Source organism: Pleurodeles waltl, chromosome 6, assembly GCF_031143425.1.
Source record: "Pleurodeles waltl isolate 20211129_DDA chromosome 6, aPleWal1.hap1.20221129, whole genome shotgun sequence".
In the NCBI taxonomy this organism is placed as follows: domain Eukaryota; kingdom Metazoa; phylum Chordata; class Amphibia; order Caudata; family Salamandridae; genus Pleurodeles; species Pleurodeles waltl.
Window position 1 is genome coordinate 1,405,192,184 of NC_090445.1, and position 1,153,433 is coordinate 1,406,345,616.

At 45.3% G+C, this 1,153,433-nt stretch overlaps 1 protein-coding gene across 1 annotated transcript; it reads right to left on the reverse strand.

The window, feature by feature from the left end:
- Window positions 1-8,551: 8,551 nt before the first annotated feature.
- On the reverse strand, window positions 8,552-775,697 carry LOC138300896 (protein-arginine deiminase type-2-like). Its single transcript, XM_069240755.1, has 16 exons — window positions 775,220-775,697; window positions 685,454-685,637; window positions 627,593-627,665; window positions 575,299-575,360; window positions 568,957-569,074; window positions 567,314-567,439; window positions 520,675-520,838; window positions 385,722-385,825; window positions 383,597-383,708; window positions 345,655-345,762; window positions 314,229-314,380; window positions 206,929-207,073; window positions 147,717-147,810; window positions 100,560-100,636; window positions 78,279-78,446; window positions 8,552-10,132 (listed from the first exon to the last, which is right to left on the reverse strand). The coding sequence occupies exons 1-16, from the start codon at window positions 775,312-775,314 to the stop codon at window positions 9,899-9,901; spliced, it is 2,016 nt and encodes a 671-aa protein (XP_069096856.1). The 5' UTR covers window positions 775,315-775,697; the 3' UTR covers window positions 8,552-9,898.
- Between the last annotated feature and the right edge of the window lie 377,736 nt (window positions 775,698-1,153,433).

The following is a 1,153,433-nucleotide window of genomic DNA, read 5'->3' on the forward strand; positions in this document are numbered from 1 at the left end:
CTTTAGATTGAAGTGATTTTTCAAAAATTTTAAAAGTCCTGCTAGGGCCTTGGTTAAGTCCCCTTTAGCATTTTTTAAAAGGTTTACAAAGAATTATAGTTAGGGGTAAGTAACTAGAAGTAGTTTTAGTTCCTAAAAGAAATCCCCAACCTTAGTAATGAAATGAGCTGCTCAGAGGACATGGTGGAGGCACTCAACCTCTATTTAGGGGCATCCCTGAATCTTGCTCACCAGACTCCTGGCAACCTCAAGAAAGAAGAAAGAAAAAGGACTGCAAAGCCGACCCCCAGCAGTGAAGATTCCAGACAACCACTGACGTGGACCCAGCCCTAGCAGCCTGTCTGCAACTTCAAGACTCCAGCTACAAAAAGACGACACTTCCTGCAGGACCAGCAACCTCTACAAATCCCCAGAGGACTGCCTGCCCCGCAGAGGACCAAGAACTCCTGAGGACAGTGGCCTGGTCCAGAAAAAACCTTCCAAAATGATCCAAAACCACCCCAGATACACGAGCCCTGTCCACTGTGCACCCAACACCCACGGCCTAGGTGGCCCACCGGTCCCCAGGTGATTCCAACCTCGAGTCCAACCTGGGTTGACCCCTCCTAGCCAACATGTCAATACCCACAGCCTGTATCCGGAGGTCCCCCCAGAACGCGACCGGATCTGACGAGGATTCCCGACACCCAAAGGTACCCCTGCACCTGCAGCCCCCTGGCCTTGGGGAATCCGAACGACAGTCCAGCAACGTCCAGTGAATGCCTCTCCTTCCTGTCCAGCCTTTCGTTTTCTGGAACCGACCCTCGAGATCCAGCCTGCAACAGCTTTGTGACCCCCAAGGTTCACCCATTGAAAGGCACTGGCCGCCCGACACTGTGTTTGCACCCGGTGGCCCGTGTCACTGAGGGTGCATGTTTGGTGCTGCCCTATGGCTCCCCCAGTGCTGACCTAAACCTCCCAGACCTGTGTCCTGAAGAACAAGTTACTTACTTTCGGTAACGCATTATCTGATAGAGACTCTATCTAGTTGTAGATTCCTTACTTTTGAATTCCTTGGTGTCAGCTTAGAATCCAGAATTATTTGTTGAGCAATTCTCTGCGTGCACCGTCGGGTGGCGTAATTCGGATCCGCATGCGTCGTTCATCTCCGCCTGCCGTCGTCAGCGTCGTTGGAGCCATCTGTGACTCACGGTCGCCTACAAAGGCACCACCCCGGCTCACGTACATCAGTTCTTTTACCCACAAACATCCACACCAGAAGGGCAGAGTCATGGATAGAACGAACAGTTTGCCTGTGCAAAACTATGGCCATGAAAGAGATAAACCCTAACCCTACTAGACATATCTGCAGAGCGGGGAGGCATGGGTGGGTGTAAGGAATCTGCAGCTAGATAGAGTCTCTACCAGATAATGCGTTACCAAAGGTAAGTAACTTGTTCATCTGATAGATACTTCTAGCTACAGATTCCTTATCTTTGAATAGCTACCCAAGCCATAACCTCCAGGCCGTGGGCCACGGATACCTCTACTACACTAAAAAGTCCTGCAGGACTGAATGGACAAAGTGTCCTTCTCTCTGTACCTGATTGTCCAGGCAGTAATGTCTTGCATACGTGTGCAAAGATGCCCACGTTGCCGCCTGACAAATCTCCAGGATTAGAACGCCTGAGCTAGCGCAGTGGGAGTAGCTTTTCCCCTGGTAGAATGAGCCCTCAAGCCCTCAGGAGGCTGCTTCCTGGCCAATGCGTAGCAGATCTTGATGCAGAGAATGACCCAGCACAAAATGGTTCGCTTCTGCACTGCCGACCTTTCTTTGCTGTAACGTACCCCACAAAGAGTTGGTCATCCACCCGGAAATCTTTTGTGCAGTCAAGCTAGAACAACACTCTTTTTGGATCCTATCGGTGGAGTCGCTCCTCTTCCTATAGGAATGCGGTGGAGCAAAGAAGGTGGGCAGGGTGATGTTCTGACACAGATGAAATGGGGTCACCACCTTGGGAGGAAAGAGGTACGAGTTCTGAGTACCACCTTGTCTGGATATATGGTGAGATAGGGTGGCTTTGAAGCCAAAGCTCGCATCTTACTCACCCTCCGGGCAGATGTTATTGCCACCAAGAAGGCTGTCTTGATGGTGCACAGCCAGAAGGGACAGTTGTGTAAAGGCTCGAAGGGAGCACACATAAGAAATGTGAGGACCAGATTTAAGTCCCATTGGGGCATAACAAAGGGTGTAGGGGAAACATATGTAAAAGCCCTTTGAGGAATCTATGTACAATGGGGGATTTGAACAGAGAAGGCTGATCAGGCAGCAGAAGAAATGCTGATAACGCAGAAAAACAGCCCTTGAGAGTACCCAAGGCAGAACCCTGCTGGGCGAGGAAAAGTATAAAGAGAAGGATATCAGAAAGAGAAGCAGAAAGAGTGTCAATAGACCTTAATGTACAATATTATACAAAGCGTTTCCAATGGCAGGCATGTACTGTTTTAGTGGAGGGACGCCTAGCTGCCAAAATAAATTTACAGACTTTGGGAGGAAGGTCAAAAGCCATCAACTGCTGCTGCTAAATCTCCACGCATGAAGGCGCAGAGTTGACGGGTTCTGGTGGAGAACACTCCCCTGCTGCTGCAACAGAAGATCTTCCAGAAGGGGCAGCCTGATCAGAGGATTGGTGTTCATTTTGGAAACCTTGGGATACCAGACTCTCCATGCTCAATCCGGAGCCACTAGGATGACTTGGGCCTGGTCATTCTTGATCCTCTTGGGAACCCTAGGCAGGAGCTGTATGGGAGAAAAGTGTACAGGAGGCCTGAACTCCACTCACGACGAAAAGCGCCGCAGAGCGATTGCCGCCTTGGAAACTCTGAAGGGCAATACTGCTGACATGGCGTGTTCTCTGCAGAGGCGAACAGATCCAACCAAGGCTCTCCCCACTGCTGAAAGAGTCCTTGCGCCATCTCCATACAGAGATACCATTCGTGATACGTTAGGCATCGACGGCTGAGTTAGTCCGCTGTGGCGTACAGAGAACCACCAGGGTTATGCCCTGCAGTTCCAGCCATGTCCAGAGACGCAGAGCCTTTTATCAAAGGGTCCATTACCTCACACCGTCCTGCTTGTTGCAGTACCACATTAAGGTGGTGTTGTCCATGAACACCTGCACTATCTTCCCTTTCACAGCAGGAAGAAATGCTTTCAATGCCAGTGGGATTGCCCGGAGCTCCAGTAAATCCGGATTCTGCCGTAGACCAGAGGCCTCTGATCACTGCCTTTCCCACATGCCACCCCATCCCAGAAATGATGCATCCGTCACTATAGTAAGATCTGGCTGGGGAAGGGTCAAGAGTCTGCCTCTGACCCAATCGCAGTTCACTAACCACCACTGCAAGGGTTTTGCAGTTCCCTCCAAGATCTGAACCATGTCAGTACGATTTCCCTGATGCTGCGCCCAATGGAAATTCAGGTCCCCCTGCAGAGCCATCATATGCCATCTGGCCATGTTTGACTGACAGGATGCAGGAAACCATGAGTCCCAACAGCCTCAGAGTATGTCCCACCGAAATCCAGAATGGAGGCCAAAACATCGGTATCATAACCTGAATATCCTGGACTGGCTGCTCGGGAGGATAAACCCGAAACTGTACTGTGTCCAGAACAGCTCCGATAAAGGGAGCTTTTGAGAGGGAGTCAGGTGTGACTTTGGCATGTTTATAATGAACCCCAGCGAATGCAGGAGATCTGCCGTAGTCTGAAGGTGGGTGTGGAGAGCCTGGGGGTAGGAGCCTTCAACAACCAGTCGTCGAGGTAGGGGAAGACTTTCCTTTTCGAGGAAGAGATTAACGTCCCTTAAATACAAGATAGGTCAAACACCCTTGTGCTTTTTTGGCCGTATAAAGTAGCATGAATAACAACCACTGCCTACTTCTGACATCGGGACCCTTTCTATGGCTCCCTTGGCCAAGAGAGCTATAACTTCCTCGCAGCGCAAGATTAAATGATACTCCATCAGCGGTTCTTTCAATGGAGGGATAGAGAGAGGGAAAGACTGGAGGGAATAGCCCTTCTGTATGATCTGCAAGACCCATTGTCCGATGTTATGGACTTCCAGTGAGGGAGATGGAATTGAATCCTCCCTCCAACTGGATGAACATGGTCTTGCAGAACAATACTAGGAGGGCTTGGGCACTGTGGAAGAGGGGGGCTGGGTGGTGGCTGATCTCTGGCTAGACCCTCTGAGTCTGAAGGTAACACAACCTCGTCCTCACATGGGATGCTGTGATGATGGTGGATGGTGGACGGTGGCTGACCTGTGGATGGCGTGGTACCCCCGTCCCTTCTGAAGCCTCGAAAGAGGCGAAAGGCAGACTGCTGGTGAGCAGACACAAGGAGGCAAAGGCTGTAGCTTGAGAGTCCTTGAAACGCTCAAGTGCTGAGTCTGTCTTTTCTCCAAAAAGGCGTGAGCCATCGAAGGGTATGTCCATCAGGTTTGCCTACACATCCCCTGAAAAGCCAGTTGTTCGAAGCCAGGCGTGGTGATGAAGTGCCACTGTCGATGAATTCGCCCTGCCCAGTGAGTCGGTCATGTCCAAACCACACCGAATCGTAAACTAGGCTGCATTGCTCCCATTCTTGTCAGCTTGAGTGAGAGTGTCCTGTACGCCCTCCAGGCCCTGGGGCAGTACCCGTGCCACCGTATCCCATAAAGTATGGGAAAAATGGCCCCATAGGCATGAAGTGTTTACAGACTTCAATGCCAGGCTGGAGGAAGAAAACATCTTCTTCCTAAGTTGGTCCAGCCTCATGGATTTCCTATCCAGGGGAGCTGAAGGGAAGTCACCACAGTAAGTGGAGACTTGAACCACCAAGCTCTCCAGGGTGGGGTGTTGGGTGAGGAAACTAGGGTCAAAAGGAGCTGGTCGATGGTGGAGGCCAATTGTCCTATTTACAGGAGTCCCTGTGCCATGTCCCCAGCAGGTCATCAGTAAGGTCTTTGTTAAAGGGTAACATCGGCTCTGATGTAGCAACCCCAAGCTGATGCACCTCTGTCAGGATGTTAGTCATGACCGGCAACGTAGGCACTCTAGGTCCAAGGCCTTAGCTGCTCTATGTACCACCATGGCATACAATGCTCCCTCTTCCACAGCCACAGAAGGAGGTGAGAGCATACCAGCATCTGGAGAAGTATCCAGTCCACTGGCTTCTCCTAGATCCTCATACCAGTCCTGCTCCAATCCATTCTCTAAAGGGTGGTCAGACCCCTCCCATTCCTCACCTGTGCCTGGCTGTTAAAAATAAGCCTCAGGCGTTGATGTGGGACGTGTCGGCGCCACCGAAGTCAGAATCGGCATCATACGTCATTCCGGCTCCAGATCATCTGGAATGAGGATGGGGCTCGCACCTCCGGTGGGTGCCGGCGGTGGGGGAAGCGTCAAAATCGAGACCGGCGTCAGAGGAGGCTGACTGTGTGGAACCGGCGTTGGTCCGGATCCAGTTTTGGATCCCGGTGTCCTCAATGGTGCTGAGACCAGAGCCGTCGGCGTTGAACCCAATGGGGCCCATGCTGACCCCGTGGGGTCAGAATACCCACCCACGGGCCAGCCCGCTCAAATATGAGGTGCACGGCTGTGTAAAAATCTTTAGTTTGTGCGGGAGTCGCTCCGGCTCCTGGATGGGGGGAGACACAAAGTTGACCTTGGCATCGGTTCTGCGGAAACGTGCTCGGAACGTTTTTGAGATGCCTCATCAGCTTACAGGCGTGGTGAAGTCAAAGTCCGCTTGGACTTCTTCTTCTTTTTGTGCCTCTACTCCGACTGGCCAGATGACCTTGAATGAGAAGAAGAGGACTTGGGGCTCCTGGAGCAGTCTTGCGGCCTCCTCCTTGAGCGGGACCGTGACCTCCTAGGAGTCACGCCTACTGACGTCGACTACCGGGCCGCCATGAGCTTCAGAGACCTCTCTCTCAAAGCTTTTGGGGCCATGGGCCGGCAGTCCGAGCACGACTTCGAGTCGTGGTCTCTGTCGAGGCACCAGTGACATAACTGGTGAGTGTACTTCACCGACATGGCGCATTGGCAGGCACCACACAGCTTAAACCCTGTCTTCCTTGATGACGTTCTCGCACAGACGAAAGATCTTCGACGAAAGGGTCGAAAAAAAAGGCCTGTCAAAAAAGGCAGAGGGTAACTTGATCCCGGACCTGCGCCTAACCGGTCGCGGAAGGAAAAGAACTGATGTACAGGCACCGGGGTGCTGCCTTTATAGGTGACAGTGATGTCACAGACGGCTCCAACGACACTGATGATGCCATGCGGAACCGAATGACGCACACGGATCTGAACGACCCCACCCGATGGCGCGCGCAGGGTATTGCTCGGCAAAACATTCCGGATTCGAAGCTGATGCCAGGGAATTCAAATGTAAGGAATCTTCAGCTAGAAGTCTCTATCAGATACCGCGGGTACTTACCTGCAATCTGTGTGCTAATGAGCGTCTCCAGCCCTAATAGGAGCACTTTGAAAACCTGACACCATCTTTGACCTGTGCAGCCGGCTGGCCCTGAGTTGGTGGTAGTGCACTTTGACCTTTGACTTGAACTTTGACCTGTGGGCATCCTAACCCCAAAGACTAGGATCGTAAATCGAGTATTTTCCTGTTAACTGTGCTAACACTTTTCCTCCCCTAGGACTGCATTGGTTCCTATAAAAAACTGCACTGTCAATTTATAAAATTGAAAAGTGTTACTTGTAAACTGTTTTACCTGCAAAACCTAAACAAAGTTAATTTGATACAAATGCTTGATACTTACTTACAACTGTACTTACATGCAACAAAGCCCTTTTGGTTCTAGTAATACAGTAACAAAATAAATATTTTTGCTACATAAAAACATTAATCTGGAGTTATCATTGAGTGTGTGCCTCATTTCTTGACTGTGTGTGTACAACAAATGCTTTGCCCTACCCCCTGATAAGCCTAACTGCTCGAACACACTACCACAAAAGAGAGCATTAGTATTATCTACTTTAGCCTGTGTTAAGACTCTGGAGAACCCCTGGACTTTGTGCACACTATACCTCATTTTGGTATGGTGTATACAGAGCCAGCTTCCTGCAATCTTTTGATAAACATGGCCCTACGTTCCATAGCAACTACAGGGAAACTTTACAAAGAAGCAGAGAAGCTGGAACTAGGGGTGAGGTGGGTTGCTGCAGTACTTTTCTAGAAAGATTTCCTGTGTTGGTTCAATTTAACATGTAATGTGTGTAATTTATTTAATACAGTCTACTCATTTAGCTCCTTAAAGAAACACAGGGAGCACTTTCATCTGGTGTTAAACTGAAAATACAAGACAATACCTATCCAGGAAACATGGGCTGGAATCCTGGCTACCACACATGACTCAAATATATGATCCTATAAAAACTCAATTTCTTCACTGTGCCTCATTTCAGCAGAGAGTCGCATCTAAGACCACCTTCAAGGAATTCATCTCTATATGAGTGCTGTGTAGAAACCTCATTTAGATAGGGTTTAATAGAGAACTATTTTGATCCACATCCAACCACAATATTGCCTATATTACAGTGCACATGACGAACTAAGATCTCCAGGCTTATTCATGGTAGTGTTGTCAGGGTTTCGAAGGTGGGTAAAAGTTAATATTAAAAAACTACTACTTTTATATATAGCCCAGTGCTTTAAATGGGCCGGTACTCTCCGGTACTGAGTACCGGCACTTTTTTATTTAGAGAGGGAGAGTACCGGCACATCTCAAGAAAAACGTAATACTTTTAATTGGAGAGTACCGGCACTTCTCAGAAACAAGCAGGTACTCTGGTACAGAGTACCTGCACTTCTATTTTTCCATTTAAAGCACTGATATAGCCTATATATAGTCTAAAGTACTTTAGTGAAACAAAAGAGTTGAAGGCTCTTAGAGCATGCTTGTGTAAAGTAGAGTCCATAAACACAAAACAGGTCTCTGAAAAATATGAATCAATAACGCTTGCAAGAGTTTAATGAACCAAATAATCATCATGGTTTAGAGCCATAGTAAGACGTGGTGAGACCCTATCAAGAGCATGAAAAAGGGTAATCGGTTAAACAACACAAGCACAAAACATGACCCCACACCTCAGATTACAAGCCTTTTTATTCCCAATTTGTTCTGGAAACTGCGTCAAGAGTCACCGCATTTCTGACATACAAGTACAGTATGGGTACAGTATTATGCCCCCAGGGGCATTCACCTCATTCCTTCATCTGCCATTTATTGTAGCATTGTAATCTTTTACGCTACGGAAATTCTTTAGTTTTTTTTTTTTGCTGACGGACAATTGAGGATGGTTCGTAATCTTAATGACCTTGGGGTTGCTACTTTCAGCAGAACTGATTTCCAAGGATGGAATGCACCAACACCTGCTCTGTTCCTCGTTAAATGAAAATCTAATAAACCTACCTCTTCACTCCAACTCCTCAAGTTACAACAAACAGCACACAAAAATAAGCTGGTGCCTTCTGGGATCAGCAAACATGGAATAGCTCTCACGTGCATGATAGAAACACTTGTACTATTTATTTGTTTGGGAGGGGTATCTAGAGGCATAATTTGAGACAGCAGCATGTGTACATTTGCCAAAACATACTAAAAAAACAAGCAAAAAAGAATTTATAATAATTTTGAACATAAGGCAGCTAGCTATAAGTGAAGTACAAAAAATGTAATTTACGTTTTGCAGTAACAATCGTTATGAAATCTTGAGGCATTACCACATTCGAGGCATCCCTCGTATCGAAGTCAATCACATCTTCTCCTTCAGTGCATAAAGGCAATGATTAATACTCTTATCGAAAAACGATGTCTCTATTTGTATGAGAAATTTTGAACAGCACAAATGTAAAGAGGTTTCCTTGTGAGATGACCAATATATATCATCGGTACAATCTAAATTTACCAGTTGTTTTTTTTTTATATTCACTTCTTTGCAGTTTGGGGTCTTCAGTTCCCACAATTGAACACAATCAATGAACGTCTCTAAAATACAATTTATAATCCAGTAACAGCAACTACAAATAAAGACGGGTGCCGAATTAAATGCTATTGTCTTAAATAAATCAAGTGCTACGTACAATGTTCAACTCTATGGTTTTACATGATTCGAGTAACACCCCCATGAACATTTCTGAATATGGTACATTCAAATCGGGGTTTCTGGACGATGCAAAATGTTATCTCAATGCTATTGGGCTGACACCACCTCATCTTAGTAAGAATGGAGGAAGATGTAAAGTATGAACACACATTACATTTCCATGGCATAGGTCCATATGCAGCACTGTGAATTTGAGCAATATGTTACCTTACAACTTTAGTTTATTCTCCTCAGTGCTTTCATATGTTCTACACTTCCCATGGATGAAAAATTTATAATTTTAAAAGTAATTAAAGATACGGCCACGGGGAGCTAACGATTTTCCTTTGTAGAATGATGTTTAAGGACTCGTCCTCCACAAGTTTACACACATTGCTGTATTCAAGGATATCGAGCCACAGAAACTGAAAACTGTGTATTATCAGGGTGTACCGGGGAACTTGAATCTGTCTAGAATTAATTTTGTTGATCCTCTTGCCCACACCATTATCAAAAGTTAACAACATTCTATTTCGAAAACCATATATCAATAAAGAATTCACAACATAGAAAGCATTTGCCCCCGGAAACGTACACAACATGGAGAGGTCAGGTATGCACGAATCTTCTTCCGAAGGGGCTCCTTGTTTAGGTTTGGAGGAATGGGGTTTTCCTGAACAGGAGGAACATTCTTCAGACATTGAAACGAGAAAAAGGAAGTTGCTGAGTGTCCGTCCAATACTAAGCTCAAACTGTCATGCCCAACTATTTACAGGACCATGTTCCACCACTTGAAGGCGAATGACTTCCGACGGACATTCGTACCACAGTGTACCTCTCCCAGCTTCTGGTGGTAGGACACAATGTCGTCAATGAAAGTGCATTTCAGGTCCAGAGGCAGTAGAACGGAGCGGATGTTTTGTTCGAGGCAACAAGTCTCCTTGATGATAGGCCCGTAGGGTTTTGGGACACCAAGTTCGTTCCCCAAAACAATCATGTTTACCTGTATAATAGGAAGATTGAAGAGGTCAGAGACAGCCAGTACAAGTAAAGTGAGAAAGAAGAGAAAGGAAGAGAGAACCAGGAATTTACAGAAAAAGAGGAGTTAAAAAGGCAAGCATTTAAAAGAGAACGGAACAGAACTTACCTGAGTGAAAAGATAATAAGTGCAGGGAGGGAATGGTGGACAGGTGAAAGAAATTGAGACCACATCAGAGAGAGGAATGAGATACCAGGCAGAGAACGTAGGGCTATAAAACAGTGATGGAAGGAATGCATGAATTAATCTCAGCCACTGGCAGGAGTGGCTCGCGGGGCTTCGTTGGGGCAGGGCGGGGCGGGGGGAGATGCACGGGGGGACGGACAAATTAATTTTTAAAAAAATCACTTACCTGCTTCTCTGCCGCCGCTCCTCTCTGTTCGCTTCAGGCACAGGCTCCCAGCCTGCCCTGCAGCCAATCCTGATGCTGCTGAAAGCAGCATCAGGATTGGCTGGGAGCACCCAGCTAGGGCGCTCCCAGGCACACTGGGAGCCTGTGTATGCTCTCTCCAGCCCAGCAACTATGTTGGTGGGCTGGAGAGAGCCTACGGCGCACGTATGTTTGGCCAGCCCGAGATGGCCTGCCAAACATACATGCACTCTGAGGGGAGTGCAGGGTGCACTGCCCTCATCCTCGTCATCCCTCATGGCCCCACTCATTTAACAAATGAAACAATAATAAACATCGTTTATTATTGTTTCATTTGTTAAAGGATAACTACTAAATGTAGCTGCTGCTGGCGAGGGGTGATGCTCCTCCGTCCTAATGGAGGAGCCGCGACTTGCCACTGGTAATCACTTGAGCCACATCCCAATCCATCATGAGTTTGAACACCATGTCACCTCAGTTTGAACACTTAGGGGCTTATTTCCATTTCCATTTCTGTCCTCTCCCCTTGCACCCATGAACACTGGGTTGCCTAGAGCCGATGCAGACACCCTTGCACCATGCTTTTTCTGTTCAAGAAAGGACACCTTCCTGCAGCAGCACACATAGAAAGAGGAAATAACAAGTAGAAATAAATATATTTCTCCTCGTAGCACCTCCCCTGGGGAGGCGTCAGATTTTGAAGCATTCACAGGTTTACAGATTCTTTTAAGTCTGGAAATGTGTCAAAACCCATGGGTGTTGCATGGGAATACCCACCACAACACCCATTGCATGTCTCCTTGAAGCAGTGTAAGGCAACATAGCGACTTGCATTGCATTGCTTACACCTTATCTACAAGGTCAGAAAAAGTCATGCAAAGTGGCTTTGTGTTGCATTCTAGATAGGGGCCTGCACATGCACCGCACGTGTCACAAAAAGTTATGCACTGGTGTTGCAGGGGGGTGGTAAATAAGCCCCTTAGTGTGCTGGATATTCCCAGACGTGAGTTCCAGACTCACTGTACCAATGGAACTAAGCTATCCCTATCTAGGGCTAGAATGGTCCTAGGTTGCTTGTGTTCCAGTTCAGGGAGGACCTGGCATGGCAGGTCAGGTTGGACTGTTCTGATGAGGAGCGGGTCAAGACTGATATGCATACGGCTGGGCCCAAACTGAGGTGGCGTGGTGGGTGAAAAGCAATGGATTGGGATGTAGCCCTGAGCTATTGCCAGTGGCTGAGATCAATTCAAGCATTCCATCCATGACTTTGTTGTTTTTGTAGAAAACATGGGAATAACAATGGGAAATACAAGAGGCAAAAACACGCTCATTACAGAGGAGGAAAGATTGAAGGGAATTGTAGAAAACAGCAAAACAGAAGTGCTAAAGAACAAGTTGCTTATCTTCAGTAATGACTATCTGATAGATTCTCTATCTAGCTACAAATTCCTCAGGAGTGGAAGTTAAGAGCACTTTGACTGCTTAGAATATTCCCCAGGTTTCAAACTGTGTCCTGAAAATCTTGAGCTGTACCTCTACGTGTTGGTATATGGCATCGTTCGACTCCAAGTCAGCAGCATCCGCATAGGTAGAGACATGCGTGGTGCCTAAATAGGCACCACCCTAGCACACTGATATCAATTTATTTTTTGTGACATTTCCACACCAGAAGCACAAAGTCACGACAGAATGCTCGTGGACCAGTGTGCAGGCATTAAGGACCTACAAGGTTCACCCTATGTAAAGAAATCCGTTTGCAGAATGAGAAGGATTGGAGGGTTAGTAAGGAATCTGTGGCTAGATGGAGTCTCTACCAGATAAGGCATTACCAAAGGTAAGTAAATTGTTCATCTGATAGAGGCTTCTAGCCACAGATTCCTTACCTTAGAATAGATACCCAAGCAATATCTTCCCACAGGTGGGTCTGCAACCACATTTAAACCAGGAGGTCCTGGAGGACTGAATGGGCAAAGTGACTATCACATCAGACCTGTCTGTCCTAGCAGTGGTGCTTGGTAAACATGTGAAGAGAAGCCCACGGTGCAGCCCGACAGATGTCCAGGACAGGACCTTGGTGGGATAATACAGTGGCTGCAGTCTTTGCCCTGCTGGAATGAGCATGGAAGCCCTCAGGGGCTTGCTTCTTGGACATGAGCAGCAGATTTTAATGCAGAGCACAATCCATCTTGAGATGGTCTTTTTCCTTTCTTTCCCCCGATGCAGCCAATGAAGAGTTAATTGTCCACCCAGAACTCTTTGGTACAATCTATGTAGAACAATATCACTCTTTTTGGCTGCAGGTGATGGAGTCTCTGCTCATCTCTGGAAGGGTAAAGTGGATTAAGAAGGTCGGTGGTGTGATGGCCAGGCCTACGTGAAAATGACTCATCAGTTTCAGTAGGAAAAAGGCATGTAGTCTCAGAATCAGTTTATCTCAGAAAAACGTTAGAAAAGGAGGGCACACAGAGAATGTCTGCAGGTTGCTAACCCTCCTTTTCAATGTAATAGCCACTAGAAAGAAAGTTTTGATGGTCAAGCGAGGCTGAGGGCAGCTCGGTATAGGCTCGAATGGTGAGCACATAAAAAAAATAGGAACCAATTGTGGGTCCCATTGGGGCATGATGAAGGGTTTAGGGGGAAACGTGTTAGAGACCTTTGAGAAAAAGGGTCACAACAAGTGACGTGAACAGAGAAATCTGATCCAGCAACCACAAGAAAGATAATATGGTTAAATGACCCCCTTTAACTGTGCTCAAAGCATGAGACAATGAAAGAAAAAAAACAACACCTCAGACATAGATACAGAAAGGGGATCAATGTTTTGGTAGTGCACCAAGCCAGAAGTTTGTCCCAAAGGTAGGCACATACTGTCTTGGTTGAGGAAGGCCTGGCTGCCAGAAAGACATTGCAGACTCCTGCAAGAAGGTCAAACCTGAGCACTGAGATCTGGTGCTCAGAGAACCTGCAAGATGTTGAACCACCAAGAATATGTCCTCACGTTCCAGCTGTGTCCAGATACGCAGAGCCTCTTCACACAGGGTCGACATTCCTACCCCATCCTGTTTGTTCCAATACCACACGGCGGTGGTGTTGTCCGTCAACACCTGTACCAGCCTTCATTTGATGGAATTAAGGAAGGTTTTAAATGCCAGGCGAATTGCTCTCAACTCCAACACGTTGATGTGGACCTGAGTCTACACTGAAGACCCGAGTCCTCTGATCTCCACCCCTCCCACAGGGGCCCCCTAACCCAGGAATGATGCATCTGTGACCACAGTCAGCTGTGGTTGGGGAAGGTAGCGGGGTCTGTTGCTGACACAGTCTCAGTTTGTCGGACACCACTGCAGGTCTTTTGCAGTTCACTCTGAAATCTGGACCAGGTTGGAAAAATTCCCCTGAAGCTGTACACACTGGGACTTAAAGTCCCACTGTGGAGCCTGCACATGCCAGAAGGATGAAGAAGGCCATAATGCCCAGCAACCTGAGGGTAGGCAGAACAGGTATATGAAAGCAGAAGTCCTGCAAGTTCAGTGCTTCTATCCAGTCTTAAGGTTGCAGGGCAGACAGGACCTGAGCAACATGAGTATCTTGTATTTTTGTTTCTTCATGAAAAAATCAAGAGGGCACAGATATAAAATAAGGAATTGATTTCCATCTTTTTTGGGCTCAAAAGGCCTGAACTTCTTTACGGAACAGGGAGAGGTGGTCCTCCATCAGCCGGTCTAAGGATGGCATTAGTGGCTGGGTTTCCATGGAAGGGATAAAGTAACCCTGCTGAACAATTTGAAGTACCCAGTTGTCAGATGTTATGGACTGTCAGCAGGGCAGGTGGTGTTAGATCATGCCATCAACTGGTTGCATGTATTGATGAGAGGGCAAACTAGAGGGGTTTGGAGGCTATGGGGGGCTGGCGGACTGGGCAGACCTCCTGCTGTGTGTCTCAGGGTGCTTGTAGGAGCCGCATACACAGCCAAAAAAGGACAGGGTGCTTGTTGGCATTAGTGGCTGGGTGGAAATGGACGAAGCTGGTAGACCCACCATAGCCACAGAAGGCGTGAAAGACAAAATAGGGTTGGCGTTGGGCCATAGAGAGGCCCAATGACTGTACATCGGCTCTGCTGTCCTTATGTACTCCACTGAATATTCTGTCTTATCTCAGCAGAGACTGGTGCCATCAGAGGGCATGTCCATAGGGATGCCTGGACGTTCCCCAAAAAGCCAGTAGATCTCAGCCAGGTGTGGCATCTGAATGCCACTGACGCCACAATTGCTTTGCCTAGTGAATCAGTAGTGTCCAGTTTGAAGTGCATGGTGAGTTTTGCATTGTCCCTGCCAGTGGCAATAGCCTCGGTCAGGATGGCTCGGGTGCCCTCTGAGACCATGCTCCAAGACCATGGGCGGCACTTGTGCAACCGAACCCCAAACTGTGTGGGTGTATCGGCCCAAGAGGCATGCAATGTTTACCGACTATAGTACAAGGCTGGTGGAAGAGAACTCTTGCCAAAGGTATGCAGTCTCTTGGATTCCCTATACTGTGGTGAACCAGAGAATTTGCAAGACTTAACTGGACAACAAGGCTCTCTGGAGTATGGTGCTGAGTGAGTAAAGCTGGATCTCCAGAAGCAGTGCTTTGGCAGCAGGCAATTGTCCTGTTGACAATAGCCCCCATGCAGGCTTGGCCCATGCCCTGAGCAGGAAATCTGTTAGGGCTTCATTAAAAGGGAGGAGCGGGTCTGAGGCGGCGACTGCCAGCTGAAGCCCCTCTTTCAAAATGTTTGTTTTGACTCCCCTGAGGACAGCATAAGGTCCCGGACCTCAGCCTCTCTCCTCACCTCCATGGAAAATAAAGACCCTTCCCCATAGCCACACTAGGAGGAGAGTCTAAGCCAGTGTCTGGGGAGGTATCCACACCACTGGCATCTGCCGGTTCCTCATACAAGTTGTCTTCAGGCTTTTCTAAGGCGTTATGGTATCAATAAGCATCCTCAGATCCTTCCCAATCATACTCCTCACAATGCCTGTTGAAAAAAGAAGGCCCTGGCTCCGACTCAGAAAGTCGAGTTCTGGCCGGCCCCAGAGTCGATGTAAATCCAGTGGGGGCACCCGCTGAACCTATTTGGGCCTGAAGGCACTCCAGAGGGGTCAACCCACCCAAATATGAGCTGCATGGCCTTAAAAAACTGGCTTCGCTGGGTGACGATCGCTCTTGCTCTGGGAAATTCAAGGAGGCGCAGAGCAGACCCAGAGATGGGTGCACGGCTTAGAGTGGTGATGTCGTTCCTGCGCCTCGTATGATGACTTGGAAGAGCACTTCGACTGCATAGATGTTTTAGATTTCTTGTGTAACTTACCCAATGACTTTGAGAGTGACGATTAGTGCTGGGAACGGCTCTGCAAATGGGCTCGGGCCTTCCACATGACCTTTACCTAGAGTGTCACAGAGTCGTCTGGCATCAGATAACCAGGAACTTCAGCGATCACTACAAAAGCACCTTGGGATTCATAGAGCCACAAGTTTCACAGACCTCCGAGTCATGACAGGAACCACAGGGCTTAAACCAAACGAACAAGTTACTTACCTTTGGTAACGCTTTTTCTGATGGATACACTAGCTACCTGTGGATTCCTCACCTGATGAATTCTCCCCAATGCGCAACATTCGACTGACATTTTCTTTCCAGCTCTGCATGTCGGCGAGGACGTCACAATTGCCCGACTCCACGCGACTCCGTCTGACCTCATCGTGGCAATAAGAGGTCCCTGCCGGCGTGCTGACGTCAGTTTACACCATTTTTTACACGCCTTTGAAGCTAATAGGTGATAACCGACATCACTTATTCACTACAATTGCATCAATGAAAACCTTTATACAAATTTTATTCAAATATAAATAACAAATAATATCAATATATATACTTATAAGAATACACATTTACAAATACACACATACATATATATAAATATATACATATATACACACCTATATATATATATATGTATATATATATATATATATATATATATATATATACCCATATACATACAGAAATATACAAATATACATATATATATATATTTATATATATATATATATACACCCAAGGAGATCTTGGTCTGAACAGAAAGACAACGGGGAGGCGGGTGGGACTGTGAGGAATCCACAGGTAGCTAGTGTATCCACCAGAAAAAGCGCTACCAAAGGTAAGTACATTTTTCTTCTGATGGATACAACTAATTGTGGATTCCTCACCTAATGAATAGAGTCCCAAAGCAGTACCGCCTCGGAGGTGGGTGTCTGACTGATCACACCAAGAAATCCTGCAGCACAGACCGTGCAAAATGGCCTCCCTCCTAACTTCAGAGTCCAAGCAATAATTCTTTGGGAAAGTATGGAGGGAAGCCCAAGTTGCAGCCTTACAAATGTCAGCCACCGGAACACCTCTAGCCAAGGCCAAAGTGGCCGACTTAGACCTGGCGGAATGGGCTCTAATTCCAACAGGAGGAACCTTCTTTGCCAATGAATAGCATATCTTAATGCAAAGAATGATCTACCTGGATAGTGTCCTTTGTGGACGGCCTTGCCCTTCCTCTTCCCCACGTATCCAACAAAGAGTTGGTTGTCAAAGCGGAACTCTGTCGTTCTGTCTATGTAAAAACTCAAAGCCCTCCTTGGGTCCAACCGATGTAGTCTCTCCTCCTCTTTAGATGGATGTGGAGGAGGATAAAAGGACGAGAGCGTAATAGACTGCCCCAAATGAAAAGGAGTGACTACTTTAGGGAGGAAAGCCACCCGTCCTCAGCACCACCTTGTCCGCATGAAAGGATGTAAAAGGGGGATGAACACAGAGAGCTTGAAGCTCACTTACACACCTAGCAGACGTGATGGCCGTTAGAAAAACAGTCTTCAAGACGAATAGTCTTAATGGACATGAATGTAAAGGTTCAAAAGGAGAACCCATTAAAAAAGTTACAACTAAATTTAAATTCCACTGGGCATAAGAAACGGAGTGGGAGGAAACCTATTAGTAAGCCCCTTCAAAAACCTTAATACTAAAGGGGATTTGAATAAGGAGGGATTATCAGGAAGGCATAAAAAGGCTGAAAGAACCGTTAGATAGCCTTTGACAGTAGCGACTGCACAACCCTGCTGTGCAAAGGACAATGCAAACAACAATATGTCCGAAAAATGAGCTTTTAAAGGGCTAATTTGCTTCTCTCCACACCAAGCAACAAATTTTGCCCATCTGCCAGCATAGACAGATTTGGTGGAGTGTCGCCTGGCCTATGATATAACGTCCACCTCTTCCAGCGGGAGAGAAAAGTAACTCAGGTTGCCCCGTTCAATCTCCAGGCATGAAGGTTCAGGCTCTGGAGGTGAGGGTGTAGAACCCACCCTTGCGACTGCGAGAGGAGGTCTGCCCTGGGAGGGAGACGTAGCGCTGGGCACAGTGAAAGTTGGAGAAGGTCTGTATGCCACACCCTTGGCTAATCCAGAACTATTAAAATTACTTGGGCCTGGTCTTGACGAATCTTCCTCAGAACCCGAGGAATCAAGGGCATGGGGGGAAACGCATAAAGCAACTGACCGTTCCAGGACATCTAAAACGCGCCCCCCCAACGCTCCTTGCACCGGATACTGGAGGCTGCAGAACAACAGGCAGTGCACGTTCTTCCGAGTGGCAAACAGATCTACCTGAGGAAACCCCCACATCCGGAAGATGTAAAGGATCAGGTTCGGATGGAGACGCCACTCGTAATCAGCTGTGAAGTGCCGACTGAAGCTGTCCGCACGTACGTTTAGAACTCCAGCCAGATGATTTGCTACTACTCAAATCCGATGGTCCTGAGCCCAACCAGAGCCGCAGAGCCTCTCTGCGCAGAAGGTACTACCCTACTCCTCCCTGCTTGTTGACATACCACATCGCGGTAGTGTTGTCCGTCAGGACTTGGACCAACTGACCGCAAAGGGAAGGGGGGAAGGCCTTGAGAGCCAAACGTATCGCCTGCAATTCCAGCAGATTGATATGAAATATCTGCTCCACTGGAGACCAATGACCTTTGATCTCCAGGTCCCCCAGATGAGCTCCCCACTTTAGAGTGGAAACATCCGTTATAACTGTGGCCACTGGTGATGGAAGTGAAAACGGCCTTCCTTGGGAAAGGTTGCTGTCCACAGCCCACCATTGTAGATCCGCTGCAGTGTCTCTGGAGATCTTTATTGACTCCTCGAGATCCCCTTTGTGCTGAAATCACTGCCTGCGGAGACACCACTGAAGAAGCTCTCATGTGCAGCGTGCATGAGTGACCAACAGAATGCATGAAGCGAACAGACCGAGCAGACGAAGGACCTTGAGGACTGGAACAACCGCTCCACTTTGAAACATTGGAATCAACGCATGAATGTCCTGAATCCGCTGTGGCGGAGGAAAGGCCAGATCCAATGTTGTGTGCAGTACTTCCCCTATGAACAGGAGGTGCTGGGAGGGCTCTAGGTGAGACTTGGGTACATTTATCGAAAAGCCCAGATCGAACAACAACTGGGTTGTCATCTGCAGGTGATGCAGTACGAGCTCTGGAGACTTGGCTTTGATCAAGCAATCATCCAGGTAAGGGAATACCGCAATTCCCTTCCTCCTGAGACTTGCTGCAACCACCGCCATCACCTTCGTGAAGACTCGAGGTGCGGAAGTAAGACCAAAAGGCAGGACAGCAATCTGGTAGGGTTGTGACCCCACCACAAACCGGAGATACTTCCTGTGCGACTTGAGAATGGGAATATGGAAATAAGCATCCTGCAAGTCGGCAGACACCATCCAATCCTCCTTGTTGAGCGCCAAAAGCACTTGTGCTAGAGTCAGCATTTTGAATTTCTCCTGTTTGAGGAACCAATTCAAAATCTTTAGGTCCAGGATAGGTCTCAACCGACCATACTTCTTGGGGATCAGGAAATATCTTGAATAAGATCCCTGACCCCTTTCCTGCTCCGGAACCAACTCCACTGCACCTTTTGATAATAGGGATAGAACCTCCTGTTCCAACAACAGAAGATGGTCCTCTGAACAAAAAGAAAGATGGGGAGGGGAGGAGGAGTCTCCCGAAAGGGAAGGGCATAGCCTTTCCCCACAATACTGATGACCAAAGAGTCTGATGTGATCGACTCCCACATGCAATGAAAATTAGGTAATCTTCCCCCTACAGGAGAGACATGGGATGCAATGGTGAGAGGACTAAGGTTGCTTCCCCTGCTGTACCCCCCCTGAGGAAAAGGCAGGGTGCTGCTGTTGGGTGGCTCCTCTAGTGCGGACTCTACCCCACCCTCTAAAAGATCTGTAAGGCAGACTTGAGGGCTGCTGGCCTGCTTGCTGAGATCTTCCACGAAAGGACGCCCCTCATCCAAATCCTCTAAATCATCTAAACAACCTAAATAGGGTCAAACCTGTTTGGAGGCCCAAGGACTTTGTCGTTGCCCTACAGTCCTTGAAGCGCTCCAGCACAGAATCAGCTTTAGCACCAAAAAGCTTTTCACCATCAAAGGGCGGATCTAACAAAATAGCTTGAACATTTGTAGAAAACCCAGACGATCATAACCAAGCATGTCGTCTGGTGGAGATAGAGGTACCCATGGCTATTGCAACTGAGCGCGTAGTGTCCAGTCCTGATTGTATGACCTGTGTTGCTGCAGCCTGGGCATCCGAGAGAAGTCCCTGCAAGTCCTGGGGCATTTCAGGCAGCACAGCCTTAGCCGCCTCCATAAGAGCAGAAATGTATCTACCCAGGATGCAGGTTGCGTTCGTCGACTTGAGAGCCATGCTGCATGATGAAAACACCTTCTTTGCCGACTGCTACATTCTTTTGGACTCTCTGTCAGAAGGCACACCAGGGAAAGAGCCAGGAGCAGACCTCGAAGAACATGAGGCCTGCACTACAAGGCTCTCCGGAGACGGATGTTTAGCAAGAAACCCTGGGTCCCCTGGAGTCGCTCTATACCTCCGGGCAACAGATCTATTAACTGCCGGCGAAGAAACAGGCTTTCTCCACACATCCAAAATTGGGTCAGTGAGAGCCTCATTAAAAGGCAGCAACGGCTCTGCAACAGCTGAGGCTGGATGTAATACCTCTGTCAAAATATTGGTCTTGACCTCAGCTGAAGGAAGTGGGAGATCCAAGAAATCTGCAGCCTTCCTTACAACTGAATGAAACGAGGCTGCCTCCTCGGTAAATTCCCCTGGTGAGGCTAAGTCCCATTCCGGGGAAGTGTCAAGTCCACTGGCAGAGTCTAACCCCTGAAAGTCACCCAGGAGTTCCACAATTTCCCCTTCCTCCAGGAGCTGTTTCCGGTACTCTCTTTCCTCCAATAGCCCTAGGGTCTTCCTTCGGGAATGCAATCTGGCCTCCAGCCTTGGAGTCGATAAAGAGTTGGCCGACGTCGAAGATCGGTGTGGAGTTGGTGACATAATCCGATCTCTGGAACCATCCGACTGCGGCATTGGATCCATCGGCGCCGTGGATAGCAGATCTTTCCCAACCGACACTGTCCGGCTCCGAGGTGACTCTATCAACAATCCAGCCGCCATCGGGACACACATGGGCGTCGAAGGTCCTTCCACCCACATCGACGGCGCCTGCCCAGCCAGCACCGGCGCTGGACTAGTGCCCCCTGCCGGACAGAATGGCATAAATGGCATTGGTCTGTAAGGAGCCGGAGCGCCCAGAGAAAATGCCAACGGACCAGTGGGGCCAGCCGGCACACCACCTCCCGGTGCCATATTCTGAAATATGGCAAACATGGCATTAAGGAATGCCGCCGGATCCAATCCCGGAGTAGGGAAGGCAGGATACACTTGTGGAGCCGGCGCCGGATCTTGGACATCCAACTGCCCCGGAGAGAAGTGTGGACTTCTAGGTTCCATCACTTCAAAGACCGACGGCGCCGGTGAAGTCTGTGGAGTCAGAGGTTGGGGAGTCACCGTCGGGCTGACCTCCCACAACTTATGGCGTTGAGTACGAGGAGACCTCGAACGGCTTCTTCTGGAACGACGCCAGGAATCATGATGACGCCGCTTATGAATCTTCGCCAACTTCCCCGACGAAGATCAAGGCTGACTCCTTTCTTTCTCCTTTTTAGCCTTTGCTAAAAATAACTTGGCCTCCCGCTCCTTGAGAGCTTTTGGATTCATCTTCTGACTTGACCCACACTCCTGTACGTCGTGGTCTGAACTCAGACACCAGAGGCAGTCATTATGCGGGTCAGTGACTGACACACGACCTCCGCATTCTCTGCAAGGCTTGAATCCAGACTTCTTCAGAACAGACATTATCAGATAAACACAAAGTATCCCTTCAACAGCGATCGACACAAGAGCTGGTAGAAATAACTGCTATCGAAGGCACGGAAAAAAGGGAACTAACGTCAGCACGCTGGCGAGGACCTCTTATTGCCACAATGACGTCAGACGGAGTGGCGTGGAGTCGGGCAATTGTGACGTCCTTGCCAACGTGCAGAGCTGGAAAGAAAATTTCAGTCAAATGCTGCGCAATGGGGAGAATTCATTAGGTGAGGAATCCACAGGTAGTTGTATCCATCAGAATGGCATTTTAGGGAACATACATAGCACACTGGGAGACAAAGCTCAAAAGAATTCTACAAAAATGTCTAAATAGTCATCCAAAAAGTAGACACAGGTAGCTCGCCCCAGGTCTGCGCTGATATCACGTAAAGAAAGGAAATGATGTGAGAGAGCTAGAGTAGCACCTATTTAGGCACCACGCATGTCATTTCTGGTGTGGACTACACCAACTCCACCAATGCGGAGTTGAACTATGCACCCTACTGGCATACAGAGGTACTGCTCAAGATTTTCCAGATCCAATGTAACACCTGGGGAATATTCTAGGTTAGGGAATCTGCACCTAGAAGTCTCTATCAGATGAACAGTTTTTAGTGACTTCAATACAGACAATAAAAAAATAAAAAGCAATCTCTTCTCTCAATTTACTAGATTATAACATAAGAATTACAACTTGCGACTGAGTTTGCACTCATATTAGTCTGTCATCTGGCAGATCTGTTCAATTATCTGATTAATCTTTACTTTAAAGGCACATTCTCAGCATTGGTACATCGTGACGTTTAAACATCCTGTTCAAATCACACCAAGTGAGTAAGTCTGACTTTCCACAGTGTGTCTGGAGCGATACTCCCACAGAAACAAATACTGAATAAGTAGTTCCAACTGGTGCAATTTCTAGCACCCTTCCCTCAATTGGCTAGAAATCAAAATGTATTAAACGTAGTTGTAATAAGGCATTCGAACTATTCCAGTACATCATGGTTTGTTGAGCTAGTCTATGTTTCCCAGGGGTGTTTTGAGAGGTCGCAAAGGTTCACCACACAAGAAAACTTGGAAAAAAATTGAATCAAACAATGATTTTTACATAACATTTTCTCAAACAAATTAGTCATATGCCTTAGTTTTTGCATCTAGTTCTAAAAATGTATTTAATATAACATTGTTGTGTATCATTTTTCAAGATACATGATTTTCTCACTTCTACCTTTTAGTCCCCTTCGATTTTGCATTCTGTCCCTTCCAAGCCGATTCCTAGTGCTGCTGTTCTGTCAGGAGAACTTTATGCCTTTGTCTCTTTTTCTGCTTTTCCCTTACTCCCTTGTACATCCCTCCTCTTCAAGGAGGCAGTCAGCGCTACATCATAACACTGAGGGGCATATTTATAATGCCCTAGTGCCCTCTCCATGAGATTTCCATGCACCATTTTTACAGCACTTTTAAAGCCTGCTTAAGAGCAGGTATTAAAAGGGGACTTCCATTCTTTAGAATGGGGCTCTATGTACTCTGCAGGAGTAGCACCAATATTTTGACGCTACTCCTGCAGAGTGCATCAAAAGCATCATGAGAAATGAAGCTGTTGCCCCCTACCCTGCACCATGGTGCACCGTATTTGAAATACTGTGCGCATATGGTGGTGGCAGAGTGGTGCTAAGGGGCACAGGGAAAGTGGTGCTGCACTCGGTGCAGCACCACTTTCCATAAATCAGCCCCGAAGATTCCCAGCATTCTGCTATACCACAATTCCAGCTAATGGAGGGCGTGTAAGCATTATCTAACCTAGCTGGGAGGCCCATGGGGTGCCATGGGCTGGGTGTGCGCGATACAGAGTAGCGGTTCAATGTATCAAAGGCAGTGGCTCTGTGGTGACAAAGACTGACTACAGACAGAGGCATTCAAAACCGTATCTCCATCATGCACAACCTTATCTTGTTAAGTAAAAAAACATACATAAAAATGAGACTTTTCGCCCCAACCAGAAACATTTCCCTCCCTCTGAGAATCCTGCGAAGAAAAAGTAATCTACCTTCAGCTGCTATTTGCCCCTGTGACTCAACTGATGAATTGTCCCATGTTCATTAAACTGTGCCCTTTACAACCTAACCAGAGGTAACACCATCTAGCACACCTCGAAGAAAAGAAACGACTGATAAAGAATGCGTTTTCTTCCTGCTAAGTGATATCTCTGAGGCGTTAAAAGCAAATGGGAAGTTACTTTTGTCATAACCTGAGACCTAAGAGAGGAGAACCATGGAAATAATTTACAGGAAGATCCTATAAATCTACAGACCTGCTTCTCCGTGAAGGATCCAAAAACTGCGACTGGTTTAATCTGAATTTTTCAGCAATGTGTTCTTACCGTTAATGCTGTCACTTAGTTTGATTCTCCCTGTATGATGCTCTTGTAGACATGTCTGTCTGTATGAAACCTCAGAGTTGCACACATCTTCATGTGTGAACGCTGAGACCCAGGCAAACTGATATTTTCTTCTTTTTTCTAATTAAATGTATCATCCACTTTGTTTTTATATTTTGATATATGAACCTTTCAAGGACGAAAGGGAGTTTCTTTTTTGCCGAAAGCACACACAAAACTAAATTCTACCCAGGCTCAATCGTCAGTTCCACCTCCTCTAACCGAGGGCAGTCTCCAATTTTATCAGTGGGTAGAAATAAATCATCTGTCATTCTTGAACCGAATTTGACTGATGGCAAACTTGGAAGGGTAAGTTATTTTCCTCTCTGAAGCAGCTACATGTTAGAATCTCAACCACAATAGAAACCATACATAGGATTTCCTGTGGCCCAACCTAGTGTGTCTGTGTATGTGTCAGGTAGGTCATCAATGCTTGTAGCCCCTGCCCGAGCCTCTGAGTAATTGTGTAAAACTATTGGTATATGAAGTCGCCTCAGCATTCACAATGAATACAAATAGCTCCTTCTGTCCAGTTGGTGTGGAATTCAAAAGCCTTAATTGAGGAGCAATTGCCTTAGTATACGATGGGAATGTGTTGTGAAGTTGGAAAACTAACTGATCAGGTCAGCATGTCATGAAAATCCGACTTGTAACTACAGTTCTTCAATGTTATTATATCTCATCGATTGACATGCTTGCGTTATTCTAATTTCGTCAATTTGTGAATCCTTTATAGTGAATGTTTAAGCAGGAGTAATCATGTACGATCATTTAACATTCACTACTTTAGCCAAATACGATAGCCTATCACCTCATTATGTGACCTAATCAATGAGTTTGAGAGACACAGTAGTCACCTAATCTCCAAGACTCCACAGGTCAAATGTTCAACGCTCATCAACAGTATACATATATAGATGAGAAGGGTGGTTTATATATGAACCTATGAGGGATACCAACACCGGAGAACTGAACTTACAAGTAAGTAACTTTTTCTTCTCCAGCACTAGATCATTCACAGATTCATATGCTTGAACTAAGACTAGCAAAGCAATAAAAAAAGAAACAACAACCATAATTCAGAGTGAGGATCATAATAAACAAACAAGTTGCGCCAAGCACCACCCATCCTCCTGAAGGTTCTACACTAAATTGTACATCAAATCATTAATGCTTGGACAATTGGTGTCTCCACCTTCAATCCAAAGGTCTTCAGTTATCTGTAAATACATTTTAATGAAAAGCTCAGTCATTGCTGTCTTCCCTCTGGTGAAGGGAGCTCTGATTCCACTAGATACATGTCAGACAGTCTAAGTGTGAGCTATAGTGATGCAAGAAGCAATACATGTTGACAAACTCTGCTATGATAACTCTTACTCTGTTTGCTTGATCAAAAGCCATAAAGAGCTGGTTAAATTGGTGGAAGTATGTCGTTTTGGTAAAGTAAAACGTCAAACATATTTTAATGTCTAAGGAACTCTCAATTACAAACAATGATGTGGGAAGAATGTAGGTAGGACAACATGGCGTTTAGATGAAATTAAGAAGGAATCTGAGGAATCAATCTTGGATAAGTCCTGTTAGAAACCTTGTCCTCATAGAAATGCAATCAAGGACCTCAAATTCAAAAGGTCCTGAAATTCAAAAGGCTCAACGTATTTTTTAGACCTGACATGTCTAGGTGAAATATGGCAAAACTGGTGTGGATACATCTATAGTGAATAAATATTCATGAACTGCACCCACATTGATACTCTTTTACACTTCTCGAAGTACATTTGCAAAGTGGAGGGTGTCCTGTTTGCAGTTCTCCAATATATCAAAGGAGCCATTTTCTAAGAGGCTTATTTACAGTTTGTAAGTTAGCCAGGCACTTCTTGGGATCTCCCTTAGCCTGACTTGTGTAAGTAGGTACAGACATAGTATGGTAAATATAAGGCAACAGTATAAGGGCATAGGTAGGGGTATGGGTACTAGATTTAGGCATTTGTAGATTTATTAGGGTAGAGAAAGGTGTGGAGATACTATGATAGATGTAGAGGAAAAGGTACAAGGGTACAGGTTGGGGCAGAGGTACAGGAGAATAAATATCCTTGGCACAGGCACTCCCAGGCAGTGACTAACCTTTCTTTGCCTGCACATAAAATGGCAGCAGGAGCGGAGTGCCTCAGTTTGTTGAGCATTAACTTTTTTATACTGCAGTGAAAGCTCTGTGCATTTTTTATTTACTTTTTTACAAATACATTGGTGATTTTTTTTAACGTGGGGTTTGTATTAATAATTAGCACTGTCAAAGTTAATTGGAGGATTGAGGTTGTTTTACGAAAAATGAGTAAATGAGTTAGGTATCACCTCTTCAGCAGTATCTTCCATTTTTAATCTTAGGTGGAACCCCTCTACAGGGCGCCATTTTGAGTTAGCACTCTAGTGGCATTTTCGGCTGGGACTCACCTTTCTTTGCCAGCCCATAAAATGGTGGCAGGATTGCGGATTCAAAGTTTGTAGAGAGCAAACCTTTCTATATTGCAGTGAAATCTCTGTGCATTTTTTATTTGCTTGTTTGAAAAATATATTTTTTATATGGGTGGTTTTTTGAATTATTTGCAGCATCAAAGTAAATTGGATGGTTGAAATTTTTTATCAAAATCAAGTTTGGTGTCACCTCTTTGGTAGTAGCAGGCATTTTTACTCTTGGTTGGAGACACTGACGGACACCATTTTTTAGTGGTCTAGTAGCGACTTATCTTTCTTTGCCTGCGCATAAAATAGTGGCAGGAGCACGGACGAGCCACTGGCGTGCCAAAGGCCCACCAAAGACAAGCATGTCTGTATGTGTCCATGTCCCAAACATGTCCAGCTCCAGCCACAATATTGTGACTATGCCCTATTTGGAAAGGACACACAAGGTCTACAGTAAGGAAGTCCTGTTATGGCTGTGGAATCTTAATTGGGTGGGCCCTTTTTTTTATGGGGGTGAGGAAATGTAAATAGTTTGGTCTGTCATTCCTGCCAGCTAACGCTGACTTTGCACATTCAGTGATACCATCAATATATTTGTAATTTCCAGGGTAAGGACAACACTTTTTTATAGGAGGAGCCCCACTCTGCTTGCCATCTAAGAGCACGCCTATTCAATTCCAGGTCCCTAGTAAAACAGAAATTGGACATTTGGGAGTTGCTAGCAGAAAACTGTTGGGATGTGTTATTTATTACTGAGACATGCCTGAATAATACCTTAGGTCTAGATATCACACTTGCCCTAACAGATGGCTACAACATAGTCTCGCTTAGCTGAGAAAATCAAGTGGGGAGTGGTATGGCAGTAATCCTTCACTCCAATTTTAACTGCGGAAACAACAAGTTGAAGACCTAGGATTTGCAGAAGGGCTGTATTTCTGTTTGAAAATCACTAACACCATGTCTTTCTCTGGTGCCTTAATATATCAACCCCCAAGCTGCTTCACAAATGCTGGAGAATTACTGGCTAAAGCAATATCTTCTTTAACCTCTTCGCTGCCAGGCCTTTTCCCCCCTGAGGTGCCAAGCCTTTTTTTGGCTGTTTGGGGCGGTTCGCCCTTAGGCCATCAAAACGTTTTGTCCACATAAGCTACCCATGCCAAATTTGTGGCCTTTTTTCCAACATCCTAGGGATTCTAGAGGTACCCAGACTTTGTGGGTTCCCCTGAAGGAAATTAGCCAAAATACAGCGAAAAATTCTTTTTTTTAAAATAAAATGGGAACAAGGGCTGCAGGAGAAGACTTGTGGTTTTTTCCTTGAAAATGGCATCAACAAAGGGTTTGCGGTGCTAAAATCACCATCTTCCCAGCTTTCAGGAACAGGCATACTTGAATCAGAAAAATACGTTTTCCAACACCATTTTGGCATTTTATTGGGAAATACACCATTTTTACTATGTTTTGTGCTTTCAGTCTCCTTCCAGTTAGTGACAGAAATGGGAATCAAACCGATGCTGGATCCCAGACAGCTAAACATTTCTAAAAAGAAGATAAAGTTCTGAATTCAGCAAGGGGTCATTTGTGTAGGTCCTTCAAGGTTTTCCTACAGAAAGTAACAGCTAAAATAAAAACAATATTGAAATTTAAGTGAAAAAAGAGCAATTTCTGTCCACGTTTTCTTCTATGACTTATTCCAGCTATGGCAGATTTTTGAAAGCAATATACAATTACCTTTGTTGGACTCTTTTGGTTGTGGGGATATAGGGCTTGTAGGTTCATCAAGAACCCTAGGTACCCAGAGCCAATAAATAAGCTGCACCGTGCAATGGGTTTTCATTGAATACCGGGTATAAAGCAATTCATTTGGTGAAATATAAAGAGTGAAAAATATGTACCAAGGAAACCTTTGTATTTTCAAAATGGGCACAAGATAAAGTATTGAGAAGCAGTGGTTATTTGCACATCTCTGAATTCCAAGGTCCCCATACTAGCATGTGAATTACAGGGCATTTCTCAAATAGTCGTCTTTTTTACACACTGTCTTACATTTGGAAGGAAAAAATGTAGAGAAAAACAGGGGCAATAACACTTATTCTTCTATTCTGTGTTCCTCCAAGTATCCAAGTAAAAATGGTACCCCACCTGCGTGGGTAGGCCTAATGCCCACAACAGGAAACGCAACATGGACACATCACATTTTTACATTCAAATCTGATGTGGTTCTTGGAAAGCGCCTAGCTGTGGATTTTGGCCTCTATCTCAGCCGGCACCTGGGGAAACTTACTAAACCTGTGCATTTTTCAAAACCTGACACCTAGGGGAATCCGGGATAGGGTGACTTTTGGGGATCTCACATGGTTCTGTTACCCAGAAACCTTTGCAAACCTCAATATTTGGCAAACAAATATTTTTTCCTTACATTTCGGTGACAGAAATTTCTAGAATCTGAGAGGAGCCACAAATATCCTATCACCCAGCATTCCCCCAAGTCTCCCGATAAATGGTACCTCACTTGTGTGGGTAGGCCTAGTGCCCGCAGCAGGAAAGGCCCCAAAACACAACATGTGGTCCTGGGCTCAAACAGCCATCTGGGGAAACCTACCAAACCCAGACATTTCTGAAAACTAGACAAACAAAGGAGTCCAGGGAGGTGTGACTTGCGAAAGTCCCCCAGCGTTTTCTTACCCAGAATCCTCAGTAAACCTCAAATTTGGTTACCAAATCCCATTTTTCCCACATATCTGTGTGGGATCAATACACCAGCACAAATTTCCTACCACCCAATGTTCCCCTCAGTCTTCCAATAAAAATGATACCTCACTTGTGTAGGTGGGCCAAGTGCCTGTGACAGGGAAGAGCCAAAAACATATCGAAATTGAGGGGGAACCAAAGCGAATCGAAAAAGGGCAGTTTGAAAAAAAGACATCTTTAGGCTGACAAGTGGGGCAGAATTTTTAGTGGTCTAGATGTGACAACGCTGGGTAGTAGGAATTTTGTGGATTCCTACAGATTCCGGAAGGCTCCATCACCACAATGTTGGGAAAATGTGTGATTTCTCGCAAAGCTGGTTTGGAGAGTATTGTGGGTAGGAAAATGGTGCAGGGTGCATGTGAAGCACACCACCCTGGACTCACCAAGATGCTTGGTTTTCAAATGTGTCTAGGTCTCGTACATTTTTCTACATGGCAGCGTCCCAAAGTCCAAAAAGTGCAGCCCTCACCATTCCAAGTTTGACGATTTTGAGAGACAAGCTTTCATGGCCCAAATGTAAAACCAAAACCCAAAATAATCAAATGTCCTCTTTCTTGCGGTTGGGATAAGATCTTTGAGTGTGTAGGGGAGAGCTGAAGGACTGTTAACCCCTTCAGTTAGGGTGGGGCATAACCATACCCATACTGGTTGGTAGCCACCACCCTACTTTTTTTTAAAATTCCCTGGCATCTAGCAGACTTTCTGCTCCCACCCCCCCGGGGAGTGGATTGGGGTAATTGTCCCATCTGCCCCCGGGGGCAGAACAACGTAGTCCCCATTTATTTGTTTATTTGGGGTGGGGGTATGGCCATACCCCCATCCTCTTTTTTTGAAAAACAAATCTTCCCTGGTCTCTGGTGGCCTTCCTGCCCCACTTGGAGGCAGATGGGTCTTACAGAAACAGGCAGATCTGCCACCAAGGGGGGCAGAAATGGTCAACAGTAATGTGTCCCCATGGGGAGCGACCCTTGCCTAAGAGGCTGACCCACAAACAACACACACACCAATCTCTGGTGCGTAAATGGTTTCTGCCCTCCTGGGGGCAGAAATCGCCTAAAATAAATTTGAACCACAGGGGAGCAACCCTTGCTTAATGGGTCATTCCCCATCTGTATAAAAAAAAAATCCCTGGTGCCTAGTCGTTTCTGCCCTCCTTGGGGGCAGATTGGCCTAATAAAAATAGTCCGATCTACCCCGAAGGGGGGTAGAAATGGGCTAAAAATAATTTGCCCACCCAGGGAAGTGACCCTTGCCTAAGGGGTCACTCCCCACCTTTAAAAAAATGCCCCACAGGGGAGCGACCCTTTCCAAAGGGGCGTCTCCCCTTTATTGTTTACTTTATGTAAATAAAAGTCCATGGTGTCTAGTGGGCATTTCTGCAGCCCGATTGAGCTGCAGAAATGCTCAGACAGACATGAAAGGAAAGGAAAGGAAAGGAAAGGCCTTTCCTTTCTTTTTATGTCCTCTACCTGCCCCCATCCCCTGACTGGAAGAGAAATGCAAAGCTGAGCTTCTAGCGCAATGGGGTGATCTCTGATAAGGTCAGCGTGCAATTGCACGCTGAGATCATCAGACCTCACTGGGGGGAGCAGAGGAGGGGTCGGAGGTGGAAGGGTAAGCGATTCCCGTTCCATCCCTGCCAATGGGAGGGGGTAGGAGGCCCACGGGGAAGGCACTCGCGCTATTGCAACGCTATACTGGATTAGCGTAAAAAAAAGAAATTATGCTAATCCAGTATAGTGTGAAGAGGCCCATTGAAATCAATTGGATCGTCATGTTAACACCTTGTTGGACCTGGCCCTTTTGCATGGTCATCCCCAATCTTTTTGCCTCCTTTCTCCTATTTTTTCTGACCTGTTTTTGTTTACATCAGGACTCTGAGCACTTCACCACTGCTAACCAGTGCTAAAGTGCATATGCTCTCTGTGTAATTTGTATTGTTGATTGGTTTATCCATGATGGGCATAATTGATTTACTAGTAAGTCCTGAGTAAACTGCACTACACGTCCCATCAAATGTTCCTAAAATGGTACTCCTTATATTTTCTTTAAACCATAGCGGCCTCAGTCTACATCTAACTCTTTTCTGACAGTTAGATGTGGACTGAGGCCGCTATGGTTTAGAATCCTCTACGTACCTTTTTCAAGGTGCTAATGTGGAGTAAACGGCTTTAAAGAAAATATAAGGAGTACCATTTTAGGAACCTTTGATGGGACGTGTGGTGTTTTATGGAAGAAGATTTGGTTAATGGAATTTGGGATCAGTACCCGTTTCCCTTTAGTCCTGATGAAGACCCGTATGTGAGCCTGGATTTAGCCCGAGAATTGGATGGGTCGAAACGTCGACGATAGTATTTTGAGCCTGGATGTAGTTTTTTCTTGGACTTTAATGAGGATTTATTATTTCCTGTTCTAATGATTCAATGAGGAGAAAGTTGAAACAACAGGCTTTTTGTCTGTGAATTTATGTTTCTATTTGATGGACCTTTTCTGTCCTTTTTTCTATGATCACATGCACTTTATTTCTGAGCACTTTATTCTGTCCTACAGAATTTTAAGGTTGGGATAGGGGTTTGTAGTTTTGTATGTGATTTAATCATTTGTATATTAATAAATGATATGTTTTCTATATTGTTTTTATTATGTTGCTTATATAGCTCGTTTCCCTGAGTGGGCATTGTAGTCTCTTGATAACTTTTACCCAGCCCATTCTGGGTTATTGGGTTACCCTCTGGGGTCTGTAATATAAGTTTAGAAAGTAGGCATTTTCTTTCTTAAACCATTCTGTGACTCTGCCTGTTTGTGGATTCCCTACCTGGGTCAGTGTCACATCGGGCTGTTTGTGAATCCCCTCTAGGCAGTGAGAGAAAGGTAGCCTTCATATCCTTATGAGCCATCTCTGCTAGAGTGGAGGGAGGGGTGTTCATTTACATCTGAATGGGCTGTGCCTTCCCTCTCACAATGCAGTCTCCAGCCCCCTGGTGTGAGTCTGGGGCCCTGCCCAGGCAAGGTAGGATCTTGCAAACAAGAGAGACTTCCCTTTGAAGTTTATCAGCTTCAAAGGCAGAAAGGTCTATAAGTAGTGGACCTAAAACCCCATACTTTAGATTTCTTCAAGATCACTGTTGGATTCAAGAGAAACCTCTGCCAAGGAACAAAACTGAAGAGCTGAGGAGAAGTGCTCCCCCTGCCTGTGCCTTGTTGGGCTATTCTGCAGTTGCTTCTTCTGCCTGTGAAAGGGACAAAGACTGCACCTTGTGGCATATTCCTGCTTGTGAAGAATCTCCAAGGTTTTGAACTGAGCTTGCCTCTTGTTTTGAAGTCTCAGGGCCATCAAAGACTTCCTCCGCCAACACCTGGACTCTCTGCTGATATTCCTGCCCTTCCAAGTGGTGTCCTAGCCAGTCTCTGGGCCCTTAAAAGTGGAAGTTGTCAGAACAAGAGCTGAAATCCACACTCAGAACACTGTGCTGGGAAATTTTCAACGCACCATCCGGCTTTGCTGGTGAAATCGATGCTCCATCTGCATCGCGGCAGGGAGATTGACACATCACGCTGGAGAAACGACGTGCAGCACCCACTTGCAGCTGCTGATAATGATGCAAACCCCATGCAGCACAGTTTCCTAACACAGTGTAACCAGATTTTCCATGCATTGTCCCTCGGTGTCAAAGTCACACCGACTCTGCACAGATTCGAGGTGCCCTTCCGGAAATTGACCCATCGCTCTCTTGCGATGGAGAAAAACAATGCATCGCCGACCTGACCAGAGAAGAAATGATGCAAGGCCTCTCTTGCAAGGAAGGAATCGACCCATCGCTGACTTTTCCGACACACGCTCGCCCATGGGGCTTTATTTTTATGCTAACCAGGTACTTTGCACAAAATTATCGTTTCCATTGTTTTCTATGGAGTAAGACTCTTCTTCTTTTGAAAATTCACATCTTGACTTGTGTATACTGGATTTTTGTCATTTTGGTCTTGTTGGGTTCAGCTAAATATTGCCTATTTTCCTAAACTGTGTGGTGTCCATTTTGTAGTGTTTTGGTATGAATAATTTACACATTGCTTTTGAGTTAAGCCTCCCTGCTCATGCCAAGCTACCAAGAGGGTGGGGGGGGTTATCCAGGTGTGTTTCTCCTTTGCCCTGACCAGAGGGAGGGTCCTTGCTTGGACAGGAGGTAACCTGACTGCCAAACAAAGACCTTATTTCCAGCACACCTGTTTTAAGCAGGCAGTAAAAATGACGCTAGAAATGGCGCAATGGAATCTATATTATTCATGAAGGGTTCACAAGGTGGCGCAAACCTAGGTTGTGCCACCTTGTAAATACGGTGCTATGGTAGTGGCCTGTTAGTGTCATATTTGCGACCACGATTTTTCCGCAAATGTGGCAATAAGGGGCGCAAGGGCCTTGTAAATCTATCCCTTAGTGCTATATAACCCTTAAAAAGAAACCTAAGGTCGCCCATTAATAAGGAGAAGAAGAAACATAAGAAGAAGGAGAACTTCTTCACAACGACCCTGAGTAATAAGAGGAGTATCTTAAATACGTCTGTTAAATAATATACTGATACTCATATGGAGTTGTTAATATTACATGTTCCCTATAAGGGATACTAGACCTTATAAATAAAAGATCACACCTTCTGCAGAGGGAGCAACTATGTAGCCCCAAATGAAGGTGTAATAGCCCACAAACTGAGGAGTCCGGTCTGTGCATATAAATATAAATGCCCATCGGGTGCACAAAACAGTTTTACACGTAGAGTAAGGTACACACCATGAATATACAGTATCAACTCTTGAGATCCTGCTCTTTTTTAGAGTAAAGTAAACAACATTACCTTTTTGTTAGGTATTGTAGAGAATCAAAAAGAGATAAACAGCTAAGAAGCTGCCTTTGACAAACTTGAGGTGGAGAACTATCACTTTCACACCACATAACAATGAATAATAACAGTAGCCTTGATGCATCAGGCATGAAACCTCCTGCAAAGGGTCCCAGGGTAATATGCACCCCAATACTTTATCTTTGACAATTTAAGGAAAAATAACACCTGCCAAAAGCAGGAAGACCCATCGGGTGCCACCATTAGGTGGAACAGACATAGAAGAGAAAAAGTCTCATGGCACTGACAATGCATGGCTCATCTGTGAATAATTAAGGACAAATAATCCCCTACAAGTTAGTACAGGAGGTATTAAGTAGGCAAAAGTGTAAAGAGGAACCAAGCTAAATGGCTAGTCCACTCCTACTGTCATGAAAACGTATTAAAGGGGAGTCAGCCTGTGCACCAAATAAATGGACACCAACAAAAGGCATGTCAATCGATGTGGCTTGAACTGTCTCTGAAAATCCAGAGATGCATAACCATTCACGGAAAATTATTAGTTTAGCTGCCTTCTGGCCATCTTGAATCATAAGGACAAGAAGCTTTCCACAGAGTCCCATAATGAATGTGAGAAACATTTAATAACATAAGACATATTAAAGCATAAAGCAGAACTTGTGGAGGAACAAATATGCCTGCCACAAATGTCCAGACTCCTAGAATCTCTGTCAGATGGAACACATGGGAGAGACTCAATATCATGGGAGGCTAAAACAGCCTGTACCACCAAACTATGATGAGTAGGATGTCTAATTAAACAAGCCAGATCACCCGGGGCTGGTCGGTGACTATGAGATATAGCCAAATCAACAGGGACCCCTGTGTCAGGCTGAGCCCAAGCCCTAAACAAAACATCATGTAGGGCTTCACTATAAGGAAGCACAGGCTCAACTCCCATTTGACCTTGATGAAAAACATCAATAAGAGGATCGGAGAATAATTCCACTGAAGAAAATGTCAAATTCAAAATCACAGCAACCCTTCTCAGCATGTCATCTAGAGAGGAGGTCACCTCCGTAGCATTGCCAGGGAGTAGATAGGCATGAAGCTCAAGAAGATTCCAAACCAATAGCCATAGCTAGGTCAGCTATCCAGTTATGCTCCATAAGAGGCTGCTCCACATGTGAAATGTGTGAGATGTGTGAAATGTGTGGTATATCTTCACAGTCTCTTTACCATGTTCATCAGAAGTATAAACATGAGGGGACTCCCCTGAATGTAGAGGGAGGTCAGGAATAGCTGACGTGATTGGCGCCATACTAGACGTCGATGGTGCAGAGAAGGTGAATCCTCGACGTCGACTTCAGATGGGGGAAATGGATGCAACGTCGATTGGTGCCGCAAGCGGAATCGCCTGAGTCGGCTGCTCAGATGCTGGTGCTGAAGGTGTGAACCCTGATGGGATGTGAGCCAGTGACATAACAGCCTTGCCAACTGAAGCAGAAGGCCTAACTGAAGCTGAGGGTGAACCCGCCGGCGTAGACACAGTCAAGACCTCTTGCACCTCCTTGGGGCCAACATGTGCTCTAGGGGAGGGTGATTTCTCAAAGACAGCGTGAAGGGAATTGTAGCATTCACGCATCTGGGTCATAGTCACCCCGGTCCTGGGAAAGGGGGGGAAACGTGGGGCAGACTCACGCCTCAACTCCTCAACCAAGGAATGGTGAGAGGCCGAATGTGACAAAGTCAGTAACTTATGCGACTTCGACTGCTTAAGTCTGGACTTACCAAGGACGTCTACGAGAACAACTCCCTGAATGGGCCCACAAATAGACCTCGGTACGAGAAGGAGACTGTGACCGACGTGAAGTCTGGGATAGCTCCGACGTCAGTGCAGTTAAAAGCTTCATACAGAGTTCCTGCAGAGCCTTCCGCAGGAGACACAGACAAGATTTGCACTCTTTGGCCTTGTGGTGCTCGCCCGGGCACCACAGGATCTGTAGCAGATATATATAAATATATATATATATATAAATATATATATATATATATATATATATATATATATATATATATATATATATATATATATATATATATATATATATATATATATACACATATACATATATAAATATTGGTGTAAAGTAGTAACTGTTAAATATTATAATGCTTAAAATATATCTAATTTAGAGTAGCTAAATTCCACTAATTATTACTATATTTAAATATACATTTATATAAATGCGCACACATATTTCTGTGTGTGTGTTTATGTATGTATATTTAGTTCGACATAATTAATGAAAATATTTATTTATTTTCTGTTAGCAATCAGGTCTTTAGTTGGCAGAGGTTTGCACTCAGTCCAAGTAGGGCCCACAATCCTGGTCAGGGCAAGTCAGATACGCACTAAAAGTTTACCTCTGCTCACCCTCTGGAAGCTTGGCAATGTGTAAGGTATTTGTGCACACATAAAGTAACTCAGTGAAAACACCACAAAAGCACTCTAGCGCCGCCTGGCTGATTACAACTCAGTTTTCCGTCAGCCTTTCCATGGCGAGGAACCAGTCATGGAAAGCCTGGAGGAAAGCTAGTGCTGGGGGTGACAGGGGGCCCCCTGCACTGCCCATGCCCATGACATAGGCAGTGCAGGGGCACTCCGGGCCAGCACCATTGGAATGCGCACTGCCTGCACTGCAGACGGTGTGCATTTTGATGGTGCTGGTGTGCTACTATATTGGCCTTGGCGCACTTAAAGGAGCCAAGGCCAATACTGTAGCACTGTTCCTGCCAGTCAGCCCGACAGGAACGCATAATGCAATATTTCCGCCTGTCAGCCTGGCAGGAACATTGTAATATGCTCTGGGGGGAAGTGGGGTTTGTCCGACCACCAAACTCGTAATCAGGGCCAGAAAGCCAACAAAGCCAGATTCAGAAATAGAGGAGGAGGAAGGCAAATAGGTGAGGGATGACACTGCAGAAAAGGGCCACTTTCAACATTTTACAGTATATTATTATTTTTTGTAAATATTTTAAATTTAGAACTTTAAAAAGCACATATATTAATGGACACAATGTATATAATATGCAAAATACATACACAAGTAAAGAAAAGATTAAAATATAAGCAATTTAATATAAAAATTATAAACATACTAATTCATTTGACCAATTTAGAAAATAGTAAAATATTAAAACCTCCAAAAACACATTTTCTAAAAATAATGTAAGTGTTCAAAAAATACAAATATATATGTCTGTTACGACGTCCCGTACAAACAGAAAGGAGAGGGACAGAGTTACAGAGGCAGATCAATGGGCCGAAGAGGAAGACGAGCCAGAGTCAGAAGAGGAGAGAGAGACTTAGAAACCGTGACAAGAACAGATTTAAATCTGGAGCAAGTGGGAAAAACAACAAGAGGCTCCAATGCACAGATATGAGATGGTGATTAAGACTATTATCAACTTGTCAGATCATCAATTAACTAATGAAGATAAAAAAACATTATGTCTAAGTCTTTCCTTCTGTCCTATTGAACGGTTTAATTATGCTGAAACTTGTTTTGATTTGTTTAAATTCATTAGAAAATTTAAACTAAAAAAGTGGTTCAAATTTAAAGGAAACATTGGTAATTGTTCAGAACCTCCTACTAATAATGTTGATGGTGAACAAGTTTAATCCATTAGTGATGTTGATACTTTGATAACTCTTCATGAGTTAGAACAAGATCAACCTGTACAGGCAAGGGGGAAGGATTTGGGTATTGTATATGATCTCACAGTTCCATCTGGCTTTAAACCTAAGTCGACATTTTTTCCGACTATGAACCATGACAATATTGACACCTTCTATGATATGGCAGTTCAAAAATTGACACATTTTCGAAATCGAACATGGTTCAAACCCAGATGTAATTACAACCTGTCGTATAAACAGAGAGAAACTATTAAATTACTAGCAGAAGATAGTGATACTATTATCTGTCCAGCTGATAAGGGAGGAAATATAGTACTTTGGAAGAGACAAAGATATATTGATGAGGTTATGCGACAACTTAGTAATACACAATTCTATATGTCAGTGACCAAAGATATATATATGAATAGTATTACAGGAATTTGGTAACTTCTGACAGAGCAGAATGATAAGGGTCTTTTAATATGGGAAGAATATTGCTTCCTGAAAAAGGATTTTCCCAAGTTACCTATATTATACATTCTTCCTAAAATTCATAAGGATAGATACAACCCTCCGGGGAGACCAATAGTTTCCTCATGTGGTAATGCATTGGAAAGTGTGTCAAAATATGTGGATTTCTTTTTGAGGGAATTTGTTTTGAGCTTACCCTCTTATGTTCGTGATACTAAAGATTTCCTAGGCAAGTTGGAAGGTATTGCTTGGGAAGAGGATTTTTTGTTAATATCCTTAGATGTTAATTCTCTGTATACCATCATTGATCATGAGAAAGGCATACAAGCATGTAGACATTTCCTGCATACCAGGTCTTTACAATATTTGGCACACACAGATATGATTATTGAGATGATAAAACACTGCCTGACCAACAATATCTTTTTATTTAATGGAGTGCTTTACAAACAAATTCTCGGGACTGCAATGGGAACTTGCTTTGCTCCCAGCTTTGCCTGTTTATTTTTGGGTTTGTGGGAAGATGAGATTTTTAAAGATGAGGAAAAATACCCAGAAATAAATCAGGCCACTTTGTGACTTAGATATATCGATGATCTTTTTATAATTTGGAAAGGATCTGAGGATGAGGCTATACGGTTCATTGGAAAACTTAATGATAATGATCGTATTATTAAGTCAACATACAACATTAGCCAATCGTCTATTGAATTTCTGGATACGAAAATCAAGATCAAAGATATGATGATCAATACTGAACTTTTCCGAAAAACCACGGCAGTGAATAGTCTACTGCATGCTACCAGTGGACATCCAGATAAACTTAAATGGAGCATTCAATATGGAGAACTATTGAGGGCTAAAAGAATCAGTAATACAGATGAAGTATTTGAAAGAGAACAGAAAGACATGATTATAAGGTTCAAGCAAAAGGGTTACCCGGATTGGGTGATTAAAAAGGCTACATAAAAAATCAGGAGAGTTGAAAGAACACAGACTCTATTTGATAATACTACTAAAATAAAAAATGAGGGTAATGAGGACATCAGATTGATCTTAACTTATAATGAGGATACAGCACAGATCAAAAAAATTATTTCTAAACATTGGAATATTTTGAAATGCGACCCTATTATTGGTAAAGTAATTCAGAGATGGCAGCAGATTACCTATAGAAGAGGGCGTAATGTTCATGATATGCTGAGATTTAATGATGTCATTTCTATCACTCGCATCAAGGAACATAATTTGCAGGGATTTTTTTCCATGTGGCCACTGCAAAGCATGTCGCAATAGTGTGATAAGAAAGGAGTATCCCACAAGCAAACCAGAGATGAGTAGACAGATTAAGCAGTTTCTGACATGTAGTACTCCATTTACTATTTATGTATTGGAATGTCCTTGTCATCGCTGCTATGTAGGAAGTACTAAACATATTGTAAAAAAACATATTCTTGAACACATGCGTGCTATTACACTAAAGGATCCTCATTATCCTGTAGCTAGACATTTTCAGGATAATCATAATTCAGATAGCACCTTGCTGTCTTACTTTGGTATTGAACATGTGCCATCACATCATAGAGGTGGCAGTAGGGAATTGATTTTACGCAAGAAGGAATCCAAATATATTTTGGATCTAGAAACAAAGACACCGAAGGGTTTGAATATTGGTGAAGAGCTTAATGCTAATTTGTTTGAGGATTAATGTGTCATGGTATAGTGAATTGTTGCTGTTGCTTTTACATTTTACATTGTGATCAGTAGCGGTTTTTCAACAAGTTTTAATATATTTATTTTGATTATGTCTTTTCAGAATGGAGGGTCCGGATGGATTCCTGATGGACTTCACTAATGCTTTTTCCTTCACGTGGTGTTATGGGTATTGGTTATATAGAAATAGTGATACGTTTTTTATGGCATATATTTGCAATAATTTTATATGGAGAATGTGTTTTCTAATTTTCCAGTTAAAAAAGAATTTGCATTATATAGTAATTGGTGGGGTTAGTAAAGACTATGTTATAGTATATATATTAGGTGAAGTTTATTATTATATGTAGAGGGGAATGATATTTGGATATTGACGGCATTCACTCAAGCAGCAGTTTTACCAGGATTTAATCATGTTCATGATGCATTTTGGCTGTTTGTTCGGAAGGTGATTAAATCCTGGTTAAACCGCTGCCAGAGTGAGTGCTGTCATTAATTCTGTGGGGACTGTGGACATTTTGATCAGAGTGTTCGTCTGGTCTTTCACTCCAACCTACTGGGAGCAGGATTGTATTGAGCTTTGTGTGCATGATATAAATATATATATATACATATAAACAAATATATTATAAATTCTATTGAACTTATAGTGGAAAAAGTGTTGGACTCCAGAAAAATTACGTTTACTATTACCGCTCCAGTTTAACCAACAGTAGGGAAACTGTTTGACTTCGGAGGGATTACATTTTCTATCCCCACTCCAGTCTAAGCAACAGCAGGGAAAGAGTTGGACTTCAGAGGGGTTAGATTTACTATTCTCATTCTAGACCAAGCAATAGTATGGAAAGTGTTGAACTTTTGAGGGATTAGATTGCCACTCCAGTCTAAGCAGCAAAAGTTTCTACATATATGAATGCAAGTCCTAATAATTCACTAAACATTTTGAACACTTAATATAAAACATTATTGAATTACATATACAGATAATATATCTAAATATTTTTAACAAAAATAAAATATGCATTAAAAAGGAAAAAAAAGGAGGCACAAAAATGTCAATTTCATTAACTACAAAAAATACATTACAAAATACTATTTAAAAAGCAAAAAACATTCACCGAACAAACTTTCACAAACACTTATTATTAAATACATTTTACATTTGTCACCAAAAATATATATATCTAAATGTATACATAATTATTTGCCAATTAATAATTTGCATATAAACACCAATCCGTTAGTGCTGGGTAGGGGGGCCGATGGCATGGGCAGTGCAGGCGCCCCCCTGTGGCTCCTCGGCACAGGATTTCCACCAGCCTTTCCATGTCGGGGTGAACCGCCATGGACATGCTGGCAGAACGCTGAGTGGTAATCAGCACGGCAGTGCTGAGTTCAGCGTCGCCCTGCCTGAGCACAACTCAGACCCCCATCTACCCATCAAGAACCAGGCTCTGGTGGTGACAGCGGTCAGCTGGCGGGTCTGCCCACTAGGGTTGTAATGTAGCTGTCAGACCACTAGACTCGTAAAGAGTCCCTAAGCAATTTAGATATGTAATAATTAAATAGCATTTAATTAACAACAAAAATAACATTAAATTAAAATACATTTAATTGTATTTACCTCCCTAAACTATTCACCGACAAACCCAGCAACTAAACTATAACTTAAATGAATCACTATTAAACAATTTACATAATTAGCAAACAATCAAATAGCAAATTAACATTAATGTAATTATTTATAACTTAATTAGTTTTCCTCCCATTAACTCTATAAACCCAACAACCCACTAATAAAATATAACTTAATTTTACTAGTAATAAAACTAAAATAAAAATGATAATTATAGCTTTAAATTAAAAATATAAACAAATGTTATAAATTACCTTTAACTTGTTTAAATTAAAAATATTTCTAACTTAAATAACCATGATAATTATAGCTTTAAATTAAAAATATAAACAAATGTTATAAATTACCTTTAACTTGTTTAAATTAAAAATATTTCTAACTTAAATGACCATCCAACAACCCTGAATATAAATTACCAATAACATTTAAAAAGAATACCAAATCACTTAAAACGACAAAATATGTTTTATATATCTAATACCAATTAAACCAACAATTTAAAATTAATATATTAACAAAAACCTATTAAAATAGTTAAAAACAATGTTTTTACAACTATATTACAGAGAAAGATATTAAAAACAATGATTTTCTTAAAAACTAGCAGCCTCATTACAAGGCTGGCAGTCCTAGGACCGCCAGCCTTGTGGTGGTGGTCAGACTGTCGTGGCTGTGGCAGTCCGACCTCCACATCACAAGTTAAGTATGCAGACCCACCTAAAGACTACCGTCCCTGCCAGGAGCACAAATTCTGATGGGGTGACGGCGGTCTTGATTGTAGTCAGCCAGAGCAGCACTTAACTTAGTGCCGCCTGGCTGATTACAACCTTGTTCTCTGTCATGAAACGACTGGAGAGAGCAAGTGCTAGGGGCCACAAGGGGGCCCCTGAACTGCCCACGCCCATGGCCCAGCACCAATGGAATGCGCACAGTCTGCTTTGCAGACTGAGTATTCTGAGTGTGATGGTCGACCCCCTCGGTGCTATGAAATTGCATATGGTTCCTTTAAGGACCAGCAGGAATGCTTTATTGCAACATGGCAATAGAGCAGGAGGGGCCCCACCACCATGGCGGTGGCGCCCTCCCCATGAGTTTGGCAGTCCTGTGGTGGGATGGTCAAACTTCTAATGTGGCCCTAATTTACAAAAAACAAAATAAAAACAATTTTAATGATAATAATATTCTATATAATGAGGATTTTGTATCACAATATGTTTTTCTGATATTTTTGTGCAATTATGTTTTAAATTCAATATTTTGTCCAAATACCTCTCAAGGCCACCAGGTTTGAATACCTCCACTTAAGCGTTCATGTAGTGCGTTTTGTCATCTGCATGTGCTCCAAGCGTAGTGGTTCCTGAGGATGGGAGTTTAGAGTTCTATGTTGTTTCTATGAATTAAAACAGAGAATGTGTAACCATGATTAGGGATGAAGAGCCAGACAATGAGAGTATCCAGTGGTAGCTAAATCAGCTGAGTCAGCTACAGCACTTACAACTTGATTGGAGACAATCAATCCCTCTCATAACATCGTGAGAAATCCTGTCGGTCTTCACTAGGTAATTTCTCCTGGATAAATTGGAGTGTCTCCCAGAGGGATCTATGATAATACTGAGTAGAACAGTAGCATGCATTGTCTTCATGGCAGTTGGGGACTTTCTACTGCATCTGTTTTCTTACTCTCATTTTCACAGGTTACTGTTGAGGATGGGGAAATGGGATGATGGTTCCTCGGAGCAGCAATGATTACAGAATCTAGAGGAGAATCTACACGTTGCGAAAAGTGATAATGTTCAGGTGAACAAACTATGTGAAGAGTATGTATGAGTGACAACTGGTTTAGAATGTGGTGTGGATATTGATTGATAAGTAGATCTTAAATGGTGGAGATCTTGAATGCCTACGAGGAGTAAAGTGATGTCTTAAGGATCTTGAATAGTAATTTCTCCTCAGATAAGGACTCCTAGACTGCCTCCTTGGAGTACTGGATCTTCCTCTTCATGAGCAAGGATGCCCTACTGGAGATAAGGAAGCCTCAATAAGTGGCAATGGTGTGGCAAAGTTGACTGGGGAAGAAGCACAGCTTGAAAATCCACCGCCGATACAGATAAGACAAGACAAGGAGTTACAGAGAGATAGGAAAAACTGGCTCAGAAGGTGATATAATCTGTGAGACCCTCTGCTCTGAGGATGGAGATCAGTGACTTCAGGCAGATGATAGTGCTAATGTTGGCGAGTGTGCTCAGGACAGTGAATATTGCCTGTATTGTCTGAGAATGACAGTACACAGTATCATACTTTTCTTCACCTTGCTGATCCATCCTGAAGACAGATGTAAGTGCTTGCTTGGTGATGTCTTCCTTGTTGTCGTGTGCCTCCAGGAAGTGCCTCCAATGTTGTGTTTGACATCAACTTCCCAGACATTGATATCAACATACCCATCTTCGTAGGTGTAGAACCAGCCATTTATGGCAAACACTGATCCTACCTTGTTGTCTTGATTCTTGACTTGATATTGAATGGGTATGTTTGCATTTTCTCTTCTGGGATTTTCCCATTGATCTCACTTGTAAGGAGTCTCTGGAAATGCTAGGAGGAGCTGTAGCAATGGAACCACCCTCTCCTCACCCCCCAAATCTAACAGACAATGCTTCTTCATGGCTGCGCTGGTCCTTCTGCAAAGTTTGTGCATTCTGATAATTTTTCTGCCTTTCGGAGATCCTCTGGACATTTTATAACACAATTGGCAGGAGTCTAGAGGATGGGAAGTGGGAAGGCACACAGGCAGCCTGAGAGTCTGTTTGGCCTTTCTTTCTCCAGTAAGTAGGACACTTCGGAAAATGAGATGACATTTTGTGACCATATTTTGTTACAAAAAGATAAATGTACTCTCTGTTTCTGAAAGATGTTGTCTAAAAGATTCTCAGAGCTTTGGAAACGTTTCCAAGAGGAAAAAAGCATTAAAAAGGTATAGCAAAATGTCCCAGAATCCTGTCACCAGGGGCCTGAAAAAAACTGGCTCATCTGTGGGGCATGATGGGACAGTGTTGGTATGCTTCTTCCTTAAACAACCAATTGCAGTTTTCCCTGCTTTACAGGCTTCAGCTCAAAGTCTAAATTATCCATATTGCTGCTCATCTTTAGAGTTTTCTTGTCACTATATTATTTATACTGCCTCTTTTTCTTTATTTAAAATTGAATTATTTAATGAAATTATGGAAAACCATGGCCAATATAGCCTTTTTATAGGCTTTTAAAAACATTATTTTAAAATGTGGCTTTCCAAATGAAAAGCCCACTATATGCATATTTATACAAAAAGTGCTCTGGGATCTTGCATGTGGGCATGATAATTCAGTACTGACTGTTGGAAGGGGGTTATTAATAGTGGTAAGTACACCCAACTAGTAATAAGGCCACCAACCCAATGTAAGGTCCAGTCAAAGTCTGAAAACATTAGCCCCTGACTCAACCCCTGGTAGTTTGGCAACAAGCAGGCAGGTTTAATTTGGGAGACAGGTATGTAAAGCATGTAAATACAACAATACAGTACATAAGTAAGACACAACACAACATAAAAATCCCACACCAATTTATAAACATAGGAAATATTTTTATCTTTAAAATGACACTAAAATAACCAAAAGCTAATACAGGGAACTGGAGATATGAACTTTTAAAGACTAAATCAAAAAATGTGCTTTCTAGTGCTTAGAAATTAATAGCGCCACCCGGTTGTGCTGGATCGGGATTACTTATGAGTATTAATGAAGATCCAATTAAGGAGAATATAAGGGACCTATTATGGGTTTCTCGGTCTGAGGACCACCAAACCCGGTGGTGATCGGACCAACGCACTCCTGGCGTTTCGACTGCCAGATTACAACCCTATCGATCAGATTGCTAGGGGACTGCCACCACCGCAAGGATCATGGATCCCAACAGGGAGGCGGTGCTCGGAGTTGTGGTCAGCCATACAATGTTTCGCCGGTCAGCCCAGTCGAAACATCGTAATATGACTAGGGGGAGGCTGCCAGCCTGATGAGGGCAGCCTCCTCTCCGCGGTTGTGGCGGTCGGCTCATCCGACCCCCAAAGTCATAATGAGGCCCTAAGTGTCACTTTAAAAGTCAGTCATCAAACTTTGCAAAACAGGGCATCTCTTTTCATTTCCCATTGTGCTCTCTGTAATAATTAAAATGAAGTTGTTGAAAATCATGGAGTAAATTACTCATAAAAGACATTGTAAGCCTTAAAATAATAAGGGTTTGCACCAGAGGTGGTAGAAAATGCTACTAGCCAACAATAGGGTAGCCTGGGGGTCTTTTATAGTGATTTTAACTTGAAGGTTGCACGACCGAAATAGCTAACTTTAATGATATCCATGGGGAAGAATGTTATGAGATCAAGCTTGTGACAACAACTGTTTGTATTAAAGTATTTTGGTACTCATATAGCACTTCCCATTCCCTTGACAATGCTTATTGGACGAACGTATGTCCATCACACATTCATGATGTAGAAACATTTTTCTTTTGATATTTGTACTTTTGGTGAAATTACCAGACACCTTTCCTTGGATATTTAGAGGGCTGATGAGCTGGATAATATTCTCATGAATCGTTTCCTCTAAGAATCATTTGTAACATTGTAGAATATTGTTCTTGTTATTTTACAAGGGGTTGTATCTCATTTAAACTTAACAAGTAAGAGGAAAATAAACTATATGATTGACTGGGTTTGAATTTGTTCAGAGTTTACTGTTGCACTTTTTTGCATTTTGACCTGTAGTGGCATAGAATTTAAATTTTACTTGAGAAAGTCTGCACAGGAGGCATGGAAGTGGCAAGCCAAATCACCAAATCAATTACTTTCTCCCCTTCATCAAAATGTGTGGCCATTATAGAAAATGCAGTCAATAGGAATGTTCAATGGCATTTTTGTTATGCCATGAATTGCTGAAATGAAATGGGTTGTTTTAAGTTCCATTGATGCGGCACGTTTCCACACATGCCAACTCTCCAAATACCAAATGAGATGGGAATTTCGTGATTGTGGAGGCATGGTCAAAGCACATCACAAGCTTCCGTGGCACCCTGTAAAGAGCATCATGACCATGTGTGTATTTCTGAGAAGACAACTTACGGCCTGATTCAGGCTAGCAAAGCTCGGCGCCCTGACTGCATATGACTGAATACAAAATTCTAGGTTCAAGTCTGGCAGCTTGGAAAGCATTCATCTAAGTATTCTGCAGAAGTGAGTACAGTAGCGGCCTATTTGCAAGCATGAAGAATGTCTGTCATTTTGAGCAAAGGCCAGCCTGACAACCCATGGGTCTGGCAGCGAGGTGCAGTACATGCACTACAAGCGCAGGTGCCTGGCTGCCTAAGCTCAACATTGCCAGGATGATGATTTCACAAGTGTGGGCAGGTGGGAATGGATGAGCATGAATGAGTGCGCTTGTAGACAGGTGAGTATGAGAATGCATGTGTGTCCTGTCAGCCCCCTGCTGAATTACTGGTCACCACTGGGCGAGTAACCATTAGAAGGAAAAACTACTTACTTTCCTCATCATACTCATCATAGGAATCTTCACTGAAGTCATAAACATTAGAACCGCACTGCCCATGAACCCAGAACACTTTTTACCATAGCTATAGAAATGACAATAAATGGAAAAAAATCATATAACTTTAAATGCCTAATAATGTATTACAGACTGTTTGGGGGTGGGTTTACCAGGTTTAGGTTTTTTTTTTAAACAAGCGCCAACTTAAGTAATGAATACATAAAACAAGTTTGCAGCATAACTATTTATGGCCTTGCCGCCTTTGCGACCCTGAACAAATGTGTGCAAAAATGGATGGAAAAACAGTCAAATAGGCTCGACCTGTGTATGTTTAAAAATTTGGGCAATGCTTCTTAACAAGAGGTTCCCAATTCCATCATGCCTTGCAATGGTAGTTGCTTTAGAGTGCCAACTATTTTGACAGCATCTTAAAGGGCCCATCAGTAAATAATGTCATAATACATCTTAAAATGTCGCATGACACCATTAAGCAAAGCAACATTGTAGAAAGCTTATTACTGGTGGTTGCTAGCAATGTGACTGGGTAAACAGAACGTTTTTCCTCTATTCTGGATGGTCCCTTTAACTACGGATTATACAGATATCGCCCAACCCTAGCAACAACAGGTTAGTTAACTGATATCACAAAATTATGCAAGGGACAATCTATTGGAATGTGGATTGCCGGGAGGCCACAATACTTGTTCTTATATTGCCATCATTGACAAAAAACTGAAAATCTTTTTCATTGTCTTTAGTCTTGTCAAAGTAGAGTTTAAGGGCTCTTCTTATGTCTAAAGTATGTAAAGAATTTTCTGGTGGTGAAGATTGATTTGTAAAGAATACTGACAAGGAGATAGAGTAAAAAGCAGGTTCCACTTTTGGTAGAAAAGAAGGGTGAGCCCACATAGTTTATGGATCTGGATGAAATACTGTGTAAGAAAATAAGTTACTTATCTGTAACTGTGGTTCTCCAGTGTTGGTATTTTTCATAGATTCACATGCTTGAATCATTCCCCGTCATCGAAGTGGGAGTCCCACGGTACATAGAAAGCAGTAAACTGAAGTTATACATTCACTTTAATAGCTTGTCAGTGTTATTAGAGATGACCCAAAGTCCAGCCAATCAGGCGAGAGCACCCTTTAGCACCCTCACCACAGAGACTCCAGTCTCTCAGATTTTCTAGCACAAGTGATGTATAAAAGAATAAGACATGAGTTGAGCCTCTATGAGGAGGAGGGTGGGTCACATGTGAATATATGAAAGATACCAATACCAGAGAACCACAGTGACAGGTAACTTATTTTCTTCTCCAGTATTGGGGTATCTTTCATAGATTCACATGCTTGAATCAGAATAATTAGCAGTAAACATAATATATATATATATATATATATAATAGTGGACAGTGGGAAAAAGAATAACTGTCTCACCATATGCAAATAAATTCCATAGAACTGCTTGTCCTACAGCTGCATCCATCCTGTCTGCGGCATCTAGGCATTAGTGCTGAGTGAAGGAGTGGCTGCTAGACTACATTGCTGCTCTACATATTTGCTGTATAGGCGCTCCTGCAAATAGAGCAACAGAGGTGGGACAACTCTGGTGGAGTGGGCTTTGATGTTGGTTGTCAATGGTTTTCCTGCTAGCTGGTGACAGAATTGTATGGCGGTGGCGATCCACTGAGCTATAGTCTGTTTGGTAACAGGGCATCCCTTTCTTTTTGTCCATAGCCTACAAACAATTCATCAGCTTTGCAAAAGCTGCTAGCCTTTTGTATGCAGAATTTGAGGCATCTCTTGATATCTAAGGAACGTAGCGCTCTTTCTGCTGGAGTTTGAGGATTTGGAAAAAAAGTTTTCAATATCACTGGTTCATTCAGATGAAAGTTCGAGGGAACTTTGGAGATAAATTATGGATTAGTTCTAAGGATGACAGTGTCAGACTTAAATTGGAGAAAAGGCTGGGTGATTGTGAATGTCTGAATGTCACTGACCCTCTTTGCTGAAGTAAGCGCTAGGAGAAGTGCTGTCTTCCAGGAAATGTATTTCCACTCTGCCTTGTGTATAGGCTCAAATAGATGCTTCATCATTTCTGAAAGTCCAATATTGACATGTCAGGGAGGAGGGATTGTTACTGGAGGAAATAACCTGAATAGTCCCGTAAGGAATTGTTGTACTATTCTGGTGGACCATAACGATGGAGAATTAGTGGTCCAGCGACATCTAGAAATGTCTGCCAGGTGAACCTTGATTTTGCCAAGTGAAGAGGATACGGAAGTATCTGTTCTGGAACAGATATCAGATGGACATCAGAATCTTTACACCATATGCAGAATCTTTTCCATTTGAGTTTGTATGTTTTATTTGTAGCCTGGGCTCTAGCTTTAGCAAGCACTTCACGACAATCTGTTGGAATGTTTGGGTCAGCAAATTAATAGAATTCAGGCGCCAGGGCGATAACCGAAGAGAAGTCAGGTTGGGATGAAGGACTCGATTCATCGTTAGTAAGTTCGGTATTGGTTCCAGCAGAATGTGAGGTTGTTCCAAGAGGAGTAAGAGCTCTGTGAACCAAAACTGGTGTGGCCACTTGGGAGCTATCAGTAACAGCCTGCAAGGTTCTCTCTTCATCTTCTTTAGAACTCTTGGGATTAGCAGAAGTAAGGGAAAAGAGGAAGCATAGATTGCTGACCATTTGATCAAAAATGCATTCCCTCACGACCCTCTCTGCTGTTGCCAGGTTGCGTAGTACTGGCATTTTTTGTTTTCCTTTGTCACAAAGAGGTCCAAACTGGGCTTGCCCCAGAGGAAAAAAAATATGGTTTAGAGTTGTCTGGTTGAGCTTCTACTCCTAGCGGGTTGTTGAGGTCCTGCTTAATGAGTCCGCAAGGGTGTTGGATAGTCCTAGAAGGTGTTCTGATCTGAGAGTTATGTGATGTCAAAGTGCTCAATTCCATATCACTTGCGCCTGGAGAGTCAGCGCTGGTGATCGTGTACCGCCCTGCTTGTTGAGGTAGTGCATGCTGGTGGTGTTATTGGTTTGGATCAAAACTAATGAGCCCCTGATCTTGATCAGGAAGGATTTGAGTACTAGGAAGGCAGCTGTTAATTCTAGAAAGTTGATGTGGAGCATTGCTTCCTGGGCAGTCCATTTCCCTCTCACTGTCAGGTGTTGGAGAAGCGCGCCCCATCTGTCTAGGGACTCATCTTTGGTCAGAACATGTTCCGGGCTTTGATTCAGAAAGGAGAGACCTTCGGAGATGTGTGATGTCTTCATCCACCATTTCATGGCCTGCTTCATCAGTGGGGTTATTTGAACGATGTTGTCGAAAGATCCCTTCATTTGTGTCCACTGGCTGTCTAATTGTTGCTGAAGTGATCTCATGTGGAGATGGCAGTTTGGTATCAACGGAATGCAAGAGGAGAGCATTCCCAGAAAAGATTTGTAGATCCGGACAGAAGTGGACTTTCTTTTGTCGAAGCGCAACGCTAGATTTTGAATCTTCTTCTGCCTGTATTGAGAGGCAAAGGCTTTCGCATGTTCAGTATCTAATACGGTTCCTAGAAAGGTGATGTTGGTTGACGGAGTTAGGTGTGATTTTTGGTAACTGACTGAGAGACCTAAGGTCTGGAAGAGAGAGATGCATGTTGCTGTATCTCTGGCTGATTGGGATGCTGTGTTCACTTTTATGAGTCAATCGTCCAAGTAGGGAAACACATGAACTCCCTTTTGTCTGAGACCAGAGCTAAGACCTTGGTGAACACTCGAGGAGCTGATCTCAGACCGAATGGTAACACTCTGAATTGGTAGTAGGTGCCTGCTACCTTGAAGCGTTTCCTGTGACGTCTTGGAGATCTAAGGCTGTCATGTGATCCCCTTGATTGGGTAATTGTAATACATCCTGAAGAATGACCATACAAAAAGATTGTATTTTCAGCTGTCGAAGTTCTAAGATGAGACAACTGTCTCCTGTATTTTTCCGAATGAGGAATAAGCAAGAGTAGAAGCCAGTTCCACTCTGAGACTTCGGTACTATCGCTACTGCTCCCTTGGCCATCATTGTGGTAATTTGTAAAAGGAGCTCTTTCAAGTGGGCAGTCAGGGGTCCTCGTGGTGTTTCATCTGGAGGAGTTTGTTAATATTCCAGGGTATGCCCTCTGGTGATAATATCGAGAACCCATCGGTCTAAGGTGATCTGGAACCACTGGTGGGAGAAGCTGGAAATTCTGCCCCTATGTGAATATTGGAAACGGAGTTGGAGGCAGGCACCTGGTGGAGGTCAGTGTTTTCTGGATGTGTCCTTGCCCCTATAGGAAGACTTTCCTCTGGTGGTATGTATGTAGGCTGCAGATGGTGGCTGCCTATAGGGTTGCTGTTGCTGCGTAGTGGCTGAATGAAACTGGCTCTGATAAGGTTGGTACTGTCTATATTGGTGGAGGTCGCCTCTGTAGGAATAAAGTCCTGTACCTCTTACCCCTCAAATGGCTGCCTTCTGAATTGAAGGGTACCCAAAGATCTTGCTGTGTTCGTGTCTGTTTTTATCGATTGTAGCGCATCATCAACATACTTGCCAAACAGTAGTTCTCCATTGTAGGGAAATGCCTCCCTTGGCATGGCTACCTCCTAACATTTTGCCTTTTGTTGATGCTACTTATGATTGAAAGGGTGCTGAGATCCTGCTAACCAGGCCCCAGCACCAGTGTTCTTTCCTTAAACTGTACCTTTGTTCCCACAATTGGCACAGCCCTGGCACACAGATAAGTCCCTTGTAACTGGTACCCCTGGTACCAAGGGCCCTGTGGCCAGGGAAGGTCTCTATGGGCTGCAGCATATGTTATCACCCTGGGGACCCCTCACTCAGCACATGCACACTGCCTCACAGCTATTGTCTGCTGGTGGGGAGAAAATAACTAAGTCGACATAGCACTCCCCTCAGGGTGCCATGCCCACATCCCACTGTCTGTGGCATAGGTAAGTCACCCCTCTGGCAGGCCTTACAGCCCTAAGGCAGGGTGCACTATACACAAGGTGAGGGCATAGTTGCATGAGCACTATGCCCCTATAGTGTCTAAGCAAACCTTAGACTTTGTAAGTGCAGGGTTGCCATAAAGTGTATATGGTCTGGGAGTTTGTCAAACACAAACTCCACAGTTCCATAATGGCTACACTGAAATCTAGGAAGTTTGGTATCAAACTTCTCAGCACAATAAATCCACACTGATGCGGATTTATTGAAAAATGCACACAGAGGGCATCTTAGAGATGCCCCATGTATACCAGTCCAAACACCAGTGTTTGGCTGATCAGTTCCTGCCAGCCTGCCACAACCAGACGAGTTTCTGGCCACATGGGCTGAGTGCCTTTGTCACTCTGTGGCCAGGAACAAAGCCTGCACTGGGTGGAGGTGCTTTTCACCTCCCCCTGCAGGAAATGTAACACCTGGCGGTGAGTCTCAAAGACTCATGCCTGTTGTTAGAGTGCCCTAGGGCATCCCAGCTAGTGGAGATGCCCGCCCCTCCGGACAGAGCCCCCACTTTTGACGGCAAGTCCGAAGGACATAATGAGAAAAACAAGGAGGAGTCACCCACCAGTCAGGGCAACCCCTAAGGAGTCCTGAGCTGAGGTGACCCCTGCCTTAAGAAATCCTCCATCTTGATTTTGGAGGATTCCCCCAATAGGAATAGGAATGTGCCCCCCTCCCCTCAAGGACAGTAGCAATTGGCCACTGCCCCCCAGACTTAAACACACCCCTAAATTTAGTATTTAGGGGGGCCCTGAACCCAGGAAATCAGATTCCTGCAACCTGAAGAAAGAAGAAGGACTGCTGACCTGAAAGCCCCGCAGAGACGATGGAGACAACAACTAACTTGGCCCCAGCCCTACCGGCCTGTCTCCTGACTCAAAGAACCTGCACAGCAACGCATCCGCCAGGACCAGTGACCTCTGAGGACTCAAGAGGACTGACCTGCACCTAAAGGACCAAGAACCTCCCAAGGACAGCGGCTCTGTCCAGAAACAACAGAAAAACAAGCAACTTTAAAGAGTCTCCAACTTCCCGCTAGAATCGTGAGCCTTCACACTCTTCACCCGAAGCCCCCGGCTTGAGTTCAGGACAACCAATACTGCAGAGAGGACCCCCAGGCGACATCAACGACCTGGACACCCCGAGTCAACCTCCCTGCATCCCCACAGCGACGCCTGCAGAGAGGATCCAGAGGCTCTCCCTGACCACTTCTGCCTGGTAACAAAGGAACCTGACGCCTGGACCAAGCACTGCACCACAGCCCCCAGGACCGAGAGGAACCACCTACCAGTGCAGGAGTGACCAGCAGGTGGCTCTCATCCTAGCCCAGTCAGTGGCTGGCCGAGAAGTCCCCCTATGCCCTGCCTGATTCGCCAGAGTGACCCCCGGGTTCCTTCACTGTTTTCAATACAAAACCCAATGCCTACTTTGCACAGTGCACCGGGCTGCCCCAGTGCCGCTGAGGGTGTGTTTTGTGTGCTTGTGTGTGTCCCCCCCCCAGTGCTCTACAAAAACCCCCTGGTCTGCTCCCCGAGGGCACAGGTACTTACCTGCTAGCAGACTGGAACCAGAGCACCCTTGTTCTCCATAGGCCCCCTCCTTTGGCCCTCTGCACCTGACCGGCCCTGTGTTGCTGGTGCAGTGGCTTTGGGGTTGCCTTGAACCTCCAATGGTGGGCTGCCTATGCCCAGGAGACAGAACTTGTAAGTGCTTTACTTACCTGAAAAACTAACCAAAACTTACCTCCCCAAGGAACTGTTGATTTTTGCACTGTGTCCACTTTTGAAATAGCTTATTGCCATTTTAACCAAAACTGTGTGTACTACTGTTTTAAATCAAAGTTCTATACTTACCTGTGTGAAGTACCTTACAATTTATATACTTACCTAAAATTTGAATCTTGTGGTTCTAAAAATAAATTAAGAAAATATATTTTTCTATATAAAAATCTATTGGCCTGGAGTTAAGTCTTTGAGTGTGTGTTCTCATTTATTGCCTGTGTATGTACAACAAATACTTAACACTACCCTCTGATAAGCCTACTGCTCGACCACACTATCACAAAATAGTGCATTAGTATTATCTAATTTTGCCACTATCAACCTCTAAGGGGAACCCTTGGAGTCTGTCTCCACCATATCTCTCACTTTGAGATAGTATTTACAGAGCCAACCTCCTACATCCATTATATGGCATGTCCAGAGCTCTCATCTGAACCTCCAGGCGGAAGGAAGTGGCCTTTAGCCAACCCTGAAATCTTAGTACTGCAGCTCCAGCTAGCTGGCGAAAGCCTGTGGACAACACATCTATTGCACAATCTATGATCTCAGTGGAGATCTTTTCTCCCTCCTGTAAGGTCTTCCGTGATTCAGCTCTAGCATCCTCGGGAAGGAGATCAATGTATTGGGAGATGTCCGACCACATCTGGCGTCGTGTCATCCTAAAATCGTTAATGAGTTTGCTGCCCTGACTGTTGTAACTGCCATTGTGGAGAATTTCTTTACTATTGTGTCCAAGTGGCGTCCTTCCTTTTCCGGGGGCGCAGAAAGTGGAGAGGATGGGTTTCTGCGTTGGGCTGCCTGAGTTATCACGGAGTCGGGTTTGGATTGACCAATCAAACAAGCTGGTGAGTTTTCCGGCGTCTTGTACTTTTTGTCTAATCTGGGAAGTACTGGTATGGAGGATGGAGTGTGCATCACCTTAAGGCCTTCTTCCCAGATGAAATCTACAATCGGGATCTCACGAACTGACTTTCTGGTGTCTCCTTTTGCGACAATGGGAAGCTGGAATCTCTTGGCTGCTCTTTCCATGATACAATGGAACCCTCCTATATATTGTGGCAGAGAATCTACTGGTGGTGGAGTAGAGGGGGATAGTGTTTGAGTCTGGTAGTCATCCCATTCATTGGGGAGTGAAGCAGTGTCTTGGATTTCCCCTTCTTCCTGGTCCTCTTTCGAGGAGGGCGGATCATTTTCAGGAGGTGGAGATGGAGGTGGTAACGGTGTTGTAGGTACCTGAAACTCTGAGGATTGGTCTCTGGTAGAGGGGATTAACAGTAGTGGTTGATGTGCTAGTGGAGTTGTTGATCCCAGTGGTGAGAATCTATTGTAGTACTCCTGCATCAGGATTAGTGGCACTGGCATCTGCACTGTTGGCTCATGTTGTTGTGAGCGTGTGCATTGTTGGTCATCAAACAATTCTTGAACATACAACTGTTCATATTGCTGGTCTTGATCATCATCTTCCTGGCATTTAATTTGTAGGTCTGAAGGACAACGAGCCACTGCAAACAAACCATTGTCAGAATAATCATCTCCATATTCCTCTTCATCCTCACCAAGAAGATGTTCTGGAGGTATCGGTGATACCTTACTGGGTGACATATGTGATGGTCTAAATGTATCTTGAGCTGATTTACGTCTTACTGTTATTAACTTTAAGGGTAAAAAATAAGATTTAGTTGAATCAACTGCCATCAATGGTGTAGGCGTTGCCGGTGTGGCTGCAGGAAAGTAATGGGCAGTTGACGGTGTTGTCATCAACGATGCTGTCGTCAAGGGTGTTGTCTTCGAAGTTGCTGTCGACAGAGCTGGCGTTGACGGATCTGTCATCGACGGAGCTATCGCCGTTGGTGTGTAGGGTGACGTCAATGGAGCCATTGACGGTATCAAAGTCGACGATTTAGAAGCCTTTGTGGGAGCTGATTTATTAACCGACGTCGATAGTGTTGATGTTGAGGAGTGAAACCTCTTCGTCGATGGCTCTATAATGGATGATTTCCTCAATGCTTTCTTACCCTGGGCTGTTGTCAATGGTAATGAAGGCCCATGCTTTATGCTTACCAACGTTATTGTCATCGATAACAACGGCAACGACATTATTATCATGGGCGAAGGTGGTGCTGTAAATGTTACCCTCGCTGTAGCAGCAATGGTGATCAAAGCTCTCGTCAAGGATACGCTCGTCGATGGGCTCGTCGACGAGACTGACATTTTTGAAGTCGATGATGGCAGAGAACTTGATGGCTTTTTAATTGTTATTGTACTGGCAGCTCCTTGTGTTTCTTTGAAGTAAAAGGAACTTCCTGCATTTTTTCCCTCACAGAATGCATTTTCTTGGCTGCCTTACTTTGTTTTGGACAGAAACTCTCCACAGATCTTTTTCTCTTTCTCAGTGCCACTGAGGTGTCGCTGTCATCATAATCAGAGATTTAAGCTTTTGAAGACAAAGCAGGAGCCTGGCCTCTCTGTCTCCTAAGGTCTTGTGGGAAAAGGTTTGATAAATTTTACAATCTTTCCCCTTGTGTTCTGGGTGAAGACAGTAAATGCAGTCTTTGTGAGGGTCCTCACAGTGAAGCCTTAGCTTTCCACAGGTGCTGCAAGGTCGAAATAAACTTTTCTTGGCTGTAGACATGAGGTAGAAGTCACAGCTGTAAAAGCAAAAAAACAGTCTTCAGAAGAATTCCTGTCAGGAAAAAGTAAACTAAGCAGAGCTCAGGGAGACTCCCTTCACACGGCATGCGGTAGAAAATCTGAGAGACTGGAGCCTCTGTGGTGAGGGTTCTAAAAGGTGCTCTAGCCTGTTTGGCTGGACTTTGGGTCATTTCTAATAACACTGATAAGCTGTTAAAGTGAATGTATTTTTCACTAACTTCAATGTAAAATTTTAATTTACTGCTTTCTATGTACAGTGGGACTACCACTGCGATGACGGAGAATGATTCAAGCATGTGAATCTATGAAGGATACCACAATACTGAAGACGTTTCTTGCGTAGAATGAACTAGCATCTCACTAACCCATGCAGAAAGGTGATGGGAATTTAAAAAAAAACTGTCACCAATGACAGCTGCTGAAAGGAAGCTTAATGTATAGACTCTTATGGGGCACTATCATTTTTTTAGTTTTTTGTCCTCATACACCTCACCGATAAGTCACACCTTATTTCCAGCGAGTTCTTACTTGTATCTGAAACCAAAGGTGGACATACTGCCCAAGGAGGACCCTGTATCACCTGCTCAGCCCACCAGGGGGTACCCCCAGTGGCTGGCCCAGATGTAAGAAGGGGGAAGGATTTAAATGATCGGACAATATGCCCCAACAAAGGGGGGGGGGGGCCCATTCCAAAAGCGGAGCACATAGTTTCCTTTTTTCCCTCCTCTGATTAGGACTGCCCACCTTAAGATCTAATTCAACTGTTTTCACAAACATGTCCAGCCAGCTCCTATACAGTAGAGGGGCAGCCATCATCCACTTCAAACATATCTCCCTTCTGGCTAGCAAAATAGCAAAAAACAAGAAGTTCCTATTATTTCTCGACCACCCTGCCGAATCGCCAGGTTTGCCAAAAATAATTAGGGGGGAGACTTACAGTCAGTTCCTTCCCTATAACCTGTGATAGCGCACCCACCACTTCTGACCAAAAGGAGATAACTCCCGGGCACTCCATGAACATATGAACATCTGTAGCCTTTGGAGCTCCACATTTCAGGCACTTCACCACTTCCCATTTCTTTATCTTCGTAAGTTTCGCTGGGGTGATATAAGCTCTATGTACCACATATAGATGGTTCTTCCTCAACGGGGTGGCCTTAACTACCTCAAAACACATTCTCATGGACTCTTGCCACCCTGACTGTGCCATTTCTTTTGTCATAGTGCCTAGCCACAGCTGCTCCAGCAACTTAAAATCTCCATCCATCAGCTCCAAAATCTCCCAATACGACCTTGCAATCTTACAGCCATTGGGGGAGCCATTAAAAAAGTATTTTGATGAAGGATTCTCCCCCAAGTGGCTTCGTCGAGTAGACTGTGCCCAGGCAGCCAGTTGAACATATTTAAATCTAGACAAAGTGCCTCCTGTCATACCTCTCAGTTCTTCCCAGGAAAGTAACGTCACATCCTGTATAAGATCACCCCAATATTCTAGACCGGCATCTCTTAATGGTTTGGCATAGGCATCTTTCAAACTTTCTGGAGTGCCTGGAGAATCCCAAATAGGGGCTAGCTGATTATAATAATAGATCTTTATAGTGGATTTCACCTGATACCAACACATTGCTGCCTCCCTCAAAACTTTTAATCTTATTTTCTTAAAGAATTGTGGGTCTCTAAACTTAAAAAGAAACTGTTTTGCTGCCCCCTGAATATTACGTGTCATTGCTTTAAACATTTCACCTACGGCTGAATTATCCAGGGAGGTAAATAACAATCTTGAGTTTCTCAACAGAAAGGCCCAAGCATATAACTGTAGGTCCGGCAGTGATAGACCTCCCTTCTCTCTCCTCCTCCGCAGCTTTTTCCAAGCACTCCTGGGACCCTTACATGCCCAAATAAAAGAAGTATTAGCCTGTTGAAGTTTATTAAGATATCTACCATCCATTTGTAGTGGAATGGCATTCTGAATGAAGCTGATTTTTGGAAGAAGAAACATTTTAACCAGATTTACCCTTCCCAATACTGTCGGCGGCAGGTAGGCCCAGCCCTTCATTAAATTAATACACTGTACAAACAGTGCTTCTTGGTTTTTCACCAATACCTTCTCAATATCATGTGTAATTAATAACCCTAAGTAATGTATTTCAGCCATCCCTTGCCAATCCTGGTTCCATGCCAAATTTTCAGACTTTTCTGAGTTAACCTGATAGCCAGAGACAGAACCAAAATCATCAGCTAGTCTTCGTAGGGCTGGAAGAGCAGTTGATAAGTCAGCGGTGAATACCATTCAATCATCTGCAAAAAATGCAACTTTCCTCTCCCAGTGCTCCCATTTAAAATGAGCTATTTCAGAGCACTGTCTTATTCTCCTGGCAAAGGGTTCGATCTACAGATCAAACAAGAGAGGAGATAGCGGACACGCCTGCCTAGTTCCCCTCAATATCCTAAAAGAATTTGTTAGTTCACCATTAATTAAAATTCTAGCAGAGGGGTCATAGTAAATCCGTTTTATAGCTTTACAAAAATGATTCCCCAAATAACTATTCAAAATGTAAGCTAAATAACTCCAGTTGACCCTATCAAAAGCCTTTGTAGCATGCAAGGCTATAACCCCCAAGGTGATCCTATAAGTAGTAGCCAGATTTATTGCGCCAATTAGGGTGTGCGTTAACTCATGTAGATACCTGGCCTTAACAAACCCCTTCTGATCCGTGTTAAGTAGATCCTTTACCACCAGATTTAACCTACCTGAAAGAACCTTTGCAAACAACTTGTAATCTGAATTCAACAACTAAATGGGTCTATATGACTCACACCTAGTTGGGTTTTTACCTGGTTTCAAAATCAACGAAATGACTGCCTCATTCCAAGACGCCGGATTGGGGGAGTCATTCGTAAATACCGCGGAGAACAGTTTTAACAGAAAGGGCATTAATACCTGCTCCAAGACCATATATAATTCACCCAGGAGACCATCTTGACTTGGGGTCTTAACCTCCTTACTTCCCCTCAAAGCGGCTATGATTTCATCTGGAGTAATAGGCCTATTCAACCAGAGCAGCTGCTCCGAGGATAGGCAGGGGAGAGTGTCTTCCCCCAGCCAAGTTTGAACAGCCTGTTCAGTAACCTCGACCTCTTCTGTATAAAGTTGAGAAAAAAACTGAACAAAGGCCCTGTTTATTTCCCCACTCTCTCTGGTCCTCTGTCCTTGCTCAACCTCTATTTCCTTAATGGAGTTTCTTACTTTATCCCTTTTTGCTTTCCAAGCCATTAGTTTCCATGGGTTTTCCCAAATATTCAAAATGCGCCAACTTGCTCGCCTCCCATCGCTTCATAAGCCTTGCTTGCAAAAGAACTTCCACTTGATGTTTCAAAACATCCAATCTTTGCTGCTTTACCTGCTTCTCATCTTCGTCTGTACTCATCAGTAACTGTTCTCTACAAATCCTAATTTCTCCCTCCAAATGCTCTAACTCCTGCCTATACAGCTTATTCTTATAGCTAGCAATGTTAATAAGAATCCCTCATATCACAGCCTTATAGGTGTGCCAAACAACATGAAATGGGGCTGAACCCAGATTCATCTTAAAAAACTCCTCTGTTTCTACACGCAGCCTAGTTCCGACTTCTTCATCTAATAGTAAGGAGCGGTCCAACGTCCACCGACTCACCTCCCTCTATTTTAATAAGTTAATTTTTAATACAACCGCTCCATGATCCAACAAGTGAGGGGGGAGATACACAATGTTCACTATCACCCCGCGCCATAACTGATCCACCAAGAATTAATCAATATGTGAAGAGTGGCTATACTTCTTATTATTATATTAAAAAGCCTGTTGAGGTCCCACTCTATCTCTCCACCAGTCCTCCGAAGCCCTTTCCTTCATCATCCTTTTCAAAAACTGCTGAGAATTTGAATTAACTACTGATCTACTTTTAGTTGATCTATCCAACTCATTGTCTCGTATTATGTCGAAATCTCCTGCTATTAACACTGGGTCTGAAAAATCCAACAACTGACAAAACAGCTTCTTAAGAGACTCTGTATCGTCACTATTGGGACCGTAAAACCCAACCAAAGTAGCAGGTCTCCCAAGTAACTTAACTTTGATTATTACCCATCTCCCTGCGGTATCTACACTAGTCTTTAATATTTCTGGACCGCACTGATGTTTAAACACTATTGCCACCCCTCTAATATGAAAGCCCTGTTCAGTACATACACAACAACGAACCCACTTCTGTTTTCTAAACAAGGCTTTACATTCTTCCCCAGTTAGATGCGTTTCTTGCAATATCAAAACCTGAGCTGAAGAATCCCTCAAATACTGTAAAATCCTGTCTCTCCTGCCTCTCACCCTCAAACCATTCACATTCCAAGAAAGTATTTGAAGTTTCCCCTGAGAGCAAACACCTTGGGCTGCCCCTTCCTCATACATCCCTTACGGACTGACTAATAAGCTGAGGTGTACAGGACTTTTTTTCTTTTTTCCAATATTCCCGCCACCTGCTCCCCACTCTGTGCTCCCCTTATCCCCCACTCCTGTGCCCCTCCTTCCCCTCCCAGGAGAACCCCCACTTTGTTCAGGTCCATGACCCAGTTTTGAAGCACCATTTGGCCATACCTGGGCGGGCGCAGATTACTTCTCAATGCCTCCATCTTTGATAGTCTCCAACAGCTCATCTGCTGCTTTCACTTCTCTTACGTTATACATGTTGTTATTGTGCACAATCTTGAGGGTAGCTGGGAACTTCATCTGAACTGAGGCGCCTTGTTTCCTAAAATCTTCCATCCACCTCCCTAGCTCCCACTGCCTGTTTATAGTCGCACTATACAAGTTCGACCTCACCTCAAACGTAAAGTGATCTCCCTTTAAAGTTTTCTGTCTAAGAGCCAAGGCCAGGATTTTTTCTTTCAAAGAATACGTTTGAAAATTTATCAGAATCTTCCGAGATTTGAGACTATCTGGCCTCTTCCTAAAGGGGTCTCTTTGAATTTGCTGAATATCCCCTGCTATTTCCTCCGGAGACTCTTCCAATGAAAGCAAACTTTTAAGAAGAGAGCTCAGAAACTTTTTAAGTTTCCACCTTCCACACCCTCTGGGACATTCAACACTCTCAAATTGTTTCTCCTAAAATTGTTCTCCAATTGTTCCAGCATGCTCTGAAGGGCCTGCTCATTTCCCGTTAGCATATTGATTTCTTTTTTGCGGTCTCTAATTTCCACTTTCATTTCTCCCACCGCCTATTCCAGAGCTTGTGTTCTTAATACCAAAAGATCCAATTTTGTTTCCAAAGCTCCACAAGCCTCCCTTATTTCCCCTTGATTAATTTCAGAAATGGCAAAACCTTTTTTAATGTCCTTCGATAAGGTGGAGAGCACTGCCTCAATAGGAGAACCAAGGCTGCTATCAAGGACTACTGAGCCAAGGCTGGAGGTCGGGGGGGAAACAAGAGCCCCACTTCCCTGCGACATGTCAACCAACGATAATACAGATTGAGGGACTATCTCCTCATTAACCATAGCTTCTCCAACCTTCTCCTGACCAACTAGAGTCTCTCAAAGCGTCGAGGGTTGCTGTTGCCTATCGGGAAAACCTCTCCCACCTTGACAACCATTTTCCCCCTCTGCCTCCATCTCCGAACCCTTTGAGACACTCCCGTTCATCTCGTCTTCCAAAATCACCAATTAATCAGGGGACTTAACTTTGAAAAAAGTTTTTGCCGATGGAGTCAGTTTGGAGCTTACTGTTTTCTTCCGAGTTTTTATATTTTTTAGGGGCTTAAAACCACCATTTCCACTTCCTTCCCCAATGTCCAATTTAGCTTGTGGCAAACCTTGCCTTTCAAGAGGAGTATGGCGCCTCATAGAGTCCAATTTACAGTATACCATGCCCGGCAGGCTCTCCTCACTCTTCTCGCTCTCCCCACCTCCTACCTTCTCTTGAAGTGCAGTTTTACCAGAAGAGAGACGAATGCTGGAGCTATTACTGCACCGCCTTGCCACTGGCTTCAAGCTTGAAGCTGTTCTGTCTTCGATCTGCAGCCTGTCAGCGTCAGTGCTGACTCTGCCTGCCCTAACCCAGAAGGGGAGTCGGGCTGCTACACGCCTAGAGCGCCCAAGCTCAAGCCTTGCCCTGAGCCAGCACAGCCCAGGGGAAGCACCAGGACCCCTAACGAGGCCCTCACTACGCCGCAGCGGTGCTCCCATTCAAGAGTGCGGGAGCAGCGAAGTCGTTCCCCAAGAATTTCCTCCCCCAGAAACACCGGAAACGCAATCCGATGTGCCTAATGCCGAGGCGCCGGTAGGTGCTTCAGCGCGCTGCGCTGGAGGCAGGCGCCATGTTCGCCTCTGGCCAATCAGCACTATGCTTTTTGATAAAAGCACATTGAGGTTCCAAGGAAGTGTTTCCAAATAGGAGTGACAACTTTTGTCCATCTCTCTAAGAATTCCTGAAGTCATGGAAAACGATTTCTGCAATGAAGACTTTGTATATTCTGTAACAGCTGCCAAGCGTATCTTAATTTATGAGAAATTAAGTCCAGGCTTGTCAACTGCAGTAGGTAAAGCAGCACAACTTCCCATTGACAAATATGAAGTCAATGCCTTTTTGTAGGCACCATGTATTTTAATGGCTGGGGTAGCTCTTATAGTACGCTTCTTTGTTTCTTTAACAATGTCCATATATTCATTGGGCAGATTTAATTGTCGTATTAATTGTGTTCCGGCGCCATACTTCAATTTCAAGGATGTACAATTTCAATAGAGTACTTGGCCTTGACACCAGATCTGACAAAATGTTGTGCTTGCATAGCACTCTCTTGTGAGATTTTTTCAACAGATCAAGTACGTTGGTGTACCACTGTCTCTGAGTTGCAGTGTAATCAGGTACATCTGTGTACTTGCTTGTCTGAGTATCGGCAGAGTGGAAGAGATTAAAGGACTTGGGGAAAAAGCATACAGAAAATGTCTTGATCAGTACATGAAAATGAACTTTCTGGGGACCTTGGTTGTAGGAAACTAGATGTGAAGTCTTGGCATTAGAATTTTTCTGGCATCTCAACTCTGGTCTGTTTGTGGTAAGCATCACTCTGCAAAAAATATGTTTTAGAACATTAATGGTTAAAACCTCCTCATTGTTGTCTTCATACAGTCTGCTTAGCGCACCCATCTGACTGTTCTATAATCCTGGGAGATTTATCACCTTCATGGGCAAACTATAACCCACTTTCACATCACTTATGCTTCTTTCTACAAAATTCTGGATCTGGCACCCCATTTGTTGAGATAATCAAATTGTGATAGTATTGTCTGTTTGAATCTGAATTTTGTCCCTGTCAAAGAAGGAAGGAAGGTTTGAATTGCTAGATGAACCACCCTGAGAGCCAAATGATTCATACAGTAATGTGTCTCCTTCTTTGACCAGACACCTTGTACTCTTAGATTGTTCAGGTGCTTCCTAGACAGACAATGATGCAGCTATGACTACTGACTAGCTTAGTCGATCTTGATGCATATAAACTCTCCAAGGAAATTGGGATGATTGTTCCACTGTGCTAGAGACTGTACAACATTTTGAGGTAGAAGCAATAATTTATCCCAGGAGTCCTGCCCTTGACTCACCTGATCTCCCAGACACTTTTGTACTGGATGAATGTAAAATCTGGCATTCAGAATTATGAACATGCACAAGGCCATGTACCCCACCAGAGAAGAGACTTTCCTTGCTGTTGAATTCTGCATCATTTGGATTTGGCAATTTAGAAGAGAAGACTCACTCTCCAACAAAGTAACCACTTTTCCTTGCCTGGTGTTCATAGCTGACCCCAAACATGATAATTTCTGAACAGGTTCTCATGTTGATTTTTATAGACTGACTTGCATCTGTTGAGGAGTTTCCAAGTTATTTCAAAATCTTATCTCACTTTCTGTGGGTTGGAGGTCTTGATTAAACAATCATCTGCTAGAGATATATAAAAAGTCCTCATTTCCTTTCATGTGCCACAACTACTGCCATACATTTTGAGTTCTAGGAACTGATTTTTATCTGAACGGAAGAACTCTGTACTGATAAATTTGACAAGAGTTGCCATGGGACTTACGTCCCAACTTCCATTGATGTTGCTAAGACTCTGGTCCTATAGAGGTCTGGTGTGGTTGCTACTATTGCCGTTGTCGAGGCTGTCAGACTGATGATGCAGCTGCCAAAATTGGGTTGGAACCCTCTGAAGTTAGGAAGGATCATAATGTCTCTCCCTATGAATGTATTGGGGTTTGAAGAATGTTTTCTTTTCCTCTAGTCCTGCTGCTCTTAATGACTCTGTCTTAGAATGCATGCACTGCATTTCCTCATCTGTGTGAGGTTGAAGAGAAGCAAGTTTGTGAATGGAAGATTCAATATCTTTATCTGTGCAATGTGTATGAAGGATGTTAGTCCCAAATGGACTGAGCTAACCGCTAAACCTGTAGGGAGGAAGCTGCTGTCATACCAGCGACCTCTCCGCCAATCGTATTAGGATATTTCTACGTGGCTGACTGGCAGAAACATTGCATTGTGACGTTTCCACTGGTCAGACCTGCGGGAACAGTGCTGCGGCATTGGCCTCAGCTTCCATAAGGGAGTCGAGGCCAATGCTGTGGCACACCAGCAACCTCAGAATGAGCATTGTCTGCAGTGCAGACAGTGAGGATTCTGAGGGTGCTGACAGGGGGGGGCCTGCACTGCCCATGGCATGGCATGGGCAGTGCACTGCCCCCCCCTTGGTCCCCAGAACTGGCTTTCCACCAGCCTTTTCATGGCGCAGACCCCACCATGAAAAAGCTGGCAGAAAGAAGACTTGTGATCAGCACGGTGGTGCTGAACTCAGCGATGTCCTGGCTGACCATGACTCCAACCTCTACCACCCCATTTGGAACCATGTTCCTGGGGGTCCAACCACCAGGGTTGTTATCTAGTGGTCAGATCGCTAGGAGTGCAGCCGTCTGACTGCCACTGCGAGTCTGGTGGTCTTAAGACCACCAGACTCCTAATGAGTCTGGCAGTCTTATGACCGCCGGACTCGTAATGAGGCCCTATATCTAACTGCAAATTCCTTTCCTTTGAATTTCCCCGGTGTCAGACTAGATCAGGACATTTGTGTGTGAGCGGTACCCCTGCGCACCGTTGGGTGGCTTCATTCAGTTATGCGCATCGTCGTTGGCACCGGAAGTGATGTCCCAGTCACCTCTGTAGGCGCCACCCAGGCGCGTGGACATCATTTACATTTCATGACTCAGGAGGCTTCCCTTTTAGGCAGGGCATCCCAGATCTTGATACAGAGAACTACCCAACGCAAAATGGTTCATTTCTGTACTGCCCAACATTTTTTTAGCTCCTACTTGGCCCACGAATAGTTTGTCATCCACCTGGAACTCTTTTGTGCGGTCACGGTAGAAAGACAACGCTCTTTTTGGGTCCAGATGATGGAGTCGCTTCTCTCCTTTTGAGGATGTGGAGGAGCGTAAAAGGTGGGTAGGGTGACAGATTGTCCCAATGGAATGGGGTCACCATTTTTGGAAGAAAAGAGGCCACTGTGCAAAGCGCCACTTTGTCAGGAAACATAGATTGATAAGGAGGCTTGGATGACAAGGCCTGCAGTTCACTCACCCTGCGCGAAGGTGTTATTGCCACTAGGAAAGATATCTTGATGGTAAGCAGCCGGATGGGCCAATTGTGCAACGGTTAGAAGGGAGCACACATGAGGTATGTGAGAACTACATTTGAGACATGATAAAGGTTGTAAGAGGGAACATATGTACAAGCCCTTTGAGAAACTATTTACAATAGGGGACTCAAATAAAGAGGGTTGGTCAGGCAGCCACAGGAAGGCAGACAGAGCAAAGAGATAACCTTTAAAAATGTCCAGAGCAGAGTCCTGTTGGGCAAGGGTAAGAACGAAGAGATAAATATCAGAAAGAGAGACAGAAAGACAGTTGATAGACTTTTCTATACATTTATTTTGACAAATTTTTGCCATCGGCAGAGGCGTTTACCATTCTAGTGGAGGGCCACCTGGCCATGGAGATAATGTTACAGACTTCGGGAGGAAGGTTAAAAGCAACAATTGTCGCCATTCAATCTCCATGCAAGGAGGTGGAGAGTTGACAGGTCAGGCTGCTGAACCCTCCCCTGCTGCTGTTACAGAAGATGCCCCCAAAGTGAAAGCCTGCTCGTAGATTAAATGCTCCTTTTCAGAAGGTTGGGATACCAGACTCTCCATGCCCAGTTTGCAGCCACAAGGATAACTTGGGCCTGGTCACTCCTGATCTTCTTGAGAACTTCGGGCAGAAGTGGTAGGGGCAGAAAGGCATAAAGGAGGCCTGAACTCCACTCATGATAAAAAGTGTTTCAGAGCAATAGCCACCTTGGAAACTCCAACTCACAAAACTGATGACATTGCGTGTTCTCGTTGGAGGTTAACAGATCTAACCAAGGCTCTCCCCACTGGTGAAAGAATCCTTGCACCACCTCCGAATGGAGACACTACTCTTGATCCGCTGGGCATTAATGACTGAATTTGTCCGCCATGACGTTCAAAGGACTTGCCAGGTGTTGAACCACCAGGTTTAAGCCCTGCTGTTCCAGCCATGTCCAGATTTTGACAAAGTGTCCATGACCCCACCCCTTCCTACTTACTCCAGTACTACATGGCGATGGTGTTGTCCATGCACACCTACACCAATTTCCCCATGACAGAGAGAATAAGTGCTTTCAATGATCGCACAGAGCTCCAGCAAGTTGATGTGGAGTCTGGAATCCTCCAGAGACCAGAGTCCTCTGATCTCCACCTCTCCCAGATGGCTGCCCCATCCCGGGAGTGACACATCTGTCACTACTGTGAGATCTGGTAGGGGATGGGAGAGGAGTTTGCCTTTGACCCAATCACATTTCTTCAGCCATCACTGCAGGTTTTTTGCAGTTCTCTCCAAAATCTGGACCATGCCGGAGAGATTCCCCAGATGCTGCACCCACTGGAACTTCAGGTCCCACTGCAGAGCCCACATATGCCATCTGGCATGATTCACCGGCACAAAGGGGGAGGCCAGAAGGCCCAACAGCCTTAGAGACATTCTCACCGAAATCCAGGACAGAGGCTGAAACACCAGTCTCATACACTGAATATCCAGGACTCGCTGCTCGGGGGGATAAGCCAGAAACTGCACTGTGTCCAGAACTGCTCCGATGAAAGGTAGCACATTTGAGACGGAGGCAGGTGTGACTTTGGCATGTTTATAGTGAACCCAGATGACAGCCTGAGGTGATCCCGCCTTTAACAGCCAGTTGTCATGGTAGGGGAAGACTGACACCCCTGACCTGTGTAGATGAGCCGCGACCACTGCTATCACCTTGGTGAACCCCTGAGGGGTGTTGTTAAGGCCAAAGGGGATCACAGTGAACTGAAAGTGCTCATGGTCTACCTTGAACCACAGGAAACGTCTGTGAGCAGGAGGTATGAGGATGTGAAAATACACATACTGCAAAGTCCAAAGATATCAACCAGCCTCCTTGGTTTAGGGCAGACAAGACCTGTGCATCTTGAACTTCTCCTTTTTGAGAAAGACATTGACCGTTCAGAGGTCTAGAATAGGGTGAAGACCCTTCTTCATCTTGGGAATCAGAAAGTAGTGGGAATAGCAACCACTTCTGATATTAGAACATTCTATAGCTCCCTTGGCATGAGAGCTGTAACTTCCTCTTGGAGGAAAGACATGTGATCCTCCATCAGCCGTTCTTGTGTTGGCAGTATTGGGGAGGGGAAAGATTAAAAAGGGAGCAAGTAGCCCCACTGAATGATCTGCAAGATCCATTTATCCGATGTAATGGACTGCCAGTGTAGGAGATGATGTTGGATTCTCCCTCCAACTGGGCACCCTCTGCAGAACCAGAGTAAGAGGACTAGAGGCTGCAGCTGCCGAGGAGGGGGGGTGTTGGTGGTGGATGACTTCTGGCTACCAGTCCCACAGGGTTGGAATACACTGCATCCACATTCTTGCACACCGTGGGCAGCTTGCGCAGGACAGGAGCTGGCATGAGGCTGGCACGGTGGCAAGCCTCTTCTGTAGCCATGAAATGGGGTAAAGGCAGACGGGGGCAAGGTGTCACTGAGAGGCCCAAGGACTTGCCGTAGCCCATGAGTCCTTGAAAAACTTCAGCGCAGAGTCTGAGTTCTCTCCGACGAAATGAGTCACGTCAAAGGCCATGTCCATGAAGGTGGCCTGGACATCACCTGAAAAGCCGGATGTTCTCAGCCAGGTGTGGCGCCTCAAGGCCACTGTAGAGAAAACTTGTCTGCCCAGCGCGTGAGTTGTATCCACACCACTCCTAATAGGGAACTTCGCTGCATCTCTCCCGTCTTTCACTGCTTGAGAGAGGATGGCCCATTCCTACTCCAGGACCTGTAGCAGCACTTGCGCAACCATGTCCCACAAGCTATGAAAATAACAGCCAACAGGCATGTGGTGTACACCAACCTCAATGCTAGGCTGGTGGAACATAACATTTTCTTGCCTAAGCTATCCAGTCTTTTTGATTCCCAGTCCCTGGGAGCAGCAGGGAACATGACATGGGAAGTTGATATTTGGACTACCAAGCTCGCAGGGATAGGGTGTTTGGTGAAAAAACTAGAATCACCCAGGGCAGAGCGACGGTGGTGTGCAATTGTCCTGTTTATAGGTGTAGGAAAGTACCATCCTTCTGACCTGGTTACTCCCACTTTTTGCCCGGTGTCAATGTGTTAAGACTGAAGTGCACTGGGATCCGGCTAATCGGGACCCCAGGTTCTGTGCTCTCCCCTCTAAATTTGGTTGCTGGTAAACTTTTACATCCCACATTTGGCATACTGGTGCACCCATGAAAGTCCCTAGCATGCCTACCATGGCATTGGTACTCAAGAGGTCTCCTGTAGGGTGCAGCATATAATATGCCACCCATGGTAGTCTGAAGGCTTACCATTGCAGCCTGCGTGAAATGGTGCATGCACCTTTCACTTCAGATATAAGGCTTGCCTTATATCACGGTCACTGCACTTGGACACTGTAAGTCACCCCTCTGGTATGCCCTTCAGCCCAAGGGTGGGGTGCATGTCCCTTAGTGTGAGGGCACTCCTGTATTAGCAGGGTCTCCCTACAGACCCCAGACTCCATTCCCTGGGCTTTGTAAGTGTGGGGAAGCCATCTTAAGGTATGTGGTAAGTGGACATTAGTCAACACGAGTGGTCCAACTACATAATAGCTACTTTGAACATAGGCATGTTTGCTATCAAACATGTTGGAATCATGCAACTATATCAGTTCCAGTGCTAGTTGCATGATCCCATGCACTTGGGGGGTCCTTAAAGGATGCCTCAGTTCTGCCTGTGCAGCCTTATGGGGTCTGGTTGCCAGCCCATGCTGATGCCGACCCCAGACACAGTTCTGCCCTCCTGCTGATGAGCCAAACTCAAGTAGGGGAAGGCAGAACAAAGGATTTCCTGCAGAAGAGAGGTATGATCACCTCTCCATTTGAAAAGGATGTTTCTGGGCTGGGGTGGCCTCTAAGCACTACCAGACTGCCTTGAAGGGCACATTTGGTGCCTTCTTTGCATAATCCAGTTTTCACCAGTTCAGGAACACCCGGTTCCCACTCTGGCGCAAAACAACAAAAAGGACAGGGGATTGACCACCCCTGTCCAGCTTCTCCCCTAGGGAGGTTCACAGAGCTCTGCCAGGTGGGCGGTTGATTATGTCATCTTGGAAACAAGGTAGGCAGAGGCCCTTGGGAGCATCTGACTGGTCACGCCAGTTAGATAGCATCCCTGACCCCCTCTGATAGGTGGGTCACTACAGAGTGACCAACCTGCTTGTAGGATTACTTAAGGGCTCCACTGGCCTTCACTTAAGGGCTCCACTGGCCTTCAGAACCGCTACTGGTCTGCTTTTGGAACTGAAACAAGACTGTATCCAGTGGGGAGGGCTCCCACTTCAACAGTTCTGCAATATCCATGGCTGTGCATCCTCCAGGGTCACAAGGACCCTGCCTGCATCCAAGGAGCAAAAAGGAATCTTCCTTGAAGTGAAGGAGTAACTCCCCTTCATCCACAGGTACCTCAAGATGACGACCGGCTGGTGGATCCTGCTGTCCCACAGACAAAGGAAAGGCTCTGCTCACAAGTGGTAGTTCTGTGGTTCTCTCCATGTCCAACTTGTCTTTTGACCAACTTGGGAGGTGGTAGACTCTTGCTGCAGCCACTGGAATGGAACCCCTGTGCACCCCGACTGTTGTTCCTGCCAAGGCTTGCTGGTTCTTCCTCCAAGAGCTCTTCGAGCACTCTACAACTCCAAGTTAAGCTTTCACTCTGCTGCTCCTGCAACATGGAACTCCCATTTTGTTGTGCTGCTGAGACCTCTCTGCAACTCCCTGTGCCTGCTGCCACTGGGACACTCGAACGGACTCCTCTGACTCCAGCTGGTTTTACTTCCCACTGAAGGCCTGCCCTGACTCACCTCCAAGGGTTGAGTCACTAAGTCCTTGCTGGTCCTCCAAAACCTGCAATCTCCCTTGAACGAGTTATTTCCATTTGTCAAAGCTTGTTGGTAGTCCTGCAAGTCACTGTCCCTCCTGCAATACGGAGACTGACATGGGACAACTTGTGGCTGACTCCAAGGATCTCTTGCATCCCTCTGGACTCTGTAGCTGGACTTCTTCCTTCACCATCCTGCAGGAACTTCACCTCCAAAAGAGTGGGCATTGTCTACCTTCCTGCATGGACACCTCTGAGTGGTCTAGACACTGTCTCCTTCTTTTTTAGGGTCTTCACATCTGGAATCGACCTTTGGGTTCCACCGACCTGGTCCATGGGTTGTGACAGCAGCTGGACAACCGAGGCTCCCAGTGACTTCATCAAAGGTTTCCAATGCCACGTCTCCCCATATGCACCTGGACTCCCTCGTGTAGGTACTCCAGTCTTATGGGTATCCACTGGTAGGGGCAATCTTCAACCTTCTTTGTGCTAACTTGTTTCCTCGGGATCCACTGGGAAGGGTCCTGAATCCATAAAAATACAACCTTGACTGTCCTGTGTTTGCCTTTGGGACACCCGGCTCGATAACAACTCTGCACCTGGGTGCCTGTGGGATTTCCAGTACTTACTTGTGGTAATTTCCTACTCCCCCAGCCCCTGAGATTCTAACACACTTACCTCCATCCTTATACCACTTTCTTAGTATAGGTTTGGCCCCCCACCCTAGGGTCCCATGTATTTCTATGCTTTTCCTGCTTTTTGCTAAGGGTATATTTTGTGTGTTAATATCTCCAAGTGGAGATATACTAATGTTAATGTAGCCTTAGTGTTGTAATAGAGAGTACTTTATTTTTGCAACACCTGGTGTGGTTCTTTTGTGTGTAACAGTTACTGACTGACTATTGTGGTATTGCAAGTGATTTACTGTCCTCCAGGATAAGCTTTAGCTGCTCACCACAGCTACACTTAGAGTGCTTTTGCTATCTGGACACATAAGCACTATCACCAAGGGTTGCCTGGAATCAGTATAGGGTGCCACACTATAGGTGTACACCTTAAACTGAGCCAGTCTCCTACAAAAGGAGCCCCTGTGCTGGGCTTGGATACAGTACCCAGCAGGACATTAGTCAGAGCTCCATTAAAGGGCAATAGGGGTTCAAATGAATACGCCCTGGGCTGAAGCACTTATGTCAAGAGATTAGTCTTCACCATCACAGAGGGAGGTTTGAGGTCAAGGAATTCTGCTGCCCTCTATACACCATTGCATAAGATGCTCCCTCCTCTGTAGCCACGGTAAGTGGAGAGATAATGCCAGTATGTGGGGAGGTGTACAGTCCACAGGCATCTCCTAGTTCCTCATACCATTCCAACGAAGTTATGGTCTCTAACTGGCATTCTAAAGGTTCCAGTGACCCTTTCCACTCTTCCGCCCTGAAGGCTGCTCCAGAAATTGCTCAGTCAATGACCTAGGACCAATGGGCCCTGCCAGCGCCCACTCTGAGTCGTTGGGGATGAGAATAGGACTGGCGCTGGTGATGCCCACCGGCAGCACCAGAAGCACTGACATCGGTGCCAACGAAGGTCATGTTGGCACGATCAGTGCCAATCTAAGCTTGGATCCGTGAGACCCCATAGGAGCCAAGGCCGGAGCTATCAGTGTAGAACATGATAGGGCCTCCTCCGATCCTGTGGGGCCCAAAGGTGCTCCAGAATGGTTGACCTGCTCGAGTACAGAGCACATGGCCTTGTAGAAGTCTTTCAACTAAACTGGGGGTGTCTCCAGCTCTGGGGTGGAGTTGGACCTGGCAACGGCTCCACAGAACCGTGCCTAAAACACTGATGTTGCTCACGTATCACGTCGGCTGATGGACGAGTCGAACTCAGTTTACACTTCTTCTTCTTCTTGTGGCTCTTCCCCGAGTGTCCCGCGGACCTCAAGTGGGAGGAAGAGGACCTAGGGCTCCTGGATCGATCAAGCGACTTTTTTCTCGATCTGGACCAAGACCTCCTGGGAGTCGCTCTAGCTGGTGTTGACCACTGGGCTGAGAGCAGCTTTAGGGACTGCTCCCTTAAAGCTTTTGTCGCCATGGCCCGGCAGTCTGAGCAGAACTTTGAATCGTGGTCGCACTGGAGAAATCAGAAGCACACCACTTGTCGGTCCATTACCAACATGGCGCTGTGACATTCACAACAGGGCTGGACACCTGCCTTCCTGGAAGACATCCTTTAACACACTTTAAAAATAGTCAACAAAAAGTAGAAAAAAACTGTCAAAAAGCGACAGAGGGGTAGCTCTTCTCAAGATCAGAGCTAACTGGTGTGAGAAGAAAAGAATTGACGTTTGCACATCTGTGTGGCGTCTACATAGGTGACTGCGATGTCACTTCCAGTACCAATGACACTGATGCCGCCACGCAAAATCGAACAAAGCCACCTTATGGCGCGAAGGGGTACTGCTCACACAAAGGTTTCTGGATCCAGTCTGACACTTGGGAAATTCAAAGGTCTACTAGGAAACTAGAAGTCTCTGTCAGATATAGGCCTTACTGCAAGTAGGCCTCAGTTGCCCAATGTATTTTTCCATTATAAAAAGTGATATTACTTCCAATGTGCTTTCACGTTCTTCTTTTCATTGCAGGTGTCTAGCAAGCTACTTTGTTACAAGAGTAGCTTGTTGTTTGCTCTTAACAACGTTATATAGAAAATAATTGGATACTTGTTGTGATGTACATGGTGTGTTGGGATGGAAAAGGTCCTTCTGTAACAGGTGGATATCTTCAATGCCCTACAGATGTGTGTGCCTTTGATCAGTGGTGAGAAATGAAGGGAGTCTACCTGCTCCCAGAAGACGGTATAACCAGATTGTCTACCTTGGTTGGGAGTTAGTAGGGGAAAGTCCCAGAACACGTCCATGTGATGTAATTGTGTTTCTCTTAGAATTATTAGTAGATCCTGACCTGACTTCAATGAGGGAAGACCTGCACCTACCTCTTCTGGTTTCCTCCATACTAGGTTCTTGAGCTTGTCTCTTGAACATTTCCACTAATTTCCAATGAACCTTATTTTGGTTAATGTCAGACTGACACCTTCTGCTTAGAATTTCATTTCCCTTCTTAATCCTTTATTTGGGTTAGATAAATTCCTTTATAGACCTGATAGTGCCTTTATTCTGCCTTTTGTATCTTGTAATGCTTTGCATCACCACCTACATAAAATATAACCTCAGATTGAACAATCGTTTTGATATAGACGCGTATTTGATGAATAGATTTTCTGAATTGCAAACTTTTGTAACCTTGATTAATCTGCTGATAACCCTCAATGGTTTGGAAACCACCCATTCTATCTGTCGTTCTTGAAACGCCAAATTCGTTTCAATGTAATTTGACTTGCTGTGCCTTATGTTAGCTCCCACAATGCACTCTCAGTTGATAATAAAAGATTCATACAATCAGGGGTGAAAAATATTTGATCATTACACCACAGCCTATAGTTTTAGAAAGGTGTGTGTCATCTTTGCATGTATCTTTAGATTATCTGCAAACATGCTTATTGTTTTTAGGGATGCTGCAGCACTACAGCTGATATCATGGCCTAAAATATCCAGGTGTTTGTTCTCCCTGTAAACTGACGTTGTTTCCGGAGCGGAGACATGCCTTTCATCAGTGCTGACACAATTACCGAATATGGTTTACAATAAGTACGAAGATAAGTAGGGTCTTGCTCTACAGCCTTATATTTCTTTAAAAGGTGTGGGTTTGCTGACCTGGCGGTCGCTGGCTTGCTACGTTTTTATTCTGCAATCTCTGCAATGTTTGGGATTAGCAATAGCAAGGGTCTACCCTGCTCTCTCCCTGGTAAACTGTCCATAATAATTGAGACTGAGCCTGTAGCCCTTGGAGTGAAATATTAGTTTTGCTATGCCACAAAACATTAACTACTGGCAGGTGTTAATATCAACTAATGAGGAGACTCTAAATTGAGAGCCAGGAGGTGAGGTGATTAGATATCAGTGCCAGAATAGTATGACAGAGACGGGGATGAGCTTCTATTCTTCCTAGGTGGTTGAGTTTCCAGTATGTTTCAAATCGGTGCAGGCTGGGTAGGGCATGTTAGAGATGATTAAGATGTAGATGTCCGGGGGCACTGGAGGGGGAATAGCAGTGATTTAGTTGGAGGGGTTACAGTTTTACTGGGAATTGCGATACCCTTTGGGATTGGTAGTGGTTTGAACTGGATTAGCTTTAACTATGACGTTGTTTGGAGTACTTGGCCAGACTGGATAAGCTTCCAGAGAAGGAGAGACTGATGATTGCCTATTCAATGCTGTACTCTTGTGTTTCCACGGTTGATGTTGAGTGTCTCAAGGTCGAGTACCTGACCAGTGAATATCTTGATCTCTAGCTCGTCTTCTTGATTTTGATTGTGTCCTCGATGTTGAATGATGAGTTCTCTTCATTGTTGTTAAATACAATGTGTCCATTTTCTATGGCAAGCATGTTGGAAGTGCATTCGTCTTTGATGTCATCGTTCGTTGCATCTTCATTTTCATCCCTGATGGTGTCCTTGATGTCAACTAGGTTTAAGACCCATGTCTGAAGTAGTGGTGCTTCAAATGGCTCCCCTCTCCTTGGATCTCCCTCTGTGGTGGTATTTAGTGACTAGGGTTTCCGAACCAGCAGAAGAGGCACCTTCACTAGGTCTAGGTGCATTTTTGCTCTCCTGAGCCACTTAGATATTCTGGGGCATATTTATACTCTGTTTGCACCGAATTAGTGTCATTTTTTTTTAACTTTAATTCGGTGCAAAACTAACTCCATATTTAAACTTTGGTGCTAGACCCCTCTAGCACCAAATTTATGGAGTTAAACTCATTTTTTGAAAGTGGAGACCTACTTTGCCTTAATGAGATGCAAGATAGGCCTTCCCGTGCAAAAAATGACTCTATGGCCCTAACGCCATATTTAGGGGCATATTTTACTCTGCGGCATATTTATACTCTGTTTGCACCGAATTAGCGTCATTTTTTTTTACTCTAATTCGGTGCAAATCTAACTCCATATTTATACTTTGGTGCTAGACCCATCTACCACCAAGGCCCTGATTTAAACTTTTTTTGCACCGCATTAACGTAATTTTATGACGCAAAAGGGGCGCGAACTTACAAAATATTGGCCCTTATTTATACTTTTTGCTGCAAAACTGCACTAACTCAGTTTTGCACCAAAACGTTTAGCACCAAAAAATGGCTTTAGGCAGGTTAGAGTAAAAAAAAAAGACTCTAACCAGATTAGCGTCATTTTATGGTGCTAAACCTACCATGCCACATGATTCCTGCCTTAGAAAAGGCAGGGGTCATTCCCACCACCCCAATGACCAGCACCCTTTGCCATGTATGGGGGCCCATTTCAGGGCCCCCTATGGCACTTTCAAAAATAAAATGCACTTACCTGTACTTACCTAGGATGGGGTCCCCCATCCTCGCAGTCCCTCTAGTGTGGGTGGGGGTGCCCCTAGGGCCTAGGGAGGGCACCTCTGGGCTTATTCCATGGTGTTCCACCATGGAAATAGGGCCACAGGTCCCCTATCGCCTGCCCTGACCCAGGTCCCCTAACGCCTGCCCTGACCCAGGTCTTAAAAAATGGGGCAAAGCAAGCTTTGCCCCATTTTTTGACCCCTCCTCCCTCCCTTGCACCATTTTTACATGGGAGTATAAATATGGTGTTAAGGCCATAGAGTCATTCTTTTGCACAGGAACACCTACCTTGCATCTCATTAAGGCAAGGTAGGTTTCCACTTCCAAAAAGTGACTTTAACTCCATAACTTTGGCGCTAGACGGGTCTAGCACCAAAGTATAAATATGGAGTTAGTTTTGCACTGAATTAGAGTAAACAAAATATGACGCTAATTCAGTGCAAACAGAGTATAAATATGCCCCTTAGAGTAAAAAAATGATGCTAATCTGGTCAGAATCATTTATTTTGACTCAAAACTGCCTAACGTCATTTTTTTTTAAGCTAGCCTACCCTTTGCACCGGCTTGCACCATTCCATAAATATGGTGCCCAGCTGGTGCTAAAAAATTGTGCAAGTCGGTGCAAAATGTTTTGGGGCAAAACTGCCTTAGTACAGTTTGGCACCAAAAAGTATAAATAAGGCCCTCTGAGTCTTCAGGTCATCCAGCAGTCTCCCTCTCAAGCAGATACCCTCACTGTCTTAGAAAGTCCTTTTCAACATTTTGTTGCACAAGGGTCATTCCTGCAAAGTGTGAGAATTTACAAGGCCAACCACTAAAAATGCTTGAGGATCATTTGGCATTTTTTTCTCCTTCAGCTGGGCCATTTGACAAACAGAAAGGGCATAGCTGTCAAACTCTGTGGAAAAATGTGGGGAAAATGACATCAAAGTCTACAGCCTTTCTCTCGGGAAACAATCTCCTCTAAGGAAGCTGGTAATTGAAGATATTTTAAAGTTTGCCAGTCCAAGGCATGATGGGATTGGAAACCCGCTGGGTCCTTAAAGGAGCAATGATCCTAAATGATAGGTCATACCTTGTTTAGGGTCTCTTGGCAGCAAGGTGATAATTATGATGCAGGTTCTTTTATGTATTAATGTTTTAATTGGACCTTTTTTTAAAGAATTAGAAATATTTGAAAATTTGTAAAAACAGCATACGGATGGGTATGCATTCACATGTATAAACATGTTTACCATCTATTGTAATTTTATATGCATGATAAAAAGTCCTGCGAGATCCACAAATCGCATTTCTTGTAGTCAGAAGCCACATTAACTCATAATAATGTGCTTTGATGGATTACTTTAAAACAGACATTACAACGTAAGCAATGAACTTGACACACCATGTTTGGGAAGAAAGACACAGCTTTGCCATTCAAAGCATTGCCATTTGCAGCTTTCCCATTCTTCTCGTTTTTCTCCAGCATGAAAAGGGCAGGGATGTCAATAATGTCCTCTTCCGTCAGTCCCAGTTCTTGCTTCAGAATGTCACGGTTCCAGTCAATGCAGCGCTGGAAGAAAGATTTTTTAAGTGTTAGACCAACAACACTGAACTGTGTTCTAATAGGTTATTATGCATGTGCTGTTCTAATATGGTTGGGGATATATTATATTGCCTTATACATCCCAAGAGCCCTTCAACCAACCTCCCATTTTTCGAATTTTCGAACAAATACAGAAATGCAGTGGCGCAGAAACTTATACTTGCATCCACAACTCAACGAAAATAACTTTTCTTTTTTACTTACTAATCAACATATATATGTTACCTTTTTTTCTGTTTTATTCACAACAACTGGTGCCAGCACCTTTGGGTTCGGACTATACAACATTAAGGGGGTCATTGGGCCACCGACCACGGGAGCACCGCCAACAGGCTGGCGGTGCTCCAACGAGCATTCTGACCGCGGCGGTTCAGCCGCGGTCAGAAGCGGAAAGTCAGCGGTCTCCCGCTGACTTTCCGCTGCTCGTTTGAATCCTCCATGGCTGCGGAGCGCGCTCCGCAGCCATGAGGATTCTGACCCCCCCTACCGCCATCCTGTTCATGGCGGGAAAGCCGCCATGAACAGGATGGCGGTAGGGGGGGTCGCGGGGCCCCTGGGGGCCCCTGCCGTGCCCATGCCAATGGCATGGGCACGGCAGGGGCCCCCGTAAGAGGGCCCCGCAAAGTATTTCAGTGTCTGCCTTGCAGACACTGAAATACGCGACGGGTGCCACTGCACCCGTCGCACCTTCCCACTCCGCCGGCTCGATTACGAGCCGGCATCCTCGTGGGAAGGGAGTTTTTCCCTGGGCTGGCGGGCGGTCTTTTGGAGACCGCCCGCCAGCCCAGGGAAAAACTCATAATACCCTCCGCGGTCTTCTGACCGCGGAGCGGTATAATGGGGGCGGAATTCTGGCGGGCGGCCTCCGCCGCCCGCCAGAATCAGAATCACCCCCTAAATGTATTGAAAGACATGAGTATTTTCACTTTGTCATTTCTGGGTGGACATCAGTTCATATTTGTTCCTAAAATTAATTATTGAAGATATTTTTTTCCGTTAAGCAATCTTTCTCAAAGTAAACTGTAAAATTATACCTTTCATACACGCGGTACGACATTGCCATTTAGTGCCCTTTGCACTGGTATACTAGTAAAGTCAATAGTATTGACTCACAGCCAGAAAACAGCTGTTCTGCCTAATTTTAGGATTGAGCTTCCTATCTATAAGGCCAGAATTCGCCTAGCAATAGCCCAACTGCCCAGCATATCCTAGAAGACTACTAGAAGTCAAGGGAGTACACAAAAAATTAAAGTACCCCCACTTTGATCCATTCCTCAAAAGCAATTTGGTGAACGAAACAAGTAAGCCCTACCTATTCTAGATGAGGACCCTTCAATTCTGCTTCTGTCCATCTATCTCTCCATCCTTTATTCCTTTCATTCATTTATCCTTCTATTTATGCTTCAATCCATCCATCCTGTCACCATTACATCCATCCACCGTTTCATCATTATAGTCTTCTATCTATCCTTCCATGTTTCCACTCACGCTTCCAACCATTCATACATCCAACAGTCAAATCTTTTTTATACATCCATTAATCCATCCTCCTTTTATCAACCCACCATTCCATCCTTTCACCCTTCCATCCAGACGTCCATTCACACATCCAACCATTCATCCAGCTATCACTATCCCAGCCACTTTCTTTCACCCACCATTGCAATGTCGTTTTACCCACCCATCCATCCATCAGTACTTCACCCTTTGATGCATCTTTTCACCCTTCCTATTCCTAATTTGTCAGTCTATTTCTTATGTTTATGTACTTCCCTCTTTTCCCCCCGTCTTTATTTTCGTCTCTTTTTTTCTTAATTTTTTGGCTGTGATTAATTTTGCGTCCCTGACTTCTTTTGTCTTTCCCTTACTTTTGTTTAAGAGCTTGTGTCTGCAGCCCTGCAGAGAGTAAAGGCTCATAAATAACTGTACTGCCAACACCACCCTCGCTTAAGCTTTCAATGCAGGCGTTCACATGGTCACTGCTAGGCCCACATAAAGGGACGCCTGATGGAGTTGATTGATGTAAATTATTACTATGAAGCTAGTAAGGTAACCCTTCCCCAAAGGGAATAGCTGGGTTTCAATCGGGTAGACCGTTTTAACCAGACTGAGATAGCAGTTGGAACAGCCGCAGTAGTATTACAATTCTACCAATCTCCTACTGCCCAGGAAATCCGTTCTGCCCTCCTCCTGAGAGACTGGCCGGCCTGACTCTTAAAAAATGGAGTGAAAAGCGTCTTCCAAATAATATTCAAATCAATGCCTACACATGGAGAGAGTGTACATTCAGCAGGGATGGGCTAAGTGTTCCCTCAGGCAAGACGTCACCAATCAGACATCTTCCCTATTTTTCAAGGCATCAGCCAGGAAAGCAAAGTTGCTTCCTCTAGGAAATTCATTTTTGTTCATTTGAGAGTGTTTAGCTTTACTAACTGGCTAACTAACTCATCTGAACTATCTGAAATGATTCAATATTTTAGTGCTATAGAAATACACCATGAACTTTAAAATGGTGTGCCATTGGACTATACTGAAATGCAAAGTCATGTTTTCTTGATTTTATGGTCGTATAATCACGTGGGTGTGAATCAAATTGTACAGCTACCCGGTTTTATATAATCATCTTGCCACTTAATAAGGCATTTCAAATAAAAATCAATGAGGTTAACAAATAAAAGATTAGGTGCCACTGGTTAACCAAGAACTTCTCCATTTGTTGAAAGTTCACATATTAGAAGAACATTCTTCGGTTCCTTTCTCTGTGAAATTCCTCATTTGCCATTCATTGAAGACATTGCATGCCAGAATATTCTAGTTTGACCTGAACATGCCTCTAAAACCAGTCAGTCTTTGATGCAAAAAGTAATTTATCCCAAAAATCCTAGAGTTTTGGCATGTTGGTGATATAGAAATTGAAAAAATTATTCTCTCAATTCTAGCGACCACCGGCACTGCAAAGATTAACTGACACTGCTTTTGTAGTTGATTCTACAACTCAGTACGCCATGCCACCACAGATTGATGCATAAGAGCAGGCTACTCGCCGATTCTCCAATAGAAAACCAGTTCTACTAGAGCCAGCTGTTCATTCATCAGTAGCAAAAGTTTCCACTTGTATTTTCAAAGGATAGATGAAAATAAGTTACCTACCTGTAACTGTAGTTCTTCAGTATTGGAATCTTTCATAGATTCACATGCTTGAATCATTCCCCGTAATTAAAGTGGGAGTCCCTGGTATCATAACAAGTAGTATACATTAAAGTAATAGGCTTTTAAAAGGAATGCAAGCTTAACTTAACAACCTATCTATGTTCTTTCTTTAAAAAGGACCAAAGTTATCCACTGACCAATCAGGCGACAGCACCCTCCAGAACCCTCACCACAGTCTCCAGTTCGTCAATTGTTGCACACAAAGGTGAGTTATTACTGTAAGCACAATAAAGGGGGGCCTCTATGGGGAGGGGGGTGGATCGCATGTGAATCTATTATAGTGTTGTATGAATGTGTGTCTGCTGGACCATGTTGCTGCTCTGCAGATCTGCTGGATTGACACACCCGCAAATAGAGCTGTTGATGTAGATACAGCTCTCATAGAGTGAACTTTCACTTTATTCTTCAATGGTTGCCCTGCCCTTGCATGGCAGAATTGAATAGTATCTGCCATCCATCTTCCGATTGGGGCCTTGGATGCCTGAAAACGTCTTTTTAAGTGACCATATGTGACAAATAACTGATCTGATTTACAAAATTGTTGTGCCCTATGTAAATAGAACTTGATGCACCTTTTAACATCTAAGGTGTGAAGTGTCTGTAAGGCTCTTCTATAAGGAAAACATGTTCTTAGAATGATGGGTTATTTTAATGAAAATCTGGATGGAATTTTAGGTATAAATTCAGGGTTAGTCCTAAGGAGAATACTGTCCTTTTTCAACTGCATGAAGGGTTCTTTTATAGTAAAGGCTGGCATCTCACCCAGTCTTCTAGCCGATGTAAGTGCTAGTAGCAGTGCAGTTTTCTCAGTAAGATATTTTAGGTCTGCCTTGTGTATAGATTCAAATGGGTCTTTCATCAGCTGGCTTAAGACAATGTTAAGATGCCAAGTAGGAGGCGGTTTTCTTACTGGGGGAAAAACCCTGAAGAGCCCTTTCATGAACTGCTCGATAAATCTTGATGACCAGAGAGTAGGTGTTTTGTCTGCTCTCCTAAATCAGTATATTTCTGCTAAGTGAACCTTTATGGATGAATGGGTGAGCCCAGATTTCGCTAGCTGCAAAACATATGGTCAAATCGGTTCAGGATGGAAAACGGGTGGAAGTTTCTTTGCTGGCACCAAATACAAAAACATTTCCATTTTAATTTAACCGATTTGTTGGTAGAATCTGCTCTGGCTTTGGCCAGAATTTCTCTACAATCAGATGGAATGTTTAGTTTCTCAAATTCATGGTGTTCTGGAGCCAAACCGTTAAGTGTAGAGATATTGGATTGGGATGTAAGATCTGTTCCCTGTTCACAGTTAGCATTGTCTGACTGGGTGTTAATTGTGGGTGTGTTTTTTCCTAAATCAGGAGAAGCTCTGTGTACCAGAACTGTTTGGGCCATTTGGAAGCTATGAGGATGATCCTACATGGCTCTCTCCTTAGTTTTCGAATTATCTGTGGGATTAAAGGAATTAGGGGGAAAGCGTAAGCAAATATTTTCGACCATACTATCAAAAACACATCACCTCACACTCCTTTTTGGTGTTGCCAACTTGCGTACTACTGGTGTTTGTGGTTGTTCCTGGTCGCAAACAGGTTCAGTTTCGGTGTGTCCCATTGAATGAATATGTTCTGTAATAGTTGATGATCAAGTTCCCACTACTGGCAGGTTGAAGTCAATCTGCTCAGTGTGTCTGCCAGTACATTTGATGTTTCTGGTAAATGTTCCGCTCCTAGAGATATTTTGTTTTGTATAGCCCACTTCCACATTGCATGGTGTGACAGGGCTGTTGATCGCGTGCCTCTCTGTTTGTTTAAGTAGTGCATGCACATGGTGCTGTCCGTTTTGATGAACACAGAGAATTTAGCAATTCTGGGCAGGAACGAATGGTGTGCTAGAGCTATGACTTTTAGTTCGAGATGGTTGATGTTCATTTTCTTGTTGGAATCAGGCCACTTTCCACTGATGGAGAGATCTTGCAGGTGAGAACCCCATCCTTGTAGAGACACATCTGTAGATAGAAATGTTAGACCTTCTGCAACATTCTTTTTCTCTGTCCACCACTGTATGGAAGATAACGTTTTCTGAGAGACTTGAATGATGTCATCGAAGGAGCCCTGAAACTGTTTCCAGTTCTTGTCTACCTCTTCTTGCAGTGGCCTCATGTGAAGTCTGCAGTACAGGATTAGAGGGATGCAGGAAGATAGCATTCCTAGGAACAATGTTTATATCCGAACTGAAACTGACTTTCTTTTGATCAGTCTGTGGGTCATTTGTTGTATTTTTGTCTGTCTGTCCAATGAGGCAGCACCTTTGTCTGTAGTGGTGTTGATAACTGCACCGAGGAATTCTATTTTTGTTTTCAGAATGAGAGATGACTTTTGAAGATTCGTTGTGAGACCCAGTTTCTCGAACAACGTGAGACATAAGTTTGTATGCTCTGTGACTGTTTGAACTGATGATGCTTTGATCAACCAATTGTCCAAGTATGGAAATACTTGAACTCCTCTTTTTCTTAGATGTGCCGCCACCGGGGTCAGCATTTTTGTGAATATTTGAGGAGCTGATCTTAAAGCAAAGGTCGAGCACTTTGAACTGAAAGTGAGCGCCGGCTACCTGAAATCTTAAGTATTTTCGATGATTAGTATGAATAGGTATGTGGAAATAAGCATCCTTGAGGTGATAGATGTCATATGGTCTCCATGGTTTAGAAGGTACAAGATGTCTTGTAAGGTGACCATTCAAAATTACTGTTTTTTGAAATATTTGTTCAGTTTGCGAAGGTATAATATCAGATGCCAATCACCTGATTTTTTTTCTTGATGAGAAAGAAACAGGAATAAAAGCCCATTCCCTTTTGAAGCCTCAGAACCCTTTCAATTGCTCCCTTCATTATCATGAGAGAAATTTCTTTCAGTAGTTGTTTTAGAAGTGGAGGGGGTAGACTTCTGGGTTGGAGATTCAGTGGTTTGTTGATGAATTCAAGGGTGTGCCCTCGGGTTATGACATCCAGGACCCATTTGTTTGTTGTTATACCGGCCCATTGGTTTAAGCATTTGGAAAATTTGACATCCTAAAGTTTGTCTTGATTGGGATTGTAGGGTAGCCTACAGAGGTGTAAGGTCATTGTTTTCTTGTAGTGTCACGACCTCTGGTGGACTGTTTCCCCCTTGTTTGTTGTCTGTAGGCTGCAGAAGGCGGTTGTCCCTACTGCTGTGTGAAGTGCGAACGGTACTGTTCTTGGTACGGTTGATATTCCGTTCTGTAAGGCTGATAGCAATCGAGGCTCCTCCTTGATAGTAAAAGGTGCTTCTGCCTCTGGCTCCTCGAAAGGGCTGCCTCTTCATCTGTAAGGTACCCAACGATTTTGCTGTATCAGTATCGGTTTTAATGGCTTGCAAGGCATCATCAATGTGCTTCCCAAATAACGACTCACGGTCATAGGGCATATCCAAGATTTTGTTTTGCACTTCTGGTCTAAAGGTTGTGGCTTTCTTCCAGGCTTGTCTTCTGAGGACAGCTGCTCCTGCCAACTGCCAAAATCCTGTCACGGAGGTGTCGATGGCTCTGTCTTTTATCTCTGCAGGTGCTCGTTCACCTTCCCGGAGAACTTTTCAAGTCATCCTGCAGGAGATCTATGTATTGTGACATATCAGACCACATTTGTCTGGCGAGTCTTGCAAGAATTGCCAGTGAATTAGCTGCCCGATCTGTAAGCCCTGCCATACGCGAGAATTGCTTCCCAACAGAATCAAGGCTGTGACCATCTCTATCTGGTGGTGTAGTAATGGGTGCTGATGGATTTTTGGAATGCCTCTGGGCCGCTTGACTAATAACAGAATCTGGCCTTGGATGGCCTACTAAACATGCTCGCGCATTGTCTGGCACTTTGTATTTTTTATCCGGTCTTGGCATGACTGTTGATATGGTGGCTGGATTCCTCACAGTACGGTAACCCTCTTGGTAGATAAAATCTATATTGGGTATTGCTTTCACTGACTTTTCTATGGGTTCCTTAAAATCATATAAGAAGCAGTCTGTCTGTTTTTAGAGAAGAGATAAATTGAAACCGTTTCGCTGCGCGCTCCATTATGCTATGTAAACCACCAACAATATTGTCTGCTGGAGAGTCTACAAGATGTGGTAGTGGTGGTGATGATGGTTGTATGACAGAATTGTCCCACTCCGAAGTCGTGGAGGCTTGGTCTCTTATCTCACCCTCTTATTCTTTTTCCTCTTCTGATATATCTTGCTCATCTGCCAGCAGGTCTGCTAATGGCATTGTAGATAACTGAGGCACCGATAAAGATAGTGTAGTAGGGAGAGTGGGTGACATTTGAGGAGGTGATCTTGCTGGAGTTTGAAACTGTGATGGAGGTGTAGATTGTGCAGGTTCAGGAAATTGTTTATAGTAATCTTGTAGCATTTCTTTCAGATTAAATATCAAGTCCTGTTGCATGTGGACTGTTTGGTCCTGCTGATCATGTGGTGAGCCAAACTGGTAACGTTGTTATGTCTATGTAAGTATTGTCCTGATAGTACTGGTCATCATCTTGATCATCATCCTGGTATTTAACCAGTAATTTGGAGGGGCTGTGAGCTACCCCGAAAGGCCCTTCATCATCTGAATCGTCATCTAGCAGATGATGCGGTGGAAATGGGGTGAGGTGTGTTCTGGACGTAAAGGTTCTTCTGTGGATACTGTAGACGGTGACATACCTGTTGCAGATATTAAGGGCATCAGTGGCATGCTGATAGAAAGTTTAGATGAGGAAAACTCTGTAGACGATGAGGTTGTCATCAGTATTCCCAACGATAGCGACGTTGTCGACTGTACTCTTGTCGACGATGGCTTTGTCGACAGTGGCTTCGTCGATGTTGAAGTCGTCGACAATGAGGTCGTTGATGGTATTCTCTCTGACAGTGGTGTTTTCTTAGTAACCTAAGTCAATGGTACTATCGTCAATGGCAATGGTGCCAGCGATGTTAAATTGCTCGTCGATGAGCCGGTCGACGATAGCGTTTTTTGCTGCATCGTTTGTTTCTTCATAGACGGAGCCTTAGATATAATTCTGCAAGATACAATGGTCATTGGCACTAATGGAGATGAAGATATTATCATCGGCGATGCTGCCGTTGTGAACGTCGATGTTATGGTGGTAGAGGTAGTCGATGATATAGTCGATGAGAATGTCGTCAACGGTGATGACATTTTTGTATTTTTGTCTGAAGTAACCTCTGATGTTAAAGGAAGTGGTTTTGATGCTTTTCTGACAGACACTTCCTTATGAGCTGGTGTTGAGGGCTCAGAAGAGACGTTTGAGGAAGAGTGTGGCAGAATCTCTTTTCCATGAGATTTTTTAAGTGCTTTCTATGGAACCTCGAAGGTTCCCCTCCCATAGATCTTCCTCTCTTGTGGAATTGTACAGTCTGTGACAAGTCATCACTATCCCCCTCAGAGACTAGGGCCTATATTTATACTTTTTTAGCGCCGCATTTGCGTCATTTTTTTGATACAAAAACAGCGCAAACTTACAAAATACAATTGTATTTTGTAAGTTTGCTCCGCTTTTGCGTCAAAAAACGACACAAATGAGGCGCTAAAAAAGTATAAATATGGGCCTAGATGTTCTTTTGATTTAAATCTTTGTTACCACAAGAGCAGTCTTCCTTCCCTGTCCTTTAGGGTTTTCTGTGAAAGTATTCTACAGATCTTGCAATATATAACCTTATACTCTGGATAGAGACAATAAATACACTCTCTGTGAGGGTCCTCTGAGTCTAGTATTGTTTTGCCACACATGTTACATGGCTTAAACAAGCCCGTCCTTGAGATCCAGACATAGTCAGAGTGTCCTAGGCTAATCTAAACAAAATGTAATGCTGACCTGAGAAGAATTCTGCTGAAATGAGTTTTTCTGAAGAGAGCTCAGGGAGACTCCCATCATCTGACGTGCGGTAAAAAATCAGAGGGACTGGAGACTATGTGGTGAGAGTTCTGGAGGGTGCTGTCGCCTGATTGGTCAGTGGATAGCTTAGTCCTTTTTTAAGAAATTACATAAATAGGCTGCTAAGTTAAGCTTTGCATTTCTTTAAAAGCCTATTATTTTAATGTATACTACTTGTTATATTACCGGGGACTCCCACTTTGATGACAGGGAATGGTTCAAGCATGTGAATCTATGAAAGATGCAAAACTGGAGAACTGTATGTTTATAGCCCAGCTTCATAAAAAGGTTTCAACTATATGAAAAGGATATTGGGTTAAAATGGAGCTTAGAAAAAAGGTGATTACATTTATTGACTTCGCTTTTATTTTTAACAGATTTGATTCAATCCCAAATTTAAACTGTGAACAAGGCCTAGTAGGCCGACATTCAATAGGAAAACGAAAAGAAGAAATATACATAAAAAAGAGAATACTTGCCCCCATCCGATTTAGCAATAAAAGATAAGTGCAAAGAGGGAGTAACTTGTCTCATACCCTCTCAACCTTTCCTCATTCCAAGAACGTGCAAACCTCACTGTGGACCATTCGTTTCGTAGAGCAGACAGGCTCCAATTCAAAACCCTGATAATCTCCCCACCCCTCCCACACTTTGGGGTGTTTCTGTGGAGAGCCTCAAGTTTCATAAACTGCTACCTCCAAGCCAAGGTCCATCCCTCTCTTCCATACTGCCAGGGAACGGGGTGGTGACCATCAAGTCTCATGCTATATCCCATCTTGCCAGAGATAGACCCAGAAAAAATGGCAATAGCTTTGTTCGTGCCAAGTGATTCAGTGATAGGTAAATTTCAGGTCCCTCAGAATAGTCCAGGCCAGAACCCTGCCTAAACAGGTTGTCACCCCATGCCGAAAGGGAACCAATGCAGGACAGTTGCACACTGTATGTAAAAACCTCCCGTTCCCAATGCTACAACGAGGACAGGTCGGGAAGACAGTCATCCCCATCTGCCAAAGTTGATGGTGGGTAAAATATATCCTATGGAGGTATTTGAGTTGAATCAATCAGAGTCTGGCAGCGATTGCTGCATTTCGAGGTGCCGCCAGTGCCTCAGTCCAGTCCTCATTCTTCAGAGCTCTCATATCAGCCTCCCATGCCCACCAGAGCATACCAAATGTACCCTGATGGATAAGCATCTTGTATATCTTCACAATCTTATGGCCACCCAGGTCACCCATAAGAGGTTTGCCTTTCAAAGGATTAAGATCTGGAAGGTCGGGCAATTCTGTAATAAGGGGTCTGAACAAGGCAGGTAACCGACTACAATGAAGCTAAAACTCCTCTGAAACTCCTCCTGCATGATTTGGAAAGACTTAAGGACTATGCCACTCATACCATCTCCCAGGGTAGAGATCTTGATTAGGTCCCATTTCTGAAAGCCCTCCAGTGCACCTACCTGCGATAGCAGGGGGCCCCGCCAGAATGGCGTCCACTCCATCATTCTCTGCATCCCATTTGTTGGAGAGAATATCACTACTGATGTGGAGCCACCCTTATCGCCGGAGGCAGATCACTGCCACTGCTCCCGTCATATAAATAGGAGGTGAGGGGGATCTCCCATGGCCCACTTCTTAGACGCATAAGCGGGGTTGCCCAGGAGAACGTACCACCAGTCATTAATGATCAATAGGTGTGACACACAGTAATATGATTTGATATCTGCTGCAGTACTCACAGTAAGTAGAATGAAAACATTTTCTGAGGGTAGTGTGGGGTGTCCCACCCTCCCAGAGAAAGGCAGTGAGAATAGAATTCAATTTGCGGAACCAGTGCTGTGGAATATTGTATGGGAAGTTCTGCAGTTGGTAAAGAAATCAGGGTAATAACACCATTTTGAAGATGGCAGATCTACCCATCAGGGACAAAGGCAAGGCTGACCACACCTGAACCTCTTACCCCAGGTGAGCCATTAGAAATTCCAAATTATGCACCCACATTAACGTCGCAGCAGGGGAGACAAAAAAAACACATATATTTTAACCCACCCAAGGCAATCAGTAATCCAGATGCCCAGGCAAAATCCTGTGGGCAGGTGGCAACTAAACACTCATTAGAAAATTATTATGAGGCCTGAATATTCATCGTAAATACGCATTATTTGTAGAATACAGCACCCTAAATTGTCTGGCATGGTGAGGAAGAACAGGACATCATCAGCAAACAACGCAATTCTGTCTGAGATTTCATCTCACCATACAAACCCCTGTACCTGGGCATCCATTCTCACCCACGCTGCCAAAGGCTCTATAGCATTAGCGAACAGCAGGGGAGACAGGGGGCAACCCTGCCGTGTCCGCTGCTGTATTAGAAACAAGCTGGATCTGGCACCCGCCACTCGTACTGGCACTGTTAAGTCAGTGTAAAACAACTTAAGATAAGTAAATAAGCGAGGGATGAAATTTAGGTGCTGAAGAAGGATGAAAAAATATTTCCAGGTCATGGCTTCGAATGCTTTACCGATATCAGCAAGAACAATTGCTGTTGGTTCCTCTAGCCAAATAGCCAATGGCAGTGCTTTATATAATCATCTAATGTTATGTTGACTAGCATGACGAGGAATGAAACCTGCCTGGTTAAAATGAACCAGATCAGGTATCATGCGGATCAGTCTATTCGCCAGTGCCTTTCCAAAAAAATTCACCTCTAAATTTAAAAGGGAAACTGGGTGATATGAAGAGTGCACTGCGACTGGCTGGCCAGTGTTAGGGAAAACTACAATCTCCTCATGCTGCCAATCAGGTGGCAGGACGGCACTGTTTGCAGCAGAGAAGATCACCCCCAGCATGTGCTCAAGGTCACTACCTATGTCCAACTACATAATGGTAACTACAAACCTGGGCATGTTTGGTATCAAATATGTAAAAATCATACAGAATACTGTTGCAAGTGTGGGAAGTATGATTCCAGGCACTCTGGGGGCTCCTTAGAGGACCCCGAGCATTGCTACCACCAGCCTTATAGGGTTTTCTGGGCAGCACATCTGCTGCCACCCCCAGACAAGTTTCTGCCCTCTTGCTGCTTGATCTGATCAAGCCCAAGAAGGCAGAACAAAGGATTTCCTTTAGGAGAGGGAGGTAGCACACTCCCCCTTTTGGAAATAGGTGTGTTTTGCTTGGTAGGGGTAGCCTCCCTAAGCCACTGGTTTGCTTTGAAGGGCACATTTGGTGCCCTCGGTGCATAAACCAGTCCACACCAGTTCAGGGACCAAACCAGTACCTGCTCTGGCACGAAACTGGACAATGGAAAGAGGAGTGACTATTCACCTGTCCATCACCACCCTAGGGGTGGTGTCCAGACCTCCTCCAGAGGGTCCCTGGGTTCTGCCATCTTGATTCCAAGGTTGGCATGGAACTCTGGGAGCATCTGAGTGGCCAGGCCAGGCAGGTGATGTCAGAGACACCCTCTAATAGGTAGAAACCTGGTTAGGTGACTAAGCCCCCCTCTCTGGGCTATATAGGCCCTCATTCTGACCTTGGCGGGCGGCGGAGGCCGCCCGCCAAAGTCCCGCCGTCAGGTTACCGTTCCGCGGTCGAAAGACCGCGGCGGTAATTCTGACTTTCCCGCTGGGCTGGCGGGCGGTCGCCTTCAGGCCGCCCGCCAGCCCAGCGGGAAAGAGGCTTCCACGATGAAGCCGGCTCGGAATCGAGCCGGCGGAGTGGAAGCTGTGCGACGGGTGCAGTTGCACCCGTCGCGTATTTCACTGTCTGCGCAGCAGACAGTGAAATACATTTAGGGGCCCTCTTACGGGGGCCCCTGCAATGCCCATGTCGGACCGCCGGGATCTGGATGGCGGTAGGGGGGGTCGGAATCCCCTCGGCGGCGCAGCAAGCTGTGCCGCCTTGGAGGATTCTATGGGGCGGCGGTACACTGGCGGGAGCCCGCCAGTGTTGACGGTCCGAACGCGCTTTACCGCCGCGGTCGGAATCCCCATTGGAGCACCGCCGGCCTGTCGGCGGTGCTCCCGCGGTCCTCCGCCCTGGCGGTCTTTGACCGCCAGGGTCAGAATGACCGCCATAGTGTCTTCCTCTGGGGTGGATCCTCAGATTCGGCTTGCAAGAGGTTGCAGGACTCCTCTGCAACCTCTGCTTTGACTTTTGGCCTCCAGAACTACGACTAGACCATCCAGGAACCTACAAGCTGCAGACCCATGAGGAAGACTCTTCTGCAACATTGTATCCAGAATTCTTGCCAGCTTTGCAACATTTCCCTGGCTGTGCATCCTCAGAAGACTGTGACTCTTCAGCCTGCACAAGAAGAAGAAGGAATCTCCTTTGGGGTGAAGGCATCACTCCGCTGCATTTGCACATACCTAGCTGCATTGACAATTGGCTGTGTGGATCTCCCCTCCTCCTGAGTGGCATGGATCCTGCATCACATCTTTTTCTTCTTTTCATCCTTTGGGGGTGGTTTTGGGGGGAACCCAGTGCTTTGCTCCTGTATTCCTGGTCGCTGAGGGGTACTGCATTACTTACCTGTGTGGTTTCCTAGTACAACCAGCTCCCTTCTACATGTTTTACTTACCTAGGTGGGATCCTTGTGTTTGCGTTCCACTTTCATGTCTCCTATATAAGCCTAGGCTGCTCATCCACAGATACCTCTAGAGAGCCTGGCTTCTAGACACTGTCTACTCTTCACTGAGAGGGGATACCTGAACCTGGTATGAGGTGTAAGTACCATTGGAAGCCACCACACACCAGGCCAGCTTCTTACAGACGGTCTTCAGGGGAAGAGCGTATACAAAGTCCACTATCTGCTCCTGTGACAGCACCTCCTGCCAAGCGTACACAACTTTGAAACAGGCAGAAATGTGCACGTTATTGCCTCATGATCGGTGAGCAATGAGCCAGATAGATCTCAGATAAGAGGAATAGAGAGCAAGTGATGTGTGCTCTTACATAGTCTATGGAGCATTTTGATCTAGTTGTCTCCCATTGATACATGCAGCTCTGGGCCGCCTGCCAGGACAACTGGGCCTCCCTCAGCAAAGTCCGCTGATATTGTTGCTGTAGGAGGCCCAACTGTCTGTGCGCCGTCTGTCCATTGTCCTGACTATCCTGTTCATCTAAGTTTGCCATCCGGGACTCAAGATCTAGTAAATCATGGGCCCGGTGCCGTTGCTCCCCCACAGAATAATTAATATCTGCCTCCTGCAGTGTGGTCTCCAAGGCCTCCTAGAGCATCATTGGGGACATTACGGAGCCAGCGTGTGAAATAATCATCAATGGAATGTTCAATGGTTACCCCTTAGTCTGGATTTTGTAGATGCGGGGGGAAAGACGCCAATGAAATCAGGGTGGTGAAAATCCAAACTGTCATGAATAACCACCATGGAATAATCGGATAGGCCCAAAGGTAAAACTGTCACCTCCGAGACTCTATGTATGTAGGACTGTGGAAAAAGAAGTAATCAATGCGGGGAAAGGAACATTGGCAGAGGTGAAAAATGTATAACCCCTCTAAAGGCATGATGTGTTTTCCAGACATCAACCAAACCTAGAACAGATATGAATGAAGAGAGGTCGGTTTTCCCGGACCCCAGGGGTATTCCTTGTGGATGCCATCAGTCTACAGAGTGGTCTATGACACCATTTCAGTCACCATCTAGTACAGTGAGCCCCTCAGGTAACTCACTCCATAAGCCTGCTTTCAGGTCCAGAAAGGACTGGCTGAGTGCTGAGGGGCATAGACACTAAGAAATGTAAGAGATTCTGCATAGAACATTCCCATCACAGCTGTGCCTCTGGATCCACTTGTGAATTCAGAATCAAAAACATGAGCTCAGCCAAACCAGGCCAGGCATGGGACTCTTGTTACCAAGTAGAGGGGTCTTCTGGGGTATCAGAACACCCAGCCCTATTCTCTGAGCATGCTCCAGAGCTGCCCCCCGCTAGACCTTATCAAGGAGACCGTTTACATTCCACAACACCACATGTAGTTGGTATGCAGAGCCATCCATCAGCGGATCACTCATGATGGAGTAGAGCGGCAAGCTGGCAGGTGAGGTGTCCAACAAGAGAAATTCTTGTCTGGCATGTAAACACAAAAAAGAACCATATTAAGAACAGTAGCAAAAACAAACCCACCCAGTTCATCTCATAACTCCCCCATTCTACCTATCTGTCGCAAGGCAGGCCATCGTTAGACCCCAACAGGGAGCCCCACCACGCCAGTCCCAATGGATCCCTATACTCAACATAAATAACTAACTGGGGAAGTCAAAATATCACCCTTGAAGTCTTACGGTCACAAATAGCATGAAGCATAATATAGTTCGCGGAGGCACCATAAGGATCAAGGTCTCCCTTCAACATTGCTTAGGAGGTTGAGTGGTCGACATCAGAGAGCCTGGAGTTTTGTCAACTGTAGCCCGGGTCCCTTCGTCCCGCCGGAGGTTCCTCCATGAGGAACGGGACATCTTGTGTTGCTTTGCCTTCAGAGGTCGGCTAGTCATTTCATTTTGGGATGAATCAGAATCCATGGTCGGGGGGATTGTGGGGCTTTAGCTGGATCTTTTATCTGTCCATTGAAAGAATTAATAGGGTGTCTCAAAAAACAGAGTCTGCGACTGGAATATAACCTTCAACTTCACAGGATAGAGAAGGTTAAAAAAACACTCTTTAGGTGCCTGGAAGGATTGCTGTTGTTGCTGCACCATCCTGGTCTAATCAGGGAAGATTATGATAGTGTGAAACTGATACATTTGTCTTGGAGCAAGGAATATTTGAGGATAGTGCTTCTATCAAAAAAAGTTAAGAACCTTACAATAACTGGTCTGGGTCGAGCCCCAGGAAGTGGGGCGTAGCACGAGAGTCCTGTGGGCCCGTTCAATGACAAAGCAGGTGGACAGGCCACCCGAGGTCATCAGGGAGTGAAGCCATTGATCTAAAAACTGCTCCACCGAGGGACCCTCACATCCTTCAGGAAAGCCAACAAATCGTAGGTTGTTTGTAGGAAGTTGGCTCTGTATATACTATTTCATATTAAGAAATAGTGCGCACAGAGTCCAAGGGTTCCCCTTAGAGGTAAGATAGTGGCAAAAAGAGATAATTCTAATGCTCTATTTTGTGGTAGTGTGGTCGAGCAGTAGGCTTATCAGAGGGTAGTGTTAAGCATTTGTTGTACACACACAGGCAATAAATGAGGAACACACACTCAAAGACAAATTCCAGGCCAATAGGTTTTTACATAGAAAAATATATTTTCTTAGTTTATTTTAAGAACCACAGGTTCAAGATTTACAAACAATACTTTAAATGAAAGGAATTTCACTCAGGTATTCTAGGAACTTTGAATAATCACAATAGCATGTATAGTTGTGACAAAAATGGCAATAAGCTATTTTAAAAGTGGACACTGCAAAAATCAACAGTTCCTGGGGGAGGTAAGTAAATGTTAACTTCACAGGTAAGTAAAACACTTACAGGGTTCAAAGTTGGGTCCAAGGTAGCCCAATGTGGGGGGTTCAAGGCAACCCCAAAGTTACCACACCAGCAGCTCAGGGCCGGTCAGGTGCAGAGGTCAAAGTGGTGCCGAAAACACATAGGCTTCAATGGAAACAGGGGTGCCCCGGTTCCAGTCTGCCAGCAGGTAAGTACCCGCGTCTTCGGAGGGCAGACCAGGGGGGTTTTGTAGGGCACAAGCAGGCACAGAAAGTACACCCTCAGCGGCACAGGGGCGGCTGGGTGCAGAGTACAAACAGGTGTCGGGTTTCCAATAGGAATCAATGGGGAGACCCGGGGGTCTCTTCAACGATGCAGGCAGGCACAGGGGGGGCTCCTTGGGGTAGCCACCACCTGGGCTGGGCAGAGCATCGCCTGGGGGTCACTCCTGCACTGGAGTTCAGTTCCTTCAGGTCCTGGGGGCTGCAGGTGCAGTGTGGTTTCCAGGCGTCGGGTTCCTTGAAGCAGGCAGTCGCGGTCCGGGTGGAGCCTCTGGATTTCCTCTGCAGGCGTCGCTGTGGGGTTTCAGGGGGGGGTCAACTCTGGCTACTCACGGGCTCGCAGTCGCCGGGGAGTCCTCCCTTTAGAGTTAGTTGTCCGCAGGTCGAGCCGGGGGCGTCGGGTGCAGAGTGGAAAGTCTCACGCTTCCGGCGGGAAACGAGTGGTCTTTAAAAGTTGCTTCTTTGTTTCAAAAAGTTGCAGTTTCTTGAACAGGGCCGCTGTTCTCGGGAGCTTCTTGGTCCTTTAGATGCAGGGTAGTCCTCTGAGGCTTCAGAGGTCAATCAATCAATCAAAAGATTTATAAAGCGCGCTATGTACCCGTTAGGGTTTCGAGGCGCTGGGGGGGGGGGGTGCTGCTAACGTTCGATGAGCCATGTCTTGAGGAGTCTCCTGAAGGTGAGGAGGTCCTGGGTCTGGCGAAGAGAGGTGGGGAGAGAGTTCCAGGTCTTGGCGGCGAGGTAGGAGAAGGATCTGCCGCCAGAGGTCTTGCGCTGGATTCGGGGGACGATGGCGAAGGCGAGGTTGGCAGAGCGTAGTTGACGTGAGGGAACGTAGAAGTTGAGTCTGGAGTTCAGGTAGGTGGGTCCGGTGTTGTGGAGTGCCTTGTGTGCGTGGGTGAGGAGTTTAAAGGTGATCCTCTTTTCCACGGGGTGGCAGTGGAGGTTCTTCAGGTGGGGGAGATGTGACCTCGGCGGGGTACGTCGAGGATCAGGCGGGCGGCTGCGTTCTGGATGCGTTGGAGTCGTTTGATGTCTTTCGTTGGGATGCCTGTGTAGAGTGTGTTGCCGTAGTAGAGTCGGCTACTGACAAGGGCTTGAGTCACCGTCTTTCTGGTTCCTGTTGGAATCCACTTGAAAATCCTGTGGAGCATGCGGAGGGTGTTGAAACAGGAAGAGGAGACAGCGTTGACCTGTTTGGACATGGTGAGAGCGGAGTCGAGGATGAAGCCCAGGTTTCATGCGTGGCTGGCAGGGGTGGGTGGCGGGCCGAGGGCGGTGGGCCACCAGGAGTCGTTCCAGGCCGAGGGGGTGCGTCCGAGGATGAGGACTTCCGTCTTGTCGGAGTTGACTTTCAGGCGGCTGTTGCTCATCCACTCGGCGATAGATTTCAGTCCCTAGTGGAGGTTGGTTTTGGCGGTGAGAGGATCTTTGGTCAGGGAGAGGACGAGTTGGGTGTTGTCGGCGTAGGAGATGATGCTGAGGTTGTGTTGGCGGGCCAGTTGTGCGAGGGAGGCCATGTAGACGTTGAACAACGTTGGGCTGAGTGAGGAGCCTTGGGGGACGCCGCAGATGAGGTTGGTGGCTTTGGAGCGGAAGGGTGAGAGTCGGACTCTCTGAGTTCTGTCGGAGAGAAAGGATGAGATCCAGTTGAGGGCTTTGTCTTGGATGCCGGCCTCGTGGAGACGGTTTAGTAGGGTGAGGTGGCAGACTGTATCGAAAGCGGCTGATAGGTCTAAGAGGATCAGGGCTGAGGTTTCGCCGTTGTCCATTTGTTGTCTGATGTCATCTGTGGCGGCGAGGAGTGCGGTCTCAGTGCTGTGGTTTCGTCTGAAACCAGATTGAGAGGGGTCTAGGATGGCGTTGTCTTCTAGGAAGTGGGCGAGTTGTGCGTTGTCACTGGAACCTGTTGGATGCGTCACTGTTGCAGTTTTTCTTCGAAGTAGGGAGACAGGCCGGTGGGGCTGGGGCCAAATCAGTTGTTGTCTCCGTCTTCACTGCAGGGCTTAAGGTCAGCAGTCCTTCTTCTTTAGGTTGCAGGAATCTATCTTCCTCGGTTCTGGGAGCACCTAAATACTCAATTTAGGGGTGTGTTTAGGTCTGGGAGGGCAGTAGCCAATGGCTACTGGCCCTGAGGGTGGCTACACCCTCTTTGTGCCTCCTCCCTGTGGGGAGGGGGGCACATCCCTAATCCTATTGGTGGAATACTCCTTCTACAAGATGGAGGATTTCTAAAAGTAAGAGTCACCTCAGCTCAGGACACCTTAGTGGCTGTTCTGACTGGGGGGTGACTCCTCCTTGTTTTCCTCATTATCTCCTCCAGCCTTGCCTCCAAAAGTGGGGGCAGTGGCCGGAGGGGCGGACATCTCCACTAGCTGGGATGCCCTGTGGTGCTGTAACAAAGGGTTTGAGCCTTTGAGGCTCACCGCCAGGTGTTACAGTTCCTGCAGGGGGAGGTGAGAAGCACCTCCACCCAGTACAGGCTTTGTTCCTGGCCACAGAGTGACAAAGGCACTCTCCCAATGTGGCCAGCAACATGTCTGGTGTGTGGCAGGCTGGCAAAACTAGTCAGCCCACACTGGAAGTGGAGTATGTTTTTAGGAGGCATCTCCATGATGCCCTCTGGGTGTATTTTTACAATAAAGTGCACACTGGCATCAGTGTGCATTTACTGTGCTGAGAAGTTTGATACCAAACTTCCCAGTTTTCAGTGCAGCAATTATGGTGCTGTGGAGTTCGTGTTTGACAGACTCCCAGACCATATACTCTTATGGCTACCCTGCACTTACAATGTCTAAGGTTTGGTTTTGACAATGTAGGGGCATAGTGCTCATGCACATATGCCCTCACCTGTGGTATAGTGCACCCTGCCTTAGGGCTGTAAGGCCTGCTAGAGGGGTGACTTATCTATGCCACAGGCAGTGTGAGGTTGGCATGGCACTCTGAGGGGAGTGCCATGTCGACTCAGTCATTTTCTCCCCACCAGCACACACAAGCTGGCAAGCAGTGTGTATGTGCTGAGTGAGGGGTCCTTAGGGTGGCATAAGACATGCTGCAGCCCTTAGAGACCTTCCCTGGCATCAGGGCCCTTGGTACCAGGGGTACCAGTTACAAGGGACTTACCTGGATGCTAGGGTTGTGCCAATTGTGGAGACAAAGGTACAGTTTAGGGAAAGAACACTGGTACTGGGGCCTGGTTTGCAGGGTCCCAGCACACTTTCAAATCATAACTTGGCATCAGCAAAGGCAAAATGTCAGGGGGCAACTATGCCAAAGAGGCATTTCCTTACATTGTTGCATTGATCATTGCCCTCCATATCATCCATCCTCAATGCCAGTTTCATCTTCACTGTGATAAGTTTAGTCACTTTCTGCTACAAGGTGATAATGGACTCTTCCACACTAGAGACACTGGTTTCTGTTTCAATTATTTGTTGGAAGGCTTTCCATACGTCTTGATGGAGCAGAGTGACATTGTTGCTCAATGCACCAATTTTAGCATCAAGCATATCCCTTGCTGTGCAATAGCTGCCAGGAGTACTGCATTGCCTGCAATGAAAGCAGCTTGTCTGCATGCCCCACTGAGAGAGGACGGACTCTCGTGGTTGGCTGTACTTAACCAGAGTGCTTTTTCTGGTGTCATAGTGAGCCTTGCCCTTAGTCATGACGGCAAAGAAGGTAGGGGATGCAGCAGGCCTTCAGCTGCAACACCACAAGTGACCAGCCTGACCCCCACTGCGACCTAGCACTGGAGGCGGCCACAGGCAGTCAGGATCTAAGGGCCCCTCTATATGAAGCAGAATGAGAGCTCTCCACATTAGCCCACGGAACGACCCAAAGTGTCCAGTAGTAGAGCAGGGGTATGTACTGCTGCAAACCATATCAAGACCTAGCTTGGTCATCTCTGCTGTGGCATTAACCTCCTCAGCGTGGCCCCCTAATGAGATCCCAGGTAAGCACCACAGAAGAGCCCAGTCAAGGATCCAAGGAATGGAATGGAGTAAAATGAGAGGGGGAAGGGCAAAAGTCTCCACGAATCTTAGCTAACAGGCCACGCAATCAGCAGTATGTGAAGGTGGTAGGGGGGTTGGGAGCACACTGCCTCACATCCCTGAAAATTTCACCCCTTTGCATCCTGGTAAATGCAGTTCACAGTTAGGGCTTACTTCAAAATGATCTGTAGTTTTTCACCAAAGTTTGTGCGGACATTGCTGTATATCTCTAGACACGTGTTTCTGGGTTTAGCCCTTCATCAGTAGAGAGTAGAAAACAAAGAAAATTCATCTGGGGTTGCTGGAAATGCTGCCAAAATCCTCTCAGGTCAAGTACCACTCACAGGCACACAGGTGCACCTCCAAAGCTCGTCAGCCCACTGGCTCAAGGGAGTCTTTTAAACAGGAAGGGGGATTGGGAGCACACTGCCTTAAATCCTAGCACAGTTCGCCCCTTTGCATCCTGGTAAATGAAGTTCACAGTTAGTGCTTACTTGATAATTATCTGTAGTTTTTCACCAAAGTTGGTGCAGACATTGCTGCACATCTCTTAACATGTGTTTCTGGGTTCAGCCCTTCAACAGTAGAGTAGAGAACAAAGAAAATTCATCTGGGGTTGCTGGAAATGCTGCCAAAATACTCTCAGTTTAAGTACCACTCACAGGCACACAGGTGCATCTCCAAAGGTCATCAGATCACTGGCTCAAGGGAGCCTTTTAAACAGGAAGGGGGGTTCGGAGCGCACTGCCTCACATCCCAGAACAGTTCGCCCCTTTGCATCCTGGTAAATGCAGTTCACATTTAACGCTTACTTGAAAATTATCTGTAGTTTTTCACCAACATTGGGGCAGACATTGCTGCATATCTCTAGACACATGTTTCTGGGTTTAGCCCTTCATCAGGAGAGAGTAGAGGACAAAGACAAATCATCTGGGGTTGCTGGAAATGCTCATGAGCCAGCAGCTGCAGGGGTCTCCGCTTCGGTGAAATCACACCTCCTCTGCCACAACTGTCGGGTGGGACCTAGGTGATCAGAACATCTCAGTTAGCTTCCCAACGTGTGCCAGATGATGTTGGATGGTGAGTGACCACATTGAGCAGCGTTACAGCGTGGTCTCCATGATCGGTGTCTGAACTCCTCAAAGGCGGGATGCTTATTGGCTCTCTCTAATTTCTTTTCACTCTCAGAATAAATAAACATGCGCTAGATAGTACACTACTCCCTTACCTGAACATAGGCATTCTCTTGCCTTAACGTGTCAGTGGACAGAATCTTGCTGATTGTGTAGCGTTTTGTTTCCAGACCTGCATAGAAATAGAAGATTTGATTTTTTTGGCATACAAGCTCCATCAGCCATAAGAACATCAACAATAAAACAAAATGGCAGCAGTTCAGTGGAAGCAGAATACATTTACTTTGAAAATTGTTTTATTTTGACAAGAACCCTCAGTCCATTCCTGCATGTAAGTCTGCTGCAGGAGTTTTGGATGAAACCTCATGACTCTGCAGTAAAGCCCATCACAGAGCAGATGGAAATCACCACGGTCCTCACTCATGCCTACCGAGGAGGAACTGAATGAAGCAAGACGTAGGAAGAGCCAAACATGGATCTCTGATGAACAAGTTACTTACCTTCGGTAATGCATTATCTGGTAGAGATTCTATCTAGCTGCAGATTCCTTACTTCTAAATTCCCTGGTGTCAGACGTACCCGCCTGACAAATCTCCAGGGCTGGAACGCCTCGAGCTAATGCAGTGGTAGCAGCTTTTCCCCTGGCAGAAAAAGTTCTCAAGCCCCCAGGAAGCTGCTTCCTGGCCAATGTATGGCAGATCTTGATGCAGAGAATGACCCAGCAGGAAATGGTTCGCTTCTGCACTGCCCGTCCCTTCTTTGCTCCAATGTACCCCACAAAAAGTTGGTCATCCACCCAGGAATCTTTTGTGCGGTTAAGATAGAACAAAAAAGCTCTTTTTGGGTCCAGTGGTTGGAGTCACTCCTCTTCCTTAGAGGGATGCAGTGGAGCAAAGAAGGTGGGCAGGGTGATGTTCTGACTCAGATGAAATGGGGTCACCACCTTACGAGTTCTGAGAACCACCTTGTCTGGATAGTGAGATACTGTGGCTTTGATGACAGAGCTTGCATCTCACTCACCCTCCTGGCAGATGTTATTGCCACTACGACAGCTGTCTTGATGGTGAGCAGCCGGAGGGGGCAGTTGTGCAAAGGCTGGAAGGAGCACACATTAGAAATGTAAGGACCAGATTACAGTCTCATTGGGGCATAACAAAGGGTGTAGGGAGAAACATATGTACAAGCCCTTTGAGGAATCTATGTACAATGGGGGATTTAAACAGAGAAGGCTGATCCAGAAGCCGAAGAAATACTGATGAGGCAGAAAGATAGTCCTTGATAGTGCCCAAGGCAGAACCCTGCTGAGCAAGGGAAAGAATGAAGAGAAGAATATCAGAAAGAGAAGCAGAAAGAGGATCAATAGACCTTTCTGTACAATGATATACAAAGTGTTCCAACGGCAGACATATACCATTTTAGTGGAGGGACGCCTGGCTGCCAAAATAACTTTACAGACTTCGGGAGGAAGGTCAAAAGCCATCAAATGCCAACGCTCATTCTCCACGCATGAAGGCGCATGAAGGCGCAGAGTTGACAGGTTCGGGTGGAGAACCCTCCCCTGCTGCTGCGACAAAAGATCCTCCCAAAGGGGTAGCCTGACCAGAGTATTGATGCTCATTTCGAGAAGCTCGGGATACCAGACTCTCCGTGCCCAATCGGAGCCACCAGAATGACTTGGGCCTGGTCATTCTTGATATTCTTGAGAACTATGGGCAGGACTGGTATGGGCGGAAAAGAGTACAGGAGGCCTGAACTCCACTTGCGATGAAAGGTGTCGTCGAGTGATTGCTGCCTTGGAAACTCCTACATGCAGTACTGCTGACATTGAGTGTTCTCTGCAGAGGCGAACAGATCTAACCAAGGCTCTCCCAACAGAGAAAAGAGACCTTGCGCCACCTCCTTATGGAGATACCATTCGTGTTCTGCTAGGGATCGACGGCTGAGTTTGTCCGCCCTTGCGTTCAGAGAACCTGCCAGGTGTTGAATCACCAGGGTTATGCCCTGCTGTTCCAGCCATGTCCAGAGACGCAGAGCCTCTTGACAAAGGGTCCACAACCCCACCCTGACCTGCTTGTTTTAGAACCACATTGCAGTGGTGTTGTCTGTGAACACCTGCACAATCTTCCCTTTCACAACAGGAAGAAATGTTTTGAATGGCAGTTGGATCGCCCGGAGCTCCAGCAAGTTGATATGGAGTCCGGATTCCGCCAGAGAACAGATGCTTCCGGTCTAGTGGCCATCACAAGTAAGTATTTCTTTTTCTCTATCTCTGTCGCTCTTCCACTCTTGCTTTTTCTACCTTTTTTTCTATCATCCCTTGTTTTTCTCTATCCCTTTTTCCTTTCTCCCCTCTTTCCTCTGCCCCTGCGAAGCACCTTTCTCACCCTCCCGCCTCCCAGTTAACCTCTTCCCGCCCCCTCCCATCCTTTATGGCGGCCACAGCGCTGTGAGAGGGTACTGCACTGACAATGATCAGTGTCTTCTTCCCTCCCCAGCCCCTCAGGCTGTGGCTGCTAATGCCTCTGCCTTTGTTGGGATTAACTAGGAGTCCCCTAACTCTCAGTTAGAGGCCCTCCTCCACCCACAGGCCCGCCCTGCACCTTATCCCTGGTGGTCTAGTGACCATCACTAGTAAGTATTTCCTTTCTTTTACTTTCTCTCTGTCGATCTTTCACTCTTGCTTATTCTGCCTTTTTTCTATCATCCCTCCTTTTTTTCTATCGGTTTTTTCTTTCTCCCCTCTTTCCTCTGCCCCCTCCCCCTGCGAAGCACCTTTCCCACCCTCCCGCCTCACAGTTGACAGCTCCCCTGCCCCTTCTTAATGGTGGCTGTAGCTCTGTGAGAGGGCAACTGCAATGACCTCCTTTTCAGCGTCTACTGCCCTCCTCACCTCCTCTGGCTGCTACACCTGATGCCTCTGCCTTTGCTGGGACGAACTGAGAGTCCCCTAACTCTCAGTTCGAGGCCATCCTCCACCTATAGGCTCGTTCCTGCGCCTTATCCCTGGTGGTCTAGTGGCCATCACAAGTATTTCCTTTCTCTCTGTCAATCTTTCACTCTGGCTTATTATGCCTTTTTTCTATCATCCCTCATTTGTTTCTATCGTTTGTTTATTTCTTCACCCTTTCCTCTGCCCCCTCCCCCTGCAAAGCACCTTTCCCACCCTCCCGCCTCTCAGCTGACTGCTCCCCCGCCCCCTCCCGTTCTTAATGGTGGCTGTAGCTCTGTGAGAGGGCAACAGCAATGACCTCCTTTTCAGTGTCTACTGCCCTCCTCAGCTCCTCTGGCTGCTACTCCTGATGCCTCTGCCTTTGCTGGGATGAACTGAGAGTCCCCTAACTCTCAGTTCGAGGCCCTCCTCCACCTATAGGCTCGTTCCTGCGCCTTATCCCTGGTGGTCTAGTGGCCATCACAAGTATTTCCTTTCTCTCTGTCGATCTTTCACTCTGGCTTATTCTGCCTTTTTTCTATCATCCCTCATTTTTTTCTATCGTTTGTTTATTTCTCCCCCCTTTCCTCTGCCCCCTCCCCCTGCGAAGCAACCTTTCCCACCCTCCCGCCTCTCAGCTGACTGCTCCCCCGCCCCCTCCCGTTCTTAATGGTGGCTGTAGCTCTGTGAGAGGGCAACAGCAATGACCTCCTTTTCAGTGTCTACTGCCCTCCTCAGCTCCTCTGGCTGCTACTCCTGATGCCTCTGCCTTTGCTGGGATGAACTGAGAGTCCCCTAACTCTCAGTTCGAGGCCCTCCTCCACCTGTAGGCTCGTTCCTGCGCCTTATCCCTGGTGGTCTAATGGCCATCACAAGTAAATATTTCCTTTTCTTTTTCGTTCTCTCTGTTGCTCTTTCACTCTTGCTTATTCTGCCTTTTTTCTATCATCCCTTGTTTTTCTCGATCCCTTTTTTATTTCTCCCCTCTTTCCTCTGCCCCCTCCCCCTTCGAAGCACCTTTCCCACCCTCCCACCTCTCAGCTGACCGCTCCCCCACCCCCTCCCCTTCTTAATGGTGGCTGTAGCACTGTGAGAGGGCAACTGCACTGACCACCTTTCAGCATCTGCTGCCCTCCCCAGCTCCTCTGGCTGCTGGTCCCTCTGCCTTTGCTGGGACGAAATGAGAGTCTCCAGAATCTCAGTTTGAGGCCCTCCTCACCTGCAGGCGCGTCACTGTTCACATCCCTGGTGGTCTAGTGGCCATCACAAGTATTTCCTTTTCTTTTTCTTTCTCTCTGTCACTCTTTCACTCTTGCTTTTTCTGCCCTTCTTTTCAATCATCCCTCGTTTTTCTCTACCTCTTTTTCCTTTCTCCCCTTTTTCCTCTGAACCCTTCCCCCGCAAAGCACCTTTCCCACTCTCCCACCTCCCAGCTGACCGCTCCACCCACCCCCCTCTCCTTCTTAATGGTGGCCGCAGTGCTGTGAGAGGGCAACTGCACTGACTGCCTGGTCAGCATCTGCTGCCCTACCCAGCTCCACTGGCTGCTGAAGGCTAGTCCCTGCACCTTATCCCTGGTGGTCTAGTGGTTAAACAAGTAAGTATTTCCTTTTCTTTTTCTTTCTCTCTGTCACTCTTTCACTCTTGCTTTTTATGCCCTTTTTGTCTTTCATCCTTCATTTTTCTCTCTCCCTTTTTCCATATCCCCTCTTCCCTCTGCCTCCTTTTTCCCCCGTGAAGCACCTTTCCCACCCTCCCAGCTGACTGCTCCCCCCCTCCCTTCGTAATGGTGGCCGAAGCTCTGTGAGAGGGCAACTGCCCTGAAACTCCTGGTCAGCATCTGCTGCCCTCCCCAGCTCCTCTGGCTGCTGCTGTCTCTGCCTTTGTTGGGACGAACTGAGAGTCTCATGACTCTCAGTTGGAGGCCCTCCACCACCCTGTGCCTCATCCCTGGTGGTCTAGTGGCCATCACAAAGTAAGTATTTCCTTTTCTTTATTTGTCTCTGTCGCTCTTTCACTCTTGCTTTTTCTGCCTTCATTTTCTATCATCCCCCGTTTTTCTCTATCCCTTTTTCCTTTCTCCCCTCTTTCCTCTGCTCCCCCCTCCATGCCAGGCACCTTTTCTGCCCTCCCGCCTGTCAGCTGACTACTCCCCTAGCCACCTCCTCCCTCCCATTCTTAATGGCAGCCGCAGTGCAGCCAAGCTGCTGGCACACCAAAGGCTCGCCAAATGCAAGCCTGTCTGCGCCTGTCTGCGCCTGTACTGCACCCAGCGCCAGGAACCCTGGATCTCCATTAAACGATTCCCTGGCTGCCTCCGTTATGACTCTGATACCCTCCTCCGCCTCAGCACCGGACTTCTCAACAACTGCAGCACCATCTCTACCAAGGACACCCACGGACCTTTCACCTGCAGGAACTGCAACTTCAGCGCCAGCCTCATCAAACTGAAGGTATTCTCCGCACACAAAGATACCAACAACCTCTATAACCCTATCAACTGCCTGCTCCTGAACATCTGCTCCCTTCACAAACACGCCACCGAACTCTGGGACCTGATAGACACCACCCGACTGGACATCGCCTTCCTTACAGAGACATGGACCAACCCCACCTCGGGTCCAGACAGCAGCATCGCCATTCCCGACGGTTACAGCATCCTAAGGTGGGACTGGACCTCCAGCCCGTGCAGAGGACTCGCCATCGTGCACAAGTCCTCACTACGTGTCAAGGCCGCCTCAGAAGAACACTGCACCACCATGGAACACCTTCACTTCCTGATCCACTCCAACCACAACTCCTCGATCTGCGGCACGCTGGTGTACAGGCCACCCAACATCTGCCCAGCTTTCATAGACAACATTGTAGACATCGCTACCCCCAGGCCCTGACGTCAGTCGACTACCTCCTCCTCGGCGACCTGAATCTCCACCTCGAGGACCGCACCGACCCAAACACCACTGCTCTACTCGACAACCTCGCCACCCTCGGCCTCAGACAGCTGGTCTTCACACCCACACACACTGGACCCCATCTTCACCTCAAGCAACCGGATCACCATCGAGACCATCTCTACCCCAGACTGGACCGACCACTGCTGCATGCATTCACAATCACCACACCCAGCAGCGACACCCGCACCTCTAGGACCCCCAACAGGAAATGGAACAAAATCATAAATGAGCACTCACCTCATCGATCGCCAGATCCCTCCCTCCCACTCTGACGATGCCAACACAGCAGCGCACAATCTCATGCATGGATCACTGAATGCGCCAACACTCTAGCCCCTCTCCGGCTGACATCGGCCAAACGTGTACCTAAGAAAACCAGCTATTTCATCATCGAACTCCAGGAATCAAAGCACACCTGCAGACGTTTAAAAACAAAATGGAGGAACAGCCATCCAGTGAAGACCTACCTCATTCAGAGCGGCAACCGCTGCAGACGGACAAAAAATCAAGAACGCAAGGAAGGACGCACTCCAGGAGCGCATCAACTCCTCTGCACACAATTCTAAGGAACTCTTCTCAGTCATCAACAAGTTCACAGATCCCTGCTCCAAAGCCACCACCATCCCCCGTCACAGGACCTCTACGACAAACTTGCCTCTTTTTTCCACCATAGGATCCAGGACATCTAGGACAGCTTTTTCCTTGAAAATCCTGTCTCTGGAACCTGTGAACGACCCACCATCCCAGAACCCACCCAGACCAACCACAGCTAGTCCAAGCTCACCACAGAAGAAGCAGCCAACATCATGAACAGCCCCCACTCCGCAGCCCCTTCAGACCTCTGCCCACACCACATATACATTAGAGCCAGCGCATCCATTGCCCCGGAGCTCTGTAACACAATCAACTGCTCCATTACATGCTGAAATATGCTCTCTTCTGAAGGAACCTTCAGCCGACCCATCAGCATTAAATATTTCCAGCCCACCTCACTGCTACGCTACCCCGCCATAGTACTGGAGAAAGCAATCAACGCAGAACTATGGAATTTCATCAAGGCCAACAACTCCCTGGACAGCTCCCAATCTGGCTTCTGCAGCAATCACAGCATTGAGACAGCACTCCTGGCAGCCACAGACAACATCCGATTACTCCCAGACCACGGCCACACCACAGCACTCATACTCCTCGACCTCTCAGCAGCATTGGACACAGTCTCCCACAGCACTCTGCGCACCAGACTCCATGACATAGGAATCCGTGGAAGAGCCCTGGAATGAATCCACTCCTTCTTCTCTGGGAGGACGCAGAGGGTCAGACTCCTGCCCTACACTTCCAGACCCACAGGAGTCAACTGAGGAGTCCCCCAAGGATCCTCACTGGGTCCCACACTGTTCAACGTACTGATAGCCCCTCTTGCTGCCCTCGTCAGAAGCCACAGTATGAACATCGTGTCATATGCTGATGAAACACAACTCATCATTTCCCTTATCGAAGACCTGGACACGGCCAAAAGAACTTTCAATCAGGAATGAAAGCCATTGCCACCTGGATGAGAGAAAGCTGCCTCAACCTCAACTCTGACAAGACAGAGCTCATCATCTTCAGAAACGCCACCTCAGCTTGGGACGACCTCTGGTGGCCCACATCCCTCTGTGCCCTCCCTGTACCGACCAAGCACTCCCGCAACTTAGGAATCATCCTCGACTCCTCCCTATCCCTGACCCGCCAGGTAAACTCTGTCACCTCCTCCTGCTGGCACACTCTCCGCAAACTTTGGAAAATCTTCAGATGGATCCCAGCAGACTATCGCAGGACAGTCACCTACACCTTAGTCACTAGCAAGCTTGACTACGGCAACACCCTCTACGCCGGCACCTCAATTAGGAAAATCAGAAAACTTCAACTTATCCAGAACGCCACTGCCAGACTCATTCTGGGCCTCTCTCGCCGCGAACACATCTACCAACACCTAAGGACCCTCCACTGGCTACCGGTCGAGAAGAAAAATCAACTTCAAGCTTCTCACCCACACATACAATGCCATATACACCGCAGGACCAGCCTACCCGAAACACCAAGTCTCCTTCCACACCCCTGCCAGATACCTCTGCTCTGCCCAGCTGACCCTGGCAACCATCCCTGGCATCTGCAAAACCACCGCCGGAGGATGATCTTTCACCTACGCTGCAGCAAAAAGCTAGAACAACCTCCCCCTGCACCTCAGCAAAGCCCGTCGCTCACCATCTTCAGGAAGACCCTCAAGATGTGGCTCTTCGGTTGAGGTCCCTCCCCCCAGTGCCTTGAGACCCTCATGGTAGAGTAGCTGCGCTTTACAAATATTGATTGATCTCTGCCTCTCCCAGATGGCTGCCCCATCCCACAAGTGACGCATCTGTCACTACTGTGAGATCTGGCTGGGGAAGTGAGAGGAGTCTGCCTCTGACCCAATCGCAGTTCACTAACCACCAGCGCAGGTCTTTTGCAGTTCCCTCTATGATCTGAACCATGTCGGTAAGATTTCCCTGATGCTGCGCCCACTAGAACTTCAGGTCCCAATGCAGAGTCCTCATATGCCATCTGGCATGTTTGACTACCAGGATGCAGGAAGTCATGAGTCCCAACAGCCTCAGAGTCTGTTTCACCAAAATCCAGGATAGAGGCCGAAACATTGGTATCATAACCTGAATATCCTGGACTCGCTGCTCGGCGGATAAACTGGAAACTGCACTGTGTAAAGAACCGCCCCGATTTAAGGGAGCTTCTTAGAGGGAGTCAGGTGTGTCTTCTGTACATTTATATTGAATCCCAGCGAATGCAGAAGGTCTGCAGTAGTCTGAAGGTGGGAGACAAGAGCCTGGGGAGTAGAAGCCTTCAACAGCCAGTCGTCGAAGTAGGGGAAGAACAAAAATGTGTTTGTGGGCCACCTTGAACCGCAAGTAATGCCCGTCGGCAGGCAGATTGGGGATGTGAAAATACACATCCTGCAAGTGCAGCGCTACCATCCAGTCTCCCTGGTCTAGGGCAGACAAGACCTGAGCTAGAGTGAGAATCTTGAATTTCTCCTTTTTGAGGAAGAGGTTGACGTCCCTTAAATCCAATATAGGGCGAAGACCCCTGTTCTTCTTTGGAATCAGAAAGTAGCGGGAATAACAACCACTGCCTACTTCTGAAATCGGGACCCTTTCTATGGCTCCCTTGACCAAGAAAGCCATAACTTCTTTGTGGATCAAGACTAAATGATCCTCCATCAGTTGTTCTTTCAATGGAGGGATAGAGGGAGGGAAAGACTGGAAGAGGAGGGAATAGCCCTTCTGTATGATCTGCAAGACCCATTTGTCCGATGTTATGGACAGCCAGTGAGGGAGATTAAATCGAATCCTCCTTCCAACTGGACGTGCATGGTCTTGCAGAACCATACTAGGAGGTCTTGGGCATTGTGGAAGAGGGGGGCTGGGTGGTGACCGACCTCTGGCAAGACCCTCTGGGTCGGAAGGTACCACAACCTCATCCTCGCACAGGATGCTGTGAAGCTGGAGGATGGTGGCTGATCTGTGGTTGGCATGGTATCCCACCCTTTCCGATGCCTCGAAAGGGGCGATAGGCAGACTGCTGGTGAGCAGGCGCCGAGAGGCCCAAGGATCTGGCCGTGGCCCGGGAGTCCTTGAACCGTTCAAGTGCAGAGTCTGCCTTCTCTTCAAAAAGGCGTGAGCCATCAAAGGGCATATCCATCAGATTAGCCTGGACATCCCCCGCAAAGACAGTAGTACCCAGCCAGGCATGGTGATGAAGGGCCACTGCTGTACGCCCTCCGGGACCTGGGTCAGCACATGTGCCACTGTATCCCATAAAGTATGGGAAAAATGTCCCGATAGGCATGAGGTGTTTATGGACCTTAATGCCACGCAGGAGGAATATCTTCTTCCCAAGTTGGTCCAGTCTCTTGGATTTCCTACCTGGGGGAGCAGAAGGGAAGGCGCTACAGGAAGTGGAGGCTTGGATCTTCAAGCTCTCTGGGGTGAGGTGTTGGATGAGGAAACTAGGGAGCTGGTCGATGGCAGCAGCCGATTGTCCTATTTATATGTGCCTCTGTGCTGGGTTTGGACCACGTCCCCAGCAGGACTTCAGTAAGGGCTACATTAAAGGGTAACATTGGCTCAGATATAGCAGCCCCCAGCTAAAGCACCTCTGTCAGGATGTTAGTCCTGACCGGCACCATAGGCAACACCAGGTCCAAGACCTCAGCCACTCTATGCACTATCATGCTGTGTGATACTCCCTCCTCCATAGCCACAGAAGGAGGTGAGAGCATACCAGTATCTGGAGAAGTATCCAGCCTGCTGGCGTCCCCTTGTTTCTCATACCAGTCCTGCTCCTCTAATCCATATTCTAAAGGGTCCTCAGACCCCTCCCATTCCTCACCTGTGCCTGGCTGCTCAAAATAAACATCAGACACTGATCTGGGCTGAGTTGGCGCTGTTGAAGTAGGAATCGGCATTGTACCATGTCTTTCTGGCTCTGGATCATCTGCAATGAGGATGGGGCTCCTACCACCGGTGGGCGCCGGTGGTGGGGGGAGTGACGATGTCAGACCCGGCGCCAGGGGAGGCCAACTGTGTGGAAAAGGCACCGTTCCGGATCCGACATTGGATCTTGGGGTGCCCAACGGTGCTGAGGCCGAAGCTGCCAGCGTTGAACACGATGGGTCCCTGCTGTCCCCGCAGGGTCCGAGGATCTACCCACGGGGGCAGCCTGCTCAAAAACGAGGCACATGGCTTTGTGGAAGTCTTTAATTTGAGTAGGGGTAGCTCCAGCTCCCAGATTAGGGGGGAGACGTGAAGTCCGCCCTAGCATCGTCTCCGCAAAAGTATGCTTGAACATCGACGGTCCTGTGGCGCCTTATCTGCTAAAGGGCATCGCAAAGTCAAAGTCCTCTTGGACTTCTTCTTCTTCTTGTGCCTCATCCCTGAGGGCCCCCAGGAGCTTGAGTGGAACAAAGAGGACTTGGTGCTCCTCGAGCGGTCCCGCGGCCGCCTCCTTGAGTGGGACCGTGACCTCTGAGGAGTCTCACCAACCGAAGTCGACTGCCAGGCCTCCATGAGCTTTAGAGCCCACTCTCTCAAAGGCTTCGGGCCATGCGGAGCACGACTTTGAATCGTTGTCCTTGTCAAGGCCATGTGACATACCTGGTGGGGGTCCATCACCGACAAGGCAAGATGGCAGGCACTTAACTGGCATGGAAGGAAAAGAACTGACGTACTCATGCCAGGGTGGTACCTTCACAGGAGACTGTGATATCACAGACAGCTCCAACAACGCTGACAAAGCCATACAGAGCCAGACTACGCACTCGGATCTGAATGATGTCACCCGACGGAGCAAGCAGGGTATTGCTCAGAAAAAAAGATTCCATATTCGAAGCTGACGCTAGGGAATTCAAAGGTATGGAATCTGCAGCAAGAGTCTCTATCAGATAGAGCTAACTTTGGCTAAGGAAGTAGTCTTGCCTTTCTGCTGAGGAAATGTAACTCTGTCCCTGGGAGTGAGGGGTTAAATAAGGCTACTTCCTGTTGTAACTGAAGAACAAGTTACTTACCTTCGGTAATGAGGTATCTGGTAGAGACTCTATCTAGCTGCAGATTCCTTACCTTAGAATTCCCTGGCGTCAGCTTCGAATCCGGAGTTTTTTCTGAGCAGAACCCTGCGCACGCACCGTCGGGCGGCGGCGTTCGGATCCGCGTGCATCGACCCGCTCCGCGTGCGTCGTCAGCGTCATTGGAGCCGCCTATGACGTCACGGGTGTCTATATAGACGCCGTCTCGGCGCGTGTACGTCAGTTCTTTTCCACAACTTCCCACGCCAGAAGCGCAGAGTCATGGAAGAACCAACAATTATGGATTTTACCTCTTTGACTGTTTGAAGTAAAAATTCTTTAATGCCTTTAAGAAAGGCAAAATTGCCAAAATCATATATATATACATGTGTATATATAAATATATGTATATATATCTGTATAAAAAATATCCGCAGAGCGGGGAGGCTTGAGTGGGTGTAAGGAGTCTGCAGCTAGATAGACTCTCTACCAGATACCTCGTTACCGAAGGTAAGTAACTTGTTCATCTGATAGAGACTTCTAGCTGCAGCTTCCTTACCTTAGAATAGATACCCAAGCTATAACCCCTGGCGGTGGGTCTGAAGGAGATTTTTACATGAGGAAGTCCTGCAAAACAGACCGGGCAAAACGCCCCTCTCTTCTGACCTGGCTATCCAGGCAGTAGTGTTTTGAAAACGTGTGCAACGAAGCCCACGTTGCAGCCTGACAGATGTCCACCACCGGTACGCCACGTGCTAACGCAGTGGTGGCAGCTTTCCCCCTAGTAGAATGAGCTCTCAAGCCCTCGGGAGGCTGCTTCATTGCCAAAGCGTAGCAGATCTTTATGCAGAGAACGACCCAGCGCGAAATGGATTGTTTCTGCACCGCCCGACCCTTCTTTGCACCAACGTTCCCCACAAAGAGTTGGTCTGTCCACCCGGAACTCTTTAGTGCGGTCAAGGTAGAACGATAACGCTCTTTTTGGGTCCAGCCGATGGAGACGCTCCTCTTCCTTAGAGGGATGCGGAGGTGCAAAGAAGGTGGGCAGGATGATATTTTGACCCAGATGGAAATGAGTCCTCACCTTGGGGAGGAAAGAGGCACGAGTTCTTAACAATACCTTGTCAGTATATATCATGAGATAAGGTGGCTTTGAAGATAAAGCCTGCAGCTCACTCGCTCTCCTGGTAGATGTAATTGCCACCAAAAAGGCTGTTTTAATAATGAGCAGCCGGTAAGGACAGTTATGCAAGGGCTCGAAGGGAGCACACATAAGGAAGGGAAGAACCAAATTAAGATCCCACTGGGGCATAATGAAAGGCACAGGCGGGAACAGATGCACAAGCCCTTTCAAAAACCTCTGTACTATAGGTGATTTAAACAGAGATGGTTGATCGGGCAACTGAAGAAAAGCCAAGGAGAAACCCCGCTGGGCAAGAGACAATATAAATAAAAGGATGTTAGACAGAGAAGAAGAAGGAGGATCAATAGACCTCTCTGTACAATATGAAACAAAGCGTTTCCAACGGCAGGCGTACATCGAATTAGTAGAGGGACGCCTGGCTGCCAGAATGACATCACAGACCTCGAGAGGGAGGTCATCAACTGTCGCTGCTCAATCTCCACGCATGAAGGCGCAGAGTTGACAGGATCGGGTGGAGAACCTTCCCCTGCTGCTGCGACAGAAGATCCTCCCGAAGAGGCAGCCTGATTGGAGGACCGATGCTCATTTTGAGAAGCTCTGGATACCAAACTCTCCGTGCCCAATCCGGTGCCACTAGGATTACTTGGGCCCGGTCATTCCTGATTTTCTTGAGAACTCTGGGCAGAAGTGGTATAGGCAGAAAGGCGTACAGGAGGCCTGAACTCCACTCGCACCGAAAAGCGTCACCTAGCGATAGCCCCCTTGGAAACTCCAATGTGCAAAACTGCTGACATTGCGCATTCTCTACGGAGGCGAACAGATCTAACCAAGGCTCTCCCCACTGCTGAAAGAGTCCTTGCACCACCACCGGATTGAGACACTATTCGTGATCCTCTAAGCATTTTCGGCTGAGCTCATCTGCCCTGGCGTTCAGAGAATCTGCCAGGCGTTGAACCACCAGGGTCATGCCCTGCTGTTCCAGCCATGTCCAGAGACGTAAAGACTCTTGACAAAGGGTCCACGACCCCACACCGTCCTGCTTGTTGCAGTACTACATTGCGATAGTGTTGTCCATGAACACCTGCACCACCTTCCCTTTCACAACAGGAAGAAATGCTTTTAATGCTAGTCGGATCGCCCGAAGCTCCAGCAAGTTGATGTGGAGCCCGGATTCCGCCGGAGACCAGTGACCTCTGATCTCCACCTCCCCCAGATGGCCTCCCCATCCCAGAAGTGACGCCTCTGTCACTGCCGTTAGATGTGGTTGGGGAAGGGAGAGGAGTCTGCCTTTGACCCAATCGCAGTTCACTAACCACCACTGCAAATATTTTGCAGTCCCCTCTGAGATCTGAACCATGTTGGTATTATTTCCCTGATGCTGTGCCCATTGGAACTTCAGGTCCCACTGCAGAGCCCTCATGCACCATCTGGCATGCTTGACCAATAGGATGCAGGAAGCCATGAGTCCCAACAGCCTCAGAGTCCATCTCACCGAAATTCAGGATAGAGGCCGAAACATCGGTATCATAACCTGAATATCCTGGACCCACTGTTTGAGAGGATAAGCCCGATACTGCACTGTGTCCAGAACAGCTCAGATGAAAGTGAGCTTCTGAGCGGAAGTCAGGTGTGACTTTGGCACATTTATAGTGAACCCCAGCGAATGCAGGAGGTCCGCCGTCGTCTGGAGGTGGGTGACGAGAGCCTGGGGCGTAGAAGCCTTCCACAGCCAATCGTCCAGGTAGGGGAAGACTGAAATCCCTGACCTGCGCAGATGAGCTTCCACCACCGCCATAACCTTTGTGAACACCCTAGGGGCACTGGTGAGACCGAAAGGAAGCACAGTAAACTGAAAGTGCTCGTGGCCCACCTTGAACCGCAGGTAACGCCTGTGGGCTGGCAGGATAGGAATGTGGAAATACGCATCCTGCAAATCCAACGCTACCATCCAGTCTCCTTGGTCTTGGGCAGACAAAACCTGAGCAAGAGTGAGCGTCTTGAATTTCTCCTTCTTGAGGAAGAGATTGACGTCCCTTAAATGCAAGATAGGGCGAAGGCATTTGTTCTTTTTGGGAATCAGAAAGTAGCAGGAATAACAACCACTGCCTACTTCTGATATCGGGCTCTTCCTATGGCTCCGTTGGCCAAGAGAGCCGTAACTTCCTCACTGAGAAAATCCAGATGGTCCTCCATCAGCCATTCCTTTGTCGGAGGGATAGAAGGAGGGAAAGACTGGAAGGGAAGGGAGTAGCCCTTCCGTATGATCTGCAGGACTCACTTGTCCGTGGTGCTGGAAAGCCAGTGAGGGAGATGAAAACGAATCCTCCCTCCAACTGGACAGATGTGATCCCGCAGAACCATACTAGGAGTGTTTGGGCGCAGTGGAGGGGGGCTGTGTGGCGGCCGACCTCTGGCCAGACCTCTGGGTCTGATGGTACCAGGACCACGTCCTCTTCCGGGATGCTGTGATCCCTGGGGACGGTGGCTAAACTGTGGTTGGAGTGGTACCACGCCCCTTCCGAAGCCTCGAAAGGGCCGAAAGACAGACTGGTGTCGTGCTGGTGCTGAAAGGCCCAAGGATCTGGCCGTGGCTCGAGAATCCTTGAACCTCTCAAGCGCGGAGTCTGCCTTTTCGCCAAAAAGGTGAGAGCCATCAAAAGGCATGTCCATCAAGCTGGACTGGACATCCCCTGAGAAACCAGTAGAACGTAGCCAGGCATGGCGACGTAGGGCCACTGACGATGAAATCGCTCTGCCCATTGAGTCGGTTGTGTCCAAACCACACCGGATCGTAAACTTGGCTGCATCTCTCCCATCCTTGACAGCCTGGGTGAGAGTGTCCTATACTTCCTCCGGGACCTGGGGAAGCACCTGTGCCACCGTATCCAATAAAGTATGGGAATAATGGCCCAATAGGCAAGAGGTGTTTACGGACCTCAATGCCAGGCTGGTGGAAGAAAACATCTTCTTCCCAAGCTGATCCAACCTCTTGGATTCCCTATCCGGGGGAGCGGAAGGGAAGGCACCACAGGAAGTAGAGGCTTGGACAACCAAGCTCTCAGGAGTGGGGTGTTGTGTCAGGAAACTAGGGTTGCTCGGAGAGGGCCTATGGTGGCGACTGACCGTCCTATTCACTGGAGCCCCTGTGCTGGGTTTGGACCACGTACCCATTGAAGGGCAACATTGGCTCTGATGTTGTCACCCCCGGCTGGAGCACTTCTGTCAGGATATTTGTCCTGACTGGCAACGTAGGCAAATCTAGGTCCAAGACCACAGCTGCCCTACGCACCACCATAGCGAAAGAAGCACCCTCCTCTGTAGCCACATTAGAAGGAGAGAGCATACCAGTATCTGGAGACGTGTCCAGTCCACTGGCCTCCCCTAGATCCTCATACCAGTCCTGTTGTAATCCATATTCTAAAGGGTCCTCAGACCCCTCCCATTCCTCTCCTGCGTTTGGCTGATCTAAATAATGCTCAGACAATGATCTGGGCTGAATTGGCTCAGTCGAAGTCGGAGTCGACGTCGTACTACGTCGCTCCGGATCATCCGGAATAAGGATGGGGCTGCCACCGGTGGGTGCCGGTGGCGGAATCGTCGAATCGTCGACGTCGGACCCGGCGCCGAAGGAGGTCGACTGTGAGAGACCAGCGCTGGCCTGAATCCAGTATCGGATCCTTGGATCCCCAACGGCACTGAGGCCGAAGCCGCCGGCGTCAAATCCGAAGGGGCCCCTGCTGACCCCATGGGGCCCGAAGACCCACCCGAGGGTGCAGCCCGCTCAAAAACGAGAGGCATGGCCTCATAAAACTCTTTTATTTGAGGGGGTTGATCCGGTCCCCAGAAAGGGGGGAAGACGCGGAGTCGACCCTGGCGACGGCTCTGCAGAACTGTGCTCGGAACGTCGACGTTCCCTAGACGCCTCGTTGGCCGACGGGCGTGGCGAAGACAAAGTCTGCATGGACTTCTTCTTCTTCTTGTGCCTCTTACCTTCGGATGACCTCGAATGCGAGGAAGGGGACTTGGGGCTCCGGGAGCAGTGCCGCGACCTCCTCCTGCTGCGGGACCGTGACCTACGGAGATTCGCGTTGACCGGAGACGAATTTTCGGGCCGCAAGAAGCTTAAGGGATCTCTCCCTCAAGGCTTTCGGCGCCATGGCCCGACAGTCGGAACACGAGGTGGAATCGTGGTCCTTCTCCAGGCACCAAAGACAAACACGGTGCGGATCCATCACCAACCTGGTGCGATGACACAACCACACGGCTTGAAACCTGTCTTTCTCGAAGACATGACTTCAAACAGTCAAAAAAGCGCTGACAAACCGTCGAAGCAGGGTAGCTCTTTCCGGAACTGTGCTTAACTGGCGCGGAAGGGAAAGAACTGACGTATGCATTCCGAGACGGAGTCTATATAGACAACCGTGATGTCATAGACGGCTCCAACGACGTGGAGCTGGTCGACGCATGCAGATCCGAACGGCGCAGCCTGAGGTCGCGCGCGCAGGGTACTGCTCGGAAAAACTCCGGATTCGAAGCTGATGCCAGGGAATTCTAAGGTAAGGAAGCTGCAGCTAGAAGTCTCTATCAGATACTCCTGCCTCCTAGCCGTGATAGTGCATATGAGGTAACATGTATAGCCTCACAATAACAGTCATTCACCAATCAAGGCTGCAACCGATTCTGAAAAATAATTCTGACTTGCAACACTGGTTCTGCAACATACGTGTCTTGAATGAAGCCATACTCTGTTTATTCTGTCATTAGGCTGTAAGAGTTTGAAACACTGTATTTGATGAAAAAATTACTTACTTTCGGTAATACTCTTCTCTACCTGCAGTTTCCTCATCTTGTGAATATCATGCGTGTAAGACTGGAAACTTTTCAATAGCTACCTGAGCCAGTACAGGGCGCTGTCTCCATTCCTGTGCCGGAAACTATGCCACTCTGACATCACCAGAGCCATAAACAGTCCTACTGGCAGCTTGATATCAGGTTCCCACCCACCTTACATCTTTTGAGGTAAACATTGAGAACGAGATCCTATTAGTGAGGTGCAGTGAAAAATCTAAACTTGGAACCTTTTTAAAAGGACTCTAATAGGAAACCAGAATTCAAGAAGGGGAGGTGAGGAATCTGCAGATAGACAGAGTATTCAGCAGAAAGTTTGTTAAGTAAGGTATGTTTTTTTCCTTTTATGTATGGGACGCAGCCCCGGTTCAAAGAATCAGTTTGTCAGGAAAAAAGGATGCAAAGGGGAGGCTGGTTGCTCCCAACTTGCAACTCACTGACACATTTAGACAACGTAATGACAATCAGAAAAACGATAAAAGGAAGTGGCTGCAATTGTGTAAGGGATCAAGGGGAGAATACATTTAAAAAGTAAGGACCATATTAACGTCCCCCTGAGGCATTATGATGCTCAGTATAGCTGAGACCCTTAAGAAACCTCATAACTATTCCGGACTTGAGCAAGAAAGGCTGATCTGGAAGACACAAAAAACTGACACATTGGATAAGTATATCAAGAGTTGTGGGGTTTTGATCTGGGTGTCACATATCCTTTACGAATGGGTTAAGAAATTTTGAGCCTCATTACGACACTGTCGGCCGGCGGTAAGCTGGCGATAACACCGTCAGCTATTATGACCGTGGTGCATTAGCCATGGCCATACCACCGGCTCCTCCAACAAACCGCCAGACTTCTGCCATGGAGAGGCTGGCAGTAAGAGGGACTCGGGTGCCCCTGGGGGCCCCTGCACTGCCCATGCACTTGGCATGGGCAGTGGAGGGGCCCCCAGGCACATCCCCATTGCGCATTTCACTACCCAAATTTCGGGCAGTGAAATGCGCGAAGGATGCTGTTGCACCCGCTGCACATCAACATTGCCGCTGGCTCTATTATGAGCTGGCTGCAATGTTGATGTGACTTTTCTGCTGGGCCAGCGGACAGAAACGCTGCTTCCGTCTGCTGGCCCAGCGGCAAAGTCATAATAGGGAGCCAGATATACCGCCAGCACTGGCGGTATACTGGCGCCCGCAGCTTTGGCGGTCTTTTTAATAGACCGCCAAAGTTGTAATGAGGGCCTATATTTCCGACTGCCTCGGTACATCAGAGAAAAACCTTTTCCACTAAAATTGAATGTCATTGCAGAGGTTAGAGGAGGTCCAATCCAATTAATAACTCTGGTCATACCCTAAATAGAGAGTTATAAATCCTTTACAATGCTGTTGCATTCCTAAAATACTGCTTTTAATCAAATAAAGATTGCTGGCTCGAATGTTAATGTGATCTACCATTATGCGCCTAATATTTGCATGCTATAATTATGTTTGTGCGACGTCCATTGGGGACCGATGAAGATGATGCATTGCATATGCTTATACAAATATGATACTCTGATTTAATATAATGTTGATGTGATGTTATTATATTTCTTGCTATGTGCAAGGTGGTCACTGTACATATGATAAAGCATTCAAATTATTGTATTTCCTTTCTTTCCTCAATTTTCTAAAAGGCAATTCCTTTGTAGGGTCGACCCTGCGTCGCATGCCCTTGCGCACACGTCTCGCTTGTGAGACGCTTTAGGAGTTAGAAAGGGGCTCGGAGCCCCGTCCATGTCACGTCAGTGTCTTTCATTGGTTCATGGGCTTGCCTGTTAAAATCTGCTTCCTTTCATTAGTGGAAGGCACGCATACGTCATGCCTTTTCTGGTGCTTAGCCCTTCTCGAGCGCAGCAACCGAGTACTGAAAACATGCGAGGCTCGCTGTTTCCCACCAGGTCTGTGGACTACTTTTTATCTTTTGTTTGCAGCGCGATCTCGCTTGGCAGAAGTTGAGCGCTTTGTATAACACTGACCCTGTTACATAGTTTATTGCACTTTTGCCGGTTACGTAGGTAATTGCACTTTTGCCTATAGGTTTCACTACGAGTGAACTGTATCAGCACGATCGCGCTGTTTTTTCCATTCAATGTGGCAAGAAAAATCTGGTTGAGAGTTTACAACTGCTAATAGCTGTAACTCGGAGAAATGCGAGACCCTATTGCATTATAAATGCTTGTTTCGTTTATGCTCACTTCATTATTTTCTTCCCTCATTAATCTTACCAGCCTTGGGAAAGCCCCAGGCCTGTGCACTAGGAGGTGACGAAACGCATGCTGGCTGATGTGTTTCTTTGAAACCTGGCTCAACTTTAGAGCCAGGATTCTTTATTCAATAAAAATCAGTGTTTTTGGAATGCAACAACATCATATTGGATAAATGACTTTCTAGATGGAATATGATTAGAGTTGTTAGTAGGTGCGATAGTATCCTGCACCATGCTACTACTAGGGTGTAATGTTTTTATTTATTTGCGTAGTTAATTAAAACATTTGCAATACATATAATCGGATTAAATTAAAACCTATTAAACACAAAGGGTTGCCATGTTCTGGGCTATTAAAATGCATTCACATACATGGTTATGATAGGCAAATCTAGTGCAAATTTAAAACACAACAATACATATTACATGGCCAGCAATATCCTAAACCGATAAATCCAAGTGAAACAGTCAGATTTAAAGGGAGGCTTCTTATGCAATCCCCATATTCTCAGGTTGCAGAAACTAAGGGAGAGGCGCAGCAGATAGATGCTTTAATTGTGCGAGGTAGAACATCGTAAACATAAAATGCAGGTTAGCTTCTGCGCCAATCCAAGAGTTTGCTATTAGATTTCAATATCAGAAAGTGGAAGAAGCCTATGTCAGATTACATTTTATCAAGGCTTAGCCTAGAATTGGGGACAGAATCATACTGATGGAGGACGCCACATTTAAAATACTATAATGCCTGTTGAAAAAGGGGTTTTAAAAGCCAAATAAATCGCTTTAACGTGCCCCTTCACCAACACTTCAGCGGGGCCTGATGGCTGTTCCATTTCTTGCATAGGAGTTTTCTGTGGTCTTTCCAATATGTCTTTGCAGAGGCACAACGTGTGAATAATGTCCTCCGAACCTTGTCCGCATAGCCTAAAACTTCCATGGCCTTCTGAGCTCTCCAGGGAGGAAAACGTTAGAACAGGAACAACCCCCAATCTGTATTTAACCACTTCTCTGCCAGGCCTTTTCCCCCTCCTGAGCCTTTTTTTTGGCTATTTGGGGCAGTTCGCGCTTAGGCACTCATAACTTTTTGTTCACATAAGCTACCTACGCCAAATTTGCGTCCTTTTTTTCCAACATCCTAGGGCTTCTAGAGGTACCCAGACTTTGTGGGTTCGACAGAAGGAGGCCAAGAAATTAGCAAAAATACAGTGAAAATTTCGTTTTTTTCAAAACAATTGGAAAAAGGGGCTGCAGAAGAAGGCTTGTGGTTTTTTCCCTGAAAATGGCATCAACAAAGGGTTTGCTGTGTTAAAATCCCCAGATGCCTAGCTTTCAGGAACAGGCAGACTTGAATCAGAAAACCCAATTTTTCAACACAATTTTGGCATTTTACTGGGACATACCCCATTTGTACGATTTTTTGTGCTTTCAGCCTCCTTCCAGTCAGTGACAGAAATGGGCATGAAACCAATGCTGGATCCCAGAAACCGCAACATTTCTGAAATGTAGACAAAATTCTGAATTCAGCAAGGGGTAATTTGTGTAGATCCTACAAGGGTTTCCTACAGAAAATAACAACTGAAAAAGAAAAATATTGAAATTGAGGTAAAAAAACATCAATTTTTCTCTACGTTTTACTCTGTAACTTTTTCCTGCAATGTCAGATTTTCGAAAGCAATATACTGTTACGTCTGCTGGACTCCTCTGGTTGCGGGGATATATAGGGCTTGTAGGTTCATCAAGAACCCTAGGTACCCAGAGCCAATAAATGAGCTGCACCCTGCAGTGCGTTTTCATTCTATACCGGGTATACCGCAATTCATTTGCTGAAATATAAAGAGTGAAAAATAGCTATCAAGAAAACCTTTGTATTTCCAAAAAGGGCACAAGATAAGGTGTTGAGGAGCAGTGGTTATTTGCACATCTCTGAATTCCGGGGTGCCCATCCTAGCATGTGAATTACAGGGCATTTCTCAAATAGATGTCTTTTTTACACACTCTCTTATATTTGGAAGGACAAAATGTAGAGAAAGACAAGGGGCAATAACAATTGTTTTGCTAATCTATGTTCCCCCAAGTCTCCCGATAAAAATGATACCTCACTTGTGTGGGTAGGCCTAGCACCCGCGACAGGAAACGCCCAAAACACAACGTGGACACATCACATTTTTTTAAAGAAAACAGAGGTGTTTTTTGCAAAGTGCATACCTGTAGATTTTGGCCTCTAGTTCAGCCAGCACCTAGGGAAACCTACCAAACCTGTGCATTTTTTAAAACTACGGACCTAGGGGAATCCAAGATGGGGTCACTTGTCGGGCTCTGACCAGGTTCTGTTACCCAGAATCCTTTGCAAACCTCAAAATTTGGCTAAAAAAACACGTTTTCCTCACATTTCGGTGACAGAAAGTTCTGGAATCTGAGAGGAGCCACAAATTTCCTTCCACCCAGCGTTCCCCCAAGTCTCCCGATAAAAATGATACCTCACTTGTGTGGGTAGGCCTAGCGCCCGTGACAGGAAATGCCCCAAAACGCAACGTGGACACATCACATTTTTTTAAAGAAAACAGATGTGTTTTTTGCAAAGTGCCTACCTGTACATTTTGGCCTCTAGCTCAGCCAGCACCTAGGGAAACCTACCAAACCTGTGCATTTTTGAAAACTAGAGACCTAGGGGAATCCAAGATGGGGTGACTTGTGGGGCTCTGACCAGGTTCTGTTACCCAGAATCCTTTGCAAACCTCAAAATTTGGCTAAAAAAACACATTTTCCTCACATTTCGGTGACAGAAAGTTCTGGAATCTGAGAGGAGCCACAAATTTCCTTCCACCCAGCGTTCCCCCAAGTCTCCCGATAAAAATGATACCTCACTTGTGTGGGTAGGCCTAGCGCCCGTGACAGGAAATGCCCCAAAACGCAACGTGGACACATCACATTTTTTTAAAGAAAACAGATGTGTTTTTTGCAAAGTGCCTACCTGTACATTTTGGCCTCTAGCTCAGCCCGCACCTAGGGAAACCTACCAAACCTGTGCATTTTTGAAAACTAGAGACCTAGGGGAATCCAAGATGGGGTGACTTGTGGGGCTCTGACCATTTTCTGTTACCCAGAATCCTTTGCAAACCTCAAAATCTGGCTAAAAAAACACATTTTCCTCACATTTCGGTGACAGAAAGTTCTGGAATCTGAGAGGAGCCACAAATTTCCTTCCACCCAGCGTTCCCCCAAGTCTCCTGATAAAAATTATACCTCACTTGTGTGGGTAGGCCTAGCGCCCGTGACAGGAAATGGCCCAAAACACAACGTGGACACATCACATTTTTTCATAGAAAACAGTGCCTACCTGTGGATTTTGGCCTCTAGCTCTGCTGGTCCCGGGGGGGCAGAAATGGCCTAAAATAAATTTGTCCCCCACCCCCCAAACCCCCCCCCCGGACTGACCCTTGCCTATGAGGTCGCTCCCCCTGCGTGACATTGGCGCCCAAAAAAAAAATCCCCGGTGCCTAGTGGTTTCTGCCCCCTTGGAGGCATATTGACCTAAAATCTGCCAATCTGCCCCCAAGGGGGGCAGAAATGGTCTAAATAAAATTCCCCCCCCCCCCCAGGGGAGCGACCCTTGCCTAATGGGTCGCTCCCCATCTCTAAAAAAACAAACAAACCAAAAAAAAACACAAAAAAACAATTTGCCCTGGCGCCTAGAGGTTTCTGCCCCCCCTGGGGGCAGATCGGCCTAATAACAATAGGCTGATCTGCCCCCGGGGGCAGAAATGGCCTAAAATAAATTTGCCCCCGGGAGCGACCCTTGCCTACGCGGTCGCTCCCCCTGCATGACATTGGTGCCAAAAAAAAATACCCCGGTACCTAGTGGTTTCTGCCCCCATGGGGGGCAGAAATGGTCTAAATACAATTTGCCCCCCAGGGGAGCGACCCTTGCCTAATGGGTCGCTCCCCATCTCTAAAAAAACAAACCAACAAAAAAAAAGTTTAAAAAAAATTGCCCTGGCGCCTAGAGGTTTCTGCCCCCCGGGGCCTAATAACAATAGGCCGATCTGCCCCCGGGGGGGCAGAAATGGGCTAAAATAAATTTGCCCCCTCACCCCCAAAACCCCCCCCGGGAGCGACTCTTGCCTACGGGGTCGCTCCCCCTGCGTGACATTGGCGCCAAAAAAAATAAATCCCTGGTGCCTAGTGGTTTCTGCCCCTTTGGGGGCAGATTGACCTAAAATCGGCCAATCTGCCCCCTATATGGTCTAAATACAAATTGCCCCCCAGGGGAGCGACCCTTGCCTAATGGGTTGCTCCCCTTCTCTAAAAAAACAAACCAACAAAAGAAAAAACACTAAAAAATTTTTTGCCCTGGCGCCTAGAGGTATCTGCCCTCAAAGGGGGCAGAAATGGCCTAAAATAAATTTGCCCCCCCACACCCTCCCCAGGGAGCGACCCTTGCCTACAAGGTCGCTCCCCTTGCGTGACAGCGCAAAAAAAAGATCCCTGGTGTCTAGTGGTTTTTGCCCCCCTTGGGAGCAGATTGACCTAAAATCGTCCGATCTGCCCCCAAAGCGGGCAGAAATGGCCTAAATAGGCTGATCTGCCCCCATGGGGGGCAGAAATGGCCTAAAATAAATTTGCCCCCAGGGGAACGACCCTTGCCTAAGGGGTCGCTCCCCTTACGTGAAAAACAAAAACAAAAAAAAACCTCCCTGGTGTCTAGTGGTTTCTGCCCCCCTTGGGGGCAGATTGGCCTCATAAAAATAGGCCAATCTGCCCCCAAGGGGGGCAGAAATGGCCTAAATATAATTTGCCCCATAGGGTAGCGACCCTTGCCTAAGGGGTCCCTCCCCACCTCAAAAAACAAAAACTAAACAAAAAAATTATCCGTGGTGCCTAGAGGTTTCTGCCCCCCCCCTAGGGGCAGATCGGCTAGGCCGATCTGCCCCCAGAAAAGGCCTTAAAAAAAATGCCCCCCCCCTGGGAGCGACCCTTGCCCAAGGGGTCGCTCCCTCCTGCCAGTTTCATTTATAAAAAAAGACATCCCTGGTGTCTAGTGGGCGTTTTGACAGCCGGATTGCTTTACAATCCGGCTGCCAAAACGCAGAGAGAGACTTCAAAGGGAAGGGAATACCTTTCCTTCCCTTTGAAGCCTCTCTGCCTCCTCCCCGTGATCGGAAGAGAAATGCAAAGCATTTCTCTTCCGATCATGCGCGAAGGAGGAGGCATTGTGATTGTCAGCGCGCGCTCGCGCGCTGACGTCACGGGGGTGGGGGGTGTCGGGAGTGGAAGAGGAAGGGCTTCCCCTTCCATCCCTGACTTGGGGGTTGGGGGGGAACCCCACAGAGGGATCGCTAGCGCTCCCTCTGGGCTGGGTGCCCAGGACGTAATGGTTACGTCCTGGGCACAGCAGCACTGTGCCGCAGGACGTAACCATTACCTCCTCGGCACAGAACCGGTTAAAAAATGGTACCTTTGTATAATGACTGTGGGGTACTGATAAATAGCCTTGAAGGGACAACTTTGTGTAGCGGTTGAACGTTAACCACCCATGCCTATGCCTTGCCAAGAATTGCTTCTCTCCCAGAAAGAAAAGGGCTTTGGTGTTCAGTTTTAATATCCTTTTTAGTTCATTTTAACTAGGTTTGAAGGCCCAGACAGATGAAAGGCCAAGGTTAGTTAGACACCGATGTAAAAAGGGTCTCATAGGTGAGAAGTCCCTGCCTTGAATTTCCAATCAGAGATGACGGCCTAGATAGCCCTCTCTTGCAAGACTACGGCCATGACAACAGTTCATGAAGGCCACCTGCCAACCCATGGTTTGTTTTACTAGACGGAACTCCAACCTGATTTATGCAGGGTGCTTGTTCGCCGGCAGGTGGAAAATGGACGTATAGATTTTAGATATTGTGTTGTCCAACACAGTATCATCCCGATCCCTCAAAGCATCACTCCCATAGGCCAGTGTGGAAGAATTTCAGCCTGCGCAACTTGCAACATTGAGGTTAATGATGAGCCCTTCCTTTTCATGTTCAGTGACCCAAGGCAGACCACCAGGACTTTCTCTTTCCTTTTGATTTCTTCAGTTTGGGCTGTGAACTTCCCATTACAATTGAATAATACTCTGAGATGCCTGTACCCATTGGCCAGTTCAACCTTGTCTTTTCCCAAATACCAAGTAAAGTTGTTCGATCTTTTTCGTTGGAATGTTAAGTATTGAGGCTTTTTCATGTGCAGTATTCCAAAGTTGCATCCAGGAATCACTGCATCCCAACGTTATTCCTGCTGACTAGCACTAGGTTATCTGCATTCAGCAGATTAGAAAGTTCAGTTCCTCCCAAATTTGGGGCATGACTGTTCATGTTATCGAGAAATGGTGGAATATCAGCGAGGAACAAATTGAAAAAGGGTCGGGCCAACACACTGCCCTGTTTTAGTCCTTCTGTTGTTGGAAAACCCCATGACGGATGAGAACTGTTCCCCAGTTTAATCATGATCCACATGTTTACATGAAACATTTGTAGGCCAATTAGAAGACCGGTTGGACCGCTCCAAGCTGCCAGTTTTGACCTTAATTTACCTTGTCCAATGCAGATTTATAATCTATAAACCCTAGATGCACCGGTTGGTTGTACGACGTTGTTAAGCCACTCAACAGGGAAAGGGCTATGATGTTTGTTATTGACCCTGTTTGTTTGGTGAAGCAGGCTGATTCAGGGGAATAGTGTTATTTTCCTCAGCCTTTATATGTAATTTGTCTAGTATGGGCCTTTCTAAATATTTAGCTTTGTTGTCTATTAGGGCCACAAGACAGTAATTTTCTGGTTTTCCTTTATCTCCCCCTTTAATAATTGACAAGATGATTGACCAGTTCCATAAGGGGGGGGGACTCTCTCATTGTCTAGGATGAAAATGAAGAGTGGTTCAAGTTGATTTGCCCAGTAGGGTGGCTTTTCCTTGTAGAATGCATGAAAGGTCCTGTTTGATTCTGGGCCCCTTCTTTGTGCCCTTTGGAGATTTGCCTCTAAATAGACGAAGAGCAAATTTGGAACTTGGATTCTGTTTGACTTTTCAGACTGTTGAGTGTTTGAAGGTTCAAGGTTACAAAAAGGTGTTGCTAAAAGTAGTATTCAAATCTCAATTGTTTAATTGTGAGTTGTCCCAAGTATTCACCCAGATCCTTATTGTGAATTCATACAGTACATCAGGCAGCTGACGTGTTTCGTCATATGACTTTTTCAAGGCTGCAATAGTTACAAATAGATGGATACTTATCTCTATAGATATTTCTGCACAAAGCAAAATTGTTTTTTTGTATAGAGAAGTTGAGATGCAAATATGTGCATACTATAATAAAAAAACTCATGAGAAAACTGATTAAAAAGTATTTCCAGTAAAATTGTACATTAAGTAGGTGCTGCAAAGACACTCATGCACCCCTAAAAGGACTATGACGTGAAGGTGCACACGAGTAGTGAATATGGAGCTATACCATCACCTAACATGATGATGGATGAAAATTAGCATGATTTTCTAACTCTAACAATTGTCAGAATGTGGTCTCTGGTAGACCCAATAGCTGTAAACTGGATATGTCTTCTAATGCGGTCTTTGGGGAAATATTGACACGCATACACACACACACATTCACTTAAAAGAACAAAGATGAAATTAATGTTATATTTCGGTAAAATGTTCAGTAACAACATAACATTTTCACCTCTAAAAACCACAGAAATTCACCTGTTATAGCTAGATATCATAAGTAACTATCACCCATGTCATAAGTATAACTCACCCCCGCCATACACAGTTTTCTCATCAATAATTTAATTGGAAATGTTGCAATGATATTTTCAGTGATGTCATTGAAGATGTCATGAGTGATGTAATATGTGAGGTAATTACCAGTGCATGGCAAGGGAGCGAGTTATAGTTAGCTTAGGACACATGTTATAGTTACTTTAGATAAATGTAACTATAACTGGTGAATTTCTGTGGTTTTTAAAGTTTAAAACATTACGTTGTTACTGACCATTTCACCTCTCCATAATGTTACTTTAAACTTTGTTTTTTTCAGTGAATTTCTAGGATTTTTAATGGAAAGTAATATTATATTAGGATACGTACAGCCAACCCTTTGCCTTGCACAGTGGGGGGTTGGCCACAGGGCCTGAACTTAGGCCAGTCCCCTTCCCCACACCCAATGTATAAAGCAGATCTATCATCTTTCTCCCAAAATTAGCAATCATTTAAATCAAATGTATATTTCAATAATACACACAATACAATGTTTATTATTATTGATTACTTTAAAATATTTAATACAAGTTTATTAACCTACATGTCTCTGACTATTTATTTTGACATATTTTTTATTATTATGTTTTTTTGATAAAAGACAATAAGTAGCCAGCAATATATTATTTTTTGCTCATATAAAAAAATCAACCCCCAAAAAACACAGTCATAAAAATAACCACATAAAGGCCTTGTAGTTTATGGGATACACTGTTTCAAATAAACTGCAACCATACAACTAGACCCTAGGTGTCACTGCAATCCTAGCTGTGAAATGCCTTTGACAAATGTGGTAAATTCTCCTGGATTATGGCTTTAATGACCCAGGAGATATACATTTTTTCCTAGTGTTGCTGGGGGGCTGTAGTTCCCCCTACAGACTCCCACAACATTTAAAAATGGGCGATGTCCCTACCCCTACTAGGGACATCCCCAAAAGCAAAATATACATAAAGGCCTACTTAGGGAAATTTGGGGCGCTCTTTGAAAGAGCAATGAATAACAAATGAGCGGCTGTGGCCACTCATTTATTATTCACATTTAAAAAAAATGTGTTTGTGGGTTTACTGGTCCCAGCGGCACAATCACCAGGGTAGCCCCAGGTCCCTGCGAACGCGCAGGTGCACATGCATTGCCACAACCCCATGGGAGCAGTTTTCTTTTGATCCAGTGGGGTGGGAGCTGTACAAAGCATTTCAAAACCTGAGTGCACAGGCAGGTGATGCTTTCCTCCCCTATCCCCCCAAGTGGGAGAACTTTGCATTTTCCCTGCCTGTGCTCATGGGCAGGGAAATAGATATTGTCCCAGGGGTTAGAGATCCTGGAACACCATCAATGAGCTTGAATGGCTCAGGGAGAGTGGCACACAGTTTCTTTCCACTTTAATTAAGTTAATGGCCCTAGGGGATGGGGTCACCAGGCCTCTCCTGGCCCGGGGAGTGGGAGCCATGCATCCCCCTCCCCTTCAATGAATTCTTAGTATTGGAGTGTGGGTTCCCTGGGAACTCGTGGAGACTTGGGAAGTGGGAGCACGCATACCCTCTCCCTCTTATAAAAATACTGCACCATTTTCCCAGCCATGGCCCACCCAGGAGGGTTTATTTTTTAAATGGAATCAATAATGTCATCAGTGAAGTAGTCAATTAAGTCATTTGAGGTGTCATCAGAGATGTCATAAACGATGTCCTAGAACATGTCATGAGTGATGTAATACATGAAGTCATAAGCACTGCATGGTGGTGGGCACAAGATGTAGTTAGTTCCAACTATAACTGGTGAATTTCTGTGTATTTTTTTGTTAAAAATGTTAATGTTGTCACTGACAACTTCATCTAATTACAACATTACTTTACTGTGTTTTCTTTCATTTAATTTACTTTACCCTTTTTTTTCTTTCATTGAATTTCTAAGTTTTTTTTTTAAACAAAAGCTCCTTTTATCACACCTAACTATAACTATAACGTTACTTTAACCATTGGTTTTTCATGTCATTTTTAGGTGTTTTAAAAAAAATGTAAAGTAATATTTTATCACCAAATATTAAGTCAGCCCCGCAGGGCGCACAGTCTTTGGCCATGCACAGCAGCGAGTTGGCCACACGGCCTTATGTTTTTTTAAAGGGGAGGGGGGTCACATGGCCCTTTTTCCCAAGCCTAATTAAGCTCATTTGGCCCTGGGGACCCAAGGACCTTATGTTTTTTAAAGGGGAGGGTGGCCAAGTGGCACCCACTCCCCAAGCCTTAGTAGGTCCTGTGGACCCCCATCTCCCTGGGCCATTTTTCTCAAAGCAGATGGGGCTGCATGGCCCCACTCCCTGAACCTTATTAGGCCATAGTGACCCATCTCCCAGGGCCTTTTCTTATGAAGGGGGGGCAGGGTGCCCCCCACCCTTACCATGCTTTATTAGGCCCTAGGGACCCCATTCAGCTGAGCCTTATTTTTAAATTGAAAAAAGGGGGCCACGTGACCCTCCTCACTGAACCCTATCAGGCCTTGGGGACCCCATCCCCAGGGCCTTTTTTATGAAAGGGTAGGGGGGATTGTGTGGCCTCCCTCCCTGAGTCTCTTTAGACCCAGGGGGCTCCATCCCTCAATAACTTTTTTATGAACAGGGAGAGTGATTGTGTGGCCCCCTCTCAGAGCCTTATTACACCCTGGTGACCCCACACCAAGGGCATTTTTTTAATTAAAAGAGAGGGGGTAATATGGCCGTCTTCAGTGAGCCTTATTAGGTCTTGGGGACCCCATCCTCCAGGGTCATTATATTTTAATTAAAGGGGAGAGGGGCACTTGGCTGCCCTATCTGAGCCTTGTCCGTCCCTGAGTACCACATCCCCAAAGGCTATTACTAAAATTAGAGGGGAGGGGATCTGCACTGCACCCTTCCCACACCTTCTTAGGCCCTGGGGACCCCATTGCCCAGGGCCCTTACTAAAATTAAAGGGGAAGGGGGCTGTTTAGCTCCCTCAAACCTTGTTAGGCTGTGGAGAACCCATCCACAGGGGCCATTTCTAAATAATAAGTGAGGTGGGGCTATGGGGTCCTCCTCCCAGAGCCACTATCGGCCCCAGGCACCCCATCCTCTGGGGCCTGTGTCTTTTAAAAGTGGATACCCTGGTGCCCACCCAGGCACCCAACAAATATTTGTTGGGTGCTTTGGGGGAGTCCCAAGGCCCCAGCCAGCTCCCCGCTCTACCTACAATGCAGCGGGAGCTGGCTTTTCTCTCACCTAGATGGAACAAGTATTAATGCTGCTCCCTTCGAGCGGGAGCAATATTTTGATCTGATTCCCTGCCCATCAAAAGTCTGCTCCCAGCAGGTAGGAGCCTTTTCAAAGAGTTTTGAAAATGTCCCACCATGCAAGAGCAAACACAGGTTTCTCTGTCCATGCTGGTGTGGGCAGGGAAACTGCTATGTCCTGGGGGTAGGCTCCCCAGAACATAGCATGTGAGCCAGAGATGGGGTACCTGGGGCCATAAATGCAGCCATTCCCCAGTTTATTTTTTATTTTCGATTTCATAAGTCTTGCGGGATCACAGCATTGTTTTGTTGATTTGTTTTTGTTGCTTTTGGCCTCGGGAGGGTCCCCTTGTGTCCCCCCATAGGTCCTAAGGGGTTGGAGTACCCCTACCCCATCCCCTTACATTATTTATCTTCATAACCACAGGATAGTGGCCTTAGTCCCCAAATCCTGTAATGGGATCCCACAACATATTTCTCATGTTGCTGGCAGGCAATCTGAGTGCTCGCTCCCGCAGGAGTCTGTCTCCTGCAGGAGCAAAATGACCCAAGGTAAATAAAGGTCCCTGGGCCAATCAGAATGCTCTATTTATAACCTGTCTCTTTCGTGAGAGTCTCTTGCGACTCTCATGGACCCAACTTTCCACATATACAATTAGTTTTCAACCTTATTTTCTCAAAAACTGCCAAACCGATTTACACCAGATCATGAAAGGCACAATCTGTGTACCAATATCTAGCTTCCTGCCTAATTTGGTGTAATTGCATTTAGCAGTCTTTGTTGTAGCCTTGTCCAAAGAAATCTATGAATATTGCAAGGGGATTTTGTGTTTTGGGTCCTCCCTTTTTTCTCAACCCTCGCATGACGGATGATTCTGAAACTTCTCATTCACAAACTAGTCAAAAAGTAGCAAATTTTTGGGAAGTTTTATGATGATTCATCAAACGGTGCCAAAGTTAATAGCAGCCTAAGATTTTTTTTTTCTTACGGAACAGCTGGCCTAACTATAACTAACTAGTGGCGACCATCATTAGGTAATAAATATATACATACATGTATACTTCAGAGTGCTCACTATTCCAAATAACAAACGAGCACCGACATGCTTAGGATCATCAAAGCATGGCTTTATTTCCAGTTCATAGCAATATTATAATTGCAGGTTTAATGTGTTTTGGCCTCCTAAGCAGTCTTTCTCAAAAACGCCATAATCACACACTCAATTCATTTTATTTGGTCTCACCATGATCATGACTTGCCTGACCCACGCCTGACCAATAGACATTGCAAGTATGATAATCCAGGTACAACCTGGTAATTCCAATAACACAAAAAAAGAAGAAAGAATCAATTAATTGTGACTACTTAACACTATAATAAACACAATATTTCACTACACCCTTCAGTGTAGTAAATAAAAATTTTCCAAATCAAACAACAAAGTATCCTTGCCCGTGGCACCCCCATATGTGTGTCCGGCAAGCCCAGTGGGTATGCCAAAATACCATCCTCATTTCGTGTCTAAGACCACAGATGATAATAAAAAGGTTAGCCTAATGAGGTACACATTAATACAAAGTCATTGGACTACTAGAATTATTAAGTACAGTATGAATGCTCTTCCTATAAAAGGGTGAGTACCAATATAAATAAAATAAAACCAAAATAAACAAACAATAAAATAAAACTGAATATACAGAAACCCCAGTGGGTGATTACTACGTCTGTCCGTGAACCATATGTAAATTTCTAATGTGAGACACAAACAATACCCTACAAAAAACAAAATGCCTGACCCTAAGTCAGTATCAAAGAATGTACAAGACATGTTTACTACCTACAAATGAACATTTAAATCTTTATCTATATTAAGGGCCCTCGGTAGCCATCATGAGGATGTACCTGGATTCAAATCTCCTCAACTGTTGTTCTCTATTGCCTCCTTGCACTCTTTTGAGCACTGCATCGAGCACAAAGTACCTGAGTTCACTCTCCCGTCCATCATGGAATTCCTCAAAATGACGGAGTACTGGGCAATATTGATCCCTATTTCTGATGGCTCAAATATGCTGTAGGATGTGGAGATGGACTTTCAGGGTCGTACTCCCTACATATAACTTTGGACAGGAGCATTTGAGAACATAAATTGCAAAATCAGTTTTACAATGCAGACTTCTGCTGATAGGTATGGGGTATTCTGATAATGGTGATGGCAGATAAGATGTATTCACCCCTAACGTACAAGCCTTACACTTGTGGCATTTCATAAATCCAGAGTTGTGTGAAAACCAAGTTCCCTCTCTTATGCACTCTGGACAACTAACTTCAAGGTCCTGCTTCATAGACTTAGCTTAACGAAAAGTAACTAATTGCCTATCTGGTATCATGTCACCAATCATATAGTATTCTTAACTAAATGCCAATCCCTGTTCAGAATGACTCTCAACTGAACATGTTGCAAACTATAACCTGTGATCATCTGTAGTGATTGGCTCTCTATCTGCTCGGAATCCCTTCTTCCAAAAAGAAGTTCCTCCCTAGATTTCTGGTTGGCATTAACTCTTGTTCCTTTAATGACTGCTCCACTATAGCCTCTCTCAACAAATCTACTAGCCACCTTATCCTGGGCAATCTTAAGTTGCTCCATGTTACTACAATTCCTGTGCATTCTCATGTTCTCTGCATATTAAATGCTATGTGTCAAAGACTGCTTGTGTGTAGAATAGAAACTGCTTGTGTGTAGAATAGTATTAACCACTGTAGATTTATGGTATGTTTTGCTTCTCCCACCAGCCCATATGAAAATTGGCATAGCTGGGGTCGAAGCAGGTGCCCATCGCAGTGCCTCTAAACTGCTTATAGACTATCTTCTCAAATAGAAAGAAGTTATTTTCCAGGCACCAACGTGCCATCGCTAACAACATCTGGGTATGTAAAAGAGATGTGTCTTGTGCTAAAAAAATGCTGCAATGCCCTCATCTTCATGCTTAATACTGCTGTGAAGGAAAGTCATGTCAAGGGTCATCAGCACAAAGTAATCCTCCCACCCGATGTCATACACTCTCCTAATGAAGCCTTCTGTGTCTTGGATATATGAAGGAAAGTTCTTTATATATGACTGTAAAAATAATCAATAAACCTAGAAATATATTCAAAGATCCCACCCTGTGCAGAGATAATGGAAGCCCTGGGGTATTAGTTTTGTTTTTGTGGGCTTTCAGGATCGTATAGAAATTGGCAAAATAGGGTGGTTACTTCTAAAAAATTGATACTCTTCTTGGGTGATCAAACCCAACCATCTCCAACTCCCAAGTTCCAACAAATAAGCTGAGTAGACACTCCTCACCACACTATGGTCTATTGTGCAGTAACAACTGTCATCATTCAACTGACTAAATCCTTCTTCAACATACATTTGAAGTGGCCAGAGGACCACATTCCCCCTCTTGTCCACTTGACGAAATAGCACATCCTGCCTATTTTTCAATTGCCATCAATTGCTTATACTTAAACACATCCTGTGACTGACTTCCACTACACCGCTTGTCCACTTGACTTTGCAAACATTTGAGTTCTCATGTCGCTACCTCGGAGGACACATCAATGGAGCCTTTAAGCAATATCAGACTAAAAGTGGATCTCGCCTTGAACTGACTAGTTGGACTTTCAAAGACATCCAGACCCTGTTGCTGAAATAAAAGTTTGTCTGAGATGGGCTCCTATCCCTCACTGGTCTTTCTAGATCTGCCAATTCCTTTATCAAAGGAATGTCTGATACCAATAAGTTGACTGCTCGACCCTGAGGCTGACATGGCACATTCTGCACATGTACAGGTTTCATTGCATGGAATTTATTTAACTTGATTTTCCTCACAAACGTAAACAAGTCAATCTGTGTTTGACAATAGATAATTTGGGCTGGTACACAGTACGTTAGCCCCAGTAACATAATCTTTTGTTCTTCCTCACTCAGTGAAATGTCAGACAGATTTATTATACAGATTTATTATAATCCACTTACTTCCTCACTGATTTGTTTTTAGATTTGAAAATTATTTTTGATGTTGCTGGTACTTTGATTTTTTCTTTCTCTTTTGCAGTCCCTCCACATATGGGGTTTCTTTCTCTGTCTGGTAGCAGTCTGAGGCTTTGACTCCAATCTAAGTGCAATTCATCTTCAACGGACGGTAATTCTGTGTTACTCACCCTTCCTCTGCATCTCTTTCCACCTCAGAGTTGAATTCGGAAATAGTTTCTTTCTGTGTCCTTCTAACTCCAGTGAATATGCTATCAGTCATTCTCTGTCTACGTAAGTTGTCAAAAAGTTGTAAGAAGATGAAAATCTATCCTCTCTGATAATCTAGCTTGTCTCTTTTCAATTTCAAAGCCTTTCTGTTCTCAATTGATTGTTCATATTTCTCCAATCGCCCTTTCATCTCAGTCTCAAACTTGCTTACAAGTTCTTTGTCCTGACTTTCATCCAATTTCATTTTCAAATTCTCTATCTCCTCCATGGGAGTGTCATGGTCAATGTCAGCATACTTAATAAGAATTGCCATCCTCCTCCTCAAGGATTCTAAATTATTCTCTGCCCATTCCTTTAACAATGCTGAGCTCCTCTCTCCCCAAAATGTTTAATGTAGCAGCGAGCCAGCTTACCGTTTTATATATATATATATATATGTATTCACTGAAAAAAACAAAGGTTAAAGTAATGTTATAGTTAGGTGAAACGTTAATTTTTAAACTCTAAAAACTACTGAAATTCACCAGTTATAGTTAGAGTTATGTCAAGTAACTGTAACTTGTGCCCTAAGGTAACTATAACTTGCACCCATACCATGCACAGTGATATTATTAATAATTTCAAAGAAGATGTCATGAGTGATGTAATATCTCGAGTAATTAGCAGTGCATCATGAAGGCACAATATATAGTTACCCTATGGCACGAGTTGTAGCACACACACCCCTCCCCCAAATTGTAAATATCACCTACCTCAGGAGCTGGCCCACCTGGTGGAGCTTACAAAAAAGAAGCATGGGAGACCACACTTGTTTATAAAATAAAACTGCCAGGGATTTGTGGATCCTGTATGGGTCTGAGTGAGCGTGTGAGAAGCTGTGTGGGTGTGTGAGTGGGCTTGTGAGTGGCTGCTTAGGTCTATGAGTGGGTGACTGAGTATATATATGGGTGAGTAAGTGGGTGTGTTAGTGGTTTTCTAGGTCAGTGACTGTGAGTTTAAGTGGCATAATGGGTCTGTGAGTAGCTGCGTGAGTAACTGAGTAGGTATGCCAGTGGGTTTGTGAGTGGCTGTATGGGTCTGTGAGTGAGTGTGTGAGTGGCTGTATGGGGCGGTGAGTGTGTGGTTGTATGGGTCAGTAACCAAATGTGTGAGTGGCTGTATGCATCCGTGAGTTGGTGTGTGAGTGTCTGTATGAGTGTATGAGCGGGTGTGTGAGTAGTTATGAAGGTGTGTGAGTGGTTTTGTAGGTCCGGGAGTGGGTGTGTGAGTGGGTTTGTGAGGGCTGTATGGGTCTGTGAGTGGATGAGTGAGTGGCTGTATGGGTGGGAGAGTGGGTGTGTGAGTGGCTGTATCGTTCTTTGAGTGGGTGTGTGGTTATGTGGGTGTGTGTGTAGGTGTGGGAGTGGCTGTATGTGTCTGTGAGTGGGTGTGTGAGTAGTTTTGTTTGTGTGTGAGTGGGTGTGAGATTGACGGTATGGGTGTCTGAATGGCTATTTTCTTTCTAGACCAGCTGAGTATGAAGCTATATTGAAAGGGATGTGTGACTGCATCAACCAGACGAACGAACCCCTACCCCCAAAAAATGCAATGTTTCTTGGTGCAAGTCAATAAGAAGCTTTTCTTCATTTTACAATAAAATACTCATCATTTCTCTGCATCAGTGGATGTGAAATTAGACAATAACTTTGCAAAAATGCTGCAACGTCGATCAGAGCCAACTTCCAATTCAATAATATTTACTTAAGATGGTTTGACAGCAACCCCGCCGAAAAGGAGTGCATTCTGCGCAACACAGATAGCTGAATTTGTCACCTCAAACCACCTATTTCTGTCCTTGGTCACATTTGTTCTTACACCGAGCCAGTGTTCTATAGACCCCAATCAGTCTCTGTGTTGAGAAAAAAACACGCACTTAAAAAGGAAATAGCCTTAATTTATAGTTTGTGTTACTTGTAAGGCCCATGTTTTCAATTGCATTTGATAGAAAAGTTTTCTGTAAAATCAAGTTACGGTGTGGGTTGCTTGGTGCTGGACAACATGAAGAGAAAAACTATGCATTTATAGTAGTTAAGTAAAAAAGAAAATGCCAAATGAAACCATTGCAAATAGGTAGACTCAACGGAAAAGCAAGAGAACAAAAAAAAATGAAATGGACAGGGGATCACCCGTGAGCAGGGCGACCCCCTGTGGGGGCAACCATTTTCTTAACAGATGTATGGTTTCCCTGGGGGGGCACTATGGCCCCCAAGGAAACCATACAGCTGTTAAAAAAATATCATCTATATATAGATATTTCTATCTATACAGATAGATATATGTGTATATATATATATATATATATATATATATATATATATATATATATATATAGAGAGAGAGAGAGAGAGAGATAGATAGCTCTCTCTCTCTCTCTCTCTCTCTCTCTCTCTATATATATATATATATATATATATATATGTAGAGAGAGAGAGAGCGATCACTTTTGTCAATGTGTGTGGTTTCCCTGGGGGCCGGCCCCCAGGAAAACCACACCCAAATATAAAAGTGATCTCTTTACATATATATATATATATATATATATACATATATATATATATATTCACTACCAGTTCTCTTGCAGTTGCATCTTGCATCTTCAAAGTAATACACATACTTCAACTGACACATTTCAACTGTAGCTTTTAGGCAGCAATAAAAAGGTCAAGTAACTTGTGATTATGTTTCTGCTAGAAAAGGATCTGACTTTTGTTTAGTGGCAGTTTTGATGTCGTAAAGTAGCGCAGAAGGTTTATATGCCTACTGAATGGATCAAAACTGTATTATATGTGAATTGCTGAGTGAATTAGTAATCCAGCCATTACCTGTGTTGTAATACAAATTAAATGTATGTGTGAGGGAGGCAATGGAGAGATGAAATGCACTTTTGTTGGGTGGTAGTGAGGGAATCGGAGGAGGAGGAATTGGGAGTGGGAGAACCAATAATGATTGTTGGACTGGGTACTGGAGGCGCTAAAGACTGTGACGATAGGTATGTGACAAGGTGATGTAATGGTGTGTCTTTTTTTTTTTTTTTTGTGTCTTGAGAAAACATGCTGAATGACAGAAGAAGCAAAGGTAAGGTGACCTCTACTGTTGCAGGTATCACACACACACACCCACCTGCAATTTTGTGACTGTCTACATAGGCTAGTGTTTTAGAACAACAGTTTAGCCAGTAGCAGAGATGGCATCTCGTTGGATGACTGCTCCTCAAGCCCTAACTCGGGTTATAAAGGACAGCTCTGATGTAGAATCAGAGACTGAGACAGCAGATACTGAGATAGCATCTGAGGGATAGGACAATGGCGCAGACTCTGGGAGTGATAGTTCAGTCGGAGGAGTCCCATTCAATAACTCCTCTTCCAGTGATTATGAGGGAGGTGGTGAGGACAGTCCTGCTGTCCCTTCACAAGCACAGTCTGTGTAGCAGGACAATAGCGGGTTAGCCCAACTCAGAGAGCAGGTGCATGCGGCTACAAGCACAGAGAGAGTGCTCTCTTCGGAGCTCCCCAGTTTAGTTCAGCCCCAAATTCCACCGCCTAAATCGTATTGTGGAGACATCAAAATTATCTATCACAAAACAACCTGGTTTTGTAAGGCAGGCACCTGCGTTTCTTGGTCCTGGGCTTGGCAGCCATATAGGGAAACCTACCAAACCCATACATTTCTGGAAACTAGATGTCCGGGGGAGTCCACAGAGGGGTGACTTGTGTGGATTACCCAAGTTTTCTTACCCATAATACCCTGCAAAGCTGAAATGGTGAATAAAAACTCTATTTTTTCTTGCATTTCTGTCACACAAACTGCAGGAATATGCTGGGATCCCCCAAATTTCTACCACTCAGTGTTTCCCCACCTGTTCTGATAAAAACACTACACCACTTTAGTGCCTGTACCTAGTGCCTGCGTCAGGAGTGTATCGCCCCAGGGACAACAGTTGCCCTCATGTAAGGACCAACATTGACTGTTGTGTGATCTATTCCTGACACGGGCACTAGGCCTACCAACACAAGTGAGGTACCATTTTTATTGGGAGACTTGGGGGAACGCTGGGTGGAAGGAAATTTGTGGCTCCTCTCAGATTCCAGAAATTTCTATCACCGAAATGTGAGGAAAAAGTGTTTTATTTGCCAAATATTGAGGTTTGCAAAGGAGTTTGGGTAACAGAACCTGGTGGGAGCCCCATAAATCACCCCATTCTGAATTCCCCTAGATGTTTAGTTTAAAAAAATGTATAGGTTTGCTAGGTTTCCCTAAATGCCGTCTGAGTTAGAGGCCAAAGACCACAGCTAGGGCCTTTGCAAAAAACAGGTTAGTTTTCTTTGGGAAAATGTGATGTGTCCATTTTATGTTTTGGGGCCTTTTCTTTCGCGGGCACTAGGTCTACCCACACAAATGAGGTACCATTTTTATCAGGAGACTCTGGGTATCGCTGGGTGGAAGGAAATTTGTGGCTCCTCTCAGATTCCAGAACTTTCTGTCACCCAAATGTGAGGACAAAGTGTTTTTTGGCCAAATGTTGAGGTTTGCAAAGAATTCTGGGAAACAGAACCTGGTGGGAGCCACACAAGTCACCCCATCTTAGATTCCTCTAGGTGTCTAGTTTAAATAAATGCACAGGTTTGGTAGGTTTCCTTGGGTGCCGGGTGAGATAGAGGCCAAAATCCACAGCTAGGCACTTTGCAAAAAACAGCTCTGTTTTCTTCGGAAAAAGTGATGTGTCCACGTTGTGTTTTGGGGCATTTCCTGTCGCAGGCACAAGGCCTACCCACACAACTGAGGTACCATTTCTATCGGGAGACTCGGGGGAATGCTGGGTGGAAGGAAATTTGTGGCTCCCCTCAGATTCCAGAACTTTCTGCCACCGAAATCTGAGGAAGAAGTGTGTTTTTGGCCAACTTTTGAGGTTTGCAAAGGATTCTGTGTAACATAACCTGGTAGGAGCCCCACAAGTTACCCCATCTTGGATTCCCCTAGGTGTCTAGTTTTAAAAAATGCACAGGTTTGGTAGGTATTCCTAGGTGCCGGCTGAGCTAGAGATCACAATCTACATCTATGCACTTTCCAAAAAACACATCAGTTTTCAATGTAAAAATGTGATGTGTCCATTTTGCGTTTCCTGTCGCAGGCATTAGGCCTACCCACACATGTGAGGTACCATTTTTATTGCGAGACTTGGGGGAACACAGAATAGCAGAACAAGTGTGTTGCCTCTTGTTTTTCTCTACATTTGTAAGACAGTGTGTAAAAAAAGACATCAATTTGAGAAATGCCCTGTAATTCACATGCTAGTATGGGCACCCCGGAATTCAGAGATGTGCAAATAACCACTGCTTCTCAACACCTTACCTTATGCCCAATTTGGAAATACAAAGGTTTTCTTGATACCTATTTTTCACTCTTTATATTTCAGCAAATTAATTGTTGTATACCCGGTATAAACAAAATTTTCGCTGTATTTTGGGTAATTTCTTGATCTCCTCCAGGGGAACCCACAAACTTTGGGTACTTTTAGAATCTCTAGGATGTTGGAAAAAAAGGACACAAATTTGGTGTGGATAGCTTATGTGGACAAAACGTTATGAAGGCCTAAGAGCGAACTACCCCAAATAGCCATAAAAGGGCTCAGCACTGGGGCGGTTGGGGGGAAGGCCCAGCAGCTAAGGGGTTAAGTTCATTAAAAGCTATAACTGGAATTCCCTAAGAAACATCAGTTGATGGCCAAAAAAAGTGCATCCTGCAAAAACCATGATTTACACCTGAGCCCAAGGCACTTCAGCCTGTAAGACCACCAAGCAGGTCAGGAGCAATGTAAACAAACAAAAGCATGTGAGTTGGTAAGAGCTACTTGGACAATATGACTCCTATGAAGGGTCTTTCAATGCTATAAAAGACAAAAATGAGTATCCAATATTTCCCAACTATCTTAAAATGTTAAAAGAAGAAATTGAACAAGAAGAAACAACTGCTATTTAGATAGCAAAGGATAGTTCAGAAAGTAGCCAGAGTTCTGGTCCTCTTAGTCAAAATCTCTTTGGACAGCCAATAATTGAAAATGAAGCTGCCATAGTGATGAATGTAGTGAAGACAGCACTGCAACAAACAAAAGAAGAAAATGTTGACTTGGAACAGTTAGTACAACAACTATATGGTGAGCAGAAAGACATATATATGGAAGTCAAAGATAAAAATAGAGCATGGATTCCTGCATGAAAATAATCAATGCAAATGTTCAATTTTTAAGGGAATTCTTTTGTATGTCATTGGCCAAGCTGGCACTGGGAAAGCTTTTTAATCAAAGTTCTAACCACGTATTTACAGAAGACTACAGACTGTATTTTGTCATGTGTTGTAACAGCATCTATTGGATTAGCCACGCACAACACCAAAGGAATTACCTTGCATCTCCTACTTATGCTACCTGTTGAACACAATAATAAAGTGGAGTACCAAAAGTTATCTGGTGAAGCTTGTCATGTATTTTCCAGAGTGTTGAAGAAATTAAAACTTTTAATCATCAATGAGTTGAGCCTGGTCTCAAACTTAATGCTCGCCTTTGTGCATTTGAGAATGCAACAGATATTGAAGACAGAGTATGTTGTACTTTTTGGAGTAAAGCATGTAATTGTTTTGGTGATTTATTGCACCTTACCCCTGTAAAAAGAAAGCTTGTGTTTAAGACACTGTTACATGAAGAAACTCATAATTCTTCTGGGAGCATTGGAAATGTAAACATTTGTTTGAATTTCCAATACAAAGAACTAATTAGAAACGTGACAAGCATCTGATATGTAATATGGACATTTTCTGAAGGATAGTAGAGTTGGAATACTGTCAAAAGAAGGAAACATTGTTTGAAAACCCAACTTATAAAGAACATAGGGCCAGATGTATCAAAGCTTTTTGCATTCGCAAACAGTGCAAATGCCCGTTTGCGAATGCAAAAAGCCATTTCAGAATGTATCAAAGGCATTCTGAAAGCAATTTTAAGGAATTGCTAAAATAGCGATTCCTTAAAATTGCAACCCTGTTTAGAGAGTTGCAAATTGTGACTCTCTAAATAAGAAATCACAAATAAGGATTCCTTATTTGCGATTTCTTAAGCACATGTAAGAAGCAATTCCTTAATGCGAATTGGGCATTAAGAAATCACTATTTACCACCAAGTTGAACTTGGTGGTAACCATGTGCAAAATTTAAAAATGCTTTTAAAATGCATTTTTAAACTGTACATGTAAAGCACACATGCCCTTTTGGCATGTGTGCACCTTACATGTCCTAAAAAACTTTTTGGGGTGCAGCAGAGGGGGCCTTAGGCCTCCAGCACCCTGGGGTTTTGCATTTCCCCAAATTGCGATTTCCAGTTAAGAAATCGCAATTTTGGAAATGCAAAAAATTTGCAAATATGGGCCTACTGGCCCGTAGATGCGAATGGGTTCGGTATCGTAATTTGTGATTCAGTAATAGCATTTGCGATTTTTAAGAAATCGCTATTACTGAATTCCAAATGTGATACATTGCATTTTGCGAATCAGAAATAGCGATTTCTTAAAAATCGCTATTTCCGACTCGCAAAAGGCATTCTTGATACATCTGGCCCATATTTCCTTCTAAAAATTCTGCAACTCAGCTAATGTTTTAACTTAGCTAATGTTTGAATTTATTTAACAACAAAAATCCATTGTGTGTCTAATGCCTACTATTCAAGGCTGCATCTCTTTCAATAAAGAACTACTACAACTGGAGAAAGAACACATATTGAATCTCACAGCAAATGATAAAATGGAACACCAGGGAAAAACAATAGTGTTGAATGAAAAATTACAGTCAAAAATGGATTCTTTGAAGAAGCTTGTTTCTAAAACTGTGGGATTAAAAAAGTGTTAACATGTTTGTAAGAATTGTAGGGTGATATTGCTTTAAAATTTAAATGTTGAAACAGGATTAGCTAATGGAGCCATTGGTAAAATAATTGATTTCATTTTGTATCCGAAACAAAACAAAGTTGAATTCTTAGCAATTAAATTTGATGAGCTTAAAGGTGTAGAACAGATACCAAGGTCTGTTGGGCATTCTTTGCTTTTAAAAGACTTGTACGTTCATAGCAAGCAGTTTCCAATATCTCTAGCACAAGCTATAGCAATACATATGTCTCGTGGCCTAAGTATAGACGCTGCATTTATTAATATTGGTTGAACTGTATTCAAGAAAGGTATTTCATTGGTAGGATTGTCTCGGGTTAGAACTTTATCCGGTTTGTATCTCATAGAGTTTGATGACAGTAAAGTATGCACTGATTCGAGCTGTGTAATAGAGTATAACCGTTTGAGAAGCCTGAATGCTCCTCATTTAGGACTGTAACCAGTTTATAAAAAACCTCCAATGTTAACAAAATGAAAGATTTCAAAGGATCAAACTGACATTCCTGAGAAAAAAAATGCAAAAAACGAATAAAGAAGTACTGGAGACTAAGAATACAATTACTGGTGAAATTGTTGGCTACCAGTTCTCAAACGTCTCTGGCGTCAACTGCTATGCCAGTGTAGTTCTTAATGCACTATTATCTTTATCTGCTCGGGTTCATGCACTTAAACAGAAAAAGGCTAAAACATAGTGCTCTGCACTCTTTACCTTGCTTGAACGCTTGTGTAGTGATAGAACATATATTCTGAATCTCAGATTAGAGATCTTGTAGATGTATGCACTGGCTCTGTACACTTCACACAAAACCCTCAAGAAGATCCACAAGAATACCTGATCGTCATACTTTGGATCTTAGAATATGAGATGGTAGCTATTGATGATTTATTTGGACTGAGTTACTCTTGGTAGCATGAGTGTGAGAATTGTTAATTTTCTTCAAAAACAGAAATAGATTCAGAACTATTTATCTACTTAGCTCTACCAACCTCTAAAACTGTATATTTTGACAAATTATTTATTGTGCATCACAGAAGAACAAGTTACTTACCTTCAGTAACACATTATCTGGTAGAGACTCTAAAGAGCTGCAGATTCCTCACCTTTGAATTCCCTAGTGTCAGCTTCGAATCCGGAATCTTTTTGCTGATGAATACCCTGCGTGCGGCATTGGGTGGTGTCATTCAGAACTGCGTGCGTCATCCGGCTCCGCGTGACTTAATCAGTGTCGTTGGAGCGGTCTGTGATGTCACGGTTGCCTATAAAGACACCACCCTGGCACGCATACTTCAGTTCTTCCATCCACAAAACTTCCACGCCAGAAGTGCAGAGTCCTGGATAGAACCATCATTTTGTCTGTGCAAAACTAGGGCCCTGAAAGGGATAAACCCAACATACTAGATATATCCACAGAGCAAAGAGGCATGGGTAGGTGTGAGGAACCTGCAGCTTGATATATTCTCTACCAGATAATGCATTACCGAGGGTAGGTAACTGTTTCTTCTGCAACTGTGAGAAATACATTGTTTTGAAAGGCTCTCAAAAAGAGCCTCTATCGTTTATTTCAGTTTAAGAAGGTCATAATTGCTTGCTATGACATCACCACAGTCAATAACAAAACTGGTTATGAAATGTTGTAATGTCATAAACGCCTTCCAGGCCAGGTGACAGGGCTCTCTGAGGGCCAGTAAGCACACTGATACGTGTTCACTTTAATTGAAAGCAGGAAGCACAGCTGGAGGCTTTGGGAGGAAGGAAGGGAAGGTTGAGGATTTTGGTTAAGGATAGCAGATAAGATATCTATTTTTTACATTTGGGTCAGGAAGTTGAGGGCATATAATTTATAGATCTCCCATTATCCTATGCCCTTGCCCAGTAGTTGAAGGCAGAGGCAGATGATTTGTGGGGTCATACACAACATAAAACTATAGATGGGCAATAAGTGAATTAAGGAGATGTTTTTCACCTCTTTGCTCTAGTAGTCTATTTGATGTCACTCCGAGCCCCTCAGAGAAAAACAGCCCTGTAATTACCTGTTACCAATCTATAATTCTACAATTTTCACTGTTGCTTCGTCGTAGCAGGGAATACCTACATTTGGAATCTGATATTCTTGCTAATAGCTCTCTTGAGAGTCTTTAAAAAATATAGGTAGACAACTGTGACTACACTGATGGTTTTCACACAAGGTTCATGAGTTACATGAAATAAACAAGTTGTTTATATTGTTAGTCAACAGAAAGCTAAAAAAATACCCTTTATTCTTTCTAGAATGTTATGTTCAATATGGGTTCCAAATCTGCACACTACTGTGAACGTACTTTTCGAACTGTGCTACTGTAAACATAGAAATAAAACTGGACTTAAGGATGCATGCTCCGTGCTTCAAGAGTGAACACTGATAGCTCACAGATGTGTAAAACAAGCTTTGTTTCTCGCTGCTGTGACATACCTGCAATGAATACCAGGCTTTTGAAAAACCTGTGTAGGATAGCGGATGGGTATGGGACCCATGTGTAACAAGTAACCTCAATCTTAATTCCTATAGCAATAATGTAAAGCATTCTACGTAAGATGATAACCAACATACTTCATTTATCATGTTAGGAGGATTTGCAAACAAACCAACCCCAAGCTATACCAAAGAGCACAATTACTATTTTGTCTGACGATGTATAAACTGTATGTTTCCATTCATTATTACTTGTTGCTGAACTAACTCCTGCACCACTCAGAACGCAAAGGTCCAGGGATGCCCCTGCAATGATGCACCCTTACACTGGCTAAGATGGTGTTGTAACGTCTGTAATTTCTGACGCCCTGTGCTGCATTCACTTTGCTACCTGCTGATTGGGGCTAGGTTCAGAATTGTAGTGCTAACAGGAGCGAGTGGGAAGTACTCCTCAAAAGAAGGACTCTTACTCGTCTGGGTTAAAATGTGTGGTGTCTTGTAAACTGGCACTTGGTTAGTTGTGTGGGAGATTCTGTAATGGAATCCTAAAAGAAAATAGATTGCACATTCTAGGCTGGTTGTCAGTTAAACGTAATCCCTCAAGTTTATCACTTGTACTTCTGGTCTTCTTTAACATCTGTCTACCAAACCTATATGTCCTCAAGAACATCTTTACGACACATTGGGGGTCATTCCGACCCTGGCGGTCCATGACCGCCAGGGCGGAGGGCAGCGGAAGCACTGCCAACAGGCTGGCGGTGCTTCCTGGGCGATTCTGACCGCGGCGGAAAAGCCGCGGTCAGAAAAGGGGAGCCGGCGGTTTCCCACTGGCCCAGGGAATCCGCCATGGCGGCGCTGCTTGCAGCGCTGCCATGGGGATTCCGACCCCCTTCCCGCCATACAGGATGGCGGGAACGGGTGTCGTGGGGCCCCTGTGGGCCCCTGCACTGCCCATGCCAGTGGCATGGGCAGTGCAGGGGCCCCCTAACAGGGCCCCATAAAGATTTTCAGTGTCTGCTTTGCAGACACTGAAAATCGCGACGGGTGCCACTGCACCCGTCGCACCCCTTCAACTCCGCCGGCTCCATTCGGAGCCGGCTTCATTGTTGAAGGGGCTTTCCCGCTGGCCCGGCCGGCGGTCTTCTGGCGGTCGCACGCCGGCCCAGCGGTAAAGCCGGAATGGCCGCCGCGGTCTTTTGACCGCGGAGCGGTCTTTCGGCGGGAACCGCTTGGCGGGCGGCGACCACCGACCGCCGCAGTCAGAATGACCGCCATAGTCTGATGAATAACCTATGTAAATTAAAAGGAAATACTTGTCAGTTGAGAATGATATATAATCGGTAATCATGAATGGACACTACTAGTTTCACAAGTATATTTTTTTCTATAAAAATTTACTTAGCCTGATCGCAGTTGATAGATTTCCAAATTTCCAAACAGGTTTCCTTTGAAACTAAGGCCCATATTTATAAATTTTTAGCTCTGCATTTGCGTCGTTTTTTGACAATTGTATTTTGTAAGTTTGCGCCGATTTTGCATAAAAAAACTACGCAAATGTGTCGCTAAAAAAGTATAAATATGGGCCTATTTTGTAAGTTTGCACCGATTTTGCGTCAAAAAACGATGCAAATGCGGTGCTAAAAAAGTATAAATATGGGCCTATTTTGTAAGTTTGCACCGATTTTGCATAAAAAAATGACGCAAATACGGCGCTAAAAAAGTATAAATACGGGCCCAAGTATTTTGCTTGGATGTTGCCATTAGATTTTGATCACAGGAGCCTAGATTTGATATTTCACATCAGATGTGAGATGCTAGTCACACAATGTCGTGTTTTGTGGAAAAGAGTTGTCTCAGCTTACCCTGGAACATTGCGGCATCTCCGTGGCCTTCTTTCTTTTTCTGTTCAAATAGTTGAAAGCAAGCATGTGGGCTGGCTAAGAGCAAACGAAAGCCCTAGGGAAAGAAATAAAGACATCAATCACAAACAGAATTTGACAGCTGCAATAGTAAACATGATGTATTAGCACAATTTAGGGTTCTATCATTGTTCCTCCAATTTTTTGCCTGCTAAAAAAGATGCACAACCATAAGAAATTGGATTATTTTTTGGATGGATGACTGCCCACTTCATGGAATAATCACAACCCTTGTTAATGTTAATCATTCATGTAACTAAATGAACCTGAGCTCAACCCCCTGGTAGCTGTGGCTCAGATCAGACAGGCTTAACATAAGGCCATGTAAAGGGCAGTGCAAAGTACTAATGGAGTACCAAAAAGTAATAAAGTTAAAATGCAACATAATAAAAATCCCAAACTGAATTTAAAATATGGAGTAAAACCTAGCAAACAAAATGACTCCAAATGACAAAATTCCAATGTGGGGATCCGGAGATACAAATTTTGAAAGTTTTAAGTAGGAATTGTGTCAGAAAGAACAAAATGTCAGTGATAGTCAATGGTCTCAGTAGAGCGGGATCTAGGCAAAATTTGAGGCTGGCTGTGATGGAGTGGGGTCAAATACGGCAACCAGGTTTGTCCTGGTCAAAGATTTTACCTTCCAACTTAGGGCCTGATTTGTATGTTGGTGGTGTGTATACTCTGTGGCAATGGAGAATACACACCAAAATAATGTGGGCTATGTGTGTGGGTGTGTGAGGAGTGTGCTATGGTAACCCTAGAGTCCTCCCATATCTAACACTAAAATTCATTTTGGGACGGCCACTACATCCACAATCACTCCAGAGGCAGGAGACTAGTGTAACAAAAGTAGGGTTTTCCAGCAACCAGACAGTGGACTCACAAGAATTGGTCTGGCATCCTGTTTCTTTGTTTTTCAAGTTCACCCCAGTATGATATGGAAAACCCAGAGACAGAATTCTTGTGGAACAAAAGTGGGATTTTCAAGCAACCAGACAGTGGATCCAAAAAATGAATTTTTGAAATCTTAATTTATTTTGTTATATGTAAACACATCAGACCTGTCAAGCAGGATTCAACATCCAAGCAGGATTTGACACTGTAATATTGAGAGAGCGTAGTTTATATAATCTATATTAACATTAAATGTTTATGAACTAATGTGTGATAATGCCGCTTAGAAAATTGGATTAATGTATTTTGCTTAAACGTGCACTTGAAATGTGACTACGGGGAGTGGCCGCCAATGTATACGGGAACTAATAGAAATGACTAATGTTGATAAAATATGATCTTAAAGTGTGGTTTTGTACTAATTATTAATGATTATGTTATTACAGTAATGCTAAATGAATCCTGTAGGCCTTAAGTTAGCATGAGCCGAAGCTTAGCTGCCTGGCTCTCATATTAATTGTGTTTTTCTAAGTGCTGACTCGCAAAAGGACATGACCTCTTGTTTTTTCTTCAAACTAGAAGCTGAATGTAACCATAGTGGATCCGTTCTCATGAAATTCATATTGCTTCTAGGAGAGTGCTAGCTGAAATGAAACAGTGTAGATTAGTGTAATGTACAAGGTCATTTAAACCGGTGGAGACAATGGAGCTACTGACCAAAAGATGTGCAAAGAATTACAGAAGGATGAAATCATACCAGAGGTGCTACTTCCGAAGACGTCAATCACATGGACCAATAAAATGTCTGTAAAATAATATGGGGTGAAAGATTAATGACAATCTGTTTTCTAATAGGGTAAAGATAGTGGGGTATAACCGTAAACCAATGAAATTTTAGGGGAATGTACTACGAAAAAGGGATAAAAACCCATGACACAGGGAGCCATTTAGGTGGATTAGGGAATGCTATTGATTTTATCCAGAAACTTTGCCACTCTGTTTGGTGATTTTGCTGATTTTACTTAGAACCATCCTCTTCCTTAGATTGCCCATTTACACTTTGCCTCCTTACGAGGGAAGTGCCCCTTTTACCCCAGAGCTGAGTTCTGACTGATGGTGAATCAACTGATGTCCTGAAGATGAAGACTGAACCTGAGTGCTGACCTAAACCTTGGAGGGTAACTATGACAATGCAATTGTGATTTGTATGTTTGCTTTTCCTTTCTAGGTACCAACTGCTTACTTTTGACAGAGACCGTAGCTAGATGTTTTCCAAATTGGTGTTCTAAATTGTTTGCATGAATCCCAACATGCTAATCAGTGGTTAGGACAGGATCCACTAAAACTGACGCAAATAGACAAACGACTGAAACTATGTTTTGTTGAACTGACGCGTTGATGACACTCTGCTAAAGTTGACGTATGTTCACGCCGTGTTATGTTCTGATGTTTTTGATTCTTGCCTTAATGAAATCTTATCAGAGTTGCCATATCGTGACTATGCTATTATGTTTCTTGGTTCTGAGGTTAACACACCTGCTTTTAGAATTGTAACTAATAGGGAATAAAACTCATAAAATTCTACTAAACTGGTGTGGTTAATCATGACTGCAAGGTCATGGTGGTGTCTTGAATCGATTAATGTCTTTCACTAAAGTAAAATGCATTGTGGTAATCAATATTGATGACATTATTGATGTATTGATTGACATATTGATTAGCTATCTCGTCCTAAGGTGTCTCTCAACTGGGTCAAAAGATTCATTGGCCTAAAACGAGTCCTAATGTGTAATAAATTATCATAAAGGGACGCGTTAGCAGTTCTGGTAGCAGAGCGACAGTTTGGCCTTTTTGGGGCCCTAGGACGGAGAATTATTGTTTAGATTGTTTTTCTGAGATAATGCAAACTGGAGATATGATGTGTTTCTGAATTCTCCATGACTTTCCCGTGAGTTGGGAGTGTTCTCGGCGTTTTAGCATGTGTGGTGTAGGATTTGCGCTTGCTCAGCTTATGCATTTTGCAGGTGATTTGTGAAGTTTGTGCGTATTTAGGCCAGGTAATGTTGTTTTAGTAGGAGTGGGCGTACTCCACAGTATGAGAGTAGGGAAGTCGGCGTACTTCATATGAGTGTGGTGCCTTGTGCTAAAAAATTATCCACGTGGTTGGTTGTTAATGTACGGACCCGTCACGGTCTTAGACTCCGGAGTATATTGACAAGTGTAGGAGACACTTGGGTTTACGTTGTAATTTGTGCGGTTTAATAGGTCAATCAGGCGTGGTTGACAAGTCGAGTTTGAGTCAATTGTGTGAATGAAACGTTCAATGGAGATTTGGCAAGTTCTATAGTGCACTAGAACAAACCATTGACAAGTCGAGAGTAGGATTTGCGGGTCGAATTCTGCTCGCGGATGCGGAAACTGAGAAGGAGAGAGTGGCGGCCGAGGCTTCAAGTGAAATCTCTGTAAACTTCTGAAGCGAATGTGTACCCTTCCTGTAGCAAACTGGCAAATTTGAGTTGTTATTGGTGCTCGCATTAATTTTGCATTCGTTTGGTGTGAATCCAGTGAGGGGCGGACAAGCCGCAAGACTTTGTCAGCTGCAGTTTGTGTGAGTGTGACGTCAGTGGTGCCGCGCTGGGATAGGTCAGTTGCCGAGAGGGGTCGCGCACGGATTGGCAGCCGTCCGTGAGAGGCAATAGGTTGAGAAAGGTGGGTGAAGAGTGTCCTGGGAATTAAAGTCACTTCCTGGTTAAATACAGACAAGAGGAAAAGACGCAAAGATTAATTTTATCAAAGCTTTTAGGAGCTCTCTCAAAGGAGATGCATACATTATGGCGAGTGAATGGGAGCTTAACCCGCCCGAGGGTACTCCAGCTTATATAGTAATGGAGGAGAAGGGAGTCGCACCTTGTTTATGGATGAAACAGTGGCACAAACTAACAGAACGTTCAATACGAGAATTTTGGAAAATTTGAGGTGGATGTTAAGTGTACAAAAGCCACCTCCGAGGCCAGCTCAGTACAAGGCATTAGCAGTCTGGGATTTAATGGCTATTAAACAAAGACAGCAGAAATTTGAGAGGAGAATGAGAAGGGCAGAAAACACCTTTAGCTGAGGATAGATGGGACAATGAGAGCAAAATGTGGAGAAGGGGAATAGTTGACGGACTCAAATTGTTCCCAGCAATAACACAGGGAGATGAAACACAGGGAAAGAAAGCCACTTGTAAGACAGATAAAGACTCTAGTAAACCAAAAGAGACTAAGAGGTCTTGGGTAGAGGAAGACGGCTCAGATGACAAGGAGTTTCTTAATCAGTTGTTACATGATCGCCCGCCAACTTATGCAGTAGATGACAATGCTCCGAGCACTAGTGCGGGTCCTGGGAACCAGACGCAGGAGAAGGGAGTTACTGATACAGTACAGACTAGTGATACGGCTTTGATACAGAATGGTGTCAGTGTACCCACTGTGCCAGACATGCAGATACAGTTCCCACCTCCACCATAGATACAGAGAATCTATCCAGACGTCCCAGTACTAGAGACTACTACGAATCTGAAAGTGCCGCCTGATCCGATATATACAAAATCGAGGTTAGTGCAGATTGAGCCAACTCCGCAATTGCTGCCCCAGCCGCAGCAACAGCTGGTTCCAAGTTATAGCCAAGTAGCAGGATCTCCATTGGTACCTGCCCCAGGGTTTGGGACCAGGTCAGACACCAGCCGCCCCATCATTACCAATTACATGCGGTCCACCAGTGCCATTGTATGCACAAGAGAAGCCTGGTATATGCGATTAGGGAGTGAGGACCCCAGAAATAACAAGAGGAGGGTTCACTGGAACCCCCAGCCCATTTTACCAAGAGAACAAGCAGCAGAAGTACTCAGATCTTTGTTAGACCTCAGTCCGATTGGAGCTCCTCTAGAGGCAATGAGACAAGCAGGGTTAAGTGTGTTAGCCCCACAGACAATGAGTGCAGAGACATCACAATTACAGTTGATGCATTCGGGAAACATTTTGTTGCAAGGTTTCTCTGTGCAACAATTGAATGAGTGATTAGAAAAAACTTATGCTTCACAAAAGACTGCAGTTACTGTGGAAAAGCCAGAAAAATCTGAGAAGGATGACTACCTAAATTTTGTAAGACTGGGTGTGGAAGCTGCTGAACTGGTGGAAGGGACAATAGAGGTAAACAGACTAGAATCGTACACAGAAGCAGAGTTAAGGTATCTGTGCCCCAAGATTACTAAAGAAGTGGGCAAAGTGCATCAGAGGTTGGCGAACCTATCAGACAAATACAATATTGACATTGAGAATACTAAACATTTGAAAAGAAGTTACAGACTAGACTTCGACTCTAAAGATTTTGATCACATGAGGTCAGCCAGAAAAAAAGTGCATCTTAAAGAAATATTGCAAAGTGCGCAAATCTGGGGAGCCTTAGAAAAGTGGGAAGGCAGATGGACAAAGAAAAGAGATAAGGAGAAAGGTGGCAGTCCGGGATCAAGTTCGATTAAAGCCCCATCAGATACCGTAACTGTAAAAATATTACCAATGAGAGAAACAGCTGGAGGAGTTCTAGTCCATGTGCCGTGGACTAGGGGAGACATTTTGTCATTCACAAATGATTATCCTAGGTTGAGGGAGAAACCGATAGAGTGGTATCAGCAGACAGACAGGTTTGTGAAAACTTGCAAAGTGTCTCTGGGAGGACTTGAATACCTTATTTGAGATCATTGTACCACCTGACTTATGGCTTGAGTGCAAGAGAGGTGTGGATTGGCCGACGCAGGAGCCGGCAAGGGATAAGGTGACTGGAGCACCATCTGAGGAGGTGATGAAGTATTATCATAAAGTGATTGAGTTTTTGAAGCAAAAAGTGTCGCCGAAAGTGACTGATTGGCAGAAATCGACCGGACTTCACAGGAGGTTAAAGAATCGATCCATGCTTACCATGAAAGGTTGTTGAAAGCATTCAAACATTACAGTGGTACTGAGACTATTGAGCCGAAAGACATCTTGTGTTTAGATTTGTTGAAGGGCTGAGACCAGAGGTTGGCCAGATGATTAAGAATCATTTGATTTGTTGGCAAGCGATGCCGATTGATGAGGTATTGCAGTATGCGAAATACTGTAGTGACGAGATTGAGCTAAAGCAGAGAAAGCTGAAGGCGAAAGTGATGGTGAAGCATATAAGGGCAGCACAGGCAGGTATGCAAGGGAATGGAGTCCAACAAATGGTACAACAGCAACAGCAAGGGAATGGCGTGTTTCAGGCGCAACCTAGAGGCCGAGGTTTTGTGAATCGCGGTCCAGACTTGAATACTGTTGTGGTTCAAAATGATGTGCAGGGGATGAAAAATATGTCACGCGTGCGGGGGCGTGGGGCATTGGAAGTGGGAATGCCCAAATGCGGTGCATGATGGTGTCGTTCAACAAAGCACTGATGTTCATACATTTCAAAATGTGAGGGGTCCAAAAATGAGAGGTCAAAATCAGAACTTCCAGAATAATATGGTTCAGATGTAGGGGTTACAGCCCATGCAGCAAATGCAAATGCCACGTGTTCACCCAGCACAAATGCAGCAGGTACAACAGCAGGTTCCCATGGCACCTAGACAGCAAATGCAATTACCATTAGCTCCAATGGGACAACAACAGGTGATGCTTCCTCAGCAGGTCACAGGTCAAGTAATGAGCCAAAATAATACAGTACAGCAATTCCCATTGCGTGGTGAAGATGGAATGAATGATGAATGGGTCATAAGGTTTCATTCTTGGTCGACACAGGAGCTAAACGCTCTATAGTCAGAAGTGCAGAGGTTCCGAAATTGCCACTATGAGGGGGTACCATAAGAGTGGTAGGAGTAACAAACCAGTACTTGACTAATCAGATTACTGATCCGGTTCAAGGTGAGATTGGCAACTTTCAGGGACTGCATGAGTTTGTAGTCTGTGATTCGAGTCCCGTATCCCTACTGGGAAGAGACTTACTGTGCAAGATGAAATGTTCGATTACCTGTTCTAATTAAGGAATTGAGGTACAGACAAACAGTGATGATGAGGGGGATGATGGGCAATTCACAGAATCAGAAACAGAGACTACAAATGAAGATCACCCTTTGATAACCTAATTCCCAATGCTTACAGTGACTGACTTGCCAGCTGAGTTGCAAGGGACAGTGACAGAGAAAGTGTGGGACCTGACAGGAAAGGAAGTGGGACTGATAAAAGGAGTTGAACTGGTTAAAGCACAGGTGAAGCCGAATGCAGTGTTTCCCGAGGTGCCGCAATACCACATGGCACAAGATGTCCTTATACAGGTGTCACAGATAATTGCAGACTTTGTAAAGCAAGGAGTCCTGAAAGAAGTATTGAGCAGTCCATGTAATTCACCAATAATGGGTTTGAAAAAGCCTTGTGGGGAGGTTCGAATTGTGCAGGATTTTAGAGAAATAAACAAGATTGTGGTAAAATGTTGCCCCATAGTGCCAAATCCCGCAGTGATTATGTTTCAGGTTCCGTGTGATGCAGAGTGGTTCACAGTTGTAGACTTGTCACAAGCGTTCTTTTTGGTGCCTCTTCATGAGGACAGCCAATTTCTCTTCAGTTTCAAATTCTTGGACAAGTTGTACAGTTGGTGCAGAATTCCTCAAGGGTTTTCGGAGTCACCATCCATCTTCAATCAGATATTGAAGAAAGACCTGGAGTCGCTAGAATTACCTCTCAGTTCGACTCTAGTGCAGTACATTGACGACTTGATGACTGCGTCCAGAACAAAAGATGACTGCAGGTATGACACAATTGCCATATTGAACCATTTGGGAAAGAACGGACATAAAGGGGGTCATTCTGACCCTGGCGGCCGGTGACCGCCAGGGTCACCGACCACGGGAGCACCGCCAACAGGCTGGCGGTGCTCCCGAGGGCATTCTGACTGCGGCGGTTCAGCCGCGGCCAGAAAGGGTAAACCGGCGGTCTCCCGCCGGTTTACCACTGCCCTTGTGAATCCTCCATGGCTGCGGAGCGCGCTCCGCAGCCATGGGGATTCTGACACCCCCTACCGCCATCCTGTTCCTGGCGGGTCTCCCGCCAGGAACAGGATGGCGGTAGGGGGTGCCGCGGGGCCCCTGGGGGCCCCTGCAGTGCCCATGCCCATGGCATGGACACTGCAGGGGCCCCCGTAAGAGGGCCCCGCAAAGTATTTCAGTGTCTGCTAAGCAGACACTGAAATACGCGACGGGTGCAACTGCACCCGTCGCACCCCTGCAACTACGCCGGCTCAATTCTGAGCCGGCGTCCTCGTTGCAGGGGCATTTCCTCTGGGCCGGCGGGCGCTCTTTTGGAGAGCGCCCGCCGGCCCAGAGGAAATGTCTGAATGGCCGCCGCGGTCTTTTGACCGCTGTGCGGTCATTCAGCGGCGGTACCTTGGCGGACGGCCTCCGCCGTCCGCCAAGGTCAAAATGACCCCCAAAGTGTCAGAAAGAGGTGAAATACTTAGGACACTTGATTGAGAAAGGGTCCAGGAGAATATCAAAGGAGAGGGTGACGGCTATACTGCAGATGAACCCCCCGACAACAAAGAGAGATGTCAGAATGTTTTTGGGAATGGTGGGCTACTGTCACCAGTGGATACCCAACTTTTCGATTATCTCTAAACCATTGATAAAGCTAACAGGCAAGGAAACTAAGGATGAACCGTATACCATAGCTTTGTCCAAGAAAGAGCTTGAGTCATTCATGGAATTGAGAGAGTGCATGTGCAGGGCACTAGCCTTAGGGATGCCTGATTACACGAAACCTTTTCTACTGTTTTGTCATGAACGTGATGCTTGTTCTTTGTCTGTCTTAACACAGGTCCATGGAGGTGCAAACAGCCCTGTAGCATATTTTTCAGCTACCTTGGACCCAGTCGCAGCAGCCTTACCGGGTTGTTTGCGTGCAGTTGCAGCAGTTGGTCAGAGCCTCACACAGTGTGAAGGCATAGTGATGGGACATCCCTAAACAGTAATGGTTCCGCATTCAGTTGAAATTCTGTTGACCCGAACTAAGACTCAGCACATGACAAATGCCCGACTTATCCGATATGAGACAATTATTCTGGGGTCGCCTAATGTCTCCTTAAAGAGATGTACTGTATTGAACCCGGCATCTCTACACTGAGATTAGTAATTCGGAGGAGGTGGAGCACGACTGTCTTGAGGTAGCAGAACTATGCACCAAACCTAGACCTGATATTAAAGATACGCAGTTAATAGAAAATGACTGCATTATGTTTGTTGACGGATCATGTTTGAGAGACTCAGTTGGGATTCTAAGAGCTGGTTATGCTGTGTGTACAATCACCGGTATAATAGAAGCTTCCTGGCTCGAGAGAGTATATTCCGCACAAGTGGCTGAGTTAATTGCCCTTACTAAGGCATGCCATGCAGCTGAAAATTTGAAAGTCACTATCTATACTGACAGCAGATACGGATTTGGCATTGTACATGATTTTGGCCAATTGTGGTCACAGATGGGTTTCATGACCTCTTCTGGTTCTCCAGTGAAAAATGGCGACCAAATTAAGGATTTGTTGAATGCGATTCAGTTGCCTCTTGAAATTGCGGTGGTAAAATGCAATGCTCATGTTAAGTCACAAGACTTTGGCGGTCATTCTGACCGCGGCGGGCGGCTGTCGCCGCCCGCCATGCGGTTACCGCCGAATGACCGCACCGCGGTCAAAAGACCGCGGCGGTCATTCCAACTTTCCCGCTGGGCCGGCGGGCGACCGCCAAAAGGCCGTCCGCTGGCCCAGCGGGAAAGCCCCTGCAACGAGGAAGCCGGCTCCAAATGGAGCTGGCGGAGTTGCAGGGGTGCGACGGGTGCAGTGGCACCCATCGCGATTTTCACTGTCTGCTAAGCAGACTGTGAAAATCTTTGTTGGGCCCTGTTAGGGGGCCCCTGCACTGCCCATGCCAGTGGCATGGGCAGTGCAGGGGCCCCCAGGGGCCCCACGGCACCCGTTCCCGCCATCCTGGTTCTGGCGGTGGACACCACCAGAAACAGGCTGGCGGGAAGGGGGTCGGAATCCCCATGGCGGTGCTGCAAGCAGCGCCGCCATGGCGGATTCCCTGGGCCAGGGGAAAATCAGCGGGAAACCGCCGGTTCCCCTTTTCTGACCGCGGCTTTACCGCCGCGGTCAGAATAGCCCAGGAAGCACCGCCAGCCTGTTGGCGGTGCTTCCGCCACCCTCCGCCATGGCGGTCATGGACCGCCAGGGTCGGAATGACCCCCTTTGTGTCCATGGGAAACGGATACGCAGATCAAGTCGCAAGGTTTTGCGCATTGAATTATATATCGTTCAAGGACCAGTGGGAATTGTTACCGCAAACTGAAAATGAAACATGTCTGAACTTTGCATTGAGAGTTGTTGACACATTAGATGAGCTAAAATCACTGCAGGGTCGTGCTAGCAGGGAAGAAAAACGCTCCTGGCAGAGAATGCAATGTGTACAAAGAGCTGACGACTTGTGGGTCTCAGAGGAAGGGAAACTGGTTTTGCCAAACAGTCTTTTGTCACAGTTTGCAAGGCTCTATCATGGACAGGCTCATCTTGGGAGAGACGCAATGATCAGATTATTCAAAATTGATTGGTTCAATCCGAAATTCAGACAAGCCGCAGAGGTCATCTGTCACAGGTTCATCATCTGTCAACAGATAAATGCAGGGAAAGGAACTGTGGTGACTTTGAGCCACATAGGGAGAGCTGGAGGTCCATTTAGCAAGATGCAGATGGATTTCATTGAGATGCCTGTATGTGGAGGCTTGAGGTATGTGTTGGTGATTGTGTGCGTTTTCAGTCCCTGGATTGAAGCCTATCCTACACGTAGAAATGACAGTCTCACAGTTGCAAAGCTGTTGCTTAGAGAGCTAATACCCAGTTTCGGGTTTCCGGTCTCTTTAGAATCAGATAGGGGCAGACACTTCAACAATGAAGTGATAAAGCTCTTGTGTGCTGCATTAGACATTGAACAGAAGCTGCATTGTAGCTACCGCCCGAAGCATCAGGACTAGTGGAACAGATGAATGGTACCTTGAAGTCAAGAATGGCAAAAATGTGTGCAGCTACCAATATGAAACGGCCCGATGCATTGCCTTTAGTGCTAATGTCAATGAGAAACACACCCGATTAGAAGACAGGACTATCTCCCCACGAGATATTGATGGGCAGAGCTATGAGGTTGCCCGCAGTACCTGCAAATGCTCTTGTGAATATCACGGATGATATGGTGTTGGACTACTGCAAAGGTTTGGCTGATGTGGTCCGCTCTTTTTCCCACCAGGTGGAGGCCAACACATTGCCACCGATCAGTGATCCAGGTCACAACCTGCAATCCGGTGACTGGGTGGTTGTCAAGAAGCACGTAAGGAAGTCCTGTTTGGAGCCGCCCTGGAAGGGGCCATATCAAGTTATACTGACAACAACCACTGCTGTGAAATGTGCAGGCGTTCCAAACTGAATACATGCCAGTCACAAAAAGAAGGTGACATGTCCGACTGAAGAGAAACTTGAAGTTTCCGACTCAGCAATTCCAGAGAAGGAAGTCTCAGGGCCGGAGAACAGTCAAAGGGGATCTGAGACTGCAGGTGAGCCCACTGAGGACGGCTTAGTCCCTCATACAGTAAACAGGTTCGAGAGAGGTGACGTGAGCCCATCTCAGTAGAGGCAGCAGGAGAACCAAGTCAAGGAGAGGTTCTCCCAGAAGTAGACGGATACGGGTTAGAGCTTGAACCCGTTACAGATCGAGAGGAAGAAGGGGAAATAATAGAGGAAAGTCAAAGCACACCGGCGTCTCCCGAGCCAGATGCAGGTCTGTCAAGAGAAAACACCATAGCACAAGAGGAGGGTGCTGTTCAGCATCCTGAAAGGCCAAGCAGGAAGAAAATGCATAAAGGTGATAACTGGCCAAAGAAACCAGCTGCAAGGGAAAAGATCGTCCCAGATGAGACAATAGAGGAAGAAATCGACACAACCAGAAGGGAGGATCTAAGTGACGGAGAGCTGCAGAGTGAACGGCAGGCTGAAAAGAAAATGAGTTGCAAATAGAAGGTACGCAGGTCCTGAATGGGCGTATGCCACAACATCTGAGTGGCAGCAAGAATTCTTGGCGTTTTGTTTTGATCGAGAAGTACCAGGCCAATACTACGGTACCTGAAACCACCTTAAGCAAGACACTGTGTTGAAATTGAAATCAAAATTGAAAGCTGATAACTGAGAAAAGAGACTTATAAATTACTGGATGTGACACTTGAATCTGATTTGACTTTGAAAAAAAACTGATTATGACAAGCTGCTAACCGGATTTGACAAAAGGGTCCTGGGGTGAGCGAAAACGCTGTAAATTTACGCAGAGAGATAAAGAGAGACTTTGAAAAAAAAAAGAGTTTTTAAATCGTCCTTAAAGTTGATTGTTTGCTTCAAGTTATTCTGCTATCTGATTCTTTACAGACCATGGCTTACAATAGAGGTAGTAGCAAAAAGGGTAAAGTGCGTGGTTGGTTAAGTGTTATTCTAGGTATTGTGTGTGCAATAATAATTATAGGTGTGATTGTGGGAATGCGGTGGTTGGATAAGAAAGCGACTAATAATGCTTCAAAACTTGAAACTGCTACACTAACTCCATGGGAAAAGTTTGAGCAAGATACACAACACTTGCATGAGGGAACTAATTCAAAAGTGGAACTCTCCACTAATGTCTTCTATCGCTTGCTGAATGAGTATGTTAATTCAATGGATACGAGAAACTGTTATGTGTGTACAAAGATTCCTTCATCAGTACAAGAGGGGGTCACTTATCATAGTCTTCTGTTAACATATGGGATAAGCTGTAGTCTACTACTAACAAGATTCTATGACCAAGAACATGTGCAATACTTTTATTCCAATTTGGATGTGGTGTTTTCCTTTGTGCCTGTGATTGAGTTTCTGAACAAGTTAGCTAAAGAGCATAGAATAAAATTAGTTAGAGGTTTCTTTGAGCCAACACTAACCTTTGGGACAGCTTATGCACACCGCATCAATCTGACCTGCTTATTAACACCTGTGAAGAAAAGCTTTTTAGATCACACTGATGATAGACGCAAAGCACTGAAAGAAAGATTAGAAAAGGGACTAGAGAAACGCACATATGCAAATGATTATGCTTACACTGCAATAAAAACGCATGGCAAATTAGCTATAGATGCACTACATGTAGGTAGACTTTGCATATATAGGCCAAAATCTGATCATGACACTTTATTTGTGGGAACAAGTGAATGCAGGCATGTGTTTTTGTTTCAGAGTAAGTGGACATTCATGTTAAATGGACAGGATCCAGCGATCCCTGGGATCTATTATATATGTAGACTTAATGCTTATTACTGTCTCCCTAAGGGATGGTATGGGACATGTTATTTGGGGATAGTTTTCCCAAAGATCTACCAGATTGATGACTTAAAGCAAATACCTAAAATGTCTGAATTACAACATGCTAGACAAAAACGAGAGACAGCGGCTGCTGTCGTTGATGACATATTTGGAGCCATAATTCCCTCAGTGGGGGTTATCTTAAACTCCATAAAGATTCGAAAGTTGTCTACTATTGTGGATAACATGCTGACAAATTTTACAGGGGCTATACTCCTGATGGATACTGAACTTGCTGCAGAAAGAGCTATGACTCTTCAAAATCGGCTTGCTTTAGACATTCTTTTAGCAAAGAGCGGCGGAGTCTGCAAGATGCTCCACGAGCGTCATTGTTGCTCATTTATACCGGATAATAGTAAAAAGATTAGAGGTATGCTTATTAACTTAACTAGAGATAGTGCAGATTTGAAGGACTTGAAGGAACCAGGAGTGTGGGAGAAAGTTGGAAAAGGAATTGCCAGAGTAGGGAGTTGGTTTAGTAATATTTGGAACGGGGTGCTTGCAAAAATATTAGGGAGTCTATTAATTGTCTTAATTTGTTTATTGAGTTTATGGGGAGCATGCAAAACTAATGAAAGAATTAGAAGAAATTGGACCAATTGTAGCAAGAGGAATGAAGAACATGAAAAGGAGAAAATGTTTAATGAAATTTGGGAGAGCTCACACAAAGGACAAGATGTTGAAATGCGCATTATGCGTAAGGTAAAAAATTAAAAGTGAAAGGTTAAAAGGGAAAGGGTTGTGTGATGACAAACGTCATCAGAGGAGGGACTGAGAGAGCGTAGTTTATATAATCTATATTAACATGAAATGTTTATGAACTAATGTGTGATAATGCCGCTTAGAAAATTGTATTAATGTATTTTGCTTAAAGGTGCACTTGAAATGTGACCACGGGGAGTAGCCGTCAATGTATACGGGAACTAATAGAAATGACTAATGTTGATAAAATATGATATTAAAGTGTGGTTTTGTACTAATTATTAATGATTATGTTATTACAGTAATTCTAAATGATTCCTGTAGGCCTTAAGTTAGCATGAGTCAAAGCTTAGCTGCCTGGCTCTCATATTAAATGTGTTTTTCTAACATGCAGTGTGCTGACTCGCAAAAGGACATGACCTCTTGTTTTTTCTTCAAACTAGAAGCTGAATGTAACCATAGTGGATCCGTTCTCATGAAATTCATATTGTTTGTAGGAGAGTGCTAGCTGAAATGCAACAGTTTAGATTAGTGTAATGTACAAAGTCATTTAAACCGGTGAAGACAATGGAGCTACTGACCAAAAGATGTGCAAAGAATTACAGAAGGATGAAATCATACCGGACGTGCTACCTCCGAAGACGTCAATCACATGGACCAATAAAATGTCTGTAAAATAATATGGGGTGAAAGATTAATGACATAATCTGTTTTCTAATAGGGTAAAGATAGTGGGGTATAACCGTAAACCAATAAAATTTTAGGGGAATGTACTACAAAAAATGGATACAAACCCATGACACAGGGAGCCATTTAGGTGGGTTAGGGAATGCTATTGATTTTATCCAGAAACTCTGTCACTCTGTTTGGTGACTTTCCTGATTTTACTTAGAACCATCCTCTTCCTCAGATTGTCCATTTACACTTTGCCTCCTTATGAGGGAAGTGCCCCTTTTGCCCCAGAGCTGAGTTCTGACTGATGGTGAATGAACTGATGTCCTGAAGACGAAGACTGAACCTGAGTGCTGACCTAAACCTTGAAGGGTAACTATGACAATGCAATTGTGATTTGTCTGTTTGCTTTTCCTTTCTAGGTACCAACTGCTTACTTTTGACAGAGACCGTAGCTAGATGTTTTCCAAATTGGTGTTCTAAATTGTTTGCATGAAGCCCAACATGCTAATCAGTGGTTAGGACAGGATCCACTAAAACTGACGCAAATAGACAAACAACTGAAACTATGTTTTGTTGAACTGACGCGTTGATGACACTGCTAAAGTTGACCTATGTTCACGCTGTGTTATGTTCTGATGTTTGTGATTCTTGCCTTAATTAAATCTTATCAGAGTTGCCATATCGTGACTATGCTATTATGTTTCTTGGTTTTGAGATGAACACACCTGCTTTTAGAATTGTAACTTATAAGGAATAAAACTCATAAAATTCTACTAAGCTAGTGTGGTTATTCATGACTGCAAGGTCATGGTAGTGTCTTGAATCGATTAATGTCTTTAACTAAAGTAAAATGCGTTGTGGTAATCAATATTGATGACATTATTGACGTATTGATTGACATATTGATTAGCTATCTCATCCTAAGGTGTCTCTCAACTGGGTCAAAAGATTCATTGGCCTAAAACGAGTCCTAATGTGTAAAAAATTATCATAAAGGGACGCATTATCAATATCAAAAAGGATTCTCGCAGCCCCAACCTTGCCTATTATGGAAGGGTTAGAACAAACCTTGGAGAAAGTCTTCTGTTTTAAAAAAAAACTAGAACAACTTAGCAAAGTACTTGCAGATCTTAAAAAGGGAACCAATGACACATGAAAAAACACCTGCAGAACATGTGAAACATCACTAGCGAAAATAACTTGTACTGCAAAAAAAAATTCGCATTTTTTTAAGAGAAACTGCGAATAGCAGGGCTATTTTTTAAGGGTGGGAAGTGAAATCCACTCCCCCCCAAATTTCGCAGAGTTTCGCCCACTCTGTTCTCCGCCTGGAGTGTGAAGTTCCAGAAAAACTTTGGGAACCCCTGTATGACTGAGTTGTTCTTGCATGCTCTTATTCGTCGATGCACTGTCACACGAAGACACCACCATATGTAAATATATGACCCTCAAACAGACACTGGGAGTCCTCCTGTTCAGCTAATAAAACAGTGCACGTGCTGAGAAGTATAGCACAGCCAAACCTACATATTCCAACCGTGAAGGGAGCATTTGAATTCAGAGATTTCACAGACAGGATGGAAAACCAGCCACGTCATCATTAAACCTTTCACTGATTGTCAGCTCGTGCAGAGAAACATGCTGTAAAAATTGAATGTTCTTTCCAGGACAACTACAATGGTCATCTTAGCTTCCATTTTTCATTTTTTTTTTTAACAAAGTCTTACTGATTCCTCAAATAAGATCTCACCGTACCCATGTCACAAACGTACGTGGAGTCAGAGCATGTGCCTGTGTTTCGGTTGTCATGGAGACGGTAATACATCATGGCAGCAAGATACATTCAGAAGCAATGGCACAATGAGGTGTGCACAGTGCTGAAGTTATATCAACAGTTCAACACTTGACTTCACCAACTACGGGCAAAGACCGTGCCTCACGATGAACAGTTAATGCACTACAACCCGTTTCGCAAATTTACCGCGGAGTCAGAGCTTGTGTATGTGTTTCAGTTGTAACGGAGACAGCAATACAATAGAACTTGGTGGCAAGATGCATTCAGGATCAATGACACAATGTGGTGTGCACAGTGCTGAAGTAGGATCAACACTTCACTGAGTACGGGCAAAGACTGCTCTGCCTTATGATGAACAGTAAGCGCATTACAGGCTACAGGCCTACAGGCTACAGTCTTTCATAAAGTTACAGTGGAGTCAGAGCTCACGCATATGTTTCAGTCGTCATTGAGACGGCAATACAACATGCCAGCAAGATACTTTCAGAAGCAATGAGGTATACATAGTTCTGAAGTCGAGTCAACACTTCACCGACTATGGGCAAAGACTGCTGATGAAGCAGAAAAAGAAAGACTAACAAATATTCATATATCATGTATCAAAATCGTATAAGGTAGTGTGATTTTAGCAAAGAAAAATAATGTATGTGGGAAAATGTGCCCACGAGGTAGTTCGCCATTATTATAAACAAGCTTAATTAATCATGAAGAATCGACAATGTAGTAATCCATCATAATTGCAAATGTATTCTATGATTTTCTTGTTGAAACTGTTATATGCTTAGCTTAAATTTAGCAGAGGCTTTGGCCTAGTTTTCCTGGTCTCATATTTAACTGCGTGGTTTTCACTTGTATTAACAAAAACGTATTTTAACTTTAAGGTTGTATTTTTCCAGTAGAAATGACTAATACACTTATCTCAAGGTTTTGTGCTAGGCTAGTTTCATCCCCTTTGAAGCAAGCTCAGTTTCTGCAGGTGCAGACAATAAAGACACTGATACAGAAATAATTGGCAAACTTTGTTGCTACTTGTGTTCCAAGGCTCCAAGGACACCTTATGCATAAATGAGTACTAAGAGAAAGACACTATTCATTGGTCAAAAGGAAGCCACCCTATGAACCCTCCAAAGGAAGACCGTGAAGAATTTGGAACGTTTCTTATTTAAACCCATCGCACAAAGAGAAGTCAGCCATTTTCTTTGATGCCATTTTGAAGCCAGATTCAAGACGCCATTTTAAATGAGACTTTGATGCCTTTTCTCTGTCGCAGAGAAATAGACTATAAGAATTCTCACCCTAGAGACTTTAACTTTAATTTTGCCCCGTCCTGTCCCGTCCTGTCCATGCAGTAAAATGTGCCCCATTCTCCTTGCTGCCGCAAGGAAACTTGCTTTAACTTTGCCCCTTTGAAATCTGCCCCATGCTGATCGAACCGGTACCTGAAGGACGAAGACTTTTCCTTGAATGTTGATTGAATTTGGTAATTATAAAAGGATAAGTGTATTATGCATTGTGTTTTCCTTCTTAGGTACCAACTGCTTATTTTGACAGAGCCCAAGCTAGAGGTTTTCTAAATTTGTGTTGACTAAATTCATTTTGCATGAAGCCCCACATGCCAATGCTAATTAGAGGTTAGTTGAGGTATTCATCTGATGCACCATGCTAAATTTAAATCTTGTTATGCCGACCAATGTATGCAATTAGTCAAATTCAGTTGCTTATATTAGTGATTTGCATTGCTATAATCGAGTACATTATAATCCAGATATTGCATAGATTGCGTTTCTTCCGTCGCTATGGACAGCTAGTAATGTTACGTATATCATTTGATTTTGAGACTTACTTATATTGTGCTAGCTTTGTTAATATAGGGAAATAAACTCATTAACTTTTAATAAACTGGTGTGGTTATTCATCACTGAAAGGTCATGGTGTGTCAAATACTGATTACTATTGATTCTTGATTGTTGTTTGATTACTAATTGAGTATTGGTTTGAGTGATCCGACTATTCTTGGATGAGGAGAGCCCAACTCGGTCAAAGTAATTTATAAAGACTGGACGCGCTATCGGTAGATGGTAGCAGAGATTGATGGTTTCACCCTTTGGGACTCCATCCGAACAATAGACGGATTCAAGTTAGAATTTTCTTTGATAAAACAAGTTGTAGAGATGATGATGCCCTAAATCCCCAATGACTTTCCCGGAATCTCGGAGCTTGCGAATGGAGGAAATGGAGGTGTGAAAATGTTTTTGGCGTTTCTAGTGACGGTATGAGTGAAGTTAGGGTTTCGCGCTTGCACAGCTTATGCCGCAGATGAATTGTGAAATTTGTGAGGATTTTAGGGGGTTGCGAACTCCAATCAAAAAATAATAATTTAGAGGAGTGATACTCCAACGTGTGAGAGTAGGGAAGTCGTCGAACTTCATATGTGTGTAGCGTTTTGTGCAGAAAATTGTCCACGTGGTTGTTGATGTTGAGACGGGCCCTGAGAGGTCAAGAGACTCCAGAGTATGTTGAAAAGTGTATGAGACACTTGATTGATCGGTTTAGTAGGTTGATCGGGCGTGGTCAACAAGTCAGTACGAATGTTGAGGAATAAAAGAAGATTTTCGACTTTGAGATTTGACGAATTCTAAGGCGCGCTAGAATAGTTCATTGATCAGTTGAGAGTAAAGTTTGCGGGTCAAATTTTGCTTGCGAAAGTGGGAAACCGAGAAAGATGGAATAACTGCCGAGGCTAGTGAAAAATCCTTAAGGTTTCTGAAGCGATTGTATTACCCTTCCTGTAGTAAACCGATAGATTTGTTTTCTTCTTTTGGTTAGTGCTCGCGATATTGCAGAAATTAGTTTTGGGTGAAGCCGAATGAAGGAGGGCAAGCTGCGAGACTTTGACAAGACGTCAGTGTGTGAGTGTGACGTCACTAGGAGCCGCACTGGGATAGGTTGGTTGGTGAGAAGGGTCGCGCACGGATTGACACAGTCCTTGAAGCGCAATTGGTGGGGAAAGGCAAGCGAAGAGTATTCCGGGAATTAAAGTCACTTATTGATTACATTTTTTAAAGAAAATAAAGACGGAAAGATTAAATTTTTCAAAGCACTTAAGAGTGCCTTGAGGGGAGATACAAATATTAAAGCAAATGTAGGAGAAGAAACACCGCCTGAGGGTACACCAGCTTACATCGCGATTGAAGAAAAGGGTGTTGCACCATGTCTTTGGTTAAAGCAATGGTGCAAATTAACAGAAAAGCATGGAAGTGTAGCGTTTCCTATCCACGGGTCGTTTAATCTAAGAGTTTTTGAGAATTTAAGATTTGCGCTATACGACATGAAAGTACCTCCAAGACCAGCACAGTTCGAAGCATTAGCAATTTGGGAGCAAATGGCTACAAGACAGCTACAAAAGAAATTTGAAACAAGAGTGAGAAAAGTAGAAAAGACACTAGTGGATGCTTGATGGGATAGTACTCAAAAGGTTTGGAGATCAGATATATTGCAGGGAATTAAATAGTTTCCAGCAATTACTGATGAAGCAGAGATGGAAGGAAGGAAGGCTACCTATAAAACAAACAGGAGTCAGTCCAGAATAGAAATTCGAAAAGGTCAGACGAATCAGACGATGAGGAGTTCATTCTGCAATTGCTAAATGACCGCCCGCCACCATATGTGGAAAGCGAAAATGGACCAAGCACTAGTACTGCCCCTCCAGAACCAATACAGGGTACTGTAACACCGAATTTGAGAATATCGCAGAGGCAAGGTAGTCCCGATATGCCTTTTACACCAGAAATACCACAAGTTCAGAGAATATATCCCAACATGGCAAAATTGAAACATGTCAATGATTATCATCCACAGGTTCAGAGGCGCTATTGTGATGAGAATTATCTGGAAATGACTTCTAGTTTAATGGCGCAGGGAGGACAGAATTACCAAAGACCGACATCGATTCAAGCCGAATCAACACAAATTTTGATGCCTCAAAAGCAGATGCAAGAAGTGCCGAAATACATTCAAATAGCAGAAAAACAGTTAGACATGCCGGCAATGATGAACCATAATGTGGGAATTAACATGACACAGAATTCGGGGAACAGACAGAATCCGGATGCAATATCTTTGCCTATCACTGTAGGTCCACCAGTGCCATTGTATATACAGGCAAAGCCGAATGTATGCGACCAAAGGGTAATGACACAAAATGAGACAGGAAGGAGATACATAGAAAATACTCAAGAAACAACTCCGGTAGGTACACTGCTAAATAGATCTGGGTCTTTGTTGGAATTTAGTCCAATTCCAGCTTGTGCTCCGTCAACTGTGGTAAGGTCAGGTCCACCACTGGAGTGGAGAAGTGTGGCACAATGGTTAAATCGGCAGACCCTGAAGCAGAGATCTGGCTCAAGACCAGGGTTCAAGTCCCGCTTCGGCAGGTCTTGGGCTCAATTCCCTTGGACCAGATAATTCTCACCTTGGTGCCTAATCTAATTAATGAGTTCCACTCTGCAACTCTGGGCAATAGCTTGCTTAATCTCCACAACGGCCCCAACAGCGCTTAGATGCCTGGCTTCACCCTGGGGGTGCCCAGGAGTGGGCACCTCACAGGGAAAAGCCAGGAGGGGTTCCATAGCGGTATGAGTACAGCGCCTTGAGACCCTAACGGGTGAATAGTGCGCTATACAAGTGCAAAGTTTACAGTTTACAGTTTACCACTAATAGTACTGCTAACTTCAAAAACAGAAATGTTACATAAACCATCAGTAGCAGTAGACGTAAGTGCCACATTAATGGGACTGAACGCACAACAGTTAACACAATGGTTGAACAGCCTCAACTCTCCACAGAGTCCACCCAGCGGGAAAGTAGAAAAATATTTGAATAGAATAAGATTGGGCATGGAAGCAGACAAACTAGTAGAGGGAACGATGGGTTTGAACAGGTTAGAATCATACACAGAAGAAGAGCTGAGATACATATGCCCTAGAATTACAAGAGAAGTAAGCAGCATACATAAGAAGTTACAAGAAATTGCAGACAGAAACAAAGTCGACATAGGTAAAACCAAACATTTGAGCAGAAGTTATAGGTTAGACTTTGAGACAAAAGATTTTGAACACATGAGATCTGCAGGAATGTAAACACACCTTAAAGAGATACTGCAAAGCCAGCAGGTTTGGTGATGTTTAGACAAATGGGAGAGCAGGTGGGTTAAGAAAAAGGACAAGAAGAAAGAAAGTACCCCAGACCGGAATGAGAAAGTCCAACAGAATGATGATCTGATAACCATGTTACCAATGAGAGAAACGGCAGGGGGAAAACTTGTCCATGTACCATGGCACAGGTGCGATATCCAATCCTTTACGGATGGCCTCCCTAAATTAAGAGCAAAACCGATCGAATGGTATCAAGAAACAGATAGATTTGTGAAACTCGCAAAATGTCTTTGGGAAGACCTGAATACCTTATTCGAATTTGTGGTTCCGGCAGTTTTGTGTGAAGATTGTAAAAGGGCTGTAGGTTTACCAATAAGTGAACCAGAAAGAGATAGGGACACAGGTGCACCATCGCCTACGGTAATGAGTTTATACCACAAGGTGATTGAGCATTTAAAAACAAAAGTTGTGTCGAAAAATGTGGATTGGCAGAGAATTGACAGAACAGCACAAGAAGTTAAAGAGTCGATACATGCATACTATGAGAGATTGTTGAAAGCCTTTAAAAATTACAGTCGCATGGAAACGATTGAAGCAAAGGACATGCTCCATTTTGTGTTTAGATTTGTGGAAGGATTGAGACCCGAAATCAGCCAGATGATTAAAATGCATTTGATTTGTTGGCAGTCAAAATCGATCGATGAGGTGTTGAACTATGCAAAATACTGCAGTGATGAGATTGCGATAAAACAGAAAAGGTTGAAGGAAAAAGTGATGGTGATGCAGATTAGAGCATCTCAGACAGGTTTGCAAGGTTTCCAACAGCAGTTGCCGCAGCAGCAACAGCAGGGAAATGCTATGTTTCAGCCACAGATGAGAGGCAGAGGCCGAGGAGGTTTTGTGAATAATGGTCCTGATTGAAATACTGATGTGATTCCAAATGGTATACAGGCAATGAAGAAGGTGATGCCATGTCACACGTGCGGAATCGTCGGGCATTGGAAACGGGAGTGCCCAATGTTGGTGCAGGAAGGTGGAGGTCAGCAAAACAATGATGTCAGTACATTTCAGAATATGAGAGGACCGAAATCGAGAGGTCCAAATCCAAATTTCCAAAATAATGTAAATCAGATGCAGGGTCTACAACCTATACAACAACAGCAGGTGCAAATGCCCGGTGTACAAATGGCACAGTTGCAGCCAATGCAACAGCAGTTTCCTATCGTACCTAATCAGCAAATGCAAATACCCTTAGCACCAATGAATCAGCAACAAGTAATGCTTCCTCAAAAGGTCACAGGTCAAGGAATGAATCAAAATGACACAGTACACCAATTCCCGTTACACAGTGAGAATGGAATAAACAATGTATGGGAGAGTGAAAGTTCAGATGAGGAGGGAAATTGCAAGCTTGCAGCATCTTTGGAAGTTGATAAAAAGGGACCGTATGTGGAAGGAAGAGTTATGGGTCACAGCGTTTCATTTCTGGTTGACACAGGAGCTACACGCTCTACAGTTAGAAGTATCGAAGTACCAAATTTGCCACTTTCGGGGAGAACAGTTCAAGTAGTGGGAGTAGCAAATAGGTATCTGACAAACCCAATCACAGATCCAGTGCAAGTCAGAATTGGTATCTTTCAAGGGTCACATAAATTTGTGGTGTGTGACTCAAGCCCGATATCTCTATTACGGAGGGATTTATTGTGTAAATTGGGATGCTCGATTATGTGTTCAAATGATGGAATTAAAATTCAGACAAACAGTGATGAGGAAGAAGAGGACAGTTTATGAGGGGACAAAGTGGAAACTGTCGATGAAGAGTATCCCCTGATTACTCTTTATCCAATGCTCACTGAAGCAGATATTCCTGCTGAGTTACAGGAAACAGTTGAAAAAGAAGTGTGGGATATGACAGGGAAAGAAGTAGGATTGGTTAAAGGAGCAGAACCAGTGAAAGTGACTGTAAAATCTAATGTAAATTTTCCTCAGACATCACAATACCATATGTCACAAGACACTCTCATGAAAGTCGCCCAACTCATTGACGAGTTTGTGAAACAGGGAGTACTGAAAGAAGTACTAAGTAGTCCATGTAATTCACCAATAATGGGACTAATAAAACCGAGTGGAAAGGTCCGAATTGTTCAAGATTTGAGAAAAATAAATGACATAATAGTCAAATGTTGTCCCGTGGTACCAAATCTAGCTGTGATAATGTTTCAAATTCCCTGGGATGCAGAGTGGTTCTCAGTCATCGATCTGTCACAAGCATTCTTTTCTGTGCCTCTTCATGAGGACAGCCAATTTCTCTTTTGCTTCAAATTCCTAGACAGAATCTACAGTTGGTGTCGAATTCCTCAAGGGTTTTCATGCAAGAAAGAATAACAAGTGTACTTAAAATGAGTCCACCCAAGAAGAAAAAAGAGGTGAGAAAGTTTTTGGGAATGGTAAGCTACTGTCGCCAGTGGATTCCCAATTTCTCAACTCTAGCCAAACCTTTACTGAAACTGACCCAGAAAGATGCGCTGGATGAAAAAGTGTTGAAAAGAGATTAAATTGATGCTTTTATTGAATTTAAGGAATGCATATGCAGAGCTCCAGCTTTAGGTATGCCTGATTACACGAAGCCGTTCACATTGTTTTGTCATGAACGTGATGCATGTTCCTTGTCTGTCTTGACTCAAGCTCATGGTGGCGTAAATAGACCAGTAGCATATTTTTCAGCTACTTTGGATCCCGTCGCAGCAGCCTTACCAGGATGTTTGCGTGCTGTGGTAGCAGTTGGTATAAGCCTAAATCAGAGTGAAGGAATAGTGATGGGAAATCCTTTAACAGTTACGGTCCCTCACTCAGTCGAAATAGTTTTGCAACATTCCCGAACACAGCACATGGCCGGTGCTAGGCTTACAAGGTACGAGACAGTAATTTTGGGATCACCCAATGTGCAGCTGAAAAGGTGCACTACGTTGAATCCAGCAACCTTGTTTCCCAGTGAAAATGTCGAAATTGAGAACGCCGAAGACATCGAGCACGACTGTCTTCAGGTGACTGAATTTTGTACAAAACCAAGACCTGATATCAAAGACACCCGATTGGAAGAAAATGATAAAATTATTTTTGTTGATGTTCTGGAAGCATCTTGGCTTCAGGGAGTTTACTCTGCACAGGTGGCGGAACTAGTAGTCCTTACTAGAGCCTGCCAACTTTCCGCATTAATGAATGTCACCATTTACACTGATTTGGAATAGTGCATGATTTTTGGACAATTGTGGTCACAGAGAGGCTTCATGACCTCTTCAGGATCACCAGTGAAAATGAGTACTAAGAGAAAGACACTATTCATTGGTCAAAAGGAAGCCACCCTATGAACCCTCCAATGGAAGACCCTGAAGAATTTGGAACGTTTCTTATTTAAACCCACCCGACAAAGAGAAGTCAGCCATTTTCTTTGATGCCATTTTGAAGCCAGATTCAAGACACCATTTTAAATGACATTTTGATGCCTTTTCTCTGTCGCAGAGAAAGAGACTTTAAGAATTCTCACCCTAGAGACTTTAACTTTAATTTTGCCCCGTCCTGTCCATGCAGTAAAATTTGCCCCATTCTTCTTGCTGCCGCATGGAAACTTGCTTTAACTTTGCCCCTTTGAAATCTGCCCCATGCTGATCGAACCGGTACCTGAAGGACGAAGACTTTTCCTTGAATGCTGATTGAATTTGGTAATTATAAAAGGATAATTGTATTATGCATTATGTTTTCCTTCTTAGGTACCAACTGCTTATTTTGACAGAGCCCAAGCTAGAAGTTTTCTAAATTTGTGTTGACTAAATTCATTTTGCATAAAGCCCCACATGCCAATGCTAATTAGAGATTAGTTGAGGTATTTATTTGATGCACCATGCTAAATTAAAATCTTGTTATGCTGACCAATGTATGCAATTAGTCAAATTCAGTTGCTTATATTAGTGATTTGCATTGCTATAACCGAGTGCATTATAATCCAGATATTGCGTAGATTGCGCTTCTTCCGTCGCTATGGACAGCTAGTAATGTTCGTATACATATATCATTTGATTTTGAGACTTACTTATATTGTGCTAGCTTTGTTAATATAGGGAAATAAACTCATTAACTTTTAATAAACTGATGTGGTTATTCATGACTGAAAGGTCATGGTGTGTCAATTACTGATTACTATTGATTCTTGATTGTTGTTTGATTACTAATTGAGTATTGGTTATTGATTATAAATGGTTATTGATTAATAATTTGAGTGATCTGACTATTCTTGGATGAGGAGAACCCAACTCGTTCAAAAGGTTCACCGACCTCTGGCGTGTCCAAGTAAAAGTAATTTATAAATACTGGACGTGCTATCACTGCCCTGCCCCAAGATAAACAGAAAGTGCACTTCAGATAACAAGCTTTGTGCTAGAGTATTCATGTATTTGTCGGTAACTGCTGGGCGCAGGGATACCCCGCAGTGAAAGTACTTCTGTAAAAAGACAGCTTAATTACAGGTGGTGCATTCATGTTTAGGACTGCGGTGAGTTGGCAACAATAATTATATATAACAGTAACTGCATTTTAAGTCATCCTATTTTCTAAACAATTGTAAGAACTTCCATGAAGAAAATGTATAGCATTAGATGGAAAAATGTTGTTTGCACATTGTCTCATATTGGTGTGTGGACTATTTTTGGAAAAGGGGGAAAATGAGAAGGGCGCCAACAGGCCTCCCTAAAAAAAATAGGGCTGGTGAGAACTCTGCGGAATCTCTGTGATTTCTGCCCAACCCTAATGCTATTTACCGAGGCATTGTAAGTGATATCAAATAGATGAAAGCGAAGCTTGGGTTGTCTATGATGTCACTCTGAATCCGAAGGTGAAAAATATAAATTTTTTACAATTACCCATCTACATCATTATCTTACGTATGGCCTCCCATTTCGTTTGACTTGGCTCTCAAAAACTGTCCTTAGGTAGATGAGTTCTGGAAGAGGCAGAGACAACATGACCTTGTCTTCTTCAGCTGCATGCTTTGTTTACAACTGGCATCTTACCACCAACCACCACCACCACCCTCTTTTGCTTTGCCTCCCTCCCACACCCAAATAAAAAAAAATAAAAAAAACATTAAAAAAAACTACCTGCCATCCTCCCACAGTTAATTTACGACTGGTTAGCAGGATTAAAATGCACAGACTTTTAAAGCAAGTTAAAATATTGGGTCCAGCAAAAGGAAAAATACAAGATGACCCCGCCAAAGATGTGTATTTCCAACACAGGCTGCCCCCAGCCAAGAGCTGGGGTAGACTAATGAATCTCTTGATGGGCTTCCCTGTTCAAGGAAAGGAACTTGGACAATTTACTGTTTCTGCTGTGGCACTCTGTCAACATGATTCTCAGCCACTATCCTGGTTTGTTTGGAATCCTTCTTCTCACCTGCAGATCCCACCTGCGAGGCAACTAACACTAGATTGCTTACAGATGCACCCCAATAGGCAGACTTCACCACCACGGTCAACAACAAAATGATGTGTCCCAACACAGATAGTGTAGGAGGCTGGCCTGGTTTGTAGTGAGTACCTTGGGTACTTACACCTTATACCAGGTCCAGTTATCCCTTATTAGTGAAGTAGTAGTGTTCTAGCAGCTTGGGCTGATAGAGGTAGCTATAGCAGAGCAGCTTAGGCTGAACTAGGAGACATGCAAAGCTCATGCAATACCACTTTCGTTACACAGTTCTTATACAGAAGTAAAGACAATACTCTGTGTTACCAAAAATAAAGGTATTTATTAGGGTGACACAATACCAAAAATATCTTAGAGACAATACTCCTTCTGGAGTTAAGCATTATACAAAATATATACAATAGACACCAAAATTAGACAAGTAAATAGTCATAGAACAATGCAATCAGTAGGAAATCCTATAGAATGCAATGGGAGAAAATAGGTCTAGGGGCAACACAAACCAAATACTAAGAAAGTGGAATGCAAATCATAAATTCCCCCCTAGACAAGTGTAGTGTGTGCAGAATCACTGGGAGTGTAAGAATACAGTAAAGGTAAGTCAATTACCCCACCCCAGAGCCCAGAAAAGCAGGGAAGTACTGAAAGTTTCCTTAGGACACACTACACCTAGTTTTGGGGATTTTGCAGCAGCCAACCAAGTCTGCAAAGAACAGCTGCTGGATTATTGGAACTGAAGACCTGCAAAGCAAAGGGACCAAGTCCAGAAGTCGAAAGAAGTTCCAGGAAGGACAGGAGCCCCTGCCAACCCAGAAGAGGGTGCAAAAGAAGAGTCCTCGGTTAGCTGAAGACTGCAGAAATGCACCCTAGGAAGAAGCCAGCAGGTTCCTGCATGATGCAAAAGATTTTGCATGGCGTGAAGATCGTTGCAGACAAGATTTCGTGTTGGAAAGCGCCAACAAGCCTTTGCTATGACAAAACTGTGTTTTGCGTCAAAATGGTGCAGGATGGATCCAGGAAGGACCTGAGGGCCTCAACTCTGTGTGAGGAGGAAGAGGGGTCTCCAAGCACTTTAGAGAACCCTCGGGCTGCCAGCCAGCACTCCCAGAAGCCACAGGATCCGGGTTCAAGGGAGGTGCAAAATGAGGTTGATGCAGCACAACAAAAGAAGGTCCAACGCCGCCGGAGAACAACTCAGCGCAGGATGGAGTGCTGCGGACCTGGGTCAGGCTGTGCATGAAGGAATTTTGCAAAGAGTGCTCAGAGGCCTCAGGAGGCGAAGAAGATGCAGTACACAGGGGCACCGTTGCTCTTGGGGAAGGCAAGGTCTTACCTCCTCCAAATTGTGTCAGCAGGACTTCAGGACAGTCTATGTCTATGATGTCCACCCTCTGTGTCGTTAAAAGCATGCTCATTGCTGTGAGAGGAGTCCCAGGGTACCGGTCGTCGCCTTGGAAGGTGCCTGCTTGGAGCTTTCTTTGGTCCTTCTGGTGCAGGATGAAGACAGGGAGACCCCAGAGCATGCACACTGTGAAAACTGGCGCAGTTGTTGACTTGGAGCTGAAGGTTTTCTTGAAGGAAACTTGCAAGCAGGCTCTGAAGAGAACCCACAAGAGAGACCCTAAATAGCCCTGAGAGGGGGATTGGCTACCTTATCAGGTATGGACCTATCAGGAGGGGTTTCTGACGTCACCTGCTGGCACTGGCCACTCAGAGCCCTCCAGAGTGCTCCCACACCGTGGAAAGCAAGATGGCTGAAGTATGGGAGACCCTGCGGTGGTGATGGACAGGGGAGTGGTCACTCCCCTTTCCTTTGTCCAGTTTCCCACTAGAGCAGGGGAGAAGGGGTCCCTGAACTGGTGTAGACTGGTTTATGCAAGGAGGGCACCATCTGTGCCCTTCAAAGCATTCCCAGAGGCTGGGAGAGGCTACCCCTCCCCAGCCTGTAACACCTATTTCCAAAGGGAGAGGCTGTAACACCCTGCTCTCAGAGGAAATGCTTTGTTCTGCCTTCCTGGGACTGGGCTGCCCAGACCCCAGGAGGGCAGAACCCTGTCTGTGAGGTGGCAGCAGCTGTAGCTGCAGTGCAAGCCTCAGAGAGCTGGTTTGGCAGTACTGGGGGTCCATGGTGGAGCCCACAGGATGCATGGAATTGGCTCCCCAATACCAGATTTGAAATGGGAGGACAATTTCATGATCTTGACATGTTACATGGCCATATTCGGAGTTACCATTGTGAAGCTACATATAGGTATTGACCTATATGTAGTGCACACGTGAAATGGCATCCCCGCATTCACAAAGTGCGGGGAAATGGCCCTGAACTATGTGGAGGCACCTTTGCTAGTGCAATGGTGCCCTCACACTTAGTAACTTTTCACCTAAGCTTCAGCAAGTGAAGGTTAGACATAAAGGTGACTTATAAGTTACTTAACTGCAGTAAAAATGGCTGTGAAATAACGTGTGCGTTATTTCATGCAGGCTGCAATGGCAGTCCTGTGTAAGGGTTTGTCTGAGCTCCCTATGGGTGGCAAAAGAAATGCTGCAGCCCATATGGATCTACTGGAACCCTAATGCCCTGCGTACCTAGAACTTATAAGGGGGGTCCAGTATGCCAACTGAAATTGGTAAATGAAGTCACTGGCCTACAATGATAAACTTAAAAGCAAAGAGAGCATAAGCACTGAGGTTCTGGTTAGCAGAGCCTCAGTAGCACAGTTAGGCACTACAGAGGCAAACACATTAGGCCATAAATTATGAGCACTGGGGTCCTGACTAGCAGGATCCCAGTGAGACAGGCAAAAACATACTGACCCACATGTGAAAAATGGGGGTAACGTGCTAAGGAAGATGGTACTTTCCTACAGATATGTCCATCATTATCAAGGTTTTGGTCACTTTTGCTACAAGCATGAGGAGGCATGGGTGATGCAAAACCTAAATGAGATTTACCAAGCCACACAAGGTCACCTTATGTGTTCCTTTGTGGCTTGATAGATTTAGATTAACACAAGACAGTGCACATTGCTTACTTGTGTTACTCTGCGGCAGGTAGGTGTGCCATATGTAGATGCGTAGGTGTTCCCACACATCCACCCATGCGTTCTGACACATTTCCAGATTTACTAACAATGGTAGACCTGGGAATGCATCAGAATTGTACATCTCCTCGCCAGAGGGGCAACAAGGAAATATATCTTTATTTCTCCTTATTGTTTTCTCTAATTGTGTTTCATTCTGCAGCACAATTAAAAAGAGGAAAGTGACTCTGAGGATAATTTTCATGCAGGAAGGTGATGCTTCCTGCACAAAAACAATCCTGCCTATGATGCAGCCACACTTGCACCATGGTGCAAAGGTGCTTGCATTGCCACAGCAGGCCGAGAGCAGGAATGCACCTTATTATGTTTAATAAGTGAGCATTCCTTCCCTCTCCCTTTCAATGAGCGTAGCGCAGCAAGGTGGCCTGCTAGACTGCATGAAATATTCATAAATATGACAATCCTTATCAGAGTGAGGTACAAGCCATTCCTAAATTGACCTATGCTCAGCCCTCAAGAAGCTTTGCACAGAGCAGTCAGGCTTAATTCAGAGACTATGTGAAAATCATTTGTGCAACACTTCAAACAGTAACAGTGAAAACACACCACAACACGAGACCACAGACAATTAGCAAAAGAGAGTAGTTTTTAGTAAATTAAACAAGATCAAAACAACTAAACTCCAATCAGTAGTACCAGAGATATGAATTTTTAAATAGTTTGATGAAAGTAGTGCCAAAAAGCACAAAGCACCTCTGTCTATCTGGTTGCACCTGACGTGGTCAAAGTCACACTTTTAGGCTGACCGCGATAAAGAGCAGTTTGGCTAGAGTCACCAGGACGGGCACAATCAAGTTTGCCTTCTAGACTCCTCGCCAAGAGTCCCTTTCACAATGGAGGGGGCTGTGAGGAGAAGGGAGAGCATCAAAGGAAGTGGTCTGGTGTTGCTGGTGCTTTGTGCTGGCCGTCCATGCTAGCAATTGATTCTGTGAGCTTCATGCTGAATCGCAGTGCAAGCAGCGAGGTCTCAGAGCAAACATGTCCGTTTGCAGTCCTATGCTCAGTTCAGGAGAAATTGGGTCGCTAGTTGGCAGATGTATACACCCTTGTCTAAGTAAGGACCATAATCCTAGTCAGAGCATGTCACAATCCAATCCAAATTATTCTGTGCTCAGCCTCTGGTTGCTTGGCACAGAGCAGGCAGGTTTAATTTAGAAGGCAATGTGTAAAGTATTTGTGCAATAACTCATACAGTAAAACAGTGAAAACACCACACATATCACTCCACACTGGTGTAGGAAAATACATAATATTTATCTGAATAAAATAAGACCAAAATGAAAAAGATCCAATATGCACAAGTCAAGATATCACTTTTCAAAGGTGTAAATTAATCTCAATCCTTAAGAATCAGTGGTTGTATCCTCTTAACACACAGTACCTGAGATGCACCAAAAATAACAACGTATAGGGGGCCGCAGGAGAAGAAATTAGTCGGATTTTCCGGAGCAGCACAGATAATATGTTGTTTCTTTCTATGCTGCAATGTGATGCTTTGATTTCCAGGAGAGCAGTCTTGGCTCCTCACTGTCATGGGGGGATATTTTGATGCCCAGGCACGATGCGTTGAAAATCCTTGACGCACTGGTACAAAGGAGCAGGCACTGCGTCGATCCGCTAGGCGATGTCTCAATTTTTCAGCTGAGAGATAGGCGTTGCATCTATTTTTTTCTGAAGGAAGGGGATTTTCTTCTCTTTCGGGAGGTTTTGAGACTTCAGAACAGGGAGCAAGCTCAATCAAAGCCCTTGGAGAGCACTTTTGGGAAAGGCAGAGTCCTTCAAGCAGAGTCAGAGGCCAGCAGGCAGCAGGGCAACAAGAAGAGCAACCGTCCTTTCAGCAAAGCTGTCCAGATGAGCCCTTTGGGCAGCCAAGCAGTCCCTCGAAGAGAGTCCAGTTGTAGATCCAGAAGTGTCTGATTTGGTGGGGTCAGAGACCCAGTATATACCCAAAAGTGCTTTTATAGTGGGAGAAACCTCAAAAAGTGTTTTTAGATGCACAAGGTCCCCTTTCAACCCAGCCGTGCCTGCCAGGATCCCCATGGGAAGTGATAAGTCCTTTGTGTGGGGTCAGGCCACTGACCTTTGAAGTGTAAGTGAGACCCCCTCCACCCTTTCTGCCTAGCGAAACCCATCTGTATGCAGATGAATGCAGATGCAGCTGAGTGTCCGTGGTTCATAGTTGTCTGGGTGGAATTTCAAAAATAGTAATATTAAACCCAACTTCACCAGGAAGCAGGATTTTCTATTACCATTTAGGCCGTACTAAACGTGACAGGGCTACTCCTTTCAGATCAGAATCTACCACTTAAAAAGTATATAAGGACAGTTCTAATGCTGGACTATGAGAGAAGCAGGCCTCACAGTAGTGAGAAACAAATTTATGAGTCTTTCACTACCAGGACATATGAAACACATAAGTACATGTCTGGCCTATGACCTACATAGCACCCTGCTCTCTGGGTTACCTATGGCCTACCTTAGGGGTGACATATATGTAGAATAAGGGAAGTTTAAGGCTTGGCAAGTATTTTTAAATGCTAAGCCGAAACCGCCACATAGGCCTTTCAATAGGAGACCTAAGACATGGTAAAGGGGCTACTAATGTGGGTTGCACAATCAGTGCTGCAGGCCCTCTAGTAGCATTTAATTTACAGGCCCTGGGCACATGTAGTGCACTTTACTAAGTTCTTACACGTAAATTAAATATGCCAATTGGGTATGAGCCAATGTTACCATGTTTTTTGGGAGACAGCCCATTCACTTTAGCACTGGTTAGCAGCGGTAAAGTGTCCAGAGTCCTAAAGCCAAAAAAGTAGGCCAGAAAAAGAGGAGGAGGAGGAGGACAAAATGTTTGGGGTGACCCTTCAGAGAGGGCCATTTATCCAACAGAGGGTGAAGTTGCAGGTCCAGTCTCTTCTCGCCCAGACAAAAGGGCAACAGAGAGCACACCAGAACTCCAGGGAGCAGCAGTCCAGCAGAGTGGCAGTTCTTGTCGAAGCACAGCTGTTCTTCCTCCTGGTAAGAGTTGTTGTCAGGGGTCCAGTACTTATTCCCAGTTGTGCAAATGAACTGGGGGAAGAAGCTTCTAGAGGTTTCCCTATGGAGTCCCCAGGCATCCAGCCTTCCCTGTCCTGGTTCCAGTCCAACTACAGGGAGTATGCAGCCCTTTGCATGGAGGCAAGACCCAGCCTATTCAAGAGTAAGGGGACTGTGCCAGGCTCCTTTCTCCCATCTTCCCAGTAATGGTTCAGCCAGGCACGCCTAAGCTCCCTATTGTGTGTGGTTGTCTAGGTGGCGTACACAAATCACAACTATCAGCTACACCCAGTCATGAGACCCAGGTACAGGCTACAGGCACAAAAAGCTAAGAATAGAAAATGGCAACTTTCTAAAGGTGCCATTTTAAAAATTGTATTTTAAAGTCTAATTCCACCATAAGTTAGGGTTTTAAATTAGGACTCCAGAGACACCAAATGTGGCCTGATCACCTATACACTTATCAAATGTAATAAGGTAACACTAATGTTGTCCTACAGGAGAGGTAGGCCTTGTAGTAGTGGAAAATGAATATAAGAGTTTTTCACTACCAGGAACTGTAATTCTTAAATGTGCTTGTCCTACTTTTTAAATACACTGCATCCTGCTCTCTGGGCAGTCCAGGGCCTACCCTAGGGGAGACGTACATGTATTAAGAAGGAAGGTTTGGGGTCTGTCAAAAGGTTTAGTTTGCCAGATTGAAATGGCAGTTTAAACTGTCCACACAGGTGCACGCTTGAGATGTTTGAATGGCTACTTAAATGGGTGGCAATATCAGTGCTGAAGGTCTACTAGCAGCATTTCATTTTCTGGCCCTGTTGTACATGTAGTGCCATTTTACTAGGGACTTAGAAGTAAATTAAATATGCCATTGGGTGTTTTCCAAATATACCATATTTTATAGATTTAGCACAAACACTTTAGCAGTGATTAGCAGTGGTAAAGTGCACAGAATCCTAAGGCCAGCAAAAAACAAAGCCAGTAAAAAGACAAAGGGCCTTATTACAACTTTGGAGGACGGTGTTAATCCATCCCAAATGTGACGGATATACCACCTACCGTATTATGAGTCCATTATATCCTATGGAACTCGTAATACGGTAGGTGGTATATCCGTCACATTTGGGACGGATTAACACCATCCTCCATAGTTGTAATAAGGCCCAAAATGTTTTGGGGTGACCCTTCATAGAGGGCCAGATCCAACAGACCTCAATGTTTAGTATTATTTTGTAGAAGGAATGGGCTAGTCTACAACTCATTCTAAAAGATTATATGTTAGGGTTATGAAAATGCAAAGGTATCTTTGAGGGATTCAGGTCCTACAAATGCAAGACTTTCTATAATTGAAATCATGAAATGAACACCAGTTCAAAAACTAAATATCAAAAATAGGGATGAAACAGTGTGATTATGGGAGCCTTTCAGAACCTTATTTGGGTGGGCATTTGTTTGAACTTCTAGAGTCTTGAATTCCAAATCTGAGTCCCCAGTATACAAAAATATGTAGTATACAAAGATACCCAAGCACTCAAATAGTACTCCAAAAGTAATTGTAAGTCCATTGAGTAAGGATTCATAGATGATAAGTTCAAACAAGTGAGTGTTGTTGAAATGTGGAAGATTGGGTGCTCCAAATTGGATATATTATCACAACAAAATCTTCCACAACATTTGGCTGCCTGAAGGAAGCGTTTTTGTAGGAAGATACCAGAAAACATTTTCCGGTAGACAAAGGCTTTTTACATAGCAAACATCTGAAAATCAGACATGACTGGAATGTCTTTAATATTCTCAGTACAGCCATAACAATAAGGAATAACAGTTTAAACAACGCTTTAGCCCAAAAAAATACAGAAATGAGTAAACTTTTTAATATTTTTAATAGGAGTAAATAAATCTAATTATTTATATAAAACTTTATTATTTAAAATTACACAGTTTCTCATGAAAATCGCCCTTGCAAAGTGCAAAATACAAAAAACAATGCAATCATCCTAGTTCTGGGCAGGTTCCACCTGTTCTTGTACATATCTGGTCAGCAGCCATGCTTGCCGGATATACGAACACAGTAAAAAATAGATTAAGGCTTTGTCAGTTTCATAACAAAGTGCAAGTGCGTCACCAAGGTTTTAGGTGGCTTAATAACTGAATAGTGATAACAACCATTTACTGCATGTTACAACTGATTTAATACAAAAAAGCATAAAGTGCAAAATAGATTGCATACCCCCGCAATACAATCACGAAGCCCACCTTTACGTGTTATCAAATCCCATCTGGCCTTATAGGTTCTAGTGGGAAGAAATCCAAACCTAAAGCCGCAACCCTAGGAAGCTATTACAAAGCTAATAAGAAGGTATTTTCAATTATTTGCAGTTTTTCAGAATCAACATAGCCTCATGTACACTTGCAAGATTGAGCTTAGCGGTTGGCTACCAATTGTTTGTTTGCATATTAAGACCACCACTCGATTGTTTTAGCAAACAAGCAACCTTCTCACTGTGCTTGACCCAATTTAACTTTGGAATAAAGAAAGTGCGTGCCTAAGTAGTCCAGTATGCCCCATTTTTAGGTTGCGTGTGCAAACCCTTCGACCTGTTGTAGGTATTGTGAGCTTTTAAGCACACCCACCTCACGCCCATCATTTTTATTCGCTCGTAAGCTTGCCTTTCAAAAATCATGTGATGTCATTGGTAAATGCTTTACTTTTGTCTTGCCTTGGGGTGATTTTGTTACCTCGCTTTGACTTGATGGAAGTATTATGGGATTTTAACCACGTCCACCTCATGCCCATCACCTTAATTTGTTTGTGGACTTGCCTTTCAAAAATCACTTGATGTCAGTGGTAAATGCTTTATGTTTGTCCCGCCTTGGGGTGGTTTTGTTGCCGCCTTACAGACTGACCCAATTACATAGATTGTTACACGATATACTTCAGCGTGGGCAAACTACTCTTTTTCTTCTGTCTGCGCTCTGTGGGTGCCATGGCACACACAGCGCTCAGAACACGAACTCGGTCTGGGGTATTGGAGAACTGCTCACATTGTTTTCACTGTTACCTAATTTGAGTATTTTCATGTTTGCTTTTGGCTTTTATTTGCATGATCTGTAGGTTACCGGATTCCCGTCTCAGAAAATGCATAGTAAATATTTATGTATTTGATTTTTATTAGCACTGGCGCTTCCAGGCACATCAGAAAGCATTTTTTCTTTTGTCTGTGCTCCGTGGCTGCCATGGCGCTCACAGTGCTCAGAGTGTGAACTTGATTGGTGGTATTGGAGTGCTGCTCACACTGTATACACTGTTACCTAATTACACTGTTACCTAATAAGAGTAATTTCTTTTTTGCCTTTGGCTTTTATTCTCGTGATCTGTAGGTTACGGTATTACCTTCTCGGATAATGCATGGTAAATAGTTATGTTTTGATTTTTATTAGTGCTAGTGCTTCCAGGCACTTCAGAAAGCATTTTCTATTCAGGTCCTGTGGTGTGTTGAAAGCACCGTTGCCTCTCATGCCCAGGCAAGATGTAGGTGGTGTCACTGTGTCCAGTGTGAGAAATGAGGTCTCTGTGGAGTTAGAAGTAGGGGTTAGGGAGCATGGATAATGCAAAGAGTCACCAGGACATATAGAAGTGACCTCGCGTGAATTTGTGTTTGAGATTTGACCTGGAGGAGGAAATAGAAAGACATTCTCTCTCCAGAAAGAACATTAATTGCCAGATTAATTTTTACATTTTTACATTAAATGCACTCTGATCTGCTTAGTACACGTTGTCTGCAGCAGGCATATCAGCCCTCTGCGCTACCTTATAATGACTCCAAGCTTACTCTAGACAAAAGTACGTTCCCTCTCCAAAAAGAACGTTGATCGCCACAGTCATTTTGCATTTTTACATTACATGCTCTTTGTGATCTGCCTGGTATACGTTCTTTGCAGCAGGCACATTAATCCTGTGTGCTACCTTATCATGAGTCCAAGCTTCCACTAGAAAAAAGTACGTTTTCTGTCCAGAAAGAACATTAATTGCCACAGTTATTTTGACATTTCTACATTATATACACATTGTGATTTTGCCTCATACATGTTCTTTGCAGCAGGCACATTAACCCTCTGTGCTACCTTGTATTGACTCCAAGCTTCTACTAGACAAAATACGCTCTTTCTCCAGAAAGAACATTTTTACATTAGATGCACTCTGAACAGAAAAACATCACAAATGGAAAAAAACAGCAGTAACAGTGAGCTGAAGGGGACAGGAGTGGCTGGACGTGGAATATATAGACCCGATATAGCTTTAAAGTTACGTTGACTGAGAATTTAGGGCTTTAACATTTATATGCAGCAGCTTTGTTACTGCATGGCACCTTGAAGCTATTTTCTGCTTTGGAGACGTTTGTTTTTTTGGGTCTCTAGGAATAATAAGTTCTTTGTTTGAGCACAATATTGCAACTTTACTGAACTCCTTAATGAATACCTTTGGAATCTGTGCACTGCGGCAGCTTCCAAACTGTTCAGGCAGCCATCCCCAGCGGATGAGCTGTAGCTGCAGTCCATGATGCAAACAGTCAGGTAAGGTGCTGAAATCCTGGTGTGCCGTGTTTTTACTATGACACACTACTATTCAACAGGGCATTCAAACTATAATATTGTAAAGTTGGAAGCCAGCCCTTGGAGTAGTATTCATAGAGCTGTCCAGCTCCCTAGTTCAAAATGTGATTAGCTTATTTAGGGGGTCATTACCACCCTTTCGGTCCAAGACCGCCAGGGCTGTTTCGGCTGAAGCACCGCCAACAGGCTGGCGGTGCTTCCTGGGATATTACGACCGCGGCGGTAGCGCCGCGGTCGCACCGCCGGGGTCAGCGGTTTCCCACCTTTTTAGCCCCGGCGGTGATAATCCGCCAGGGCAGCGCTGCCCTGGGGATTATGACACCCCTACCGCCAGCCTGTTTCTGGTGGTTTGCACCGCCAGGAAGAGGCTGGCGGTAAGGGGTGTCCTGGGGCCCCCTAACAGGGCCCCGGCCAGCTTTTCACTGTCTGCATAGCAGACAGCGAAAAGCGCGACGGGTGCAACTGCACCCGTCGCACGGCCGCTACACCACCAGCTCCATTAGGAGCCGGCTCCTATGTTGCGGCCACATCCCTGCTGGGCCGGCGGGCACAAACTTGGTTTGCGCCCGCCGGCCCAGCGGGAATGTCATAATGGGGGCCGCGTGAGTGTGGCCGCATTGGCGGCCGCACAGCGGTTACCGCCTGGCGTGCGGCGGTAGCCACCCGCCATGGTCATAATGACCCCCTTAGTTTTGGTTTCTACTCAGCATTCTGGGACTTGTAGTTTTATTTTCATAATGTGATACAAGATGGAAACCAGCCCTCGGAATAGTATCCGTAGAGTCGTCCAGCTCCCTAGTTCGATGCGTGATTCGCTGATTTAGTTAATGTTTCTGCTTTGCATTCTGGGACTTGTAGTTTTATTCTTATAACATGATACAATCTGTGAATCCAAAGTAGGAACTTGACTAGATGAACTATACACATTTGAGCTTGTGAAGCTTGAGCTGTGTGTGCGTGTATTTATAAAACTAATCCCTGGAGGAGAACTTGCAATTGATTATGCTGTACAATGGTCAATATTTTATAACTAATATTTCAGTTCAAGACTAACTAAGGCTCATTAATATCATGTGACAAGGTTCTCCTCAAGTGTGTGAAAAATCTTGGGTGTTTTTTTCGATTTCCCAGACTGCAGAAAAAGAACACTGTTTCAGTTAGCATGCATTCTTGGAGTACAATTAGTTATTCATTGCCCTGCAGGTACTGTCGCCTGTACCAACTGCCAAGTAAATATGTTTTGCACTGGGGACTTGTTTTTGCTTTAAGGGCCTTGTTTAAAACATATTCCAGTAAGCCTACTAGCCCCTTAGTTATATTAATGGCCACTGGAATTATGTGGCAGAAAGGACCAAAATATGCAGCAGGGTTGACCAATTAATGTGGCAAAAAAAGTCCAGTTATGCATTTACAATGCCAATAGCTCCAACAAAATTAAATGCAAGACCTATCACATTGCAAATGCTTGTTTCTGATATCTTTCTAATGGGGGAGTACTAAAATGCTGGGCTTCCATTCGTACATGCCATGCTTGACTCTTGCATTAGGTGTAGAACAGCAAATGTCATCTATAAATATTAGGAAACAGCTCATCAGCATTATTCATAATTAATATATATGTAGTGTAGAATCTAAAGGCAATATAGTAGATCAATGGGGCATTACTATTACTGTTGTTCTTATTTAGATTCCTTTACAACATCACTGAAATTCATCAAACACAACCAAGGGATTAACTACAAAAACCGTAAGCAGCCACAACCTATTTAACAGATAAAAAAGAGTTACTCCAAATAGGTAAAAAAGTCTAAATGAAAAAGGCAGTTCGAAAAATGTATTTGAGCATATGGACTTGATTCCTGGGAATTAAAGGTGACAAAGGCCAGAGCAAAAGTAGACGAGCTAGCAAGCCATGAGTGGTAGGAGAAAGAGGTGGTAAACAATAATCATTATACGTTGCAGTCCGGGAATCCATAGTATTATAACTTGGGTAGTGGGGATTTTGAATCACTTGAGCCCTTTTTGGTTACATGCTTAATTTTTTCTTATTTTTATTTCAAATGCCATATCTGTTTTCTGGTAAGCTACAAACATAAAGTCCAAATATAGGATACACCAGAATGTGAGTTTTGTCTGGGACCACATTTGCTGATGCTGTCGGGCCCTTCGCTTACTCAGGGCTATTCTGTATTTCATTCAACAGCCTCTTCAATAAATAGGTGATATAATTTTTTCCCCTGTTGTTTTTGCCCGGTAATTTTCTTCGCTGTCTCCCTGGCTAATTTTGTTGTCTTTTGATAATGTTTAGAGCTCAACGGGGTGCTGAATTGGCACTTTGGGGGACACCCTTTACTTTTAATTAAGGACTAATGTCTTAACTTCCAACAGTACCAATATACTTAAGAGTCAATTCATATTTCCCTTTCATAGACAGACAATTTGAGTCAAATAACAACCCACTTTTGCCTTATTTTTCCTAGGTTTGTGGCATAGAAGTCAATGGGACAGAACTCAAAGAATAAGATAATACATCTGTATGGACACCATAACACTGGGAGCTGTTCTTATTCCGGTTTGCAGGATTTAGGTTTTAGGATAAAGGTGTGCTCCAAGTTTGACTCAAGGAGAGCAAGTACGGAGCTCTGTGTGAGATTATTGAGCTCTCAGTGAGCGAAAAATCTGTTTTGAAAAATGTAGGTTACTTTTTCTAAATTGTAATACATGCCTTGCTACTGGCCACTGGCTACATTACATGTAATTTTTGTGGTTTTGACTTCAATTATAGCAAAGAAAAGAAAGAAGATTTTTTACTTACTTGTAACTGTAGTTCTCCAGTATTGGTATCTTCCACAGATTCACATGCTTGAATCATTCCCCATTTTCGGAGTCCTACGGTACCATAATAAAGCAATGTGTATCATTAAAACATGCCATACTGGCAGTAAACCATTGGTTTTATAGCCTATCTTTGTCCTTTTAAAAAAAAAAAAAAAGGGACCAAAACGACAAACATTAGCCAATCAGACAATATCATTCTCTAGAACACTCACAAGAGAGCCTGAATCCTCCAGATCTTTTAGCACAAGTGGAGTAAAATAATGTTCAGTTATAAGGGGAGACTCTCAGGGAAGCAGGATGGGCCACATGTTAATCTAAGAAATATTCCAATACTGGAGAACTTTAGTTACAGGTAAGTAACTAATTTTCTTCCCCAGTATTGGATCTTTCCTAGATTCACATGCTTGAGTCGGAAGTGCTAGCAGTAAAGAGTAGTCAACATTATAGCAACATAACTTAGCGGATGGTTCACCTTATTGAAACTGATGTCATTACACTGCTAGTCCCCCAAGTGCCTCAGTCTTGTCAGATGCATCTAAGCAATAATGCCACATAAAGGTATGCCTCCTTGGCCATGTTGCTGCTTGGCAAATGTGTGGAATGCGCACACCAGCAAAAAGAGTTGTGGAAGTGGAGACAACTCTGGTGGAATGGGCTATGACTTTGCTGTGCAATGGTCTTCCTGCTTGCCTGTGACAAAATTAAATGACAGATGCAAACCATCTGCCTATGGTCTGTTTAGAAACTGGGAAGCCTTTTCTTAGGTCTCCAAAAGCCACAAATAACAGCCCCGCTTTGTGGATTTGACGAGTCCTGTGCAAGTGGAATTTGAGACATCTTTTGACGTCTAACAAATGTAATGACTTCTCTGCCATGGTTTGAGGATTTGGAAAGGATGTCTGTAGTATTACTGGTTCATTCAAATGGAAGTATGGAGGGACCTTTGATATCAACGTAGGATCAGTCTTAAGTATTACACTGTATGACTTGAATTGGAGGGAAGGGTATTTTCTTGTGAATGCTTGAATGTCACTGACTCTCTTGGTTAATGTGAGTGTTATGATATGAGAAGTGCAGTCTTCCATGTGAGAAACTTTAAAACTGCTTTGTGAATGGGCTCAAATGAGGCTTTTGTAAGTTGTTCTAGCACAACATTAAGGAGCAATGATGGAGGATGTCTTCTTAAGGGAGGAACTGTCCTCAATAAGCCTTTGAGGAATTGTTTTATAATTCTGCTAGACCATAATGAAGATGTGTTACTAGATCATCTAAATATGGAAACTGCTGCCAGATTAACTCTTCTGAAAGAATGGGTTAATCCCGATCTCACCAAGTGGAGCAGATATGGAATTTGCTCTGGTGATGATGTGAAAGGGTGAACTCTGGATTCTACACACTAGATGCAGAAACATTTCCATTTGAGCTTCTGCCCTTGCGTCCGTAAGAATTTCACTACATGGCAAACTCATTGAACTCAGGAACCAGGCCGAAAAGTGTAACAATGTTGGGCTGGGATGAGAGACCTAGCTTTGGTTCATCGTCAGCAACGTTGGTATTGGTTTCAGCTGAACGTGAAGCTGTTCTGAAAGGAGCAGGAGCTCCGTGAACCAAATCTCTCTGTACCACCTGGGAACAATGAGGAGAACTCAGCAAGGCTCTCTCTTCAGTTTCTTGGGATCAATGAGATGAAGGGAAAAGCATAAGCATCGATCCCTGACCATGTCATCAAAATCGCATTCTCCTCACGGTCTGACCTGTGGTTGCCGACTTCAGAAGAATTGGCATTTCTGGTTCTCTCTTGTCCCAAACAAGTCTAAATTTGGCTTGCCCCAACGATGGAAGAGGTTAACCAGAATTTTCTAGTTGAGCTCCTATTTGTGGCAGGTGGTATTGGTCCTGCTTAATGAGTCTACAAGGATATTGGATACTCCTGGCACATGTCCTATTCTGAGAGATATTTGCTGTTGGAAAGCCCAATTCCAGATTTCTGTACTTGATGATATAGTGCTGGTGAATGTGTGCCTCCCTGCTTGTTGATATAAAACATGCTGGTGGTATTGTCTGTGCAAATTAGTACAAATGACTGTACTATCTTGGGGAGGAAAGATTTTAAGGCAAAGGTGATGGCATACAGTTCCAGCAGGTTTCTGTGCATTTTTCTCTGTTGGTTATCCCATTTGCTGCTGAATATTAGGTCCTATAGGTGAGCGGCCCGTCCTTCCAGGGACGCATCTATTGTTATGACGTATTTAGGGATGTGTGCTACAAATTAAAGACCTTTGGATAGGTTTGATTTTAGGGTCCATCAAAGCATGGCTTAGATCATTGCTGAAGTTATCTGAATGATGTTGTCGAACAATTCATGCATTTGTAGCCATTGTTTGTCCAGCTGCTCTTGAAGTGTCCGCATCTGGAAAAGGCAATTTGGAATGAGAGCGATTGAAGAGGAGAGCATTCTGAGGAGTGATTTGTATATTCAGACAGAAACAGACTTATTGTGACCAATATTTTTGCTAGTTATTGAATTTTTGTCAGCCTGTCTTGCAAAGTGAAAGTCTTGCTGTGGACTGTGTCCAGCAACACTCCCAAGAATGTTAAGGTTGTTGTTAGATTTAGGTGAGATGTTTGGTCTTAGTCTGTGAAACCCAGACTGTCGAATAATGAGGGGCAGGTCACTGTGTCCTTTGCTGCATGCTGATATGTGTGTGCCTTTAAGAGCCAGTCATCCAGGTATGGAAATACCTGAACTCCACTCTGTCTGAGATAGGCTGCCTCTGCAGCTAATACATTGGTGAACAATGAGGAGAACTCAGCAAGGCTCTCTCTTCAGTTTCTTGGGATCAATGAGATGAAGGGAAAAGCATAAGCATCGATCCCTGACCATGTCATCAAAATCGCATTCTCCTCACGGTCTGACCTGTGGTTGCCGACTTCAGAAGAATTGGCATTACTGGTTCTCTCTTGTCCCAAACAAGTCTAAATTTGGCTTGCCCCAACGATGGAAGAGGTTAACCAGAATTTTCTAGTTGAGCTCCTATTTGTGGCAGGTGGTATTGGTCCTGCTTAATGAGTCTACAAGGATATTGGATACTCCTGGCACATGTCCTATTCTGAGAGATATTTGCTGTTGGAAAGCCCAATTCCAGATTTCTGTACTTGATGATATAGTGCTGGTGAATGTGTGCCTCCCTGCTTTTTGATATAAAACATGCTGGTGGTATTGTCTGTGCAAATTAGTACAAATGACTGTACTATCTTGGGGAGGAAAGATTTTAAGGCAAAGGTGATGGCGTACAGTTCCAGCAGGTTTCTGTGTATTTTTCTCTGTTGGTTATCCCATTTGCTGCTGAATATTAGGTCCTATAGGTGAGCGGCCCATCCTTCCAGGGACGCATCTTTTGTTATGACGTATTTAGGGATGTGTGCTACAAATTAAAGACCTTTGGATAGGTTTGATTTTGGGGTCCATCAAAGCATGGCTTAGATCATTGCTGAAGTTATCTGAATGATGTTGTCGAACAATTCATGCATTTGTAGCCATTGTTTGCCCAGCTGCTCTTGAAGTGTCCGCATCTGGAAAAGGCAATTTGGAATGAGAGCGATTGAAGAGGAGAGCATTCTGAGGAGTGATTTGTATATTCAGACAGAAACAGACTTATTGTGACCAATATTTTTGCTAGTTATTGAATTTTTGTCAGCCTGTCTTGCAAAGTGAAAGTCTTGCTGTGGACTGTGTCCAGCAACACTCCCAAGAATGTTAAAGTTGTTGTTAGATTTAGATGAGATGTTTGGTCTTAGTCTGTGAAACCCAGACTGTCGAATAATGAGGGGCAGGTCACTGTGTCCTTTGCTGCATGCTGATATGTGTGTGCCTTTAAGAGCCAGTCATCCAGGTATGGAAATACCTGAACTCCACTCTGTCTGAGATAGGCTGCCTCTGCAGCTAATACATTGGTGAAAATGCGTGGTGTAGATTTCAGTCTGAATGGTAGCACCATGAGTACACTGGGTGCAGAATACCTTTAATCGTAGAAATGTTTGATATTTTGGGTGAATTGGGACATGGAAGTATGCATCCTGGAGATCTAAGGCTGTCATATGATCCCCTTGGTTGAGAAGATGTAGTACATCTTGAAGAGTCACCATGCAGAAAGATTATTTCTTTAAGAACTTGTTTAGCTTCCGAAGATCTAAGATGAGGCATCAATATCCTGACTTTTTCTGGATAGGGAAGATGCAAGAATAGAGACTGATTCTCCTCTGAGTCTTTGGAACTAGTCCCATTGCCCTTTTTTCCAGCATTGTATCAGAAGTTGTTTTAGGTGGGGAGGTTTGCTCCTTTTGGTGGAGTATTTGGTGGAATTTTGATGAAATCTAGGGTGTGTTTCCGGGCGATGACACTGAGCACCTACCTGTCAGATGTTATACGGGACAAGTGAAAATGATTTGAAATTCGACCCCAAGCTGCTCTAGTGATTTGCGAGGGGTAGATGGTACCATGCAGAGGTCACTGCTTTCAGTCAGAATCCCTGCCTCGAGAAGATAATTTTCCTCTGACTCTGTGTTTATATGCCGCCACTGGTGGTTGTCTGTATTATTGCTGTTGCTGCAAATATTGTGGGTGGTACTGACTCTGGACAGACTGATATTACTGGCTGTCGGGTTGGTAACCTCCTCTGAAGGAGTAGGCTCCTCTGCCCCAGGCTCCCAGAAAGGGCTGTTTCCTGAATTGAAGAGTACCCAGGGACTTGACCCTACCTGTCTCAGAGGGCTTTACAACACACATTTAAAACTCAATGCTTTCATAAAATACTTACAAAATCTTGACATCACACAGTAGCGTTCATATAAGTAATGACTGCAACGAAGCAGGGTCGACTTTAGGGTAGTGAGTCCGATGCCACTGCAGCAGGCGCCTAGCTCAAGGTCTGCAGCAATTTGAAATATTTTACAGGATTAAAAACAATTGCTGGGTAATTCCTTGTGTGCCCAGAAATTTTCAGTCAGCAACAAAAATGTCACAATAACTCTGGCGATTGATGTACCTGTGGGAGAGATCTGAGTTGCATTTTTGATTTATTATAAAGTAGCACAAAGGATTAATGTGTCTGCTGCAAAGCATGCATAACAAGTAGATCACAGAATTGTATTTTATGTAAGTAGCTCAGTGGGTTACTACTTTTGTCACAGAGATTCTTTTGCATGCAAACTGCAAGGCATAGGTTTAGAAACTCATGCTTTTCCCCAATCTCTGACTGCTAAAAAGGGGGTTTGTGAAGAAACAAATTCATCTTAGTATACCCAATCGCAACCACTGTGTTACATTTTAAATCTTGAGTTTGTGTTTCTTCAGAACAAGCACATTTGCTTACTAGTATGGATGAGATGGGATGAGTTGTGACACCAATACCTTGTAGTCCTCGTCTTAAGTACCATTTTCTATACATTTATTTACTCACATGTATGATCCACCGCATAATTTGTGCGATATAATTTGCTCTGACACCAAATATTTGTATGAGTAGCACTTTGATGTTACTGTGTATCTGGTTGGTATATGAAAACTGTAGTGCAATGGCACCCCTGTGGCCCCCTGCACTGTGTTTCTGCCATGGAAAGGCTGGCAGAAACAGGAGTCGTGGTCAGCACAGTGGTGCTGAGATCAGCATTGCTGTGGCTGACAATGAGTCCACCAGCAGTCAGCCCATTGGGACCTTGTTCCAAGCAGTGATGGTGGTTCCCTAGCAGTCCGACCACCAGGGTCGTAATGGGGTGGTCAGACAGCCTGGAGTGCGGTGGTCCGACGTTCACTGCTGGGCTGGCAATCTCAAGACCCCAAGCCTTGAAATGAGGGCCTAAGTGTTGAAATAAAGAAATTTTGAAAATGAGGATAGAACGGCCATTTGTAATAATATTTTAGTCTGTAACTTTTTGTCATTTTAGCCGATTTACAACAGCAATATGCCATTCTGTCTGCTAGAGCCTTTTAATTGTGTGGGGATATTGTGTTTATAGGTTCTCCAAGAACCCAAGGTACTAGACAAAAACTTGGCTGCACAGGTACAATGATTTCTCTTTGTGTACCAGTATAGAACAATTCTAATGGTGAAATATGTAGAGGCAAAAATGGATATCAAGGACACCTAAGTATTTCTGAAATGGGCACAAGATATGGAGTTTTGGAGAAGTGGTTATTTGTAAATCTCGAGGCTTGTGGGTACCAGTAGTAGCATATGATTTAGAGGATAGCTTTCAAAATATCTTCTTTCTTACACACTGGCTTACATTTGGAAGGCACAAATGCAGTGAAATCTAATCTGTAATAACAAATGTTCTACTATTCTATGCTCCCAGTGTCTTCTGATAAAATAGTATCTCACTTGTGTGGGTAGGTGTAGTGTCCATAACAGGAAATGGCCCAAAACGCAACATGGTCACCACACGTTTTTCCACTGAAAAATGACCCTTTGTTCCATTGTTGGAAGCTGTAGATTTTGGGTCCTAAGTCAGCTGGCACTTAGCAAACCTGAACATTTTTGAAAACTAGACACCTGTAAAAATCTAGGGTGGAGTGACTTGCGTGGCTCTCTTCAGTTTTTTTTTTTTTTTTACCAAGAATCCCTTCAAAACCTCAAACTTTGACTAAAAAAATAATTTTGTCATAATTCTGTGAAGGAACATTCTGGAAACTGATGGGAGCCACAAATATCCCTCCACCCAGCAATCTCCCAAGTCTCCCAGTAAAAATGGTACCTCACTTGTGTGGGTAGGCCTAGTGCCTGCGGCAGGAAACAGCCCAAGGCACATCATGAATACATCACATTTTTCCACTCAACTGACCCTTTTTTGTAAAAGGAGTAGCCTTGAATTTTGGGCCACAGCTCAGCTGGCACCTAGGGATATCGAGCAGACTTGCACATTTTTGAAAACTAGACACCTGGGGGGATATAGGCTGGGGTGACTTGCATGGCTCTCACCAGAATTCCTAGCAAACCGAACAAGTTGCTTACCTTCTGTAATGTTTTTTCTCGGGGATACAGTATCTACTTGTGGATTCCTCACCTTTTGATACTCCTATGCACGAGGATTCCACAGAATAATTTCTTGATAGTTCTTCCACATCAACAAGAGCATTGGTATCTACACGACTCCGCATGCGACCTCACTTGACATCACTGGAGCCATAAGAATCCCTCACTGGTGCGCCGACATCAGTTTCTGCCCATTTTTTATGTGCCTTTATGGTGAAGAAATGGAACTAACTTAGAAATGTAATTACAGTTCCCAAAACCTTAAACAAATATTCACATATCAAAACAAAAATGTTATATACAAAACTCTTTGGTATATGCAGACAAGCAACGGGAGGTGGTTTTGTCAGTGAGGAATCTGCACGTAGATACCATATCCACCAGAAAAAGCATTACCAAAGGTAAGTAACTTGTTCTTCTGATTGATACATCTACCTGCAGATTCCTGACCTTTTGAATGGAGTACCCAAGCAGTCCCACACTCTGAGGTGGGCGCATGTTTGCCTATGCCAAAATATCCTGCAAACGAGAGCGAGTGAAGTGCCCACCCCTCCTCACTTTGGAGTCTAAACCATAGTGCTTTGCAAAAGTGTGAGGGGAGGCCCAGGTTGCTACCTTATAAATATCTGCAACCAGTAACCCCTTAGCTAAAGAAGAGGTCGAAGATTTAGCTCTGGTAGAATGAGCATCAATGTGTATCGCACCGCGTCATGCGTCGCGAGCCGAACACTTGGCTCGGGCCGTGGCGCATGGCGCTGGGGCACGCCAGCCCCCAGTCTCTCTTGCTGCATTCGAGGCCCCAAATTCGCTATGGGGCCTCGTTTCTTTCCGGCACAGCACGCCTCCCTGCACCAATAACCTCTCCCCACTTACCTGTTATTGTTGTCTTTCTTTTTCTGTCGCCCTCGTTTGTTCTTCCCTTTATGATTTACCCTCTTTTCCATTATTCCCCTCTCTTCCCAGCATGCATTGGTTCCCTACTAACTATGGTTCCTTGTCTTTCTATGTGTTTTTTCCCTATCCAATATGGTGTCTTTGCACTTCCTGTTGGTCGCTTCCTGGTTTATGGGTATTTAAGGGCTGTGATTCTCTTCCTCCTTGCACTGCAACACTTTCTGTTTGGATGGTGACTTCGCTCCTTCTCCTTTGTGTCAGATACTGGTTATACTTTTGTTCCAGTGCCTTCCTATTCATTTTTTATCTTATATTTTGCATATTGAATTTTGTTCTTGTTCCAGGAAGTTCTTTTTGAGTTTTTTTCCCCTTTTTAGGTTTTTTTTTCCCCTCTGGCCCTACTTCTGAAGGACACGGACTGCCGCTGGCGTTCCTATCGCCTGCAGCACCGTGGCTACCAGAAAGAGTCGTCCCTACCTGGGCCAAGGCCGAACATTCAAGAACAAGAACCTCGTCACTCGTTCAGCTGACTCCAGGCTCAAGCAACGTGTAAGTCGTGACATTGTGAGCCATGGAGTAGCAGTTATTAATCCAAAGGATGATCAAATGTGCCAAAGTCCTTTTATGCACTGCTTTTCCTTTCATCTTGCATTCATATCCTATAAACAGCTAATCATCCAGCCGGCGATCATGAGCTCTGTGCACACTAAAGCTAACAGCCCTTTCAGGGTTCAATCCATGAAGTCTTTACTCCTCTTTAGGTGGAAGTGGAGGAGGATACAAAGTAGGAAGGGCGATGGACTGACCCAAATGGAAGGGAATAACCACCTTTGGCAGGAAAGTAGCCCTGGTTCTCCAAATCAACTTATCTGGGTAAAATGTCATGAAGGGGGCCTAACACTTAAGGCCTGAAACTCACTAACTCATCTAACAGATGTTATAGGCACAAGAACATTTGTTTAAATGTAGGCAGTCTTAAAGAGCAATTATGTAAAGGTTTAAATGATGATCATAAAAGATATGTAAGTAATAAATTAAGATCACACTGAGGCATACTGAACAGAGTGGGAGGGTATCTGTTACTAAGTCACTTAATAAACATTAACACTATAAGGAACCTAAACAGAAAAGGCTGATTGGGTAACCAAAGAAATGCCAATAGGGCAAACAAATACCCCTTAACTATTGCAACAGCACAGCCTTGCTGCATCAAGGAAAGTGCAAAATGCAAAATATTGGGCAAATGGGTATTTAAAGAGTCTATAGATTTCTCACTACTCCACTTTACAAACTTAGATGTTCTGCCAGCATTAACTGATTTGGGGGAGTGCCTTCTGGCCCATATAATGACATCCACCACTTCAGAGGGGAGAGTTACAAACCCTCAGGTTGCCCAGCTCAGTCTCCAGGCATGTAGGTGCAGGCTCTGGAGGTCGGGGTGTAGAACCTGCCCCTGCAACTGCAAGAGGAGATCTACCCTTCGAGAGAAATAGAATGGAGGGCACAGTGAGTGGTAAAGAAGGTCTCTGTACCATACCTTTTGCGGCCCATCCGGTTCTATTAATATGACTTGGGCCCATCCATGACAAATCTTACTCAGAACTAGAGGAATCAAGGACATGGGGGCGTAAAACAGCTGAGAGCCAAGTCCAGTTGAAACATGTCCCCTGAAGCCCCTGCACGGGATACTGGAGGCTGCAGAATGATGGGGAGTTTGCGTTATCCTGAGTGGCAAAAAGATCTATCTGAGGAGTTTCCCTTAACCAGAAAATGTGAAGGACTACTATGGATGGAGACACCACTCGCGATCAGCTGAAAAATGCCAACTGAGATTGTCTGCATGCACATTTAGAACTCCTGCCAAGTGATTTGCTATGACACAAATCTGATGATCCTGAGCCCAGGACCAGAGTAGCAGAGCCTCTCAGCAAAGAAGATAGGGCCCTAATCCTTCCCGATTGTTTACATAGCACATTGCGGTAGTATTTTCTGTTCAGACCTACGCTGATTGACCACAAATGGAAGGGAGGAAGGTCTTGAGAGCCAGATGTATCACCTGCAATTCCAACAGATTGATATGATACAATCATTCTTTTGAAGAACAAAGTCCTTTGATCTCCAGATCACTCAGATGAGCTCCCCATCTTAGAGTGGAGGTATCTGTTATCAATGTGGCCACAGGAGGAGGACGGTGAAATGGCTTCCCTTGAGACAGATTGAAGGGCACACTCCAGCATTGCAGATCCGCTGCAGTGTCTCTGGAGATCTTGACAGTCGCCTGGAGATCTCCATGTGTTGAAAGCACTGCCTATGTAGGCACCTCTGGAGGGCCCTTAAGTGCCAGTGTGCAAGGTTCACCAACAGTAAGGAGGAGGCTAACAGACCTAACAGGTGCCAGACCTTCAGGATTTGCAACACAGCTCCATTCTGAAACATCAGAATCACAGCCTCAATGTCCAGGATCCTCCCAGGTGGAGGGAAGGCTCAACTCACTGTAGTGTCCAGTACTGACATTATAAACAGGCTGTGCTGAGCGGGCACCGGGTGGGACTTGGGCCTGTTGACTGAACAACAGAGTTGTAAAATGCAAGTGACGTAACACCAACACCAGTGACTTGGCTTCGATCAACCAGACATCCAGGTAACGGAACACATGTACTCCCCACCTTCTGAGATGTACTGCGACCACTGCCAGCACATTTGTAAAGACTTGAGGCACAAAAGTAAGACCAAAAAGAAGAGCCGCAAACTGGTAATGTTGAGACCCCACCGTGAAGCAAAAATACTTCCTGCCAGTTTGCAGAATGGGTATATGAAATACGCATCCTGCAAATCGATCAAAACCATACAGTCTTCCTTCTCCAGTGAAAGATGCAACTGTGCTAGGATCAGCATTTTGAACTTTTCCTGGTTAAGGAAGCAATTGAAAATCCTGAGGTCTAGAATCAGATGCAAATGACCGTCTTTTCTGGGGATCAGGAAATACCGGGAATAGCAACCCTGACCCCACTTTTGTTCTGGACCCAATTTCACCCCACGCTTTTGAAGAAGGATTAGACCTCCTGTTGGTGTAGCAGAAGATGGTCTTCAGAAAAGAAACCTTGTTGTGGCGGAAAGGAGGGGGGAAACTCTTGAAAGAGTAGGTCGGTACCCTTTTCCACGATAATTAACAACTTCTGATTTGATATTATGGATCTTCACTGTTGTAGAAACTGGGACACCTGTCCTCCCACAGGAAAGAATGCTCTAAGACAGGAAACCTAGGGCTGCTTTCTTGTGACATTGGCAGTGGAGGAAGAAGATGGCTGATGGGTGGCTCCTCACTCTCTACTCCTGCCCCACCCCTATAACTTCTATAGAGGGGACTGGACAGTTGCTGTCACTGCTGCTGCTGCCTTACATGAAAGGAAAAGTTAATGCCAAGCCCTCAGAACCTCTGAAACTGCCTGTAATCCATGGGCTGTGATTGAAGGCCCAAAGATGTAGTCGTTGCCTTGCTATTCTTGTGTCTTTCCAAGGCAAATCTGTTTTGGTGCCAAGCAGCCTTGAACCATCAAAAGGCTAATCCATCAAGGCATTTTGCACATCCGACAACAAATCAAGACCTTTCAGCCATGCATGCACATTTGTAGCAACTGAAGCCCCCATCACTCTTGCAACCGAATCAGCAGTATCCAACCCAGACTGAATGACTTGACAAGCAGCAGCCTGATCATCATTTAACAGTTCAGAAAAGTGTCCCTGAACATCCTCAGGCAGTTTTTGGATCACCGTCTTAGCGGAGTCCATCAGAGTGTGCATATAATGCACCAACAATCAAGTTTCATTGGTGGACTTCAATGCCGTACTGCCCAAAGAGAACACCTTTTTTGTTGACTTCTCCATCTTTTTAGATTCCCTATCTGCTGGTGATGACAGAAAAGAGCTAGGTGTAAGCTTTCAAGAACAGGAAGCTTGTACCACCAACTCTCAGGTGAAGGATGAGCATACAAAAGGAGAGAGTTTATGTGGGGCCAATTGGCCTGAAAGTCCGGATCCAGACACCCAATCTCTCCCTTTTCTGGTTCAGTATCTCTTCCTCCAAAAAAATACTGCTCCTTCTTAAGAAGCCTCTGAGCTTCTCTTCAATATCTATACCTTGACTTCAATACTGGTGCTGGTGATGTCAGTACCCACATTGGTGCTGTCGGTAATGGCACTGCTGACCTTGGTCCATGTGTCAGACAAGCTATCTGAACTGGATTCGAGTGATGTGACTCCAAAGCAGGTACAGCTGACGACAGAGAGTGTTCGACTAGAACTTCAACTATTGAAGGAGCAGCCTTTCTTGGTGCCAGAGTTGGCCAGGAAACCTTGGCCATTGGCACAAAGGGCAGGGACAGCACATGCTGATACTGCGCTGGAAATCCTCCCAAGGACTATAATAGTGGACTTATGGGGCCTGCAGGCACACCAGTTGCAGTCATTGCCCTGCTAAAAATGCTATGCATAGCATTGTAAAAATTTGAAGGATTGGTTCCTGTAGCAGGAAAAGTTGAATATCCCTGTACCTGTGGAGGAGGAGGAACAGCAGGAACTGAATCTATTTCCAGCTCTGGGTGTCCAGATAAAGTCAGTGGGGGTCTCAGACTCAAAGGTGATGCCAGAGAGCCCACTGAGATGGAGTCGGAGTCACCTCACCTCTATTTTCACATGACTTCAGACGTGGAGACACCAACTTCTGAGAATCATCTCTTGAAGAACGGCGTTGATAACTATGATGCCGCTTCTTCTTATGTTTCCTCTTCACTGACTTCGAGGAATGAGGAGACAGCAACTTTGAATGAGGATAAGACTTCTGACGCCCTCTCTTCTTCTGTCTTGCCTTGGCTATGAAGAGTTTTGCCTCTATCTTCTTCAGTGCTTTGGGGTTCATTTTCTGGCGTGATGAACAGACACTGACGTCTTGGTCTGAACTCAAAAATCTAAGACAATCTCCATGAGGATCAATAATTGACATCTGACCTTCATACTCTCTACAAGGCTTGAAATCAAATTTCCAAGGTGAAGAAATATCCCCCTGCAACAGCATGCAATTCTGGAAAGAAAGTTTAAAGACTTTCTAACTCTATGGGAATCCTATCAGAAAACCGTTATGTGTCAAAGGTGCAGAATGAAGTGAGCTAACATCAGCATGCCGACGAGGGCTTCTCATGGCTCCAGTGACGATACACAAGGTTGTGGGAAGAGTTGTGAAGATATTGAAGCCCTTGTTGATGTAGAAGAGGTCTCAAGAAAACATTCAGTGGAATGCTGGTGTATGGGCGTATTCAAAAAGTGAGAAATCCATAGGTGGATGTATCTATTGAAAAGCACATTTTTGTGATGGAAACTTCTGGAATCTGCAGGGAGACACAAAAATCCTTCAACCTAGCATTCCTGCAAATCACCAAATAGAAATGGTACCTCACTTGTGTGGGTAGGCTGAGTGCCCTCAGCAGAAAATGGCCAAATACATTTTTCTGTTCCCTGCCAACCTTCTTTTTTTGCAAAGTGGGTAGCTATGGTTTTTGGGCAATAGCTCAGCTGTCACCAAGAGCAAACTTGCACATTTTTTAAGACTAGAAACATGAGGGAATCCAGGGTGGGGGGAATTGGGTGGCTCTCACCAGGTTTTTTTGTTACCCAGAATCCCTAGCTAATGTCAAGCTTTGACAAAAAAAAACTAATTTTCACTAATATTTCTATGATGGAAGTTCTGGAATCGGCGGGTAGCCACAAACTTCTTCCACCCAGGTTTTCCCCAAGTCTCTCAATAAAAATGGTACCTAACTCGTGGAGGTAGGACTTGGGTCCGTGGCAAGAAACGGTCCAAAACACAACATGGATACATCACATTTTGCCACTCAAAGCTGGCCCTTTTTTTTTTGCAAAGTGGGTAGCTGTGGATTTTGTCCCATAGCTCAGCCGGCACCTAGAGAAACCTAGCAGACAAATGCAATTTTGAAAACTAGAAGGTACAGGAGTCCAGGGGTGCATGCCTTTTCTGGCTCTCAATAGGTAATTTTACCCATAAGCCCTTTCAAACATCAAACTTTGGTTAAATAATACATATTTTTCTCATAAGTCTGTGATTGAAAGTTCTGGAATCTGCAGGGTACGGCTTAATGCCAGGCTAGGCCGCTCCTTTCGTTTGTTTTGGCTCAGTTTGAAATCCCTGGTGTTTAGTGGGCTTTCTGCCACCTCCAAGGGGTGCAGATTGGGGGTAAATACCCCTATCCACCCCACAGGGGGCAGAAAGTCTATTGGGCCTTGGAGTTTTGAAGATAACAGGCCTTGCCCAGGAGGACTGCTCCCCCAAAAATGTTTTAGAAAATCAGCCACTAGTGGGCTTTCCACCCCTGGATGGAAATTGGGGGTATTATCCACTCCACAGGGAGGCACTATTTTAGGGTTGGGGCATGGACTTGCCCATGGTGGCAAGCACTCATCCTGTACATGTTTTTTGCAACATTTCCCTGGTGTCTAGTTGGTTTTGTGCCCCACCAGGACAGCAGATTAAAGGATAATCATCCCCATTCTCCCTGGGGAGGTGCAAAAAGACTTATGTCACTTTTTTGGGTGGAAGCATGGCCATTCCCATGGTAGGCAGCCATAAATGTTCTTGTTTTTAAATGTTCCCCTGGTGTCTCGTGGGCTTTATGACCCCCCTCAGTGGTGGCGCAGTTTGAGGATAATTACCCCATCCTCCCATGGATGTCGATTCATCAAAATGCCAGGGGTAACAAAGTGATATCACATGCCTTTTGACTCCCCAATGATGTCACAGGAAATGACATCACAATACTTTTTACACAAAGACATCACAGGAAGTAGCACCCTGTGGATCCTGTGACATCACAGTAATTAATATGACACAGCCTTTTGACCCAGTGCCATCATGGGAAGTGGCACATCTGACCTTTAGTCGGTTACACCACACAAAGAGGCTGGAGGCTGGAAGATAATGCAGCATGGTTTATGAAACGTTTACTAAGTGTATAATAGTGGAAATCACCAATATCAAATAAGTTATATAATTAGAAGGGTAATGGGCAAATAAGGCTCAGCATAAGTTTACTTGCTTTCCCCAACCGGGGACACAGTGCACCTTCCTAGGTTTACTATCAAAAATTAATTTTTTTCTGCAGATAAAAATGCACATCATTGGTAGACTACATCTGTCAATCAGTAATATGCTTGTTCCCCATTAGCATTTTAACAGTATTTTTGAGTGTTATGAAAAGGAGGGCATTGGATTCAGTTTGAAAGTGTCGGTTTGAGAGTTAAGTGTTGTCTACCAGGTAGAAAAGCAGATGAGATCTCTGAAAAGGTCAATATCGACAGCTGGTTTAGTCAGTCAGAGTGCCCTGTTACCAGGGAGACAGCTTTCACCAGCAACTCAGTGCCTCGTACTAAATGTTCACAAACGTCATCATACTTTTGAGAAAGGGATTTATTAGTTGGGGTGGATGGTAGTCCGCCATAAGTAATAAAGTCACTTACTTCTTAAGTCCATCAAAGGCTTCAATAATTAAAATCTGAGTTCAATGTTTGGTAGCTATGGCAAGAGCAGTCAGACTTAATTTAAAGAAAACGTGTAAAGAAAGTGTGTCCAAGTGTTTCATATGGCTCAGAAAAACTGTTAATCAGGATTTTAAAGTGTGGTGTCAACAGGATGTTCACATCCCCCACTCAGAATATTCTATGATGTTGAATCATAGTCCTGTCCAATGTTCCCTGTAAGGCGGGTGCGCGAGCACACGCACACCTTTCCTTCCCCCATTGCGCAGGCCCCTTTGGCAAGCGCGCACGTTGTGCTGTTATCAAATGTTCCACCATTCCTATACTTTGTGGTAGTTTATATGCGTTATCACTTTCTAAGCCTAAATAAGCCTTTTAGAGCGATATACGTGCTCCCCTAAGGCAGATAATGCTCATATTTGAATCTGGATTGAATTCAATGAAAACAGCGTTTAAATGCCGCGGGGAGTGTTTTAAACATCATTTGGTGTACTTTAGCATACAAGCGAGCAAGTGATATTTGTCTTGGAAATTAATGGTTAATGAGCTAGGAAATGCTTCAGAACAGTAGAAAATGTGCTGTTATCAAATGTTCCACCATTCCTATACTTTGTGGTAGTTTATATGCTTTATCACTTTCTAAGCTAAATAAGCCTTTTTGAGCGATATACGTGCTCCCCTAAGGCAGATAATGCTTATATTTGAATCTGGATTTAAGTCAATGAAAACAGCTTTTAAATACCGCGGGGAGTGTTTTAAACATCATTTGGCGTGCTTTAGCATACAAGTGGGCAAGTGATATTTGTCTTGAAAATCAATGGTTCATGAGCTAGGAAATGCTTCAGAACAGTAGAAAATGTGCTGTTATCAAATGTTCCACCATTCCTATCCTCTGTGGTAGTTTATATGCTTTATCACTTTCTAAGCCTAAATAAGCCTTTTAGAGCAATATACGTGCTCCCCTAACAGGGCATGTCCTTGGGGTGTGCAACCAGGTCACAAAACTGCCTTGATGCCCTATTGCATGGAGCAATGATATCCCTTTTTTGCTTTAGTGGTATGGAGAGGCTAATGCCAAAGATCTTGGCTAGTTATGCGCTGCGCGCGCGTGAATGGTCAATTTCTTGGCGCACGTATCCTTGGCTGCAGCGCACAGAGACCGCACACTGCCGCACACAGTGGAAAAAAATTAGAGGGAACATTGGTCCTGTCCATTCATTTAAGCCTATTGTTGGCTCCTGGGAGGCATCTATCATCTCTTTCTCACATGTTCCTGGGATGGGATTTCACACTGGCTGGTAGTTGGGAGAGGCTTATACTAATTAGCCTTCTGCAAGTTCAGGCAGGTGAAGGGTAACTTTCTTAAAGTGACATGTCCTTAATATTTATGAAATATATCCAACTTCACCATTAAATATGATGTTTAATAACTACTAAAAATTGTAGTTTAATAATTTTTCTCCCATTTTCCATTTCCAAGATACTCTATTAGTATTTTAATCTGTATTCTTGTTTTCCTACCACGCCCCTGCAGTTACAAGTAAGCATGCTTGTTAGAGTTCAAGAGAGAACGCTGGAGGATTAAGTATCTTGAATCTTTATCCCGATCACCTGAACATCACCAGCCTCTCCTCACACAGTCTGCTCACTTCCAACATTCTAAAACAAGCCCTTTTCGGAACGTTCTAATGAAAGAGGGACAAAGGGGAAAACGACACGTACTAAGGGAATGGAGAAGGAAATTAAAAGGGTGGAGGTGTATTTCTAAATTAGATTACAACAGTGCTGCAAGTGCACTCCGACGTACAACTATATTTTTTATGGAAATACACCAGGGTAATGCATATTATTTTAATTAGGCCAGCAGTCTTACTAGTCCCCTGACAAAGATCAACTGGAGCTAGAGGTCGCAAGCAGGGAACCTGGGGTAGCAAGAGATTCCTTAGGGGTCGGAGCTGTGACCCCTGGCAACCCCTAATTAAAATCCAAGATCCTCCTCCAGAGGGGCAGAAAGACTATTACCACTTTTTTTGGAGTGGGGCATGAAAAAGGTCCTTAGTGGGCAGCCATCAACTGTACTTTTTTTGTTAACTTTCCCTGAGGTCTAGTGGGCTTTCTCCCTGAGGAGGGGTGGCATTTTGGCGGTAATCATCCACAACCACCCCGGGAGAGCAAAAAGACAGATGCCGCAGGTTTTGTGGTGGGGGCATGGCCATGCCTATGTTGGGCAGCTCCTACCTCATCTTTTCCTTTTTTTCCCCCTGGTGTCTAGTAGTCTTTCCTTGGGGCACTTCAGGGATAATCACTCCTAACCACCCCGGGAGGGGATGGGGGGGCAGAAAGTCTGTTGCTGCTTTTCTGGGGGTGGGGGCATAGCCATGCCTATTGTGGGCGGCTCCACCCCTGTACATTTTTTTCGAAACTCTCCTTGATCTCTAGTGGGCTTTCTGTCGCCAAGGGGTGGGTCAGGAGTAAATAATCCCCATCTGCCCCCAGGGGGAGCAGAAAGACTAGAATTATTGGAGGTGGAGGGGGTGGAGAAGACCTTGCTTAAGGGGCCGCTCCTCCATGTCCCCGGGCCTCAGTGGGTGGATCTCTCCTTGGGATCACCCTCTTGTGGCGAACCCCAAGCAAGCATCCACTGGTCACAGATATTAGAAATGGGACATTCTTCCTTTTCCAGTAGTACCTCTCCCGAAGCAATCAGTGCTAGGGCTGAGATATGCCTGAGCACAAATGTAGTGAAAGTAAAACAAGCTCATTGGTAGAGACAATAATGTGTAATAATATGGGCATCTTCTCAACCTGTTTCTTAAGAAGGGAGAGTGGTTGATAGAGCTGTTGAGTTAGTTACAATGCCTCTTACCTCTTGACTCAACATTTCAAACTTATGGTGTCTTTTATATTCCCAACTCTCTAAAACAATGGAAATGCATTCTGGTCCCTTACCTTTCTGTCTGGAGCTGGCACAAAGGTCATGATTTCATCCACATGGCCAACCAGCAGCCAATCCGTGTAGAGCTCCACTGGGGGCTGTACCTGCTGGGCATATAGAAAGTCACGCACAACTTTGGCCATCCTCCTACCGTTGGTTCTGGAAAATTATTTAAAAAGAATGTATAAGTAAGAGTACTTTTTCGAAAAGGGGGCACAAAGGGTAGATTATTTATTTTCGCCTGAATAACTCCAAATAATTACCAAATCTAATAACATTTAATAACCACCATAGTATTACTATCTTGCCAGCAAAAACACAAGCCCTGTTTTCTATGTGGGAGACAGAGTTTGGTAGAAGGAAAGTATTTTATTCAATGATCTGCTCTTTGTTGCAGAGGCATCTTCATAGTTGTTTTCGGGCATCCATCCTCCCTCCAACCGTTTGTTTACTGCTATGCCAGCCGAGCATCAGAAACATAAAACATTCTATGCATCATCACTTTGGAGATTGCAATATCAAGAATTGGGGTATGTCCGGTCATCTAGCGCAATCGCTTCTATTACTTCTTGCAACACATGACAGTAACTGCTTTGCCAGAAATACGCACATCTTAAGTGCAGCCTGGCATCCATGGGAAACCAACAGATCACACACTGTGGAGGAGTAACATTGGCATTCATGAGGCACCCACCAAAGGACACTGGCATCCTGCAGTATAGCTCTGAGTGGTAACTAAAGAAGTAGTATACACTAACCTGTACCACAATTCCTCATTCAGTTGAACAGACAACTTTTAGCTGAAATAAACCACTAGCACCCTTCGTAAATTCATTTATAAGTGAGACATTCTATAGAGCTGCTGGTTTACAACAATATTTAGCATCTGCTCTGAAGGAGAAAGCAAACAAACAAGTTACTTACCTTCGGTGACGCCTTATCTGGTAGAGACTCTATCTAGCTGCAGATTCCTAACCTTTGAATTCCCTGGCGTCAGCTTCGAATCCGGAATCTTTTTGCTGAGCAATACCCTGCGCGCTGTCTGGTGGCGTCATTCAGATCCATGTGCGTCATCCGGCTCCGCGTGGCTTTATCAGCGTTGTTGGAGCCATCTATGACATCACGGTCATCGATAAAGACACCACTCCGGTGCGCGTACGTCAGTTCTTTTATCCACAAAACGTCCACACCAGAAGAGCAGAGTCATGGATAGAACCAACAGTTGTCTGTGCAAAACTAGGGCCCTGAAAAGGGATAAACACTAACCCTAGTAGACATATCCACAGAAGGGGAGGCATGGGTAGGTGTAAGGAATCTGCAGCTAGTTAGAGTCTCTACCATGATAATGCGTTACCGAAAGTATGCAACTTGTTCATCTGATAGAGACTTCTAGCTGCAGATTCCTTACCTTTGAATAGATACACAAGCCATAACCTTCTGGCGTTGGGCTGTGGATACTACTCCTTACACTAAGAAGTCATGTAGGACTGAATGGGAAAAATGTCTGTGTCTTCGTACCTGACTGTCCAGGCAGTAATGTTTTGCAAACGTGTGCAAAGATGCCGACGTTGCTGCCTGACAGATCTCCAGGACTGGTATGCCTCAAGCTTGCGCAGTGGTAGCAGCTTTGCCCCTGGCAGAATAAGCTGGCAAGCCCTCAGGAGGCTGCTTCTTGGCCAGTGCATAGCATATCCTGATGCAGAGAATGACCCAACGTGAAATGGTTTGCTTCTCCATTGCCCGACCCTTCTTTTCTCCAATGTGCCCCACAAAGAGTTGGTCATCCACCCGGCACTCTTGTGCAGTCAAGGTAGAACATCAGCGCTGTTTTTGGGTCCAGTCGATGGAGTCACTCTTCTTCTTTAGAAGGATGCAGTGGAGCAAGGAAGGTGGGCAGGGTGATGTTCTGACCCAGATGAAATGGGTTCACCACCTTGGGGAGGAAAGAGGCACGAGTTCTGAGAACCACCTTGTCTGGATAGATAGTGAGATAAGGTGGCTTTGATGACAGGGCTTGCATCTCACTCACCCTCCTGACAGATGTTATTGCCACTGAGAAGGCTGTCTTGATGGTGAGCAGCTGGAGGGGACAGTTGTGCAAAGGCTCAAAGGGAGCACACATCAGAAATGTCAGGACTAGATTTAAGTCCCATTGGGGCATAACAAGGGGCACAGGGGGAAACATATGTAAAAGCCCTTTGAGGAATCTATGTACAGTGGGTGATTTAAACAGAGAAGACTGATCAGGCTGCCGAAGAAAAGCCAATAAGGCAGAAAGATAACCCTTGAGAGTCCCTAAGGCAGAACCCTGCTGGGCTAGGGAAAGAATGAAGAGAAGAATATCAGAAAGAGAAGCAAAAAGTGGGTCAATAGACATTTCTGTACAATAATATGTAAAGCGTTTCCAACGGCAGGCGTATACCGTTTTAGTGGAGGGACGCCTGGCTGCCAAAATAACTTTACAGACTTCAGGAGGAAGGTCAAAAGCCATCCACTGCCACCGCTCAATTGCCACGCATGAAGGCGCAGAGTTGATAGGTTTGGGTGGAGAACCATCCCCTACTGCTGCGACAGAAGGGCCTCCTGAAGGGGCAGCCTGACGGGAGGATTGATGCTCATTTCAAGAAGCTCGGGATACCAGACTCTCTGTGCCCAATCTGGAGCCATGAGGATGACTTGGGATCAGTCATTCTTGATCTTCTTGAGAACTCAGGGCATGACCCCACACCACCCTGCTTGTTGCAGGACCGCATTGCAGTGGTGTTGTCCATGAACACATGCACTATCTTCCCTTTCACAACAGGAAGAAATGCTTTCAATGCCAGTCGGATCGCCGGGAGCTCCAATCAGTTGATTTGGAGTCAGGGTTCCCCCCGGAGACAAGAGGCCCTTGATTTCCACATCTCCCAGATGGCTGCCCCATCTCAGAAGTGACACATCTGTCACTACTGTGAGATCTGGCTGGGGAAGGGAGAGGAGTCTGCCTTTGACCCAATTGCAGTTCACTAACCACCACTGCAGGTCTTTTGCAGTTCCCTCCGAGATCTGAACCAGGTAGGTAAGATTTCCTTGATGCTGCGCCCACTGGAACTTCAGGTCCCACTGCGGAGCCCTCATATACCATCTGGCATTTTTGACTAGCAGGATGCAGAAAGCCATGAGTCCCAACAGCCCCAGAGTCTTTTTCACCGAAATCCAGGATAGAGGCTGAAACATCGGTATCATAAATTGAATATCCTGGACTCGCTGCTCGGGAGGATAAACCCGAAACTGCACTGTGTTCAGAACAGCTCAGATGAAGGGAAGCATCTGAGAGGGAGTCAGGTGTAATTTTGGCACATTTATAGTGAACTCCAGTGAATGCAGGTTTGCTGTAGTCTGAAGGTGGGTGACGAGAGCCTGTGGCGTAGGAGCATTCAACAGCCAGTCGTCGAGGTGGGGAAGACTGAAATCCCTTGGTGAACACCCGAGGGGCAGTGGTGAGACCAAAAGGGAGCATGGTAAACTGAAAGTGCTTGTGGCCCACCTTGAACCACAAGTAACAGCTGTGGGCGGGAAGAATGGGAATGTGAAAATACGCATCCTGCAAGTCCAACGGTACCATCCAATCTCCATGGTCTAGGGCAGACAAGACCTGAGCTAGAGTGAACATCTTGAACTTCTCCTTTTTGAGGAAGAGATTGACGTACCTTAAATCCAAGATAGGGTGAAGACCTTTGTTCTTTTTTAGAATCACAAAGTAGCAGGAATAACAACCACTGCCTACTTCTGACATCAGGACCCTTTCTATGGCTCCCGTGGCCAAATGAGCCGTAACTTCCTCGCGGACCAGATTAAATGATCCTCCATCACCTGTTCTTTTAATGGAGGGAAAGAGGGAGGGAAAGACTAGAAGGGAAGGGAATAGCCCTTCTGTGTGATATGCAAGACCCATTTGTCCGATGTTATGGACCGCCAGTGAGGGAGATGAAATCAAATCTTCCCTCCAACTGGACGAACCTGGTTTTGCCGAACCATACTAGGAGGGCCTGGGCGTTGCGGAAGATGGGGGGCTGGGAGGTGGCCGACCTCTGGCTAGACCCTCTGGGTCTGAAGGTACCATGACCTCATCCTTGCACTGGATGCTGTGAAGCTGGAGAACAGTGGCTGACCTGTGGATTGCGTGGTACCCTGCCCCTCCAGAAGCCTTGAAAGGACCGATAGGCAGACTGCTGGCGATTGGGCCCCGAGGGGCCAAGGGATCTGGCCGTGGCTTGAGAGTCCTTGAACCGCTCAAGCGCTGAGTTTGCCTTTTTACCAAAAAGGCGTGAGCTATTGAAGGGCATGTCCATCAGATTTGCCTGGACATCCCACGAAAAGCCAGTGGTACTCAGCTAGGTGTGGCAATGAAGGGCCATTGTCGAAGAAATTGCCCTGCCCAGCGAAACGGTCGTGGCCAAGCCACACCAAATGGTAAACTTGGCTGCATCTCTCCCATCCTTAACAGCTTGGGTGAGAGTGTCCCGTACGCTCTGGGGCAGCACCTGTGCCACCGTATCCCATAAAGTATGGGAAAAACGGCCAAATAGGCATGAGGTGTTTACAGACCTCAATGCCAGGCTGGAGGAAGAAAACATCTTCTTCCCAAGTTGGTCTAGACTCTTGGATTCCTTATCTGGAGGAGTAGAAGGGAAAGCACCATGGGAAGTGGCGGCCTGGACCACCATGCTTTCCGGGGCGGGGTGTTGGGTGACAAAACTAGGGTCTGTAGGAGCTGGTCGATGGCAGCGACCAATTGTCCTATTCACAGTAGCCCCTGTGCTAGGTTTGGACCACGTCCCCAGCAGGACATCAGTAAGGGCCTCATTGAGGGGTAACATCGGCTCCGATGTAGCAACCCCTGCTGAAGTACCTCTGTCAGAAGGTTAGTCCTGACTGGCACCGTAGGCAAGTCTAAGTCCTTAGCTGCTCTACGCATACGCATGGCGTATGATGCTTCCTCTTCCATAGACACAGAAGGAGGTGAGAGCATACCAGCATCTGGAGAAGTATACAGTCCACTGGCTTCCCCTGGATCCTCATACCAGTCCTGCTCCTCCAATCTATATTCCAGAGGGTACTCAGATCCCTCCCACTCCTCACCTGTGTCTGGCTGATCAAAATAAGCCTCAGTCACTGATCTGGGCCTAGTTTACATACACTGTTGAAGTTGGAATCAGCGTTGTACAACGTCGATCCGGCTCTGGATCATCAGGAATGAGGATGGGACTGGTAATGGGGGGAGCGTCGACGTTGGGCCCAGCGCCGGAGGAGGCCGGCGCCGGTCCAAATCCTATATCGGATCCTGGGGTCTCCAACGACGCCGAGGCCGAAGCTGCCGGCATCAAACATGATGGGGCACCTGCTGACCTGGCCGGATCCCAAAGACCCGCCCACTCAAAAACAAGGCGCATGGCTTTGTAAAGGTCTTTTATTTGAGTGGGGGTTGCTCCAGCTCCCGGATAAGGGGGGGGCCATGCAAAGCCGGCCCTGGCAACGGCTCAGCGGAACTGTGCTTAGAACATCAACGTAGTGTCCCATGGACCTTGAGTGGGAAGAAGAGGACTTGGGGCTCTTGGAGCGGTCCCACAACCTCCTCCGTGAGCCGGCCGCGACCTTGAGGAGTTGCGCTGACTAAAGACGACTGCCAGGGTACCAGGAGCTTTAGAGACCACTCTCTCAAAGCCTTCGGGCCATGGCCCGGCAGTCGGTGCACGACTTTGAGTCGTGGTCCCTGTCGAGGCACCAAAGACATACCTGGTGGTGATGGCAGGCACCACATGGCTTGAACCCCATCTTCCTAGATGACATCTTCCTCACACAGACAAAAAGATTCTCTGACAAAAGGTTAAAAAAAAAGGCTTGCCAAAAAAGGCAAAGGGTAGCTCGATCCCGGACCTGCGATTAACTGGCTTGGAAGGAAAAGAACTGATGTACCTGCACCAGGGTGGTGCTTTTTTAGGTGACCTTGACATCACAGACGGCTCCAATGATGCTGACAAAGCCACGTGGAGCCGGACGACACACGCGGATCTGAACGATACCACCCGACGGCGCATGCAGGGTATTGCTCAGCAGAAAGATTCCGGATTCGAAGCTGACGCCAGGGAATTCAAAGGTAATGAATCTGCAGCTAGAAGTCTCTCTCAGATAATGTAGCCTAATGAACCTACTTAGGAAATTAATTCACTAGAAACAAGCTCGGAGTGCCACGGCTGTCCAGACAAGGGCACAGTAGGGAAAAGTAGGATTTGTATTCTGAAGCCTTTTTGATAGTTGTTTAATAGGTGTTGAATTATCTATAACTCTAAGAAAATGTCACAGAAGAACAAGTTACTTACCTTTGGTAACGCTTCTTCTGGTGGATACAGTAGCTACCTGTGGATTCCTCACCTTATGAATTCTCCCAATGAGCCAGAATTCACCGGAAATTTTGTTTCTAGCTCCCCACGTCGACGAGGACGTCACAATTGCACGGCTCCGCACGCGACTCCATCTGACGTCATTGTGGCAATAAGAATTCCTCTCCGGCATGCTGACGTCAGTTTCACCATTGATTTTTTACGTGCCTTGGAGGCGAACAGGTGAATACTGACCTCACAAGAATAATCTATGCAAATCCAAATACAAATATAAACAACAATATCTGTTTATATAAAAACACCAAAAACATATATATATATATATACATTTATAATAAAAGAAGTCTTGGTATGAACAGAGAGGCAACGGGAAGGCGAGTGGGGCTGTGAGGAATCCACAGGTAGCTACTGTATCCACCAGAAAAAGCGTTACCGAAGGAAAGTAACTTGTTCTTCTGATGGATACAACTACCTGTTGATTCCCCACCTTATAAATAGAATCCCAAAGCAGTCCCACACTCAGAGGTGGGTGCCCGACTGGTCAAACCAAGAAGTCCTGCAAAACAGAACGTGCAAAATGGCCATCCCTCCTAACTTCCGAGTCTAAGCAATAATGCTTTGCAAAAGTGTGGAGTGAAGCCCAAGTCGCTGCCCTACAAATATCAACAATTGGTACACCTCTAGCTAAAGCTGAAGTGGCAGACTTAGCCCTGATGGAATGGGCCCTAATACCTTCATGAGGAACCTTCTTTGCTAGCGAATAACAAATCTTTATGCAAAGAATGACCCACCTTGAAAGGGTTCTCTTGTGGATGGCTTTGCCCTTCATCTTGCAGGCATATCCAACAAAGAGTTGATCATCAATTCTAAAGTCTCTTGCCTCCTCAATGTAGAAACTCAGAGTCCTGCTTGGATCCAAGTGGTGCAGTCTTTCCTCCTCCCTGGAAGGATGGGGAGGAGGGTAAGAGGATGAGAGTGTTATAGACTGTCCCAGATAAAAGGGAGTGACTACTTTAGGAAGGAAAGCCACCCTGGTTCTCAGTACCACCTTGTCAGCATGAAAGGTTGTAAAAGGAGTTTCACACTAAGAGCCTGACGCTTACTCACACGTATAGCAGACGCGATAACTGTGAGGAAAACTATTTTTAAAACTAAAAGTCTCAATGGGCAAGAATGCATAGGCTCAAATGGTGAACCCATTAAAAAAGTAAGAACTAAAGTCAAATCCCACTGAGGCATTACAAACGGAGTGGGAGGAAACTTATTAGTCAACCCTTTAAGAAACCTAAGAACTAAAGGGGACTTAAATAAGGAAGGCTGATCAGGAAGGCAAAGAAAGCCCGACAATAGTGACAAATAGCCCTTCACTGTTGCCACTGCACTACCCCCCTTACCCCGCCTGTGCCAGGGAAAGAGCAAAAAGCAAAATATCAGACAAATGGGTATTCAAGGGATCAATTTGTTTTTCTCCACACCAAACAGCAAATTTCACCCGTCTGCCAGCATAGATCATCTTGGTGGAGCGTCACCTGGCCGATAAGATAACATCCACCACTTCTGGAGGTAGAGAAAAAGAACTCAGATTGCCCCACTCAATCTCCAGGCATTTAGGTGCAGGCTCTGGAGGTGGGGGTGTAGAACTTGCCCCTGTGACTGCAAGAGGAGGTCTACCCTGTAAGGAAGAAGGAGCAACAGGCACAGTGAGAGTTGGAGAAGGTCTGTGTACCACACCCTTCTTGGCCAATCTGTGGCTATTAAAATGACTTGAACCCGATCTTGGCGAATCTTCCTCAGAACTCGAAGGAATCAAAGGTATGGGGGAAAATGCAGAAAGCAACTGGTCGCTCCAAGACACTTGAAAAGCGTCCCCCAAAAGCCCCCTGCACCGGGTACTGGAAGCTGCAGAACGACGGGCAGTGTACGTTGTCGTGAGTGGCAAACAGGTCTATCTGCGGAAATCCCCACATCCAGAGGATGTGAAGAACCAGGTCTGGATGAAGACACCACTGGTGATCGGCAGAGAAATGTAGACTGAGACTGTCCGCACATACGTTGAGAACTCCGACCAGATGGTTTGCTACTATGCAAATTTGATGGTCCTGTGCCCAGGACCAGAGCCGCAGAGCCTCTTTGCAGAGAAGGTATGACCCTACTCCTTGATGCTTGTTGATGTACCAAATCACAGTAGTGTTGTCCGTCAAGACTTGAACTGGCTGACCGCGAAGGGACGGGAGGAAGGCCTTGAGAGCCAGACGTATTGCCCGTAATTCTAACAGATTGATGTGAATCATCTGTTCTACTAAAGACCAATGACCTTTGATCTCCAGGTCCCCCAGATGAGCTCCCCACCTTAGAGTGGACGCATCCATTATGACCGTGGCAACCGGAGGTGGTAGACAAAACGGCCTTCCTTGGGAAAGGTTGCCATCTACAGCCACCATCGTAGATTTACTGCAGCGTCTCTGGAGATCATTATCAACTCCTTGAGATCCCCTTTGTGATGAAACTACTGCTTGTGGAGGCACCGCTGGAGAACCCTCACGTGCCAAAGTGCATGAGTGACCAACAGAATGCAGGAAGTGAACACACCGAGCAGATGTATGACCTTGAGGACTGGAACAGCCGCTCCATTCTGAAACATTGAAATCAAAGCCTGAATGTCCTGAATCCTCTGAGGAGAAGGGTAGGCCTGATTCAATGTTGTGTCCAGTACTGCCCCTATGAACAGGAGGCGCTGAGAGGGCCCCAGGTGAGATTGGGGCACATTTACTGTAAAGCCCAGGTTGACCAACAACTTGGTTGTCACTTGCAAGTGATGCAGCATGAACTCTGCGGACCGGGCTTTGATCAGCCAATCGTCCAGGTAAGGGAATACAGATATTCCCTTCCTTCTGAGGTCTGCTGCAACCACTGCCATCCCCTTCGTGAAGACTTGAGGTGCTGAAGTAAGACCAAAAGGAAGGACCGCAAACTGGTAGTGTTGCGACCCTACCACAAACCGGAGATACATCCTGTGCGACTTCAGAATAGGGATATGAAAATAAGCATCCTGCAAGTCAATAGACACCATCCAGTCTTCCTTGTTCAACGGAAGAAGCACCTGAGCTAGGGTCAGCATTTTTAACTTCTCCTGTTTGAGCAACCAATTCAAAATCTGCAGATCCAGGATATGCCTCAATCGACGATCCTTCTTGGGAATCAGGAAATACCTTGAATATCATCCCTGACCCTTCCCTTGCTCTGGAACCATCTCCACTGCACCTTTTAACAAAAGGACTTGCACCTCCTGCTGAAGCAACAGGAGATGATCTTCGTGCAAAACGAATGACAGGGGTTGGAAGGGGGAAACTCCCGAAAAGAAAGGGCATAACCTTTTCCCACTATATTCAGCAACCAAGTGACGGATGTGATTAACTCCCACTCAGGAAGAAAATGAAACAGCATTCCCCCTACGGGTAATATATGGTGGAATATGGAGCAAAAACTAGGGCTGCTTTCCTTGATGGGCTCCCCCAGAGGAAGCGGATGAAATGGAAGGCTGCTTAGTGGCTCCTCACGTTCTAACCCTCACACATCCCCTATAAGATGTGTAGAGAGGGTTGGCAGGCTGCTGAATGTTGGATTATGGCCTTCCACAAAAAGAGAATCCACGGCCAAAACCCCTGAATATTCTAAAAGACCTAAAGGATGCAGACGATGAAGCTTGGAGTCCCAAAACGTTTGCAGTAGCCCTGCTTTCTTTAAATCGTTCCAAAGCTGAGTCGGCTTTGGTCCCAAACAACTTCTCGCCATCAAAAGGAAGGTCCATCAGTGTAGCCTGAAAATCAGAGGAGAAACCAGAACCTCTGAGCCACGGATGCCTCCTGGTTGCTACAGAAGTGTCCATAGCCCTGGCAACCAAATCTGCAGTGTCCAAGCCAGACGTAATGATCTGCTTTGCTGTGGCTTGACTGTCCAGCAGGAGTTCATCAAAATGCCCCTGCACATCCTGAGGCAATCTTGGCACAACAGCTCTTGCCGAGTCCATCAGGGCATGGATATACCTACCCAGCACACACGTAGCATTGAGAGACTTCAAGGCCATACTGCCCGAGGAGAAGCACTTCTTAGCCGTCTGCTCCATAAGCTTAGATTCCATATCAGATGTAGTCACAGGGAACAAAACAGGAGCAGATTGTGCAGAACAAGAGGCTTGCACCACCAAGCTCTCAGGCATTGGATGTTGTGACAGAAACTGCAGATCTCCTGGAGCAACTCTGTATCTCCTAGCCACAGTCCTGGAAACTGCTGGAGTCATGACAGGCTTCCTCCAAAGTTCTAAAATGGGCTCAGTAAGGGCATCATTAAAAGGGAGGAGAGGCTCAGAGGACGTAGCCGATGGATGTAACACCTCAGTTAAAATGTTTGTTTTCGTCTCCGAAGTCTGTAATGGTAGGTCCAAAAACTCAGCAGCCTTTCCTATCACACTGTGGTTAAAAGCTGCCTCCATTGTAAGTTCTCCTCCAGGGGATGAGAAATCCCCCTCAGGGGATGTATCCAGACCACTAGCAGAGTCTAGGACCTGAAACTCACCCAAAGGCTCAGGAATTTCCCCTTCCTCCAAGAGTCTCAAGGCCGTCCTTCTTGTCCTCAGCCTGGACTCCAAACGCGGCATCCACAGAGAATTAGCCGATGTCGATGATGCGGCTTCAAAGTAGAAGGACGCTCCGGTGGAGGAGAGGGAGGTGTGACACTGTGGGTTGATCAGGATCCATCCGGTGCCAGTATCGACTCCGACGGTGACGTCAGCGCCATCATCCGAGGTAGAGGAGGTAAAGTCATCGGCACCGAGCCAGCCCCTTCACCAGGAAAAAAAGGTAGAAATGGAACCTGCTTGCACGACACCGGCGACCCCAGCATGAATGCCAACTGACCAGTGGAACCAGCAGGTGCACCAGAAGGGGCCATAGCTCTGTTAAATATGCTAAACATATCACTGAGGAACACTGAAGAATCCGCTCCTGGAGCCGGCAAGGCAGGACACCTGTGCTCCTCCTGAGGTGTCTGAACCGACTCCGATACTTGCAAACCCGACACCTGATCCCGAGTAGACCCAGGAGAAAACTGAGCCATAGGGCTCTGTGGGGGTCTCAGAGATTTCAATCAAAGTCGGCACCGGAGAAGCCTGTGGACTCTAAGGCTGAGGAGACACTATAGGGCTGATCTTCCACGCTGTGTGGCGCCATCTCGGAGGGGACTGAGATCGAGACCGATCTCTTTGAAGAACGACGTTGAGATTCGTGTTGGCGCCGCTTCTTATGCGACTTTGAGGATCTATACGATGATGTCTCGCCTTTGATCTTAGGTGACCTCTTTTTGCTAAGAAAAGCTTAGCCTCTCTTTCTTTCTTTCAAGGCCTTCCGGTTAATCCACTGGCAGGACATGCACTCCTCCACGTCGTGGTCTGAGCTCAGGCACCACAAGCAATTTTCATGAGGATCCGTCACCGACATGCGACCCTCGTATTCATTGCAAAAATCCAGCTTTTTTCAGTGGAGACATTGTAACGCTCTACAGCAATTCTACGAAACAGTAACTGCCAAGAGGTAGGAATAAACCGTTAGCGTCAAAGGTGCAGAAAAAAATAAACTGACATCAGCACGCCGGAGAGGTCTTCTTATTGCCACGATGACATCAGACGGGGTCGCGTGCGGAGCTGTGCAGTTGTGACATCCTCGTCGATGTGGGGAGCTAGGAAGAAAATTTCCTTCAAATGCTGAATGAGAATTCATAAAATGAGGAATCCACAGGTAGTTGTATCCCTCAGAAATTCCCAGAAGTACACTAAAGGTGACGCACATAGCCATATATTGTATAGTGTATACTGTTGGGTGTCAAAGTTCATTGGGTTTAGGGGCGGACCTGTAGTTTCATATGTAAATTAAACAAGATTGTGCATTATAATTTGTTTACTCTGGAATTCATGCACTGCACAGCAGGTATTTATTTGGACACTTTTAATGGCTCACAATATTAATGTGTTTGTTTAACACAGATGAAGCGAGATGGATTTAATCAATGATTGTCGATGGTTAAGATAAAAAAGCAGGTTGTATCTACTGACATTATTATTAAATCATTCACCATACATTTTATTGCTAATACATCTTTTGGTTTATGAAAAGTGTTTATTTATAGACTCAGGACCTGATCCACAAACGTAAATGTTTTTACTACTTTTTAAGTAGTAAATCATACTTTTGTGTAAGTTTACTACTTTTTGATATTCACAAACTACGTGCTGGGTTTTATGACTCTGCACTACCTATAATTGTGTGTGGGGGCGTTCTTCGCCACAGCTTCAGAGTGTGTGGAGAACTCTGCACACATAAGTATAGGGAATGGGAGTTGTAAAAGTCTTTACATAGTTTGTCTGAATCCGGTCGAGTGAGTTCATGCTAGTCTTAGCATTCGTTCTCAATTTGTGAGACTTAATTGACGCACAGGGCCATATTTATACTTTTTGATGTGCCAACGCAGTTGTGCGTCAAAAATTTTACCACCGGCTAACGCCATTCCAATGCGCCATGCGGGCACCTTATTTATGGAATTACGTTAGCCGGCGCTGCGGACTGGTACGCGTAAAAAAAAATTATTCACACCAGGCAGCGCCGACGTATGGGAAAATGGGGGTTCTGCGTCAAAAAATGATGCAAGTCAGGTCTGAGGCAAAAATCAGGCCACACACCGGACTTGCGCCATTTTTTTACGCACAATCCCCATTGACATGACTCCTGTCATAGCAAAGACAGGAGTCATGCCCCCTTGCCCAATGGCCATGCCCTGGGGACTTATGTCCCCTGGGCATGGTCATTGGGCATAGTGGCATGTAGGGGGGCCCAAATCAGGCCCCCCTATGTCACTTAAAAAAAATAAAAAAAATACTTACCAGAACTTACCTTTCCTTCCCTGAGATGGGTCCCTCCATCCTTGGGTGTCCTCCTGGGGTGGGAAAGGTTGGCAGGGGCTGTCCCTGGGGGCAGGGGAGGGCACTTCTGGGCTCCTTCCGAGCCCACAGGTCCCTTAACGCCTGCCCTGACCCAGGCATTAAAAAACGGCACCCATCAGGCTGTGCGCCATTTTTGAAGGCCCACGCCCTCCTGTGCGTCAAAATGATGCCAGAGTATAAATAAGGCGCACAGGCCTTAAAGTCATTTTTTGGAAGGGAACGCCTACCTTGCATATAATTAACGCAAGGCAGGTTCCCCCTTCCAAAACATGACGCACATGGTGGGATTTTGACGTCCGCGGGGTCAGGCGTCAAGGTATATATATGGGGCAGGGTTTGTGCCGAATGTGCGTCAACATTTTTGATGCACATTCGGCGCAAGCAGAGTATAAATATGCCACAGAGTTTTCGGATACTAAGGTGGGCTGAGATTTACTCGGACCTGTACCACTTGCTAGTAGTTCATGGAAATATCTGGCAACAATCATTCTACAAAAAAAAACTGACCATCCTAGGAATATTACCTCACTCATTACTCACTTACATACAGGGCTACCCTCAGTGGGGAACTATATACAATTCCTAATATCTCTTCACATGCGAGTCATCCCCTGAACAATTTTTACAATCTGTTTTTCATCTGAAAAAAAGGTTTAAAATCAGGAACATCAGCATATGAGAGGCACCATTTTACGTCATTTTTTGTTTTACAAAGCACTAATGGCAAGAAACACAATTGTGTTAGCTTTTTTACCTTGAAAAGAAGACAGATGTAACCTCTAACCTAGACTGTATGAAAATGAAAAATAATACTTGAAGCTGCATACTCTTGTCCTGGAGGGTAGGGCAGCAGTAAATTTTTAAAGGTAAAGCCGTGGTAGAAACGGAAACTAGCGAAAAATTACCTACAGTGCGCTCGGTCACAGTGAGGTGAGTGAAATGTCTGTCTATCCAGAAATAATACTATTGATGGAGAGCTCGGACAAGTGTGGGATCTTTCTGATCTCCATACACTACATAATAGATTAGCAAGCTAAGACCAAATGTTGCCATGGAGGTGGGGGTCCAAAACACAAAACAAAAATAATAACTACTGTCAAAACAAAAATAATAGCTAATGCCACGCAATGGGGAAGCCTAACCAACAAGGGTGTCCATCTGGGAGATGCAATACAACTACAATAAAAGCTGTATTAGGGTCAATAAAAGTTTGGTTTATTCTGAAATGAAGATCATATTATGCAATATAGCGTTTCTGCACTGTACTTAGATAAAAGAATGCGTTGGAAAATTTCACTTAAGAATTTGAGGTTATTGTTTTGCAAGAGACCTGGATAAGACACCTTATTTGGATGGCTTTCATAGTCTTCTACCAGTTTGCCATCTCCTCGAGGAAGAGCGAAAGGAATTCGACTTATCTAGGTTGTAATTACTGTTAATGTGCATACAACAGACAAGTTCCAGGACATTTCTAATATTAACATTTTTGAAATTGAATGAATTATGGAAAGGCAGAATTTTCCTATCTGCGAATTTTCATCAAGTCTAGATTCTTCAAATCATATATATTTTCTGATTTAATAATCAGAATTTTGCCCATATTATACCTGTTGGCACTTTTAATGTGAATACGGGGAATTTACTAGCATGGTTGGATAAGTATTTTGAGCTGTGTTCTTTTACTACTGCAAAGTTTCCCTCTATGAATAAACAGATGTCTACCTTACTTGGCCTGTCAGCCAAGTGAAATCTGTATAACGCTCATCATTATTGTGCCAATATTAAATCTATTCCTCCTGCATTTTCTGCCAGACATTACTCCAGTACCAATGATTTTATTTTTATATCTAGTTGTATTTTGGGTTGAAATAGTGGATTCAGAATTGTGCCAAGTCCATAAAGTGACCATAATCCTAAAAATAATTTAGCTACTCACAAAAGCCACGTAAATCTGTTGGTGGTATCATTTCTCGCAAAGAATTAGTTACTAATGAGGCAGAAGATTAAGATAGAATTTGATCGGCCTATCTTAGGTTATGTATCATGTTATTGTTGTAACTTTGAATAATATCCGTTTTAGTGTTGATGAGCTGAGTTGAGGTCATTTTGATTGCTGTTAACTTAAACACTGTGTATACTTAAGGGTTTATAAGCTCCTAATGCCACTATGCGCCATCCTAGTGTCATTTTTTTTACCCTAAGGTGGCGTTAAGGAAGGCTTTCTCCTGCGCCATATTTACAAATTGGCAAAATGCTTGTATTATGCTATTTTGTAAACATTTGTGCCACATTTCGCCTGTGTCAGGCATAATGTATGCAAGGGTGGGCGTTCCGACACAGGGAGGCCCAAAAAACAGCACAGTGAAATTGACAAAATTTCAGGGTGTCATTTTTCCATCATAATTAAAGCCTGCTCATAACTGGCGTTAAAATGACGCTCCATTTTAATTAATGGGCCTCTGAGCGTTGCTGCACTAACATCAACATTTTTGACGCTGATGCAGCGAAACACCATAATAGCTTAAAAAATGATGATGCTATTGTCCTAGCTACCGCCATGATGCGCTGTAATGTAAATTCACCACAACCATTGTGTCTATAGGTAAGGCAGGGGCGTCGCAAGAAAAGTGGAGCATCGGGACTCATGCACCTCTTTCTTGTAAATATGCCCCTAAGTGCCCCTATCAGTGGACGAACACAGCACTTGCTCAACAAGTAGTTTGACAAAACATGTAGCGTGAGGTCGGAAACTTCTTGCTGCTTTGAGACACTCCCTTTGGGACCTTGATGAAATAATTACCTGTAGAGCTGCTTACAAAAAGGCTACTGCTGAACATAAGCTTTTGAAGAAGAACAAAGCTTGAGAGGATCTCAGCTGCTAGCAGCAGCAGAGACGGGGCAGTCTCATGGAAGGAGGTGAATATACATTGCAGTGAGCATTACCAGTTGTGGTTTCTTCTCAAGGGTGGGGGAGCGTCCCCCCCTAGGCCAGCTGCGAGCCACACAGGCAAAGATAAATTGGCAATGAAAAGATTTAATTGCCATTTTATTTTTACCAGCGCAGCACGCGCCAGCCCAGAGACATGCTAGGCGTGTCCTCTGCTGCCAATTGACAGAAGAGGACTGGAGCAGTGGTTTGATTGGACGCTCCAAAGTGCCCACGCCACTTTAACCGTCTGTTTTGTGCTGGCCAAAGTGACATGGGCATTTTGAAGCTCTCCACTCAGCAGTCTTAAGATAGCTGGGTGGAGACCAAGCACAGGCTTCTAGGGCCTGAAAGAATGTCCAGCCAGGCTGCTCCATCCAATCCAGACGCTTCTTTCATGCTGGTTAACAGCATGAGAGCTGCGTCTGGATTGGTTAAAGCAGCTCTTTCAGCATTGGAGAAGGAGAAGAACCCCGAGGAGGACACACATCCCATGGGTAAGTGCTCTTTTTTTAAAAATGTGTAATGCATATGTGTGTAATGCATGTAAGTGTGTAATGCATTGAAGTGTAATGGTTGCATTGATTTTGTAGTTAATGTTATGGTTTTATTTCGGCTTTTGGCGGGAGAGGTTGTTTAATTTGGGGTTTTGGGGGGAGGTTTTTTTTGGGGGGGGGGGATCTGGTGGGGCAATTTACTCGCCCCTCCATTTTCAAAGAGTAAAAATCGCTCCTGTGCATAACTACCTGAATCTAGGCCAGAGCATATCATCCTTCTTCCTTTAACTGTAGATCGATAGACTAGTGCAGAGAGTTATGTCTGCACTTAGGTACAGCCCTCTTAATAAGTCTCTTGGTCCTGATAGTGTGTTTTTGTACCTCCTCAAACATAATATTGAGTTTTGGGCACAACTGTTTACAAATCCTCTCAACATTGCAGTCATATCCACTATTCTTCCCCAGTGGCGGCCGGCAGCTTTAGGAGGGAGGGGGGCGGGCGGGGCACACACAAACATGCACTCATTCTTTCACACACAGACACGCACGCACGCACATCCATTAACAACGCTCATACCATTCAAACATGCACGCACGCACCAAACATTCATTTTAAAACATCACACACACTCATTCTTTCTCACACGCACGCACGCACATCCATTAACAACATTCATACCATTCAAACATGCACTCACGCACCAAACATTCAATTTGAAACATCACACACACACACACTTACCTTCGGCCTCCAGGTCCCAGGAGGCTTGGGACTGCAGCCTTCCCTCATTGGCTGACCTTAGGGTCAGCCAATGAGGGAAGGCAGCAGTCCCAGCCTCGTCACATAGTGGGATGAGGTCAGTGAGACTGCTGACCCCACCCCACCCCACTCTGTGACGAAGTGTCACAGATTGACACTCGCCCTGGGCACTTCAGGGCTTAAACTGAAGCGCCCAGGGGGAGTGTCAATTGGTGACGCTTTCCTCATCAGCCAGGGGAGGGCCTCGAGGCACCTTTGCTGGGCCGAGGAAGTCAAGCCCATAGGAGCTGTGATCTCCTCAGCCCAGCAAAGTTCAGCTCAGGCAGCCAGGAGTCTGCACAAATCGCGCATGTCTGCTCCTGGCTGCCTGACCTGAACATGAACAGTGTCTGTCAGGCTGGCCTTTGTTCAGCCTGACAGACACTCTTCATGGGGGGCAAAAGGTAGGGGGGCGTGGCCCCTCCGCCCTAAAGGACGGGCCGCCACTGTTCTTCCCTCTTGAGGGCATTCCATTATTTTTCTGATATATAAGAAGCGTGATAGAGGAGACCAAATGTTTCACCACCCTATCTCCTTGCCCTCATTCAGTACGCTACTGCACTGTGTGCCGCTGCACTCTACTCCACTCTAAGCCTCTCTACTCTACTCTGCAAATCTCCACTCTATGTAAATTCACTCTACACCACTGCACTCTTCGCGATTGCACACTGCACCAGTCCACTCTACTCTGCACAGCTCCACTCTGTGCAAGACTACACCATCTGGCACTGAACTCTATGCCTCTCTACCCTGCACTAATGCACTCTATGCCAATGCACTCTATTCCACTCTACTCTGCATCACTGCACTCTGCACCACTTCACTCTGCAGCCATCCACTCTACGTCATTCTACTCTATGCCACTGTACTGTACTCTGCACCCCACTATGCTACTGCACACTATGCCACTCTACTACATGGCACTGTACTATACACAACTGCACTCCATGATACTCTAGTCTGCACCACTCCACACAGCACTTCTGCACTCTATGATGCACCACTTAAAACTACAACACTGCATTATCTGTCACTGCTTTGTACACGTGTAATTCTATGCCACTCCACTCTACCCCACTGTATGCCTCTGCAATCTACTCTGCACTGCTCTACCCTAGGCCGTGGCACTATGTGCCACTGCACTGTATTCTGCACCTCTGTACTCAGAACTACTGTACTTTATGCCACTCTACTCTGCACTACTTTACTCTAAGCCAATACACTCTAAACCACACTACACCACTACATGCTACAACACTGAACTCTACACCACTCTACTCTGCACAACTGCATTCTATGCCAATGCACTTTATGCCAATGTACTCTAAACCAGTCTACCCTTCATCACCCCAGTCTAATCCCCTGCACTCTGCAGCACTTCACTCTATACCACTACATTATATGGCACTATACTCTACTCTGTCACTGCACTCTATGTGACTCTAGTCTGCACCACTGCACTCTGCACCACTACACTTTATGCCACTGCACTCTACTATGCAACACTCTAATCTACGTCACCACATTCTACACCCCTGCACTGTAGACCCCTGAATTCTATGCCCCTGCAATCTATGTAGAAGTGGGGTTCAGGAAAAAGTGTTAAAGGGATATTTTCTGAATGTCTTGGGCTTCTGTAATGTTCTTAGGTAAGAGCAAACAGTTTCTAAGGATACTTTGTTGTTAAGTTATGTTACCCATTTATAAAGTGCACATATAAAATGTTTCTTGCCACTCTAAAGAGCCCTATCCTCACTCTTCCTAGACGGATGGTTTACATCTTGCACTACTGCAAGACTGCCCACCTGATTATATTTGAATTTTAGTTCCTTTTATGGCACACAGGAGGTGCATGGCTCCTGACATTGGCTTTACACTTGGGCTGTTTCCTTTATGTTTATGTTTGTACTTTCGCACTTCTTTAATTTTAATGATTTTCCTAAGTTGTGTCTAAGTTGTGCCTGAGGCAAAATAGCTTGTCCTTAGACACAGATGCTGCAGGGCTCCAGTTCGACTTTTATTATCATCCTGCTTCTGGACTAAACTTGTCTCAAGCGTGGTGTGCCTGAGTGTTCAAGTGGACACACCCACTCAGCCCACGGCAGTCTACATGAGGGATGCTGAAGTGCATCTGAGCGGCCATCATACCAACTATTGTGTCACTCCCTGGAGACTCTTACTCAGCTAAGGAGCTCTTATGTATCTCTTCATCCAATAAGTGCCAATCACTATTTCCTCACCTTCTATATAGCCATGTCTATTGTCTAGATTACCATCTCCCCACATGTAGTAATAGCTTCTAGGTATTGGTTTCATGGTAATTAGAGGAGGTGTCAGTCTCTATTTCGGATAGTATTATTTCTCTCTGGAGTCCGTCAACATTTGCCTCATTATTGTTAGGTCACTTCCTACACACATATATTTTTAATATTATAACTGCCTCCATGGTGGATGCTGCTTTTCTTCCCCTATCCACCCTGAGGCAGACATCTACCCTGAAGTTAAATACTATGTGGGCCTGGTCCAAGAAAAGCCAAGCTATTGTTGAAAACACTCATAACTCCATGCAGCTCTCCCTTGACGGCCATGGCTCCGGTGATGCCAGACACTTTAACCTTTGGTTAACTACAACCATTGACAAGATTATCCCCTTAAATTAAGACTCCTACATCGATGAGACCCATTAACAGCTAGCTTTCCAGATTCATTCAAACTGGTCGCAAGCAGGTGGAAAGCCCTAGAGAGAAAATGGAGACCCAATTATGCTGCTGACTCCAAGCAAGCTACAAAGTAGTAATTGAAAAATACCACAAACTCATTAGGACAGATCAGCCCAATTACCTTTTTAACCAAAGTGAGCTTGAGAATAATGCAGAGGGAGTTTTTCACTACTGTCAAATCAATAATCCCCCCTGAAGTTTGTCATGTAGGCCTTGCCCTCCCCATTTTTCTCTATGAAAATATTTCCTCTTTCTTCCATGGTAAAATAGATATAACTTGTTTAAGTTTTACAAACCATCTTCCTATCCTTGAGTTAACCTTTTTGGATGGTCTCTTCACCATTCCTTCAAGGTCGTTTTCATTCAAGTTATCTCATATCTTGGTGCAAGAAACAAAAGGTGCTATACTGAATTGCAAATCTGTCTCCCCTACAGATTCTTGCCCGCATTATACTATTACCTCATCAGTTAATATGATTGGTCCCATCTTAAATAAGACCCCTCTTTCAATTGCAACTGCCCCACAGTTCTGGAAGCATGCTCAGGTCGATCCTTTACTGAAAAAAAACCTCTGTTGACCCAGCAATATTTTCACATTAGAGACCCATATCTTTTGCACCCTGCAGCCTTCAAAATACTGGAAAAAGGTTAATTGTCACCTCTGAATACATTAAAACCAACTCCTGCAGAAATTTCGATCTGGGGTTAGGCCCCTAGACTGCCCAGAAACAGCCCTGCTCAGAAAATCTGAGCACATAAAAGTATAATGGACCAAGACGGCCCTGTGGCTCTAGTGCATCTTGACTTGTCAGCACCATTTAATACTGTTTTCCATGTAATTCTGCTACAAAGAGTTTTTGATCTGGGTGTCTGTTGCCTGGCACTGAGATGACTATATTCTTTCCTCACCAACTGCTGTCATTCAGTTACACTTCACCCTCCCCCCATTCTACTACTCCAAGTTCCAAAGGACTCATCTACAAGCCCTGCATTTTTTAATGTCTACCTGACACCTCTAGCTGGCTCGATTTAGTCTTTCAGACTTATGATTATCTCCTACGTAAACTGTATGCAGATGATTTTCTCCATCTCTGAAAACACCACTCTGTCCAAGCACTTGAAGAAGAGTTGCTTCCAGTTAAACTCGGAAAAAGACTAAGGGCTTGCTTTAGAGTTTGGCCAATGGGTCACTCCATCACAAACATTATGGATATCCCTTCTGCCTTATTACAAGTGCCATAGGATATAATGCACTTGCAATATGGGGGAAGGGCTATCCACCACATTTGTGATGGAGAAACCTTTCCGCCGAACTCTAAATCAGGCCCTAAGATTCGCATCTTTGTCTGTACCAATTCCATTTGGTCACAAGCTTGGTGGTCACCAGATCTGGGTACACCTCTGGTCTCTGCCTCAGTTGTCAGGAAACCTGGGGTCAAATTTAACAAAGAACTATCTTTCAGCTCTCAAATCACAGCAGTCACTTTACTCTTCTTCACTCACTTAAAAAAGTTATTGAAATCCTTCCTTTTTTAACCTACAGTACAATTGTTCATGCACTCATTATCGACAGACTTGATTATGTTAATTCCTGTTATTTAGGGTTTCCTTAATATCTCTCCATCATCTATATCTGGTAAAAAAATACCTTGGCCAGAGGAACATTTCCTTTAATTGCAAAGAACGTCTTCGCTTCCCATTCACAATAGAATTTGCTTTAAAGATATTTTGATTACCTATAGAGCTTTCTCCAAGAAATTACCTCCCAATCTCCATAACTGGATTCAATCCTACCTTCTGGTGAGCTATTTGGGATCAGCCAGCACCAACCTAATTCAGACTTTTCAAGTTATGTGCACTAGAAGAGGTGGGTGATCTTTAGTCCTTTGCAATGCAAAACTCTGGAGCAGACTGCCACCAAATTTTCACCATGCCCCCTCAGACAATTCATTTAGGAAAACCTCAAAACCGGGCTGTTTTCACTCTGCATAGCTGTACGTCCTCCGCCCCTAATGTACTGTTCCCTCTGTTTCTCCCCACTGGAACAACTTTTGGGCAGGAGTTTACATTTTATAAGATTTCATTAATTCATTTATTTATTCACTCATTCATTTATTATTCCAGTAGAATAAACACAACACTTGAAGGATTTAGGAACAGATAGGTCAGTTTGAAACAATAATCCTTAACTAAAACGTTTTCTGTTTGTTTACAAAGCCATCTAAAAAAGAGAGAGGGAATTGAATTTCAGGGGGAGCTTATTCCACTCCTAGGCAGCAGTGGCAGAGAAAGCCCTGGCAATGAAGGAAGTTGTCTTAAACATTGTCACATTTAACAGAAACTGACCTCAGGATCATACTGTGTATTGAGAGCGTTGTACAGCTGAAACTAAGATCCCATGAATGAAGAAAAGTGTTGTAAACTGGACAATGTACCACTACCAGGGTCTTAAACAATACACTTTCCCTAATTGGTAGCAACAGAAGGAACCTAAAAAGAGATATGATGTAATCACAATCACATTGTTTAGTGCTGGTGATACATCTGGCCTTCTGCAAGTTTTAGCTTTCTAAGGAGCCTGTTGGTACATCCGTACAATGGCACTCTATGCTACTCCACTCTACACCACTCTATTCTATGCCACTCTACTCTATACGACACCACTCTACGTCACTCTATGCCACTCTTCTCTAGCCCACTCTGCTCTGTGTCAATCTATTACATGCCACTCTACTCCGCTCCAACCACTCTATGGCACTGTACTCCATACTACTCTACTCTATGCCACTGTGCTCTGTGCCACTCTGCGCCAGTGCACTCTGCGCCACCCTACTCTATGATAGTGTTGTAAACTGGACAATGTACCACTACCAGGGTCTTAAACAATACACTTTCCCTAATTGGTAGCAACAGAAGGAACCTAAAAAGAGATATGATGTAATCACAATCACATTGTTGGGTGCTGGTGATACATCTGGCCTTCTGCAAGTTTTAGCTTTCTAAGGAGCCTGTTGGAACATCCGTACAATGGCACTCTATGCTACTCCACTCTACACCACTCTATTCTATGCCACTCTACTCTATACGACACCACTCTACGTCACTCTATGCCACTCTTCTCTAGCCCACTCTGCTCTGTGTCAATCTATTACATGCCACTCTACTCCGCTCCAACCACTCTATGGCACTGTACTCCATACTACTCTACTCTATGCCACGGTGCTCTGTGCCACTCTACGCCAGTGCACTCTGCGCCACCCTACTCTATGATATTCTTCCCAACAACACTTTAAACCATACCACTCTACTTTACACCACTCTGTACGATATGCCACTCCACTCCATGCCACTCTTCTCCACTGCACCCCACTCTATGCCTCTCAGTTCAATGCCACTCCACTCTATAGCAATCTACTAGACACCACGCTATGCCAACCCACTCCAGTCTAAGACACTCCATTCCAGTCTACACCACTCCACTTTCTGCTACTCTACTCTATTCCATTCCATTCCACTCTACTAAAAGTGTACTTAATGTCAATCCACGCCACTCCATTCTACACCACTGTACTCTGCGCCACTCTATGGTATTCTATGGAGTGATTTAGAGTAGAGTGGAGTGGCATAGAGTAGGGAGTGGCATAGAGTAGAGTGCCATAGAATACAGCAGTGGTTCCCAAACATTATCAACCCGCAGCTTCCTTGACCTATTGGCAGTTAGCCACAGTTCCCTACTATGTTCCTTTTTTTTGGCAAGTGGGGCTAAGCCCGGCTTCTAGAGTACTTCCTTTTCATTCCCTCAAAAATAATTGGTATGACGCTGATGAAGGTATTATGATCATAGATGTAGCAAAATAAAAAATATAACAGTTGTTTAGTAAAAAAAACTTTAATTGGTTAAGACAGAAACAATATTGTTCAACACTGTGGTCTGCATATGGATTTTTTTTAAACTATTTTTTGTTTAAAAAAAATTGCCTCTAGCATAGGAAACTCTCCTACAGGTCATTTTAGTTGTTAAAGAGCCACTTTTGATATATATAAGAGTGCTGCTCCACTAATCTTGTTAACCATTTGTCCACATCAATAAGGTTTTGGTGTCCTACATATATTTAGTATTTCTCTCATATCACTTCTTGTGTTGACGTCAATTATGGTAATTAGTTCTAACTTTGAATGCGTCTTACAAATTGCATCCGTTTGTTGCAGGTCAATCTTTCTTTAAATCGTTTGGATTACCATATGCAAGAATAATTAGAAATTCACTCGTCCCTCAAGTGCAGAAATGTCAGGAACTTTGACAAAGCAAAGGGCAAATAATTTCTAGTTGCTGCAATTTTTGGAGGTTGTAAGGAAGCACAAGGAAGCCAAGCCTCAGGTTAACTCCAGCTGAGGATATTATCACTCTCAGATCACATTTAACCACAGAGAGTGATCCAAAGTTCACAGAGTTCTGCTGTATTGATCTCCAAGAAATGCTGAAAAAACGTTGCCGTGCTATGCGGAGTTCTGAGGCGGATTATGGGTAAGTTGTGTTATTCGTGCTGATTTTCAATGCCAGGAGTTTCTCCTGTGTTGTAAATCAGCGCGACTGCATCACACCGAGCACAAGAGGGCACTAACTTCTTCATGTCTCTTGAGTAGATTTTCTAGCTTCCTCAACGCAAATGGCAGCTTTCTCAATGGGGGCAGGCGTGACCTGTCACAACCACCCGCGATCAGAAATCTCGCTTGTGCTTGCCGACATAGCGATTTCTCTTGCTCGCAATTGCCAAGTTAGCGTTGGCAAGCTGTGCAATAGCAAATACTCCACTCTGTGTCACTTTGTGGCGTTTTTCTGAACTCTGCGATCCAGGTGGAGCACAGAGTGGGCAAAACTCTGCAAACTCCTCCAGAGAGCAGAATTCTCCACCCACCCCTACTAATGATTCACCAGTCATTTATAAAAAGAAGACAATTAAGAATAACAATTTCAATTTCATACACTCCTGACTTCCAATTAACACTGTTAATGCCTCAGTAACTTGTTCTAGCATTTAAATGGCCTTCTCTTTGTGCATGTGTTAATATCTCTGCATTGCTCATAGTTTGTGTTAACTGCAGCAATATGTGACAGATACGGGCAATTCACGTGCTATTTTGCATGTCGCGCTTCCATCTAGCGGTACTAGAGGGAGTTTTATCTCCATGTTTTAGCAAAATATTTTAGAAAGCCAGCTTGAGAAATGGAAGAAAGTGCACAAGAAATATCGAGGCATTACGTTGCAGCGCCCCAGGATAGTTTTGGAGGCGCACAAGGGTGCCATAGTGCAAAGATTGGAAATCCCTGGAGTGTTATAGATTGGAGTGGCGTAAAGTGGAGTGGAGTACAGCGAAGTGCCCTGGAGTGGCGTGGTATAGAAAAGAGTGGCCTGCAGTGAAGTGGCACAGAGTGAAGTGTCGTAGAGTAAAGTGGCATAGATAGGAGTGGAGTACAGTGGAGTGGCATAGAATGGAGTGGAGTAGAGTAGGGTAGTGTGGAGTGGTGTAAAGTGATGTATAGTAAAGTGGCATGGATTAGAATGGAATAGAGTGGAGTGGTGTGCTATAGAGGGGAGTGGAGAGGCTTGGAGGGGAGTAACAGAGTGGAGTGGCATACAGTAGTACAGTTGTTTCTGTAAGTAAATAAAGCATCATTAGAGAAGGCAGATAGGGTGAAAACAATATAAATAAGAAGCCGTATGCCTGTGGTAAAAGTAGGAAAGCAGATTGCCAGGACAGGAATAATCCCAAAACACTTATCAAATAAATATGATGTGCTGCAAAAAAGATGAGGAAGGACAAAGAAGAGAGAAAACACATGCACTTGGTCCATGCCTGAAGGAAGCTGGATCTTTATATATTATGTCAAAATGAGATATACTCTGCAAAGAGTCCAGGGGTCCCCTTACAGAGTGGACAGGGGCTTGCTCTAGCAATCCCAAGGTGCTCTCTTAAGGAGTAGTATGCTTAATCAGCCTTAGAAGTATCAGAAAGGATTGTTAGACATTTACAACAGGCACACAAGTCAATAAATGAGACACACGACACAAGAAGGAGATCCCCACCAATTTACAAATATAACATGTATCATTATATATGTTTAGGCACCAGAATAAAAATGATCAGGTAAGTACATTTTGCAATAGAAATTATCACAGGTTTGAAAAGTCGACACAGTGCAGTTTTCTGAAGCTGCAATGTTACCCTAAGGGAGTGAAACATTTAGAGCAAACATGTACTCCGCAACTTACAGGACAAATCTTCTGGCCTGTGAGGCCTGAGGTGAGTATGGGGCAGGGTCCTAGGTTCACCAACAGGTCACCTCGGGTGACACTGGGGAGGCCGGGTGCAGTGGTGCACTTCACCTCTGGGTGCCCTGTTTAAGTCAATGGGGATCAGTCCAGGCAAAGAGATGCTGCAAGTGATGACTAGGAAACCGATCAGGGTGAACCCAAAGTGGGCTCAGTTCTTGAGATGCTCATGGATGTAGGGATACCAGTAGTCCTCTTCTCCTCTGTCCGGGGTGACTGTGTACAGAGGGTTCTTGGACCGTCAGGTTTCCATCACCAGAGGCGGGTTCGGTTGAGGGGCGCCTTTAGAAAGAGGCTTCATGCATCATTGTGAAGTCCACAGTGGGGAACTGAATGTGGGCTTTGTCTCTGGAAGGCCCGGGAACCACGCTGGCACCATTGGTCTACTTTAACTCGGACTTGGAGGCTTGGGTGCAGTAGTGCTGTCTGCTGTCAGGTTTTGGACCTCTCAGGGTTTTTTGGGTTACCTGCAAGATGATGGGTAGCAGCTCCACTGTTCCATGGGAGTTCCTGGTTCTCGGGTGAAGAGTGGCAGTCCTCACAAGCATTTGGAGGCACAGCCAACTGCATGATGAGGAGTCTTTTGCATGATGGTCTAAGTCAGCAGGTAGAGTTGCAGGGTTGTTGCTGAGTCAGTCACAAGTCTTCAGTTCTCGCTTTTGTGTCTCTTGATTGTTCTTCTTCTACTTCAGGTCGGCAGGATCTGAGCTTTGGGTGCCAGGAGCTAACTTGAATACTGAATTTAGGGATGTTTAGGGGAGTGTAGGGTAGTAGCCTTATCCTTGGGTCACTATGCACCCTCTATGACCACTTCCTGTGGGTAGTGGGTATAACCCTACCCCAGAGTTCCTTATTCTGCCATCATTAAGATGGCATCTTTTTAAATGTTGTGTCCACATCAGGCAGCTCACTTTAGGGGTGGAACTGACCTGAGGGGTGGACACGTCTCTTCTGACTACTAATTTTCCCACCTGCCCAGGTGCCAAATGGGCCCTGGGGCAGGGGGGTGGACATCGTCCTTATGAGGGAGGCCAGATGGCATTACCAATAGTGGTGGGCTTCCTTGAACTTCCCTGCCTTGGAAAGCAGATTTGGAGAGCATCCGCTCGGGAGGGGTGTGTTAACACCCCTGCGAGATCAGGCTTTGCTCTTGATTACTTGAGAGCGGAGGCTTTCACCCCTGCAGGGCCAGAAACATGTCTCTTGGTGGCAGGCTGGCTAAAACTAGTCTATCAGGATACCAGTAGTTGGTAAGTTTTCAGGGGGCACCTCTGAGGTGCCCTCTGAGTGCCTGTATTAACAAACCCATCACTGGAATCAGTGAGGGTGTATTAATACGAAATGTTTGATTCCAAATATCCCTGATTTCAGTGAAGCCATCATGTAGCTAGGGGACCCGTATTGATCAGTGTCCTGCAAATGTACTTAAAATGGCTTCCCTGATTACTTACCATGCCTAAGAGTTGACAAAGACATAGTGGGGCATGTCTGCTCTTGCTGATATGTCCACATATAATATTATGCACCCTGCCTTCGGGCTGGGTGGCCTGCTGTAGGGTGACTTACATATATTGCAGCCAGAATTATTGGGCATGGTACAGAGGCTGTGCGCCATGTCCTGCTTTTACTTTCAGCTGCACTAAGACGCACAGCCTGCAATGGCAGTCTACATGTAGTAGGTGAGGGGTACCTCAGGGTGGCACAATACATGCTTCAGCCTTGGAGACCCTCCTTGGTGCCCATGCCCTAGGTACCTGAGGAACCATTGACTAGGGATTTACTTGGGGTACCAAAGGTATTGCCAATTGGGGAACAATTGTACAGTATTAGGGAAAGAGATCTGGCACTGGGACATGGTTAGCAGGAGCCCAGTGCACTTTCAGTCAAAATTGCAACAATTATCAGGCAAAAAGTTGTGTTGACCATGTCAAAACGGAACACTTTCCTACAATGCTCCAGGGAGGAGCTAACACAAGAAAGGAAGGGACGCTTACAGGAGCTAAGCCACCGAAGGATTGCAAATGAGAGATGAAAACAACTAATGGTATGCTTTGGGTGGATTCTAAGCCCACTGAATTGTAAACAATATATCTTGCAGCACAGCGCACTCGTTGTGTAGGCGAGACCTAAAAACTGTATAAGGCTGTTTAGAAAGCTTGTAGCTTTCTTACCTTTTGGGCGAATATAAAGACTTTCTGGAATACAACTTTATAAGTTAAACGTTGGTGATCAGATGTACCATGGACTATAAAGGAAGCCCATTAATTTAGATATGACAATATTAACGTCTTAAGAGGAGAAGGCCTTGTAACTTGGGCTCAGGAAGGAATTTTTCCAGTTGCCCACCAGCAAATCTTCTATCACATGGATAATGAAAACAGACATGCAAAACAAGGATCCAATGTAGAACCTGCCCATCTAGATACTGAAAAAACAAAGTAACATGCCATAACTAGGCTAACAGAAGTGTTTCTCAGTCAGGATCGGTCAAGAACGTCTGTGGGTTACTCTTTGAGCTTGTAGTTGTATATCCTCATCACTGGATCTTTGTTGTGCATGCATAGCTTGGTTAGTTTTTTCCCCCTTTTTTTAATTTATGTTAGTGAAAAAGATGCATGTGATAGAAAGTTCTTGTAAAGAATGTTAGGGACAAAATCCTTTTTCAAATCCTGTTTACTACAGGAAAACTGAAGATTGTGTTTGGTCAAATAAAGATAATGGAGTACCATCTCTTCTTTGCAAGTTCTTAGGTCCATCTGTTTTTGTTTACTGGCTGGATAATCTTTTCCAATCAAAGGATTATGAACACCTAGTGGAGAACAAATAAACTCTTTTTGCATTTTCATACTGTCACCTAGGACGCTGGATTGGCAAGTGTGGCAACTGTACAGGTGCTTAGATAGCCATATTGGAGATTCTCATGATGTAAGCGATCTAACCAGCACAACATTAGGCAACATTTCTCTAGCAGCCATGTGGTGTGACTAGAAAGGTAATCACTGGTTTGTCATGGAATGGGAATCAAAAACAAATGTCTCCATTTCAATTCACTTGTTAACAAGCAAACTTCAAGCAATTTCCATAGTGTTATATTTTCCCCATAAAGTCTGCTTAAAATACATGCAGCATTAGGCTGTTAGTGTGATTGCACTATGTTGCAAAACTTCTCCAGCTTGTTGTGTTTATGTAAATAGAGGTAGACAAAATGCCCAGTGTGCAAGATCATCTGCAGGTAAACATCCTCTAAGAACAGTGTATACAAGTCTGGAGTTTTATACTTCTTTTTATTTTAGTGGGGGCAGAAGCTGTCCTAGTGGAAGTTGGTGTCAAGAATACCAAGTGTACCTCATGCAGAAAGCCCTGAATTGAGATAATAGAAGAGAATGGTTCACCCAACATCATAAAAAAGAATGACTCACTTCCAAGGTCTGAGTTGTTTTGGGGTAGGAAAATACATAGCCACCCTTGTGTAAGGTCAGTTGCAAATATGAATCCCCTAGGGGATATATTTTGGTTGGCAAAACTCTCCCCATAAAATCATATGCAGCACTCTCATACGCATTGCAATAGTCATCATCCCACTCATGATTTACAACAAGACAGTGATGTAACAAACGCCACTGCAGAGCAGTGTGGGGCGACCCCAGAGCACAGTACGTTGTGCATGGGCAGCAGTCCCATGACTGGATCTAGGGCTGAGAGGACCCCCTACAGGTTCTTTGCAGGGGTGGGCCTTAAGTTTTGTTACACCATTGCGACTAGATCCAGATTCCCAACATCATCTTGCAGAGCATCAAATAGTTTAACCTACTGTAAGCAGTTAGAAATCAAGCTGTCAAATGGAGCCACAACCACTCATAGGTTTAGGACTTTGGCTGTTTGTTTAATCAAAAGTGGATATTTTTCAGAAATATGAAAACACTGTGGAAACGATTATCTAAGTCTTTGTACTGAAACTATCTTGTCCATGAAGAACTATATGAGTGATCATACAGAACTGTCTTTTAAGTTACTGATCATTCCAGATATAAAAGGAAACTGTGGAAAGGTATATGCAAATATTCTGCAACTGTTCCTTAAAAGGGCTTCCCACCTTGAATACTGTTGCCAGTGTTTACTGGAAAAGTACCAACAATTGTTGTCCATAGTCGCAAAATGTTTCAGCTGGAGTTAGCCCCAGTGGTGGAAAATGCTGTCTATTGTGTGCCTGTTACCATCCGAAGCTGGTGGTATTTGGTGTAGTGATAGCACCTGCCCAATCGTTGGTTTCTCTATTTAGGTTTTGTTCTGAAATTCCACTGGCTATTGTCCAATGCCAGAGGATTTTTGCTTCCTTCATTTCTAGGGAAATTTCAATCCTGGTGTTTGTTTATTTATAAGATTAGGTGATATTGTCCACCTTGATGAAGACTTCAGTGCCTTGGATGTGGGGCAAAAAAGCATGAAACCGCATATGGATTGCTCTCAGTTCTAGAACACAGAGATATAAAGGTTTGTTCTTTTATGACCATCAACCCCAGGATGGTCCAAAAGAAGAACACACAGGACCCTTTAAGCGCTTGCACTGGGGTTCCACTAGAACTTACAGGTGAGATACTACTGTATATTGTGATGGCACGAATGCAGTTATACCTATTTGATGCTGCTATAAACACAGTTAAAGCCTGCAATGTTGCACTGATATGAACATTGCACCTTTTGAATATCAGCATGAATACCATGACGCTCTACCAAGTCCACTCACTGTGTACCTACACATATGCAAATAACATGATAGACAAATGTATGGTGCCAACTTGCCTACACAGGTCTGAAGCTTGGGAGTTTGACCTTCTTTTCCATGGACAATCACATACCTTTCCTTGGTTTTGAATGCTCATAAGCAGACTTTCCAGCACTACCATACACTACCTTGAGCGCAAGAGTGGAGAAACTGCCCAGACTTTGGACCTAATTTAGAACTCGGCAGAAGGGTTACTACGTCATATCGGTGATGGATATCCCATCCGCCGAAATCTAAATCCCATTATATCCTATGGCAGTGGTTCCCAACCTTTTGATTCCTGTGGACCCCCACTTTAACAATAATGGAACCCAGGGACCCCCACTGAATCATCATGGGAATCTGGGGACCCCCGTCTGAGTCATTACTGGAAGCTGGGGACCTAATTTGTCAATATTTGTTAATATTTTTTAATTTTCTAGGCTTTCGCAGACCCCCTGAGAAGGCTTTGCGGACCCCCAGGGGTCCCTGGACCACAGGTTGGGAACCACTGTCATGTGGGATTTAGCTTTTGCCAGATGGGATTTCTACCACTGTTGTGATGGAACAATCCACTTGCTGAATTCAAAAACAGGCCTTTTTTCTTTAAAATACACATATTGGGGGGCGTGGCCAAGATGGCGGAGTGAGCAGATGCGTCTTCGCGAGCTCCGTAACCCAAGCCCCAACATAAGCTTGCGACCCCGGATTGCTACATCCCGGACCCCCCTGGCATGGAGAAGGGTGACAGGAGACTGAGGGTGCCCCGAGGAGGGTATCGGGGGTGCCCGCAGGTGCGGAGGACCGCGGCATCTAGCCTCTCGGCCTTGGCTCGTGCCCGCTGAGGGCGAGCGCGGAGCACGGTGGGTCGGCCGCTTGGTGCGGCCCAGCGGACGGTTGCGCTAGGAGCGGCTCGGCGGGGCACGGAGGTGCTGAGCGGGGCCCGGGCAGCGGCGGAGGTAGGTGGAGCCTCACACCTGAGGGCCGGGTCCTGGGAGGTGCCCGGTGAGCAGAGCCTACAGTGGCTGGAGTGACCAATTCAGTTTTTCTTCCCTGGCAGCGGAGAAGGACTCCTGGCGAGAGACGGGGTGGCGGGGAGTGCTGCCGGCCTGCCTCTGGTCCCTGGTAGAGGAGCCTGCCGTAGCACGGAGAAGTGGGGCCCCCCGGTCAGCTTTGCAGCCGTCCCGTGGTGGTTTTGCCCAGGACGGGACGCGGCACGTGAGGAGTGGATGGTCCCGGAGAGAGCCTGAGTGTGGTGAATGCCCGAGGCGCTGGCTGGAGTGCAACGGAGTGAGGAGACATAGTATTGCCGCCCTGATCAGTGGAGGATAGCTAGAGGAGAACATTGATGAATGGGACTCGCTCACAAAAAGAAGACCCTACGGTGAGGGCAGCGAGGCCTGCGTCTGGGCATAACATTAAGCTGGTGCAGGACTGGTCCTCTTATGGCGTTCTCCAAACCCAAACGGGACCAGTTAGTGAGGGAAATGTTGACCAGGTCCCACCTGGCGCAGGGTAGGTCGGCTGAGGGGTCGGCTGTGATGAGGCCTAATGAGGAACGTGGGGAGGCGGAGGAGGATGGTGAGGCCCCAGTCACAAAAGATTTTCTTGCCTCTTTGTTTGATTTGCTTCGGAGAGATCTGCAAGAACTTCAGAGGGACATCTCTCAAGAGCTGAAGGATCTGCGTGTGGAGGTCTCATCCCTGCGGGAGCGGGACCAGTTAGTGAGGGAAATGTTGACCAGGTCCCACCTGGCGCAGGGTAGGTCGGCTGAGGGGTCGGCTGTGATGAGGCCTAATGAGGAACGTGGGGAGGCGGAGGAGGATGGTGAGGCCCCAGTCACAAAAGATTTTCTTGCCTCTTTGTTTGATTTGCTTCGGAGAGATCTGCAAGAACTTCAGAGGGACATCTCTCAAGAGCTGAAGGATCTGCGTGTGGAGGTCTCATCCCTGCGGGAGCGAGTGACGAATGTAGAGGATGGCGAGATCTCTCGAGGGGAGGAGGTGGAAAACATGCAACAGGAGATTATACGCCTCCGGGAGCAGCAGGATCTCCTTCAGATTGCGGTTGAGGATTTAGAGAACCGGTCAAGACGGCATAACATACGTATCAGGGGCGCCCCGGCCGGAGCAGAGAAGGAGGACATTGGAGAGTTTGTCACAGCACTGTTTTGCTCGGTCCTAGGCCCGGATGATGCGTGAGAGGTTACGCTGGATCGGTACACCGTGTGGCCCGCCCCGGAGGGACCGGGGTACGTCCACCTGACATTTTAGCGTGTGTCCATAACTTCGGTATTAAAGAAAGCATCCTGCAGAGAACCCGCAACCTCTCTCTGGTACAGTCCAGGGGCACGCGCTTCAGCTGCTTCAAGACCACCACGTCTTACTCATGGGGTCACCCCTTTCGCCTCATATTCCGGTGGGAGGATCAGGTGTGACAGGTGAAATCGGTGCCAGATGCACGGAGGATCTTGCATTTGGAAGAGAACGACCGAGAGGCTGGCATGCATGTAGATGCGGCGGCTGGGAACCGACCACGCTGGAGGTGGAAGGAAAGGAAGAGGAAGCAGCAGCGGACTACCACGACGGAGCAAGCATTGGAAGGGCAATCATTACTGAGTAGCTTGGCTGCTGGGACCAATGCCTAAGCACTGGGCAACCGGGTGCTGCTACATTGATCTGGGGTCGCACCTGTTTAGGTCTTGAGACCATTTGGGAGGGGCCTGGGTGGTGGAGTCGCTGGATGCAAAACGACGAATTTGGGTGGTTCTACTGCTCCTGTTGGGACTTTGCCTCTTTGGAAATGTGTGTCAGAGGACTTCTATGTTGTAATGACCTGTTGTGCGTTTTGGTTGTGTGTTGGTGTGCTTCCCCTGGAATTTACATGGGAGTTGATCTGGCTTGCTGGCCCTGTAAGTGGGAGTGGCTTATGCGCTGCTCCGGGCTCCTGCCCCCCCGGAGGGGTCCCCGCCCCCAGAGCGTAACCTGTTTGGTGCCACATGTCTCTTAAGTGTCTAAGCATAAATGTCCGGGGGCCCAACAGTCTGGCTAAGAGGTTAGCGATCCTGTCGGGCCTTGAGAGGTCTGGGAGCCATGTCTGCCTCTTGCAGGAGACGCACTTGTTACCCAAGGACACATATCGTATGCGCTCCAAGTGGTTCCCTAGGCAGTTTGGGTCCTCTGCCTCCACAAAACATGCTGGGGTGGCGATACTATTGTCGAGGACCTTCCCTGGGGAGGTGGTAGCCAAGATACATGAGGTGCAGGGTAGGTTCCTGGCCCTTAGGGTACAGACGGGGACCTTCTTCTTTATCATTGCTACATTATATGCCCCTAACATGCAGCAAGAAACCTTTATGAGGCAGGCCATCTCCCCAATGCTCAATACACCGGACAGGGCCTTGCTAGTGGGGGGCGATTTTAACCTGGTAATGGACAATGAGTTAGACAGGTCAGGGATCGATTTGGGCAGATTGGGGCGCTGACGATGGCAGGGCGACAGTGGTTGGCTGACTGAGGACTGGAGGTTGTGTGGAGGAGGTCGCATCCTACACTTAGTGATTACTCCTTTTACTCTGCGGCCACTAAGACGTATGCACGTATAGACTTTTTCCTGGCCTTCCCGGAGTTCATCTCTCGGATTGGTGAGACCACAATTGAGCCTCGGGTCCTAACGGACCATGCACCTATTACTCTGGAGGCCAGACTGGATGTAGGGCGTGTGGGAACCCTGTGTTGGTGCTTTAGGGATACCATACTGCAGAGCAAGGCGGCTGAGGAGACGCTGCGGCGCGTGATTGTGGAATATCTTAGCTTTAATGATGATGGGAATATTAGTTTGGAGACTTTGTGGGAGACCCTGAAAGTAGTAGTCCAGGGGGGAAGTAATGTCACTATCGGCTAAAGATAATAAAGCAAGGAGGGAGCAGAGGGTGGTTTTAGAGCAAAAGGTGGCGGCCCTGGAACGCTCACATAAGTATACCAGTGCACCTAGAGTGTGGAGGGAGCTGGAGAAGGCGCGCCAGCAGCTGAAGCAGCTGGACTGGGATAGGGCGGAATAAGCAATAGTACGGCTTAAGCACAAATATTACACCAGGAGCAATAGGTGTCGGAAGCTTCTGGCGCAACGGTTGAGAGCACAGCGCTCGGCTACGGCGATAACAATGGTACCTTCTCCCTCTAGAGGTGAGGTCCAAAAGGATGATCAAATAGCAGAGGTTTTTGCTGAATATTATGGGGAGTTATATGCTGCGAATACACAGTGCGACACTGACCCTGCTGCCTTTCTCGCCGGAACTGTTATTATCCCACTTGGTGAACGTGATGCGTCCTCCTTAGGTCAGCCTATTAAGGTGGAGGAGGTTATTTCTGCGATATCACGTCTAAAGGTTGGGAAATCCCCTGGCATAGATGGCTTTACGGCACTTTTTTATAAAACCTTTTGCCCGGAGCTGGCGCCGATTTTGACGCGGCTATTTAACTCCTTCCGAATGTCCGGGGCCCTCACGCCTAGCATGCTAGAGGCTACTATTGCGGTCATTTATAAGCCTGGGAAGGACCCAGAGGAGTGTGCCTCTTAGAGGCCCATCTCGCTTCTGAATACAGATGCCAAGCTGTTTACTGGTATACTGGCCCATCGCCTTAATCCCTATATGCCTGTTCTTATAGATCAGGCGGGGTTTATACCTCATCGACAGTGCAGTGATAATACGAAGCGACTTCTGCATTTAATAGATAAAACTAGCAGATCTCTTAGGGAGGCGCTTCTCCTCTCTATTGATGCAGAGAAGGCGTTTGACAGGGTTCATTGGCCTTATCTCTTTCAGGTGTTGGAGTGCTTTGGGCTGGGTCAAGGGTTTAGGACCTGGATCCGATGCATTTATCGCTCCCCTAAGGCTTTGGTTCGGGTTAATGGAACTTTGTCCTTGCCTTTTCAGATTGGGCGGGGAACGCGACAGGCCTGCCCGCTCTCCCCCTTACTATTTGTGCTGTACATGGAGCCTTTTGCGCAGCGTCTCTGCGACAACCCCCGTGTTTCTGGCATTAAGTTTGGGGGAGATCACCACCTCATTAGTCTGTATGCGGATGATGTGATTCTTACCCTCGTGGAGCCCATGGTCTCACTGCCTGCCCTTATGGCGTCCCTTAGTGAGTTCAGTCAGGTATCTGAGTTTCGGGTGAATATGCAGAAATCGCAGGTCCTCAGTCTGTCTACCTCCCCAGAGCATGAAGAAAGTTTGAGGGCCCGATATCTTTTTATATGGTCAACGTCGCCAGTATCCTATTTGGGTATTGAACTGGCGACCACAGCGGCGAAGATGGAGAGCTTGAATTATGCTACGTTAGTTTGCGAGGTGCTTCGGGATCTGGGGAATTGGGGGAAATATAAACTCTCCTGGTTGGATAGGGTTTCGGCAGTGAAGATGACCGTGTTGCCGCGTATACTCTATGTGTTCCAGGCGCTCCCTCTGACCCCCCCGTCTCGGACGATTGCGACCCTCCAGTCTGCTGTTCTGAAATTTATCTGGGATGGACGGCCGGCCGGCCTGCCTCCCGAGGAATGTTCTATATCGCCCCAGGGGAGAGGGGGGACTGGCTGTAACCTGCCTTTTGTGCTATTTCCAAGCTGCTCAGCTGTGCTTTCTTTTGGAGTGGAGTCGGCAGCTTACTGAGAAACATTCGTGCTTCATGGATCAGGCGGTGGCAGGGTCCCACATTTGGAAGGAGCCCTGGCTCCGACGCCGGCATAGGGCACAGGGGCTATACTCCTCGCCGATCACGGGAGCAACGTTCCGCGTATGGGATGTGGTGGCGCGCCGGCTGAAGTTGACGACGTTTCCGTCCCCTATGACACCGATTTGTGCGAACCTTGACTTTGCGCCCTGTCTGCAGGTAGAGAATTTTCGCCACTGGTATGATGGGGGCTGCAAAAGGGTGGGAAGCCTTTTCGATGAGAATGGTGTGATTCCTTTTATCAGATATGGGAGACATACGGCTTGATCGAGACGGATAGACTGTTGTATTATCAAGTGCGGCCCCAGGCCCTCATGCCGGCGAACAGGGCTTTGATAGATAGGCCGCTTACCCCGTTTGAGAAATGGATATTGACAAAGAAGGATGATAAACAGGTGGTATCGGAGCTTTATCGATTCTAACAGAGTGTGGAGCGTCCGCCTAAGTCTCAAGGACAGCAGAGATGGGAGAGAGAGAGAGCTATGGAGGGAGCTCACGGAGGAGGACTGGGACAACATATATTATAGAACACCTCACACGGCCTATAATGCTGCGGGGACAGAGACGGCATACAAGGTGGCTTCCTATTGGTATTGCGGTAAGACGGGCACACTAGTACATCTTCTTTGGCACTGCCCCAAGCTGCAGAGATATTGGACGAGTATTTTGGATGACATTGAAAAGGTGTTTCAGACAGAGATCGCCAGATTTCCATTGTATATATTGTTGGCCCTACCCAATTCTCTCACCTTTCCCCTTCGATCGTTGATGGGGCGCCAAATGGCCTTAGCTCTCAGTGCTGCACTGCAGGTGATTCTCGCCTTATGGAGCTCAGATAGGCTGCCGACGTATGAGTCTTGGCTTCAGAAGCTGTGGTTTATCCTGGCGATGGAGAAGTTTACTCTAGCTTCTAAACAGAGGGCGGGTGACATATGTACACTGTGGAGGCTGTTCCTCCAGATCTTGTCGACTGAGTTGACTGAACTGACGTGTCCAGCATATCTAAGGGTCCTGGGACTGACACGAGAGGCTTAGAGGAATGAGGAGCCACGCGGAGCCTGGAGAGGGGCTGGGGCAATAGTGTGAAAGAGGCTGAGAGTGTGTGGGGGATGGAAGAGGGGCACAGTATTTTGGAGTGTAGTTATTTTTCTGTTCTTTTTGTATTTTGTGTTTAGCTCTGAGAGAGTCAACTGTTGTGCTTTGACTACCTTGATCTTTATATAAGCGGGAGTGGACAAGGGGAGGAAGTTCCTCCCAGAGGCAGAACAGTGACCATGTGACATAGCCCTTAAAGGTGAACGATTTGGGACTTTTGATATATCGATGGTCGACATATTTGGAGGTTTTGATACAGAGCTTTGTACTGTTTTGTATGTTAAATACCAATAAACAGATTTGATCCATAAAATATACATATTGCGTATTATTACAAAGACCTTCCCTACATTGAAGTTTTTCATTATATATTTCTTGCATCTATTTTTTAAGATATTTGCACTAAATGTACTTGAATAATTTATAATCTATGTATTTAGGAACTTAACCATAACGCTAAATATATTCCATGTATTTTTAATTTGTAATTCTCCTTTTAGGTGATTTATTTTTAGCTCATTTAATTTTGTAGCATAAATCTACAACTATAAATATAATTTATATAATTTGCATTTATTTTAATAATAACCCAGTCCTACCCTTGAAATATGTTCCATTCCTTCATTTCAAATTACATTTAGTTATTAACCTAACACTAAGTAAAATCTACTTAAGTAAGCTAAATGCATTTTTAAATAACCATTCCTTTTAGATATACTTTATTAATGTATTGTTAGTTTAATCTAATAGCTTAACCATAATCTTTAAATACTTGTAATTATTTTTTAATTTGCTAACCAAGCAAACATTGTTAAATGTGTTAGATAATGTAATTATGTTTGTCACATTAGTCTTACTTCAAACTTAATCTTCTTACCTTTGCCAATGTAGTGGTCACTCAAAGTAAAATCAGAAACTACATTTGGCAGAAAAACAGAATGGAGCCTAAGCACCAATATGTCAAATTTAAACCTGTAAACTGATTATTAAATGATAACGTCCACACTTCACTAACCCACTTGGCTGTGTTTATTGCAATCAAAAAGGCAACCTTCCAGGTCAACGATTTCATTTCAGTAAATGAATAGGTTCAAAGGGTGTACCAAAGACTTTGGATTTGAAGGAGCTGTAGTGAGCTCCTCAACAGGAGTAGGTATTTGAACTGGAGGAGCTAGCGCAGGTGTATTAATAAAAATTATTAACGAGTGTTCATGTATTCTGAATAAGGGGTTTGTGTAGAAAATATAATAATGTAGAAAAATAATGCACATATTTGAAAATGTGATTACGAAGAGTGGTGGCCAATGTTCACAAGGTGTACTTACTAGTATTTTAATGTCGTGCAATGTTGAATATATGTTTGACTAATGTAGTAATATGTCATATTAAGGGTCATGCGTTATGCTCTAGCTTTATTAATTGTAGGCCTTTACTTAGCGAAAGGTCTTGGCCTACTTGTTAGGCCTCTTGTCAAAGCTGTATTTCTTAACGTTTAATAAATGGCTGACCGAGAGAGTTAAACTATGATTTTTCATTTTGCAGTGTTAAATGTGTTCGTACCTGAGAATCCTTTCCCATGAGAACCTACTACTGCTAAAGATACTGTTTTTGCTAATGTAACGTTTTGTGTGTAATGTTTGTGAGACTGACTTTCTCAGGAGAAGAACAATGGAGATACTGACTGGAGTAGAAGCTGCAACAATATTGTTACCTGACAAGCCGGATGATGAGGCCAGTGCAGGGCAACCAATCAACGACATGTGAAGGGACTACTGGTAGAATTTATAGATTTTTCATTTTAAAACTAAAACAATTTCCACAGACTGTTGAATTCCATATGGGTCAGTTTATATTTAATTTTCTTTACAACAGTAACTGGTTCAAGCACAAAAAAGGTTATAAAAACCATAGTGATGAGAAAAACTATCACAAACCTTTTTTTAAAAGAATATGAGAAAGAAAAGAGGCAATGTAGCTGAATAGACTGCAATCTAAAGACACTGGAAAAAACATTGCTGCTCCTTTACAGGAGCACATCCCACTAGCATCCTGTCATGCTCCGTCAGTGATAGTTACACCAGTTCTTTTTGATTGGAGATTGTGGATCCGGCTACTACATATTTATTACTTATCATTTCTATTCTTCCACTGTAGTGGAGGCTGGATTTCTTACGATTACAATGGGGATTCCCCTGAAAGAACTAGGATTACAGGTAAATTACTATTCTTTATCCTTAAAAGGATCTCCATTGATAATCGATAAACACTGAATAGATTAGCAAACCATCCCACATCACATCTTTAGATGTAAGCATAAAGAGACCTAAAAATAACTTACCAAACTAAGGCATCGGCTCTAGAATCTAGGCAATAGTGCCCTGTGAAAGATCTTCTGATAACAGAGAAGAACACAACAGACATACCTTCTGGAAATGGACTAATTTGTGATAGACATGTTTGTAAGGAACAGGTCCAAAGTTTATATAGATACAGACTTGTGGATAGATTTCATTTTATCAAGATACAATTTAAGAACCCTTTTGCAATCACATGTGTAAAACCTTTCTGCAAGAGTGTAAACATTTAGAAAAAGATTAGATTACAATTTAGGTTTAAAATTTGTGTTGATAATAATGATTTTTAACAACAAACCTCATAAACCTTTGGTGTTTCAATATTATTGGAATTTTAAAGTATGTGCCATGAAGGTTTCTTTCACACATCCAATCCCTTGTCTGAGTGAGGGTAGATTTGGTGAATTGCCAGCATTAGAATGATTTTCTCTTTATCCATTTGTTGTGCATTTTCATATTGAGAATGGTTCTGAATTCTATTTTGTTCTCCTTTTTCAAACCATTAAGTATCAGGAATAAATGATCCTTCCATTTGGGAAGATTGGTCTGGTACTATAGCTTCTTTCTCAAGAAGGGTTATGTCCTCCTGTTGAATCTTTCCCATTTGGAATCAGGAAAACGCCTGTGGAAAAATGGCTGGAGGAGTTTAAACAATGAAGTACCTTATTCAACATCCATCTATCTTTTATAATCCTTTGTAACTCTTGCTGATGTTTCATGGTGGTCCCCTCTACTGGAGTGGTGTACAGGAGTAGTCACAGTTTGCCTCCTTCCAGAGGGTTTCCAGTGTCTGCTGCTGGGTGATAGCCACCTCTCTCTCTTGAAAACTTCCTATGTTGGTATACTTTTTGCTGCTAAGGTTGTTGATGTTGAGACCTTTTGCATTTCCTCATCAGTGTGAGACCCAAAAAGGGTAGTGTCAGAAAAAGGCATGTTAAGGATACACTATTGTGCCTCCCATTGATGGGGGACTGGGCTTAAAGAAATCTGAGCCCTTGTACTTTATTTGCAGCTTTGTTGAAGCTGCCCTGGTGTGTGCAGGTGTCAGAAAGCGCTCTATGGCAGGTTTCCAAAGCCCAGGAACCAGAGGACACAAAGGGCTTGCTGTTGCCTAGTAACAAGGGATCTAAAAAAATAAGTTGTTGAAATAGCTGGCAGTGGAATATTCAGCTTTGCTGCCTCTCTGATCAAAACATCATTGAATGTAAGTAAGTTACCAATAGGTGAGATCCTGGCCCGAGAAAAGTCAGACATGGTTGGAGAGTACATACTGAAAAACTAATAAGATGAAGTGATGGTTCTTTGAATTTATCATCTGTGACAGGAGCTTGATTCATGTCTTGAAGATTATGGGGGTCATTCTGACCTCGGCGGTAAAAGTCGCTTACCACCGGTCAGAAGACCGCCATAACACCGCCGCGGTAAACCGCCATGGTCATTGTGACCCTCAACTGGCAAACCGCCAAAAACCCGACAACAACAAAAGTCCACCTCACCAAAGGTCAGCGGGAAACTGGCGATGACCAAACCTCCACCGTCACGCCAACAGAAATACGCCCATACCATTCCGACCCACAAATCCCCGCAGCGGTCTTTCAACCGGGGTATTCCATTGTCCGTACACACCGCCGCGGTCAAAATACCCACACCTTTACAAAACCCAGCCACATTGGACAAATCAAAATATACACACCTGAGACACATACACACACCACTCCCACACACCCAATTAAATATAAAACACACACTCACATCACCCACAAACCCTTACGACCACTATTGCGACTGAAGGACAGAGAGAGACAGCACAGCATAGAGTAGACCATCACACAGAGGCAAATCACAACATCACCCACACAATTTCCACGCACAAAACACCATACACCACCACACTCACCACACTCTACAACACATACACCACCCCTCACCTCATCCACACCACCCCATGGCACCCCAAAGACACCCCAGGTTCTCTGACGCAGAACTCAGGGTCATGGTGGAGGAAATAGTTTGTGTAGAGCCCCAGCTCTTCGGGGCACAGGTGCAGCACACCACCATTGCCAGGAAGATGGAGCTATGGCAAAGAATAGTGGACAGGGTCAACGCTGTGGGACAGCATCCACGCAATCGGGACGACATCAGGAAGCGGTGGAACGACCTACGGGGGAAGGTGCGTTCCATGGTATCAAGGCACAACATCGCAGTGCAGAAGACTGGCGGCGGACCCCCACCTACTCCCCCAGAATTCACAGCATGGGAGGAGGAAGTCTTGCACATCCTGCATCCTGAAGGCCTCGCAGGAGTAGGCGGAGGAATGGACTCTGGTAAGGCAAATCTCCACTACTTCATTCCCCCACCACACCTGCATGCCAAATCATACCCCCACCCTCACCCCCACCCCCATCACACCAACTCCTTGCAAATGGCTCACCATCACAACCCACCCATACCAAAACCTAGCCCTGCATGCGTCCCCAAAGCATGGACACCCATCACCAAAGCATGCCCACTGCACATACCCATCTCCCCCACAAGCCACTGTCACAAAAGCCCCCACAACGGAATGCCAGCACTGGGGTACACGGCCACCCACCCATTACACGAAATGCCACACACAGAAGCAATAACCATACTCTTATACCCCTGCAGGACCCGAATGCCACCACACCGCCACGGAGGGTCCAGAGATGTCCATCCCACCCCCAGAAGAGGCCCCCAGTGATGACAGCAGCTCTGTCTCCCTAGACCCAGATGACCAGCCCGGCCCATCGGGGACCTCAGGACAGTCGGTTCCCCACAGACAGCCACAGGCTACACCAGACCTAACCCCCTCTGGGAACACCAGCACAGCTCCCACCCAGCGGGCCCATGCCTCTGTCTCCAGGACACGTCAATCAGCGGTGTGTCCACCACTACAGGGCACCCAGGTTGACCCACCACCCCAACAACAACAGGGACCTGGGGGCAGTGGTAGTGGGCACACCGTCCAGGGGACAGAGGCCCAGGGAAACAGGGGAACTGGGAGGGCTGCTGTGCGACAGGGGGGGGGACAGGCCCAGGGAACCAACTCTCCAAGAGGCCCTCTCCTCCATCATGGGAGCATACCACCACTCCCAGGAGACGATGGCTACGGTACTGGCCAGGTTCCAGGAGATCCAGGTCATGCAGGAGCAACAGTACACGGGGTTCAGAGAGGAACTGAGGAGCATTAGTTCCGCAATGGGGACCATCGTCGTGGCCCTAAACCAGATAGTCACCACATTGCGGGACCATGTGGCACCACAAAGGGCCCCTGTCACTTGCCTGGACCAGGAACAGCCTACCACCTCCGCTATTGGACAGGAGGCCCCCACACAACGACAGGCCACCAGAACCCCACCTCCTGCAGAAGAAGAACCACCCCACAAGCGGAACCTGAGATCTCACAAGAAGACAGAGTAGGATGCTAAGACCCCCGCCAGCAAACGATACCCCCTGATGTCATCCCACTGTCCCACATTGTCACCCTGTCCAACCTTGAACTGCCCCTGCTCCATCCTTCCACAAGCATATGGACAATGCACCTGTAATACTGAGAACTGGACTCTGCCATGGACATTACTCCACCAACACCCATCACCGTTTTACAATCATGTTCCTAATTTTAGCACTTTAATAAATTTACTTATTGCACTTAAAAAATCTGGAGTCTGCTTGTATTTTTAACAAATGTATTAGACATAACGGTGCAAAAATGTTCAGTTACATTGTGATGACAACATACCACTGTCACACAGCTGTAGTCCATGGGCAAACAAAGCAGAGGTCACGCAGTGGGGCCCACAGCTCTGAAAACGGAAGGGAAAGTCACAACTCAGTTAACAGGAACTGGGGGGGAACTCAGACAGTAGAGAGGCAGGAGACTTTAAGTAAATGTAAAATGACGTGGTTGATTCGTACCTGTGTGCTACTGAAAATACTGTTGTATCACTGTGTCCCTGTTGTCTGTGTCGTCCCCGTCGTCTTCCTCCACTTCACTCTCCACAGGCTCCACAGCTGCTACAACACCACCATCTGGACCATCCGCCTGCAGGAAAGGCACCTGGCGTCGCAAAGCCAGGTTGTGAAGCATACAGCAGGCCACGATGATATGGCACACCTTCTTTGGTGAGTACATTAGGGATCCACCTGTCATATGCAGGCACCTAAACCTGGCCTTCAGGAGGCCGAAGGTTCTTTCTATAATCCTCCTAGTTCGCCCATGGGCCTCATTGTAGCGTTCCTCTGCCCTTGTCCTGGGATTCCTCACTGGGGTAAGTAGCCACGACAGGTTGGGGTAACCAGAGTCTCCTATTAGCCACACACGGTGTCTCTGTAGCTGTTCCATCACATAAGGGATGCTGCTGTTTCGCATGATGTACGCGTCATGCACAGACCCAGAGAACTTGGCATTTACATGGGAGATGTACTGGTCAGCCAAACAGACCACCTGGACATTCATCGAATGATAACTTTTTCTGTTCCTGTACACCTGCTCACTTCCACTGGGGGGAACCAAAGCCACATGGGTCCCATCAATGGCACCAATGATGTTGGGGATATGTCCAAGGGCATAGAAATCACCCTTCACTGTAGCCAAATCGCCCACCTCAGGGAAAACAATGTAGCTCTGCATGTATTTCATCAGGGCAGACAACACTCTGGACAAAACCTTAGAAAACATAGGCTGAGACATCCCTGATGATATGGCCACTGTTGTTTGGAATGATCCACTTGCCAAAAAATGGAGTACTGACAGAACCTGCACCAAAGGGGGAATCCCTGTGGGTTGGCGAATGGGGGACATCAGGTCTGGCTCGGTCAAGTCTGTATGTCAGTATGACATGTCGTTCTTCCATTGTCGACAGGTCCACCAGCGGTCTGTAAACGGGAGGATTCCTCCATCTCCTGGCAAGTCCCAGCGGACGGTGCCTAGGAAGGACAACATGGAGCACAGAGTCAAGCAACCCACAGGTACGTAACCACAGCTTGCACAGTACACGATTCGCTATGCATTGAATGGCTTGTATGAGTGGCAATGCAAGGCCTAGGCCTGTGTGACGCAGTAGAAATTAAGCCATGTGGGCCCTTGAAATGGCGGCTGCCTGACCTGTGAAGTGTGACAATGGGATGTGAGGTCAATGCGGTAGGCGGTCGAAGACCGCGGCGCAAAGCAGCATTGGTTAACATTGAACCCTATGGGTCTCAGGAGCCGATGATGATGTGCGCCGGCGGTCGCGGTACGCACCGCCGCGGGCGTGACCGCCATTTTCTAACTGCTTAATCACTCGAGACCTGATCATCCACAGGAGAGGACCTATACTGCAAGTGCTGCTGTGACCTCGGTCTGGGAGATACAATGGCTGCTGCGACTGGGGAAAGGGCCCCTGTCTTCACATCTGAGGAATTGGAGAAACTTGTGGATGGGGTCCTCAACCAGTATGCGCTACTCTACGGTCCTCCAGACCAACAGGTAAGTACACAGGGAGCACGTAGTATGGGCTATGCCTGTGTTGAGTGGGGTGGATGTAAGATGGTGGGGAGGGGAGCGAATGAGGAGTGCAACGCACAAAAGATGAGAGCATGTGCCACATGGCAAGGTTGGGGAGGGGGGGCCACTCACATCGACCATGCAGGAAAGTGATGATATTTCTTGTTCCACCCTGTACATGTCACATAGGTCAGCGCCCATCAGAAGATCGACATTTGGCGTGCCATCGCCAAGGACGTCCAGGCCCTGGGGGTCCACAACAGACAGGGCACCCACTGCCGCAAGAGGTGGGAGGACATCCGCCGCGGGAGCAGAAAGACCGCCGAGGCTCTGCTGGGGATGGCCTCCCAACCTAGGAGGGGTGCCACACGGCAATTGACCCCACTGATGTCCCGGATCCTGGCGGTGGCCTACCCGGATTTGGATGGGCGCGTGAGGACATCACAGCAGACACAAGGGGGTGAGTATCAGCACATTCTGCTATATTAGCGCAAAGTGGAGGTGTCTGGGTGGGGGAGGAGGGCTGTGGCTATCTCTAGGCCAGGGCGGTTTCTGTAGGCTAGGCCCCTCTGTTAGGCATGGCCCTGTGCCCCCGCCCCCCACCTCTGTAGGGTGCTAAGTACAGCTATCCATGGTCCGGGCTCACCTATGTGTGCATTTGTCGTCCATAGACTTGTAGGCCAATTCACAATAATTGAGTAGTGTACCCCGAGTGCGCGGCGTAGTGCAGGGGGCTTCTGTGTCTGTCCTCTCCGCCAACGGTGCCGCCAATGCATGCACTCAACATGTCTTTCTTTCTCCCCCCCCCTTTTTTTGGTTTTCCTGTTCATGTGTGCATTAGCATCATCAGGCGGAGGAGAAGTGGCATCGGCGCACGAGGGAGCTGCATCTCACATGGCCCCGGAGGGCCATGCAACCGACTCCGAGTACACCAGTGAGACGGAGGGCGAGGGGAGCTCCACAACGGGGACCCGTGGAGACGTCAGCGACACCAACACGTCCTCGGAATGGAGCTCCCTTGTGGTGGCGGCAACATCCGTGCCCACCGCAACAACAGGTACAGCCGCAACCCAGCGCACCAGCCCCGCCCTCCCAGCAGCCCCTCAGCGTTCGCCCCGTGCCCGCTCGGCCAGGAAGCCGGGCATCTCCTTCGCCCCTAGCACCTCAGGTCCTGCCCCAGTTACCCCTGCTGCCCTCAGTGCGGAGATCATTGACCTCCTGAGGACGCTCATTGTTGGGCAGTCTACCCTTTTGAATGCCATCCAGGGGATGGAAAGGGAGGTGCATCGGAGCAATGCATACCTGGAGGGCATTCATTCGGGTCAGGCTGCCCATCAGCGATCGTTCAACGCTCTGGCCTCAGCACTGACGGCAGCAATTGTCCCTGTGTCTAGCCTCCCCCCTCCAACTTCCTCAACCCAGTCCCACTCCCCTGTTCCTCTGCCTAACCCAGACACACCTACAGACCAGCCTGCACACACCTCAACACCCAAGGGCAGCTCATCCAGACATAAGCACCACAGATCACACAAGCATTCACCCAAGCAACATCCACATGCAGACATGCCAACAGCCACTGCCTCCTCTGTGTCCCCCTCCTCCTCGTCTCCCTCCTCCCTCCCTGTGACGTCTCCACTCACACCTGCATGCACACCACCATCAGCCAGTACGTCCATCACCACCACACCCACCAGAACAGTCCGCACACGTGCAGTCACCACCCCCACTGCCATTTATACGTCCCCTGTGTCCTCTCCCAGTGTGTCTGTCACCCCCTCTTCCAAACCACACAAATGCAGGCAGTCACCCACCCAACAGCCATCCACCTCACAACAGCCTCCAGCACAAGCACCTGCACCCAAAGACACCCCACTTGACTCTCCTACAACCACATCCTCTTCCTCCACTCCCATACCCACTACAACTACCCGTCCCTGTCTGTCTAAATTGATTTTCCTTTCCAACCTTGACCTCTTTCCAACAACTGACCCACCCCCTCCATCTCATAAGACTCTAATCTGCACCTCAGCCACCACAAGCCCTGCACCTACTAGGACCATCGTTCAGGGCTATTTGAGTCCACCAGCTCCTAGGGCAGAAACATCGGCCAGCAGCAAGGGGACAGCCAGCCCACCCCCTGGGAAAAGAACCAAAAAAGGGAAGGGCCGGCGCGACAGGCCTGAGACGGCTGCCCCCAAGGACACCACCCTTGCACCGTCACCTGGCCCATCCAGAAAGGGAGGCAAGGGCCCCAGAGTTTCTGCCAAGGATGGCAATGGCAGCAGGGCGGTCAAGTCTGGCAGCAGGCGAGCTGCCCAGGAGGGCCCCACCAGCCCCATTTGGGGTGTGACAGAGGACACCCACGGGCCCAGGACTCCAGCACAGGAGGGCCACGCAAGCGAAAGGTCGGATGGCGACTGAGCGGGAATTATTGGCCAGATCTGGTTCCCTAGGAACACAAGACAAGCACCGCTGAACAGGGCCCTGCCGTGAGAAGCACCGCTGAACAGGGCCCCGCCAAGACAAGCACCGCTGAACAGGGCCCCGCCAAGACAAGCACCGCTGAACAGGGCCCGCCGTGAGAAGCACCGCTGAACAGGGCCCCGCCGTGAGAAGCACCGCTGAACAGGGCCCCGCCAAGACAACCACCGCTGAACAGGGCCCGCCGTGAGAAGCACCGCTGAACAGGGCCCCGCCAAGACAAGCACCGCTGAACAGGGCCCCACCGTGAGAAGCACCGCTGAACAGGGCCCCGCCGTGAGAAGCACCGCTGAACAGGGCCCCGCCAAGACAAGCACTGCTGAACAGGGCCCCGCCGTGAGAAGCACCGCTCCACTGGGCCCTTCATCTCAAGCACCGCTCCGCTGGGCCCTTCCTGTCAAGCACCGCTCCGCTGGGCACCGCCGTCTCTGCACCGCTCCGCTGGGCCCTTCCTGTCAAGCACCGCTCCGCTGGGCCCTTCATCTCAAGCACCGCTCCGCTGGGCCCTTCCTGTCAAGCACCGCTCCGCTGGGCCCTTCATCTCAAGCACCGCTCCGCTGGGCCCTTCCTGTCAAGCACCGCTCCGCTGGGCCCTTCATCTCAAGCACCGCTCCGCTGGGCCCTTCCTGTCAAGCGCTCCGCTGGGCACCGCCGTCTCTGCACCGCTCCGCTGGGCCCTTCCTGTCAAGCACCGCCCTGCTGGGCCATTCATCTCAAGCACCGCTCCGCTGGGCCCTTCCTGTCAAGCAGCGCTCCGCTGGGCCCTTCCTGTCAAGCACCGCTCCGCTGGGCACCGCCGTCTCTGCACCGCTCCGCTGGGCCCTTCATCTCAAGCACCGCTCCGCTGGGCCCTTCCTGTCAAGCACCGCTCCGCTGGGCACCGGCGTCTCTGCACCGCTCCGCTGGGCCCTTCCTGTCAAGCACCGCTCCGCTGGCCACCGCCGTCTCTGAACCGCTCCGCTGGGCCCTTTCTGTCAAGCACCGCTCCGCTGGGCACCGCCGTCTCTGCACCGCTCCGCTGGGCCCTTCCTGTCAAGCACCGCTCCACTGGGCACCGCCGTCTCTGCACCGCTCCGCTGGGCCCTTCCTGTCAAGCACCGCTCCGCTGGGCCCTTCATCTCAAGCACCGCTCCGCTGGGCCCTTCCTGTCAAGCACCGCTCCGCTGGGCCCTTCATCTCAAGCACAGCTCCGCTGGGCCGTTCCTGTCAAGCACCGCTCCGCTGGGCACCGCCGTCTCTGCACTGCTCCGCTGGGCCCTTCCTGTCAAGCACCGCTCCGCTGGGCCCTTCATCTCAAGCACCGCTCCGCTGGGCCCTTCCTGTCAAGCACCGCTCCGCTGGGCACCGCCGTCTCTGCACCGCTCCGCTGGGCCCTTCCTGTCAAGCACCACTCCGCTGGGCCCTTCCTGTCAAGCACCGCTCCGCTGGGCACCGCCGTCTCTGCACCGCTCCGCTGGGCCCTTCCTGTCAAGCACCGCTCCGCTGGGCACTGCCGTCTCTGAACCGCTCCGCTGGGCCCTTCATCTCAAGCACCGCTGGACCATTGGCAGGGCCGGATCTGTGTCGGGCAGGGCTTCACGAAGCACTCTGGCCAACATGCCTCCTCCATAACCAGTGGAGTCTGTAATCCACCTGATGGACTCTGGCTTTGCACTCCCCCGGATGTTACAGTGGGCAACCCACCCACTGCAGAGACTTGAAAGACTGTGGCTTTGCACTCCCCAGGATGGCACAGTGGGCAACCCACCCACTGTATAGACTTGAGAGACTGTGGCTTTGCACTCCCCAGGATGGCACAGTGGGCAACCCACCCAGTGCAGAGACTTGAGAGACTGTGGCTTTGCACTCCCCAGGATGTAACAGTGGGCAACCCACCCACTGTAGAGACTTGAGAGACTGTGGCTTTGCACTCCCCAGGATGGAACAGTGGGCATGGAGGCCCCTCGTGGATCTGGCGTCGTGGACTCATGTGGCTGAGGTGCCCCCCCTTCCCTTCCCCCTGAGGTGCCTGTGGTTTTATCATCTGATGCCCCAGCAGTGTTCTCTCCAATGGAAACGGGTCTCGTGTGTGGGCTTTGCCCATGTGTTTATGCACATTGGCCCACGAACAATGGAATGTAGGCAATATGTGCCGGACTTTTGGACTATGGATATATTGTTCATGTTGTAATATATTTATTTGATAAATTTCATTTTTCACTTCAGTTCAAATATGATTTAATATACTTCAATTTTAATGAACATTTTAGTTTGTCGTGGCATTATTCCAGGGGGTTTGGGGGGGTGTAACTCTGACTTGTTGCTCTGCATTGGTGTGTAAGGATTTGGGGGGGGGGGTGTTGCGTATGTGTGTGCCCGTAACCTTTTCTCCTCCCCCCTCCCCTGTGTCGTAGGTGCAGTACTCACCGGTGTCTTCTGCGCCGGCGTTCGTGCTCCTGGTAGAGGAGCAGGAAGACAATGGCTGGTAGGATGTTTAATTCGGGTTCCATGCTGTCCAGATTCCTCGTGGAGTGTGTATAGGTGAGCGTTTTCCCGTTCGTAGTCTGTTTCCGCCGTGTTTTTATCGGCGGGGCTCCCGCCCCGGAAAAGGTGGCGGATTGGTGGGTCGTGATAGGGTGGGCGGTACATTGTCTGCCGCCTGTCTGTTGGCGGTGACCGCCGCGCTGTTTGTTTGTCCCGCCGTGGCGGTCGGAGTGTTAAAGTGGCGGTCTGTGTTGGCGGTTCCCGCCAGGGTCAGAATTCCAAATTTTTTACCGCCTGCCTGTTGGCGGGTTGGCCGCCGCTTTAACACCGACCTCCAGGGTTGGAATGACCCCCTATGTCTGTGATTCCTGGATAAAAAGTGTGATTCCCTTATTTGCACACTAGCTGGAGAAGGTGACAAAGGTTGTAAGGGCTTGATGGAAGTGGAGCAGTTAACACTGATGAAAATGGGTCTGGTACAGATGATTCTGGTTCAGATGACACAGTACTAGTTGGCATTGGCACAGAAGATACAGAGGATATGGGCAATGTGTGCCTGAAGATGATACAGGAGATGATGTAGAGGATGGAATATACCTCCCTGATACATTGCTAGAAGGAGAGCATGCACCAGAGTACTCTGAATCAGAAGTTGCAGTAAATCACTTGAGCTTCCAGAGTACTCCTCAGATACGTGTAGCTTCTTCAATGTCACAAGAGGTGTTACATTTCTTGATGACAAGATTTCCTACAGTGTCTATGGTCTTAGTGCCTTCAATCTTGAACATCTCATGGTGTTTAATATCAGAGGTTTAGAGTGACTCAACATCTATCCTGCCCTCAATGATGAAGAAGCAATAACAGTTCCCCTCCTTCATGCTGACTAGGAATTACAATGTTTTCCACACCTATATTTTTGGATGAATCACTTTCTGTAGGAGTCTGATGGGAAAGACGAGCAAGCTATGGTAGAGGAAGACAATTTGCCATGACCCTGAGACCCCCTTGAAATTGACTGTTGTCTGCTGCCCCCGTCCTTTTCAAGATCATGGAGGCAAATGTTCTCCCTTACAATTATATTGTAATAGCAGTTATATAGCGCTTTCTATCCCTGATGACGAGTCGAAGTGCTTTTCGGCGAGTAGCACGCTACTCCGGAACTCAAAAGGAATTAGTGGTGGATTAGTATAGGGAAATATGAGTACAGTTTTAGTATTATTATGATTTAATTTGAGCCACAGATATGTGAGTTTGTTAGTTGGATTGACTGGAGTAATGGAGGGGTGGAGGAGGGAAGAATCCAGAAGTGTTAACTGGGAGTTTATCCCCTTCTGGGTCCAGGACGTAATGGTTACGTCCTGAGGCACAGTGCTGCTGTGCCCAGGACGTAACCATTATGTCCTGGGCACAGAGCCCAGAAGGAGCGCTAGCGCTCCCTCTGTGGGTTTCCCCCCACCCCCCAAGGCAGGGATGGAAGGGGAAGCCCTTCCCCTTCCACCCCCGACCCCCCACCCCTCCTTTGACTTCAGCATGCGATTGCGCGCTGATTGTCACAGGGCCTTCTCCCATTGCGCTAGAATCTCAGCAGCGTGATCGGAAGAGAAATGCTTTGCATTTCTCTTTCGATCATGTGGGGAGGCCGAGAGAGGCTTCAAAGGCAAGGAAAGTTATTTCCTTCCCTTTGAAGTCTCTCTCTGCGTTTCAAAAGCCGGATTGCAAAGCAATCCGGCTTTTGAAACGCCCACTAGACACCAGGGATTTATTTAAAAAAATGAAAGTGGCATGAGGGAGAAACCCCTTGGGCAAGGGTCGCTCCCAGGGGGGCCATTTTTTAAGGCCTTTTCTGCCCCCCTCTGGGGGCACATCAGCCTATTATTATTTGTTTTCTTTTTTCTTTTAGAGGTGGGGAGCGACCCCTTAGGCAAGGGTCACTCCCATAGGGGGCAAATTATATTTAGGCCATTTCTGCCCCCTTGGGGGCAGATTGGCCTATTTTTATGAGGCCAATCGGCCCCCAAGGGGGACAGAAACCACTAGACACCAGGGAGTTTTTTTTGTTCATGAATTTCACGCAAGGGGAGCGACCCATTAGGCAAGGGTCGTTCCCCTGGGGGGGGCAGATTTATTTTAGGCCATTTCTGTCCCCAAGGGGGGCAAAAACCACGAGGCACCGGGGATTTTTGTTGTTGTTGTTGTTTTACAGATGGGGAGCGACCTCTTAGGCAAGGGTCGCTCCCCTGGAGGGGCAAATTGTATTTAGGCCATTTCTGCCCCGTCACGCAAGGGGATTGATCCCATAGGCAAGGGTACCCCCTGTGGGGTTGGGGGGCAAATTTATTTTAGGCCATTTCTGCCCCCCCTGGGCCTATTGTTATTAGGCCGATCTGCCCCCAGGGGGGGCAGAAACCTCGATGCGCCAGGGGAATTGGTTTTTTTGGTGTTTTTTTTTTTTTGTTTGTTTTTTTAGAGATGGGGAGCGACCCATTAGGCAAGGGTCGCTCCCCTGGGGGGCAAATTGTATTTAGACCATTTCTGCCTCCCTTGGGGGTAAATCGGCAGATTTTAGGTCAAATAACTAAGCACCGGGATCTTTTTTTTTGCACCAGTGTCACGCAGGGGCGACCCCGTAGGCAAGGGTCGCTCCCCGGGGAGTTTGGGGGGCAAATTTATTTTAGGCCATTTCTGCCTCCCTGGGGCCGGCTGAGCTAGAGGCCAAAATCCACAGGTAGGCACTTTTCAAAAAACACCTCTGTTTTCTGTGAAAAAATTTGATGTGTCCACATTCTGTTTTGGGCCATTTCCTTTCGTGGGCGCTAGGCCTACCCACACAAGTGAGGTACCATTTTTTTCAGGAGACTTGGGGGAACACTGGGTGGAAGGAAATGTTTGGCTCCTCTCAGATTCCAGACCTTTCTGTCACCGAAATGTGAGGAAAATGTGTTTTTTTAGCCAAATTTTGAGGTTTGCAAAGGATTCTGGTTAACAGAACCTGGTCAGAGCCCCACAAGTCACCCCATCTTGGATTGCCCTAGGTCTCTAGTTTTAAAAAATTCACAGGTATGGTAGGTTTCCCTAGGTGCCGGCTGAGCAAGGGGCCAAAATCTACAGGTAGGCACTTTGCAAAAAACACCTCTGTTTTCAGTCAAAAAATGGGATGTGTCCACATTGTGTTTTGGGGCATTTCCTGTTGCGGGCGCTAGGCCTACCCACACAAGTGAGGTACCATTTTTATCGGGATACTTGGGGGAACATAGAATAGCAAAACAAGTGTTATTGCCCCTTGTCTTTCTCTGCATTTTTTCCTTCCAAATATAAGAGAGTGTGTAAAAAAGACGTCTATTTGTGAAATGCCCTGTAATTCACATGTTAGTATGGGCACCCCGGAGTTCAGAGATGTGCAAATAACCACTGCTCCTCAACACCTTATCTTGTGCCCATTTTGGAAATACAAAGGTTTTCTTGATAACTATTTTTTACTCTTTATATTTCAGCAAATGAATTGCTGTATACCCGGTATAGAATGAAAACCCACTGCAGGATGCAGGTCATTTATTGGCTCTGGGTACCTAGAGTTCTTGATGAACCTACAAGCCCTATATATCCCCGCAACCAGAAGAGTCCAGGAGACGTAACAGTATATTGCTTTCAAACATCTGACATTGCAGGAAAAAGTTACAGAGTAAAACGTAGAGAAAATTGCAGTTTTTTTTACCTCAATTTCAATATTTTTTTTTCCAGTTTTTATTTTTCGTAGGAAACCCTTGTAGGATCTACACAAATTACCCCTTGCTGAATTCCGAATTTCGTCTACTTTTCAGAAATGTTTCGGTTTCTGGGATCCAGCATTGGTTTCACACCCATTTCTGTCAGTGACTGTAAGGAGGCTGAAAGCACAAAGAATCGTAATGTCCCAGTAAAATGCCAAAATTGTGTTGAAAAATTGGGTTTTCTGATTCCAGTCTGTCTGTTCCTGAAAGCTGGGAAGCTGGTGATTTTAGCACCGCAAACCCTTTGTTGATGCCATTTTCAGGGAAAGAAACACAAGCCTCCTTCTGCAGCCCCTTTTTCCGATTTTTTTTCTGATTTCTTGGCCTCCTTCTGGGGAACCCACAAAGTCTGGGTACCTCTAGAATCCCTAGGATGTTGGAAAAAAAGGACGCAAATTTGGCGTGGGTAGCTTATGTGAACAAAAAGTTATGAGGGCCTAAGCGCGAACTGCCCCAAATAGCCAAAAAAAGGCTTGGCACAGGAGGGGGAAAAGCCTGGCAGCGAAGGGGTTATAGTAATAGGATTTATACTTGGGGTGAGTAAAGGTGTGATGGAGGAGGGAAGAGCCTGTGGAAAGGGTTAGGGAGATCACAGTAGCAGGAGGGGTTTTGGATGAGTTAAAGGCGAGATAAATGAGGGAGAATTTAGTAGGGTTGTTTTGGGAGATCATGGTAGTAAACTGAGGTTTGGGTGAGTTAGATGTGAAAGAAGAGGGAAGACCTTAGGCAGGGATATTTAGGAGATAAAAGTAGTAGAATGGATTTGGGATGAGTCAGAGTGGGAAGGGAGGATAGATTGATAGAGACATGCCATATGGTGATGGGTAGACAAAGTAAAGCTTACAAGAGAGTAAAAACTAAATATTTTTTGTTTATAATTATATATATATATATATATATATATATATATATATATATATATATATATATATATATATATATCATTGTTTTTATTTAATTTATTTATTCTTTATTATTATTAATATATAAAAAAATGTTGATGTATTTATAATTTTAATTTTATTTATAGATTTTATTTTATTTGTATTGATTTTTTTCTCTAGTACCTCTAGTACAGCAGGACTAGAGTAATAAATACATAGATATGCAAGTACATGGTAAGGGAATATATGTCCAAGGAATATAATAATGGATATAACATGAGAAGAAAAGTAGTATTGTACAAACACAGACTTTCAAGATTTGTAATATCTGACATTTATTAGTAAGTGTACATTTCTAACATTTATTTATATTTACTCAATTTTAGAATATCCAAATACCTATGATAATAAACATTTGATCAGTGTGATATAAAATGAGAGCAGGGATTCATAAGTATCTAATATAACAACTTATCTATGACCTATGAACATGTTAAGCATAGAATAACATTCATATATATATATATATATATATACACACACACCCACACACACACACATATACACACATGAATACACACACACATATATGAACATACATATCCATATTTAAACCGTGAGTAAATATACATTAGTTAAACAGGATTAAAGAATATGTGTGTAGTTTATTGTTATGACATAGCGATACATATTTTCTAAAGAACTATATATATCTAGAATATAAACATAATCAGATAAAAAATATTTTTAAACAGAGCCATATGCAGTCCATAGCTGTTTGAATATGGTGGTTATGAAGGAAAGAGCCAACTCTTGCATAGTCTTCTGAAGACAAGATAGTTATCTGTGGATCTTATAGTTGGGGATAATGAATTCCATAGTTTGGGTGCTTGAACGGAGAAGGATGTACCACCCATAGTCTTTTTCTTGAGTGTGGTGTTCTAAGGCGGGGTGCCAATCTTGAGCAGAGGTTTCTTTGTTGAATGTATTTGGTTATTTTGTTCCCAATAAAAAGCGGTCCTGTTCCATGTATAACTTTGTGGGTGATACAAACCAGCTTGAAGGTGAAACTTCTGGCAACAGGTAACCGGTGTAGTGCTCTTAAGGCAGGGGAGGTGTGGGCTTGTGGCTTTACATGTAATAGTAGCCTGGCTGAGGAGTTCTGAATACGTTGTAGTTTTTTCATAATAGATAGAGATGATCCATGGTAGAGGCCAATGGCATAATCCAGTTTGGATAGTACAAGCGAGATAGTAGCCTGCACATTGTGCGTAAATCCGAGGTGGGGGAAGATGGGTCATAGAGTCTACAAGGTGATGAAGCTTATTTGTGCTAATTTTTCCACTTGGGCATTCATTGTTAACTTGGAGTCCATGGTGATTCCAAGGTTTTTAACTTTCTTGGATAATTGAGGAGGTGGTCAGTTATCGTCAGGCCTGGCGCACAGTGGGTCATAATTTTTCCAGTCACCATCTTGAGCAGCAGTTTCTTTGTTGAATGTATTTGGTTATTTTGTTCCCGATAAAAAGCGGTCCTGTTCCATGTATAGCTTTGTGGGTGATACAAAGCAGCTTGAAGGTGAAACTTCTGGCAACAGGTAACCAGTGTAGTGCTCTTAAGGCAGGGGAGATGTGGGCTTGTGGCTTTACGTGTAATAGTAGCCTGGCTGAGGAGTTCTGAATACGTTGTAGTTTTTTCATAATAGATAGAGATGATCCATGGTAGAGGCCATTGGCATAATCCAGTTTGGATAGTACAAGCGAGATAGTACCCTGCACACTGTGCGTAAATCCGAGGTGGGGGAAGATGGGTCGTAGAGTCTACAAGGTGATGAAGCTTATTTGTGCTAATTTTTCCACTTGGGCATTCATTGTTAACTTGGAGTCCATGGTGATTCCAAGGTTTTTAACTGCCTTGGATAATTGAGGAGGTGGTCCGTGATCGTCAGGCCAGGCTCACAGTGGGTAATAATTTTTCCAGTCACCACATATGAGTACTTCTGTTTTGGAGGCATTTAGTTTGAGATGGCTCCAAGTCATCCATTGATCAACGGCTCTGAGACAACTGAAGATTAGTGAGTTTTCAATGTTTTTGGGGCATTCTAATTTAAGTGGTATTTGTGTGTCATCTGCATAGTTGTAGCATGTGAGAGGAAAATCATTGATCAGTTTTGGTAATGATATCATGTAGATGTTGAAAAGCAAATGATTGATCCTTGGGGCACCCCTGCTTTTGTGAGGTAGGGTTTGGATGAGAAGGGGGGAGAATAGATGATATTAGTTCTTTTTGAAGGTAGTATGTAATCCAGTCGAGAGCAGTCCTATCTATACCGGCTTCACGGAGTCTTTGAATTAGGGTGTCATGGGCAACTATATCAAAGGCAGCCAAGAGGTCCAAGAGAAGTAGTGCAGCGACTCCATTGCGGTCAACTATGTTTTTAAGTTCATCCCAGATGCTATGAGTGCCGATTCAGTGCCTCTTCCTGGGCGGAATCCAGTTTGGTAGTCTGAAAGTATAGAATTGTCTTCAATGAACTGTGACATCTGAGTGAATGCTGCTCTTTCTATCAGTTTGCCCAGGAAAAGGAAAGGTCCATTTTGATTGGTCTGTAGTTGTTGGGGTCTTGCGGGTCTAGTTTTTTTTTAATAACGGTCGTATGCATGCCTTTTTCAGGTCTACAGGAAAAGTTTCTGTAGTTAGAGAGTTGTTGATGATTCTTCTTACAGGTGTGGCAGCAGAAGTAGATAAAAGAAAGAATGTTCTTGAAGATGTGTGGTGGGCAAGGGTCAGAAGGGCAACCGGAAGGTCTGCTTGCTTCGACCAAATCCATAAATTCACCTTGTGATATTTGTTTGAAGGACTTTAGAGGTTGGGTTGGTTTATTCTTAGAGGGTATTTTAGGAAAGGGGTTAGTGCTGATGGTTTTCTTCTGATTCAAATAGGAGTCCAATGTGTCTGCCTTGGTTGTGTAATGAGTTGCCAGTTTGATTGTGAAATCTTTATTAGTGGGATGGCTTCCTTCCATGCATGTAGGTTTTCGAAATTCATTGAGAATTTTATAAAATTCTTTTGTTGCAGATTTAGCATTTTGAATTCGGTCTGAGTAGTACCTTTCTTTTTAGCTTTTTTGATTGATGATTTGTATATTCTGTTAAGTTTGTGTAGCTGCAGTTTGTCTTGACTGTTGTTTGTTTTCAGCCAGATCTGCTGTAACTTTCTCATTTGTTGCTTTAACTTTTTAAGTTCTGTATTTCTCAAAGGTGTTGGTTTTCTTTTATCCTGTTCAGTTTTTCTGAGTGGTATTAGAATAACAAAAGCTTCCTGTAGCCACTTATAAAGTTTTGGAAAATAATTAATTGTACCTAGATCTGTGTTGGCTGTTAGTTGTGTTTCTAAGTCATCAAAATTGAGTTTGCTCCAAGGTCGATAGGTACATGTATGTAAGTAGTTGTGGGGTGTGTTGATTTGTGGTGCTTTATGTCGGAAAGTTATCAAATGGTAGTCTGACCATGTGATTGGCATGATGCTATGAATGGTAACTAGTTCTGGCTTAGCATAAATGACATCTAGTATGTGTCCAGCGATGTGTGTGGGATTCTGTACAATCTGATGTAGGTTCAATGTGACTAGGCTAGTGGTGATAGCTTTTGGATGGGGCACATTGAGTTTGTCAAACCAAATGTTTAGGTCCCCAAGAATGCATAGGTTTGAGTACAATGTAATAAGGTTTGAGACTGTATATAGAAAAGTGTCTGGGAATGTTGAGTTGTTAGGTGGAGGTCTGTAAAGGAGGAGAAAGTTACAGGAGAAAGTTGGAGTAGGGTGGCATCTGGTGAGGAGACCTGCACAACCTTGTATGGAAATGTTGTCTGTTTTACTGAGATTTATTGCATGTTTGAATATAATAGCTACTCCACCTCCTCTCTTGCCTATACGGTTTTGTGTGATGGTTTGATAGTCTGGAGAAAGGGCTTCATGCAACACTGAGGCCATGTCATCTCCCAACCATGATTCTGTTATGAATAGTAAGTCAGGTTGTGTGTCTGTGAGCAGGTCGCAGATGTGGTACTTGTTTTTGGAGAGTGACTGAGCATTTCTGAGCTGGCAATTTAGAAAAAGTGTGTTAGTGGTGGTGTTGTTTTGTTTAGGAGAAGGGTGAGCAGTATATTTTGAGCTTGTAGCAGGTGCGTTGTTAGTTGTGATAACTGTGTGAGGGTCACAATAGTCTAGTTTTTCAAAATAGTGTTCTTCTTCTGGCAGGTGTAGGAGGCATTTTGTTGGGTCTGTGTGTGTGGGTGGTGGACTTGGTGGCTGAGAGAGACATGAGGAGTATACTGTTTTTTGTAGGGTAGCCTTATTATGTAATAGACAAGGGAATGCAAAGTACTTTAGATTGGCATGTTGTATATTTTGTTTGCGTCTGTTTAGGGTGGAAGGAGTATGGGTTAGGGGTGGTGGAGGAGCATGTGGATCATGATGTAAGGCTCTAAATTGTGCAATGGATGAGAGGTGGGAGAATGAATGTTGCTGTGTTGGGGTGCTTGTGGTAGATGTTTGTGAAGCGTGAGAAAGCAGGGGTATAGATTGGATGGGATTTGTATTCTTTGTGTAGTCATGTGGGTGGGAGTGGGTGGGACGATAACTATCATGAACGTTTATGTTGATTTGATGTGCTGATGTGTGTGGTCTGTATTGTTTTTGTGGCATAGTGAGAGGGGATATTGATGTGGTGGTTTTTAGTGAGGGATTGAGTTAGTGCTGGTTAGTGCTGGTGAGTGGAATTAGAGTATTATAGGGGGTGTTGATGTGTTTTGGAGATGAATGTATGAGGTGTGTAAGAGGGGATGGATGTGAGTCAGGGGAGTTTGTGTTAGTTGTGATGACTGGAAGAGGTAATATGTGTGGTGGAATGGAGTGTGAGGGTTGTATGATTGTGTGTAATTGGTGAAGCGAGGGGAAGGGTGTTTGTAGATGGTGTTTTGGAAGGCTGGGTTTAGGAATTGTCACAATGAAAGGTAGTCTGTATGGAGCAAATAGAGGATAGTATTGTTGGCTTGTATGAACAGGGAGTGTGTATCTGAAAGGCTGAAAGTAATGTATAATGTGGTTTTGTGTGTGTGGGTGATGGCAGGTTGTGTTAGTGGGAGTGGACAGAGTAGTGTTTGCTGTGAGAATGAAGGTGTTTTACTGTTGTAGTTGTGGTGGATATGTGTATAGGTGTTGTTAGATGTCTTTGCAGATAATGTGTTTGCATGTCGATGGATGTGTAGGGAGTAAGTTCCTTTCTGATAAATGGGAAATTGGGCAGCATTTCTGGCCCTAGGCCCTACCAGTCCCAAACACGCCCAAACCGGCAGCTGCCCTTGTCCTATCCGTCCTTAGCCACGATGCCGGGGCTAAGACGCCCTGAGCCCTAGGCTTAAATAGCCCTACTGGCCAATAGAAACCTAATCCTAACCCTAACCAATCAACTTTTTAACCCTAAACCCCACAACCAATGGAGGGCCATCCCTAATCACCAATCATACCCCTAATCCTGACAACCGATCACAACCCCAACCCTAGAACCAGGAACCTATCAGAATCCCAGCCCTACTATCAATCACAAGCCCAACCCTAAAAAGTAGGAACCAATCAGAATCTCAACCATACTACCAATCACAAGCCCAACCCTAGAACCAGGAACTAAGCAGAATCTCATCCCTACTACCAATCACAAGCCCAACCCTAAAAACCAGGAACCAATCAGAATCTCAGCCCTACTACCAATCACAGGCCCAACCCTAAAAACCAGGAATACATCAGAATCTCAGCCCTACTACCAATCACAAGCCCAACCCTGAAAACCTGGAACCAATCAGAATCTCAGCCCTACTACCAATCACAAGCCCAACTCTAATCCCTAAGCCAATAGAAAGACCAGCCCCCAACACCCTATCACAACACCATATGCAACAACCAATAGAAACTTATATAAGGGCCAAGTTAACTGAAGGCTAGTCCCTGTGGGAAGGGAGGAGGGAGCCGCTGCTCCATTCAGAATCTCCTTGGATACAGACAGGCTGAATCCACGCTTCCAAGCTAGCAGCGTCTACTTTCCAGGTAAGGGAGAGATTGTTAAAAAGCACTAAAATACTGCTTGTCACGCACTCTGAGATGTGGCTTTTTTAAGGCAAAAACAGGGGATGCAGACAGTTTGTAAACACAACTTAAATCACAGAAACATATTAAGCAGTCTCCTAAACACACCCTGGAAGATGTATGTAGCCTTTTTTACTTAGAAAAGATGGGGGGCTTTATGCAGAGTAGTGTTTGCTGTGAGAATGAAAGTGTTTTACTGTTCTAGTTCTGGTGGATATGTGTATAGGTGCTGTATATAGGGTATCGTGTTGGATGATGGGACATTGCAATCTGTATGAGGTCAGTTTGTGATGCAGGAGTTGGATGTCTTTGCAGATGTGTTTGCATGTTAATGGATGTGTAGGGAGTAAGGGCCAGATGGAGAAAGAGTTTTGCTTGGCGCAAACTGCGAAATTCTCAGTTTGTGCCATGCAAAACGTGCATCGCGATGCACATTCCCATTTTTCAAGTTGGTACCGACTCGCAAAATGGGAATGCGACTCACAAATAGGAAGGGGTGTTCCCTTCCTATTTGCGATTCGCACCGCGATGCAGAATAGCTTTGTGACCGTGAACGCGGTCACAAAGCAATTCTCAGTTAGCACCCATGTCAAGTGGGTGCTAACTCATTTGCAAAAGGGAAGGTGTCCCCATGGGACCCCTTCCCCTTTGTGAATGTCACCAAAAATATTTTTTCAGAGCAGGCAGTGGTCCAATGGACCACTGCTTACTCTGAAAAAACGAAACCAAATGGTTTCATTTTTTATTTTGTATTGCAACTCATTTTCCTTTAAGGCAAACGGGCTGCAATACAAAAAAAAAAACTGCTTTATTGAAAAAGCAGTCACAGACATGGAGGTCTGCTGTCTCCAGCAGGCCACCATCCCTGTGAGTGCAGGGAATCGCAAGGGGGTCGCAAATTGCGACCCACCTCATTAATATTATTGAGGTGGGTCTTTGCGACCCTCTTGCAATTCTCAGAAGGTGTCTGAGGCACTATTCTGCATACAATTTTGCGATTCGGAAATTGCGAGTCCCACCGACTCGCAATTTCCGAGTCGCAAAATCGTCTCTTGCTACATCTGGCCCCTAGTTCCTTTCTGCTAAATGGGAAATTGGGCAGCATTTCTGCCCTAGGCCCTACCAGTCCCTAACAGATCCAAATAGGCAGCTGCCCTTGTCCTCTCCGCCCTTAGCCACGATGCCCAGGCTAAGACGCCCTGAGCCCTAGGTTTAAATAGCCCTACTGGCCAATAGAAACCCAGTCCTAACCCTAACCAATCAAATGTGTAACCCTAAATCCCACAACCATTTGAGACCCATCCCTAATCACCAATCATACCCCTAATCCTGACAACCAATCACAACCCCAACCCTAGAACCAGGAACCAATCAGAATCTCAGCCCTACTACCGATCACAAACCCAACCCTATAAAGCAGGAACCAATCAGAATCTCAACCCTACTACCAATCACAAGCCCAACCCTAGAACCAGGAACCAATCAGAATCTCAGCCCTACTACCAATCACAAGCCCAACCCTAAAAACCAGGAACCAATTAGAATCCCAGCCCTACTACCAATCACAAGCCCAACCCTAAAAAACAGGAACCAATCAGAATCTCAGCCCTACTACCAATCACAAGCCCAACCCTGCAAACCTGGAGGCAATCATAATCTCAGCCCTACTACCAATCACAAGCCCAACTCTAATCCCTAAACCAATAGAAAGACCAGCCCCCAGCAACTTATCACAACACCATATGCAACAACCAATCGAAACTTATATAAGGGCCAAGTTAATTGAAGCCCAGTCCCTGTGGGAAGGGAGGAGGGAGCTGCTGCTCTGTTCAGAATCTCCTTGGATACAGGCAGGCTGAATCCACACTTCCAAGGTAGCAGAATCTACTTTCCAGGTAAGGGAGAGATTGTAAAAAACACTGAAATACTGCTTGTTGCGCACTCTGAAATGTGGCTTTATTAAGGCAAACACAGGGGATGCAGACAGTTTCTAAACACAACTTTAGACACAGAAACAGATTAAGCAGTCTCCTAAACACACTCTGGAAGATGTATGTAGCCTTTTTACTTAGAAAAGAGGGGTGGGGGCTTTATGAGGTCTTGTGCCACAAACTAGGAGGGAAATTTCAAACAGTCACGGCTACAAAACAGCAATTTAAAAGGCCAAACTGCCTGAAACGCAGAGAGTCTACAGTCAAATGCTGGGCTCACAAAATGGAGGTAGCTATCCTGTGGTTCCCTTCACAAATATTAAGGGGCCAGAGCAGGTGTGGGAGGAGGGCTCAGGTTGCCTGGGACTCAGAGAGCCAATCAGCTAGGCCCAGCCCCTGTGGGAAGAAAGGAGGGAGCTACTGCTCTATTCAGAATCTCCTTGGATACAGACAGGCTGAATCCACACTTCCAAGCTCTCAGAGTCTACTTTCTAGGTAAGGGAGAGATTGTAAAAAACACTGAAATACTGCTTGTTGCGCACTCTGAAATGTGGCATTTTAAGGCAAAAACAGGGGATGCAGACAGTTTCTAAACACAATTTAAATCACAGAAACAGATTAAGCAGTCTCCTAACCACACTCTGGAAGATGTATGTAGCCTTTTTACTTAGAAAAAGGGGGGGGTGCTTTATGCAGTCTTGTGCCACAAACTAGAAGAGAAATTTCAAACAGTCACGGCTAAAAAACAGCACTGTAAAAAAGGCCAAGCTACCTGAAACACAGAGAGTCTACAGTAAACAGGCACAGGTTGCAGTAAAAAGCACATTTAAAAAAATAAGATTTCCCAGAAAAGTCTGGGGCTCCTCACCTAGGTCTCCTAGGAATCCTTGATCACTGGGCTATATTAGGGCACAGGGAAAATGCTGGGCTCACAAAATGGAGGTGGCTGTCTTGGGGTTCCCTCAATAAGCGTAAGGGGCCAGAGCTGGTGTGGGAGGAGGGCTCAGGTTGCTTGGGACTCAGAGAGCCAATCAGCTAGGCCCAGCCCCTGTGGGAAGGGAGGAGGGAGCTGCTGCTCAATTCAGAATCTCAGTGGATACAGACAGACTGAACCCACACTTCCAAGCTATCAGTCTCTACTTTCCAGGTAAGGGAGAGATTGTAAAAAACACTGAAATACTGCTTGGCGAGCACTCTGAAATGTGGCTTTTCACTTTTAGAGAATTTAGTAAAAATTGTACCAAGAAGCATAAAGCACAAACTGTGGGTATCTGGCCATGCTGACCTGGACAAAGTCACACGTTCAGGCCGACCACAATGGAGTGCCTCCGGTTGCAAGAATACACGTCGAAGATATGTTGCACAGGTGAAGCGTTACATCAGTTCCAAGTTGTGGTGAGGCTCAGTGCTATGTCTTGCGTCGTTGTCAAGAATTCCATTGACTACTGCTGGCAATGCGAAGTTTGAAATAGAGGATGTGCAGTGCAGTCGGTGCGATGCACCGGTTCCAATGAGCTGCAAAGCTAAGATGTGGGGTCCGGCATCGTCATGGAGACTGCAGTTGAAGGGGGCTGTAAGGGCCTGTACTGAGGATGTGTTGTGTAGTTGTGGTTCCAATGCAGCGACAGGCTGTGATGTGGGTCTTTGCAGTAGTGCTGATCCAAGCAGTAGCGGTGATGTGTTGGTTCTGCTCGGGATTGCGCAATGCAGGAGAAGAGATTAATCGGTTCAGCTGAATCCATAGTGGCTGGCAAAGCACCATAGATCCACTTCCAAAGGTCTAGGACTGGGGTGGCACCACTTGGCAGGATGGACTCACTGATGACAGAGTCCAGGTGCTGGGTCAAGGTTGTTGGAGCCATCTGTCCCGGAGGCTCAAGTCAGGAGGTCAGCCAACTATTCACTGAAGCCACTGTGGGATTCTTGGTTCAAGAGATGCAGTTCCAGTCCTTCTCATCCAGGCTAAAGGGCAGCAGGCAGCCGGTCAGGCAGCAAGGCAGCAGTACCCAATAATAGTATTCCAGCTGGGCAGCAGTCTGGCAGAGTGACAGTCCTTCGTCAGCTCAGCAGTCCTTCTTCCTGGAGGAGTGTCCACAGATCCAGCAGTCTACTGAAGAGTTGGTGTCTGAGGTCCAGTATGCATTCCCAGTTGTGCCTTTGAAGTGGGGCAGAAGTTTCTAGACGTTTTTCCCCAGGCATCCTGCTTCCCCTGTCCTGGCTCCAGACTAACTACAGGGGTATGCAGCCCTTTGTGTAGAGGCAGGACAGAACTTATTCATGTGTAAGTGGGGCTGTGACCAGTTCTTCCCTCCTATCCTGCCAGTGGTGGCCCTTCCAGGCACACCTAAGCCCTCTATCGCATGAAGCTGTCCAAGAGGAATACACAAAGCTCAACTTTCAGCTACTCCCAGTCATGTGACCTAGAGACAAGCTACATGCGCTAAATGGCTAAGACAGGAAAATGTCAACTATCTAAATCTGTCATTTTCAAAATTTTAATTAATAATACAACTTCACCATGAATTAGGATTTTTCATTACAATTCCAAAGACACCAAACGTGAACTGAGTGCCAGCTCCCATTAGGAAATTATAGCTTATCAAATTAAATAAGGTAACTCCAATGTTAGTCAGTGGGACAGATAGGCCTTGCTGTAGTGATGAAGGACATTAAAGTGTTTTTCACTGCCAGTACATGTAAAACTTAAAAGTACATGTCTAACTTTTTTAAATACACTGCACCGTGCCCTTTGAACTGCTCAGGGGCTACCCTATGGATGATGGCATATATGTATTAAAAAAGGCAGATTTGGGCCTGGCAAAGTTTTACTTTGCCAGGTTGACATGGTAGTTTTAAAACTGCACACATAGGCTGCAATTGGCAGGCTTGAGACTTGTTTAAAGGGCTACTTAAGTGGATAGCATGATCAGTGCTGCAGGTCCCCTACTAGCATTTAGGTTACAGGCCCTGAGCACATGTAGTGCCACTTCACTAGGGACCTACAAGTAAATTAAGTATGCCAATTGGAGTTTAACCAATGTTACCATGTTTTAAGGAGTGAGCACATGTACTTTAGCACAGGGTGGTAGTGTTAAAGTTCCTAAAGTCAGCAATAATGAGATCAGCAAAAACAGTCCTCCTCAGCAGCTTCAGGAAGAGGGGATACTTCTCAAGATGATGAAAATCTGGGACAAAGAGCATGCAGACATTGTGAGGACCAGTCTGCAAGTTCTAACATAAGAAGGGCATTTTATAAATAACAATGGCATTTTCTATGAAGAAAAAAATATTTCTATCAGAAAAGCAAAAATATAATCACCTGATGCCCAAAAATGTGGAAGAACAAGTTACTTACCTTCTGTAATACTCTTTTCGATTATAAAAGCTGTGCTAAGACTTAAGCATTAAGCATCCAATAGAAAACTTTGGTAGCAAATTCACATTCTTTTAATGCAACCAAACTTCAGCCAACCAGAGTAGAGACCCTGAAGCACCCATCATCCGTAGAGCCACCACACCTCAGATTTCGAGCACAAGTGCACATTAAGAAAAATGAGAGGCATCAAGAGTGGTAAGTCTTAACAGGGAGGACGGAAGGTCACATGTAAATCTATGAAAGATATCAATACTGGAGAACCACAGTGGACAAGAAAGTAACTTTTTTTCTTCAGTATTGAATCTTTCCCTGTCAGCCTCAGTGTGGGCAGGGAAACAGATGAAAAGTTGGCTCCGAGCAGGAGTGAGGATTTTTCATGCTCCTGCCCGCCGGCAACAGATGTAGAGTTAGCTCCGACTTCTTGGGAGTTTTGAAACTGCGAGAGCAAACACAGGTTTCCCTGCCAGTGCCAATGTAGGCATGTAAACACCTATGTCCCATGGGTCGGCTCCCCAGGACACAGACTAAGTCGGCCTTGGGAGATGGGGGTCCCACGGGCCATTAATGGCTCAGGGAGGGGTGGTCACTGCACTCTCCCGCATTTGACATTCAGCTGGACCAAAGGGGATGCGGTTCCTGGGGTCCTAATCAGCACAGGGAGGGGAGCCGCGTATCCCCCCTACCCATTTTTCTGTATGGCTGGGCCTCAGGGATTGGGTTCCCAGGCCAAAAATCAGCTGTGGGACAGGGGCCACGCAACTTTGCTCACAATCCTTTATCACAGATGAGACCTGAGGATGGGGTCCCTGGGGCTACAATTGTCCCAGGAGTGGGGCCATGAGCCCCCACCCACGTTTTTTATAAGGCCTAGTCCAAGGGATGGGGTTCCCGGGGCTAAAAATTGGTCTGAGAAGGGGCGCTGCGCACCCCCATCCCCCTTCTCAGTATCGGACAGACCCCGGGGGATGGGGTCCCCAGGGTCGAAATCGTCATAGGGAGAGGGGCCAAATAGAAATGAATGTAATCCTGGGACCTGGTGCATCCATACGGCTTAAGAAATACAGAAGAATGGGTCACCGTATTTGTACTTTTTAAAAGGTGTTGCCACAGATCATCTGAAAATTTGTGGCAAAACTTATAAAAATGTTTCGGGGCCTAGGTGGAGTCCCTATGGGACCCCACCACCAGGCCTGGGGGATCAGGTTATTCCTACCCTTCCCTCCTTTTTTTTTGCATTGTACCTGGGGCTCGGGCCAAATCCTGAGATGGCTGTCACCACTTCCTGGTTGAAGTAGTGGGAGTCAATCATGGCATTGCTGTTGGGGGGTGGATCCGCATCTCTAGATATACATAATTTGTTTTCCTTTAATAACTTCAAAACTACTGAATGGATTTACACCAAACTATAAAAAGCACTCTCTCTGGACATAGATCTAACTATCTGCAAAATGTGGTGTAATACCATTCAGCAGATTGGGCAGTAGTTGTGTCTAAAATCTCTATGGGAAATTGCATGGGGAAAAAGCGTATTGGGAACCACCTTTCTCTTAGCCCCCGCTTGCCGAATTGCCTAGAAAATTTTCAGGCTGAAGTGACAGTCACACAAGTTTTGGAAATTTTGTGAAGATTTGTCAAATGGCGGCAAAGTTATTAGCAAAACAAAAAAACACTTTTCCTACAGAAACTTGGTCCTAACTATAATTACCTACTGGCAACCACCAGTAGGTAATATATAAATACAATTTGTGTACCTTAATGAAATAGGTCACGTAATACTGCCTGTCAAACTGCGGCAGCCGCCTTTCTGAAAGAATCCGGACAATAATGTTTTGTGAAAGTGTAAACATTAGTCCTAGTCGCGGCCCTGCAAACGCCTGGTAAGAAAACTTGGTCAAAAGGTTGTTAGAGATGGGGTTTCTGGTTGGCTATGGTAGGCATCTCAGCCAGGCAGGAATCACCACTCTAGTCAGGGTACGGGTGCTACACACCTAAGATAACCCCTGCTCACCCCCTTGGTAGCTTTGGCCAGAGCAGTCAGGCTTATCCTAGAGGCAATGTGTGAAGCATTTGCACAACACATCCAACCCAGTGACACTATAAATATACCATAAGGAAAACTTCAGAACAAATTATATAAAAATGAACTATATTGCATAAAACATTCTAGACCAAAATGAAATGAATCAGAAATATTGTGCCAAATAGTGTAAGTCACTTGAAAAATTCACACCTTGCATGTCATGTTAACACGGTAGAAGAATCCTTACCACCCATTTCACATGGACTCCTGAAACAGTATTGGTACATACATCAAACTAAGAGCACCCCAATAATATGCAGCAGATAATTAGTCACCAGTGATCAGTAATTATCGTGTTATCATTCACCATCACAGCCCCATAGACCCGGTGCATCGGCACCTCTATTATGTTAGAGGCGGTAACAATAATGGTAAATGTTCCTCAGCAGGATGGGGCCTCCACTGAGATTTCCATCCCATCCTGAAAGCAAGACACATAAGAAAAAGTACAAGGCCCCAAAGGTATGTGCCAGAGATATGGAGAGGAACACACAGACCTCCCACTTCTGTGGGGAAACCTTGATAGGTTCCCCTCTTGCAGAATGACCCAGGGCGGATGATCCTCACGTAAAGAAACTGGTTGGCTGCTGTGGCCACTGCGGGTGCCCTCACTAAAGAGAATACAGCCGCTGAAGACGAGCCTCCTTGCTCTGGAACTGCCCCCAACCAGCAGCGTATCTCGGAACCTCCTCCAATGAAGTATTCATTGGCAACCTTCTCTGATCCTGCTGGAGGAGGCCACAACACTCCTTTGCTCCTGTGGCCGGTGCGGCCGTCCACAAAAATAGCACTGCAGCTACCATACGGCCACCGCTCTGACTCAATCTCCAGCGGCTGCAGTGGTGAGAAGATGCCTGCTTGGGCCCCAGGGGCACTTGTTGGAGCACGCTTCCTCATACGCTGTGTCTTCGGGGACTCAGTCACAACAGGCAGCACTCTCCTCCTACATTTGAAAATAAATTATATAATGGATCTTCCTGTGCAGCAGGGCCCCCCAAGTCCAGACCTCACTGTGCACTGGGCCCATCATGGGCCAATCCTGAAGTGCTCTCTAAGCATCTGGAGAGTGCTTAAATAAAGGTTGTAGCACTTCACCAAACACTACAGTAGCAGGGCAGGGGGCAGCCTCTGGTAACTAGGGAGATCCTAGGCTGGCCCCTGGAGATCACTGGTTCCCCAAAGTAGGGTGTTAGCAGACCAGCACAAGAAGGTCCTAGCAGTCCAGTGACAGTCCTTCTGGTGACCTAGCAGGCCACAGGTCAGCACACAAGGCAGGTCACCTCCCCTTTTAGAGATCACATCCCCTTCCAGCAGCATCTGGGTACAAGTCCATGCAGTGTCTCAACTGGGACAGAGTCAGGGAGCAGGCTGACAGCAGGGTGACACACAGAAAAGCAATCCAGATGAGTCATTTGGCCAACCCAGCAGATACCAGAGAGCAGGGAAAGAAAAGAAGAGGAGTCCAGGTGAGTCCGTACGCAACTCAGCAGTCCCTTTGGCAGAGGTTCAGTCCCATTTCCAAAAGTGCTTTTCCCAAACAGGAGGCAAGAACCCTTCTACTTCTACTCAAAAATGCCTTTGTTCAGGGTGTAACTTCAAAGGAGCCCTTTAAAGCCAAGCACAACACCCTTTCAACCCAGCCCTGTGCCCAGACAACAGTAGGGGGTAATCAGTCCATTGTGTGAGGGCAAGACACAGCCTATTCACATTTAAGGTGTGAACGACCCTCCCTCTCCTCAACTCAAGAAGCCCATCATTATGCAGATGCCCCTTCTGTCACACCCAGCCCTCCCTGTGTTACGGCTGTCTGGAAAGCATGCACCTAGTAGAGCTGTCACTCTGCCCCAGACATGGACTGGAGTCAGACTGCAATAGCACTAGAGATATAAGCACAGAGAAATGCCCACTTTCTAAAGGTGGCATTTCTACAATGGTAATAAAAACCCACCTATACCAATAAGCAGGAATCTCACTACCATTCCAAACATACTAAACATGCTCACGCTATTCCTCATAGATCAGAAGATACCACTTAGACATATGTCAGGACATTTCCAATGCAAGCCTATGGGAGGAGCAGAACTCACAGTAGTGAGAAACTAAACAGGCTGTCACTACTAGGGCATGTAGTACATAATTATACATGTCCTACCTTTTACATACAAAGCACCCTGCCACTAGGGCTATCTAGGGCCTACCTAGGTGTAGCAAAAAGGGAGTGTAGGCCTTGGCAAGTAGTTTGACTTGCCATGTCAATGTGGCAAAAAACTGTGCACTCAGGCCCTGCAGTGGCAGGCCTGAAACAGATTTGAAAGGCTGCTTCTGTGGGTGGCCCAATCTGTGCTGCAGGCCCACTAGTAATTTACAGGCCTGGGGTATATGTTATACCACTCTACATGGGACTTACAGATAAATTAAGTAATCCAAATTAAGTAATCCAAACAGGTGAAAAACAATTATAACAAATTGTAGGAGAGAGAACATATGCACTTTAGCACTGATCAGCAGTGGTAAAGTGCCCAGAGTCCAAAAGCCAACATAAAGAGGGTCAGACAAATAGGAGAGGAAGGCAAAAAGTTTGGGGATAAATCTGCAGAAAGATAATTTCCAACAACAATGGGCACCTTTCATGTAGAATGTAATTTAATCTTTGCAGTCAATGGTTTTCCTTCCTTATCATGGCAAAAGGATATGGCTGCAGAAACCCCACAAGCAATACTGGCTCGCGATAAAGCATGGTCCTTTCTCAGTGGAGCAAATGAAATCAGAAGTTGATCGATTTTTAAAAAGTCCTTGTTCTTTATAGAATTCTAAACATAATCTGACATCCAGAGAATGTAGGGCTTTCGCCGCCGTGGACATAGGATTTTTGAAGAAGGCTATTAACACAATAAATTCATATGGGTGAAATGCAGTTGGTACTTTTGGGAACAAATTGAGGATTATTTCCTAATCTGACTTTCATTATGGATTTGTGAGTGAGGTTTATTAACTGTCAAGGCTTGAATCTCACTTGTGCTCCTAGCAGAAGTGAGGGCTAATAGAATAGCCACTTTACACAACACATATTTAATGCCTCCTTTATATATAGGTTCAAACTGTCTTCTCATGAGCTTTGACAAAATGGTTGAATTGTCATGGAACCAGAGGAGATTTAGAGGAGGAAAAACTCCAAAAAGACCTCTCATGGACTCTTTGATTAGTCTGTTGGACCGTAACGAGAGTTCCATCCTTTGCCTCTGAAATCTGGAAACAGCTGCCAGATGGACTTTTATGGAAGAATATGCTAGACCTGATTTCACTAGGCAGAGCAAATAAGGGAGTACCACTCTGGAAAAGATTAAATTGAACGCAGATTATTAAACACATACCAAGAACAAAGGGGCATATTTACAAGGAACTGGCACAGAGCAGTGCTGTGCCAAAACTGCCAGCGCTGCGTCAATTCTAAAATGCAGGCATATGCTGTATTTGCAAAAATACGGCGCAACCCTGTGTTTCCCCTAGCACTGGCACTAAATTTAACTGTCAGTACCAATGCAGGCATCCTTGCACCAAAGTGCAGAATGCAGCACAGATAGAAGTAACAAATGGTCATTATTTAATGATTGTTTATGTGTGGGAAGGGACACCTTCCTGCACATAATCATTCATGATGTTTTGCTCTTTCTATGTGTGCTGCAGAATGCAAAAAGCAAAAAGAAGGAGAAATAAAGTATTCCTCCTCGTTGCGCCATGCTAACGTTACCCCTGGTGTGGTGTTAGCTTTTGGTGCTGCCTCAGATTTACGTTTCTTTGTAAATCTGGGGCAGTGTCAAAAGCAATGGGTGTTGCGGTGGAACAGCCACAGCAACACCCATTGCACACCCCTCTGCCAGGGAAAACTGCATCGGAGGGGCCCATATTTACAAGGTAGCATTAAGCCACAAAAAGTGGCTTAGTGCTGCCTTGTAAATATGGCGTAGTGCACAGTGCCACTGAAGCGTCACAATAAGTGATGCTCCACTGGCGCTAGGAGCTTGTAAATATGCCCCACAGTCTCTTTAATTTGATCTTATGACATTTACTTGTGGTGTCCATATAAGAGTGCTAAAGAATTGTCCAAGAATATTAAGGCAAGTTTAGTGACCCAAATTCATTTTTATGAGGCGCCAAGCTGACAAGCTAAGTGAACGTATCTGCTGGTGCATAACTTGACCTTTTCTCATGAAGAGCAGATTTTTGGTCATCATCAATTAAAAGTGTGGATGCTCTGATGGAGAAGGCGCTCTGTGAACCAGTACTTCCTTGGCCATGCTGGAGCTATCAGAATGAGTTGGCATGGTTCCTTCTTAGGGGCAAGCACAAAGCGCTCGGTCCCCTGTTATAATCTCTCTTTGGGCTTCTAACCAAGCCCATGTCACGTCAGTCACTTGCATTGGTTCGTGGGCTTGCCTTTTAAAATCCGCTTGCTTTTATTAGTGAAAGGCATGCATACGTCATGCCTTTTACAGTGTTTAGCTCTCCTCGAGCGCATCGACCAACTACTGAAAACATAAGAGGCTCGATGTTTTATGTATGGTTTCTGGACTACTTTTTCTCTTTATTTTGGAGCACGATCCCACTGTGCAGTAGTCTAGCCCTTTGCATGACATCGATCCTGTTACATAGGTAATTGCACTTTTGACGGTTACATAGATAATTGCACTTTTGCTGGTTACATGGATAATTGCACTTTTGCCGATAGGTGTGAGTGGACCTTTATTTCCCTCTGTGTGTCTGCTTTGTGCTGATGGTGGCCATCGGCTCATTATGTGAAACCTTTACTTTTTAGTTCATTTAGCAAGAAAAGTCTGGTTAGTTATGTGAAACTGTTTGACTTTTCAATTTCAATTTATGTGGTAAGAAAAGTCCGGTTAGGAGTTTACAATGCTAATAGCTCCAACTCGAGCAAATGTGAGATCCATTGCATTGTAAATGCTTGTTCATTTTGAGAAGGAAATGCATCTCAGGACTTCCGATGTCTTACATGTATGGGAATATAGAAGTACAGATGTAGGAGACCCACAGACATCATGTAATCCCCTGTGTGCATTAGTTGTAGAATCTCTTGTGAGTATACCATTCTGAAAGGTTCTTTCTTTGTGTATTTGTTTAAGAGACTCAAATCGATCACTTGTCTTCATTTCTCCGACTTCTTGATGAGGAAGAAGTTGGAATGGAAATCCTTGTTGACTTGTATTAACTGAATGTCCTCTTTTGCCTCCTTGGAGAGGAGCAAACTAATCTCCTGCTTTTGAAGAGGCATATGATGATGCAACGTACTGTGAGGCAGATGGTTGGGAGGCTTTTGTAAAAATTCCAGGGTGTGACCGTGTTGTATTACATCTAACACCCTATTGTTGGAAGAGATGCTCTTCTGTCGCATAGGTTCTCATTATACTAATGAGGGTACTGGATTTGGACTCTAGGATTGCATAGACTGTGGGGTACTAAGTACAATTCCACACAATGTGACACCTGTTGGCCCAGTGTGGGTTTTCCGGCTAACTAGCAACGCCTCATCTCCACCCAAGAGCAGGGATGATTGTGGCAACCGGGCGCATGACAAGAGAGACTCCTCAGGGGAATCGTGGTTGATCAGATCTCATCCCTTTCTCTCAGTCGCATTAGTCTCACACAGGCAAAGACAAACAGAGGTAGAATATAATTCAATAGGGATTTATTGAAGTAACTGTATCTTAGATAATATGGCATGTATTGAAATAACTAGGATGATAAAACACAATAAAAGCAAAATTGTGACAAGGAGAGTGAAACACAAAAACAGTCCCACCATACTGTCACTAGGAGTGATATATAGTTCTCCTACCTAAGCTATATTAGAGCACAGGATAGTAAGCCTTAATCCTCCTTTCAGGTTTCCCCCCTGGGAAGACATCATCCCTCAAACCTGGGTAAGGAAGCCTGTAGTCTATAGGGACACCATCCCATGTAGGCCAGGAGGTCGACAATCTAAGTAAGCACCTGTAGCTAGACAATCAGCATGCAGTCGTGGTCATCTGGCTGGAATCTCTTCTAACGTGTATGGGACAAAGGAGTGTTTTTTATAATAAAACAGTTGACATTCTAGGAAAGGGTCCCCACATAGGAATATGTGTGTTTCTGTGAATGTAGGAGACTTTGCGTACCACTTTTGCCGGTAACACTATCTGACTGCAGCCTTGAGGAAAGCACAAAATGAAATAAATGTCCTGCTGAGAACGTAATGCTTTCCTAGATGAAGGAACAACTAGATAGAGAAAAATAAAAAAAATACTGCAAATGTGGCTATTGCTAGAAAAATAAAGCAATGCTGAATAAAATGTAACTGGGTGAAAGTGCACGACGGCAGGCCTAGTTTGAAAAAATAACGTGTCTAACATATGGCTAAAATGGCTATACAACACCCTCCCCTTGCTGGTTCAAAGGTGGTTTAGATGCTTAAATTAAAATATAGCCTAAGAAAATCTATCAATAAAGCATACAAACATAAATGTCAATAGTGACAAGTTAAAAGACACTTGAGCATGAAGGAAAAGAAGGACAATTTAAAACTTCAATACTGCCACCAAAGAAAGCCAAATTCAAAATTCAGTGTCATTTTCAAAGTCACCAATTATATCAGGGAAAATTGACAGCAGGAAATGTTCTACTTCAGCAGGAGAAAAAATATCCAAATTGTTGCCAAAGAAAATCATAGAGCACTCATGTTCCAAAGCCTGAGCTCCAGCCAAGGCAGCAGCATTCTGTGTTGTGCCTAAGGTTGAGTTAAGAGGCGCAGTATCCACAAAGGGCAACTCATAGACAGCCTGCAGTGGCAAATGTACACTTAACGTGCATGTCTGGTAATGAGTCCTCATCGAGAACTTCAACAGATCAGCGTCCAATGAAAGTAAGCACTGTGTGGAAAGACAGACTTTCAGTGCACATTCAAAAGGGCACCAATGGCATCAAAACACGGTCTGCATACAATCCAAAACCAGTCTGAATAACAGACATCAGTCACGCTCCAGATATTCCAGGAGTTGTGCCCCAAAATACTGGAACATGCCTTCACAACACTGTTGCGCTGGTGGAAGCGCTTTCAATCCTCCTTGTTGTGAGGGGACAGCCATTGCGCAGAAAAAGTAGCAACAGCAAGATGGCACCTATTATATCCAAAGTAATTGGAAATACCCTGGAAATACTTAACAATATTGAGTGTATGGCTAAAGGTATTCAGCCAAGTTAGGAGGAGAAGGAAATGCGTGATACCAGAAGAACTGGAAACTTTGAATATTCGTCCCACAAGTTCACCAATGTGTCTCAGAGAATTTGTGCTTATAAGGGACTGAATCTCTGCTGAAGACCTTGTAAATTGAAACGTATAGGTCTTGCATGCAGATGTAACGCTGCATGTATTTGAGGCAATAACGCCTTGAGTCTGCTCAACTTGTCAAAATTCACATCAGAAGTAGCAATATGAGGCCAAATGTCTGCTATTCCATGTTGTTATGTAGAGGAAAAAAGGACAGTCCTGCAACATGTGACAATTTGGGAGACCGAAACGACATAACCTATTCCAGCTTGCATTCCACAACATCTCTCATTGTTAAGGAGCACATAGCTGCCATTTGAGAGCACCAGGAATGCCGGTCTAATCCAGGGGACTGGAATTCCCTTCAGATAACAAGCCAAGTTCGCTGCCGAGGCACTACATGCCCCGTGCAAGGACAGCTGTTTACAAACCATTGAATGGGTCACAGAAGACTCACATTCACTACCGCTGAGAAAGACCTCTTTAATGCCCCTGAAGCACTTGCACGAAAAGGGAAGCTACCACACCTCATGTATGTAACTATCTCTCAGCCTTTCATATCTGCCTACCGGAATGTGTTTCAAACAGGATGTAAATTGAAGTGTTGAAATAGTCAGATGTATAACCCCATGTATTAGCCATTCAGGAGATGGTATTTCAGCCACAGTAAAAGGCAACTTTTTAAATGCCTTGATGTTTAGCATGACATAAGTCACTTCCTTCTCAGCCATTATTTGTTGCTGTCACGTTAAATTAAATGTTTAAAATATTTCTCTTGCGCTAATGTGTTGCCAGGGAACGCAACCTGCTTTCAGTATTTGTAGTGCCCATCCTAACTGCAAAATGGACCTTAGCTGACTCTGTCCATGGTGTAAAGATGACATGTCACTCTGTACTATGTCTATTGCAGAGGATACAATGTTATTTAAGGTGTATATCCTATTGGACAAGGTGTTAATACCATTATCTACAACAGCTAATGTTTTCTGTAAATGTTCCTGATCAATTTGCCTTAATCAGGTAGCCGCTTCTTGTTGGGAAAGTTTCCAAATTTCATTATATGCTGTATATAAGAAGTGTTTTCTGCATTGTTTTCTGGGGCCTAGCAGGAAATCCTGTAAATCTGCTCTGTTGGACAGGAGACTGAGGTGTTCCTTGACAGCATCTAGTGAGGAACTTTACAAACATTGCTGGCATAATTTTCCTACACTATATGTTGTCACTATATCAGAGTGTTCGGAGGACACATGGCAAGGGTCTGGCGTATTTGTTCTAAAACCCCCTGTGGAGTTTACAAAACGTGTATGGCACCCATTGGTGTCTACAGGCCACAATAACCACCCACCACGACGTGAAAGTGATGTGTTCAATGTTCCATTCTGGACCCATTCATCGAGCTGATCTTCAGATGCATTTATATACTTTTGCCATTTGTAAACGTTTGCAGCGGTAGGAATGCTGGACGCATTCAGTTCCTTAATCTTTGTTTAGCCTAAACAACTCGTCTATATCATCTGAACAGGTATCAGACATGCTCTAAATGAAGCTTCCTTTCCTCTTATTTGCCAGTATTTAGTTCCCCAAACACTTTTCAAGTCTATCGACTTCAACCAATAACCTTAGCCTTCAATACCTAACCGGGAAACAAAGGAATCAGAATAATTTAATTTTGTATCGGTCAATAAGATATGTTGACTTTCCTATACTGGCAATTTAAAATACTACAACTCAGCATTTTTAACATTGTGCCCAGAGAAATATGCACATTTTTCAGTATATGTTTTGGAACTCCCAACTGGTGGAGACGGACAGTGTTCTCACTGTGTTTAATTAAAAATAGCTTTGAGGTACTTGCTCTGTGAATAAAATGATGTCCATAATATTTAGAACAGAACGTTTCTCCATAATTTTCTTTGGATTGATACACACCCTGATTTTCAAATAAAGTATAATACTGCAAGTCAGACATCATAGAATCAACTGTTTTCAGTTTGAATACATATGGAGTTTGAATGACCACCGTCTGCCCATATATATCAAATAAGACTTTATCCCAAACAATCCCATCAGGAATTAGTATGGCAGAAATGTTGGCTAGGGACAAGTCTCTGCGGACTTTGTGTGAAGAAAAGTTTGGTTCAGGAAGGTAGTGACCATGTATTAGTACAAAAACAATGGCAAACCCAATCCAAAGGACAAAAGCAAGTATGCTCAATAACAGCCATAGATAGTTCCATAGAATGAAATAGTTAATTTTGAGCCCAATTATCTACTTACGTGCTCTTGACAGTTCTGTTGCTGTCAAGGCAGATGAGTCAGTGAAAGTATCCTTGATGTCAGTAAAGTATCCAGAAGCACTTTGCAGCCATGTTTGGAAGAGGAGAACTTGCAGAAGACTCTCTCGGTGGTTCATAGTCCGTTTCTGTAGAATTTGAATAAAATCTATCAATATTATTGGTGTTATTTGTTGTAGATGTTAGTGGAACCAATGAAAGCTCATTTTACACCCTCCCCAAGCTCTGAGAGGTGTCAGTGTTGCTGTTTAAAACCTGTAGAGGAACTTCCTGGTCTGTAGTGAGAGGGATTCAGGAGTCCCCTAGGTCTGCTGGCAGGATCGGCCGTATGGCGTAGCTTGACATTGTCAATGGAGACAAAGAGGTTTTATTTAGAAGCAGGCAGCGATGGTAAAATGACAGTACTGGTACTGTGTATTCCCAGTACTGGAACCGGTGGACGATAAGAAGGACCGAACTCCTTTTTCGAAGCGATCTTTTCACACACTAGATCCCCAACTTTTGGAATCCAGCTGGTTGATGTTACTGTACATCCATTATTCCCAAAGAGGCGGCACTGGCAGATGCGTTGTCATCACAGAACTGTTGTAAGTCCTGCAGGACAGTGACACGTTCATGTATGTCAAAAGGTGTATCTGCCACCTGCATTCCAGGACCATCAATGTCTAGAACAGGCACTCATATGAAGTATGTCCCCCCAGGGACCTTCTGGGCAGATTGTTAAGTGCTCTCTGGACTCCTTACAGGTGAGTAAGCCAACTCGTGTCTAATACTATAGCTGTTAAGGATTGCTTTAAATCTCGGTTTTGTCGCTCTATGACACTATTTCCCTCAGGATGAAATGGAGACGAGTGATGCAGTTGGCCCCCTAACGCAGTGATGGCTCCCCTGAAAGCCCTTTCGACAAAGGCAGGGCCCTGGTCAAAGTGTAAAGCAGCAGCAGCATAAGTGGCGATAACGATTTTCAAATCTTTAATAATAGTTTGAGTGGCAGCCGAGTGTTGTGGCCGAATCCATAGAAATCTGGAGCATGAGTCAACAGTGGCTAAAATGTATTTGTATGCACTATCAGGTGTCAGGGGACCACAATGGTCCAAGTACACACATTGTAATGGTCTGTTAGATATTAGGAGGGGTGTCTGCTGTGGGTGATTAACAGTGGATCCTTTTATTTTCTGGCAGATGTCACAAAAAAGGACATAATGCTTGTTCTGTTTGTAGAGACCTGGCCACCAATGACGTGCTTGTAACAGTGAAATTGTAGCCGCCACACCAGCATGGGCAGAAGCAACTCCCTTATGCGCTGCTTTGATCAATTCTGGTCTTTGGTCTTTATTGAAAAATCACACAATTTCCCACCCCTGGTATAACTTTTAGGGCTGATTTGAGGCATGCTAAGCGGTAGGAATTTTTAGTGGGATAGGCTTTTGGTAAGGGCGTGCCATCAGCCGAAGCTTTCATAGCTGCCAGCGTTTCATCATCCAATTTCGTTCTAGAATGAGTTACTGCAGCAACAGAAGCCATAGCTACTGCTGATTTGGGTGCTTCATCAGCCAAGGTGTTGCCTGCAATGTGTATCCCAACAAGCTGATGTGTTAGTGTATGTACAACATAAACATTGGGTAGTGCTTCCTTCAGATCCGCTACTTTTCCCCACAGAAGTCTGTGTTTGATGGTGTTTCCTTTTGAATCTCTGAACCCATTCTGGTGCCAGTAATGCAAATATTTATTGATGGACTTGGCACAATAGTACGAATCACAGACAATCAGCGACATCTGCTGAGGATCCGTATGCTCCAGTACCATCATCAGAGCTTTGAGCTCTGCTAGTTGTGCAGTGCAGTCCCCTAGAGTCTGCGTGCAATATGTTGTGGATGGGATTTGCCATCTTTCATGTATGCATTCACGACTGCGCAAGAGATGGAATATTGATTTTTAGTGCCTTTAGCTGGTTGGGCTGAACCATCAGTGTACAAAATTGTCTGATATTGTTCAGTAGGCAATGTGTTTGCTGGAACTGGATATTCAAGTTCACATTGCAAAAACTCTTGGTTTTATAATTTGGAGTCAAAAACATAGTCTACATCAGTGGCCGTCAGAGACGTCACCCATTGGATGCAATATGGATGTAACGATTTACCATTAGGAACGTTAGCTTTGGTAATAGCCTCAAGGGCTGGGATGGGCAATACAACAATGATATGTTTCCCCTGGGCCAGAGGTCTCTCTTTAATGACAGCCATATGAATAACAGTGAGAATTTACTCAGTGGGAGCAAAACGTTGTTCAGCTGTAGAGTGAAGATGTGATTTGCATGCAATCAGGACGGTCTCACCCTCTTTGAATGTTACATAGGTGAAACCAATGGCACTAGCAATTACTCTGATGACCAGATGTTTTCTGTTGTCCCTTGTGTGTAGGTGTTTTTCTTCAAGCAAGTCTCTTTGTAATGCTCTGAGAATGTGTGTGTGTTTGACTTGGTAAAGTCAGGACATATTAAGTCATATAGGCCCTCATTACAACCTTGGCTTGAACCGCCGGGTGGCTGCCAATGCGGGCGCACTCCCGCGGGGTCTATTATGAGATCCCCACTGGGCCGGCAGGCGTAAACCTGGTTTCTCCCCGCCGGCCCAGCGGGGATCCCGGCCGCAACACGGGAGCTGGCTCCAAATGGACTGCTTACCACGTCATCAGAATTGGAATTAGAATGTGCTTCTTCCTTCTGAAGCCAAAGAGGAAGCCTGGCCTCACAATCCTTAAAGGACTTGGCTGAAAAGCTCCTGCAAATCTTACACTCCTTAGGCTTATGGTGATGGTGTAAGCTGTAGAGGCATTCCTTGTGTGGATCTTCAGAAAACAATTTTGGTTTTCCACAAGATTTACGAGGGCTGACCAGTCTCTTCTAAGATCCCTCTGACATACGGGTAACCAGAAAAAAACAATTAAAAAATGTACCATTGAGTTGCCTGAACAGCAAAAATTCACATTTGAGAGAATAGGAAAGGTTAAAATGTGACAAAACACAGAGACTGAGCAGAGCTCCAGGAGAGTCCCTCGCATATGATGTGCGGTAAGAAATCTGAGGTGTGGTGGCTCTGCCGGGGATGAGTGCTTCAGGATCTCTACTCTGACTGGCTGAAGTTTGGTTGCATTAGAACAATGTGAATGGGCTACCAATGTCTATTGTCTATTGTTTTCTATGGGATACTTAATGCATACATCTTAGCACTGCTTTTATAACTGTAACAACAGGACTTATATGGTGACGGGGGAGATTCAAGCATGTGAATCTATGAAAGATTCAATACTGGAGAATGAGGGTTTACTTTCACCGGTCAGTGACACCTGGACAACTGCCTATTCAGTGGTGCATAGTGACAGGGTTTGAGAAGTGTCCATCAGTGAGAGCCTCATTGAAGTGAAGTAAGGGCGTAGGTGTCAATGGCTCACACTGAAACATGTCTGTAAGAATGTTAGTTTTGGCCTCAAGTAAAAGCATCTGCAAATCTAATACATCAGCTGCCCACCAGACCACTACTGCAAATAAATCAGCCATGCAGTCTGGTGCAAGTGGTGGCTCCAAGTTTGTATCAGGGGAGATATCAAGCCCACTGACCTCTTGTAGGTTCACGTAAAAATTGTTAGTTTGATAATGAGGGGAGGGATCACCTTTCAATCTAATACCATCATCATCTCCCATTGGTGGTACCTTGTTCAGAGCCAGACTGACTAAAGTATACAAAAAATGTTGAATGGAATGCCTGAATTGATCTCAGCCACTGGAAATTACCCAGGCCCCATCCCAATCCATCATTATTTTGTACTGGCTGTCTGCAAGCAGTCTCATTCCATAAGACCGATTAGGAGCTTGCCATGCTTTTATTTCATTTTTTTTTCTCAAGTGGGTGCTGGGGTCCCACCCGGGGCACCCACAACTTTAAAAAACATCGGGGCTGGAGCACGAGGTCCATATCCCTTCCCTCCAGGGTCCATCACTTCCCGGGGCTTTCTTTTTTTTAAAGAAAAGAGGGGGGCTCGCAGCCAACTCCAAATCCTTTTTGGGTCCCGGGGACAACCACCTCTCCGGGACAGCCCACGCAAATAGAAGGAGGGGGGTCGTGCAGACCTCCTTCAGGTGCCACACATTGCTCCTGCTATGTCTCAGGGTACCCACCCCCGGGACATAGCTGTTTGCTTTTGCTTGGTGAGAGCTTTGACAGCTCCCACTAAGCTGAAGTAAACACTCCGGTTCCAGCAGGTGGGAGCTGTCAAAGTGTTCCTGGCTGCTGGAAAGGGAGTTTCATCCCTTTCCCTGCCCTTAGAGGTGCGGGCAGGGAAAGACATGAAACTACTGCCCTTGCGCACAGGGAGCTGCATTTCCAACAGTTCCCTTGTGTAAATCAATGCCGGCTCCTGCAGGAAGTGGGAGTTGGATGGGACTGCAGGGGCCTTGATGCTCCCCGGAGTCCCAATCCTGCACACTGGGTCCCAATGGGAACCCAGGAGACATGGTCAGGCCCCGAGGATGGGGTCCCTGTGGCTGAAATCGATCTGGGAAGGGGGACCGTGCAGCTCTCCTCCACCATTAAGTGTTTTTTCCCAGCGATTCCATATTGAAATACGATCTGAAATCCTTTGTGGAGGTGAATGCATTGTTGAGCTATTGAATTGCAATCTGTATGTGACTGTGAAGAGGGGGTTCTTTCTTGTCCTTTCCTGGTGACAGCAGAGACTGTGGTTCTCCCTTTTAATTGCTATGAGCGTGAAAATGTGCAAATCACCTGGAAGCTCCGCCCACTTGGCCCCAGACTATCCACCTTAGTAGTATGAAAAGCTCTTGCTACCTTTTGCCAGGATGGTGGACAGCTTACAAAACGACCCGGCAATGCGTTTTCCACCAATTATGGTGGCACACTCTTAAATCTGAGGAATATGAGGACGTTTCCACAAAACAAAAAAATAACTCATGTTATATAGATAATAGGAAGGACTCTGGTTTGCCGGCGATTTAGGTCTTTGTAGTCTCGTTGTTCTCTCTGTTGGAGGATTCATATTATTAAATATTTCTGAATAAAAATGCACCAGGAACAATCAAATTGCCAAAACACACACAACGTAACTGGTGACATTTCCTTGTACTCCATTTCGCAGCTGTAGTGTAGAATATGTACTGGATAGTTACCCAAGGAGGCAGAAAGAACTTCATTTGGATAATTTGTGCAAAACTGTGGACTCTTGCTGGGTAAAAGGGAAAGTGAGGCTCCTTTGTGGCTGAATCACTCACACTGCTACTGACAAACCACACAGACACTCACACACCCAGTCACAGACGCACTTAGACACTCACTCAGACTCTCATGCACCCACTCACAGACCCACTCAGGCATTCGGCACACATTAACAGAGACTCATGCACTCATTCTCAGACACACTCAGAAACTCATGCACTCACTCACAGACCTACTCAGACACTCCTAAACCCACTCACAGACCCAATTAGACACTCACACATCCACTCACAGACCCAGGCACCCACACACAGACCCATTCAGAGACTCATGCATCCACTCACAGACGCACTAAAACACTCATGCACCCAATCACAGCCCCACTCAGACAATCAGGTACCTACTCACAGACCCACTCAGACAGCCAAGCATCCACTCACAGACCTACTCAAAATGTCATGCATCCACTCATACATCCACTCAGAGACTCATGCACCCATTCATAGGCTCCTTCAGAGACCCATGCACCCACTGACAGACCCACTGAGGTACTCATGCAACACACTCACAGACCCACTCAGAGACTTATGCATGCAGGTTACCCCTGCTGTGCATGGCCAAAGGCCGTGCGTGCAGTGGTTGGAGTAACGTATAGTAATTATAATTACTTTATTTTTTTTAAAACAGATAAATTCACGGAAAAAAAAAGGTTACATGGGCATTATAGTTAGGAAGTAGAATTTTACAAAAAGCCCATAGAAATTCACTTAGGAAACCAAAGGTTAAATGGACGTTATAGTCAGGATCTGAATTTATTCACACAAAACCATAGAAATTCAGTGGTTATAGTTATCTGAAGTACCTATAACTTGTGCCCTAAGGTAACTAAAATTTGCGCACTTGCCACGCACTGCTAAATTACCCCACATATTACATCACTTATGACATCTTTGATAACATCATTGATAATATTAATGTACCATTTGCAGTAAAATCATTTAGGAGAAAACTGTGCATGCCGAGGTCACAAGTCATAGTACCTTAGGGCACGAGTTATAGCTATAGCGCCCCAGGAACCACCACCTCCCCAGGGCAAAATACTTTTATAAAAATGGGGGGGAGGGTGTCCTGCAGACTCACCCGGGGAACGCCGCATCCCTGGTACTATAAATGAAATTAGTAGGGGGTCCAGCACGAATCACAAGCCCCAGGGACCACCACTTCTCCGGGGCAAATTCCAAAAGATGGAGCTCCCTCTTGGAACCATACATGGCACCAGGGTCAACTACTGCTACCTCCAGAAGAGCCCACCCTCAGGAGGTAGCTGTTTGCTTTGTCTTGTTGGGAGCTGACAGCTGTCATACAGCTTCTGCTTGCTGAAAGCAGTTTTAATCTCTTCAAATAGATGAAAACATTGCTCCCGCAAGCAGCGCCCTGATTTTTAAAGCAGCTCCCTGCCTGTGGGATCAATGCCAGCTCCCTCAGGAGATGGGAGCCGGCTGGGACCATGGGGGCCATGAGGCTTCCCTGACGGTTGTGTCACTTTCTCTCTCCCAATATGGGAGAGAGAGAGACTACTATTTTAATGGTCTTTTCATGAGATGACTTCAAAGCATTACAAATCAAGATGTTTGGTTGGAATGATATACTTATGTTTTGATGCATAGCAGAAGAGAGTCACCTCTGGCCTACTGGTAAAGCTCTTGGACTGTCTCTCAGTAGATTTAAGGTCCAAATCCTGGTATCACATGGCATTGTGTCTATTTATTTACTTGTGTTTTGAATGTTAAACATTCCTAGTGATGGGACATTCATGTCTTTATCAGTCTATCAATAAAATGACTTCAAAGTGTCATACTAGCAAGATGTTTGCCTCAAAAGTTAGAGTTACATTTTGATGCAGGGCAGAACAGAGTCACCTCTAGCCTACTGGTAAAGCTTTTGAGTGTCACTCAGTAGGTTGAAGGTTCAAGTTCTGGTATCTCATGGCAGTGTTCCTGTTTATTTCCTCATGTTTTGAATGTTAAACATTCCTAGTGATGGAACATTTACGTCCTTTTCCCATCATCATTTTTGGATTGAATGTCATAGAGATGTCTGGACATTGCATAGTAAAGAGTCACCTGCAGCCTACTGGTTCTCAGACCCTCACACAAAAGGTTGAGGGTTCCAGTCTAGGTGTGTTGGTTTTCATTTCTTAGCTTTAAATTATTTTCAACTTCAAATATTTAAGGTACATAGAGAAAGGTGATCTCGCTTTTTGTACTTGTCTAATACATTTTTTGTTCAATTTGTCAGAACATTTCTCATTCTAAGTGATGCAGGTTTGGGTGGTTGTAGGGGGTTGGCAGCAGGGCCGGGCCGCAGCTCAGGCCCTATGGCCAAACCCTGCTGCGTATGGGCGAAGGCCCTGTGTGGGGCATGGTTAGGTGGTTATAGTTGGTTGGCTGCAAAGATTGGCCGCAGGCCAGGCCCAGCAGCCAACCCAAAAAATCCATAGAAATTCACTGAAAAAAACAAAGATTACAGGGACGCTATAGTTAGGCTCACATTTTAACCATACAAAACCATAGAACTTCAGCAGTTATGGTTAGAGTTATTTCAAGTAACTATAACTCATGCCCTAAGGTAATTCTAACTCGCGCCCTCGCCATACACTGCTAACATCATTGATAGTATCAATGTAAATATTACAGTAAAACTATTGAGGAGAAAACTGTGTGATATGTACATATATATATATATATATATATATATATATATATATATATATATATATATATATATATATATATATATATATATATCTTCAAACAAAAAGGGTCTATATGTTGCTGGGTGGTGCATTCCACTGCCGGTGCCAGTGACGGAGAGACCAATCTCGAAGAATACAATTCACCAAAAGTATTCACTGCACTCCATGAAGTTTCAATAGTGCCTATTTATTGATGCCAAAATAACAACCACCAATATATATATATATATATTTAATTGTTTACAGGAACGAAATTAAGGGTGATTTACAAATACATTCTCTGAATCCAACTGGAATTAGCAATGCATTGCTTTATTCATTCTTCATGAGTCATATGAGGGGTAAGCATCATTTATGTGTTTATGGTGTGGACGAGCGGTCACAAGGTGCTTGAATAAACTGCAATTAGGGTTAGATGCAGCCTTATTAACAAGTGTAGCAGAGTGGAAGAGTTTCTTTTCTCCAAGGAATCTGGGCGGGGGACAAGGACTTGACCGAATCCACCTTTGTATTTGTTATAAAACGGATATCATACGGGGCGGGACACACATGCACACTCACACTCACTCATTCATTCATTCATTTACACACACATATATCCCCACACATCCATTCACAGCACTCATTATCAAATATTGCAAACATACACGTACGCACGCACCAAACATTCATTTTAGAAAAACACACATACTTACCTTCAGCTCTGCCTTGGAGGTCCCAGGGGGGTTGGGACTGCTACCTTTCCTCATTGGCTGACCTTAGGTTGCCAAGGAGGGAATGCATCAGTCCCAATTTTGTCACAGAGTGGGATGGGGTCAGTAAGACTTCTGACCCCACCCCACTCTGTGATGAGGTGTCACTGATTGGCCCTTGCCCTAGGCACTTTAGGGCGTAAACTTTAAGCTCCCAGGTCAGAGTCAGTGGGTGATGCTTCCCCTCGTCACTGAGGGGGAGGGCCTCGAGGCACCTTTGCTGAGCTGAAGAGGTCATGCCCATAGGGGCTGTGATCTCTTCAACTCAGCTAAGTTCAGCTCAGGCAGCCAGGAGCTGCACAAATCATGCTTGTCTAGCTCCTGTCAGCCTGACTGTTAAGACGGAAGTTCCACACACAAGGTTTCTTCAATGCTTTTATTCTGGTAAAAATTCTGCCTGAAGTCACAAGAATACAGCACGTCCTTTTGAGAGGTCGCTTCCGCCTCCATTCCTCTCTCAACTGTCACCCCGCTTTCGCACATCAGCGTACCTGGATTCTCACTCCAGAACCCAAGTATACAGCCGACATCGCGTGCCTGGCATCTCGTGCCTAGCAACCACACATCCCCCTCTTTATCAAATGGAAACAAATACAATATGTTTTATAAAAATGTAACTTGAAACACTTGGAATACATATGCTTTCAATTAGAGCAAAACTTAACTATGTGACCCAATTTTACATAACATATGCTAATATAAAATATATTTTTTTTAAACATTTAAAAAAAAATATTTAAAATTTACAAATTGTCATGCACAAAACCCTTTAACCACCCAGGAAGGTTCCTTACTCGATCAGTCTTTTGCTCAGATACAGGTTCTTCCCCAAAGTCTTTATTAACTACAGGATGCATGTTAGATTCATTGTCCTTAATCACTTCCTTCATAGGATTTTCTCCCAAACACTCTCCTCTTTCACCACACTCATTAGTATCATTGACTATATCTTTTTCCATTCCAGAGATCGTCCTCCCCATCTGCGTAAGTTTACTTTGATCAAAATGACTCAATGATTCCTCTCTCATGGGTGTCTAATCATTCTGTTGCTTTTCATTTACATGTTCACTCTACCTAAAATCATTCTCATCTCCCAAATCCATCTTTATGCCTTCATAATGTTCCTGTTTCCAACCACCATTATTGTAATGAGCTACTCGATTCAAATTCCAAACCTTTCCATTGCTTAATCTTACTGCCTTAGATAACACTTCAACAACTTCTTCAGGTTCATTAAATTTACACTCCCCTTTTGGTACTACACATGGTTTCTTTATCCTGACCACTTTATTGTTTACTCATGTGGTTCCCTTCTTCTCATCATAATAAAATTTAGATTTGTCATGAGTTTCTTTCATCTTCCTCCTAGCTTCTTCAATAGACCACTGTTCATCACAAGAACGGAACAACCGTCCTGGAGTAGACTTGGTTCTAGCATTCCTACCACGCAGCATAACAAAAGGTGATATACCAACAGAATCACAAGCTGTGACTGTATATGCTAACATTAATTTACCTAACTGAATAACCCAGTCTTCAGTGCTAACCATTGTTAGTTGAATGATTCCCTTAATTACCCGGTTGAATCTTTCTACCATGCCACTCCCACTGAGATTGTAAAGTGAAGTGGTTTTATGCTTAATTCCTAACTGCTCAAAATCATTTTTGGCATGACATGAATTGCACAACATTGTCACCCAAAATATTAGTTGAAATACCTTCAGAAATGAAAGTTTCATCCAAGAATTCCAACACAGTATCAGTGTCAGCCTTGTCTACAATTTTGATCAATGGCCAATGACTAAACAAATCAATTAAAACTAAAATGTACTTCTGTGGGGCCAACAATGTCAATTGCTATAGTTTCCCAGGGATTATTAAGCAATAAACAATCACTCATTGGTGGTCGCAAAGTCTTTAAAGAATTATCAGCCATTCTACAACTAGGACATTCCCTCACAACTCTTTCCACTGCAATATTTATACCAGGCCACCAAAACATTTTTTTCAGAATAGATTTGGTTCTTGTTATTCCCAAATGTCCTTCATGACTGAAAGCAATAACCACTTCTCGTAAAGTTTCAGGTGAAAGTATATGTTCCCCACTTATTACAAATCGTCTTCTACAGTGAGATTCGAGCTCACTTCCCAAAATGATTTTAGGACTTTTGTCAATTTTTGTTTATTAGACCAACCACTACACACAAATCTCTTGACATCTGAAAAAACCTTATCAGTCTAATACTCTTCATACCAGTCATCTTCTTTAATAGCTACTTCACCACTATCATTAATCAAAGCAATGTGAAACTCATTCCATTTATCATCTTCACATTCTTCCAAATCATTAGGCATCCTAGATAAAAAATCTGCCACCACATTATCCTTCCCAGGAACGTGTAGTACCTTGTACTGATAATCAGACAATTGCATAGATAAACGTGGTAACCTAGCAGATTAATTGACCATGCCTTCTGTAGTTAATATTTTCACCAATGGTTTATGATCAGTTTGTATTATACATGGTTTACCCCATGCAAAAACTCTAAAATGATCTAATGCCCATGCACAAGCCGTTTCCCTCTAAATTATTGGGTATTTTTCCTCAGTAGGTGATAAAGAACGTGAGGCATATGCAATTACACGTTCCTTCTCAGCTCCCTTTTTCTGTGTTAACACAGCTCCCAGACCTTTGTTACTAGTGTCTGTAATTATGATACACATTGTATTTGGGTCAAAACTTCCTAAGGAAGATACATTAGCAATTTCATCTTTGATACATTGAAAAGTTTCATTGCATTCTGTAGACCACACAAAGTTACACTTATTTTTAAGCAATTGTCTAATATAATATGTATTTTCTGCAACACCTGGAACATACTTGGCACAATATTCTGTCATACCCAAAAAGGATCTTACATTTTCTTTGCTTGTAGGAGCAGGGTCTTTAACCAAAGATACTTTTGGTGTATCCCCATCTACACTGATAACATGAACTAGATAAGAAACACTATTTTCTGAAAATGTACAGTCAGCAAATTCAGTAGCTAGACCCTTAGATTCTAATATTGACCAAACTCTCATGAGATAGTTATCATGTTCTTCTTTTGTGTTACCAAAACTCATAATTTCATCTTGGAAGAAGTTTAAACATCAATCTCTGAAAAAACTCTGCTGCTGACGCTAGTCCTAATGATATGAGTTTAAACTGATAGCAACCTTCAGGTGTTATGAATGCTGTATATTTCCTTGAGCTTTCAGTTAATGAAATTTGATGATAAGCAGAAGATAAGTCAATTGTGGAAAACAACCTTGCGCCCTTGAGATATGCAACCGTTTCGTTAATTTTCAGTAGAGGAAACTGGTCTACAATTATGTTGCTATTTAAATGATGCAAGTCAACACATAATCTTATCTTATTTTTCCATTACTTCATCTAGCAATCACCAAAGGAGATATCCAATCAGATGCTTCAATATGATCTATAATGCCAGGTGACACAAATTTTTCTAGTTCAGCAGAAACTTCATCTCTCACAGCAAATGGAATGTTCCTCACTACTTTTGGTATGGCAGCGTCCTTAAAAATAATCTGGTGTTCAAAACCTCTAAGATTCCTTAGGTTTCTGCCAAAAACTTTTGAAAATCTGAGTTTGAATTCCTCACCCAGTTTTTCTCCTTCGTCTATGACTGAAATTTGTTCTTTATCATTAGGGTTCAAAATAATATGCAGATTACCTTGATCATACCACCGTAAAACTGGAGGTCCTTTTTTGCCAGGTAGAGTTTTCCTCGTGCTTCCCTGTTCTTGAACTTGAACACCAACCATCTAAAACCCAACATGTCAATTTGTTCGCCACTGTATCCTTCAGGATTAATATCTGGATGTAATACCTTATTTCCCATTTTCTTGATACATTTTTTCCTTCCAAATTGACTCATTAATGATGGTATAAGGTGAGATCCTAAATCAGCATAAATTTGTAAAGCAACGCCTCCAATCCTCATCCGGCATTCAGGTTTCTTACTTAAACTAATAACTCTCTCCATATCACATCCATCATCACCCATACTGCTTCCCTCTTCTTCAAAACCTGGAGTACGTATGCATTTCACTAAGTTTGTTTTTCTTCTACACACCTTTGAAAAGTATCCAATAATACCACAGTTTGCACATTTTTGTTTAATTGCAGGACAACTTTAACTGAAAGCAAGATGGTCCTTGCTATCATACCAATAGCATCTTGGTGAGTCTTTTGATTTGGTGTTGTTTATGATTTGTTTAGAATTCTTATATTTATTTTGGATTTTACATACTGTTTCAGCATCTTTTGCACCTAAATTTAATGCATCAGCACATCTACTTGACATTTTGGCCTTACAAACCATGACTAAACATCATTCAAAGGTGCGTCTCCATTAATCCATAAACGTTCTTGTATTGCAGGATTACTCGCATGCATAACAACTTGATCTCTGATCAAATCATCTTTAAGTGAACCAAATTTACAATCTAACGCCAACTTGTTTAGGTCTGCCCCGTAATCATCAACAGTTTCTGTATTTCCTTGTTTCCGTTGAAAGAATTTGTACCCAGTGATGCCAATACATACTTTAGGTCTATTATAACTATCAAGGTCTTGAATAGCTGCATTAAATATGTTGTTGTCTCTTGTCACTTACACTTTAGTCAATTGATTGTAAGTTTTCAGCCATATGGGACCCAAAGCATGTAACAGTAGCCTTTTTTTGTTCAAAAGACATTGGTGGTCATTACGACCCTGGCGGTCGGTGTTAAATCGGCGGTAAGACCGCCAACAGGCCGGCTGTAAAAAATTAGCAATTACGACCGTGGCAGAAACCGCCAACAAAGACAGCCACTTTAACACTCCGACCGCCACGGCGGTACAAACAAACAGCTTGGCAGTCACCGCCAACAGACAGGCAGGAGACAATGTACTGCCCACACTATTATGACAGGCCAATCCACCACCTTTTCCGGGGCATATTCACCGTGGATAAAAACACGGCTGAAACAGAAATCCCGAAGGAAAAACGCTCACCTCTACACACTCCACGAGGAAGGAGGACGCCATGGAACCGGAACTCCAAATTCTCCCTGCAATAGTCTTCCTGCTCCTCTACCAGAAGCACGAACGCCGGTGGCAAAGACCACAGTGAGTACTGCACCTACGACACAGGGGTGGGGGGAGGCAAAAAAACAGCGACACACACACGCAATACCCCCACCCCCACCGTCACCCATTACAACACACACACTAATGCATATCAATACATCACAGTTACACCCCCAAACCCCACGGAAAAATGCAAAGACAATAGAAAATGAGTGTAACCATTGTAATATATTTAAAGCAAGTAGACAGAAATATATATACACCATGTACATAATATATACCAAGCATAGTAGTCCAGGTAGTGCTCTAAGAAAGTCTGTGGAAAACTGGGACCACACGGTATGGGCGAGGCCCGCACAAGATCCCCAACCATGACAGAGAGAACACTGCAGGGGCATCAAACAGCAACTAAACAGGCACCTCACGGGGAGGGAAAGGGGGAGCACCTCAGCCGCTTGAGTGCACGACGCCAAATTCACGAGGGGGCCACATGCCCACTGTTCAATCCTGGGGAGTGCAAAGCCACAGTCTCTCAAGTCTCTACAGTGGGTGTTTTGCCCACTGTTCAATCCTGGGGAGTGCAAAGCCACAGTCTCTCAAGTATCTACAGTGGGCGGTTTGCCCACTGTTCAATCCTGGGGAGTGCAAAGCCACAGTCTCTCAAGTCTTTACAGTGGGCGGTTTGCCCACTGTTCAATCCTGGGGAGTGCAAAGCCACAGTCTCTCAAGTCTCTACAGTGGGCGGGCTGCCCACTGTTCAATCCTGGGGAGTGCAAAGCCACAGTCTCTCAAGTCTCTACAGTGGGCGGTTTGCCCACTGTTCAATCCTGGGGAGTGCAAAGCCACAGTCTCTCAAGTCTCTACAGTGGGCGGGCTGCCCACTGTTCAATCCTGGGGAGTGCAAAGCCACAGTCTCTCAAGTCTCTACAGTGGGCGGTTTGCCCACTGTTCACTCCTGTGGAGTGCAAAGCCACGGTCTCTCAAGTCTCTACAGTGGGTGGGTTGCCCACTGCTGCATCCTGGGGAATGCAAAGCCACAGTCTCTCAAGTCTCTACAGTGGGTGGGTTGCCCACTGTTCAATCCTGGGGAGTGCAAAGCCACAGTCTCTCAAGTGGATAACAGTCCCCACTGGTTCTGGAGGGGGCTTTGTGCCCAGAGTGCTTCATCCTGCTAAGGACAGAGGGAGTGGATGCCTTTCTCCACTGGTTCTGGAGGGGGCTTTGTGCCCAGAGTGCTTCATCCTGCTAAGGACAGAGGGAGTGGATGCCTTTCTCCACTGGTTCTGGAGGGGGCTTTGTGCCCAGAGTGCTTCATCCTGCCAAGGACTGAGGTAGTAGATGTATCTCTCCACTGGTTCTGGAGGGGGCTTTGTGCCCAGAGTGCTTCATCCTGCTAAGGACAGAGGGAGTGGATGCCTTTCCCCACTGGTTCTGGAGGGGGCTTTGTGCCCAGAGTGCTTCATCCTGCTAAGGACAGAGGGAGTACATGCCTTTCTCCACTGGTTCTGGAGGGGGCTTTGTGCCCAGAGTGCTTCATCCTGCCAAGGACTGAGGTAGTGGATGTATCTCTCCACTGGTTCTGGTGGGGGCTTTTTGCCCAGAGTGCTTCATCCTGCTAAGGACAGAGGGAGTGGATGCCTTTCTCCACTGGTTCTGGAGGGGGCTTTGTGCCCAGAGTGCTTCATCCTGCTAAGGACAGAGGGAGTGGATGCCTTTCTCCACTGGTTCTGGAGGGGGCTTTGCATCTGCAGCGGTGCTTGAGATGGCGGGGCCCTGTGCAGCGGTGCTTGAGATGGCGGTGCTTGAGATGGCGGTGCCCTGTTCAGCGGTGCTTGAGATGGCAGTGCCCTGTGCAGCGGTGCTTGATGCGGCGGTGCCCTGTTCAGCGATGCTTTAGATGGCGGTCTCCATTGCAGGGTCTCAGCTGCTGGCGGTCCTTCATGGCCCAGTGGGGCTTTTGCTAGCGGTCCTTCATGGCCCAGCGGGGCTTTTGCTGGCAGTCATTCATGGCCCAGTGGGGCTAGAGCTGGCGGTCCTTCATGGCCCAGCGGGGCTAGTGCTGGCGGTGGACTCCTGGCCAGGTGGGCTAGTGCTGGAGGTGGCCTCCTGGGCAGCTGGGCTGGTGCTGGTGGTAGCCTCCTGGGCAGATGGGCTGGTGCTTGCGGTGGCCTCCTGGGCAGCTGGGCTGGTGCTGGCATTGGCCTCCTGGGCAGCTGGGTTGGTGGGGGCGGTGGCCTCCTGGGCAGCTGGGCTGGTGCTGGCGGTGGCCTCCTGGGCATCGGGGATGATGGTGGTCTTCTCCGCCATGCTGCTCCTCCCAGACTTGCCGGGTTTCTTGTGGCCCTTCCCCACCTTGGAAGGTGTCACAGCTGACTCCACACTCCCACCTGTAGCCAAGGGAGCGGCTTTGGTGGCTGGAGTCTTCCCCTTCTCCCGCTGGGCACTGGCCAACTTCTGATGCTTCACAGGTGGGGGACTGTCTGTGCTGTGGCTTTGTGCCACACTGGCTGCCCTGGTGGCCGGTGCACTCCAGATTCCGGTGACTACAGGCACCACTGGTCCCAGAGATGTTGTGGCTGAGGTGCTGGTTCGGGACCTATGAGATGGACGGGGTGGGGGAGGTGTGGGAAAGAGGTCAAGGTTGGACAGGAAAAGGTTTTTGGCACATTGGGACGGGTAGCTGGAGGGTGTTTGGGAGTGGAGGAATAGGTGGTGGTTGTAGGATGTGTACGTTTGCTGACTTTGGGTGTTGGTGCATGCGCTGGAAGCTGTCGTGAGGTGGATGGCTGTTGGGTCGGTGTGTGCCTGCGTTTGTGTATCTTGGGAGAGGGAGTCACAGACACACTGGGAGAGGACACAGGGGACGTGTGAATGGTAGTGGGGGTGGTGACTGCACGTGAGCGGGGTATGGTGGTGGGTGTGCTAGAGAAGGACGTAGTGGCTGTAGAGGTAGTGCATGCAGGTGTGAGTGTAGATGAGAAGGGGAGGGAGGAGGGAGATGAGGAGGAGGGGGACACAGTGGAGGCAGTGGATGTTGGTGTGTCTGCATGTGTGTGATGCTTGCGTGAATGCCTGTGGGATGTGTGGTGCTTATGTTTGCCTGAGCTTCCCTTGGGTGTTGACGTGTGTGCATGTTGGTCTGTAGGTGTGCTTGGGATAGACTGAGGAACAGGGCAATGGGTCGGGGTGGAGCAAGTTGGAGGGGGAGGCTAGAGACGGGGACATTGGCTGCCATAAGTGCTGAGGCCAGAGTCTGAAAAGCTCGCTGAAGGGCCGCCTGACCAGAATGAATGCCCTCCAGGAATGCACTGGTTTGTTGCAACTGCCTCTCTACACCCTGGATGGCATTCAAAATGGCAGACTGCCCAGTGAGGGACCTGAGGAGGTCAATGGCCTCCTCAATGAGGGCAGCAGGGGTGACTGGGGCAGGGCCTGAGGTGCCTGGGGCGAAGGTGATGCCCACCCTCCTGGGTGAGTGGGCACGGGGCAAAGGCTGAGGGGCTACTGGGAGGGCGGTGCTGGTAGGGGGGGGGTGGCGGCTATACCTGTAGATGCGGGGGGCACAGATGTTGACGCCACCACAAGGGAGCTCCCATCACAGGACGAGTCCGTGTCGCTGGTGTCAGCTCCTGTCCCCGCCGTGGAGCTCCCCTCGCCCTCCTTCCCACTGGTGAATTCAGACTCCGTAGTGTCACCCTCCAGGGCCATGTGGGATGCAGCTCCCTCGTGCTCCGGTGCCACTGCTCCTCCGCCTGATGATGCTAATGCACACAAGAACAGGGAGACCACAAAAAGGGGGGGAAGACAGAAGACCGCTACAGTTGGCGGACACGACAGACACAGAAGCCCCCTGCACTATGCTGCGTTCTTGGGCTCCACTGTTCAATTCCTGGGAAATGGCCTACAAGGCTATGGACGACATCTGCACACATAGATGACACAGGGGCATGACTAGGTGTACTTGGCACTCTACAGAGGTGGGGTGGGGTGCCACATGGCCTGCCTTACGGAGGGGCCTTGCCTACGTAATTCGCCCTGGCCTAGGGAAACCATCAGCCCACCTCCCCCACTCAGACCCCTCCACTGCGCGCAAAGTCAGCAGAATGAGAGTGTACTTACCCCCTTGCGGCTGCTGTGATGCCCTCAAGCGCCCATCCAACTCCGGGTAGGCCACCGCCAGGATCCTGAACATCAGGGGGGTCATGGTGCGATGGGCACTCTTCCCACGTTGGGAGGCTATCCCCAGCTGAGCCTCCTCCGTCTTCTTGCTCCAGCGGCGAATGTCCTCCCATCTTTTACGGCAGTGGGTGCTCCGTCTGTGGTAGACCCCCAGGGTACGGACATCCTTGGCGATGGCACGCCAAATATCTTTTTTTCTGGTGGGCGCTGACCTACATGAAATGTACAGGGGAAAAAGAGAAGTTATTACCAACTGCACCGTCAAAGTGATTGGTCCCCATCCCTACCCTTGCCATGTGACACATGCATTCACTGTCTTTCATGCACGCAGCACTCTCCCCCTTCCTTCTTACATCCAGCCCTCTCCACACAGGAATAGCCCATACCACATGCTCCCTGTGTACTTACCTGTTTGTCTGGAGGACTGTAGAGTAGCGTGTACTGGGGGAGGACCCCATCCACGAGCTTCTCCAACTCCTCCGATGTGAAGGCAGGGGCCCTTTCCCCAGACACTCGAGCCATTGTCTCTTTCAGACTGAGGTCACAGCAGCACTTGCAGTGTAGGTCCTCTCCTGTCGAAGATCAGGTATCGAGTGATTGAACAGATAGAAAATGGCGGTCACGTCCGCGACGGTGCGTACCGTCACTGCCGCCGTACATCGTCATTGGCTCCTGGGACCCATAGGGTCCAATGTTAACCAATGCAGCATTGCGCCGCGGTCGTCGACCGCCTACCGCGACGGCGTACAACGCCAGAGCAGTTACCTCACATCCAATTGTTCCACTTTACAGGTCATGCAGCCACCATTTCAGGGGCCCACATGGCTTCATTTCCAACTGCATCACACATACCTAGTCCTAGACTCAACACACATACAGGCCACCTTTTGTGTATGATTGGTGTTCTGGGTACCTCTGAGTTGTTTGACTCTGTGCTCGCTGTTGTCCTTCATAGGCACCGTCCGCTGGGACATGTGAGGAGATGGCGGCATCCTCCGGTGTACCGACTGTTGGTGGACCTGCCGACAATGGAGGAGCGACATGTGATTATCACATACAGGCTTGACTGTGCCACAATCCAGGAACTGTGTACCCAGTTGGAGCCAGACCTGATGTCAGCAATCCGCCATCCCACAGGAATCCCCCCTCAAGTGCAGGTGCTGTCAGTGCTCCATTTCCTTGCAAGTGGGTCTTTTCAAACAACAGTGGCCATAGCATCAGGGATGTCCCAGCCTATGTTTTCCAACATATTGTCCAGAGTGTTGTCTGCCCTTCTGAAACACATGCGGAGCTACGTCGTTTTCCCTCAGGTGGAGGATTTGCCTACAGTGAAAGGGGATTTCTATGCCCTGGGATATATCCCCAACATCATAGGTGTAATTGATGGGACCCATGTGGCTTTGGTCCCCCCCCACAGGTGTACAGAAACCGGAAGAGTTATCATTCTATGAATGTACAGATGGTATGTTTGGCAGACCAGTACATCTCCCATGTGAATGCCAAGTTCCTGGCTCAGTGCATGATGCCTACATCCTGTGGAATAGCAGCATCCCTTATGTGATGGGTCAACTCCAGAGGCACCTTGTGTGGCTATTAGGTGAGCACCTGGAGGCAAGTCAGTGGGAATGGTTGTCTGGGTCTGGGGATATCCCTCCAGGTTAGTGCGTGTCTAACAGTTGTCCCTCACCATTTGCAGGTGACTCTGGTTACCCCAACCTGTCATGGCTACCGACCCCAGTGAGGAATCCCAGGACAATGGCAGAGGAACGCTACAATGAGGCCCATGGGCGAAATAGGAGGGTGATCGAGCGGACCTTCGGCCTCCTGAAGGCCAGGTTCCAGTGCCTCCATATGACAGGCAGATCCCTATTCTACTCACCTAAGAAGGTGTGCCAGATCATCAAGGGCCTGCTGTATGCTTCATAACTTGGCATTGCGACGACAGGTGCCTTTTCTGCAGGAGGATAGTCCAGATGGCGGTGTTGTCGCAGCTGTGGAGCCTGTGGACAGTGAAGACGAGGAAGCAGAGGAAGAAGACATGAACAACAGGGACTCAGTGATCCAGCAATATTTCCAGTGAGACACAGGTAAGAGTACAGACCTGCCTACAACATGTACTTTAACACTACTACCTCTCCACTGTCTGTCGTTTTCACCTAGTGTATGGTCACTGATTTGTCACTTTCCCTTACGATTTCACAGATGTGGGTCCCACTGTGTGACATCTGCTTAGATTCCTCATGGACTAGAGCTGTGTGACATAGGTATGTTGACATTACAATTGAAAGAGCATTTTGTCACTGTAATTGCTAATACACTATTTCGAAATCACAGACAGACTCCAGGTTGTTTTGTGCTTTTTAGTGTGTTTATTTAAGTGCTCAATATCGGAGGGGGTAGTGAAATGGTGAGGGGTGATGGCGGAGGAATGTCCATGGCAGAGTCCAGTCTATTAGTCTCACAGGTGCATTGCCCAAATGGCATAGGAAGTGGAGCTGGGGCAGTTTATGGATGGACAGGGTGACAAAGTGGGATAGTAGGATGACAATCAGCGTGGTCTCATTTCTTGGCGGGGGTCTTGGCATCGTGCTCTGTCTTTGTCCTGGATCTCAGGGACAGTTTGTGGGGTGGTTCTCCCTCTGCAGGGGGTGGGGTGCTGGTGTGGTGGTCCTGTGGCGGGGCGTCCTGTCCACTTGCGCCGGCGAAGGTGGTGGGCAGTTCATCATCCATGCTAGTGTCAGGGGCCCCTTGTAGTGCTATAGTGTCCCTCCTGGTGTTGAGTACTTCCTTCAGCACCCCTACGATGGTGCCCAGGGTGGAGCTGATGGTTCTGAGTTCCTCCCTGAAACCCATATACTGTTCCTCCTGCAGGCGCTGGGTCTCCTGAAACTTAGCCAGTACCGTTGCCATCGTCTCCTGGGAGTGGTGGTAGGCTCCCATGATGGAGGAGAGGGCCTCGTGGAGAGAGGGTTCCCTTGGCCTGTCCGCCCCCCTGTAGCACAGCAGCCCTCCCAATTCCCCTGTGTTCCTGGGCCTCAGTCCCCTGGACCGTGTTCACACTACCACTGCCCCCAGGTCCCTGTTGTTGTTGGGGTGGTGGGTTATCCTGGGTTCCCTGTGGTGGTGGACACACTGCTGATTGACGTGTCCTGGGGACGGAGGTATGGGCCCGCTGGGTGGGTGCTGTGCTGGTGTTTCCAGAGGGTGGAAGGTCTGTGGTGACCTGTGACTGGGTGAGGGGAACCGACTGTCCCGAGGTCCCCGAGGGGCCGGGCTGGTCATCTAGATCCAGTTGGACAGAGCTGCTGTCATCACTGTGGGCCTCTTCTGTTGGTGGTGTGGACATGTGTGGACCCTCCTGTCCGGTGACGTTGGGTAGGGGTCCTGCAGGGGTATAAAAGGATGGTTATTACAGCTGTGTGTGTCATGGTGTGCAATGGGTGGGTGACCGTGTACCCCAGTGCTTCCATTCCTGTGTGGGACCTTGTGTGATGATAGTTTAGGGGGTTTTATACGTGCAGTGGCCATGCTTTAGTGATGGGTGTCCATGCTTTGTTGTTGCATGCAGGGCTTGGTGTTGGGATGGGTGGTTTGTGATGTTGGGACATATGTGAGGAGTTGGGGTGCTGGGGCTGAGGGTGGGGATATGTGATAGCATGCAGGTAGGGTGGGGGATGCAATAATTAAGATTTGTCTTACCAGAGTCCATTCCTCCACCTACTCCTGCGAGGCCCTCAGGATGCAGAATCGCCAAGACCTGCTCCTCCCATGTTGTTAGTTGTGGGGGAGGAGGTGGGTGTCCGCCGCCAGTCCACTGAACCGCCAGGTAGTGTCTTGAGACCACAGAACGCACCTTCCCCCGTAGGTCATTCCACCTCTTCCTGATGTCCTCCCGATTTCTTGGGTGCTGTCCCACTGCGTTGACCCTGTCCACTATTCTTCGCCATTGCTCCATCTTCCTTGCAATGGAGGTGTGCTGCACCTGTGCTCTGAATAGCTGTGGCTCTACCCGGACGATTTCCTCCACCATGACCCTGAGGTCCTCCTCCGAGAACCTGGGGTGTCTTTGCTGTGCCATGGGGTGGTGTAGGTGATGTGTGGGGTGGAGTGTGTGGTGATAAGTGTGCTGATATGTAGTGGTGTGTTGTGTGAGGTGCGTGGAAGTTCTGTGGGTGATGGTGTTGTGTGCCTGTGGATGCTGTTGTTCTTGCTGGTGCTGTCTCTCTCTGGCCTTCTTTTGGAATTTTCTGTCGTGGGGGTTTGTGGGTGTGTGTTTTATATTGTAATGGGTGTGTGGGAGTGGTGTGTGTATTTCGAATTGTCCAATGTGGTAGTGTTTTGTATGAGTGTGTGTATTTTGAGCGCGGCGGTGTGTACTGCCAATGGAATACCGCGGTTGAAAGACCGCCACGTAGATTTGTGTGTCGTGATAGTGTGGGCGTATTCCTGTTGCCGTGACGGTGGAGGTTTTGTTTTCGCCAGTTTATCACTGACCTTTGGTGTAGCGGACTTGTGTGGGTGTCTGAATTTTGGCAGATTCCAAAATGTGGTCATAATAGCTGTGGTGGAAATCCGCGGTCGCGGCGGTGTGTTGGCGGTCTTCTGCACGGCGGTAAGCGGCTTTTACCGCCAATGTTGTAATGACAGCCATTGTGTTTTTTTATCAATTGCTTCAATATAATTTTAAAAATATTCCTTCCATTCTTCCCATTTTAAAATGGGTTCAGTAACAGTGGACCAAAAGGTGCAGGAGGGCTGATAGCAAAGTTTTTTGAGGATACATGACATGAACTTAAAGAACTCATTTCAACTACTTTTTCCCAGAATAATGCTAAACAAATTTATTCACAAAAATTCGTTCTTCCAAAATATATAATACAATTTAATTGCTAAATACAGCAATACAGCTGTAATTGACCTAAGAGCATTCCTATTGCTGTAAATCTGTGTGCAGACTGCACCTGTGTAGCGCGTTGGTTCTCTTGACAACGCGTATACACTAGAGAGCGCAACAACAATAATTGTTTGCAAGGCCGTGTAATGCATTGGTCTCCTAGGCAACGTTTATATATTCATAATGGGGCCTCGGGGGGAGGACGAGGCACAAGGAGTTCCCCCCCGGGGTCTTTGGGCGAGGTGGCACGGCCCGCGACGCGGTTGGGCGTCTGGGGTGCCAGTCAAGGGAGGGGTGGGGGGCCCATTTAAGCAGACATTTTGAGTCCCCAGCCACCATTTCGTAAGGTGACCTGGTGGCTGGGACGTTAGTCTAGGCTCTACGGGGTTTTTCTTTCTCCGCCCACCCTCCCAATTTATAGGGTTGTTTTTTGTTGGAGCAGGTGCCTCCTACGGTGGTTAGGTTGTCGCTTTGGACAGGTGCAGGCCCAGCGGGGACAGCTGCAGGGCAGCTAGTAAAAACTCGGGTGGAGGACGGAGTTGGCAGGGCAGGTCAGGTATTAGGACGGGAAGGAGTATTAATTAGACAGGGACAGGCAGGGGACTGCTCATTAGCGGACAGGTTCAAAGAAGAGGAGGGGACGGGGAAAGAAAGGAGACAAGAGGAAGGAGGAGACAGGACGAGAAGAAAGGGGGGAGGGATCGGGGTAGGGGAGGGGGAGGGATGGGGGCAGGTGAATTGATGTCTAGTGAGGCTTTAGTTTTGTAAGGCAAAGGCCAGGCGGGGTAGGTTTAGGGGCACCTGTTCCAATAAAGCGGCCTGTAACACACATATAAGAACGCGTGTTGGTCTGGTCACTCTCTCCCAATGCGGAACCACAATAATTTGAATAAATGGCATGGCTATCTCAGTAAACATGTGCGCTGAGTGTGCACTGTGTGGCGCATTGGTTTCCTTGACAACGCGAAGGCAGAAACAAAAAGGCGTGCCTATCGCCGTAATGTAATTAATGCGTACGTGTGTTCTGATTCCACAACGTGTCCTGACACACGTCTCCGAACATTGATGGAGAGTTGAATGCATGTGAAGATCACCACTTCTCAACCACCCACTATTTGAAATAACAACACTGGCGGTAAGAATATCCTTAGATAAAATAAAGTTTTGCCATGAATACGCTTACCGCAGTCTAAGAAGTGGCAAGGAATGTAGTACAATTAAAAAGGTTACTTCTTGTGCACGTTTCAGTCCGTCTTCAGGCAGCTTGTCGCCATTGCTAAGATGGAAGCTCCACACATCGAAGTTTCGTCAATACTTTTATTCTGATAAAAATTCTGCCTGAAGTCACAAGAATACAGCACATCCTTTTGAGAGGTTGCTATGCGCCTCCGTTCCTCTCTCAACTGTCACCCCACTTCCGCATGTCTGCATACCTAGATTGTCATTCGAGAACCCAAGTACGCAGCCGGCATCTCGTGCCTAGCTACAACATTGACCTGAGGATGAAAAGTGTCTGTCAGGCTGACCTTGGCTCAGCCTGACAAGCATTCTTCTTGAAGGGCAAAAGATGGGGAGGCGTGGCCCCTCAGCCCCAGTGGATGGGCCGTGGCTGCTGTGAGGCACCCCTTTTAGCCGACAGGCTGTCTTACTCAGGGCCGGAAGCACAGCTAGGGAAACAAGCATTGGTAAATGCATTATTTTTCAGCAATGTGATTCATATTTTTGTTGTTGTTGTTAGTTGTAGTTTGATGAATAACTGTGCAATATAAGTTAAGAAGACACATCGAAGCGCAGGCCGCCTTTCTGCAAGTGTGCTTAATTACCTCGGGAAAATGTGACACTGGAAGCAATATTGAAATAAAACACAAGGAAGACTATTAATTACAAAGCTGAAACGGGAAGAAGGGCTTAATCGGAGGCTCAAAAGGCTAATTGATACCACGCTCCAAACATCATGTGGTGCTCCACAATACAATGAAATGTAACACAGCAATCGGACTATTAAAAAAAAGTAAACAGACACGGTCCTGCTTTTCACGGGAACCTGCATCAGGGAGCTCTTATTACAAAGAATTTCAACAACAGTGGCTGCGCCAGCCTCGGAACAAACAGGAGCACTATAGTGGGTGCCTGCTTCGGCCTGGGTGGGACCATTGAGTACATGTTGCCCCAGGAGGACTGGCGAGTGCCAAAACTAAAGCGGATGCACACAGTACTTGGGCCTTGGGATGCAGAAAACAGCAAACACACCAGCACACGAGGAAAAAAGCATTGGTAAATGCAAGAAAATAGCGTGACAGCCAATAGAAATGGAGGAAAAGTAAGTGACTAACAAAGGATCCAATGAAATCAAGGAAAGCAAGGGGGACCGGATCTAAGCCCCTTTTGAGATTTATATTAAATTTCACATACACAGTGTAAGCACTGTGCAGGCGAAATTTAAAAAGGTTTAACAATAAATCAAATTAATATAGGACGAATGTCCGATTCCTGTCCATGATAGGAAAAACGTCAAGTCATTAGGTAGGAGAAAAGAGCATGTTCTTAGAAAAATATTTGGCTCCACAGGGTTTGGGCAGATTTTGCATTCAAAACATGGTGCTTGTGAAAACTATAATGCATATAGGTAAAATATCTTAGACTACTGGACATGTTTCTGGAACAACATGCTGATTTCCGTCAGGGGCGCCTGGGACAATTAGAAGACTTTGGGCATCATTTATGAGGCCCCATCGGCAGACCCCACCATGAAGCGTCATTTTTTTAATGCTTCGATTGCACAGTGTGCCAGCCATATTTACAAGGCCAAGCAAAGCCACCTTGCATGGCTTTTCATGGCCTTGTAAATATAGAACCCTTTCACGCACAAAACTGCGTGAAAGAGGCATTCCATGTGTTTTGCTGTGGGTGTTCCCTTAGCAACAGCCATGGAACACTAAGGAATCTGATGCATTCCCAGATTTACGAGTCTGGGAATACATCAGATTGCTATGCCACCCCTGAGGTGGCATAGAAGTGAAGCAACAGAAAAATCTTTATTTCTCCCCGTTTTTCCTCTGTGTGCTGCTTCTGCAGCACACATAGAAAGAGGCAAACCCCTCTCTTGTGTCCCTTCCTGCACAAAAACAATCATCCCCAAAATGCAGGTACCCTTGCACCATGGTGCAAGAGTGCCTGCGTTGGCGCTAGGCAGCCCATTGTGTGCCAGCGCAGGGGGAGAGGACAAAAATGTGCTATATCTTGTAGATACAGCACATTTCTGCCCTTTCCCAGTGGTGCTGTGCCTCCCTGTGCCACACGACTTGTAAATAAGCCCTTTTGTTTTTCCCAATGAGAAAAAGTTGTCTAAACCCTTCCACTGTTTGCTCAGTGTACATAGACCCTAATCCTCTTAAACAGCAGCTGCGACTAGAAAGTGCTCTGTGATGTAAAATGAAGTCTGAGGAAATACAAATGTCCGTACAACAAAACCTCGTCAAGGTCTGTGAAAAACATGTCCCTGATGACAATAAATACGGGGCTGCATTTTGGGGGTGATGTGCAGTAACAGCAAGCCCTGGGATTGTAGCCCCTGGCTGGCTCTCCTCAGTGTTCTGGTCCGAAAGTGAAAAGGTCTGAAAACAGATGAACTTGGTGCCTTCTAGTGGAGATGGGGCCCTGCATCAGTGTGGCAAGAGACAAAACCCTAAAATCCTCCAAACTTTCTTAGAGCTGCAGAAAAGGGTCTCATAAAAAACACAAGTGGGAACCAACTGCAGGATCAGAGAACTTGCAGTGGTTTCTACCGAAAAATAAATACAAAAATGCTTTTTTGTCCTGTCAGGGTCACAGGGGGACTCCAGCACCAGGGCTAGGAGGTCAGGATATTCCTACCCTGCACCGTTCCCTTTATTTTTCCTTTTTTGTCTTTGGACTCGGCTGAATCCAAGTCCCAAAATGGCTGCCAACTGTTCCTGGTTGAAGTGTTGGCAGCCAGTTAGATCTCAGCATGAGTTCTCCGGGATTCGTGGAGCCTCAGAATCCCTACATATACAAATTTGGTTTTCCTTTAAATACTCTGAAACTAATAAACAGATTTACACCAAATAAAAAACATGATTTGCAAGATCTATCTTCCTGCCAAATTTGGTGTCATACTGTTAAGCGGTTTGGGCTGTAGTTGTGTCTAAAGACCTATGGGAAAATGCTTGGGGAAAACATGTTTTAGGACCCCCTTTTTCTCAGCTCCTGACAACAGCTGAAGTGAGTGGCAAACTAGCTTTGAAAAGTTTGTGAAGATTTGTCAAACATGCCAAAGTTATTGAAAAAACATAAAAAGCTTTTCCTATGGAAACAAGGTCCTAACTATAACTACCTACTGGTATATATTGTGAAGGTACAAAAGGTACCATACATATGTGGAGCAAGGTATAAAAAAAATCCATCCATATTAACCTGTGCTACTTTTATCCTCAATATTATGACTGCGATATTAAGATATAAGAATATTTCTTACTCACTATTCAGGACTCACATTCTTCTTCTTATTTTGAACCGCTTTGTAGTGCGACTTGCTTTTAAGAAGTTCTATTTTATGTAGTTATAACATCAACTTTCATCTGAGTACCTTTCAGGTGTAAAATCCAATAAATCAAGTTTCAGGGAATGATGCTACACACGAAAGACCAGGGATATTAAGAGTACACCGAACTTAGCAGTGGACTCTGCAACTGCAATAATTCCAACAGAGCTTGTGGGGATTGTGAGGGCTGTGAAACATGTATCTGGAATATTTTGGAGAGTGGACGTATCTGCACAAATAAAAAGGAGAGCGAATATTTCAGAAAAAAGTCGGGAATCTTTTCCATCAGAAGAAACTAGGCATCTCTCTCGCCTGTATCTCTACTGATGCCAGTACTCTCTACCACAGGACACAGATTTGTTTCCAATGGTGGAGCAGACTCTTTTCTCGCGAAAAAACCTTTACTGCCGTCCAGCTACCACATGACCATTGGAACCATGGCATTGGAATACCTCCTTACCTAGGGCAGCGTTTCCATTGTTTGTTCCTGACCATGCCTATTATGCACTATATAACTGTCTGGAACAGGAAAAAGTCGCATTAGTCCACACGCTGGAACGAAACCTCTAGTGCATCTCAGCACTTTTACAATTTTCAAAAACAAATCCCACTTTGGCGGTTTGTCTTTGAAAAATATAAAAAATGTCATATTATGGCATGCAAGCCGACATTTAGCAGATTTCCCAAAGTACTCCTGCTGTGTCGGTGGGAGTACAAGTTCGACAAAAAATCCCTAATGGCCCAGCAAGGAACCTTACTTATGGAAGGGGGCACTGCAGTACCAGCAACCAAGTGCTACGTAAGCTACATGATCTGCTTTTATCTAGATTCCATTCCAACCTTAAAAAAGATAAATGATTGGTTCATTAATATATGTCGGGTTGAAGGATTCTTGAAATCCCCCTACAAATTTGATTATATTGAACAGTGCTGTACTTTAAAACTTTCCATACTGAAAATCTGAACTTTTGTTTCTTACGTTGGGAAGCTGGTTCCAATGATGATCCGGCCTAAAGGATACTCTTTTCCGTTTGCTGTCACAGGTGGGCTCACTTCAAGATTGCCAAAGGAGTCCAGGCTAGAAACATCTGAGCATAAGGCCGTTTTGGCCACATACCCAAAATCTGCACGCTGGTGGTAAAGGGAAAGAAGACTGATGTTCAACGCAGTGGTAATAAGAAAAGTAATACAAATTAACCTGTTAGGCAACATTTTCTTTTATTAATTTACGTGTGCTACATTGAACATATCAACAAGAAGAACAAGTTACTTACCTTCGGTAACACATTATCTGGTAGAGAGACTCTAGCTAGCTGCAGATTCTTTGCCTTAGAATTTTCAGCTTCAGGTTGGAATCCAAAACTTTTGCTGAGCAATACACCCTTTGCGCCGTCGAATGGCTCAGGTTGGCTCCACGTGGCGACATCTCTCTTTTTGGAGCCGTCTATTACATCACGGTCACCTATAAAGGTGCCTCCCATGTGCATATATGTCAGTTACTTTCCCCCAAATATGCACACCAAAAGCAGAGCCATGGAAGAAACTGACAAGTTTTGTAAGTGACAAAACTATGTCCCTAAAAGGGACAACCCTCAACCCTAGTAAATGAGTTCACATAGCAGGGAGGCATGGATGGGTGTACGGAATCTCCAGTTAGGCAAGTCTCTACCAGATAATGCACGAAGGAAGGTAGGTAACTTGTTCATCTGATAGAGACCTCTAGCTGCAGATTCCTTACCTTAGAATAGATACTCAAGTCATAACCACCTGGTGGTGGGCTGCGGACAAATTCACTTCAGACTAAATAGTCCTGCAGGATTGCACAGGTAAAATGCCCATCTCTGCGGACCTGATTGTCCAGGCAGTAGTGTTTGGCAAACGAGTGCAGAGACGCCCACGTTGCTGCCTGGCAGATGTCCAGGACTGGTACACCTCATACTAACGTGGTGGTATCATCTTTTCCCCTTGTGGAATGGGCTCTCAAGCCCTCAGGAGGCTGCTTTTTGGCCAGAGTGTAGCAGAGTTTTATGCAGACAACGACCCAGCACGAAATTATTCATTTCTGCACTGCCCAACTTTTCTTTGTTCCCATGTAGCCCACAAAAAGTTGGTTGTCCACTCTTTTGTATGGTCAATGTAGAATGACAATGCTTTTTTTGGGTCTAGTTGGTGGAGTCACTCCTCTTCCTTAGAGGGATGTAGGAAGAAGGTGGGCAGGGTGATAGTCTGACCAACGTGAAATGGAGTCACTATCTTAGGGAGGAAGGAGTCACCAGTGCGAAGCACTACCTTGTCCGGAAGTTGACAGTTTCAGGGGGAGAACCCTCCACTGCTGCTGCGAAAAAACATCCCCTCGTACGGGCAGCCTGATTGGATGATCAATACTAATTTTCAGAAGCTCGGGATACCAGGCTCTCCATTCTCAGTCTGGAGCCACAAGGACCACTTGGATCCAGTTGTTCTTGATCTTCTTGAGAACACTGGGCAGAAGTGGTATGGGCGGAAAGGCGTACAGGATGCCTGAGCGACACATGAGATGAAAAGCGTTGCCAAGCGAGTACCTCCTTGGAAACTCCAGTGCACAGTACTGCTGACATTGCACGTTCTCCTTGGAGGCAAACAGATCTACCCAAGGCTCTACCCACTGCTGAAAGAGTCCTAGTGCCACCTCCAGATGGGGACTCCACTCACGATCTCTTAGGCATTGATGGCTGTGTTTGTCCGCGCTGGTGTTCAGAGACCCTGCCAAATGTTGAACCACCAGGGTATGCCTTGCTGTTCCAGCCATGTCCAGAGGCGCAAGACCTCTTGACAAAGGGTCCACGCACCACCCTACTTATTGAGGTACCACACTGCAGTGGTGTTGTCTGTGAACACCTGCACTATCTTCCCTTGACAAAGGGAAGAAATGTCTTCAACAGTAGCCTGATCACTCAGAGCTTCAGTAGGTTGATATGGAGTCTGGATTCCACGGGGGGACCAGAGTCCCCTGGTCTCCACCTCTCCAAGATGGCTGCCCCATCCCAGAAGTGACAAATCTGTCACTCCTATAAGATCTCGTTGGGTAAGGGAGAGTAGTCCGCCTCTGACCCAATCGTGGACTGCAGGTCTTTTGCGGTTCCCTTTGCGATCTGGACCATGTCGGAGAGATCCCCCTGATGCTGTGCCCACTGGAACGTCAAGTCCCACGCATATGCCACCTGGCATGATTTACTAACAGGATGTAGAAGGCCATGAGGCCCAGCAGCCTCAGAGTCTGTCTTACCGAAATCCACGATATAGGCTGAAACATCAGTCATAACCTGTATATCAGAAATTAGCTGGAATAACAACTGAATACTTCTAATATCGGGACCCTTTCCATGGCTCCCTTGAGAGCCGTAGCTTCCTTGTGGAGCAAACCCAAATGATCCTCCTTCATTCGTTCTTTTGAGGGAGGCATTGGAAGAGGAAAAGACTGGAAGGGGAGGGAGTAACCCTTCTTTATGATCTGCAAGCCCCATTTGCCAATGTCATGGACTGCCAGTGAGGGATATAATGATGTATCCTTCATCCAACTGGACAAATATGGTGTTGCAGAATCACACTAGGAGGGCTTGGATGCTGTAGAGGCAGAGGGCTGGATGGCAGACAACTTCTGGCCAGACCTTCTAGGTCTGAAGGAACCAGGATAACATCCTTGCACAAGCTGTTTGGGCCTGGAGCAGGGCGGTGGCTGACATGTGGGTGGTACAGTGCCAGGCCCCTTCCATGGCCACAAAAAGGGCAAAAGGCAGATGGGGGTCGAGGGGTCGCTGAGAGGCTCAAAGACTAGGCCAGAGCCAGGGAGTCCTCAATGTGCTCCAGCACCGAGTCTGCCTTGTCACTAAATAGGCAAGACCCATGGAAGGTCATGTCCATAGGGTTTGCCTGGACATCCTCCAAAAAGCCAGATGTGTATAGACAGGCATGGCACTGAAGGGCCATCATTGACGAAATCACTCTGCCCAGCGATTCAGTTGTGTCTCAGCCACACCGTATGATGATCTTCTTTGGCTGGGGGAGAGAGGCCCGTGCATCCTCCGGGCCAAACACTTGTGACACTGTATCCCACAAAGTGTGGGACTAAAGGCCCAATAAGCATGAGGTGTTCAGCGACCTCATTGCTAGCCTGTTGGAAGTAAACATCTTCTTTCCAAGCTGGTCAAGTCTCTTGGATCCTCTATCTGGGGGTGCGGAAGGGAAGGCAACCTGCGAAGTGGAGGCTTGGACTACCAAGCTCTTGGGAGTAGGGTATTGGGAGAGGAAACTAGGGTCACCCGGAGCAGGGCGATGGTGGCGGCTGATTATCGTGTTTACAGGAGCCCCTGTGCTGAGTTTTGACCAGGTTCCCAGCAGGACATCAGTGAGGGTTTTCGTTAAAGGGCAGCATTGGTTTGGAAAAGGAAGCCCCTGGCTGAACACCTCTGTCAAGAGGTTAGTCCTGACTTGCACTGAGGGCAGTTTGAGGTCCAGGACCTCCACTGTCCTACACACCACCATTGCATAGGACGCGCTCTCATCCATAGCTACAGTAGGGTGAGAGAGCAAGCCAGAATCTGGAGAAGTGTCCAGTCCACTGGTTTCTCCTAGTTCCTCAAACCAGTTCAAAGACTCAATCTGAATTTCTAAAGGGTCCAGAGACCCCTCAATTCCTCTCCAGCACCTGGCTGGTCTAAGAAGTGCTCAGTCAATGATCTCACACCTGTGGGTGCCAACGGTGCATGAATCTACGTTGTGCGCCGCCGTTCTGGCTCTGGATCATCATAAATTAGAATGGGGCTGGCACCACTGGTGGGTGCCGGTGGAACCGGGAGCGTCAACTTTGGAAGCAGTACCAGAGAAAGTGAACTGTGTGTTGATCCATGAGGCCCCATAGAAGCCAAGTCCGAAGCCGCAAGCACGGAGCCTGATGGGGCCTTCTCTGACCCTTCGGGCCCGAAGGCACTCTGACGGGGCCGGTCCAAGGCACCATGCCGGAACGTCGATGTTCTTGACTCGCCTCTCCAGCTAATGGGCCAGGTGAGGTGGAAGTCCATTTGGACTTCTCTTTGTGCCTTATCCCTGAGTACCCAGGGGAACTCGAGTAGGACGAAGAGGACATGGGGCTCCTGAAGTGGTACCACAACCTTCTCCTTGATCGGGACTTTGACCTCCGAAGAGTTGCGCCTGCTGAGGTCAACTGCCGGGCTGCCAGGAGTTTCAAGGACTGACCAGCAGTCTGAGCATGACTTTGAGTCGTGGTCGCACCGGAGACACCAAAGGCATACCAGATGGAGATCCGTCGCTGACGTGGCATGATGGCAGGCACCACGTGGCTTGAATCAATATTCCCAGGTGACATCCTTGGCAAAACCAAAAAAACCTTCAATGAAAAGTCGAAAAAGGCCTGTCAAAAAAGACAGAGAAGACGCTCCATTCTGGATCTGCACTAACCCGCACGGAAAGAAAGGAACTAATATATGTGCACCTGGGTGGCACGGCTCCAACGATTCTGACAATGCCACAAGGAGCCAAAGGGAGCCACCTGACGGTGTGCAGCGGCATTGCTCAACAAAAGTTCTGTATTCCAAACTAACACCTGGAAATTCTAAGGTAAGGAATCTGCACCTAGAAAACTCTATCAGGTACACTCTAATATTTGTGGGTGGGATTACAAAAGCAATGTATCTTTTGAACAAGCTTTGAAGAAAAATATTTATGAGAGCAGGTATGAATGGATGGTGAAAACTTCACTCCTCGTCAATATGGACACTTTGTTGAGGTACTGACCTTTCTACCTAAAATGTATTGTTTCTTGGTTTGTTCATTTAATTTAATGAAAGCAAAACAAGACTGGACCGCCCAAAATGCATTAGGCAATCAAGAGAAAGTCTTGACCAGGAACATTTGCATACAATATCTGCGATAACATGGAGGGAAGTGGTGGTCCTCCTATATGAATTGTGCTAACAGAGGGACTGAGTGAATTTCTGCAGTTAAAGACTTCCAGTCAGTAATAGAAAATGCACTTAATCTCAATGCTGGACACAGGTTTGGTTGTGACCAGGGCATTTTTATTGGGTTAGTGCAGCCACATATAGCTAGGACTAGTATGAGCACCTCAAAATTACAGATAGCTAGTTTGGCTGAATACATGTATGGCTTTGAAAAATACTACCTACTATACCTATCTTTATTTGCTGACAAAGTGCTGGCCTGAGGTAGGAGTGTGTCTAGGGAGATTAAAGAGATTTCCTGTAGCGAAATATGATACAGTATCCAGTGCTTTGAAAGAATATTGGGCAAGACACAATAATACTAGTGAGGAGGGAGATGAGTGTCTTGGCTCTGTGGAAGAGAGTATTTGACTATATTTTCCTTGTATATATTTATTAAAATCTGTACTTGTTGAAAGCTGATAGTTGTGAATTTTTCCATGTTCTTGCAAGGGTTGAAATGCACCCCTAGATTTCTTGCCAAGGATGCTGAGGTCATGGTCCTTGGGTGGAAATTAATAGGGGATGGCAGTGGAGCAGCCTGAAAATAGATTATTTCCATATTGGAAGAGTTTAACATAAATCAGTGAATTACCATTGAGTGGCAGATGCCTGTAAAACATTTTGAAAACTGTGTCTGACTATGAGGAGTGAAAGCAGGAAACAAGGGAAACATGTGGGTGTCCTCCACGCAGAAATGTTAGAGCAAGTCAAGGGATGTGATCATATTGCCATAAGATGAGGTGTTAAGTGAGAAAAGAAGTAGGCCCAGTACAGAACCTTGAGAGACAACCACCACAATGGTTAAGAGTGAGGAGCCCCAAGAGAATAACCCAAAAGCCACAGAGACCACCATCCACCCATACCTGGATCTCTGCGATACACTCTCAGGATACTTCTACAGCAAGATACCACCATATACAACAGTTTCGACCCTTAACCCTCCACTTCCAGCCTAGACAACATCTCTAAAGGAGCGAACACCAGCCACATGACATCCTCCTGGTCCCCGATTACCACACAGACCACCACAGCCATCATGTCATCCATCTACTCCGGGGCACCCACTGACCTCCATCCTCACCGGCTTTTCAACCTCAGTCAACACTATTAGCACAGAACTAATCTGCATCCTCAACACCTCCATCTCCACAGCAACCTTCACAGACGAATGGAGGCACAAAGAGGTCAGACCCCTTCTAAAGAATCCTTCCACTGACCCCAGCAACCTCAAAAACTACAGACTGATCTTCCTGCTCCCCTTTCCAGCCAAAGTGCACGAGAAAGCCATCAACCAAGAGCTCACCAACTACCACAAATGAAACCACCTGTTCGACATCTCACAATCAGGATTCCGGGCAACCACAGCACGGACACTGCACTGATGGCCACCATGGACAACATCAGGACCGTCCTCAACTGAGGAGAATCGGAAGCTCTGATCCTTCTGGACTTCACTGCAGCTTTCAATACAGTCTTCCACCATACTTTCCTCAACAGACCCCACAACACAGGCATTCAACAAAACGCCCTTAAGTGGGTCACCTCGTTCCTCTCAGGCCGCAGGCAGAGCATCTGCCTTCACTTCTACACCCAAGAACATCACCTGCGGCGTATCCCAAGGATCCTCCCTCAAACCAACCCTGTTCAACATCTACATGACCCCCCTCACAGACATCATCAGATCCTTTGGACTAAATATAGTCTCCTACTCCAACGAGTCTCAACTAATTCACTCACTCACCGAAGACCCCCACAACACCAACGCTAACTTCCACAACACCATGACCAATGTAGCAACAAGGATGAAAAATAGTTGCCTCAAACTAAACACTGACAAAACAGAAGTCCTGATCTTCGGGAAGAGCACCTCCATATGGGACTACAGCTGGTGGCTAGCAGAACTCGAACCAACGCCCTCTTCATTAGACCACACACGAAACCTTAGCATCATCTTCAACTGCCAACTATCCATGAATTGACAAGTAAACTCAGTCACCTCCTCCTGCTTCTATATCCTCTGTATGCTCTGCCAAATATTCAAATGGATACCTGCGAACACCTGAAAGGCAGTCATGCATGCCCTGGTCACCCGCTGCCTCGACTATGGCAACCCTCTCTATGCCAGAGTGTACTCTCAGTTACTTAAAAGACTCCAGACTCTACAGAACACCGCAGTCAGACTCACCCTCAACCTCCCCAAGCACTCAATCATCATCCCACACTTCAAGAACTTCCACTGACTCCCCATTTAAAAGAGATGGCAATTAAAAATCCTCGCACTCGCATACAAGGCTCTCCACAACCTAGGGCCGTCCTACATCAATCATCAACTGAGCTTCTACATCCAAGCAAGACAACTATGCTCCGACTCGCTAAACTTCGCACACTCACCCCACATCCTTTGCAAATGCAATGGAGGCCACTCCTCCTACAAAGCAGCCATGTCCTGGAACAGTCTGACCCTCCACCTGTGAACAGCTCCCTCCTTGACAAACTTCAGAAGGAGACTCAAAATGTGGCTTTTCCACTGAAACATAGCACCCTCAGCGCCCAGATATCCTTAGGGGTGATAGTGCTGCACGTTACAAATACTATGATTGACTGATTAATTGAAAGATAAGATAGATAATAAGGGATCCAGTTCAAGCCGATTTTGTCATCCCAAGATCGGTTGAGGGTGTAGCAATGTGGGTTGATAGGCAGCATAATACAAGGAAGAGATTGATGAGTATGAGAATGTAAGAAAGATGATTCTGGTCAGCAGTTATTATGAAATTGGAAACATAAGTGGGATCAGATTTCCATCACCTGTCACCCTAATACAAAAAAAGCCTGCACTGATTCTTTTGGCTCCAGATAACAGAACACCTCACTTTTAGTGTTCTTTTTGGCACTATTTTCAGTGAAATAGACTGAACCAGCAGTGATTAATTTGAGCCGGTGGGTTCTGGTGCGGGGCACCAGCACTCATTTTTAAGGGCTGGCACTTATTTTTCTTCAAAAGGCTTGTACTGCGAGCAAAAGACACCTATGTGAAAACCAGAGGAAAGAAAGACAGAAAAGCGTAGAAAGGGAGAAAGCAGAAGTGGGCAAGCAGGAGCGAGCTGAAGGGGCAGGGAGTGGTTGTAAATGGATTAAAGAGGCCAAAATTGTCTTTAGGATTATGCTGCCTCAGTATTCTGTACTCACCAATTTAATTGCAACACCCGCGTGTCTCAGAGGAGAGCTTTGGACACAGGCACGTTTTTATTTACAAATTAAGCACTGACACAAAGCTGATTAGAAGTGTAATTCTAAAACTGAACATTCCCAGATTTTAAAACGCCCCAATGCTTAATTAATCATTATTATTAAAGTTGGCAAGGGTAATCGGTCGATCACTTCCAGTTTCTCTAAAGCTTTAGGAAGCGTTGCAGTGCTTTCAAATAAAATTGACACGAATACTGCCTGCTAACTACTTTCGAAAAATCTTTCGGCATCCAAGAAAGAAAAGTATTTATTGTGAGTGCTAGTCCATTGAGAGATTCGTTTGAATTGTAAAACTCTTATCAGTGCATTGTATTTTCTTAAACTTATGTTTGTGCATCACTGATGATTCTATACAGTCACTGCATTTATTATTTATGAAGGATCCTTCCAACTCAAACCTTGGCTTTTATGTAGGCAACTGTGTCGTCAGTCCGGTGAATACTGTTTGCTGATTCGGCGATATATGTAGATTGAGAGGTCTGCAGACATGTTTATGACTTGCAATCCACGTACAGTGGACATACCTACCAATGTTTTAGGAGCAGAGGCTTGATATTTTCAGTTGCACAAGCCTCTCATAAACATGTTGACAAGCATCTAACCATTGGTTTACAGATGGCAAATCTACATCTGATGATTAAAAAGCACTGCTGAATGGGGCTGGACAACACATCATGTTTTCTTCTAACCTACAAATAGCGAATGTAGCAGATACATAGGGCCAGATGTATCCTTCTTTCCAATAGCGATTTCTAAATTGCGATTTTTTGCAATATTCATGAGGTAGGTCGTAATTTGCGACTCATTGCGAATGACCACAATTACAGGGATGGTGGCCTGCTGGCTCAGCAGACCACCATGTCTGGGATTGCTTTTCAATAAGGCAATCTTTTATTTTTTTAAATGCAGGCCGTTTTCCTTAAAGGAAAACGGGGAATGTGTTTAAAAATGAAAAATGAAAAGTTTTCTTTTCATTTTTTAAAAGTAGGCAGTGGTCTGTAGGACCACTGCCTGCTTTTAAAAAATGTTTTCGCATGCATTCCCAAAGAGGATGGGGTCCCTTTGGGACCCCTTCTGCTTTGCAAATGGGTTATCACCTACGCTCAATGGGTGGTAACATGCAAATGTTTTGGGACCACATTTGGGTCGCAAAACATTCCTAAATACCTCTACGATTCAGTAATAGGCAGGGATGACCTTGACATGCCCCTTCATAATACCGAATCGGTATGTTGTCTCAAGTCAAATTTGCGATTCGGTAACAAGTTACAGAATCACAAATTGGACTTGATACATACCAAAATGCATTTTTTGATCTTACAATCGCATGTTTGATACATCTGGCCCAAAATTCTGTTTCTAATTTCAAATGTTTGGGAACCGTCAATTGCACCTACTTCCTGATTAAAGCCCACTGCATACCTGTCTGTATACTGCAGGATAAACTTACTGCACACTTTACCAAAATTAGTATGTACCTCGTAGGTCAGACCCTGCAGTACTGGAAGACTAAGCATCCACTTCGCATCCTTTAGAGGTTTATGGAGTGATTGATATATAGCTGGGTATTTACAACACCTCTAATTGACACTGTAACAATATGGGCAAACTGCAATAACAAGCGATATATAAAAACACTCTTCTATTTATTATTATATATTGTTGTACATATTGTGTTTCGTAACCAAGTCTTGCCTTTTTATAGAACCGAAAATCATTGCCTCACAATCAAGTGAATGTTTCAGTCAGTGCTGAAGGCAACCAAAATGAAGGTGAGTGATAACGATGGGGTGATTACAAGATAAATGAAAATGGAGATGGGCTGAGTTTTGATTTTATCGGTAGCAGCACACTATATCCGGCACTACTTCCGTTATGTGGCACAAGTATTTATCTTAGACCATGCCTCTGGGCAGAAAAGTTTGGTTTCGACTCTTTTCATTGGACTGGGAATACCTGATCTGCAAAGCAGAGATGCTGCACTGTTGTTATCAGTTTTGTGATAAACAAATTGACAATAAGGAACCGGGTATCCTTTTCAGATAAATAAGACATAGGCCCACAAGCAAATATTAGAAAACGTCAGTGGGAAAATCCACAAGAAAGCTAGATGGTACTTTAATATGGCAAGAGCTCATAAGTAATTTTTGATGCAATATAAGGTGTGTAGTTTCAAACAGATTGGGGTGCCATCAATAAACCACAACGAAAACAAATTCCCAAACACACTTCTTCCACTAAACAGCTCCTACACCTTGCTAACCAAAACCACACTCAATTAATACTCCCCAACATTAACCGATCGGATCCACAAACCCACCACCCCCAAAGTTCAATAATCTCCTGGCATTCTAATTGCTTTGACAATGTGTCAAATAACTTCTCAATATATCGCCTATCTTCACCAAGAAATTAGTTTAATGGGGTTCAGTTTATTCATGAAATGGCAAAGCATACCTCTTTTAGGAAACAATTTGGCCTCAATATTCATTGTTTAGCTTATCTGTTTGAGGACCTACAACACCAGGGGCCTGAGTCACAAAGGTAAACTTACACTTTTGTGTAAGTTTTCAGTTGTTCGCTATTCACAAAGGGATTGTCAAGTAGTACTTTTACAAGTGTGGTGTCTCTGCACATAAAAAGATATTGCCCACATGTGACATAAAATCGGCCTTTAGACTTCTTCCTGTTCATCTTAACAACTTTTCTCTATTTGGTATTCAATTCCAGCTGAAGTTGTATGTTGACAAGGTGCTCCCTATGGGTTGTGCCATATCTTGTAGGTGTTTGAGATCTTCATTCTTTCTTACATTGGTGTTTTACTTTTAGGACTGGCAAGAAATGGCTACCCACTAATGGGATGACTTTCTTTTTATTGGTACCGCAGACAAAGATGAGTGTAGGGCAGCATTACATGCATTCCAGCAGCTGACAAAAGAGATGGGGGTCCCTTTCGCACCTGAAAAAACAGAAGGACCCAGTATCCAGTTTGTGTTTTTAGGCAAAGAATTGGATACTGTCAGGATGGAGGTCAGGTTACCAGTTGTGAAGGTCCAGGAATTGGTGATGTTATTGGAACAGGCTATGGCGGCCAGCAAAATGCAGCTTAGGCAATTTCAACAGTTGTTGGGTAACCTCAATTTTTCATGTCGGGTGGTACGTGCAGGGAGATCTTTTTGTCGCAGGCTGGTTTTGCGACTCTACCACATCACAGAGTTTGTATCTCAGCAGATTTGAGGGCAGACTTGGAGGTATGGATGTTTTATCTGAAAAGTTTTCAATGGTGTGTGAAACTGGTCAATGGAAGAGGATTTTTACTGGATGGTACAAATCTACTCGGATGCAGCTGGTTCAGAAAGCTTTGGTGTATTTTGAAATGGCAAATGGTGTGTGGAGAAGCGGCAGGATCAATGGAAAGAAAGGACGAGTATAGCTTTCTTTGAGTTTTTCCCCCTGTTTGTAGCCCTGGCAGTGTGGGGCAAAGACTTAGGGACAGATTTTCAAGAAAGTGGCGCATCAGCTGTGATGCACCACTTTTTTGTGTCCCTTGTGCCCCCCTAACAACACCATGGGTGTGCCGCATTTACAATACAGCGCACCATGGCGTATGTTAGGACTATAGCTTCAAAATGTATGATGCTGTGGTCGTACTTGGTGGGATTAGCGCCATAAATTGTGGTGCTAATCCTGCAAAGTAAAGGGAGGCCCATTGAAAATAATGGGCACTTCATTTTAATGCCTGCTCTGAGCAGGCGGTAAAAATGACCCTAAAAATGGCGCAGTGAAATGTTGTAAATTTCACTGCACCATTTTTACCAGCATCCCTAAGGGGGAACTCCCCCCATGCATACATGATGCTTGGCGCAGGCATAATGTGGTGCAAACTGGCACAAGGTATAGCAATGCAAGCATGCACAATTTTGTAAATATGGTGAAGGAAAATGGCCTCCTTAACCCCACATTAGCATAAAAAATGATGCTAGTGTGGTGCTAAGAGGCACTAGGGCCTTGTAAATTTGTCCTAAAGCGCATAAGACTGTGGTCTTCAACATTGACAACAGGATAGTAGTGGACCTGGTGAATGGCAACATGGTGAGAGACAGACGGCTTCTGAGGCTTTTGCAGAGATTCATTTTGGGCTGTTTGATGAATAACATTATTTTTTTGAGCCAAACAAACGAGTTACTTACCTTCGGTAACAACTTTTCTGGTGGATACATTAGCTACCTGTGGATTCCTCACCTATTGAATACTTCCCCTGCGCCAGCATTCGACGGAAATCTTCTTCCTAGCTTCTGCACATCGACGAGGACGTCACAATTACCCATGCGACGCCGTCTGACGTCATACAGGCAATAAGAGGTCCTCGCCGACGTGCCGACGTCAGTACCAGCATTTTTTACGTGCCTGAGACGAATAGGCCATTGAAACAATCAATCATATAACAATATTTAATAACATCAAAAGATAAAAACATAATTCAAAAATCTCAAAATTATTATTTTTTTTTTTTTAAATACATACATAAATATATACAATATATCTGTAAGCCCTCAAATACCAAGAGGAGCACACCCAAGAATAACTTGGTAAGACCAGACAGGCAATGGGGAGGTTCAAATCCCACTGGGGCATAATGAAAGGAGTGGGAGGAAATGTATTAATGAGACCTTTTAAAAATCTTAACACTATAGGAGATTTAAATAAAGAAGGCTAGTCTGGAAGGCATAGAAAGGCTGACAGGGCCTACAAATAGCCCTTGACTGTAGCCACTGCACAACCCCTCTGTGCTAGGGACAACACAAAAGACAAGATACCTGATAAGTGGGCACGTATGGGATCAATTTGTTTCTCTCCACACCAAATCACAAATTTAGCCCACCTGCTAGCGTAGATAGATTTAGTGGAGTGTCGCCTGGCCGATAAAATAACATCCACTACCTCAGGTGGGAGAGAAAAAGGAACTCAGGTTGCCCCGTTCAATCTCCAGGCATGAAGGTGCAGGCTCTGGAGGTGGGGGTGAAAAACCTGCCCCTGCGACTGTGAGAGGAGGTCTGCCCTGAGAGGGAGACGGAGCGGGGGGCACAGAGAGAGTTGGAGAAGATCCGAATACCATACCCTTCTTGGCCAATCCGGAGCAATTAAAATGACTTGGGCCCGGTCTTGGCGAATTTTCCTCAAAACTCGAGGAATTAAAGGTATGGGGGGAAACGCGTAAAGTAACTGGTCGCGCCAGGTCATCTGAAACGCGTCCCCCAACGTTCCTTGCACCGGATACTGGAGGCTGCAGAACAACGGGCAGTGTGAGTTCTCCCGAGTGGCAAAAAGATCTATCCGAGGGAACCTCCACATCTGGAAGATTTGTCAGACTAGATCCGGATGGAGACGCCACTTGTGATTGGTCGAGAAATGCCGACTGAGACTGTCCGCACGCACGTTCAAGACTCCGGCCAGCTGGTTTGCAACCAAGCAAACCCGATGGTCCTTTGCCCAGGACCATAGCCGCAGAGCTTCTCTGCAGAGAAGGTACGACCCTACTCCTCCCTGTTTGTTTATATACCACATCGCAGTAGTATTGTCCCTCAGGACCTGAACCGACTGACCGTGATGGGAAGGGAGGAAGGCCTTGAGAGCCAGATGTATTGCCCGCAACTCCAACAGATTTATATGAAACATCTGTTCCACTGGAGACCAAAGACCTTTGACCTCCAGGTCCCCCAGATGAGCACCCCACCCTAGAGTGGAAGCATCCGTTATTACTGAGGTCACCGGCGGAGGTTGCGAGAACGGCCTTCCTTGAGAAAGATTGCCGTCTGCAATCCACCATTTTAAATCCGCCGCAGCGTCCCTGGAGATCTTTACCGATTCCTCAAGATCCCCTTTGTGTTGAGACCACTGCTTCCGGAGGCACCACTGAAGAGCCCTCATGTGCCAGCGAGCGTGAACGACCAACTGAATACAAGAAGCGAACAGAACGAGCAGACGCAGGACCTTGAGGACTGGAACGACCGCTCCACTTTGAAACATTGGAATCAACGCCTGTATGTCCTGAATCCGCTAAGGCGGAGGAAAGGCTCGATTCAATGTTCTATCCAGAACTGCCCCTATGAACAGGAGGCACTGAGAGGGCTCTAGGTGAGATTTGGGCACATTCACTGAAAAACCCAGGTCGAACAACAACTGGGTTGTCGACTGTAGGTGATGCAACACAAGCTCCGGAGACTTGGCTTTGATCAACCAGTCGTCCAGGTAAGAAAATACTGCTATCCCCTTCTTTCTGAGCTCTGTCGCAACCACCGACATCACCTTTGTGAAGACTCGAGGTGCTGAAGTATGACCAAACGGAAGGACCGCGAACTGATAGTGCTGCGATCCCACCACAAACCGGAGATACTTCCTGTGCGACTTGAGTATCGGGATATGAAAGTAAGCATCCTGCAAGTCGACGGACACCATCCAATCTCCATCGTTCAGCGCCAAAAGCACCTGAGCCAGGGTCAGCATCTTGAACTTCTCCTGTTTGAGGAACCAATTCAAGATCCCCAGGTCCAGGATTGGTCTCAACCGACCATCCTTCTTGGGGATCAGGAAGTATCTTGAGTAACAACCCTGACCCCTCTCCTGCTCTGGAACCAACTCCACTGCACCCTTTGAAAGGAGGACTTGAACCTCCTGTTCTAGCAACAGGAGATGCTCTTCTGAACAGTAGGATGGGCGGGGCGGGTTGTGGGGAGGAAACTCCCGAAAGGGAAGGGCATAGCCTTTCCCCACAATGCTGATGACCCAGGAGTCTGATGTTATAACCTCCCACTTGCAGAGAAAGTGCAATAACCTCCCCCCTACAGGAGTGGTATGAGAAGGAATTGGTGGAAGACTAAGGCTGCTTCCCATGTTTCACCCCTCCAGAGGAAGAGGAAGAGGCAGAGTGCTGCTGGGCGGCTCCCCTGGTTCGGACCCTTCCCCTCCCCCTATACGATCTGTAGGAGAGAGCAGAGGCGGGTTGTTGCTGAAATCTGCCTCGAAAGGAGGAGGAGGAACCACGACCAAACCCCCTAAACCTTCTAAAAGAATCTGGACGAAACATAAGAGGAGGCCTGCAAGCCTAAAGACTTCGCCGTGGCCCTACTCTCCTTAAACCTCTCTAGGGCAGAGTCCGCCTTGGAGCCAAAAAGTTTATCCCCATCGAAGGGAAGATCCAACAGGGTTGACTGTACATCAGACGAGAAGCCAGAGCTACGAAGCCAGGCTTGCCTCCTTGTAGCAACAGCAGTACCCATAGCCCTGGCTACAGAGTCAGTCGTATCCAGTCCAGATTGGATTACTTGGGTTGCCGCTGCTTGAGCATAAGAAACCAGGCTCATCACCTCTTGAGGCACCTCAGTATGGGACGACTTTATTTCATCCATCAGGGCGTAAATGTATCTTCCCAAAATACATGTAGCATTAGTAGATTTTAAAGCCATGCTACATGATGAAAAAGCCTTTTTAGAAGAATGGTCCATCTTCTTTGAGTCTCTGTCTGAAGGCACACCTGGGAATGAACCTGTGGCAGACCGGGATGAACATGAAGCCTGAACCACCAGGCTCTCAGGGGTTGGGTGCCTGGACAGAAAGCCTGGGTCAGCAGGAGCCACTCGATATCTCCGAGCCACCAATCTATTCACTGCCGAAGATGACACCGGCTTCTTCCATATTTCCAGGATTGGATCTAACAGAGCCTCATTAAAAGGCAGAAGTGGCTCTGCAGCTGTAGAAGCAGGATGCAATACTTCTGTTAAAATATTAGGCTTAGGCTCAGACACCGGCAAAGGAAGGTCCAAAAAATCAGCTGCTTTCTTAATAACCGTGTGGAATGATGCAGCCTCCTCTGTATACTCTCCAGGCGATGTTAAGTCCCATTCTGGAGAGGTGTCCAAACCACTGGCTGTATCAAAACCATGGAGGTCTCCCTGAGATTCCTCAATCTCTCCTTCTTCCAATGCCTGCTTCTGATATTCTTGGTCCTCAAGGAGGCGAAGAGCAAGCCTCCTCGAAAGCAACCTGGCCTCAATGTCGACATGGCTTCGGCAGACGTCGAAGCTTGACGCCGATCCTCGGATCCATCAGACGCCGGATCCATCGGCGCCATGGATTTCTTCGGCGCCATACGAGGCAAAGGGCGGACAGGAGACTGTTCTGGTGCCGGAGCCACAGGTCTACTCGGCGTCACCGGTTGAGAGGCTGATGCCATAGGCGCTGGCGCCGAGCCCACATTTCCCATGGGAAGAAAGGGCATAAAAGGTGCCGGTCGTAACGGAGCCGGAGCACCCATGTTGAAAGCCAAGGGGCCCGAAGGACCAGCCGGTCCACCACCTGGAGCCATCTGCTGAAAAACTGTAAACATCGCATTCAAGAATGCGGAACTGTCGGCTCCTGGGGCCGGGAAAGCCGGGTACTGAGGAGCCTGGGCTCGAGGCAACATCGGCGCCGGCCCCGGCGTCTGAGAAGCTGGTGAGAACTCCTGACGCTGAGGAACCTCAAATACCGATGGAGGATTCACAGGCGACGTCGGCGAAGCTGGTGAAGTCGGTGATGCAAACGGCATCTGCGGCTGTGGAGAGATGGTGGGACTCACTTCCCATGTCTTCCGGCGTTGAGCTGAAGGCGACCTCGAACGCGATCTCTCCCTACTCGACTGGCGCCGAGATTCACGACAACGCCGGGAGTCACGATGACGCCGATGCAACTTCGGAGAAGATAACTTGCGATGATGTCGCTTTTCTTTTTTCTTAGACCTCGCCAAAAAGAGCTTTGCTTCTCGCTCTTTTAACGCCTTCGGATTCATCCGTTGACAAGAGTCACATTTGTCAACGTCGTGGTTGGGGCTGAGACACCACAAACAGTCAGTATGTGGGTCCGTAACCGACATCTTGCCACCGGACTCATTGCAGGGCTTGAATCCGGATTTTCTTTGCAACATTCTATCTTTTCTCGAAGAAGAAACAGCAAAAATAACTGTAACTACGTCGAGTAGTAACAGTAGCTCCCTCAAAGAATAACCGTCATTCGAATGGCACGGAAAAAAGGGAACTGACGTCGGCACGTGGGCGAGGACCTCTTATTGCCTTATGACGTCAGACGGCGTCGCGTGGGCAATTGTGACGTCCTCTTGGACGTGCAGAAGCTAGGAAGAAGATTTCCGTTGAATGCTGGCACAGGGGAAGTATTCAATAGGTGAGGAATCCACAGGTAGTTGTATCCATCAGAAATGTGCCAGGTGTGGACAATAACATTGCAGATGCTTTGTCTCATTAGGAGGGCCAGGGATTCCATGGTTTGGGACCAGAGCAGATTTTCATAATACTGAGGTACCATAGGAGGTTTGAGAGTTGCCACAATGAGGATCATGGACTTTGTAGAAAAATCAATTGCTGTGAGCACAAGTGACACTACAGAAGAGCATGAATAGAGTTTTTAAGAGGAGGTGCATGTTTCAGCCCCCTGAACGGCAACAGTAGTGTCGATAGACAGGAGGACATTATGCAGCTCATTATGGCTAATAGTGACACAAAGGTATCAGCCACAACCATTGCAAAGAAGTTAGATGGGATAGGTTTTTATGCCAAAGTCTTTTGGCTGTACAAACCTTCTGCATGAGAGTTGGGGAGAAGGATATTAGCAGGTTGGGCAAGGGAGTTCAAGAAGCATAAATTGGTAAGGAAACCGGTGACCATGACTAAATTATTTTTGCTTGATAAAGGTTTAGTGCAGTGTTGCTATGCACAGTTTAAACTTGCATTATTCCAAATTAGTATGATTTGGTTGTTTTCGGGGCATTTATGGTCTCTCAACTATTAGGGGGCAGCAGGGAAGAGGATTTGGCAACAGAGAATGTGGTGGATCAGGTAAGTCCATCAAATTTTTCTTACTGCACTCTAATACGGACCAAGTAGGTAAAGGGATCATAATCCTTTTTCACAAGATTGGAGGTACAGTATGTCCGATGCAGGCTTTGCACACATTTAGAGACATCATGGCAGCACGGGGGTCTCTGTTTTCAGGCATGAAGATGGATCTAAATTAACAGTGGGAAAAGTCCTAGCATTAATGAGGAAGATTCTTAAAGGCACAGGGGAAGTTGTGTTTAACTATGGTACACACTCCTTTCATATTGGTGCAGCCTCAGAGGCGGCCAAGTTGGGGTTTTCAATGAGGGAGGTCAGAATGTTCGGCTGGTGGTCATCCAGCTCTTGCTTGTGCTACAATCGAGATTTGGAGGGGTTATGAATTCTTGGCCTAAAATTATTTTCTACTCCTAGGTAGTGAGGCAGAAACAGCTTTGGTGGCCTTATCCTTATGGATTGTGGGGCATTCTTTTGTCAAGTGGGTGGCGAAGCATGCAGAGAAAAGACCATGGGAGAAAATTTGGGTTTCTGTTTTGAAGATATGCTCTTGAATGGTCGGGATGGGGGATGAAGTGAGGTCAACCTTTGCCTTGTTTAGTCAATCTAATTGTTATTAGAATGTGCCTGGATGTTTTAATCATTCATTTAGGGGAAAGTGGCTAACTGAAAGAATCAGGTTTGGGGTTAATGGAAGAGATGAAGAAGGACTTTCAAGTTCGAGGGAGATCTTGGTCAGGTACTCACATATTTTGGGCAGCATTTGTCCAAAGAAGGGAATGGAGAGGTGCCATTAAATATTTTGAAGTGGAAAAAACCAGGAGGAAGGTGAACAGGAATATGCACAGTTTTTGCAATGATGGCGGGGTAAGGTGGTTGGAATACACAGACATTAAAAAAGATAATTTTGAGAAATATAGATAGGATTGTGGTCCAGCTATCATTCATAGGGAACAAGTTAATTTTACTGCAGATCAAACAGACCTTAGCCAGGACACTGACAAGGATAGGTTGCTATTAGCGGCTGTTTTAGTGACGGCCTTAATGCCCAAATGTTTTTGTCAGCCAAGCTTTTCTTTAGCAGCTGTTTGTGTACCAGCCTTTCAATATTTCAAATGGAAAAGACTTATGGGGGGGGGAAATGCCATAACAGGGATTTTTCCTAGTGTTGAAAAAGGGAGGAGCTGAAGACAGGCCAAAAGGGTTGGGGGGGCTTGCAGGGTAGGCATGGAAGAGGGAATGCAGGGGAGAGCTGTTTGAGTGAAGTTCAAAGGACAGCAAAGGAAGGAAGGGAACGAGGAAGAATAAATATTTGGATGATGGATAGGAGACCGTTAATTGGCGGGGGAACAGGCTTAAGTGTGGGGGGAGTTAGGAATTTTGTTTGTATTGGTGAGGCTGAGGTTTTATGACAGCATGTTTGTAAATAAATAAGTTTGAGCCTGCATACCTGTCCTAATAAAGCAACCTTTTGCTTTCAAAGATGGTCTGGTTATTTGTGCCTTCCCGCACAAAGTATTCAATGCACATGTGGGAAGTTTGTACTGCGCACTTCAACCATGGTCTGAGGAGAAAGAGCAGAAACTATATACCGTGCATGTTCTGAAGACAATGTTTGACAAATATTTCCTAATCTAGTTGTAGTTACTCATTAGTGTATGCACAAATGGGTATTCCTCATTTTTAGGACTTCTATTTTTATGTAGTTTGGACTAGCTTTTCGGGAAGAAGAAGAATTTCAGAATGTTTTTTGTCACAAGGAGCTGTCAGTAAGCGTCTCAATTACTTTATTATCAGGAACAATATTGACAGAGAACAGAGAAGAAGAGTGAATGTGACTGAAAACTATCCCTTGTAAGTACTTATACAAATTTCCCAAGACTCAAATGTGTACATAGTTGGAAATAATATATCTTCACAAACTTCAACTGCAAGAAAGACATTGCATAGTATCAATAGAGAGAGAAGCTAGTCCTCAGAAGGACTTGGGTGTATATATAGTATTCAAGCATGTTTAATAGTCAATGTTTGTACTTACATTTAATTCATATGTTATATATACAGAAAATTACATTTGAGGAATGTATATTGCGTTTAACTTTAGGTGTTGTGGACCCTGGTATCCCCACTGAGAAAATAACAGAGAGGGAGAGAGAAAGCGAGAGAGAGGGCCTCATTCCTAGCTGAATGCAACAAAGAGAGTGAGGAGACAGAACATTTAAGGGTGTGAAGTCATCTTCTTCTAGGGCAGTCTCTCTTTTATTCACTGTTACACAATCAATATGATTTTGACATGTGTAGTGGTAGTGGGGATTGGGGATACTCTTCTGCTCCTGTGGATTTCGCTGGCACAAGGTTAGTCCTGAGACTTTGTTGAAAATTCATTTGTTTACAATTGGAAGTCTCTTTTAAGAATATTCACTTGTTAGACTCAGTACTGTGACACTCCACTCTTTTAACACCATTCCAATCATGAAAAGTAGTGAGGAAGGAGAATAATATTTCAGGTCTCTAATCCATACTATCCATATTATCCAAACCATGGCGAGGATCACACAAAACATCATAGACCAGGAAAAGAGTTTCGATCAGGATAGAAAAGTACCATTCCTAAAGGACAAGTAGGGTGGAGCTAATAAGCAGATCATCCTTTTATTGAACAGACTACATCCAGTTCAGCAATCTTAGAACCCTTCTCTAGAGGTCTTCCATAAAACTACTATTTCTCATGGTCCATTGTCTGTTGGAACCTATAGTGGAGCTATTGTGGAACCAGCCTGTTGCACCACTGCGGGAAATTCCCACCAACCCATCAGCACCAGCAGTTAAGGCTGGCCGCGGGCAGAACGTACTGCAGTGGCATATTACAACCAGCCCGCCTCTATCAGTTGGAGAAATCTGCCACGATCGGGTACAAGGCCTGAGACGAATGGAGAGAACAAGCAGACTACCTCATCTCTCCATGAAACTCACCTCATGGCAGCTGGCCTTCCAGTGCAGCCTTCTAGTCCTGCACTGCTCTCCCTGGGGCCATGCTTGGGGACAGACCAGCCCAGTTCTTCTCCTTCCTAAAGTGCTTCACTCATGCCTCTGGAAGGGTAAAACCTTCCCAATCGAAGATGACCACTCTCCATGGGGTTCTTAAGGGAGCTGTCCCAACTTAAGATGGTGCGCTAACCACTTTCTATCCTTCCCCTATTTAAGGAGCAGAATGCTGGTTACTTATTGTATCACAATGATTTGAATATTCCATCGTAGTGGTCCTGATCCTGCTTTCTCCAATGTTTTGGGTATTTTCTGCCTAGATTTGTTCCCATTTGTTCTTCAGCATTTCAGAATTCCTGCCTCCATCTTTTCAATTCCTGCGGCCTACACTTCCAGTAGTTTGGCCCTCTCTTCATTTTATGCCAACCTCTTGCTATCAATGAGTTTTTTTCTGCCCAAAGGCTTTTACCTCCTATATTCTTGGGCCTTTTCTGGAAGGCACTTTCCGACTAGGCATTACCCAGTATCTATGGCAATGTGGCTACTGGAAGAGGTCACCCTTATTTCTGGCAAGGACTGTGAAGACCTGGAGTTTCAGATCCAAAAATACACAGAGAAGTGTAGTTCGGTGTCACTTCCTTAACAGTGGTATAACCCCACTGAATGCAGACTCTACTAGTCTGCAAAACAAATATGTCTCCTGAACAGGATCCTAATTTTTCTCAAAGATTCTCTGGACACAGTAATAGTGTCTGCAAAAAATAATGTTGTGCCGGTGCTCCTTCGTCAACAATGCCAACAGACAGAGAGAGTAGGAAACTGGACTCTGTGGTGAATAAAGATGGCAGCCTTTCCACTACCTCCATGAACACAGCAAGTGCCTCTGTCCTATTGTGCAGGTATAACAGATCACTGGTGGAAACATCTATAATATGGATATTCTCATGGACTGGCATGAAGGCATTCCTCGTGGGTAAGAATTAAGGGTCTCAAACCAGAGGCACAACAGAGATTTTTTAATTTTCCATTCTCTGGCAACACCTTATCAGGCTGTCATACCAACAACAAAATGGCTGAATGAAATCTAAAATGAACACCTTGCAGGCTACGGGGCTGAAAAAATTAAAGGATCAAAGAAATCATTCATACAGGTCATACGATCAGTGTTATTACCCAAAGAGGGTTCAATCTCCTCAGTGGTCTCAAGAGCACTATAAAAGCAACATGACAGATTTTTTCAGCATTACAGACCCCCTTCCGAAGGTGGAAAAATCACCAACCAGCTACAGCAGTATTTAAACCTCCTGTTATAATAAAGCAGCACCTTTCTACTTTCCCCTCTTCTGTCCACCACTCCAGTCGGGGGACACAAATTAATTTTGAATATTTTGTTTAATGGTTATTGTCTCAGGTTTAGATATGCTGCCCCAGAGATGCGCTAAAGAAGTAATCATCACAACATCTGGACAAACGTCAGCTAGAAGTCAGCTCCCTGTTGTAGGAACAAGCAATGGGGAGGGCTTTTATACCTGTTACTTTTTTGGTGAATGGCCCAAAAATGAATTGAGACCTGAAACTGGCAAGCAATTTGATAAAGAAGGAAAAGAATCAGGATGCCAGCACTTTATCTCTGCAATTCCATCAGGGAGATTGACTTGGGGATAGATCCTCTGGCTGTATACTTCCATGTGTCTATTGTCGAAAACATCACAGGTTCCTGGAATTTATGGTTGGAAAATATTGCTATTAATACAAGCTCCATCCTTTCAGGCACAAGTCTGCACTGAGGACCTTGCCAAAAGTAATGGCTGTTCATGTCAGAAAACGGAAGCTCTTTGTTTATCCAGATGACTGGCTAATCAACATATCATCAAGCTTGTCAATTTCACTAATCTCTACTCACAACCACTTAGGAAAGCACATCAATTACAAGATATCCGCATCAACTAAACTGCAGCCAGTGCACTGTCTGGGAGCAGATCTGGAAGTGTATCCTTCGAGAGAGACTCTAATCTGTCTACGTGAAGTGTTGCAATCTGTTGAAACCAACCCATCTTTCAGTGGGGCAAATAACAACACTTTTGTGCTCAAAGGCATTGTGCATTTTCCTACTTCTGAGCACGTTTCTCTGCATGGCACCACTGCAGCAATGTTTAGAGGATACGTGGTGCCAGTTCTTAGGCAGGTGGGAAGACAAGCTCACCCTGTCTCCCCATGGAGCCCAAACCATCAGTTTGTGGTGCCTCAAAAAAAGAACACTTTTTGACAAATGGACTTCCATCAAGACGTTCCATATCAAACTTAAGTAACATCCCTCCCAGTGTGGGATAGTCAAAAGGGTCAACTGCAGGTCAGTCCAAGAATCTTGGTCTTTAAAGAAAATTGCATACCAGAGCAACTTGCTGGAATTGAGGGTTGTCTACCTTAGCTTTGAAAGCTTAACTCCCCCTGTCCACAATGGACTTCCTCCTCGCCAGATGGAAAATAAAACAAAAATGTATTACCTGAAGAAGCAGGGAGGAACAAGGTCCAGAGTATTTCCCCTCGAAGCTCAAACCATCTGGAAGTGGCTGATAGCCAGGTAATTAGATATCACCACAGTTCACCTTTGAGAGGTCTAAAATGCTCAAGCAGACTGTCTGGTAGATTGAAAACCACAAGTGGGTTGTAAACGATTCTGTTCTTCACATCTTTTCTGGCTGGGGTTTCCCTCAATTAGATCTCTTTGACAGTGCAGAAAACAAAAATGCCAAGACTGCGCCTCAAATTTTTTCCAACCAGGGTCAAAAGGGGATGACCTCTGGATCAATTGGTCAGTCAAACTTCCTACGCATTTACACTTATTCCAGCAGAAATCATCCACCGACGTATTTGAGAGCAAGGATGTTTCTAATGGCACCAGAGTGGCCCAGCCAATAGTGATTCACAGATCTCCTTCACCTGTCAGTTGGAGACTACTGTGCAGACAGACCATCTACATAAGCTTGGTGCGTTACATACTGCATCCAAAACTACCATCCTTGAATTTGGCGGTCTTCCTCTGAAACTGTTCTACATAGACACTTGAATCTCCAAAATAACTGTATGGGCGTTGCTGAGAGAAGCTAAATGTCCATACACAAGAGCTTCCTACTTTCCTCGATACAGAGCCCTTCTCCTCCGTTGTAGTTGAATATAGTCCTTTCACAACTCATGGGTTCACCATTCAAACCAATTTACAAGGCTTCCTTGCAACACTTTTCCTTATAAGCCGCTTTCTTTGTAGCTGTATGTTAGAAATGGGGTCTCTAGTTGGTAGTGGTTTGGACCCTCCCCAAGCAGGGACCCTCACTCTAGTCAGGGTAAGGGAGCCACACAGCTAAAATAATCCCTGCTCACTCTCTTGGTAGCTTGGCTCAAGCAGTCAGGCGTATCTCAGAGGCAATGTGTAAAGTATTTGTACACACACAAAGTACCACAGTGAAAACACCACAAAAGTACTCCACACTGTTTAGAAAAATAGCTAATATTTATCTAAGTATAACAAGACCAAAATGTCAAAAAAACAACATACACAAGTAAAAATATCAACAAAGATGATGCAGGCCGCAGAGGAGGTGAAGCACCAAAAAAGCAAAGAGAAGTCTCAGTTCCTCACTGCGCAGGGGAGGTGATGCATTGATTCTTTCCTCGCAGGTGAGGAGATGTGTCAGTTCCTTACTCGCAGAGAGGTGATGCATCGACTCTGTCCCCACAGGTGAGGCGATGCGTCGGTTCCTTACTGGCAGGGGAGATGATGTGTTGATTATCTCCACACAGTAAAGGTGATGCATTGGTTTCAGGTCACACAGTCTTGGTTCCTTACTGCGGTGCGGGCCGATGAGCAAGTGACGCCCAGGGACAATGCGTGGAAAATCTGGATGCGCTGTGTTGATGCAGTTGTAGTGGAACAGGTGCTGGGTTGACCTACCAAGCTCTGCGCCAGTTCTTTCAACCCAAGACAGGCCCTGCATCGATGTCTTCAACCGCAAGACAGGCATTACATCGATTTTCATCCATGGGGCGTTGGTGAGTCAATTTTCTCCCTCAGCTCTTCTTCCTGGCAGAATGTCCTCAGTCGAGAAGTGTTCTAACTTTGTGGTGTCAGAGGTCCAGAACCTGTACCCATTCCTGTCTTTGGAGTAGGCAAACTTCAAAGAGAAGTCTTTGTAGTGTACAACACCCTGCCTTTCCCTGCCCTGGCTCCAGACACACTTCAGGGGGTTGGAGTCTGCTTAGTGTAAGGACAGGCACAGCCCTATTCAGGCGCAAGTGTCAGCTCCTCCCACCATTCTAGCTCAGGAACACCCAATAGGAAATGCAGAGCATACAGCAGCTCCCTTTGCATGATTGTCTAGAGTGAAATCACAAACAGCCCAACTGTCATCCTAACCCAGACATGTATTCAGCTGAAAGTTAGAGGCACAGAATGGTTAAGCAAGAAAATGCCCATTTTCTAAAAGTGGTATTTTCAAACTTACAATTCAAAAACCAACTTTTCCAAAAGCTGCATTTTTAAATTGTGAGTTCAAAGAATCCAAACTCGATATCTCTATCTGCTCCCAATGGGAATTTACACGTATAAGATATTTAAAGACAATCCCCATGTCATCCTATGGGAGAGATAGGCCTTTCATTAGCAAAAAACGAATTTAGCAGTATTTTACTATCAGGTCATGTAAAATACACTGGAACATGTTCTACTTTTTACAAACACTGAACCCTGCCCATGGGGCTGTCTTAGGCTTACTTTAGGGGTGACTTACATTCAGTATAAAGGAAAGGTTTGTGCCTGACAAGTGGGTACACTTTCTAGGTCATATAACAGTTAAAAACTGCACACACAATCAGTGGAATGGCAGGTCTGAGACATGTGTGCAGGGTTACGCATGTAGGTGGCACAATCAGTGTTGCAGGCCTACTAGTTGCATTTGATTTACAGGTCCTGGGCACTTGTTGGGCACTATACTGGGGACTTACTAGTAAATCAAATATGCCATCCATGGATAAACCAGTCACCAACACAATTTAGGCAGAGAGCATATGGACTCTAGCACTGGTTAGCAGTGGTAAAGTGTCTAGAGTCCTAAAGCCAACAACAACAGATTAGAAAAAACAGGAGGAAGAAGGAAAAAAGCTTGGGGATAATCCTGCAAAAAGGGCAAAGTCCAACACTGTATCATCCACACGCAGGGTAGCAAAATCCAGCCATATGTTCCCATTAACATAGTATACAGTAGTCCATAGAAACAGAGTAGACATGAGAAAACATCTGAAATGTCTGCCTAAAATAGTTTTGGAGTTGCATGCAAGCAAAACTATTACATTACCAATGTTCATTCAGAAACCTTCTTCTCCAGAAGAATTATCTCCACTTTTGTGATGTGAGAAGAATTTAAAATTGTTATCTTGATAAAAACATAAGAAAATACAAACAGTTGTTTGTGAATTATGGACCATTGCACACAGGTTTGGCTACATCCAAACAATCAATGGCCAGATGGATATATCCTTGCATTTTGCTTTGCTAACAAAAAGCAAATAAAAATTATTCTGGCAAGCCAAAATCACATTTGAACAGAGCTAAAGCAGCAACAACTGCATTTCTATGGACCATTCCAGTTGCGAGGATCTGCACTTTGTACATCTGGAATTCTGTTCACAAGTTTGGGGCACCTTTACGAGGCACTACTATCTCAATTTGGATTTTAGAGCTGATGTCTTCATAAGAAATTTATTTACGTAATTTTGATTAGCTTGTCTTTTCCTTTCCACCGCAGCTGATAGGCATGAGCTTGTTATTCTATTCTTTGTTTAAGATACTCAATGGAGATCCACTGATGGAGATCTAGGATTAAAGGTAATAAATCATTCCATCTCCTTTCTATTTCGTTTTCCCATCTAACTTATGTTAGAAATGTGCATACACATTGCACATGTTACATTTTGTGTCAATGGTTGTGTACAGTGCCTTAATCAATATATAAGGGAACAATAATGTATAAGGTCTGAAACACGTTATAAGGTTAGGTAAAGGCAACCATTGTAATTCACACCATGCTTACTCCTGTCGGCACAAATTCACCCCACAACACTCTACCCCACTCTATTCCAGTCCACTTTACAGCCACTCCACAACACACTATGACACTCTACTTCCTTCTACACTATGCCACTCCAATATTCTACTTCATGCCACTCTACTCCACTTTATGAGACTCTACAACACTTTATGACACTATGCCACTCAGCTCTATGCCACTCCACTCTATGATACTCTTCTCGATGACACTCTACTCCACTCCACTCTATGACACTCCAGTCCCCTCTATGGCACCCCACCCTACTCCACTCTATGCTTCTTCACTCTATGCCACTCTTTTATGCTCTATACTCTAGGTCATTCTACTGCAATCTTTGAAACTCCATGCCATGCTAATCCAAGCTATGACGCTCTTCTCCATTATGCTCTTCTCCATTCTAAGCCATTCCACTCTACAAAACTCTACTCAACTCCACGCCACTTCACTCTCTGACACTCTATAACACTTCACTCTAGGCCACTCTACTCTAGGCAACTCTACTCTAGGCCACTACACTCAACAAAATTGTAATCTAGGAAACTCCACTCTGTGACACTCTACTCTATGCCACTCTATGCCACTCCACTCTACACGACTCTGTGCCACTCCACTCCACTCTATGCCGCCACACTATATGCCACACCACTCTACCACACTCCACTCTATAACATTCTGCTCCACTTTACTACACGTCCCTCCACTCTATGCCACTCCACTTTATGCCCCTCAACTCTACTCCCATCAACTCTATAACATGACACTGTATGACGCAATACTCTATGACACTATTCCACTTTATGCCACTCCATTCTAAACCCCCCACTGTACATTATACACCACTTCTAATCCACTCCACTCTATGCCATTCCATTTTATGATACTCTACACTACGACACTCTACTCTACCATACTCTACTCCACTCTACTCCACCCTGCTCAACTCTATGCCACTCCATTCTACGTCACTCTATCACACTCCACGCCACTCTATGTCACTTCACTTTAGGCCACGCTATGCCACTACACTCTATGCCACTCCACTCTACTCTACTGCACTTGACTCCACCGTACCCCTCTCAATGACACTATACTCCATTCCTCTCTTCTCTACTCTAGGCCACTCTACTCCATTTTACTCCACTCCATTCTGTGACACTCTACAACCCATAACTCCACAACACTCCACTCTATGACCCTCCATGACACTCAACAACAATCTACTCCACTCTACACCGCTCTATGACCCTTTACACCACTCTATGACACTTTACTTCACTCTATGCTGTACCACTCTATGATACTCCATTCTATGACACTCCACTCTACTCCATGATGCTCCATGATGCTCCATTCCAAGATACTCCGTTATGTGACTCTCTACTCCATTCCACTCTACTCCAATATATTACATCCTCCTACTTTACTCTACGTCACTCCACTCTATGACACTCAATGTCACTTCACTCTATGACACTCTATGCTACTTCATGCTAGGCCCTTCTACTCCACTCTATGCCATTCCACTCTGACACTTTGATACCCCTATGCACTCTATGCCACTCCACTCTAAGACACTTTACTCCACCATACCCTATGCCACTCCACTCTACTCCACTTTATGGCACTCCACTCCACTCCACTCTACGGCAATACACCCTACTCCACTCTGTAACACTTTACTCCACTCTATGACACTTTACTTCATTCTCTGGTACACCACTCTAAGCCCCTGCACTCTACATCACTCCAGTCAATGACACTCTACTCCACTCTACATCACTCCACTGTACTCCACTTTATGCCACTATATGCCACTCCACTCTATGATACTCTACAACACTCTACTCCACCCCACTTCATTTTACTCCACTCTATCTCCCTGTACTCTATTCTCCTCCACTCTAGGCCCCTCAACTCTACACCCTTCCACTCTACAAAATGACACTTTACTCTGCTCTAATCCATTCTACGCCACTCCACTCTACAACACTCTACTGTACTCTACAACACTCTACTTCACTTTATGCAACTCCATGCCAATCTCCACCACTCCACTCTGTGATCCTGCACTCTACGACCCTCCCATCTAGGACCCTCCACGACAAACTATGACACTCTGCTCTGTGACACTCCACTGTACGCCACACCACTCTATGAAACTCTATGCTACCCTACCCTCCACCATGCCACTCTACACCACTCTATGCCACTGGATCCAACCTCTACTCTATGACATTCTATTCCACTCTACGGTACTCCACTCCTCACCTTTCTACTCCTGTCTAAGCCACTCTACTCCACTCTCTGCCACTCCACTCTACGACACTTTGTACCATACACTCTATGCGACTCTATTCTGTGACACTACTCCTTTTTCTGCCTAGCCACTCTTTGCCCCTCCACTCTACTTTCCCACTCTACAACACTCCATGCCACTCCACACCATGCTACTCTACTCCATTCTAATCTCCACTACACCGCAAACTTTTAGCTATGCTGAACAGCAGCCATGCTGTTTTACAACTTGGCTAAAACATCCATCCTTCTACGTATCTAAATCTAGAGGGGATTTATACCCTTCTCATTCTGAGAGGAGAGATACTCCGGCCCTAAATAATTGCCCAACCATTTCCAGGTGGCAAAGGGCTGGAATTAAGTTTGGCAATACCTAAATATATACCATTTTTGGGACACTCACAAACCTATAAGGTTAAACATGTCTCGTTCTGCACACAACCCACACCCCATGTCCTGTGTAGGAGTTACCACTCCACATTACTCTGCAGTCTTGGTGGAGAAATATAAAGTAGTAAACACACTTATGCCTGCAGGATTCCTTTTGTGAATTTCTACCAGGCATAATGGGGGCATTTTCAACTATAAATGTAGGTTTTCTCTCAAAAATACTTTTCAGAACGTCATTAATTTAGACTGATTAGAGTGCTCTATGCCAGTGGGTTTTAAACCTTTTGACTTCTCTGGACCTGCACTGGTTAACTACTGGAAAACGGAGACATTTCCACGGTTTGAAACTCACAACAATACTCAAAAATCCAGGAACAACTATACATCAAACAAATACAGAAAATATTAAATATTCCATTTCATTCCCAAACACAAAATATACAAAAAGCTACATTTTTATTTGAACTGGAATTATTTTAGTGTTTCCAAGTAACTACCAGAGATATACTCATGATTATAAAATTAAACCATGAAACTATTGATCTGAAACTGTGCATTTTTTTCCTGTGTTTAAACTACATTCTAATACAGCACTGTTATAAGTAATATGCAAAATAAAAACTCGGCAAAAAAAACAAAAAATACTGGAAGCGCACTTCATATATCATGAGAGGATAAATCTGGGACACTTTCAATCGTAGAACAGAATAATGAAAAAGGCAAAACAATCAACACATTTCTATAAAACGAAGATGGGGCAAAAAAGGGATATTTTAAGTTTTAAAACAAAAAACTTTGTGTAGTTTCCAGCCTGCACATCATGTAAAATTGGAACGATATTCTGCAGATGAAAAGTATGGGAAGAAACGGGAAATGAGGAACAATCTAATGTCCTCATTAAGAGAGGGCTGTAGTGAGATACTTGCCAAACTGGCTATTTCACACCCACCATCCTCGCACATCTGCCAAAATATTTAGAGATACTGGGGTGGAGTGTATCCTGATGGCAGAGCTGCAGCCTCTTAGTTGGGCACCAACCAGTAGGCATAGCACTGCTAGTTAGCCTAACCTGTTTTCCTATTAGATTCCACCACATGCAGCATGACAGTGGTTTTGGACAGGAAAAGGATAATACAGTCCACCACCTTCTAAGAGCAACTATAAGTGCGCCAGAAACACTGATATATTGTTTCAAGAAGAGAGGCCTTGCGGTTGGGTGTCTGTATTCAGAGGCAAAGAAACTTGTCACAGGTCCACTACTCCATCGGCTATGACAGACCAGCCATCGCTCTTTTTTTCACCAAAGCTCCTTCTACCATTGATGTGGGAGATGCTTGGGTTAAAAAAAAACTTGACTTGGCGCAAAACTCCGAATTTGGCAGGCAGGTGGAAGTTGGTCTGGAAGAGGCAATGTTGGTCCACCAATCTATGAATGAGGGCACTTTGAAAGTGAACTTTTAAGGTAGTATAATCCTGTCAGTTAAAAGAGAGAACACTTTGCTTACCAGGAGTTCCTTGATAGGGAAGTCTTTGAGTCCACCATCTCTAGGAGAGTCCAGTACAACAGGAAAACCCTTGTGTGGAGCCTCAATGTAGCCAAACTCCATTTCATCCTGTTTCCGAAGAGAAACAGAATCAACGATGAGCAAGTTTTAATAAACGGCAGCTCTAAACCAAACATGATATAAAAAAAAACACATACCAACTAGGAGCTCTTTGTACTACTTAATACAAACAAACAATATAATTCTTTACACTTCCTCACGTTTCTATGATGCGAATATGAACTTTTAATCTTAAATCCATCAGTGCCTCTAAATCTCACCTGTATATCTATTCACCTTAATAACATATTAGTACTTCTCAACAAAATGAAATGCACAGATTAAACTGTGTGTAGTTTTCCAGAAATGAAATTATATGTACTGTCCTTTGAGAGGTGAGTGATTTTTACATTTATTTTACTTGTGGAAGTGCAATTAGTGCTTCTACAAGAGACGCTCTTCACAGCAATAAATACGATTGATGAAGACAGAACTATTTGGATGGTTTACATTTACGAGGAATTTAAGAATTCAAAGACATGTGTGGAGGGCCACAGGACGGACATCATCTACTAGGCAACAACCGAGCACTTGCTGTAATTTTCCACCGTGGCTGTCCTGGGGTCCATCCTACTGTGGGTCTGAAAACGGTGTCAGGTATGCCCTTTATAAACTTGACCCTTAGGGTAGCAAGAATGAGAAATCAACGTCTTTTCAGAGATGCACTGCTGAAACAAGAACTCAGTCAGAGCCTATAATGTACTCTCAAGCCAATACTTATCTTTAGTAAAAAATAAAGTACTTTAATTATATAGCAAAAATGAAATAGTACACTCTCCAAATGTGGTTCTGATACAGGGCTACAATATCCCTATGAGGTCTAATGAAATATTGATATCCTCTATAGTGGCTGCTCCCCTCCTCTCTCAGTGAGGATCCCCGGCCTAGGGTAACTTGGGAAAGATATGGATATAGGCTTAGATTAGCACAGATGAAGGTCACTATCAATTACCCCAAGTGTTAGCTGGTAGATCAGTTCGGTATTCATTAGGCTCAGGAAGGTCTAGCAGCAAAGTTCTTCTTTGCTCATAATGGGCAAAATCTCTCAGTTCATGTGGGCTCATGCTCACATTACCTTTCTCAAATGGAATGGTGATTAAGCAGTATGGGTAAGAGCACTCAGCCCCAAGCTTCAGCATCAGTGGCACAGGATCTCAGACAGCAGTTGTGCAGCTCCCTGAACCACTGGGAGAATAGCACATAGTGGACCAGTCAGCAGTTCTGACCTCCTGGAGAGTGCAGACGGGCATTTGTCTGCTGCAGATGTGGTCTTTGAGGCTGATGCAGGTGATGGCTCATATTTGGCAACTGTAGCCAGAGGGACAATTGAAGGAAAGTGCTTATCTTTTGCAGAAGCACCATTCCTTACATTGAACACCAATGTAATTTCAGTCCCATCACTCACCACTACAATCTATCAAATGACAGTGATTTTGAAGAACTACTGAGTAGCCCCTTGCTAAAATGGTCCTTAATTAACTTCTAAAGGCAGCCTTGTCTCCATTCTTTCTCACGTCAGTGAATGAATCTGGACTTTACAGCAGCTGGATTGAAGCCAATATTCTTCCCCTGTCTGGTGATATTGTACTCATCGTCCATCTTGTGCCGTGCTAAACTAGAACCCATCCAAAATGGATGCCACTGGTCCTAGTACTCCCACTGTCATCACTCACACAGTCATCTACTACACGTCACAAATCTATTACACATACTCACACTCAACATACACACAAAATGTCAGCAGAAGGTCTGAGGTTTCCATACCAAGAGGAACTTTACATGAGAGGGCATCTCCACCTCCACCTACTGACTGGAAATCCACAAACCATACTTGAAAATCTCAAGGCAGGCGGGGAACCTCTTGTCTTCGGTGGAGCTGGCACCATTTCTAATGCCTGGAGTGACAACGTTTTTTTATTTCAAGACTAAGCTACCAAGTTGGCGTTTATTCTTAAAAAATAAAATATCAATGATTTGGACACACTGTGCTCTGTCTGCGTTTTTGGGCCATGAAACGATTTCCGAACATTGGACCAAAACTCAAAAATACAGCTGATGAGAATGCTGAGACCATTATTCTATTTTTCGAGCTGAAAACAGTTGTCTAAGAATTACTCTAATCAGGAAATTCAAACGCAGTATTGCTGTCATAATCAAAACAGGGGGATAGCTTTCAGTAGTGCAGCATGTGCAAGTGACACCTCACCCAGGCTTTGTGTGCGGAACAATGCAGCCCATTTATGGTTGTTTTTAGCTGCCCATCTCCAAAGAGTGTGTGTGGTTACCGACGTGCTCTAAGGTCCGTGGAAACATTGAATGGCCATCAGTCGAACGAATATCCATCTCCACCTCCTTTTATGTTTCAAAATCTTGTTGCTTATGATTACAGTTTCCTGTTTTCCATGGGATCAAACATGTAATCAAACAAGGCAATAGTCACACGATTAGCCTATGCAAATGCTGTACCTTGCTGTACCACTGGTTACAGGGTGCTGTTTGTCCTCAAAAAAGCACATTAGCTCAATCAAAGTATGAGACTAAAAATAATATGCTAAAATCTAGAACTCCTCCCCACACTCATGAAAATGTGAGAGTGTTTCCTAATAAAGGCATGTATAAAAGAGTGACATGAAATGCATCTGCTGAAAATCCTCTTGTCAAAAACTAAGCAGCTTGTCAAAAGCTAAACACAGATTTGAATACATAGGGAGTCATTACAACCTTGGCGGTTTTTTAACAAGACCGCCGAGGGACCGCCGTACGGAAGACCGCCAGTAGTGGCGGTTTGCCGCTCGGCATATTATGACCGTTGGCTGCCCTCTGTCGTTTTTCCGACGGACAGCCACCAACAGTCATACTGGCGGGCGGCGTGGATGTGGAGGTTGCTCCACCTCCACCGCCACGGCAACAGAACACCGCCCAGCTAATCACGTCCTGTGATTCTGCGCAGCGGTGTTCTGTTGGCGGTGTGGTGTCGGCGGAGCTGCCCCCATGGCTCCCGTCCCCTCCCGGTGGATCGACGGAACAGGTGAGTCGATCGTCCGTTAGGGGAGGGGGGTGGGGGTGTTGTGTGTTGTGTGGGTGCATGGGGGTGTGTGTCTGTGTATGTAGGGGGGTGTGTGAGTGCGTGTATGCTTGCTGGGATGTTGCGTGTTTTGGGAATGAGTGCGTGTATGTCTGTAGGTATGACTGTATGGATGTGTGCGTGTATGTTTGAATGTGGGTGTGCGTTTCTGACTGTGTGTGTGGATGTTGGCATGTATATAGGTGTGTGTGCGTGTATGTGTGTTGGTGGTGCCTGCGTGCGTGTCAGGTGTGTATGTGTAAGGTAATGTTGGGGTCGGGGTGGGGAGGGGGGCCCTGCCACCTTTGGGGGGTGGCAGGGGTGGTGGGGGGGTAGGGAGTCAGGGTGGGGGTTGGGGGTGGGTGAGACCCCTATCAGTGCCAGGGAAGGAATTCCCTGCCACTGATAGTGCTTACCACCATGGATTTCATGGCGGTTTCTACCGCTGGAAATCCACGGCGGTAAGCCGGGTCAAAATACCGGTGGCGGTATTGTGACCGCCGCCGGGCTGAAGACCCAGGTCTCCAGCCCAGCGGTTGTCTCCGCCCTGGCGGGCGGAACGGAGAAGCAGCGGATGACCATGGCGGTAACTGCCAAGGTCATAATACTCAAAAAAAGACCGGCAGCCTGTTGGCGCTCTTACCGCTACTTTAACACCATCCGCCAGGGTGGTAATGACCCCCATAGTCTTTTTAATACATAGTTTTGACATGGATGGTTTCTGCAGCAAGCTTAGGAAATTCGTTTTTTGCCTCTTCTTCACCCCCTTTTCTGTTGCATTGCAAATTCTCAATTTAACACCCATTCCCTTATGCACTCATGCTTCTTGTCTTCTTCCTGAAAACTGAAATTTACATTAGATAAATGTACTACCTCTCCAGCAAAAGAAAGGGGTGTTGTGCCCTACTGACTGCCCTAAGTATCTCGGAGGAGAAGACAAATCCAACAGTCCAGGGCTTCACTGTGCCAGGTTGGCACAGAGGATCACCTGATGGAAGGGGGCAGGGCTACCCTCGCATCTGCACTATAAAGCACTGGTTGTATCCCCGCTGTTGCCAAAGGCAGGCCCGTGCTGTGCCAGACAGCGCCAGACTGTGCTATTCATAAACTCGCTTGGATATAATTCGCATGAATAGATTCCATGAACTATCAGAGATAAATGGCGATTATACTGAACTGAAACTAAGGCATAAAAATCTGATTGAGGGACTGGTGGGACTTGGTTTGCTAAATTCCTCCTCTAAAATCTAAGATTCAGTTTAAATTTAAACCACTATGCCTAAATCCTTATGCCTTGCATTTTTATCCCACAAAGCCCTGCCCTAGAGATGAACTAGGGACATCGATGGTCGATTGACATAGTCCCAAGCCCTCTCCTGATCCATCTAGCAGGACCTGTCTTATACAGTCCGGAGATAAGGCCTGCCCTAACGTATCAAAGGGGAAGGGATATTACCATAAGGGCCAGTAGTAGTGGCGCCTATCCTAGTCCAGCTCAAGGATCAAACTAAAGATTAAAAAAGTATTAACATAATATTCTGGAATACTGCAGGCTTAAAACAACAGCTTGATGACCTGTACTGGGGCATGTTTATAGATCATTTTGACTTCTGTTTATTTCAGGAGAAATGGTGCGGGAACCAATTTAACAGTTGGGCTACTTAAGCTTTTGCATCCCTGCTCACTACTCAGGGACCTGCCCCACTCTGGCAGCTTCATCATATTGGTAAAATCAACAATGCATTGCTGATATAGTCCTACTTAACACAAAATCTCTTGATATGTTGAGCATCTCCACCATGTGTAAAGATGGTCAATCAACCCACACATATATTAGCTTCAAAAGAGGGATTGGAGGTGCCATGGTAACTCCTACTTTGAAGCAGGGTATGCAACAAAAGGGGGGGACTTTGATTCACATGACTCCTTGATTGTTGCATGGGATTTCAATACAACATTTGAGCCATTAAGCATCAATGCTGAGTCTCCTCTTGAGACCGAGGCTGAAGAATAGGGTATGCTTGCTTTAGCGATTCCTCTGGTGAAGCAGGGCACAGTCGTTGCCTATCAACTGATGTCCTTGGCTTTTTTTTATGGCCTCCAGGTTTGTAATGATAGCACAAATTTTTATCCCCAAGCCCTGCACACATAACGCCGCCTAGGCCACTACAGCAGAATAGATGATGTCTTTGCCTCCCTGCCCCAGTTGAAGTTTGTAAAAGACTTGATGGTGGATGGCAGGCAAGATAGCGATCATAATGCCTTACACTGTCTAATTGGGGTCTTTATAGGGTGCTTGGAAGTTGTCCCTGCATCACTATTTAGGGACATAAGGACAGTTCCAAGAGGAGGTCCTTGAAATGAGCTTGAGTGTCTCCCAAGTGTGAGACCATGGATTTGATCAAAAAGGTGCTTAACACTGCCTTAGAGGATACAAACAGATTAGTCTCCACTGAGGCCAGGGAATCTGTAATCCTTGATATTCACAGGGATCTTTTTTGCAAAGTGGATGATTGTTTTTGCCAAGATGACAGGAAGCCCCAGGTTCACCTTAAACAAAGCTCCTCTTGATTTAACAAAGAATGCAGAATGGCAAAAACTGAACTGCTCCATGCACTGAAAGCTGGCAGAGGTGATCTTATAAGGACCAAGAGGGCTCAATATAAAAGAAATCCAGGGGCTTATCAAGCCTGGGATACCAATCTTTGGGGTCAAATATTTGATGTTGCAAAATCAAAGTATGAGAACAAATGTTGGTATTTAGTGGCCAATGGGGGCCAATGTAGAAGTTTAACTCTAAACAACTTTAGTCAGCCCCAGGTATGGTGGAAGCACTTCTCTGACCTATATGACATAGTAGGTGAGGATGCTTCTGTTACTTAAGACAGGTCTGAGGCAGAGTGCCCTATAGCTAATTCTGAAATACCCATAAAGCTCGAAGCTACTAACAGTGCCATTAACAGTAGTATGCCAGGTAAAGCGGCAGGACTGAATCAGATACTGGGGGATCTTTACAAAGTTGATACTGTGAGATGAACTTCATATTTTAATAACCTTGCAAATTCAAAAGTAGGAGGAGCTCTGGTCCTACCTCCTGGAAAGAAGCAGAAATTGTACCCATCTACAAAAATAGCCTTAAGGATTCACCACTGAACTACAGACCGCCAGCCTAATAGTCGTATCCCAAAAGATATTTTGTAGGCAGATTCTTAGCACTTTTGGGTCTTGGATTGAAGATGCAGCCGCTTTGTTGGATCTGCAAGCTGGTTTTAGAAAATGTGTCAGTACCACAGACCAGGCATTCAGATTTCTGACTGTAGTTTGGAAAACATAGTCATCCAGAAAGCCCATTAGACATAATTTTTGTGGGCTTAAAATCTGATTTCAATTTAGTTCCTTGTCGCAAGCTGTTAAGGCAGATGGGGATATCCTTTCCATTACATGATTTCCTAATTAGTTTACACTCTGACACATTCGCACAGGTGTGATGGGACCAGGAAGGTGAGCTCACAGATCACTTTAGAGTTGAGAGAGGGGTGTGGCAGTGGTCTGTGCTGATCACAATTGAAGGAAGCTTATTGAGAGAATGTTTGGACCTTGGAAGTTAAAAGACCCAATTTAGGTACCATTACCTCAGATTTTATATAGTGGGTTTGAGGACTTTCTTGGTTACATCATAGCCCCATTAGCTAAGCATCTATATAGCACATTTTGCTACAGCACTTTTCCTGTTGAGAGTTTTAGCAAACTGTGGAGGGATATTACTGATTTAAGTATTATAAGTCAAATCTACCTTAAAGCTGATTAAACACTCACACTTTTCTTCTTCTTTTGCCCGGGCTATGAGAGACCGAGGAAACATTGGATTGCTCCAGCCTGCAGCAACTTGGAATTAGCCAATGTGTTGTGGCACTTAGACAGCAGCGTACAGAGACTACTGAGATGTATGTTTGTGCTGTTGCTAAATTTCTACAACAAAGTTGGTGCATAAAAGCAAACACTTTGAGCCAGCTGTAACAGGCCCTGTTGATTTGTATTGTGACCTACCCTGTATACATACTTACATAGGTATTTATGCCTCTTGGCTTAATTCCCTTGCCCTTTAGATTTTTGTTCCAATTGGTCATGTATGGCATGATGAGGGGTACATATTATTTATTGTATTTTATACATATTTTTCTGATGGCATCCAAATGTAGTTGAGCTATCGGAAAGATAACCAGTTGAAGCACTTTATGACTCTGGCACTCCCGCCATTAGCATGGTTTTTATACTGTGCGTGTATTACAGAATTTTAAAACGTTATGATTTGCTGTAAGATGTACTATGAATATCAAATTCTTTTTCTCATGTATTATGTGTTGGATTTTTACATTTTACTGCCATTATTTGTACTTTTATGGTTTTAACCGTAATAATGTTTATTAAGATCATGATGATAATGATGATGCATACCTCTCCACAAGTACTACATCTGAACACATTATGATTCCCTAAAAGGAACCCAATGTCCCATTCAAATCTACAGTGAGAAGGTATATGGACAGCTCCCAAGGCCTGTTGAGAGGTTCACAGCAGGCTAACACACCTGAGCAAGCTGTTGGAGTTTTTCTTCATTAGCATAGCGCGCCAACAAATATGAAGCAGGAGAATAAATTATGCCCTGGTACTGCTGCAGAGAGTTAGCAAACCATCTATGCTTGGTACTCTTTGCCTGAAGTGTTTCGGCATAATGACCTTCCTGTATCTCTGATGTTCATACAGATTCAGAAACGCTTGCTGAAATGTTTACAAAAGAAAAGTAATCATAAAATTGGTAAATTGTACTAATATACTAATTACTAATCTTGGGTTCTGGAGCAGCGAGCCACTCTCCGCCAAAAGTACTTCTATGAATCAGCAGGTCGTAAGCTCTATATATATATAAATATATTTACAATTTCCAAAGGAGTCCCCACAGCTGTAGCTTTAACCACTATTATCTGGAGGTTACCATGTCATCTCTGTTTTTGTGTCTTTTGGAAACGGTCCTCTCTACAGGGTTACCTTTTTCTCCTCCATTTTTTGCTGATTTCTTTTTGTTGGCCTTAGGACTCTGAGCACACAGCTGACCAGTGCTAAAGTGCATGTGCTCGCTCCCCTAAACATGGTTTGAATGGTACATCCACAATTGGCATATTTAATTTACATATAAGTCCCCAGAAATTTGCATTACATGTGCCCAGGGTCTGTAAATTAAATTCTACTAGTGGGACTGCAGCACTGCCTATGTCACCCACTTAAGTAGCACTTTAAGAAGCCTTAAACTCCCTTTTTTTTACATATAAGTTACCCTTAAGGGAGGCCCTTCGCAGCCCGTAGGGCAGGTGCTGTGCAATTAAAAGGCATGGCATATACCTTTAAGATTTACATGTCCTAGTAGTGAAAAACTCCCAAATTCGTTTTTTACTACTGTGAGGCCTACTCCTCTCATAGGTTAACATTGCAGAATCCTTTTTACATTTGATAAGATGTAATTCCTAACTGGAAAGGGGTGAATATGTCATGTTTAGTACCTATGGAATTGTAATAAGAAATCCTCCTTAATGGTAAAGTAAGATTTATTATTACAATGTTAAAAATGCCACTTTTAGAAAATTGGTATTTTCATTCTCATAGTCCTATGTGCTGCAGCCTGCATCTGGGCATGCCTCGGCTGGGTGGCTGCTGGACTTTGTGCATTTTTTCAGACTGGCACACAGAAAGGGAGCTTAGGTATGACTGATAGGCCATCAACACCCTGATGGCCCATCCTGGGCAGGATGAGTGGCCGGAGCTGACACTTACACCTGAAGAGGCATGGACTTGCTTCAACACAAAGGACTGCATGACCCCCTATAGTGAGTCTGGAGCCAGGACAGGAAGAAAGTACCTCTGTGTACTTCAAAAACTCTTCTTTGAAGTCACCCCCACTTCAAAGGCACAACTGAGTATAAGTACTGGACCTCTGACCCTACCAAATCAGTTTTGTACCGGACCTGTGAAGAACTGCGCCAGGAAGAAGGACTGCTGTGCTGCCACTAGGACTGCCACTCTGGACTGCTACTGTGGAAGAAATGCTTTTCTACTGTGCTGTGCTGCCATGCTGCCTGCTGCCCTCTGTCCTGCTGAGGAAGGACTGGACTCATCTCACTTGAACCCAGAGTGACTCCAAGGGCTTGCTGGCTTGCCTCCTATTCTTTTGAAGTCTTAGGGACACAAAAGAATATGACTCATCATCACCTACTGTACGTGGACTTTGCTTGCAGCAAGTCTTGCCCTGCCAAGTGGTGCCAATCCAGTCCTGGGCCCTTGGAAGTGGGTATAAAGCGCTGCATCTGCCAGAACCTGCACAGTGACGAGGTCACGCAGACCAGGAACAGTGCATCCCCTGCTGTGAGACTGGGATTGGTGCATCACCCCTTTTGCAGGGACCAGACCGGCACATCACGTTCAGAACTGCTGCATCTCCTCTGCAACAACCGCTTTGGAACCAACGCATCACCTCCAATGTGTGGAGATGATAGACGCATCCTGCCCTCCAGTGTGGCTTAACCTGGCGCGTCACATTCAGAACAACCTTACTCAGAACCAGCGCGTTGCTCAACAAGACCAACGTATCGCTGCATTTGCTTAGGGAAATCCAGGGAAACACCCCAACTGTTTGGGGACCATCAGCGCATCTCATGTGGGACCCATGTGGCTCCCATGGGTCCTGTAGCCGGCCTGCTGTCCATCGTGGGCAGCCGGAACTCTTGACTTTGTCCTGGTTCACCGTGACCAGATACCCAAATAGGAACTTATTGCTTCTAAGAGCTATTTTCACATTTATTCTTAAAGAATCTTATCTCGACTCCTACTTATTGTATTTTTGTTGTTTTGGTCTTGTTTTATTTATAAAACTATCCTTCAGTTTTCTAACTTGGTGTGCTTTCATTGTGTTACTGTTTGAAGTATTGAACAAATACTTTACACATTGCCGCTTAACTTAAGCCTGACTGCTCTGTGCCAAGCAAATAGAAGGTGAGCACAGGTTAACTGCTGGTGTGTATGTGACTTACCCTGACCAGGATTGTGGTTCCTGCTTGGACATGGTGCACACAACTGCCAACCAGAAACCTAATTTTTAACAGTGTTGTTTGAAAATAACTTGTCACCATAATATAAATGCTAATGCACTCAGCAGCACATATGCTTCACAGTTAACAAGCACTGGCAAAGCCATTAGGTTTCACCTATGCAAATTCAAGTTACTTTGTAAATATTTTTTTACATATTGCATATGCTGTGTAACATAATAGAAAAATGCTTGGACAATGTTAACTTGAAATTGTGTATTCTCTTACCTTATTTCACCTCTCATCCTCATTTCATGGATTATTTTTCACTCTTATTGTGTATGCTGCTGTGCTGTGTGTGCATGCTCATCATGTGTGCTTTTTGTTATTTTTGTGCTGTGATTTCTCACACTCATCCTTCATTTAACTAGTACATCATAAAAGTTTTTTTTTTTTTAATTTATTTATTTATAGTTTTATGTAACCAACATACAACATAAGATGAAATGCCACCTTGGTCCTTACAGTAAAAGATCAGTCAGCTAATTTAATCTATCTTCGGCTCTGTCACTCGCCGCGTCTCAGTAACTCTTATGAATCAGGCAGAGGGAGACCAAAAAACATTGCCGAATGTCCATATAGTAGTATGCCCCTGCCGGAGGGACCCAATGAGTCATCAAGTCCAAGGGCAGAACCAAACAGATGTGGCAGAAAGAAAGGAAAAAGGGAAAGGAGGAAAGCAGAAACTTCAAAAATAAAGGGAGAGAGGGTGAAGGCCGGGAGGAGCAAGCACAATTCTCAGTAACCATTCTGTACATCCTTATCCCATTGTGAGTGAACAACACTCATCACCTCAACATACCCATCCACAGCAGGTTCTTCAGACAGACGCAGATTCAAGATAGGAACGAAGCGGTGCCCAGATGTCTCGCGGCCTGGAGCCAACCGGAGTCAACTCCCAGTAATTTGTTAATTGTTCCTGGCAAAAAGTGGCATCTCGCAGCCAATCCGATATCTGGGGGGACCGGGCCCGGCCCCAACAGATTGCCACCCTGCGCTTAGCTAATAATAACATCATGCCAATCAGGCGCCGCACTGTAGTCTGCACCTCATTCACCCCTCCCAGCAGCGCCATCAAGGGAGACGGAGGAATCTCCAGCCCAATCATCTCAGAGAGTACACTAAAGACCCTTCCCCAATAGGCACATACTGGCGGACAGGTCCATGCCAAGTGCATAAAATCAGCAGCAGGGGCTTGGCATCTTACACAGGTATCATCCGTACGCAGCCCCATAGCACATAAACTTCTGGGGGTGTAGTACAGATGGTGCAAAAACTTAAAATGTATGAGGCGTAATCTATAGTTTGGTGACAACTCTTTCATATGCGTGCAGCACATCCTCCAAACATCTTCTGCAATGTTCTCACCCACATCTTCCGCCCATTTCATCCTTACAGACAGCCCGTCCCCTCTCCCTGCCCCTGCACACTGCCATACAGCTTAGTGATTAGTCTCTCAGGCGTCTGTGCACTTCACAGCACTTCCAGCGCGCGGCAAGAGGCTGGGGTCGCGGGCAAGCAGGGGTAGCGAGCGCGCAGCATAGCGCATATTCTCAACACGTAGAATCGGTGGAGAGCAGTGGCGCGTCTATCCCCCAGGATCTCTTCCGGGGACATCAATCTGTCATCAACAAACCAATCATCGAGAGTTATCAGATCAAAGTCCCATAGGAAGCTCCGCAGCCGCGAGTCCTGAAACATCGCCGTATCGCCCGCCGCCACCACTTGCATAGACGGTGCAAACAGCGCACCTATCCCAGAACACTTCAGCAAACCCGACCAAGCCCGGACTGTGGAAGCCAGTGTATCAATGCCCCGAGGGCGAGCTCTGTCCAAATTGCCCAACACTCGCTCGAGCCCATCCGGCCACACTGCGTCGCTTTCGGGAGCCAGGTGTGGCAGATAGCGTATCGGGTTGATCCAGTAGAAGGCAAACAGAGCCTGTGCGCAGAGATAATAGAGCTCTAGATCAGGGGCCGCAAGACCACCCAGCTCAAATGGCAGCACTAGTGTCTTCCAGGCTATGCAAGGCTGACCACCCGCCCACATCAATCGGATCAGCGTGGAGTGAATGCGCCGCAGAAAATCGTCCGTAAGCACCAGCGGAAGTTTGAGAAACAGATACAAAAACTTGGGCAGCACCAGCATCTTAGCCACCGCAATACGTCCAGTCAGGGACAATGGCAAGGAGCGCCACGCCGTGACTCTGTCGTCCAGCCAGGCCATGGCCCTACCATAGTTGGCAAGCCAGAGCGTGTCAACATCACAGCTCAACCAGATGCCCAAATATTTAACAGGACCGTCAGCCCACACAATAGGGTAGCAGGACCGGCACTCTGCCGTTCCAGACGTCAGAGGCAACACAACCGACTTAGACCAATTTATCGCCACTCCAGATGTGTCTCCGAACCTGACGATTTCATCCAGCAACACATCCAGGTTTCGCACAGGGTCCCGTACATACAGTGCTACGTCATCAGTGTACATGGAAATCAAAATCGTTCTCTGCCGGAATGGCAGACCCCGCTCACTATGGTTCTGTCAGAAAGGCCACCAGCGGCTCCATCGCAATTGCAAAAAGCAATGGTGACAGGGGGCAACCCTGCCTAGTTGCACGCTCCACCTTGAAAGGCTCCGACACGCATCCGTTCCCCCTCAAGCGAGCCACTCGCTGCGAATATAGCAAACGTATCCAGTTCACAAAGCAACTGCTCATCCCCACTCTTTCCAGGATCGCAAACAGATATTGCCACAGCAATGAGTCGAATGCCTTAGTGGCGTCCAAAAACACCACCGCAGCTCCATCATCGACGGGAACTGAGCCAGCAACAGCAAAGAATGTACGTAGGTTTTGTGCCTTGGACCGACCCGGTATGAACCCCGACTGATCCGGCAGCACCAATTTTGTCATAAGAGGCCGCAGTCGCGCCGCAATCATTTTGGCAATGTTAATCATCGACAGGGGTCGGTACAAATCACAGCTAGCTGCAGCTTTCCCTGGCTTGAGAATCGAACAATAAGCGCCTCGCGCCAAGAGGCCGGAGCACTCCATTCCGCAGTGCCTCATCATAGACCTCCAGCAGATAGGGTGCCAAAATATCTGCAAACTCTTTATAAAATGCCGAAGACAATCCATCCAACCCAGGTGCCTTGTCTCCCGGGAGGCTCTGAAGAGCAGCCTTCACCTCTTCTATGGTAAAGGGAGCATCAAAGTACTCCCTGTGTATCCTATCAAACCAGAGGAGGCTAATGTCAGAGAAATATCCCAGGATCACCTCCTCAGGCACCACAGAGGGAGCAGAATAAAGATCTTGGAAAAAGGTAGTAAAGACCCTCAGAACTTCAGACGTACCCGCCACTCGAATCATCCATTTCAGTCACATAGCCACTAGCCCACGGCCTGTGGAATAGAGTCGCCAAAGTGCGTCCGGCTCTATCACCCTCTCCATATCGCCTGGTCCCTGCAAATTTCCCTAAAAAATGTACCTCTCTCAAAGAAGCCTCCTCATACACAGAGACCGCAGCCCTCAAGGCCGCCAATGTGGCTCCGGACCAGTCCAACACCTGTCGGGCCTCCAGATCTGCAATCCGAGCCTCTAACTCAGCCAGCTCATGACGCAACGCCCGCAGCACGCCTTGCTGCTTTGAAATGAAAATCCCGCGTACAACCACCTTAAAGGCTTCCCACAGCGTACCAGCCGACCCCACTGTGCCCACATTGTGTACAAAGTAAAGATTGATATCGCGACGCAGTTCCTCACGGAACAGCTCGTCTCTAAGTGCCCCAGGCGGCAGCCTCCACATGTAGGCCTGAGCAGGTCCGACGGGCATTTCCAGCTCTACACGCACCGGGGCGTGGTCAGACAGCGTGCGCACCATATGATCGACCGAGCGGGCCCATAAAGCCACATCTCAAGAGCCTATCCAATGGTCAAGACGCGACCAGCTATTGTGTACATAATTAACACAAGTGCCTTCCCGTACCGCAGGGTGTTTCATCCGCCACAAATCTACCAGTGACTCATCGTCCATAATCGCAGATAAAACGCGAGCAGCAGAAGTATGCTGTGCCCGGGCCGAACTTTCTCTATCCAGAATGGGATCAAGGATCACATTGAAGTCTCCTCCCCAAAGCACAGTTCCTCCCCCCAAAGACTCGATCAGTCGCCAGACCTCACTAAAGAACTCAGGATCATCCGAATTAGGCCCGTACACCGACGCGAGGCGACACGGCCTATCCATCAGCACTCCGCTAAGCAGAACATACCGCCCCAATGGGCCAACAATCACCCTGCAAGTGCGCCACTGCAAACCCTGGCGTAACAGAATCGGCACTCCTCTAGCATAACTCGGATACACAGACCCGTGGCATTCCCCAATCCATCCCGCCTTTAAATAATGTAAGGTATTCTCCACCAGGTGTGTCTCCTGTAGCATGCATATATCTATATTCTGCCTCTTGACGTATGCCGACATAAGGCGCACCTTCCGTCTGTCATTCAAGCCACGCACATTCCATGTTAAGCAGCGAATCAGAGACTCTCTCATCTGTGTCATCTGTTCTGCTCAGCGAACATACAGCGCAGTTCCATCACTCCTCCATCCCGGCCAATCTCCCAAAACCACAAAACACAAAATGAGAAACAGAAAAGCACACAATACAACAACCCCCACCCACACAGACCCCCCAAACGGGTCAAAGACATATCCCTCCCCCCAAAAACCACACCCAAATATGCAAATAATGGGGACTCATCCAGAGGGCGGAAGCTAACCGCCCAACCCGCCTAGTATCAGGCAGGGAGGGCAGGCGGGGGCCCAGCACAAAGGAGTGTCTTGAGGACAAGCGGCACAAAATGAAGTGCATCTCACAACTAGTTGCAGCGGGGCCTTCTCTGTTGAAAAAACAAAGATAATCAGTGACGATCAGTCATTATCGCTTAGCGACTCTCGTTCCGCGGCACCCCCAGCCTCCGGCATCGCTTCTGGCTTCCGAGGAAGAGACTTGGCATACCTCCCCGCTAGCTTCGGGTCCGTAAACAATTGTAGAGACCCACTATGTTGTACCTTTAGTTTCGCCGGGTATATGAGCGAGAACCTAGCAGCAGTTTGGGCCAGCGACCGCTTTGCCGGTAAGAACGCACTGCGCGCCACCTGCACGCCAGGGGTGTAGTCTGGAAAAAAGTTCAATTCAGTGTTTTTGTATATCACCGGATGGCGCTCCCTGGCCAGTCGCAGAATCGTGTCACAGTCACGATAGTTCAGGAGCCGAATAATGATAGGGCACGGGGAGCTCCAGGCGGGGCCCGCGGCCCCAGCGATCTATGCGCCCTTTCCACCACCAGCAAACGGGACAGCTGGTCGGGGAACAGATCAGATAGCATCTCCTCCACAAAATCCTCCATTCTGCCCATGTCCGTGGTCTCGGGGAGCCCCATCAACCTGAGGTTATTCCGACGTGATCGGGCCTCCAAATCTTTGTTCTTTGCCCGGATGACCTCCAGCACCCTCTCCATTCGCAGCAATTGTTCACTCTCACCTCGCTGCGTGTCTTCCAGACCAGAGGTACGCGCTGCCAACTGGTCAAGGCGGGCGTCATGCTCGTCCACCCGAGTCTTGATACGATCAAGTTGCTCTGTCACGTGGTCTAGCTTCCCATCTATTCCAGCCAAGCTGGTCTTGAGGTCCAGAAACATAGCCTTTACCGAACCATCTGGGTTCTCTTCATCCGTCGCTGGCCCCTCCGACTGGGATGCGGGAGCACCCCCCCTCCGTCGCCCCCCTCGAAGGAGAGCTTAGCCAGTCTCTGCTCTGCCTTCCCCATCACTTAACCAGTGGGTCCTTGACAACCACACTCCGCTGACCCCCCTGGAAGTCCAGGAGGGGAGGTCAGATATTCAATCCACCTTCACAAAGTCCACCCGGCTCCTGCTAATCAGCTTTATCCAGCGTCAGCGGTGTTATGAATCTCGTCAATGTCCGGCATCAAATAAGCCTCTGTGTCAACAGCACTAGGCCAGAGCACCCTTACACCAGTTCCCACCTCGGGCTTTTCCTTCGCCACCACCTCACCTCTGGGCCCCGGCCACGATCCCGCCGCCTCCACTTGTTCGATCGTCTTTGAGTGTGCCCCCCAGGCCACACAATCACAGGAGAGGCTCTCAATTCACTCAATGCTCAGCGCCGTCCGCGCGGCCGTCCTACCTCCAGGCCACGCGGTGTAGGCCTTCAAGGCAAGATTCCCAGGCGCAGCGAGAGAAGGCCTTCAATCGTGGAGGAGGAAAAAAGGGGGGGGCCCGCGGCACGACACCACCGCCGATAAGGCCCCCCAAGCACCCCAATGATCGATGCCCCCGAGGCCCTCCAGGTCTCCGGGGGAAAGCGCAGGCCAGTCCCACTCTGCACGGCGTCCGGGAGCACGCCGCGACCCTAAGAGGCCAGCTCGACCCCTCGCACTGCACCCCAACTGTTGCCGCTGCAACGGGGGGAAGCCATCAACATCAGTCGTCCCCCCATCCTCTCATCGCTCGGCCGGCTCCGTCCTGACCGGATAATTTAGCAAACTTGGCCCCTGCCGGAGCAGAGCCTCACGGAGTGCCGGCCATCTTGCCGCTGGCTAGCTCCGCCCCCTATCATAAAAGTTAATAATTGTAGCAAAAGCTGCTATTGTACCAGCCCGATTTAGTAAAATCTAATTGTAACAGTAAGCAAACTGGAGTTTTTTTTTCCAATAAGGTTTAAAAAAAAAAAAAAAAACATTTGGAGACTAATATTTTGTGGGCAGTACCTTGAGAGCATAGGAACGTAGGAAGCGAGGTGGTGTTCAGGGTTGGATCGATCAGTCTTAGATTTGCAGTTGCCTGGTAACCAGTATTAAGAGCACGGCATGCATGTACTGTGGCAGAACAAACACGAAGGGGCCTTTCACCCTACTGTCACAGAGGAGAAGATGCTGCAAGGGGAAATGGAGCTTTCCATAGCCTTTGTACAGATTTTGCAAAGGCTACAAGGCATGGGCCTCTGCACCCGGCTAGAGAGACAGCCACAGGTGAGGTTAGGTAACACAACCAGTGGGGTGTCCATTGTGGACAGCGCTGGTCATGTCAATAGAAAGATGACTGCTACAGAAGGTTGCAAATCCAAGTTGCAAAGCTGGTAGCCATCTAGGGATCGAGAATGTTATAGCTAATGTCAAGGAAATCGCAGCATTTCATTGTTTTTTTTGGTCACCTGTTATGTTTGTGCACAGAGATGTATTTGGTAAATTTAAAATGGCTCCCATTATTTGTGGGGTCAGTGTAGGGGGTGATCTTTAAAACATGCTTTCAAAACAAGCCTTCTGACAATTGGGGATGCTGCTAATGTTAAGTCACTGAAGTCCTAGGGATTGTGAAAACTCCAAGCGTCATACAAAAACAAGATGTCTGGCGCTGCTTCGGAACGCATAATTGGAATACATTTTAATTGTGTGTTCCAAGGGAGGGCCATCCATCTTATATGCTGATCTTGATGTTTATTAATATAGAGCAGGGCAGAGGATGTAGCATAAGGGATAGAGTGGCTGACATTGAAGCTGGGAAACCGTGTTTGAACCTTGATCTGGGCAAATCTCTTAGGGCCTGATTTCGAGTTTGGCAGATGGGGTTACTTCATTACAAACATGATGGATATCCTTCCACCGTATTACGATTCCATTTTATTCTATGGACATCGCAATACGTGGATGGGATATCCGTCACGTTTATGACGGAGTAACCCTTTTGCCAAACTGTAAATCAGGCCCTTAATCGCTACATGCCTGTGAATATGCCTGTGCTCATGTAAAGTGCTCAGATATCGACTGGTTGAGTTTGTGCTGTCTAAAATTGCACAAACAAAAAATTAAAAATAAAAAAAGAATAAACAGTGGAGGGAGTGTGGGAAACAACATCGGGAGGTGACAGGGAGCAGAAATAATAGGCAGTAGTAAGACGGAACACATGCACTTGTATGGAGTGCAGGAATGAAAATAAAAAAGTATCTCAGATGTGCACAGTCAGTGACCACCAACTGGAAAGGGTACTAAATCCAAGCTCAGGGAAGAGCAGCTGAAGCCAGGGAAAGGCAGGCAGTGCAACCTGAAGACACAAGAAGCTGCTGCTGACCATTGAGAAGGAAGAAAATGAGAGTGACCGGCAAAGCCTATGAGTGGTAAGTATTGGGCAGGCTGTAACCCACTTTTAAGATTTTATTTAATTACAAAAGATTTCTCATCCACAGCACAAGTGCTGTGCAGGCAAAATCTAAAAATGGACACCAACTGTCCAGAGCAGCACCAAGCTCCCCACCTCCCAACAGGCAAGCATTCTTACATGACATGCTCATGCTTCTGGAAAGTAGATGAGAGCACAACCTTCCATTGGCCATAACAATATTGCCATTCCACAGAAGCATTCATATTTGCATAGTATTGTTGTTAATGCTATTTTGGTGAACCAAATAGGTAGTTTTTGCACTAGAGTAAACTGCCCAAAAAGTTCACTTTAGCATTTTCCACCTAGCCACCTCTACCTGTACAGAGCTTTATATAATGTCTCCAGTAATAGGGTATGTTGCACTGTTTTAACTTATGTGAGGTTAATAACAAGATCTGTACTGCTATATGAAGGGTCAGATATATCCATACCTTTTGACTTGATATAATTTATTCAGAAACCAGAGACTGCTTCCAAATCATGTACGTCTTCTAATAACACTGATATTGATTGCTCTGATTCTGTTATGAAGCACAGCACATCACCTGTAGACAATGCTAACTTATATGTTTCCCTGTCAACTTCTATCCTTTTTTGTTCGGGTAGCAGAATATTCATTGTAACATTTGTTCCACTGTAAGGGCAAACACTAGGGGTGACAAATTAAAACTCTTGTCTTGTTCCCCTGGCTAAAGAAATTGGTGGCGGAAACTCACCATTTATCATGTGTCTTTGCTGAGGGAGATTTGGAGTTAGCTAGGATAAGGGAGGTCATGTTTGGGCCTATTCTGGTTTATGCTAGGACTTTTAATATAAACTGCAAATCTACCCTGTTGAACACCTTCTCTGCATCAAGCAAAAGAAGTATGATTCTTTTCCCTTTTCATTCAGCTATGGCAATCATTGCAACTGCAAGTCTTGTACTGTCATTTGGTTGTTGCTGTTTTATAAATGTATTCACAACTTTAGATAGTGGTGTAGTTAGTAGAACACAGTAGCCTTTATACAAGGACACATAGTAGCCACCAGGTCCTGGGATCTTATTTGATAGACTGCTGATAGAAGCACCTGCGGTGATAGGACCCTCTACTTTTTTCAGGAACCGAGGAGCACCAAAGGAGAATACAAAATACAAAACCACAAAAGGTTCAAATATAAATACTGCAACTTACCATCATGGCTCTGCACCTGACGTAGAGTTGAGTAGTAGGTATGGAATGCTCGCATTATGTCTGTCGTTTCTGTCTGTGATTTGTCTTTGCTATCTGTTGTTTACTGTATATGATTTCTAGTGTTGTTGTCACTTTTTTGCTAATGGTTCTCAGTCATAAATAGCATTTTTTGCAGTATCTTTCATGTATAGGTAATCAAATTCTCTCCTAACCTCCCTTAGCTCCTTTTAGTAGGAGTCTTCTATGGCTAGTACAGGCGCTACTGGTAGCCTGCACCCTTGAAGCAGGTACCTGGAGTGCAGCCAAGCACAATACGTAATTTAGATGGTCTAGTCATTTTGAAGATGGCAGTGCTACGCATTTCTGAACCCTTGGACTGTCTGCCGGCCAAATAAATGGCAGAGCCACACACTTACACAGAGTACATATTGTAAAAGCTTATGGTACCTGCGACATGAGCACCAGGGTTTAGTAAACCCACTCCTAGTTTAGTAAAGTCACATGGAGATTGCTCACTATAAAAGCCCTACTCTACCGATTAAATGGCACCTGTGTAAACTGAGTCAGAAAAGAAGTTCCAGTAATAGCCAGAGTGGAGTTTCTAGACTCTAAAGTTTTTCATGTTCAAACAAGCAGCCAACAAGAAGGAAGAATGGGAACTTGGCTTGTCATAGAGACCATATTCCTCAGATCATCATAGCAGAGGTGTAAGGTGTAAAAGGAATATCAAGCAACAATGAATGAATTGCTTCTGACTCAATGATACAAACCAACACTGAAGAATCGTTACCGCTCCGTAGTGGATCATTTATTGACTGACATGCTTTGAATTAAAACTAGCAAGAGGTGGATACAAAATGTAGGGACGGTGGTAATGAGGTTTGCTTTATTAAAACAGTTATTTAACACCACATACATAACCCTTAGCTCTCCATTGGACTGAATACCTTAGTAGTTGTGCTTTACGAAGATGTAACACATCTTTCACATTGCTACATGGAAGACAATATGAAGAGTACCTGACGCAGAGTACCCTCATAGCTGACATGCAACTGCTGGACAGTGAAGTGATCTATCTCCTTTGTCATAGTGGAAGGCTATAAAGACTGTTAGGTAGCAACTGATTCTTTATGTATAGTTGGCCTGCCCTTCCTTGGAGTTAAGAAAAGAGACAAATAAATTGTTTGATTTCCTCAATATCCTCGAACAGCCAAGACAGAGCTTGAGCATCTTTTCGAGTGCTCGTTGAAACAAAGCAAGACGATCAGAAAGCAAATAAACATGAGCTAAAAGTTGGGATAGATTACATGGGGCGTTTTAAAAAGAAGAAACCAAGAGATAAGTGGACCTTTGAACCTTATTTGGTAAAAAGTAAGGTGGGTGACATCACTGCATTGAAAGCATAACAGGAAGAAAGGTAATGGCAATACAAGATACCACATAGGAATAACTTTATTCCAATAGGCGATAGGATACACTTATTCAACCCACCAAATATTTCACAGTCTGAACTGGAACCTGATCCAGCTACAAAATACCCCCAAAAAAAGAAATGATATAGGACATTTGTCTGAGAAGAAAAAATAACTTAATTGAAAGTAAGGCTAAAGATGGTCAGACACTGGATCAGAATTAAAGAGTCATTGGTAACTCATTCTGATTGGTCTGATATGAACTTTGAGCAATTGGATCAGTAAAATAATTCACACCCCCAAACACTCAAACGTCAGTCCCAATACGGTCATTAGATATCCCAGTGAGGAAAGCACCAGTGGAAGCTGGTAGTGAATCACCAGAAATAAGTATTTTTACATACATATCTGTTTTACAAAGAACACACATGATTACATTCCTGTTAATCCATTATATGTATTTTGAAAAGTATTTTGTTGATTGTCAAATTATGCTGACATATAGTTAAGTCAAACTATCCTAATAGGCAAATTAGTAATTCCGTGATGTGAAACAGTAAAGCAAAAGCTAAGCTACTTGTATTTTTAAAATGGGTTGAATGTGTATAGCATGAGTAGTAGTTTAGCTTTAGTAATGCCCGATCAGGCATCTGTGACCCAGGTATACTTCCCAACATTGCTAATGACATTATAGTTCTTGAGCCCTGAGATCTTAAGGCTCCGCTTGCAGACTATTTAAAGTAAAAGAGAAACTTATGCTTGCATTTTATTGAAGTTGTAAAATGATTTATTGACACTGACGAAATTGAAACCTATGCCTTATGTGTCTTAACCTTTTTTGCTGCTTAGTCTCCCCCAAAGCCTCCAGTACTGAGCCCATTTTTGGCTATTTGGGGTAGTTCGTACTAAGGCCTCCATTACTTTTTGTACACATAAGGTATCCATGCCGAATCTGTGTCCTATTTTTAACAATATCCTGGGATTTCTAAAGGTGCCCAGGGTTTGTGATTTCCCCCTGAGGGAACTGAGAAAATAGGCAAATTATTGCAAATTTTTTATTTTTTTTAAAAACAATTAGGTAAAAAGTGGTCCAGATGAAAGTGCATGTTTTTTCCCTAAAAATGGCATCTACAAACTGTTTGCTGTACTAAAGTCATTATCTTTCCAACGTTCAGGAACATGCAGAGCTGAATCGTAAAACCTAATTTTGTACCACAGCTTTTGCATTTTTCGAAGAGGTTACCTATGTTCCCTATTTTTTTGTGCTCTCAACCTACTTCCAGTTTGTGGTGGAAACCTGTATAAAATCCATGGGTGATCCAGAAAAGCTATAGATTTCTCAAAAGTAGACAAAATTCTGAATTTAGCAAGCGGTCAAATGTGTAGATCCCTCAGGATTTTCCCAAGGGAAATAACTGTTGGAAAAAAAATATTGAAAATGACTAGGAAAAAACAGGCATTTGTGACAAAATTTCCATCTGTAACGTTTTGTCACAATGGCAAATTGACAAAAGCAATACTCTATTTCGCCTGCTAGAGCTTTCTGGTTGTGAGAATGTATAGGGTTTGTAGATTCTCGAAGAACCCAAGCTACCCAGAGCAAACAACTGAGCTGAACTACACAAAGACTTTTCTTTGAGTAGCAAGTACAGACCAATTCTTATAGTGAAATAGGCAGAGTGAAAAATGGGTATCAAGGAAACTTATCTATTTCTGAAATGGGCACAAGATATTGAGTTTATGAGTATTGGTTATTTCTACATCTCTGAATTTGTATGTACCCATATTAGCATATGATTTGGAGGGCATTTTTCAAAATGTCATCTTTCTTACACATTTGAAAGTCACAAATGCTGCAAAATCCAATCGTTAATAATACATGTTATACTATTCTATGATCCTGCAAGTCTCCTGATAAAAATGGTACCTCACTCGCCTGTGACAGGAAACAGCCCAAAATGAAACATGGACACAGCACATTTTTCCACCCAGAACTGACCCTCTTTTTCTGATTTGGGAAGCTCTAGATTTTGGACCCTAGCTCAGCCAGCACCTTGGAAAACCTAGCTAACCTGTACATTTTAAAAAACTAGACACCTAGTGACATCCAGGGTGGGCTGACTTACGTAGCTCTCACCATATTTTTTTCCCCATAATCCCTTGCAAATCTAAAACTTTGACTACAAAAACACATTTTCCTCACATTTCTGTGATGGAATGTTTTGCATCCTGTGGGAAGCCACAAACTTCCTTCCACCCAGCATTCCCCTAACCCTCCTGATAAAAATGGTAACTCACTTGTGTGGGTAGATCTAATGCCAACAACAGGAAATGGCCCAAAATGCTACATGGACGCAGCACATTATTCCACCCAAAACTGAGCCTCTTTTTCTGATGTGGTAGCTCTAGATTTTGGACCTTAGCTCAGCCGGCACATAGGGAAAGCTAGCCAACTTGTAACTTTTTAAAAGCTAGACACTTAGGGGAATCCAGGATGGCATATCTTGTGTGGATTCTATTAGGTTTTATTTACCCACAATGTCCTGAAAATATCCAACTTTGCCTGAAATCACGCATTTACCTTACACTTCTGTATTGGAAACTTACAGAATAGCAGGAATGCACAAAATTCAGATTACCTAGCATTGCCCCACCTGTGTCAATAAAATAGCTGCCCCACTTGTGTGGCTGGGCCTAGTGTTGCGACAGAAGCAGATTGAACCAAGGACAATGGGAGCGTTTCCATGGAGACTCCTATTGACCACAGTTGGATCTGTTCCTCTTGCTGACACAAGGCCCACCCACACATGTGGAGCAGAACTTTTATTGGTATATTTGGGGCAATGATGAGTGGTAGGAATTGTGGGAGTTCCTTTGGATTGTCAGAGTTTCCTTCACAGAAAAGCGTGATTTCGGGCAAAGTTGGAGGTTTGCAAGGCATTTGGGTAAGAAAATAGTGTGGGGTGCATGTGAAGCACACAACCCTTGACTCCCCCAGATGTATAGTTTTCAGAAGTGTCAGGGTCTGGTAGGCTTTTCCAGGAGGCAGCCTATCCCAGGCTGAAAAAGTGCAGCCATTCACCACTTGCAAATGGGACGATATTGGGAGTTAGCCAAGCCCTCCTGGCCATATGTAAAATCAACACCCAAAAGAGTCACCTGTCCTCTTGTTTGCCATTGGGTTGGAGATGCTTTAGGGCACAGGGGTGGTGTAAGACATAACTATGTCCATGGTGGTGGGCAGCTCCCACCCCTGTTTTTTTCAAAAATGTTTTCTATGGTGTCTAGTGCTTTCTGCACCACAGGGGGCAAATGAGGGATAATTACCCCATCTACTCCCAGGCAAGGAAGAAAGAGCTTAGCCCCATTTATTTTGGATGGGGGTGTGGATAGCCCCTTCCTTTTATAAAAAAAAAAAAAAAAACAGAACAGTTCCTGGTGTCTACTGGGCTTTCTGCCCTGGGGTAATAATACCTGAGTCCCCCTGGAGTTATGGCGGGGGGGGCAAAAAGACTGTGTTCATTGAATAAAATTGATTTGGACAGCCCTCACCCCTTGACACTAGATTTAAAAAAAAACTGGTGTCTAGTGTGCTTTCTGCCCCCTCCCCAGTGGTGGCAGATTGGGGGATGTTGCCCTCATCTGCCCCACAGGAGGACAAAGAAACTGAATATAGCCAAACAAATTCAGGGGGAAGCAAAAGCCTTTGCTTAAGGGGCCACTCCCCACTCCCTGGTGTCTAGTGGTAGATCCCTGCTTGGGTGATCCCCAATCAGGTATCCACTAGGGAAGGGTACCATTGGAAAGGGGAAACTCACCCCTTTCCAGTGACACCTCTCCCATCTGCCTCGATGCTAGGGGGCTGAGGTAGCTCTGTGAGAAACTGAAATGAGCCAATTGGCTAATTTCACTTTTGGTTTTAGCAAAATGACATCAGCACACTTCATGCTGTGATCATCATTCCACTGAAGCAAAAGACTGAGCCTAAGGAAATGAGGAAGCTTTTCCCCATCTCCCCAGGCTGTTTCTTTGAGAAGGAAATCCCATGTGCGCAGACGGCCTGGAGCCATCCAACGCACATGAGCATTGTGGCGTCTGACAGCCCCTGGCTGTTTGACGCAGGGAATGGGTTAATAATGGTCATAAAAATGTTTTTTTATTAAATATCACCAGGTTAAAATTGTCCGTAAGGAAGTACCTTCCCCTAGCAATTTTAATGCTGTTGAATTGGCGTGGTATGGTATATTTCTGCTTGTATGGATATGGTGACACCCTGACAAAGCCAGTAAGCCTACCTTTCAAAACAAACTATATCTCCTTATTTTATGCCTAGTCTATGTGGGTGTATCATTTAGAGTTCAGGGACTGGTAGAGGAGTGAACTATTAGGAGGATGTCACAATATGTATGCCCGGATGTATGACAGAACCACGCATGGAAGAACCACACATGGCTTAACAACGAGGTCGGAACCATGACTGCGTCTTTACCATGCATGCCTTTACCACACATGCCTTTACAACAAATAATGGAAATAATGTAAAAGCATGCTTATTATAGGTATATGTGGTAACGCCATGTGTGGTTGTGTGATACAACCCTACCTGAACCCCTTGCCCCCGCCCTAAACCCTAAAACCTACCTTGTCCTAAAAACGACCCCACCCTGTCCTAGGAACTGCCCGACCTCCCCACCCTAAACCCTAAAACCTACCCTGCCTTGTCATAAGATCTACCTGACACCCCACCCCTGCCCTAAACCCTAAAACCTACCCTGTCCTAAAAACGACCCCACCCTAAACCCTAATACCAACCCTGTCCTAATAACGACCCCACCCCGTCCTACAAACTACCCGGCCACTGCCCAAAATGCTAAAACCCAGCCTGCCCTAAAAACTACCGCACCCTGTCCTAAAAACTGTCCCGACCCTGAACTTTAAAACCTACCCCACCCTGTCCCCAACCCCCGCCCTAAACCCTAAAACCTACCCCATCCCTAAAACTACCCCACCCAGCCCTAAAAACTAGCCAACCTCACCCTAAAACGTAGCCTGCCCTGTCCTAAAAACTACCCTGACCACCTGTCCCCACCCATGGTAATGCTTGGATGGCTATGCTACGCGTTGCTTAGCGCAGCATAGTAAAGGCAGTTTTCCATTGTTTCCACCAGCCTACATGTACATATTTGTAAATAGATAGATTCCTGACCACAGTAAAGATAGTGCACAACCTGTGTCTGGAGAAACAGCTTGTCTGAGTAGAAGGTGGTACAAGGAGGTGCTAAGAGTGCCTGCATTTCACTGATCCTCCTAGCCAATGTTATGGCCACTAAAAAGTTTTTTTTTACTGTCAAGCGTGGAAGAGGGCAATTATGTAGAGGTTCAAATGGTGCACACATGAGAAGGGTGAGGGCCAGGTATAATGAATGGTACAGGGAGAAAAATATGCTGCAGGCCTTTGAGAAAACTAGCCACAAAAGGTGACTTATAGAGAAGGTTGGTCTGGCAACCCCAAGAATGACAAGATGGCAGAGAAATAACCTTTAGCTGTGCCCAGAGTAGAGCTTTGGCATAAACTTGTCCCAACGGTAGGCATATACCAGCTTGGTGGAGGAACACCTGTATGCTAGAATAACATTACAGACTTTGGGAGGAAGGTTGAAAGCTATCAACTGTCGCTGTTCAATCTCTATGCATGAAGGTGTAGGGTATTCAGGTTGAGGTGCAGGACCATCCCCTGCGACAGAAGGTCCTCATGAAGAGGCAGCCTGAGGTCTGATGGCCATACTCAGCAGCTAGAGATACCAGACTCTCAATGCATAATATGGAGCCATAAGAATGACTCGGGCCCACTCATGCCTGATCTTCCTAAGAACTCTTAGCAGGAGTGGAAGTGGCAGAAAGACATACAGGAGGCCCGAGCTCCACTCTACATGAAAAGCTTCTCAGAGCGAGCGTCACCTTGGAAACTCCAGCGCGTCAAACTGCTGACATTGCGTGTTCTTGCTGTGGTGTACAGATCTAACCAAGGCTTTCCCCATGGCTGAAAGAAACCTTGAACCATCTCCGGATGGAGACACCATTGGTGATCTGCTAGGCATCTTTGGATGAGTTTATCCGGTCTGGTATTGAGAAAGCTTGCCACGTGTTGAACCACCAGGGAAAGCCCTGACCTTCTAGTTATGTCCAGAGATGCAGATGCTCTTGACAAAGGGTCCACGTCCCCACTCCACCCTGTTTTTTGCAGTACCACATGATTGTGGTGTTGTCCATGAAAACCTGTACCAACCTTCCCTTGATCGAAGGAAGAAAGGCTTTCAAAGCCAAGTGAATCGCCCGGAGCTCCAACTGGTTGGTGTGGAGCTTAGACTCTGCCGGAGACCAGAATCCTCTGATCTCCACCTATCCCAGATGGCTGCCCCAACCCAGGATTGACGCATCTGTCACTACAGTCAGCTCTGATTGGGTAAGGATGAGTGGTCTGCCACTAACCAGACTGTGGTTCGTTAGCCACCAATACAGATCTTTCGCAGTTCTCTCTGAGATCTGGACCATCATGGAGATGTTCCACTGATGCTACACCCACTGGGACTTTAGATCCCACTGCACAACCTGAATATGCCAATGGGCATGAGTAACCAGCAGGATGCAGGAGGCTTTGAGGCCCAACAGCCTCCAAGTCAGTCCCACCAAAATCCAGGATAGAGGCTGAAACATCTGAATCATAGCCTGAATATCCTGTCCTTGCCACTTGGGAGGATAAGCCCGGAACTGCAATTTGTCCAGAAGAGATCTGAAGAACGGGCCATAAAAGATGGAGTCAGGTGTGACTTTAGCACGTTGATAGTGAACCTCAGAGAATGCAGAAGGTCTGCAGTAGTCTGAAGTTGGGAGGCGAGCCTGCCTTCAACAGCCGATCATCGAGGTAGGGGAAAACTGGAACTCCCAACCTCCGCAGATGAGCTGTCCCACTTCCATCACTTTTTTGCTGGTAACGCCGAAAGAGAGCACAGCAAACTGAAAGTGCTCTTGGTCCACCATGAACCGCGGGTAATGTCTGTGGGCAGCCAGGATGAGAATGTGGAAATAGGTGTCCTGCAAGTACAGCATCACCATCTAGTCTCCTGAGTCCAGGACAGACAGAACTTAGGTGAGCGTGAGAATTTTGAACTTCTCCTTTCTCAAGAGGAGATTGAGAAGCTGGAGATCTAGGACAGGATGGGCTCCTCCGTCCTTCTTTGACACTAGAACATAGCAGGAATAACAACCACAACTTGCTTCGGATACAGACTACTTCTCTATGGCTCCCTTAGCCAAAAGAGCCTGCACTTCTTTACGGAGAAAAGGAGCAATGGTCCTCCATCAGCTTAGAGCCTCGCCATCATAAGGCATATCCAAAAGCGTTGTCTGAACCTCATGGTGAAATGTGGTAGACCTGAGTCAGCCATGACATCTTAGTACCACTGATTCTGCCAACTGTCTAAATCCTTTAGAAGCAACACTCATTACGCAATCTATGATTTCAGACACTTAACTTTCAGCCTCCTACAATGTCTTTTTTGCCTCCACTTTCTTTCAAGGTATGTGGTGATGTCTGACAACATTTGGCGATCATATCTGCCAAGAATTGCCAGGAAATTTGCCACTCAAACACACAGGGCTGACGTGGTGGAGAATTCTTTCCAATATTATAGAGGCATCTGACTTTTTTGTCGGGTGGAGTGGTGACTGGAATGGATGGAATTTTGGATCTGTGTTGAGCTTTTTGGGAGATTACCAAATCTGGTTTTGGATGTCCTATGAAACAAGCAGGTGATTCTTCTGGAGCTTTATATTTTTTGTCAATACGCTTGAGTCAATAGTAGCTAGTGTCTTCATTATTTTAAGGCCTTCTTCCCAGATGTAATCTATTATAGGGTTTGACCTTACTGTCTTTCTGGACTGCTCTTTAAAATTGTATAAAAAGCAATCAGATTGTTTAATTATGATTGGTAAATGAAAGGGTGTAGCAGCTCTTTCAACAAGAGTGTGAAATCCACCAGTGTCTTCAGGTGAAGAATCAAATGGTTGTGGCGCTGGAGGAGAAGGTGCTGGAATGAGGTAGTCGTCCCATTAATTTGCTGGCAACTGCGTGTCTGGAATTTCACCTTCCTTCCTGTCTACCTTTTCATCAGCTGATGTTGGTGATGGTGGGTCATCCCAAAGGGGCATAGTAATATGTGGTCTTGGAATCATTCTCGGAACAGGTGATGGTACTGTGTGGTGAGTGAGGTGCAGCAGCAGGTGTTTCTATAGGTGATTGCACTGCTGCAGGCATTTGAAAGAACTTATAATAGCCCTGGAGCATGCCTTGTAATTCCTGGACTAAGGTAGCCAGATTCTCAACCATATCCTATGAGGATGCGAAGCGTTAGTACTTATAAACAGAGTGATGTGATTTATCAATATATTGCTGTCCTTGCTAAACAGGTTCATAGTACTCCCCCTCATCCTCCTCATCTTGGTATTTCACAAGAAACTCAGATGGGATTTGAGGTGTACCAAAAGGGCCCTGTTCATTGTCATCTGACTCCTCAACATCTAGCAAGTGGCTAGGTGGGAAATGGGACCCCTTGCTGGATGAGGTAAGCTCTGGATGTGTTTTTCATTGACAATATGGTCTTCATCGACAATATGTTTTTTCTCGACGTCAGACACTTTTTTTTATATTGTGATAATGATTTCAAAAGTGTTGCTGTTGTCATCTGTTTTTTCTGTCAGGTTAAGTTTTCTCAAAAATGGTTCAAGTGAAGATTTTGAAGGCTTTAAAGACACCAGTACAGATGGTGTAGGAGGTTCTGATCTGGCTTCCCCCTTTTCATTCTTTTTCTTCATGAAAGGAGCCTGTAGACGACTGGTGAGGAGTCTTTTTTAAGGCCTTCCTTCGCCTCTGAGGTGACTCATGGTGTATGTGACCTCTCTCTCTATTTTGGCTTTGGCTGTGAGGTACCAAAGCTGTCACTATCCTCCTCCTCAGAAATTACAACAGTCTTAGATTTAAGCTTTTGAAGTCAAAGCAAAAACTTTCACTCTCTATCTTTGAGAGTTGTTTTTTAGAGAAAGTCCTTCATATTTTACAATCTTTTAACTTGTGGGCAAGATGAAGGCAGTGAATGCGTTCTTCATGAGGGTCTTCTGAATTCAGAATCTTCTTACCGTAGGTTCCACAAGGTCGAAATAGTCCTTTTTTCAGTACTTCTGACATACTGGAACACAGTTGAAGTGATTCTGGTAATCAAATTTCAAGAACTGAGCAAATCTCAGGGAGACTCCCTTCCCCATGATGTGCGGTAGAAAATCTAAGGGAAGATGCCTCTGATGGGAGTGTTATAAAGGGTGCTGTCGCATGATTAGAGGAAGTTTAGGGCCAGATGTAGGAAGGCATTAGCACCTCGCAAACAGCGAAAAACACCATTTGCGAGGCGCTAATACCCTCACACGATGCAGAAACACATATTGCGAGTCGGTACCGACTCGCAAAATGTGTTTCAGACTCGCAAATAGGAAGGGGTGTTCCGTTCCTATTTGCGAGTCGCACAGCGATGTAGAGTTGATTTGTGACTGCGAAAGCGGTCGCAAATCAACTCGCAGTTACCATCCACTTGAAGTGGATGGAAACTCATTCGTAAACGGGAAGGGGTCCCCATGGGACCCCTTTCCCTTTGTGAATGCTCACATTAATAATTTTTCAGAGCAGGCAGTGGTCCTATGGACCACTGCTGCACTGAAAAAAAACGGAACTAAAAGGTTTCGGTATTTTTTCTATTTGCAGCTCGTTTTCCTTTAAGGAAAACGGGCTGCAAAGAGAAAAAAAAACTGCTTTATTCAAAAGCAGTCACGGACATGGCGGTCTGCTGTCTCCAGCAGGCCACCATCCCCGTGAGTGCCTAGACCCGCTATGGGGTCTCAAACTGCGACCCACCTCATAAATATTTATGAGGTGGGTCTTTGCGACCCCATAGCGAGTCGCAGAAGGTGTCTGAGACACCTTTCTGCATTTCCTTTTGCGGGGTGCAAATTGCGAGTCTCTGGGAATCGCAATTTGCACCTCGCAAAAGGAAACCTACCTACATCTGGCCCTTAGTTCTTTATAAATTATGTGGATAAGCTATGAAAGTTAACACCCTTTGCCACTGTAATCTATGCAAATTAATTCTACTGCTTTAGAATGTACAGTGGGACACCCACCTTGACAACAGGGATGATTCAGGCATGTGAATCTATGAAAGATACTCCATAACTGGAGAAGAGAGGCATATGGAGTGCAGGCTCTCAGCACACAGGATGCTGCAAGAAGTGAGGCTGAAGGGACAAGGCAGGATGGCACACGAGAGGCTTGAAGTGGAAGGGTACACACAGAGGTATTGCAGCCCAGGAAAGATAGAACACAAGGATATGATATGTCCATATAGCCAGTATAGTATGCTAACAAAACCACAATTATATTAAACACCCCAACCATCGTACTCCAGCACACCTACCGTCATATTTCAACAAAACAAAACAAACATAATTTATCCACACAAACTACAAATGCCACACATTTACCAGCATTTGTCTACACCACCATCATAAGCCAACACATCAGTATCCACACAAACAACATCATACACCAGTACATCCCACATTCAACACCAACACACCCACCATGTCTTCACAGCTATCATCATACATCAATATAATCACTAGCAAATGGTCACACAACCAACATTATAATCCAAAACATATAAACAAAGAAACAACACCAAAAAAAAAAACAAAAAAAAATCCCTGAAAAAACTGAAGTTGAAATTCACGAGTTAATGTGCAACCTTCTCTCATGTCCCAATCAACCCCCGCTTTTAAACAAATACATAATTGACTGCAATGCGTAAGACAATATCTATGGGAATGTTTGTTTTCAATGCTACTGTAGACATACCATTATTTATATTTATTATTTAATTAAATATGTTTCTCTTGACACCAGCTGTGTCTATGTTATTCATGATAGCTGTTATTTTGTTAATAGTTCTATTTAACCTGCGTGTGTTCATCGGATGGACACTTGGGAATATCTTCCCCTGACGCAAACAATTCCTATAGCTAAACTGGGGGAGTGGTAGCACTTTTGTATGTGACAGCAATTTCAGTTTAGCAACTGCTAATTTATCTGCTTTACTGTTTTGATGAGTATTCCTTATTCTTGGCACCGAGGTCTACAAGGATTCAGGCCAATTTAGCAACTTAGCCTTTGGAAACCAAGAAAGTGAGACACATTGCTCTTGTAAAATCACCAATAGTGGTTTATCCAGCTTAGGGAAAGGGGACAAATGATTTAAATATAAGTGCAACTCTGTATGTGAGATGCCTGACGGCCTAGAGGAACAGGGGCAATAGAAGTTCAAAAGAGTTTTGGAACACCGCAGTGCTTAATTTGTGAATAAAAACGTGCCGGTGCCCAGAGCTCTCCTCTGAAACACATGGTTGCTGCAATTAAATGTGCGAACAGGAATACTGAGGCAGCGTAATCCTGAAGCCAACGCGGGCCTTTTCGATCCATTTAAAGCCACTCCCTGCCCCTTCAGCTCACTCTTGCAGCTTTCTGCTTTTCCCCTGTGTGACGCTTTTTCGTTTTTCTTTTCCTCCGTCTTTCCTATATGTGTCTTTTGCTCGCAGTAAATGCTTGAGGCAGAGCCTGGCTCCGCACCGGAAACAACAAACACAAATTAAGCAAAGGAACATTGTATACTTTAACTTACAGAGGGCCTGCCTTCCTACAGCTGACTGTAGAATCTAAAGTAAGTTGAATTAATGAGCCGCTATAGAAAGAAGAGAGTGTGGATAATTTCATTGACAATGTGCCCATTTTAGTATTTGCCATTTGGCTAAATTAAATTCTTCTGGTACTGTCCGAAGTAAATGATTTGAAGTGATTTCCCCCACAATTACAAATGGTAGGATCTTTGAGTTTTAAATCGAAAGAATATAGCGTTAGTCCTTTAGCTGTTGTAAAACTATTTTTATCATTTTGAATGAATTTCAATAATGTAACCCCACTAATTTCAGTTTCTTTGTTAATAGACTTTGATTTTGAATACACATATTGCTGTCCTGGTATTAGGACCCTGCCTTTCCTTGGTCCTTCACAAAGAGAAAGTATTAACCTATGTTTAAGACAGTGGTTTGGCCCCAGGTGACTGAAAATAGCATATATTTTCAGGTGAGAGAAGAGAAAGAACGAGTTGGCTAGGAATGCTAGTGGTGCAGAGGGTTCAAATGTGTCTGATATAGATTCTGTGGAATTGCCCCAAAGTCTTGGGAGGCATTAATGATAGTGGTTACTAGTGCGACCTGGTATATAGTCTTAGAATGACAACCTAAGCATTCTACATGTCTGTGAGTAGGAACGTCTTCTTCAAAGCTTACAAGACCTTCGTGACTGCAGCCTAAGGGCCATCAGAGCTCTACAACATGAATGCAGAGCAAGCTGTATCAGGTGGAGGCCCGATTGCTGATTAAGATAACAGATCAAACGGTTAGCAAAATAGAATATGAACCTTGCATGTTTATAGGTGTTTGGTAACGAGGCAGTAGGAATTTCTTACAGCATGTTTGGTGTATTTATCCCAGTGTTTCAGTTTGTATAAATGTACATTTTACCACTGATAGGTTTTTTTCTTGACTGATTTTTCTGGTGGTAGAGAGAATGCATGCTTGAGACTGGTGATGACTGACTTTTTGATCTGGATCAAAGTTTAATGGATGGCCACTGTCAGTTTTGATAGCCGTTCACCAACCATTTAAACTTTCTTCTGTTTGTCAGAAACAAACTCTCAGGGTCTGGGGGGTCATTATTGTTTTTTATTGTCCGTCACCATCAGGTTTTACCTAGTGGAGACAGGCACAAAAAAGAACATTATACCATCATCCCTCAATAAAGCAGGCAGTGTAAATACCTTCCTCTAATGACCCCTACTCTGTTGGGTCGTCAGAGGAAGCTTTCCATCAATAAAGCCAAAAGGGGATTCGTAAGACATTAACCTTATGGTTCCTTCATATCTAAATGAGGCACTAGGGCCAAGAGTTTTGCGAACAGAGTACTACTCTGTTATATTTGCGACAGAGTAGCCTGTCCAAACTTTAAATCAGGCCCTAACGTTCAAAGTAGATGGTTTTCTCGTTGACACCCATCTAAAAATTCGATGTTATTGCTTTAATCCCAGGTAAATCTCAGTATATGTAAAAATGAACTTTCCAGAAAAACATGAGTATAGTTACAGACTCAAGTAGCGGAAAATGTTCATATGTTACAATTTGAGACAGTGCACATAATAGTTTTCTCTGTATTTTAGCACTCCATCCCCTGTCATGTGGACCATTTCTCTTATAGGACAATAAGTTAACAGCAGGTACTTTTAGGTCAAGCATAGCAGACAGTGGAAGGTGTCTGTCTGCAAAAAATGCAAAATGCCTCTTGTGAGCTTGCAGTGGACGTACACCAAGTCCATTATTTTTTTGTTGTTTGGCTTTGCTGTCACTCTCAATTGATTGCTCCTTATTCAAATGTTTGCTTTCCCCTTCTTGTGTTTTCCCTCCCCTGGAGCAAAACCTGGTTATGATACTTTTTGTTGGTCTGACAGGTATCGTTCCACTGCTCACATTTAAGGAAGTTCTCTTTTCTTTTTCATATGGCATTCCACGAGAGTGAATGTGTTTGGAAGGTCCATTTCTCTTGAGCTGCTTTACTCCTCGAATACCTATCTTCCCCATGATATGTTGTTTCCCGGCTCCTCAGCTTGCCTGTAAAAGCACAGCAACAGGGATATTTCTGCAGGGGTATGGCTGACTTGCAGGCTTTAAGGGTAGAATTTGTTTTATCTCATGAATTTCATGTACTGAAGTGAAATCACAAGCTTTGGCACATAAAGGATTTCAAATTGCTGCAGAAACGGCTATCTGCTGCAACCATTCAGCCCAGTCTGAGGCAGATGTTGCAGTTACCTTATCATTTCTAACATCTATTGGAAGCCCATAAATCTGCTTCCAATGCAAGTGCAGAGGAGTAAATGGCTGAATGTTGTGGAAAGAGAATTAGGCATTGGGAAGCATGTCTCTTTACATTCTGATACTTCCGTATTCTTTTTCAATTCTGTTCAGAGTTTCTTGATTTAAATGTATTTGACAAATAAAACATGTCATTTATGTAATGTACATATTTGTAGTGCCATAAAATATGTTTTCTTTGCCTTCAGCATTTAAATGTTTTAATTTTTCTTTTATAAATCAGTGCTTTACAGAGAAACACCGCAAAAACAACAGATAATGGACAGAATGCAGAACAAATCAAACATTCACCCCCAGTCACAGATCTGGGTTTAATTCATCAGTTTTTTTTTTTTGCCTGGCATGCTATTCCAGTTTGAACCCAGACATAGGCAAATCAGTCTGGACCCTGTCCCCTATGGGAACAGTCCAACCCAAACTGCCAGGCCCAGTTCTCCTTGGAACAAAAACATGCATCCTGGGACCATTTTCAGGGTATCACCCTTCATCAGCCAAGCTAACTTGAATCTGGTGGCATAGCAGCACGGGACCCACATCTGGGCATACCCTTCCCACTTGGGGCGGCAAATGCAAAAACAGCAGATGATGGACGGAATGCAGAACAAATCAAACATTCACCTCCAGTCACAGATCTGGGTTTAATCCATTAGTTTTTTTGCCTGCCATGTCATTCTAGTTTGAACCCAGCCATATGCAAATCAGTCTTGACCCTGTTCTCCATGGGAAACATTGGCAAAGGCAACAGCCAGGCACTTCCCTTATAAAGGCTAGACCTATTGGCTTTATCATGATTGTGCTTTTCGAAGTTAGTAACAATCTGAAAGGGTGATGAAGGACACCATCATTACAATCATCTAGAAAGTATTTCGCTTTGCTTGTCTTTATAATTAGGAAAACGAAATTAAAATATTCAAGAAGTATTCGTTGCATATCTCCAATTAGTAGGCGAACTTAGATGAGTGTCCAGAAGCTATGGGATATCCTTAAAGAATGTTTCAGTAATTGTCAAACAGCTTAGCAAACAAATTGCAGATTTTAAAGGTTACATTAACCTGTGGTCTGCACTCTCCCCTCTCACTAATGTATGATCATGTTTCATGTGCATGAATTCAGCAATTACTTGATTTTTTCATGTCTAAAGTTTCAGGGGGCATATTTATACTCCGTTTGCGCCGGAATTGCGTCGTTTTTTTTGACGCAATTTCGACGCAAAACTAACTCCATATTTATACTTTGGCGTTAGACGCGTCTAGCGCCAAAGTCCATGGAGTTTGCGTCATTTTTTAGCGTGGACACCTACTTTGCGTTAATGAGATGCAAGGTAGGCGTTCCCGTCTAAAAAATCGACTCCGAGGCATGTGCGTCGGATTTATACTCCCGGGCAAAAATCACGCCCGGGAGTGGGCGGGTCAAAAAAAATGACGTACGCCCGCTTTTGCGCCGTTTTTTAGCGCCTGCAAAAGGCAGGCGTTAAGGGACCTGTGGGCTCTGAAGGAGCCCAGAGGTGCCCTCCCATGCCCCCAGGGACCCCCCCTGTCACCCTTGCCCACCCCAGGAGGACACCCAAGGCTGGAGGGACCCATCCCAGGGACATTAAGGTAAGTTCAGGTAAGTATTTTTTTTAAAAAAAATTGTGGCATAGGGGGGCCTGATTTGTGCCCCCCTACATGCCACTATGCCCAATGACCATGCCCAGGGGACAGAAGTCCCCTGGGCATGGCCATTGGGCAAGGGGGCATGACTCCTGTCTTTGCTAAGACAGGAGTCATTTCTATGGGGGTTGGGAGTTAAAAAAATATGGCGCAAATCGGGTTGAGGCGCAAAAATTGCCTCAACCTGACTTGCCCCATTTCTTGACGCCCAAGCTCCATTTTCCCCTACGCTGGCGCTGCCTGGTGTACGTCGTTTTTTTTAACGCACACCAGCCGGCGCCGGCGGCTAACGCCGGCTAACGTCATTCAATAAATACGGCGCCCGCATAGCGCTTCAGAATGGCGTTAGCCGGCGCTAATTTTTTTGACGCAAAACTGCGTTAGCGCAGTTTTGCGTCAAAAAGTATAAATATGGGCCCAGATGTTTACCAGTAATTTTTATCTCTGCATAAGATGTGGCTGTTATTGATTGTGCATACTCAACACTAAGAATTGAGACATAAGTAAAGGAATATACTTTATGCAAAATAACTCTTAACTTGAACACATAGTTGATAACTAACTAACTAACACCTTTGACACCTTTGTGTAAGTCACCGGACAGCGAGCAGAAAGACTGTGGATCACACTCTTGGGCAATCCTGATCACCTAAGAACAATTTACCTGCTCCAAAACATAATTTAGGAGGACAAAAGCTTAGTGGCATTTCATGTTTGGAAGTATAGTAGTAGGAGGGGATATGTGGGCGATTCTGGGCGGGTCCACTAATACAATTTGTTGTGGATGTGCAACTGTGAGAACCTGCAGGGTTTTTCCCGCCATGAAAATGCTCACAAATATGCTTCTGTCAACAGCTTTATGTGCCTTGGGCGAAAATGAAGCGGGAACACCACCAAAACGGACAATGGTGCAAAAGGAGTTTCTACACAAAGAAATAATTTCCTACAGCTGGAAAAAAGCACAAAAAAAAAAAACTTTCCTTTAAATTGCTAATGCGCTTTTGTGTTAGACTTCCACATGCTGCATGTAAACCTTTTTGCACTCCTGCATGCAGTCGTATCTAAGCATATATAGGATTGAAATACTCTACCTGCATCCACCGATCTCCACGGTTCACATACTCGAAACAGATGCTGATCTTGTAGTGTGCTTCACTCACTAAACTCTTTATCTCTTTCAAGAACAGATAGTTATCTTTCACGCTGAAGAGAAACACAGAGAGGACAGAGAAAACACAGAAGTGAAACACAAATGAGACCAAAAGATACTACATTGATAGACCTTTTTAAACTGTCTTCCAGCCCTGAATAAATATAATGAATGGAACTTCCGCTCACATTCCCACTTGCCCCCTGCAGCTGCTTCCTTAATTTGCTCCACAATGAATATCTCTGACCGGCGGCGCCCCTTTTCCATATATTTTCCAGTCAAAAGCGGTTAGTTTCCTCCACCACTCCACTACAACCATCTCTCACCTCCAACGGCACTGGACTTTTTTTATGCATCCGTGGCCTCAATATCTTAACATGTGATCTCATTCACATTTAACATTTAATAAATGATTCGTAGACCCATTTTCCTCCATTTCCACTTTTTTTAGTTCATAGGTTTCTGTTTGGCCGGTCGTTCAATGCCTTCAGATGGAAATGGTTTTCGGAAGAAAAGCCCTGAAATATTTCAATATAATACTTTTTATAGATACTTTCAAACATTTTTAAATGTATATACTACATCAGGGACTGGCTTACACTAGAGTTGCATACGACTTAATTAGTGCACATTCAACAATCTCCATGGCCGCAGCATAGACAAGCAAGGCAAAACCTGAATTTGCAAAATAGGATTCCGAATCCTCTCCTTATTATATGATGCTTGATTGCCAAATATTATTCTGTATTTTGTATGCATAAGTAAAAACCAGAAAAAAGCATATGTAAGATTGCCAAATTGACAAATGCAAATAACCCAGGTGCAGAATTTGCTAGGTTCTGAACTGGCCTTTAAGGTTGATGAACTTCTTAAAGAGCATATGGAAAAATGTAGGCCCATATTTATACTTTTTTAGTGCCGCATTTGCGTCATTTTTTGAAGCAAAAGTGGCGCAAACTTGCAAAACACAATTGTATTTTGTAAGTTTGCGACACTTTTGCGTCAAAAAAGGGCGCAAGTGTGGCGCTAAAAAAGTATAAATATGGGCCTTAGTATGCTCCTCATACTGTGCAAGCCAGGTATGACCAGATGCAGACCAACCACAGTGGAATGCTTAGGACAGGATGGATTATATTTGACCTCTACCAGTCTTGTAGAGCCTCTGCGGACATCCTCCTGCACAATATAAACACAACTATGCATTTCTAACGCTTTGTTAGGGTGGAAATGAAAAAGGACCCTGCAGAGCATTTTAAGCATGCTTATCTCCACAGCAGGCATATATTTCTGACAAGGGCCTCTTGAAGTCAGTCTGCCAATGTCTCTCTACCAAAATGGGTCATGAGAACCAATGACTATCTAAGGGGCATATTTAAGAGCCCCTAGTGTTACAGTAGCGCAGCCACAGCGTCATTTTTTTTACATTAAGGCGGTGCTAAAGTGGCTTTTTACCCGTGCCATATTTACAGAGTGGTGCAATGCATGCATTGCACCACTTTGTAAAGCCTTGCGCCACATTATGACTGTGCCAGTCATAATGTATGCAAGGAGGGGAGTTGTGGCGTTAGGAGGCCTGCAAAAATGGCGCAGTGAAATTTAAAGGACTTCACTGCACCATTTTGGCATCATTTTTAACGCCTGCTCAGAGCAGGAGTTAAAATGACGCTCCCATGAAAACCTGTAGTCCTCCTTGCACTTTGCTATACTAGCGTCAACATTTTTGATGCTAGTGTAGCAAAGCGCCACAATAGTATCAAAAATGTTGACGCTATTGTGATAACGACCGCCATGGTGCGCTTTATTATCAATACGGCTTACGGCACACCCATGGTGTCGTTAGGTGCCGGTAGGGGGGGGGGGGGCAAAAAAGTGGCGCACCAGCTCTGATGCACTACGTTTTCTTAAATATGGACCCAAGTGTCAGGCTCCTGCTCTTCCTCTAAAGCTCCCACTGACTTGAGTATTATACACAGCCTTGAGATAAGGGCCTTTGTGGCACTTATCTCAAAACGATTCAAAACGATTGTAAGAGCCCTCCCCAATCGATCCTTTGGTGTTCTTCTTACCTGCAAACAAAAACCTCCACAGGCTCTAGAATGTTTGGAGTGATGATTAGTGGAGACATTCGAAAAGTAACCATGTCTGTGTAAATAGGTGCTTCAGGGATACCCTGGAAAGAACAAGAAAAGACAATCATATTTCTATACATGGAAGGGATGGCAAATTAAAATTGAGCATTACGATTTTAGATGTTTATCCCTAAATGCTTTGATGGTCAAACACATCAAATGCAAAGTGCGTAGAGTATTAATCAAAGCTGTACTCTTACGTTATTATTACAGAGAAAACCCATACTCTATCCACGCTCAACAGAACGAGTTTGTTGGCCAAGTAAGCAGCTTCCTTGCATATATAAAACATACAAAAAGGATAGTGTGCAAGTTAGCGAGAATCGCACACAGTTGAAGCATAGACAGTAGTGGAGAAAGTATAGACCCCCTTCTACTTCAACATAAGTGTTGGAGTGTGACTTTTAACATCAATATTAACATGAAAAGCTTGCAATATAATGTCTAATGAAACTGCACAGAAAATGTGTTAATGTAGTACTAATGCATGCGTTTGAAATGTGCCCACGGGGAGTGGCCACCAATGTATACGATGATTAATTAAATTGACTAATAATGAATTAATAATGTACTAATGTATGGTTTTGTATTAACGTTTCTTAATTAAGAGTTATGTGTTAAGGTTTTGCTAAATTACTCACTAGGCCTTAGTTAGCAAGGGTCTGGGCCTAGCTGCCCGGTATCATATTAACTGTGTTTTTCTAAATGTGCAATGTGCTGCTTTCCCGAAGGGCACGAAGCTGTACTTTTCCAGAAGGTACAGATTTGTGTGTAGCCGTAGTAAATTCTTTCTCATGAGACCCGACTTGCTCAAGGAGACATTCTTGCCAAATGCAACAGTGTAATTCGCAAAAGGTGCAAGGTCGCCTGGACTAGGAGAAGACAATGGAACTACAGTGTAACTTTTCTTACCTGACATTCCACCCGTGGAAGACGTCAATCACAGGAGCCAATCATCTGCATGAGAACTGTCTTAGGTGAAGATTCTAGTAATGTGTGTGACGGATTATTGGACAGAGATAACAATGCACCAAATATTGCCCAATGGGAAATTAGAGACTTGTTCGACAACTTTGATATAACGGTGTGACCCGAGGAGAAATCAGCCATTATCGAGCCATTCTTCCTGAAGCCATTCCTCGTCATCCTCTGCCCTTCTGAGAGACTTTGGGGGTCATTACAACCCTGGCGGACGGTGTTAAAGCGGCGGTAAGACCGCCAACAGGCTGGCAGTCTTTTTTTGGGAATTATGACCATGGCGGTTACCTCCATGGTCATCCGCCGCTTCTCCGTTCCAGTCTCCAGCCCGGCGGCCGTGACAATACCGCCGGTGGTATTTTGACCCGGCTTACCGCCGTGGATTTCCAGCGGTAGGAACTGCCATGAAATCCATGGTGGTAAGCACTATCAGTGCCAGGGAATTCCTTCCCCGGCACTGATAGGGGTCTCCCCCACACCCACCCCCACCCCGACTCCCTCCCCTACACCCCCCACCACCCCTGCCAGCCCCCAAAGGTGGCAGGGCCCCCCTCCCCACCCTGACCCCCGACACTACCTTACACATACACACCCGACACGCACGCAGGCACCACCAACACACATACACGCACACACACCGACACACATGCCAACATCCACACACACAGTCAGACACGCACACCCACATTCAAACATACACGCGCACATCCACACAGACATCCCTACAGCCATACACGCACTCATTCCCAAAACACGCACTACCCCTGCAAGCATACACGCACTCACACACCCCCTCTACATACACCCACGCACACCCCCATGCACCCACACAACACACAACACCCCCCCAACCTCCTCCCCTGACAGACGATCAACTTACCTGTTCCGTCGATCCTCCGGGAGGGGACGGGAGCAATGGGAGCAGCTCCGCCGACACCACACTGCCAACAGAACACCGCCGTGCAGAATCACAGGACGTGATTCGCTGGGCGGTGTTCTGTTGGCGTGGCGGTGGAGGTGGAGCAACCTCCATTTCTCTGCCGCTCGTCACTATGGCTGTTGGCGGTTCTCCGTCGGAAAAACGACGTAGAGCTCCCAACATTCATAATACGCCGAGAGGAAAACCGCCACCACTGGCGGTCTTCAGCACGGCGGTCCGGCGGTCTTGTGAAAAGACCGCTGAAGTTGTAATGACCCCCTAAGTCTCATACCTTCAACCATCCTCGTCTTATTCCTCGTCCAATACTTACTTCTCCTCCTTATGAGGGAAGAGTCCTTTCTTGCTATGTCCTGCTGAGACTTACCTGGTCTATCCTGGCTGATGGCGAATCGACTGATGTCCTGAGGACGAAGACTGACGCAGTATGCTACCCCATTTGGATGGGTAACTATCTGATGATAAATTGTAGTTGTCTGTTTGCCTTTTCTTTCTAGGTACCAACTGCTCTTTTGATAGAGGCCATAGTTAGATGTTTTCCAAATTCATGATGCTAAATTGTTTTGCATGAAGCCCAACATGCTGATGCTAATTCAAGGTTAGTTAAGGGGTTCATTGATATTGGGTGCAAATAGACAAATGACTGAATCCTTGCTTTGTTGAATAATGTACTAATGATACTCTTCTAAAGTTGATTCATGTTAACGTCGTGCTTTGTTCTAATGTTCATGACCTATGCTTTGATGAAGTCTTATTCGAGTTACCAGATTGTAGTGGTTTTGATGAGCTTATTGATATTGTGACTAATGAATATGATACTAGAGTGTAACTAATAGGGAATAAATATCCTAACTCATACTAGATTTGTGTGGTTATTCATGGCTGAAAGATCATGGTGTGTTTGATTCTTATTAAATGTTATTGATTAGCTCGATTGATTAGTTATTGTGGAAATCGATGAGGTTATTGATCTAAATGTTGAAATGCTAACCAGATATCTTGTTCTGGGATGTCCCCAAACGTGGTCAAAAGATTCATTGGCCTAAAACGAGTCCCCTTGTAAGTTAAATTAACAAGGTTTGGACGCGTTATCAGTTCTGGTAGCAGACAACGGTTTAGGCCCTTTGGGGCCCTAGGTTGAGAGACCACTGTTTGAAAATTGTTTTTGAAATAATGCAAATTGGAGAGATGATGTGCCCCTAACCCCCAAATGACTTTCCCGGAATCTCGGAGCTTGCCGAAGTGAGTTGGGTATGTTCTCGGCACTTTAGTGATAGTGTGAGTGACATAGGGTTTGCGCTTGCACAGCTTATGCATACCGCAGGTGAATTGTGAGGTTTGTGAGAATTTTAGGCCAGGTAATGTTTTAGTAGGAGTGTGCGTACTCCGCAGTATGAGAGTAGGGAAGTCGGCGAACTTCATGTGAGTGTGGCACTTTGTGCTCAAAAATTGTCCACATGGTTGTTGGTGATGTACGGACCCTGCATGGTCTAAGACTCCAGAGTATATTGATGGTTTATGTTGCAATTTGCACGGTTTATTAGGTCAATCGGGCGTGGTTGACAAGTCAAGTTTGAGTGAATGCGAGTGAATGAAAACTTTGATGGAGATTTGGTGAGTTCTAAAGTGCACTAGGAGGAACCATTGACAAGTCGAGAGTAGCATTTGCGGGTCAAATTTTGCTTGCGAGTGCGGGATCTGATAAGGAGAGAGTAGCGGCCGAGGCTAAAAGCAAAATCTCTGTAAAGCTCTGAAGCAATTGTGTTACCCTTCCAGTAGTAAACTGTCAAATTTGAGTTTTTTGTTAGTGCTCGCAATATTGCATTAGGTTTGTGCGAATAGAGAGTGAGGAAGACAAGCCAAAAGACTTTGTCAGCCACAGTGCGTGTGAGTGTGGCGTCATTGGAGCCGCGCTGGGATAGGTCGGTTAGCGAGAAGGGTCGCACACGGATTGGCAGCCGTCTGTGAGAGGCAATTGGTTGAGAAGGTAGGCGAAGAGAGTTCTGGGAATTAAAGTCACTTCCTGATTCAATTGTTAGAAAATAAAAGACGCAAAAATGAAGTTTTTCAAGGCTTTAAAGAGCTCTTTGAGGGGAGATGTGTACATTACCGCGAGTGTAGGGGAGCCTACACCGCCAGAGGATACACCGGCTTATGCCGTAATGGAGGAGAGGGGAGTCGGGCCATGTCTTTGGCTAAAGCAGTGGTGCAAAGCGACAGAGAAAGACGGGTGTTTGGCGTTTCCAGAGCACGGAACGTTCAATATAATGATTTTGGAAAATTTGCGGAAGGTGTTAAATGAACAAAAGCCACCTCCGAGGCCAGCACAGTTTGAGGCATTAGCAATTTGGGAACTGATGGCCATACGTCAACGGCAACAGAAATTTGAGAGGAGAATGAGGAAAGCAGAAAAGACGCTAGCAGAGGCTAGGTGGGATAGTGAGCACAGGATTTGGAGAAGGGAGATAATAGATGGAGTTAGGATGTTTCCGGCAATAACTCCAGAAGCCGGAACTCAAGGAGGGAAAGCCACTTGTAAGACGGATAAGGGGTCTAGCAAAGAAAAGGAGACTAAGAAGTCCTGGGCTGATGCAGATGATGATGAGTTCCTTAATCAGTTGCTACATGACCGACCACCACCTTATGCCTTAGATGATAATAGACCAAGTACTAGTGCAGGTCCTATAAATTTGACTCAAACCCAGGGGACACAGCTGCAGCCACCACCGGATCAGAGGCTCGAACCTGATGTCCCAATATTGGAGACTACTATGAACTTGATGGTACCATCTGATTCGGCATATACAAGACCAAAATTGGTGCAGATTAACCAACTCCACTTTTACTGCCTCAGGCACAGCAACAGATGATTCCGAATTACACTTCGGTCACAGGACCACAGTCAGCCATAGCACCTGGAATGAACCAGAATATGGGAGTTAATGCTCCACAGGGTTTGGGAAGCAGGCAGTCACCAGCCGCCATATCCTTGCCTATTACAGTTGGCCCACCAGTACCACTGTATGCACAAGCGAAGCCTAGTGTGTGTGATTAGGGAATAATGACACAAGAAATGACAAGAGGAGGGTTCGTAGGGAGCTCTCTAGGCATCACTCCAGTGGAACAGGCAATAGAGAGATCTAGATCCTTGTTAGACTTCAGTCCGATTGGGGTTCCTCCAGATACCATGAGGCACTCAGGTATGGGACTGCTGACTCCGCAGATCCTAAGTGTGAATATACCGCAAACACCAATGATGCAGGCTGGAAATATCTCATTGCAATGGATAACTGCGCAACAATTGAACGAATGGTTAGACAAGTTAAACTCACCACAGACTACTCCTGCTACAGCAGAACGGTCGGAAAGAGAGGAATACCTGAATTTTGTGAGGTTGGGCATGGAGGCAGCTGTAGAAGGGAGCATGGGAGTGAACAGACTAGAGTCATACACTGAAGCGGAATTGAGGTATCTGTGCCCAAAGATAACTAAAGAAGTGAGCAAGGTGCACCCGAAATTGGCAAACCTGGCAGTTAAATATGGCATAAACTTAGACAATACTAAACACCTCAAGAGGAGTTACAGGTTAGACTTCGAACCTAAGGATTTTGATCACATGAGGTCTACTGGGATGAAGGCACACCTTAAAGAAATATTACAGAGTTCACAAGTGTGGGGAGCGTTAGAGAAGTGGGAAGGCAGATGGACAAAGAAAAGAGATAAAGGAAAAGTGAGTGCTTGGAGCAGCAGCAGGCGAAACCAGCGCCTGATACTGGTACAATAAAGATTTTACCCATGAGAGAGACAGCTGGAGGGTTTTTTGTTCATGTACCATGGTCCAGAGGTGACACTCTGTCATTAACAAATGACTTCCCCAGGCTGAGGGAGAAGCCGATAGAGTGGTATCAGCAGACGGACAGGTTTGTGAAGCTTGCAAAGTGTCTTCGGGAAGACCTGAATACCCTTTTTGAGATTATAGTTCCAGCTGACTTTTGGCTTGAGTGCAAGAGAAGTGTGGATTGGCCAACAGCGGAACTGGCAACGGAACGGAGCCGCAGGAGCACCGTCTCCTGACGTGATGAGGTACTACTATAAGGTGATCGAGCTTTTGAAGCAGAAAGTTTCGCCGCAGAACATTGATTGGCAAAAGATTGATCGAACGGCGCAAGAGGCCAAAGAGTCGATACATGCCTACTATGAGAGATTGTTGAAAGCGTTCAAGCACTACAGTGGTACAGAGGTCATAGAGGTGAAGGACATGAATCATCTTGTGGTCAGATTTGTTGAGGGATTGAGGCCAGAGATTAGTCAGATGATTAAGAATCATTTGATCTGTTGGCAAGCGAAGCCAATTGACGAGGTGTTGCAGTATGCAAAATACTGTAGTGACAAGATTGAGTTGAAGCAGAGAAAGTTGAAGAAGAAAGTGATGGTGATGCAAATTAAGGCGGCACAAGCAGGGATGCAGGGAAATGGTCTGCAACAGATAGTGCAACAGCCGCAAGGAAACAGGATGTTTCAGGCGCAAGCGAGAGGCAGAGGTCGAGGAGGTTTTGTGAACCGTGGTCCAGACCTGAATACTGTTGTGGTTCAAAATGATGTGCAGGGGATGAAGAAGGTGTTACCTTGTCATGCTTGCGGGGCGTCGGACACCGGAAGCGGGAGTGCCAGATGATGGTGAATGAGGGTGTTGTTCAACAAAGCAATGATATTAATGCATTCCAAAATGTTAAAGGACCAAAGATGAGAGGTCCTAATCCAAACTTTCAGAATAATATGGTTCAGATGCAGGGTCTTTAACCCATGCATCAAGTACAGATGCCATGTGTACAACCAGTGCAGATGCAGCAAGTGCAACAGCAGATTCCCGTGGTACCTAGACAGCAAATGCAGTTGTACCAATGGGACAGCAACAGGTGATGCTTCCTCAACCGGTCACAAGTCAATGAGTCAAAATAACGCAGTACAGCAGTTCCCATTGCGTGGTGAGAATGGAATAAATGATGAATGGTCGGATGAAAGTTCAGATGGTGAGGAGTGTAGGCTTGCAGCGTCCTTAGAGGTAGATTAAAGGGGACCTTACGTGCAAGGAAAAGTAATGGGTCACAAAGTCTCATTCTTGGTTGACACAGGAGCTAGTCAGAAGTGCAGAGGTTCCGAAGTTGCCTCTTTCGGGATGTACAATAAAGGATGTAGGTGTGGCAAATTAGCTCCTGACTAACCCGATTACAGATCGGGTTCAGGTTGAGGTCGGTACTTTTCAGGGATTGCACAGATTTGTGGTTTGTGACTTGAGTCCCGTGTCCCTACTGGGAAGAGACTTACTGTGCAAGACGAGATGTTCGATCACCTGTTCCAATGAAGGGATTGAGGTGCAGACAAACAGTGACGATGAAGGGGATGACGGACAGATCTCAGAGCCTGAGACGGACCCAACAGATGAGGAGTACCCCCTAATAAGCTTTTTCCCAATGTTTACAGTGACTGATCTGCCAGCAGATTTGCAGGGGACAGTAAAGGAGAAGGTGTGGGATTTGACAGGAAAGGAAGTGGGACTGATAAAAGGGGCAGAACCAGTTAAGGTCAGTGTGAAGCCAAATTCTGTGTTTCCCCAGGTACCGCAGTACCATATGGCGCAAGATGTCCTCATACAGGTAACGCAGATAATTGCAGACTTTGTGAAGCAAGGGGTCCTGAAAGAAGTGATGAGCAGTCCATGTAATTCACCTATAATGGGACTGAGAAAGCCTTGTGGGAAAGTCCGCATTGTACAAGACTTGAGGAAAATCAATGACATACTGGTGAAATGTTGCCCAGTAGTGCTAAACCCAGCTGTGATCATGTTCCAGGTTCCATGTGATGCAGAATGGTTCTCAGTTGTCGATTTGTCCCAAGCATTCTTTTCTGTGCCTCTTCATGAGGACAGTCAATTTCTCTTCAGTTTCAAATTCTTGGTTAAGGTCTACAGTTGGTGTTGAATTCCTCAACGGTTTTCGGAATCACCTTCCATCTTCAATCAGCTATTGAAGAAAGATTTGGAGTAATTGGAATTGCCTTTTCAATCGACTCTAGTGCAGTACATTGATGATCTGTTGATTGCATCCAAAACGAGAGATGACTGTAAATACAACACTATTGCCTTACTGAACCACTTGAGAAAGAATGGGCATAAGGTGTCCCCATAGAAGCTGCAATATTGTCAGAAAGAGGTGAAATACTTAGGTCATCTAATTGAGAAAGGGTCGAGGAAAATATCCAAGGAAAGAGTGACTGCCCTATTGCAGATGAATCCCCCAACAACACGGAGAGACGTTAGGATGTTCCTAGAAATGGTGGGCTACTGTCATCAGTGGATCCCGAATTTCTCAGTCATCTCCAAGCCACTGGTGAGACTGACGGTTAAGGATGGGCCAGATGTCATAACTTTGTCCAAGAAAGAAATGAAGGCGTTCACTGAGCTAAGAGAGTGTAAGTGTAGGGCTCCAGCTTTAGGTATGCCTGATTACACGAAGCCTTTTGTTCTGTTTTGTCATCAACGTGATGCATGTTCTTTGTCTGTCCTGACACAGGTCCATGGAGGTGCAAACCAACCAGTAGCATATTTTTCAGTTACTGTGGACCCCGTTGCAGCAGCCTTACCGGGTTGTCTGCGTTCAGTAGCAGCAGTTGGTCAAAGCCTCGCACAAATTGAAGGCATAGTGATGGGACATCCTTTAACAGTCATGGTCCCTCACTCAGTTGAAATTCTGTTAACCCGAACGAAAACGCAGCACATGACAAATGCAAGACTGACAAAGTATGAAACGATTCTATTGGGGTCACCAAATCTAACGTTGAAAAGATGTACAGTGCTGAACCCGGCAACTTTGCTTCTGAATGAAAATACAGAGGTTGAGAATGCTGATGATGTAGAACATGATTGTCTTGAGGTAACAGAAATGTGCACCAAACCGAGACCTGACATCAAAGATACCCAGTTGGAAGAAAATGACCACATTATCTTTGTTGATGGCTCATGCTTAAGAGACTCAATAGGAGTGCTCAGAGCCGTATACCCTGTGTATACGATCACTGGTATCCTAGAAGTATCTTGGCTTAAAAGAGTATACTCTGCCCAAGTGGTTGAATTGGTTGCTTTTACTAGAGCTTGCCACGCTGCTGCCGAATTGAGAGTAACTATCGATACTGACAGTAGGTACGGATTTGGGATTGTTCATGGTTTTTTGGCCAATTATGGTCACAGAGGGGTTTCCTGACCTCTTCTGGTTCTCCAATGAAAAATCTTGAAAGAATTAAGGAGTTGTTGTACGCAATTCAGTTACCTCATGAAATGTCATGGTAAAATGCAGCGCTCATGTGAAATCACAAGACTTTGTTTCAATGGGAAATGGATATGCGGATCAAGTCGCAAGGTTTGGCGCATTGAACTGTATATCATTCAAGGATCAGTGGGAATTGTTACCTGAAACAGAAAATGAGACATCTACAGGTTACGCATTAAGGGTGGTTGACACGTTTGAGGAATTGAAATTGTTACAGGGAAGTGCTAGCAGGGATGAGAAACGCTCTTGGCTTAAGATGCAATGTGTACAAAGACCAGATGATTTGTGGGTTTCAGATGAGGGGAAAATGGATTTGCTAGACAATCTTTTGTCACAGTTTGTAAGGTTTTACTATGGGCAAGCACATATTGGGAGAGATGCCATGATCAGGTTGTTCAAGATTGACTGGTTTAACACGAAGTTCAGGCAAGCCGCAGAAGTGATTGTCACAGGTGCATCATCTGTCAGCAGATGAATGCGGGGAAAGGGACAGTGGTGAATTTGAGCCTCATTGGGAGAGCAGGAGGTCCATTTAGCAGAATGCAACTAGATTTTATTGAGATGCCCGTGTGTGGAGGATTGAGATATGTGTTGGTGATTGTGTGCATCTTTAGTCACTGGATTGAAGCCTACCCTACACGTAGAAATGACAGTTTCACAGTAGCGAAGCTGCTGCTCAGGGAGTTGATACCACGTTTCGGGTTTCCGATCTCTTTAGAATCAGATAGAGGAAGTCACTTCAACAACAAGGTGGTTAAGCTATTATGTGCAGCATTAAACATTGAGCAAAAGTTGCATTGTAGTTACCGCCCTGAAGCAGCAGGACTAGTCGAGCAGATGAATGGTACCTGAAGTCGAGAATGGCAAAAATGTGTGCAGCTACAAATTTTAAATGGCCTGATGCATTGCCTTTGGTGCTAATGTCAATGAAAAACACGCCTAACAAGAAAACAGGACTGTCTCCCCATGAAATACTCATGGGCCGAGCTATGAGACTGCCCGCAGTGCCTGCAAATGCTCTTGTGAATATCACGGATGATATGGTGTTGGACTATTGCAAGGGTCTGGCTGACGTGGTCCGCTCTTTCTCTCATTAGGTGGAGGCCACCACACTGCCACCGATCGATGATCCAGTTCACAACCTGAAAACTGGTGACTGGGTTGTCATCAAGAAACACGTGAGGAAGTCGTGCTTGGAGCCACGTTGGAAGGGGCCATATCGAGTAATACTGACAACTACTACTGCTGTGAAGTTTGCGGGAATTCCAAACTGGATCCATGCCAGTCACACGAAAAAGGTGACGTGTCCAACTGATGAGGAAATTGAATTGTCGAAAGTAACAGCAACAGAAAAGGAAGTCTCAGGGCCAGAGAGTAATCAAAGGGGAACTGAGACAGAAGGAGAGCCCGTTGAGGACGGCTTGGTCACTTCAATAAGAGACGAGACCCAAAGGGGTGACGGTGAGCCTAACTCAACAGAGGCGCCAGGAGGACCGACCCAGAGAGAGGTTCTCCCAGATGCAGACGGATGCGGTATTGAAGTAGAGCCCCTGACAGACCCAGAAGGCTAAGGAGTTGAGGCGGAAGAGAGTCAGAGTGTTCAGACTCCTCCTGAGCAAATTGTAGGTCCATCAAGAGAAAACACCAAAGACTCAGAGGAGGGTGACGAGCTGCTCATGGAAGACCAAAGACCAGAGAGACACTGAAAGGAGATAAGTGGCCAGAATCGCAAGTGACAAAATAAAAGGTGGTTGTTGACGATACAATTGAGGAAGAGGTTGATACTACAAGGAAAGAAGACCTGAGTGAATGAGAGTTGCAAGGTGATCGCAAGTTAAAAAGAAAGAGAGTAGCCCACAGGAGGTACGCAGGTCCTGAATGGGGATACGCAACGTCAGCAGAGTGGCAACAAGAATTCTTGGCGTTCTATTTTTGATCGAGAATTCCCAGGTCAATACTATGGTACCTGAGTCTGGCCAGAGACCTTAAGAGGGCATGAAAATTGACCTAAAGAAAATAAGGAAAGGAGACTGATAAATTACCGGCTGTGACACAGTTAACCTGAATAGACTTTTGAAAACTGATCTTGACAAGCTGCTAACCGGAATTGACAAGGATCCTGGGAGTGAATGTGAAAGCTGTGAATAATTGCTGAAGAAAGACTTTCGCTTGCTTTAACTTGCTGAGAAAAAAAAGAAGAAAAAAAAAGAGCTTTAACCATCCTCTGTTGGTTGATGTTTGAACTAATAATAATTCACTTTCTGATTCTTTACAGCTCATGGCTAAAATTAGAGCTGATAATTAGGGAAGTAGGCGCTATAAATGCTTGGGTGTTGCTTTGGGTGTCGTGTGTGTGTGATATTCATTATAGTTCTGATTGTGGGAATGCCTTTGGTAGATAAGAGTGAAAGTAACAATGCTACAATTCCTGAGACCGCTGCTACACTAACAGCTTGTGAGAGGTTCGAGTAGGACACAAAATACTTGCATGAGGGAACTAACACAAAAGGGGAACTATCAACTAATGTTTTCTATCGCTTGCTGAGTGAGTATGTTGAAACTATGGATGCGAAAGATTGTTATGTGTGTACACAAATTCCTGTTTCAGTAGAAGAGGGAGTTACCTACCATAGTCTGCCTTTAACCTATGGGATAATCTGTAGTCTGTTACTAACACGATTCTATAACCAGGAAGAGATTCAGTACTTTTATTCGAATAATGATCTTGTGTTTTCTTATGTGCCTATCATAGAGGATTTGAATAGTGTGGCTAAATACTATAATATAAAATTAGTTAAAGGGTTCTTTGAAGCGACATTAACAATTAGTACATCTTATGCACACTGCAATAATCTGACATGTTTGCTCACATCTGTAGAGAAAAGCTTTCTAGATCACACGGAAGATAGAAGGAGAGCATTGAAGGGGAAGTTGGAGAAAGGATTGCAGCAGCGAGCTTTTGTAAATAGTGACAGCTATAGTGCAATTAGGGAACAAGGGAAATTAGCTTTAGATGCACTACACGTAGGCAAGCTTTGCATAACGCAACTAAAGTCATATTATGACAATGTGTTTGTGGGAATGAGTGAATGTAAGCTTGTGTTTTTGTTTCAGAGTAAATGGACATTCATGTTAAATGGACAGGATCCAGTGATCCCTGGGATCTATTATATATGTGGACTTAATGCTTAGTACCGTCTTCCAAAGGGATGGTATGGGACATGTTATTTGGGGATAGTTTTCCCAAAGATATATCAGTTAGAGGACTTGAAAAAGTTCCTGAAATTGTCTGAATTACATTGTACTAGACAAAGGAGAGAGACTGCTGCTGGTGTAGTAGGAGACATATTTGGAGAAATAATTTCTTCAGTGGGAGTTATCTTGAACTCGATAAAGATTCAAAAGTTGTCTACTATTGTGGATAACATGCTGACAAATTTTACAGGAGCTATACTCCTGATGGATACTGAACTTGCTGCGGAGAGAACTATGACTCTTCAAAACAGGCTTGCTTTAGACATTCTTTTAGCGAAAAATGGCGGAGTTTGTAAAATGCTTATGAGCGACATTGTTGTGCCTAAATACCTGATAATAGTAATGAGATTAGAAGTATGCTTACTAACCTAACGAGAGATAGTACAGATTTGATGGAACTGAAAGAACCAGGTGTTTGGGAAAAGGTTGGAAAGGGACTTGCTAAAGTGGGAAGCTGGTTTAGTAATATTTGGCATGGGATATTGGGAAAAAATAATACAGGGGATATTGATTGTTTTAGCTTGTTTATTTGGATTATGGTTGTCATGCAAAATTAGTAAAATAATTAAATTGAAAATGGCGACAAATAATAAGAGGAGGGATGAAAAGAGAAGGGAGAAAATGTTCAGAGCAAAATTAGAAAAGGCAAAGATGAGGGAAGAAATTGAGATGAGGGAATTTTAAAGATGAAGCAAATTGTAGAGGAAAAAGGGTTTGTGTGATAACAAGAGTCATCAGAGGAGGGATTGTTGGAGTGTGACTTTTATAATCAATATTAACTTGAAAAGCTTGCAATATAATGTCTAATGAAACCGCATGGAAAAATGTGTTACTGTAGTACTAATGCATGCGTTTGAAATGTGCCCACGGGGAGTGGCCACCAATGCATTCGATGATTAATGAAACTGACTAATAATGAATTAATAATGTACTCATGTATGGTTTTGTATTAACGTTTCTTAATTAAGAGTTATGTGTTAAGGTTTTGCTAAATTACTCACTAGGCCTTAGTTAGCAAGGGTCTGGGCCTAGCTGCCCGGTCTCATATTAACTGTGTTTTTCTAAACGTGCAATGTGCTGCTTTCCTGAAGGACACGAAGCTGTACTTTTCCAGAAGTTAGAGATATGTGTGTAGCCGTAGTAAATTCTTTCTCATGAGACCCGACTTGCTCAAGTTGCAACAGTGTAATTCGCAACAGTTGCAAGGTCGCCTGGACTAGGAGAAGACAATGGAACTACTGACTGGAGCGACAAGTGTAACATTTCTTACCTGACATTCCACCCATTGAAGACGTCAATCACAGGAGCCAATCATCTGCATGAAACTGTCTTAGGTGAAGATTCTAGTAAGGTGTGTGACGGATTACTGGACAAAGATAACGATGCACTAAATATTGCCCAATGGGAAATTAGAGACTTGTTCGACAACTTTGATATAACGGTGTGACCCGAGGAGAAATCAGCCATTATCGAGCCATTCTTCCTGAAGCAATTCCTCGTCATCCTCTGCCCTTCTGAGAGACTTTGGCCCTCATTCCGACATTGACAAAAGACCGCGGAGGCCATTCTGGCTTTCCCACTGGGCCGGCGGGCGCTTCCAAAGGAGCGCCCGCCGTCCCAGCGGGAAAGGCCCTGCAACAATGAAGCCGGCTCCGAATGGAGCCGGCGGAGTTTCAGGGGTGCGACGGGTGCAGTTGCACCCGTCGCGATTTTCACTGTCTGCAATGAAGACAGTGAAAATCTTTATGGGGCCCTGTTAGGGGGCCCCACGACACCGTTCCTGCCATCCACAGGTCGGAATCTCCATGGCGGCGCTGCTTGCAGCACCGCCATGGACATTCAGCCCAAGCAGGGGAAATCCGGCGGGAAAACGCCGGCTTCCCTTTTCTGACCGCGGCTTTAACGCTGCGGTCAGAATGGGCATTGAAGCACCGCCAGCCTGTTGGCGGTGCTTCCGTGGGCCCCAGCCCTGGCGGTCTTGGACCGCCAGGGTCGGAATGACCCCCTTTGTCTCATACCTTCAACCATCCTCGTCTTATTCCTTGTCCGATACTTACCTCTCCTCCTTATGATGGAAGAGTCCTTTCTTGCTATGTCCTGCTGAGACTTACCTGTTCTATCATGGCTGATGGCGAATCGACTGATGTCCTGAGGACGAAGACTGACGCTGTATGCTACCCCATTTGGATGGGTAACTATCTGATGATAAATTGTAATTGTCTGTTTGCCTTTTCTTTCTAGGTACCAACTGCTATTTTGATAGAGGCCATAGTTAGATGTTTTCCAAATTCATGTTGCTAAATTGTTTTGCATGAAGCCCAACATGCTGATGCTAATTCGAGGTTAGTTAAGGGGTTCATTGATATCGGGTGCAAATAGACAAACAACTGAATCCTTGCTTTGTTGAATAATGTATTAACAATACTCTGATAAAGTTGATTCATGTTAACATCGTGCTTTCTTCTAATGTTCATGACCTATGCTTTGATAAAGTCTTATTCGAGTTACCAAATTGTAGTGGTTTTGATGGGCTTATTGATATTGCAACTAATGAATATGATACTAGAGTGTAACTAATAGGGAATAAATATCCTAACTCATACTAGATTTGTGTGGTTATTCATAGATGAAAGGTCATGGTGTGTTTGATTCTTATTAAATGTTATTGATTAGCTAGATTGATTAGTTATTGTGGATATCGATTAGGTTATTGATCTATATGTTGAAATGCTAACCAGATATCTTGTTCTGGGAAGTCCCCAAACGTGGTCAAAAGATTCATTGGCCTAAAACGAGTCCCATTGTAAGTTAAATTAACAAGGTTTGGACTTGTTATCATAAGTTAACTCAACTCTGAGTGGAATAAATCTTACAAGCGTAGCCAAGATATTAAGGGCCATATTTATACTCCGTTTGCGCCGAATTTGGGTCGTTTTTTTCGACGCAAAACTAACTCCATATTTATACTTTGGCGTTAGACGCGTCTAGCGCCAAAGTTCCTGGAATTAGCGTAATTTTTTTTGCGTGAACACCTTCCTTGCGTTAATGATATGCAAGGTAGGCGTTCCCGTCGTAAAAAATTACTGCGATGCTATTGCGTCGTATTTATACTCCCGGGCAAAAATGACGCCCGAGAGTGGGCGGGTCTAAAAAACCCGCATTTGCGCCGGATTTTAGCGCCTGGGTCAGGGCAGGCGTTAAGGGACCTGTGGGCTCAGAATGAGCCCAGAGGTGCCCTCCCCTGCCCCCAGGGACACCCCCTGCCACCCTTGCCCACCCCAGGAGGACACCCAAGGATGGAGGGACCCACCCCAGGGACATTAAGGTAAGTCCAGGTAAGTATTTTTTTTTAATTTTTTTGTGGCATAGGGGGGCCTGATTTGTGCCCCCCTACATGCCACTATGCCCAATGACCATGCCCAGTGGACAGAAGTCCCCTGGGAATGGCCATTGTGCAAGGGGGCATGACTCCTGTCTTTGCTAAGACAGGAGTCATTTCAATGGGGGATGGGCGTCGTTAAAAAATGGCGCAAATCGGGTTAAGACGTTTTTTTTGCCTCAGCCTGACTTGCCCCATTTTTAGACGCCCAAACGCCATTTTTCCCTACGCCGGCGCTGCCTGGTGTACGTGGTTTTTTTTCACGCACATCAGGCAGCGCCGGTCGGCTGACGCCGGCTAACGCCATTCAATAAATACGGCGCCCGCATGGCGCTTCAGAATGGCGTTAGCTGGCGCTAATTTTTTTGGCGCTAAACTGCGTTAGCGCAGTTTTGCGTCAAAAAGTATAAATATGGCCCTAAGGGCCATATTTATGCTCCGTTTGCGCCGAATTTGCGTCGTTTTTTTTTACGCAAATTCGACGCAAAACTAACTCCATATTTATACTTTGGCGTTAGACGCGTCTAGCGCCAAAGTTCCTGGAATTAGCGTCATTTTTTTTGCGTGAACACCTTCCTTGCGTTAATGATATGCAAGGTAGGCATTCCCGTCTTAAAAAATTACTGCGATGCTATTGCGTCGTATTTATACTCCCGGGCAAAAATGACGCCCGGGAGTGGGCGGGTCTAAAAAACCCGCATTTGCGCCGGATTTTAGCGCCTGGGTCAGGGCAGGCGTTAAGGGACCTGTGGGCTCAGAATGAGCCCAGAGGTGCCCTCCCCTGCCCCCAGGGACACCCCCTGCCACCCTTGCCCACCCCAGGAGGACACCCAAGGATGGAGGGACCCACCCCAGGGACATTAAGGTAAGTCCAGGTAAGTATTTTTTTTAATTTTTTTTGTGGCATAGGGGGGCCTGATTTGTGCCCCCCTACATGCCACTATGCCCAATGACCATGCCCAGTGGACAGAAGTCCCCTGGGCATGGCCATTGTGCAAGGGGGCATGACTCCTGTCTTTGCTAAGACAGGAGTCATTTCAATGGGGGATGGGCGTCGTTAAAAAATGGCGCAAATCGGGTTAAGACGTTTTTTTTGCCTCAGCCTGACTTGCCCCATTTTTAGACACCCAAACGCCATTTTTCCCTACGCCGGCGCTGCCTGGTGTACGTGTTTTTTTTTCACACACATCAGGCAGCGCCGGTCGGCTAACGCCGGCTAACGCCATTCAATAGATACGGCGCCCGCATGGCGCTTCAGAATGGCGTTAGCCGGCGCTAATTTTTTTGGCGCTAAACTGCGTTAGCGCAGATTTGCGTCAAAAAGTATAAATATGGCCCTAAAAGCATTGCACTTTTTTTGGCTCTCCTATGCCTACTACTCCCAGAATGGTGGTGGGGGATTTCTTTCTTAGATTTTTTTCTTATTTTTAAACAGATTATAATTCGAAATTCATTTTACAAAGTGACATACAAATAGTCAAAGAACATTTGTAAAATCAAAGGCACACAAAGGAAAAAACAAACTTGACAAGTCAAGAAGACAAAACAACGTAAAGAACAAACTACAATTTATCTATCAATTTTCAAACTGGTTGTAAGAAGCTGGCCTGGTGTGTGGTATTATCACCTTATACCAGGTCCAGATATCCCCTTATTAGTGAAGTCTAGACAGTGTCTATGATGCCAGGCTCTCTAGAGGTAGCTGTGGATGAGCAGCCAAGACTTATCTAGGAGACATGCAAAGCTTATGCAATACCACTTATAGTCACACAGTACTTACACACATGAAAGAACCACATAGTGATATAAATATAAAGGTACTTTATTTCAGTGAAACAAAAATTAAAATAATATATAGGCGAGTAAACAAACTATTATATACACCTCAGTTGTCAGGAATGAGCATAGAAAGTAATAGAAAACAGTGTAATAACAATAGATAATAGTGACCCTAGGGGGAGCCCAAACCATATACTAAAAAAATGGCATGTGAGTGATGGACCCACACCTAGGTAAATGGAATCCGTAGAGGGGAGCTGGAGGAAGTAGGAACCCTAAAAGGTAAGTACCAGAGTGCCCCGTAGCGACTAGGAGAGAAGAAGTAAGTACCTGTTTTTTCCCAAACCCACAGAAAAATTTGTAAAAGGACTGTACAAGACCGAAGCAAGACTGGAAGAAACAGAAGATGGATCCAGACAGAGAAGGACCTGCAAATGAAGGGGACCAAGTCCAGTTCCAGTTGAAGTATCCAGTTCGGGCAGGAGCCACTACCCACCCTTCTGGAAATGCAGGGCCCAGTCGATGATGGAGACCAGGAGTCGGCTATGCAGCACAGGAGAAGGGGAGGAGTTCCAAAAATGATGCAGATGATGTCCCACATCAGAATAAGAGTTACACTCTGTCAGTGATGTGGAAAAAACACCAACAAGCCTTGGCAGAGGCAAGAGTTGCAGGGGAAGATTTGCAGAGCTGCTGGGGACCAGGAAGGTCCGAGGGGATTCAACCCGTGGAGGGGAGTCCCAGACCCTCAGCAGTCAAGAGAGCAAGAAGTCATGGATGCAGCCCCACAGCAAACTCACAGGCATCAGGCACATGATTCGCATTGAGGTCCACTCAGCTCACTTGGGAGTCCTATGTCACTGGAGCAGGAGACTAGGCATTGGAGAGAACAGTGCTGGAGGCCGGGGCACTGAAGATCCCCTCGGAAAAGAGCCAACAAACCTTGGCAGCTGCAAGAGTCGTAGTGCACAGGGGTACTGTCTTGCAAGGAAAGGCAAAGACTCACCAAATTCAAAGTTGGACAGCTGGTAGAGGGGACCAAGGGGACCACTCAAGACTACCACCTGTGTTGAAGGATACACACAGAGTTGCAGGAGAGAGGACTCACAAAACCAGTGGTCATTGCAATTGGTGCCTGTGGATACAGGGGAGTGACTCATTCACTCCAAGGGAGATTCCTTCTTGCTTCATGGTGCAGACTGAAGACTTGCCACCCTCAGAGGATGCACAGCCAGGGAAAGGTTGCAGTTGCTGGAAGGCGCCGAAGATACAATGTTGCAGAGCGAAGTCATCGCTGGAGCTGCAGATTGCAGGTTCCTGTGAAGTCCAGTGGCGGTTCCAGTGGCCAGAAGTCAAAGTACACATTGTAGAGGAGTCCTGTTAGAATCTTGCATGTGGAATCTGAGGACCCACCCAAGAAGGAAACCCTAAATAGCCCTAAAAGGGGGATTACTCACCTAGCAGGGTGACCACCTATCCGGAGGGGGCTGTGATGTCACCTGCCTGACCTGGCCACTCAGATGCTCTGATGCTCCCAGAGGCCTCTGCCCACCTTGGATTCAAGAGGGCAGAATCAAGTATCCACCTGGAGGAGCTCTGGGCACCATCCCTAGGGTGGTGCTGGACAGAGGAGTGGTAACTATCTTTTACATTGTCCAGTTTGGCACCAGAGCAGGGACTGGGGGTCCCTGAGCTGGTGCTAGCCAGTTTATGCAAGGAGGGCACTAAATGTGCGCTTCAAAGCATACCAGTGGCTTGGGGAGGTTGCCCCTCCCAAGCCGTTTAATACCTATTTCCAAATGTACAGGGTGTTGCTTCCCTCTCCCAAAGGAAATCCTTTGTTATGCCTTCCTGGGCTTCAGCTGGTCAAGCAGCAGGAAGGCAGAAACCTGTCTGTAGGATGGCAGCAGCACGGACTGCCCAGGAAAAACCCTGCAAACTGGTAGGAGCAAAGCTGGGAGTCCTCTAAGGAGCCCCCAGAGTGCATGGAATCATACAATCAATACTGGCACCAGTAATGGGGTATGATTCTGACATGTTTGACTCCAAACATGCCTAAGTTCGGAATTACCATTATGTACCTGGACATAGGTCCAGTACACAGGTAAAATGGCTTCCTTGCATGCACAAAGTCCAGGAAAGTGAAGCTGGAGTTTGGGGGGGCACCTCTGCTCATGCAGGGGTGTCCTCACACACAGCTACTTGCACTCTGCCCTCTGCGCTAGGAGGGCCAGTCAAAGAGGTGATTGACAGTGACCTGTAGAGAAATGGTGCATGCACCTTTTCACATAGGCTGCATTGGCAGGCCTGCAAACACATTTTACATGGGTTTCCATGGGTGGCATAATACATGCTTCAGCCCATGGGGAACCCCTGTTGCTCCAATGCCCTTGGTACCTGGGTACCATATACTAGGGACTTACGGGGGCACAAGTATGCCAAATGTGGGGTGTGTGACGTCCCAAGCAACCAAATCTAGAGAGAGAGAGAGCACAGTCACTGGGGTCCTGGTTAGTAGGATCCCAGTGAACAAAGTCAAAACACACTGACAGCAGGCAAAAAGTGGGGGTAACCATGCCAAGAAGAGGGCACTTTACTGCACTGGTCCCAGCAGAGTCAGATTTTACCTAAACCATCGAAAGCTTGGACAGTCAAGAACTCAAGCATAAATGCTTCATTTATTTGTTGAAAAGAGTCTTAAAAAGGTCAAACATGACTCAAGGGTATCAGAGCAGTGTACATTGTGGAAAGAAACATGATACACTAAGACAGACTAGAAAATGAGAGAAAGCAGCTAGCTAATCATAGCCTGTAAAACTCAGATAGTTGTCTTATTCTTTAGCCCTTGTTAAGCCATATGTCAGAATAGAGTTGAAACAGAGCACCTGCAAGCTGGTGGGGGTTCTAGGCTTCGGGTCAGTGACTTAAGATTATTCCTGGGCTGCCTGTATGCTACAATACAGTGGTGTAACAATAGACCCCGCAGCCCCTGCAGTGCGGGAGGCTATGAGCTTTAGGGGGCCCTCTGCTGCACTGTGCACAGACGGCGGGGCTCCTGGCCTAAGAGCTCCTGACTGAGTCTGGAGCATGTGAGGGGCCCTCCAAATATTTTGCGAGGAGGGGGGGGCCTCAAGTTTTGTTAACTCACTAACAATAGGTCTTTTAGGGGACAGTGAGATCAATGTTAGCAGGTGTCCCTGATATAGAGAAGTTCATCAGGAACATTTTGACTTCTTTCTTAAAAGTAACAGCTTATGAGTTTGTGCATAGCTCAGGCAGGAGGGAATTCCATATGCTGGGGGCTGTGCCGGGAAAGGTGTGAGTTAATGTACTTTTTTACTGAATCCCAGTGGTTCCAATCTTAGGGAGTTATTGCTGCATAGGAATCAGATTTCACCTAAGATGGTCAAACTATGTTCTAGGTGTTGAGGAGTACTACGGTGCAGTGCTTTGTGTGTTAAAGAGGCTAATTTGAGAGTGCTTTATGTTTCAACAGTGAGCTATTTGACCTCTATGAGAGGAGAAAGTATGTGGTCAAAGTGTTTTGCTCCAATTATCAGCCTTGCTGAAGCATTGAGCGATGACGTAAGCAGTGCAAGTTGTGTTTTTGGTATTCCAGTTAATATAGCAATTCCATAATCAAGTTTGGTTACTACCAAGACTTGTACTGCATTCTTAATATTATGGAGTGGGGTGGATGGAGGAGGTCAAGTTGGTGAAGAGCACTGTGGTGGAAGTACTGATGTGTGGTTGCATGTTCAGGTTTTTGTCTAGAGTAATCATTTGAGAGCTGCCAGGTCTGTGGGGGTGAGAAAATGAGGAATTCCATCAGTTTGAGTTGGTTTTTGATGAGGCAGTTTTTAACTTCTTTGATAGTGTTATTGGGATGGATAAACTCCTCAGCGAAGAATACTTTTAATTACAATTGGGTGCCATCAGCATACATATAGTGAGCAAAATTTGATTGATGCAGGATCATCATCAGTGGTTCTATGATTAGGTTAAAAGGTTTTGGGAAAGGGTTAAAGCTTGGCATAATCCAGCATGATCAAAAATGGTTTGCGTGTGTAACCTTGAAATTTGATAAGTTGTGAGTGGTTACTTTTGTAAGGTGCAAAGCAGCTGAGTACATTTCCTGTGAGGCCCATACTGTGCTCTGGCTCCTCCAGCAGAATGCCATGGTTAACCGTATCAAATGCCGAGAGGTTGAAGAGAATGAGGAGGCAAGAGTTGTTTTGTTCCATGATTCTGAGAGCCTCCTCTATGCTGTGTATTATAGCTGTTTCCGTACTGCACCCAAGACTGAAGCCCAATAGGAAATCGTTGAGCAAGGCAATTTTTTGAAACAACAGCAGAGTTTACTTTAGGTTCATTTTTCAAGAATTAGCTCCATGAAGGGTATATTGGTAACTGGGAGATAGTTTTTTCAATCCGGCATATCAGCATTTGCCTTTGTCAGGGGCAAAGTCAATTGTCCAAATTTTAAGCATTTTTTATCTGCGCCTTAGATGAGCGACACATTAATGTTCCTCGTCCACAGGAAAGGAGAGAAGTCCACTGAAGTTTTTGGCAAATGATGAGGGAATGGTGTCCGTGAAGTGAACGGTAGATATCAAGATGCTATAATCATCTTGATGTATGATTTGTTGAGGGTTTCAAATTCATTCCATAATGAGCCATTTTTAGTTTCAGTGTTGTGGATGGTGAGAGGGGTCACTGCTTTGTTCTAGGTTTTGTCTACTGGCGAGGTGAGGATCATTTGAACTGATTGGGATGATTCTGGGTCAGATGAGTTGGAGAGTTTGATTTTCTTTATTTTCTCTTTAAAGAAAGATGAAAACATTTTGGAGGCTTAGTAGGAGGAGTCCTTGTACTTGGTGTTCAAGTTGCGGTTAGATTGCTGTCTGATGATTTAAAAACGTTTGCCTAGACTACTCTTAGCATTGTCAAATTGGGATCTAAAAAGCAAGCATTGGAAAAGCCAGTACGTCTCGTCAATCCGAGAGCTATAAGCGTTGGCAATGTTAATGCATTTGTGTATGGCCTTGGGGAGTTTTTTTTATTGATGTACACAAATGCATTAACCTTGCCAACGCCAATAGCTCTCAGATTTCCAATACCTATTGGCTTTTCCAATTCTTGTTCTCTTGTGTTTCCTGCTTATAACATACTCTACCTATGTATTATTTCCTTCCTTTGGTCTGCACCACTTACTACAACTTAGTTTCTCTATATGCTGGTGCTTATTCGCAAGATTTTGCTTTTCTAAATGATGTCCAGGAACCTTCACCTGGGTTAGTTTCCCCCAACTACTTTCCTTAGTCTTGTACTGTTGTTTTCCCAATTGCATTTGTGCTTGCAGCAGCAATGTTTATGGAAGTATCAGGAAAATCAACCATAGAAACAGGCCCCTGAGATCATAAAAGGGCCCACAAATAACATAAAAAACACACACCCACACACTGACCTGTTCGACCAGCCCTTCTGGCACTGATAGACTTCCACTTATCAGGATTCAAGAAACTCAACAAATGGCGCTTAAAATCTCTCACAATTTCATAGATGTCTGAAAAATGTTTTGTTTTTATTAGAAGCTTTAGAGGAATACTAATGACGGATAAATAATAACCACAATTAAAAATGACAACTGAGGTTTTTCAAGGTAATTAGGTGAGGGAATTTGAGAAGGGGGACATTCTTAAATTCTTATTGTGCTTTAGGTGCGCTCTTAACAGAGTCTGCTCCTTTTTTTCTGACAGGAAATAACACAAGGACAAAATTGAGGTTCGGTGCGTTTGTGGATGTTTGTAGAAAGCAAGAACTCTCTTTAAAGGTGTCACTTCTCCCTTGCAGCTTTCTAGGCCCAAGGGCAGCAACCCTTCTTTCCCTCTACCAAGGCAACAGTTCCACATCATGCAACAACTCTTTGAAAGTAGCTCCTGTGTCTGCAACAAGAAAGCAAGCAATCGAAGAGAGGTCTCCCAGGGGTGTGACTTCTATGGTGAAAATGTTACAGCCAAAAATGGCAAGGTTAGGAAAGAAAGCAAAAGGGAACTGCAGCATATTAGAAAAATTACAGTACAAACATAGGGTGCAGAATAGTAGCAACACAGGAGCACAAAGTGTCACCAACTTACAAACTCACCCCAAGCCAAGTGCCATAAGTGGCTCACCTGTCTTCTAATCAGGTAGATGGTTTTAGTGTGTGAAACACTGCATGTCAGAAAACTAGCAAGTGAACTAGCATTCACAGGGGAATCTCTAATGCTGTCTGCCATGTACGGTGTGTGTCTTCGTGAGATAACTGGCATCTAGCAAGCTAGGAGCAGCTGAGCTTTAAATCCTAAGCCTGGTAAATTAATCCAAAATAGAGTGGCAGTGACTATTGCGATCAGGTAGTGCTGTTTAGTCACGATCAGAGCCACCTCCCAAAGAAAAAAACAGTCCTGAAATTATGAGTTGAAATGGCCTCTGTGTATGATGATTAGCAATTGGCCAGTCCTCTCGGGGAGGGCACAACACAGGAAGAGGCATAACGCAAGCTAGTCACAGATGAATAGAAAAAAATAATTGAAGAGTGACAATGGGGCCTTGGTTTGAGACAACGCATGCGCACCTTCTAGAGCTGAGACTTAATGATGCTTTTGCATTCTACGTTATTTTTAGGTCGAGCGTAAGCACACAACCTCTTATATACTTTTAAGTATACTTCTTATGTGGGCTTCCAGCTATTTCCTTTGTTGGTTTCAGTGTCATTTAAAAATCCTTAATTGCTAGTGGTCCGTCATGCCTCTTTGTTCCTCCTTCTTCTGTGTGGGAGCAGGAACCTACTACTGTATAATTACGCCCTTCTCCTGTTTATCTGGTCTGTAGGGAACTTGTTTTAACTTTGTTTCCTGCTCCAATCCAGGGAAGCTTCTCTTTTCTTTTGCCGAGCATTCTTTCTCTGAGCTTAGCTGTAAACAAGACCATAAATCAGGTTGTTTTCTTGGTCACATTTTACTTTGTGGGTTCTCTGCACCCTCTCCCAGCTGCCTGGCTCCCGCCCTTCCTTGGCTTGGATTTTCTTTACCAAGTGTGCCTGCCTGTGTGCTGATACCAAGGCCGGCTGATCGCTTGTAATTGCTTATAGCCTTAGTCCCCAGCTCTCCCAGGACTCCACAATCCTTAGAGTCGGTGCCCACTTCTGCTCCATACAGGGATCGCACTCGCAGCTCTATCAGTGCAGCTCAGTTCACCCACTCCAAGCGCTCAGCCCTGCCAGTGACAGGAACCCCACACATGCTCTCTTCCAGAGCACCTCAGTTCTTGCAGTCAGTACACTCTACTGCTTCACTACTGAGACCTTGGGTGCAGCTCAGTGTACCGCAGTTCACAAGCCCTCAACCGTGCCAGGAACCTCACACACATTGTCTGCAAGAGCACCTCAGCTCTCGCAGTCAGTACACTCTGCTACTCCAGTACTGAGACCTCAAACACAGCTCCATCAGTGCACCGGAGTTCACACACTGAAAGCCCTCAGCTGTGTCAGTGACAGGCACCCCCCACATGCTGTCTGCCAGAGCACCTCTGTTCTTACAGTCAGTGCACTCTGCTGATCCAGTACTGGGACCTCGGGCGCAGCTCCATCAGTGCACCGCAGTTCACATACTCCAAGCCCTTAGCCATGCCAGTGCCAGGAACCCCATACACATTGTCTGCAAGAGCACCTCAGTTCTTGCAATCATTACCCTGCTTCTCCAGTACTTGGACCTCGGGCGCCGCTCCATCAGTGCACCTTAGTTCTACCCCGGCGATGTCCATTCCTTTCCAGTACCGGGACCCCGATCATATAAAGTTCCATTACAGCAGCTCCATTCTAATATCAGCCTCACTGCCAAGCCAATACTGGACCCAAAAGAGCAAAACACAGCTCAGCCAGTGCACCTCAAGCCTAACATCCAAAGGCCACTGTTGATGGGAACCACCACAGCTCCGCCAGAATCAATCAATTCTAATATTCAGTGCACATTTCTTCTCAGTACCAAGGCTCAGACAAATGCCCTTCAGGGCTCCTCGCTTCTGTGGTTCAGAGGCAATGCCACTCCCATACTGGGCCCTACTTGCAGCTTCACCAGGGCACCTCCAGGCTAACACTCGCCAACGTGGTATGCCAATACTATGTTCCAGACATAGCTCCATTAACATACTTCACTCCTGACCTTGCGTGCCTGTTACTATTCCAGTACTGCAGCCCATATACAACTCTGTCAGTGCACCTCAACCCTAACCTGCAGCGCCCCATTATTCCAATATCAGGAATTACACACGCCTAGTTTCTCATTCCTCACCCGCCGCCTTTCTGTTATTCCAGCACTGGGCTGAGACACAGCTGTCTATACCTCAAATCCTGAAGCGCTCCAATATTGCTGTATTGGGGTTCACATAGAACTCTGCTAATGCACCTCCTGCTGTTCTGCAGTGCCCCAACCTATTCCACACTCTGACTTCTATTTGAGGATGTGGGGGAGCCAGTTAAATCTATTCTTAGCTGCCATCTTTATTTCCGTTCTTTCCTTTACTCTGTTTACTCTCAATGTTTTCTTTCTCCCCCACTTTTCTCTTTCCAGCTATTAAAATCCTCTTTTTAGGTCGAGCGTTAGCGTTCGGCCTGCTGTATACTTTTAAATATACTATAGAGTGAGTTCCAGAGTTTTCATTTGTTAGTTGCAGTGTCCTTCAAAAAATCCTTGCTTGCTAGTGGTCAGTTCTGCCTCTTTGTCCTGCCTTTTTTCACTTTGGGAGCAGCACAAAGTACTGTGTAATTATGCTATGTCTTGTTTATCTGTTCTATAAGGGACTTTTTTTTGGCATTCACCTGTTTCACCTCAACAGTGTGGGTCTTTGTTCAGTCCCTCCTCCCCACCAGCTCCCTCTGCAAACATAATAAAAACAGAGGAGGGCTTTTCCAGGGCCAGCTCGCTCTCGCTCTATTCCTCTTGTTATTTTCAGTCTGTCTGGCAATAAAAGTCAGTCAGTAATTTACAACGCCTAAGAGCTCTAACTTGAGCAAACACAACACCATTGCATTCCAAATGCTTGTTATTTTGTGCCCTCATAGCCGAACAGTTTTTCCAACAGGAACTGTAAACACTGCTCCTCCTTCCCGCCCCCCACACACCATGTTCCCACTACCACCCTTGCCCCTGCCCCTGCGCTTTAACCATTTTCTTAGTAAGTGCTCATATTTTTGAGCTGGTCTCGCATTTGCTTGAGTTAGAGCTATTAGCTCTATAAACTCCTAACCGGACTTTTCTTGCCACACAAATGAAAAAAACAACGCACCGCAATCGCTCTGCATTTTTTTTTCTTTTCATTTGTATGGCAAGAAAAGTCCAGTTAGGAGTTTACAATGCTAATAGCTGTAACTCAAGCAAATGCGAGAGCCGTTGCATTGAAAATGCTTGTTTAATTTCCCTCTTCCTCTTGCTACCTCCACTTTCAAACTTGCAAAAACTTGGTTATTACTTTCCTTCTTTTGTTCCTCTCTGTGTTCTTCATCAGGCGTTCATGCTTTCACTATTTTTTCTCTTCCATTCTTTCTCTCTTTTTTTTAATTTTATTTGCTCTTTCCAATGATTCAGTATGCGTCCTTTCACTTTTTTTGTAGATCTTTCTTCCTTCCTTTCTTTGATGTTTTTCTAATCTATTCATGTTTTACTATAAATCCCTCTTTTTCACCTCTGTATATGGATGCTACAAGTTACTTGTCATGACCCGAAGTGTCAAGGTGGTTTTACCATTCTGTGTCTGTGGGAAATGTGTCAGTACATATATGCCCTGGTTCTTTCACTGCTTGTATCACTCACGATCTCTCTTTTTTCTCCAATATTAATTTTTCTCTTTCTTGTCACACTACTTTTATTATTTGTTCCACTTCATCTTTTCTTTGCTAGCTTCCTTCTCTTTTTTCTTTTGTCTCACATGTTTGCTCTAGTTCTTCTCTTAATTGTGTTTTAATTTTCTCGCTCTTTCTTTCCCTTCTTTCTTTATTTCTTTAGGACCCCTTCTCTTTCTTCCTTTTGTCTGTTGTATTCCTTCTACTTCTCTTTTGCTGCTCCATCCGCATTCACTACTGAGGCCTAGTTATCAATGAAGCAACAGGTGCAACGACACAGGAGCCCAGAGACCTATGGAACTCACTCAACTCTAATTACTGCTGTATTTTCCAACCGAAATTGCAGTCAACCATTTTCCTTTCTTACTCCAGGGCCCATGAAACAGCTACTACGTGACTTGTCATCTCCATCTTTACTCCAGACTCTCTCCTTCCTTTCACCCTCCAATTCATCCCAAATGATATTTTTCTTATGGTGTTTTCAGCATTACACACTAATTCCAAAAGTTTATTTCTGACAAAGGTTTAAATGAAAATTGTATAGGTTTTAAGATAGAGGATGAAGGTAATGGAAGTGCTTTAGGGCCAGATGTATCAAACATTTTTGCGATGCGTTTTGGTATGTAACAAGTCCAATTTGCGATCGGTAACATGTTACCGAATCGCAAATTGGATTTGCGACTACATACCGATTCTGTATTATGGAGGGGCGTGTCAAGGGCGTCCCTTCCTAATACTGAATCGCAGAGGTATGTATGATTGTTTTGTGACCGTGAAAGCGGTCACAAAACAATCGCAGTTACCACCTACTTCAAGTAGGTGGTAACCCATTTGCAATGGGAGGGTGTCCCCAAGGGACCCCTTTGTGAATGCATGCGAAAACTTTTTTTTAAGAGCCGGCAGTGGTTTCACGGACCACTGCCTACTCTTAAAAAATTAAAAGAAAACTTTTAATTTTTCATTTTTAAATGCATCCCATTTTCCTTTAAGGAAAACGGGCTTCATTTAAATAAAAATAAAAATGCTTTATTGAAAAGCAATCACAGACATTGTGGTCTGCTGAGCCCAGCAGACCACCATCCCAGTGATTGTAGCCATTCGCAATGGCTCTCAAATTGCGACCTACTTCATGAATATTGATGAGGTAGGTTCATTTACGAGACCTTGTGAATCGCAGTATGAAACTCCTGGAGTTTCATACATTCCAATAGCAATTACTTAATTGTGATTCGCTAAAAATTGCAATTAGGTGATCGCTATTGTAAAGATTGATACATCCGGCCCTTAGTCACATGCTGGGTCACTGGAATTATATGGCAGAGAAAAAACAAAATTATAAGGCAGGGTTGAACAATTTATGTGGCAAGATAAGTCCAGTTATGAATTTACAATGCCAATAGCTATAAATCAAGAAAAGGCAAGACCTATTGCATTGCAAATGCTTGTTTATAGTAGTTTCTCATGGTTCAGGGGTGGAGTACTTGTGTAGGGGAGGGATCCTGCCTCCAAATTCTTTCGGCCAATCTGAGTTTGCTTTGGTGTTTTTTGAGGCATAGTGAGGCTATTTCGTCCATGATTGATACCCTTTCGTGGACGTGGTGTGGGGTTAGCTAGTGCGCATCCTTCATCTACTTGGGGTGTGTGAGGTTGCTTTGGAAGAGTGGAGATAGATCATTCCTATTAATACATCAAGGGCCACATGTACAAAGCATTTTTCTAGTCGCAAATGGGCCGATTTGCAGAATCGGCCTGTTTGTGACTAGAAAAAGGCCTTTTGGGATGTACAAAGCCAAAACTGCGATTTGCGATTTGGTCCCTTCCTAATATCGAAACTAAATGTATGTATGATCGTTTTGTGCTCGTGAATGCAGTTGCAAAGCAATCGAAGTTAGCACCAATTTCAAATTGGTGTTTACTAATTTGCAAAGGAGAAGGGGTCCCCAAGGGACCCCCTTCCCCTGTGTGAATGCATGCAAAAACGTTTTTGAGGAGCAGGCAGTGGTCCTATGGACCACTGCCTACTCTTCAAAAATTTAACTGAAACGTTTCCTTTGTTTTCTTTCTAAACGCAGCCTGTTTGCTTTAAGGAAAACGGGCTTCATTAAAAAAAACGATTGCTTTATTTAAAAGCAATCACAGACATGGTGGTCTGCTAGCCACCATCCCTGTGATTTTTGCGATTCCCGGTGGGTCACAAATTGTGACCTGCCTCATTAATATTTATGAGACACGTCTATTTGCGACCCACCGGGAATCGCAAAAGAAACTCAATGGAGTTTCTTACATTTGGAATCGCAATTCCTTAATTGTGATTCGCATGGAATCACAATTAGGGAATCGCAATTCCAAATATACGTACATATGGCCCTTAGTGTTTCTTAGCCAGCATTTGCGTTTCATGCTTTGGTCTTTTGTCCTCTGCTTGATAGTAGTAGGGCGAGTAATTTTATTGTATATTGTTAATAAAACCCATTACAATGCAGCATTACAAAAAGCTGAAATGAACTAACTTAAAAGCTACAGCAATTACTTAATGACTGTTGATTGCCCAACAGCTAGCTGTGTGCTACAAATACGCTTTTTTAAATTAACATTACACAGTGGGAAAAACAAATACTGTAGAGTAGAAGGATTTTATATCACCTTTCACTTTTTCAAACTGTTTAAAACACTGGCGATAATTAATGCAGCAATAGCGACACAGCAGCGGCTTAATAAGACATTTAGGGGGTCAATACAACATTGGCGGTAAAAGCCGCTTACCGCCGTGCAGAAGATCGCCAACACAGCGCCGCGGCTGCGGAATTCCGCCACAGCTATTATGATCCACATCTCAGAATCTGCCAAAATTCAGACACCCACACAAGTCGGCCACACCAAATGTCAGTGATAAACTGGCGATAACAAAACCGACACCGTAACGCCAACAGAAATACGCCAACACTATCACGACACACGAATCCACGTGGCAGTCTTTCAACCGCGGTATTCCAATAGCGGTACACACCGCTGCGCTAAAAAATACACACACTCTTACAAAACACAGCCACATTGGACAATTTGAAATACACACACCTGATACACATACACACACCACTCCCACACACCCAATACAATATAAAACACACACCCACATCACCCACAAACCCCTACGACCACAATTCACGACCGAAGGCCAGAGAGGGACACCACCATCAACAAACTAGCATCCACAGGCACACAACACCATCACACACACAACTTCCACGCACCTCACACAACACACCACTACACATCACCACACTTATCACCACACACACCACCCCACACATCACCTACACCACCCCATGGCACGGCAAAGACACCCCAGCTTCTCGGAGGAGGAGCTCAGGGTCATGGTGGAGGAAATCGTCCGGGTAGAGCCACAGCTATTTGGATCCCAGGTGCAGCACACCTCAATTGCAAGGAAGATGGTGCTATGGAGAAGAATAGTCAACAGGGTCAACGCAGTGGGACAACACCCAAGAAATCGGGAGGACATCAGGAAAAGGTGGAATGACCTACGGGGGAAAGTGCGTTCCGTGACCTCAAGACACCACCAGGCGGTTCAGCGGACTGGCGGCGGACCCCCACCTCCCCACCCACAACTAACAACATGAGAGGAGCAGGTCTTGGCGATTCTGCATCCTGAGGGCCTCGCAGGAGTCGGTGAAGGAATGGACTCTGGTAAGTCACATCTTAACTATTACAACCCCCACCCTACCTGCATGCCATCACATACCCCCACCCTCACCCTCACCCCTATCACTCCAACTCCTCACAAATGTACAGATATTACAAACCACACATCCCAACACCAAGCCCTGCATGCAACAACAACGCATGGACACCCATCACTAAAGCATGCCCACTGCACATACCCATACACCCCCCTAAACCATCATCACACAAGCTCACACACAGGAATGCCAGCACTGGGGTACACGGTCACCCACCCATTTCACACCATGACACACACAGATGCAATAATCATGCCTTTCCACCCCTGCAGGACCACTATCCAATGTCACCAGACAGGAGGGTCCATACATGTCCACTCCACCCACAGAAGAGGCCTACAGTGATGACAGCACCTCTGTCCACCTGGATCTAGATGACCAGCCCGGACCATCGGGGGCCTCAGGACAGTCGGTTCCCCTCACACAGGCACAGGCCACCACAGACCTACCCCCCTCAGGAAACACCAGCACAGCACCCACCCAGCGGGCCCATACCTCTGTCCCCAGGACACGTCAATCAGCTGTGTGTCCACCACTACAGGGAACCCAGGATAACCCACTACCCCAACAACAACAGGGACCTGGGGGCAGTGGCAGTGGGCACACGGTCCAGGGGACGGAGGCCCAGGAACACAGAGGAACTGGGAGGGCTGCTGTGCGACAGGGGGCGGACAGGCCAAGGAAACCCACTCTCCACGAGGCCCTCTCCTCCATCATGGGAGCCTACCACCACTCCCAGGAGACAATGGCAACAGTACTGGCCAAGTTTCAGGAGACCCAGCGGATGCAGGAGGAACAGTATTTGGGCTTCAGGGAGGAACTCAGAACCATCAGCTCCACCCTGGGCACCATCGTAGGGGTGCTGAAGGAAGTACTCAACACCAGAAGGGACACTGTGGCACTACAAGGGGCCCCTGACACTAGCATGGACGATGAACTGCCCACCACCTCCGCCGGCGCTAGTGGACAGGAGGCACCGCCACAGGACCACCACATCAGCATCCCACCCCCTGCAGACGGAGAACCATCCCGCAAACGGTCCCTGAGATCCAGGAACAAGACAGAGCACGATGCCAAGACCACCGCCAAGAAATGAGACCCCCTGATTGTCATCCCACTGTCCCACTTTGTCACCCTGTCCATATTGAAACTGCCCCAGCTCCACTTCCTATGCCCATATGGGCAATGCACCTGTGAGACTAATAGACTGGACTCTGCCATGGACACTCCTCCGCCATCACCCCTCACCATTTAACTTACCCCTCCAAAATTTTGTATTTAAATAAACACACCTAAAGCACCAAAAGATCTGGAGTCTGTCTGTGATTTCGAAATAGTGTATTTGCAATTACAGTGACTAAATGATCTTGAAATAGTAACGTCAACATACCTATGTCACACAGCTCTAGTCCATGAGGAATCTAAGCAGATGAGACACGTTGGGATCCACACCTGTGAAACCGTAAGGGAAAGTGACAACTCAGTGACCATACACTGGGTGAAAACGACATACAGGATAGAGGTAGAAGTGTAAAAGTACATGTAGTAGGCAGGAATGTATTCTCACCTGTGTTTCACTGGAAAGATTGCTGGATCACTGAGTCCCTGTTCTGCATGTCTTCTTGCTCTGCTTCCTCCTCATCACTGTCCACAGGCTCCACAGCTGCAACAACACCGCCATCTGGACCATCCTCCTGCAGAAAAGGCACCTGTCATCACAAAGCCAAGTTGTGAAGCATACAGCAGGCCACGATGATCTGGCACACCTTCTTTGGTGAGTAGAATAGGGATCCACCTGTCATATGCAGACACCTGAACCTGGCCTTCAGGAGGCCGAAGGTCCGCTCGATCACCCTCCTAGTTCGCCCATGTGCCTCATTGTAGCGTTCCTCTGCCCTTGTCCTGGGATTCCTCACTGGGGGCAGTAGCCATGACAGGTTGGGGTAACCAGAGTCACCTAATAGCCACACACGGTGCCTCTGGAGTTGACCCATCACATAAGGGATGCTGCTATTCCGCAGGATGTAGGCGTCATGCACTGAGCCAGGGAACATGGCATTCACATGGGAGATGTACTGGTCTGCCAAACATACCATCTGTACATTCATGGAATGATAACTCTTCCGGTTTCTGTACACCTGTTCACTCCTGTGTGTGGGGGGGGGGGGCAAAGCCACATGTGTCCCATCAGTGACACCTATGATGTTGGGGATATGTCCAAGGGCATAGAAGTCACCTTTCACTGTAGACAAATCCTCCACCTGAGGGAAAACGATGTAGCTCCGCATGTGTTTCAGCAGGGCAGACAACACTCTGGACAACACATTGGAAGACATAGGCTGAGACATACCTGATGCCATGGCCACAGTTGTTTGAAAAGACCCACTTGCAAGGAAATGGAGCACTGATAGCACCTGCACTTCAGGGGGGATTCCTGTGGGATGGCGGATTGCTGACATCAGGTCAGGCTCCAACAATGTACACAGTTCCTGGATTGTGGCACGGTCAAACATGTAGGTGATAATCAAATTTCTTTCCTCCATTGTCGACAGGTCCACCAGCGGTCGGTACACCGGAGGATTCCGCCATCTCCTCACATGTCCCAGCGGACGGTGCCTATGAAGGACAATAGCGACCACAGAGTCAAACAACTCAGAGGTATGTACCCACAGTCTACACAGAACACCAATCATACACAAAATGTGGCCTGTATGTGTGGTGAGACTAGGCCTAGGTATGTGTGACGCATTTGGAAATTAGGCCATGTGGGTCCCTGAAATGGCGGCGGCCTGACCTCTAAAGTGGGACAGTGGGATGTGAGGTAACTGCGCTGGTACACCGTCGCGGTAGGCGGTCGAAGACCGTAGCGCAATGCTGCATTGGTTAACATTGGACCCTATGGGTCCCAGGAGCCAATGACAATGTACACCGGCGGTGATGGTACGCACCGCCGTGGATGTGACCGCCGCGGACGTGACCACCATTTTCTATCTGTATAATCACTCGATACCTGATCTTCGACAGGAAAGGACCTACACTGAAAGTGCTGCTGTGACCTCGGTCTGGAAGAGACAATGGCTCGTGCGTCTGGGGAAAGGGCCCCTGCATTCACATCGGAGGAGTTGGAGAAGCTCGTCGATGGGGTCCTCCCCCAGTACACGCTACTCTACGGTCCTCCAAACCAACAGGTAAGTACACAGGGAGCATGTTGTATGGGCTATGCCTGTGTGGAGAGGGCTGGTTGTAAGAAGGAAGGGGGCAGAGTTCTGCGTGCATGAAAGAAGGTGGGTGCATGTGCCACATGGCAAGAGTAGGGATGGGGGCCACTCTCATTGACGACGCAGTTGGTAATGACTTCCCTTCTTCCCCTGTACATTTCATGTAGGTCAGCACCCACAAGAAGAAGGATATTTGGCGTGCCATCGCCAAGGACGTCCGGACCCTGGGGGCCCACCACAGACAGAGCACCCACTGCCGGAAAAGATGGGAGGACATTTGCCGCTGGAGCAAGAAGACGGCGGAGGATCAGCTGGGGATGGCCTCCCAACATGGGAGGGGTGCCCGTCGAACCATGACCCCCCTGATGTTCAGGATCCTGGATGGGCGCTTGAGGGCATCACAGCAGACACAAGGGGGTGAGTACACTCTCATTCAGCTGACTTTGCGTGCAGTGGAGGTGTCTGGGTGGGGGAGGAGGGCTGTGGGTTTTCCTAGGCCAGGGCAAGTTCCGTAGGCTAGGCCCGTCCATAAGGCATGGCCCTGTGGCCCCCCCACCCCACCCCTGTAGAGTGCCAAGTACAGCTATTCATGCACCTGTGTCATCTATGTGTGCAGATGTTGTCCATAGCCTTGTAGGCCATTTACCATGAATTGCACTGTAGAGCCCAAGAGCACGACGTAGTGCAGGGGGCTTCTGTGTCTGTCTTGTGCGCCTACGGTAGCGGTAATCCATGCACTCAACATGACTTTCTTCTGTTTTCCCCCCCCTTTTTTGTGATCTCCCTGTTCTTGTGTGCATTAGCATCATCAGGCGGAGGAGCAGTGGCACCGGAGCACGAGGGAGCTGCATCCCATATGGCCATGGAGGGCCACACTACAGACTCAGAAGTCACCAGTGGGACGGAGGGCGAGGGGAGCACCATGGCGGGGACAGGAGCTGAAACCAGAGACACGGACTCGTCCTCTGATGGGAGCTCCCTTGTGGTGGCGGCAACATCTGTGCCCCCGCATCTACAGGTACAGCTGCCACATCCCCTACTAGCACCGCCCTTCCAGCAGCCCCTCAGCCTTCGCCCCGTGCCCGCTCACCCAGGAGGGTGAGCATCACCTTCGCCCCAGGCACCTCAGGCCCTGCCCCAGTCACCCCTGCTGCCCTCAGTGAGGAGGCCATTGACTCCTCAGGTCCCTCACTGTTGGGCAGTCTACCATTTTGAATGCCATCCAGGGTGTAGAAAGGCAGTTGCAACAAACAAATGCATTCCTGGAGGGCATTCATTCTGGTCAAGCGGCCCTTCATCGAGCCTTTCAAACTCTGGCCTCAGCACTGATGGCAGCCATTGTCCCTGTGTCTAGCCTCCCCCCTCCAACATCCTCCACCCAGACCCAATCCCCTGTACCTCTGCCTATCCCAAGCACACCATCAGACCAGCCTGCACACACCTCACCACACAAGGGAAGCTCAGGAAAACATAAGCACCACACATCCCACAGGCACTCACACAAGCATCGCACACATACAGACACACCAACATCCACTGCCTCCACTGTGTCCCCCTCCTCGTCATCTCCCTCCTCCCTCCCAGTCTCGTCTACACTCACACCTGCATGCACTACCTCTACAGCCACTATGTCCCTCACCAGCACACCCACCAGCACACCCCGCTCACGTGCAGTCACCACCCCCACTACCATACACACGTCCCCTGTGTCCTCTCCCAGTGTGTCTGTGACACCCTCTCCCAAGATACACAAACGCAGGCACACACCCACCCAACAGCCATCCACCTCACGACATCCTCCAGCGCATGCACCTGCACCCAAAGCCACTAAACGTACACCTCTTACAACCACCACCTCTTCCTCCACTCCCAAACCCCCTCCAGCTACCCGTCCCAGTGTGTCCAAAAAACTTTTCCTGTCCAGCCTTGACCTATTTCCACCCCCCGTCCAACTCATAGGTCCCGAAGTAGCACCTCAGCCACAACATCTCTGGGACCAGTGGTGCCTGTTGTCACAGGTATGTGGAGTGCACCGGCCACCAGGACAGCCAGTGTGGCACGGAGCAACGGCACAGCCAGTCCCCCCGCGAAGCACCAGAAGTTGGCCAGTGCCCGGCGGGAGGGGGGGAAGACAACAGCCACCCAAGCCGCTCCCAGGGGTCCGGTGGGAGTGTGGACTCAGCTGTGACTCCTCCCAACGTGGGGAAGGGGCATAAGAAACCCGGCAAGTCTGGGAGGAGCAGCATGGTGGAGAAGCCCGCCATCATCCTCGCTGCCCAGGAGGGCCCCGCCAGCCCCATCCTCGCTGCACAGGAGGCCACCGCCAGCCCCATCCTCGCTGCCAAGGAGGGCCCGCCAGCCACAGCCCAGCTGCCCAGGAGGCCACTGCCAGCCCCATCCTCGCTGCACAGGAGGCCAACGCCAGCCCCATCCTCGCAGCCCAGGAGGGCCCCGCCAGCTACAGCCCAGCTGCCCAGGAGGGCCCCGCCAGCCACAGGCCAGCTGCTCAGGAGGGCCCCGCCAGCCACAGCCCAGCTGCCCTGGAGGGCCCCGCCAGCCAAAGCCCAGCTGCCCAATGAAGGACCGCCAACTCAAGCACCGCTGAACAAGGCACTGCTAAATGAAGCACCGCTGAACAGGGCAGCGCCAAATCAAGCACTGCTGAACAGGGCACCGCCAACTCAAGCACCGCTGAACAGGGCACCGCCAACTCAAACACCGCTGAACAGGGCACCACCATCTCAAGCACCGCTGAACAGAGCACCGCCAACTCAAGCACCGCTGAACAGGGCACCGCCAACTCAAGCACCGCTGAACAGGGCACCGCCAACTCAAGCACCGCTGAACAAGGAACCGCCAACTCAAGCACCGCTAGCCCATGAGCGGCAGGGGCACTGACGTAACTGGGACCGTGACGGGGTGGGTGATGCACTCTGGGCACCAGTCCTCCTCCAGAACCAGTAGAGACATGCATCCACTCCGTCTGTCCTTCACAGGATGAAGCACTCTGGGCACCCGTCCCCCTCCAGAACCAGTGGAGACATGCATCCACTACCTCTGTCCTTCACAGGATGAAGCACTCTGGGCACCAGTCCCCCTCCAGAACCAGTGGAGACATGCATCCACTCCGTCTGTCCTTCACAGGATGAAGCACTCTGGGCACCAGTCCCCCTCCAGAACCAGTGGAGACATGCATCCACTACCTCTGTCCTTAACAGGATGAAGCACTCTGGGCACAAGGCCCCCTCCAGAACCATTGGAGACTGTCATCCACTTGTGAGACTGTGGATTTGCCCTCCCAGGATTGAACAGTGGGCAAACCACCCACTGTAGAGACTTGAGAGACTGTGGCTTTGCACTCCCCAGGATTGAACAGTGGGAAAACCACCCACTGTAGAGACTTGCGAGACTGTGGCTTTGCATTCCCCAGGATGCAGCAGTGGGCAACCCACCCGCTGTATAGACTTGAGAGACTGTGGCTTTGCACTCCCCGGGATACATCAATGGGCATGGAGCCCCCTCGTTGATCTGGCGTTGTGCACTCATCCGGCTGAGGTGCCCCCCCTTCGCTTCCCAGAGGTGCCTGTTGTATTTCTATCTGATGCCCCTGCAGTGTTCTCTTTGTTTTGATCTGGTGGGCCTCGTCCATGCATTTTGGGCCCAGTGGTCCACGGACTATGAGTGGTGCAATACCTGGACTACTATTCTTGGTGTATATTTTGTTGATAGTGTATATATGTATATTTTTGCGTACTGCATTTTGATATATTACAATGGTTACACTCATTTCCTTTTGTCTTCGCATTCTTCCGGGGGGGTTGGGGCGTGTAACTATAATGTATAGATATGTATTAGTGTGTGTGTTGTAGTGGGTGAGGGTGGGGGTGTTGCGTGTGTGTGTCCCTGTTTTTTGCCTCCCCCTCCCCTGTGTAGTAGGTGCAGTACTCACTGTGGTCTTCGCCGCCGGCGCTGGTGCTCCTGGTAAAGGAGCAGGAAGACTATTGCAGGTAGGATTTGGAGTTCCGGGTCCATGGTTTCCTCCTTCCTCGTGGAGTGTGTAGAGGTGAGCGTTTTCCCTTTGAAATTCCTGTTTCTGCCGTGTTTTTATCTGCGGTGTATCCGCCCCTGAAAAGGTGGCGGATTGGCCTGTCATAATAGTGTGGGCGGTACATTGTCCTCCGCCTGTCTGATGGCGGTGACCGCTGCGCTGTTTGTTTGTACCGCTGTGGCGGTCTGAGTGTTAAAGTGGATGTCTTTGTTGGCGGTTTCCGCCACGGTCGTAATTCCCAAATTTTTACCGCCGGCCTGTTGGAGGTCTTATCGCGGCTTTAACACCATCCGCCAGGGTTGTAATGACCACCTTTATAATATATACGATGGCTAAAAAGCATTAAAACCAATCATTTGGAAGATTAATGCTAATTAATACAGCAGCAGTAACTTCAAATACAATGGTTGAAAAACATTAAAATGAATCATTGGCAAATTAATACTTAATGGAATTGACTATGTTAGCCGAATTGAGTCTACTGATGAATAGCATTCACTAATCTGTTTTCCATCAGCATTATGAACTTTGCAAAAGCAATGTTTAATTGTAAGTTGGTCAAATCCAGGCACGCAATAATTGCCTGACCGTAGGAGCGAATACCCTTTTCGTTTAGTGGTTTTCTCAACATCTTTCTTAGACTAATATTTTAGGGCAACTGCAGACCATATGAAAAATATTCTCAGCTGTTAAACTGCACTGTCTGTACTCATCATTTTGCTTACATTTGATCCATAGTGGAGGGAAGTAAATTGTTGGTAGGCCTCCGAATCTGTGAAGCATGAACTTTGTTTTAAAAAAAGTTGAGAAACACACACCCAGATAAGCAGCCTATTTTGACTGTATAATCATGTAGAATCATCCATGCCTGAGGACGTTTTAACAGAAAATCCTTTTCCTTTATGCTCGATAACTGCTGCTTACCTCTATTTACCTGTTTTTTTTTATTCTGAGAATGAAACAGGCGGATCTTGCAGGTCTCTTATGTGTAAATATCTGATAGAGGCTTCTCGCTGCAGATTCCTTACCTTAGAATTTTCCCCCAGACATCAGACTGGATCTGGAGACTTTTTCTGCGAGCAATACCGCGTCGGTAGGTTGTGTTTGTCGACTCCACAGGCATCGTAGTCACTGTGAATACATCGGGAGTAGTACATAGCTGCCACCTCAGTGCAGTGACATCAGTTTTTTTCTTTCCGCGCCAACGTGCTGATCCAGAGAGAGCTACCCTGGTCTTTTTTTGACCCAATTTGACTGTTTTGTCTCATTTTTGGTGAGTTTTTGGTGCGTAGAAATGTCCCAGAAGACCGGTTTCAAGCCGTGCGAGGACTGTCACTGCATGATGTCAGTGACGAATCCGCATCGGGTCTGATTGTGGTGCTTGGAGAGCAACCACACCTTGAAGTTGTGCTCCGAGTAGGTTCCGGTCTCGCTCAAGGGGAAGGTTTCAAGACCGTTCGCAGAGCCACCACCATTCTTCTTACTCCAAGTCTTCAGGCACAGGTAAGAAGAAGAAGAAGTCAAAGTGGTCCTGTCGACCTTCGATTTCACCCAGTCATTCGACTAATGCGACGCAGGAGGTGTGTCAATGCTCGAGGCCTCCATCTTCAGAGCCTGCTTCTGGGTCTGCTCTGTGCTTCCCCGAATTTTGGGGAGCCGGAGGGACCCCTGCTCAATTAAAGAAGTTTTATGAGGCCATGCACCTCATTTTTGTGCGGTCCGACCTTGATACGGTGCCTTTGGGCCCAAGGGATCGGTCTAGGGGCCTTTGGGTTCAGAGCTGGCGGCTTCGGCTCCAGCCACTAAGGTCCCCTCTGGATCGGCTAGCAGATTCACACCAACACTGCTCATACAACTGAGACCTTCCCCGGCACCGGTTCGATTGTGTACGCTCCCGTTGTCGGTGGTGCCCACCATCGAAGTCCACCCGATCCTTATCCCAGATGACTTGGAGTCGGAATGATGTTGGCTGATGCCGCCTCTGTCTTCGATGGGGCCTACTCACCCCAGGTCAGTTTAGGACCCTTTTGCTTGTGGGTACGAATTCAGAGAAGGATTGAAGGGGTCCCTAAATCCTTATGAATACCAGGATGACCCATCTTTGGACTGGGCACAGGGCTTGGTCGAGGCCAGTGGACTGGACATTTCTATAGATGATGGCATGCTGTCACCTCCTACCGTGGCTGTGGCGGAGGGAGCGACTTATGCTATGGTGGTCAATAGGGCGGCTGAGGTCCTTGGCTTTGAGCTACCTACTGTACAGGTCAGGTCCAATCTCCTGACGGAGGTGCTTGAGCCAGGGGCTCCCACATCTGAGCCCCTTTCGACATTCAATGAAGCCCTCACCGATGTCCTTTTGGGTACTTGGTCCAAACCCAACAGAGGGGCTCCTGTGAACAGGACTATCTCACGCCGCCATCGGCTCAACCAGAATGACCCTAAATTCCTGTACCAACACCCCATGTCATCCAGGCTTCCTCTTCCTCAGGCACATTCCCTTCCACTCCCCCGGATACGGAATAAAAAATTCTGGAACAATGAGGGAAGAAGATGTTTTCTTTCTCCAGTCTCGCGCTGTGGTCTGTGAACACAGCATGCCTTTTGGGCTGCTATACCCACTCTCTGTGGGATACTGTCACTCAAGTTCTGCCGCAGATACCAGTGGAGGCCCATGCTATCATCTCCCAAGCTGTCAACGATGGGAGAGATGCAGCAAAGTTCACAATCCGATGTGGGCTGGACATGACCGACTCTCTGAGCAGATCGGTTGCTACGACGGTGGCCTTGAGATTCCACATGCGTACTTCTGGTTTTTCGGGGGATGTCCAAAAGTCCTTTGATGGCTCCCTTTTCTTTGGAGACAAGGCGGACTTGGCCTTGGAGAGATTCAAGACTCCCGGGCTACGGCTCAGTCCCTTGGCATTTCTGCTGCCCCTCGCCCCCAACAGTCCACCCTTCCCTTTCGCGCCCCCAACCCAGCCACAATGCCACCCATGCTGTTCAGCCGCTGCATGGCCGGTGACGCGGAATCCCACGTGGGTGTGGGATAGAGAGCCAACAGTCTGCCCAGTCCACCTCTGCCCATGCTACAGCCTCCAAACCCTCCTAGTCCGTCCGCACACTCCGATCCAGTTTGGTGGCAGGATTCACCGTCACCTGCCCCCTGGGAATCCATCACTATGGACAGGTGGGCTTTGAAGATAGTCGAAAGGGCTATTCCCTCCCCTTCGAATCTGCCCCACTTGCAATGCCCCCATCAATCAGCCAACGTCCGGAGGATCATTTGGCACTTTTCCACCAGGAAGTCGTGGTCTCTTGGCCAAGGGAGCCATAGAGAAGGTCCCTGCGCCAGAAGTAGGTTGTGGTTGCTTATTTTTCTTGGTGAAAAAAGACAAGGGCTTAAGTCCTAGCCTAGACCTTTGGAACCTCAACTACTTCCTCAAGAAGAAGAAATTCAAAATGCTCACCCTGGCTCAGGTCCTGTCTGCCTTAGACCCAGGAGACTGGATGGTAGCAATGTACTTGCAGGGCGCTTATTTCCACATTACCATCCTGCCTGCCCACAGACGTTGCTCGCGATTCGTGATAGGTCACGAGCACTATCAGTTTACCGTGCTCCCCTTCAGCCTTACCAGCGCCTCTTAGGTGTTCACAAAAGTGATGGTAGTGGTTGCAGCTTATCTGTGCAGGTTAGGGGTCTCAGTCTCCCCCTACCTCGACGACTGGCTGTTGAAGGCGGACTCACCTCAGAAAGTCGTCTCTCCCTTCAGACTACAGCGAGCCTCCTGCACACGATGGGGTTCACTATCAGTGTGCCAAAGTCACACCTGACTCCCTCTCTGGCACTCCCTTTCATTGGAGCTGTTCTGGGCGCAGTGCAGTTTCGGGCTTATCCCCCCGAAAGAGAGTCCAAGATATTCAGGCTATGATTCTGATCTTTCAGCCTCTGTCTTGGGTTTCGGTGAGACTGACTCTGAGGCTGCTAGGCCTCATGTCCTCCTGTATCCTGCTAGTGACACAAGCCAGATGGGATATGCGAGCTCTGCAGTGGGACTTGAAGTTCCAGTCGGCACAGCATCAGGGAATCTCTCCAACATGGTCCAGATCTCAGAGAGGACTGCGAAAGTCCTGCAGTGGTGTTTTTCAAATCCGCATTAGGTCCATGTCAGAGCCCTCTCCCTTTCCCAGCCAGATCTTTCCATAGTGACAGATGGGTCGCTTTTGGGTTGGGGCGGTCACATGGGAGAGGCAGAGATCAGAGGCCTCTGGTCTCTGGCGGAGTCTGGGATCCTTATCAATCTTCTGGAGCTCTGGGCAATCAGGCTTGCGTTGAAAGTATTTCTTCCCTCTCTCAAAGGGAAAGTAGTGCAAGTGTTCATGGACAATACTGCCGCCATGTGGTACTGCAACAAACTGGGCGGGTAGGGTCCTGGACCTTTTGTCGGGAAGCACTATACATCTGGACATGCCTGGAACATCAGGGCATTTGGTTCAACATCTGGCGAGTTCTCTCAACACCAGAGCGGACGAACTCAGCCATTGATGCACAGCCGATCACGAATGGCGTCTCCATCCGGTGCAAGGTCTCTTTTAGCAGTGGGGAGAGTCTTGGTTAGATCTGTTTGCCTTCGCAGAGAACGCACAATGTCAGCTGTTTTGTGCGTTGGAGTTTCCAAGGTGGCACTCGCTTGGAGACGCTTTTCATCTAGAGTAGAACTCCGGCCTCCTTTCCGACTTTCTGCCTATACCACTTCAGCCCACAGTTCTCATAAAAATCAGAAACGACCGGGCCCAAGTTATTTTGGTGGCTCTGGACTGAGCACAGAGAGTATGGTATCTAGAGCTATTGAGCATGGCCACCAATCCTCCACTCAGACTGCCTCTTTGGCAGATCTTCTGTCGCAGCAACACAGAATGGTTCTCGACCCGAAGCTGTCCAATCTCTGCCTTCATGCGTGGAGATTGAGCAGCGGCAGTTGACGACTATTTATCTTCCACCCAAAGTCTGCGATGTTATCTTAGCAGCCAGGCGTCCCTCCACCAAAATGGTATATGCCTGTAGTTGGCATAAATTTGTGGCATGGTGTACCAATAAATCTGTGGATCCCCTCTCTGCTCCTCTATCTGAGGTTCTTTTGTTCATTCTTTCTTTGGTCCAGCAGGGCTCTGCTTTGGGCGCCATTAAAGTGAATTTATAAGCCATTTTGGCCTTTCTTGGCTACCTGATCAGTCCTCACTCTTTAAATCTCCTATTGTGAATAGATTCCTTAAAGGTCTCACCTATTTATTTCCTCCCACTCCATTTATCATGCCTCAGTGGGACTCAATCTTGTCCTTACTTAATGTGTACTCCCTTTGTGCAGATGCACAATTGCCCTTTACGGCTCCTCACTTTCAAGACTGTCTTTCTTCTTGTGAACACTTCTCCTCGCAGAGTGAGTGAGCTTCAAGCTCTTTCTTCAAAGCCTCCATTTTTGTCTGTGCACACTGACAAAGTGTTGTTGCACACTAAGGCTTCCTTCCTTCCCAAGGTTGTTACGCCTTTTCATGTAGGCCAGTCCATCACCTTGCCTACTTTTTATGCACCCCCACATCCTTCTCATGAGGAGGAAAGACTTCACTGTCTAGACCCAAAAAGAGCATTGGCTTTCTATCTAAATCATACTAAAGATTTCGGGGTGGATGATCAACTCTTTGTCTGGTATGTGGGTGTGAAGAAAGGGAAGGTGGTGCAAACACGTACCATCTCTCAATGGGTACTTCTTTGCATCCAGATATGTTACGCTTTGGCCAAAAAGGAACCCCCTGAGGGCTTGCATGCTCACTCCACCAGAGCAACTGCTGCTTCCACTGCTTTAGCACGCTGAGTTCCTATACTGGATATCTGCCAGGCAGCTATGTGGGCATCCCTGCACACGTTTGCTAAACATTGCTGCCTGGACAGTCAGGTCTGTCGGGGCGGCTACTTTGGTCGTTTTGTCCTACAGGACTTTCTAGTATGATCTTGGTTTGCAGCCCACCTCCGAGGATTGCATTGCTTGGGTATCTATTCTAAGGTAAGGAATCTGCAACTAGAAGTCTCTATCAGATGTACAAGTTACTTACCTCGGTAACTAAATATCTGGTAGAGACATATTCGAGTTGCGGATTCCTTACCGACCCACCCATCCTCCCCGCTTGCGAACTGATTTCTAGGGACAGGGATTCCCTCTTCAGGTGCTTAGCTCTGGCGCACCAATCTCAGTGTTCTTAGCGGCTCTGCGCTTTGGCGTGGAAAGTCATTAAAAGAAACTGACGTCACTGCGCTGAGGCGGTGAGATGTACTACTCCCCACATCATCACAGGAATTACGACACTGTTAGAAATGGGGTCTTTGGTTGGCAGTCAGGTTGCCCCCTGCCCAAGCAAGGATCCTCACTCTAGTCAGGGTAAAGGAGAATCACCCTCAGTTAACCGCCAATCGCCCCTTGGTAGCTTGGCACGAGCAGGCAGGCTTACCTTCAGAAGCAATGTCTAAAGTATTTGTACCAACTCACACAGTAATTCAGTGAAAGCACTACAAAATGACACAACACATGTTTAGAAAAATAGGGAATATTTGTCTAGACGAAACAAGACCAAAACGACAAAAAATCCAACATACACAAGTCAAGTTATGAATTTTCAAAGAATAAGAGTATTAAATCCTTTAGAAAAAAGTGAGAACATTGTTAGCATACAAAAGTACCTGTGTAGCATCCAAATAACACTGCACGGGTGAGTGAGTGTCAGAAAAGGCCAGCAATGGGTCAATTTCTCACTTACAAGAGTCGATCCTCCTCCGTTCGGGTCGGCGTGTGTCATTTCTTCTCTCCCACAAGAGAGTGATGCATCGATCTGGACAGGCAAATCGGGTCCAGGCAAGCTTTGCATTGGTTTTCCACGCTCAGTGAGGTTTGCGTCAAAAATCCGGTCAAACGGTGTCACAAAATCGCACTATGTGGGGTTGCGACGTTAACAGGCTCTGTCAGAGGGTGTTGTGCATCGTTTCTCCAGCTGCGTTGCGTCGATCGGAAGATGCAGGTGAAGCGTAGATTTCAGCATCGAAGCCGGCGGGGCTTCGATTCTGAGCCCCGTCTCTGTGGTGCGTCAAAAATTTCCCCCGACAACGGTCTGTGTGTGGATTTTCAATTTTGGTTTGCCAGCTTCACCTTTCAAATGCCCAGGAACTGGATAGGGCACCACTTGGCAGGACAGGAGTCTCAGCAGAGAGTCCAGGTGCCGGCAGGGGAAGTCTTTGATGGCCCTGAGACAACAGAATGCAAGCTCAGGCCAAACCCTTGGAGATTTCTTCACAAGCAGGAATGCACAACAAAGTCCAGTCTGTGTCCTCTTTCACAGCCAGAAGCAGCAACTGGAGGATAGCTCCACAAAGCACAGTCACAGGCAGGGCAGCACTTCTCCTCAGCTCTTCGGCTCTTCTCCTTGGCAGAGGTTCCTCTTGATTTCCAGAAGTGATCTAATTTTCAGGGGTTTGGGTGCTCTTCTTATACCCATTTCTACCTTTGAAGTAGGCCTAATTCAAAGGAAAGTCTCTCTTGTTTGTGAGATCCTGCCTTGCCTAGGCCAGGCCCCAGACACACACCAGGGGGTAGGAGACTGCGTTGTGTGATGGCAGGCACAGCCCTTTCAGGTGTGAGTGACCACTCCTCCCTTCCCTTCCAGCACAGATGTCTCATCAGCATATACAGGCTACACCCCAGCTCTCTTTGTGTCACTGTCTAGAGAGAGTGCAAACAGCCCAACTGTCAAACTAACCCAGACAGGGAATCCACAAACAGGCAGAGTCACAGCATGGTTTAAGCAAGAAAATGCCTACTTTCTAAAAGTGGCATTTTCAAACACACAATCTCCAAACCAACTTTATTAAAAGATGTATTTTTAAATTGTGAACCCAAACTCCACATGTCCCTCTGCTCCCGAAGGGAATCTACACTTTAAGCATATTTAAAGTCAGCTCCCATGTTAACATATGGAAGAGATAGGCCTTGCAACAGTGAAAAACACATTTGCAGTATTTCACTGTCAGGACATATAAAACACATTAGTATATGTAGTTCCTTAAACATACACTGCACTCTGCCCATGGGGCTACCTAGGACCTACCTTAGGGGTGAGAAAAGGGAAGGTTTAGGCCTGGCAAGTGGGTACACATGCCAAGCCGAATTGGCAGTTTAAAACTGCACACACAGACACTGCAGTGGCAGGTCTGAGATATGATTACAGGGCTACTCATGTGGATGGCACGACCATTGCTGCAAGCCCACTAGTAGCATTTGATTTACAGGCCAGGGGCACCTCTAGTGCACTTTACTAGGGACTTAACAGTAATTCAAATATGCCAATCATCGAGAGCCAATTACACATACATTTTACATAGGAACACTTTCACTTTAGCACTGGATAGCAGTGGTAAAGTGCCCGGAGTAGCAAAAACAGAGTCCAGCACTCATCAACGACCTGGGAAACAGACAAAAAGTTAGTGGAGCCACACCAAGGATGACAAGTCTAACACGTGTCCCCCCCAGCTAAATGTGGGGAGCAACTACCCAACCTCATGGGAGTTCTCATCACTAAGGCGGAAGAATCTGGACAGACCATCAGCATTGGCGTGTTCTGCACCAGGGCGGTGTTCCACAGTAAAGTCCATCCCCTGTTGGGAAATGGACCACCTCAACAGTTTTGGATTCTGACCCCTCATCTGCATTAACCATCTAAATGGCCTGTTGTCGGCCTGAACCTGGAAGTGAGTCCCAAACAAGTAGGGTCTTAGGTTCTTCAGTGCCCAGACCACAGCAAAACCTTCACACTCTATGGCACTCCATCTGTGTTCCCTGGGAAGTAACCTCCTACTAATGAAGGCTACATGTTGATCTAGGCCCTCTTCACTAAGCTGTGAGAGTACTGCTCCTATACCGTGCTTTGGGCCGTCTGTCTGCACAACAAACTCCTTGGAACAGTCAGGTGCTGTGCACATGGCAGCCTTCAGGGCATCAAAAGCGGTCTGGCAAGCCTGTGTCCAGATCACCTTCTTTGGTTGCTTCTCGGAAGTCAACTCAGTCAAGGGGGTAACAATGGTGCCATACTTTTTGAAAAAACTCCTGTTGTAGCCAGTGAGGTCTAAAAAGGCTCTCACCTCAATCTGGCTCTTGGGAGGCTCCCAAGCCAGAATGGTGTCAATCTTTGGCTATAGGAGTGCCATCTGGCCACTCCCCACCTGGTGTCCCAAATACACCACAGAACCCTGTCCTATTTGGCACTTGCCTGCCTTAATAGTGAGGCCTGCCTTTTGCAGGGCCTCCAACACTTTGCCGAGGTGTTGCAAATGTTCCTCCCATGTGGAACTATGGACAGCAATGTCATCCAGGTAGGTGCACTGAACTTATCCAGTCCAGCCAACACCTAGTTGACCAACTTCTGAAAGGTGGCAGGGGCATTCTTTATCCCAAAGGGCATTACCTTAAACTGGTAGTGCCCATCAGGTGTGGAAACTGCAGTCCTCTCCTGAGCACCCTCAGTCGGGGCGATCTGCCAATACTCAGAGGTAAGATCAAATGTACTTAGGTATTAGGCAGCTCCCAACCTGTCAATGAACCCATCAGCTTGGGGGATGTGGTGCGCATCAGTCTTGGTGACTGCGTTGAGTCCCCGGTAATCCACACAGAACCTGAGTTCTAGAGTGGCACCAGGAGCAGCAGGCTTTGGGACCAACACCACAAGGCTGGCCCAAGGGCTACTGGAAAACTCAATAACCCCCAATGATAACATTTTGGAGACCTCGTATTAAATGTTAGGCCTTACTCTGTGAGTCACTCTGTAAACTTTGTGTTTAACTGGAGGACTGTTCCCAGTGTCCACATCATGTGTACACAAGTGTGTGACCCCTGGGACCAGAGAGAACTGTGAGGCGAATTGGCCCAACACGTGGCGGCAGTCCCTCTGTTGCTCAGGTGTCAGGGAGGGGGAGAGGATCACTCCCTCACAGACCCATCTTTTTCTCCAGCAGACAGGAGGTCAGGAAGAGGCTCATTCTCTTCCTCCACCCCATCATCTGTTGCTAGGAGCAAGGACAATTCAGTCCGTTCAAAGTGTGGCTTGAGCCGGTTCACATGCAGGACCCTTAAAAGGTTCCTGGGAGTCCGCAAGTCCACCAGGTAGGTGACTTCACTCTTGCGCTCCACCACCTCAAATGGCCCAGTCCTCTTATCCTGGAGTGCCCTAGGCTCCACTGGTGCCATCACCCACACTTTCTGACCAGGTTGAAACTCGACCAGAGTGGCATTCTGGTAATACCAGCGTTTCATATCTTCCTGGCTTGCTTCCAGGTTCTCCTGAGGGAGACCCTGAAGCCCACAGTCTGGTTTCTCAGAGCCAGCATGTAACTGAATACATCCTGGGGGGGTTTACTAGGGGCTTTCTCCAAAGCCTCCTCGGCCAGACTCAAAGGTCCCCTTACGGGGTTGCCATACAACAGCTCTAAAGGATTAAATCCAAGCCCTTTTTGAGGCACCTCCCTGTAGGTGAACAGAAGGCATGGCAAGAGGACATCCCACTTACGCCTCAAGGGCTCTGACAGGCCCATGCTCATGCCTTTCAAGGTGCGGTTGAATCTCTCAACCAGACCATTGCTTTGGAGGTGGTAAGGAGTGGTAAACTTGTACGTTACCCCACACTCCTGCCACAGAGACTTCATATAAGTAGATATGAAGTTGTTACCCCTTTTCAGATACCAGTTCCTTGGGGGACCCCATGCGGGAAAAATAAAAACATCAATGCACGACACACTACAGGGCAAGTGATTGACCTCAGAGGAATGGCTTCTGGGTACCGGGTGGCATGATCCACCAAGACCAGGATGAGCCTGTTGCCCATGGCTGTCTTGGGATCCAGAGGCCCCACAATGTCAATACCAACCCTTTAAAAGCGGGTACGAACTACAGGAAAAGGTTGGAGGGGAGCCTTAAATTTCCAACCACTTTTGCCACTTGCCTGACAGGTTTGGCAAGACCTACAATGAGCATCTGAGTGCCTGCACATTAGGGGCCAGTAGAAGTGGGTGACAAGTTGTTCAAAGGTCTTGTCCTGCCCTAAATGCCCTGCTAAAGGCACATCATGAGCCAACCCCAGCAGGAAGGCCCTGAAGCACTGGGGTACCACTAGCACACGGGCTGACTCAGGCTCAGGCACCTTAGGCTCACTATGCAGGAGGCCATCCTCCTAGTAGATCAGATGAGATCCTGACTATTTGCCAGCCGCCTGGTCTGCAGCCTGAGTAAGACATGTCTTCTGTCCCTCACAGAATGCTTCCCTAGTGGGTCCCCCTTCCTGCTGCCACTGTGACAGTTCAGGAACCTCCCCCAGTTCAGCCACCTGTTCCCCTGTAAGCTCTGGGGTGTCACCCTCAGGCTCTGCCTCCTCCCGGACCATGGGAACTTCTGGGGCTGGTTTCCCGGGCCCCCAGCCCTTCCTTATTTTGGCAGTCCCCTGGGCCACTGTTTCAGGCTCCAGGGGCTCTTGACCACCCTGACGGGCTGCCATTGATATGGTGGATACGCATACCCACCCAGGCAGACCCAACATCTCCAAGTGTGACTTGTGTTCCACCTCCTTCCAAGGGGAATTTTCCAGGTAATTGCCATGCAAACAATCTACAGGCATGGTTGGACTCACAGCTATCATCGAGGAACCTGAGACCCCCACCCCCATTCAAAGGGAACCTGCACCACTCTGCACAGGCACTCTGAGTTGTCCACTGCAACTACTTGGTGAAGTACCCGGGGATCTATCTGCTCTTCAGACACCAGGTGACTCCTCACTGTGGTCACACTGGCTCCTGTGCCTCTCAGGGCCTCCACCCTCTGTCCATTGATGGTCACCCACTGCCTGTACTTTTTAGGGATCTCAGGCACTAGGGTTCTCTGGACCATCTCACTGTCCCCTAGTGAGACAAGGGTCGTCTCAGCTGGCTCCCACCCTCCAGGAACCAACTCCTCCCCAAGCACTACACTAGCCCAACCCTGGGACTGCGCACCAGTGGGTGCCAGTGTACTCTTGGGGCATTTGGGGTCCCCCTCACATGACCCACCTGGTCACATGCATAACACTTACGTGGAGGACCTCCTTTCATAGGTTTCCCTTTGGAGAACCATGGCTTCTTTTCACTGGAGGGTTGGGAGTCCTTACCCTGGGAAATAGGTTGGGGCCCTTTAGAGAACTCCCCCTGTTCACCTTTACCCCCTCATTTCCTCTGAGAGGGACCATGCCCACCCTTGGTGTGGTCTCCCCTGTACCTCTTGTGGACCCTGGTTCTCTCCCAACGGTCCGCTTCCTGCGCAATCTTCCTGGGGTCATTCAGCTTGCTGTCAATTAGGTTCTGGCGCAGCTCTGGAAAACATAAACTGTACAAGTGCTCCCAAGCAATCAAATTGTAAAGCCCCTCATACGTTGTCACCTTACTGCCCTTCACCCAACCATCCAGTGACCTGCAGAATGAATCAACACATTCCAACCATGTTTGGGATTCCTTCCTCTTATAGGACCTGGACTTTTCCTTATACTGCTCAGGGGTGTGGCCATACCTTGTGAGTAGGGCATCCTTCATGATAGAGTAGGTGAGCCCCTGAGGTTCCCCTAAGGATGTCAGAGTATCCCTCCCCTCTACCTCAAAGTGCTTCCACACACCCGCCCCCCCCTCCAATGAGCTTCAGAGACCAGATTCATATGGAGAGCAGACTCATACCTCAAGAATATGTCATCTTCCCACTTGGAATCCTTCACAAGATCTTCAGGAACATGCACCCTTCTCTCAGGCTGCACTGTGATATTGCTGCCACCATCTCTACTAGTCTGGCTCCTATGATCTAGCTCCCTCAAGCTAAGCTCATGAGCCAGTAGTATCTTCTTTTCCTCAATGGCCATCTTTCTCTCTTCCCTCTCCCTCTCCATCTTGAGCTTGAGCTTCTCCAGTTCCATTTGGTCTTCCCTATCTGCCTGTCTGTCCTCTAACTCTTCAGGTGTCAGACCCTTGGAGGACACACTGCTACCTGCCCTGGAGACTCTCTCCCTGAACATAACAGGTCCACCCACTATACCAATGTGAACGGATTGCACCTCCTTCTCATCCTCCTCCTCCTCTCTGTGCCCCTCAGCATCCTTGGCTGTTACCCAGGCCCTCTGTGCCTTCTGCAGCTTCTCCTTCCTGGTGGAGCATTTAATGGGACAAGCAAGGTTTTTGCAGAACTGCTTTAACTGAGCAACTGTATAGCTCTCCAGTTTCTCTAAATCAAAAGCAGCTCCAACTGATGCATCTCCAGACAGAGACATGATGAGAAGTTAAAAGTGCAAAGTTCCAAAGGCAGAAAAACAAGTTCCCAAATGCAGTTCAAAAAAGTCAATCAGGGGATCAGAAAAGTATGGAAGTAGAACAAAAAGAGTCCCGAAAGAGAAAAAGCAAAAATCACAAGACAAGTAGTATATGGTCACGTAGTGGTCTGCACTGAAAACAGTAGTTTACACTTAATCACTGTATGTCAAGTACAAATACAAGTCCAATCCCAACCGCTGATCACCAATGTTAGAAATGGGGTCTTTGGTTGGCAGCCAGATTACCCCGTCCAACCAAGGACCCTCACTCTAGTCAGGGTAAGGAGAATCACCCTCAGTTAACCCCTGCTCACCCCCTTGGTAGCTTGGCACAAGCAGGCAGGCTTAACTTCAGAAGCAATGTGTAAAGTATTTGTACCAACACACACAGTAACTCAGTGAAAACATTACAAAATGACACAAAACAGGTTTAGAAAATAGGTAATCTTTATCTAAACAAAACAAGACCAAAATGACAAAAATCCAACATACACAAGTCAACTTATGAATTTTTAAAGAATAAGAGTCTTAAATCCTTACAGTCAGAACTCTGTTAGCATGAAAAAGTGACTGGGTTGAGTCAAAATAACACTACACGGGTGAGTGGATGGCAGAAAAGGACAGCGATGCGTCGATTTCTCACTCGCAAGCGAGACTGTGTGTCGTTTCTGTTCAGGTCGGGTCGGCGTGTGTCGTTTTTCCTCTCCGCAAATGAGCGATACGTTGATCCGGACAGGCACCTTGGGTCTGGGCAGGCTTTGCGTTGTTTTCCGTGCACAGCAGGGTTTGCGTTGAAAATCCGGTTGCACAGTATCAGAGAACCGCGCTATGTGGGGTTGCGACGTTAACATCTTCCGTCAGCGGGTGTTGCGCATTGTTTCTCCAGCTGCATTGCGTTGATCTTCCAGCCGCGATGCAGGTGGAGTGTAGATTTCCAGATGTCCAGAGAAACCAGCGGCATGTCGTTTCTCACCCGCGTCTCGGAAGGTGAATCGAAAATTTCCCCGCACAGTGGTCTGTGGATGGATTTTCAGTCTTGGTCTGCCAGCTTCACCCCTCAAGGGCCCAGGAACTGGATAGGGCACCACTTGTCAGGGCAGGAGTCTCAGCAGAGAGTCCAGGTGCTGGCAGGGAAAGTCGTTGATAGCCCTGAGACTTCAACAACAGGAGGCAAGCTCAGGTCAAGCCCTTGGATATTTCTTCACAAGCAGGAATGCACAAGTCCAGCCTTTGTCCCCTTTCACAGGCAGAAGCAGCAACTGCAGGATAGCTCCACAAAGCACAGTCAAAGGCAGGGCAGCAATTCTCCTCAGCTCTTCCCATTGGCAGAAGTTCCTCTTGATTTCCAGAAGTGATCTAATTTTCAGGGGTTTGGATGCTCTTCTTATACCCATTTCAGCCTTTGAAGTAGGCGTACTTCAACGGAAAGTCTCTCTTGTTCGGTGAGATCCTGCCATGCCCAGGCCAGGCCCCAAACACACACACGAGGGTTGGAGACTGCATTGTGTGAGGGCAGGCACAGCCCTTTCAGGTGTGAGTGACCACTCCTCCCCTCCCTCCTAGCACAGATGGCTCATCAGGATATACAGGCTACACCCAAGCTCCCTTTGTGTCACTGTCTAGAGAGAGTGCAAACAGCCCAACTGTCAAACTAACCCAGACAGGGAATCCACAAAGAGGCAGAGTCACAGCCTGGTTTAAGCAAGAAAATGTCAACTTTTTAAAAGTGGCATTTTCAAACACACAATTTGAAAACCAACATAACTAAAAAATATATTTTTACATTGTGGGTTCAGAGACCCCAAACTCCATAAGTCCTTCTGCTCCAAAAGGGAATCAACACTTTAAGTATATTTAAAGGCTGCCCTCATGTTAACCTTCGAGAGAGATAGGCCATGCAACAGTGAAAAACAAATTTGGCAGTATTTCACTGTCAGGACATATAAAACACATTAGTATATGTCCTACCTTAAACATACACTGCACCCTGCCCATGGGGCTACCTAGTGCCTACCTTAGGGGTGTCTTACAAGTGAGAAAAGGGGAGGTTTAGGCCTTGTAAGTGGGTACACTTGCCAAGTTAAATTGGCAGTTTAAAACTGCACACACAGACCCTGCAGTGGCATGTCAGAGACATGATTAGAGGGCTACTCATGTGGGTGGCACAACCAGTGCTGCACGCCCACTAGTAGCATTTGATGTACAGGCCCTGGGAACCTCTAGTGCACTTTACTAGCGACTTACCAGTAATTCAAATATGTCAATCATGGAGAGCCAATTACACATACTTTTTACATAGAAGCACTTGCACTTTAGCACTGGATAGCAGCCCGGAGTAACAATAACAGCAAAAACGGAGTCCAGCACACATTAACAACCTGGGAAGCAGAGGCAAAAAGTTAGGGGAGACCACACCAAGGATGCCATGTCTAACAAGGAATATTCATTTTGCAGATCACTGATTCTAATTTAGCCACTTTTCCATGCTTTGTTGTAGGAGAAATGTAAATAGGTAAGAAAATCAAGGACAACTACTGAATGCATAACCAATTCTCTACTTTGGAGGCCAGAGTCCATTTCTCACCAAGGGGGTCATTTTGACCTCGGCGGTCTTTTGCCAAGACCGCTGAGGCACCGCCGTGCTGGTGGCGGTTTTCCGCTCGGCGTATTATGACTGTTGGCACCCCTCCATCCTTTTTCAGACGTAGAGCCGCCAACAGCCATACTGGCGGTCGGAGGGGAAGTGGAGGTTGCTCCACCTCCACTGCCACGTCAACAGAACACCCCCCACCGAATCAAGTCCTGTGATTTGGCGTGGCGGTGTTCTGTTGACGGTGTGGTGTCGGCGGAGCAGCCCCCATGGATCCCGTCCCCTCCCGCAGGATCAACAGACCAGGTAAGTTGATCGTCCGTTAGGGGAGGGGGGTGGGGGGGTGTTGTGTGGGTGCATGGGGGTGTGCGTGTGTTTATGTAGAGGGGGTGTGTGAGTGCGTGTATGCTTGCTGGGGTGTTGTGTGTTTGGAAATGAGTGCATGTATGTCTGTAGGTATGTCTGTATGGATGTGTGCGTGTATGATTGAATGTGGGTGTGCGTGTATGACTGTGTGTGTGGCTGTTGGCATGTATGTCGGTGTGTGTGCGTGTATGTGTGTTGGTGGTGCCTGCGTGCGTGTCGGGTTTGTATGTGTGTTGTGATGTTGGGGGTAGGGGTGGGGAGGTGGGTCTTTTTATCATTTATTAGCATGGTGGGTAGCCAGCTCCAATTCTCAGTGGATCTATTTTGATCTTCTATTTATGCCCATTGTCTCTCTTGGGACTGCACGTAAGTATTTGTTAAATATGCAGGCACGTAGCTACCAGGAACAGGTTCTGTACCAAGAGCATTCCATAAAACTGAGTTGCAGGAGCTTCTGTGCTCATGCACTGACTTAGACTTCAATTCAACATCTGGGGTTTCAGATTCTTGCTTTATCGAGGGCCTGGCCAAGGCAGTGGGATAAGCATCATCTATATATTTTGTGAGTATAATTCCCCATTTTCTAAAGGAAAATCTTTTTTGAATAATCAATTCTGCGTTATCTGCTTTAGATCATATCACAAAGGTTGATTCATTTAATAAAGGGCCACTAGCCGGAAGGAACTTGATGGCTTCTATGTACGTTGAATTCAAATGCGCTATGTCTTCCTTTCCTTGCATTAACTTGATTATGTTGTAGATATTTAAGACGTCATGCCTGCCCTTACATTGATATTTTGGCATCAATAAAATCTTTGCTGTGGTGATGTCCACAGTTTTGTTGCAATGGTTAGATGTTAGTATTCTATCATTCTGAGATGTGTTAGCATTCTTTGTACTAGCTGGAATTTGTTTACAGTTATTACTTGCTCGTTATCATCTTCAGTCTTTTTTTTTAATAGGAATTCACATTGAAAGGTTGTATTGGTTTGCCTGAGGCTTTGGGCTTTATCAGACTGAATACTGAGGATATATATTTTTTTAAAGTTTGTTTATTAACTTTACACAACAAGACAACTATGCATTAACTTTGTGCATCTTCTTACCCCAGGTCCTGCAATCTCTCCCCCCGACCACCCTCACCCATTGTGCATCTTCTCATCCTAGGTCCTGCAATCCCTCCCCCTGACCACCTTCGCCCATCTACCAATTAATCAACTGTATTACAGAAACATAAAAATACATACATCCTGGCTGTGTTCTTATCAGCCACTACACAATATTTCCTCCCAATTAGTTGGGCCAAATCTGGTGACGCTATCTGAACCATGCAAAAACAACAGATGATGGACCGAATGCAGAACAAATCAAACATTCACCCCCAATCAGAGATCTGGGTTTAATCCATCAGTAGTTTTACTATCTGAACCATTGACATGGGTCACTGTCCCTAGTCGCTACAGATTTTTTCGAATTTCAGTTGAAATCCTCGTTCCTTATATACCTCCCTTTCCACAAGTTTGCAATGGTACATGCCTATTACCCAGTCCTGATGCGTGGTGGAATCCCACTACCCCACTTCCAGATGACGTCCCTCTTCACCACCATACAACCCAGATTCACTAGATGTTTCTGGTACCATAACATATATCTGTCAGCTCCAGTATGCCCAGTAGAGACAGTTTGGGTTGTAAATTCAAGGGCAACCCGGTGGATTCCTCCAGCGAACTCCATACCCCATCCCAAAAGGCCAGGAGGCATGGACAGTCCCATGATGTGTATAGCAGTGTGCATTTCATCCCACATCCCATAAGACAGTTCGCACTCTCCACCATACCAATTTTGTGCAGTAAAGATCTCATATAACATATGTGGTGTATGATTTTGAGCTGTATCAGGTAGGAGCTTGCCTTTATTACCTACGCTGCGTGAAAGCTCAATGCCATTTGCCAGTCTTCCTCCTCTATCCCCCAGGTCCTTTTTCCCACCTTTCCTGCAGTTTTATTAGGGGAACTTGTGTATTTTCCACTATGGTACCATATGTCAATGAAATAAGTTTGCTGTTCACTTTTCCATCCAATAGTCTCCCTTCCAATGGGGAGTCTTCCTGGGTCTTCTCCCCTAGTGACACACAGTTCATCTGGTATTCCGTCCTCAAATAGTAAAATGGTACCATCCTATTGGTGTCCCAGACATCTGCCAATGTGGAGAGTCCAATGCTATCCTGTCTCTGGAAGCCCATCAGTGCCACTACCAACTGTAATCTACTGCCCTTCCACGGCTGCGTTTTACAAGTTAACCTGGTGCCCCAGCCCATTTCCCTTGTCACCTCTTCCAGATATCTACTACTGTCTTAGTTGCAGGGCCCGCCTGGGAGCTAGTTCTCCCCACACAGCACATGCAGATAGCTCCATCTGCCCAGTCCTATTCTGTCCTGACTAAATGAGGGGTCCCACCAGTCTGCATAGGCCCAATCATTGACAACCCCTACCTGTGCTCCCTCGTAATATTTTCGAATGCATGGTAGGGCAATGCCTCCCTTGTATTTGGACCTTTAGAGAACTATTAAGGCAATTGAGGGTTGTCCCCTTGCCCAGAGGAGCGTTCTTACTAGGGTATCTATTTTAACAAGCAGCATGTCCAGCATCTTATATAGGCTATTTTGCAGAATATATAGCAGTCTGGGAAGGGCAAAACATGGCCAATTTTCCCATCAACAAGAGGGGCAACCTATGCCCATGTTTGATGTCTTATTCCAGCCCCTGGAGCATAGGTGCCAAATTTGCTTCATAATGTGCCTCTGGGTCGTGGGTTAGCCAAATCTCGAGGTATTTAAACCTCTGCATTTGTATTGTAAGTGGTAAGGCTAGCTCTCCGTCCAGTGTCCAGGAGCCTGTGGGAAAAACAGGGACTCCTCCCAATTTATGGTGAATCCAGTGTATTTGCCAAAGATGGAAAAGATATTTAGCAATCTAAACAGTGTCTGTTCCGGTCTCATCAAGTACAGAAGAATATCATCTGCAAATAACGATATGTGCTTTTGTCATCCTGTGTCACCAGGCCACCCCAGACTTGTGCATCAATCCACACCCATGCAGACAGTGCTTCTATCGCCAATGCAACCAGCATCAGTAACAGTGGGCATCCCTGTCTCGAGCCCCTCTGCACTCGAAATTCCCAGGAGGGGTGTCCATTCACTTTTACTCTAGCTTTCGGTCTATGATCTTACAATCTAACCCTCTTGATGTACTTTGGACCATTCCACAGAGTCAAAGGCCTTGTTAGCATCAAGTGAGGGAATGACTTGATCCTCATTCGAAGATTTTGGCACTGGCAGGATTTTAGGTAGCCTCCTCAGGTTCAGCCTGGTCGACTGTCCCTGCATGAACTCTGCTTGGTCTGGGTGTACTAGATCCCCTATTATTCCCAGTAGCCATATTATTAGGACCTTTGCCAGGATTTTAACATCAGTATTAAGCAGAGAAATCAGCCAGTAGTATTTCCAATGATTGCATGGTTTCCCTGCCTTTGGGATCAGAACAACTATTGCTGCCCGCATGGCCCCTGGCAATTCCTCCACCTGGAATGCAGCCATGTAGGCAGCATGGAGAGGCTCCACCATTCTCTTGGCCGACTTCCAAAGCTCAATGGGTAGACCATTTGGGCCTGGAGCCTTTCCCACCCACATCAGTCCCAGGGCCTTAGACACCTTCTCCATCAAGATGTCTGCTTCAAGGTCCCTAGCCTGTTGTGGCCCAAGGTACCTCATGGGAGAGCCTTTAACAAAATCTGTAATCTCCTCCTTAGTAGCCTGCAATATAGTGCTGTAAATGGCTTCCAGGTAGCCCACAAAGGTCTCTTCTATGAGCGGAATATCTTTCGCTGTTTCCCCAGACTGCTTCAGTGGTTTGCGCATGAACATTCCTTCCCTTTCCTTACTGCCCAGCCATGCCAGCAGTTTGCCGGCTATGTTTCAGGCTTCATACATTCATTTCTGTTTCACCAAGAAAGTAATTTTTAACTTGTGGTTAGCCACTGTCATATATTCGGTCCTCTTGAAGTGTAGTGCAGTTTTCAAGTGGGGGGGGGCATTGTATAGTCCCTCTTTAACTGCATTAGTTCCTTTTCCGGTCGGTCATCCTACCCATCTGTCCCTCTTGTCATCTATTTACCCTGTAATAATCACTACCCTTATTGTGGCTTTGTATGCTTCCCATAGCATGATTGGGCTCTGCACCATTCCCTTATTTTTCTTGAAATAAATTTCAGTGGATCTGTCTAGTTGTCCAGACCGATCGTCCCCCTCAGACCAAGTGTTCTGCCGTCATGGGGGTGACCACCGTAAGGCCTTCACCTTCCATGTCATGGTCCTTTTCTGTCCGTTCCGAGCCACTGCCTTTCTTCTCTGACACCCTTCATCTGTTGTTGCTAAGAACATCCCTTCAGTTTTTGACTTCCATCACTGTTTTCTCCTGGGTTGTCTTTATTTGTAAGGATAGATTCTTGCAGGGTTACAGTGGAACTTTTGTCCAACAACACCTCTCTATTAATGATGTTTGTGCCATCTTTTGGAATTTCCAAAGCTTCACAGATGTGGTTCAAGGCTTTTTGGAAGAGCTCATTTAGATAATCTGGTGACAACTTCAGATTGTTCTTCCATGTAGATTTCTTATTTTCAAGGTTGGCATTAATAGGCACTGGCAAAGTCAAGCATGATATTGCAGATTTCTTGGTCTTTGAGAGTTATTTTACTATTTGTTAAATATAGGAAACACCTTTTGTGATCCTTGGTCAGTTGGCTGGTTGACTAAGTAACCTTTTTATTTTTGGATTTGTTCAACTTTTTACGTTTGCGTTTTGACAGTGGTTTACTATTGTTATGATGTGATCTGCTATTGTTGATATTGATATTAGGAGAGGTCTCGAAACCTGGAGGAGATTTCAAATTCGGAATGTCCTCAAAGTTTTTTTTACAGAATGTAGCTCAACCTGATTAATGATTTTGTTTCACTGGGACAGTTTTTGAGCACATTCTTCTGTGTTTACCAAAGTTATTCTTGGGGCAGGAGAGTTTGAAGTATTCTTGGTGCTATTGTTATCTAAATAGCTTATTTGTGAACTTGCTGACGAAGGAGTTAAGATTTGATTTTCTGGCTCCTACTTTCCCTTGTATTGTTGAGTGTTATTGGTGGCAGATTTATGATTTTAATCTCATAAATCAAGGATTGCAACATGGCAGGGAGGGAGGTTAATTTATCTATGATCTTTTAGCTGGCACAAGCACTTGTGTTTAGCTCAACCTCACTCCTAGCCCTCAACACTAGGGTGTTCCAAGTTTTGAGTTTTGTGTCAGTCCTTGAAATAAACACTGCGATAGACTGAGTAAATCCACTTGTATGTCGATTTTATCAGAATGAAAAGTTAAGGTTTTTTAATATTGTGCTTAATGTGTTCATTGAAGTGACCCAGCATAGATTTGACAAAACCTCCTTTATTTAGGGGAGATACTTGCCTCTGATTAATGCTCCTAAATGGCTCTTGGAAGCAATCACACTTTAAAGCCTCACTGGAAGCTTCACTGTTTGTTTGATTAGGAGCATCTAAAACAGGACTGTTACTCTGGCTGACATCTGATTCAGACCATTACAAAAGTTCTTTGATTAGTTTTAGAGGCTCTGTCCACTTGTAATTGCATTCCATTGAAGTGTCCAATCTAAGGGAACGATCTCCAAGCTAGTCTTTTAGATGGTGATGGAATGAGAGTGAGCTGATGGATCTTATCACAGCCCAGGATAGCTGGTTTATGTCCACCATTAAGGCCAGAGTGCCATCTCATATAATTGGTTCAGAAGGCTCCGTAAGAAGAAGCTTCGTTGACGCTTCATTACCCTGTATGGTAGTGTAACTTTGTGCTTCTCGTATTCCACTAGGCAAGCTTGCTGATGCAAACCTGAGGGGCAGCTTGTTTTAACTTATTAATACATTGGCATCATAGGTTAAGACCTCCAGCTTTTTACAGAAGTTAGAAATTGGAATTGACAAGTCTGCTAAATTGGGCTGTTGAGTACTCTTGGCCATTTAATTCTTGCTGCCCCTAAAAGTTTTGATTCGCCAGTTTTTGACTCAGCTCTTCTCTTAATAATGCCACCAGAGCATTTTTGCTTTGTCTTCTGGATTCCTTAACGTACTTTACGCAAAGTCGGTCTGCTAAGAATTCCCAGAATATTCTGTGTGAAAAATGGCTCCCCTCTACGACAGTACGTTGTTAGTTAAAGGACCTGGGGAAGCGCGATCTGAAGGAGGTGGCGGCGGCTGGGGACTGCACACGGGCAGGAGCCCTTTAAATCTGAATTCGCACTCCCGCATCGCGGGAAGCGCGATCTGAAGGAGGCGGCGGCGGCTGGGGACTGCACACGGGCAGGAGCCCTTAAATCTGTATTCGCGATCCCGCATCGCGGGAAGCGCGATCTGAAGGAGGCGGCGGTGGCTGGGGACTGCACACGGGCAGGAGCCCTTTAAATCTGTATTCGCGCTCCCGCATCGCCCGGGCCAAGGGTGGGCCCGTCCTGCGCCCGTCAGTGGCCGGCAGAGGCTGGGCTGGGCCACCCCCCTGAAATCTTCTCCACAAACTCTGGACCTGGTCCGCAACTCATCAAACCAGGTATTGTGCTCTTTGTCCCCCCACTCATATTTTTGTAGCCTGCTCCTCTCCTTTCCAAAAAAAACCCAAAACGCTGGGACATTTTTATCTATCATTCCTTGCACCCTCCTTCCCATAAACAACTGTTAGTTACTGTTGGATATCTTACCTCCTAAGTGAACTTCCACCTAGCGGTCAACTATCGTAAAACTCTTGTGTTTAAGGCGGCTAGCAGCAATGGGAAAAAGGAAACAACCCACTGTAAATGACACTTTGCTAAAAAAAAACATACGTCAATTTTGAAATTTATCTCAGGAGCTATGGGGGAAATCGACAAACAGATCACTAACGTCGAGGGAAAAATACTTACTCAGAACAGGCCATCAGTTCCCCTTAACCCCCCCCAAGTGCCTGAGCACTTGGCAAAGCCCCTTGAAAGCGAAACCCAGATTAAAACTATTAATGGTTGTATTAAAAATACAATTGACTTTATCTCAGATGGTGATGACCATCCTCCCTCACCAAAACGCAAGAGGAAACCCCAATTAGTGAGGAAGGACATACTATCCAATCAAGAGCCGCTTGTGAATGTGAGGCACGGCTCCTCAATAGCACAACCCAATGCATGTACCCAAAGTGCTCAAACTCACCCTCAAAACGGAAAAGCTGATCACAAGAGTAAACCCCATTCTGTGAAAGGGAAAACTAATCCCGCAGAACCATTGACTGCTTTAGAAAAATTAATCAGCATACGTCTTGACCAAGTAATAGAACGCCTAACCCAACTGGAAGGAAAAATGGACTGTCTGCTCAAAACATTGAATCCACAATCAACAAACCCTTTAACCTCAACTACACGACAGCTCCGTCATACGGAGTCCAATCCCAGGCCCCCTCTAACACACCAGACCCAACCACCCACTTCTCAGATCACCCAAAGACAAGCTGACCCTTGTGTCTCACCCGAAAGATCCGACAATGTCCAATTCCATAAAATGTCGCCAAAAAGAGGGGAACACGTAACTATCCCTAAAGACTACCAGGGTGCCCCGTTAACTGGGAGAGACATACTTGATCTCCCTCCTGCGGCAACCCCATATGTGGCACTCCTTGCCAATGTTCCCACTCTGTCTGGAGCACGAGGGGAATCTTGGGCTGCTCTGAGGAACAAGGCCCTGAATTGGATTGCTACTCGCCTGAAACCTGGCTTGACAAATAAACTTTTTGAAGACATCAAGATGGTGAGAAGGGTGAAATGGGTGGGTAGAAACCAAAATATTTACAAGGGCGACTGTGTAGTTCTCTCTTTTAAAACTCCCACGCTGGTCAAAGATAATGAAAGAAATGTAAGCCCACATCAGATTACCGACCATGGCGTTGCCTTGCTTCCTTTGGGTTTTTTCTATACGACCATTAAAGGCCACGATGGACTTGGCCCCCGTTTTGAGGACCACAGTACCAGGCCTGAGTTGCAATATATGATTTCCACTGTATAGATTCTGGGGGCTTAGCATGGAAGATACTGATTGACTATCATCTGGCAAGGCATCCTGCAGGCTTAAGCACCCTAAAGAAGCATCGGACTTCGTACATCGGGCACAGTCAACTCTGCAGGAGCTATTGGAGAAGAACGATTGGATATGGAACCTTCCTTTAGACAACCTCTTAATGATGAACTGTTTCCAACAGCCCTGCCAATAAAAACCTCCATCTGTGCCCCGACCTCTCTTGTATGCACAGAAAGCAATATTATCCTAGGCAAAACTCAGATAACTGATAAGTCCCTTGTGGTTCAGCCAAAAATAACGCGTAAAGACAATCTTTCATTTTTATTTTGGAACGTGGCTGGCCTCCGATCTAAGATGGAAAATGAGGACTGGCTAGAATATATCCAGTGCTTCCCCTGGGTCTGCCTCCAAGAGACCTGGTCTGTGAACCCTATTCACATAAATGGATATAGGACATTACATACTCCTGCCGTTCCTTCTGCACATGGCAAGGCTAAGGGTGGTTTGTGTACCTTTATATCCGATAAGTGCGATATAATTAAGGACATTGTTTTAATATCTAATACGTTTTACCAAATGATTACTTGTCATCTAAAAAATATTGCACAACTGGTGGTCATCAATTTTTATAATAATGTACCTTCTCAAGATCTCCGATTTGTACTTAACCTCCTCCAGGATGACATAGACCGAGCATGTGACTCCTCAGATAAACAGTCTTATATTGTGTGGGGAGGGGATTTTAACATATACTTGTGTCCTAGTTCAACTAAGGGCTACTGCCCTTATGCCCCTGATGGTGATGATAATGCACTACATTTCATACATAACAACTCAGGTAACGTGTTGAATGAAGCTCTATTTAGTCTTGACCTCACTCTGTGTAACTGTCTGATTCAGGGCAGACCGCAACTGAAACCCACTTTTAACGGTAGGAAAGCTAATACGATAATTGATTTTATATTACTTTCCAATAACCTCCTCCCTTATGTACTTGAAGATGACATCCAAGACACCATATACAGCGATCATAACCCTCAAACTGTAGGCCTCACATTTCCCCAACATCTTCTTATACACAGGGAAATAGAGGAGATAGTAGAAAATATTGATCTGGGAGCAAGAAATGGCTATACCATCCGATGGTCAGACATTGAACCTACGGGGTTTATGAAACAACTAGTGACCAACTATGCTAATGAATTTAATATCTGCCTTGCAGATAACACGAGCCCAAAAGACTGCATTGAGGCCTTTACGGTCATTCCGGCTGGTGTAAAACAGTTTCTCAAGGCAAGGGTTAGCAAATTGAAACCGAAGAATAAAGGCTGGTTCAATGCTGAATGTACACAAGCCCGTAAGAACCTAAAAAGCTACTTACACTTACAAAACTTGGATAAACGCCAATTAAGCCTAAAGAGGAAGGAGTATAAAAATGCCATAAAGAAAAGAAAGCAGAATTTAAAAAATGAGGCATGGCAATCCCTCCTCGATACAAGTCTCCGGAACGATAATGTTAATTCTGGAATATTGTGAACTCGCCGCTCCTATGCGATGAAGAAATACCAAAAATCGAAATCGCCATCACTGAAGACGAGTGGGTTGCTTTCTTTTCTGCCATATACTCCTCTGAAAATTTGGCACCGGAAATTAATCTCCCCAAATTAGACTCTCATGAACCCATCTCACCATTCACCCTAAATGAGGTTACTGACGCTATCAATGCAAGTAAAAGCGGAAAAGCCCCAGGTCCAGATGGAGTTCCTGCTGACATCTACAAATCTAACGTCCTTCTTTGGGGGCCATTATTGACGCAGGTGCTACGCGCCTGTTGTTCAACTACCTTCATCTCGACCTGGTCTGAATCCATAATTATTCCAATATATAAAAAGGGAAAATGCCATAATCCTGCATGTTATCGTCCCATCTCATTGCTCGACACACTTGCAAAGATTGCAGGACGTATTATTTTAAATAGACTACAAGATTGGATAGAGGAAAATCACATCCTCTCTGAGCTACAATACGGGTTTAGGGCCGGAATAGGGACAACAGAACAGGCCCTCAACCTAGAGATTATACTTGGCAAATATACAAGGGCCAAGCCTGGAGCTCTATTCCTTGCATTCGTTGATTTAACCTCTGCATTCGATTGTGTGGTGCATTCAAAATTGTGGCCCATTCTGTTGGACATAGGGGTTGATACTACCATAGTACACTTCATTAGGGATTTGTATGCTGGTGCAAACGCCAAGGTTCGCTATGGGCGTCAAGGAGAATGCACTTCATCTTTTCCCATTGAACGAGGGGTGCATCAAGGTTGTGTGCTAGCTCCCCTATTGTTCGCCTTGTATATCAGTAGTCTAGAGGGGACTCTTTCCAATGCCTGTGGTGATCTTCCACAAGTAGGCTCCCGGAAGATTCCGGCCCTCTTGTATGCGGATGACGCCGTTTTGATGGCCCGCACTCCAGTCGCTTTGCAAAGACTAGTAACAACCTTTGATAACTGCATGGATGCCCTGGGCCTTAAAATTAACCACACCAAAACTTTTTCCATGACATATTCCAGATGCAGCACAAAGAACTGCCACATAGACTTAAAAGGTGTGAAGCTAGTCGATACAGTCATATTTTCGTATCTAGGCATTGTGTTTGATGACAGAGGCACCTGGGTACAAGCCATAAAAGCGAGGAATTTGCTATTCACAAAAACCATCATGGCAATAAAATCATTTTCTAAAAGGGTGGGGAGAGCAACTCCTAAAGATATGATGACTCTTTACAATGCAAAATGTGTTTCAGTAGCACTGTATGGGGCTGGACTCTGGGGACACCGAGACTGCACTACCCTACAGCTGACTGAAAATGCTCTCCTGAAAACAGTCCTAAGTGTCCCGCAATCAACGTCAATAGTAGTATGCCATTCAGAAATGGGAGTAACACACCTCACAGATCTCATTCGTGTCCAACCAATTCTACTCTGCATAAGGTATGGACCTCGGATCCTGCAAGGCTACACAGGGCTATCATAGCAGATGCGTTAGCACTTACCTACTCATCCAAAATCCCATGGCTAAATTATATAAAACACTTTCTTATTAAACTAGGCCGCCCGAGCTGTTTTTCATTCCAGATGAATTGAAAACAATTTCCAGGAAAGACCTGAAAAATATCTGCCTCAGCCATATGGTCGAGCTGAGAAGGGATGTGGAGGCAAAGAAACATAGGTGGTCATTCTGACCCCGGTGGTCTCAGACTGCCGGGGCCAGGGTCGGCGGGAGCACCGCCGACAGACCGGCGGTGCCCCGCAGGGCATTCTGACCGCGGCGCTTTGGCCGCGGTCAGTGCAGGAAAACCGGCGGTCTCCCGCCGGTTTTCCGCTGCCCGTCAGCAGTAGCACCCGTCGCACCTTCCCACTCCGCCGGCCAGATTACGAGCCGGCTTCATGGTGGGAAGGTCGTTTTCCCCTGGGCTGGCGGGCGGCCTTTTGAAGGCCGCCCGCCAGCCCAGGGTAAAACTCAAAATACCCGCCGCGGTCTTCCGACCGCGGTACGGTATTTTGGCGGCTCCCGCCGGGCGCGCGGTGACCGCGCCCGGCGGGAGTCAGAATGACCCCCATAGTGTCAGGAGAAACTACATGATACAGCAAACAAATGGTATGGAGCCATACTTATGTAAAGTCACGAACCCAAGACATCGGTTTGTCCTTACGCGCTTGAGACTAGAGTCTTTCCATCGTCTCGTTAGTTTTACCCTGATTAATGATTGGTCCTTACAACTGCAAAAATGCCCCTGCTATAGTGTCTCTGATCAAAATACAATGCACACACTTTTTTCTGTATTTTATTTATCTCCTAGGAAAATGTTTGTGATACTACTTTTAAAATTAATGCATTTTAACCAATGTCGCCCAGCTTTTTTGTATCTTTTATCCCTTCCCTCTATTATGGTTTGTAATGGTCTAGCCTTGTTCCTGTGCTCAGTGATTAAGGTCAGACAACGCCTTGAGGCAAATGGGCGAGATCTGTAAGTCCCACATTTTGAGAATATTTTATTTGTTTTAATTAAATTATTTATTAACTTTTAGCATTTCTCCTAAATCTTTAGCTGTTGCATTTATATTCATATTTATGTGTATTTTATTCTCTGTATCTTTTTCTTTTCTTCTTTTTTTTTCTCTTTTTCTTTGACCGAAAATTGTTTTCTTTTTTCCTTTTATGTATAATGACTTTTATGATTGAAAAACAATCGAATAAAGTTTTCTTGATGATGATGACCTGTGAAAATGATTAGCTGGTTGATGGCGGAATGCAATTATATAACAATTAAAGAGGGGTAGGTAGAGCCATTTTACTTTGTGACTCTCCATACAGCAAATGTTAACTCCCTTTGGCAGAGATTAAAACTTAAATGATGAATAGCAGATGATAGTCACAAGTTTAAAAAAAGTCCTTGTTTCAATTCTTTGGTATTAAATTTTCCTGTTACATTGTAATGTTAAAATAGTCTAAAAACATCCGCTCAGTTCAGTTCAATCCTATTTACATTATGTGATTCCACCTTGCTTATTTGCTTATTTTGCTTACTTACTTTACTTCCTTAGCTTCCACATTCATTCCACTTTGCTTGCTTGCTTGTTGGTTGCTGGTTAGTGGATGTACAGCAAGTTGCTCTTTGACGTTTGTAACATTAACAAATCTGCAAAATGTTTAAAAATCCCTACAAAGATTCAATCCACATACTGGGGAATATTAGGGAGGAATGAGGAGTTATTAGGCTGCATAACACTCTAATCCTCAGCCACCTGCCTTACCTGTTGACCCTCTGACAATTTTGTCTGCAGCAAAGGAGCCTCCCTCCCCTATGGACTCACCGGCAGCCTTCGCTCTCAGCGAATCTACAAGCGGGATGGGGTGAGGCTGTGGGCCTGCAGGTAGGGAGGAGAGGGCAGGTATCGGCAGCAGAGCAGGGATGCCACACAGGAAAAAGTATTGCTCAAGACCCCTGTGCTACTACTACCGCTAACTGCCTCTGACTGTTGGGCTGACAGGCCATCAGCAAAACAACACCAGTCAAGTGGCAGCAACAACTACACCAGTCCTGTTGTGCTTGGTGCTCCAGCGACCACAACAGTGATGCAGCAGCATCCATGGTTTTGTTGTTTGTCCATCTGCCCACCACCTCAGTGTTCTCAACATTCTTCGCCGGTCACAAGAAGGCAGGAAGTGTGGAGTGCACACGTCTCGTTGGAGTGCACATGTTAGTGACTGCACTACTAGGATCTGTATGTTGATGGTAGTAAGGTGGAAAAGGATTTAGTGGTGGTCTGACCAGTCAGAAAGCAGAACAGAGTAAGTGCCCCTTCTTTGGATATAATGAGGTTGAGCATTGCTTCTTTGATGGAGTGTCGTGGCATATACTAAAGAGGCATGTAGTAGAGTGGCATAAAGTGGAGTGTCGTACAGTGGAATATCATATAGTGGAGTAATGGAGACTGGAGTGGCATAGAGTGGAATCGTGTAGAGTGTAGTGTCATAGAGTTGACATGTGTAGAGTGGAATAGAGTAGAGTAGTAGTAGGTGCAAATACTGTAAGGAGTGTTAAAGTTATAAGTGTTCAAATACTTAGCATTATATTGTGCTGAGGTACACCGCTATAACTTTGCGGAATACCACACTACATGCCAATAACAAAGCAGTGTCTGATTCGCAAATGGCTCTCTTTACAAAATATAAAATGCAGATAAACAAGTTACTTACCTTTGGTAATGCTTTGTCTGGTCGCTACAGTAGCTACCTGTGGATTCCTCACCTTATGAACTTTGTAGCTCTCCATGTCGACAAGGACACCATCATAGCACGGCTACGCACGCTACTCCATCTGATGTCATCGGAGCCATAAGAAGTCCTCGCCAGCGTACTGACATCATTTTCACCCACTTTTTTTACCGTCCCTTCGAGGCAAATGGGTAAATACCAACATCACAAGCACAACATGTGCCAACTCAATATATAAAAATATTTTATATACATATATTATATATAGATACACATCATTTATAATATTTTCTATTTTCTATAAACATATTTATGTATATATATATATATATATACAATCAATATTGCTCTTAGTATGACCGGACAGGCAATGTGGAGGCGGGTGAGACTGTGAGGAATCCGCAGATAGCTACTGTATCCATCAGAAAAAAGCATTACCAAAGGTAAGTAACTTGTTCTTCTGATGGATACAACTACCTGTGGATTCCTCACCTTATTAATAGAATCCCAAAGCAGCCCCACACTCAGAGGTGGGTGCCTGACTGGTGAAATCAAGAAGTCCTGCAAAACAGAACGAGCAAAATTACCATCCCTCCTCACTTCCGAGTCAATAATGTTTTGCGAAAGTGTGAAGGGAAGCCCAAGTTGCTGCTTTACAAATGTCAGCAACAGGCACGCCTCTAGCTTAGCCGAAGTGGCAGATTTAGCTCTTGTGGAATGAGACCTAATGCCCTCAGGATGATCCTTTTTGCCAGCAAATAACATATCTTTATGCAAAGAATGTCCCACCTTGATAGAGTGCTCTTGTGCACGGCTTTTCCCTTCATTTTGCCCACGTGGTCAAAGATTAGCTGATCATCAGAACTGAAGTCCATCGCCCTCTCTATGTAGAAGCTCAGGGCCCTCTTCAGGTCAAGGTGATGCAGTCATTCCTCCTTCTACGATGAATAGGGAAGAGGGTAAAAGGACAGAAGGGCTATAGATTGTCCCAAATGGAAGGGCTACCTTAGGTAGGAAAGCCTCCCTGGTTCTCAATACCACCTCATTAACATGGAAGGTAGTATAAGGGGGTTTTCACACTAAGAGCCTAAAGCCCACTGACATGCCTAGCTGACGCGATGGCTATTAGAAAACCTGTATTAAAAGTTACGAGCCTCACCGGGAAACTATGCATTTGTTCAAATGGTGAACCCATCAAAAAAGTTAAAATGAAATTCAAATCCCTCTGAGGCATTATGAATGGATTGGCAGAAAATGTATTAGTTAATCTTCAAGGAACCAAACAACTATAGGGGATTTAAATAAAGAGGGTTGATCAAGTAAACAAATAAGAGCCGACAGTGCAGATAAATACCCTTTCACTGTTGCGACTGCACAACCTTGTTGCACTAAGGAAAGAGCAAATTGTAACACATTCAGCAGATGGGCCTTTAAAGGATCAATGTGTCTCTCCTCACATCAGTTAACACTTTTTTCTCATCTGCCAGCATAGACAGTTTTGGTGGAGTGTTGCCTTGCCGATAAAATAACCTCCACCACTTCTGGAGGGAGAGAAAATGAACGCAGATTGCCCCATTCAATCTCCAGGCATGTAGGTGCAGGCTCTGGAGGTGGGGGTGTAGAACCTGTCACTGGGACTGCGAGAGGAGGTCTGCCCTGTGAGCGAGACATAGCGGAGGGCACAGTGAGAGTTGGAGAAGGTCTGCATACCACACCCTTCTCGGCCAATCCGGAACTATTAAAATGACTTGAGCCCGATCTTGGCGAATCTTCCTCAGAACCTGAGGAATCAGGGGTATGGGGGGAACACATAAAGTAACTGGTCGCACCAAGACATCTGAAACGTGCCCCCCCAAACCTCCTTGCACCGGATACTGGAGGCTGCAGAACGACGGGCAGTGCGCGTTCTCTCGAGTGGCAAACAGGTATATCTGTAGAAAAACACACATCCTGAAGATGTGAAGGACCAGGTCCGGATTGAGACGCCACTCGTAATCTGCTGAGAAATGCCGACTTAGACTGTCTGCACGTACACTGAGAGCTCTGGCCAGATGGTTTGCTACTATGCAAATCCGATGGTCCTGCTCCCAGGACCAGAGCTGCAGAGCCTCTCTGCAGAGAAGGTACCTCCCTACACCTCCCTGCTTGTTGACATACCACATAGCAGTAGTGTTGTCCGTCAAGACTTGAACTGACTGACCGCAAAGGGACGGGAGAAAGACCTTGAGAGCCAGACCAACAACCTTCGATCTCCAGGTACCCCAGATGAGCACCCCACCCTAGAGTGGAAGCATCCTTAATGACCGTGGCCACTGGTGGTGGTAGAGAAAACGGCCTTCCTTGAGAAAGGTTGCCACCCACAGTCCACCATCGTAGATCCGTTGCAGCGTCTATGGAGATTGTTATCGACTCCTCGAGATCCCCTTTGTGTTGAAACCAGTGCTTGCGAAGGCACCACTGAAGAGCCCTCATGTGCCAGCGTGCATTAGTGACGAACAGAATGCAAGAAGCGAACAGACCAAGCAGACGTAGGACCTTGAGGACTGGAACAACCGCTCCATTTCGAAACATTAGAATCAACGGCGGAGGATAGGCCCAATTCATCGTTGTATCCAGTACTGCCCCTATGAACAGGAGGTTGCTGAGAGGCCTTCAGGTGAGAATTGGGCACGTTTACTGTAAAGCCCAGACTGAACAACAACTGCGTTTTCATTTGGAGGTGATGCAGCACAAGCCCTGGGGACTTGGCTTTGATTAGCCAATTGTCCCGGTAAGGGAATACTGATATACCCTTCCTTCTGAGATTTGCTGCAACCACCGCCATCACCTTCGTGAAGACTTGAGGTGCAGAAGTAAGACTAAAAGGAAGGACTGCAAACTGGTAGTGTTGCGACCCCCACCACAAACCGGAGATACTTCCTGTGTGACTTGGGAATGGGGATATGAAAGTATGCATCCTGCAAGTCGACAGACACCATCCTACCCTCTTTTTACAGCACCAGAAGCACCTGCACTAGAGTCAGCATCTTGAATTTCTCCTGTTTGAGGAACCAATTCAAATTCCTCAGATCCAGGATAGGCCTCAATCGACCATCCTTCTTGGGAATCAGGAAATATCTCGAATAGCATCCCTGACCCCTTTCCTGCTCTGGAACCAAGTCCACTGCGCCTTTTGATAAAAGGACTTGAACCTCCTGTGGCAACGACAAGAGATGATCTTCTGAACAAAACGAAGGACGGGGAGGGATGGGAGGGGAAAGCTCCCATAAAGGAAGGGCATGCCCTTTCCCCACAATATTTAGTATCCAGGAGTCTGATGTAACTAACTCCACTTGTGGAGAAAATGAAATACCCTTCCCCCTACGGGAGAAGCATGACTTAAAATGGATGGAAAACTAGGGCGGCTTTCCTTGTTGTGCTCCCCCAGATGAAGAGGATGGGGCAGGGTGCTGTTGGGTGGCTGCTCGTGTCCTAACCCTCCCCGACCCTCTAAAGGACCTATATGGAATGTTGGCAGGATGTTGAGTCATGGATTGAGGCCATGATAAGTGGCTCCATGGGGAAACCCCCTAAACCTCCGAAAGGATCTGAAAGGAATAGATGTGGAAGCTTGCATTCCCAAAGCTGTGGCCCTACTATCTTTGAAGCACTCTAAGGCAGAGTCCACTTTGGCCCCAAACAACTTTTCACCAGTGAAAGGGAGATCCAATAAAGTTGTCTGGACATCTGTCGAAAACCCAAAAGACCTGAAGTACCCTTTGCCCTGGCCACTGAGTCTGTGGTATCCAGACCAGACTGGATGATCTGTTTGGCCGCAGCTTGGGTATCCAACAGGAGATCGTCGAACTGCCCCTACATATCCTATGGCAAGTTAGGCACTACAGCTCAAGCCGTGTCCATCAGGGCAGCACATATCTACCCAACACACAGGTAGCATTGACCGATTTTAGGGCCATACTGCAAGATGAGAAGGTCTTTATAGCCTCTTGCTCCATCCTCTTGGACTCCCTGTCCGATGGAGTAGCAGGAAAGGAACCTGGTGCAGAACGAGCCGAACAAGAAGCCTGGACCACTAACCTCTAAGGAGTTGGATGCTGTGATAAAAATCCTGGATCCCCAGGAGCAACCCTGTACCTCCTTGCTACAGTTCTGGACACAGTGATCATGTAACAGGGTTTCTCCAGACCTCTAAAATAGGCTCTGTAAGAGCATCATTGAAAGGAAGCAAGGGCTTCGCTGAAGTATAGGAAGGATGTGAGAGTTCAATCAAAATGTTTGTTTTAACTTCAGCAGCTGCCAATAGAAGCTCCAAAAAATCTGCAGCCTTCTTAATAACAGAATGGAAACTCTGTTTCTCCCCCGGGGATGAAAAGATCCCACTCAGGGGAAGTGTACAGCCCACTAGCTGAGTCCAGGCCCTGAAATTCTACCAAGGGCTCAGCTATGTCTCCTTCCTCCAATAGCTGTCTCTGGTACTGTTGCTTTTCCAAAAGCCTCAGCGCTCTCCTCCTCGACCTCAACCTGGCCTATAACCTCAGTGTCAACAGAGCATTAGCCGACGTCGACTATGCCTTCTTCAAAACAGATGGGCGCAGTAAGGGAGAAGAAGGAGATGCACTCCGTCCTGACTGCGACCCATCCGGAGCCAGAGTTAACTCCATCAGCGCCATCAGCATATTAGGATCTGTCATCAGCGCCATCGGCCTATAAGGCAATGTAATCGGCACGGGACTGGCACCCTCAGCCTGATAAAAAGACACGAACTGAGCCGACTTGTGTGTAGCCGGAGAGCCCAAGGAGAATGCCAAACGACCCGTGGGACCAGCCGGTGCACTAGCAGGGGCCATAGCCTTATTAAAGATACGGAACATGGCATTCAGAAAAGTCACCGGATCCACTCCCGGAGTCGGCAAGGCAGGAAACCTTTCACATTCATGCAGCGATTGGGTCGGATCCGGAACCTGTGCCACCGACTCCTGAACCCCAGGCGAAAAGTGAGTTGGAGGACTCGCTGGGGACTCAACCACCTCGATGTAGAGAGCCGTGCTGGCGCCGCTTCTTGAGTGACCTCGACGACCTATGGTATGACAAGTCCCCAGTCTTGGACCTTCGGTGACTTCTATGTCCTTTCTTCGCCTTAGCTAAAAAAAGCTTAGCTTCTCTTTCTTTCAGCTCCTTCAGATTTATCCTTTGGCAGGACACGCACTCTTCTATGTCGTGGTCCAATCTGAGAAACCCCAAACAGTCTTTGTGAGGGTCCGTGACAGACATACAACACCTGCACTCATGACAAGGTTTCTGACTTCTTAGGAGGAGCCATTGTAACAGGTACAATAAGGCACCTTCAAAAGAGTAGCTTCTCGAGAGCTAGGAGAAAACCATTAGCGTCGAAGGCACGGAAAAAGGGAACTGACGTCAGCACACGGGCAAGGACTTCTTATTGCCATGATGATGTCAGATGGAGTCGCGTGGGAAGCCGTGCAATTGTATCTCCTCGTCGACATGAAGAGCTGGGAAGAAAGTTTCCATTGAATGCTTGCGCATTGGAAGAATTCATAAGGTGAGGAATCCACAACTAGTTGTATCCATCAGAAAGCCCATATTTATCCCCTGTGCTCAAATGAAGAACGGGCGGGAGAAGGGGCCAAATAATGGTGCAAAGCTTGGTTTGCATCATTATTTAACACCTGGGTCAGACCAGGCGTTAGGGGACCTGTGGACCCATTTCCATGGTTCAATACCATGGAATGGGTCCACAGGTACCCTTTTCCAGCCACAGGAACACCCCCACCCACACCAGAGGGACACTGGAGGATGGGGGACTCCACCCAAGGTAGGTATAGGTAAGTATTTTTCTTTTTTTAATTAAAGTTCCATTGGGGCCCAACCTGGGGCCCCCTGCATGACCCAGGGAGCAATAGCCATGCATAGGTGACACTCGCCCTATACCTGCATGCCATCACATACCCTCACTCCCATCACTCCACTCCATCCCACACACTCCACCATCACATCGTACTAATCCCAATGCCAAGTTCTGCATTCTGTACCAATGCATGGACAACCCTCACAGCCCTGCATGGATACTCATCACTAAAGCATGCACAGTATAGCGAAACTAACAATCCCACCATACACCAGCATACACAAGTAAAAGCTGGCAGGGCAACACCAACCATGGGGGGAAGCCAGGGATGTACAATATGTCATACACATGAAGCATAATACATCATTTACATCCCTACAGGTACCCCTGCCACTGTCACTGGGGAGGAGGGGCTTCACTATTCAGTCCCCCAACAGAAGAGGCCCATAGTGATGACAGTAACTCTGATCTTCAGGATCAGGATGATCTACATGGCCCATCAGAGACCACTGGACAGCTGGTCACACAAGCCCAGTCACAGAGCCTTCCCCATCAGGAACGAACATCACAGCACACAACCAACGTCCCCAAACCAATCAGGGACCTGGGATCAGTGGCAGTGGGGACAACATGGTTCAGGGGACAGTGGCACAGGCCACCAGGGACACTGGGAGGACTGCTGTGCAACAGGGGGAGGACAGGAGCAGGGAACCGACTCTCCAGGAGGTGCTCTCCAAGATCCTGGGAACCTATCAACATTCCCAGGACACGATGGGCCAGATCCTAGACAACGTGCAGGAGAACAGGTGGCTGCAGGAGGGACAGTGTCAGGGGGTCAGGGAGGACTTGCAGGCCGTCAACAACACCCTGATCTCCATAGCAGGGGTGCTGGCAGACATGGCCAACATTATGAGGGAGGCAATGTCACACGGGCAGGCCCCTGCCACGAGCCAGACATCTGAACAGCCCTCCACTTCCGCTGCCGCTAGTGGCCAGGAGGCCCTGCCACAGGACCAACAGGCCACCAGCACCCCTCCCCCTGCAGAAGGTGAACCACCCCGCAAATGTACTCTGCGATCCAGACAGAAGCCAGAGACACTTGCCAATCCCCCCACCAGGAAATGAGAACTCAGTCACCTTGTCCACCTTGAACTGCCATTGTTCCCCTTCCTATGTCCCTTTGGACAATGCACTTGTGAACAGACTGGAACAAAACCCTGGACTTTCCTCCACAATCACACCATCCCAATGCACTTTCCCCTCTATATATTAGCACCACAATAAACACCCTTTGTTAAAAATTGGCTTTGAGTATGTCATGTATTACAAATATGTATTGATTGAAACAGCTACAACCATTGCAAATGAACCGTACATAGAATGAGCATAGAATTAATGACCTGTAGCTGGCTGTTGTGATCACACCAGGAGTATTTGTCAAATCACCAACATCTGCAAAATGAATATCCAGATGGGACAGTAAGTGGGCAAAGACGTGGGAAATGCCAGCATGCCAGTGCCAGACAGGCAACAACCAAAGTAATTGAAATGTAAAGTTGCACTGTCTCACCTGTGTGTCATTGGAAGTACTGACGGATCACAGGTGTTCTGTTGTCCACATCCTCATCCTCTGCCTCCTCATCCTCACTGTCCACAGGGTCCACTGCTGCTACAAAGACATCTCCAGTCTCCTCCTCCTGCAAAAAAGGTACATGGCATCTGAGGGCCAGGTTGTGCAACATGCAGAATGCCACTACTATCTGGCAGACCTTCTTGGGTGAGTAGCACAGGGATCCACCTGCCAGATGGAAGCACCGGAACCTGGCCTTTAGGAGACCAAAGGTCCTTTCAATGATCCTTCTGGTTCGCCCATGTGCCTCATCATAGTGTTCTTATGCCCTTGTCCTGGCATTCCTCACAGGAGTCAGCAGCCATGATAGGTTTGGGTAACCAGAGTCACCTGCAAATATTGAGGGAGAACATTTAGCTGCACACTATCCTATATGGCCAACACCATAGGCAAACACCAACATATATACTAGGTAGGAACCAGGGCTCACCTATTAGCCACACCCTGTGCCTCTGTAGTTGGGACATCACATTTGGGATGCTGCTATTCCTCAGGACAAAGGCATCATGCACCGACCCAGGATACTTTGCATTGACGTGGGAAATGTACTGGTCCGTCAAGCACACCATCTGCACACTCATGGAGTGGAAACTCTTACGATTCCAGAACACCTGCTCATACTGGCGGGGGACAAATGCAATATGTTTTCCGTCAATTGCACCAATTATATTGGGGATATGTCCCATTGCATAGAAACCGGTTTTCACAGTGACCAAATCATCAACCTGGGGGAATGCAATGTAGCTGCACATGTGTTTTATCAGGGCAGACAACACTCTTGTCAGCATTATTGAGAACATTGTCTGTGACATTCCTGCTGACAAGCCCACTGTCACTTGGAAAGAACCAGTTGCCAGGAAATGGAGAACTGATAGCACTGGCACAAGAGGGGGGATCCCAGTGAGGTGACGGATAGCAGATATCAGGTCAGGCTCCAATTGGGCACACAGCTCTGTGATTGTGGCCCTGTCCAGTCTATAGGTGAGGATAATGTGCCCGTCCTCCAGTGAAGCCAAGTCCACCAGGGGTCTGTACATGGGGGTATGTCTCCATCTCTTATTCATCCACAGTGACAGGTATCTAAGGGACAAAAGAGTGAGTAGGCTGTCACAAACTGAACAATGGAGCCACAACAGTAGTCCAAAATCTGAAAACATGTAATGGGACAGTGGCATTGTAAAGTATATGCCTATTTATCCTGTGACGCAGCATTAATTCATAGGCCTGTTCCCCCCAAAAAATGGCGTCTGCCTTTCCTGTGTGGAGGGACAGGTGGAAGTGAGGTAATGCCGCTGACATTGTGCGCCATGGCGGTAGGCAGTCGTGAACCGCCATGCAACTCCTCATTGATTATAATTGTTCCCTACGGGGTAAAGTGCCCAATGGTGAACTACGCTGGCGGTGACGGTATGCACTGCCGTGGACGTGACGGCCATTTTCTTACATATTTCTCACTTGTTCCCTGACCTTCCATAGGAGAGGACCTCCACTGCAAGTGCTGCTGTGACCTGTGTCTGGAACCTACCGTGGCCCATGTGACCGGGGAAAGGGCCCCAGTTTTCACTTCGGAGAAGTTGGAGAGACTGGTGGATGGGGCACTATCCCAGTACGGACTGCTGTATGGGCCTCCAGACCAACAAGTGAGTACACTGTGGGCACGATGCATGTGGCATGAATGCATGGAGTTGTGTATGAAGGCATCGTGTAAGGGGGTGGGTGGATGTCCTCTTGGCAGTGTACACATTGTGTGCTGGGCTATGTGTGTGCCATGGTGATGAAAACGGGCATGGTGTGGCCATTTGTGTTACTGGCTTGACTGTTTGTCTATTGGTGTTCTCCTGTCTGTATTGCCTCTGCAGGTCACCGCCCATCGAAAGAAGGGTATATGGCGTGCCATCGCCAAGGAGGTGCGGACCCTGGTGGTCCATGGCAGGCGGAGCACCCACTGTCGGAAACAGTGGGAGGACCAGAGAGGCTGGGCACGGAAGACCGCGGAGGCCAAGCTGGGGATGGCCTCCCAACAAGGAAGGGGTGCCCGTTGGACCCTGACCCCCCTGATGGCCTGCATACTGGTGGTGGCCTATCCTGAGCTGGATGGGCGCTTGAGGGCATCACAGCATTCACAGGGGGGTGAATACAGTGGCCATCATTGAAGCTCACGGCTGGAGGGGTGGTATCCGTGTGGTTGTTGTGTGTCAGTGGGTGCCCCTAGCCAGGTCAGAAATTGCAGAGTAGGTCCTCTGGTGGCTAAGAGTCTGAAGGGGAAATACTGCTTACCTAGCTTGTTAACATTCTCTACTGGTCGGGGTGCGTGAGTCCCGGGTGTGCTGCAGTTGGTGGTGTGTGCCCCTCCTCATTCCGTATTGAGTATCCATTACACTGGTAGTGCAATGCATAGTGCGTAGGCCTGTTCCCTGTGTGTGAGGGTGCTGTGTACGCCAACGGTGGTGTTGGTGCAGTCATTGACCCGGTGTATCCTTTGTCTTTCTCCCCCCCTTTCTTGTTTTGTCATCCTGTCCTTATGTGTATTAGCAGTATCTGGCGGAGGAGCAGAGGCACTGGCGACAGAGGGAGCTGCATCCCACAGGACCCAGGAAGCAGAGCCCACCGACGCTGAGGGCACCAGTGGGACGGAGGGCGAGGGGAGCACCACGGTGGAGACTGGAGAGGACACTTCAGACACAGATACGTCCTCCAATGGAAGCTCCCTGGTGGTGGCGAACACTTCTGTGACCACCCCCAGTTACAGGTACAGCCGACACCCCGTACCAGCACCACCCTCCCAGCAGCCCCTCATCGAGTTGCCCATGCCCACTCACTCAGGAGGGTGGGCATCTCCTTCGCCCCAGGCACATCAGGCCCTGCCCCAGTTAGCCATGCTGCCCTAAGTGAGGAGGATATTGACCTCCTGAGATCCATCTCTGTAGGGCAGTCAACCATTGTGAATGCCATCCAGAGGCTGGCAGCCCAGATGCAACAATCTAATGCGTCCCTAGAGGGCATTCACACTGGATTGGCGGCCCAACACAGATTGATTCAGGCTCTGGTCTCCTCTCTGATGGCAGCCATTGTCCCTGTTTCTACCGTCCCCCATCCAATTTCCACTTCCAAGTCCCATTCTTCTCAACCCCAAAGAGAACACCTAAGAGTGTCACAGGCAAACACAAGCACCGCACTCCATCCCACAGGCACTCACACAAACACCATTAATTTGCAGACACTACAACATCCACTATTTCCACTGTCTCCCCCGGCCTCCCTCTCCACCACATCCCTCCCAGCCACGTCCACACTCACACCTGCAAGGACTACATCATCATCCACTAGCAGCATCATCAGCACACCAAGCAGAACACAAACCTCACTGGCAGACACCTCCACAACATCCATGCACACGTCCCCTGTGTCCTCTCCCACTGTGTCTGTCCTCCCCCTCCTAAAGTACACAAACGCAAGCACTCAGACACCCAACAGCCATCCACCTCACAACATCATACAGCCCATGCACCTGCACCCAAATCCAGCAAACACCTTCAACAACCACTCCCTCAACCTCCACTCCCATTCCTTCTCCCTTTTCCTGCCCCAATGTCCCTAAGAAACTTTTCCTATCCACCATTGACCTCTTCCCTACCCCCCCTCCGTCCTGCATGTATAGCCAGGGTAGGAAGAACCCAGCCAAGCACCTCAGCCACACAGTCCCTGGGCCCAGTTCCATCCGCACCTACTCGTGGTAGAAAGGAATCTAGGCCACATTTACTGAAGGGGAAGGACCCTGTACCAGCCAGCCTAAAGGGGAAGGAGCCTGCACTGGCAGGCAAGAAGGGCAAGGAGCCTGCACCTGCCACCCGAAAGGGCAAGAAGCCTGCACCAGCTGGAAAGAAGGGCAAGGAGCCTGCACCTGCCACCCGAAATGGCAAGGAGCCTGCACCTGCCACCCGGAAGGGCATGGACCCTGAATTAGCAGGAAAAAAGTGCCAGGAGCCTGCACCAGCAGCTGTCACGGAGCCCCACCATCCACCATGGTTGTGCATCCATCCGAAGGTGCAGGGGATGTGCAGGAGCCTCCCACCACCACCACCACCACAGTGCATCCATCCAAGGGTCCAGGGGATGTGCAGGAGCCTTCCACCAGCACCAGCACCACCACAGTGCATCCATCCGAGGGTCCAGGGGATGTGCAGGAGCCTCCCATCACCACCATCACCAACACAGTGCTGCTGTCACCGCCTGCGGACGCAATGTAATCCTGCCTCAATGGGCTACTGTGCGGCCTGTCCACTCCAGAACCAGTGGGCAAGTCACCCACTACAGAGACTGTGGCCTATCACTTCCCAGGACCAATCACAGGGCATGTTGCCCCTTCAGAAACAGTTGGCAAGTCACCCACTCCAGAGACTGTGGCCTATCACTCCCGAGGACCAAGCACAGGGCATGTTGCCCCCTCCAGAACCAGTGGGCAAGTCACCAACTCGAGACACTGTGGCCTTGCACTCCCCAGGACCAATCACAGGGCATGTTGCCCCCTCCAGAACTAGTGGTCTTGTTTCCACTCCCGGCTGAGGTGCCCCCCCCCCCACTGAGGTGCCTCCATATTTGCCAACTGGTGCCCCTGCAGTGTTCCCTCAGTGTTGATGCAGGTGACAAGTGGGGCCTTGGACTTTGTCCTGTGGCCTTGTGGCCCACGCAAACTGAGGCCTGGGCAGTGTCCCTCGTTCTGTACATTTGTAAATATCTGTTACATTGGCTAACTTATTATTTTTTAGTGTGTTGATATTATTACACTCACTTTGGTAAATTTGTTTTGTCCTTGCCTTATTCAGCCGATTTAGGGGGATTAACTTGCTTTCTTGTGAATCTTCTTGTGTGTATGGGGTGTGTGTGATGCGTGTGTGTGTGTGTCACTTTCTGTTTCCTCCCCCCTCCCTTGTGTGCTAGGCGTCTGTACTCACTGTTGTTGTCTTCACCAGCGTTGGTGTTCGCCGTGGAGCAGAACATTGAATATCATCGGAAATACATGCAGTTTGGGTTCCTTGGTGGCGTGGTTCTTCCCTGTGTTTCCAATGGTAAGTCCTTTCACTTCTGAGCTCAGTTTCCGCCAGGCTTTTGATGTCATTGGTACGGATAAGGTGGCGGATTGTGTTGTTGTAATATGGGGGGCGGAACTTTGACTTCCGCTTGGCTGTAGGTGGCTACCGCCGTGGTGCCTGTTGTTTCCGCCCTGGCGGTCGGTGTGGTACATTGGATGTCTTTCGGAGATCTTTCCACCACGGTCACAGTTTGGCGGTAATTACCACCGGCCTGTTGGCGGTATTACTGCCCCTTTTTCACCGACCGCCAGGGTCATAATGAGGGCTTAAGTGATTTACAGAGAGTAATTGAATGTAATTGAGCATGAATGGCTCGGTGTTGTTATGCTTGCAAGTCTGCTTTTGTACGTGTCATGCTTTATGGTTTATTGAGGCATTGACTGCAAAATACTGCCACTTGCACACTGGCACACTGGCACACTGGCACACTGGCAGTAAAACGTCCATATGGAATAACCCAGTGCTTAATTTGAGCAGGTTGTTTCCTGTGCAGCACACTGGCATGTAATTGGCAACACCGCAATTATGAAAGTCGGCCACATGGTGGCACAGTTTGTGTAACTTAGAGATGGGCACAACAGCAGTTTATGAATTCAATGTCCATCAAATATGACTAATAAATGCGGCTCAAGCAATTCTCATAGCTGTTGGGGCCTGGAAAAGTCGGAATTTCCACACTTGTAGGAGAGTAATGGTTAGTAGTTGTGTTGCTACTGTCATTGGCAGCGCTGGCAGGGGTAATGGGTGGTTCAAACTGCAGTGGCCCACTAACGAGAGCACTGGCACTTATGATTTTACAAATTAAGCACTGGAATAACCACAGCAAAATGTTATCACTGGCATACAGGAGGTAAATCTTGGCATGGGGCAACTGTGAAAAATGCTGGCACTTGCAACTGTGAAAATGCTGGCATAGGTGGTACCTGTGGCAAAACAGTGACACTGGTACACCGGAGGTACCTTGGAGGAAATTCTTGGCATAAGGAAGGACAACCGTGGGATGTGTCAGGGAGCATCCATGACAAAATACTGTCCCTGATGTGCTGTATGCCGTATTTGAGAAAAAGGGACACCCATGAAAAAAATATGGCCCTAGCAATAGAGGTAGGTTTTAACAGACTAGGGCAGCCAAAGAACATTTTAAAAACAAAATGAGGTCAACTCGTGGTGGGGACTGTTCAGGTTTCATTAAATTGGCACATCTTCAAAGGACTTGAATATTTTACGAGTGACTTTTCAGAGCCCATGGCGTTTTATCACATCACATTTATATAAAACGTGTGATTACAATTCAAAAGTCCATTTTCTTCAAAGATTTCTCAGGAGGTGAACCCCCACCACCCTATCCATTCTAGAAGATGTCAGACTGACATTGCTCGCAAATCAAGTCAATGTTCCCTTGACATAATATGTCAGCATTTTCATATAGATTTCTAAAATAGACATTATCTGTGTTGTATTGCGCTAAGTTAATAATGCAATTATTATCGAACCAGTGATGGTATCTGTTGTGATGTCATTAGGGATAAGGTCATGCAACATAACTTCCTGGGAAAATCCAGGGTAAAAAGACATAGGAAATCTCTTTCTGTAATGTCACTAAGGTCAAAGGGTGTATGATGTCACTTGTGCTACCCCTGGTATTTTGGTGAATGGGTATAAGACCTGCAATTAAACCAGGAGGGCACACCCCATCAGCAGGGCATTTTTGGTTTCTTTCCCTGGAAACAAGTCCTCATTTTAAAAGTAAGTGTCGGGAGAGGGTGCGTGTTAGGAGGTTAATGTACGAAATAGTGTTAATTGAGAGAAACTATTTATGATGAGGTATGACGCATCATATGACTCTGTGTGTAAGTATTGAAAACAGTGAAATCTGGTTTTCTGTGATTTTTCTCTAATTGTTCAAGGATGATTAAATGTAGATGTCTGTTCTGAACCCAAGCTCTGAGGGTAGACCTGCTCCCGTCCCTTCTCATGTATTCCTCACTCCGAAAATCTTTCTGGTATCTCAGCTCTAAGAGTGAATGTAGATGTTTTGCAGATTCCTCTAAATGGGGTTGGGATACTTCAAGTATCTTTCTCCTGCTGTCCTCAAGAAACAGCCTTTGTGTGCAATGACATTTATCACTGCAGATAGTACTGGAGCTAGCTCCAACCGGAAGCACCCACAACATGGACACAAGGAAGTATGAGATCTCAACACCAGCCTGGCATTATCCTTCCTGAAACATAAATTAGGGCTGAACAAAAAACATTCATGGTCTAGAAATTTCCTCATCTTAAACTACAGTGCCACTTTCTCCCTTACCATCCACCAAATGACAGTGATCAGGCAAGTTTATCTACATCTCCCTGTTAAGCAGAAGGACTCACAGGATCCCAGAAAGAGCCCTATCTCTCTATCCTCATTTCAGTGTATGTCTCTCTCCACCTTCCAGCCACAGGAATACACTTCCACATGATCATGAGCTCATTGATTACTTTGAGCACAGCCTGACCTCTCAATATTTCCCAGTCATTTTACACTTCCAACCCCCAAGCTGATCAGATGACTTTGCTGAAGTGGGGGTCTAGCAGTAGGCTAGTAGGGGACACAGGTTCGCCTGATTCTAGGTCTTATAAAAAGAAACAAATAAAGCATTATCTCACTTGCAATACTCTTCATGCAGTCTTTGAGTCATTAGATTGCATGCTATTACCTCTATATTCCATCACAACCTTCTTGAAAATTTTGATGTTGACTTAAAACTTCCAGTTGTCCCTACTTTACATCCTCTATATGTCTCCTTTCTTTAAGTGTAACATACATTAAGTTGCATGCATATTTGCCTTAAACTCTATTATTCAGTTTCTGCAAATTGCCCACATCTCACCTCAAACATCTCTACTTGTGCTCTTTGAAAGTTATAACCTGCAACCTAAAAAACATATATTCTCTAGTTCATCTCCTAATACCACCAGCCATCTGTATGAACTTTCATTCATTCCACCACTTAATGCTTACACGTTTGGCCTACTACAGAAACACTTGAGTGGCATGCAATGGCCTCTTTCAGAGCACGAGTGTAATCACATTAACCATCAATCATCAATACACACAGAACTAGCCACCAACCCTCCTGGGAGCCAGAGAAGACTGCTGCCCTGCATAAAGTGCTTTAACGTTGTCAGGGGAAACAAGTGCTATTTCATTGCAATTACAATAAAATACAATATAATGAGCACGAATATTTGCTGTTAATCCTGTGTATCTTTCTTCTGGTAGCAATCATTTGAATTACCCCAGACTGGCAGGTGAAATTCAAGAGGCCAAAGGTAGAAGATATGATAAGGTGAAAGTATCAGTACTTTCCAAGGAAGCAAGTAGAAGCAGTACGCATGCCTGTGAAATATGTGTACTGGCTGTAAGCTAATGTTGAAGAATATTATTAAGAACTTTTTGCTATAAGAACGTATGACGGATAGAAAAGATGATCTACAAGCTCTGCAAGCTCACCTCACTTCAGAAAACAAAAGAATGCCCTTCTTTTGTTTTCAGCTGTCACCCTACCAGACAAAACAACCTGTCTTTTGGCTAAAAACACTAAGCAAAAGGGTTATAGTGGGCATACGGCCTACCCAGTGCTTCATATTGGTTGTATTTACTGTTGCTCTCATCTGCTTACTTTTCATTAGTTAGGTTGTGTGAGTTTTCCTTCCTTTTTGTGTTTGATTCCTCCCCTGGACCATGGATGCATTACACGTGTCCACTCCACTGTTAGTTTTTCAAGCTGTACTTTTTTCTTTTGGGCTAACTACTCAATGAGAGTACAAGTGTTTTCCAGTTATCTCCTGGATGTATTTCTCCCACCAGGACACACTCAATGTTGCTCTCTTTCTCCCCCTTACATGTTGTGCTCGGCCGTGTGTACTTTTCTCTACCTGTGAGACATTCTCAATGGTGTGCTTCTCCCTCACCATGTTTTACTCTCGTTAGTTACTTTTCCACACACCCTTCCTCTGTGTTGCTTCTGTCCCTGTTGCCTACCATGTTGCTTCCCGTCAACTGCATCCTCCATGTTAGTTCCCCCCACCCATGCCCTCTGTGTTATTTTACCCCATCCTCACCCTCCCTGTTGTTCCCGACCCATTTCCTATGTGATTCTTATCCCCACCCACATCCTATGTGATGCTTCCCCCAGCTCTGTCCTTTATAATGTTTCCCTATTCACATGGCCTCTGATGCTCATCTACACCCATAGTTCAAAAAGATAAAAACACTCTCGCACTTCTTTTTTTTCTTACTGATCCAACTCAGTAAATGCATCAGTCAGCGCTACCTTTTTCCTTCTCAGATGAGCTGTGTTCTATGAAAGACACTCTCTCTGAGAGACCCCACTTACTCTCAAAATGGGCCTTGTAGACTGCGACTGAAAGCAAAACAAATTAATTGTTTTGTTTCGTTTCAGACATGTGTCTGCACGGATTCAGCTCAGAGCATGCTTCTCAGTGCAGCTGCTTTACAGACAGACACATTTACAGCATAGGTAAGCTGAGGAGGCCTCCTTCGTGTACTGAACTCTGCCCACACCAACAATGACTCGGCTATGGTGGTGTCCATTATTCCCCAGTGTGCATGCTCCTACAAAATGACATGGCCATCACGTAATAACAACACGTTTTGCTTATTTTTTTAGCCACGCTTTCCAGAAGTAGTGATGTTGTACAACATGGATAAAACCCTTCACAAAGCTCACAGGCACTAAGGCTAGACACATTGGCCCATATTTATATATTTTTAGCGCCGTATTTGGATCATTTTTTGACGGAAAAGCGGCGCAAACTTGCAAAATACAATTGTATTTTGTATGTTTGCGCCGTTTTTGCGTCAAAAAGCGGCGCAAATGTATCGCTAAAAAAGTATAAATATGGGCCATTGTCTTTACTAATGTTTGTTGGTAAATGTGTTTGAAGTGCTGGTGGTTGCAACACGTGGCTTGATGAATTGTTAGTAGTCTCATCTGGGCTTTGTCTGGAATGGGACCAGAAAGCTGGGAGGTATTCATAATGACACTCATTGACTTCTCTTAGGACCCACAAAGCTGCTCTACTGCAAGCGTCGTAGTTCATATTACCATCTACCACTGATGTTAGGGGCTACATTTAGATATTGGCAAGGTTTAGATGCAGCTGCTGTGCCAGTGTGGTCTTTATACACCCTTAACATGGATTATTTCTAGACCAAAAGCAACAGCACTCTTGACATTATAGGATTTGCTTAACTCCACCACATTATCCGCCTCAAAACAAAAGAATTGACACAAACATACCACAGCCGATTGGCTTTCCATCATGCAAAATGCAAGATCATGTCTTAATCCATTTAATATGTGTCAAACAGTAAATAAAAATGTCATTTTCAACACTGTAAAATACCCCCAAAAGACGATTTTGCCTTTCTCATCCTACACCATCAAAAATGCAACCATGTCTCTCATGAAGAAGAATAGAGCTGGACAAAAGGTTACTACACTGTGTATGGATGGTTCATGGCTGCTCATTAACACCCCCTTGAGTTTTGGAATTACAAAGTTACCTACCTGTAAATGTAGCTCTTCAGAATCGCTATCTTTAATAAATGTACATGCTTGAATCAACCGAGTTTTGAAACTAGTCGTCCCACTGTGACATCCTATTAGCTGTTCTATGTTGAAGCAATCCTAAGACTGGTTAGGAGGAGTGGGCGGAATGATTCATTATGTCCACAGAATTGGAGGAATTTGTACTCTTGTAACAGGGAGACAAATTCTGTCAAGCAGAATATTTTTTTCTCTGGGAGGCTCCAGAAATATGAGCTGCCGAGCAGAAAACGAGATTTGGCACCCCAGCGCAATTTTCTAATGCTGGCAATCGTGAGTGGTTGGGTTGAAAGGGATGCGTCTCGAGATTTTCTACTCAAGTGTCAGTAAAATAAACTTGAATTGCCTCTCTCCTGCACACCACAGAGTGCAGTTCGTGATGATTTTTCAGTGATACTCGCGCTACTGGAGCTAAACTGTAGAGTGAGGTGCATATTTTCTACCAATATGGGGAACTCTGCAGAATATTGCAGAGCTATTTTGGGACTCCATGGAATTCCGTAGAATGACACACTATGAGTTCCACCCACCCATGCTTTTTAGTAGCCTAGTCATGTCATATGAAAGTAACCAAACCTGATCTAATCAGAGACAAACAGCCTGAAGACTACACCCCTACAAGCCACCATCCTTCATATTTTGTTTAGCACTAGTGTGAATAAATCATAGAATTAGGTTGGCCTTTGATGGGGAAGAGCATGGGTCTCATGCAAATCTATGAATGGTACCAGTTCTGGGGACCAATTTTCTCAACAATTGGATCTTTCATAGATTCATATGTTTCAATTTGAACAGTAAGCAGTTGTATTAGATAGTACAAATCATGCAGATGGTGGGTAATTTAAAGGAGGCTCCTTTTACTGAAAACAATGGTGATCAGCCACTTTTCCAGCAGCAGCATCTCCCTGAACTGTTGACTCTAAACAAACAATAATGCAGAGTAAATGTGTGCTGGTTTTTTAGAATTAGTTACTGGTTGACTGGGGTGTGAGCCGTGGTCACGCAGTAACTTCAGTCCTACTCAGGGTAAGGCACAAGCAAACCCCAAATTAACCTGTGCTTGTCCCCCTGGTAGCCTGGCACAGAGCAGTCAGACTTAGCTTGGAAGCAATGTGTAAAGTATGCATGCAGTATTTCCATCAGAATAACAATGAAAACACCACACAAAAAGGAAAAAAAGAACTTGACTCACTAAAACATGAAAAAATTTAAAAAATCCAATAGGTTGAACTTGCGTTATGAACTTATAATTAATAAACTGTAACATACCTCTAAGAAGCAGGAAGCACCAACCAGGGATATCTGGTTGCGCTGGACCAGAACAAAGTCATAAGTTCAGGCTGACCGCAATGAAGCACGGGGTGCCTACAGAAACCCAGTTGGGCCCGTTAAACCAAAGTAGCTTAAATTCAGGTTGATGAGCATTGTGTGGGTCCGGGACAAAAATGTGTCACGCATCCAGGGCAATGCGGTGGTGCCTGGATGCGGCAATGGGGAACATCCTTAACTACGTGTCCTGCGTGGTTAAGGCAAAAAAAAAAAACATGCGTTGTTCGGGAGGGGACATGGAGGATGCAGTGAGGTAATTGGGACTGGGGCAGGGATGGGGGTGGATTAAGAAATTTGGGTGGGTGGGGAATCAGGGCGGGCTATTTTTTTTTAAGGGTCAGGGTGGGAGTTTTTGGTATTTTCTGAAGGAATGAGGGTGGGAGGACGGTTTATTTTTTTTTTAGGGGCGGGAGTGGGGGGTTTGGGTATTTTTTTATTTAGGGCTTAGGGTGGGTGCAGGGTAATTTATTTATAAAGGGGTGGGGTAAGGTTTTAGGAAGGGCGTGAGGAGGGAGGAGAGAAGAGGAGGAAGGATCGGGATAGGACGCGGTGAGGTAAGTGGGGTTGGGGCAGGGTTGATGAGTAGTTTTTAGCAGAGGGGTGGATTTAGGGCTTAGGGTGGGTGGGACGTGTTGGGGTAGTTAAGTTTTTAGGAGTGCGGGGTCAGGGTCGTTTTTTTAGGGCTCAGGGCGGGTGCTGTGGTTGTTTATTTTTTAGGGGAGAGGGTGGAGGGTTGGGGTAGATTTTTTTATGGCTCCGAGCGGATGGGGGTGTTGGGTAGTTTACTTATTAGGGGGAAGGTTTTAGGGCTCATGGCAGGTGAGGGGTATCAGGGTAGTTTAGTTTTTAGGGGAGGGGGTCAGGGTAGTTATTTTACGGCTCAGTAAGGGTGGGGGGCTGGGGTAGTTTACTTTTTAGTGATGGGGTAGAGAGTCAGGGTAGTTTTTTTATGGCTCAGGGCGGGAGGAGGATGTTGGGGTATTTTAGTTTTATGGGTTGGGGTAGTTTGGGTAGTCTTTTTTTAGGGTTCAGGGAAGGTGGGGGTTGGGGTACTTTAGTTTATAGGGGCAGGGGTGAGGGGTTTTGGATAGTATTATTTTAGGGCTCAGGGTGGGTGGGAGTTATCGAACCAGTGATGGTATCTGTTGTGATGTCATTAGGGATAAGGCAATGCAACACAACTTCCTGGGAAAATCCAGGGTAAAAAGACATAGCCCAACACTTCCTGTAATGTCACTAATGTCAAAGGGTGTCTGATGTCACTTGTGCTACCCCTGGCATTTCGGTGAATGGGTACAAGACCTGCAATTAAGCCAGGAGGGCACACCCCATCAGCAGGGCATTTTTGTTTTCTTTCCCTGGAAACAAGTCCTCATTTCAAAGGTAAGTGTCGGGGAAGGGTGCATGTTAGAAGGTTAATGTACAAAATGAACGAGTTACTTACCTTCGGTAACGCCTTTTCTGGTGGATACATTAGCTACCTGTGGATTCCTCACTTATTGAATTCTCCCCCTTGCGCCAGCTTTCGACAGAAATCTTCTTCCTAGCTTTCGCACGTCGACGAGGACGTCACAATTGCCCACGCGCCGCCGCCTGATGTCATACAGGCAAAAAGAGGTCCTCGCCGACGTCAGTACCAACATTTTTTACGTGCCTCTGAGACGAATAGGCCATTGAAACAAATAATCATATAACAACATATAATTACACCAAAAGATAAAAACATCAGTCCAAAAATGTCAATACTATGTATAGCAATCTTACAAACTCTCCTTTCTCTTTTTTTTGTTTTTTTTAAAAAAAAGAACTTATATACATAAATATATACATTATATTTGAAAGCCATCAACTACCAAGAGGAGCACACCCAAGGATAGCTTGGTAAGACCAGACAGGCAACGGGGAGGCGGGAGGGACAGTTAGGAATCCACAGGTAGCTAATGTATCCATCAGAAAAGGTGTTACCGAAGGTAAGTAACTCGTTCTTCTGATGGATACAACTTCCTGTGGATTCCTCACTTATTGAAGAGAGTCCCAAATCAGTACCGCACTCGGTGGAGGGTGCCTGAATGGTCAAACCAAGAAATCCTGCAGCACCAACCGTGCAAAATGGCCATCCCTCCTAACTTCTGAATCCAAGCAGTAATGCTTTGCGAAAGTGTGGAGGGATGACCAAGTTGCGGCCTTGCAGATGTCAACCACAGGAACACCCCTAGCCAAGGCCGAAGAGGCCGACTTAGCTCTGGTGGAATGAGCTCTTATTCCATCAGGGGGTTCTTTCTTTGCCAGAGAATAACACAACTTAATGCAAAGAATGACCCACCTGGAGAGTGTTTTCTTGTGGACTGCCCTTCCTCTCCTCTTTCCCACGTACCCGATGAAGAGTTGATCCTCCAATCTAAACTCCTTCGTCCTGTCTATGAAGAAGCTCAGCGCTCTTCTCGGGTCCAAACGATGTAGTCTTTCTTCCTCTTTAGAAGGATGAGGTGGAGGATAAAAAGAGGAGAGAGTAATAGTCTGACTCATATGGAAGGGTGAAACAACCTTCGGCAAGAAAGCAGCCTTGGTCCTCAACACCACCTTATCTGCATAGAAGGATGTATACGGGGGCTTAAAAGAAAGGGCCTGTAGCTCACTCACTCTTCTATCAGAAGTGATCGCAACAAGGAAAAAAGTATTTAACACCAATAACCTTATGGGGCAAGAATGCATGGGCTCAAAAGGTGAACACATAAGAAACGTCAAGACCAGGTTTAAATCCCACTGAGGCATAATGAAAGGAGTGGGAGGAAACTTATTAATGAGGCCTTTTAAAAATCTTAATACCAAAGGAGATTTAAATAAAGAAGGTTGGTCTGGAAGACACAGAAAGGCTGACAGGGCCGACAAATAGCCCTTGACTGTAGCCTCTGCACAACCCCTCTGTGCCAAGGACAAAGCAAAAGACAAGACATCTGATAAGTGGGCACGTAAGGTTTCAATTTGTCTTTCTCCACACCAACACACAAATTTAGCCCACCTGCTAGCGTAGATAGATTTAGTGGCGTGTCGCCTGGCCGATAAAATAACATCTACTACCTCAGGTGGGAGAGAAAAGGAACTCAGGTTGCCCCGTTCAATCTCCAGGCATGAAGGTGCAGGCTCTGGAGGTGGGGGTGTAAAACCTGCCCCTGCGATTGTGAGAGGAGGTGTGCCCTGAGAGGGAGACGGAGCGGGGGCACAGAGAGAGTTCAAGAAGATCTGAATACCATACCTCCTTGGCCAATCCGGAGCTATTAAGATGACTTGGGCCCGGTCTTGCCGAATTTTCCTCAGAACCTGAGGAATCAAAGGTATGAGGGGAAAATCGTAAAGCAACTGGTCGCACCAGGACATCTGAAACGCGCCCCCCAATGTTCCTTGGACCGGATACTGGAGGCTGCAGAACAACGGGTAGTGCGAGTTCTCCCGAGTGGCAAAAAGATCTACCCGAGGGATTCCCCACATCTGGAAGATCTGTCGGACTAGATCTGGGTGAAGACGCCACTCGTGATCAGTCGAGAAGTGCCGACTGAGACTGTCCGCACGCACGTTCAAGACTCCGGCCAGATGGTTTGCTTCCAAGCAAATCCGATGGTCCCTTGCCCAGGACTATAGTCGCAGTGCTTCGCTGCAGAGAAGGTACGACCCTACTCCTCCCTGTTTGCTTATATACCACATCGCTGTAGTATTGTCCGTCAAGACGTGAACCGACTGACAGCGAAGGGAAGGGAGAAAGGCCTTGAGAGCCAAACATATTGCCCGCAACTCCAACAGATTTATGTGAAACATCTGTTCCCTTGGAGACCAATGACCTTTGACCTCCAGGTCCCCCTGATGAGCTCCCCACCCTAGAGTGGAAGCATCCGTTATCACTGTGGTCACTGGCGGAAGTTGCGAGAACGGCCTTCTTGAGAAAGATTGCCGTCCGCAACCCACCATCTTAGATCCATTGCAGCGTCCCTGGAGATCTTTACCGATCCCTCGAGATCTCCTTTGTGTTGAGACCACTGCTTTCGGAGGCACCACTGAAGAGCCCTCATGTGCCAGCGAGCGTGAGTGAGCAACAGAATGCAAGAAGCAAACAGACCGAGCAGACGTAGGACCTTGAGGACTGGAATGACCGCTCCACTTTGAAACATTGGAACCAACGCCTGAATGTCCTGAATCCGCTGAGGCGGAGGAAAGGCGCGATTCAATGTTGTATCCAGTACTGCCCCTATGAACAGGAGGCGCTGAGAGGGCTCCAGGTGAGATTTGGGCACGTTCACAGAAAAACCCAGGTCGAACAACAACTGGATTGTCGACTGCAGGTGACGCAGCACGAGCACCGGAGACTTGGCTTTGATCATCCAATCGTCCAGGTAAGGAAATACCGCTATCCCCTTCCTTCTGAGCTCTGCTGCAACCACCGCCATCACCTTTGTGAAGACTCGAGGTGCTGAAGTACGACCAAACGGGAGGACCGCAAACTGATAGTGCTGCAATCCCACCGCAAACCGGAGATACTTCCTGTGCGACTTGAGTATCGGGATGTGAAAGTAAGCATCCTGCAAGTCAACAGACACCATCCAATCTCCTTCGTTCAACGCCAAAAGCACCTGAGCCAAGGTCAGCATCTTGAACTTTTCCTGTTTGAGGAACCAACTCAAGATCCTCAGGTCCAGGATTGGCCTCAACCGACCATCCTTCTTGGGGATCAGGAAGAATCTTGAGTAACAACCCTGACCCCTCTCCTGCTCTGGAACCAACTCCACTGCGCCCTTTGAAAGGAGGACTAGAACCTCCTGTTCTAGTAACAGGAGATGCTCTTCCGAACAGTAGGATGGGCGGGGCGGGATGGGGGAGGAAACTCCCGAAAGGGAAGGGCATAGCCTTTCCCCACAATGCTAGTGACCCAGGAGTCTGATGTTATATCCTCCCACTTGCGGAGAAAGTTCAATAACCTCCCCCCTACAGGAGTGGTATGCGAAGGAATTGGTGGAAGACTAAGGCTGCTTCCCATGCTGCACCCCTCCAGAGGAAGAGGAAGAGGCAGAGTGCTGCTGGGCGGCTCCCCTCGTTCGGACCCTACCCCTCCCCCTGTACGATCTATAGGAGAGAGCAGTGGCGGGTTGTTGTTGAAATCTGCCCCGAAAGGAGGAGGATGAGCCACGACCAAACCCCCTAAATCTTCTGAAGAGTCTTGAAGAAACAGAAGAGGAGGTCTGCAAGCCTAAAGACTTCGATGTGGCCCTACTCTCCTTAAATCTCTCAAGGGCAGAGTCCGCCTTGGATCCAAAAAGTTTATCTCTATCGAAGGGAAGATCCAGCAGGGCTGACTGGACATCCGATGAGAAACCAGAGGAACAAAGCCAGGCCTGCCTCCTCGTAGCAACAGCAGTGCCCATAGCCCTGGCCACAGAGTCAGTAGTATCCAGCCCAGACTGGATCACTTGGGTTGCCGCAGCTTGAGCATCGGAGACCAGACTCAACACCTCCTGAGGCACCTCAGCATGGGACGACTTTATCTCATCCATTAGGGCGTAGATGTATCTCCCCAAAATGCCTGTGGCATTAGTAGATTTTAAAGCCATGCTGCATGATGAGAAAGCCTTCTTGGAAGATTGATCCATTTTCTTTGAGTCTCTGTCTGAAGGCACTCCCGGAAAAGAACCTGGGGCAGTCCGAGATGAACATGAAGCCTGAACCACCAGACTCTCTGTGGTCGGGTGCCTGGACAAAAAGCCTGGGTCCACAGGAGCCACTCGATACCTGCGAGCCACCAATCTATTAACTGCCGAAGATCACACCAGCTTCTTCCAAATTTCTAAAATTGGATCTAACAGAGCCTCATTAAAGGGCAGAAGTGGCTCTGCAACCGTCGAAGCAGGATGTAAAACCTCCGTTAAAATATTGGGCTTAAGTTCAGACACTAGCAAGGGAAGGTCCAAAAAATCAGCTGCTTTCTTTATTACAGAGTGGAATGAAGAAGCCTCCTCTGTATATTCTCCATGAGATGTTAAGTCCCATTCTGGAGAGGTATCCAGACCACTCGCCATATCTAAACCCTGGAGATCCCCCCGAGGTTCCTCGATCGCTCCTTCCTCCAATGCTTGATTCTGATACTCCTGCTCCTCAAGAAGGCGAAGAGCAAGCCTTCTTGAATGCAACCTGGCTTCAATTCTTGGCGTCGACATGGCGTCAGCCGACGTCAAAGCCTGACGCCGATCCTCGGATCCATCTGACGCCGGATCCATCAGTGCCGTGGACTTCTTCGCCGTATGAGGCAAAGGATGGACAGGAGAACGCTCCGGCGCCGGACCAGCAGATCTACTCGGCGTCACCGGCTGTGAAGTTGACGCCATAGGAACCGGCGCCGAGCCAACACCTCCCATCGGAAGGAAGGGAATGAAAGATGCTGGTGGCAAAGGAGCCAGAGTACCCATATTGAAGGCCAATGGACCCGAAGGGCCAGCCGGTCCACCACCTGGAGCCATCTGTTGAAAGATAGCAAACATCGCATTTAAAAATGCAGAACTGTCGGCTCCTGGGGGGAAAGCCGAATACTGTGGTTCCTGGGCTCGAGGTGACATCGGCACCGGCCCCGGCGTCTGAGAAGCCGGTGAGAACTCCTGACGCTGAGGAACCTCAAACACAGATGGTGGATTCAAAGGCGACGTCGGCGAAACTGGTGAAGCCGGTGATGCAAGAGGCGTCTGCGGTTGCGGAGACATGATGGGGCTAACTTCCCATGTTTTTTGGCGTCGAGCTGAAGGCGACCTCGAACGCGATCTCTTCCTACTCGACCTGCACCGAGATTCACGACGACGCTGGGAGTCACGATGACGCCGATGGGACTTCGGAGAAGATGACTTGCGTCGATGCCGCTTCTTCTTCTTCTTGGATTTCGCCAAAAAGAGCTTTGCCGCTCGCTCTTTTAACGCCTTCGGGTTCATCCGTTGACAAGAGTCACATTTGTCAACGTCGTGGTCGGAGCTGAGACACCACAAACAGTCTGTATGTGGGTCCGTCACCGCCATTTTGCCTCCGCACTCATTGCAGAGCTTAAAACCCTACTTTCTTTGAGACATGCTTTCTCTCTCGAAGAAAGAAACAGCAACAGTAACTGTAACTACGCAGAGTAGAAACAGTAACTCCCTCGAAGAATAACCATCGTTAGAATGGCACGGAAAAAAGGGAACTGACGTTGGCACGTCGGCGAGGACCTCTTATTGCCTGTATGACGTCAGACGGCGTCGCGTGGGCAATTGTGACGTCCTCGTCGACGTGCGAAAGCTAGGAAGAAGATTTTCATCGAAAGCTGGCACAAGGGGGAGAATTCAATAAGTGAGGAATCCACAGGTAGTTGTATCCATCAGAAAGTGTTAATAGAGAGAAACTATGTATGATGAGGTATGACACATCATATGAATCTGTGTGTATGTATTGAAAATGGTGAAATCTGATTTTCTGTGATTTTTCTCTAATTGTTCAAGGATGATTAGATGTAGATGTCTGTTTTGAACCCAAGCACTGAGGGTAGACCTGCTCCTGTCCCTTCTCATGTATTCCTCACTCAGAGAATCTTTCTAGTATCTCAGCTCTAAGAGTGAATGTAGATGTTTTGCAGATTCCTCTAAATGGGGTTGGGATAGTTCAAGTATCTTTCTCTTGCTGTCCTCAAGAAACAGCCTTAGTGTACAATGACTGGAGCTAGCTCCAACCTGAAGCACCCACTACATGGACACAAGGAAGTATGAAATCTCAACACCAGCCTTAAACTACAGTGCCACTTTCTCCCTTACCATCCACCAAATGGCAGTGATCAGGCAAGTTTATCTACATCTCCCTGTTAAGCAGAAGGACTCACAGGATCCCAGAAAGAGCCCTATCTCTCTATCCTCATTTCAATGTTTTGCTCTCTCCACCTTCCAGCCACAGGAATACACTTCCACGTGATCATGACCTCATTGATTACTTTGAGCACAGCCTAAACCCTCAATATTTCCCAGTCATTTTACACTTCCAACCCCCAAGCTGATCTGTTGATGTTGCTGAAGTGGGGGTCTAGCAGTAGGCCGGTAGTGGACACATTGTTCGCCTGATTCTAGGTCTTATAAAAAGTAACAAATATAGTATTATCTCACTTGCAATAATAATGTTTCTTTCTACGGTCTTTGAGCCCTTAAATTGCATGCTATTAACTCTATCTTCCATCAGAACCTTCTTGAAAATTTTGACATTGACTTAAAACTTCAAGTTGTCTCTACTTTACATTCTCTATATGTCTCCTTTCTTTAAGTGTAACTTACATTAAGTTGCATGCATATTTGCCTTAAACTCTAATATTCAGTTTCTGCAAATTGCCCACATCTCATCTCAAACATCTCTACCTTTGCTTCTTTGAAAGTTATAACCTGCAACCTAAAAAAACATATATTCTCTAGTTCATCTCCTAATACCACCAACCATCTGTATGAACTTTTATTCACTCCACCACTTAATGCCTACACGATTAGCACACTACAGACACACTTGAGTGGCATGCAATGGCCTCTTTCAGAGCGTAATCACATTAACCATCAATCACCAATACACACAGAAATAGCCACTAACCCTTTTGGGATCCAGAGACGACTGCTGCCCTGCATAAAGTGCTTCAACATTGTCGGGTAACAAGTGCTATTCCATTGCAATTACAATAAAATACAATATAATGAGCACGAATATTTGCTGTTAATCCTGTGTATCTTTCTTCTGTTAGCAATCATTTGAATTACACCAGACTGGCAGGCGAAACTCATGAGGCCAAAGGTAGAAGATATGATAAGATGAAAGTATCAGTACTTTCCAAGGAAGCAAGTAGAAGCAGTAATCATGCATGTGAAATATTTATACTAGCTGTAAGATAATGTTGAAGAATATTATTAAGAGCTTTTTGTTATAAGAACGTGTGACGGATAGAGTAAGATGATCTACAAGCTCTGCAAGCTCACCTCACTTCAGAAAACAAAAGAGTGTCCTTCTTTTGTTTTCAGCTGTCACCCTACCAGACAATACAAGCTGTCTTTTGGCTAAAAACACTAAGCAAAAAGGTTATAGTGGGCATACGGGCTACCCAGTTCTTCATATTGGTTGTCTTTACTGTTGCTCTCATCTGCTTACTTTTCATTAGTTAGGTTGTGTGAGTTTTCCTTCCTTTTTGAGTTTGATCCCTCCCCTGGACCACGAATGCATTACATGTGTCCACTCCACTGTTAGTGTTTCCAGCTCTACTTTTATCTTTTGGGCTAAGTACTCAATGAGAGTACATATGCTTTCCAGTTATCTCCTGGATGTATTTCTCTCACCAGGACACACTCACTGTTGCTCTTTCTCCCCCTTACATGTTGTGCTCGGGCGTGTGTACTTTTCTCTACCTGTGAGACATTCTCAATGGTGTGCTTCTCCCTCACTATGTTGTACTCTCTTGTTAGTTACTTTTCCACACACCCTTCCTCTGTGTTGCTTCTGTCCCTGTTGCCTACCATGTTGCTTCCCGTCAACCGCATCCTCCATGTTGGTTCCCCCCACCTATGCCCTCTGTGTTATTCTCCCCCATCCTCACCCTCCCTGTTGTTCCCCGACCCATTTCCTATGTGATTCTTATCCCCACCCACGTCCTATGTGATGCTTCCTCCAGCTCTGTCCTTTACAATGTTTCCCCATTCACATTGCCTCTGATGCTCATCTACACCCATAGTTCAAAAAGATAAAAACACTCTTGCACTTTATTTTTACTAACTGGTCCAACTCAGTAAATAAAAAAAAGTGTGCACCTAATAGGTGAACATTTGTGGTGCATCAGTCCAGTGCTACCTTTTTCTCCCTCAGATGAGCTGTGTTCTACGAAAGACACTCTCTCTGAGAGATTCCACTTACTCTCAAAATGGGCCTTGTAGACTGGGGCTGAAAGCAAAACAAATAATTGTTTTGTTTCGTTTCAGACCTGTGCCTGCACGTGTTCAGCTCAGAGCATGCTTCTCATTGGGGGTTTGGGGGGAGTCAGGCATGCCTGGTCTCCACCCGGGCTTATCGGGCTGGTGGAGCTGGCCGCAGAGGGACCGGGCTATTTTATTGGGTAGTTGACAGGAAGGGGTGGTATCCTGGGGGTCAGTATAAAAGGTGTGGGTTGGGTTTGGGCGGCCTCCTTGGCCGTGATCACACCCAGGAGGCGGTACTCGGGCAGTTTTTTGCGCGTTTCTAGGCCGGAGTTTTTTGCTAGGAGAGAAAGTTGTTATTGGGTTGCCATGGAAATTAATAAGGTAGTACAGGCATTGAAAGTTTTGCAGGAGGCTGGGAGGGAAGAGTTGAATAAAGAGGGGGTTTTAGAACAAGCGTGGGTGGGGCTGAGGAGACCGAAGCGGTCTTCCTCTGACAGGGTTTCGGCTGCTGTTTTGGCTTGCAAATCCCCTGTTGCAAGCCCCAAGAAGTGCAGGAAATGTAAGGTTAAGAGCGTGGCCGGGCGAAAAGTTTCGATTTCGCCGGACCACGACAGGGTGGAAGCAAGGGCCGGTGCTGAGGGTTGCTTACCTTGTGTTTCGGCGGTGCGGAGGGGTGCGGCGCGTTCTGCACGTCGTTATGGGTCCTTGTTTTTGCAGCGTGTAGCAGCTGCGGGTAGAGGTGCCGTGGTGGTTTCGGATGGCTGTGGTGCGGGTAGAACAATGGGGTGCAGCCCTCGCGCGCGCTCTGGGGCAGGAGTCAGACGGCTGCAGGTTGCGATGTGCACCTGCGGCCAGATGGGGGAGGGTGTGGCACGCGCGAGCTGTTCAAAAAGCGCGCGTGCGCACCAGGTTCTCGTTCCTCAAGCCCCACTCGCTTTAGAAAGCGGTGGGGAAAACGGCAACCAGCCTTTTGAGGAAAGGCAGTTAGGAGGGGCAACCATTATGGCCGCGCCCTCCGAATTAAAGGATTTAGTTGTTGAGGAGGAAAATTTTACGACGGGTGAAGGCAGGCATATGTTTATGGCAGAGCAGGCAAATAAGGATTTAATTATCATTGATTCAGAGGATGAAGGTGAGGTGTTGGAGCTGCAGATTGAGGGAGGGAGTGGCATTAGTGGGCAATTCGATAGGGGTTTATCGGTACATAGTGAAAGGGTGCATCGGCAGACTCCCAAGATAATTTCTCAGGTTGGGCAAGGGGTGCAAGAGTGGGAGGTGGAGGATCAGTCAATTTTTAGGGCTGGAGGGCAGGTGTTTTTTCAGGATGAACAAGGTGTGATTTTGAAGGGTACCATTTGTGGCTTAGCCTCGGAGTATGGGGGCTCAGGGACAGCGCAGGTGGGTCAGAATGTTTTGGGACAGGACCAGAGGGCGTACCTTTCTGGGTGTGTGGCCCCTCATGTTTCGAGTGGACATGGGGTGTTGGTAGAGCACCAGCCGTCTGGGCGGCCGGCTGGAGGTCCTATTGCGGTGGGGGTCAGGGCACCTCCGGGACGCCGAATAGAAGAGAGGGCGCAATCCGGAGCAGTTCGCCTGACAGCGAGGGAGGTCGCACCTTTGGAGGTCAGATCTTTTGAATCGAGTGCCCGAGGATTGGAGTCGAGGTCTTATAGCCGGAGCGCTATTTTGGGTGGCGAGGAAGAAGAGGAGTTGGACTATGGCGATGAAGGTGAACAAGTCGCAGTCCCTCAAGCGTCAACGAGTGGGCAGGCGTTCCAGGGCGAGCGGCTGTCTCGACGAGAGGTTGCTGCGAATTTATCTAGAGGTGAGGGGTTCGACGCAGGTAATGGGGGATTGGCGTTGGGAGGTGCCAGGTCTGGGGTTCGAGTTTTGAAGAATGTGGATCGCAACTGGTGCAACTGCACCCGTCGCACCCCTGCAACACCGCCGGCTCCATTCGGAGCCGGCTTCTGTGTTGCAGGGCCTTTCCCGCTGGGCCGGTGAGCGCTCCCTTGGCGGGCGCCCGCCGGCCCAGCGGGAAAGTCAGAATGGCCTCCGCGGTCTTTTGACCGCAGAGCGGCCAAGTGGCGGTGCCCGCCGGGGTCGGAATGACCGCCTTAGTTTCTTTATCAGGTATTGGTTTGTTAAAGGCAATGAAAATGGATTTGTTACGGATAAAGGAACGTTGGGCTGGCACGCATATTGTGTGGACTTGTTTGGTACCTCGCAGGAAATGGAGAGGGGCATATTCGATAGCAGGTATAGAGAGGCAGAGGAGGAAGGTGAACAAAGAAATGAGGAATTTTTGTCAAGAAAAGGGGTTTTCGATCTTGCGGCATGATAATTTGGTGGCTTCTGAGTTGGCTTTATTTAGGCAGGATGGGGTGCATTTGTCTTTCTTGGGGAATGAGATGTATTTACTTGAGTTGAGAATGCTCATTGCAGATTTGTTGGGTGAGAAGTTATGGGATCGTTAGATAGGGGAGGTTGGGTGGGTGGGTGCAGGAAAACACTGGGCGGTTTTCCTGCGTGGCGGGGGGATTTGCACATAAAGCCGTGGGGGGGAGGGGAGGAGGCGGAGGTTTGAGGTCAGGGAGGTTGTAGCAAGGGTCACAAGGGAGGAAAGGCAAGGGAAATACAGAAGGGAGGCAGTAAGACAGATGGGAAAGGTTTTGATTAAGGGTTACTGGGAAGGGGAAGTTTAGTGGGGGGGGAGGGGTTAGGAGGAAACTTTGTTTAGTGAGGTCATAGTTTTGTAAGGCTTGTTGCCAAGGTTATTTGTTTCACCGGACCTGTTCTATTAAAGCGGCCTTTTACCCATTAGAACGGTGTCGCGTGGTCTGTTCCTCCTTTTCAGGCCGATGGGGGTTGGGAGGAGTCAGGCATGCCTGGTCTCCCCCCGGGCTTATCGGGCTGGTGGAGCTGGCCGGAGAGGGACCGGGCTATTTTATTGGGCAGTTGACAGGAAGGGGTGGTATCCTGGGGGTCAGTATAAAAGGTGTGGGTTGGGTTTGGGCTACCTCTTTGGCCGTGATCACACCCAGGAGGCAGTACTTGGGCAGTTTTTTGGTACACCGACCCTCCCTTATTTTTTCTAGTTTTTTTGTCTTGCCTTTTTTGAGGGTCGTTTGCTGGTAGGGTGTTCAGTTAAGTGACAGAGTTATCATGTTTGGGCTTAATAAGGCTTTAAGAGGGCAGGTAATTGTTTGCACCTTGGTTGTATGTTTGTTGTTTTATTTAAATTAGGCTGCCGCAGGTAGACAGGTCTGGTTGGGGTGGGGGGATTTGCACCTAAAGCCGTTGGGGGGTGGGGAGGAGGCGGAAGTTTGAGGTCAGGGAGGTTGTAGGAAGGGTAACAAGGGAGGAAAGGCAAGGGAAATACAGAAGGGGGCAGTAAGACAGATGGGAAAGGTTTTGATTAAGGGTTACTGGGAAGGGGAAGTTTAGTGAGGGGGGGAGGGGTTAGGAGGAAACTTTGTTTAGTGAGGTCATAGTTTTGTAAGGCTTGTTGCCAAGGTTATTTGTTTCACCGGACCTGTTCTATTAAAGCGTCCCTTTACCCCTTAGAACGGTGTTGCGTGGTCTGTTCCTCCTTTTCAGCCCGATGCAGCTGCTTTACAGACACATTTAAAGCATAGGTAAGCTGAGGAGGCCTCCTTCGTGAACTGAACTCTGCCCACACCCACAATGACTAGGCTATGGTGGTGTCCATTATGCCCCTGTGTGCATGCTCCTACAAAATGACATGGCCATCGTGTTTTGCTTATTTTCTTTAGCCACGCTTTACAGAAGAAGTGATGCTGTACAGGATGGATAAAACCCTTGACAAAATTAACAGGTACTAAGGCTAGACACATTGGCCCATATTTATATTTTTTTAGCACCACATTTGAGTCACTGTTTGACGCAAAAGCGGCGCAAACTTGCAAAATACAATTGTATTTTGTAAGTTTGCGCCGTTTTTGCGTCAAAAAGCGCTGCAAATGCGGCGCTAAAAAGTATAAATATGGGCCATTGTCTTTACTAATGCTTGTTGGTAAATGTGTTTGAAGTGCTGGTGGTTGCAACACGTGGCGTGATGAATCTGTTAGTACTCTCAGCAGGGCTTTGTCTGGAATGGGACCAGAAAGCTGGGAGGTATTCATAATAACACTCGTTGCCTTCTCTTAGGACCCATAAAGCTGCTCTACTGCAAGCGTTGTAGTTCATATTACCATCCACCACTGATGTTAGGGGCTAAATTTAGATATTGGCAAGGTTTAGATGCAGCTGCTGTGCCAGTGAGCTCTTTATACATCCTTAACATGGATTATTTCTAGACCAAAAGCAACAGCACTCTTGACATTATAGGATTTGCTTAACTCCACCACATTATCCGCCTCAAAACAAAAGAATTGACACAAACATACCAGAGCCGATTGGCTTTCCATCATGCAAAATGCAAGATCATGTCTTAATCCATTTAATATGTGTCAAACAGTAAATAAAAATGTTATTTTCAACACTGTAAAATACCCCCAAAAGACGATTTTGCCTTTCTCATCCTACACCATCAAAAATGCAACCATGTCTCTCATACTGAGGAATAGAGCTGGACAAAAAGTTACTACACTGTGTATGGATGGTTCATGGCTGCTCATTAACACTCTCTTGAGTTTTGGAATTACAAAGTTACCTACCTGTAAATGTAGCTCTCCAGAATCGCCATCTTTAATACATTTAAATGCTTGAATCATACGAGTTATGAAACTAGTTGTCCCACTGTGACATCCTATTAGCTGTTCTACGTTGACAAAGACTGGTTTGCAGGAGTGTGCGGAATTATTCATTATGTCCACAGAATTGGAAGAATTTGTACTCTTGTAACAGGAAGTTCCGGACAAATTCTGTCAAGCAGAATATTTTTTTCTCTGGGAGGCTCCAGAAATATGAGCTGCCGAGCAGAAAACGAGATTTGGCACCCCAGCGCAATTTTCTAATGCTGGCAATCGTGAGTGGTTGAGTTGAAAGGGATGCGTCTCGAGATTTTCTACTCAAGTGTCAGTAAAATCTACTTGAATTGCCTCTCTCCTGCACACCACAGAGTGCAGTTCGTGATGATTTTTCAGAGATACTCGCGCTACTGGAGCTAAACTGTAGAGTGAGGTGCATATTTTCTACCAATTTGGGGAACTCTGCAGAATATTGCAGAGCTATTTTGGGACTCAAATGGAATTCCGTAGAATGAAACACTATGAGTTCCACCCACCCATGCTTTTTAGTAGCCTAGTCGTATCATATGAAAGGAACCAAACCTGATCTAATCAGGGACAAACAGCCTGAAGACTACACCCCTACAAGCCACCATCCTTCATATTTTGTTTAGCACTAGTGTGAATAAATCATAGAATTAGGTTAGCCTTTGATGGGGAAGAGCATGGGACTCATGCAAATCTATGAAAGGTACCATTTCTGGGGAACAATTTTCTCAACAATTGGATCTTTCATAGATTCATATGTTTCAATTTGAACAGCAAGCAGTTATATTAGATAGTACAAATCATGCAGATGGTGGGTAATTTAAAGGAGGCTCATTTTACTGAAAACAATGGTGATCAGCCACTTGTCCAGTAGCAGCATCTCCCTGAACTGTTGACTCCAAACAAACAATAATGCAGAGTAAATGTGTGCCTGTTTGTTAGAAATAGTTACTGGTTGACTGGGGTGTGAGCCGTGGTCACGCAGTAACTTCAGTCCTACTCAGGGTAAGGCACAAGCAAACCCAAATTAACCTGTGCTTGTCCCTCTGGTAGCCTGGCACAGAGCAGTCAGACTTAGCTTGAAGGCAATGTGTAAAGTATGTATGCAATATTTCAAACAGAATAACAATGAAAACACCACACAAAAAGGACCCCACATCAAGTTAGGAAAAAAAGAACTTGACTCACTAAAAGAAGAAAAAATGACAAAAATCCAATAGGTTGAACATGAGTTATGAACTTTTAATTAATAAACTGTAACATTCCTGTAAGAAGCAGGAAGCACCAACCAGGTATATCTGGTTGCGCTGGACCAGAACAAAGTCATAAGTTCAGGCTGACCGCAATGAAGCACGGGCTGCCTACAGAATCCCAGTTGAGCCCGCTAAACCAAAGTAACTTAAATTCAGGTTGATAAGCGTTGTGTGGGTCTGGGACAAAAATGTGTCATACATCTGGGGCAAATCAGTGGTTCTGATATGCGGCAAAGGTGAATGTCCTTAACTACATGTCCTGCGTGGTTAAGGCAAAAAAAAAAACATGCGTTGTTCGGGAGGGGACGCAGAGGATGCAGTGTGGTAATTGGGGCTGGGGCAGGGATGGGGGTGGATTAAGGGATTGGGGTGGGTGAGGAATCAGGGCGCGCTATTTTTTTTTAAAGGTCAGGGTGGGAGTTTTTGGTATTTTCTGAAGGGATGAGGGTGGTGGGACGGTCTATTTTTTTTAGGGGCGGGAGTGGGGGATTTGGGTATTTTTTTATTTAGGGCTTAGGGTGGGGGCAGGGTAATTTATTTTTAAAGGGGTGGGGGAAGGTTTCAGGAAGGGCGTGAGGAAGGAGGAGAGAAGAGGAGGAAGGATCGGGATAGGATGCGGTGAGGTAAGTGGGGTTGGGGCAGGGTTGACGGGTAGTTTTTAGCATAGCGGTGGATTTAGGGCTTAGGGAGGGTGGGACGTGTTAGGGTAGTTTCGTTTTTAGGAGTGCGTGGTCAGGGTCGTTTTTTAGGGCTCAGGGCGGGTGCTGGGGTTGTTTATTTTTTAGGGGCGATGGTTGGGGTAGATTTTTTTATTGCTCCGGGCGGATGGGGTCTTGGGTAGTTTACTTATTAGGGGGAAGGTTTTAGGGCTCAGGGCAGGTGAGGGATATCAGGGTAGTTTAGTTTTTAGGGGAGGGGGTCAGGGTAGTTTTATTAGGGCTCAGTAAGGGTGGGGGGATGGGGTAGTTTACTTTTTAGTGTTGGGGTAGAGGGTCAGGGTAGTTTTTTTTATGGCTCAGGGCGGTTGGAGGATGTTGGGGTAGTTTAGTTTTATGGGACAGGGGTAGTTTGGGTAGTCTTTTTTTAGGGTTCAGGGAAGGTGGGGGTTGGGGTACTTTAGTTTAAAGGGGCAGGGGTGAGGGAGTTAGGATAGTATTTTCTTAGGGCTCAGGGTGGGCGGGAGTGTCTGGGTAGTTTAGGTATTAGGGGTGGGGTAGTTTTGGGCCTCAGGCCAGGTAGGGGGTTGCATGACAGAACCACACATGCCGTTTTCCATACGTTTCCACACATGCCTTTACTAGGCATGCTTTTACAACGCAATTCGTTCTAAAGGCATGCGTTGTAAAGGCATGTGTGAAAACGACACAGTTGTGGTTCTGACCGTATTGTTAAGGCAGGCGTTGTTCCGGCATGAGTTGTTCCATCGTACTGCCATGGTGAGGCTGCGGTGCGACTGGGCTTGTGATGTGAAGACCAGTGTCGAGGATGTGCGACTCAGACGAAACGATACATTGGTTCAGTTCTGCGCAGAAGCAGTATTGCAAAGGTTTGGCGTCATTGTCAAGGCTGCCGATGATGAGGGATGCAAGGAGCTTGCTCTAGGGTCAGAATTGCGCAGTGGTGATTCCGACGGCTATACGCTGGCCCCAAGATGCAGCGTTGCGAATCTGTTGTGTCAGTTCGACCCACACAGTAGCGGTGATGCACCAGTTCTCGGTGGGCGTAGCTTCGGGTGGGGTAATGGGGTTTTACACTCCCCAAATAAATTAATTTTCTGATAAGTAGTTAAGTACAGGTGCTCTCAGTCGGGTATGGTGAGATGTCTGTTGAGTTTCTCCAGGAATGTTTACAGGCACACAGACAAAAATGCACACACACAGTCTGCTGCTCCATTTTTAAAGTTTTGAAAAATGTAAGTTATTTCACAAAATATTGTATTTTCTCTCTTAGTGCTCCACAGGCCTCTCTCATGCACCCTGTAAATTAACATTACCTGCCAGCCAGATTGTCAGAAAATCTAAAGAAGAAAATACAGTTATTAAGCCCTTTGTGTGTGGACAGAAAGACACAGCACATTCCGGTGTAACCAAATGGCTAAGGCAAGAAAACACAAGCTTTCTAAAAGTGGCATTTTCAAAATTGCAATTTAGAATCCATCTTCACCTTAAGTTAGGATTTTAAATTGTGATTCCAGAGACACCAAACATCAAGGGGCCATCTCTTCCCACTCGGAAGTTAAACTTATAACAAGCATTTACAATGCAATGGGTCTCGCGTTTGCTCATGTTAGAGCTGATCGCGTTGTAAACTCCTAACCCGACTTTTCACCTATCGGGCAAAAGTGCATTTATGTACGTAACCCGAAAAAGTGAAATCAAGTATGTAAAGCGCTCGACTTCTGCCAAGCGAGATTGGGCTCATAAATTAGAGAAAAAAAAGTCCACGAGCCCGATGGAAAACAGCGAGCCTCTCATGTTTTCTGTACTTGGTCGCTGCGATGGAGGAGGGCTAGCCACCGGAAAAGGCATGACATATGCTTGCCTTCGACTAATGAAAGCAAGCAGATTTTATTAGGGAAGCCCACGAACCAATAAAAAACACTGACGTGAAGTTGACAGGGCTCCGAGCCCTTTTCTAAATACAAAAGAGTCTAGCTGTGAAACGCATGCGCGAGCGCATGCAACGCAGGCTCGACCCTAAAAAGTATTAAGGCAACTCTAATGTTAATCTAAGGGAGAGATAGGCAGGGCAGTAGTGAAAAACAAATTTAAGAGTATTTCACCCCCAGAACATGTAAAACTAAAATGTACATGCCCTTCTCTTTAATACATTGCACCCTGTCTTCTGGGCTGTCCATGGCTGGTGACATATGTATTAAAGAGGAAGAGTTGGGCCTGGCAAAAGGTTTATTTTGCCAGGGCAACATGGCAGTTTAAAGCACATGCATGCTCTGCAGTGGCAGGCCTGAGACACGTTTCATGGTTAGCACAATCAGTGCTGCAGCCCCACTGGTAACATTTAGTTTACAGGCCCTGGGCACATAAAGTACACTTTACTAGGGACTAGCAAGTAAATTAAATATGTCAATTGTGGATAAGCCAAAATTACCATGTTTTAAGGGGTGAGCACATGCACTTTAACACTATTTAGCAGTGGGGAAGTGCTCAGAGTCCTAAGGCCAACAAAATGAGTTCCATAAAAACAGAGAAGGAGAGGCAAAAAGTCTGGGGGTAGACCACATAAGCAAATATCCACTTATGATAACCAGTAAACAAAGCTTATGTTGACACACATCTCTGTGAGTGCACCAAAACATTTGCTTGCACTGGGCGTCCAGCTTTATTTTGACAGTATAAAATGCCAGCAGATCCCCAGCAAGCTATACTTTGTTTTGAGAGAGAAAGTTCTCTACTAGGGGCACCATAAGTTATAAGCAGATGCTTGGATTTTCTGATCTCTTTTTTCATCCAACCAGCTAGCATCTACCTGACATGATCACAAAATCCTACCAAGACTGGAGTGACTGTCTCTGGGTATCCCTCAGCTTCAAGTAATACTTCTCTGGTTTTAGACCAAATTTTAATGTGAAGGACTCCTTCTTGGTGGCATACTTAACCTGATCAGTTGAATTTAGGGCCAATAGGGTTTTCCACCCAATAATGGGCATGTTTCTTGAAAGGCTAAACCCCTAGTCCTTCTCTGAGACTCTGTGCATCTGCAAAGCCAATTTATAAGCAGCACACTGTAGGAAAGTGCCACTGTTGGCATGGTTACCCCCCCACACACGTTTTGCCTAGTGTTGATGCCAACTTTGATTGAAAGTGGGCTTGGACGCTGCTAACCAGGCCCCAGCCCCAGTGTTCTTTCCCTGAAACCGTACCTTTGTTTCCACAATTGGGACAACCATGGCACACAGTTAAGTCCCTTGTAAAAGGTACCCATGGTACCAAGGACCCTGTGGCAAGGGAAGGTCCCTAAGGGCTGCAACATGTATTATGCCACACTAGGAGACCCCTCACCAAGGACTTGTACACTGCCTTGCAGCTTGTGTGTGCTGGTGACGAGAAAAAGACAAAGTCGACATGGCACCCCTCTCAGGGTGCCATGCCCACAAACCACTGCCTGTGGCATAGGTAAGTCACCTCTCTATCATGGCCTTACAGCTCTAAGGCAGGGTGCACTGTACCACAGGTGAGGGCATAGCTGCATGAGCAATATGCTCCTACAGTGTCTAAGTCCATTCTTAGACATTGTAAGTGCAGCATAGTCTTATTGAGTATATGATTTGGGAGTTTGTCATTACAAACTCCACAGCCCCATAATGGCTTCACTGAATACTGGGAAGTTTGGTATCAAACTTCTCAGCACAATAAACCCACACTGATACCAGTGTGGGATTTATTGAAAAATGCACTCAGAGGGCATCTTAGAGATGTCCCCTGTATGTTAGCCAAACTTCTAGTATAGGACTGACCGGTCCGTGTCAGCCTACCACTTTCAGACAAGTTTCTGACCACATGGGGTGAGTGCCTTTGTGCACTCTGTAGTCAGAAACAAAGCCTGTCCTGGGTGGAGGTGCTTCACACCTCCCCCCTGCAGGAACTGGAACACCTGGTGGTGAGCCTCAAAGGCTTAAGCCTCAGATTACAGTGCCCCAGGGCACTCCAGCTAGTGGAGATGCCCGCCTCCCGGACTTAGCCCCACTTTTGGTGGCAAGTCTGGCGGGAAAAGTAGGGAAAACAAGGAGAGTGACCACCCTAGCCAGGACCACCCCTAAGGTGTCCAGAGCCGAGGTGACCCCCTCCCTGCAGAATCCTCCATCTTGGTTTGGAGGACAGGGGTCAATAGGGATAGGAATGTGACCCCCTCCCCAAAGGGAGTGGGCACAAGGAGGGTGTAGCCACCCACAGGGACAGTAGCCATTGGCTACTGCCCTCTGACCCCTAAAATGCCCCTAAATATGGGATTTTAGGGCCTCCCTGAACCCAGCTCACCAGATTCCTGGCGACCTACAGGAAGAAGAAGGACTGCTTAGCTGAAAACCCCAGCAGAGAAGAAGGAAGACGACAACTGCTTTGGCCCCAGCCCTACCGACGTGTCTCCTGCTACAAAGAACCTGCAAAAGACCAGCAACTTGTCCAGCAGGACCAGCGGCCTCTGCCCAACCCCAGAGGACTGCCCTGCACCCAAAAGGACCAAGAACTCCTGAGGACAGTGGCTCTGTCTGAGAAAAACCTGCAACAAAGGATTCCCCCCTGACCCCTGTACACCCGACGCCCACGGCCCGTGTCCAGGTGGTCCACCCAACAAGAGAGGGTCCCCATACAATTGCGAGCAAGTGCCCACCCTGAGTTGACCTCTCCACCCCTCCACAACAACACTTGCAGAGGGAATCCCGAGGACCCCCCTGACAGCGAATCTCCAGACGAAGATATCCGACGCCTAAAGACACACTGCACCCACAGCCCCTAGGCCTTTGAGAAACTGACCCCTGGTGCCTTTGCATTCAGCAGGTGGCCCTACTCCCTCTCTGTCCAGGGGTGTGCCCAAGACACCCCCAGGACCTCGCCTGCAGCCCCTGAGTGACCCCTGGGGTCTCCTCCTAGATCATCATTGAAAACCCGACGTCCTGTTTGCACCTCGCACCCGGCCGCCCCTGTGCCGCTGAGAGTGTGTGTTTGGTGCCTACTTGTGGCCCCTTCAGTGCTCTTCTAATCCCCCTTGGTCTGCCCTCCGAGCCGTGGGTACTTAGCTGAGGGGCAGGCCTAATTCCGAGTACATCCTATTTTCATGGGAACCCGAGTTAAAATTGCTCAATTTTAATCTCTGCAACCCGCCGGCCCCTTGTTGCTGGTGGAGGGTGTTTGAGGTTAACTTGAACCCCAACCGGTGGACTTCCTAAAACCAGAGACTGATACTGTAAGTGTTGTACTTACCTTGGATCTAACATATCTTCCCCCCAGGAACTGTTTCTGAAAATTGTAGTGTCCATTTGTAAAACAGATTATTGTCAATAATTCAAAAACTGTACTACTTACCTATCTCAAACAAAATACTATTGATACCTGTGTGAAATACGAAACTTTTAAGGTACTTACCTGCAACTTGAATCTTGTGGTTCTAAAAATACATTAAGAAAATACATTTTTGCTATATAAAAACCATCGGTCTGGAGTTAAGCCATTGAGTGTGTGTTTTTCTATTGTCTGTGTGTGTACAACAAATGCTTTGCAGTGCCCTCTGATAAGCCTAACTGCTTGACCACACTACTACAAAAGAGAGCATTAGTATTATCTACTTTAGTCTCTGTTAAGCTTCTGGGGAACTTCTGGGCTCTGTGCACACTATGGCCCTCATTACAAGTACGGTGGTAAAAACCACCTACTGCCACGGCGACGGCTGCCAAAAGACAGGCACCGCGGCTACCAGCTGTCAGCCATAATATGACCACAGCTGGATTTCTGCCACAAGAATTGTGGAAATCTGGCTGTGGCCTTACTGGCAGTTGGCAGTAAGGTGGCGCTGCTATCACCGGCAGCGCCACACCAGTAGACCGCCGCCAGCCGTATAATGACACATGATACGGCCTGGCGGTGTTCTGCTGGTGGGCACTGCTGGCGGTAGCAACGCCATGTCCTATCTCCTGCTGCAGGACCCCCTGGATCCAGGTAAGTCAGGTCTCCGACAGGGGTGGAGGATGGGAGGTGTTGTGTGTGTGTGCATGTGTGTGTGTGTATGTGTGTGCGTGATTGTGGATGTGTTTTGAGTGTTGAATGAATGTGTGCATGTACGGACATGTGAGTGTGTTTATGTTGTGAAATGTGGGTGCGTGTCTGCAAGTATGTTTTGAAATGTGTGTGTGGATGTGTGTGATTGGATGTATGCATGCGTGCTTGTATGTGTGATTGAGTGTGTGTATGCGTGTGTGTGTGTGTGTGGGTGTGTGTGAAGGGGCGTGGATGTGGGGTGCTTGTTTTTTTTTGGAGAGGTAGGGGGTTGGGGTATCTGGAGAGGTATAGGGGAGACTCCTATCAGTGACAGGGAAGGAATTTCCTGTCACTGTTATGGCCTACCACCATGGTTTTCGTGGCATTACGAACGCCACGAAAACCATGGCAGTAGGCTGGGTCATAATCCCGCAGGTGGCACAATGGCAGCCGCCGGGCTGGAGATAAATATCTCCAGCCAGCGGCTGTTACCGGTGTGGCGGTCGGAGTGGTACCACCAATGTTATAATGTGGCAACACACTATCGCCAACCGCCGGGGTCGTAATTACCCCCTATATCTCATTTTGATGTAGTATATACACTGCCAGCTTCCTACACACACCATTTATCAATGGCAGCAGCCACCACATAACCAGTCACCAGATCTTATGTTACATGGTTTGTTTACTTCTCCTCTGAACTTCTGAATCACTACCACTACTATCACTTGATTCGGATGCTGTTTGGTATCTCAAGTCCATCTTGCGCCGGCTCCTTCTATGGTATATAACAAAGGAGACACTTGCCCTACCGCACCTGGGCTTTCAATATAACAAAGAATAAACGGTATGGTGTGTGCGGAAAATTAACCATGTTTCTTACACTTAAATCAATCAATCCAAATTCGATTCAGTATTGTGAATATGTCACATTGACATATTCAGACACATCTGCTGATATTAACCACAACTTTCGCTATTTGATTCTTTATGTTTATTGTTTGCTAACATTTTGCAGCAAGATAAATATAACAATGAAGAACGTATAAATCAACACAAGAATTAGACGATCTAATATGATATACACTGCAACAATCAAACATCAAATATGAAATAAAGACACCCAAATACATTCCTTGTCTTTCCAAACTTTCTTTTTGTGGAGTAGGTGGCATAAAATGTATTTAAAGACCTTGATCCTTCTTAAGCTAGCGATGAAGGTAGGTCGCATCAATAAAAACATCCGTTAATCAGTTCAGGTATTTCCCAACCAAATTTGCACCACAGTCCATCTTATCACAACTCCGCCATTGCAAGAGATTGGTCAGCACGTTTCAGCCTTAACAATTTGAGGCCTCTTCCGGACCACAAGAAAACAAGAATTCCAATCTATAAATCAAAAATGTACACCCAAAAACGTAATACATAACTTTGTTTGGCACAACAACTTTTTCAGTGCTTTAAGGTAAAACTGTTTTTCACTCAAGATGCCCTTGCTGCCCTAATGAAAAATTAATCAACCGGACAAGGTTCATGCAAATCAGTGAGGGTTTCAAACATACTCGATGAGTATACAATTATTTACGTTTTGGCTGGTCATCCACTCGAAGTGCCATGACTCAAGTCCATTACCATTGTTGAAGGGGGCCCTAGTGGACTAGAGCATGTGTAAGTATTGTGCACGCTTGTCTGTGGAATTTGCAGGCAATCTGATGTGTTTCACTTAAGCTATTTCATTGTGTGATAAACAGTACGTGAATCAGAGCCTCTAAATGTGGGACTCAGAGTGAGTTGACGACAAACATTCTCTATTGTCACAAGCTAAGTAAGACATAAGACATATTAAGTCATAGTCATGGCTGTGAAATTATTTACGAGGAAACTTAAACTAAGGCCTCTTACTGTAATTGCTAAATCAGTCACTGAAGTCGCTGCTAAAGTCGACGTGGACGATGAATCAGTTATGCAAGTCAAGGCTTGGACAAATCTCTATCTCTAAAAACATGTGTGGCATTAGGATGATTGCATCCTGAACATTTTCATCTACACCACCTACATTGCAACCTATTGTTCAATGGCCTCACCAGCGAAGACAAATGGTCAAGCAATAACTGACATGTTGTCCTATAAACAATAAAATCCAAACATCCGTTAAGTCTTCTGAAACATCCCATGGAGAATAGTGCCCGCACCATGAGTCAGGATTTCACTCACCAAGCTATGGTGTTAAAATCACCTTTCTATTTTCTGCATAGAGACCTAGATCCTAGATCACGTTCTCTCTATGGCCATATCGGCTCCTTCTTTGGCCATCAAGGCCTTATCCTCTTCTAAGGTCAAGGGCAACTTTTTCTACTCCAGTGCAAACATTGAGGCTGCAGCTGCCTTTCTCCTATCTGTAGTCACTGCCAACTTCTTCACCTCAATGGCAATGATAATCATCTGCAATTTCAAATACCCTGTCCAATTGCCTGCTCTCCTGCACTGATGGGGACAAACCGAGAAAGACTCATCAAAAGATATCCCGACGTGCACTCGATTATTCTAATGTCTTCAACGTATTTGCTATTTACGTGCTTTCTTGGTGTGTGCACTCTCTCCATGGCACTCACTGTAAATAAAAGAATTGCTGGCAGTGCCGCCACTTGCAAGCCCGAGACGCACTAACACGAGAACCATGGGTTCAATCGAAGGTTTTTACAAATTATGAAATGCTTAACAAAAACAAAAGCTTGGTGTTGCTGACTTAACATTTATTGTTTTCTTCATGTAATAATTTGCAACATAAATTTGTCGTTCAAATAATCTCAATCATCCTTAGGAGGCTACCTCAATTATTCTTGAGATGACCATTAATATTCACCAATGAAATCAAATGACACAATCCAATAATTTAAATGACCCAATGCATTTCGGGTTGAAAACCCTTCATCAGGGGTAACCTCAATAAAGGAGAAATATATATAACACTTCTAGCTCTCTAGGGAACCAACACTTTTGAATCCATGCCTAAAAATGTGGTGAACAATGCATTTAAAATAAAGCAAACCTCATAGCCACCAATCCGTGAAACTCTAAGGTAAAAATGAAAATCACTATACTAAACATTATTGTGAAAGAACCACAATCATGCCATTGTGTTCTTTACAACATAAAATGTATAACCAACAAAATGAGGAATGAAAAGTGAACATCTGTGTAAACCATCAGGTACTCAATACCAGGGTGTGTTGAAAATTCCTATTTCTGATGTTCGTCAAAAAACATGAATGAACAACACACCGTGCCATTATACTTCTAAACGTGTAAGCCATGTACACTGAAAATAACTCAGTATGTGTAAAGGATTACAGTGCCCAAAAAGTAAATATAGATGATAATCCACTTATCACTATGGAAAAATTGCTTCCCAAAACATACCATTACATGCAATGTGCCTTGAGACAGATCTTAACTATGCGTTTGAATGTGCACATCCACCGAAGATTTCTTCAGTCCTTTTGGTGCAGGATAAAGACAGGGATTCCCCAGAGCGTGCACACTGTGGAACTGTTGCAGTTGCTGGCTGGAGCTGAAGTTGCAGAGTCGAAGTAGCCCTTCTGGATACTTTGTTGCAGTTACAGCGGTTTCTGGAGCTATCTGCGGTTGATCCGAGGTCAGAGGATGAAGCAGTAGTTGCAAAGGATTCCTGATGGAAACTTGCAAGCAGAATCTGAAGAGGAACCCACAGGAGAGACCCTAAATAGCCATGAGAGTGGGATTTCCTACCTAACCAGGTATGCACCTATCAGAAGGGTTCTCTGAAGTCACCTGCTGGCACTGGCCACTCAGAGGCCTCCAGAGTGTCCCCATCCTTGGAAAACAAGATGGCTGAAGTCTGGGACACACTGGAGGAGCTCTGGGCACCACCCGTTGGGTGGTGATGGACAGGGGAGTGGTCACTCCCCTTTCCTTTTTCCAGTTTCGTGCCAGAGCAGGGACTGGGGGTCCCTGAACCGATGTAGATTTGTTTATGCAAGGAGGGCACCATCTGTGCCCTTTAAAGCATTTCCAGAGGCTATGGGAGCCTACCCCTCCAAGCCTGTAACACCTAGTTCCAAAGGGAGAGAGTGTAACACCCTCCTCCCAAAGGAAATGCTTTGTTCTGCCTTCCTGGGACTGAGCTCCTCTGACCCCAGAAGGGCAGAACCCTATCTGTGAGGTGGCTGCAGCTGTAGCTGTAGTGCAAGCCTCAGAGAGCTGGCTTGGCAGTTGGCAGTACTGGGGGTCCATGGTGGAGCCCCAGGATGCATGTAATTGGCTCCCCATTACCAGATTTGGAATGAGGGACCATTCCATGATCTTAGGTACCTCACATGGCCATATTCGAAGTTACATTTGTGAAGCTACATATAGGTATTGACCTATATGTAGTGCACACGTGTAATGGCATCCCCGCACTCACGAAGTATGAGGAATTGGCCCTGGACAGTGTGGTGGCACATTTGCTAGTGCAAGGGTGCCCACACACTTAGTAACTTTGCACCTAGCCTTCAGTAAATGAAGATTAGACATGTGGGTGACTTATAAGTTACTTAAGTGCAGTGAAAATGGCTGTGAAATAGTGTGTGCACTATTTCACGCAGGCTGCAGGGGCAGTCCTGTGAAAGGGTTTGTCGGAGCTCATTATGGGTGGCAAAAGAAAGGCTGCAGCCTATAAGAATCTCCTGGAACCCCAATGTCCTGGGTGCCTAGGTACCATATACTGGGGACTTATAAGGGGGGTCCAGGGTGCCAATTGTAATTGGTAAATGAAGTCACTAGCCTATAGTGACTAATTTGGAAGCAGAGAGAGCATAAGCACTGAGGTTCTGGTTAGCAGAGCCTCAGTGACACAGTTAAGCACTACTGACAACACACACTTTAGGCCACAAACTACGAGCACTGGGGTCCTGACCAGCAGGATCCCAGTGAGACAGGCAAAAACGTACTGACATACAGGTAAAAAGGGGGTAACATGGCAAGAAAGATGGTACTTTCCTACACAGTGCCACTCTTTGAAGGCATCACTATCAGCGTCAAAGACAAGTGATATACGTAGGTATTTACATCATGTCCCTTTCCCAATCATGTGTGACAGGAACATAATGTACTTTTGGATAGAACTGTTTATATAACTGCCTCCCCAAGCATGCCTTCTTATCTATTGTTTGGGAACATAACTGCATCAGGGGTCCCACAAGATCTGTATAAATACATCTCACGCAGTCAAGGTTATCAGAGGGATTCTAACCAGATGTCATCAACGCTATCTATGCTACATGTCGCCTTGATGCAGACCCAGACTTTGTGTCCCCATGGAGTCTGATACAGAAACTTAATTCCAGGGTAATGAGGGTTGGGGGGCTCTTCTCATATACATTGTACTGGCAGATTAAGTTTATCAAACCTAGCTCTCTTTAGGTTAGAGATTAGGTTAATCATGCTAGGGTATTAGGACCTATTTCACATCTCATGTTGTTGCAAGATGGTGGGGATCTTCATAGTCATGTTTTTACAATTCTGTTTCCTGCATTGTTCATTATCCCAATTATTGCAGCAAATGCATTTTACAGTAGATTGCAGTCTTGTTAATAAAACCTATTGAAAACCTCACTGCATCTTCTTCATTGCCTGTGTTTGACTGAGACTTATTGCTCGTGTAAGGGTAATCTCCATTTAACCACGACTTCCCTAAGATGTAGCACTCTTGAGTCCATGCCTGAAGGCTGCCACAAATCACCTTTTACTATTTGCGTTTTCAGTGAGGTACTGCTGAAGGGTTGGGCCGACAGTTGCAACTTGTAGTAGGATTGGCCTACAATCAAAACGGCTGTCATCCCTAAACCAGCAGTCTTGCCTAGAGCAATAGTCCAACTATGACATGTTCTTCATTCATGTTATTTGACGAACATCAGGGAAAGGAATTTTCAACATACGCTGGCATAGATTAGGTGACAGGTCACACATGTATTTATTTTCCAGTGTTCACTTTGTTGATGATATAATTTATGTTTTAAAAGAATACAATGGCATGATTGTGGTTCTTTCACATGAACATTTAGTACAGGGATTTTTATGTATGTGTTAGAGTGTTTCATGTATTGATGGCTATGTGGCTTGCTTTATTTTGAAACGCGTGGCTCACCAAATGTGTTAAGGCATGGATTCAACTGTGTTAGCTCCCTGGACAATTAGAAGTGCTATATATATTTTCTTTTCTTTGTTCTAGTTACCTTTATCCTGAAATGCATTCTGTCATTTAAATTATTGGATCAATTCAATGGATTGCATCGGTGAATGTGAATAGTCATCTCAAGGATGATTGAGATGGCGTCTCAAGGATGATTAAGATCGTTGAACAACAATTATATGTTGCAAATTGTCCTATAAAGAAAATAATAAATATTACATCAGTGCCAGCAATTCTTTCATGACAAACTGAGAAATGACATACTGCTGCCTGCCCTGGATAATGCAGGTGATGCTGCTTCTTGAGATGAATGCTCCCTTGGCACTGGAGCCTCCTCAACATCATCTTCATTTCCCTCCTTATTCTCCTCTGTGGTGGAGTGTAGATGATAGATCTCCTCCCAGGCTGTGAGGAAAATATAGTAATCCTCCTTCTTGAACTGCTTGTTCAATTGCAGCCTTCGTAGCTTGCACACGCTCCTCCAGTCTGCCACGCTACGGCTCTCCACATTAACCTGATTTATCTCCATGTTCCCAATCATTTAAGGTGTAAAAATTGAGTGCAAGTTGGAATTTGTAAAAAAATCTAAAATGACCACATTAAAAACCAAAATACAATAATTTTAAATTAAATTACTGTGTGGTACTGCAAAACACACATCCTGGATCCCACATTTGACTAAAAAGGTAAGAAATTTGATTAATATTTGAGGTGGGCTTCTGCTCACTTTAAGGAATAATCACAACTCTTCCCTTAAAACCACTAAATTGACCTTAGCTCAATCCCCTAGTTGCTATGGTACAGAGCAGACAGACTTAACTTAGGACAATGCATAAAGGTCCTCATTACAACCCTGGCGGTTAGCGGAGAAGCAGCGGTCTTACAGCCAACAGGCCGGCGGTAAAATTTTTGGAATTATGACCATGGCGGTTACCCCCATGGTCATCCGCCACTTCTCCGATCCGACCGCTGGGCTGGAGACCAGGGTCTCCAGCGGCGGTCGTCACAATACCGCCAGCAGTATCATGACCCGGCTGACCGCCATGGATTTCATGGGGTTAGGAACCGCCATGAAATCCACGGCGGTGAGCACTATCAGATTCCAGGGAATTCCTTCCATGGCACTGATAGGGGTCTCCACCACCCCCACCCCCACCCGAGTCCTTCACCTACACCCCGCACCACCCCTGCACCCCCAAAGGTGGCAGGACCCCCCTCCCCACCCCTACCCCCAACATTACATTACACATTCACACCCGACACGCACGCAGGCACCACCAACACACATACCAGCACACACACCAACATACATGCCAACAGCCACACACACAGTCATACGCACACAACCACATTCAGACATACACGCACACATCCATACAGACATACATACAGACAGACACACACTCATTTCCAAACACACAACACCCCCGCATGCCTACACGCACTCACACACCCCCTCTACATACCCACACGCACACCCCCATGCACCCACACATTGCACAACACCCTCCCATCCCCTCCCCTAAAGGACAACCTGGGCCGTTGATCCTCCGGGAGGGGACGGGATCCATGGGGGCAGCTCTGCCGCCAGCACCCCGTCAACAGAACACCGCCACGCCGAATCACAGGACGTGATTCGGTGGGCGGTGTCTGTTGACGTGGCGGTGGAGGTGGAGCTACCTCCACTTCCCCGCCATCCGCCAGTATGGCTGCTGGTGGCTCTCCGTCCGGAAAAGGAAGGAGGGCTGCCAGCGGTCATAATGCGATAAGCGGAAAACCGCCTGCACTGGTGGTCTTCAGCACGGCGGTCCCTCCGCGGTCTTGTAAAAAGACCGCAGAGGTTGTAATGACCACCATAGTGTTAATTGACTACCAAAACAGTGGTAAAGTAAAACAAAAAACAAAGCAATAAAAATCAAAATCCCAAACTAAACTAGAAAAATGTACACAACAAAATGACACCCAAAATACAAAACTCCAATTAGGAGACCTAGAGATATGTTTTCTTAAATATTTAGGGACAATAGTCCTAAAAAGTATAACATGCCAACAGTAGTCAATGCTTGTGGTAGTTTGGGGTCCTAGGTGCGATTTGAGGATGATTGTCATGGAGACCTGGCTGAATACACCAAGTGGATTGGTCCTGCTAAAAGTCTGAAAGTGAAAAAGTTTGAAAGCCCTAATCCAAAAAGGGACTTTTTCATTTTTTTAAAGAAAAAGTTGTCTCCTGGGAGACAGTTCTGACGTTGTACTGCAGCCATGGAACTGCTGGTTGATACCTGCCTCAGATTAGTAGCACTAAGGCTCTGGAGCTTTTGAGGTTTTTGCTTGAAAAAGACTCAATGTCTCAAACCAGAACGTGACTGTCATTTTTTCAGAGCTGCTGTAGCATTTTGGGGCTATGAGTCTGAAATTCAGTTTGACACCTTTGTCAGATGTCAGCTGCTTTTCACTGTAGTTTTCCTTGGCTCTAGAACTGGGAAACAAAGGCCCTCATTACAACCGTGGCGGTAAATCCCGATTACCGCCATGCTGAAAGCCGCCAACATATTGTGGCCGCAGCGGAAATCCGTTACAGGTATTATGACCCACATCTCGTAATCCGCCACAATACAGACACCCAAACAAGTCCGCCACACCAAAGGTCAGTGATAAACTGGCAATACCAAAACCCACACTGTAACACCAACAAGAATACACCCACACTATCACGACCCACAAATCAACTCGGCGGTCTTTCAACTGCGGTAATCCATTGGCGGTACACACCGCTGCGCTCAAAATACACACACATTTACAAAACACAACCACATTGGACAATTCCAAATACACACACCTGATACACATACACACCACTCACACCCACACCACTATAAAACACACGTCCCACATTACCCACAACCCCTTACAATTACATTTTTGTGAAGAAGCAGAGAGAGAGAATAGCAAACACTACACCAGCATCCACAAGCACACAAGACCATCACTCATACAATATCCACGCACCTCAAACAACACACACTAACACAACGTTTCACACAGCACAACAAACATCACCTCACACATCACCCACAGCACATCATGGCACCTCAAAGACACCCCAGGTTTTCTGAGGAGGAGCTCAGGGTCATGGTGGAGGAAATCATCTGGGTCGAGCCACAGCTTTTCGGATCACAGGTGCAGCACACCTCCATTGCTAGGAAGATGGAGCTATAGTGGAGAATCGCCGACAGGGACAACGCAGTGGGACAGCATCCAAGAACACGGGATGACATCAGAAAGAGGGGGAAAGACCTATGGGGGAAGGCGCGTTCCTTGGTTTCAAGACACCAGATTGCTATACAGAGGACTGGCGGTGGACTCCCACCTCCTCCCCCACAACTAATAACATGGGAGGAGCAAGTCTTGGCAATACTGCATCCTGAGGGCCTCGAAGGAGTGGCAGCAGGACTGGACTCTGGTAAGTCATATTTTAATTACCATATCCCCCCACCCCACCTGCATGCCATCACATACCCCCGTCCTCCCCCACCCCCATCACTCCAACACCTCACATATGCCACACTATCACAACCAGCCATTCCAATACCAAGCCCTGCATGCAACACCAAAGCATGGACACCCATTACCAAAGCATGTCCAGTACAGATACCCACACATACCCCAAAACACTAATCACATAATTGCAAACACAACAATGCAAGCACAGGAGTAGAGGGTAACTTACCCAATGCACAAGATGGCACACGCATATACAATAACTATGCATTTACACCCCAACAGGACCCATACGCAACGTCACTGGACAGGAGGTGCCAGACATATCCAGTCCCCTCCCAGAAGAGGCCCACAGTGACAACAGCAGTTCTGCACGCCTGGATCTGGATGACCAGCCCGGCCCAATAGGGACCTCTGGACAGTCGGTTCCATTGCCACAGTCACAAACCACCACAGAGCCTCCCCCCTCAGGAGACACCACCACAGCACCCACCCAGCGGGCCCATCTCTCTGACCCCAGGACACGTCAATCAGCAGTGTGTCCACAACTACAGGGACCCCAGGCAAACCCACCAACCCAAGACAATCAGGGACCTGGGGTCAGTGGCAGTGGGTACACGGTTCCGGGGACAGAGGCACAGGATAACAGGGAAGCTGGGAGGACTGCTGTGCCCAGGAAACCCACTCTCCACAAGGCACTCTCCAACATCATGGGAGCATACCATAATTCCCAGGAGACCATGGGCATGATACTGGCCAAGTTTCAGGAGACCCAGCGGTTGCAGGAGGAACACTACCTGGGGATCAGGGAGGACTTGAAGTCCATCAACACCACCCTGGTCACCATGGCAGGGGAGCTGGCAGACCTTGCCAATACCATGAGGGACACAGTGGCACACAAATGGGCCCCTGACACTAGCCTGAACGATGAACAGCCCTCCACCTCTGCCGGCGCTAGTGAACAGGTGGTCCCACCACAGGACCAACAGGCCACCAGCACCCCACCCCCTGCAGAAGGATAACCACCACGCAAATGGTCCCTGAGATCCAGGAACAAGACAGAGAACATTGCCAAGTCCCCCGCCAGAAAATAAGACTCTCTTGATTGTCACCCTTTTGTCCCACATTGTCACCCTGACAACTTTGACCTGCCATCACTACACTTCCTCTGCCCCCCTGGATAATGTACCTGTGAGACCAAGAGACTGAACTCTACCATGGACATTCCTCCACCATCACCCCAGCCCATTGTACACCTCCCTCCACTTATTAGCACCGAAATAAACACCCTTGAATCACAAATCAATCTGGAGTCAGTCTATACTTTCACAAATGTGCAACCTCTCAGAAATATAGCAATGTCAATGTTCATGTTCACATACCAATGTTACACAGTTGTTGGGCAGCAGTAAACATAGCAGAGGGCACAAAATGGGACCCAGATCTGTGAAATGGAAAGGCAAAGTGACATGTCAGGGTCCATACACAGACGTAAAAAGGCAGATTTATGCAATGTCCTACAGTAGTATGAGATGTGAGAAGCAGTGCCATCCTCTTACCTGTGTCTCACTGGAAGTATTGCATGATGATGTTGTTTCGGTTGTCTATATCTTCTTCTTCTGCCTCCTCTTCTTCACTGCCCACAGGCTCCACAGCTGCCACAAGACCAGCATCAGGCCCATCCTCCTGCAGAAAAGGCACCTGGCGTCGCAAAGCCAGGTTGCGCAAGATACAGCATGCCACGATGATCTGGCACACCCTCTTCGGTGAGTAGTATAGGGAGCCACCTGCCAGATGGAGGCACCGGAATCTGTCCTTCAGGAGGCCGAAGGTGCGCTCTATTATCCTCCTAGTTCACCCATGTGCCTCATTGTAGCATTCCTCTGCCCTTGTCCTGGGATTTCTCACTGGGGTCAGTAGCCATGACAGATTGGGGTAACCAGAGTCACCTTAGCGAGGGACACCTGTTAGACATCCTCCAACCCTTAGTGACTCTCCCATACCCAGACACCTATTTAAACTGTATGGGGACCTTGGACTCACCTATTAGCCACACATGGTGCCTCTGGAGTTGCCCCATCACATAAGGGATGCTGCTATTGCTCAAAATGTAAGCGTCATGCACAGAGCCAGGATACTTGGCATTCACCTGGGAGATATACTGGTCTGCCAAGCATACCGTCTGCACATTCATAGAATGGTAGCTTTTGCGGTTTCTGTACACCAGTTCATTCCTGCGGGGGGGGACAAATACCACATGTGTAGCATCAATGGCACCAATAAAGTTGGGGATATGTCTCAGGGCATAGAAGTCACCTTTCGCTGTGGGCAAATCCTCCACCTGAGGGAACACGATGTAGCTGCGCATGTGTTTCAGCAGGGCTGAAAACACTCTGGACAACACGTTAGAGAACATTGGCTGTGACATCCCTGATGCCATGGCCACTGTTGTTTGAAATGACCCACTGGCCAGGAAATGGAGCACTGACAGAACCTGCACTAGAGGGGGTATTCCTGCGGGATGCCGGATAGCTGACATCAGGTCTGGCTCCAACTGGGCACACAGTTCCTGGATTGTGGCACAATCAAGTCTGTAGGTGATAATGATGTGTCTGTCTTCCATTGTTGACAGGTCCACCAGGGGTCTGTACACCGGAAGATGCTGCCATCTCATCACTTGCACCAGTGGACGTGCCCTATGGAGGAGAAGGGTGAGCAGAGAGTCATACACCACATAGGTTTCACAAGGCTGTTTAGCACAATTGTGATATAATCGTTGTGTGCCTTTGTCTGTCCGTATTCCTGGCTAAAAGTGCTGTGACGCAGTTAGTTGGCCTGCCATGTGGCCACCTGAAATGGCGGCTGCCTGACCTGTAAGGAGGGACAAGGGGAAATGAGGTAACTGTGCTGGCATTGTGCAGCGGCGCGGTAGGCAGTCGAAGACCGCTGCGCAATTCAGCATTGGTTCTCATTGGGCCCTATGGGTTCCAGGAGCGAATGACGATGTACGCCAGTGGTGACGGTACGCACCTCCGCGCAAGTGACCGCCATTTTCTATCTGTTCACTCACTTGATACCTGACCTGCAACAGGAGAGGACCTACATTGCAATAGCTGCTGTGACCTGCGTCTGGAAGCGACAATGGCTACAGTGTCTGGGGAGGAGTTGGACAAACTGGTGGATGGGGTCCTCCCCCAGTACACGCTTCTCTACGGTCCTCCAGACAAACAAATGAGTAAACTGTGTGCATGGTGGATGGCACATGATTGTATGGAGTCTGGTGGATGGAAGAGACGGGGGGCACAGGCCTGCATGTGAGGATGGTGAGTGTATGTTTTTCTGGGCCAGGGTAGGAGGTTTGTGGGCAATGATTGAGAAGAACCGGATGGGGGAGTAACATCCATTTTGACTTCACTATTCCTCTAGGTCAGCGCCCACCAGAAGAAGGGTATTTGGTGTTCCATCGCCAAGGAAGTGCGGACCCTGGGGGTCTACCATAGCAGGAGCACCCACTGCCGGAAAAGATGGGAGGACTTGCGCCGCTGGACCAAGAAGACGGCGGAGGCCCAGCTGGGGATGGCCTCCCAACGTGGAAGGGGTGCCCATCGCACCATGACTCCCCTGATGTACCGGATCCTGGCGGTGGCATATCCTGAGTCAGATAGGCATTTGAGGGCATCACAGCAGCCACAAGGGGGTGAGTACAGTCTCATTCAGTTGACTCTGCGTGCTTTACGAGGTGTCTGGGTGGGGGAAGTGGGCTGTGGGTTTTCCTAGGCCAGGGCAGCGCGACAAGGTACATCCATTGTTTTGGCTCAGTGCCACTCCAACCCCAAAGGTGGTAGTTGCCCTCTACACCTAGTCAGGCTCCTGTGGGTTCCAGCTGTGCATCAAATGGGTCTAGGCAGAGTGCCCCATGGGCATGTGCTTTTTCCCTGCACTGTTAGTGTATGCGCTAGTGCATAGGCCTGCTCCCTGGGTGTTGTGTCCGTCAACGGTAGTGGTGTTGCAGGCATTGACCATGTGTCTCTTCTGTCTTTCCCTCCCTTTTTGTTTTGTCACCCTGTCCTTGTGTGCATTAGCATCACCTGGCAGAGGAGCACTGGCACTGGAGCAGGAGGGAGCTGGAACCCACATGGCGCTGGAGGGTGAATTTACGGAGTCTGAAGGCACCAGTGGACAGAGGGCGAGGGGAGCTCCACGACGGGGACAGGAGCAGACACCAGCGAGACTCCTCCTCATCTGGTGGGAGCTCCCTTGTGGTGGCGGGCACCTCTGTGCCCACCGCAACAACAGGTACAGCCACCACCCCCCCTACCAGCACCACCCTCCCAGAAGCCCTTCATCGAGTTTCCCGTGCACGCTCACCCAGGAGGGTAGGCCTATCCTTCGCCCCAGGCACCTCAGGCCCTGTTCCAGTCAGTCCTGCTGCCCTCAGTGAGGAGGCTATTGACCTCTTGAGATCCCTCACTGTTGGGCAATCAACCATTTTGAATGCCCTCCAGGGTGTTGAGAGGCATTTGCAACAAACAAATGCATACCTGGAGGGCATTCATTCTGGCATGGCAGCCCAACAGAGAGCATTTCAGGCTCTGGCCTCAGCACTGATGGCAGCCATTGTCCATGTCCAGCCTCCCCCCTCCAACCTCCACTACCCAGACCCAATCCCCTGTACCTCAGCCTATCCCAAGCACACCATCAGACCAGCATGCACACTCATCAACACACAAGAGTGGACATGGCAAACATAAGCACCACATACCCCACAGGCACTCACACAAGCACCATCCCCATGCAGACACACCAACATCCACTGCCTCCACTGTGTGTCCCTCCTCCACGTCTTCCTCCTCCCTCCCAGTCTCGTCTCCCCTCACACCTGCATGCACTACATCCTCAGCCACTACCTTCATCACCAGCGCGCCCATCACCACACACCGCTCACGTGCACTCACCACCCCCACTACCATGCACACATCCCCTGTGTCCTCTCCCAGTGTGTCTGTGAGCCCTCCTCCCAAAGTACACAAACGCAGGCACACACCCACCCAACAGCCATCCACCTCACAACAGCCTCCGTACCATGCACCTTCACCCAAATTCAGGAGAAGTACACCTCCTACAACCACTACCTCTTCCTCCACTCCCAAACCCCCTCCATCTTCCCGTCCCAGTGTGTCTAAAAAACGTTTCCTGGCTAACATTGACCTCCTCCCCACACCTCCCCCAGGTCCCAGCCCAGCACCTCAGCCACCAAATCCTCCAGCATTGTGGTCTCAGCAAGTCCTGTCACATTGCGGGCGACACCCATCAGGGCTGCTGGTGTGCCACCTAGCGAGGCCAAGGATCAGCCCATTCCGCCACCTGCCAAAGTGAAGAAGGTGCCCACATGCCATAGGGAAAAGCCGCACCAACCACCCAGCAAGGCCTCCTTCAAGCCAAAAGGGGACAGTGCCAAGGGACCAGCAGCGACATCCAAGGTGGGGCAGGGACACAAGGCTAAGAGGAAGTCAGCACAGGGCACGGACTAGACTCACCCCTTCTGGCAACCAGAACAGCAACCTGTATGGCAGTGGACACCGCCACCTGCACCACCACCTGCACGTCTGCTGCCTCAGCAACAGTCCCCAGCATCATCCCCAGTGGTCAGCCATCCGAGGCTGCAGGAGACGTCCTGCTGTCTCCCTCCACAGGCGCTGACACAGTCACCACCGGCAGCATCTCTGCCACAGACACCGCCGCAACCACTGCCACCAGCCCCGCGACGTGCTCAGACAGTCCCACCACAGCCGACATGGCAAACATTCCCAGTGAACTGCCATCCAAGGCTGCAGGAGACGTCCTGGACCCTGCACAGCATACATGAGGCACGACACTCAGCACTGTTAGCACCAGCAGGTGGCAGGCAAAGCCGCAGCAGGGTGGATTTTGTCTCAGCCTCCAAGAAGTGTCATGCTAACTGTTCCCAGGCAATCTCGTGGCACACACACCCAGGTCAGGGAATCCGACCTGTCACACTGCATGTGCATGTGTAGCACTCTGTGCACCAAGCCACCTCCAGAACCAGTGGATAAAAGCATCCACTACCCCAGTCCTTGGCCGGATGAAGCTCTCTGGGCACAAAGCCCCCTCCAGAACCAGTGGAGAAAAGCATCCACTACCCCAGTCCTTGGCAGGATGAAGCACTCTGGGCACCAAGCCCCCTCCAGAACCAGTGGAGAAAAGCATCCACAACCCCAGTACTTGGCAGGATGAATCACTCTGGGCACTAAGACCCCTCCAGGACCAGTGGAGAAAAGCATCCACTACCCCAGTCCTTGGCAGGATGAAGCACTCTGGGCACCAAGCCCCCTCCAGAACCAGTAGAGAAAAGCATCCACTACCCCAGTCCTTGGCAGGATGAAGCACTCTGGGCACCGAGCCCCATCCAGAACCAGTGGAACATGTCAACAACTTAGGGGACTGTGGCTATGCACTCCCCAGGATAAAGAAGTGGGCAAACCACCCACTTGAGAGACTTGAGAGACTGTGGCTTTGCACTCCCCAGGATAAAGCAGTGGGCAAACCATCCACTTGAGAGACTTGATAGACTGTGGCTTTGCACTCCCCAGAATAAAGCAGTGGGCAAACCACCCAGTTGAGAGACTTGAGAGACTGTGGCTTTGCACTCCCCAGAACCAATCAGTGGGCATGAAGCCCCCTCGTGGAGCAGTGGCGTCTTCTGTTCATCTGGCTGAGGTGCCCTCCTCCCCCTTCCCCTGAGGTGCCTGTTTATTTTCAATCTGATGCCCCAGCAGTGTTCTCTCCGTTTCGAGTCAGGTATCATGTGTGGGCTTCGCCCATGCATTTTGGGACCACTCGTCCACGGACAATGATTGGGACACTATCCGGACTTGTGTAGTTGCTGTACATATTTGTATATCCTGATGAATTAAAGTTATCTTGGCCTATCTGATTTTTCGATGATTACACTAGTTACAATCATTTCGTTTTGTCCTTGCGTTCTTCCAGGAGGTGACGGGGTGTAAATCTCATGTTTCTGCATGTATTTGTGTGTATGTTGTTGTTGGTGAGGGTGGGGGTATGGGTGTTGCGTGTTGCGTGTGTGTGTGTCACTCTCTCTTTCCTCCCCCCCTCCCCTGTGTGCTAGGTGCAGTACTCACCATGGTCGTCGCCGGCGTCTTTGCTGCTCCTGGTAGAAGAGGAGGTAAACCAACATGGGCAGGACCTGTAACTCGGCCTCCATGGCGTCCTGGATCCTCGTTTGGTGTTGAGAGGTGAGTGGTTTCCATTCCAAGTCCTGTTTCCGCCGTGCTTTTGATGGTGTTGGTACCGCCCCGGAAAAGGTGGCGGATAGGCCTATTGTAATACAGTGAGCGGTACATTGTGTTCCGCCTGTCTGTTGGCGGATACCGCCGCTGTGTTTGTTTCTACCACCATGGCGGTCGGAGTGTTAACGTGGAAGTCTATGTTGGCAGTTTCCGCCATGGTCGTGATTTCACTTTTTTAACCGCCGGCCTGTTGGCAGTATTACCGCCGCTTTAACATCGACCACCAGGGTTGTAATGAGGGCCAAAGTGTTTTCAAAATTTCCAAACTTTTTCTGGTGCCCAAGCAGCTACAAATTAGACCTTTAAACCCCCAGGACCTCAGAGGGGATACAGGGAACCTAGAGACTCTCAGGGTGCCAGGCATAGGACACTAGCAGAGTCCAGTCCAAGTTCCAGTTGCTTCCCGTAGGCTGGGAATTGCAGTGAAAACGCCTCTTGCAGCTTTTTGTGTCCCTGTAGCCACACCGGAGGTCATTCAACTGACCCTTGGAGTCCACTTCTTTGTCATGTGTACAAGGGGCAGCAGGTACAGACTTTCAGAGCTCTACACAGGTAACAGACTGCAGGTCCAATCCTAGTCTGTTCTTCTGCAGGTCCAAAAAGTGTTCTATCCAGTTACCCAAGGGTGTGTGCCATTGATATGCATGGCACCAACTAGTTGGTGAGGGTGACTCCTGGGCACTGCCTAACCAATGAGGTAAAAGTTCTGGGAGCAAACCTACCTACTTGTTCAGGAGTTCATGTTTATCATTTTTCTGCGAACAAGTCAAAAAATTCCATGTGACATGTCATTTTCAAGATGGAGAAAGTCTTTGTCCACACTAAACTTGGGTTCCTGAAGGTTCTGGGTGTGTAGGCAAGTGCACTATGGTACTCACAAGTGCCCTCTCACATCTAACAATAAAATCAATTTTAAAGCAGGCGCTGTACCCACAAAACCCAAGAGACAGAAGTCTGGTTGCGGAAGCAGGGACCTTCGACAACCAGTGAGGGGATACATAAGAATTCTATTGGCATTCTATTCTCTACTTTTCAAATGTGTCACAGTTGTGTCAAGTGTTACATGTGCCTCAACAGGCCTGTCAGGCAGGATGTTATTAATTGTTGCCAATAGAATGCCCCCAACGACCAACCTACATATTCTATTGAACTCAGAGAAGTACTCTTTGTCCATTCAGGTTCGCCTAATGCATGGTCCTGTGAAGAACTTCACACCTCTTTCACACCTCATTCAAGGCAGACCACAGGCTGGGAGTTGCTGAAGAGTTCATTCAAATTAGACTTCAGGAACTTCAGGCAAGGAAAAGGTAACATTTGTAAAGTTACCTTTCCATAATATTTATTACAAATTCACCTTCACAATTGGATTGGATGTTAAAGAATTATTAATAATAGTTTTTTAGTTATTTTTGCTGGTTTAATTCCCAAGATACAGCATCAATATCTGTACTCCAAGTTTCTACATAGACAGGCAGGCCTGCCTTTTAGTCCAGCTAAGTCATTGTCACAGTAGTGACACTGTCACATTAATTTTCTTTCTTTTAATAACCTGCCTGTGGGCTACAAGGCCTGCATAGGGATGACAAATAATATTTAAAAGGTAAGTCTTTACCTGTCAAAAAAGGGTAATTGTAACAGGTTGCACTTCAGCTTTTACCTGGCAGCGGTCAGGCTATATCAGTAGACCTGAGGCCCTGTTTGCACTGCCACTATAGTGGATGGCACAATGGGTGCTGCAGCATACTAATGGCATTTACGTTCCTGGCATGGGCCGAATTTTCTACACCACAAATTGGGGACTTTTAGGCATGTTCAATGTGCCAATCAGGAAAAAGCCAATTTAGCCTTGTTTAAACGGGAAGCACAGGAACTTTACACCCTGTTAGCAGGGCTAAAAAGCAGAGTTCTAAGATCAGTAAAAACAGTGTTCAGAAAAAGATGAAAAATCAGGAGTGACCACATAGAATGCTGCGCATGGGGAGAATTCATTAGGTGAGGAATCCACAGGTAGTTGTATCCATCAGAAAAGGTTGATTTCCTACAACATGGAAATCCTGTTTAGTACACCAAATTCAAAAACATTTTCACTAGGCTCTGTAGAACTTATTTGCAGACATGGCTTTAGCAAGATGTTTCCTATAGCCATTCCAGAATTTCCCTCTCTTGGATGGCAAGGCCTTGCATGAATTTGTATCCAAGATTGTTCATAGGTATTGAATTTTCCTGTGGGGTACTAATATTGATTTGCCCTTGGTGAGTGTTAGACCTAATTCTCTGGAAACATGGGCGGTTGTTAATGGAGTTGTTATCACCTTGAGTGATTTTTGATTAGGCAATTATCGAGCTAAGGAAAAAATGTGTTGTCCTTGTTTCCTCAGCCAAACACTTCATGAAGATTATTGGGGCTGATTTGAGGCCGAATGCAATCACTTTGAATTGATAATGCTGACCAGACGATTTGAATCTGAGATATTTGCTGTGTTCAGGATGGTTAGAAATATGGAAGAATGCATCCTGTGAGTTCAGAGTCAACATAAAATCTCCTTCCTGCAACAAATTGAGTATTTATTGTAGTGTAACCACACAAAATATATGACTATTTAAGAATTTGTTCAGTTTATAAAAATCTAAGATTGTTCTCTACTCACCTGTTAAGGCATTAGATGTTCTTATGGTAGGGGCCGCCATTGCCAAAACATCTCTTTTCTATATTAAATAATCTTCTTTTCCCTTCCCTTTCCGAAGGGGCAGAATAGAGTGTCATTGGCATGCAAGATCTCCTTGAAGCCTGCAACATCACAGAACCTGCACATGGATGTTCGATTAGATGCACTGATTCATTGTCAGAGGCTTTATACTTTTTATTGAGTCTTGGAAGAACAGATGCTACGATTGGCAGGTTATCCATTGTTTTGAGGCCTTCTTACCATCCATGGTCTATTGCCCTAACCACGTTCGTAGTTGGGTTTTTGAAGTTGCACGGAAAGCCACTTTGTTTCCTTAGTTGGAATGGGAAGGTCAAATCTTGTAGGCACCCTTTCTATTAAGCTGTGAAAACAACTTATATTATCTAGTGGGAAATCTGATGGAGTTGGGGCTGTATCCACTTCCGCCAGAGTGATATAGTCAACCCATTCAGGGCTAGTGTCACCTGGAAAAAAAGGTAGTTTTATTCATATATAATCAAATCATTAACATTTATAAAGCGCGCTACTCACCCGTGCGGGTCTCAAGGCGCTAGGGGAAAAAGGGGGGTTATCGCTGCTCGAAAAGCCAGGTCTTTAGGAGTCTCCGGAAAGCGGAGTGGTCCTGGGTGGTCCTGAGGCTGGTGGGGAGGGAGTTCCAGGTCTTGGCCGCCAGGAAGGAGAAAGATCTCCCACCCGCCGTGGAGCGGCGGATGCGAGGGACAGCAGCGAGTGCGAGGCCAGAGGAGCGGAGGAGGCGGGTGGGGACGTAGAAGCTGAGGCGTCTGTTGAGGTATTCCGGTCCCTTGTCATGGAGGGCTTTGTGTGCGTGGGTGAGAAGTCGGAAGGTGATCCTTTTGCTGACTGGGAGCCAATGCAGGTGTCTCAGGTGTGCGGAGATGTGGCTGCTGCGGGGTATGTCGAGGATGAGGCGGGCCGAGGCGTTTTGAATGCGTTGCAGGCGATTTTGGAGTTTGGCTGTGGTCGCGGCGTAGAGGGTGCTGCCGTAGTCCAGGCGGCTTGTGACGAGGGCGTGGGTCACAGTTTTTCTGGTGTCAGCGGGGATCCAGCGGAAGATCTTGCGGAGCATGCGGAGGGTGAGGAAGCAGGCGGAGGACACGGCGTTGACTTGCTTGGTCATGGTGAGAAGAGGGTCCAAGATGAAGCCGAGGTTGCGGGCGTGGTCTTTGGGGGTCGGTGCGGTGCCGAGGGCTGTGGGCCACCAGGAGTCGTCCCAGGCGTACGGGGTGTTGCCGAGGATGAGGACTTCCGTTTTTTCAGAGTTCAGCTTTAGGCGGCTGAGCCTCATCCAATCTGCAACGTCCTTCATACCCTCTTGTAGGTTGGTCTTGGCGCTGGCGGGGTCCTTGGTGAGGGAGAGTATGTTGGGTGTCGTCGGCGTAGGAGGTGATGATGATGTCGTGCTTGCGTACGATGTTGGCGAGGGGGCTCATGTAGACATTGAAGAGTGTCGGGCTGAGTGATGAGCCTTGGGGTACGCCGAAGATGATCTCGGTGGGTTCTGAGCGAAACGGAGGGAGGTAAACTCTTTGGGAACGGTTTGAGAGGAAGGAGGCGATCCAGTCCAGGGCCTGGCCTTGGATTCCGGTGGAGCGGAGGCGGGTGATTAGGGTGCGGTGACAGACGGTGTCAAAGGCAGCCGAGAGGTCGAGCAGAATGAGGGCGACTGTTTCACCGTTGTCCATCAGGGTTCTGATGTCGTCAGTGACTGAGATGAGGGCGGTTTCAGTGCTGTGGTTGGTTTGGAATCCGGTTTGTGAGGGGTCGAGCAGGTTGTTGTCTTCCAGGAAGGTGGTCAGCTGTTTGTTGACGGTCTTCTCTATTACTTTGGCTGGGAAAGGCAGAAGAGAGATGGGGCGGAAGTTTTTCAGGTCGCTCGGGTCAGCCGTAGGTTTCTTTAGTAGGGCGTTGACTTCGGCGTGTTTACAGCATTCGGGGAAGGTAGCAGAAGAAAAAGAAGAGTTGATGACGGTCTGGAGGTGCGGGGCGATGATGTCGTCGGCTTTGTTAAAGATGAAGTGCGGGCAGGGGTCCGAAGGGGCGCCGGAGTGGATAGAGTTCATGATGGATTTGGTTTCTTCCGTGTTGATGTGGGACCAGTTGTTGAGGGTGATGGCCGTGGATGCCGGTTCGGTGGTGTTTGGTTGGGTCTGGTGTCCGAAGCTGTCGTGGAGGTCGCTAATCTTGCGATGGAAGAAATTGGCAAGGGATTCGCACAGATCCTGTGAAGGCGTGACGGCGTTGGCGCTGGGGTTGGAGAACTCCTTGACGATGCTGAAGAGTTCTCTGCTGTTGTGTCTGTTTTTGTCCAATCTGTTGGTGAAAAAGTTCCTTTTGGCAGCGCGGATCAGGTGGTGGTGTTCGCGGGTAGCGTTCTTGAGGGCGGTCATGTTGTCAGCGGTGCGGTCCTTGCGCCAGGCTTTCTCAAGGGCGCGACAAGTTTTCTTTGATTCTTTGAGGGTGTCAGAGAACCAGAGAGGTTTTTTGGTGTTGGTCTGTCGATGCGTGCGTTTGAGGGGAGCAAGGATGTCTGCGCAGTTGGAGATCCAGTTTGTGAGGTTGAGGGCTGCATCGTTGGGGTCGGTGGTGAGGGTGGGTTGGTTGGCGGCGAGTGCGGAGAAGAGTTGCTCTTCGGGGATCTTGTTCCACTGTCAACGAGGGATGGGTTGGGTGCGGAGGTGGCGGGTCTCGCGTCGGAATGTGAAGTGGACGCAGCTGTGGTCAGTCCAGTGTAGGGCGGAGGCGTGGCTGAAGAAGACGTGTTTGCTGGCGGAGAAGATGGGGTCAAGCGTGTGTCCGGCGATGTGTGTGGCGGTGTTCACCAGTTGTTTGAGGCCGAGGTTGGCGAGGTTGTCGAGCAGGGTGGTGGTGTTGGGGTCGTTGTTTTGTTCCAGATGGAAGTTGAGGTCACCTAGGAGGATGTAGTCCGGCGAGGCGAGGGCGTGCGGGGAGATGAAGTCGGCGATGGCGTCGCTGAAAGGGGCGCGTGGCCCGGAAGGACAGTAGATGAGGGATCCTCTGAGGATGGTCCTCGGATCGGTGCGAATCTGAAAATGCAGGTGTTCAGCGGCGAGAGGGGTGTCTTCGGTGGAGGTGGTGACGCTGATGGAGTCTTTGAAGACGATGGCGATACCTCCTCCTACCTGGTTGGTGCGGTCTTTTCTGGAGATCTTGTAGCCTTCGGGGATGGCAGTGGCGATGTCAGGGGCCGAGGAGGCGTTCATCCAGGTCTCCGTGATGAAGGCGACGTCCGGTGCTATGGAGTCCAGGAGGTCCCAGAGTTCAACGGCGTGTTTGTGGACGGAGCGAGCGTTGACTAGGATGCACTTGAGGTGGTTGATGGCGCGTGGGCTTGTGGTCGTGGTTGTTGCGTGGTGGAAGGTGCGTTTGCAGGAGTTGCAGGCGAAGGGTCCATGGGTGCGTTTGGGGTGAGCTTGGAAGCAAGTGTTGGAGCGTCCTGGGTTGAGGGCGTGGAGGGTGGTGGGGTCGTAGCGGGTCAGCGGGGCTTGGGAGAGCTGGGGACCAGGGGTATATAAATATATATATATATATATATATATATATATATGTATATATATATATATATATCTGCAGGATGTACTGAAAACCTGACCTAGTTCTTTAGGCTCTGAAGGAGACATGGGTAGCGAATAAAAGGGATGAGAAATCACCCTCTGTACCCATCTCACAAGAAAAAGAAAATAATATATAACCAATATCTTGCGACAGCAGGGTACTTTTGAAGGCAGTCCAAAAGAATGAAGCCCTTTTATGGATAAAGGCTAAACATAAGTCAAGTAAGATCTTAAATGGGTGATCAAGAACCATCTTTGTACACCTGAATAACTTGACCTGGAATTAAAAAAACACGTGTTAATCATGCTACCCCTAATATCCAACTTCTTTCAGCTGTTTTTAAGCATTTACACGAATGTGTGCATTACAGACGTCTAGCTTACCATTTTGAACCATTGGAAGCTACAATTTCTTGAAGCACAGGACTTTGTTGAATGAGCCCATAAACAAACATTGCTATTCCATGAGATACGGTCACACTTTAGAGATATTCACACTCTTTCCACCTTAATAGGAGATAACTCATTTCCTATCAATGAGTTATGGCATCTATCTGACCTCTTTACACAACTGCTCCATACCTCCATCAGAGTCTCCAGAAGACTGACGCTGACTGACACAAGTCCAGGAAATGTTGCATCAGGGAAGCAAAGTCCTTCCACAAAGAATTCCTTCTCATTGGTCCCAGTATACCGAAGCTTGTAATGTAGCTTGCTTCTGCCCAACACATGTGAATACATCTTGTCTACAAAAAACACAGTGAACAGTAAATACATTTAAATCAAAATTGCTCCTGTGATCTCTGTAGCCCACTTTCACAAGAATCCAACCCATATCTGACATCTAGATTTCAGATCACTGTCCTGCTTTATAACGGTGGTGTTTCATATTTTGACTTAAAGCAAGTAAGTTAAACCAAGGGCTGCCACTATCTTCTGTGCATTTTGATTTGTGTAAGTAGATTCTTCCACGGACAATACAGCTCCCTGGAACACACAGTTCCTACAACACTTGCTTTCTTGTAAGTTTCTTGTAAGTTCTGCAGGGTGTCATTTCATTGCATATATACTTAGGGCCTATGTTGCCTCAATCTCTGTGTGATAATGACTGCATGTATACACTTGGTGTCTTTAGGACCTCCATCACTATAAACTGATCAAGTAAAGCTCTCTACCACACTTTGCCTTGTGACTGGTGGATAGGACAGCATGGGAAGCTTCATCTTGCATGATGTGTCTTTATAGCTAGTTCTACTGTCAGCCTGTAAGATAGGAAACTCCTATTCAACACCTCTCCTTGTGTGACTGGTCCTGCTTTGGGTGTCACAAGGAAAGGAGTGCATATAACGTTTTTAATGCATATTAATTGATGTAGGAGCTCACCCCCTCACCCATTGCCTTTGTGATTTTGTCTGGCATAAACCTCCCTACCCCATTATTGTTGTATTACTTTGGGTTCCTGTCAGCTCACTGCAGCTGGCAGCACCACTCTCTCATTGTCCCTTTTAAGTGGACATTTGGAGCTCATGGATGATGCCTTGCCTGTAGCGTCAGTAGACAGCCTCTCACCCTGAAGACTGGAGTGTAATTATATCCCAGGATCTGGGCTGGCTAAAGAATCTGAGGCCCACACTTCGGGCTCTTGAATGGTTTACCTTAACCAAGATAGAGTAGAAAAGTCTGCAGACTGTACTGCTGAAGAATCTATGCTCTTCAGTATCGTTCTGGACTAAATCAACAAAGACAAGAACACATCTACATCTCTCCAGAAAAATGACTTGTTCTGCTGAAAATCATCGATTGGAGAGGGAGCAATACAACCACTTGGAGCAAGAATTCAAGGAGAACACCTACTTCTATATCTGCAAGGCCTGACTAGGCCAAATCATGTGCAGAAATCAGAGCGCTAAGCCCTGCTGCCAGGATGAGGAGCCAAGGTCTGTATATTTCTCCAAGCTTCAGTATTGCCTTCGTGCTAATAATCTAAAGACCACTGAATGCCAACTGCGTGTCAGCTAATTGCACTGACTGATCAAACATTATCTCAGCTGAAGGCAGCTGCAGCAACATAATTCACAAGTGTAACTGTTCATTTACTTTAGTTTATTATATTTAATATTTTTGAGCTGCGTAAAATTTTTAAAAAAATGTTTTCTTTTTATGTAGATAATTACATGTTTTTTCACATTAAATAAACACAATTGCACCAAAAAAAAGTTACTTATCTGTAATTGTACTGATCCAGAATTGGCATCTTTCGATCAACATGCTTGAATCATCCCCGTTGTTAAGCTGGGACTCTTACAATAAGAGCTCTATGTAAAAATAATCCTAAGGCTAAAACACGCCTGGTCCCATCATTTAAAAAGAACCAAACTTCAACCAGTCAAAGACAATCAGGCCGAAGACCATGCTCTGAGAGCCCATCAACCTTCAGATTTCGTTTAGCACTCATGTGAAGGAATAGTAGAATTAGATGAGCCTCTGATGGGGAGGAGGGTGGGTTGCTTGTGAATCTCTGAATGATTCCAGTTCTAGAGAACTACGACTACAGACAGGTAAATTTCTTTCTTCACTGGAATGGGATTGGATCTTTCATAGAGTCATACCATACGTTTATTCAGAAAAGCAAGCAGCTATATTAGATAATAGAAATAAATGTGGATGGTGAGTAAGGCATTTAAAGAAGTCTCACCTTATTGAAAATGATAGTGTAGAAGTGCATGTACAACTACATCTATGTCTCTGCCCTGTCGCTGACAATCAATAATTATGAGCAAATATGTGTTTCTTCCAGATTGCTGTACGGCAAATGTTCGCTAATGATACAGCAGTGAACAAAGCTGTTGATGTTGACACACTTATTGTAGAGTGCACTGACACATCTACTTGCAAAGGGTGGCAAGCTATATTGCGGAAGCATATAATAGCAGCAGACACCCTGCAAGCTATGCTGTGTTTTGAGAGAGTACTGTAAGCTATAAATAGCTTAACAGATTTTCAAAATGTGTTTGTCCTGTCCATATAAAATGTGACATCGTCTAACATCCAGTCTATGAAGCACCCTTTCTGCTGCAGTGCTGGGATCTTTGAAGAAAGTTTTAAGGATTATGAACTCATTCAAAACTGTTTGTAGTTCAGGTATTAAACATGGATTAGTTTTTAAAATGACTCTTTCATCATGGAATTGGGGTATATGGTCTATGTATAGGACAACATTTCACGTACATGTTTCACAGATGTTAAAGTCAGTAGAAGAGCAAGTTTCCAGGATAGAAATTTTGTCTGCTGTACATGTTTTTCAAAAGAACCTTTATTAGTTGATAAAGAACTGTATGAAGTTGTCAAGAAATTTTTATTTTTTCACTGGCAGAAAAACTGCACAACCAGAGAGATGATTGATCTTGTGTCCTTCTGTATCATGAAATAGCCGTCAAGTAGACTCTCACTGAAGCACGGCTGAGACCTGAACAGGATAATTGCAGAAGGTATAGGGGGATGTGATATAGGGCAGAGGAAATTGAATGTAAATCTTGTTGTGTACACCAGAACAGAAAAGTTTCCACTTTTCTTAGCTTTAGCAAGAATTTCTCTACAGTCATCTTGAATTTCTAAGCAGTGAACCCTGGGTTCAGCTGATATGTTGATAAGCTTAGAGATGCTGTACGTTGCTGTTGTTGTGAGAAAAAAAAATCTGAAGAGATGTAAATGGTATTTGTGGCTGATCTGATAGAAAAAGAAGATCTGTCAACCAACACAACTCTGACCATCAAGGAGCAATTAGTATTATCCAACATGGTTCTTTTTTATTTTGTGTAGGACTTTGGTGGTTAGGATAAGAGGGGAGAAAAACGTAAGCAAAGGTACCTGACCAGGCTACTGAAAACGCACTCCTCCCATGAATCCAGTAGACAATGCCTGCTGGCATAATAAAAGTATTTCCTCTTCCGATCAGTCGCAAACAGGTACAAGTTTGGTTTTCCTCAGTGCCTGAAGATCCTGTTCAATTGGATCTGATGCTGTTCCCACACATGACATTCTTGGTATGTTCTGCTATGTTCTGCTTAGGGCATCTGGCTAAGCATTGTCCACTTCTGAAACATACTTAGGTGTCAAATAATATATTCTTAATGGCCCAACATTATATCCTTTGGGCTTCTTTTGATAGTGGAAGAGATCAAGTTGTATCCCCCTTGCTTGTTAATGTAATAAATTCAAGTTGTATTGTCTATATTGATCTTCCCTTTATTCTTGGGAGAACCTATTGCAGACACAAGGCAATGGCTCTCATTTCCAGAATATTGGTATGGCGATGGGCTTCATCCACTGACCATAGCTTATCCATTCCAGTTCTTGAAGATGTTCTCCCCAACCGTCCAGGGAATCATGTGTTATCAGAACAATGCTGGACCTCTGTTGAGGGAAAATCAATCCTACTGTGGTATGTTTCTGTTGGTACAACCTTTGTAGAGCTTGCTTTATCCTAGATGTCAGATGAAAAGGTCATAGAATGACCTGTGCGTTTTTAACCACTATTTGCCCAGCTACTTCTGAAATGGACGCACAAGCAAGCAGCAGCTTTGGATTACACGAATAATGGATTATATCATTCCTAAAGATGACTTGTAAATTCTTGTGTGGTTTTGTTTCCCTTCTGAAACTGAGGTATTATATTGGTTAATCATGTTATTTTGTCCTTGAATGGTAAGAGCTTGATTATATATGTATCCATGATGGCGCCTAGAAATTGAAATTTGTTGTAGTGTAATAATATAAATTTGTTCTTGTTGAGCCTTAGACCTTATTCTTGTAATTAATGTTGGCTGGCCTTCACAGAGTCTTTTTGTCACCTTGAATAATTTTCTTGTCAAACCAATTGTCAAGGTAGGGAGAAACTTGATGTCCCTGTTACCTCAGGTGTGCTGACAATGGTGTCAATGGCTTCATGCAGGCTGATCTAAGACCGAACTCAAGCACTTTGAATTGAGATTGGAGGCCAGCCACTTTGAATCTGGATATTTTCTGTACTTGGGATGTATAGAGATATAGAACTATGCATCCTGGAGGTCTAGAGTAAACATAATATCTCCTTCCTGCCACAATGGAAGGATTCCTTGTAGTGTAACCAAGCAAAATGTTTACTTCAGTTGACAAGGATCCAAGATTGGTGTATATTCACCTGATTTTTATTTATCATAAAAAGCGAGAAAGGAAAGCTTCATTTTTTGCAGGTTTGGGGACTGGTTTTAAGGCCCATTTTTTAGTGTCATAAATATTAATACTTGCAACAGCCATTAAGGGTGATGTGGTTTCTTGGATGGTAAAGTATGAGGAGATTTTCATATGGATTTTAATGTGTGTCCCAAACGTTTAGATTGATCTGTTGTTATAATTTTCCAACGACGATGTAAGAAGAGATTTTTCTGCCAGCAGAAGATTGGAGACATGCTGTGTCAGCCGCTAGACACCTGTCACTGACATCTCAAAGAGTCTTGACTTTTACTCTGGTTTCTGAGTCTTTTGCAAGGAGGTATTCTATGGAGAGAAATCGGCTGTGGTGGTCTTTCCTGCAGATTGTATGGCTGGTGATAGGACTGTTGATGAAGTTGATATGGTGGGTATCTGTATCAACCTCGAAACATAAGCTGAGTCCTTCCTTTTGCTCCTCAAAGGGGCTGGGTTTAACACTGCTTTATATATCCTAAATATCATGCAGTGCCATGTCCTTTTTAATGGCTTGAAGTGCTCCAACAACATGCTTGCCAAATAATCTTTTGGGATCACCAATATCTCCAACCGATTGTCTAAATCTGATTGTAGAAATGTCCATGAAGGCATCAGTAGAAAGAGAGGAACCACTCTCTCCCTAAGATTTTTTTGTGATGTCCTCCAAGGGTTCTTCTCTGCAGTGCTATTGTTGCTCTTGGTGTTCCTGGATGTAGGTGTTTCTGCCTCTCTTTCATGGAAATAATGAGGTTGATTATTATCATAATACTCATCATCCATGTCCTGATATTTTACAATGAGGTGTGTACGGCTACAAAATGGCCCAAATATCCCATCTTCATCATAGACTTCAGGCAGGTATTGTGGAGGGTTTGATGACACCTTACTGGAAGATGTATGCTCTGGTTTTGGAGTACCTCTCTGAAATTTGTACGACCTAGACTTCTTTTGAATGTTGAGAGATGATGACAGTTTTTTCGTTGTCAACAGTGTCATCAGTGGTGGCATCAGCAATGATGCACTCGTCAATAGTAAGGTCAATGGTGATGATGTAGGCTTCGACAGCGGTGTCATCAACCATGCCATTGATGGTGGTAATGACAATGAGATACTGGTTGGTACTGCAACCATCATCGATTATACAGTAGACAATGCTGTAATCGACAAAGTGGTTGTTGTTCTTTTCATCACTGCTGTCACTACCACGGTAGTTGTCTTGGTGTAAATTGTTTCAGAATTGTGCTTTGTGTCTCTTCATTGACGATGATGACACCGTTGATGAAATCTTCGTCAACCATATTGTTGTTAATATTCCTGGTGATGACAGTCATGTCAAAGAATCAAAGAAGAATCGTGGCCAAGGATAAGAGGATATTTTTGCCTTGGTGTTGATGGTCTTGTTGACGATGAGTTTTTGCCAAGAGTCAGAGGAGTTTTTTGTCTTGGCTTTGATGATTCAGATGCTGGTTTGGATCTTGACTTCTTAACGTAAAGTCTCACCTCTGAAAGAGGACTTTTGTCTCTTGACTTAATTCCAACCTTTTCAGAGGTGGGTATTTTGAGGTAGATTTTTCCAATCGCAGGGACCTGGGTTATTCCTCCACAAAATGGACTCTTTCATGTTGGTTTTAAAGTTTTTGACGTGTCATATGAGTCGCTTTTGGAATTTGCTGCTTACTGATATCTTACCTTCTGTAGCGAAATTGAGAAAGTGCATTATATTTCCAACTCCTTGGCTTTGTGATTACGACAGAGACGATAAGTACACTGTTTGTGAGGGTCTTCAGACTGTAATTTTTTCTTGCCACCAGTTCCAAAAGATCTAAAAGGACCTTTTTAATATATTTCAGACATTGTTTGATTATAGGTGGCAATTCTACTGAAATGTGAAGAAATATTCACTGAATAGCAAAAGCTGAAGCTGAGAGAAAAGTCAATTATCTGTAAGACAAATGAGAAAAGATCAGGTGATTTCCTTTACACAAGATATGCAGTAGAAGTATGAAGGATTGTGGCCTCCCAGGGTGTAGTCTTCAGGCTGTTTGTTTCTGATTGGTTGAAGAGTGTTTCTTTTTAAAGGGTGTGCCTAGGCTACTAAGCTATCACTGCTTCAGCCTTAGGAAGACGTTAAGATGTTGCAGTGGGATTCCCAGTTTAAAAACAGGGATGATTGAAGTATGTGAATTCATGAAAGATAAGATTAGTTTGAAGTTAGGATAGTAAGCTGCATGCCAAAGATTAAACACTTTACACAGTGAGTGTTGGGATTGAGTTAGTATAGAAAACAGTTACTCACCAAAATTATACACTATTCCCAATGGGTTTGGGGTTTGAGTTAGAAGAGTAAGGGTCTGATTACAATCTTGGCGGTCTGACTGTCGTACCGGCAAAGCCACAGGGATGATGCTGTTGTGAACCCGGCGGCCTCACTCCCTGTCGTATTACGATGGTTCCACCTGGCTGACCTGTGGAAATTGTATTATATTATTTTCACTGGTCAGCCCGGCGGAAACAGTGCAGAAGCATTGGCCTCAGCACCCTTAAGGGAGCTGAGGCCACTGCCATCCCACACAGCACTCTCAGAATGCGTTCTGTCTGTATAGCAGACAGTGCACATTCTAAGGGCGCTGGCAGGGGGGGCCTTGCACTGCAAATGTAATGGTTGTGAGCCGTACAGGGGCCCCAATGTGGTCCGCAGAACTGCTTTTCTGCCAGACTTTTCGTGGCGGGAACCCCACCATGAAAAGGCTAGCAGAAAGTGAAGTTGTGATAAGTACGGTGGTGCTGACCATGACTCCGAGTGCCGCCAATCCGCCTGGATCTGTGATCCTTGCGGTGGCGGCGGTCTCCTTTAAATTTAAATACTTCCCCAATGTGTTTTGGGGTGGGGTTAGAATAGTAAATCTTCACTCTTCAGAAATAAATACATTCACCAATGGATGCTGAGTCAGAGTTAGAACAGTAATTTTGCTCTCCCTGAAATTAAACACTTTCACAAATGGCTGTTGGGTTAAGCTTAGAGCATTAAATTTGTACTCCCCAAAAATTACACACCTTCCCTAATAGTTGCAGGTTTGTAGTTGGGACCAAAAAACTGCATTTCCCAAAACCAAATACTTTCTCTAGTGCCAGTAGGCCTGGAGTTAGAATATTAAATTCGCACTACGTAAACTTAAACACTTTCCTCATAAAGTAAATACACACTGCCTGAAACAAAAAATGTACACTATGAATTTAGGGTTGGAGTTAGAACTGGAAATCCGCACATCCCAAAGCTAAAAAAAAGAATACCAATAAATTGTGGGTCAGAGTCAAAATGATAAATTTGCATTCCCCCGAATTAAACATTTCCCATAACAATAGTAAGGTTGGAGTCAGAATATTAAACCTGTACTCCCCAAATTAAAGTTTCTCTAATCTGGAGGCCTGATTCACCAAGGTGTAAGTTTGTGTAAGTTTATAATTTTTGGGTATTCACAAACTGCATGTTTAATTTTACTTATAGTAACTGTATGACAGCGGAGACTCTGACTCATGGCAAAACCTCTGCACATAAAAATATAGGCCTGTTCTATTTTTTGTGTGCAAAGTGTAAGATAACCTTTGTGAACCAAGCCCATATTATGGTTTGAGTGAGAATATTAAATCTGCACTCCACAAAAATAAGCTCTTTTTGCATTGAGTTTTGAGTTGGAGTCAGAATATATAGGCCAGAATAGTAAATATATAATCCCCAAAACTAAATAATTTACTTAGTCGGTTTGTGTTGGAGTTAGAGCAGTAGAACTGCACTCCATAACATTTTAAAAAAGACCACGCAGTTGTGGGTTATAATTTGAATATTACATTTTCACCTAACAAAGTTAAATACAATCCACAAAGGTAGCAGAGTTGGAGTTAGAATATTAATATTAAATATGCATTCCTCAAACTTAAAGGTTTCAGTATTTAGTAGGGTTGAAGTCAGAATATCAAATCTGTGCTCACCAAAATTAAGCACCTTCACCAATTGGTGTTGGTTTAGGTTGAGGTTAGATTAGTACATTTGCACTCCTCAAAATTCAACATGTTCCCCCAAAAGATGTAACCTTGGACTTAGAATAGTAAATTTGAATTCCTAAAAATTAAACGCTTTCTTCAGTGGCAGCAAGGTTGAACTTAGAATACGGAGGGTCTCATTACAAGGCTGGCGGTCTAAGGACCTCCAGACTCGAGATGGCCGTAACAGTGGCGGTCCAACCTCCACATTATAAGACTGGCAGGCGGACCCGCCAGGGAACCACAGTCTCCGCCGGGAATGTGATTCCTGACGAGACAATGGCGGTTTGAGTTGTAATATGCCAGGGCCTAGCTGATTACAACTCATCTTTCCACCAGCCTTTTCATGGTGGGGATGCTGCCATGAAAAGGCTGGCGCAAAGCCAGTGCCGGGGGCCACAGGGGTGCCCCTGCCCTGCCCATTCCCATGGCATGTGCAGTGCAGGGGCCTCAACCCAGCACCATTGTAATGACAAAGGAGCTGTGTGTTATGGTATTGGCCCTGTCTCCCTTAAGGGAGCCAAGGTCCATATCGTAGAACTGTTCCTGCCAGGCAGCCCAGCGGGAACCGTGTACTACAATGCCCCTCTGGTCAAAACCATGGGGAACATTGTAATATGCTCAGGGGGGATGCCACCGCCATGGCAGTGGTGTCCTCCCCGAGAGTTAGGCGGTACCGCGGTGTGACCGCCAAACTCATAATAAGCCCCTAAATCTGCGCTCTCCAAAATCAAATGCTTTCCTGAATGAATGTTGAGTTGGAGTTCGACTATTTAATTTGATCAATCCACCTAGATGTGGTGTTTAATGTAAATGTCAGATTTTAGTTGTGATATTATGTTATTGAAATATAGATATCCGTGTGTGTGTGTGGGTGTGCTTGTGCATGTGTGTGTATATATATATATATATATATACGTATATATATATATGCATATATATATATATATATATATATATTTCTTCAACAGATGGACAGATAGCCATCTGACGGCTGCACCGATCCCATCAAGTATCTCCCAAATCTCGAAATCGATTAAATCCAATGCGCTCGTATTTAGTTCATGAATTTATTTTGTTATACAGGTAACACAGAGTCCTGAGTGTGATGTCTGTCGACGCGTTTCGGCAAAACGCCTTCTACTGGAAATTTACTTTCGTCATAAAGGTTAATTGATTAAAACAATTATTATTGTTCATCTTAAAATACATTTAGCGAGTGTTTACTTAATTAGGTTTCAAATATGTAACTAATATATATTAACGATAATAATATAGTTAACAAATTTGAATCTCTAAAAAAATTAAAATATGTATGCATAAATATTTTTAACGTTTACTTTACAAATAGAGTTTTAAATAAAAGCTTTCAGCAAAGTACACATAAACCGTATTAAATAGATTAGTTTATTTAAGCATATAGCTATATTACAAAAATAAATGTACAAATGAACAGAAATAATAATTATTAGATAGCAAACATATTTGTTAAATACAATAAGGTACAACATAATTATAACACAATTGTTAAACAAATTATAAATGTATAATAAAATGTAACACTGCATTTGTGAGTCAGTAATCAAGGTAAAATGTATCAGCAAATGTAATACATTAATCCTATATGAATAATTACTATTATTAGATTAATACTCGTAATTTAATAATAGGTATTTAATAATAAATTAATATTTTTCATTTTTAAAACAATTTGTAATATTTTTAACATTTGTAAAAGCAATATTTACATTTTGTTTAAATATTTCTCAGTGTACAATTATTTTAAAAATATTTTCATCCATTATAATGTAGATGAGTGTTTTATTTCTTTCTATTTTGTTGCCAATTTCTTTACAGTTAGAGGTATTTTGTAGCCTTTTCTCATACTAACTATGGAGTGATAATCGACAAGGATGCAGTTTCAGGAATGTGGCTCAGCGTTTCATCTAAGGACATTTCCTTTTTGATTTATAAGTGCTAATCCTCCGTTGTATGGGCCTATAATTAGGGTAGTGGGTTTAGAAATAGGGTCTGATTACGACTTTGGTGCTCAAACTCATACCGGCGGCCTCCCTCCAGTCATATTACGATGTTTTCACCAGGCTGACCAACGGAAACATCGTATTATAACATTTCTGTCGGTCTGACTTGCCGAAACAGTTCCACAGCATTGACCTCAGCTCCCTTAGGGGAGCCGAGCCCAATGGTGTGGCACACCAGACAACACAGACTGTGCGCATTCTGAGGATGCTGACAGGGGAGCCCCTGCACTGCCCATTTAATGGCCACTGGTGCTGGCTTTCCACCAGCCTTTTAATGGCAGGGCCCCGCTGTGAAAAGGCTGGCAGAAAGAGGACTCGTTATCAGCACAGCTGCACTGAACTCAGCACCACTGTGGCTCACCATGACTTTGACCACCACCACCCCATCGGGAACCATGTTTCTGGTGACAGTACGACCGCCAGGGTCGTAATCTGGCACTTGGACTGCCAGGAGTGCGGCGGTCCAACCGCCGCCATGAGTCTGGCGGTCTTAAGACCGAGGACTACTAATAAGGCCCACAGTTCTTTGGGTAGTCAGTTTTCCGTAAATTTTTATATTAAGTTATGTGATGTGTTTATATACTATGTTTGTGGCTTTGAGTATTGCTTTTTTGTGTGTGGGAATGTACATGTTTTTGGTTTGAGGTGATGTTGATTATTGAAAAGAAAAGTTGTAATTCAAATATGTTTTTTTTTTTTTTTTTTTTTTAAAGTGTGTTGGATTAGTTTCTATCCAAGGTTTAATGGTCCTTTTTCGTGATGTTTTCACTTGGCCTGGAGTGTTATTTTTGAATATTTTGTTAGGTTTCAGTAGATTTAAACATTTTGGTATGGATTTATTATAGATTACTTTTTATGCTAGAATTTCTTGAGCATTTTTTTGGAGATTTATGAATTTGGATGTGTACCTGTAGGATAAGATTTTTGTTTTTAGGGTTTTCAGATAGGAATTTGTAAATAATTTTTAATTGTTTTTACTGAAGTTTTGAAGTTTGGTATGATAGAGTTATATTCTATAATTAACATTTTAAAGTAAAAGTGAGTTTTTTTTATCTTAAGTACATCACTTTTTATTATTGCTATCTTTTATGTATATTGCGTATGATGAAAATGAGGTATAACTTTTTCAGTGTTTTATTATGGCTTATTGTATATTGTTAATCACAATTCATTAAGTTATAACATGTCTAAATAATGTTATGTGTCTATTTATGGTTTAACATGTTTTATATATATATATTTTTCATTTGTTATTTTTCTTTGACTGATGTTCTTTTGTAATGTACTTTTCAGAATGGCAAAAAATAAAATTTGAATTTTATAATTCTAAAGAATATTAATTATAGAACAGATTTATATGGGTTACTTTATAATTTCGTTATGTGTAATGTTTCCATATGTATATGTTGGACTAGTTTAAAATATTGTGTCAGCAATCATTTCTAGATAGTGTTATCCTTGGTTGTTTAGAAAGATTTTAGCAGCTAACATCTCATGCATTTGGTGACTTTGTTTCAATAATTTAGGACTTCACTGAGGGACTGTGGCTTTTTTTTATTGTAGCTCCTGATACTCATATTAATTATTTTAGAGTATTTCTATTAATTGGCATAGGTTAGGGTGTCTTCTTCACAGAGTGCATTGAAAAAACATTTGCCACTTTTCTAATTCATTACTAGTTATGGCTTCCTGGAATAGAACACTGTTCACATTCCAGCACTGCATGTTGAAGATGGGTTAGTGTGTGTGCCTTGAATGGTGCATGCATCCAACCTGAGTGTCTTCAAAGACATCTAAGAAAAAACATATGTTTTTTTATTTGCTTGAAAGAATGGTGATTCTAGCATTAACTCCTAATGTTTTGAAATCTCTGTTGGTGACACTTATGCTAAATAGTTTTGAGATTTCAAAGACAAATTGAGCTTTGGTATGTTTTTGTATACTTAAAGTAGAGTTTTTGGTGATGTCTCCATAAATCTTAGTTAAAGTGGGAACATGTTTGTATTGCTATGAGAAGATATATTTTAAGGACTGTTTAAATGTTAGCCTATTTAAAATCCACAATTTTTTGGAGGGATGGAAATTATTCGTTTTTTTATTTGCTTATAGTGGCTAGTAATTCCTGAAATGCAGTGTTTTGTTGGAAAAAACACATAAATTAGTGATAAATTCGTATTCTGCTGTTGCCTATTAGTTGTGTATATCTGGATGAAGGATGGAGGCAAGGATTCAAAAGTGGCATATATTAGCTTGACAGGGAATTGGGTTGCGGTCAGTATATTACTAGCTGTGCTAAACACTATAAACCTTTTTTTAATTATTTTCATTGTCATAGAGAATGAAATTCTCTTTTGTGTGAGTTACTTTTAGGTGTCTGGTAATGTACAAATTCTCAAAACTTTGTTAGGGCTCGTCTCACTCGCATTTCAGTTCTTTTAGTTCTAGATTAAGGCTATTATTATGAGTTTGGCGGTCAGGGGACTGCTAAACTCTTGGTGGGACCGCCGCACGCCAGGCGGTTCCTACTGCCATATTACGGTCCTGACAGTCCAGCCATCAGGGAACTGCCTCCGCCGCCATGATCATAGATCCCAACTGGTAGGCGGCGGTCAAAGCTGTGCTCAGCCATGCTTAAAGCAGCACCGCCATGCTGATCACAACTTCAATTTACACCAGCCGAGGCCAAAGACGTTGCACGGTTTCCACTGGGCTGATTGGTGGAAACCTCTGATTTTGGTGGTTTCCGCCTGTCAGCCCAGTGGAAACCTTGTAATGGGGCCAGGGAGGAGCCCAAAAGACTTATGGTGGCCTCCTCCCCAAGGGTCTGGCAGTCAGGGTTTCTAACCGCCAGACTTGTAATGAGGCCCTTAGTCTCTTTAAGTTTGATATGGAGGGCAGCTGTAGCATTCATTCCTGAGGAATGTTTGGAATAGTGTCTTTTAAAATTGTTCCTCATAGTGCTGAAGGGCAGGTGTTTGCCTTTTTTCCAAGCCTTGTACTGTATTACCAATTTATACATCAGTTATTTTAAGTGGATGATTATCTTCTTTCACATTCTTAACAGTGTCTTTTATGGTAGTTGTTCAATCGTAACGGCGGGTAAAATAATATTTACTGTATTTCCAGTAAGTTCTTTAATTGCCAGTGCTCTCATTAGTGTGTGTATAACTCACATAGGTTAGTGGGGGTTCCCTTTCTGTGAAATTGTCTACATAGCTATATTGGACATTTTGATATCTGAGAATCATTTAAAATTGAGATAATTAAATGTAATTTATTTAATTTAAAATCGTCCATAGTGTTATAAAGTTCACAGTTACTAATTAAAACATTTGGCATTCTATACGTATAATGTTTTGTCTTATTATTGGCGTTCTCATTTGTGCAGCACTTCACAATTGATTTCCATTTTTGGATTTGGCTTTCCACCTTTCAAGTTTAATTATGTATTGGAAATACATTTAAAAGCTAAAATGCATTTAATTATTTTTTGTTATGTTTATTTTTGATTTTTATAATACAAAGGGGGTTAGAGATGTGTTTATGATTAGGAAGAAAGAAAATGTGCTTTATTTTCAGATGCAATTCCTTCCCCTGTGTAGATTGAGGCTTTGTAGGTGCTAAAGGGCTTGCAGTCAGGCGGTGATGGTCTCCATTGCTGTGGGGTAACTGAGCAGAAGTTTAAGAGTTGGCGTTTTTTGCATTTATACTATTTTTATAATTGTTCCTCTCTTCTATTTGTTAGTTGAATATTTAGTTAGGCACTACTTTTTTTAAAGAATATTATTGTATATTATTGTAAATGGAAAACACTTATTCAAACATGACTTTTGTTTGATGCTGTATATGCTATATTTTTTGTATATTTACTTTTTAGTTTGTGTTGCAGTATGTTATTTTATGTGTTGAACTATTGTTTTATGAATGCATGTCGGACCAACGCATGCTAGAACAAAGCATGCCTGAACAACGAGGTCGGAACAACATCGCGTTGTTACCACTAATGCCTTTACCAAGAATGCCTTAACATAATTTTACGTTGTAAAGGCATTCTTGGTAAAGGCATTAGTGATAGGCATGCATGGTTCCAGCATGCGTCCTCCGGGCCCCCCACCCCTAAAAATAACTGCGAACCCCCACCCCCTCCCCTAAAACCACGCCAACGCCCCACCCTTGCCCCTAAAACTACCCCAACCCCCACATCGTCCCTAAAAATACCACGACCCCCACCCTGCCCCTAAAACCTAAAACAACCCCAACCCCCACCCCATCCCTGAAACCTAAAGTACCCCAACCCCTACCCCTAAAACCTAAAACCATTCTGCCCCTAAAACTACCCCGAGCCCCCCACCCTGCCCCTAAAACCTAACCCCCTAATCCCCCACCCGCCACTAAAATTACCTGACCCCCCACCCCTAAAATCTAAAACCACCCCAACTCTCATCCCTAAATCAACCCCAACTCCCACCCCATCCCTAAAACCTAAACTACCCCAACCCCCACCCCATAAACCTAAAACCTAAAACCACCCCAACACCCCTGCCCCTAAAATTACCCAGAGCCCCCCACCCCACACCTAAAACCTAAACCCTCCCAACCCCCCACCCCGCCCCTAAAATTACCTGACCACCAAACCACCCCTAAAACCTAAAACCACCCCAACCCCCACCCCTAAAACAACCCCAACCCCCACCCCATCCCTAAAACCTAAACTACCCCAACCCCCACCCCTAAAACCTAAAACCACCCCAACACCCCCGCCCCTAAAACTACCCCGAGCCCCCCACCCCGCCCCTAAAACCTAAAACCTCCCCAACCCCCACCCCTAAAATTACCAGACCCCCCAACCCACCCCAAAAATCTAAAATCACCCCAACGCCCACCCCTAAAACCTAAAACCACCACAACACCCCCACCCCTAAAACTACCCCGAGCCCCCACCCTGCCCCCAAAAACCTAAAACCCTCCCCAACCCCCACCCCGCCCCTAAAATTACCCGACCCCCAACCCACCCCTAAAACCACCCCAACCCCGCCCCTAAAACTACACCGAGCCCCCACCCCACCCCTAAAAACTAAAATCCCCCCAACCCTCCCACCCCGCCCCTAAAACTACCCCGACCCCCCGTCAACCCTGCCCCTAAACCTAAACCGCCCCAAAACATTGCCTTGCATCCAAGAAAGTGATGTGGAAACATGTACAAACTCCTTTAGAGGCACTAGTTATTCTATTAATTTCTTCTCTATACAGGACTTTTATCCATTACTAGCCCCAAACTATCAACAGCAGAGTGGTATAGCAAGCAGTTGTGTTTGCTCCTGGGTTACTAGAAATGTTCCGCAGTGCACCTGCATTGTTTTAGTTATTTGCTGAAACAGATGACAGATTTCTATCTACTTTGGCAATGAATCTGGAAAAAAGTATAACATCAATAATTGCCTGAGGTATGTCTTCTATGTTTGCTGGGTAACAACCAGAATTCTCAGGTCTAGTAGTGAATAGACATTCAATTGAATTTCAAGCTGTTAAAACACAGCATCTGGAAGTACATAGCTCTTGAACACAGACTCACAAGCACTGGTGATTGAGTCACGCTGGCTAGACTTCCCTGCATACAGGATGGATGCTAAAAATCCTATTCAGTCAATTAGTAACATTTGCTTGGCAGGATGTGGTTTGGTTTACAACCTCCCTATTACTCGTCCTGCAAGTATCTTGTGTATACCCTTCCCTCTCTTCTTTACTGTTTTGCATATAGTACCCTCTTTCTCTCGCACAGGTACTCACTAAACATATGTTTATTTACAAAAACCCTCTGAAGTGACTACCAGGCAACATAGCTGGCACTTAAAAAAAAAACAAAAGAAATACTTTGTCAACTTAGTGAAAGCATAATATGTGTTCCTTACTTATGTCAATGTATGGCACACACTACTCTTCTCTATACATTGAAATTACCCTGGCCACCATCCTCTTGTGCCTTATGCGGTCAAAGAGTTCCTTTGATGAAACATTTCATGTTTCCTGTCATTCATGGTGTTTCTAGTTCTCTTCTGGATCTGTAATACTTTTGGAGCAGAAAGGCCATGTATTTTTGTCTCTGTGACCACATCAGATTGTTGCTCAACAGGATAGCCTATGACTCATATGGTTTGTTTTAATAAACTTGTTAGCCTGGTCGTCCCACTTTCTACTGGAAAATGTGCTTGAGACACATTAGTATATTTCATTTTGGGGGTCTCAAATTGCGAGTCACAAAAAATCGCAATTAGAGACTCCCAAAATGAATGTTCGTACATCCTGCCCTTAGCGCCTACACTGAAGAATTCTTGCAAAGTCACAAGGGTTAGTGAATAATTGCAATAATTTATTCCTACGGACTTAGTTTTAGTCTAAAAGCCTTAACAGCCTGCATCAGCATCAAGGATTTGTGATTGTGCAAACAAAATCTAGCTAATCCTGATTAATGGGAGCTGGATCGAATCCACATATCAACAGGTGCTATAATACTTTAACCCACATATCTCTGCTAAATCTACTGGATGAGTAACTGCTATTTTTTTAAATCAAATGTCCTACTAATTTACTAGTGGTGTAATGTAGGCCTACGCAGTGTGGGGGGCGGCAAGCTCCAGAGGCCCCCTCAGCGCAGTACGGTATCCTGGGCTTAGTCCTCCAGATTGAGTCCGAAGGGAGGCCCTTCCATATACCTTGCACGGTGCCCCCCTCAAGTTTCTTTACACCACTCTAATGTATTTCTTACAACTGCAAATAAAACAATACCATGATTTCAATCTAATGGGTCTGAAAAATAAGAAAGCTTTTCCAACACCATGAATGAAAGTACTCATTGTATGGCCTGAAGGGAGAAACGGGCCTGGTTTGTAGTGGGCAGGTAGGTTACAACATTGTAACAGCTTTGGAGTAATTTGCTGTCCAAAGTCCTCATCTGTTCAACCTATTTTGAGTTGGTGGACTATCAGATTAGCGTATACCTTCCTCTGACAGCTCAAGGGTGTACGGGCAGTCAGAGGTAAGCCATCCGACCATTCGCTCTATTTAGAGTATGAGGGTGGTTAGCTTTTTTTTACTGTCCATCACTAGCAGGAATGTTATGGTGGTTAGGCACTGTAAAAATAAAACAAGCACTGGCAAAACCAATAGCTCTCAATTATGCAAGAGCTATTGCCTTTGCCAATGCCTTCTAGCCATGTTGTACAGCAGTGTGGCTGTTGTTCAGCATGTCTAGCATTTAGCGGTGTGGCATGGAGTGGAGCTGAGTGTCATAGATTTGGAGTGGAGAGGTGCAGAGTTGACTGGAGTGTTGTAGAGTAGAGTGGCATAGAGTGGAATAGAGTGTTGTGGAGTGTAGTAAAGCAAAGTGTCATAGTGTGGAGTGGCATAGATTGCCCTAGAGTAGAGTGGGGTGTTGTACAATGGAGTGGCGTAGAGGTTTGTAGAGTTCAGTAGTGTAGGGTGCCATAGCAAGTCAATGAGTGTTATAGAACGAAGTAGAGTGGGTTGGTGTAAAGTGGAGTAGAATGTCATAGAGTGGAGTGGCATAGATTGGAGTAGAGTGTCATACAGTGAGGGAGTAGCTTAGAGTAGCATAGAGAAGAGTGTCAGAGAGTGTGGTAGTATCATCGATTGGAGTGGAGTAGAGTGGAGTGGCGTAGCATGGAGTGGAGTGGAGTGGAGTGGTCTAGCTTAGAGTGGAGTAGAGTACCGCAGAGTGGACTGTCACATATTGAAGTTAGAGAAAGATAGGTAAACAGCAACCTCTCTTGGAAGACAGAGCCTAACATTTGGCCTCTCTCTTTGAATGCAAAGCAAATATGTCAAGATAAAAACTAAATGTAAAGGCTGTTCATTGCTCATTCACTTCTAATCTCCAGCATGTTTTTTTGGATGCTTCAGCAGCTGCCCTACTTTCAGCATCTATGGAATGAGTGTGAAGTTGAGGAAGAGAATTAGGTTATGCTATTTGTAAAGAACACTGATCAAAATGAACAAGCTCTTAGATAGATCGTTGTTCCTCACAGGCATGTGAAACTGATAAACTGATAGTGGCAGAGGTAAGTGGAATCAGTCAAGCATAAAGAAAGGACACTTTAAACAGAAATACAGCACATATACTACTCCCTGGTCTATCATAAAAGGGAAACAACAGAAAACATATGTACTCTAGTTGAGTGCCCCACAAAAAAGAAAACAAGAGTTCTCGTGGAAGAATACAAGAAGCCTGTCAAAGAGGTGGTAAACTGCCTTCGTTCTGTCTGTCACCAATGATGGACACACCCCAAGGCCCATATTTATACTTTTTTAGCACCGCATTTCCGTAATTTTGTGACGTAAAAGCGGCATAAACTTACAAAATATAATTGTGTTTTGTAAGTTGGCGCCGCTTTTGCGTCAGAAAGCGGCACAAATGCGGCGCTTATAAAGTATAAATATGGTTCCAAATGTTTAAAAGGCCATGTATGAACTGCCATTGCAGCTTTTCATCCAACCCCATAGGGTTCCCCAAATGCCTTTACTCCGTTTGCCATCCTCTAAATCTGGCACTTGGCTAGCTAAGCCAGCTATACTGATGGTTCTTTGAAGAGGTTAGGCCCACACAAGGGGAGGTTCACAGACACAACATTAAAAAGAATGTTTCTTTAATACAATCGATAGAGGCGAAGAAAAGTGAATTATCCCCTTCTGAAAGGTTCTTTGAAATAGTTTCCAGCCTCCTATCCTTGAGGGAGGACCCGGTTCAAGAATTAAAAGACCTTTAAGTATGTTATTGGTTTTTTTTAAAGGTTTTTTTTTTTAGTAAAGCCTGTTTTCCTTAATGGAAACATGGCTGCTTTTATTAAAATTTAGATTTTTCACAACTTTTCACTGACAGTTGAAAGGGTCTTCTGTACCACTTCCCATTCCCCTAGAAACGTTTTCATAATTCCAGAAGAAAAAGGTGTCCAAAGTGGACTACTTCCCTTTTAAGTATTTAGTTACCATTCCATCTTGGGGGTCTCTAAGTTTTAAATGGTACATGAGCAGAACCATTTTGTGGTTGTAAATTGCCCTTTGTTGTGAAAAGTTTTTTTTACGACCTCTAGATTGCAGAAAACACACAAAAGACAACGGTCTGCATGCCACAGTTTTTGCGTTTTGCAGATTTTTGGGTCACACTTGACAAAAATCCAAGGCCCTTATTTATACTTTTTGGTGCAAAACTGCACTAATGCAGTTTTGCACCAAAAGGTTTAGCACTGGCTTGCACCCTTTCTGTGCACCAGCCGGGCACCATTTTTATGGAATGGTGCACGCCGGTGCAAAAGGAAGGCTAGAGTAAAAAAAAATGACTTTAGTCGGGTGGGGCTGGCGGTATAGAAGAAGGGGGTTTAGCACAAGAAAAATGACTTTAGGCAGGTTAGAGTAACAAAAAATTACTCTAACCAGATTAGGGTAATTTTATGGTGCTAAAACTACCATGCCACATGATTCCTGCCTTAGAAAGGGCAGGAGTCATGCCCACCACCCCAATGGCCAGCACAGGGGACAAGGGTCCCCTGGACATGGCCATTGCACCCTCTGCCATGTATGGGGGCCGATTTCAGGGCCCCCTATGGCACTTTAAAAATTAAAATGCAATACTTACCTGTACTTATCTGTACTTACCTGGGATGGCGTACCCCATCCTTCGCAGTTCCTCTGGTGTGGGAGGGGTGCCCGTGGGGCCTGGGGGGGGGCACCTGTGGGCTTATTCCATGGTGGAATAACAGGTCCCCTAATGCCTTCCCTGACCCAGGAGTTAAAAAAACGGGACAAAGCAAGCTTTGCACCATTTTTTTGCCCCTCCTCCCTCCTGTTCACCATTTTTGCATGGGAGTATAAATATGGCGTTAAGGCAATAGAGTCATTTTTGGCATGGGAACGCCTACCTTGCATCTCATTAAGACAAGGTAGGTTTCCACTTCCAAAAAATGACTTTAACTCCACAAATGCGGCGCTAGACGGGTCTAGCACCAAAGTATAAATATGGAGTATGTTTTGCACCGAATTAGAGTAAAAGAAAATGACACTAATTCAGTGCAAATACAGTATAAATATGCCCCAGAGATTGGAAAGGCAAATTAATGTTTTGTATTTCCCAGCTCCCCCCTACCCAGTGATTAATTTGTGCTAATGGCTTCAAGTGGATGGCATTGACACTCATTGTTGGAGACTGGCAATTATTTTCTTTCTCAGATTTTGAACCAGAACAAGAGAGGAAAAAGTTGAAAAGGGAAAACGAAGGGCAAATAGAAAGAAAGGTAAAAAGTGACAAGGGAAAAGGCAGGAATGAAAACTAGCTTTTAAGAGTGAGATAAATAGACAAATAGACAGGAAGTGTACATTATAGGTCAAAATAACAATGACGCAGAATCGAGAATAGGCAGAATTGCTGTTTGGTAACCCCAGCATCTGTGAGCACCTGCACTTATTAATTTTTATTTCAACAAACTAAGGGGGTCATTACAACATTGGCGGTATAAGGCGCTTACCGCCGTGCAGAAGACCGCCAATACACCGCAGCGGCGGCGGGAGACCGCCACAGCTATTATGACACACATCACGGAATCCGCCGAAATTCAGACACCCACACAATACCGCCACACCAAAGGTCAGCGATAAACATGCGGAAACAAATCCTCCACCTCCACGCCAACAGAAACACGGCCATGCCATTACGACCCACGAATCCACGCGGCGGTCTTACAACCGCGGTATTCCATTGGCGGTACACACCGCCGCGCTCAAAATACACACACAGCTCCAAAACACCGCCACATTGGACAATTCCAAATACACACACCTGATACACATACACACACCACACCCACACATCCAATACAATATAAAACACACACCCACATCACCCACAAACCCCTACGACCAAAAATTCAGAGAGAAGGCCAGAGAGAGAGCACAGAATAGAGAACCCCATCACACAGAGGCACACTACACCATCACCCACACAACATCCACGCACAAAACACCACATAACACTACACTCACCACACTCATCACCACATACACCACCCCACACATCACACACACCACCCCATGTCACGCCAAAGACACCCCCGCTTCTCCGAGGAGGAGCTCAGGGTCATGGTGGAGGAAATCCTACGGGTAGAGCCACAGCTATTTGGCTCACAGGTACAGCACACATCCATAGCCAGGAAGATGGAGCTATGGCAAAGAATAGTGGACAGGGTCAACGCTGTGGGACAGCACCCACGAAATAGAGAGGACATCAGGAAGAGGTGCAACGACCTACGGGGGAAGGTGCGTTCCACGGTATCCAGGCACAACATCGCGGTGCAGCGGACTGGCGGCGGACCCCCACCTCCTCCCCCACAACTAACAACATGGGAGGAGCAAGTCTTGTCCATCTTGCATCCTGAGGGCCTCGGAGAAGTTGTTGGAGGAACGGACACTGGTAAGTCAAATCTTCACTATCATATCCCCCACCCTACCTGCATACTATCACACCCCCCCACCCTCACACCCTCACCTATCACCCAAACTCCTCACTAATGTACCCATAACACCAACCACCCATCCCAACCCCAAGACCTGCATGACACAACTAAGCATGGATACCCATCACTAAAGCATGCCCACTGCACATACCCAGAACACCCCCCAACCATCAGCACACAAGCCCCCACACAGGAATGCCTGCACTGTGGTTCACGCACACCCAACCATTGCACACCATGAAACACACACATGCAATAATCATGTACTTATACCCCCGCAGGAACCCGAAGGAACGTCACCACACCAGAGGGTCCAGACAACACCACTCCACCCCCAGAAGAGGCCCACAGTGACAACAGCAGCTCTGCCCTACTGGATCGTGATGACCAGCCCGGACCATCGTGGGGCTCAGGACAGTTGGTTCCCCTTGCCCAGCCACAGCCCAACACCGAACTTCCACCCTCTGGTAACACCAGCACAGCACCCACCCAGCGGGCCCAAACCTCCCAACCCAGGACAGGTCAATCAGCGGTGTGTCCACCACTACAGGGCACCCAGGGTAACCCACCACCCCAACAACAGGGACCTGGGGGCAGTGGTAGTGGGCACACGGTCCAGGGGATGGAGGCACAGGAACATAGGGGAACTGGGAGGGCTGCTGTGCGACAGAGGGAGGACAGGCCAAGGGAACCTACTCTCCACGAGGCTCTCTCCTCCATCATGGGAGCCTACCACCACTCCCAGGAGACGATGGCAACGGTCCTGGACAAGTTGCAGGAGACCCTGCGTCTGCATGAGGAGCAGTATTTGGGGTTCAGGGAGGAGCTCAGGACCATCGGCTCCGCCCTGGGCACCATCGTAGGGGTGCTGACGGACATTCAAAAGACCTTGAGGGACACCGTGGCAGTCCAAGGGGCCCCTGACACTAGCCAGGACGACGAACTGCCCACCACCTCCGCCGGCGCTAGTGGACAGGACGCCCCGCCACAGGACCACCACACCAGCACCCCACCCCCTGCAGACGGCGAACCACCCCGCAAGCGGTCCCTGAGATCCAGGAACAGGACAGAGCAAGATGGCAAGACCCCCGCCAGGAAATAAGACCACCCTGATTGTCCCCCCACTGTCCCAATTTGTTACCCTGTCCAAATCAGAACTGCCCCAGCTCCACTTCCAATGGCCAGATGTGCAATGTACCTGTGAGACTAATAGACTGGACTCTGCCATGGACATTCCTCCACCATCACCCATCCCCATTTCACAACCACCCTTCATTTTTTAGCACTTAAATAAACACCCTTGAAACACAAAAAAACTGGAGGCAGTCTAAGATTATGAACTTTGTATTTTCAATTACAGTGTCAAAATGGGTTACACATTGGAAGGCTAACATACCAATGTCACACATCACAAGCCCTTCAAGGATGCAAGCAGTTGACACGTAGGTTACCACATTTGTGAAACTGAAATGGAAGGGGACAACTCAGTTAACAAATAGTGAGTGAAATGTAGGTACAGGATAGAGGTAGACGTGTGAAAGTTAATATAATGTGAAACATGAAAATGTACTCACCTCTGTTTCACTGGAAATATTGCTGTATGACTGACTCCCTGTTGTCGTTTTCTTCTTCCTCAGCTTCATCCTCATTACTGTCCACAGGCTCCACAGGCTCCACCGCTGCTACAACACCGTCATCTGGATCACCCTCCTGCAGAAAAGGCACCTGGCGTCGCAATGCCAAATTATGGAGCAGGCAATGATGATGTCGCACACCTTCTTCGGTGAGTAGAATAGGGACCCACCTGTCATATGGAGGCACCTGAACCTGGCCTTCAGGAGGCCGAAGGTGCGTTAGATAACCCTCCTAGTCCGCCCATGTGCCTCATTGTAGCGTTCCTCTGCCCTGGTCCTGGGATTCCTCACTGGGGTCAGTAGCAAGGAAAGGTTGGGGTAACCAGAGTCCCCCAATAGCCATACACGGTGCCTCTGGTGTTCACCCATCATATCAGGGATGCTGCTATTCCGCAGGATTTAGGCGTCATGCACAGAGCCAGGGAACATTGCATTTACCTGCGAGATGTACTGGTCTGCCAAACAGACCATCTGGACATTCATGGAATGATAACTCTTCCTGTTCCTGTACACCTGTTCACTCCTGCGGGGGGGACCAGAGCTACATGGGTCCCATCAATGGCACCTATGACGTTGGGGATATGTCCAAGGGCATAGAAGTCACATTTCACTGTAGGCAAATCCTCCACCTCCGGGAAAATGATGTATCTCCTTACGTGTTTCAGCAGGGCAGACAACACTCTGGACAATACGTTGGAAAACATAGGCTGGGACATCCCTGATGCCATGGCCACAGTAGTCTGAAATGACCCACTTGCAAGGAAATGGAGCACTGACAGCACCTGCACGTCAGGGGGGATTCCAGTCGGATGGCGGATTGGTGACATCAGGTCTGGCTCCAACTGGGTACATAGTTGCTGGATTGTGGCACGGTCAAACCGGTAGGTGACGATCAAATGTCTCTCTTCCATTGTCAACAGGTCCACCAGCGGTCGGTACACCGGCGGATTCCGCCATCTTCCCATATGTCCCAGTTGACGGTGCCTAAGAAGGACAACAGTGAAGAAACAGTCACTATTCCTCCAGGTATGTACCCAGAGTCACACACAAGACTACACCAGACAATTAACCCTTCCTGTATATGTTTTGAGTGTAGGCCTCGGTATGTGTGACGCAGTAGTAAATGAAGCCATGTGGGCCCCTGAAATGGCGGCTGCCTGACCTCTAAACTGGGACAATGGGATTGTGGGGTAACTGCGCTGGCGTTGCACACCGTCGCGGTAGGCGGTCGTAGACCGCGGCGCAATGCTGCATTGGTTAACATTGGACCCTATGGGTCCGAGGAGCCAATGAACAGGTGCACCGGCGGTGATGATGCGCACCGCCGCGGACGTCACCGCCACGGACGTCACCGCCATTTTATATCTGTTCAATCACTAGATACCTGACCTTCGACAGGAGAGGACCTACACTGCCAGTGCTGCTGTGACCTCGGTCTGGAAGCGACGATGGCTGCTGCGTCTGGGGAAAGGGCCCCTGCCTTCACTGCACAGGAGTTGGAGAAACTTGTGGATGGGGTCCTCCCCCAGTACATGCTACTCTACGGTCCTCCAGACCAACAGGTTAGTACACAGGGAGCACGTTCTATGGGCTAGGCCTGGGTGGACAGGGCTGGGTGGAAGAGGGAAGGGGGCAGAGTTCATAGAACATTAATGCATGGGAATGAATGGGCCACATGGCCAGAGTAGGGAGGGGGCCACTCACGTTGACGGTGCAGTAGGTTATGACTGTTCCTCTTTCCTTGTGCATGTCATGTAGGTCAGCGCCCACCAGAAGAGGGACATTTGGCGTGCCATCGCCAAGGAAGTCCGTACCCTGGGGGCCCACCAGAGACGGGGCACCCACTGCCGTAAGAGATGGGAGGACATTCGCCGGTGCAGCAAGAAGACGGCAGAGGCTCAGCTTGGGATGGCCTCCCAAAGTGGGAGGGGTGCCCGTCACACCATGACCACCCTGATGTTCCGGATCCTGGCCGTGGCCTACCCGGAGTTGGATGGGCGCTTGCGGACATCACAGCAGACACAAGGGGGTGAGTACACTGTCATTCAGTGGACTTTGCGTGCAGTGGAGGGGTCTGGGTGGGGGAGGTGGCCTGTGTGTGTCCCTAGGCCAGGGCGAGTTAGGTAGGCAAGGCCCCTCCCTAATGTAGGCCATGTGGCACTCTACCCCAGCTCAGAAGAGTGGCAAGTTTAGGTCTAGTTGCCCCTTTGCCATCCATGTGCGCAGATTTCTACCATTGCCATGTAGGCCATATCCCAGGAATTGCATGTGCAGAGGCCAGGAGCACGGCGTAATGCATGGGGCTGCTGCGTCTGTCTTGTCCGCCAACGGTAGCGGTATGCCATGCACTAAAACTTGCTTTCTTCTGTCTCCCCCCCTTTTCCTGCTCTCCCTGCCCTTTTGTACATCAGCATCATCAGGCGGAGGTACAGTGGCACCAGAGCATGAGGGAGCTGCATCCCACATGGCCATGGAGGGCCACACCACAGACTCTGTATGCACCAGTGGGACGGAGGGCGAGGGGAGCTTCACGTCGGCCACCGGATCACCAACCAGCGTCACGGACTCGTCTGCTGATGGGAGCTCCCCTGTGGTGGCGGCACCATCTGTGCGCCCCACTTCTACAGGTACAGCCGCCACCTACCCTACCAGCACCGCCCTCCCAGCAGCCCCTAAGCCTTCGCCACGTGCCCGCTCACCCAGGAGGGTGGGCATCACCTTCGCCCCAGGCACCTCAGGCCCTGCCCCAGTCACCCCTGCTGCCCTCAGTGAGGAGGCCATTGACCTCCTCAGGTCACTCACTGTTGGGCAGTCTACCATTGTGGATGCCATCCAGGGTGTAGAACGACAGTTGCAACACGGTAATGCATTCCTGGAGGGCATTCATTCTGGTCAGGCTGCCCTTCAGTGAACCCTGCAATCTCTGGCCTCAGCACTGATGGCAGCCATTGTCCCTGTGTCCAGCCTCCCCCCTCCAACTTCCTCCACCCAGACCCAATCCCCTGTACCCCAGCCCATCCCAAGCACACCTACAGACCAGCATGCACACAAGTCAACACCCAAAAGTAGCTCAAGCAAACATAGGCACCACACACACCACAGGCACTCACACAAGCATCACACCCATACAGACACAGCACCATCCACTGCCTCCACTGTGTCCCCCTCCTCCTCTTCTCCCTCCTCCCTCCCTGTCTCGTCTACACACACACCTGCATGCACCACATCTACAGGCACTAGGACTCGCACCAGGACACCCAGCACCACAAGCTGCTCACCTGTACTCACCACCTCCACTGCCATTTACACGTCCCCTGTGTCCTCTCCCAGTGTGTCTGTGACGCCCCCTTCCAAAGTACACAAACGCCGGCAATCACTCACCCAACATCCATCCACCTCACGACAGCCTCCAGTACCTGCACCTGCACCCAAAACAGTTAAAGTGACACCTCCTACAACCACCTCCTCTTCCTCCACTCCCAGACCCCCTCCAGCTACCCATCCCAGTGTCCATCAGAAACTGTCCCTATGTCAAATTGACCTTTTTGCCCCCATCCCCCCCCTCCAATTCATCAGTCCCGTCATAGCGCCTCAGCCAAAAAGCCTCCAGTACCAGTAGTGCGTGTTCCAGGTTTTTGGAGTGCACCGTCCACCAGGGCAGGCAGTAGGACCCGGAGCCAAGGCACTGGCAGCCCACCCCCTGTAAAGGCTCTGAAATTGGGGAGCGGACGACGGGACCGTGTCAAGACTCCTGGTGGGACAACAAGTGAAATGGGATCCAAGGCGATTGGTGAGTCAGCTGTAACTCCAAAGAAGGTGGGGAAGGTCCAGAGGAAGTCTCCCCAGCCTGTTGTGAGTATCACAGCGGAGAAGTGCGCCATCATTTCCGGCGGTCCAGACACAACCGCCAGCACCGTCGTCACTGCTCCAGAGACCACCGCCGGAGTCACAGCCCAGGAGGGCCCAAGTATCGTCACTGGTCCAGAGACCACCGCCGGAGTCACAGCCCAGGAGGGCCCAAGTATCGTTACTTGTCAGGAGACCACCGCCGGAGTCACAGCCCAGGAGGGCCCAAGTATCATCACGGGTCCAGAGACCACCGCCGGAGTCACAGCCCAGGAGGGCCCAAGTATCGTCACTGGTCAGGAGACCACCGCCGGAGTCACAGCCCAGGAGGGCCCAAGTATCGTCACTGGTCCAGAGACCACCGTCGGAGTCACAGCCCAGGAGGGCCCAAGTATCGTTACTGGTCAGGAGACCACCGCCGGAGTCACAGCCCAGGAGGGCCCAAGTATCGTCACTGGTCCAGAGACCACCCCCGGAGTCACAGCCCAGGAGGGCCCAAGTATCGTCACTGGTCCAGAGACCACCACCGGAGTCACAGCCCAGGAGGGCCCAAGTATCGTCACTGGTCCAGAGACCACCGCCTGAGTCACAGCCCAGGAGGGGCCAGGATGCCACAGCCCCGCTGGCCAATGATGGAACGTCATGCCACACACCAATGTCCAGTGTGGAGTTCGTCATGCCACACACCAATGCCACACACCAATGTCCAGTGTGGAGTTCGTCATGCCACACACCAATGTCCAGTATGGAGATCGTCATGCCACACACTAATGTCCAGTGTGGAGTTCGTCATGCCACACACCAATGTCCAGTATGGAGATCGTCATGCCACACACCAATGTCAGTATCAGAACCGCCATGTCAAAGCACCGCTGAACAGTCCAGAACCGCCATGGCAAAGCACCGCTGAACAGGGCAAAGACCGCCATGGCAAAGCACCGCTGAACAGTCAAGAACCGCCATGGCAAAGCACCGCTGAACAGTCCAGAACTGCCATGGCAAAGCACCGCTGAACAGGGCAAAGACCGCCATGGCAAAGCACCGCTGAACAGTCCAGAACCGCCATGGCAAAGCACCGCTGAACAGGGCAAAGACCGCCATGGCAAAGCACCGCTGAACAGTCCAGAACCGCCATGGCAAAGCACCGCTGAACAGGGCAAAGACCACCATGGCAAAGCGCCGCTGAACAGTCCAGAACCGCCATGGCAAAGCACCGCTGAACAGGGCAAAGACCGCCATGGCAAAGCGCTGCTGAACAGTCCAGAACTGCCATGTCAAAGCACCGCTGAACAGGGCAAAGACCGCCATGACAAAGCACAGCTGAACAGTCCTGAACCGCAATGTCAAAGCACCGTTGAACAGGGCAAAGACCGCCATGGCAAGGCACCGCTGAACAGGGCATGCATCGTGTAGGAATGAATGTACCGCCACATCAGGCATCCTTATCCCATGTGCAGCTGGGACAGTGACAGGACAGGAACTTTTACGGGGAGACTCATCCAGTCTGGGCACCAGTCCCCCTCCAGACCCAGTGGAGACCTGCATCTACTTGAGAGACAGTGGCTTTGCACTCCCCAGGATGGTACAGTGGGCAACCCACCCACTTGTGAGACTTGAGAGACTGTGGCTTTGCACTCCCCAAGATGGTACAGTGGGCAACCCACCCACTTGTGACACTTGAGAGACTGTGGCTTTGCACTCCCCAGGATGGTACAGTGGGCAACCCACCCACTTGTGAGACTTGAGAGACTGGCTTTGCTCTCCCCAGGATAAAGCAGTGGGCAAACCACCCACTTGTGAGACTTGAGAGACTGTGGCTTTGCACTCCCCAGGATACATCAATGGGCATGGAGCCCCGTCGTGGATCTGGCTTTGCATTCATCCGGCTGAGGTGCCCCCCCTTCCCTACCCCCTGAGGTGCCTGTAGTGTTTCTATCTGATGCCCCGGCAGTGTTCTCTCCGATTTTGGCCAGGTATCTATTGTGGGCCTCACCCATGCATTTTTGGACTGTTGGTGCACGGACATTGTTGTGTACATATCTGCACTACTTCTTGTATTGTACATATAATTATGAGTGATTTAGAGATATATTTCAGTATATTTTTTTATGACATGTATATTGGCACATTACAATATTTGACCGCAATTCGCTTTGTCTTTGCATTCTTCCGGGGGGATTGTGGGTTGTTAATGTGATATTTTTTACTGCATTGGTGTGTATGTTGTCTAATGCGAGGGTGGGGGTGTTTGGTGGGTGTCCCCCTAACTTTTGCCTCCCCCGTGTCGTAGATGCAGTACTCACCGGTATCTTCTGCGCCTACGTCGCTGTTGGTCGTAAACGAGCAGAAACACAAGGGCAGGGAGTATTGGTAGTTCCGGGTCCATGGAGTCCTCCTTCCTTGTGGGATGTGTTGAGGTGAGCGTTTTCCCATTGCAAAAGCTGTTTCCGCCGTGTTTTTATCCACGGTGAATCCGCCCCGGAAAACGTGGCGGATTGGCGGGTTGTAATGGTGTGGGCAGTACATTGTCTCCCGCCTGTCTGTTGGCGGTGACCGCTGCGCTGTTTGTCTGTACCGCCGTGGCGGGCGGTGTGTTAAAGTGGCTGTCTTTGTTGGCGGTTTCCGCCAGGGTCATGATTCCCTTTTTTTGTCCACCGGCCTGTTTGCGGTATTACCGCAGCTTTAACACCGTCCACCAGGGTTGTAATGACCACCTAAGTACTGCCTCCAGCCCAACCAATCAGAACAAAACACAATATGGGTAGCAAATTGTTACACATTTTCACAGAGCAGAGTCAAAGGAATTAAAGATTGAAACATTGTCCCAAAGGGAAATTCCAGTGGTGTTTAGCATTTTGGTCCTAATCATAGCAACATTTCAGCTGACATTTTTCATTGTGGAATGTTTATATCATTTTGTGTCACTCGTTAGCAACCGACCTTAGCAGACACGCAGAATGCCCCCGTATGAAATTTGCGCTCGGTGAATAAGTAACAATATACTATTCTCCTAGAAACTGAGGGTTTCTAGCTACTTGATAAAACCCATATCATCAAATGCTAACGGATTTGCATATGCCACCAGAAACTTTAGAAATCATTATTTGACAAATAACTAATATCTTATCCATTATGTTTTAAAAATGTCATGACCCAGTTTGGTTTAGTATGACATGAAAGGGCTATTTTCATACAAGAAAATGTTTACTGAAAGCACTGTGTTGAATTGTATAAAGTACTATTTGGTTGTCTTTGGTTTTAATAAAAAACCTACAAGCTATTGCTTAACTGTCAGTGAGTAGTTGGTATTTAGGTGAACATAGTTGGGCTTATTTACTGCCTGCATTTTGTAGTACATTGAGTAGTACTACAAGAGTACCACTAAATGTACTACAAAACACTATTCACAAACCTATGTGCTAAGGTAACCTCTGCTACTCCTATCATTCATGCAGGAAGATTTTCGATCCAACTGCAAAGATCTCTGTACACATAGGAATACATTTTAGTAGTAAGTGTGGGCGTGACACAGGGAAGCGGCTAGAAATTGGTGAATACTTATTACTAAAAGTAAGAGGTTTTAGAAGAAGTAAGAAGGGGTTATGAGAGGGCTAGGTGAGGGGTTTATGGAGGACAGGCACCCACCGCCGAAAGAGTAAACACCTTCCTTTTCTGAAAATGCACTTCTAAAGTTACAACATCCGCAGCACCACCCATGTTCATTCACAGGTACTGCAACACACTTACATCGAAAATGATTGACATAGGGACTTAAAATAAATGCCCAGAAGATATTGTATTAAAATAAATAAATTAATGTTAACTTTTTAAAAATATATACATGTTTATTATATTGTTCTGAAATGTGAATTATAAATAAATATTATTTTTCTGGAAAGTATTTTGGTAACCATTTTCCAATGTAAAAATATATTTTACTTGTTTAAAAAATATAACATTGTAAATTAAGTCTACAAATAACCTTTAGTAAGTTTTAATACATAATAAATAAACAATTTTTTTCAGGTAGGTTTTTTAAAAATACATCTTTAAAAATGTAATTTAATATAATATGCATGCATAATTACATTTATGTTTAAAATGGAGTAAATAGTGCTGTAGCATTTAAAAGAATGTCTACATTTTAAATTCATCTCAACATTATTTTACATGAATATTTAATTTACAAATAGTTATGCTTTTAAAATATTTAATTAAGTTTTTCAAAATGTCCCTGTTCTTTGCCATGGAGAGTCCTCCACCCCGATTGTGAAGGGCTTCACCAAGTGTGCAGACCTTCAGATGCAGTCACAAAACCACTAGTAGTCATAATATCATGGGCGTATATGAATGGCGTTTTTACTAACTTCACCCGTTCAGAGGGTGAGCACATAGATGCCTATACATCTGAGTAACTTCACACTCGAAATTCACAAGTGGCAAAAGTAGCACAGGCACTCAAAATGAGTAAGAGTAAACTTACATATGTATATTTACTTCCATTAAAGTTTGCCTTTGTAAATAGCATCCTTTGATTTTAAATTGCTGTTTCAGAAGTCTAATTTGCCTGCAAGATTGAAGTGCAATGACTGCTCTTCAAATGTTCTGCCAGGAGGGTCCACTTATTACCTAGAACATTGGTATTTTGTTTACACTTTATGAGTAAATACAAATTGAACAATGGGGACTGATTTGCTCTCATGCAATGTTTATTCAAAGATATTGACATGTCACATACTAATGAACTGGTGAGAAAGAAATCAGATGGAACTATTTTTCTAGGATTCCCATTTATGAATTCCTCAAATCACATAACGTCTGCATTTCTGTAATCACAAAAAACATTTCATAGGAATGACATTATTACTCTGAATTTGTGTTTTGAAAAAGCTTGTAGTTGCAGCCTTTCATCTTCTTCAATAGTGGTCTGAGACAAGATAAGAGTGAATACAACAACCAGGTTTGCAAGCTTTAAGTAATTCACCAAACAACCTCTACAAAAACAATAGCCTTTTTAAATAAGCATTAGCAAAGCTAATAGGTCTGGAACTACTATGATGGAAGCGAACACACGTATTCACAACCGTGCACAGATTGTTTGCTTTGTGTTTCGCTGATGATTTCTATCCCCCCTTTTTCATTCCACAAATTAGTTGTACTGAAGGCACAAGTATAAGGATTGGGGAATGAAAAACAGAAGCATAGAAGAACAAGTCACTTTCCTTCGGTAACAATGTATTTCATGGCAACATATTCTAGTTGCAGATTCCTTACCTTTGAATTCCCCCAGGTGTCAGACTGGATATGGAGATTTTTCTTCGAGCAGTACCCCTGCGCACTGCCAGGTGGCGTCGGTCGACTCCACGTGCGTTGTTATTGCCATGATGATGTAGCGGTTGTATATATAGGTGCCACTCCGGCGCGCTGACGTCAGTTTCTGTTCACGACTTTCCACACCAGTAGCGTGGAGCCATGAAGAACACAGAGAATGGTGTGCCATAACTAGGGCCCTTAAAGCAAAGTCCCTGACCCTAGAAATCTGTTCGCAGAGCAGGGAGGATGAGCAGGTCGGTAAGGAATCTGCAACTAGAATATGTATCTACCAGATACATTGTTATAAAAGGTAAGTAACTTGTACATCTGATAGAGACTTCTAGTTGCAGATTCCTTACCTTAGAATAGATGCCCTAGCAATCCCATCCCAGGTGGTGAGCTGTGAACTAAGATCACACCAAAAAGTCCTGCAGGACCGAACGCCCAAAGTACCCGTCTTTGTGGACCTGACTATCCAGGCAGTAATGTTTAGTGAACGTGTGCAGGGATGCCCATATCGCTGCCTGGCAGATATCCAGGACTGGGACTCCTCATGCTAATGCTGTGGTAGCAGCAGTTGCTCTGGTGGAATGAGCACAAAAACCCTCAGAGGGATGCTTTTTCACCAAAGCGTAGCACATCATGATGCAGAGGACAGCTTTTTGCGAGATGATCCTCTTCTGCCCTATCCTTCCTTGCTTCACACCCACATAACTCACAAAGAGTTGATCACTCACAAAGAGTTGATCGTCCTCCCAGAAATCTCTGATACGATTAAGGTAGATCGCCAACGCTCTTTTTGGATTCCGGCAGTGGAGTCTCTCCTCCTCATGAGAGGGATGCTGGGGTGCGTAAAAAGTAGGCAAGGTGATTAATTGGCCTACATGAAAAGGTGTCACCACTTTGGGAAGGAAGGAAGCCCTGGTACGAAGCACCAATTTGTCAGAATGGAAAGCTAGAAATGGTGGCTTCAAAGAGAGAGCCTGGAGCTCACTCACACTGCGAGCAGAGGTGATGGCAAACAAGAAGGCAGTTTTAAGAGTCAAGAGCCACAGGGGCGGTTATGGAGCGGCTCAAAAAGAGAACATATGAGATATGTGAGGACCAAGTTCAAACCCCACTGGGGCATTAGGAACAGGATAGGAGGGAACATGTGGTTGAGTCCTTTAAGAAACCTCCCAACAATAGGAGATTTGAGCAGAGAAGGTATGTCTGGCACTTTTAAAAAGGCAGAGACGGCAAACAAATCACCTTTGAGGGTGCCTAGAGTAGAGCCCTGCTGGCATGAGAGAGAATGAAGGGGAGAACCTCTGAGAGAGGTGCAGAAAGGGGATCAACAGATTTGCTGATACACCATGCCACAAATTTGTTCCAAACACAGGTGTATACCGTTTTGGTGGCAGGATGCCTGGCTGCCAAGATAACTTCACAGACTTTGGGTGGAAGGTCTAAAGCTCTCAAATGCTGCCACTTAATCTCCATGCAAGGAGGCGGAGACTGGACAGGTTTGCTGTGACAGAAGATCCTCCTGAAGGAGCAGTCTGATCAAAGGATCATTGACCATGCCGAATAGCCCGGAATGCCAGACTTTTTGTGCCCAGTCTGTAGCCACCAGGATTACCTGGCCCCAGTTGTGCCTGATCTTCTTCAGAACTCTGGGCACCTGTCTGTGGTGATGGATTCTCAGTAGGCAGGTGAAGGCATCCTGCTGCCAACTGGTCCACAATGCTCCAATGGACTAGGAAGGCTTGGAGGCGGTGGAGGGGGCTGTGGAGATGGACTGGGTGGACCGCTGGCTCTGTGATCTCTGAGCATGTGGAATTCTGCATCTACGGCCGAGCACAGACTGTGAAGCAAACGCGGGTCAGTGGGCAGGTGGAAATTGACACAGTTAGGGGCACCTTCCGTAGACACAAAAGGGGCAAAAAAGCGGACTGTGTAAGGCAAGGAGCAGCTACGAGGCCAAAGGACTGAGCCTTAGCCCAGGAGTCCTTAAAGCACTTGAGGGCTGAGCCCTCTTTGTCTCCAAAGAGATGGGTGCCATCAAAGGGCATGTCTATTAGAGATTGCTGGACATCCCCGGAAAAGCCCGATGTCCTCAAGCAGGTGTGGTGCCACAAGGCCACCGTCAATGCAACCTGATCTACCTAGTGAGTCGGTTGTATCCACCCCACAACGAATCATGAACTTTGCTGCATCTCTCCCGTCATTAACAGCTTGAGAGAGAACCGCCCGAGCCTCCTCCAAGACTCAAGGCAGCACCTGTGCAACCATATCCCAGAGAGCATGGGAGTATCGTCCCAAAAGGCATGCAGCGTACACGGACTGCAATGCCATACTGGTGGAAGAAGTTATCCAGTCTTTTTGATTCCCTATACGGGGAGAGGAAGGGAATGCGCCAGAAGAGGTGGAAGCCTAGATAACAAGGCTCTCAGGCATAGGATGTTGGGTCAGGAATTTTGGGTCTGTCTGCACAGGCCAATGGCAGCAGGCGACCGTCCTATTCACAGGAGCCTCTGTGCTGGGTCTGGACCAGGTACCCAGTAGGATGTCCGTAAGGGCTTCATTAATGGGCAGTAAGGGTTCTGAAGTGGAAGCCCCAGGTTCAAGCATCTCGGTAATGAGTTTCGTCCTGACCTCCACAGAAGGAATCTGGAGGTCCAGGACCTCAGCTGCCCTTCGAACCCCCATGGAGAATGAAGCTCCATCATCCGTAGCCACGCTAGGGGGAGAAAACATGCCAACATCAGGAGAGGTATCCAGTCTGCTAGCATCACCCAAATCCTGAACCCACTCCAAGTCAGGGTCAAGCAGGTATTCTAAAGGGTACAGTGACCCCTCTACACTATCCCCATATCCAAATTCATAGCAATAAGGGCCAGGATCCGCCCTCGGCTCAGTAGAGCCCATGGAAAACGGAATCGGTGTCAAGTGATGCCATCCTGTCTCTGGGTCATCGGGGATGAGTGCAGGATTGACGTCAATTGTGGGCCCAACTGACATTGGAAGCATCGATGTATGTGCCAACACCGGAGAAGGTCACGTTGGCATGACTGGCATTGGGATGGATCCAAGAGAGGATCCAGGGGGTTCCCTCCAAAGCCGAGGCAGAAGTCGCTGTCACGGAACCCAAGGGGGCCCTCACTGACCCTTCTTGGACCCTAAGGCAACAAGGGCAGGTCAGTCTTCACACATGGCCTCATAGAACTCTTTCAACTGGGCAGGGGTTGCTCTGGCTCCCAGAAAGTCAGGGAGGTGCGGAGCACCGAAGACTGAGGCCTACATCATTGACGCTCTTTCTGCTTTGCCTTGTCCGAGCAACGGGGTAAAGCTGAAGAACTATTAGATGAGCCTCTGACTGGGAGGAGGGAAGAGAGCAGTGGAGAGTGGGTAATTCATTTTTTCTCCAACATTGGATATTTTTTTATACATTCACTTCCTTGAATCAGAATAGCAAGCCTTATACATTATAATACATAACAAAAGTAGGAAGCAGACTCACCTTTACTGAAATAGGTTTCTCAGAAATACCTGTCCCACTGCTGCACAAGCTGCTGTGTCCACATCTAGGCAGTAGTGCTTCATGAACACGTGCTGCCTCTTCCAGGAGCCTGCATGACAGATGTCTTTCAAGGACACCCCAGCATAGAGTGCCTCAGTTGATACCATGCCCCTAGTGGAATGCACCATACTCTTCCCTGGAGTGGGTGCTTGGCCATGGCATGACTGAAGGAAATACAGGCTGAGATCCAACAAGTTATCCCTTGCTTGGACAGAGGATGACCTGCCCATTGCTGTCCAAAAGACACAAACAGCTGGTCTGGTGTACGTATATCTTTCATTTTGTCAATGTAGTACCTGAAGCATCTACGCAGATCTAGTGAATGTAATGATTTTTCTACTGGCATAGACGGTTTGGGAAGAAAGATTGAAGATTGCTAGGTTCATTTACGTGAAAGGTTCTTTGCCCTTTGTGAATTTAAAGAAAGGTTCCTTGATGGTGATTCCTTGAATTATTTCTCCTACTCTCCTTGCAGATGTTAAAGCCAGAAAAGGCCTGGGTTTCCATGAGACAAATTTCAAAAGTACTTTATGTATAGTTTCAGAATGGGACAGCGTCAATTGACTGAGAACAGTATTGAGTTCCCATAGAACTGGTGGATGTCAAAGCGATGGAAATGCTTTAAAGAGTTATTTCATGAATTGTTTAATGCTCCTTTGGGAGAACAAAGAGGCTGATTGTTCAGTTGTTCTATATCTCAAGACTGCAGAAAGGTGGACCCTGATTGAAAACTATTTAAGCCTACTGTTCGCTAGACTCAATAAATACAGAAGGATTTGATGAGGTTTTGTTCTCAGTGGATGATGACCATTATTCTTGCACCACATACAGAAATACTTCCCCTTAGTTTTGTAGGTCTTTGTAGTTTCTTGCTGGAGCTCAAGTCTGCACTAAAATATTTCTACATTCTTGAGATAGATCCAAATAGCCAAACTCAAGGTGATCAGGTAACATGCTGTCAAGTTTAGTGACTTGGGATCATGATGGAGAATCTCTAAGCAATATATGGAAAGAATCCCGGGATGCACTTTCAGAGGAATGGCTGGATGCGTTGACAACTGCAGTAGGTAATTGTACCAATTTTGATATGGCCACACCAGAATATTGATGATCAGAATGCAATGCTCTATCTTCCTCTTCCTTAACACCCTGGGGATCAGACGAAAAAGAGTAAAGGCGTCAGCAATTGTCATGGACCAACAAAAGAGCATTACTGATCATCCCTGGATGTCAAAACTTGCTTGCAAAGCACAGGCATTTGCTGTTGCTCAGAGTAGTAAACAGATCGATTATTAGGAGATCACATTGGTGGAAGATGTAGTTTACCTGCTTCTGGTCAGGTTCCCTCTCATGAAATTCTGAAAGCTGTCGGCTGAGTGCATCCGCCTGATTGTTATGACAATCTGCCACATGCTCCACTGTGATGTTTATCTTGTGAGAAATGGTCTAATTCCACAGCAGTTGAGCCTCTTCTGAGAGTGATCTGGACCGTGTTCCTCCTTGCTTGGTTATATAGACCATAGACGTTATATTGTCTGTTCTGACTGATTGACCTGTTAGACTGGGAAGGAATGCTTGCAGGCCTAGACGTTTGGCGGAGAGCTCCAATAGACTGATGTTAAGTTTCTTTTCCGCATCCGACCATAGGCCTCTGGTTGAAAACTCTTGCATGTGAGCTGCCAATCTGTCCATGGAACCATCTGTTGTAAGTATCATCTTTCTTGGTAAAGGTAGGAAAGAAAGTCCTTTATACATATTTGTTGGAAACATCCACCATAGCAGTATATGCTTCAGCGTACTTGTGGCTTGTACTGTATCTTCCCAGGATCTTTTGACTTGTTTCCATTGCAAGTCCAATTTCTGCTAAACAGGTATCATGCAGAGTTTTCAAACAGGAAATTAGGCCTATACATGAAGACATTCTTCCCAACAGGGATTTGTACTGTCTCACTGTTACCAACTGTTTTGTATACATGTTTCTTGCCATAGGCTGTACCTTTTTTCCCCTTTCCTGAGATGGAAAGGCTTTTCCCAGAAGTGTGCCGGTTAATGCACCAAAGAACTGGATCTTTTGTTAGGGTTCCATTGTTGATTTTTCCTTGTTGAAAGGAGGCCTAGTTTTATTTAGGCCTGGGCGGAGATAATGGAGTTTCGCATTGGCAGTGCAGGAGCCCCAGTGCGAGCACCCTCAGTATGGGCACTGTCTGCTGTGGAGACAGTGCGCATTTCAAGGGTGATGTTGTGCCTCGGCATTGGCCTTGACTCCCTTAAGGTAGCAGAGGAAAATACCATGGCAGTGTTTCCACCGGTCTGACTGGCGAAAAAGTCGTAATACAATGTTTCTGCTGGTCAGCCAGGTGGAAATACCCTAATACGACTGGGGGAGGCCAACAGTATGACACCAGCCTCCTCCCCGAGGATTTTGCGGTTTGATCATTCCGATCGCCAAAGTCGTCATGAGGCCCTAAATATACAATGTAGTTTTAGGCCTATGGCCATTTTACACTGTAACTATATGCTGTATAGTGCAACAGTTACTCATTTTCTATGATGGCAAGGAGCATCAGCAGCTCGAGTGCTCTTTCTGAGCATTATCAGTGGGAAAGCGTGGTTTGGCTTTAATGGGCCCTAGAGAAGGGTCTTGTGGTTTGAATGCCAAAGAAAATTAAAGCAAATGTATACAATGAGAGACCGAGAAAAGGAAAAGAGATTATGCCATGGAAGAATGCATGAAACTAATACAGGATGACTGACACCCGTAACGGTCCACTGGCACTGGATTCACAAGTGTTGACATTCAGAAAAGAGAAGTAGGTAAAATCACACCCCCACACACCCAGCCTGGCCACAGCACACCTTCAGCCTATCCATGATCATCTAGAGCTCAAACTCCTATACACTCACATTCCTTGGTCCTTCTCCATTCCCATGCCATCCCTTCATACTTCAGGAGCATTGTGCAGTGCATATTGGTACCCAGAGATTACTGCATTCTAAAATGCAAAGACCTGAAGGTAGCGTTCTCTCCATGCCTGTGTATCCACTCTGCCATGGGAATTCAAAGAATTGCATGTAAGCTGTTGGTAGGGGAGCAGGGCTAAATAGCGCTCTACCTTTTTAGCTGGGGGCATGCTGACACTGGCCCTGGTTCTTGGTGCCCGGGTCCAAAGAGGAAGGCCAATGCCCAGGCTCTACCATCACACACTCATCCCGATTTTACCCATGATTCAACTGTCTACATGTTTTCACAGAGTGATAGCTTAAGGGGGACTAATGAAGAGATGCAGCAACGCATATAAATAAAAGAGGGACTAGGTTATTAAAGCATTCTGTCAAGATATTTAAAAAATGACAGCCATCTTAGAATGGGGTTTTCAGTACCTTTACTGGAAACCACATTTGAAAATACTCACCATTTAGCAATATAACAGTGGAAAGATCACATCACAGTGTAGACAGGCAGCCTGTAACTGTAGGATGCCAAAAGTAAGTTCTACGCAATTGCCCGCAATGCACTCTCTGCAAGTGCTGACCATTTTGTAGAGCCAAATTACCATGTCAGGGAGCACAATACCTCAAATGGAATATTTATTGTGAGAATCACCAAAAATGTAAATGGCAAAACTCTAGACACATGCAAACTGTGGACTGCTCCAAACTGTAAACAGCCTTCCACACAAGTAGAGGCTGAAGAGGACTGACCCATATCAACTAACGGTTGAAAGGGGCTGACCTAAGCACCTCTCTGTATTGACATGAGCTCTGGTTTACAACTAAAAAAGCATATAGCTAGAACTAAATATTTAATGCTCCAAAGATGTGTCAAATCCATGTTTTAATCATTGTCTAATCAATCAATGACTTTTAAGCATAAATTACATCACAATAGTGCACACATTGCCAGCTTCTTTACACTTTTACTAAGACAAATTCAGAGCCACAGGACACATTTGATTGTTAAGGTGTTGCATTTTCACGTAAATATTAATTTAACATGCTTGCCACAAAATCCTTTATCTGATGCATCATCTGAAATTTTAACAAAATTAAAATCAAGTTGTTTTTTGCTCAAAACACTCAGTGAAATTATTTTCTCTGGGGTACAGTGCCCTCTAGACACTTTGAGAAAGTTAACCAGTTAACTTTCACTGTTGATTGCTGTAATCAAGCATGTAAAGAGGTGACACTGTTGACTAAGGTAGAATACAAATTCCCATTTTATGAATTGGGGAAGATATTTTGTCTGCATCAGAAAACAAAAATCTTAATTATGTAAACATAAAGCTAATAAGCATTAGCCAAGCAAATAATTTATGCCACTGAAATGTGAGTACAAAGAAAGTTACTGGCTTTGCCAATGCTTGTTTTTAAAGTCTTGTCAAAAAGAAACTCACCCCTTTTAGGTCATTCAACACTCTGCTACCCAAGGGATCTATCATACCATAAACCTTGGTCATACCTCACTAGTCTCTGGAGACTTAAAATGACTGATCTGGAAGTCCGCAGCTCATTTAAGACCACCAGTATCACATACACAAAGCTACATATTGGCATTCCTGAATATCAGCCAAACAAAATAAACACCTCTGCAAGGATTGGAATGCTTAGCACGAAAGTGCTCCTTTGTCCAGAAATCCTTAAGCTGCTTTTCTGGGAATGCCCTCAGAATCAGGAACATTCTGCTGGTCAATATGCAAACTTGCTACCACTCTGAGAAGATTCAAAAGAGAATTAAGATTCATGTCACAAAAGGAGTATGAATAAATCAGATATTGCCCATGAGACACAGTGGACGAACAACTTACAAAGCCTTAAAGAAAGTGGTAGAGCAGACAAGAGGTCCTGAACCTAGGTGGCGTAGTACCGGAAGTCAAGGCAACCAGGTATATGACAATGCGTCAAGAGATAAGTGAATTGTTTATGGCCGTAACAGAGTTCAGTCACCGTCACTGAGGGTATTTGTCCGAAAAAGTAACATCAACAGGAGAAGGTTATGGCAAGGAACATTTAAACAATAAATAGCAGAATGGGGATTTGTACTGACTGAGCAAGACTTATCTAGGGAACAGTACAGCAGAACCCTGGTCTTTCCTCTGTCTTGGGAAAGTGTAGAGTATCACCAGAAACAACAGCACTTTGAAGCATCTTTGGTGCAATGTTAGGTTGGTAGGTCACTATTGCATGTTCTGTACAAACATTAGAGTCCTGTATGGCCACTTTCTTTTGTCTCAAACTTGTTCATCTCCTATCAGTGTGTGAAAGACTATGGGCCAGATGTATGTAGCAGTAGCTTTGCGATTCCCAAACAGCGAACGTTTGCGATTCACTATTAGGAAATTGCAAACTGCTACTTAGAACAGTGTGTTTAACACTGTTTGGGATACCCAAATGGGCAGCAAGAGACCTACCTCATTAATATTCATAAGGAAGGTCTCAATTTGCGACCCATTTGGGAATGGCCAAATGGGCCACAAGAGACCCGTCTCATTAATATTCATTAGGCAGGTCTTAATTTGCAACCCATTTGGGAATTGTCACAACCACAGGGTGGTGGCCTGCTGGGGCTAGCAGACCACCATGTCTTCTGCTCTTAAAAAATGTTTGCACACCTATTCACAAAGGGGAAGAGGTCCCTTGTGGACCCCTTCTCCTTTGCCAATGGGTTACCACCAACTTGAAGTTGGTGGTAACTGCAAATGTTTTGCAACCGCGTCCCAGTTTTAAAACATTCTTACATCCCCCTGCAACTTGCTATTAGAAAGGGATGCCCTTGGCACGCCCCTTCATAATAGTGAGTCCCAAACCCTATTTTGCGAGTCGGCAATAGGTTACTGACTCACAAAATTGGGTTGGTACGTGGCCAGAAGCCTTTTACCAGTCGCAAAATACCCGATGGGCCATTTGCGACCGGTGAATCTGCTTCATACATCTGGCCCTATGAGTGTCGTTCCTCTAGATAATTGATTCAATAAATTCTTAAATAAGCATAGCACACTTGAACACAGAGAACTGCATTTACAATTCAAAGAACCCGTTGCAGTTTTCTATCTCTGTTTCATTGTATAACTTTACGTTTTTCACACTGTATATGGCCTTTATTGTCAGTGTAATTGTCGATATAATTGCTTGTGGTTCCTTGTTAATTGATATTTTCACTACTTGCCAAAGGCTTGGAAGAAGGTATCTTTAGACCCGTAGAGTGACAGCCAGCCAAACCAATGGAAGGATCACGTAATAACACTCAAACATGCACTGTATCTGCCCATGGAGTCTGCCACATGACCATCTGTCTCCACTCACAATCTAGTTAAGCTACAAGGAAACTGGCTACGTTTTTGGCCCTGCTCTATTAGTTGCATTAACTGTGAAAAACCGAACCAGTGCGACCGAAGTTTGGGACCTCGGGTCCCACACTGAAAATGTGTTAGTGGGTACATGATCAGCTCAGGAGCTGCAGGGTATGAATTCAGAGATAGACATTTAAAAGACTCAAGTCATTCATGTTTGTGTGTATGCATGTGTGCATATTTGTGGGTGTGTGTGTGTGAGACATTGTATCACTCCCTAATAAATAGTGTCACTCCTTGCAGGCTATGCCTGGTATCAAGGACCACCAAAGGTATTTGTCACCGCAACTGCTTGATTTGTAAAAGAATGAGTGCCGGTACCCAAACCTTTGCTCCGAAAAACCTGAGCATGACAGATACCACGAGCTGAGTTGTCTTGAGTCCACCTCTTGCCCCTCTAATCAACTTCAAGGGACTCTCTACCTCTTTATCTTGCACTTCCAGGTTCCTACTTTCTCCGTTTGCAATGATTTTCCTGTGTTTCTCTTTCTTTTTCCTTTGTGTATTTTTCCCCTCTCTTGCTCTGGGCAAATTTCCGATGAGTCTAAATAAGTGTTAGTCCCCAAAAATGAGTTCTCGGTAGGCCCACTGGCAACCGCCACCGTAAATTAAGCGCTGGCTATCCCCATTATAAGGGGGTACATCTGGCACAGTTGCGTATGTTCATAGCATAATGATGCCAATAGTGTAATAATGGTCATCCTTGAGTACTTTTGTTATTCTTGGACTAGTTGTTGCATACTGGCAGTAATTAATGTCATATTAAGAGAGCATGAAAAGCATACTATCAGCCTTCCTTGCCATGATGGTGGCGGTCCTTCAAATGATAATGGCCATGACTGATACATGGCGGCCATTCTAGTCATTACCGTGTCCACCATTGAACAATGGTGGCTCTGGTATATTTGGGCAATATTGCCATATGAAAGGTACCCTTGATATTCCTTGGTAATCATCAATTTTTTAAACCATTTATATTAGCATTTTGTGAAACATTGCAATTACAATAATTAAATCAATGACACCAAATATATATATATATATGAAAAGGTAATCCCATCACGGGGTACACAGTATAGCATAATCAAATTTAGGAGTATTCGGTTCAGTTCTTGTAAACCATAATACAACTTGACAACAAGCAACATCATGTGATGTCTCCTATGATGTGCTATTAATGACAGTGATGTATTAGGACCTATACGGCCGAGGTCTGTATCAATCGCATTGGGGTGCATCATACAACTCAGTCATCTGTAGGAGTTAATGGGGGATAGAGGGCAGAGGGCTGAGGGAGAAGGGCTACGTGCAGTCAGTTGCGTGTATCATGGGAATTGTCCTCCTCCTCCTGGCATGCTTGTAAATCTTAAAGTAGCACCTCTCAACCTGTTGCTATGGGGTATTGCTTGGTAATCATTCATAGCTTATGATTGTAAAACCGAGGCATCTGAAGCAGAATCTCTCCATACAAGGCAGCTGTGTAGGTGAGTACTCAATGAAAATGGTACGATGATGTTAGGGGAGTGTGTATTTTCAAAAAATAAATGAAAATTTACATTTTGAAGGCAAAAGTGTGTTGTTACAGAAAAGCTTTACTTCTAGGCAATTTAAGATAGCTGTCCAAAACTGAGTAGATCATTTGATAGAGAAACATGTGCATTTTGAGAAACTTCTAAGGTTATGAAGACAAAGGGTTGCAGTTCCAAAAAATATATTTAAAATTGTAATGGCTGAACTATACTTCAAGCTGAGTTCGACCTATTGCTATGGTTAAGTCCTTTGTGCCAAAGGGTATATGATGTTTTGGCTGTTATTTCATTAGTCAAGTGGGGTCATTTTATACTGATAAGCTTTTTTTCTTCCTAGCATTTCTACTGATTGCATTACCTGAAATACTTGATTAAGCATTCCTGGTAATGCTGCTGAGGCAGTTCATAGTATAATGTTAACATTTGTAGTTACTATTTTACACTGATAAAATTTACCAGTAGCTTAGGAGGACTTTCCTTGAGCAGACGTCTCTCTCAGAATTGGAAAAGTTGGAGATCCCTGGTACAGAAATTAGGGTAGCCACATCATCTTGAAAATTGCACTGTGCCCCAAAATAGTTAGTGGCAAGAAAGCCCAACCTTCCATTGTCCACTTAGTGTTTTGAAGCACTGCTGTGATGTTCAGGCTTCTTCCCTTATTTTCATCTTCTGTCATGTACATACCCAAATATTTAAAAGGGATGGGGGCCTACATTCATGGTAATATGCTGCAGACATTGCGGATGGTCCCCTAGTATAGCCGCATATATGGTTTAGTCCAAATTTACCACCAGACGCATTGCCAAAGATTTGCAACATCTGAATAACTCTAGAAAGGTAACACTTAGGTTACTTAATATAGAGGAAGAGATCATCCATGTAGAGGAATACCCAATCCTCCTACTTACTCTTCCAGTAAAATTCCTTCTTGTTGTGTACTGTAGTTCAACTAGACCACCAGGTATTCCAATACTAATGTGAACAGGAGTATGGCGACTGGACAATCTGCCACATGCATCATTCAATTGTAAACAGTGAAGACAGTACCCCATTCACCCTCACCGTTGCCTACAGGGCAGTCTACAATGTCTTCACATATTGACCAAAGATATGCCGAATGCCAGCTTTTGAAGCACCTCATGCAACAAAGGCCAATGTACTGAATTGTAGGCTTTTTCAAAGGTAATTTATAATAGGGCAGTGTCGCCTTTCAGTTCCTGAGACCAAGCCAACACAATATAAAGACGCCAGAGGCACTGATGGATGCTGCTTCCCCACATACAGCAATATTGATCATGGTGAATGAGAGTGTGCACTATTTTCGGCAAATGTCTTCCATGATTTGCCTTTATTTACATAAGAGATCTCATGTTCTGTCCATTTTACAGCATAATGTTAATGTTCCTGCCTCATAGTTTAACCAACCCTGATGCATAAGTTGGTACCATAAGCAGCATGATTACAGTGTCCCTGGATGTATATATCAAATCAGATACATATATATGTGATGGAAAGGCATAAATCAGCATAGACTGGGTCCATATTGGAAGAATTAGCGAAAGTGAGCTTGGTGTAGGGATATGGTTGTGTATAAAAGAGCATTTTGATGCTGCTGAAAAACATTGGATGAAGTGGAAATGATAACTACTTGCAATACTGGCACTCCATTGCACTGTTATGAAATTGCGTGTCTCAGAGGAAGGCACGACCTCAGTTCTTTAAAAAACTCAATAACAGCCATTCAGAATTCCCCACCAGAATCACATTATGAACATGAATTCAGTGGTGGTCATTCTGGGTAATAAATGGTTGGTTACACCTGCCCACCTACCTGAAAGAACAAATGCCCCTAACTCGTTAGTCTCCATCACCACTGTAAGCACACCTGTGTAGCACTTACAGCTGCTGTGCAGGAATTCGCAGACAAGTCTGTCAACTGCCATAGTGCACCTGTCTAAACTCCCTCAACCCTGTGAATGATTCTTTGTTTTAGAAACATTTTATAGGAGACAAAAAGGGACAAAGCAGAGTGTGATATAGAGAGAGAAGTAAGCAAAGTGACAAGTAGGAAATGGAGGCATGGACACTACTAAAGCTTCAGATTATGTCGTTGTGGCGAGATGAACATAAAGAAGGGCCATGTAAACATGGTGTAGGATTGTACTTACTTTGATAGAGAAAAACTGCAATCTTGTCAGAGTTAGACGCAGTAATATGAAGCAGTAAGTGATACCCCTTGGGGAGTTTTTCTGGGCCACGAGTTCTTAGTACCATCGGAGACATGTCTTCTAGATCTATAGTCAAATAGAAAAAATTACTGTGTGAAATAAAAAAAAAACATCAGCGCCTTCAGCAGGTTTAGAATAGAGAGTTAAAGAACGACTCAGCCAAGCGTTTCTCAATTCCACAGTTAACAATAAATCACCCACTTAAAGGCAGTAAAAAGAGGAACAAAAGACTTCAGGAAAAGATAGCAACCAATTGGGAGTGGTAACACTTTCAAATGCACTGTCCCAAGATTAATCATAGTTATCTGGGGACAAGTTAATACTACGTACAGGGAAACCCAGTCCTGACATCCACTGTGCTGTGGTAATTCAACACCCCACACCACTTACAAGGAACAGGTTCTTACAACACTTGGGGCCAGATGTACTAGCATTATGAACAGCGATTTTTAATTATGATTTTCTCTGAATCTAAATTTGGAAATCATTATTCCTAATGCATGTAGCTTTTTTTTAAATTAGTGATTCCCAGTGAGTATCAAATCAAGCTGCCTCATGAATATTAATGAGGCAGGTTGCAATTTTTGACCCATTAGGAATGGCAGTTATCACAGCGATAGTGGCCTGATGGGGCCTGCAGGCCACTATGTCTGTGACTACTTTTCTATAAAGCAATTTTTTTTTTTTTAGTGCAGAACATTTTTTTCCTTAACGGAAAAGGGGATGTGTTTAAAAAACAGAATATGAAACATTTATGTTTCGTTTTTGCAAGAGTAGGCAGTGGTCTGCAGGACCACTGACTGCTATAAAAAATACTTTTTGTTTTTTTACATTGACAACAGGGAAGGAGTCCCACAGGACCCCTTCCCATTTGTGAATGGGTTATAACCACTTATGATCTGATGGTGAAGTATAAATGTTTTGCAGCCAGAATTCGGTCACAAAACAATAATACATACTATTGTGAATCAGCATTTGGAAGAGATGCCCTAAAAACGTCCCTTCCAAATACTGAATTGGAAATGCAAATTGTGATTCGGTAACAATAACTTTTGTACATTAAAATAAGATTTTTTCCGGTTGCAAACGGCCCAATTCTTTGAATCAGGACATTTATGACTTATAAAAACGTTTGTACATCTGGCCCTAATTCTCCATTGCAATCCTGAATTTGCTTCCCCAAACCTTAAGGTGGACCATTTCTATATCTCTCATACTCTCGTGATGAACCTTTTCCACAGCCTAAAATCCTGTGGCGAACCAGTGATAAATATTTTACCCACCCATGAGAACTTGTTCGGCATTCAGCCTACCCACAGAAATGAACTCCACATTCCCAGCCAACCATTGCTAGAAGGGCCAATTCCTGCTATCCCTCTATCATAGATATTATTCATTCTCGGAGTTTAGGCCAATAAAAAGCATTTCACTCAGGGATTTCACTCAGGCCTACAGATTCATGTACATTACAATGCATTTGTAAACTGTAAGCTCACATTTCTATGACAATATGGGGCATTCGCTCGGACATAGCTAAAAAAAGAAAGGTAAGATAGGTTTAGTTCTGGTCATTTACTATTCACCTTTTTGGCCAAAAACAATGTCGTCATCCCCATCTCTCATACGAGATACTGGGCTGTCCTTGTCACAGTTCACTAGCAAGATGGCGCCCTGGCCCTTTGGGCCCCATGTCCAGGAAGCCTGCAACAAAGAGATATCTCACATGTAAACACATTAATTAACAGAGTAGTCTATTGATCACAAAATGAGAGACCGCTAAACATCGTGTGTGTTTTGTTAAAGGAGCTGAGGTCGAGCAGCAGAAGGGATCCACGGAAAACAATCTTTAATAAATCATTTTGAGTGTTACCCACCATGTGTTCATCAGTCAGTTGAAGTGAATGGGCGGCTTCTGTTCACACTTTTGGTATTCATCATCAGTATGCAGGGAAGGGATGAACAATGGCACCGTGTTTATAGGGCTGCACGCACCTGGAAACAGGTGGGTTAACTGATAATTCTAGAGCTTCAGATAGACACAATAAGGAGAGCTCATGGGAACAGTTTATGAAAAATCTGTATATAGATAGACTACATTATTACTTTTTATAAGAAATCGGCGCGGTGTCTCTCCTTTGAAAGGTGCATTGATGTAAATCATTAACGACTTCCTTAGAGTCAGGTTGCATTCACATCAAATTAATTTTGCCTGAATGTACTTTTATGAGGGATTCTTATATGTGATCTAGTGTGTAATTTATAATTACACATCGTTTTATCGGGATCACAAAATTTCCAGGTACAGAACGTTAACATCATGGACATTCATTAGGGGGTACGTTAGAATATAACTGAAAAGTAGTGCTGGAATTGCGAACAATTTACTCCAGGAACCAATAAATTGTGAATCAATTTGTGGTAGAGTTACGAGGGACAAAGCTTGTCACAGTCAACTTTTACATTTATTTTCTAAAACAGCTGCTGCACAGAAATTGGCAACAAGGTCAAATGTGACAGTAAATCTGTTCTAGCTTAATTGTTCACAAAAAGACTGCAGTTTAAAATACCTTTGAGGGTTAAGAAAGCTACTGCAGAGATATTTGTGTGCCCGCCGCAATTTTGAGGGAATTATAAATAATAGCATTAAGATATTCTGGTGTGTAATGCAGTTCTGGGAGAGTTCTGTGTTTTGTCCACTGACGGTTTTGGTTCCTAAAGTAGCATACAGGGTCAATGTTCATGCTGCAAAGCATATTCTATAATATGAAGATCACAGAATAGTGTTTTATGCAGCTAGGTAAGTGGGCCACTGCTTTAGACAATGAGATAATTTTGTTGCATCCACTTTGTACGTTGCAGTCCTTCTGAAATGGTATAGTGATCTAATTATAGGGATCAAAGAGCTGCATGCAAACGGTACATCATGGGTTTAAATCTTTATTTTTTTTGTCTCAATCTTTCAGTTTTCAGAGATTGTAAAGAAGGGTTACTTTTAGAAGTAATAAAATCTTGTTAGTACCGACAAGAAAGAATGGTTACTTTGAGAAGTAATAAAGTATTGTTAGTACAGCAACCCCAATAACTGGCTTACATTTTATATCCAGACTTTGTGATCTCCTGACCATTCAATCTTAACATACAATCTCTACATGTATGGGTGATATGTAATTTCTGCACTTTGAAAACCTAATTGTCTTATGTAGGCATATCACCCTGTGGTAGGCATGTCCCTCTGTAAACACAATGTTTGTCAGCCCCTTAAGAGAGAGATTACAACCAAACAACTGGAGCGCCTGAAGTGGACCACAACTTTGGTTAAGGATTTGGCAGAAGAAGCAGTGATCTGTCTTGAGAATATGGCTGGAGAGGGCCATAGTCAGATATCAGTGTGGGAAGCATTTGCCAGGGACCTACTCAACAAGTATCCAACTAATAGAGTCAATGGAGGGAATAAGGGGGGTCAAGCTTGGACAGTGTAAGAACACAATAATGCCACAACCAATCCGCCAGGAAAGGTTAACCATAGGCAGGCTCTTCATGCAATTATAATGAACTCCAGAGGATAACAATCTACTAAAAAGGGTTAGTAAGGGAAGAGGTTTATTAAAGAAGGAGATATGGGCCTTTAAATAAATCGAAGCAGGAAGAGCTGTGGGTCAATCTACTTCATGTCTCAAAATCAAACGATTCAAAAATATTCTGGAAATTAATCAGTATTATTGAAAAAGGCCCAAGAGCTGCTTATATTGCAAATATATCGGAGCCTGATTGGGTTGAGCATTTGAAATCACACTTCAAAGGAAGTATCCAGGACAGGTTTAGCCCAGATCCATAAAAAAATGAGGATGGGCAATCTGGCCCACCTGTACACCGTGCATACACATCAGGAGAGGTAACAAGGATCATCAAAAAATCACATGCAGTCTGCGCGCCCAGCCCGAATGGGTTGCCACAGGGGCTCTTTAAAAATTCAACCTTGAGAGGGGCAGCCTTTTTGGTGGATATGTTTGAGCAGGACCTCACAAATGCAGCAATTCTGGAAAGTTGGAAAGGCTCAATAATCTGCCCCATCTTTAAAAGAAATGTGACATTCTCACCTAGTAAATATCGCTTGATTGCGCTCCTAGACGTAGATCTCAATGTTTTTTCTACATTGTTCCTTTACGTCCCGGAGACTTGGATACTAGATTCTGGCAGACTCCTGTTCAACCAAACCGGATTTACAAGAAGTCAGGGCACTGTAACTAACTTGATGGCTCTAGGATTGATACTCAGCAGAGCAAAGGCCCCAGGCACACTATTCTATTTGTGTTTTGTTGATTTTAAGGAGGCATTCGACTGTGCGATAGGCTTTGGGCCAAACTTCAGCAATGTGTAGAGCCGTCCAACCTCCTGAGCACAGTTCGGCTGCTATACTCAAACATGTGAATCAAGATAAAGATAGGAGGTGGTACCCATCTGTCAAGGAAGGTGAAAACATTATCTGGCCTAAAATAAGGCTGCATCTTAGTGCCTCAGCTATTTAATCTATACATCTCAGACCTATCTGCAGAACTGGATGGCAAAATGTCCCATTTTCCAATCTTAGGTGATCGGTATTTGTCAAATATCTTGTATGCTGACGTCTTGTTACTCCTAAGTAATACTAGAATAGGCCTAAAAAGATTGCTGAATTGCATCAGAGCATACGCAGTGGATAATGAGCTGGAAAAAAATTGCAAAAAAACAAAGGTGATCTCATTGAACCGCCGGATATCCAGTTAACGCATGTGGCATCTCAGCGGAGATACAACTGATGAAGCATGGGTCTATGTATGTCTAGGAGTTATAATAGATTTGCGTCCTATGTTTTTACAGCAAAGAGAGATGATTAGGGGGAAGGCCACTGTCACTAACCTATGCTTTCTCAACACTGGCCAGATCCATCCGTTGCCATAATCTGCATCCATTGGCAGCAATGGAGTGCAAATAATGCTGGGAGCCGAAACCGATCTTCTTGATAAGATCTTACAAACAATCTTTCGGCTACCCAGAGGGGTGTCGCCTACCCAGGGGAAGTTGGAGTTGTCATTGACGAAGCAGACACTGGCATGGCAAGGCCTGCGGCATTTGTCAAGAGCAGCTATAAATTATGGAAAGCTGCAGAGAGCATGCTGACTAATCTAGTCTTGGCTGAAATCACCCTAAAACGAGGGAATGGTGAATACAAAAACTATCTAGAAAAAAGCACAGAAATGCTAGAGCTGGGTAAGCTATGGAACAGCAGTATGTCCGGCCAGGACTTTAGAAGGGCAGTTAATAAATCCATAAAATTGCAAAACTGGGTAAAATATAAAGAACAGGTGGCGAAGGGATCTTATGGGTGGTCGGTGTTGAAATCCTATGCTGTCCTAAGAGAGTCACCCCTCCTGTAAGCCACCTATCATCAGAAAACAAAACAGATGCTATTGGCACTAAGACTGGGCGATATTCCCACATTGCATTTCTGTTGGAAATAGAGGGAAGAGGGACAAAGTGGGAAAAAGAAATGGCATTTAGGTCACCAGGCAGATCAAACCTTACAGCATATTATATGCATTTGCCCCGTCTTGGACACTCATAGAAGAGGTTTGCTGAAAAAATAATTCTATAACCTAGGGATTAGGTTGTGCAGATCGGCACTGATGGAGTCACTGGACACAAGGAACATAATATTGAACATTAGAATGACACAGTTAATGGGCATTTTTAAGTCGCCCATCAAGGTCGAAATATGCTTATAGGTGGGGTAAATGAATGGCAGAGGGTGTCCCGATAAGATAATGTGTATGTATCTACACCTGATGGGCTGCTAGGGTCCACAACTATTCATGGGCTCCAACTCTGCCAGGTTGAGTGTCAGCTGGTACCTTTTACCCATCTTCCGGCTAAATATCAACACCTCTTAGTAAACTTGCACATTGTATGCCAGTGTTCTCATATCAATGTTAGCATTCCCAGACCTTATGCTATACCAGTCTTGTAAGTTGGATATCACACCATCTGTTTTCACACCAAATATTAGCACCTTGTTTGTGAGTTAGAATACTATATAGTTTGTTTGCCAGTTTATGCAACAAGGTTTGTCTTTTAGCAGGTATAGGAAGATGACCCATCCTAGGCCTACTAAATCCAGCAACAATGGGTATTGCCTAACTGAGATCCAATGCTGAATAATTTGCGCTTTTTACGCTATCGGCACCTGCTGAATCATTGGAACTGACTTGCACATGTATATAATTTTAACAATTTTTTGTATTTCCATTCTTTGTGTAAAATCTAAAAACCTTTTAGGTTTGTACACCACCTTACATTTTAAGCTTTGCTGGTACCTTTGTCACCTCTGAATTTGATCAGTGTGTAGGCTAGGTGCCAACACTACGGGGTTGCCCAACTGAGATCTAACATTGTACATTCTGCAATTTATGCGTCATCTGCACAGGTTGCATAATTTGCACTATATGCGTTATTTGCACGTATGAAACATTAGAATGGACCGGCACTTGTCTATCATTTTATCTCTGTTTTCACCTACTTACATGGTAGCCAATTATCACTACCCTCTGTGCAAATCTGTCTATTATTCAGGCTGCAGGTCAGCTTCACATTTCAAGTTTTGTTGGCACCATTGGCACCCCTGTGTGAGCCCCATATTGTATAGGTTATCTGACAGTTCAGTTGGATAATGCTAGCATCTCACAGTTGTGCCAATCACCAATTATAGGTCCATTAAAGCCTGGTTGATGAGTGTCATCCAAATGAGAACAATGCCATCACATGCATACATTGAAACTAACGTGTCTATGTTTGACAATTTTATCTTGAATTTATTTATTTATATGTGTGTTTTATTGCTGTTTACGGCTTTATTGACTAATGAAAGAATACTGTATATTACTACTAATGTAACATTTCCTGCACATTGATTTTCACTTGGATGATTTATTGTATCTGTATGTGATGTAAATCACTCTGTCATTCTACACTGGACTGAGTAGTACTATAAGAGAATTGAACAAAAAAATAGGTGACATTTAAATCATTATTTGTGTAATTACTCCTAAACATATATACATCATGCATTCTTACAGCGCATGCACATCTCTCACATGGAGGATTGAAGAAAGTGAAAAAACTGCCTTCAAGTCATAGTTTCTCTAGTACCTATGAAGTGATAAGCTGTGTGCATTTGTTTCCTTCCATTGTATTGAGTTGTAGGTGTTAGGCTTGAGATGGCTCTGAGCCAGGATGATTCTTCAGCAATCAATGGGGTGTTGGTCCTTTACATCAGGCCTTTGTTTATGCCTGGCTGGAAGTCAAAAGAAGAAAACACCCTCAACACCTGCAGATTGCTGCTTCGAATGAATGGAAAGCAGACAACAAGCATTTACTGCAGAAATGTGTCCTGGTGTTGACCAATTTTAGCAAGACGAATTCAGCATTTTTCCCTGGGTTGACCGGATCAGGGATCCAACACAGAAATGGCAGCCGGAGCCAGGATCTGGAAAGCAGTGTAACAAAGGCCTCCGCAGCCCCCGCGGTGCGTGGGCTGGTGGGGTTTGGTGGGGGGAGCTCTAGCAGGCCAACTCTGCACAGTTAACTGTGCACAGGTGGCAGGCCCTGATTGGGTCCAGGGATGAAGGACCCCCTCAAGGTACTTTGCAGGGAGGCCCCCTCAATTTTCGTTACGCCACAGCCGGCAGACCCCCGTACTTTACAGCACTCCTAACAACAAATATATTTTCAATTACTCCTCATTCATTCAAATGTAAATATAGAGGTGTAGGTTAGCATGGGATTCAATGAAGGACAGACATGCATGTTTAAAAAACTATGAATATAACCCATTGCCTCATTGCTTCTGTCACAATCTCATAATTAATACTCTCAAACAATGGGAAAATTACTTTGTTTGGGTTGTTCTTTTCCACAATTCCATCGCGATCAGCATCGACATCCAAGGAGATCTCTGAACAGGAAATAGAATTGATCAATTTTCGCTTTGGCATAAAGAGGGGAGAGAGGTGAAAAGTATAGAAAACAGTTGCCACAAATCTAAGCAAAGCATGCCCATGCACGTGCGTCTGATTGGCAGGCAAATTAAACACTAGAAAGAAACTTTACAAATTTAACTCACCTGCTTCCCTTACAGAACTGAAAATATTATTTCTAAGGGAGTGCATTTGTCAAATTTTTATGGGTAAGTAAGATAGATTCGTAACTACATCATTCAAAACCTGAGGCGAATCAGACAGATCTGCGTGGAGCTCAGCGCTCATGCTCATTTGTTTTTTGTGCGAGACTTCTAAGCTTCAAACACACAAAGCGAAATTTCTCAAAGTTAATGTATGAAAATGTAAAGATGAACAGAAGACGCCTCTGTTTCCCACTTGTTCTAACTTCATGCATTACCTCAGAAAAAAAATCCCAGTAATGCTTCAACCTCAGACAACTCACATGCAAAAACAATAGGCTCGTCTATTCGCAGAGGCATCATGAAAGGCTCCTCTGCCTAAATAGAGCTTAATTTTCAGATAGTGCAGCTGGGGCACGGTGAGCAAGATTTGCTTTTTCCTGTTTCTCAGCAGTCCTAGTTAAAATAATGCAGTTATTTGGGGGAGAAATACCGAGTGGGAGAAATACCGAGCTAAGGGCCAGATGTAGCAAAGGGTTTTTCCCATTCTGTGTCAATGGGAAAATATGTTCGTACCTATGGCCCTAAATGAATTGACTTTACGCCCTGGACAGCATGGGAGTTCTTCATGATATTGCTCCCGCTGGGCCTTATCGTCAATCATCGTCCTTTTGGCCAATCCTTTTTCCCACAGCACCTAAAATACAATGTCTGTCTATTGGATAAAAAGATCATATAGTCTGATATATTCGATATAATTTATGGAATCCTCGCAAAGGTCCCCTTAAACCTAAATTATTTCAGAAATATTTTCTGGGAACTCGTGTAAAACGAACACCATTCTGCTGTTGAATGGCGGCGAGGCAACAGTAGAAACTCGTGGTAGTGAATATCCTATGGTCCAGAAGACTGGCTGCATTAAGGAAGCATGGGCCATATGTACGAACACATTTTCCCATAGAGACAGAATGGGTAAAACCCTTTGCTACATCTGGCCCCATGTTCTAAGACACCAAGTTAAGGTTGGCTGCTCAGTAGTCCCCAAGAGACATCCTTTACTCACTAGGACACGTACGTCTTTTCACTTCCCACTTGTACTTGGTGCTAACTAGGAAGTCATGCGAAAGAGCAGATCTAAGGAGTCACTGTTTGAGGTCAGGGGCGGAACACTGCAGTCCTTGTGGTGCAGGGGGCCCAACTTTTCAAGAGGCCCCCAGAAATTCAGCCCAAGGGCTATGAATAGCTGTGAGACATGTAAGACACAGGCCCCCCTCACCACAATCTGCGGGTGGGGGGTTTCATGTTGAATAACGCCACTGTAAAGTCCTCGTTCCACCTTACATCACTAAGAAAAATTAAGCCCTGCTGTCACAGAAACATGTAGAATACAGTTACATCCAGAAACGCCACTAAGGTCTGAGCAGTCAGGCAATCTTCAACAGCCCAACCTTCTCGGCGAATGACAGTCTGCACCACCATAAAGCAAAAGGCAGCTAATAACAGGCCCGGGTTCCCAATACACACCAGAAAACAGTAATTGGGCACACGATCAAAAATAAAACAAAATTAAGGGGACATGAGCTTACTGCACTCTTTCTCATATCTTATCACCAATACTGGTGTACAGTGATCCAGAGCTTGCTAAAACTGTTTTCCTCTTCCTGCTAACTTGAGTCACACATTCTGGTACGTTTATCTTCTCTTCATCCACTCCTCTTTCAACCTCACTTATATGTAAGATTATTTTCTTTACACTCTTGGTCGCCTCTTTCACTTGATGGATGTTAACATTCTTGAACACACATACATAATGGCTCCGTATCCAGTATTTCACACATGCAGCATAAAAAATTTAAAAAATCCCACTGTTGGACGAATAACTCAGAAGACCATACAGGTAACGCTTAAATTTACTGTATGTGCTAATGCCCTCCACCTCCCCCCTCATTTTTTACCCTCTGCATTCAATTTTACATTTTACTTTTTTCCTCCACTCACATCTCAACTTTTGACAAGATAATGTACCACATTTCCACAATCACTACAGCTTACTTCAGCTGTACATACTTAACTATTAGTGTCTCTTGTAGTATAGGCTCAGTAGTGCACCTCACTATTTAATTAATATTCTGTAAAATCCCCAAATTGACGAGTGCAAGCCGTGTTCCTTAGAAATGCTATAATAGTTTCCCACTCTTTCAGTTCTGTCTTGCAGTCTTGCAAAAATGTATGCCTTTCCAAAACAACAATTATTCAATACTTACAAACGTTCCTTTATCACCTTTCAAATATATAGCTGGGTTCACCATGATCATTCCCAGCAGTCAACTAATTTAATTGATGTGCCCACCTTTCTTCACTCCATCAATTATGCAAGAGCACCCCATGTTCCCTCACATATGAAAATATCTTTCCTTTTATATCAATCAAATATGAATTTATTCATTGTCAATAGGGTAGGAGAGACTTGTCATCTTCCCAGAGAAAGAGAGGTGGTTGTGGAACACGTGTTGTTGCTATAGTAATACAGTTACAACTTATCAAAATTTTCTTCAAGATAATAAACCTAAACAACAAGCTAAAATAACAACACAAAATAAAAAACTAATACAATGAGCACAAATAACAAATTCATCTTGTGAATTTGTCTAAGTTCTTAAATTGTGACAGACAAATGGACACCATGCTCCTATTCTATGCACAATTAAGAAGTATTGTAACTCCAAAATGTCTTGGTGAAATCGTCTTATCCTCAACAGTGCTCATGAACCAATTCGTTTCAGTTTTTAAGTACATAGCATTCCTAGACTGAACGACTGCTTTGGCTTGTCAGTACATTACTACTTCCTTCCTTCATTGCATATAGTTACCATTTAGCTTCAACACATTGTTTGCAGGGAGTACATGTTGTGCAGCTCTCTGTCATTATCTCACCATTACACTAGTAGTATGGAGACCGCTGTCCAGCCAGCATGTTCATGGATGTTGGTCAGGAAATCCGCAACACAAGCAACTTCTTCAGCTTCTGACAACCAAGATGGATGCCAAAGCGTTATGCATATGCATGTCAATTCACACTCCTTTGGTCAAACGTGGTTCAGGCAATCTACATAACTATCAATCTTCTATTGTAAGGCAACATGCGTCACAGTTCTGAGATCACACTGGTGAGGTTCAAATAAGGCCATGACTGGGTACACCCTGAGGGACATTTGTCAGCAAGAAGTCACATTGACACTGAGGGAAAGAAAAGAACAAGACCCAAAGATATGAGTGAGCAGACATGGGACACAGACTTGCCAAATTGGATGGAAACCAGTAGAGAGAGAAAACAAAAGATACCTGGCTCAAGGGAAGCTATGTGTCCAAGATGAAATGCATGTGCAAATCCCGACTTAAGAGCCACATCCTCACTTGTGACATTGATCCTTCAGTCACCACATAAGGCCGAAGGTGGGCAGTCTTTGACAGACACTCCTCAAGACGTGCCACAGCCACATATGTGGGAAGCCAAATTGAGATGAAAATCATAGAGGAAGAGGGGAAACATGAAACTTTGCTCAGAGGGAGATTGAAAATCTTAGGCTGCTCTACCTTTGACAGTTGAAGTGGCCATTTTGACTGGACAGCCATTTCCTCGCTGGGTGCAACGTCCCCAGACTCGACATGAAAGCCTGAAGGAAATCAGGCTCCAACAGTTATTTCTCAAGACAACCACCACCACAACTGTGAATATCGACTTGTCATCCTGATACAAAGCTGTGACTGCAGCTTTGGAAATAAGCACCAGGGGTGTTAATATTGAACATAGGTCCCGAAATTTGAACCACCACACAATTATCATAACTTCATACCAGCCACTTAACAAGGGAAAAAACAAAATCCTGGCTCTGAGCATTGGAGATTGCTTTGAAACATGCTGGGTATTCGGCACAAAATGGGAAAGAATGATCCAAACAGAGGAGTATGGCCTTTGCCAAGCAAGGTGCCGTTTCAAGCACAGCAGACCACATTCCAGAGGTAGCAGGGAATGGCGAAGAGCTGCACAACATGCTCCAGAAGATGAAAACAAGCCTATCTCTAATGATTGGTAAAATTGATTCACTCACCTTGAATCTTGACCACAAGAAAGAGCAGATTGATAAGACTGACTCTATGCTAGACATGGCAAAAAGAAAAATATCTGAGGTGGAAGATAATGAAAATGTGGCCTATGACAAATTGAGCAACCTGGAAAAAAACAGTGCAAAGCACACAACCAAAAAATGAGGACTTTGAAGGATGACCTCCCTCTATTAACATTAAAATCCTCATAGTACTGGAAACACGACCACCTATCTGTTGGAACAGTATTCTAGGCAACTAATAATATCAATTTTTAGCAGAGACTCCTTGTCACCATTCTTCATAGTCAAATATGCACACATTTCTAGGACCCAAAACACCTCATAGTCAGTTATGAAAAACAATAATCCTTGGATATTAAATTCAAGAGACAAAGGCACTGTTCTAAAACTGACCAATGCAAAAAAAATCTTCCAGTTTGAAAGATAAGAAGTATCCTTCTACTGGAACCATGATCTTAGGCCTGTTGGAATAGTATGTTGAGTAACTAAAGACCTCAATATTCAGTCAAGACTCCTTGTCACCGCTCTTCATAGTCAAACATACACAGAGTTCTAGTACCCAAGCCACCTCCCAGTCAGTCAGGAAGACAAATCTTCGCTTGTTTTTTAAATTATAGAGACAGAGACAAGCAAATACATCATCGAGTTTGAAGGATCAGAAATATCCTTCTACCTCAACTTCACAATCTCAGCTCAAGAGGCTATGAGATAATTCTGAGAATAAAGAAAAGGCTAAAGAAAATAGAAATAAAAAGCAATGTTATATTCAGCCAAACTGAGGATTACTTCTAAAGACTCACTTCTTTTTGCCTCTAGAAACTTTGACAGAGTCCTTTCAAGATCGAAGAGAAGAGACATTCCACCACACCCAAACACCGCTTTAGAGAAGAAGGGGATGCTCTACAGTTAATAACACTGAAGGACTATCTGAAACATGATACTGCATCTGTAACACACCTCCAGAATACAAAATGGTACGGCAGCATAAGTTGGTGCCCAGCTAAAGAGCTGGACACCATTATACTACTAGCGTGCAATGATCAGCTAACTAGAAGAGCCTCTGAGGCATGCTTATGACGTTATCAATGGTCTGATGAATGGAATCATAATGTCTCTGTACATCGACACAAAATAGTATGACACAAAATACAATAAGTGTTGAAAATGGCCTATTCTGCAGGGTCATCTACACACTTTTTGCCATCTTCCTCCTTTTTTTCTGACCCTGTTTTTGTTGGCTTTAGGACTCTGGGCCCTCTGCCACTGCTATTCAGTGATAAAGTGCATGTGCTCTTTGTCTAAATCACGGTAAGTTTGGCTTCTCCATGATTGGCATATTTGATTTACCAGTAAGTCCCTCATAAAGTGCACCATGAATGAACAGGGCCTGTAAATCAAATGCCACTAGTGGGCCTGCAGCACTGATTGTGCCAACCATGACCGTAGCCTTTCAAACATCTCAGGACAGCCACTGTAGAGCCTGTATGTGCAGTTTAAACTGCTATTTCGACCTGGCAAGTGTACCCACTTGCCAGGCACAAGCCCTCCTTTTTATTACATATAAGACAGCCCTAAGGTAGGCCCTGGTTAGCCCCAAGGGCAGGGTGCAGTGTATTTCAAAATATGGACATGTACCTTTAAGTTTAACATGTCCAGATAGTGAAAAACTCTTAAATTCATTTTTCATTATTGCAAGGACTATCTCTTCGATAGGCTAGTATGGGGATTTTCTTCAAACATCTTTTAAGTGTAATTTCATTTTGGGAAAAGATAGAAAAATGGAGATTCGTATCTCTGGACTCACAATTTAAAAACACATCTTGTGGTAAAGGTAGTTTTAAAACTGGTCTGAAAATGCCACTTTTAGAAAAAAATGCATTTTCTTACTTTCACCATCCTGTGCCTTAGCCTGCCTCCAATCCACATCTGTTCTGTGTAAGGTTAAGTGACAGTTACCTTTGTGCATTCCATCTAGACTGTCATCAATACAGGACACTCAACTGCCCCTGCATTCCATCTACAGACATATGGGTCTTCCTGGGCAGGAAGGATGGAGGGGCTCTCACTTACACTTCAAAGGGTAGTGGCTTGCCCCCATACAAAGGACTGATAACCCCCCACATACCTCCTCACACAGAAGAATTGGCTGAAAGGGAACTGGGGCATTTCAAAACGACTCTTTGAAGTCTCCCCCACTTCAAACGCATATTTGGGTATAAGTATTGAGCTTCTGACAACATACACTCAGAACACTTCTAGACTGAGGACATTTTACCAGGAAGAAGGATCACAGTGTTGTCAGGAGGGAATGCCACTTTGCTGTTTGCTCTGCTGTGTTGATCTGCTGCCTGCTACTTCTTGCCTAGGAGTGAGAGGACTGGCTCTAACTCTCTATATCCTGCAATCTAAAGTTTCTCCAAGGGCCTGACTGGGTTTGTCTCCAGTTTCTGAAGTCTCATGATTATCAAAGACTTCAACTGCATTTTCCTACTAACACCTGCGCACCTCTGCTATGAGTCCTGCTCTGCCAAGTGGTGCTGAATACAGTCCTGGGCCCTTGATGGTGAGTGTGGTGCTGCAACACAAGAACTGATGCAACAACACTGGCTTGTCACTTGGAACTGATTAGTCCCAATGCACAAACACCGCTTTTGCCGCTGCCTGCACCCAAGCCGCGGACACCACTTGAAAGACTGCACAACGCAAAAAGCCCAACTTACAATGCACCCCCGGTTTGGTCGATGCAGCACCAATGTATTGGAACCAGTACTCATTGCTCTGGAAATCAACGCATCAACAACATTGCCCAAACAGGAAACAACGCATTGTTTGCTAGCGTGATGCATCCTCTCATCTGGATCAACACATCGTTATCAAGCAACAAAGCAACAAAGGTACTGTCAGCAGGTCTATGCAACTCTTGTCCCAGGCCCGCATTCCATCACGGTCAGAGTACACTGGGCGAGCTTTATTAAGTTCGGCATATGTGTATGTGACACTCTCCTGGCAGATCTTGGAGCAAGGGGTAGTGCTGTCTTCCATGATACAAATTTTGAGTCTGATCTATGTATAGCTTTAAAAGGAGATACCATTCGCTGGCTGAGGTCTGGAATAAGCTCCCAAGGAACCGGAGGATGTCGAAGATGTGGATGTGCTCTGAAGAGCCCTTTCATAAACTCTTTAATGATCCTTTGGGAAACAGGGTAAACATGGATGTATCAATCCTTCTAAATCTTGAGTTTACATCAAGATGGACCCTGACTGAAGACTTTTTGAGACCACTCTTGGCCAAACTTAACAAATAAGGAAGGATCTGAGAAGGCTTTATTCAAAGTGGATGATGGCCATTATTCATGCACCAGACCCAGAAATGCTTCCATTTAGCATTATAAGTCTTATTGGTCACTGAAGCTCGAGGCTTGGCCAGATTCTGTTTACACTTATTCAATAAATTCAGTTGGACAAAGTCTAGGTGGTCATGTACCATGCTGTTGGGTCCAGCAACTTCGGATCATGATGGAGAATCTGTAGTGAATCCTAGTTCGCTTTTAATGGGATAACAGGAGTTACCTTAGCCTCTGGCTTGCAGACTCGTGTCCCCGTCACTTAGTGACTTTTAACCTACTTAGCTTGCTCTGTCTTAGCCCATTTAATTATTTAATTCTGCTAAGATGGCTGCCTTGTTTATAGTTAGGCCACTTATTATGAGTTACATTATCATTGTCACTGCGCTAAGGCATCAAGATCAAGCAACAAAGACAAACAGTAGGTGTTCACACTTAGGGATTTCCCCCTCTATACTTTTGAGGGATTGTTTATATTAATTGCCGTCCCAAGCATGTATGTTATCTATTGTTTGGGAACACACCTACGTTAGGGGTCCTTGTAGATCTGTATGAATATATTGCACTTTAGACAGATAATCAGAGGGATTCCGACCAGAGGGCATCGCCACCATCGCTGATATCGATGCTGCACGTCGTCTTTACGCTGACCCAGTCTTCGTGTCCCTGCAGAGTCTGAGATAGAGACCTCATTCCAAGGTAACGAGGGCTGGGGGCTCCTCTCATGGACATGGCAATGGCAGATTAGGTTTAGCAAACCCAGCTCTCCTTTAGATAGTAGGTTAGGCCTTTCACATTAGGGTATTAGGGCATATTACATCTCATATGTGTTTTCTATGCATTGCAAGATGGTGGGGGTCTTTGTAATAATGACTCTCGTCTTCACAATTCTGTTTCTTGCATTATTCATTATCCTAATCATTGCAGCCCATGCACCTTATCGCAAACTGCAGTTATGTTAAATAAAAACTATTGAAACTTTACTGCATCTTGTCATTGCCTGTGTTTGTATGAGACATGATATATCTGTGAGAAAGGGGTAATCTCCGTTTAACCATGACATTCCCTGAGATGTCTTATTCTCGGGTCCATGTGTAAAGGCTGTCACAAATCACCTTTTACTATTGTGTTTCTGGTGAGGTGCTGCTAGTGAGCCGGTAAGGTTGGGACAACAGTTGCAACTTGTTGTAGGAAAGGCGTAGTCGCCTACAAACAAAAGTACTGTCATCCTTTAACCAGCAGTCTTGCCCAGAGCAAGAGTCCAAACTACGACAAATCTCTCCATGATGTCTGGACAATATCCTGACCACCTAGACAATGGTTTATGACTGGACAGTATCCTGGTATGCACCTTCAAAGGAATGGCTGCACATGCTGCAACCTGCAACAGCTCGCTGTACAAGAACTGGCAAGGCCATGCCAGAGCAATGAGGATCGGAGTTCAATGGTCTATCTTCGCCTTCTTCAACACCCTAGGGATTAGGAGAAAAGGAGGAAAGGCATAGGCAAATATCTCAGACCAACTGATCAAAAGACCGTTGCCCACCATCCCTGTATGCTAAAACCTGATTGCGAAGCGTGGACATTACCTGTTGTTCAGAGTGGCAAACATATCAATTGTGGAGTGACCCCACTGAATGAAAATGAAATGTAATCCACCTTTTTCTGTTCAAGTTCCTATTTGTGGCGATTAAACATTTGGCAGATGAGTGCATCCGCATGATCTTTCTGACAGCCTGGCAGATGTTCCATGGCAATGTCTGTCCTGTAAGAAATGTCCCAGTTCCATAGCAGCTGAGCTTTTCTGAAAGGATCTTGGACCGTGTTCCTCCTTGCTTGGCTATGAAAAAAATGAGCACTTGTATAGCGCACTACTCACCCGTTAGGGTCTCAAGGCACTGTACTCATACCGCTATGGAACCCCTCCTGGCTTTTCCCTGTGAGGCGCCCACTCCTGAGCACCCCCAGGGTGAAGCCAGGCATCCAAGCGCTGTTGGGGACATTGTGGAGATTAAGCAAGCTATTGCCCAGAGTTGCAGAGTGGGACCCATGAATTAGATTAGGCACTGAGGCGAGAATTATCTGGTCAAGGGAAATTAAGCCCAAGACCTGCCAAAGCGGGACTTGAACCCTGGTCTTGAGCCAGATCTCTGCTTCAGGGTCTGCCGCTCTAACCATTGAGCCACACTTCTCCACATGAAGAACATGAATGTTGAGTTGTCTGTTCTGACTAGGGCTGGTTGATCTGCCTTTGAGGGCAGGAACACTTGTAAACCTAGTCACATGACATGGAGTTCATTTATGTGGGGCCTCTTGTCTGTATCTGACCAAGGGACTCTTGTTGAAGGCTCATGAAGGTGAGCTCGCCATTGCTCCATGAATATATCTGTGGTGAGTAATAACCTCTCTGCTAGTAGCAGAAAAGAAAGTCCTGCATTTGGGTTTGCTGGAATCCTTAACCAGTTTAGAGCTTGTTTCAAGCACCTTGTCACACATACCATATCTTTCCATGAGCCTGGTACCTGTTTCCATTGCAAATCCATCTTCTGCTGAACAGGTCTCATGCAAAGCCTGCAAAATGGAATGAGGCACATACATAATGCCATCAGGCCTAGCAGGGACTTGTATTGTTGATTGATTGTATTCCAGCAATAGTATTTGCCATTGTCTGTAACTTTCTCACTCTTTCTGCCAATGAAAAGGCTTTTCCGAACTGAGTGTAGAGTATTGCTTCCAGAAACTGAATCTTTTTTTGGGGTTCCAATGATGATTGTTCCTGTTCAAATTGAGACCTAGGGCTTCATTATGAACATGGTGGTCGGGACCGCCATGCCGGCGGCGGAGGAAATTACGGCCACTGGCATAGCGGTCTGGACCGCCATATAATGAACAAGGGAGGACCGCCACAGGCGGCCCTCTGGCACCGTCAGGCTTCCGCCGACAGGCAGCCTGACGATGGCGGATTGCTCAATCCGACAGGCCATTACTGCAAGCAGCACTGCCCTCAGGATAGAAAACTCTTGTTCCTCCAGCCTTTCCCTGGCAGTTTCCCTTGCCAGGGAAAGGCTGGCAGAAGGGGTGCACCGGGGCTCCCATGGGGACCCCTGCACTGCTCATGCACTTGGATTTACGGGCAGTGGTCTGCGTGACGGGTGCTGCTGCATGGAGCCATCGGCAATGTCCTGGCCCAGCATTCTGCTGGGTCCAGTGGAATGTATATTATAGGGCAGGCGGCGTCTTGTAGGGGCTGGCGGTCTATGTTTAGACCGCCAGCATGGACACAACGGGGAATCCCACTGTGTTCATAATGAGCCCCCTAATCTCCAGAAGAGACGGATGCAAGCATTAATGAAAGTTTTTCCTCTTTCCTTGGATGCCTCTTTGAATAACCAGTCGTTCAGGTTTGGGAGCACCTGATGAACTTCTCTCCTGAGTAAAGAGGCAACTGGAGCAAGACGTTTGATGAATATTCACCGTGCTGATTTGAGTCCAAAAGACACTGCCTTGAACTGGTAGTGCTGACCCACTACTGAGAATGGAAAGTGGTTTCTGTGTTTCTGGTGAATGAGAATGTGGAAATATGCATCTTGAAGGTCCAGGGAGGTGAAAAATCCCCTTCCTGCATCATTAGGAGGAATTTATTCAAAGTAAGCATTCAAAATGAATGTTTCTTTAGATACTTTATTCAAATTTCTCAGATCTAGTATTGGTCTCCCTTAACCTGTCTTCCCTCTGTTCAGGAAAAAACTGGAATTAAAAACCCTGATTTCTTTGTGATTTGGGACAATCTCTATGGCTCCTTTGAGGGGAAGCATGAGATTTTCTATTTGCAGCTCCTTCAGATAAACAAGATGTTCCTGTCTTGGTGGGCAAACTGGGGGTCTTTGAATGAACTCCAACATAAGCCTGATTGGACAACTTGTATAACCCATTATCTGGCGTTATATTCTTCCATGCAGGAGCAAAAAGGGAAATTCTCCCCTCACCCCCAACTTCTGAGGACAAACGTAAAAGTGGTTGAAAGCTTTTCTGATTGTCATTGATTCATGCTAGAGAGGATCATCTCTTCCTTCCTGAAGACCATCTGCAAGCAGGACTTTGGTTTCGATTTGAGGAGTATCCTTGATCATATCCAGAATGTATTTGAGTATAATATGAATGTCCCTGACCTCAATACTGATTGAAACCTACTCTGAAATTTTGGAAACTTCCTGAGCCACAAAATCTAGATTCTGTAAATCTGAGATAATGCAAAAGTCCTAATGCGTTCGCTATGCCAGTGTCAGTTTTAAGGCCTTGCAAAGCTTCATCAAAATGTTTACCAAAAAGAGTTAACTCATCAAAAGGCATATCTAATATTTTAGATTGGTCATCAGAATGGAAATCTGTAGATTTTAGCTAGACTTTACTTCTTAGTAGAGTACCTCCAGCCAACTGACAAAAACCTGTATTTGAGGCATTCATTTCTGTATCAATAATGAAAAATGAAGTTACTTCTACTTCTTTTAGGAAAGCTCTTGTAATTTTCCTCTTGTCCTCAGGAATAAGTTCCAACAATAGAACAATGTCATGCCACATATGGTGATCATAACAACCTAGAATTGCCAAGGAATTGGCTGTCTTAATTGAGGTTTCTGCTGTGGAAGAAATTCTTCAGCCCAGATTGTCAATATGATTGCTAACCTTGTATTGGGGTCTTGGTTTTTCTCTGAGTTGCTGAAGTAATTAATAAATCCGGTCTAGTATGAATAGTAAGGCAAGGTGTAGCTGAATCCAGAACCTTCAATTTATTTTCCATGACAAGGTATCACAACTGGAACAGTAGCCGGTGTCTTCATTCATTTCAAACCTTTTAACTAAACAAAATCAAGAATGGGTATGAACTTAACATATTTCCTAGGTTGCTCTTTAAAGTCATAAAGAAAGCACGGTTGATTTACATAGGTCATCAGTAGACTAAATTTCTTGGCAGCTCTTTCAGTCAATGAATTAAATTTGGAGATATCATCTGTAGAGTCCTGTGGAATTGGTCTGCCATTTCCACTTGGGATAATTCATTCTTGCCCATTATCACCTCTTGTCGCGTGGGCTCTCATTATCCTAAATGAGACTACTGGATTTCTAGGCAGCAGGGTTGTTCACGGTGTGGGGGACTGAGTCGGACCCACTTGGAAGGACCTCTGTCACCCTAAACCCGGTTTTGCTCTGGCTAACTAGCAGTGCCTCATTTCTCCAAAAGGGAAGAGATGATTGGGCAGCCGAGCGCATGACATCTTTGGAACTTCTCAGGGAAGTCGTGGTCACTCAGATCCAAACCAACTCTCTCATTTACAGTATGATCCCATATACAAATGACAAAGGCAGTATAAGTTTTATATATATTGTTTTAATAAAACGACTGCATTTTAGATATTAAGGCGTGAGCCGCAATAACCAGAACCATACAACACAGTAGGATTGAAATAGTCACGAGGAGAGTGAAACATAAGAACAATGCTATCATGGTGTTTAACAATTTCTACTCTCTCTCAGCTAGTTCTATTTCGAGCACAGTATGTTAAGCTTCTAACTTGCCTTTCTGAATCCCTGGGGAGACATCAGCCCTCATACCTGAGCAAAGGCCTGTGATCTGGTTCAGCATCTGCAACGAGGCAGTCAGCGTCTAGTTGTGGTTCCCTGGTCGGAATCTCCCTCTTGCGTGTATTGGGACAAGGAAGTGTTTTTATAACTAACATGTCAGCGTGATCACAAAATGTCCCTACGCAGGAATGCCAAAGACTAAACTCCTACCACGTCTATCGGCAATGTACCAGACTGTATCCTTGACTGAAGCACAGAGTGAACAGGAATGTGTTATGGAGAATTCCAGTGCTGAAGTAGGCTAAACAGTGTGATATAAAAAATAAAACAAGACCGTAGAACTGGTTATTTGAAAAATAACAGTACGAAGCCGAATAAAAGCATCTAGAGCAAAGTGCACAGAGGCTCTAAGCTGTGAGCAAAGGAATAAAATACATCCAGGGCAAAATGCACAAAGGCCTAAAGCCTGAAGCTAATGCGCAAAGGATACGTAAAACTGACTACACTTCACTCTCACATCACCATCTGCTGGCATCTCTCCTTCCATTCCTTACATATCAGAATATCTAGAACCACTACAATAAGCATCATCCATATATTCTCCATTGATGGATCTCCTTGGTGTTGGAGTAGGAGGTAGTAGGGAGGACTGTCTAGGAGGTGAAACTGGTGAAGGAACAGGTTTAGGAGTTGAGAGAATGAGTGTAGCAGGTTATATGCAGCGCTGGTACCATGCTAGGATTATTAGTTGGTTGTTGCGATAATAACTTATTAAAAGTATCCATCATGTGTTGCAACGTTGGTAAGAATGCCATTGGCACTTGGACCACATCTGGTTCACCAAAATATTTAGGTGGTTTCTGCCTCATATCAGTTTGAGTACTCTCAGACTTGTACTCCTGCTGATAAATATGTATACTGTAGGACTCCTCTTCATCCATTGGGTCCTCTCCAAAATCAGGGAAATATGTCACATCCAATTGTGTTGGGCTCTAAGCTGCCAGCAAGGCATAATCACTGGTCTCTTTCTGTTGATCTGACTGCAATTATTGCACTGGAGGTAAATTCATCACCGATAAAGATGAAAAAGAAATTCCTTCCATGTCTTCTGACTGCGTAGTTCTCTATTGTGATACTGTTGACGATGACTTTGTCGTAGATGGAATGACTGTGGTAGATGGAATAGTCATGGTCAACAGTACAGTCGTCGTCAACAGTATGGTTGGTGGTGGCGGTAAGGCTGATGCCGACGGTCTCTCCGCCATCAACAGAATGCTCAATGTTGACAGTGTTATCATCGACAGAATGCTCATAGACGATGGTGACATCATTGAAGAAATACTTGTCAACTGTCATCGTCGACGAAATACTCATCATCGATGGTATCTTCATCATCAATGATGGAGTAGAAGTCTTCAACTGTCTTGTTGTCTACGAGGTTTCCTTTGAAGATTTCCTTTTTATGATAGGTGATTCTCCGCAGCACTTAGACACATACTTATCTGGTTTGTCAGGAGTAGAGGAGGCTGAAAGTGCTGTACCAAATAGATAATTCTCAGGCAATTGTATAAGTCTCCTCTTGTGTGCAGCCTTTATGGAAGTGCTTGGAGGGGCACTTCTCAGGGAATCTTCCCCTGAAAGGGACCATCTCCTTTAGAAGGAGGAAAATTCTCATTATTCATAAGAAATAATGCCAACCTCCTTTCTCTTTCTAGTTGAGAAAGACATACACATCTTGCATTCTGTTGACTTATGCTTAGGATAAAAACAATAAATAGACTGAGAGTGTTGGTCATCAGTTTAAAGCTTCTTGCTTTCACAAGATAAGCAGGTTTTAAAAAGAGATGTCTTCTCTTTGTCAGCCATGATGACAGTTGGTGACAATTTTCAAACCAAATGATCTCCCTGGTCCACAAATTGTAACAATGTTTCCTAAAGACAACTCAAAGTACAGTAGGGCTGAAGATAGGACTGGTTGAATTCCGAAAATGAAACAATTTCAGGTTCACTGAAAGGTTGGAACAGAGTTCTGATAGTGTACTCCCTCACAAATGACGTGCAGTAGAAATCTGAGCTACGGTGGCCTCCTGGGGAGTAGGAGAGCTTAAGCGTCCACCTCATTGACTGAAGTTTGGGTTCTTTCAAATGAGGTGGATGTGTTACTAAACATACTATGTTGTTTCAGGCCTATGGCCTTTTACACTATTTGATGTATGCTGTATATTTTATACAGTATACTGCTGTTTTAATGTACCGAGGATTCCCAGCCTGACAATGTGGAATGATTCAAGCATGTGAATATATGTAAAAGATCCAATGTTAGAAAAGGAGTGAATTTTTAAACCTTGAGAGATCTGCCTACCAGTCACAAGATTTTGAAGGTAGGTATTTGATTAATGACATGACATGGTTAACATGAACCTATCTTACTCCCTACTGGTGGACCACCAGAATGTGTGGCAGATGTTCCATACCCTTACAGAAAGTCTGTGTCAATGGGACTGGTCCTGGAAAGGTAGAGAATGGCAAAGAGATAGATCAGTAGAATGCGTCCTACACATAGAGACTGGATACAATGCAATGATATGACAGACATATAGACAGCAAGATTTTCGGGACTCACTAAGAAACAATTTGATTACCAAAGTTGAGACAACTTTAAGGAATATCACCTTAAGCTCTATAAATTGGTGGGCATAGAAGTCATCAGGCTAGCCCTTAATTCTACTAGCGATGTGCCTCAACATGATTGCAGACAATGTTGAAATAATGTACACTCTGTACCTAATGGATAATCTGATAGCCTTATCTTACAGTACTGTCTACGCTGTGGTTGGCGTGATCAAATATGGGGCATATAAAAATAAAGAAAGTACCTATGTTTATACACTAATGTGAACGTGTTCTGATATGTTTGAAGTGCCTGAAGCCTCATAAGTATACAATGATATATATGTTAACGTGATTAAGGATTAAATTTAAATAAACTATAAGACAAATACTTTTGCTTCCTGGACAGGAGAGGTAGGGGTGGAAAGGCATACAGGAGTACTGATTCCCATTTGAGATGAAAGCCATCTTTGAGGAAATATTACCTCGGGAAATCCAACATGCAAAAGTATGGACACGGTGTGTTCTCTGCAGTGGCAAATAGATTGAGGTTGGGTTTGCCCCATTGCTGGAAGATGTTATGTGCTACCTATAAGTTCAGCTGACATTTGTGATCTGCTATGCAATATTAGCTGAGTTCATCTGCCTTGACATTTAATGACCCTGCCAGGTGCTCGGTGATCAGGGAAATGCCCTAGGCATTCAGCCACTACCAGATAGACAGACCCTTCTGGCACAGGACCCCCTATTCGACCTTGCCCTCTTAGTTGCAATATCAGAGGGCCGTTGTGTTGTCCATGAGAACCTGTACATAATCTCCCTTATTGGCTGGGAGGTACACCACTAGTGCCAAGCGAATTGCTCACAACTACAGAAGGCTGATGTGAAGGAGGGCTTCTAGCTGAGACAGGATGCTCTGATCTCCACCTCCCAGCATCTGTCATTACTGTTAGCTCTGGGTGGGGTAGAGAGAGCAGTCTGCTGCTGGGCTAACTGAGATTGAGCAGCCATCACTGTAGTCTTTCACAGCCACCTCTGACACTTAAATGGACTATGATAGGTCCCCTCGATGCAGAGTCCACTGAGATTTCATATCCCACTACAGAGCCTACATGTGCCACCTGGTGTGTCCACGAGCAGGAGCAGGCCTCCTTGCTACTTGCCTGTTCACCAGTCACTTTACCCAGGTTCTCACAAGACATTACTGAGGGCTTCATTAAAGGACAGGTAAGGTTCTTGAATTGTTAACTCAGGGTTTAGCAGCTCCATCAAAACACTGGTTTTCACATCTGCAGTAGGTAAGGTGAGGTCCAACACTTCTGCCACTCTCCTTATGACTGCTACGAGGGACGCAGACTCCTCTGTTGCCATAGCTAGGTTCAGGGAGGATAAACCAATGTCTGGTGAATTGTCCACCCCACTGGCATCCTGCAAGTTCAGGAAAAGGCTCTTTTCATCACGGAGGGGAGGGGTCCATTCTCACCACCATCATCAACTAGTTGTTGTGTGGTTTCTGGATCTGAATAGCATAGGTGATGAGGTTTTGACAATGTGGGAGGAGGATTCTGAGCCTCAGAGTCCAATAAAAGTATTAGCTCCATGTCTGCCACGGGACCTGGCATTGAGGCCTGAGTTGCGGTGCAAAAAAGCTGGTCAGGCATGGTGCTGAAACTGGAGTCATGGACCACGACTGAGAGGAGCGGTGGGCTCAAAACGAGGTTGAGTGGTGCACCTAAGGTTGGGGTGGCTCTGCTGGAGCTAACCAAACTGGTGGTCACCTCATATATCTAGGTCCCGAAGGTGCTCCAGAGGAATCCGTTGAGGAACAAAAGATGGTATCAAAGGCCTGCTGGAGTTCATGGAGATACTGAAGCATTGCAAATGGCCTGGGGATGTTAGGGCACATAAAATAAACATTGGACTCAGTTCTGAAATGGGGGACCAACTCCGTGGCTGGAGGGGCCCGGGTTGTCCAGCAACTCTGAATGGTGGGAGTGGTGGGAAGAGGGAGAACTATGTTTTAAAATATTCGTTTTTTTATTTTTCTTGCACTTACCTGAACTGCCTGACTGTAATGATAATCGGTTGCAAGATCGACCTCAAGAGAAAGGACACATCTATGTCCTCGACTTCAACCAAGACCAGGCTTTATTCGACTTTCATGACTGCAAGTTTGGCTTCAAAGATGGCCTTTTTATTAATCTGGGAGCAGCAGTCATGCAACACGAGTTGTGTGTGGAGCTGTCACCAAAGAGTGACTTTGTGATTGTCCATCACTGACATCTGACTGTTGCGATCCTCACATGGCATAAAGTCTGTGGTGTGTGAAGGGACAATGTGCACACTGGAAAATATTTTGAGAGAAAGATGTCTCTGTCAGCATTGACATATTCCAGAAGCTCTGGATCCATGTCAGCACCCAGAGGTGGCATAGATTGAGGGGCCCTACATCACATCCAGGGTGCGATGGATTTGCTGCGAAGTCGTATGATGCCACTTGTGGAAGCATGAGGGAACTTCCAGCCAAGTTTCAGGATCCAGCATGGTGTCTTGGGAAATTCACAAGGTGCTAAATCTGTAGGGTAGAACTCTCCAACTGAAAATTAGATACTCAAAGCCTTCAACATGTACTTTAAGAAGCACACATCGACATTTGGAGTCAAATATTTCAATAGCATTATTATAGAATTTACATAATTTCCGAGTGAGATTAATGTACCCCTTTTTTTAACATACAGGTACTTTTCCAAAGATGTGATAGTGCTAATAAAGTGACATTGCCACTGCACTTAGTGCTAAGTTTCTTTTATCTTTCTACTAAGTGAAGGTTACTGTGGTACTCCAACTTTGATGATGGGGAAGGATACTAGCATATGGTTCTATGAAAAATCCAATGCTGTAGAAGAAAAGCTTTAAAAAAGAATGCATTCATCAGGTCTTATTGCAGTTCAAACATTCATTATCCTCTAGAGTTAAGAAATCATTAACCATGGTGAAAATAAGTCGCAACTTTAACCAAAATGTTCAGCTTCCCTAGAAGTACAATGTGATATACTATCTTCTGTTCCAGCCAGGTGTGACTTCTGTTCCAACTGTGTGTGGTGTTGTGAGTCATGTGGAATGTATATTATCATTAGTGTCAGTGTTCTGTCCCAGACAGCTGGGAATGAGCTGGTTACATCTTAGCTCCTAGTAGGGTTCCCTTACTTGTAACTTGTTTCTTAATAAAAATGCCTTTTCCTGCACCTACCTTCCTTCTGGGCCTCCCTACCTTTGTCCATCCTAGAAATGCGACAGAGAAGTCAAGCAAAAACCAAAGGTGTTTAAAGGAGGCCAAAGTGGAGCTCCACGTAACTGCCAAGCTGAAGAAGGAATCAGTGCCACTAGACGTGGTAACCCCAAAGTGGAGCACAACAGCTGTATGATGTGTCCTGTATGAGTGTGCACTAATGAGAGGTGCTGATTGAAAAAGGTACCCCACAGCTTTGCTCAACAGCTGAGTTATCCCAGAAGAGCTACTAGTTCAGTTTACGTAAGGTACTGCGAAGTGCCGTCCTCACCAAGGACCATGAGAATCTTTAATGGTGTTGCAATCAAGTTTATTCCATCATCAAAACCTGGTGTCTCCTCTTTCCGACCTACATCCATCCGTCATCGTCTCGCCTCATAACTGCAGGCATTCCACCCTCACATTCTAGATTCCAAACACCAGATCCCCAACATTCTTTAGTTCCCATCATAACATACTGTTAGTGCAAAAGACAGCAGCCTCAATAGTGCTGATGAATCCTGATCCAGGACAGCTGAAAATACATTTGTTGCTGATTTATTTTCCAGTATTTCATTAGGAAAGTCTGATCCATTTTGACCTAGGATCACAAGGTGCATTGGCATAGTATGATGAGGGTGAACAGAACTGTGGTGCTGGGAACTTATGTGGTACAACTGTACAGTGAAGGGAGCCACAAACAGATAGAAGTGTGTGGTGTTGCATCATCACAAAATGCCTTGTGTTCAATACTAGAAATGTTCTGTGAAAGAGTTAGTTGATACAATTGTTCTGAAGTACTTTTGCAATGTATGAATTTTGGTCAGTGAGATTTTACTTTCATTAAGTGTACTTGGTGGCCTTGCTAGTTGTAAGTGGCCTACAGGAGAAACAGACGTCAATGACTACATTATTGCAGAATTATTGCAACTTCTAGTGCTGATGTTTGAAAATAGCTACTGCAGGGTGTGGCCAACCATCATGGCGCTGTGGACATGATTGACTGAGGCTCTGCAGTATTTTTTGCAGAACTTGAGGAATCTGGCCTCCAAGACACACAACTGAATGCCCTGGCATGTAAAGGGTGACGAGAACATGCTAAGTGAGGCGGAGGCTGCTTTCTCGGTGTGACAGCACATCTGAGATTGATATTGCCTGCAGCGGCCCATAGCAAGTGCGGGCCTTGTGACGGTCACTGAGGCCAGGGCACACTCTTACCTCCTTCTGCATTACATGGGGCTGCCCTGGACAAGAGGTGATCGCACTACCGGACTGGCAACGTGATGAGGCGAGGTAGAGGATGTGGGAAGAGGTTGCAGCACCGGAGGCCCAACAAACTTTAACTTGCCTGATTTTAACATGGCACCTGTTAGGGACATAGGCCTGCAGTGGACCCCCTAGATACCAATAGGCTTGAGCTCCAGCTAAGCGCACACATGGGCATGAACAGAAATTACACACAGCAATAGGCCCTACCAGCCACCAGGCCCTTCGACCTTTTGTTAATCCTGCCGCAGGCAGGGGCTGCCTTTTCGGTGTGATGGCTCTTCTGTGATTGATATGTCTGCTGTGGCACAGGCAGAGGGAGGGCCTCAGAGCAAGTGCTAGGACCAGGGAACCTCTTACATCCTTCTGCAATAAACCTGGCAGCACTGGGCATGAGTTAAGTCCTTCAGGACTGGAAATAAACAGAGGCGAGGCAGCGGGTGTGAACAAGGGTGATGGCACCAGCGGCCCAATGAACCTTAATTTGCCTGACTTTAACATGGTTGCTGCTACTGACATGGCCCTGCGACAAAACCTCCTAGAACACCATTAGCCTCCTTCACCAGCTAAGCACACACATGGGCATGAGCAGAAGCGACATGCAGCGATAAAGGCTTTACCTGAAACCCGGCTCAGCGACCCCTTGCTATTTTTGTCTCACCCCTGACTGAATTCACCTGCCATAATGGAGCCTCCCCAACAGCGCTCAACTGGAGTAATTAGCATGCCTGTGAGTGCTCAGCAGGGGTGCCAAGAGAAGATTTGATAAACTCTTCCAGGTTGCAGCCCAAGGGCCTAGTAGAGTACCTTGAGGGACATATACAGGACATTGGAGATGGAAGGGCAGGCCATTGGGTTGGGAGACCACAGTATGTGACTACCAAAGACATATGGACAGTTTGCAGTCTTTGCACCTGTTGACCACACAGGGCACTTGGGGAGAGAAGAAGATCTACGCTCCTGGATGGGGCCTTTTTGGTGTTTGGTTCTGATGTGACATACCCTGCAGAGTCCTGCAGCCTCTATGCCATGGAAAGAGCCAAATCAAGCAGGGTCTCAAGCTATTTTACCCCAACCGAGATCCTCAACCTGCGCCTCATAGCCACCCCATATGAGACAATGGCCTTAACCAAAGAAGACCTTCTTTCCTCCATACAGGACTTTTAGAAAGAATTAAGAAAGGAACTGAAAGTGGATCTCACCTCTTCCTTTGAGACTTTAAAATCAGATATTAATGCCAAGCTTTCTTCAATACAAGATGTGGACTCAGTCAGCACCCAAACCCTAGATCTGGATACAAAATGCCATGGGCTAAAACAGAGGATTGGTTGGATGGAGGACACTGTGGAACAACTATGGTCCCAATTGTATTTCACCCTTTTGAAGTGCTAAGCCTTGGAAAATCACTCCAGGTGAAACAACATTCAGATACACAACTAGGAGGAAGGAGCTGAAGGGCCAGACTTGGAAGCCTTCTTTGTAAGCATGTTCTCTGTGATGTGATTTTAGGGCAAAATCATGCCGAGGTGAGACTGAAACCAATGAATAAAGTAGGTTCCACTACCCCTGAAGGTGAGAGGCGAACCTGAGATGTGCTGGCAAAATTGCTTTTCTACAAATTCAAAGAGCTAACCCTCCAGGCAGCCTGGAAACTAAAAACAGTTTTGTTTGAGGAAACCACATGTTTGCTTTTTCAGGACATTGCCCCAGCCATACTGTCTCACTGTTTACAATTTAAGTCACTCACAGACAATCTATTCTGAGACTGCATCAAATATAGATGGACATAACCATTTGACTTTGCCTTTGAATATCGTAACAAGTCTCATCACTTTACAGAGCAGGAAGAATGAGTGTCGGACTGCTAGACAACCTCAATGACATCCTATAGAACACTGTAGCAGTTTTTGACCTATACACCTCATTCTCATATGTTTGAAAATACTGCTAACTCAATGTTTGAGAACTAGATTCCCTCGTTTTATCATTACATTGTGTTTGTTCTTCATGCATGAGTGGGTGTGGAGTGAAAGGCTGGGTGGGGGCAGTGAAGGGGACGGGGCAGAAATATGATGCTAAGGAGCACTTTAGGCTCAATAGACCCATGCCAAAATTACTTTTTAACTTTCATTTAGCCCCTACTGTGATTCTTCCAGACATAACACTACAGCGATGGTACTAAATACACTGTCATAGCATATTAAATGCCTTAACTCTCTGGCTAAATGCCACAAACTCTGGAAATGCATAAACAACATAGCCCTCCAGGAGACGCACCTTAAGCGTAGTGAAGACCATAGGCTAAAACACAAAGTGTACCCCATGATCTACAAATTGCCTGCTATAAGTAAACACAAGTGTCTATTCTCTTTTACTCTTCCTTGGGTTTCCAAGTAACAGGTAGCAAGGCAGTAAAGAAGGGAGAATAGTAATGGTAAAGGGACACATTAAAGGACAGCTATGTATGATAGCTAGATTATGGCCCTCATTATGACCCGGGCGGTCCAAAGACCGCCAGGGCCGCGGTGGTGTTCTCACAGCCGACGGGCCAGCGGTGAAGACCGCCACATTATGAGCGTGGCGATTTTGCCTCTGCCAAACTGCCACATCCCCACTTGTACCACCAGGGCGGTTGGATAGCGAGCCGGGCCGGAGATCTGCATCTCTGACCCACCGGTCCACTGAAGACCACTGTTGGTATCATGAGTCGGCTTTCCGCTAGGGTTTCTGCGGCGGTAGCACCTCCAAGTAAACCCTGGTGGAAAGGCTACCAGTGACAGGAAATGTATTTCCTGTCACAGGCAGACGACACCCCCAACTCCCCCCTGCAATTTCAATACCACTCTTCCATACCAGCACCCCCTCTTCCCGCCTTTCCAGAACAGCACGTCTCCTCCCTTCCATACCAGCACCCCCTTCCCCGCATACACGCACACACATACATACACCCACACGCACCCCAGATACATTCATTCACCATCACTTCCATACATGCATTCACTCACACGCATACCTAAACGCATTCACTCACATGCATACATACATGCATTCACACATCCATACACACACACATACAAACATGCATTCAAACATGCGTTCAAACACACACAAGCATACACAATTACAATCCCACACAAGCACACATAACACACCCCACCCTCCCACTCCCCTCACCTGTCAGATGATCGACTTACCTTGTCCAGCGAGGAGGTCATCCAAAAGGGAACGGGAACAGGTGCTTCCACAGCCGGCAGCGCCCCGCCATCAGGAAACCGCCAGGACGTATAACAGGTCATAATACAACTGGCGGAGTCCTTTTGGTTGGGCGGGGCTGGTGGTGGAACCGCCCCTGCGCCTCTGAGCACCAGCACGACTACTGGAGGCTTCCGCCCAAACTGTGGTGGAAATCCTTCAGTACTGGTAATATGATGGTCTGAAGACCACCAGCACTGTTGGTCTTCTGGCGCCTGTGGCTATGGCGATCTTGAGAAAAGACTGCCGAAGTCATAATGAGGGCCTTTGTCTTCATAAGTTAGCCATTGCAGCACACTTTTGCAGAAGCGAGATTCCATCCCACAGCACTTTCAGACCACACTCCAGTGGAGATCATATTGGAGTGGCAAGTCTCAACGTCCAAATTTTGGAGATGTTCTTTTCAGCATCACTTACGGGGGATTGACTCTTTAAAGATGACCTCTGTAAACCCATTGGGGTTTACTTCCAAATGAACAATTCCCAGGACACTATCCTATTCACTATCTGGGACGCTCTTAATGCAATAATTAAAGGGAAAGTTGCCTACCCTTCTCTCAGCAGAAGACTTGGGATCGATTAGCGCTCAAAGCTGAATTTCCTTCAGTGGAGCAAGCCCACAAAGAATCCACCTCTTTGCCTTTGCAAAGGAAGGTTACAGCATTATGAGGCAAGCTTAAAGCTGTATACCCAAATATAGTGGAATTTAGCCTACTGGGCCGTAAAAAAAAATATACATATGAGCTGGGGGTACAAAGTAGGCTTCCATTTAGCGTGACAACTCTGAGTAAAGCATGAAAACAAATATAAGTATCAAATGCATTTGAGATCTGGAGAAGCTATTGCTACAGAAGAGGGTAAAGCCCAGGCTGCTGACCCCACTGACGAAACAGTGCAATTGGCCTATTTTGAAGGGATGGAACTTCCTCAAGTGGCCACATCCCAAAATTAGCTCCTAGCCATCCCCATCAAGGATCGCCTGGGCCAGAAGGGTTTATAGCCCAGTTTTACAAAACATTTAGCTCTGATCTAGTTCTACACTTGATGTCCCTATTTAATTACATAGCCGAATCCTGTAAGGTGATGTATACAATGGATGAAGCTCTAGTCTCTCTTATACCAAAACCAGTTAAAGATCCCGATTTTTATACATCAAATCGACCTATTGCACTCCTCAATTTAAATGCAAACTCTAAATGAAAATTTTGGCAAATAGGCTAGAAGATATCATGCCAGAACTGATCCACCCAGATCAGTGTGGATTCATTAAGGGAAGGCAGACTCATGACAATTTGCAGAGGGTGGTCCTTCTGGCTGAGAAAGCTACTGAAAAATGTACTCCAGCTGTTCTCGTGCCAAGAAAGCTTTTGACCGGGTAGACTAGTCCTTCCTTTTCCACACTTTACAACAATTAGGCTTTGGAGATCGATGTATAAGTGATTCAAGCCAATATGCCCACCCAAGGTCATGTGTCCTAGTGAATAAGACTGCCTCTAAACGGTTTAGCCTCAAGTGGGGTACAAGACAAGGGTGTCCATTATCACAGATTCTCTTTGCTCTCAGTACAGAACCCCAAGCAGCCTGAGTGAGGCAACTACTTACATCAATGGTCTTGTCTTTAGCTTGGTAGATCACAAAATCTCCATGTTTGCCGGCAATGTATTGTTGTCCCTCTCATCCCCCCAGACTTATCTCCCAACTCTGCAAACCGAATTTGCTCCTTATGAGTTGGTGGCAGGTTTTAGTGTCAATCTCCACAAGTCCTTTCTCCTCAACTTAACACTCTCTCCAGATGAGACAGAGGCGATAGCTGGTCCTACTCCTTTTCAATGGGCCAAGAAAGACCTAACCTATCTAGGGATTTAGATCACTACGAAAGTGACGGGTCTCTATTAAGCAAATTATCCCCCACTTGTACAACTGCTTACAGCTGATCTCAAACAGTGGGCCCCACTATACTTGTCTTGGCTTGAACACATTAATGCAGTTAAAATTACTGTTTTACCTTGACTCCTCTACCTCTTTCAGGGACTTCCAATTGAGATAGAACAAGACTTTTTGTCCTTCATTCGATCCTTTGTAACTCACTTCATTTGTAGAGCACTACTCCCCAAAAAGGTCTTAATTTTTCCTAGATGCTCGCAAGGCCTGCCCTTACCCAATATTAATTTGTACTATAAAACAGCCCAATTAAGTGTGATAGCGACATGGTCAGTGAGAGAGTCAGATACAGACTGGCTCCATATGGATAGAGCAGTGTTGGGTATATATATTTAGGCTTTCCTTTGGAAGCCCAGATCAAGATAGGCCACCCAAATCATACATAAGCACTCCGATTAGGACGACCCTCAAGGTTTGGGACAAGGTAAATAGGTTCAATGGGTGAGTGTCATTTCCCTCTCCTTATACCCCAATAAACTTTAATGCAGCCTTTAAAAGAGCGTTGCTACCAGGCCCTTTTGACGTGTGGTGAGAAGGGGGTTGCCTCACCTTGTCCGATCTGTTTCATGGGTGGGATATACTTTTAAACACTGCAAGCGAAAGTCTGACTTACCAGACATGGAGAGATACCACTACACCTAGCTGAAACACTGGGTACTCCAACCAGAGAATAGGCTTGCAGCCACCAGAAACCTCTCCCCCAACGAAAAATTGATTTGGAGAGCGTGTGGGTCACAGGGCAGCATCTCCTTCCTCCATTCATTCCTGATCTCCACCACCCGCACAACACGTTCTCATCATATTGATTTCTGGGAGCGGACTCTTGGAGTGACTATTACTTCTGAGCAGTGGTGTGAGCTTTGGAGGGACATTCCTAGATTCAGCCACTCACTTGAGATGAGAGATGCACACTACAAAGTCTTTTACAACTGGTAATTATATGTCCCATGAAACTGAAAAAAGATCTTTCCAAACACATCTGACTCATGCTGGAGAGACTGTGGGTTATTGGTGACTTTAAGCATATTTGGTGTTCTGTCCAATTATCACACCATATTGGTCTGAAATACTAGGCCAAATCAAGGAAGTGTTTGGATATCCCATTCCAAACACTCCGGAGTTCAGCCTCCTGGGAATCCGTGATGCAACTTTCTAGTACTAGACCTCTAGTTATCTCTCCATTATGCGGCTCTGCTTGGGGGTGGCTAAGACAGCCTTGGCAGTGACCTGGAAGAAATCTGAAGCCCCTTCAAAGTCGCAATAACACGGCCACCGCTGACAAGTGATAACCATGGACCGGAGTGCTGATGTACTCCTAGACACCCAGACAATTTTTAATGCACATGGGACTCCTGGTACAGTTTCTTTCAACTGGACTACAGTTACATTATTTTAATGTCCTACATGTACCAGGGCACTTCATCTTTTCTAGCTCTGATATTCACCCACCCTGTTAGCCTTCTAACCACACTTTTTTTTTTTAAGCATCCACATCGCTATTCATGGCAGTTAGTTTTTTTTTTTTTTAATTGGGGGTATATTTCGTGGGTGGGGGGGCAGTTAAAATGGCAATGGGCTCACTTAAGTTCTCTTATTGAAATGACGATGATAATGCATCTGAGTGCTTCTTTATCCACCTGTGAGGACCATGGATGACAGACACTGTATACACCATTAGATCCTTGTTTTGTACTTACTCCTACTTGTGTGTTAGTGATTACTTTATAAGTTTTTGCCTTACTAAATCACTAAAGAAAGTTTGAGAAAATAACTGCTGAACTTTGCATGCTCACATCTACTGACAGGAAAGATTGGTATGCAGTGCTCTCAGCACAGGCAGATCCCACTTGGGTTCTCATTGTACATACAGCATTCTGGGCTAATTGTTTCAGCAAACTGAAATTCAGTACGACTGCCCTGTTTCATTTAATTATTTGCGAGACAAACTCTGTTTTGGATTTTTTTTTTGTCATTTGCCTGCCATTAGAGAGAAGATGGCAAAGATTAATTATCGAGCTAAGCTTCTGGTTTCCGGTCTCCACACTATGCTACTCTGTGTTCTGATTCCAATTGGTGCATGATCCAGCTCCTTTCTCTGTCCTGGATTTTCTGTCTTCTCAACAGTTCTACCTTGCCCTGCCTTGAGCAGTGAGCCAGTCGGGGAGTGTTCAGGCAAAAGCAAGAGCAAAATGGATTGAAGACTGAGGTGCAGCGAGGTGAGGCGTGCCTGTAGTGCTAACACTGGGGCTAGAGAGTTGCGCCGGAGGGAACGAAACCAGCCTGGCTAGGACCTCGGTGTTGCTTGTGCCCCTCTGTGTGTTTCCACGTCCATCACCAGCAGCTTTACCGGCCAGACTCTCTTCTTGCCCCTGGAAAAAGGTGAAACCCTGCAAGACTTTCCCCGCACCTCCTTTGGCGAAGTAGCAACGGAGCTCTGCGGAGTTCGTTGGCGTGGGGAGCCTGCGAAACAGGTGAGTGTGGTGTGCATGGCCTGGTGTTGGTACACTACTGGGGAGCAGGGATGTGATGTATGCCTCTAGCAGTTGCTCTGCCCTGCCCACAGTGGCATTTTGTGGTTGCTTTCCACTGTCTCCTGCAGTTCTTTTGCCAGTTGGAACACGATCAGTCACGTCAAGCCTTTCTACCTTGAAACACCTACACTGTTACCACCTTGTGACCAGGCTCGGATTGGCTAGGTGGACAACCGGCCTTGGGCTGATGGGTCTGTGACCGAGGACAGTTGGTGGGCTATTTGTTTTGATGGACTAAGCAGTTCAATCAGTCAGGGCCGTTCCCACCTTCACTGCAGCTGTTGCTGGGAATCCATTAGCACTCACTTTGCAAAGGCCTGGGATAGGAAGACTGGAGAGTGGGCGTGGTGGGAGCTGATGAGGGCTAGCAAAGGAGTTCCTCAGGTTGTGTCTTCCAACCCCTCCATGGAACAAGGGTGGGATAAATTTGTCTCTGTTGTTTTCTTTTTCCTGACAGATATCAATGATTGAAGTTAACGGGTAGAACTTACTTTGAAATTGAGAAACCAGGTTTGTGTTTCGGCATCAGTTCAACATCCAGTGATTCTGGGAAAATCACTCAGGGCCTGATATAGAACTTGGAGGAGGGGAACACTGCGTCACAAACATGACGGAAATCCTTTTTGCCATAGTACGTTCCCAATATATCCTATGGAGTTGATAATACAGCGGTTGGGATATCTGTCACGTTTATGACGGAGAATTTCATCAACCAAGACCTAAACCAGGCCCTTCATCTTCCTACCTAAAATAAAAATAAGTTTGATCTTGTGCAACGTAACTGGTGCTCACATAAATTTCTCCAGTGCCTTTGGCCAAGGTGACATTATATTAAACTACAAAAAGAAATGTGGCCCACTTTTTTTGGGAGTGTCCAGGCCCAATGGTGATCCCAATCCGACCCTCCTTGAGGCCCACCAGCCTCAAAGACCCTGAGAGCCCAGACAGTCCTGTAAAGGCCACCAGGAGCCCTAGAAGCAAGTTAAACCTGCAAGCCGGTTGAAGAGGTTCGAGGCACCAGCGGTGGGGGAAAGCCTTAACCCACAGTCAGGGGTAGGACTAACCTGCTTTGGGAGTGCAGACAAGTCCATACCTCGCAAGAGCATAAAGTCTGCCTTTGCTTTCAACATCTCTGGCCCCCTTCCTGGTGTGGCATCTGAGCACTCAAGCACGTGGATAAGCAGATAAGGGACAACCCAGAAGGGGCAGGAGGTGTAACAGTGGGAACACTGAAGATGTGTACTTAGAGGACATCTTTGGCAGCATTCCCACCTTTGGTCCTCCCCACAGTTTACCTTGCTGTGTTCCTCATTGGTTTACATCACAGTCACCCACAAGTTGGACCATGAGACCTAGGAAAGGTAGAGCTCCCCAAAGTCAATCTCACATAGAGGTTGGAAACATAAACTACCCCTATCACTTAAACATACCAAAATTAAGGGAGAACAGAACACAGGGCCTGATTACAACCTTGGCGGATGAGATACTCTGTCACAAACGTGATGGATATCCCCCGCCGTTTTACAAGTTCCATAGGATATAATAGAACCTGTAATACGGCCAATGGGATATCTGTCACATTTGTGATGAGTATCCTATCCGCTAAGGTTGTAATCAGGCCCACAGTGTCTTATCTCTCCCAAAGGGAGGATGTTCAAAAGGAGTTCAAAAGACCTCCTCAAAATTTCACTCAAGCAGTGAGGTGGCAGGGCTGCCCTCTCCAATTAGTCCAACTATAAAAAACTCTCTCACACATCAGCACAGCTTCTGTTTTCAACAGTGCAGCTCTAAAATCATCTTTTACAGCTGATCCGAATACCAGCCTAAAGACCAAAGGCCTGGTGGCACAACTCAACCTCATGCCCTTAAGTACAGTTTCCCCGACGATTTCTACATAAACATCCGTATTTTCAACAACGCTTGGCAACTCAAATGTGTTTACCCTAGGAAATCTCCTGTATAAAGAGCACCTTGGTTTACCACCATCAACCATCTCCATCCCTCAAAGCAACTTCATTTCTTGTTGATGATTACCAGGGCACTCACGTTTGTCCTGCTCTGGACATCAGCATATCCCTGCTTACTACAGAAACTACAGGGAAGACAAGCCAAACTGGGACATTGTATGCAAATCCACTTCTTGAGTTTAACTCTGACAAGAACTCCACAGTTGAATCCCAATCAACTTCACTTGAGGGGCCAAAGGACCCTGAATATAGGAACCTGACCCTGAGAACAAGCAGACTTTAGTCTGTGGCTCATAACGTTCACACCCTTCTCATACTTACAAAATCCTCAAATTAAGTAAGGAATGATGCATGTATGCAAGCAGTGAGGTGGCAGGGCTGAACCTCTCCAATTAGTCCAGCTATAAAAACTCTGTCACACATCAGCACAGCTTCTGATGTCAACTGTGCAGCTCCAAAATCATCTTTTATAGCTCATCCAAGGACCAGCCTAAGGCCCAAAGGCCTGGTGTCACAACTCAACCTTATGCCCTGGAGTACAGTTTCCCCAACGATTTCTACATCAACATCCGTATTTTCAACAACGCTTGGCAATTCAAATGTGTTTACCCTGTGAAATCTCCTGTATAAGGAACACCTTGGTTTACCACCAATCATCCATCTCATTACCTCAAAGCAATTTAATTTCTTGTTGATGATTACCAGGGCACTCAGGTTTGCCCTGCTTTAGACATCAGCATATCCCTGCTTACTGCAGAAACTACAGGGAACACAAACCAAACTGGGTCTTTGTATGCAAGTCCACTTCTTGAACTTAACTCTGACAAGATCTCCACAGTTGTGTCTCAATCAACTTCACTTGAGGGGCCAACGGACATTAAACATAGGACCCTGATCCAGAGAACGATCAAACTTTAGGCTGTGGCTCATAACTTTCACACCCTTCTCACACTTACTAAATCCTCAAATGAAGTAAGGAATGGTGCAAGTATCCGGGGCGGCCCCTCCGCTATGGCAGAGGAGCGTCTCCCCACTGCTGAAAGGCAGCAGAAAAAGCAAAATGATAATACAACTACTGTATTATCATTTTATTTCATGCTTCCTCCTCAGCCAGTCTACCAAATGTAGGGTGGGCAGGCCAGCCTTGTCCCGAAATGAGGAGGAGAAGTGTGCACTCTAAGTGCACAAGTCAGTTTGGCCGGCTGTCATAGGCATGCGCACTTAGACCTCCACCCGGGGTGTGTTGTACAGCCTGGGTGAAGAACCAGTGCAGACTCCCAGTCACCATCTGAGCATACTTAAGCTCGCTCAGACTAATCCAGGCACTTGTCTCATGCTGGGTGGGGAGGGAAAGAGCAGAGAAGCACTGAGGCAACGACGAATACCGAGCCGCCGCTGGCAAGTATCTTCTCCTCCAATGCCTGGGACCTATTGTTAAAACCTTTCCAGTCTATGGTAGACACTATAAATTACCAATCTAATAAAATTGACTTACAAGTTGACCTCAACACATTAGATGTGATTATCACTGGTATAGACACAAATCTTGGTGAGCTAAACAATCTAATAACCCGCTCCCAGTGAGAGCTCGTGCCACAGCAGATAGCATGCTCCTGTTCACTGTTCATTAATAAACTTAGTACTTTACATTTAGCTTCAGAAACTTTAATCAAATAAATAAAAGCAAACCTGAGACCCTTATTCAATACATGCTGAAATCTCCTGTAAAACTGCCCCGATCACTCACTCAAGCTATTCTCATCAACTCAGGCTGATAGCCTAGCTCCTTCTAGTCAGGGGGAGTGCCAAAGCATTACCTCAAAAACATTTAATGAGGTGCCACAGATCACCTTGGAAATTTTAACAGAGGCAGTGGCTGCCAGTGACCCTCAACAGTGGAGGGTAATTGACCCTAGTGCCAGTCCAGTGGCAGGCACAGTAAAAACAAATCACAATGCCTTTAGATTAACATTCCAAAGCTCTTAATCATGGCACGTTATTATAACAAGCCATTACTGAGAGGTTTGCAATGTGCATTTCTCACAGTGCCTGTCAGTGGGCCTAAAGTAAAAAGAAAAAAAAGAAATAAGTTACTTACCTGTAACTGTAGTTCTCCAATATGGGAGTCCCCGGTGGAATATAAAACCAGGCCTGAAGATGTATGCACACAATACATGAACTAGGCCTCAATACAATAACCCCTCATAATCGTTTATTGAAATAGACCCAAACTCAAACTTTAATCAATCAGATTGCCTCTCCCCTCTTAGAACCTCCTGTGAGGAGCTGACTTCCCTCAGATTTTAGTGTCCAGCGGTCAACCAGATTTCTGGTGGCAAACGGCTATGGCACTAGAAATCCATCTAGCTATGGTTTGCTTAGAAACAGAAAGCCCTCTCCTGGGCGCACTAAATGCCACAAACAGCTGACTGGACTTTCTGATTGAGGATGTCCGCTGCAAATAAAATTTAAGGCATCGTTTGATGTCCAAGGAATGCAGTGATCTTTCTGCCCCAGTCTGGGGCCGCGGAAAGAAAGTCTTTAGGACTACTGGCTCGTTAATGTGGAAATCAGTTGGCACTTTTGGGATACATTTCAGGTTTGTCCGTAGGATGACTGTGTTGTCTGTAAATCTCATGAAAGGCTCTTGGATGGTAAAGGCTTGGATCTCGCTTCATCTGCAAGTGGATGTTAATGCTAATAGGAGCGCTACCTTCCAGGTGAGATACTTAATGTCTGATTTATGGATAGGTTCGAATGGCTCCTTCATCAACTGACTTAGGACTGTATTCAGTTGCCAAGATGGAGGAGGTCGTTTGGCTGAAGGAAAGGATCGGAATAACCCTTTCATAAACTGCTTTATAAGTCGATGAGACCACAGGGGCAGTCCTTTGGACAGGTGTCTACATCTGGAGTTAGCAGCTAAGTGGACCTTAATGGATGCATGGGCGAGACCAGACTTTGCCAGGTGGAGAAGGTGTGGTAAAACCTGTTCTGGAGCAGATGTAAGCAGATGAACGTTATTCGCAGTACACCATAAACAAAACCACTTCCATTTTAAGGTATACGTCTTATTGGTGCTATCTGCACGTGCTTTAGCTAAAACTGTTTAACAGTCCATGGGAATATTTAAATGTCTGAATTCATTGAACTCAGGAGCCATGCACATAATCTGAGATGCTTGGGATCCGGATGCCTCACTTGGCACTGGCTGATGGTGAGCAGGTCCGGTATGGGTGCTAACCTGATGGTAGGACATGAGGACAGCAACAGAAGCTCTGTCAACCACGGTTGATGTGGCCAGGCTGGAGCAATTAGAATTATCTGGCAAGGCTCCAATTTGATGACCCATGGAAGAAGAGGTATCGGAGGAAAGGCGTAAGCTTAAATCTCTGACCATGCTATCCAAAGGGCATTTCCCCACGACCCTGGTTGGGGATGCCAGCTTGCATAGAACCGCGATTTTGCATTCTGAGATGTCACAAAGAGGTCCAGGTTCGGTGTCCCCCACCTGCGGAAGACTGCATCCAGCGTTGTGTGGTTCAGCTCCCACTCGTGTGAAGATGTGCTTAGCCTGCTTAGAGAGTCTGCTGTGGTCTTGCTGACTCCCGGAAGATGTTCCGCCCGTACGTGCACTGAATTCTGAATGCACCAGGTCCAGATCAGTTGAGCTTCTGTGGAAAGTAAGTGAGACCGAGTTTCGCCTTGCTTGTTTATGTAGTGCATGGTGGTCATATTGTCCGTCCGGACCAGCACCGACGAACCTCGGAATCTCGGTAGAAAAGCTTGCAGTGCAAGGTACACAGCTCTGAGTTCGAGGAGGTTGATGTGTAGCGTCGCATGAGAATTGGGCCATCTGCCACTGACTTGCAGATTTGGAAACATGGTCCCCACCCCTCCATCGAAGCATCTGTCATGATCTTAAACGGAAGGATTTGATTCAGGAACTCCAGACCTACTGAAATGTTTACAGGACTTGACCACCACTGGAGGGAGTGGACCATCCTTGGTGTTATGTGAATGATGTCCCAGAAGGACCCTTGCGCCTGCTTCCACTGTTTGTCGAGCTCTTCCTGAAGAGGGCGCATCCGAAGACGACAGTGCGGAACTAGGCTGATAGAGGAGGATATCATCCCCAGTAATGATTTGAACTTCTGAACTGAAAGAGACATTTTTCTTCGAACTGAGTCTGCCAGGGTCAAAAGCCTGAGTTGACATTCATCTGCAGGGAAGGCTTTTACAAGAGTCATGTCAAATATAGCACCCAGAAACACTATACTTCTGGTAGGTTGAAGCTGTGACTTGTCTCTGTTGAGAGCGAGATCTAGTTGCTGGAAGAGACGTAACGTGGTCGTGAGGGAGTGACGTAGGGCAGAGATGTTCGGAGCCTTTAGTAACCAATCGTCCAGATATGGGAATACCTGGTGCTTTAGACGTCTCAGATATGCAGCCACTGGGGCTAAACACTTTGTGAAAATCCGGGGGGGGCAGATTTGAGTCCGAAGGGTAGCACTCTGAATTGAAAGTGCTGGCCGGCTACCATGAATCTCAGAAATCTCCTGTATGGGGTGAATGGGAACATGGAAATACGCATCCTGCAGATCTAGGAAACCCATGAAATCACGTCTGTTGAGAAGTTGTAGTACATCCTTCAAAGTTACCATACAAAAGTATTGCTGTTTGAGATATTTGTTGAGCTGCCTAAGATCCAGGATGGGCCTCCACAAATGGGACTTCTTTCTGATGAGGAAGATTCCAGAGTAAAAACCTCTTCCTCGCTGCAAAGAGGGTACTACCTCTATCGCCCCTTTGGACAACATGCCCTCTATCTCTAGGAGAAGAAGATGTAGATGTTGTTGACGCTCCCTGCAAGGTGAGTTTCGGGAGGCCTGGAAGTGAATTCTAGCAGATGGCCATGAGTTATGATATCCAGAACCCACTTGTCGCTTGTGATCTGACTCCAACGACGTAGGTGATGAGTCAAGGAGGGAGGGGTAGCCGGCTCCTGGAGGCTGTCATTGCCTACGCGAGGCATCCTTGGACTGTCGTCCCGATCTTCATCTAGGAGAAGGTCTGCTGTATATTGCTGCCAGAGGCTGCCTTTGATGGTACTGGGGTCTGGATGACTGATATTGGGAGGAGTAGGCTGGATAACGAAAAGACTGGTATCCATCTCGAAAGGAGGAGTGGCCTCTACCCCAGGCTCCCCAAAAGGGAGTGCGCTTGTACTGTAGGGACCCCAACGACCTGGCAATATCAGTATCAGCCTTAATCGCCTGAAGAGCCTCGTCGACATGCTTGCCGAACAAGTCCTGGCCATCGTACGGGAGATCCAGGATCTTTGTTTGGACATCCGGCCTGCAATTAGTGGCTTTGAGCCATCCCTGGCGCCTTAAGATGGCTGAACCAGCCAGAAGCTCAAATACCATGGCTGCAATGTCCAGGGTGCAGTCAATCACCTCTGCAGATGTTCGTTGACCCTCCATAATGATCCTTTTAGCATCTGACTTGTTGGTATCTGAAAGATCCTCCACAGAGTGGGAGATGTCACACCACAGCTGTCTGTCATATCTGCCCAGTAATGCCAAGGAATTTGCGTCACGGACCACAATTGCCGACATAGAAGAGAACCGCATCCCGATATTGTCCAGGCGCTTTTTGTCCTTATCAGGAGGAGCCGATAAGGTGCTGAAGGGTTCTTGGAGCATCTATGGGCAGCCTGGGAAACCACAGAGTCTGGTTTTTGGGTGACCCACCAGCCACGCAGGAGTGTCGTCTGTTGCCTTATACTTCTTGTCCAGCTTTGGTAACACCGCTGGCACTGTTGCCAGGTTTTTCATTATCTTCAGTGCTTGATTCCAGACATGGTCAATGATCGGGATCGCCCTAACTTGCTTTCTGTGCGGCTCTTTAAAATCATACAGAAAACAGTCCTGCGGCGTAGATGGCAACTCCTGCTCAAACCTCCTTGCAGCTTTCTGTAAGAGGTTAATGAAAGAGCCAATGTCCTCAGGAGGAGATTCAACTGCTAACGGCTCCGGTGAAGGGGGTGCCGGGAGTACATACTCATCCCATTCATCTTGGTCGGAGAGAACCTCCCCTTCCTCTGCCGCCTCATCGGAAGAGGCCTGGACCTGAGGACTCTGCGGAGCCTGAAGAGGAACTTGTGGCTTCGTAGGAAAAGCTGGCAGCGGTGCCGGAGTAGGTGGTGCAGTGACTGCTGGCATGGGATCTTTCCCCGGCTCGTCGCCATCTAAAAACCTAGATGCCAAGAGTCTTGAAACTTTGCTTGGTGACATAGTAGAAGGTGTTAGACAAGCTTTAGAGAGTCTTTTGAGCGGGTTATGTTTCGTAGGTTGACCTAAAAGTGACGTAGATGGTCTTTGCCTTTTGGTTGGAAGCAATCTTGGTGTTGAAGATAAGAAACCAGTTGTCGTCGACGGGAGAGTTGACAATATCGTCGTCAATGGAAACATAGTAGCTGGCGACGGTTGGAGTGTTGACGAGAGCGTTGTCGACGGAGGCGTCGTCAAAATCATCGTCTACGGAGGTGTTGTCAACAAGAGCATAGTTGACGAGGGCATCGTCGATGGGGGATTCGTCGACTGGAGTGTCGTCGCCAGGAGTGTCGTCGGCGAGAGAAGCATTGACGACATGGGGTGCCCCGTCGACAAGGATGACAATGTCGTCTACGAAGATCCTGCAGCTGCTACCGTCGACATGGAGATGGTTACCACCACCGGTGTCACCGATGAAACAGTGGTCCGAGCACTTTAGGAGGAGGAGTGGCCGGCTCAGAAGCAGTATTCTTTGCTTTTTTGAGGGATTCTGTACCCAATTTCTTCTTCTGTGGAGAGCCATGACCCTTTGATGTCTTTTGCGCCATTTTTCTAGGTGGCTCTTGCCCCTCAGAATTTTCTTGTTTTCTTTTCAGAGATATTTTAGGGGCAGAAATAGAAAAAGAGGCACTGTCCTCATCAGAGGCAGAGTGTAAAGCCTTACCTCTTCGTAGCCACAACAGAAGGCAACACTCCCTGTCCTTCAAGGTCTTAGTAGAAAACTTCCTGCAGATTTTGCAGTCCTTAGTCTTGTGGCTGGGGTACAGGCAGTAAATACACTCCTCATGTGGATCCTCCACATATAGGGGGTCATTCCGACCCTGGCGGTAAAACCCGACAGGGCCGTGAACGACGGAAAGCACTGCCAACAGGCTGGCGGTGCTTTCCTGCCCATTCTGACCGCGGCGGTAAACCCGCGGTCAGAAAAGGGGATCCGGCGGTTTCCCGCCGGATTTCCCCTGGCTGGGCTGAACCTCCATGGCAGCGCTGCAAGCAGCGCCGCCATGGGGATTCCGACCCCCTTCCCGCCAGCCTGTTTCTGGCGGTTTTTACCGCCAGGAACAGGATGGCGGGAACGGGTGTCGTGGGGCCCCTGGGGGCCCCTGCACTGCCCATGCCACTGGCATGGGCAGTGCAGGGGCCCCCTAACAGGGCCCCTGCATGATTTTCACTGTCTGAATAGCAGACAGTGAAAATCGCGACGGGTGCAACTGCACCCGTCGCACCCCTGCAACACCGCCGGCTCCATTCGGAGCCGGCTTCTGTGTTGCAGGGCCTTTCCCGCTGGGCCGGCGGGCGCTCCCTTGGCGGGCGCCCGCCGGCCCAGCGGGAGCGGCCAAGTGGCGGTTCCCGCCAGGCGGGCGGCGCCCGCCGCCCGCCAGGGTCGGAATGACCCCCATAATCTCTTCTTTAAACATGAGGCACATGATCTGAAAAGGCCTTTCTTTGGTGTCTCTCACATGGCAGACAGTTTGAATCACCAGAGTGGATAGAAATATCCAAAACTGTAGAAACAGATCTTCTGACAGAAAATTTTGAGCAGAGCTCAAAGGAGACTCCTCAGCACAACATGCGGTGGAAAATGTGAGGGAAGGCAGCTCCTCAGATAAGGTGAGATGTTTGTTTTCCTCCATCCGTTTCTATTTTAATCACATTTTCTGGTTATTATGAACATACCTTTCTTGCATATTCATATATGTTTTAAAGCATTATTTTATTGCTTTGCATGTATCTGTCTAAATGACACTGTTTATAATGATTGAGATAGACAGTAGTTCTTGGTACAGAAAATGTGTTACTTACTGCGTGCTACTCTTTTTCAAGCATGTGAATCTATGAAAGTTCCAATACTGGAGTAAGAAATAAGTTACTTACCTGTAACTGTAGTTCTCCAGTATTGGACACTTTCATCGATTCACATGCGGCCCGCCTGCCTCCCCGGCAGAGCTCACCTTCAGTGTGCTGGGTTATTTCAGAACTTGTGCTCGGAAAATCTGAGGGAAGTCAGCTCCTCACATGAGGTTCTAGAGGGGTGAGACGATCTGATTGGTTCAAGTTTGAATTTGGGTCTATTTTACAAAATGACTATGATGGGTTATTGTATTGAGGCCTAGTTCATGTATTGTGTGCATACATCTTCAGGCCTGGTTTTATATTCCAGCGGGGACTCCCAACTCGACAACGGGGAAGTATTCAAGCATGTGAAACTATGAAAGTTCCAATACTGGAGTAAAAATGTACTTACCCATGCTCCTCGTTGCGATGGCACCTCATGGAGCCTCAGCCAACTCCCCTCTCCAAATCCCCATGCTGCTTTCACGCTCGAAATGATCAGCATGAGAGTCGCACCAGAACTGGCTGGAGGGGGTTGCCTCGACACTCCAGTAGCTGTCTAAGACAGCAAGGTGGAGAGGTATACACTGCACATGTGAGGCTAGCTGGCCCAAGACAGCTGGACAAACTGCCAGGCGTAGTGTAAACAGGTGGAGTAAGCACCACTTCCCTTCTTCCAGTCAGCAGCAGAGCCCCACCCCCAAACACTGCTCCAGCTGGGAACAGTAAAAAATAAAATGGTAATTAATTTTAGTACCATTTTATTTTTTACTTTTGCTGCACCGGCAGCGGGGTATGCTCCTATGCCCTAATAGGGAGGGGGCCACTGAATAGAGGTCGCTGACTGCAACATAAAGGTGAGAAAAACACACATGCCAAATTCAAAAGCAGATTTATCTTTAATGATGACATGACAGAAGATAGATAGTATTCACGTAATACAAACAAAATGACAAAAGAAAAGAGAAAGGAAAGCCAGGAATAAGAGGTATTGCTTATTTATACAAATCCTCACCTTGGTGCCCATAGGGCCAGCACAGACCACTCATAGAGGAACCATGTACATCTCTCTCCAATGAAGACATTCAGCAGAAAGAGCTATAAGTCAGAACTACCAGCTCACATGAAGTTCCTACTACAGGCTTTTTCCCATCTTCAGGTCCGTATTAACCAAACCAGACCCTGCCAGCATTAAAGGGTAATGAAGCAAAACATAATGCACAGCCCTTGGCTGCTGTGCAAAAGGGTAATCACTAATCCACACATACTAGCACTCTTGGTCCAAACAATGTTTCACTATAGGTACATCCCATACTAACAAAGAACATTGGGAGCTGACAAATCATGGCTGGTATAATGATTATTACTCCACTCAGCCATCTTCCGACAGACAAGACTACATCGTACAAATGTCAGAAAGAGGCAAACCTCCTCTGTACTGACCACATCCAAGGATAAGAGTTTTAAGTGCCACAGAGCAAGCTAGGTATGACCAGTCCAGTTTATCTCAAATCATAGATCCAGAATCTTGATGAAAGACCTTGCCATTTTGCCATGTGCTTCCGTAGACCATCTGCCTACAGTTGTTATAAATGAGCATGCAGTTCCAGAATGCTCAAATTCAACAACAGCACAGGATTTGCCACCATTAGTTAACAATACAATGCTAGTAGCTATGTTAAAACCTTCCACACAGCTAACATGTGATCCAACAAAACACAGCCAGTCTGCAAAGATCAGTACGTCATCATGAACTATAACAATGGTAATCCTCACCTACCAGTAACATCCACCGGCAAACCCCAGCATATCCACCAAATTGAACATGCCACAGGAAAGTTAAAAAGAACAAGTTACTAACCTTGGGTAATGCATTATCTGGTAAAGACTCTATCTAGCTGCAGGTTTCTTACCTTTGATTTTCCCCAGGCATCACACTGAATTTGTAAACTTTTGCTGAGCAAAACCCCTTGCCCGGGCTGTCAGGTGGCTCCATTCGGCTCTGCGTGGCATCATTGGCACCGGATGTGATGTTGTGGTCACCTATATAGGTGCCACCCAGGTGCCCAGGCATCAGTTTCTTTAATCACAACTTTCAATGCCAGAATCCAGAGCCATGACAAGAATTGGTTCATATGTGTGTCCAAACTAGGGTCCTGAAAAAGGGATCACCCTAACCCTAGTAAACAAGTCAGCAGAACGGGGAGGCATGGGTGGGTATATGGAATCTGCAGCTAGATAGGCTCTACCAGGTAATATGTTATCGAAGGTAAGTAACTTGTTTATTTGATAGAGACTTCTAACTGCAGATTCCTTACCTTTGATTTGATACCCAAGCAATATCCTCCTGGCTATGTGCGTACTATGTTTTCAGACTAGAAAGTCGTGCATGACCGAACAGGTGTAATGCCCATCCCTGCAGTCCTTGTCCAGGCAGCAGTGTCTGGCAAATATGTGCAAAGATGCCCACATTGCTATCTGGCAGATGTCCAGGACCAGGACTGCACGTGCTAATGCTGTGGTTGCAGCTTTTCTTCTTCCTTAGAGAGATGTGGGGGAGCAAAGAAAGTGTACAAGGTGATAGTTTGACACCACCTTAGGAAGGAAAGAGGCATGGGTGCGTAGCACTACCTTGTCTTGAAATATTGTGAGATATGATGGCTTAGATGATAAGGCTTGTACCTCATTCACCCTTCGTGCATATGTTATTGCCACTAAGAAGGCTGTCATGATGGTAAGCAGCCAGAGAGGACAATTGTGCAGTGGCTCAAAGAGAGCATACAGAAGGAAAGTGAGAATCAGTTAAGATCCCAGTGAGGCACGATAAAGGGCATAGGGGGAAACATATGTACAAGCTATTTAAGAAACCTATCTACAATAGGGAACTTGAGCAGAGAGGGTCGATCAAGCAGCCTCAAAAAGGCGGACCGAGCAGAAAGATAAACCTTCAGAGTGCCCAGAGTGGAACCCTGCTGGGCAAGAGAAATAATGAAAAGAAGAATATCAAACAGAGAAGCAGAGAGAGTATATATAGACTTCTCTGTACAATATCTTACAAATCTTTGCCAGGCTTATACTGTTTTTGTGGAGGAACCCCTGGCTGCCAAAATAACGTTACAGACTTCGGGAGCTAAGCCAAAAGTTGTTAACTGTCGTCGTTCAATCTCCACTCAAGAAGGCACAGAGTTGACAGGTTTGAGTGGAGAACACTTTCCTACTGCTGCGACAGAAGATCTTCTTGAAGGGATAGCCTGATCAGAGGATCGATGCTCATTTTTAGAAGCTTGGGATACCAGACTGGCTTGTGCCCAATCCGGAGCCACAAGGATTACTTAGGCCTGGTCATTCTTGATCTTCTTGATAACATTGGGCAGCATTGGTATGGGTGGAAAGGCATATAGGAGGCCTGAGTTCCACTCACGACGAAAAGCATTGCTGAGCGATTGCTGCCTTGGAAACTCCATCACACAATACAGTACTGCTGACATTGCCCAATCTCTTCAGAGGCAAATGAATCTAACCAAGCCTCTTCTCATTGCTGATACAGTCTTTGCACCACCTCCAAAGTGAGATGCCATGGAGTTCGTCCTGCCTGGCGTTCAGAGAACCTGCCAGGTGTTGAACCATCAGGGTTATGCCCTGCTGCTCCAGCCATGGCCAGAGACGCAGGGCCTCGTGACAAAGGGTCCATGACCCCACTCAACCCTGCTTGTTGCAGTACCACATGGTGGTAGAGTTGCCAATAAACACCAGCAAAAATCTCCCCTTGACAGGGGGAAGAAATGCTTTCAATGGTACTTGGATCACCCTGAGCTCCAACATGTTTATGTGGAGTCTGGATAGTGCCAGAGACCAGAGACCTCTGATCTCCACCTCTCAGAGATGGCAGCCCTATCCCAGGAGTGACACATATGTCACTACTGCAAAGTCTGGTTGGGGAGGAGAGAGGAGTCTGCCTCTCGTAGTTCGTAATCTACCACTGCAGTTCTTTCGTAGTTCCCTCGGAGATCTGGACCATGCCAGAGAGGTTTCCCTGTTGTTGTACCCACTGAACCTTTAGATCTCACTGCAGAGCCCACAAATGCCATCTGGCATGTTTTACCAGGAGGATGCAGGAGGCCATGAGTCCCAGTAGCCTCAAAGTCAGTCTCCCTGAAACCCAGGATAGAGACCAAAATATCTGTAATATAGCCTGAATATCCTGGACTCGCCGCTCGAGATGATAAGCCCGAAACAGCACAGTGACCAGAACAACTCCTATGAAAGAGAGCATCTGCGAGGGAGTCAGGTGTGACTTTGGCACTTTTATAGTGAACCCTAGTGAATGGAGAAGGTTCACTGTAGTCTGGAGGTGGGAGGCGTCAGCCTGGGGCAAGCCCACCTTCAACAGCCAGTCATCAAGGTAGGGAAAGACTGACTCCCATTACCTGCTCAGATGAGCTGCGACCACTGCTCTCAGCTTGGTGAACACCCAAGGGGCACTGGTAAGGCCGAATGTTAGCGCGGTGACCTGAAAGTGTTTATGGCCTGTCTTGAGCCGCAGGGAATGCCTGTGGGCCAGCAGGATGGGAATATGAAAATACACATTCTGTAATTCCAGCACTATGAACCAGTTTTCTGGGCCTAGGGCAGACAAGACCTGAGTCAACATGAGCATCTTGAACTTCTCTTTTTGAGGAGGAGATTTACAGTCCATTGGTCTAGAATAGGGTGAAGACCCTAGGTCTTTTTGTGCATCATGAAGTAGCAGGAATAACAACCCCTGTCTGCTTCTGATACAGGGACCCTTCAATGGCTCTCTTGGCCAAGACAGCTGTAACTTCCTCTCACAGTAGGAACATATAACCCTCTAGCAAGCGTTAGAATGTTGGAAGAATGGAGGGAGAAAAGGATTGAAAAGGCAGGGCATAGCCCTTCATGATGAACTGCAGATCTGCAGTACTGATGAGTCTGATGTTCTAGATTTCCAGTGGAGGAGATGATGGTGTATTCTCCCTCCAACGGGGCCAGCTTGGTCCTGCAGATCCAAATTAGGAGGGCTTTGAGGCTGCAGCTGCTGGGGGCTGGGTGATGGATGACTTCTGGTCTGCAGACCCTCTGGGTCGAAGGCACCGCAACAATGTTTCTCTTGAAATCTGGGTTGCGTAGATTGGTGGCTGACAAGGGCTGGCACAGTGCCACACCCATTCTGTAGCCACAAAAGGGGTGAAAGGCAGACGGTGTGTGAGGGGTCGGCAAGAGACCAAAGGACTTGACCGCAGCCCATGATTCCTTAAAGCAATCCAGTGCCTTCTCTCAAAATAAGTGAGTGCCCTTAAAGGGCATGTCCATAAGGTTTGTCTGGGCATCCCCCAACAAAACAGATGTTTTCAGCCAAGCACGGCACAGTTAGGCCACAGTTTACAGAACCGCTCTCCCTAGCAAGTCAGTCATATCTAAGACACACTGAATGGTGAATCTCCCGTCTATCATCGCTTGGTAGAGTATGGCCCGGGCCTCCTTCAGGACCTAAGGCACCACTTGCGCAACCGTACCCCAATTGGTATGCGGGAAACAGCCCAATAAGCACAAGGTGTTCACTGACCTTAGTGCCAGGCTGGTGGAAGAAAACATCTTCTTCCCAAGATGGTCCAGCCTCTTGAACGGGGGAGCGGGAGAGAATGTGCAATGGGAAGTGAAGGCTTGGACAACAAAGCTCTCAGGGGTGGGTTGTTGTCTGAGGAAGCTAGGGTCACACAGTGTTGGTCGATGGTGGCGGGCGATCATCCTATTTATAGGAGCCCCTGTGCTGGGTTTGGACCAAGTTCCCAGCAGGACGTTTGTTAGTGCTTCATTAAAGGGCAGAATAGGTTCTGATGTAGAAGCCCCAGGCTGAACCACTTCCGTCAAGATGTTTGTCTTGACAGCCACTGAGGCAGTTTGAGGTCAAGGACCTCTGCTGCCCTATGCACCACCATAGCGTAGGAGGCTTCCTCCTTCATAGCCACAGTCAGGGGAGAGAGAAAACCAGTATCTGGAGAGGTGTCCTCCTACCTCCATTTACCAGTACGAAGTTCTTCCCTACTGGTGTTCTAAAGGGTCCAGTGACCCCTCCCACTCTTCTGTCATGCCTGGCTGCATAAAATAAGGCTCAGGCAATGATCTGGCACATGGTGGCAGAGGAATCGGGGTCATACAATGCCACTCCCGCTTATTGGGAATCAGAATGGGGCTGCTGCCGGTGGGCTCCGGTGGTGTCAGGGGCATTGGCATTAAGGCTGGCGCCTTAGAAGGTCACCTGGGTACGAGTGGCAGAGATTCGGAATTGGATCCATCAGACTCCCCTGGAGCCAAGGCAGAAGCTGCCAATGTGGAACCAGTTGGGTTTTCCTCCGACCCTTTGGGGCCTAGAGGCCGGCCAGAGGGGTCAGCCCGCTCGAATACTTGGCGCATGGCCTCGTAAAACCACCTGATCTGAGTGAGTAAGTCAAAAAAAGGCCTGGCAAAAAGCAAGAGAGGAGTAGCTCTCTCCAGATCTGTGTTAACTGGCATGGAATGAAAAGAACTGATGCCTGTGTGCCTGGGATGCACTTCTATAGGTGACTGTGAAATCACATCAGGCACCAACGACGCCACATGGATCAGAATGGACCCACCCAATGGAGTGCTCAAGGAATATTGCTCAGCAAAAGTTTCTGGATCCAGTCTGAAGCTTGAGGAAAATCAAAGGTAAGGAATCTGTGGCTAGAAAGATCCCTGCTACAAAGGAGATATCAATCAAAGGATCGATTTAAATGTTTATGAAGTGTTTCTGCATTTTTAATATTGATGCATCAGGTAGTTTATAGGCATCAATGTGGAAGTTAAAGTACAGTTTGGCGTTTACTTTTCTCCATTGATGGAGTATACCAATGTTTGTGCTCGTGCATGGGTTTATTTTAGTTAAGTCTATTGTAGATGGGTTGGGCATCCATGGGTGTTTAATGCAAATGTGTGTTTCATTTTCTAAATCATGGAACATGTATCTTCTTTCTCCATGTCCCTGGCAATTTGATTACTGAATAACTTGCAGTGTTTTATTGTGTTCAGAAAAAGTATGTGGGTCTATGGGAGGGGAGTGTGTGCAGTGCTGAATTTACTTTGGTGTGTGCTGACAGTGCCCACATTTCATCCATTGGCTTACTTCTGATTTTTTGCTGCATAGGATTGCAGGCACTGGGGTGGTATAATGTCCTTGAACTGTTAGTGGGTAGGGTGCGTACTCCACAGGGTTGAAGGCCTGGGTGCATTTTCTATTGAGGGTGTGTACTCTACTCATGTGGAACGGCGATGTCTTGTTAGCGTGGCAGGTGCATACTCTTCTGGGTTAGACGCCTGTGTACTGCATGTGTGGAGTTTGCATATTGCACTAGGTTGGAAGCCTGTTTGTTGTTTGCGTGTAAGGTGCATTCTCCAGTGGGTTGAAGGCCCCTGTGCTGTTTGCGAGGATGGTGCATACTTCACTGGCTTGAATGCTTGGGTGGTGTTTACGATGAGGTGTACTTCACTGGGTTGAATGCCAATGTGCAGTTTGCATGGAGGTTGCATACTTCACTAGCAGTGATGGCACTGTGCTGTTGAGTGGAGTGAGTGCGATCAACTGGGTTTTATTCCAATTTGCTGTTTGCATGGAGGGTGGATACTCCACTTAGATGAAGGTCCCTGACCCCTTTCTGAACAGCGTGCATACTCCCCAAGGCTGTACAACTGTGTGCTGCTTGCTTGAAGAAAACACACTCCATTCGGTGTAATGTCCATGAAAATTATTGGTGTTGGTATTATTTTTGGTTGTATGTGCCCTGTGTGGTTGTGTCGTTGAGTTTCCTGTGTGAGCGTGCGTATGAACTTGTGTCTGTTGTCATTTGCCCTGTGTAAAGTGTGTATGGTATTATTCGTTTTGAAATTACTTCTTGTAGAGTTATGCACTGTTCTTTATTTGAGTACTATAAGTAAAGCACGTGTGCTCTTTTAGTTTGGCCATAATATGTTCCGTTTCTTCTGTTTTTATGTTTTTGCACTTTAATGTGCAGCTGTTCTTTGTGAGAGGAAATATATGGTATCTCGCCTTCTGTTTTAGCCTGGTGAATATTCAGTTCTTGCTTGTTGTGGTATGTGAAATGTCATGTAGAATGTGTGATGTCATTAGTGTGAGTGTGGGATTCCGGTCAGTTTGAGCTTCTGTCTACCCGCTGGGGAATGATCTCCTTACATCCCAGCTCCTGGTATGCTTTCCTTCCCTGTAACATGCTCCTTAATAAAATAAATTTTCCTATATAGCTGTCTGCCTCCAGGCTCTTCCTGTCAGCGTGCATCTTCCAAATGCACCGTAAAGAATAACAACCCCACCAGATATTCTGAAGTTGTCACCTGAAGCTGTATTTCTAAAGTCTATAAATCTCAGGCATCAATTCGTGTGCATCTTCTTCACCAGAAATATTTTCCTAAGTACCTGGGACCGAGAAATCGAAATGTCACTGAAGAAGAAACATTTGTCTAACACTGCATGCTAATGACCCCAAACAACCGCATGGGTATCTAACTCAAGGTGGGTATTGTATGACCATAATAAACAGAGATATTTATCATGTACACATTTAGCGAGAGGTCTCTTATGACAGGAAAGACATTTTGACCTACAGACGTACTTGGGGTGCCTCTTCGAGTAACTGGAGGCATCCTTGAAGAAATCATAATCAAAAGTAAATCTGGGTGAATATGGCAATGTTGTTGTCCCCCAAAAAGTATAATTAGATACCATACCATAGTCCTTGAATCAACTGATGACACTTGCACCAAGCTTTCTTTGATTGCCTAGGTCATTACAGTATTCAGAGCTTTTTGTCAGAAGTTAGTGGGCCAATTCGCTAAAGCATTAAGAGTATGGGAAGTAATACTACAGGAGCACTCTACATTCTTTTACATGCTTTTGAGAATTGCCCTCAAAACATCCAATTTTCTATCAGTAAAAGTGCAAAGAGGGCACTGTGTTTTATATTTGTACTAAATGTATGTGAAGGTTCCATTAATATTCATGTTTTGTTCAAATTTTAGATGTGTTGTGGCCAACTCACAAAGGCATGTCATAATACATAAAAGAGTACTACAGGAGTACTACCTTACGTAGTCCAAAATGCATTTGTGAAAATACCCATTTATCTGGAGCATTTGCCTACATTTCAAATAATCGAAAAGCATGGGATACTTTTGCATTCATCTCCCCATTACTTTGAAAATGGTAGTATACATATATAGTACAGAGTCTGAACAATTTGCAGAGCAACCTATCAGGCAACAAACAAAATAATGTAGGAGCATTAATTTTCCACCCAACCTTTACCACACAGGAAGACAATACCCTGATTAAGGGCCTGATTTAGAGGTGGGCGGAATAGTTTTCTCAGTCACAAATGTGGCAGATAGCCTGTCTGCTGTATTACAAGTGACAAAGAATATAATGCACTTTTTATTTAGACTGACAGGTTATCCACCATGTTTGTATGGATCAACCGATCTTCCGAACTTTAGATCAAACGCTAAGGCATTTTGGGTAATCAATAAACTTGTCTTTCTTTCAAATAACAATTAATGTATGCCAATTTATATCCTCTGCTGAATACGTGCGCTATAATTTCATTAAATACCATGGAAAATTGTCTTAGATGTTGTTATTTTGAGAAAACCTGGCTTTTTCTTCAAGAATGAAGCGTGCCACCAGTATACACCCTAGAGAACCACAAAAAGCCCATATTGTAGGAAAATGTTTGCTCAATTCAATTCAATATTAACAAGACAAAACATGGGACAACCGGGAAATACCAATGACCAACAAAAGTGCAAGTTAAGAAGCACTTTAACAAACGTAGTGAAGAGCAGTTCTCCCCAAGACATTGTTTGGAATCGCTTTGAAAGAGTTTTTGGGAGAGACAGACAGCAAAATGGAAATATGTGTCCACCAACTGCATGAGAAAAGCCAAGTGCTCCCACAATGATATAAGAGTCTATTGTCCAAGACCAACACCTTAACGTTCTGTGGACACAAATGACTACAGTGGTAAATGTTCTTCCACAGCAGATTTTCCACTTCAGTGGAAAACAGGGTAATTCAGTTTATGTTGAGCATAATATTGTTAAAATGTTCATGGACAAACAGGGACTAGCCTATCGTGGATGAACATGATTTAACTTTGTTTTATGTGACATACTTAACCAGGGAATACAGACGAGGGTAGGCAAAAAGAGTGGAACATTCTCTTACCCAGGTCCAATTTTAGCATGTGATTATCAGTCATTAATGAAAAAGCTGTGAGTGCAAAAGTAACCTCTGGGTTAAGATCTGAGGTACATGTAATTATATTCACAGAAAAACTTGAGTATTAATAGAACCTGCATTTTGAATTGTAGATAAACACAGACAAACTCTTTTGTGACTACATTTTTGACTAAGGTGTATTCTCCTAACAATCACCGTTGTGATCATACAAAGCCTTTGACCCATTGCATTTGCTTGCAAATTTCTTCTAGCATCACAATGGGATTAATAGAGGAATGACTTGATACCCATGTACAAGCTGTGAGCATCCCTCTCCACAAATAAATTGCTGGCCTGTGCAATTGTGCAGGTCAGTATTGAAGAAAGGTCAGAGTAAGTTAGCAGCCTACCATGTCCGGTAGCTACTGCCAGCAAACAAGGTTGCCTCAGCACTGTGGGTGGAATGGGGATAAAATGTCACCTGATCATGGTCAGCTATAAACCTACTGGTCATGCTTTGAGGCTCATCCAAAACGCTTTATCTCTATATTAAACAGTTATAAACATTATAGGAAAGTAGGATTGTTCGTTTTAATATTAGTTGAATTGCAAATAACAGAATATTGTGGGAAATAACTAAAGCATGAACTATTTTAAACTACATTGCAATAATATTATGAAATTTAAAGTGTTGCTAAGCATACCCATTTTAAAGGGAGAATGCATAGACCCTTTTAATCTCTGGAGAGGAGTGAGGCAGGGCTGTAAACTTGCCCCTATGCTGTTTTTCTTGCATACAAATGGTTTCCATTAATTTTTAGTAGATAGATGCAAGGATGTTCCTAAAATTAAGGGGAAGAGTGTGCCATCTCTGGTTTATGCAGATGATCTGGTGATGTTGGCCCATATTATGAATGACCTACGAGCAGGGGTTAATGCTTACATGGAGTTTATGACTGATGTACATTTGGAGGTGAACATTGGTAAAACCCACCATATGGTTTGTGGTAAGCCTCAGAGTAAACTAGGGGTTGTGGACATAAAGGGTCAATTAATTAGTCAGGTGCATGATGTTCTGTATCTAGGGGTGACCTTTGATGAAAAAGGGCTTTGGGGTCCTTGTATCTCCAGGCGATGTTCTTGTTTTAATGCAGCTGTAGCTGCCACTTTTGCCTTTTCAGCTAGGGTGGGAAATCCTGCCCTTTTTGGAGGTGTTTAGCCAGAAATGCCTTCCGTATTATTGTATGGGGCCTCAATTTGGGGTCACTCTTGCAGACTGGTGCCCCAAAAAGAGGCAAATCATTTTTGAAGAAGGTTATTAGGAGTTGGGCTCAACACATCCGGGTTTTGTTTGCTGGAGAAATTGGACTTGTAGTATGTTGGTGACAGCATTAAGATCGCTCCCCTTCTCTTGTGGATTTCTCTGTGGACTAGTGAGTGTGTCTCCCTAAATAGGGAGGTGATCCAAGATTGTCTGGCCTGTGATCGAGGCGAAGCCATTCCTTGGTTATAAAATGTAAAGCAAACTGCTACATTTCTGTGTTGCCCAGAGATTTTTAATGCCCCACAGTGCTTAAAGCAAGTGAATAAGCAGTGGGTGAAGGGGGAATTTAATAAATGTATGGCAGGTAACAGGGAATTTGTGGAACTAACAAAACCATCTGTGTGGGAATTTTTCATGTTAACGATGCAGATAGGGCCTGAGCCCTATCTTTTGGTGTACCACAATGTTAGTGAAAGGGTGCTTATTACTTGTGGTCGTTTTGGGTCAATAAGATGTAATCTGTGTTTTCTGTTTCGCCAGTTTGATCCCAAATCTATCCTTACTTGCCTGTGTGATGGTGTTACTCCTCAGACCCTTTTCCACTTCACTCTCTTTTGTGAGTTTTATGCCCCTTTAAGACGGAGGTTTTTATTGCCTATATTGAAGAATTATAAAAATTATCTTTATTTGTGCATGGTATATGATGATCTAGTTTGCTATGGTGTTGGGTCTATTCTTAAATGCGCTATACGTTGGCATAATAGTGTCAATTTTTAACTTCTCTTAGTATATAGTTTATGCAGGTTTTATGAGTATTTATATTTATATTTCTTAAATGTTTTACTGTTTTTTATAATATGTTTTACGGTTGTATTGGTATAACACAATAAAGATGAACTGAACTAAACACATGTTGATAGCAATAAAAAAAATAGCATCTCCATCGTCATTGCTAGTAGCTGGGAAGCAAAGAGCACCAATAGTTTTGTAAACGAGCTACTAAAGAGTGTTGTTTTTTCCAGTGCCAGGTTGGTGCAGTTATAAGACTAGTAAAGGGTCACTGAGGTGTGTGGCATTCGCTTAATTTTTAAACAACAGGTCCACCTGAAAAGCTTCATCGGTGATTGAAGAAAGTCTCAGAGACATGCTTGCATTGGCTGATAAAATTGTATGTAAAGCAGCAGCTAGAATCATTGATGCAAAAAAGGAAATCGGTTTATGTGTAATCCTAGTTTTCTGTTAAGAAATCGACTCTGAATCAATAATCAGTAGAATAGCATCAAACATGGAGGGGAACTCTAGAAACAATGTTTTCAGAACTGTATTGGCTCTGATTCGCCTAACAAACCGTTTGACAAAAAAACCTTTTTTGTCCTGTACTTTTGGATCCCACCCCTCCCCCCCCATCCCCCCCCCAGATGCAGGGACGTTTTTCCTTCCTGGCTGCTCCTTCCTACAATGTATGAATATCAGAGAGAATCCCATGACGCAGTAGGAAAATACACTTAACTGTAATCTGAGATCCCTCTCATGGGTATGCTATCTGAATCCATAACCCTCTCACCTGCTCCCGTGTTTCCAAAAACGTAGCTTATAATTATTTGAGGTAAAGATGCACTCATTGAGTTATCCTTGAAACATACAGCGAGGCTGACCCAGCACTGTATGATGGAAATACTATAGACTTCTCTAGTTCACAAAAAATAGTTTTAGTATTAGTTTGGCACTGGGTATTTGTGTTCATGCAACCCTATTTGGAGGCCACATTTTTCTTTTATTTCTTGTTTTAAAAATATTAAATCAGTCAGATATTTGCTCGAATTATTTGGCTGATTGAATATATATTTTAAACACAAAAATCTTTTGAAAATGTTGCTTCTATAAATGTTTTAAATGTTTTTTTCAAACAAACGATGAAGTGTAAAGAACAGTTCTGATCGTCCGGCATCTATGTGTAGATGTTCTCCTGCTGATGGGTACAATTGAGAAGCCCTTGAATGAGAGCTGTGTGTTTTTTCAGTGTACCTTGATCGCAGGGGGAATCCATCAGAAACAGGTGAGAAAGAGAGTTTCTGTGATATGTGGATGTTCATGTTTTTACTGTATGTTACACAAAATGGTCTGATCCCAACTTCTGTACTCATCACATCTAAGGATGTAAGGTCTGTAAAACTAACAGCTCACGTTTACACTACGCCATAAAGCCTCGCCCACTAGTGAAAATGAAGAGCAACTTGGGAGTGAACAATACATTACACCTTGTAGAGCAATTGACATGCGGTTAATGCACTCTTTGGATGCAGCTCACTATGGGTTATGCAATGTTACGCACACACCAAGGTGCTTAATAGATTACCTTCTCACTGCACTATGCAATTCAGCACTACAGCGTATAGTTTTAGGTAAAATCCACACGGATCTGAACGAAAAAAAAACCCTAATGTAGTTATTGACCGTGCAAAGAAAGTCTTGTACTTACCAACACCAGTCAGGTAGACTCCAGCTTTATCTATTGGGGTATCTGCACCTGGTCCATAATAAGCAATGGTGACCTGCAAACGGAAAACACTGATTTCTGTGAAAAACCTCAGGGCAATTATTTTGTTCACAATTATTTACAGTGAATCAGATTTCTGCTCAGCTATTTTCACTTTCAACCAAGGTCCTTTTCGTGTTGTCTAGTTAAATAATTAATCTTATTTTGATTCTTAACCTCCAACCGTACTTCACATGAAATGTCTGAGTCAGCACAAGATACCAAACGTGTAAGTAATGTCTGTGAAATATGGAGGATCCCTCCATTGGTGTCTCGGTTTGTTCTCCAGACGCAGTTCCTATTGCACTTTGCCGCTATATGCTGTGCATCATTGATCCCCGGTATAAGCTTGGTTCTCAGGGTTCTGTTGCCTGGCTCAGTGGAGACAACCTCTATCTTTTTTTATTAATTTTTATCCATGGATAGCTTTTCATTCACTTTACACAATTCTTAGCGGTGCATTGGCACCACTGACAGCTTGTTGAACATTCAAATGTAGATGCAATACAACTAGGTATATCTAGCTGTGGGAAAGGCCTTACACCATGGACCGAAAACACATTTGACGTTCACCTGTCTTTGTACCCTAAGTAAACACTTTTGTAAAGAGCACATCTTATAAAGCGCAGGTTCTGCAGCATGCATCCCCTATTTTTCCTCAATGGGATCATCTTATTGTTTGTGGTGGTAGTATCATACCATCACTGTGTCTGCCGAAAAATCCTCATCAAACTGGTACAGAAGCTTCAGCAGATACAAGATTGTACAGCTAGTCGAACTTTGGCTCGGACCAGTTTCATCACATCTTGCCTGCATGTTATTACTTCTGCATTAGAAACATCCTGATTTTAAAAGCATAATAGTGCACAGACCTGCACCTGCTACTTCGAAGGCTCATTCTGTCCACTTCAGCCTTTCAGCTGCCTCTGGTGAAACACTTTAAACAAAATGTACCTTGGCATTTGTCATACAAGCATCTTGGCAACAGAATCCCCCATGCGCGATGGTCCACATTCTGAATGTCATTCTCTGCTGTTTCCATCATTCAACATATTCCCTTGTGGTAAAATAGCAAAAATTGCACTGGAATTGAAATATGTAAAAGCAAAAGAAGTTGCGTGCTCAGTGCAATTTGGTATTACAAAAGAAGTCTCCTGGTTGCACATATGCACTACTTTAAAACAAATTGAGCAAGTCCTAGGTTAGCTTCAACAAGATATTAAGCAGGTATGTTGGTATAAATATGTGTCCATGAAAATGTGGACTCCTCTTTGCACATTTTCATAGTCCTGTTAGAGAAGTAAGGTGTCCCCAGATAGAGGCAACCACATATTTGGAATCCATTAAGTGGTATGCCCCTCTCCGCCGCAAATTCGGATATTCCGCCCTAGGGTGGACGTAAAGATATGACTAGTATCTTCCCTTTATGAATACAGATAAGTCATAAAGTTAGACTTTTGATGTAAACTTAGACCAAAAGTCTAACTTTACCTTTGTGAATCTGGCTTTGTGTGTTTCTCTCAGCATGTGCCTTCTAAACAAATCTGAAAGGCATCCATCAATTATTCTGAGGAGCATGGCTTTTTTGTCAGTGAAGTTGCAGAACCTGAAATGTTTAATGAGTGCATCAAGTCTTTCAACAAACCCATCTATTGTTTCACCAACCTGTTTTCGTGCTGGTTAAAGATATACCTTTCATAGTCAACATTCGGTATTGGATTAAAATTGTCCTCTGATGCTTCTTTTACCTTTAGGTACTATTTTACATCAGTCTGTGAGATTTTCTTGAGCCCTTCATTCAGTCCATCAACTGCAAGGTTTGTTTAAAGTATTTCATCATTTTCATGTCATCTTCTTCCTCTAGCGCATCTATGAAGCAATTGATTGTTTCGATCCATGCAGACCACCTGGTACAAATGTTTTGCTTCTTGGAGGTGGCATCAGGAACGTGGCTGCATTCTATTTCACACTCCTTTCTGGCGCCATTGAGAGCACATACTGCTCGGATAGCTTTCGCCACCTAGGCTGGCACCCAGAACTCCTGAAAGCAGAGGTCGCTGCCATACATTGGTGTAACATAAGCCCCCACAGTCCCTGCGGTGCAGGGGCCCTAAGCTCCAGGGCCCCCCCCAGCAAAAGTGGCAGGTGTTGTGCTGGGTAGGGGAGGCTTCCTCCATGTACTTTTGCGGGGAGGCACCCTCAAGCTTTGTTATGCCACTGCTGCCATAGTATGCACTGATGTAACTTTCAAACACCCTTGACGGTGAGTTCATTGTTTCTTGTACCTTGCTGATGTGACCGTTATTTCTTGCTTTGTCTGAATAATTGTTCTGTATTTTGGGCACAGTGGAGCATCTCTGTCGACCACCCCATCAGTGATTTTGTGGGCATTTTGAATGTGCTCCTCTGCAGGGTTTCAATCTCTTCTGCAACTGTGTAAGGGTTGGAGCAGGGCTTTAACTCCACGTGTTATTTGCAGACTGCTCTGCATCGATTTTGGGCACATGTGGCATGCATTATCATTCCAGGACTCTCAAAGAAAGCAGTCTTGTTTTCTCAGGCACGTATCCCCTACTTGTCACCAGTTGTAGAGTCTTCCCCAGGAACTCCAATCAAACATTACTTCATTCTTCAGCATACACCCACACCTTAACACCTCCCCACACATTATGTACTTCCTGTTCAGAGTCCATCCAGAACCACGAGGATTCTAGTGCACATAACATCAATGTGTTATAACATTCACCCACTCCAAATAAATGACAACTGACTTTACACAGCAATTCATTTCATATCACTCCTTGTGTCACAACCTTCAATGTCTGATTTGAGCTGGTTTGGCTCTATCTTTATATCGCATTGTTGCCTGTATTGAGTGCTGATGTATTGCCAATTCCATGCAGCTTGACTGCTTTTCCATCTTCATATTGTAAGCTTAAAGGCTAACTTTGAGAATGCATGAACTGGGTAGCGCTTGTATGAGCCTGGCAGTATTTAAAGTTCTCTGCTGGCATCACTCTCTCTGCCTGGAGCAGGAACTGGTATTTGGGAGAGAGGCAGGGATCAGTGCTCAATTTGTAGAAGAGTAAGTGCAGGTGCCTAAAGCTCTGCTCAGAACTCTGCAGCCGACAGAAGAGGCAAGGGGGTCTACCCAAATAACCCTACTATACCTGGGTATAGTAAAGCAGAAATAGAGAAAATGGTACAATAGTAGGAAACAATATACACACTTTACTACAACAGTGAAACTGTGAATCAATCACTGAAAAACATAATTTATTTGTATATTTCTTTTCAATTATTTTAATTAATCGATAGCATAGCCGACATGAAACATGTCACATTATTTGTTACCAAAAATAACATACCATAAAAAACACAAAATGTACAGATAAATGAACACAAAAGACAATCACTTCAACAAACAATAATAAATAATTGTACTTCAATCATCCTGTCATTTTAAATAAATGTGGTTATTGGCAATGTTTTAAATATAAATCCACATTGGAGATGGTTGTATCGTGTTCACTTTTTTAAGCAACAATTATAGGAGACAAAGATATGTTACGTAGATATTCCTTATAGGTTGTAATTAATGGTTCTTCACAACCTCTCCCTAATACAACAAGGTTGACGCGTTTCAGCTTTTCTAATTCTGGGCCTCTTCAGGACTATCAGAAAATGAAGTACTGCCTTCTTCAAAAACCATTGGTCGCAATTATCTATGAAATGCACTAAAAGGCACTTGGACAATACTGATTGTCTCTAGAGTGACTAACGCCATAATGCGGATTAAAAACGGCTTGTTTTCATCTATCATATTAACTCCGCTCTCAAAATAGGCACTTTAGTTAGGGAAGAATAATTCTCTCACTCCCGGAGTATCGAAACTCCGGCGTGTCTACTCCAACGTGCATGTCAAATCACACGTGGATACTCGCAAGACTTTACTTGAAGCTAGCTCTGAGAGTGTCCAGACTTCAGTGCATCTGCTCCGCTGTGCAAGACCCACCACATACCTCAAGCATAGGAAAAAATCGACTAGAAGTCTGCATCTGGCACCGATGCATTGAATACCCAGACTGCATATTCTGTAATCCACCTCATGCCTCTTTAATCAACTACCTGAAAATTCCTGCCCCCTTATCTCTTTCATACAGGTTCCTGCTGAGTACCTTTGTGACTTTTTCTGTCTTTATCTTTCTCCTTTTTAATCCTTTAAGCATTTTCTCCCTCATTTCTCTCTAGAGATGTTCAATGGGGAAAAATGAGTGCCAGTCCACAAAAACGAGAGCCGGTGGGCCTCTCTGGGAACCACCATCTCAAATTAAGTGTGGGTAGGAATTTAATAAAAGGTTACCCTGCCATGACTAAAGGGAAAGTAGATAAGATTGTCACTTTGTACATACCCATACTCCTTCGCACTTCATGAGCATAATTTTCAGAATGGCAGAATTAAGGTATAGTCATTGTCTCCTTGCATTAAGTGACTTCTCCAGACCCATCCTAAAGAGCAGGAGGATAAATGAGGGAGGGTAAAGACTCAGTCACCTTTTGACATTCTCTCTGGTCATGCCTGAATCTGGTTCTACTAAGGAAGCATGATTGTTTTTGCTTGATTTTGAAAATCAGATTTCAGGTGTTTTGAGACCAGAGAATGGGCAAGTGATAATTAAGTCACAAAAAAAAGTAAATTGCTCATAAACAAGAAAAAGCTGGACATTACATGAGTTTTTGAAATTTACCATTTCTTCAAGGTCACCCTGAATTTTCTTTTTCCCTTTTTGCTTAACCTTTTTTTACTGGCTATAGAACTCTGTGCACTTGTCCCCTGCTAACCAGTGGTAAACTGCTTGTGCTCCTCCACACAGTAAAGCTGGTAGACTTCTGACTGACACATTAAAAGTGCCTATAAGTCCATAACATATGGTGCTAAGGAGTACCCATGGTCCTTAGGTTAACAGTCACAAGTGGACTGCATCACCCATAGTGCCTTCTAAAACAGTGTCAATGTAAACATGACTGAAGACCTGCTATCAGTAGCCTGGGTATACAGGTTTTGACTGCAAATACGACCTGTGAGTGAAAATAACCCCTTTTAACAGGCTTAAACCTACCTTTTAAATATTTATAAGTCACACTTAAATGAGCTCTATTTTGCATAAGGCAGGGTACATGGTATTTAAAAGTATGACATATAACAGTTTAATGTAAAACATGCCATGCAGTGAAAAAGGCCTAAAAGATATTTTCACTGTTGTAATAATATTTCAAAAAGATGACTTTTGAAATGTTATTTTTGCTCTGCCTAAAGCTCCAGGTGAAATCTGCATTTTGTTCTCCTACTTCTGCTAGCCATTTATTAGTATTTCAATGGCTTTAAATGAGGTGTGAACTTATTCCCAGGACAGACACAAAGGTCCTTGGGTGTGGGGAGGTGCTTCGACAGGATGGCCTATGATCTGGGCCCAATTTTTTAATTAATTTCAAAGAGGCCTACCCTGTCACAAGCAGATGTAGCTAGCACCCAGTCCTATACCCTTCTTTTGTCCCCTCGCAAGGCCAGATCCCATCATAATAGGACTCTTATTGACATTACAATTTCAAAGCTTGTTTGACAGGTCTGCTGGGTTTACATATAATATGGGAGCACTTCAAAAGAGGGGAACAGAATGCCAAATGAATTTGAGTGTATCTACTGTCTGGTTGCTGTATGCTTAACATTGTTCTACCAGATGTCTGTCTCTGGGGTACAGGGACTGATTAAAAAGGATTTTAGTGTTAGATGTGGGAGGACACTAAGATTACCATAGTACACACCCCACATAAAACTCCAGCCCTCAGAGCCCTAGGTTAACATGGCCAGAACTTTGGTCATCTTGAAAATGCCCAAGGTGGGTAGGATTAGCCCAGGGAACCTTTACGTCATTGGTTAGGATATCACCAGGGGTCATTTTCAGCAAGCAGCTTGTGCCAGAATGCTTAATAATTCCAAGGTTTAACATTTTCTGATGCAATGTCTGACATGGTCAGGTTGCCTGTAAATTTTACTTTTGAAAGGTAAAATGTCTCCAGTGTCAATTGTATGTTCACACCAAGTAGTTGTACCAGGTGTGAGTGAGAAGTGTTCAGAAAACTGATCAAGGAGATTTTTACAGTCTTCCTTCTGCTCAGCAGTAAGGCAGTCTGCTAAAACCACTCCTTCCACTAAGCCATCAGCTTCGGTGTTGGAGAAGAGATCAGGGAGAGGGTCACTCTCTTCTTCCTGTTCCTCATCTGTAGCCATGAGCAGGGTTAAGTTAGCCCTGTCATAGTAAGGCTTTAGGCGATTGACATGAAGCACTGTAAGGGGGCTTATAGCAGTGCCCAGGTACACCAGGTAGGTGACCTCATCTTTCTTTTCTACAATTAGATAGGGTCCACTCCATTTGTCCTGGGGGCTTCTGGTAGTGCCCAGGTCCATGAGGTAGGTGACCTCACCTTTCTTTTCTACAATTAAATGGGGTCCACTCCATTTGTCCTGGAGCGTTCTTGGGGCCACAGGCTCCAATACCCACACCTTCTGTCCTGGGTGGTACTCTGTCAGGACAGCTTTCTGGTCAAACCATTGCTTCTGGAGCTCTTGGCTGGCCTGAAGGTTTTTAGTGACCTCTTTCATGTACTCAGCCACCCTACTTCTTAGGCCAAGTACATAGTCCACAATGTCTTGTTTTGGAGCTTTTAAAGGTCGTTCCCAACCCTCCTTAACAAGAGCAAGGGGGCCCCTAACAGGGTGACTAAAAAGGAGTTCAAAGGGGCTACAGCCCACTCCTTTTTGGGGTACCTCAATGTAGGCGAAAAGGAGCCATGGTAATAGGACATCCCACCTCCTTCTGAGTTTTTCAGAGAGTCCCATAATCATGCCTTTGAGAGTTTTATTAAACCTCTCAACCAATCCATTAGTTTGTGGATGATAAGGGGTGGTGAACTTGTAGGTAACACCACATTCCTTCCACATTGCTTTTAGGTATGCAGACATGAAGTTACTACCTCTTTCTGACACCACTTCCTTAGGGAACCCCACCATGGAAAAGATTCCCAGGAGGGCCTTTGCCACTGCAGGAGCTGTAGTGGTCCTTAAGGGTATAGCTTCTGGGTACCTTGTGGAATGGCCCACCACCATAACTATAAATCTATTGCCAGAAGCAGTTGGACGGCCATGGGAGGCAACAATATCCACCCTACCCTTTCAAATGGAACTCCAACCACTGGCAGTGGCATTGAGGGGGCCTTTGGAGTGCCACCAGTCTTGCCACTGGCTTGGCAGGTGACACAGGCGCAACAAAACTCCTTTGTGTCTTCTGACATATGGAGCCAGTGAAAATGTGGAATAAGTCTGTCCCATGTTTTACTCTGGCCTAAATGCCCAGCTAAAGGGATATCATGAGCCAGAGTTGGGAGGAATTCCCTGTACTGAAGGGGGATGACCAATCTCCTGGTGGCACCAGGTTTAGGGTCCCTTGCTTCGGAATAAAGGAGATTATTCTCCCAATAAACTCTGTGGGTGTCGGTGACATCACCATTTTGCTGCTTGACAGCCTGCTGTCTGAGGCCCTCCAAAGTGGGGCAGGTTTGCTGTGCCACACTCAGCTCTCCCCTGGCAGGCCCACCTGCACCCAAAAGCTCAGCTGTATCAGCTTCCAGCTCCTCTGGTATAGGTTCTGCACTGAAAGAGAATTCCTCTTCTTCAAAAGGTAAATCATGTGTGGAGGGAGGGGTAGTGGACAAGGGTTTGCCCTTTTTACCCCTAGTTTTTGGGAGCACTTGGTCCATTGTTCCAGGATCCAAGTTTCCCTGTCCTCTTTGCTTCTTGGCCTGAGCCCTGGTGTAAAGAAATGGCTCCCTGTTGCAGTTACCCCCCACTTTTTGCCTGATACTGATGCTGACTTGACTGAGAAGTGTGCTGGGACCCTACTAACCAGGCCCCAGCACCAGTGTTCTTTCACCTAAAATGTACCATTGATCCCACAATTGGCACACCCTGACATCCAGATAAGTCCCTTGTAACTGGTACCTCTGGTACCAAGGGCCCTGATGCCAGGGAAGGTCTCTAAGGGCTGCAGCATGTATTATGCCACCCTAGAGACCCCTCACTCAGCACAGACCCACTGCTTACCAGCTTGTGTGTGCTAGTGAGAACAAAATGAGTAAGTCGACATGGCACTCCCCTCAGGGTGCCATGCCAGCCTCTCACTGCCTATGCAGTATAGGTAAGACACCCCTCTAGCAGGCCTTACAGCCCTAAGGCAGGGTGCACTATACCATAGGTGAGGGTACCAGTGCATGAGCACTGTGCCCCTACAGTGTCTAAGCAAAACCTTAGACATTGTAAGTGCAGGGTAGCCATAAGAGTATATGGTCTGGGAGTCTGTTTTACACGAACTCCACAGCACCATAATGGCTACACTGAAAACTGAGAAGTTTGGTATCAAACTTCTCAGCACAATAAATGCACACTGATGCCAGTGTACATTTTATTGCAAAATACACCCCAGAGGGCACCTTAGAGGTGCCCCCTGAAACTTAACCGACTATCTGTGTAGGCTGACTAGTTCCAGCAGCCTGCCACACTAGAGACATGTTGCTGGCCCCATGGGGAGAGTGCCTTTGTCACTCTGAGGCCAGTAACAAAGCCTGCACTGGGTGGAGATGCTAACACCTCCCCCAGGCAGGAACTGTAACACCTGGCGGTGAGCCTCAAAGGCTCACCCCTTTGTCACAGCCCAGCAGGGCACTCCAGCTTAGTGGAGTTGCCCGCCCCCTCCGGCCACAGCCCCCACTTTTGGCGGCAAGGCTGGAGGGAACAAAGAAAATAACAAGGAGGAGTCACTGGCCAGTCAGGACAGCCCCTAAGGTGTCCTGAGCTGAGGTGACTCTAACTTTTAGAAATCCTCCATCTTGCAGATGGAGGATTCCCCCAATAGGATTAGGGATGTGACCCCCTCCCCTTGGGAGGAGGCACAAAGAGGGTGTACTCACCCTCAGGGCTAGTAGCCATTGGCTACTAACCCCCCAGACCTAAACACGCCCTTAAATTTAGTATTTAAGGGCTACCCTGAACCCTAGAAAATTAGATTCCTGCAACAACAAGAAGAAGGACTGCCCAGCTGAAAACCCCTGCAGAGGAAGACCAGAAGACAACAACTGCCTTGGCTCCAGAAACTCACCGGCCTGTCTCCTGCCTTCCAAAGAACTCTGCTCCAGCGACGCCTTCCAAAGGGACCAGCGACCTCTGAATCCTCTGAGGACTGCCCTGCTTCGACGATGACAAGAAACTCCTGAGGACAGCGGACCTGCTCCAAAAAGACTGCAACTTTGTTTCAAGAAGCAGCTTTAAAGAACCCTGCAACTCCCCGCAAGAAGCGTGAGACTTGCAACACTGCACCCGGCGACCCCGACTCGGCTGGTGGAGAACCAACACCTCAGGGAGGACCCCCGGACCACTCTACGACTGTGAGTACCAAAACCTGTCCCCCCTGAGCCCCCACAGCGCCGCCTGCAGAGGGAATCCCGAGGCTTCCCCTGACCGCGACTCTCTGAAACCTAAGTCCCGACGCCTGGAAAAGACCCTGCACCCGTAGCCCCCAGGACCTGAAGGACCGGACTTTCACTGCAGAAGTGACCCCCAGGAGTCCCTCTCCCTTGCCCAAGTGGAGGTTTCCCCGAGGAAGCCCCCCCTTGCCTGCCTGCAGCGCTGAAGAGATCCCTTGATCTCTCATTGACTTACATTGCGAACCCGACGCTTGTTCTAACACTGCACCCGGCCGCCCCCGCGCCGCTGAGGGTGAAATTTCTGTGTGGGCTTGTGTCCCCCCCGGTGCCCTACAAAACCCCCCTGGTCTGCCCTCCGAAGACGCGGGTACTTACCTGCAAGCAGACCGGAACCGGGGCACCCCCTTCTCTCCATTCTAGCCTATGCGTTTTGGGCACCACTTTGAACTCTGCACCTGACCGGCCCTGAGCTGCTGGTGTGGTGACTTTGGGGTTGCTCTGAACCCCCAACGGTGGGCTACCTTGGACCAAGAACTGAACCCTGTAAGTGTCTTACTTACCTGGTAAAACTAACAAAAACTTACCTCCCCCAGGAACTGTGAAAATTGCACTGTGTCCACTTTTAAAGTAGCTATTTGTGAATAACTTGAAAAGTATACATGCAATTGAAATGATTCAAGGTTCCTAATGTACTTACCTGCAATACCTTTCAAACAAGATATTACATGTTAAATTTGAACCTGTGGTTCTTAAAATAAACTAAGAAAATATATTTTTCTATACAAAACCTATTGGCTGGATTTGTCTCTGAGTGTGTGTACCTCATTTATTGTCTATGTGTATGTACAACAAATGCTTAACACTACTCCTTGGATAAGCCTACTGCTCGACCACACTACCACAAAATAGAGCATTAGTATTATCTCTTTTTACCACTATTTTACCTCTAAGGGGAACCCTTGGACTCTGTGCATGCTATTCCTTACTTTGAAATAGCACATACAGAGCCAACTTCCTACATTGGTGGATCAGCGGTGGGGTACAAGACTTTGCATTTGCTGGACTACTCAGCCAATACCTGATCACACGACAAATTCCAAAATTGTCATTAGAAATCGATTTTTGCAATTTGAAAAGTTTTCTAAATTCTTAAAAGACCTGCTAGGGCCTTGTGTTAGATCCTGTTTAGCATTTCTTTTAGAGTTTAAAAGTTTGTAAAAGTTTGAATTAGAACCTAGAACTAGTTGTAGATTCTTAAAAAGTATTCCAACTCTTAGAAGCAAAATGCCTAACACAGATGTGACTGTGGTGGAACTCGACACCACACCTTACCTCCATCTACAGATGAGAGAGCTAAGGTCACTCTGTAAACTAAAGAAAATAGCAATGGGCCCCAAACCTACCAAAATACAGCTCCAGGAGCTTTTGGCAGAGTTTGAAAAGGCCAACCCCTCTGAGGGTGGCAACTCAGAGGATGAAGATAGTGACTTGGAGGGAAATTCCCCCCCTCCAGTCCTACTTAGGGAGAGCAGGGCTTCTCAAGCCCTGACTCCACAAATAATAGTCAGAGATGCTGGTCCCTCACAGGAGGGACCAACAACTCTGAAATCACTGAGGATAACTCCAGTGAAGAGGACATCCAGTTAGCCAGGATGGCCAAAAGATTGGCTTTGGAAAGACAGATCCTAGCCATAGAAAGGGAAAGAAAAGAGATGGGCCTAGGACCCATCCATGGTGGCAGCAACATAAATAGGGTCAGAGATTCTCCTGACATGTTGAAAATCCCCAAAGGGATTGTAACAAAATATGAAGATGGTGATGACATCACCAAATGGTTCACAGCTTTTGAGAGGGCTTGTGTAACCAGAAAAGTGAACAAATCTCACTGGGGTGCTCTCCTTTGGGAAATGTTCACAGGAAAGTGTAGGGATAGACTCCTCACACTCTCTGGAAAAGATGCAGAATCTTATGACCTCATGAAGGGTACCCTGATTGAGGGCTTTGGATTCTCCACTGAGGAGTATAGAATTAGATTCAGGGGGGCTCAAAAATCCTCGAGCCAGACCTGGGTTGATTATGTTGACTACTCAGTGAAAACACTGGATGGTTGGGTAACTGGAAATGAAGTGTATGACTATGTTGGGCTTTATAATTTGTTTATGAAAGAACACATTTTAAGTAACTGCTTCAATGAAAAGTTGCATCAGTATCTGGTAGACCTAGGTCCAATTTCTCCCCAAGAATTGGGAAAGAAGGCAGACCACTGGGTCAAGACTAGGGTAACCAAAACTTCCACTGGGGGTGACCAAAAGAAAGGGGTTACAAAGCCTCCCCAGGAGAAAGTGGGTGACACTAGAAACAAAGAAAAAGAGTCCCCTGTAGGCCCCCAAAAACCAGACCAGGTGGGTGGGCCCAGAGACACAACCCAAAACAAAGGTGGGTACCAGGGTAAAAGCTGGGATGCCACTAAGGCATGGTGCCATAACTGTAAACAGACAGGGCACCACACCAAGGACACTTCTTGTCCCAAAAACAAACCCCCTAGCAAAATCCCAGGGGTGACCAGTGTAGCCATTGGGGATGACTCCTCAGATGAGGAGGTCTTCATAGCCTTCAACTGGAAAAAGGGCCCAACAGGTGAGTTGGAGATTCCAGAGGGAAGTAGACACTTCCACCACCTACAGGTGAATGGAATCCCAGCCACTGCCCTGAGAGACACTTGTGCCAGTCACACTATTGTGCATGACAGGCTGGTGCTCTCAACCCAGTACATCCCAGGTGAGATGGCCAGAGTAAGAGTTAGCCCAGACAGGGTCACTGATAGGCCTGTGGCTTTTGTGCCCATAGAAGTGGGTGGAACTTTTAGCTGGAGAAGGGTGGTAGTCAGTACAGACCTCCCCCTTGATTGTCTCCTTGGAAATGACTACCCAGAGGTTAGTCAGAGCCTAAGAGAAGAACTGGTCCAGGGCCAGTCCTCTCCCAAGGATTCTGGAGTGCCTGCCTCTGCAGTAAATGCCAGTAGGCCCCAGAAGAAAAAGAAAAGGAAACAGAGTAGGAAAGGTGGACAACCTTTAGCCAAGGTTCCAGCAAGCCAAGGAGATTCTGCTCCAGTAGAGGAGAACTCCAAAAGTGGCTCTGATAAAGTCCAACCTGACCCACAAGAAGTCCTGGCTAGTCAGGCAACTGTTAAGTCTGAGTGGGTGGCTCCTCAGCTAACAGAAGAAAGAGTGGAAGAAGGGTGTTTACTACAAGATGTGGTAACCCCCCACTCTAATACAGCAGACAGGCACCCTGAACCCAAAGAAGCCTGTAACTTAGCCCCTTCCCTTGTAGGTGAAGAGCTAAAGGTGTGGTTCTGGGCACTGACAGCTGTCAGTGGCCTCTGCTGGGTGTTAGCCTTTATGGCTGCACTATCCTTGGCATGGTGGTCAGACCCCATGCCAAATAGCAAGTTAGGCCCCCTGACCCTGTTGGTCATGGTGGGGTTACTCCAGCTCTGGGTAACCTCTTTGGGTAAGCTAGGGGTGACCCTGGCTAAGATAAGATTAGCAGAGGTGGATACCTCTAAACCCAAAATAGAGAGAATGGGTGAAGACATAAAAAGCACAGACAAGAGGCAGTTCAGACTAGGTCCTATCACTGTGGAAGTAGGTCAGTTCCCCAGAGGGAATGACCTGAACAGGAGGATGTAAGGCAGAGTAGGCCCTGCAACAAACCAGCCTATTTCCTCTACTCTTCCTCGCCTGACAGACTAGGAAGACTCTCCCAGCTTTGGCTGAGTCTCCTGGCCTGTGGGCTGGGGGGGGCTTGTGTAATGAAATGGCTCCCTGTTGCAGTTACCCCCCACTTTTTGCCTGATACTGATGCTGACTTGACTGAGAAGTGTGCTGGGACCCTGCTAACCAGGCCCCAGCACCAGTGTTCTTTCACCTAAAATGTACCATTGATCCCACAATTGGCACACCCTGGCATCCAGATAAGTCCCTTGTAACTGGTACCTCTGGTACCAAGGGCCCTGATGCCAGGGAAGGTCTCTAAGGGCTGCAGCATGTATTATGCCACCCTAGAGACCCCTCACTCAGCACAGACCCACTGCTTACCAGCTTGTGTGTGCTAGTGAGAACAAAATGAGTAAGTCGACATGGCACTCCCCTCAGGGTGCCATGCCAGCCTCTCACTGCCTATGCAGTATAGGTAAGACACCCCTCTAGCAGGCCTTACAGCCCTAAGGCAGGGTGCACTATACCATAGGTGAGGGTACCAGTGCATGAGCACTGTGCCCCTACAGTGTCTAAGCAAAACCTTAGACATTGTAAGTGCAGGGTAGCCATAAGAGTATATGGTCTGGGAGTCTGTTTTACACGAACTCCACAGCACCATAATGGCTACACTGAAAACTGAGAAGTTTGGTATCAAACTTCTCAGCACAATAAATGCACACTGATGCCAGTGTACATTTTATTGCAAAATACACCCCAGAGGGCACCTTAGAGGTGCCCCCTGAAACTTAACCGACTATCTGTGTAGGCTGACTAGTTCCAGCAGCCTGCCACACTAGAGACATGTTGCTGGCCCCATGGGGAGAGTGCCTTTGTCACTCTGAGGCCAGTAACAAAGCCTGCACTGGGTGGAGATGCTAACACCTCCCCCAGGCAGGAACTGTAACACCTGGCGGTGAGCCTCAAAGGCTCACCCCTTTGTCACAGCCCAGCAGGGCACTCCAGCTTAGTGGAGTTGCCCGCCCCCTCCGGCCACAGCCCCCACTTTTGGCGGCAAGGATGGAGGGAACAAAGAAAATAACAAGGAGGAGTCACTGGCCAGTCAGGACAGCCCCTAAGGTGTCCTGAGCTGAGTTGACTCTAACTTTTAGAAATCCTCCATCTTGCAGATGGAGGATTCCCCCAATAGGATTAGGGATGTGACCCCCTCCCCTTGGGAGGAGGCACAAAGATGGTGTACTCACCCTCAGGGCTAGTAGCCATTGGCTACTAACCCCCCAGACCTAAACACGCCCTTAAATTTAGTATTTAAGGGCTACCCTGAACCCTAGAAAATTAGATTCCTGCAACAACAAGAAGAAGGACTGCCCAGCTGAAAACCCCTGCAGAGGAAGACCAGAAGACAACAACTGCCTTGGCTCCAGAAACTCACCGGCCTGTCTCCTGCCTTCCAAAGAACTCTGCTCCAGCGACGCCTTCCAAAGGGACCAGCGACCTCTGAATCCTCTGAGGACTGCCCTGCTTCGACGACGACAAGAAACTCCCGAGGACAGCGGACCTGCTCCAAAAAGACTGCAACTTTGTTTCAAGAAGCAGCTTTAAAGAACCCTGCAACTCCCCGCAAGAAGCGTGAGACTTGCAACACTGCACCCGGCGACCCCGACTCGGCTGGTGGAGAACCAACACCTCAGGGAGGACCCCCGGACCACTCTACGACTGTGAGTACCAAAACCTGTCCCCCCTGAGCCCCCACAGCGCCGCCTGCAGAGGGAATCCCGAGGCTTCCCCTGACCGCGACTCTCTGAAACCTAAGTCCCGACGCCTGGAAAAGACCCTGCACCCGCAGCCCCCAGGACCTGAAGGACCGGACTTTCACTGCAGAAGTGACCCCCAGGAGTCCCTCTCCCTTGCCCAAGTGGAGGTTTCCCCGAGGAAGCCCCCCCTTGCCTGCCTGCAGCGCTGAAGAGATCCCTTGATCTCTCATTGACTTACATTGCGAACCCGACGCTTGTTCTAACACTGCACCCGGCCGCCCCCGCGCCGCTGAGGGTGAAATTTCTGTGTGGGCTTGTGTCCCCCCCGGTGCCCTACAAAACCCCCCTGGTCTGCCCTCCGAAGACGCGGGTACTTACCTGCAAGCAGACCGGAACTGGGGCACCCCCTTCTCTCCATTCTAGCCTATGCGTTTTGGGCACCACTTTGAACTCTGCACCTGACCGGCCCTGAGCTGCTGGTGTGGTGACTTTGGGGTTGCTCTGAACCCCCAACGGTGGGCTACCTTGGACCAAGAACTGAACCCTGTAAGTGTCTTACTTACCTGGTAAAACTAACAAAAACTTACCTCCCCCAGGAACTGTGAAAATTGCACTGTGTCCACTTTTAAAGTAGCTATTTGTGAATAACTTGAAAAGTATACATGCAATTGAAATGATTCAAGGTTCCTAATGTACTTACCTGCAATACCTTTCAAACAAGATATTACATGTTAAATTTGAACCTGTGGTTCTTAAAATAAACTAAGAAAATATATTTTTCTATACAAACCTATTGGCTGGATTTGTCTCTGAGTGTGTGTACCTCATTTATTGTCTATGTGTATGTACAACAAATGCTTAACACTACTCCTTGGATAAGCCTACTGCTCGACCACACTACCACAAAATAGAGCATTAGTATTATCTCTTTTTACCACTATTTTACCTCTAAGGGGAACCCTTGGACTCTGTGCATGCTATTCCTTACTTTGAAATAGCACATACAGAGCCAACTTCCTACATTGGTGGATCAGCGGTGGGGTACAAGACTTTGCATTTGCTGGACTACTCAGCCAATACCTGATCACACGACAAATTCCAAAATTAGAAATCGATTTTTGCAATTTGAAAAGTTTTCTAAATTCTTAAAAGACCTGCTAGGGCCTTGTGTTAGATCCTGTTTAGCATTTCTTTTAGAGTTTAAAAGTTTGTAAAAGTTTGAATTAGAACCTAGAACTAGTTGTAGATTCTTAAAAAGTATTCCAACTCTTAGAAGCAAAATGCCTAGCACATATGTGACTGTGGTGGAACTCGACACCACACCTTACCTCCATCTACAGATGAGAGAGCTAAGGTCACTCTGTAAACTAAAGAAAATAGCAATGGGCCCCAAACCTACCAAAATACAGCTCCAGGAGCTTTTGGCAGAGTTTGAAAAGGCCAACCCCTCTGAGGGTGGCAACTCAGAGGATGAAGATAGTGACTTGGAGGGAAATTCCCCCCCTCCAGTCCTACTTAGGGAGAGCAGGGCTTCTCAAGCCCTGACTCCACAAATAATAGTCAGAGATGCTGGTTCCCTCACAGGAGGGACCAACAACTCTGAAATCACTGAGGATAACTCCAGTGAAGAGGACATCCAGTTAGCCAGGATGGCCAAAAGATTGGCTTTGGAAAGACAGATCCTAGCCATAGAAAGGGAAAGAAAAGAGATGGGCCTAGGACCCATCCATGGTGGCAGCAACATAAATAGGGTCAGAGATTCTCCTGACATGTTGAAAATCCCCAAAGGGATTGTAACAAAATATGAAGATGGTGATGACATCACCAAATGGTTCACAGCTTTTGAGAGGGCTTGTGTAACCAGAAAAGTGAACAAATCTCACTGGGGTGCTCTCCTTTGGGAAATGTTCACAGGAAAGTGTAGGGATAGACTCCTCACACTCTCTGGAAAAGATGCAGAATCTTATGACCTCATGAAGGGTACCCTGATTGAGGGCTTTGGATTCTCCACTGAGGAGTATAGAATTAGATTCAGGGGGGCTCAAAAATCCTCGAGCCAGACCTGGGTTGATTATGTTGACTACTCAGTGAAAACACTGGATGGTTGGGTAACTGGAAATGAAGTGTATGACTATGTTGGGCTTTATAATTTGTTTATGAAAGAACACATTTTAAGTAACTGCTTCAATGAAAAGTTGCATCAGTATCTGGTAGACCTAGGTCCAATTTCTCCCCAAGAATTGGGAAAGAAGGCAGACCACTGGGTCAAGACTAGGGTAACCAAAACTTCCACTGGGGGTGACCAAAAGAAAGGGGTTACAAAGCCTCCCCAGGAGAAAGTGGGTGACACTAGAAACAAAGAAAAAGAGTCCCCTGTAGGCCCCCAAAAACCAGACCAGGTGGGTGGGCCCAGAGACACAACCCAAAACAAAGGTGGGTACCAGGGTAAAAGCTGGGATGCCACTAAGGCATGGTGCCATAACTGTAAACAGACAGGGCACCACACCAAGGACACTTCTTGTCCCAAAAACAAACCCCCTAGCAAAATCCCAGGGGTGACCAGTGTAGCCATTGGGGATGACTCCTCAGATGAGGAGGTCTTCATAGCCTTCAACTGGAAAAAGGGCCCAACAGGTGAGTTGGAGATTCCAGAGGGAAGTAGACACTTCCACCACCTACAGGTGAATGGAATCCCAGCCACTGCCCTGAGAGACACTTGTGCCAGTCACACTATTGTGCATGACAGGCTGGTGCTCTCAACCCAGTACATCCCAGGTGAGATGGCCAGAGTAAGAGTTAGCCCAGACAGGGTCACTAATAGGCCTGTGGCTCTTGTGCCCATAGAAGTGGGTGGAACTTTTAGCTGGAGAAGGGTGGTAGTCAGTACAGACCTCCCCCTTGATTGTCTCCTTGGAAATGACTACCCAGAGGTTAGTCAGAGCCTAAGAGAAGAACTGGTCCAGGGCCAGTCCTCTCCCAAGGATTCTGGAGTGCCTGCCTCTGCAGTAAATGCCAGTAGGCCCCAGAAGAAAAAGAAAAGGAAACAGAGTAGGAAAGGTGGACAACCTTTAGCCAAGGTTCCAGCAAGCCAATGAGATTCTGCTCCAGTAGAGGAGAACTCCAAAAGTGGCTCTGATAAAGTCCAACCTGACCCACAAGAAGTCCTGGCTAGTCAGGCAACTGTTAAGTCTGAGTGGGTGGCTCCTCAGCTAACAGAAGAAAGAGTGGAAGAAGGGTGTTTACTACAAGATGTGGTAACCCCCCACTCTAATACAGCAGACAGGCACCCTGAACCCAAAGAAGCCTGTAACTTAGCCCCTTCCCTTGTAGGTGAAGAGCTAAAGGTGTGGTTCTGGGCACTGACAGCTGTCAGTGGCCTCTGCTGGGTGTTAGCCTTTATGGCTGCACTATCCTTGGCATGGTGGTCAGACCCCATGCCAAATAGCAAGTTAGGCCCCCTGACCCTGTTGGTCATGGTGGGGTTACTCCAGCTCTGGGTAACCTCTTTGGGTAAGCTAGGGGTGACCCTGGCTAAGATAAGATTAGCAGAGGTGGATACCTCTAAACCCAAAATAGAGAGAATGGGTGAAGACATAAAAAGCACAGACAAGAGGCAGTTCAGACTAGGTCCTATCACTGTGGAAGTAGGTCAGTTCCCCAGAGGGAATGACCTGAACAGGAGGATGTAAGGCAGAGTAGGCCCTGCAACAAACCAGCCTATTTCCTCTACTCTTCCTCGCCTGACAGACTAGGAAGACTCTCCCAGCTTTGGCTGAGTCTCCTGGCCTGTGGGCTGGGGGGGGCTTGTGTAATGAAATGGCTCCCTGTTGCAGTTACCCCCCACTTTTTGCCTGATACTGATGCTGACTTGACTGAGAAGTGTGCTGGGACCCTGCTAACCAGGCCCCAGCACCAGTGTTCTTTCACCTAAAATGTACCATTGATCCCACAATTGGCACACCCTGGCATCCAGATAAGTCCCTTGTAACTGGTACCTCTGGTACCAAGGGCCCTGATGCCAGGGAAGGTCTCTAAGGGCTGCAGCATGTATTATGCCACCCTAGAGACCCCTCACTCAGCACAGACCCACTGCTTACCAGCTTGTGTGTGCTAGTGAGAACAAAATGAGTAAGTCGACATGGCACTCCCCTCAGGGTGCCATGCCAGCCTCTCACTGCCTATGCAGTATAGGTAAGACACCCCTCTAGCAGGCCTTACAGCCCTAAGGCAGGGTGCACTATACCATAGGTGAGGGTACCAGTGCATGAGCACTGTGCCCCTACAGTGTCTAAGCAAAACCTTAGACATTGTAAGTGCAGGGTAGCCATAAGAGTATATGGTCTGGGAGTCTGTTTTACACGAACTCCACAGCACCATAATGGCTACACTGAAAACTGAGAAGTTTGGTATCAAACTTCTCAGCACAATAAATGCACACTGATGCCAGTGTACATTTTATTGCAAAATACACCCCAGAGGGCACCTTAGAGGTGCCCCCTGAAACTTAACCGACTATCTGTGTAGGCTGACTAGTTCCAGCAGCCTGCCACACTAGAGACATGTTGCTGGCCCCATGGGGAGAGTGCCTTTGTCACTCTGAGGCCAGTAACAAAGCCTGCACTGGGTGGAGATGCTAACACCTCCCCCAGGCAGGAACTGTAACACCTGGCGGTGAGCCTCAAAGGCTCACCCCTTTGTCACAGCCCAGCAGGGCACTCCAGCTTAGTGGAGTTGCCCGCCCCCTCCGGCCACAGCCCCCACTTTTGGCGGCAAGGATGGAGGGAACAAAGAAAATAACAAGGAGGAGTCACTGGCCAGTCAGGACAGCCCCTAAGGTGTCCTGAGCTGAGGTGACTCCAACTTTTAGAAATCCTCCATCTTGCAGATGGAGGATTCCCCCAATAGGATTAGGGATGTGACCCCCTCCCCTTGGGAGGAGGCACAAAGATGGTGTACTCACCCTCAGGGTTAGTAGCCATTGGCTACTAACCCCCCAGACCTAAACACGCCCTTAAATTTAGTATTTAAGGGCTACCCTGAACCCTAGAAAATTAGATTCCTGCAACAACAACAAGAAGGACTGCCCAGCTGAAAACCCCTGCAGAGGAAGACCAGAAGACAACAACTGCCTTGGCTCCAGAAACTCACCGGCCTGTCTCCTGCCTTCCAAAGAACTCTGCTCCAGCGACGCCTTCCAAAGGGACCAGCGACCTCTGAATCCTCTGAGGACTGCCCTGCTTCGACGACGACAAGAAACTCCCGAGGACAGCGGACCTGCTCCAAAAAGACTGCAACTTTGTTTCAAGAAGCAGCTTTAAAGAACCCTGCAACTCCCCGCAAGAAGCGTGAGACTTGCAACACTGCACCCGGCGACCCCGACTCGGCTGGTGGAGAACCAACACCTCAGGGAGGACCCCCGGACCACTCTACGACTGTGAGTACCAAAACCTGTCCCCCCTGAGCCCCCACAGCGCCGCCTGCAGAGGGAATCCCGAGGCTTCCCCTGACCGCGACTCTCTGAAACCTAAGTCCCGACGCCTGGAAAAGACCCTGCACCCGCAGCCCCCAGGACCTGAAGGACCGGACTTTCACTGCAGAAGTGACCCCCAGGAGTCCCTCTCCCTTGCCCAAGTGGAGGTTTCCCCGAGGAAGCCCCCCCTTGCCTGCCTGCAGCGCTGAAGAGATCCCTTGATCTCTCATTGACTTACATTGCGAACCCGACGCTTGTTCTAACACTGCACCCGGCCGCCCCCGCGCCGCTGAGGGTGAAATTTCTGTGAGGGCTTGTGTCCCCCCCGGTGCCCTACAAAACCCCCCTGGTCTGCCCTCCGAAGACGCGGGTACTTACCTGCAAGCAGACCGGAACCGGGGCACCCCCTTCTCTCCATTCTAGCCTATGCGTTTTGGGCACCACTTTGAACTCTGCACCTGACCGGCCCTGAGCTGCTGGTGTGGTGACTTTGGGGTTGCTCTGAACCCCCAACGGTGGGCTACCTTGGACCAAGAACTGAACCCTGTAAGTGTCTTACTTACCTGGTAAAACTAACAAAAACTTACCTCCCCCAGGAACTGTGAAAATTGCACTGTGTCCACTTTTAAAGTAGCTATTTGTGAATAACTTGAAAAGTATACATGCAATTGAAATGATTCAAGGTTCCTAATGTACTTACCTGCAATACCTTTCAAACAAGATATTACATGTTAAATTTGAACCTGTGGTTCTTAAAATAAACTAAGAAAATATATTTTTCTATACAAACCTATTGGCTGGATTTGTCTCTGAGTGTGTGTACCTCATTTATTGTCTATGTGTATGTACAACAAATGCTTAACACTACTCCTTGGATAAGCCTACTGCTCGACCACACTACCACAAAATAGAGCATTAGTATTATCTCTTTTTACCACTATTTTACCTCTAAGGGGAACCCTTGGACTCTGTGCATGCTATTCCTTACTTTGAAATAGCACATACAGAGCCAACTTCCTACATTGGTGGATCAGCGGTGGGGTACAAGACTTTGCATTTGCTGGACTACTCAGCCAATACCTGATCACACGACAAATTCCAAAATTAGAAATCGATTTTTGCAATTTGAAAAGTTTTCTAAATTCTTAAAAGACCTGCTAGGGCCTTGTGTTAGATCCTGTTTAGCATTTCTTTTAGAGTTTAAAAGTTTGTAAAAGTTTGAATTAGAACCTAGAACTAGTTGTAGATTCTTAAAAAGTATTCCAACTCTTAGAAGCAAAATGCCTAGCACAGATGTGACTGTGGTGGAACTCGACACCACACCTTACCTCCATCTACAGATGAGAGAGCTAAGGTCACTCTGTAAACTAAAGAAAATAGCAATGGGCCCCAAACCTACCAAAATACAGCTCCAGGAGCTTTTGGCAGAGTTTGAAAAGGCCAACCCCTCTGAGGGTGGCAACTCAGAGGATGAAGATAGTGACTTGGAGGGAAATTCCCCCCCTCCAGTCCTACTTAGGGAGAGCAGGGCTTCTCAAGCCCTGACTCCACAAATAATAGTCAGAGATGCTGGTTCCCTCACAGGAGGGACCAACACCTCTGAAATCACTGAGGATAACTCCAGTGAAGAGGACATCCAGTTAGCCAGGATGGCCAAAAGATTGGCTTTGGAAAGACAGATCCTAGCCATAGAAAGGGAAAGAAAAGAGATGGGCCTAGGACCCATCCATGGTGGCAGCAACATAAATAGGGTCAGAGATTCTCCTGACATGTTGAAAATCCCCAAAGGGATTGTAACAAAATATGAAGATGGTGATGACATCACCAAATGGTTCACAGCTTTTGAGAGGGCTTGTGTAACCAGAAAAGTGAACAAATCTCACTGGGGTGCTCTCCTTTGGGAAATGTTCACAGGAAAGTGTAGGGATAGACTCCTCACACTCTCTGGAAAAGATGCAGAATCTTATGACCTCATGAAGGGTACCCTGATTGAGGGCTTTGGATTCTCCACTGAGGAGTATAGAATTAGATTCAGGGGGGCTCAAAAATCCTCGAGCCAGACCTGGGTTGATTATGTTGACTACTCAGTGAAAACACTGGATGGTTGGGTAACTGGAAATGAAGTGTATGACTATGTTGGGCTTTATAATTTGTTTATGAAAGAACACATTTTAAGTAACTGCTTCAATGAAAAGTTGCATCAGTATCTGGTAGACCTAGGTCCAATTTCTCCCCAAGAATTGGGAAAGAAGGCAGACCACTGGGTCAAGACTAGGGTAACCAAAACTTCCACTGGGGGTGACCAAAAGAAAGGGGTTACAAAGCCTCCCCAGGAGAAAGTGGGTGACACTAGAAACAAAGAAAAAGAGTCCCCTGTAGGCCCCCAAAAACCAGACCAGGTGGGTGGGCCCAGAGACACAACCCAAAACAAAGGTGGGTACCAGGGTAAAAGCTGGGATGCCACTAAGGCATGGTGCCATAACTGTAAACAGACAGGGCACCACACCAAGGACACTTCTTGTCCCAAAAACAAACCCCCTAGCAAAATCCCAGGGGTGACCAGTGTAGCCATTGGGGATGACTCCTCAGATGAGGAGGTCTTCATAGCCTTCAACTGGAAAAAGGGCCCAACAGGTGAGTTGGAGATTCCAGAGGGAAGTAGACACTTCCACCACCTACAGGTGAATGGAATCCCAGCCACTGCCCTGAGAGACACTTGTGCCAGTCACACTATTGTGCATGACAGGCTGGTGCTCTCAACCCAGTACATCCCAGGTGAGATGGCCAGAGTAAGAGTTAGCCCAGACAGGGTCACTAATAGGCCTGTGGCTCTTGTGCCCATAGAAGTGGGTGGAACTTTTAGCTGGAGAAGGGTGGTAGTCAGTACAGACCTCCCCCTTGATTGTCTCCTTGGAAATGACTACCCAGAGGTTAGTCAGAGCCTAAGAGAAGAACTGGTCCAGGGCCAGTCCTCTCCCAAGGATTCTGGAGTGCCTGCCTCTGCAGTAAATGCCAGTAGGCCCCAGAAGAAAAAGAAAAGGAAACAGAGTAGGAAAGGTGGACAACCTTTAGCCAAGGTTCCAGCAAGCCAAGGAGATTCTGCTCCAGTAGAGGAGAACTCCAAAAGTGGCTCTGATAAAGTCCAACCTGACCCACAAGAAGTCCTGGCTAGTCAGGCAACTGTTAAGTCTGAGTGGGTGGCTCCTCAGCTAACAGAAGAAAGAGTGGAAGAAGTGTGTTTACTACAAGATGTGGTAACCCCCCACTCTAATACAGCAGACAGGCACCCTGAACCCAAAGAAGCCTGTAACTTAGCCCCTTCCCTTGTAGGTGAAGAGCTAAAGGTGTGGTTCTGGGCACTGACAGCTGTCAGTGGCCTCTGCTGGGTGTTAGCCTTTATGGCTGCACTATCCTTGGCATGGTGGTCAGACCCCATGCCAAATAGCAAGTTAGGCCCCCTGACCCTGTTGGTCATGGTGGGGTTACTCCAGCTCTGGGTAACCTCTTTGGGTAAGCTAGGGGTGACCCTGGCTAAGATAAGATTAGCAGAGGTGGATACCTCTAAACCCAAAATAGAGAGAATGGGTGAAGACATAAAAAGCACAGACAAGAGGCAGTTCAGACTAGGTCCTATCACTGTGGAAGTAGGTCAGTTCCCCAGAGGGAATGACCTGAACAGGAGGATGTAAGGCAGAGTAGGCCCTGCAACAAACCAGCCTATTTCCTCTACTCTTCCTCGCCTGACAGACTAGGAAGACTCTCCCAGCTTTGGCTGAGTCTCCTGGCCTGTGGGCTGGGGGGGGCTTGTGTAAAGAAATGGCTCCCTGTTGCAGTTACCCCCCACTTTTTGCCTGATACTGATGCTGACTTGACTGAGAAGTGTGCTGGGACCCTGCTAACCAGGCCCCAGCACCAGTGTTCTTTCACCTAAAATGTACCATTGATCCCACAATTGGCACACCCTGGCATCCAGATAAGTCCCTTGTAACTGGTACCTCTGGTACCAAGGGCCCTGATGCCAGGGAAGGTCTCTAAGGGCTGCAGCATGTATTATGCCACCCTAGAGACCCCTCACTCAGCACAGACCCACTGCTTACCAGCTTGTGTGTGCTAGTGAGAACAAAATGAGTAAGTCGACATGGCACTCCCCTCAGGGTGCCATGCCAGCCTCTCACTGCCTATGCAGTATAGGTAAGACACCCCTCTAGCAGGCCTTACAGCCCTAAGGCAGGGTGCACTATACCATAGGTGAGGGTACCAGTGCATGAGCACTGTGCCCCTACAGTGTCTAAGCAAAACCTTAGACATTGTAAGTGCAGGGTAGCCATAAGAGTATATGGTCTGGGAGTCTGTTTTACACGAACTCCACAGCACCATAATGGCTACACTGAAAACTGAGAAGTTTGGTATCAAACTTCTCAGCACAATAAATGCACACTGATGCCAGTGTACATTTTATTGCAAAATACACCCCAGAGGGCACCTTAGAGGTGCCCCCTGAAACTTAACCGACTATCTGTGTAGGCTGACTAGTTCCAGCAGCCTGCCACACTAGAGACATGTTGCTGGCCCCATGGGGAGAGTGCCTTTGTCACTCTGAGGCCAGTAACAAAGCCTGCACTGGGTGGAGATGCTAACACCTCCCCCAGGCAGGAACTGTAACACCTGGCGGTGAGCCTCAAAGGCTCACCCCTTTGTCACAGCCCAGCAGGGCACTCCAGCTTAGTGGAGTTGCCCGCCCCCTCCGGCCACAGCCCCCACTTTTGGCGGCAAGGCTGGAGGGAACAAAGAAAATAACAAGGAGGAGTCACTGGCCAGTCAGGACAGCCCCTAAGGTGTCCTGAGCTGAGGTGACTCTAACTTTTAGAAATCCTCCAGATTCCCCCAATAGGATTAGGGATGTGACCCCCTCCCCTTGGGAGGAGGCACAAAGAGGGTGTACTCACCCTCAGGGCTAGTAGCCATTGGCTACTAACCCCCCAGACCTAAACACGCCCTTAAATTTAGTATTTAAGGGCTACCCTGAACCCTAGAAAATTAGATTCCTGCAACAACAAGAAGAAGGACTGCCCAGCTGAAAACCCCTGCAGAGGAAGACCAGAAGACAACAACTGCCTTGGCTCCAGAAACTCACCGGCCTGTCTCCTGCCTTCCAAAGAACTCTGCTCCAGCGACGCCTTCCAAAGGGACCAGCGACCTCTGAATCCTCTGAGGACTGCCCTGCTTCGACGACGACAAGAAACTCCCGAGGACAGCGGACCTGCTCCAAAAAGACTGCAACTTTGTTTCAAGAAGCAGCTTTAAAGAACCCTGCAACTCCCCGCAAGAAGCGTGAGACTTGCAACACTGCACCCGGCGACCCCGACTCGGCTGGTGGAGAACCAACACCTCAGGGAGGACCCCCGGACCACTCTACGACTGTGAGTACCAAAACCTGTCCCCCCTGAGCCCCCACAGCGCCGCCTGCAGAGGGAATCCCGAGGCTTCCCCTGACCGCGACTCTCTGAAACCTAAGTCCCGACGCCTGGAAAAGACCCTGCACCCGCAGCCCCCAGGACCTGAAGGACCGGACTTTCACTGCAGAAGTGACCCCCAGGAGTCCCTCTCCCTTGCCCAAGTGGAGGTTTCCCCGAGGAAGCCCCCCCTTGCCTGCCTGCAGCGCTGAAGAGATCCCTTGATCTCTCATTGACTTACATTGCGAACCCGACGCTTGTTCTAACACTGCACCCGGCCGCCCCCGCGCCGCTGAGGGTGAAATTTCTGTGTGGGCTTGTGTCCCCCCCGGTGCCCTACAAAACCCCCCTGGTCTGCCCTCCGAAGACGCGGGTACTTACCTGCAAGCAGACCGGAACCGGGGCACCCCCTTCTCTCCATTCTAGCCTCTGCGTTTTGGGCACCACTTTGAACTCTGCACCTGACCGGCCCTGAGCTGCTGGTGTGGTGACTTTGGGGTTGCTCTGAACCCCCAACGGTGGGCTACCTTGGACCAAGAACTGAACCCTGTAAGTGTCTTACTTACCTGGTAAAACTAACAAAAACTTACCTCCCCCAGGAACTGTGAAAATTGCAGTGTGTCCACTTTTAAAGTAGCTATTTGTGAATAACTTGAAAAGTATACATGCAATTGAAATGATTCAAAGTTCCTAATGTACTTACCTGCAATACCTTTCAAACAAGATATTACATGTTAAATTTGAACCTGTGGTTCTTAAAATAAACTAAGAAAAGATATTTTTCTATACAAAACCTATTGGCTGGATTTGTCTCTGAGTGTGTGTACCTCATTTATTGTCTATGTGTATGTACAACAAATGCTTAACACTACTCCTTGGATAAGCCTACTGCTCGACCACACTACCACAAAATAGAGCATTAGTATTATCTCTTTTTACCACTATTTTACCTCTAAGGGGAACCCTTGGACTCTGTGCATGCTATTCCTTACTTTGAAATAGCACATACAGAGCCAACTTCCTACACCTGGTAAGAGCAAAGATGTGCCCTGGAATGCCCAGCATTGCTGCATGGGCCTCCAACTCCATTTCAGCCCAAGCTGAAGTCTCCAAATCAATGCCTAGCAGACATTCTACAGGTAAATCAGTGGCTACCACAACTTTCTTTGGACCAGTAATCCCCCCAGTTGAGAGTCACAACAGCCATGGGGTGGCTTACAGTGTTGCTATGGGCATCTGTCACTTGATACTGGTGACCAAGTAGGTGCTGCTCAGGGGCAACCAGTTTGTCTATCACCATTGTGACACTGGCACCTGTGTCCCTGTAGGCCTCAACCTGAACACCATTAATCAGGGGTAGCTGCTTGTACTTATTCATATTAAGGGGACAAGCAACTAAAGTGACTAGGTCAATGCCACCATCAGAGACTAAAACAGCCTCAGTGATCTCCCTAACTAGATCAACCCCAACTACATTACCAATGGTGAGCCCAGCTACACCATTTGATTGGCTATTAGTAGTGCTCTTCCCACCACCGCTGCTATTACTAGGGGCACTAGTGGTTGCAGTTGGGATTGTGGTGGTGGGAGGTTTGGTGTTTATTTTTGGACAATTACTGTCAGTTGCCCAATGGCCTTTGGCTTTACACATATAACACCAAGGTTTCTTATATTTGTGAGAAGAGGATTTGGACCCACCACCCCCAGAGGATTTTTGTGGGCCTGATGAAGACTCTGATGATTTTTTATCTTTGTCCCCACCATTGTCATATGACTTACCATCCTTCTTTTTGTCATCCTTGTCACCCCCTGTATGAGCTTTTCTGCTCACCCTTGTTCTGACCCATTTGTCTGCCTTCTTTCCCAATTCTTGGGGAGAGGTCAGATCTGAGTCCACATGATACTGATGTAACAAGTCAGACACACAATTGTTCAAAATAGTCTCTCTCAGAATCAAGTTATACAGGCTTTCATAGTCAGTCACCTTACTGACATTTAACCAACATTCTAGAGCTTTCACAGAACAGTCTACAAAGCCTGTCCAGTCCTGTGATTACTCCTTTCTGGTCTCTCTGAACTTAAGTCTGTACTGTTCAGTGGTTAAGCCCCGACCATCCAAGAGTGCATTTTTAAGAATTTGATAGTTATCTGCATCATCCTCTCTGACAATAAGAAGTCTGTCTCTCCACTTGCCAGAGAAGGATAACCAAAGATAGCAGCCCACTGTACATGAGGGACCCTCTAAACTTTACAGGCCCTCTCATGTGCAGAAAACCACTTGTAGATATCATCACTGTCCTTGTAAGGAGGGACAACTTTGTGCAGATTCTTAGAATCAAATGAAAGTTCCCTAACATTTGAATTTCTAAAACTGCTGCTGCCACCATCGGGAATTAACCCCAAACTCTGCCTCTCTTTTTCCATAGATAGGGATTCCCTGTCTAAGGCCAACTGTTGCTGCATTTGCCTCAGTCTGGCCAACCTCTAACCTCAGCTTCCTGAGATCCCTATCTAGGGACTGGTACTCAGGGTTAGAATTGTGGGATGCCTCTGAAACAGAGGTAACATGAGAGTGTGCAGAGGTAGATCTATCTCTAACAGGGGCAACTCTAGTGACCTGGCCTCTAAGGGTGAAGGGAGCCCTACTTGTATGTGAACCCTAAATGGCTTATTGACAGATAGATCTGTGGATGTACCCTTCCCAGAATTGTCAGTTTGCTCCTCTGAGCCATCCTGGTTGGAATCATCCTCTACCACTTCCCCTGTCTAATCTGGACCAGTGCTGAGTCCCTGGTCATCTTGGAGGAGGAGATTTAAGAGGAACTCATTATTGGGGTTCTTCCCAATCCCCAAACTTCTTTCAATACAGAGACCCCTCAAACCTTTAAAGTTAGGACGTTCATATGTTGTTTTCACTACTCTAGGGGTAGCTTCTATTGAAGAAATATTGAAAGAGAAAAAAAAGTTTGGGAAAGTGAGTAAAAAGTTAGTAGAATAACAGAGCTAACTTTTTAGAGAAAAGAAGAAAACTTTTCTGAACTTTGTAACAACGTTTCAAAAGTTTAAAGAACTTTTAGAAAGTTTGAAAATTACTTCTAGGTATACATTACATATGCTCCAAGTATTGGAGCAAGCTTTTCTTGTGAAAAGCACCAGTAACAAAAGTGGCAAAGCAATTGCAAGTACTTATCCCACGCTGCCACCAATGTAGGAGACTGGCCTATAGTGGGGGTGTAGTGGGTACCTTGGGTACTTACACCTTATGCCAGGTCCAACTATCCCTTATAAGTCAATTGTAGTAGTGTTCTAGCAGCTTAGGCTGATAGAGGTAGCTATAGCAGAGCAGCTTAGGCTGAACTAGGAGACATGCAAACCTCATGCAATACCACTTATAGTTACACAGTACTTATGTGCAAGTAAAGACAATACTCAGTGTTATCAAAAGTAAAGGTATTTATTTGGGTGACACAGTACCAAAAATACTCCTTCTGGAGGTAAGTATTATACACAATATATACACTAGACACCAAAATAAGGTAAGTAATTAGACATAGGATAGTGCAAACAATAGGAAATGCTATAGAATGCCATGGGAGAAAATAGGTCTAGGGATAACACAAACCATATACTAAGAAAGTGGAATGCGAATCACGAATTCCCCCCTAGACAAGGGTAGTGTGTGCAGAATGGCTGGGAGAGTAACAATACAGTAAAGGTAAGTAAATTACCCCACCCCAGAGGCCAGAAAAGCAGGAGTAAAGTACTGCAAGTTTCCTCAGGACACACTACACCTCGTGATGTGAATAATTGCAGTAACCAACCAAGTCTGCAAACAACAATTGCTGGATTCCTGGACCTGAAGACCTGCAAAAGAAAGGGACCAAGTCCAGAAGTCGAAAGAAGTTCCAGGAAGGACATGAGCCCCTGCCACCACAGAAGAGGGTGCAAAAGAAGAGTCCCCTGTTAGTCGAAGACTGCTGGAATGCACCCTAGGAAGACGCCAGTGGGTTCCTGCATGATGCAAAAGATGTCCCACAGTGTGAAGATGGATGCAGATGTAATTTTGTGTTGGAAGTCACGAACAAACCTTGGTTACGACAAATATGCGTTTTGCATCAAAATGGTTCTGGCTGGACCCAGGAGGGACCTGGGGCCTCAGCTCTGTGTGAGGAGGAAGAGGGGGCTCTCAGCACTTTAGAGAGCCCTCAGGATGCCAGACAGCACCCACGGGAGTCCCAGGACACGGGGACAAAGGAGGTGTAAAACACGATTGGTGCAGCACAGCAAAGAAAGGTCCCACGCCGCAGGAGAACAACTCAGCGAGTTGAGCGTCGCAGGATGGAGTGCTGGGGACCTGAGCAAGGATGTGCATGATGGAATTTTACAAGCAGTGCACAGAGGCCTCAGGAGGTGAAGAAGATGCAGTACACAGGGTACCATCGCTCTCAGGGAAGGGAAGGTCTTACCTCCTCCAAATTGTGTCAGCAGGACCTCAGGACAGTCTATGTTGATGGGGTCCACCCTCTGTGTCCTTAGGAACACGCTCATTGCTGTGAGAGGAGCTCTGGGTCCTTTGTTCAATGTCACTCCAGAGCAAGGGACAAGGGGTCCCTGAACCAGTGCAGACTGGCTTATGCAAGGAGGGAACCATCTGTGCCCTTCAAAGCATCTCCAGAGGCTGGGGGATACTACCCCTCCCCAGCCTGTAACACCTATTTCCAAAGGGAGAGGGTGTAACACCCTGTTCTCAGAGGAAATGCTTTGTTCTGCCTTCCTGGGACTGAGCTGCTCAGACCCCAGGAGGGCAGAACCCTGTCTGTGAGGTTGGAGCAGCTGTAGCTGCAGTGCAAGCCTCAGAGAGCTGGTTTGGCAGTACTGGGGGTCCATGGTGGAGCCCACAGGATGCATGGAATTGGCTCCCCAATACCAAATTTAGAATGGGGGGACAATTCCTTGATCTTAGACATGTTACATGGCCAACTTCGGAGTTACAATTGTGAAGCTACGTATAGGTATTGACCTATTTGTGGTGCACACGTGTAATGGCGTCCCCGCACTCACAAAGTCCCGGGAAATGGCCCTGAACTATGTGGGGGCACCTTTGCTAGTGCAAGGGTGCCCTCATACTTAGTAACTTTGCACCTAACCTTCAGCAAGTGAATGTTAGACATATAGGTGACTTATAAGTTATATAAGTGCAGTGAAAATGGCTATGAAATAAGTTGTGCACTATTTCATGCAGGCTGCAATGGCAGGCCTGTGTAAGGGTTTGTCTGAGCTCCTTATGGGTGGCAAAATAAATGCTGTAGTCCATAAGGATCTCCTGGAATGCCAGTGCCCTGGGTATCTACATACCATAAACTAGGGACTTATAAGGGGGGGTCCAGTGTGCCAATTGAAACTGGTAAATGAAGCCACTAGCCTACAGTGACAAATGTTGAAGCAGAGACAGCATAAGCACTGAGGTTCTGATTAGCAGAGCCTCACTGACACAGTCAAGCACTATAAAGACACACACATTAGGCCATAAACTATGAGCACTTGGGTCCTGACCAGCAGGATCCCAGTGAGACAGGCAAAAACATACTGACATACAGGTAAAAATGGGGGTAACATGCCAAGGAAGATGGTACTTTCCCACAAGGGGGCAGTAGCCAATGGCCACTATCCCTGAGGGTGGCTACACCCTCCTTGTGCCCACTCTCTCTGGGGAGGGTGGCACATCTCTTTTCCTATTGTTCCTAATCCTCCAAAGCAAGATGGAGGATTTCTCAAGGAGGGTTTCACATCAGCTCTGGACACATTAGGGGTGGTCCTGGCTGAGGGGGTGACTCTTCCTTATTTTTCTCATTATCCCACTGGACATGCTGCAAAAAAGTGGGGGCTCGTCCAGGGGTGGGCATCTCCACTGGCTGAAGTGCCGTGGGGCACTGTAACACCAGATCTGAGCCTTTGAGGCTCAACGCAAGGTGTTACAGTTCCTGCAGGGGGAGGTGTGAATCACCTCCACCCAGGACAGGCTTTGTTTTTCACCACAGATTGCACAAAGACACTCACCCATGTGGTCAGAAACTTGTCTGGAAGTGGCAGGCTGGCACAGACTGGTCAGTCTTACACTATCAGTTAGGCTAACATACAATGAAGCTCTCTAAGATGCCCTCTCTGTGCATATTTCAATAAATCCCACACTGGCATCAGTGTGGGTTTATTGTGCTGAAAAGTTTGATACCAAACTTCCCAGTATTCAGTGTAGATATTATGAAACTGTGGAGTTTGTTTTTGACAAACTCCCAGACCATATACTTACTATGGCCATACTGCACTTACAATGTCTAAGAATGGACTTGGACACTGTAGGGGCATGGTGCTCATGCAGCTATGCCCTCACCTGTGGTATAGTGCACCCTGCCAGAGGCTGTAAGGGCTGCTAGAGGGGTGACTTACCTATGACACAGGCAGTGATTTGTGGGCATGGCACTCTGCCAGATTTAAGGGCAGTGATCTGCGCTACGGGTGCAGCTGCACCTGCAGCACAGAGGCATTGACAGTGGCTCCATGTGGAGCCGCCGGCAATGTCCCCGCCAAGCATTCTGCTGGGACGGCCGGCAGAAACAATGTTTCCACCGGCTGGTCCAGCAAAATGTTTATTATACAATTAGCAGGATTCCAGGTAGGCTGGCGGTCAGTAGAATGACCGCCGGCTTGAACACGGCAGTGAAAACCGCCGTGTTCATAATGAGGGCCTATATGTCCAACATGGTAAATCAACTCGACCCTGTGCTATGGGCTGTTTAGGGCCTGTCTTACGGGTGACATAAATGTAGTAAAATGAGAGGGTTAGGTCTGGCAAAAAGTTTATTTTGCCAGGTAGAATAGACAGTTTTAAAACTGCACTGCAGGCTGCAATGGCAGGCCAGAGGCATGTTTTAAAGGGCTACTTAAGTAAGTAGCACAATGAGTGCTACAGGCCCAAAAGTAGTATTTAATTTACAGGCCCTGGACACATGTTGTACCACTTTATGAGGGTCTTAATAGTAATTTAAATGTGCCAATTGGGTGTAAGTCAATTTGACCATGTTGAAAGAAGAGAGCACAGGAACTTTATCCTTGATCAGCAGTGGTAAACTGCACAGAGTCCTAATGCCAACAAAAACAAAATTCACAAAACAGGAGGAATGAAGGTTAAAAGATTGGGGGTTGACCAAACAGAGAATGCCAAGTCCAACACCGCTGCTCTATATTGTCATGAACAATGTGTTTGTCTTCTGGATGAACTGTTGTTAAGCTCTAATGTCATGCACACACCTTCTTTTTTATAACCCACGTTAGACTGAATTTCCTGTTCACTGTGCACTTGATCTCACAGTTGTGTATCGTCTAGCACTGTGGTTTCCACAGCTAACTATCCAACACTACTGTGAAATGGTAAATATACACTGCCAGCATTTACTGTTAAATGCTAAATCAATTTAGCTATGTGAAGCATAGATATTGTTGTGCCTAGATTTATACTTTACATATATTATGTAATTTAATGAAGTAATACATCTATATGCAGAGTAACCAAGCTCTTGAACCTTGGATGGCAAGAGGTAGCAATATTCAAATACAATTTGCAGGCGCTTCTTTTGGAAGTAACATTTGGATTTGATACAGGATTGCATGTCTTATTATTAGTTTTAGTTTCAGTTTTAGATCAGATCATGGTTGCATGGGATCATGCAAACATCCAGGAAGCAAGTACTGACAAATTAATTATGTTTGGCAAAGAACATTGGGAGGGCACTGGATTGCCCAACATGGAAATTAGCCTGCAGCTCCCTTAAAACAAGCTTGAGGGCAGTGTATCTTCGAGGTCGATTGACCAAGATATTAGTACAGCAAATGGTTCCTGTTCTGCATACCGATCTAGATGAAAGGCCTACACTAGTACCTCTGCACACCATTACCTCCCGTCCCTCCCTCGCCTTCCTTTCAAACCAATGAGGCTTCCTGCCTCCCACTAGACCCTCCCCTTCCCTTTTAAAACCCCTCCACACCCCTACCCCCTCCTGTTCTTTTTGTCTAGCCCACGCTAGACTTTCCCTTTTCACTTACCTTCACGGCGGGGCCTGGAGGTCATCGTTGGATGCACTCCTCGGGAAGCGGAGCTCCGCGAGGTGTGCTTCGGCCGGGCGCGTCTTTTCTGAGCAGGCGGGGCTGCTCGTAAGACGCGTCCTGGGAGGCAGCTGACGGGGTCGGCCGGCTCTTGGTGGCTGGGGCGTTCAGTTCCGGTTTTTCTTCGCCGCGGAGGGATGCCGAAGAGTGTTTTTGGGTTTCTGTGCGGGTAAGACGGGCGTTCTGCCCGCATTTTGACTGAAATTCTTGTTTTATCCTTTATTTGGATTGGTTCTGGGATATTGTTCCTGGGCCCTGTATATTTTATCTGTGGATGAGATCGTGCCTACAGTTCAGTTAATGGCCGGAATCCAGGTGCTAGAGCTCAGTGGCAAGGTCAAGTACCTTTGGTGCAGCGGGTTACCTGTGTACAGTGGTGCGACTCCCGCCTACACCCTTAAAATTTCTTATGAGGATTATTTCTTCTTCCTCCTCAAAGGAGGGTGGTGCTGATGGCATTTCCACTCCTGGGAGCCCCCTGATTCAGGGTGGTGGTGCTGCGCCCATCATGTCCAGGGAGGAGGTGCAGGAGATGTTCGAGGGGGCTGTTTCCAGAGCTCTTCATGCGGGGATGGCCTGGCCTAGTGGGGCTGGGCTACCCGTTCTCCTGCAATTGCAGGGAAGTCCTCCTCTGAGAGTGTGGGAAGGGATGCTCCATCTACGTCCTCTGGGGGTGATTTTGGCTCCAGGAAGGTGATGTGGGTTGTGATGGCACATGTAAGGGTTTCCTGTGTTTAGTCCTGCCAACGCTGGCTCTCTCTTTTTCCACGATATCAGACGCTGTCTGTATTTTCCATGCCTTTTCGGGGACCTGTGAAGGATATGGTATTTTGGGAGTGGAGGATGTGGATATGGCTCAGGTTCCACGGTTCATTCAGATACGTTCTATACTTTAGGGTGAGGAGGTATGGCCTCCCTCGGTCCTCCTGGATTCACGTTTGGCTACCCTGATTGGCAAAACAGCTGTCAATCCGGAGGATTGTGTGCCTGCTGATGCCACGGCCCGTAGGGTGGACTCAGGGCTTAAGAGGGCTTTTTGCGGCTGAGAATCTGGCTCTGTGGGCAGGTATTTCTTCGGCTTCTGCGGCCCAGTCGTTGGTGCAGGACTTGGATGAACTGGCAGTGGCTGTTCAGGATGGGGCAGAGTGTTCGGAGCTCCTGGCTGGTATGGGGCAGCGGCCTGGTTGTTGGCAGATGTGTCTTCAGATGTGGTCCGTACTTCGGCTCTGGCTTCTGTGGCTTTGATTGGGGCTTGTAGGTCCCTCTGGTTGCGTTCCTGGAAGGCTGATCCAGGGGAGAAGGCGGCCTTGTTGAGACTGCCGTTTGAAGGCCGTAACCTATTTGGTGGGCAATTGCCATCCATGCTTTCCAAGGCATTTAAGGAGAGGAAGCATGCCTTACCTTATAAAGGGGGTTCTTCTTCGGGTGAAGGGTGGAAGAAGCATTCCTGATCTTCTCCTACTAGGGTTGCTAAATCCTTTTCATTCAGGAAACGACGTTTTCAGCCGCGTTTTTCGCCTAAGTGGTCTGCTCCTGCGACCCGGGGTGGTTTCAAGAAGGGGTCCTGACAATCACTGTGGGCCTGGCAGAGGGCCGGTTGGGGGAAGACTTAGTCGCTTTCTGTCAGCTTGGGAGGACAGTGTAAACGATCATTGGGTAATAGACATTGTGACCAATGGTTATGTCATAGATTTTATTGTGGTTCCTCCAGATTCAGGGGTACGTCCCACACCTCTGCCTTCAGGGGGGTCACGGAGAAGAGCATTGTTGAACGGAGTGCGAGGCTTACTGGTCAAAGGGGCCATTTCCCGCGTTCCGCTAGACGAACGGGGTCGGGGCACTTATTCGGTCTTGTTTCTTGTACAGAAAGTTTCAGGGGGATTTCGGCCTGTGCTCAATCTAAAGGAGGTGAATACCTGGATCAGGACAGTGCATTTCCGCATGCTGTCCATTCAGACTATTTTTCCATTGGTCAGACGAGGGGACTTTCTGGTGTCACTGGATCTGCAGGATGCTTGCCTACACGTGCCTGTGGCAGGATCCTCTCAATAGTTCCTGAGGTTTGCTGTGGATCGGGTGCACTGTCCGTTTTGTGTTCTGCCGTTCGGCCGCAAGACTTCTCCTCAGATTTTTACGACGGTACTGGCCCCCCTGGTGGCTTTGCTACATTCAGAAGGGGTGTTTACTCATCCATATCTGGACGACATTTGCTCCGTTCTACCTCGCAGGCCCTATTTCGGAAGCAGATTGCCCGAGTTCTGGTGTCCGGCAGAACCACGGTTTTTTTAATCAACGGGGGGCTTTCGGTTTAGTCCCATCCCAGGATCTGGTTTTTCTGGGGTCTCAGTTTCGGACTCTTCTTGGCTTGGTGGCAGTGTCAGTGAAGAAGTTTGTGGTGCTCCGGTCCATGGTGGGGATGGTTGTGGTACAGACGGCCCTCCGTGCTTTTCTATGATTGCGGCTGCAAGGTCATTTGGTGGTTCTGCGGTGCTTGTTCGGGCATCGTAGTGGCCAGGGCTTATGTCATACTTCATGGGGGGACCTGGTCTAGGGCTTTGTTCGGTCTGGCCTGGAAGATTTTTTTGGTGTGGGCTCAGGAGTGGGTTTCTGCTCTCAGGGCTGCATACGTTCGGGCATTGTGTTACTTCCTCTCAACTTTTCTCCATCCAGAGTTCACTGTTTCTTCATCTGGTTCGGCTCTGGGGTCTTCCAGTGCTGGATGTGTTCGCGTCCGAGTAAAACGCGTAGCTCGGTCACTTCGGCTCCCGGTTTTCGGTGTCCCCAAGCCTGGGAGGTGGACCGGATGTCGTGTCCTTGGCCGAGGGGCCTTTTGTATGCGTTCCCGCCGTTTCAGCTACTCAGGCCTTTGCTGTTAAGGGTGCGGCTTCTGGGGGCCAGGGTTGTCCTGATTGCTCCCCATTGGCCTAGGGCGAATTGGTTCCCATTCCTGCAGCTGAGGGCATCCGGTCGGATGTGGCCTCTTCCTCTGTGTCCGTCTCCCCTGGAGTTTCCCGGCCTCTCGTTGAGGTCTTAGGGGAGGTTACGCTTGACTGCCTGGGAATGGCCCGCCGAGGTTTGACGGGTCTGGGGGTGCCAGTGGCTTTAAGTTCTACTTTACTGGGTTCCTGGCGGCGTTCCACTTTACTTTTTTAGGGTAGGCTGTGGTAGGTTTTTTTCTTCTTGATGCTTGAGGCATGTATTGGATCCTACCGGCACGTCTCTCTTTGATGTGATGTAGGTCTTGCAGGACGGTACACAGTTGAGGTTGTCTGGGGTGTCTCTGCTGGTACAGTGGGCGGCTATTCAGGCATTTTGAGGTCCGTGGCGCAGACTTCCGGTTAAGGGTCGTTTGTTGCCGGGATTTTTTCAGGGGCTTTTTCATTTGTTTCCTCGCCCTGTACGTTCTTTTCCTTCAGGGGATCTTTCTTTGGTGTTGGAGGTTTTAATGGATTATCCTTTTGAACCTCTGGGGGACTGTGTTTACGTCTTCTTTCCTTAAGGACGTTCTTTTTGGTGGCCATTGCTTCGGCTCGCCGTTTAGTAGACTTGGGGGCCTTGGCCTGTTCCTTTCCTTTTTGGGAAGTTTTTCCGGATCGGGGGGTTCTGGTTCCGGTACCTACTTTTATCCCGAATGTCAATTCTTTTCATGCTCGCCAGGAGGTCATCCTTCCTTCCTTTTGTCCGAATCCCGCTTTGGTGGTGGTGGTTCGTTTGCTTTTGTTGGATGTACGCAGGGCTTTGTTGGAGTGCCTGAGGGTGGTGGCTCCTTTCCGTAAGGGTGATTCGCTTTTTGTAAATTTTGGGCCGGCCCGTAGCGGAGATGCCTTCCACGGCTTCCTTGAGTCGGGGGGTGAGATCATTGATTCTGTTTGTTTTTTTCCTTGATGGGGGTTGTTCCTCATCAGGGGGTTTGGGGTCGTTCTACCGGGGGTATGGCGGCTTGGGTGGCAGAGTCTCAGGGGATTTCAGTGGTGGGAGTTTGCAGGGCCGCCACTTGGGCCTCGCCTTTGGCGTTCGTTCGGCATTCTGGCCGGTCGGACTTGGGTTGTTTGGAGTCGGTATTGGTTCACCGGGTCTTATCCTCTATGTAGTCTTAGGGGTGGGGTTTTGGTGGCCTTTGTGCATGATATTGAACTTCTTGCAACTCAGTGTCCGTCTCCTGTGTGCTTCTTGCTATGTCTCATTGGTTTGAAAGGAAGGCGAGGGAGGGACGGGAGGTAATGCGTCCATTTTCTTGCGATAATGGCATTACTCCTAGTCCTACTCCCTCGCCTTCCTTTCCGTTCCCTCCCGCCCTCCCGGTACGGACTGTCTGAGTTGCTGCTTGGGCTTGGTTTTTGTACAGGAGGGGGTAGGGGTGGGGGGGGGGGTTTAAAAGGGAAGGGGAGGGTCTAGTGGGAGGCAGGAAGCCTCATTGGTTTGAAAGGAAGGCGAGGGAGTAGGACTAGGAGTAATGCCATTATCGCAAGAAAATGGACGCATTAGGTGGTTTTAATGGGTGTATCCCTTCCTTGCTGTCCTGAGGAAGATCAGGTTGCAAAGCATATATGGGTCGAAATGTCAACAATGAAATAAATTATGAGTTTATTGCAGATTGACTGTTACGGGGCAAAATAAGGGGTTGATTAATTGCCCCATTTTGACTAGCTTTGAACATAATAGCTCATAGGATGTTATTGATGTAATATATGTCATACGTCGTCCTATTGTGATCTCACTATAACGAGCACTGCACATATCTCACCCTATGGAACACCAATATATATATATATTGTTGTTGTCCTATGATTCCTAATATAGTTTGTTTTGGCTAAGTAGTGTATTGCTGCAAGTCACTACACAATCTGTTAAGGGGGTTCTTGGCCCCCTCACCAAATAATGAATTGTTAAAAATACTTTTTGTTTCCTTTCCGGTAGAATGATACTGGAATTATATATGTGATAGGACCAGGTTCTGGGGGTTACCAGTTCCAACCCATATATATTTAAATATGGAAAGGAGGCACACCGCTTGACAAAAAGGCCGCCTTGGTCCTCAACACCTGTTTGTCTGGGGAAAAAGGTGGTTTAAGATGGCTAACCCAAGAGAGCTTGTTCTCCACTCATCGACAAGCCTAATTCACAGCGACCAGAAACACAGCCCTTAGAGTTAGAACATTGATTCAAATGGCGGCAATATAAGGAAAGTGAGGAACGAAAACTATCACATAACAAAGGCTTTGGGAGGACATAAGTCAAACCTTTTAGAATTCTTATCACAACAGGCGATTTGAGCAAAGATGGCTAGTCCAGTAAACGTAAAAAGGCCAGAAGGGCAGACAAATAACCTCTGACAGTGCCCACTGCAAGTCCTTCCTTGGCCAGAGATAAAATGAACAGCGAGACATCCAATAGTTTAGCTCATTTTTTGGGTGCCACAAATTTTTGACAGCACCTGGCATAAATAGACTTACTAGAGAAACCCCTGGCAGCCAGTAGGCATTGACAACTTCAGGAGGAAGCTCAAAGTTCGTCTATTGCTGGTGCTCATTTGCATGTTATGAGGTACAGATTGCATAAATTTGGGTGCAGATCGCCTCGAAGCAGTAGCCTGATCATAGGACAGAAGCTCATGCCTAGATGCTCTTGGTACCACACTCTCCTTGCCCAATCTGGAGCCACTAGGATGACTCGGGACCAGTTGTTCCTTAACTTCTGCAGAACGCAGGGCAGAAGAGGAAGCAGCAGAAAGGCATTCAGGTGTCTCGTAGTCCTCTCTATTCAGTCTCCAAGATTGCAGGGCAGGCAAATGTAAAGTAGTTGCCCTGCACGTCAAAAGCCACCATCAAGTTACCTGGATCCTTGGCACACAGAACCTCTGCCACCATAAGCATCATGATTTGTACTTCTTTAAGAACGTGTTCAGCTGCCCCCTGCAGACTGGCTTCATTCCACCACGCTTCATAACTGCCAACTAATGCACTTTTTTGGCCGTTGTGAATCAGATTTCCCCAACTACCCCTGCGACGGTCGTCCTCCTGGACGCCGAGAAGGTGTTTGATTCTCTGGAGTGGCAGTTCTTGCAGGCGACGCTGACTAAGTTAGGGGTGCCAAATGGTTTTCGTTACCTCATCATGCTTCTCTACTCAGGGACTACAGCATGTTTGAGTCAATGGCATGATTACAGGGGCCTTCCCTGTGACAAGAGGTACACACCAGCGCTGTCCCCCTCCCCCTGCTCTTTATTACTGCCCTGTACCTACTGTTCAGACATCTACAAGACCGACACATGCACAGGAGACACCGGTTTCAGCACAGACCATGCTTATGGTCCCTGTTTGAGGAAGATATACTATTGTTTGTCCGTGACCCCAAAACACATCTTCCTCCTCTCATACATGATAGAAGATGCTTTGAATGTCTCCGTGGCTTATCCATAAATTTGAATAAGTCAGAACTTTTTCCACTTACTGAAGCCACTGTCCCCTGTGAACTGGGGTACCCCCTACGGTGGTGCACGGACTCTCCCAAACACTTGGGAATTGTTATACATAGGCAAAAAGCTGAAGTTGTTTGCCAGAACTACGATCCTGCCATCAACCAATAGAGTGGTGGATTAAACTACTGCTATCCATTGGGGGGCAATTTGCTATAATCAAAATGGTGGTCCTTCTGCACTTTCTCTATCTTTTTTTAAACGTACACATCACACTGACCAACAGCTTTTTTGCTACCCTTCGCGGCCTGCTGATGCATCTTGTTTGGGCAGGCTGTTGCCCCTGAATCTGATAGGAGACTTTGGCTCTTAGGTGTCCTGGCTTTTTATCTACATTACTTATTAGCGCAATCTATTTAGCCTAATCTTGGTACCACTCAGACGTCAGACTCTTTTATCTGAGACCGGAATGAGACCAAGAGCACTGTTAGAAATGGGGTCTCCAGTTGGCAGTGGTTTGCACCCTGTCCTAGGAGGCACCCTCACTCTTATCAGGCTAAGGGAGTCACACAGATAAGGTAACCCCTGCTCGCCCCCTTGCTAGCTTGGCTCAAGCAGTCAGGCTTATCTCAGAGGCAATGTATAAAGTATTGTACACACATACAGGAACATAGTGAGAACACCCCAAAAGTACTCCAAACCAGTTTAGAAAAATAGGCAATATTTATCTGAATAAAACCAAACAAAAACTACAAAAATCCAACATTCACAAGCAAAGATACAAGTTTCCAAAGATTAAATGTTAGCATAGAACTTAAAAACACAATAGCTCCAACTGCGGCTATGACGATGTCTTGACGGAGTCATCCCTACCTGCGAGGGAGTACGTGCCAGTCACGGGATTCACGGACACTGGGTGTAGGGTGCTGGCCTGGCTTGTAGTGGATACCAGAGGTACTTACACCTTGTGCCAGGTCCAGTTATCCCTTATTAGTGTAGAAGAGGTGTTTCTAGCAGCTTAGGCTGATAGAAGGTAGCTATGGCAAAGCAGCTAAGGCTGAACTAGGAGACATGTAAAGCTCCTACTATACCACTGGTGTCATATGCACAATATCATAAGAAAACACAATACACAGAAGTACTAAAAATAAAGGCACTTTATTTTTATGACAATAAGCCAAAAGTATCTCAGTGAGTACCCTTAGTATGAGTATAAGATATATATATACACAAGATATATGCACACAAACCAACATAATCAAGGTAATAGCAAGAAAAGTAATGCAAGCAGTGTAAAATTACAGTAGATTGCAGTAGGAGCACATAGGTATATGGGCAACACAAACCATATACTCCAAAAGTGGAATGCGAACCACGAATGGACCCCAAACCTATGTGAGCTTGTAGAGGGTCACTGGGACTGTAAGAAAACAGTGAGGGTTAGAAAAATGGCCCACCCCAAGACCCTGAAAGGTAGATGTAAAGTGCACCTACTACCCCCAGAGAGCACAGAAGTTGTGATAGGGGAATTCTGCAGGAAGAACAAACACCAGCAATGCAACAACAGTGGATTTCCAGACCTGAGTACCTGTAAGACAATGGGACCAAGTCCAATAGTCGCAACAGTGTCGAGAGTGGGCAGGAGCCCAGGAAATGCCAGCTGAGGGTGCAAGGAAGCTGCCACTGGATGGAAGAAGCTTGGAGTTCTGCAAGAAAGAAGAGAGCTAGGGACTTCTCCTTTGGAAGACGGATATCCCACTTTGCGATGAAGCTTTCAGAGGTGTTACCATGTAGAAAGACTGCAAACAAGCTTTGCTAGCTGCAAGGGTCGCGGTAGAGGTTTTTGGGTGCTTCTGTGGCCTAGGAGGAACCAGGATGTCGCCACTTGGAGGAGGAGACAGAAGGGGTACCCAGCAATACAGGGAGCCCTCTCAGAAGCAGGCAGCACCCGCAGAAGTACCTGAACAGGCACTTGGAAGAAGAGTGAACCAGAGTCCATGCAAAGTCACAAAAGGGAGTCCCACGATACCGGAAGACAACTCAGAAGGTTGTGCACTGCAGGTTAGAGTGTCGGGGACCCAGGCTTGGCTGTGCACAAAGGAAATCCTGGAAGAGTGCACAGGAGCCAGAGCAGCTGCAAATCACGCAGTACCCAGGAATGCAGTCTAGCGTGGGGAGGCAAGGACTTACCTCCACCAAACTTGGACTGAGGAGTCACTGGACTGTGGGAGTCACTTGGGCAGAGTTGCTGAGTTCCAGGGACCACGCTTGTTGTTCTGAGAGGGGACACAGAGGACCAGTGATGCAGTCTTTTGGTGCCTGCGGTTGCAGGGGGAAGATTCCGTCGACCCACGGGAGATTTCTTCAGAGCTCCTGGTGCAGAGAGGAGGCAGGCTACCCCCAGAGCATGCGCCACCTGGAAACAGTCGAGAAAGCCGGCAGGATGAAGTGATACAAGGTTGCTAGTAGTCGTCTTGCTACTTTGTTGCGGTTTTGCAGGCGTCCTGAGCAGTCAGCGGTCGATCCTTTGGCAGAAGGTGAAGAGGGAGATGCAGAGGAACTCTGATGAGCTCTTGCATTCATTATCTGGTGAGATCCCCAAAGCAGAGACCCTAAATAGCCAGAAAAGGAGGTTTGGCTACCTAGGAAGGAGGATTGGCTACCAAGAGAGGTAAGAGCCTATCAGAAGGAGCCTCTGACGTCACCTGCTGGCACTGGCCACTTAGAGCAGTCCAGTGTGCCACAGACACCTCTGTTTCCAAGATGGCAGAGGTCTGGGACACACTGGAGGAGCTCTGTGCACCTCCCCTGGGAGGTGCAGGTCAGGGGAGTGGTCACTCCCTTTTCCTTTGTCCAGTTTTGTGCCAGAGCAGGGCTGGGGGATCCCTGAACCGGTGTAGACTGGCTTATGCAGAGATGGGCACCATCTGTGCCCATCAAAGCATTTCCAGAGGCTGGGGGAGGCTACTCCTCCCAAGCCTTCACACCTTTTTCCAAAGGGAGAGGGTGTTACACCCGCTCTCAGAGGAAGTCCTTTGTTCTGCCTTCCTGGGCCAAGGCTGCCTGGACCCCAGGAGGGCAGAAACCTGTCTGAGGGGTTGGCAGCAGCAGCAGCTGCAGTGGAGACCCCGGAAAGGCAGTTTGGCAGTACCCGGGTATTATGCTAGAGACCCGGGGGATCATGAAATTGTCCCCCCAATGCCAGAATGGCATTGGGGTGACAATTCCATGATCTTAGACATGTTACATGGCCATGTTCGGAGTTACCATTGTGACGCTGTACATAGGTAGTGACCTATGTATAGCGCACGCGTGTAATGGTGTCCCCGCACTCACAAAGTCCGGGGAATTTGCACTGAACGATGTGGGGACACCTTGGCTAGTGCCAGGGTGCCCACACACTAAGTAACCTTGCACCCAACCTTCACCATGTGAAGGTTAGACATATAGGTGACTTATAAGTTACTTAAGTGCAGTGGTAAATAGCTGTGAAATAACGTGGACGTTATTTCACTCAGGCTGCACTGGCAGGCCTGTGTAAGAATTGTCAGAGCTCCCTATGGGTGGCAAAAGAAATGCTGCAGCCCATAGGGATCTCCTGGAACACCAATACCCTGGGTACCTCAGTACCATATACTAGGGAATTATATGGGTGTACCAGTATGCCAATGTGAATTGGTAAATTTAGTCACTAGCCTGTTAGTGACAAATTTGGAAAGCAGAGAAAGCATAACCACTGAGGTTCTGGTTAGCAGAGCCTCAGTGAGACAGTTAGGCATCACACAGGGAACATATATAGGCCACAAACGTATGAGCACTGGGGTCCTGGCTAGCAGGGTTCCAGTGACACATAACAAACATACTGACAACATAGGGTTTTCACTATGAGCACTGGGCCCTGGCTAGCAGGATCCCAGTGAGACAGTGAAAACACCCTGACATATACTCACAAACTGGCCAAAAGTGGGGGTAACAAGGCTAGAAAGAGGCTACTTTCTCACACTGGGTAAAGTACCTTGGAAGACGACGAGGAAACAAAGACATTGCGCTGAGTCAGGAAGGTGAGGCGTCACTGGAGTGTGTGCGGCTTCAATTCCTTACTGCCAACGGGGAGATGAGGTTTTGGTTCCTCACTGCTAGGCAGAGGAGGTGAGGTGTCAGTTCCTTATGTTTGCAGGGAAGGTAATGCAACGTTGGCGGCGAGACAGCGGTTTCTTACCACATGGAGGGATTGATGAATCCAGCAGGTGAAGATGCAAAGTGTCGACTTTGTGGTGTCTCGATCACATCACGGGGCCACAGGTGCTGTAGCGGAGTAGGTGCAATGGACATCTATGACACAGCACTCTGGACTTGCACTGTGGTGGGACTTCGGAGGCACTGCAGCGGCATCGGGCCTGCAGCCTCGGTCACAGTCGTTGCACTCAGCGGGCACCACGAATCAAGGAGGCAGTGCATGGGGTCAGAGAGCAGCACTGGTTTCAAAGTCGTTCTGGAGGTTGATGCACTTGTTTCTTCCTTAGTACACCAGAGCCACCTCCCCAGGGCACAGGAACTGGATTGGGCATCACTTAGCAAGTCAGGATTCCTGGCAGGTGAAGTCTTTAATGTCCCTTAGACTTCTTAACAGGAGGCATACTCAATTAAACCTTAGAGAACCTTTGAAAGCAGGATGTAGAAAGCAAAGTCCAGTTACTTCACTCCCAGGAAAGACGGAGCAAGCAGCAGGCCAGCACTACAAAGCAACAGGCAGAGTGGCAGTCCCTCCTTCAACATCCAGCTCTTCTTCTTGGCAGAATGTCCTCAGTTCAGAAGTGTCCTAACTATGTGGTATCAGAGGTTCAGGACTTATACCCATGTCTGTCTTTGAAGTAGGCAAACTTCAAAGAGAATCTTTGTAGTGCACAAGACCCTACCCCTCCCTGCCCTGGCCCCAGACACACTCCAGGGGGTTGGAGTCTGTTTTGTGTGAGGAAAGGGACAGCCCTATTCAGGTATGTCAGCTCCTCCCCACTCCTACTGAGGAAGACACATCAGCCTGGTGATGGACCATCATGATATGCAGGGCACCCCTAAGCTCCCCTTGTGTGACTGTCTAGAGTGAATGCACAAACAGCCCAAATCTCATCCTGACCCAGATGTGTATTCAGCAGACATTCAAAGACACAGAATGGTTAAGCAAGAAAATGCCCACTTTCTAAAAGGGGCATTTTCAAACTCACAACTCAAAAACCAACTACACCAAAAGATGTATTTTTAAATTGTGAGTTCAGAGACCCCAAACAACAATCTCTACCCGCTCCCAATCAGAAATTACACTTAAAAGATATTTCAAGGCAATTCCCATGTTACCCTCTGGGAGTGATAGGCCTTGCAATAGTGAAAAACAAATTGAGCAGGATTTCACTATCAGGACATGTACAACACACTAGTACATGTCCTACATTTTAAATACACTGCATTCTGCTCATGGGCTGCCTGTGGCCTGCTTTAAGGGTGACTTACTTGTAGTAAAAGGGAAGGTTTGGGCCTGGCAAGTGGGTGCGCTTGCCAGGTCTAAATGGGAAATTAAAAATGCACAAACAATTTTGACAGGAGCATATCAACTTTAACACTGGTTAGCAGAGGTAAAGTGCCCAGAGTCTTAAAGCCAACAAAAACAGGTCAGAAAAAATAGGAGGAAGAAGGAAAACGTTTGCTGACAACCTTGCAAAAAGGGCCAGCTCTAACATGCAGGAGCTTCCTATATCCTCTCTCTTACCCCTGGGAGTTCTACACAACCATACTGGCATACAGACCTTTTCCATGACGTGCTGGGCTTGGTCCAGACTCCGGCGCTACCAGGGTGGAGGTCTGTTGTACTCCCCTTAGGTGCCCCTCCACAACAACTCCTCATTCCCACCTACTTGGGAGAATGTTGTAGTGTGCATCCTAAAAGCTCATCAATTGCACACCTTGGGAGACATCATTGAGCATGGCAGAGTGACTGCCCATCCCGCTTTGACCCCCCTCAAAGACTCAACACCAATGGATAGCTTTATCTTTCACCGCTTGCATAGTACCCTGCATGACACACTGCCCACATACCCTGAGGAACCTGCTGTCCTCCCCCTCTGGCTTTAGTAATATTGACAACAGAGAGCAGCAGATTGTTTTCACGTTTAACCACACCCGCCTGTCCCTACGAGTGATAGGCCCCAAAAAATCCAGGTTCACTTGGGCACATGACCTGAGTTACTTCATTCCATACAGCACCTGGTACTATTGCTACATGCTGACCAGATTGGTCTCTAACAATCATAGACATTAGATGCATTTACATCATACATACATGTCCCCCAAGGTGCTAGACCAGCTGGACCCTGCAAGATCACATCAATGTCCCAAGTTTGTGGCAGACCAGGACGATTGTGTACACCTACCTTGGAGTTGCACTGTTATATATGTGTTCCAGGGCAATCTTTGCTCTGATGTCCACTATGATCAACCACATAGTCATCCCTGACCCGCTGATGGCATTACTGGGATATGTTAATGGAATAAGTCTGGGTCTATGACGCTTCACAGCCATGGCTCTGTTGCTGGCCAAGCGACAAATAGCACTGTACTGGAGCAGCAGCTGGGACCCTGCTACCGATGCCTGGCTACAGGACATGATATTCTGCGATGCTACCAGTGAACTTAATGCCTCCTTACAACCTCTAACTTTCAGGCCTAAAGACATTTGGACCCCCTTTTGAGACTACCTACTAATGCTGAAACCAGAAGTCGACAATGAAGTCAAGGACTGAACTGGCTGACCCGCTACATAACTTGTTGAGTTGCCCATTGCCTTTTTACTCCATATGAGTATGTGTACATTTATACCTCGGTGCTCTCACCCTCATCATTGCGGTACTTCCCTCCTAGCCTTTGCTCGATCGTTATAATTGTTCATGCATTCATGGTAATTTGTTTATTTTATGATAATGTGAACACCTGTGCACATCTCTGATTTGTGACAGCATTGTTTGTTTTATTGTGGGAAATTTTTATATATATATATATATATATATTTTAAAAGAACATGTTTAGATTGCATAGGTTTAAAATGGAACAATGGTCTCTATCCTAGTCCTTATTCCAAGGCCGCACCGCAACTCTCTCCGTGGTTCATTTGGACAAAGGTTCTGCACTTCTTGGAGTAAGATGTACAGGTTCTCCTCCGAAAGATGCTCTGATGTGGGGGGACTGAAAGGAAGAGCAGGGCAGAGCTTAATTGAACAATATGAAGGGCTCACCTGTTATCTTTTGGTACTCTTGGAGGAAATGTGTGATTCTGCCTCCCATAGGGTAGTTCTGTGCCACTAAGGGCAAACTAAAGAGTCCCTGAGGCTTCTGCTGCAGTGGCGGGGACTAAGATGTGCGTAGCCCCTGTTGGCTTGGGTGTTGTCTGCTAGATCCTCACACTGACCTCTGAAAGGACTGGGATGCCGGTAGGGCGAGCCTTGGTGTTGTGGTACTCCACCCCTTTGGCCTAGCCCCAAAATGGCCAACAATGTTGAAAATACTGTCTGACAGCCATAAAACGGACTAAGGAATGCACAAAAACTCCTCATTCCCACTTACTTGGGAGAATGTGGTAGTGAGCATCCTAACAGCTCATCAATTGCACACCTCGGGAGACCTCATTGAGCATTGCAGAGTGACTGCCCATCCAGCTTTGACCCCCTTCAAAGACTCAACACCAATGGATAGCTTTATCTTTCACTGCTTGCATAGTACCCTGAATGACACCCTGCCCACATACCGTGAGGAACCTGCTGTCTTCCCCCTCTGGCTTTAGTAATATCGACAACAGAGAGCAGCAGATTGCTTCCACGATTAACCACACCTGCCTGTCCCTACGAGTGATAGGCCCCAAAAAATCCAGGTTCACTTGGGCACATGACCTGGGTTACTTCATTCCATACAGCACCTGGTACTATTGCTACATGCTGACCAGATTGGTCTCTAACAATCATAGACATTAGATGCATTTACATCATACATACACGTCCCCCAAGGTGCTAGACCAGCTGGACCCTGCAAGATCACATCAATGTCCCAAGTGTGCGGCAGACCAGGACGATTGTGTACACCTACCTTGGAGTTGCACTGTTATTAATGTGTTCCAGGGCAATTTTTGCTCTGATGTCCACTATGATCAACCACATAGTCATCCCTGACCCGCTGATGGCATTACTGGGATATGTTAATGGAATAAGTCTGGGTCTATGACGCTTCACAGCCATGGCTCTGTTGCTGGCCAAGCGACAAATAGCAATGTACTGGAGCAGCAGCTGGGTCCCTGCTACCGATGCCTGGCTACAGGACATGACATTCTGCGATGCTACCAGTGAACTTAATGCCTCCTTACAACCTCTAACTTTCAGGCCTAAAGACATTTGGACCCCCTTTTGAGACTACCTACTAATGCTGAAACCAGAAGTCGACAATGAAGTCAAGGACTGAACTGGCTGACCCGCTACATAACTTGTTGAGTTGCCCATTGCCTTTTTACTCCATATGAGTATGTGCACATTTATACCTCGGTGCACTCACCCTCATCATTGTGGTACTTCCCTCCTAGCCTTTGCTCGATCGTTATAATTGTTCATGCATTCACGGTAATTTGTTTATTTTATGATAATGTGAACACCTGTGCACATCTCTGATTTGTGACAGCATTGTTTGTTTTACTGTAGGAAATTTATACATATATATATTTTTTTTAAAAGAACATGTTTAAATTGCATAGGTTTAAAATGGCACAATGGTCTCTATCTTAGTCCTTATTCCAAGGCCGCAACTCACTCCGCTGTTCATTTGGACAAAGGTTCTGCACTTCTTGGAGCAAGATGTACAGGTGTTCCTCCGAAAGATGCTCTGATGTGGGGGGACTAAAAGGAAGAGCAGGGCCGAGCTTAATTGAACAATATGAAGGGCTCACCTGTCACATGTTATCTTTTGGTACCCTTGGAGGAAATGTGTGATTCTGCCTCCCATAGGGTAGTTCTGTGCCACTAAGGGCAAACTAGAGAGTCCCTGAGGCTTCTGCTGCAGTGGCGGGGACTAAGATGTGCGTAGCCCCTGTTGGCTTGGGTGTTGTCTGCTAGATCCTCACCCTGAGCCCTGAAAGGACTGGGATGCCAGTAGGGCGAGCCTTGGTGTTGTGGTACTCCACCCCTTTGGCCTATCCCCAAAATGGCCAACAATGTTGAGAATACTGTCTGACAGCCATAAAACGGACTAAGGAATGCACAAAAACTCCTCATTCCCACTTACTTGGGAGAATGTGGTAGTGAGCATCCTAACAGCTCATCAATTGCACACCTTGGGAGACCTCATTGAGCAATGCAGAGTGACTGCCCATCCAGCTTTGACCCCCTTCAAAGGCTCAACACCAATGGATAGCTTTATCTTTCACCGCTTGCATAGTACCCTGAATGACACCCTGCCTACATACCCTGAGGAACCTGCTGTCTTCCCCCTCTGGCTTTAGTAATATCGACAACAGAGAGCAGAAGATTGTTTTCACGATTAACCACACCTGCCTGTCCCTACGAGTGATAGGCCCCAAAAAATCCAGGTTCACTTGGGCACATGACCTGGGTTACTTCATTCCATACAGCACCTGGTACTATTGCTACATGCTGACCAGATTGGTCTCTAACAATCATAGACATTAGATGCATTTACATCATACATACACGTCCCCCAAGGTGCTAGACCAGCTGGACCCTGCAAGATCACATCAATGTCCCAAGTGTGCGGCAGACCAGGACGATTGTGTACACCTACCTTGGAGTTGCACTGTTATTAATGTGTTCCAGGGCAATTTTTGCTCTGATGTCCACTATGATCGACCACATAGTCATCCCTGACCCGCTGATGGCATTACTGGGATATGTTAATGGAATAAGTCTGGGTCTATGACGCTTCACAGCCATGGCTCTGTTGCTGGCCAAGCGACAAATAGCACTGTACTGGAGCAGCAGCTGGGTCCCTGCTACCGATGCGTGGCTACAGGACATGACGTTCTGCGATGCTACCAGTGAACTTAATGCCTCCTTACAACCTCTAACTTTCAGGCCTAAAGACATTTGGACCCCTTTTTGAGACTACCTACTAATGCTGAAACCAGAAGTCGACAATGAAGTCAAGGACTGAACTGGCTGACCCGCTACATAACTTGTTGAGTTGCCCATTGCCTTTTTACTCCATATGAGTATGTGCACATTTATACCTCGGTGCACTCACGCTCATCATTGTGGTACTTCCCTCCTAGCCTTTGCTCGATCGTTATAATTGTTCATGCATTCACGGTAATTTGTTTATTTTATGATAATGTGAACACCTGTGCACATCTCTGATTTGTGACAGCATTGTTTGTTTTATTGTATGAAATGTATACATATATATATTTTTTTTTAAAGAACATGTTTAAATTGCATAGGTTTAAAATGGCACAATGGTCTCTATCCTAGTCCTTATTCCAAGGCCGCAACTCACTCCGCTGTTCATTTGGACAAAGGTTCTGCATTTATTGGAGCAAGATGTACAGGTGCTCCTCCGAAAGATGCTCTGATGTGGGGGGACTAAAAGGAAGAGCAGAGCAGAGCTTAATTGAACAATATGAAGGGCTCACCTGTCACATGTTATCTTTTGGTACCCTTGGAGGAAATGTGTGATTCTGCCTCCCATAGGGTAGTTCTGTGCCACTAAGGGCAAACTAAAGAGTCCCTGAGGCTTCTGCTGCAGTGGCGGGGACTAAGATGTGCGTAGCCCCTGTTGGCTTGGGTGTTGTCTGCTAGATCCTCACCCTGAGCCCTGAAAGGACTGGGATGCCACTAGGGCGAGCCTTGGTGTTGTGGTACTCCACCCCTTTGGCCTATCCCCAAAATGGCCAACAATGTTGAGAATACTGTCTGAGAGCCATAAAACGGACTAAGGAATGCACAAAAGCCTGCCTTTCTTTAAAGTTTTCCAAGGCTGAATCAGCCTTCTCACCAACCAGGCGAGATCTGTGAAACAGCATGTCCATAGGAGAGGCTTGCATGTCCGCAGGGAAGCATGTAGATGTCATCCAAGCGTCCTGCTGAAGCAATATGCTAATGCCAACTGCCCTGTCCAAGCTGTCAGTAGCAGTCAGCCCAGAAAAGGTAATATATTTTGCAGCAGTCTAATCCCTCTGGATGATTTGAGCCAAGCTGGCCTGTAATTCATTGGCGACTGCTAGTAAGATCTCACCAGCCATGCCCATTAAAGCATGGGAATGTCTACCTAGCAAACAGCTGGCATTGACTGGTTGGAGGTCTAGATTGTTTGAAGAAGACATCTGCTTTCTGAATACCTCAATTTGTTTTGACTCTCTATCGCTCTGAGTCTTTGGCAATTAATTTAGAAGTGGGCAATAAATTCTGCTCTGCCAACAGAGTTGGCGGAATTATGGCCACATTGTGTTGAGCTTGTCACACAGAGTTCAGGCCAAATTCGCCAACCACTGCATGGCGGAGTTTTTTTCATGCAAGTTTGCTAACGGTAAGTTGGGGAACATGAGCGAGAATTGGCATCCCTAGGAGGACATGCACTAAGATTTTCCCAACATGGGGGGTTGTGACTTTTGACACTGCGGCCCGTACTCATACTTTTTTAGCGCCGCATTTGCACCACTTTTTGACACAAAAACGGCGCAAACTTACAAAATACAATTTTATTTTTAACGTTTACGCCACTTTAGTATCAAAAATATATGCAAATGCGGCACTAAAAAAGTATAAATATGGGCCGCAGTGTTGTGAACACAACCCTTGGCTAGCCAGTAATACTTTGTATTTTTGCTTGGATTCATATGCCCGTGTTGCAAAGTACCCACACACCTCCACTTGAATTAAGCCTTGGGCAGCTTGCCCACTGTTTCTTAGAGAGCAAAGACACTTATGTCACACCCCCACACTTTCTGTTGCTGACTGGGTACACTGAGTGCCACTTACAGAGCTTTGTAGCCCCTTGTGAGAAAGAACATTATTTTGTAGTGGTCCTCCAAGGTTTTCCTATTTGGGTTTGCGGGCTTTCCTACTCTGTGACATATAGCACTGCTGAACAAGGTCATAACATATGTTTTTTTTAATCTAAAACATGTATTGGTTACAGCCAATTGGCATATTTAGTTTTCTGATAAAGCCATGGTAGGTTCTTAATGGAAATGTACCAATGGCATTGTTGTAGAAGATGTAGAACTATACCACTGACACAAAGATGAGTAGTTGGCATGTAATAAAACCTTCTTATTTATACTAACTAACCACCCCTAAATATGTCCTGTAATTCCAAAGTCTGGGAGTTTAATATATGAAATTTTAATATGTAAAAATGGTACCTGCTAAATGCCAAGCAAAAGTATGTCCAAAAAGAGAACAGTTGCAAAAAACAATTTGTCACTCTGTGGGTAAATATATGTTTACCATGAGCAAGCCAGATTAAAAAAGGCTACTTTTTGTACTTTTGACTGGGATAATGCTAGAAAAAGCATTCCAAATTATTTTCCTCTTGTTATTACAAATTGAATTCAATGATGAAAGTAAAGAACCTTAGTGGAAAAGCAACTTTTAAAAGATGTACTTTGTGGTAGTTGAGATCCAGCTGGTTTAGAACCAGTTTGCCAAGTAGCCCTCCTCCAAAGATTAGAAAATATATCCAAGACTCAATGTTAATGACTGACTTTCTGGAGGTGAATTCAGCTCACTCTCAGAGCAAGAAGGCGAAAGTTGGGTCAACAATAACCACTAAGCAGGGATCAGTCATTTATGAGGGGGGCAGGATGAAATGTCAATACAAAGGGCAGTCTTAACAGCTATTCATTTTGAAGTGGTTATCTGAAATGGAGGTCTCAGGAACTGGATTAATTGCTGACCAGAGCCACCTAGGAGCAGGAGGGAAAACAAGGTTCAGCACTGGGAGAGTTCAGAAAATGTAATTTCCACATGGGAGTGGCTGGAAGACAGAACAGGACTTCTGCAGCTGGACTACCATGTTGAGTGAGAGACTCTGGTAAGTTTTGCAGTACTTTGAGAAAGAGGAGGACTTTCTGTGGGAAGGATACCAAGGCTGTTTGTAGGGAATTCTAAACACACTGGCAAGTACATATTATAAAACTGGAACCTTTCCACCGCCTCCTGAGTACATTCCTGGACTTGGGAAGAACATTGAGAAGAAAGAAGACTCTGTTTGGGAGTAGGGTAAAAGAAGACCCAGGAACTCCTGGCTCCTGTTGGTACCCAAGGAGTAAAACTGTACCCCGAGGGACACGTGGTTGATGTCCTCTTGCTACTACAGGGACACAAAAGACAGGAGGGCTCCCTGCTCTAAAGAAGGCCTAGTTGGGCATCTGGATCTAGGAAAGGCGCTGGCTGAACAGAGACAGACCTGGCGCCTACATTTCTGTCCTGTGGATTTGGGGGCTGTAAAAGAGACCAGGAAGAGTTTTTTTAGCAACAGTGATTGTGTCGTGCCTACTAACTTTTTCAACCTCTGTAAGCCTGGGGCCAAGTGCTGTGGCATTTCCAGGGAGTGTGCGTCCTTGGTGAGCAACATACGCTGGTTCGTCCCACTCTGCACTTTACCCCACCTGGAGAAATGATCCAGTGGGACTGCACATAGAATATATCCAGCCTCATGTAAACTTGCCCAGCTGCAGCATCCAGACTTGTAACACTTTTAGGCTGAAATAGAAGTACAGCCTCCAATGCTTGAAGAAGTAATTAATCCACATAATACGACTAGTGTTACTGTCAGGTACGGACTCAAAGTTTAAACTGCTGTGCCTTTGTGAATAGTAGAGTGGTCAGGCAACACTGCCTTCTGGCACACTCATTTTTAACGTGTAAGCTAACTAACTCATGCGCAGTGCAGACCTACAATCATGTTTCTTGTTGTGTTATGATATGCTGTGTTATAGGATTTGTAAAACGCATGGCTGCTCCAGCAACAGGGCTTCCCAGTGGTATCTTGGCTACTCCCCGCCTTATCTTGACTATTCCCCAAAATAAAGCGTGCTTGTAGAAATGTGCCACTGTTGGCATAGTTACCCCCTGAGTTTTGCCTAGTGTTGATGCCAACTTTGATTGAAATTGTGCTGGGACCCTGCTACCCTAGCCCCAGCACCAGTAGTCTTTACCTAAAACTGTACCTTTGTTTCCACAATTGGCACAGCCCTGGCACACAGTTAAGTCCCTTGTAAAAGGTACCCCGGGTACCAAGGGCCCTGTGGCCAGGGAAGGTCTCTAAGGGCTATAGCATGTATTATGCCACCCTGGGGACCCCTCACTCAGCACATGCACACTGCCTTGGAGCTGGTGTGTGCTGGTGGGGAGAAAAAGACGACCTGGCACTCCCCTCAGAGTGCCATGCCCACAAACCACTGCCTGTGGCATAGGTAAGTCACCCCTCTAGCAGGCCTTGCAGCCCTGAGGCAGGTTGCACTATACCACAGGTGAGGGCATAGCTGCATGAGCACTATGCCCCTACAGTGTCTAAGTCCATTCTTAGACATTGTAAGTGCAGTGTGGCCATATTAAGTATATGGTCTGGGAGTTTGTCAAAAACGAACTGCACAGTTCCCTAATGGCTACACTGAATAGTGGGATGTTTGGTATCAAACTTCTCAGCACAATAAACCCACACTGATGCCAGTGTGGGATTTATTGAAAAATTCAGACAGAGGGCATCTTAGAGATGCCCCCTGTATCTTAACCTAACTGATAGTGTAAGACTGACTGATCTGCACCAGCCTGCCACTTCCAGACGAGTTTCAGACCACATGGGGTGAGTGCTTTTGTGCCTTCTGTGGTCAGAAACAAAGTCTGTCCTGGGAGAAGGTGCTTCACACCTCCCTCTGCAGGAACTGTTACACCCGGCGGTGAGCCTCAAAGGCTCAGGCCTAGTGTTACAGTGCCTCAGGGCAATCCTGCCAGTGGAGATGCCGCCCCCAGATGAGCCCCCAATGTGTGGCGCAAGTTTGAAGGGATAATGAGAAAAACAAGGAGGAGTTACCCCCTCACCCAGGACCACCCCTAAGGTCTCCAGACCTGATGTGACCCCCCCTTCTTGAGAAATCTTCCATCTTGCTTTGAAGAATTAGGACCAATAAAGATAGGGGTGTGCCTCCCCACAGAGGGACTGGGCACAAGGAGGGTGTAGCCACCCTCAGGGACAGTAGCCATTGGCTACTGCCCCCTGAGCCTAAACACACCCCTAAATGTAGTATTTAGGGGTGACCCTGAACCCAGCTCTTCAGATTCCTGATGACCTCAAGAAGGAAGAAGGACTGCTGAGCTGAAAACCCCGCAGAGAAGAGAAGGAGGAACCAACTCACTCAGCCCCAGGCCTACCGGCCCATGTCCTGCTTCAAAAAGCTGCAACAAAAGAAGCAATGCGTTCTACAGGACCAGTGACCCCTGAAAAGCCTAGTCCAGAGGAATCAACTACCAGAGAGGATCCCCAGGCAATTCCGACTCCGTGACCAGCCGGGGCCAACCTCTCCAGACCCCACGACGATGCCTGCAGATGGAATCGCGATGACCCCCCTGACCGCGACTGGCCAGTACAAAGATATATGTTGCCTGAAGAAGCACTGCACCCGCAGCCCCCAGACCCGAAAGAAACTGACCACCGGTGCAGCAATGACCAGCAGACTGCCCTCACCCTTGCTCAGTCGGTGGCTTGCCTGAGAAGCCCCCCTGTGCCCTGCCTGCAGCACCTAGGTGACCCCCATGTCCCTCCATAGAGTTCTATTGAAAACCTGACGCCCTGTTTGCACACTGCACCTGGCTGCCCCTGTGCCGCTGAGGGTGTGGTTTTTGTGCCTACTTGGGGCCCCTCCAGTGCTCCTTCAAACATCCTTGGTCTGCCCTCCAACAACGTTGATTCTTACCTGCAAGGAGACCGGAACCGGAGTACCCCCGTCTCCTTAGGTGCCCACGTTATTTTTGCTATTGTTTGACCTCTGCACCTGACCGGCCCTGTGTTGCTGGTGCTGTGTATCGGGTTATCTTGAACCCCCAATGGTGGGCTACCTATGCCCCAGAAACTGAACCCGTAAGTTTGTTACTTGCCTCTAAAACTGTACTTTAATTACCTCTCCCAGGAGTTGTTGAAAATTGCAGTTTCCACTTTTAAAATAGTTTTTTGCCTTTTTAAGAAAAACTGTGTACATTGTTGATTCCATTCAAAGTTCTAAGTATCACAATGCAAAGTACCTTTCATTTAATGTACTTACCTGCTGAATGAATCTTGTGGTTCTAGAAATAAATTATCAAAATATACTTTTTCTATATAAAAACCTATTGGTCTGGAGTTAAGTCATTGAGGCCCGTATTTATACTTTTTTTGCGCCGCATTTGCGTCGTTTTTTGACGCAAAAACGGCGCAAACTTGCAAAATACAATGGTATTTTGTAGGTTTGCGCCGTTTTGCGTCAAAAAGCGGCGCAAATGCGGCGCTAAAAAAAGTATAAATACGGGCCAGAGTGTGCGTTTTCACTTATTGCTTGTGTGTGTGTACAACAAATGATTAACACTACCCTCTGATAAGCCTAACTGCTCGGCCACACTACCACAAATAGAGAATTCATATTATCTATTATTGCCTCTATCAAGCCTCTTGGGGAACCCCTTGACTCTGTGCACACCTTATCTCATTTTGATATAGTATATAAAGAGCCAGCTTCCTACAGTGCTGTTGGACTAATCCTAGTGTAAACTTTACAGAAGCATAGTAAGGCTCTATAGTTCCTAATATGATCTTGCTATGGAGTGGATAATGCACGAGCGCCGTTAGATTGCTCAGAAAATTACCTTTTGCTCCCCATGCCCCACTATATTACAATTTCTACTGTCCAGCATGTTTACTTTTTTTTTATCTATGTTACCAAGTTTTAAGTACAGCTGAGAAAAATATAGTGTTGGTATTGTTCCTTAGTGTTAAGTGTTAGTATTATCACATCAGGCAAAGAAAAATGTGTGTTAATTTAATAGTAATATATAAATATTGTTATGACTTGTTTTGTTGTAAAGGATGTTTCAGACTCCCTGGTAAACTAATCTGATTGTTTACGAATGATCTCTTCATTATTATATTTTGTCATATATATATTTTATGGATGTACTTTGGTGGGCATGATAGATCTACCCTGCACTAGCCTTTGCACTGCTGTTGTGCTAACTTGTTAACTGTTCTGTATCACCAAAGTCCACTTACTCTCAACAGCCGCCTTTCTGCTTACCTTTCCATCATTTGCCTCTGTACTGGGGGTATTCATACTAAGCTCCATCACCGTTCCACTTTCCAGTGACCATAGCTTCTCACCATTGATGACTTTCATCTTTGAGGTATCGCTGTTACAGATTTCAGCGTCGATGTTCTGGCTGTGCCGCATACTGAACCACTGTGCCTCTGTCGGAGCAGCCCTAAAAAAAAAAAATAGTGCAGTTGGCAAGGTGTGAAGAGGTGAGGAGGTGCACTTTAGCTGTTACAAAGGGATATACGATATATGACCATTTCATTTTGTGAGTTTCTAGTTGCGATTTTTTGTGACTCGCAATTAGAGACTCGAAAAATGAAATGTACTAATGTGTCAGACACATTTAGCGATTCCCAATGGGTCCCAAATGACCTACCTCATCAATATTCATGAGGTAGGTACTTTTCAAATTTTCAGCACTGCTTGCTCTGAAAAAATATTTTTGCTTGCTTTCAGAAAGGGGGAGGGGTCCCGTGGGACCCCTTCCCATTTGCAAAAGGGTTAACACCAATTTTAAAATAGTGTTAACTGCAATTGTTTTGCGACGGCATTTACTGTCACCAAACAATCAGACATACCACAGTGACTCACAATTATGAAAGGATGCCCTCGGGACACCCCTTCCTAAAAGTCCCAGTTCCTATTTTGCGAGTCAGTAACTGCATATGGATTCACAAAATAGGGATGGTACATCGCACCTGGCTATTTTGTAGTCACAAACGGCGAATTTCTTCTTTGCGACCGCAGACAGAATGGGAATTTCTGTTTCACATCTTCCCTGGAAAATTGGAGCTGTTCTGTATCATCAAAGTCCACTTCCTCTCAACAGAGCCTTTCTGCTTACTTTGCCATCATTTGCCTCTGTACTGGGGGTATCCCGGAGGGGGGGAAGAAAGGGCCTAAAAATAATATGGCCCCCTAGGGAGCAACCCTTTATTAGAAAACACAATAACAAAATCCCTGGTGTCTAGTGGGCATTTCTATATTAGGCCGATCTGCCCCCGGGGGGGGGGGGGGTGGCAGAAATGGCCTTAACACAATTTGGCCCCCCAGGGTGCTTCCTGCACATAAAAGAAAAAAAAATCCCTGGTGTCTAGGGGGCATTTCTGCGCCCCCTGGGGGCAGATCGGCCTAATTATATTAGGCCTAACTGCCCCAGGGGGGAGAGAAATGACCTAAAAATTATTTGGCCCCCTAGGGAGCGATCCTTGCCCAAGGGGCCGCTCCCCTCATGTAAATGTAAAAAAAAAACTAAAGTCCCTTGTGTCTAGTGGGCATTTCTGCTGCCCGATAGCTTCGCGATCGGGCAGCAGAAATGCTCAGAATGACATTGAAAGAAAGGAAAAGCCTTTCCTTTCTTCCGATGTCACTCCCGCCCCCCTCCTCCTGAGCGGAAGAGAAATGCTTAGCATGCTTCCGGCGCGACGGGAGGCGACCTATGATGAGGTCAGCACGCGATTGCGTGCTGACGTCATCAGACATCACTGGGTGGGGATCGGGGGTCGGGGTGAAAGGGGAAGTGATTCCCCTTTCATCCCTGATGGGGGGGGTGTGGTGGGGATTCCACGGGGGAGCGCTAGCGCTTCCACCGTGGGCCCGTTGCAGGACGAGATGGTCTCGTCCCAGGCACACAGGAACCGTGTGCTGGGATGAGATCACCTCCTCCAAGGCACCGTAGGGGTTAACAGTTAATAAAATTAAATTGAACGGTGAAGGCTATTTAGCATCAGTTTCTGCCATCTCAGCCCTGGAAGAGGTGTGAAAGAGATATGAAATTCCTTCCAGGAACACACAATAGGCTTACTTTAATGAGTAGAGCTGACTTTTTTAAGCTCAATAGAGCATGTGGGGTGGGGACTATGCCTCTTTGTTTGCACCAACAGAGTTAATTTTTCATGACAGGCTTATCTGAAGTGAACATAAAACTTTTGCACCCTTCAAAGGTACCATGCACGGTGCCAGGACAATTAGTCTGTATCCTGTGACTGGTTGCTTTTGAACCCTGCATTTCTTGTATCACAATTCTGACTTTGGGTTTTTGTGGGTACAGTCCGTGCTTCAAACTGGATTTAGTGTTGGATGTGAGAGTGCACTCCCACTCAAACCCCCAGCCTCAGCGCCCAAGTTTGGTGTGGCTGAAGACCTTCTCCATCTAGGACTTATCCAGACACATTGCATTTTGGGCAAACAGGAACTTTTGCAAAAGTAGGTAGGTTAGGGCATGGACGTTTTTACTCCATTGGTCACAAAGGAACTAGGTGTCCTTCAGGATGCTCTCCACCCACAGACCTGTGAATGCTACAAAGCTTGACCCTCACACAGCCTTCTTCAGAACATTGTTGGACTTGTGAAAGGGTACCAGGCGGACTGAACCTGCAGCACTTGTGAATATATATTATGTATATATATATATATATATATATATATATATATATATATATATATATATATATATATATATGTGTGTGTTCATAATTTGAGCACTGCATCATCTGCTCTATCATTACATTGCTTATATTGCACTGAGTTCCTCTAGAGTTTATTAAGGAGAAAAGAGAAAAGTGGCATGTACTCAACTGTTATTATTCAGTAAAAAATTATTGATTGAATTATGTTGCACACCTCTGAGTCACACAAGAGGTATTTTTTGAAAGAGCCCCATGGGGCAATTGTTGCGTCCTAGTACCACTTGACATCTGTGACCTGAGAGAAGGACCTGAGGATTATCCTTATAATTCAGGGATTATAAAGCTAATCCCCTGTGTGGCTTCATGAACATAACAAAGCTATAGAGGACATCCATGTGAAGAGTTCCAGCTGACCAGTGCTCTTCCTAAGGATATGGGGGCCCTGTAAGTGTACTCCTGTGGTTGTTTGGGCACTAAAAGAAGTTTCTGAACGTATTCAAAACATTTAATCCAGAGCTTCAAGGTGACTGACTACGAAAAGTATCTGACTGGCAGCGACGATTGAACTTCAGGTCACTCGGAGGAGAGTTTTTCTTCAGAAAAATGACAAAGTCCCTTTGCAGATTGGTAATAAGAAACGTTTTCAAACTTCCTAATTCCAGACCCTAACAGGCTCACTCCACTGGCTATCCAACCCCTGCTCCGTCTCTGATGGCCCCTAATCACGCCTAGGTCCAGGTCTACTGTAACTTGACTACCACTGGTACTTTTTGGTTCAATTTTCATGTAAACCTTTCAAAATAATACCACTGGTTCCCCTTACTATTAATTACAACCTGTCTGTTTTGTGCCATAGTAATAGGGGATGAGTGTAGGTCTAAAGTTTTGAAATTGTCGACTGGTCCTAACATGATAGTGACTATATTCCATGTGGTTGACACACGTTATACCCATTATTGTAGCCAAAATATCGAAGACAAAAATATTGAAAGGTTAGTGCATATAGGGCAGTACAGATTTACTATTCTTTCTCAGCATTTAGGTACTTGAAACATACATATCTATATATGTATATAAATATAGTCAAAGTACATATATATGGAATTAGGTATAAAAAATCTATACATAGTCTTAGCTGTTGATATTTCTGTCCTCAACACTATGGCAATGATATTAAGGTATAATGATATTCCCTACTAGTTATTCAGGACCAACACCTAATGTATTGAAATTATCAGTGCCATAAAACGGAAACCCTTTTTAGGGTTGAGCCTGCGTTGCATGTGCTCGCGCATGCGTTTCGCAGCGAGACTCTTTTGTATTTAGAAAAGGGCTCGGTGCCCTGTCAACTTCACGTCAGTGTTTTTTATTGGTTGGTGGGCTTCCCTAATAAAATCTGCTTGCTTTCATTAGTCGAAGGCACGCATATGTCATGCCTTTTCCGGTGGCTAGCCCTCCTCCAGCGCAGCGACCAAGTACAGAAAACATGCGAGGCTCGCTGTTTTCCATCGAGCTCGTGGACTTTTTTTTCTCTAATTTACGAGCCTTATCTCGCTTGGCAGAAGTCGAGCGCTTTACTTTCTTGATTTCACTTTTTTGGGTTATGTGCATAAATGCACTTTTGCCCGATAGGTGAAAAGGCGGGTTAGGAGTTTACATCGCGATCAGCTCTAACATGAGTAAACGCGAGACCCAATGCATTGTAAATGCTTGTTTGTAGAGTCCCTCCATTTGTTTGCACTGGGCATCTGACAATTTGCTCTCTGCAGGAGTTGACTTCTGTTGAACCGCCCAAGTAACGTCAGGGTCGACGTTCCAAAGAAAACGAGGTGAGATAGAGAGGGAAACAGCTTTACATTGCTGATATTTATATAGACACACACAGAGGAATATAGCTGGAACAATGATTTTTCAAAATACGTCAAACCAGCTAATAACGGGTACCTAACCACATTTGTTCGTCCACCTCTAACTCAAATTTACATTTGGTGGGCTCAACCATGGAGTGGAAGCTCTTGTATGTATTTTCATTGGAGATTATGTAGATAGGGTTAAATTAACTAGTGGGCCATCTAAAAATACGATTTCATGAAAGCGTCTGTACCCGCTTTTGCTTTAGCATTTGGTCCAGGGCTGGTGGTACCAGTCTCCCGCTGAGACACAAACAGAGGGAGTCTACAGTCCTGTCAATGAAGGGGAGAAAAGAGAGGGCGAGTGAGAGGATGAGGTGATGCAGAGAGAGATTTCTCTCACTCCAGGACAGTGAATGTTACTGCTGCTATTATTCATTATTTTGCATATTAATTATGTCAGGAGAGGAACCTTTGGATAAAATCAGTTGCATTCAACGTGTCAAAACAAAACCCCTGGACAAATTCAAAATAAACACTGCATGCAAGTTTGATAGTTCTTATTAATTGTAGTTGCGCCCTGACTATTGAATACAAAATGTATTAACACAGAAAAACATTTCAAAAGTATGTGAATCAAAGTTTATAAAAAATACTATTACTACTACTACTACTACTACTGGAGCAGGACCACGACTAAATTGTGTATGAATTGTCCCTCTTTCGAGGGGCCTACAAGGCGAAAACTGATGGAGTGGATGAAATACATTTGGAACAGTCGCCACTGCCTGAGATTAATTCAAGCATTCCTTTTATCACGTTGTTGCTTGAATGTAGGGACAGTTCAAGTGCGATGCATTTGTTTAGATGTGGGTCCTGTATTTCCTGTGCCACAGAACTCAAGATGTACCTCACTGACAAGTCCTAAATAACCCGACACAGACTATGGTTGATAATATTCTTGTGTGAAGGGGACCTGACCTGGTAGTTTGGTTGTACCATTCCTAATTGAGCAGGATGTAGACTGATTTGCATAAAACTGGTCGCAGTTTACAGCGGTAGAGTGTGTGAAAAACGATAGATTGGAATGGATCCTGAGGCGACAAGCGACAATGGCTTAGATTAATACAGACATTTCTTCCTTTCACTTGTTCGTCGTTTTAACTAGAAATTATGACAATAGGTGTGGGAAATGGGACAGAAAAAAAAGAATGGAGTAAAATGGATTAAGAAAGTTGGGGAAGGGGAAATAAAAACAAAAAAACAAAACTTTTTAAGTCTTTCTTTTGTGCTAAAAGAAATGTGCAAAGCTTTCCTTATTTCAATAAAATCATAACGTAAGAGGTGAAGTGGTACAGCTGTTTGGTACACCCAGAGTGTGCTCCGATTTCATCACTACCACTGAAAGTTGCTTTTTATGTCTTTGAGTGTACTAGGGGCAAAAGTGAAGTGGAAGAGTTCAAATTGTTTACTGCCCTTTGAGGGTGACTATACGGGGAAGATATTTTACATTGTCCGCTTTAATTCCAATTTAAGTCATTCTCCTTTGCACAGACCAGATATTGCAATGTTTGATATACTAAAGTGTTTTTAATTTGAGTGTTTTGCTTTAATGACAAAGTTTCGCATGGAATACCATGTGTCGGTGTGTCTCCAGCTATTTGGAATTTCAAAGAGAAGTCATAGTCTCGGTGTAGAAATTATTTACAATAGACATCTATTGGATTCTTTCCTATGTGTTGTTTATTTTTAGATGTACCTTGCTGTAATCATTTGAGAAAGAAAAGCTGTGCACACTGTTATTGAGGAGTTTTCTGGAATACTGAGTCAATTTCTGTAAGTCTCATTTCCAGAAGGATGGGGTGACTATAGAGGGAGTCCAGAACAAAGTATTAAATATAGTTAGTTGTTCAAACCACTCATTTATTTGAAGAAGGACTCCAGTTTGTAAACATGCATATACTAAAAGAAAATAGTAACATAGTAAACAAAACAGTATGCAAAATGGTAACATAGGTAAAACAAACAATAATAATTGATTTGTGGAGAAATAAACAACTATATTAATTGGTACAAACATGAAGAATCAATACTACTGAGTAAGCAAACTTAAGGTGGGAGACCATGCAGGGCTTGTCACTGCCACTGCATTTTTCCAATGACTTTGGAGGAGCTGGACGTCCACCAAAATGTGGTGGATGGCCCGTCTGCTATGCTATAGTGACACTGACATCAATGCACTCCAAATAAGGGGGATGGGACAGCCACCACTTTTCTTGTTCAATGTCCATCATCCGCCCACTACGGATTTAAGGCCTTAGTATTGTGTGCTACCCAGCTCTGCATTCTCTTGGGAATAATTTAGCATTGAGAACTGCGAAGGAACACTTTTCCTGCTCTGCTGCATTCCGGAGTAAAGCCTGTTCTGAATTACTCAGTGAGTAGCATCTTACAACTATCTCATTCAATGATTCCGGCTAGGAATACATTTTGAAGTTTCATCTTTCACCCCCGCCTGTTCTGAAATGAACCCGACTGAGATGTGTGAGTCCAACATTCGACACTTGCGGTATCCAGCAGTGAAACTTGCTCGGAATGCCGAGAGCATGCTCTCGCATAAAATATTGCTGTGCTGTTCCAGATGTCGGACACGAAAATGTAGGGACCACTCGGGTGGTAGGAATATGTCGAAATAATGCCACGGTTTTCCAAACTGCCTGCACCAAACCGGCCCCTATTTTTAAGTCTAAAAAGGAACTTGATTTGCAGGGTCTGACAGACAATTCCGCCACTTTGGCATTTCCCAGTGGGCCTCAGGTTAGAGAGCGGCTTTCCGAGCTGATGAGCACTCCACTAGCCCGGGTCGCCGCAGTTTAGGTCTGGTTTGAAAATGTTTGACAGTGCAGGTCTGGTTTGAAGATGTTTGACAGTGCTCATTTTAGTTTTTAGCTCGGCCCGCTTATTTGTGTCCGACACACTGGAGTTGGAAGAATCGTCAACGCAGTCCGGTGGGGCTGACATTGAACCAATGAGTTCTAGCAGCAGGTTTGGTGATCTTCTTATGTTCAGTCTTGAACGCACCTTAAAAGTTTCCCAGTTAGGATGTTTGCTATAAGAAAGTTCTGTCGAAGTTGTCCTTACCAAAACTTTTTTTCTCAGAACAAAGATGTGCAAAAATGTGTTGATTGGGCCACGGAAAGGCTACTCGATCCACTAACTAAATTTGTCCATCATCTATAAAGGTGTCTTGAAATGTAATCTAATAATTGCTTTATTGCATATTGTTACTGACATTTTGCAGTTTGGCAGCACTGTTAATTCCAACTGTAAATATCGTCTGCCTTATTTGGACTCAGTTTTCCCACTTGAGCAAAATAAAGGTAGAATTTCACTTCACAGCATTACAAGAAATCAGATGTTCTCACTTGTTTAATCTTTCCATTGGAAGAATGAAAATGGCAAATTTCAAAGCATGTAAGTAATATCTCCTAGTTTATTTGTAGACCACTACGATGTATACTCTGGGCACCCTAAGGCTACATCTCAAATTAACACAAAAATAAACTGCTCTTATCAAGATACTTTGTGACCCCTCTGCTCTAATATACTCCCTTGATCTATATTCTTAGGCAATGTTTTATTTTCTTGTTTGTTAAAAATGGTTGAAGAATCATAAAACACTTTGATTCCTCACGCGACTGCCATCAATAAATATATCTTCTACAGCTAAATGAAGAAATTAAGGAAAAGAAAACATGTTTTGCTCTGCTAAAACTCTTGACAGCCTGAGAAACCAGAGAGAACAACTCTTTGGAATATCTTTACTTCTTGTATCATGTCTCTCAAGAAAGTACCCCAACTGGGAATACATTAGATAGTCTCTGTCCTTAAAAATGTATTTTATCTAAACTGATTGTCTCCTGGCGCCCCTTAGCACAACTTTTATTTGGTTGAAACACTTTATTCTTATTTTTCCTTTTTTAACACTTTATTGAAAACTCTACAACACAGACACACAAAACAACATACAATCAGTGAACACTAAAATCTACAACATACCTACACCTTGGCATTAATCCCTATGACAGTTTAAACAAAGCCTTTTTCTGAGGCTCTCTTGTATGAGGCAGCTATCGCCTTAAGTCATCCCAGCTGAGAATGAACCAAGGGAACTGTGGAGTCTCTCCTGGGCAATGTATTTCTTTGCCATCTCAAATGACTCCTGAAACGAGCCCAGCTGCCGTCAGTGAAGACTGAATGTTATAGGCTTGTAAATTCCATTTTCCGATTTTGGAGGCATCATAAATCTTGCGGTTGAGGTCAGCCACAAGACTAATTATGTTCTTGTGCTTATTTATATTTAACAACCATCTTGTCAAAAAGAAAAATATTATTTCATATTGAGAAGGGTCACTAACCCCATGCAAGTGCAGCTGGCAAGTCTAAATACACTTCGATCGATGGTGAAAGACTTTATGAAACTATCCACATATCAAAGAATAAAGTACACAAGTGATGGAAGAACTTTAAAACTGGAGCATGCTAAAGGAATTCAGATTCTAATGTCTCTGTCGATTCATAATTCACCTGCTATGTCATTGAGATATTAATGTTACTTACTTAATGTTTAATGTAAGACTGCATCACCACAGAAAACGCATTGACCCTGAGAAAGTCAGCCCTTCTTACTTGTACTGTCTCCCTATGTGTAGCATTTGTTGTCTGTTGCAAGGCAGCATTACATACAATTTTTTAGAGAGGGTTATGAGAAAGGATCTTACTCATGATTTGATGAACTGCTTGTCCATTCCAATCCCTGCTCCTGAATGGAGGGCTTTCATCTCTATCCTTGTGTTTGCCCCTGCCTTGGAGCATTCCTACGTTATCCTGTTTTTGACTGGATGTATTGTATCCTTGTACTATTGATGTTAGATAACTATATTTTATTCCACCCCTACCATTGTGATTTAGCACTTCATGGAATGCATGTATTGCTCCTTCCTCTCTCTCACACACTTTCTCTCTTTTGGTGATCATCTTGAAAATATAGAAAGTAATGTTCTGAGATGGATGAACAATATTTTCTGTGTTTAAAAGATGGCTGGCATGTTCTGTCTACATGTAACATGGTGGCAATTTTAAAAGTATAATTCTTGGACTGCCAACCACCGCTACTGGATTTGCCATTGCCGGCACATACTTAAAAGCATTGGCAAAATGATGGGGGAATGATTTATTGACGGCCCTCCCTTAATCACCTGACTTTGCGGTGGCCTGTGGCTGGATCCCTAACTGTCTCCTAAATGTCGGCTGCTTGGCTTGGATGCCGCTAGTCTTTCCACCTCTCAGAGCATTTCCAGTGAACTGCTGTTAGGGCCTTGCACTAAGGGTGAAAAGCCCTCAATCGATATAACTGAGTTCCTGTTTTCACCTACTGTCCCTGAGCACCAGAGTTCCTGTGCCTTCAATTTGTGGCCCTAGGAGACAGCATTTCCTTCAGATCTCCATACCACCCTACTGCGTCAACCACAAGTGTTTGGATGCTTCTCTTGAATTCCCAGCTGGGTCTGATTTGACCCTTCACACTAGGCGGTCCCTGACTGGCCTCCTGCCTTTCTGCTTTGTTGCACTGGGGGAGATGAATTATCCAAGGGTCTTGGGCTGCTCGTTCTACGCTGCTGAAGACAGGGCTGCACCAACATAGACAGCGAACCCATACCCAGTGGCAGCTGATGACATGCATAAGTGGTGTGGCAAGCAAATCAATTATTTTGACACACTGGCAGGCTCTGTTAGAAACCACCAGTGCATTTAGGGTCAATGCCAGAGTTCTCAATTATGACTGGTTCTAAACAGTGTTTACAATGCACCATGACTGAGAGCTCTGGAGTTGAGGCTGCAGGCAGTATGAGTTTCTCCAAGTCCCTGTCAGTGGGTCAGAAAATTAAAAATAAAATGTGTACTTACCCACTGGCTCCCCTCCTCCGGTCCTTCCAGTCTGTTAAGCAACATGCGAGAAGTGCCAGGATTGGTTGGAGCAAGCTGTCTTGATTCTACCTCAGGCGCTGGGTGGGGGCTGTGCCTGCTCTCCACTCAGCTGTGTACAACAGGTTGGGTTGGGGAGGTTTAAAGTGGGCATATCGGGCTGGCCATCACAAGACAGCCGGCCAAACTGCCGTGTGCACTTTAAACTGAAGTGGGCACCGCTCCTCCCCTGCTCTCAATCAGCAGCAATGACCTACTTTACCCTAACACCTGGCTTGGGCTGGGACATGTAATACATTCATTTCATTACATTATTTATTTTTCACCTATGCTGCGTTCTCAGCAGTGGGGTTGTGTTCCTAGGCCCTAATTGAGGAGCCATGGCTGCCCATACCTCTCTTCTCCCTCAGAATCAGTTCCACAAGATGGGGGAGCACCAAGCCTCTCATGAATGTTCCCCCTTCTCAAGGCCAGCAGAATCCAAGGCTTTCCCCAGCTCTGCCCGATCTGATCAGGACAAACTGGACACCATCCTGAAAGCCACTGAAATGTCCAGAATCTCCATGGATGCCAAAGTGGATGCCATTGCCAAGGGTATCAGTTTACTACGTGATAATCATCAGAAGCTGATGGACAAGGTCACTCAATCAGAAAAGACACTTGCTGATCTAAGGCTCTAACAGCTCATCTCCAGAGACACCTTGGCGACCTCACAGACAGAATAAATTTTTTAGAGGCCGGCTAGGGTAGAATATGTGGAGGGTTGCTCCTGCCGTAACAACATATGTGTCCTAGGTCTCCCGGAGAGCCATGAGGGTCAGAATATATACATTTTCCTGGAATCCTAGCTCAAGGATCTGGTCACCCAACAAGATCTCACACCTTTCTTTTCAGTGGAGAGGGCCACCAGGTGCCTCTATGTCACCCTTTATTCCCCCTCCCCCAACCAGGGGTTCTCCCAGAACAGGTGGTGGCCAAGATCCTGCATTATATGGTCAGAGATGGTATCCTCCAGATGGCTAGACAATCCGTTCTACTCCTTCAAGATAATCACTGCATTCTCATTTTCCCAGACTACATACTGGCACTACAGCTCCCTAGGGCCTCTTGTATTGGAGTCAAATGGAAACTGTCAGATATGAGCATTAAGTATGCTCTCCTGTTGGGAAGGAACTAGAGAGTCCAGCTGAAGATGGCCACGACCCACTGAGGCTCTGCTGGGGTGAGGGATTTTTCCATTATTTATTCTGGTATGACTGGGGCATCAGAGCTTGCTAGGGAGTGCATACATACTTCCTGCACTGTTGCATAAGGGGGCTTTTTGTAGGCGAAATAACAGTGAGGAGTGGTTTTGCTGGCCAGGGCTGTTCACAGCCTGCATGGGCCTAGTACGTGAGCGGAGGTCTGTTCATGAATCTTTGTGCCAGGGAGGCAGAGATAATACCGGAGGTGGAGTGCCCAACTGTGAGGAGCAGCTGTCCAATCGAGGACAGCAGTACACAAGTACAGCTGCATTTTGGCTGAGTGAGTTGCTGCTGGGCCATAGACTCCCCGACTTGTGAGCTGCCCACGGCCTGTTTGGACTGCTCTGTGTGGAGTGCTGATATGCGGCAGCCCAGGGCGGAGATGGAGAGTGGGTGAAGGTCTGCCCTGTGCTGCTCATTGCGATACCTAGTGAGCGGGTGCTACCTAACTGAATGCGGGTTGTCCTGGGAGGCGATCACTGAGCCCAGACCTGTGATATCAGCAGAGGCAGGCCATCTAGCTTCCAGCAGCCCAGGTGGTGGGCCTGGACTTTGTTTCCCTGACCAGGTCCCCGGAGACAGATGGAGGACCTTTGCTTGCACTCCGCTGTGGGTATGGAACTGCCAGGAGTAGCCCCTGCAACGTCAGGCGGCTGGACTAGGTGTTGCAAGGATTCCGAGACAGCAATCACTGCTGCGGTACGGCAGTGCTGCCAGAGGTAGGATTGCCAGTGTGGGGCACTGCTGAGGTTGCGGGCCTCCTTGACTGCTACGTTGTGCACCTGGATTGCTCTCCTGACATTTTTGGTCCGCTGCGGCGAAAGCTGCGAAGCGCTTCACAGCCTTAGCTTTGGGATACTGCTGCATCAGGGACTACACTGGCCTGCTCGTGCCTCCCGAGATTACACTGCCAGGGTGAGATGGGGCCTGCATTCCATTGTGAGGATACTCCCATTTTCGTCATTACCAGTGATGATGTGTGAACGTACTATCAGTGTCTGCTGTCTTGCATATTTGATTGTTGTTACACTGAACGTTTGCTCTACTGGAGAAAGTGAAGTCTGCTCATGCCCCTCCCTGTATCGCTCGAGAAGTGAAAGAGGACCTTGAATGTAGCTACATGCGTCAGCTGCGAGTGCATGTTTATTGTTGAAAGAGCCTATGGATCGCTTGTTCAGCGCCCTCCTGCTTGGGCGGCTGCCCACCCTATAATATTGCAGTTATTGAATTATCGAGACAGGGACACAGTTCTGAGGCTGGCAAGAGGTTGGCAGGCAATTAATTATCAAGTCAAATCGATATCTATCTTTCCGGAATTTACAATTGCAGTGGAGGCTGCTAGGAGGGACTTTCTACCAAAAAAACAATGCCAAGTATTCTTTGATCTATCCAGTCAAGTTGCAAAATTACCATTCCAGAAAGTCTCACTACTTCCCAGACTGGAAGGCAGTCACCAATTTAGTAAAAAATATTACACTGACTGTGGTGGGACCTGGATGCACTGCACTTTCTCTTCTGAGTGCCACCTCTTGCGGAGGGGCATGACTTAGCTTTTAGTTCACAATAAGTGAACAATAACCAACCCTCCTACTTATTCAATAAAGTAAATTATTCTCAACAACAGCCTAAAGATATTCAAATATTTATTAATCCAAACTCAAATATGATGAAGCAGAAAATGAAGGTTTTACATTTATTTGCGCTTAAACGTAGTGTTGAAATAATCGTGTGTGACTTAACCGAACTAATAAAGATTGTACGGGGACAAAATGTGCCCTTAGAGTAGTTGCCAACATTTATAAGCGTGCTTTATATAACGTGATGTATTAGAATTGCACTAATCCGACATAATCGTAAACGTGTGCTATGATTTGCCTGCTTGAAATGTTTTAGCTTAGCATAACTTTAGCGGAGGCTTTGGCCTAGTGGCCTGGTCTCACGGTTTAGATGCTCGTATTTTTCCAATGAGCTATTAAACGTGTATTTTTGCTTGAAGCTGTACTTTTCCACTGAGACCGTTCACATGCTTATCTTAAAGTTTCGTGCCAGCCTGGCATATTTTCTCTTTTACTCCAAGGTCGATTTGCAGGTGCGGACAATGGAGGCTCTGAAAGTGAGCTAATTGGTATACTATGTTGCAACTTGCGTACCCATCTCCAAGGATAATGTATGCTTAAGTAAAAGCTTGAGAACTGGTGTTTTTGATTGGACAATTTGGAGCTAACCTATGAACCCTCCAATGGAAGACCCTACTGGATTCGAACTGTTGTCTATAAAAACCAGGTGCACGAGAAGAAATTAGATCATTACAGCCATTACCAGCTATTGCCCGACATTGCGTCATTTCGTAGCTATTATGGCCCACTTTGCTGCGACGCCATTTTGAAAGAGACTTTGATGCTTTCTCTAATCGAGAGAAAGAGACTTTAACGATTCTTGCCCTAGAGACTTTAACTTTGATTTGTCCCTTTGCTTGAAGTAGTAGTTTTACCTTGCCGCCGTGAGGCAATTGCCCCGTCCACCCCTGCCCCTTTGCCCCGTCCCATGCCGATCGAAACGGTACCAATGCTGATCGAGAAACGGTACCTGTGAGACGAAGACTTCCTTGTATGCTGATCGTAATTGGTAAATATGAAAGGAAATTGTAAAATTGCATTGTGTTTCTTTTAGGTAACCAACTGCTGATTTTGATAAGAGCCCTAGTTAGGAGTTTTTCTAAATTTATGTTGCTAAATTGTTTTTGCATGAAGTCCCACATGCCGATGCAAATTTGAGGTTAGACGAGGATTCTATATGTCGCACGATGCAATTTGAGATCTTGTTATGCTGACTAAATGTACGCAATTAGCTCTTTACAGATTATCGTATTAGTGATTTGCATTGCTATTATCGAATGCCTTGTGATTCAAATGCTACATAGATTACACTTGTTTCGCCGTTATGGACAGCTATTAATGTTCATTTATGTTTATCATTTGGTGTTGAGACACATTTATATTGTGCTAGCTTTGTTAATATAGGGAAATAAATTCACTAACTTTGCAATAAACTGGTGTGGTTATTCCTGACTGAAAGGTCAGGGTTCGCCGAAATGTATTCTGGACTAATTGTTAAGTGTTATGTTGAACAGGGTATTGCTTATGTTCGTTATTGATTATTGATTCGATGCAACTGATCGATATAAGAGTACGGAGTGTTCCCACTTAGTCAAAAGATTCATCGGCCTAAAGAGCGTCCGAACACAGGTAAATTATTACTACGGACCGCTCTATCAGTAGATGGTAGCAGAGGACGGTTTCGTCTTTTGGGACCCTGTACTCTTAAAGTACATGGTGTTGAATTAACGGTTACGCATTTTTGAGACCCCCATTCGAGGAGTTGAATTAGATTTTTCTTGGATAAAACTGATTGACAGAATGATGATGGGCTAGGTCCACCGCGACTTTCCCGGGATCTCGGAGCTTGCGAATGGAGAGAACGAAGGTGTGGAAACAGCGTTGGCGGTACTAGTGATGGTATGAGTGAAGTTAGGGTTTTGCGCTTGCACAGCTTATTGCCGCAGGGTGTGTGAAAAGGTTGCGAGGATTTTTTTTTTTTTCTTTATAGAGGATAGCGGAGGTGCGACTCCGAGTGTAGAAGTAGAGAAGTCGTCGAACTTCATAGAAATAGCGGAGGTGCGGCTCCGAGTGTGAGAGTAGGGAAGTCGTCGAACTTCATGTGCGTGTGGCGCTTTGTGCATAAAAAGGTCCACGTGGTTGTTGTTGTTGAGACGGGCCCTGCAAGGTCAAGAGACTCCGGAGTATGTTGATCCATGTTGTGGTCTGGGCGGTTTAGTAGGTTGATCGGGCGTGGTCAACGAGTCGGTACGTATGTTAGGGAGTGAAAGGAACTTCGACTTCGGGCTTTGACAAGATTCTAAGTGCACTAGAATAGATCATTGACAAGTTGAGAGTAGGTCTGCGGGTCAGATTTGCTTGCGAACGTGGGGACCGAGAAAGACGGAATAGCGGCCGAGGCTAGTGAAAGGTCCCTAAGGTCCTGAAGCGATTGTGTTACCCTTCCTGTAGTAAACCGACAGATCTGTTTTATTTTTTGGTAGCTCGCGATACATGCAAAAAGTTGTTACGAAAAGAGGTGAGTGAAGGAGGACTTGCCGCGAGGCTTTGTCAGCCGCAGTGTGTGTGAGTGTGACGTCACTAGGAACCGCGCTGGGATAGGTTGGTTGGAGAGAAGGGTCGCACACGGATTGGACGCAGTCCGTGGGGCTCGATTGGAAGGGGAAAGGCAAGCGAAGAGTATTCCGGGAATTAAAGTCACCTATTGATTACAAACTTTGTGAAATAAAAGACGAGAAAATGAAATTCTTTAAAGCATTTAGGAGTGCGATGAAGGGGGAGTCTTACATTAAAGCGAGCGTAGGAGAGGAAACGCCGCCCGAAGGTACACCAGCTTACATTGTAATGGAAGAGAAGGGGGTAGCTCCGTGTCTTTGGCTAAAGCAATGGCACAAACTGACAGAGAAACATGGGAGCGTAGCGTTCCCGATACATGGGACATTCAATATAAGGATCCTAGAGAATTTGAGATTCACGATGTACGACATGAAGGTACCTCCAAGGCCAGCACAGTTTGAGGCTCTAGCAATTTGGGAACTGATGGCTAGACAGCAACAGCAAAATAAGTTCGAGAACAGGATAAGGAAGGTAGAAAAGACACTAGCGGACGCTAGGTGGGATAATGCACAGAAGGTGTGGAGGTCAGATGTACTGCAGGGGATAAAATTGTTTCCGGCAATTACTAAGGAAGAAGAGGAGACAGGTAAGAAAGCTACCTGTAAGACAGACAGAAAGTGTTCCAAGGATAAAGAGGATGAGGAAAAGTTGAGAAGAGAAGAGGAGATAGAGGATGAGGAGTTAATCATGCAATTGCTGAACGACCGTCCACCACCTTATGCGGAGAATGGACAAGGTCCAAGTACCAGTTCTGCCCCTCCGGCATCGGTACGGAACAGTGAAACTCAGAGTTCAGGAGCGTCATCGGGATCTAAGGACCCGAGTTTACTGTTTACCCCGCAGATACCGCAGGTTAGGAGAATATATCCAGATGTGCCCATGTTGAAACCAGCAGAAAATTATCAGCCGCAGATCCCAGGGTACTACAGCAGTGACAACGGTGCAGGAATGATTCTAGATCCAACCGTAAGGGGAGTACAGAATGGTCACAATCCAACAATGACACAAGCTGAATCAACTCAGTTTTTGATGCCTCAGAAGCAGATGCAGGGGGGAACAGCACATGCTCAGATGACGGGGAGTCAGATGGGCATGCCGGCAATGATGACCCATAGTGTGGGAATGAACGTGTCTCAGAACATGGGAAATGGACAGAACCCAGATGCGATATCGCTACCCATTACTGTAGGTCCACCGGTACCTTTGTATAGTCAGCCTAATTTAGGTATGAGCGGTCAGGGATCAATGCTGCAGAATGGGACAGAGAGGAGGTGCATAGAAAACACTCCAGGGATAACTCCTATAGCGGCTCAGCCAAATGGATCTGGGACCCTGATGGAGTTTAGTCCCATATGTGCTCAGTCGACACTGGTGAGGTCGAGCCCCCCACTGATAATACCTCTAACATCGAACACTGAAAAGTTGCCGCAACCATCAATGGCAGTCGATGTGAATGCTACACTGATGGGGGTAAATGCGCAACAGCTGACACAGTGGTTCAACAGTTTGAATTCCACACAAAGTTCAGACAGTGGGAAAGGAGAAGATTACCTGAATAGGATGAGGCTAAACATGGAAGCACAAGAATTGGTGGAAGGGACTATGGGTGTGAATAGGTTAGAGTCCTACACGGAAGAAGAGCTGAGATACCTATGTCCAAAGATTACGAAAGAAGTGAACAAGGTACATAAAAGTTTGCAGGAAGTAGCGGACAGAAACGGGATTGACATAGACAAGATGAAACACTTGAGCAGAAGCTACAGGTTGGATTTTGGGGCCACAGATTTTGAACATATGAGGTCAGCAGGCATGAAGGCGCACCTTAGAGAATTGCTGCGGAGTGCACAAGTGTGGAGGTGCTTAGACAAGTGGGAAAGCAGGTGGGTAAAGAGAAAGGAAAAGAGGAGGGATAGTGCTACAGAGCATAATGAGAAAAGACCACAAAGCAGCGAGACAGTAACCATGTTACCAATGAGGGAGACAGCAGGGGGAAAATTAATACATGTACCATGGCACAGAAGCGATATTCAGTCTTTTACGGACGATTTTCCCAAACTGAGAGAGAAGCCGATCGAATGGTATCAGCAGACTGATAGGTTTGTGAAGCTTGCAAAATGTCTCTGGGAAGATCTGAACACTCTCTTTGAGATTGTGGTTCCAGCAGATTTGTGGGAGGATTGCAAAAGAGCTGTAGGTTGGCCGACAAGTGAACCAGAAAGAGACAGGGAGACGGGTGCACCATCACCTATGGTGATGAGCTTGTACTACAAGGTGATTGAGCATTTGAAGACGAAGGTTGCCGCGAAAAATGTGGACTGGCAGAAGATCGATCGAACTGCCCAAGAGGCTAAAGAGTCGATTCATAGTTACTATGAGAGGTTGTTGAAGGCGTTTAAGAACTACAGTGGCACAGAAACAATAGAGGCGAAGGACATGCTTCATTTTGTGTTCAGATTTGTGGAAGGGCTGAGACCAGAAATAAGTCAAATGATAAAGTCGCATTTGATTTGTTGGCAGTCTAAACCGATTGACGAGGTCTTGACTTATGCGAAATACTGTAGCGACGAAATTGAAGTGAAACAGAAAAAGTTGAAAGAGAAGGTGATGATGATGCAGCTTAAGGCAGCTCAGACAGGTTTGCAAGGTCTGCAAGGGTTGCAAGGGTTCCAACAGCAGGTACCGCAACCGCAGCCGCAGTTGCAGGGAAACATGGCGTTTCAGCCACAGGCCGAAGGCAGAGGAGGTTTTGTGAATAATGGTCCGGATTTGAACACTGTTGTGACGGGTGTGCAGGCAATGAAGAAGGTGATGCTGTGTCACGTGTGCATAATTGTGGGTCATTGGAAACGCGAGTGCCCGATGGTGGTGCAGGAAGGTGCAGGTGCAGGTGCAGGTATTGGTCGGCAAAACAATGATGTCAATGCATTTCAGACAATGAGGGGACCGAAAATGAGAGGTCCAAACCCAAATTTTCAGACCGTAAATCAATTGCAGGGATTGCAACCTATGCAGCCGCAGCAGATGCAGATGCCTCGTATGCAGATGACGCAAATGCAGCCAATGCAACAGCAGTTACCCATGGTACCTAATCAGCAAATGCAAATACCCTTGGCACCAATGAGTCAGCAGCAAGTGATGGTTCCTCCACAGGTCTCGGGTCAGGTAATGAGTACAAATGGCACCGTACAACAGTTCCCACTACACAGTGAGAGTGGAATAAACAATGTGTGGGAGAGTGAAAGCTCAGAAGAAGAAGGAGATTGTGTGCTTGCAGCATCCTTGGAAGTTGATCAAAAGGGTCCGTACGTAGAGGGAAGAGTAATGGGTCATCGTGTCTCGTTCTTGGTTGACACAGGAGCCACACGTTCAACTGTTAAGAGCAGTGAAGTACCAAATTTGCCACTCTCAGGGAGAACAGTTCAAGTGGTGGGAGTAGCAAACAGGCACCTGACGAACCCAATAACAGATCCGGTACCAGTCAGCATCGGTAACTATCAAGGGGTACATCAGTTTGTGGTATGTGACTCAAGCCCGATAGCACTGTTAGGGAGAGACTTGTTGTGCAAATTGGGTTGTTCGATCATGTGTTGGAACGAAGGAATAACAATCCAGACGAGCAGTGATGGGGAAGAAGAGGACAGTGTAGAGGGGGATGAGATGGAAACTGTCGATGAAGAGTATCCTCTGATTTGTCTCTTCCCGATGATAACTGAAGAAGATATTCCAGCTGAATTACGGGAGACAGTCGGAAAGGAAGTGTGGGATATGACAGGGAAAGAGGTGGGATTGATGAAAGGAGTGGAACCAGTGAAAGTAAAGCCCAATGCAATATTTCCCCAGACCCCACAATACCACATGGCACAAGACACCCTCATGAAAGTTGCCCAACTTATTGATGAATTTGTAAAGCAGGGAGTACTGAAAGAAGTGTTAAGCAGTCCATGTAATTCACCAATAATGGGACTAATAAAGCCGAGTGGAAAGGTCCGACTTGTGCAGGACTTGAGGAAAATAAATGACATCATAGTCAAATGTTGCCCAGTAGTACCGAATCCAGCTGTGATAATGTTTCAGGTCCCTTGCGATGCCGAATGGTTCTCAGTCATCGATTTGTCACAAGCATTCTTTTCTGTGCCTCTTCATGAGGACAGCCAATTCCTCTTTTGTTTCAAGTTCCTAGACAGAGTGTACAGTTGGTGTCGAATTCCTCAAGGGTTTTCTGAGTCACCGTCAATCTTCAATCAGATTCTAAAGAAAGATTTGGAAGCATTAGAATTGCCATTCGAGTCAACCCTAGTACAGTACATTGACGACTTACTGGTTGCATCAAAGACAGAAAGTGGCTGCACGGCCGATACCATTGCTCTGTTGAACCATTTGGGAAGGAATGGACACAAGGTGTCTCCTTCCAAATTGCAGTTTTGTCAGAAGAAAGTGAAATACTTCGGTCACCAGATAGAGAAAGGGTCACGGAGAATAATGAAGGAAAGAATAACGAGTGTACTTCAAATGAGTCCACCCAAGACGAGAAAGGAGGTGAGGAAGTTTTTGGGAATGGTGGGCTACTGTCGCCAGTGGATTCCCAACTTCTCGACTCTAGCAAAGCCTTTACTGAAACTGACCCAGAAGGATGCCTTGGATCAAATTGAACTGAAAGGAGATGAGATGGATGCTTTTGTTGAACTGAAAGAATGCATGTGCAGGGCTCCGGCTTTAGGTATGCCTGATTACACAAAGCCTTTCACATTGTTTTGCCACGAACGTGATGCATGTTCTTTGTCTGTCTTGACTCAAGCCCATGGTGGCGTAAACAGACCAGTAGCGTATTTTTCAGCTACTTTGGATCCGGTCGCAGCAGCACTCCCAGGGTGTTTGCGCGCCGTAGCAGCAGTTGGTATCAGCCTCACTCAGAGTGAAGGAATAGTGATGGGACACCCAGTAACAGTCATGGTCCCTCACTCAGTTGAGATACTTTTGACCCGCTCCCGAACACAGCACATGACCGGAGCAAGACTCACAAGGTATGAAACGATAATTCTGGGCTCACCGAATGTGCAGCTGAAAAGGTGCACTACGCTGAATCCAGCAACCTTGCTTCCTGGAGAAAATGCTGAAATTGAGAACGCTGAAGACGTCGAGCATGACTGCCTTCAGGTGACTGAATTTTGCACAAAACCCCGACCGGACATTAAGGATACTAAGCTTGATGAAAATGACCAAATTCTTTTTGTTGATGGTTCATGTCTAAGAGACGGGATGGGGATTTTGAAAGCAGGATACGCTGTATGTACTGTAACAGGTGTCTTGGAAGCGGGATGGCTTCAAGGAGTCTATTCTGCACAAGTAGCAGAACTTGTAGCCCTTACCAGAGCATGTCAACTGTCTGCATTGATGAAAGTCACCATTTACACTGATAGTCAATATGGGTTTGGGATTGTGCATGACTTTGGACAACTATGGTCACAGAGAGGTTTCCTGACTTCTTCAGGATCCCCAGTGAAGAACGGGGAAAGGATAAGGGAATTGTTACACGCCATTCAAGTGCCAGCTGAAGTTGCAGTGGTAAAGTGCAGTGCTCATACAAAAGGACAGGACTATGTTTCTCTGGGAAATGCATATGCAGATCAAGTCGCAAGATTTTGTGCCTTGAACTGTATATTACTCAGGGATGAATGGAATTCGATAAGTGAGCCAGAACTCGAACCAGCTGAAGCATTTGCCTTAAAGGTTGTAGATACAATAGATGAACTAAAAGCATTGCAGAATAACGTCAGGGAGGATGAGAGAGATTCCTGGATTAAATCACAATGTATAAAGAGACCAGACGAGTTATGGGTTTCAAATGAGGGAAAATTTGTTTTGCCAAACAGTCTCTTATCACAGCTTGCGCGGTTCTATCATGGGCAAGCTCACCTAGGGAGAGATGCCATGATAAGATTGTTCAAAACTGATTGGTTTAACCCCAGATTTCGTCAAGCTGCAGAAGCAGTTTGCCATCGATGTGTCACTTGCCAGCAGATGAACCCAGGAAAGGGAACAGTTGTGAACGCGAGCCACATTGGTAGGGCAAGCGGGCCTTTTAGCCGAATGCAGATGGACTTCATTGAGATGCCTGTGCATGGAGGTCTAAAGTATGTGTTGGTGATTGTGTGCATTTTTAGTCACTGGATTGAGGCATACCCCACACGTAGAAATGACAGCCTTACAGTTGCAAAGCTACTGTTGAGAGAATTAATACCACGTTTCGGATTCCCGATCTCTTTAGAATCAGATAGGGGAAGTCACTTCAATAACGAGGTGATAAAGTTACTTTGCGAAGCGCTGAACATTGAGCAAAAACTGCATTGTAGCTATCGCCCTGAAGCATCAGGACTGGTGGAGCAGATGAATGGTACACTGAAATCAAGAATGGCGAAAATATGTGCATCAACAAATTTGAAATGGCCTGACGCATTGCCCTTAGTGCTAATGTCAATGAGAAACACCCCTGATAGAAAGACTGGATTGTCTCCGCACGAAATTCTCATGGGCAGGGCTATGAGACTTCCTGCAGTTCCCGCAAACGCGCTTTTGAATATTACAGATGATATGGTGTTAGACTACTGCAAGGGTCTGGCTGACGTGGTTCGCTCTTTCTCTCACCAGGTGGAAGCAACCACCTTGCCACCGATCCAAGGTCCAGGACATGCACTGAAAGCAGGTGATTGGGTCGTGGTAAAGAAGCACGTGAGGAAGTCGTGTCTGGAACCCCGTTGGAAAGGCCCTTTCCAAGTGATCCTGACGACAACTACCGCTGTGAAGTGTGCGGGGGTTCCCAACTGGATTCACGCCAGTCACACAAAGAAGGTGTTGTGTCCCACAGATGAGGAAGTTGAAGTGCTGAAACTGCCAGTGCCTGACAAAACAGTGCTGAGTGCTGAGACAGAACAAAACCGAACTGAAAGCGGACAGGCAGAAGCAGGAGAGAGAGAGATATTATTGGAGAACGAAGAGTCCGACTCACTTGGGGAAGACCAAGGAGAAAGTTCAGACAGCGACGAAGAAGCTGAAGGTCACAGAGAACCTGAAGCAGCTGAGGGTAGCAAAGAGCCTGAAGCAGCTGAAGGCGGCAAAGAACCTGAAGCAGCTGAAAGTGATACAGAGCCTGACGAAAGTAACGGTGAAGAAGGGCTCGAAAAAGGTGAAAAAGCAGGAGAGCCTGATCAGAGGAGGGCTTTCCCAGAAACAGACGATACAGAAAAAGAAAAAGAGAACGTGATCGATTCCCCAGAAGGAGGGGACAAGGCAGAACAGAGCGAAAAGGTTCAAACCTCTACAGAAAAGGTCGCAGGTCCATCAAATGGACACGGTGCAAAGAGGAGACTAAGTATATCACCAATAAAAGAAAGGACTAAAGAAAGTTTGAACGACGGAGAAAGGCCAAAAGTGAAAGAGAAAAGAAAGGAAGTGACTGTTGTGGAGCAATCCTCAAGTGAAGGAAAAGACTTGGCCAAAGAGGAAAGTACCAGCGAGGCAGAATCGAAAAGAGAAGCAAAATTGAAAAGGAAAAGGATACCGAACAGAAGGTATTCCGGTCCTGAATGGACATATGCAGTCAATGACAATTGGACTGACGAGTTTGTATCTCTAAGCATCGAGAACGAAGAAGAAGAAGAGATACCAATAGAAAAGAAAAGTTTTATGGACAGTGTTGATTGAAAGGGTGATAAATGATATCGCTTGCTACAATATAAAGTGAAACAAACAACCAGCTGAGACATTGCTAAACCGGATGAGACATTTGCTAAACCGATAAAGACTGAGTTATTGCCGAATTGAGACAAATGCTGCTAACCGATAAGTGACTGGCCTCTTGAAGAAGACTGTGTGAACATTGCGCTCGTTCAGCTTTGTAACTGATTTGCTAAATAGTTTTTTTATAGGTGATTCTAGCTCTCTGATTCTATACAGATCATGACGCAAAACAATAGAAAGAAATATTGTAAATATGTGTGTATAGGCTTGATAATTGCATGTGTATTAATAATAATGGCAATAGTGCTTGCAATGCATGGAAAGGGTGAGAATGAGAGAATTGCTGCTTCTACTTTTGCTCCTGTCACTGTCACTGAACTAACTGCATTGAAAAGACTAGAATTAGATGAGAGACACTTGCATGATAAGAAAGAGCTTTCGTATAATGTTTTCTATCGCTTGCTAACAGAATATGTTGAGACTATGGATTCGAAAGATTGTTATGTGTGTACACAGATACCGACATCAGTGAAGGAAGGGGTGACATATCACCACATGCCTCTTACATACGGGATTACATGTAGTATAGTAATGTCTAGGTTCTATGGTCAAACTAACATACAGTATTTTTACTCAAATTATGATGTTACCTTTGCTTATGTTCCTATAATAGCGCAGCTAAGCCAGATTGCTAAAGATTGGGATGCTAAAATAATGAGGGAATTTTTCGAGCCAATGCTACCTTTTGAAACGGCTCACGCTCATAGGGAAAATCTTACCTGCTCGCTCTCTGCAGTAGAGATAAGCTTTTTAGATCGCACAGATGATAGAAGGGCACAAATGAATGCGAAATTAGAAAAAGAGCTACATAAGAGAACTTCAGTAGATAATTATGATTTTGCTGCAATAAAGACACAAGGGAGAATTGCTTTAGATGCTTGGCATGTAGGGAAATTTTGTATATATCGAGGTGAATCTTATTATGATAACATTTTTGTAGGAGCGAGTGAGTGTAAACATACGTTTATCTTTAAGGCCAAATGGACATTCATGATGGACGGACTTGACCCTGTCATTCCAGGTGTATATTACATTTGTGGGTATAATGCCTATTATCGTCTCCCAAAGGGATGGTGGGGGAGATGTTATTTGGGTATAGTGTTCCCAAAGGTTTATCAACTGGATGACCTATTGATGATTCAAAAGACATCTGGATCCCATCGTATCCAGAAAAGAGAGACCGCAGCTGCTGTGGTAGGAGATATATTTGGAGCCATGATTCCTTCATTGGGAGTTGTGCTGAATTCCATCAAAATAAGAAAGTTGTCTACTATAGTGGATAACATGTTGACAAAGTTTTCAGGTGCTATAATCCTGATAGATGCTGAACTTGCAGCGGAAAGAGCTATGACTCTTCAAAATAGGCTTGCTTTAGACATTCTTTTAGCAAAGGATGGTGGCGTTTGCAAAATGCTTGGTGCACGACACTGTTGTACTTATATTCCCGACAATAGTGTGAAAATTAAAACTATGCTTGCTAATATAACAAAAGAAAGTGCAGATTTGAAGGAACTGAAAGAACCAGGAGTGTGGGAGAGGGTTGGAAAAGGACTTGCTTCAGTGGGACATTGGATTGGGGGAATTTGGAATGGAATATTGTTAAAAATAATAGAGGGAATTTTAATAGTGATAATTTGTGTATTTGGAATTTGGGGAATAAAAAGGGGAATAATAATGATTATGGAAAGAATCAAAAGAAGAAAAGAAGAGAAAATTATGAAAAGAATGGCAGAAGAATACAAAGCGCAAACTAGGGGAACTAAAAGGAAAAGAAAACTGACAGAATTTTAATGGAATAAAATTTGTGGGCATGATTTGGTGTGATGACAAGTAGTCATCAGAGGAGGGATTGATGAAGCAGAAAATGAAGGTTTTACATTTATTTGCGCTTAAACGTAGTGTTGAAATAATCGTGTGTGACTTAACCGAACTAATAAAGATTGTACGGGGACAAAATGTGCCCTTAGAGTAGTTGCCAACATTTATAAGCGTGCTTTATATAACGTGATGTATTAGAATTGCACTAATCTGACATAATCGTAAACGTGTGCTATGATTTGCCTGCTTGAAATGTTTTAGCTTAGCATAACTTTAGCGGAGGCTTTGGCCTAGTGGCCTGGTCTCACGGTTTAGATGCTCGTATTTTTCCAATGAGCTATTAAACGTGTATTTTTGCTTGAAGCTGTACTTTTCCACTGAGACCGTTCACATGCTTATCTTAAAGTTTCGTGCCAGCCTGGCATATTTTCTCTTTTACTCCAAGGTCGATTTGCAGGTGCAGACAATGGAGGCTCTGAAAGTGAGCTAATTGGTATACTATGTTGCAACTTGCGTACCCATCTCCAAGGATAATGTATGCTTAAGTAAAAGCTTGAGAACTGGTGTTTTTGATTGGACAATTTGGAGCTAACCTATGAACCCTCCAATGGAAGACCCTACTGGATTCGAACTGTTGTCTATAAAAACCAGGTGCACGAGAAGAAATTAGATCATTACAGCCATTACCAGCTATTGCCCGACATTGCGTCATTTTGTAGCTATTATGGCCCACTTTGCTGCGACGCCATTTTGAAAGAGACTTTGATGCTTTCTCTAATCGAGAGAAAGAGACTTTAACGATTCTTGCCCTAGAGACTTTAACTTTGATTTGTCCCTTTGCATGAAGTAGTAGTTTTACCTTGCCGCCGTGAGGCAATTGCCCCGTCCACCCCTGCCCCTTTGCCCCGTCCCATGCCGATCGAAACGGTACCAATGCTGATCGAGAAACGGTACCTGTGAGACGAAGACTTCCTTGTATGCTGATCGTAATTGGTAAATATAAAAGGAAATTGTAAAATTGCATTGTGTTTCTTTTAGGTAACCAACTGCTGATTTTGATAAGAGCCCTAGTTAGGAGTTTTTCTAAATTTATGTTGCTAAATTGTTTTTGCATGAAGTCCCACATGCCAATGCAAATTTGAGGTTAGACGAGGATTCTATATGTCGCACGATGCAATTTGAGATCTTGTTATGCTGACTAAATGTACGCAATTAGCTCTTTACAGATTATCGTATTAGTGATTTGCATTGCTATTATCGAATGCCTTGTGATTCAAATGCTACATAGATTACACTTGTTTCGCCGTTATGGACAGCTATTAATGTTCATTTATGTTTATCATTTGGTGTTGAGACACATTTATATTGTGCTAGCTTTGTTAATATAGGGAAATAAATTCACTAACTTTGCAATAAACTGGTGTGGTTATTCCTGACTGAAAGGTCAGGGTTCGCCGAAATGTATTCTGGACTAATTGTTAAGTGTTATGTTGAACAGGGTATTGCTTATGTTCGTTATTGATTATTGATTCGATGCAACTGATCGATATAAGAGTACGGAGTGTTCCCACTTAGTCAAAAGATTCATCGGCCTAAAGAGCGTCCGAACACAGGTAAATTATTACTACGGACCGCTCTATCAAATATATGTATATCTTTTTTCTAAAATAAATCAACAACCCCTATCCGCACAACCACTCTTAGACAAATGGCTTATACACAAAAACATAGGATTTAACTACGTGCTATTGTGCCGCGTTGTGAATAGATTGTAAGCCGGCATGCTTACACAGAGGAACTTTCCCGATTCCCCGGAAGTCTTTTGAAGCTGCAGCGTTTTGGTTGCCTGGACCCGCTTGCCATGCGGAAGTCCTTGTTGTGGTTTGCATATAACCATAAGAATTAAAAAGATGACGCAGAGTGCAACATTGGATGAAGTGCCCTGATAAAGGTGGCCATAACTATCATGAACATATTTAAAAGCATAAATCCACCGAAACGCACGTAGGCAGTTCTAGCATCTCTGATGATTTGGCAGTTCTGGCATCTCTGATGATTTATTAACTCAAATGCAGTTCCGACATATTGGATAATTTATTAAATTAAAAAGGATTACCAAGCATGCGGCTGTTAGGAGGATTTATCAATTAATGACAGCTCCTCCTGATCAAGGAGGCTTGAGAGCGCCCAACTTTGAGTTCTATTTTCTAGCCGATCAGCTGCAGTGGCTATGCTGCTGGTTGTCTGAACTTTTTCTTGAAAACAATTGGGTTCTTGATCCACCCCTGTGGCAACCTAACATCCTGGCCCTAACAGCATCAGGAGTCCGCCCTATGAGAACCCAACCTGCTTGCTTCAGATGGCTCTCGAATGCCTAAGCGTAGGCCTCTGGCTCACCAGTGCTGGCGTGCAAGGGTAAGTGCATTTCGGGGCATGTCTGTACAGCCTTGCCACTCGGGCTGAGTCACTTATACAAAGCAAAAATGATTGATGGAATTGGTTCAATCCAGTTTGAGTCATTGGTTATTATTCTTGGTGTATTCTATTTCATTATTTTCTCTTATGATTCTGAACATTCATTGGCCAAAGGTAGGATTTTTTCAAGTTTTAAAATCAATAATTAATATATATAGATAGCATTATTGTATTTCATAATCACATGACCTTTGGTATGATTATGGTTTCACAGGATATCACATTTCAAAATACCATGCAACTATCAGGGATCTGTTGAAAATTCTCTGTCAGCTTAGGAATTTGGCTTTCACCTCTTATACCAAGTTCTATCCCCAGCATCCCAAAAGCCCATGGGTTACCCAAAATAATTTGTAAAAGGTAGATTTTTTGAAAAATCAGCAGCATTCCCACTAAATAAGTAAGGGTGTTTGGTATGTCATCCAATCTGTGCCATTATAGACGAGGACCATCATGAGCCACTATAGTTGCGATACACAAGACTCCCATCCCTTCAAAAGACACTACTTGATGCTGCCTTCCAGGTACTTTCTTATCTTGTGCTCGTCCCTCATTTAGGAAGGCAGAAATGAACTGTTAAAGAATAAAGGAAGAACAAGCAGTGCAAGATGACTGAATGGTTAGGACAAATAGAAGGTACAAAAACAAAAACAATCCAAAAAACTTTGTTCCCATAACCTCTCACATCACAGACGTGCTAATTGCCTACTTACCTAGATGATGCTGAGTGAAAGAACCTGTAAGTAGCATCACTAGAATGTGTGCCCATTTAGTACACTTTCTAATTTCACTGTCTAGCTACATGCTTTCTCTTGATACTGAGCGCGAAGAGCGCCTGGTAGTTTGAATGACTAAGGGGCATCCACATTACTGCCACTGCTATGAATGTAAGCTTGTGATTCAAGACAGGTATGTAGTAGAAGATCGAAGATATGTTACCCAGAGCTGTTAGCAAATGGACTAAGCTGACACGCAGAATGCTACTACATATCTGGAGATTCCGCTACACAGCTATAAGTTGTATGTTGCAAAATCGACATGCTGAACAAAACGTTTAAGTGTGAATACTCTAAATTCTTCTCCTATCTTTTCTTGAATGGAATTTCAGGATTGGAGCATCCTTCGATCCCAATGATAGTTCTGAAAGGAGGAAAATGTCCTGTTGAAAAAAATTGTTGTTGAATCATCTCCCTCATCCATTTATGTATGGCTTGTTTGTCATATTTTCTGTATGATTTACGACTACTACCCTTTTCAGTAGATCTGCAAAGCCCACGAATGGCTTCTAGCTCACTGCAGTTGGGGGAATGTTTCTTCTCCTAAAAAGACACTTTTGCCAGCAGTCCTTTCATCCTCTCAGGCACTCTATACTATACTGCTATCATCTGTTGTCACTATTGGTAATACCACAGGGGTCAAGGGAAATCTTCCCAGTAGGTGCAAGTGTTATAACCACTATTGCAGCTCCAGATTGATGCATGGATCGATTTGTATTCTCTTGTTGTAGCCCTATAAGTTCTGTGTGCATGCAGAAAGAAAGTGAGGCATTAGCCCTCAGGTGAAATCATTCCAAAGGGACCAAAGAGGGGTTTGATGCCGTGTCCTTTTAAATCTGTAGCCAGGGTCTTGCTTTTGGAGCCTTCAGAGCCATGGAGACAATTAGATCCCCTTTCTCCTACGTTCTATAAGGATATTATTCCCAAATCTGCATTCAAATCGGCTTCTATGAACTTTAGATACTGTCAAGGTTGTAGGCAAGATTTTTTTCCAATTTATCAGGAACTCATGGTCCAATAATATGGGATTGCTCAAGCTCTGGATGGAGAGTGAAATAGCCAATTATCTAGGTACAAATGAATAAAGATGCCTTTGTTGAATGCACACTAGTAGAGCTAGTACTTTTGTCGAGACCATGGGACCGGACTTCAGGACAAATTTGAGAACTGTGAATTGGAAGTGCTGATCTTCTACTGTAAGCTTTAGAGATCCTTGGTGAAAGCATAAGATGGTTAAGCAGTGGTAGGCATCCTGAAGATCAGGGGTAATCAGGAATTCTCATGGCAGAGCCAGTGGAATTTCCTTCCGCAAAAAACTCATCTTGAAATGGATAGTCTTGATCTAAGAGGTTACTGCTTTGAGGGTAAGAACTAGTTTGAATCCTCCTGATAGTTTTTCTGCAAAGAACAGAATCGAAAACAAGCATTTGCATTGTGTCTCGTGCTCACCCGGGTTAGAGCTATTAGCATTTTAAAATCCTAACCAGACTTTTCTTTCCACATAAACTGAAATGTAAAACAGTTTCACATAAGTGAGCCGACGGCCACCATGAACGCGAAGCAGACACACTAAAGGAAACAGAAATTCGCTTGCAGTAAAACATATCTGCAAAAGTGCAATTATCCATGTAACCGACAAAAGTGCAATTATCCATGTAACAGGGTCGATGTTATGCAAAGCGCTCGATTACTGCCCAGCGAGATCGCGCTGCCTGCGAAATAAAAATAAAAAGTAGTCCAGAAACCATATGAAAAACATTGCTCCTTGAATGTTTTTAGTAGTTGTCTGGTGCGCTCGAGAAGGGCTAAGCACCGGAAAAGGCATGATGTGTGCATTTCTTTCACTAATGAAAATCAAACGAATTTTAAAAGGCAGGCCTGTGAACCAACCAAACTGATGGGCATGGTTGAAAGCCAATAGAGAGATTATACCAGGGACAGAGCACTTTGCGCGCTTGACCCTAAAAATGTGCCCTAATTCTGCCAAAGGGACTGGAGATATGGCCATCTTCTTTAGTAATGATGAGATTTCTTCCCACAAAGCCTCTTGAATCACTACAACTGAGGACAGAAGTATAAACCTCAAATCGACTGTAGAAAGAGAGTCAAAGTTGTTGAGATATCCTCTGTGAATGATGTTCAACACTTGTTAATCTGTCACTCACTTCTGTTTCCCTGCACTTCAGAAAGTGTTGGATATGACGTCCCACAAACTGCCATTCATCTCCATTCCGAAGATAATCGGGATCTCTGGCTTTTCTGACCCAACTACAGAGAGTCTGGATCTTATTTTTGCTCTGTCTTTTTCAGCAAAATTGCTTCCTGCTGGGTGCCGAATAAAATGTCTGAGGCATGCATGCACTTGCCTCTACACCAGTGGTTCCCAACCTGTGGTCCAGGGACACCTGGGGGGTCTGGGAAGCCTCCTCAGGGTGTCCGTGACTCCTTAGAAAATTAAATAATATTAACAGATTAGGTCCCCAGCTTTTAGTAATGACTCAGTGAGGGGGTGCCCGGATTCCAATAATGATTCAGTGGGGGTCCCCAGGTTCCAGTAATGATAAAGTGGGGGTCCACTTTAGACGTCAAAAGGTTGGGAACCACTGCTCTACACAACATGCTCAAGAATCCACCAGCTAGGAATCCTCTTTTTCATTTCATCAATCTGGCTGCCTGATGTGCTCCCAAGACTACTAATAGTACAGGATTCCTTCTAATCCTATCTGCGGAACAAAGCACACTGATCCAAAGTATGCCTTGTTTCTTTGATCTAAATTCCTTAACTGCAGCCCATGTGCAGCAGGGGCTTCGGGAGAAACTAAACTGATAGCCCCTCAACTGTGGCCAAAGCACAGCAGAGGAACAGAAGAAAGTGAAAGTGCTTTCAGAGGTATATTGGGGGGAGGGGTTGTTTCCTTGTGTATAAGAGACAAGCCCTGTCTTCTCCCTCTCTTACCAGTTCATCACTAAATTATGTTTCCAACTCCTAACAGGCCATTTACATTCTCAGAAATATTTTTCACATTTGCTTTAAACACCAGCCTTTCCAGCTTACATTGAACGTGTGAACGAACCTCTATGCATCCACATCCATTTCCCAATAAAGACACTGAGGAAGCGCAGATCACAGGGGTACGTGCAGTCCCTCTCCACCTACAGCTTCAAATAACACCGTTTTATATCTAGTCCAGTCTGCAAATCATCATTACTTGCAGCCCCCATTACACTGAACTAATTCAACCCACTCTTTCCATTTTACACCATCTTTACTCTATCCTTCAATCAACAATGTTCCAGACAACCCCTTCTGTGCCTGGAGTATCACTGCACTCTCATGACCAATTCTAAATTTTAATAGGAAGCTTCATCTTGTCATTACCTTCTACATTCTTGCAAGGTAGCCCTTAGCTTTATTAAGTTCTAACAAAACACAACATGAACACTTAAGCAAGCAGCACCTTTCACTTTGATGTGTCAACAGTCCTGCCTATCCCAAAGGCTAAGTCAAGGAATATCTGCTGGGAGGGTCCACCACGATTTTTAAATATTCTTTTTTAATGCACTTATTATTTGAATACTGTGAGAAATTGGTAATGGTGAGGAGTTGGGTTGGTATTTGGGGTTGGGGTGAGCCCTTCTCAAGCAACAGCCACAATCCTTGTCAGAGTAACCCACAAAAAGTCACTAATTTAACCTGTGATTAACCCTCTGGTAGATTGGCAGGAAAAAGTCAGGATTCACTTAGAGGCAGTGTGTAAAGTATTTATGCAGCACTTTGACAGTAATAATGTGAAAACACAGCACAAGAAAAATGCCAAACTCATTTGAAAAATACAGTAGATTTTCATAAATTATTTTACACAAGAAATGACAAAAATTCAATCAGTTGAACTGGACTTATGGGTTTTTACATGAAATAGTGTAAAATAGAGCCTAAAAAATCAAAGATCCAACCATGGACATCTAGTCACGTGAGATCAAAGCAAAGTTGAAAGTTATGGCTGACTGCAATAAAGCGCGGTTCGTATACACAAACGGGATTGAGCCCAATCTTTGCTTACCTTCAGGCTTGGAAGATTTTTTTGAAAAACATGTCTGAGAAGGTAAAGTTTAGCAGGGACAGGCAGCTGGTGCCATCCAAGGAGGAGGCCTTGTCGTTAGGGAGACAAAGACGTGGTGAAGATTCCTACTTTAGGACATAGGGCCTGATTTAGATCTTGGCGGCTGGCAATACTCCATCACAAATGGATATGCCGTCTGCCATATTACGATCCCATTATATCCTATGGGGATTGTTATATAGAGGACAGGATATCTGTCATGTTTATGATGGAGTATTCCATCTGTCGAGATTTAAACCAGGCCCATAGTCCATAGTCTCTTTTATGGAAGTTGAAAATGTCCAGTACGATAGAGCTTCAGGCTATATCTAACTGGTGCACCACAAATCTGGATATCCCTATTGCGTTCTGCAAGGAGCCACTTAACAGTGTTTGCTGCTGCATAGAAGTACTTAGCAGAAGCTGCTGCAAAGTCAGGCTGACTGGAGATGCACCCTGGGCAGATCAGTGATCCGGTAAGTCCCAGTCTCCACTTGGTTCTCAGAGCACTTTTGGGCAGAAAACTTTCTGCACTTTTTAGCGAATTATTTTTAAGTTTGACATTTTGGATTTGGGCTATCTAGGCACAGTTAGCACCACTTCCAAGGGTCCAGGACTAGGGTGGCACCATTGGAGTGTGAGGACTCACTCAGATGAGTATAGATGTGGGTTCAAGATTGTTGGAGCTGCTTCTGTCTTTGAAGCTCTTATCAGGAGGCCAGCCAATTAGCCCTAGGAGTCACTCTGGAAGTCTTCAGTTCAATCAAGAAAGCCAGTCTCATGCTTAAGGGCAGTCATCTGAGGGCAGGAGGCAGGCTTCAGGCAGCAGGGCAGTCCTTTTGGTGTTGCATGGCAGTCCTCTGAAGTAGACAGCAGTCTACAGGGTGCAGGGCAGTCCTCTGAGAGGCCTTCCAGAGGTCCAGAAGTGAACTAAAGAGTGGCTCTGAGGGTCCTGGTTTTATACCTGGTGCCAGCTTTGAAGGGAAGAAAGATCTGGGGTTTTCCCCCTACAGGAGTGCCTGGAATGTAATGCCTCCCTGCTCTGGTCCCAGTCTGCCTGCAGGCACAATGTGATGTTTTTTGTGTGTAAGCTGAGGCAGAGTCTTTGAAGTACAGGTAGGGCTGTGCTCAGCTCTGTCCCAACCTGTCAACACCTAGTCCCCCTATTGTATGACTATCTGTGAGGACTACACAAAGGCCAACTGACAACTACACCTAGTCTTTTGCCCTAGGAAATAGGCCGCAGGCACCAAATGGTTAGGACAAGAAAAGGCCAGCTTTCTAAAAGTGCTACCTTCAGAAAAGTGATTTAATATCTGACTTTACATTAAAGAGGATGTTCAATTACAATTTCTTGGACACCAAACATGAAATTTGTAACTGCTGCCAATCAAATGTTATCACTTTATTAAATGTAATAAGGTAACCTAAGGTATCCTACGGCAATGGCAGGCCTCTCAGTAGTGAAAAAAATAATCTGTGAGGTTTTCACTGCCAGGACATATAAAACTTAAAAGTACATTTTCAACTTTTTAAATACACTTCACTCTGCCCTATAGGCTGTTTAGAGCCTACCTTGGGGGTTACATTATGTAATAAAAAGGGGAGTTACACCTGGCAAGGGATTTATTTTGCCAAGTGGAATTAGTAATTTGTAACTGCTCACCGTCTGAAATGGCAGGTCTCTGACATATTTTAGGTGTCTAATTAAGTGGGTGGCACAATAAGTGCTGCAGGCCCACTATCACCATTTAATTTAACATCCCTGGTCGTATGGTACATCACTTCACTATGGACTTATAAGTCAAATAAATATGCCAATCAGGTGTAAGCCAATTTTACCATGTTTTAGGGTGTGAACACTTTAGCACTGGTTAGCAGTGGTAATGTGCCCAGGGCCCTAAGGCCAGCAAAAACAAATTCAGTAAAACAGAACAGAAGAAGGCAAAATGTTTGTGGGAAGACCACCCTAAAGCTGGCAGGTCTAGCAAATAAGTAGTATTAAAATATGCAGTCACACAAACCTTGGCTTTGCTCTGGGAACTGGCTGGCCCCGAGACATGATGCCCCTGGTCACCTAACCAGCATTCACTGTTTCTTAGTTCAGAACTAGGTTAGTAATCAATCTTGATACTATGATACCAGTGGGACATCCTCCTTAACTTCTTTTGGCAACTCAGCCACCCACAGAGTGTTCCACCTGGATCAATTCACTTCTCCTCCAGGTCTGGTAGTATCTTCTCCAAGCCCTTATTTATCATATGTTTCCCCCAAGTAGGCACTTTTAGTCTCAGATATAAATTTTTCTGGAGTGCAGATGAGGTCGCTGAAGTAGTTTATTTTAGTACCCATAATATCAACTTTTTAACCTATTTCCTGCATTGAGAACATTGATTCCAGCGGAGCAGTTTATCTCCTTGTGTTTTTCAAATGGATGGCATCATTGCCATTATTTGCCCCTGGAAAGACCAATCTTTTTCTTGGGATGTCTCAGCCACCTCTGAGATCACACAAATATTTGGTTCCACGTCTCTATTCGTATTTCCCATGTTAATTAGGGCAGCAGCTCCATCTTTTCTGACAGCAGGTTTAAGTGCCTTTCACCTGAGGACTGCAACCCAACCTGCAATGTCTGTTGGTCTTCTTAGCAGATTAGAGCTTATCATCAGTCTATACTGAAGAAAATAAAGAATACACATTATCATGACAAACCCTTCAAATAAAAGTCTTGAAGTAATTGTGATTATACATAAAGCACTATTCACTCTTTGACCTACCTAGTATCCCTGCATTTTACAGTACATCCCTCATACTTAACCCATTAGATAATGTCTCAGTGTCCTTCCTACTTTTAGATTGGCTTCCTCATGACCGTCTCATTTGCAGCAACCTGCTATAATGCTTTATCCACTTTTTTCCCTCAGTCACACCAAAGTCATGGTATGTTAACACATGATGTGAAAAAAACCCAGATGTGCCATAAAAGAGAGTGCTAATCTCCTGGCTTGCAGCACTGCAAATAAGGTAATTATTCACTGATCAACCTGATCTGTTTTGTAGCCATTTGGGCAGAGCAAGAGCAGTATGTTTTTGCTACTGCTGTGCAGTAATTGTTACATATGAAGGAGTCAGTAAAGATTATTCAGTTGTGCAATGACATTGTTTCTTTGAGGTGGGTAAAATTGCTTAGTGGAGTACAATAGGGAGGGTAGTAGATTCCCCTAAGGGCTCAATCATAAAATGCCTAGTCAGGGGTAGTGTGTGTTCTTTCGGGCATCTTCAATCTCTTAAAAATTACTGCTGCTATATTGTCTGAGTGTTTAATTGGTTTGGGTTCTTCCTAATGCTAGCCAGTATTTTTCTGGATCATTGATCATCTGAAGCAAGACACAGTTTTTGATCAAGCTGTTTTGTTCAATGTATTCTTGAAGTTGATTGGTGACTTCTCTAGCAATGATCTGTGTTAAGAACAAGATGTTTGAGACAGCCATGCAAATAGCTGGATCCTTTGAGTGAAGGTTGATCTTTCATTGGCACAGGTTTTAACATGGCATTGCCCAGTGTTTGAGCAATCTAACCTTAGTGAAGGAGGAATTAAGTTGCTTGGTATTTGATTGCGTTTGTTACTCTATCATATCTGATTCTTCACAGCCCTTGCATCAAGTTTAGGATGCTACCAGAGTGGGATGCAGGATGGTTGGGTAAGGAAATGATGCAAGAAAACTGTATTGCCTCCATAATCCATCTTTTTTGCATCAAAGAATGTGGAAAGTTTACATTGTGTTGGTGCACCACACAGTTTGTTCATTAAAGTGACATGGCCAGTCATCTGAAAGTATTATTTAAAATTTCTCTAGATTGTACCAGTCATTATTGTGGTAGAATTAGCAGGCTTTTTTGCCCTTTGATTGTTCTGTAATACCCTCTTTTGCTTATTTTCCAGCATAGTTTATCTTCATGTGTATTCAAATGCCACCGTTGTCATCTTAATCTCCCAAATACCCTTTAAAGGGTGGCAAACTCTGGGCTGAAACATTTGTTTCACTGTTTGAGCTAGGATTTTGTTTTGGATCTCTTCAGCTAGATCAGAGAGATATGGATGAGCTATAGGTATGGAGAATCTCCTTATGGCTTTCTCATTTAGTCCCTTCCTATAGTAGGTAGTTTATAAAGTGTTAGGCTGTTAGGATAATATTACATGTATTGATCTTGTCTGAGAATAATATATATATGACTATGTGAATATGGCCATTCACTATTTAGAGATAGCCACGGTTTTACATGAGTTCTGTCAATGGATTACATTAAGGCCTTTAAGTCCCTTATTGTCAATATTTTCAGTGCCTGAATGTTATAGTATAATCCTAGTGAATCTACAAACTACTGCAGGCTAAAGAATGACTTGGAATCGATTGAGCAGTGATTGAGTGTTTATTCAAAGTTGGAGTTTATGTTAGTGCAGATGAACTCCCTTTCAAGTGGGTGATGGCACACATGCCCCTCTCCTGCCCCATCTAACCTTGTGAATTATTTTGTAATTATTGGAACCAAATGGTCTAAAATAGCCATAAAGGATATGGTGAACCAGATCTCCATAAGTCTTAGCATATTCAGGTTTTTCTCACTGATCAGCAGTTTGATGTCTAACACATTTATGTTTTCTGATTGTGTGTTCATCAGACCTACTCTAAGAGTAAAATTTCTATCTCATGATAATTTCAGTTAAGGCATGAGTTGGATGGATTCTGGTGACTGTTGGGTTTCTTAAGATTCTCTCTGAATGTGGGTGACTGGCTGAAACCAAAGTGTGAGGAATTCTGTCTGCTTGAATATATGGATGATTAGCGGTCTGTTGGTGGTCTTCTTGAGTCAGCGTTGGAAGAACCTTCCCATTATTATTGAGTTATATATCAAGATGTCATTCCATTTTTTTAAAGTAGGTGTCATGATTAAGTCTTAGGCATACTATCAACGCTTTGTTTGCAGATTATCTTTTGATGTGCTCATGCTTATGTAGTAAAGTGTCAGAAGTTTTTCAATCTACAGTTCACATTTAGACTGATCAGTAGTTTTTAGATGGGTGTTAGAAACCTAGTGGGGACGGACTGGACCCTTCATTATTTGGTTTGATTGGATTTCTCCGTTAGTAGGGTGTAACTGAAGCACTAGAGGTCAGGCCTCATGCCTGTCTTAGGAGTGGTTCAGAGAAACTGCTTCTGATGTTTGATTGTTCTGATTTCAGAACTTGGCTGTATTAAGGTTCCCTAAGATACACTCAAAGTCTTTGTGGTTTTTATCTCAGGCTTCGATAAAAACTGTGTTGTTTTGTCGAAATATAAATGGTTAGCTTTTATTGGCTGGTATCTTTTATGCTATATGAAATTTTAAAGAGCCTCATTTATATCATGGCAGTTGTCCCGTCCGTATATTACTCTATTGCTCTGAAAGAGGTGTATTTAGAAATGTCTGCAAGACCAGCAGACCTCTCCTGTCATAACGGTTTTTGTTAATGTATTGTAATTTTGCTGCATGGCTCCGTCATCACACAAGAGAGTTGTACGTCAAACGTACTTTTTTTTTCAAAAAAAGAATCTTAATGTGGGTAAAAATGTCTCCCTACACCATGGGAGTTCCGCATTGAAGAACAGCTAAAATCTGCCCATCTAAATTAGGCGAGCGGACAGATAGCTATCTGCAATGGCCCATACTTCTTCAGTCTATTGGAGAAGTTTGACCATGGCAGAGACGGTGAAGTCGCTGCCATTGTTAAACTATTATCCTTCTGCATTTGTGACGGAGTTCATTCTCTGCCAAGATATAAATTGGACCTTTAGACTCAATTTTCTCGAGTGCAGGTATGAAAACTGTTTTACAACCTCGGCCTGATGATAGCAATGCGTGATGTTGCCTGGTTCTGGGAGACACCTGGCTCAAATATGATGGACTCAACAAATAAGGACAATGGACTAGTGTACATGCAGCTGAAAAACATGTATATGAGGGCACAGCTCAGAAATTTAAAAAAGCAGTTGGCCCACGTGGAAATACAGAGGCATGATTTAAATTATACCAAGGACCAAAGTACATGGAGAATGGGAGAGAGGTAGGTGATCTGCTCTGTTGCTTCAATGTTGACATTGAGTGGATGGAACCAGATGGCCACTACCATCCTAGTAAAAGTTCTTATGGATATTTCATATGTTCCTTGCTAAGTGGCAGCAGTGACTGCTTTGAGCTGATTGGTTCATTGCTTATGAAAACCCATATCAATATTTGGAAAAAAGATCTTAGACTGCCCTTGTACCTCAGAAACTCTACTTCTGACCATGGAAAAGCTATGATCATGCAAGATCTGCCTAGACATAAAACGAGGATAGGAATCACACAGCTGTAGTTAATCATTTTCAAAGCAAATAAGAGTGAGTTTCAATTTTGGTTTCAAAATAACTGACAATTTTGAATTTGTGGGACAATCTTTCCCTGTTTGATTAACCAAAGCACCATACTGTGAAGAACTTAAAGTTTAATGTAGGTCTGTTACCTAGAGTCTAGGGGCCGAAGACATCAGCGTTAGGAAACTCAGGATCACTTTGGCTTTGCCTCAGTATCCTATGGACTTGCACAATTGCTCTCAAGCAGTCTTGTTAGAAAAAAGAGACTTTGAAGAACACCAGTGTATTAATTATGAAATCTCTTCGAACAAAATATAAAATATGAAGAGAGCAAAAATCCCCAAGGAAGGGAGAAAAACTGGAGTTTTAATCGCTTTTAAAAATAAAATTAGAAGCGTCATCCATTTAAATCATTTACATTTAAGCATACTAATGCGCTAGGTGGAATCAATCGTTCCGAGAATATACTGTCATATGTCTTTAAAACAAATTACTCAATTAAGTAAATCAAAAGGCTACACTGGTGCCGAGACTGCTGACCCAGGCTCTTTATATCTCATCCAAGTTCACATGGCAGGGGCCTGATGGCATGTGACAGCTGATGAAAGAGAATTTGAGCGAGATGAACAGTGGCTGGAACGACGGTGAGGAGAAGGGAATGTCAGCACATAACTCAGCTGAGCAAAGGATTAAAGGTGGGTGACAACTTGCGAGTGAAGGCGAGCATGTGTGAGCCAGAATCAGAAAGCGCTGCTCAAGGGATGTATTAGTAGATCAGTAAATAAGTAGCTGAGAAATAAGTGCATACCAAAGGGTAAATGGGCTGGAAATCTAAGCAATGGGTTACTTAAATATTTAAGTAGCAGTCTCAAAAGGACAGAATGGTCACCGAATATAAATTTAAAGTGTATTGTGCGCATATCCATAAACACGAAGTAAGATGCGGAAGCACCGCATCACTGGCAAAAAAGCACTCAGGAGACACTTCCTGCCCTCTGGAAGAACAGGAAGTTGTTACACAGATAAGAAAAGGTTGAGCAGAAAAATGCTAGCATGGATCAATTTTGTGTTTGTATGTCGTGTCCCCTTTTCAGAGAGGAGACCTATCATTTCGGCCGGCCAACTGCAACTTCTCCTACATTCCAATTTTTTTTCCATTAACTTAGATTTATTTCTAGACTTCGAAAGTGAAACATTGTCATGAAATATATACTTTCTTCTGCAACATCGCAATTGATAGAGCACAGCATAAGTATGACTGCCTCTGCTGGGTTAAGAAAGAAGACGCTGCCTGCTGAACTTTCGATAACATAAGGCACAAACATATTTACCACAGTACTATTTCGTTTTCTTCAGAGTATGTCCCATGTTTTTGATGCTCATCAACTGAGACTGTTCAGTTACAACTTAAATATACATTACCAGATGCAGGCAGATAATGTACACCCCATTGATTGATAATTGATTCTCTTGTTCATGGTGGGGTGTTACTATCATAACAACACAACAAGATGATTGTTAGGGTACTGAAACTTTTCAAACACTCACCCCCAGACACAGATCTGGGTTAAATCCATTGTTCTTTTGCTCACCATGCCACCCAGCCATGTCCATATCCTGGCTGTTATGGGGTTATACTCCAAAACCGGTCCCAGGATGCTTGCCATGGTGAAGGGAGGACCTGGCCTGGCAGTTCGGGCTGAACTGTTCCCATGGAGAACAGGGTCAGGACTGATTTGTATATGACTGGATCCAAATTGGGGAGGCATGGTGACCAAAAGAATGATGAATTTAACCTGTAACCCAGGTCTGTGACTGAAGGTGAGTGTTTGAAAAGTTTCAGCACTCCATCCATCATCATTTTGTGTTGCTAAAGTCGTCCTAAGTGGCCAGGGTATGCCAAGATGTGGGTCCCTTGCTCACAGTGCCACTGGATTCAAGCTGGCCTGCCTGATGAGGGGGTGATACGCAGACACTGGTCCCAGGATGCTTGTTCCCGGTCCAGGGAGGACCTGGCCTGGCATTTCGGGCTAGACTGTTCCCATAGGGAGTAGGATCAAAACTGATTTGCATCTGACTGGGTCCAAACTAGGGTGGCATGGCGAGCAAAACTTGATGGATTTCACCCAGATTTGTTGCTGGGGGGAGTGTTTGAAAAGTTTCAGTACTCCATCCATCATCCTTTTGTGTTGCTACGGGCATTACCATCTACTTAGGAGCCTGCCACTTAAGAAAGGAGGAATGACTTATTTGACACTGTGTCGTTGTCTTATTAACATGTCTGGGGTCCGATGGCTTGCCTGAACAGTGCATTTTGAATACTCAGCTTGAAAGAATAGAGGCTTTGGAATTATTTGACCAATGCATCAAGGCTGTACAAGGGATTGGAGCTTTTTAAGAGCTATCTGTATAGTGTGTTTAAGTCTCTTAAACACACTTGATAATGTTTTTTTCTTGATAAATTTGTAAAAAAAAAAAAAGGCTCTTCTCCTTTAAGAAGAGCTTACAAGGTCATACTCTTCAGACAAGCCTGTAGAATACAGATGGCAACGGGACAACCACACACCCCGAAATCAAGCTAACTTAATAACAATGACAATTTCCATAAGGCACACTCCCGGCTCTTTTAAAACAAAGAAACTCCATCAACAAGATCTCTCTGTAGGCAACAAAAAAGAAACCAATTGAGACATGATCTTTTCATTGCCTTGTTAGAATTTTAAAGTTTTGAGGAAAAAAATCAAGTATCCGAGAGTCCTGTCATAGTGCTTTGAAGTAGATGAGAGGTGGAACACTTTAATTTGTACTCCAAACAGTATAGTTTTAAAAAAATTGTTCAGGTTTAGCTTACATGGTTGAATGACCATTATTATTGCGGTGAAAAGGGGAATTGCTGGGTTTTTTTAAAACAGATTTTATTGGTATTTTAGTTAAAAAACATTAAAATGCTAAGAATGGCACAGTATCTGCATACATATATATTGTGTCACTAAGCATAGCTTTGTTAAATACTTCTCAGCGTTCGCTATCTTAACAGAATTACAAAGCATGTAGGTCAACTCAGAAGAGTTGTATATCTTCTGCCCCTGCCTCCATCTGATTAGGTCGGTTTCTAATATATGCTTGCAAGAGGGGAGCGTTTATGTGTACATCTCTCTTGTCAGTGAGCTAGGATAAAGTATTAATTAATGCCATTCAACTCTCAACTATCTCCCGTATCCCTGCCACTCATCCGCACCCAACTCTGTGCAGTAGTTTCTTAATGCGTCTATGCTTTTGTTGAGTCATGGTGTCTCTTAGAGTGCTCAAGTTTATAGGTCACTTACAAGCTCTATTCTATGCTCTGCCTACTTTCTACTTTGAGGATGTGGTGTCGCCTCATGTTGTAGGTGATGGTATACGCTCAGTTCATTCTATGTGGGAAGTCCTAGTTTCTTCTTGTAAATTTGTGACAATCTGTTCCCAGGCATTTGTTTTCTCCGGGGATCCCCTTCCCTGTCTGTGCTCCCTTTTCAGCACTAAGCTTTCGTACTCTGCCCAGCGCCTTAGCTCTCTCTTCCAGCTGTGGAGGTTGGGACCTATCAAGCCCTTTCAATTTTTTGTCAGCTCTCGTTTGGCCAATATATATGCAAGATCCTGGAATTTGCTAGTTGACTTATTCTTGGGAGTGTGGGGGAACCAATGTAACAATCAGTGGGCTGGAGTGTACACAACTTCACGCTCAATGATTTCCGCCACAGGAGAATTGCTGTTAATAGTGATGTACAATGTATGCATTGTTCTTGCCTTTTTTGTAAGTGAATTGTTTGGTACATTTGAAACTCTTTTGTTGTTGAACTAACAATAAAACATTTTGAACTCAACGTAAAAAGAGAGTGATGTTTATTGAATTCATAATCTTTACCACAATTAGATACTTTTTGGCAACTTAGAGCTAGACATCACAAGCAGATATAAAAATGGCATTTTCTAGATCGAAGCACTAATAACAGAACCAAGAAACACAAAATAAAGTATTTTGAAAACAAAAGACAACTACATTGGTTCAGCTTTTATATTTAGCTTTATAAAGAAATCAAGTTTACTCATCAAAGATATTCTACTTGGTTTTAAACAAGTTGTTGGGTCATTGGAAACCTGTGACTGATCCTGAAGTTATTAAGTTTCAAAACATTGATTGTGGAACTATACACACTACATACTCTAAATATTGTCTTCAAATGTTGAGTAGTAGGAAGAAAATGCCAGACAACGAATGGCCAAATAAAGAACAGTGAACCAAGGGCCCAAAATACTGTTAAAATGCTCACAATTTGTGACTACTATTTTTGCAACCAGTAAAGAATTTTGAGAAGTGACCTAATAGGTTGGTTTGTAAAATTCTGATTCATTGTGGGTCGCTATCTGACCTACCTTATGAACAATAATGAGGTAGGTCACAAATTTCAAATCACTTCGACTGGAGACCACCACAGGTTAGGTGGTTTGCTAGGGTAGGCTGACCACCATATCTGTGATCGCTTTTCAATAAAGTAATCTTATTTGTAAATGCAGCCTATTTTCATTAACTTTGTTTGCGAGTAGGCAGTAGTCCCTTGGACCATTGCCTACTTTCCAACACACATTAACATTTATAAAGGAGAAGGGGTCTCAAAGCGACTCTTATCATTTGTGAATGGGTTACCACTCCAACTTTGGAGTCAGTAAATTTTCAGTATTTTGTGACCAGATTTTGTATACCAGGTTGGTATTTGGAAGGGGTGCCTACAACATGTCCTTTCCAAATAGGAATCCCATAAGTAGGCTTAAAATGCATTTTGCTGTTACAAACACAGATTCTTATAATTTGTGATTGTGAAAATACTTTGTTCCTCTTGCCCCAAATGCCTTAAACATTATGAACATAGTTACATTAAGTGACCTTCATACTATTAGATGGAATACTAACATATGTACTAGCATAAGCAGTGGAAGTGCCCATACAAACTCTCAAATTTTACGTAAATAAACTATGAAATTCTTCCATATATGACCTTTGAAACCACTCTCAAACAGTGCCTGAAATCACACCTGAGGTGTCAATATGTTTAGATGAATTAGGAAACAAAAGCAAATTTTGTTTTTAATAGTTCCACTTTTGGGGTTATTCAAACACAAGCATTTCTTGTATTAAAAACTGTACCAAATGTATGGAGTCCTTAAGAGTAGCTTTGAAAATACCTGTTCCTACACAAAGGGGCATAGCTTCGGTGGGTGGGGGGTGTTTGGATTGTTACACCCCCCTAATAAATATATTTTTAGATAAATATTTGGGTTCAAATGCTTTCAGTCAGGTATGGTGTTGTGTCTGTTGGATTTCACTAGGGATTTTTAAAAATACACAGAGAAAAATGCACACACTCTCCCTCTCTCTGTTTTGAAAGTCTTCAAAAATGTTGGTTATTTTACAAAATAGTGTGTTTTCTCTTAGTAGCCTTTCAGTCACATTACTCTCCCTTTCCACTACACCTTAAGCCCCTCTCCTGGACATTTCTTGTTGTATAATATAATTAAACATTATATGACCATGTGATAGTTGGAAAATCTGAAGCTCACCCTCACCAATCTTACTGACAATGCTGACCATGCTGTGCCCATGGCTACAGATCATTGTGGACTTTATTCTCTATTCATAGTGGAGAACTGCTGGAAGCTCTGCTTTCCAATTTCTGGAAGCTATTTTGGCTGAAATTACAAATGTCTAGAGATCCTGAATGATATGGATTCTTCATGTACTGCTTGCTGCGTACTAGGTAATTGAATAATACTTCTTATCATTAACATGAACTAATTTTATTGAAGGATAAGAAGTAGATACAGGCCTGTTGGGATTTGAACCTGTGGCTTTCAGAATGCATAGTCCTCAAGCTAGTGAATGAGTTAGAATACGTTGGAATCTCACTATCCCAACTGGACTGGTTTAGAAATTATTAACCTGACAGCTGTGATGTTTTTGAAGGTATTGACTTGTTTAACTAAACAAATTTACTGTGAGACAAAGTCAATTTATCTGGAATAGATTTTAAAATATGGCACCCTCTTGCTTCAGCGCAAGAAATAAAATTTATATTCTGACGCAATATCCTTTTGTCCAGATGTGACATGATGTTCAAATATTTTTCAGGGCAAAAATTAGCCTATGAGTGTGCATTACATCTACCATGAACTTTTATTCAATACGAAAATAAAATGAAGTTGTTTGTCACTTTCACAGCAACACCAATCCAAAAAAGTTGTTTTATTTTATTTACCGTTTAATCTACTTCTCTATTTAGGCATACATCATGGAGATTAAAAAATAAACAAACACAGTTCATAGTGCCCAAAAACATCATCAATCGTTATGACCATTGTAGAATCACAAATGCGGTCCTCAAACAGTTGTATTTTGGTACTCTTCATGGTGTTTCAGCTTTAAAGTTTTTCTTTCTGGGGATATTTCCCATGCCCTGTGAAGAGCTAAGTACAACCAAACAAATTGTTATTTTTTGTATATTTAAGAATCACCACTGGGTATGTCACCCCCATGTAAAATGGTTGGTGGTGAGCGACCCTCCCAGGTCCTAACCAGGTTGTTCAAGTTCTTAATGGATTAGTCCATTAAGGTTCTGTACCGACTGAGCACAATAAAATCCATTGGGAGTGGCCATTAATTTGCATTAATGCATTTGGCTGTTAAGCTCATTTCTGGTGGGGAAGAATGATCATCCATAAGGCCATGCCGATTGAGGAAATGGGATTGGGTTTAGAAACAACAAAATATCAATGAAACTCACTGAAGAAACGTTTTTTATAGAAATGTTTTTATTCACATTTTCATAGGACCAGTACATAACATACTTTAGGACTCTGGGCTCTTTACCACTGCTTACCAGTACTAAAGTGCATGCGCTCTCTGTTTAGAACATGTAGCATTGGTTTATCCACAATTAGTATATTTAATTTACTTATAACTTAAGTCCCTAATAAAGTGCACTACCTGTGCCCAGGGTCTGTAAATTAAATACTACTTGTGGGCCTGCAGCACTGATTGTGCCACCCACTTCAGTAGCACTTCAAACATGTCTCAGGCTTTCCATTACAGAGCCTGTATGTGCAGTTTAAAACTGCCATGTCGACCTGGCGTGTTAAACCCTTTTGCCAGGCTTAAGCCTTCTTTCTTAATACATATAAGTAACCTCTAAGGTAGGCCCTGGACAGCGCAAGGCCAGTGTGCAGTGTATTTAAAAAGCAAGACATGTCCTGTTAAGTTCAACATGTCCTAGTAGTGAAAAACACTTGTTTTTCACTACTGCAATGCCCATCTCTCCCATAGGATAACATTGAGGTTACTTTATTACATTTTATAAGTGTAATTTCCAATTGAGAAGGGAGGGGACCCACAAATTTGGGTCTCTGGAATCACAATTTAAAACCACAACTTCTGGTAAAGTCGAATTTTAAATTGCAATTCTGAAAATACCACTTTTAGAAAGTTTGCATTTTATTACTTAAGTCATGAGGGGCCAGATGTAGCAAGCCGCTTGCAAGGCGCAAACTGCGAAAAACGCAGTTTGCGCCATGCAAACGGCCTCCCGCGATGCTCATTCCCAAATTGCGAGTCGGTACCGACTTGCAATTTGGGAATGCGACTCGCAAATAGGAAGGGGTGTTCCCTTCCTATTTGCGACTCGCATCGCAATTCAGAGTTGCTTTGTGACCGCGAATGCAGTCGCAAACCAACTCGCAGTTACCACCAGTGTCACACTGGTGGTAACTCATTTGCAAAAGGGAAGGGGTCCCCATGGAACCCCTTCCCCTTTGTGAATGTCGGCAAAAATATTTCTTCAGAGCAGGCAGTGGTCCTATGGAACACTGCCTACTCTGAAAAAAACGAAACCAAATGGTTTTGTTATTGTTTTCATTTTGCAACTCGTTTTCCTTTAAGGAAAACGGGCTGCAAAATGAAAAAAAAAACTGCTTTATTTAAAAAGCAGTCACAGGCATGGAGGTCTGCTGACTACAGCAGACCACCATCCCTGTGAGTGCAGGGACTCGCTATGGGGTCGCAAAATGCGACCCACCTCATGAATATTGATGAAGTGGGTCTTTGCGACCCCATAGCGAGTCGCAGAAGGTGTCTGTGACACCATTCTGCATATGCTTTTGCCAGTCTGAAATGGCGAGTCGCACCGACTTGCAATTTCAGACTCGCAAAAGCATATCTTGCTACATCTGGCCCTTGGTGCCTTCTGCCTGCCTCAGAATACACAGGAGTGAGCAATAGCTCGGCTTTGTGCATTCCCTCTAGACAGCCACACACAAAGGGAACTTAGGTATGACTGATGGGACAAACATAACCTGATGGGCTAACCTGGGAAGGATGGGAGGGAGGAGCTGACACTTACACCTGAATAGGCTGTGTCCTGTCCCCACACAAGGGGCGGCAAAACCCTCTGTAGTGAGTCCGGAGCTGGGGCAGGAAGGGCAGGACTCTGTGCACTTCAAAGGCCTCTTTTGAAGTCTCTCCCACTTCAAAGGCACAACTGGGTATAAGTACTGGATCTAAGACACTGCCAACTCAGTACACTTCTGGACCTGTGGATACTCTGCCAGGAAGAAGGGATGCTGTACTGAAAGGACTGCCACTCTCCTGGTCTGCTACGCCGCTGGACTCCTGCTCTGCTGTGCTGACCTGCTTCCTGCTGCCCTCCTTGTCTGGAAGTGAGAAGGACTAGACCCGCATCTCTCCAACCCAGACCCAAGTGACTCCAAGGGCTTGCTGGCTTGCCTTTTGTTTCTGATGTCTCAGGGACACAAAAGACTTCCAATTCACCTGTTACAACACCTGGACTCTGCCAACTGTGAGTCTTGCCCTGCCAAGTTGGGCCAATCCAGTCCTGGGCCCTTGGAAATGGGTAAAAAGTGCTGCTCCAGCCAAATCAATGCATCGCCACCGTTTTGCATATCAGAGACAAGCATCGTCCCTGTTGCATGGATTGGAACTGATGCATTGACTCCCTTTCCATGGATAAAGTTGATGCATCACCTCTCCAGTGTGGATCAAACGCAGAGCATCGCCTTCAGAACCGGAGCATCTCGGACCAGATGCATCACCGCTGTTTCGTGGAGAAAAATGAGGCATCTTTACTACTGTGTGGAAAGGATCAAGGCATCAATGCATCGCCTCCACTGCTGGGATCGCCAATGACGCATAGCTCCAGTCTGCTTCCCATATCCTCCATGTTGACGCAACCAGGATTAGGGTATTTTTGTTCAGCAGGCCCAACAGTGTTCCTGTAGCCAGCATGTGCTCCATCGTGTTTGGCCTAAACGCTTGACTTCGTCCCAATCCGGCACAACTAGATATCTCTGGTTGGAGCTTCTTGCTTCAAAGCAGTTTAATCTTTAAAAATTCAAGTTCTACTTATTGGATTTTTGTCTTTTTAATCTTGATATATTTATTAAATTAAGCTCTATTTTCTAACCAGGTGTGGTATATTTTTGTTCGGTGTTTTCCTTCTTTTATTGTTTGAGGAGTTGCACAAATACTTAACACATTGCCTCTTGAGTTAAGTCTGACTGCTCTATGCCAAGCTACCAGGGGGTGATTTAGGGTGTGTTTGTGACGAACAAGTTACTTACCTTCGGTAACGCTTTTTCTGGTGGATACACTGACTACCAGTGGATTCCTCTCCTTATGAATTCGATCCTTGAGCCAGCATCCGAAGGAAAGTCTTCTTCCTAGCTGTCTACGTCGACGAGGACGTCATAATGGCAAGGCTCCGCGTGACTCCGTCTGACGTCAGCGTGCCAATAAGAGGTCCCCGTCGGCGTACTAACGTCAGTTTCACCTCACTTTTTTCGTGCCTTTTAAACAAATAAGAGTAAACCGACCATGAAAATTGATAAATAATATAGAAAGATATACACACACAAAAACCTTGATCATTTAAATAATCCATTCTTATTGAGAGCTGGAATACATAAATATTCAAAATAAATAGTGAAATATCACTATATACATATAAATATACATATATATGCGCTTTCATATATATAAATATAAATCTAAATACTGCAAGATAAGAGTGTAACCATGCAGGCAACGGGGAGGCGGGAGGGACCGTGAGGAATCCACAAGTAGTCAGTGTATCCACCAGAAAAAGAGTTAACGAAGGTAAGTAACTTGTTCTTTTGATGGATACAACTACCTGTGGATTCCTCACCTTATGAATAGAGTCCCAGGCAGTACCGCACTCAGCGGTGGGTGCCCACCTGATTACACTAAGAAATCTTGCAATACCGAGCGAGCAAAGTGACCGTCCCTCCTCATCTCGGAGTCTAAACAGTAATGTTTCACGAAAGTATGGAGGGACGCCCAAGTTGCCGCTTTACATATATCTATCAATGGAACTCCCCTCGCCAAAGCCGAGGATGCGGATTTAGCCCTAGTAGAGTGGGCCCTGATACCTTCAGGAGGGACCTTTTTTGCCAAAGAGAAACAGATCTTTATACACAAGATGACCCACCTGGGGAGTGTCCTTTTCTGTACAGCTCTGCCTTTTTGTTGACCAGCATACCTAACAAACAGTTGCTCATCCAAACCAAAGTCTCTAGTTCTTTCGAGATAAAAACTCAGGGCCCTCTTAGGATCCAACCTATGGAGTCTCTCTTCTTCTTCAGACGGGTGGGGAGGAGGGTAAAAAGCAGGAAGAGTGATATTCTGCCCTAAATGAAAAGGGGTGACAACTTTCGGCAGAAAAGCAGCCCTGGTTTTTAGAACCACTTTATCAGGGAAAAACACAGTGAAAGGAGGCTTAATGGAGAGCGCCTGAAGCTCCCCAATCCTCCTAGCAGAAGTAATCGCGATCAAGAAAACAGTCTTGAAGGCTAAATATCTCAATGGACAAGAATGCATGGGCTCGAAAGGCGAACCCATTAAAAATGTTAAAACAAGATTTAAGTCCCACTGAGGCATGTGAAAAGGAGTAGGAGGAAAGCTATTCACCAAACCCTTAAGGAACCTATGCACAATGGGAGACTTGAATAAAGATGACTGATCCGGAAGGCAAAGAAACGCCGACAGAGCTGCCAAATAACCCTTAACTGTAGCTATAGCACAGCCTTTCTTCACCAAACTGAGAACAAACAAAAGTACATCTGAAAGATGGGCCTTTAAAGGATATTTTTGGTTCTCTCCACACCACAACACAAATTTTGCCCACCTTCCGGAATAAATATACTTAGTGGAGTGTCGCCTGGACGATAGCATAACATCCACTACATCCGGTGGGAGAGAAAAAGAACTCAGGTTGCCCCGTTCAGTCTCCAGGCATGAAGGTGCAGGCTCTGGAGGTGGGGGTGTAGAACCTGCCCCTGCGATTGAGAGAGGAGATCTGCCCTGAGCGGGAGACGGAGCGGAGGGCACTGAGAGAGTTGAAGTAGGTCTGTATACCATACCCTTCTCGGCCAGTCCGGTGCTACCAATATGACTTGGGCCCGGTCTTGACGAACCTTCCTCAAAACCCGAGGAATCAAGGGTATGGGGGGAAACGCGTAAAGCAACTGGCCGTTCCAGGACATCTGAAACGCGTCCCCCAACGCCCCTTGCATCGGATACTGGAGGCTGCCGAATAACGGGCAATGCGCGTTCTCCCGAGTGGCAAATAAATCCACCTGAGGAGTGCCCCACATCTCGAAGATGTGGAGGACTAAATCCGGATGGAGACGCCACTCGTGATCTAATGAGAAGTGACGACTGAGAACGTCCGCACGTACATTCAACACTCCGGCCAAATGATTTGCCATCAAGCAAATCCGATGGTCCTGAGCCCAGGACCAGAGTCGTAGGGCTTCTCGGCAAAGAAGATACGACCCCACTCCTCCCTGCTTGTTTATATACCACATCGCGGTAGTGTTGTCCGTCAGGATCTGAACTGACTGACCGCGATGGGAAGGGAGGAAGGCCTTGAGCGCCAAACGTACAGCCCGCAATTCCAACAGATTGATATGCAACATCTGTTCCGCTGGAGACCAACGAACCTTGATCTCCAGGTCCCCCAGATGAGCTCCCCACCCTAGAGTGGAAGCATCTGATATCACTGTGGCGACCGGAGGTGGTAGTGAAAATGGTTTCCCTTGGGAAAGGTTGCCGTACACTGTCCACCAATGCAGATCCGCTACAGCGACCCTGGAGATCTTTATTGAATCCCTGAGATCCCCCTTGTGCTGGAACCACTGTCTGCAGAGACACCACTGAAGAGCCCTCATATGCCAGCGAGCATGAGTGACCAACAGAATGCAAGAAGCAAACAGACCTAGCGGAAGACTTTGAGGACTGGAACTGCTGCTCCTCTTTGAAACAAAGGAATCAGTGCCTGAATGTCCCGCACCCGCTGAGGCGGGGGGTAGGCCCGAAACCTTGTCGTGTCCAATACTGCCCCTATGAACAGGAGGCGTTGAGAGGGCTCCAGGTGAGATTTGGGTACGTTCACCGAAAAACCCAGATCGAACAACAACTGCTTTGTCATTCGCAGATGAGACAACACAATCTCCGGAGACTTGGCTTTGATCAACCAATCGTGCAGGTAGGGAAAAACAGCTACCTCCCTCTTTCTGAGATGTGCTGCAACAACTGCCATCACCTTTGTGAAGACCCGGGGTGCTGAAGTAAGACCAAACGGGAGGACCGCAAACTGGTAATGCTGCGATCCGACCACAAAACGGAGATGCTTCCTGTGCGACTTGACTATGGGAACATGAAAGTACGCATCCTGCAAGTCGACAGACACCATCCAGTCTCCTTCGTTCAATGCCAACAGCACCTGCGCTAGGGTCAGCATTTTGAATTTTTCCTGCTTGAGGAACAAATTCAAAATCCTCAAGTCTAGGATCGGCCTTAGATGACCGTCCACTTTGGGAATCAGGAAATACCTTGAATAACACCCCTGACCCTTTCCTGCAACGGTACCAACTCTATAGCGCCCTTTGCCAACATGACTACAACCTCCTGTTGCAACAACAGAAGATGTTCTTCTGAACAAAAGGAGGGAGGGGGAGGGAAGGGAGGTGGAAACTCCTGAAAGGGGAGAGCACAGCCCTTTTCCACAATTCCTAGCACCCACGAGTCTGTTGTAATTGACCTCCATTGCTGCAGAAAAAGACTCAATCTTCCTCCTACAGGAGAAGTGTGACTGATAAAGTGGGGAAAACTAGGGCTGCTTCTGCTGCTGTCCACCAGAGGAGGATAAAGAAGAAGAGACCTCTATCCCTGCCCCTACCTCGACGACGAAGGCACGATAGGGCGGGTGGACAGGTTGTTGGGCATAAGATTGAGACCTACGAAAGGCAGAACCTCTAGCAAACCCTCGAAACCTACGAAAAGGCCTGTACAATGTAGCAGAAGGGGTCTGCAAACTCAGGGACTTAGCTGTAGCCCGACAGTCCTTAAACCGTTCAAGGGCAGAGTCTGCCTTGTCCCCAAACAGCTTTTCCCCATCAAATGGAAGGTCCATTAAAGTGGACTGTACATCCGACGAGAAACCCGAAGACCTTAGCCAGGCATGCCTTCTCGTAGCCACCGATGTTCCCATGGCCCTGGCTATAGAATCCGTAGTATCCATGCCAGACTGAATAATCTGCTGTGCAGCAGCTTGCACATCCAAGAAAAGGGCCCCAAAAGATTTTCACACTTCCTGTGGCAGATCTTTTGCCATCTCCTTCGCAGAGTCCATTAGGGCATGAATGTATCTGCCTAGCACACAAGTGGAATTGGTAGCTTTCAGGGCCATGCTGCAAGAGGAGAATATTTTCTTCGAGGATTGCTCCATCCTCTTGGATTCTCTGTCTGTTGGAACACCAGGGAATGTACCGGGGGCAGATTTTGCAGAACATGATGCCTGAACCACCAAACTCTCCGGAGTCGGGTGACGCGATAGAAAAACTGGGTCTCCTGGGGCACTCCTATGCCTTCTCGCCACTGCCCTGTTCACTGGAGGAGATGTCACCGGCTTTTTCCACAGGTCCATAATAGGCTCAGTCAACGCCTCATTAAAAGGCAACAAGGGGTCATCACTGGAGGAAGAAGGATGAAGAACCTCTGTGAGCAGGTTAGTTTTGACTTCTGCTGAGGACAAAGGCAAATCCAGATAGTCAGCCGCCTTCCTCCCCACAGCATGGAGAGAGGAGGCCTCCTCAGTAAACTCCCCCAGAGAAGCAATGTCCCACTCCGGGGAAGTATCCAAACCACTTGCAGTGGCAAGTCCTTGGAAATCATCAGAAGGCTCTATCTCACCTTCCTCAAGCCTTCTGTATTCCTCTTCCTCCAGAAGCCTCAACGACTTCCTTCGAGATCTTAAATGCGTTTCCAGAGCCGGCGTCGACAAGGACTCCATCGATGCCGATGATCACAGACCTTGAATTGGTTCCGGAAGGCTCCCGGATTCAACCGGTGCCGGAGCTGACGCCGGCCCGAAGTCGGCAGATGACCTCCTCGACGCTGAATGTGCAGAAGGAGATGGAGCCGGTCTGGATGAGGCCACCAATGACGCTGGATGGTGCGGAGAAGGAGTCGGACGAGAAGCCGACGGATCCACGGTCCCAGGCGAAGGACTCCTGCCAGGGGAAACCCCCAGCGCCGGACCACCAGGTTCTGAAGGGCAGAAGGGCATGAATGGAGCAGCCCTGTACGACCCCGGCGAGCCCAAATTGAATGCCAATGGCCCCGTGGGACCCGCTGGTGCACCAGCAGGGACCATAGATTGAAAAACAGCATACATCGAATTCAAAAATGCGTCCGGATCCGTCCCTGGAGTCGGGAACGCCGGGTACTGCTGTGTAGATGTCTGGGGAACATCAGGATCCCTCGGCGCCGGTGAGAAGCGAGGACTACCTTGAGTGACCTCATAGACTGAAGGCGCCGGTGACAACCCCGGACTCTCCGGCTGAGGCGTGACCGTAGGACTCATCTCCCACGCCTTCTGGCGCCGTGACGAACGAGACCTCGACCTCGAACGACTCCTCGATCGGCTCTGCTCCGAACGGTGCCGAGAGTCATGATGACGCCGCTTCTTATGTTTTTTGGGAGAAGCATGGGAAGAAACCTTCTTGTGTTCCTTCTTCTTTGCCTTGGCCAAGAAGAGCTTCGCTTCTCGTTCCTTCAGAGCTTTCGGATTCATGCTCTGGCACGAAGAACAGCCTTCCACATCATGCTCAGAGCTCAAACACCAAATACAATCCGAATGGGGGTCGGTCACTGACATCCGACCCCCGCATTCCCTACACGGCTTAAACCCGGACTTCTTCGGAGGCGACATTGTAACTTCAAGAGATCGCTACAGTAACCAACGGGCCAGGAAGAAAAAAACGTTGGAGTCGAATGCACGGAAAAAGGAAAAACTGACGTTAGTACGCCGACGGGGACCTCTTATTGGCACGCTGACGTCAGACGGAGTCACGCGGAGCCGTGCCATTATGACGTCCTCGTCGACGTAGACAGCTAGGAAGAAGACTTTCCGTCGGTGCTGGCGCAAGGATCGAATTCATAAGGTGAGGAATCCACAGGTAGTTGTATCCATCAGAAATATACTTACTAGGATTGTGATTCCTGCTTGGACAGGTTGCATACCCTTGCCAACCAGAATCCCAATTTCTAACTGTCATATATTGTTACAGTAGCATCTTTTCCCTACGTCAGCATATCCAACCAATCAGTTGTAATTGGTTTTAGCATAACATTGTTCGTCTGCGACATACCTCAGAGGTAGGAATATAGTGTACCACATATGGCCTATGGACATGATATGTGGTGCTGTAGTGAGGTATACAGTTTGACTCGGTCATTACAAAAGGCTGCTCCCTGGAGCCAGTCCTTCAGCCCGGATAGCAGACCTTTGAGCCTTTTTATTGCTACTGACATTTTGGCCAAAAGTTGTAGCAGGGCATTTAGTTTTAGTTAGAGCTTTGTGAAGTCAGACACATATCCTCACTTTCTAAACTGCAACCAAGAAGTCTAGGTAAAGGGGCACTGACATGATTTGGAACATAGTAGACAGTATCTCTTTCCAGAAGTCATAAAACCGTGAGTCTCAAACATCTGACACATGCAGGGTCATAGTTAGGCTTAAAGTTGTGTAGATAAGCAGGAGTGCATTACATATGTGTCAAGAACTTGAACTGTATGAGTTTGTGTGTATGATTCAATAAAACAGGTAAAGTTTGAATGCAACTGAAGCTCAAGTATTTAGCACTCAGTTTTGTGCCCCCCTCTTGTGTGGTGTGCTTCATTGGTTACATGGAGATGAAAAGCATGTAAAGTTTGGACACCAGTCTCCAAAATGTGGGTCTACATATTACAATGGTGAGGGGTGTGGAATCATTGGTTTAATTGGTGAATGTGAGATATAGGCCTCCCAAAGTGTGGTTTAGCCTGAAGTGCGCAAGCAGAATTAGCGGCGTAGTGGCATCACCCTCAGTATACTGATCTGGTGTAAGGAATGAGACGTGTGCAGTCATTGAGACATCTGTGTGCAGTCCTTTTCAATCAGACTTTTCAAAACCTATCTTTCCAAAGTCATATGGAGCATGAGGTAGTCCAGAAGTGGTATGATGGCAAATATAATCCAGTTAGCCTGGCTGTAGCGTAGCATAGAGTGGAGTGGTGTGGAATGGAGTGGTGTTCGGATCTAGAGTAAATTATGTAGGAATGTAAAATATGGTGTAAAAAGTAACCCCAGACAGAGATTTGTGCTGCCTTGTGTTCATCCAGATTTACCAACTAATGTTGAGCCTTGCTTGGTGGCCTTGTGTTGCTCAGTTAATCTATCCTAAGTATTGTGTTGCCCATGTAACACTAGGTGTGAAACAAAGGTAACAGAGTACAATAATAAATCTCAGTGTTAGTGATGCATTGTGCCATGGTATACCGAGCTACTTTTGAGGTATATTGTGGTACATTCTATGAGAACTCATTTTCTATTTTTTTCACACTTTGGCTGTATTTTGGGTTAGGACCATACATATAAGTAACTACTAGGTTTTCTACTTCTTCCTCAAATTATGGCTTTATTAAAGTTTTTTTTAATCAGTATAGAAAACAAGTTGAATGTTTTTACATATTTTAAAAGGTTTATGGTGTAGTGTGCTAGTAGTTAGCAAGTACCTGTTTGTTTTTTAATGACTGTACCTTTTCTCCCTAATTTTTTAACTTACACAACATTTTAAAAGTGCAATTTGTGCTACACCATACCTTTTATTAATTTTTTTTAAATATGTACAAATTACAAAATACACTGCAGTACACTATTATTAGCAAACGTAGTGCATTACAGAGTTTTCTATTTTTTTGAATACATTTCTTTTTTTCTGGTACTTCAGTACCCACTAATATTTTTATATTAACCATTAAGATTACTTTTCCTTACCTATTACAACTTTAATTAAGTGATAATTGGTAGGGGAAAATAATAAAACCTACTATTTACCTGTATTTTATGCCCAAAGCAGGAACACAGCCAAATTGCACAAAAACAACATAGCAGCCTTTAAGTTTTGTAAAGGCAGTCATTAGCTAATAATATAAAGCCGTCTCATCAGCATGTACAGCAGTGTTTTTGCGATATTACTGTGAAACTACTGCGACAACAGATATCACTCAGTTTACACCCTCATAACTTAATAAAATATTCACCCTACTTACCTCTAACACCAAAAAGGTTATTCTGCACACCATAATCTATATTTCTGCCAATTTCCTTTCAAATCTGACTGGCCGTTTTAGCTCTATGTCCAATACAAAAATTATAGGAAAAATGCATAGGGGACAAAATGTGTTTTAGTACCCCCCCGTTTTTTTTTTTACACCCATTTGACAAAACACCACAAAACTTTCGATCATCTGCCAATGTAGAAGGAAGAATAGGTCTGAAAAGTTCCTATCTGCGGTAACCCTAACTATGACTACAGAATGTTTACCGCCACCACTATGAGTTAATTCTTTTAGTAGAATGGATAGCACCTGAGTCCTTACACAAATATTATGTTAGAATTCTGTCTCCTTCTTCATTAGCAAGAAATTAAATTCTAATTGTTTGGAAGGTCACCTCTTCCAGAGGGACATACACTCAGTCTAGCTGTATTAAATGCAGAGATCAAAGAAGTGGGCTGCTGTTGTTAAAAGATACAGTGGTAAAATGGGAGGTGTAGCTCCAAGTATTAACCGACATATCCTAACATCGAATATAATATAAACGTGGCCAATTGAATATGTGCAGCTTTAATATTAGTGTTCTACTGGGTTTAGGCTCTCACGGTAGGGCTCCAAAGCCCCTCTAGTCTCCTCCACTTAGTTTATGTCACTTCACCTCTGAAATATCTTTACTGTTGCTAAGATCTCTCTTTTAGGAAGACGCTGCTCGTACACTTGCGCTTACAGCACTGGTGACTCAAGTAACCAGCAACATCATTGCCAAGGTAACAAATCCCACAGAGTTCTCCAGTAGAAACAGAATCAGATCTCCTTTCAAGTGCCCCTCCCATGAAAGCAGACTGGCATGCCATTTAACTGAGCCGTAATGACCCCTAAGAGAAACTGCATCACTCCCTTCCTCCCCACTGCCAAGCCCCAGAGCTCTATGCTGTGTGACACCCTAAACATACACTCAGACGATATTTTATTAAGCAAATTGAATAACGACCATCTTTTCCTGTTATGACTTCGGGGTGCAACTTTACTGAGTTTACAGTAGCGTATGACGCCTCATCGTAGACATATACTTTCTCCAGGCTAAACCCGATAAAGAGAGCAGGGCACAGTGAACCAATATATGTGTGGTAATGCTGGAGGCATTTTAAGAGTTCAAAATATCTGACCACTAATCCTCATAGTGTGCCCCATAAAAGGAGCAACACATCACCAAAATGAGTAGAGGACAAACCTTTAAGTGCTACATTTTGATTCAGGATCACAGAAATCTATTATGAAGAGGCACGTGAATGTTACAAATCCTAAAAGATTCGATCACAAATAAACAAACAAAACGAAACGTTTAGAAGTCATTTGTGCAAAGAAATTTGACACATGACGCTTTTAAATTCGGCAGGATATTGTAGATCTCTATATTTGTGTTACAATGTTAATTTTTGGGAAAGTTTTCTAAAAAAAAACAGATCCTTCATGTTTTGTTTGCAAACTCACCGTTTATGTTCTACACATTATAGATATTCAAACTGCATTGACAACCGTTTTGTATTGCACATAAATTGAACAGTAATACACAGATGATCCCAAAGTGTTTCTGATCAGGTTAATATGTGCACAACATGATCAGTTCTTCTAACCTGGGGATCTCCATGCACACGTACATTGGTGTTCTTCCCAAAGCTGGTGGAAAGTCACGAATATGAATGCTGGTGAGTGCTGTCATAATTCATAATCATTAGTTCAATGACCCACTGTATGTGGTGCTTGGGTTTAAAATGCATCTCTTTGGCTTCACCTGGTCATTCTCTACATAGTAATCATATACATTTTTTATATTATGATACATTGCCTTACAACGAAGAACTCAAGAAGCAAAAAGAATACTCATACTACAAAAGCACTGTGGAACCATACATATGACAGAAATGCTCTTTGCAAATATTGGTAAAAACATAATATCCTTCATTTCCATGTATATGATTCAGGACATTATGTATTAGGTCAAGTAAATCAGGAAGAAGCGTTAGTACTTTCAAAAACCACCAAAAAGCGGAGAACCTCAAGATTAAGAAATTGGTCCCACAGTCGGTTAAACAATGCCTAAGTACTTCTGATTTTGAAAGCTTATTTTGCGTATGAGTAAATACATACCAGTTCTTTTTATGCATATTATTAAGTGCTTATACTGCACCTGAGTAAGAGTTATTATGTAAAAGTCAACCTAAGCAAAGTTCATCCTACCTTACATCTAAGGTCAGAATCATCCTCACATTCACAGGTAAAGTACAAGGGCTGGGGTGACAGAATATTTAATTCACAATACTTTTCCCATTGAAACTTGCGTCCTTTATCCCTTAGGATAAAGACAAGAAGACAGTTTTCTCTGGTTAATGAAATCATTTATTTGCCTTTTTCAACAGCCCTTTAGCCTTTTCTGCTCCAAATACTTAAAATGTGTCTTTCATTACAGACTTTACTTCCTCACATTTACCATTTCATAATCTTTCTGTAACATCAACCATTAAAGTAAAATAAAATATACAGCACTGCAACTTCTCCTAGCTAATAGTGAAGAAGTCTCTGGATTTTATTTAAGGCAGAAGAGGCAAATATTAAGCAATTTTTTATTATACTACTTTATTTACAGAGAACATTCAAAGAAACACTACACACTACACTACCCAAAATCGTTAAATCCCAATCAGGAAACATTAACATGAAAGAAATAAAACCAATACTATAAACAGTCATTGCTCAAACACACTTCCTCTTTTCTTGATGAGTTAAATTAAAAATCCCGAGATATCTAAATATAACAACAGCAAAAGCCCAAGCAACAACCAAAAAAACGCTTTCTTCTTTCGACCACAGACCTCAATATAAAAGTCTGTTTTGCAATTTTCATCCTTGTTTACCATTCAAGTCAGACTTGACCCCTCATGGTGATGTCTGATTGTCTGAAAACTGAACTGAAAGAAATCGAAAAAGGTATTCAAATCAGGCCACTGAGATTGGAAACGAATATTCACATATATAGTGGTTGGATCATATTTATCTCCCTTGTTATTAAAAGAAACAGGACTTCACCATTAGCTAGGAAATTCCTTAAATGTAATAAATAAAATACTTTTTTTAATACAAGTTTAAAGAATCCCCGTCACATTCATCGTAGCATGATGAATGGGCTTACAATCAAAGGTTTTAAACGTAGACATCCTTGACCAATCTTCTGATTATATTCCATTCCAAAAGGTCTTAGAAGCCATAGCCAGCCACACTAAGGGGCATATTTATACTCTGTTTGCACCAAATTAGCATAATTTGTTTTTACTCTAATTTGGTACAAAACTTACTCCATATTTATATTTTGGTGCTAGACCCGTCTAGCGCCAAATTTATGGAGTTAAAGTAATTTTTTGGAAGTGGAGACTTACCTTGCCTTAATGAGATGCAAGGTAGGCATTCCCGTGCAAAAAATGACTCTATGGCCTTAACGCCATATTTAGGGGCATATTTATTCTCTGGGGCATATTTATACTCTGTATGCACCGAATTAGTGTAATTTTTTTAGCTCTAATTCGATGCAAAACTAACTCCATATTTATACTTTGGTGCTAGACCCGTCTAGCACCAAGGTCCTGATTTATACTTTTTTTGCGCCACATTAATGTAATTTTTTGACGCAAAAGTGGTGCAAACTTACAAAATATTGGCCCTTACTAATACTTTTTGGTGCAAAACTGCATTAACTCAGGCCCTTATTTATACTTTTTGACACAAACCAGCGCCGGTGCTGGTTTACGTCAAAAAATTTACAGCCGGCTAACGCCATTCCTATGTGCCATGCGGGCGCCTTATTTAAGGATTGACGTTAGCCAGCGCTGCGGGCTGGTCAGAGTAAAAAAAAATGACTCAAACCAGGCAGGGCCGGCGTAGGGGAAAATGGGGCTTGTTCGTCAAAAAATGGTGCAAGTCAGGTTTGAGTAAAAAATCATGGCTCAAACCGGACCTGCGCCATTTTTTGACACACAACCCCCATTGAAATGACTCCTATCTTAGCAAAGACAGTATTCATGCCCCCTTGCCCAATGGCCATGCCCAGGGGACTTCTGTCCCCTGGGCATGGTCATTGGGCACAGTGGCATGTAGGGGGGGCCCCAATTAGGCGCCCCTATGCCACTTTAAAAAATAAAAAAATTATACTTACCTCAACTTACCTGTACTTACCTGGGATGGGTCCCCCCATCCAGGGGTGGGCAAGGGTGGCAGGGGGTGTCCCTGGGGGCAGGGAAGGGCACCTCTGGACATGGACTCAGAGACCATGGAAGTGAGCCCACAGGTCCCTTCACGCCTGCTCTCACCCAGGAGTTAAAAAATGGTACATATCAGGCTGGGCACCATTTTTCTGAGGCCCACCCCCTCCTGTGTGTCAAAATGACGCGCAAGTATAAATAAGTCACACAGGCCTTAAGGTCATTTTTTGGGACGGGAACGCCTACCTTGCATGTCATTAACGCAAGGTGGTTTCCCGCATCCAAAAAATGATGCACACAGAGGATTTTTTACGTCCGCGGGGTCGGGCGTCATAGTTTAAATATGGGGCAAGGTTTGCACCGAATGAGCGTCAAAATTTGTAATGCACATTCGGCTCAAACAGAGAGTAAATATGCCCCTCAGTTTTGCACCAAAAAGTTTAGCACTGGCTTGCACCATTTCTGTGCACCAGCCGGGCACCATATTTATGGAATAGTGCAAGCCGGTGCAAAGGGTAGGCTAGAGTAAAAAAAAAAATGACTTTAGTCGGGTGAGGTTGGCGGTATAGAAGAAGAGGGTTTAGCACCAAAAGAGTAAAAAAAAGAAAATGCCTCTAACCAGATTAGCGTGATTTTATGGTGCTAAACCTACCATGCCACATGACTCCTGCCTTAGAAAAGGCAGGAGTCGTGGCCACCACCCCAATGGCCAGCACAGAGGTCAATGGTCCCCTGGGCATGGCCATTGCACCCTGTGCCATGGATGGGGGCCCATTTCAGTGCCCCCCATGGCACTTTCAAAAATAAAATACAATCTTACCTGTACTTACCTGGGATGGAGTCCCCCATCCTCTGCAGTCCCTCTGGTGTGGGTGAGGGTGCCCCTGGGGCCTGGGGAGGGCACCGGTGGGCTTATTCCATGGTGTTCCACCATGGAAATAGGCCCACAAGTCCCCTAACGCCTGCCCTGACCCAGGCTTTAAAAAATGGGGCAAAGCAAGCTTTGCACCATTTTTTGACCCCTCCTCCCTCCCTTGCACCATTTTTGCATGGGAGTATAAATATGGCGTTAAGGCCATAGAGTCATTTTTTGCAAGGGAACGCCTACCTTGCATCTCATTAAGGCAAGGTAGGTTTCCACTTCCAAAAAATTACTTTAACTCCATAAATTTGCCGCTAGACGAATCTAGCACCAAAGTATAAATATGGAGTTAGTTTTGCACTGAATTACAGTAAAAAAGAATTGACTCTAATTCAGTGCAAACAGAGTATAAATATGTCCCTTAGCGTCCAAAAATGACGCTAATCTGGTTAGAGTCATTTATTTTGACTCTAACCTGCCTAACGTCATTTTATTTACACTAGCCTACCCTTTGCATTGGCTTACACCATCCCATAAATATTAAAAATATCCATAATTAATGGGATCAATGTTCCTTTCCACACACCGGCTACACCAGATATTCCAAGCTGATTTATAAGCTCTAGTTTTACTTGGATGCTGACTACAAAAGGCCTGGAAATTCTGTAAATGTCATGAGATGCTCCAAGTCACCACCACTAACGTGTTCCCTAGTGGTAGACTGTGGTAGTGACCTGATTAAAAGTGGACAATCCACCAATAACTCTAGAAGACATGGGGACCATGGCTGGGCTTTTCGTACAGGTGTTCCATTTTTCAGCCTCATTATATGCCTGCAAGCCTGAGAAACACAACTGGGAATCATGAAAAAAGTTGGAAATGCATAAAGATTTCCAACAGACCAATCCTGCAGAAAATATCCATAGTCAACACTTCTGAATCTGGCCTCCAACTGCAGTAATTGCTCAACAGGGATGTCAATATGGAGGCAAACATATCTACGTTGATAGGCCTCCACATCTTTACTATGGTCTTGAGGGTGTAATTGCCAGCTGCTGATGTCATATAGACTCCTCAAATACCATTCTGCCATTCTTCTGTACAGTCTTGGAAGGTATTTAGCCTTCAAAGAAATAACCCCTTGGAGATAGAACTCCCACAGTGACTTGTCCAACTGTGCATAATTTTTTACCTTTCCCTCCTAATTTATGTACCTGGCCGTTGTCTGACTGCCCATTCACAAAAGTAATGCTTACTCTGGTATTTTTATCAGACTTTCAATTGCAAGGGGGCCTGTAAAAAGCTCCAAATATATGCATTAATGACTCATTTTTGGACTATCTTCCTCCAACCGAGCACATGCATCGTGCCCCATCCCCATAGAAGTGCATCAGATTTTAATACATGATTTGAGAATGTAACAAAAATGGTCCTTCCGAGCCATGAATCTAATCAATCAAACATTTGTAAAGCGCGCTACTCACCCGCTAGGGTCTCAAATGTTCTAATCACCTTTCTATTTCCTGGCTTTCTTCCTGATCCAAAGTAACCATCTCTGAATTTTGTAAACCCCTTCTAGGATGTTTTATATTTAGTCCCTGACGCACCCTCTAATAAAAAGGACCTGAAAAGAATGCCTGGATTGACAATGAGGGTAGCCCTACTAACCTCGTCAACTGCCAAAGAGAATTTTAATGGTCATTTAACACCTCAACTGCTTCAGAGTGGTCAGTCAGCACTATCCTCAACTCTATCTAGATTGATTAAGATTTGGCTTTGGAGCCATAGAATCCAAGAGCCAGAATTGGTGTTGTAGCTGCTTAAATTAGATTGCTGGTTTAGGACATTCCACCCCCATTTCCACCATTGTAGCCCTCTCAAAGGGAGTCCTTAATCTTGGTTTTAATGTAGTCATGCAATTATGGGGTGACCATTCTCAAATATTCAGGTGTTGGATATTGGATATGCCTCAGCTCACACATAGGGCAGCACCCTGCATCCATAATCTCAAGCATGGGTTTACCTCTAGGCTACAACTACTTTACAATATTAGTTGCCCCATCATCATTGTAATAAGAGTTATTGTAGTACAAATCATCAATAGCATGTTCATGCAGCATTTCAAATGGTCTTTTACGTGGACCCCCAAGTGTGCCCATGAAAGGTTCTTGGATAAGTCATTGCCCTATGGAGCAGATTCACAGCCAAAGTGTTCACCCCGATATTCCTGAGGGGAATCTATCAGTCTATGCTTTCTTTTCATTGCTGCTTGCCACCTTTTGCACTTCCCTTCACCTGCTGCGGAGGATTGCTCTCGTCTGTAGGTCAAAAAGACTTCAATATGACAGTTGCAACAGAGTTGCCAATCTCAGTGGCCACATTTAAAAAACGAAGCGGAAACTGGTTTACATATCGCGTTTAATTCTGAGGCGTTCAAAATATATATTTAAGAAGTTCCTTCTAAAAAAATTCATAATTTCCATCTTGAGACTCATAACTGTATGTAGTCATTTTCCATGCTGGGGGAAAGTCCGTTACATGAGTCCCCCAGGGAGTTAATAAAGATAATATAGCTATATCACAAAAAAAACTGAACTTCCCTACTAAAAACACAATTGCTCACATCAAACAAATTATTCACATGCCAAGAAGTATAACAGAAACATTTGTGTTAGGAAGAATAACGCTTTACATATACAAGTACCAGCTTCTAAATAAAAAAAGCTTGAAAAGGCCAGGAACTACCGCCACTTCAGTGAGGAGCGAGGTACTACAAATTAACAAGTGAACAAACTAATTCAGAGAAATTGCAGCCCATATAAAAAGAATGTAAATAACAGTTTGACTAAAGCTGCCACTGGGACAAGGGGATACAAACAAGTAACTCCAAGGCCAACGCAGCCTTTTAACCTCATGCCGCCTGCACAGATTCAAAGTTTCCTGATCAAATAAAGAACATTAATGCAGGAGCAGATGGGTGTGGTCTGCTAAAACATTACAAAGTATCTAAACCAAATGAAATGAAAGCCAAACACTACTGAGCACAGGCAAGCTCCACAGTAAAGAGATTTTAAGCACAGAGTAGTAATTTTGTAAATGCACAATACACAGATTCAACAGTAATTTAACTTGCAGGCAGCAAGAAAAGGGGACGTTTGTTTGGGATCGTGCCTACTTATACTGTTGATTGCATTTCTTTTATGTTAATGGTCCCCGATTGAGAATGCAGGAGTGTGGGAAAGTAGTGTGTCTTTGAAGGCGCTGTGTCTCCTGTCTTATAACATAAGTTTGGTTTAATTAAATTTAACATTATATTACAGAGAACAACACAGACGCATTTAAGTCCACAATTTACAGTTTATTGGTTTATTTTGTGCTAATTTTGCAGGTAAAATTTCTCATTTAAGCCTTTCCTCCTTCCTTATTGAGTCACCCTGGGTTTACTCAACTTATTTCTGAACATTTTTATGATGTATGCATTTATTTTATTTTATGTGTATTTACAGCAATTCTATTTCGATGAGAAATCCTTAAGAGTTTTACCCAAGGCATACATGTCACCAAAAGAGTACAGCATTGCATCGCCAAGATACAGCACATTATGTCACAGTCATGGGTTGGGTTGCAATCATGTTTTATTGGGAGTGTATCATTAGACGAAAATAGAAAGCAATTGAGAGACTACTGGGGATGATCATATTACTCTATGTTTCTGTGCTGCGACCCTCAAGTTCCTACTTGCATTTTAGTATGAAAATCTTCATTGCTTGTTGCCCAAGGCAACATTTCCACAAAATCTAGACCTGAGGGCTGATTTGACCGATTTGAGTGAGGAAAGGGACGTTATGTTCAGTGGATTTAAATGGCGGAACCTACAAGCAAATGCTTTATTGTTCATGACAAAATGTCAAATGAAGTTACCAGAGAGAAAGAAGTTGCCTCAAAAAATGAAATATTGCTTTTGGAAAGTGAGCACCCAAATAGTAAACAATCATTTTGGCCGAAGCTCCAAAAATCCTGCTGCAGAGCTGGCAATAGCAGTCTACTCCATGTGAGTGGTGCCAGTTGAGACAGTTATTTGAAGCAAGAGAATAGACAGGGCTGGTGCTCGATGATGAGGTTTTAGGCTGCTGCTGTTTTCCTGGTTTTTGAAGTATTGTACTTGGATATGGCTTCAGCCAGGTAGGTTTAGGAAAGAATATTCAGAAATGTAATACTAGTCAAAGTAGCTTAAATACGCCTCTGTGGTGCATGTTATGATTTCACTGGCTTGGTTTTAATGGGCTGAGATTAGGTTACACATAAAATACTAAAAATCATGCAAGTGACAATACTCATTACTTTGACTAGAGTTTTGCAGAAGCAGAGTGGGAGTTCTCAGAGTAGACTGAAACAGTATCAGAGGTTACTGATAATGAAGGCATTGAAGAGAGTTTTTGCAGAAGCTATGTGATGTGTTGAAGAATTTGTGGTTGTCTACAAGTCGCAGGCAGGCCACAGTAGTTTGCAGGTTGAAAATGAATGAATAGGGAGGTCAGAGCCAAAGCTAATACCTCCATTTTAGAAAGAGTTCATAACAATTGAGTCTTTTGGAAATGGATGAACTGAGAACACATCGTAGGAGCTCTGGGTGCTGACACTCAGAGTCTTAAAAGAGAGCAACGTTAGACAGGGTTGGTACATCCAGTGTTTGGTGCTAAGAGATAATCATTTATGCATGTGATGTGGTCAGGTGTGATGTTGTAGAAGAAGGAGGATAAAATTGTTACATCCGCAAATAGATGACAGTAGAAACAATTGATGGTTATTTCACCAAGTCCTGTGGTTTAGTGTATAAGGAAGAGTAGGCCTAGGACAGACACTTGGGTTACACAGACTGGTTGTGGTGTTGGGGGTGATGTTGCATGCTTCTTAGTAACTTTGAAGGAATGATTAGACAGGTATAAGTCCAATTAAGGTGAGCCCTAGATCTCATAAAGCTGTCATAAGGAACCAGTGTATGGCCATGTCAACTGCTGTAAAGAAATCAAGAAGAATGAAAAAATAATAGAAGTGACAAAGGTATGACAAACTTAGATGAATAGCGAAGTGAGTCAGGGCTGTCTCTGTGGATTGAATCCTGCAGACGTCACACAGGGGATTTAGGGTGTAAAATAGATTATTGATTTTAGGTATGTGCAAGTCAGCTAAAGATAAAACTTCCCAGGTATTGAAAGAAGGAAAGGAAGAGAGAGATTAGTTGTTTGTTAGACTATAGGGGTTAACAGTGGTTTTCTCAATGCTCCAAATCACTATGGCTGCTGTTTTGTAACAAGCAGGACAGATTCCAGTTATTAGGGAGTGACTGAAGAGTTGTGGAAAGTAATTTACAAATAGTGCAGCTTGTATCTTTCATGATTTAGGAGTAAAACGATTCCAGGGGCACATGAAGGGCTAGCTTTGAGTAGTATGTGAGCCAGTTCCCAGGTGTTGTGGTGGAAGACCTCTACCCAGGTGTCAGTGGTACTGGGGGAGAGGATAGAGGCAGACGGCCAGAAGGGGAATGAAGATACTGCAGCAAGTACAGATCTTTTTTTTAGGGTCGAGCCTGCATTGCATGAGCTCGCACATGGGTATCGCAGCGAGACTCTTTAGTGTTCAGAAAAGGGCTTGGAGCCCTGTCAACGTCACGTCAGTGTTTTTTATTGGTTTGTGGGCTTGCCTAATAAAATCTGCTTGCTTTCATTAGTCGAAGGCACGCATATGTCATGCCTTTTCCGGTGGCTAGCCCTCCTCGAGCGCAGCGACCAAGTACAGAAAACGTGCGAGGCTCGCTGTTTTCCATCGGGCTCGTGGACTTTTTTTTCTCTAATTTACGAGCGCGATCTCGCTTGGCAGAAGTCGAGGGCTTTACGTAGTTAATTGCACTTTTTCGGGTTACGTATATAAATGCACTTTTGCCCGATAGGTGAAAAGTCGGGTTAGGAGTTTACAACGCTATCAGCTCTAACATGAGCAAACGCGAGACCCGTTGCATTGCAAATGCTTGTTTTATTTTGGATATGAAAAAAGAGCCAAAGTAATTGGCAAATAATGATGGGTTGCTTACATGGTCACAAGGAAGGGATAGTTGTGAATGGAGTGGGGCATTTAATAAAATCATATGGCTTGAAGACCACAAGATCACACCACCATACACTATTCACTAGAGATTATATACTTGCATGGCACTGGTCTTTTCGTGCAAATTTGTGGTGTACCCCCCAAGATTGCCTTACTATTAATAGAGACACTTGGCTGATCCCCAAGGTATTGAAGTACTATTGCACTTGCCCAGAAGCAAGGCCCAAGAAGGTAACCCGGAGAGTATGTAGGAATGGAGAAATACTGACAGAAATAGAGGGAAATGGTTCACCATTTCAAATTCCCCACCGAGGATTTGTCCTGTGTATATTTAACAGATGTCCAACTCTATCAATAATTTACTCCTGAAGACTACTGCCTATGTAACAGATCTATTAAAAAACTTGCACTGTACTGTCTATGAAACTTGAATGCAGTAAGGTGAATAACCTCTTAGTTGCAAATGTTATTTTTGTCAAATTTGTCAATTGTTATTTTAAACCTGGAGCCAACAAAGACAAGCACTTTCAAAAGATATGAAAATAATAAGTGATTGTATGCTTAATGATGCTCAAATGTCATTCTGGCTTGTTGAGGAGATATTAATTTCAAGCGTTTCATCAATTGCTATAATGCTTAAATTAAGTAGTCACTGGAACATCTGTAACCCAGTATTAGATGTTTTAAAAAATGATAACGGAGGCCAAGAAATGATGCATTTTTGGGCGATTTGGAAGTTTCTTATTTGTATGGCCAATGTAGTTTAGACCAGCCAACTCATAATACATTGAATTGAGCTCACTTTTTCCCCTTCAGCTCTTGCATATTATGTAGGGATTGCCATGAGTTAATTGAATGACTTGAAAGTGACCATAATCAACATTTTGTGTTGGGAATAAACAGTAAATTGCAATGCAGCAGAGTGATGTCAAAATGTAACGTAACATTCATCAGCTAAGCTACAATCTAGACTTCTAAGGACTGTGCAAGATAGGCCCCTACACAGAGGGGTGTACTAATAGCTGGAATAACATGTTCGGCTATAGATCTCGGAGGTAAAGTGACATTTCGCTGCCTCTCTCTAACTTCTGGGAAAACAGGTTCAAATAGGAATAGTTAGGTCGTGAATTCTGAGAAGAAAGGATAATTTACTTCATCTGATTTGTTGATCGTGTTGATGAAACCAACATTTGATACACCACTATAACAATCTAATTATGAAAAAAGGGAACATTTAAAAAATGATGAGAGTTCATTTTAATGGTTATTGATAAACCGTGTGGGAAGAGTTTTTTGGAGATATGTGAAAGAATCAAATGCTCAATCGAAAAAGTGTAACCATTGTGCCATAGGTAAGGTCAAAAGATTGAGTAAGATACTGAGAAAAATGTATGATGCACTAATAAGAATTAATGAAAGTCACAAAATAGGTCTATACTTGAGTTTACTTTGTCAGATATATTAGTGACAATACATTCTTGCAGAAGGTCTAATGCTATTGGACCTACTTGTCAGGTTCCCAGTGGCATAAATGTTGATCTGCAATTACAGTGGCTCCTCTATTTCAAGACGTTATTGAATGAGGCAAATATTGCAAGGGACAGAGTTGTACAATACTGATTCCAATCTGTAAGATGGGTGATAAAATGTTGCTTGGGAGTTAAGTATTTTGGTGCTGTCAAGCCTACTGACCAGGATAGGCTTACAATTCATAGTATGATAAAACTGACCACTTTGGCAAGGAGTGGCCTATGGCACGGTGCAATAAACAAACATTGTGCATTTGCAGACTTCTCTCTGAACTTCAATACTGCAGATCAACGGACATTATGGACCAAATTGCCACAAAGGCGTGATCACCAGCAAGTGATTTTTATTATTATCAAAAGGTGTTCCTTTTACTAAAGCCACATACAGCTTAATAGTCATAAATTGAATAAAAAGTATGTTGCAATAGAGGCATGAGGCAAGGGTGTGTCTAAGTACCTCAGCAGTTTAATTTTTAAATGTGTTAAATAAATCATGATCTTGAGGCCAGGCATCTGAATCCACTGAAATGTGACTCCCAACTGGTTAGTATTAGTTGACCGTACATGCATGCATTGGATTTTCTCTCCAGAAATGCTAAGAGGAATTTATTGGTGGTGAATTTAAGGGCCTGCTAACCAGACTTAACTGCCAGTGTTCTAACCCCAAACAAAACATATTGAATTGGCTATGCCCAATTGGCGTAAGCTGATTTATTCCAAGGCCCCATAGTATATGGTACCAAGGGTACCCAGGGCATGTAAGTTAGAGTGTCCGCCCAGAGCTGTAACACTGATTGTGCCACAGTGTGTGTGCCAAAATGCAAAATGGCTCCTAGCCTGCCACTGTAGCCTGGATCAGCAGCTTTAAAACTGCTAGTACCACTGCCATTTAAACTAATGGCAAAGCCCCCTTTTCCCTTAACAATGTAAGTATGTTTCCCCTAAGAAAAGTTTATAGAGCCCTAAGGCAGGGAGCTGTATATGACTACTAAGGTGGGTACTTCAAGGTATCAAACTAATCAAACTAATCATGCCATTAAACCTGACTTTGTGCCCAAATCTAAATTAATGTCACTTTTAACAAAAGACCATTTTTAGAAAGTCAACACTCTGTTGCCCAGTTTGTCCAGTGGCCTTGCACAGTTGCAGGCCACCAGATAGGCTTCTGGGGAGAAAGGCGGATGACTCCAAGGCTCAAGAACAATAGAGGCCTCCTACAGAGAGAGGTGTTATCTCCCCCTTGCAGGAAGCTGCACAGGATATTTGCCCAATGGGTGAGCTTCAAAGAGGGAGGCTGTAGGAAGCTGATCTGGTTTGTAGTGGGTACCTATGGTACTTACACCTTATACAGGTCCAGATATCCCTTATTAGTGAAATGTAGGCAGTGTCTAGAAGCCAGGCTCTCTAGAGGTAGCTGTAGATGAGCAGCCAATGCTTATCTAGGAGACATGCAAAGCTCAGGAAATACCACTGTAGTCACACAGTACTCACACACATGAAAGAAAATACTCAGTGTTACAAAAATAAAGGTACTTTATTTTGGTGACACAAATGCCAAACATACCATAGAGACTATGCCCCCTAGGAGGCAAGAAATACACAAATTATATACACTCGTAGGCAGAAATAGGCATAAAAACAGTTAGAAGACAGTTCAATTAGTGAACATCACAATAGTTAGAAATGGGCCTGGGGGAACACAAACCATATAATACGAAAGTGGAATGCAAATGTCAGTTTCCCACCTAGGCAAGTCTACTGTTTAGAGGGGCACTGGGAGTATTAGAAAACACCAAATGTAAGTAATAGAACCCACCCCAGAGCCCAGGAAAGCAGGAGTAAAACACAGTAACTTTCCTAGCACACATAAGAACATGAGAAAGAAGATTATGTAAGAACCAAAAGAGACTGCAAGACACCAACAGTGGATTCCTGAACCTGAAGACCTGTGAAAGAAGGGGACCAAGTCCAAGAAGCACAGAAGAGTCTGGGGAGACCAGGAGCCCCTGCTAACCCAGATAAAGGTGCAGAAGAAGAACCACCGGTGAAGAACAACAGTCAGTACTACACCCAAGAAGATGGATGTGGGTTCCTGGTTGGTGCAGTTGATGTCCCACGCTGGATGGAAGATTTCAGTCTGGTTTGCGTTGCTGGATTCCGCCAACAAGCCTTGGTACACACAAAGCACACAGTTAGCAGGAAATGGCGCTGCATGGGATCAGGAGGGACCTGGTGGACTCCACCCAGGAAGGGAAGTCAGAGGGGGCTCTCAGCAACGCAGAGAGCCCACAGAAGACCAGGGAGTGTGCACAGGAGTCCCACAGCATGTGGACAAAGAAAGTGCAAAAGGAGGCCCATGCAGCACTACAACAAAGGATCCCACGCCACTGTTAAACCACTCAGGAAAATGTGCAGCACAGCATGAAGAACTTAATGTAAGGATGCCAACAAGCCTTGGCAGCTGCAAAACACACGGTGCATGGGGGTACTGTCTTGCGTGGGGAGGCAAGCTCTTTCCTCCACCAAAGTTGGACAGTAGGACATCAGGACTGTCAGGACTACTTCAGTTCACCACCTGTGATGCAGGATCCATGCAGCTTGTCAGGAGAGGGGATCCAAGCAGCCGGTCATCATTGCAGAGAGGTGCCTGCTGAAGCAGGGGAGTGACTTCTTCTCTCCAAGGGAGATTCCTTCGTTCTTCTGGTGCAGGCTGAAGACAGGCAGTCCTCGGAGGATGTACGACCGGGAAACAGTTGCAGTTGCTGGCAGGAGCTGAAGATACAATGTTGCAGAAGTCGTCTTTGCTTTTGTGTTGCAGTTTTTAGACTTCCTGGAGGGTTCAGATGCAGTTTCTTCTGTGAGAAGGTGAAGTAAAGGATGCAGAGGATTCCTGCTGGAGTCTTGCAATTCGAATCTAAAGAACCACCCAAGAGAGAGACCCTAAAGAGCCCTGAAAGTGTGATTGGTCTGCTAAACAGGTAAGCACCTATCAGCGGAGGGCTCTGACGTCACCTGCTGGATGCTCCCAGAGTTCCCTGCCAACTTGGAATCCAAGATGGCAAACCCCAGGGACTATCTGGAGGAGCTCTGAGCACCACCCCTGGGGTGGTGATGAACAGGGGAGTGGTCACTCCCCTTTCCTTTGCCCAGTTTCATGCCAGAGCAGGGACTGGGGGTTCCTGAACTGGTGTAGACCGGATTATACAAGGAGGGCACCAAATGTGCCCTTCAAAGCATTTCCAGCTACCCCTCCCAAGCCCGTAACACCTATTTCCAAAGGGAGAGGGTGTAACACCCCTCTCCCAAAGGAAATCCTTTGTTCTGCCTTCCTGGGCTTGAGCTGCTCAAGCAACAGGAGGGAAGAAACCTGTCGGAGAGGAGGCAGCAGCTGGGGATGCCTGGAAAACCTCAGAAGGCTGGAATGGCAATACTGAGGGTCCCTTAAGGAGCCCCCAGAGTGTATGGAATCATACAACCAATGCTTGCAAACACCTTGGGGTGTGATTTCAACATGTTTGATACCAAACACGCCTATGTTTGGAGTTACCATTGTGTAGCTGGACATAGGTAGTGACCTATGTCCAGTACACGCGTAAAATGGTGTCCCGCACTCACTAAGTCTGGGAAAATAGTGCTGGAGGTCATGGGGGCACCTCTGCTAGTGCAGGGGTGCCCTCACACAAAGGTACTCTGCAGCCTGCCCTCAGGGTTATAAGTGACCTGGTGCAGTGTAAATGGCAGTAAAAGGGTGCATGCACCGTTTCATGCAGGCTGCAATGGCAGTCCTGCAGAAGCCTTTGCTTGGGCTTCCTATGGGTGGCAAAATAAATGCTGCAGCCCATAGCGATCCCCTGGAACCCCAATGCCCTTGGTATCTAGGTGCTTTATACTGGGGACCTATAAGGGGGCACCAGTATGCCAATTTTGGGTGAAATACTCAGTTACCAGTATTCAACAACAACATTTAGAGGAGAGAGAGCATAATCACTGGGGTCCTGGTTAGCAGGATCCCAGTAAACACAGTCAAACACACTGACATCAAGCAGAAAATGGGGGCAACTATGGCAAAAAGAGGGTACTTTCCTACAGAGGCCACCTTTGGTGAGCAAATGGCTGGGCCTTTGTTCAGGTAGACATGCTGGTATTGGAAACAGAGAGGGGGAACCAGTGGCCAAGCTGGTTTTCCATGGGTGTGTAGCCCACAGGTAGCCACACCTCAAGGGTGGGTTAACAAGCTTCTAAGATCCAAAGAAGGGTTCAGTAATTTTGAGTGTGGGAAGAATAGGGCACTCTGAGATCACTAGATGGTATACATAGCTGGAAGTCACCACAGGGAGGTGGAACTCCTAGTAGCCCCATGGCTAGGAACCGCACCATCAATCAGGGCACTTTCTGGGCATAAATATGACACCCCTGCCATTGGTGTCTAAAAAATCATACACATATAATATGTTTTTATAAATTGGTGTTGGATTTCCTTTGTGTTCTGTGACATTCTTTTTGTGTTGTTTGGTGCTTCTAACCGTTTTACACTAGTTACTTTGATTACACCTTGCTGCTCTAAACCACAGATGCCCATGGTTGAGCTAAACATTTTACAAACAAGCCTGACCAGACCCAAGACAATTTGCACAACCATACCACACATTATACCACAATCCTCACATTGGTGACAATGGGGGGATCTAGAACTTGCATTTAGCTATATCAGGGAATTAATAGGATAGTAACCATCAAACATCTACCACATTGATGCTAGGAAAATGTTTCAAAAGTTTTTGCCAAGTTCTGTAAATACAAGGCACTGTTTTCCAGGAATTTACAGATTTACATTTAAAGGTCACAAAGTTGACAAAAAGTTAGAATAGTTTGCTAAAAGATTTATCATCTGGGTCATTTGGATATGACATCTAATAAGCAGGTTGATGTAACAGTATTGGTCACCAGCGATGGACAGGGGTGTGAGGAATTGAGTGTACAAGTGCACTAATTGTATGCAAAATTATAACATTCTCAAGACCAAGGTACCACGATTGACAGAATTAGAAACTTTTGACAACTCTTGACCTAATTTGCAAAAAAAATTGCCATTCATTTTATTGGTCCTTTTCAACATTTACTTGTTCATCAGAGATATGCAATCATGTTAGTAGAATATGTGTCCATGTGGTTAGAGGTGAGATTTGTGCATGAACCACACAGAAAGGCTGTGATTATTTTTTTAACTGACATATTTGACAGAAAAGGTGTCCTTCAGAATTAATTTATTTCGGACAATGGGGTGCCTCAAAAGAAATTAAGGTGTTCTTAGATCGTGGAGACGTCAAGCATAAACGTTGTAGTTTGTATCATCCCAAAATTAGTGGAATGGTGTAAATAATGAAGAGAATGGTGGATGACTGTGTGAGACAGGCTGGTGTTCAGGGTATTAATGAAGAGGATGATGTGAGAGTGATGGTGAGGGCACATCATAATACTCCCAATAATATCACAGGTGAGACTCATTTTTGTGCACTAAGGGGGAGAAGGATGTTTGATTTTCTGAGTCCAGCATAGGTGTGTAGATCTGGAGTGGTTGCCATTGATGTTTTTCAGAAAAGTGTGAGTGTTGATGTATCTAATAGTATATTTCAGGAACAGCAATTGAGAAGCAAGGTAAACTTTGATTATATCAAATGTATTAAAAGGATGGATATCAGCAAGGGTGATTGCATACTTCTGAAATCACCCAAAGGTTTTAGAAAGGGAGATGTGAAATTCAATGTAACAAAAATGTTACAAGAAGTGAGTGAAAATGCTAGAGTGGTCAGGTGTTCAAAGAACCTGTGGCGGAATTGTGAAAATATTGTAAAACTGATTGAGAAATGTGCAGATACAAGTTTGATCTTGGAAGGAAAATACCTGAAGACTATCTCAAAGTAGGAATGTGATAATTCTCATTTTCAAGTTGATGGTGGTTATTTTCAGGCATTTCTACACATGCAAAGGAGGGTGCTTCTTGAAAAATATCAAGACTTTGCAATGTATTGAATTTCTTGAACGTTTTCATATTACTTTTAAGATGTACTTTATACTGTTGCAAAATGTTATTGTTTACTTTTCTCTTTGTTTGGTTTAATCATTTTATTTTGGTATTTCTTTTGTCTTTAGATAGCGTCCAGTTTTGGTTGTTATTTATGTTTTCATTTCTTGACAAACAGGGGGCAGGATGTGTTGTGTTCTTGCTCCTCCAGGTTTGTTGGATCCATTTAGAACATTTTTTTGTTCTGTGATGTCATGCTGCTCTCTACTTGACTATCAGAGAAAAGTTGGAGACCATTGCTCTTGAAGAATTTTCTCCTTAGATGTCCACTTAGTCTACATTCTTCTTACTTGAAATAAATCATTCTTTTTTCTTCTTGACACATTCCTCAACACTATTTCACTCTGTCGAAGAGGCAGAAGCCAGGACAAATTGATTAGAAGAGGAGCAGAACACCACTTGCATCAGGACAGCAAGAAAATGTACTTCCTGGTGGACTGCTGTGGGAGAATGATAGGCAGCCACCCACAGGAACCAAATACTGAACGTTTTCCCCATAGGGCCCCAAGAGCTGACCTCCTTTCACTGCAGGAACATAAAGGCAAAGAATGAGGTCTCCTGGAAACCTGGAAACTGAGCGGTTCAAGTCTGTCTCCCAGTTAATGGGTGCTGGTGTCCTAGAAGCACTCTCTTGGAGGCCTACTCATGCTAGGCATCACCATGGTTGAAGGAACTCTTTGGTGGAAGAACAAGCTGACCATCTGGAATTGGACTTAGTTTTGGGGACCTCTTCTGAAAATGAGGTTTTGAAGGTTGAGTCCACTCACTGTACTTTGTAGTCTTGTGAAGACTCCCACAAAACCATGATAGCTCTAGATGTGAGCAGGAAAGAAACATATCCAATGCATGCAAATACAGAGATGTGACCTCTGTCTGTGACACAAAACAGAGGTATAAAAGATTCTGCCCTGTCTGGGACTCTTCAAAATAACTTTATGGCTTATAGAAGCCATATAGGGGCCAGTGTACATTACGTTTCTGACACTGTCCTGCTTGACTGGCATGTGTGTGGTCACAAGTAGCAATGAGAGATGATAAATGTACTTTACTTATGGAAGGAAAAGAGAGGTTGCTTTTGAGCAATACAAAGAAAATTATATTGACTTTCATACCTAAACTGAGATTAGGGTAATTTTGTGACTTATTTTAAAAATAGACAATTTGGAATTATTTTAATCATAAAATGACCTTTAATTTTAATAAATTGGCTAGGGATTTTTTACTGAGTGGTTTCTTGACTCAAGTGCAGGTTTGATACTGCTTGATTCCTGTTTTGGGCTTTCTCTGGAGAGTATCCTGCTATTTTCTACTGCCATTACCTTGGGCAAACCAGCATCTTCTAAGATAAACAATATTTTCCTAACAAGGCACTAGGGGTCTGTTCTACAAAGCGATTACACAGCTGCAAAGGTCGAATTTGAGCCTTTGCAAGTGCAGAATTGATTTTTTAATATGTACAAAACCCAAATTGTGATTCTGTAACACGTTACTGAATTAAATGTGGGTTTCAGACAAAGTACAGAATCGATACTTGGAAGAGTAATGTAAAGGGTGTTCCTTCCAAATACAAATTCCTTAAATTATATATTAATGTTTTGCAACCAAAATCCAGCCTCAACACTTTAAAATTCAAATGGGTGGTGACTATTTGCAGAGGAAAACAGTACCTAAAGGACACCTTCCCCTTTGTGAATATCAAGAAAAGCATTTTTTTGGACCTGGCAGTGGTCGCTGGGATGACTGCCTACTCCTAAAAAAAGTATGTAAAGCTAGTCACTTTGTTTTTTAAACACATCCCTTTGTCCTTTTAGGAAAATGGGTTGCACTTGAAAAAACAGATTGTTATATTTAAATCCAATCACAGACATGGTGATCATCTGCTCACCCAAGCAGGACACCATGCCTGTGGCTATAACCAGTGTTAGTGGCTCTCAATTTGCAACCTATGTCATGCATAGTAAAGAGGCAGGCTACATTGCGACCCACTACAAATGAGTAATCACAAAATACCAATGCATTTGGTAGAAGTCAATGTGCAAATTGCATCCAATTCTATCTAATCTATTTTAGTAGACTCCTAACAAAAAATTGAAAACTGCCAATCTTTATTTGATGAAATTTATGATTTACGAACAGGCCTGTTATATGGGGGGATACAAACTTTTCCCCCTTCAGTACTAATCTGGATTTTCAACGGAGCAAAGGTGCTAAAATGGCTGGCCAGACAGTCATAATTTGATAATCATCATTTGCAATCTGCAGTCGACAGTAAAAGATTTTAGGGAGGAAAGTGGGAGGTGTTACAAGGTTGGTCATAGAGGATGGGGGATGTCCTCTGATAACCTTCTGTTGTGTGAATGATTCAGGTTTTGTGGTGCTGCCTATATCACTTTTAATTTAAGAAACTAAGGGCCTTAACATGAATTTGGCAGTGGCACCTCCTTGAGCATATTACAATGTTCCCCCTGGGCTGACCGCCAGGAACATTGTAGTACACGGTTCCCACCGGGCTGCCCAGCGGGAACAGCGCTACAGTATTGACTTTGGCTGTGGTCCCCGCCATGAGAAGGCTGGCTGAAAGCTGAGCTGTAATCATCCAGGTAGCACTGAACTCAGCACCACCCTGGCAGAGTACAACTCAAACAGCCATCAGGCCATATGGGACCACATTCCCGGCAGAAATGCCGGTCCTCTGGTGGGCCTGATCGCCAGGGTTCTAATGTGTCGGTCAGATCGCCACAGTTGCGGTGGGTGCGACCATCACAGCAATGCTGGAGGTCTATCGAACGCCAGCCTCGTAATGTGGCCCTGAATGAAAATAATGTTATCAACTTCAAAGTTTCTTATGTATGCATGGCCACAGTGATGGGATTCATGCTTTACAACTTATTTCCAAGGGTGCTGAGGTGGTGGTTCAGGTTCTTTATTCACATTGTCTAACACTAATGCCCTTAAACCTCACCTGCATTCCACAAATCTGCAATACTTTAGGCTTAGGAAGTGAGTAGGCCGTAGATGGAAGAGAACAAAGGGGCCATGCAGCAGTCTCAAAATGGAGGATGGATGTCAATCTAAAAAATGCACTCCTTCACTTGACCAAAGTGTGTTCCTTAAATGCAATATGTGGTGGGATCCTGAAGTAAATCAGTATATAATGAGTACTGTACAAAACCTGTTTTCATATGTGTTTTAATTAATTATGTGTTACTTCAATTATATGTTTGTCAATTTATAGAGTCCATAACAAAAAGGTGGTTGTCTTGTGGCTCACTCATGGCCATACCGCTTGGGCATTATTTCTTACAGTGTACAAAATACATGTTAAGAAAGTATTGATTATAACTGCCACTCAATACAATAAAGTAGTATAATCTATTAAAATGAAATAAATAACAATCATATTTTTATGCTAATGCACAGCAAAGATATCAGCAGGGGTATAGCATTTTAAAATGCTGTCTAGTTATGACTGGCTGGGTTTTGTTTATAATCCTAAAACAAAGCTTTGTCGAAGGGTGAACACCTTAGAAATTCTCTTTATCCAAAGATCTTAACATCTCCATCCACTTGCTCTGAGCGTGCTTTTAGAGATTTGGGCCCTGATTTATATATTTTTGCACTGCATTTGCGTCATTTTTTTTACGCAAAAGCGGAGTAAACTTACAAAATACAAGTTTATGCCGCTTTTTCATTAGTAAATGCTGCAAATATGACGCAAAAAAAAGTATAAATCAGGGTTTTGGCTTATCAAGTCTGAGGGCCTTATTTATACTTTTTAGTGCAAAACTGCACTAATGCAGTTTTGCACCAAAAAGTTTTGCACTGGCTTGCACCATTTTTTAGCACCAGCTGGGCACCATATTTATGGAATGGTGCAAGCCGGTGGAAAGGGTAGGCTTGCGTAAAATAAATGACGTTAGGCAGGTTAGAGTAAAAATAAATGACTCTAACCAAATTAGCGTCATTTTTTTACGCTAAGGGGCATATTTATACTCTGTTTGCACTAAATTAGCGTCATTTTCTTTTCCTCTATTTTGGTGCAAAACTAACTCCATATCTATACTTTGGTGCTAGACCCGTCAGGATTGGTCTGTTGGAAATCTTTATGCATTTTCCAAATTTTCATGATTCCCAGATGTGTTCCTCTGGTTTGCAGGCATATAATGAGGCTGAAAAATGGCAATCCTGTACGAAAAGCCCAGCCATGGTCCCCATGTCTTCTAGAGTTATTGGTGGATTGTCCACTTTTAATCAGGTTATTCTTAGTGATGCTCATGGATGGGGGGGTCACTACCACAGTCTACTGCTAGGGAACAAGTTAGTGGTGGTGGCTTGGAGCATCTCAGGACATTTACAGAATTTCCAGGCCTTTTGTAGTCAGCATCCAAGTATAACTAGAGCTTATAAATCAGCTTGGAATGTCTGGTGTACCTGGTGTGTGGAAAGGAACATTGATCCCATTGATTATGGATATTTTTAATATTTATGGAATGGTGTAAGCCGATGCAAAGGGTAGGCTAGCGTAAATAAAATGACGTTAGGCAGGTTAGAGTCAAAATAAATGACTCTAACCAGATTAGCGTCATTTTTTTTTACGCTAAGGGGCATATTTATACTCTATTTGCACAGAATTAGCGTCTTTTTTTTTTTTACTCTAATTCAGTGCAAAACTAACTCCATATCTATACTTTGGTGCTAGACCAGTCTAGCGCCAGATTTATGGAGTTAAAGTCATTTTTTGGATGTGGAAACCTACCTTGCTTTAATGAGATGCAAGGTAGGCGTTTCCGTGCAAAAAATTACTCTATGGCCTTAACGCCATATTTATACTCCCATGCAAAAATGGTGCAAGGGAGGGAGGAGGGGTCACAAAATGGTGCAAAGCTTGAAATGCCCCATTTTTTAAAGCCTGGGTCAGGGCATGCGTTAGGGGACCTGTGGGCCTATTCCCATGGTGGAACTCCATGGAATAAGAACACAGGTGCCCTCTCCAGGCCCAAGGGGCACTCCCATCCACACCAGAGGGACTGCGGAGGATGGGGGACCCCATCCTAGGTAAGTACAGGTAAGATTGCATTTTATTTTTGAAAGTGCCATGGGGGCCCTGAAATGGGCACCCATACATGGCACAGGGTGCAATGGCCATGCTCATGGGACCCTTGTCCTCTGTGCTGGCCATTGGGGCGGTGGGTATGACTACTGCCTTTTTTAAGGCAGGAGTCATGTGGCATGGTAGGTTTGGCACTATAAAATGACGCTAATCTGGTTAGAGTCATTTTTTTTACTCTAACCTGCATGTCATTTATGGGTCCTAAACCCTCTTCTTCTATACCACCAGCCCCACCCAACTAAAGTCACGTTTTGTTTAATCTACGCTTTGCACCGGCTTGCACCATTCCATAAATATGGTGCCCGGTTGGTGCACAGAAATGGCACAAGCCGTTGCTAAACTTTTTGTTGCAAAACTGAGTTAGTGCAGTTTTGCAACAAAAAGTGTAAATAAGTGCCAATATTTTGTAAGTTTGTGCCACTTTTGCATCAAAAAATGACGTTAATGCGGCTCAAAAAAAGTATAAATCAGGGCCTTGGCGCTATATGGGTCTAGCACCAAAGTATAAATATGGAGTTAGTTTTGCACCGAATTAGAGTAAAAAAAATGGCGCTAATTCGGTGCAAACAAAGTGTAAATATGCCCCTGAGTATTTTATTGCTACAGGGCTGGCTGGGTGCCAGCAGAAAGAGAAAAGAGCTCTGAGCAATTGTAAGGACACAGCAAATATATCAGAAGCAATTTAGTACGCGAATTTGAATCCAAATAAAACTGTGGAATTATTATCAATAGGGAAGTTGTCATGCTTACACTTTCTTATTTTAGACCCGTGAATACCTTTAACAGTGGGGCTCTTAAAATTTGCAGCTCAGCACTAGTCTGCAGCATTACACATTGATCGGGGTAGGAATGCAACAAACTATTTGCAGACAGGCATCTTCACAAGTTCGGAAACAGATTCCTGAACGAGGGCCCTTCTGTTGAAACGCCGCACCAGCTGCTCTTTCTACCTCCAGACTACAAGATGCTGAAAATGTCTGGACAGAAGGCAACCCACCTTTCTCACCTTTCTGTTTTCTTGCCATCCACCTTTCATGTCCCACTTCCCAAAAATGCCTCTAACGAGTCTATCGATGTTACCTTATTTCCTACCTCTTCTTCCTCCTCTCCTATACCAACTTGAAAATTACAATGTCAAAGGACACACGAGATGTATATTAATTGCACGTTTATTATGATTTTGTAACGTTTTTAAAGCTCGGGCATACACATTATGAAGCAGCACTCTGTGGCTCTTTTGCCTTTATCGACAGGATAGAATAACAGATGAGGCAAATATATAACAATAATTTGCCCTCTTATACATTTACAAACTAATGTCATGTTACCAATACTCAAACAGTTGACCCTCACTGTTTCATGGTCAAAGGCTGAATCAGCGTTGCTGGGATTCCAACCTGCTCCCTTCAGATTACAAACAGATATCTGCGAAGGAATCATCATCACTTCCACAATAGCAGCTAACTGCTGCAATGGAAACAACATTTCCAATGCAATGGGTCTCGCATTTGCTCCAGCTAGAGAGATTAGCGTTGTAAACTCCTAACCGGACTTTTCTTGCCACATAAATTCAAAGGAAAAAAAACAAGCACGATCGTGTTATGTAAAACCCAGCACTATTGCGCTGAAATTGAAAACCAAAAACCTGAGTGCGATCACATTATGTAAAATCTAGCACAATCGCTCTGCATGGAAACTAAAAAAATAAAGTAGTGCAGAAACGAGGTGAAAACATGGAGCCTTGTATGTTTACAGTAGTTGGCCGATGCGCTCGAGGAGGGCTAAATACCTGAAAAGTCATGACATATGCATCCCTTTCACTAATGGAATCAAGCAGATTTTAAAAGGCAAACCCATGAACCAATGAAAGTGATAGGCGTGACATGGGCGTGGTTAAAAACCCAAAAAGAGATTACAATGGGGAAGGAGCGCTTGTGTACTCAACACTAAAAATGAGTATAAAACGGACCTAATGAGCATGAGAGTTGGGATGCAAAGTGAGGGATGTGCAAATGTGTTTATCATACCTGCTTATGGAAGGTGCACTAGAAGAAATAAGCATGGTGCAATCCTACCTTCCCTTCAGGTATGTCTGAGTGTGCATAGGGAAAGCTGCGTGACTGTACCGGGTACAGTGATAGCTAAGCATTGGTAAACCATGTTTGCGGGCCATGAAAGGATTTTTTCATGGAAGAATGATAAAAGCAATGGTAATGTAAAGGTTTTCTGGACGTGACATGAACTGCTGATATCCGAATGGCTGTCTATATGTGCAAGAGAGTATGACTGTGTGTTATTTTTCATGTCTCAGGAGTAGAAAGCTTGTCTCTGAAGGCAGAAGAGCGGCGCTGGCATGGATAACAGGGGTCTGCCATCATCCTTTGTTTGAGGGACCTGGTTAGTGCAGATCCTTCACAAAAGGAAGAAATCGAACCAAAGTGTCCCAAGGACTGGTCTGCATGGCAGTAGTGTCCATCAAGCTGCTGGCAACCTGATTATGAGAGGATCTCCATATCATGCAGCGATCTTTCAAATGGTGCAGTAAACCATAGAGGAATTACCAGACATGTCAAACCCTTGCTCAGACAGTGAGTGATGCATGGTGAAATACCACTAAAACTGACCAAACCAGATGCAACGCTTTAAGGCACCAGGTAGGTTTTAGGGTGCCATCAAGGAAAGTGATCTTCCTGCGGGCATCATCTTTCAGTCATTATCAAACTCTACATGTCTTCAAAGGAAGAGTTAAAGTGTAGCCTCACATATTTGAATCGGAGAGAATCATAAGGGATTGGCCACACATCTGCTATACATGAGAGAGGCACCAAGTCATTGTTAATTGAGCAGAGTAGGTGTAGGCCACTTCTGAGTGCCATAATATCAGGAAGGGAACAGTTGCTACTGCCTGTGATGGAGAACGTTGTCTCACTAGATCCATTAGGAACTGAGGTAAAGTATGGGTATGTATGTGTACCACACATGGGTTAGTGTTCTTGGCTTCTTGGAGTACCTGAATGTCCTCTGTACATTTACTCTTCAGTGTTAAGGGCATGATAAAAAAACGTTCAGGATATGGCACTCAGCCAGCTTTGTGCATGTTATTCTTATTGAGAGGATACATGTTAGAGGGTTTTCTGGGTCTGCAGCTGAGATGTAGATACTATGATCATTACTTAGGAAGAGGTATGTCCTTATGATGAACTTTACAAAATACAAAGTGTTTGTACCCCTGCGTAGGTTACCACCAAGCTATTACCACAATTGCATTACAACCTGAGTGCATGTGTTTTGCACTAGCGTGGAAACCAGGACTACACGTGGTTATCAAGTATGAAATGCTAAGTTGGAGTAATCTCTTCAAGTTTAAAAAATGCAGTTGAGTAACTTGTGGGGAATACCTATATAAAGTAAATTCACAAACTTAAAATACATGTTAATGTAGGAAACTGAAACGTTGTTCCATTTTAATCTGCCTCTAACACACCGTACCCATGCCTCTCACTATGTCCTATAACTTTTCACCTTCATGACCTAAGCAAGAAAGATGACCTGCATGAGTAAACACAGTTTTGCATCACGTTTGCGAACATCTTGAAACTGAAACCTTTCGGATAATTCCTGGATACGGAATCATGCACTGCCGATTCAGCAAAAGCTCAGTCATCTACACCACGAAATACAGCACACAAAATGATTACCAACTTCCACGGAAAACAAAGTTTTATTTAATTCACCACACAAGTGGTTGCAAGTCAATATAGTTTTGTGATGCACAGATTGCTTTGTTTGCCCTAATTCCCCCTCTCCACATTTTAAAAGTTAATTACTGAACTTCATAATACACGATGACAGTCAATTGGCTGTCCCTTCGAAAATAAACGCCATGGCCCTAAAAGGCTTTACACCTCCTTTACCATCGTGCAGCACGTGCAACAGATTTATTCACGAAACTCTCATCTGATTCAAGAACCAAGCTGGCCAACCATTTCAGAGGACAGTGTAGCAGCTCAGGCTTTTACACGAGGCCATACTGAAACTCCATGCATTCAGCTGGCAAGGTCCCACCAAGATATCATGCTTCCACATGTCAATGTGGACAAAACGTTCATGTGAACAACCTTTTATTAACAGAAATACTAGACTCCACTCTCGTGCTCTATAAACGCAGTGCTAAATGCAAGCCCTTCTACAGCAAGCAGAAATGTGACTATGTCATACTCACGTCCTTGAAGTAAAATATCTCTAAACCTAGCCCACATCCTACTCGATACTGGTTGGGTGCACTTATAAAATGTCCTCACAAAAGAAACAGTCTACCTTGTGGGGAAATCTCCATCTCAGGCTGAACAAGCACAATCCACAATCTTGCTATACTATAGCGATACTCAAAATCCAACAGTGGTCACATCAATTATTGGGATGTAAGATTTTTCAGAATACCCCGTAAATTTCCAAGACTTTCAAATGAGCTCCCCCTTGCGACATAGCTTTCCCATTCTCCTTTTGTTCTCAAAGGCTCAGGGCTGGTAATTCAAATGATTCAACCCACTTTACTGTTGACCTCTAGACCAATCTACCGAGCAACACTCCGAAGCTAAAAGCAAAAGCATATATTGTCCAGCCATCTTCGGGAGCCCACGTTGCCCACAGCTTTTGCCAGCCTTCAGCCTACAACAGCAGCTCCCCAGGCCAAAATAAATGTTTGCCATTCCACCAACCAAAAAAAATATGATCAGCCTTCCTCCCTTATTTAAACAACTCTACTGTCATATCCATTATCTCAATGTCCTATTCATCCCATTTGTCACTAATGAGGGGCATGACAAATGGGATGAGGACAATAGGGCCAGGAGTAATGAAGATTACCCAGTAAGTAATATGACATAATGTACTCTTATAATTAGTTGATTTTCAATCTCTGTAAAACATTCCAAAGTAAGTTTGCACTACATTAATAATCTGAAGCAAAATTAATTAACAGCAATTGGAACACAAGAAACACTAAATTATCTGGTCTGTTTTGTTAAATTTCCCAGCCAGGGTGTGATGCCTTTGAATGAACGTTTCTTGGTAATAGAATTGGCTGTGTATTGGCGCGCCAAGGAAGAGCACTGCAGGCTTTTCTTAAGTCTAAAGGGCTTTTGCTTCCCTTCCGCTGATGCCGCTCAGACACCTATCAAGCATGATTTCACCAGAAAGGTGGTGGGTAAATTTCCCCGCTATTTCCCAACAAATTCTTAACACGACCTCTACTCTTAGAATTTTATTTCTGAGTCACATGTCTTAATTTGGAACATATACAATTCACAGGTCTCTGTAATATTTCATAATTCCTTACTTTCTTCAGAATATGCATTTCACGATTGATAAATATCATTTCAGGATTGTTTTGCACTGTACAGAAGAAATCCAAAAGGATTATTTAGCCCTTGTTCACAGTGAAGTACTATACTACACATAAAACTTCAAATAATGGGTGAAGAGGTTTTCATTGAATATTTAGTCATACTCCTTCCTAAGCAGTACAGCACTTCTTTGCCACTCACCACCATTTGTGACGTGCAGTACCTTGAAATCTTTGGAAATGCATCAAAGTGACACCTGTATGCCATTTTCACTACTACCATTCCCTATCCCCATCATATACTTCTCTAAATACTGACCATGTGAGTTTTTGATTATATTATTTTTTAAACTTGCTTTTAGAAGTTTTATTTTTAGATTTAATCATGTATGCATTTAATACATCTCTGAAATGGAATGTTAAACTTTTTTTAGGTCAAGCATAGCAGCGCACTAGCACTGCTTTTCAGACACGTTGGTATCTTTGTGGGCTTTTAACCACGCCCACATCACACCCATCACTTTCACTCGTTCGTGGACTTGCCTTTCAAAAACCATTTGATGACATTGTTAAATACTTTATGTTTGTCCTGCTTTGAGACGGGTTTGTTACCGCCTTGGGGACTGACCCTGTTGCATGGATAAATGCACGTTTGCCAATATATTTGACTGCGAGCAAACTTATTTTTCCTCTTGTGTCTCTCATGCACGCTCATGCTCATTGCAGTTGTGGCACTTTGAATTAACTTGCTTATGTCAACTGTTTTACTTTGCATTTTCAATGTATGTGCCAAGAAAAGTCCAGTTAGGAATTTACAACGCTCATAGCTCTAACTTGAGCAAACTCGGGACCCACTGCATTGCAAATGCTTGTTTATTTTCTATATAGAGTGTCAGTCCTAGATTCGTTTATTTCTTTTGCTGTTGCTACTGTTTTCTGCTGTAAATGATTCCTAATCTATAGGGCAAGCTAATTATTTATATGCTGTCTCCTTTCTACATCGCATAATGCACCCAACTAATTATTTTGGGGGTATTTTTTACACCCGTAACTGCCTCGATTTTGGACGTCTCGAAAACGCTTACATCTAACTTGTTTTCTACTTTTCATGGATCAACACACCTGCAAACAAGCCATATCTCCCCTCACGAGCATTCACAAGACCACTTTAGAGGATATTAACTCTGACACCTTTAGTATGGCTGCACCTGAGTAAACCAGCTTCTGTAATGCATTCCTTGTCGTTCCCCACATGGTTTAATAACTGCAGTGTCTACCATATTTTGGCAGGACTGGAAAGCAAGAAATCTTGATTGCAGCTCCGGAACTTATATTGATTTGAACATTTCATAGACTTTAATATGTTCTAATAAAACGTTATTTTAGTGGACGAATAAAAGATGTACACAAAAAGCTACATACATCAGCATTTAAATCTAACAGGTATCTTCGGTGTAAGGAGATATAACTAAGACAACATTTAAAAAGCTTCCGCCACTGCATCCCTTAACAAATCACTTACCAAATCAAATTTCGAAATCAGGATATCAAAAGCGTCAAAAAGGCAGCTAATTGGATTTGATGCATTTGAGAGGGTGATAAAAAGGCCACATCAGATGCAAGAGGCATCAGAATGTAATCATTTCTAAACTATTCTCAAACATGAGGAAACAGATAGCTAAAACCTCCCGCAGGGAACAAAGGTGTTATTTTCAAGTAACCGACTGGCTAACAGTTCAGGCCAAATTTAGCATCATTTACGAGTTTATTTAAGCTTGCCTCTTCAATTACAGCTGCATGCAGCTATGAAGAGCCTCATGATTGCTTGCATACTATAGGTCAACTTTGCCAACCCTAAAGGCTACCTCAAACGCACCAAAGTTCTCGAACCTGCACAGAAAGCAACCTTTTTGGCTACTCATTTTGCATTTCATTGATACCTGAAAAGGGTAAGTGGTTGTCCATATTGTTCACAAACTAAATCATACTAGATTATTTCCAAACAAAAGAATATCCATCTATTGATCCTTGCTCATTAATTAACGTACACTGGTTTTCATCATTCACACATACCAAGCTCCCTACATATCTTTCTCAGGCTGACCTTCAGGTGATGTCATTGCTTTGAAAGAGTGGCACCTTGATAACCCGACTTTGATATCCATAGACTGTGATTCAACGCGCAGTTCAAAATAGGGACAGGTCAAGCATATTTGTAACAACACTTCACTGATTCAGATATGGTGGTCACACGATCAATTGTGCACACTGAATAGGAATGGGTCTTTATACTTATTTGCCCTCTCCACCTGTTCCTATGAGTGTTATTCTACACTGGAAGGGCTTTAAGGTGTATTTAAGGCTGTATTGTTTTTCTGGGATACCTTGTCCCTCCTGGAGCCCCTCTTTAATTGAAAAACCTCCCCTCACTCCATGTCTTTCTTTCTTTCTTTCTCTCGCCATTGATTTTTCACCTCTATGTGATGGATACAATTAATTTTTAGGGACGCCATATTCCTTTGGAGGATTTTTCGGGTCTATTTGAGAATATGGGAGACTATCTCTGTGGGAGAAAATCAGGACATGTCTCAAAAGGGTACTTTCTCTGTTTGGTTGCAGAATGTATTCCTTCCCTTTAAAGTTCTCTTTCTTTCTTTGTGACCCTAAAACGGTCGACGGGTATTATCTAGGGGTGAGAGGTCCATCTGGACAGCACTTGTATGTTTACTCATGATTTCTTGTGGATGAGATCTCAGTGTCTCGTTGCTTGTATGTTTACTCATGATTTCTTGTGGATGAGATCTCAGTGTCTCGTTGCGGACTCTGCTGGCTCTCTGTAGGTGCTCTATATTTGTGAAAACATGGTATCTCTCTCTCTTTGATGAGTTCTCTGATTTTCTGCTGAAGCTCCATCCTTTCTGTGGAGCAGTTCGAGTCACGTTTTTGTGGCTTATTGTATACCTTTGCTATGCTCTACTTCTTTAACATGACTCCCTGTGTGTGCATGTGTGTGTGCGTCCTTGTGTGTGTGTGTGTGTGTGTGTGTGTGTGTGAAGAGGATACTTTCTACCTGGTGGTATCTAGATGAGCTCCACTGTCTTGCAGATAGTCTCTTATCTATTGTGTAGCTCTCCTACAGTTGGGCTATGACCTATCGAACTAGACCAATCTCCTGTGTTAATCCCTCCTTTTCACTATTCATTTTCTCTTTTGGGATCTCTCAACCATGCGGGAAGTTTTGTTGATCTGGGGACTTGTATCTCTAGCTTCGACCTTACCTGCAGTGGTTCCTAGGTTATAATGTAGTCCTCAGTAAGGAGAAACAGAGGGTTTGTCTTTCTATGTCATCTATTTATATGTAACCCTTGCTCCTTCACGATAATGGTTTTTCCTGAAGGTTATTTTTTTCCCAAGTAACGCAGTTAAAGAGCAAATAAAACCCTCAATTTTTCTATGGTAGTATCTCCCCCTGGCCATACTAACATTTTTGCATGCCTGTTACTAACATTTTGGGGTCCATGGCTGCCAGAGGAGTGTTGCGAGCTTCACTTCGCTGCTTGTGGGGTACACTTCACTTGGTTGTTATCCGAGATAATTGTATATGGGAGGTCGGTCATTTTGGGGAGGCCAGCTTTCTGCGAGGAAGGTACCACGCACGTGGGCGGTCACTCACCCGTTAATGTCTATGGTGAGACGGCTCCCCAGGACGCACACTGCTTGCACTCGCTCCCCGCGCTCCAACCGAAGGGTTCTTGTCCGGGTTGCCATCCTCTGGTTTGCTGCTTCTCTTTAAAGCTGGAATGCGCTTCACACCTTTGCCTGCCTTGACCACTGCCTCACTCACTAACCTTTAACAGTCCCGCTTCCCTCGCGCAATCCTGCTCTTGCGCCTAATTGGCTAACGGTATGTCCTCGTGCACCTGTGCCTCGCGGACCGTCCGTCCTGCATGCGCCTCTCCCCACCCTTGTCCTCAAACACGCCAGGCTCTCGTGTTCTGTCCTCGCGCCTCTCAGTGTCCCTCAGTCGTGGGTTTTAGCTTTGTCCTCGCGCTGCTGTCTCCCTAGCGTTCTGTCCTGCGCGCCGCTTGTGACTTGGAGTCCCACTACTCTTCCTGCTGCTGCCTGCTCCTTCGCTAGCTGCAGGTGACACTACAGACTCGCCCGACACGCGCTCTCAAAAGTGTGCTTCTGTCAGCTACGGGACCCGCCCACCTAATACATCAATGGGTGAATCCTCTGTCAATTTTGATTCCACGCCCCTCGCCTAAAAATATCCCCTGGTCCTGTGTTTGAAACGACAGCAAGTATCACACAACAATAAGAGAGAAATAGGGGAAGTCCATGTGGACACAACATGCCTGTGTGACGGGTAGAACACGAAATGGGGAAAGACAGGATACCTCAAAGTAGATACTGGTATCCCTGACATGCAGTGACATACAGTGTACCTTCTGTGCCTTCCTCACACCTACAGTGGGCACTCCACAGTATAGCAAAACACATTTACAGAAAATAACCAATACCTCAAAGAGACATTCCTTCCTCCATGGAACAAGGGTTCCTGTTTCACCACAGTCAGAGAGTAGGTGTTGAGGCAGGAGGCGCTGGAGCGATCACCAGAGAGACAACATAGACATACCTCTTATAATGATGTCTTAAACTTTTCTTCGCTTTGTCACTGGAATCAAGCCATGCCAGGCTGATGAGCCCTAAAAACCGCAAAACCGGTTCTGGGTTGCTTGTGTTGTGGTTCAGGAAGAACCTGGCCTGGCAGTTAAGGCTGGACTGTTCCCCTTGTTAGCAAAGTCAAGAATGATTTGCATAGGCTGGGTCTGGACTGAGGTGGCATGGTGGGTGAAAAATGATAGACTGAGATAAGGCCTGAGCAATTACCAGTGGCTGAAAAAAGTCGCTGTGTCTGGACTGAGGTGGCATGGTGGGTGAAAATTGATAGACTGACATGAGCCCTGAGCAATTACCAGTGGCTGAAATTAATTCAAGCATTCCATCCATCGCTTTATTTTTGATGTCTTATCTCTTTGTGGCAGCATACACCAACTCTCTGCCCTTGAGCATTCCATGTCAATCCTTGTGAGAAGAGAGTTGAAGCGGGCAGGTTAAGACAGCATTACCTTTTTGGCTTTGGCCTGTTGCCTCACTTGTACCTCTGTTCAGTTATTAATTAATAAATCTGCCAGTTGCATTTGCCAGTGACCTGAATTCTTTACATTTTGGAGTGTTTTTTAGCTGGATATTACCAGTGATGAAGGTGCCACCACAAGCAAACCTGCTGTAATTTTGTATTATTGAGAAAGTCCGTGCTGAGTGGACAGGGGTGCAGAACAATCAACGCCTGAATATTAATCCTATTTATCACCTCTAATGAGCAGTGTGAGGGAGACAAACATTAAGGTCCACAAGGCATTCTCTTAGGTTGAAAGTGTCATCTTAAAAGATTTTGGTGACCCTGGGCAAGACACATTTGGTGGGCTCCTGTTCAGAACAACTTTGAATTTTATTATTCATTTTCTGCTAATTCAAACCAAAATTATGCCAAAGAATTTCGAATTATTTACAAAATATGATCGCACAAAAACAGTTAACTTATGACTTGCCCAGGAGTCAAAACAGTTGAGATGGAGAAGAGAGAGGGATAGATTAAGAAGTACGAATGGGGAGAGAAGAGAGACTGAGATATATATACAGGCAGATGTGAAATCGAGAGAATGGTCACTTTTCCAAAGCACACCTGGGAATTTGGGGGCAATTGCCCACATTGCTCATGCTTTAAAACGTCTGACCTCCACCACTTTTATCGTTGAGCAAGAGACTGGAATTTCTCCGTCACTCTGCAGTAAAGATGACGCCCACTCCAGGAGGTGCAACCACTTTCATTATTCATCTAGCGGCAAGTAAAATAAATGGGTGTGACTGCAACCTTTCCTTAATGCCCGTAAGGAGGGCCAGGCAATCAAGTAACACCTCCCACAGGGAAAACAACGGTGGATGAAGTGATTAAAGTAAAGTGTAGTGCATCATATCAAAGGATGTCTGCAAATAAAATGAAAGAACATTTAATTAAAATCTACCCTCCATTGTGAAGCCCAGACAACTGTAACGTCGGATACACGAACTACAAAGTGCAATTCTGAATAAGGATATGTCTTAAATGTGTGTAAAACAGAGACAAAAACATGAACTCAAAAAACATACATCTGTAAGCGTCTGAATTACAAGAAAGGCAATAGAAACTGAATGACCTTTCACGTTTTCTACAATAGGCCCCAAATGCCCGGTAAGTTTAGCAGAACATGTTTTTAACTACCTAAAACCAATTGATGGGATCATGTCCAACAGAAAAGGTGTGTTGCTAGTGACATCTCTAGGCACTGGTGGACAGAGGATGCTTGAATTTCACACCAAGGACTCGAATAAAGAAGACACTGATATACGTGATTATACAACACATGGAGCTCTAAATAGTTACCCTTTACTTAGAAATATTTTTTCACATCGACAAAAAGAAGAGCAAAGCGTAGTGCAGTTCATAACAGCATTGAAATAATTAGCTGCTCTATGTGAATTTGGCAAAAACAGGAAACATTAACAAGAGTTCATTTTTGTAGTAGACTGCAGAGATAGGAAAGTACAACTGAGACTGTTCCTTAGAAAGCCCCGAGCTCTACCATAAGTCAATACAAAGGCTAAACTTCAAAAGGAGTAATCGCAGTGCATGAGAAAGTTAGATCTTAAGGAGGAAACTTCAAACATGCGTTTGAATAAGGCGAAAAGAAAACTAGAAAGAGACAATGGAACAAAAAAACAAAAAATAACAACAGAGATTATCCAGTGAAAAGTAAAAGGGAAACAAAACAGAGATTGTGCTATCAATGTGGTAGACTGTCATACTTGGAATTTAGTAGGCAATGGCTAGCCCTCGAAAACGGTAAAAAGAGGCAGCAAAAATGTGTAAGGACAGGTTTAAAAAGTATAAGTATTGTGATTTGTGGCCCACACTTCATCAAACAGCAAAGAAGCTCGCTACTTCAAAATGTATGAAGACGCACACAATCAGGAGCAGGAAAGGCTGGTGGTGCAAGCAGAATATATGTTGGATGCACCACGTAAGATGTCAGAGTTTAGTCAACGAAACTACATGCCCCATGAAGTTGCAGAAGTTTCACAAGGTTTGCAACCAAAGGCGCCCATTTTGAAGTTAGAGAATATATCTTTCTAATAGTTCAGCTCATTCTTGCTAGGCAATCAAGATATATTTTTGCTTCAGCCAGGACCTTTTTGCCAAAGTTAAAGAAAACCTTTAAAACTGTTTGTTGCCATCTTTGGAGTTAACAAAAGACTGAACTGGATGCAGAGCAGTATTTATATGAATACATGTTTGTGGATTTGGGGGCAAATTTAATTAGCCTTTGCTTCGCACAAGCATCATTCAAGGTGACACAGGGCCACACATGGCCTTATTTGAGTGGCATTATGTGGCTTTGTTAAAAAACAGTAAAGCAAAGCAGCAGTTTACACTGTGCTGCATTACATTTCTTAAGGGTCAGTGGGTTTCACGCAATTGCAGATTTTCTAAGATCTGAAAAGCTTGAATTGCATGAACGAAATTGGTATGCCTACCACAGAGAAGCAGATTGAAGAGAAAAATCTCTTTTTCTTCTCATTATTTCCTCTTTGAATTTGTTTTGTGCAGGAAAGTATCCCTTCCTGTACAAAACATTTCCGTCCCATAACACATGCACCCTTACTCCATGGTGCAAGAGTGTCAGTGCGGGCACTAGGCAGCATCAGGTGTGCATTCACAGGGAGAGAGCTGAAGAGCACCATATCTTGGTAGAGGTGATTTTTTGCTTTCTCTCATTCATTCATCGCAGTACAGAAACTTGCCTTGATGCACCCCGTTGCATTAAGTCATAAGAAATCCTCACCCTAATATTCAGTATTTACTAATAAAGGTTTATTTCAGGAGACATCATTCAAGGATTATAAACTTGTATTTGCCCATTTTGTTATTTATCGCAAGGAATGCAAAGGAACTTCAAACCTTCAGAGAATTTGAATAATTTTCTTAGAAAACCTTATGGTATTAAAGCAGCGATTTAGGTTGGAAAAGTGATTGCTTGTTTTCAGTGAACTCTATAATGCCAATGTATGTTTGTTATATAACAGTTAATGAACACGTCACCTTGAAAATAAAACACAGACATTGTTGTCATAAGACAGAAAGTTGATGTATGTGGCAGGAAAAGCATGAAAGTTCTGAATATTGTTGACATCTCTTTCATACATAAATATTTTGTTTCTAGTCTAGGGAGATTCAGAGTTTCCTCAGGCTTAGAAAGTTGCAAACACAAAGGTATTCTGAAAGTATTTCACATTGCGTGAAAAAATGCAGCTGCTATAGCAAAGTAGATAAGATGTTAAAGGTCTCTTCCTAACTTTAGATCTCAACGCACCTCAGTAGATGGCAAGGACCATGTGAATATTCAGACAGAGGACGAAAGCCAGTGCCTCTGTTTTCTCGCTTATCCCATTCCCCTTTCACTGGGGCAACTTATAAGCAACATATAAGATGATTGTTGGCAGTGGATTTGGAGGGGTGTGGAAACATACAGCCTTCCAATTGGATCCAGACTACAAGGTTAGTGTTTTTTAACTATGATACTGTATGTATGTAGAAAAAGAAGAACACGAATTTATGACAAACATTCAAAACATCGTGATACGTGTTGATTGTGAAACTCCATAGAACTAGTGCAAGGTAGTCCCCCACAGACACTAAAATTAACATTCACTTTGATGAAAAGAAAGTAATTATTGGAAAGTACTCTGGCTTTATGCATAATGTCATGCCAGATGTCTTATTTCATGAAAGGGGGCCAGGTTAAAATGTAAAAAGTAGAAAATCAGCAAGGATGGGAAAATGGCAGTTCTATAGAACTTGTTGATAATTTAATAGTACACTGGGTTTTCCAAAATGGGGTCTGCATGGCTACAGTGCATGTGATATGTAAGTGAGCTGCCATATAGGATGGAGAAAACACTAACGCATAAACAGTAAAACCAGAAAAGGAGGACCTAATCAAGTGGTGGACAGGAAGGTAGGTTTGTAACGGAAATGCCATAATGTCTTTAGCAGCAAAGTATGTGAGCTGAAAGGGACCACATGCAATATTAAAATGAAAGAAACGATATAGTTCCTGAGAGGCATAGAACAAGGGTTGTACTAGCAGCAGCCAAGGAAGAAGTAAATACAACGTTGAAAGATGTGGAGAAGGCAGATATAATTGAGCAGGAGAAAGCCACAGAATGGCTTTCACCAGTTACAATAAGAAAATGCCCCAATGGTAAACTTCCCTTTTGCAGAGACATTTGAAGTGTCACTGAATGTATACAACTAGATAGCCACCTGCTTCAGAACACATGTTGTTAACTTAAAAAAAAGGCAAAGGATTTCAGGAAACTAGATTTGAAATCTGCATGCTATCAGATCAGTTTGCACTCAGAAGCAAGAGCTTCACAACTTTTGTGATAACCGAGTTCAGGTTACCATTCTGGTTAACAACAGCTGCCTCAGTTTTCCACTGAATAATGAATATTCTACTCAGGGCTTTAGTCAATAGACAATACTTCCGAGATGATAATTTATAAGGACAATGAATAAGAGTACAACAAGACTAGCAAGCCCTATTTGCAGACATCAGAATCAGGGCTAACCAACCGTAAAGAGAGAAAAGTGATATCTCAATGTTGGTGAGGTTGAATACGCAGGTTATGTTATACTCAGTGATTAATTTGTGCTTGTTGTTTCCGGTACTGAGCACCGGCCCTTATTTCTGAGGGCCGGCGCTTATTCTTCTGCCTAAAGCATTTGCTGCGCCCAAAAGACAAATATGTGAAAGACGGAGGAAGAGAAAAACGGAAAAGCGTCACAAACGTAGAAAGTAGAAAGCTGCAAGAGTGAACTGATGGGGCAGGAAGTGGCTTTAAATGGATTAAAGAGGCCCGAGATGTGTTCAGGATTACCTGCCTCAGTTTTCATTGCTTGCACATTTAAATGCAGCAGGCGCGTGTTTAAGAGGAGTACCTAGCACTGGCACGTTTTTATTTACAAATTAAGCACTGGTTATACTCTGTGATTGTGTGAAACATGAGCAAGAGCTATTGCAGGCAATAAATGAAGTACGAGTAAATAAGGACAAACTAAGACCATTTATGGTTCTCACAGAATATTATGAAGTTTTCAGCTTGATCCGAAAACCACTCGGTAAACTGTTCAAATATAGGAGCCACATCTGAGTGGGGAAAGAACAAATTAGTGCTTTAAAAATGGCGAATCAGCATCGTATTGATGCTGTTGTATGAAATCTATCCACTGTGAATACATTTATCATCTTAACAATAGATGGCAATGACTACATGATTTGTGCAATTGGTGCAAGGGTAATGATGGTATGACGAGGTGGAACCGAGCTTCCGTTGACAGGAATATTCTTTATTTCACAGTTCAGCTATAGCAATTAAGTAGCAGAAAGCAGACGCTACTGTAGCTCAGTCACTTCCCCTCTAATTTCCTTCCTCCAGAATCTATTCTCTCACACATCCCAGCATGACATCTCAAGATTCCACTCCAAACACAACCATAATCCATTGATGCTTACATCTAAAAAGCTACAGTTAGGTTGATTGATGTATCAATCTCTAAAGCACCTAGTTACCGGCTACTATGAGCAAGTACCATCAAGGGTGTCCTGACTAGGAAATAGTACATAGAGTTCCAACAAGGATCCAGCAAGATACTAGTTAGTGAATAAATATATCTGTAGCTGCTTATGAAAGATTGAATTACAAGTCCCAGAAGTCCCAGGCATCATTTCCAGCAAGGAGGCAGCTCCTGAGAGCCCAATCAGGGCTTAAAAGCATCCAGGACTTCCTACAGCTCTAGATGCACTTTGCGTCAGGGTGCAGGACGCACTAAAAGTCCTACGAGCCCCAGGCATGTTTTCCTGCCAGGAAGAAGTTTCTCAAATTCACTCGGTGCTTAATAGTACCCAGGACTTCCCAAAGCATGGGACACACTTTGTGGCAGGGACGGCTGAACTACAAGCCCCAGAAGAAGCAGGCATTATTTCCCACCAGGAGGCGGCCCCTGAAAGCCTGCTTGAGGCCTAAAAGCATCCAAGACTTCCAGCAGTGCGGTCCTAGAAGCCCCAGGCATCATTTCCCGCAAGGAGGCAGCTCCTGAAAGGCCAGTCAGGGCTTAAAATCATCCAGGACTTCCTGAAAAGCAGGATGCATGTGGGACGAGCTCAGGTTGTGCCTGGGTGATGCCTTGGTTAAGGCAAGCCTATCCATGCCCACTAGAGCCGAGAGGATGCTTGGCCAGGCCATGCCTCCAACATTTTCACAAAGGCGCTGGCATTGCTTTTGTGTCTTCTTCCCTAAAAACCCTGGCCCTAAGTTCTTATTGTCTCATGGACTGAATGACAGCAAGTGCCACTTGAGGTATTTTACATTTAATAGTTTTTTATAACTGTTTTATATATTTCTCGTTGGGAATGTCTAGGTTATATTGGTTTTAGTGTTGCAAGAAAGTGGTAGAGTTTAGTTAGATTTTTGCAATGGAAGCTGTAGTGTTACAGTTTTTATCTTTTATGAAGTTGCAGCAGAGTGCTCCTATCTGCTGTGGGGAATTCCGTTTGATTTGATTGCTTTGTAACTGAAACGGAGAAAAGGAAGGTGCCCGGTGTGGCTGCTGGTTCGACTGTAGCAAAAGAGCCTCTTAAGTGAGCAGGGGAAAATTGTGTGATGAATATGACTGACAATTTGTTGTGAGAAGTCAAAGAAATGTTACATTCCACTGCTCTACACACCCCTACTGTACCATCCACTGTTCCTCTCTGCATAGACCAGAGTAAAGAAATTGAGCATATTCCCAAAATCTTTGAAAAGTTAAAGGCACCACTTGGGTCATGCAAACAGCCCAGATAGGGAATGCTTACAAGGTACTCACCGCGGCCACTGCTATTGGGGAGCAATTGCCTGAGCATGTCAATCCGGTCATTCGGTGTCAAAAGAGATACACAGCCTAAGATGTAAATTAAGTGGGTAGAGTTGGTCTGGAAGAGTGGAAGAAAGTTATTAATCTCAATGAGGGACCCAGTGAGAAATGAGGTGACACATTGGTTTTGAAATGTCTGGTGGATATTATAATTGGCCTAGGGGAGGAGACCCGCTATCTAAATCAGATCATAAATGTTTTGGAGGGAAAAGTTGATGAAATATTAGGACTAAGTATGGCTAGCATGATAGGTTGGGAACCACTGGGTTCAGTAGGGTTCCCACAGAAAGGCATTGAAGGGAAGCCTCATCCCAAGGTCCCATTGTAACCTAATCCTAGTCTCAGAGAGGGCACTTAACACCAAACTTTAATAAACTGATGAAGTCATCTCCAAAGCAGACTAACATAACTGCGGGTGGGGGGAGGGGGAAGGAAGGAGAAACCTTATGAGGTGAAACCCAAGGATTGAAATTCCAAGGGGACTGGAAACTCAGAGTGGAGCACTAAGGGACAGTGGACCAACTCCTGCAAACCTTATTCACTTTGTCCTCAACCTTATCCATTCAGACAGAAGGTGCACAAGGGGATTTACATTTGAACTACTGATCAACACAACCAAGGCCATATTATTTTAACCCAGGTCCCAAAGATTTTAGCTGGTGCAAGGGGAGGTCAGGATTCCCTAACAAACAAAATGAGAAACTGCTACTCAATGATAAGGAGTGACATTTTAGGAGCTGAGAGAATTGAAACCCCCGGTGACCCTTATGATTAGGTGAGAGATGACTATAAGCACAAAGACTTGGTGGATGGCCTTATGTCTATTGACACACACACAATCTCTAGTGCTAAAACCCAAATTCAGATTAAGTATAAAGTCCAAATAAATGCACCAACACAAGGTGAATTGCCACGTGTCAAAAACCTAGGTGACCAGAAAATCTAGAGGACAAGGGGGTGGGTTAAGTGGATTGAATATGAGCAAGCATAGAATTCAGAAGAAACTCAGACAGAAGTAGTACTGGGATTCAGTTGAAAGATCCTGAGTTTAGGAATAGGAGCAGGGTGTTGACAACATGTAGAGGATGTAAGAACTACTTTTCAGAAAGTAGAGAGAGAGGGGATAATTCCTTGATTGATGTTGATGGGGAATATGCACAAGTGAATGAAAATAGGGCCACTAGGAGTTGTGGGTTGAGTGTGACCCTGTAATTCATAAACAAGGCCCGCCCAACCATATCAAAGTTTTGTCTTGGAATGAAGCTGGGATTGGTACAAAAAGAGAAAGAGAATGGAGTCAGTTCATAGTTGGCCATGGCAGATGAATCTTCCAGGAGACTTGGAATATAGCTCCTATATTCAGGAATTAGTTTACATCATATTTTGCAAAGGCTATTCAATCAGGCAGGGGAAGGCCTCAGGGGGAGTAGGGATTTGGGTAAAGATAGAACTCCAATGTAAGATCAGTTCTATCCCTGTTGACTCTGTAGATGTACTGGCTGGGCTGTCAGGGTGGACCTTCCCCCAGGCAATTCTTTGAAAATATTTAATGTATACACACAGATGGATGCTGACAATGATGAGTCCAAAGTCATAAATTTGCTCGAGAACATCCTCTTAGAGTTATCTGGGAAAATAAATTTAATCGCGGCAGATAATCTAAATGCAACCATTGAACCACTGGTGGTTGTCCTACCAAACTTAACATCTGAACAAGAACACAAGTGGAGAATTCCATTGTTAGAGCTGCCTCCAGAGCAATGGTTGCATAGGGCAGCGCAATTGCTGGCTCTGGCATTAAGGTGTGCCCTAAGAACAGCAAACAGGAGATCGCCCTCAGATAGCGTAAGCAGGAAGACCTTTATTAGACAGAGTCATTCCAGCCCAATAGGTTACTTTTGTAATTGATATGAAATAATGGCCTTTTTTCAAACGATAATATTGTAATGAATAGGGTTGTTAGTGATCATAAAGCCCTGGGCCTGACCCTATTGGGAAACATAGCACAACTATCTTCAACTATAGCTAGTTTATCCATAGGGTACATTTCCATGCCAATAATGGCAAAGCCATCTGGTAGGAATGGGTAGTTAGGAAGCCTGAGGTCTTAGGAGCACTAGTTAGGAAGGTTGGGGAAGAGGTAGGGAATTTGAATGACCTCCCCCTTGAGGGCAGAGTAATAGCCCTACAGGACAACCACAAAGGCTTTTTCTGATGAATCAGAGATCAAGTAATCCAAGGAAAAAGGTGTTTTACTAAAAGTGTGAAGGGAGTACCATGGTACAATAAAGCATGTAGTGCAGCAAAAACAGCAAGTGTACAAGTCATCTGGTGCTAGGTAGGGCAGTATTAAAAGAGAGAGCTGTCCAAAGCCAAGAGAGACTTGGAGAACAATTTATGGGAAAACTTGCACTGCACCATGAATATCAAAGATAACAAAACATTTTGGAATATAGCTGCAATGAGAGTTAATGGTACCTGGAGGGAATTGGAATATTTTGTTCAACCCCAGAATTGGGTGGTTCACTTTAGTAACCAATAGTCGGGTAGAGAGGAATCATGTTAGGATGTTGTAGATCCATCCCTGGCTACCAAACTGGAAATCCAACAGACTCTAGAATTTGTACTAAGTGAAACTCTGATGGCCATTTAGACTAGCTTAGCTTCCAGAGTGCCTGGGCCTGACAAGATATCTAATGACCTTTACCAGGCCCATCCGGATCTGTAGGGTGGTTATATCAACCAATGCAAATTTGAAGTGCATGGAGATCCCGCTATCATGGCAGATGGCCGTGATCATACATATGTATAAGAAGGACCAGCAGAGTAACTATCGTCCAATTAGTCTGCCAGATGCATTGCAGAAGACCTTCTGCAAACAGGTGCTATCACATTGCCAAAAGTGGATGAAGGATAATGATGGTTTGATGGACTTTCAGGCGGTTTCAGAGGTGCTGTAAGCACTATTGACCAGATCTTTCGATTTAACTGCATTTATTGGAAGACTGCAGCAATCAACAGAGGCAGATTGTATGTCCCTTTTGTTGATTTGCGTGCAGACTTCAACTTGGTACCCACGGAAAATCTGTGGATGATTTTGAATAGGATGGTTAGTCACTCAAACCTGTTGCCCATCCTGGTGCGATAGCATCAGAAAACTATGCACAAGCCAGGTGGGAGAACCAGGGGCAAAGTAACTGATCCATCAAGGATAAAACGTGGAGTCTGACAAGGATGTCTCCTGGCCCCTACCTTATTCTTTTAAACCTTATAAATGGGGTTGTGGAATGGCTGGACAGGGATGGATGTGATCCCCAAAATGACTGGGCAGGGTGTGCCCACCCTGCTCTTTGCTCATGACACTCTATGATCTCCAACCCCCACCGCCCCCAGGGTCTACAGCAGCTTTTGACCAATTGTATTGCATTTTCTGTTGAGCATGAGTTGGAGCTAAATAGCTCAAAGATCAAATGTATACATTTTAGTTCCACTAACGTAAAGAATGGCAAATGCCATATGTGTGTGGGTAAAGATCCACTTGAACTGGTCTCCAGTTTTAGTTACCTGGGATTAAGATTATCCCTAAATTTAAACTGGGTTTTGCAAGTGGAAAAATTGCAATTATCTCTAATACAGCATTCAGCGAACATATTGATAGATCCATAAAAAGACTGTATTTAAGCTAGCTGCCCCAGCCCTTGAATTTTATAATGGTAAGGCTTTGGGGACAGGCTTGTGTCGCTCAGCAATTCAGGGGTGTGCGAACACTAGCATTTTCACAGTGGTAGAGAAAAAAATTATGATATCTCTTTTAGGGCTCCCATTGAGTACTCCATTGACTCCTGAGTACTTGGATATGGATATGTAGACTATTTACTTACTGCCATTGCTTAAGGACCTCAATAGCTTTAGAAGCATAATGAGAGGATCTAAGCGATCTTATGTCGCCTTCTTGTGTAAGAAATTGTCGAGCTTTGTTAAAGAATTGCTAGGAAAACAGGAACCAAAAGTAAATAATGTATCACTCTCCTAAACTTTTAGAACATCAGCTCAGTCCCAAAGAACAGAGACTGAAAACAGACAAGTTTCTTCTTTATTCACAATCAAAATTTATTCCAAATATATAAATGTTTTCAAAACTATATATATTGTATTTTCAACATTCATCAATAAACCCCCTATAGCCGGGCGATCCCGGCTACGAGCACGGCAGATGACGTATCGGGCGAGGCCGATACGTCATTTCCGCTTCTTCCCGTTGCCGGGGAGACGTGGCCCGAGAGCGGCAGGCAGGACGGCGTTGCCCGGGAAACGACGTGTGTTTCCCGGGTTGGAGACGAACATAAAGGAGACGCGCTGGAGAGGGAAAAAAACGGGGAGAGCAAGAGGAACGCGGAGAGCGAAAGGAAAGCAGAGAGAGAAGGAAACACGGAGAGACCGAGGCAAGAGCAGAGCGAGGAGGAACAGAGGACCAGGAAAGAAGCAGACGAGGAACTGGAGGAAGGAGAGAGAGGAGAAGAGCTCCAGAACCTGGAAACAGGAGACCAGCAGGAGGAACACTACCAAGCCAGCCACGACCCTGGAGGGTCGTGGCTTAACAAGGTACGGTCCTTTTGGACAGGAAGAAGGGAAATTGGGGAGAAGGGACTGGGGAAGGGTCATAGAGGAGGGTTGGAAAGGGAGGTAGCAGGAAGGGCACTATAAGTAACTCACCAGTGTCACTTAATCCTACACTAAGAATAGAAGTGTGCACACTAGTCCCTTAAACACTCCTCACTGGCACCAACCCCCTCCTTTTGTGTGTACCACCTCCCAGTCCAAAGCTAAGAAAAAAGGAAGAACCCTATTAAAAAAACCAATACTTACCTTAGCGTTCTCCCTTCTATTTCCGGCACCACCCTGGACTCCGACAAGCGAGCAAGGCAGCTGGGTTACCTGTAAAATAAGAAGCAAGAACATACCATCACGAACCTGGGAAAAGACACGAAAGAAGAACAAAGTGACTAAGAAAGACGATACCACTTGTGATTTTGTTCAACATACTCTACCCCCCCCCCATATCATTAAAAATAAACCACTTACCACTACCTAAATAACACCTCAGTGGTCTTCATACTGTTCGACCTGCGACAGTGGTGTCAGAAGTGGGATACAAACCTGTGTAGCCTCCTCGCAGTAATCGAACAGTATAACCATGAGTGACCAACCCTCATTGGAGGACATGATAAAGCAATTGGCCGAGGGCCAACGTCATCTCCAACTGGTGTGGAAGGCCCACCAGCGAGAGGCCAAAGAGGACAGGGAAGCATTGCAGTCGGCTTTGAAAAGTCAGGCGACCATCCTTGCGAATAATCAACTGGTCCATGAGACGGCCATGAAAAAATTGACTGAGACCATTGCTAGTAGTAAAGTACATCCCAATGTCCCAAGTTCCGTGTTACAGAAATATCAAGACGGAGAAGACCCCGAAGCCTTTTTTACTAATTTTGAGAGAGTGGCCTCATCCGCCCAATGGCCTGAGGATAGATGGGGTCAGTATGTCGCCCCCTTACTTACAGGGATCTTACAAGCAGCATATCAAGCAGCAAACCCAGGTGGAACCACGCCATACCAAGAGATAAAGACTAGTATCTTAGAACGTGTGGGACATGACACGGAATACTATAGGGTTAAATTTAGAAAAATCAAATGGGGACCGAATGAAGACCCCCGAACCTTTTATTATCGGGTAAAGGACTTGGCCTTAAAATGGTTGGGTTCTTCCGGAAATAGTAGGGAGGAAGTGATCCAAACAATTGTCCTTGAACAATATTTAGAGTCCCTGCCTACCACCACTAAACACTGGATCCGTCAACATCCAAAGGTGACTACTGACATGGCAATTGATTTAGCGTGTGCTTATCATAGCTCCACTGATGTGAGAAATATGTCCAACCGACCCAGCCTAAAACCAGGACCTTCCAATCCTAAAACTACACCAAGAACCTTTTCGGAGGAACCAGTACCTCACCGATTCCCTAACCCTCCATCGGTAGCAGGACCCCAATGTTACAACTGTGGGGAATGGGGCCACATTGCCCGAATGTGCCCCAGAAAACAGGATAGTAGTGAGCCAATGGAAATCGAAGTTACTAGGCGACGGGTACTGTGTACCGGAAGAGGTAACCAAAAGTTTAAACAGCTTCTGAAAGTCAACGGGAAAACCATATGGGCCCTTATTGACTCAGGGTGTAGCCAGTCGGTGGTGAGAAAAGACATAGGGGGTTATTCTAACTTTGGAGGAGTGTTAATCCGTCCCAAAAGTGACGGTAAAGTGACGGATATACCACCAGCCGTATTACGAGTTCCATAGGATATAATGGACTCGTAATACGGCTGGTGGTAAATCCGTCACTTTTCCGTCACTTTTGGGACGGATTAACACCTCCTCCAAAGTTAGAATAACCCCCATAGTCTCCATAGTAAATGAAAGAACAGAACAATGGGTGAATATATGTTGCATACACGGAGCTAAGGAACAGTACCCTTTATATGACTTCACAGTCGAGTGGGGAAAACACCGGGATATCTTACCGATGGGTATAATGTCCAATCTGATTGAGGAGTGTATCATTGGAACTGATTATGAACATTTCCAAGAAATACTAGATTATGTTCGACAGCCCAAACTGACACAGGATTGGTGGAGAGACGCTCCTTTCTCCGATAGCAGTATAGAAAGCCCCACAATCCGGAGGAAATTATCACGTAGAGAGAAACGAATGGAAAAATTGAATTACTTGGGAAAGGAGAGATCAGGACCGAACACAGGCATTATTGCGGAAACACATGAAGTCCCTGTCAGTTTTCCCCATCAGCAAAGAGTAGATCCTTCTCTCGCCCACGCCTGGAAGTCGGCCAGAGAAGAAGAAACAGAAGAGGTGGGTCCCTACTTCCTCATTAAGAAAAACCTCTTATATCGGATAACCACTACCGGTACCGGAGAACATAAACAACAATTAGTGGTACCCGATCATTATCGAAATCAGGTCCTAACGATGGCCCATTGTCAACCCGGGGGAGGTCATTATGGGAGGGAAAAAACAGAAGAGTACCTTCTTAGACGGTTCTATTGGCCGGGAGTATTTGCTCACATACGTAAATTTTGTTCCCAATGTCCCAGATGCCAACTCACTGAACCCGGCAGACCTAAGAAAGCACCTCTGATGCCCCTACCCATTATAGACATTCCCTTCAGGAGGGTAGGAATGGACCTAATTGGACCTGTAGTACCATCCACAAAGGGTTGCACGTATATCCTAGTCATGGTTGACTATGCCACACGATACCCCGAGGCCGTTCTCTTAAAAAGTATGACAACTAAGACAGTGGCGCAGGCCATGATTAAAAAATTTTCCCGAGTAGGGTTCACGCATGAAATACTCACCGACCAGGGGACTCCTTTTATGTCCACTCTTATGAAGCAAGTATGTAAAACCTTAGGTATTTCCCAAATCCGTACCTCGGTATATCATCCACAGACGGATGGACTAGTGGAACGATATAACCGAACAATAAAAACCATATTGAAAAAAGTCATGGAAGAGTCAGGGAGAGACTGGGATCAAAAACTACCCTTAGTATTATATGCTATTCGAACACATGAACAGTCCTCTACAGGACACAGCCCCTTCGAGCTGGTGTTCGGAAGACAGCCGAGATCTCTTCTTGACATGGCCATCGAAACATGGGAGGAAGAGGCAGAAGAAGGGGGAAGGCCCCTTCTAGAGTATGCCCACAATTTAAGGTCACAGCTACAAAGTCTATGGGACACGGTCAAAGTGAATATGGAACAAGCTCAAAACACTCAAAAACGATATTATGACCAAGGGAGCAAGTTACGGGTTTTACAACCAGGAGATCAGGTCTTAATTATGCATCCAACCTCAGAACAAAAACTAATCGCCAAAAGGCAGGGCCCCTATAAGATAATAAGAGCAGTATCTCCGGTTACCTACCTGGTTGAATTATCGAACACTCCCCAGAAATCACAGATTTATCACATAAATCTCCTAAAAAAATGGGAAGAACCAGACCCCTCCAACACTGCCAGCGTGTTGGCAGGATTCCTATGTCCAAATAATAAGTCAAGTATTGAGTTCTGTCCAACCGAACACAGCAACGGGGAAGATCTACCCCCAGTAAATGAAACCTTAACACAATCAGAAAAGGAACAGGTATCCAATGTACTAGAGCATTTCCGGGATTTTTTTCAGCGTTACCAGGTAGAACCACCTTGATAACTCATAAAATTAGAACCATACCAGGGAAAATTGTGCGGTTACGGCCATATCGTATTCCTGAGGCAAGGAAGCAGATTATGGAGGCGGAAATACAGAAAATGTTAGAACAAGGGGTAATTGAACCGTCAAATAGTCCCTGGTGCTCCCCGGTGGTTTTAGTACCAAAACCCGATGGTACTATTAGATTCTGTATTGACTTCAGGAAGCTTAACGAAAACTCCCTGTTTGACACATATCCTATACCCAGAGTTGACGACGTATTAGAGAAACTAGGAAAAGCCAAATATATGACTACCTTAGATTTGACAAAAGGGTATTGGCAGATTCCCTTAGCCACAGAGGATAAAGAGAAAACAGCATTCGCCACCCAGTCCGGTCTTTATCAGTTCACTGTGCTACCCTTTGGTCTACATGGAGCGCCAGCTACATTCCAGAGGTTAATGGATAAACTCTTAAATCCCTTCCAGTCTTTTGCAGCAGCCTACCTAGACGATGTAGTAATTTTCAGTGAAACCTGGAATGATCATCTAAAACATTTACACCAAGTTTTTCACACTCTTGTCACCGCAGGATTAACTGCCAATCCTAAAAAGTGCGTCATAGGAACACCCGACATATCATACTTGGGCTACAAAATTAGTCATGGGAACCTAAAACCTCAAACAAAAAAAGTAGAGGCCATACTAAATGCACCTAAACCGGCAACCAAGAAAGAGTTACGATCCTTCTTAGGGTTAGTAGGGTATTATAGAAGATTCATACCTGATTATTCTACGTTGGCCGCCCCTCTCACGGACCTTCTGTTTAAATCCCATCCTAATAGGCTAGCACCCTTTTCGGACCAACAGCAAGCCAGCTTTGAAAAACGAAAATCCTTCCTAACCAAAGACCCGATACTCCGATGCCCAGATTTCTCGAAACCTTTCCATCTCTATACTGATGCCTCAGATGTGGGTTTAGGGGGAGTATTGGCCCAACCCGACGGGGAAGGTAGAGAGCACCCGGTAGTATACGTCAGTAGGAAGCTGTTTCCCCGGGAACAACACTATCCGACCATTGAAAAAGAATGTCTGGCCATAAAATGGGCCGTGGATACGTTACAATATTACCTTCTAGGCCGCCCCTTCATACTTTTTACAGATCATGCTCCCCTCACGTGGTTGTCTGCACATAAGGATACCAATTCTCGGATTTTACGATGGTTCCTTGAACTGCAACCATTTTCCTTTCAGGCCCGTCACATCCCAGGTCGCCAACAGGCCCCAGCTGACTATTTATCTCGCTTCCCAGACGCTGCTACGGTCCTCAAGCAGGACCTTTCATGGGGAGAGGGGTGTAGCCGGGCGATCCCGGCTACGAGCACAGCAGATGATGTATCGGCCGAGGCCGATACGTCATTTCCGCGTCTTCCCGTTGCCGGGGAGACGCGGCCCAAGAGCGGCAGGCAGGACGGCGTTGCCCGGGAAACAACGTGTGTTTCCCGGGTTGGAGACGAACATAAAGGAGACGCGCTGGAGAGGGAAAAAAACGCGGAGAGCAAGAGGAACGCGGAGAGCGAAAGGAAAGCGGAGAGAGAAGGAAACACGGGGAGACCGAGGCAAGAGCAGAGCGAGGAGGAACAGAGGACCAGGAAAGAAGCAGACGAGGAACTGGAGGAAGGAGAGAGAGGAGAAGAGCTCCAGAACCTGGAAACAGGAGACCAGCAGGAGGAACACTACCAAGCCAGCCACGACCCTGGAGGGTCGTGGCTTAACAAGGTATGGTCCTTTTGGACAGGAAGAAGGGAAATTGGGGAGAAGGGACTGGGGAGGGGTCATAGAGAAGGGTTGGAAAGGGAGGTAGCAGGAAGGGCACTATAAGTAACTCACCAGTGTCACTTAATCCTACACTAAGAATAGAAGTGTGCACACTAGTCCCTTAAACACTCCTCACTGGCACCAACCCCCTCCTTTTGTGTGTACCACCTCCCAGTCCAAAGCTAAGAAAAAAGGAAGAACCCTATTAAAAAAACCAATACTTACCTTAGTGTTCACCCTTCTATTTCCGGCACCACCCTGGACTCCGACGAGCGAGCAAGGCAGCTGGGTTACCTGTAAAATAAGAAGCAAGAACATACCATCACGAACCTGGGAAAAGACACGAAAGAAGAACAAAGTGACTAAGAAAGACGATACCACTTGTGATTTTGTTCAACCTACTCTACCCCCCCGTATCATTAAAAATAAACCACTTACCACTACCTAAATAACGCCTCAGTGGTCTTCATACTGTTCGACCTGCGACACCCCCCTTGGCCAATCAAACTGATAACAAAACAGACAAACAAGACATGGACAATTCACAATGTCACATATCACATACAACAATAACGTTGCATCAAATGACAATTAAAATCACAAATATTGATCCATGTATATCTACAACTCATAACTGAATGTACCCAAGGGAGACGATTGTCCGCTTGTGAAGGGGTTTCTGAGTCAATAATGCAGATTCTATTCTTTGCCCCGCTCATGGATATCAGGGAGCAAAATGGATAGCGCATCTGTGTAGGAAATTGGGTACAAGATGGCACTTTGAGGCCTACACGAATCTCAGCACTGACACCGCTAGATGTGTTTTATATTCCATTTTGAGATTGCTTATGTCGGCTTTGTTTTGGAGACCCAAGAGTTTTCAAGCTACAGACTAGCTATTGCTATTGTCTTTTATTGCAAAGGTATCATGAATCCTCCTATTTTGCTTATGCTCTTAAGATCTTATTGAAGATCTTATTGAATGGGTAGTCTGATATCATATGATATATTTGCACTCTATTGCTAATTTAATTATTAAAATGTTGCACAGGCTCTTATGACTTACAAGGATTGTTAGCCTGAACCTTTAGGAGGAATGTTTGAAGAACCTGCACTTTACTTCTACTTTGTACAAGCCTATTTATGTAACTAAGTAGGGGATTAGTGGGATGTTTTGAATGTGATTGCTTTGACCCTATTGTACTAGGTTCACATTTTTGCTGTTTTAAATTACCTGAATTTTAAAAAGAATGATTTGATAGTCTGAGCTGATACGAAGAGTATATGAAGAATCTGCACTTTAGGCTGAATTTTTAGGACAAATCTTTGAAAAGCCTACTTTTTGTGCTACTTTGCCTATGTGTGTATCCGAATAGAAGATTAGAGGGATGTTTTGAATGTGATTAGTTTGACCATATTAAACAATATTCACATCCTTGCAGTTTAAAATTACATGATTCTTATGTTGAATGATGCGATGGTCCTAACTCATATGAAAGATATATGAAGAATGTGCACTTTACTGCTAATTTGTACAAGTCAATCTGTGTAGCAGATTAGGAGATTTGAGGGATGTTTTGTATGTGATTAACTCGTTCATATTGTACAATATTAACATCCTCAATGTTCATATAATTTGCTATGTAGAATGCTGTGACAGTCTTACTGTGTTTTATGCGCAATTTTATGATTCTTGGCAATCAAAATAAATTTATTATGATGATAAGGATGATAAATTAAAAAAGAGTAGGGCTAAAAGCAGAGTCCAGAGGGACACTTTAGTAAATAGGTTTGAATTCAGAATGGAAAGGAGGAAAAAAACAGATTGCATATGATAAGAGAAAAAACAGGAAATGGACACTCCACCAAAGCTTGAGCTAAAACTTACATTAGGATGGGGTGGGAGCCCATGTCAAAGGCTGGAGAAACATCCAAGATTATTAGAACATTGCCAGTATCAAAATGCATATGAATTTAATTTACACCCTTGACCAATATGGCTTACTACCATTTGATGGGTGGAAGCCCTACCGGTGATCCTCAGGGCATTGATTAGATTCTAAATATAAGGTAAGTTTGGAACAAACAAGATATTCAATGATTTTGGAGGTGTCAGGGAGAAAAAGGCACCACAGCAGCGTATTTACATGCCTTATAGCCACATCACTGTGAAAGAGAGTGACTGAAGAGAAATATAAGCAAATGAGTGGTTTGAAGATACAGATACTGGGCAGGACAGGAGTCAACCAGCAAACCAAAAGACAAAGTTATAAGCTTAGCTCAAACTGTGTTAGGCAAATGAAGGAATTGAATCCTTGTTTGGTCAAGAGAGAGAGATAGGCAACGTGAATTAAAAAGAAGAGTACTCAAAGTCAATATGTGACTTAAACATTTGAGATCATTTTAAGGTTTCCATGGTTCTAAGGATAATGAGCTCACCACTTCTATTCTATTTGCTAAATCAATGGTTTCCTCTATAATTAAAGGATGGAGTAAACCAAGGAGCCAAGGAGCCAGCTCTTCGCTGCTTAATTAGTTTATTGTGGATGGAAGAATCCAGGGCAGTATTAATCCAATCATTAAAGGTGGAGGCGCAGGAGTCTAGGTCTGCTGACAAAGTAAGTAGAGAGGTCATGAGAGAAGGTGTGACCCTCTCAATTGGTACAGGGGGCCAGATGCTGCTGAGATGGTGAATGGGTGTATAAGCAGGTTTGGAAAGGGACGAAAGGCAAGAAAGAGAACAATAAATAGCCAAATGATAAGTCAACAGAATAATAGTTGCTGCCACATGGAATAAGAGGTAGGGAGAGGTACAAATTTAAACCAATGTGTGGCCTTATTCATGAGTTTGTACATTTATGTATTGAATTAGACTAAGATTTTGACATCCATCGATCATACAATCAGTACTACTATCACCTCGGTCATCAAAATGAATGTTGAAGCTGCCTAACACTACGAACTGATTAACTGAAGGCTGAAGAAATAAATCCATAACCCCTTGGACAAAATTACCATTCTTTGTGAGGGCAGAGATAGACTAGTAAGGTTTTCATGTTAGATTTAAAATAAATAATAATGGATACTGTAGGAAATGACCATCGTCTGAATGGTTTACCTATAGATTGTTGGCGTATCTGTATTCTTCTGGCTATAGTATTCTGTGCTCTACCCTTTTTAACATGGCAGAATTGGCATAACCGTAATTGGTACATTTACCTTCCCTATAAGTCCCTGGAATTGGGTACAACGTGTAATCAGGGCCTGTAAGCTGATGGCCACTAATGGCCTGCCACACCAATTGTACCATACACTACAGTGGCAGACAAATAAGGCTTCAGGGTTACGACTTTAGCCTAAATAAAGCAGTTTTTAAACTGCAATTTTACCTGTCAAAATAAATCCATTTGACAGGTGTAAACCTTCCTTTTGCATATCAATAACTTACCCCTCACAGGCTTTAAAGCCCTTAAGACAGTGTGCATGGTATTTAAAGGTAGGGCATTTATTAATGTAATGTTAAATATGTCCTTGCAGTGACTAGCACCTAAAAACTAGTTTCATAGTAGCAAGGCTCCATAGAAAAAAAATGGAGATGCAATATTAAATTTAATAATGGTATATTCAGCGAGGAAACTGTTAGAAATGTATTTTTTGGAATCTATAATATTTATTAATGCTCAATTCACTGTTGAAGATGGGTTTTTAATACATATTAAGGAAAAGACACATTTTGAAAGTTAGTTTTTCCCTGCCAAATGTCTTTGTGGGGATAGTTTCAAAGTCTCCAGCTGCAGCCCTCTAAATGCTGAGGCCCTGAATGAGGTGTGAAAACCACTCCCAAAACAGTGTCAAGGGCCTAGTTGTGGAGAGATGTTTATATTCCTTCCTGTGGCAAGCTAACTATTTTGGCAGTGCCTAGAAAAATAATTAACTTCAAGGGGCCCCACTTTCCACAGGCAAATGTCAGATGACACCTGCACCGGCCCTTTCTTTGTTACCTCAGTCAGCTAGGCTCTTAGCACAGTGGGGAGGGGACTTCCCCCAGAATTACTTTGAAGTGACCGTAGAGGTGGTGTTTCTCATTTCCCTGGTTTAATCTCTGGTGTGAGCACACTTACTCTGTACAATGGAAGAAGGGTTTGGATTAACCACCGTGGGTGTAGACAGAGACGGTTACTGTGGAATTATTTACAGTGAGGTACACATGAAAAGCTGCAAAAGAGGGTAGGGTACTCCAGTGAACATTTACCACAATGTTTAGGGTGGAGCCAAGAGTCACCCACAAACTGACACCAGACATCCCCAGTACACTCCTCAGATCACTACTGGACACGAGGAAGATCATAAGAGGATTGAACCTGCAGTCAGAGACCTGAGAAAAGTCCTAAAAGTCTGGACCCACTCTCTCTTGTACCCAGAACAAATAAGTAGACTCCAAGGGCCATCAGTCTGACCTCTGGTTTAAGTTACAGGTACACAATAAGCTACAAGAGGCCTTTCCTGCAGCTGTCCAGCTGATCAGTACAAACTGGGCCAGCCTGGTGCACATCTGGTGGGCTCTGCTGGAGTGCGTCTCCTCCTAACACCCCAAGAAACCTGGTACAAAAACGTTTTGGCTCCAAAGACCTCCAGAGGACCAGGACAAACCTGCCAAGCTGATTCTGACCAAGGTCTGTTGCTGCTGCGCTGATGAGTCCTGTTTTCCCTGTTCCAAGCCTTTCTGCAGCAATTCAGTGGGACCTCATGGAAAAGGTTTCTGGCCTTGTGAAGCCCCTTTCAGTTACAGCCTGCAGCCTTGCCCGGATAACAACAATCTGAGCTTCAAAAAGTGACTAAGTGTGAATGATCAAATCTTGACCTGGCGAAGGTGCTAAAAGCACCCGGCTGGTGAAGGACCATCTTTAGCCACAACATTTTAATTTCTCCACGTAGGAGATTTCATAACAAAAACCAGCAGCTTGTGGCTGGGACAACACCTGATGGCTAGTTGGCCTTGGGAAGTCCTTTTGGAGCCCTTCTCAGCTATAGCCTGCTGGCGTGCCCTGTTGAGGATTTTGGACTTTTATTTTTGAGACTAAGGACCAGATGTAGCAAAGGTTTTTACCCATTCTGTGTCTATGGGAAAATGTGTTCGTACATATGGCTCTAAGTCCCAAAGTGAAACCTCTGACCGGGACCAATTTCCAACTGTATTCGACCGACATTCCCTCAAGATTGGCCTAAGATTGGACTTAGTTCCAAGGATACTGGGAACAGCTGACTGCTGTTACAACTGAATGCTTTTTGGTGCTATTTTTATTCACAACTTTAAAAAATCAAATCTCCAGTTCTGCTTATTGGACGTTTGCCATTTTGGTGTAGTTTCAGACTGACTCCATTTTCTCAAATTGATTTGAGATTTTTATTGTGTTGTATTTTGACTTTAATACCGTTTTACACTGTGTTGATAATTCACACATTGTCTCTAAGTTAAGCCTGTGTGTGCTGTGCCTTGGCTACTGAGAGATGGAGCTCAGGTTAATATAGTGACGTTAGTGCTTCATCCCTACAAGGATTGTGTTCATTACTCAAGGAATGTTGTCACCCCCTTACCTAATAACCCACTTTTTTACAGATACATATAGTAATTCCATAACAGCAAAGTCAGCAATAGGAAGTTCTTTGATATTAGGTGCCATTTTAACAAGTATTTTCAATGTAATGGGTCTCGCGTTTGCTTGCGTTAGAGCTATTAGTGTTGTAAATTCCAACCGGACTTTTCTTGCCAAACAAACTGAAAATAAAAAATAAAACAGTTGACATAAGTGAGCCGATTCAAAGCAGCGCCGTGAGCGCGAAGAGATAGACAAAAGGAAAAAGAAGTTCGCTTGCAGTGAAAGTTATCAACAAAAGTGCAATTAGCCATTTAACAGGTTTGATGGCCAAGACGATAACAAAACCACCCCAAGGAGGGACTAATGTAAAGCATTTACCAATGAAAACAAAGGATTTCCGAGAGGGAAGCCCTGAACAGAGAGATTGAATGGGTGGTAAACAACGCTATTCAAATGGGGATTTGAGAATGGATGTTAAAAAGTCTATACAAGAAGTCTCAATGGCACATTATATCACCACGAATGACACCACGTTATTCATTTTTTAACTCATGAGGGGAAGCAAGCCACATCACAAGTTAGTACCAGGATAGCTAAACATAAATAATGGAGACACATGTGATCTTCAACCCAAAATGAATGCAGTTATTAAATTGTTAAACAAAAAAATGTACAACGAATACAATAAAGGAAACAAACATTATGCCAGGATATTAAAGTGAAAGTAAAAGTACCAGAGGTGCATCAACAAAGAATGAACAAGTATGGGACACTGAGAGAAGTCAAAGAATGTTATGGTTCCTGGTGGGAGTTCATAAATGGAGAAAGGTAGCACTGTATAAGAAGGAAACTAAGGAGAATGTTGTAGGGAGCTGGGTTCTGGTTGCAGTACCTCCCCACTTTTTGCCTGGTTTTTAGATGCAACTTAGACTGAAGTGCACTGGGTTCCTGCTAACCAGGCCCCCAGTGTCAGTGTCCCTTCCCTAAAGCAAGACATCTGGTCACTAGATCCACAAATGACAAGGCCCTTCAGCTACCTATAAGTCCCTAGTAAATGTCAGCCTGGCTACCTCAGGCATGGGTACTGAAGAGGGCCCCTCAGAGCTATAGTACAATGTGTGCCCCTTTGAAGAACCCAAAACCAACCTTATGCAGACTGCCATTGCAGGCTGCACGACAAGGTGCTCCCAAAATAGAAAACACAACTTGCCACCCAGTCTGTGTGCCATGTCCCCTAAACAGTGCATGCAATAGCTGTAAATCACCCCCTGTAGCAGGCACGTAAGGGCATATCTTGACAAAAGCAATATACCATTACGTACGCTAGCCCACTCTGGTTGCGTGTATATATAGGGTTTGTAGATTCCCCAAGAACCTAAGTTACATAGAGCAAACAACAGCTGCACCCTACAATGGGTTTTCATTGAGTACTGAGTAGAAACCAATTCTTATAGCAAAACAGGCAGAGTGAAAAATGGGTATCAAGAAAACTTAAGTATTTCCAAAATGGGTTGAAGTTATAGAGTTTAGGAGCAGTGGTTATTTATACATTGTGGATTTTTTGGGCAACCATACCAGCGTCTGATTTGGATGGATTTTTTCAAAATGTCATCTTTCTTATACACTGGTTCACATTTGAAAGGCACAAATGCAGCGACATCCAATTGGTAATAACACATTTTCTACTATCCTATGCCCCCCTAGTCTCCAGAATCCCTTGCAAATCTCACACTTTGACTAAAAATTACATTTTCCTTATATTTCAGGGATGGAAAGTTCTAGATGTCGTGGGGAGACACTAATATCCTTACACCCAGCATTTCCTCAAGCCTCCCGATAAAGATGGCACATTGCTTGTGTTGGTAAAACTAGTACCCGTGCCAGGAAACAGCCCAAAACATAACATGGATGCAGCTTATTTTTCCACTCAAAACTGACACTATTTTTCCAATGTGGGTTGCTCTAGATTTTGGACCCTTGCTCAGCTGGCACCTAAGGAAACTTATCCACCTTGACAATTTTGAAAATGAGACACCTAGGGTATCAAGTGTGGGCTGACTCGAGCAGCTCTCACCATGTTTTGTTATCCAGAATTCCTTGCAAACCTCAAACTTTGACTAAATAAAACATATTTTCCTCACATTTCTTTGATGGAATGTTCCAAAACGTGGGGGCACAAACTTCCTTTCACCCGGCATTCCCCAAGTCTCCGGATACAAATGGTACCTCACTTGTGTGGCTGGGCCCAGTGCCTGTACCAGAACAAATCAAATCAAGGTCCAGGTCCCCTTTGCGAGGACTCCCATTTATGTTAGTTTGATCAGTTCCTGTTGTGTGCCCATAGACCCAGCCACATAAGTGAGGCCGCATTTTTATTGGGACAAGTGAGGAATTGCTGGGTGGTAGGATAATTGTGGTTCCCTTCTGATTCCGTAAGAATATGGCACAGAAATGCAAGGAAAATATGTGATTTTAACCACAGTTTGAGGTTTGAAGGGCATTGTGGGTAAGAAAACCTGTTGGGATCCACAAGAGACACCACCCTGTGTGTCCAGTTTATGAGAAAATAGCTTGAGTTGGCATATTTTCCTTAGAGACAATGTACACCCTGTCAGAGAAAGACAAAAAAGACAAATATTACTTCACAACCATCTATTCCCCAAGTACACACACATACTGGTTGGATTTGGCATGAGGGTGAGTGAAAATTCAGAACATAAAATTAGAATAACAAAAGATTTCACAAAAATGAAATGCACTGTTAATAACTGAAAGGTAAAAGAGCTGAACCAATCACTACAACTCATGAGCAGTAAAGCCCTGACACTGCACCAACTGCTTTACAGGCCAGTCACACACCTTTCATATGTGACAGACACAAACCCATTCACACCACCAGCCGTGGGCCCCGCAGACTTCAACACTCACATCAACAGACAATGTAGAAACAATGTACACCCTGGCAGAGAAAGATAGAAAAGACAAATATCACTTCACAAGCATCTATTCCTCAAGTACACATGCATACAGTTTGGATTTGGCACAAGGGTGAGTGAAGGATCAAAACTCAAAAGTTTATTAACAAGAGATTTCACAAAAATGAAATGCACTGTTAGCAATTTAAAAAAGGTCAAAAAACTGAATCAATGACACAACTCATGAGCTGTAAACCTACCAGAAGGCATCAACCGTTTTACAGGCCATTCACACGCCTTTCATACGTGACACACACAATACCAGTCACACCTCAAGGTGTAGGCCCAGTACATCACAACCCTCACATTAACAGACAATGTAGAGACAATGTACACCCTGGCAGAGAAAGACAGAAAAGTCAAATATTGCATAACAACCATATATCCCTCAAGTACACACATACTGGTTAGAATTTGGACGAGGGTAAGTGAAAGTTCAAAATGTAAAATTTTATTAACCAGAGATTTGATGAAAATGAAATGTACTTTTACTAAATGAAAGGTAGAAAAACTGAAGCAATGACTCACAGCTTGTGTGCTGTAAAACTGCCACAAGGCACTAACCGCTTTACAGGCTATTCACAGACCTTTCATAGGTGACACACACAACACCATTCTCACCGCCAGCTGCGAGCCCAGCACATTACAACACTCACATCAATAGACAGTGCCATTCAAGGGCCCATAATTTTCATTTGCACACATGGCTGACACAGCAATAGCACCATGGGGTGGATGATGGAGTGTCTGGACTGGAGTTTGGCTAGCAGTGCGGGTAGTGAAGAGCAGCAAGTCACTACTCACACACTGCCAGCCAAATGTCAGCTCCCACACACCACCAGCCAATCGCCAGCACACACACCACAAGCAAAGAGCCGGTTCAGGCACACCACCAGCCAAGTGCCAGTCCTTAAATATCACCAGCCAAGCGCCAGTTCACGCACACTGTCAGCCAAGCACAAGTCCACGCACACCGCCAGCTGTGCACTAGTCTACGCACACCATCAGCCAAGTCCCAATCCACACCACCAGCTAAGCCCCAGTCCTGGCACACCTCCAACTATTCGCCAGTCCAGGGACACCACCGTCAAATTTTTTTATCAAAAAAGAAAACATAAACCAAGTGGAATTAGATGAAGAACTATACCTACAAAGACAGCTCTAACTAACTACATCACACTAATGTCCAACCGTGAAATCTGAACAAAAGATATAAAATGATACAGACCAGTCAGTTTGTTTTTACACTTATGGTTGCTCCCAATAGCTCCGTTGTGTGTGGTACAATTTAAAACATGCAGGACACCTAACCCAGGATTGAAAGCACACTTGTGGCAGTACCTACGAATATCCTTCCATACACCTCATCAGATACAAATTCTACATCTCCTCCTGTGATAGTTTTGTGTGTGTGGGAGGTGTAAAGAGAGGAAAGTGGAGATCTTTCAATCTAGCCACATCCTCCACCACTCCAACTCTAGAAACTCTTGTTTGTTCCACTACAACAAAGCTGCCTGTCAGGTACTGCTGAAACTGAGCAAATGTCATCCTTAAATCCAGAGAGCAATCCGTGAGCACAACAAAAGCATTAAAGGTTGCTTAATGGAATAAATGGATAACCAACTTCTTATATCAAATGTAAGCCTTACAAACAGCAGAGTAAGGTTCCAACCTCTGATCTACACTATCAACACCACCCATGTGCATATTGTAGTCCAAAATGCACACAGGCTTGTGCACTCCAGTATTCTAACCCCAAACAGTCACAGGTGAAGTGCATTTATCATGAATGGCAGTCAGCATGTAGACATCTCTACTGTCTGCATATTTCACAGCTAGACGTTCATCACTTGGCAAGGCACTAACTTTTACAGGTAGAGCAGATTGTGCCACAAGCAACAGTGTCCATTTTGAACAATTCCCTGAACAATTGAACACCAGTATAAGAGTTATCTATGTATAAAAGGTGACCTTTTATTAAAACTCCACTAACAAGTTCCCACACAATTTTCTCACTAACTTCAAAAGTGGATGGGTAACCGGGGGGTGGAATCAATACTGGAATCACTACCAGTGTACACCTTAAAATTATAGACATATCCAGTAGTACTGTCAGGCAGCATATGCATCTTAAGTTCATAACATAGCCTCTTGCTAGGAATGTACTACCTAAAAAGCAAAAAGCCCCTGATCAGGACCATACACTCACCCACAGCTATTTCTTTCCCTGGAACATAGATCTCTGAAAATCCATCTACAAAGTGATCAGGGAAAGGCCAAACCTTAAAAAGACAGCCACAATCAGGGTGATCTCGTGGCAATGCTGAAGCATTATCAACAAAATTCAGCAATCAAAGCAGAAGCAAATACCGATCATGACTCATGGTTGCAGGAAATATAGCTGTTGCCATTCAGGGACTAATAGATCAATATGAAGACATTGACGGCTTCCTTATTAAGCCCATTGAAAAAAGTTAAAGCCAGGAACTTCTTCAACTCATTCAGATTTGTGGGAGTCCACTGGGCTGCTCTAGAGTGGGGCTTAAGTCTGGCACTGTTGTCCCTCTAATACTGTTCAGCATACAAATTAGTCTGGTCAACAATCTTATCCAAAAATACATCATCCATGAACAATTGAAAGAAATTTACAGGCAAAAGGTTTTCAGTATTTACTCTACACTCTTCAACAACAGTAAGGGAAGGCAACGTGGGCTACACCATGAACGGGCAACCCAGAGTTCAGCACTTCTAATGGGAAACCTTTTGACACCAGGCTGCAATCCAGATACCTCTTGCTGCACTTCCTCCACAATGAGAGTGGCTTTATAATCAAAGATTCCGCTAGGGCTGAAAATTCACTTCCAGGATCTTGGACTGCCTCCTCTGCCTCAAATGTAGAGTCAGTTTCACTATCATGGTCAGAGGAAGAATTGATAAGCATACTAACAACCTGATGAGCAGTAATCCCATGGCTAGCCATAATCCTTACTAATATTAGTAACATGACAAATAAGTAAACAATAACCAACACAGTGCGAAATAAGTAATAAAGTGAGGCTTTATCACAAAGAATTAAATACAAAAAAATTATACTACTCACTTGCCAGAGATGACTCAACTCACTAGCACCTACTCTGTACAGACACAGCATGAATCATCGATAGCCCACTAATAAAGAAAAACAAAAGATAATTACACACAAGACAACACAACACACATCGTGCACAAATCCAAGGAGAATTTCGCAGACAATATAACAAAAGCTAAATATGCTGCTATTATTACACCATTTGCAAAAAAACACATTCTTGCAGGGAAATGATAGTCTTTTAGACTAAACAGTACAAAAAAACTTTTTCTTACAAAACACATGGAACTACGAACCTGTAGATCTACCAGTGCCATTATGAAAGCAGAAGTCGCACAAAGAAAACCAAAAAGGAGAAATAAAACATTACAATCACAAAAGCAAATGATGACAAGAAGTAAAACAGTAAGCATGATAAAACACTACCCATCACCAACCAAATGCCAAGCATAAACATCTCCAGCAAGAAGCTAGTCGCCACACAGCATCAACCAGAAGTCAGTTGATACACACCACAAGCAAAATCCCCACTTCAAACACACTGCCAACCAAGCGCGAGCTCACGCACACTAACAGGCACACGCCAGTCCACATACACCATCAGGCAAGCGCCAGTCCACCCACACCACCAAGCAAGCACCAGTCTACACACACAAAATGGCCAAACTAGCCCCTGGGGGAGAACACAGAAAACACATGTTGCCCCCCAGGGCAGCAACCCTTGCCCAATGGGTCACTCCCTTCTAATCCATAAATAAAATTCCCAGGTGCCTAGTAGGTTTTCATCCCCTGGGGCAGATCAGCTGAAAAAATGGCTGACCTGCCTCTGTGGGGGGGGGGGGGGGGGGGTGGGGGGGGGGGGTAAAACACAGAAAAATATATTTATGGCCCAGGGCAGCAACCCTTGCCCATGGGGTCTCTCCCTTCAATTGCACATATAAATATCACTGGTGCTGAGTGGGTTTTGACCTCCTCAGAGGACCGATCAGTCAAAACAATGGTTGATCTAGCCTCTAGGGGGGCCAAAAGATGGAAAAAAAGCATTTGGCCCCAGGGCATCAATCCTGCCCAAGGGGTCACTCCATTCAATAGCACAAATAAAAATTCCTGGTGTCGAATGGGTTTTGACGCCCCCCACCCCCTGGGGGCAGAAATGGCTGATCTACCCCTAGGGAGGGGCAAAAGGTGAATACAAATTATGGACCCCAGGGAGCGACCCTTCCCTAAGAGGTCGCTCTCTTAACATATATATAAAAATTAACCAGTACAGTAGTGATAGGATTCCTGCTTCACGATCGCAGGGCTCACCTGCGAACATGGAGCAGGAATGCATTCAAAACAGGTATGCACAGGCGGAAAGGAAAAACTCTTTCCTTTCCCCTGTGTCTGTTTTGAAAGAAAATAAAACATCCAAACCCCCAGAGAAGGACTTACCAGGAACTTTCTCGAAGAAGCACTGGAACCAAATGGCTTCCAGCGTGGTTGACTGCATTTGATAACGTTGGAATGCCGTGGCTGCACATCATCAGATCGCCAACAGGAATGATGGGGGTGGCAGCAGAAGCAATTTCGTTGCCATCCCTGGTCAGGGGTTGGAATGGGTGACCCGCGGGGGCACCAGTTCCTCCCCATGGGTGGGTGCTAGGACAGAACAGTTCCATCCTCAGCACACGTCCACCACGTCTGAGGATGGAACCATTCCATCCTCAGCATCCAGGGGGTTAAATAAAAAGGTGGCAGACATTACCAAATCACATTTCCTCAATTATTCAGTGAGGTGCTCTCAGTTGCCTGTCAGCTCAGGTGAGCCGAGGTAATAGGTCCTCCGAGACTGGAAAATGGTGACATAGACTCAGACGCCGGACTTGCAAGTGGGGGTTGCTTCCCATACGTTTTTTGGACTTGACAAGTGTTACAGTAGGTGTTTAAAATGTGATGTGCCAGGATGATGGATTGTCCATGACGATGTGCTGTCACCAAATGTCCTTTGCACGTCGCAACCAATAACGGATCAGCAGCAAGAGGAATGTCCATTTTCCATCTGCGTTTCTGCTTAACCAATACCGAGTTTTCTTTGTCAAATACTGTCTCTGGGCATGGCGACACTAATCTACATATGTTTTCATTTTTATTTTTTGAGCCGCGTTGGGGTCTTGAATCTTTTCACTCTTCAGCAATTGATCTGGGGTCCATTGAAGTAGTTCTGTTCTCATGGCTTTCCCAAATAGCAAGGTGGCAGGACTCTTACCAGTTGTGGAGTGAAGAGTTGATTGATAGGCCTGGAGGGCCTGAAATTTGGCTTGATTCAGCTCCATTCCCTCCATGGATACTAGCTGAATGACACTCTTGAGAATGCCCATGAATCGTTCAACTACATGATTGGCTAAGGGCCAGTGGGGTGAATGTTTTTGGTGTTTGGCTTTGAGTTGAACAAGAAATTCTTTAAACTCTTGGCTGTTAAAGGATGAGCCATTTGAGGATTTCCAGGATGCCCCACATTGCCAAGGTGTCATAAAGGTGTTCCATGACTTTGTCAAGGATTGTCAAAGACAGGTCTTCCACCAACAGAAAACGTGAATATTCGTCTATGACTACTATGAGAATGTGTCCGTTTTCTAAAGGCCCAAAGACATCAGCTGCAGCTCTCTTCCAGGCATGGGCAGGAAGATCAGACACGGGCACAGGTGCTGTGTCCCCTGGGGGACAAGCAACTGCAAATGTGTCATGCCTTCAGTTCCTTCTTGACTCCATCATCTAGCGAGGGAACCACACTAAAGCCTAGATTTTCAAAGCTTTAGCGTTGGTTTAGCATTACTTTTTTAACCTTAAACTGATGCTAAACTTTTTTTTGCATTTACCAACCAACACAAATAGGTATTTGTGTGAAACTGCTTTGCGTTACTTTGCTTCAAGGGGGCGTTACATGCGTGGTACATGGGGTTCCAGTGCTACAACCTATGCTTTTTGATGCTAAACCCTGTTCTGAAATATCGGAAGAAAGGATTTAGCACCAAAAAGTAATGCCTTTTAAAAGCAGGCACAAAAGGGAGACATGTTTTATTTCTCCCTGCTTTTCCAAATTTGCATGTGTGCTGCACTGTGCAGCATCTGGGATAACCTTCCTGTACAAAACCTATGCTAGACTCATGCACACTCCCTAGCACTCTGTCCCTAGGGTGTGTGTGTGGTGGACAAGAGCTGAAAACAGCACCAATGATAGGGAAAGAGGAAGAGAGTGCCATTTATCAGGATATGGTGCGCTCCTGCTCTCTCCTTGTCACGCAACGCAGCACAGCAACTTTGGGTGCTGCGCTGCATTGCCTATCACCTACCAGAATCTGGGCCTATATCTCTTAATGCACACATGGTGGCTACAACACCACAATGTCCTTCGTGGGCTAGCTCGCTCACTCTCTGTCTTAGGCTTCAAGGTATGACAATTCTCGAGCCACGTAGTATTACGCCTTCTTGGGTGTATGCTAACTCATCCTGTACATTTTTTAACTTTTGGAATTAAACTTTATTGGCAAGGGCCCATGTACTTCTCCTCCATGATTGTGTGGCAATCAGTTCTTTGATTATGTTAATGTCTTTATCTGCATTGGTTGCAGTAATGATTTGTTCCACAGACAGAGCCTCTGGTGTACTGGATTTCACAAAAAAGTTGAGATATGCTTCATCTATCTTGGAAGTTGAAATGCGATGATGCAGCTGCACTTGTGAAAAAATGCTGGGTTTTGATCTTTAATCGGTTTGTGCATGATCTCATTAACATATTATTGTAGCCTTAACCCCCTCCTCCCAATGTGAGGGGCAACTTAGTCGTCAGGTTTCCAAAATTGTAAGCAAAGCCTGATGATGATGAATCATTTTCTGTAGCGGAATACACATGCGTGAAAATGTTCACAGGCCCACACCACAGCCAGACTCTCTTTCTCTGGCAGAAAGTAAGCACATTCTGTATCAGTCAGGCTTTGACTGACATAGGCCACAATGTGTCTCTGAGCATTCAAATGGCTATTGTTGTAAATGGCTGTTTCTGCAGGGTTATCCTCAAACATTTTGCCTTTCTTCTTCTACTATTTTTCTGGCCCTCTTTTTGTTGGATTTAGGACTCTGGGCACTTTACCACTGCTAATCAGTGCTAAAGTGCATATGCTCTCTCCCCTAAAACTTGGTATGATTGGCTTACACCTGTTTGGCATATTTAATTTACCTCTAAGTCCCTTGGAAAGTGCTATACCATATACCAAGGGCCTGTAAATTAAATGCAACTAGAGGGCCTGTAGCACTGATTGTGCCACCCACAGACGTAGCCTTTCAAACCTGTCTCAGGCCTGCCACTGCAGTGCCTGCATGCACAATTCACTGCCACATTGACTGGGCATATCAAATGACTTTCCAAGGTCTAAACTCCCATTTTACTACTCCTTTGTTACCCCTAAGGTAGGACCTAGGTAGACCTATGGGCAGCGTGCTGTGTATATAAAAGGTAGGACATTAACATTTATGTTCTACATGTTCTAGTAGTGGCAAACAGTCTTTAATTTTTATTACTGTGAGGGTTGCACCTACCATAGGTTAGCTTTGGGAATTCCCTTATATATTTTAATTGTCAATTTCTGATCTGACATGCGTAGCAAGGGTGTGTGTGGTATTTTAGGAATAGTAGCAAGAAATCCTGCTTACTGGTGTAGTTGGATTTTACATAAATGTTTTAGAAATGCCACTTTTAAAAAGTAGGCATTTCTCTGTGTTTACACCTCAAGTGCTTTGCAACCTGACTCCAATCCACATCTAGGGCAGAGTGAGAGCTACACTTTGTGCATCCTTTCCAGACAGCCATCACACAGGAGGGGCTGGGTGCATCTGCATAGTGATGGTCTTCCTGAGCTAGAAGAGAGGGAGACAGGGTGTGTTTACATTTGTATAGGCTGTGCCCCTGCCTCACACAGTGGGCAGATTTACCCCCTACTGATGTCTGGATCCAGGGCTGGGTTGAAAGGGGTTGTGCTACACTTAAAAGTGTGCCTTTGAAGTCACCCTTTGAACAAAGACATTTTGGAGTATAAGTACAGGGGCTCTGACTCCATTCTTGAGAGTACTTTTAGAACTGGGACTAAACCTCTGTCAGAATGACTGCTGCGCTGCACAAAGAATTCATCTGTCCTGCTCTTCCGATGTTGCCTTGCTATCTACTACTTGTGAGGTGCCGTAAAGGACTCACTGGATTGCTTGTCTGCTTGATGTTCTGCTGCCAACTGCTCCTTGAACTTGGGCTTCCCAGGCACTGTGGTATTGTGAGGAGAGACCGCCATCCCTGCCTTGTACTTGCCTGGATGAGCTGGCCTGCCACCTTGCGTTGGTTCTAGTGTTCTCCTGGGCAGGGCTGCCCCAGAATTGGCTGTGGACACCGAATGCTGCCCTCGGCACCCTAGCGCGAGGTGAGTGCATTATTTACTACTATTTTTGTTTCGTCATCTTCGCATGGTGAGTGTTTTACTCTTCAGCCCAGCACAGGACAAGGGATGGCTACCGGCAGTGTGGCTGCCACTGAAAAATGTGGGAGAAAGCACTTTCTGGACAGCAGACACACAACCCTGGTTACTGTGGGCGAAACATCTGAGAAGTCAGGGAGCACAGACCTCTGCGCTACTGAGGAGGTCAGGTTGAACAACTGCACGGCTGTAGGAGCCACACCTGCCTCCCTTATTGAAGAGTGGCTCACCACATGGTCGCGGGGCTTCCTGGAGCTTGACGCACTGCCTGCAAATGAGGAAGCTTGCTCTGATGTCAACATTTCACCCTGCCCTCAAGGAGTTGCCTGTACCGACGAAGGCGGGCCCAGTCTGGAACCCACCAATGCCTTTGGTAAGCCAAAAGGAGTGCAGCCCCCTATGGCTTCTGGGCCCCACTCTGCTGGCCACACAATAAAAGAAAATTCTGAACTCAGACCTGTGCCGTCCTGAAATAGCTGCCTTTTGCTTCATTGTGGGCAGTCCTGTTTACCTGCTGCCCATTCGGAGCAACGCTGCCTCCCTAGTGCCAAGGTATGGAGGACACAGGCTTTGGGGAGCCTTCCCTCTGCTGCACCCTGAAGGGAGAAGAACTCCATGGAGGCACTTCCCAAGATGGGCTGGAAATGTAGGGAAGCTTACTAATTTCAGAGTGCACCCATTTTCACACCACCCTTGATAGAAGCACAGGTGCTTCTGTGCCCAATAGTTTTTCTAAAGATATTATCGCTGCAAGTGCCTCACAGTGTACAAGGATACCTGGTAATCTGCAGTACCTATGCTAAACACATAAGTACACTATTGCTAGGGAGCTGCCTTAGGATGTGTGAGTGCCGCTAGTGCATTGCATTATTTACCCCACGCTCATGGTGACCTGTGAGGGAACGATGTGTTTATAGTGACATGTATGGATATAGGCAGTCACAGTGATGCAAGATGGTTTATTTACTGGAGATGGTCCTTGGTGATTTACAAGTTATGTCCTCTAAACTAACTGCTGTGTTTCATGCCCTGATTTTGTGATGTAAGATAATGAGTACTGACTCAGGATTTGCATAGTGGGTTATCTTTGGTGTGTAACTTACTTGCCCTGACTAGAGTGGTGGGTTCTGCCTGGCTTAAGTGCATACTCTAGTCAACCGGAAACCCCATTTTTAACAGCTATTGCTTTGAGCAAAGATTGCCCATCGTGCTACTGGGCTCACATCAACCATTATTTCAATATGTAACTTGGGGTCAAGGTAGGCCTTTCTGCTGCATTTTGAATCATGTGTTTAATGTCTTTGAAACTCTGGTTGCATTTCAGAGACCACTGGAATGGTGCATTTTGCTTTGTCACATCTCTTAGATGGGCATTCACTGTAGCAAAATTGTGAATGAATCTTGAGCAATACCTAGCCATGTGTAGAAAAGATCTAAGCATTGTAGCATCTTGGGGAGCAAGTGGATGACAGTGCTTGCACCATGTCTGGGTCTGAACTCATTCCCTCATCAGAAAATAAGTGCCTAAAAAACATCAGTTTGGTTTTGTGAAATTCACACTTCGTGGCATTCAGAGTGAGACTTGCATCAGCAAGTAGCTGGAACTCTTGGGTAAGGGTTTTGTTGTATTCTTTTTGTGTTCTTCCAAAAACCAGTATGTCATCACTTTGATTAAAAGCTTGTGTAACAGGTTGGATCATGTGGTGAATAACATCCTGAATTATCTCAGCAGCCGAACATACTCCAGAACTTAGGCCCTCATTATGACATTGGCGGAAAATCCGACTTACCCCCATGCTGACTGCCACCAACATACCGCTGCCGCAGCGGATATCCGTTCACTATATTATGACACACACACACACCAACCTGTTACTATTCAGCTACAGACACAAGTCTGCCACACAAAAGGTCAGTGATAAACTGGCGGTATCAAAACCCACACCATTACACCAACAGAACAACGCCCATCACATTATGACCCACGAATCACCACAGCAGATATTCAATGGCGGTAAACCATTGCGGTACATACCGCTGCACTCAAAATACACACACACATACAAAACAACACTGCATTGGACAATTCAAATTACACACACCTGACACCCATACACACACCACACCCCTATAAAACACACACCCACACTACCCACAACCCTTTACAAAGCCCTGCATGCCATACCAATGCATGGACACCACTCACAAACCTGCATGGACACCTATCACTAAAGCATGCACACTAGAGAGAACTAATCATCCCACCATACACCAACGTACACAAGTGAAAGCTGCAAGGGCAAAAACAAACATCGAGGGCAACCCACCCATGCACAATATGTCACACACAGAAGCAATAACACTGTATTTACATCCCCACAGGTATCCCAGCCAATGTCACCGGAGAAGAGGTGCCAGCAACATCCAGTCCCCCCACAGAAGAGGCCCACAGTGATTACAGTGACTCTGCTTGCCTGGATCTGGATGTCCAGCCTGGCCCATCAGGGATCTCTGGACAGTCAGTTACCCAGCCACAGTCACACACCACAACAGAGCCTCCCTCCTCAGGAAACACCACCACAACACCCACCTAGCGTGCCCATACCTCTGCCCCAGGACACGTCAATCAGCAGTGTGTCCACCACGACAGGGACCCCAGGCCACACCACAAACCCAAGACAATCCGGCACCTGGGGTCAGTGGCAGTGGGCACTCTGTTTAGGGGAAAGAGGCACAGGACAGCAGGGAAGCTGGGAGGACTGCTGTGCACCAGGGGGAGGTCAGGCCCAGGGAACTGACTTTCCAGGAGGCACTCACCAAGATCCTGGGAGCATACCAACACTCCCAAGATACGCTGGGCCAGATGCTGGACACCATGCAGGAGAACAGGCGGCTGCAGGAGGGACAGTACCACGGGATCAAGGAGGACTTGAAGGCCATTAACACCACCGTGGTCACCATTGTTGGGGTGCTGGCAGCCATGGGCAATATTATGAGGGAGGCATTGTGTCAGAGCAACGGGCCCCTGCACTAGCCAGACTACTGAACAGCCCTCCACCTCTGCTGCCGCTAGTGGACAGGAGGCCCCACCACAGGACCAACAGGCCACCAGCACCCCTCCCCCTGCAGAAGGAGAGCCACCCCGCAAACGTTCCCTGTGATCCAAGCAGATCCAAGCAGAAGCCAGAGACTATTGCCAAGACCACCACCAGGAAATTAGACTCTCCTGATTGTCACCCTTGTGTCCCATTCTGTCATTCTGCCCACTTCGAACTGCCATTGCTCCCCTCCCTATGCCCCCTTGGACAATGCTCCTGCGCTACAAATAGACTGGAACTATACCCTGGACTGTCCTCCATCATCACCCCAGCCCATTGCTCTTCTCCCTTTTGTTCATAGCACTACAATAAACACACTTTGAAAAAATGCAAGTATGGAGTATGTCAAATTATTGAATTATGTATTTGTTTAACAAGGTTTAATCATTACAATTCAACTGTCCAGTAATGTTAACAAAGGAAAGACCTGCGGTTGGCTGCAGTGACAACACCAGGAGCGATAGTGGGGTACTAATATCTGCAAAAAGAGTTGCCAAAGGCTACAGTGAATGGTCATAGAAGTGGGAAATCACAGCCTGCCAGTGACAATGTGAAACCAAAAACTGACAATGAAATGTGAAGTAACACTGTCTTACCTGTGTCTCATTGGAAGTATTGTCTAGTCACTGCATCGTCATCCTCTGCCTTCTCATCTTCACTGTCCACAGGGTCCACTGCTGCCATGTGGCCATCTCCAGCCTCCTCCTCCTGCAGAAAAGGCACATGGCGTCTCAAGGCAAGGTCATGCAACATGCAGCATGCCACGATTATCTGGCAGACCTTCTTGGGTGAGTAGCACAGGGATCCACCAGTCAGATGGAGGCACCGAAACCTGGCCTTCAGGAGGCCAAATGTAAATTCAATGATCCTTCTTGTTCGACTGGTGTGTCACATTGTTACGTTCCTCAGCCCTTGTCCTGGGATTCCTCACAGGGGTCAGTAGCCATGATAGGTTGTGGTAACCTGAGTCACCTGCAAATATTGTTGGACAACTGTTAGCCAAACACTATCCCTTATGGCCCACGCCATACCCATATACCAACGTCCACTGGGTGGGAACCAGGGCTCACCTTTTAGCTACACACGGTGCTTCTGTAGTTGGGCCATCACATTTGGGATGCTGCTATTCCTCGGGACAAGGGCATCATGCACCGACCCAGGATACTTAGCATTGACTTGGGAGATGTACTGGTCCGCCAAACACACCATCTGCACATTCATCGAGTGAAAACTTTTTCGATTTCTGAAGACCAGTTCATTTTGCCGGGGACGACGACAAATGCAAAATGTGTTCCATTATTCGCCCTAAATATGGTAGGGCTATGTCCCATTGCATAGAATTCAGCCTTCACCGTGGGCAAATCCTCCACCTGGGGGAAAACAATGTAGTTGCACATGTGTTTTATCAGGGCACCCAACACTCTTGTCAGCACAATTGAGAACATTGGCTGTGACATTCCTGCTAACAAGCCCACTGTCACTTAGAAAGAACCAGTTGCCAAGAAACAGAGCACAGATAGCACTTGCACAAGAGGGGGATCCCAGTGGGGTGACGGATATCAGATATCAGGTCAGTCTCCAATTGGGCACACAGCTCCGTGATTGTGGCCCTGTCAAGTCTGTAGGTGAGGCTAATGTGCCTGTCCTCCATTGTTGCCCAGTCCACCAGGGGTCTGTACATGGGGGAATGTCTCCATCTCCTATTCCGCCAGAGCGGTTGGAATCTATAGGGCAAAAGAGTGAGGAGCTTGTCATAAAATGAACATTGTAGCCACTACAGTTCAATGCATGATGTGAATTTTAAATGTATTAGTGGCATATATCCTGTATGTACAATTGCGATCTGTGACGCAGTTATGTTCCATACACTGCCCCCTACTGAAATGGCGTCTGCCTGTCCTGTATGGAGGGACAGGTGGAAGTGAGGTAATTCCGCTGATGTTGTGCACCATTGCGGCAGGCGGTTGCGATCCGATGTGCAACACCTCATTAACTAAAATTGGACCCTATGGGGTACAGTGGCCAGTGGTGATGTACGCCGGCAGTGACGGTATGCCCCGCCGCAGACGTCACCACCATTTTCTATCTGTTCACTCACTTGCTACCTGACCTTCAACAGGAGAGGGCCTACACTGCATGTGCTGCTGTGACCTGGGTCTGGAACCTACCATGGCCCATGTGACTGGAGAAAGGTCACCTGCCTTCACCTCGGTGGAGTTGGAGAGACTAGTGGATGGGGTCCTACCCCAGAACGGACTGCTGTATGGGCCTCCAGACCAACAGGTGAGTACACTGTGAGCACAATGCATGGGGTATGAATGCATGGAGTGCTGTGTGTGAAGGCCTCGTGTGGGGGGGGGTGGTGGATGGGCCCTAGGGAGCATGCAGCATGTATGCTGGGCAATGTCTGTGCGAAAGGTGATGGGAAGGGCTATGGTGGGCCATGAGTGTAACAGGCAGGACGGTCGAACTAATATCTTTCCCTGTTTGTATTGCCTCTGCAGGTCAGCGCCCATCAAAAGAAGGGTATATGGTGTGCCATCGCCGTGCGGACCCTGGGGGTCTACTGCAGGCAGAGCACCCACTGTTGGAATCGGTGGGAGGACCTGAGACGCTGGGCATTGAAGATGGCAGAGGCCTAGCTGGGGATGGCCTCTCAACGAGGAAGGTGTGCCCGTCGAACCCTGACCCCCCTGATGGCCCGCATTCTGGCAATGGTCTATCCGGAGCTGGTTTGACGCTTGAGGGCATCACAACAGCCACAAGGGGGTGAATACAGTGCCCATCATTACAACTTACGCCTGGTGGGGTGGTATAGGGGTAGGGAATGTATGTCTGTGGGTGCCCCTAGACCAGGCCTGACATTGCAGAGTAGGTCCCATGTTGGGCATGGATCTGATGTGAAATTCCTCCAACCTAGCTAGTAGGCAACCAATACTGGGCAGGGCTGTGTGGGTCTCAGGTATGCTGCAGTTGGTGGTATGTGTCCCTCCCCATGCCCTGGTGACTAGCATTGTTACTGGCAGTATATTGCATAGTACGTAGGGCTGTTCCCTGTGTGTGAGGGCGGTATGTACGCCAACGGTGGTGTTAGTGCAGCCATTGACCCAGTGTATCCTTTGTCTCTTCTCCCCCATTTTGTTTTGTCACCCTGTCCTTATGTGCATTAGCTTCATCTGACGGAGGAGCAGAGGCACCAGCGATAGAGGGGAGCTGCAGCCCACAGTACCCAGAAGGCAGAGTCCACCGACACTGAGGGCATGAGTGGGATGAGGGGAGCACCATGGTGGAGACTGGAGGGGACAGTTCAGACACTGATACTTCCTCCGTTGGAAGCTCCCCGTACTGGCACCGCCCTCCCAACAGCCCCTCAGTGAGTTGACTGTGACCGCTCACCTAGGATGGTGGGCATCTCCTTCGCCCCAGGCACCTCAGGCCCTGCCCCAGTGAGCCCTGCTGCCCTGAGTGAGGAGGCTATTGACCTCCTGGGATCCATCTCTGTTGGCAGTCAACCATTCTGAATGCCATTCAGGGGCTGGCAGCCCAAATGCAACAGACCAATGCATTTCTGGAAGGCATTCACACTGGCTTAGCGGCCCAACAGAGATCAATCCAGGCTCTCGCCTCCTCTCTGATGGCAGCCATTGTCCCTGTTTCCACCCTCCCCCCTCTAACTTCCTCTACCCAATCCCATTACCCTCAACCCCAACCTATCCCAAGCACACAGTAAGACAAGCATGCACACAGGACAACACACAAGAGTGGTTCAGGAAAACACAAGCACCACACATCATCCCACATGCATTCACACAAACACCATCCAGATGCAGACATACCAACATCCACTGCCTCCACTGTGGCCCCCTTGTCCTCATCCTCCATCTCCCTCCCAGTTGCATCTACACTCACACCTGCATGCACTACATCCTCATCAACTACCTCCATCACCAGCACACCTATCAGATTACACACCTCGCTGGCAGTCATCACCACAACATCCATGCACACGTCTCCTGTACCCTCTCCCACTGTGTCTGTTGTCCCCCCTCCCAAGTACACAAACGCAAGCATTCAGTCACCCAACAGCCCTCCACCTCACAATAGCATCCAGCCCTTACACGTGCACCCAAACACAGCAGATAGACACCTCCTACAACCACTCCCTATTCCTCCACTCCCTGACCTTCTCCCTCTTCCCGCCCCAATGTCCCTAAGAAGCTTTTCCTCTCCACCATTGACCTCTTCCCTACCCCTCACCCGTCCTTCACGTCTGGCCAGGGTGGCTAAAACCCAGGCAAGTACCTCAGCCACCCAGTCCATGGGCCCAGTAGTGTCCACAGCAACTCGTGGTGGAAAAGGATCCCGGGCACCAGGCAGCCACATGGAAAGAGTGCCTGCCCCAAGTGCAGCCAGGAAGGGCAAAGAGCCCTCCCCAGCTGCTGCCATGAAGGTCAAGGTGCCACCCCCAGCTGCTGCCAGGAAGGGTAAGGTGCTTGCACCAGCAGGCAGAAAGAGCAAGGGGCCTGGTTCTGGGCCTCAGTCGGAGCCCCCACCACCAACCATGGTGGTGCAGCCATCTGAGGCTGCAGGGGATGGGCAGGAGCCTCCCCCCACCAATACCAGCAGCACCACCACCAGCAGCAGTGGGCAGCCGTCCGAGGCTGCAGGAGATGGGCAGGAGCCTCCCCCCACCACCAGCGGCAGCACCACCACTACCACTGAGCAGCCGTCACTGTCAGCGGACAGTCTGTAGTCCTGCGTACATGGGCTATTGCGCGGCCTGCCCCCTGCAAATCCTGTGGGTATGACACCCACCTGAGAGACTGTGACCTTGCACTCCCCAAGATGTGCATCACAGGGCTCTATGCACCCTCCAGAACCAGTGGGAATGGCACCCACTCACCCCATCCTCTCCAGGATGAAGATTACGGGGCACAATGCCCCCTCCAGAACCAGTGGGTATGGCCCACACTCACCCCATCCTCTCCAGAATGAAGATCACAGGGCACAATGCCCCCTCCAGAGCCAGTGGTAAAGACACCCACTTGATTCCGCCCAGGCGGTCAGTGTGGTAAAGTGGCTGTCTGTCTGAGCTCTTTCCGCCATGGTCATAATTTGGTGGTATTTACCGTCAGCCTGTTGGCTGTATTAACGCCACTTTATTACCGACCGCCAGGGTCGTAATGAGGGCCTTAGGGGGTCATTACGACCCTGGCGGATGGCGGAGAAGCGGCGATAAGACCGGCAACAGACTGGCGGTCAAATTTTTGCAATTATGTCCATGGCGGTTACCACCATGGTCATCCGTCTCTTCTCCGTTCCGTCCGATGGGCTGGAGACCTGGGTCTCCAGCCCGGCGGTCGTCACTACACCATTGGCGGTATTTGGACCTGGCTGAACGCCATGGATTTCATGCGGTTTGGAACCGCCATGAAATCCATGGGGGTAAGCACTATCAGTGCCAGGGAATTCCTTCCCTGGCACTGATAGGGGTCTCCCCCAATCCACCCCCACCCTGACTCCCTCTCCTACACCCCCACCACCCCTGCTACCCCCCAAATTGGCAGGACCCCCCTCCCCACCCCGACCCCCAACATCACATCACTCATTCACACACGACATGCATGCAGGCACCACCAACACACATACACGCACACACACCGACATAATGCCAACATCCACACACACATGCAGACACGCACACCCACATTCAAACATACATGCACACATCCATACAGACATACCTACAGACATACACGCACTCATTCCCAAACACACAACACCCCCGCAAGCATACACGCACTCACACACCCCCTCTACATACACACATGCACACCCCCATGCACGCACACAACACACAACACCCCCCCACCCCCCTCACCTAACGGACGATCGACTTACCGGGTCCATTGATCCTCCGGGAGGGGACGGGATCCATGGGGGCTGCTCCGCCGACACCACACCGTCAACAGAACACCGCCACGCCGAATCACAGGACGTGATTCGGTGGGCGGTGTTCTGTCGACGTGGCAGTGGAGGTGGAGCAACCTCCACTTCCCCGCCGACCGCCAGTATGCCTGTTGGCGGCTCTCCATCCGAAAAAGGACGGAGAGCTGCCAACAGTCATAATACGCAGAGCGGAAAACCGCTACCACTGGTGGTCTTCAGCACGGTGGTCCCTTGGCGGTCTTGACAAAAGACTGCCGAGGTCAAAATGACCCCCTTAGTCTCTTAAATCAGAACAAACCCACATGAGTTGAAAAGATAGTAATGTACTTGCAGTTCTCCTCCAACTCATGTTGATGGTATCCTTTATTTAGGTCAAAGGTCGAGGTGAGAAAACACTTTGGTTCCATTCAATTGCATTATCATGTCTGCTATGTGCAGATAAGGGTGTCTCTCCCTCTGAATGGCTTTGTTTGCTTGGCACATATCAAGGCAAATGTGCACTTGACCGCTACTGTCCTTTTTTGGTATTACTACTAATGGTGAAACCCCTGGCATAGGGCCTGTGGCGAACTCAATGAGATGTCTTGTTTTAGGAGGGCTTCCAACTCTTTCTCTACAGTTTCTTATGGATGAAAAGCAACTCTGCAGTGGTACTGAACAACAGGGTAAATGTCTTCATTGATATGAAGTTGTACTTTCATTTTATTGAATTTCCCCAGGCTATGGAACATCTACAGGATTTGGGTTGTGACCTTAGACTGAGCACAGAAGTTGTAATTGAGGAACATCAATCTCATGTTAGCAGCAGTGGCAAAACTGAGTAAACAGGCACTCGATGAAGCCCCTTGTAGAACATGAATGGTGGCGCGCACCAGTGTCTTTTTGTGTTGCATTGTTGCTAGGAATCATCCTTGGCTTTGCAGTGGCTCAGAAACAGCCCAGGTATTCACCTTCATGCCTGATGGAGTGAGGGGAGGTACAGGGGACAGGCTGTTAAACGTTTTTATTGGCATGATGTAAATCAACGCACCACTGTCTATGATGAAAGTTATTGGATGGATGTTCACTTTCAACTTGATTTTGTTCAGTGTGAAAATAATTTTTGTCACTTTGTTTTGTGAGCTTTTTTTGAACTGTGATCTTTTTCAGGTAGCCAACTCCACATATGCAGAGCGTTTTATGGTAACTATCATCAGGACACATCCATCTTCTTTTCAGCTACTTAATAGTGACACTGAAGAACCTTGGTACCATGTGCTTGATGACGATTGATTTTGTCTGGTTTCTGCTTTTCGTAGCTGATGTTGCTTTCCTGTTTTAAGGGTGTGGTGCTAATGCTTCTGTAAAGTTCTTATGGCCATTTTCACTTGCCTTCATAATGCACTTGAGTTTTCTTTGGCACACAGTTATGTTTTTTCTACAATCTTTGCAAATTTGTCTTACAGCTGGACATTTACCTTCATGAGGAAATGAAAATTCAAATCAGAAGTATAGCTTTGTTTTCTTTGAAGGCAGCAAACTATGCGTATCTTGTTTATGCTTCTGCCTACTGTTCATGATCTTTGCCAGTTCATAGTGTGCAGTTCCTGCTTCCATGTCAGCAGTTTCTCAATCTTCTCATTCTGCTCTCACAGCCATCAGCATTTTCTTTAGACTCTGTGGCCCATATTTATGAAAAATGATGCACAACTGCGCAAGAGTAGTTGTGCGTCTTTTTTAAACGCGAGCTAATGCCATTCCCTATCGCCATCCATGTGCCATATTTAAAAAATGCCGTACAATTGTGCTAAGGAATTGTTAGCGTAAATAAAAATGATGTTAACCATTGCGACATGCCGTAAGGAAAAATTACGCTAATGCTACAAAAGTGGCACTAGACCATTTTGTGGCACGTACATATTTCGCAAAACCTGTTAGTACCATTTTTACCGCATTAGCGTCAAAATAAAATGCACAAGCAGCAAAAATAGAAATTGAAAGTCAAGATGGAGATTGCAGGCCAGGAGAGTCCCAAGGGAAACCCCACTCATCCAAGTACCAGCCAGGAGAGTCCAGAAAAGTCCCAGGAGAAGGGGAAGAGGAAGCGCAAGTGTCGCATTAGTGAGGAGGAGCATGACATCCTGGTCAGAGAGGTGACGGAGCACCAACACCAGCTCTTCGTCACCTCCAAATTGCCAGTCTGTAGGAGAGATGCAATATGGCAGGCAATAGCAGACAAAGTCAACAGTGTGGCAGAGGTGAAGAGGACTGTCACCGAGTGCAAGAAGCGCTTGCATGATTGCAAGTGCAAGTCTAAGTAGATACTGGCCATGAACCGAAAGGCAGCACTGCAGACTAGAGGTGGAAGTCCTGCACCACAGGTGGAACTGGATGAGCTGGAGAAGATTGTTGCAGCGGTCATCCCGGAGGAGCTGGTGACTGGAATCGCAGGACAGGACAGCGCAGACTACCAAGAACCACCACAAATGAAGGGTGAGTTGCAGGGGGGGAATATCTGGAATTCCACAAATGGCAGAAGGGGGAGGCACATAGGACACACCCAATGCATGAAAAAGGGTGGTATCGGGACACATAGGCCCTGAATCAAGGCCCGCCATCCCCACCCAAGCCACACATGTACTGACGCATTAGTTGTGCTATGCACTCCAACATATACACTGCATGGACATAAGCCACTCACTGTGGCTATACTCCACCGTGTAAATATGCAGCACATTGCCTGGAAGGGACGTGCAAATAGAGTGGAAGTGGCTGTGCCACAACAACACCCATTACATATTGTCAATGGTCATTATTGGGAGAATCCCGAGATGATTCCTGGTAACGCTAGACGCCTGATCAAAGATCGATATTGGGAAAAAATTCATGAGGAATCTCTCGGCTCAACTGGGTTAGGTCGGCTGACAGCAGAGTTTCTGCTGGTCAAACACGAACCTCTGCCTGAAAGCTTCCTGGATCTCCCTATAGCAGCCCGTGCCCACTCTTTACTACTTCAGTTCAGATATGGAACATTGGCAGTCAACAGCTTTACGGCTTGCTGGTCGACCGATAGTCCTTTATCTGACAAATGCATAAACTGCCATCTATGCAAGGAAACTTCTGAGCATGTCCTATTTTTCTGTCCTTTGTACAAATGCCCTCGAGGGAAGTGGATTATTCCTCTGTGCAAAACACTGTCAACACAAAACCGAAACAGTGTATATAGAAAGTGTAAATATGACACTTCCACGCTGGTAGTGAGCTCTGTTTCTAAATATTTGGCAGCAGCATGGAAAATCTGCAGTAGAATCATTACAGATCTTAAATCCACTGGTTGAAGAACGGTCTAGAAGTTAGCGAATTAGCATCCTGTCATAATAGTCTGGGCGAAATCATTAGTGCGATCTATCAAGGACATAAGACTGTATCTCCGAGCATGTTGTCTAGTGGGTTACCCCAATTGAAGTGACTCATAAGCCCCTTGGCGCATATAATTTTATAAATGGCAAGATGCAATTTATCTGATCAACTTATTTAAGAGAACTGACTAACTTAGGGCTCCATTTTCCACTGATTGACTTCTAACTTTTGTAAACAGGACCTATTGTATGTAGTTTCTATGTCTTATCTTATGTACAAATCCGTCTTAGAATAGTTTATATGTTGTTAACAATTGATTCGTATTATTTTAGCATTTAGCTTCTTGTATAGGGCAAGATCCAGACACTATTTTAAGAGTCTTGTCTTAATTATTTATGAAACTTTTTATGTAGTTTTATGAACCCTTTTTTTATATAAGCAGTGTACTAATTGCTAATGTCTCTTTTTACCTGATGGTCTATGGTTTTTATCCTTCTGTATGTATGATTATTTTTTTATTTCTCAAATGGTCCAAACCTGGACCGAATAAACTATTGATTGATTGATATTGTCAAAGCCCCTGTACCTTCAACACCTTAGACATCAGAGACTAGGACCGAAGTCTATACCACCACAGGGGAGTTGTCAGGGTAGTGTAACTGACCAAAATGCTTCCCTTTCTCCTTGTCTATTTGCCCTTCTCATGTGTGCTGCATCTTGCACCACACATTGAAATGCCACCTCAGCAAAAATAGCTTGTACATGTGCAGGAAGAGACACCCCCCTGCACATACACAAATTAGCCCATTATGGCAGGCACCCCTTTATCATGATGCAAAAATGCCTGTGTTGGTGCAGGGAGAACAAATCTGTGCTGGCACAGGGGGAATTGCGGAGATATACTGTTTTTTAGTAAACTTGGCACATCCATGCATTTCTAAACTGGTGCAGTGTCGTGCAAACATTTTGCTGCTGCACTGAGCCGTGCCACTCGAGAAAATATCAGCCCTAAAGCAACTTGTGGAACACAACGCACACAGGGTGAACCCACAATAACTCACACACAACTATGTGTGCCATATGGGAATGGCCACAAAATAAAATACATACAACATATGGAGCATGTCTGTGAACATCATGTGTGCAGCTGGATAAGTAGCTGCAATCTCACCATCTTGCAAGATAGAGGGAGTCATTACAACATTGGTGATAAATGCCGCTTACCGCCGTGCAGAACACCGCCAACACACCGCCACGGCCGCGGAATTCCACCACAGCTATTATGACCCACAACTCGGAATCCGCCAAAATTTAGACACCAACACAAGTCCGCCACACCAAAGGTCAGTGATAAAATGGCGATAACAAAACCTCCACCGTCACGCCAACAGGAATACGCCCACACTATCACGACCCATGAATCCTATTTCAACCGCGGTATTCCATTGGCGGTACACACCGCCGCGCTCAAAATACACACACATCTACAAAACACATCCACATTGGACAAATTGAAATACACACACCTGATACACATACACACACCACTCCTACACACTCAATACAATATAAAACACACACCCAGATCACCCACAAACCCTTACGACCACAATTGCGACTGAAGGCCAGAGAGAGACACCACCATCTACAAACTAGCATCCACAGGCACTCAACACCATCACTCACACAACATCCACGCACAAAACACCACACACCCCTAAACATCACCCCACACATCACAACACACACCACCCCACACATCACCCACACCACCCCATGGCACCGCAAAGACACCCCAGGTTCTCTGAGGAGGAGCTCAGGATCATGGTGGAGGAAATCATCCGGGTAGAGCCACAGCTATTCGGATCACAGGTGCAGCACACCACCATAGCTCGGAAGATGGAGCTATGGCGCCGAATCGTGGACAGGGTCAACACAGTGGGACAGCACCCAAGAACTAGGGATGACATCAGGAAGAGGTGGAACGACCTACGAGGGAAGGTACGTTCAGTGCTCTCAAGACACCAGATTGCAGTTCAGAGGACTGGCGGCGGACCCCCACCTCCTCCCCCACAACTAACAACATGGGAGGAGCAGGTCTTGGCTATACTGCATCCTGAGGGCCTCACAGGAGTAGCTGGATGAATGGACTCTGGTAAGGCAAATCTTTCATTACTTCATTCCCCACCCTACCTACATGCTATCACATACCCCCACCCTCGCCCTCACCTCCATCACTCCAACTCCTCACATATGTCCCACTATCACAACCCACCCATCCCAACACCAAGCCTTGCATGCAACACCAAAGCATGGACATCCATCACCAATGCATGGCCACTGCACATACCCACACACACCCCTAAACAATTATCACACAAGATCCCACACAAGAATGCAAGCACTGGGGGACAGGGTCACCCACCCATTGCACACCATGGCACACACAGTTGCATTAATCATGCCTTTACACTCCTGCAGGACCCCTACCCAACGTCACCGGACAGGAGGGTCCAGACATGTCCACTCCACCCACAGAAGAGGCCCACAGTGATGACAGCAGCTCTGTCCAACTGGATCTAAATGACCAGCCCGGCCCATCGGGGACCTCGGGACAGTCGGTTCCCCTCACACTAGCACAAGCCACAACAGAGACTCCCCCCTCTGGAAACACCAGCACAGCACCCACCCAGCGGGCCCATACCTCTGTCCCCAGGACACGTCAATCAGCTGTGTGTCCACCACTACAGGGAACCCAGGCTAACCCACCACCCCAACAACACCAGGGACCTGGGGGCAGTGGTAGTGGGCACACGGTTCAGGGGACAGAGGCCCAGGAACACAGGGGAACTGGGCGGGCTGCTGTGCGACAGGGGGAGGACAGGCCCAGGGAACCCACTCTCCACAAGGCCCTCTCCAACATCATGGGAGCCTACCACCATTCTCAGGAGACGATGGCAACGGTACAGGCCAAGCTCCAGTAGACCCAGAGGCTGCAGGAGCAACCGTATTTGGGGTTCAGGGGGGAACTCAAATCCATCAATACCACCCTGGGCACCATTGTAGGGGTGCTGAAGGAACTCATCAACACCAGGAGGGACACTGTGGCACAACAAGGGGCCCCTGACACTAGCCTGGACGATGAACTTCCCACCACCTCCGCTGGCGCTAGTGAACAGGAGGCACCGCCACAGGACCACGACACCAGCACCTCACCCCCTGCAGATAGAGAACCACCCCGCAAACGGTCCCTGAGATCCAGGACAAAGACAGAGAACAATGCCAAGACCCCCACCAAGAAATGAGACAGCCCTGATTGTCATCCTTATGTCCCACTTTGTCACCCTGTCCATCCTTTAACTGCCCTAGCTCCACTTCCTATGCCCCTTTGGACAATGCACCTGTGAGACTCATAGACTGGACTCTGCCATGGACATTCCTCCACCATCACCCCTGACCATTTTACAACACCCTCCAATATTTAGCACTTAATGAAAGACCCTTAAAGCACAAAACAATCTGGAGTCAGTCTGTGCTTTCGAAAATGTGTATTTGTAATAACTGTGGAAAAATGCCATATCCATTGAATTGTCAACATACCTATGTCACACAGCTCTAGTCCATGTGGAAACAAAGCAGATGTCACACAGTGGGACCCACGTCTGTGAAACTGAAAGGGAAAGTGACAACTCAGGGTCCATATACTGGGTGAAAGTGACAGACAGATGAGAGGTAGAACAATTATATCAGATGTAGCAGGCAGTGATGTCTTCTTACCTGTGTCTTAATGGAAGTATTGATGAATCACTGTGTTTCTGTTGTCGATGTCCTCTTCTTCTGCTTCCTTGTCTTCACCGTCCACAGGCTCCACAGCTGCCACAACACCTCCATCTGGACCATCCTCCTGCAGAAAAGGCACCTGTCGTCGCAAAGGCAAGTTGTGAAGCATACAGCAGGCCACGATGATCTGGCACACCTTCTTTGGTGAGTAGAATAGGGAACTACCTGTCATATGGAGGCACCAGAACGTGGCCTTCAGAGACGAAGGCCCTCTCTATAACCCTCCTAGTTCGTCCGTGGACCTCATTGTAGCGTTCCTCTGCCCTTGCCCTGGGATTCCTCACTGGGGTCAGTAGCCATGACAGGTTGGGGTAACCAGAGTCACCTGCAAATGTCGAGGGACAACTGTTAGACACACACTAACTCTTAGGGACATCCCCAGACACCTAGTCACACTGTATAGGGTCCATGTCCTCACCTAATAGCCACACACAGTGCCTCTGGAGCTGCCCCATCACATAAGGGATGCTGCTATTCCTCAAAATGTAAGCATCATGCACTGAGCCAGGAAACTTGGCATTCACATGGGAGATGTACTGGTCGGCCAAACACACCATCTGCACATTCATCGAATGGTAACTCTTCCGGTTTTTGTACACCTGTTTACTCCTGCGGGGGACCAAGGCCACATGTGTCCCATCAATGGCACCTATTATGTTGGGGATATGTCCCAGGGCATAGAAGTCACCTTTCACTGTAGGCAAATCCTCCACCTGAGGGAAAACGATGTAGCTCCGCATGTGTTTCAGCAGGGCAGACAACACTCTGGACAACACGTTGGAGAACATAGGCTGGGACAACCCTGATGCTATGGCCACTGTAGTTTGAAAAGACCCACTTGCCAGGAACTGGAGTACTGACAGCACCTGCACTAGAGGGGGGATTCCTGTGGGATGGCGGATACCTGACATCAGCTCTGGCTCCAACTGGGCACACAGTGCCAGGATTGTGGGACGATCAAGTCTGTAGGTGACAATTACATGTCGCTCCTCCATTGTCGACAGGTCCACCAGCGGTCTGTACACCGGAGCATGCCGCCATCTCCTCCCCTGCCCCAGCGGAAGTGCTCTGTGGAGGAGAACAGCAAGCAGAGGGTCAACCAACACTGAGGTACGTAAACACAACTTTATTCCACAATTTTTTTAAACCGCTATGTGCCTGTATTAGTGTGTATGCAAGGCCTAGATATGTGTGACGCATTTAAAATTGATGCCATGTGGCCCCCTGAAATGGCATTTGCCTGACCTGCAATGTGGGACAAGGGTATATGAGGTAACTGCGCTGGCGTTGTACACCGTCGCGGTTGGCGGTCGAAGACCGCAGCGCAATCCTGCATTGGTTAACACTGGACCCTGAGGGTCCCAGGAGCCAATGACGATGTACACCGGCAGTGACTGTTCGCACCGCCACGGACGTCACCGCCATTTTCTCTCTGTTAACTCACTTGATACCTGATCTTCGACAGGAGAGGACCTACACTGCAAGTGCTGCTGTGAGGAGACAATGGCTCATGTGTCTGGGAAAAGGGCCCCTGCCTTCAGCACAGAGGAGTTGGAGAAACTAGTGGATGGGGTACTTCCCCAGTACACGCTACTCTACGGTCCTCCAGACAAACAGGTAAGTACACTGTGAGCATGCCGAATGGGCAGTGCCTGTGTGGAGTGGTGTGGATGCAAGATGGGGGGTGGGAGAATGAGGCATGCATGAAACTACGGTGAGTGCATGTGAGTCACAGCAAGGGTAGGGATGGGGGCCAATGACTGTGACGGTGCGGATGGTTATATCTTCTCCTTTTCCCCTGTACTATTCCTGTATAGGTCAGCACCCACCAGAAGAAGGATGTTTGGCGTGCCATCGTCAAGGAAGTCCGGACCCTGGGGGTCCACCACAGACGGAGCATCACTACCGGAAAAGATGGGAGGGCATTTGCTGCTGGAGCAAGAAGACGGCGGATGCCCAGCTGGGGATGGCCTCCCAACGTCGCACCATGACCCACCTGATGTTCCGGATCCTGGCGGTGGCGTATCGGGAGTTGGGTGGGTGCTTGAGGGCATCACAGCAGCCACAAAGTAGTGAGTCCACTCTCATTCAGCTGATGCTGCGCGCATTGGAGGTGTCTGGGTGGGGGAGGTGGGCTGTGGGTTCCCCTAGGCCAGGGCGAGTTTATGAGGCAAGGTCCCTTCGTAAGGCAGGCCATGTGGCACCCCACCTGCGTTCATAGCCAACTACATCTAGTCAGGCTCCTGTGACTTCCATGTGTGCAGCAATCGGGCATAGGCCTTGTACCCCATGTTCCTGTGATTAATTAGGGAACTCAAAGTGCATGGTGTAGTGCAGGGGGCTTCTTTGTCTGTAGTGTCAGCCAACGGTAGCGGTATTGCATGCACTCAACATGTCTTTCTTCTGTCTTCCCCCCCATTTTTGTGGTCTTCCTGTTCTTGTGTGCATTAGCATCATCAGGCGGAGGAGCAGTGGCACCGGAGCAGGAGGGAGCTGCATCCAACATGGCCCTGGAGGGCGACACAACGGAGTCTGAAGCCACCTGTGGGACGGAGGGTGAGGGGAGCTCCACGGCGGGGACAGGAGCTGAGACCAGCGACACGGACTCCTCCTCTGATGGGAGCTCCCTTGCCGTGGCGGGCCCCCCTGTGCCCACCACATCTACAGCCGCCACCCCCCCTACCAGCACGGCCCTCCCAGCAGCCCCTCAGCGTGTGCCCCGTGGCCACTCACCCAGGAGGGCGGACGTCTCCTTCGCCCCAGGCACTTCAGCCCCTGCCCCAGTCAGCCCTGCTGCCCTCAGTGAGGAGGCCATTGACCTCCTCAGGTCTCTCACTGTTGGGTAGTCTACCATTTTGAATGCCATCCAGGGTGTGGAGAGACAGTTGCAACAGACCAATGCATACCTGGAGGACATTCATTCTGGTCAGGCAGCCCAACAGCGAGCTTTCCAGACTCTGGTCTCAGCACTGATGGCAGCCATTTTCCCTGTGTCCAGCCTCCCCCTCCAACTTCCTCCACCCAGACCCAAACATCTGTACCTCAGCCTATCCCAAGCACACCATCAGACCAGCATGCACACACCTCAACACACAAGGGAAGCTCAGGCAAACATAAGCACCACACATCCCAAAGGCACTCACACAAGAATCATACCCATGCACACATACCAACATCCACTGCCTCCACTGTGTCCCCCTCCTCCTCATCTCCCTCCTACCCCCGTCTCGTCTCCACTCACATCTGCATGCACTACATATTCATCTACTACGTCCATCACCAGCACACCCATCACCACACCCTGCTCACTTGCACTCACCACCCCACTACCATTCACACAGCCCCTGTGTCCTCTCCCAGTGTGTCTGTGAGCCCACCTCCCAAGGTACACAAACGCAGCCACACACCCACCCAACAGCCATCCACCTCATGACTGCCTCCAGCCCATTCACCTTCACCCAAAGTCAGCAAACGTACACCTCCTAAAACCACTACCTCTTCCTCCACTCCCAAACCCCCTCCATCTACCCGTCCGAGTGTGTCCCAAAAACTTTTCCTGTCCAACCTTGACCTCTTCCCCTCACCTCCCCCACCCCTTCAGTCCCCTTCAGTCCCCCAACCCAGCACCTCAGCCACAACATCAGCGGCAACAGTGGTGCCAGCAGTAACTGGCTTCTGGAGTGTGCCAAGCAGCAGGGCAGCCAGTGTGCCAAGGAGCCAGACCACGGACAGTCCCCCACCTCAAAAGCATAAAACGTTGGCCAGTACCCGACGGGAGAAAGGCAAAACATCTACCACCAAAGCCTCTCCCAGGAGTACAGTTGGGAGTGGGAAGACAGCTGCGCCAACATCCAAGGTGGGGAAGGGGCACAGAAAGACAGGCAAGTCACCGAAAACCTGCACGGCGAACAAGACCGCCACAAGCACCGCTGCCAAGGACACCGCCGCCACCAGCACCGTTGCCAAGGACACCGCCGCCACAAGCACCGCTTCACAGGACACCGCCTCCACAAGCACCGCTACCAAGGACACTGCCGCCACAAGCACCACTTCACAGGACACCGTCGCCACCAGCACCGCTGCCAAGGACACCGTAGCCACAAGCACCACTTCACAGGACACCGCCGCCACAAGCACCGCAGCCAAGGACACCGCCGCCACAAGCACCGCTTCACAGGACACCGCCACCACCAGCACCGCAGGCCAATGAGCGCCAAAAGCTCAGACGCTACTGAGGCCGCCACGAGCAGGATGAAGCACTCTGGGCACCAAGCCGCCTCCAGAACCAGTGGAGAAAGACATCCACTACCTCAGTCCATGGCAGGATGAAGCACTCTGGGCACAAAGCCCCCTCCAGAACCAGTGGAGAAAGACATCCACTACCTCAGTCCTTGGCAGGATGAAGCACTCTGGGCACAAAGCCCCGTCCAGAACCAGTGGAGTATCACATCCACTCCCTCAGTCCTTGGCAGGATAAAGCACTCTGAGCACAAAGCCCCCGCCAGAACCAGTGGAGACTGTTATCCACTTGAGAGACTGTGGCTTTGCACTCCCCAGGATAAAGCAGTGGGCAAACCACCCACTGAAAAGACTTGTGAGAATGTGGCTTCGCACTCCCCAGGATAAAGCAGTGGGCAAACCACCCACTTGAGAGACTTGTGAGACTGTGACTTTGTAGGCCCCAGGATACAGCAGTGGGCAAACCACCCATTTGAGAGACTTGTGAGACTGTGGCTTTGCACTCTCCAGGATAAAGCAGTGGGCAACCCACCCACTGAAAAGACTTGAGAGGCTGTGGCTTTGCACTCCCCGGGATAAAGCAGTGGGCAAACCACCCACTAGAAAGACTTGAGAGACTGTGGCTTTGCACTCCCCAGGATACAGCAGTGGGCATGGAGCTCCCTTGTGGATTTGGCGTTGTGCACTCATCCGGCGGAGGTGCCCCCCCTTCCTTCCCCCTGAGATGCCTGTTGTATTTCTGTCTGATGCCTCAGCAGTGTTCTCTCTGTTTTGACCGGGTATCTTGTGTGGGCCTCACCCATGCATTTTGGGCCCAGTGGTCCATGGACTTTAATGGTGGAATACCTTGGACTTGTATTCTTGGTGTATATATTTGTTTATATTGTATATATATATATTTTTGAGTACTGGATTTTAATAGATTACAAACGTTCAAATAATTTCCTTTTGTCTTTGCATTCTTCCGGGGGGGGGGGTTGGGAGGTGTAACTGTAATGTATCAATATGTATTGGTGTGTGTGTTGTAGTGGGTGAGTGTGGGGGTGTTGCGTGTTTGTGTAAATCTTTTTTCCCTCCCCCCTCTCCTGTGTCGTGGGTGCAGTACTCACCGTGGTCTTCGCCGCCGGCGTTCGTGCTCCTGGTAGAGGAGCAGGAAGACAAAGGCAGGGAGAATCTGGAGTTCCGGTTCCATGGCGTCCTGGTTCCTCGTGGGGTGTGTAGAGGTGAGCGTTTTCCCTTCCAAGTCCTGTTTCTGCCGTGTTTTTGTTCGTGGTGAATCCACCCAGGTAAAGGTGGCGGATATGACTGTTGTAATACTGTGGGCGGTACATTGTGTTCTGCCTGTCTGTTGGCGGTTTCTGCCACGGTGTTTGTTTGTACCACTGTGGCGGTCGGAGTGTTAAAGTGGCTGTCTATGTTGGCGGTTTCCGCCACGGTCATGATTCCATTTTTTTCCACTGGCCACCAGGGTTGTAATGACCACCAGAGTGTCTTGTGTGAAAGGTTGGTCTACTGCTTAATGGCACATTCAACATGTGTGATAACTGGCACAAGTGACATCAATGTTGCACTAGCGGCACAATGTCACTAGCCTATAATGCAACTGTATCATTATTCTAATAATAGCCATGATGAACCCAAGCTGCGCATTCCCCAGTACCACATCTACAAAGTCACAAAATGCATGAAATGATCCACTTTCAACATCCTTACACCAACATATGCCTGTTGCTGATAGCTTGCTTGCAAGGAAATGATACAAAGTTAGGGAAGACAATCTAATGGGGCAGACAATCCATAATGGTCGTTCCAATTAGCACATTTGTGGGCCTGCCACAGGCAGTTGAAAATGTAAAAAAAGCATTATATGCAAAGGCTGTACCTGTGCTATGCTGCACTAGTCCCATCATTCATCGTGCCAATGCATCATTGCACCAAAACAGTGACAGCACTTATTACACTACTGTGGCAATGCCCAATATGATGAATAGGAAGGCTAATTACATGCCACCATTGTGTCAGTGGCAGGGACAAGGAGCCTGCAAGGAAGTAGGTGGTGTGGGGTAAGATCACAAAGGCCCAGATGTAAGGAAATGATGGTGTTCCAAACCAACCCCAAATGTGGCAGTGTTGTGCACTGTTACTTTCAAAGTGCACTGATGGCCAGTAGTCACTAGAAAATGGAGTACCCCTATGTCGCTCCCTGTGCCGGGGCTAAATTAGCTGACGCGGGCCAGCACAGCAAACCTTGCACCATAGTGCAAGGGTGTCTGTGTTGAGGTGTCCCTTCCTGCACGTTAACAATCGTCCATGGCATTTTGCTTCTTCTATGAGTGCTGCAAAATGCAGCATACACACAAAAAGCAAAAAATGAGGAGGTATAAAAGCATTCCTCCTCATTTTGCCATGCTAATGCCTCCCCTTGGGTGGGGTTAGTTTTTGGCGCTGCCTCTGGTTTATGACAACTTGTAAATCTGAGGATGTGTCAAAATTAATGTGTGTTGTGGTAGAGCTCCCACCGCAACACCCATAGCATGCCCCTCTGATGCAGAAAACTGCGATGGAGGGGCCCATATTTACAAGGAGGCGTATCCCCCACAAAAATGTGCTGTTACACCTCCTTATAAATATGGAGTAGTGCTTAGGGCCACTGGAGTGTCACAAAATGTGACACCCAGGTGGCACAAGGGGTACCTAAGTATGCCCCAAAATACCTTGTGAGCTTGACCTATGTGTGCTGCACAATGCTACACATAATATACAACTACAACGTTGGGTCAGTAACAGAGCCTCCAGTAGCAAATAAATGATGTGACATGTCAATAGCCACAACAATCTATGATTGACTTTACACTATCTCATTGCAGAGAATGATGGCTTACCTTCTGCCAACTTGCCTGTCCTGGATTTTACGGATGACATGGATGCCCAGCTGCCAACCATCAATGAGGAGACTCTCCAGGATGTCCTAAGATCCCTCCATAGATCACCTCCATTCACAGGGAGAACTCACAGCATTGCAGGGTCTCCACGTAAACAACCCAGCTACCAACACACAGCACCACCCAGTACTGACACAGCCCTTGACCCCGAGGACCCAGATATCACCTTTCAGAGGACAGTGGTAGGAGTCCAGCAGGAGCTGGCCAAGCAGGTGCGAGAGGGGGTGGAGACCATGGCAGACAGCCTAGAGATAGTACCTAGGTGCCTCAGTCCAATTAAGGGCAACTCAGCTGACATCAGAGGCACCCACTCCTGTCTATGTGGACTCCAGCAGTCCCTGGCCGACCTAGCTGCTGTTATGAGGCAGAGGCTACAACAATTGACCTTCCAAACTGGAAGCAGCATTACAGACAACAGGCTGGGGGCTGCGCAGAATACCCTGGAGTCCATACAGCAGGAAGTGGCCTCCCTCAGGGAAAACATGGTTGTATACCACTGTGATGTTGCAGCAGTGTAGAAATATCAGCAGTTCTTCCTTGCTGCAGTGCTGCCTTATGTGTTCCCACAAATGGCAGCTGCCAGGACCTTTCACTCCATATCTCTATCCCCTGATGTGTTTGTGGCCCCAGCTACCTCTCCAACAGCACCAGCCATGACACAGGAGGCACCACACACATCGGAGGACGAAGAAGTGGAAGAAATAACATTCACATGGAAAACCAGCCGGTAGCACCAGTCTGTGCCACATGGACAGTTTCTCCTTAGTTCTGGGATTAAGATCATGCCAGTGTTGTGACAGTAGGAAGTGCGCTCTCTTCTCTCAACCACTGTTGACTTGTCTGCTATGTATTGTCATTGCCTCCGTTCTTACCAATTGGCAATTTTAAACCACCTCACTGACGCACACTTCTCATAACCATGACACATGACATGTCCCTCACCCCTGGACTCTGATTGTGCAACATATGGCTAAGGTTCACTCCAGCAGACTGTTAACTGGACATTTTATAGCATTTGAAAATACACTTGCACCTATAAATAAAGCACATAGTATACATTTAGCATTTCCATGTTTATTGTGATCCATCTACTCAGCTAAATGATTGCATTGTGTGAATCCATGTCAATGAGTACAGAACATCATTACATGAGTGTATTACTGTCAGACACAAAGTCATACACTAGGAACCTAACATGAGAAATGTGCATGGTGGTGTTGTGGGCTGCAATCAACTTACTGAGTATTCTATACAAATTTTGAACAGATGTCCTTTGACGTTGACATACGGCATGTATGGCTCAGAATCGAGTCAATGGTAATTTACCCAGATGGGAGTACCACTGCAACTACTTTGTGTAGGACAGAAGAGGCTACCCTTATCAGTAATGGGTACCTGTCAGTATTGTAGGATATAGCTCAAACGTTGCCTGTTGTCATATGTGCCACACTTGGCAACAATGAAACTGCAAGACCCCACCAATGACAGTTGGAGTTCCATACTTACCTGTCCACGATAAAGTATATATATATATATATACACAACGTGAATGGCTGGAACAGTGGATGGCAAATGTATGGACTAGTTGATGTATTATGCAGCCAATCTGACAGCTCCTTGGTCATAGAGGATGCACATGGTAATCCATGGAAATCAAGACAGTAAGCATACCCTAGGCCATTCCTCCAACTTGACTAGTGCACACCCAGACCCTCAATCAAAATGGAGAAAAATTAGTCTTATATTAGTCTTATACAAACAGGATTTAGTGTAAATTATTATTAACTACATACCTAAAACTATTTTAAAAACTACCCTATGCTAATCTAACCTAAACTAACTTAACTTAACTTAACTTACAATTACACCTATCTAACTTATTCTGAACTAATCTTAAACATGTTACACCATTCACTAAATATTGTCCCCCACCGTCTTAAGACACAAGATACAAGTACGACAACATAAACTATGACTAACCATGACTAACCATGTACTACCTTAACCTATGGCCTAAACATATATATATATATATATATATATATATATATATATATATATATATATATATTTTTTTTTTTTTAACACAAATACCCAACATGACCCCTCACCCACCCCCATAAAAAGTAAGTACTAAAACCCACCCCCAACTAAACTTAACCTAATCTATGCATACCCCACACTACTACACTAAAACCCAATCGTAACCCCTTCGCTGCCAGGCCATTTCACCCTCAGGTGGCAGGACTTTTTTGGGCTATTTGGAGCAGTTCGCGCTTGGGCCCTCATAACTTTTTGTCCACATAAGCTACCCACACCAAATTTGCATCCTTTTTTTCCAATATTCTAGGGATTCTGGAGGTATCCAGACTTTGTGAGTTCCCCTGGAGGAGACCAAGAATCTAGCCAAAATAAAGCGAAAGTCTTCTTTAAAAAAAAAAAGGGTAAAAAGGCCTGCAGAAGAATGCTTGTGGTTTTTTCCTGAAAATGGCATCAACTACGTGTTTGTGGTGCTAAAATTACCATCATCCCAGCTTTCAGGAACAGGCAGACTTGAATCAGAAAAACATATTTTTCAACACAATTTTGGCACTTTACTGGGACATACCCCATTTTTAATATATTTTGTGCTTTTAGCCTCCTTCCAGTTAGTGACAGAAATGGAATTAAAACTAATGCTGGATCCTGGAAAGCAAAACATTTCTGAAAGTAGACAAAATTCTGAATTCAGCAAGGGGTCATTTCTGTAGATCCTACAAGATTTTCCTACAGAAAATAACAGCTGAAATGAACATTGAAATTGAGGTAAAAAACTGCCATTTTTCTCCACGTTTTACTCTGTAACTTTTTCCTGCAATGTCAGATTTTTGAAAACAATATACCACTACATCTGCTGGACTCTTTTGGTGGCAGGAATATAGCGGACTTGTAGGTTCATCAAGAACCCTAGGTACCCAGAGCCAATAAATGAGCTGCACTGTGCAGTGGGTTTTCATTGTATACCGGGTATACAGCAATTCATTTTCTGAAATATAAAGAGTGAATAATAGCTATCAAGGAAACCTTTGTATTTCCAAAATGGGCACAAGATAAGGTGTTGGGAATCAGTGGTTATTTGCACATCTCTGAATTCCAGGGTGCCCATACTGGCGTGTGAATTACAGGGCATTTCTCAAATATACCTCTTTTTTTTCCACACTGTCTTACATGTGGACGACAAAAATGTAGAGAAAGACAAGGGGCAGTAACACTTGTTTTGCTATTCTGTGTTCCCCCAAGTCTCCCAATAAAAATGGTACCTCACTTGCGTGGGTAGGCCTAATGCCCGTGACAGGAAACGCAACATGGACACATCACATTTTTACATTGAAAACTGACGTGTTTTTGGGAAAGTGCCTAGGTGTGGATTGTGATCTCTAGCTCAGCCGGTACCTAGGAAAACCTACCGAACCTGTGCATTTTTGAAAAAGTAGACACCTAGGGGAATCCAGGATGGGGTGACTTGTGGGACTCTCACCAGGTTCTGTTACCCAGAATCCTTTGCAAACCTCAACATTTGGCCCAAAAAAAACTTTTCCTCACATTTTGGTGTCAGAACAAGTTCTTGAATCTGAGAGGAACCACAAATTTCCTCCCACCCAGGGTTCCCCCAAGTCTCCCAATAAAAATGATACCTCACTTGTGTGGGTAGACCTAGTGCCCTCAAAAGGAAATGCCCCAAAACACTATCTGGACACATCAAAATGATCAAATACATGTTTTTGCGGGGGCACCTGCGTTTTTGGTCCTGGGCTCAGCAGCCATATAGGCAAGCCTACCAAACCCAAACATTTCTGAAAACTAGACACCTGAGGGTGAGCAGGGAGGTGTGAATTGCGTGGATCACCCAGTGTTTTCTTACCCAGAATCCTCAGCAAATCTCAAATGTAGCAAAAAATCTAATTTTTCCCACATTTCTGTGTGGGATCACCACACCAGGACAAATTTCCTACCACCCAACGTTTCCCTCAGTCTCCTGGTAAAAATTATATCTCACTTGTGTAGGTGGGCCAAGTGCCTGTGACAGGGAAGAGCCAAAAACATGTTGAAATTGAGGGGGAACCAAAGGGGATCCAAAAGGGCAGTTTGGAAAAAATATTTTTAGGGTGACAATTGGGGCAGAATTTTTATAGGTACAGATGCAACAATGCTGGGTGGTAGGAATTTTGTGGATTCCTCCAGATTCCGGAAGGTTTCATCACAAAAATGTGGGGAAAATGTGTGATTTCCAGACCGCCTCGCGGGAACCACCATATGGCCGCTCCGCGGTCGAAAGACCGCGGAGGCCATTCAGGCTTTCCCGCTGGGCTGGCAGGCGACCGCCAGAAGGCCGCCCGCCAGCCCAGCGGGAAACCCCTCCCCACGAGGAAGCCGGCTCCGAATGGAGCCGGCGGAGTGGGTATGTGCGACGGGTGCAGTGGCACCCGTCGCGTATTTCAGTGTCTGCATAGCAGACACTGAAATACATAGTGGGGCCCTCTTACGGGGGCCCCTGCAGTGCCCATGCCATTGGCATGGGCACTGCAGGGGCCCTCTTACGGGGGCCCCGCGGCACCCCCTACCGCCATCCTTTTCCTGGCTGGAGACCCGCCAGGAACAGGATGGCGGTAGGGGGTGTCAGAATCCCCATGGCGGCGGAGCGCGCTCCGCCGCCATGGGGGATTCACACGGGCAGCGGAAAACCAGCGGGAGACCGGCGGTTTTCCGCATCTGACCGCGGCCGAACCGCCGCGGTCAGAATGCCCTGCGGGGCACCGCCGGCCTGTCGGCGGTGCTCCCGCCGACCCTGGCCCCGGCGGTCTCAGACCGCCGGGGTCAGAATGACACCCTTAATGTTTGCAGGGCATTGTGGGTAAGAAAATGGTGCGGGGTGCATGTGAAGCACACCACCCTGGACTCACCCAGATGTTTGGTTTTTAGATGTGTCTAGGTATTCTGGATTTTTCTACATGGCAGTGTCCAAAGTCCAAAAAGTGCAGCCCTCACCATTCCAAGTGGGCCGATTTTGAAAGTTAGCCAAGCTCTCATGGCCCAAATGTAAAACCATAACCCCAAATAATCAAATGTCCTCTTGCTTGCAGTGGGATAACATGTTTTAGTGTGCAGGGGAGAGCTGAAAGACTGTTACCCCTTTCAGTTGGGGTGGGGACATAACCATGCCCAAACTGGTTTGTAGCCACCAGCCCACCATTTTCTTTTTATTCCCTGCCAACTAGCAGGCTTCCTGCTTCCCTGGGGAGTGGATCGGGGGTATTTGTCCCATCTGCCCTCCGGTGGGCAGGACAACTTTGTCCCCATTTATTTGGGGTGGGGGTATGGCCATACCCCTCCCTTCTTTTAAAAAATAATAATTTCTTCCATGGTGTGTGGGGGGGTTTCTGCCCCCGAGGCCGCAGATGAGCGTTACAAAAGTAGGCTGATCTGCCCACAAGGGGGGCAGAAATGGCCTAATATAAATTCCCCCCCCTGGGAAGCGACCCTTTGCCTAAGGGGTCGCTCCCCTTGCGTGAAATTGGTGCAAAAAAACAAACAAATCCCTGGTGTCTATTGGTTTCTGCCCCAGGCCGATCTGCCCCAAGAGAGGCAGAAATGGCCTAAAAACGATTTGCTCCCCCCAGGGGAGCGACCCTTGCCTAAGGGGTCGCTCCCCTTAACAATGTAAACAAATAAAAAAGGTCCCTGGTGTCTCGTGGCTTCTTTCCCCCCGGGGTGGATCGGCCTAATCAATATAGGCCAATCTGCCGTCGGGGGGCAGTAAAGGCCTAATAAAAAAAATTCCCCCTGGGGAGCGACCCTCGCCAAAGGGGTCTCTCCCTTTATGCCAATCTCATTAAAAAAAATCCCTGTTGTCTAGTGGCTCCTGCCCCCCGGGGGCAGATCGGCCTAATCAATATAGGCCGGTCTGCCCCCAGGTGGGGCAGAATAGACCTAATACAATTATTGCCCCCAGGGGAATGACCCTTGCCTAAGGGGTCGCACCCCTTATGAAACAAAACAAAATAAAAAAAAAAACAATACCTGGTGTCTAGTGAGATCTGCCCCACCGGGGGCAGATCAGCCTAATAAATATAGGCCGATCTGCTCCCGGAGGGGGCAGAAAAGGCCTAATAATTAAATGCTCCACAGAGGAGCGACCCTTGCCCAAGGGGTCACTCCCCTTCATATTTAAATAAAAAGATAGCAAACTGCCTGGTGTCTAGTGGGCATTTCTGCTGTCTGATTGCATCGCGATCAGGCAGCAGAAATGCTCAGAATGACATCAAAAGGAAGGAAAAGCCTTTCCTTTCTTTTGATGTCTCTGCCTGCCCCCTCCTCCTGAGCGGAGGAGAAATGCTTAGCATTTCTCTTCCTCATCGCGCTGGAAGCATGCTTCCAACACGCTCGGAGGTGACCTCTGATGAGGTCTGCACGCCATTGCGAAGCGATTCCCCTTCCATCCCTGATGGGGGTGCGGGTGGGAGGCCCAGGAGGGGAGCGCTAGTGCTCCCCCCTTGGGCCAGGTGCAAGACGGCAAATGGCAACCATGGCCGAGGACGAACCCAGCTTGCCCCAGGTACCCAAGCGGTTAAATTATTTACAACAGTAAAAGGGAGAGGGAAGGAACTGGGAAGTAGTATTTGTGTGCCACATCACAATTTTTTAAGTTTTCGTTTGCATTACTTCAAAAGTTTCCGATTTTGAGCACTTTCCTTCTCTAACCTGTCCAGTTTGGCTGTTGCAGCCGCCATGTCCCTTCTCATTTCTCTTTCAAAGTTTGCACTCAAAACCGCAACAGTTGGTTGCACAGGTACCTGGCTCGTGACAGGTGCAGCAGATGTGGATGGGGTGGACCTGAAGGAGTCCCCTGGACTCCTGATGGTGTTGGTAAAGTTGGCTGCCTGTGTGGTTGTTGCTGCGGATGTCCCCCATACGGGAACACATGGCTTGGCCATTTGGCCTTTTCCTTCTGGTACCTCCTTGCCATTTGCTTGTACCCGGCATCACCATTCATAATGTGGTGGTACCTGTCTGCCCTTTTGTGGATAGCTCTACGTCCTTCGTGTACCATATTGGCAGCTTAAAAATGAGGAGAATCAAGCTTTAACTAAAGCATTGGGTGGAGGTAGAACAGATGTGTAATGTACACTGCATCCACAGATGGCACATGCTGTTTACCACACATTTCTCAACAATGACTTACTTCTAATCCAAGACTATTTCCTACCAGCCATCTACGGTATCATGTACATGTCACTGGGCTGAAGGCTATCCATTATTGACCATCAGGCCCCAGATGTAAGTGGACCAATGCATCCTTGCTCAATATATGTATTAACAAACTTGTTAAGATCACGTGGCCCTACAACTCTAGATTTTCAGAGTTCTTGTCAGCATGGGGGGTGGTTTGTATGCAATCCACCTCCTTGACACCCCTGGTGATAGATCAGGGCTTGCCCAGGCATCATGCATGCAAGGTAGTGGTAATCAGAAATGGGTTCTGGAAAGTTTCCACCGGCTAATGTAAGGTTTTGTAAAGCCTCATTCATGTGTCCTGGTTTAAGACCTGGTCTGAGCAAGTTTGCCCACCTGTACAAATTATGCTATATCCCCATTACATTTGGCCAAATCATGACCAGCACTTCAAAGTTGTGTACAGTTTGAGTAACGTATGCCCACTTCTCCGTGCTATGCTGTGCTTGATGTGTAAATCAGCACACACATGGTGGCTGTATGGATGCCCTTAGGGCCACAGGGAGTTTGACACTGCACTGAGTGCTGCTACAGTATTCCTATACAGGGAGTGCAGAATTATTAGGCAAGTTGTATTTTTGAGGATTAATTTTATTATTGAACAACAACCATGTTCTCAATGAACCCAAAAAACTCATAAATATCAAAGCTGAATATTTTTGGAAGTAGTTTTTAGTTTGTTTTTAGTTTTAGCTATGTTAGGGGGATATCTGTGTGTGCAGGTGACTATTACTGTGCATAATTATTAGGCAACTTAACAAAAAAAAATATATACCCATTTCAATTATTTATTATTACCAGTGAAACCAATATAACATCTCAACATTCACAAATATACATTTCTGACATTCAAAAACAAAACAAAAACAAATCAGTGACCAATATAGCCACCTTTCTTTGCAAGGACACTCAAAAGCCTGCCATCCATAGATTCTGTCAGTGTTTTGATCTGTTCACCATCAACATTGCGTGCAGCAGCAACCACAGCCTCCCAGACACTGTTCAGAGAGGTGTACTGTTTTCCCTCCTTGTAAATCTCACATTTGATGATGGACCACAGGTTCTCAATGGGGTTCAGATCAGGTGAACAAGGAGGCCATGTCATTAGATTTCCTTCTTTTATACCCTTTCTTGCCAGCCACGCTGTGGAGTACTTGGACGCGTGTGATGGAGCATTGTCCTGCATGAAAATCATGTTTTTCTTGAAGGATGCAGACTTCTTCCTGTACCACTGCTTGAAGAAGGTGTCTTCCAGGAACTGGCAGTAGGACTGGGAGTTGAGCTTGACTCCATCCTCAACCCGAAAAGGCCCCACAAGCTCATCTTTGATGATACCAGCCCAAACCAGTACTCCACCTTCACCTTGCTGGCGTCTGAGTCAGACTGGAGCTCTCTGCCCTTTACCAATCCAGCCACGGGCCCATCCATCTGGCCCATCAAGACTCACTCTCATTTCATCAGTCCATAAAACCTTAGAAAAATCAGTCTTGAGATATTTCTTGGCCCAGTCTTGATGTTTCAGCTTGTGTGTCTTGTTCAGTGGTGGTCGTCTTTCAGCCTTTCTTACCTTGGCCATGTCTCTGAGTATTGCACACCTTGTGCTTTTGGGCACTCCAGTGATGTTGCAGCTCTGAAATATGGCCAAACTGGTGGCAAGTGGCATCGTGGCAGCTGCACGCTTGACTTTTCTCAGTTCATGGGCAGTTATTTTGCGCCTTGGTTTTTCCACACCCTTCTTGCGACCCTGTTGACTATTTTGAATGAAACGCTTGATTGTTCGATGATCACGCTTCAGAAGCTTTGCAATTTTAAGAGTGCTGCATCCCTCTGCAAGATATCTCACTATTTTTGACTTTTCTGAGCCTGTCAAGTCCTTCTTTTGACCCATTTTGCCAAAGGAAAGGAAGTTGCCTAATAATTATGCACACCTGATATAGGGTGTTGATGTCATTAGACCACACCCCTTCTCATTACAGAGATGCACATCACCTAATATGCTTAATTGGTAGTAGGCTTTCGAGCCTATACAGCTTGGAGTAAGACAACATGCATAAAGAGGATGATGTGGTCAAAATACTCATTTGCCTAATAATTCTGCACTCCCTGTATATTATATATTGAAAATCATATGCACATGCATGTCAGACATCATGAAAGTACCAGGTACTCACTCAACATTCACATCATATGCACATGTGATGTGACTAAGATCACTCACAAATATGGTGGCAAGGCTATATTGGTAACTCTGCTGAGATCTAGCTTGGGACAATCCATAGACTTTTCCCACAACCATCTGACGCTAAGTTGTCTACTAATTGTGGACACTACTGACTCTTATCCAGCACAATATGGCTCCTTGCAGTACTGTGGCTTCAATTTTTATCGGAAAGGTACTGAGGCACCTGTGGTGCAAGTGTCTCCTACATAAGCCCCCTAGAGACCTCTATATATTTCCTTCATCTGTATAGTTTTGTGAGTAAGTGTAAGCTATGTGTGGCACACAGTGCTGTCAATAGTGGCGTGACAAAGTTGATTGACAACAGAAAACCCTACCAACAGGCCGCACTTTCCTATAATATAGAGTGTGAAAGGTGGTGCTCAGTACATCCTAAACATGCCTGTTGTCAAACATGTATTATGGGGCAAGACAACTTGCACCAACAAACTATAATGAGAAAAAGAATGGAGCACACTAAAAACGGTTTACTTCTAATACTAGTTGAATCCCTGGATCCGTTAGTTCTATTGAAGCTTCTATAAATAACTGTAGTATAATACAAGTAAATGACATATATGTGTAATGGCTCCAAGACTACACTATTCAAAATTCACATTTAATACAAAAGAAAATACCCATATAACACAAATGTGTACATACAAATGAAAAAAATAATCATAACTACAACACAAAAGAACATGAATGGCACAACACTATTAAATTACAAACATGGATAATACAAATTAGACACAACTCATCTAATTGAATGAAAGACAATTGATCTCCAAAGACTCAAAGTCAGAACACACAAGTCCAGTTAGTCAGTGGCACGGGTGTATATTGTCCAATGTGTTGACTTGAGGCAAAGTAGGTTCTTAATATTCAATGCGGAAAAAAAAAGATATTCGACTGCAAATTCCGAACCAGATTCAGCCGACACGTGTTTCGTCCCGGTAAGGGATTTTCTCAAGGCTGACAAAACAAATTATGGAAACCCTTAATGCAACTTATTGTTCCATTAGTATTGCAACTATTGTCTATAATACTCTAAAAACATGTTATCAGACAAAACTTCATAAAAATCACCACAAGCGTGTCAGATTCTGAAAGCTATAAAATTTGTGAGCAAAGAACCACTACACCAAAGTCTCACAGACGTCCCATAAAGTCTGTGTAACCTAAGGACATGTGGAAACCAGCCTACTATATCTAACCCAGTAGTATCTCTAATATTGAAATATAATACACTGTTCCAAAGCTGATACAAGGAAAAAGAAAAGGAGTCCTGATAATCAGGAGCAAAAGTCCTCACACACCACATATGGTGTCATGCTTCATCATCGGACGGCTCCTCGTCAGGCCGGCGCTGCAATGCCTGACGGGCACCCCCCGAAGGGGGGCTCTTTGCCGGAGATCTTTTTATTAATGATGAAGCCGCGGAACCAAATGTGGGTCCGAAAAAGAGGAGGAAAAAAGGAAAGGACAAAGTAAAATTGGCTCAAAACCCTCACTAAATGGTTTATTATTTGCTGTTGGGAATTGGTCAAGATTAAAAGAAGTTACAAGGGAGTGAAACAAGAGATAATGCTCAGGCACTCGTACAAAAAATCAGGGCAAAGGAAGACGGTAATTATCCGAAATCCCTCAGTATATGGTCAATATGCGGTCGACATGTTTCGCGTCTCTTATGGTCCAAAAGGATCCCCTGACGCTTCTTCAGGACCTACTAAATCATTGGATAATTCCAATTGAAAATAAAGGAAACAAATATTATTATCCCTTTTCTCAGCTCCTGCAATCTAACGCTCACAGTCAAGACGTCATCAGTCACTTACTAGAGATAAACCGAACTGGCTTTTCTTTCCTATCAGTCACCCTAGATAAAAGGGAAAGAAGTTAAAGTTGTTAAATTGCATAACTACTTCATCTACATTCTGAGAGTAGTATACACATGTGAAGGCTCAAATAGAAATTTCTGTGACAAACTGTGCAACTCATAGTGACGAAGTGAGTGGTAGCAACCCATGCTTGTGATGTATAGGGGGGCTTACCAACTCCATTCTGAGAAAGGGTATCATGGGATCACGCAGGCCTGTTGCCCGGTTCACAGTGAATCTAGTTGTGAGATGAACATAGAAAATAAATAACAAAAGAGCAGGATGTCTCTGTATCTAAATCATCAGACAGACATACAACAAGGTCACTGAAAATAAGCAAAAATTCTCTGCAGTAGGAAGTAAAAAAAACGGATACAGATAAGGTATAATCTGCGTCCATAGGCATGCAATACAGCCAAATATACACTCGTGTAGTTACAGATATAACATAATGGATTTTACAAGGTGATGATAATGATCACCCTCGTATTAGGTAAATGTACATGATCTTGGTAGAGAGAAGATCTTTGTGGGGAGAGACCTACAGGAAAGTAAGCAAGTACCCACATAGCTTATGGTCATATCAAGAGTATTACCTATAAGTGTCAATAACAGAAAGCCCGAGTAGTAAGGGGATATATGTTCTATTATAAATAATTAATAAATCAATCACAAGCCGATTCCTCCTTCAAATTATTTAAAGGGCGGCTGATCGCGCCCAGGTCTTCTGCAGAGACGTGCGAGTCCGGAAGTTTTAAATATAATATCCAGACGGATTTGAAGGAGGAATCGGCTTGTGATTGATTTATTAATTATTTATAATAGAACATATATCCCCTTACTACTCGGGCTTTCTGTTATTGACACTTATAGGTAATACTCTTGATATGACCATAAGCTATGTGGGTACTTGCTTACTTTCCTGTAGGTCTCTCCCCACAAAGATCTTCTCTCTACCAAGATCATGTACATTTACCTAATACGAGGGTGATCATTATCATCACCTTGTAAAATCCATTATGTTATATCTGTAACTACACGAGTGTATATTTGGCTGTATTGCATGCCTATGGACGCAGATTATACCTTATCTGTATCCGTTTTTTTTACTTCCTACTGCAGAGAATTTTTGCTTATTTTCAGTGACCTTGTTGTATGTCTGTCTGATGATTTAGATACAGAGACATCCTGCTCTTTTGTTATTTATTTTCTATGTTCATCTCACAACTAGATTCACTGTGAACCGGGCAACAGGCCTGCGTGATCCCATGATACCCTTTCTCAGAATGGAGTTGGTAAGCCCCCCTATACATCACAAGCATGGGTTGCTACCACTCACTTCGTCACTATGAGTTGCACAGTTTGTCACAGAAATTTCTATTTGAGCCTTCACATGTGTATACTACTCTCAGAATGTAGATGAAGTAGTTATGCAATTTAACAACTTTAACTTCTTTCCCTTTTATCTAGGGTGACTGATAGGAAAGAAAAGCCAGTTCGGTTTATCTCTAGTAAGTGACTGATGACGTCTTGACTGTGAGCGTTAGATTGCAGGAGCTGAGAAAAGGGATAATAATATTTGTTTCCTTTATTTTCAATTGGAATTATCCAATGATTTAGTAGGTCCTGAAGAAGCGTCAGGGGATCCTTTTGGACCATAAGAGACGCGAAACATGTCGACCGCATATTGACCATATACTGAGGGATTTCGGATAATTACCGTCTTCCTTTGCCCTGATTTTTTGTACGAGTGCCTGAGCATTATCTCTTGTTTCACTCCCTTGTAACTTCTTTTAATCTTGACCAATTCCCAACAGCAAATAATAAACCATTTAGTGAGGGTTTTGAGCCAATTTTACTTTGTCCTTTCTTTTTTTCCTCCTCTTTTTCGGACCCACATTTGGTTCCGCGGCTTCATCATTAATAAAAAGATCTCCGGCAAAGAGCCCCCCTTCGGGGGGTGCCCGTCAGGCATTGCAGCGCCGGCCTGACGAGGAGCCGTCCGATGATGAAGCATGACACCATATGTGGTGTGTGAGGACTTTTGCTCCTGATTATCAGGACTCCTTTTCTTTTTCCTTGTATCAGCTTTGGAACAGTGTATTATATTTCATTATCAGGTTGACTGGAGGTCATACACTGGACCAGATAATCCTCCAATCCCTCCTCTTTATTTGACATATTCAGAACAGCAGGTTTGCTGTGGGATTACTGATCAGACAATCTCTCTGAGACCCTCGATATGGATAATTTCCAAGGTCTCAGCTTCGACGATGATATTGTGTCTGCTATTTTGCAGACTCCCTCCATTCTTACCAGTGACGGTGCAGGGCCATCAGGTCCCACCAAGGAAGAATGGGACAAACTGTCTGCACTTAAACGTGACTTGATAAAAACAGTGTTACATGGGACCATTATGACCGAATACCTCAGAGCCAATATAGCTCCCAATGGACTACTTGTGTCCAACATGCCCAGGATCTTCCTACAGGACCTTGTCTTTAGGAAGGACTGGGCTCAGATTGCATGGAAGTGCACCCGGGACTGGCTAGTCCTAATTATCAACACATCTAGACGACTAGCAGAGTCCTTAGCTATACAGATTACTTTTATGGAGAATACACTAAAAAACACAATCTCCATAGCAGCATTCAAGAGCCGACTAGCAGAAATCAATACTGACCTAAATGAAACGAAAGAGTTTCTCACACAACAGAAGATTACAAAGTTACAGAAAGATATCAACAAGTTCAATAGAGAGAAGGTCTATCCTTATATCAAGGAAGACTACATTACAGATATGCCATCCGTATCCTCAGACGAGTCCTCATCTGGTAGAAGACCTCGCAAATATAGTCAGAGCTCATCCTCTGATGGATGGAGCACTGAAGACGAGAGACCACAGCCTTATTACAACTTTCCACAATACCATCCAGGTCACCCGATGGCCTGGCAACAACCCTTCCCTTTTTATCAACCACGCCCCATGCCACCATACATGCCTTTTTTAGGCCAGGGCAGGGGCAGAGGAAGAGGCAGAAGACGAGGAAGAGGCAGGAGAGTTCATTGGTCACAAGAAGAGCCACAGATGGTCACAAGGAGTCAGGGCAAGACTCCCTCAATCAAGATCTAGTGGTGAATCTGTCCTCAAGGCCTCTTTCCCGTGATGAGACCAGGGCACTGAACAAAGGATTGGGATATGTCCCTACTCCTAAGACTGATCCTTTCCGTTTACAATGTGAACTTTCTCGGTTCTTCAGAAAAATTCGTCTTCAATTCTTTTTCAAAGACAGATCCATTGATGACTCTCCTCAGGACTCCGGTCTCAGACGACCATCCAAGTTCATGCCTCCCACTTCCTCTATGCCCTGTGAGGTTCTGGCTTTCGAAAAAGCGGTTACCTCTGACGTTATGCAAATACGACCAGAGCACAGATTTATCAATATGCCTAAAGCTGAGAATGAGGCACTCCGAGATTTATCCGCTGATACTAATATCACCATCAAACCAGCGGATAAGGGAGGTGCGATCGTGGTGATGAATACAGCGGATTATAGACAGGAATGTCTTCGCCTTTTAGGTGATTCCACTTACTACGCTCAGATTGATCAGGATCCTACAGCTAGTCTTCAAACAGAGATCCGTGGTATGATAGAAGAGGCCTACAGCAATACTTGGATATCTCAGAAAGAAGCAGAATTCCTGGATACTGAGGATCCCCGTATCCCGTACTTTTATTGCCTCCCTAAGATCCACAAGGGCAGATCTCCTCCACCTGGACGCCCGATAGTTTCAGGGATCGGATCCGTCCTTGAACCACTATCCATATTTTGTGATTACTTCTTACGACCGCTTGTACAACAATCTACTACTTACCTTAGGGACACCAAAGATGTCCTCAATCTGATTGAGTCCATCAATTCAACAGTCCATGTCAATGCCCTCATCACTCTTGATGTCGAAGCCTTATACACTAATATTCCACAGGCAGCTACGCTAAAGGTAGTTGAGACATCTCTTCTGACTGCCAGTCTAGATTCTATGACTCCAGTTCACTTCATCATGCATTGCGCTAGCTTAGCCATGACTAAGAATTTTTTTCAGTATGAGGACAAACTCTTCCATCAGATACGTGGTACTTCGATGGGAAGCACCTTTGCCCCTAGTCTGGCTTGCATGTATATGTATGATTTTGAAAAACGTTTTATCCTGCCTGAGTCCAACCCCTTTTTTGACAACATAAAACTATGGCGTCGTTACATAGACGACATTCTTGTCATATGGCACGGCTCCATATCTGAGGTAGACTCGTTTACCACATGGATAAATGATCTGGACCCCTTTTTGAACTTTACATCCTCTATCTCGACTACAGAAATCTCTTTTCTAGACCTACTGATCAGTATTGAGGAAGGCCAACTGAAAACTCGTACCTTCCACAAAATGACGGACCGGAACAGTTTGTTATTATATGACAGCTACCACCCCAAGGCACTAAGAAACAATTTACCATATGGGCAATTCCTACGTCTACGACGGAACTGCAGTAATCTACAGCTATTTAACACTCAAGCTACCGATTTACAGACCAGACTACGAGACCGTAATTACCCAAACAAGGTCATCAATACAGCCTACAAGCGAGCTAAATATAGTGACCGAGAATCCCTATTACAGCTGACTCCTAAATCCACGGAAACGAAACTAACTTGTGTATCTACGTTTACACCTCTTTCCAATGCAGTCAAAAAAATAATTAACAAAAGATGGTCGGTCCTGTGTAGTGGAGGTGAGAATATTCCCAAGCCTGTCTTTGCTTTTAAGAGAACTTCCAACATAAAGGACATGCTGGTACATACTCGACCAAGACGCACTATGACCCCTGTCAGTCAAAGATCACTTTGGGATCTCCCCCCAGTCAAGGGTCATTTCCCCTGCGGAAATTGTAACGTCTGTTCACTTACCAAACGGGTAGAAACCCTTGAACTGGAACCCTCACTAACATGGCAATTGATGAGACATACTAATTGCAATACCCGCAATTGTGTCTACCTGATCACGTGCCCATGTAATTTGCGATACGTAGGGATGACTACACGACCTGTGAAAGTAAGGATAAACGAACACCGCAGCAACATCCGCTGCGGCCGCGCCACGACGAAACTTAGTATTCACTTTATTGAATCCAATCATACACCAGATGACATGTGGTGGGTAGTACTCCAGACCTGTACCCTGACAGGCACCCGCCCTCTTTTTGAGCTTGAACAACGGTGGGTATATAGACTTAATACCCACCGTCGAGGATTGAATGATGATATACCTTGGTTCAATCTCTCGTTGTAGATGGTGCCATACTTTGAGATTACTCACCCCTAGGCTGAAGCCCTCCCCTGCCTAGACTGCATCATTTTGACTACTGACCGAGTTACTGATCATAGCCCACATTTTTGACTCATATTTTATCACGCTCTTTATGACACGTTTCCTTTGCTCATGCAAATATTTGATGACCAATTTCTTAACAGGCGAAAATGGGTGGAGAGCCATCATTTTATTCTTATCTCTCTAACTACTACCTATGTATCTATTTACTCTTCTGGTGATTATTCACCGGTCTAAGATGGCCGCCGCGGTAGCTCAAACTACAACAAACTGATGGATGTAGTCCTTCCTCTCTTTTAAGTCACTTCTACCTAATTCGACGACGTCGCTTGGCAACAGATTACTCAATTGCCTCTTGCGCGCTCGGAACGTGGGCTACTTATACTTTGGATTCCCCGACTCATGCCACATTCGGGAACGCAGCCGCGGGGGTAGGTGCACCACTGAGCTCCGGCAACACTGCAAGTAAGTGCCGCCCGTCTGGATATTATATTTAAAACTTCCGGACTCGCACGTCTCTGCAGAAGACCTGGGCGCGATCAGCCGCCCTTTAAATAATTTGAAGGAGGAATCGGCTTGTGATTGATTTATTAATTATTTATAATAGAACATATATCCCCTTACTACTCGGGCTTTCTGTTATTGACACTTATAGGTAATGCTCTTGATATGACCATAAGCTATGTGGGTACTTGCTTACTTTCCTGTAGGTCTCTCCCCACAAAGATCTTCTCTCTACCAAGATCATGTACATTTACCTAATACGAGGGTGATCATTATCATCACCTTGTAAAATCCATTATGTTATATCTGTAACTACACGAGTGTATATTTGGCTGTATTGCATGCCTATGGACGCAGATTATACCTTATCTGTATCCGTTTTTTTTTACTTCCTACTGCAGAGAATTTTTGCTTATTTTCAGTGACCTTGTTGTATGTCTGTCTGATGATTTAGATACAGAGACATCCTGCTCTTTTGTTATTTATTTTCTATGTTCATCTCACAACTAGATTCACTGTGAACCGGGCAACAGGCCTGCGTGATCCCATGATACCCTTTCTCAGAATGGAGTTGGTAAGCCCCCCTATACATCACAAGCATGGGTTGCTACCACTCACTTCGTCACTATGAGTTGCACAGTTTGTCACAGAAATTTCTATTTGAGCCTTCACATGTGTATACTACTCTCAGAATGTAGATGAAGTAGTTATGCAATTTAACAACTTTAACTTCTTTCCCTTTTATCTAGGGTGACTGATAGGAAAGAAAAGCCAGTCCGGTTTATCTCTAGTAAGTGACTGATGACGTCTTGACTGTGAGCGTTAGATTGCAGGAGCTGAGAAAAGGGATAATAATATTTGTTTCCTTTATTTTCAATTGGAATTATCCAATGATTTAGTAGGTCCTGAAGAAGCGTCAGGGGATCCTTTTGGACCATAAGAGACGCGAAACATGTCGACCGCATATTGACCATATACTGAGGGATTTCGGATAATTACCGTCTTCCTTTGCCCTGATTTTTTGTACGAGTGCCTGAGCATTATCTCTTGTTTCACTCCCTTGTAACTTCTTTTAATCTTGACCAATTCCCAACAGCAAATAATAAACCATTTAGTGAGGGTTTTGAGCCAATTTTACTTTGTCCTTTCCTTTTTTCCTCCTCTTTTTCGGACCCACATTTGGTTCCGCGGCTTCATCATTAATAAAAAGATCTCCGGCAAAGAGCCCCCCTTCGGGGGGTGCCCGTCAGGCATTGCAGCGCCGGCCTGACGAGGAGCCGTCCGATGATGAAGCATGACACCATATGTGGTGTGTGAGGACTTTTGCTCCTGATTATCAGGACTCCTTTTCTTTTTCCTTGTATCAGCTTTGGAACAGTGTATTATATTTCATTATCAGGTTGACTGGAGGTCATACACTGGACCAGATAATCCTCCAATCCCTCCTCTTTATTTGACATATTCAGAACAGCAGGTTTGCTGTGGGATTACTGATCAGACAATCTCTCTGAGACCCTCGATATGGATAATTTCCAAGGTCTCAGCTTCGACGATGATATTGTGTCTGCTATTTTGCAGACTCCCTCCATTCTTACCAGTGACGGTGCAGGGCCATCAGGTCCCACCAAGGAAGAATGGGACAAACTGTCTGCACTTAAACGTGACTTGATAAAAACAGTGTTACATGGGACCATTATGACCGAATACCTCAGAGCCAATATAGCTCCCAATGGACTACTTGTGTCCAACATGCCCAGGATCTTCCTACAGGACCTTGTCTTTAGGAAGGACTGGGCTCAGATTGCATGGAAGTGCACCCGGGACTGGCTAGTCCTAATTATCAACACATCTAGACGACTAGCAGAGTCCTTAGCTATACAGATTACTTTTATGGAGAATACACTAAAAAACACAATCTCCATAGCAGCATTCAAGAGCCGACTAGCAGAAATCAATACTGACCTAAATGAAACGAAAGAGTTTCTCACACAACAGAAGATTACAAAGTTACAGAAAGATATCAACAAGTTCAATAGAGAGAAGGTCTATCCTTATATCAAGGAAGACTACATTACAGATATGCCATCCGTATCCTCAGACGAGTCCTCATCTGGTAGAAGACCTCGCAAATATAGTCAGAGCTCATCCTCTGATGGATGGAGCACTGAAGACGAGAGACCACAGCCTTATTACAACTTTCCACAATACCATCCAGGTCACCCGATGGCCTGGCAACAACCCTTCCCTTTTTATCAACCACGCCCCATGCCACCATACATGCCTTTTTTAGGCCAGGGCAGGGGCAGAGGAAGAGGCAGAAGACGAGGAAGAGGCAGGAGAGTTCATTGGTCACAAGAAGAGCCACAGATGGTCACAAGGAGTCAGGGCAAGACTCCCTCAATCAAGATCTAGTGGTGAATCTGTCCTCAAGGCCTCTTTCCCGTGATGAGACCAGGGCACTGAACAAAGGATTGGGATATGTCCCTACTCCTAAGACTGATCCTTTCCGTTTACAATGTGAACTTTCTCGGTTCTTCAGAAAAATTCGTCTTCAATTCTTTTTCAAAGACAGATCCATTGATGACTCTCCTCAGGACTCCGGTCTCAGACGACCATCCAAGTTCATGCCTCCCACTTCCTCTATGCCCTGTGAGGTTCTGGCTTTCGAAAAAGCGGTTACCTCTGACGTTATGCAAATACGACCAGAGCACAGATTTATCAATATGCCTAAAGCTGAGAATGAGGCACTCCGAGATTTATCCGCTGATACTAATATCACCATCAAACCAGCGGATAAGGGAGGTGCGATCGTGGTGATGAATACAGCGGATTATAGACAGGAATGTCTTCGCCTTTTAGGTGATTCCACTTACTACGCTCAGATTGATCAGGATCCTACAGCTAGTCTTCAAACAGAGATCCGTGGTATGATAGAAGAGGCCTACAGCAATACTTGGATATCTCAGAAAGAAGCAGAATTCCTGGATACTGAGGATCCCCGTATCCCGTACTTTTATTGCCTCCCTAAGATCCACAAGGGCAGATCTCCTCCACCTGGACGCCCGATAGTTTCAGGGATCGGATCCGTCCTTGAACCACTATCCATATTTTGTGATTACTTCTTACGACCGCTTGTACAACAATCTACTACTTACCTTAGGGACACCAAAGATGTCCTCAATCTGATTGAGTCCATCAATTCAACAGTCCATGTCAATGCCCTCATCACTCTTGATGTCGAAGCCTTATACACTAATATTCCACAGGCAGCTACGCTAAAGGTAGTTGAGACATCTCTTCTGACTGCCAGTCTAGATTCTATGACTCCAGTTCACTTCATCATGCATTGCGCTAGCTTAGCCATGACTAAGAATTTTTTTCAGTATGAGGACAAACTCTTCCATCAGATACGTGGTACTTCGATGGGAAGCACCTTTGCCCCTAGTCTGGCTTGCATGTATATGTATGATTTTGAAAAACGTTTTATCCTGCCTGAGTCCAACCCCTTTTTTGACAACATAAAACTATGGCGTCGTTACATAGACGACATTCTTGTCATATGGCACGGCTCCATATCTGAGGTAGACTCGTTTACCACATGGATAAATGATCTGGACCCCTTTTTGAACTTTACATCCTCTATCTCGACTACAGAAATCTCTTTTCTAGACCTACTGATCAGTATTGAGGAAGGCCAACTGAAAACTCGTACCTTCCACAAAATGACGGACCGGAACAGTTTGTTATTATATGACAGCTACCACCCCAAGGCACTAAGAAACAATTTACCATATGGGCAATTCCTACGTCTACGACGGAACTGCAGTAATCTACAGCTATTTAACACTCAAGCTACCGATTTACAGACCAGACTACGAGACCGTAATTACCCAAACAAGGTCATCAATACAGCCTACAAGCGAGCTAAATATAGTGACCGAGAATCCCTATTACAGCTGACTCCTAAATCCACGGAAACGAAACTAACTTGTGTATCTACGTTTACACCTCTTTCCAATGCAGTCAAAAAAATAATTAACAAAAGATGGTCGGTCCTGTGTAGTGGAGGTGAGAATATTCCCAAGCCTGTCTTTGCTTTTAAGAGAACTTCCAACATAAAGGACATGCTGGTACATACTCGACCAAGACGCACTATGACCCCTGTCAGTCAAAGATCACTTTGGGATCTCCCCCCAGTCAAGGGTCATTTCCCCTGCGGAAATTGTAACGTCTGTTCACTTACCAAACGGGTAGAAACCCTTGAACTGGAACCCTCACTAACATGGCAATTGATGAGACATACTAATTGCAATACCCGCAATTGTGTCTACCTGATCACGTGCCCATGTAATTTGCGATACGTAGGGATGACTACACGACCTGTGAAAGTAAGGATAAACGAACACCGCAGCAACATCCGCTGCGGCCGCGCCACGACGAAACTTAGTATTCACTTTATTGAATCCAATCATACACCAGATGACATGTGGTGGGTAGTACTCCAGACCTGTACCCTGACAGGCACCCGCCCTCTTTTTGAGCTTGAACAACGGTGGGTATATAGACTTAATACCCACCGTCGAGGATTGAATGATGATATACCTTGGTTCAATCTCTCGTTGTAGATGGTGCCATACTTTGAGATTACTCACCCCTAGGCTGAAGCCCTCCCCTGCCTAGACTGCATCATTTTGACTACTGACCGAGTTACTGATCATAGCCCACATTTTTGACTCATATTTTATCACGCTCTTTATGACACGTTTCCTTTGCTCATGCAAATATTTGATGACCAATTTCTTAACAGGCGAAAATGGGTGGAGAGCCATCATTTTATTCTTATCTCTCTAACTACTACCTATGTATCTATTTACTCTTCTGGTGATTATTCACCGGTCTAAGATGGCCGCCGCGGTAGCTCAAACTACAACAAACTGATGGATGTAGTCCTTCCTCTCTTTTAAGTCACTTCTACCTAATTCGACGACGTCGCTTGGCAACAGATTACTCAATTGCCTCTTGCGCGCTCGGAACGTGGGCTACTTATACTTTGGATTCCCCGACTCATGCCACATTCGGGAACGCAGCCGCGGGGGTAGGTGCACCACTGAGCTCCGGCAACACTGCAAGTAAGTGCCGCCCGTCTGGATATTATATTTAAAACTTCCGGACTCGCACGTCTCTGCAGAAGACCTGGGCGCGATCAGCCGCCCTTTAAATAATTTGAAGGAGGAATCGGCTTGTGATTGATTTATTAATTATTTATAATAGAACATATATCCCCTTACTACTCGGGCTTTCTGTTATTGACACTTATAGGTAATACTCTTGATATGACCATAAGCTATGTGGGTACTTGCTTACTTTCCTGTAGGTCTCTCCCCACAAAGATCTTCTCTCTACCAAGATCATGTACATTTACCTAATACGAGGGTGATCATTATCATCACCTTGTAAAATCCATTATGTTATATCTGTAACTACACGAGTGTATATTTGGCTGTATTGCATGCCTATGGACGCAGATTATACCTTATCTGTATCCGTTTTTTTTACTTCCTACTGCAGAGAATTTTTGCTTATTTTCAGTGACCTTGTTGTATGTCTGTCTGATGATTTAGATACAGAGACATCCTGCTCTTTTGTTATTTATTTTCTATGTTCATCTCACAACTAGATTCACTGTGAACCGGGCAACAGGCCTGCGTGATCCCATGATACCCTTTCTCAGAATGGAGTTGGTAAGCCCCCCTATACATCACAAGCATGGGTTGCTACCACTCACTTCGTCACTATGAGTTGCACAGTTTGTCACAGAAATTTCTATTTGAGCCTTCACATGTGTATACTACTCTCAGAATGTAGATGAAGTAGTTATGCAATTTAACAACTTTAACTTCTTTCCCTTTTATCTAGGGTGACTGATAGGAAAGAAAAGCCAGTCCGGTTTATCTCTAGTAAGTGACTGATGACGTCTTGACTGTGAGCGTTAGATTGCAGGAGCTGAGAAAAGGGATAATAATATTTGTTTCCTTTATTTTCAATTGGAATTATCCAATGATTTAGTAGGTCCTGAAGAAGCGTCAGGGGATCCTTTTGGACCATAAGAGACGCGAAACATGTCGACCGCATATTGACCATATACTGAGGGATTTCGGATAATTACCGTCTTCCTTTGCCCTGATTTTTTGTACGAGTGCCTGAGCATTATCTCTTGTTTCACTCCCTTGTAACTTCTTTTAATCTTGACCAATTCCCAACAGCAAATAATAAACCATTTAGTGAGGGTTTTGAGCCAATTTTACTTTGTCCTTTCCTTTTTTCCTCCTCTTTTTCGGACCCACATTTGGTTCCGCGGCTTCATCATTAATAAAAAGATCTCCGGCAAAGAGCCCCCCTTCGGGGGGTGCCCGTCAGGCATTGCAGCGCCGGCCTGACGAGGAGCCGTCCGATGATGAAGCATGACACCATATGTGGTGTGTGAGGACTTTTGCTCCTGATTATCAGGACTCCTTTTCTTTTTCCTTGTATCAGCTTTGGAACAGTGTATTATATTTCATTATCAGGTTGACTGGAGGTCATACACTGGACCAGATAATCCTCCAATCCCTCCTCTTTATTTGACGTATCTCTAATATTGTCATTTAAGAGAAATTCTATGCAATTTTAGTTGTCATACATATAAACAACACACATATTCATTCCATGCAGGTTAGTACTAGTTATATCACCAAAGGGAGTGAAAAAGAAAAAGTCTCTGAGTGGTCGGAGAGTCAAGAAAGTCACTAGTGTCATCTGTGATCGTATTCTAGTTGCAACCCTAGTGAGGGGAAAGTGTTATAAAATTCTGTACCTCATCCTCCTGTGTTTGATATGAGCTGTTCAGGCTATAGTTGTCCAGTGGGGTGCACGGGCACTGTACATCTATAAAATAACAGAGGCAATGTCCCATATCTAATCAAAACACCCATAATGCTTGACTAAGATAATCCACATAAAAGTTCAACCAACCTCTGCTCATTTATCTCCAATGGAAAGATTCCAAGTGGAGTACCTTTAATTGGCATGGCAGAAATGACCTGCAATTTTCAGAGATTGTTCAGAGATCCAGTCACTGTTTAAACTGTAACAGATTTAAAAATGGAAAGGTTTGATATCACTTATAGCAGCATTATTGCTGCATTACCATAAGAGAAAAAAGTAACATAAAAAGAAAAAAGAAAATCCCCACTAATTCCAAATACCTGCGAAATCCAAACTAACCGACATATCTAATGTTCCATTATGGCGTGACAAAGTTGTCAGCAGGCATGCTAATTACATTAACAGTTGCTCTGACACCTATCATGATAGACATCAATGGATATGTGGCCATGCATTTCATTTCTTAATACCCACAATTCCATACCAACACACGTTGCCACTTGTGCTACAATCAAACCATTCTCAATGCTCAACATTCCAACAGACATGGGGTCAGATTTATGGAAAGTGGCACTGCACTGAGTGCAGTGCCACTTTGCCTGCGCCCCTTAGCACCCCATACCACCACCATGTGTGCACCATATTTAAAATACGGCACACCATGGTGTAGGGTAGGGGGCAATAGCGTCATTTTTCATGACACGATCAATGTACTCTGCAGGAGTAGCGCCAAAATGTTGGCGCTATTTCTGCAGAGTAAATATGGGCCCATTCTAAAGAATGGAAGCCCCCTTTTAATGCCTGCTCTAGAGTAGGTGTTAAAATTGCCGTAAAAAATGGCGCAAGGAAATCTCATAGATTTCCTTGCACCATTTTTCCGGCTCCCCTAACGGGGAAACACGCCCTTTGCATACATTATTTCTGGCGAAGGCATAATTTGCCACAAAGGGTTACAGAGTGGTGCAATGCATGCATTGCGGCACTCTGTAAATACAGCGCAGGGATTTTGGCCACGTTGGGCCACATTAACGTAAAAAATAATGACGTTAATGTGGTGCAAGGTGGTGCTAGGGCATTATAAATTTGCCCCATGATATCACTATCTTAACTCCAATGATATCAGAGCATTGGTCAGGCAAAACTATTATTCGTAGGATTGCACACATCAGCCTGACTCACACTAAACCCTAGACTGGCACACATGGTGCACAAGGTGACACTTATTAGCTGCATTGGGGTCTTCAAATACGGCAACCTCTTCAACGGTGTAGGGTGGAGGTCCACCTGCAATACATGAAAGGAAAACATAGCTTTGTGATATTTGGAAGTTTCTGTTAAAGGATGACATTGTTTAATATAAACCTTGTAGGCTGAGTGAGCAAGTCAACCTAGTGGTAGATCAGACCAACTGTCAACCATCTATGATCAGTAAATCACACATGGTCTCAGACAATGGACACCCTGGCACCTACAAACCATCACTTTCACTGCACCATATATACATGGCATTGTCATGCAGCTGTTTATTAGCTTTACACCTCCATGACCATATGGGACTGCATTACACTGTATACTGCATCTGAGGGGCAAGGGATGGTTGTTGCAGTGGCCATCCCATTGTGACACCCATAGCTTTTGAGCCTGCCCCAGATGTTGCAGACATCTACCTCATTGTCACTGCAAAGTGTTGAGGAATGCTTTGATACATCCTTGTTTGCAGTCACAAATATGTGTGTGCCATCAAAAGGCACACACTTGAGCAATAATGCCATGAGTGTTTAATTATGTTCATTTAGTTGTACATACCTGCACAATAACTGATTGAAATTACGGATGTCTTGCCAATACTGTGTGACCAGCCATTGTTGGCATGGCATTCCAGTATTTTTCCAGGAAGGGATAAGAACATGTGCATAGACATATGCTTCAACACAGACACATTTGCTCTGTGGTCCAAGGATGCATGCGTTGGTGAAGGTTTCTGAGTAATGTGCCAGTGATTGTGCAGATGCAGTAAGATGCAGCAGGCCTGTGGTACAAAATCAGCACATGTGGGTGGGGTTATAGACAAAGGGCTGTATGCGATACACAATGTACAGGAAGAGGAAAGTGGTAGCAGTCTGGATCCAGTGCATAGTCAAGCTCCCTTACATGGTCTTGGCCAATGTCACAAATAGGCAGATGGAAGGAAAGTGGTGCTGCACCATGTGCATCACTACATTCCTTGTGGTCCTCAGTGCACCCCTTCCCCACACCTAATGAAAAATAATTCACAGCATGATGCAGGTAGGGTCCAACTGCCTTTGTTCATATGGAGGCAATGTTGTACTCAGCTGGAGTAACAACAAAACTGATCATCACCACTTCTGCTGAGTCCACAGGGGCCCATCATATACATTTACACGCCCCCTTATAACACCTGCTCTCAGCAGTCATTCATGGTGCCTGAAAAATGTTTGTAAGTTATTTCTCATATTTCTCAGAGGCTTGTAAATTTGCCTCCCAAACAGGTGTTGGGGCCCCCTCCAATACATGATGCATGGCGCAGGCCTCATGTTATGCCTCTAAAAACAGAGTTGCGCTATGCATGCGTCACAACATTTTGTTATGGTTGTGCAGGGAATATGACACTTCTGCCCTGCCTCTGCTTCATAAATGTATATGACAATGGCAGCCCCAAGGTAGCACTCAGGCTCATGATACAGGTGGCATTCGACATGTCCAGATCCTTAGACAAAAAATGCTGCGCTCATCTGTATGACCACCTGTCATGCACATGCAAATAATGGTGTTGGTATGGAAATGGGATACTTGCCAACTGCTCCACCAATGTCAATCTCCAAGTGGTTCAGTAGATCCTGCTCCCTAACGAGGAGGTCAGCTCAACAGTGTTTTAGTTGGTGGTCATTGCGTCTGGTGCCGAAAACTGGGGTCAGGTGATGGAACACCTTGCCCCACCGTAGCTTCCTGGCCTCTGTGGGATAGCCCTGGATTACACAGCCACCCAGGGCAAGCATCATGGCATGGGGAGATAATGCTGGACAAGTCAAATGAAGCCCCCCAGCTCATCTGCCAAAATCTTGTCCATCCTCCCGTTCCCTGATATCATGCACTGTAAAATAACTGCAAATGCAGATGCAGGAAAAATAATAAAATCTAAAACTACCCCAACTTCCCCAACTAACCAAAAAACAATCCTACCCTCAGACAAACACTGCACAATACATTGAAAGATCCAGAACAAATACAATACAAAAAATGATTACAAGACAAAAAATACCCAACAGGACACAGTGCAAAAACGCTCCAATAACTCCAACTCACCAACAACACTAGCTTCATATACCTTCACACAGTCACAGAGAAATAGACTGTGAAGTGAAAGTGAAAGTGAACTCACTGTATCATGTATGGAGGCAGGATGTCTAGTTTCATTACTTCCTGGCCCTGTGTGTCACGTTTTCGATCATGCACTGTTTTTTGACGCATTACGGTCATTGTGCGTGAAAAGCCCTGTGGATGTCTGATAGACGCTTGTTGGCCAGGCATATTTTTGCTTAAGAGAAAAGTATGGTTTAGGCGTTTGCATCTAAATTTGTGACCCATGACGGTCAAGCGTCATATTTTTTCCATTGTGCGTGAAAAGGCCTGTGGACGTGCGATAGGGGGCAGGCATCTTTTTGCTGAAGAGAAAAGTATGAAGTTTAGGCGTTAGCGTAAAAATGTTTGGTGCATGACGGGAATGCATGGAAATTTGCTATGTAGGCCTTGAGTGCACCCAGATTCACATACCATATCACACGGGCTATGCAACAATGTTGTCATTATGGTATGGCTACATGTGTGTGACTAGCCAGTCATATCTTTAAGGTGACATTGGTATGTTCAAGCCATATGTCTGTGTGTCTGCTGCATGTGATGACCTATACCTTGTGCATATGTTCTTGTATAGCTACACTGTGTCCACATACATGTTAGCTCATTCTATGAGTGTACATATGTGTTTGAACACTTATTTCTGGGTGTACCACGTTGTTATGTTTGATTTACAAATCTACAAATACAACAACACAATAGATCAGATGGCCTATGTCCAAAACATGGTGAGGCATGTGACAGCCATGTCAATTTGTACTCAGAGGATGCAGTGGACTAGGACTGGGTTGACATCACGTTCACCCTGGCAATTTGCATGTGCATGTGTGTGCACTCTGTGGTGCGTTGTTGCTTTAGCCTTCATGATGCTCTGCTACACATGTGACATTTGGTTCCCCATGCATCTGAGTTGCAGGCGATGCTATAAAAACATGTGTCAGTGAAGGCTGCTACATGCCGGAAGAGTGTAAAGATATGTGTAGGTTAGGCACTCACATTCGTCCACAGCATGTTTGTTATGAATGTCACATACAATGACATACCACTGTGTAGCAGTGTTACAGTCCTGCATAGATGGCAGCCTACTCTCCATCACTACTGTGGGATTTTTTACACCAGGACAAACCCATGATTGCATTTGAAGGAGCAGGTTTACGGAGCTCCAGATTACTCAGTCTACTGACTGAGTAATCTATGCACATGCATCAGGCCACTAACAATGTCATAAGTTTATGTAGCTAGAGCAGTGGTGTTAGGGTGTTTTGAGGGGGGATCTAAGGGGATCTAGCCTTTTCATAATTGCTAATCAGCAGAGAAATTCACAGTCCCCTGCAGACAGACAAATACACAGTTGTGATCCAATGGATTGGGATTTCTTTTTTTCCTCTGCAGTATTTGATGTCAGCCTTCCCCTATCATGTACAGAGGACTGGCTACTTGCACGTGCTGGACATGTCTCATCATTTGATGTCCTTGGTAATTTCCATGGGCAGCTTGGTTACGAGTTGTATCTCTGCTGTGACTTCTATTTTGGAAACGTGTCAGGGGACAGATGGTGTTATCTGTCACTGCCTCCCGTCATGTTGGCATGCGATGGGCAACTACCAGGTTATGGTAGTGGCAAACATGGCAGGGTCATGTATTGACCTAGCCACCGTCTCTGTACATATGTTGGGTGTTCACACATAGATATTGATGTGTTGCACAGTCAGTATTAATCTATGTGTGTTCCTTCTCCATGTTTTACCACATTACTTGTAAGGTATATTTTGTGTCCTACATTGCTGCCATTCTTTAAGCTGCTTACACTTTGTACATATCTTCTACAGCAACATTGTCTGGTCATACATGGACTGGATGCAATGTGTGACTCGTGTAAATTGTAGATGAACACATCTTCTAATACTGGCTACATGATAGTTACTGTCCCATTGCGGGTATTTGTGAGATGTAATGGGTGCCAACACACATGACAATACACCAGCCACAGCATTTGTGTCATCTCAAAGTGACCTCCCATGTTGTGTTTCAAAGTATCTGTGGGTATCTCTCAGCTGTCCATCCATATCCTCCATTGAACATGGGTATGCATTTATTCCTGAATGCCACAACCTATGTAACTCTTACCATGATTGAAACATGTTGATGTGTTAAAACATCTAAGTGCTGCTTTTTTTCATTAGCCAAATGCAACATATATGGCTACTTCTACTCCCATTCATTTTTTGGATTGGTCTCTGACATTTTTTGGACATTGCTGGACATAGTTGCACATTCCACACCTGATTGCCATATGGAGCCCAACACATGCTTGAAATAATTTGTAACTGTTGGTACCTTGCTCTTGGTCTGTCATATGAGTGACAAAGAGTGGTGTGTATTGCTACGTGCTGTTTGATGTTGTTATACAGAGCAAACTAGGTACCCATGCTGATACATGTCAACCATTGTTGATACTAGCAAACACTTTTTGATACCTAGGACATACACCTATACATCAGTCTTCACATGTATATCTGGAATTGCTCTAGGCATGTGTCAAGACCGCAGATTTGTGTGAAACGTCTGCATCTTATGTACATAGAGAGTATATCACACTCTACCTACATTCTACCAAGACAATAATTTGGTGGCGCATTGTCCCATTTTATCCTTTGATCCTGACAATGGGTCATATTTTTGGATAGTGAATCAGTGCCAATTTCTGCTCAATTTGTCTGGCAACCCATAGAGCATTTCACAGCCAACGTGTGTGCCATTATTGAGGTACTGCCCAGCATGTATCCAATGGCAGCGCCAGGACATAATGCCATGGATACACAGTGCAGGCTCTTCCTCTAACATTGGTTACATACCCTGTACAGTTACTGAAGGTCCGTAGTTACCAATGATGCCCCCCTTATCACACATGCACTGTACAGGCGAAGTAGCAATCCCCCTGAGATGTGATAGTGTTCAGTTCCAACATTATTTAAACCCATTTTATCACAGCCCCTACCTTATGTATGCCACCTTGCATACATCTTGGCAGGCGTGGTGATGGTGTGGGGATAGGGCTAGGAATGAGCACATTGGCTACTTGATAGCACGTTATATGTTGTGGTTCATGGCTCTAGGCCTTCAACAGTCACATGCCCGTGAATTGGGTGTCACAGATATGTGAACTGGAGACAGTAGGCCCTCTTACATCTCAAACAATGTTGCTACCATACTTGTAACTTTTGTGTTTCTTTCGTAATCTCTGTAGTTTGAGTTACATTCCAATGGTGTATATGGTGGAAAATGCATAGACCAAGAAGACTCAGATGCAAAGTATTTTAATAGTGCTATTTACAATGTGATGATGATTGTACAGGCACTATGTGTAAAGGTTTTGCACTATGTTGGGTCTCCTGCAAACGTCTGTGGTAGTGTTATGTAGTTCTCCCTCCAAATGTGCTGCACCATTGTCATCATCCTCCTCGTTGGGGACGTCAGCCAGTTCATTCCAGGAAACATTTGTCTGTAAACATACATTATGCAGGATTGCACATGCCAGTATGATCTTACATACCAGCGGTGAAGCATACAACAGGCTTCCTCCTGTCAGGGCCAGGCACCTACACCTTAACTTCAGAAGCCCAAATGACCTCTCCACTACATTGCATTGCATGTTCTTCTGTGCCCTTTGTTGTATGCATGCTGTTTCACCGTTGTGGGTTTGGCAAATGAGTCATGAGCCAAGGCTGTATGCTGTAACTTTGATCAGCTGCAAAGGAATGAGAAAAGATGTGTTGTTAAAGCTTGATAGTGGTTTGGAATGTAACATGGCAGTTGTTAGTTGTAGGTGGAGTGGTGACTCAGACTTGCTTCTGGTATAGTGTATGTTCCTGTTTTGTGAAATGGCTTAATCGGTCTGTGTTGATGGACATGAAAATCGTTGTTTGTGGCTCAGGGACCTGGGAATTGTCAAATTAAATCCAAACTGATGGTTAAACCATTGCAAAGATGTGTTGTGTAGTCCATATTTGAGGAGGTGTCCTATTGTTGGATGGAACCTACCACCTCCTTGCACAGTGGTGTTGTATGTAGAGACACCATGGTAGCCCTACAAAGCCAAACTCTGGCCTCCATGTTACCATGTGGCACTATGCATGCTGTGCGACACTTTGTGACCCTTTTTGGCAGATGATGGTTGTGCCAGCCATCAAGGGTACAAGGGTGTGTAGGATGATCAAATTTGGTGCTGTGGAATCTCCAATCTTTCAATACATGATTTATCACCGACACTTTCAACACATACCCAGTGCAGGCTTTGGGAGGAGGAACGCCATTTTTTACATGGGTCCCTATGTACGGTACATGACACATCAGGTATGTCATCTATACTCCTTCAGAGTCCTAATATGGCATTGTAGGAGGCTGGCCTGGTTTGTTGTGGGTACCTAAGGTACTTACACCTTATATCAGGTCCAGTTATCCCTTATTAGTGAAATGTAGTCAATGTCTAGAAGCCAGGCTCTCTAGGGGTAGTGTGGATGAGCAGCCAAGGCCTAACTAGGAGACATGCAAAGCTCATGCAATACCACTGTAGTCACGCAACACATAAGAGAAAATACTCAGAGTTACAAAAATAAAGTTAATTTATTTTGGTGACACAAATGCCAAAAATATCTTTGAGACTATACTCCACCAGGAGGTAATTAATATACAAAGTATATACACTAGAATGCAGAAATAGGTGTAAAAACAGTTAGAAAACAGTACAAATAGTGAACATCACAATAGTTAGCAATGGGCCTAGGGGAACACAAACCATATGCTAAGAAGGTGGAATGCGAAAGTCGGTTTCCCACCTAGGCAAGTGTAGTGTGTAGGGGGACGCTGGGAGTGTAAAAAAACACCAAAGGTAAGTAATAGAACCCACCTCAAATCCCAGGAAAGCAGGAGTAAATCTCAGTAACTTTCATAGAATACACAAGAACATGTGATAGAAGATTTTGCAACAACCAGAAGAAACTGCAAGACACCAACAATGGATTCCCGGACCTGAAGACCTGTGGAAGGAAGGAACCAAGTCCAAAAAGCACTGAAGAGTCCAGGGAGAACAGAACCCCCTGCTAACCCGGATGAAGGTGCAAAAGAAGAATCACCGGTGAAGAAGAACAGTCAGTACTGCAACCAAGAAGATGGATGCAAGTTCCTGGTTGCTGCAGATGATGTCCCACGCTGGATGGATGATTGCAGTCTGTTTTGCGTCACTGGATTCCGCCAACAACACTTGGCACTTGCAAAGCATGTAGTTAGCAGAAAATGCTGCTGCCCAGGACCAGAAGGTAGCTGGTGGCCTCTACCAAAGAGGGGGAGACAGAAGGGGCTCTCAGCAAATCAGAAGACCAGGTAGTAGGCACAGGAGTCTCACAGCATGGGGACAAAGAAGGTGCAAAGAGAGGCCCATGCACCACTACACAAAGGGATCTCATGCCGTCAGAAAACCACTCAGAAAGCTGTGCATCGCAGAATAGAGTGCCGGGGCTGGAGCTGCACAGTGCATGAAGAATTTTGTGGAAGGATGCCAACAAGCCTTGGCAACTGCAAAACACACGGTGCACAGGGGTACTGTCTTGCATGGGGAAGCAAGCTCTTACCTCCACCAAATTTGGACAGCTGGACTTCAGGACCGTTGCAACCACTTCAGTCCACCACCCATGTTGCTGGATCCACACACTTCTTCAGTAGAGGGGACCCAAGCCATCAGTCATTGCTGCAGAGGGGTTCCTCCTGAAGCAGGGAAGTGACTCCTTCACTTCAAGGGAGATTCATTCATTCTTCTGGTGCAAAGCTCAAGACAGGCAGTCCTTGGAGGATGCACAACCTGGAAACAGTTGCAGTTGCTGGCAGGAGCTGAAGATACAATGTTGCAGAAGTCGTCTTTGCTTCTCTGTTGCAGTTTGTATAATTTATGGAGGGTCCAGATGCAGTTTCGTCGGAAGAAGGTGAAGTAAAGGATGCAGAGGATTCCTGCTGGATTCTTGCAATCCGAATCTGAGGAAACACCCAGAGGAGAGACCCTAAATAGCCCTGAAAGTGAGATTGGTCAGCTACACAGGTAAGTACCTATCAGGGGAAGGCTCTGACGTCACCTGCTGGCACTGGCCACTCAGATGCTCCCAGAGTGCCCTGCCAACTTGGAATCCAAGGGTGGTCCTTCTCCTTTCCTTTGTCTAGTTTTGTGCCAGAGCAGGGACTAGGGGTCCCTGAACCGGTTTAGACTGGATCATGCAAGGAGGGCACCATCTGTGTCCTTCAAAGCATTTCTAGAGGCTCTGGTAGTCTACCCCTCCCATGCCTGTAAAACCTATTTCCAAAGGGAGACTGTGTAACACCCCTCTCCCAAAAGACATGCTTTGTTCTGCCTTCCTGGGCTTGAGCTGCTCAAGAACCAGGAGTGCAGAAACCTGTCTGTGAGGTGGCAGCAGCTGGGGCTACCTGGAAAACCTCAGAAGGCTGTAATGGCAGTACTGGGGGTCCTCTAAGGGGACCACCGTGTGCATGGAATCATACAACCAATGCTTGCAAAAGCCTTTGGGTATGATTCCAACATGTTAGATACCAAACATGGCCATATTTGGAGTTACCATTGTGAAGCTGTACATAGGTAGTGACTGTCCAGTGCACTCATAAAGTGGTGTCCCTCTACTCACGAAGTCTGGGAAAATGGTCCTGGATGATGTGGGGGCACCTCTGCTAGTGCACACACAGGTACTCTGCGCCCAGCCTTCAGGGTTGGAAGGCCTGGTATATGGGTGACTTATAAGTGACCTGGTGCAGTGTAAATGGCTGTGAAAGGGTGCATGCACCCTTTCACACAGGCTGCAATGGCAGTCCTGTAGAAACCTTTGCATGAGCTCCCAATGGGTGGCATAAGAAATGCTGCAGCCCACAGGGATCTCCTGGAACCCCAATGCCCTGGGTATCTAATTACCATATACTAGGGACTTATAAAGAGTGACCAGTATGCCAATTTTGGATGAAATATTGGGTTACCAGTATGCAGTGACAAAATTTAGAGGAGAGAGAGCATAAGCACTGGGGTCCTGGTTACAGGATCCTAGTGACACAGTCAAACACACTGACATCAGGCAGAAATTGGGGGTAACATGACAAAAAGAGGGTACTTTCCTACATACATACATTATCTTTACAGTTTTGCTGAAACTCTGCACCATGGTTGACTGTTTCTTATATACCGCCCACACATGGTGGTGTTAGGGGTGCTAAGGGGCGCATTTGAAGTGGCACTGGGGTAGGTGCAGCATCATTTTGCTTCAACAGGACGGCTGGGTGATACCACCCACTTGTGCACCCATTGGCTGAAAAGATCCAGCAGAGAGCATATGGAGGACAGCAAGGAGTTTGGTCATGGTTAGAAAAATTGTTGGAGTTTCCACCCTTGCTGTGATGACTGGCGCAATGTGGTGCAGCAGGCATACAACGGACTCCCAGTTCATTTGGTACCTCCTGATCACATCTTGTTCCCTGAGCCCAAGGATCATTGTACAGAAGATCCTCTACAGCCTTCTGCACTGCCTTTGTGGCTGCTGTGGTGGTGTTTGGGGTTTCTGCAGTGGTGGTGGAGGGACATGCCGTCTTCGCTGACATCTGTGGCATGTGCCAAGCTGGAGCAGTACCACTTCCATGTTGTCCTGGAGGTTGCAAATGCTCCTTCTGTGTGTTTTCCTTACGTAGTGGTATGTGGGCGTCTTTTAAACACCTGGTCTGATGGGCTCTGTGTCATTTTTTAAGTCCGCTCCATTAGTGTGCCTCGTTTTTGCATCGGGAGGTAAATATGGCACTAGAGGGCTAGCTTCATTTTTTGGAAGGGAACGCCTACCTTGCACATCATTGTCGCAAAACGAAGCAAGGTGGATTGGCGCTTCCAGAATATGACACTAACTCAGATATTTTGCCGCTAGATGTGTCTAGCGTCAAAATATAAATATGGAGTTAGGTCAGCGCCGCTTTAGCATGAAAAAATGACGCTAAGGCCGTGCTAGCTTTCCATAGATATGGGCCTGTGTTTTTCTTAGCTTGCGCCTTCGAAATTAAACACAAAGGCAGCCATCAGTGATTCCGAGGCGCATGGCTTCTTCATCAGTGAAGTTGCAGATCTTGCCAAGTTAAATGAGTGCATCAAGTCTTTCAACAAACTCATCCTTTGCTTCACCAACCTGTTGTTGAACTTGGTTAAAGATGCACCTTTCACAGTCATCATTCGGCATTGGATTGAACTCAGCCACTAAAGATTCTTTTACCTTTTGGTACTATTTCACATCAGTCTGTGAGATTTTCTTCAGCACTTCTTTCACTCCATAGATTGTAAGGTTTTTTAAGTATTTGATGATCTTCTTGTCAATTTCTTCCACTAGTGGATCTATGAAGGCATTGAATGCTTTGATCCATGCAGGACACCTGGTACCAATGATTTGATTCTTTGATGTGTTGAAAGATGGTGGTGGCTTCAGAAACACTGCTGCATTGTACTTCAAGCTCTGTTCAGCTGCCATTGAGATCATGTGCTGTTTCGACAGCTTTCGCCACACCGTATGGCACCGACAACTCCTGCAAGCAGAAGTCGCTGCCATTGCATGCACCGCTGTATGCTTCAATTGCTCTTGATGGAGAGTAAGTTCTCTGTTTCCCTTACCTTGCTGACGGAATCATTATTTCTTGCCTCTTCTGAATAATCGTTCTCTATTTTGGGCATGGCTCAGCGTCTCTGTTGACCACCTCATCTGCGGTTTTGGTGGGCCTTTTGAATGTACTCCTTTGCAGGGCCTTTGATCTCTTCTGCGACTGTGTATTGGCAAGAACAAGGCTTTGACTTCACATGTGCTTGTTGCAGACTGCCCTGTATCAATTCTGCAGTTGGCAGTACCATTGCAAACTCTCAGGCAGAGAAATCTTGTTTTCTCTGGCACATATCCTCTACTCGTCACCAGTTGAACCGTCTTCTCCTGCCTGGGAGCATGCAGATGAATTACGCCACATGGAAGCTGCAGTTAAACGTGACTTTATTCTTCAGCATACACTCACACACTGTACATTACATCATACTTTCCATTAACCACACCCTAGCACCTCCCCACACATTACGTATTTCCTGTTTACAGTCCACCCATAACCATGAGGATTCTGGTGCACACAACATCAATAAGCTACAGTAAGCAATGCTTAACTTGAGACAGTGGTTACAGGTGTGTGCCACTAGCACTATTTTTCTGGGAGATGGCACTTTTCATTTTTTGCTCATCACACGCCTCAAAAGTGCAAAACAGGAAAAGCATACAAAGGAGAAAGAAGGAGGAAGAGAAAGAAAGACAAAACATCTTGTAAGGAGAATACTGGAACTTGCAAGAGTGAGCTACAGGGGCAGGAAATGTCTGGTAGTGGATGAGAGAGGACTGAAGAATGCACAGCTTTTGTAATCAACACACTGACACTTAATAATGTTGGATGCCTGCTTCTGTGCATCGGCACTGATTCAGCTACAAGTTAAGCACAGGATATCAGATTCCCTTTCTCTGTATGGCTATTAACAGACCTGTGAATTGGGAGGGTGTATCTTTGAAAGCGGCTGTGCTGTACCCCTGAATTCTTTCAAGCACAGACAAAAGATTTAAGGCCATATTTACAAGACGAGTGTAATGCCACTGCATCACTGTTAGTAATGCAATGGTGGCGCAAACTACTAAATCATATTTATGAAGCTAGGCATAGCCCCTTCGCATGGCTTGGAATGGCCTCATGTCTATGGAGTAAGGTAAGGCAGCACAAATCGCTGCATTTCCTTACTCTGTGCTAAAGAGTCGTTTCATGGGCATTGAGGTGGGTCTTCCCATGCAACACCCAAGGACTTTGGCGCATCCCCAGATCTACTAGACCATGCAAACCTGGGGATGCACCAAAACCGTGGTGGAAGGGTGCCTGCATTGGCTCTAGACAGCCAAAAAGACTCCCATGCAACAGAAAAGGGCAGAAATGTGCCATATTGGTGAAATATGGTGCAAACCTACCCAGCCCTTTGAAGCAGCGCAGCGCAGCAAGGTGACTTGTTTCTCTGCCCTGCATCAAAGACTTATGAATATGACCCTTAGTCTCTCATTACAAGCGGCCCAGTTAATTGCGATACATGCTTCAACTGCTTTTACAGCACGTATTTCAGTTATGAGCTTATATGTGTTGTAATTGCTGTTACCACACACATCACAATTATGAGTTTTGTGACAAACTTTGGAAGTCGAAACAACCGATATTTGTCAGGGGGAAATTACCTAGCATTTGCCCGAACATGCTGATTGTGGTGTGGTAAGTAGAAAACTGCATGTTATTCCCTATAAAAAAAACTTACGTGGGGTTTTTATCACACCTGATAAATTCAGACTCAATGAAATCTGATCGTACAAGTGGGATTAAAATCAAACCAATTTCTTGGCCACTTTTAATTAAGGTCATGATGACCAAAAATAAAATAAAAGGGTGATAAGAGGTTGCCCTCAGGTCTGTTTTGCAGATAGGTTACCCGGTCAGCTTTCTATTCAATTTTTATTCAGTGCTCCAATAATTCAGAGCTGGAAACAACCTTAAATTGGGACAGTAGGGGGAATGCTGCGGCTCTCACGACTGGCATGACCCTGTCTCCATGCATTTTCACACCCTTCTGGTGCCCACCTGAGGAAAAGAAGTACCCAGACCTACTAAAGCCTTGAGTTCGAGACACTATGAAATGGGACTGCCTCTGTAGGTAGAAACGGGGCCTATCCATGCAGAAAAACACAGCAAAGTTGAGGAGGTCCAGTTGAATCAAGGCTCACTGTCACTATGTGCATGAAAATGAGTATATACACCCTGCATGCAGCGTTTAATGCTTCTCGTTGACTGAGGAGAACAGACTAGTTTCAGCACTTTATTTACTTCCTTGATAGTATCGCTCAGGATTTCTTTGAAGAAAAGGACCAGAGCAAGGATTTCTGTTACCACATGTCAAGTGACATTGTGTCCTGGACAGTGAAAAAATGGAGCAGTGCCATAAAACAATTACGTGTGGAGCAACTGCTGCACTTCACCATGGGCCTTGTAGTCATAGACACCATTCAGGGGGTCACCAGGGGTCGTAGATGCGATGCTTGGCTTACCCTTTGCGACCGCCAGTCACTGTTTTTGTGACCTCTGGCCTTAACGGTGTCAAGGCAGTGCCAGGAACAGAAGGTAAACAGTGACGTGCTGTGTACAGTTTTTTTCCTGCAGCTTCAACTTTGACCAGAGACATTACCTCTTAGGTATGAATAACAAATAAATACATCAGCACAATGTATACTCTTCTGAATAAAATGAAGAAACTTAGTACACAAAACAAATTTTTCAATAGGATGATGATGATTTTCATTATTGTGAACGCATGGAAAAGGATTTAAGACCATGAAAGTGAAACTGGATGTCAATGAGAACGTTTGTCCAGGTTGCTCAAAGACAGACAAATTGCATTTAATTTACAAGAAGCTGTGGAAAAAGAGCTTGAAACATTACTAAAGCATGATGTCATTGTGAGACTTTGTGGGAGATACAAAGCAGCTTGAAAGTGCTAGATGCATACATGACTTTGGCACAGTAAGCCCTCCCTTAAGAGACTTAACATTTTTTTTCTCCATTTTACTGGTCATCCGACTGTGAACAAAGTTTTAAGAGAATCAAGCATTCAAATGAAAATGCTGGTGAAGTGGCCTACTTTGATCCGAAGCTGCATACAGAAGTTGTTGTTGATGAAAGCCCAGTTGGGCGCAATCTTTGCCCAGCACAATGGACTCACAAATGCTGTTTGTCACAAGCTGGACATGCCTATTCACAAACTGAGAAAGAAAGTTCAGCAGTGGTGCAGGCCTGTGAACATTTCCTCACATGCTTATAAGGATAACCTTTCACCCTTGTAACCAATCACCAAGCACTTACCCTCTTTAGCAATCCAAAAGTCAAGATGGCTCCCAGAATTGAATGCTGGGGTTTGCAGCTATAGGAATATGACTACACAAACGTGCACTGACAATGGAAAAATCAAAACCCTGCTGACTACTTTACACAAGTGCCAGTACAGTGTCATGGTACCCCTTCCAAAGTGACTGAAGCCTCCATCAAGTTAATTGTAAAGTCAAATACCCATGCTGCTATCTCTTTAGAGCAAATTGTTACTGCAACGAGCAAAGGCAGTGATGGTGACATGCTGAAGTGAAAGTGGCGGGGATACTAATCCTTAGCATGAGTACTAGATGTTTGGACACGTTATTTGCCTGGCACACAACAAAGTTGTTTTGAAAGGTGCTGATGCTGCCCGAACACGCAAGGAAATAGCAATGTTTTCCGGCCCAGGAGGGTTAATGAATGCTCTATATAACTGCATTGGACTGTGTGTAAATGACATGGAAGGCATTGGGATCTGGTAGTAATGTACAGTGTTTAAATCAAGCCTGATCACATCTGCACAATGCAAAGTACATGAGCTGAAACTGTGAAGTTGATGTTGAGAACAATGGACTTCAATTCCCATACAGCCTCAGTGTATGCTTGGTTATAAATTAACCAATGAGTAACGTGTGTATTGCCACCTTGAGAAAGACAAGAGACAAAACGTGTTGGTGGTGTTTGGATAAAAATGAGCAATTTGTATGAATAAACTGGACCTCCTGGGAGTGCAGTGAAGTCTGTTAGTTTCATAATCTTTAGGGGACTGGTCTGCCCCTGGCATCCGCACCAGCAATTTGAGCGCGCTGAGATGTGACCGCATTGTTTTTGATTATGAATAAAACTGCAGCGACCAGCACTAGAAGACTCTGAAGTGTTAGTGGCGGGGATACTAAGCCTTAAAGTAAGTACTAGATGTTAAAGTACTTTACTCTCTAAAGACTGTCTTTGGACATGCTGCATGCCTGGCACACAACAAAGTTGTTTTGAAAGGTACAGATGAGACCCGAACACGAAGGTAAATAGCAGTGTTATCGGGTCCATGAGGGTTAATAAATGCTCTATATAACTGCATTGGACTGTGTGTAAATGACATGGAAGGCATTGTGATCTGGCAGTAATGTACAGTGTTTAAAGTGAGTGTAATCACATCTGCCCAGTATATGAGCTAAAACTGTGGAGTTGCTGCTGAGAACAATGGATTTCAATTACCATAAATGCCTCTGTGTATGCTTGTTTATAAATTAACTAATGAGTAACATGTGTCTTTTACCACCTTGAGAAAGTCAAGAGTTGAAACGGTCGGTGGTGTTTAGATAAAAATGGGCAAGTTGTATGAATAAGTTATCTGAGTGTGTGCGTTTCTGTAAAAAAATATATATATATATATTTAACAAGGGGGAGATGAAGTATCTTGTGAGCTAGCGATGAGGAGACCCTTTCAGTTCCAGGTGGACTCTGTTGAACTGTGACCTACGTGTTGGGGTGTGGTGATTAGATTTCATGTTTAGAATGTTGAGTTTGCGGTTGTACGCAGAGGAATAAAGAAGTGTAAGACCAAGCTGTGTGTGTGGTGTATTCATTTAGGAGTACCCGGGCTGGGGATGATGCTACCTAGCTTATATTAAAATATACAGGTGGGCAAAACTAATATATTGTATTTTAATGTTTTGTTTATCTAGAATTCTAGAATTAACCATTACATTTTATGATTGTGGTATACACTAGGGAAAACAGTTGTTCAGTTATATATATATATATATATATATATATATATATATAGGTATGTAGCTATCAATAGATATGGATAAATATAGATTATATATATAGATAAAATTCACTTAAAAAACCCAAGGTTGAAGCAACATCATAGTTAAGTGAAAATTTCAGTGACAATGTGACATTTTAAACCAACACTGAAATTCACCAGTTATAGTTACCCCTGGTAACTAGAACTCACACCCTAAAGTAACTTTAACTCAGGCTGCAGTGTCAACTGAGACATAATTACACAATACCTAACTTTAATGTCACATTAACTTTTGTTTTTTCATTGATTTTATTGTTTTTTTTTTAACCTTTTTTCTTAAAGTAAATCACCCTGCTCATGCTCCTCATTTATTATTCATTTAAAAAAAACATTTTCGTGGGTGTCCACCCAGGGAACCCAACACAACATGTTTTATAATATTAGGGGGCGCAGGGTAGAGCCGTAGGACTCCCACAGCCCCAGCTGGCTCCTCGTCCGGGACACATAGGCCCTCATAATGAGTGTGGCGGTCTCAAGAAGGCCACACGTGCAATGACTGTCGGACCGCCGCAGATAGGGCGGTCCGACCTCCCTATTGTGTCCGTGGCAGACGGGCCACGGTCTGACCGCCGGCACCGCCAGGTTGCCCCCTGTCAACAGCCTGGTGGTCCTGTCAGTCACAATCCACCAGGGCAAGCAGCCTTGCCCTGGGGATTAAGAGACCCCTTTCCTCCAGCCTTTGTATGGCGGTTTCACCGCTGGCAGAAAGGGGGCATCAGGGTGGGGCCCCTGAACTGCCCATGCTCTTGGCATGGGCAGTGCAGGGGTTTCCATGGGTAGCCCAGTTGTGCCCGAGTTACAGGCAGTGAAATGCACAACAGGTGCTGTCAGAACCGACGCACCACAACATAGCCTTTGGCTTGTAATAAGGCCGGTGGCAATGTTGTGGTGACTTTTCCGCCCGCTAGCCCAGCGGAAATCTCCTAATAGGGCAGCCAGCATAACGCCAGCTCTGGCGGTATGCTGGCTGCAGCGGCTTCAGCGGACTATAAAAAAGACAGCTGAAGCCGTAATGAGGGCCATAGTGTGTGCCAGCAGGACTGGCATATTTTTTATTATGTGGGTGCCCCCCCATGCCCACCTGAGACACCCACAACTTTGTTTATATTCAGTGACCGTGGGGAAGCCCTACAGCCCCCCAGAGCCAGCTCTCTTTACAGGGGCTGGCCACTTTTTTTATTATAAGTTGGTGTCCTAGTGCCCACCCACAGCACAAACAATATAGGGGGTCTTTGTGGGCCGCTGCATGAACCTCAAGGATCCCATGCTTTACAGCAAGCTTCATACTGAGCCAGCGCCTTTCCTCTGCACCCCCCCCCCGAGGTGGGAACAGCATTCTTTTCTTTTCCACTGCTTCCACCAGGCAGGAGCAAAGTTAAGTTCCCTACCGGAGAGTGTGGGTCCGGTATGCCTGTACTCTCCCAGGAAGGAATTCACAGTCTCCTGATGATAGGCCCCTTGCGACATCTGTGTATTATCACACCCCAGGGGATGGGATACCCAGGAAGGATACCTGCAAGAGAAGGGTATGCACAGGGAATGCACAGTATCCCTTCTTTTTGTTTTGCGGACCAGAAACAGCTTGAGGAAGGAGGTGCCCCACAACCCTCTCCTCTTTAATTTGCATTCGGCCCTGTGGATGTGGTTCCCAGGTCCAATTCAGCTCAGAAAGGGGGGCCCACTAACACCCTCTCCCCAAACATTTTATAAAAATTACGTACCAGGGGCTAGCCCACCACAGGGGGCTATAATAAAATAAAAAATGCCATCAAAGTTGCATCAACATTTTTTTTAATATGTTGGTCCCTGGGACGGTCCCTCAGTGATTCCCTTTCCAAAAGAGCTAGAAGGAAGGGTATTCCAACCTTGCTCCTTATATATTTTCATAAAACAAATTCTGGACAGGGAACTATGTCCCCTGAGTGCTGTAATGGCTGCTGCAACATTTTCCTTTATGTTGTGGCCAGTCAATCAGAGTGCTCACTGAACTGCACACCCATGGGAGAGTGGAGGCCAAGGGAAAAAGCTCATTAGGCCAATCAGAGTGCTCTATATTTTTTATAGTTGGTTTGGAGGGACTCTCACAGGAGTCACTCTAACTCAACCGTTCAGATATTCAAATATAATTGATCCTTAATTTTTCAAAAACTAGAGAACAAACTTAAAGCAAACCACAAAAAGCATGCTTTCTGGACCAATACCTAGCTTCCTGCCACATTGGGGATAATTCTGTTCAGCAGTTTTTGCGGTGGTACTGTTCAAAAAAGTATTTTGAAAATGCATGAGAATTTTGTGTTTGGACATTGAGGAGACACTGCAATAGGCAGAGACAGGACTGCAGAATAAATGACAGAGAGTACGAGAACAATTATGTGGTGGGAGGGAACGTCAGTGATGGCAAATTCCAAAAGGCTCTTGCTTCTGGTTAGGGTTGCCACCTTTCCACCTACATTTTCACATTCTAAGATTTTGCAAAGGCCCAGAAATCATACTTAAAGAGAATTTTATAGAAATGTGTCCCTATCTTTAACATGCCTTTTGTCTCTTTGCCTGTCTTAATTATTATCAGTTAGGGGTCATTAAGGCAGTCCTAGTGCACATTTTAAAGTGTGTGCTTCTGACAAGAGGAAAATATTGTTTTTGTAATTTTGCTTATTTTTGTACCATTTGTGACATTAAAATATTGGTCATGTAGTAAAAAAAAGCCCAGGTGGCAGTCCTACTGCTGGTGTACAGGATCGGATTGGAACGTTGTGCAGGCTTGCATATTTGATTTTGGGGTCTGCAAGCTGCATTGTCAGCTTCTTAATGTCATCCAATAGGGTTTCTATTAGAGATATTGTTTATTTGAATTAGACACGCATCTACTTTAATATGAAACCCCATCTCTTTGACAGATAGGTGTGCTCAAGAAACCGAGTGGGGGCTAGAGTTAGGTAAGAGAAGGATGGTGAAGAGTTACAAGGCCTTGTTTTCAGCTTTCTATAGCTCAGGGACACTATGTTAAATCACAAAGGTGGTCATTACAACCCTGGTGGTCAGTGTTAAAGCGGCGGTAAAACTGCAAACAGGCCTACAGAACAAAAATGGAATCACGACCGTGGCAGAAACCGCCAACAAAGACAGCCACTTTAACACTCTGACCTCCACGGCAGTACAAACAAACAGCGCCAACAGACAGGCGGAGGACAATGTACCGCCCACAGTATCACAACCTACCAATCCACCACCTTTTCCGGGGCGGATTCCCCGCGAACACAAACACGGCGGGAACAGGACTTCGAAGGGAAAATGCTCACCTCTACACACCCCACGAGGAATCAGGACGCCATGGAGCCCGAGCTCCAGATCCTGCCAGCCCTTATCTTCTTGCTCCTCTACCAGGAGCACGAACGCCGGCGGAGAAGACCACAGTGAATACAGCACCTACAACACAGGGGAGGGGAGAGGCAAAAAACAGGGACACACACACGCAACACCCCCACCCCACCCTCACCCACGAATACACACACACTAATAAAGCATGATACATTACAGTTACACCCCCAACCCCCCCAGAAGAATGCAAAGACAAAAGGAAATGAGTGTAACCATTGTAATATATTAAAATCCAATACGCAAAAATGTATATATACACTATAAACAAAATATACACCAAGAATAGTAATCCAGGTAGTGCTCCATTGAAGTCCGTGGAACACTGGGCCCACACGGTATGGGCGAGGCCCACACTCTATCCCCGAACATGACGGAGAGAACACTGCAGGGGCATCAGATAGCAATAAAACAGGCACCTCAGGGGGAAGGGAAAGGGAGGGCACCTCAGCCGGTTGAGTGCACAACACCAAATCCACGAGGGGGCCACATGCCCACTGTTCCATCCTGGGGAGTGCAAAGCCACAGTCTCTCAAGTCTCTACAGTGGGTGGTTTGCCCACTGTTCCATCCTGAGGAGTGCAAAGCCACAGTCTCTCAAGTCTCTACAGTGGGTGGGTTGCCGACTGTTCCATCCTGGGGAGTGCAAAGCCACAGTCTCTCAAGTCTCTACAGTGGGTGGGTTGCCCACTGTTACATCCTGGGGAGTGCAAAGCAACAGTCTCTCAAGTCTTACAAGTGGGTGGTTTGCCCACTGCTTTATCCTGGGGAGTGCAAAGCCACAGCCTCTCAAGTCTCTACAGTGGGTGGTTTGCCCACTGTTCCAACTGGGGAGTGCAAAGCCACAGTCTCTCAAGTGGATGCCACTGGTTCTTGAGGGGGCTTTGTGCCCAGAGTGCTTCGTCCTGCCAAGGACAGAGATAGTGGAAGTAAATCTCCACTGGTTCTGGAGGGGGCTTTGTGCCCAGAGAGCTTCATCCTGCTTGTGATGGGCTCAGTAGCATCAGTGCCCTTGGCGCTCACGGGCCAGCGGTGCTAGTGGGGGCGGTGCCCTGTTCAGCGGTGCTTGTGGCGGCGGTGCCCTGTTCAGCGGTGCTCGTTGCGGCAGTGCCCTGTTCAGCGGTGCTTGTGCCGGCGGTGCCCTGTTCAGCGGTGCTTGTTGTGGCGGGGTCCTTTGCAGTGGTGCTGGCGGTCCTGTCTGGCCCAGCGGGGCTGGTGCTGGCAGTCCTTCGTGGCCCATCGTGGCTGGTGCTGGCGGTCCTGTCTGGCCCAGTGGGGCTGGTGCTGGCGGTCCTGTCTGGCCCAGCGGGGCTGGTGCTGGCGGTCCCTTCTGGACCAGCGGGGCTGGTGCTGGCGGAGGCCCCCTGGGCAGCTGTGCTGGTGGCGTTGGCCTCCTGGGTAACAGGGCTGGTGGCGGTGGCCTCCTGGGCAGCAGGGCTGGTGCTGGCAGTGGCCTCCTGGGCAGCGGGGATGATGGCGGTCGCCTCCTGGGCAGCAGCTTGTTGCGGCAGTGCCCTGTTCAGCGGTGCTTGTGGCGGCGGTGCCCTGTTCAGCGGTGCTTGTTGCGGCGGGGTCCTTTGCAGTGGTGCTGGCGGTCCTGTCTGGCCCAGCGGGGCTGGTGCTGGCAGTGGCCTCCTGGGCAGCGGGGATGATGGCGGTCGCCTCCTAGGCAGCAGGGCTGGTGGTTGTGGCCTCCTGGGCAGCGGGGATGATGGTGGTGGCCTCCTGGGCAGCAGGTCTGGTGGCGGTGGCCTCCTGGGCAGCAGGGCTGGTGGCGGTGGCCTCCTGGGTAGCAGGGCTGGTGCTGACGGTGGCCTCCTGGGCAGCGGGGATGATGGCGGTCGCCTCCTGGGCACTGGGCAGCGGGGATGATGGCGGTCTTGCTTACTTTCTTGTGGCCCTTCCCCACCTTGGAAGGTGTCGCAGCTGAATCCACACTCCCACCTGTACCCCTGGGAGCGGCTTGGTGGCTGGAGTCTTCCCCCTCTCCCTCCGGGCACTGGCAAACTTTTGATGCTTGACAGGTGGGGGACTGTCCCTGTTGTGGCTCCGTGCCACACTGGCTGCCCTGGTGGCCGGTGCACTCCAGATTCCGGTGACTACAGGCACCACTGGTCCTGGAGATGTTGTGGCTGAGGTACTAGGTTGGGACCTGGAGAGTCGGGCCCTAGGAAATGGACGGGGTGGGGGAGGTGTGGGAAAGAGGTCAAGGTTGGACAGGAAAAGTTTTTGGGGAAAATTGGGATGGGTAGCTGGAGAGGGATTGGGAGTGGAGGAAGAGGTTGTGGTTGTAGGAGGTGTTCGTTTGGTGACTTTGGGTGAAGGTGCATGCGCTGGAGGCTGTCGTGAGGTGGATGGCTGTTGGGTGGGTGTGTGTCTGCGTTTGTGTATCTTGGGAGGGGGCGTCACAGACACACTGGGAGAGGACACAGGGGACCTGTGAATGGCAGTGGGGGTGGTGACTGCACGTGAGCGGGGTGTGGTGGTGGGTGTGCTGGTGATGGAAGTAGTGGCTGTAGATGTAGTGCATGCAGGTGTGAGTGTAGACGAGACTCGGAGGGAGGAGGGAGACGAGGAGGAGGGGGATCACAGTGGAGGCACTGGATGTTGGTGTGTCTGCATGTGTGTGATGCTTGCGTGAGTGCCTGTGGGATGTGTGGTGCTTATGTTTGCCAGAGCTTCCCTTGTGTGTTGACGTGTGTGCATGCTGGTCTGAAGGTGTGCTTGGGATAGGCTGAGATAGAGGGGGGTGGGTCTGGGTGGAGGAAGTTGGAGGGGGGAGACTAGAGACAGGGACAATGGCTGCCATCAGTGCTGAGGCCAGAGTCTGAAAAGCTCGCTGAAGGGCTGCCTGACCAGAATGAATGCCCTCCAGGAATGCATTTGTTTGTTGCAACTGCCTTTCTACACCCTGGATGGCATTCAAAATGGTAGACTGTCCAACAGTGAGGGACCTGAGGAGGTCAATGGCCTCCTCACTGAGGGCAGCAGGGGTGACTGGGGCAGGGGCTGAGGTGCCTGGGGCAAAGGTGATGCCCACCCTCCTGGGTAAGCAGGCACGGGGCAAAGGCTGAGGGGCTGCTGGGAGGGCGGTGCTGGTAGGGGGGGTGGCGGCTGTACCTGTAGATCCTGGGGCCACAGATGTTGCCGCCACCACAAGGGAGCTCCCATCAGAGGATGAGTCTGTGCCACTGGTGTCAGCTCCTGTCCCCGCCGTGGCGCTCCCCTCGCCCTCCGTCCCACTGGTGAACTCCGAGTCCATTGTCTTGCCCTCCTGGGCCATGTGGGATGCAGCTCCCTCCTGCTCCGGTGCCACTGCTCCTCCGCCTGATGATGCTGATGTACACAAGAACAGGGAGACCACAAAAAGGGGGACGACGACAGAAGAAAGACATGTTGAGTGCATGCATTACCGCTACCGTTGGCGGACACTACAGACACAGAAGCCCCCTGCACTACGCCGCGGACTTGGGCTCCACTGCTCAATCTCTGGGACATGGCCTACAATGCTATGGACGACATCTTCACTCATGGATGACACAGGAGCCTGACTAGGTGTACTTGGCACTATACACAGGTGGGTTTGGGGTGCCACAGGGTCTGCCAGAACAAGGGGACCTAACTAGCACACTCGCCCTGGCCTAGGGAAACCCACAGTCCACAGCCCACCTCCTCCAGCCAGACACCTCCACTGCGCGCAAAATCAGCAGAATGAGAGTGTACTCACCCCCTTGTGGCTGCTGTGATGCCCTCAAGTGCCCATCCAACTCCGGGTACGCCACCGCCAGGATCCTGAACATCAGGGGGTCATGGTGAAACGGGCACCCCTCCCACGTTTGGAGGCCATCCCCAGCTGGGCCTCCGTCGTCTTCTTGCTCCAGCGGCGTATGTCCTCCCATCTCTTACGCAGTGGGTGCTCTGTCTGTGGTAGACCCCCAGGGTCCGGACGTTCTTGGTGATGGCACCCCAAATATCTTTTTTCTGGTGGGCTCTGACCTACATGAATTGTACAGGGGGAAAAGAAAAGTTATTACCAAATTCACCGTCACAGTCATTGGCCCCCATCCCTACCCTTGCCATGATGCACACATACACCGTCGTTTCATGCACGCCTCAATCTCCCCCCCCCCATCTTTCATCCACCCCACTCCACACCGGCATAGCCCATACAGCATGCTCCCTGTGTATTTACCTGTTTGTCTGGAGGACCGTAGAGTAGCGTGGACTGGGGGAGGACCCCATCCACTAGTTTCTCCAACTCCTCCGATGAGAAGGCAGGGGCCCTTCCCCCAGACGCACAAGCCATTGTCTTTTTTGCAGACCGAGGTCACAGCAGCATTTGCAGTGTAGGTCCTCTCCTGTCGAAGATCAGGTATTGAGTGATTGAACAGATAGAAAATGGCGGTCACGTCCGCTGCGGTGTGTACTGTCACCACCAGCGTACATCGTCTTTGGCTCCTGGGACCCATAGGGTCCAATGTTAACCAATGCAGCATTGCGCCGCAGTCTTCCATGCATACTGCAATGGTGTAGAACGCCAGCGCAGTTACCTCACATCCCAATGTCCCACTTTACATGTCAGGCAGCTGCCATTTCAGGGGCCCACATGGCTTAATTTTTAACTGCAACACACATACCTAGGCCTTGCCTCAACACTCATACAGGCCAAATATCGGATTATGATTCATGTTCTGTGTAAGCTGTGGGTACGTACCTCTGAGCTGGTTGACTCTGTGCTCGCTGTTGTCCTTCATAGGCACCATCCGCTGGGACATGTGAGGAGATGGCGGCATCCTCCGGTGTACAGACCGCTGGTGGACCTGTCGACAATGGAGGAAAGACATGTGATCATCACCTACAGGCTTCACTGTGCCACAATCCACGAACTGTGTACCCAATTGGAGCCAGACCTGATGTCAGCTATCCGCCATCCCACAGGAATCCCCCCTCAAGTGCAGGTGCTGTCAGTACTCCATTTTCTTGCAAGTGGGTTATTTCAAACAACAGTGGCCATAGCATCAGGGATGTCCCAGCCTATGTGTTCCAACGTGTTGTCCAGAGTGTTGTCTGCCATGCTGAAACACATGCGGAGCTACATCGTTTTCCCTCAGGTGGAGGATTTGTCTACAGTGAAAGGAGACTTCTATGCCCTGGGACATATCACCAACATCATAGGTGCCATTGATGGGACCCATGTGGCTTTGGTACCCCCCGCAGGAGTGAACAGGTGTACAGAAATCGGAAGAGTTATCCTTCCATGAATGTGCAGATGGTGTGTTTGGCGCACCAGTACATCTCCCATGTAAATGCCAAGTTCCCTGGCTCAGTGCAGGACGCTTACATCCTGCGGAATAGCAGCATCCCTTATGTGATGGGTCAACTCCAGAGGCACTGTGTGTGGCTATTAGGTGAGCACCTGGAAGCAAGTCAGTGGGAATGGTTGTCTGGGTCTGGGGATATCCCTACAGGTTAGTGCGTGTCTAACAGTTGTCCCTCGCCATTTGCAGGGAACTCTGGTTACCCCAACCTGTCATGGCTACTGACCCCAGTGAGGAATCCCAGGACAAGGGCAGAGGAATGCTACAATGAGGCCCATGGGTGAACTCAGCAGATAATAGAGCGGACCTTCGGCCTCCTGAAGGCCAGGTTCAGGTGCCTCCATATGACAGGTGGATCCCTATTCTACTCACCAAAGAAGGTGTGCCAGATCATCGTGGCCTGCTGTATGCTTCACAACTTAGCTTTGCAACGACAGGTGCCTTTTCTGCAGGAGGATGGTCCAGATGGCGGTGTTGTTGCAGCTGTGGAGCCTGTGGACAGTGAAGACGAGGAAGCAGAAGAAGAGGACATCGACAACAGGAACTCGGTGATCCTGCAATATTTCCAGTGAGACACAGTTAAGAATACAAACCTGCCTACTACATGTACTTTAACACTACTAACTATCTACTGTCTGTCGTTTTCAGCCAGTGTATGGTCACTGAGTTGTCACTTTCCCTTACGATTTCAGAGATGTGGGTCCCAATGTGTGACATCTACTTTGTTTCCTCATGGACTAGAGCTGTGCGACATAGGTATGTTTACATTACATTTGAAAGAGCATTTTGATACTGTAATTGCTAATACACTATTTTGAAATCACAGACTGACTCCAGATTGTTTTGTGCTTCAAGGGTGTTTATTTAAGTGCTCAATATTGGAGGGGGTTGTAACATGGTGAGGGGTGATGGTGGAGGAATGTCCATGGCAGAGTCCAGTCTATTAGTCTCACCGGTGCATAGCCCAAATGGGCATAGGAAGTGGAGCTGTTGAAGTTTGAGGATGGACAGGGTGACAAAGTGGGACAGAAAGATGACATTCAGGGTGGTCTCATTTCTTGGCGGGAGTCTTGGCATCGTTCTCTGTCTTTGTCCTGGATCTCAGGGACCGTTTGCAGGGTCGTTCTCCCTTTGCAGGGGGTGGGGTGCTGGTGTGGTGGTCCTGTGGCGGTGCCTCCTGTCCACTAGCGCCGGTGGAGGTGGTGGGCAGTTCATCGTCCAGGCTAGTGTCAGGGGCCCCTTGTTGTGCCACAGTGTCCCTCCTGGTGTTGAGTATTTCCTTCAGCACCCCTACGATGGTGCCCAGGGTGGAATTGATGGCTCTGAGTTCCTCCCTGAAGCCCAAATACTGTTCCTCCTGCAGGCACTAGGTCTCCTGAAAGTTGGCCAGTACCGTTGCCATCGTCTCCTGGGAGTGATGGTAGGCTTCCATGATGTTGGAGAGGGCCTCGTGGAGAGTGGGTTCCCTTGGCCTGTCCTCCCCCTGTCGCACAGCAGCCCTCCCAGTTCCCCTGTGTTCCTGGGCCTCTGTCCCCTGAACCGTGTGCCCACTACCACTGCCCCCAGGTCACTGTCGTTGTTGGGGTGGTGGGTTAGCCTGAGTTCCCTGTAGTGGTGGACACACTGCTGATTGACGTGTCCTGGGGACTGAGGTATGGGCCCGCTGGGTGGGTGCTGTGCTGGTGTTTCCAGAGGGGGGAAGCTCTGTAGTGGCCTGTGACTGTGTGAGGGGAACCGACTGTCCCGAGGTCCCCGATGGGCTGGGCTGGTCATCTAGATCCAGTTGGACAGAGCTGCTGTCATCACTGTAGGCCTCTTCTGTTGGTGGTGTGGACATGTGTGGACCCTCCTGTCCAGTGACGTTGGGTAGGGGTCCTGCAGGGGTATAAAAGGATGTTTATTACATCTGTGTGTGCCATGGTGTGCAATAGGTGGGTGCCCGTGTACCCCAGTGCTTGCATTCCTGTGTGGGACCTTGTGTGATTGTGGTTTAGGGGGGTGTATGGGTATGTGCAGTGGCCAGGCTTTGGTGATGAGTGTCCATGCTTTGTTGTTGCATGCAGGGCTTGGTGTTGGGATGGGTGGTTTGTGATGTTGGGACATTTGTGAGGAGTTCGAGTGATGGGGGTGACGGTGAGGGTGGGGAAATGTGATGGCATGCAGGTAGGGTGGGGGATGTAATAGTTAAGATTTGACTTACCAGAGTCCATTCCTCCATCTACTCCTGCGAGGCCCTCAGGATGCAGAATCGGCAAGACCTGCTCCTCCCATGTTTTTAGTTGTGGGGGAGGAGGTGGGGGTCCACCGGCCAGTCCGCTGAACCGCAAGGTGGTGTCTTGACACCATGGAACGCACCTTCCCCCGTAGGTGGACCTACCTCTTCCTGATGTCATCCCGATTTCTTGGGTGCTGTCCCACTGCGTTAACCCTGTCCTCTGTTCTACACCATAGCTCCATCTTCCTAGCTATGGAGGTGTGCTGCACCTGTGATGCGAATAGCTGTGGCTCTACCCAGATGATTTCCTCCACCATGACCCTGAGCTCCTCCTCCGAGAACCTGGGGTGTCTTTGCCGTGCCATGGGGTGGTGTGGGTGATGTGTGGGGTGGTGAGTGTAGTGATAAGTGGGGTGATATTTAGTGGTGTGTTGTGTGAGGTGCGTGGAAGTTCTGTGGGTGATGCTATTGTATGCCTGTGGATGCTTGGTAGTTGTTTGTGGGGTCTCTCTCTGGCCTTCTCTCTGTAATTGTGGTCGTTGGGGTTTGTGGGTGACCTGGGTGTATGTTTTATATTGTAATGGGTGTGTGGGAGTGGTGTGTGTATGTGTATCAGGTGTGTGTGTTTCGATTTGTCCAATGTGTATGAGTTTTGCAAATGTGTGTGTATTTTGAGCGTGGCGGTTTGTACCGCCAATGGAATACCGCGTTGAAAAACCGCCACGTGGATTCGTGTGTTGTGATAGTGTGGGTGTATTTCTGTTGGCGTGACAGTGGAGGTTTTGTTTTCACCAGTTTATCACTGACCTTTGGTGTGGCGGACTTGTGTGGGTGTCTGAATTTTGGAGGATTCTGAGCTTTGGGTCATAATAGCTGTGGCAGATTTCCGCGGCGGTGTTTTGGCGGTCTTCTGCACGGCGGTAAGTGGCTTTTACTGCCAATGTTGTAATGAGGGCCAAAGCCTTTAATGTGGCATGTTAGACTGGAGTGGAAGGGTGATGACTGCTCTGAACCTGCCTGTTTAATCGTTGACAGTGTAGAATTACCGGCACCTTACTGATGCAAGCTGTGTAACCAGCTTTGCTTCTGTGTAAAGTCGCAAACAGTGTCACTGGATGTATAGTACTGGTTGAGGTCTAAATTGTAAGCAATTTAGTTCAGAATGTCTGATTTTGAAACACAAAAACAGGAAGGTGAGGGATGGAATGCTTGAATTAATCTCAGCCAATTGCAGGGCCATGTCCTCCCTGGACCAGAAACAAGCACCATGGGACAGGTTTTGGGGTATCACACCTTGTCAGCCAGGCTACCTTGAATCCAGTTGCACTGTGAGCACAGGACCCATGTCTGAGCCAGGTAGAACCTGCCCCGGCAGTTTGGGCTGGAGCATTCCCATGGGGAGGCAGGGTCAAGACTGATTTGCACATGGGTAGTTTCATGCTGGAATGGTGTGGCGAGCAAAAACATTAGGCCCAAATCTGTGTCTGGAGTGAATATTTGACATTGTTCAGCATTCCATCCATCATCTGTTCTTTTCATAATTGAATCTGAAACTCTTCATATGGTTTACAAACTATATAACAACAATATTGACCATATATAAAATGCACGACTCAATTGTCTCTTGATAAACTCATGGCACCGTTTCAACGCAGTTTTGTGGATGATTTAATGTTCCTAATTTCAGAAATACAAACTTTCTTTTAACCATTTTAACCATGTTTTTCTGAAAACTATGACATATTATAGTATGCTAAACTGTAAGTCTTCTAACTGTTAACTCGTATTGTTTAATGTTCAAGATCGAGTATCATATTTTTTAACAGTTTTTGGGTGATTTACAATGGGACTGTTTAGATTTCTTAGCTCTTTCTTGGGTTAGATTGAAAGCAGAACCTGGCTCGATTCGGACAAGGTGTTCACGATTAATTTACCATTTCACACCTCTCATTCTGTGTTATCTGCATTCACCTCATGAGGGATTTCTGTTTAAGGCTAATGTGTGGAGTTGGATAACCTGTGTAACGGTTCTGGCTTTCCAGTTTCCAGGTGGTAGGAGGTGGTAAAATAGTACAGTGCAAAGTTTGGGAGGCACCTTTACGGTTCCTTGCAGGGGGTTGCCTAATGTTGTGTTTCACTATGGGTCTGTGGCCTCCCAAGGTCTACACTGCCCTCCACCTCTTTAAGAGCATCCTATATGACTCAGCCTGCCTCATCAAACGCCTCATGACATGTAATCATAATTGCCCCAGACAGAACTTTACTGGTTCAATTTGCCTACCCACACCATCTTCAAAACTAGCTTCATCATCGACAAAGTCATCACAATTGGCACCCTGTCTATTTGGCTGACAAGCATACCATCTTCAAAAGCTTTTGCCACACCCAGAACCAGAACGCTGGAGACAAGAGTAGTGCTGCAAGGTAAAGACTAAGACAGTCTGTATCAAAACTGCTCCATTTTAAGAAAGCACTGATGCCATACCTCCATAGATGTCATTTAGGGGTCGCTAGGGGTTGCAGCTGCAAACCCTGGCTTGCCCTTTGCTACCCAGGCACTGCCTTTGTGATCCCTGGCCTCAGAGGTGGCAAATTCAGCTGTCCTTAAGGAAGTCAACTGGGCTCCACTCTCTTTGTTTTCTGTCAAGTTTTATGACACCAATAATTGTTCATTATTAGTGCAATAAAATGGAGTTCAATAAGCTGGAATATGCCCTTCCCTGGCAGCAAGGGAAGTGAAAAACGTTTTAAATGTATATTGTGTGCATGCTTGTGGGTGGTAGTGTGTTTATGCGAGAGAGAGTGTATGCAAGTGTGAATTTGTGTGTGTGTGTGTGAGTGCGACTGAAGGTCAAAGGGCGTGTGACGTCGCTTCCGCTACCCCTGGCATTCCAGCAAATTGATGTCCATGCATAACACTTCATTAAACACTAGATAATTACACAGTACACTGTAGCAGTTCACTTCCACTCTCAGAACCCAACTACCCCTTCAATCACCCATTGACTGTAGACCTCTGCCTTTCGTCTAGGGTCACGTAAATATCTATACATACACAATTACATTGTATCAACAATGCTATCAGTCACACACATGAAGGTTTTGGTCCTACTTGTTTCAATCATATTTTAGTGAAACAAGCACCCAGTTTTTTTTCACGATCACAAAATCATGAATGTAGTTTAAAAAAAAATGTGTGAAAGACTCTTCTTTCGGGACTGCATTCTACTGAATTTAGGAAATCCCCTCTATGGTTCCTGTTAGAAATGGGGTCTTTGGTTGACAGTCAGGTTACCCCCTGTTCAAGCAAGGACTCTCACTCTAGTCAGGGTAAAAGAGGATCACCCTCAGCTAACCCCTGCTTACCCCCTTGGTAGCTTGGCAGAGCAGTAGGCTTAACTTCAGAGTGCTAGGTGTAAAGTATTTGTACCAACACACACAGTAACTTAATGAAAACACTACAAAATGACACAAAACCAGTTTAGAAAAATAGGAAATATTTATCTAAACAAAACAAGACCAAACCGACAAAAATCCGACATACACAAGTCAAGTTATACATTTTTAAAGATTAAACTCAAAAATAGCGCTTAGAAACACAAAATGCTTCAATGAGGTGTTAACACAGTGTCGTGACGGAGTCATTCCCAACAATCAGACACAAGCGGCGCCGGACACGGAGTCGCGTAGACCCCAAAGTACAGTACCTTTGGTGAAGAGTGAGAACAAGCCGATGCGCGAAGTCGGGGATCGTGGCATCTGTGCGAAACGTTGAATCCGTCGCACTTCGAGAGGCGTCGGTCAATGCCTTGGTGCGACGACTTCCACAGAGTCGCGGACTTCACCGGGGCCGCAGTGATGTCCGAAGTCGTCCAAAGTCGATTTCCTTGAATTTCCACCAGCTTTCCTTTCAAGGGCCCAGGGACTGGATAGGGCACCACTTGTCAGAGCAGGAGTCTCTCCAGAGACTCCAGGTGCTGGGATAGAGACGTCTTTGCTGTCCCTCAGACTTCAAACAACAGGAGGCAAGCTCTAAATCAAGCCCTTGGAGATTTCTTCACAAGATGAAAGGCACACAGAGTCCACTCTTTGCCCTCTTACTCTGGCAGAAGCAACAACTGCAGGATAGCTCCACAATGCACAGTCACAAGCAGGGCAGCTCTTCTTCCTTAGCTCTTCAGCTCTTCTCCAGGCAGATGTTCTTCTGTGTTCTAAAGTCTGTGGTTTTGGGTGTCCTTCTTATACCCAATTTCTCCTTTGAAGTAGGCCTACTTCAGAGTAAAGTCTCTTTTGAATGTGAAATCCTTGCTTTCCCAGGCCAGGCCCCAGACACTCACCAGGGGGTTGGAGACGGCATTGTGTGAGGACAGGCACAGCCTTTTCAGGTGTAAGTGACCACTCCTCCCCTCCCTCCTAGCACCGATGGCTCATCAGGAAATGCAGACTACACCACAGCTCTCTTTGTGTCACTGTTTAGTGTGAGGTGCAACCAGCCCAACTGTCAAACTGACCCAGACAGGGAATCCTCAAACAGGCAGAGTCACAGAAATGGTATAAGCAAGAAAATGCTCACTTTCTAAAAGTGTCATTTTCAAACACACAATCTTAAAATCATCTTTACTAAAAGATGTATTTTTAAATTGTGAGCTCAGAGACCCCAAACTCCACATGTCCATCCGCTTTCAAAGGGAATCTACACTTTAATCAGATTTAAAGGTAGCCACCCTATTAACCTATGAGAGGGACAGGCCTTGCAACAGTGAAAAACGAATTTAGCAATATTTCACTGTCAGGACATATAAAACACATTGCTTTATGTCCTACCTTAGCCATACACTGCACCCTGCCCTTGAGGCCACCTAGGGCCTACCTTTGGAGTGTCTGACATGTAAGAAAAGGGAAGGTTTAGGCCTGGCAAGTGGGTACACTTGCCAAGTCGAATTTACAGTTAAAACTGCACACACAAACACTGCAATGGCAGGTCTGAGACATGATTACAGAGCTACTTATGTGGGTGGCACAAGCAGTGCTGCAGGCTCACTAGTAGCATTTGAATTACAGGCCCTGGCACCTCTAGTGCACTTTGGAGGGACTTACTAGTAAATCAAATATGCCAATCATGGATAAACCAATTACATACAATTTACACAGAAAGCATATGCACTTTAGCACTGGTTAGCAGTGGTAAAGTGCTCAGAGTTCAAAAGCCAACAGCAACAGGTCAGAACAAATAGGGGGCAGGAGGCAAAAAGGTTGGGGATGACCCTGCATAAGCAAAAAAGTCCAACAGTTCCCATCTATAATGTGAATAATGAGGCATTTTGAATATAATTTGGAATGTCACATGTCAAAAGATGAAGCACTGAACCCTGATCATTTCTATATTTTACTAACCAACCAACAGTGAAGTGGCCCATTTTCCTGGCTCGCACTGAGGCCCCTAGAAGACTTACACCTTTGCTGTTCGGAGTCAATCTGTAGCAGATGTAGCTGACACTGTCTCCCTGTAAAGTGGGCCAGCTTGAAAGAGTAAGTGGTCTGCTGCTGGCTGTCAAAAGGGACCCTGTCACCATCTTTCTTGGCACACAGAGGGTTGCACTTTTTTAGCGGACACTGCAGACATTTGTGTTGGCCCTGGTTCCAGGCCTCCATTAGGAGGTGCGTTGATAGAATCACTCAGCACCAGCCTGTGTGGAAGAGTCAGCAGGCAGGTTTAAAAGGGATTCTGTGTGCAAATTGTACTGTCACCACCAACATCCCTCAGGATATAAGCGAACAGAGCACCATTTGCCCCCTCCAACCACTTGTGAAGGGAATACTCCAACTCTCTATGCCTCACACATTAGTGCTGGAAGTAGAGGTGTGGGGATCCTGCAGGACCCCATATTTCCTTGATGGGGTTCAAATGTAGAATATACAATGAAGAAACCTTTATTTTTTATTTCTCATGGCAGGCAACTACTTTTTTACAAAGTGCTGCAAATAATTTAAACATTGAGAGCTTTGTTGACTATTTCTTTCTTTTACTCCATTTTTATCATTTTAACTAGTGACACTCTTGTGGGTGCAGGTGAAATGTAAAGGCCAGAGTATTCCAGAGGTTTTCTAACACATTAATTAAGACGTGCTTACTTTACAAAGTAAACTACACCATTATCAATATATATATTATCAGAAGGGGCAGTGCAATCAAGGCACTTAAGTTAGGTGATCTCAATGGCCGGCATATCACTCTGCTCTGCTCCGACCGATATAGCACATGTTCACATCTCTCGTCAGTAGTTCACTCTTGCGAACTCTTGGACCAAGAAACCTGTCCTAAAAGGTCCGCCATTGCTAATGCTGTAACATGTGCCCTCTTCCTCCATGACAGTGCAGACAACAGTGTGTATGGTCTTCTTTACGCCCTTTATGGACCCCTGGTCTCCCCTCTATACTTTCCTTTTCGAGACTGTGAACAGTATCAAAGGACATGGTCAGGACTCAGCCTGGCTGTGATTGTATTTTTAGCTTTTGTAAATTTGATGACCACTCTTTGTTTGTCAGACTCCCACAGGATTTGCAAAACCAAATTGGAAAATTTGTGGGACAAATCTGCAAATGTCTTTCTTTATTTTACCTATATTTCTTGGTTTATCGTGTTTTACAATCCTGAATATCTCGCCTTCTCCTGCCATTAACCTACTCTGCCATCACCATTATCACCCTTGCCATCACCATCCTCATCGAGCACCTCCTCTGCCAATACCCTCCTCTGATACTCTCTTTCTCTGCCACCACGTTCACGCCATCCTCTTCCTTTGCCATCCCTATTATGTTACCAGCTCCACCCCCATTACCCTTCCCTCCGTTTCCTCTACCATAATCACCCACTTAAACAATTAATCTGTCTGCACATTTTGTAGCAGCAGATCTTATATTGCATACAGCCTGTCATATTCTGCGTGCAATACATTTTTAAACTGTGCCAGCCCATTTAATCCGTGTAATACTCCATTTAAACTTCTGATGTACAAATTAGCAGTACTTGCTCTCACAGGCTGGGGCCTAATAGCACCATAAATACCGATTATTATTCCCCTATGCAGCAACGAGGGACCAAATGAGTGACCTTCATCTGTCTGGAGTGATTACATTAACCAACCGAGCTTTCCCAGCAGAACAATGCATTTCCGGAATACACCAGCATCTATTTGTCCCTTAAAGTGTGTGCATTAGCTGTTGCATGTCACGTTTAGGTGAAAGGCCAGCAAAATAGTTCCTGAATATTTTGTTTGCTTTAGAAAAGCTTCTAACGTTTCCCCTATTGGTCTCAGGATCACAGTCTCATACCTTTCTTTAATTCCTTTTACTTTTAGTTTCAGGTCAGTAAAGTTTCAGAGATACCAAAGTATAAAAAAAAGTGATGGTTGGATTGCTTGAATTAATCTCAGCCACTGTTAATTACTCGGGCCACATCTTCATAGTTTTTTATTTTTGCACATCACGTCACATCAGTTTGGAGCCAACCATATGCAAATCAGTCTTGACCCAAATCCAAAGGAACAGTCCGGCCAGAACTACCAAGCTAGTGGCTCAGTTTAATTTAAGCATTCCATCTATCACTTTTTTGTATACTTTAATGTGTCACCCTAAGTGGGACGGGTATGCTGAAATGCGTCTCCCGTGCACACTGTGTCACTGGACCTAAACTGTACCCGGCTGATGAGCGCATAGCTAGGGTGAAACGTACCCTAGGTTGCTTGTACTCTGGTTCAAGGAGGACATGGGTTGGCAGTTCATGCTGGACAGTTTTTAAATGATATGTTTTAACCGACATTTTCACCTAAATATAAACTCCCTTTAACCTTTTTTCCCAGTGAATTGCTGTTTCTTAATCTAAAGTAAGATATTATTACAATTCTTAATATCATTTTAAGCTTGTTTTTTTAGTGTGACTTTGATCTTTCTTTTTTTACTGAATAGCTATGTTTTTTTTAACATCAAGTAATATGTACGTTGCTGTGCATGGCGGGGGTTGGGGACCAGTGCTTAATTTGTAAATAGAAACATGCAGCTGCCCAAAGCTCATTGAAACACACGGCTGCTGCAATTAAATGTGTGAGCGCGGAATATTGAGGCAGCGTGATGCTGAAGCCATCTCGGGTCTCTTAAATACATTTACAGACACTCCCTTTCCTTCAGCTCATTCTTGCAGCTTTCTGCTTTCTTCCTTTGTGGTGCTTTTTCTTTTTTCTCTTCCTCTGTCTTTCCCACATGTGTCTTTTGCTCGCAGTAAATGCTTGAGGCAGAAAAATAGATGCTGGCCCTCAAAAATAAGTGCTGGCGCCCGCACTGGAAATCACAGGCTCAAATTAAGCACTGCTGGGGACAACCTCCACTGGCTTACAACACCCCACCACCGAGCACGGCTGACTTTGTTATGTAACAATATAAAGGGTGTTATGTTGAGTAAGGCAGATCTATTGAATTTCTCAATGGGTCAGAACACCAAAATATAAAACACAGCAGACCTATTGGCTTTTTCAAGGAATCAACAAATCAACAAATATAAAGCAGACCTATTGGCTTTGGCAAAAATTCACTAATAACTAGAATCAAATGTATATTTTATAAACTCACTTCTAACAATTCTTAATAATAGTGGTTTTTACAAATTATGTTCAATAAAGCATTTTTTTTAAAGTGAACGTCTTTGAGGTTTCTTTTTTTAACATTTGCCAGGCCACAAAGTGCAGCCAGAGAACCAACCCCAAAGAGTCCCAGCACTCCAACACTCCATCTGAAAAACATACAGCTTTGGCTCGACTGCTTTGAAATAATATGGTAAGCACTCTCATGGATTCAATGACCCAGTAGAGTTTTTGCCTGTTTTTTAATGCTGCTGCTGCTGTTCTTCCTGAAGACCTCCACAACATTAAAAAAATGATTGGTGGTGTACCACCAGGATCCAAATATGTAACTAAAAAGCCCATGCAGGGTTTTATGCAGTGCTCCTTGTTTTGAGCAGTGAGTAATAAATGAGCGTCTCCTGCGTCATTGGTCTATGACCCAACACCTTTCCAGCTGAGTGTCACTATGGGGGTCATTACGAGTCTGGTGATGACCAGACCACCAGACTCACGGATGGCGGTCGGACTGCTGCCAATGCGGCGGTCTGAGCACCACATTATAACCCTGGCAGTCGGGCTGCCGGGGAACCGCCAGCTTGCCAGGATCAGAGATCTTAGTGGTCTGGAGGTGGTGGCGATCCTAATCTACCAGGGCAGCACTGATCACAACCTTCTTCTCTGCCAGCGGTTTCATGTCAGTAGCACCGCCATGAAAATGCTGGTGGAGAACAGGTGAAGGGGGCCACAGAGGGGCCACTGCAAAGCCCATGCACTTGGCATTGGTAGTGCAGCCCCCCACCACCAGCACCATCGCAATGTACACTGTCTGCTTTGTAGTAAACATTGCAAGGGTGCTGGTGCACCTTGCAGGATACAACATTTCCGCTGGCTTGATAATGAGGTGGAGACAGAGCTGTAGCCTGTTTCTTGCTAGGCCAGCGGGCGGAAATTCAGTTTTTGCCTGCTGACCTAGTGGGAAACTCCTAATGGGGCCGGCGGGGAGGTAGCCTGTGTGGTGGTAACTTCCCAGTCGGAAGTTCAGCAGAACAGAACCATTTACCAAACTCATAATGACCCCCTATGTGTCCAATCAGAAAATGGCCATATATCAGCATGGTATTCCCACGCCTGCCGTGTTCAATATTGGGTGCCTGAGGATCTCCGGAGAAATGGGGAAATATTGGTAGAATCAGGAATACTGCAATGTACAAGTGAAAGACAAGAATTCTCTGTGTTCCTGCAGATCTCCGGATTCTGATGAGGCCAGTTCCGCCAGTTACTGGATACTTCCGAATAACAGGGGTTCTTGTAATAGGGGATCATATGTACAAATCATTGTTGCAGTCGAAACGGCCCGATTTGCAGATTAAGACAGTTTTCCAAGTGCAAAATGCTTTTAAATCTGTACAAATCACAATACGTTACTGAATCGGAATTTGTGTTTGAGATTTGGTATTTGGAAGGGGCATGTTAAGGGCGTCCCTTCAAAATACAGACTCACAGTGGAATGTATGAATGTTTTGCTTGCGAGTTATGGTTGTAAAACATCCATTTTTTAATGGACACCTAAGAGGAGATGGTAACCATTCTCAAATGGACAGGAGTTCCCAAGAGACCCCATTCCATTTGTGAATGTTGAAATAAATATTTTTTAAGAACAGGCGTGGTCCCACAGACAACCACCTACTCTTAAAAGATGAAACTTAAGTTTCATCATTTTTTTTTCTGCAAGGAAAATAGGCTGCATTTATGAAAAAAAAGATTGTTTTCTTAAAAATCAATTACAGACATGGTGGGTGAGAAACTTGTTTGTGAATGCTGAATTCCGTACCTGAGCCAATGGAAGTTGACAGTGTCATATGCGGAACCACAATTCAACATCAAAATCAAACCATCTTCTCATGGTTGAAACCACTGCTCTGTAATTTACTGCTTGTGGACTGACTTACATTTCATTGTGTGTCTGGGTGGAACTTTCCCTAGCCCTACAAAGTACACCAAGGGGCGCACTTTCCAGCTCCTTCTATTAATGCACCTTCGAGACCGTATTTTCTCCTGTGGCAGTATCAGCAGTATGAAACAGGCAGACGGGCAAAATATTTCTTTTAGATGCATGGGACAATGCTTCCATGCAAACGCGAGAACGTCCTCTTGACATTGCAAGAAAGTGAAATGTGTGCCTACTGAATGGGAATTAACCCCTTCTGTGCCCAGGACTTAATGGTTACGTCTTGAGGCACAGTGCTCGTGTGCCCTGGACGTAACCATAACGTCCTGGGCACAGAGCCCAGAGTGAGCGCTAGCGCTCCCTTTGTGGGGTTCCCCCCCAAGGCAGGGGTGGAAGGGGAAGACCTTCCCCTTCCACCCCTGACCCCCCCACTCCCCCCTGTGACATCAGCGCGCGATCGCTTCTTGTCACAGAAGGCCTCCTCCATCGCGCTGGAAGCTCAGCTTCCAACGCGATCGAAAGAGAAATGCAAAGCATTTCTCTTCCGATCACATGAAGGAGGCCCGGAGAGGCTTCAAAGGGAAGGAAATGTATTTCCTTCCCTTTGAAGTCTCTCTGAGCATTTCAAAAGCCGGATTGCAAAGCAATCCGGCTTTTGAAATGCCCACTAGACACCAGGGATGTTTTTTTAGAAAAGGAAATTGGCACAAGGGAGCGACCCCTTGGGGTCGCTCCCAGGGGGGGAATTTTTTTAAAGGCCTTTTCTGCCCCCAGGGGGGGCAGTAACCTCTAGGCACCAGGGATATATATATTTTTTTATTTTTTGTTTTGGTTTTGATTTTAGAGGTGGGGGGGCAAGGGTCGCTCCCATAGGGGGCAAATTATATTTAGGACATTTCTGCTACCCTTGGGGGCAGATTGTCCTATATTTATGAGGCCAATCTGCCCCCAAGGGGGACAGAAACCACTAGACACCAGGGAGGTTTTTTTTTCTCGTGAATTTCACGCAAGGGGAGCGACCCCTTAGGCAAGGGTCGTTCCCCTGGGGGGCAAATTTATTTTAGGCCATTTCTGCCCCCCTTGGGAGGCAGATCAGCCTATTTTAAATAGGCCGATATGCCCCCAAGGGGGGCAGAAACCACTAGGCACAGGGGATTTTTGTTTTGTTTTTTGTTTTACAAATGGGGAGCGATCCCTTAGGCAAGGGTCGCTCCCCTGGAGGGGAAAATGTTATTTAGGCCATTTCTGCCCGCTTTGGGGGCAGATCGGCCAATTTTAGGTCAATCTGCCCCCAAAGGGGGACGAAACCACTAGGCACCAGAGATCTTTTTTTTTGCGCTGTCACGCAAGGGGAGCAACCCCGTAGGCAAGGGTCGCTCCCCGGGGGAATGGGGGGGGCAAATCTATTTTAGGCCATTTCTGCCCCCCTGGTGGCAGATCGGCCTATTGTTCTTAGGCCGATTTGCCCCTGGGGAGGCAGAAACCTCTAGGCACCAGGGCAAATGTTTTTTTTGCGTTTTTTTTTTGTTTGTTTGTTTTTTTAGAGATTGGGAGCGACCCATTAGGCAAGGGTCACTCCCCTGGGGGGCAAATTGTATTTAGACCATTTCTGCCCCCCTTCGGGGCAGATCGGCAGATTTTAGGTCAATCTGCCCCCAAGGGGGGCATAAACAACTAGGCACCGGGAATTTTTTTTTACGCCAATGCCACGCAAGGGGAGCGACCCCATAGGCAAGGGTCGCTCCCCGAGAGGGGTTGGGGCGGGGGCAAATTTATTGTTATTAGACCGATCTGACCCCAGGGGGGGCAGAAACTTCTAGGCGCCTGGGCAATTTTTTTTTGTGTGTGTTTTTCTTTTTTTTTTTTTTTTTTTAGAGATGGGGAGCGACCCATTAGGCAAGGGTCGCTTCCCTGGGGGGCAAATTGTATTTAGACCATTTCTGCCCCCCTTGGGGTCAAATCGGCGGATTTTAGGTCAATCTGCCCCAAAGGGGGGCAGAAACAACAAGGAACTCTGGATCTTTTTTTTTTGCACCAATGTCACGCAGGGGGAGCGACCCCGTAGGCAAGGGTCACTCCCTGGGGGGTTAAATTTATTTTAGGCTTTATGGGCCCCCTCCCCCCCCGGGGCCGGCTGAGCTAGAGGTCAAAATCCACAGGTAGGCACTTTGCAAAAAACACCTCTGTTTTCTGTGAAAAAATGTGATGTGTCCACGTTGTGTTTTGGGCCATTTCCTTTCGTGGGCGCTAGGCCTACCCACACAAGTGAGGTATCATTTTTATCGGGAGACTTGGGGGAAAGCTGGGTGGAAGGAAATATGTGGTTCCTCTCAGATTCCAGAACTTTCTGTCCCCGAAATGAGAGAAAAAAGTGTTTTATTGGTCAAATTCTGAGGTTTGCAAAGGATTCTGGGTAACAGAACCTGGTCAGATCCCCACAACTCACCCCATGTTGGATTCCCCTAGGTGTCTAGTTTTCAAAAATGCGCTGGTTTGCTAGGTTTCCCCAGGTGCTGGCTGAGCTAGAGGCCAAAATCCACAGGTAGGCACTTTGTAAAAAACACCTCTGTGTTCTGTGAATAAATGTGATGTGTCCATGTTGTGTTTTGGGCCATTTCCTTTCGTGGGCGCTAGGCCTAACCACACAAGTGAGGTACCATTTTTATCGGGAGACTTGGGGAAACGCTGGATGGAAGGAAATTTGTGGCTCCTCTCAGATTCCAGAACTTTCTGTCCCCGAAATGAGAGGAAAAAGTGATTTTTGGGTCAAATTTTGAGGTTTGCAAAGGATTTGGGTAACAGAACCTGGTCAGATCCCCACAAGTCACCCCCATCTTGGATTCCCCTATGTGTCTAGTTTTCAAAAATGCCCTGGTTTGCTAGGTTTCCCCAGGTGCTGACTGAGCTAGAGGCCAAAATCCACAGGTAGGCACTTTGCAAAAAACACCTCTGGTTTTCTGTGAAAAAATTTGATGTGTCCACGTTGTGTTTTGAGCCACTTTCCTTTCATGGGCGCTAGGCCTACCCACACAAGTGAGGTACCATTTTTATTGGGAGACTTGGTGGAACACAGAATAGCAAAACAAGTGTTATTGCCCCTTGTCTTTCTCTACATTTTTTCCTTCCAAATGTAAGGCAGTGTGTAAAAAAGAAGTCTATTTGAGAAATGCCCTGTAATTCACAGGCTAGTATGGGCACCCCAGAATTCAGAGATGTGCAAATAACCACTGTTTCTCAACACCTTATTTTGTGGCCATTTTGGAAATACAAGGTTTTCTTGATACCTACTTTTCACTTTTTATATTTCAGCAAATTAATTGCTGTATACCCGGTATAGAATAAAAACCCATTGCAAGGTGCAGCTCATTTATTGGCTGTGGGTACCTAGAGTTCTTGATGAACCTACAAGCCCTATACAGTATATGCCCGCAACCAAAAGAGTCCAGCTGACGTAACGGTACATTGCTTTCAAAAATTTGCCATCGCAGGAAAAAGTTACAGAGTAAAATGCGGATAAAAATGGCTGTTTTTTTCACCTCAATTTCAATAATGTTTTAGTTCAGCTGTTATTTTCTGAAGGAAACACTTGTAAGATCTACACAAATGACCCCTTGCTGAATTCAGAATTTTGTCTACTTTTCAGAAATGTTTAGCTTTCTAGGATACAGCATTGGTTTCTCACCCATTTTGGTCACTAATCGGAAGGAGGCTGAAAGCACAAAAAATAGTAAAAATGGGGTATGTCCCAGTAAAATGTCAAAATTGTATTGAAAAATTGGGTTTTCCAATTCAAGTCTGCCTGTTCCTGAAATCTGGGAAGATGGTGATCTTGCCACCGCAAACCCTTTCTTGGTGCCATTTTCAGGGAAAAAACCACGAGCTGGCTTCTGCAGCCCTTTTTTCCCATTTAAAAAAAAAATAAAAAAATGTTCACTGTATTTTCGCTAATTTCTTGGTTTCCTTCAGGGGAACCCACAAAGTCTGGGTACCTCTAGAATCCCTAGGATGTTGGGAAAAGAGGACGCAAATTTGGCATGGGTAGCTTATGTGAACAAAAAGTTATGAGGGCCTAAGCGAGAACTGCCCCACATAGCGAAAAAAAGGCTCAGCACAGGAGGGGGAAAAGGCCTGGCACCGAAGGGGTTAATGAAGAGACTCCGCAAGTATCTGCAGCCCCTTTTGTACTATGTACATGCCCTTGGGAAGGGAAGAAAACATGGGTGCCTAATGCCAGTGCCTACTGCATTTTCAGGGTACTTCAACAAAAATAATTTTTGCAATTTGCATTTTGTCCAAACATGTTTTTAGGGCAATCGGATTAATATCCATTTCCAGGACACTTACTTACACTGGGCACTTTTGGAGTAGAAGGCAGATTTCTAAAAATGCTATCGGTAGAACGGCCAAAGGTCTTTTTGTGATGAGGGTATTTAGCAAAAAGAAGATTCAACTTCATAGAAGCATCCTAGCCTTGAAAGCGTTTGTGTTAGATTAAAAGCCGATCCAGCACTGGTGTTTATTTTAATCTGATAAAATAGTTTGCTTGGTAGAGAGAGTCCATAAATTACTGGCATTAACGTAAGTGATTTTGGTTAGATTTAGGTAGACAAAGTTCAGGACAGTTAACTGTACCGAGGTATTGTTTTTTAATGAAAGCATGATCAGGCCAAAAATCAGATTATTGAGTTTTGTGTTTTTTTCCTATAATTTTGGAGTATTTTTTTTTTTTTTTTTTTTTTGAAAGGGCGGGGACGTTTTCAAGTAAAACAGGCCTTGCAGGACCTGTGCCATGGGGTTTTTGTTGCCTTCTGATGACCTGTGTTAGCAACGTTCATCAAATTACTTTAAAATTATGTGGAAACATAGAGAAGTATCGCACGTGACATTTTTACGCAATATCACACCTCATGTACACTTTTCAAACACATAGCTGCCCAATTTTCGTGACAGGCATACTTTTGAGAAAATGCTGTGCATTATTTGGGAGGAAAAATAGACTAATCGTCCCCCGTAGCCTTAATGCCCAGCTAATAATGAAAGAGGCTCGGCACGATTCGCGTTTAGTGACAGATAGCAGCGCCCAGATTATTTGAGGTTTAGCAAAGCCCGGTTTTGGGGGGCAGCGGGTGGGGGCGTGATTTCAGAAGCGCAGAGAGAAGCAGGACTTGCAGCTAAACCCAAAAGTCCTCATAATCCCCGGGCAGCCGATCCTAAATCCACATAAGAAGACTCCTTACTGGCTTTATTTCCAGAATGGATTGTGCAATTGGAGCTTTCCATCGATGTGCGGATTTAAATGCCATGGGAGTTTGCACGCAAACGCCTCTCTCGCTGTGGGGCGGAGTGGGGGTAATGTGTCACTCCCTCCCTGTGGGCTCTTACTTCACCACCAAGAAATCTAATGTATCAACAAATCAAAGTGAAATGAAGCACGAGATGCTTCAGGTTAGCGGCGCGCGCACACACTCAAACACACGCATGGGCACACGCACGGGCGCGCACGCACCCAGACATTCTCTGTCTCTTTATAATTACTCTAAGGCCTCGATTATGAGTGTCTCTTATTGCACACAATAAAATTTCATCCTCTGGGGTTCAGAATTCAACAGGTGTGAGGTCACTGGGCCCATTTTCTTGTTTCTCTTCCACTGACCTTTTAAGGAGTTCGGAGGGGGTAAGGAGTTAAAATGACCAATTCTAATCACTTAATATTTGTCCAGACATTACATCTTGGAGTTGGTGATTTGAGTTCAAAGATTAATGACACGTTTAAGGCCAGACTTATATGAATGAGATTAAGATACATACTATGTAAGTACAGAATCGCCAAAGGTAAAGTAAAGACCTGAATCAGATTAAATCGTGCAGGCATAATGCATATGAGAATCATGGTTGTAGCAATGCAGACATTAAGAAATAGGATTTGGTGATCAGTATACAAGTCATGGTCCTCTTGCCTACAGTTGAAAACAAATGTAATCTAAATATTCTAGCTAAGCTATAGGGGAATCCTAATTATCTCTCCGGAAATTAAGAAAATGATGAAAATAATAGGGAAGTGTCAGCATAGCAGAAACCTCAGTAGAAGTTCTATAGAGATGTGTGTAGCCTGAAGCCACTCAGCAAGATTAGGAATAGAGAGGTCAGTACTTCTCTAAGGCTCAGGGGAATCTGCTCTTGCCAAAGGGTAAAGAGGTCTGCTCTCATCTAGTTAAATGAATTCCAATTTAGACCTTGCAGAACCTTTGAGAATCCACATCATCAACCAGTAGTTTTCACTCTTCTTTGCACAATTGGAATTCTCAACTCCCTTCAAGTTCTCATCCCACTAGTCAAACAGCAGGACGACCTTGAGAGCCTCTAGGTTTGTTAGTGCTCCCTTTGTCTTTACCAAATTAACCTCCCATATCCTACTATCTCAAATACACTATATGCCTTTTGTTAACTGTAGACCAACATGGGTGCACCCCCAGATAAAGAATATTGTAACACGAGCAAAATCCACATAGAAGGTTAGACACACAATCAACATTTCAGGCATTTAGTCAAGCTAATTTATTATGATACTTCAATGCACATTCAAAATACATGATAATACTTACATCTTCAATTCATACTTCAACAAGTAATGAATAAACATAATCATAGGTAAGTTCACCATAATATCTTATTCCAAATACATGAATATAAATATGTACATGTATTGAAATCCAACATGTTAAAATCACCAATTGAGCACTCTATAGGAATTATTAATCTTCTACTGTGAATGCACCTTCAATGATACATTAGGTGCTCCACTTTATATTAGTAGTACTAAACACACAATATATCATTATTGATTACAATTCCATATCACTCATGCAGCACATAACGTCAAAGCCAAAGTTATGCATTCTCAATCCCCCCATATGATGATGAATTTAGTCATCACAATTGTACTAAATCTCTCAAATGAGATGGACTAGAACTTTCTCATTTTTATCAGCTTCCATCTAGATTCTTCAAGATGCTTCATATCATCATAATATTTACACTGATTAGTTTCCAGCTCAACATTCGCCTCGTTCTCTTCTTTGGTTGCTCAACCTTCATCCTCCAAATTTGAACTCCACACTCAGAACTATAAAACATAAAGTAATAACCAACAATGATTTCAAAACAAACCATAGAACTCTAATTCCTAGGTTTCCAAACCATCTGCCTACAGCACAAAATCCATCTCCAGTAGCCTGCCAGGCACCTGTTGCCTCTTACTCCTTCAAACCCTTAGTCAACCCAGAAATGTTCAAAATATATTTCTCCAAATCCTTATTTTTGTCTGTGATGTAAGTACAGCATTGAAGAACTTTTAGAATCATGCAGACTCCGCCCTCTTTGCAACTAGAAGATCTAACACAAGTCTGTTCTGCAAAACCATAGATCTTATTGCTGACTTATTGCTGTATTTACAAGCGCTAAGGGATTTGTTGTACTAGTTGCCAATTTATCCACTATAGTGACCGCATTCTAATCTTCAAATCATTCAGAACCACACCTACAGGTGGGATTAATGTACTGAAATATCTCCAACTAACTCTCCAGCACTAAAACCTCTTCTAATTATACGTTTAGTATCCTACACAGGATAATTGAAATGCTCCACATAGTAAATCTTTGGAAAAACGATACCAAAGTATTATGTAGCATGCCATCTTTTGGGTAATTTAAAATTAGCATACTATCCACAAATGTAATATTCTCCAGGAATCACCTCATCTTTTCCATTTAAATAGAGTTAATTCTTTCCTCTGACATTGAAAGTATTTTCACATTCACTCTTCCCTATAAATAACAGGTCCATATAATTCTTAGCAACGTGAATGCACAGCTTTCCTTTATGTTGCCAATCTAGAGCTAACACTGGTAGTTTTCTTTTCAGCTGGTGCTCAATTTCCTATGGTGCTTCTTAAGATCTTTATCAGTTTCAGATTCAAATTTGGACTCTGCATCTCTCCTTCTATCTTCCACTGAATTCAACATTTTCTTCTCCACATCAGTCATTGAACAATTCGAAATATGTCTGTGTACATATGTGGTGTCTAACGGGTTAAGAGATACAAAATATTTTCCTAATACTTATGCGCCTTAAAAATAAGAATTTTCATTCAGATGTTTAAACATAGGAACTTCTGAAAGGACCAAGGCATAATTTGAAAAATGATACTGAAAACTACCTTGTTCTTAAAATATACTCAACAAAATACTACAAGAAACTCCATATGTCAAAGGAATATGGTGGTAAGTGATGGTCTCTGAAATGGAAGAAGGTAATTGCATACAGACATAATAATCCCTTGCGTCCTTTGTGTCAATGTATTCATAAAGCAATCTAAAATAAACGTTTGCATAAAAATCTCCTTGAGAATCATCTAGGTGCAAAGCATCTAATATATATCATCTAATATACAGAGGGCATTATCTCTAAGACTCAGGCTCTCATGACGAGGCTGCCAGTCATCAGACCACCGCGGGGCCAGTGGGAAAGACTGCCGCATTACAAGTTGTGGGGTTTGGCAGAAGCCAAACCTCCACAATTCCGCCTGGCCCACCACTGCGGTCGCACAGACATGGCCGGCGTTGAGCACCTCCAACACGGCGGCAGGCCTCAGACGAATTACAAGGCTGCAGACTGCCAGGTGGTCACCCCACCATGAAAACCCTGGTGGAAACGCACCTGGCGACAGGATTCCTGACACCGGCACACGCATCCCCACACGTTCACACACATGCACACATGCACCCACACAAGTCCACACTCTTACAAACAAGCACCCCACTCACCCCCGCACTTGCTATATACACACCAATTCACTCGGAGACACACACTCAAACATGCACACTGAAACACACCTTCACGCACTGACACGCACTCAGGCACACCCATGCAAACACGCACACGAACACCCCATTCACGTGCAAACATGCACACAAACATTCACATTCAATTGCATACTCACACGCATTCACAATGCCCTTCTCCTCCACATACTCGCACTCATACTACACCCCCTCTGCATACTCGCACTCACGCACTCACACATGCAGACATGCACTCACAGACACCCCCTGCACCGCATACATGCACCCACAAACTCCCCTTAACCATACACATCCATTCTCACACCCACACTCCCCCATCCGCACACTTGCACACAGACACCCCATTCACTAGCTCACAAACACGCACCTTATAAACCCCCATTCTCACACACCACACCCATGCACAAACCCTACCCCCCCCCCTTTCAGACGATTACCTCACCTTTCCTGGCAAGCTGGTCATCCAGGAGGGGATGGGTCCTGGCTGTTTTGCACCGCAAGCACTACCACACCAGAAAGACTCTGCCAAGCCGTATTATGGCTCATAAAATGATGGACGGAGTCTTGCTGCCATGGTGGTGCTGGCGATCCAACCGCCTCTTCAGGGTCGAACTTCAGCCCATAAATGGATGGAAGTCCTCCAATGACTCCAAATATGGTAGTCAGCAGACTGCCAGCAATGTCGGTCTGTTGGCTGCAGCGGCTTCAGCGGTCTTTGTAAAAGACCGTCAAATTCATAATGAGGGCCTCAGTGTTTGCTGGGGGACACTAGAAAGTAACTCATTTACAACGGAAGGTGTAGGAGGAAAATGCTCCTATAAATTAAATGATTAGTACTACAAGGGAAACAAACAATATTGAACCTAATATGGACCTACATCTACAGGTATGGTTAGCTTCCAGGATTTCTCTAAAATGAGATTTTCAAAGTGGAACACAGCAGCAACAGAGTACTCTCCATCAATTCCACCTGTGCAAAGTGGTAAAGTCCAAATAATGAACAACAATGAATATTTTGTATTTTGAGTATTAGGTCTTTGTGAGTCTTCCTGTGACCTACCCTGTGTTCTTCTAAAGGACAACCATACTCTCCTTCACCTAGGCCTTCAGCCTCAATACTCTTCTAAATTCCCTAACAAAGTCAATGCAAAGTCTCCCAAATATGCACAGCTCAAATTCCTTTTCACTAATAATCTCATATAGAATTAAATGTCTCAATCTACCCAGCAGCACAGGAATCTGAAAAAAAAATTCAAGCACAATGTTCAGTTCAAGGAGGTTTAGTTGGATCTGCAGTGTTATCCGAAAACTCCCAAAATGTTGTCTCTCCGTCATCTGCAGCAAAGTATGTCCATTCAGGTGAAGAGTATCTCTAACAGGGCACTCTCATTCTCTTTGACCTCCTCAGTGCCAATCCTTTGTTCTCACTTTCACTAAGATCAGAGTCCTCAGTATCCTCAGGAATTGTCCGAGGCATGCACCCTTTAGGCAGATTCACTTTTTCTCTTTCTTGTCTTCTGGGCTAACAGCCTCCAGATTCCACTTGCTTCCTCACAGCACTAGGTCATTTGTCAGGGTCTGAATCTGAAGTCCACTCATTTGACACTGCAGGAGGAGACTCTCTTGTTTCAGTTTCAACTGTAAATCTCACCAGACCCCACTCAGACAGAACATGTGCTGTTTCAGACTCTGCGCCTGACAGCTTGACTAACCTCCTGCTGTCTCTCCGTCACCACTGGCACTTCTGGAACAGGTGCTGTCACATCTAGGGGACACTCTGCTCGGCAAGTATGGGAAGCATGGATCTAGGTAGACCTCCACATTTAACCACTGCTGTGGTTACCAAAATGATTTGATATGACCCATGCCAAAGAGGCTCCAATTATGTCTTCTTTATGTGTTTCTTCACCAAAACCCAGTCTCCAGGACCAAGGTCATGATACTGTTCCTGAAGTGGAGGGCCGTGACTTCTCTGACCTGATGAGACACAGAATGCACCATGTCAGCTAAGCCTTTACAGGATTCAAGGACCATCTCATCTGTAATGTTCACAAGTGCATTCGCAGAAATAGCTGGCATGATCTCATGGGGAGACAGTCCTGTCTTCTCATCAGGTACACTGAGAAGACTCATCAAGATAAGAGGCAAAGTATCAGGCTATTTCAAAGATGTCGAAGCATACACTTTTGCCAGTCTGGATTTCAGAATTCGAATCTCCTTTTTATCAAGACCCGAAGCCTCAGGTCAATAGCTACAATGTAGTCTCTGTTCCATTGGCAATGCTGTGCACAGCAACTCAGGACCTAATTCTTAAAAGGAGTCCCGCATATGAACTCTCTCAACAACAGTTTTGCTACACTGAGGCTGTAATTTCTTCTGGTCATATAGGGGGTCATTACAACATTGGTGGCAAAATCCGCTTACCGCCGTGCAGAAGACCGCCAACACACCGCCGTGGCCGAGGAAATCCGCCACAGCTATTATGACCCACATCCCGAAATCTGACAAAATTCAGGCACCCACACAAGTCCGCCACACCAAAGGTCAGTGATAAACTGGCGAAAACAAAACCTCCACCGTCACGCCAACAGAAATATGCCCATGCTATCACGACCCACGAATCCACGCAGCGGTCTTTCAACTGCGGTATTCCATTGGCGGTACACACCGCTGCGCTCAAAATACACACACATCTCCAAAACACCACCACATTGGACAATTCGAAAGACACACACCTGAGACACATACACACACCACACCCACACACTCAATACTATATAAAACACACACCCACATCACCCACAAACCCCTACGACAACAATTGAGAACGAAGCACAGAGAGAGACACCACCATCCACAAACTAGCAGCCACAGACACTCAACACCATCACCCACACAACTTCCACGCACAAAACACCACACACCACTACATATCACCACACTTATCACCACATACACCACCCCACACATCACCTACACCACCCCATGGCAGGGCAAAGACACCCCAGGTTCTCGGAGGAGGAGCTCAGGGTCATGGTGGAGGAAATCGTACGGGTAGAGCCACAGCTATTTGGATCACAGGTGTAGCACACCTCCATAGCTAGGAAGGTGGAGCTATGGCGAAGAATAGTCGACAGGGTCAACGCAGTGGGACAGCACCCAAGAAATTGGGACAACATCAGGAAGAGGTGGAACGACCTAAGGGGGAAGGTGCGTTCTGTGGTCTCCAGACACAACACCGCGGTACAGCGGACTGGCGGCGGACCCCCACCTCCTCCCCCACAAGTAACAACATGGGAGGAGCAGGTCTTGACTATTCTGCATCCTGAGGGCCTCGCAGGAGTCGGTGGAGGAATGGACTCTGGTAAGTCAAATCTTAGCTATCATATCCCCCACCCTAACGGCATGCTATCACATACCCCCACCCTCACCCCCAGCCCATCACTCAAACTCCTCACAAATGTACCAATATCACAAACCACCCATCCCAACACCAAGCCTTGCATGCAAAAACAAAGCATGGACACCCATCACTAAAGCATGCCCACTGCACATACCCATAACACCCCCCTCATCATCACACAAGCCCACACACAGGAATGCTAGCACTGGGGTACACGCTCACCCACCCATTGCACACCATGAAACACACAGATGCAATAATCATGCCTTTACACCCCTGCAGGACCACTACCCAACGACACCAGACAGGAGGGTCCAGACATCTCCACCCCACCCACAGAAGAGGCCCACAGTGATGACAGCAGCTCTGTCCACCTGGATCTAGATGACCAGCCCGGACCATCGTGGGCCTCGGGACAGTCGGTTCCCCTCACACAGGCACAGCCCACCACATACCTTCCACCCTCTGGTAACACCAGCACAGCACCCACCCAGTGGGCCCATACCTCCGTTCCCAGGACACGTCAATCAGCTGTGTGTCCACCACTACAGGGAACCCAGGATAACCCACCACCCCAACAACAACAGGGACCTGGGGGCAGTGGTAGTGGGCACACGGTCCAGGGGACGGAGGCACAGGAACACAGGGGAACTGGGAGGGCTGCCGTGCGACAATGGGCGGACAGGCATAGGGAACCTACTCTCCACGAGGCCCTCTCCTCCATCATGGAAGCATACCACCACCCCCAGGAGACGATGGCAACGGTACTGGCCAAGTTTCAGGAGACCCAGCGCCTGCAGGAGGAACAGTATTTGGGCTTCAGGGAGGAACTCAGAACCATCAGCACCACCCTGGGCACCATCGTAGGGGTGCTGAAGGAGATACTGAACACCAGGAGGGACACTGTGGCACTCCAAGGGGCCCCTGACACTAGCCTGGACGATGAACTGCCCACCACCTCCGCCGGCGCTAGTGGACAGGAGGCACCGCCACAGGACCACCACACCAGCACCCCACCCTCTGCAGACGGAGAACCACCCTGCAAGCGGTCCCTGAGAACCAGGAACAAGACAGAGCACGATGCCAAGACCCCCGCCAAGAAATAAGCCCACCCTGATTGTCATCCTACTGTCCCACTTTGTAACCCTGTCTATATTGGAACTGCCCCAGCTCCACTTCCTATGCCCATATGGGCAATGCATCTGCGAGACCAATAGACTGGACTCTGCCATGGACATTCCTCCACCATCACCCCTCACCATTTTACAACCCCCTCCAATATTTAGCACTGCAATAAACACCCTTGAAGCACAAAACAACCTGGAGTCAGTCTGTGATTTTGAAAATGTGTATTAGCAATGACAGTGACAAAATGTGTTCTCAAATGTAATGTCAACATACCTATGTCACACATCTCAAGTCCATGAGGAATCTAAGCAGATGACACACGTTGGAAACCACACCTTTGAAACCATAATGGAAATGTACAACTCATTTACCATATACTGGTTGAAATCGACAGACAGGATAGAGGTAGAAGTGTGAAAGTACTTGTAGTAGGCAGGAATGTATTCTCACCCGTGTGTCACTGGAAATATTGCTGGATAACTGAGTCCCTGTTGTCAATGTCTTCTTCCTCTGCTTCCTCCTCATCACTGTCCACAGGTTCCACAGCTGCCACAACACCATCATCTGGACCATCCTCCTGCAGAAAAGGCACCTGTTGTCGCAAAGCCAAATTGTGAAGCATACAGCAGGCCACGATGATCTGGCACACCTTCCTTGGTGAGTAGAATAGGGAACCACCTGTCATATGGAGGCACCTGAACCTGGCCTTCAGGAGGCAGAAGGTGCGTTCGATCACCCTCCTAGTCCGCCTATGGGCCTCATTGTAGCGTTCCTCTGCCCTGGTCCTGGGATTCCTCACTGGGGTCAGTAGCCATGACAGGTTGGGGTAACCAGAGTCCCCTAATAGCCACACCCAGTGCCTCTGGAGTTGACCCATCACATAAGGGATGCTGCTATTCCACAGGATGTAGGCGTCATGCACAGAGCAAGGGAACATAGCATTTACCTGGGAGATGTACTGGTCTGCCAAACATACCATCTGTACATTCATCGAATGAAAACTCTTCCGGTTCCTGTACACCTGTTCACTTCTGTGGGGGGGGACCAGAGCTACATGAGTCCCATCAATGGCACCTATGATGTTGGGAATATGTCCAAGGGCATAGAAGTCACCTTTCACTGTAGGCAAATCCTCCACCTGAGGGAAAACGATGTAGCTCTGGACGTGTTTCAGCAGGGCAGACAACACTCTGGACAACACAATTGAAAACATGGGCTGGGACATCCCTGATGCCATGGCCACTGTTGTTTGAAATGACCCACTTGCATGGAAATGGATCACTGATAGCACCTGCACTTGAGGGGGGATTCCTGTGGGATGGCGGATTGCTGACATCACGGCAGGCTCCAACTGGGTACACAGTTCCTGGATTGTGGCACGTTCAAACCTGTAGGTGATGATTAAATGTCTTTCCTCCATTGTCAACAGGTCCCCCAGCGGTCGGTACACCAGAGGATTCCGCCATCTCCTCACATGTCCCAGCGGACGGTGCCTAGGAAGGACAACAGCGAGCACAGAGTCAAACAACTCAGAGGTATGTACCCACAGTCTACACAGAACACAAAACATAATTGTAAGGAAATGCCTCCTTGGCATGGTTACCCCCTGACTTTTTGCCTTTGCTGATGCCAAGTTATGATTTGAAAGTGTGCTGAGGCCTGCTAACCAGGCCCCAGCACCAGTGTTCTTTCCCTAACCTGTACCTTTGTTTCCACAATTGGCACACCCTGGCATCCAGGTAAGTCCCTTGTAACTGGTACTCCTGGTACCTAGGGCCCTGATGCCAGGGAAGGTCTCTAAGGGCTGCAGCATGTCTTATGCCACCCTGGGGACCCCTCACTCAGCACAGACACACTGCTTGCCAGCTTGTGTGTGCTAGTGGGGATAAAAAGACTAAGTCGACATGGCACTCCCCTCAGGGTGCCATGCCAACCTCACACTGCCTATAGGTATAGATAAGTCACCCCTCTAGCAGGCCTTATAGCCCTAAGGCAGGGTGCACTATACCATAGGTGTGGGCATAAGTGCATGAGCACTATGCCCCTACAGTGTCTAAGCAAAACCTTAGACATTGTAAGTGCAGCGTAGCCATGAGAGTATATGGTCTGGGAGTCTGTCATGCACGAACTCCACAGCACCATAATGGCTACACTGAAAACTGTGAAGTTTGGTATCAAACTTCTCAGCACAATAAATGCACACTGATGCCAGTGTACATTTTATTGTAACATACACCCCAGAGGGCACCTTAGAGGTGCCCCCTGAAACCTTAACCGACTACCAGTGTAGGCTCACTAGTTTTGGCAGCCTGCCACACACCAGACATGTTGCTGGCCACATGGGGAGAGTGCCTTTGTCACTCTGTGGCTAGTAACAAAGCCTGTACTGGGTGGAGGTTCTTCTCACCTCCCCCTGCAGGAACTGTAACACCTGGCTGTGAGCCTTAAAGGCTCACCCCCTTTGTTACAGCACCCCAGGGCACTCCAGCTAGTGGAGTTGCCCGCCCCCTCCGGCCACGGCCCCACTTTTGGCGGCAAGGCTGGAGGAGATTTGAGAAAAACAAGGAGGAGTCACTGGCCAGTCAGGACAGCCCCTAAGGTGTCCTGAGCTGAGGTGACTCTGACTTTTAGAAATCCTCCATCTTGCAGATGGAGGATTCCCCCAATAGGATTAGGGATGTGCCCCCCTCCCCTCAGGGAGAAGGCACAAAGAGGGTGTAGCCACCCTCAGGGCTAGTAGCCATTGGCTACTAACCCCCCAGACCTAAACACACCCATAAATTGAGTATTTAGGGGCTCCCAGAACACAGCAAGATAGATTCCTGCAACCTAAGATGAAGAAGGACTGCTGAGCTGAAAAACCTACAGAGAAGACGGAGACACCAACTACTTTGGCCCCAGCTCTACCGGCCTGTCTCCCCACTTCTAAAGACACTGCTCCAGCGACGCGTTCCACAGGGTCCAGCGACCTCTGAAGCCTCAGAGGACTACCCTGCATCTAGAAGGACCAAGAACTCCTGAGGACAGCGGCTCTGCTCCACAAAGACTGTAACTTTGCAACAAAGAAGCAACTTTGAAAGAACACACGTTTCCCGCCGGAAGCGTGAGACTTTGCACTCTGCACCCGACGCCCCCGGCTCGACTTGTTGAGAACAAACACTACAGGGAGGTCTCCCCGGCGTCTGTGAGCCTGTGAGTAGCCAGAGTTGACCCCCATGAGCCCCCACAGCGACGCCTGCAGAGGGAATCCCGAGGGTCCACCTGACCGCGACTGCCTGCTTCAAAGACCCGACGCCTGGTAAGGACACTGCTTCCGCAGCCCCTAGGACCTGAAGGATCAGACCTCCAGTGCAGCAGCGACCCCCAGGAGGCCCTCTCCCTTGCCCAGGTGGTGGCTACCCCGAGGAGACCCCCCCTTGCCTGTCTGCATCGCTGAAGAGACCCCTTGGTCTCCCATTGAATCCTATTGCGAACCCGACGCCTGTTTGCACACTGCACCCGGCCGCCCCCGTGCTGCTGAGGGTGTACTTTTTGTGCTGACTTGTGTCCCCCCCGGTGCCCTACAAAACCCCCCTGGTCTGCCCTCCGAAGACACGGGTACTTACCTGCTGGCAGACTGGACCCGGGGCACCCCCTTCTCCATTGAAGCTTATGTGTTTTGGGCACCACTTTGACCTCTGCACCTGACCGGCCCTGAGCTGCTGGTGTGGTAACTTTGGGGTTGCCCTGAACCCCCAACGGTGGGCCACCTTGGACCCAACTTTTAACCCTGTAGGGGGTTTACTTACCTGCAAATCTATCAAACACTTACCTCCCCCAGGAACTGTTGAAAATTGCAGTGTGTCTAGTTTTAAAATAGCTATATGTCATTTGTGTGAAAATTGTATATGCTATTTTGCTAATTCAAAGTTCCTAAAGTTCCTAAGTGAAACACCTTTCATTTAAATTATTGTTTGTAAATCTTGAACCTGTGGTTCTTAAAATAAACTAAGAAAATATATTTTTCTATGCAAAAACCTATTTGCCTTGAATTGTCTCTGAGTGTGTGTTCCTCATTTATTGCCTGTGTGTGTACAACAAATGCTTAACACTACCCTCTGATAAGCCTACTGCTCGACCACACTACCACAAAATAGAGCATTAGAATGATCTCTTTTTGCCACTATATTACCTCTAAGGGGAACCCTTGGACTCTGTGCATGGTATTTCTTACTTTGAAATAGTACATACAGAGCCAACTTCCTACAATAATCCAAAAAGTTGCCTGTATGTGTGTTGAGTCTAGGCCTAGGTATGTTTGACGCACTTAAAAATGAACCCATGTGGGCCCCTGAAATGGCGGCTGTCTGACCTCTAAACTGGGACAATGGGATGTGAGGTAACTGCGCTGGTGTTGTACACCGGTGCGGTAGGCGGTCGAAGACCGCAGCGCAATGCTGCATTGGTTAACATTGGACCCTATGGGTCCCAGGAGCCAATGACGAAGTGCGCCGGCTGTGATGGTACGCACCGCCGCGGAGGACACCGCCGCAGACGTGACTGCCATTTTCTATCTGTTCAATCACTTGATACCTGATCTTCGACAGGAGAGGACCTACACTGCAAGTGCTGCTGGGGAAAGGGCCCCTGCCTTCACCGCACAGGAGTTGTAGAAGCTCATGGACTGGGTCCTCCCCCAGTACACGCTGCTCTACGGTCCTCCAGACCAACAGGTAAGTACACAGGGAGCACGTTGTATGGGCTATGCCTGAGTGGAGAGGGCTGGTTGTAAGAAGGAAGGGGGCACAGTTCTGCGTGCATGAAGGACTGTGAATGCATATGCCACATGGCAAGGGTAGGGATGTGGGCCACTCACTTCGACGGTGCAGTTGCTAATGACTTCTCTTCTGCCCCTGTACATTTCATTTAGGTCAGCGCCCACCAGAAGAAGGATATTTGACGTGCCATCGCCAAGGACGTCCGGACCCTGGGGGTCCACCACAGACGGAGCACCCACTGCCGGAAAAGATGGGAGGACATTCGCCGCTGGAGCAAGAAGACGGCGGAGGCTCAGCTGGGGATGGCCTCCCAACGTGGGAGGGGTGCCCGTCGCACCATGACCCCCCTGATGTTCCGGATCTTGGCGGTGGCCTACCCTGAGTTGGATGGGCGCTTGAGGGCATCACAGCAGACACAAGGGGGTGAGTACAACATCATTCTGTGCACTTTGCGCACAGTGAAGGTGTCTGGGTGGGGGAGGAGGGCTGTGGGTTCCCCTAGGCCAGAGCGAGTTCCGTGGGCTAGGCCCCTCCGTAATGCAGGCCATGTGGTACTCCACCCTACCTCTGTAGAGTGCCAAGTACAGATATACATGCCCCTGTGTCATCTATGTGTGCAGGTGTCGACCATAGCCATGTAGGTCATATCCCAGGAACTGCATCTGTAGAGCCCAACAGCGTGGCGTAGTACAGGGGGCTGCTGTGTCTGTATTGTCCGCCAACTGTAGCGGTAAGCCATGCACTCAACCTGTCTTTCTTCTGTCACCCCCCCCCTTTTTGTGGTCTCCCTGTTCTTGTGTGCATCAGCATCATCAGGCGGAGGTACAGTGGCACCGGAGCACGAGGGAGCCTGCATCCCACATGGCCATGGAGGGCCACTCCACGGACTCTAAATACACCAATGGGACGGAGGGCGAGGGGAGCTTCACGGCGGTCACAGGATCTGCAACCAGCGACACGGACTCGCCCTCCGATGGGAGCTCCCTTGTGGTGGTGGCAAAATCTGTGCCCCTCACTTCTACCGGTACAGCCGCCACCTCTCCTACCATCACCGCCCTCCCAGCAGCCCCTAGGCCTTCGCCCCGTGCCCGCTCACCCAGGAGGGTGGGCATCACCTTCGCCCCAGGCACCTCAGCCCCTGTCACCTCTGCTGCCCTCAGTGAGGAGGCCATTGACCTCCTCAGGTCACTCACTGTTGGGCAGTCTACCATCTTGAATGCCATCCAGGGTGTAGAAAGGGAATTGCAACACACAAATGCATTCCTGGAGGGCATTCATTCTGGTCAGGCTGCCCTTCATCGAACCCTGCAAACTCTGGCCTCAGCACTGATGGCAGCCATTGTCCCTGTCTCTAGCCTACCCCCTCCAACTTCCTCCACCCAGACCCAATCCCCTGTACCCCAGCCTATCCCAAGCACACCATCAGACCAGCCTGCACACACCTCACCACACAAGGGAAGCTCAGGCAAACATAAGCACCACACATCCCACAGGCACTCATGCAAGCATCACACACATACAGACACACCAAAATCCACTGCCTCCACTGTGTCCCCCTCCTCCTCGTCTTCCTCCTCCCTCCCAGTCTCGTCTACACTCTCACCTGCATGCACTACCACTACAGCCACTAGGTCCCGCACCAGCACACCCACCACCACACCCCGCTCACGTACAGTCACCACCACCACTACCATTTACACGTCCCCTGTGTCCTCTCCCAGTGTGTCTGTGACGCCCCCTCCCAAAGTACATAAATGCAGGCACACACCCACCCAACATACATCACAACAACCTCCAGCACATGCACCTGCACACAAAGCCACAAAAGTTACACCTCCTACAACGACCTCCTCTTCCTCCACTCCCAGACCCCCTCCAGCTACCCGTCCCAGTGTTCCTAAGAAACTTTTCCTGACCAAGCTTGACCTCTTTCCCACCCCCCCTCCAATTCATAGGTCCCGTACTAGCACCTCAGCCAAAAAATCTCCAGGACCAGTGGTGCCTGTTGTTAGAGGTATGTAGAGTGCACCGGGCACCAGGGCAGCCAGTGTAACACGGAGCCACAGCACAGCCTGCCCCCCCCCGTGAAGCACCAGAAGTTGGACATTGCCCGGGGGGAGCGGGGGAAGACTCCAGCCAGCAAAGCCGCTCACAAGGGTCCTGGGGGGAGTGTCGACTCAGCTGTGACTCCTCCCAAGGTGGGGAAGGAGCAGAAGAACTCGCCAAAGTCTGGGAGAAGCAGCACAGCTGAGAAGACCGCCATCAACCCCGCTGCCCAGGAGGCCACCGCCAGCCCAATCATCACTGGCCAGGAGGCCACCGCCAGAGTCAGTGCCCAGGAGGGCAGCCCAATCGTCACTGGCCAGGAGGCCACCGCCAGAGTCAGTGCCCAGGAGGGCAGCCCGATTGTCACTGGCCAGGAGGCCACCACCAGAGTCAGTGCCCAGGAGGGCATCCCGATCGTCAGTGGCCAGGAGGCCACCGCCAGCCACAGCCCAGCTGCCCAATGAAGGACCGCCAGCCCCAGCCCAGCTGGGCAATGAAGGACCGCCATGGCAAGCACCGCTGAACAGGTCAGAAACTGCAAACTCAAGCACCGCTGAACAGGGCAAAGACCGCCATGGCAAGCACCGCTGAACAGGTCAGAAACTGCAAACTCAAGCACCGCTGAACAGGGCAAAGACCGCCATGGCAAGCACCGCTGAACAGGTCAGAAATTGCAAACTCAAGCACCGCTGAACAGGGCAAAGACTGCCATGGCAAGCTCCGCTGAACAGGGCAAGCACCGCCAACTCAAGCACCGCTAGCCCATGAGCGGCAGGGGCAGTGACGCGACTGGGACCGTCACGGGGAGAGTGATGCACTCTGGGCACCAGTCCCCCTCCAGAACCAGTGGAGACATGCATCCACTCAGTCTGTCCTTGGCAGGATGAAGCACTCTGGGCACCAGTCCCCCTCCAGATCCAGTGGAGACAGGCATCCATTCAGTCTGTCCTGCACAGGATGAAGCACTCTGGGCACCAGACCCCCTCCAGAACCAGTGGAGACATGCATTCACTCAGTCTGTCGTGCACAGGATGAAGCACTCTGGGCACAAAGCCCCCTCCAGAACCAGTGGAGACATGCATCCACTACCTCTGTACTTGGCAGGATGAAGCACTCTGAGCACCAGTACCCCTCCAGAACCAGTGGAGACATGCATCCACTCAGTCTGTCCTGCACAGGATGAAGCACTCTGGGCACCAGTCCCCCTCCAGAACCAGTGGAGACATGCATCCACTCAGTCTGTCCTGCACAGGATGAAGCACTCTGGGCACCAGTGCCCCCCCAGAACCAGTGGAGACATGCATCCACTCAGTCTGTCCTGCACAGGATGAAGCACTCTGGGCACAAAGCCCCCTCCAGAACCAGTAGAGAAATGCATCCACTAACTCTGTCCTTGGCAGGACGAAGCACTCTGGGCACCAGTCCCCCTCCAGAACCAGTGGAGACATGCATCCACTCAGTCTGTCCTGCACAGGATGAAGCACTCTGGGCACAAAGCCCCCTCAAGAACCAGTGGAGACATGCATCCACTCAGTCTGTCCTGCACAGGATGAAGCACTCTGGGCACCAGTCCCCCTCCAGAACCAGTGGAGACTGTTATCCACTTGAGAGACTGTGGCTTTGCACTCCCCAGGATGGTACAGTGGGCAAACAACCCACTGTAGAGACTTGAGAGACTGTGGCTTTGCACTCCCCAGGATGGTACAGTGGGCAAACCACCCACTGTAGAGACTTGAGAGACTGTGGCTTTGCACTCCCCAGGATGGTACAGTGGGCAACACACCCACTGTAGAGACTTGAGAGACTGTGGCTTTGCACTCCCCAGGATGGTACAGTGGTCAAACCACCCACTTGTGAGACTTGAGAGACTGTGGCTTTGCACTCCCCAGGATACATCAATGGGCATGGAGCCCCCTCGTGGATCTGGGATGGTGCACTGATCCGGCTGAGGTGCCCCCCCTTCCCTTCCCCCGAGGTGCCTGTTGTATTTGTATCTGATGCCCCAGCAGTGTTCTGTCCGTTTTGATCAGGTATCTTGTGTGGGCCTCGCCCATGCATATTGGGCCCAGTGGACCACAGACAATGACTTGTGCATTACCTGCACTACTAATCGCGGTGTATAGTTTGTTGAATCTGTATATATATATATATATATATATATATATATATATATATGTATATATTTGGTTACTGTATTTAGATATATTACAATGGTTCCACTCATTTCCTTTGGTCTTTGCATTCTTCCGGGGGGGGGTTGGGGGTTGTTACTGTAATGTTTGGATATGCATTGGTGTGTGTGTTGTAGTGGGTGAGGATCGGGGTGGGGGTGGGGGTGCTGTGTGTGTGTGTGTCCCTGTCTTTTGCCTTCCCCTCCCCTATGTCGTAGCTGCAGTATTCACCGTTGTCTTTGCCGCCAGCGTTGATGATCGTCGTATAGGAGCAGGAAGACTAGTGCAGGAAGAATATGGAGTTCTGGCTTCATGGTGCCCTCCTTCCTCGTGGAGTGTGTAGAGGTGAGCATTTTACCTTTGAAATGGCTGTTTCCGCCTTGTTTTTATCCGCAGTGAATCCGCACCGGAAAAGGTGGTGGATTGGTAGGTTGTGATACTGTGGGCGGTACTTTGTCTCCGCCTGTCTGTTGGCGGTGACCGCCGCGCTGTTTGTTTGTACCGCAGTGGCGGTCGGAGTGTTAAAGTGGCTGTCTTTGTTGGCGGTTTCCGCCACGGTCATAATTCCCATTTTTTTACCGCCGGGCCTGTTGGCGGTCTTTACCGCCGCTTTAACACCGTCCGCCAGAGTTGTAATGACCTCCATAGTCTTCAACCTAACGTGAGAAGATGCATGCAATCACCAGAATGCATCTCAGCCAGTTACACACAGGCCTCTAGATAAAGTTCAACTGTATCCTGTTAAAGGGTCCCCCTGACCTTGCTGTGTGACTTAGTGTTACTGCAGTTCTCTTCTCAACATTGTTATGCTGGCACACAACACATCTTTGACATACCGCTTCAGCCATCAACCTGAATTTGGGATTAAACCTCGTTTACCTAAGCAATCTCACCATGGCATCTCTGTCAACATGAGCCGGACCATGGAAATGCCTAGCCATCAGAGGTAACAAACTATTCAGCAACACCGGCCTTCCTCCCATTTGAAATGTCTTCATCACTCATCACACAACCTGCTGTGAGCCAACTCTGCTGTTCTTCCATTGACACTTCTTCCTGAAGCATCTTTACCTCTTCCCATGTGTCTTCAGTTGTCAACAAAAGGTTGTAGTTGGTCTTAACCATTCCCTCTCGTGTATGCTGTCCATTAAAGGTACAGACATTGTGAGCACAGTACTTTGCCATCTCATCAGCAAAATTGTTACCCAATGTTACATGATCATTTCCACTACAATGTGCAGGTGCACTTGACCACTGAAACCTGTTCAGGTGACTGTAATGCTTCAAAGAGATTCCTTACTTGTTTGCCATTATAGATTGGGGATCTGGAAGATGTCATGAAATCCCTCTGGGACCACAACTGTCTGAAGTCGTGAATGACACCAAAGCAGTACTGAGTATAGGAAAAAGTGTCACCTTCAGTTGGTCTGAAACATAACATGCCCTATTGAGAGCGATCAATTCAGCCACTTGTGCAGAAAATGTTTCTTGAAAACAGGAAGCTTCAATAACTCATGAAATGGTGCAGACTGCATAGGCAGCTCTCAGACATCCTCTATTGTGTCATAAACATGAGCCATCAACATATAGCACAAAATCATACTCAGTTAGTGGCTCATCTCGTATATCTGGCCTCAGCTTGTTGTATAGTTCAGTAACATTGAGACAGTCATGATCCACGTCACATTCATCATTTTCACAGTCGGGTACAGTTAACAGGGTGAGAAGATTTAGAACACCACAGCGCCTAACAGTCACATTCTCTGCCACAAGAATAACTTGTTCATATTTAGTAAGTAGGCCACTAACCAAATGCTGGGTTCTAGTCCTTGTCAATAATACCTCCACTGAATGGGGAACATAAACAGTTAATGGGTGACCCATGACATGTTTTTATGCCTCTTTATGCTTACACTAACAGCCCACACTGCTTTAAGGCAACCTGGCAATGCAGTAGATAGCAGAAAAATAGGCCACAGGCCTTCGGCTTTTCTATGTAACTATGTAAGCACTGAGAGAGCACAGCCCTCCCTCTCACTGCAGATAAGTACAAATGACTTATTGTAATCTGGCATCCACAGTCCAGGGGCATGACAGAGAACACCAAGATCAGATACATCCTTGAGAGTCAGCCTCTGCAAAGGCTTGGACACTAGGGAAAAGTTAGGTATCCACTGGAGACAGTAGCCCACCATTCCCAAAAATATCCTGACTTTTTTCAGGCTAGTTGGCGGATTCATTTAAAAATTGACGAAATCCTCTCCTGTAACATTTTCCTTGCTCCCTTCTCAATGTGATGTCGGAGATATTAAACCTCTTTCTGACAATACCGTAACTTTCCTGGGGACACTTTGGCAGTCATTCCGACCGTGGCGGTCGGCGGTGAAGCAGCGGTAAGACCGCCAACAGGCTGGCGGTCTTTTTTCTGACATTCTGACCATGGCGGTTACCGCCATGGCCAGCCACCGCTTCACCGTTCCGACCGCCACGGCGGTAACGACCGCCAGGCTGGAGACCTGGGTCTCCAGCCCGGCGTTCGTCACATACCGCCGGCGGTATTCCGACCCGCCTGACCCCGGCTTACCGCCATGGATTTCATGCGGTTTGGGACCGCCATTAAATCCATGGCGGTAAGCACTATCAGTGCCAGGGAATCCCTTCCCTGGCACTGATAGGGGTCTCCCCCACAAGTCGTGATTCGCTGGGCGGTGTACTGTTGGCGTGGCGGTGGAGGTGGAGCTACCGCCACTTCCCCGCCTGCCGCCAGAATGGCTGTTGGCGGCTCTTCGTCCGGAAACGGGCGGAGCGCTGCCAACGGTCGTAATGGCCCGTGCGGAAGACCGCCAGCACTGGCGGTCTTCCGTACGGCGGTCCCTCGGCGGTCTACAAAAAAAAACGCTGAGGTCAGAATGACCACCTTTATGTCCATTCTCAGCCAAGTGGTTCAACAATGCAATAGTATCTTGTTTATAGGCTTCTTGAGTTTCAACACCACCAATAGGTTGTTGATGTACTGAATTAGGAAATAATTACAAGATATGACCAGGGACTCCATATTCTTCTTGAGAAGCTGGTTGAAAATGGAGGAACTCAGCATATGAGACCATGCAAAGACACAATTTCCGAACTGAAATGGGAAGAGGAACTGACTGTCCTCATGCAACAGTATTGAAAGAAAAGCCTTGCACAAATCAATGACCGTGAACCACTCAGCCTCACGTGGAATCTGAAACAAAATCACAGCTGGATTCTATAACACGGGACACCAAGGAACAGCACTGTTGCTCACCTTTTGCAGGTCCTGCACAATGCGGTGCTTCCTATTTGGCTTCTGTAAGCCCATAATGTGTATAATGCAGAGACTTCTTATAATTCTCTTCATGATTCCCTGTTGAATCATTGACTCGATTACTGGAGTTATCCAGGCAATCATTTCAGATGTCAAATTGTTTTGGGGCATTCTTGGACATTCAAGATTTGGTTCCATTCTGATTTGAACAGGTTCAACACCCTTGATCATTTCGATATCCTTTCCTAAAAAGTCCCACACCTCAAACCTCTCTGTCTCTTTAAGGTCTGGCAAAATCATCAGTTGTTTACATGGTAACATATGCAGTGTATAACCCATCATTCAATCATTTAAATGCAACATGCTCATCATGGGTTTGCATCTCTATGCCCTTTGGCATACAATAGATGACACAATTTAATTTGCAAAGGAAATACCTCTCTAGGAGACTTGCCGGGCTAGAATCACACGCCACAAATCAGTTACTCTCTTTGAATGACCCTATTTTCACAAGTATTTCTGTCATTTCTTGGGTTGTCATTTATTTATATGCGGCTCCTATAACTTGGATCATTTATACCGAGAGGGGAAGTTTGGAACTTTTATTGCTCTCAAAGTAGAATGGGTGGCACCAGTGTCAACCAAGTGCGCATTCTTCTCCCATCCAAGGCACCATCAGGCTGACTGATCAGAGCCATAGTTCTCGAATGTGTCAAACATCTGAAACTGTTGGGAGGGATTATTATCTTTTGAATTCATGTTGGGAATTTAGTCTGGGGCCATTCATATTTTTCTGTGGCATGGGGAGTTGTCACTAGACTTCTTGGAGGTTCTGCTGACTCAGGCCATGGAACGGCTATTTTACATTCTGCCCACAAGTCACTCAGAACCACCATATCAAACAGTGTTATCAAATTAACCCACAACATCTGTGAAATCTTCACAAACCTCTCAACTTGCTTATACCACTCCACCGGCTTTCCCTCAGCTTTGGAAAGTTATTCGTGAATGATGCAAGATCACTTTTACTCCAAAGCACATTCCCATAACCTCCGCCAGGCACTTCCCTCAATGGGAAATTTAATGTGCCCACCTCTCCCCCTAGAGAATGTGGTGGTTCTCCTGTTTGCTTTTTTGATTCTTTCTTTCTCACCCATCAAGCCTCCATTCCATTTCTCACTGTTCTGAATTAATTTTTTACTTTGTATTTTCACCCCTGAAGTTTTCATGCAGGTAATGTCTTCCTCATTAAAGCATCCACAATAGCTCTTCTGCAAAGCTTTTGTCTTATTCAATTCAAGTCAAGCCTACCTCCTATCTTTGAGCTAAGTCCAATAAGGTGTCATAAACTTGTCCAGCACATCTAGTAACATCCTTATATACACAAGTTCATTTTAATGATAAATATCTAAACAAGTCATTGCAAGGTTTCCGCTAATCATATCATCCAACTCAAACCTTAATTTTGCCACTTCTACCCGGTTCTCTCTCTCCTGTGACTGTATTATTCCCTGACTAATCTCACCTACTCATCTATTTCCTTAGCATTAAGATTCCATGCCACTACAGGGACTTTAAACATATTTCCATCTCCATGGGCAACACTGCTAAAATTTAAAGGTGACTACCATGCAGGTGTTCCACAATTTGGCATTCTCTGATATGTACCTATGGAACTGCACCCTGAAAAAATCAAAGTTGAATCAGCACTCGCCACACATGGTGAGATTGTGTGTATTGGAACTAGAGGAACAAATCCTCTCATATCAGGACCTGCTGCAGCACTATCTGACCCATCTGCTACACCGGGGGTAGCCAAATTCTAATTTGTTTCTCTTGGGCAATCAGGCTTATAGATGGGGGCCACAGGGCCAATAGTAATTGGGACAGTAAAAGCATCAGCAGTATTTGGTGGGGCAGGATCAGCAGGAATACAAATTCCTAAACCATCTCCCCTTGGTTCATAGTGTACATGTGCCAAAGTACACTGGACCAGGAGTCACATTTATCAGAGCAGTAGCTAATCCAACCTTTCTACCACTACGTATGCCACTTCCACCCTCCTCTTGAGTCTCATTGTATGGGGTAGCCGTTCTGACAATAGTTTATCTAGAAGGCTGTCTCCAGAGTCACTATCACTGACCTCACTCCCATATACGGGTTCCTTTAACTTTCCCTCCTTTTGTTTTTTTTCTCTTTTCTTTTCCTCAAATGCTTTGCTCGTCAAGGTTGGATACAATCTAACTCCCTCTATCATATCAGATCTTCATCTTTTTTGCTCAGCATCCAATCCATCAATTGCTAAAGTGTGCACTGCTCTTTGAGCTCTTCGCTGATATTTCTCTTTCTCTGTAGCGTGAGCAGCACGTTCCCAGGCATGAAGCACCTCATATTGTGCAAGTCTAGGAGGTGGTTTAATCTTGTACGACACTCTCCTCAAGTTTTCAATAATTCTGAAATTAAAATTAAATGTGCCATAACGTGGAAACCTCAATTCACCTTCATTTTCTGTGATCTTGTGCCATTGACCAAACCAAATACACGAATGGAGCCCTACATTTACTATGCAAGAAAGCAATGCTGTTCCTATGGAAAATGTAAAGCTGTCGTTTAGAACCAGAGAGGGGGTTGACCACTGGATCAAAGGATCCAGGTGATCAGGAGAGAGAGCTCTCACATCCCCAAATGGGTGTCATGCTTCATCATTGGGCTATTCCTTGTTGGGCCTGCGGTGCAATGCCCAGTTGGCCCCGCAGGAGGACTCTTTATCAGAGACCTTCTGATGTTTTGCCACAATAATGAATGTAGGTGAAAGCATAAAGAGTTTATGGTGAAGTGCTAGGTCGAATAAAACATTCTAAGGAGTACCAATCTTTCGCATTGCTTCAGGACCAAGAGGTTAATCCCTACCCTACATCTAGTTGGGATTCAACGTGTGTGAGAGGAATGTCCCCAATCAATGTGTGTCATCTATACCTGTTGTGGTAGAGGACAGAAGGGTTCCAAACCTGTTAGAGATTCAGTTATGCCCCTTAGGTCTAGGCAGATAACCATGCTTAGCAGTGAAAAAGTGGTTGCAGGTGGTGTCTTGCCAGCAATCTACTCTCCTCTGCCAGCCCTACATTAATTGCCATATAATGACCTGGGGTATCTTTGGGAGGTGCCTTTCCTCCCTCCCTACTAGGTATAGGTACATCTCCTATAAACAACCCTTGTATTGCCTTAAAACAATTCATTTTCCAACCAAATATCAATAATAACAAACAGAAATGTTGTTCCGGACCAGTAGGTACCTCTTTATCCACAATTCCTTGTTCAACAGGGACAACCAATCACAATCTGTCCCCTTGTGATTTCCACAACCAATACCAGTGTGACACTATACCAATCAACCAATACCCGAGTGACACACTGTGACATCAATTTTGCTCCTTGCAGTGGCTCACCCTTCTTTACAATCTGTACGCACACACTCTCCTCACATCAAACAGATATACCAAAATACAATGCAATAATCTTTGTCTGCTCCACTAAAGAAGTGACAGTATCCAGTCACACAAGAGTATCAAACACTTTTGACTGAAAGCTTGATTTTTGGAATATCAGCCAGATTAGTATAGGTACACCCTGAGCTTTAAAATCCAGTAAACCAACCGCCCCAGAGTCACGCAAAGATAAAGTCCCTATCTCAATTGTGCCATTGATGACGTCTCAACAATCACCACCAGACTTACCAGACAATTACAATATGGTGTTGTCTACATCTTTTAATACTATTCCAGGCTCTTAAGTCACATCAGATCCAATAACAACTTCAACTTCTATTACTAAACACCACATTCACACAATATTCAGAACGTCTCCATAAAACATCATCCAAACTTCACAAAAGACTGCAAGGTAAACATAAACCACTGCAATTCACAAACCCTATGGATACTCACACCACTGCTGCTGATACTCTCTCCCAAATCTCCAAAAATATGCCATTCCTCCAAAGTCTGGACATGGCACAAAGGCCTAGGCTCTGGGGACTAACTAATCTAGAACAAAGGGTTCTAGCTCCCCATACTTCGGGAACCATCATCACTCTAATACCATCTAATGGTGCTTGGGGCCCATTGTTTTGTTCCTCTCCTTTTGGTGAACCTTTTTAGGAGTTCTGAGGTGTAAAAGGAGTTAAAACCAACACTTCTAATCACTTAACAGTGTAACCAATTTCGTCACACATTAAGGACTTCATTATGACTTTGATGTTCCCATGACCGCCATGTTGGCGGTGGCGGTCATACCGCCAACAGGCTGGTGGTGAAGACTGCCAAATTATGACTTTGGGGGTAATCCCAATGGAATACAGCTAAAGTACCACCAGCACCACCACTGCGGTCAGAACGCCATCGACAACTAGACTCACCAGCAGGCCAACGGAGACCATGTTTCCCCCAGACATATTAGGAGGCATCACACTGCCAAAATATCTGCTGCGGTCACACCACCACGGAAACCCGGGTGAAAGCGAACAGTATAAAAGGAGACACTCACCTTCAGGAAGCCATACTCGTCCGGAGCTGTCATGGAACCAGAACTAGACGTCATCCAGCAGCTCCTGCTCGCCGAAAGACTACCGAATGTTCTCCCCGCCAGCAACTGTATGTACACACACTCACCAGTTACATTTGTAGATTGTCAAAATTTGTACACTGACATAACATACCATAGGGATAGGGGTGCGAGGGCTACATCCACACGTAACAGTACACTGACATGTACACTCACATACAGCCACACAGACACCCACACATACACAGCACGCACACTGCAGCCTGCACACATACACTACACATCAAAAACACATAATCATGCATAACAACACAGCACAGGCCCAGTCTCACACAATACCACAACACGTTACAACACCGCAATCACACCATCATTTACAAATTGACAAGCACTCACAATAGGCACTACCCAGGAACACATTACACATACAACACGAAGTACGACCAACAGAGAACAAACACACACAATTACATAATCATACAATTTACCAATCGACACACACATCACAAATCACACAACACATTGTACCTATCATACCATGCACAATATACGCACACTCACACAGTGAAAGCACACAATGCCACATACCACAACAACAATCATATGTCAACACAAACACTACACAATACCATCACAATAACATGTCTGCAACAAACACATGCCCATCACTTAACACACACCCTATCCCTGTGGAACACAAGCACTACACACACCCTCACAAATTACCCATACAATACAGGAAGCACAAGCACCACACACACAAATACTGACACACAACCAATGTCAGCCAGGAATAACTTTAACCTAGGAAAGAAAATGCAGAGCAAAGATGTAACCTCAAAACAGCTATTAGCCAGTCTAAGAACAAAGCGATAACAAATTGCCAAAGGTACCATATGGTGCCCCAACTTGACTCCTGACTGCCATGTAACCTCCACAGGTAGGGGCATCAAGGGGGCAGGCAGGCACCTCAGGGATGATGGGGGGAGGTGGCAGAGTGGGAGGTTTGGGCTTAGGCTTGGGGGGCGTTTGGTTTAGGCTTGGGGAGGGTTGGGTCTTCTTGGGAGGGGTTGTCTTCTTGGCAGGTGGGCGTGCATGGGTACTTGCAGGGGGGGTAGGAGAGGTCTTGGAGGTGGAAGGGATGGCCTTTGGGGAGGAAACAGAACATTTAGGGGTTTCACATGTGGGAGAGGAGTAGGGAAAAGGGCAAAATCAGAAAGAAAAACATTTTTACATACACAGGGACGGTCATAGCAAAAGGGTTTGGGTGTGGAGGGAGAGGGAGTGGTTGTATGAGAAGTTGGTGTGGATGTCTTAGGTGCGTGTTTGTGGGAGGTATGCTTGTGGGTGTCTGTTGGGTGGGTGTATGAGGGCGCTTATGTGTCTTAGGCTGGGGGTCCGTGGAGGTGCTGGGGATGCTGTGGTGGGTGTGTAGCTGTCTGTTAGGTTGGTGACTGCAGGTATGGTGGATGTGCTGCATGTAGGAGTGTCAGTGGTTGTGGTGTCTGTGGGTGTGGTGACAGGGTGGATGTCTGAGGGTCTGCTGGGGTGCTGACTGCGGGTGTTATAGGTGTAGTGGCTGGATCTCTGAATGTTGGTGTGGTGTCTGCAGGTGTGTCAGATGTGTTGTCTGTGATGCTGGGGGTGTCAGGGCAGGTTGTGACTGTTGCTGAGACCACCCCAGCACCATCTCTGTTTGCCACCCCCATTGCTGTGCATGCAGGTGTATGTTGCTTGTGTGTATGCAAGTGGTGTATCCTGTGGTGCTTTGGTTTGTTGGCGCTACCCTTGGATGTTGAGGTGGATGCATGCCTGTCTGTTTGTGTGCTTTGGCAGGGTTGGGGAAGGAGGGATTGGGTTTGTGAAGAGGAAGGTGGAAGGCGGCAGGAGACAAAGGGTGACCCAACTTTGAACCCTGTAGGGGGTTTACTTACCTGCAAATCTATCAAACACTTACCTCCCCCAGGAACTGTTGAAAATTGCACTGTGTCTAGTTATAAAATAGCTATATGTCATTTGTGTGAAAATTGTATATGCTATTTTGCTAATTCAAAGTTCCTAAAGTTCCTAAGTGAAATACCTTTCATTTAAAGTATTGTTTGTAAATCTTGAACCTGTGGTTCTTAAAATAAACTAAGAAAATATATTTTTCTATACAAAAACCTATTGGCCTGGAATTGTCTCTGAGTGTGTGTTCCTCATTTATTGCCTGTGTGTGTACAACAAATGCTTAACACTACCCTCTGATAAACCTACTGCTCGACCACACTACCACAAAATAGAGCATTTGAATTATCTCTTTTTGCCACTATATTACCTCTAAGGGGAACCCTTGGACTCTGTGCATGCTATTTCTTACTTTGAAATAGTACATACAGAGCCAACTTCCTACAATAATCCAAAAAGTTGCCTGTATGTGTATTGAGTCTAGGCCTAGGTATGTGTGACGCACTTAAAAATGAACCCATGTGAGCCCCTGAAATGGCGACTGTCTGACCTCTAAACTGGGACAATGGGATGTGAGGTAACTGCGCTGGCGTTGTACACCGTCGCGGTAGGCGGTCGAAGACCGCGGTGCAATGCTGCATTGGTTAACATTGGACCCTATGGGTCTCAGGAGCCAATGACAAAGTGCGCTGGCTGTGATGATACGCACCGCCACGGAGGTCACCGCCACAGACATGACCGCCATTTTCTATCTGTTCAATCACTCGATATCTGATCTTCGACAGGAGAGGACCTACACTGCAACTGCTGCTGTGACCTCGGTCTGGAAGAGACATTGGCTCGTGCATCTGGGGAAAGGGCCCCTGCTTTCACCGCACAGGAGTTGTAGAAGCTCGTGGACGGGGTCCTCCCTCAGTACATGCTACTCTACGGTCCTCCAGACCAACAGGTAAGTACACAGGGAGCACGTTGTATGGGCTATGCCTGAGTGGAGAGGGCTGGTTGTAAGAAGGAAGGGGGCACAGTTCTGCGTGCATGAAGGACTGTGAATGCATATGCCACATGGCAAGGGCAGGGATGTGGGCCACTCACTTAGACGGTGCAGTTGCTAATGACTTCTCTTCTTCCCTGTACATTTCATTTAGGTCAGCGCCCACCAGAAGAAGGATATTTGACGTGCCATCGCCAAGGAAGTCCGGACCCTGGGGGTCCACCACAGACGGAGCACCCACTGCCGCAAAAGATGGGAGGACATTCGCCGCTGGAGCAAGAAGACGGCAGAGGCTCAGCTGGGGATGGCCTCCCAACGTGGGAGGGGTGCCCGTCGCACCACGACCCCCCTGATGTTCCGGATCCTGGCAGTGGCCTACCCTGAGTTGGATGGGCGCTTGAGGGCATCACAGCAGATACAAGGGGGTGAGTACAACATCATTTTGCGCACTTTGCGTGCAGTGAAGGTGTCTGGGTGGGGGAGGAGGGCTGTGGGTTCCCCTAGGCCAGGGCGAGTTCCGTAGGCTAGGCCCCTCCGTAATGCAGGCCATGTGGCACTCCACCCCACCTCTGTAAAGTGCCAAGTACAGGTATACATGCCCCTGTGTCATCTATGTGTGCAGGTGTCGACCATAGCCATTTAGGTCATATCCCAGGACCTGCATCTGTAGAGCCCCACAGCGCGGCGTAGTGCAGGGGGCTGCTGTGTCTGTATTGTCCGTCAATGGTAGCGGTAAGCCTTGCACTCAACCTGTCTTTCTTCTATCGCCCCCCCCCCTTTTTGTGGTCTCCCTGTTCTTGTGTGCATCAGCATCATCAGGCGGAGGTACAGTGGCACCGGAGCACGAGGGAGCTGCATCCCACATGGCCATGGAGGGCCACACCATGGACTCTGAATACACCAGTGGGACGGAGGGCGAGGGGAGCTTCACGGCGGTCACAGGATCTGCAACCAGCGACACGGACTCGTCCTCCGATGGTAGCTCCCGTGTGGGGGCGGCAAAATCTGTGCCCCCCACTTCTACAGGTACAGCCGCCACCCCTCCTACCAGCACCGCCCTCCCAGCAGCCCCTCAGCCTTCGCCCTGTGCCCGCTCACCCAGGAGGGTTGGCATCACCTTCGCCCCAGGCACCTCAGCCCCTGCCCCTGTCACCTCTGCTGCCCTCAGTGAGGAGGCCATTGACCTCCTCAGGTCACTCACTGTTGGGCAGTCTACCATCTTGAATGCCATCCGGGGTGTAGAAAGGGAATTGCAACACACAAATGCATTCCTGGAGGGCATTCATTCTGGTCAGGCTGCCCTTCATCAAACCCTGCAAACTCAGCACTGATGGCAGCCATTGTCCCTGTCTCTAGCCTCCCCCCTCCAACTTCCTCCACCCAGACACAATCCCCTGTACCCCAGCCTATCCCAAGCACACCATCAGACCAGCCTGCTCACACCTCACCACACAAGGGAAGCTCAGGCAAACATAAGCACCACACATCCCACAGGCACTCACGCAAGCATCACACACATACAGACACACCAACATCCACTGCCTCCACTGTGTCCCCCTCCTCCTCGTCTTCCTCCTCCCTCCCAGTCTCGTCTACACTCTCACCTGCATGCACTACCACTACAGCCACTAGGTCCTGCACCAGCACCCCCACCACCACACCCCGCTCACGTACAGTCACCACCACCACTACCATTTACACGTCCCCTGTGTCCTCTCCCAGTGTGTCTGTGACGCCCCCTCCCAAAGTACACAAACGCAGGCACACACCCACCCAACATACATCCACCTCACGACAGCCTCCCGCGCATGCACCTGCACCCAAAGCCACAAAAGTTACACCTCCTACAACCACCTCCTCTTCCTCCACTCCCAGACCCCCTCCAGCTACCCGTCCCAGTGTTCTTAAGAAACTTTTCCTGACCAAGCTTGACCTCTTTCCCACCCCCACTCCAATTCATAGGTCCCGTACTAGCACCTTGTCCAAACAATCTCCAGGACCAGTGGTGCCTGTTGTTAGAGGTATGTGGAGTGCACCGGGCACCAGGGCAGCCAGTGTGACACAGAGCCACAGCACAGCCAGCCCCCCCCCTCCTGTGAAGCACCAGAAGTTGGACATTGCCCGGTGGGAGAGGGGGAAGACTCCAGCCAGCAAAGCCGCTCACAAGGGTCCCAGAGGGAGTGTCGACTCACCTGTGACTCCTCCCAAGGTGGGGAAGGGGCAGAAGAAATCGCCAAAGTCTGGGAGGAGCAGCATGGCGGAGAAGACCGCCATCATCCCCGCTGCCCAGGAGGCCACTGCCAGCCCAATCATCACTGGCCAGGAGGCCACCACCAGAGTCAGTGCCCAGGAGGGCAGCCCCATCATCACTGGCCAGGAGGCCACCGCCAGCCCAATCGTCACTGGCCAGGAGGCCACCTCCAGAGTCAGTGCCCAGGAGGGCAGCCCGATCGTCACTGGCCAGGAGGCCACCGCCAGAGTCAGTGCCCAGGAGGGCATCCCGATCGTCAATGCCAGGAGGCCACCGCCAGCCACAGCCCAGCTGCCCAGGACGGCCCCGGCAGCCACAGCCCAGCTGCCCAATGAAGGACCGCCAGCCCCAGCCCAGCTGGGCAATGAAGGACCGCCATGGCAAGCACCGCTGAATAGGTCAGAAACTGCAAAATCAAGCACCGCTGAACAGGGCAAAGACCGCCATGGCAATCACCGCTGAACAGGTCAGAAACTGCAAACTCAAGCACCGCTGAACAGGGCAAAGACCGCCATGGCAAGCACCGCTGAACAGGTCAGAAACTGCAAACTCAAGCACCGCTGAACAAGGCAAAGACCGCCATGGCAAGCTCCGCTGAACAGGGCAAGCACCGCCAACTCAAGCACCGCTAGCCCATGAGCGGCAGGGGCAGTGACGCAACTGGGACCGTCACGGGGAGAGTGATGCACTCTGGGCACCAGTCCCCCTCCAGAACCAGTGGAGACATGCATCCACTCAGTCTGTCCTTGGCAGGATGAAGCACTCTGGGCACCAGTCCCCCTCCAGATCCAGTGGAGACATGCATCCACTCAGTCTGTCCTGCACAGGATGAAGCACTCTGGGCACCAGTCCCCCTCCAGAACCAGTGGAGACATGCATCCACCCAGTCTGTCCTGCACAGGATGAAGCACTCTGGGCACAAAGCCCCCTCCAGAACCAGTGGAGACATGCATCGACTACCTCTGTCCTTGGCAGGATGAAGCACTCTGGGCACCAGTCCCCCTCCAGAACCAGTGGAGACATGCATCCACTCAGTCTGTCCTGCACAGGATGAAGCACTCTGGGCACCAGTCCCCCTCCAGAACCAGTGGAGACATGCATCCACTCAGTCTGTCCTGCACAGGATGAAGCGCTCTGGGCACAAAGCCCCCTCCAGAACCAGTAGAGACATGCATCCACTACCTCTGTCCTTGGCAGGATGAAGCACTCTGGGCACCGGTCCCCCTCCAGAACCAGTGGAGACATGCATCCACTCAGTCTGTCCTGCACAGGATGAAGCACTCTGGGCACCAGTCCCCCTCCAGAACCAGTGGAGACTGTTATCCACTTGAGAGACTGTGGCTTTGCACTCCCCAGGATGGTGCAGTGGGCAAACCACCCACTCTAGAGACTTGAGAGACTGTGGCTTTGCACTCCCCAGGATGGTACAGTGGCCAAACCACCCACTGTAGAGACTTGAGAGACTGTGGCTTTGCACTCCCCAGGATGGTACAGTGGGCAACCCACCCACTTTGAGACTTGAGAGACTGTGGCTTTGCACTCCCCAGGATACATCAATGGGCATGGAGCCCCCTCGTGGATCTGGGGTGGTGCACTCATCCGGCTGAGGTGCCCTCCCTTCCCTTCCCTTCCCCCTGAGGTGCCTGTTGTATTTGTATCTGATGCCCCAGCAGTGTTCTGTCCGTTTTGATCAGGTATCTTGTGTGGGCCTCGCCCATGCATTTTGGTCCCAGTGGACCACGGACAATGACTTGTGCATTACCTGCACTACTAATCGTGGTGTATATTTTGTTGAATGTGTATATATATATATATATATATGTATATATTTGGTTACTGTATTTTGATATATTACAATGGTTCCATCATTTCCTTTGGTCTTTGCATTCTTCTGGTGGGAGGGGGGTTTGGGGGTTGTTACTGTAATGTTTGGATATGCATTGGTGTGTGTGTTGTAGTGGGTGAGGATCGGGGGGGGGGTGTGTGTGTGTCCCTGTCTTTTGCCTTCCCCTCCTCTATGTCGTAGGTGCAGTACTCACCGTTGTCTTTGCCGTCGACGTTGATGATCGTCGTATAGGAGCAGGAAGACTAGTGCAGGAAGAATATGGAGTTCTGGCTCCATGGTGCCCTCCTTCCTTGTGGAGTGTGTAGAGGTGAGCGTTTTCCCTTTGAAATGGCTGTTTCCGCCGTGTTTTTATCCGCAGTGAATCCGCACCGGAAAAGGTGGTGGATTGGTAGGTTGTGATACTGTGGGCGGTACTTTGTCTCCCACCTGTCTGTTGGCGGTGACCGCCAAGCTGTTTGTTTGTACCGCCGTGGCGGTCGGAGTGTTAAAGTGGCTGTCTTTGTTGGCGGTTTCCGCCACAGTCATAATTCCCATTTTTTTACCGCCGGCCTGTTGGCGGTCTTACCGCTGCTTTAACACCGTCCGCCAGGGTTGTAATGACCCCCATAGTCTTCAACCTAACGTGAGTAGATGCATGCAATCACCAGAATGCATCTCAGCCAGTTACACACAGGCCTCTAGATAAAGTTCAACTGTATCCTGTTAAAGAGTCCCCCTGACCTTGCTGTGTGACTTAGTGTTACTGCAGTTCTCTTCTCAACATTGTTATGCTGGCACACAACACATCTGTGACATACTGCTTCAGCCATCAACCTGAATTTGGGATTAAACCTCATTTGCCTAAGCAATCTCACCATGGCATCTCTGTCAAAATGAGCCGGACCAAGGAAATGCCTAGCCATCAGAGGTAACAAACTATTCAGCAACACCGGCCTTCCTCCCATTTGAAATGTCTTCATCACTCATCACACAACCTGCCGTGAGCCAACTCTGCTGTTCTTCCATTGACACTTCTTCCTGAAGCATCTTTACCTCTTCCCATGTGTCTGCAGTTGTCAACAAAAGGTTGTAGTTGGTCTTAACCATTCCCTCTCGCGTATGCTGTCCATTAAAGGTACAGACATTGGGAGCACAGTACTTTGCCATCTCATCAGCAAAATTGTTACTCAATGTTACATGATCATTTCCACTACAATGTGCAGGTGCACTTGACCACTGAAACCTGTTCAGGTGACTGTAATGCTTCAAAGAGATTCCTTCCTTGTTTGCCATTATAGATTGGGGATCCGGAAGATGTCTTGAAATCTCTCTGGGACCACAACTGTCTGAAGTCGTGAATGACACCAAAGCAGTACTGAGTATAGGAAAAAGTGTCACCTTCAGTTGGTCTGAAACACAACATGCCCTATTGAGAGCGATCAATTCAGCCACATGTGCAGAAAATATTTATTGAAAACAGGAAGCTTCAATAACTCATGAAATGGTGCAGACTGCATAGGCAGCTCTCAGACATCCTCTATTGTGTCATAAACATGAGCCATCAACATATAGCACAAAATCATACTCAGTTAGTGGCTCATCTCGTATATCTGGCCTCAGCTTGTTGTATAGTTCAGTAACATTGAGACAGTCATGATCCACGTCACATTCATCATTTTCACAGTCGGGTACAGTTAACAGGGTGAGAAGATTTAGAACACTACAGCGCGTGACAGTCACATTCTCTGCCACAAGAATAACTTGTTCATATTTAGTAAGTAGGCCACTAACCAAATGCTGGGTTCTAGTCCTTGTCAATAATACCTCCACCGAATGGGGAACATAAACAGTTAATGGGTGACCCATGACATGTTTTTATGCCTCTTGATGCTTACACTAACAGCCCACACTGCTTTAAGGCAACCTGGCAATGCAGTAGATAGCAGAAAAATAGGCCACAGGCCTTCGGGCTTTTCTGTGTAACTATGTAAGCACTGAGAGAGCACAGTCCTCCCTCTCACTGCAGAAAAGTACAAATTACTTATTGTAATCTGGCATCCACAGTCCAGGGGCATGACAGAGAACACCATGATCAGATACATCCTTGAGAGTCAGCCTCTGCAAAGGCTTGGACACTAGGGAAAAGTTAGGTATCCACTGGAGACAGTAGCCCACCATTCCCAAAAATATCCTGACTTTTTTCAGGCTAGTTGGCGGATTCATTTAAAAATTGACGAAATCCTCTCCTGTAACATTTTCCTTGCTCTCTTCTCAATGTGATGTCGGAGATATTAAACCTCTTTCTGACAATACTGTAACTTTCCTGGGGACACTTTGGGGGTCATTCTGACATTGGCGGGCGGCGGGCACCGGCCACCAAGCGGGAACTGCCAATTGGCCGCTCCGCGGTCAAAAGACTGCGGAGGCAATTCAGACTTTCTGGCTGGGCCGGCGGGCGCCCGCCAAGGGAGCACCCGCCGGCCCAGCGGGAAAGGCCCTGCAACATTGAAGCCGGCTCCGAATGGAGCCGGCGGTGTTGCAGGGGTGCGACGGGTGCAGTTGCACCAGTCGCGATTTTCACTGTCTGCTATGCAGACAGTGAATATCATGCTGGGGCTCTATTAGGGGGCCCCTGCACTGCCCATGCCAGTGGCATGGGCAGTGCAGGGGCCCCCAGGGGCCCCACGACACCCGTTCCCGCCATCCTGTTTCTGGCAGTGAAAACCGCCAGAAACAGGCTGGCGGGAAGGGGGTCGGAATCCCCATGGCGGCACTGCTTGCAGCGCCGCCATGGAGGATTCTCCCAGCCGGGGGTAATCCTTTACAGCCGCGGTTAGAATGCCAGATGAAGCACCGCCAGCCTGTTGGCGGTGCTTCCGGCGACCTCCACCTGGAATGAGGGCCTTTATGTCCATTCTCAGCCAAGTGGTTCAACAATGCAATGGTATCTTGTTTATAGGCCTCTTGAGTTTCAACACCACCAATAGGTTGTTGATGTACTGAATTAGGAATTAATTACAAGATATGACCAGGGACTCCATATTCTTCTTGAGAAGCTGGTTGAAAATGGAGGAACTCAGCATATGAGACCATGCCAAGACACGATTTCCGAACTGAAATGGGAAGAGGAACTGACTGTCCTCATGCAACAGTATTGAAAGAAAAGCCTTGCACAAATCAATGACCGTGAACCACTCAGCCTCACGTGGAATCTGAAACAAAATCACAGCTGGATTCTATAACACGGGACACCAAGGAACAACAATGTTGCTCACCTTTTGCAGGTCCTGCACAATGCGGTGCTTCCTATTTGGCTTCTGTAAGCCCATAATGTGTATAATGCAGAGACTTCTTATAATTCTCTTCATGATTCCCTGTTGAATCATGGACTCGATTACTGGAGTTATCCAGGCAATCATTTCAGATGTCAAATTGTATTGGGGCATTCTTGGACATTCAAGATTTGGTTTCATTGTGATTTGAACAGGTTCAACACCCTTGATCATTTCGATATCCTTTCCTAAAAAGTCCCACACCTCAAACCTCTCTGTCTCTTTAAGGTCTGGTGGCAAAATCATCAGTTGTTTACATGGTAACATATGCAGTGTATAACCCATCATTCAATAATTTAAAAGCAACATGCTAATCATGGGTTTGCATCTCTATGCCCTTTGGCATACAATAGATGACACAATTTAATTTGCAAAGGAAATACCTCTCTAGGAGACTTGCCGGGCTAGAATCACACACCACAAATCGGTTACTCTCTTTGTATGACCCTATTTTCACAAGTATTTCTGTCATTTCTTGGGTTGTCATTTATTTATTTGCGGCTCCTTTAAATGGGATCAATTATACCGAGAGGGGAAGTTTCAAACTTTTATTGCTCTCAAAGTAGAATGGGTGGCACCAGTGTCAACCAAGTGTGCATTCTTCTCCCATCTAAGGCACCATCAGGCTGACTGATCAGAGCCATAGTTCTCGAATGTGTCAAACATCTGAAACTGTTGGAAGGGATTATTATCTTTTGAATTCATGTTGGGAATTTGATTAGAATTTAGTCTGGGGCCATTCATATTTTTCTGTGGCATGGGGAGTTGTCACTAGACTTCTTGGAGGTTCTGCTGACTCAGGCCATGGAACAGCTATTTTACATTCTGCCCACAAGTCACTCAGAACCACCATGTCAAACAGTGTTATCAAATTAACCCACAACATCTGTGAAATCTTCACAAACCTCTCAACTTGCTTGTACCACTCCACCGGCTTTCCCTCAGCTTTGGAAAGTTATTCGTGAATGATGCAAGATCACTTTTACTCCAAAGCACATTCCCATAACCTCCGCAAGGCACTTCCCTCAATGGGAAATTTAATGTGCCCACCTCTCCCCCTATAGAATGTGGTGGTTCTCCTGTTTGCTTTTTTGATTCTTTCTTTCTCACCCATCAAGCCTCCATTCCATTTCTCACTGTTCTGAATTAATTTTTTACTTTGTATTTTCACCCCTGAAGTTTTCATGCAGGTAATGTCTTCCTCATTAAAGCATCCACAATAGCTCTTCTGCAAAGCTTTTGTCTTATTCAATTCAAGTCAAGCCTACCTCCTATCTTTGAGCTAAGTCCAATAAGGTGTCATAAACTTGTCCAGCACATCTAGTAACATCCTTATATACACAAGTTAATTTTAATGATAAATATCTAAACAAGTCATTGCAAGGTTCCCGCTAATCATATCATCCAATTCTAACCTTAATTTTGCCACTTCTACCCGTTTCTCTCTCTCCTGTGACTGTATTATTCCCTGACTAATCTCACCTACTCATCTATTTCCTTAGCATTAAGATTCCATGCCAATACAGGGACTTTAAACATATTTCCATCTCCATGGGCAACACTGCTCAAATTTAAAGGCGACTACCTTGCAGGTGTTCCACAATTTGGCATTCTCTGATATGTACCTATGGAACTGCACCCTGAAAAAATCAAAGTTGAATCAGCACTCGCCACACATGGTGAAATTGTGTGTATTGGAACTAGAGGAACAAATCCTCTCATATCAGGACTTGCTGCAGCACTATCTGACCCATCTGCTACACCGGGGGTAGCCAAATTCTAATTTGTTTCTCTTGGGAAATCAGGCTTATAGATGGGGGCCACAGGGCCAATAGTAATTGGGACAGTAAAAGCATCAGCAGTATTTGGTGGGGCAGGATCAGCTGGAATACAAATTCCTAAACCATCTCCCCTTGGTCCATAGTGTACATGTGCCAAAGTACACTGACCAGGAGTCACATTTATCAGAGCAGTAGGTAATCCAACCTTTCTACCACTACGTATGCCATTTCCACCCTCCTCTTGTGTCTCATTGTATGGGGGTAGCCGTTCTGACAATAGTTTATCTAGAAGGCTGTCTCCAGAGTCACTATCACTGACCTCACTCCCATATACGGGTTCCTTTAACTTTCCCTCCTTTTGTTTTTTTTCTCTTTTCTTTTCCTCAAATGCTTTGCTCGTCAAGGTTGGATACAATCGAACTCCCTCTATCATATCAGATCTTCATCTTTTTTGCTCAGCATCCAATCCATCAATTGCTAAAGTGTGCACTGCTCTTTGAGCTCTTCGCTGATATTTCTCTTTCTCTGTAGCATGAACAGCACGTTCCCAAGCATGAAGCACCTCATATTGTGGAAGTCTAGGAGGTGGTTTCATCTTGTACGACACTCTCCTCAAGTTTTCAATAATTCTGAAATTAAAATTAAATGTGCCATAACGTGGAAACCTCAATTCACCTTCATTTTCTGTGATCTTGTGCCATTGACCAAACCAAATACACGAATGGAGCCCTACATTTACTGTGCAAGAAAGCAATGCTGTTCCTATGGAAAATGTAAAGCTGTCATTTAGAACCAGAGAGGGGGTTGACCACTGGATCAAAGGATCCAGGTGATCAGGAGAGAGAGCTCTCACATCCCCAAATGGGTGTCATGCTTCATCATTGGGTTTTCCTTGTTGGGCCTGCAGTGCAATGCCCAGTTGGCCCCGCAGGAGGACTCTTTATCAGAGATCTTCTAATGTTTTGCCACAATAATGAATGTAGTTGAAAGCATAAAGAGTTTATGGTGAAGTGCTAGGTCGAATAAAACAGTCTAAGGAGTACCAATCTTTGGCATTGCTTCGGGACCAAGAGGTTAATCCCTACCCTACATCTAGTTGGGATTCAACTAGATCAATGTCCTCAATCAATGTGTGTCATCTATACCTGTTGTGGTAGAGGACAGAAGGGTTCCAAACCTGTTAGAGATTCAGTTATGCCCCTTAGGTCTAGGCAGATAACCATGCTTAGCAGTGAAAAGTGGTTGCAGGTGGTGTCTTGCCAGCAATCTACTCTCCTCTGCCAGCCCTACATTAATTGCCATATAATGACCTGGGGTATCTTTGGGAGGTGCCTTTCCTCCCTCCCTACTAGGTATAGGTACATCTCCTATAAACAACCCTTGTATTGCCTTAAAACAATTCATTTTCCAACCAAATATCAATAATAACAAACAGAAATGTTGTTCCGGACCAGTAGGTACCTCTTTATCTACAATTCCTTGTTCAACAGGGACAACCAATCACAATCTGTCCCCTTGTGATTTCCACAACCAATACCAGTGTGACACTATACCAATCAATCAATACCAGAGTGACACACTGTGACATCAATTTTGCTCCTTGCAATGGCTCACCCTTCTTTACAATCTGTACGCACACACTCTCCTCAACATCAAACAGATATACCAAAATACAATGCGATAATCTTTGTCTGCTCCACTAAAGAAGTGACAGTATCCAGTCACACAAGAGTATCAAACACTTTTGAGTGAAAGCTTGACTTTTGGGATATCAGCCAGATTAGTATAGGTACACTCTGAGCATTAAAATCCAGTAAACCAACCGCCTCAGAGTCACGCAAAGATAAAGTCCCTATCTCAATTGTGCATTGACGACGTCTCAACAATCACCACCAGACTTACCAGACATTTACAATATGGTGTTGTCTACATCTTTTAATACTATTCAAGGCTCTTAAGTCACATCAGATCCAATAACAACTTCAACTTCTATTACTAAACACCACATTCACACAATATTCAGAACGTCTCCATAAAACATCATCCAAACTTCACAAAAGACTGCAAGGTAAACATAAACCACTGCAATTTACAAACCCTATGGATACTCACACCACTGCTGCTGATACTCTCTTCCAAATCTCCAAATATATGCCCTTCCTCCAAAGTCTGGACATGGCACAAAGGCCTAGGCTCTGGGGACTAACTAATCTAGAACAAAGGGTTCTAGCTCCCCATACTTCGGGAACCATCATCACTCTACTACCATCTAATGGTGCTTGGGGCCCATTGTTTTGTTCCTCTCCTTTTGGTGAACCTTTTTAGGACTTCTGAGGTGTAAAAGGAGTTAAAATCAGCACTTCTAATCACTTAACAGTGTAACCAATTTGGTCACACATAAAGGACTTCATTATGACTTTGATGATCCCATGACCGCCATGTTGGCGGTGGCGGTCATACCGCCAACAGGCTGGTGGTGAAGACTGCCAAATTATGACATTGGGGGTAATCCCAATGGAATACAGCTAAAGTACCACCACCACTGCGGTCAGAATGTCATCGACAACTAGACTCACCAGCAGGCCAACGGAGACCATGTTTCCCCCAGACATATTAGGAGGCATCACACTGCCAAAATATCTGCTGCGGTCACACCACCACGGAAACCCGGGCGAAAGCGAACTGTATAAAAGGAGACACTCACCTTCAGGAAGCCATACTCGTCCGGAGCTGTCATGGAACCAGAACTAGACGTCATCCAGCAGCTCCTGCTCGCCGAAAGACTACCGAATGTTCGCCCCGCCAGCAACTGTAAGTACACACACTCACCAGTTACATTTGTAGATTGTCACAATTTGTACACTGACATAACATACCATAGGGATAGGGGTGAGAGGGCTATATCCACACGTAACAGTACACTGACATGTACACTCAACTACAGCCACACAGACACTCACACATACACAGCACGCACACTGCAGCCTGCACACATACACTATACATCAAAAACACATAATCATGCATAACAACACAGCACAGGCCCAGTCTCACACAATACCACAACGCGTTACAACACCGCAACCACACCATCATTTACAAATTGACAAGCACTCACAATAGGCACTACCCAGGAACACATTACACATACAACACGAAGTACGACCAACAGAGAACAAACACACACAATTACATAATCATACAATTTACCAATCGACACACACATCACAAATCACACAACACATTGTACCCATCATACCATGCTCAATATACGCACATTCACACAGTGAAAGCACACAATGCCACATACCACAACAACAATCATATGTCAAAACAAACACTACACAATACCATCACAATAACATGTCTGCAACAAACACATGCCCATCACTTAACACACACCCTATCCCTGTGGAACACAAGCACTACACACACCCTCACAAATTACCCATACAATACAGGAAGCACAAGCACCCCACACACAAATACTGACATACAACCAATGTCAGCCAGGAATAACTTTAACCTAGGAAAGAAAATGCAGAGCAAAGATGTAACCTCAAAACAGCTATTAGCCAGTCTAAGAACAAAGCAATAACAAATTGCCAAAGGTACCATATGGTGCCCCAACTTGACTCCTGACTGCCATGTAACCTCCACAGGTAGGGGCATCAAGGGGGCAGGCAGGCACCTCAGGGATGATGGGGGGAGGTGGCAGAGCGGGAGGTTTGGGCTTAGGCTTGGGGGGCGTTTGGTTTAGGCTTGGGGAGGGTTGGGTCTTCTTGGGAGGGGTTGACTTCTTGGCAGGTGGGCGGGCATGGGTACTTGCAGGGGGGGGTAGGAGAGTTCTTGGAGGTGGAAGGGATGGTCTTTGGGGAGGAAACAGAACATTTAGGGGTTTCACATGTGGGAGAGGAGTAGGGAAAAGGGCAAACTCAGAAAGGAAAGCTTTTTTACATACACAGGGACAGTCATAGCAAAAGGGTTTGGGTGTGGAGGGAGAGGGAGTGGTTGTATGAGAAGTTGGTGTGGATGTCTTAGGTGCGTGTTTGTGGGAGGTATGCTTGTTAGTGTCTGTTGGGTGGGTGTGTGAGGGCGCTTATGTGTCTTAGGCTGGGGGTCTGTGGAGGTACTGGGGATGCTGTGGTGGGTGTGTAGCTGTCTGTTAGGTTGGTGACTGCAGGTATGGTGGATGTGCTGCATGTAGGAGTGTCAGTGGTTGTGGTGTCTGTGGGTGTGGAGACGGGGTGGATGTCTGAGGGTCTGCTGGGGTGCTGACTGCGGGTGTTATAGGTGTAGTGGCTGGATCTCTGAATGTTGGTGTGGTGTCTGCAGGGGTGTCAGATGTGTTGTCTGTGATGCTGGGGGTGTCAGGGCAGGTTGTGACTGTTGCTGAGACCACCCCAGCACCATCTCTGTTTGCCACCCCCATTGCTGTGCATGCAGGTGTTTGTTGCTTGTGTGTATGCCAATTCGTATCCTGTGGTTCTTTGGTTTGTTGGCACTACCCTTGGATGTTGAGGTGGATGCATGCCTGTCTGTTTGTGTGCTTTGGCAGGGTTGGGGAAGGAGGGAATGGGTTTGTGAAGAGGAAGGTGGAAGGGGGCAGGAGACAAAGGGTGACTGGCTGCCATCAGTGTGGAGGCCAGAGCCTGAAATGATCTCTGTAGACCAGTAAGTGCACCGTGAATGCCCTACAGGAATGCATTAGTCTGTTATATCTGAGTTGCCAGTCCCTGAATGCCATTCACGGTGGTTGACTGACCCACAGAGATATACCTCAGGAGGTCAATAGCCTCCTCACTGAGGGCAGCAAGGCTAACAGGGGCTGGGGCAGAGGTGAGCGGGCACAGACAACTAGGTATGGAGCTACAGGGAGGGCGGTGATAGAAAGAGGGTGGCAGACAGAGATGGTGCTGGGGGGTTCCAGATGGGTCCACCACCACCAGGGAGTGTCCACTAGAGGTGGATTCCGAGGATGATGAAGTGGATCCTGTCTCCCCCGTGGTACTCCCCTCGCCCTCCAGGTCACTGGGTCCCTCGGTGTCAGGATTCTCATAATTGGAGGTCCCATGGGCAGCAGCTTCCCGACTCGGCTGTGCCCCATGTCCTTCATCTGCCAATGCTGATGCTGGAAAGCAGAAAGAGAGGTAGAGTCATCACATTCTTTTCATTCCACTAACATCACACTGTACACATCATTAACATTACATCTAGTTGTACTACACCCCCAGGTAGAACCAGGTTAGCGCCAACATCATGTTACAACAAGATACAATGTACACCCCTATATCACAACAATGTCACACACCAGCTGAGCCACCTATCTCACACCTACACTACCATCATATCAGTAGAGCTATGATACTGACCATTCTGTGACAAGCTGACTTGGCCACATGATTCTGGGTCGCTATCCACAGCAGCATAGTCAACCAACAACCAAGCTCTGGGGGATAGTGGTGACAGTGATTTCCATAAATCACATACACAAAATCTACATAAACTTGCAATGTGACCAGATGTTATGTACCAGAAAGGGGACCTTATCATATGCTAAACACAAGACAGAGGGGGTGATTCTAACCTTGGCGGTCGGTGATAAAGCGGCGGCCAACCCGCCAACAGGCCAGCGGTCCAAAAAATTGAATTCTGACCCTGGCGGGAACCGCCAACACAGCCCGCCACATTAACACTCCGACCGCCACGGCGGGACCGACAAACAGCGCACCGGTCACCGCCAACAGCCAGGCGGCAGACAATGTTCCGCCCACACTATCATGACCGGCCAATCCGCCACCTTTTCCGGGGCGGGAGCACCGCCGATAAAAACACGGCGGAAACAGACTACGAATGGGAAAACGCGCACCTCTACGCACTCCACGAGGAAGGAGGACAGCATGGAACCCGAATTAAACATCCTACCTGCTCTCGTCTACCTGCTCATCTACCACGAGTACGAACGCCGGCGCAGACGACAACGGTGAGTACTGCACCTACGACACAGGGGAGGAGGGAGGACGAAAGGTCACGTGCACACACATACGCGATACACCCACCCCCCCAAACCATGTACACACCAATGCAGAGCAACAAGTCACAGTGAAACCACCCAAACCCCCGTAAAGAAAACAAGGACATAATTAAATAGTGACTCGAAATTTATGGGGAAAAAAACCCACTGATAAGTCACGGTCAAATAGCAATAACAACTCAAAAATCCAAATTAAATATCCAGTGCATATGAAAAACCGAGGCAATAAGTCCTGCACAACTAACGAGATTCAAAGTGTCCGTGGGCCAAAGTGTAGCAACACAAGGGCAAAGCCCACACAGGAGACCTGAGTCCTTTGGAGAGAACACTGCAGGGGCATCTGATGAAATAACTACAGGCACCTCAGGGAGAAGGGAAGGGGGGGGGCACCACAGCCATATGATTCCACGACACCAGATCCACGAAGGGGCCACCATGCCCACTCGGTCATCCTGGGGAGTGCAAAGCCACAGTCTCTCAAGTCTCTACAGTGGGTGGCTTGCCCACTGATCAATCCTGGGGAGTGCAAAGCCACAGTCTCACAAGTCTCTACAGTGGGTGGGTTGCCCACTCGGCCATCCTGGGGAGTGCAAAGCCACAGTCTCTCAAGTCTCTACAGTGGGTGGCTTGCCCACTGATCAATCCTGGGGAGTGCAAAGCCACAGTCCATCAGGTGGATTACAGTCTCCACTGGTCAAGGAGGAGGCATGGTGGGCACAGTGAACCGTTAACAGTGCTTGACAGGAAGGGCCCAGCGGAGCGGTGCTTGAGATGAAGGGCCCAGCGGAGCGGTGCTTGAGACGGCGGGGCCCAGCGGAGCGTTGCTTGGGATGGAGGGCCCAGCGGAGCGGTGCTTGGGATGAAGGGCCCAGCGGAGTGGTGCTTGAGATGAAGGGCCCAGCGGAGCGGTGCTTGAGATGAAGGGCCCAGCGGAGCGGTGCTTGGGATGAAGGGCCCAGCGGAGCGGTGCTTGAGACGGCGGGGCCCAGCGGAGCGGTGCTTGAGACGGCGGGGCCCAGCGGAGCGGTGCATGGGATGGAGGGCCCAGCGGAGCGGTGCTTGAGATGAAGGTCCCAGCGGCGTGGTGCTTGAGACGGCGGGGCCCAGCGGAGCGGTGCTTGAGACGGCGGGGCCCAGCGGAGCGGTGCATGGGATGCAGGGCCCAGCGGAGCGGTGCTTGGGATGAAGGGCCCAGCGGAGCGGTGCTTGAGATGAAGGGCCCAGCGGAGCGGTGCTTGAGATGAAGGGCCCAGCGGAGCGGTGCTTGGGATGAAGGGCCCAGCGGAGCGGTGCTTGAGACGGCAGGGCCCAGCGGAGCGGTGCTTGAGACGGCGGGGCCCAGCGGAGCGGTGCATGGGATGGAGGGCCCAGCGGAGCGGTGCTTGGGATGAAGGGCCCAGCGGAGCAGTGCTTGAGACGGCGGGGCCCAGCGGAGCGGTGCTTGAGACGGCGGGGCCCAGCGGAGCGGTGCTTGAGATGAAGGGCCCAACGGAGCGGTGCTTGAGATGGCGGGGCCCAGCGGAGCGGTGCTTGGGATGAAGGGCCCAGCGGAGCGGTGCTTGGGATGAAGGGCCCAGCGGAGCGGTGCTTGAGATGAAGGGCCCAGCGGAGCGGTGCTTGAGATGAAGGGCCCAGTGGAGCGGTGCTTGGGATGAAGGGCCCAGCGGAGCGGTGCTTGGGATGAAGGGCCCAGCGGAGCGGTGCTTGAGATGGCGGTGCCCAGCGGAGCGGTGCTTGAGATGGCGTGGCCCTGTTCAGAGGTGCTCTTCTGCACGGCGGGGCCCTGTTCAGCGGTGCTCTTCTGCACGGCGGGGCCCTGTTCAGCGGTGCTCTTCTGCACGGCGGGGCCCTCTTCAGCGGTGCTCTTCTGCACGGCGGGGCCCTGTTCAGCGGTGCTCTTCTGCACGGCGGGGCCCTCTTTAGCGGTGCTCTTCTGCACGGCGGGCCCTCTTCAGCGGTGCTCTTCTGCACGGCGGGGCCCTCTTCAGCGGTGCTCGTCCAGTAGGTCAAGGGAGCCAGACCTGGCCTGGACTCCCTGCTCACTCGCCCTCCGACCGTGCTGTTGCTGGACCCTTCGGTGACGGAGTCCTGGGCCCTTTGGTGTCCTTCCTAACACCCGGGATGGGGCTTGTGGGCCCCTCCTGCTCCGCGCTCCTGCTGGCTGACTCTTCCGCCCTGCTGCACTTTCGCTCCTTAGATGGGGCTCTCGGGCCCTTGCCTCCCCTAGCTGTTGTGGCTGGTGAAGTGGGCGAACTTGGCTCCTTGGGGGCAGCCGTGTCAGTCCTCTCACGGCGGCCCTTCAGCTTCCTGGTCTTCTTGCCTGGTGGGGGGCTGGCTGTCCCCTTGCTGCTGATTGAGGTGTCACTGCTGGCAAAGGGTGGGCTCCAGAACCCATGCACCACAGTGACACTCGAAGCTGGGCTGGTGGTGGCTGAGGTGCTCTTGGGACTCTTTGCAGATGGAGGGGGTGGGTCAGTGGAGGGAAAGAGGTCAAGATTAGCAAGGAAAAGTTTCTTAGGACCAAGGTAAAAGGTAGGAGAAGTGGAGATGGAAGTGGAGGAAGAGGATGTGGTTGTAGGAGAGTCAGGTGTGCTGTCTTTGGGTGCAGGTGCATGTGCTGGAGGCTGTCGTGAGGTGGATGGCTGTTGGGTGGGTGTCTGCCTGTGTTTGTGTGTCTTGGAAGAGGGGGTGACAGACACAGTGGGAGAGGACACAGGGGACGTGTAAATGGCAGTGGGGGTGGTGACTGCACGTGTGGACTGGAGGGTGTGCTGGTGATGGAAGCACTGGCTGATGGTGGTGTGCATGCTGGTGTGAGTGTAGACGTCACAGGGAGGGAGGAGGGAGACGAGGAGGAGGGGGACACAGAGGTGGTAGTGACTGTTGGAATGTCTGCATCTGGGTGTTGCTTGCGTGAATGCTTGTGGGTTCTGTGGTGCTTGTGTCTGGATGAGCTGCCCTTGGGTGTTGAGGTGTGTGCAGGCTGGTCTGATGGTGTGGATGGGATAGGCTGAGGAACAGGAGACAGAGACAGGCTGGAAGCAGTCAGAAGAGGGATGCTGGAAACAGGGACAATGGCTGCCGTCAGTGCTGAGGCCAGAGCATTGAACGATCGTTGATGGGCAGCCTGACCCAAATGAATGCCCTCCAGGTAGGCATTGCTCCGATGCACCTCCCTTTCTACCCCCTGGATGGCATTCAAAAGGGTAGTCTGCCCAACAATGAGTGTCCTGAGGAGATCAATGACCTCCTCACTGAGGGCAGCAGGGGTAACAGGGGCAGGGGCTGAGGTGCCTGGGGCGAAGGAGACGCCCGCCTTCCTGGGCGAGCGGGCACGGAGCGTAGGCTGAGGGGCTGCTGGGAGGGCGGGCTGGTGCGCTGGGTGGCGGCTGTACCTGTAGAGGCGGGGGTCCCGGATGTTGCCGCCACCGCTAGGGAGCTCCCATCCGAGGACGTGTCGCTGTCGCTGGTGTCACCACCGGTCCCCGTTGTGGTGCTCCCCTCGCCCTCCGGATCACTGGTGCCCTCGGTGTCTGTTCCTGGTCCCACCGGGGCCTTGCGACTTGCAGCTCCCTCGTGCTCCGATGCCAATTCTCCTCCGCCTGATGATGCTAATGCACAGATGCACAAGAAGACGAAGAAGAAGGGTGGGGGGAGAAAAACGAAGACCAGGTTGAGTGCATGCAATGTCAACACCGTTGGCGGAGAGGACAGACACAGGAGCCTCATGCACTAAGCCGCACATTCGGGGTACACTACTCAGTACTTCTGACTAGGACAACAGGTCTAGAGATGACAAAGGCGCACATGTGTGATGCTGGACCATCGATAGCTGTACTCGTCACCCTACAGAGGTGGGGGCCGGGAGCACAGGGCCATGCCTAAAGGAGAGGACTACACTACAGAAAGCGCCCTGGCCTAATGTCACCCCCAACCCTCCTCCCCCACCCAGACGCCTCCACTGCGCAGAGAGATAGCAGAATGTGCTGATACTCACCCCCTTGTGTCTGCTGTGATGTCCTCAAGCGCCCATCCAAATCAGGGTAGGCCACCGCCAGGATCCGGGACATCAGGGGGGTCAGGGTACGACTGGCACCCCTCCTAGGTTGGGAGGCCATCCCCAGCAGTGACTCGGCGGTCTTCCTGGTCCCGCGGCGGATGTCCTCCCACCTCTTGCGGCAGTGGGTGCCCCGTCTGACGTGGACCCCCAGGGCCCGGACTTCCTTGGCGATGGCATGCCATATGTCCACTTTCTGATGGGCGCTGACCTATTTGACATGTACAGGGTGGGAAGGAGAAATCATCATATTCCTGCATGTTAGATGCGATTGGCCCCCCCTCCCCAACCTTGCCATATGGCACATGCTCTCATCTGTTGTGCGTTGCACTCCTCATTCGCCCCCCACCCCACCAACTTAGCATCCACCCCACTCCACACAGGCATAGCCCATTCAATGTGCACCCAGTGGACTTACCTGTTGGTCTGGAGGACCGTAGAGTAACGCATACTGGGGGAGGACCCCGTCCACGAGCTTCTCCAACTCTTCGGAACTGAAGGCGGGGGCCCTTTCCCCAGTCGCAGCAGCCATTGTCACTTCCAGACCGAGGTCACAGCAGCACTTGCAGTATAGGTCCTCTCCTGTGGAAGATCAGGTCTCGAGTGATTAAGCAGATAGAAAATGGCGGTCACGCCCGCAGCGGTGCGTACCGCGGCGGTGCATACCGCGACCGCCGGCGCACCTCATTATTGGCTCCTGAAACCCATAGGCTTCAATGTTAGCCAATGCGGCTTCGTATAGCGGTCTTCGACCGCCTACCGCCACGGTGTGCCACGCCAGCGCATTGACCTCACATCCCATTGTCCCACTTCACAGGTCAGGCAGCCGCCATTTCAAGGGCCCACATGGCATAATTTGTACTGCGTCACACAGGCCTAGGCCTTGCATTGCCACACATACACGCCTTTCAATACATAGATAATCGTCTGCTATGCATGCAGTGGTGAACGTACCTGTGACTTGCTTGACTCTGTGCTCCATGTTGTCCTTCCTAGGCACCGTCCGCTGGGACTTGCGAGGAGAAGGATGAATCCTCGCGTGTACCGACCGCTGGTGGACCTGTCGACAATGGAAGAACGCCACATCATACTACGATACCGACTTGACCGAGCCACTATACATGAACTGTGTGCCCAGCTGGAGCCAGCCCTGATGTCCCCCATCCGCCAACCCACAGGAATTCCCCCTCTAGTGCAGGTTCTGTCAGTCCTCCATTTTCTGGCAAGTGGCTCATTCCAGACAACAGTGGCCATGTCATCTGGAATGTCTCAGCCTATGTTTTCAAAAATCTTGTCTAGAGTGTTCTCTGCCCTGACGAAACACATGCGGCGCTACATTGTATTCCCTGAGGAGGTAGATTTGGCCACTGTGAAGGGTGATTTTTATGCCCTTGGACATATCCCCAACATAATTGGTGCCATTGATGGGACCCATGTGGCTTTAGTACCCCCAAAAGACGATGAGCAGGTGTACAGAAACAGGAAAAGTTACCATTCGATGAACGTTCAGGTGGTCTGTTTGGCTGACCAGTACATCTCCCATGTGAATGCCATGTTCCCTGGGTCAGTGCATGACGCCTATGTGATGCGAAATAGCAGCATCCCTTATGTGATGGAACAGCTACAGAGACAACGTGTGTGGCTAATTGGTGACTCTGGTTACCCCAACCTGCCTTGGCTATTGACCCCAGTGAGGAATCCCCGGACCAGGGCAGAGGAACGGTACAATGAGGCCCATGGGCGAACTAGGAGGATCATTGAAAGAACCTTTGGCCTCCTGAAGGCCAGGTTTAGGTGCCTACATATGACAGGGGGATCCCTGATGTACTCACCAAAGAAGGTGTGCCAGATCATTGTGGCCTGCTGTATGCTTCACAATCTGGCATTGCGACGTCAGGTGCCCTTTTTGCAGGAGGATGGTCCAGATGGTGGGGTTGAAGCAGCTGTGGAGCCTGCGGTGAGTGAAGAGGAGGAAGACGAAGAGGACGACCCAGACAACAGGGACAGAGTTATCCAACAGTATTTTCAGTAGCACACAGGTAGGAATCACCCACGCCATTTAACTTTTACTGAATGCCCCCTGCATCTTTACTTTGTGTATTTCCCCCCAGTTCTTTTAAACTGAAGTTTACTTTTCCCTTCCCTTTTCAGTGCTGTATGACCCACTGCGTGACTTCAGCTTGGTTGGCCCATGGACTAATGCTTATAGACATCGGTATGTTGTCCACACATAAATTACAGAACATTATTGATAAGTAATGTGTTATACGTTTGTAATTAATACAGGCTGACTCCAGAATGATTTATGTGCAATGAGTGATTTATTTTTAGTGCTATATATTGGTACATGATATTAAAACGGTGAAGGGTGAGGGTGGAGTTATGTCCATGGCAGAGTCCAGTTCTCGGTCACACAGGTGCATTGTTCATATGGCTGTGGAAGGATGGAGCAGGGGCAGTTCAAGGTTGGACAGGGTGACACTGTGGGACAGTGGAATGACATCCGGGGGGATATTAGGCTGGCGGGGGTCTTGGCATCCTACTCTGTCTTCCTTTGAGATCTCAGGTTCCTCTTGCGGGGTGGTTGTTCTTCAGCAGGAGGTGGGGTTCTGGGGGCCCGTCGTTGTGTGGGGGCCTCCTGACCACTAGCGCCGGCGGAGGTGGTAGACTGTTCCTGGCTAGTGACAGGGGCCCTTTGCGGTACCACATGGTTCCGCAATGTGGTTTCTATCCGGTTGAGGGCCTGGACTATGGTCCCCATAGCGGTAGCGATGTCCCGGAGTTCATTGCTGAACCCCATGTACCGTTCCTCCTGCTGTGCCTGGATCTCGGTGAACCTGGCCAGTACCGTCGCCATCGTCTCCTGGGAGTGATGGTATGCTCCCATGATGGTGGTGAGGGCCTCTTGGAGAGTCGGTTCCCTGGGCCTGTCCTCCCCCCCTGTCGCACAGCAGCCCTCCCAGTTGCCCTGTTTCCCCGGGCCTCTGTCCCCTGGACAGTGTGCCCACTACCATTGCCCCCAGGTCCCTGTTGTTGTTGGGGTGTTGGGTCAGCCTGGGTGCCCTGTAGTGGCGGACACACCGCTGATTGACGCGTCCGCGAGACAGAGGCATGGGTCCGCTGGGTGGGAGCTGTGCTGGTGTTCCCAGAGGGGTTTGGGTCTGCTGTGGCCTGTGTCTGTGTGTGGGGAACCGACTGTCCAGAGGTCCCCGTTGGTCCGGGCTGGTCATCAGGTTCTAGGTCGACAGAGCTGCTGTCCTCGCTGGGGGCCTGTTCTGGGGGTGGGATGGACATCTCTGGACCCTCCGTGGCGGTGTGTTGGCGTTCGAGCCCTGCAGGGGTGAAGGAGTATGGTTATTGTTTCTGTGTGTGCCATGGCGTGCATTTTGAGTGCCCTTGTCCCCCAGTGCTGGCATTCCCTTGTGGGAGGTGTTGTGAGGGTTTGGGGGTGGTGTATGGGTATGTGCAATGGTCATGCTTTGGTGGTGGCTGTCTATGGTTTGTGTTGGCATTCAGGGGTTGGTGTTGTTTAGGGTGGGTTGTGGTGGTGAGACATTGGCAGGGAGGTTATGTGCTGGGGGGTGATATTGGGGGTGAGGGAGGGGGGGGTTGGCATGCTGGTGGTTGGGGGGGGTGAAGTAGTTGAGATTCGACTTACCAGAGTCCATTCCTCCGTGTACTCCAGCAAGGCCATCAGGATGCAGGATGTTTACCACCTCTTGCTCCCATGCTGTGAATTGGGGTGGGGTGGGTGGGGGTCCGCCGCCAGTCTTCTGCACAGCGATGTTGTGCCTGGAGATCATCGAGCGCACCTTCCCCCGTAGGTCGTTCCATCGCTTTCTGATATCTTCCCGATTTCTGGGATGCTGTCCCACAGCGTTGACCCTGTCTACGATCCTTTGCCATAGCTCACCCTTCCTTGCTATGGTGGTGTGCTGCACCCGTGTGCCGAAGAGCTGGGGCTCAACCCTCATGATTTCCTCCACCATGACCCGGAGTTCTTGATCCGAAAACCTTGGGTGTCTTTGGGGTGCCATGGGGTGGTGTGGATGAGGTGTGGGGTGGTGTTTGTGGTGATGTGCGTGGTGATATGTGGTGATGTGTGCGTAGATGTGGTGTGGGTGATGAAGTTGGGTTCCTGTGTGTGTTGGGGTTTTCTATTGCTGTGCTCGCTATCTCTATCTCTCTCGCTCTCGCCTTCGCTCCGATTTCCAACTAGTGGGGGTTTGTGGGTGATGTGGGTGTGTGTTTTATAGTTGATTGGATGTGTGGGAGCGTTGTTTGTATGTGTCTCAGGTGTGCGTATTTCAAAATGTCCAATGTGGCAGTGTTTTGGAGCTGGGTGTGTATTTTGACCGCGGCGGTGTGTACCGCCAATGGAATACCGCGTTTGAAAGACCGCCGCGTGGATTCGTGGGTCAGAATGGCATGGGCGTGTTTGTGTTGGCGTGACAGTGGAGGTTTGTTCATCTCCAGTTTTCCGCGGCCCGCTGATGTGGCGGCCTTCCTTGGATGTCGGATTTTTGGCGGTTTCACAGTTGGTGGTCAGAATGACCGTGGCGGTCTACCGCGGCCGCGGCGGTAGAATGGCGGACTTCATGTCACAGAGTTCACAACATTCACAATGGAAATTTGCAAACATTCAACTACCACATCCAAATTTGGCATATCCAAATTTGGAGTTTGATAGAGTCTGAACATGCCACCAACACATGTACCAATAGTGATGTAGGAAAGGATGATACATTCTTTGTGTACCTACCCATCTAAGTCACAGTTTTGTAAACACATTCTAGTACACTTAGAAGAGCCAATTTGGCCCAGAGCATTCACCCCCACACAACCACAGGTAGTATAACTACTCTTTCAATACAATGGACACCAGTCATGTACATGAAGGTGACATACAGTTCAGCATATCATGATGAGTGACAAATCTATAGCTCAATGACTGAGTGGAAACATCACTATCCACACATCAGACATGACTAGTCTTACACCTGTTTAGAAAAATATCTATGACACAAGCCACATCTGAGACTACCATGATACGGCCATACACCTTGGTGCAAGCCAAATGCCTGACTACAGATACCAGTCCACCCACATGTGAATGTGATCTGTCACACCCGCACCACAATGTAGTCAGAGCAAAAATAGGTTTTCATACAAAAAGCATTCTAAACATATCCAAAATTGCATAAGAAGCTATGTTTGGGACACCTTCTAATGTTTTTCTACACAACCTCATAATTTACACATGATGTTGGCAAAAGTGAGTTGAGATTGTAAATGTTATGACAATGTCTTGGCCTATTTTTTATGGCTACAAAACTATGGCTAAGGAAATAGCTGTGTAGCCATTTCCCACCTACAGAACATGTACATAGTACTAACATTCATAGTTCTGACATCAATGTATGTGATCCAATAGGAGTCTACCAATACCTCCATGGATACCTACATGTAGGATGACCAAAGAGATGACACATTACAAGGGCCAATGTACAGCCCTCACTTACCAAAGTGGTACAACTTCTAACAGCTCTTAGTACGTTGTGCAAGAATGGCATTTGAAATGTCAGATGGACATGACAGCCTCACATGAAGCTGTCACTCATCAGAAACTTAATGAAAATTAGGAATCACTTAAAATTTACATGGATCAAGGGACATTGGAATGGACAGAGGGCAACGTCCTGGACACCTTACCATCATGATACTGGGAGTATTGGTCTGTAGGTGGGAAGGCACAACCAGCAGGGTATGAAAAGCTATATAGTGATACATATATGACACATTCACATGTGCATCATTGTAAGCTACTGTACAGAGGGGATAACATAGGTAAGTTTATGTTCCTATACACAATAGAATGTGCACACCTGTAACCCAATGTTGAATACTGTACATCTATGTGTTCCTTGGAGATTATTGACCCTTTGCACTTACCACATTGTCAGAGCTTAGATTCTATCACTTCATACACTGACCTGGCAGAGGGATGAAAATGTGTCAAGTGAGTACTTACCCCCTTGTGGCTGCTGTGCTGCCCTCAAATGCCCATTCAACTCAGGGTGACCACCGCCTATATGCGGGCCATTGTGGGGGTCAAGGTCCGATGGGCACCCCGTCCTCCTTGGGAGGACATTCCCAGCTGTGCCTCTGCGGTCTTCCAGGCCCAGCGTCTCAGGCCCTCACACTGATTACTACAGTGGGTGCTCCGCCAGCTGTGGACCATAATAGTCCGTACTTTCCTGGTGATGGCACACCAAATTACCCTTTTCTGATGGATGTTGACCTGCATGGATGACACAGACAAGAGGAGAAAGTCATGTACACATGCATCATACCAAAACAAGAAGGGTGAAAACAAAAGTTGGTGCAAGTAGCCATACACACACTTCCTCCAACATACCCTTCTATGTGAAATGACCATCTGTAGTCAGGCCATGTGTGAAAGCTGAGTGTGGCATGCACCATGCATATCCAGCACCAGGTGTCAGCTAGAAACATAAGACCAGACCACAAGCATGTCTTCAACTATGGTATATGTGTCCAAGTATTTTTATACCACCTTCAACTATCATGTTACACAGTCTGTAGGTGGGTCTGGGTACATACATCACACACTCCCTATTATGTACCAGGACTCAGAATCTATCTATGCATATGTCCATCTACCCACATATATTACCCCAATCCTTCACTTAACCACATTTCCAGAACATCATCATACACTCAATCGTTCAATCTTTGCCATTGCATTGCACTTACCTGCTCCTCTGGTGCGCCATCAAGTTGTCCATACAGGGGTAGGACCTCCTCCACAAGCTTGTCCAGCTCGTCTCCTGAGAAGGCAAAGGCCCTATCACCTATAGGATGTGGCATGATTGCACCCAGAGACAGTACTCAGCTGCTCAGGTCATGAAGGTCTTGCTGGCAGCACTGTCAGGAGTCAAGTGATATATAAAGTATGAGATGCAGTCACGTCTGCCAAGTACAGGACCGTCACCACTGGCATACATTGCCATTGGCCCAAGTCCGCCAATGGCAGCAATGAGTTCCAATGGCATTGTCCACCGCGGTTGTATCTGTCTATCACCATGACGACTTCCACCAGCGGAGTTAGGTCACTTCCTAATCTCCAGTACAGTAGGTCAGGCAGCTGCCATTTTAAGGCTCATATATGAACGCTAAGGTTCTGAAAGGTGGATCACTAACTGTGAAACATAGTTATGACAGTGTGTTAACTGCTGACTATATACAAACGTGTAGAAATGTGCATGTATCATGTAGCTGACATTACATTGATGTATCCTGAGTTCTGTACATGAAATAGTATTGTCAGCAGAGTAAAGACAATCTTAAATTAGGATTGGTGTACCAAATATGTTCAGCAGGTTAAGTAAGTTAATGTCACATTTTCTGTCAGTGACCTGTTTCTCCATTTAAAAAACATGATAGGGGTTAGGGGATCTGTATGAAGTTATTAGCCAAGTGTTGCCTAGGTATGTGCTGAGTACAACTTTTTCATGGTTTCATGTGACACTATGTAGCATTACATGTGACGTAGGTGTGATCAAACTTATGCTGCATATATTGAGTGATATGCATACATTCTGCTGTTGCCCCACATAGTTACTCTGGCATGAGAAGAGCAAGACAAACTCTAGAGTATCGTCCACTAGTAGACCTGTAGACCATGGAGGAGTGACATGTGATTCAAATACACCACCTGGATAGGCATACAATCATGGATCTCTGTCATCAGTTGGAGCAAGACCTGATGCCTGCCATTTGTAAACCCAATAGCATAACTTCCATTGTAAAAGTCATGTCAGTGCTACACTTTCTGGCCACTAGGTCCTTTCAAAATACAGTGGCCCTAACTTCACGGATGTCTCAGCCTATGTTCAATCTGGTTTTGAAGGCTGTACTGTCTGCATTGTTAAAACACCTGGATAGCTACATCCGATTTCCACAACATGAAGATTTGGACCATGTAAAGCCTCAATTGTATTCTTTGGACACATTCCACATGTGGTTGGATGCATAGATTGCACCCATGTAGCGTTGGTTCCCCGAAATGCCAATGAACAGGTGTATAGCAACAGGAAAACCTTCCACTCCAACAATGTCCGAGTGGTCTATTTGTCAGACCTCTACATATCACAAGTTTGTGCAAAATATTCTGAGTCAGTCCATGATTCCTTCATCATGCGGAACAGCAATATCCCACTGCTAAGGACAGAACAAAACACAGAGAGGGTCTGCCTGGTTGGTAAGTCATATATGTCATGTGTTTCTGTAGTTTTTATCTGCTACCAGATATGCAGATATCCCAAATTTAGGTTTGGCTTTTGGTAACTATTCCTTACAGGGACTTTGGCTACCCAAACCATCCTTGGTTGTTGACACCAGGGAGATACCCAACCACGACAGGTGAAGTCCACTTCAATGAGGCCCACGGAAGGACAATGCGTGTCGTGGAGCGGACTTTTGGGCTCCTAAAGGCAAGATTTCACAGCATCGATAAATCTGTAGGAGCCCTCCTCTACTTATCCAACAAAGTATGGCAAATGATTGCTGCCTGCTTCATGCTCCTCAACCTTGTACTGCAGCGTCAAATATCATTCATACCAGATGAAGGGGAGCCAGCACATCCTGTGGGTGGAAATGCAGATTTGCAAAGTGATGATGAGGAAGCTGGAGACATCAGGGCTGATCTCATCAATCTGCACTTCACTTGACTTATGGTATGTTATGTGATGTAATTAAAGTGATTGGGTGGAGTATTAGTGAGGTTAGGAATGCCAGATAAAGTCCTCATTATGACAATCAGAGAGGTCAGAAGTGGCTCCAAAGCCCATGAATCAGATAAGCATGCAGATTGTTACATGGAGTTGCGTACCAACATGTTATGAACATAATCTAATGTATTCACAATCCACAATCAGAGTTACAATTGTATATATGAATTGGCTGTATAATGTTTAGGTATCAATGTGGTCCATACCTTATGTTTGTCAATTCCAGATTGCAGATTGACTGTTCTCCTCATCCACATTTGGCAATATCAGACAGTGTCACAGGGGTATGGGATTTGCAGACTGACATGTAAAGTGAGCATTGATTGAACCAGGTACTGTATGGCATGAGATCTGTGGTGTGTGAGTTCTATGATCAGGCTGTCAGGACAGTGGGATGGTAGTATCCTGTTCCACACTAAAAACCTGTTTGGTATTGGAGGAGGGGCCAATGGTGCCATGTGTGTGTTCATTTGACTTTAACACACGTCATGATGTGGTATCCAGACCCTCTGACATCGTGATGGTTTGTATTGGATGAGAACTAACTTGTACATAGCTGTCAGTGTTTTTCCTCTTTGCAGACCCAAATGCATGTGTCCGAAGACTAACATAGGTGAATGCAAGCCTACACATACCTGACCACGGAAAGTGGAAGGTTCCATGACTGGGGACATTAGTACTGACCTCTGTATGTTTCGTGTGGTCTGTTTGGGAGGGACGGTATGGGTATACTATAAGGCTTTAGCTGATGATTTATTGAACCATTATGTATGCCTCCAGCCACAGTTAAAGACTGACCTGTTCAAAACATCAAAAGTCTGTGGGGTGGTAGTGTATGACACCCATGCTGAAACTCTGAAGTTAGCAGCAGTACTTCACTATGTAATCATTGGCATTCTTGAAATCTATATGTGGGAAAGTGCAATACTAGTGATTTTTGTAATGTATATTATGATATGTCACTGCAATATATAGCCTGGTTCTACAGTGCACCTGTGTTGACCATGACAAAGGTGTTACATTTGAGTGATACACTTTAGAGCAAGATTTGTTAAACATGACAGTTGTATATGGGTGATACATGACAATAACACACATTCTGTGGTTAAGTGGAATTTATTGGGGAGTGCACAGCAAAAAGAGTGTTTTGAAACAAAAATCACAGAAAATAAACAGTGAAGGGTTCAGTCATGGTGAATGAAACCATCAGGGCAGCTGCTACTTAAATATGGAAACACAAGTCCAGGCCCTCATTACGACCCTGGCGGTATAGAACCGCCAGGGCCGCGGCACGCGGGAGCACCGCCGACAGGCCGGCGGTGCCCCGCGGGGCATTCTGACCGCGGCGGCTTAGCCGCGGTCAGTAAAGGGAAACCGTCGGTCTCCCGCCGGTTTCCCGCTGCCCCCAGGAATCCTCCAAGCCGGCGCAGCTTGCTGCGCCGGCTTGGGGATTCCGACTCCCCCTCCCGCCATCCAGTTCCTGGTGGTTCTCCCGCCGGGAACCGGATGGCGGGAGGGGGAGTCGCGGGGCCCCCGTAAGAGGGCCCCTACAAGTATTTCACTGTCTGCTTGGCAGACAGTGAAATACGCGACGGGTGCAACAGCACCCGTCGCACCTTCCCACTCCGCCGGCTCGATTACGAGCCGGCATCCTCGTGGGAAGGGAGTTTTTCCCTGGGCTGACGGGCGGTCTTTTGGAGACTGCCCGCCAGCCCAGGGAAAAACTCATAATATCCTCCGCGGTCTTTTGACCGCGGAGCGGTATTATGGAGGGCTGAATTCTGGCGGGCGGCCTCCGCCGCCCGCCAGAATCAGAATGAGGGGCCCAGTGTCCTTGTACCATAGGAAAATGGGGATAGGTTTCAGAACAGTCATCAGTGTGTATCTGTGCCACATAAGGGGAACCAATCAGTAGAGATTCACTTCCTGGCGGTGGTTTAGTTGTTGGCATCTGCTCCTCCAGGATGTCTGGGTGGATGTCCACGTTTACAGGGGTGTTCTTCAGCTACAGAGGGTGAGGTGTCTGAGGCATTCCTTTCCCCTGGCAGGACCTCCATTCCACTAGCTGACACAGATGTAGAAGGGCCTGATTATTCCTTGCTAATGGAAGAGGACAGATGTTTGGTACAAAACCTGCTCAGAGTGGTATTCATGTCTCCCAACACCCGAGCAATGGAACCCAAGTGGGCATTTTGAGCCTGCCACTGCTGCATGACTTCCTGGTCGTTGTCCCTCTGCAGCTGTATAATGTCCCACATAATGGTAAATACCTGGCCCATCATGTCCTGGGAATGTTTGTAACCTCCCAAGACTTGAGAGGTGGTGTCCTGGTCAGTAGTGCCCCTTGGAGCCCACATCCTCTGGTCCACACCAAACCTCCCAAGCACCCTATCCCAAGTGCCTTTGTCCCTGGCACAATGTGCCCATTCCCACTGGTAGCAGGCCTATCATTGTCAGGGGTGACAACAAGAGACTCAGGTGCCTGTACTGGGGGGCACATGATGGAAGACATTACCCTTAGGACCCTGGTTTGGGGGTGAATGGTTGTCTGTGATGTAGATGCAACAGGGCTGGGAGGAGTTGATATGGGCAGGGTGAGGCTCACAATTGTTGACTGACCAGGTGTGCATGATGGACCAGCTTTGTCCTATTGTCCAAACATCCTGGGGTGTTTTCCTGACTAGGGCCTTCATCGAGAGGGGTAATGCCAGTCTCTGGTGTCCTCTCCATGGTATGAATGGCAAGGTTACCTGTAAGAGAAGTGGAACACACAGTTGCTGTAAGTGATGCAACAAGTGATGTTTAACTTTTTACCACACATGCATTTACATGACCCCCCCCTGATATGACAATGAGAGCTGCTTCCAAATCCGGGTTAGAACTATGTGGGACTCTTGGAGTATGTTGATGGTTAGGTGACTATTGATTCCCTCATATCTTGTCTGAGTTAAGACATGACAATGTCAAGTTATCTACTAGTAAGGTTTATGGCATCATTGAGTTAACAACCGGTCAATGCACAACGGTAACAGAACTGGCCAACAGAATGGGAGTTACCATTTAACATGTGCCTCTGTGTGGGTGTACTGCAAGTTCATCCAGCTTCCCATGTAGGTTCACCCCCATAGGTGAGTACATGACATTGTTTGGATAGTAATTTCAAAGACCAGGTTAGTAAGGAACACAGCTGTAGCTGTGTTTTGCTTGTAATAGTACTGGTAGTGGGCCATAGCATTGCTGTCATTGCCATAGACTGTTCAATAGTGGAGGATTCAGGTGGGTTGATTTGCAAGTCAATTTCACTTGTAGTACACTGTTCTGGTTTTATTACAGGTGGGACAGTGCGTGCTGGCAGCTGTGTTGCTGTCAGTCCCTGTTCTACACATGCCAGACACAGACAGGGTGCCTCCAGGTGAGTTTAGCTGATATGTGCATGCCAGGAGTTGTATTTGTACAATTGGACATGGGGTCATGGGTGGTTTGGACATTGAGATTGGGAAAGGTAATCAGTGAGCATGCAATACAAACATTTTGGTGACATGAATGGTGTAGTGACTTACCCGACTCCACTCCCCCAGATATTCCTGTCAGGCCCTCAGGATGCAGGATGTCCAAGACCTTTTCCTCCCATGTCATGAAAGTAGGGGGGGGGTTAGGGGTTCTACCTCCAGTCATGAGGCCCGCCAGCTGGTGCCTAGCGGCCTTGGAATGTACCTGCCCCTGAGGTCAGTCCTCCTCCTCTTCCTGATGTTCTTTCTTGTGAATGGATAGCTGCCTACAGAATTGATGCTGTCAACTATCCTTTGCCATAACTCCATTTTCCTGGCTATTGATGTTTGCTGGACCTGTACTCCAAAAATGTATGGCTCTAATGTGATAATTGCATCCACCATGACCATCAACTTAGCATCAGTGAAGCTCCGATGTTTTTGTGGGGACATGGTAGTGGTGGATGAGATGGTGAGCTAGTGAAAAATGGGGAGAAAAATAAATAGATGATGAGGCGTCGGTGCTGTGTTGTGATTGGATGACAGTTGTGTATTGTGTGGGGTACAAAATTGTGTGTTGTGCGGGTGTGGGATGAGTGCTGCGTGCAATGTGTAGGGGTGCCTATTGTGTGCTTTTTAATATCTTCTATTTTAGCTTTTCTCCAGCTGTGTTTGGTGTTTTGGCTGCAAAGAATTGTGGGGTGTGAAGGTGTATGTTTTATTGTGCAGTTATTAGGTGTGTCAGGTGCGTGGATGTGTGTCAGGTGTAGGGTGTAAGGAAATGCCTCCTTGGCATGGTTACCCCCTGACTGTTTGCCTTTGCTGATGCCAAGTTATGATTTTAAAGTGTGCTGAGGCAATGGGAAATGTTCACTGGAAAGTGTAGGGATAGACTCCTCACACTCTCTGGAAAAGATGCAGAATCCTATGACCTCATGAAGGCTACCTTAATTGAGGGCTTTGGATTCTCAAATGAGGAGTACAAGATTAGGTTCGGGGGGGCTCAAAAATCCTCGAGCCAGACCTGCGTTGATTTTGTTGACTTCTCAGTCAAAACACTAGATGTTTGGATTAATGGCAGTGGTGTAAGTGATTATGATGGGCTGTACAATCTGTTTATGGAAGAACATCTGTTAAGTAATTGTTTCAATGATAAACTGCATCAGCATCTGGTAGACCTAGGACCAATTTCTCCCCAAGAATTGGGAAAGAAGCGGACCATTGGGTCAAGACTAGGGTGACCAAGACTTCCACAGGGGGTGACCAAAAGAAAGGGGTCACAAAGACTCCCCAGGGGAAGAATGTTGAGACATCCAAGGGTAAAAGTAAAGAGTCTTCTACAGGGTCCCAAAAACCTGCTCAGGAGGGAGGGAGGGTCCATAGCCTCTTCACAATCCAATTTTGGGTACAAGGGTAAAAACTTTGATCCCAAAAAGGCCTGGTGTCGTAGCTGTAATCAGCAGGGACACCAAACTGGAGACAAGGCCGGTCCCAAGAAAGGTTCCACTTCAAACTCTACTCCAGTTAGCACTGGAATAGCCAGTCTCCAGGTGGGATCAACAGTGTGCCCAGAGCAAATCAGGGTTCACACTGAAGTTACATTAGTCTCTGAGGGTGGGATGGACTTAGCCACACTGGCTGCGTGGCCCCCTAATATGCAAAAATACAGGCAGCAACTCTTAATTAATGGGACTAGTGTAGAAGTCCTGAGGGATACAGGTGCCAGTGTCACCATGGTGACAGAAAAACTGGTTTCCCAAGGTCAATACCTGGCTGGACAAACTTATCCAGTCACCAATGCTGACAATCAGACTAAAGTACATCCCATGGCTATGGTAACTTTAGAGTGGGGAGGGGTCAATGGCCTGAAACAGGTAGTGGTCTCCTCAATTATCCCTGTAGACTGTTTGCTTGGAAATGACCTGGAGTCCTCAGCATGGGCTGAGGTAGAACTCAAAACCCATGCAGCCATGCTGGGTATCCCTGAACTGGTGTGTGTCAAGACACGGGCACAGTGCAAGGCTCAGGGTAAAAAAGTGGTGTTGGAGCCTGGAATAATTGCCCAACCCTCCAAGAGAAACGGAAAGAAGACTGGGGAACCAGCTTCAACACAACAAAAGAAAGGGAACCTCTCTTCCCAGGAAGAAGTTCTGCCCTCTGAGGGAACTGAGCCCATGGAGTTAGAACTTTATCAGGTTGAGCTTCTAGGCCCAGGGGACCCACAAGGGAACAGTTGTGTAAGGGGCAAGAAACATGTACCTCTCTTGAAGGCCTTAGGCAGCAAGCTGCTGAAGAGAACAAAGGAAAAATCACTGGAACACATAGAATCTATTGGGAAGATGGACTCCTTTACACTGAGGCAAGAGATCCCAAACCTGGTGCCACTAGAAGAGTGGTAGTGCCTCAGGAGTTTAGGAAGTTCATTCTGACCTTAGCTCATGATATTCCACTTGCTGGGCATTTGGGACAAACCAAGACTTGGGAAAGGTTATTTAACCATTTCTATTGGCCCAATATGTCCCAGAAAGTAAAGGAGTTTTGTGTCTCCTGTGCCACCTGTCAAGCCAGTGGTAAGACAGGTGGACACCCAAAGGCCCCCCTCATTCCACTTCCAGTGGTGGGGGTCCCCTTTGAAAGAGTGGGTGTGGACATAGTGGGTCCACTTGAACCTCCCACTGCCTCAGGGATCCAATACATACTAGTAGTAGTGGATCATGGTACTAGATACCCTGAAGCAATTCCCCTTAGGTCCACTACTGCCCCTGCAGTAGCTAAAGCACTCATTAGTATCTTTACCAGAGTGGGATTTCCTAAGGAGGTGGTGTCTGACAGAGATACCAACTTCATATCAGCATACCTGAAGCATATGTGGAATGAATGTGGGGTGACTTGCAAATTCACCACACCATACCATCCACAAACCAATGGTCTTGTAGAAAGATTTAACAAGACATTGAAAGGCATGATCATGGGGCTCCCTGAAAAACGCAAAAGGATATGGGGTGTCCTCTTGCATGTCTGCTTTTCTCCTACAGAGAGGTGCCTCAGAAGGGAGTAGGGTTTTCCCCCTTTGAACTTCTGTTTGGCCATCCTGTAAGGGGACCACTAGCTCTTGTAAAAGAAGGCTAGGAGAGACCTCTTCATGAGCCTAAACAAGATATAGTGGACTATGTACTAGGCCTACATTCCAGGATGGCAGATTACATGGAAAAGGCAAGCAAAAACCTTGAGTCCAGCCAACAACTCCAGAAGATATGGTATGACCAAAAGGCTGCTATGGTTGAGTTTCAGCCAAGGCAGAAAGTCTGGGTCCTGGAGCCTGTGGCTCCCAGGGCACTTCAGGACAGATGGAGTGGCCCTTACCCAGTGCTAGAGAGAAAGAGTCAGGTCACCTACCTGGTAGACCTAGGCACTAGCAGGACCCCCAAAAGGGTGATCCATGTGAAACGCCTCAAACTCTTTCATGACAGGGCAGATGTGAATCTGTTGATGGTAACAAATGAGGACCAGGAAGCTGAGTGTACCTCTCCCTGACCTCCTCTCCACAGACCCTAAAGATGGCTCAGTAGATGGAGTGATCTATTCAGACACCCTTTCTGGCCAACAGCAATCTGACTGTAGGAAAGTCTTACAACAGTTTGCTGAGCTCTTTTCCCTAACCCCTGGTCAGACACACCTGTGTACCCATGATGTGGACACAGGAGACAGAATGCCTGTCAAAAACAAAATTTTCAGACAGTCTGACCAAGTTATGGAAAGCATCAAAGTGGAAGTCCACAAGATGCTGGAATTGGGAGTCATTGAGCACTATGACAGCCCCTGGGCTAGCCCAGTGGTCTTAGTCCCCAAACCTCACACCAAGGATGGTAAGAGAGAGATGAGGTTTTGTGTGGACTACAGAGGACTTAATTCAGTCACCAAGACAGATGCCCAACCCATTCCAAGGGTAGATTAATTAATTGACAAACTAGGTTGTAGGAGGCTGGCGTGGCTTGTAGTGGGTACCAGAGGTACTTACACCTTGTGCCAGGTCCAGTTATCCCTTATTAGTGTAGAAGAGGTATTTCTAGCAGCTTAGGCTGATAGAAGGTAGCTATGGCAAAGCAGTTTAGGCTGAACTAGGAGACATGTAAATCTCCTACTATACCACTGGTGTCATATGCACAATATCATAGGAAAACACAATACACAGAAGTACTAAAAATAAAGGTACATTATTTTTATGACAATATGTCAAAAGTATCTCAGTGAGTACCCTCAGTATGAGGATAAGATATATACACAAGATATATGTACATAAACCAAACTTAGGTAAGTAATAGCAAGAAAAGTAATGCAAGCAGTGTAGAATTACAGTAGATTGCAATAGGAGCACATAGGAAGGGGCAACACAAACCATATACTCCAAAAGTGGAATGCGAACCACGAATGGACCCCAAACCTATGTGAGCTTGTAAAGGGTGGCTGGGACTGTAATAAAACAGTGAGGGTTAGAAAAATAGCCCACCCCAAGACCCTGAAAGGTAGGTGTAAAGTGCACCTACTACCCCCAGAGAGCACAGAAGTCGTGACAGGGGGATTCTGCAGGAAGAACAAACACCAGCAATGCAACAACAGTGGATTTTCGGACCTGAGTACCTGTAAGACAAGGGGACCAAGTCCAATAGTCGCGACAGTGTCGAGAGTGGGCAGGAGCCCAGGAAATGCCAGCTGAGGGTGCAAGGAAGCTGCCACCGGATAGAAGAAGCTTGGAGTTCTGCAAGTAAGAGGAGGACTAGGAACTTCCCCTTTGAAGGATGGATGTCCCACATCGCGATGAAGCTGGCAGAGGTGTTCCCACGTAGAAAGACCGCAAACAAGTCTTGCTAGCTGCAAGGGTTGCAGTAGAGGTTTTTGGGTGCTGCTGTGGCCCAGGAGGGACCAGGATGTTGCCACTTAGAGGAGGAGACAGAGGAGGCACCCAGCAGGTCAGGGAGCCCTCACAGAAGCAGACAGCACCCGCAGAAGTACCTGAACAGGCACTCGGAAGAAGAGTTAACCAGAGTCCACGCGAAGTCACAAAACGGAGTCCCACGATGCCGGAGGACAACTCAGAAGGTTGTGCACTGAAGGTTAGAGTGTCAGGGACCCAGGCTTGGCTGTGCACGAATGAAATCCTGGAAGTGTGCATAGGAGCCGGAGCAGCTGCAAATCACGCATTACCCTGCAATGCAGTCTAGCGTGTGAAGGCAAGGACTTATCTCCACCAAACTTGGACTGAAGAGTCACTGGACTGTGGGAGTCACTTCGACAGAGTTGCTGAGTTCCAGGGACCACGCTCGTTGTGCTGAGAGGGGACCCAGAGGACCAGTGATGCAGTCTTTTGGTGCCTGCGGTTGCAGGGGGAAGATTCCGTCGACCCATGGGAGATTTCTTCAGAGCTCCTAGTGCAGAGAGGAGGCAGGCTACCCCCAGAGCATGCACCACCTGGAAACAGTTGAGAAAGCCGGCAGGATGAAGCGATACAAGGTTGCTAGTAGTCATCTTGCTACTTTGTTGCGGTTTTGCAGGCGTCCTGAGCAGTCAGCGGTCGATCCTTTGGTAGAAGGTGAAGAGGGAGCTGCAGAGGAACTCTGATGAGCTCTTGCATTCGTTATCTAAAGGATTTCCCAAAGCAGAGACTCTAAATAGCCAGAAAAGGAGGTTTGGCTACCAAGGAAGGAGGATTGGCTACTAAGAGAGGTAAGAGCCTATCAGAAGGAGCCTCTGACGTCACCTACTGGCACTGGCTACTCAGAGCAGTCCAGTGTGCCACAGACACCTCTGTTTCCAAGATGGCAGAGGTCTGGGACACACTGGAGGAGCTCTGGGCCCCTCCCCTGGGAGGTTCAGGTCAGGGGAGTGGTCACTCCCCTTTCCTTTGTCCAGTTTCGCGCCAGAGCAGGGCTGGGGGATCCCTAAACCGGTGTAGACTGGCTTATGCAGAGATGGGCACCATCTGTGCCGATCAAAGCATTTCCAGAGGCTGGGGAGGCTACTCCTCCCCAGCCTTCCCACCTATTTCCAAAGGGAGAGGGTGTTACACCCTCTCTCAGAGGAAATCCTTTGTTCTGCCTTCCTGGGTCAGGGCTGCCTGGACCCCAGGAGGGCAGAAACCTGTCTGAGGGGTTGGCAGCAGCAGCAGCTGCAGTAGAGACCCCAGAAAGGCAGTTTGGCAGTACCTGGGTACTATGCTAGAGACCCGGGGAATCATGGAATTGTCCCCCCAATGCCAGAATGGCATTGGGGGGACAATTCCATGATCTTAGACATGTTACATGGCCATGTTCGGAGTTACCATTGTGACACTGTACATAGGTAGTGACATATGTACAGTGCACACGTGTACTGGTGTCCCCGCACTCACAAAGTCCGGGAAATTTGCCCTGAACGATGTGGGGGCACCTTGGCTAGTGCCAGTGTGCCCACACACTAAGTAACTTTGCACCTAACCTTCACCAGGTGAAGGTTAGACATATAGGTGACTTATAAGTTACTTAAGTGCAGTGGTAAATGGCTGTGAAATAACGTGGACGTTATTTCACGCAGGCTGCAATGGCAGGCCTGGGTAAGAATTGTCAGAGCTCCCTATGGGTGGCAAAATAAATGCTGCAGCCCATAGGGATCTCCTGGAACCCCAATACCCTGGGTACCTCAGTACCATATACTAGGGAATTATATGGGTGTACCAGTATGCCAATGTGAATTGGCAAATTTAGTCACTAGCCTGTTAGTGACAAATTTGGAAAGCAGAGAGAGCATAACCTCTGAGGTTCTGGTTAGCAGAGCCTCAGTGAGACAGTTAGGCATCACACAGGGAACACATACAGGGCACATACTTGCCTGGCAGGGTCCCAGTGACACATAGACTAAAACAACATGTATACAGTGAAATATGGGGGTAACATGCCAGGCAAGATGGTACTTTCCTACATAGGTGCTGCAAGATACTTAAGTACCTTTGACTTGACAGCAGGGTACTGGCAAATCAGAATGGCACCAGGAGCAAAAGAAAAGACAGCATTCTCCACACCTGATGGGCAATAGCAAGCAGCAGGCCTCTCTATCAAGGCATCCAAATGTCAGATAGGGCAGGGAACTGTGGTTTACTTGGGATACCTTGTAGGTGGAGGCCAAGTTCAGCCACTCCAACCCAAGATCCAGACTATTCTGGACTGGGTAGCTCCAAAAACCCAGACTCAAGTCAGGGCATTCCTTGGCTTGACTGGTACTGCAGGAGGTTTGTGAAGGGATATGGATCAATAGTGACACCCCTCACAGAACTTACCTCCAAGAAAATGCCTAAGAAGGTAAACTGGACTATAGAATGCCTACAGGCCTTTGACACCCTGAAACAAGCTATGTGCCCAGCACCAGTTCTAAAAGCTCTAGATTACTCCAAGCAGTTCATTGTGCAGACTGATGCCTCTGAACATGGGATAGGGGCAGTTTTGTCCCAAACAAATGATGATGGCCTTGACCAGCCTGTTGCTTTCATTAGCAGGAGGTTACTCCCCAGGGAGCAGCGTTGGAGTGCCATTGAGAGGGAGGCCTTTGCTGTGGTTTGGTCCCTAAAGAAGCTGAGACCATACCTCTTTGGTACTCACTCTGTAGTTCAAACTGACCACATACCTCTCAGATGGCTAATGCAAATGAAAGGTGAAAATACATAACTGTTGAGGTGGTCCATCTCCCTACAGGGAATGGACTTTATAGTGGAACACAGACCTGGGACTTCCCATGCCAATTCAGATGGCCTTTCCAGGTTCTTCCACTTAGAAAATGAAGACTCTCTTGGGAAAGGTTAGTCTCATCCTCTTTCGTTTGGGGGCGGGGGGTTGTATAAGGAAATGCCTCCTTGGCATGGTTACTCCCTGACATTTTGCCTTTGCTGATGCCAAGTTATGATTTTAAAGTGTACTGAGGCCTGCTAACCAGGCCCCAGCACCAGTGTTCTTTCCCTAAAACTGTACCTTTGTCTCCACAATTGGCACACCATGGTATCCAGGTAAGTCCCTTGTAACTGATACCCCTGGTACCAAGGGCCCTGATGCCAGGGAAGGTCTCTAAGGGCTGCAGCATGTCTTATGCCACCCTGGGGACCCCTCACTCAGCACATGCACACTGCTTGCCAGCTTGTGCGTGCTGGTGGGGAGAAAATGACTAAGTCGACATGGCACTCCCCTCGGAGTGCCATGCCAACCTCACACTGCCTATGGCATAGACAAGTCACCCCTCTAGCAGGCGTTACAGCCCTAAGGCAGGGTGCACCATACCACAGGTGAGGGCATAGGTGCATGAGCACTATGCCCCTACAGTCTCTAAGCAAAACCTTAGACATTGTAAGTGCATGGTAGCCATAAGAGTATATGGTCTGGGAGTTTGCCAAACACGAACTCCACAGCAGCATAATGGCTACACTGAAAACTGGGAAGTTTGGTATCAAACTTCTCAGCACAATAAATGCACACTGATGCCAGTGTACATTTTATTTATCTTAGAGATGCCCCCTGAAAACATACCCAACTTCCAGTGTGGGCTGACTAGTTTTGCCAGCCTGCCACACACCAGCCATGTTGCTGGCCACATGGGGAGAGTGCCTTTGTCACTCTGTGGCTAGTAACAAAGCAAGTACTGGATGGAGGTGCTTCTCACCTCCCCCTGCAGGAACTGTAACACCTGGCGGTGAGCATCAAAGGCTCACCCCCTTTGTTACAGCACCCCAGGGCACTCCAGCTAATGGAGTTGCCCCCCCCCCTCCGGCCACAGCCCCACTTTTGGCGGCAAGGCCGGAGGAGTTAATGAGAAAATCAAGGAGGAGTCACTGGCCAGTCAGGACAGCCCCTAAGGTGTCCTGAGCTGAGGTGACTCTGACTTTTAGAAATCCTCCATCTTGCAGATGGAGGATTCCCCCAATAGGATTAGGGATGTGCCCCCCTCCCCTCAGGGAGGAGGCATAAAGAGGGTGTAGCCACCCTCAGGGCTAGTAGCCATTGGCTACTAGCCCCCCAGACCTAAACACCCCCCTAAATTGAGTATTTAGGGGCTCCCAGAACACAGCAAGATAGATTCCTGCAACCTAAGATGAAGAAGGACTGCTGAGCTGAAAAACCTGCAGAGAAGACGGAGACACCAACTGCTTTGGCCCCAGTCCTACTGGCCTGTCTCCCCACTTCAAGAAAAACTGCAACAGCAACGCGTCTCCCAGGGTCCAGCGACCTCTGAAGCCTCAGAGGACTACCCTGCATCTAAAAGGACCAAGAACTCCCGAGGACAGCGGCCCTGTTCCACAAAGACTAAAACTTGCAACAAAGAAACAACTTTTAAAGGACTCCACGTTTCCCGCCGGAAGTGTGAGACTTTCCACTCTGCACCCGACGCCCCCGGCTCGACCTGCGGAGAAACAACACTACAGGGAGGACTCCCCGGCGACTGCGAGCCCGTGAGTAGCCAGAGTTGACCCCCCTGAGCCCCCACAGCGACGCCTGCAGAGGGAATCCAGAGGCTCCTCCTGACCGCGACTGCCTGCTTCAAAGAACCCGACGCCTGGTAAAGACACTGCACCCGCAGCCCCCAGGACCTGAAGGATCCGACCTCCAGTGCAGAAGCGACCCCCAGGTGGCCCTCTCCCTTGCCCAGGTGGTAGCTTCCCCGAGGAGCCCCCCCACCCTGCCTGCCTGCTTCGCTGAAGAGACCCCTGGGTCTCCCATTGAAACCAATTGCAAACCCGACGCCTGTTTGCACTCTGCACCCGGCCATCCCTGTGCCGCTGAGGGCGTACTTTCTGGGCTGACTTGTGTCCCTCCCAGTGCCCTACAAAACCCCCCTGGTCTGCCCTCCGAAGTCGCGGGTACTTACCTGCTGGCAGACTGGAACTGGGGCACCCCCTTCTCCATTGAGGCCTATGCATTTTGGGCACCACTTTGACCTCTGCCCCTGACCGGCCCTAAGCTGCTGGTGTGGTAACTTTGGGGTTGCCCTGAACCCCCAACGGTGGGCTACCTTGGACCCAACTTTGAACCTTATAGGTGTATTACTTACCTGCAAAACTAACCAAAACTTACCTCCCCCAGGAATTGTTGGAAATTGCACTGTGTCTAGTTTTAAAATAGCTTATTGCCATTTTTGCCGAAAACTGTACATGCTATTTTGTTGATTCAAAGTTCCTAAGATACCTGAGTGAAATACCTTTCAGTTAAAGTATTGTGTGTAAATCTTGAACCTGTGGTTCTTAATATAAACTAAGAAAATATATTTTTCTATACAAAAACCTATTGGCCTGGAATTGTCTTTGAGTGTGTGTTCCTCATTTATTGCCTGTGTGTATGTACAACAAATGCTTAACACTACCCTCTGATAAGCCTACTGCTCGACCACACTACCACAAAATAGAGCATTAGAATTATCTCTTTTTGCCACTATCTCACCTCTAAGGGGAACCCTTGGACTGTGTGCATGCTATTTCTTACTTTGAAATAGTGCATACAGAGCCAACTTCCTACATAGGGTTTTCAAACTATCTAATATGGTGTGGTGTATTAGTGATGTGACTGGCGACCGCTGCGGTTCGCACCGCCAATGGTTTTCCACCATGGAAGAACCGCTCTCGTGATTTGTGAATCATGATAGGATCAAATTTTTTGTTGACAAGCTGGTGGTGCTGGTGGCGGGACCGCCTCTTTCCCGCCCTGCAGTGTCCTGGCTGTTTTGGAATTTTGGCTGTAGCACACCGGATCGCTTATCGGAGTCGGGTCTTACGGGGGGCCCCCTGTGACGCCGGCCACCGCAGATGAACTCTTTTAAAGGATCCCTGAACAATGTAAAGAGACTATACACCTCAGGAACTACCCAACTAGCGACTCCTGCGCGGGTGTGCCATAAGAGACGAGCAAGCAGCAAACCTGGCTGTGAAACATGCGCGTCGGACTTCATGGAGCTATGTGCACACTGGCGGGTGTGGCGCCCGGCCTCGCGCGCTGCGCTTCATTGTGACTAAATACAGTGGGACCCCCCTATATTCCCCTCTATCCTTCTCAGTTATCCGTTACAGACAAACAAAATGGCTTAAGACTAAACTACCCCCCTATAAGTTTGGCCTACCCCCACGCTCCTACCAGTGGAGGCACACAATGTATAGATGTGCGATTACACGTTACTGTTTTTGTTGTTGTGTTTGGGCGGTGGCCCGTTGCCTATCTGCTCTGATGGCATTAGTTATGTTTTGTTCTTGCCGGTGGACACCTATTGAACCTCTGAATATTAGCTGGGAATGGAAGATTGACAGAGTGGCGCTCCATGGAGGGGTTGGGCGGGTGGAATTGAAAAAAGATCCAGTGCCCATGGTATGGCTACATACACAACAATTACCTGGAATGTAAGAGGCATTCACACCCCCAAGCAGTGATACGCTATTTAATCCTACCTTAAAAGACACTCAATACAGTTATCATTCTTACAGGAGACACACCTAACGGGCCCTGAGATTCCATGGCTCCGCCAGCACTGGAGAGGGCAATTGTATGCAACAGGTCACTCAGCATATGCCAGAGGCACGCTGATTTGGATTAGAGCAGGTACTCCCTGCAGCGGAGGAGCAGGTTGTAGTCCCACAGGGTAGATTTGTGCTAGTCAAGGGAAAGCTGGCAGGTCGCACGGTTGTATTGGGCTCCATAAATGCCCCAAACACAGACCAGACTGCCTTCCTACACAATCTGTCACACCACCTGGCGGGTTGGAGTGCCCTTCCGTGGCTACTGGGGGGAGATTTCAACAGCGTGCTCGATGTGGAACTGGACCGCTCCTTTTCCCCATTGCCCACATCACCGGTGGTGGGAAGGGAGACCAGTAGCGCCTCTCTTTGTGTGGCCGATAAGTGGCCCTCCTGTTCAGCCGTCTCATATACCTGACATAGCTTGGGTGCCTGCTGTATCGCGAAGGCTTTGTAAAAGTCAACTGGTAGCCCGTCCGGGCCCGGCGTTTGCCGGATGTAAGTTCCCAGATGCTAGATTTGATCTCTTCAAGGTCGAGAGGTGCTTCAAGCACCTCAGTCTGATCATCCTCTAAGTGTGGGAGCTCCACTCCAGCAAGAAATTCCGCGCTGGAATTACACCCAGAGTGTGCCTTTGAAGCGTAGAGTGCCTCGTAATGTCTCGTGAATTCGGCCTGTATCTCCACAGGTGTATATGCCAGTTGCCCTGTCTGTGAGCGAATTTCCACTATCGGTTTCCCCTCACAATCCCGACGTATCAGCCAGGCCAAGAGTTTGCCTGCCTTATCAGCTGATGCATGAGTTCTCGCGGAGTGTGCAGTGTAATTTAGACATCTCAGACACTCTAGTAGTGACAGGTGTTCTGCACGTATTGCTGGTAGTCTCGACCCTTCAGTTTGATTATTGGTTACTTCTTCTGGCCGCAGCAGGGCCCTCTCCACCCAGGTTAGATCGCTTTCAACAGAACGGCACATGTTCCACTGAGCTCCCAGACAGTGCCCCCGGATAAAAACCTTGAATGCATCCCACTCTATCAACCCCGAAGAAGCCGTGCCTTCGTTTTGATCAAAGAATTCTGGAATTATAGCACTCAATGACGCTCTAAAAGCAGCATCTTCTATTAGCTCCAGCCTCAGTCTCCATGTGGGGACAGCTGAGCGGGGAGATCCCCAGCATAAGCACGCTATCAGTGGGTTATGGTCCGAGTGTGTGCGCCCCAGGTATTCCGAGTTCACCACCACCGGGGCGAAGCTTGCAGTGCAAAGTATACGATCTAGGCACACATGCAGGGAGTGTGGGGCAGAGTAGGAGTAGACTCTATCCTCCCTATGTCGCTGCCGCCACACATCCACCAAGTGCCATTGTTGGATCCAGTTTACCAGACCGTGCGAGGCGGCCACCACCGGTGATCCAGTGGATATGGGCTCGCATAGACCCTTGGCAATGCTAAACACTGATTATAAAATATTATCCAAAGTATTGGCAACACGCCTTTCGCCAAGCGTGCCGGATTTAATACATCCCGACCAAAACGGGTCTGTACCAGCCAGAGACACCTCGCACAATATCAGAAGACTATTCCGGGTTATGCAATATGCGAGGCGTGACTGGCTACGAGCGGGCTGCCTTGTCCTTGATCTGGAAAAAGCCTTCGACTCCCTGGAATGGCCGTACCTGTTCAAAGTGTTACAACAATTTGGCCTGGGACCATCCTTTACTCGTCTAGTTAAACTATTATACGCCAGACCACTGATCCGGGGGAGGTTGGTTCCCGAGATATCGGGTGTGCAGGGGCACAAGACAGGGCTGCCCTCTGTCACCGTTACTATTCTCACTTGCTATGGAACCCCTAGCAGCTGCCTTGCTCAGGGAGGGAAGTAACTGGGGAATCCCTCTAGGGGTTGATCTACACATAGTGTCGCTGTACGCCGATGACCTCTTACTATATTTTAGAGATATCACGCAGATCCCATCAGTCGCCGGTTCGCTCCTACAACACTTTGCGTCGATATCCGGCCTCAAGGTCAACTGGTCCAAGTCATGCCTCTTTCCATTCGACCCGGACCTTTCGGATCCAGGACTTAACCTAACCGGGAGTCCTGTCCCGTGGCAACCAAGCACATTCAGATACTTCGGCATCCGAGTCTACCACAGCAAGGAAGATATATTTGAGGGCAACCTTGTAAAAGCGGTGTCCTCAGTCAGGTCTCAAATGGAGTTTTGGGGGACGCTGCCGCTATTGGTGGCGGGCAGGATAGCACTTCTAAAAATGGTGGTTCTGCCGCGGCTCTTCGATTTCTCCTCTAATCTCCCGCACTACGTTCACCCCAGCTTCTTCAGGGCACTGGAGATGGGACTGAGGGAATTTATTTGGAACGGCGGCCATTGTAGGGTTGCCCTAAAAAAGCTGTACCTGCCGCCTGATAAGGGCGGACTAGCGGTCCCCAACCTAGAACACTATTATCTGGGAGCCCAGCTTCAGTGGATATCTAGGTGGCTGGCGGGCACAGAGCTTCTAGATACAGCATCGGAGAAAGGACCATGGTCGGTCCTACAGATACAGCATTTATTCCACCCACTCACACATGCACAGACCCCACGGCAGCCCACAAATGTTTCCGCAGATCGCTCCACCTCACAAGATCGGTGATCCCCTTTGCGCCTGCCCTGGCGCTATTGGGCACACCAAGGGGCCCCAGAGTCACGTCAGACTCCGAATTACGCACATGCCATGAAATGGAGTTATACACACTGGGTGATCTCTACGAAGAAACCCAACTACGACCGTTTGCTAGGCTTCAGGAAATGGGGCTTCCACCTGGCCAATTTCTTTTATACTGCTCCTTGGTGAGGGCTCTGGGGTCTAGGTGGGGAGACATCACAGCGGCTCTACCTACTCACTTGCTGGTCCAGTACCTGCAGGTGGTGGGGCGCGGCCAACACCACATTAGCTGGCTGGCGGATGCCTTGAGAGCCCAAGCCGCCCATGAAAACGATACACAACGCGTGGCATGGGAAACGGACACTGGCGATTCGATCGCGATAGCATGATGGAGGTATGCTCTCTCGAGTCACCTTAATGTACACCGTAACTCTCGATTTCGTCTAATTCAATACCGTAAAATGCAGAGAGCCTACCTTACACCAGCCCGCGTGAACAGATACTTTACCCGTGAAGACGCGGCCTGTCTCCGATGCCACGAGTTTGGAGCGGATTTGTTACACATGGTGTGGTCCTGCCCTAGCTTGAGCTCCTACTGGAGGGTGATGATTGACAATTTATCTAACTGCATAGCACAGCGAATACCCTTCACATGGGAGGCATGCATCCTGGGACTGGTCCCCAGAAGCAAACTACGCAGAGCAGAGGCACGCTTTACAGACCTAGGACTCATTGTGGCGAAGCGATTAGTGACCCGCAGGTGGAAATCCCCAGACCCTCTGCTGATACAGGCCTGGAGGCGCTCACTCGAGGTGTGGGCAGGAGCAGAGGGCTCAGCACTGAAATGAGAGGAGGTCCTGGGGCTGCAACAGTTTCCGATTTCCACCTGCTGGGAAGGGCTTTTGCTGCAGCTGCGTAACACGGAAGTGCACCCAGTGGAGGAGGGACTGGACTAGGGTGGACGAGTATCTGTGGGTGAGACAATGCACTGTATAAGGGTACTGAATGTGAACACTGGCTAGATACACTATGGGGTGGGAAAACTACACACACCGGACCTGACAGCTGACCCAGCCCTTCCACCAGCAAACTGATCTGTTGTAATTTGACTCCCACCCCGACTTGGAAATAGTCACATGCAAAATAATCACACAAATGTCCGACTCCGGCAAATGTTACTGTTGTTCTTTTCTTTTTTCTTTCTATTCAAAGGTTAATCTATATAAATTTCATAATGTCTGCCTCCTTAACAAAAGCGCCACAACTGAACATTTGTGACTGAAACAATGTTATACCAACGAGTGCTATCAAACGACGCGCCGACTAAACAGATGCTAAACACACTAATGACCACTCAAGCGGCACCCACAGAATAGAGTAGCAAAAGCATACCACATAAGAAAATAAAGGCTATGCAAGGTGAAAATCAAAGTAACACAGCGATCGTGATGAACACTTGACCAACTGTAAATATATGCTGTAAAATATGCTGCATCAATGTGTTACCAATTTACCAACCACTACTTAATGCTGTGAGCACTGCACACCAAAATATGTTAAACTGAAACAAGTATCAAAACATGAAGCAATGTAATGTTAAAAAATGTTAATAAACTGATTTATGAAAACAATTAAATCATACAAGCACAAAGTCATGCAAGAATCTCGGTTGCAACAATACAGAAAATAGTAAATAGGATTTGGTGATCAGTGTGCAGGTCATGGTTCTCTTACCTAATCATTTGAAAAACTAATTTAATCTAAATACTCTAGCTAAGTTATAGTTGAATCCTAATTATTTCTCAGGAAATATAGGAAATGATGAAAATAATAGGAAAGTGTCAGCAGAACAGAATCCTTAGTAGAAGTTCTAGTGAAGAGGTGTGTGTAGCATGAAGTCACTCAACCAGATTAGGAATAGAGAGGTCTAGCTAAATGAATACCAATTTAAATCTTTCAAAACCTTTGAGAATCCATGTCATCAATCAGTAGTTTTCTATCTTCCGTGCACAACTGGGTTTGGCAACTCTTTTCAAGTTCTCATCACATGAGCTGAACATCAGGATTACCTTGAGAGCTTCAAAGAGCATGGCACACAAATAGGAGTCTTCCTTCTCAGTTCATTAACACTACCTTTGTCCTTGCCAAAATATCCTCTGGTATCCTACTATCTCAACTACACAATATACCTTTCAATAACTGCAGGCTCTGGTGAGTGCACATGCAAATAAAGAATGTTGCAATGCAAGCAAACTCATGTTGAAGATTAGACACATAATCAACATTTCAGGCCTTTTGTCAAGCTAATTTACTATGATACTTCAATGCACATTCAAGATACATGATTATCCCTCCCTCCTAGCTTCACCTGCCGACTCTGAGATCGAAGCCTGCCTCCACCCGCAGGTACGTGCCTACGTCTCATCCCTGGTGGCCTAGTCACAATCTGCTTCTGTCTGCTTTCTGTCTTTCTAAATTCTCTGTTTTTCTCTCTTTTCTTAGCGCTCCCCAACCCGTTGCTGCAGCCCCGCACATGAATCACTTTTCCCACACCTCCCAACTCCCAGCTGTCCAGACCCTCTTACCTCCATTCCCTACTTAACGGTGGCTGCTGTGCGACCGGGCCCCTGTCACGCTGCTGGCGCACCAAAGGTAAGCTATCTGCGCCAATCCATGCCTGGACCACACCCAGCACCATGGACCTTGGTTCTCTCTCACTATTGAGTCACAGATTTAGCCAACCCATGAACACCTACACTTCCAGATCCAGGCCAACCCCAACTCCTCCCTGGTGGCACACTCATCTACAGGCCACCCAGACCCCAACCCCAATTCAGCGAAGCCCTTGCCCACCTCGATGCCCCACAATTGCTCGCATCCACTGGCTACATCCTAATCAGCGACCACAACTTCTGCCTTGATACCAATGATGACCCCAACACCACAAACCTCTTGGACAACCTCCCCACACTCGGCCTCAAACAACTTGCCAATGTCTCCACCCACAAAGCCAGACACACCCTTGACCTCGTATTCTCAGCAGGAACAACATCACCACCTCTCACACCTCCAAACACCAAGGGACCGACCACAAGTGCGTCCACTTCACCTTGACAACTGCATGCCACTATGCCCCTGGCCCACCCAGGTAGATGCTGGGGCAAAGTCACAGAAGCTCAACTCACCAACGCACTCAGCCACTCCCCCCCACTGGACTCAGTAAACACAAATGAATCTGCACGTAATCTACACCGCTGAATATTGGAATGCACTAACAGCATAGCCCCCCTCAGGAAACCGACAAAACAAATCACCTAAATGATTCACGACAGACCTACAAGAGTCCAATCACTCCTGCAGGTGACTGGAACGGAAATGGAGGAGCAGCAAATCAATCGAAGACCGCATAGCCTACATGAATGCCGTCACCACGCACCACCAGAACATCAGAGCCGTCAAAAAAGCCACCATTCAAGAATGCCTCAGCACCAGCTCTCACAACAGCAAGGAGCTCTTCGCCATCGTCAAAGAGTTCATGAACCCCGGGACAGACACCTCATCCATCTCTCTCTCTCTCCAGACCTCTGCAACGTCCTCGCCACCTTCTTCCTCCAGAAAATCCAAGACATATACAAAGGCTTCAAGAACCAAAAACAGCCCGCACCACCCACAAATACCACCACATACCCAGCACCACACTAGATCCTGAACTCTTAGATCCCAATCACCACAGAGGATACCCAAAGACTCATGAACTGCAAACACTCAGGAGCCCCCTCTGATCCGTGCCCTCATCACATCTTCAACCTGGCCAGCGCCACCACAGCACCTGAGCTCTGCCGGACTATCAACCGATCATTCGAGACTGCAACCTTCCCATCAGATTGGAAACACACCGAGATCAACCCTCTACTCAAGAAACCCACCGTCAACTCAGGGGAGCTGAAATACTACAGACCCATCTCTCTGCTCCCTTTCCCAACCAAAGTAACGGAAAAGTCTGTCAACCAGCAACTCATCAAATTTCTCGAGACACACCAGATCCTAGACCCATCCCAATCTGGGTTTAAGAGCAACCACAGCACCGAAACAGCACTCCTAGCAGCCACTGATGACATATACGCCATACTAGACAATGGAGACACAGCTGCACTCATCCTCCTTGACCTCTCTGCTGCATTCAACACCATCTCCCACTCCATCCTCTGAGCCAGACTCCATGACGCTGGCATCCACAATGAAGCACTGGAATGGATCAGATCCTTTTTCACCGGAAGAACACAGAGGGGGTCATTACGTTTGGCAGATGGTTTTTACCATCCGCCGAACTTTCGACAGGGAGGTTTCTGCTACACAGACTACCTCCCTACCGGACCCATTAAGAGTTTCCTACTAGGTGATGGGGTGAAGACCTGGCCAAGTGGGAAACAGCCTACAGCATTGCTCCTGGCTCGTTATTGAGCCGGCGGCAAAGCTGCAGCAAGCAGGGTGCACTAGCAGCTCCTGGTGGCCTACCACACTGGGAAACGCCCCCACTCCCACTGACCACACCTGCAACCTGGGCATCATACTGGACTCCTTTCTGTCCATGACTCACCAAGTCAACGCCCTCTCATCATTATGTTTCTACACCCTTAGAGTTCTTTAAAAGACCTTAATGTGGATCCCAACCATCACAAGGAGGACAATCACCCATGCACTCGTCAGTAGCAAACTAAACTACAGCAACACATTCTATGCCGGCATCACCAAGAAACTGCAATCAAGACTACAAAGAATCCAGAATCGCCCGACACAGCCACATCTCTTCCCACCTCAGAGATCTATACTGGCTCCCTGTCAACAAGCACATCACATACAAACTTCCGATCCACACTTACAAGGCACTACACAACATAAAGATCGGCCTACCTCAACCACTGCCTCACCTTCTACGTACCCAATAGACAACTCCGTTCTTCCCAGCTCGCCCTCGCAGCAATTCCCAAGATCTGAAAAAGCACAGCAGGAGGAAAATCCCTCTCCTTCCTTGCAGCCCGGACATCGAACACGCTACCTCTCAAGCTCAGACAGACTGCATCACTGAGCAGTTCGGGAATGACCTTAAGATCTGGCTTTTCAATTGAGCAGCACACCTGCACACACCACCATGAGACCCTGGTGATTAGCCGCGCTGTCGAAATATTGATTGGCCGCCGTCTCAGCCAGGGTCTTTGATCCCAACGGGTTGATGGTGGTCTTGGTTGTGATCAGCCAGGGCAGTGCTTAAGTCAGGGCCACGATGGTGATAATAAGGTTCAGTCCAATCATAGGATTCAATCAGAAATAGTTCAGTTCATATATGCGAAAAAGAAAGTCAAACCAAAAACCACAGTCACCCACGTGTGTGGTAATCAGTGCACTGGAATCAAAGTGCTAGAGCAGTGTGTCAAATAGTGGAGAAGAGAAAGAGGACCTGACTAGTGTCTACAATCAATTACTGTGAGTAATGTATGCATTCAAAATAAACAGAGAGTCCCACAATGTCATAGAATTTCAAGTACCTCTTATGGATAGCATTTTAGTGTTTGTTTTTGATTTATGTATGTCTAATTTGTACTGTTAAGTTTATATGTTAAATGTTGTCAAAGATGTTATAAATATTGTTTTTTTGGGATTGAAAGTAAATATTTGGTTTCTATGGACTGCATCTTCTAATGTGTCTGTCTATATTCTTCAAAAGACTGTACATATTTGTTTTTTCACATATACATAACTGCATTCGTTTCTTCTTCATGATTGCCTTTATATGACTTAATTAAGTTTATAGGAGTGCTCCACATATTTTTCTATTTGTAAGTCTTTATACTGGCTAAAGTTTTCTTTTCCAGTACACATGTTTGGCAACAATATGTTTATGTGTTATGAGCACCCGCACTATACCCTCTCATTATAGGAGTATGCGGCCAATCTAAGCTTTTTGTTGCCATGTTTATATTAACTTAAGTCAGGGCCCCCCTGCTGAATACAACCATGTTCTCCGCCAGTCTTTTCATGGCAGTTCAACCTCCATTAAAAGGCTGGTGGAGAACAAGTGCTGGGGGCCACAAATGGCCCCCTGCACTGCACACCACATTGTCGTGGGCAGTGCAGGGTCACCCCTCCCCAGGACCGTCAGAATTCACACTGTCTGCTCAGCAGACAGGGCATATTCCGAGGGTGCTGGTCACCCCCCTGTGTAACGACATTGGATTTGTCTCCATCTGGAGCCGAACACAATGCCACCGCACGTTTCCCACTGGGCTGACCGCAGAAACCATGGTTTCCGCTGGTCAGCCCAATGGAACACTCATAATTGGGCAGGTAGGGAGACTGCCAGGGGCCTGACAGTCCGATTCAGGCCCTAATACACCTTTATTGAGGATAATGGTTGCGCTCTACAAATTTCTAATGTAGAGAAGTACAAACCCAGGTTACCCAGAGGCGAAGAACAGCCATCAAAGCAAGGCAATTCCTTGTGCACATTTCACAAATAGATGATAAAGTTAACCTTTTCCACCTAGGATCACCCAATTTTGTTCAGTGGGGAAACAAAATTTGAACTTAGTCCTTTTATTTTTACAGTTGACACTTAAGTTTAAGAACACAACAAAAGTGGCATATTGTAAAGATGTTCTTCTTGCAAAATTTGGTGTGAGTCCCCAAAAATGGGTCTATGGCTAGCCACATCACTAATGTTTAAGCTCATTGGACCAAGCATGGGCCATTGAGGGTTGGTGGGCCCTCTCTACCACAGAGACTATGGACCTAAACACAAGTGTGGTGGTCCTCTGACTACCACACTCGTGGTTGTTGTCAGACCACCGCGGTTTCTCCGCCGGGATCGAAGATCCCAATGGGATGACATCGGTACAGGTTGGAATCAGCTAGGACGGCACTGAACTCAACACCGCCCTGCTGGTTACATCCTGGTTCTCCACCTGCCTTTTCATAGCAGTTTCAACGCCATGAAAACGTGGCAGAGAACATTCTCCGAGATAAAAAGGTTTGCAGAGAACATGTGCCGGGGCCACTGGGGTCTCTGAACTGCCCATGCCCGTAGCATAGGCAGTGCAGGACTCCCTGCTCAGCACCCTCATGATGCGCTCAATGCTTTGCAGACAGTGTGCATTACAAGGATGCCCCCCTGCGGGTGGCCGCATTGCCCCCGGCTCAATTACAAGCCAGTGACAATGTTGCTGCTACTTTTCCTCAGTGGTGGCTGGCGGAAACCTTGGTTTCAGCCAGTCAGCCCAGCGGGAAAGTCTTAATGGGGCCGGCAGAGAGGTAGCCAGCATGGTGGCAATCACCCCGTTGGGACTTTGGAGGACGGGTGTTCCCGTCTGCCAAACTCTCAATCGGGCCCTGTTTGAGCCTATCTTGTGCCCATAGCAGATGTTTTGCTGATGACTTTCAAATGATGGTACAGTGATAGGAAGCACATGGCTAGAAAGCACTGAAGAGTTCTTAGCATTGGTGTTCCCTCATTGTCAGGCATTAGATGACATGCTACAGAATCATTTTCTAACACCCTTCTGGGTCAAGGTACAATAGCATTTGGGGCCCAAGACATTGCAGGGATTCTAAAAGCCTTTCAGACCACAGAGTGTTCAAGTGACAATGTCCTACAACATAAACTAGTGAGCTCCAGATTCATTACACATTGTTGCAGCATCTGTCCTAGGAGCGGCGATATCCAAAGATATTGATTCCATGCACATTGTGACACATCACTCAAACTATACCTCACTGATGAGATCTAAGTGGGACAAAAACAGTCCAAAAACAAGCAAGGGTGCTTGTGTTACCATCTAGAGGGACCTGCCTAGTTGTTTATGCTGAACATATCATATTGGAGCAGTACCATGCTGAATTGCAAATGGCTGGTCTCTGGCTGGAGTGGTGGGGAGGTCTAAAATAGCCTGGAATGCAGTCTGAGCAATGACCAACAGCTTAGACTAATTTAAAAGTTTCTTCCATCATTTTCTAGTTTGGTGCAATGAACACCCTAAGTGGTCATGCAGTACCTCATTTATGAGGCGTTGGTAGGCTGAAACCATTCTGGAATTGCTTGTGCTCAGATCTAAAATGGACCTGGCCTGAAAGTTTGGGGTGGACAGTTCATATTGGAGCAGGAGCCAGAAGATGTGCTTATGGTTTTGTGTATGAAGTGGTGTAGTGGGCAAAAGACAGTGTCTAGGAATATGGCCCAGTGTGACTGCCAGAGGATGAGAATAATTTCAAGGATTCCTTCCATAACCTTGTTGTTTGTTGCAGCTTCTTTTATGTCTGAAAAAGCAGACACTCACCCAGGATGTCATAGGTCTCACTGTGAATGTCTGCACAACTGAGCTGAATCACTGTAAAAGGGCATACAAGGAGTCCTTCTGTAGATGGATAGTTCACTGTAAGTTGTAGTTTTCATCCTCTTGGAAAGTCTTTGTAGTTTATTTACAGAGGGGACTCTTCTACCGCGTACCATTGCCTTAGTATAAAAATAAAAGCATCATTAACTGAAAACATAAGACAACAATAGCATTACTCTAAATACAGTAGAGTAAGTAGTAGTGAGTGAGCAACAGTACTTGAGTGACTGTGAATGAGTGGAAGTTTGAGGGCTTTTTTTAGATGAGTGACAGGGAGTGAGTGACAGTGAGTTGTTAAAAGTGGGAGAGTAAGTAAGAGTGTGCCACAGCGTGGCAGTGCGCGAGAAAGTGTGAGTGTTGGTGAGTTTCAGAGACTTAGCAAGTGACAACAAATGATTCAGTGGTAGTAAGTGAGCAAGTAAGTGTTGCTTGAGTGACAGTGCAAGAGCCACTAAAGTGTGCGTATGAGTGTATGAATCAGTGGAAGTGAGTGAGCAAGTAACAGTGCATGGCAGACATGTTGAATATTAATGACTGATTGAAAGTGAGAGAGCGAGTAAACATAGCCATTTATATATTACATGTGAGTTCAATTTACTTTTCTCCCTTGTGGAACTTGTCTTACAGATGGATACATTAACACCTTTTGTGTTTTGTTGTGCAGCTCTTCAAAGCCTCAAGTCTTTGACAGCAAGTGGAAAAATATTATATAACAAGTATCGCAGTGAATCCACTGAAGACAGAGAAGTATGCAGATCGGACACCATTGTGACTAATCACAAAGGTAAGTTACACTTGTGAGTAATTTACATAAGTAACTTTATGCTTACACTTTTGAGTAACTTTGATACTTTTGGTTATTCACAAAATCCAACTATAAAAGTACTGAAAAGTATAGACTTATGTCTCAACCCCTATAAACGGGAGTGGAGCCAAATGTACAAGTGTAAGTTACTAATTAAAAACAAATAATAATAAATCCAGTAGCACATATGTCCAACCACTAGTACTACAGCACCTTCCCATATAAATTAATGGAGGTAGGGACTTAAATATAAACCCTATAATAAATAATGTTAATTTAAATTAAACATTTTAATATAGTCACATATAAATACATTTAATTTAATACCAAACAAAATATATTAAAATAGTACATGTTTCTACTTCTGATATAAAATATTTATTTAATAATTTATTTTGCATTTAAAACATAAAATTAATGTAGCAATAACCTGTAATAATATAATTACATTACTTTTAATTAATTGTATACATCACTTTTAATGATCATTAATGCATAGTAAAAAAAAAACTACATTAGGTGGGAATTTGTTTTTAAATTTATACTGGGGAAAAATAATTTTAAATTAATTTATTTTAAATCATTTAATTTTTATTCAAAACTAGGGCCCTCATTACAACAGGCTGGCGGTGCTTCCCATGGAATTACGACCGCGGTGGAAGCGCAGCGGTCGCACCGCCGGGACTGGCGGTTTCCTGCCACTTTGGTCCCGGTGGTTGTAATCCCCTGCCCAGGGGATTACGAGTCCCCTTCCCGCCAGCGTTTTCATGGCGGTATAAACCGCCATGAAAAGTCTGGCAGAAAGGGGAGCCGCGGGGCCCCCTGCCATGGCCCCATGGAGCTTTTCACTGTCTGCATAGCAGACAGAGAAAAAGCATTGCGCACCGCTGCAACACCGCCGACATCCCTGCTGGGCCGGCAAGCGGAAACTAGGTTTCTGCCCGCCGGCCCAGCGGGGATCTCGAAATGGCCACCGGTGGAGAGCGGCTGCATTGGCGGCCGCGCAGCGGATATAACTTGGTGGGCGGCGATTGCCGCCCACCAAAGTTGTAATGAGGGCCTTAGTTATTAGCACAGAAGCATTTTAGTTATACATTGAAAATAAACATATAAAATATATGCAAATTAATATTTAACATAAATATATTTTGCAAAGCTTTTCCAAGTTTAATAAACTCATAGATTTTTTCCTATACTTTACCATTCAGAGATCTACACCACCTGGTTGGAGATCTCCTCGTTCTAAAGTGTAGAGAACTTTTCCCTCACAAAGATCTCCACCTTGACTGCAGAGAACTCCTAATGTTAAAATAAACAGAACTGTCTCCTGTACTTTACTGTGTGAAGATCTCCATCCAATTGAAGTGTCTCCTTATGGTAAAATACGTTTATTACACTTTATAAACTTTGTAAAAATATTTTTATGTTTAATATTAATGCAAATTAATGTATTTAGTTATTTTAAATGAAGAACTTAAGAACCAAATTAACAAGACTGTTAACTAAATTTTGAAATAACTCTTTAATTGATGTGAATATATTAAATGTAGTTGACATTATTTTTCGCATGTTTAAATAAAAATACATTTCCACCTAAAGAAAAAAACTTACAACTGTTTTTATGTGTTAATAATTAATAAAAGCTATGGACATGATTAATTAAATACAATCTAAATATGTTTATTTAAATGTATTGCTACATACATTTTTACATGCAAAGAAGTTATTAACATATTTTATAATTGAATTAAAATTATATACAATTTGTATATATATTTGTACATTAAATTTAATGTATTTATATTTTCACTTATTTTAATACAGATACAGAAATTTCCAACTTGACTGCAGAGAACGCCCAATGTTGAAGTATACAGAACTTTCTCCTGTACTTTACTGTCCGAAGTTCTCCATCCTAATTGAAGAGTCTCCTTATTGTAAAATACAGGAAAAGGTCAAATAAGTTTATTACACTTTATTAAACAAAAATTATGTTGAATAATTACGCAAGTTAATGTATTTCGTTATTTTAAATATAGAACTAAAGAAACAAATCCACAAGACTGTTAATTATTTTTCTCATGTTTAAATACAAAATACATTTCCACCTAAAGAAAAAAACATACAATTGTTAATATGTGTTAATAATTATTAAAAGTGATGTACATGATTCATGAAATATAATCTAAATATATTTAATTAAATGTATTGCTACATTAATCTTATGACACTTTATAAAGTTTGTAAAAATATTCTTATGTTAAATATTAAAGCACATTAATGTATTTAGTTATCATTTAGTTATTTTAAATATAGAACTAAGGAACCAAATCTACAAGACTGTTAACCAAATGTTGAAGTAAATGTTTAATTAATGTAAATATATTAAATGCAATTACAATTATTTTTCTCATGTCTAAATTAAAAATACATTTCCACTTAAAGAAAAAACATACAAATGTTAATATGTGTTAATTATTAAAAGTGGTGTACATGATTAATTAAATATAATCTAAATATATTTAATTAAAAGTATTGCTACATTAATTTTTACATGCAAAGGATTTATTAACATATTTTATAATTGAATTATAAATATATGACATTTGTATACATATTATTACATTAAATTCAATTTATTCATATTAGTACCTATTTGTAATTATTGAGTTTACATGACCATTATTTCTCATGGGCTTTACATTAAATTTCCTGCCCTCATTACTTTCTATTGTAGGGGGTTGTAGTACAAGTGGTCCTCCATTGGGTGGTGTAGTACTTACTTCACCTCTGAGCTGGAGTCATTTACTATAGTTTTGAGTGCCTTTTTGGTTGTAGTAACTTTAGAAGTGCAGCTTGTGAATAGCAACCAGCTTACTCATTTGTAAGTTGGTAAATATCTCTCCCTAAACCACTCCGTGACCCTCCTTTAATCTCTCCTTGTTTCTCCCTAAACCTCTCTCCTTTAATAGTGAGTATTCCCGATTTTCCAGCCTCTCACCCTGTCCCTTCCACATGTACTACTAAAATATACACATATGAGTGTAGAGACTCTGCCGTCTAGGTGGAGATCCCTGAACAGAAAAAGATAAGTGAGAAGGAGCTGTATACTCCGCATGTAGGTTTTTGAAGAGCATCTTGTTGTTTGTTTGTAGTAATATTGTAGTACGCAACAGAATGCAGTTTGTGAATACGACCCATGTTGTTGGCCCCACTCCACATACGTTTTTGTTTTTGTAAAACAAAATCCCAAAGTAGGGTACATTCAATGAAAGATTACCCAAATGACAAAAATGCTGAACCTCTTGGAAGGACCCTAAAGAAGAAGATGGCTATATGAAATATTTACCATGGAAACCAAATTTTAATAATCCTTATGGATGTCTCCACGAGAAGGCACATAAAAATAAAATACACCTGCTCATGAAACTTTCCAGCAGTATAAGCTGTGTTAGAAGTGAAAAAGGAGGGTGACGGGAAACAAAACAGAAATAGACTCAGACTCAACAACATCCACAGGACTAAGAAGATCCCCTGAAAGGTGACACTGAGGACAGAAAACCTCAAGGAGCAGGATCCCTGAGTGACCCACGCATAGTTTTAGCTTAGAAGGGTAACCTTTTTACTATCTCGCATTGTAATTTCACAAGTCCGCTTATCGAGGGAGAGTGTCTGTAGGAAAGCATTTTGGCTGTGAGGTATAGGAACCCTCAAGACAGTATCAAAGGATTTTACTGTGGCCAGGTATCCCACTTGAGATATGGGGAAGAGCCATACATGGATAATCTCGTTAGGATGCATTTTATGGGAATATGTTTGCTTGCACCATATGCACTGCAGTCACCCATTCCCTATGTATGTTTTGCACAGAATGGGCTAAAAATGCTTAAAATAATGAATATTGAATGGAATACACACGGTATGAAAGAAGATGTCTAGGCCAATGCTAACTTACCCAATGTAACAGGAGTCATAAAAAACACATAGGGAATCGCAACTGAAATTTTCAAATTTTCTTGCTGAATATTACGTACGGTGCTGGGCTTCATGCTGACTTTGTTTAGTTCTGTGTCAACAGGGTTCAAACGTAACAAAGAGCTAGAGCTTCTTCGCATTGTTTTGATTTCATGCTGTAAATGGGGCCCTGGCAAGAAAGCTTACTTCACCTCCATCGCCTTGTTAAATGGAAAAGTGTATTAAAAAACCTTAAAATTAAAATTGGGTGGAGTAGACAGAGACACCAGTTGCTGGAAAAAAAGCTGTCAGTCAGGAAAGTGGATTTGAAGGACTTCTGGTCAACTGGTATGCAGGGCGTATTTTTCAGGGATGCATGATGAATCATGTTAAGGGTGTATCTCTTGTTTACCCTAACTTTTTTATTGCTGAAATATTCCTTACTATGATACATATTCTTGCTCACATGATTTACATAGGAATATCGCCTTATAAATACTAATCATTGAAAAACATCAAAGTTAGAAGGTGCTTTGATTTTGGGGTACAGGGCAGGGTCCATTAATCTTTCACCAACAAGAGCAAGATATTCTCTTGCAGCTGTGTTGTATTCTAAGCACCTTGCTTTTTTATAAGTAGAACTATGACTATGTATAAGTATAACTCAGATGTAGTGATGACAAACACATCAACTTTCCTTTTCTCCACAAAGGTAGTAGTTTCCATTGGGGCCAGGGAACTCTACATAAGGGTGTCCCCTAAAATATCGTGCTTCTCAGAGCATGTTTGCGCCCAGCTTCTGATATGACAGCTGTGACTTGAACTAATTCCTTAGCCATGCCAATAGACACATGCATCTTTTCCTCAAGTAGGTCTACAGAAGATCACTAGAGAAGGATTGGTGCTGTGGCAAAGCATGGTGCCATGCATAAAGAAGTACTGGTATTGTTCTGTGCCTTGTGTTTTGGCAACACTGTCAGATCATCAGAAGCACTTTGAAACTCCAACCCATCGATGTCGTTCCGGGACTTGAAGGATGTGTGGATGGTTCTCTTGAGGGCCTGAGCTTTTATGGCAATAAGGCGCATGTCAAGGATTGATCACTGCCATGCAGCCACCATGGCCCAAGTGCTGCGTGAAAAAATGCAGTGACATTGGTGGCGCTCATTCAAAAATTGTAATTTGAAAGCTGTGCTAAGCACTGCACTACAATGTAAGGGCGAGGCTGCAGCATCCTGTATTAATACTGTACTTTAAGTACACCCTTAAGTACAAATTCTTATACCATCGCAATCAGCAAAGAGTAACCCATGTGAAAAGTGTAACTTTGCTTAAATGACCCGAACATGCAAGTGAATATCACATAATTATCTGTCTCCTATTGTCGGCGATTGGTTTGATTTGGATGTAGGATTTCATGTGAACCCAGGACACGTTATTTTAATTGCTTGATTTTGCCTCAAAACCTTTAGCAAAGGTCTTCAAACTGTGAGGCCCGCACCCGGGGTGCGAGCAGAGGGTTGGGGGAGTCCTCTGAAGGAGGGTGCAAGTCCATGCCCAAATGGCATTTGAGTACCACAAGATTGAAATGTATATGTGGTATTCACTGTTGTATTTTTATTCTATTATTTTCCATGTCAATTCTTTGGGTTATTTTTAAAAGGAAGTGGGGCTTATAATGTATTTGACTAGCTCTTGAAGGCCCACTACAGGTAAATCAATGGAAACTCAGCGAAGAAAGGTAAATGGGTAGGGAGGGTGAATGTGCTCTAAAAAGCACATTACAGTACCTTTGTAGCTGTCTGCTTGTCGGTCTGATTTGAAGTATTTACTCATACACTATGGCATTTTTTTAATGTTGTCGCTGTGTTAATGTGCTAAGACCTGCCGTCTGTATGGTCTAAAAGAGGTGGTGGGAATCTTAAGTGTGTTTGAAGGGGAAATATTGTTAGTAGTAGGGCACATGTGGCTTTTTACTGCAAGGTCTGGAATGTTCTTTGCAGGCCTGACACGTTTGCCAACTCTATGCATGATAACGGGTCATTGGCATAGCAAACGCAACAAGACCCTTAGCAAGTGAGGAAAATCATCTGTTCACCACCCCAGCTGCTGTGTTTGTAGTTACAACGTTAAATAAAGTTTACGGGGACCTCAAGTCCTCTGGGTCAAGGTGTCACTGTGCCTGCTGCACCATTGATAGCTACACCCCTGTCACTGCTATGAGGTTTTTTCTTTGCTGTCTGGGATTTTAGTCGTGTTTGGTTCACTATAAAGCCAGGACTACAAGTCTGAATGCAGATGGAAAACCTGGACTGCAGCCAACTAGTTCTGCATGGACTTAAGAAACTTAGCATCAATGGATTTGAACAAGGGGCACTCGCTGCAGCTTTGAAGAAGGGGAAGTGCAAAGGCTGCCCCGCAGGGGGCATAAGGGGCCGGCGCCTTAACGGCCGCCTTGGCCCAGAAGGGAGCGGTAAGACCGGTTTTGAAACAACAAGCACGGCAACTTGGTGGCAGCGCGCCCCCACCCCAATGTGCCAACCGGGGGGGGGGGGGAAGGACAAAACCAAACAACCAATGGGGGGGGGGTTGCCATCGTTCAAACCCCCCAATCAATACGGCAAAGCCAGACCAGGGGTACAAGGAAAGGGTGCATTTAAGGAGCGCAGCCACCCTGTGGTGCTCAATCCAGGACGACGCGCTTGCACCGCGGGAGGAAGAAAAACACCACCCACCCACCCCGACGGAAAAAACTTTCAACCAGTCGCAGTATCAGACAGAGGCAAAGGGCGTAAAGAAGCAAGGTTTTACCAAATAAATGATCAAAAGACACACCTAGTAAGGGGGTGTGTCAACAAAAGCCACACACCTGGGGATGCCTTACGGCAGGGTGTAGGATGGCCAAACATGGGGAGTAAGCGGAACACGGCACTCTAAGCCCAGACCCGCCAAGTCGGATGGAAGGGCATAGGACACGCCAGGTAGCGAGTTGGGCCTAATCCAAAGGACTTGAAGATACCCCCTAAACAACATGGTAAAACAAAACTCTATTGGAGTAAGCCCCTCCAAAAAAGAAAGGTGGGACTGCCTAAACAATTGAAGGGCAAAAGGAGGCGTGACAAATGGAGGCCAGGACTTGAGGGCCCGCCAGTCACTCACTGCAATCGGGAAATCTTTGGACTGTAAATGTGTAAACAAATAAGATGATGTTTTATTGGCATCATTTCAACTGTTGATTAACAGTGAGTTGGTCACATGCTCAAGAGATGCTATCAAGGGCAGTCGCACGCTTGTCCATATAAATAAAGCGGCCAATTGTTATCCACTGCATAATATGTGTCAGAATCTGTTTTCATGCAGGCAATGCAGTGTAATTACAGTGCAGTGATGCTTACCTTGCCGTGTGCCAGGTACGGGAGTTATGGGTGTGCCTTTGTAACGGGAGCTGAATGGACATTTTAACAGGAGATATACATTAAGCTTTCAGAACTGGATGAGAATTTTTAAAAGGTTACAGGCAAATAAAGAGGGGAACAGAACTTGTCTTTCAACAATAGAAGAGGCACAGGTTTTTCTAAATGGGTAGATGGCGATTTTCAGAGGGGAGAGTGGAGAGTGGAGGGAAATTTCAATAAGGGGTTACTGGATGTAAGCCTTTAGGGAAGAGAATGACTACCAGAACGTGCCTATGGCATGGTCAAGCTGGGCCCAGGGTGCCAACCTTCAGAGGGGTACAAGAAGCTGTCTGTGATAAGATCTTGCAAATAGCAGCACCCATTTCACTTCACTCCTGTTTAAACCACTTTTAAGCATTTGTTGGATGTTGTAGGCAATGTTTTTAACACCATTTAAACCCTGTGTGTTTTCCTCCCATCTCCCTCTCACCCTCTGCTTTCGTGCGACACCAAACCTTTCCCCCACCAACAACTTGGAACCAACTTGACAGAGCTGAACTGTGGGTGAGTTTGAGCAAAGGCCGCCCCTGAAGGGGGCATAAAGGGCCAGCGCTGTAATGGCCGCCTTTGGACCCAGAAGGGACTCGTTAAACCGGTTTAGGCAGGGCGCGCCGGCACAGCAGTGGCGCCCCCATCCTCCCCTGAAACAGCAAGTTGGGGAGAAGGTGCGTGAGACGAGAGACCAGTGAGGGGGGTTTGAATCATTTACAGGCAATTGCACATTTGTCCATACCAATAAAGTGGCTAAGTTATATATCCACGCCTAATTGTAGAACATTGCCTGGTTTGTTACAGAATGCAGCTGGCGATTGAGTATTAGTATGATACAAAGTACTGTAGTGAGACAAGTGCGGGTGTTAAGGGAGGAGCGAAAAGTTGGTGTTCAGAGGCCTGTCACTGCTGTGAGGTAATTAGCCAGAGACTAACCTTTGAACACAAAAGGAACTCTCTGCTGCCTTGTTTTATTCACCAGCAACAGCTGGCTTTTTATATGGGGCCATTAACAAGAGATCAGAATGGCTTTTAAAAAAGAGATCTAGATGAGGTATTTAAGAGATGGCTGAAGGATGTGTTATTGAGATGTGCTTTAATTGAACTTTGTAAAGTATGTCTGAATTGCGCTTTGTATGAGTGGATTCAGCTAGGTCTTTGCAGTTGGGTTCTAGGTGTTAGATAGCAGAGGAAGTGAGGGTAGATTGAATGGCGTCTGGATGGGGCTTTGTGGAGGTTTGTAGGTGAGAGCCTTGCAGTTTGAATTTTGGGTGGGAATTTACACTGATTAGTACAAGATTTTGTATAGAAAAGTCAGGATAGAGTTTTTCAGAGGAGTTCTGGAAGCTTTACTGATGAGGAGATATGGATAAGGTTATGGATTTGGGCCCATTGTTTCTCTCAAGAAAGGGAAAAGCATGAGTGACAGGCACTGTATGATGAAGGTCAAAATTATTTTGTCACTGCTACAGCGGCATCTTTCAATGCTAAGTAGGTATTTTGTGAGAAAGTTAATCGCCACTGCTATTTGTGCTGCTTTTTGCTTCTTTACATTACATAGAAATGGAGAGTGGTGCACAAGTGTTATGTTAAGCTCTTATAAAATTGGGCCCATAATATCTGCCTTTTAGACTTGCCCAAAAGGGATTCTTCTTTTCTTGGTTTTGCATTGTAGATACCTTATTGGCCTGTGATGAGACAATGGGGCTGATATTGAATTGGTAAATTGTCCTCTAATACGAAGTTTGTGTGGATCAAAATCCTTCTTTGAACACATGCTCGTTCAGTCATGTTATTCACACTGTAAACACACATTTTGTAAGTGTAACAATCATTCTGGACGGGGGCATAATGCAGCCCCCTGCAGCACCTGTGGTGCACGGGCCCCCAACCTTGCAGGGGCATCCAAATTGTTTGCGGGCCTCATTCCGCCCAAGACCAAAGAATAGCTGTGAGACCTGGGATACTCAGGGGCCCCTCTTCACATTCTGCAGGGTGGGGGGCATCATTTGAAAGTGAACAAATGGCATTGCTTCACAGTAACACTCACTTCCTTTGGCAAGCTAAAGCTAGCATATTTAAAAAACAGGTATGACTGCCTCTGCAGTTATTTCCCTCTACCCATCACACTTGGGTCTAACACTTGCACTATCCACCACCTGCAATCTTAAGCAAATACTACAGTACTAAAAATTCTAACTTTATGAAAGATATCTGCACCCTTTGACCAGGCTAACTTTTGGTTTCCTAAAAAACAATAAAACGTACAACTCCCCTCATTCAACCCCTTTAGCTCATTCACAGTTTACAATGCTTGTTTTATTCGACATAACATTGCAAATCTTCTGTTGTGTATGTTAGAGCTGTCAACCTTGAGGTGGTCTTCTCCCAGATGTTTTGCCTTACTACTCCACTTTTGCTGATCTTGTTTTAGTTGGCCTTAGGACGCTGTGCACTTTATAACTGCTGACCAATGCTAAAGTGCATGTGCTCACTAAAACATGGTAACATTAGCTTACACTCATTTGGCATACTTAATTTACTTTTAAGAGCCTAGTAAAGTGGTACTACATCTACCCAGTGCCTGTAAATTGAATGCTGCTAGTGGACCTGCAGCACTCATTATGCCACCCACTTAAGTAGCATTTTCAACATGTCTCAGGGCTGTGATTGCAGCCTGTGTGTGCACAGCTTTAAACTGCCATTTCAACTTGGCAAAATAAGACCTTTTACCAGGCCTAACCCTTACTTTTATATATATATAAACGAGACAGAGATTTCTTCAAATAAAATACAAATATAAAGATATTAGAGCTGGGGAACTAAAAGCAAGAGCCCGGACCAGAGATAATATATTGAACAAAACAATGATGAAAAAACCGCAGGAAGACACAACTATTAGATTTGTAATGGCATACACCAAGGAGAGCCATTTAATCTTGAAAATTCTGAGGAAATATTGGTACATTATAAGGAAGGACCCAGAGGTGGGAAAGTTGGTTGGGGAAAAACCTATGGTTAGCTATAAAAAAGTACCATCTCTACAGGACCTTTTGGTTAATAGTCACTTTCAGATCAAAGAACAGTCAAACTGGCTCTCGAGCCAAACAAATGGTTTTGTTTGCTGTAAGAAGTGCAAAGCATGCCGCATTGGGATGAACGTGAAGGAATTTGAGGACTCTGGTGGTAACAAGATGAGTATCAACAAAAAGATCACATGTAATTCCAATTATGTGGTATATGTGATTCAATGCACATGTGGTCTGCGTTATGTGGGCAGTACAATCTGTCCTTTAAAAAACATTTTGGAACACATCAGAGCCGTGCAAAATAAGGACACAACCTATGCCATTGCAAAACACCTTATGACTCATGATGGAGCTAAATGGACAGACATGAGATTTTTTGGTATTGCGAGTGTAGAGAGCAATGAAAGGGGAGGAGATAGAGAGTTACAACTGAAACGTTTGAAGTCACGGTTCATAATACAGCTCAAAACCAAAAGCCCGAGGGGTCTGAATGGGGATGAAGAATTGCATTATCATCTGTAGGTTGAGGATATATAACGCTCTTGCTAACAGTTATTAGATAAGATTACCTGTGGATGTGTGGATAGAGGACATTTATAGATAAATATCAAGGAGAAAATGAGGTAAATTTAGGATGTAAATGAGAAAGTATGAAAACAATAATAGATAAGTGCACCAATCTATTATCAGGTACATATTGCAATCACGGAGGTAATTGCATTAAGCAAGGTTAATAGTACCAACAGAATAGAAATGGACATAATGATTGTTGTGAATAGTGATATTCTTTGCACATATTAATTTAGACAATTTGTGTAGCGTAGGGCACATTCTGTGGTGGTGGGGAGCTTGGTTTTTAATGGACAACATTTAATTTATTTTTAATAGACTACATGTCCCACAATGTACTAATAGGGATCATAGGAGCGACACTATAAATAGGGGACATGGAGATAGGACTAAGTTACTGTGATCAAGACCAGTAGCTCGAAATGCGTCAGTGGTGAAGGATGGTGATTTAATCCTGACTGCAATAAAAATAAATAATTTCCTCCTGGAGTGCGGTGGTAAAGTTGCTTGCAACTGTTTGTTTTTGGATTCATGAGAGGATATGGTCCATTCCTCACACCTGCAGCAACATGAAAGAGCGCGCCAGAAGCAGGATCAGTTTGTTTTCTTAGATATATATATATTTATATATATATATACACCTCTAGGGTAGGTAGTTAAAAGCCTCAAGGATATAGTGCAGTGTAGTTGTACAGCTGGACATGTGCTTTGAACCTTTACATGTCCTGGTAGCCAAAAACTCTTAAACATGTTTTTTCAGTGCTGCAAATCTTTGTGTATTTCTTCCAGACAGGGAGACAAAGGGGGATAGGTGTTGGCAGGATGTGTCATAACTGACGGTATACGGGGGAGGAGCTTTCACCTTACACATCAGAAAGACTCTGCCTTAGGACACTCACAAAACGTTTCAGACAAGTCTAATGTGCTCCCAATCAAGTTGGGGGCAGAGAGACAGGAAATACCAAAAACCTTTGGGGATGGAAACCTCCAGAACCTTCTCCTACTTCAAAGCTTGCACCAAGTATAAATACTGGACCATCAGACCAAATTCTTCAGTACATCTACAGGCCTGGGGAAGACTCTGAAGAACTACTGTGGTGCTCTGCAAAAAGGACTGCTACTCTGCTTCCCTGTTGCCTGATTGAGAAGGACCGGACCTGCATCTTGAACCCAGGACCATCAAATTGAGACCAAGGCCTAATTGGATGGTCTCCTGATCAGAGCCTCAGGGACGGAAAAGGCTCCAACCATCTTGAACTCAGCACTTGGATTCTGGCGGTGGTGAATTTGGCCCTTCTGGTGGTACCACCCCTGTCCTGGACCCTTTGATGTAGGCCTGCTCCATCGTAGTTGGCTTGAACTTGTGACTTTGTTGCATCTAGTATGACCAGATAATCACAGTTTTGCTTCTATGCACCGCTTTCATGTAAACCTTTAAAATTGCATATCTCTGGTTCTACTGATTGGATTTGTGTCTTTTTGGTCTCAAATAATATATTAAATTCGACTCTATTTTTCTAATTTGGTGTGGGATTTTTCCTGGTGCTATGCCTTAACTTTATTACTGTTGGTGTGCTACATAAATACCTTGCCTCCAAATTAAGCTTGACCGCTTTTGTGCCAAGCTAAAAGAAGGTTAGGCACAGGTTAATTTGGGGTTTTCTTGTGTTTCACCCTGATGCACGCCTCTCAACCAATAACCACATTTCCTTGGCATAAAACAGAATTTATAAGAGTGTGGTTTATTAATTGTTGCTTGTTAAGGAAAGATAGCCTCTTCTACATTGTCATTTTCCTTCTGAAACCGGGGTTCCTTTCATGCACAAGCAGCAGCCCTCTGAGCTGCAAACATATCGCCCTTCCTCTCTTTCTTTTCCTTTTGCTCGCCTTCATTTTCTACTACGTTTCCTTTTGCCTGTTACCCAGTCTCTTCTTCAGGCTTCCTCTATCACTCCTCCACTCTCTATCCTTCTCTCTTTCCTCTCACACAGTTCTGTATTCACCTTTCCCTCCCGGTCTCTTCCTCTTCCTCTTCTTCCCTCTCTATCTCCTGCTAGGTCGCTTCTTAGGTGTCTGCCCCTTTATACCGTCTTCCTTTGGCTCTCCCTCTTTTTTTCTGGATTAGACCGTGTTTCACTTTTCCATTCCCGTTTTCTAAGCCACCTCTTCTCCTCTTCCTTCTAATGCTCCTCTCTTCAATTCACTCTTCCTCTTTCAGTCTCTTGCTCTCCGAAATTCTTTTTCTCTTTCCAGCTCTACCCATCTCTTTCTGTCTCCCGCCATCTTCCCTTCTTTCTCCGTTTTCCCATGCCTCGCTACTGCCTTTTCACCCTTCTCTCCCGCCTTCTCGCCCTCTCTCCCGTCCTCCAACCTTGTTTTCCCTGCCTGGGCCTCTTCTCTAATCTCCTCGCTATTCACTCAGCACCCTCTTCCTTTCACTCCCTCCTGTCACCCTCCCCTCGCTCCCTTTGCTTCTCGCTTCTTTTATCCCCGCCATACCAGTGCCCGTTTCTCTATGGGAACAGAAGGCAGTAAACAGGTGAGCTTTGCCTGCAGCTGACGCCGATCCATTACCGTCAGCTGGAGGGGCCCGGGTGTTGATGGAACCTCCTGGAAACTGCCGTTTGGCTGGCTTGCAGACGTTTCTCCTCTTCTGTGCCAGACCATGATCAGAAGGGGGCACACGGAGAGACTGGGTTATCTGGATTTGGCCTGTAATTGGCAGTACTTTGCGCCTGCCCCGCTCACAGGCTTGCTGGCCTTCAGAGACGGACTGGCATGTGAGATGCGCCATTCTGCCTGCACTTTCAAATCTGAGGAGCTCTTTAATTACCCTTCGTTCCCATAATTATATTGAGACCAGCAGTATTAAAACGTGTGTCAGATATGCTGGTTATCAGTGCAGGATTTGTTTGCAAAATGAACCTCTTTGTCTGGGTGCAAGGTAATTTCGGCTGTCAGTTGTTAACAGCAAATGTCCAGTGTAAACCCTACTGAAAGGGAACATCCTGGAGGAAATTTCTGTTTTTTTACAGGTTGATACATTGCAGACTCTAGCATAAGGTATTGGAGCGTGTTACATGAGCACCAGTGACAATTCCTACCTTTCTCTTTCTTGTATAGGCACAAAGAGATTTTGGCCCTCATTTTAACCCTGGCGGTCGTTAATGTGGCGGTATTACAGCCAACAGGCTGGCGGTACATACCACCACATGATGAGTATAATGGGTTGGCTGCAGCCAACCTGCCACTTCTCCACTCATACTGCCATGTCAGTATGAGCCGCCAGGCCAGAGTTGTCAATCTCCGGTCTGGCGGCCCACAGAGTACCGGCGGCAGCATTATGAGCCCGCCTATCGCCATGGTTTCCATGGCATTAGCAATACCACGAAAACCATGGTGGTAGGCCCTACCTGTAACAGGAAATTCCTTCCCTGTCACAGGTAGGCGGCTCCCCCACTCCCCAACACTCACCTGACACAAAAACAAACCAGTGGGGCACACCAAACAAAACAATATCTCTACTTAAGAGATAATCAAATATCTTGAAAAGACCAAATAACGTGTCACAATAAATTCCCCTAGAGTGCTTGTTTGGTCCTCTCTCTTCCTCGAATGAAATAAACGATCATAAATCTGACCAGAAAATACTGTACAAATATACAACTAACCAAAAGAAGAATATGTCCGTGCAAGTAGAAATTTTAATACAAAGAGAATACATTTTCTTATATACATAAACATATACATATATATACAAAACATAAAGGAAACAAATGAATAGCCATCAGCCGACACGTGTTTCGTCCTGACTGGACTTCTTCAAGGCTGAGAAAATCACAACAAGCAACAATCAATACACGACAAACATATATATACAATTTTACACAAAAGTTAAAACATATATACATTTTATCCTATTATTTTCCAAGATAACCAAACAAAGGTATTCTTTTGGTCAGTTAGGTGTCCAAGATGTTATATACATATCATATTTATAATATTGATTTGAATCTAAACCAGAAACTATACAGGAAGAGAAAAGAACCACCACCACATAGTCTTAATGGCAAAGTGTTATTTAATGTCCAAAGATATAACATAGAATACTACCCATGTCTCCAAGAATTGGTATATCAAAGCCATAGCCAAAGTTCAACATGCCACATGCACACCCAAGTGTGAAAAGACTTCTCTTTTGTTGGCATTATACCACTTCATGTCTATTATTTATATGTTATTAATATTGGACCACTCTATGTCTAAAGTGACCCCTCCTTATATCATGGTGTAGAAAAATTATGTACCTTTGCTCACTTCTGTGTCCGTTATATTCATATCAAATCTATCACACTCTAGAACAAGAGGGGGAATAGAAAAACCAATCCATTAATCTCCTTTTGCTTTGTCCAAAATATTCCTAAAAAATGTGAGAGTTATTTATTATAATGCCATTACTGACCTGTTAGTAATGGTATTTAGTGTAAGTAATGGGAAAATGGAGCCATATTGATGTGTCTGTTTCATTGTTGGAAACTATGGAGACACTGATATAAATTTTGTAAGGTGGATGGACAGTGATAGAAACTAAAGGCTATTTGTTTTTGTAGAAAGTTTACTAGAGATATTTTATGTGTTTATGTTTCAGTTGACTCACCAATAGATGAAACTGGCAATGTCCAGTACTTAAATTGATTATGAAGAAGGAAAAGATGTGATTAACTGTGGTTTTGAAACAGGTCAGTAATGGCATTATAATAAATAACTCTTACATTTTTGAGGAATATTTTGGACAAAGCAAAAGGAGATTAATGGATTGGTTTTCTATTCCCCCTCTTGTTCTAGAGTGTGATAGATTTGATATGAATATAACGGACACAGAAGTGAGCAAAGGTACATCATTTTTCTACACCATGATATAAGGAGGGGTCACTTTAGACATAGAGTGGTCCAATATTAATAAAATATAAATTCTAGACTTGAAGTGTTATAATGCCAACAAAAGAGAAGTCTTTTCACACTTGGTGTGCATGTGGCATGTTGAACTTTGGCTATGGCTTTGATATACCAATTCTTGGAGACATGGGTAGTATTCTATGTTATATCTTTGGACATTAAATAACACTTTGCCATTAAGACTATGTGGTGGTGGTTCTTTTCTCTTCCTGTATAGTTTCTGGTTTAGATTCAAATCAATATTATAAATGTGATATGTACATAACATCTTGGACACCTAACTGACCAAAAGAATACCTTTGTTTGGTTATCTTGGAAAATAATAGGATAAAATGTATATATGTTTTAACTTTTGTGTAAAATTGTATATATATGTTTGTCGTGTATTGATTGTTGCTTGTTGTGATTTTCTCAGCCTTGAAGAAGTCCAGTCAGGACGAAACACGTGTCGGCTGATGGCTATTCATTTGTTTTCTTTATGTTTTGTATATATATGTATATGTTTATGTATATAAGAAAATGTATTCTCTTTGTATTAAAATTTCTACTTGCACGGACATATTCTTCTTTTGGTTAGTTGTATATTTGTACAGTATTTTCTGGTCAGATTTATGATCGTTTATTTCATTCGAGGAAGAGAGAGGACCAAACAAGGACTCTAGGGGAATTTATTGTGATACGTTATTTGGTCTTTTCAAGATATTTGATTATCTCTTAAGTAGAGATATTGTTTTGTTTGGTGTGCCCCACTGGTTTGTTTTTGTAGTATTAGAACGGGTCTATCTATAAACCCGGCTTTACACATCAGGGCAACAATGTGTTTCAGTGTATGAGCACCCATAAGTTTCTTCTTACACAACTAGAATGTGCATTGATTTCAACTAATGAGTTGCCATTTGTTTCTGATCATATATGTTCATATTGAATCTTTTCACTTCAAAAAGTACTAGATCAATGTTGTAAGGGTTGCTGAATAGGCACTCCACAAAATGGCGATGTCTGAAGATGAGAGAGACAAAAATGTTCATTAAATGTTCTTACATACTCCAAATACTAGTAATATTTCCCAAGGTACAGGCAATCATCCAGAAGGCATGAAATCTAAATACCAACGTTTAGAAAAACTGAGGAAACAGGAATTATCCCGATGGTGGGATGCCACGGTTCTAAAAAAATACATTACTGAAAAAAAGGTACCCCGAGGCCTTAGGGTAATTATTTTCCCTACTTTCGACGATTTGTCAGTCAAACACATGCTGGAGTGGGAACAACTGCTCTTCGAGACTTCGAAGGGTATGATGACAATTTTGATACAACATGCGGAGGAAAAAAGGGAAAAAATACTAAAAGACATACAGGAATTAGAAAATGAAATTAAGGCCCTAAACTTGCCAGATGTTAAAATAAAAAATGATAAGATTTTGAAAGAAATGCTTGATAAACATCAAATGTATATCAAAAATAAAAAAATGTCAAAATTACGAAGAGATGATAGAGATTATGAAAGTGGTAGGGTTTACACATTCGCCAGGAGATTTGATAACCTCATCCATAAAGGACAAGTTGCAAGTGTGAAGGGCACTTTGGGAACTATAACCAACGAATCTGACTTTTCAATTACGTCAGAGGAATCAGACAGCACTAGTGTTTCTAGTGACAATACTAATCTAAATCTCAATGATGACCAAATGCCCACCACGAGTTTTTTACAGGAAGCAAGAAGGTACAGATTAGGGAACAAGAGGTATGCTTACAACCAACCTTTTCAAAATGTAAGGCCAAAACACGTAGAGGCAAAAGGAGAAGAGGAAGTAAAAAATCAGCCAGTGACAGGGATGCAGACCAGAGCAGCAAGGAACAAAATCATAAACAATTGATACTCACATCCAACAAAAACATGGTAGATGTTGTTCAGGATTGTAGCAGCATCTCGATTGTTAATCTATCTAAACATATTCTCACTGAAGATCAACTAAAAGTGTTAGGTAAAGGATTGGGCTACTGTGTGTCTAACCTTTGTGACATGACGCAAGTACATATTGATTTTTTTGAATTTCTTCGACAATTGAAACTTAAAAAATATTTTGCAGATAAGACAGAAATACATATGGAAGCAACACCTGACACCACAATGGGTACTACAATGAGTAATTTTACTATCCAAGATATTGCAGACATTGAACTTTTACTGACTTTGGAAAATATGGATTATAACAACATGGATAGGCTAGACTTACTAAATGACTTTAAAATTGTTCAGGATACATCTTTAAATAGTGGCCTCAAACCAAAATCTATGTTTACCCCCAAATTACCTGGTAATGACACCATAGATGTGTTTGGGAGATTAGTAAAAGAAGATCTGTTTAAACTTCAAAAACAAATCAAATGTGGCAACTTTCATAAATCATTTGATATAACTAACAAACAGAGATTGGCCTTGAAGGAACTGGGGAGCAATCAAGACATAGTGATCAAAGAGGCAGACAAGGGGGGAAACATTGTGATTTTAGATAGAGCGAACTATGTTCAAGAAATTGACAGACAATTGGCTGATAGTAGTGCATATTTGAAATTGCAAGGTAATCCCATTAAAAAGATTGTCGACGAATTGGAGAAATTGTTATCTTTATGGTGTAATCAGGGTTTGATTTCCGATTTAGACTCAAATATATTTTTAATCCTTATCCTACATCACCATGTATATATATTTTACCTAAATTGCATAAAAGTGCCATTTCACCGCCAGGCAGACCTATAATATCAGGAATAGAATCACCTACGGAAAGACTTTCTGAGTTCATTGATAGCTATTTGCAGCTGATTGTCAAAAACATTCCTTCAGATCTACAGGACACGAAGGATGTTTTACGTAAACTGGAAGACGTGAATTGGACTCCAGACATGATGTTGGTCACTCTAGATGTATCTTCTTTATATACATGTATCCCCAAAGACAAAGGTTTACAGGCAGTGCAACACTTTTTGTCTGGGAGATTGGCATCTCATATGGAACACACTGAAATGATACTGTATATGATTGAATTTACATTGGAAAATAATGTATTTTTACATGAGGGACAATGGTTTAAGCAAGCACAAGAAGTAGCTATGGGCTCACGATTCTCTCATCATATGCAAATATATATATGGGTTTCTTTGAGGCAATACATATTTGGAAGAAGGGCCCTTCTGTATTCACTGATAACATTTTCTTCTGGGGAAGATTTATTGATGATGTCTTAATGATTTGGACTAGATCTGAACAACTATTAATGGAATTTTATGAATACATCAACTGCAATATTTTTAACATTCAAATGACGTATGAATTTAGTAAAAATTAAGTTTGCTTTTTGGATCTAGAGATATCCATCACAGACAATATGATCCATACAAAAATCTATCGCAAACCAACAGCCTGTAATTCTGTACTACATGCAGAAAGTGCGCACCCCAAGAGTCAAATTTCAGCCATTCCCTTTGGGGAAATGACAAGATTAAAAAGAAATTGTAGTGATCCAATTGTATGTAACATGGAATTAAATAAATTGGAAGATAGGTTTATACAGAGAGGCTATTCAAAGCATATCATTAAAACATCAAGAAAAAAGATTGATCAAACATGTAGATCTACCCTCTTGGGTCAAAATATGAAAATGTAAGACAACTCGGCATACAAAGCAATAAGTTTTTGTACGGCGTATAGTCAGAATAGTCACAATATATACCGTATTCTATGTAAACATTGGAACGTACTACAGACAGATGAGACACTTGCTGCTCTACTTCCTAAGAAACCAAAAATGGTCCACAGAAGAGGCAAAACTATTAGAAATGAAGTCTGCAAAAGTTTCCTACTACCTATTATGGAAAGCAAAGCAACATGGCTTCCCAAAAAAACTGTGGGTTTCTATAGGTGTGGGAATTGCAATATGTGCAACATGGCACTGCATAAAACTTCTGAATTCAGTTACAATGGTAGTGACAAATACAAAATATCCACCTTTATTAACTGCAATACAAAATTTGTGGTATATATATTGCAATGTATATGTGGCCAGATATACGTGGGCAGTACAATCAGGCCCTTAAAGGAACGAATCCAAGAACATATCAGAGCTTTAAGAAATCATGATACAGTATCACCATTAGTATGGCATGTCAATGACAAACATCCAGGAACTGAGGTCCCATTAGTAAAATACATGGGTATAAATCACATCCCGACTATTGTTAGGGGTGGCAATAGAACATTGGATTTGCGAAAAAATTAGGCAAAATGGATCATTAAATTAAGAACGATCGAAATGGGCATGAATTTGGATGATGAATTGTATCATTTCCTCTGAATGTATTCACTGGGTATACTATTGATGAAGAATAATATACATATGTATGAGCAATTTATTCTGGTGTTATACATTGCATACCATATTTTTGGGGGGGATCTCTCCTCCTCTCACCCTAGTTGTCCTATATACTGGGGGGACTCTTTACTTCCTCACTCTGCATGAACTTCTATGTTGATATTTCTGTATACATTTGGGGCATTTATTATATTGCAACCATGGAACTTGATGGCTGAAAGCTAAGGGAAAACTGATCTCTTTTGTTGGTAGGTAGATCTAATTGGCATTCTTCCATATACTTTAAGTACATTGCCGGCTTAATAACAACGATGATTTTTTAGAGATACATATGATCTGTTCGTCGAAATCACTCCTGCCAAGTTGGCTGGTGTACTTGTCGAATGACATGATGTATTATAATCGCCATTTAATAATGGCCGCCGTATTTGTATGCGTTTGACTTAATATGTCCATAGACTGGAATTGCCACATCAAAATGGCCGCCATATATATACATGAATAGACGGCAAGTCCGTCCTTGCTGTTTAGTAATTCTTTTCTGAATAATGAACCACTTCAAGATGGCCGCCATAGTCCTGTTGGACAGGCGGAAGTCCGTCTTTGCTGTTTGTTAGCCGGCTTTGAAAACGAACACGGCATTTTAAATGCCGGCGTGGGGGCTGCAGGCAGGACATAATAACCGGAGGACTGACGGAGGTTACGCACTTCCCTCCGCCATTGCTATAAACGATCTTGTTCTGAAGAAAAACGCGGCATGCATTAGTGCCGGCGAAGGGCTCACGTTGATTTTCGGGCTCACGAAAGACTTACAGGAGGCACAGACTTCCCACGACGTTTTTTGCAGAGATTTATCAGCAAACAGGATTGGAGAGTAAATAAAAGAATAGAAAGAGGGTTGGATAGGTAAGTTAACAGCACAAATTTGGTAATGGTATTTAGTGTAAGTAATGGGAAAATGGAGCCATATTGATGTGTCTGTTTCATTGTTGGAAACTATGGAGACACTGATATAAATTTTGTAAGGTGGATGGACAGTGATAGAAACTAAAGGCTATTTGGTTTTGTAGAAAGGTTACTAGAGATATTTTATGTGTTTATGTTTCAGTTGACTCACCAATAGATGAAACTGGCAATGTCCAGTACTTAAATTGATTATGAAGAAGGAAAAGATGTGATTAACTGTGGTTTTGAAACAGGTCAGTCAGGGATGTGGAATTCCTATCGCCCGACACATCTTGTTTGGGGTCAAAGGCAACAAGTTTTTATGTTTACTTTGTCCTTGGGACAAGTAGGCCCAACCCTCTGCAGCACAAACCCCTTGGTTGCCTGTTTACAGAGAGTGGAACTGTCTGCAGTTGAGGTAATGTGTTTCCAATAGATAATGCTGTTCGAACTTGTATTTATGGTTCATTATTTGAAAGCCTTCATTATTAGGATGAGTGCTGTAAATAAATGTTTTAAGGTCACACTTCACTACTGACGTTGGTTCCAGTACAAAAAAAAAAACGTGTATACACATGTTTGAAAAGTTTAGGCTATGAGGCTAAGTATAATGCTCCCAGAATGCTCTCTGATTAGATGCAAATGAAGTGTCATTTAGTAAAATGTTTTGATGCATGCTAGTATTTCCCAAAAATATTTCTAATGGAAAATGAGTGTAACCATTTTCAACACGATTATGGGAAGCATGAAAATAAACAAACACTGACAAAGCCAACTGATCTGACATATTTTTATAAGTCTTTTAGTTTCATCAATGTGTGTCTTGTTTTGACATGGCTTTTGTAACACTTTATTGTTGTGGGAGCTACCAGGCCCTCAACATTGTAACAAACACTGGCAAAAAAAAAAAAAAACGTTTTTGAACTCTAAAAGAACAAGTTGCCACCAGTGGCATAACAAAGGCCCCGCAGCCGCCCTCCAGGGGGCCCCTTCAGCACAGCACCTGCCCTGAGTGAGTCTGGATCTGGATAGGGGGCTCCTCCAAGTTCTTTGCAAAGGGGCACCCTCCAGTTTCGTTACGTCACTGATTGCCACTGTAGTTCCTGACACTGAACAAAACTACTTTGTGTGCCAATATGCTCCTTGTGGAAGAGCAGAATGCAATCACTCACAGTAAAGCCAGCCGAATGAGAGAGAAACAGAAGTTTAATAAAAACAAAATGTCTTTGTAACACCAGACCTAATTAGGGACCAAGACCCACATGTAGGTAGCTTTTTGCATATCGTAAACAGCGACTTGCGCTGTGTGCGACGTGCAAAAAGCACATTGCGATGCACAAACCCAGTTTTGCGATTCGGTAACCTGGTTACCGAATCGCAAAATGGGTTTGCGACTCGCAATTAGGAAGGGGTGTTCCCTTCCTAATTGCAACTTGCAGTGCAATGTAGGATTGTTCTGCGAAGGACCAATGCCTGCTCTGAAAAAATGAAACGAAAACGTTTGTTTTTTCGTTTTTGTAATGCATCTCGTTTTCCTTTAAGGAAAACGGGCTGCATTACAAAAAAAAAAAAAAAAACTGCTTTATTGAAAAGCAGTCACAGACATGGTGGTCTGATGTCTCCAGCAGGCCACCATCCCTGTGAGGGCCGTCATTCGCAAGGGGGTCGCAAATTGCGACCCACCTCATGATTATTCATGAGGTGGGCATTTGCGAAGCCCTTGCGAATGTAGGATGGTGTCAAGGACACCATCCTACATTCGGATTTGCGACTCGCAAATTGCGACTCGCTCTGACTCACAATTTGCGGGTCGCAAATCTGAACCTACCTACATGTGGCCCCAGATTCTTAAAGAAAGTCACAAAAGTGCACCCATGGTATATGTCGTACCCCTATAAAATATTTGTGAACTGTATTTTAGCATTGGTAAATACGCATGTGTAGATTTGCTCATGTGAAAATCTATTGAGCATTTGCAAGTTCATTTTCCCTCCAGCCACTTTCTTTCCAACCCTGGAAGAAGTTCTAATTCTGCCATTGTCAGGAGTAAATGTCCAACCTTTCTTATTATGGGAAAATATTAGAGAGAAGCTGGTGAAAATCTTTAAAACATGCAGGTTAGTAGGTTTGCAGACTCAAAGGCATTCCAGCCCTGGAACTATTGCTTACTGCTTCCTCCAGCCCCAGTATGCAGATCTGCAGAAAGGTGGCAAAATAAGGAAATTGCTACAGTAGGGATTGAAACTGCAAGTATTCAAGCCCTACTATGGTAGTAGCCCTTGCATAATCAGAGAGGTTATTATCAGAGCTCTTATATAATGAGATTGCTGCCGTAATTTGGCGCCACACTACATGGCACCAAAGGGACAAGTAGATCATTTTACAGGACAAGTAGATTTGAGAAGCAACCTGTCCCCTGGACAAGTAGATATTTTAATAAATTCCACACCCCTGTCAGTAATGGCATTATAATAAATAACTCTCACATTTTTGAGGAATATTTTGGACAAAGCAAAAGGAGATTAATGGATTGGTTTTTCTATTCCCCCTCTTGTTCTAGAGTGTGATAGATTTGATATGAATATAACGGACACAGAAGTGAGCAAAGGTACATCATTTTTCTACACCATGATATAAGGAGGGGTCACTTTAGACATAGAGTGGTCCAATATTAATAAAATATAAATTCTAGACATGAAGTGGTATAATGCCAACAAAAGAGAAGTCTTTTCACACTTGGTGTGCATGTGGCATGTTGAACTTTGGCTATGGCTTTGATATACCAATTCTTGGAGACATGGGTAGTATTCTATGTTATATCTTTGGACATTAAATAACACTTTGCCATTAAGACTATGTGGTGGTGGTTCTTTTCTCTTCCTGTATAGTTTCTGGTTTAGATTCAAATCAATATTATAAATATGATATGTATATAACATCTTGGACACCTAACTGACAAAAAGAATACCTTTGTTTGCTTATCTTGGAAAATAATAGGATAAAATGTATATATGTTTTAACTTTTGTGTAAAATTGTATATATATGTTTGTCGTGTATTGATTGTTACTTGTTGTGATTTTCTCAGCCTTGAAGAAGTCCAGTCAGGACGAAACACGTGTCGGCTGATGCCTATTCATTTGTTTTCTTTATGTTTTGTATATATATGTATATGTTTATGTATATAAGAAAATTTATTCTCTTTGTATTAAAATTTCTACTTGCACGGACATATTCTTCCTTTGGTTAGTTGTATATTTGTACAGTATTTTCTGGTCAGATTTATGATCGTTTATTTCATTTGAGGAAGAGAGAGGACCAAACAAGGACTCTAGGGGAATTTATTGTGATACGTTATTTGGTCTTTTCAAGATATTTGATTATCTCTTAAGTAGAGATATTGTTTTGTTTGGTGTGCCCCACTGGTTTGTTTTTGTAGTATTAGAACGGGTCTATCTATAAACCCGGCTTTACACATCAGGGCAACGATGTGTTTCAGTGTATGAGCACCCATAAGTTTCTTCTTACACAACTAGAATGTGCATTGATTTCAACTAATGAGTTGCCATTTGTTTCTGATCATATATGTTCATATTGAATCTTTGCACTTCAAAAAGTACTAGGTCAATGTTGTAAGGGTTGCTGAATAGGCACTCCACAAAATGGCGATGTTTGAAGATGAGAGAGACAAAAATTTTCATGAAATGTTCTTACATACTCCAAATACTAGTAATACTTCCCAAGGTACAGGCAATCATCCAGAAGGCATGAAATCTAAATACCAACGTTTAGATAAACTGAGGAAACAGGAATTATCCCGATGGTGGGATGCCACGGTTCTAAAAAAATACATTACTGAAAAAAAGGTCCCCCGAGGCCTTAGGGTAATTATTTTCCCTACTTTCGACGATTTGTCAGTCAAACACATGCTGGAGTGGGAACAACTGCTCTTCGAGACTTCGAAGGGTATGATGACAATTTTGATACAACATGCGGAGGAAAAAAGGGAAAAAATACTAAAAGACATACAGGAATTAGAAAATGAAATTAAGGCCCTAAACTTGCCAGATGTTAAAATAAAAAATGATAAGATTTTGAATGAAATGCTTGATAAACATCAAATGTATATCAAAAATAAAAAAGAATCAAAATTACGAAGAGATGATAGAGATTATGAAAGTGGTAGGGTTTACACATTCGCCAGGAGATTTGATAACCTCATCCATAAAGGACAAGTTGCAAGTGTGAAGGGCACTTTGGGAACTATAACCAACGAATCTGACTTTTCAATTACGTCAGAGGAATCAGACAGCACTAGTGTTTCTAGTGACAATACTAATCTAAATCTCAATGATGACCAAATGCCCACCACAAGTTTTTTACAGGAAGCAAGAAGGTACAGATTAGGGAACAAGAGGTATGCTTACAACCAACCTTTTCAAAATGTAAGGCCAAAACACGTAGAGGCAAAAGGAGAAGAGGAAGTCAAAAATCAGCCAGTGACAGGGATGAAGACCAGAGCAGCAAGGAACAAAATCAAGAACAATTGATACTCACATCCAACAAAAACATGGTAGATGTTGTTCAGGATTGTAGCAGCATCTCGATTGTTAATCTATCTAAACATATTCTCACTGAAGATCAACTAAAAGTGTTAGGTAAAGGATTGGGCTACTGTGTGTCTAACCTTTGTGACATGACGCAAGTACATATTGATTTTTTTAAATTTCTGCGACAATTGAAACTTAAAAAATATTTTGCAGCTAAGACAGAAATACATATGGAAGCAACACCTGACACCACAATGGGTACTACAATGAGTAATTTTACTATCAAAGATATTGCAGACATTGAACTTTTACTGACTTTGGAAAATATGGATTATAACAACATGGATAGGCTAGACTTACTAAATGACCTTAAAATTGTTCAGGATACATCTTTAAATAGTGGCCTCAAACCAAAATCTATGTTTACCCCCAAATTACCTGGTAATAACGCCATAGATGTGTTTGGGAGATTAGTAAAAGAAGATCTGTTTAAACTTCAAAAACAAATCAAATGTGGCAACTTTCATAAATCATTTAATATAACTAACAAACAAAGATTGGCCTTGAAGGAACTAGGGAGAAATCAAGACATAGTGATCAAAGAGGCAGACAAGGGGGCAAGCATTGTGATTTTAGATAGAGCAAACTATGTTCAAGAAATTGACAGACAATTGGCTGATAGTAGTGCATATTTGAAATTGCAAGGTAATCCCATTAAAAAGATTGTCGACGAATTGGAGAAATTGTTATCTTTATGGTGTAATCAGGGTTTGATTTCGGATTTAGAACTCAAATATATTTTTAATCCTTATCCTACATCACCATGTATATATATTTTACCTAAATTGCATAAAAGTGCCATTTCACCGCCAGGCAGACCTATAATATAAGGAATAGGATCACCTACGGAAAGACTTTCTGAGTTCATTGATAGCTATTTGCAGCTGATTGTCAAAAACATTCCTTCATATCTACAGGACACGAAGGATGTTTTACGTAAACTGGAAGATGTGAATTGGACTCCAGACATGATGTTGGTCACTCTAGATGTATCTTCTTTATATACATGTATCCCCAAAGACAAAGGTTTACAGGCAGTGCGACACTTTTTGTCTGGGAGATCGGCATCTCATATGGAACACACTGAAATGATACTGTATATGATTGAATTTACATTGGAAAATAATGTATTTTTACATGAGGGACAATGGTTTAAGCAAGCACAAGGAGTAGCTATGGGCTCACGATTCTCTCATCATATGCAAATATATATATGGGTTTCTTTGAGGCAATACATATTTGGAAGAAGGGCCCTTCTGTATTCACTGATAACATTTTCTTCTGGGGAAGATTTATTGATGATGTCTTAATGATTTGGACTGGATCTGAAAAACTATGAATGGAATTTTATGAATACATCAACTGCAATATTTTTAACATTCAAATGACGGATGAATTTAGTAAAAATTAAGTTTGCTTTTTGGATCTAGAGATATCCATCACAGACAATATGATCCATACAAAAATCTATCGCAAACCAACAGCCTGTAATTCTGTACTACATGCAGAAAGTGCGCACCCCAAAAGTCAAATTTCAGCCATTCCCTTTGGGGAAATGACAAGATTAAAAAGAAATTGTAGTGATCCAATTGTATGTAACATGGAATTAAATAAATTGGAAGATAGGTTTATACAGAGAGGCTATTCAAAGCATATCATTAAAACATCAAGAAAAAAGATTGATCAAACATGTAGATCTACCCTCTTGGGTCAAAATATGAAAATGCGAGACAACTCGGCATACAAAGCAATAAGTTTTTGTACGGCGTATAGTCAGAATAGTCACAATATATACCGTATTCTATGTAAACATTGGAACGTACTACAGACAGATGAGACACTTGCTGCTCTACTTCCTAAGAAACCAAAAATGGTCCACAGAAGAGGCAAAACTATTAGAAATGAAGTCTGCAAAAGTTTCCTACTACCTATTATGGAAAGCAAAGCAACATGGCTTCCCAAAAAAACTGTGGGTTTCTATAGGTGTGGGAATTGCAATATGTGCAACATGGCACTGCATAAAACTTCTGAATTCAGTTACAATGGTAGTGACAAATACAAAATATCCACCTTTATTAACTGCAATACAAAATTTGTGGTATATATATTGCAATGTATATGTGGCCAGATATACGTGGGCAGTACAATCAGGCCCTTAAAGGAACGAATCCAAGAACATATCAGAGCTTTAAGAAATCATGATACAGTATCACCATTAGTATGGCATGTCAATGACAAACATCCAGGAACTGAGGTCCCATTAGTAAAATACATGGGTATAAATCACATCCCGACTATTGTTAGGGGTGGCAATTGAACATTGGATTTGTGAAAAAATTAGGCAAAATGGATCATTAAATTAAGAACGATCGAAACGGGCATGAATTTGGATGATGAATTGTATCATTTCCTCTGAATGTATTCACTGGGTAAACTATTGATGAAGAATAATATACATATGTATGAGCAATTTATTCTGGTGTTATACTTTGCATACCATATTTTTGGGGGGGATCTCTCCTCCTCTCACCCTAGTTGTCCTATATACTGGGGGGACTCTTTACTTCCTCACTCTGCATGAACTTCTATGTTGATATTTCTGTATACCTTTGGGGCATTTATTATATTGCAACCATGGAACTTGATGGCTGAAAGCTAAGGGAAAACTGATCTCTTTTGTTGGTAGATAGATCTAATTGGCATTCTTCCATATACTTTAAGTACATTGCCGGCTTAATAACAACGATGATTTTTTAGAGATACATATGATCTGTTCGTCGAAATCGCTCCTGCCAAGTTGGCTGGTGTACTTGTCGAATGACATGATGTATTATAATCGCCATTTAATAATGGCCGCCGTATTTGTATGCGTTTGACTTAATATGTCCATAGACTGGAATTGCCACATCAAAATGGCCGCCATATATATACATGAATAGACGGCAAGTCCGTCCTTGCTGTTTAGTAATTCTTTTCTGAATAATGAACCACTTCAAGATGGCCGCCATAGTCCTGTTGGACAGGCGGAAGTCCGTCTTTGCTGTTTGTTAGCCGGCTTTGAAAACGAACGCGGCATTTTAAATGCCGGCGTGGGGGCTGCAGGCAGGACATAATAACCGGAGGACTGACGGAGGTTACGCGCTTCCCTCCGCCATTGCTATAAATGATCTTGTTCTGAAGAAAAACGCGGCATGCATTAGTGCCGGCAAAGGGCTCACGTTGATTTTCGGGCTCACGAAAGACTTACAGGAGGCACAGACTTCCCACGACGTTTTTTGCCGAGATTTATCAGCAAATGGGATTGGAGAGTAAATAAAAGAATAGAAAGAGGGTTGGATAGGTAAGTTAACAGCACAAATTTGGTAATGGTATTTAGTGTAAGTAATGGGAAAATGGAGCCATATTGATGTGTCTGTTTCATTGTTGGAAACTATGGAGACACTGATATAAATTTTGTAAGGTGGATGGACAGTGATAGAAACTAAAGGCTATTTGGTTTTGTAGAAAGGTTACTAGAGATATTTTATGTGTTTATGTTTCAGTTGACTCACCAATAGATGAAACTGGCAATGTCCAGTACTTAAATTGATTATGAAGAAGGAAAAGATGTGATTAACTGTGGTTTTGAAACAGGTCAGTAATGGCATTATAATAAATAACTCTCACATTTTTTAGGAATATTTTGGACAAAGCAAAAGGAGATTAATCGATTGGTTTTTCTATTACACCTCTTGTTCTAGAGTGTGATAGATTTGATATGAATATAACGGACACAGAAGTGAGCAAAGGTACATAATTTTTCTACACCATAATATAAGGAGGGGTCACTTTAGACACAGAGTGGTCCAATATTAATAAAATATAAATTCTAGACATGAAGTGGTATAATGCCAACAAAAGAGAAGTCTTTTCACACTGGGGTGTGCATGTGGCATGTTGAACTTTGGCTATGGCTTTGATATACCAATTCTTGGAGACATGGGTAGTATTCTATGTTATATCTTTGGACATTAAATAACACTTTGCCATTAGACTATGTGGTGGTGGTTCTTTTCTCTTCCTGTATAGTTTCTGGTTTAGATTCAAATCAATATTATAAATATGATATGTATATAACATCTTGGACACCTAACTGACCAAAAGAATACCTTTGTTTGGTTATCTTGGAAAATAATAGGATAAAATGTATATATGTTTTAACTTTTGTGTAAAATTGTATATATATGTTTGTCGTGTATTGATTGTTGCTTGTTGTGATTTTCTCAGCCTTGAAGAAGTCCAGTCAGGACGAAACACGTGTCGGCTGATGGCTATTCATTTGTTTTCTTTATGTTTTGTATATATATGTATATGTTTATGTATATAAGAAAATTTATTCTCTTTGTATTAAAATTTCTACTTGCACGGACATATTCTTCTTTTGGTTAGTTGTATATTTGTACAGTATTTTCTGGTCAGATTTATGATCGTTTATTTCATTCGAGGAAGAGAGAGGACCAAACAAGGACTCTAGGGGAATTTATTGTGATACGTTATTTGGTCTTTTCAAGATATTTGATTATCTCTTAAGTAGAGATATTGTTTTATTTGGTGTGCCCCACTGGTTTGTTTTTGTAGTATTAGAACAGGTCTATCTATAAACCCGGCTTTACACATCAGGGCAACGATGTTTTTCAGTGTATGAGCACCCATAAGTTTCTTCTTACACAACTAGAATGTGCATTGATTTCAACTAATGAGTTGCCATTTGTTTCTGATCATATATGTTCATATTGAATCTTTGCACTTCAAAAAGTACTAGATCAATGTTGTAAGGGTTGCTGAATAGGCACTCCACAAAATGGCGATGTTTGAAGATGAGAGAGACAAAAATTTTCATGAAATGTTCTTACATACTCCAAATACTAGTAATACTTCCCAAGGTACAGGCAATCATCCAGAAGGCATGAAATCTAAATACCAACGTTTAGAAAAACTGAGGAAACAGGAATTATCCCGATGGTGGGATGCCACGGTTCTAAAAAAATACATTACTGAAAAAAAGGTCCCCCGAGGCCTTAGGGTAATTATTTTCCCTACTTTCGACGATTTGTCAGTCAAACACATGCTGGAGTGGAAACAACTGCTCTTCGAGACTTCGAAGGGTATGATGACAATTTTGATACAACATGCGGAGGAAAAAAGGGAAAAAATACTAAAAGACATACAGGAATTAGAAAATGAAATTAAGGCCCTAAACTTGCCAGATGTTAAAATAAAAAATAATGAGATTTTGAAAGAAATGCTTGATAAACATCAAATGTATATCAAAAATAAAAAAATGTCAAAATTACGAAGAGATGATAGAGATTATGAAAGTGGTAGGGTTTACACATTCGCCAGGAGATTTGATAACCTCATCCATAAAGGACAAGTTGCAAGTGTGAAGGGCACTTTGGGAACTATAACCAACGAATCTGACTTTTCAATTACGTCAGAGGAATCAGACAGCACTAGTTTTTCTAGTGACAATACTAATCTAAATCTCAATGATGACCAAATGCCCACCACGAGTTTTTTACAGGAAGCAAGAAGGTACAGATTAGGGAACAAGAGGTATGCTTACAACCAACCTTTTCAAAATGTAAGAGCAAAACACGTAGAGGCAAAAGGAGAAGAGGAAGTCAAAAATCAACCAGTGACAGGGATGAAGACCAGAGCAGCAAGGAACAAAATCAAGAACAATTGATACTCACATCCAACAAAAACATGGTAGATGTACAGGATGGTAGCAGCATCTCAATTGTTAATCTATCTAAACATATTCTCACTGAAGATCAACTAAAAGTGTTAGGTAAAGGATTGGGCTACTGTGTATCTAACCTTTGTGACATGACGCAACTACATATTGATTTTTTTAAATTTCTTCGACAATTGAAACTTAAAAAATATTTTGCAGATAAGACAGAAATACATATGGAAGCAACACCTGACACCACAATGGGTACTACAATGAGTAATTTTACTATCAAAGATATTGCAGACATTGAACTTTTACTGACTTTGGAAAATATGGATTATAACAACATGGATAGGCTAGACTTACTAAATGACCTTAAAATTGTTCAGGATACATCTTTAAATAGTGGCCTCAAACCAAAATCTATGTTTACCCCCAAATTACCTGGTAATAACGCCATAGATGTGTTTGGGAGATTAGTAAAAGAAGATCTGTTTAAACTTCAAAAACAAATCAAATGTGGCAACTTTCATAAATCATTTAATATAACTAACAAACAGAGATTGGCCTTGAAGGAACTGGGGAGCAATCAAGACATAGTGATCAAAGAGGCAGACAAGGGGGGAAGCATTGTGATTTTAGATAGAGCGAACTATGTTCAAGAAATTGACAGACAATTGGCTGATAGTAGTGCATATTTGAAATTGCAAGGTAATCCCATTAAAAAGATTGTCGACGAATTGGAGAAATTGTTATCTTTATGGTGTAATCAGGGTTTGATTTCCGATTTAGAACTCAAATATATTTTTAATCCTTATCCTACATCACCATGTATATATATTTTACCTAAATTGCATAAAAGTGCCATTTCACCACCAGGCAGACCTATAATATCAGGAATAGGATCACCTACGGAAAGACTTTCTGAGTTCATTGATAGCTATTTGCAGCCGATTGTCAAAAACATTCCTTCATATCTACAGGACACGAAGGATGTTTTACGTAAACTGGAAGACGTGAATTGGACTCCAGACATGATGTTGGTCACTCTAGATGTATCTTCTTTATATACATGTATCCCCAAAGACAAAGGTTTACAGGCAGTGCAACACTTTTTGTCTGAGAGAACGGCATCTCATATGGAACACACTGAAATGATACTGTATATGATTGAATTTACATTGGAAAATAATGTATTTTTACATGAAGGACAATGGTTTAAGCAAGCACAAGGAGTAGCTATGGGCTCACGATTCTCTCCATCATATGCAAATATATATATGGGTTTCTTTGAGGCAATAAATATTTGGAAGAAGGGCCCTTCTGTATTCACTGATAACATTTTCTTCTGGGGAAGATTTATTGATGATGTCTTAATGATTTGGACTGGATCTGAACAACTATTAATGGAATTTTATGAATACATCAACTGCAATATTTTTAACATTCAAATGACGTATGAATTTAGTAAAAATTAAGTTTGCTATTTGGATCTAGAGATATCCATCACAGACAATATGATTCATACAAAAATCTATCGCAAACCAACAGCCTGTAATTCTGTACTACATGCAGAAAGTGCGCACCCCAAAAGTCAAATTTCAGCCATTCCCTTTGGGGAAATGACAAGATTAAAAAGAAATTGTAGTGATCCAATTGTATGTAACATGGAATTAAATAAATTGGAAGATAGGTTTATACAGAGAGGCTATTCAAAGCATATCATTAAAACATCAAGAAAAAAGATTGATCAAACATGTAGATCTACCCTCTTGGGTCAAAATATGAAAATGCGAGACAACTCGGCATACAAAGCAATAAGTTTTTGTACGGCGTATAGTCAGAATAGTCACAATATATACCGTATTCTATGTAAACATTGGAACGTACTACAGACAGATGAGACACTTGCTGCTCTACTTCCTAAGAAACCAAAAATGGTCCACAGAAGAGGCAAAACTATTAGAAATGAAGTCTGTAAAAGTTTCCTACTACCTATTATGGAAAGCAAAGAAACATGGCTTCCCAAAAAAACTGTGGGTTTCTATAGGTGTGGGAATTGCAATATGTGCAACATGGCACTGCATAAAACTTCTGAATTCAGTTACAATGGTAGTGACAAATACAAAATATCCACCTTTATTAACTGCAATACAAAATTTGTGGTATATATATTGCAATGTATATGTGGCCAGATATACGTGGGCAGTACAATCAGGCCCTTAAAGGAACTAATCCAAGAACATATCAGAGCTTTAAGAAATCATGATACAGCATCACCATTAGTACGGCATGTCAATGACAAACATCCAGGAACTGAGGTCCCATTAGTAAAATACATGGGTATAAATCACATCCCGACTAATGTTAGGGGTGGCAATAGAACATTGGATTTGCGAAAAAATGAGGCAAAATGGATCATTAAATTAAGAACGATCAAAATGGGCATGAATTTGGATGATGAATTGTATCATTTCCTCTGAATGTATTCACTGGGTATACTATTGATGAAGAATAATATACATATGTATGAGCAATTTATTCTGGTGTTATACATTGCATACCATATTTTTGGGGGGGATCTCTCCTCCTCTCACCCTAGTTGTCCTATATACTGGGGGGACTCTTTACTTCCTCACTCTGCATGAACTTCTATGTTGATATTTCTGTATACATTTGGGGCATTTATTATATTGCAACCATGGAACTTGATGGCTGAAAGCTAAGGGAAAACTGATCTCTTTTGTTGGTAGATAGATCTAATTGGCATTCTTCCATATACTTTAAGTACATTGCCAGCTTAATAACAACGATGATTTTTTAGAGATACGTATGATCTGTTCGTCGAAATCGCTCCTGCCAAGTTGGCTGGTGTACTTGTCGAATGACATGATGTATTATAATCGCCATTTAATAATGGCCGCCGTATTTGTATGCGTTTGACTTAATATGTCCATAGACTGGAATTGCCACATCAAAATGGCCGCCATATATATACATGAATAGACGGCAAGTCCGTCCTTGCTGTTTAGTAATTCTTTTCTGAATAATGAACCACTTCAAGATGGCCGCCATAGTCGTGTTGGACAGGCGGAAGTCCGTCTTTGCTGTTTGTTAGCCGGCTTTGAAAACGAACGCGGCATTTTAAATGCCGGCGTGGGGGCTGCAGGCAGGACATAATAACTGGAGGACTGACGGAGGTTACGCGCTTCCCTCCGCCATTGCTATAAATGATCTTGTTCTGAAGAAAAACGCGGCATGCATTAGTGCCGGCGAAGGGCTCACGTTGATTTTCGGGCTCACAAAAGACTTACAGGAGGCACAGACTTCCCACAACGTTTTTTGCCGAGATTTATCAGCAAACGGGATTGGAGAGTAAATTAAAGAATAAAAAGAGGGTTGGATAGGTAAGTTAACAGCACAAATTTGGTAATGGTATTTAGTGTAAGTAATGGGAAAATGGAGCCATATTGATGTGTCTGTTTCATTGTTGGAAACTATGGAGATACTGATATAAATTTTGTAAGGTGGATGGACAGTGATAGAAACTAAAGGCTATTTGGTTTTGTAGAAAGGTTACTAGAGATATTTTATGTGTTTATGTTTCAGTTGACTCACCAATAGATGAAACTGGCAATGTCCAGTACTTAAATTGATTATGAAGAAGGAAAAGATGTGATTAACTGTGGTTTTGAAACAGGTCAGTAATGGCATTATAACAAATAACTCTCACATTTTTGAGGAATATTTTGGACAAAGCAAAAGGAGATTAATGGATTGGTTTTTCTATTCCCCCTCTTGTTCTAGAGTGTGATATATTTGATATGAATATAACGGACACAGAAGTGAGCAAAGGTACATAATTTTTCTACACCATGATATAAGGAGGGGTCACTTTAGACATAGAGTGGTCCAATATTAATAAAATATAAATTCTAGACATGAAGTGGTATAATGCCAACAAAAGAGAAGTCTTTTCACACTTGGGTGTGCATGTGGCATGTTGAACTTTGGCTATGGCTTTGATATACCAATTCTTGGAGACATGGGTAGTATTCTATGTTATATCTTTGGACATTAAATAACACTTTGCCATTAAGACTATATGGTGGTGGTTCTTTTCTCTTCCTGTATAGTTTCTGGTTTAGATTAAATCAATATTATAAATATGATATGTATATAACATCTTGGACACCTAACTGACCAAAAGAATACCTTTGTTTGGTTATCTTGGAAAATAATAGGATAAAATGTATATATGTTTTAACTTTTGTGGAAAATTGTATGTATATGTTTGTCGTGTATTGATTGTTGCTTGTTGTGATTTTCTCAGCCTTGAAGAAGTCCAGTCAGGACGAAACACGTGTCGGCTGATGGCTATTCATTTGTTTTCTTTATGTTTTGTATATATATGTATATGTTTATGTATATAAGAAAATTTATTCTCTTTGTATTAAAATTTCTACTTGCACGGACATATTCTTCTTTTGGTTAGTTGTATATTTGTACAGTATTTTCTGGTCAGATTTATGATCGTTTATTTCATTCGAGGAAGAGAGAGGACCAAACAAGGACTCTAGGGGAATTTATTGTGATACGTTATTTGGTCTTTTCAAGATATTTGATTATCTCTTAAGTAGAGATATTGTTTTGTTTGGTGTGCCCCACTGGTTTGTTTTTGTAGTATTAGAACGGGTCTATCTATAAACCTGGCTTTACACATCAGGGCAACGATGTGTTTCAGTGTATGAGCACCCATAAGTTTCTTCTTACACAACTAGAATGTGCATTGATTTCAACTAATGAGTTGCCATTTGTTTCTGATCATATATGTTCATATTGAATCTTTGCACTTCAAAAAGTACTAGATCAATGTTGTAAGGGTTGCTGAATAGGCACTCCACAAAATGGCGATGTTTGAAGATGAGAGAGACAAAAATTTTCATGAAATGTTCTTACATACTCGAAATACTAGTAATACTTCCCAAAGTACAGGCAATCATCCAGAAGGCATGAAATCTAAATACCAACGTTTAGAAAAACTGAGGAAACAGGAATTATCCCGATGGTGGGATGCCACGGTTCTAAAAAAAATACATTACTGAAAAAAAGGTCCCCCGAGGCCTTAGGGTAATTATTTTCCCTACTTTCGACGATTTGTCAGTCAAACACATGCTGGAGTGGGAACAACTGCTCTTCGAGACTTTGAAGGGTATGATGACAATTTTGATACAACATGCGGAGGAAAAAAGGGAAAAAATACTAAAAGACATACAGGAATTAGAAAATGAAATTAAGGCCCTAAACTTGCCAGATGTTAAAATAAAAAATGATAAGATTTTGAAAGAAATGCTTGATAAACATCAAATGTATATCAAAAATAAAAAAAATTCAAAATTACGAAGAGATGATAGAGATTATGAAAGTGGTAGGGTTTACACATTCGCCAGGAGATTTGATAACCTCATCCATAAAGGACAAGTTGCAAGTGTGAAGGGCACTTTGGGAACTATAACCAACGAATCTGACTTTTCAATTACGTCAGAGGAATCAGACAGCACTAGTGTTTCTAGTGACAATACTAATCTAAATCTCAATGATGACCAAATGCCCACCACAAGTTTTTTACAGGAAGCAAGAAGGTACAGATTAGGGAACAAGAGGTATGCTTACAACCAACCTTTTCAAAATGTAAGGCCAAAACATGTAGAGGCAAAAGGAGAAGAGGAAGTCAAAAATCAGCCAGTGACAGGGATGCAGACCAGAGCAGCAAGGAACAAAATCAAGAACAATTGATACTCACATCCAACAAAAACATGGTAGATGTTGTACAGGATTGTAGCAGCATCTCGATTGTTAATCTATCTAAACATATTCTCACTGAAGATCAACTAAAAGTGTTAGGTAAAGGATTGGGCTACTGTGTGTCTAACCTTTGTGACATGACGCAAGTACATATTGATTTTTTTAAATTTCTTCGACAATTGAAACTTAAAAAATATTTTGCAGATAAGACAGAAATACATATGGAAGCAACACCTGACACCACAATGGGTACTACAATGAGTAATTTTACTATCAAAGATATTGCAGACATTGAACTTTTACTGACTTTGGAAAATATGGGTTATAACAACATGGATAGGCTAGACTTACTAAATGACCTTAAAATTGTTCAGGATACATCTTTAAATAGTGGCCTCAAACCAAAATCTATGTTTACCCCCAAATTACCTGGTAATAACGCCATAGATGTGTTTGGGAGATTAGTAAAAGAAGATCTGTTTAAACTTCAAAAACAAATCAAATGGGGCAACTTTCATAAATCATTTAATATAACTAACAAACAGAGATCGGCCTTGAAGGAACTGGGGAGCAATCAAGACATAGTGATCAAAGAGGCAGACAAGGGGGGAAGCATTGTGATTTTAGATAGAGCGAACTATGTTCAAGAAATTGACAGACAATTGGCTGATAGTAATGCATATTTGAAATTGCAAGGTAATCCCATTAAAAAGATTGTCGACGAATTGGAGAAATTGTTATCTTTATGGTGTAATCAGGGTTTGATTTCCGATTTAGAACTCAAATATATTTTTAATCCTTATCCTACATCACCATGTATATATATTTTACCTAAATTGCATAAAAGTGCCATTTCACCGCCAGGCAGACCTATAATATCAGGAATAGGATCATCTACGGAAAGACTTTCTGAGTTCATTGATAGCTATTTGCAGCCGATTGTCAAAAACATTCCTTCATATCTACAGGACACGAAGGATGTTTTACGTAAACTGGAAGACGTGAATTGGACTCCAGACATGATGTTGGTCACTCTAGATGTATCTTCTTTATATACATGTATCCCCAAAGACAAAGGTTTACAGGCAGTGCAACACTTTTTGTCTGGGAGATCGGCATCTCATATGGAACACACTGAAATGATACTGTATATGATTGAATTTACATTGGAAAATAATGTATTTTTACATGAAGGACAATGGTTTAAGCAAGCACAAGGAGTAGCTATGGGCTCACGATTCTCTCCATCATATGCAAATATATATATGGGTTTCTTTGAGGCAATACATATTTGGAAGAAGGGCCCTTCTGTATTCACTGATAACATTTTCTTCTGGGGAAGATTTATTGATGATGTCTTAATGATTTGGACTGGATCTGAACAACTATTAATGGAATTTTATGAATACATCAACTGCAATATTTTTAACATTCAAATGACGTATGAATTTAGTAAAAATTAAGTTTGCTTTTTGGATCTAGAGATATCCATCACAGACAATATGATCCATACAAAAATCTATCGCAAACCAACAGCCTGTAATTCTGTACTACATGCAGAAAGTGCGCACCCCAAAAGTCAAATTTCAGCCATTCCCTTTGGGGAAATGACAAGATTAAAAAGAAATTGTAGTGATCCAATTGTATGTAACATGGAATTAAATAAATTGGAAGATAGGTTTATACAGAGAGGCTATTCAAAGCATATCATTAAAACATCAAGAAAAAAGATTGATCAAACATGTAGATCTACCCTCTTGGGTCAAAATATGAAAATGCGAGACAACTCGGCATACAAAGCAATAAGTTTTTGTACGGCGTATAGTCAGAATAGTCACAATATATACCGTATTCTATGTAAACATTGGAACGTACTACAGACAGATGAGACACTTGCTGCTCTACTTCCTAAGAAACCAAAAATGGTCCACAGAAGAGGCAAAACTATTAGAAATGAAGTCTGCAAAAGTTTCCTACTACCTATTGTGGAAAGCAAAGCAACATGGCTTCCCAAAAAAACTGTGGGTTTCTATAGGTGTGGGAATTGCAATATGTGCAACATGGCACTGCATAAAACTTCTGAATTCAGTTACAATGGTAGTGACAAATACAAAATATCCACCTTTATTAACTGCAATACAAAATTTGTGGTATATATATTGCAATGTATATGTGGCCAGATAGACGTGGGCAGTACAATCAGGCCTTTAAAGGAACGAATCCAAGAACATATCAGAGCTTAAAGAAATCATGATACAGCATCACCATTAGTACGGCATGTCAATGACAAACATCCAGGAACTGAGGTCCCATTAGTAAAATACATGGGTATAAATCACATCCCGACTAATGTTAGGGGTGGCAATAGAACATTGGATTTGCGAAAAAATGAGGCAAAATGGATCATTAAATTAAGAACGATCGAAATGGGCATGAATTTGGATGATGAATTGTATCATTTCCTCTGAATGTATTCACTGGGTATACTATTGATGAAGTATAATATACATATGTATGAGCAATTTATTCTGGTGTTATACATTGCATACCATATTTTTTTGGGGATCTCTCCTCCTCTCACCCTAGTTGTCCTATATACTGGGGGGACTCTTTACTTCCTCACTCTGCATGAACTTCTATGTTGATATTTCTGTATACATTTGGGGCATTTATTATATTGCAACCATGGAACTTGATGGCTGAAAGCTAAGGGAAAACTGATCTCTTTTGTTGGTAGATAGATCTAATTGGCATTCTTCCATATACTTTAAGTACATTGCCGGCTTAATAACAACGATGATTTGTTAGAGATACGTATGATCTGTTCGTCGAAATCGCTCCTGCCAAGTTGGCTGGTGTACTTGTCGAATGACATGATGTATTATAATCGCCATTTAATAATGGCCGCCGTATTTGTATGCGTTTGACTTAATATGTCCATAGACTGGAATTGCCACATCAAAATGGCCGCCATATATATACATGAATAGACGGCAAGTCCGTCCTTGCTGTTTAGTAATTATTTTCTGAATAATGAACCACTTCAAGATGGCCGCCATAGTCCTGTTGGACAGGCGGAAGTCCGTCTTTGCTGTTTGTTAGCCGGCTTTGAAAACGAACGCGGCATTTTAAATGCCGGCGTGGGGGCTGCAGGCAGGACATAATAACCGGAGGACTGACGGAGGTTACGCGCTTCCCTCCGCCATTGCTATAAATGATCTTGTTCTGAAGAAAAACGCGGCATGCATTAGTGCCGGCGAAGGGCTCAAGTTGATTTTCGGGCTCACGAAAGACTTACAGGAGGCACAGACTTCCCACGACGTTTTTTGCCAAGATTTATCAGCAAACGGGATTGGAGAGTAAATAAAAGAATAGAAAGAGGGTTGGATAGGTAAGTTAACAGCACGAATTTGGTAATGTTATTTAGTGTAAGTAATGGGAAAATGGAGCCATATTGATGTGTCTGTTTCATTGTTGGAAACTATGGAGACACTGATATAAATTTTGTAAGGTGGATGGACATTGATAGAAACTAAAGGCTATTTGGTTTTGTAGAAAGGTTACTAGAGATATTTTATGTGTTTATGTTTCAGTTGACTCACCAATAGATGAAACTGGCAATGTCCAGTACTTAAATTGATTATGAAGAAGGAAAAGATGTGATTAACTGTGGTTTTGAAACAGGTCAGTAATGGCATTATAATAAATAACTCTCACATTTTTTAGGAATATTTTGGACAAAGCAAAAGGAGATTTATGGACTGTTTTTTCTATTCCCCCTCTTGTTCTAGAGTGTGATAGATTTGATATGAATATAACGGACACAGAAGTGAGCAAAGGTACATCATTTTTCTACACCATGATATAAGGAGGGGTCACTTTAGACATAGAGTGGTCCAATATTAATAAAATATAAATTCTAGACATGAAGTGGTATAATGCCAACAAAAGAGAAGTCTTTTCACACTTGGGTGTGCATGTGGCATGTTGAACTTTGGCTATGGCTTTGATATACCAATTCTTGGAGACATGGGTAGTATTCTATGTTATATCTTTGGACATTAAATAACACTTTGCCATTAAGACTATGTGGTGGTGGTTCTTTTCTCTTCCTGTATAGTTTCTGGTTTAGATTCAAATCAATATTATAAATATGATATGTATATAACATCTTGGACACCTAACTGACCAAAAGAATACCTTTGTTTGGTTATCTTGGAAAATAATAGGATAAAATGTATATATGTTTTAACTTTTGTGTAAAATTGTATATATATGTTTGTCGTGTATTGATTGTTGCTTGTTGTGATTTTCTCAGCCTTGAAGAAGTCCAGTCAGGACGAAACACGTGTCGGCTGATGGCTATTCATTTGTTTTCTTTATGTTTTGTATATATATGTATATGTTTATGTATATAAGAAAATTTATTCTCTTTGTATTAAAATTTCTACTTGCACGGACATATTCTTCTTTTGGTTAGTTGTATAGTTGTACAGTATTTTCTGGTCAGATTTATGATCGTTTATTTCATTCGAGGAAGAGAGAGGACCAAACAAGGACTCTAGGGGAATTTATTGTGATACGTTATTTGGTCTTTTCAAGATATTTGATTATCTCTTAAGTAGAGATATTGTTTTGTTTGGTGTGCCCCACTGGTTTGTTTTTGTAGTATTAGAACGGGTCTATCTATAAACCCGGCTTTACACATCAGGGCAACAATGTGTTTCAGTGTATGAGCACCCATAAGTTTCTTCTTACACAACTAGAATGTGCATTGATTTCAACTAATGAGTTGCCATTTGTTTCTGATCATATATGTTCATATTGAATCTTTGCACTTCAAAAAGTACTAGATCAATGTTGTAAGGGTTGCTGAATAGGCACTCCACAAAATGGCGATGTTTGAAGATGAGAGAGACAAAAATTTTCATGAAATGTTCTTACATACTCCAAATACTAGTAATACTTCCCAAGGTACAGGCAATCATCCAGAAGGCATAAAATCTAAATACCAACGTTTAGAAAAACTGAGGAAACAGGAATTATCCCGATGGTGGGATGCCACGGTTCTAAAAAAATACATTACTGAAAAAAAGGTCCCCCGAGGCCTTAGGGTAATTATTTTCCCTACTTTCGACGATTTGTCAGTCAAACACATGCTGGAGTGGGAACAACTGCTCTTCGAGACTTCGAAGGGTATGATGACAATTTTGATACAACATGCGGAGGAAAAAAGGGAAAAAATACTAAAAGACATACAGGAATTAGAAAATGAAATTAAGGCCCTAAACTTGCCAGATGTTAAAATAAAAAATGATAAGATTTTGAAAGAAATGCTTGATAAACATCAAATGTATATCAAAAATAAAAAAATGTCAAAATTACGAAGAGATGATAGAGATTATGAAAGTGGTAGGGTTTACACATTCGCCAGGAGATTTGATAACCTCATCCATAAAGGACAAGTTGCAAGTGTGAAGGGCACTTTGGGAACTATAACCAACGAATCTGACTTTTCAATTACGTCAGAGGAATCAGACAGCACTAGTGTTTCTAGTGACAATACTAATCTAAATCTCAATGATGACCAAATGCCCACCACAAGTTTTTTACAGGAAGCAAGAAGGTACAGATTAGGGAACAAGAGGTATGCTTACAACCAACCTTTTCAAAATGTAAGGCCAAAACACGTAGAGGCAAAAGGAGAAGAGGAAGTCAAAAATCAGCCAGTGACAGGGATGCAGACCAGAGCAGCAAGGAACAAAATCAAGAACAATTGATACTCACATCCAACAAAAACATGGTAGATGTTGTACAGGATTGTAGCAGCATCTCGATTGTTAATCTATCTAAACATATTCTCACTGAAGATCAACTAAAAGTGTTAGGTAAAGGATTGGGCTACTGTGTGTCTAACCTTTGTGACATGACGCAAGTACATATTGATTTTTTTAAATTTCTTCGACAATTGAAACTTAAAAAATATTTTGCAGATAAGACAGAAATACATATGGAAGCAACACCTGACACCACAATGGGTACTACAATGAGTAATTTTACTATCAAAGATATTGCAGACATTGAACTTTTACTGACTTTGGAAAATATGGGTTATAACAACATGGATAGGCTAGACTTACTAAATGACCTTAAAATTGTTCAGGATACATCTTTAAATAGTGGCCTCAAACCAAAATCTATGTTTACCCCCAAATTACCTGGTAATAACGCCATAGATGTGTTTGGGAGATTAGTAAAAGAAGATCTGTTTAAACTTCAAAAACAAATCAAATGTGGCAACTTTCATAAATCATTTAATATAACTAACAAACAGAGATTGGCCTTGAAGGAACTGGGGAGCAATCAAGACATAGTGATCAAAGAGGCAGACAAGGGGGGAAGCATTGTGATTTTAGATAGAGCGAACTATGTTCAAGAAATTGACAGACAATTGGCTGATAGAAATGCATATTTGAAATTGCAAGGTAATCCCATTAAAAAGATTGTCGACGAATTGGAGAAATTGTTATCTTTATGGTGTAATCAGGGTTTGATTTCCGATTTAGAACTCAAATATATTTTTAATCCTTATCCTACATCACCATGTATATATATTTTACCTAAATTGCATAAAAGTGCCATTTCACCGCCAGGCAGACCTATAATATCAGGAATAGGAGCATCTACGGAAAGACTTTCTGAGTTCATTGATAGCTATTTGAAGCCGATTGTCAAAAACATTCCTTCATATCTACAGGACACGAAGGATGTTTTACGTAAACTGGAAGACGTGAATTGGACTCCAGACATGATGTTGGTCACTCTAGATGTATCTTCTTTATATACATGTATCACCAAAGACAAAGGTTTACAGGCAGTGCAACACTTTTTGTCTGGGAGATCGGCATCTCATATGGAACACACTGAAATTATACTGTATATGATTGAATTTACATTGGAAAATAATGTATTTTTACATGAAGGACAATGGTTTAAGCAAGCACAAGGAGTAGCTATGGGCTCACGATTCTCTCCATCATATGCAAATATATATATGGGTTTCTTTGAGGCAATACATATTTGGAAGAAGGGCCCTTCTGTATTCACTGATAACATTTTCTTCTGGGGAAGATTTATTGATGATGTCTTAATGATTTGGACTGGATCTGAACAACTATTAATGGAATTTTATGAATACATCAACTGCAATATTTTTAACATTCAAATGACGTATGAATTTAGTAAAAATTAAGTTTGCTTTTTGGATCTAGAGATATCCATCACAGACAATATGATCCATACAAAAATCTATTGCAAACCAACAGCCTGTAATTCTGTACTACATGCAGAAAGTGCGCACCCCAAAAGTCAAATTTCAGCCATTCCCTTTGGGGAAATGACAAGATTAAAAAGAAATTGTAGTGATCCAATTGTATGTAACATGGAATTAAATAAATTGGAAGATAGGTTTATACAGAGAGGCTATTCAAAGCATATCATTAAAACATCAAGAAAAAAGATTGATCAAACATGTAGATCTACCCTCTTGGGTCAAAATATGAAAATGCGAGACAACTCGGCATACAAAGCAATAAGTTTTTGTACGGCGTATAGTCAGAATAGTCACAATATATACCGTATTCTATGTAAACATTGGAACGTACTACAGACAGATGAGACACTTGCTGCTCTACTTCCTAAGAAACCAAAAATGGTCCACAGAAGAGGCAAAACTATTAGAAATGAAGTCTGCAAAAGTTTCCTACTACCTATTGTGGAAAGCAAAGCAACATGGCTTCCCAAAAAAACTGTGGGTTTCTACAGGTGTGGGAATTGCAATATGTGCAACATGGCACTGCATAAAACTTCTGAATTCAGTTACAATGGTAGTGACAAATACAAAATATCCACCTTTATTAACTGCAATACAAAATTTGTGGTATATATATTGCAATGTATATGTGGCCAGATATACGTGGGCAGTACAATCAGGCCTTTAAAGGAACGAATCCAAGAACATATCAGAGCTTTAAGAAATCATGATACAGCATCACCATTAGTACGGCATGTCAATGACAAACATCCAGGAACTGAGGTCCCATTAGTCAAATACATGGGTATAAATCACATCCCGACTAATGTTAGGGGTGGCAATAGAACATTGGATTTGCGAAAAAATGAGGCAAAATGGATCATTAAATTAAGAACGATCGAAATGGGCATGAATTTGGATGATGAATTGTATCATTTCCTCTGAATGTATTCACTGGGTATACTATTGATGAAGAATAATATACATATGTATGAGCAATTTATTCTGGTGTTATACATTGCATACCATATTTTTTGGGGGGATCTCTCCTCCTCTCACCCTAGTTGTCCTATATACTGGGGGGACTCTTTACTTCCTCACTCTGCATGAACTTCTATGTTGATATTTCTGTATACATTTGGGGCATTTATTATATTGCAACCATGGAACTTGATGGCTGAAAGCTAAGGGAAAACTGATCTCTTTTGTTGGTAGATAGATCTAATTGGCATTCTTCCATATACTTTAAGTACATTGCCGGCTTAATAACAACGATGATTTGTTAGAGATACGTATGATCTGTTCGTCGAAATCGCTCCTGCCAAGTTGGCTGGTGTACTTGTCGAATGACATGATGTATTATAATCGCCATTTAATAATGGCCGCCGTATTTGTATGCGTTTGACTTAATATGTCCATAGACTGGAATTGCCACATCAAAATGGCCGCCATATATATACATGAATAGACGGCAAGTCCGTCCTTGCTGTTTAGTAATTATTTTCTGAATAATGAACCACTTCAAGATGGCCGCCATAGTCCTGTTGGACAGGCGGAAGTCCGTCTTTGCTGTTTGTTAGCCGGCTTTGAAAACGAACGCGGCATTTTAAATGCCGGCGTGGGGGCTGCAGGCAGGACATAATAACCGGAGGACTGACGGAGGTTACGCGCTTCCCTCCGCCATTGCTATAAATGATCTTGTTCTGAAGAAAAACACAGCATGCATTAGTGCCGGCGAACGGCTCACGTTGATTTTCGGGCTCACAAAAGACTTACAGGAGGCACAGACTTCCCACGACGTTTTTTGCCGAGATTTATCAGCAAACGGGATTGGAGAGTAAATAAAAGAATAGAAAGAGGGTTGGATAGGTAAGTTAACAGCACTAATTTGGTAATGGTATTTAGTGTAAGTAATGGGAAAATGGAGCCATATTGATGTGTCTGTTTCATTGTTGGAAACTATGGAGACACTGATATAAATTTTGTAAGGTGGATGGACAGTGATAGAAACTAAAGGCTATTTGGTTTTGTAGAAAGGTTACTAGAGATATTTTATGTGTTTATGTTTCAGTTGACTCACCAATAGATGAAACTGGCAATGTCCAGTACTTAAATTGATTATGAAGAAGGAAAAGATGTGATTAACTGTGGTTTTGAAACAGGTCAGTAATGGCATTATAATAAATAACTCTCACATTTTTTAGGAATATTTTGGACAAAGCAAAAGGAGATTAATGGACTGTTTTTTCTATTCCCCCTCTTGTTCTAGAGTGTGATAGATTTGATATGAATATAACGGACACAGAAGTGAGCAAAGGTACATAATTTTTCTACACCATGATATAAGGAGGGGTCACTTTAGACATAGAGTGGTCCAATATTAATAAAATATAAATTCTAGACATGAAGTGGTATAATGCCAACAAAAGAGAAGTCTTTTCACACTTGGGTGTGCATGTGGCATGTTGAACTTTGGCTATGGCTTTGATATACCAATTCTTGGAGACATGGGTAGCATTCTATGTTATATCTTTGGGCATTAAATAACACTTTGCCATTAAGACTATGTGGTGGTGGTTCTTTTCTCTTCCTGTATAGTTTCTGGTTTAGATTCAAATCAATATTATAAATATGATATGTATATAACATCTTGGACACCTAACTGACCAAAAGAATACCTTTGTTTGGTTATCTTGGAAAATAATAGGATAAAATGTATGTATGTTTTAACTTTTGTGTAAAATTGTATATATATGTTTGTCGTGTATTGATTGTTGCTTGTTGTGATTTTCTCAGCCTTGAAGAAGTCCAGTCAGGACGAAACACGTGTCGGCTGATGGCTATTCATTTGTTTTCTTTATGTTTTGTATATATATGTATATGTTTATGTATATAAGAAAATTTATTCTCTTTGTATTAAAATTTCTACTTGCACGGACATATTCTTCTTTTGGTTAGTTGTATATTTGTACAGTATTTTCTGGTCAGATTTATGATCGTTTATTTCATTCGAGGAAGAGAGAGGACCAAACAAGCACTCTAGGGGAATTTATTGTGATACGTTATTTGGTCTTTTCAAGATATTTGATTATCTCTTAAGTAGAGATATTGTTTTGTTTGGTGTGCCCCACTGGTTTGTTTTTGTAGTATTAGAACGGGTCTATCTATAAACCCGGCTTTACACATCAGGGCAACGATGTGTTTCAGTGTATGAGCACCCACAACTAGAATGTGCATTGATTTCAACTAATGAGTTGCCATTTGTTTCTACTCACCTGACACATCCCACCCCCCTCCATCCTAACACCATGCCCCACCCCCAATTCAAACACCCTCCCACCCCCTTGATAAACGCATTTACCCATCCACCCCCACTACAGTCACAGCTCCCATCACCCCACACCCCTCTCCCCGCATACGCACACATATACACCCACATGCACCATGCATACACCCATTTACGTACACTGGTATACACATTCACTCATTTACTGGCATACATGCATTCACTCATTCTCTGGCATACATTTATTCACTCATTCACTGGCATACACGCATTCACGTAGGCATTCGTCCAGACATACTCACACACATTCTGACACACAGACATACTGACATCCAGACATGCACTCACTTCACCATTCTTACATGCATTCGCTCACACGCAAACAACACAAAACACAGACGCATTCACACACGCACTCACACACTCAGACACATACACACAACACCTCCCACCACCCTCCCCTGTCGGACGCGCAACTTACCTTGTCCAGCGAGGCGGTCGTCCGGCAGGGAATGGGAAGGGGCACTGCTACCGCCAGCAGGGCCCCCCCGGCAGAACACTGCCAGGCCGTATTTCTGCTCAAAATACAGCTGGTGGCATTCTACTGGCGGGGCAGTGCTGGTGTTAGCAGCACCAGGTCACCACAGTCCGCCAGTATGAACACAGCCGGATTTCCGCCCTTATTGTGGCAGAAGTCAGGCCATGCTCATAATCTGGCGGACGGATGGTCGCCGCCGCAGTGGTATGTTGGAGGCAGTCACCGTGGCAGTAGGTGGTTATTACTGCCAGTATATTAATGAGGGCCTAAGTGATCTTCAGTTACTCAGAATAAAAGAATGTTGAGCCAACGGCGGGACTAGAACATGGGGCAAGATTTATCAAGGACTTGCTTTTCACAGGACAACGTAAATCCTTAAGTGACATTTACTATGTCAGCAGAGCCACCTGCGTGGCTTGCATGGCATAGTAAACCTGGAGTAACACAAGGCAGTTCTTACTCTACCCTGGAAAGGTGTTCCATAAGTGGAGTGTGGGTGTTCCCACGCATCCACCCTTGGTTTTTTATGCATTCCCAGATATACTAATACTAGTAAACCTGGGAATGCCTCAAAATGGTATGTCTTAGCAGGTGAGGCATAACAAGGAGAAATATGTTTATTTCTCCTCGTTTTTTCCTCTTTCTGTGTGTGCTGCATTGTGGCCAAAAGGATTGTTTTCATGTAGGAAGGTGTCTTTTCCTGCACAAAAACAATCCTAGGTGTAACGCAGGCACCCCTACAGCATGGTTCAATGGTGCGTGCTTTGAAGCTTGGCAGCCACAAGTGCGCCAGCATAGAGAGAGACGAGGAATGCCCAGTATCTTAGTAGATATGATGCATTCTTGCCCTCTCTATTTGTCACAGTGCAGCAGGTTGGATTGCTGTGTTACATTGCATAAAATAGTAGAAAATCTGTCCCTTGGTTTTCCAGTTTCAAGGCCGGCAGCTTTGGCCATAATGCCACATCCTCTCCAATAAAGTAACGGCTGTTTCTATATGATAATGTGGTTCCTATGCAACCTCTATATTTCACACAGCCCAGCACTGGGCTGGAAGCCATGGACTATTTTCACACCCTCACATAGTAGCGGAGGGGAACTGGGCACACAGCATGACCTTTGACCCAAATGGGAGTGGTTGGCATTATACGAGGTATAGAACTGTACCAGTGAATTATGGTTTGCTATTGTAGCATCTGTGTTTTTTTTAGATTTGCATTGTATCCATAACATTCTTTTCACAGTTCTTTTATTTACAACCTATAATCGACCAGATTAATACCATGTCCAGGAACTAGTTATTTTCCACAAATCACAAACATGACATAGGTGAAGTTCCAGGTCTGTAGTTAAACTGGTGCAATCCTAAGAAAATATGAAGGACGCCTAAAAAATAATAAGCCCTCCTCACTCACATCAAATTTCCACCTTCCATATGTGAAGGCAGGGTCCTACTGGTAATGTAGTATATTAACCCATGAATTTCCTGTCTTTTTGTGTTTTGTGCTGAAGTCTGTCTGAAGTCACTTGTTTTCCTTTCAGGAGGGGACTTGGTGATGCACTTTAGGCTGGACTGTTTCTAGTGGAGTAAGATCACAACTGAATTGCATATCACTTTGGTGTTTTTTGCAGACTATCGCCCATATTTATACTTTTTTAGAGCCGCTTTTGCGCTGCTTTTTGACGCAAAAATGGCACAAACGTACAAAATACAATTGTATTTTGCAAGTTTGCAACACTTTTGAGTAAAAGAATTACGCCAATGTGATGATAAAAAAGTATAAATATTGGCCTAAATTGAAACGCGCTCTTTTGAACAATGCTGAAGACTGAATTGCAAGTCGGTGGCAGTATGACTGAAAATTGATGGACTGGAATGCTGGAAATCATCCGCAAGTGATCTAAGTGTGCTGAGATTAGGTCAAGCCCTCCTTCCATCTGCTGTCATGCTCAGCAACTTCTCCACTGCAAACTCTATGATAACAGCTGAGTGAACATCCTCCTAATGCATTCGCAAGATTCTGCCACCTCAAAATTCCCCCATATGGTCGACCAGGATGACTTAATTATTTTGCCCAAAAGCAAAACCTTGTTTTTTCCCTATTTACATACACTAAACACCCACTAAAAACAATATTTAGTTGGCATCCGTAGACCACAGATTGAGATTCCAAGGACAAAAGAAGACCAACAACAAAGAAGACCCAAGGCTCGAGAATTGAAGACCTGTTGCACCAAGAAAAGGCGCCAAACCCTATTTGCTGCACCCATAACTCAACAATCACCGCTGAGTGGTTGCTTGGACATTGGATGGACTCTACAAAGCCCCAGAGGACCTCCACACTTTGAAAATCACTGACAATCTCCCTTCAGGAGTCAAGGCATCACTCTCCTTCAACAAAGTCCAAAGACCCAGTGAAGGCCACTTCACCCACCGGCTGCTGACTAAGGAACTGAATGCCACAGCCAGACCAAACTCCAACCGACCATGAGGACAAACCCTGCAAGTGTGTCAAGCTTGGTGGCACTGTGACCTCCGGTGTCCAAAGCATGCAATAGCCCCAGGTACTGGTCCCCTAACGTCATACACCCAGAAGCACAGTCCACTCCGGACTGAAAAAAACCCAAAAGGAATCCCCAGCCAAGGGGCTTCAAAGAAAACACCAGAACCTCCCACGAGTGCCCCTGCTGACCTGCAAGCGACCCTCAATGCAACCTACCTCCCACTTCCAAGGGCACCTTTATGAACAGCTCCTGGCTCACCAATTCGCTGTGTACCCGGCAGCCCTGCACCGAACATCCAGCTGTGCCCTAAGGGTCCCCCACCCCTTTCGACCTCAGCACTCCAAGGGGACCCACTGGACTTATCTTTAAGCCCACCTGTGCAGTGTTTCTCCACATGGTCCCCCGCAGTGGCCTGGCACCAACTCCAATGGCTTTCTATAGCTGCTCCCACCTAAGCCGCTCAAACTTCTCCAGCTGGTCCATAGGGCCCACCCACGTCATCAAAATGCCTGCAAAAGGAGAGCTTGGTAAGCACATTGCCGGATTTTATAAGTATTTCTCCCATTGATTTCTATGGTGCGTAATTACGCACAGAACTTAGACATTTTCTAAACTTTACAAATTCTTTACTTAAAAATTACTTACCCGATTTTAATGATCTTGGTCTTAAAATTTTTATAAACATCTGAAGTGTTTTTGTAAATTATTTTCTAGTTATTCTTTTGAGTGTGTGTCTCGCTTTATTGATACTGTGAGTACAACAAATGCTTTGCACTTCTCCAAGATTGGCCTAGCTGCTTGACCAAGCTACCATAAAAATTAGTGCATTAGGCGGTCTAGTTTTTACCTCTGTAAACCAACGTGTGGTTGCCCAGATCCCCTACACAGTGTTCCTGGTTTTGCACACTGCATAGAGGGCTAGCTTCTTAGAGTGTGATGTCCCTTTCAGTATGAAGCTATGCTGTGACATAGTTTAACACTTTCACCACTTTTTATGTATGCTTGGAAGTGAAGTACACAAGCAAAGTTTGAAAAGTTGAGAGAAAAAAATATTTTCTCAAACTTTACACCATCCATGAGGAAGCATACATTTTCAGCACGAAGTTCTGTCTATTATTTTATAGTTGATAGAGCTTTGCATCAAAAATTGAGGGTGACTGCATTGCGTGCCCATGCACAACCAACTGGAAGCCCTTTGAAGCAAAGTAGGACATAGTTCTACTCTGAGTTACGTCAGGCAACTTTCAAACAAAATTGGGAATGTGTGTTGAAAATTAAATACCAATATATTTTCTCTGGGTTTGCATCACTTTTATGATATTAGCCTGGTGAAAAATGTTAGCTAATTCTCCCCTAGGCCTTCATTCACATTTTGTGGCAGCATATCTTATACCATGTATAGCCACTACTGAGCATGATAATTCTTTTGAACTTTCCTACATATTCACATTGCATTCTCTCCCCCGATGGGACTTCATAGGTCTATAAACACACAAGGCATTAGTCCCCTCTGCACCAGCCAGTTATACACACAGACATCTGAAGTTATTGCTTTTAACAACTAAGCTTTCCCACAGGATCAATGCATTTTACACAGATAAGTTTAATGTGGCATTTATCGTTTCACTTATGTTGCCTGCCTTATATTTTAAATGCAGTTATCACCCAACGTCAGGGCCACCGGAATTATGTGATGGAGAGGACCGAATTATGTGGCATGGTTGACTAAATTATGCAGTATGAAAAGCAAATTATGTGGCATAATGAGGTGCATTTTGTGTTAGTAGTACTTCATTACTTTTACATTTTTAACACTGGACAACGATTTCACTCATTCATACTAGTTAGCAGACAAAAAATGAAATAAGTAACTGAAAGGTGACCCCTCAACCTTTGCGTATGACTTCCCAATGCGCGGCGATTCCTGTCGCTGCAGTTTTAGAAACACAACATTCAAACGTGTTATGTTTCAGAAGTGGATTATTTTTCACAATCAACTCCAACTTTGGGTGTATGGTCCTGGTATATGATTGTGTACCACATATATCAAGAGTCTTGTTTAGAAGGCACTTGCAGCAGCTTCTTGAAAAGAGCCATGTTGAATTAACGACAGGAATCAACATGATTAATTCAAGGATCTATTTTTTCGGCCTGGGACCCACAATTTTTAAATCAGAATATATTTACTGACTAATTAAAAAAAAAAAACATACGAACAAAAAAGCGTGACATTGGAATAAAAACGCAGCAGGATTATCAGGAAGTGAAAGACCAGCAAAATAGTTAAATAATATGTTGCTGTTTTAGCCACACCTTCATTGTAGTCCGGATCACAGTTCTCGTGTTTTTTATGCCCTGAAAAATTAGTGATCACAAAGGGTATTCATGACATCTTCTGGGGCTCCCATCAGGAACAGTCTCTATATGCTTGATTTATTGAAAGCAATATACCAACAAAAGTAGATTGCTGTATTTAAGGGCACTACCTATAATGCTGGAAAAGACTTCGTCACTCTTGGATATACATATTCTGATTAAGTGGCCAGATAACGTGCCGATGAAAATGAAACAGTAATTCCCGGAACAGAACAAGATGAAACCAGAGGAAATTCCATGGTAAACACAGAGAATGTGAGCTGTTCTTTGTTAAATCTAGTTCGGACATCTTTGATTTGATTGAGAGAGCTCCAGGAGGAAGCTTCAGAGGATGAAAAAGGAAAATGGGAAATGTTAGTTTACAAGAGTAGCTACCAATTTACTCCTGATAGAAACAAGTGTTGCCTGACACAATGTTACATCCCATGGCTAGATGTTTATACAGTCAATCTCATTCAGGGAGAGATTCAATGGTGAGGATATTTACTAAGTATTAGGTGACCACAAAATTTAGAAATCTTGCTGAAGAATTGTGCAGTCGTTTGAGTTGTCAAAACAGTAATGAATTTGGGAAGACCAGTGTTCTTATGAGTCCTACTGGGGCTCAATTACAAGACATCAGGCAGATTTTGTTAAAATGCCAGTTTACAGTGGTCCTAAATACATTCTTGTGATTGACTGCCTGTTCTCTTAATGGGTCAGGGTGTATCCCACCCAGAGATCAGACAGTCTGATGATTGCCAAACTCTTTGTTAGGGGAATTGATTCCGAGATTTGGTATGCTAATACACTATTGAAGCAGATTGTGGCTCATATTTTAAACAGGAGATTTTGCAATTGATTTGTACATCTCTTCAAATTAATCAGATGCTCCATTATAAATATCATCCATCTTCTGGAATAGTTGAGAGGGTTAATGGGGGCCATTAAAAACAAACTTGCTAGAATATGTGCCTCCAAAGGTTTACATAGTCAGATGCTCATTCTCTTGTTTTGATGAGTATCAGAAGTACTCCTTATGAAACGACTGGTCTCTCACCCTATGAGGTATTGATGGGCACAGTAATCAAATTGGCTTATACTCCTTGAGCTATACTTGTTCCAATTACCGATGGCATTGTTCTAGGTCCCTGCAAGGGTAAGGCTGACATGGTGAAATCTGTTTCTTATAAGGTGAACATTACCACCTAAAGAAATTCAACGCACCTGTTGATACCAGATGATTGAATTGTTGTCAAAATACATATCCACAAGAGTTATCTTTACGAAAGGTGGTGTGGCCCTTATCAAGTTATACCAGTGACTAACAGTGCTGTGACATGTACTGGGATTCCACAGTGGATCCATGTCACTCACATGAAAAGAATGAAGGCGGTGTGTGGAGAAGTGGTGAAAACAACTAATGATTCACAGTCAAGCTCAAATTCGCATTGGGGATGGGGTGAAAAAACAGCTTACAAATGAAACTGATTAAGGCAATGAGCTAGGATAGAAGTTCATGTTGATTCGAGTGAAGATCCTGGTGAAGTTGCCAGCAGCAGCGTCAAGTTTTAAGGTGAGGATCATAGTGATCATAGTGAAGAACTGTTACAATGTCAACGTCAAAGAAATGCGTGGCAGCAAGATGAAATAGTCTCTGATCAAAACATCAAAAGACTCCAGTTGAAAATCTGAGTCACACGAACCTCCAGAGGAATAAAATAGTTTACAGTGAATTGTGTTGCCAATGCTGATCAAAATTTGAGTCAGTCAGTTATTGGAAAAGACTCAGCTGTGGTCACAAGTGAAGAAATAAAGGCTGACCAAGACACTTAAAACAACCTGCAAGGGAAAAAACTGGTTGAATGAAAGAAAGAAATGAAGAAACCAAAGTAATTGAAATTGATTCAGATGACAGTGAAAGTGAATCACTAGCTGCTAAAAAAAACTGCAAGAAAACAATTACAAATAGAAAGTATGCCGTCTCTGAATGGGTGTATCTAGCATCACAATCTGTGGAAGAAGAAGAAGATTCAGAACCATAAAATTATACTTCCATAAACTTTTGGCAATACACAATTGAAACTGAGCTTGAAAGTGATCCTGAAGAGGAAGAACCACCCTGAAAATTCTTTAACTATTGTTAAAGATTTTTTTTTTAAACTGAACTGTAAAAAAACTGAGAATCCAGATAAAGAAGAGAAAGTCTCTCGCTAGCATGAATTGAATGAACTTTGAAAAAAAGCGTTTAAACTTTAGTTTGATTTTTTTAATTATTATTTGCAATGAAATAGGAAGGAAGGAAGAAAATTATGATTGTTTTAAAGAAAAATGTTGTTAATTTTTGGAGCTCCACGATCAGATTTAGTTTTCTAGTCTCCATAGAAAATAGCATATGGCAAATGTTGCAAAAATATGTCTGGTCACCTTGGTAATGATACCAATAATTTTAGTTGGCTTGTTGTTGTACCCCCTATCTCTGGTGGGATATGACTCCACAAAGGTTGAATTGACTACAGTACTTAAAATGATAGACAGTACACAGTGACCTGTAGGGAAAGTTGAATTAGTGGGTTTCATGATAATATTTACACTAACTTGTAAATGAGTATGTTGAACTAATAGGACTTAAAGAATGCTATGTATGTACTTTTCTTCCCTTTTCTGCAGGTGAAGGGTCTACCTACTCACAACTACCTATATCTTATGGGTTGTCTTGTAATGTGTTATTTAGCATTTTTAACAAACATTAAATTTTGTCTCCTGTTGGATTTCAGCGTCTCACTGAAAGCTCTAGCTATTTCTGAAATGAAAATGCTAATAAAGATCTCAAGTACAGTAAATATCTGAATAAAATTGCAAAGAATAAGCAGAAAATGAAAAGTACTCTCTGGGAATATGTATGCACTTCAAGTAATGAGGAGTGTAAGTTTGCCAAGAATGTAATAAAAAGAGAGATAAAATTGTAAGAGATTGGAAAGATGAAAGGATAATAAGAGAGCATATTAAGGTTGAGTAGCCCCCGCTAGCGGTCCCATTGCACACTGGGTGCCCTGGGTAGGCTCTGGAGCACCCAAGGAGACATGGCCGGGCCTTGGGCGATGTGGTTCCCCTGGGCACAAATTGGCCCAGGGATGGGGCCCACTCATAGACCCACTCAGATATTTACGAACCCACTCACAGACCGACTCAGAGACTCACGCACCGTCTCACACATCTAATCAGAGACTCACACACCCACTCAGGGACCAACACAGACACTCACTCACGCACTCACAGACCTACTCAGAGACTCATGCACCCACTCACAGACACACACAGGCACTCATGCACCCACTCACAGACCAACTCAGACACTCACGCACCCACTCACAGACACACTCAGGCACTCATGCACTCATTCACAGGCCCATTTAAATACTCATGCACCTACTCACAGACCCACTCGGACTCTCACATCCACTCACAGAGTTACACAGAGACTCACACACCCACTCACAGAGATACTCTCACACCCACTCTAACACCCAAAGACACTCTCTCGTACGTACTCTCACACCCAGACAGATACTCTCACACCCACATAGACCCTCTCACACCCACTCTGACACCAAGACAGGTAATCTCACACCCAGAGGCACCCTCTAACTTATTCTCAAACCCAGAGACACAGGCCCTGTGGGCAAATCCTGCTTCGCAGGACCGAAGGCCGTGTGCTGTGTAGGGTTGGGTGATTTTGGGGGTTGGCCGCAGGGTGCGACCAAGCCCTGTGGCTAACATCTGGCATGCATGGCCAAACATGTTCTGGGCAGGGTTGGGTGGTTATAGGGAGTTGGTCACAGGGTCTGGCCGCAGGCCAGGCCCTGCGGTTAACCCCCACCATGCACAGCTGCGGTCAACCCCCACCATGCACGGCAGTGGTTATTTTAACGTAGAGTAATGAAAATTACTTTACATTAAAAAAACATCGAAATTCACTTAGAAAAGCAAAGGTTGCAGGGACGTTATAGTTAGGTTCTGAATTTACTCGCACAAAACCAGAGAAATTTGTCAGTTATAGTTACAGTTATTTCAAGTAACAATAACTCGGGCCAAAGTTAAATACAACTTGCACCCTCGCTCTGCACTGCTAATTACTCCAGATTTTAAAGACTCATGACAGCTTTTATTACATCAATAAAAATATCATGAAACATTAGCAGTCAAATTATTGAAGAAAAACTGTGCCTGGTGGGGGCGTGAGTTATAGTTACCTTAGGTTACAGGTCCTTGTTCAAAACTCCTTTGGGAATTAACATGGGAAACACACCTTGTTTGATCCCCATTTTTCACGACCCCCGCTTGACAGATTACCTGAAACTTTCCAATCACAACAAGAGCCACCAGCACACAACTTTTGGAAAATTTTGTGAAGATTCGTCAAACAGCAGTGAAGATATAGGCAAGTCAAAAAATGCCTTTTCTATGGAAAAATGGTTCTAACTATGATTACCTACTGGCTAGAAGGTCATATATATAATAAATGTATGTATATATATATATATAAATATAAATATATATATATGTATATATATATATATATATATATATATATATATATATATATATATATATATACATACACACACATATATATATATGTGTGTGTGTATATATGTATATATATATGTATGTATATGTATGTATATATATGTGGGTATATATATATATATATATATATATATATATATGTATATATATATATATATAGAGCGCAGCGGTCCCGGTCGGGTTCGGGTTCTGGAAATCCCCAAAACATTAAAGCAACATCCTTACGTAAAAGGAGAACCGGACGCCTTCGTAGTGCCAGAAATTCATTTTTTGCAGGAAAGGAAAGTTTTCCTGAATAAATGAGTTTACAGCACTACAAAGGCATCCCGGCTCCTTTTCTCCTTTTACATAAGGATGTTGCTTTAATATATATATATATATATATATATACATATATACATATATATGTATATATATATATATATATATATATGTGTATAAAAAAACAAGGTTACAGTGATATTATAGTTCGATTCAGATTTCACACACATACAAATTCACAGAAATTCACCAGTCATAGTTATAGTTATCTCAAATAACTATAACTTGTGGCTTCTAATGTAATTATAACTCGCACCCCCGCCATGCACCGATTGCTCATTAATAATTTCATTGCAAATGTTACAGTGATATTGTCAATGATGATAGAAGATGTTGTGAGCAATGTAATATGTGGGGTAATAGCAGTGCATGGCGAGGGCGTGAACTATAGGTACGGTAGGGCACGTGTTATAGATACTTGAGATACCTATTAGTATAACTGGTGAATATCTGCAGTTTTGTGTGTGTAAAATCTGAACCTAACTGTAACGTCGTTGTAACCTTTGGTTTGTTAGTCAATTTCTACATTTTTTTAAATTCTATTTCCTAACTTTAACATCCCTGTGGCCTTTATTTTTTTCAATGATTCTGTAGGTTTTAACGTAAAGTAATATTTAATTACTATACAGTAATCCAACTGCTCGCACATGCGGGCGTTGGCCAACTCTCCAGCATGCAGCTGACCCCACCTGCTCACAGCCTTCGGCCATGCATGGTGGGGATTGGCCGCAGGGCCTGCTCGTGGAATGGTTCCTTGGCCAACTCCCCACATGCAGCCAACCCCATGCTGTGGGTCTATGAATGGGTATGTGAGTGGCTGTATGGGTGTGTGTGTTTGTATGGGTATGTTAGTGGGTGTGTGAGTGTATGATAGAAGGAGTAGAGATACCCTGACCCCATGGGACTGATGGAGGGGTCTGTGAGGGACATCTAATGAGCAAGAAATTGGCTGTCACATAATGTGGCTATACCCTGTCTCATAAGTACAGTGGCCTTGACTATCACTAGTAATCAGGTGACCCAGGGAGTGGGTGCACTTACTGTAAATACTGAAGCACAGCAAAGTGCACAGAGAGTTGAAAAGAGTTGAAAAGAGAATCTATCCTCAACAACGGGTTATCCCACAATCTGTGAATCCAACACAGAAAGAAAAGGCCTGCTGAAGAGCCTATGCAAATCAGCTCAGTAAGAGAGTCTTTAAGTGCTGAAGAATCTCTCATTGAAGAAAAGAGGAACTCTGTTTATACTGTTGCTGTGAGGCATTTTTGTCAGACACTGCCCTAGACTGCTGGGAAACTAGCAGACTTGTCTCTGGAGAGCGAACCCCATAGAAGCCTGTGGAAACAAAAAGTGTTTGCTACTATATGGTCATATTTCAATCTATCATTACTGATCACTACACTAAACTGTCATGTTCAGATGCCTGTTTTGACTTATTGTGGAGCTCCTGGTCATATTATTGACAAAGCAATTTGTAAAACAAAACACATACCTGTGATACTGAAAACCTTCTCAGAAGCCATTTTAAGAACAGATGCCACTCCTTTAACATCTGGAGATGTTCAGTTTGAAACTGTACCAATATTTCCGGTGGTGCTGGGAACTACTTAGCTTCAAGACAATAACCAATTCACAACCCAGAAATCAAATGGCAAGAAAAATATATAATTATGAGCTCTGAGTATTGTAATCAGAATTATTGGCTTAAACCTCCTCTTGTGGAAACAACCCATATCCTGCTTTGGGATGCAAGTTGGGGATAAAAAATTTACTCCATTGGATTATCAAAAATTTTGAGATGTGTATAGCAAGTCACAGGCTGATACTTTACCATCTCATAGAGTATTTGACTGCACAATAGATCTCCTAGCAGGACCAAGATACCACATAGAAGGAAATATCCATTAACTCCCATGAACGTTTTGATGTTGAAGGAACATTTATAAGAAAGCCTAGCCAAGGGATTCATCTGACGCTCAGAGACCAATGATAAAGAGCTCAGTGGAACAACTATTTGTAAATGGTATCCTCTTCTCCTCATCTCAGCACTATTAGATCAAATAAAGACAGTCAAGGTCTTCTCCAAAGTACATCTATGATGAGCTTACAATGTTTTCTGTAAAGGGAGGGAGATGAGGGGAAGACAGCTTTTAACACCAAATGTGGCATTGTGAATGCCTAGATATGCTATTGGGACTGTGTATAGCTCCTGCTACTTTCCACGATTTTGTCAATGATGTTTTCTGAGCTGCATTAGAAATGTTTGTAAGCATATACCTTGATTTTATATTTATATTCTCTCAGCACCTCGAAGAACCAATACAACATGTGCGAGAAGCCCTACACCAACTCAGGAAACATTCTTCATATGCCAAAACCAAGAAGCAGATTTTTAAGACTTACAAATTGTCCTTCTTAGGAGTCAAGGGATTCAAATGGATCCAGCCAAGGTGACGTTGGTGGTGTAAAACTATAAAACAGATACAAACATTTCTGGGTTTAGCTAATTTCTAATTTTATAGACATTTTAGAGACCTTTCAACAGAGTGTCAATTCTGCCTGTTCATCTGCACCCATTTTAAGGCTTCCTGATTGTAAATGGAGACTGACGCTTTGTCCTTCGCCATTTCCACCATCTTTTCTCAAAAACATCCAGAAATGCAATTCACTTATCCAGTAGCTTATTTTCTTGCACCCTGTCAGTTGCAGAAAGGAATTATATGATCTCTGATAGTGAGATTTTGGCAATAAAGAAAGGCTGCACACACTGAAGACACTATTTGGAAGGCTCACCTCACAACATAACCGTCTGGATGGGTCATAAGAATTTAAGATTTCTAAAAATCACAATATGTGCAAGTCTCATACATGCTAGGTGGCCCACGTTTTTCCCAGATTTTTGTTATGCGATTAATTATTGATCAACAGCAACTATCAATAATGTTCCAGACAAGGGAAAGCAGAGGCATTTTCCATGGAGCATACTGTGGATGAAGTCCAAAGGAAAGATCCCCCTACATTCCTCTCTTTAAAATCAGCATCTTTAGTAACAGAAGAGCAGATACTGCACCAAATAAGGCAACAACGGAAATAAATAAAGTCAAGAACTTTGGCTACAAGAATGAAGGGATCCTTGGAAAGAGTTTAACAGTCTATTGTTTCATGAAAATATAAATTTGTGCCTGGAGAATTACAAAATCAGATTTTACATTTGTACTATGGTTCACCTTGGCGAGGACACTCTGGGATAAGGAAGACCCAAGAGATGGTACATTTTGGTGGCCAAATGTAAAAAAGACTTTAGATAATTGCATGATGGGTTGTGTTGTTTGCCACCAGGAAAAGATGTCCATTAGAAAGACTAGGTGGTATTTTAATAACTTCCTACTCCCCTGAAACCTAGGTCTCACATATCTATAGACATTATAGTTGAACTTCCAGAATCTCCTTGAAGTACTACATTACGTGTCTTTGTAGTTTATTTCAGTAAACTTGTTGATATGGTCCCATTGCCGAAGCTCACCACAGCAGTTGAACTGACTTTTGCAAAAGGTGGTCAGGCTCCATGGATTACCGAGGTCTAATAGAGAAACCCAATTTATATCCATTGTTTGGGAATTCAATGTTTTGACAATGCGTGACAGTACATTTTAAGTGTAAAAGTTGCCATCCTAAGGCAGATGGACAAATTGAGAATCAACCCATAGAACAATATTGGAGATATTTTACATCTGAACATCAGGAAGATTGGGCCTCTTGGTTACCACTGTCAGAGTTTTCATATAATAACTCATTACATAGCTCATTGGTATTTTCTTGTTTCTTCTGTGCAAATGGCTTTCATCCTTGAGTATGGACAGAACATTTTCAGCAGATAATGTGGCATCAGTCCACCCTTGATAGAAAAGTTTCTATTGACACTGGCTATTTTTCAAAATCTTTTTAAAAGCTACAAAACCTTATGAGAGGTTTTCAGATTTAAAGAGTGCCAGCACAGGTTTCTTCAGAAAGTCAAAAAGTGTGGCTATCTACTGAACACCTAGCAAACCATTTTTCACATCCCAAATTTCTACCTCAATTTGTTGGGCCACTATTTATCATAGCACCAATAGGTAAATCAACAGTACAACTAAAATTACCAAAACTTTGGAAAATTCAGCCAGTGATTCACATTTCTAAAATAAAACTAGTCAAAGATAAACAAGAGGCCAGACCACCTCCAATCATTTCCACTCAAGGAGAGCAGGAATTTGAGGTAGAGGAAATCTTAGATTCCCAAATAAGGAAAGACCTTTTACAGTATTTAGTAGCCTGGAAAGGTTATGATGTCTCAGGTAGATAATGACAACCTGCTCGTTTAGTACATGCCCCATAGTTAGTCAAGGAATTTGTCAAGAAATTCCCTTGTAAACCAAATCATCCAAAAGGTAGGTAATATATTAGCGAGGTGATACCGTCATGACTCATGGAAGGATTCTGAAGGTACTCAATAAGAAGAAACATTCAGAGTCATGGAAACTGTGGAGATCAGTTCATTAGTGGCTGAAATGGAGGTTCTGTGATATAAACAAAACTGTGATCTCTTGTGCTATGACCCAGCAACTCAGAAAATCCCACGAAGCCTTCTTGATGAAATTTGATGAAGTGAAAAAGAACACAAAAACTATTTAACAAAATAATTCAAAAAGCTTAAAAAAGTATATAGAGGAAAAAGTGTTTAAAGTAAGTTTTAAGAAAAGAAAACAAAAAAGTGGTAAATTATAGGAGTCTTATTAAAACACACCCAAAAACCTAAAACAGAGAATAGGGTGGTGCAGCCATGGTGGGTTGGGTGCAAGTTGTGGCCAGAAACCAGGCTCTTTACCCAACCTTCTGTGTGCAGTTGAGGTTACCTCATGGCCTGTCGACAGGGTAGAGTCTAATCCCTGCACCTAACACCGCTTTGCATGGCCAAAGGTGAGCTCAGCACAGGACTTAGCTGCAGACCAGGCCCCACGGGCAACGCACACTACCCATACCTGAAGACCAGGCACTCCAGCAGTTGGCTATCTACTGTGATTTAGGTATAGGGCCTGGTGGCTGAATGTGAGACCCTGTGGCCAATCCCAGCTGGCCATGCACAGTGGGGATTGGGTTCCTGCAGCATTTTTGGTTGAGGGTCTTGCCTTATGTTAAGAGGATTTGTATAGCGCACTTATCACTAGAGGGGTATCCAGACTCTGGAGTAGATGAACAAGCCACTCAGACTCCTAATTGAAAGGCCAGGTCTTCAGTTTCTTGCATAACTCGAGTAGGGATGGGGAGGTCCTGATCTGGTGTGGAAGGTCGTTCCGGGATTTGGTGATGATGAGGGAGAAGGAGCATTGTCTGGATTTCCTCCTGTAGATGTGGGGTATTTGGATGATGTGGGGAGTGGCTCAGTGATGAAGTTGAGAGACTCTGCAGATGAGGATCTTGGATTATGAAGTGTAGGACTGGAGCCTGACTCACTGGGTCCTGCTGGAGACAAAAGAGGCCAGCCATCTGCTGGGTGGGTCCATGTTCTCTGGAGTGTGTGAATTCTTGTGATGAGGGTGGGGTGGGAGATGATGTCAAAGGCTGCGGATGGGTCGAGTAGTATGAGTGCTGTGGTTTTCACTTTGTCCATGATGGTCCAGATGTCATCAGCTGCTGTAATGAGAGCGGTTTCCTTGCTGTGGTTGCTGTGGAATCCAAACTCTGAGGTGTCTAGTAGATGGTGTTGTTCAACATAGTTGGAGAGTTGTTTGTTGATAGCTTTCTGGACGACTTTGGATAGGAAGGGCAGGAGTATGTATGTATTTATGTATATTGTATTTATAAAGCGCATTCCGGCTCAGAAAGCGCATCGAAGCGCTAGCATAAGTGAAAACAACGCCAAACTCATCAGGAGACTCCCCAACAAAAAGAAAAAGAGGAAAAAAAGAAAAGGCTAACTAGGAAAAAGCCATGTTTTAATCAATTTCCTGAAGTAGCTAGATTCTGACCTAATGTTCAGAGGGAGGGAATTCCAGCACTTAGCTGCAGGTATGGAAAATGCTTTATCACCCCACTTCACTCTGTTAGTCCGTGGTACCTGAATTCTGTAGACTGTGGATGACCTAAGATGTCTCTTTGGTTTGTACCAGAATAGTTTAGAGGTCAAATATGGGGGCCCAGGCAATGCACTGCTTGATAGGTCAAGCAGAGAGATTTAAAAGTAATCCACTGAACCACTGGAAGCCAATGTAATTGTCTAAGACTACTTTTCCCTGAGGTCCAGCGAGAGAGATTGAGAACAGCTCTGGCCGCCGAGTTCTGAATCAACTTCAGCCTGTTAAGCGAGCCTTTGTATAAATTAAGAAACAAGGCATTACAATAGTCTACTTTAGACATTACCAGAGCTAAAGTGGCGGAACCCTCCATTTATACTGAAGAAAGGGGAACATTTTCCTTAACATTTTGATCAGCCACAGACATGTCTTTACTGTGTGGTTCACCTGCTATTTAAAAGACAATTGATCATCAAATATAATACCCAAATTCTTGCTGACAGTAGTGGGGGTTGGGAGGGTACCACAATTTGTCTGCAACCAACGTAGATTCCATTGTTTAATACCTGACCCAAAACAGAGAATTTCAGTTTTAGCAGCATTCAATTTAAGCCAATTGGTCCTCATCCAATTACTGACTTCCTTCATACAATTGTTAAAACGGTCCGCCACCTCCTGCCAGTTTTATTAACTGGGATAATAAGCTGTGTATCATCTGCATAGGAGGTGGGGATGAAGCCAAAGGATTGGACCAGATTAGCCAGTTGGGCGACATAGATATTAAACAAGGTAGGGCTTAATGAGGAACCCTGTGGAGTCCCGAAAGGTAATAAGTAAGGTGAGGAATTTAAATGACCACATCTTACATTGGTCCATCTATTAGTTAGAAACGACTCCACAAGTTTCAGAGCCCGATCTCTGATGCCTGCTTGATAAAGGCGAGTCATCAAAATCTGAGGAGAGATGGTATCAAAGGCTGCCGACAAATCTAATAAATCTAAGACGGCGCCTTGCCCCTCATCCACCAGTCTGCGAATTGAGTCAGTGGATGAGATAAGAGCAGTCTCCGTACTGTGCGCCTTTCTGAAGCCATGCTGAGAGGAATCTAAACCTTCCACTTCCCCAAGAAAATCTGCTAGTTCCATATTCATGATTTTCTCCAGGATCTTAGCAAAAAAAGGGAGAAGCGCAATTGGCCGCAGATTGTCTAGATCCTGCCTATCCCCATCTAGCTTCTTTTTCAGAGGAACTGCTATAGTCTCCTTCCATCTAGCAGGATAACGTCCAGAACTAAGGATGTCCTGAAAAATCGTGACCAAAACCCGAGCCATGAAATCAGGAGCCATTTGAATCACAGAAGGAGGACAAAGATCCAGAGGGGAACCAGACTTGATGTTAAGGATTAGTTTTCTAATGGTGTCCTGGGTCGGACATTGAAAATCAGACAGGGTTTTTCCACCTGCTGTAGGATCAGAAGAGGTCGAAGAAAATAGATCCCTAACTTCCTCAGAAGGAGCAAAATTGCATGAGTACAGAGAATCTTATTCTCAAAGTGCTTCGCTACCTTATCACAGAACTCCTGTGAGTTTTCCAGTTCAGATGGCCTGGAGGGAGTAGCTAATTCCTTGATCACCTTAAAAAGCTCCCTCTGGGCATTCAAGGCATCCTGAACCGTAGCCATATAAAAATTAGATTTGGCTTTAAAACGCGCCGCTTTATAGATTTTAAAAGTAGACCTAAGTATATCCCTTTCCTTTGGGCCAGGATTCAATTTCCATCGTCGCTCAAGTTGATGACATTTCCTCTGAAGAGATTTAAGTTCACTAGTAAACGAGAGTTGATTCAACTTATTCCGAATAGAGGGCCTGAGGGTCTTGGGAGGAGCCAATTGAGTCATAGCAGTCTCTAGACCCTGATAGAAACTTTCTAGCAGGGGCAAGGACCGCTTGTTGGCCCTATCCCAACCCTCTTCCAGGGCAGGTGTCAGTTCTTCCAGTTTTATCTGTTTCCAAGGTCTAATTACTTTACTCCCCATATTACAAGAAGGGGGGGGGACAGTTAATCACAATTTTAAACATCAAAAGATGGTGATCAGTCCAGCTTAACTGGGTGTTAGTTAGCTCCATCTGTGCCTCAGTACGTGCAAAAACCCCATCTAATGTATGACCAGCTATGTGAGTGGCAGAAGAAACTCTAAGAGTCCAACCTAGAGCTGCCATAAGATTAAGGAATTCCTGAACCATTGGATTAGAAGACTCATCAAAATGAATATTAAAAGTATGATTGCCTTAGTAGACATAACCAGAGGTTCCAACAGAGTCACCCAGGTTTGAAACAAATTTACAAAAGGACTAGGTGGCCTGTAAATCAATAGCCCCTCAAGAAGCACCTGGTCATTCTGTGAGATCTTAAAAGCCATCGCTTCGCATGTTTCAGAAGGCATGCTTGTCCAAATGCAGGAAAACGTAATCCTGCAAATAATAGCCAAACCACCTCCCCGACACAAAGGTCTGTCTAATCTATAGTACGTGTACCCTGGAGGAGTTGCTTCAATAAAATCAGGGTCAGATTCTAATTTACCCCAGATTTCTGTCATAAATAGACAATCAATATGCCAAGCATCAATCATCTCCTTAATTTCTAATTTGTGTTTAGGAAGTGACCGAACATTAACCAGTGCCTGGCAAAGCGGCATAGCATAAGCCATCTTATGCCCCTTGTCTGTGTTACCTGACTTCACAGTTCTACTACGCTCAGCTCTAGCTTCCTTCAGTGTTAGGGGAGCATGTAGTTTCCAGTTGCATACCTCACACATCCAATCTGACCTACAATCTAAAGGTACCTTGTGCTTACGGTATTTGCCCAACCCCCTGCCAATGGATGTATCAGGAAAAGTTTTATTAAAGAAATGACCAGAATTTCTGGCCCCTGGGCCCGTTCGGGCGCGGGCGAACGCAGACGGCCTTGCCTTAGGCGTGCCTTTGGCGCACCAGCGGTGCACCCGCTGCGCGCGGCCGCTCAGCAGATTTCATTTAAAGACGCGTTGTCTAATGACCCGCGTCTACTAGACCGCTGACTCTTCAGTCAACGTCTGCAAACGAGGACCGGAAGAAGGGCTCTTACAGACCCTTACTTCCGCCTAGGTTTGCCCAGACAAAAAGTCAAAAACCTGGCAATACGGCAATATTTTAAAAGTAAAAGAAACCCCCCCCCACACCTCAGTTCCCCTATACCCCTAAAAATGCTTTAAAAACGTTAAAAGAGGTGTAAGAAATTAAAAACCCTTATTTTTAATAATAACAAGAGTCCTCCTGAGTGGTGCAAGCTTACCTACTGCTGCGTGGCCGCTCTGCAGCTTTCATTTAAAGACGCGTGGTCTAATGACCCGTGTCAACTAGACCGCTGACTCTTTAGTCAGCGTCTGCAAACGAGGACTGGAAGAAGGGCTCTTACAGACCCTTACTTCCTCCTAGGTTTGCCCAGACAAAAAGTCAAAAACCTGGCAAGACAGCAATATTTTAAAAGTAAAAGAAATCCCACCCCAGTTCCCCTATACCCCTAAAAATGCTTCAAAAACGCTAAAAGAGGTGTAAGAAATTAAAAATGCTTATTTTTTATAATAACAAGACTCCTCCTGAGTGGCACGCACTTACCTAGTGAGATGGGTCTGTAGTTCTGAGCTCTTTTGAGTCTGCTGTGGATTTTTTCAGGCAAGCTGTGATTTCTGCATGCTTACAGTTGCCCAGGAAGGTTCCACATTGGATGAAGGAGTTGATGATGGTTGTAAAGTGGGAACTGTTCAGAGTTCCTCCTAGGTTGTAGATATGGTGGGGGCCCGGAAGTGGATTGTTCACATGATTTCGGTAGTGTCCTCTGGGGCAAGAGGTTTCTAGTGATCTGGTGGTGGTGGGCATGGGTTGATGAGTTCTTGTGTCTTGCGTTGAGGTTTGAAGTTGCTGTAGATCATGAAGATTTTGTTGTGAAAGAATTCAAGAGGTTGTTGCAGAGGTCTTGTGAAGGGGTGATGGAGTTGGTGGCGTCTGGGGGTTGCAGAGTTATTTATCAGTGTTAAAGAGCTCTTTGCAGGTGTTAGAGCTGTTGTCCAGTGTTAAACCAGGCATCCTTATGATGGTCTTGCCCCAGACATTTTGCCTTTCACCTCCTGTTTTTTAGCTGTATCTTTTTGTAGCCCCTAGGACTCTTAGCAGTTTACCACTGCTAACCAGCACTAAAGTGCAAGGTCTTCGCTCTTAAAAATGGTAACTTCGGTGTATCCACAATAGGCATAATTAATTTACTTGTAAGTCTCTTGTAAAGTGGTATACCATATGCCTTGGGCCTGTAAATTAAATGCTACTAGTGGGCCTGCAGCACTGATTGTGCCATCCACTCAAGTAGCCCTGTAAACAGGTCTCATGCCTGCCACTATAGAGCCTATGTGTGCAGTTTCACTGCCACATTGACTTGGGATTTAAAACCTATTGCCAATCCTTAAACTTCCCTTTTCTTATATATGAGTAACAACTAAGGTAGGCCGTAGGTAGCTCATAGAGCAGAGTTCCTTGTAAGTAAAAAGAAAGAACATGTACTTTTCATTTTTACATGTCCTGGTAATGAAAAACTCCCAAAGTAGTTTATCATTACTGCGGGACCTGCTCCTTTCACAGTCCCCCATTGGGAATTCCTTAATATACTTTTAAACTGTAATTCCTAATCAGAAAGGAATAGGTGATTCATGTTTGATATCATTAGAATGGCAATGCTAAATCATCTTTACTGGTAAAGTAGGATTTATTATTACTATTATAGAAATGCCACTTTTAGAAAATGTGCATTTCTCTGCTTTCACTGCCCTGTGTGCCTACAGCCTTTCTCCAATACACGCCTGGCCTGGGCTGAGTGACAACTACATTTTTGAATTCCCTTCAGACCCCTACAACACAGGATACTCAACTGCATTTGCATTCATCTGCATACTGATGGGTCTTCCTGGGGAGAAGGTTGGATAGGGCTCACACTTAAACTTCAAAGGGTAGAGACCTGAGCCCACACAAAGGGGCTGATTACCTCCCACTGATAGTCTGGAGCCAGGGCGGGGTGGAAAGGGGAACCTGCGCATTTCAAAGAGATCTTTTCAAATTCATTTTGGGGTGTAAGTACTGGATCTCTGACCCCCTGAAATCAGTACACTTCTGGTCCTGGCAGAAATTATGCTGGAGTAAAGGCTGCTGTGTTGAACGATTGCCTCCTTGTTGGGCCTGATTGTTCTGAGGAATTGCTATCCTGCTGGGCTGTGCTGGGCTAAGCTGCCCTGTGGCCTGTTGACCTCTGCCCTTCTAGAAGACTGAAGAATTACCACCAAATCCAGAGTGACTCCAAGGGCTTGTTGGCTTGCCCTCTGTTCTTCGTGAGGTCCCAGTGACATCAAAGACCTTGTTCCCTGCATCCCTGTCATCACCCTGTGGTGCAGAGCCCATCTTGTGCACCAAGTGTTCATTGCTGGACCGTGTTGGACTGCTTGATGTTGTCACAGAGCAAGTACAGCATTTGTAACTCCACTGCCCATCTGAGTCGAAGAAAACCTTCCCAGATTGCTTCTCTTCACCGGCAAGGCGAGCACTACATGCCCGCGCCACAGCACCTCTCATCAGGCCTGCACCATAGTGCCTCTCATCAGGGAGCCCCACTCTTGGCCTTGTGGGCTAGGACTTAGAGCCTCCTCAGGCTGCACACCAGGAGAACTATGCTCTTCGCCACAACCCCTGAGAAGAGCTCCGAGCAGCGTGAGTGCTCCCCTCAGAGGCAACAAACATTCCGTCAGGTATAAGGAACTTGGGGGCCTGGTTATCCTTAAGAAACGTATTGCTTCCATGCGACATCAGCCTCTGCGTCCTGCATAGCTTCTCTCCCCACTGCACTTTAAGGTTGCAAAGCGACTTAGAGTAACTTACTGCTTTCCCGGGGCAGAAGCTCCTGTATCCTGTGAGGCGTCTCTCCCTGCTGCACTTTGGGTTTCACAGAGCCTCGGATATTTTACTGCTTCCCCTTGGCAGCAGTCCCCCCGGCCTGAGCGGCATTTTTCCCCGCCGTGTTGTGGGATTTTACAAAACTGCTCTTTAGAGAGGAGCACGGCTGGAAATATCACCGTAACTGTCCTAAAAGAAGCACACTCACTTCTAAGACTACCTGCATTGTCTTAAAAGCACATATTGCTAAAAGTACTGCCTGCTTATTCTTACAAATGAATACGCTATGATATTAATTGGATTCTTGTCATTTTGATCTTCATTTTCTCAGATAAAGTACCCTCTATTTTTCTAAACCTATGTGGAGTCTTTTTGTGGTGTTTTCATTGAATTACTGTACTTTAAGTGTTACAAAAATACTTTACACATTGCCTCTTAAGTTAAGCCTGACTGCTCTGTGCCAAGCTACCAGAGGTTGATCACAGGTTAGTTTAGGGTTTGTATCTGACTTACCATGAATAGGATTGTGGTTGAACAAGGTGCATACTTCTGCCAAATAGGGACCCAATTTCTAACATCTAGTCTGAGAGCTAGGGCTGTTTTTTTGCCTCTTTGAGTTGGGTGTGGTATTTCCTGAATACAGATTTGTAAGCGTTTCTTGTGGTGGTGTGCCGGCTGGTTCTCCATTTCTCTCCTGCTATTTGCAGTGGTGTTTGGAATTGCTAAGGTCTTTAGTGTACCACCTGGCTCGTGTGTTGGTTCTTGAGTATCTGATATTCTTCAGGGGAGGCAAGGGTGTCTGCGCCAGTAGTGATCCAGTTGTTGAAGGCTTTGATGTCAGCATGTAGGTTGCCGATGAGGTTTGGGTGGTGGACATTGTGGGGGTTGGTCCAGTCTATATCCTTAATCTTGTTTCAGCTTCATCTGCGATTGTTAGTAGTCTTGACTGTGAGGAGTTGGGTGCGTAGATGAAGAAGTGGATTATGGAGTGGTCTGACCAAGTGAGTGGAGTGAAGTGACGGAACTTGACCTTGTTGCTGGCTGTGTAGTTGGGGACAAGGGTGTGTCCTGCATTATGGGTTGGCCTTGGATGATCTGGGTGAGTCCCAGATCGAGGCTCTTGAGTAGGGTAGTGGAGATAGGGTATTTTCAGTCATCATGATGGAAGTTGAGGTCGCGGAGTAAGATGAAGTTGTTTGAGCTGATGGCGACGGGGGCAATGAAGTCTGTGAGGAGATTGCTGAAATTGGGGCATGATCTTGTGGTCTGTAAGCTAGGTTGCCTTTGATGGCAGTGTGGTTGCTGGCCTGTAGTCGATAGTGCATATGTTCCATGAAGGTTGTGTTCTCATCGATGGACATGTTTCAGATGATGGAGTTCTTGAGAATTACGCTGTGTCCTCCTCCTGGCTTGTTCTGTCGGTCCTTGTGGGAGATCTTGTAGCCCAATGGAATGGCAGTAACCATGATTGATACCCATGTGGGATTTAGCAAGGTCACTCTAGGTAAGATGATGTTCTGGTGGTGCATATTGTTGGTGTCCCATATCTCAATGGTGTGTTTGCTGAGCGATCTAGGGTTGATGAACATGCATGCCAGACGGGGCAAGGCTTGTGTTGTGTGAGGGGTGGGCTTGTTGATGCACGTCAAATTATAGTCAGTATATGAAAAAGGTCTTACCATGGAACAAGTTAATGCATGGAAGCAGCAGTCGTAGCGGCGTCTGGTAATGAGTGCGTGCAAGAGGGAGGCTGTGTAGATGCAGCGTTCGCCTGGACCAGGATCTGTGGTGTTGGGCGCAGGCCAGACACATATAGATGCAGACGGGCTTGCCTTTGGTGCTCAGTCATGCAGTGTCCGCCATTAAGTAGTTCCTGGAGGAGACAGAGGGCAGGGCTTGGGAAGGTTGTGGCACATGAGGTGGGAGAAGGCAGGCAAGGGAAATGCAGGCTTGTAGTGTGAAACCACAGGAGGGGTAGGCAGGAGGTGGAAAAGTGCAGGAGTAACCAAGGGAGACAGGCACAAAGGTAAAGTGGAAACAAGGAAAAAGGGCTAAAAAGACAGACAGAGAGAGAGAGAGAGAGAGAGTAGAAAGTGGAACAGGGGCAAAAATAGGTACAAAGAGAGAGTGGATTGCAAAACGTGCACAAAGCGGCATAAAGCGAGAGAGTGGAGAGTGAAAAATGGGCAGAAAGAGGCACAAACAGAGAGAAAGCGGGGAGTGGAAAGTGGACACAGTGAGGCACAAAGAAAGAGACTAGACAGTGGAAAACGAGCACAAAAAAGTACTAAGAGAGAGAGTGGAGAGTGGAAAATGGCAGAAAGAAGTACAAAGAGCGGGTGGAAAATGGAGAATGGGCTCAGATATGAAAGCAAACAGAGAGAGAGAGAGAATGAATAGAACAAGGAGAAGTGAAGGGTGAGAGGAAGGAAAAGAGCATGAGAGAGAAAAAAAAGCGCAAGAAAGAGGCGGACCTTGAAGCGGTAAATTTGGGTCTGAAAGGACCTTAGACTGGATGGAGGACCAGTCCAGGTAAGTGGGAGCTAGGGCCTAGATACCTGAGCAAAGGGGTCACGCAGTGGCAATAGTTAAGTAGGTCCAGGCAGGAGGGAGCATGAGGGGTGGAGTGAGGGGCAAAGGAAGAGCCGGGCACAGGAGGTGGGAGAAGGATTGCAAGGGAGATCAAGGTAAGGAGCAGGGAAAAGTGGGAAAGTGGGAGTGGGGAGGCAGAAGACAGAAAAGCACAGGAGGAACCAGAGAAAAATGTGCGAGAAGGAAAAGAGACACAAGGAAAACGGGAAAAAATAGGCTTAAAGAGAGAAGGTGGAGAGTGCAACAAGGGCAAAAAGATGCACAGAGATAGTGGAGAGTGCAAAACAGGAAAAAGAGCCACAAAGAAAGAGCGCGGAGAGGGTAAAATGGGCACAAGGAGGCACAAAGATAGAGAGTGGGGAGTGGAAAAAGGGCAAAGAGAGGCACAAAGAGAAAGAGTGGGGAATGGAAAACAGGGACAAAGGAGCACAAAGAGAGAGAGAGAATGGAGAGTGGAAAATGGGCACAAAGAGAGAGAGAGGAGAACAGAGAGCGGGCACAAGGAAGAAGGCAAAAGAGTGAGAGAGAGAGTGAAAAGGACAAGGAGAAGACAGAAGTGAAAGGTAAGAGAAAGGAGCAGAGAGCGATAGAGGAGAAGGAGTGCAAAAATGAGGCACCAAAGCCAGGTTTGAAAGGGCCTTAGGCTGCTAGGAGGACGAGTTCAGGTAGGTGGATGCTTGGACCTAGGCACCTGCTTAATGGGGTTGTGCAGCAGCCACCATTGTGTAGGTCCTTGGGGGGAGCACAGTCATATAGTAAATCGTCTTGTCACTGGCAACACCTCACACCATAATAATAATCGATCTTCCAGCCATAAACCTGGAAGACTTGTGTAGCTGTTCATTCCTTCGACTTCCTGCTATGTTATTTCACGTATGTTATTTAACCATTACTGCTATTTATGTCCACAAATTTATCCTTAGTGCTACCACATATTGGGCCAGATTTACAAGGTCCTAGTGACTCCTTGGGCCACATTAGCATCATTTATGTTTACACTAATGTGGCTCAACTAGACAAAAATTGCTGCACCATATTTGCAAAGTGGCGCAATGCATGCATTGCGCCACTTTGCAGCCCCTTGCTCCACATTATGCCTGTGCCGGGCATATTGTATGCAAGGGAGTGGCGTTCTGGCATTAGTAGGCCTGCAAAAATGGCACAATGAAATCTACCAGATTTAATTGCGCCATTTTTGGCATAATTTTTAACGCCTGTTCAAAGTAGGCATTAAAAGTACTCACCAATTAAAGTCAATGGGCTTCCTTGCACTTTGCTGCACAAGTGTCAATTTTTTTTAACGCTAGTGCAGCAAAGCACCACAATAGCATCAAATATGTTGATGCTATTGGCCTAATGTGCGCCATGGTGTTATACAGCACACAGCCATGGTGTTGTTAGGTGGCGGTGGGGGGGCGCAAGAAATCTGGCTCATCACTACTGATGAGCCAGATTCTTGTAAATCTGGGCCATTGTGCGCAAAGACTCTTGCTAGTCAAACTGCTGGACTGCCCAGCAAGGAAAAGCTTGCTGCCTCCAGTAAGTAGTAGGTGCTGGACTCCACGCTACATAGAAGAGCCTGTCTGTCTGGAGACCAGTGGGAGCTGTTTTGAGGTTTGCATCACTTCTGCTGTGCAGGAGCACAAGGTACACCATCTGCTTACACCACTAAGAGCCCAGGAAAAAAAGGCATCATCAGCATTGCTTCTTTGTGTGTCATTTCGTTGGCCAGACAGTGCTGTAAGGTAGTCTGTGTTCACCTTCTGGTTGCCCCACATAGCCTTCAGAATATCTGTTAGCTGTCCATACAGAGCCTTGAGGATCTCCTCGGCTCCCGCCTACCCTGGGGTAATCGAAGAGGAAGCTAGACGAGCGGGCAGTCACTCTGGCTGCAAATCATGTCTTAATCTATTGCACTGTTAGATATAAGCACCCTCGGCCCTTATCCCTGGGGCTTTTGTGCCACATCTCATAGGCATATAAACAAAAACATTCCGGTAGGAATCACTTAAAGGGAATATTTGATGCTACTGCAGGGACTACCTACTATAAAGGCCCTGCTGACATTATCAATGTGCAATAGATTCATGATTTAGAAAATGTCTTCCCTTGTCATTGGTGTTACGTTGTTCAAGTGTAGGTACAGTGACAAATCCTATAAAAGAATAGGTGCTTCAAGTTATGGTGCAGTTCAAGTGCAAATAAACTGAAGAACAAATGTAAAACATACTAGTGTCTACATGAACATATAATAAATGCCTTAATCATACAGACATCATTACACATAATAGGTTCCAATTCAGAATGGAAGTTTCGGATATCTATTGTGTCTGGCATAAAAAGCAAACATAATTACAGTATAAAGGCAATGAACGGGCTGTAGTCCTATATCATAAGCTTCTGGGCTATGAGACTTACGTGGACCAGGCCTATCCATACTTCCACCCTATTAGGACCTTTTAGCTTTGCTTGGCTGTGGATGAGTTTTCTTGCTAGTTTGAGTGGTAGGTGGCAATTGCAGCACACATGGGTATATCAAGAAGGCATGTAGATGTGGAGTTAAGAATAGTAAATCAATACTTACCTATATATACTCACCTTGGTGATATAGTGGGATTTGATATTCTTGAGTCAATAGTTTTGTACATTAAGGTGAAAAGTTCACTATTATGGCAATTCACCATTTCTTTACTATTTCCTTATTAAACCCATGAGGACAGTCGAACAAGACAGAATTATGGCACTATTGTATTGGTGCTGAACATATTGATGAGAGGATAGAATTAAGTTGTTAAATCACACTCATCTATAGATAGGAGTGTTGTAAAGGGATGTTTCAACAGTGTAAGGCATCTGACTGTTTCTAAACATTCTGCATCATGTGCTGACTCTGAAAATTATGCACTATTTTGGGTGACACGGAGTTTAGCACCTATGCTATTTTCGCACCAATGATGTGTTGAGTTTTGCAGTTCTAGAATAACTGCTCATGTCAGTGGTGGCCAGGGCACAAGTCCTAAAAAAAAGAAGTGGGGGGACTAACCAAGTTAGGTGGTAGGCAGGTTATATCATGGTGCATGACATCTTGGCGCATTACATCGCACGCAAAATCATCGGGAGTGCCATCACAACCCATGACCTCTCAGGAACTGACCTCACAAGAAGTGACATCATATCTTAAGACCTTACACATTTGTTCAGCAGGTCTATTATGAGTACATTTGAGTACATTACAATATTTAACAAATTAGATTTGTGTCGGGTTGTGCCAAATAAATGATGCAACCCTGACACAAAATCTGGACTTCAACTTTAACATTTATTTTTTAAAACTCTGCCAAACAGAAATTGGTAACAAGGAAGAACATGGTAGTTAACCTGTTCTGCTTAATTGGTTATAAAGTCTGCATTTTAAAATATCTTACGGGGTTAAGGTATCTGCTGCAGAGATGTTTGTGTGCCAACTAAATCTCAGGGAATAATAATAATGGTAAAGTAACTCTGGAGATTACCGTATTTGCTGAAAACATCTGTTTTGTCTAGTCCCAATTTTCAATCATAGAGTGTTAATATGTCTCTCCCAGAGCACATTATGTAACACATAGATAACAGAGTTTTATTTTACTTTTATGTAAATGGGTAAGTGGGTTACTGCTTTTAACACAAAGATCTTTTTATTACTTGCAGTTTATAAATTGTAATCCTTCTAATATAGAACAGTGACCTATGAAGGAAATGTGACTCCTACATCTTGTAACCCTGACTGTCTTGTTTAACATATCCTGTACATTGATTGATACACACATGATTTATTGTCAATATATAATATGTATGTAAGATGTAAAGCTCTCTGACACCCTACATTCAGATGGGTAGCGTTACAGCACTATAAAAGAAATAAACAAATAGTGGTAGTAAAATTGTTATTCGTGTAAATATTGTTCCAGACCCACACATTTGACATTCTTACAGTGCATGCATATCTTTTATATACAGGGACTGAACAAAGTCAAAAGCACGCCTTTCATAAGTACCTGTGAAGAGATAATCTGTGTGGCTTTGTTACCCTCCATTGCATTTAGGTCTGGGGCTCCCGATAGCTCCAAGCCAGGATACTCAACAAAAGGAGCCCTGATGGCACTGTAACTTAAGTTTTTGTTATGGGCCCAGCTGGAATCTGATAAGCCCTCTTGCCACCTGCACTTTGCTGCTAGGAACAAAAGTAGACAATGTGCAGGCGCTGCTGAATGTGCCTCGGTGTCTGAAAATTACACCCAGAGAAGATTAGCATATTTATGTGGGGCCCAAACTCTTGGCAGGCCAGATGGCATCCCCTCTGTTAAAAAAGGTGTGTGCCCTGGTTGTGGCACAAGATAACTTTAGATGCAATCAAGGCCCTCATTCTGGATATCTTGGAATTATAATTTTGGGTGGAAACTGAACTCTTCAGCCAAAAGGGTCTTGTAATATATGTGGTAGTACTAGGTGCTGTGTTACCGTACCCTCTGAGTTTTCAGAGGAAAGTTGTCAGAATATGTCTGCTGAAAATGGACTGAAAATCCAGAATATAACTGAAACCAGACCAAAACAGTAATTAATGACTTCCACTCAGACCTGCAACACCCTCCCATAGAAAATAATTGAGATAGGGACTCAAAATAAAATCTCGTAGCAATAAATGTTAAAGTAAATTAAGTTATTTTGAACAGTTAACAATATAATTGATTATAATGTTATGTATAAAGAACGGAAATCAAAACATATTTATTTATAAACTATTTTAACATTTTCTAAATTTACAAATAAATGTGACATTTTTAAAATATAATTTACCTGCTTTCAACAAATTCTATGCAACACTTTTAATAATTATTAATGCACATTAAAAATTACTTTGCTCACTTTAGTTAGGAATATATTTTTTCATTTAAGCTTCAGAATTCTTTTATTTAATTTAATATATTTTAATTAGTTAAATATTTAATTTAAGTCAATAGTGCTGCAGCAATCTTGTTCAAAATTTAAAATGCATATATAAAGTCAATTTACATTCATATTTAACATAAACATATGTTTACTTTTTTTAGTTAAATACATTTTTCTACTTTGCCCCATACTTTACCACAGGGAGACTCCATGGTCGTACTGGGGATCTCCCTGTGGTAAACAATAAGGTCAATTAAAACAATGTATAAACCTCAACAATAAACGAGTAAAAATATGTTTACACTAAATAATAATGTAAAATAATTTTAGATATTGAAGCCTACACTTATGAGCAACTTCACTCAGGTTTTGTGAATAGAGAAACGTAGTAAAGTTACTTTAAAATGTAAGAGTAAATGTCATGCTTACATTACCATGACTTAGTCCAATGACCAAAATACATGTTTCCTTTGATTCAGTTAGAAACCCTTTGTTGTTAAAGCAACATTCCCCTAATTAGAAGGGAAATTAAGTTATTTATAGTCAAAAATGATCATCGTTCTTAACACTTTTTTTTATCACTTTCTCGCTACTGAAACTCCATTCACTCCAAGTTGACCGTATCTCCGAGGAAAAGTTAAAACGGTGCTGGGAGCACAGGCAATACATGATTTGTAAAACTAAATGTCTGGCTACCGGAAGGTTGAGCACTGGGGACCCATCTTTTTTAATACTGGCTAAGCAAGAGACCTGAAATATTTGGAGTTTTGCCAGATTATTGCTGATATTCTCTGTTCTAAGACCCCGGGCATGGCAGCCATGACAGTTTGCCATTTTCAGCAGCATTGCCTTCAAGGTTGCTCGCCCGAATTTGGACCTAAACCAAGTAGGTCTTTTTAAGAGCAGTGAGCATACTAAACAAAGCCATGACATGCCATAACAATCATTAGCAAAGCCAATAGGTTTCGCCTATGCGAACCCAATTGACTTTGTCTACGTTTCTATTTTACATATTTCAGAGCATTTGAGCTTCTGTGCAATATAATTTAAAGTTTTAAAAAAAGCACAATGGCGTGTCAATAGGCGAAACCTCTTGGTTTTGCCAGGGCCTGTTCTTTTAAGGTTCTCGCGGTCGGCTGCTGGTCTCTCTTTTATTGTTTTAGTGCTATGAATATTTTCAGTAATACGTGTTCTTTAGAGACACAATAATTGTAATGATAGTAAGATGAAATTTCAGCATGTTCTTCCTTAGCTAAAACAATGAATTGCCAAACAATGTTGGCTGTATATAAATGGACAGCGTTTTGCATGGATAATGTAACTGTGTTGAAAGGAGGCAAACAATGTTCAAATACAAGTATGTTGATATATGTTTCAAATTAGAATTTGAAAGCAACATACCAAAATTGTACAACTTTTACTTTTTAAAAAGTAGAAAATAATTCTTCTTTTATTTTATGCTCAGCTGCCAAAATAGTTCATTCTTTTTATGGCACCATCAGCTAGTCTCCTTGCATGCCCATTGTTACTGACTAAAAACACAAGATTAACTGAAGGTTTAATAATTGAAATAAAAGCATCCCCTTTCCTAAAGCAGCCACATAAGTATAGCCTGAGACTGTATGAGCTCTACTGGGTCTCTGATTAATTTATCTTCCTAGTGCCAGGATTTGACTTTGACTTTGAGTGCAATCCAGGCGATCCCTTATGGGGGCAGAAGCAAAAGGAACCTCTCCAGGAGGGCAGCTAGTATGAATTTTTACTATCCAACCATAGGGTGGATTTTTCTTGTCTGCACTTGTTTCCATGGACCAGTGCCCTGGGGGGCGCAGAAACCTGGTGCAGGTTGGATCATGATTTATTCCTTCAATACTCATCTTTATGTGATGTCCCAACTGCTCTAGTGTTGGATCTAGAGTTGCGGGCTCAGTGGTAAGAAAGACACCATTAAAGTATGCCGATTTAAACCCCACCAGGGCAGATGCAGCACTGTGGATCTTGACCGCCCTCCTCCAGAATAAAAGGTTTAGCTTCGGCTTCGCTGAGGAGGGTGGGGAAAACCAAAAAGCAGTGCCTGCACTGCTTGGGGAAGGGAACTGAAGTGACAAATTTCTATGCTGGCATTTCTACCCCTACTGGTCAGCAGAGATGGGTCAACAAAATAGGGAATAATAGGGCATTGCACCTGTTTTAAGACCTGCCAACCATTGTTCCCACAGAGCCTCATGCCCCCGCTGAGCATACAGGAGGCGCACTCTTAAGTAATGCACTGCCACTTACATTAAGATTGCTTTTTTGTGCCATGGTGGGCACACGAGTTGCATCTGCTTGTGATGTTGGGTGGGAGCAGAAACAATGGCATTTAAATATTCTGTTCCAGCCCCCGCGCAAACAAGACACAGCACCATGGGTGGCTCGCCCTTATGAACATCTGGGTTTCCTCCTCATTTTCTGATCTGTTTTTATTGCATCAACATTGAATATTAGCTTATTATTCTCTGTTGGTGAAATTTAAAAAAAACTGTCGACTCTGAGGCAATTAAATCTGTCTCCGAAACCAGGAATCATGCCAGGTGCGAGATTTCAGTTTCATGCTCTAATGCTGCTTCAAGCGGGAACAAGCTATGTGGGTGTCCTCGGAGTAAATGGGCCACCCGGAGCACAAACATAATGTTCACAGGCAGTGAGATAAGTAAAAAAATGCTTTTAAGCTACTACATGCAATTGAGAGTATGTGAGGAAAAAAAGAACGTGTATGTGTGAGCGTATGTTTATGTGTGGAGCATGTGCTCAAGTGAAAGTGTGAGTCAGTGAGTGACAAGGAGTGGATGAGAGTGACTGACAGTCAGTATGAGTGAAAATGAGTGAGTCAGAATAAGACTGAGTACACGTGAGTAAGAATGAATGAGAGAACGAGTCCAAGCGTATGAGAAAGAGTGAGTGTAAGTGAATCAGTAAGCAAGAGTGAGTGAGAGTTTGAGTGAGCAAGGGAGTGGGAGTGGGAGTGAGTGAGAATGAGTGAGAGTAAGTTACATTAGTGCAAGTGGGAATGAGTGAGCGAGGGCAAGAGTGAGCGAGAATGAGTGATAATAATTGCACAGCTATTGCATATTGGAGGGAGACAACCATGATAACAATTCTGGCCATGATGTACTAGAGGTACTTCTTAACATGGGGTCACCTATGGTATAGTGATGACATTAATGGCAAAATTCTGTCTCTGACACATTGTATGCAATTTTTGACATGAAGGCACCCATGGCATATGGAGTCACCCATGATAAGATTCTGGTCCTAGCACAAGGGCAGTACTGTTGACACATGGGTGTGTCTGTAGGATGTTTTGAAAAAAATGGGGTCAACTTCTGGGGTGTGTATGGCTTCACTGGTTGGGAAAACAATAAAAGGACTTGAATATTTAATGATTACTCTTTCACAGCTTATGGTGTGTGAACATATTTATGTGGCAACTGCTCTTTAAAATACTCCACTGGACTCCATTTTTACAAACGTTTCTCCTAGAAGAATTTGTGTTTGCTCACTTTGTGGCATATTTACAAGAAACTGTGCATCAGTGCTGATGCGCCAGTTTTCTTGCGTAGCTCCTGCTCCACCTAACAACACCAGGTGTGCGCGGTATTTACAATACAGTACACCGTGGCACATGTCAGGCCAACAGCCTCAAAATTCTTGACGCTATTGTGGCGCTTTGTTGCACTAGAGTCAAAAATGTTAACACTAGTGCAGCAAAGGGCAGGGAGGCCTATTGCGTACATTGGATGTGTCACTTCAACGCCTGCTAGGGAAAGGCATTAAAAATTACATAAAAAATGATGCAGTGAAATCTTATAGATTTCACTGCGCCATTTTTGCAGGCCTCCTTATGCCAGAATTCCCCCTTTGCATACATTATGCCTGACACAGGCATAATATGGAGCAAGGGTCACAAAGTGGCGCAATGCATGCTCTGCACCACTTTGTTAATATGGCACAATGAAAAATGCCTCCTTGAGCCACAGTAACATAAAAAACAATACACTAGTGAGGTGCAAGGAGGCACTAGGGCCTTGTTAATCTGTCCCTTTGCTCGCTAGAATTCAGTCAAATAGTATTAAACCCCACCACTTTTAAGATTACCAGCCCACACTGCACTACCTATTGGGCTCCCCTAGAGTACTCTTTATAGTGTATTCAAAATGTGGGCCATAGTAGGTCGAACACTCCAAGATTTAGGAGTTTCTACTTGGACCACTGAAAAGAATGCTTTTAAAAACTCACTCATTCATCCACGGTTCCTTGTGTTGCTGATTCGGCTTTCTTTTCCTTTTCTTTTTTTCACGTATTTCTTTAGACTCTCAAAGTCTTTAAGCCTCTAACTTTAGGTCACGTTGTATAAAATAGTATTAATAAATGGCAAATTGAAGAGGTGTTATTGTGTGCTTTTTTACCATCACAAAAATAACCAGTCATATAAGCTTAATTTTCTCATATTGATCAAAGATCCGCAGCACCCCGATTAGTCTTCCATAACTTTTGAAAGTCACTTGTAATAGCCTCCCTCACCATTACCGAACAACTGCACTGATTGACTTTCCTTCTTGTGCGTGGTCCCTCCTGTTTTATTCCTGTGACATTGGAGAGCAGCAGGAGCAGCTTCACAGTGCTCCACTCTTGCAACTCTTGGAATATTGGGTCCGTGTCCAGTGCCATAGTAGAGCAGCGTCACCCTCTGACTGATCCTCTGGGTCTGGTTTTGATTCTTCTGACCTGTTTAATGCTGCTTTGTTTACCTCCAGTCCTATCAGAGTGCAGCATTACATGATCTCCTAATTGATCCTTGTGATCTGGCCTTAAGTCCCTATATCTGGGTGCCTCCCCACTTAACAGCAACGTCACCCCTTTGACTGCTCCTTCTGATCTGATCTTCATGTTTGGCTTCAGTTCTGTCATTGGTCAGCCTTGCCTCCTCATTGCTTCTTCTGATCTCTTTGGTCTCCTGTGTCTGCCTCCAGTCCTATCAGAGACCAGAATCACCCCCTGGCTGAGCTTTCTGATTTGGTCTTGTCCCCTGGTTCCGTCTTTAGTTCTGAAAGAGAGCAGCAGTGTACTCTCCGGTTTGGTTCCTCCCACCTGGTCTTGGTCCCCTGTATCTGGCACCACTCCTGCCTGAAAGCAGTGTCACCACTTGACTGCTCCTCATGTTTTGGTCTTGATACGTTGTTTCACATCAGTTCAGCGTCATCTCCTGACTGGTTCTTCTGATCGGCTCTTGGTCTCCTATATACAGCTCAAGTTCCTTCTGAGAGCAGTGCCATCCTTTTTCTCCCTCTTCCGATCTGGTTTTGGTCTCTTGTGTCTAGTTCTTGTTCTATCACAGAAGGGTGGACCCTCCCCAAAGTTTCTTCTGAGCTCATGTGCCTCGCTCCAGGTCCATTAGAGTGCAGCAGCACTCACAGCCTCTTTGGACTGGTCCTTTGGGTCTGTCTCCTTTCCCAGATCTCTCCCTGACTGCATCTCCATGGCTGCTTTTGTTCTCTTCTTTCCTTTCAGACTTAATGACAGAAAATTAGTATGTTTCAGTCAAAGACGTTTTTCAGAAACAGTTGTTCCAATTAATCATGTAAACTGAGCCATGGGCTTGGATTCCTCCTGTCATGGCTTTCTGGTGTTTTCTTTTTATTCCAGTTCTCTCTAAAATGATTATCGGGCTTAGCAAAAATGAATCTCTAGGCGTTAAATGATGTAGCTCAAAATTTATTTTTGCTCTTTTTGCAATTTAACTTTGAAATAATGCAGTATAATCTTAGAGCAATCTTAATCAATACTACCAGAAACCTATAGATGGTGTACATCATAGAATCTTGACTATTTTAACTTTCAACATTAAAAAATGTATCAGTTTTTATGCCATCTTCTCGCCTTACACACAGAGAGTGGCATGGGTTATTAGGGCAGCTGTCGAGATTACCACAACATACCTGTAGGGCCTGGGGAACGGGACCAAAACGCATTTCAAATAGAAAGGAATAAAACATAGAGTCAAATTCAAACAGTTTCAAATGACTGGATGAGGTTTATAGAATGCAGAGGGACAGAACGGATGTATAGCATACCCTTCTTTATTTTAGGAATGAGAAAGGGAAACTAATTCTTGTATGAATGAGGAACCATATTTTTAAAAATGAGGACTTTTAAAATGTATTTATTAATTTATTTACTATATTTCGTTTTACATAAATTACTTAACAAAAGAAGCAGTGCAAACTCTAGGAAATAGAAAACTAAGACCACAGGTTGTAGTCTGGAATATCATGTAAGGAATATCGAGTGGCCATAAAATGTTGACCAAAATATCGAAAACCAAACTGTATAGGAGGAGTTATAGATTTACTATTCTTTAATCCACATCTGCGCACCTTGAAGATATTAATATCTTCAAGGTATATCTTCAGGGTGCGTAGATGTGGAATTAGGTATAGAAAATCTATACATACCTGCCACTATTTTGTTTTTCGATATTCTGGTCCATTATAGTAATTCCAGGATATTCCTTCTAAAATATCAGCAGGACCCTCATTACAAGAAGCCTGTCAAAATCCCCGTTTTCCACCCACCTTGGAATTACCTTTACCAGTGGTCCTGGTAATTCTGGGGATGGAAAAATAATGGGGATGCAACATTTTTTTGTGAGCTAGAGGAGAAATCTAGCTTTCTGCAATGATTCTTGATATTTTCGCAGGAGTTTCGTACTGGGTTTTCAAGTTTTTTCATCAGACGAAATCTCTGTGTGCAAAAAGAAAACTTAAATTTCTAATAGGCCTAATATCTCATATTACTGGGCCCCTCTGAATTTCCACTCCACAAGTAATGAGGACCCAAGAGACTTATTTAGAGTTGGATGAGGGACATCCAATGAAAAGTGGTAGATGTCCTGTTAGAGTACAAACATTACTAATAACAATGGTGTCGCTAAACATGATGAATAACGTATATTAACCCCTTCGCTGCCAGGCCTTTTCTCCCTCCTGTGCTGAGCCTTTTTTTGGCTATTTGGGGCAGTTCACTCTTAGGCCCTCATAACTTTTTGTTCACATAAGCTACCCATGCCAAATTTGCGTCCTTATTTTCCAACATCCTAGGGATTCTAGAGGTACCCAGACTTTGTGGGTTCCCCTGAAGGAGACCAAGAAATTAGCCAAAATACAGCGAAAATATATATATATTTTTTTTAAATGAGAAAAAAGGGCTGCAGAATGCAGCTTGTGTTTTTTTCCCTGAAAACGGCATCAACAAAGGGTTTGCGGTGGCAAGATCACCACCTTCCCAGCTTTCAGGGACAGGCAGACTTGAATTGGAAAACCCAATTTTTCAATACAATTTTGACATTTTACTGGGACATACCCCATTTTTACTATTTTTTGTGCTTTCAACCTCCTTCCAGTTAGTGACCAAAATGGGTGAGAAACCAATGCTGGATCCCAGAAAGCTAAACATTTCTGAAAAGTAGACAAAATTCTGAATTCAGCAAGGGGTCATTTGTGTAGACCCTACAAGTGTTTCATACAGAAAATAACAGCTGAAATAAAAACATATTGAAATTGAGGTGAAAAAAACAGCCATTTTTCTCCAAGTTTTACTCTGTAAATTTTTCCTGTGATTTCAGATTTTTGGAAGCAATATACCGTTACGTCAGCTGAACTCTTCTGGTTGCGGGGATATCTAGGGCTTGTAGGTTCATCAAGAACTCTAGGTACCCAGAGCCAATAAATGAGCTGCACCTTGCAATGGGTTTTTATTCTATACCGGGTATACAGCAATTAATTTGCTGAAATATAAAAAGTGAAAAACAGGTATCAAGAAAACCTTTGTATTTCCAAAATGGCCACAAGATAAGGTGTTGAGAAGCAGTGGTTATTTGCACATCTCTGGATTCCGGGGTGCCCATACTAGCATGTGAATTACAGGGCATTTCTCAAATAGACGTCTTGTTTACACACTGCCTTTCATTTGGAAGGAAAAAATGTGGAGAAAGACAAGGGGCAATAACACTTGTTTTGCTATTCTGTGTTCCCCCAAGTCTCCTGATAAAAATGGTACCTCACTTGTGTGGGTAGCCCTAGCGCCCACAAAAGGAAATGGCCCAAAACACAATGTGGACACATCGCATTTTTTCACAGAAAACAGAGGTGTTTTTTACAAAGTGCCTACCTGTGGATTTTGACCTCTAGCTCAGCCGGCACCTGGGGAAACCTAGCAAACCAGTGCATTTTTGAAAATTAGAGACCTAGGGGAATCCAAGATGGGGTGACTTGTGGGGCTCTGACCAGGTTCTGTTACCCAGAATCCTTTGCAAACCTCAAAATTTGAACCAAAAAACACTTTTTCCTCTCATTTCAGAGACAGAAAGTTCTGGAATCTGAGAGGAGCCACAAATTTCCTTCCACCCTGCGTTCCCCCACGTCTCCTGAAATAAATGGTACCTCACTTGTGTGGGTAGGCCTAGCGCCTACGAAAGGAAATGGTCCAAAACACAACGTGGACACATCACATTTTTTCACAGAAAACAGAGGTGTTTTTTACAAAGTGCCTACCTGTGGATTTTGGCCTCTAGCTCAGCCGGCACCTGGGGAAACCTAGCAAACCAGCGCATTTTTGAAAACTAGACACCTAGGGGAATCCAAGATGCGGTGACTTGTGGGGCTCTGACGAGGTTCTGTTACCCAGAATCCTTTGCAAACCTCAACATTTGACCAACAAAAACACCTTTTCCTCTCATTTCGGTGATATAAAGTTCTGGAATCTGAGAGGAGCCACCAATTTTCTTCCACCCAGCATTCCCCCAAGTCTCCCGATAAAAATGGTACCTCACTTATGAGGGTAGGCCTAGTGCCTACGAAAGGAAATGGCCCAAAACACAACGAGGACACATCAAATTTTTTCACAGAAAACAGAGGAGTTTTTTACAAAGTGCCTACCTGTGGATTGTGTTCTCTAGCTCAGCCAGCACCTGGGGAAACCTAGCAAACCAGCGCAGTTTTGAAAACTAGACACCTAGGGGAATGCAAGATGGGGTGACTTGTGGGGCTCTGACCAGGTTCTGTTACCCAGATTCCTTTGCAAACCTCAAAATTTGGCCGGCCAAAAGAACACTTTTTCCTCTCATTTAGGTGACAGAAAGTTCTGGAATCAGAGAGGAGCCACAAATTTCCTTTCACCCAGCATTCCCCCAAGTCTCCCGATAAAAAGGGTACCTCACTTGTGTGGGTAGGCCTAGTGCCCACAAAAGGAAATGGCCCAAAACACAACGTGGACACATCAAAATTATCAAATACAAAACGACCGGTTTTTGCAGGGGGGTGCCTGTGTTTTTGGTCCTGGGCTCAGCAGCCTTCTAGGGAAACCTACCAAACCCAGACATTTCTGAAAACTAAACAGCCGAGGGAGTCCAGTGAGGTGTGATTTGCGTGGATCCCCCAATGTTTTCTTACCCAGAATCCTCAGCAAACCTCAAATATAGCTAAAAAAAACACATATTCCCACATTTCTGTGTGGGATCACCGCACTGGGACACATTTGATACCACCCAATGTTCCCCTCAGTCTCCCAGTAAAAATGCTACCTAATTTGTGTAGATGGGCCAAGTGCTTGTGAAAGGGAAGAGAAAAAAACATGTCGATATTGAGGGGGAACAAAGGGGGTCCAAAAGGGCAGTTTGCAAAAAAACATTTTTAGGCTGACAAGTGCAGCAGAATTTGTATTGGTATAGATGAGACTATGCTGGGTACTAGGAATTTTGTGGATTTCCGCAGATTCTCTGAAGGTTCCATCACAAAAACGTGGGAAAAATGTGTGATTTCCAGCAAAGTTGGAGGTTTGCAGGGGATTGTGGGTACAAAAATGGTGCGGGGTGCATGTGAAACACACCAGTCTGGAATCACCCAGATGTTTAGTTTTCAGATGTGTCTAGGTCTTGTGGATTTTTCTACATTGAAGCGTCCCAAAGACCATAAAGTGCAGCCCTCACCATTCCAAGTGAGACGATTTTGAGAGTAAGCCAAGTTCTCATGGCCCAAATGTAAAACTAAAACCCAAAATAATCAAATGCCTTCTTGCTTGCTGTGGGATAAGATGTTTTAGAGTGCGGGGGAGAGCTGAAAGACTGTTACCCCCTTCAGTTGAGGTGGGGGCGTAACCAGGCCCATACTGGTTGGTAGCCACCACCTCAATATATATATATATTTTTTTTAATTCCCTGGCATCTTTTAGACTTTCTGCCCCCGGGGTGTGGATCAGGGGTAATTGCCCCATCTGCCCACTAGTGGGCAGAACAACTTTGGCCCCATTTATTTGAAGTGGGGGTATCGCCATAAGCCCACCCTCTTGTTTTTTAAAAAAAAACTTCCCTGGCCTCTGGTGGGCTTTCTGCCCCCCCCCCCTTTGGGCAGATGGGCCTTCCAAAAATAGGCCCATCTGCCCTCAATGGGGGGCAGATATGGCCAACAGTAATGTGCTCCCATGGGGAGCGACCCTTACCCAAGGGGCTGCCTCCCTAAAGAAAACACACGCATACACACACACCAATCCCTGGTGCCTAAGTGGTTTCTGCCCCCATGGGGGCAGATTGGCCTAACAAAAATTGGCCTATCTGCCCCCAAGGGGGGCATAAATGGTCTAAATACAATTTGCCCCCCAGGGGAGTGACCCTTGCCTAATGGGTCGCTCCCCATCTCTAAAAAAACAAACAAGCAAAAAAAAACACCCAAAAAAGAATTTGCCCTGGCACCTAGAGGTTTCTGCCTCCCCTGGGGGCAGATCGGCCTAATAACAATAGGCCGATCTACCCCCAGGGGGGGCAGAAATGGCCTAAAATAAATGTGCCCCCCCCCCAAGCCCTCCTAGGAGCTCCCCTTTCCTACGGGGTCGCTCCCCTTGCGTGACATTGGCGCAAAAAACAAAATCCCCGGTGCCCAGTTGTTTCTGCCCCCTTGGGGGCAGATTGACCTAAAATCGGCCGATCTGCCCCCAAGGGGGGCAGAAGTGGTCTAAATACAATTTGCCCCCCAGGGGAGCGACCCTTGCCTAATGGGTCGCTCCCCATCTCTAAATAAAACAAACTAACAAAACAAAACACACATAAAAAATAGCCCTGGCGCCTAGAGGTTTCTGCCCCCGGGGGGCAGAAATGGCCTAAAATAAATTTGCCACCCCAACCCCCCCCCCCCAACTCCCCCTGGGAGCGACCCTTGCCTACGGGGTAGCTCCCCTTGCGTGACATTGGTGCAGAAAAAAAGATTCCCGGTGCCTAGTGGTTTCTGCCCCCTTTGGAGGCAGATTGACCTAAAATGGGCGGATCTGCCCCCAAAGGCAGCAGAAACGGCCTAAATACAATTTGCCCCTCCAGGGGAGAGACCCTTGCCTAAGGGGCCGCTCACCATCTGTAAAACAACAACAACAAAAATCCCCGGTTCCTAGTGGTTTCTGCCCCCCTTGGGGGCAGATCGACCTAATTAAAATAGGCTGATCTGCCCCCCAGGGGGGCAGAAATGGCCTAAAATAAATTTGCCCCCCAGGGGAATGACCCTTGCCTAAGGGGTTGCCCCCTTTGCGTGAAATTCACAAAGAAAAAAAAAACCTCCCTGGTGTCTAGTGGTTTATGTCCCCCTTGGGGACAGATTGGCCTCATAAAAATATGCCAATCTGCCCCCAAGGGCAGAAATGGCCTAAATATTATTTGCCCCCTGGGGAGCGACCCTTGCCTAAGGGGTCGCTCCCCACCTCTAAAAACAAAAACAAAACAAAAAAAACAAACCAAAAAAAATGATCCCTGGTGCCGAGAGGTTTCTGCCCCGGGGGCCAATCACCCTAATAATAAAATAAGGCAGAAAAGGCCTTAAAAAAAATGCTCCCCGGGAGCAACCCTTGCCCAAGGGGTCGCTCCCTTATGCCAATTTCCAAACAGAAAATAAATCCCTGGTGTCTAGTGGGCGTTTCAAAAGCTGGATTGCTTTACAAACGCTCAGAGAGACTTCAAAGGGAAGGAAACTCATTTCCTTCCCTTTGAAGCCTCTCCGGCCTCCACCACGTGATCGGAAGAGAAATGCTTTGCATTTCTCTTCTGATTGCGCTGGAAGCTGAGCTTCCAGCGCGATGGAGGAGGCCTCTGTGATTGTCAGCGCGCAATGCGCGCAATGCGCGCTGACGTCACGGGGCTTGGGGGGGTCGGTGGTGGAAGGGGAAGGGATTCCATCCCATTCCCACACCCATTCCATGGGTGGGGGGCCCATGGGGGGAGCACCCGGGAACCGGTGCCTTGGACGAGATCACCTCGTCCAAGGCACGGTACCGGTTAAAAGGCCTAACTGAAATTATGTATTAGTAAATAAAAACATATAGATAAGATGATGGACACTATAAACAAGGTGTATTAATACAGATATATAATGTCTAATGAAAATGTATTTTGCTTAATTACGATTGAATGCATTGAAAAAGATGAGTATTAATAAGTACTAGGTTTACCCATTGATGTACCGTGGGTTTGGAGATAAACTGATCAATCATATTTAAAAAAAAAATCTTCAGAGCTAACCGTGCCATGTCTAGGGTAAAAGGTCTTGGTGTGTTGTAATGCCAATCCTGTTGATATAGAATATCCTCTATGACGTTTAAGGTCTCTTCCTGGGGGATATTAGTGTAAAGAGACTCAATATCCAATCCCACCAGGAAGTCTCTTTCTGAGTCAAAATCCATCTCATTAATGAGGTTCAACACATCTCCTGTGTCCTTGATATAGGATTAACTCTTCTGAACCAGTGGTTTCAAGAAAAAATCACAAAATTGTGATAACGGTTCTAGCAGAAAACCAATCCCTGACACAATTGGGTGACCTGGAGGGGGTCCAATGGGTTTATGCACTTTAGGAAGGGTGTAAAAGTAAGGGGTCACTGGTTTGATATTACATAGGAACAATCCTTCTTTCTCCATAATCCACCTGTGATACGCAAGTGATTTATTTCCCTGCTACATATGTAGAGTTTAAAGCGTATACCAAAGATGGCTGCACGATGTGGATGAAATACGATTGGGGAATATACGTCCAAGATGGCCACCAAATGGGGACATCGTGTGAAGGATGAGGGAATCAAGTTGTAGGACACAGATCACGTAACCGGAATGACGTGATCTGGAACAGGAGGAATATCAGCTGAAGGTAGGGCTCTTCTTGGCGTCGTACACAGAGCCAGAGATGGCATGAGAGGAGGCACTGGTTCTTTGACGAGGTGAGGAGTAAACGGGTTGAGCATTTCAATGGGAGAGAGGAAAGGGGGATGATTAAGAGCACCGCCAAACTTAATAAAATGCACGCATTTGATCATGCAATAACTATAGAACCTCTGATAAAAGGGGTGAGAGCAGGTGATTACAGACTGTGAAGGACTGCTATTTGAACATAGTCTGCTACACTGGGAGCTCCGTATCTGAACATATTATTTGTTTTACCTAGTGTTTGACTACGGGGAGGTGCTCCCATTGGGCTCCAGTTTAAGAGCGATTAATGATATCTCGGTAAGTGCGAGGTATGATGATGAGATTTACGGCTTGGGTGGAATTACGGCTGGGTGATGGGATGACTCACAACAATATATTTTTTAACTTATGAAGGAGACAACACTGAGTCACTGGGCAGCCTTTATATATGTATGACTGATGGGAGAAAGAGGAAATGGATCCAAGGAATTCTTATCCATTAAAAATGACTGTATGTGTGTCATGTTTGTTTCTCTGCTCTTTTTGTTGTAGATAATTTAGAGTGTGTATACGAACAACGGTCAAGTGTGCCCGGACATGCATATTGATAGAAGTCCTGATTAATGATAGGTAGGGGATAAAAGGAGCGGGGGATCAAAAGGTCCTGATGAAGGCCAACTGACCCTTAAGGGCAATGGAAATGGCCAAAACATGTTGGCTGGAGAACAGAGGCTGGGATGAACGGGTAAGTGTGCCCTAAATATCACCACCAGATATCTATTTTTAACCCTATCCATGGGGTCCCTTAATAAACAAAATGAGTGGGCACCCATGAGATAGTTTTAATGTATATCTGTGTGTCTAGATCCCTGTTTGTTTTTGGTTTGTTGTGTATTGTTTTGTGTTCCCCGCCCCTACTGCTCCATTCTGACATGGGTACACGTAGGAATGTGTCAGCAGATGCCTAGTGATGAAGCATGCTACAAATAGTGGGTAAGGGCAGTTTTCAAACAACTATGATGTGTTCATGAACAAGTAGCAGCCCATTTAAGTAGGGTTGGGTTTTTCTACCATTTTTCTTGTCCCTTTTGTGAATGTGCTATAATTCCCAAGCCAGACATTAAAGACCATCTACCACACAGTGCACCTGCCATGGATGCCATATTGCCCTGCGTTTCACCAGGCACCCATTTCTTCATAAATTAGATTCTAGACTAGAGTGATACATTTACGAGCATTAGAGTCACTGGGCAAGGAATCTCACAGAAAAACACACATACAAACACATGGCTGCCACGCAGCGGGGAAGAACATCCAATCTTTATTTACAACATTTATCATAGCAAGCATGCGAATAGTCCATCTTCAATGACCGTTCAAATTTAACACCTGTTTGTGTTGTCCTGTAGCCCCACGAGTCAGACGGTAGGTCACCTGGTAAGCATAGGTCACGAATGCTGTGTCTGCTCTGGGGTATCCCCCATCTGTTGGGGTAACCCCCATCTGTTCCCATTCTTGGCTGACCGTGGCGTTTCATGCCAAGACTTGCTGTTGCAAACCATGGTCCCCACTGGACTCTTCTGGTGACTAGGGGTGCACCTTTTCTCTGAGCCTGATCAGTCGATCCCACCATTATAGCTCTACATATTTTCTTGTGATTCATGGGGGAACCCAATGCCACATACTTTAGAGACTGTGGAGATGTACATTTACGCATGACATTAATCCAGATTAGGATGTTTGTGGGTGTCAATTTTGTGCAATATCTGTCTCGGCAACTAGGCCGTACAAGGTCATTGCAGCATCAGTGTACTGATTGGTCTCTGGGTTACACAAAACATTTAAAACTGTAATCTTGAGAGTCAGACTGAGATGTCATTACAGGGCATCAGACAGCATACTTGTCATTTGGACCGAAATCGTTGAGTAACACCACACCCCAAAACTTTTGTCTTTGAAATCTCCTTCTTGGGAATAATAAAGTCAGTGAGTGCAGCCATATTACATGGACAAAAAAAAGGCTTTGCACACTGTAATGCATTTTCTTTCAGATTGACAAATGCATGCCTCAACATGGTTGCCACTAGTCCGTGGTCTCACCAAAGAGGTGACACTCTCTACCCTCTGTGGCCATATCTCCTGACAGGCTGTCTGTGGCGGTATGCAATCTTTGAGAAAAAAAACTCTACCTCTGAATACCAAATCCAAAACCAACTTGGTATATGGCATTCATGTCAAAATTGCTTTCACCTACTTGCTTCATTTACCAAAGGTTCATATCCCTTCTTTTTGTTCCATTATAGTTTGTTTCTTTTCTATACCTTCCCTTGGCCTTGGGGGAGGGCTCAGACCTCATCCTTGCTTTCAATAGCAGTCTCTCTTTTTTCCCTTTCATCTCACCTGCCTCACTTTCCTTCCCTTCTTTTTCCTGTGGGTCCCTAATAACTCGTACATCCCACTTGCTGGCTTTGTTTACACTTTGTAATTCATTCCCACCCCCAATTCAGTGTTCCCCCAGTTTTAGGATCATAGTAGAAAAAGAGAGAGGACTACTGTGACATTTTCCTTTGTTTTCCCATTTTTTGTAAACTATTCAACCTTCCAATTACTTCTTTTTTATGAATAATAGGACGATTTTGGATCACTCTTAAACAATTTAGTCAACTTTCAGATCCACTAAGTCGTACTGGGTTTATTAAGTTTTCCCATTTTTTCCAGTGTTTTGATGACTGTCATGTCAAAACAAGGATATTTTAGAAAATGCCTTTCGATATTAGGCATTTACAATTGTTCTAGTTTCAACTTATTTTTAAATGCAAAACATACTCCACCTAATTGTATTGCTATATTAAAGTAACCATAGACATATGGATCAATTACTGTACGAGATTGCCTTAAAATTGTACACTACACCTCGTCACCGATCTCAGTCTAAGAACCTGCTATTGTGTGAAGTAAAAAAATCGAGGGCGTTAAATCGTGGGGGTTCATCTCTGAATTGTTACCACGAGATTTTCTTAGACTTGAGGTCACCGAAAGACATCTATGTGAATCAATGATGAGAAAGGATGTCTGCCTTGACAAGCTATATCATCATTAGATGTTTAAGTCAGCACGCAACAGCACCTCAGCATATTACCCTATATTCCTTTTATGTGTCATGTATGGATGGACAATACTGTACCACATCAAATAAACATTTATCATGCAGCCCTTCATTCCTCTCACACACCCATCCACACATCCACCGCCTCTGCTAATATACACCTTCCCAACTGGGTTCTGCTAAGTGTGATTTGCGTTCTTATATGTGTTTGTGGTCAGTGCAGACATGCTTGTGGTAAACATACCCATTGAGGTGTCAGTCTGCTCCATGATGACACTATCCCAGTTGCACTGGGATTTACAAATCATACATTTTCCCACATATGCATCTCCAAAGAAGAGCAGAGGTTGAATAGGAAGCATTTTCCATTACAGGATTCTTTAACTTATTAAAGTAACTTAGGCCAGTCACCTTCCAGCTGAAGTGACATCCTTTTACCTGCCCTACCACTACACCTCTGTCCTCTTCCACCAAACAATAACAACCTACCCACTAAAAATGTAACTAAGAGGCGTCATAAGCTCATTCCTGAAGTAGTACTGTTTGTGTGTGGGGGGGGGGGGTTCATCTAAAAATCTCCTGCTTTTACAGTGAGTGTGGAGAGCAGATTTGCAGTGAGAGTAGATGGAACTTGTAAGAGAACATTGCTATTAAGTGCCCAGGTAAGCCGGAAAGCTGTGCAACGTGAAGCGGTGGCTCAGCATAAAAAGAGAGTCATTGCTAAAGATGTAATCTCAACAGCAGGCAAGGCCTCGACCTACCTGTAGCGGTGGGCCCTCTTTGTTGTCTACCCTCCTCAATACCAATCAACTGATCTTACATCTTTAGGCACCCTCTAGTGACTGCAGTGTGGAGACAAATTAGCCACCTCGATATATCTCTCAACATAGTTCTTTCAACATAGTTTACACTCCATAGAAACTTTAACCATCCATTCACCTAGACGCGATCACATTCCATGCCTATATAAAAGAAAAATTTAAATATTCTCTGCATTAGTTTAGTTTAGTTTAGTTTTATGGTTTTATAGAGTGCATAGCTACCCTAGGGCATCCCAGTGCTAAGGTACGCAAAGGACTCCTAAGAAAAAAAAAATTAGGGCAAAGGGTTTGCTACAAAAAGGACCGTTTTTAGATTCCTCCTAAACTGACGTTCTGAGGATTCATGACAAAGCTCTGAAGGAAGGGAGTTCCAGAGCTGGGCAGCTTTGACTGAGAAGGAGTTGCCTCCCCAGTATCTCTTAAATCGTGCTATATGGACTTGCCGGGAGGTGGAAGACTGAAAAAATCTATCGGGGACATGGACAGAGAAGCGATGACTGAGAAAGAGGGGACCCTTGTTATGTAGGGCTTTGTGGACCAAACATAAGGCTTTAAATTGAATACGCTGTTTTATGGGCAACCAATGGAGTGCTACAAGAGCTGGCTTTGCAGAAAGAAGTCTGGGGAGTGAGGAGTCTGGCTGCAGCATTCTGTACAACTTGAAGCTTTTTTATTACATAGTCCGGAGAGCTGAGGAATAGGGAGTTGCCATAATCAAGACGAGAAAGAATCAGAGCCTGAATGAGGATTCTTCTGGCCATGGGAGGTAGAAGATTAAAAATCTTCCTAAGAGATCTTAAAAGACCAAAGCACATAGAAGAATCTTTTTGGACTGGAGCTCCATAGTTAAACGGGGCTCAAGCCAAAAACCAAGGCTTTTGATGTGTGCCTTAGCGGGGGGAAGGCTACTGAAGGCCTCTGAGTGTAAGGTCAAAGGGATAGCAGGAGAGCCATTGCCCACAATCATTACCTCTGATTTTCCATTGTTAAATTTCAATTTAGATAGGGTCATCCAATTGGCAATGTCCATCAAACAGCGGGAGAGACTGGCTGAAGAGGAATGCCCAGTACTAGAGAGGGATACTAGTAGCTGGTTGTCGTCAGCGTAGGTGACCATTGAGAGGTTGTGGGGGGAGACAACTTTGGCCAAGGAGGATTAATAAATATTAAAGAGAGTCAGGCTTTAAGAAGAGGTCAGAGGATAAGTATCTGACAAAAATGAGCAGTCTAAAACTTGAAATGATCTTCCTGTAAGGAAAGAAGAGAGCCAAGAAAGAGCAGTACCTCCTATCCCCATCTTAGAGAGTCTGTGGCAGAGGAGGTAATGGTCCATGGTATCGAATGCTGCACTAAGATCAAGTAGGATGATGGCAGCATGATCACCTTGATCTAGAAGTTGCCGGGCAGATTCAGTGACTGCTAAAAGAGCAGACTCAGTACTGTGTTGGGCTCTGAAACCCATTTGAGAGGGATCCAGGAGCTCCTGGTTCTCTAGATAGCTGGTCAATTGATGATTAAGGTGTTTTTCTAGGACCTTTGCTATGATAGGGAGAAGAAAAATGGGTCTGTAATTGTCCAGAGAAACGGGATCAAGTTTGGGTTTTTTCAAAAGGGGTTTGATAACGGCGTGCTTAAAAGATTGAGGCAGAGAGCCCAGAGATAAAGAACGATTTAGAATTTTTGTTAGTGGCGGAACAATAATGTCTAAAGCCAGCGACAAAATGGCAGGAGGATCGGGGTCAAGAGGAGAACCAGATTTAATGTTAAGAAGAAAGTTGGTTACCAAAGTGTTTGTAAGAGGTCGGATAACATTTAATGCCGTTCCCGGGAAAGAGGGATCAATGGACTGACAGTCCAGGGGTTCTTGAGGTAAAGAAGGAGGAAATGCAGAGTATATTTTACTGATTTTGTCCTGGAAATGAGCAGCTAACAGATTACTATGTTTGATAGATACCTCTATAGGAGAGTCAGTTTGAGGAGCCAGGGTAAGTTCTTTAAAAATCTGAAAGATTTATTTTGGGAGTTAGATGATTCTTCTATTTTGGTGCTATAGTAAGTAGTCTAGGCTGCTTTAACATTCTGATGGTAGCGTCTGATGGATTGCCTATAAGCCTCCTTGGAGGGAAGGCTGTAATTCTTCCTCCAAATTCTTTCCAGTTTTTTACAATTCTTTTTAAGTTCTAACAGAAAAGGTTAGAACCAAGGATTAGTCTTGTGAATGGTTTTCTTTAATCTTGTTTTAATGGGCAAAACAGAGTCCAGGGAGGTAGAGATCCATTTATCAAATGACTCTGCGGTAGTCAAAGCTGAGTGATTATGGGTCATAGAAGAGGCACGAAGTGCATTATACCATTAAGTGGGCACCAATTCTGGCCAGATTCGCCCTGATATTTTAGTCCTGGGTTGTGCACCTAAAGAGTGCTTATAGGAGGGAGAGAAGGACAGAAGGTAATGATCTGTCCAAAGTAGGGGCAGAGGAGTAAAAATCGCGAAATCAGGAGCGTAACTAAATATAAGGTCAATAGTGTGGCCTTTAAGGTGGGTGGGTCCAGTCGAATATTGGGTCAGGTCTAAAGCAGTCAGAAAAGCTAGTAAGGATTTGGCAGAAGAACAGTCTACATTCTCGAAATCTCAGAGAATGGTTAAATTTGGAGTTTTACAGATGAGGCTGGCCACAGCATCGGGTAGGGCTTCTAAGAAGCTAACACAAGAGCCCGGGCCGGTAAAGAAGGATGCCAGAAAAGGTGAAGGTTGGCGACAGATATAGTGTAAAAGTCATGCTCTCGCAACCTGGAATATCAAGTGACGAAGCAACACGTTTAATCGTTGTCTTATGGATAATAGCAATGCCACCCCCTCTTGTGTAATGTCTATCTACATGAACTATTGAATAAGTAGATGGTAAAGTTCTACAAATATCGACAGATGAATTTTCCGTCAACCATGTTTCAGTAAGAAATAAAGTATCAGGTTGGAGATCTTCTAAAAGTGTGTAAATATGTAGGCAGTGTGCCGGCAAAGAGCGACAATTAAGCAAAAACATTCTGCCTAATTGATGAGAAGAATTTTTAGAAGGAGGGGAGGTGGTGGGTCTCCAAGAACAACTGGGGCATGGTGAGGGGTCGCAAAAACATAAAGTGTCATTAGGGACAGCGCAGATCATAGGGGATCGAAGTGCAGGTAATTGTGAGGGAGAATAGACCAGCCTGTTAGTGTCGAAAGGAACAGCATCTCTCTGGGCTCTGGGCTCTTCTGGCCACGGCAAGCAGAAGGCTTTAAATACCTCATCTGGGGAAAGCCTGAGCCGAGAGATCTAGTGGCTGAACCGCTACGAGATGGCCTTACGAGAGGAAAATAAATGGAAAAATGGAGGCTGCCAGAACCACTGAACATGGGCGCCGGCAGCTCCTAAAGTAGAAAAATGCCCAAATATATATAAATTTTAAAGATAGAATGCCCAAAGAATCACCAATAAACATTAAAAACCACAATCAATCGGCAGATATTATAAAAAATTAATTATAAACAAATTAAATAAGTTGACTCTGGAGGAGTCAAGAACCTTTAATTGACTGAAACGTACAAATCCATAAAATGCTTTGGGATACACGTTCTTGTCTAACTGAGCAGTGGAGATGTAGTCATGTTTTCCATAAGCCTCTGGTACTCAGCAAGCACCATAAAGGGTGTCACTCAGAAGGTTGTTATGCAGCACATATTACCTCCTTGTCCATCGTTCTCGCCCCAGTCATTACTAGTGAGCTAGTCTCCTGTTAACAGAACCTTCAAGGCCAAATACCACATATCCTGGTTTCCCATGCCTTCAATATGGCCTAGCTACTGTCCCTAGCTGCCAATATAAGGAGGAAGTAGACACCCAACTCTTACTGATTTTTTTTTTAATCTTCTGTGTCAGAGTTCCTCCGAAAGATCAATTAAGTGTTGGTTTTAGTATCTCTTGTTAACTGAAAGTCCTGTTATACTGAACTGTATTAAGCTTTACTCATTAGAAGTCTTGCTGTGGCAAACCCAGAGCATTAAGGTTTAAATCCTGCCTTAGTGGATCAACTTACACTTTGGAAGTCCTGCAGCAGCGTGGTTGCAGGCTGTTTCACTATTGTTGTTTTGCATACCAATATAAATGTATAGCTTTTCTGACTTTGGTCTGGTGGCTCAGAGGAGCTGTATACCAGGAATGCCCTGCTTTAGCAGACTCAGCCATCTGTGCTCTCCCATCGGAGCTGCAAGGTGAGTGCAGTCTGTTTTCTTACAGTTGGCGGGTGAGGTGTTCTCCAAGTGATAGTTGCTAGGAGAGAGGGGCATGAGTGTGCTGGCATCATCCCTGAAGCAGGAAGTGAGTCATTCTTTGACATTCTGGGCATTTTGTCGGCAGCAATGGATGGTGTCACCACCTTTTTGCCTGTTTTTTTTATGCAACTTTGACTGAAGTGCACTGGGTTCTTGCTAACCAGGCCCCCAGTGACAGTGTTCCTTCCCCAAAACAAGACACCTTATCACTTGCTTCCCAGGGGACCAGGCCATTTAGTTATTCTGTAAGTCCCTCATAAATTGCGCCCCTAGTACCTAGGGCATGAGTATTGGAGATGGCCCCTAAGAGCTGCATCACAACTTGTGCAACTCTAAGGGACCCAGCACCAATCTCATGCAGACTGCCATTGCAGGCTGTGTGACAAGGTGCCGCAACAAGGTGCTCTCAAAAGTGAAAACGCAACATCGCCCACACTCTGTGTGTCATGTCCCCTAAAACACTGCCTGTAATATTTATAAGTCACCCATACAGCAGGCCTTTCAGCCCTATGGCAGGGTGCATTATATTACGTGTGTGGGCATATTTGCAAGAGCAGATATGTCTTTACTAGGTCTTTGTCGATTCTTAGACATAGTAAGTGTGCACTGAAGCAAGCCATTTTAAATACATGTGCTGGACACTGGTTAATATGAATTCCCCAGTTACCTGATGGCTTCACTGAAACTAGGGATGTTTGGTACCAAAAATCTCGGATAAATAAACCCTCACTGATTCCATTAACAGATTTATTAATACGTGCACGAGAAGGCACCTTAGAGGTGTCCCCTGATAACCTATCAACAGCTGGTGAGCTCATTAACCGGTTCTTGCCAGTCTGCCACCAACAGGCAAAAATCTCGCCCCCCCCTCCAAGGTGAGAGCCTTCGCTTTCTAACGGTCAGGAACAAAAGCATGTTCAGGCTAGGTTGTGGAAAACCCCGACCCACAGGATGACCTGCTTTCCAAGGCAAGGAGCTTCAAAGAAGCCCACTACCTCTGGTTTGCAAATCTGGCCTCTCTCAGAGGGAGATGCTGACCCTCCTACCCAGGGTCCATCTGGCATGTGGACAGGTGGGAAAATTAGCTATGCAGAAGGTGTGTTACATTTTCAGATAGGAAACACCCTAGGGTGATCAGCCTGAAGTGGACACGTCTTGACATTTCGTCATCTTGTGTTTGGTGGAATTTAGGAACTCTAGACAGGGTGGTGCCCACTCTCCACATGAAGTGGTCATCTAGGGGGCGTAGTGACACCAGGGATAAGAAGCCCATTGGCTACTACCCTTCCCTCTCCTTTACACCCCCTAAATTGAGTACTTAGGGGACCAACTGACACCAGATCATCAGATTTTCACTGTACACAAAAGAAGGAGTAGTCATGAAGCCTGCTGAATCTGAGAGCTAAGAAGCACAACTGACTTGGCACCAACCCTCATGGCCTGCCTGCTGCATCTGACCCAAGAGGGGCAACTGACTTGTCCTGCTGCTGCAGCCTACAAGAAACTGGGAGAGCTGCCAGTGCTTCACAAAGCACCAAGAAGAACTCCCTTGGAGTAGAGGAGCTTCTCCCCTGCATCCGCAGGCACCGAAGAAAGAACTGAGAGGACCACCAAAACCTGATTTTGGACATCACCACTGTGCCCGAGCCGCCTAGCCCTAGCTGAAGCAGGCCAACAGTGTCAGCATGGTACCCGTGGTCTAGAGAAGAAGCCCACCCTGAGGTCACCCGCAGCCTGTTTCTGCAGACCGCCCTGCAACCACGAGTGACCAGGAGACAGAAACCCGAGGTCCCAGGACACCTCTGCACACGTCCGACCTGGACCGAGGAGAATAGAACCAATGGTGTCCACATGTCTCCCAGCCACATGAGACCCGAGTCCACTTGTTGGCTTAGTCAGCCTGGACCCACAGTCTGCACCTGCAGACTGTTTCTGCAGGCCCTCCTGTAATCATGAGAAACTCCAGCACCGGACCCGATACCAGAAGACACCACTTCACCCATGCCCCACAGCCCAAGGAGACATGGACTGACGGTGTCTCCATGGATCCAAGGGCCTCAAGGGTCGAGTCCCCCAATGGGTTCCTCTGTTCTGCCCTGCCAGTCCATCCCTGCAGCACCTTTGTGATGGGACCGTTCCCCATTGATGAGAATGGGACACCCAATGCCATAACACATCTCTGCACCTGGACGCACTAGAGTCTCCTGAGGTGACCTGTTTGTGTGGCCTTGGACCATGCCCCATACTCACCTAAAGTCCTGGAAAACAGTCCAGTAAGTCACAGTGAATGCAATACATGTTCTCCCCTTTAGGATAGTGTTACCGCACCCAAAAATTGCACTGTTTCAACTTTTAATAACTGTACAAATACATATATCTAAAAGTACTCACCTGATTCTAGTGATCTTGGTATAAAAGTTCATATAAAAGTATGTGTAATTTTTATAAATTGGTGTTGGATTTCTTTATTGTGTGTGTGCCTCACTTGCTGTATGAGTGTGTGCCTTACATACATGCTTAGCATTATTCTCTGATGTGCCTAACTGCTCGACCAAACAACTACAAAAGAAAGCATTTTGGATGTCATTTGTGCCTCTCTGATACCTCAGGGGATTGCTTGGTCTCTTTGCACAGTGTACCTCATTTTGGTCCACTACATAAAGAGCCAGTTTCCAACAGCAGGGATTCAAAACTTGTTGGAATAGAGAGCAAATGTGTTGATGCCAGCTCATCAGAGACGGAAAGGAGTATACTCAATTAATTTTCTCATACAGAAAGCATCAGGGATGACAGGCTTGTCCTAGATTGAAAACTGCGAACTGGTGCATTCCCCATACCAAATTCAAGATGAAAACAGTACAACAGATTATCCTGTTCATCAAGAAGGGAGATTTTGTGGCATCATTAGGGCTACTAGATGCATATTTGTATGTGTGATCCTTCCCTGTTCACAAACGTTCATTAGCTTCTGTGTGCAGGATCATCATTATTCAATTCAGGTACTTCCCATTGTTCTTTATTCTTCTCACAGACTATTCACTAAGGTATTAGCTCCTCTGATGGAACTATTAGATTCTAAAGGAATCCGAATATTTCCTTATTTAAATCATTGGTTGAACTCTTGTTCTTTTTCTCAGGCACAAGCACATGTTAAAGAGCTATGCTGAGTCGTATAAGAGCCAGATGTTTATTAAATGTCAAGAAATCCTTCCTCAATCCAACACATGACTTGGGGTTCATCAGTTCTCATTTCAAGATAGAAGTTGGAAGGTTTAATTCCAGAGGACATAAATATCAAGATCAGAGTGAAGATGGTGTCTTTGTTGACAAACTCTCCTTCCCTGCTAGGCAGTGGTTGAAGTTGCAAGGACTCATGGCTTCTTCACTAGTGGCCCTTCTTAGAGCCCACCGCCACGTGTATCCATTGACAAATCATGTGTTGTGTCACTGGGATCCTGCTTCTCAGGGTTTTGAGGGGAAAGTTCTATTGAGTGTTCAGGTACAGGATAATATGGATTGGTGGAAGGAGGGAGAAAACCTGAGCAGGGGTCACCATTTTTGTCATTTCTCCAGTCAAGGTAGTAACTACAGACCCCAGCCAGATGGGTTAGGGTGCCACTTTGGAGCGTGAAACAGCCCAGGAAAAGTGGGTTCCTCTTCAGGTAGAGAATCCTTCCAGTTAGAGAGAGTTAAAGGCAGTTCATCTGGGTCTTTTAGAATGTACCCCACAGTTATTCAACCATCATGTCTAGATCAGGCTGGACAACAGGGTGGTGATGGGTTATGTCAATCTTAGGGCTGCCGCAATAAACAGAGTTTCAGTTCTTTAGCTAAGGAGGTTGCCACTTCCAGGGAAGCCAATTTGGGATATTTGTCTGTCTTTCTGGGAAGAGCAAATTTTGCAGCAGACAGGTTGAACAGAATTGTTAACGAGACAAACATTCCTTCAATTGCTGAGGAGGTTTGCTATCCAAAAGTGGATCTTTTTGCTTCCAAAGAGAATGCGCTCCATCCATGTTTCTGTTTGATCATTCTTGTCCAGAGGAGTAAGGACTGACGCAATGTCTTTCAGGTGGGCGTCAGATCTCATTTATGCTTTCCTTCTATTCAAATGATCGCCAGACTGCTGCAGAAGATCAGGGAGGATTGGGGTCTGCTGTTGCTGGTGATTCTGGGATGTAAGAGGCGCCCTTGGTACCCCATTGTGTTACAACTTGTGATGAAACCACATTGGTCAATTCCATGGGATCGAGTCCATCACTTCTATTGGCATACTGATGCACCTTAATCTTCAAGTGTTGCTCTTGAAAGGATAAACCTGTTAGAGATGGGCTGTTCATCAGAAGTGGTTAATATGATTCAGCTTTCCAGATGTTCCTCCACCCTGAAGGGTTACGAAGATCATTGACAGTGTGCATGGTGAAAGGTTGGGAACTTATGTTGGTAAATCCAATAAGGTTTTTATAATTTGTTATAATTCCTTTGAGAAGGTTTTCTTCTAAGTCTTGCAGTATCCACTTTGAGGGTCCAAAGAGCAGCAGTAAGGGTGTTTAGAAGCCCTCATTTAGAGGACATGGAGCCTTTGGTAAGCAGGTTGTTGAGATCTGTTTCCTTGGAAAGACCTAGAATTCACAGTCCAGCTCCCTCCTGGTTTTGCAGGCCCTTTAACACTCCCCTATCAAGCCTTTGGAAATTGGAGAGCTTATGTTCCTCAGCTTTAAAGTGATTTTTTATGTAGCTGTTTCATCAGCTTGGAGAGTGGGAGAACTAGATTATTTATTGAAATACAAAAATCACCCTTCTGAAAATGCCACTTTGATAAAGTTGGCATTTTCTTGTCCCAACCATTTGGTCCCTGTAGGCTGTTCCTGGCTCACATGACTAGATGTAGTTGGCAGTTGGCCTTTCTGTCTTCCTCCCAGACAGCATCACAGTAGAGGATCTGGGTGTTGGCGGCAGGATGGGCTATCTCTGACTTGATAGTGGGTGGATCTGTCACCCACCACACTTGCACTTCAAAGGCACTGGCTCAGCTCACACGCCAATGACTTCACACTACACTATTTTGGCCCCAGGAAGACTAGGGCAAGGAGGAAGAAAATTCCAGACACCCCTGTAGGGAGAAAATCCAGAAACGTCTTCCATTTCACAATGGGCACCACATACAAATATTGAACCCTCAAACCCACTCTTCAGATCCCTTCTGGACCTGAGAATGACACAGAAAAAGGACTGCTCTGCTGCAAGAAGGGCTGCTCTGCTGCCCTAGTACTCTCCATCCTGCCTGAGTAAAAAGGACTGAGCCTGCACCTTGGACCCAGGACCACCGAGTGACACCAAGGGGAGTTGGCTGGCATCCTGATCAGAGCTTCATCTGCAGAAAAGGCCCCAAACACCATGAACTCTGCACCTGGACTCTGCCTGCTGGGAGTCCTAACAACTCAAGTGGTTCCTCTTCAGTCCTGGACCCCTGGAATTGGGGATAAAGATGCTCTGCCAGTCCAGCTATGGTCCCCATCAAGGACAATACAGCACGACGTAACCTGACGTAACACTCAGAGCTCTTCATCAGAACTAATGTACCTCTACGCAACTTGACAGGGACCTCTCATCGCCACCCTCACAGCTTCTCATTGGATCTGATGCAGCATGACGCAACTCAATGCCCGACCCCGCATTACCCCTCAGAAATGTTGCAGTGTGGTGTAGTGCCTCACATCAAGGACATAAGGTACAATTCTCAGCAAGTCTAACCTGGCCCTTGGATCTGGCTCACGCTCCATTGCAGTCAGCCTGAACTTGTTACTTTGTCCTGGTTCAGTGTAACCAGATAACCACAGTTGGGGATTTGTCCTTTTAAGCACTCATTTTAACTTTACCTTTAAAATTGCTTATCTCTGGCTCTACTGATTGGATTTTTGTTGTTTTGGGGTCAAATTGTTTAATACAATTTACACTCTTTTTCTAAATGGGTGTGTGATTTTTCTTGTGTTGTGTTTATTACTGTATGTGTGCTGCATAAAGACTTTACACAGTGCCTCTAAGTTAAGCCTGAATACTTTTGTGCCATTCTACCAGAGGGTTGAGCACAGGTTAATTTAGTGACTTTTGTGGTTCACCCTGACAGGGATTGGGGCTGTTGCTTGAGAGGGGTTCAATCCCTCCCGAACCAACAACCTAATTTCTCACAGAGTGATTGAGCTTTCATCGCCAGTACATATTGCTTCGCTGCAATCCGTGCCATGATGAACCATGGATTAGAATTATGGAGTACAAATATTTCGCAATATGCCTTAGAAGAAAGAACTTAGCAACAGTACAAGACAGCAACACCATTCCATTGTCAGATTGTCAGTCAAAAGGGAAATAATCACATCCACTTTGAATCAGCAGGGAAAGTGTCACACAGAAACAGGCACAGCACAGGAAGGAATAGTGTTTTTTGGCTTTGCACTGAACACAGAATGCATGTCTGCCAACTCTACTGATATAGGAGGCAGGCTATTACTTTTTCAGTAAAGCTATTGATGACTCTTAGCCAGGAAAGGGTGCATCTCAAGGAAAGATGACGCTAGGCCTTAGGCTGGAGATCTAGGAGTGCAAGGGAGGAAAATCATGTGCCTCAGAAAGAGGCATAGAACCAAGGCCCAAATACACCATAGCGGAAGCCGTGGCACATATTTACTAATGATTTGAGTCAGGTTTTTTTAATGCAAACTCAATGTAAAGATTTATGGTGGTATTTACATCCCAATAGAAATTGCGATTTGCACTGGATTGTAGCCCAAGGTAATGTGAAGTTGCCCAGCGTGCTGCCTTGCATTACTTTGATACAACTCGATGCACAACCCTGCATTTGCGTCAAAAGGCATCGCATGGGTGGGTCATGGGCTTTTCCATATAACCGACCATGGGTTTTGAAGACAATTCCTATCTACAAGGAATGGTAAGCATGGTCAAGATAAGGGATTCAGCATGGTTGTTCAGACCTTTGTGGTAACCTGCTTTTGAAATCTATACCAGTTCATGGAAAGTTAGCCGCCAAATGGTTCAATTCCATATGCACTGTTGATAATCACGTTTTGCAATATTTATTGAGCTCTAGAACTAGGAATAATGACAGGGTTAGAACAAACAGGACAATCTATAAATATGCCCTTTGTGCAGGAAAGAAGGGAATCAGTGCCTCTAGTTTAGGTACCCTCTTGGAAGCCAACATAATTTATGGATGCCAGAATCTTCTTGTCTACTATCACTCAAATCAGACGCCCCTCTCGATGCAAGACTCTTTGAGTTCCCTAAGTATGAATGAACACTGGGTACAGCATTTTGCAGCAATCTACTTTACCCAACAAGATCATTCTCGCTTTAGTGGTCATTTACAATCTGGGCGCCTAAAAGTTGAGCTGTAGGAGGTTATTTCCACTCTTGTGGAAAGTTCCTCTAATAAAGCCCCCACCCATATGGCCTCCCCATAGACCTTTTCAAGGAATAGGCTTATGGGCAGAATTAATCGCCATTGTATTCAATTCTTTGACTGTGGATAAGTTACCTGCTTAATGGGCAACCTCTGTAATTGTGCCCATTTTTAAGAAAGGGGACAGAACCGATCCTTGGTTTTCCATCCCCATATCATTGACCAATTCTATGGCAAAAGTTCTAAGCAGAGTGTTTTTTTAATCGCATCAGGACCTGGGCTGATGATCATAACATTATCAGTCCTAATCAATATGGGCTCAGGGAAGGTTTGGGCATTGTTGAACAATTCCTGAATTGCCATTTATTAATAGGAAAATATGAGTTTGCAAAGGATAGGTCGCTGTTTCTTGCTCATATGGACCTTTCCACTGCATTTGACCAGGTAAACCAGTCTAAGTTATGGAACATTTTAATGGATCTGGGTCTGGAGGTCACCCTGGTTAGCTTTTTACATTGTTTTTTCTGCCAGAGTACGTTATGGACCCAATAGCATGTGTTTTGAGCCATTGTCCAGAAAGGTATGCCAGGAATGTATTATAGTACCCATACTTTTTATCCTGCACATAAATTACCTCAATGTTCCTTTGATCCAAAATGGACAGGATGTCCCTCGCAGATTATGCTGTTTTATTAGCTCAGACTCCTCTAAGCCTTATAGGGTTAAAATATTATTTCACTACTTTTATGACTGATGTTGATATGGATATTAATTATAATAAGTCAAATTTTTTGATTTGTAGTGGCAAGAAGCGTCACCTGAGACCTATTAAGTGCAGTTGACATGTTTTGTCAGTGGTGAGTTGCTTCTCCTATTTGGGGATAATTTGGTTGATCTCAACATCAAATACCAATATCACTGCTTGATGCCTCAAATGTGTTCAGTTGGTGGGTGCACTTTTTGACCTCATGCCTCTAGTAGGAAGGAAACCCACTGTACCTTTGTTGGAAATATATCAGGCCTGAATTAGACCTCAGTGAACGGGTTACTCCATCACAACGGTGACAGATATCCCATCTGCGGAAATCTAAAACCCATAGCATAGAAGAGGATTCAGATTTCGGCATACAGGATATCCGTCACAGTTGTGACTGAGTAATCCATCCGTGAAGTTCCAAATCAGGCCCATGATATCCAATACATACCTGTGACCAATTATGGTGATGGTATGTGGGGGTTTTCTAAGGTAGCTTGCTTTCAATTGGAGGAAAACCATTTCTATTGCAGTCTTTTTTCTTAGTCACCCTTCTGCTGCCCGTATTTTGTGTGGCACGAGGAGCTTGGGCTGAGGTATATGAAAGCTATCATCAGGCTCGTCCCTATCAAACTTTGGTTGCAAATCTGGAGTAGCCTAAAGGCATGTCTCAACCAACTCATAATACTAGACTGTTTGGATTTCGAAAAGGAAAGATTATCCCTTGGCTCTCTTACAATTAATTACGTTTTTTAAGGTTGGGTAGACCCACTCTAATTGACGATTCTAATTGCATCAGGAAATCTGCTATATGTTGGCTATAAACAGTTTTTATGAGGGAAGCTACAGGTTGAGGTGGAAGCAAAAAACACTCTATTCAACAATATCTTTTATTATCCACTACAAATGGCTTAGAACTATACTTGCTATCCACACCCAATCTGTGTGAACAGATTCTGTTGATGAAATTCATACTTGGACCCATTGGAAATTTGCTCTGTTTCCTGTAAGGCCATAATGCGGTAACAAATGTACCTGTATGCCCATGTAATAACATGTTTCCTCAAACACTTTTGCATTTTGTGCTTATTAAATCAAGTACACTTGGCAATTTCTACTTTATGTCTTGAAAATACATAGTTTTAGGCAATGAAGTCCTGCCTTGCTATTTTTACAAACCTTATGTCAACCTTATATATGTAAAGCTGTTGGTTGTTTTTTAAAATGTACAGTCCGCAGAAGATCTAGTGTACAGCCTCCTGTTATAGGTAATTTCATAATTGATCCAGTGATTTTTACATGTATTTTGTATTCACGTCTGACTTTAAAAGGATGAATTTATTAGTTGAACAGTGAACTTGTACTATTTATCGTCATGATTTTAAGACCGTATTTTAATGTGCGCCAAATTATTTTTTTTATGTTGTAAAGTCATTTAAATAGTGTTTCAAAGTTTTTAGTTATCTGCGATTAAAATGTAATAGTTTTTTTGTACTTTTATGTTTTCTCTTAAAACTGAATAAAGTTGTTTTAACTGACTGAACTGTATACATAGATTTGCACCACAATCCTACCCCTCCTTGCAGCAGGCATAACATGGAGAAATGTTTTTATTTCTCCTCATTTTTCCCACTTTGCATGTGTGCTGCATTGTCCAATAAACATAAAAAGTGGGAAAAGCCTTAAAGCATAGTTTTTACAATAGGGAGCACTTCCAGCTCAGAATCCATGCTTTCCACTATGCAGAGACCCTTGCACTATGGCACAAGGGTGTCTGCTTCTGTGCATGGCAGCCACAAGTGCACAGCGCAGAGAGAGAGAGAGAGCAGAACAGACTGTATCTGCTCTCCTCCTTTCATTTAAGGCAACACTGTATCTTTACTAGCTGCACTACATTGCTTGTGGCTTCTATACAAATCTGGGCTTCGATGGGTATCACATATGACATCTAGAAATAAGAGCAACAGAGGGAGACGTAAGCAGACAACAAACGGGCAAGAAGACTTGGAAAAGGAGCAAGACAAGTGGGAAAAGATCTCAGAAACCAGCAAAAGAACTCAAAATATGACCAATAAATGGAGGAATAAACAGGAATCTGGTAGGGTAATCAGGAGAACCGTGACTGGAATAAGGGTTAAAAAATCAGAAAGGAAACTCAGAAAAAGGCAAAAGAGATAGTGATAAAGAGATAAAAGTATTAGGACAAAGGATATAAAAGCATCTGAGGATGTCATCTTGTTAAGAAACTGCTGTGCTGCTTTTATGGGGACAATCTATATGGCCATCGAGTTTGAAGAATTCCTGTTAAAAGAACATTCCTGTATGTAGGATACACTTAGATCAGCTGCATGTTTCTCTCAGCGGAAGCATGTGCTAATGTTACACCTACATTCCCAGGCTTCTTATTGATTGTGTAGTAAAGCTCGCTGGACTCCAATGAATTGTTCACGAGTAATTGACACGTTTATGCATGGCATGTCAAAACTGCATGCGCATGTTAACGATCGCCACATAAACATGGCCCCAAAAATAGGAACCGTGCGCTAAGCTGCAGGTCACTGTGAAGTGCCCTTTGAAGGGCTGATCCATGTCACGAAGCGTGTGAATGCTACAGGCACTAAGCTACATAGGCGATGCGCCACGGTCACAGCTTGGTTGTACCAACAAGGCACAGAGAATCCCCGGGTGGGCTGTAGGGCGGAATGGGCTGATTTGACAGGTCGGTGTGCGGTCCAGCTTTTTGGCTGTGTGTGGGCCTGTTTTATAGCGTGCTTGACTGGCTTTTACTATTGATTTCCCCAATATTAAAACAAATATTTGCTTGCAGCAAGCTCAAATCCATTTAGTCTTCCATACCTTGAAAAGAACTTATACAGCGAGCCTTCAAAAGTTCAATCCTGCCCCAGTTTGCAAACATCGGCAACTTTTTTAGCTTTCTAATTCAGTAGTGATGGCCATTTTTTTTGGTGTCTGGTCCTAATGTTTGTCCCAGTCAGACCCTGATGGGCCAGAGCATTGTTGGGCATTGTAAAAAATTGTCAGCTTGTGTGATTATCGGTTAACTAGAGGGGGCACTATACCATCTACATTACAATGTACATGTGTGCCAACCGGAGAGGGCAGAAATTGAACTCTGTGCTTGTTCGCTTGGGCACTATTGATTTTACTAAAGTATGTATAATATACTTACATAGTGGGGGTTTCAGACACCACTCTTCGTCCATTGGGCTGTTGTTTATCATTCGCATTTTACTTCCACCTACTACAGCATATCGCATGGAGCAGTGGGTCGACCTACTGAAGCCACTGGGTAACTTCACTTTAAGTGACTGCATGTTGCTCTCTCACAAGGAACACATTCACACACAAGCTAGTTCCCTTCAGTGCAGTGATTCTTAGTGCAGTGCGGGTGGTGTCGGTAAGTGTGCTGGCGGGGTCAAAGGTGTGGCTAAAAAGAACAAAATATTCTGTTAAAATGTTGTTGGTATTTCAACGCCAGGTCACTGTATTTAAAATAATACACACCTTTCATAATATATAAGTGCAAGTTAAACTAATCAGAGAGAGACATACACTATTTTATGTTATGAAATCTCTATTGGTTAATATGATCACTGCTTATATCTGTGCATGTAAAAGAGCCAAAGAAATGAATTTTGGTTGGTGCACTGGGGAATAGTGATGTGTGTTTTCGGTGTTATGAGGTCCCAGCCTGTGACAGAAAGCACTGTAAATATGTAAGTAATTACTTTGAGTTTGCATTGCACACAGTATGGAAGAGGCTGCCACAAAATGCAGAAAAAAGATTTAGGTATAATATTGGAAAAATTACTAAAAAAATATAGATTTTAGTAATAGATTGAACCCAGTGTAAATATTTTCCATAGCTCGCTATTAAAAGCATGCACACCAAGGTCAATCGGTAACACCTTTACAATACTGCTAAAAATGAATACATTTTTATCCTCATGAAGCTGGAGGTGAACTCCATCAATTAAAGCCTTTACTGGTTGCCAAGAAGCCTTTACTTTTGCACATTAACCAACTGCAAACATTTACATTTCTTTCAGGCAGCAGAGACCCTGGCAAGAAGGCTTGTTCTTGTTTAGCTCCCTGTCCTTCACTCGACTTCACAGCGCTGGAAGCTCCCGCACATCCACTTCAGCTGACGAGTCTCAACCTTAGTAAATAACCATCCCAGGACGGGTGTCTGTCAAAAAACAGTAGGCAAACTGTTTTAGTCAAAATAAAAAGTATGGCCACATTGCGCACCTCAGATCCCTTCCACTTCAACTTGTGCTTCAGTGCCAGTGTTTTTGTTTTTCCTTTATAGTTACTACAGTGCGACATTTGTCTTTAGAGCCTGATGTCATAGCAGGACTCTATGAATGCCCATTCCATTTTAATCAGATCCCATCACCTGCCAATACTGTTGTAAATTCCTTTTGGAGTGTTTTTCTTTTCTGACTGCTGCTGATTTACAGCATACCAGATTGTGTCCACCTGACACTGTTCTGTGTTAAGTCATCCTTTTTTTTTTTTCTTTTTTTTCCTTCTTTCTTTCTGACTATATTGCCTTCCTTCTTTGTTTGTTTTCTTCCTTCTTTCATTCTCTTTCCTTCTTTCTTTCTTTCTTCTTTTTCTTGCCTTCTTTCTTGCTTGCCATCTCTCATTTGTCTTTCTTTCTTTCTGTTTCTTTTCCCGTTCATTTTCTTTCCTTCTTTCCTTGTCTTTCCTTCTCTCTTTTCTTCTCTTTCCTTCTCTGTCATTCTTTCCTTCCTTCTCATGTTCCTTACCCTTTTCCTTCCTTCTTTCTCCCTGTTCACTCTTTGTTTGTTTCTTTTACATTCTTTCTTACCTGCCTTCCTTGTTTTGTTTCTTCTTTTTGTCTTTCTTTTTCAAAGACTAAAGCTTGCAGACAGTGCCAGAGTAACTGACTTTTTTTAGGTCTGTTTTAGCCAAGACCTTTTGTTTTACTAAACTAATGTGTATAACATAGTTACTGATAGACTTCATAGTTACTTATAGACTTCATCTATTAGCCTGTGGTTGGTGTCATTCAATTCTTTCTTCCATCCATTCCAGCATATATTAAGAAGCAAGGTATTTCGACATTTGCTGACTTCACCATGAGATACTAGATGCAGCCCTTTCACAAGGACCACATCCACACACAAAACAGTTGCCTTTAGTGCCAATGAGTACTTTTTTGCCTGTAGTAAATGATTTATTTTAGATTGATGAGGTCATGACATATTCCAAAACAATAACGTTTTGAAAAACCCATGACAAAACAAAACAATTGCCAGAAGGCTGGCGGCCAACTCAAGACCCATTGGCTTTGCCAATGCTTGTTTCAATTAGCTAAGCGGCCAGCCATGTCAGCAATGTCACTTTGCACCAATATTTGTCTGAAACCAAAAGTTTAATCAAACCAGGTGTAGCAACAATGAAAAAAAGAGATGTGGAACTGAGATCAAGGTAACTAAAGAACCAGCACAACCAGCAGCAACCTTTCAAGGATAGCCATGGAATGGTGGGTCCAGGCATAACTGGTTTCTCTACATTTCATACTTCTCATTGAGGTAGGTTTTAGACTGGTGTGGGCATCTGGCCTAACACATGCCCCACAATCAGAGCCTGCAACCTGCAGATAGCTACATATGGGTGGCTAGTGTGACTTGCCTCAGTCAGAAGGCACCAGATGTACAGCCCTGAAGCTTTTACATCTGGAGGCATGTGGGATCTCTCTCACAACTGCACCACAGGGCCCCTGTACCCTGAAGACCAGGCAGCAAAGAGGTAGCTGGAGTTGAGGGACCCAGCCTCCAGTTAAGTTTAAGTTTCTTTGGACTCCAAGGATATTCTGCTGGATGTCAGCATAAGCCCTCTGCTGAGAGTTACATGTTGGTGACATGGCGATCCACATGGGATCCTTTTTTTGGCGCCAACTCCTTGTTGAATGCTATTCTGATAAAACAGACTTATGCATTAGATCAGCCCATACTAATGAATCTCCGAACAACAAATTAGAAACAGTGCACCATAACATAATCAGCGCACTGCAGAAGGCTAATATGGTTTGTCAAATGTATAAACCCTACCTTATGAGTATGTATACATTGATCAAAGAAAACAGGTGATCCAGTCACCACACCCGCACCACGCTGCCAGCATGTGAGCTAATAAACAAATACCTTCTGAGTCATCTACTTCACAGTGGTGGCCTACCATAATCTCACATCCCAGAAACATGACAAGTCTTGACACAACTTGACCTATCTAAGAGCCTATACATATAATCTGGCAAACGGGCCAAAAACCAATGAAGACATTACAAACAAATGTTTAGAATTGGTTCCCACACCTTCTGTAAGCTAGCCATCTGGTCTTGATCTTGTTTATGATGCTCTTGCAATGAGCTATCCTTGCCATTATCATCAGCCATTTTGTATGAGTCAACTTAGAGGGCTCTCGCCAGTGTCTGGAAAAACAGATTTTTGCCAATGTCAGTGCCATCGCTAGCCATAAGAATGTATGATTAGAGGGCATCAAATCAGCAGTCCTGTCAAGAATTAAAGCAAGGCATGACAACTGGGACATGTTGATGTTGTCTGTGTCTGATAGGGCCACGCAACCCATGTGTGATCCTTATAAAACAAGTGGAGCTTGAATATGGACTCCATAAATGGGAGAATGACCTCTGCTGAGCACCACATGGAGATGTGCAATGTGTCCACATGTGTGAGAGGGAGAAATTGCGGAGATAAGAGCCTGCTTCCCTGCAAGACTAACAGTATCCTGGTGCTCAGCAACTGTAATATTTGTAGAGCAATGCTTAATTTGCACAGGACTTGAAGGTAGTGAGCACAAGCACTCATTTTTGAGATCCAGTATTTATATTCAAGGCACAATAATTATGTTGCAGTGGAAGACCACGTCATGCAGCATAGTTGAAAACAATTATGCAAAATAATGCACCACAATCTGTGCCAGCATTATTTTCTTGAATTTATAATTTCAACAACTAATGGTACTGCCTGGGCATAGTTGCATTTCTTTAGAACCTTATTAAACCTGTATGCAGTAAACAGAATCTGAAAGGTGAGCAGTAAACTCAATCTTTGTAGATGGACTACCACTGCACAGAACCTCATTTAGCACTTTTGGATAAGTAACTTTGGATCCCTTTTCAGACCAAAAGAAAGAATAGAAGAAAGAAGGAGGAGAAAGATAGAAAAATAGTAGGAAGGGAGAAAGCAGGTATGGAAAAGAACCATAAAGAGTGAGAGAAATAGTGAGGAAGTGTATAGTGGTGGAAAAGGCATGAGATTAAATCAAAACTAGACAGCCTTGGTATTCTCCAACTACGGCATTCAGCAGCTGGATCCTAAGTAAACTTTCAGGACACTGCAATTGTGTTTATTATAAAATAACCACTGCTATAGGACAAAAGAAGTGGAAGGAGGGAGACGTCCAAAAAGACTTTCAATGGAAAAAATGCTTTCCACCACCAATTACGAATTATTGCTAAAACCAGATTTAACGTAACAATGTAAAGGTGACTTTAGAAATTCACCATTTTTTTGCCAAAAGTTTCTAGTAGCCATTTCCAATGAAACTCAGCTGTTGCCCTTGAGACAGTGTGCTAGCCTCCTGCCAGAAGATGTGAATTGCTACTGGGAAAGGAGAATAAAAGGGCTTATTGGTGGGAGGAGGTGTGACCTCCCCCTGACAGGATGACCATGGGGGTTGTGCAGCTGATATCAAGCTTCAAAGGGGAACCCGTCTGTCACAAGTAAATGAGAGTTATGCTTTATCCTGCCCTCTGCTTTGTCTAGGTGGACAGGCTGCCACCTCTCCCAGAGAGGAAAAACCTGTTGCAGACCCGATTTTCCATGAATGAGGAGTTGCTCAATATTCTGGACACACCTTAGGGGTGCGTCCATAGCTCTGACCCAGGTAAGAAAGATTCTGAAATCTTGCTTTTGGACAGAGATTCACAATGGGATTGTTAGGTGCCAACCCCCCAGGAAGTGATTTAAGATTAGATGGGGTTGCCCGCAGGAATTTTATCCTGTTTAGTTAGTCAATCCTACTCACCCACAACCTTGTGACGCGCATAAAAGTGGCCCCCCTGGATACTAGCCTCAGAACACTACTGGACTCAAAAAGAACAGGAGGAGGAATGCATCTGCTGAAACTGTGGACCTCAGAAAGGAAAGCCTGCACCAAGGAGGACTACTCCTTCTGACCCAAAGACCAGGCTTCAGAGAGAGGATTGCTGATGCTGTTCACCCCACGGAGAAAAAACGCAAGGGCTGGACCTGCATCCACTTGTGCAAAGGACCACCAGAGAGTGGACCCCAAGGGCTAGTTGGCTAGCCTCATATTATGCTCTAGGAACACAAAAGCTAAAGAAGCCTTGTATCTTCAAGAGCCCAGCTGACCAGAGACAGCAGGATTTGCCCTGGACTCATGGGTGCAACATGGGAGATTGACTCTTGATTCCCACTAGGTCCTGGACCCTTGGCTGGTGCCACAGTGTACTCCATCACCTAGAAGAACTGCAGTCCCACTACCGCTACTCAACTACCTGTCATAGTCAAGACCTCCCTGGGCAGCAGGCTTCAGATCGCACTTGTTAAAAAATGTTGCCAACATATGTATAGCCATTAACTCTCATTGAGAACCAAGGTTCTCATTGGACCGCTGGGCTGCTCCTGTCCACTGATGTCAAGCCTAACACTGTATCCAGGTTGCATGGGAGCCCATCAACGAGCCTTGTTGATGAGGAAAAGAACTAGAAAAGTTTTTAAGTGTGAAGGTAAAAGGGCTTTGCCAGGACCTGTCGAGCCCTGCATCCAACCAGTGCTCCATTGTGCTTGGCTTGAATCTTTGATTTTGGCCTAGGCCTCAGAGTTTGTGGCTAACAGACTACAGCTAGAAGTGTGAAGGAGTCATATATGACTCTTTTTTCAGTGAATTGCAGTGATTTATGAAAGCCATTGAAAAATCATAACTATGGTTCCCCCTATAAGAGTTTTGTTATTTTGGTCTCTATTTAAATATAAATATGTGTATTATTTTTTATAAATTGGGGTTGGATTATATTGTGTTTTGTTTTCTACTTATTCACTCGGACCTTGCAACTCACAGAGTGCCACCATGTGACACACGATATTGGCTCCTGTCACACGGTCTCCCTGTGAGGAGCCAATATCATAAGGTAACACAGAAATGACGTAAAAGCCACTGTAAACAGTGGTTTTCAGCTTGTGTTCTGAAGCTTTTGACTGTTGATGTCCATTAATGGATGTGAAAACACCCCAGGACATCGGCAGCAGCCTCAGCAAGCTTGTTCTTTTTTTTGTTGAGAAGGGGTTTGGGGCCCGGGATGAGGGCAAAAGTACCTCTTAGGTGCTTCTCAGCATGAGGCCATGCCCCTCCAAGGCCTGCCCCCTCCTCACACTGTGAGATGTTTTGGGAAGTTGGCATGTCTGATTGACTGTTCTGGTACTGATAAATGCTTTACACTTGTTTCCTTTGCATTCAACATGACTGCTCTGTGCCACAGCTGAGCTAATGTTTACATTTAAATAAAATATATGAACCTGATACAGAATGTGACATTCTTACTTGATGAGGCCTGATAATCACCTCAATTAATATCCCATTTTCTCACATATGTTCATTCACACTTTTCCCTATTAGTAAGATAACTACCTCTAGCTTTGTGACTATGAACTCTCTGCAGAAGATAAATTTAGTTTTTGACTCTTTGTGCTACTGCAAAAGGTACCTAAATGACTTTAGGGATCTGTGGTTCCTACCTTAGCAATTCTTATATTCCTTAGTAGAACTCTGAATACATTATGCATAATCCTATAAACAGATCATATATTTTTCTTAGAATTCTTGTTCCATTAAAGGATCAAGCCCCAAGTGTAACACAACAATGTTTACAGTCTTTAGAAATGTTCAAAGTAGGTAATCTATTCATGACTTTACTTTCAGTACTTTTCCCTGCATTCCCAAACCTCCTACAGCAAACTCAAAAAGAAGCAACTGCTCCCTACAAAAGGAAATCCTAGGTCTTCACAGTAATGTCCTTAATGTAGCAACATTGTATCACACTTGCTTAGTGTGTAACACCATGAAACATGACTGAAGTTATATATGATAGTCAAACATTGCCACCTCCATCTTTAAATGACATTAGAGTGTAAGGGCTGTTTGGAAATGTAGTTCTTTGTTGGGGTGATGTTGAGCCATCTCAAGTGTGTTATCACCATACACGAAACTGCACTTCAAACGGCATGAACACTGTGAGGATTGCTAGCCTTTCCTACTCTGAGATGAACTCAGTGGGATGGGCTTTGAAGGATTGCTCTCCCACAGCTGCTGAGTCATAAGCAGTAAGACAGGGTTGTTTTGATTCCCAGAAGTCCCGAACACTTATTATGAGCAAAAGTAGACCCATGAACCGCAGTGGACTATAACTGAACCTTGATTACAGAAAATTGTAGAAATATTTGGGCTTATTCACAAACTGCATTTTGTAGTATATAACATAGTACTACAGTACTCGTCTATCTTTTCTCTGTGAAGAACTCCGCCAAATTGGGTAAAGTCTGTGTGCACTTAAGTACACATGTTAATAGTAAATATGGAAGGGGCAACAGGAAGTGTCTGGAAAATGGAGAATACTTCTAAATGGAAGGGGTTTAGAGACATTTCAGTAGGGTTTAATGAGGGACATGGTAGTATACATACACTCCCACAAAATTTCACAGACCACACTTCTAAAGTTACTACATGCCTAACAGTGTCAAAACAGTTGCAAATACAGTCCATCCTAACCTTGGATGAACACATTCCCATAAAAACAACGGAGGCAGGGAAATAAAATAGCACCCCACAGGAAATAGTTTTATCATGATTACATTATTTTGCCATTTAAATAAGTGTATATATATATATATATATATATATATATATATATATATATATTAAATGTTACTAATGAATTACATTAAATTAAATGTTTAACATTTTATTTAAAAAATATTACATGAAAAATAACCATTTTACTAATGGTGTTTTTTTTTAATTTATTGTTTTAAAAGTATTCATAAATGAATATATTTAAATTAGCTAATTATTTAATACACATTTATTTTGATGAGTTAATGTGCTGTAACATCTTAGTTTATGGGCTGTACCTCAAAATGAAATAGGTAAAATTAGACTTACATTTATATCATTTTTATTTTACATTAAAATATTTAAAATATGTTGTAAACAATATTAAACTTAATTAGTGTTCCCTATACTTTTCAATAGGGAGATCTCTGCCACAGACTGGAGAGCTCCACCCAAGTGTGCAAAGTTACTAATGGCAAATTTACATTCATAAATTCTGTTGTAGGAGGATCCACCTCCTAATTTGAGGAGGTGGAGACGCGTAAATCTACTCCCAGAAACGGTGAAAAGCAAATATGTGTAGACACATCTAAATGTAGCAGTAATCATAAATGTGACTACATATATGTTTGAAATGGGGTCTTTGGTTGCTAGTCAGGTTACCCCCTGCCCAAGCAAGGACCCTCACTCTAGTCAGCGTAAAAGAGAATCACCCTCAGCTAACCCCTGCTCACCCCCTTGGTAGCTTGGCACAAGCAGTAGGCTTAACTTCAGAGTGCTAGGTGTAAAGTATTTGTACCAACACATACAGTAACTTAATGAAAACACTACAAAATTACCCAACACAGGTTTAGAAAAACAGAAAATATTTATCTAAACAAAACAAGACGAAAATGACAAAAATCCACAATACACAAGTCATCGCTGAAAATGCAAAAAGAGTCTTCATGTAATTATAAACACACACTAACACTGTTAGCTTAAAAATGTACCTCGGGTGCGTCAAAAATAACCCCACATGGGCGAGTGTGCGTCAAAGAAGGGCATGCAATGCATCGATTTCACTCACGAGCGAGCCCTTGTGTCGTTTCTCCTTTCATCGGGTCGGTGCACGTCGTTTCTTCTCTCTGCAGGAGAGCGATGCGTCAATCCTTTCAGCCTTCTCGGGTCCAGGCAGGCCGTGCATTGTTTTTATATGCCCAGCGGTGTTTGCGTCAGAAATCCAGCTGCACAATGATCCAAAAACCATGCAGCACGGGTTGCGATCTCACCAGCCACCGTCAGCGATGCTGTATGTTGTTTCTCCAGCCCCGGGCATCAATCTTCGGGTCGCGTTGCAGACGAGCACCAATTTTCAGCCGCGACGCAGCGGTGTGTTGATTTTTCAGCCTCAGATCGGAGTCGCGTCGATCTTTTCCCCGCACGGCATTCTGTGCGTGGATTCCTTACTCTTGGGCTGCCAGCTTCTCCTTTCAGGTTCCCAGGAACTGGATGGGCACCACTTGGCAGAGTAGGAGTCTCTCCAGAGACTCCAGGTGCTGGCAGAGAGAAGTCTTTGCTGTCCCTGAGACTTCAAAAAACAGGAGGCAATCTCTAAATCAAGCCCTTGGAGATCTTCACAAGATGGAAGGCACACGACGTCCAGTCTTTGCCCTCTTACTCTGGCAGAAGCAGCAACTGCAGGATAGCTCCACCAAGCACAGTCACAGGCAGCTCTTCTTCCTCAGCTCTTCAGCTCTTCTCCAGACAGAGGTTTCTCTTGGTTTCTAGAAGTGTTCTAAAGTCTGTGGTTTTGGATGCCCTTCTTGTACCCATTTTCTCCTTTGAAGTAGGCCTACATCCAAGCAAAGTCTCTCTTGATTGTGAAATCCTGCCTTGCCCAGGCCAGGCCCGAGACACTCCCTAGGGGGTTGGAGACTGCATTGTGTGAGGGCAGGCACAGCCCTTTCAGATGTGAGTGGCCACTCCTCCCCTCCCTCTTAGCACAGACGGCTGATCAGGAAATGCAGACTACACCCCAGCTCCCTTTGTGTCACTGTCTAGTGTGAGGTGCAACCAGCCCAGCTGTCAAACTGACCCAGACAGGGAATCCACAAACAGGCAGAGTCACAGAATTGGTATGAGCAAGAAAATGTCACTTTCTAAAAGTGGCATTTTCAAACACACAATCTTAAAATCATCTTTACTAAAAGATGTATTTCTAAATTGAGAGCTCAGACTCCAAACTCCACATGTCCATCTGCTCCCAAAGGGAGTCTACACTTTAATTAGATTTAAAGGTAGCCCCCATGTTAACCTATGATTGGGACAGGCCTTGCAACAGTGAAAAACAAATTTAGCAATATTTCACTGTCAGGATACATAAAACACATTACTATATGTCCTACCTTAACCATCCACTGCAGCCCGCCCTAGGGGCTACCTTGGGCCTACCTTAGGGGTGCCTTACATATAAGAAAAGGGAAGGTTTAGGCCTGGCAAGTGGGTACACTTGCCAAGTCGAATTTACAGTTAAAAACTGCACACACAGACACTGCAGTGGCAGATCTGAGACATGATTACAGAGCTACTTATGTGGGTGGCACAACCAGTGCTGCAGGCCTACTAGTATCATTTGATTTACAGGCCCTGGGCACCTCTAGTGCACTTTACTAGGGACTTACTAATAAATCAAATATGTCAATCATGGATAAATTAATTACATACACATTTTGTAAAGGAGCACTTGCACTTTAGCACTGGTTGGCAGTGGTAAAGTGCCCAGAGTAACAAAAACAGCAAAATCATAGTCCAGCACACATCAACAACCTAGGAAACAGTGGGAAAAAGTTAAGGGAGACCTCGCCAAGGATGAAAATTCTAGCAATATACATTAATACATTTACCTTTGTGAATATATCCCATTGCCTTCTACACAAAAGCTTTAGATTTTGGCTTACTTCCCCAAGAACAGTGAAAAGCAGCAATAAATCAAAAGTAGCTTTGAAAAACTGCCCTCCTACCCTCAGAATGTATTGCGTCAAATGTTTCCAATACGAAGAGCAACTTTGGAGCTATCCATGGTGCTGAACTCACACAATATAAAACTGACCATTATGTACTCTGAGAGAATATTTTTCATGGAAAGATCAGACTGAGATTCACCAACCGGAGGCATACTACATTGAAGTTGTTCAGTTGAATACTTCCTCAATTAATAGGGACAGAGCCAGCATTTTTTACTTGTCTTCATTTAAGTGTTCTTTTTTCAAAGGTGTACTTTAAGGCTATTCAATTTTAAAATATTACTGCTGACTGGATAATTATCTCAATTGTGGGTGCTAATCACTTGTGCTATGCAGCATCAGCTTCAAAATGTGGACCACTTTCCCTGAGCTAGGCATTAACTGCTCCACCAGAGTACTAAGGGTAACCAAGATAAGGCTGCACTGCATTGGATGAAAGGAAGAGAGCAGAAATGCTCCATATTTACAAAGATATGGGGCATTTCCTCGCTCTCCTTGCACTGGTGCACTGTGTGCAGCCTAGCGCAGGTACCCTTGCACTATGCACATAGTACAAGGGTGTCTGTGTTATGGGCAGGATTTCTTTAGTGCAGGAAGGGACACGTTCCTGCACACAAACAACCCTTGGAGGCATATACTCTTTCTATGTGTGCTACACAATCTGGCATATGTGGAAAGAGGAAGTAATGAGAAGAAATAAAAATAATTTTCCTTGTTATGCCTCACTTGAGAAGATGTAGCATTTTGAAAAACACCCAGGTTTGCAAGTCTTTGTAAATCTGAGAATATGCCAATTTTCATAGGTGGATGCAAGGGAATGCCCATGATCCACCCATGGAAAACCTTCCTAGTTCAAATGTTATGTAATGTGGCACAAGCAGTTGTGCTGAATTACATATGTTTATAAAGCCTTGCAAGGTCACGTAAATCAGGCCTTGTGTGGCTTTGTAAATATTACTGAAGAGTTTGTGTTGTACTTACATCACCTTGTGCGATTCAAGAACAACATAGAGGCTTCATAAATATAAGCCGAAGTATACAGCATCCAAATCAGCAGGGAAAGTATGCAACCTTCTTAAATACTCATAAAGCCTCTGTGATTTTCAGAAAAGCCGGACACTACAGATATTGTAGACTATTTTCCTTTGAATTGCACAGCTCCATTGTGTGTGTGTGTGTACCAGTTGAGAAACGTTTCCTTTTAAGGAGCACCACAAAATGCTCTAGTTTGTAAGGGAATGCATGTAGCAGATACAACTTTCATTATGAAGCACTGTAGGGAATTTGGTTACTGGTTGAGTGGGGTGAAACCCTAAACAAGCAGCAACTACAGTTCCTGTCAGGGTGAAGTCATGAGCAACCACAAATTTACCTGGGCTTGACCCTCTGGTAGCGTGGCACGAAAGCAGTAGGGCTTAACTTAGAGTTAATGTGTAAAGTATTTATGCAGCACTTCAAACAGTAAGAAAGTGAAAACACAACACAGGACAAATCTCAAATCAATTTGAATTTTTTTAAAACAAGGTAAAATATAATAAATTATTTGAAACTAAAATGACAAAAATCTAATCAGTAGAACCGAAGATATACAATTGTAAAGCTTTAGGTAAAAATAGTGCATAGAAGCCCAATGCTCCAACTGTGCAGCAGGTTGGCAGGGCAACAGATTAGCAGGTCTTCTTGCAGAGCTGGACACCAGTCCTTCTGAGTCTGTCACAGGTCCAGAGGTGTACTGAAGAATTGGGTATGAGGGTCCAATATTTATACTTGGTGCCAGCTTGAAGTAGAAGAAGGTTATTGATGTTTCCTTCCCCAGGGGTGTTTGGAATGTCCTGTCTCCCTACCCTGGCCCCAGCTAGTCTAGGGGCACAAAAGACAAATGTGAAACCCTTTGTGATATGCAGGTGTTTGACAGCTCCTCCCCATATCAAGGCAGAGATGGTTCATCCTGCAAACACATATTCCCCCTTTGTCTCAGAGATTGGAGGAATACACAAAGACAAACTGCCAGCTACAGCTAGTCATGTGACCCAGGATGAACGCTGCAGGCACCAAGTGATTGAGACAAAAAAATGACAACTTTGTAAAAGTGCCATTTTCAGTAATGTGATTGAAAATCTGATTTTACCATAAAAGAGGGTTTTAAATTGCAACGCTTTAAACACCAAACTCAGTATTCCCACCTGCTCCCAATTGAAAGTTAGCACCTATTGAATATAATTAGTTAACCCAATGTTAACCTACAGAGGAGACTGGCCTTGCAATAGTGAACAACAAATGTAATGTTTTTTTCACCACCAGGACATATAAGATTTAAAGTACACCACACCATGCTCTATGGGCTGTTTAGGGCCTATCCTTATGTTTTAAATAGGAAGGGTTAGGGTGGCAAAAGGTTTACTTTGCCAGGTTGAAATGTCAGCTTAAAACTGCACACACAGGCACGCTGCAATGGTAGGCCTGAGACATGCTTGACAGGATAATTAAATGAACTGCACAATTAGAGCTGCAGTCTCACTGGTAGCATTTAATTTACAGGCCATGGGTACATGTAGTACAAATTTACTAGGGACTTATACGTGAAATGAATGCGCCACTTGGATGTAAGCTAATGTTACCATGTTTTATAAAATGAGCACATGCACTTTAGCACTGGTTAGCAGTGGTAATGTGCATTGAGTCCTAAAGCCAACAAAAACAAGATCAGCAAAAATGGAGAAGTAAGGCAAACAGTTTTGGGGAAGACCACCCTATGGCTGACAGGTCTAACATACACACAAGACTATGAACTAGTGTGTGTATGTATGTGTCAAATTGCATATACCAGTGATACCTTTTATGTAAAGTACACAGACCACACCACCAGTGTTTAATTGACTGCACACAGCAGAAGCTGCTTTCATAAAGCAACATGACCTGAAAACCCAGCTCAAGACAACTTGGAGAGCCTTCACAGAAGCAAGAAAAATAAATTTTTCTTTAGAAAAGCTCTCACCCACCAGGGTTGCCTCTTAGTGGCATGCTTCATCATTGGGTCCATCTTGTTCCGTTGTGGAACGAGGCGTGCTGCGACCAACGGATTACGTGGCAGCACTTTATTTTTTAGACTGCGTAACCTACTTCACTGAGCTGAAAGGAAATAGAAGTGGGGTCTTTGCGGTTACAAATATCAGCCTAATAGGGACATAAATGTATTAATACCTGCCCTAGGGGCGGTATTATAAAAAGGGGGTAAATGGAAGTGGGATATATTATGTACCTGCCTTCCTGGTCTACATAATTCAAAGCCTACCCCTAGGCTTTTTGTCAGGACCAAGGATGACTCCCTGGTGCCACTCCTTAAAGAAAAGGAAATGTGTCCATGCACATCCCTTGCATGCTATAGATAAAGTATACTGCACCTATCTCATATGGTGACATCAGAATTTTGCGTGGGAAATCATTGATTCTGGTATCATGGATCCACCGGGGAAGGGGGTGTGCTTTTACTCGCACTTCCACCAAAATGACACTCCTGCTTCTGAGCCTTCTAGTCTCCTTTGCCTGGGTCCGAATCTATGCTTTCATAAGGCCGCACAGGGCAGCGTTCCAGAGTGAGGGTGAGAGAGAGAGAAAGACAGCATGTGTGTGTGTGTACCTGTGTGTTTATGGCAGAGAACAGTAGATGAAAGATACCGTTTTCCACTTATTGTGTGGTAGAGTGCGCACAGCAGAGGCTGACTCCTATGAGGCACTCAGTACCATACTCCAGGGTGTGGGGCTGCACTGAGTAGAGGATGCTTCTCTGTGAGACATAGGGAAGCATCCGTTTGTGTTAGAGGTGTTCGCCAATAGCAGGTGCTGCATCGCTGCAAGCTACAGAGCACCATGTGACATTGTGTGTTAATTGTTCATAGCAGAGGCTGTTTTGTTGCTTTTGGCTACAGTGTTTGCGGATTTCCTCAAAAATGTTGCGAACTCACAAAAATGAAACGCTTCGAATAATGTTGCACATGAAATTCAAATTCTCTCACTCTTTGCAAACTCTTCACCTTTCACTGTTGATTGTTACATTCAGACACTACAGAATTGTGATTTTTTTCCCGAAGAGTAAGTATTCCTAATAAATGGGTATGTAAAAGTGATTTTGTCCACAGCAGAAACACAAACCTACATATTTAAATATATTTTAAACAGTTTGAAAAGAATAATTTATTCGTTGTAATGAAAATATTTTTACCAGTTAATAACAGTCCATGGGCCAGATGTATCAAGCGTTTTTGCATTTGCAAACGGGTGCTAATTGCAAAAATTGGCCGTTTGCGAATGCAATAATGCCTTTGGCGATGTATCAAAGGCATTCGCAGCGTGAAAATAAGGTTTTGTAAAAATTGCGATTTGTAGCGAATGCAACGTGGTTTTGCGTGTCGCAATCTGCGTTTCGCAAATAGCGACATGAAATACCAAATCGCTATTTGCAAATTGCGAGCTAGAATTATGACTCACAAATAGCGATTCTGTAAATCATGTCACTATTTGCAAAACGCAGATTGCGACACGCAAAACCACGTCACAATGCAATGCATCCAAAATTTGCAAATTGCGATTATTAGCAGAATGTCGTTTTGCAAATGCAATTTACCACAAATTGAAACCAGGTGGTAACCAGGTGCAAGCTATAGAAAGAGGCCCAGAATGACTCTTTTCCACAATGGCTGCACTCTACATGATGGCCAGGAGAGTGAGGATCTTGGCAGGTTTGAGGAGCTAGGAGTGCATTTACAGAGTGTGCATAACCCTTTCTGACCAGGCAGAGGAGGACATTTATGAGAAGTACAGGTTGAGCTCGGCCATGATACTTGACCTGATAGCTGAGCTGAGCTACAACCCATGCTGCAGCGCACAACACACAGGACCAATAGCATACCCACCCATGTGCAGGTATTATGCTCCCTACACCTATTTGCCTCAGGGAGCTACCAAAGGGTCATAGCATCAGTTGGAGGGGCATCACAGAGTGCCCTCCCTAGATTTTTCAACGCATTCTCAATGCCATGCTTAGCACAATACACCAGTACATCAGATTTCCCCCACACCCCACAGGAATTACAGCACACTAAAATCACATTCTACCGGATAGCACAGTCCCCACATGTCCTAGGTGCCATAGATGGGACACATGTTGCAATCTGTCCACCATCTGCCACAGAGTATGTGTATCACAACCGTAAAAACAAACATTCAATGAACATACAGGTGATATGCAATGGTTCCTACATCATTACTGATCTCATCGCCAGGTACCTAGGGAGCACACATGATTCGTACATATTCCACCACAGCAGGACTCACACAAGACTGCTAGCTGGGGAATTTGGTGAAGACTATCTATTAGGTAGATTGCCACTTTTCAATGTTGCATTGATGTCAGTGTGGCATCAGATGGCACAAGTACTCATTTTACTCTCTGTTCCTTCTAGGAGACAGTGCCTACGCAGTGCACACCTATATGTTGACGCCCTACCTGAACCCTGCAACACCAGCAGAGCGAAGGTTCAATTCAGCACACAGGGCAACCCGCAATGTGGTGGAGCGCACTTTCGGGCTGCTGAAGAGCTGCTTCAGGTGTATTCACAAAAGTGGAGGCGCACTACAGTACAGCCCAGGGACAACATGTAAAATAGTGGCCACATGTGCGATCTTGCACAATATAGTAACCACCAGGGGGATACCAGTGGAATTAACGGAGCCAGACTCAGATGAGGATGATGATCCCATACCACCCCTTCACCCAGCAGACAGGACCAGTGCAGCAGAGGGCAGGCAGAGGCGTGCTGACATCACGTGCAACCATTTCTGAAGTAAGTAATGAAAACACAACCTCAATAATATGTATTCTGGTAGTCAGCATCTTTATTACCTTGACCTCAGGTAACATATGTGTCAATAGGAAATAGCTATGCACTATAAACAGACATGAGAGATTAACAGTGTAACACTATTAATATCATAGTATAACTGTATTGCTACATGTGAAGGTAGTCCCTGTTGCCCTCAATGTCACTTCTTACGTCCACGCATTCCACTTAAGTGTGCAGTGCCCTCGCTGGCACCTCCTGGAGCGGGGTCAAGGGCAGTACTGTGTCTGGCACTGTAATGCCTAGGATCCATCACAGGGACTGTTAGACTGCTGAGGCTAGAGGACTCCTCACTATCCCTCACACCCAGTTCGCTGGTTGTAGCACTGCGTGCTGTATGCATTGCATCCAGAACGTTGGTTATTTGCACCAAGGCCTGTGCAATGTCCCCACTGCAATTAGCCGTCTCCACCTGTGCGGACACAGCACGCCGTGATAGCAAGACAGTTGAACTTGCGAGCCGATTGACGGATCTGCAGAACCCATTGAACATTCCCATGAATTGGTGATGGCGCCTGCGATGGTTGTCACGCTCATGCTTCATCACAGTGCAGAGTTCCTTAATGGCATTTGTCAACTCCTTAGGGGCATATTTATACTCTATTTGCACTGAATTAGCATCATTTATTTTACTCTAATTCGGTGCATAACTAACTCCCTATTGATACTTTGGTGCCAGGCCCGTCTAGTGCCAAATTTATGGAGATAAAGTTATTTTCTGGAAGTGGAGACCTACCTTGCCTTAATGAGATGCAAGGTAGGCGTTCCTGTGCAAAAAATGACTCTGAATTCAGCATGGACGCTTCAAGGCCGCCAAATATTGATGGGCCCTGTCCTTCAACTGTGCACTGTCTGCCTGCTTTGTGACGCTTCCTGAGGGGAGTTGACTGACGCTGGGGCAGGGATTGCTGCCTTCCTGCGGATGTAGCTTCTGGGGGTGGTGTGTGGACTTCATCCGGCATTTCGTCTGAGTCCATGTTCAACTCTGGGAGAGGTAACACCCTTGCCCTGCGCCTAGTTGGTGCAATACTCAATGACTCACTGGTGTTTGAGTCTGACTGTGGCTGTGTTTCAACATCCCCCACATATCCACAATCTGCTGCGGCAGGTCCAGAGACATCTGCAACGACAATGTGCAGCATGTAATTTATAGATGTACCATAAATGTTGCACAATTTTAATATATGTACACTTACATCGTATCACTGTGAGTTGGGTGTGTTATTCCTCTGTGTGGCTGTACACTTACTTGCTATCTATGTGTTATTTGCAGGGTAGGGTTGTGGACTAACATTACCATAAGGCATTGGTGTGTTGTATGTAAGATGTGGCTTGGACTACATTGCATTGCACTGATAGCTGTTTTCTAAAGGGCATTTGTACATGCACATATGGGGATACACATCATTACTGTCCTTGCCTTTGCTGGTGCTGGGTGTGCCTGAGGTGTCAATGTCAGTGACCCCACTGACAGCTTCAGGGAGCAGTGTGGATTCCACCATGTCCTCCAGTGGTATAGATGGTGGGTGGGTGGTCCTCCTCTGGTGCTCCTTGCCCCTTTTGCCTGCTGGCTACCCTTTCTTTGGCACGGGAACGCTGGTCAGACCACCTCTTGCGTATCTCCTCCACAGAGCGCTGTGCAATTCCCACTGTGCATATTTTTGTCTGGATTTCCAACCAGAGTTTCCTTTTCTAACTTTCTGGCATCTGTAGTGAGCTCCTTCCAAATAGTCTGTCATGGTTACTGACAACCTCTTCAATGAGCACCTCCAGTTCCTGCTCACTGAATTTGATCTTGCGCTTGCCCTTGTCCTTCTCCTTCCCATCATTGGCCATGGTGCAGTTTGATCCTGACAGGCTCACTAAGCTGGCTCCCTGGTGCTGGTCTGTGTCTCCCTGCCTGCTCCTGTGGGTGTGGCACCTGGAAACAGCATGGGCTGACTCACTTCCTGGTTGTAATATCATCAGGCTGTTCCGGTTTGCCGTTTTTGCAATTTGCGATTTTCAGATACCGAATTGCTATTTCTTTTGCGATTCGGTATTTGGACCTCGCAAATTGCGTTTGCAAATTTTAAGAAATCGCTATTTCCTACTCGCAATTTTGATACATCCCATTTTGCATGTCAAAAATAGTGATTTCTTAAAATTCGCTATTTGCGATGTGCAAACCGAAATCTTGATACATCTGGCCCCATATGTACATTGAGGAAGTCGCAAAGAAACAGATATGCTGAAAGGTCACCGTATTCAAGGAGATCAAATGAAGCATAGGCAGATCATCAGGTATTATTGTGATAGTGTAAACCATTGACAAAGGGAGTAGGGGAGGATGTCAAGACGTCAGATATTTCTTTTTTGAAAAGTCATTAAGTAAAGGAGGGAGGGTAGGTGAAGGATGCCATGCCCATGTATTAAAAAAATATATGAGAAGGAGAAGAAGTCTTGGTCAAGTGGGGAAAGCTGAGGAAGGACATTTTGTGTATCCGTCACCCATGACTTCTTTCATTCTGCAGTGGATCACCTTACAGGTGAAGGGCTAGTGTGATTATGAGGTATTCAAAACAGTAATGGATGGAATGTTTTAATTAATCACACCCACTGGTGGGGGAAATCCCAGTTCATTGGTATTTTGCACAATATGATACCTTAGGTTGAACCCAGCTGTATGCAAATTAGGCTGCGCCCCACTCCAGTGGGAACAGTCCAACTCAAACTGCCAAGCCAGGTCTTCCCAGAACCGGAACACAAGATACCGAACCAGTTTTGCCCTAGTTAGGGTTCATCAGCCAGGTATAGCTTGGTTCCAATGATACAGTGAAGCATGGGACCCATGTTTGCACATAGCTGTTCAAATTAGGGCAACACACTAAAGTGTACAAAAAAGTGATGGATGGAATGCTTGAATTAATCTCAGCCACTGGTAATTGCTGGGGCTGCCTGCCAATCCATTGCTATTTTGTACACCATGCCACCTCAATTTGAATCCAGCTATAAATCAACCTTGACCCTGCTCCAATGCCAATGGTCCAGCCAGAACTGCAAAACCAGGACCTCCCATAACCAGAACATAAGCAACCCAGGACCAGTTTCACCCTACTTAGGGCTCATCAACCAGTTATAGCTTGGTTTCAGTGTCACATTGTGCACGAGAATCAAAATTTGGCAAACTCATCCCACTTAGGGTTACACACTAAAGTATACAAAAAAGTGATGGATGGACTGCTTGAATTAATCTCAGCTGGTGGTAATTAATGGCGGCTGCCTCACAGTCCATCATTACTTTGCACTACATGCCATTTGTGTGGACCTAGCTATATGCAAATCATTCTTGACCCTGCTCCTTTGGCAACAGTCCAGCCCCGAACTGCCAAGCCAGATCCTCTCTGAACTGGAACACAAGCAACCCGAAACCGGTTTTGCCTTAGTTAGGGCTCATCAGCCAGCTACTGCTTAGTTCCAGTGACACAGTGTGTATGGGATCCGTGTCAGTGCATACCCATCTCGCTTAGGGAAGCACAGTAGAATATACAAAAAGGTTGTACGGTTGTGCCCATAGGTGGGTCCTATTTACGTGTATGTTGCACATCCCTGGTTTGCGAATGAGAATAGTACATGAAGCCCTAAGCATGAGGCAAAAGAGATCTACACATATCACACTCCAAGGAGAGGGCACATGAGGAGGAAAAGTAGTTGTGTACTGTGAGAACATGGTTGTTTGGGTGGTTACAAGATATCCTATGGCACTGAGGTATACAACTTCATCAAGTAGGAAAGTCCTGGTTAGAACTTGTGCTCTTGTAGCACATCAGCCAGTTTAATAACTAGACCAGAGAAGGTGGACTTCCCAATGAGAACATGGGAAGAGAATGTGGCTTTACCACAAGAGCTGCTGCCTTTTAAACATAGGAGCCAGGTTCGAGTCTCAAATTCGGCTCAGCATCATGCGATTCTAGGCAAATCACCTAGTCTCTCCGTGCCTAAAAACAAAATGAACGTCACCTTGTGTAAAGTAACTTGTGCTCATTAAACTCTATCCAATACCTTTGGAGCGAGTTCGCGCTACATAAACTGCAAAAAAATATTTTAAAAAAAACATTACATTGCAGAACAGGCTGTCTGCTGCCTTTCAGTGGCTTTGGTATACTGATTTCCGTGAATGTTTCTAATGGTGGACATACCCTTGTCTGAGAAACGGCTGCTTGTCCTCATAGTCCCTTCCCTAGGATCTTGCCCTGTCTCTCCACCTGGTGGGTAACTGCGGCAGCCGCTTTACCTAGGAGTCGATCACACAGGTCTTTCTAGAGCAGTGTGTAATCTGAATGTCCCTGGCAGGACCCCAAAGGGAGTCCAGATGGAAGGTAGTTCATAAGGGCATGCGAAATACCTGAAATGTACTCTGATTTATAAATATTGGAGGGTCCAAAGAGTGACAAAGCCACGCCCATCTCCATGCTCCGTCAGGTGGTACTTCACTATACACCCTGCCAGGGGGTGAGAGGTCAACCCTTGCCAAATAGGGACGTCACTAGGGCAGGGTGTCCTGGTGGAGCAGGTGCCCCATCGACAATTGTTGTAGCCCCTTCCCCCACTCCCTCCCCTCGTGCCCCACCACCGGGAATCAGCTGCAGCCAGCTAAACCAGACGCTTGCCTCTCAGCCTGGGAATGCTGTTGTTGTTCCTGTTTACATTTCATGTTTTACGCCCTATGAGTATTTGATTTTTCCAGGATGTGTGTGTGTTTTTCATGCAATAAACTGCACAGGCCATAACAGCTAAAATACCTCCACTGGGTATACTACAGCCCCACGCGATTGAACAAAATGAAACATAGCCTCAACCCACATTGCTTAAGGTGCAAAACAGCCATGGGTACGTTCTTCCGCTCTATATGGGAAAGCCCCATAACAAAAACCTACTAGTTCCACCTGCGCTCTCTACTAACATGTGATGGGGGGAACTATTACTCCAGAACCCAAACTGATGCTGCTGGGGCTGATGGATGAAGGGAGGGGTGGGACACGAGAAGCACAATACTGCTTGTAGCAACGCGCTTCCTAATTACCAAAAGAGGCAAAGCCAGAACTTGAGGTCGGAGCGCTCCCTCGAGGAAGTAGTGGGCTCGGGGCATAGACTTTTGTGCCAAGGCAGAGGGATTCATATATAAATCAAGGCGGTCCCTGGCTGGAGTACTCTGTGATATAAAATGGATCTAAAATGGATATTGCTACAAATTCGTGAAAGAACCTTGCTCTGTGTAATTATGTAAAGAGATTGTCAATAGTTTACAAACACCAAATAATGAATGCAAGTTGTGAAATCTTGCCCTACATCGAAATGTTAATAAACATTTACCAAAAAAATTAACAAAAATACTGCTCGGGCATAATGTGTACTGTCAAAAGAGTCGCCTGTGTATGTTTGTATGAGTTCAGGTTGTAAGTGGGTGTTTATAGCGCACACCGATTGAAGGCTGTGGAGTTCAGGCGCAAGGCAGTGTGAATTTCTCACAATGCTGGTCAGTGGGGCATAAAGGGATTCAGAATGAATGTGCATCTAATGATTGGCCTCCCTGCTGTGTGCTTATAGCGATTGGCAGGTGTGCCAATTGCAGATGTGACTCTATGCAAAAGTGAGATAAGGAGGTACACAGCTATCAAATTATATTTACATGGCGAAATTGACAGAAAAGGTAATGGTTGCAGGTGAGTGTGTCTTGTGCAAGGGAATATGTGCAGTAGAGAGTGAAAAGAAGGTGCTGAGGCAGAAAGTGAGATGTGAGATATGCAGAAGGAAGGTTTCAATAACTCAAAAGGAGAAAAAAGCAAACGCGTCTAACCAGGGGACTGAAGAAGAAAGTGGTGTGAAAAGGGGAACGGGACTGATTGAGACACTCCGAAGAACACTACCCGTTTCACATTAATAATGTTCTGTTCACCGTCTGTCAAACATGTTTTAAATTAAATTACTTTATGTTTGTGCGTGAGTACAGACACACACGTGCACATAACCTCCATGATTGCCCGTAGAAGGTCGTCCCACCATTTTTATCTGTTGCACGTGGGTGCCCCCCTAAAAATCGCTTCTAGATATGCCATTGCTGTCGAAGACTCTATTTGAGGCATCTTGGGCCATGTGCGCGCCTTAAGGCAGGTGGCTTGAGTTTGCCACCTCCCCCGGCTCACATGTCCCCGAAGGACCTTACCGGAGGGTTGCAAGGGGCACAACAACTCCTGCAAGACCTCTGCCCCTCGGCCTTCTGATGGATTCATCACAGGCCAGGACCTGCCAGTCATCAGCCTCGGACCAGCAAGGCGGGCCTGGTATGTGTACTGTACACTAGTTTGCAGAGAAGTGATTTATGTGAGATAACATTTCCACACAACCCGTCAATGCAATATGAGCCAAAGCAGGTCCTGGATGGCTTGTGTAGGAGAGTCGCATCCTCTCGGCAGAAAGGTTAAGTGTGCAGAAAGGAGCAGCTGACCCGAGAAGCAGGTAGTCGGGGCGAAATCAGAGTTAAAACTTTCAAAGTGACGTAATGCAAAATGACGGATGTGGAATGCAGAATGTGATGACAGCCCCCTGAGTCTCCCATAGCTCACAGACATTCATTGATATTGGGCTGAATGGAAGCCCCAAAAACGTTTGTGGATCTCGTGTAACACAGGGGTTGGAGGGGTCCGGCTTAGGCTCTTCTTTTTGTTTTTTGTTTCTTTGCAGTTTTATTTAGCGCAAACTCGATCCAAAGGTATTGGAGCGCTTTACATGAACAACAGTAACTTTCATTTTTTAAGGCAGGATGACTCTAAGGGCCATATTTATACTTTTTGACACAAAACTGCGCTAACGCAGTTTTGCGGCAAAAAAATTTGCGCCGGCTAACGCCATTCTGAAGCGCCATGCGGGCGCCGTATTTATTGAATGGCGTTAGCCGGCGTTAGCCGACCGGCGCTGCCAGGTGTGCGTGAAAAAAAACGACGTACACCAGGCAGCGCCGGCGTAGGGAAAAATGGCGTTTGGGCGTCCCAAAATGGGGCAAGTCAGGCTGAGGCAAAAAAATCGTCTTAACCCGATTTGCGCAATTTTTTTGGGGCGCCCAGACGCCATTAACATGACTCCTGTCTTAGCAAAGACAGGAGTCATGCCCCCTTGCCCAATGGCCATGCCCAGGTGAATTCTGTCCCCTGGGCATGGTCATTGGGCATAGTGGCATGTAGGGGGGCACAAATCAGGCCCCCCTATGCCACAATTTTTTTTTTAAAAAAATACTTACCACAACTTACCTTTTCTTCCCTGGGATGGGTCCCTCCATCCTTGGGTGTCCTCCTGGGGTGGGCAAGGGTGGCAGGGGGTGTCCCTGGGGGCAGGGGAGGGCACCTCTGGGCTCATTCTGAGACCACAGGTCCCTTAACGCCTGCCCTGACCCAGGCGTTAAAAAGAGGCGCAAATGCGGGGTTTTTTGCCCCGCACACTCCCGGGCGTGATTTTTGCCCGGGAGTATAAATACCACGCACATGCCTGGGAGTCATTTTTTAAGACGGGAACGCCTACCTTGCATCTCATTAACGCAAGGAAGGTGTTCACGCCAAAAAATGACGCTAACTCCATGAACTTTGGCGCTAGACGCGTCTAACGCCAAAGTATAAATATGGAGTTAGTTTTGCGTCGAATTTGCGTCGAAAAAAACGACGCAAATTCGGCGCAAGCGGAGTATAAATATGCCCCTAAGTGATTTCCCCAAAATCCCAGGATGTTTAATCAATGCCAGACTTGAAACTACTTCCCTAGTTCTAAAGTCCGCAACTCTTGATTTAAGGCCACACCCTCTCCTGTCTTGCTTGCAACCACAATACTGGGAATAGTCTGATTTAAAGCAACAGTTATTAGTAGCTGCAGTTCCAGCATTCCCCTGGAACAGGATGCCTGTTTCAGGGCCCAGAGAAAGGTGCTTTCGGCATCTGGGAGGGAGTGAAGTAATTTCAGTAAATTCATTTGGTAATAGTAGTGCCTGTGATTTTTAGGGCCAAAAAGTAGGAGTGCAGTATGATGTGCTATATTAAAAGCAAATTGCAAATTATATATATATATATAAAAATATATGTATATATATATATATGTATATACATATATATATATATATATATATATATATATATATATATATATATATATATAAGAAAGAAGTGACTCAAACAGATGATCTCACTAAAGAACAAAAATATATTTCTACTACAACGCTTCCGCCTTCCTCAGGTAGTACAAGATTGTTTGCTCAGTGGCTGCACAACTGACACTGGTGGATTTTCAAAAAGCATCATGAGTGAAGATTCCAATTGGAATGTGGAATCAATGCAGTCCTGAGAACTCTTCAGATATGCAGAAATCAATTGGAATTCCAATTGGAATCTTCACTCATGATGCTTTTTGAAAATCCACCAGTGTCAGCTGTGCAGCCACTGACAAACAATCTTGTACTACCTGAGGAAGGCGGAAGCTGAAACGTTGTAGTAGAAATATATTTTTGTTCTTTAGTGAGATCATCTGTTTGAGTCACTTCTTTCTTGGATATTACATTTTCTTGTGGCTCATTGTATCCTTTGGGATCCAGATTTTTGCCCTGGCTGGCTGTTGTTTTCTTGTGATCCTGCATCTTCCAGTATATATATATATATATAGATATATATACATATATATGATGTAATCGCATAGTCACATAGTTATCATTCAAGGAGGCAGTTTACTGCCTCTCCACATTCATCTCTATATAGTCTCTTCATTGAACAAATGCCAACCCTCCTGCTCATATAAATGATCTCTGACGTGCCCCTTTACTGATATGCATTGCATGCAGGACTAATTATCATTCAGGACTGAGGGCATTGATGCATTATCTCATCTTGGCTATATCAAATACGGAGAAATTACGTGGATATGACATGAGAAAGAAATTTGTTTTGCAGAGTACATTTGGCTGGCAAATGCAGTTACCAGGAGTTCAGGAGAAAATATGTAGGGGTAAAAAATTCATGTGAGTGAATGCAATAGAACATCATATGTAGAATATTTAAGCTATGCTAATCATGCTGCATTTATGACGGAAAGGGGAAGCTAAGAAGATAATACCAAACGTTTCTGGCAATTGCCAATGAAAAGGAAAGAAACTCCCAATTGTCAACAGAGTAGGGAGTGCAAATCAACAATGTGTGCTTTTTGAAATTTAAATGAGCCCAAATTCCAACTACATAATTAAAGGATGGTTGTTGAAAATACAGTCGCTTAGCACACAAACTGCATTTGCAACTTCAACAAGCAGTGTAAACCCCTACAATGGCACCTTTTCAACACAATGAAGCTAGTGTCCTGGCCAATATGAAGTCAGCAAATAACACCCTTAACATGACACACTGAGAACGGGACACATCACTCAGGTCACCTTTCACACTTAGAACGTTTTAAAAGACATTGGCAAAGTCAAACATTGGCAATTGGCTTCCGGCTACAAGAAATTACTGCATAACTCTGTGAAAATACGTATAACGTGAAATGCATCATGTGGTCAAAAAATTACCCAAATGATCCAATCAAGTAAATATTCCACTTAAAAATTTAATTTCGAGTTGATTTCCGGTTGCTCACTTTCAGAACACTGCTGCTCACATTCAGACTTGTAGTTTGCACTTAAAAATTACCCGAACGGTCCACTTGTCCAAAAAATCTACCTGTAATGTTTCTTGATCACCCACGTTGAAGGAGGAACCGTTGCTCGCATTCAAAACACTACCGCTTACCTTCGGATTTGTAGTTTCATACTTAAAAAATACCCAAACAGTCCAATTTGATGAAAAATGTACCTGAAATGGCACTCCTGTTCAAAAATTACCCAAATTATAGATCTTGCATTACATTTTCTCCCTCAAACTACGCAATGTGCCATAATGCTGTAATCTTACATACATTTACTTAAGCAAAATTACAAAATTACCCTAATTACATTGGCATAATTAAAATTTTGCCCAGGCCTAAATTATACTTTCAATACACTGAAACATCTGATCCATGATTCTCAGGTGCACAGCCACCACTGAGGCTCACCCAATGCTGCAATACTGCTTTGAGCCAAAACCAGTGTTGTGCATTGTTGCGATTCTAAATAAAGTTCTACCTGATGGTAAGCAGAAGCTAAATCTAACTTGCAAAATAATTTTGCTCCCCTTATCACTGATAGATTTCTATTTATTTTAGGAAAGGGCTATGAACCACCCATATTTCCTTGTCAAAACTGTGTGAATCCACAGACATGCGAAGATCCTGTTTGCATTTGTGTGCAACCACCAAAGGTCAAAGCCGACAGAGACAACTCTATGGGCTGAAAGATGCTACATGTGCCTAATAAATCTAGTTATGCATGAGATCATCTCTGACAGTAAAAGGCAACCCTCTCACTTTGTGCTTAACTGGGGTAACATTGTCTTTTATTTGATGTGATGTTCAAATCCTGCTATCTTTCTCAGTGCATCTGTAAACACTTTGATGTACTCATCAAAAAGTTTCTCTACTCACTTTTCCTCATGGATTGACTCTCACAATATCCTCTTCTCCACAACTGTTGCAAATAGATTTCACCTGTTTAGCCCTCCAGAAGTTTTTACTTTTGATCACCCAATTCTTGAAACTTTACTGTGGGTGAGTCTCTCTGAGGCGGGATTACAACTTTGGATATACCACCATGGGACCACCAAAGCCATGGGGAGGATGCCACCGCCATGCCGGTGACGTCACCCCAAAGCGGATTACAATGCCCCACTGGGCTGATCTGCAGGAACATGGCAATACGCGCTCCCGTCTGGCTGACTGGGGGGAACAGTGCTAGGATATTAGCCTCAGATCTTTTAATGGACCGAGGCTGATATCCTAGCACCCCAGCCCCCTTGGGGGCTCAGCAGGGGGAGACCAGTGCAGGGCCCCCCCATCACCCCCGGCACTGGCTTTCCGCCAGTCTTTTCATGGCGCTATCCCTGCCATGAAAAGGCTGGCAGAAAGTAGGGTTGTAATCAGCTAGGCAGTGCTGAGTTCAGCACTGTCACAGCTGGTTACAAGCCTGACCGCAGTCACCATGTCGGGATCTGTGATCCTTGTGGGGACTGTGGTCCATAGTTGGGTCCACCTGCTTAAGGTGTAATGGGGTGGTTGGACTACCCAGAGTGCGTCAGTCAGACCATCAACACAAGTGTGGTGCTGCTTGCACTGCTACACTCTTAATGAGGCCCTGAGTCTCACTCACTTTAATTTCACCATCGTTGGACTGACAGTGTTTATTGCAAGTGTCTGTCTTTTAGGATAAGGTTCCTGCAGCTAAGCTAGAGTAAGGGGCACTGGGCTGATTACACATGAACAGGTGTGCACATGCATGTGTGAGACTTTTTCATGGCATGGCCATGGTACTGGCAGATTAGGTTTAACACACCTAGCTCTCTTTAGGTTAGAGATTAGTTTCTCCATGCTAGGGGATTAGGGCCTATTTTACATCTCATGCTGTTACAAGATGGTGGGGTCTTTATATTCACAACTCTCGTTTTTACAGTTTTGTTTCTTGCATTGTCATTATCCTAATCATTACAGCTCATGCATCTTATCCTAGATGCAGTCTTGTTAATAAAACCTATTGAAAACTTTACTGCATCTCCTTCATTGCCTGTGTGTGACTGAGACTGATTGCTCATGTGAGAAAAGGGTAATCTGCATTTAACCACAACTCCCCTGAGATGTCACACTCTTGAGTCCATGAGTAAGGGCTGCCTTTTATTATTTGAGTTTTGGTGAGGTACTGCTTGTGAGCTGGGAGGGTTGGGCTGACAGTTGCAACTTGTTGTAAGATTGGCCTAGTCGCCCACAAACCGAAGTGCTGTCATCCCTAAACCAGCAGTCTTGCCTAGAGCAAGAGTCCAGCTACAACATGGCGCCACCAACAATGGTGTTTTGGCACTAATTTACAGATGCCCTGAATATCTCAGTCTCACTCACAACAGGTACTCTAAGTACCATTATACGGAGAAGTACGTGGCCTCTGGGATAATCCTCCTCAGCTAAACAGGGAGCACCTAACTAGGCTGTAGGTTGTTCAAGCTTGAACTCTTAAAAGGACTTTTCTCCCTATTTGGTGTTCTGTCCCTTTACTCATTTTTCAACACGGCTAATGCCATAGACATTCCCAAGAATGTCAGACATGCATTAACACTTCATCTATTAGGCCATGGTTTAAGAGATGAGGGTGGAGATGTCACATTCACAGTAGAAGACAATGAAGCTTACCCAACAGAAACATTTTATTCCTGGGTCACCTTTCCTTAGGAAGACCTTAGAACATACACATTTCATACATACAGATTTGTGAAAGTACCACAACGGTACCAACCATATCAGTATCTTGAAATACTGATTACTTATCAAGAACATCAGAACTGGTTTAATGGCACCCTACTACACATAATACAACCCATGAGATTAGGTCCCTTAGGTAATGATGGACCAGCGTGGCCTATGTTTGCCACATATACACCACACTCTGGTCTACAAAACATGCAGGCAGCTGATCTGCACAGTCTTTACAATGAGCTAGTAACACTATATAGACGACTTGTTCAGTTCGTAATGAGAACTTTGAACACAACACTAGCACAGCCAGCACCACCAGCACCCGCTGGATATCAATTGGCCACTACTGGGATTAACCCACAGTCCATTCTATCATGGGCAAAGTGCCCACGGAATGAGAGAAAATCCCGCTCTGGATAGCCCACAAAACTAATCAGCTGGAAGCTGTGTTTCTCTATATTGGACCACAGGAAAAACATAGAATTTTCACAATGTGCTTGCCATCTGGAATTGTTCCCTCAGTGGATGAGCGCGCCACATGGGGTACAGTCTTCACTGCAATTTGCAGTACCACACACGGTACCCCAACACTTTCCAATTTACCAGAAGTGTTGAAACAAATTCAGACTGAACATGGCGCTGCTCCGGCACTAGATTTGGGGATGAAATTGATGCATAACTTCAACACAATCTCCTCAATAATACTTAGTAACATTAAAGAGGAAGCGGTAGCGTTGGCTACATGCTAGTGGCTTCGAGAGATTCCACACTTGGAACAGGAGAAACAGCTACCGAAAATAATTTCTGATACCTATACAAGTATGGGATGAGAAAGTTTGGGAGCCAAGTCGAAAAAGCCTGAAATACAGACTACCTCCCCTATGGGAGGTGCCAAGCAAGCACAGGGAGGTTCCAAAAGGTGTTGAGATAAACAAAAGCAAATTAAAGACAGATGAAGTCAAAGAGCAAACTCTCCACACCCAGAGAACTCTGAAAGGAGATATAGGGGGTCATTACAACCCTGGCGGACGGTGTTAAAGCTGCGGTAATACCGCAAAACGGCCGGCAAAAAAAAAAAGGGAATTATGACCGTGGCGGAAACCGCCAACATAGACAGCCACTTTAACACTCCGACCGCCACAGCGGTACAGACAAGCAGCGCGGCGGTCACCGCCAACAGACAGGCGGAAGGCAAAGTATCACCCACAGTATTACAACACACCAATCCGCCACCTTTTCCGGGGCGGATTCACCGTGGATAAAAACATGGCGGAAACAGCTTTTGCAATGGGAACACGCTCACCTGAACACACTCCACGAGGAAGGAGCCCACCATGGAGTCCGAACTCCAAATACTCCCTGCGCTTGTCTTCCTGCTCCTCTACAAACACCAGCAATGGTGACGCCGAAGACAACGGTGAGTACTGCACCTACGACATAGGGGAGGCAAAAGTCAGGGACACACACACGCAACACCCCCACCCTCAACCCGACCCTCGCACACTACAACACACACACCAATGCATTTCCAAACATCACAGGAACAACCCACAACCCCCCTGGAAGAATGCAAAGACAAAACCAAATTACTTGAACCATTGTAATGTATTCAAATACAGTAAGCTCATATATACAGAAATATATACACATTCAAAATATATACATGACGATTAGTAGTGCAGGTATGCACATTTCAATGTCCGTGGACCACTGGGCCCACAATTCATGGGCGAGGCCCACACTAGATACCTTTCCACAAACGGAGAGAACACTGCAGGGGCATCAGATAGAAATACAACAGGCACCTCAGGGGGAAGGGAAGGGGGGGCACCTCAGCCGGATGACAGCACCACGCCAGATCCACAACGGGCCCCATGCCCATTGATGTATCCTGGGGAGTGCAAAGCCACAGTCTCTCAAGTCTCTACAGTGGTTGGTTTGCACACTGTACCATCCTGGGGAGTGCAAAGCCACAGTCTCTCAAGTCTCTACAGTGGGTGGGTTGCCCACTGTACCATCCTGGGGAGTGCAAAGCCACAGTCTCTCAAGTCTCTACAGTGGGTGGTTTGCCCACTGTACCATCCTGGGGAGTGCAAAGCCACAGTCTCTCAAGTCTAACAAGTGGTTGGTTTGCCCACTGTACCATCCTGGGGAGTGCAAAGCCACAGTCTCTCAAGTCTCTACAGTGGGTGGTTTGCCCACTGTACTATCCTGGGGAGTGCAAAGCCACAGTCTCTCAAGTTTAACAAGTGGTTGGTTTGTCCACTGTACCATCCTGGGGAGTGCAAATCCACAGTCTCTCAAGTCTCTACAGTGGTTGGTTTGCCCACTGTACCATCCTGGGGAGTGCAAAGCCACAGTCTCTCAAGTCTAAGAAGTGGTTGGTTTGCCCACTGTACCATCCTGGGGAGTGCAAAGCCACAGTCTCTCAAGTTTCTACAGTGGTTGGTTTGTCCACTGTACCGTCCTGGGGAGTGCAAAGCCACAGTCTCTCAAGTCTCTACAGTGGGTGGTTTGCCGACTGTACCATCCTGGGGAGTGCAAAGCCACTGTCTCTCAAGTCAATGCATGTCTCCACAGGTTCTGGAGGGGGACTGGTGCCCAGAGTGCTTCATCCTGTGAAGGATTCAGGTAGTGAATGCAGTTCTCCACTGGTTCTGGAGGGGGACTGGTACCCAGAGTGCTTCATCCTGTTAACGATTCAGGTAGTGGATGCAGTTCTCCACTGGTTCTGGAGGGGGACTGGTGCCCAGAGTGCATCACGCTCCCCGTGACGGTCCCAGTTCCGTCACTGTCCCACCTGCACATGGGCTAACGATACTTGAGTTGGCGGTCTTTGCCCTGTTCAGCGGTGCTTGACTTTGCTGTCTCTGACCTGTTCAGCGGTGCTTGCCATGGCGGTCTTTGCCCTGTTCAGCGGTGCTTGACTTTGCTGTCTCTGACCTGTTCAGCGGTGCTTGCCATGGCGGTTCTTGCCCTGTTCAGCGGTGCTTGACTTTGCTGTCTCTGACCTGTTCAGCGGTGCTTGCCATGGCGGTCTTTGCCCTGTTCAGCGGTGCTTGACTTTGCTGTCTCTGACCTGTTCAGTGGTGCTTGCCATGGCGGTTCTTGCCCTGTTCAGCGGTGCTTGACTTTGCTGTCTCTGACCTGTTCAGCAGTGCTTGCCATGGCGGGCTTTGCCCTGTTCAGCGGTGCTTGATGTTGCTGTCTCTGACCTGTTCAGCGGTGCTTGCCATCGCGGTCTTTGCCCTGTTCAGCGGTGCTTTGCCATGGTGGTCTTTGCCCTGTTCAGCGGTGCTTGCCATGGCGGTCTTTGCCCTGTTCAGCGGTGATTTGCCATGGCGGTCTTTGCCCTGTTCAGCGGTGCTTGCCATGGCGGTCTATGCCCTGTTCAGCGGTGCTTGACTTTTCTGTCTCTGACCTGTGCAGCGGTGTGTGGCATGACGGTCCCTCAGTGCCCAGTGGGGCTGTGGCTGCCGGGGCCCTCCAGGGCACTGACGCTGGCGGTGGTCTCCTGACCAGTGACGATTGTGCTGCCCTCCTGGGCACTGACTCTGGCGGTGGTCTCCGGACCAGTGACGATTGTGCTGCCCTCCTGGGCACTGACTCTGGCGGTGGTCTCCGGACAAGTGACGTTAGTGCTGGCGGTGGCGTCCTGGCCAGCGGGGAGGATGGCAGCCTTCTCCGCCCTGCTGCTACCCCCAGACTTTGGAGACTTCTTCTGCCCCTTCACCACCTTGTGAGGAGTCACAGCTGACTCGGCACTCCCCCCGGGACCCTTGTGAGCGGCTTTGCTGCTTTGCTGCCAGGAGTCTTCACCCTCTCCCGTCGGGCACTGTCCAACTTCTGGTGCTTTACAGGGGGTGGACTGGCAGTGCTTTGGCTCTGTGTCACACTGGCTGCCCTGGTGCCCGCTGCACTCCATATACCTCTAACACGCACCACTTGGCTGAGGTGCTAGTACGGGACCTATGAATTGGAGGGGTGGTGGGAAAGAGGTCATCGTTGCTCAGGAAAAGTTTCTGACGAACACTGGGATGGGTAGCTGGAGGGGGTCTGGGAGTGGAGGAAGAGGAGGTGGTTGTAGGAGGTGTAACTTTAGATGATTTGGGTGCAGGTGCATGTTCTGGAGGCTGTTGTGAGGTGGATGGATGTTGTGTGTGTGGGTGCCCGCGTTTGTGTACTTTGGGAGTGGGCGTCACAGACACACTGGGAGAGGACACAGGGGACGTGTAAATGGTACTGGGGGTGGTGAGTGCAGGTGAGCGGGGTGTGGTGCTGGGTGTTCTGGTGCGAGTCCTAGTGGCTGTAGATGTAGTGCATGCAGGTGAGAGTGTAGACAACACTGGGAGGGAGGAGGAAGACGACGAGGAGGGGGACACAGTGGAGGCAGTGGATGTTGCTGTGTCTGTATGTGGGTGATGCTTGTGTGAGTGCCTGTGGGATGTGTGGTGCCTATGTTTGCCAGAGCCACTTTTGTGTGTTGAGGTGTGTGCATGCTGGTCTGATGGTGTGCTTGGGATAGGCTGAGGTACAGAGGATTGGGTCTGGGTGGAGGAAGTTGGAGGGGGGAGGCTAGAGACAGGGACAATGGCTGCCATCAGTGCTGAGGCCAGAGATTGCAGGGTTTGATGAAGGGCAGCCTGACCAGAATGAATGCCCTCCAGGAATGCATTACTGTGTTGCAACTCCCTTTCTACACCCTGGATGGCATTCACAATGGTAGACTGCCCAACAGTGAGTGACCTGAGGAGGTCAATGGCCTCCTCACTGAGGGCAGCAGGGGTGACAGGGGCAGGGGTTGAGGTGCCTGGGGCGAAGGTGATGCCCACCCTCCTGGGTGAGCGGGCACGGAGCAAAGGCTGAGGGGCTGCTGGGAGGGCGGTGCTGGTAGGGGGGGTGGCAGCTGTACCTGTAGAAGTGGGGGGCACAGATGGTGCTGCCACCACAAGGGAGCTCCCATCAGAGGACGAGTCCGTGTCGCTGTCTGCTGATCCGGTGACTTACGTGAAGCTCCCCTCGCCCTCCGTCCCACTGGTGTATTCGGAGTCTGTGGTGTGGCCCACCATGGCCATGTGGGATGCAGCTCCCTCGTGCTCCGGTGCCACTGTACCTCCGCCTGACGATGCTGATGCACAAAAGAACAGGGAGAGCACAAAAAGGTGGGGCGGGGGAAACAGAAGAAAGACAGGTTGAGTGCATGGCTTACCGCTACCGTTGGGGGACTATACAGACACAGCAGCCCCCTGCACTACGCCGTGCTCTTGGCCTCTACAGATGCAGTTCCTGGGATATGGCCTACATGGCTATGAGTGTCATCTGTCCACATAGATGACACAGGGGCATGTATACCTGTACTTGGCACTCTACAGAGGTGGAGTGGAGTGGCACATGGCCTGCATGACGGAGGGGCCTAGCCTACGGAACTCGCCCCTGGCCTAGGGAAAGCCACAGCCCTCCTCCCCCACTCAGACCCCTCCACTGCGCGCAAAGTCATCAGAATGTGAGTGTACTCACCCCCTTGTGTCTGCTGTGATGCCCTCAAGCACCCATCCAACTCAGAGTAGGCCAACGGCAGGATCCGGAACATCAGGGGGGTCATGGTGCGACGGGCACCCCTCCCACGTTGGGAGGCAATCCCCAGCTGAGCCTCCAAAGTCTTCTTGCTCCAGGGGCGAATGTCCTCCCATCTTTTACGGCAGTGGGTGCTCCATCTCTGGTGGACCCCCAGGGTCCGGACTTCCTTGGCGATGGCACACCAAATATCCTTCTTCTGGTGGGCGCTGACCTACATGACATGTACAGGGGAAGAAGAGAAGTCATTAGCAACAGCACCGTCGAAGTGAGTGGCCCACATCCCTGCCCTTGCCGTGTGGCGCATGCATTCACACTCCTTCATGCTCGCATAACTCTGCCCCCTTCCTACTTACATCCAGCCCTCTCCACCCAGGCATAGCCCATACAACTTGCACCTTATGTACTCACCTGTTGGTCTGGAGGACCGTAGAGTAGCGTGTACTGGGGGAGGACCCCGTCTACAAGCTTCTCCAACTCCTGTACAGTGAAGGCAGGGGCCCTTTCCCCAGACGCACGAGCCATTGTCTCTTCCAGACTGAGGTCACAGCAGCACTTGCAGTATAGGTCCTCTCCTGTCGAAGATCAGGTATCGAGTGATTCAACAGATAGAAAATGGCGGTGACGTCCACGGCGGTGACGTCCGCGGCGGTGCGTATCATCACCGCCGGTGCACTTCGACATTGGCTCCTGGGACCCATAGGGTCCAATGTTAACCAATGCAGCATTGCGCCGCGGTCTTCGCCCGCCTACCGCGACGGTGTACAACGCCAGCGCAGTTACCTCACATCCAATTGTCCCAGTTTAGAGGTCAGGCAGCCACCATTTCAGGGGCCCACATGGCTTCATTTACAACTGTGTCACACATACCTAGGCCTGGACTCATCACACTTACAGACAACTTTTTGGATTATGTTTCATGTACTGTGTAGCTGTGGGTACATACCTCTGAGTTGCTTGACTCTGTGGTCGCTGTTGTCCTTCCTAGGCACCGTCAGCTGGGACATGTGAGGAGATGGCAGAATCCTCCGGTGTACCGACCACTGGGGGACCTGTTGACAATGGAGGAGCGACATTTAATCATCATCTACAGGTTTGACCGTGCCACAATCTAGGAACTGTGTACCCAGTTGGAGCCAGATCTGATATCACCAATCCGCCATCCCACAGGAATCCCCCCTCAAGTGCAGGTGCTGTCAGTACTCCCTTTCCTTGCAAGTGGGTCATTTCAAACAACAGCGGCTATGGCATTAGGGATGTCCCAGCCTGTGTTTCCCAACGTGTTGTCCAGAGTGTTGTCTGCCCTGCTGAAACACGTGAGGAGCTACATCGTTTTCCCTAGGTGTAGGATTTGGCTACAGTTAAAGGTGACTTCTATGCCCTGGGACATATCCCTAACATCATAGGTGCCATTGATGGGACCCATGTGGCTTTGGTCCCCCCCCCACAGGAGTGAACAGGTGTACAGGAACCGGAAGAGTTATAATTCGATGAATGTATATATGGTATGTTTGGCAGACCAGTACATCTCGGAGGTAAATGCTATGTTCCCTAGATCAGTGCATGACGCCTACATCCTGCGGAATAGCAGCGTTCCGTATGTGATGGGTCAACTCCAGAGGCACGGTGTGTGGCTATTAGGGGACTCTGGTTACCCCAACATGTCATGGCTATTGACCCCAGTGAGGAATCCCAGGACCAGGGCAGAGGAACGCTACAATGAGGCCCATGGGCGGACTAGGAGGGTGATCGAACACACCTTCGGCCTCCTGAAGGCCAGGTTCAGGTGCCTCCATATGACATGTGGTTCCCTATTCTACTCACCAAGGAAGGTGTGCCAGATCATCATCGCCTGCTCTATGCTTCACAATCTTGCTTTGCGACGCCAGGTGCCTTTTCTGCAGGAGGATGGTCCAGATGACGGTGTTATGGCAGCTGTGGAGCCTGTGGACAGTGATGAGGAGGAAGCAGAGGAAGAAGACATTAAGAACAGGGACTCTGTCATACAGCAATATTTACAGTGACACACAGGTGAGAACACATATTTTTACTATTACATTTACTTTCACACTTCTAACTCTATCCTGTCTGTCAATTTGAAGCAGTAGATGCTAACTGAGTGGTACATTTCCATTACGGTTTCACAGGTGTGGTTACCAACGTGTGTCATCTGCTTGCATCCTTCATGGGCTTGTGATGTGTGACATAGGTATGTTGACATTACATTTTTGAACGGATTTTGTCATTGTCATAGCTAATACACATTTTCTAAATCACAGACTGCCTCCAGGTTGTTTTGTGGTTCAAGGGTGTTTATTGCAGTGATAATTATTGGAGGGGGTGGCAAAATGGTGATGGGTGATGGTGGAGGAATGTCCATGGCAGAGTCCAGTCTATTAGTCTCACAGGTGCACTGCCCATATGGGCATAGGAAGTGGAGCTGGAACAGTTCCAATTTGGACAGGGTCACAAAGTGGGACAGTGGGATGACAATCAGGGTGGTCTAATTTCCTTGCAGGGGTCTTGCCATCTTGCTCTGTCCTGTTCCTGGATATCAGGGACCGCTTGCAGGGTGGTTCTCCGTCTGCAGGGGGTGGGGTGCTGGTGTGGTGGTCCTGTGGTGGGACGTCCTGTCCACTAGCGCCGGCGGAGGTGGTGGGCAGTTCATTGTCCAGGCTAGTGTCAGGGGCCCCTTGGATTGCCACGGTGTCCCTCATGGTTTTCTGTATATCCTTCAGCACCCCTACTATGGTGCCCAGGGCGGAGCTGATGGTTCTGAGCTCCTCCCTGAACCCTAAATACAGTTTGTCCTGCATGCGCTGGGTCTCCTGAAACTTTGCCAGGACCGTCGCCATCGTCTCCTGGGAGTGGTGGTATGCTCCTATGATGGAGGGGAGGGCCTCGTGGAGAGTGGGTTCCCTTGGCCTGTCCGCCCCCTGTCGCACAGCAGCCCTCCCAGTTCCCCTGTGTTCCTGTGCCTCCGTCCCCTGGACTGTGTGCCCACTGGCACTGCCCCCAGGTCCCTGTTATTGTTGGGGTGGTGGGTTATCCTGGGTTCCCTGTAGTGGTGGACACACAGCTGATTGACGTGTCCTGGGAACTGAGGTATGGGCCCGCTGGGTGGGTGCTGTGCTGGTGTTACCAGAGGGTGGAAGGTCAGTGTTGGGCTGTGCCTGTGCGAGGGGAACCGACTGTCCCGAGGCCCACGATGGTCCGGGCTGGTCATCTTGATTCAGTTGGCCAGGGCTGCTGTCATCACTGTGGGCCTCTTCTGGGTCTGGTGACGTTAGGTAGTGGTCCTTCAGGGGTATAAAAGCATGAATATTACATCTGTGTGTGTCATGGTGTGCAATGGGTTGGTGAACGTGTACCCCAGTGCTAGCTTTGCTGTGTGGGGGCTTGTGTGATGATGGTTAGGGGGTGTTATGGGTATGTGCAGTGGGCATGCTTTAGTGAGGGGTGTCCATGCTTAGTTGAGTCATGCAGGGCTTGGTGTTGGAATGTGTGGTTTGTGTTATTAGTACATTAGTGAGGAGTTGGAGTGATAGGGGAGGGGGTGAGGGTGGGGGGTGTGATAGCATGCAAGTAGGGTGGGGGATATGATAGTTAAGATTTGACTTACCAGCGTCCATTCCTCCACCGACTCCTCCGAGGCCCTCTGGATGCATAATGGTCAAGACCTGCTCCTCCCATGTTGTTAGTTGTGGGGGAGGAGGTGGGGGTCCGCCGCCAGTCTGCTGAATCGCGATGTTGTGCCTGGAGACCACGGAACGCACCTTCCCCTGTAGGTTGTTCCACCTCTTCCTGATGTCCTCCCGATTTCTTGGGTGCTGTCCCACTGCGTTGACCCTGTCGACGATTCTTCGCCATAGCTCCATCTTCCTAGCTATAGAGGTGTGCTGCACCTGTGATCCAAATAGCTGTGGCTCTACCCGTACGATTTCCTCCACCATAACCCTGAGCTCCTCCTCCGAAAACCTGGGGTGTCTTTGGCATGCCATGGGGTGGTGCAGGTGATGTGTGGGGTGGTGTATGTGGTGATGAGTGTGGTGATGTGTAATGATGTGTGGTGTTTTGTGTGTGGATGTTGTGTAGGTGATGGTGTTGTGTGCCTCTGTGTGGTGGGGTTGTCTATTGCTGTGCTCTCTCTCTGTTGCCCTCATCTCTATTTTTTGGTCGTAGGGGTTTGTGGGTGATGTGGGTGTGTGTTTTATATTGTGTTGGGTGTGTGGGAGTGGTTTTTGTATGTGTATCAGGTGTGTGTATTTGGAATTGTCCAATGTGGCGGTGTTTTGGAGATGTGTGTGTATTTTGAGCGCGGCGGTGTGTACCGCCAATGGAATACCGCGGTTGAAAGACCGCCGCGTGGATTCGTGTGTCGTAATAGCGTGGGCGTGTTTCTGTTGGCGTGACGGTGGAGGATTTGTTTTCGCCAGTTTATCACTGACCTTTGGTGTGGCAGGCTTGTGTGGGTGTCTGAATTTCGGCGGATTCCGAGATGTGGGTCATAATAGCTCTGGCGGAATTCCGCAGCCGCGGCGGTGTATTGGCGGTCTTCTGCACGGCAGTAAGCAGCTTTTACCGCCGATGTTGTAATGACACCCATAATCTCAGAAATAGAGAATATATAAAAGCTCCTGACAGATTTACTGATTCACATCCCTTTCATTACTTTCAGCACACACCGGATAGGCATAGCAAGAGAGTGGGCCAGTCAGACCAACGTCCTGACTGCGTGAAACAGAAGACTCACTGCGGTCTTCATACAAAAAGGAAGACAAGTCCCCACAACAAGAGCCATAGTTTAAAAAGAAAAAGGTGAAGCACTTTCAATTAAAAATGCCAGTAAACTTGAGAACATTACTGAAGAACAAGATGTGGGCTGTGATTCTGCTGGACAGTGCGGCAGAAGTCACGATATGTCGTCAGAGTCTGAAAGATCAGCTAGGTGCGACAGCAAGTAGAGACTTTATTACAGTTGAGACTGTGGACGGGTGCCTTCTCCCACCCGACAGGGTTTATGATTTAAATATCTAAATTTAGGGAGATATAGAGCACACAATTAGTGTAATAATCTAGAATGAACTTATTTGTGATATCCTATTGGCCGAAAGAGACTGCCCACCTGAGCATGTCCATAAGCTCCCACAGGGGGAAGATTTTGCCTACTTTTTCCTCATTTTGTTTCAGAAGCAGTAAAACAAGCCTACACTGTCAACTGGGCTATCCCTCAACCATTTAGGTTGGGATATGGATTCTCCTTACCATGTAATACAAAACAACCTTGGATATCGCCAATGCTTTTTTCTGCCAAGACGTAGCACACGAAAGTCGGGACCTGAGGGAAATGATGTTAGGCTCATTAGCGGCAACATGTATGCCACTATTCAGCCTAGCGTCATTGTATGATGCACAAGCAGCCAAAAAATGACTCCTGACCACTACCCCAATGCCCACCACAGAGGACCAGTGGCCCCAGAGCAAGTCCAATATACCCAGTGCCAGCCAGGGGGCCCCATGTAAGGGGCCCCCAGTGGCACACCACACACATACACATACACTTACCTGGGATGGGCTCCCTCCTCCTGTAGTGTCCCTGTGGTGTGAGTGGTGGTGATGATGGAGGTTGGGGTGGGCATCTTTGTGCCCATTTCATGATGTTTCCCCCTGGAAATCGGCTTACCTGTACATTAACACCTGGTCAGACCAGGCGTCAAATAATGGCACTAAGTGGGCTTAGCGCCATTATTTAGGTCCGCCTCCTACTTGCGCATTGTTTCAGCATCACGAGTTAAATATGGCACTGGGGGGCTAGCGTGTTTTTAGGAAGGGAACGTCTACCTTGTATCTCATTGACGCATGGTGGGTTGGCGCTTTCTAGAAATGGTGCTAACTCCAATATTTTGACGCAGGACAGGTCTAACATCAAAATATAAATATGGAGGTAAGTTAGTGCCGCTTTAGCGTGAAAATTAATGATGCTAAGGCAACGCTACCCGTCCATAAATATGGGCCTTCATTTTAGAAAAACGAAAATAGCCTTTCTCAGTGTATTACTCCTGGTATATGAGCTATCAAAAGAGGGCAGGAGCCTGGCCCTGCACTTTTTAGAAAAATGTGCTCAACTTCAGCCACCAAACACTATCAAGAAACTTCAGTCTTTACTTGTTTTTTTAACTTTGGCAGAACATACATTCCGGATTATGCACAACGCATCAAGCCACTTTATGATTTAACTTGCCCAGATTTGTACAGCAGACACTGGACAGTAGAACACAAATGCATCCTTAAAGGATTGCTACAGGACATTCTAGCATGTCAAAACACACACTTGTGACAAAAAACACAAATTTGGTCATCCGAATAATTGCTGGTGCCATTGGGTTCACTTATGTCACCTTTAATGAAGGCGACACAGTGCCCATAGCAGAGAAATCACAGTTAATTTAATGTATTGTATTCTTAAAGTATTTATATAGCGCTTACTACCCCTGACGAGGCGTTGAAACGATTTTCGGTGTGTAGCACGCTACTCCGGAACCCAAGAGGAATTTGTGGTGGATTGATATAGGGAAACATGAGAACAGTTTTAGTATTATTATGAGTTACTTTGAGTAGAGGATATGTGAGTTTGTTAGTTGGATTGACTAGAGTAATAGAGGGATAGAGGAGGGAAGAATCCAGAAGTGTTAACTGGGAGTTTATAGTAATAGGATGAGGCTTGGCATCAGTAAAGGAGAGATGGAGGAGGGAAGAGTCTGTGGAAAGGGTTAGGGAGATCATAGTAGCAGAAGGGGCTTTGGATGAGTCAAAGGTGAGATAAATGAGGGAGAATTTAGTAGGGTTGTTTGGGAGATCATGGTAGTAAACTGAGGTTTGGGTGAGCTAGATGTGGAAGAGGAGGGAAGAGATTAGGCAGGGTTATTTTGGGGATGAAAGTAGTAGAATGGGTTTGGGATGAGTTAGAGTGGGGATGAAGTATAGATTGATAGAGACATGACATATGATAATGGGTAGACAAAGTAAAGCTTACAAGAGAGTACATTTATATATTTTTTATTTATAATTATATAAATATATTATATATATATATATATATATATATATATACATATTTTTTATCATTATTTTTCTTTTTCTTTATTTATTCATTATTATTTTTTTTTACTGTAATTTACTTATTTATAATTTGAATTTTATTTATAGGTTTTATTTAATTTATTTTTATTACATTTTTTCTCTAGTACAGTAGGACTAGATTAATAAATACATATAAATGTAAATACATAGTAATGGAATATATGTTTAAGGAATATAATAATGGGTATAATAATATGAGAAGAAAAGTAGTATTGTATAAACATAGACTTTCAAGATTTGTAATACTTGAAGTTAATTAATAAGCATACTTTTCTAACATTTATTTATCTTTCCTCAATTTTTGAATAGGGAAATGCTTATGATAATAAAACATTTGTTCAGTGTGATATAAAAATGAGAGCAGTTATTCAAAAGTATCTATTATAACAACTTATCTAGGAACTATGCAATGACCTATGAACATATTAAGCATAGAATAACCTAAACACATATATGTATATACACACACACATTTATGTACACCCATGCATAGACACACACATACACACATACACACACACACACACATATACATATATATAGATATCTCTCTCTCTCTCTATATATATATATATATATATATATATATATATATATATATATATATATATGTATTTAACCTTGAGTAAATATACATTTGTTAAACAGGTTTAAAGAGTATGTGTGTAATGTATCAACACAGGCATATGCAGTCCATTGCTCTTTGAATATGGTGGTTAAGAAGGAAAGAGCCAACTGTTAAAAGTCTTCTGAAGACAAGATAGTTTTCTATGGATCTTATATTTGGGGGTAATGAGTTCCATAGTTTGGCTGCTTGAACGAAGAAGGATGTACCACGTATAGTCTTTTTCTTGTATAGTGGTGTTCTAAGGCGAGGTGCCAATCTTGAGCGAAGGTTTCTTTGTTGAATGTATTTGGTTATTTTGTTTCTGATAAAAAAGCGGTCCTGTTCCATGAATAGCTTTATGGGTGATACAAAGCAGCTTGAAGGTGGATCTTCTGGCAATGGGTAACCAGTGTAATGCTCTCAAGGCATTGGAGATGTGGGCTTGTGGTTTTACACGTAATTGTAGCCTGGCAGCGGAGTTCTGAATACGTTGTAGTTTTTTCATAATAGATAGAGATGATCCATGGTAGAGGCCATTGGCATAACCCAGTTTGGATAGTACAAGAGAGATAGTAGCCTGCACCTTGTGTAGAAATCCGAGGTGGGGGAAGATGCGTCGCAGAGTCTTCAAAGTGATGAAGCTTGTTCATGCTAATTTTTCCACTTGGGCATTCATTGTTAACTTGGAGTCCTTGGTAATTCTAAGGTTTTTAACTTCCTCGGATAATTGAAGAGGTGGTCCAAGATTGTCAGGCCAGGCGCACGGTGGGTCATTATTTTTCCTGTCACCACATGTGAGTTTCCGTTTTGGAAGCATTTAGTTTGAGATGGCTCCAAGTCATCCACTGATCAATGGCTCTGAAGCAACTGAAGGTTTGTGAGCTTTCAATGTCTTTGGGGCTTTCCAATTTAAGTAGTATTTGTGTGTCATCTGCATAGTTGTAGCATGTGAGTTGAAAATCATTGATCAGTTCTGGTAATGATATCATGTAGATGTTGAAAAGCAAAGGTGAGATGATTGATCCTGGGAGGACCCCTGCTTTTGTGAGGTAGGGTTTGGATGAGGGGGTGGGAGAATAGATAATGTTACTTCTGTTTTGAAGGTAGGATGTAATCCAGTTGAAAGCAGTCCTTTCTATGCTGGCTTTGTGGAATCTTTGAATTAGGGTGTCATGGTCAACCATATCAAAGGCAGCCGAGAGGTCCAAGAGAAGTAGTGCAGCAACTCCTTTGTGGTCGACCATGTTTTTGAGATCATTTAAAATTGCTATGAGTGCCGATTCAATGCCTCTTCTTGGGTGGAATCCAGTTTGGTAGACTGAAGGTATGGAATTGTCTTCAATGAATTGTGACATCTAGGCGAATGCTGCTTTTTCTATTAGTTTGCACAGGAAAGGTCCATTTGTGATTGGTCTGTAGTTGTTGGGGGTCCTGTGGGTCTAGGTTTGTTTTCTTTAATAATGGACATATGTATGCCCTTTTTAGGTCTTCAGGAAAAGTTCCTGTAGTTAAAGACTTGTTGTTGATTCTTCTTACAGGTGTGGCAGCAGAAGTAGATAAAATAATGTTCTTGAAGTTTGGTGGACAAGGGTCAGAAGCGCAACCTGAAGGACTGCTTGCTTTGACCAAATCCATAAATTCACCTTGTGATATTTTTTTGAAGGAGTGCAGAGCCTTTTTATTCTTAGAGGAGGTTTTAGGAAATGGGTTGGTGCTGATGGTTTTCTTCTGTTTTAAATAGGAGCCAATGGGTCTGCTTAGGTTGTGTAATGAGTTGCCAGTTTGTTTCTGAAATCATGAGTAGTGGGATGACTTCCTTCCATGCATTTAGGTTTTCGGAATTCATTGAGAATTTTATAAAATTCTTTGGTTGTAGATTTAGCTTTTTGAATTCTGTCTGAGTAGTACCTTTTTTTAGCTTTGTTGATTGATGATTTGTATATTCTGTTAAGTTTGTGTAGCTGCAGTTTGTCTTGAATGTTGTTTGTTATGAGCCAGGTCTGCTGCAACTTTCTGATTTGTTGCTTCATCTTTTTAAGTTCTGTATTACTCTAAGGTGTTGGTTTTCTTTTGTCCTGTTTAGTTTTTCTGAGTGGTATTAGGATATCAAAAGCTTCCTGTAGTCACTCATAAAGTTTTGGAACATAATTTAGTGTATCTAGATCTGTGTTCACGGTTAGTTGTGTTTCTAAGTCTTCAAAATTGCGTTTGCTCCATGGCCAATAGGTGCATGTATGTAAGTAGTTGTGGGGTGTGTTGATTTGTCATGTTTTATGTCGCAAAGTTATCAAATGGTGGTCTGACCATGTGATTGGTATGATGCTATGAAAGGTAACTAGTTCAGGCTTAGCAAAAATGACATCTAGGATGTGTCCAGCGATATGTGTGGGATTGTGTACAAGCTGATGTAGGTTCAATGTGACTAGGCCAGTGGTGATAGCTTTTGGATGGGACATATTGGGTTTGTCAAACCAAATATTTAGGTCCCCAAGAATGCATAGGTTGAGACTGTATCTAGAAAAGCGTCTAAAAATGTTGAGCTGTTCGGTGGAAGTCTGCAAAAAAGGAGACAGTTACAGGAAGAAGTTGGAGTAGGGTGGCATCTGGTGAGGAGGGTTTCACAACCTTGTATGGAAATGTTGTCTGTTTTACTGAGATTTATTGCTTGTTTGAATATAATAGCTAGTCCACCTCCTCTCTTGCCTATACGGTTTTGTGGGACGGTTTGATAGCCCGGAGGAATGGCTTCATGCAACACTGGGGCCACGTCATCTCCCAACCATGATTCTGTTATGAATAGTAAGTCAGGTTGTGTGTCTGTCAGCAGGTCGTAAATGTGGTGCTTATTTTTTGAGACTGATCAAGCATTTATGAGCAGGAAGTTTAGAAAAAGTGTGTTAGTGGCAGTGTTGTTTTGTTCAGGAGAAGGGTGAGCAGTATATTTTGAACTTGTAGCAGTTGTGTTGTTAGTTGTGATAACTGTGTTAGGGTCACAATAGTCCTGTTTTTCAATATAGTGTTCCTCTTCCAGCAGGCTTAGGAGGCATTTTGTTGGGTCTATGTGTGTCGGAGGTGGCCTTGGTGGTTGTGAGAGACATGAAGAGTGTACTTTTGTTTTGCAGGGTATCCTTATCATGTAATAGACAGGGGAATGCGAAGTTGTTAAGAGTGACATGTTGTTTATTTTGTTTGCGACTGTTAAGTGTGAAAGGAGTATGGGTGGTGGTGGAGCATGTAGATCATAATGTAAGGCTCTAAATTGTGCAATGGATGAGAGGCAGGTGAATGAATGTTGCCGTATTGGGGTGCTTGTGGTAGATGTTTGTGAAGAGTAGGAATGTAAGGGTAAAGATTGGTCAGGATTTGTATTCTTTGTGTAGTCATGAGGGTGGGAGTGGGTTTGACGGAAAGTATAATGAAAGTTTGTGTTGTTTTGCTGTGCTGATGTTTGTAGTCTGTTTTATTTTTGTGGAATAGTGAGAGGGGATATTGAAGTAGTGCTTTTCTGTGAAGGATTTATATGTGAGTTAGTGCTGGTGACTGGTATTAGAGTATTACAGGGGGTGTTGATCTGTTTTGGAGATGAGTTTATGAGGTGTGTAAGAGGGGATTGATGTGTGTCAGGAGTGGAAGTGTCAGTTGTGATACCTGGAAGAGGTAATATGTGTGGTGAAGGGGGGTGTGAGGATTGTATGGTTGTGTGTAATTGGTGAAGAGAGGGGGAGGGTGTTTGTAGATGGTGTGTTGGAAGGCTGGGTTTAGGTATTGTCATGATAAAAGGGGGTCTGACAGGAGCAAATAGAGGATAGCTCTGTTGGTTTGTATGAACAGGGAGTGTGTATCAGGATGGCTGAAAGTAATATATAATGTGGTTTTGTGTTATGTGAGTGATGGCAGGATTGTGACCCTGTCCAGTCTATAGGTGAGTAGAATGTGTCTGTCCTCAAGTGTGGCCAAATCCACAAAGGGTCTGTACACGAGGGGGTAGTCTCCTCCTCCTCTTCATCCACAGCAGTAGGTATCTAAGGGACACAAGAGTGAGTAGTCTGTCACAATCTGAATAATGGACCCACCACCTCAGTGTGCATACAGCACTACTATGATGGAACAGTGGGAATGGCAATGTATGTGCAATTCTAGGCAATGACGCAGTTATGGATAATCTAATCGTTGTCCACCACCATGAAATGGCGAGCCCCTGCCCTGTATCTGGGGACAGGTGGAAGTGAGTTCATTCTGCCGATGCTGGGCGCTGCAGCGGAAGGCGGTCTTGCACCGCCGTACAGTTCCTCATTGGCTAACATGGGACTCTATGGAGTACAGTGGCCAATGGGGATCAGCACCGGTGGTCACAGTGTAAACTGCAGTGGACATGACCGCCATTTTCTAAATCCTCACTTGAGTCCTGACTTTCCACAGGATAACACCTACACTGCATGTGCTGCTGCGACTGGTGTCTGGAACCTACCATGGCCCGTGTGACCGGGGAAAGGGCCCCTGCCTTCACTTCAATGGAGTTGGAGCGGCTGGTCGATGGGGTCCTACCCCAGTATAGACTGCTGTATGGGCCTCCAGACAAACAGGTGAGTACACCTTGGGCACGATGTTTGTGGGAAGGATACATGGAGGTGTCTGTGCAAGCATTGTGTCATCAGGAGGGAATGCCTGGTGGTAGTGTACATGGTGGGCACCGGGCAATGTAAGTACCAATGAGATGGAAATGGGATTGGTGGGCCATATGTGTGACAGGCTGGATTGTATGTCTAATGGTGTCCTCCCATCTGTATTACCTCTGCAGGTCAGCTCCCATCAAAAGAAGTGCCCTGCCATTGCCAAGGACATGTGGACCTGGGGGGTCTACAGCAGGCGAACACCACAGAGGCCCAGCTGGGGATGGCCTCCCAAATGAGGAAGGGGTGCCTGTCGGAACCTGAACCCCCCCTGATGGCCCGCATGCTGGCAGTGGCCTACTGAGATCTGGATGGGCACTTGCGGGCATCACAGTTGCCTCAAGGGGGTGAGTACAGTGGGTGTTACAACAATAATTGGTAAGTGGCATGGGATCTGGGTGGTAGGTGTGAGTTAGTGGGTGCCCCTAATGCCAGGTCAGACATTGCAGCATGATCCAGTTTAAGGGTAATGGGTGTATAGCAAATCCAGGTAACCTAGCTAGGTTGGATTCCATGTCAGACAGGGCTTAGTGGGTCCCAGGAGGGGTGCAGTTGGTGGTGGTTGGCCCTCATCTTGCTGTGGCATCTAGCCAATTGAATCCCAGTGCAATGCATCGTGATCAATCCTGACCCTTGTGTGTGACAGTACTGTGTATGCCAACTGTGGTGTTGGTGCTGTAATTGACCCAGTGCTCCCTTGCTCTCCCTCCCCCTTTCTCCTTCTGTCATTCTGTTCATGTGTGCATTAGCATCATCTGGCAAAGGAACAGGGGCACCGGTGACGGAGGGAGCTACATCCCACAGGACCCAGGAGGCAGAGTCCACCGACGTTGAGGATACCATTGGGACAGAGGGCGAGGGGAGCACCACGGCAGAGACACGAGGTGACAACACAGACTCTGATTCCTCCTCCAATGGGAGCTCCCTGGTGGTGCGGGACACTGCTGTGACCACCCCAGCTGCAGGTACAGCTGCCATCCCCCATACCAGCACCGCCCTCCCAGTGGCCCCTCAGCGAGTAGCCCGTGCCTGCTCACCCAGGAGGGTGGGCATCTCCTTTGCCCCAAGCACCTCAGGCCCTGCCCCAGTGAGCCCTGCTGTCCTGAGTAAGGAGGCTATTGACCTCCTGTGATCCATCTCTGTAGGGCAGTCAACCATTGTGAATGCCATTCCGGGGCTGGCATCCCATATGCAGCATTGCAATGCCTTTCTGGATGGCATCCACTGTGGATTGGTGGCCCAACAGAGATCGATTCAGGCTCTGGCCTCCTCTCTGATGGCAGCCATTGTCCCTGTTCCCACCGTCCCCCCTCCAACTACCACTTCCCAGTCCCAGTCTCCTGAACCCCAACCCATCCTATGCACACACACAGACGAGCATGCACACAAGACATCAGACAAGAGTGGCACAGTCAAACACAGGCACCACACTTCAGTCCACAAGCACTCTCGCAAAGAACAGACAGGTGCACACACAACCACATCCACTGCCTCTACTGTCTCCCCCTCCTCCTCCTCCACCTCCCTCAAAGTCATGTCCACACTCACACCTGCATGCACTGCTTCAACACCCACTACCAGCATCACCACACCAAGCAGCAATCACACCTCACTGCACACACCTCCACAACATCCATCCAAATGTCCCCCGTGTCCTCTCCCACCCTTTCTGTCCCCCCTCCTAAAGGACACAAACAAAGGCACTCAGACACCCACCAGCCATTCACCTCACATCAGCACACTGCCCATGCACCTGCACCCAAGTCCAGCAGATGTACTCCTCCAACAACCACTCCCTCAACCTCCACTCCCATCCCTCCTGCCTCATTCAGCCCCACTGTCCCTAAGAAGCTTTTCCTTGCCCAACTTGACCTCTTCCCTCCCTTCCTCCGCCCTGTCCTGCACGTAAGAGCAGGGTCCCAATGAATAGTCCACAGGGACAGTAGAGGCACCTCCTAGTCATGGAGGCAAGACAGTGAAGGATCCCACTCCACCATCCAGGAAGGGGAAGGATCCCACTACACCAACTATGAAGGGGGAGGATCCCACTCCACCAGCCAGGAAGGGAAATGAAGCCCTCACCTCCAGCCGGATAAGGGAAGAAGCCCTTGCCTCCAACAGATGTTGCCCAAGAGGTCCCTTCCCCTGCTGAGACACAGCAGCCCTCACCTCCTGCAGAGGCTGGCAGGGTACCAACACCACCACCACCAGTGGGCACAGGGCCCCTCATCCCCTGCTGTGACACAGCAGCCCTCGCCTCCAATAGAGGCTGCCCAGGAGGCACCTTCCCCAGAGGCTGGCAGGGTACCAACACCACCACCACCACCACCAGTGGTCACGGAGCCCTCACCTCCAGCTGAGACAGTGCAGCTCTCACCTCCAGCAGAGGGCATGTAGGCCACCCTCCAGGGACTGCTGTACAAGGAACCCCCTCCAGAACCAGTGGGCAAATACCCCACCTCAGAGACTGTGACCTTGCACTTCCCAACAATGAGTAATGGGCATAGAGCCTCCTCCGGAATCAGGGGCAAGTTCCCCACCTCAAAGACTGTGACCTGGCACTCCCCAGAAATGAGTGATGGGCATGGAGCCCCCTCCAGAACCAGTGGGCAAATACCCCACCTCAGAAACTATAACCTTGTACTCCCCAGCAATGAGTAATGAGCATGAAGCCCCCTCCAGAACCAGTGGGCACATTCCCCACTTGAGAGCCTGTGACCTTGCACTCCCCAGCAAAGGATACTGGGCATGGAGCCCCCTCCAGAACCAGTGGGCAAGTTCCCAACTTCAGCCGAGGTCCCGCCCACCCACCTTCCCCCTAGGGCACCTGCCCACTTCCAAAATAATGCCCTTGAACAGTTCTGTGCGGATGTTGTCAGCAAACAAGTTTGACCTTTGACTGTGCCCTTTGGTCATGTGGGCCCTTTGCACTTTGGACTGGGCATTGGCCCTTTCTGGGTAATTTTTACATATCTCTTTTTTATCCACTTGGTTCATATGGTGGCTGTTCCCATTCAATACATTCTCAGTACTGCCTTACTGTAATCCTTGCATTATTATGACGTATGTCCTGTGCCATTGTTTTTCGTCTGCAGTTGACTGTGTGTATGGTGTGTGTGTGTGAATGGTGTGTGTTGTGCATGTGGGTGTCACTCTCCTTTTCCTTCCTCCCTCCCTCCCTTGTGTGCTAGGCTGGTGTACTCCCCGTTGTCCTCTTCGTTGGCGTTGGTGTTCCAGGTGGAGCATGTCGTAGAAGAACATCAGTAAGACTTGAAGTTCCGGTTCCATGGCAGCATTGATCTTCTCTGTGCCTCTGTTGGTGTGCCTTTGGTCTTCTGTGATGTGTTTCCGCCAGGCTTTTGATGGCATTGGTACCACCCCAGAAATCATGGTGGATTGCAGTGTCATAATATGGTGGGCGGAACCTTGTATTCCACCTGGCTGTTGATGGCTACTGCCGTGGTGCGTGTTGTTAGCGCCCTGGCGGCTGGCGTGGTACATGGCTGTCTATGTGTGTTCTCACCGCCATGGTCATAATTTGGCATAATTACTACCAGCCTGTTGGTGGTATCACCGCCACTTTTACAGTCACTGCCAGTGTCATAATGACCACCATATCGTCATCAGCGATCGACATCATTCATAATGGCATGTCCTTTTTACATCATGGACAAAGTCAACTGCGTTCCATCCTGCAGTTAGGTTGGACACCAGAGATTCTGAAAAATGGCTGTGTTCCATGGAAATATATTATCTGTAGTGACTTGTTTGCTGCTTTTAATTTATCCCGGTAACAACAGACAATGGCTATAAGAGAAGCGAGTTTCACCATGCTTTATATAGAAAAGTTAGAAAAGTATCCTTTCACGGTTGCAGAAAGTCCATCAATAATATGGCTCTTACATGGCATTATAAATCTGCCCATTTCCACATTTCATTTTTCAAAATGCTTGAAATATCTTGCCGTGGGCAGATATGAGCGGCTAGGAGATAGCCATATTAAAGAAGAGTGGGAGTTGCCATTTGAATATGAATGTCTGAATGGCAAAACAGAGGTCTATCTCAGCAGAAGCAAATGTGAGACTACTGTTAGTCATTCAATGATCTGCAAACAGGTGTCGCTTCATGACCTTTGCAATGTGGGGGTCGCGAACCTGGCTTGTTTTCTGAAGGGTACTCCTGTCCCTTTGATTTGTCCAGCATTTCATATACTTTTGAATGGAAGTTATGTGGTCCTGAATGAACAGAGCTGTTGTGGTATGACACCAGGAATTGGCTACACAGTGTAGCTTGTTGCTGACTTGTTCTATTCCTCCCATGCAAGAGATAAGATTAGCAGACATGTGGTCCCACATTGCTGCTACCAATGTTAATTATGATAAGCTGAGAAGACTAAGGGCGCTACTATTCCAGAAACAAGTTGCGTTGACATCGGCTAGAGAGATGTATGCTCTCCAGATAGCAAGATCATCAGCCGAGATGCAATCCCTGTTAAATATCAACTTCCCCAAGCACTTTTGAGAGCTGGTATCCAGAATATTAAACGCCTCAAGCACTACAGGGATTGTGCACTTCTTTAAGGTTGTCGGGTCTGGATTTGTGTTTATCTTCCAGACTGTCTTCGGAATCTTTCCTCCAGCAATCTATTCATCCTTTTCAAGTGTGTTTGGTGGTATTCCTGTGACTTTGGCATTGCTCAGCGGGATACTGCTGCTGTTGTTCCTGATACGTTTTGGTTGTGCCTTCCCAGCTAAGCAAAGTAATGTAGCTACTGCCACCAGCCCAGCTGTGCCGTGATCACATTGTGCAGTTCTCTGGCGCTCCATTGCTGGGAGAATTGGAGCACGATTGGTCACTGCCATTCCGACCAGTGCTATGGTGTGTGCAATCAGTCTTTCATTGCAACTGGTGCCTCTTTGAACATTTACCTTTGGTGTGCCTTTCTGTTCCGTCTGTGCCTCCTGTGGACCGAGAACCGCTGATGTTCCCGATGAGGGTTCTTTTATGGTCATGCCCCATGAGACTGAGACTAATTTGCGAGGCCACTTACAAGCTGGCTTTGGTGAACTCTCTGGCTCCTTTCAGCAATTTGGATGGTGCTGCCCTCATGGGGGATCCTGCGCCTGAGGCTTCTGCGCACTATTGCTCTGTGGATCCATCTGCCAATCCTGTCATCAATATGATGATGTGGTATCCTTCCTACACGTCCTTCCTTCAGATGGCTTTGAAGACATTCTTCAAGAATGTGACTATTGTTAGATGAACTTGACCATTGGCTTTATTCTAAAATTCAAAAGGCATGCCAAAAAAAGATTTTTGACCAAATTAACTTTGGCCTGCTGTGCTTATCATGGTCGACATTTTGGGGGTCATTCTAAGTCTGGCGGGCGGCGGAGGCCGCCCGCCAGACTTCCCCCACCAAAATACCGCTCCGCGGTCGAAAGACCGCTGAGGGTATATTGGGATTTGCCCTGGGCTGGCGGGCGACCGCCAAAAGGCCGCCCGCCAGCCCAGGGCAAATCATCCTTCCCACGAGGACGCCGGCTCAGAATTGAGCCGGCGGAGTGGGAAGGTGCGACGGATGCAGTGGCACCCGTCGCGTATTTCAGTGTCTGCATAGCAGACACTGAAATACAAAGTGGGGCCCTCTTACGGGGCCCCTGCAGTGCCCATGCCATCCTGTTCCTGGCGGGATGGCGGTAGGGGGTGTCAGAATCCCCATGGCGGCGGAGCGCGCTCCGCCGCCATGGAGGATTCACATGGGCAGCGGAAAACCGGCGGGAGACCGCCGGTTTTCCGCATCTGACCGCGGCCGAACCGTCGCGGTCAGAATGCCCTGCGGGGCACCGCCGGCCTGTCGGCGGTGCTCCCGCCGACCCTGGCCCGCCGGGGTCAGAATCACCCCCTTTGTCTTTTTATGTGTTTTAGTTATTTTTAATTGGTTTTTGATTAGATTTTAATAGTATTTTTTAGTTTGTCTTTAGTTCAGAGTATTTTACTTTGGGTTCATGCTCCTTCTCTGGCGTCATACTTGTTCCAGCAATGGGGAGGGTGTAGTGGATCCTATTTAGTTTTAATGGGAATAAGGAGTTCAGCTTAGCCTTCTGGTTGCAGGCCTGTGCCCCCGTCACTTGGTAATGTTTAATCTACTTAGCCTGCTCAGTATTAGCATATTTATTTAATTATTTCTTCCAAGATGGCTACTATGTTTATAGTTAGGAAGATGTTTTGATTTCACGTTATCAATGCAAGGCATCACTATCAGCATCAAAGACAAGTGATATACATATGTATTCACATCATGTCCTTTTCCAACTTATGTGTGACAGGAACGTAATGTACTTTTGAAGGGAATTGTTTATGTAGTTGCCACCCCAAGAATGCCTTCTTATCTATTGTTTGGGAACATACCTGCATCAGGGCTCTTCATGATCTGTATAAATACATCTCAGGCAGACACGGTTATCAGAGGGATTCGTACCAAATGCAGTCAATGCCTTACCTTGATGCAGACCCAGCCTTCATGTCCCCACGGAGTCTGATCTAGAAACTTCATTCCAGGATAATGAGGGTTAGGAGGGCTCTTCTTGTGGACATGGTACTGGTAGATTAGATTTAACACACCTAGCTCTCTTTAGGTTAGAGATTAGGTTATCCATGCTAGAGGATTTGGGCCTATTTCACATTTCACGTTGTCACAAGGTGGTGGGGGTCTTTATATTCACGACTCTCGTTTATACAATTCTGTTTCTTGAATTGTTCATTATCCTAATCATTGCAGCTCATGCATCTTACAGTAGATTGCAGTCTTGTTAATAAAACCTATTGAAAAGTTTACTGCATCTCCTTCATTGCCTGTGTGTGACTGAGAATTGTTGCTCATGTGAGAAAACGGGTAATCTCCGTTTAACCACAACCCCCCTGAGATGTCGCACTCTTGAGTTCATGCGAAAAGGCTGCTACAAATCACCTTTTACTATTTGAGTTTTGGTGAGGTACTGCTTGTGAGCCAGGAGGGTTGGGCTGACAGTTGCTACTTGTTGTAGGATTTGCGTAGTTGCCTACAAACAAACTGCTGTCATCCCTAAACCAGCAGTCTTGCCTAGAGCAAGAATCCAACTATGAAGCAGTAATGTCAGCTACTGCTGGAGCTGAGGCCCGCAGAGGAGACTTTCACAGAGAAAACTTAATAGTGTAATTTGGGATTGTCCCAGAATGCTGTGCAGAAGGGTTGAGATGGTGGATGGGGATGATGTGGCATCCGAGGATTCTCCAAGAAGGCCTGACATCTAGAACTGTCCACCCACACTTATAAACCCCTTCACAAAGGGAAGACAGTGAACAAGACCCTGATCCTGGAAGGCGACTAGAGCATTGGACAACTGGAAGTAGAAGCCATCGCCTTGAGACCCTACCGAGTGAGTAGTGCGCTTAAGAAATGTATTTGATTATTGTTATTTGATCCTTCCTAAGGACTTTGGGGGCCATTACGACCCTGGCGTACGGTGGTATATTGGGGAAAGGTACTGCCAACAGGCTGGCGGTAACTTTTCCCCAAAATCTGACATTTCATATATTGATGTGGTGACTCCTTGACAAAGCAGATAGACCTGCTTAATTTAAAATGACAGCCCTTATATTACTGTGTTACATCTGGTGTAAGTGGGGGTATGGTGATAATGGAAGCCATGACCTACTGGGGTCAAATAGGACTTGAGAATGTCAGCAAAGGTTTTTCATCTACCTGATGTGCCCTGCAGTGGCACAAGGTAATGAATTCTTAATATATGCTGTGCTTTTACCTCTTGGTATTACTGATGGTTATTGGTCATTTTTATACATGCTATTTATTCATGATATTTTTATATACTTTAGTATAATTTTCTAAATAGCTGAGTATTTCTACAGTGTTATTTTCTCAAGTGTATTATTTAAATGTTATTTATGCTATTTTTTTCTTATTTTAGTGTCACTCTTCCATGATTGTTTTAATAACAATTGAATAAAGATTTATCAATCTGAAGTGATAACTAGGTAGGCAGGAGCGCATAGCAGACCCTTATTTGAGGTTTTTTCCCTTCTTCCCTTCGTCTTGAATCGTATTCAAATATGTACTATTATTATTTGGATGCCATAGAGTCGGGAATGATAAGGCATCTTAGTGTTTTTTAGTAATTGTTTTTATGATGCATTGTGAAAGACACTTTGGATATTAGGTTTGTTTTAATGCATTACTTTTATACTGTACTTTTATGGTCTATTTATTTAGATCGAATAAAGTTTATTCTGATTCCGATTGTGTGTAATTAATGTACTTTCCTGTTTTAAAGAAAAAGCACTGACTGCACAATCATTTATTGAGTGTTGTTCTTGAGTGCAACCACGGAATGGTGATGACTAGCACACACCACCTCCTCAGAGTGGGGCTTGGAATACTCTACTTCTCTACCCTAAGAGAGTCAAGAGCTACAATTGAGTACTAAGTGACTACTGACGAGACTTGTGAACCTATTTTTTGCACAGGATTCACATTTTGCACAACTAATAACCCAATTTCTTACAACAACCCATATAAAAATAATGGAACTCACTGCTCACAGACTCATTTGAAGTCACAGTAATCATGCACTCATCAACCACCACTACTCTCTCACTGCTATCCTTTGCACTCTGGCACACTTCTTCAAGATGCCCTTGCTTAATGCATGACCTTCACACTTCATTCTTGATAGAACCAGGTCTGCAACATTTGGTATGTTCATCAAAACCACAACGGAAACAAATGTTCTTCTTAAAAATGGAATTTTGCGCACTCCAGATGTCTCTCCACCTTTCCTTTGCAGAACACACAACTATCAGTTTTCCTGCCCTTCAGCTCCCTGGCTGAAATGTGTAAGCTTTCAATGTTCTTGACTATGTAAATGGTTCCTTGAAGAGATGCATTGTCCAAAAAAAAGAGGTTTTTATCGAGAACTATTGTCATAACAATGACTTACAAACTCAAACTGATTGCAAACCAGCTGATCACTGCTTCCACAAGCTGACACTGCAATGAGGCATCGAAGAGCAGTAATGTGCAATCCATATCCTCTCCGTGTTCTTGTACCCTCAGAAACAATTGTGACTCAAGGCTATCAGGTTGGGCAATACATCACTCACCCTTTGAGTTTATTTATATTCATCAAGCAGTCCTTGATGATCTAAAAGCAGATCAGAAAGATGTTTGATTATCGCTCTCCTTTCATCTCCCTCTAACCTCCAGTATGTGCTTAAAAAACCCTCCAAATCATCTTTATGCCCTTTTAGGACGCTGATACTCTATCTAAAGGTAACATTACTCTTCAAGGCCAAACACTCTCCACTGGGGCTTAGTTATCATTGTTTTTTTTGCCAACAGAATCCACTATCAACCGGCAAAACTTTTAACCTACTTTTACCACTATATAGCGGTCAATATATAGCAGTCAACACATTAGATCATCACATATCTTATACTGTTCTCCAAACTAATACAAAATCCGAGAATTCACTGCTCACAGACTCATTTGAAGTCACAAGACTCTCATCACCCACTGCTACTCTCCCACTGCTATTCTTAGTGCTCTGGCACACTTTTGCAAAATGCCCTGCACAGTGTTTTCTTGGCAGGACTAGGTCTGCACCCTTTATATGTGCACCAAACCCAAAAAGGAAACATATGTTCTTCTACTTAAAGAATGGCTTTTTGGATACTCCAGATGTCTTGCCACTTTTCATTTGCACCATGCACACAGTATCAGTCATCCTGCCCTCCTGCTCCCTGGCTGAAATGTGTGAGTTGTCAATGCTCTTGGGTATACAGATGGTTTCCTCAAGAATGCCTTATCCATAAAAAAGAGGTTTTTCTTTAGTATTTTTGTCATAACAGTGAGTTAATAAAAACTGATTACAAACCACTTGGCCACTGATATCACCAAACTGAGACTCTGTAATAAGACAACAGAGAGCACTAACGTACAATTTCACACTTTTTCATAGTTCTTGATACCACTTGGGTTACTTGACCTCTCCTTAATGTTCGTCAAACAGATCTTAGGGATCCAAAGGCAGATTAGGAAGATGTTTGAAGATTGCCCTCCCTTTGAATTGTAGCAAATGCAACAGGAGCCCTTTTTAGGTTTCACCTGCACAGTGCTTGCGCTTTGCTTGTGAAGTCTATAGTATTCAATATGAATCTCAAAGGGGCTTACATCCTGCCCCCTTGCTTTTTATTGGTTCCTGTGCTTGCCACTTACTTTTCCTATGTTTCTATTGGCTGTAGCATACTATTTCCTGTTGTTCCTCGTGTGTTTGCACTTATCAGTGTCCCGAAGCCCAACAACTGTTTTCATCTGCTTTTATGGACCTTTTTCACTGTTTACCCTGCACAACACTTGTGCTGTGCTTATTTTCAGGTTTACCCTGCATAGCGCTTGTGCTGTGCTTGTTTATTTAATTGCCCTGTGACTACCCGCATTTCAAGCCTGCTTGTTACACCTCACAGATTGCCTTGAACAAGCACGCTTGAAATGCATGCATCCACA

Coding starts and splice junctions, on each gene's coding strand:
- LOC138300896 (XM_069240755.1), bottom strand. CDS start 775,314: ATGGCAACCCGGACAAGAACCCTTCGGTTGGAGCGCGGGGAGCGAGTG. Junction 314,381..345,654: donor TCCCTATCAAGGAACTCCTG/GTAAGCAAAGTG, acceptor CTTTACCACCAG/CGTGCAGATTTTGGGTATGT. Junction 100,637..147,716: donor AGATGCCGCAATGTTCCAGG/GTAAGCTGAGAC, acceptor ATTTCTATGCAG/GTCTGGAAACAAAACGCTAC.